Source organism: Ambystoma mexicanum, chromosome 10, assembly GCF_040938575.1.
Source record: "Ambystoma mexicanum isolate Mex_15411 chromosome 10, UKY_AmexF1_1, whole genome shotgun sequence".
In the NCBI taxonomy this organism is placed as follows: domain Eukaryota; kingdom Metazoa; phylum Chordata; class Amphibia; order Caudata; family Ambystomatidae; genus Ambystoma; species Ambystoma mexicanum.
Window position 1 is genome coordinate 1,636,524,044 of NC_090932.1, and position 1,153,433 is coordinate 1,637,677,476.

The 1,153,433-nt window shown below is 46.4% G+C and overlaps 1 protein-coding gene across 1 annotated transcript; it reads right to left on the minus strand.

Annotated features, from left to right (window-relative positions):
- Positions 1-323,622: 323,622 nt before the first annotated feature.
- Positions 323,623-325,294, minus strand: CAMKK1 (calcium/calmodulin dependent protein kinase kinase 1). The gene has a single exon (XM_069620047.1). The coding sequence runs from the start codon at positions 325,229-325,231 to the stop codon at positions 323,810-323,812; it is 1,422 nt and encodes a 473-aa protein (XP_069476148.1). The 5' UTR covers positions 325,232-325,294; the 3' UTR covers positions 323,623-323,809.
- Between the last annotated feature and the right edge of the window lie 828,139 nt (positions 325,295-1,153,433).

Genomic DNA, 1,153,433 nt, shown 5'->3' on the forward strand with positions numbered 1-1,153,433 from the left:
TCCACAACTCATTTCAAGTGTCCAGATAAACACTGACATCCTCATTCCACTTTGTCAGTTCCACATTCCACATGTTACATATACAACATTCCCAGTAACATCACAGGATGCTACACATGTGCCTTTTTCCCATAACAGTAAAGATAATTATACTAACGAAAAGCAGAAAATGAAATGAACAGATGCCTGAGCCTTATTAAAAGCAACAGCCTAAAGTGAAGAACTTATCTAAGAACATTACATTGGAACTGAATGACTGCAGTGATGCACAGAAAGGTAAATGACTAACAGTCATGAAAACAGGGAGATACTTTGTGAAAGCTCACCTGAACACACAGATAAAGATAACGATTTTCATTCCACATAATATTTTAAATAGGATGGTCTTCCACACTTCCTACTGGGGACCACCCTCTTACTGAAACACTTCAAACTGTCTTTTTCAATACACAAGAGAGCTTTCTCACGCCAAATTTGCGTACTCCTTATGGAATCACTCACAACCTCCTTCTCCTTAACCTCCTTGTTGACTTTACATACCCTATTCATGTACCACACTCGTCCATCAGATACCTTCACGACTCAATGGAATTTCTTAATAACCCTTATGGGCACTGACCATTTCAAACCCCATTCCATTATATTATCAGGGAGTTTTAATGCGACCCACTCCCCTTCTTTAACAACAACCTGCTTGGTCGCTTTCCTCAAATCAAATGTAGCCTTATTGCTCAATTTTCTAGCAGTTATCCTCTCCTTGACATTATCTAAATCGATATTCCTTTGACACGCCCTACCTAACCAACCTGTGCAGATTCTTGTGTTAGGCTTCCTTCCTCTTAACATTTCAAAAGGAGAGACCTGTTGTAACATGGGGTGTGAAGCTGTATGCTACCACAATGTCTTCCGCAGCCTTCTTCCAATCCCCGCCTTCCAAGATAGCCACCCTTATACTGTTCTTAATGACTCTGTAAAACCGTTTGATTATCCCACTGGTTTCAGGATGGTAAATGGAACTTGTCTTGTGTTCAATGCCATTGGTCCTAAGATACTCTTTCATCTCATCTGCTACTAACTGGACTCCATTATCAGTGACAATGGAAGTGGGATAGCCTTCCCTCATAAATATATTATCCAAAAATGCAATCATGTCCCTGGCCCACTCATTTTGAACCCACGACAATTCCACCCATTGAGACAGCATATCAACTAGTACTATACCAAATCTATTGTCTCCCTGAGACCTCACAGGACCAATGATATCCAAACCTACTCTTTCCCGGGGAACAGAGGGAATTGACATAAGGGTCATAGGTTCAGCTCGAGAATCACACCTTTTGGCTGCTTCTTCACAGACGCCACATTCCCTGATAATCATTTCTATATATATGTCCATCCCAGGCCACCAATAGTCCTGTCTAACCAATCTTTAGTTTTAGTCATTCCTTTATGGCCTCTATGAGGCATTTCAAGAATGCTCTTCATAACACCTGTTGGGGGTGATATCTTATCACCCATTAAAATCAAATTCCCTTTTATGCATAGTTCATCGAAAACATGCCTAAAGGGATCAGGAACCACCCCTTTTCCTAATTCAGCACCTTTCATCACACACTCCAACCTTTCCTTAACATTGATGAGGACCTCATCAGCCAGCATAGCCTCACACCATTCCTCCTGTGCCACTATTGCCTGGTCTATACTTAAAATGTGTTCATCCTTTTCCTCATCATCTTTCTCATCCTCAACCACATTAGTGAGCCTGGATAAACAATCTGCTGCCTTATTCTTAACACCAGGTAGTCCTCAATATCCCAACTGAAGTCTTGTAATCCAGCCACCCACTTGCGAATCCTGGATGACACCTTATCCAATCCCTTACACATAAGAATTTCCTTCAACTGCTTATGGTCCAATCTAATGACAAACCTTATCCCCCACAAAAAGGGACAAATCTTCTCTATCACCCATTTTATGGCTAAAGGTTCTTTCTCTATCGTGGAGCAATATTTTCAGCTGACCAGATAAACACTGACTTTCTCATTCCACCCATGTCAGTTCCACATTCAACATATTACATATACAACATTCCCAGTAACATCACAGGATGCTACCGATCTCGTGCCTGCTCTGAGGGTACAATTCACAAACTATGTGGACGATACCCAGATTGTACTAAAGCTATCTGGCTCATGATGACAGTGAGCAAATTAATAAGATCTTCTCAGCAATACACGCATGGATGGCTCTGATCTCCCTAGTCCTGAACAACTCTAAAACACAGCTTCTCATTTTGGGCACCCAACAAAAACTACAATTTAAACGGATAAACTGAATAGAAGGAGTGATGTGGATGAAAGCAGTGAAGTGGATGAAACTAAGGAAATTGATGAAATCAATGAAATGGAAGACAGGAACGAAGTGGACAAGAGGAATAAAGTGGATGAGAGAATGGAAAGGATGAGTACATGATACGGATGCGTACAGGGAATAGATAGCGTGCATGGAACGGATAGATGGCATGGAATGACAGAGTGCATGGAAAGAACGAAACAAATGGAATAGATGAATCAAGTGCATGACATGGATGGAATGCATGGGACAGATGGAGTGCATGGGACGGATGGAGTGCATGGGACAGATGGAGTGCATGGGACGGACAACGTGGGTAGAATGGATGAAGTGGGTGGAACGGATGAAGTGGGTGGAATGGATGAAGTGGATGAAGTGGGTGGAACTGATGAAGAGTGTGGAACGAATGAAGAGTATGGAGTGGATGAGGAGTGCAGAGCGGAGGAAGAGTGCGGAGCGGAGGAAGAGTGCGGAGCGGAGGAAGAGTGCTGAGCGGAGGAAGAGTGCTGAGCGGAGGAAGAGTGCAGAGCGGATGAAGAGTGCAGAGCGGATGAAGAGTGCGGTGCGGATGGAGAGTGCGGTGCGGATGGAGAGTATGGTGCAGATGGAGAGTGCGGTGCGGATGGAGAGTGCGGTGCGGATGGAGAGTGCGGAAAGGATGAAGTGCGCGGAAAGGATGAAGTGCGCGGAAAGGATGAAGTGCGCGGAAAGGATGAAGTGCGTTGAAATGGATGAAGTGTGTGGAGCGGATGAAGTGTGCGGAACCGTAGAAGTGGGTTGAACGGATGACGAGGGTGTAACAGATGAAGTAAGTGGAACCGATGGAATGCATGGATCAGACGAAGTGCATGGATCAGTAGGAATGCATGGAACTGATTGAACAGATGGAGTACATAGAGCTGAAAGAGTACATGTGACGGATGGAATGCATAGAACGGATATAGGGCATGGAATGGACAATGTAGACAATGTGCATGGAACGGATGGAGTGCGTGGAACGGATGGAGTGCGTGGAACGGATGGAGTGCATGGAACGGATGGTGTGCATGGAACGGTTGGAGTGCATGGAACAGATAAAGTGCATGGAACAGTTGATGAGCATGGAATGGTTGGAGTGCATGGAATGCTTGGAGCATGAAGGTGCTCGATCTCATGCACCTACTGAAAACCACCATATCACATCACCATGCTTACTCTCTCCTATACACCACCACTCAACTAGAACACAGCGATACTATGACACATTCGGTATAGCTGTTCTCATACTAACACCTGCCACATACTCCCCATCATCCTAACTAAACACAGCTGGCTGCACACCTGCCAGCCTAGACGTTCTCCTCAGGCCTAACGCAGCCAGGACCAGTCTGGTATCACCCTTCCAGAACGAACACATACTCCTGATCTCCCAACCACCACACCTACTGCTAAGAAGTAGCTATCCTACGAGTATCACACCTGTTGCACACATATCCAGTGCACACACACACCGTATGACTCTCTCTCTCTACTGACTTGAACTACGTTTCCCAAGGGCGTTCAACCTACCAGCGCCTTGCGATCATACCAATGGTACTGGTACATAAGGGGCTATATAAATGCAAAGTAACATAACATGACAATACAAGAACTTGACTCTAAGTATGAGAGCTTTACTATTGCAGACCATGTTATTCTAGTCTCTAAATTGGTTAAGACTGTGGGAGTCTTGTTTGACCCCCAGTTATCTTTCAAGAAGCAAGTCAGTCACGTTAAGACCTTGAGTCATTTTTGACCCCCAGTTACCTTTTGAGAAGCAAGTCAGTCACGTTAAAACCTTGGGAGTCTTTTTTGACCCCCAGTTTTCTTTCAAGAAGCAAGTTAGCCATCTTGAATCATCCTGCTCCTATTCCATTAATCTGCTATTGCCGATTCGCCCTTTTCTATCTGAGGCAAACCGGGCAATGATCGCTGCTGCAATCATAAATACAAAACAGGACTACTGCAATAGTCTGTTGATAGGGACCTCGCAGACTAACATTAAAAAACTGCTGGTAATTCACAATGGCACTGTACGCGCGGTCTGTGGACTGAAACGTCTTGCCCATGTCACTGAGGCCCACAGGAGACTGCATTGGCTTCCTGTCCAACAGAGAATCTAGTTCAAGGGCCTAGTCATGGTTTTCTAATGCCTCCAGGACGAGGCGCCACCCTACTTGACTGTTAGAACAAATAAGACCCCCATTAGACGTGTTCTACGCTCCAACAATACCATCAGACTTGGCCAACCACAAATCTACCTCAAGAAAATTGGTGCAGCAGGCTTCAATTTCTGGGCTCCATCTCAGTGGAATACTTTTCCCAAGGCTCTTACGGAGAGTGCTTCAACCTTTCTCTTAAAAAAACACTTGAAGACGTTCCTCTTTGACGATGAACTTGGCTAAAATGCTGTAGTTCCCTTGTCCTATGTATCTGTTTTTTTCTTGTGCTATTTGGCGGTCGCCGCCCTATATTTAAGGTGAGTCGGAGACACATAGGAACCCCTCCACATTCTAATGTTAATAACCCCAGATTTGAGTAATGGATTTGTCCGAAGTTTCGACAGTCATGAAAAATCTGCAGGCCCCTGTAAGAGCAAAGAAATATCGAGGCTGAGTACCACAAATGAAATACACCAATCACGGGCTGAAAAGATTCACAGATCTTTTATTCTGCACAGTTTACAAAGAAACACAGATGGCTATCTGGCTCTCAACACCCCGCAACGTATACCAGCCTGACAAAGAGAGGTGAGAGAGTGCTGGACGTCTAAACATTCGTACTTTTATACAATTTTGAATAATATTGTCCAGCCTCTCTTCATGTTAATAATTCGTGCTCTAGAGTTCGTGCCTAGTTCACATACAGCTTCTACAATAATATGCAAAGGATTACACAGGTTTGCATTTCCATAGAGATACAATGGCGATGTATGTTCCCAAATCCTGCAGTAAGCCTTAGTCTATATTCCTACACAATGGAGTTCAGCCTAAGTATATACCCAAGGTTTGTTCTACATTGTCCCAACGTTTAAACAAGGATGAGTCATATGTGCGCAGACAATACTTAGATGACAGTTCATATAGAGCGTAAGGTCTCTTTACCTAGTCTAAACAGTCGGCTCTCAGACAGTCTAAACAATAACAGGACTCAAAGGTCAGGAGGCTTGGTTGCAAGTTGAAAACATAGTCCACCATTTTAGAACAGAGAATCGTATAAACACAAATCAAAATGGCGGATGAATCTTAAAATGGCAGCGAAGTCGATCCTTAATCGGAACTTTGCAACGTGCTTTTCCTCGCAGAGCACTAGGCTTAGGCCAACATTAATCGCAAAGGAGGCACTTTATATTTACCGTTTCACAAACCCTCCTTTTGGCCTAAGCCAAGAGCTTTACTAGACGTAGTAATTTTACTCATAACTCCAAGTTTCAATGTCCATGCATCCTGAATCATTTTCATCAGATAGATCAATCGCCATTAAGTCTTTCTTGGTAATATCTTTCATCACAAATTCATTAGTCATTTTCTCAGGGGTATTTACTTTCGGTCCTAGTGCTATTAATGTTTGTGTGCAACATCGCCGTAGCATTGAACACATGGCAGGAAGACATTGTATGCAACAACAACAAAACAGCAAAATGCCAAGGATTACCAATAAGACCGAGAAAAGCTTCCAACCTCAAGACCGTAAAGAGTCCCAGAACCAAGTACTGAGATCCCAGTTTCCCTCGGGAATGTGCACTTCTGAATTTAGGACATGCAGATTTTGTATTGCCTTAAATATGGTCGGGGAGGAATCTGGTATGAAAACGCAACAAGCGGACCCCACTAATTTGCATACTCCACCACAATCAGCCAAGATGACGTCTAATACCATCCGGTTTTGTAGTGCCACTAATCTACTTGCCTTTTGTTCTAGAGTCATGTAATATAGTATGTCAGTGGTCCGGTTGATGGTTCTCTCCAATACTCTTGCTAGTCTCCTAATATCCTCGGAATTCATAATCTGTCCCAAAAATGGTACAAAAGATTTTGCTACATCGGCCAGAACTTGTGAAGGAGTATCACCATTCTCGTCCCGCCTTGGACGAGCCCTAGAGATGTCAGTGGTATTGGCTACATATACCACTGGTAGCAGAATTCCTAAATAACAAGTTCCCTGCCAATCCCTAGGTAGCCATGGAAAAGCCTCATTACCAAAAACAAAGTAGACAGGTTCGCCTACATACAAAGGTCTGTTCTCACTGCTCAAGTTTGTAACATTGGTACAGCCCTCAAAATCGTCCATTGGATGAGTACCATTCCTTTGTATGCAGAAAGAAAGAGTGATGGGGCTATGATTAACAGTATAAGAAGGTGGCATGGCATCCCTGTTGCCTACAGGAGCCATCTTGAAAGAAATGAGTGATTGGAAAGGTTGGGACAGTCTATCAGAAGGCCTAATAGAAGCAACATTAATCTTGCTCCTATTTGCAAAGAGTGAGCATCCCAGAGGTGTTAGGACTCGCCTTTCAAACTCATTCAAATTCGTCCCATCAAAATTCCCTGAGATGCTATCATTCCACCGGCCAAAGAACAGTGCCCTTAAAGAAGCATAGCATGTACTAGTTAAAGGCAAATGATGAATATGCCCGCCCAACCCTTTTTCCCCATGTTGCGGTAAGTGAGAGCATATCCAGCAATTTGTCCTATTCAAAATCGCATGAGTTGCATTCATTATTAACAGTAATGTATTGTTATGATAGCTCTGTCTAGGTTGGGAGTCCCTAGGAGATAGAGTTTGCAGGTGCACAAAAGAAACATAGTAGGAACATTCTCAGTAGGCAAAAATGTTTCAAGTGGGCGCAATTCTTCCATATACCAAAATCCAAAAGTAATCAATACAGTAAGACTGGTTAATGCAATTATGAGAAAACAATACATCCTCACGGACCATGTATTTGATCGTCCAATGTCTTTGTTGGCCACACAGTCACTTGTTTGTTCCGCACAAGCAGGGACGATAACAGGCATTGTTCCTTGAAGCTCTTCTCTGAAAAGATTCCTGTGAAAACTCTGTAGTCTGTTTGCTGGTGATCTCCTGATCACGTGGTTTCTTAGTCTTTCCCTATCCCCAACCACCTAATTTTCAAAAGTTGTGGCGGAGGACAAGCTATGTAGTTGTTCCTCTGTGGGCACAGCTGGGCTGTGCAGTAAGTCTAGCTCCGTGGACGCAGATTGTACCTTGTGTCTCCTGGTACCGTATGATCTGCGAACAGTGCGTCGTTGCTTCCTGATGGAAGTGATGAATTGGCAACATAACTGGAAAAAGTTGCAAAAGGATGTGTAGAAGAGTTTGGAGACAAAGCAGCAGTTTCCCCAGGCCCCACGGGCTCAGGAAGTCTCTCCAAAACACTCTCAGTGCTGTTCAATGTTGATCGATCGTTGGGAACAGAGCAAGTAAGTTTCTCCTTGTCTTCTCTGTCGTGTGGCAAAGGGAAAGGTATCCTCTTGACATGCATCGCGTGCATCTAGTGTCTCTTTCCGGCTACTCGTACAACAGTCTGTGTGGCCAATAGGACCTGGAATGGCCCTCTCCAGCGTGATGCGAGACTGGATGCTCTCTCAAATGACTTCGTGAGCACCCAGTCGCCAGGTCGAATTCTGTGTCCTGGCCCCTTGTATTTAACTGGGAGGGCTTCTCACACCTGTTGATAAATCAAATACAGATTTTGAGTTAACCGTTCACAATACTCAGAAAGAAGTAAGTGCTCCACATCTCTTAAATATCTGGTTTTAGGCAGATTCCAAATGTTAGCTGGCCTCCCCATAATAATTTCATAAGGGGAGAGCCCAGTCTTAGTCTGTGGGGTCGTGCACATTGAAAGAAGAGCTATAGGTAAAGCATCTGGCAATTTCAAATTGGTGCCGGCGCAAACCTTAGCGATTTTATTCTTTAAAATGCCATTGTGGCATTCTACAAGTCCAGCACTTTGAGCGTGTCTAGCCGAATGGAATCGTTTATCGATCTGTAATCCCGCACATACTTGCAGAATAACAGCAGTGATAAAATGTGGACCATTATCTGACCAGATGACACTCTCCAAACCAAACCTAGGAAAATATTCCTTAAGCATGGTTTTCGCCGTTGTCATTGCTGTGTCATCTTTCACAGGGAATGCTTCAACCCATTTACTAAAAGCACAAATGACTACCAAAACTTATTTAAAATTGTTAGAGCGCTCCAGTTCAATAAAGTCAGAGTGAATTACCTCGAAAGGGACAGAAGGTGGACCAAAACTACCCCTTGGTGTCGATATACCCTTCCCCACATTGTGCTGTAGACAGATCATACAACTTTGGACAAAACGCTCAGCAGTTTTCGGGATGTTAACTTTTACCCAGACAGATTCTAACATTTAGCAAATTTTCTAGCGCATATGTGAGTGGGACCATGAGACATTGAAATCATCATAGTGACGTACGCGTCTGGCAACATCCATTTCCCCTCTGAGTTATCCACCCAACACCCATCATTATCCAACCTCGCCAAGCCCTGAGCCCATTGTTTAGTTTCTTCTAGGGTTGCATCGGCTTGGATATTTTTTATGGAATCAATTCCTTCATCTATAGTACAGACATTTGTGGCTTCCCTTGCAGTATACATTTCTGAATAGAGATCAGTAGCAGTCTGTTTGGCTATCTAGTCAGCAAAAGCATTCCCTTTTCCTACATCGTCTATGATTTTCTTATGTGCCGCGCATTTCATAATTGCTAACTGAGTGGGAAGTGCAAGCGCTGAGAGTAGCTGAACTATCAAGGTGCCATGTTAAATCTTTGTTCCATGTGAGGTCAAGAAGCCTCATTCTGCTCAAAGTCTACCAAAGTTGTGAACCACCCCAAAAGCATACTGACTGTCAGTATATATATTCACTCTAAGCCCTTCGGAAAGTTCACAAGCCCTAGTTAGTGCAATAATCTCTGTGGCCTGCGCGGAGTTATGCGAAATTCTTTTGGTTTCCACAATCGTGCTTAGTGTAATGAAGGCATAAGCAGCAGTGGATGTACCATCCTGAAGTTTGAAGCAGGAGCCATTGCAAAACAGCTCCCTTGTGGATCGTTTAAAGGTGTATCTTTCAAATCAATGCTGCCTTTAGTTTCTTGTTCTGTGGTATAAAGGCAGTCCTGTGACGTTACGTCACTGCAAGCAATATCTTGTGGAAGAGGTAACAATTCAGCCGGATTTAATACACAACATCTTTTAATTTGGATATGCGGTGCAAACAAGATCAATTTGTATCTCGTTAATCGTGCGGAAGTAAGATGTTGTGTTGGCATTCTGTTTAATAGAATGTTACAGAGTGAGGTAGCAACAAGGTTAAAGCATGGCCTAGGACCATACCCTTGCTCTGTTTTACATATGGAGCAGCAGCAGCAACAGCTTTCAGACATCTCGGCAAAGCGCATGCAACAGGATCAAGGTTGGAGGAAAAGTAACCACACATCCTATTCTTCCCCCCATGTTCCTGCGTTAACACAGCCAAAGCACATCCATCACGTTCATGCACATACAACTCGATGGCCTTTTCATAATTTGGTGTGCCCAAAACCGGTGCTGAACACAGTGCAGTCTTGAGCAAATCAAAAGCTTTCTGGTGTTCCAAGTTCCATGGCAATGGCAAAGAAATGCTCTTCTTTGTCAAAGCCAACATTGGTTTGATCACTAGTGAGAAGTTTGGGATCCACTGTCTACAGTAAGAAGCCATTCCTGTCAAGGCTCTGACTTCCTTCTGTGTATTTGGGACAGCCATGCTAGAAATGATTTTAATTTGTTCACGTGTCAATCTTCTTCCCTTCTTTGACAGGAGATAGCCTAAATAGGCGACCTCCTGACGACAATATTGAAACCTTTTCAGTGAAGCTTTATGTCCATGTTTTGCTAAATGAATAAGCAATAACACAGTGCCTTCCTTACAAGCACTTTCTGAATCTGCAGCCAAAAGAAGATCGACATATTGGAACAATATACGAGTAGTAGGCAACTCAAGTGTGTCAAGCTGCTCTTTAGAAGCCATACTGTAAATGCTCTGACTTTCCGTGTACCCTTGCGGCACACGGGTGAATGTGAACGAGTGTCCCCCTACGGTGAACGCGAACAAGTATCTGCTATCCTCGTGTATAGGAATGCTAAAGAAGGCATTCTTAAGATCTAAAAGGCTAAAATGTGTAGCAGAAGCTGGAATCATCGTTAATATTATTGTTACATCAGGCACAATTGGAAATTGCGCAGCAACAATCTTATTGATAGCACGTAAATCGATAATAAAACTAAAACGAATTGCATTATCCCCTTTCTTATACACTGGTAAAATCGGACTATTGTACAAACTTCCTGCAATTTCTTCAATTACCCCACGATGTACAAAATCAGAAACTATACTCTTCAAAGCTTGCTCACCATCAACTGAAATCTTACCCGTGAATTATCAATGAAACACTTCTGTGCTCCTGTATCTATCAAAAATAGATGTTTCCTATTTCCCACTATCATCTCAACGTAGGTACCTTTCTGATTAACCGGAATAGGCATTGTTTCCAGACCCTGCTTCGGGCTGTCCTAACAGAACAATATATCATCAAAGGGAAGAGCCTCAGAAAGATAGGCAGTAGAAGGGTTATCGAAAATATGTTTGCTATCTACATTAGATTGCTGTTTATCTTGCAAAAAAGACTGGGAATTTTGAGCAAACTGGCTTCTACCAAGACCCCCCACCCCAGGGCGGCCTCTAGGTCGTCTACCCGTGATACCATATGTGTTATTTGATCTCTGCTGGAGGATCGGGCATTGTGCTCACCAATGACCCTCTTGTCTGCAATAGGCACATTGGTTTGTGTGTACAGGACCCAACGATGCATTACCTTGTGGAGCATACTGACCCCGAAACTTTGTGCTACCCCCTCTCGGCCCTCTAACTATCTGTTGCAACAATACCTTAGTTTTCAGATCTCCTTTTTTCTTCTCAATCCTTTCTTTCTCATTATTGACTCTATTTTCATAATACTGAGCCATATGCAATACTTCAGACTGTGACTTAGCTTGCCAAGCGCTCTCGGAAGTCATAATTTGCGACTGGATGTCAGGTAACAATCCACGCGCAAATTTGTCCACAAATAATCTTTTTCCGGATTTGGTGCTTAAATCCTGTCCACTAAAATCTAAAAATACTTGTTCGAACCGATTAAAGAATTCAGTAGCACCTTCAGTTTTTCCTTGAATACAAGCAGTAAGTTTGTCCCAAACTATCCTTCTCTCTGGTATTTTAGTCTTTAATTGTGTCACTATTCTATCAGGCAAAGTCAGTATCAGCTCTGGTGGTTTTTCACCAGCTTTGCAATATCTATCTTGTCTGACCAAACTATCCCATGTCTCACCCAACCCCGCTGCATCATCTACAGTTCTAATCTGTTTCCACAAATCAGCAGGTAGGAGCACAGGAAATAGCAAGTCTATATCACCCACAGTAAACACTGACGACTGCAAGACAGATTCTATCTCTTTATAAAACCCTGCCGGATTCTTTCTAATATCTGTAATGGATTGTCTAATAGTATTCACTTCCTGTTTTGAGAACGGGACGTGAACAAACTGTGATACATAATGTACATCAATATCATAGGCGGCAACGCCTGTTGCGGCATTAGCCGGAACCTTAACTTTGGGGACAAATGTCGGAGGAACCTCTCTCAGAGGTAACTGAGTAACAAGCAACTCCGAACGTTTACTGACCAACAGAGCTAAATCAAGCGCTAAAGTAGCGAAAGTAGTGTCAGATGAAAAAGCTCTCTTATAGATATTCAATAATTCTGCGGGAAAACAAATCTTTCTCTTTATACATTCATCCTCTAGGTATTCTACCATTACCCATATAACTTTCCTCTGTGTTTCTGCCGTATACTGACTATACGTGTCATATACTTCTACAGGAGATATCGACATGTCTGAAATCTATCTAAGTGCATCTCTAGTGTAAATTCGCGTTTCTTCACTCATCGACTTACAAGGAGAAAGGAACCGTTTCTGTATAAAAATATCATTCAAGCTATCACCATCTATTTCATCATTCCGTAACCTTTCTAGCTCCCTTCTAAACTCAAATACCCTCTCGTCGTGCTAATATACTTTCTCCGCATTATCTCTTGAATAAGCTAAAACAATCAGATCCCTTAACCCTTGTGGGATATCTACATCATTCAGTCTGTTCCACATTACGGATAAATGGATCCCCATCCCTTCAATAAAAACATGTTTCTCAGGAAAACTATCTAGATTAGAGAGCGTAGCAAAACCATCTGATTGTTCACCTTTCTCCATGCATTGTCTAGCCCATGCAGTCAAGTCTCGCTTTCTTTCTTTAGAAACTGTGTTACAAGTTACACAATTTTTGATTCAGCACCTTTATTAACTGCAAGCGGAACAGAACCACTTGGAAGAGAAAGTGTAGGCAAATCTTGTACAATAGGTAATGAAGGTGCCATTACTGGCGTCGAAGACAAATCTACCGGAATCACAACAATGGGAAAAGATGGAGGCATAGGTGGAGGAACAATAATAGGAACCGGAGCAATAGCTGGCGGCGGAGCAACAGTAGAAGAAATAACAGGAAGAGTAGGAATTACTACGGGAGGAGGAACGACAGCTGGAAGAAGTAAGGCAACAGGAATAGGTACATAAGGTGGAGGTGCAGCAGCATCAAGCCTCCGTTCATTTAAAAGCTTATCAATCAATTCATCTGATGCATGAAAATCTTTAGACAGATATATTTTCTGTATACCAAGTTGAACAGCCCTATCCATGTTTCTAACTGGCTCTGACTGTTTTTGCTGATCATACAATAACGCTTTCTCTGTGTTTGACATATGTCGGCGCGCATGTTTCTTTCTACTTTTAAGCTGCTGCATAGCTTCTTTGTTCCAATTTTGTGATATATCAAATGCTGCAGGTCTAGCTTTCTTCTTTAACAATATAGATTCTAAATATCCTATACGAGAAATCTCAAAGCTACCATTGATTAGCCACCGAAGTTTGGAAGCATAGCACATGCCGGTGACCCCTCCTGCGGTGCCAGACGGCCAAATTGCAAAGATTGTCTGTCTCTGAGGAATAATGCCCTCAAACAGGCAGACAATTTCCCAGGCATGTCAGATTACTGGTGTTACCTGGTCAATAATTGTACTCGCGAGAACAATACTCCAAATCAAATATCAGGATACTTAGGAATCGGGGCACGTCTCACCTGATTCAAAGGACTAAGGGAGGTCCGATCAGATTACAAAGGACAAAAAAGGACCCTTGTGGTTGGTGATTTCGGAAAAACTGCCCGCCTCGATATATGGGACCTCGTCAAGATGCCCTCACGGACCACGTGCTCACCGTCCGGGATCGGGTCGTGCTGTACTGTTGAGGTATCGCGTCTGATCCAAAAAGAGGCCCCCTTTCTCACCATCCGATCCCGGTCCAATAGCTGCATCAACTCTTCAACGAGATGGCATCAATCTTGAGGGTCCCTATTCAGGCGCCATCTGTAAGAGCAAAGAAATATCGTGGCTGAGTACAGCAAATTAAATACACCAATCACGGGCTGAAAAGATTCACAGATCTTTTATTCTGCACAGTTTACAAAGAAACACAAATAGCTATCTGGCTCTCAACACCCCGCAACGTATACCAGCCTGACAAAGAGAGGTGAGTCAGTGCTGGACGTCTAAATATTCATACTTTTATAAAATTTCGAATAATATTGTCCAGCCTCTCTTCATGTTAATAATTTGTGGTCTAGAATTCGTGCCTAGTTCACATACAGCTTATACAATAATATGCAAAGGATTACACAGGGTTGCATTTCCATAGAGATACAATGGCGATGTATGTTCCCAAATCCTGCAGTAAGCCTTAGTCTATATTCCTACGCAATGCAGTTCGGTCTAAGTATACACTCAAGGTTTGTTGAACATTGACCCAACGTTTAAACAAGGATGAGTCTTATGTGCGCAGGCAATACTTAGATGACAGTTCATATGGAGCGCAAGGTCTCTTTACCTAGTCTAAACAGTCGGCTCTCAGACAGCCTAAACATTAACAGGACTCGAAGGTCAGGAGGCTTGGTTGCATGTTGAAAACACAGTCCACCATTTTAGAACAGAGGATCGTACGAACAGAAATCAAAATGGCGGATGAATCTTAAAATGGCGGCAAAGTCGATCCAAAATCGGAACTTTGCAACGCGGTTTTCCTCGTAGAGCACTAGGCTTAGGCCAACATTAATTGCAAAGAAGGCACTTTATATTTACCGTTTCACACCCCTACAGACTGCAAAGTTTCGTAAAGATTCCTTAAACAATAAAAAAGGTATTAAGCGTCAAACATTTTTTTTCTCCAAAAGTGCTGCCTACTTCCCATTCATTTTCCCATAGACAAAAAATGTCAATTTTTGCCAAAGCGCACAGCCTAAACTGCTGGAAGGCTTTGGACCAAGTACAAAACAACTTGGGCACAAAGTGTTGACTCACGATCCATGCATAGTTTGGGGTTATTCCGTGCCATAGTTTTTTTTCAAGTTTGACGGAGAAGAGTGTGTATCTTGTTTTTCTCTCGGTGCAAGAGATTTTTGCGGCTATAGCCAAAGTTATGGGAAAATGAAAGACAGTAAAAATCTATTTGCAAGTAAAAAAACATGCATATGTCATCAGGATAGAGGTGGGGGTGGGTAGAAAGCACTGAGTAAAATTTGGAAGTTGGAGGGGGTCCAGGAACAGAGTTTGCAACATGAAAGTTTCTGTTGCCTCGGCTATAGCATCTGAAAGCAAATGCAGCGTGTGCTCTGGGGTAAAACGGAGGAGAGGGGGATGAGGGGAGCTGCCACAGAAGCATTCTGGCTGTGTTTCCAATATTCAGTGAAAGATACTGGCCACGACCAGTCATTCATTTGCCATCCGGATATCTCATTCATCCAGTAGCCATGACAGACGCTGCTTAGCTTCAAAGAGAGGAACGGGCCAGCCGCCACAGGCCATGTTGCCTGATAAATGAACCCAACTTACATGACCGCTTAAAGGAATGGGCTGGTGCTTTTACTGCTTGGAAGCTAAGCAGGGTCATTCCAAGTTACTACATGGATGGGGGACTGAATGGACACTGAATTATTTACTTTTCTAAAACCGTGCTACTGTCAGTCCTTGAAAGTTTTGCACTCAGAGAATATTGTTTGCCTTTTGCTGAATTGCATTCTGGTATTTGTTTCCCAGTCAATAATAAAAATTGTATTTTTACAGCAACAGTGGGTTTCCCATCCCTTCAGTAACTGGGACAAAACCTGCTTAGCTTTAAAGTGAGAAAGGGGTCAGCCCAATAAGGCCATTTTGCCTAATATATGAGCACTTGGAGATTCATGGCATGAGGGGCTGGATCCTTCCTCGCTTGAAAATAAGCAGGGTCGGTCCCGGTTTATGCATGAATGGCATGGATGGCAGACAGTCCATGGTCCTGAATGCTGTGTGTTTTCTTAATTTAAAATATCTCTTAACACACGGCATCCGCATTTTTGTAAAACAGAAAAATGAAATTAAAAGAAATTACATTAATGCTGAACACTGCTATCAGGGAACGCTGGTCATAAGGAGTTCAAGACACAGCACTTACCCATTATGCTTCAATAATGTTATTACCTAGCCTTCTATCATTGAACATATTAAATTGTAGGCTAAGTATGAAATGTATGCCCCTTAAAGCACCAAACCAAATGCTGTGCTTCGAACTCTGGCAGACCAGCGTTCAAGGCTGTATGTTTTTTTTAATTCATTTAATTAAAAAGAAAAGCAATGCAAGTGGGAGGTGGCGAGGTTTGTTGCAGTGCAGTCCTGCGATCTGATTTAGCATGAGGGGCATTTAGATGTGGCTGCAATGTCAGCCACGTCCAAACACCCCTTGTGCCAAAATAACGGCACCGTAATGGCGAAGGAATGGCTTGATCTGATCTGTGATGTCATCATTGTGGTCATAGTCTGCGCAACAGGAGGTGCGAAATTAAGTTGGCATTAGCTGAATTTCCAGGGTTTTATTGCTTTAAGTTCTCACCTTAAAGTCCCTGCAACTAAAGTTTTTTCCTTGACTATATATATAAATATATAAAAGGAGGGTATGACAGTAGAATTCCTCTTCTTCCAATTGACGGCAGTACTCACCTTAGCAAAGTACTTCCGGCCTCTTGGAACATTAATTCATCCTCTTTATTAGTTCCATGGTGAACAGTGCGGACATTATAGTTAAGCTGAGTATCAAGTTCCATAGGAAACCCAAAAATTGAATTGCTAATCGCTTTTGACTTGCATGACGGATTTGGCTTGCTTAAAATGCTGGCGCTCCTGTACTCTCAGACGAGGGTTACGGTCAGAGTGGATCAATCAGGTGGTTGTTCAGCATGGATACCAACAACTAAGGGTATGAAACAGGGCTGTACATTGGCCCCAATCCTATATAATCTGTATACAGCTGATATGGGATCTGCCCTGAGTCACACTGGTTGCCATTCCACCGACGCTTGGCACCACACAACTCCAATGGCTTGCTTATACAGATGACCTGGCCATATTGGATTTAACCCCAGAGGGGGCTACAAAGCTCTTTGTGTAAGCTTAGGAGCTATGTGGATGATAACAGTGTAATTATTAATATCGCTAAGAATAAGATTATGCTCTTTGATCCACCGAGGAGAAAACGGAAGTTCAGGCCATCTTGGGAACTGGTGGGAGTAACATTGGAGGTGGTAAATTCTTACAAATACCAGGGCATCCACTTGGAGTGAATGGGATGTCACAGATGGATTACGTGATGTTAAAGAGCAGTGCCACCCTGAGAAGGATCTGCTTGTTCTCACATATGAGGGGGAGGCCACTCAGTGGGCTCTTTATTACATCTAAATCAGGCTAAAGTGGTCCCAATGGTGCTGTATGGCATGGAATCCTGAGCACTATCCAAAATCAGAGAACTTGCAATACTTGAAAGGGCAATGGTCAAGAGTCTCCTACGTCTACCTACCCGTACTTCCTTTGATGTGATAGTGTTGGAATTTAGCCTTGTGTCTATCAACTTGAAGGTGGCTTTGGGGTGTCTTACTCTGTACAGAAAACAGTTAACGCACCAGCTGGCACACTATTACATCTTATTCTGGAGGCCTAAAAACTGCGTGCGAAGCACCTGGTGGGCAGCAAGGTGGCAAGAATGTGTGATGTAGCAGAGACATGGTTTAGGAGGGCCCCAAGTGGAGTCCTGGGTGAATCCCTGAGGCACGACACAATAATGGTGAAAGCCATGATTGTGGAACTGGGAGAAGAACAGGCTTTGGTTAATCTGGGCACAAGAAATAGTGTTGGGGAGTTTGTGCATCATGTCCCTTCATCAACCCACCAACATAAATATACGTAACTTCCTGGGAAATTACTTGATCTGGGATTATTTGAAAATGAAGTGCAATGTGGTAAGAACAGGGGAAAATAGAGAGTGCTTGGCACAAGATACCACGATCCGACCGAGAATGTCGTCTGTGGGAAGGTGGTGCTGTAGAGACGGCTGGACATTTCTCACGTGAATGTGAAGTGCTCGGGGTTCTGAGAATGCAGAGTGGGAAATCCATTGGTGGGGGGGTCGCACCTGACATCGGAGGGGCCACAGGATCGTTTCACGATGGACAATGATCATGCGTGTATAATGTTTTGTAGTTTGTTTTGGAGGAAAAAATGAAACATTTTGGATGTTTTATCATGATGTTGGGGAATGTTGTGCACATATGTTTGCTCATGCTGTGCATGCGAGTGTGGATTTGTGAAAAGTTCAATAAACTGTAATACAATCAAAATAAAAAAAAGACTGTTCTCAGCATCCCCGGTTTCTGGATTTGAAACCCGGGGTGCTATTAGCAATAATCACCGGTCTCGAGGGATCCCTCAAGGTCCTTGCTATGCCGGGGTCCTGAACTTTGGTCCTGGGCCGCTCTCCCCCGTTCCAGCCATTGGAATGGGTGATTACTGCTTAAGGGTTCAGAGGAGGCTTGAGCAGAGCTCAGGGGATAGTGCAATGGGTTTGGCTAAGGCACTGGAGGAGAGGAGATCTTGTATGAGCTTACAGAGTTTCGTCCTATTATTAGTATGTTCCTGGAAGCGGCTGAAGAAAAACTGCTCTTTGACCACACAAATGCCCTTAGGATATTGGTCTTCATGGCTCAAGTAGATTGATTTTTTGCGAACTGTAATAAACCACAGGGAGCCAAAGGTGTTACACTTCAGGTAGAATGGTGTTGCAGAAGTTGGCAAAGGATTTGCATTTTGTGTCTTCCATGGCAGCGGTGTTAAATGGAACACATTAAGGGAGCAGGCTTTTCCTAGTGATTTTTTAAGTTAAACATGTGAACCACAGAGAACCCAGGCTTATGTGGGCAGGCAATGGAAGCGGGCGATGGCCGGAACAGGTTAAAAAGGCAAAGGAAGACGAGGAGGAATTGGACAGCAGCCCCCGGTGGGCGACGTGGTCCAGTTCTTTGCCTTTCGAGTGAGTAGCACCTTGGCCAGATAAAGAAAATTGAAGGTTTTGCACATTCCCTCAAATGCAAGTGTAAGGCAGCCATGAAGGATCTCCGAATAAAAAGGTGACGCGTTGTGAGTAACTTCTATTTATTTTAGGTGAGATAAAGCGCTGGGGTGGTGGCAAAAAATACCCACCTAACTCAAATGGTGTTGTAACTGGATTTGGGAATTTAAGGTGCAACAACTCCCATTAATGGGAGGGATGATGTTAAGTGGACAATGGACCAGTCACTGCAGGCTGTGATGGCTACCTCCGCACTCCTCCCCACAGAATGGAGTAGTCAGTAAGGTTGTGGATAGTTGGGCGTTATGAGCTGCTCACCTGCATCCGGCACGAGCCACTAGAAGCTCTGATTTCAAGCCAGCGTATTTGTGGGGTGCTTTGATGGTTTGGTATGCCTAAGACATGCTGAAGTGCAAGCAAACATGGAAAGCAGGGTCAAACAGATTATAGAGACCACTAGAACAGTTCCCGGGGTGCCTCACAGTGAGGAGGGGAGCCGAGCATGAACCAGCCATGATGAGCTCTAACAGACATTGGTTGTTCCACTTGGTCCTTTACGTGCACTCTCGACGTAGTGCGTCCACTGGGAGGGGAGATATCATATGTATATAGCACCCCAATCCCGGTCCTTGATTCAGTTTACTGAACCAAGGGGAAAGACGGGGTGACCAGCAGTGAGTTCCAAACCTAAGGGGCTGGGGTGTTGCTAGGTCTGGAAAAGATCCAGGGCTACACTAATGCCGGGACTGGGGCTAGCCAGCCTTTTGGCTGTAGCCCCTGAGCTTCTATCCAGGGCTATAACCAGAATACCCAGGTCTATAGCCCCTCCAGACTCTCCCTAGCAATGCCTCTGCGGAGGGGAGTTGCATGAAGAGTAGTGCTGTGATTGAGGGATCTGATAGATGAACTTTGTGTTACAGCATCAGGTACAGGCGAGAGAACTTTTCTACAAGCAGTGGAACTTCCCTCAGGATAAGTCTCTTCATTTCCGGATCATTGAGTCGGAAGCCCTTGAAGAGCTGGAGCATGTCATGTCATGTCATATCACAACATATTGTTATAGGTCATGTCTTGATGTGTCGAATCATGTCGTGACATTTGAAATTGCATATTCATATTGCATAGATGGCTGACAGCTGCCCAAACTGAATCCACTCAGCCCAGTCAGCAGTCCGCAGGCACGCTGAATTGGCTGTGCAACCCCTCTTCACGGCCCATTGGCTGCCGGCAGGCAAAGCCGGCCCACTACGAGCAAGGCCCACGAGCATCAAGGCCATCGCCTGTTCCTTGCCTGTTCATGCCGGATCTGCCGTCTGCAGGTCCCCCTGGACCGGATCTAACCAAAGGTACCACAACCCCCTACTACTACTTGCCACGACAGTACTACCAGCCATCCTCATTACACACGATGTAATGACTTTGCCAGATTTGAACTTCCATTCGCTTTCCCTTAGTGCGCCCGCTCCATGCTGGTACTATCATACGCCCATTTCCCCTACTAGTACTGCACAAAGACTGCAAACTCAACACCCTGCCCTTGCCCACTCACCTGGGTTCCTAACTGTAAAACCCCGCCGAAACGCATGAAAGACTGCATCTGAAACCAACCTGCCCGCCCAATAGATCACATGTACCTAACTATTGGTACACATAGACAGCCAAGTAGCACTCTGCTAACATGTGTATCTCCATTGCTGACTTTTTCCTGCTTTAGCGAACTTGCATTTAGGATGCCTGCACATGCATAACAGTTATCCACCAAAGCTTAGCTATACCCACTTGCTTTAAAAAATGTGCATTTAAGCTGACCACAAATGCCCTTTAGCTACCAGCCATTGCTCAGCTATTCTTGCCTGTTCTAGTAAATTCCTATTTAGGTTGCCTGTTTTAGTAAATTTGCATTTAGGTTGCCTGTTCCAGTAAATTTGCTTTTAGGTTGCCTGTTTTAGTAAGTTTGCATTTAGGTTGCCTGTACTTGTCCACGAGCTACCAGCCCACCTATTCTTGCCTGCTTCAGTAAATTTGCATTTAGGTTGCCTGTATTTGTCCTCTAGCTACCAGCCCAACTATTCTTGCCCATTTTAACAAACTTGCATTTAGGTTGCCTGTATTTGTCCTCTAGCTACCAGCCCACCTATTATTTCCCATTTTAGCAAACTTGCATTTAGGTTGCCTATTTTAGTAAATTTGCACTTAGGTTGCCTGCATTTGTCCTCTAGCTACCAGCCCACCTATTCTTGCCTGTTTTAGTAAACTTGAATTTATGTTGCCTGTACTTGTCCACTAGCTACCAGCCCACCTATTCTCGCCTGTTTTAGTAAATTCGCATTTAGGTTGCCTGTTTTAGTAAACCTGCACTTAGATCGCCTGTTTTAGTAAACTTGCATTTAGGTTGCCTGTACTTATCCACTAGCTACCAGCCACCTATTCTTGCCTGTTTTAGTAAACTTGCATTTAGGTTGCCTGTACTTGTCCACTAGCAACCAGCCAACCTATTCTCGCTTGTTTTAGTAAATTCGCATTTAGGTTGCCTGTTTTAGTAAACCTGCACTTAGGTCGCCTGTTTTAGTAAACTTGCATTTAGGTTGCCTGTACTTGTCTACTAGCTACCAGCCCACCTATTCTCGCCTGTTTTAGTAAATTCGCATTTAGGTTGCCTGTTTTAGTAAACCTGCACTTAGGTCGCCTGTTTTAGTAAACTTACATTTAGGTTGCCTGTACTTGTCCACTAGCTACCAGCCCACCTGTTCTTGCCTGTTTTATTAAATTTGCATTTAGGTTGCCTGTCTTTGTCCAGCTACCAGCCCACCTATTCTTGCCTGTTTTAGTAAACTTGCATTTAGGTTGCCTATACTTGTCCACTAGCTACCAGCCCACCTATTCTCACCTGTTTTAGTAAATTCGCATTTAGGTTGCCTGTTTTAGTAAACCTGCACTTAGGTCGCCTGTTTTAGTAAACTTGCATTTAGGTTGTCTGTACTTGTCCACTAGCTACCAGCCCACCTATTCCCGCCTGTTTTAGTAAATTTGCATTTAGGTTGCCTGTATTTGTCCTCTAGCTACCAGCCCACCTATTTGTGCCTGTTTTAGTAAACTTGCATTTAGGTTGCCTGTACTTGTCCACTAGCTACCAGCCCACCTATTCTCGCCTGTTTTAGTAAATTCGCATTTAGATTGCCTGTACTTGTCCACTAGCTACCAGCCCACCTATTCTCGCCTGTTTTAGTACATTCGCATTTAGGTTGCCTGTTTTAGTAAACCTGCACTTAGGTCGCCTGTTTTAGTAAACTTGCATTTAGGTTGCCTGTACTTGTCCACTAGCTACCAGCCCACCTATTCTCGCCTGTTTTAGTAAATGTGCATTTAGTTTGCCTGTTTTAATAAACCTGCACTTAGGTCGCCTGTTTTAGTAAACTTGCATTTAGGTTGCCTGTACTTGTCCACTAGCTACCAGCCCACCTGTTCCCGCCTGTTTTAGTAAATTTGCATTTAGGTTGCCTGTATTTGTCCTCTAGCTACCAGCCCACCTATTTGTGCCTGTTTTAGTAAACTTGCATTTAGGTTGCCTGTACTTGTCCACTAGCTACCAGCCCACCTATTCTCGCCTGTTTTAGTAAATTCGCATTTAGGTTGCCTGTACTTGTCCACTAGCTACCAGCCCACCTATTCTTGCCTGTTTTAGTAAACTTGAATTTATGTTGCCTGTACTTGTCCACTAGCTACCAGCCCACCTATTCTCGCCTGTTTTAGTAAATTCGCATTTAGGTTGCCTGTTTTAGTAACCCTGCACTTAGGTCGCCTGTTTTAGTAAACTTGCATTTAGGTTGCCTGTACTTATCCACTAGCTACCAGCCACCCATTCTTGCCTGTTTTAGTAAACTTGCATTTAGGTTGCCTGTACTTGTCCACTAGAAACCAGCCAACCTATTCTCGCTTGTTTTAGTAAATTCGCATTTAGGTTGCCTGTTTTAGTAAACCTGCACTTAGGTCGCCTGTTTTAGTAAACTTGCATTTAGGTTGCCTTTACTTGTCTACTAGCTACCAGCCCACCTATTCTCGCCTGTTTTAGTAAATTCGCATTTAGGTTGCCTGTTTTAGTAAACCTGCACTTAGGTCGCCTGTTTTAGTAAACTTACATTTAGGTTGCCTGTACTTGTCCACTAGCTACCAGCCCACCTGTTGTTGCCTGTTTTATTAAATTTGCATTTAGGTTGCCTGTCTTTGTCCAGCTACCAGCCCACCTATTCTTGCCTGTTTTAGTAAACTTGCATTTAGGTTGCCTATTCTTATCCACTAGCTACCAGCCCACCTATTCTCGCCTGTTTTAGTAAATTCGCATTTAGGTTGCCTGTTTTAGTAAACCTGCACTTAGGTCGCCTGTTTTAGTAAACTTGCATTTAGGTTGCCTGTACTTGTCCACTAGCTACCAGCCCACCTATTCCCGCCTGTTTTAGTAAATTTGCATTTAGGTTGCCTGTATTTGTCCTCTAGCTACCAGCCCACCTATTCGTGCCTGTTTTAGTAAACTTGCATTTAGGTTGCCTGTACTTGTCCACTAGCTACCAGCCCACCTATTCTCGCCTGTTTTAGTAAATTCGCATTTAGGTTGCCTGTACTTGTCCACTAGCTACCAGCCCACCTATTCTTGCCTGTTTTAGTAAACTTGAATTTATGTTGCCTGTACTTGTCTACTAGCTACCAGCCCACCTATTCTCGCCTGTTTTAGTAAATTCGCATTTAGGTTTCCTGTTTTAGTAAACCTGCACTTAGGTCGCCTGTTTTAGTAAACTTGCATTTAGGTTGCCTGTACTTATCCACTAGCTACCAGCCACCTATTCTTGCCTGTTTTAGTAAACTTGCATTTAGGTTGCCTGTACTTGTCTACTAGCTACCAGCCCACCTATTCTCGCCTGTTTTAGTAAATTCGCATTTAGGTTGCCTGTTTTAGTAAACCTGCACTTAGGTCGCCTGTTTTAGTAAACTTACATTTAGGTTGCCTGTACTTGTCCACTAGCTACCAGCCCACCTGTTCTTGCCTGTTTTATTAAATTTGCATTTAGGTTGCCTGTCTTTGTCCAGCTACCAGCCCACCTATTCTTGCCTGTTTTAGTAAACTTGCATTTAGGTTGCCTATTCTTGTCCACTAGCTACCAGCCCACCTATTCTCGCCTGTTTTAGTAAATTCGCATTTAGGTTGCCTGTTTTAGTAAACCTGCACTTAGGTCGCCTGTTTTAGTAAACTTGCATTTAGGTTGCCTGTACTTGTCCACTAGCTACCAGCCGACCTATTCCCGCCTGTTTTAGTAAATTTGCATTTAGGTTGCCTGTATTTGTCCTCTAGCTACCAGCCCACCTATTCGTGCCTGTTTTAGTAAACTTGCATTTAGGTTGCCTGTACTTGTCCACTAGCTACCAGCCCACCTATTCTCGCCTGTTTTAGTAAATTCGCATTTAGGTTGCCTGTACTTGTCCACTAGCTACCAGCCCACCTATTCTCGCCTGTTTTAGTACATTCGCATTTAGGTTGCCTGTTTTAGTAAACCTGCACTTAGGTCGCCTGTTTTAGTAAACTTGCATTTAGGTTGCCTGTACTTGTCCACTAGCTACCAGCCCACCTATTCTCGCCTGTTTTAGTAAATGCGCATTTAGGTTGCCTGTTTTAATAAACCTGCACTTAGGTCGCCTGTTTTAGTAAACTTGCATTTAGGTTGCCTGTACTTGTCCACTAGCTACCAGCCCACCTGTTCCCGCCTGTTTTAGTAAATTTGCATTTAGGTTGCCTGTATTTGTCCACTAGCTACCAGCCCACCTATTCTCGCCTGTTTTAGTAAATTCGCATTTAGGTTGCCTGTACTTGTCCACTAGCTACCAGCCCACCTATTCTTGCCTGTTTTAGTAAATTCGCATTTAGGTTGCCTGTTTAATAAACCTGCACTTAGGTCGCCTGTTTTAGTAAACTTGCATTTAGGTTGCCTGTACTTGTCCACTAGCTACCAGCCCACCTATTCTTGCCTGTTTTATTAAATTTGCATTTAGGTTGCCTGTATTTGTACTCTAGCTACCAGCCCACCAATTATCGCCTGTTTTAGTAAACTTGCATTTAGGTTGCCTGTACTTGTCCACTAGCTACCAGCCAACCTATTCTCGCTTGTTTTAGTAAATTTGCATTTAGGTTGCCTGTATTTGTCCTCTAGCTACCAGCCCACCTATTCTGGCCTGTTTTAGTAAACTTGCATTTAAGCTGCCTGTTTTAGTAAACCTGCACTTAGGTCGCCTGTTTTAGTAAACTTGCATTTAGGTTGCCTGTACTTGTCCACTAGCTACCATCCCACCTATTCTCGCCTGTTTTAGTAAATTCACATTTAGGTTGCCTGTTTTAGTAAACCTGCACTTAGGTCGCCTGTTTTAGTAAGCTTGCATTTAGGTTGCCTGTACTTGTCCACTAGCTACTAGCCCACCTATTCCCGCCTGTTTTAGTAAATTTGCATTTAGGTTGCCTGTATTTGTCCTCTAGCTACCAGCCCACTTATTCGTGCCTGTTTTAGTAAACTTGCATTTAGGTTGCCTGTACTTGTCCACTAGCTACCAGCCCACCTATTCCCGCCTGTTTTAGTAAATTCGCATTTAGGTTGCCTGTACTTGTCCACTAGCTACCAGCCCACCTATTCTCGCCTGTTTTAGTACATTCGCATTTAGGTTGCCTGTTTTAGTAAACCTGCACTTAGGTCGCCTGTTTTAGTTAACTTGCGTTTAGGTTGCCTGTACTTGTCCACTAGCTACCAGCCCACCTATTCTCGCCTGTTTTAGTAAATTCGCATTTAGGTTGCCTGTTTTAGTAAACCTGCACTTAGGTCGCCTGTTTTAGTAAACTTGCATTTAGGTTGCCTGTACTTGTCCACTAGCTACCAGCCCACCTATTCCCGCCTGTTTTAGTAAACTTGCATTTAAGTTGCCTGTACTTGTCCACTAGCTACCAGCCCACCTATTCTCGCCTGTTTTAGTAAATTCACATTTAGGTTGCCTGTACTTGTCCACTAGCTACCAGCCCACCTATTCTCGCCTGTTTTAGTAAATTCGCATTTAGGTTGCCTGTTTTAGTAAACCTGCACTTAGGTCGCCTGTTTTAGTAAACTTGCGTTTAGGTTGCCTGTTTTTGTAAACCTGCACTTAGGTCGCCTGTTTTAGTAAACTTGCATTTAGGTTGCCCACCAGTTACCAGCCAATGCCCACCTATCTTCACCTGCCTTATCAAAGTTGCATTAGGTAGTCTGCACTCCAAACCAACCACACTAGCTTACTATGTATCGACCACTAATCTACCCAGTTCTTCTCAGAACCATCCTCCATTTGACCACCCTCCACAACATGAACGTATCCCAGCCACAGAACCAGCTACCTCACGGAAGTGTACCCCCTGAGCTAGCCAACATGTCCACTAAACCTTGCAGCCTCCAACAGCGAAACCCAAGACTCCGCGCCAGACTCCCAAGAATGTATGACCCTCTATCTAATGCCCATCTCGCTTCTAATCACAATAGGCACACCTCGCATACCACCAACACTCCACCACACATAGATAAAATATGCCAACACCGACTACAACTCAACAGTCGAATCTTTAGAGAATCCACCTCCCCCCAAAATGCCAACACAAAGTCCAGCCACACTCTGCCCCAACTACCCTACCTGGAATAAACGGCGCCTTAATAAACGCCCGCTCTATGGTAGCACATGCTACTGAAATAGCGGACATAATCCAAAATGAGAAATTAGATCTCCTAGCCATCACGGAATCCTGGCTTCATCCCGCAGCAGGACCAGCCATCATGCTAGCCATCCCAGATAATTATACTCTTATACGCATGGATCGCACCACGTCTAGAGGTGGTGGCCTTGCTATAATAGTCAAAAATCACCTAGCCCTAAGACTCTCCTCACCCCATAATACCAACTCCTCTGAATCCCTCACCGCTAAACTTACCATTGCCAACAATCAAACTATCACTATCCACCTGATATACCGACCACCAGGCCCCCTAGGAATCAAACCATCACCATCCACCTGATATACCGACCACCAGGCCCCCTAGGAATCAAACCATCACCATCCACCTGATATACCGACCACCAGGCCCCCTAGGAATCAAACCATCACCATCCACCTGATATACCGACCACCAGGCCCCCTAGGAATCAAACCATCACCATCCACCTGATATACCGACCACCAGGCCCCCTAAGAATCAAACTATCACCATCCACCTGATATACCGACCACCAGGCCCCCTAGGAATCAAACTATCACCATCCACCTGATATACCGACCACCAGGCCCCCTAGGAATCAAACCATCACCATCCACCTGATATACCGACCACCAGGCCCCCTAGGAATCAAACCATCACCATCCACCTGATATACCGACCACCAGGCCCCCTAGGAATCAAACTATCACCATCCACCTGATATACCGACCACCAGGCCCCCTAGGAATCAAACTATCACCATCCACCTGATATACCGACCACCATGCCCCCTAGGAATCAAACTATCACCATACACCTGATATACCGACCACCAGGCCCCCTAGGAATCAAACTATCACCATCCACCTGATATACCGACCACCAGGCCCCCTAAGAATCAAACTATCACCATCCACCTGATATACCGACCACCAGGCCCCCTAGGAATCAAACTATCACCATCCACCTGATATACCGACCACCAGGCCCCCTAGGAATCAAACTATCACCATCCACCTGATATACCGACCACCAGGCCTCCTAGGAATCAAACTATCACCATCCACCTGATATACCGAACACCAGGCCCCCTAGGAATCAAACTATCACCATCCACCTGATATACCGACCACCAGGCCCCCTAGGAATCAAACTATCACCATCCACCTGATATACCGACCACCAGGCCCCCTAGGAATCAAACTATCACCATCCACCTGATATACCGACCACCAGGCCCCCTAGGAATCAAACTATCACCATCCACCTGATATACTGACCACCAGGCCCCCTAGGTTCCTTTGAGGAAGACCCCATGAACCTACTATCTGACAACCTAAAAAACTCTACTCAATGTCTCATCCTAGGCGACTTCAACCTTGGATTCAATGACTCACGTGACCCCAAAGCCCTACAAATTAACAGCTCCCTTGAGGAACTAGGATTTACCCAAAAGATTATAGATCCTACACACATCAAAGGAAGGACTCTCGATTGGATTGCCGAACATAACTGCCCAACCACTATCACTTCTATAATGCCTCAGGTATGGTTCGACCACCACATGATATCCTTTACCCTAGAAGCCACCACACCTATGAACAACAGTATCCTTGGTCCCACTGCACCTACTAGAAATAAAAAAATATTACCCCTGAAAATCTTATCCCCCTCATTATCCCCACCTTAAATTCCATCTCAGATTAGTCTGACCCACCCTCCATGGTAGAGAAATACAATGAAGTGATGCTCGCCTCTCTGGACGCTATCACACCACTGAAAACTAGGAAGAGCAAACCCTGCCAACAACTAAATATCTGGTTCACACAGCTACTGAAAGACATCAGACAAAAGAAACGCCTAAGTGAAAAAACCTGGAGATCAGACCCCTCAGACACCAATAAAAATAACCTGAAGAAATTGGCTACCCTCTGCAAAAAAAGAAATCATCCTTGCGAAACAAACATCCTACAACACCCGTATCACTCAAGCCAAATCCAACACCAAAGAATTGTTCGCCATCCTAAAGGAAGTAGAATCCCCTCGCCAACAAGATAACAATGCTTCAGGCGAAGATCAACAACAAAAAAGCTTCCATAACTGCCCCAAATACTGTTAACATAGGCACCCCCTCCAAGGCTACCACAAACTCATTACCAACTCTGAAATCCACCCCTTCTCCACCCACACTGGACACCACTCCTTCTACTTTCGCAAAGTCTCCACCAAAGAAGTCGAGAAAGTCATCCTCACTCTCAAACCCTCCAATTGCCAGGGCGACCCATGACCAGCCCAAATCTTAAAAGACGCCGCCCGCGAACTCTCACCCTTCATTACTTAACTCATAAATGCCTCTTTCACATCAGGTACCATACCCAGCAACCTGAAACATTCCTGGGTCCTCCCCCTCCTCAAAAAGCATACTCTGGACCCCTCCATCCCAACCAATTACCGCCCCATAACCACTGTGCCGTTCCTACTGAAAATCCTAGACAAAGTAGCCTACCTACAAATTCAGCACCACCTGGAACTAAACCACCTCCTAGGAGTCTGACAGTCCGGCTTCAGACCACAGCATGGTACCGAGACTGCACTCCTAGACCTTAAGGCACAAATAGACTCACTAAGAGATAAAGGTACGGCTTCACTCCTACTACTCCTCGACCTCTCTGCCGCATTCGATCTGGTAGACCATGCAATACTCTGCAAACACCTGGTTGCGGCGCCTGCTTCTCCCATGAAGCAGTCGCATGGATCCAGTCCTTCTTAGATAACAGGACAATGCGAGTTTTCTCTCCTCTAGCAGTTGCAGACCCCGCATCTATTTCATGCGGTGTACCCCAAGGATCTTGTGTATCTCCCACCCTCTACAATATTTTACCAAAGCCCCTTTTCGATGTTCTAGACGGTCTTGGTATCAGCTACACTAACTATGCAGATGATACACAGAGCCTCATCCCGTTGACGGGAGATTCTGACAAGGATTTGGCCTTTGTGAATAGAGTCTACCTCATCATCTAGGCATGGATGGCCTCCCGCGGTCTATGCCTGAATGATGACAAAACTGAACTCCTCATTCTAGGCACTTCCTCCAACATCAACAAACTAGGTCCCAACTATGACTCCTTCATAAATGACAATAACATCATCACTGTGGCCAAAGTAGTTAAAACCCTTGTTTTCTACATAGACTCCACGCTTACCTTTGGTAAACAAGTGAATGCAATGGCCTCAGCCACCTCCTACACCTGCAAGCTAATTAAAGCAGCCAAGCCCTTCCTCTCACCTAACAATTGCGTCATTCTAGCAAGGGCACTAATCCTGTTGAAACTAGATTACTGTAATGCTCTCTACATAGGCAGTAACAAATACATCACCGCCAAAATACAGACACTTCAAAATAATGCCCTGAGAGCCGCCCTAAACTTCCCTAAAAACACCCATATATCAGACCTCAGGAGATCTACTAACTGGCTCTCCACAAAAGACAATATCCTCCTCAAAACAGCACCCCTTACACACAAATGCCTTAACCACGTAGCCCCGCAATGCCTTATAGACAGATTCACCAGACAAACAGCCTCTCGCCCCCTAAGAAAAGCTAACTCCAACCTTTTGTTAGTACCCAGATTCAAACGTACTAAATCTGGCGGGAGCAGCTTCGCTGTTAAAGCGGCACAACTGTGGAACTCCCTTCCAACTGCTCTAAGGGAAGATCTCCCTTACCAGCAATTCAGATCCAATCTGATCCAATGGCTAAAAGGTCATGATGCCTAACCCCACCCTACTGACATCTGGGATCTCATGTATATTTTGTATATTTGCTCTGCTTTATTTACATGTCACACCTGCATTCTTGTAAACTTACTGTAAATACATCTGTGAGTCTTTGACAATACATGCCTACAGTATTGTAACCGTAGCTGTACCCCCATGTTTTAATCTGTAACCTGTAACCTAAGTTGAACAACCCTCTTTCTGCCTTCGCACCCGAATACCCCTGTGTCTGGTGCGCAATATAAATAATAAAAACAAACATAGCATTACGTACCATGACATATCATGCCATATGAAATGGCCATTTCTATGGTGTCTCGGTTCTCTGGCCGATCTGGAAGAGATCCGTGGGTTTGGAGAGTTAGCAGGAGAGGGAAAGGCAAGATTGCAGTGCTTTGTGTTGAGGTTGCAGATCCGAAGTACCCTGAGCTCTGCATGCTTGTAGGCTTTCTAGGTGTGAAGTGTAGGAGGCATCCAAGGCTTTGTGTCCATAGGGGAGGCCCTGTACTCATAGTGTGGGTGTGTGCTAGTAACGGGTTCAGCCTGTCAGTTGTAGTTAGAAATGTATGTTTGTGATGTTTGAAGTTTGGGGATAGGGTCTTACAACCTGTGTGTGATTGGCTAGTTTGCGTTTATGGATGGTGAGTAATGTAGAGAGGAATTCAGGGTTGGTCAAAAGGCAGGGAGTGTGTGTGGGGTTTCCATAGCACTTTTAAATAACTGGCCTTGCTGACGGTTGCTTTATGGTGAGATGTGTTTGGCTTTAGTGGTTTATGTGTGAAGATGTCCTGTGTTGAGGTTTCGTTATTCTGGGAGGCAGGGAAGGCGTTCTCTTATGACTTTGTAAGGGCCTTTATGTGATGTCTTATTGTTGTTATAGACTCCTGAGTGTTGTACATCGTGTTGTAGGCAGATGATCGAGATCTGACATTGCGTTCTACAGGTTGTGGCTGCGCATGAAAGTCGAACTATTGAGGAGTGTCATTTCTACTATTCATTGGGTGGTGGTTAGACTTCCTGAATTTCAGGTGGTTCTGTGGATCCCCCCTTTTGGATTTCCCTTGGTAGCGCGTTCCATTGTTTGGGCCCCATAGTGATTTCTTGATCTTAGGTCTCTGGCTGGCTGGTAGAGTGAGATTTTGTTTTGGAGGAGTTCTGATCTTTGGCCTTCAGTTGCTCCGTGTGCGATGGAAAGGACCTTGAGCATGTATCCATTCTGGGAGTGGCAGCCAGTGGAGTGGCCTGAGAGCCGGTGTTATATGTCACCTCCTGTTGAATCTGAGTAGTATTACATCACATAACACGGAATTACAAACTATATGACAAAGCATGGAAGGACATGACATCATGCCATGGCCTATAATGACATATGTGCCCTATCATGCCATGACATTTTATGACATGACATAACATGCCACATCATATCATGACATATCTTGACATGTCATGACATATTATGAAATGACATATAAATACACATCATGATACATCAAGACATATGATGACATGATCTATCTTGTCACCATGATATGACATATGACATGACATAACATAGCATGACATAAATGAAATGGCTGTTCATGATAAATCGTGATATGGCAGGGCATATTATGGCATGACATATGACATTGAATTTCATAACATATCTTGACATGACATCATGGCATGTCATTCAATGTCATTTCATGATATGCCATGTACAAACTTGGAGGGTACTAGGACTGTGCAAACTGCAGATATATCAGGGTTGATAGAATTGCCTCTCCATCGCCCACAGAGCAGCTTAAGGCCAACAAGCAGAATTCCTCCAAAACAAAATCTCACCCTAGCAAACAACCAGACACCCAAGATCACGATTCTTCCATCTGGGACCCCTTTTACGGCAGGCGTGAATTGGTGGTTGTGGATACAGTGCGTTGGTCTTAGTGTTTGGTGCAACTAATGGATTTGCACGAATGTTAGGCCTGGTGCAAGACCGCATTTGTGCTCCTCCTCCTCCAGCTACAATTAGCGATGCAGGTGCAATGAACTACCTATGCTGCCTCCATGTGGGTGCGAAGATAGTCATAATCTGGGCGTCAGGGCCCGCACAATGACCAGATGTGTGTTGCTGCTAGTGGCAGCTTGCAGATCTTGATATTACGCCATTGTGACACATAGCCCTATGTATTAACCACACTGCCGCTACAAGCATCATACATATAGTCCCTGCTCCAGCACTAGGACTAGTGCAAAGTGGTTCATTGCCAGTATGCTGCGACAGGGTCTGAGTGCTGACCCCATCTACAGAGGATGGAGACCACTCTCAGCCTAGGGTAGGAGGCCTACCAGGGTTGTTGCCAGTGCCGGCCCTTCCCCACATGAGAGCTGTGGGAGTTGAGAGGGCCCAAGTCTCGGTGCCTTCTACCTGTGCCTGCATGTTTGAAATGAGTCCCATTTCTTCTTGACCCATGCCTTTACTGCCCAATGCTCTCCACTTTCTTTCTTGTCCCATAGGACTTCCAGATCCAGCATGCATAGCGGTGAAGGAATGACTGAGCAGCCTGCCTAAGAGAGAGTGTGTGGTATGCTGCAGGTCCTCGGAGCGATCCGCAATGTAGCCATAAGAAACTCTGTGCAACATTGGACAGTGCAAGGTGGGTGGCTCAGGCAGCGGCGAAGATGCAGAACACTCACCTCAAAATAACAGCGATCCCAACATGCACCACCGACCCACAACGCCAATTTTGTGGCCTACGTCAGGGCTGCAGAGCTTTCCCCTTGGAAAGCTGGCATCTCGCTTCTTTCTGGAGACTATCACTGGGACACTGAACTTGATGGTCGATGCAGCAGGCCACCGTGGACTTACACTGCTGGACACGCGTAAAAGGATGGGGCGGGGCCTAAGACCCAATTGTGCTTTCGCTCAACTGTAACGCCTTCCCTGTGGATTGGAAAGTTAGCGGTCAGCCCAGGGAACCAGGTAAGGGAGAGAAACAATGGTGGGGGTAGGGGGAGGATATAAAGGGAGGAATGTAAGCAGGAAGGTGTGGATTATTTGGCTGTGCTCAAGGAAAAGGAGGACCAACAGACCAAGTGGAGGAAGGCCAGTGTAGAAGAGAGCATGTTGGAGGATTGCTGAAGGACTGCATATCAAGAATTCGGACATTCAAGTGATTTAATCCCAGCACTACCAATACTTTACACACACTGGCCTGCAGATCATCTGACACATGCCTTGCTTTTCAAGTTGTGCGTAAGTCACTTCCGGCATCAGAATATGTTCATCGTAGACGCGCTTTCATATGCAACTAAGTCAAGTTCAAGCTTTATCTCGATAGATTGTTATAAAAGCGAGATCCAATATACATTTAATGAAATGTACAGCAAGGACATATGAAAGCCTTCTGAACTGCACAACCTGAAGTCCTTCTGGATAAAAAACATAACACAATTCAACTTGAAGTAAACCATCCAAGTGATGTCATAAATATATTAGATGCAACAGTGACCCCTCTATATTTAAGGTCTGCATTAACCTTTCCCAAAATTCTATTGCTAATAACTTCTGACTTGCTGGATGGATTTTTTACTCGGTTCAAAGGCTATTAGGAAAACAAATAAAAAATAGATTTTGATCTACTCCCATTCATTTTACCATAAAGAAAAAGGTGCTTCTACAAAACACACGTAGCGTAAAAACCGCTGGGCAGATTTGCACCAAACAAGAAACAACTTCGTATAAAGCTCTGCAGAGGTGCTTTTTGATCATTTCGGTTTACACTGTGCAGTAGTTTTGAGCTAATTCAATGTAGAACGGGGTGCCCTCAATCCTTAATCATTGGTATATATCTCCCAAGGGACCTTGCATCAGTGAGCTTTCTCAGAAATGAAAATGTGCCATTTTTTGTCCTCGATGCAAATTATTGTCCCAGAATCCTGAAGGAAGGTGTAAAAGAAAGGTCCTCAAAATAATGTTTGTAGGAAGGAAAGGGGCGGTCTCATATGAGGGTAGAAGTGAGGAGGGGAAAAGGGGAACGCATGTGTAGTTGGAGAATCAGGGGTGGGCTATGGCGCCTGTTTGATCCAGAATGTTTTCTTCTTACTGGGAGAATCCCACAGGAATCTTGTGGAAATCACACAAGATGCACTTGGAAAAAATGATGCGGTATACGAGCCAGTGAGTTAAAGAGTACAATAAGACTGGTTTTGAGCAGATTTACAAAAATCGGGGGGCCCTAGCCTGGAGGAAAGGGGCACGTGGAATGGGGATAGGGAAGACCATTAAATGGACTAGCGCAATACCTCGGTCATGTAGATTTTAGGGGAGCTTTCAGGTTCTCAAATTTGATATTCATGAAGTAGACAATGGTGGCCAAGACGGCTGTAGTGGTACAGGAAAATCCTTTAAAGAGACCAGTTGGCACGGTAGTATTATGCAGTATCGCATCACTGAAGTATTTATTTGTGGTAGGTGTGGGGGTTTGGTTAGAGTTTAATGCATACGTGTATAACGGCCACCTGATTTATAGAATAATTTCGAAAATAACATTTTAAGTTGATGGTGTCTTTAAGTGAAAGTATCACATTTTTCAATCGAAAAACAACATTGCTGTTTTAGCAGTACTCATCCTGGTAAGATTAACAAAGCAAAACCAAACAGGCACAGCTGTTATGACATTGGATGTTCATGACAAGCTAATTACTGTACCGAGAACATGGACCGGCCGGATCCTTTAAAAAGAGACATACAATGTAACATTCTGGTCAATGTAAAAAAGCGTTGCTCTTTAGGAACCGTGATACAGAGTTGCGGAAAACTCGGCAAAAGGGAGCACGGAATGCAATCGCTGTAAGATTGAATTATGGAACTGGCCAATGTTGTGTGAGTGTTTGATTTAACATCCCTGATTAACATATAACCCATAAATAACATCTAACTTTGCCCACGTGACCAACATTTTGCTTCCCCAGCCTTGCATGGCTCATTGGATAAGCAGACTGGAGTACTGTAGCTCTGATTGTGCATAGTGGGTGCACCCGTGCCTCTCTGCACATTCTGATCACTAGGGCATTTTGCACAGAGATCTCGTGCTCCTATGTGCATATGCAGGAACCAGGGATCTCTCCCTGCTTCCTGGTTTCTGTTGCACGGGAGCCAGAGAGTCGTAGACCATCGTGGGATCCTCTCCTGAGGTGGAGCGTAATTCTGGACCGGGGATGCCGGTAAGAAAACAATACTGTGTAAGTGTACTGGGGTGCGTGTGAAGGAATGAGTGTATGTTGTTTGGGTGTGTGCATGAAACAAAGAGTTTATGTTGTGTGAGTGTGTGTGTGAATGGGAGAGTGTTTATTATGGGTGCATGGTGAAAGAGTGTTATGAATGCTCTGAATGGGTATAGGTGTGCAAGTGAATTTGTATGGGTGTGCAAGTAAATGTGTATGATTGCTGAATTAATGTGTTTTGTTGTTTGTGTGTGCACTGGGAGCTGGCCTCTGATTTGGGAGGCGGGGGTGTTCCAGACTGGTTAGGTTTTCTTGCTTTAGCACAGCATATTTTACTAGTCATCAGGGTTAAACAAAACATGATAAGTGTTGTTATGTGGCTAGACTGGCCTACATTGCTGCAGCTAGTGTAGTTACATTTTTGGACTCTGGCATGGCACTTTTTACTGGACATCAACATTAAAGTGAACATGATGAGTGCTGTTACGTGGCTAGACTGGCCTACATTGCTGCAGCAAGTCTGGTTAGGTTTTCTGCCTCTGGCATGCCATTTTGTACTGGGCATCCAGGTCAAAGCAAACATGACAAGTGCTGTTATGTGGCTAGACTGGCCTTCATAGGTGCAGCTAGTCGGGATATATTTTCTATCCTTGGCATGACATGCTACACTGGAAAAGTGAACAGGATGTGCTTATACTGTAACACTGGCATGTATTGGTGTACTCTGCATGGACATGTATGGGCTCAGCCAGCATGAATGTAAACTGTGTGACTTTTGCCCCAATCTTTCCCAGAAAGTATGCTGTAAAATCCACCATTTTCACCCATATTTAAAATAATTGTCTAGGGGGGACTCCCCATATCTCCCAAAATCTGTTTGGTTAGTTTGAGCTAATGGGAAACATTGACATCCATCCAATAAATAAATTCACCGTCACTGAACAGAGTCTGAAAAATCAGTGAACAAATCGTTAGTTAAGACAGAATTAAGGTGATTCGATTCATCACAACACCCTAGAAAGTCAGTGGACTTGGGAAGTGATGACCATCTTAACTCGGCATCTTCCCCGTTGCTCAGCCCATGCCCACATACATGACATCACAGCCGGGATCAACAATGAGATAGAAAATCACATCAGATGGGTCATTTATGGACCAGAGGGCTCCAAATGATGACAATTGTTACTTTCAGACACACGTCAAATTTCAAGGGTTTTGTTCTGATAAATTGGATCATCTTAACTCTGCATAAACTGACGCCTTTTTGCTGCATTTATTTTATTTATTGTGCATTTGTAAGGCGTTTATGCATCAAGTAAAGGGTGTTTCAAACCGCCCAGAGGGGGACAGGGAGGGTACATGGGAGTGACAGAGAGAGGCGGGCCTACTAGGCCTTGTGAGCATTCAGAGCGTGCAAGTGCAGAGAGAGAGAGGAATGGGGGGGTAAGTGCTAGGAGTAACAAGGAGGGAAGTGCTAGGGAGAAAGTTGCAAGCTGTTAAGTGACTGGAAGAGAACATTTAGTAAGTGGTCGACTGCCAGTGAATAAGTGCAGGCCTGTGATAGCACAAGCGCAGTGAGTGCCAAGGCAAGTGCTGGGAGTGGGCGGAGGATGAAAGTGATTGGGGTGTGTGAGGCCAGGACCAAGGTGGACACATAAGTGCCCTGGTCACCAATCTCAGCGACTGTGGGATTTAGCAAAGGAGGAAGGGGAAGAGGGAGGTGGAAAGGAAAGTCTTGAAGAGCTTCCAGAATTTGAGGAGATCCGGCTCAAGGTGAAGAGGAAGGGGGAGGCTGTTCCATAAGAGGGAGCTAGTCGAGAAAAGTGATTTCCACCAGCTCGTTGTTTAGCGAATCGCTACACATGCAAAGAGTTGGTGCCGGAGGAACGTAAAAAGTGAATTTAGTGAGAGCCAGTCGTAGATAGAGTGGTCCCTAGCCCCAGAACGCCTTGTGGATGATGCAGAGGTTTTGAATTTAATCCTTGCCGCAACCGGGAGCCAGTGGAGGATTTTTAGGGCTCTAGATGTGTGGTACCTGGGCTTGAGGCCAAGGATAAGACTTGCAGCCCTAGTCTCGATTAGCTGGAGGGGACGTAGGGAGGAAGAGGGTAGATTAAGGGAGAGGCTATTGCTGTAGGCAAGCCAAGAGATTACAAGACCTTTAGAAACATTGAGCTTCTGGCGGAAAGTAAGGAAAGGAAGGATTCCCTTGAGGAAGTGCAGTTGAAAGTGGGCCTTCTTCACAAGGTCCTGGATATTAAGGAAGAAGGAAAGAGAGGAGTCTAGGATAATTCCAAGGTGTTTGGCTTCAGATGAAGGAGAAGGGGGGAGAGTCCATAGAGGGTGGCCTGAGTGAGGGGAAGGCAGAGGGGGCAGGAGTCCCAATGGGAAGGATCTCAGTCTTGCTGGCATTGAGGCAGAGATCATTGAAGGCACACCAGGACTGGATGGCAGATAGACAGTCAGGAATGATGGAGGAGGTAAGGAGGGGATCAGAGGATGGTTTGAAGAAGTGCTGAGTGTCATCTGCATAGCACTGGAAGTGAGGGGAGTAGGTGGAAATTAGGTGTGGAAGTGGGGCAAGACAGGTGTTAAAGAGCCAGGGAGAAAGGTTAGAGCCCTGGGGGATGCCACAGGTGGGGGTAGTGGTGGGAGAGGAGAAAGAGTCCAGGATAACCTGGGAGGGGTGGTCACTGAGGCAAGAGGTCAGCCATTCCAGTGCCCGCTCCCAAATACTTAGAGCATTATGGAGTTGTTTTATGAGGATGGAGTGGTTAAACATATCAAATGCAGAGGAGAGATCAAGTAGAATGAGAATGACAGGAGAGATAGAATCAAGAGAAGCAAGCAGTTATTCAAGGGTGTTCAGAAGAGCAGTTTCCATGCCTCTGTATGCTCAGAATCCAGATAGATGGTTGTGTAGGCAGCCAACAAGCTCAATATGCTGGGGGGAGGACAAGCTTCTCCATGAGTTTCCCAAGGAAGGGGGGTGATAGAGGTGGGGTGGTAGTTAGCCGTACAGGGCGGGTCTGCAGATGTTTCTTTCAGGATGGGGTACACAAGAGAGTGCTTGACGGAAGAGAGGAAGGACCCGGTAGCAAAAGAGTGATTGCAGAAATCAGCAAGTGGAGGGGCAAGAGAGCCAATGTTGTCCCTAATAGTTCTGGAATAACAGGGAGAGACATGCTTGGAGGAGACCTTCATAGAGCAGAAGGCTCTAGTGAGCTCATCAGGTGCAATGGGAGAGAAGGAGGCAGAAGAGAAAGTCGTGGGGGGGGACTGGGAAGCCGTAGGTGGCAGTAGGGTGGGGAAGGGGAAGGAGAAGGTGTGTGTGTGTGTGTGTGTGTGTGTGTGTGTGTGTGTCTGTGTGTGTGTGTGCATCTGTTTGGAAAATCTCTGGAAGAGATTGCTCATTGTAGATCCCTTGCTGAAACTTCTAGCATAGCTAGGTTTTGTGTCAGCAGCTTAATGCATGTGATTTACAGTGACCATTACTGGCATAGATAGGTTGTGGCAGCAGCTTCATGCTTGTTATTTACAGTGACCATTACTGGCACAGGTATCATTGCCATTAATGATCACTATAAATCAGATGCATGAAGGTATTGCCACAACCTATCTCTGCCAATCATCATCACTTTAAATCATATACATGAAGCTCTTCGTGCATGTGATTGAATTTGACTCTTACTGGCATAGATAGGTTACAGCAGCAGCCTCATGCAAGCGGCTTACACTGACCATTGCTGCCTTAGATGGGTTACAGCAGCAGCCTCATGCAAGCGGCTTACACTGGCCCTTGCTGGCATAGATGGGTTATAGCAGCGGCTTCATGCAAGCGGCTTATACTGACCATTGCTGGCATAGATAGGTTACAGCAGCAGCCTCATGCAAGCGGCTTACACTGACCATTGCTGGCATAGATAGGTTACAGCAGCAGCCTCATACAAGCGGCTTACACTGACCATTGCTGCCTTAGATGGGTTACAACAGCAGCCTCATGCAAGCGGCTTACACTGACCATTGCTGGCATAGATGTGTTACATCAGCAGCCTCATGCAAGCAACTTGCACTGACCATTGCTGGCATAGAAAGGTTACAGCAGCAGCCTCTTGCAAGCGGCTTACACTGACCATTGCTGGCATAGATGGGTTAGAGCAGCAGCCTCATGCAAGCGACTTACTCTGACCACTGCTGGCATAGATGTGTTACATCAGCAGCCTCATTCAAGCAACTTGCACTGACCATTGCTGGCATAGATGGGTTACAGCAGCGGCCTCATGCAAGCGACTTACACTGACCATTGCTGGCATAGATGGGTTACAGCAGCAGCCTCATGCAAGCGGCTTACACTGACCATAACTGGCATAGATGTGTTACAGCAGCGGCTTCATGCAAGCAACTTGCACTGACCATTGCTGGCATAGATGGGTTAGAGCAGCGGCCTCATGCAAGCGAATTACACTGACCATTGCTGGCATAGATGGGTTACAGCAGCAGCCTCATGCAAGCGACTTACACTGACCATTGCTGGAATAGATAGGTTACAGCAGCGGCCTCATGCAAGCGACTTGCACTGACCCTTGCTGGCATAGATAGGTTACAGCAGCAGCCTCATGCAAGCGGCTTACACTGCCCATTGCTGCCTTAGATGGGTTACAGCAGCAGCCTCATGCAAGCGACTTGCACTGACCCTTGCTGGCATAGATGGGTTACAGCAGCGGCCTCATGCAAGCGACTTACACTGACCATTGCTGGCATAGATAGGTTACAGCAGCGGCCTCATGCAAGCGACTTGCACTGACCCTTGCTGGCATAGATGGGTTACAGCAGCGGCCTCATGCAAGCGGCTTACACTGACCATTGCTGGCATAGATGGGTTACAGCAGCGGCCTCATGCAAGCGACTTACACGGACCATTGCTGGCATAGATGGGTTACATCAGCAGCCTCATGCAAGCGACTTACACTGACCATTGCTGGCATAGATAGGTTACAGCAGCCAGCTCATGCAAGCGACTTGCACTGACCCTTGCTGGCATAGATAGGTTACAGCAGCAGCCTCATGCAAGCGGCTTACACTGCCCATTGCTGCCTTAGATGGGTTACAGCAGCAGCCTCATGCAAGTGACTTGCACTGACCCTTGCTGGCATAGATGGGTTACAGCAGCGGCCTCATGCAAGCGACTTACACTGACCATTGCTGACATAGATAGGTTACAGCAGCGGCCTCATGCAAGCGACTTGCACTGACCCTTGCTGGCATAGATGGGTTACAGCAGCGGCCTCATGCAAGCGGCTTACACTGACCATTGCTGGCATAGATGGGTTACAGCAGCGGCCTCATGCAAGCGACTTACACGGACCATTGCTGGCATAGATGGGTTACAGCAGCAGCCTCATGCAAGCGACTTACACTGACCATTGCTGGCATAGATAGGTTGTGGCTGACATCCAGTAATCCTATATAGTGTACTGTTGGTGACATGGCATTTCCTGGATTTTTTCTTGTGAATCTACTGTACAATTTATGTCTTTTTACCTTTGTTTGTCAAAAAATGTGCTGCAAAATGCATTATTTTAGCACATTATTTAAAAAAAATGTTCCCCCTTAAGTATTCTGTGCTCTCTCGCTAAGCTCTGTCGCGCGCACTAATTTGAGGAGTTATCTAGGCCCTTCCAGTCAAAATATTCACCAGTTATAACTGCCCATAAATCATTAAATGTACCAGATAATTGTGATGCTTTCGTAGAGAAACAATTATAAGTTGTATTGCTTTACATCCAATTTTTCTTAACAATTGTACTGCAGAATGTATCGTTTCTGCATATTATTTTTTAAAACTTGTCTTGGGGAGATCCCCCACAAACCCCTCCTAATAATTTAGGGGTCCCTCACTAAGCACGGCCATTCGCCCTAATTTGAGGAAAACGGTAGGACCCTTTATTAAAAACATTCACCGCCAGCATTCATGAATCGTTTAAAATCTAGGTGCCCCTTCAGGAGCTCACAGCCCCACCCCCCCCACCCGTCCCCCTGACTCTGCCACTGCTTACACACACTTATATCTTGGGGCTGCATTAGAGTTGCCCCCAAGAAGTGCATTGCTTTCCCCCAGTTGTTTTGTCCAGATGCCCTTTTGATCAAATTCTATTCCCAAATAGTCGAATGTAGAGGCCTCTTTCAAGAAAGAGTCATTAAGCCTTAGTGTTAAACTACTTTTTGTTCTTCAGTTTCTCCCACTCGTTGTTGCCTTTGTTTTTTTGCTCATTGTTTACTTACATATCGCAATAACCCATAGGAAGTGTTTTTTTTAGTTTTTTTATTCAAGGATGAGTTTGTGAGACTTAAACAGTCTTGCGTGCAACAATAATATGACCAGAGATGAGCAATTACCAGAAGCTGCTTCATTTCCAGGTAGAATAGGGTGGGGCGGGGGTGTGGCAGGGCAAGGCACAGACCTGTCTTCACGCTCTCCCCCTTTTCATGGAGAATGAAGCAGTGTTGTTGTCCCTGAATCCCCACCCGCCCAAAGCACAGTCGCCTGCACAGAATCTTTTTATCGCCTGAAGTAGAGGACCAGGAAACCTCATGAGCGCTAGTGAAGACCAAGGCAGGCTTCTTGGCACTATATTAAATACACTCCTCAACAAATGCCAATTTACAAGAGATGGCATACTCATCAATCAGAAGAGGCAGCCTTACCACTGATCGCTAGTTCCTTGCATATATATGCAGTGAAAAGGGGGTACACATTAAATACAGAAAATCGACATTTTCGGCAGTCGCAGTAAAATTGGTGCTGTAATCACATAGATGCCATTTTTATTTCACTTTTTGGACCACACCTTTTTTTTAATGAATTTTGTCCCACAAAATGCGAAAGGTGACCCTTCTGCCCCTCACCCCCAAATCCTTACCCTCGATCCCATCCCGCCTCACCCAAAACCTACCCCGGTAATTCTGCAGGGAAAATGCAGTAAAAAATAAATTAGCAGTAGAAAATCTATGGCGGAAATTCCGTGGTAAAAACACTACTTACCGTCTTCCAGATGTGTCAACAGGGCTTTTCCAAGCTCCTTCCCAGCATATTCTTGGCACTTAAGGGGTCTTTACAGGCTTCCACAGCCATACCACTAAACTTTCTATAAGGGGATTTGAGCAGTGCTGGGAGTATACTCTTGTAGTGCCTAGACCCACCCTCAACCCTGGACTTGTTTTTTTTCAACAGTGGGTTCGGGAGATGCCTATTTTCAAACTAATCAGGCGGCCTTGCTGTGCATTTTAACGCTCATCACAAACTTAGAAATGGGATGCCGTTCTGCCCCAAAATATGGGGTCAGAGGATGGCATTTTTTAGATGTCCTATTTTTGGCAATGCCCAGGACAACTTATCCACAAAGGTGATTTGCACATTTTGAGGGGGGGTACGCAGCAGCGCAAATGAGCCCCCGGCCGCCCCTTGCATCCATTAGTGTATGAAACGCTCTCAGCACCGCACAGTGAAAGGCCTGTAAAGAGCTTGCCAGTGTGAAATGCTAGGAAATAGAAACACGCCTTTCATCCTACAGACATCAACGCGGAAACACCAAGAACAAACAATCACAAACTTGAGCAACAAATAACCTCAAAACAAAATCTCACCCAGAAAATCCACTGTAACCTAATAAACGCCAGGTCAATGTCCACACATTCAACTGAAATATACGACCTCCTGTCAGAAGGAGGCATAGACATCCTATTTGTAACCGAAACATGGCTAGACGACAACTACAAGATCACCCTCAACAACTGCCTGCCTGAAAACTTCAAATGCATCCAAACAAACAGAAAATCCAAAAGAGGGGGGGGGCTAGCGATCATCCACAAGGAACAACTGGCCATTAAAATGGAAGATCCACTAAACTTCGAGAAATGCGAATCCTTAATACTACGACTTTCAGTAAATCCCAAAACTAACCTGAAATTCATCCTGATATACAGACCACCAACCTACGATGTGACTTTCATAGACGCTTTCCTGGAAGCAATCACCATCCTAGCCATCAAATACAACCATCAGTTCATCCTTGGAGATTTCAACATCTGGTTCGACGAAGAAACCTCAACTACACAAAAATCCTTAACCACCCAACTAGCAGCCATGAACCTAAAACAACTAGTCAAAGGAGCAACCCACTCAGCAGGACACACACTTGACGCAATCTTCGCCAACAAGGATCTCATCATCACGGCACCCCCAATTCAAATACTTTGGAGCGACCACCTCATCATTCCATTCATAATCACAATGGCCACTGCAACAAAAAAGCAACAAGAAAAACGACCCATCGTGATGAAACGAAATTGGAGAACCATAAAAAACTCCAACCTACCCGAACTCCTAGAACTCAGCAAACCACAAGCATCAACCATGGAAGAAACAGACTAGACATAAAATTTGCACTACTTCATACCTGGATCGCAACAACCCTAGACGACATCGCCAAAGAAAAGCCCTTCACCCCATCACGTAAGAAAACTACAGCTAATTGCTTCACCCCGCTACTCAACGCCATGAAAACAAAGTACCGAAAACTAGAATCTGAATGGAGGATCAACAACACCACCGCAAACAAATTGAAATTCCTACAACAGATCCGCTCATATAAAAAGGAAATACAAAAAGCGAAGAGGAAACATTACGACAACCATTCAGAGCACCAAACGCTCAAAAAGAACTATTCAAAATCATGAACGAAATAAAAAACCCACCGGGCTGCAATAACACGCCAATTCCATCGATGAAACTCTGCGGGGACCTCGGAGACAACTTCAAAAACAAAATAACATCCATCCAATACTCCATACAGAACAGACCAAGCGATCACAGCTCAAACCCCACCGACACTGACGAGGAACACACAAACAAGCTACGAAACTTCCCAGAAATATCAGTTGAGGCTTTCGTCAAACCAAAGCAATAAATCAGGCTCTCCTCAAGACCCTTGCCCCCCGGACATATACAAAACAATTCTCAAACAAGGAACCCCCATGGAATACCACAGCAACCTCCTCAACCTCTCAATCTCAACAGGTAAAGTACCACAGGCCTTCAAATCAGTTTACATCAAGCCGCTACTCCAAGACACCACAGGAAACGTAGAGGACTTATCCAACTACAGACCCATATCCAACATACCCTACATAGCCAAACTGCTAGAAACGTACGTCTACCAAATAACCCAAGATTTCATAGAAGAGCATTGCCTACTAGAACAGGCACAAGTTGGTTTCAGACCCATGAGAAGAATAGAATCAACTCTCCTCTCAATATGGGACGACCTAAAAACAAACGCAGACTCGGACAACAGTACCACCCTGATTCTCCTTGATCTGTCTGCAGCCTTCGACACTGTCAACCACGCCATCCTCATAAAGAGATTAGATGGACTAGGGATAACAGACACTGCCCTACTATGGATCAAATCCTTCCTAACAAACAGAACAGAAACAGTATGGATGAAACCTTGTAAATCCAAACCTAGAGACACCACGTGCGGAGTACCACAAGGATCATCCTTCTCACTGCTTCTATTCAATATCTACATGTACCTATTAATCAAACTCTTCAAAAAACACGGTCTTACATGCTACAACCACGCCGACGATACTCAAATAATCTTCAACATACAAGATACCCGAGAAGAAAACACCACACTAGAGAATTGTCTCCGCGACATAGTCAACTGGATGAACCTCAACCATCTCAAAATCAACCCAGGCAAAACAGAGACAATGATTGTTTCAAAAAAACGAGGAGACATCAACTACATCCCCTGGCCAAGAGAGCTTGGCACCACACCAGAACCATCATCAACTGTAAAAAACCTAGGGGTCCTAATTGATAACAACCTGACTCCAGAGCCACAAGTAAACTCGGTAATCAAGAAATGATTCTTCCTCCTGCGAGCAGCAAAAAGGATCCTACAGTTGCTGTCGTTCACCAACAAAAAACTTACCATCATCGCTCTGATCATGTCCAGAGTAGACTATACCAATAGCCTATACGTGGGCATGACCGAACCACTCCTAAAAAAACTGCAACGCATACAAAATACAGCAGCCAGACTCCTCCTCAAGCTACCCAGAAGAGAACACAACACACCTGGCTAAAAATGAAACTAGAATGCGCAGACATTAAAACAACGATGAAAATAACTCCAACCTCCGCCTCTCTCAAATCAGACAAACACTCAAACCAAAGAACCAACCACTCGACAGAGCATAAGATATCATGGAAAATAGCCACTAAAGGAAGGCTCCAGAGACTGATCACATACTTAGTCCCAGACGAAAGCCCTCTAGTGACTCCTCGCCCACTCGTATGTACCGGACGGACCATATCCAGACCGGCAGACGCATTTAGATAGAATTGTAAATATTAGCATGGCCACACATAGATGGAATGTGGACATTGACCTGCGTCGCATCTGGGTGGAACCTTGAATGTCAACATGCCCACCCTTAGATTTGTGAATATTAGCCTGCGTCGCATCTAGATAGGACTCTGGATATTAGCATGCCCGCACCTATTCTAAACGTGAAGACTAGCACAGGCCACACTTAGAATTGTGGACAATTGGCCTGCGTCGCATCTAGATAGGATTAATTGAAGGATAACACGCCCGCGCCTAGATGAAACTTGAATGATAGCAGGTGCCCCACTTCGAATCGTGAACACCAGCCTGCGCCGTATCCAGATTAAGTTAGGAATGTTAGCATGCCCACACCTAGACATATTTCTAAACACTAGCCTGTGCCGCACCTAGAAAAGACTGTGAATGTAGGCATGCCCACATGTGAATGCCAACAAGTGCCACACTTAGACAAAACTGTGAATGTTAGCATGCTAAAGGTCATGTAACCCACTAACCAATATATGCTCAAACTCTGCACACTTATCTCACTCAAAAAACTCATACAACCATCTCTCGCACAACAAGCCGCACGCACTTCACAACACTGCAACAACACATAAGCCGGAGCAACCGCACACGCGGACTGACACCGATCCAATACCCACACCAAAGCTCATCACCCGGTGTACACCGAGTTGAAGCTGCCAACAGAACACCACTCCTCTCACTATCCTACTCCCTCTTCACCCTACTAACCAGTCCCCACCCCCTTATCGTTTACAGATCCGCCAGAGCGCCTGGGGACCAATTCCGTTGGTGACGTTGCACGGTACAAATACCTTTAACATTTAACATTTAACACTTAACATTTATATCTCTGTTTGAGGGATAGAAATGCAAGTGAGACAGCAACCGTTTTTGATGCTAAATGACCGTGTCATGCACTGCGCATGCCTCCTTGCCTGCTTCAAAGCAATGCGGGGGAGGGGGGGGTGAGTTTGCTCCCTGTGCATTTTAAAGCATGTCCTATTTGTGTATTCAGGATGCACTGTAAAATGCACGAAAATGACCCCTGATGTGCGCAAATTCCTTAAAGAGGGTAAAAAAGGGCTGCTTCAGAATATGCGCGTATTCCGATGCCCTTCATGAATTATGCGCAACATTTTTTAATGCAAGTGAGGGGGTTGTATTTGCACATCGCATCACTTATGCCAACCAAAGCTTTTAGTAACTGGCCCTTAGTGCTAAAGAAAGGCCCCGGGTAGCCCGGCGCACGCCCCCTGTCAGCCCCTTCCCTGAGGCTGGAGTATCACAGCGCCTTTGCTGGTGTGTCTGATCTCGGAGCCAAGAGGGGTTGAAATGAATTGAGGTTTCCTTATGAATTTCCCTCCACAGGGGAGTGGGCGCACCGACTGCCAAGAGATGCGTGCAGAGTGTAAATGCAAATGAAGGCGAAAGGAAAACAGCCTTTTCACTCCACAGCTCTGACTTCTAGGCAGAGAGCAGAGAATTTCAGAGGAAGCGGCCCCGCCCTTGGAATGGAGAGAAATCGGGCTTTGGTGGTCCTCAAGCTCCTAAAATCAGCAGGAAGCCCTTCTCACTGCTGGGTCTCCTGGGGCCAGACTGCAGAAGGCTTGCACTAGTGAAAGTGCAAAGGTTTCATGTCATTAGCACTAGGGAAACGTTGGCCTCGGTGCAAAAAACATTCGGGCCCCCTTAAAAAACGTTTGTACCATGACAAGTGCAATTTTTCATGGTATAAGCACAAGGACAAACATTGCCCATGCACGTTCAATGCATGTTTGCACCAGGGCAGTCTCCACTAGTGCTAATGCCATTCTGTATTAGCACCAGGGCAAACATTGCCCTGGTGCAAAAACATGCACTTTCAATGCATGTTTGCACCAGGGCAGTCTCCACTAGTGCTAATGCCATTCTGTATTAGCATCAGGGCAAACATTTCCCTGGTGCAAAAACATGCACGTTCAATGCATGTTTGCACCAGGGCAGTCTCCACTAGTGCTAATGCCATTCTGTATTAGCACCAGGGCAAACATTTCCCTGGTGCAAAAACATGCACTTTCAATGCATGTTTGCACCAGGGCAGTCTCCACTAGTGCTAATGCCATTCTGTATTAGCACCAGGGCAAACATTTCCCTGGTGCAAAAACATGCACGTTCAATGCATGTTTGCACCAGGGCAGTCTCCACTAGTGCTAATGCCATTCTGTATTAGCACCAGGGCAAACATTTCCCTGGTGCAAAAACATGCACTTTCAATGCATGTTCGCACCAGGGCAAAGTCTCCACTAGTGCAAATACCATTCTGTATTAGCACTAGGACACACATTGCCCTGGTGCAAAAACATGCACGTTCAATGCATGTTTGCACCAGGGTAAAGTCTCCACTCGTGCTAATATCTCCACTAGTGCTAATACCATTCTGTATTAGCACTAGGACACACTTTGCCCTGGTGCAAAAATGCATTGAAACTATGTCATTTTTGTTTTGCCCTCGTACTTACACCATGAAACATTGCACGTGTCATTGTGCAAATGTTTTTGAATATAACCCCAATCTTTTATGCACTAGGGCATTTACACTTGTTGTGGCCACTTTGTGCAGGCCTTTGTAAATCTGGGCTGATTCTTATAGGTGCACTTAAAGCACAGCTCTTTCCCAGATTCCAGAAACTTGCTCTTTGGCACAGTCTATATTTTCTGAGACCCTAAAGGAAGCAAAATGTGAAATAGTCAAGTAAATAAATGTGTGTGTGTGTGTGTGTGTGTGTGTGTGTGTGTGTGTTTGCTACTATTACCAACAGGAACGTTATACAAGCTATTGCTATTCTTCCATTCCATAGCCTTACCTTTCTTGCTATCATCTGGGCACTCTGAGAAGTGGTACTCATTTCCAATGTAAGTACGGATAGCTTTATCTGGTATAATATAGGCCATTCATAAAAGTTACATGCACTTTTACCAGTTTGACTAGCTTTTTCTTCTGTAGATGTTGCTTTAAGTGGTCTAACCTCTCTTCCTGGCTGTTCAACCAATGCCTGGCAATTCTTGCCCACCGCATTGCCGCGGTCGGCCCCAACTTTCAGTGCTATGCGGACGAAACTCAACTCATTTTCAGGCTACCTTCAGCCACCTCTTCTCTTTCTCTCATCTCAGACTGTCTGCTGCTATCCAGGAGTGGTGTGCCGCCAATGATCTCTGCCTTAATGCCAGTAAGACCGAGATTCTCCTCATCAGCACACCTGCGCCCTCCTTTCCTGTCACTCTATGGCCAGCCTCTCTTGGCCCTCTTCCTGCTCCCACCTGTGAGGCTAAGAACCTCGGGGTCATCTTCGACTCCACACTCTCCTTTTCTCCTCACCTTTCTGACGTCTCTAAGAAATCAAACTACCAACTGAACCTCCTCAAAGGTATTCTTCCTTTCCTTTCCTTCACCCAGAAGCTCACTGTCTCCAGAGCTCTGGTTCTCTCTCGGCTGGACTACTGCAACAGCATTTTTCTAAATCTGCCTGCTTTACTCTCCGCCCTCCGCAACTCATCCAGAACAGGACTATGAGACTTCTCCTTGGCCTGAAGCCCAGGGATTGTATCTCTCCAGGACTGAAATCTCTGGCTGTGAGGATTAAGTTAAAAACCCTCTGCATTGTCCACAAGGCCTTCTGTGGCCTGGGACCTCAATACCTTCAACTCTCTCTTCCTAAATATCTTCCTTCTCAAGCTCTTCGCTCATTCGCCTCCAACTCCCAACAGAGTCAGTTGCTTCTCCAAGCAGCGAGTTGGTGGTAGATCTCTTTCTTCGGCTGGGGCCTCCCTCTGGAACAGCCTCCCTTCCTCCCTGAAACTTGAGGAGAACCATCTCCGGTTCCGGAAGCACCTCAAAAAAACCTTCCTCTTTGCTTCTGCTTGCTCTCTTCCTCTACCCTGCTGAACTCCTGGCTGGAACTGAAACTGCACTGGTCACCTGGCTACCCTCTGACCTCGGGCCCAGGTCCCCGCCCCCGCCTGTTGCACACCTGCACTTGCCTCATTGCACCTGGGGACTTATTTCTGTATCCCTAGAGTCCCCTCCAAGCACTTGACACACATGATGTCTGCACTTACACTTGCACTTGCCACCAACTGGCTGCACTTTTACTTATTGCTTTAATTATTCTATTTATTTTTATTGTTCATGTACTGCACTGCCCCTCCCCTTTACCCACGCACTTTTGCCCTTAACCCTACCCCTTCACTTGCGCCATTTCAATGTCACCTGGCCTAGGAAGATCGTTGTCTCTGTCTTCCCTCTTCCCCCCTCCCTTGCCTCGTCGCTCCTTGAAACACTTGTGTATAGGCGCAATATAAATGCCATATCATATCATATCATAAGCAAGTAGTGTTCAAAAGCCGCCTCTTGTGATACTAAATTCAGGCATTCTGAATACAGATTGGGAGAATGACCTTTCCAATGCCTCCGGATATTTTTTTTTGCATTCGCTTTGGCCAGGATTCTCCATTTGCGCTTTAGAATGCCCTGGCCGAGAACATCTTTAGATTTTCAAAATCTTTTCTTCGATAGTCTATCCCATAATCTATCCCAGTGTAAGCATGTTTCACATTAGTGTATGCTTCATCAGGACATGATCGTCAAAAGTACACAATAGCTAAACTTGAGAAAACAACAACACAAATGTTAGTGCTAAGAGTGAAAATGTGATTCTATTCAGAGTTTAAAAATCTAACTTCTACTCAACTTAATAAAGTCAAATAGAGAGCATAGTCCTTACTTGTATGTCTGCCAATCTTAAATAATATTATGGAAGGTCAAACACAGTACAGACTCAGAAGCATTCTTTGTAGTGTGCGTACACAACGTTGGCGCAATCAACCTTATGATTAAAGTTGGCATTACAGAAAACACACACGGCTCCAAGTCACCACTGTCTGCAAATAGGACCGCCACTGACTAGTGAAAGCAACAAAAAGCTGTTTGTCCACCTTGAGAATTTCATATAACACCTAAAATTGGATTAAAATAGGATTAAATAAGTATTCAGAAAACGTATATGGGTTGGGCTGTAAGTAGGACTCAAAAGGATGCAATAAGTCGCAGTCCAGAAGAATGAAAACATTAGACTCAAAGAATTTTATGCTAATCTTGGGAATTTGCTGCCGCCATGGAAAGGGAATTTAAAGTCCCATTGAAATGTCTACAATACTGTGCTTTATTTTGAAAGCACACTGATTTCAATATTACCAATAAGCATTGAATAAGAAGGTCTTCCAGGGCTGTGTTCACTGCTAATTGGTTGAAGTCACTGTCGGAAGGCCATATTGGTTCACACCAGTCTTGTTCTAGTTCTGAAACGCCATTCTGCGTGATGTCAGTCGGGGCGGTGGTCAGGAAGGTAGAGGGAAATGCATAGGAACCGTGTCAGATAAACCGTAACGGATTAAGAAGTGGATAGATCTTTCGTTTTTTTTTTTATAAATCTTTTTTATTGGTTTATTAAACAGAGAACAAAAGAAAAAAAGAAAAAGGAGAAGGTAGCACATTCAACGTGAGTACACAAAAGACATTAGGAGACCCAACATCAAGGTCGCAGTAGATAGCAGTGCATAACATAACTCTTGACATCTGTGTAGTACGGTGGGGAGGAGGGGTGGTGGTCGAGAATCCGCACCGCCCGCCCGGCAGCTGCGCAGGGCGTCGCCGCTGTCCTTTGTTTTGGCCTTAACATTTTATAGTTCCCATTTTCCCCATATTTTCTGAAACTTACGGGGGGGAACCCCTCGCATTATAAATTCGCCTCTCCAGGGAGGCGCATCTGTCCATTTCATTGGACCATCTGTCAATGGTTATCCTGTCCCCCGAGCCCCATGTGGCTGCCGTGAGTCTCTTTCCTGCACCAAGTGCTACTCCTAGAAATATTCTTTCGTGTTTATTAAGGTCAGTTTCGCCTCCTATACCCAGCAAGATAAGTTTAGGTTCTCTCGGGATTGTGGTACCAAGTATTCTGGAGAGGCGGAGTAAACATGCAGTCCAAAACTCCAGCAGCACCCCGCATTCCGACAACATGTGGTAGAAGGTACCCTCTGCCCTTTTGCATCGGGTGCATTCTGCGCTGCCATCCCCCCCAAGTGGCCATTTGCGTTCTGGAGTAGTAGGACCTGTGTAGGATTCGGAGCTGAATCAGCCGGAGTTTAGCATCGATCCCAATTTCCCGCGGGGACATCAGGGCTTCCACCCACTCTTCTGCCTCCAGTTGCCCTAGGTCCTGTTCCCATTTATCCCTGAGGTTGACGAGCTCCCCGGATCCAAAGGAGTTAATTGCCTGGTAGAGGGTGGAGGTTACCTTGTGAGGGATACTTTGTGGTAGTATGTTTGTTTCCAAGGGGGAGCAGGCGGGTATATCGGCCAGGTTCGGGAATTGGGTATTAATGGCGTGCGTGAGTTGGAGGTATCTAAAGCGGTCCATGGGTGACAGCCCGTGCCTCGTCTGTAGGGTTTCAAAGTCTATCAGTCACCCCTCCTGGACAATGTCCGCCAGTGTGGATATCCCTTTCCTCTCCCAGGTTTCAAAGTGGCCCATTTTTTGTATTTCGGGAAGATGTGCATTACGCCAGAGGGATTGGATCAGGGTCGGTCTGTCTTCCCAGCCTAAGTATCTATGTATCTCCCTCCAAACTCGCTTTATATGACGGGACCCGGTCAGTGCCGCTCTTAGGTTTCTTGGGCTATCGTATAGTATATGCAGGGGGAGGGGGGTCAGTGTCCCCTGTCTCCACTCGGATGTGTGGTAGCAGCGGGTCTCCGTGTAGCCATTCATTCGCCACCCCTGCTTGTGCCGCCCAGTAGTATGTGCGAATGTTGGGCAGTTCTATACCCCCTTCCCACACAGAGCGGTAGAGCGTTTTTAGGGCTATGCGTGGCTGTTTCCCTCCCCAGAGAAGTGTGCGGAGGGTCCGGTTGATATCGGCGAATGTTGTGGCCGGGATGGGGAGCAGGGCATTTTGGAGGATATACAGAAATCTCGGGAGTGCCAGCATCTTAAAAAGTGCTGCCCTCCCGAGTAATGAAAGTGGGAGGGAGTGCCAGTGGGCGACATCGATCTCCAGTTTTTCCATTATCGGGTGCAGGTTCAGTTTGGGGAAGTCCTCCTGTGTCCTGTTAATTCTTATGCCTAGGTAGGTGAAGCCCATAATTGAAACGGAGTACGGACAGGGATCTGGGATTGCTTCCTCCCCTCCCTGTACCGGGAAGTGTTTTCTGTGTGTTGACCCGGAGTCCCATGAAGTGTTGGTATTCCTCCAGGGTTCTGGTCACTATCGGGCAGGAGATTATTGGGTTGCTCAAATATATCAAAAGGTCATCCGCATACAGCGAGACCCGTTCCTCCCCGCCCCGTGGCCAGGCGAACCCTGTCCATTGTGTATCAGTTCTCAACCGGATTGCCAAAGGCTCGATGGTGAGGATAAACAGCAGGGGAGAGGAGGGGCATCCCTGCATGGTCCCCCTACTCAGCGGGAATGTGGCAGATGATTTCCCATTGACTCTTACAGAGGCCTCGGGGAGGGAGTAAAGGAGCTTAACCCAGGACATAAAGTATTGTCCAAAGCCCATGCGTTCCATTATGGCCCACAGGGCATCCCATCCCACTGTATCGAAAACCTTCTCAAAGTCCACCATCAGGAGGGCCAGCGGGGACGGGATCTTGTCAGCCCGATCAAGAGCAATCTGGACCCTGCGGAGATTCATTCGTGTGGACTTACCGGGCATAAATCCACACTGATTCGGGTGGATTAGAGATCCCATCACCCCCAGCAGTCTACCGGCGAGGACTCTGGCTAGTATTTTGGCCTCCCCATTTATTAAAGAAATAGGCCTGTAGGAGACGCAGTGCTCCGGGGGTTTCCCTGCTTTGGGGATCACCACTATTTTTGTTTTTCGGAGGTCTGGGGGGAGGGTGCCCTGTTCTCTGCTACGGAGGAACATGGTGTGCATATGTTTCGTTGTGGTTACACTCAGTTTTTTCCACAGTTCCACCGGGAACCCGTTGGGGCCAGGGGTCTACCCGGTCTGTAGTTGAGAGAGGGCTTCCCCTACCTCGTCTTCGCTGATGGCTGTGTCTAACTGTTCTATCTGGGGTTCAGAAAGGCGGGGGATCGTGATCGCGTCCAGGAAGTTTGGGATGTTTGTTGGGGGTCCTCGTATTTGCGGGGAGTATAGTTCTCCGTAGTAGTTTGCAAATTCCCCGGCGATCTCCGCGCCCCCGTTAGTAAATCCCCGTCCGGGGTTTGGATGGCCCGTACTTGTCCTTTACTCTGCTCCCTACACCCCAGTCAGGCTAATGTTTTGGTGTCTTTGTCTCCTCTCTCGTATATCTGGCTCCGGACCAGCCAGTGGGCGGTTTGGGCATTGTCTAAGGCCCTGTCTTTCAGGATTGTTTGGGCTGTTACCAAGGCCTCATGTGCCCCCTGGGTTCCCTCTTCGAGGAATTGCTCCTCCCGCCTAGTTACCTGGGCCTCCGCTTCGGAGATTGCCTCGGTGTGCTGTTTGCGGTGAGCTGCCACCAAGGAAATTGCTTCCCCCCTTATGACGGTCTTGTATGCCTCCCACCTTATTATTGGGCAGTCCACAGCCTCCTCATTTAAGTCGAAGTATTCCGATGTTTTATTTGCAAGCCCCTCCAGTATTTCGGGTATCCCTAAATAATAGGTGTTCAGGCACCAGGTGGGTTCCTGTTTTGCTGTCAAACCCTTGAGTTTCACCAACAAGGGGGAGTGGTCAGAGATCCCTCTCACCAGGAGTTCTGCAGATAATAGTCGATGGGCCATGTTCATAGGGGTGAGGATATAATTGAGTCTGGATAGGGACCGGTGTGCGTTGGAATAGAACGAGTAGCCCCGATCTATGGGGTGGGCTGCCCTCCATGTGTCAGATTGCCCCATAGCTTCTGCAAAGGTGTGGAGTTTGGTCGGGATGTCCGCCGCTCTGCTGCCCACGTGTGTTCTGTCCCGGGCTATCTCCATGACCTCATTGAAATCCCCCCTATTGCCCATGATTCCGCCCGTTCCTCTAGTATTATATCTTGGAGCTCAACAAGGAGTTCCGCTGTAAGCGTGGGAGGTGCATACACTGCCACGAGGCCCCAAGGCTCCCCCCGCAGTTCCCCCAATACCATCACAAACCTGCCCCGAGGGTCTGCTTTGACTTTCCTTGTGATAAATGGGAATCTTTTATGTAGGAGGATCATGACTCCCCTAGAGCCTCTGGAGAACCCAGCGAGGTATGTGTGTGGGTAATTTGTTTTCCTAAAGAGCCCACTGTTGGTACCGATCAGGTGGGTTTCTGTTATGAATGCAATGTCTGGGGAATGGCGGTTAAGGTATTGGAGTACCAGTTTACGCTGTATGCCCGACCCCAAGCCATTTACGTTCCAGGTCAACAGAGATATTTGTCTCTTTTGTGTTATATCGTCGTGATTCTTGGTTCGGGGTTATATGGAAGGATGCGGTGTGTTTCCTGTGTTTCTATTTTGTCGGCCGTTTTGAGGCGCAACTGACATCTGAGCCCTTCTGCCGTTCTTATTTGATGATCAATTTTGTGTACTACATGTGCAAACTCTAGAACCCTAACCTGTGATCCGTAGGCCATGTCCGTGCAGATGGGTATATGCTGGTCAGTGGGGGGGACGTTTCGGTCCCTCTCATATATCATGCAAGGATTTCTCTGAGTTTCTGTTTTGCTGACCATTACTGCTGGTACTTGTGACATGAGGCCTTTCCCTTCCTTCCCCAAGAAAACCCCCAAACTCCCCCCACCCTGCACTTCCCCCCCAACCAGAAGTACCTGTTCCCCTAACCATTTAAACTACTAAAGGGGCAAAGGCCCCAACTCGGTGGCGGGGGGAGGGGTCAGAAGGACCCTACCCCGCAACTCGTGTGGTTCAAGGTAACCACTGAACGTAAAGTAGAACTTAACAGTGAAGAGTCCCCCTCAGGGGGCGCAGAGGTGTTAGTTGTCCACTTCCCACAAAGCCCCTCCAGGGCCGCCGGCTGTAAGGATCTCATACCGTTTCCTTAGTCCTGTCGGTCAACAGTTGCACAATTTCAAGTGTGTCCCATGTTGATCGGAGATCCGAGTTTTCCGGCTTCTTCATGTGGTGGGGTGACCTGTCCAGCGGGGTGGTCGTTGTCTCCGTCGTGCCTGCGGGGTGTGCTTCCGCCCGGTCTATTCGGGCGTGGAGTAGAGAGGACCTGTGTTTCTAACCACTCCCAGGCCTCGCGGGGGTTGTAGAACACATGAACCTTGCTGTTGTGGTATACTTTGAATGTTGCCGGAAAGAAGAGTGCGTATTTAATGCCCAGGGGTGACAGTTTCTTTTTAATGGAGTCGTAGGATTGTCGCGACTTCTGGACCTCTCTCGTATAGTCGGGGAAGAACCCGATTCAGTTACCATTGTAAGTGATGGGGCCAGTCGCCCTTGCCATGTGCAGCAGTGTGTCTCGGTCCCTGTAGTTCATTAGTTTTCCGATTACCGTTCGTGGGGGGGGCCCCGGGACTGGTCTGCCCATCGGAACTCTGTGTGCTCTTTCTGTTGAGAAAAATTTGGAGAGTTGTTTGGGAGTCATCAAGTCTGCTAGCCAGTCTTCCAGAAAGAGCTCCATGGAGGGCCCCTCCTCTTTCTCGGGAAGGCCGAGTATGCAGAGATTATTCCGGCGGTACCTACCCTCACTGTCTTCAGCTCTATTTTCGAGCGTGGTGATTTTCCGTTCCATTTGTTCAAGGCGGCCTCCCAGGTTTTTGACTGTGTCTTCGGTGTCGGATATACGTTGTCCTGCTTCCCCAACCCTGGTAGTTAGGTTCCTTAAGTCTTGCCTCACAAAGGACACCTCGGAGGCCAAGCCGTCTATTTTGGTCTCTACCGAGGTTCTGGAGTCGTTGATTGCTGCCATGATGTCGGTGAGAGACAGCGTTTGGGCCGCATCCCCCTTCGTTGACTCGTTGTCCGCCCTACTAATTGGGTCCGGGAGAGCCGCCGGGGAGCTCATCGTGTATTTGTCTATTTTGTTTTGGGTCGTTCCCCTGCGGGGCTGATCCTTCCCCATTCTGACCCTATGGGGGTGGCACTGGGTGCGGATGTGTTCTGTTGGAACGAAGGTTCCCTCCTGGGGGGTCCTTAGGCCTTCAATCCGTTTCTGTGGCCTCCGGTGGATTGCCGATTGGTGGCCTTATCCCTGGTTCCCAGCGTGTTGCTTTGCCCCCTGTCGGGCCTTGGCCTGCGCAGTCTGGCCTTATGTCCAATGTGACCCAGCCCTGGGCATGTTTTATCGTGTAGTTCAGGGGGGGAGGGATGATTATGCAGGGGGTGAGGGTGGCGCCAGTCTGATGTGTCGGCGTGCTTGTTCCGGCCGAGGTGGCAAGTCTGGGTCCAGGCGTCTGGGGGCGAGTCCTTGGCCTCCTTCCCAGTGCGTGGCGGGTGCTTTTTCCTGGTGTTTGGTGTGAGCACCTTCACTGTTCCTGTTGGGTTGCACTTCTTTTTTTTAGCAGGCAACCTCAGATTGCGGCGCCTGGGGTCAGGAGCAATCCCCCAACAGGTCCGCTCTGACCCGCTGGTGTTCTGTCCTCGCTGCTGGCCGCCCCCGAGATTTCCCCTCCCCCTCCTCCAGCCGCCGTGTGTGCCTCCCCCGCACTCGAGGTTTCTTTCCCGCGGGCAGCCCTTAACCCAGGCGGCCCGCGCTCAGCGGGGGCCGGGGAGGGAGAGCCCGCGCGGGTGATGTGCAGGGGGGGGGAGGGAGGAGGCAGCCCCAGATCCAATTGGGCGCCCTTCCGGGTTTGGGACCAGTCGGTGGCTGCGGCGGCAGCGGCTGGAGCGGAGGCCCCGGGGGGGAGGGCAAGTCCTCACCTCTCAGTTCGCGGGGCGACGACACCGGTCCCGCGGCAGCTGTCCCGGGAGCATCGGGGATCGATCGGTGTACGAGGCGCAGCTTCAGCGGGGCTCTGATGGGCACTGCCGATGACGGCACTTCCTTCCCGCCGACTCTGTCACCGGCAGGGCTTTCACACGGTGCAGGAGGCTCAGGCAGGTCCGATTTTCGCCAGGATTTTTCAGGGGGGATGCTGGTGTATTCCCCTGCAGTGGTATGTAGTGCAGGTCGGCAAGTGAACCGAAGAAACGGCAGGATTTTGAAGGATTTGTGCAGCCCTGGCAGAGCGACGCGGAGCTAGGTCTTCATCCGGCGCCCCCTGGTGCTGTCGATCTTTAGTTTGTTGGTCCTTTGGTGGATTGGATATACAATGCAATGTCAGTGCTGGATTTTAGTACAAGCAGAGTTTTGCCAACAGTGGGGTCCTTTACAGCGACTGGCGTTCCCCCATGCCTTTCCTGGCAGGAAAGCGGTTTAGAGAGCCCATCTGTGGAGGAGGAGGAAGGTTCCTGAGATGGCAGCATGGTTCGTGTTCTTCATTAGGTATCTTGCATGTGTTTGCCAGAATGTTCTATCGGTAATGCACAGTCTCTTGAAGGCACAGCACTGGTGGACGGGGAGCTGTACATGGTTTGCAGTGCCGTGGACATGTGCGGTTTCATTTGTTTGTTTGTTTGTTTATTCATTTGTAATGTGCGCCAGACCCAAGGGTATCAGGGCACAGAAGCAAGAAAGGTAATTCTCAGCTTGGTTACAGTGCTGTACAGTAATTTACAGGTGTAAGCATGGGTAAGTACGGGTAAAAGAACAAGGCAAAAACATTAGAAAAACAATTTACAAAATGTACATAGGGATAGTCATGGGTAGGGTTAGCGGTCATTTTCCTTTATCCACTGTATGTAGTTGCGCCTAAAGTGGGGGTAGGTTTGAGATTTCCTTAAGGTGGGTGGCAGGGAGTTCCAGTGTTGGGCTGCTTTCACCTGGAACCTATTACCACCAGTTTTGGTGCGTTTAAATCTGGGGATTGAAAGAAGGTTGGCGTTGGCGGTCCTGGTGGAACGGTTAGGGGCGTGTCTTTTGATTCTGTCAACAAGATAGCGAGGAGCTTCATTGTTGAGGCATTTGTGCGTCAGTGATGCTACCCTGAGCAGGATGTTGTCGTTTGCGGTGAGCCAGTTGTGAGCTCTTCTAGTGTTGGAGATGGGTTCTTTTTTGGAGATACTCAGCGCTGCTCTGAGAGCATTGTTTTGCAAAATCTGGATTTTGTTAGTAACATATTTATTTGCTCCTACATATAGGGTGTTACAATAATCCAGTGTTGATAGGATTAAGGCTCTGGCTAAGGTAGTACAACTCTGGGTCGAGAGGAAGGGTTTATTAGTTTACAGGTGTAGGCTGTAGAGGAGGCCATGGAACTAACCTCTTTACTGAAGGGTAGGGTGGCGTCTAGCTAGAACGCTAATGTTTTGACTTCTTTGGGTACTTTAATGGGATTGCCGTCTATGCTAAAACTGGCATAATTATGGTTCAGTTTATTTAAGTTGGGTGTGGTGCCAAGGATGATGAGCTCAGTGTTGTAATGTATCTTGGTAGCTGAGGTGATGACATCACTGTACATGGAATGTGGTGAGGTCAGTGTGAGTGGAGTGTTGGTGTGTTGTGATCTGAAGGGGATTCTATGCCTGGCAGTTGGAAGTATGCTGACTTGGAAAGGACATGCCAATGTTTTGTTCCTGGCAATTGAACTACAATAAACCTACTTAATAACTTACCTGCTGGTTCGGGTGTTCATCGGCTTCCAAGTTATTACACTGGCGACGAGGATGGGATCCTGTCGCGGAGGGGACAGTCTGGAATCAGGAAACATTGCCCTCCATTGAAACCATGTCCTGTCAGCGGGTTCAAGCCCTGGTATATTCAACTGGGTTGCAGATGACTTTTCAGCGGGCCGGGTGGCGCTGAGCAAAGGATCTGATCGGCACACGGGTCGGTGTGCGGTGCTGGAGGGGCAAATTGTTGATTGCACCAGCGGATAGGTGGGGGCCTTAACAGATGTCCTGGGTGGTGCGGTGTCCGGTCCACGTTAAGCGCTTAGTGGCATTTTAATTGGCGGCGCTGTGGAGGAGAGACAGCGTTAGTTCATGTCCGGAGCGCTGAGTTGGCTGTGGGCGCTGTGAAGCAGAGAGGCGCTGCCAGGAGCGCTCTTAAGCAGAGAGGCACAGTGCACGGGTCCGGATCCAGCCTTCGCTGTTGCGTGGTGGTCTGCGACATTGGTCTGAGGGGAGAGAGTCCGGAGGAGGCGTTGCTGGGCAGTGGATTTCCGTGGATTTGCGGCCATTCGTGCGAGGTAGTGTTGTTGCTTCGCCGGCAGCTCAGGCGAAATGATGACGTGGCCTTCCTTTGGGCGTGCGTTCCAGCAAGGGAAGCTGGAGCGCGTGCGTTTAGTTGGATGGAGCGTCGTGCGTTCCTTAACTGTGGCGTTACCTGGGTCTTTGCGTGCGTTCCAGCGTGGTCAGCTGGAACGCAGGGAAGCATTTTGGTGCGTCGACTGTGCACGGTGTGGAGACATGGCAGTAACGCATCATGGACGATGCGGTTCATCAGTGAGGCGGATTTACCTGCATGGGCGGACGTTGCTTGAAGCTGCAGGTTTGACTTTGGTGCGGCACTTATGTTAGATTCCTGCAGGATTGTCAGGGCAGGTATAGGGAAATTGCATGTGCCCTGTGACTTGAGATGGTGCTGGGGAGGCTGGCAAACAGTCGAGATATCTTCACTGCAGCCCTCTGCTAAAAGTAGAAGGTTTGTTTATAAGAAATTGATTACTAGTGAATTGACGTATCATTGTGCTTGCTATGTTGGAGTGTAGTGTGTGTGTGTATGGGCCCTTTTGAGTGAGTGGATGCGCGCGCTGAGTGTTCTGTTGTGTGTGTGTGCTTGTGTTTTTGTTACATTATTGGGTATTTAATTGCAATTGCTGTGCGAGTGGAATTTTGTTGTGTAGGGGTGCATCATTGTGCCTGAAATTTGCATAATGTTTGGTGCCTGAAATTGCATTGTGTTTTGTGTAACTTATTTTCTTCCAGGTGGACTGAACTTTTGGGACTTGGACTGGTGGGTGGGGGCACTCACATGTTATTATCAGTAGTGATGTCTGGGTTAAGTGCTGAAGGCCTAACAATGTTTTTTTACAGGTTGGGTTCCACTTGGGTTTGGATGGACTCGTGGGTGGGGGTGCCTGCGTGTTATTGATAGTTTATCGGGCAGTGATTTCAAACCAAAAGTGCTTTGAGACATCAGTTATGATATGTCTAATCTCTTGTAGCAGTGAAGATGCATATGCAAAACAATGTATCTTTTAGTAGATATGCATATGGTGTGTGGAGGTGCATATGGAGTGTGGAGTAGACTCTATCCTTATTGTGTGTGTGTGAGGTGTGCTATTGTTACAGTGTGCCTCTGTTTGGGGTTCAAATAGCGACCTGCAAGGTGGGCCATAGGGTAAGTCCCATCTTGGTGAAGAGTCCTGCTGTTTTGCAGGTGGTTGGACCAGGGGTTCATGGTGAGTAGTGTGGTGTCCTGCGTTCGCAGCTGGCTGGACCTGGGGTCCTGGGTGAGTGTGTGTGTGCTGCTATTGAGCATTTGGCTGGGCCTGGGGCCCAAGGTACTGGTAGGTGTTGTCATGATCTCTGCTTCCAAAAGGTCAGGGTTTTCCCAACTCCCTTGGAAGCAGATCCATAACCCAGGTTCCGAGTGCCAACCAGTCCCAATTGGGACCTTTTGGACCCAGTCCTGGCGCCAGTGGCACCAGGCTCATAAATATGCCCAGTCCCAGCGCTGGAAGCGCCGGGCTCATAATGCTTGGGTGGACTTACCTTCAGCAGACCATGCTGCTTACTTGCCTGCCAGTTGAGCCTCTGATCCTCTTCTGTTTGGAACTACTTTTCCTGTTGGGTGGGGCTGGAGCCACTCCCTAGATTCAGAACACTGGAACTCTTCTGGAAGGCAGGAACTCTTTTCTTACCAGGAACTCTTTTCTTACTTAGGCGTGGCTGTGGAAGGAGACACCTAAGCACTACAGGAGGCTATTTAAACCACACCCGGTGGATGAATCTTGCTTTGCGTTATTCTGCAACCTCTGCAGCAGAACGCTCATCGTGTCTTCTGCATCCGGTCCTGGGGCTAAGGAAAAAGGCTTACCATCCTGAATCCAGTCTTCAGCAACACCTATAAAGACAAGAAAGAACAGGTTAGCATTCCGGCATCTGAAAGGCAAAGGCTTACCATCCTGAATCCAGTCTTCAGCAACACCTATAAAGACAAGAAAGAACAGGTTAGCATTCCGGCATCTGAAAGGCAAAAGCTTACCTACTCTTCGTGCGCTCCGGAGGTCTTCACACTGCATTCCGGCATCTGAAAGACAAAAGCTTACCAACTCCTCGCACGCTCCGGAGGCCTTCGGCGCTGCATCCCGCATCTGAAAGACAAAACAAGGTGTGTTTAAAGACATTGGGGAACTTTAATACTCACGTGCCTTTACTCCTTTCCACATCTAATCCAGTGGGTATTCCGGCACCCTGCAGCCGCTCCGAACTCGTACCTGCAAAATAAAAAGACAGTTAGAGCGCATCGTGAAGCAGGCAACAAGCGCTTACTTACGTGCTTCCAGGCGCTTCTATTCATCACACGGGCTCCATCTTCAACTCACTTCAGCCCGTCATCCGCCATCGCCGGAACCCTGCAAAACAAGAGACATCATTACTAAAGACTTTAAAGACATTTGAATGACTCGAAACTTACCGTTCGTGCAGTAAACGATGGACAGCGGTCCTCTGAAGTCAAGAGGCCTGCGCTACCTATCCAGTGAAGAAACTGGTTACAGCACCCTGCCCCGAGGCAGATGGAGAGCTCGGCATTCACTTACCTAAGGTGAGAGCGTTAACCTTTGGGGGTCTACAGGAGAGGAGAAGAGGAAAGAGATAGGGACACCCCAATAACCCCAGTTCATTCCCATATTTTCTATCTGCAGACATCTTACTCTACACGTCAGGCATACAGTGCACAGAGGTCCAGCCCAAAGAGCCAACCGGGTGCTACACATCACCTTTGAAGATACGGTAGTCGCCCAGTCAAGACCGGCGCCTCTGCGAGAATCAGGTGAGCGTTACAGAACGCAAAGCCTACCGCAAAACTCTCGCCCAGGCGCTATGGAAACCTCAGATACTGACCCCCTAGCCCGGTTACTTGGGGAACTAAGGGCAGAAGTGCATGCAGCTCGTCAGGAAACGAATGCTCTAAGAAGGGAACTAATTATTTCCAAGGAGAGAACAGACAATCTTGCTAGACAAGTGCTACAGTCACAAGCCGGACAGACCCCGTTACCCGCATCAGGGGCAAATCTTCCTTCAACATCCTCTATGAATCCAGTGCAGATCAACCTACCTGGGAATGTACCTCTGGCTCCGCCCGAACGATTTTCTGGTGACCCAAAGAGGTTTGCAGTATTTATCAATCAGTGCCGGTTGCACTTCTTATGCCGGCCAGCAGCCTTTCCAACTGATCAAGCAAAAGTAGCTTTTGTACTTTCGTACCTTAGTGGCAATGCGGCAGACTGGTCGATCCCTCTAGTTAATCAAGATGATCCGGTTCTCCATGATTTTCAAGCCTTTCAGCTTAGTATGGAAAAACTGTTCGCAAGACATTCACAGGGGCAGGCCTTGGACAATGAGCTTCTTTCGTTGCGACAGGGTAATCAAGACCTTTTGGCTTATATTGCATCTTTCAATAGACTAATAGTGGAAACTCAATGGCCTGAGGACAAAAGGATTACGCTGTTTTATAGAGGTCTACGTGGAGCGCTCAAAGACGTTTTAGCCCAAGTAGTGAATCCCCCACAAGACTGTTCGGATTATATAGACTTGGTCGTTCAAATAGATCACAGGCTGCAGAACAGGAAGGCCGATCGTTCCAAGTTTGATGCTCGAGTATTTTCCAAACCGCCAACTCCTTCCAAAGGATTAGACTCCGGGGAACCCATGCAAATAGGGGGTCTGAAAGGTCCTCTAACACAAAGGGAGCGGGAAAGGAGGAAACAGTTGCAATTATGCCTATATTGCGGAAACTCAGGGCACTTTCTTCGAGACTGTCCGGTGAAACCTGCCAAGAAGGCAGTAGGAGCTGCAGTTACCAAAGTTACAAACTCTGAGCAGGGAAACGACCTCGCCCGACAAGAATAGAGGTCCTCTTGCCGAGCGTGAAAACCAGTTCCGTGACCTCGCATTTCGTGATACCTATGGTCCTCATTAGCCCTGATAATCCGGATCGATTACATGCAATTGAAGCTTACGTCGACAGCGGTGCCATCGGCAATTATGTGGATCATGAAATGGTTTTGAGGATGAATCTAACTCTTTGTCCCAAGGCTGTAAAGGACGTCATTACTACGGTGGATGGTACGGAGATAGCCTCCGGGCCAGTAACGCATACCACTCAAGAGGTGACGCTAGTAAGTCAAGATGGACACCATGAGAAGATCGTGTTCGATGTGATCAAGGCCCCTCAGTTTCAGATTATTCTAGGAATACCTTGGTTAGAGAAACACAATCCTCTGATCGATTGGCGAGCAAGAACGGTCCAGTTTCCAGAATGTGTCTCTACTTGTCACCCTCCACCTGGTGTTGCACTGGCTGCAATTTCTTCAGAGACTCCCCAGTTACCTCCCGAATACCTAGAATACCAAGATGTTTTCCGGAAGGATCAGGCTAACTCTCTACCTCCTCATAGGTCTTATGACTGCCAGATAGACCTGATACCTGGATCTACTCCTCCTTGTAGTAGAATTTATGCCCTCACCGAGCCTGAGAACCTTCACCTTCGACAATACCTGGATCAATACCTGGCAAATGGGTTTATTCGTCCTTCCAAGTCCCCTGCTTCTTCAGCTTTGTTCTTCGTTCCAAAAAAGGAAGGAGACCTTAGAACTTGTATCGATTATCGCTCCCTGAACCAGATCACCGTTAAGAATAGTTATCCGTTACCTTTGATCCCTGAACTCCTGGACCAAGTCAGAAAAGCATGCATATATACAAAGCTGGATCTTAGAGGAGCTTACCACTTGGTACGAGTAAAAGAGGGTGATGAATGGAAGACGGCCTTCCGCACCAAGTATGGGCTATTTGAATATCAGGTCATGCCCTTCGGACTTTGCAATGCCCCGGCCGCCTTTCAATATTTTATGAACAATGTCCTCAGAGAGCTCATAGATGTATGTGTTGTTGTTTACATTGACGACATCCTCGTTTATTCTTCATCGGAATCTGAACATCGGAAACACGTGAAAATGGTCCTCGAAAGATTGCGTCAACACAAACTTTTCGCTAAGTTGGAAAAATGTGTTTTCAACGTGACTGAAGTTGAATTCTTGGGATTCATATTATCACCTGGCGGAGTGCGTATGGATTCAAAGAAGGTTGATGCAGTTCTCAAATGGCCATCACCATCCTCCGTAAAAGGTGTGCAAAGCATGTTAGGCTTCGCTAACTTTTACCGCAGGTTTATCCCCGAATTCTCTCGAATAGTCCAGCCCATCACTGCCTTGTTAAAGAAAAACAAACGTTTTGAATGGTCTACCGAGGCGGAACAAGCTTTCCAGGATTTGAAGACTAAATTTATCTCTGCACCAATCTTAAAACACCCTCGCCCCGAACTCCCCTACATCGTGGAAACTGATGCTTCAAGCCTTGCCATGGGGGCAGTTCTATCACAAAAGGACCCGATAACCAATCAGTTGCATCCCGTGGCATTTTGGTCAAGCAAATTCTCGCCTCCTGAAATCAATTACACGATTACTGACAAGGAACTTCTGGCTATCAAGTCTGCCTTTAAGGCTTGGCGGCATTATCTGCTGGGGGCCCGACACACCGTTACTGTGATTACGGATCACCGAAACCTGCAATATTTGAAGACCGCAAAAGCCCAATCCTCTAGACAACTCCGTTGGGCATTATTCTTTGCCGAGTTTGACTTCATAATTACCTATCGACCTGGTACAAAGAACGGTAAAGCCGATGCCCTTTCTCGGATGGGAGTGGAAGAACACTTGGTCAACCCTAAACCTGTACCAATCATTCCCGAACAAAGAATTCTGGGTGTAATCGCCACAGAATCCATAGAGGAAGTTAAGGATAAAGCCAGGCAACTTGTAACTCCAGCAGACATACAGAATTGGCATCTGCAGGGAAAGGACTTTGCAGTAAAGGACAACTTATTGTATTTCCAAGAACGATTATACCTACCCAGCACAGATTTACAGAAAAAAGTAATCTCTTGTTATCACGACTCTTTAATGGAAGGTCATCCCGGTATAGCCAAGACCTCCGAAAAGATCAAGCGCTACTTCTGGTGGCCGTCTTGGAAAAAAGATATCAGAGACTTTATAATGTCCTGTGGAGTATGCGCCCAAAACAAGAGTCAAAAGGAAAGACCAGCAGGCCTCTTACGCCCTATTGACATCCCACCTCGCCCTTGGCATACGCTTTCTATGGACTTCATCACCGATCTACCTCCATGCTCCGGATACAATACGATTCTAGAAATCGTGGACTTATTCTCCAAGATGGCGCATTTCATTCCGCTCAAAGGCTTGCCAACAGCAGCAACTCTGGCCCGAGAATTTCTCGAAAACATCGTCCGACTGCACGGTTTTCCTTCGGTTCTAATTTCGGATCGAGGTAGTCAATTTATTTCTCATTTTTGGCGAAGTTGCTGTCGGTCGGCTCAAATTGATGTGAGACTATCGACCAGTCACCACCCTCAGACCGACGGACAAACCGAGAGGACCAATCAAACTCTGGAACAGTATTTACGCTGCATGCTGCAACAAACTGAAAAAACTTGGAAAGATATCCTTTGGATAGCTGAGTATGCCTACAATAACTCTGTCCATTCGGGAACTGGGAAACCCCGTTTTTTCTTTTGTACGGCAGTCACCCTCGAACCTCGGAGTTGGATCCCCTCCAAGATCTTGAAACACCAGCTGTAGACTACCTGCATTCTACAATCACCCAAGCCTTTAAGGAAGCTGTTTCTCACCTTCAAAGGGCTAAAGAACAATACAAGAAAGGAGCAGATCAACATCGGAAGGAAGCCCCTCACTATCAAGTAGGGGATCAAGTCTGGTTATCCACCAAATATCTATCTCTAAAAGGGCCACGCACATTCAACCCAAGATACCTTGGTCCCTATTCCATCACTACCATAGTAAACCCAGTAGCGGTCAAGTTGGACTTGCCCCCGCACATGAAGATACATCCGGTCTTCCACGTCTCTCTATTAAAACCCGTGCAACCTCAAACCCGACTAACCAAATCTCCAAAACCTATCCTAGTGGATGGAGAACTCGAGTTTGAAGTCAAAAGCATTCTGGACTCCAAGATCTCCAAATCTAAACTATTCTACCTAATTGACTGGAAAGGCTACGGCCCCCAAGAGAGATCCTGGGAACCTGCTGAATATGTCCACGCTCCTCGCCTAATCAAAAGATTTCACCGAACATTTCCTGACAAGCCAAAACCCCCGGAGAAGCCCGGTTTGGGAGGGGCCTTGAGGGGGGGTACTGTCATGATCTCTGCTTCCAAAAGGTCAGGGTTTTCCCAACTCCCTTGGAAGCAGATCCATAACCCAGGTTCCGAGTGCCAACCAGTCCCAATTGGGACCTTTTGGACCCAGTCCTGGCGCCAGTGGCACCAGGCTCATAAATATGCCCAGTCCCAGCGCTGGAAGCGCCGGGCTCATAATGCTTGGGTGGACTTACCTTCAGCAGACCATGCTGCTTACTTGCCTGCCAGTTGAGCCTCTGATCCTCTTCTGTTTGGAACTACTTTTCCTGTTGGGTGGGGCTGGAGCCACTCCCTAGATTCAGAACACTGGAACTCTTCTGGAAGGCAGGAACTCTTTTCTTACCAGGAACTCTTTTCTTACTTAGGCGTGGCTGTGGAAGGAGAGACCTAAGCACTACAGGAGGCTATTTAAACCACACCCGGTGGATGAATCTTGCTTTGCGTTATTCTGCAACCTCTGCAGCATAACGCTCATCGTGTCTTCATCATCCGGTCCTGGGCCTAAGGAAAAAGGCTTACCATCCTGAATCCAGTCTTCAGCAACACCTATAAAGACAAGAAAGAACAGGTTAGCATTCCGGCATCTGAAAGGCAAAGGCTTACCATCCTGAATCCAGTCTTCAGCAACACCTATAAAGACAAGAAAGAACAGGTTAGCATTCCGGCATCTGAAAGACAAAAGCTTACCAACTCCTCGCACGCTCCGGAGGCCTTCGGCGCTGCATCCCGCATCTGAAAGACAAAACAAGGTGTGTTTAAAGACATCTAATCCAGTGGGTATTCCGGCACCCTGCAGCCGCTCCGAACTCGTACCTGCAAAATAAAAAGACAGTTAGAGCGCATCGTGAAGCAGGCAACAAGCGCTTACTTACGTGCTTCCAGGCGCTTCTATTCATCACACGGGCTCCATCTTCAACTCACTTCAGCCCGTCATCCGCCATCGCCGGAACCCTGCAAAACAAGAGACATCATTACTAAAGACTTTAAAGACATTTGAATGACTCGAAACTTACCGTTCATGCAGTAAACGACGGACAGCGGTCCTCTGAAGTCAGGAGGCCTGCGCTACCTATCCAGTGAAGAAACTGGTTACAGCACCCTGCCCCGAGGCAGATGGAGAGCTCGGCATTCACTTACCTAAGGTGAGAGCGTTAACCTTTGGGGGTCTACAGGAGAGGAGAAGAGGAAAGAGATAGGGACACCCCAATAACCCCACTTCATTCCCATATTTTCTATCTGCAGACATCTTACTCTACACGTCAGGCATACAGTGCACAGAGGTCCAGCCCAAAGAGCCAACCGGGTGCTACACATCACCTTTGAAGATACGGTAGTCGCCCAGTCAAGACCGGCGCCTCTGCGAGAATCAGGTGAGCGTTACAGGTGTGCTGCGTTGTGCAGTAGGCTGGGCAGGGGCCCAAGGTACTGGTGGGTGTGCTGCGTTGCAGTAGGCTGGACCAGGGGTCTGTGGTGTTTGTGTTGTGGTGGTGCCGTAGTAGGCAGTCCGTGATTTTGGTGTGTGCAGGGTCATGGTGCTTAGATTTCCGCAACCCTTGGGTTGTGTTCTGGAACGTTCAAGGTTCTTATGGTGTTGAGGTACTCTTTTAGGGGTGCTGTGGTGAACTGTTCTACGTTGTTGTGCTTGTTGTTGCTCTGGATGAGCTGTGTGGTTTGTGCCCGGGGGTGGCAGCCCTGGTGTCCTAGGGGGCAGACTAGGACAGAAGGATGTTTGTGCACTGAGGGTTAGGAGTGTTAGGTCGTTTATCTGAGTGGACGCTGGCTCGTGGCAGGACCTAGGTTCCAAGGGGCAGCTTGGAACAGGTGGAGGTGCTTACTTTTTGTTTTTGTTTTTCGAATGTTGTCCAGTTCTGTTCATGGGAGGGGTTAGCCCTTAGAAGATTGCGTTGGGTTCCTCACTGTTTTGTTTATTGAGGGAGGAGTGGAGTTGGAGTGGGTGTTGGGTGTGGGTTGACACGGAGTGTCATGTTGCCCAATGTGTTTTGGCACAGTGTTAGTGTTCTGGGGGTGCCATGTAGGTATTATTGGGTACTCATTCCTTTTGTGGAGCACTTTTCCTGTTTCATGTTTCTTCCTTGGAGTGTTCGGGGTTATTGGCGTTATCTGGAGGCAGTTTCTTGTCGCCAGTGGAGTTAGATATGGTGCATTACGTGCTGGCCACACGTATATGTAGGGGTTTTGTCTGGTGGTGGTTGTGGTGAGGAATTTCTCTGTTTTCAACAAAGGAAAGTAGGGAGTAGTGTTGTAATGTATCTTGGTAGCTGAGGTGATGACATCACTGTACATGGAATGTGGTGAGGTCAGTGTGAGTGGAGTGTTGGTGTGTTGTTATCTGAAGGGGGATTCTATGCTTGGCAGTTGGAGGTATGCTGACTTGGAAAGGACATGCCAATGTTTTGTTCCTGGCAATTGAACTACAATAAACCTACTTAATTACTTACCTGCTGGTTCGGGTGTTCATCAGCTTCCAGGTTACTACACTCAGTCTTGTCATCATTCAAGCATAGACCATGGGAGGCCATGCATGCCTGGATGATGAGGTACACTCTGTTCACCAAGGCCAAATCCTTGTCATAATCTCCCGTGTATCATCAGCATAGTTAGTGTAGGTGATACCCAGACCATCAAGATCATTAAACAGGTGCTTCGTGAACACGTTGTACAAAGTAGGGGAGATGCATGACCCCTGGGGAACCCCGCAGGTGATGGGGATAGGGTCAACGGAGGCTGTGGTGGAGAAAACGCGCATGGACCTGTTGTTGAGGAAAGACTCAATCCAGCCGATAGCCTCTTGCGAGAAGTGGGCATCCGAGTCTAGGTGGTTGCAGAGAATTCTGTGGTCTACTAAGTCACATGCTGCATAGAGGTCAAGTAGAAGTAGTAACGCAGTTTTCCCATTGTCTCTAAGGGTGTCAATTTGAGCTTTGAGGTCGATGAGTGCATTCTCTGTCCCGTGTTGTGGTCTAAAGCCCGACTGGCGGATACCCAGAAGTTTTTTTTTGTAGGTATTATTGTATTTGCAGATATGCTGACCTATCTAAAATTTTAAGCAAGAAGGGAACGGTGGTAATGGGTCTGTAGTTAGTAGGTATTGAAGGGTCTAGGGAGGGTTTTTTGAGTAAGGGGAGGACCCAAGACTCTTTGAGATTGCTCAATATAGTTCCTGAGGAGAAGGAGGCATTGATGAGCTTGGTAATGAAGGGAGAGAGGTCTCTGGCAGCGTCTTCGATGATTTGTGAGGGACACAGGTGGCCCTGGCAGTTTGAGGGTTTGAGGCTAAGAATGATTTTTCCACCTCTATCGTGGTAACTTTAGAGAAGCTGAAGTGAGAGGGAGGATTAGGAGTGGAGCTATGGGGACGAGGAGGAGGGGTGGTGTTAGATGTGTGAGCTGTGCAGGCGAGGGATTCTTTTTTGTTATTGATTTTGATTTGTAAGCCTGCGACTTTATTAGAGAGGGCATTTTGGACACTGCTGCACCATTGTTTGTCTTTCACGCAGGTGTCAGGGACTGGAATGGGTGTTTGTAGCTCTTTTATGATGGTGAACAATTCTTTTATGCTAGAGTTAGCTTGTGATATTCTCAGGTTGTAGGACTCTTGTTTGGCAATTAGTATTTCTTTTTTGTAGAGTGCAGTTGTTTTATTGATGCTTAACTTGTTGTTATCCAAGGGTGATTCTCTCCAAGCCTGTTCTTTTTTGCGTTTCTCAAGTCTGAGAGATTTCAGATGTGGGGAAAACCATGTGTTCAGATGTTTTAGCGGTGCGATAGACTCTAGTGCTGATCTCATGATTTTGTTGTGACCATCAACAAGGGAGTGAGGGTTAGAGAAGGCTGATGGGACAGGGCCTCCGTATCCTTGTCCTTTACTGCTTTTCATTGTGTGTTCTGTCGTGTTTTCCGCGCAGGAGTTCATGTGGGACTCCTGGCAGTGCAGCTCTCTTTCTTTTGGTTTGGTGAACGGACCTGTGGGATACCCTTATGGCACCCATGGGTGGGGGAACAACCCTGCGCCCCTAGTGTATGTTTTTGGGCACCTGTGGGTGGCCCACAGAGCAGGGTATGGGCTGGTGGCAGCTCCATGCTGAATTTGACAGGTGCGCAGAGTATCCTCCATTTTGGGATACCCCGGCCCTGCCATTGGGATCAGTTGATTCCTGATGGAAAACAAGATGGCCCCGGTGGCCTCTTTCTTTCTATTACCCATTACCTTGTTTTCCCAAAGTCCTGGGAAGCCCTGACTCTGTCCCTTCCCCCTGACTGGCTGTTGGGTGGAAGTGCCATATATGGTGTTGTTGTGAAGGCCCGGTCAGACTAGCTGGAGCCTTCCTGGTGTTGTGGGTACCTCCTGTGGGTGGGACCTGGGTGAATAGAGTGTGTGCGAATATGCATTCTGTGTTGTGGGTGTCTAGTATCTGGTGGTTGACACAATGACTGAGACAACCCTGCCCGGAACCGGTATGAATGCAGCTTGGAGTGTTGAATGGCTTGGTACTTGTCCCAATACACATAACTTGTTGTGAGTGTCTGGAGAGAAGTGAATGGCCTGAATACCTCGTGTGCCTGATTGGCTGCCTGCCTGCATGAATGCCCGTAGTCGTGATTGGATGCTTGAGTGTGACCCAGCGGAATGAATGGGAGATCAACAGTATATCTGGGGACCTCTCACTGCTAGGATCGTGTTCAGAAGCTGAAGTCCACTACGACGAGTAACTGGATTAACTGATGCTTGACCTTGAAGCCCTGCTGGACGAGAAGAATTGCTGTTGCTCTCCTTCACAATCTGAAAGCTGCTGTGCCTCCAAGGACTGCCCCAGAGAGGACCTGGTAAGGCGCCCTCTTCCCGAGCTACGAGGGACCATCATGCACAGCTGATCTTTGCCAACTCTCCCTGGTAGACAGACCTTCGACAGGCTGCCGACCCGATACGGTGACTGCTGCGGAACTCCAAGGAGAAGCACTCGGACTGTTGTCCGCCACTGTCGACGACCGCCGTCGCCGACCGGAGCCGCCGTGCTCCCGTTTGCCTAAGAACTTCCATTGATCATCGGACGCTCTCGTCTGCATCGCCATCCGTTTGTCTCCCGCTGGAGAAGGCCCGACCGTAGACGCGCCGAGGAGCATCCACCGGTGGGTTTCCCGCCACCTAAAGACCACAGAGACGCTGACGACTCAACACCCTTGCTGGGCCACAGTTCTTCATCATCTCTTTGCGGTCCAGACAGAACTATTGTCACCGAGGTGCCCCGCACGCCTCTTCCTTGCAGGACGCCAACGCTCTGTCGTCGACGAGCACCGCTAGGAATGAAGCTGCCACTTCCCTGCCATAGTTCACCCTGTTCACCGTCGGACGTTCGATGACCCGTGACTCCTGCCTTAAAGGGAGGGCACTCAAGAAGGGCCATCGATTCCCCGACACCGAACGCCAAGTTCCCCGACACCTCTCGACGATCCGTGGCTCCCGCCTGAAAGGGAGGCACTCAAGAAGGATCGGTCGACGCATCGTCGGAGAACTCTACTCCACCAGGTACATTGGGGGGGGGTAAAACCTTAATAGGAAGAAGTAAGACTATCGAACATTATATGGACTGGGCTTGTGCTATATATCTTTATTTACAGGTTGCCCAGGTGGGGGGATCCCCACACAGAACTGTGTCTAGGTAACGGGGCCAGCATTCTGCCTATTGTTGCAACCATCTTACGTTCCTGCCTATCTCTATTGCTGGTTTCCTCGTTATTAATCTGTGTGACATTTTAATCGTACAGTTGATGCACTTTAGTGAGATTCGATAACATTAGTGGTACCACTTTAGAATTGTATATATTTATCATTATTGACTTCCGAGTACAAAGTGCGTTATTGTGATCGTGTACATACCTTTGAATATTAATTATATAAAGACTGTGTTTTCAGTAATACAGTGTGTGGCCATTCCTTTGTGGGGGTTCGGGGACTACACTGTACTTAAGAACCATCCCGCATCACCTCCTGAGAAGCTAGGCCTTGATTGCTCGTCCATTGCTACCATATAGAGAATCTTGGCTGGGGTCCGCTGTGCCTCTCCTCTACCATATAGAGAGCAGAAGTACAGACACCCCCTACCAGTCTTTACATGGGGCTAGTGAGTTATTAGTGGGAGGGGTTGAGGCCTCAAGGGAGGATGTGAGGGCATGGTGGCCTGACCATGGCTGAGGCAAGATGGCGGTGATGGAGGCCAAGCAATTGTAGTCCGAAACCCAGTCAAGAGTTCTCCCTTTATTATGGGTGGGGAGGTTCACTCTTTGGGAAAATCCTAACTCAGATAAGGTGTTGTCAATAAGGGTGGCCTGGGGATCTTTGGGGTCTTTAAGGCCTCATAATTAGATTATTGAGGTAATTGTGCAATTTAGGATTCTGACCTCGCGATTCAGGTCAAGGAGATGAAGGAGTTTGCACAAGACGTGTATTTCATATTTGCTTTTAGAGGTTAGTGATTGGGGCCTTCCAATATCTACACTGTGCTCTTGACTTTATCAATGCAGCCCACGGTGGGCCGAGTGATCATGATTGGGTGAACCCTCAGACCAGCATTACTCATGGCTTGAACCAATTGCGTTACTCAGTGTTCGGTGTTCCTGTGCCATCCCCCAGGACTCAGTGAGAGCCAATGCTTGTGCCCAAACCTGTCCGGCAGGTTTGGGTGGATGGGTTCTGTTTGGCTGGCCAATCATAGTCCCTGAAGCTCTCAGTGCTATTTGGTGTGACCCGGGAGGTTTGGCATATCTATGCCCTGGAAAGGACCAAATCTCTTTCTCTTTTTGGGTTTTGTTAGATTGTTACAGCAGGAGTGTACAGGGAAACCCCACAGTTTGTGTTTTAGAGGTGTTATGGTGGACTTTGGAGGAGCTTGTCAATCTTTTTAAGCAGTGGGTTACATTTGGGTATTTTGTACCCATATTTGCTAGTTTTGTTTGTTTGGTTGTTTACTAGGTCCCCTTAGTCATCTTTCATTCACACCCACGGCAGGGTGCTCAGCCAATCAGGTGGCTGGAAATGTGGACGAGAACACAGTGTACCTCCCACATTTTTCAGCTACCCAGGGCCGAGGCCCTTCCTTGGGGGGGGGCATCTTGATTGTGGAGAGGCAACATTAGCTTCTCACCTTCCTGTAAGTGTCCTTGTTTGAATCCATTTGTTTGCCCTCCTCAGTTACTTGCCTTTCTTATTTTTGTCTAGTGTTACGCCTTCTTTGGAAAGACATTGCCATCATGAATCAGGGCGGTGCTTCGTATTTGTATGACTATTCCGAGGAGGAAGTTGAAGCTTGCTTCTCGCAGTATGCTAAAAGCCAGGTCTTTGTGTCCATGTTGTGCTTGTTGTGGTTTGTGCCATTTTCCCACAGCCACAGCAGGTGGTACCTGAGGTTGGAGAGTCATTGGGGGACTCATCAGGAAGAAGAGTGGAGACAGGGGTGCCAGTTTAGGGTCTGCGTACGGCGAAGCAGGATGAGGGATGAGGTGGAAGCAGAGGCAGGGTTGACCTGAGAGTTTGTCACTACCACAGGTGGAGATCTTACGGGGGATGTGAAGGATGCATGGCCTGTGCATGTAGTCCTTGTGCCTAAGATGGTGGATGTGCCTGGGGAGGACTGTGCAGGAGGAGGACATGTCGAGGTAGTGCTTGAGCTAAAGATGGTGAATGTGCCTGGGGGGACTGTGCAACAATAGTTGTAACTTGATACAGAGGGAGACATGTTCAGGTAGTCCTTGAGCCAAAGATGGTGGGTGTGCCTGGGTGGGGGCTGTGCAGCAGTAGCTTGCCTGTTACAGGAAGACATGTGTAGTAAGTCCTTGTGCTAAGGTGGTGTATGTGCCTTGGGGGACTGTGCAGTAACAGTTTTGACTTGGACATGTGCAGGTAGTCCTTGTACCAAAGATGGTGGATGTGCCTGGGTGGGGGCTGTGCAGCAGTAGCTTGTCTGATACCGGAGGACATGTGTATTAAGTCCTTGTGCTAAGGTGGTGTATGTGCCTGGGGGGACTGTGCAGTAACAGTTGTGACTCGATACAGGAGGAGGACATGTGCAGGTAGTCCTTGTACCAAAGATGGTGGATGTGCCTGGGTGGGGGCTCTGCAGCAGTAGCTTGTCTGATACCGGAGGACACGTGCAGGTAGTCCTTGTGCTAAGGTGGTGGGTGTGCCTGGGGGGACTGTGCAGCAACAGTGGTAATGATAGTGTGGGAGATGTGTTGCTCTGCCTGGAGATAGACAAGGGGAAGATGCAGAAGGATATGGAAGAAATATGTGCAAGTGACAGAACTGGTACATGTCACAGGACTGACTGCTCTTGCTAATGGGGGAACGGGGCACAGGAATCCCTGGTCAAGTTCCAGGTGGGACAGAAGACATCTCAACCTCAAGCCCAGAGAGTAGTCACCTTGTCGTGGGCCTGGGACCTGAGGGGATGACTGTGAGGGTGCAGGAAAGCACAGTGAGATGCAACATGTGCAAGACACCAATGTAGCAAGGTACACCAAAAAAAGATGACTTCTCTGGAACAACACAAATGTGCAAGCACATGACATGGAAGCACCATCTGGCTAGCCAGATCCCAGGGACCCCTCTTTCTCCGGACCCTCCAGCAGTGGGGAGGGTAGTGAGGGAGTTTAATCACTGGAGGACACACCAGCCTGTTGCCAGCCCTGGACACACCCAAACAAGCAGCCTCCAGTCCCACCACCCGCTTCAGCCTGCCCAAGCCCACCTGCTCTCCCTACAGACTGTGCCAGTGGCACCGTCCACAGCAGGGACTTATTGCCACCCCTTATCTGCTTCCGCTTATCACGCTCTTGTGCAGAAAGTACAGGAGTAGAAAGAACATGCTTATTCCTGCAGCTCTCATTTCACAGGGAGAACTGTACAACCTTGCCAGGTGTACTGCCGTGTTCCCTATTGGGAGGTGGGTCTTTGTGCGCTACCGTGCTTGCAGAATAGCAGGAAGAGCACTCAACATGTAAGACCTATGACAGCAGGCGAAACGCTGTTATATTTGGCAATTCATAAAACAGACTTCTTTAAATAACCTCAGTTGAAGATAGGTTCAGGCTAAATCATGATAGAAATCTATTTAATTCTGTTAGGATATCTGCGACTGATTGGGAATTGATCATATGCAAGGTCATCCTTAATCCATGTACAGGCTTAAATTCTGCAGAGGGAAATCAAAAATGTTATGTCCTTGGACCCCAAAAAGGTGGTTACATACATTTTATCTCAGGTCCAAACCCTTCGCTCAGGCCTTTAACTCGAGCCACTGAATCGGGTCTTAACGCTTAATTATGCTTGAGTGTGATGTCAGAATGCCTGCTCCATGGCCAGCACAGAGCAGAATCCCAGCTTCCACTGCAGCACTTCATGAAATCCGTGAAAATCTTTGCACATTCTTTTTTTGCAAAATGGCTGTCTGGAACACTTTTACAGTAAAATGGCTGTCTGGAACACTTTTACAGTAAAATGGCTGTCTGAACCACTTTCACAGCCATGAAGCGATAAGGTACTGTTAATAGTAAGATGTGTATTTTGTGCACTGCGGGAGTGTAACACACGAAAGCGAGAATCTGCATAGCGTTGCTTATTTTAAAGCACAAAACGAAAACGTTTTAGATGCATTTTATGAAACTGCTTAAACTGTTTTAATGCAGCACATTAGAAGCTGCGTGCTATTCTTTTTTTTGTAATCCACGCAGATTCTACATTGATTATATGTATCATCAACTGGAAGAGCTCTTACAATACATTAAAGCAAGAGGCCAAGTATCACAGGGGATTAGAGTGTGTGGCCGGCCAGGTATTATAAGGAATAAAGTACCCCCTACCATACATGAAAAGGACACTGCAAGTCACCTCGGAGTTCATGACCTGCTCACGGAACTCCGCCTTCGGCTTTGCTCTTCTATTTGGTTACGGAACTGCTTGGTGACTTAGAATCTCCTTACAACGCATGGTAAGGGGCTCTATCTCCAATATCGTATGACCACAATATATACTGGCTGTCATTAGAAATAAGCATTGTTATTTATTTTTTTTTTTTACAAAGTCCAACATTATGATTCTAAAACATCTGAACAATGCCCTTTTTGGTTTGGGATATTAGATGGTGGCACATACACCTCCTCTGAGGCAAAACGATTGCACTAGAGTACAGGTAGGGAAAATGGCATATGATATGAGGAGAGACACAAAGCTTGTAGGTGTTGTTTGTTTACTTGCCCACCCATTGGGAACAGGCACATTATGAATGACTTATCATATCATATTATACCATTGACTGCCCATGGCAATGCTAATCCATATGGCCATTCCCACCCAGTTCCTGCCCTTCCCTGCCTAAAATACCTCCTCATGGGAGCTCTTTGAGCTCGCTTTATTCAAGCCTTACCATCAGAGGTGGCAATCAAAGTGCCTGCCAGTGTATTTTTACAGTTGCATTCTGGGAGCTAGTGACTTAATTGTAGCTGTAAACGCAGTACTGGTGTAATAGAAATTTCCTCCGCCTTCAGCCACTCGATTTATAAGCACTATGCGTGTCCTTCACTGAAGTCCTTTTAAAAACAAGCATTGGCAAAGCTGAGCGTTGTGGCTTGTGTATAAGTATCATGCATTTGCCAGGCACTACTATTAGATGCCCATGTATTCGCACCACTTTCCACCTGCTACCTTCAATGGCCAGTTAATACCACTACGGCAGTGCCTGGCAAGTGGCTTTCCCAGGCCTACACAAAAGTCAAAACTGTTGACATTGTCAATGCTTTTTTCTTTTGGTCGCAGAGTAGTCGGCAACTGCTGTGGTGGCGCTAGCAAGCACATACCTGACCATGCGACTCTTACGCACATAGAAAGAGACTACTCTTACGCACACAGAAAGAGACTACTCTTACGCATACAGAAAGAGACTACTCTTACGCATACAGAAAGAGACTACTCTTACGCATACAGAAAGAGATGACTCTTACGCACACAGAAAGAGACAGGGACATTGAGTGAGATACAGAGAAAAATAGAAAGACAAATATATATATATATGTGCCACTTGCGGATCGCCCATAGATGTGAGAGGCACACTGCTTTACGCTGTGGGCCAGTGCCGCATGCAGCCACCGTGCCTTTCGCATTTAATTATTCTCAATGAGGAATGACTCCTTCCAATTCCGAACTCAACGGGGTCTTCGTGTTTCAAAAAATCCTAATGCTCACTCCAACTTCTTCAGAAAAAAATGGCTGTTTAGCTGGATGCCCACGTGGACCCTGCACATTGGCAAGGCTTGCAGTAAGCCAACAACACACAAAGTGGGAGTCACAAAAATGGAAGAAGGACTTTTTGACACATATAAATGGAGATCACAAATGAACGTTGGTTAATTCTGAAGAAGCCTGTCCGGGTGAAACGCCTCAGTTCTTTTTAACTCTGATATATTTGCCATGTAATGAAAAGCAAATGTTTGCTGTAGAAGTTGGGGTGACCACGAAGACCCGGTTGAGTGTGGAATTATGCTTGTAAAAAAACTTTCACCTGAAATGTGACAGTAGGATAATCCATTTGAACTAAATCACACATTCCACAAACAATATATATATATGTCTATCTCTGTATGTAAGGCAGAAAATATGTTAGTTTATTCCTTATACAATTCCACACCATTCCAGTAATCTGCACCAAATTTTGCAAAGTTACCGTTTTAGGACCATCCGGACATTACTGGCTACATGATATTTTGACCCCCCACCCCTTTCCCCGGATTTCAGCCCCTTCACACATGAGGCGGTTGCCTCAAATTGGCGAAACAATGTGCTCGTAGAAGGACTGGACAAAGCTCATTTTTAGCTTCTCAACGCCAGGAACAAAATTCAAAGGAGAGACCTTGAAAACCATGTTTTAAGGCCTCAGGGTGCACTGTTTATGAGATATTTGCACTGCAATGCACAGCACCGCACCAGGGCGAGGCGACAGGAATGGGGACAGCACAGGTGGTCCCATTATGCAGCAGCACACCAACTCTTGCCTCCCCACCACGTCTGTGCCGGGGTAGGTTATCCAGCCACAGGCACCCATTCTCAGTGCAGTTACTTCAAAGTGTAAAGCACATCAAGTAATAAGTGACTCGGAACAGCGACCGACCGGATCATTGATTTTCCACAATTAATGAGAGTGGTATCACATCTGTCTACAGAACCTGTGCGGAAATATATATATTCAATGACATTTTTTTTGTTAAGTTGACCCACTTTATCACAACAAAACCCTTGGGATTCAGTGGATGTGCAAAGTCATGACCGGCTTAACTCAGCGCGTTCCCGTTGATGTTCCCCAGAATCCCATGTCCCCATAATGCAATCCTGTATGTTTTTGTGACTCCCTTCTCTTAAAATGTGCATGTGCTCACGGGCTTTGCAATGGGAACGGGCCAGGTTAAGCTCATCATTACTTTCCGCATCCGCTGAATTTCAAGGGTTTTGTTGCAATAAATCCGGCCCACTTAACTAAACGTTAACGTCATTCAGTGAATTACAAGGGTTTGTTATAGTATAGTTTATTTATGTGCCACTGGTCATGGCCTTCAGCTATGTCCATTGTATATGTTCCCTCACTATGTTTCCTTTACACCCACTTTCCATGTATTTCAAGCCCACTGGTCATGGCCCTCGGCCCTGGCTAGTGAGCACGACCTTTGGCCATGACCCCTCTATATTTTAAAACTCTATTGGGCCACTAGCCATGTTCTCTGCCTCTTTTAGGCCCACTATCCAGGGTCGTTGGCTCTGGCCAGTGAGCACCCCCTTTGGCCAATGCCCAATGGATATTTTACAACACAACATTACCATCCACAAACATGGCCTTTGGCCTTGTCCACTGTACATGTTCCCCCAATATGTTTCTTTTCATCCCACTAGATGGCCATGTTTTGTTTTCTTAATAACTTTTTCCTTTTATAACACATTGTTGCAGTTTGGAAGAGCCCTTGACAAACCTATTTTGAAAATGTCGTCCAAATATATCCTACAAGTCAAAAGGTATTAACAATAGAATTGTGGGAAATACATTGCTTAATTTTCATTTCTGAGAATCCTGTCAACCTCTCTGCTGCAAAGCACCATGGGAAATATCACTATAATTTCGCGAAAAGGAGGCACCCCCTCTCCATCAAATATTTTAAAAATGACTGGCCGCAATAATTCCAAACCCTCTTAGTCAACACTTTGTACCCAAGTTATTTTGTATCTGGTCCAATTCCGTCCAGAGGTTTTCACTGTGCACTCAAGCAATAATTTGACTTATTCCTCTGTAGGAAAATGAATGAGGACTAGGCCAAAACAGTTTGTTTTTGTTTTTTGTTTTCTTAAAAGCTTCCTTATTTTTTTATGGATCTTTCCCAAAATGGACTGGGAGGAAGTAGGGGGGTAGTGGGGTCCGTGAAGTACAATTTTGTTTGCAAAATTTCAGCCAAACCCATCGTACGAATCAAAAGTTATTAGCAATTCATTTCTTGGGCTTCCTATGGTATTTGATACTCAACTTAACTACAGTGCAGTGACCACCATACTATAATATATATATATATACATATATATTTATATTACAGGACCTTCGGTAGTGACCCTGAAGTTATAGTTAAGTTGCTCAATCCACAACGAATCCTCACAAAACGTTTCAAAAAACATAGGCCGCCAACTCTGAATTATTTTGCTAAGTTTTGGGTGATTTCATCAAGGGGGGGGGGGTGTATAGGAGGGGCCACAAAACATTTGAAGTCTAGACAGACATAAATGAAAAAAATGTTTGCTTGCGGCTACAGCCCAAACCGCTGGACGGATGTGCACCAAACTGGCACAGGCACCCTGGTCCTAAAAGGGTGCTTTTGCAAATTTGGTGTTAAGCCAACCAGGAGAATTTTTTCAATTGCACAAAAAGTAGGTAATATAAATTTGTGATATTTTCCTCCGGTTTGCAGACTTACTTTTTGATTCTGTGTTTGCAGATTCTGCTGAGCCAATCAGCAAGTTGTGTAATGTTCGAGGGCCTTGTATGCGGCCGCTGATTGGTCAATTGAGAAACGTGAGGTGCGTCAAAACTTTTTAAACGGATGCCATGCTGGATTCCCAAACTGCGCCTGTAGTCCATGAACAGCACGGTAAAAACATATTCAAAAACGCAATATTACACTCATCAAACAAATGAAGCAATCTGTGGGGATCTGAAGGGTGATGAGAATGGGATGTGGCCAGAAAAAGCCAAAAATGAATGATGCCATTTGTGACGTCATCTTTGATGTCCTCAGTGTGAGTCTGAGCAGAGCGCGGCTTTGTCGCGAGTTGTGGTTCTATGGCTTACCATAACTGCCACATTTCCTTGGTTTTTCGATTTTATCTTGCAACTACAACGCACCTTTAGCAACATTTTCTTCAATGAATTTCATTGGTTTTTATTAGTGCAAAGTAACCATTACATTCCTTTAAGAAAGTTTTTTTTTCAGTGTGCATGTACATATGTATAGAGAGAGAGGGAGAGAACACCAGAATGGCATATGATATCTCGGGTGCTGCTTATGCCCATTATTTGTAAACTTGACTTTTTTATAATTGATGAACGTAACTATTCATGTGTATTTTTTCCTACTGATTGCCTCTATTTATTTTAGTGTTTCACTTATCAGAGGGCATTGCTGTTTGATCATGATGGGCTCAGGGGTTTAAGTGGGCTGGGGTGAGCCCCGGCAGTCTCCCAAAACCTTGATAGAGCCGGGGTCCATATTGTCCCAGTGAGCCCTGACAACCACTTTTTTTATACTTTCCATGCACGGGATTCGAACCCACTGTTGATTAGCCAGTATGTGTCAGGCAGTCTATTGTATAAAACAAAAGAAATTGTGCACCTATGGAACAGCACAGTGTGTTGCAAGACTGGTTTGTCAGTGGCAGTGCTCGGGTTGCAATTCCTGGCATAGGACAATAAGTAAAAACAAGTTTGGGGATTTGAACCCTGATGACATGGCAGTGTCACATTGCACTGTGCTATTTCGTAGGCTGCAGTCCATTGCTTTCATTCAATTGACTGCTCAATACAGTCCATCGATGAAACAAAAGGAATTGATGACCAATGAAAATAATGCAGTGCAATTCAACATTGGCTCAGGGCTCGGGAGAACCCCCGGCACGAGACAATAAAACAAAAAATGGGGACACTTCAGGCCACGCCCACAATTTAGGCCACACCCCCTCGTTGCACCCCGACCCTCGATTTCTCACCCCACTGAAAGCACTGGATGCACTCATCATGAGTGCTGTACGCAGCGGCTGTTTCGTTAAACTGTGTTGCGTGCACGTTATTCTGCACATGCGTTTCTTCTCAGTGTTTTTCCCCATTGGCGCGGATTCTCCTCTCTCCTGCCCTAGGGGATTTTCATCCTCCTGTTGCCCACTTAGGTGTCTTGTTTCGTGGGTGAATTTTTACTTTATGCGGCATGCACCAGAAGGCTCGGACAGGCCTATAGGGCAACAGGGCAATGCCCAAACCAAAAACGCAAAATGCTAGTGTGGGATCATTTTTTTTGTCCAAAGTGGCCCACTTTTTTGGACAATGTGGGCCAGTTTGATGAGTTACTTGACTATGCGGCTATTAGTTTTGATTGTTGTTGCTGAATAAATATTCTTTAAATTGCGCAATTTGCGCAATTTGCATCACATTTTAACAAATAACTCCCCTTTGGATACTATTCAAAGAGTCTGTCACAGAAGTGCTGTGATACCTCTGGGTTTGGGCGTATAACAAATGGAATAAATAAATAAATAAAAGGAATGAATCGCCATTTGCAACTGTGGGCCACTTTTTCATTGGTGCCCGAGACAATGTTATGCCCCAGACTGACCCAAGACCAGGGCCAAATATCTTCAAAATGGAAGCAGACGATTTTGAGATATGCGCCCCAAAAGTGCTTTTTTTGTGGGTCTGTTGAAAACGAAATGCACAAAAACACCTCATTTCAGCAAAGTTGCCATGAGTGCTGAGATCTGCCCAGACCAGTTGCCTGTGAAATTCAGTAAACTTAATAGACAAGAATAAAGGTTACAGAGGAAAAAAGGGCTTTTTTTTCATTTTCCTATGTACCGTTCCATGTTATCTTATATATAGAGCCGCAAATCTGACTCTGTGATATTAAAAATGAAAGTGGTTATGATTAAGATAGATCCTGCCAATGTTTCCTTGACATATAATATCATTAAATAATTTTTAAAAAGTTTTCTTTTGGTTTATACAAACGTTTAAAAACAAAATTCAATTGTTTGCGTTGCCTCCCTTATCCAATCACTATACATTTCATAGTTTGAGGATTGCATCGTCCATCTTTCTGGATGTTTTTGTGTCACTTCCAGCTCACAGCAATTCTCGTATGTCTTTCAGTGAGCTTGTGGGGCAAATATCAGTTTCCGATCAGTCCCATCAGTTATCTGCCACCAGGCCTCAGCACTCAACATTTGCTGTCTTACTAGTAATGGCCCCAAGCGTCTTGTCCTTCGAGTCCCTAGCTTTCTGCAGAGCAACGTAAGACGTGTCACCGTGTCTTCACTTGGACCACACAATCTGCAGCCTTGTTTTGCCTCCGTATAATTTGACCAAGTACTTCGTCGGTCTTTCGTTTGAAATACATTAAGTCGAAAGCGCAAATACAGCGATCTTTGTCGCTGACCAGGAAAGAGCGCCACTTAAGCGTGCAATTCTTTATAGGCGCTTGATTCACTGGGAGCATCTTTCATGAGCCTGCAACTCCTCCTTTGCTGTTCAGTTATAGTCCAATCAGCTCCCCATGTTTTTTTTTGTGTGTAATAATATTAATAATAACAACAAAAAACGATCTTGTACACAATATGTCATGGCACATTGCTGGCACTTCTTGGTAGTTTAACATGTAATTGTTATCACCCACTTGAAATGGTACTTGTATGTTTGAATCCCTGGTGGGATTCAAACCGGACACAGGCATGCCGTGAAGCGTGCGTGCGCGTGCGCGTGTGTGCCATCCCACACCTAGGTGCCAGTTAGCACTGCATGGCAGCGTGCGGAGCTAGCACCAGTGAGCAGCGTGAGTTGTTGTGTCTTGTGGGCACTGTGCGGAGCTCGCACTGATGCATAAGGAGGACTGGTGAATTCGCTCATCATTGAGGGGAGCTGGCAGTCGTGGGCAGTGTGAAAAGCTCGCGCTGACAGCGTGACACCTTTGCACCGGTGCCGAGCGTGAAGTGTTTGCACTGGTTGGCAGTGCCAGAAGTTCTCACTGTGGTCAGTTTCAGGAGATGGCGACCAGTAGGACAAGCCCACGTGGGGTGCAGTGTGTGGAGCCAACACGGATCAGCATTGTTCCGAGCGGAGGATGAACTGGTGGGCAGTGTAAGAAGTTGGCACTGGTGGGCAGTACCAGGGGCACACACTAGTGGTCAGTGGGTGAGGTGTGAGTGGAGGCGGAGGCGTGAAGATTTGCGCAGGTGCGCCCAGTAAGGAGCTGGCGCTGGTGGACACTGTGTGCGGTTTACACGTGTTAGCAGTGTCAGTAGATCTCACTGTCAGCAGTGCCAGGGGCTGCCTGCCACTCGTGCACTGGCACAGTCAGAATCGCTCGGCTGGAGGCATTGTGGAGAGCTGAGCCTGGTGGCAGTGTGAAGGGTTGACACAGGTGGATAGTGTGTGGAGCTACCCCTGGCGGCAGTGTGACAAGTTGACACAGGTGGATAGTGTGTGGAGCTTCCCCTGGTGGCAGTATGAAGAGATGACACGTGTTAGTACTCACTGTGCACAGTTGGTGTTGCTGGCACTAGTGGAGAGTCCGCACAGTGCGACCATTGGGAAGTGTGAGGGCCTCATTCTAGTGAGCAGGGCTGGCAGCGGAGATCAGTGTGAAGAAGAGGAACAGGTGTGCAGTGACACGGGCGCATCCATGTGATCAAGAGGGCAACAAACACTGCCGCACACGCCCACTGTGTACAGCAAGGGGCAGGGGATATCGTGACATGTCACAAGGAGCTGTCCGCGAGCCGCTCTCGCAGATCTCACAGCCCATCTCCGTGACATGTTTGTACAAGGTAGTCCCTAATCTCCAGTCTGGTGGTGGTGGGGCGGGGGGAGGGGTTCTCGAAGAAGCGTCTCACTTGGTGTGTTAGAAAGTAAGTATCGCCTGCCTGTGTGTAGTGCACACCGGCTCCTGTTCTGCGCCTTTTAGCTGCCAACACCAATCCCCGGTGCCCACACGCAATGACAGACACACACATACACACCGTGGCTTTCATCCTGGACACGGGCCTGTGCGGCCCTTGACAGGTTACGCTATGGTGAAAACGCCGTGCCTTGGACACACCTGGCTTGGCCTGGTGGGTCTTTGATGAGGGTGGTCTCTGCCCCGTCTTGGACTCGCATATGCACCCCTGCCCATGACTCTGCAACCCCCACTCTGGTCACCTGGAAGGGTCAGGGGTCTGCTTTGAACTTGCCCGTGATGACAGTGCCGCAGGGGGCATCCTCTGTGTTTCCATAGCAAGCGGTGGGCACACAGGTGTGAAAGCGACGAGGGAGTTCATTCCCAGGGGGTGGGGCGCCGAATTCCCAACCCTCTGATGTTGCAACACCTGATAGGGGGTTAGTGGGAGAGGCCAAGATGAAGGGCCTTGCACTTTAGATGCCGGGCTAGCCCCCCCCCGCCCCCTCACCCAGTTCCTCGTCTGACACACGAAGCCCACTGCCAGCTACCTCAGGGCAATATTAAAGCCACACAGACCCTCGTGTGCCATATCCACATGTCCCCTTGTTTGGGTGCTGCCATCTCCTCGCCTGGCACTCCCCTTCCCTGCACACACCCTACACTTCGCTACACGTTTCCCTTTCCTTTCACTGGACAAGTTATAAAGATATGTACGAAACCGCTGGCCTTTGCGGCCAGGGTTCGACATCCACCAAGTTTGTTGGTAACACAGTGGCGCACATATATACTCCTCCAGTAATAGTTTACGGAGGGCACATTTTCCACCTTGTTTTTGCGGTATTCCGCATTCAACAGTGTGAAAGTTTAAGTTCCAGGTCAAAGGATACACGATGATAGAGAGGAGTTCTCCGTAGATAGACAGTGGTCAGCTTCCGGTTACTCTTGTGAGGTTATTAGCCCACTCTGGTGAGTTCTAAGAGGACGTGAGGTTGCAGCTTTCTTTCTTCTGAACTGAACCCATTGGGGCTCGTATTCGACCATCCGCACGGGGAGTGTGCCCTTGCCTCGGCTTTTTGATTTTTGATAATGAAAATGAATGATGGGAGATCAACATCCGGAAATGTGTGAGGCCATTCCACACACATTTTCAGTGCTCACCGCATGAAACGCATAGTCACGTGTACTCAGGGTACCGCACCAGGGTTATATATGCCCGGCTTTGGAGTGCCTCACTTGAGGCTACACGCCCCCCCCCTTTCTCCACTGTGGGATTGGGCGTGAGCGTTTTCTCTGCTGACCAGATGACTACATCTACCAGTAGCCCTTGCAGCAGATTTTTGTCACCTGCACCTGCGGTGAGCTGCAAGTCCACCCAGCCTCCCTGATGACGTGTATTGGCACAGAAACCGGTCGGAGGAGTACACCAGTGGCCTGGAAGGTCATGCAGAGAATTGGAGTGCACACCTTTCCTTATTTTATATATATATATATATATATATATACTCCTCCAGTAATAGTTTACGGAGGGCACATTTTCCACCTTGTTTTTGCGGTATTCCGCATTCAACAGTGTGAAAGTTGAAGTTCCAGGGCAAAGGATACATGATGATAGAGAGGAGTTCTCCGTAGAAAGACAGTGTTCAGCTTCTGGTTACTCTTGTGAGGTTATTATCCCACTCTGGTGAGTTCTAAGAGGACGTGAGGTTGCAGCTTTCTTTCTTCTGAACTGAACCCATTGGGGCTCGTATTCGACCATCCGCACGGGGAGTGTGCCCTTGCCTCGGCTTTTTGATTTTTGATAATGAAAATGAATGATGGGAGATCAACATCCGGAAATGTGTGAGGCCATTCCACACACATTTTCAGTGCTCACCGCATGAAACGCATACTCACGTGTACTCAGGGTACCGCACCAGGGTTATATATGCCCGGCTTTGGAGTGCCTCACTTGAGGCTACACGCCCCCCCCCTTTCTCCACTGTGGGATTGGGCGTGAGCGTTTTCTCTGCTGACCAGATGACTACATCTACCAGTAGCCCTTGCAGCAGATTTTTATCACCTGCACCTGCGGTGAGCTGCAAGTCCACCCAGCCTCCCTGATGACGTGTATTGGCACAGAAACCGGTCGGAGGAGTACACCGGTGGCCTGGAAGGTCATGCAGAGAATTGGAGTGCACACCTTTCCTTATTTTATATATATATATATATATACTCCTCCAGTAATAGTTTACGGAGGGCACATTTTCCACCTGGTTTTTGCGGTATTCCGCATTCAACAGTGTGAAAGTTGAAGTTCCAGGGCAAAGGATACATGATGATAGAGAGGAGTTCTCCGTAGATAGACAGTGTTCAGCTTCTGGTTACTCTTGTGAGGTTATTATCCCACTCTGGTGAGTTCTAAGAGGACGTGAGGTTGCAGCTTTCTTTCTTCTGAACTGAACCCATTGGGGCTCGTATTCGACCATTCGCACGGGGAGTGTGCCCTTGCCTCGGCTTTTTGATTTTTGATAATGAAAATGAATGATGGGAGATCAACATCCGGAAATGTGTGAGGCAATTCCACACACATTTTCAGTGCTCACCGCATGAAACGCATAGTCACGTGTACTCAGGGAGGACACAGCCTACAGGCGCCGTCTTCCCCTGTCATGTTCAGCTGGAATGTGACAGGCACAGGTACATAAAAGCATCTCAAGAAGGGGGAAGGCACAGCTTCCTCCGACCATGGGCAGCCTGATTATAATATCAAAGGCTCCATGGATCTGCTTTCCTATTGTTTAGTTCGGCTGGTGGCAGTACATTCTAATGAGAGATAATTGAGGCAAGCCTGTCGTAGAAGCTTGGTTGCCGAACAGACAACAGGAACACAGGGCTAACACCCCTTTGGTATGCAATGTGTCAACTTGAAGTTAGTTCCCACCCCTCTATATGAAAGGCAGTGAATGGCATGTCTGGATACATCAGTTACCGTAGGTACCCCTGCAGAGCGGACGCCTTTCAGAGGGCAAAAGTATGTGAATTGAGGGAGACGGGAAGTGTGCTCTCGTCACAAAATTCAAGGTAGACCTGCTCTTTAATCAAGAGTCACAGAGGGCTCAGTTAACCAGAGAGACAATTCGATCTACAACAGACAGTACGATGGGTGGGACTTAGGTATATATTGTCACCCCTTACCTTTCCTATTGCACAGTACTCTGGTCCTGACCTCATGAATAATGGAAGATTGTTGGTGGGGTCCCAATGTTGGTTCCTTAAGGTAGGCTTAGCCTGCACCAATCACTGGGGCCCATTTAGCTTTAAAAGAGGGCTCAACCCCTTACTTAGCTGATCATTGATGACTTCGAAAGGAGTAAGAAGAAGGACTCATGTGGAGCCGGGCTGAAGGTACAGTCTACCTTACATCTTCTGCCAGTGAAGGAAGGACAGGAGTTCCAAGAGTGAAGCAAGATCCCTCCACCAAACATCTCTGAGGGAACAGAGGGAGATACCGGACTCAGAGGACCCGTCCAGCAGCTCCAGACCCCGTACCCAGCCAGCACCCAACGTGCCTGTTAAGACGGATTTCTGAACTCTGTCCTAGTGGCGCAGAAGTTCAGAAGGCCAACCTAATTACTTGGAACAGGGTAACCTCTGGACAAGCCAGACCAATCAGGGTAGCGATCGCGGCGGTCAAGACTAGGTCTCAAGAGGGGTGAGGGTGACTGAAAGCCCGCAATGAGCACACAAAGCAAGGACACTTACAAATTACTCCAAAAAGGTGTTATATTAAAAATATATACACATTTATTCCAAGGCCTTTAAAACAATGCCCGTAGCGAGAAATCACAATACAACTCTAGTAAACCAACACATACCATACCAATACAATATATATACAAATACAACAAGTCTCAAGCGTTAGATGCACGAAATGTGTAGTCCACCTAAAAGGGAAGGAAAACAGGCAGTGCGAAATAATGCTTAGACCCAGTCCGCCTTCAGAGGCACCTAACTAAAAGGAAGTCCGAGCCCTACGAAGAGTGGAGCCTTGTGCTCAAAAGTACCTGCACACGCTGGTGCCAACGGGCAAAAGGGGAGTCTCTTCGAGGGAAATCAGGCAGTTCAGTTTAGTGCACAAATGAAGAAGAACAGTGTTCCGCAACTCAAGCGCAGCCTCCACTGTGGGCAGAAGCAGAGCGCGAGTACGGAAAGGCGTGCTGTTTTGACACAGCGGGGAAAAGCTATGGGCTCCTGCAGGAGGGTGACCAGTTCCTAGCTATGCTACTCACCGGTCCCCGATGGTGTCCAGTCATAATATCGAATACAAAATTTCGAATGTCAAAAAAGTCGAATCAAAAATGTCGAAAAAAAAAATGTCGAATTATTATTTTTTTCGATATTTTTTTTTGGGCTCTAGTTTATATAAAAAAAATAGGTAAAAACAAAAAAAAAAAAAAAAAACGGGGCTTGGGGGGAACCCCCCCATTTCGAAAAAAAAACGTCATAAAAAATAAATTCGACATTATTTTTTTCGACATTTTTTTTTCGACTTTTTGACTTTCAAAATTTTTGATTTCGAAATTATGTCTATAAACCGTCCCTGATGCAAGCAGACCCAGGCTTCTCCGCGTCAGTTTCAGTCGCTGGCAGGTTCAGAAGAGCAGGGGACGTCTCGTTGTCGTGTTGAGTCTGCAGCAGCAGAGTTGAGTAAAAGACGTCCCAAACAAAGGAACCCGCACAGTTTGTTACCACAGCAGGGCAACGGAGCGGCCGTGTGTATCCGAGCCAAATGTACACTCCTCATTTCAGACCTGGGAACGCCAAATGTACGAATCGTGTGAGAGTGACAAGGACTCGAAATACAACACAACCTGGCGGTGGTTACAGAGCAAGACTCCTGTGTAGGCTGGTCAGTCTGCTGGATAGCCCAGAGACACTTCCGAAGGCTTACTAGCAGGAGATGGTGAAGATGCCGAGAATAGCTGTTCCCGCTATTCCAAGGGTCGAAGTACCAGTACAGGCCTTCTGGTTCGATCAAAGGTGAAAAGGATTTCACAAGGCGACAGCAGTGCAGAGGAGCAGTCCTTCAGCGGGTCACCAGCGATTCCTCGGTTCAGCCTCTTGGTTGCAGGATACTTGGCTCCTGTATTCCTTCGTTCGTGAGAACTCAGGAGATCGACATGGTAGTGGTGTTTCCAGCCCCCTCTTATCCACGGTTCCCTTCGCGCCAAAACGGAGGGGACCCAATGGGAGATCCGCTCATCAACACTAACACCATACGTGGACCTATCATGGACCACAGTGGTCCCAGGCATTCACACCACCCTAGACTCTCTGGCACCCAGGATGTGTATTGGGACCAGACATCCCAGCCCACATCCTGGAGGCACACACCAGGCATGTAGAAGCCTGCGAAAGCATCCGTGTTTCGCGGGAAAGTACATGCCCAAATAAGGAAGGCCCCGGGTCGGCTCGACCTGGGGAAGGTGAAGGGAGCAAGACGGTCAGCAGACAGGACAAAAGAGCCTCGTGGTCTGGCCATTTTGGGAGCCAGGCCACCATTTTGGGTTAAGCACGAGAAACGCGCTTAAAACGCCAAAAGGAGCGCAAAACACAAGAAACGATCGCTGCCACCATTCCCGTCCGTGAATCACTTGCACCGATCAGTTACAATCCTAAAAGAGTATATAGGGCCTGTAGAAGGCTAGAGACCCAAGAGAGCAGTAACTTAGCTTACAGTGCCCTCTTGTGTCATGTTGCACGAAAGCCGCAACATGATAAAAGAAACTACGGAAAACAGCGTTTCCCGGTACTGACTGTCTTAAGGGCATGTCAGTTTCCCCGTAAGAATGGAGCGAAAGCCCAGAGGAGTGCGGCAGAAGGCTGCACTTCTCTGGCAAAGTCGAGAACAAGGTGAAAAACAACAGCAAAAAGTTTAGGGGTTGCCACATGGAAGGAAAATTACCTACAATTACGAAATCTTTCCTAACAGTGCCCTGCTAGGTTCTGCCAGCAAGCTTCCTAGGTGGGAAGTGCCGGGGAGTCTCTGGAAAAATAACAAGGCTGTTGCCTGCAAACACCCTCCTAAGCTCTGGGCCATCCGCCTTGAAAGGACGACACAAGCCCTTCGAAGAATCTTGGAGGAGTGCCCCTACAAGCATCAACCTGCGTTTATGTTTTTAGGACATTTTTGAGACAGTCGAGTCCTCGAACTTCAACCGGCTGCACTGCTGACTGTTGTCACGCCGCAGTCCCAAGAGCCGTCTGAGACGCCTCAACCATCATTCCAGATCCACCAACCAGCACAGAGACAATGATTCTTGGCCCGAGCTGATGTGTAGGTCAGCCTGCAGCCTCCCGTCCAGCCTCGCTTACCGAACTGCCTGCAACCTGATACCCGCAGCTGTCTCCTGACTCGAACTCTGTCTCTGGAGCAAAGTGCCCTGGAACCACCTCAACGCTGTCGAGCATCAGGAACATCTTAAGCACCAGGTACATTTGGTTCTGCCCGACCAAGGGGCAAAGGGTCATAACTGTCTCTCATAACTGTCTCCGAAGCCCCCTAGAGACAGTTACGACCCTTTGCCCCTTGGTGCTTAAACCAAATAACCCTGAACATTAAGACTGATTACTTTAAAAACTACCCTCATGTCAGTGTCCAGAGTGCATCCCTTTCCTTCATGAAACTGTCTGTCTTCTGTATTCCTTTACAGGGTGGGTTGTATTTATAGTGTGCGAGAACGGTCTTTTGTAGTAATAATAAAGTAGATATTTGTATACAACCTTCACTGGACAGTCCCCTTTATAAATGGGTAATAATTGTATTTTCACTTTGTTGCAACTAACCAACGATCCACAGCCTTGTGGAGATGAGCCTGCCGTTCTGTCCACGTTACGAAAATTGGACAAGGAGATTTTATAATTCACTTGAATTCCAATCTATTCGAATACCTTCTGGTGTACTAGAGGTGTGGGGTCGATTGATGGTTTGGAAACCGATATTCAGCCCTGGACCACTGGTGCACAAAAGTTGATTTGTCACAAAGTTACAGCACACTTCTTCCTTTTACTACCCAATAGCAGTTACAGCTAAACTGAAATCTGTTTAAACACAATTGGCTGTCAACCAGCATGGCTGCAACCCTTGAAAAATGTGTTGCACGTTGTCCCTTCCGCTTACTCTGTCCCCCGCCGGAGTCAGTTCCACTACTTTTTTGGCACACTTCTATCATTTGAATTCAATGCATTTACGCCAGCATGAGCCTATTATGTGGTAGCATTTGCATGGCGGAGAGGAAGGTGAAGGCGGAATCATACGTTACAATCTGTGCCCCCCTATGTCATACAAATGCATGAAAATGAGGACTAAAATATAATACATGCATAAACGCAGTACATAAGATTTGTATGCATTTATATTAGGTTACACCTTCACAAATATGAGCCCCCTTTGTTTTCTATCCATCAGTGAGTGGATTGGGGTATTTCATCCATAATCCCACTCCGTTGGTGGAGCAGAATTCCTGGCTGCGTCACGGCTTTGGGCTGCACACATTTCCTGGCACTTCTTTTGCAATTACTTTGCCTCAGGTGAGGAAATATGTTTACCTATAAGGAGGCCAAAATAGTTTTTGACTCCTAATGGCTGAAATGTAGGTGCAGTCATAGTAAACATCACAACATAAGACAAACATTTTCCATGCCAAGCCGCCAAAACATGATTTTAGCATAACAAGTGCAATGAGGAAGGGTACTATTTCCCCTTCCAATCTGCCATTCTGTCTGCAGAATGAAAATCGTCAATTTCAGCTTGACACTGTGCATCCCATGTTGCAGAAACTAAGAAACAAGTCAAAAGAGGTGATGGCTGGAAGGTTTAGAATTAATACTAACCTCTGGCATCGCTCTGGGCAACCCCTCCAGGTCATCCTCCTTTGCCTGCCAAGCCATTGCAGAGGGAAAAAGACCATATGCAAATCAGGCTTGGTCCCACCCCGAAAGGAGCAAACCCGCTCCTAGGTCACATCCCTTCTGCACGAGACCGCATGCATACCCAGACATGTTTCAGCCTCATTGGATGTCATCAGTGAGGTGTAATGTCGACCTGTAGCCACAGCAGGCTTGGACATACTTCTATGCAAACCTGTCCCCATTAGGCTGACTTAAACAATGGTCTGGAGGGTTGCCGAGAGCAATTTCAGAGGTTACAGTTAATTCAAAACCTTCCTACCCCTCTTTTGTTTTGCTTTAGTTACCCAGAGTGGGACGGGGAGGAAAGTGGGAAAAGTCATTCTACTCCTCCCCACCCTGGAGGGAGCATTAAACACCACCCTACTCTCTCCTGCGTAGAAGGGAAACAAGGAAACTACCCTCTTTCTCCTGCCAAGGGAGAATGGTGAAAGCCATCATTCCTTGCTACTCTGGTAGAAAGTGCTAGAACAACCTCTACCTCTTTCTCTTCAGTGGAGTAGAAGAGAAAGACTTAGGCCACTCTCAACTGGGTGAAGTAGAGTAGAAGATCTTGAAGCCCTTTCTGCTGAGTGGAAAAGATTAAAGGGACTTTCACAACTCTCTTCTGGACAAGTGTGAGCACAGCCTCTTCACTGCTTTCTCCAGGTCGGCTACAAGTATCAGGGTTTCCAGCACTCTCTCCTAAGAAGGGAAGAGTAGAAGGGCTTCCAATGCTTTCTGAAGGGTGGGCTAGAGTAGAATGCCACACACCCCTGTATAGGGTGTGCCAACCTCTCCCCCAACTGAATATAGATAACATGATAGGCAGATAAAATAGTTCACTCTCCTGCCCGTCATTATAGAAATCAGGATTAGATTGGCTTTATTAAAAGTCAAAAGTGCACAAAGCACTGTGCACATTTGGGTTGGGATGGCACAGGAATTGAAGGGTGCTTTTAAATACCACACACATACCATAAGTGTACAAGGATATATTATGAATAAAGGATACAAAGTGAGAGATGCATAATAAAATAAAGACTATAGCTCCCTGAAGAAAAGCACAGTGTCAGACAAAAATATATTACAAAATGGTTTCTATTCCTAAGCCTGGTAGTGGGGACTATAACCCATGCCAAGAGTTTTCAGACCACAGTGAGATAATGAGATTTGTTAGGTAAAATGTAAATTGGCAAAGAAAGCAGACAAGATTGTCATAAGGCCAGGCAATTAATATAAGCTTAAGATACATGTATCTATGTTCTTATGGAAGAGGGTACAACGTGTGTCATACATACTATTTTGAGAGACCAGTTGTATTATGTTGGCACCATAAAATACCAGTATATATTTTCTAACGGTGTGAAGCATTAAACTAACTTGGCATAAACTCTGCAACCAGATAAGGACCAGACATTGATGCATGCAGATATTCTTGGCAGGAATTTAGCACTGTCACAGTTGTGTCCAGCCAAGTCTAAAATAGGCCTATCAGTTTTATGTGTCAGAAAAATGTGTGGATGCCAGTTATGCTAATGTAAAACTGTGATAACATTTATCCAATGATACTGAATGAATGTTTTCTCTCTGACAAAATTGGCCTATCAGAGTATACCATTTTACAAGCTGTTAATTAGCATACAAGTGTTGCGTAATCTCAGAAATGATATAAAAATGGGTTAGAGGCAAAAATGCCTTTGAGTGTGTCCTGTCATTAAAGACACGTTGAAACTCCCAAACGTCTAATTTTTCATGTCTCTGCCTGAAGGATGAGAATTCATGGGTGCCTGATGAAATGGAAAGCAGGACTCCCTGTTCACCCCCCTCTCCTAGATGGAGAGTATAAAAGGACTTCCATCCTTGCCCCTGGATGGCAGCAGAGAATTCCATGTTTCTCTCCTCGGGGAGATGAGTAGAAAGACTTAGGGGCAGATTACAGAAACATTGTACTGGGGCAAGTGCAAAGTTTGCACGGTATTAGCACTTGGACAAGGTTTTCCCTATTTTTAAAAACACTGGGACACATTCAAAAACCATTGCACCTGGACAAGTGCATTTTGGCATGTTAAAAGCACCAGGGCTAAAATTGCCCCTGTGCTAAAAACAAGATACATTTTTAATGCATTTTGGCATCAGGGCAAATTGTGCCCTAGTGCTAATAACATTCCGTATTAGCACTAGGGCACACTTTGCCGTGGGGCACAAATGTTGTGAAAATGCATCTTTTTTGCAGGAGAGCATTTTTTGCCCTGGCGCTTTTAATATGCCAAACTGCATTTGCCGAAGTGCAATGGTTTTTTAATGTGTCCCAGTTTTTTAAAAATAGGGCAAACTTTGCTGTAGTGTTAATTCTGTGCAAACGTTGTACTTGCATTGGTGCAAAGTTTCTGTAATCTGGCCCCTATATTGCTCTGTCCCATGTTGGGGGCAGAATCTCTTCCATCCTTCTCTTTTGGATTTAGAAGATAGAAGGCAGAATAGCTTCCTGGGCTCTATCCTAGGTCTAGATATCAGACTGCCTTCCAAAGCTCCCCTTTCACCCTCCCCCCATGGGTTGAAGAGATCAGGCTGCCTCCAACTGCTCCCTCCTGGATCTAGAAATCAGACTGCCTTCCACTGATGCTTTCTGGGTTTAGAGAGCAGGATTACTTCTACAGATCGCCCCTGTGTTGGAGAGAACAGGCTAGCTTTCATCGCTCCATTCTGGGTTTAGAGAGCAGGCTAGTTTCCACATCTCCCTCCAGGGTATAGAGATCAGGCTGCGTTACACCGCTCCCTCCTGGATCTAGAGAACAGGCTGCCTTCCACTGATGCCTTCTGGGTTTAGAGAGGAGGATGACTTCCAAAGCTCCCCCCTGGGTTGGAGTAAGCAGGATGGCTTCCACTTTCCCTCATGGGTGTAGACAGCAGGATGGCTCCCACCTCTTCCTTGAAGCTAGAGATAGCTGGGTGCCTTCCACGGTTCCATGCTGGGTGTAGAGAGCTGGAAGCCTGAAACTTCTTGCTTTGGCTGGAGAGGGCAGGGTGGCTTCCTGTGCTCTCTCCTGGGTGTACAGAGTTTCATTGCATCCACTGAGGCCTCCAGGGTGGAGAGTATGTTGCTGCACACGGCTTCCTTGAAGGTGTAGAGAGCAGGATAGATTCCACCCTCCCTCCAGGGTAGAGAGAGCAGGGTGGCTTCCTGTGCTCTCTCCTGGGTGTACAGAGTTTCATTGCATCCACTGAGGCCTCCAGGGTGGAGAGTATGTTGCTGCACACTGCTTCTTTGAAGGTGTAGAGGGCAGGATAGATTCCACCCTCCCTCCAGGGTGGAGAGGGCAGGGTAGCTTGCTGTGCTCTCTCCTGGGTGTACAGAGCTTCATTGCATCCATGGAAGCCTCCAGGGTGGAGAGTGTGTTAATGCACACTGCTTCCTTGAAGGTGTAGAGAGCAGGATGGCTTCCAATGATCCCTTCAGGGTGGAGAGAGCAGGATAGCTTCCACTGCTCCCTTCAGGGTGGAGAGAGCAGGATGGCTTCCAAAGCTCCCTTCAGGGTGGAGAGAGCAGGATGGCTTCCACTGCTCCCTCCCGTCTGTGGACAGCAGGACGGCTTCCAGGGACGTCATTTCACCAGAATGCCAGGGGTAGCAGAAGTGACATCACACGACCCTTGACCCCTGATGAAATCACAGGAAGTGATGTAATTTGGCTCCACCCTGAAGTTATATTGTGGAAAGCAATGGAACACGACCTTTCACCCATTGACAAAACAGGAAGTGGCATCACATAGCATTGTACACTACGAAAAATATGGTTAGGATATCACTATAATATGATGTACATTTCATACAAGAATGGATCGCAATATGTATCGTTAAGATCAGTGTGTATAGGCCCATATTACCAAATTACTGTGAATGCAAGCAGACGTCCATGACCAAATGAAAATGATGTGTTATTATATAGCACTTACGCTTAAACGCTTTACATAGATGAAATATACACCTAATATCACCCAACCTGTGTTGGTACTCATTTATCGACTTCAGAAGGATGAAAGGCTGAGTTGAGGTGTTTAAGAACAGACTAAATCAGTGAGTCACCCCCTGAAGTGTGCCTGAAATAAACCTTTAATGAGTTCAGCAATTATTGTATAGAATTTCAGAAAGACACATTATTTGGAATTCCTATTCTTTCTTATTGAAGATCAGTGCTGAAAGTATTAAGACTCGTGGCACTCCTGTTCTTATTTTTCTTCTTTTTTTTAAGGGGCCTGGACGAGAAAGCCAGCCACTCCCGAAGTAAAGAGCCACTTGGTGCTGGCCACAGCCCAGGAGCTTGCATTACAAAAATAAAAAAAAATCACTTTTTTGTTTTGTTTTTTGTTTTAGAAGAGATCGCAAGGTAGACCTCAGAGGTCGCAGTTGCGACCTCTGGCGACACCTAAATGACATCCCTGACGGCTTCCCCTGCTCCCTAAAGGGTAGAGAGAGGAGGATGGTCTCCAGCACTCACCCCACATCGCCAAATTCACAATGAGGCCCTGAGTCTTGTCTGTATGAAGGCAAATTGTAATCGCCAAAGGGTGGAATGCACATCATGGTCTGTGGGATGAGCAGGAAACAGGGCCACGGAGAGAGGGAAAGTTGAAGAGTGAGAAAAGTCAGACAAACTCGTACAGACGTGACTCACAACATGTAGGGCAATTAAAACGTAAGTCTGAGAGATGTAACCAATACGGTAACCACTCATGCATACTGGACCTCAGACAAGGGCTAATGTAACCGAGCCACTTACCTAAAGAATATTAACCTGACAGCATATGTTGTGAGCCAATGTAACATAACCGCTTACCTATGTTCTGCAACTAAGGCATATTCTTGTAACAGCGCCTCAATGCCCCTGGGCTGTGTGAGCGCTTTATAAATTTAAATAAATAAATAGAGGTTGTTGGGATTAATGAGCCATTCTTAGCATCTGACCAGACGAAAATGTCTCCAAAAGGAGGGACAAGAGCTTCCCTTATTGGCCGGCAGAACGTGTATGGAGGCCATTACGAGTGTGGTGGCGGTATTACGTTAAGTCATGGGGCCTCATTGCGAGGTGGGTGGTAAGGGGTTAACGGTGCCGGTAAAGGCGCCAGAGCCGTTAAACCCTTTCCGCCCTATTACGAGGTCCCTTTGTGGGACCCGCTCTGGATGTCTGGTTTCACCAGACGTCCTTAGCGTGTCGCGCGAGGGGGCCAGCATGCTAAGAACGGGCCCGTCATTAACCGGCCCATTGTTAGCATGCTCCCCATTCCCATTGAGCCCTATGGGCAGTGGTCGAAGTGTACGAAAAGAAATAGTGGAACTATGTTCCCTGCTGGCCTGCACCCAAACCCCACAGACCCCATCATCACGTCCCCTCCCACACACAATACACACCAGCAAACACTTGCACCAGCTGTTTAAAGGAAGGGTCAGTGCAGTGCACTGAAAGGGCAAGTTTCAACTTCTTCCTACACTTTTATTTTAAAACAAAACCATTCCGGAACGGTTTCTTTTTAAAATAAAAGAATAGGAGCTGTAAAAGGTAATTAAAAAAGTAGAGGAGCACCGCTCCTGACCGCCCCCGCTCACTTCGACCACTGCCTATGGGGGCTCAAATGGGAATGTGGATGGACTGTGTCCGGGTTCCCTGAATGGGGAAATACCGGGCCCTCCAAGGTCGGAATTGGCCGGCATTTCCCCATTCAGGGATCCGGACCCAAACCCGGGTTTGGGGGTTACCCCCAAACTCGAAATGAGGCCCTAAGTCATGCTCTGGACGTGTGATGGCTTTCAGTTGTGCTCTGGTATTTGTGGGGGCTACTAAGCAGATAATCATATTGGATCACCTCCGCCTGATGGCCATAGGCTGACGGACGTCCACACTCTGCTTACTTGCTGCATAACGCATGATGGACCCTGTAATCCAAGGTTGTCCAACATACGGCACGCGGGCCACAATGCGGCCCTCCAAGCCATTTCATGTGGCCCGCGAGGCTGTACATTGAACATTGAACAAATAAAGAAATAAACCGGGCCGTGGCGGAGGACTGTTACTGCCTCTGGTGCCCCCTAAAAGGGGGGGGGGGCACCAGAGGCACTAACAGGCCACGGCCCACTTTATTTATTTATTTGCCCAATGTTTGTCGGGTCCGTGGACCCGATTAATTTATTTATTTCTGCAATGGTGGTCGAAACAACATTGCAGAAATAAATTAATTCATCGGGTCCACGGACCCGGCAAACATTTAACAAATAAATAAATGAACCGGGCTGTGGCAGAGGACTGTTACTGCCTCTGCCACGGCCCGGTTTATTTATTTATTTGTTCAATGTTTGTCGGGTCTGTGGACCTGATTAATTTATTTATTTCTGCAATGTTGGGTCCGACCAACATTGCAGAAATAAATTAATCGGGTCCACGGACCCGACAAAAATTGAATAAATAATAAAATAAATTGGCCATGGCCTGTAACTGCCTCAGGGCACCAGAGGCAGTTACAGGCCACGGCCCGGTTTCAGGGCTGCCCTATGGCCCCCCCAGGTCGGGGAGAAGAGACGCAGTATGGATGGCCTTTGTTCCATCCATACTGTGTCTCTCTCTGGCGGCCCGGGGAAAAACGATGTTTAGAATTGAGGGACAGATGCAAAGCAAGAGGCTCTTGTTTTCCATCTGTCCCTCAATTTCTAAAAATCTTTTTGGGTTGGATGTATTTGTACATCTCTGCACCCCTCTTGGCAAGAGGGGTGCACAGATGTAGAAGTACACCCAACCCAAAACGACTTTTAGAAATCGAGGCACAGATGCAAAGCAAGTCTGTCTCCCAATTTCTAAAAATCGTTTTGGGTTGGGTGCATTTGTACATCTGTACACCCCTCATGGCAAGAGGGGTGCACAGATGTAGAGGTACACCCACACAAAACGATTTTTAGAAATCGAGGCACAGATGCAAAGCAAGTCTGTCCCTCAATTTCTAAAAATCATTTTGGGTTGGATGTATTTGTACATCTGTGCACCCCTCTTGCATTGCATCTGCGGGGGGAGGTGGCAGGGAGAGGGCAAATGAGACTGTTTGCATGTTTCTGAGTGTGTACGTGGTGAGGGTGAATGCTATGCTATGGGTGGGGGACGGAGGCGTTGAGGGAAGTAACTCCCCTGAATTCTTAGGAAGGTAACAGCGTGGGAGAGGGTGGGAGTGTGGGGTGAGGTGGGATCACCTTCTTGGGGGGTTTAGCGGGGTGGGTGAGCAATAGAATGTGATAATTCGGCCTTTTGACCACACAAATCGGCTGAAATAAATCGGCCTTTTTTGTATTTGTTCTTCAAAATGCAGAACTATTACATAGAACCCAGTATGGACCTTGCCATACTGTTGACCTTGTTCAGTGTAATAGCATTCAATGGGACAGTACTTGCAGGGCCTAATGGTGCAGAGCTAATGGGCTTCTATATTTCTTATTGACAAGGCCCTAGCACTTCTCAGCAGATTTACTTATTTTTATTGGTTATTTATAATGCGCATAATATACCCAGAGGGATCGAACCTGTGTTGCTCCATGTCGTCTTGCTTCCAAGGCGAGCACGTTGCCTTGAGCTATCCTCCCAAGACTCTGAAGATCTGAAGTACATTTAATGATACAGAACCAGAACTATTGAGCAAGTCAAACATCTTCATCATCAGAATAAATCAACACTGTTGTGGTTATACAAGAGCTAATATATTTAAAGGGATGGAATTACTCAGAATGTAGCAGCACTATTCAATAACCCAAAGAGCTTAAGCATAGTTAATGTGAAAATACGACACTTCTCACCATTGGGACAGTACTGCCTTGGCCAGAGTTTCACACTGAAGAAGTGAGCAAGTGATCCGGGGTCTGCAGCCCACACACACGCATTGGATTCCCATGCACCCACTTGCGAGATTTTCACCAAATTAGTGAGATTGTGCTCCAAGGTAGGTAGCACCAAGTTGGCGATTACGTGCAAATGCGGTCATATAAATGCTGGTGATATCACTTCCTATATTTGGGCACCCCCTGGGAAATTCATAAGTCGGTTCCCTTGCCCGATGTATTTATTTGTTCAATGTTTGTCGGGTCCGTGGACCAGATTAATTTATTTATTTATGCAATGTTGGGTCAGACCAATAAACCGGGCCGTGGCGGAGGACTTTTACTGCCCCAGGTGCCCCCTGGAATGGGATTATGCTTCTTTCATTACCACAGAAGTAATGAATGTGTATTACAGAGATAAGCTGGCATCTGTATTGGGCACACTGCACATGCTCAGGCAGCATCAATCATGCTTTGATATGATATGATATATGATAGGGCATTTATAACGTGCCTATACACAAGTGTTTCGAGGCGCGATGAGGCAAGGGAAACGGGGAACAACGGGAAGACAGACAACAATCTTACTAGGCCAGGTGTCATTCAGATCGCGCATGTGCATGGGAAGGGGGAAAGGGAAAAGTGCTTGGGGGAAGGGAGATGGGAAAGTGCAGTACAAGTGGTAGTAGAAAAAATAAGATAATAAACAGCAGAGGTGGCAAGTGAAAGGTAAGTGCAGACATAAGTGCTGGTACGGGGACTGAAGGGATCCAGAAAACAGTCCCCAGGTGCAGGGGTTAACCAGGGAGGCAGTGCAGGTGTGCAGCTGGCGGTGCCTGGGCCCGAGATCAGGTAGGGTGGCCAGGTAACCAGTGCAATTTCAGCCAGGAATTCAGCAGAGGAGAGGGGGAGAGAAAGCAGAAGCACAGAGGAAGGTTTTGAGGTGCTTCCGGAACGAGAGATGGTTCTCCTCCAGTTTCATGGAGGTAGGAAGGCTGTTCCAGAGGGAGGCCCCTGCCAAAGAGAGAGATCTACCACCAACTAGTTTCTTATAGAAGCGACTGACCCTGAGGGAGTTGGAGGCGGAATAGCGAAGTGCTCGGGAAGGAAGGTATTTAGGAAGAGAGAGTTGAAGGTATTGCGGCCCCAGGCCCCAGAAGGCCTTGTGGACAATGCAGAGGGTTTTGAACTTAATCCTCGCAGCCACTGGGAGCCAGTGCAGAGATTTCAGTCCTGGAGAGATACGATCCCTGGGCTTGAGGCCAAGGACAAGTCTCACAGTCCTGTTCTGGATAAGTTGCAGAGGAGGGAGAGTAGAGGCAGGCAGATTTAGATAGAGGCTGTTACAATAGTCCAGCCTAGAGAGAACTAGGGCTCTGGAGACAGCGAGCTTCTGGGGGAAGGAGAGGAAAGGAAGAATACCTCTGAGGTGGTGCAGCTGGTAGTGTCTCTTCTTAGAGACGTCAGAGATGTGAGGAGAGGAGAGTGTGGAGTCGAAGATGACCCCGAGGTTTTTAGCCTCAAAGGTGGGAGCAGGAGGAGGGCCAAGAGAGACCGGCCAGAGAGCTACAGGGAAGGAGGGAGCCGGTGTGTCTTTGAGGAGAATCTCAGTCTTGCTGGCATTAAGGCAGAGGAGAGAGGTTAGACCCCTGGGTGACACCACAGATAGAGTAGAAGACAGAGGAGAGGAAGGACCCAAGTTGGACCTGGGAGGGTCGGTCAGAGAGGACAGAGGTCAGCCAGGCCAGAGCCTGACCAGTGATACCCAGGTTATCACGGAGACGGTTGAGCAGGATGGCATTGTTGACAGTATCAAAGGCAGAAGAGGGATCAAGCAGGATGAGGATGCAGGGGGTGTTGGAGTCAAGGTTGGAGAGCAGGTCTTCACGGATGATCAGGAGAGCAGTTTCCTTGCTTCTGGCAGCTCTGAAGCCAGACTGATGGTCATTGAGACAACCAACAGATTCAGTGTCAAGATTTAGCTGGGAAATGGCCAGTCTCTCAAGGAGCTTGCCCAGGAAGGCGGTGATAGAGATTGGACAATAGTTAGCCGGGCAGGAGGGGTTGGCAGAGGGTTTTTTAAGAAGAGGGTGCACCAGGGAGTGCTTCAGGGGGGATGGGAAGACTCCAGTGGCGAAGGAGTGGTTGCAGAAATCAGCCAGGGCAGGAGCCAGGGAGTCGATATTGTCCTTGATAGTTTTGGAAGAACAGGGGTAAACCTGTTTCGATGAGACTTTCATAGATCGGACTTGTCTAGAAACCTCGTCTGTGGAGAAAAGGGGAAAGGAAGAGAAGGAGGGAGGAGGGGTGGCTGCAGAAGGGCCAGAGGAGGAGCAGGGAGTAGGGGGAGGCAGAGGATCGGAGGAGAGTGCGGACAGGATGTCCTGAGTTGTTGAGACAAAATGAGAGGCCAGTGCCTCACAGTGGGCCTGGGAAGGAAAGGAGAGGTAGAGAATGTGGCTGCATTGGCCAGTTCCTTGCAGATTAGCAGATTAGGACAAAGCTGGCCTAAATTGGGAACAGCCAGCATAGACATGTTGCTACAGAGGCATATTTTGGGCACAACCAGCATGCCAATTTGTTACATCAGTGACAGTGCTGTCTTACACTGTGGACACATTGATCATTAAAATGTGTTGTGTTCTACAATGTTCTTGTCTGCTGTTGGTGACATGGAATGTACATGTTCCCCTTTAGAACTGATTGTACATTTATGGCTTTTTGGTCACTTTTCCTGCTGTAAAATACACAATTTCGTCCCCATATTTGGAAAAAAAATATGGGCGTTATAGCTCCCTCACTACGCTCGGTTGCCCCCACTATTTCAGAGAAATATCAACACACACACACTGGAAGAAATCATAAGAAATGAACCTTTGATCACTGCCCCGACACCAAAAGCTATCTTTGGGACTGCATGGCTATGCCTGTGCTGCTATTGTGTCAAAGGTCACACACCATCGCTTTTGAATATACTGCTTTGGGTGAGGGTGTTCACTTTTGGCTCGCCGGCCCACCGGGTGACAAAAAGTTAATACTTCGGCCCGACAATCAAAAAGGTTGGACAGGCCTGCTGTAATCCATCCCTGTAACGCAGAGGATGCTGGGAACTTCAATGTTGCGAGCCTCCATTTTGGAACTCCTTCCTAGAAGTGCTGCCAGCGTCGCAAGTTTGCGGAAACGCATCCCCGGGGCTCTCAGCTCTAATCCCGGGCTGCCCACAGCTTTTTAGGGATTCAGGGCTTTTAGGCGCTACCGGAGGTCTAGTTTACACTGGGATCTTGCTAATGTAAACGCTCTTTTCCTAAAAACCCCTGTCTGGCTGCTTCCAGGACAGAGAATCCCTCCACTTTTGTGCACACAAAACGTGTTGACGGAGAGCTGCCTGTCACTGCCAAGAGCTTTTGTTTCGTAAAGTGTCCCGCACTCTGATGCAAAGGGACTTGTAGTTTTGCTTTTCCCATTATAAATGCAGGACTGATGAGTTCAGAATATGCAACAATAGTGTCTGAGCTGCTCACACCTGTCATTGATAACTTCAGCCCTCTGCTGTCAGGTGCTGGGGGGGAGGGAGAGGAGGGGGTTGGAGGGAAGTGGTCCAGACCTGAATGGGAGATGTCCTGGCAGCCAGGTACCCCGGAAAAGGTCAAGAGGCTGGGGGAATTAGCAAGTCACGTGTGGCTCTTCCCACGCCTCTGCAGTCTTTCAGAGCCATGTCAGGAACCGAGCAGGGACGAATTGCAAAAAAACAGCTCAGTGGGGTCAAGCACCTGCCGCACAATTGTAGGCGTTATCTGCAGTTCTGCGGTTCGTATACCGCCAGCGCGAACCCTTTCATCCTTTCGCTGTGGATACAAGGACTACCACTCACGTATTTATTTATTTTATGTATTTATTTACTTGGAAAGTAATGTCAGTTATCATTTTGAAAAAAGAGAATGTGAACATTTTGTTTGTGATGTGTGATACAAAAGTAAGTCGAACATGCAACCAACAGAACGCGGACACCCACGTTTGTAAAAAGAGTTCTACAAGATGGGGAAAGCGCCGCGTTCCCTCCAGACACACAGCACTGGGCCTTGTGGGCGCTAGAGTGCCCGCTCTCATTGCTGCGTGGCCGTGGCTGCACCGCTGCGGCGGTGTTTGTATTAAAGCCTTGGCCCCGGGCCCGAATCCACGGGGTGTAAAAGCAATCAGGGGACCCAGGGAGGACTTCTCCCCGCTGATTTATTTACTGTTGTGTTTTTCCAGCGCCACAGGGGCTGGGAGTTTGCGCTAGGCCCGCTGAAGCGAAACTTATGTCACACACTCCGGCCGAGACGGACGACTTCATAAATGCGCAGAGAAAATAATCCCACGGCGAGGAATGCGCCGAGGAACACCCACACCGGCCTGGAATGTTTTCAGAATAGAATATTGTGCTTTTTTTGGTCCGGACCCGAGCCGGATCTACCCTGGATAGGCGGTGCGGACTAGGCTCCAGGCCTGTCTGCCTACCACCTGCAGGGACCCCCGGGGAGCCCTCCCGGGCAGCCCACCCAGCGGCTGGGCCTGACAGCGAGACCCCGGCCGGAGAGAGCGGACGGGGCCTCACGGAGCCCAGCCATCCTGGGGACCCAAGCAAAACATGGACGGAGGAAAACCAAAACAAGGCCTCGCTCAGGAGCCGGCGCTCCCGCCCTCACCAGTCCGCGGACTTCCAGGAAGCCGGGCTTCGGCTGTGCGTGAGGACCATTTCTTTCTGTCGAGGGAACTTCACTGGCGCCGAGTTCTTAACCTTTCCTTTCTACCTTCATATGCCGGGGCCCTGAGCCTGCAGCGAGCTCATTAATATCTCCTCAGGAAAACAAGGACCACCTCCCCGGTCTCCAACTGTGATACAACATCAGCACGACTCCTACACCAAAACCAATGGATGCATAGAAGCCCCCTCCCCCGGCCCTGCCTCCCCCATTATCAGAGGACGGGGCCAATCTACTATTATAACGGCAGCTCTTACATGTTTTAGGCCTCAAACAACTGATGGGTGGAACTTTTGAATTCATCTGGCCATAACCCTGGACAGCTTCCATTCCATAGCGTTTTAGCTCCTCTTTGCTAGCACAGAACAGGAGGCACTTGACACAAAACACCTAGAGAGTGATGAATACTGAGAGCTCAAAGAACTGGTCTCTGCTCATCAAAACGACTGCAAAACTATCTTAGCGAACCTCTCTCCTAACTAACCTCACCCATCACCTCACTTTCAGATCTGCCAGAGCACCTGGAGACTGACCTCACCCATCACCTCACTTTCAGTTCTGCCATAGCAACAGGACACTAACCTCACCCATCACCTCACTTTCAGATCTGGCAGGGCACCTGGAGAATAACCTCACCAATGCCCTCACTTTCAGTTCTGCCAGAGCACTTGGAGACGGACCTCACCCATCCCCTCTCTTTCAGATCTGCCAGAACACCTGGAGACTAACCTCACACATCCCCTCACTTTCAGATCTGCCAGAGCACCTGGATACTAACCTCACTCATCCCCTCACTTTCAGATCTGCCAGAGCACCTTGAGCCTGACCTCACCCATCACCTCACTTTCAGATCTGCCAGAGCACCTGGAGACGAACCTTACCCATCACATCACTTTCAGTTCTGCCATAGAACCTGGATACTGACCTCACCTATCACCTCACTTTCAGATCTGCCAGAGCACTTGGAGACAGACCTCACCCATCCCCTCACTTTCAGATCTGCCAGAGCACCTAGAGACTAACCTCACACATCACAGCACTTTCAGATCTGTCAGAGCACATGGAGACTAACCTCACTCATCCCCTCACATTCAGTTCTGCCAGAGCACATGGAGACTAACCTCACCCATCCCCTCACTTTCAGATCTGCCAGAGCACCTAGAGACTAACCTCACACATCACAGCACTTTCAGATCTGCCAGAGCACATGGAGACTAACCTCACCCATCACCTCAATTTCAGATCTGGCAGGGCACCTGGAGACTAACCTCACCCATCACCTCACTTTCAGATCTGCCAGAGCACCTAGAGACTAACCTCACTCATCCCCTCAATTTCAGATATGCCAGAGCACCTGGAGACTAACCTAACCCATCACCTCACTTTCAGTTCTGCCAGAGCACCTTGTGGTAATTAAATTAGATGATTTGACATTGTGGATTTTTAAAATGTCTTCATAATGGGAGGGAACCCCCAACAGCCTCTGAACCCCCCACCTAACCTCACACATCACCTCACTTTCAGTTCTGACAGAGGACCTGGAGACTAACCTCACTCATCACCTCACTTTCAGTTCTGCCAGAGCACCTTGTGGTAATTAAATTAGACTAGATTCCCACTAATCCCTTTATCCCCCAACACATTAATGTATATTCCATCGCTACAATCTAATTTCATATTATTAAATGACCACAATGTCATTTAATTTGATGAAAGGGCAGTATACCCACAGGACGATTGCTAGGGATTATAATTAATCTGAACATTCTCCAGCCATCACTTTCTTGGGTGTCTAGAATGTGTCTCCCACATTGGAAGGACGTGTACCCAAGCAAGGTCCCTTCACTGATGAAGCCCAACATGGCCAAAACATGGTCGGGATTGCTCCGATGTTTGAGCCCAGTTAACATGGCCTTACAGTTCAGGCCTGACTTCTCCAAGTGACAGACAGGCCAAGCACGGTTGTGTTAGACAGGTCTATTTCTGTGTTGAGGAAGATGGACTAAAACACAATGCAATGGAATGGGCTTCTCAGAATTTACCAGTGGTTATGATTATTTTAAATCTTCCCATTGATCACTTCCCTGTGTTTGTACCATCCCGTTTGGGGACAATTACTGATAGTGAACCATTGCTGCACAGCTTACCTATTCAAGGTCTGCAATAATTAGTTTGCAAGGCACCACTACCATATTGGAGGGAACATGCTTGCAGCTGTGATTGTCCAGTTCTTCACATGTTCATATCTTGGTATGGTGATGGAAAGGGCCCATTGGCATCGTTGTTGGCACGGTATTGTGCTGAGATTATGACTTGCTAAGTGCCTGAGCTGGTATCAAGCTGTGCAGAGGGCCTGGGAAGGGACAGGAGATGTAGAGACTGCAGCAGGATTGGCCAGATCCTTGCAGATTTTAACGAGTTTGGCCGAGTTGTTAGATACCACAGAGACGCGGGCTTGAATGTGAGCTCTCTTCCTGGTGCATACAGAGAGCCGGTATTGCCTTTGGAGCAGGCAGTGGGCCAGTTTGTCAGAGGATGTACCAGAAGCACGCCATTTACTCTCAGCCTATCAACAATGCCTGACGCTGTGGGCGTATCGAAGGGGTTATCCGTTATATCGTCCACCCCACTCAAACCCTGAGAGTCTTCAAGCTCCTTTTCCTCCTCACCTGATGATGATGAGAAATCCAACTTCTTTCCGCGGGATCGACGAGTAGGAGTCCTCCTCTTCTTGTGTAGATAGGGTCGGCCTCGGGAGGAAGCCACCATGACCCTTTGGGAACGAATCAACGGTGACTCCCCCCCGCGACAGACAAGCGAGCAAGGGGAAAAGCCTTGCATCACAAAAACCCCTTCGGAGTGTAGAAATCCGATGATACGGAACGAGAGGAGAATCCAAGTCTAGCTGAATATGGATACCGGCAAACCCGGCAGGTAAGGGCTCAGCAAGGTGTGTTGTGAGAACGGAACTGATGGAATCAAATGGGGGGAGGAGAGCCAGGGCGAGAGAGAAAACTCAAGAGGGCAAGGCAGGAGAGAGCGAAGGGAAGCGAGCCAACCAAGCGCCCAAGAGAAGAAAAGGGTGCAGCAAGAGAGGGAAGAGAAGACAACGGAATGAGAAAGGCAAGCGGGGGAAAAGGGGACAGGGGCGGAACTCCGCCAAGCGAGAGAACTACGGAGCGCTAGCAACAAAGAGGAAACAGAAGTTGCAACGCGCCGAGCCGCCGAGCGTAAACAGGCAAATACACTCGGCGGAGGCCATGATGGAAAAGACTAGACCGCTAACACTTGGGAGCACTACGTGGCAGCACAGTCGGACGGCCGCCATGTTTCCACCTCTTCCATAAACGCCAGGAACCCGCGGTTGTGACAGTATGCTCCCCTCGAAGTCGGGTTCCCCCCGGCTTGCTGGGATGTAATCTGTGAAACTGACGTGGCAAACGGGAAGCATGCACATGGGTCCGGGGTTCCCAGGTATCCTCAGATGAAGGATAGCCTTTCCAATGAATAAGATATTCAAGGCGACCTCTGTGGTATCGAGAATCCCGGATGTGGGAGACCTCGTATTCCTCAGAGGTGGGAGCAGGCAAAGTGTAGAGTTTGGGGGTATTCTGTTTTCTGTTCCCTGATACAAAGGGACGTAATTGAGAGGTATGAAAGGTCGGATGAATGCGGCTAAGATTCTTAGGTAGCCTGAGGCGATAAGCTACTGGATTGATCCTGGATAGGACTTCGAAGGGACCAATGAATCGGGGAGATAGCTTAGAAGGACGTACCCAGCGGGGCAAAAACTTGGTGGATAGCATGACCTTGGAACCTCTGTTCCAATCTGGTACAGGTCTCCGGTGTTTATCAGCTTGTAGTTTGTTTCGGGTGTTGGCCTTTAGAAGACTTTGGTTGGCGGTGTTATGGGCTTCCTTTAATTTCGCCAGAGAGTTTTCTAAGGATGGTATGAGAGTCTCAGTCCAGGAGGTGGGTACTATGGATTGAGGATGGTACCCATATGTACAAAAGAAAGGGCTGATACTAAGTGCGCTGTGTACAGAATTGTTATAAGTGAACTCAGCTGTTGGTAGGAGGGAAACCCAGTTATCCTGTTGTTGGTTTATGAAGCACCTCAAATACTGCTCGAGGGTCCTGTTTAACCTTTCCGTCTGGCCGTTAGTCTGTGGGTGGAACCCGGAAGACAGAGCCCTTTCGATACCCAGCAGTTTGCACAAGGCAGTCCAGAATTTTGAGGTGTATTGGCTCCCACGGTCAGACACAATCTTTTTGGGGAGACCATGCAACCTGAAGATATCTTTCATGAAGACTTCCGCCATAAGGGAGGCCGAGGGTATCCTGGGTAATGGGGGAAAAATGAACCAGTTTCGAGAAGGAGTCCACAGTTACCATAATACAGGTACAGCCCTGGGAAACCGGTAGATCTACGATGAAATCTGTAGATATGTGCTTCCAAGGGCCTGAGGGAATCGAGTCTTGTTGAAGCAGGCCAAGAGGACTTCGAGTGGAATGTTTATTTTGCATACAGGTCAGACAGGCCTGGATGTATGTCTGAGTATCGGCTCGCATACCAGGCCAATAAAAGGACCTCTGCAGTAATTCCAAAGTCCCTCGTAAGCCTCTATGCCCAGCCACCTTCGAGTCGTGACACCACTGGAGAGCTTGTATTCTGAGGTCCTGTGATGGAAGGATAAGTCTCCCTCGAGTGAAGTACAGACCGTCCCTCCGATCCACCGGAGTCCTCCCCACTTGCAAGAGCGTTTCTTCTGGGGAAAGGGAACTTTCCCTCACTTCTTCCAAGAAAGACGATACAGCGGAAATGATCTTGATATGAGGAAACATGAGCTCTTTCTTATATCCCGGAGAGGTCTCATCTCTGTGAGATAAGGCGTCAGCAACCTGGTTTTGGGTACCAGGTATGTATGTGATGAGAAAATGGAACTGTGCAAAGAAATGCGCCCATCGGGCTTGTCTGGTGTTATAACACTCTTGTTGACGTAGGATCTGTAGGTTTTTGTGATCAGTACGTATCAAGAACGGGTGTAAGTTTCCTTGGAGCAGATGCCTCCATTCTAGACAAGCCAGTTTCATAGCTAAGAGCTCTTTTTCTATGACTGAGTAGTTCAGGTGACTAGGGTTCAGAGTCTTGGAGAAATAGGCAATGGGATGTTCTTGGCCATGATTGGATTGTAGGAGAACGGCGCCTACCGCACCCGCGGAGGCGTCGGTCTCAAGAACAAAGGGTAGCAGTTGGTCTGGCTGTCTCAGAATAGGGGCAGAACAGAACCTTCTTTTCAGGCAGATGAAACTCTCCTCGGCTTCCCTGGACCAGCGAAAAGGCATGGAGGCTTTCTTTAGTAAGGAGGTGATAGGCAGAATGAGTCTGGAAAATTCGGGAATAAACTTCCGGTAAAAGTTGGCCAGCCCCAAAAATCTTTGAATCTCCTTGACCGACGAAGGGGAGGGCCAGCCTAGTATAGCTTCGACCTTCTTGGGATCCATGGTGATCCCCTCGCTGGACAAAATAAACCCCAGATAGGAGACGGAGGATTTGGCGAAAGCACATTTTTCCGGCTTGACCAACAAATGATGTTGCTGCAGCCTGTGTAATACTTCCTTCACATGTCGAGTATGCTCTTCGGTCTGACGGGAGTAAACCAGAATATCGTCTAAGTAGACAACGGTGTTTTGGCCCATTAGATCAGAAAATATGTGGTCCATAAACCTTTGAAAGATCGAGGGAGCATTGACCAGTCCGAACGGCATAACCTGATATTCGAACAGCCCATAGGGAGTGCGGAAAGCCGTTTTCCATTCGTCACCGGTCCTGATGCGGAGCAAATGGTAAGCATTGCGTAGGTCGAGTTTGGAAAAAACTACCGAGCCTTGGACAGTCTCCAGGATCTCCGAGATGATGGGCATAGGGTACCGGTCCTTGATGGTAAGTTGGTTAAGGCCTCTGTAATCAATACAAGGTCTTAGGACCTTGGAGTCCCTCTTGGGAATGAAGAATAGAGATGCTCCTGCTGGTGATCTGGAAGGTCGGATAAGTCCGTTGGCTAAGTTGTCATCTAAGTAGTGTCTAAGGACTTCCTTTTCCGACAAGGAAAGGGGATACATCCTGCAAAACGGAACCGGAGCCTGAGGGACTAAGTCTATCCTACAGTCCTCAGGTCGATGAGGAGGAAGTTCCATGGGTTGTTGGTTTTGGAACACTGTGGTGTACTCCAGAAGACAGCTTGGGATACAATGGATCGTGCTCCTCTCAGGGGCACACACCGTCTTGACACTTTCGAACAAGGGTCCTGGAAGACACTTCTCCTGGCAGTAAGCAGAACGAAAACTTAAAAGATTTGTAGACCAATCTATGGTAGGGTTGTGTCGTCGGAGCCAACTCATCCCCAAAATGACTGGGAAATGAGCTGCGCGGATGATATCGAAGCTCAGTACTTCAGTATGTTGTTGAATGGATACCCGTAACTCCTCTGTGGTATGGGTAATGAGGCCGGAGCACAGAGGGGTACCATCTACTCCCTCTACCTTCTGGTCTTCCTTCTTGGCTATCCTGCGAAGGCCTACCTTGTTGGCCCATAGGGTGTCCAGGAAGTTCCCTGCTGCTCCACAATCCAGCAGGGCCAGGGTCTCCATTTCCTTTCCTCTGAACTGAAGCTGGATGGATACCCCATCAAACGTTGGTCTTCCGAGGGTTGGGCTGAAGTAACAGAAAGAGTGACGTAGGAACTGGGGAAAGCCCCTCGGTAGTCCGTCCTGCCAACTACCGAGGGTGTTCGTTTCCCGGACGTCTAGGGGGTACATCTGGGCAGTCTCTCAAGAGGTGTGTGGAGGAGCCACAGTATAGACAAAGGCTGCCCTCCCTTCTCCTCTTCTTCTCTTCCGCTGTCAAGGGTGCTCTGGTTGCTCCTATTTGCATAGGTTCTTCCCGGGTGGATGGACGAGTGGCAGGTGAGGAGGCCGATGGGTGAGTCTCTGGGTAAGAACTGGAGTTACGGGTCTTTCTCTTTTCATTCTTCCGTTCAGTCAACCGAAAATCTGTCCGTACAACAGCCTTTATGAGATCTGAGAAAGAATCGGGGCTAGGGATCCTAGCAAGCTCGTCCTTCAGCTCTTCGCGTAAACCCCTCCAGAAGATGGTGTATTGAGCCTCTTCTTGCCAGCCAGCTTCTGCAGCCAGTCTCTTGAAGGAGGATATGTAAGTGAGTAGGTCAGAACCACCCTGACGAACATCCAACAGGTTTTCACTAGCCAGGGGAGCGCTTTCAGTGCGAAGAAATGTCTGCTTGAGAAGATCCTTGAATGCTACAAAGTTCTGTAACACTGGTTCGGACTGGGACACCAATGGTGTAGCCCACGCTAGGGCATTACCAGTCATGTGTGTGATCATAAACCCCACTTTAGCGTGATCGGAGGAAAAGGCGTTCTGTCTGAAAGCGAAATGGATATTACAAGCTTCCAGGAATTTTGACTTTTTTCTCTGATCCGTCGAATTTGCCTGACACCAGAGGCAAAGGGGGTAGATCTGTGACTTGCTGTTCTCTGGCGGTAACTCTCTGTTGGAGAGCTGTATTGGCAGTCTTAAGGGCTTGAACTTCCAGGTTTAAGTTTTGTACTGCCGCAACCAATTCTTGAAGTTGCTGGGGAGTTGCCATGTCAGTATCCGGGCGTTGCAAGCTATCAACAATGCCTGATGCTGTGGGCGTATCGACAGGGTTATCCGTTATATCGTCCACCCCACTCGAACCCTGAGAGTCTTCAAGCTCCCCTTCCTCCTCACCTGATGATGATGAGAAATCCAACTTCTTTCCGCGGGATCGACGAGTAGGAGTCCTCCTCTTCTTGTGTAGATAGGGTCGAGGGTCGGCCTCGGGAGGAAGCCACCGTGACCCTTTGGGAACGAATCAACGGTGACTCCCCCCCCGCGACAGACATGCGCGCAAGGGGAAAAGCCTTGCGTCACAAAAACCCCTTCGGAGTGTAGAAATCCGATGATACGGAACGAGAGGAGAATCCAAGTCTAGCTGAATATGGATACCGGCAAACTCGGCAGGTAAGGGCTCAGCAAGGTGTGTTGAGAGAACGGAACTGATGGAATCAAATCGGGGGAGGAGAGCCAGGGCGAGAGAGAAAACTCAAGAGGGCAAGGCAGGAGAGAGTGAAGGGAAGTGAACCAACCAAGCGCCCAAGAGAAGAAAAGGGCGCAGCAGGAGAGGGAAGAGAAGACAACGGAATGAGAAAGGCAAGCGGGGGAAAAGAGGACAGGGGCGGAACTCCGCCAAGCGAGAGAACTACGGAGCGCTAGCAACAAAGAGGAAACAGAAGTTGCAACGCGCCGAGCCGCCGAGCGTAAACAGGGAAATACACTTGGTGGCGGCCATGATGGAAAAGACTAGACCGCTAACAGCACTTGGGAGCACTACGTGGCGGCACAGTCGGACACCGCCATGTTTCCACCTCTTCCATAAACGCCAGGAACCCGCGGTTGTGACACAGCCACCCTGCTCCTGCGTTTGAGGGTGATGAGGTCTGAGTCGTACCAGGAGTTGCACTTAGCTTTGGGCTTCAAGTGGATCCTCATGGCAGGAGCAAGAACATCAAGAGTATCAGATATAGCAGAGTGGACCATAGAAAGGGCTGTGTCAGGGTGTGAGTCAGCCGAAGGGGGAGGGCGGGTGAGAAAGCGGCAGCGAAAGCCTCAGCTGACACACGCTTCATGAGTCGGATAACCGAAAAGGTGGGTGGCAGTGCTGGAGTTGGCTTGGCCTGCGGGGTACAGAGGGTGAGCTGGGAGGAAAGGAGAAAGTGATCACTCCAGGAAAGGGTCTGTAGAGATCAGAACATCCAGAATGTTCCCTGCAGAGTGAGTCAGGCCAGAGGGGAGAATAGAGAGTGAGGGAGAGTCACAGAGGTAGCGAAATAATCCAGAGGAAGGACAAGAAGCATCCAGGTGGATGTTAAAGTCTCCAAGAAGGAGGAGTTGAGTGGTCAAGACCAGCAGGGAAGAGGAGAGGTCCGCCCATTCAGAGAAGGGGGAGATCTGACCATTTGGCCGATAGATAGTAGCCACAGTAAGTAAATGACTAGGAGATAGAGAGAACCTGCAGACGAGGCATTTGGAAGAGGAGTAGGCCTGCATAGGAATGACAGAGGCAGGAATCCAGGATTTTGTAGACGTCAGGGAGGAGAGTGTCAAAGCTCGTGACAGAGCTGGCTGTGAACCATGTCTCGTGAGACCGAGGACATCCAGGTCAAGTTCCTCCAGGAGGCGGCAGATGTCAGAGGAGTGTCTGACAGCAGAGTGAGAGTTAAGAGTGGCAATATGGAGAAGGTAGCCACACTTGAAAGACTTCTGGGTAGGGGTACGAATCAGAGGTATGCCATGCAAAGGTGTAGAAGAGGCCCAAAGGGGAGAAGAAGAGGAAGGAGAAAAGGGCAAGGTAGCCAAGGAGGTGACAGCAGGGGGAGGCATGGAAGCCGTGGCTGGAAGAGAGGGGACAGCAGGAGAAGGAAGGTAATTGATGAGGCGTGAGAAGTGACTATCAAAGAGAAGAGTGACCTGAGGGCCTTGCACCAAGACGGTACTGTTCAAGTAAACATACATGATGACTTTAGAGGAGTGGAATGAAGCCAGGTGGGCCTCACCCCGGGTGCAACCATTAATGGGAGAAGAAGAGGGAAGAGAAAGCACAGTGACCATATGAAGAGTCCATAGGTCTGGTGAGGGAACGAAAAAGGGGATGTTGGTGAGGGTTTGCCTAGAGGAGGCACTGGTATGGTGTCAGCAATAGGGAGGCCTGGATTGGAGACCAGGATATCCTTTTTAAACTTCTTCTTGCATGGAGCATGAATGAGGGCTCTGGAGAGTGGTCTCTATGTCAGCATGAAAGAGAGCTCTCGGTGTTTGTCTGTGTGATAGTATGAATGAGGGCTCTGGAGAGTGGTCTCTGTGTCAGCCATGCATGAATGAGGGCTCTGGAGGATGGTCTTTGTGTCGGCATGAATGAGGGCTCTGAAGGGTGGTCCCTGCAACAGCAATGCATGAATGAGGGCCCTGGAGGGTGGTTTCTGTGACAGAATAAATGAGAATTCTGGAGGGTGGTCACTGTGACAATATGAATGTGGCCTCTGGAGGGTGTTCCCTGTGACAGCATGAATGTGAGCTCTGGAGGGTGGCCTCTCTGTCATCAAGGTGAGTCAGGCAATTAGCTGTTTTGACATCTATTTCTATAGCTATGAATATCTTGGACTTCACCATAGCATAAGTTAGGAGAGCACAAACACAGCAATCCTCCTCAGACGACGTTTTTCCTACCTCCTTCATGTTTTGATACCACATGTTGTTCGCCCAAATGTGCTGTACTGTCTAGATAATTACTGAACTCATAATCATCTTCCCTCGCACTTCTCTTGGGTCTCTTTCTTGTATAATGAGTGTGTACAAAATGATCATGCAGCATATCAAAAACTGACCTTCCTAGAAGGGGAATCATAGGAACAATTGTCAGAGAAATAGGTGACCTTAAATGTGTTATTGGTGTAGGGATAATCACATATGGCCTCCGTCTCCTGACAACATCTAACGTTGCATAGGTCACTGGAGTGGGGAGAATCAAAAGGGCCTTCTAGTTTCTGGAACGAACAAGGTAAGCAGGATGGATTAGCAGAAACAGAAAAATAATGATAAATGCTGAGCATACATATATTACGTACCAATGCATGAAACCCCACCACTGGTGTCTCTCTTCACAACGTTGAGACTGCTCATTTTCTGGAACTGCATCATTATCAATGCACCACATTGTGCATGTGTATTACTTTTTAAGGAACATAAAAACCTTTTTTAATCAGACAGCCTTGTTAGATGCTCAAGTAGCTGCCGAATTTGCACAATTATTGCTGCCAACAATCTTCTGATTGCAGGGCTATTTTTAGGATCCTGCGCAAAAGTACAAATGTCAGTGCTACACCCAACAAGAGCAGGGTAAGCTCTGAGTATAAAAACGAAGACAGCGAGAATTAGTCTATGGACATCAATGTCAGATAGGACCATGAATCTGACCAAAGAGAAACTCAGAGAGGAAAAAATCGAGGAACTGCTCCTTCTTCCAATCATCAAATATGAAGTCAAGATCTGCCATTTTTTACACACAAGCACTTTCTAAAGTTGAAAATTGACATGATCCCTGTGGCTCAAGAATAGTTCATTTATGCACGCCTGCTAAAATACCTATAAAGAGTGTTCGAGGTGAGCCACAGTACAAATGCACACTTGCATTTATTTAATCAGCAATTTTAGCATCCTTCTTCCTCTTCATCTATCGAGTCTGCTTCTTTTTGTCTTGCTTCAAAATCAGGAGGAGGTATATCGGTCTCACCAGCATATGGATTCACAATGGCCAAGTGAATCCAGGCACACCTTTCTTGAACTTTTATCGCTGTGGAAGTGATGTTCTCCATAATGTATGGTCCACTGAAACGGGGCTCATCCCACGTCCTAGTGAAGTTGCTTATTAGAATGGAATCTCCGGCAAACAATTTAGGTACAGGTAGCTCCTTAGGTCCGGTTGCTGAATGGCCTTCATCTGTGTCTTAAGACCAACACCCATTACGCTTGAGTTGATCTGAAATGCCAGAGATACCAGCGGTCATACATGTCAAATACGAATATAGCTCATTTCCTAACAATTCTGCAGCAATCTGGGCATCACTTATACTCCTTGAAGGAGGAGACAGGGCGTTCTCATTTGCCTTCCTGTCACTAACCCATGGGGTATGAGGTGCTGGCCCGACCCAGGGTGATTCCTTAATGCATGTAACGCAAGGGGCAGGCAGTACAGCCATCCCTTTTCAGTGTCAATTTGAGTTTTGCGATTCTTTCCTTGAGAAGACCGTTGAGTCTCTCACATATTCCGTTCGCTTGCGGGTGATAAGCAGAAGAAAACTTATGTTTTATGCTAAGCAATAGACGAATCTATTCAAATATTTCATTAACAAAATGGGGCCCATTTTCGGGTCTCAGCACCTCACATACTCCCCATCTAGGAAATACTTCTTGGACTAAAAACCTACAGCGCTAGTGGCATCTGGGTGTGTACATGGACCAGCTTCAATCCATCTCGAAAAGGGGCACACCACTACTATCATATACCTATATCCACTACATAGTTGCAGCATATCGACATTGTCGGTATGTAAATGCTGAAAAGGACCATTCAGTCGAGGAATCACTCCTCGGATTGTTCACAATGTGTGCCCAGCTGTAACATTTTGACATTCGATGCAATTTACTACATAAAAGGCAACGTGTTCTAACAAATTTGGTATGAACTAGTCCTCCACAATAGCTGCTGCAAGGCTTTCCCTAGTTACATGCGCAGGGTAGTGTAGCTGTTCTAGCGCTACCCTTAATAAGGCTACAGGCATAACCGGTTTACCAGTGCTGTTCTGTCACTACAATGCTTCACAGGGGGATAAAGAGCACCCCTCCTCGTCCATAGCTCCATCTCTTCCTGTGGAGCACTGCATTGAACTTCTATCAACTGTGTTCTAGACAAATGATTAAATACTTAGTTTACAATCATAATCATGACTTTTTTTCCTTTACATTTGGAGAATCAAAACTAGAAATATCTGGAAAATATCCAACCCTTTTGGCCTCTTCGTCTGCGGTTTTGTTTTCGCGTGAGATAAAATCAGTTCTCTTAGTATGTGCTGTGCATTTAACTATTGCGATGGCTACTGGAAGTTGCAGTGCTTTAATAAGTCTGTTCAATAATGCACCCTGTTGCACTGGAGTGCCGTCCGCTTGGAGGTAGCCCCTCCTTTTCCAACATGCTAACCCTGCGTGCACGGTTGACGTCATATAGGCGGAGTCACTGTACACCATTACCTCCTGCCCTGCATGTTTCTCAAGCATGACAATAAGTGCCACCAATTCTGTAGCCTGTGCCGAAAAGTGAGATGGTAGTCTTGCACTTGCTACTACTTCAAATTCCCCATTAGCTCTGTGCCTTACCAAAGATGACCCTGAATGCCTTTCCCCATCAGTTTGATGCATTTTTGAAGATCCATCAATAAAGAGAACCTCCCCCCCGCTAGAGCATTCTCCTTCACCCTTGGGATGTCATCATATAACTCTTCGTAATTGGAGTAATCATGCACTTGCTAATCCACTGTCACGTTAATTGCTGGATTTGATATAACTACCTCATACGTAGAAGCCCTCTGAGATGTCAGTGTACCCTTAGGTTTCTCCAAAACAGCAAACAATGCATGCTCAACAAATAAAGTAATGGCATACCCCATCACAATACTTATAGACTTCTCAATAGCAAATGTGGCTGCTGCCAGCGATTGATTGCAAGTAAAATTGTTCTCTCATAACTGGATCTAGAATCCCACTATAATATGCCAGAGGTTTATACCCAAGTGTAGTCCTCTGTATAAGCACCACTGTCATAACTGTTCCATCCGTGTGCAAAAACAGATAGAACTCCTCAGAATAATTAGGAATTCCTAAAACTGGAGCAGTACACATTTCTTTTCAATTCCCCAAACCCATCCTCCATTTCCTCATACCATTCTATTTTCTTCTTGTTCACTTGTTTTTTTTAAAGCCTGCAAAGGGGGTCTTGTGTATGAACTATAATCAAATACGCATGCACTAGCATAGTTACACAATCCCAGAAACTGCTTCATTTGATTTATTGTGTGCGGTTTTGGTGTTTTCATGACAGCCTCGGCTCTTTCAGGTGTAACCTTTTTTCCCCTCATGTGAGATTAACTGACCTATGTATAATACCTCTTCCTGGAAATATTGTAATTTCTCCTTGTCTACTTTGTATCCTTTGTCCGCTAAAATAGTCATTAGACAAATCGAATCTTGTCTACACAGCTTCTGTCGTGCTACAAACTAAAATGTCATCTACGTACTGCAGCACAACACTTGGCAAATCAATATTGCTTAGGTCCATCTGCAGGACCATATTAAAGATTGATGGAGACTCATAGTACCCCAGGGGCAAACAGGTACTCTTCAGTTTAGACTGACAAAACGTAAATGACGTGAGGTCTTGGGAGTCCTTATGCAACGGGATTTAGAAAAACACATTTTTCCAATCAATCACCATGAAATATCGTGCCTCTGTGGTAATACTACACAAAATCGTTGCTGGATTCGGAACTAGAGGAAACTCTGCCTCTACAATCTGGCTGATTGGTCTCATGTCCTGAATTCATTTCCGCGACCCCCTTTCGATTTTTTCACAGGGTACACAGCAGTATTACAAGGTGACTCTGACATCACCAAATTACCCTATTCCATCATAGCTGATATAGTCTTAAAAATACCCTCATCCGTCTCTCGAGACATTGGATACTGCCTTGCTCGAGGTAAAATTGCTCCTGGTTTAAGCTTAATGTTAACTTCTCCCAACCCCCCACCCCCTCAATAGGCCTATATCATAAGTGCCTGTAGTCCATAAGGAGGTTGGCACTTTCTCCATATCCTCATAAAAAAATGCTGGGCTTTGCCGCACTATCCCCATTCGCTCTGGGATCTCCCTTCTCTCTATTCTGATCCAATATGTAATACTCATCTCAAATTCTACTTCATCATCTGGCAAATCATCTTTAAACATATCTTCATCTGTGACGTCAGTCAATCTATACCCTTCCCCAATGGCAATCACCGTTCTCCATGGCCTGCCCTCATCATCAAATCCTTCGAGCATGGCCAATTCCCCTTGCACTATGGCTGCTAGCAACTGCAAGAGAATAATCGGTCCCCCCTCATCGTCCATAGGTATCTGTGGCCTGAACAAAAACTCATCAGATATACTCATAGTGTTTCCCACTAAGCCGGGTAGCCATTTCAACAAAATGCGTACTCCATAAAGAAAGACTTCTGGCTCTAATGGCATTCCTCACAGAGCTATTTGCCCTGTAAACGCCATGATAAATTTGCCCATGTTTAAATAATGTATCCCTGGAGTGGAACACACTATGCCTTCATCAGTGAAAGAAATCGTCATTTTAAGCCGTGTCATTAAATCTCGGCCCAGAATATTAACCAGTGTCTGCCTTGAATACAATAATGGAGCAGACATATCACACTCTCCTATTGAGACTGGTAATTCATCAGTAAAAGGAACTCTACTTGTAGCTCTGGAGAAGCCCTGAGCATTCATGGCATTTCCAGATAATGGATATTTCCCTCTCGTATACATGAGCGAGTATCCCCAGTGTCTACTAAAAAGGAAGGATTTGCTTCCTATGGTAACATCAACCTTTGGTTCCTCTTGAGGATTCGGTGTCACCGATAGTACTGAACACATCATGTCACCCAGTGAGCTGTCCTATTCTGGTTACATGCTTTTTCCTATGCCCTTAAGAGGGCTGCCTCCCACAACAATGACACCCCCTACTCTAGGTGTCAATAACTATCCTGTGTTTGCACTTTGCTGTATCTGCATGGGTGCATGCTGTGACTGCCCTTGCGGCTGATTCAATAGTGCTTGCTGTGGCTGCAAAGCCTGTTGTATTTGCGGTGCTTGTTCTTGATACACTATCTGATCTTGGGCAAACCCAGCCCTATTTTGTGAGCTCTATGCTGGAGGATAAGCTATCCCCCCTCTTGAGAATTGCCCATTCTATACATACCCTTGGCTTCCACATGTTTGCACAATGTGCCCTGTCATTCCACATGTGCAACACATAGGAGGGAGCCTTCTAATTTGCCCTCCTTGTCATTCTGCGTATTCTGAAACCTGCCATGATTATTTTGAAAGCCACCCTGATTATTCTGAAAACCGCCTCTTCCTCTGAAACCCGTTCTTTTACCTCACGGTGAGAACCAATTCCCTCGTTGATCTGTTTGGTGTTGATTTATCACCGGTCACATACCCACTGCTTGCTGCGTTCCCAACCATTCTCCGCTTGTCAGTCCTGCTCCTTCTATGGCGTACTTTGACAATTATTTCTGTACTAACTTAGCCTCCTCAAGTTTCCTGGCTTTCTCCTTCTTATTTTTCTCTTGCAGCAGCCTGCAATGATGTGTGATAGTTAACTGTACCTCTGCCCATGGCTTCGCTTCCATTCCCACTAGTCTCATGAGCTGTCGCTGTACTTGTTCCGGCAATTCCTGACATAGAATGTGGTAAAATACTTGCACTGATTTCCCCCACTGCTCCCTTGTTTCCAAGGTCCACCATTCCTGAATACTTTGAATGTAAGCAAGCAGAGCTTCTTAATCTTTCATCTTACGTGCCATAATTGCACCCATATCTGACGTATCAGGATACTGTACCCTGAGTGCTTTCTAAACAGCCGCCCTACAATTATTAAATGGCAGTCCGTCATGCGCTGTATCCTGGTCCGTGACACTTGAGTAACCTACTCTTGTCCAAATGTCATCAGCCCTTTCCCCGAGTATGGCTGCTAGGAGACCCTTAATGTCCCCTATATCTAGAGTATTTCCACCCGTCATCTTTTCTAGCTCATAAATCCATTTTCCCGCACCCGCCATTAAACTAGGGAGTTTACACCTTAAACCATCCTTGTCCATCTGAGGCCAAGGGATATACTGCGATCTGGCCCCTCCTTCTCCAATAAGGGGAACTGCAAGAAGCCAAATCCGCAATCGGCTCCCATCGTCTTCCTATCCATAGTGGGGACAATGGTTAATGATTGCCTTCTACCTGGCAAGGACCTCAGCCTGTTCACATATGGTGGTGATTCCCCCCTATCACTATGCAATCTTCCTTTAGGTCGCGCTGGGTACGCCATGGGGTCTGGCATCCTATCTTTAGGTTGGTCTAAATCCAACCATCTCATTTCCTTGTCTGTCTGCAGACATCCCTCGGGGCTGCATGCACTCTTTCCTGCCTCCCTATGGAAGGTTTCCCTGTCTTCGTCTGACATATCTAGTCCCCAACTAGTATGGCTTTCATCTTTCTCATCCCTATTTAAAGTCAGCCTACCTAAAGACAAGGCTCTGTGCTCGAGGCTAAATGGGCTTCCTTCTTTGCCTCATAACTGGGCAACTATAAATCGATCTTCTTTTCCCCTTCTTCCCAATTCACCTTTTGTCCTCATCTCCTGATAAGCTTTATCAATCCTATCTCCGATGCTTCCTATCTTAAAATTCTCATCTAGGTATACCCTAGACGGTCCTGGCATTGCTCCTTGCGACGGAAGAAACTCCTCTATGTCGCCCCATGATATTACAGGACTTGGTTCCATCAGCTCTTTCTGAATGCGATCAATGTCGTGTGCCCTCTGTCTGCTTATCTGCTCCATTTCTTCATCTAATTACCTTTGTTTATTCGCTTCCCATCTAACTCTTTCCTCCTCCTATCCTTTCTCTTCCCTTCATTCGTTTGCTCTACCCACCTCCTCTTCTCTTCGTCTTTGCATTCTTTTATCTTGTAATTTCTGTTGTTCTTTCTCTTCTCTCTTCATTTCTAGCCCGTCTCGTTCTTCAATTGCTCTCTACCTGTCATCATACTTCCTTTACTCCTCTGTCCTTTCTTCCTTTTTTAGTTGCTCCTCCTGATATATTTGTTCTCGCCTTTGTCTATCCTTCCTTTTATGATAATCTTCTTTCAATCGTTTCCCTCATTCCCAGTCTTTTCTGTCTTGTTCGTCTTGATCTTTCCTTTGCCTTACTTCCTCGATACTCTTCCTATCAAGTTTGAGCAATATATGTCCACCCATCCATTCATTCTGTACGAGCGTAACCTCATGAGCTTTATCTTTTCTCCTTTCCATCTCTTAATCTCTCATTCTATATCTAAGGATACGTTGGTTGTTCGTTTTTCTGCTCTTTGTCTTGTAAGACCTTAAAGATCACCTGCTTTCCTTTAGTCCTTTCTGGGCTCTCGTCACTGCTATAAGCATGCGGTTCATGTATTGGATTACTATATCCTGTCACCGCTGTTAGTTCCCTTAATGGATACAATCCTTCATCTTTTGTACTATCGCCATTTACTTCTGGCGTGGTAGGGGGAGCAGAAGGCTCAACACCTTCCTACACTGATTAAGCATCCAATCCTCAGGAGGCGGATCTTCTCTTTCCTCCTGGTACATTTTCCAAAGCTCTAAAATAGCTAACCTCTTTTCCAATTTATTTCCTGTGTCAGTAGCGTGCAAGTATGTGGTTATGTGTTGCAAAACCGCCTTTGATAGCGATCCCCCTTGCGGCCATGGCATGAACATTTTACCTGCGGTACCCTTAACCCATTCCGCACTGTACTGTTTGAGCCTGGCAGCGTGTTTTGGCAGTTGCTTGTAAAGATGCATCAGTGGAGTAACATCCTCCTTTATGACGGGTCTCAAGTGACTGTTGATACTTACCGTTGATTTACACAAAAATAAGTTTCAGAAAAATAACAAATGAGTGCGCACCAACAGTCACCAATCAAAGTCTCTACTTCTCAGTTTACTCCAATCTACCTATTTCAGTCAGCGCCGACAATGACTAAAAAGATCAATATTAGCTTTTGATCTCTACTCAACATAGCCTATCTTTGTCACTCTTCGACACTTCACTTTTTCAATATACAAAATACACAAACAGACAAACTAGTCGACATCAACATATATCGCCTGAGCGCATCTCGCTGCTATGTCTTGCCCCTAAAATACCTTGATAGGAGTATGAATCATTCCCTCTCACGGACCTTGTCTGTGAGCCACCTAAGTACCCACTTTGGGTTTTGAAATGACTCCTTCCAGAAGCTCCTTGAGCTTAGGATTTTGGGCTCTATATAGATGCTCTTCATCTAGACACTCCTCGTCATATATTAACTAACCAACCCTCCGTTACCTTATGCTTTTACAACAATCCCCATTCTCATATTTTGCCAGTCCCCTCCATCCACTCACCATTCGCCCTTCGGCTCCTGACACTCAGAATTGTCTCCAACCGGCCACCGTTGCCTTTGGTCCGCTCAGCACCTGTGGAAACCTGGAGGGATTTCGTAAAAGAGGGACCCATCCCACCTGTATCAGTCTTCTTGCAAGTTTTCTATATTGCCCGCTCTCCACAGGAAGCCTTTCGATCCTCCAGCTAAATGGCAGAGGACGCCTGATGTTCTGAAATATTAAAAGCCTACTAAGATGGGTCTTTGAAACCATCCTCTCTCTACTACCACGTGAACTTGTGTGGGTCCTTTAAGACGAGGTAATAGTATCTGAGATGGATGGGGATGCAGTTCTTACTCATACATCAATACTCAGACCAACTCAGGAAGATGGCAAACATTATCTGTTTTAATAACAATTCTTTAAAACAGGGATTGCAATGGACATCTACGGACGTGCATACCTCGCTCAACGAGTTCTCGAAAACCTTTAATAAAAAACACAACTTTTATACTAAAAACGTGTCATAAGTGATGTCGTACTACGTGGCAAAATAAGAAAACCTACTAGGGGATATGATAGGCTTGATAGGAACATCTACGTATACTTTCTGTAGGATATGGTGTTGTGATTAGGCCTCTAACATTAGGTGGACAACTAAGCGCACCCCAAGTGCAAGTCATCTTCCATGTGAGACTAATACACAATGTTCTATTGGCTTCTCAAACTATAGGGCTCTTTGATACGTGGCCCTCTATAATTGGATGGCACGCTTGTACCCTACTGGAATATTTCACTCGCTAGAAGCACGCAAGCTGGTACCCCGGGTGCTGGGGGGTTGGCCTGGTCATGCATCCCCACCCAATTAGCCCAACATCCATCATCACTCCTGCGGTCTGCCATTCAATTAAATGTCTTTGAACTCAGCCTTGTGAAGGCTCATTGTGCCTGAGAATAAAAGGGAATGAAGGCATGGCCTTATCTTCTGGTCTCGGTGTAGCTCGTCCCAAAGCCTACTTTCATCTGATCATGTGACTCCAGACCACGTTTTGAGCTCCTTCCTTGCTTTTAATACTATTAAATGAAGAAACCTTGGCACTTCTAGTGTTCTTCTATCACACCTCAAACAGGAGCTAGGCTCACACCTCACGTTATTGTATCTTCTTGAGTACATAACCAGGCTCTTGACGGCACTGACTCTTGACACTGGGCCATACAAGCCATTCTCAAATCTTCCTTCGCCATCAGCTATTCTATTCTGCTGTGCCACACTTCCAGTCCTTTCATTCATGGTGTCCAAGTTAGCTAAAGTGCATCGTGGAACATCCAGATTCTATACATTCCTATATATATATACATTGGCGCATCGCCTGCAGTCTATTCACTACGTAGCCAGCCTCATGATTACTTTGTATACTTGCGTTTCTGCTTCTGTACAATTGTTAAATGATTTGGCATTTTCTTGAGTACTTTTCTGCACGTGCAATCTTCAATCCGCCCCCGAATCGTTGCTAAATTCGTTACTTTGTCATCAGATTCTATAAGGTCTATATTCTTTCATCATTGGCATCTCTTCTGGGTGCGTCATTTCTGCTTCATTGTGACATCACCAGTCTTCTCTTCTCTTTCATTCACTTTCACACTTCTTCCAGAATTTACTCCAGAAGACGGCCATTTCTCCGCGCTACATCAGATAGGGTTTTTGCGATGGATACCTTGCTTCAAGGACTCTTTGCGGTATAGGAACCATAACTGGTGCTGCGCGTGTCGCAATTTCCAGCTGCCAACATATAGGCAGGATGGGCGCAGGGCCTTCAGTAGGGGGACTTGGCTCTCCTCTACAGTTCCCTGTGACGGTATGAATGAGCGCTCTGGAGGGTGATCCATGTGTCAGCATGAATGAGGGCGCTGGAGGGTGGTCCCTGTGACAGCATGAATGAGCGCTCTGGAGGGTGTTTCCTGTGACAGCATGAAAGAGAGCTCTGCAGGGTGATCTATGTGTCAGCATGTATGGGGGCTCTGGAGCGTGTTCCCTGTGACAGCAAGAATGAGGGCTCTGGAGGATGGTCCCTGTGACAGCATGAATGAGCGCTCTGGAGGGTGTTTCCTGCGACAGCATGAATGAGAGCTCTGGAGGGTGATCTATGTGTCAGCATGTATGGGGGCTCTGGAGCGTGTTCCCTGTGACAGCAAGAATGAGGGCTCTGGAGGATGGTCCCTGTGACAGCATGAATGAGAGCTCTGGAGGGTGTTTCCTGTGACAGCATGAATGAGAGCTCTGGAGGGTGTTTCCTGTGACAGCATGAGTGAGAGCTCTGGAGGGTGATCTATGTGTCAGCATGTATGGGGGCTCTGGAGCGTGTTCCCTGTAACAGCATGAATGAGGCCCCTGAAGTGTGTTCCCTTTGCCAGCATGAATGAGAGCTCTGGAGGGTGGTCCCTGTGCCAGCAAGAATGAGGGCTCTGGAGGGTGGTCCCTGTGACAGCATGAATGAGGCCCCTGAAGTGTATTCCCTGTGCCAGCATGAATGAGGGTTCTGGAGGGTAGTTTCTGTGTCACCGATGCGTGAATGAGGGCTCTGGAGTGTCTTTACAGTGACAGTATGAATGAGGTCTCTGGAGTGTGTTCCCTTTGAAAGCACGAATGAGGGTTGTGGAGGGTGGTTTCTGTGACAGCATGAATGAGAGGTTCTGGAGGGTGGTCCCTGTGACAGCATGAATGTGTGCTCTAGAGGGCGGTCCCTGTGACAGAAATGCATGACTGAGGACCCTGAAGGGTGGTCTCTGTGTTGGAAATGCATAAATGAGGGTCCTGAAAGGTGATCTCTGTGACATCATGAATGAGGGCTCTGAAGGGTGGTCCCTGTGACAGCAATACATGAATGAGTGCCCTGAAGGGTGGTCTGTGTGACAGCATTAATGAGGGATCTGCAGGTTGGTCCCTGTGCCAGCATGAATATGGGCTCTGGAGGGTTGTCGCCCTTCAGCAATTCATAAATGGGGGCCCTGGAGGGTGGGCCCCATGACAGCATAAATGAGGGCCCTGGAGGGTGGTCCCTGTGAAAGCAATGTATGAATTAGGGCCCTGAAGGGTGGTCTCTGTGTCAGCAATGCATGAATGAGGGCCCTGAAAGGTGGTCTCTGTGACAGCATGAATGTGGGTTCTGGAAGGTGGCCTCTGTGTCAGCAATGCCCGAATGAGTGCTCTGGAGGGCGGTCCCTGTGACAGCATGAATGAGGGCCCTGGAGGCTGGTCTCTCTGTCAGCAATAGATGAATGAGGGTCCTGATGGGTGGTTCCTGTGACACATGAATGAGGGCTCTGGGGGTCGTCCCTGTGGCAGCAATGCATGAATGAGGGCCCTGAAGGATGGTCTCTGTGACAGCATGAATGAGGGCTCTGAAGGCTGTTCCCTGGGATAGCATGAATGTGGGCTCTGGAGGGTGGTCTCTCTGTCAGCAATTCATGAATTAGGGCCCTGAAGGATGGTCCCGGTGACAGCATGAATGGGGGCTCTGGAGGGTGTTCGCTGTGACAGCATGAATGAGGGCTCGCGGGGGCAGACCCTGTGACAGCATGAACGAGGGCTCTGGAGGGTGTTTGCTGTGAAAGCATGAATGAGGGCTTTGGGGGGGTGGACCCCGTGACAGCATGCATGTGGGCTCTGTAAGGTGGTTTCTGTGTCAGAAATGCATGAATTAGGGCTCTGGAAGTTGTTCCCTGTGACAGCATGAATGAGAGCTCTGGAGGGTGGTCTCTATGTCAGCAGTGCACGAATGAGGGCCCTGAAGGGTGTTCTCTGTGACAGCATGAATGAGGGCTCTGGAGGCTGGTCCCTGTGATAGCATGCATGTGGGCTCTGGAGGGTGGTCTCTCTGTCAGCATTTCATGAATGAGGGCCCTGAAGGATGGTCCTGGTGACAGCATGAATGATGGCTCTGGAGGGTGGTTCCTGTGACAGCATGAATAGGGGCTCTGGAGGGTGGTCCCTGTGACAGCATGAATGAGGGCTCTGGCGGGTGTTTCCTGTGACAGCATGAATGTGGGATTTGGAGGGTGGTCTCTCTGTCAGCAATTCATGAATGAGGGCCCTGAATGGTGGTACCCGTGACAGCATGAATGAGGGCCCTGGAGGGCGGTCTCTGTGTCTTCAATTCATGAATGAGGGTTCTGGAGGGCGGTCCTGTGACACCACGAATGAGGGCTCTGGAGGGTAGTCCCTGTATCAGCAATGCATGAATGAGGGTTCTGTAGGGAGGTTCCTGTGACAGCATGAATGAGGGCTCTGGAGGGTGGTCCCTGTGACAGCAATGCATGAATGAGGGTTCTGTAGGGAGGTCCCTGTGACAGCATGAATGAGGGCTCTGGAGGGTGTGCCCTGTGCCAGTATGAATGAGGGCTCTGGAGGGTGGTCCCTGTGACAGTATGAATGAGGGCTCTGGAGGGTGGTCCCTGTGACAGCAATGCATGAATGAGGGTTCTGGAGGGCTGTCCCTGTGACAGCATGAATGAGGGCTCTGGAGGGTGGTCCCTGTGCCAGTATGAATTAGGGCTCTGGAGGGTGGTCGCTGTGACAGCAATGCATGAATGAGGGTTCTGGAGGGATGTCCCTGTGACAGCATGAATGTGGGCTCTGGAAGGTGGTCCCTGTGACAGTATGAATGAGGGCTCTGGAGGGTGGTCGCTGTGACAGCAATGCATGAATGAGGGTTCTGGAGGGAAGTCCCTGTGACAGTATGAATAAGGGATCTGGAGGGTGGTTCCTGTGACAGCATGAATAGGGGCTCTGGACGGTGTTCCCTGTGACAGTGTGAATGAGGGCTCTGGATGGCGGTGTCAGTGACACCATGGACGTTGCCTATGACGCCTCCGGCGGTGTGCAGGTCACATCCTCTTAGTGTCACGTGCCTGGCTCGCCTCCCCGCAGGCCCCGGATGAAGCTCGTGAGCACCACTTGTGTCGAGGGTTTAGCACGAGGTCACAGTGAGTGCAGGGCAGCTCAGCGGGTAATCTCGTGACAGCATCAGCAGCAGAACCCTTCATTAGCGCTCAGCTATCTCCCCTCAGGATCTGCCCCATCCTTCTCGCTGAGAGGCTGAGGGGAGCCATCTCTGGGTGGGGTCATGGGGTCGCAGCCGCACACACACCGACCTGTCTTTCCGGTTTGGGGCGCACAGGTGCCTGTCTGCCTGCCAGCCATCTCACTGGCTGGAGCTCCTGGTGTCAGAGGAGGGTGGCCCGTATGTTCAGGATTTCCACACGCACGCAGTGCACAGGGGGGTAGTTTATGCAATAATAGTAGTTGGGGTTGGCCTTGAGGTTTTTCTCAACAAAGTTCATGGTGTTCTCAACTAAAAAGAACACAGCGAGTGCACAACTGGCACTTTGTTATGCCCTTATAATTGAAACAATAGCTATATTTTACTATGACTGCTGTGCAGTGTCGGCCAGGTCTGCCAGCGCCCTGTGCGAGATTTTTCGGTGCGCCACTGCGCCTGCCCACCCCACCTGACCCTCTCACCACAAATGCACAACTGAAAAGGGCCCTGTTCTGTTTGGCTGATACTTGTTCTTAAGTACAACAGAAATGTGCCCCTCTGCTGTTCTTGTAAAGTGTGTTTAAGGGCTGCAGCCAGCGCAGTGTGAATTTTTAATAGGCACTGGGCCAGACCGATACTTAAGGTTACATGACACTGAGCTGGAGCCTCCAGCTCAGTGACATGTAAACTGGAGGCAAGGCGTCCATTGTTTGCTGGAGGTGGTGGCACCCTTGTGCGGCCGCACCTCCTGAGCGCACCTTGAGCAGGCGCTGCTGCTGTGCCTCCAGCTCAGTGTCATGTAAACTGGAGGCAAGGCGTCCATTGTTTGCTGGAGTGGGCGGCACCCTTGTCTGGCCGCACTACCTGAGCGCACCTTGAGCAGGCGCTGCTGCTGTGCCTCCAGCTCAGTGTCATGTAAACTGGAGGCAAGGCGTCCATTGTTTGCTGGAGTGGGCGGTACCCTTGTCTGGCCGCACTACCTGAGCGCACCTTGAGGAGGCGCTGCTGCTGTGCCGCCAGCTCAGTGTCATGTAAACTGGAGGCAAGGCTTCCATTGTTTGCTGGAGGGGGTGGCACACTTGTGCAGCCGCAGCCGCTGAGCACACTTTGAGCAGGCGCTGCTGCTGTGCCTCCAGCTCAGTGTCATGTAAACTGGAGGCAAGGCGTCCATTGTTTGCTGGAGGGGGTGGCACACTTGTGCAGCCGCACCCGCTGAGCACACTTTGAGCAGGCGCTGCTGCTGTGCCTCCAGCTCAGTGTCATGTAAACTGGAGGCAAGGCGTCCATTGTTTGCTGGAGGGGTGAGCCGGCGCTGCTGCTGTGCCTTCAGCTGGAATGCTCTGCATGGGCCTGCAATATCTCAGTCACAATCACATTGCCTCCTACCCAAGAATCACTTACAAGTACAGCGGTCCACTATAAATGGCAGCAAAGTGGGGTAAAGTGGCAGATGTACGTACCTCCAGAATTTTGCTGGAGGTAATCCTCCACTTTACCCCCAAATCTCAGAGCCTTCACCACACGGTATTACCGCTCGCAGTAAATCCATTGAAAATCTCCACTGAGTTCCTCAGGGCCTCATTATAAGTTTGCCGGTCCGGGCACAAGGTTACCGGTAAACTCACCGGCACCCTTGTTTCCGGACCGGTATACTGCATGTCTGCCTGCCAATGCTGCTGCGCCTGACAGGACTTACACCGGCCACGGTAGGCAGACTGTTCACGGAAGTGCCGGCACCTTTAAAAACGGTACCAGCACTTCCGAGTCCTTCTATAGGAATGGGGACTTACATTTTACCGGCACCTGACTCCCTGGGCCGCCGGACATGGAATCTCCCAGTGGCACCGGTAAGGTATTACGAGTGCGGAGACCACCCGACAGTAGCACCGGCAGGTTTACCGCCAGACTCGTAATGAGGGCCATAGTCTTGAAAACTGGGGATTTACACCAGCATACCACCACTAGCAATCCTGAGTGGCGATAACAATAAGAGAGTTTGGTGGTAATTCCAGGTATTCATCGCTGGATTACCGCCACACTCGTGATGAAGCCCATTGCAATGCAATTAATTTCACTTTATCTACAAGGAAGGTATCCTAGCTCACTATCGATGTAGCCATGTGTGACATAACAGATACGTCAACATTTAGCATGCACTATATACATGCTCATTCTTGTTTATTATATACATTACAGCATTGTAGTTTGTTCAAATATTCATTAATGAAGGCCTTTGTGTAACCCGCGCCTGAAAGAGTCATTTTTATGTTATGTAACTTTCGTCAGCTAAGGAAACGAAGGCACATTGATGTAAAGTGATCTGTCCACGATCACATACTTTGGTTCAGTGAAGAAGCTGGCATTTGAACCCAGGTGTCCTGGGTCGACAGTTTGTAATTCAAGCAGTGCACAGCATCTCCTCCTGTCCCATCTTTAGTTTCACACCTCTGTATAATGCTTTTTGCATAGCTGTATTTCAAAGTAATGCTCTTACTATGTGTTCCATAATGCTGACATTAAAAGCACCAAACCACATGACAAAGCAACTTCACAATATATAATAATTTTGTGGAGAAACATTTTAGAGTTAAAAAAAGAAAGTATGATTCACACTGAAAGGGCAAAAGAGCACAAAGAGAATATGTATTTTTAAAATGAGAAAATGAGCACAAAACAGTCCAACAAAGTATGTGTATTTCTACACAAGACAATGTTAAATGCAACAAATGGAAACAACAATGTATGCATCAACAGTTGACAAACATTCCTACATGGTTCTATGTCTTTTTTAGAGATTGATTAACATGTTGTTTATGGATACATGTAACATCATGTACCTTCACATTTAAGAAAATTATGGCAACATAACTTGGTGGGTTGTTGGCCTGCTGCAGAGGTGATTTTGTGGGGGGAAAGAGAGATGAACTGTTGGTTGGAAGGGCACAGTGTTTCATCCTTGTAATGTCAATAAAGCAAGTATAAAATACCTCTTAATGACCATTGGACATAATAAAAACTTGGGGCCTGGCCATAATGTGCACCAATTCTGCTAAGGTAATCCTGGAAAAGGCTCACTTATGGCTGCATGTATGTATAGGTGACTTCTGTAGCGAGAACCTAGCTTGAACACTGCTGTACCATTAACGTGCATAGTACATAGTCAGGGATTGTCGTGTTGGTCTATAGTCCTCCTCGTTTGTCAGTGCAGTGTTCCTTGAACAGCAGGGTCTTCAGATCGCAGGAGGGAGGGGGCCAGCCTGATGTTTGCAGGAATGTTGTGGGAGCAGAGCCAGGGAATGCTTGTTTTCTGGTCTTCTCCTTCTTGCCCTTTGGCAAAATCCTGCTCTTGGTGTTTCTTTGGTCTCCTGAGATGGTGAACCTTTCAGCTAAGTATGATGGCGTCTTGGACATTGTAGGTGATTCAGGGTGTCTTGAAGGTGAGGCCAGCTTGGAGGTGTAACCAGTGTAGTTTCTTAAGAGTGGGCAAAATTTTGAACATATTCATCCCTGCAATGCTGGATAGCTTTCAGAGGGGCCAGAGTCATGGTTACGGCTCCTGCCTGGAGGTGCCAGCATCCAAGTGTAAGAGCACCCCGGCTTGGACGACGAATATGAAATCTGAGGCGATGTGATGGGTATTATTTGACACATGACTGTGCCATGTAAAACCCTGCACAGACATCCACATACTTCCATCTACTAGACCCATTCCCGTGCTCTTGGTGATACATTTGGTACTTCCGATTCTTTGCATAGAAGGAATCTTTAGAGGTGTAATGTGCTGGGATTTTACGATCAGCCATGCAGGGAAGCGGTTTATGTTGGATTGGTTTGTTGCAGAGCTATCTATGTGCAAAGTAACTTCTGAGTAAGAACACTTTGAGACCAGTAACGTTGGCACACTACTGGCCGTCCTTCTCTCGTTGAATCTTAAGAAAAATATTTAGAACCAGAACCGCTGTATTCTCTAATTGCAGATGTGAGATTATAAGATGGTTCTGTATTTTTAATAATTTTTTTAGATGATACCATTTTACTCCCCTCCAAGACACTAGGCCTCATTCTAAGTCTGGCAGTTCTGAAATAAGGGTGCCGGTAGCAAAGTACCGGCACCCTTTCTGGACTGCCAGACTACGAGATTGCCTGCAGGGGCCGCATCTCCCGGCAGGTCTGACTTGCCGGGAGTACCGGCCCCTTCAGACATGTTTCTCATGGAAGTACCGGCAGCGCTATCAATGGTGCCGGTGCTTCCGTGTCCTTAAACCCTTGATGTCCTATGTGACTCTATTGGAATGGGAACTTACAGTTCACGCCGCCTGATATACCGGACCGTCATGGCTTGTAATGTCCCGGTGGCACCGAGATATCAGATAGCAGGAACAGTGTTACGAGGTCAGCGGCAACCCACAGGTAGCACCGGCGGATTACCGCCGGCCTCATAGTGAGGCCCAGTGAAGCATAATTTTACCCATATAATTCAGATTTAGCAACAGATTTTCAGGTTGATGTTGAGCCGAAAGCCAATGGGTATATACAACAGAATGGACCGGGAGACCGAGGATGGCAAGAAACTGTTCAGTACTTAGTGGTACTAAACCAACATAGGCTTAAACAATCGAGTTGTACACATAATCATAATGACTCATACTCCACTCAATCTACTCCACCAGACATACCCACTCATAAATACATGTATAGTGCTACTCCACAGTAAGTTGTCCAACAGTCTTGTACTATACATGACCATATAGCAAATGTTCACAAGATTTTTATACACCCCCTGTATATACTGATGTGTTTATGTATTCTGCAACAGATGTTGACACGTGTTTCAGTCAGGCTCAGTGGGTTTCAGATTATAGCCCTCAGTTTTCTCCAACCTTCTTCAGGGCGTAAATTGATAGCTTGCTGTGCCTCACTTCTATATATATATGGAGTTTAGGAGCATCATCTCCAAACTGATTCTTGGAGGAGGTTCAAAACTATGGACAGAATTCTCACTGCTCGAGCATCCCGATCATTCTTGGCAGAGCTCTGTTCCAACATGCACTCTGGTTATGGAAATATTCCCCCTTGTTTCCTTGATGATTTTACCCGGGATAACCCTGATATCTATACTCATCAGCAGAGCGGGGCGGGATTTAAGAGTTGTTGTGAAGTCATATGTCGTATCCTCTCATGAAAGGTTTAGAAAGGAGAGGAGTGTTTTCTCTCTGTCGTCCAGTCTTGCGCCTGCATGGTTTACTCTAGCAGGCATCCGTTCTCATTCTGTAAAAATGGCTCCAGCACACCTCTGCAGTGTTGCGCGCTTGAGACTGGTTGCTACAGGTGTGGCCAGACCCTTCAGAGAAGTGGCCTTGAAGCCTATCGTCCCAGAGGTAGCTGGTTTCACGTTCAGGTCACCAAATATAGGAAAGCCCCTCAGACACTCCCACCATAAAAAATACAAAACCTACTAGGGAAAAAGGCCCAGTACACCTCTTGCAAGGATAACAAGTTTTATTTCCCTAAAAAAGGAAAAAGCGCCAACAAAGAACTCTGCTGCCGTGGAATGTTCTGGCAACTGCAGTACATTATAATAGTACACAGCGTCATGGGTGACGGCATTACATACAGTAGAAACCTGCACTGTTGGTTGGTGAGACCCTACACATAGGTGATCTGCTCCATAGGGGATACAAGGCAATTGGTCTCAGCCTTGTCTGCCCATCTTGGTCCACTTGGGTGATGTTGCAGTCATCACTGGTCAGTTGACGGTCATGTAACAATTGTAATGGTAAAAAAACACATGTAGCTTTATGTAACAGTGCACCTGGTACGAACAGACGGGGGCTCGGGGGGAAAGCTGAGGTCATACTAACTCACACACTTCACTCACTCCCAGACAGCCTGGCTTTCCTCCAAGGTCTCCCACCCAAGCTTTGGACTATAATTTCATCCCACCCTGCACCTGGTAGCACAAATCATGTGACCTAGGAGTGAAGGCAGAAGGGTCCTGCTTTCTGAACTTTTGATCAATCGTGGTGCGGCAGTTTTATGTGCAGCAGTCTGGGGGTTATCTGGTACCCTGGAATTCAGGGGTCCTAAAGCCAAAGCATTTGGGGGCTATAATTTAGGATTAGGGCTGGGTGGTTTTGTAGGTCTGTGTCCTCCTTCTCACGGGATTGTACTGTTCACAGGCCCACAGCCATCCTCCTGTGGCCTTGCAGGGCACATTATTCCCAGGGCACAAAGGTTGGGAATATTTTAGGACAATGAAGGGTTTTATGTATCTGTGTAACGCTGGGCTTTCTCATCAGTGTTTGGGATATACCCTATTCATGTGCTTATGTTCGCGTCCTAGGCCTGGGGAGGTGTCTTGCACGCCACGTTTAAGCTGTATGCTACAATATGGCTGCTAATATCTAAGATGGCTGATATTCCCACATGCACACTACACCTACAAAATGCACACTAATGTACTTGTGTGGACACCAATAAGGGCACCCCTCTCCCCTTAGTCTCTTACGTTACTGATAATGGTTGTTGCCTTATTCTAAAGCACTCTGGGATGTGGGAAGAACATGTCCCCTTACCAGCCGACTCATGGCCCTCCAAGACAGTTACATTCTTGATCTGATAATGGCCAAAGAGGGGGGCGTGTACGCAAACATTGGGCCTTTTTACTGCACATGCATAGGTGCCCACAGAGAATATTTGGGAATCTCACAGAGGCAATAGCCGCCTTGACAGAAATACACACAAGAATGGTGGAGGAGGTGGAAGACATTGTGAATGATGACTGGTTTAACTACCTGTTCTCATTGATACCCACCTGGTTGGCTAACACCTTCAATTTACTACTATCCATATTAGTACTGGTACTACTAGCTTTCTGTATTCTAAGAATGGCACTAAGCCAATGCAAAAAGATGCCCAAGAAGGCAGTAAGAATGAAAATAGTGATACATTTGGATACTCACATGCACAAGTATACCCACACAGATGATCTCCCCCATACAAGGGTAAAAATATATATGTCCTCAGGATCCTTACAATTACACCGAACACTGGGTATATTGTTATTCCAATGGGGACTGATGCTATATGACCTGGAGTTTGGATGACCATGTAAGATGTGCAGACAGCTTGAGGTGGGTGACTACAATATGGATACCCAAGGAGCCCTATGCAGGGAAGAGCCGAAGGGAGAGTGCAGTCGAGGACTCGACCAAAGGGGGAATGTGGGAAGGCAGATAAATCTATCATCCATAGCTTCTGCCCCTCCCCTGGCCCAATACCGCACAGGTGAGAAACGTTTCTCACTAAGAGAACCGTACTGCTCTTATCCCAGGCAGGTACAGCCGGACAAGGAAACAACCTAAGCTGAAGATGGCAATAGTAGTCAAACTAACGTTCTAACAATACATGCTCATGCATGAGACGTAAAGCAAATGTGCACTCAACATGAGGAACACATACAGCAGGTAATATATGCCTTTATACATGAAGAATACTTACATAACATCCACTAGACATGAAGAACACTAACATAACCAATATATAAGCTGAATGCAACATGAAAGACACACAAATACTGCTCACTAACATCGAAAAACAAGTATAATGGGGCAGCCATCTTCTCCAAAATGGAAGCCACATCACGCTTTTAAATAAACGAAGGCCCCAAGACTTCTAGATTATTCAATATGCTAAATCCACAGAAATATAGATGCGCGCAAAGCTCAGACAGTAGCTATCAACCTGAACCAAGGTTACAGTGTAATAAGGGAGGATAGGAATGGTGGAGTGAAGGCACTAGATGGTAATTCCCAAGATGAAAGCAGTATACTCCCAGATTAATTAAAGTTTATAAATAGCACAACCAACTTTTGTTAGCCAGGTGCCGTCAAACTATAAGACAAAAGGCTCCATGAAGAATAACTTGAGTGTCTCCAGTGGCTACAGAAAGCATGTCACTTACATTAATATTAACAAAATTCAAAATAAATACAGGATAAATCTATCCCAAACAGTTTTTTCACACATGACCCACAATTGGATAACACGGTCTATTAATTAGAAGCAAACACAGATAGGATGCTTGCCATACTCCTTACACGTACACATAGACACAAGGTGCCACAGAGCTCATCTGAAGTGAATATTTCTTGCAACCTGCGAAAAAAGAAGGGACTTCAAGTTGTGGCCAAGAGGAGCTGCGGCGAGTTAACATAGATGATGTAGGCGCAGGGGTCAAGGAGATTGCCTCAAACTGCTACTACTTAATACTAGATCCATGTTGAAACCTGCATCCTATACTGAGAGTGAGAATGTAGATATATGGGCCTTAATAGAAACTTGGAGCTATGATGCAGCAGGACCCACCTTGGCCCTTGACATTCCGGAAGGCTACAAGTTGGTACACCAAGACAGAGCAAAAGGAAGGGCAGTAGGGTTGGCATTTATTTATGAATCAAATCTAGACATATGGAAAGTGGAGACACCAACCATTGAAGGAAATTAAATTAAACATATTTAGATCCAGTCTAATGCCGAAACTACTTTGAATATGATATTAGTGTATCGACCCCAACCCCCCGCCAATGCCTCATTTTTGTGAGCAACGTAAGTAATATCCTGTTGCCCATCTTGAAGCCCAATACCAGAGCAATAGTCCTTGGGGATTATAATTTATGGTTGGGCAATAGGAATGGCATCATGGCCAAGAGTTTGGAAGATTCCCTAACTAGTTTAGGCTTTGAGCAACATGTGCGTGCCTCAACACATGAAAAAGGGAACACGCTAGTTTGGATAGCCTCACATAATACCAAGATCGAAGACCTACACGTTCTACCATGTCCATGGTCAGATCACTTTTTTATACACTGCAGGGTAAGTTTAGAAAAGTCTATTATGACTAAAGCAGAGGGAAAGAAAAGTATATTGGCTAGGAATTTGAAATAAACGTACAGTAGAGGCCTTGGTGCCATGGCTAACACCCTTGACACAGAAAGTGACAGGATGTGTAACAGCTAATGATATTGCCAGAGCATATAGGCATATAGGCAGTCCATGCAGGAAGCCACTGACTCTCAAGTTGGTTACCGAGAAGAAAAATAACTCATGGTTCTCGTTAGATCTACAGAAATTGAAAGCCTAGAAAAATACATGTTTTCTTGCATGGGGAGCTTCACAGTGTGCCCTTGACAAAGATATCTACAGGGGCACAGTAAAGGATTTTAGGCTGGCAATTATTGCAGCCAAAAAGACTACCTACGATGTCAGGATCAGGAGTGCACACCCCAATTCTAAAGAACTATTTAAAAAATCTAAGGAATTGGTATACCCTTGTAAGGGTAAATCAGATACCATTGTTAAGGATGCTGCATGGTGTACTTTGCTCCAAGAAGCCATGCTAGGGAAGCTAGATAACACAAAAAGGAACATAGAGAGTAACAGAAAAGGCTGCACTCTGGAAGCGAGTCCCGTAGATGATCATAATCGGTTGTCCGATACTCAAGTGCATCAATTCAACTTTAGATCTATTTCGGGAAGTGTTCTTGCCTTGATCATTGCTAACTTAAAACCTACCAACTGTAAAGGAGATCCATGTCTACCCTTGATCATTAAGGAATGGGCTCCTCTATTGATGGGCAAACTTTGTAAATTTGTGAAGGCTTCATTCGCAGAGAATTATGTCCCATTGTAACTTAAGAATGCCTGGATCACCCCCTTGCTTAAGCAGCTTGCTTTGTGCCCAGCAACTCTGACAAATTACCGGCCAATCACCAATACCCTGTTTCTTTTTACGCTTCTGGACCGGGTGGCGTATTTGCACATTTCAGTATATCTCAATGAATGCAACAACTTGAACAAATGGCAATCTGGTTGCAGGCAGGGGCATGGAACGCAGACAGCCCTGCTGGATTTGAAATCTAGGTGTTTCCAATTTATGGATAAGGGGCTACCTGTGATGTTGATCCTCTGAGATCTTTCAGTGCCTTTGATCTGGTAGACCACATTAAGTTGGTCACCAGGTTAAAGGAGGTAGCACTCTTTTCGGACAATGCTGCTCTCTGGATCACGTCCTTTTTAAGTAATTGTTCCTGTAGAGTTTGGAGTGAACTGGCTGAAGCCCCACAGCACCCCTGAATTATGGTGTGCCTCAAGGAGCTTGCTTATCCCCTTCCTTATATAGTGTTTTTACAGTTTATTTATTTAATTTGTTTATTGTTTGTTTGTTAGAAGCTTATACAGCAAGTAAATTCTGTTTCAAAGCGCCCATAGGGCAACAAAGAGGGGGCATGGTGATGAGAACCAAATACATGAAACATATACATACAAAGTAGTAAATACCATAGGGGGGCGAACCAACTATACCTTGTGAGAGTTCAGAACCTGCAAGTGCAGAGGGAGGGGGAATGGGATAGGTGCTGGGGTGCTCGTGGGTGAGAAACAGGTGAAGTGCAATGTCTGGTAAGTGCGAGCCTCCAGGATGGAGGATGTGCCTAAGGCAAATGCTGAGGATAGATAGAAGCTGAAGGGATTTGGTGTGGGAGGTCAGGACCCCGAGGATGCATAAGGGCCCTGGACACCAAACAGGCAACTGTGAAATTAGCAGAGGAGAGAAGGGGGGAAGGAGGAGGTAAAGAGGAAAGTCTTCAGGAGCTTCCGGAATTTAAGAATGTCCTGCTCAAGAAGAAGAGGGAGGGAGAGGCTGTTCCAAAGAAGGGAGCCAGCTGGGAAAGCGATCGATCTCCTGCCCTCTGTTTAGCAAAACGCTTTACACACAAAGAGTTGGTGCCAGAGGAGCACATAGGTCTAGAGGGGGAATATTTAGTGAGAGAGAGAGAGAGTTGCAGATAGTGTTGTTCCCCAGACAGCTTTGTGGATGATGCAGAGGGGTGTGAATTTAATCTGTGAAGCAACCAGGAAACAGTGAAGACTTTTTAGGGCAGGAGAGATGTGGTCCCTGGGCTTGAGGCCAAGGAAAAGTCTTGCTGCCCTATTCTGGATTAGCTGGAGGGGTCGCAGAGTGGAAGAAGGTAGATTCAGGCGGAGGCTATTTCAATAGTACAAAGAAGCAGGGCACTGGTAACATTGAGCTGCTGGGGGAAGGTGAGAACAGGGAGAATTCCTTTGAGAAGGAAGAGCTGAAAGTGGGAGAGACCATCGAGGAAGGCCAGAGTGAAGGGAAGAAGTTGGGCGCAGGGGTCCCAATGGAAGGATCTTCATTTTTTTGCTATTGAGGCAGAGATCATTGGAAGTGCACCAGGCCTGGATGGCAGAGAGGCAGTCAGGGACGATGGAAGGTGCAAGAGGGTCAACAGGATGTTTGAAGAAGAGTTGTGTGTCCTCTGCATAACACTGGCAGTTGGGGGAGAAGGAGGAGATGAGGACTGCCAGCTGAGTAAGGTGGATGTTAAAGAGCAAGGCGAGAGGATAGGGCCCTGGGGGACACCGCAGGTGGAGAAGGAAGTAGGAGAGGAGAAGGTGCCCAGGATGACTTGGGAGGAGCGGTCAGTTAGGAAGGTCAGCCAGTCCAGTGCCCGCTCCGAGATACCAAGGGTGTCGTGGAGCCTATGTTTCAGGATGGAGTGCTTGACTGTGTCAAAGGCAGAAGAGAGATCAAGAAGGATGAGAACAGCTGGGGAATCGGAATTCAGTGATGCAAGCAGTTCTTCACAGGTGTTCAGAAGAGCAGTGTCTGTGCCTCTGGATGCTCGGAATCCAGATTGATGGTCGTGGAGACCACCAACAAGTTCAGTGTGAGAGTTGAGTTGAGGCAAGGCCAACTTCTCCCACAGTTTCCCCAGGAAGGGGGTGATGTAGATAGGGCGGTAGTTGGCTGGACAGGTAGGGTCTGATAAGGGCTGTTTTAAGCAGGGGGAGCAAAAGGGAGTGCTTGAGGGAGGAAGGTAAAGAACCAGTAGCAAAGGAGTGGTTGCAGAGATCAGCGAGTGCATGGGCAGGAGAGACAATGTTGTCCTTGATGGTTCTGGATGAGCAAGGGGAAACCTGTTTGGAAGAGACCTTCATGGAGCGGACAAATCTGATGACTTCTTCAGGTGTGACAAGGGTGAAGGAGAAGGAGTAGGGTGAGTGGCCAAGGGTGGCAATGGGGTGAGGGATGGGTTAGGAGAGTGAGTAACAAGGCTGTTCAGGATGTCCTGAGTTTTGGTAGGGAAGTGAGTGGCCAGTGCGTTGCGGAGGGCCTTAGAAGGAACAGGGCAGGAGGTGACAGCGGAAGGTTTGCCTAGTTCCCTGCAGATTTTGAAAGGTTCAGAAATGTTGTTGGATGCACCAGATACTGTGCCTGAATGTGGGCCCGTGGCACGGCTAGAGAGTCTGTATTGCCTTTGGAGAAGGAGGCAGGCCAGTTTGTCAGAAGGTGAGCCTGAAGTTTGCCACTTCTGTTCTGCCGCTCTGCACTTTAATTTCAGGGCTGCAAGTTCGGAGTCGTACCAAGTGTTGCGCTTACAGGCGGGTATCAAGGGGATCCTCATGACTGGGGCAAGAATTTAAAGGGTGTTGGTGATGGACAGGTGGAAGTTGTTGAGAGCAGTGTCAGTGGTAGAGTCTGAGTTGGGAGGGCAAGGGGGATAAAGGTGGAAGTGAAGGCCGCAGCTGACACTCGTTTAATTGAGTGAATGTTCGTGAATGAGGATGGCAGGGCTTTTGGAGGTGCGGCCAGAGGGCCATAGGGACGCAGGTGGGAAGAGAGAAGAGGGTGGTCTGACCAAGAGAGAGTGGTGACTATGGGAGATGAATGAGGGAGGTCGGAGTAGATGAGGGCGTCCAGAGTGTGTCCAGCAGAGTGGGTAGGACCAGAAGGTAGAATGGAGAGGTATAGAGAGGTGCAGAGGTCAATGAAAAGAGTGGATGCTGTGGCAGGGGAGTCCAATTGAATGTTAAAGTCACGCAAGAGGAGCAGGTTGGAGGAGGTTGAACGTAAGGAGGTCAGAAATCAGCCCATTCAGAGAGGAACAGAGAGGTAGCGCCTGGTGGCTGACAGATGGTAGCAATAGTCAGGGTGGAGGAGGGAGAGGTGACCAATTTGCATACCAGCCTCTCAAAGGAAGACTAGAGCTGGGTGGGTAAGATCAAAGAAGGAATCCACTAAGGGAAGATTAAGTTAACTCCACCGCCAGCACAGTGAGTTTGCGGCTTGGAAATTATCTTAAAGCCATCAGGTTGGAGGGAGTCAAAAGCAGTGACTGAGCTGGCATTGAACCATGTCTCAGTAAGAGCGAGAATGTCAAGGTCAGTGTCTTCAAGAAGGAGGCAGATGTCAGCAGAGTGTTTGTTGGCTGAGCGGGCATTAAGAGTCGCAATGTGGCGATGGCCTCTGCCTTTGTAGGTTTTCTTAGGTGGAGTACAGGGGCGTGGTACTCCTGTCAGAGGTGGGGGCAGAGAGAGTGGTAGGGTGAGAGGCAGGAGAAAGAAGAAAGTTAATGAGGGATGGCAGGATCTGATCAAAGAGTAGGAGGTTGGCTTGAGGACCCTGAACCCGGATAGTGCCAGTGTGGTAGACATTAATGATGCAGCGTGATGGGAAGAAGCCCGCCAAGAGGACTTCCCACTTGAGGCTGCCATTAATGGGAGAGAATGTGAAAGGGGACAGAGAAGAGGATATCAGTGAAGATCTCTCTGGAAGATGCACTGACATCGTTTTCTGTCATGGGAAGGCCATGATTTGCACCCAGGAGGTCTTCATTGTGCTTTTTTCATCCAGATCGCATGAGAGATGGGGTATATGTGATAGTGTAGCAGTTAGAGAAGATTGGAGAGATGGTGAGTGCCATCTCAGTGGGAGAGGATAGATGCGAGAGGAAAAAAAGGGGGGTGCACTGCACAGTCCAGGCTGTTACTCCAAGGTGGCGTAGTAGTTAGGAAGGGCACACAAACAAATGTAGAGCAATAGGTGTGGTGCCAGATTCAATTTAAAAAAGGATCACAATGCACAAAAAGGATGCAAGATGTCGAGCACAATCACAATGCAGTGATATGATGGGTTTTTATAACAAGCTTAATACTCAGGTTTATAAGCGCGGAACTGGGGATCGAACCTGTGTTGCTCTCATCTTGCTTTCAAGGCGAGCACTTTGCCTGTGAGCTATCCTCCCGAGACCCTGAGCTATCCTCCCAATGCAAGATGTCAAGCACAATCACAATGCACAAAAAGGATGCAAGATGTAAAGCACACCCACCCAGATTCGATTTTTAAAAGGATCAATGCAGTGCACAAAATGGATGCAAGATGTAAAGCACACCCACCTAGAGTCGACTAAAAAAAAGGATCAATGCAGTGCACAAAATGGGTGCAAGATTTTAAGCACAATCACAATGCAGTGCACACAGGGATGTGAGAAGGAAAAGGAAGAATCGTAACTTGAATTCATTTACCAATTGTACAACACAGAGTGCAGTGAAGAAAATAGGTGGCCAAGGGTGAAAAGGCAGAGTTACGTAGATACATAGTTGGAGGAGGAAATAAGGTGGGGGCCCTCCCGAGTCCTACAAGGCCCGGACATGGCGTTAGGTGTGGGCCATTGGCTGGGGGCTGGCTTTCACCTGCTGGCTGGCTTGATTGGTTCCTAGAAAGCTGGTAGCCCAATCACAGGTGAGCAGGCCCGAGGGCAGGTCCTCCAGTGGAGGTGGAAATGGCATCGGCCATGATGGAGAGGTGGCCAGGTTCCTGCGAACAATGGTGTTGTAATACACCAGGAGTGCAGCTGCAGCTCTGTGCAGATCAGATGAAGGAGGATTTCTTTTAAAAAAATAAATAAAAGCTGTTGCGGCAGATTGCCAATATTTTGTAGCACGCCCAGTGTGCTGCCTGTCCTAGGCCCACAAGAGCCCAGCAGGGCTTATCTTCTGTGTTATGGGTCGTGTCGGGGGGTCCTCAGCCCTCCGGCATCGTGGTGGGAGAGGAACCCTGCACTGATGGCTGTCCACAGTGAATTTTTCTAATTTACTGGAAGCAAATCATATAGGTTTTACAAACTACGCGGATGACACTCAATGTGTCATCCCTCTGTCAGGAGTGCATGAGGATGATGAAAAAAGCATTAATAATGTCTATGAAATCATCCAGTTATGGATGATGGATAATGGCCTGGCGCTCAACAACAAAAAGACAGAGCTGATGGTGACAGGTACGGAAAATAAATATTACGAATTTGGGATCAAAGTACAGACATTTCTTAGTGGCAGGATGTTATATCGAAACTAAGAAGAAGGTGAAGACCCTGGCCATTGTTTTAGATCAGAGTCTGAATATGAGAGCTCAGATTAAAAGCTCGGTCTCTTCTACCGCATATAATATTAAATTGCTTAAACAACTGCAGCCTTAAATATCTCAGACTAATTGTCAAACTGTGGCCATGGCAATTGTAGGGTAAAAATGGACTATTGTTGTATTCTCTTGGCAGGAATTGCTAAAGCTGGTATTACACGGTTAAAAATGCTACACAAAAGTACGGTCAGGATTATTGTCGGCCTGAAGAAGACAGATCATGCATCAGACGCTAGACGCAGTCTGCATTGGCTGCCTGTTGAAGCTAGAAACAACTTTCGGTTGTTGGTGATTACTCACAGATGCGTTGAGGGCCCCAACCCAGGCTACTTAGTTGAGGCTCTGACCAATAAGTCTAATACCAGGACTCTCCGGTCTAATAATTCTAATCAGCTAAAGACTCCAAAGTGTAATCTTACTCAGGTTATGAGGTGCACATTCTGTGTGGCTGCACCGAAGCCTGGAATGCCATCCCCGATCTCAGGGACACTATATCTATTATAACTTTCAGGAAAGGGATTAAGATACTTTTATTCAAATAGGGAATTTTCCATACTCTTCTCTATCCCTGCCTTTCTCACCATTGTAGTTCTCTGGCCTGTCTCGTTTGTCTGTGGCTCGCTTGTCTGTGTTTATTCACTGCGCCCTTAAACCTCTGGGTCCTGTGGAGCGCAATATAAATAAATAAAGTACAAAGCCAGGTACAAAGGGATCACGCTGACTCATGGCCTAGGAATAAGTGATGCTAACTGCTTTAATTGGCAGAGGAAAGCAATCCATGGGTCTCTCCATCCGGCTTATGTCTCGATAGCCCTCTCAATTTAGTCCAAGGTTGGTTAGCAGAAAGCCAACCTATCAGAGTCCCTGGTGTTATGCCACCCTTCAAGTTATGTGCCAACCAACCCCTCGTCGCAGAGATGACAAAGTTTAACCTTGATCAATACAGGGGTGGTCTCAGGAGGAGCCACCAGACAAGTGTAACCCAATTAGATGTTTGAACCCTATAGAGTGTATTGTAGGGTGTCCTGACCCACGTTTAAGCTACCCTGCTACAACATTTGGTGCTGTGGGCTTAGGAAATTCAAGATGGCGGAAAACCCACATGTGCGCCGAAATCCAGGAAAGCTGCGCAGTTGTGCGCACACCAAAATGGTTACCTAACTTGCCACCCACCAGGGTAAAGAAAGGTCTTTGTTAACAAAATCCACTTTTACTGATGTCAAAAAGTTGCTGAAATCGTGACTCATTGGACCACTTTAAAGATTCAACCCTTTTTGTGGGGTTCCACATAACCATCTTACTGTAAGGAGCCCCATCAAAACAATGTTAAGCAAGGATTTACTACCATGTCAGAACCATTCCTGTTTAGAATGCATTAATCCAAGAAAATCCCAAAAATGGGTGCAGTACCAGTACTCACCACTATCCAAAAGCCGGCGTTTTAAAACCCACTGTGTGTTTTTCTGAAGGCAAGCAAAATGCCTATTTCAAACCTTGCAACATGTGCAAAATATTCACTGAACACCAGCAGACATTTGGCAGAATGGAGTTTTGTGTGCCTACAAAATCTGGGAAATGAAGAGCCCAAAAACAATGCTTATAACAAAAATGCTATGGAGTCAGCAGCTTAAGCCTAACTGCAACTGGATTTAAAACCACCAAAATCGAAAATGTTAAATTAAATGAGTGACCTATGTTTGGTGTCACATGCCTTTGTAACTGTTGAAATGTCATAGTTTTGCACTTAGAATCAGCATTCTAGCTGCATGTGTAAAATTACAAGTTATTTTAAAAGCAACAAAAAGTTAGCTGAAGGTCTGGCTTAAGGAACTTGATTTTGCCTAGCAACGGATCCCATCAGGAGTGAAACTTGAGTCACAACTATGTTCCCAGGCCAATGTTCCTTTTGCTGCCCACACTAAGGATATGCCATCTATCTGATAATTGAATTTCCTGTGCTCTGCCAGAGAGTGAACAAAGCCCTCTCCACTCAGGCAAAGGTTTTTATTACAGACGTCGTAAAAAGTGGCTTCCTCCTGGAGAAGCTGGGAGGGGCACTGCCTGTGAGAAGCAAGCTGGCTTGGCAGAAACTGGAAAGACTGGTTTCTGTACCATGTGACCTGAAAAGACACACCCCTGCAGCAAGGATATGGTTTTATAAAAAGGGGGATAATTCATAGTGCGGACATGTGAAAATTTTATAAATGATACCATAATTCTTGTGATTTTTCTGCCCACAGTTTAAGACGTGGTAGGAACCGGTGGTATGTTCAGGGGGGTTTTAGCGGAAAAGTGGATATTACTCTAAATGTGTGCATGTTAAAAATCTGAAACTTCATCAGTTAATGTCCCTACCCCCTGCACACATGTATGTAAAGTTGGGTCCATGTCGGAAATTGAAAAAGCAGTTAAAAAGTCAATTATGTACACTCTTTGAATGCAAGCTCCGAGAATGAGCAGATTTGGACATAGACATGGCTAAATTCAGCCACACCATGTATATGTAATTTCAAACAACTGTGTAACTCTGAAGTATGGATTTTGATCATATATATATTTGGGTGCACAGATGATAAGGGAGGTTGTTTCAAGAGATCATAAAATGACATCAATCTGACTCACAGTTCAGTTTGCCAATCAAGCGGAAGAATGGAAGCCTGACCAATGACGAATGAGAGGGGCAAGTCTAGTGATGCAACACACACACCCATTCTCAAGAAACAGATAAAAGCAGAGAGTCAGGACACATAGAGACATTCAATTTCATCTGCCGCTGGAAGCCCTGCCGGAAAAATCCATACTTACCTCCATCAAACTCCAGAAAGCCAAACTAGAGACTTCAATCTATCCAGAGCAGAGACCAGACCAGAGAGAAAGCAGTGCTGTGCCTAGCAGAGACCAGACCAGAGAGAAAGCAGTGCTGTGCCTAGCAGAGACCAGACCAGAGAGAAAGCAGTGCTGTGCCTAGCCGAGACCAGACCAGGCGCTGTGAGCAGAATCCGGAAAGACCTGACCAGACTGAAGATCGTGACCAAGTCGCTTTCCTGTTCAAAATCTCTTGTGAGTACTTAGCAAAACTCAGAACACATCTCTTAGTTTAAATTCATCTAATTCAATCTATTTAACCTAAGTAGAACTGCCTCCTATCTGTCACCTGTCATTTCTAGTAAAATTTGTCATTTTGAAAAAGTGTGCGTTTAAAATTTACAAAACCAAAAACGACCTTTACTAAATTACTCATATCTCCGCAACCGTTTGGGCTAGAGACTTGCAATAACTTTCATTTGGAAGCTGAGATCCCAGGCTTTCCTAGGACCCCAAAACGGTAGAGATAGTCCTTGCGGTTCCTTTGTAATAGCGCTCGGCGCATCCGCGAATTTTGCCGCGATTTGCAATTTCTTCACATGTAAAAAAACTGCTGCTGCCTGATTTCATTTGCCAGAAATTCGTTTAACCTGCTAACTATCCCTGCATCATTGCTAGTGTGAGCCTGGACTAATATTAACTAGATACCACTCATCCTGAACCTCTAAAAGGGAATTAAGAGCGTTTCCAGCATATTTCTCATTCATTGCTAGCACCTATCAAAGCATTTGCCTGTATTTTCAAACTTCTGTTTAAGCTTGCTGGATTGAACTGAATTACAGTTGATTGCATTTCTGAGAACTGTGTGTTTTCCTTCCATTTCCTTGCCTTGCATCAAGGGGGGGAGGGGAGTAGCCAGAGAAAAGTGATTACATTGTTTGGTTGAAATCATATTGCGTATTTTCTGTACTGCATTCATTGAATATTGCATCCACCTGAGCCTACATAAAGCATCCTCTACCACATTATACTTTTGTTCCTATTTACCAGTGTGCTACCTTATCCATTTCATGTCAACTCATTAGTGATTAAAGAAGTGTGCTAGTGCCAGATTCTCCGTTGTTAATATTTACCATATCAGATTAAGTGTGATATTCAATTATTAATTTATTAAAAAGTGTGATATATATTTTAATTTATCAAATAAACCTTTTAAACTTGCAAAACAGAATTACTTCTTGGCTCAGTGGGGTCAGGGGGATTCCAAGAGAGGGGTGTTATACAAGGGTAGTCATCCAGAACGCATGAACTGGACCTAAAGATATATCAATAAGGGTTTTCATTCAGTATTCTAGACTAGGCGTTAACTTGGCTGTAGTGCTGAATTGAATCCTCTTACAAAGTGGGGGCTCGAGCCGAGACGTTGGGTTAGATTTACCAGTTGTGCAGCTTAATACAGTGTGCTAACTGACGGGATACATACACCCGGTCGGATCACCACGCTGCATTACGCTGTGAAGCATTCCTCAAAAGGGACACTCCAAGAAAAGTTCTGTTCTGCAAAAATAAAATACTAACTTCTGTAAGTCAGGACAGAGACCAATCTCTAGAATGACGACCTTAGTAGACATGAAAATAGCCAGAGAGCACCTCTTGCATAAGCTATTTGTGAGAGGTGAATGGACCGAACAGGGCCAGGATGTGTGGTTGCAGGCCATCACACAACAGGTCACTGAAACAGGGTCAGATATATATAGAGATCAGGGTCCCTTACATGTGGCCCTGAGTGAACTATATATGGCTCCTAAAGCCAAAGAGGAACACAATAAGATCGCCAGGATAGCAGCATACCTGTACCTATATATGGGAGACATGCAGGATAGATGTGCTGAAAGCCAAAATCTGGCAAATAGGCAACAGATGGCATTACAGAAGGTCCAATCTGATCTGGACTCTTCTGAGCAGAGGCTGCAGAGGAGCCAGGAGTCAGAAAATGACAGCAGACTGTACATTACTAAAATAAAGGAGGATATGGATGTGCTGCAAAAGGAAAAGTCAGAACAGGATACTAGATTTCTGGCCCTGCAGAAGGAGCACCAAGACAGTTTGGACTCCTTACTGCAGAGCCAGAAAAAGCTGGAGCAACAGATCAATTTCAACAGGGCATGCACAGAGCAGGTAGCCACCCTGCAAATCCAACTAGACAGAGAGAAAGAGGAGAGCAATAAACTGATCCTGAAAGACCTGGATACCCAGGCAGAGTTTGATCAGGAGCGCCAGAAAGCTGGTGCCTTCCAAAGGCAAAGGGACGACCTGGCGGCACAAATGCAGGCTCTTAGTCAGGAAAGAGACGCCTTAGGCCAGGAAGTCTGCCATTTAAAAAGGAAAATGGAAGAAAATCACCTGGCCCACCAGGGACTGGGTGACCTCCAAAAAGAAAACCAGAACTTGCTAGAGCACACCAGGAGGGTGGAGGATGCTCTAGCAAGAAAGGAGCAGGCCAATAGGGACACAGCTCAGGAGGTAACCCTCCTGCAGCAAAGACTGGCCCAGTTCTCCAGGACCAACCAGGAAGCACAGAGGGAAAATGAGGCCCTCTGTCAACACAATGATAGGCTCCAACAGCAGGTAGCGATGCAGGAGAGACTGATAGAGTCGAGTAAGGCCTTAACTGAGGAACTGAAGGCACAAATGCAGGCTCTTGCATTGCAACAGGGAGCAGGGGCGGATAGAGATGAGGTTCGCTGGGAAATGGAAACTCCGGAGCATAACCTCAGGAGCCCTAGTACCAGAGGCCCTCATACCTCTCAGTCCCTGGACTCTGCCACCCCCATGTCCCCTGGCGCACATGAGCACAGGGCCACAGGGATGGCAGATTACTATCCAGCCAGAAGCATGGGGCTCATAGGCCAGTACCATCCAGGAATGGAGGGGTGGGCATCCGGGTATGGGCACCCAAGTACAATACAGTTCAGTGGGGAACCCCAGGAGAGTAGGCCCAGTAAGGGCATCCTGAAAACCTCTGCCCAGTTAGGTCAGTGGAGGGGGTACCCATCAAATCCTGACAGCAAGGAGGAATCTGAAGACTCCTCTGAACTGCGCAGGACACAGGAGACCAGGTCCCCACATTCTGCCAGCCATTCCCAGGCTCGCAGAATCCGGGAAAACCTGGAAGAACAGACGGGAACCTCTGGGAGCAGTGCCTCTGAGTCCGACGAAGAATGGACAAGGGTTACCCGAACCAAAAAGGCCAATAAGGCAAAAAGGGCCTTGCTCAAGGACCCCTTAAAGCAGATTAAGGCGATCAGGAGCGTCATCACGCCTTACCATAAGAACGCTAAGTATTCTGTTTGGGAGCACTTAGAGTTGTTTGAACAAATGATGGAGACTTTCCATTTGAAGGACAGCCAAAGCTGCATTCAATATGTAAAGTGGACCTTCTCCCCGGAATACTCCAGTTTCTTTGCGGGGCTGGAGGACCAAAATCATTTAAGATGGTCCACCTATAAGGCGGCCATCCTGAAACATTTTTCTGTTCACAGAAATCCTCAAGAGGCTCGCAAGGCAGCCTACAATTTGCAATGTGGGGAGGATCAGGCCCCACAAGAATTTGTGCAGGAGTTAAAGCGGGCTTTTGCACAGACCACAAGAAGGGTGCGCACGGATAGCCGTGAATTTATAAACACGTTTTTCCATGCCTGGCCCAAATATATCATGACCCAGCTCGTGAGGGATTTTCACGAGAAAAGATCTTTAGACTGGGTCATTGAACAGGCTACCCGCATCTATGAGGTGCAGAAGCCCATAGAAAATAAAAGCAATGCCCAGAAAAACCCCAAAGCCAACAGCACCCCTGCTGCTGCCAAGGTGGCAGAGGTAAAGGTCACCCCCGTTTTGGATTTGGAGATGGGGGGGCCTAAAAACCTACCTGCACCTAATAATGCTAGGCCCAGAAGGTCCTCGGGCCAGTCGCAGACAGGGAGCCAGGGAGGCAGCCCCACAAATGGGGTCCCTCGCTCTCCTGACTATGTAAGTCCTCGCTACAAAGGTAACAGACCCATCCTGGGTTATGTGTGGACTCCTCCAGCCCAAGGGGGGGGATCCAGCCAAGCACCTAACCCAGGGAACTTCCCTCCAAACTTCCCACAGGAGGGCAGAAATTTACCAAACCCTGGGCAGAACTTTTTCCCCAGATATCCACCCGACTTCCAACCCCAAAATCATCCATCCTTCTTTCCTCAATTCCCTGAGCCCAGACCACTGAATCCGGGAGAGGGGAGGCCAAGGGTGGAGGGGTACCAAAATCTTCCCAACCAGGGGTACTACCAGAGGAGGGACAGCTACCCTTCCCGGGATCAGCCCAGGGGAGAAAACAGGGCCCCGTATCAGCCTGAGCGGGTTTCCCAGTTAGAGCGCCAGGTTCAAAACATGGCGCGGGATATGGGTCATATACTGAGGGCACAGCAGAACCCTCAGATCAGCATGCCGGCGCAGAACGCACCCAACTCTGGACCTGGTGCTCCAGAACAATGACGGGGGCAGCACCCCGATAAATCACCGGTTCCCAGGGAGGAGGCACAAAGGGAAGGGGGGTGTAAAGCCTTGGAGGAAGCTTCCTTCCTCACTTGTAAACAGCACCTGGAAACCCAGGAACCGGAAACAAAATCTCTTGCCCCTGAAAGTCTGCCTCCTAAGGAGCAGAGGGGGGGTAGGAGAAACAAAAGACCCAAACAGACTCAGTTTGAGGAGGAGGTACAGATCTTCCAATTTGAGGGAGAGGGATCCTCAGATGATCCTGGGAAAAGGATCTTCTCCTTCAGAGAGGGGGGAACTCCTCCCAAAGAAAAATGGGTCCCTAGGGATGCAAATCCAGACTGGGGAGATGTGGAGACTGAGCTACCGCCGCCCACCATCTCATCCCAGAACCAACAGCAAGAAAATCCCCTGGTTCAAACCCATCCTGGCGACTGCCTCCAAAAAGGGGGGGGCGGCCCAGAAACGGAGCCAGGGGAACCCACAATGGCTCTGATCTCCAGTTGCAAATTTTTTCTTTCAGATTCCCAAGACTCTCCACAGAATTCTGCCCAAATCTCCTCGCTAGCGATGTCCAAAACCAGAAAATTAGCCCACCATTTGTCCAAAAATGTACATTATCTGTGCTACCCTTGAGGAGAAGGAGGGAAGATATTATGCCCCGGTACAAGTACAGGGGCAGGGTACAATCTCAGCACTGGTGGACACTGGATCTCAAGCTACCCTTCTGTCCAGAAGGGCCTTTGACGAACTGAATGCAGGAAGGGGAGAGAATGATCAAATTCCTCTCACCTCTCTTCCTGGACAACTGCAGAACTTTGACGGGAAGGAAATTCCCGTCGAGGGGACGGCAGACTTGGACATTAAGATCGGGCGACATAAGTTGAAACACCCGGTCATAGTTGTGACCCCAGAGGGCACCCCTTGTTTACTAGGGAATGACCTCCTGAGAAGGTTGTCACCCCTAATAGATTGCGTAAACAAGGTCCTCTGGACTCAGACTAGCCGACCCATAAAATTAAAACAGAGTGTCAACCATGTTAGTTTAAACGGCACATGCCACATGGTTGAACAAAAATCTGACCAAGTAGAATTTCACTTCCAGAACAACCAAATTCCAGACGTGACGGTAATAGCAGTAGGACAACAGACTGGTGATGGGGGGTCCTCTCTATTTCTGAAAATCAACCTTCCTTCCAGTCTAAAGTGGTATTCCACGCTGGAAGGAAACACTCTGAAATTCTATACTAATCCACAATCAGAAACCCCCACTCCTATAGTCCAGAAAGATGTGAAATCAGCTCAAAGCCTGGCTGATATTCAGCAAATTGGAGAGCAGTTGTTCATCCCTGTTCAGTTAAATGATGGGAAGGACTCTGTTCTCGCTCGAGTGTGTGTGAACAACGGTAAGAGCTTCATCAGCGAAGCCATGTTCCGCCAACTCCCAAAAGATCCAGCCATTCCCACCTTCAAACTGATAGACAAATGGGAAATGGACCTGGAAGCACCTGACTCCAAACATCTCCTGCCAAGCAGGTGTATGCTCAAAATCTCCATTGGCAACAAGAGCATAGTCCATAATTGTTGGGTCGTGCGAGACGTCACTGGCGCCTTTTACTTAGGCAGTGACATTCTCAATCGCTTTGCCATTAGTTTGGACCTAATAAACTTCAAAGCTTGGTCCCGATTAGCGGATAATCCCATGGGCTTTGATGATCCAGAAAAAGCATTTAGGTCAGCTCAATTGCTACCTTATGCAGTTGAAATTCAGGTTAAAGAGGAAGTCACCATCCCAGAAAGGACCCGACAATTCTCCCTGGAAGTGAAAGTTAAAAGGGGACAAGAGTTGAAAAACCCTGATGCTTACATACATCTAAATGCTTCTCTCCAACAGCAAGGGTTGGGGGTAAACCCGACTCCATTAGTCAACATAGAACATGACCCCATTCTAATAGAGGTGGATAACAGCGACTTAAAGAGTATTACTCTAGCCGCAGGCACCATTATTGGAATGGCGGTTGATGACCGACATTTCTCCATTGATCTTGTAAATGAACTGTTAGGACCCATCCCCAAGGACTGTTTTGACAGTGACAGTGATGACAACGCAACACCAGACAGGATTTTTACCCGGCATGGGGGGAACTTCCTGGTGTACACTTCCTGCCCCTATGGTAAGGAAGATGTGACCTGTGACTTCAGGAGGGATGAGGTGATTTTCCAGGTCCATGAGGGCTGCCTTTCCCACCTGAAGCCTCCGGTCCAAATCAGCACTCTGACCAGGGACTTCTCCACCCAGCTGGAGGAGGCCGCGGAGATAGCCAAACCAGAAGTCTTTCCAGGCTTCAGGCAGATGGTGGAAGAGAGAGTCAACCTAGCTGATGCCTGTGTGACTCTGGAACAAAAGCAAAAGTTGAAACAAGTTTTCTTGGATTTCCAAGATCTCTTTGCGGTAGACTCATATGACTGTGGTCGCACCGACATCCACACAACAACAATCCCCACGGACCCTGGCATGACTCCTGTGTTTGTGAAGCAATATCGCTTGCCTCTCGCATCAATGGAGTCCCTTACTGAAATAATTAAGAACCTTGAGTCCCGGGGAATAATCCGTCCAGTCCACAGCACCTTCAATAATCCGGTGCTGGGGATATTGAAGCCAAACGGCCAGTGGAGACTCTGCGCTGACCTCAGGGAGCTCAACAAACGGGTCCACACTTCCCGATGGCCTCTTCCCTACATTGACCAAGGGCTGGCCCAGATTCAGGGGTCACAGGTATTCACTGCAATAGACCTGACCAATGGATACTGGACCGTGCCTGTCAGTAGGGAGGACCAATACAAGCTGGCTTTTACCTTTGGGGGCCAGCAGTACACATGGACCCGGACTCCCTTCGGATACCTTAACTCCGGTAATGAGTTCAATATTTTCCTACATAAGGCCATGCCCGACCTGGGTACGAGGGGTAGCCTGGCTTATGTAGATGATGTCCTCATCAAAAGTTCATCTGTGGAGGAACACATAGCAGAGATCCGTTATGTTCTGACACAGTTGAGGGCCGCCGGAGCAAAACTTTCCTTTCAGAAAGCACAGTGGTGTAGAACCCGTGTTAATTTCTTGGGGCATGAGATTACTCCTCAGGGTCTCTGTCCCCAGGAAAAGAAAGTGGAAGCACTTCAGAAACTGAAAGACCCCACAACTCTGCGGGATCTAAGGAGCCTCCTTGAACTGACTAATTACAGCAGAAAGTTCATTGAGGGCTACGCAGAGATCACCAGACCCCTGATTCATCTCCTGAAGGGGGGGGTCAAGTGGGAATGGGGTCCAGAACAAGCCAAGGCAGTAAAACAACTCAAAAGAAGCCTCTCACAAGCACCTTGCCTAGCTTACCCTGTCAGAAACAAGGAGTTCTTCCTGGAGACGGGGTTCTCTAATACGTGCTTGACGGCAGTATTATATCAAAAGCATGACAAGGTCAATAAAGTAATCTCCTATGCGAGCAAAACTTTATCCTCTGTGGAGGAAAAATTCAACGATTGTGAGAAGGCACTCCTGGCAACGGTGTGGGCATTGAAGAATTACCGCCCGTTTATCCAGGGGGAACACATCATAGTGGAGACTCCACACCAGCCTCTGCAATATCTCCAAAGTGACAGAATCCGGGCCGGAAATGTGAGTAATTCCCGAATTACTTCCTGGATTCTGTCAATGCAAGGCTTTCCTGTGGAGGTCAGATATGGCCAAAACAAGAAGAGTCCCCTCGCGCAAGGTCTGGCTGACTTGCATGATTGTGCCAGAGAAAACTGTCTCGAGGACGAAAGTCTAAAAATAAAGGACAACATGGAGGCATACCTTAATTCCCCCCACAAAGTCTTTGAAGAAGACAAGTGTGAGGGAATGCCCACTGTGTATGTGGATGGATGCTCTTACCATGTCGACAACAACGGGGAGAAAGAACTGGTGGCCGGCGTAGGGAATGCATGGGTGAATGAGTCCCCAGAACCCTCCGCTGGATACAAAATTGGTCCCCGAAGTAGTCAGGTGGCAGAATTGATGGCTGTACATCAGGCCATCCTCACTGCTGTCCAGCATCAACTCCACGAACTGGTCATAATCACAGATTCGGATTATGTACGGAACGGGTTCGTGGAGCACCTGGTTAATTGGAAGACCAGAGGCATGGTATGTGCTAACAACAAACCCTTGAAACATGGGAAGTTGATCCAAAACATTGATGATCTGGTCACCTCGAATGGGATGACCATCTATTGGAAGAAGATCAAGGGTCATTCCAAAGTAGAGGGACCAGACAAAACTGGAAATGACTTAGCTGATCAGCTGGCCAAAACCGGGGCCATCCAAGGGGATCTAATTGAGATTGAGTTCCATTTGGGGGAAATCCAGGTCACTGCCATCACTAGGTCCCAGACAAATGCTCACAACGACCTCTCAATTGCACAATGGAGTAAGGAGACCCCTGATGCTGATTTGATTACTGCTCAGAAGGGGGATCCAATAATTGGTAAATTTTACCAGCACCTTGAGGACCCTGAGAACTTTCCCCTGACGGATACCGATTACATTGGGAAAGAGGACCTAAGAGTGTTGATGAAATGTCCCAAAATGTTCCGGATCCAAGACGGTTTGTTGGTAAGGAAATCCAAAGCTGGCCACGATCAGTGGGTGGTTCCTACCTCATTCCGAAGCCTGATGTTAAGTCACGCCCATGATGCGGCCACTGCCGGTCATAGGGGGTTTCACACAACATTGGAAATCTTAAGAGAGGTTGCATACTGGCCACACATGGGGCAGGACCTCGACCAGTACCTGAAGGGTTGCCTTGTGTGTGCACAATTTCAGCCATCATCCCTCACACACCGGGCGCCTTTACAAAAGAGGGGAATGACACTGCCATGGTCAGATTTACAAATCGACTTTGTAGGCCCTGTGATTCGCTCGGCTAGGGGGAATAAGTACATGTTGACCGTGACATGCTTGTTTACCAAGTGGGTGGAATGTCTCCCAGCCCCAAATTGCAAGGCAGAAACTGCAGCGGCCTTGATGATTAACCACATCTTTTCCCGTTTTGGTCTACCTCAAAGGATTGAGTCAGACAGAGGTAGCCACTTCACCAGTGAAGTAATGACAAAGATGTGGGAGATACTGGGGGTCAAGAGAAAGCTGCATATTGCTTATAGACCAGCTTCTTCTGGGGCAGCAGAGAGATATAACCGGACAATTGTGAGCATATTAAAGAAGTTTGTGGCAGATTCTGGGCCAAGTTGGGATATCCGATTACCTCTGGTCCTAATGGCCATCAGATCTACCCCTTCATCTGCAACCAAAATGTCACCATTTGAGTTGATGACTGGGCGCAAGATGGTGCTTCCGCAGCATTTGCTCTACAGGACCCAAGAGCAGACACTGATAAATGCCTCCACTACTCATGAGTATGTAGAGAATTTAAGGAAACACCTCCAACATGCTTTTGCTTATGCTCAGCGGAATCTAGAAAGATCGACTGATAGCATGAAGACCCATTATGACCTGAAAACTTCCAGGAAGGAATATCAGGTGGGAGACCGGGTCTATCTATACAACTTCCAAAGGAACCAGGCCAAGCAGCGCAAATTTTTGCCTACATGGAAGGGACCCTTTGAGATCGTCGATAAGATCTCCCCTGTGGCCTACAAGATCCGCATCCCCAAAGGTGGTTCGGCAGAGGGGGAAGACAAGTGGGTCCACATAAACCAGTTGAAGTGTTGCCATCCCAGGCACACTCTGCAACAACTGGAGGAATCCTCTGGAATCCTAGCGGGTACTGTATCAGACTAATTCAGTTCCAATCATAAACCCTACCACATCTAGTCTCTAAAATATTGTGATTTACATGAAACTGTCTCTAGTGATGCTGTTTTTTTTTTCAAAATAAGAATGTAATATTTCGTTACGATGAAATGCATATGCTGCCCCACTATCTCAACAGTGGTGGAAAAAAAAATCGTCTATGAGTAGATATTGCCGCTCTTCCTTTATCATCCTAGGAGAGATGAAACCATGAAGGATGACCAAGAAGGACGATCCGGAGACCGGGAGCAAAGACACAACGGGCCCGGGGTACCGCCCAATCTTCCCATCAGGACCGGCGAGGAGAACTGATCGATCTGACCGGATGGAGAAGAAGATGCTGAACTGTGCCATCTACAGAAGAGGAAGAAGATTATGCGGACAGACCGGTGCGTGGGTCAAAACCCTTGGGCACGCGACTCCCCATCGACCCAAACTCAAAGTGCAGTCACGTGGGGGGGCTTGTAGGGTGTCCTGACCCACGTTTAAGCTACCCTGCTACAACATTTGGTGCTGTCGGCTTAGGAAATTCAAGATGGCGGAAAACCCACATGTGCGCCGAAATCCAGGAAAGCTGCGCAGTTGTGCGCACACCAAAATGGTTACCTAACTTGCCACCCACCAGGGTAAAGAAAGGTCTTTGTTAACAAAATCCACTTTTACTGATGTCAAAAAGTTGCTGAAATCGTGACTCATTGGACCACTTTAAAGATTCAACCCTTTTTGTGGGGTTCCACATAACCATCTTACTGTAAGGAGCCCCATCAAAACAATGTTAAGCAAGGATTTACTACCATGTCAGAACCATTCCTGTTTAGAATGCATTAATCCAAGAAAATCCCAAAAATGGGTGCAGTACCAGTACTCACCACTATCCAAAAGCCGGCGTTTTAAAACCCACTGTGTGTTTTTCTGAAGGCAAGCAAAATGCCTATTTCAAACCTTGCAACATGTGCAAAATATTCACTGAACACCAGCAGACATTTGGCAGAATGGAGTTTTGTGTGCCTACAAAATCTGGGAAATGAAGAGCCCAAAAACAATGCTTATAACAAAAATGCTATGGAGTCAGCAGCTTAAGCCTAACTGCAACTGGATTTAAAACCACCAAAATCGAAAATGTTAAATTAAATGAGTGACCTATGTTTGGTGTCACATGCCTTTGTAACTGTTGAAATGTCATAGTTTTGCACTTAGAATCAGCATTCTAGCTGCATGTGTAAAATTACAAGTTATTTTAAAAGCAACAAAAAGTTAGCTGAAGGTCTGGCTTAAGGAACTTGATTTTGCCTAGCAACGGATCCCATCAGGAGTGAAACTTGAGTCACAACTATGTTCCCAGGCCAATGTTCCTTTTGCTGCCCACACTAAGGATATGCCATCTATCTGATAATTGAATTTCCTGTGCTCTGCCAGAGAGTGAACAAAGCCCTCTCCACTCAGGCAAAGGTTTTTATTACAGACGTCGTAAAAAGTGGCTTCCTCCTGGAGAAGCTGGGAGGGGCACTGCCTGTGAGAAGCAAGCTGGCTTGGCAGAAACTGGAAAGACTGGTTTCTGTACCATGTGACCTGAAAAGACACACCCCTGCAGCAAGGATATGGTTTTATAAAAAGGGGGATAATTCATAGTGCGGACATGTGAAAATTTTATAAATGATACCATAATTCTTGTGATTTTTCTGCCCACAGTTTAAGACGTGGTAGGAACCGGTGGTATGTTCAGGGGGGTTTTAGCGGAAAAGTGGATATTACTCTAAATGTGTGCATGTTAAAAATCTGAAACTTCATCAGTTAATGTCCCTACCCCCTGCACACATGTATGTAAAGTTGGGTCCATGTCGGAAATTGAAAAAGCAGTTAAAAAGTCAATTATGTACACTCTTTGAATGCAAGCTCCGAGAATGAGCAGATTTGGACATAGACATGGCTAAATTCAGCCACACCATGTATATGTAATTTCAAACAACTGTGTAACTCTGAAGTATGGATTTTGATCATATATATATTTGGGTGCACAGATGATAAGGGAGGTTGTTTCAAGAGATCATAAAATGACATCAATCTGACTCACAGTTCAGTTTGCCAATCAAGCGGAGGAATGGAAGCCTGACCAATGACGAATGAGAGGGGCAAGTCTAGTGATGCAACACACACACCCATTCTCAAGAAACAGATAAAAGCAGAGAGTCAGGACACATAGAGACATTCAATTTCATCTGCCGCTGGAAGCCCTGCCGGAAAAATCCATACTTACCTCCATCAAACTCCAGAAAGCCAAACTAGAGACTTCAATCTATCCAGAGCAGAGACCAGACCAGAGAGAAAGCAGTGCTGTGCCTAGCAGAGACCAGACCAGAGAGAAAGCAGTGCTGTGCCTAGCAGAGACCAGACCAGAGAGAAAGCAGTGCTGTGCCTAGCCGAGACCAGACCAGGCGCTGTGAGCAGAATCCGGAAAGACCTGACCAGACTGAAGATCGTGACCAAGTCGCTTTCCTGTTCAAAATCTCTTGTGAGTACTTAGCAAAACTCAGAACACATCTCTTAGTTTAAATTCATCTAATTCAATCTATTTAACCTAAGTAGAACTGCCTCCTATCTGTCACCTGTCATTTCTAGTAAAATTTGTCATTTTGAAAAAGTGTGCGTTTAAAATTTACAAAACCAAAAACGACCTTTACTAAATTACTCATATCTCCGCAACCGTTTGGGCTAGAGACTTGCAATAACTTTCATTTGGAAGCTGAGAGCCCAGGCTTTCCTAGGACCCCAAAACGGTAGAGATATTTTGCCGCGATTTGCAATTTCTTCACATGTAAAAAAACTGCTGCTGCCTGATTTCATTTGCCAGAAATTCGTTTAACCTGCTAACTATCCCTGCATCATTGCTAGTGTGAGCCTGGACTAATATTAACTAGATACCACTCATCCTGAACCTCTAAAAGGGAATTAAGAGCGTTTCCAGCATATTTCTCATTCATTGCTAGCACCTATCAAAGCATTTGCCTGTATTTTCAAACTTCTGTTTAAGCTTGCTGGATTGAACTGAATTACAGTTGATTGCATTTCTGAGAACTGTGTGTTTTCCTTCCATTTCCTTGCCTTGCATTAAGGGGGGGAGGGGAGTAGCCAGAGAAAAGTGATTACATTGTTTGGTTGAAATCATATTGCGTATTTTCTGTACTGCATTCATTGAATATTGCATCCACCTGAGCCTACATAAAGCATCCTCTACCACATTATACTTTTGTTCCTATTTACCAGTGTGCTACCTTATCCATTTCATGTCAACTCATTAGTGATTAAAGAAGTGTGCTAGTGCCAGATTCTCCGTTGTTAATATTTACCATATCAGATTAAGTGTGATATTCAATTATTAATTTATTAAAAAGTGTGATATATATTTTAATTTATCAAATAAACCTTTTAAACTTGCAAAACAGAATTACTTCTTGGCACAGTGTGGTCAGGGGGATTCCAAGAGAGGGGTGTTATACAAGGGTAGTCATCCAGAACGCATGAACTGGACCTAAAGATATATCAATAAGGGTTTTCATTCAGTATTCTAGACTAGGCGTTAACTTGGCTGTAGTGCTGAATTGAATCCTCTTACAGTATATGTAGCCACCACGAACCAATCCCCATACCCCGTAGGTTTTTGTAGACTGATAAAATGTGATGTTGTAATGTATGACAAAGTTGTACTATTGAAATCGTTGTTTGAAAGGGATGCGCCGAGAGCGGCAATATTTAATACTTGTATGCTGTCCCTGCTTTATCTGACTGGTAATAAAGCTGGATTTTGCCTTGCACTTTGTATGCTTCGTCTTTGAGGCAGGTTTGGATTGACTCCAGGTCCTCTGGGCTATTAGGCACTTTTTGGACCGGATTAACACAGAGATGAGTTAAACAATAAAAAAAGTGTCACATCCAGTTATTACAGATCCAATGAGAAATTTGGCACTAAACATTTTGTCCATACGTGTTTCAACACCACACCGCTGAGTCACCACTTTCTGATGGTAGTGCGCCCGTCTCTGTTACCACGTGTAGCCATTCCGGGAATCTACCTGATCATAGGTATACCACTGGTCAGGCGATAACACATGGAGATATCCAGACATACAGCATGTGGGGGTTCAGGAAATCAATATTCCCTATTGCGCACATGTTTTTTATTCATTTCTGTCCTCGTTCTGAGAATGGCAAATATGACCCTAAGCTTTTGGTACAGGTAAAGCCTTGAGTTCAGCCTGTGCTACCAATAGGTTTCAACATAATATTTCAAGGAGGCTTTTGGCCAGCCTATGTTTGTGAATGGAAGGATGGTTTGATGCAGCACAACAGCCACCATGCACATGCTAGCTGCCCAGTGCCTTCCTCACACTGGCCTACTTTGGAAAAAAGCATTTGCCTAAAAAATGATTTTAAACTGTTGGTTGACCTATGGTAGCAGCCTTCACTCGGGCTCCAAGCTTTGTACTGAGAAGTCTCCACATTACCCTCAATTCTGTGGCCTGTCATCTGGTGAGAGTACATTATACACACACAAGCACACAACGAACCAAACTTCAGAGACCACACTTCCATCTCTGTACTGGGCGGTACATTCTTGGACTCGCTAGCACACCACAAGCTACCAAAAGGCCTCTAAGGCAGGGCTTGTGGAGGTGGGGCGTCTTCTACAAAGCCAACAGGGTATCTGTCACAGGGCCAGTGCCACAATAACACCATTATAGTTCACTGTCTGGGGTGCCAGGAGCAGAGGGGCAGAGGAGTACCATTTGGAGGCATAAACAGCAAACCTACCACCGTTACAAAGGGCTACTAAGTGTACATGTTGCTTAGAGAGGCCTAAGTCCTTGTACAAGACCAGGGCAGCCATAGCTCATACCAAAGGCTCTTTTAAGCCTGAGCGTGCCCAGTTCGGGCACCGCCCGGGCTGGACATCTGGATTGTTCTGACCTGTGTCTATAGCCATATCTATTTGCAAATGTTTGATTCCACCACCGACCAGCTCTTTACCACTCCTACTCCAGACCTCCAGTTGACCTGAGTGGGCCTTTATTTTGGGGCCGGCAGCCTTTACGCGGCCGGCCTCTCAGGTGCTGGGGGGCTCAGCACTATGCTAGGATTGCCGGAGTCACCCAGACTTACTTGGGCTGCAGAGCAGGACCCTGTGAGGCCATGGGGGCACGGCCTGGGTGCCAGGGATACCTTGGATGCCGACAGCAGCCTGGATGGTGGGTGACTGGGCTGGACCCGGGCACCAGGCTGATCCGGGGGGCCCAGTCCAGCAGGGACCTGCAGGACCATGATCATATGGTGTGGGCAGGGACGTCATTTAGAGGTCGCCAGAGGTTGCAACAGCTACCTCTGAGGTATCCCCTGCTACCCCTGTGGTCTCCCTTGGTACCCCTAAAAAAAAAAGAACATAAAAAAGAAAGTGTCATTTAAAAAAAATATATATATGAAATCTCCTGGGCTGTGGCCAGCACCATGTGGCTCTTTACTTCTGGAGTTGCTGGCTTTCATGTTCAGGCCCCTTAAAAAAAGGAAGAAAAAAAAGAACCGGCGTGCCACAAGTCTAACACTTTTAGCACTGACCCTAAATAAGAAAGAATAGGAATACCAAATAATGTGTCTTTCTGTAATTCTATACAATAATTGCTAGACTCAAAGGTTTATTTCAGGCACACTTCAGGGGGTGAGTCACTGATTTAGTCTGTTCTTAAACGCCCCAACTCAGCCTTTCTTCCTTCTGAGGTCGATAAATGAGTACCAACACAGGTTGGGTGATATTGCGTGTATATTTATTCTATTTAAAGCGCTTAAGTGTAAGTGCTATATAATAATAACACATCATTATCATTTGGCCATGGACGTCTGCTTGCATTCACAGTAATTTGGTAATATGGGCGTATACACACTGATCTTAAGGATACATGTGGCGATCCATTCTTGTATGAAATGTATATCACATTATAGTGATATTTGTAAACATATTTTTCGTAGTGTACTTAGGACAATGCTATGTGATACCACTTCCTGTTTTGTCAACGGGTGAAAGGTCGAGTTCCATCGCTTCCTGCAATATCACTTCGGGGGTGGGGTCAAATGTCATCACTTCCTGTGATGTCATCAGAAGTCAAGGGTCATGTGATGTCACTTTCGCTACCCCTGGCATTTTGGTGAAATGACGTCCCTGGGTGTGGGACTGAAGTCCAGGGCTGCAGGACTGTGATCACACGGTGTAGGCTTGCAGCCCCAAAGCGAGAGACGGTACAAGAGGACTTCCATTGTTGGAGAGTGCAGCAGTTCGGTCGCACGTGCCTGCAGTTGCACCTTTTATTACCTCGTCATGGCCCATCTTAAAAGGGCAATACACTTGGGAGGGACACACTTCTTAAAAGGGCAATACACATGGGAGGGTCGCACATCAGCCTCGAACACAGCTCTGACGTGTTGTTACATCTTGCTTCCTGCAGCCTGGTGAGGGCTGTACGTGCCCCGGCACAGACCCTCACACTGCACCCACAAAGTGCTGAGCACAACGTCTTACAGAGGAATCCCAAGTGCATGACAGGCGGAATTAGTCCTCTTCAAGTACCCCCCTTCCCTCCTTTGCTGGAAGGGGGAAGAGTTCCCTTTTACCCAAACACTTCTAAAATGAAAGCATGGAGAGTGGCCCCGTGCCCCCTTTTGAGGCACGAGGGACCATAAAGGCGTAGGTGTGGCTGGCAGGCCAGTTGTGCACACACACACACACACATGCCATGCACACAGAATTAACAAGACAGTTACTGGCGGGCCTCCTGAGGCCAAAGAGGAGAGGGGTGTATTGGGGAGCTGAGCTTACCTATGCGGTGCACCATGTGTGCAGCGGGAAAATACAACCATCTGAGCTTCTGCTCACATGTCACAAAGACCTGGGGCATGGACGTCATTTGGGTGTCGCCAGAGGTCGCAACTGCGACCTCTGAGGTCTCCCTTGCGACCTCTGTGCACTCCCTTGCGACCTCTAAAAGAAAAGTAGAAAAAAAACCGTTTCTTTTTTTTTTGTTTAATGCAAGCCCTGGGCTGTGGCCAGCACCATGTGGCTCTTTACTTCTGGAGTGGCTGCTTTCTTGTTCAGGCCCCTTAAAAAAAAGAATAAACGTGGCACAAGTCTAACATAAAGTGTCTTTCTGGAATTCTATACAATAATTGCTGGACTCATTAAAGGTTTATTTCAGGCACACTTCAGGGGGTGAGTCACTGATTTAGTCTGTTCTTAAACACCTCAACTCAGCCGTTCATCCTTCTGAGGTCGATAAATGAGTAACAACACAGGTTTGGTGATATTGGGTGTATATTTTTTCTATATAACGTGCTTAAGCGTAAGTGCTATATAATAACACATCATTATCATTGGTCATGGACGTCTGCTTGCATTCACAGTAATTTGGTAATATGGGCCTATACACACTGATCTTAACGATACATATGGCGATCCATTCTTGTATGAAATGTACATCACATTATAGTGATATCATAGCCATATTTTTCCTAGTGTACAATGGTATGTGATGCCACTTCCTGTTTTGTCAACGGGTGAAAGGTTGTGTTCCATCACTTCACGCGATATCACTTCCGGGTGAGGTCAAATGGCATCACTTCCTGTGATGTCATCGGAGGTCAAGGGTCATGTGATGCCACTTCCTTGCCCCTGGCATTTCGGTGAAATGACGTCCCTGACCTGGGGTACATGGAAACAACCCTTGCGGCGTGCAAGTGTGGTGTGGGTGCTGTGGAGCTTTGGCCTGAGTTGCTATCAGGGTATTCCACCAGTATAGGCCTCGCAGTTGTGGGATTTATCAAAAGCCTTAATTTAGAAGGGACAACGATGGTCTACTCCATGACTCCACCCGGGGGTCCTTGAGTAGGAATCGCTATATGAAGGGAATCATCCATTTGGCCTTGCGTTTTTTTAAAAGATAACGCTGATGGACATTGTTCTTATTCTCTTTCTCTTAATGGATATGAAATTGTCGTACTTTTAAATATCGTTCTTATTTTTATTTATTTTTGCTTTTTATTTTCTTTATTTTTGATGAAGGTATTGATATTTTATGGATATTTTATCTGTGTGTTTTGTTAAAGGTTCTGTTGCCAACAACAATAAAACATAAATAAATATACAGGAGCCAGGCACATTTAATGCGCTTACATACCCGATTGTGACTGTATTCTGACAAATGTACAATTCCTATGTTCAAGGGCACACAGCAGTGGTCATTGGGCTGGACTTTCCACGGATCCGGCAAAACTATGTGTGCTCATTACCGCAAACAGTTTCGAACACGGATCACCAGCACCAAAGAAGTGTGACTTAACCACTAGAGAACACAAACTCCTGGATTGAACCTTCTGACTGTCTCTGTCAGGATTGTACTCTGCAGAAAATACTGAAGAACAGCTTTGTACACTTGATACGATATGATATGATGTTGTTAGGCAGAAACCTGCGCAGTTACCTCTGGGATCACTGCAAAAGATTTAAGACTACAGGTGTTCGGCAGTAAACCCACTTGGTAGCGGTCTTGGTACCACACAGATTCACTTGGTAGCTGTGGCTGAGCAGTCGGACTTCCCTCAAGAAGAGTTAGGCAGTATACAGAGTATTCACAATAGGCCAAAAGAACATAAAGAACAAGTAAACACTGACCAGGGCTTGGTGTAAAAGAGATATAATTATTTATTTAAAACCACATCTAGAAAAACACACAGGCACTAATAGTAAGCAATTCAAAAACACGGTCACTAACAGATATACAATCCCTTAGAAGAATATTAGACAAGTCTTAAGTAAAGCCCCACTTATTTTCAGACAGCGGTGAGCGCTTAACGCAGATGGCACTCTAATAATTCATTTTAAAAGGGAGAGAAAAGAATACATTGAAACAGATCCCAACACTTTTGCAAGAACACAGCAAGAGAGGAAGGCAAAGTAAAACCGTGAGTTTAGAGTTCAGTAGGCCGGATCCACTTTAAGAGGATCAAAACGAAATGTGTCCAAGGTCACACGGTTGCAGTGCACCAAAGTCTTGAAAAGGTTCAAAAAGAGTTGGACCAGTTAGAAGGTCAAGGCAGCCAGCCCAGTCCAGAAGGTTAAGGGATTATTATTACCTTGTAGCAATCTTTAGAAAGGGAGGCCTGGCGGACACGGTACCTTAAAGTGGTGAGAATACTCCAGCGGGGGCAGTTGTTCCTGGCAGCGGATGCAAGTCGGTGCTTCGTCCGGGGGAAGAGAGGATCTCGTCTGGGAGGAAGACAGGACTCCGTTGCACTGTCAGGGAAGAAACCAGCCGCGGAGTTCTCAGGTAAAAGGAGCGGCCCTTTTATTCGCGGTCCAGTGGTAAGTGGCTATCCAGTTGCCAGGGTGCTTGGCACGGGCAATTCGACCACAAGACAGCCTGGGATGCAAAGAGAAGAAGGTAAACTGGTTGTGCCCACCAGTCAGGGGAAGAAGCCTCTCCAGCCGGGAGATCTTCTCTGTCGTCAGGAAGTGGTGAGTCGGTTCCGCAGGGCTCCACCGGTGGTGTCGTCGTGGTAGGTCGGCTCAGCTTCTCCCTCGTCGAATTCTCAGGTCCTGTGGCGACTTCTGAAGTTCCAGTCCCCAAAGCCCTGCTTTTATGCAACACACCCCCATTCACTCAGCCTAGCTGTCAATCAAACATGCTAAGTGGTGAGCCGGCCGGCTCACCACTTGGGCCAATCACACAAGAGTGCGACTTGAGTTACCAAGGTAACTCAGACCAGGGTGCCAAAACCCCCTCCCACACCCCAGTGGTACCCAGACAGAGTGGCACCACTTTTGGAGGCTTCTGTGGAGAAGCCGGCCAAAAAGTGGAACAAAGGGCACGACTTGGGTTGGAGTAACAGAAGAGAACACACACGCCATTTTAGAATCGAGTCCTGGCAAAAAATACCAACCGGCGAATTAATATTAAATGAATAAACCGGCGGTATGTTTGAGGCTATGAGAATTAAATAATTATAGTTGGTAGCCTCGAACAATGGGAAAATCCCATAGGGATATATTCGCGGTCGAATATAAAAAGTAGTATCCACTGCCACCAGCCAAAACTCGATCAGGGGGGACGGAGACGTGTCCCCTCGACTAACAGACCCCGAGGCAATTGAATTGCCCCGACCAGTACGTCCACAATATGATGGTTTGTACTGGTTTCTGTTAATAATTTGTGACTAGTAAAGCCAATGGTGACTTAACATGCCCTGGGAGACAGTAGTCAGTCCCAGGGTATGGAGTCTATGGTGGAGTGTCACTATGACACCCCTGTGTTACTGCACGGAGGGTGCTGTGTAACACACATAGGAAAAACATATGAGACCCTATGGAGTAAAGGACCCCATAGCCCATAAAACACATTAACAGTCAAAGGAACACCATGAATCATGTCCAAGAGTGGGAGAAAAAGAGTCTCACTCTTGGCAGGAGAAAAAAACAAACTCCAGAAATCCAGCAAAGCTGCTGGGGGACTCACTAGGTTAGGAAATTCAGCCTAAAGAGAGAACTCTCCCTAACAGACGTCATTTATAACGCACCCGTATGTAGACACTTAAAATAATTTATGCCTCTTTTCCTTAATAATGTATCAATTAATCCCCTTAAATGTAATTATAAATGTTTATTTATGTGTGGAGGAGGGAGTGTTGCTAAGAAAAATCTTGTTGGTTCTCACTCACCTTAACTTACAACTCCCCCATGGGCATGCTCTGAAACAACCTCTGCCCCTTGGCGTCCCCCCACCCCCTGTGGCTGGTGGGATCCCACAGTTAATAATTTCCATTTCCAGCACTGATCACACACACACATGCCTTTTCCCCCTGAGGCATGTACATGTTGTTTAGGATGTGCAGAGGAACACACAATCATTCAGTAGAAATACTCAATGATGGAGGACTCTGGTGCATGCCAAAATCCAGCTTTATTCAGACAACGAATCCAAGCTGGGACAACAATCAAGCATTTCCTCTGGTAGCTCTCGCATTCCAGATGAGTACAAGCTGGTTTTGTTACACAATTATGTCAGAAATTATGTTACATTACATTACCAATTTACGAAACCTACGGGGGATTGAGGTTGGTTAATAAGTTGAGTTACATATAGAATCTTTAAAGGTTAGTCACTTAAATGGTGGATACATATCTGATGCCTCCAAATGGGCCCATCCTACCTACAGATACTGTTTCTAAAGCATCATTAACGGGCGTATTGATTGGTTGGCACTATCCATCATGGGCGGTGTGTTAAGGGGATTTCTTATTGGTTGCCATCTAGTTTACCAACCATGGGCACTTTGACAGGACGTCAAGATACGAGTGAGACACAAGCAGGGGAAGAGACCTCTATGGTCTGCCATATTTCTAATGAAAGAAGACCCCTAATCATCCCAAGGCGATGAGGCCCCCTTTATGCTTTGAACTTGGCCTTGTGTGCCATCTGGTCTCTATGTGCACGCTAAGGGAGTTCTGCACGTGTTCTATCTATGTTTGGCACATAATGAATAGGCTGTGTTTTCCTTATCTGGGCCACGTGTTGGGATACTGTGTTTGAGAATTAATTTTCTTCTATTTATTAAGGTTTTAGATAATTCTATCATGTGTGTTGTGTTCTTTGTGGCCACTCATGGCGCTGGTCACTTACTTACAATAAAGGCTTTTGGCTTGCTAATCTCAGGCACCTGGACTTCAGAGGTTATTTGTGCTCTTAATAAAATTGATCAATTGGGGCGTCTACCATGCCTCGTCCTGGGAACTGTTATCTGGTGTCTGTGTTCTGCTCATCCATGACTCCCTTCATAGTTCCTAACCTTGGCTCTTGCTGTGAGCTACTACTTGGACTCTGCATGAATAAGTGTTTCTGTGGTTGCATCCTTTTCAGTTTTCTGAGGTCTGAGGCCTGGGTTCATTCTAGGACATGCTGCGGCGTCCATCTTTCGGAAGATGGCTGCCCAATTACACTCTCGCTTCCATGTTAGTGAGCTATATTTGTGTGTCGTTTATGTTGCATTCACTTTATACATTGGTCATATTAAGGTTCTTCATGTCTTATGAATGCTATATTAATATTCTTCATGTTTAAATGCACATATTGCCATTTGTATGTGTTCTTCATGTGGAGCGCATGTTTGCTTCGTGTCTTTGTGTGTATATGTATAGTCATCTAGTTACTTTCTATCTCTCTCTATACTCATAGTAATGCCACTACATGTCACTTTATTAGCCAACTCATCTATCTTATGCGTAACAGTAACTTTGTGGTTTTAGTTGGCCTCGTCTTCCACCCTTAGGCTCTTGGGTGGGAGGGCTGTCTCAGTTGGTACCGTTTCTCACCTGGATGATACTGACGAGGGGCAGGGATTGGAATCTGTACTTACATACTCATCTGAGTATGGGCAGTGGGTATTACCTATGTATTCCTCTGCCCCATTACACTGTGCTCTATGTAATGTACATTGGACATGCGCAATAACACGTTTACATGTATCTGCACACCTCAACAGTGCTGTGTGAATGTTCTCTAACACATGCACACAAACAGGCAGAACATAGAGACATCTTAATGTGTACACAAAATGTGTAGATTAGAAGCAATTCGCGGGCCTTGGAGCAATTGTTAGGTTACAGCTGAGACTTGTGGATGCATTCTAATGCACCTTCAGTACCCATGTTCACAACCATACCTGTAGTACATGTGCACTGGATTCCATGAACCACATGTGCAGTGCCTTACCTGTGATGTAAATAGTTTGCCCACAGCACCATTGCACATATAGCATGCAGCACCAATGTGTACTAACTGAACTGTGATACATCTGCACTAATACACATGGCACACAAATACCACAAAACATGCAGTATTCATGCTCAAGGATTGGCTTGTGATCAAGATCCCGATAATAATTTTTCTTCAAGTTCTAAAATTGTTTGCTTTTGTGCACATATTATTTTCCCTGGCCACAACTGACTTAGAAAATAAGCCACTTTCCAAGTATCATCTCTGAAGAGAATTTCCCACTTCCCAGCTACTGCAATACTTTACAAACCAGTATGCAATTAGCAATTTACATTGCCTTTCTGTATAGAATGACTAAAAAAGCACACATATTTTACATGTGGTTCTACGCAATCCCATAAACCAAACCAACATGTTTTCGGCCAGCAGGAAAAAACACTAACTTGAAAATGTGTTACAAAGAACAAATAGCACTTTTCAACTCGCAATGCTGACAAACAATTCAGATGTGAATTATTATTTACCAGACAGAATAACAGCAACCAAAATGAGTGTGCCAGAAAACATGGCAATACGAGTTCATGTCCGACTAGCATGAAGTAGTTCAGCGGCCAGGGCAACATACTTTGCACATTTTATGTGTCAGGAGAATAACTGCATCAGAATTGATGCAGCATAGAGCATGGTAACCAGAATTCCTGTGCCAATGATTCACATCCACATTACCTTGCCATGACAACAGGCCCTTGACAACACTCAGAACACCACCCCGACAGATAAGTGGAGGACCAGGCACTTACTCCCAACAAAGGAAAAGGACACATGGAAGCCCACCCCCTGCTTCCACCCACAAAGTCCCACTGATATTGTTAGATCAGGGGTACTAGCAGATCAATGGTAGAGGAAGGAGCTCTGGTAATAACTCCCTGGTATAAATAAGAACGGTAAAGGGAAAAGGTACCTTAATTGAATAGTTACTAGGCAAGACTAAGCAAGGATTACAAAAAGTTATCTGTTTGAGAGTAAAATATATTCCCGGTCACATATTAAGTATCCCCATTGACCTTTTACTTCCTCTCAAATAATTGTACTTCAAACTTCAAAAAATAGGGATTAAAATATGCCCATTTTAGAATCATATCTGGAACCAAACTTGTAATGTAGCTTTGGAAATGAAATGTCTGGGCAGAGAATGTGGCTTGTAGTTGTTTCGCCCTTGATTCTTTAACTCAGTCTAAACAAATAGGAGCCTCCCCCTGAGGAAACCCCCAGCTGCTTGTTAAACAAAAGCACATAGGTTTACCTCATAAGTTAATAGCTGCAGTGCTGCTCGGAGGGATACATGATGCAGTACCTTCTCCTCTAACTATGGGTGCTTCTTCTGCAATTCACCACTAACTGTTAAAAAAATGGAGGAAATGCTACAGGCCCTGAACACACTACATGATTATCGCGAAAAGCCTCAGAAGCAGAACACTGTACAGAAACAGAGGATTCAATGCCCTAGACTGTTACTAGAGGTTACTGTCCTTCAGTGCAAACAAACAGCATATTTCCTTCACTTTACTGTACTCTCAGAGCATCGGGCTTGGAGTTTGGTTAAAGTGTCCTTCACCTTCAAGGATTGTGCTCCTGCATTTCCCTACAAACCTTCCACCTCTCCCCATGTCTGCGCCCCTGCAATGGCCTCCAGAACTAGTTGATAGAGCTCAGTAAAAAGTGAGGTAGGCTTCTTCGGGAAGTGCAACAATAAACACCTACTGGCCTTTTCTTCTTAAATGTATGGATAGGTGTCATGACTCAGTGTTGCCCCAAGACAAAACTAGGAGTCATGACACAATATGAGGAATATGGCCAGGGTATAAGCTCCTTCAAAAATGGGAAAGGGCCTACCTGGACCCAGTCCTGGTGCCTTTGGTGCCAGGCTCGTAAGAAATGCTCAGGTGCTTCAGTACAACACTCTTGGTGATTCAACATGGCAGGTAGAGATCAGAATGAAACACCTACATGTGGAGCACTGTTCAGGGTGTGGCTGTATCCTTGGGCGGGCCCATCTATATAAGCCACGCCCTTCCAGCAATCCATGCTTCGCGTTGTTCTGCTTCCAAGCAGCAGCACGTGCTCACCGACGCTCAGCATCCAAGGCCCAACTGCTCCGGACCAGTTATTCCTGTCACGCTTACCTGTTACATCCGCGACAATGGCGGCCACATCTTCACTACCCGGACCAGCTTACCTTTCTGCAATGCCCACTGCAACGACTGCTACCTCTTCATTTACCCGGCAGCTTCTCTTTGTCAGCAACGCCCGCTGAAACGACCGCAACATCTTTGCTACCCGGACCAGCCTACCTTAGTCAGCAACACCCGTTGCAGCGACCGCTCCATCTTTGCACGCGCTTACCTGAGCCAGTTCACACTTGGAAGGCACACTGCATCCTGCCACACCTGCGCTCCGGTCCAGAACGTGGCTCCGCATCTGGCGCCTGAAAGACAAAAGAACAAGGTTAGTGGACATGAAAATGATTTGCTAACGCTCGCAACAAAAAGCCATACTTACCACATATTGAAGCCTCAATCCTATCAAGTGCTTCACACGTGTTGGTACCGCAGCAACAATTGTCAAAGGAAAAGGAAAAAGGCATTAGTAAGATAAAGACTGGCAGAGAAAAGACTCATAAATCACAACACATGAAAGGAACGAGGAAGTGAGAAAGACAATACAAGAAAGACTTATATGAACAAAAACAAATACCTGAAAGGAGTCACAGCAGGTCTGGTCACCTTACACCGCACGAAGATCCAGTGAAGTAACTGGACAAACAGCGCCCCTGCTGAGTTAAGCAGGATGGAGAGCTTGCCAATACTAGAAAGAAGGTAAGAAGTATTCCGAGCAACAGAAACCACGTACAGGGGCACAAGGGAGGCTCGTCCAAGGCTACAACAGTGGCTTGAACTTATCAGGGACCCTCTCATTGCAGGTATACCTTCCTCTGCTAGGGGAACCATCACTAGCTGGGAATTCCAGGTGCCTCAGCAGAAGTAGCCCCCCTGACGGACCAACGCCCCTGTGGAAACAAGGTGAGCGTAACATAGGTTAGCCTATCTACAACTTCAGGGTCATATTTAAGAACATGGTATCCTTGGGGCGCACCAGTCAGGTGTCAGAGCTCAGCAGTGCACGGAAACCACTATGCTGGATCTTAAATCTACCCTGGCCAGCATGGTGGATCAGGGACATGCTGCCCTGCTGATGCTATTAGATCTCTCTGCGGCCTTTGACAAGGCTGATCATTCCCTGTTGGTCACCAGATTAAGGGACCAGGTATATTGCTCAGATCAGGCTGCTCAATGGATCTCATCTTTTCCTGGGCCGAGTACTGCCAGAGTGGCAGTTGGTGAGGCCAGCTCTTCTTCTACTACACAAACCTGTGGTGTTCCACAGGGATCATGTATTTCCCCAACACTCTTCAATATTTACATCAGGCTCCTGCTCAGTCTCTTAGAACATCTAGGTCCTCGGTATACCAACTACGAAGACGACACACAGGTCGTCCTCGAGCTTACTGGAATTCACACTCAGGGCTCAGATGCTATCAACAAGGTGTATGATGCAGTACAGCTATGCATGGCCGATATCTTACTAGCTCAAAACAAAGACAAAGCGGAGCTCCTGATTGTAGCTTCAGCTCCGCGACTGAAGAAACTTGATCCAGCTTATAGTAGCTGTCGTATCACTGGCAATCACACCAATGTTTCCAAGAGTGTGAAGACACTCTGAGTATTTTTAGACGTTGTACTCACCTTGAAAACTCATGTCTCACACACACGCTCCTCAAGCGTCTATACAACAAAGCTTCTGACTCCTATATAACCTTTCATCGCAGCCAGCAAATGTTCTCTTCTAGCCACCACACTAGTGAATGCACGGCTTGACTATTGCAACAATCTGCTGGCTGGTACTTCACCAAGCATATCTACACTCATTTCAGGTCTCGCAAAATGGCGCTGTCCGCGCCATCCACGGTCTGTCAAGGTGGAATCATGTCTCTGACACCAGTAGGGGACTACACTGGCACCCTATAGGGCATCGAATCACTCATAAGATCCTGACTCTGTCCTATAAATGCTGGAATGACACAAGCCTAAAATATGTTAAGTATCGGATTAAGGTAAACAAACCGGGATGCCAACTGCATTCCCAGAACAAAATCGTAAATTGTGCCAACCTAGATACAAGCTTGTCAGGTTTAGCGGCACAACCTTTAATGCCCAGGCTCCCCTGGCATGGAATGCTCTACCAGGACCCGTAAAACCAGCAGGCACACTCAGTATCTTCAAAGAACTGGTGAAACATTACCTCTTTAATCTTAAACCTGGCTGAGTAGGCAGCTTTCGCAGCTATCCCCTCTTCGGGTTCTGAACCATGCCTGTCTTGTCTTCGTTGTTATGTTCTCTGTGTGCTCTGAGGTCCATGGGCATGTGCCGCTCTATACAAATAAAAATAAATAAAAAATAGTAACATATCCACCGTAATTTGCAGGCAAGCGCATATTTAAAGGTTGCTGACGGGAGTTTGGGGCAGTTTAGGAGGAGACAGATGATGTCATGAATCTACATGCAAACAATCATTGTGCAAGACAAACCAGCGGATGTGCAACATACCCTCCCCGTAAGATTGTTGGGAAGGATCCGACAACGAGCCACAGACATGAAGGTCAGTGTGCCGAGGCTGGTTCTGCTTAGCAAGCTGAAACCACACCAGATAACGTTTCCCAGGGCATACAGCATAACTATAATTAGTTTCAATGGGTAGCAGTGAGAAGCATACATATCCTTGAATGCCAGGTGCAAGTGGCTACCGTGAGGATTCACACCATAACAAATGAATATACAGTGCCATGAGTGGCTCTCCTTGCCCATCACATGACTTGGCACTGTGTATGTTGTCGAGGTCGGTTGAGCGAACAACCAACCAATTAAATCATATTCCTCTTATCGACTAGTGTAGTAGAAGGCCATCCAATGGCGAATTATATTCAAATGTATTATCTGTAGAGGGTTTACCCTGGGAGGCATTATGAGTTGTAGAAGGACCAATTATATAAGGAGGTCACTTATAGATAAAGATAGATCCTATACTCTACCGTCCAATCAAGTACGAGAATAGATGTTTGCTGTGATTGCTTTAACAATGATGTCGATTGTGATGATTTCCTCTGTTAACAATTGTTGTTTCTAACAGAATTTTTGAGATTGTCCTTTTGACACCCTCCCGGTGGCCGTCTGTCTTTTCATAAACCTCCGTTATTGAGTATTTTTCTCTTATTGGTACCTTTTGATCCTATCTTAACAAGTGTGCCTATATTTCTTGTTTGACTTTAGATTGAGCGTCGAGGAGTACGCTGCCGAAACCGTGAGCTACATAGGACCATCGTCAGACTTTACAAACCTCCGCGTCTCACAGGACAGACTCAGAGCGTGGACCTTTGGGGCACTTGTGAGACAATGTGGCTAGATGAAATGCAGAATAATCATCATTAGTATCCTGATAGAGGTCAGGGTTAGAAGTAACTTTTCCATAACCTGGGCTTCAGCACAGCAATGGGCAGGGTGGGCCCGTGTGGAGATGAGGGTATCCCAAGACTAGGCAGGACTCATGGTCTGGGTCCAGAAGCTGGCATGAAACACTTGGGGTCGAGACAACCTGGGCTGCATGTCTGGAGCAGAAGACTTGTGCCAGCCTTTGAAAGGATGGCTACAGGAAGGCGTCTCGCTGGCAGATGCCGGTGGTTGAAACTCTCCCAGTTCCAAAAGGGCTCCTCACACCTGAACTGAGATGTCTGCAGACACTATGAAACCCAAGGCCACGCTACTCAGGAAATCTGCACTCAAGACTCAGAATACACACACACACACACACACACCCACACACACACACACGGTACTGAAACAAACTGAAAAAAACTGATATATTTAGGGCTCTGGCTACATTAAGAAACAAACCCACAGACACAGACAGAGACACACACACTCAGACACTCACACAAGCACGCACACACAGATACGCACTTACACACACCTTCAATCGCTCGCTCACTCTCACACCAACACACAAACATGACAATTGTTGTTAATGTCACGCTTCATGCCAGACTCCCGCCGGTAAGAACGGGACCGGGGCTCGCCACCGCGCTGCTCAGTCTTGCTTAGAGGAAACCCTCCCAGCTACATGCATGTGCACACATTATAGATGTCTGCAGCATAGACCAACCTAGAATGTAGAATCCACATGACTCGGGGTAATTGAGTTATGAAAGCAAGCAATATACCCAGTCGGTATCTTTGCTGCCATATGCTGAATAAATCTGGCCCAGCTGCTGAAAGTCAGTCAGACAGATGTGCATGTTGAAAACGCTCTTCGTCTGTATGCAGCCCACAGTCCCAGGTTTGAATCGCGGTCGGACAGGTGCGGTCCTCGACAGGCTGAGCTCAGTGAAGGCAGCACTACTGTGTGGGTTACAATAATAACTTCTATTAGCACGTGAAAATCATTATTGACCTAATATGTGCAGTCAATAACTACTGTTATTGACTGCCTTCTGAACTTTCTGTTTTCAAAAGCAGACAGCAAAACAACAATGTAATTTCCAGGAAATATTTTGCCTCGATAAGATGCTTCCTCTTTGGGAGCTTGTTATCACAGGAAAGATAAAACATTTGAAAATGCTTTCACTTTCTTAAATAGAAACCATTTACTTTTACATGACACCTCATGCATGCTCAAGTTAGACCTGTTCCAGGTCAAGCAAGTCACAATTAAAATGTTTAACATGAAGACAAACATGTGATTTACATACTTCAAAATAAAACCACATTTAATTTACTAACTCAATTTATGTACTTCACTTAAAGCGCCATTTTTACATCAGCACGAAAACTCCCAAACATGTACTGCTCCCACCACCATGTGCTAATAGCCTGATAGATCTGGGGAGGTGTCATTATCACTTTGGATAATGAGCCAACCCCCTCTACTTAGTGGCCGGTCGTTATCCCGCGATAACGACCCCTCCCACAGTCTATGAGGCTATATTATTAAAGCCCTGCGGGCTCATTTTGATGAGCCCATAAAATTGCACAGACGCAGTATAGCGCACTGAGAAAAGTTCCCTGCATGTTCTTTTGCCTCCGTGCCAGTTCAATAGGGTTGCCCGTGACGAAGAGGGGTACAGACTCGGTTCTTTTCTCCGTTCTGTGCAAGGAATCCACCAGCGTCTCAGCCGGGATCACATTTTGAATCTGTGCTTCGGACCTAATCTGAAAGGCAGGGAAAGCCGGGACCACCCGCATTCCAGAGACATTTTCTGCCCCATGACTGTAACACATCGGGCAGAGAGGCTCCCTGGACATAGTGCAGTAGTAGTACCTCCTGCCCAGCTCAAAATAATGGGCTTAGAAGCCAGAGGAATCTGGCCCAGCACTCTATTTAAAAACATGACGTCATCATTATTCTCATTCTTAGGATTGTTTTAGAATACTAGTGTCTCAACTGCATAGTAATTTAGTACTTCTCAAACGTGTTTAAAAAAGAAAGAAACAAGGTGTGGTATCTAGGCGCTATCAGAACTACATATAAGGCATACCGTTGAAGTTCCTAGACTAAATGTAATTTGTTTTGTATTTCTAGATATTTTTTAATGTTTTAGGTCGTTTTCAGCCTAACATTTTGTAAGCTATGTATGATATGACATGTTATTTTATTTATAGCGCGCCCATACACAAGTTATCCTGGGCGCGTGACATTGAGAACACGCAAGTGCAGGGACGACGAGGGAAGGGGGAGAGTGCAAGGGGCAGGGGAGTAGTGGAGAGTGCTGAAAACGCAATCAAAACAACAGGTAGTGCGGCCAGCAGGTGGCAAGTGCAAGAATTAAGTGAAGGCAACATGTGTTTTATAAGTGCAGGCAAGGGGACTGTAGGGTTGAAGATACAGACCCGAGTGCGAGGGTTGCCGGGAGGCAGTGCAGGTTTGCAGCTGGGAGGTCAGGGATCTGGGCCCGAATTCAGAGGGTGGCCAGGTGCCCAGTGCAGTATCAGACAGGAAATCAGCAGGTGAGAGAAAGAGAGAAGGCGGAAGGTCTTCAAGTGCTTCCAGAACCCAAGATGGTTGTCCTAGTTATGCAACTAGTTGTTCATGTTTTTAGTTCATTTTCACCCTGGTGTTTTGAAAGCTGTATAACAAGTTATATAACGTACAAAACACCAGGGTGAAAACTACCTAAAACATTAACAGTACCTCGTTATAAGCTTAAAAAGCATCCGGCTGGCAACTAACTAAAACAGTAATAACTAGTTATTTAGCTTACGAAACACCAAGCTGAAAACTACGGAAAACATTGACAATAACTAGCTGTACAGCTAACACAACACCAGGGTGAAAGCTAAATAAAACATGAATAATAACTACTCATATAGCTGCTTAAACACTAGGGTGAAAACTACCTAATAACACCAATAATAACTCGTTATATAGCTTTCAAAATACCTTTGTGGAAACAAACGAAAACATTCATTTTAACTATAGTTTTGTAAACACCAGGGTGAACACGAACTAAAAACACAAATGATGGCTAGTAATATAGCTTACAAAACACCTGGCTAAAAATTGCTAAAAACATGAATTAAAAAAGGTTATGCAGCTTTCAAAACACCAGGGTGAAAATGAACTAAAAACATTAATAACCAGTTAGATAGCTTACAAAACACCAAGGTGAAAACAACCTAAAACATTAATAATAACTAGTTATACGGCTTACAAAACATCAGGGTGGTCACTAACTAAAACAGTAGTATCTAGCTATTATTAAGGTTCTGGGTGTTTTTTTTGTTTTTACTCTTGTGGTTTGTGAGTGCTATAACTAGTTATTATTAATGTTTTCGTGGTCATCACCCTGGCGTTTTGTTAGTTATATGATTATTTAATAATGTGTTAGGTGTTTTTTTTTAACCACGCTGTTATGTACGCTATGTAACCAGTTATTATTAATGTTTCAGGTGCTTTTTTACCCTGGTGTTTTGTAAACTATATAGCTAGTTACCATTAAGGTTTTTATGTAGTTTTCACTCTAGTGTTTTGTAAGCTACATGGGTAGTTATTACTGTTCTAGTTTTCACCCGGTTTTGTACGCTATACAGATAGTTATTATGTTATGCGGTGTTATGTTAGGAAGATTTATACCACGCACCGCTACCACCCAAGGGCAGTGTGTAGGCACTTGTTATTATTAATGTTTCGGGTGTTTTTTTACCCTGGTGTTTTATAATCTATATAACGAGTTAAGGTTTTTAGATCATTTTCACCCTGGTGTTTTAAAAGCTGTGTAACTAGTTATTAGTGTTTTCCGATTTTTTTTGTACCTGTATGCTATATAATTAGTTACCACTGACATGTTTATGTAATTTTCACCCTGGTGTGTTGAACGCTATATAGCTAATCACTGACGTGTTTATATTAATTTCACCCTGGTGTTTTAAAAGCTGTATAACTAGTTATTAGTGTTTTCAGTTTTTTTTACCCTGTATCCTATATAATTAGTTATCACTGACGTTTTTGGGTCATTTTTAACCTGGTGATTTGAAAGCTATATAACTAGTTATCACTGATGTGTTTAGACCATTTTCACTCTAGTGTATTGAAAGTCATGTAACTAGCTATCGCTGACGTGTTTAGGTCATTTACACCCTGGCGTTTTGAAATCTATGTAACTAGCTATCGCCGACGTTCTTAGGTCATTTTCACCCTAGTGTTTTGAAAGCTATGTAACTAGCTATCGCTAGGTAATTTTCACCCTGGTGTTTTGAAAGCTATGTAACTAGCTATCGCTGACGTGTTTGGGTCATTTTCACACTGGTGTTTTGAAAGCTATGTAACTAGGTATCGCTGACGTGTTTAGGTCATTTTCACCCTGGTGTTTTGAAAGCTATGTAACTAGCTATCGCTGACGTGTTTAGGTCATTTTCACCCTGGTGTTTTGAAAGCTATGTAACTAGCTATCGCCGACGTGCTTGGGTCATTTTCACCCTGGTGTTTTGAAAGCTATGTAACTAGGTATCGCCGACGTGTTTAGGTCATTTTCACACTGGTGTTTTGAAAGCTATGTAACTAGCTATCGCTGACGTGTTTAGGTCATTTTCACCCTGGTGTTTTGAAAGCTATGTAACTAGCTATCGCCGACGTGCTTGGGTCATTTTCACCCTGGTGTTTTGAAAGCTATGTAACTAGGTATCGCCGACGTGTTTAGGTCATTTTCACCCTGGTGTTTTAAAAGCTGTGTAACTAGTTATTAGTGTTATCCGATTTTTTTTGTACCTGTATGCTATATAATTAGTTACCACTGACATGTTTATGTAATTTTCACCCTGGTGTGTTGAACGCTATATAGCTAATCACTGACGTGTTTATATTATTTTCACCCTGGTGTTTTAAAAGCTGTATAACTAGTTATTAGTGTTTTCAGTTTTTTTTACCCTGTATCCTATATAATTAGTTATCACTGACGTTTTTGGGTCATTTTTAACCTGGTGATTTGAAAGCTATATAACTAGTTATCACTGATGTGTTTAGACCATTTTCACTCTGGTGTATTGAAAGTCATGTAACTAGCTATCGCTGACGTGTTTAGGTCATTTTCACCCTGGCGTTTTGAAATCTATGTAACTAGCTATCGCCGACGTTCTTAGGTCATTTTCACCCTAGTGTTTTGAAAGCTATGTAACTAGCTATCGCTAGGTAATTTTCACCCTGGTGTTTTGAAAGCTATGTAACTAGCTATCGCTGACGTGTTTGGGTCATTTTCACACTGGTGTTTTGAAAGCTATGTAACTAGGTATCGCTGACGTGTTTAGGTCATTTTCACCCTGGTGTTTTGAAAGCTATGTAACTAGCTATCGCCGACGTGTTTAGGTCATTTTCACCCTGGTGTTTTGAAAGTCATGTAACTAGGTATCGCTGAAGTGTGAATGTGTTGTCTACCTTGGTGCTCTGGGGGTGTTCTGGGGCCATTGTCTGTGCAGTCTGTCCCCTGGTTGAGGAGCTCCTCTCTAGCTCTGTGCAGGATACCGAAGGGGGCGCAACACAGAGCGAAGCCAAGGGGCCTCGCCTTGCTGGGCAGACACCCCCTCCCACCCCCCGCCTGATTTATGATAAGTCTGCACGTGTGTATATTTTCTACATCGTTTAGCAGAGGGTTTGCTAATTCGCAATTTATCCTGTAATCTGTATATTTTTGTCTCAGCTCGGGGGGCCTGCGGCCTGTGCTCAGGACCTATTCTCATTAATCAGGACTCAGCGGCGGCTGCTGTTTAGGTTTGCAAGAGAGGGAGACCCCATAAATTAACCTGCACATGTTGTAATGCGCCGGAGGCAGCAGATCCAGCCCTCCCAGTAGGTGGGAAAAATGTGGACGTGTCTTTGCATCACGCCTGGCCCCCACCAAGTTTTCTCAAGTACCCCCAATCCGCTTGGGACGCGATGGGAGAACTGTCAAGATGGCTAATAGTAGCTTTGAATTCTGGGACTTGTAGTCATAACAGAAAGGCTAAATGAACTACAAGTACCAGAATGCAGAGGGAAAACCGCCAAATTACGAGTGGCGGTAACTCAGCGCTAGTACCCCATTCATGGAGTCTCACAGCACTCCACAGGGGACCTAGAGGAGGTAGTTCAACCTGCAGAAAATCCTCAATGTTTTGGCAGAAATGTGGCAGAAATACCCCCAAAACCTGGTGTCGAGGCGACGTATAAGTGGTGGAAATTCTGTTGCCACAGTTTTCTTCCCACACTGCAATACTCGTAATGAAGCAGCTGTTTCCCAGAGCTTAACTTCAAGTGTTGAAATAGTGCAAACAATGCACGACCAATTAATACATTATTTCTCCATTGCACAAAAGTGAGTACAATGAACAGAATGCCTAAGTCCATCTCAGGCACCTTGGCTCAGTGCCCATTCATCACGTGGTGAAAACTGCTGAAATTCACTGCAAACTAAAAAAAGCATTGGCAATGCCAACAGTTTGGGCTTTTGTGTAGGCATGGGAAAGGCATTGCCAGGCACAGCCTTAATGGTATTAACTGGCTATTGAGGGTAGCTGGGGCAAAATATTGTGGGAAACTGGGCCTCTAACAGCAGTACCTGGCAAAGGCCTAACAATTATAAACAAGCCAAAACGGTTGGCTTTGACAATCTTTATATTTAACAGGACTTCGGTGAAGGGCACACATAGTGCTTATAAATCGTGTGGCTGAAGGCAGACCTGCTTAAGATATTTTTATTACACGAGCAGTGAGTTTGCAGCTCAAGTTAAGTCATTAGCTCTCAGAAGACTGCTTTTAAAAAACACTGGCAGGCTCTTTGAGTACAAAGTTTGATGGTAATGCTTGAATAAAGGGAGCTCAAAGAGTTCCTTTGAGGAGGTGTTTTGGGTGAGGAGGGGCGGGAACTGGGTGGGAATAAGTAGTAACATGGCCATGGGCAGTGAATGGGTGGGCAAATAGCCAAACAACACCTTCAAGCTGTGTGCTCCTCATCATGCGCCATTTCTCTCTAACTGTACTCTACTGCAATAGTTTTGGCTTATGGGTGGCGTAAGCGACACCTAATAGCCCAAACTAATGAAACGCTGCACATGCTGGACCAGATTCAGTCACCATATACAGTGTAGAGCCGGTTCTATGTAGCCAATGAACTACTGGGGCGGGTATTCCATGGCTGTGATAAAATGACTACTGCCCTGCATGGCTACAGGGATGAGTAGTGAATAAAACTCCTACTGAGTGTCCCCCACACAACTACTAAACCAGCAGTGACCCCAAGCATAAAGGTGAAGCAGGGAAAGGGTAGTGCAGGCCAAGGGCGGACTAGACTTCTTAAGAGGAGTCTGAGCTGGTACAGATGCAACAGTAACAGCAATTGTACAATACAATACACCAAGGGGCAATCTGGTTCTGTAAAATAGGATACTTTAATTAAGCTAAAAATACAAATCAAATAAACGGTGCTTTTATTTGGTAGTGCAGGCCAGAGAACAGCCTCTAAGCGCGGGACCAGGATTTGAACCCCGGGCGCTCTGCGCTATCTTGCTTCCAAGACAAACACGTTGCCTCCGTGCCATCCTCCTTGCCCAAGTACCATGCAGCCCCCTCCCGCAAGGGCAGATACAGAATATGCAGACTCTGCAATGAAGGGGGGCTCTCTGGGTCTGAATACAAGGGTGCACAAGAAATGATTTCAGCAGCAATGCCAAGTTTACTGAAGATGTCTTTAAGATAGGTAGAGGGTGAAATCCTACTAATTGATCACGTGCCCCAAGACAGTTGAGTCTGCATTAGACGGAATTAGACTGGTCCGGTGATGCAATGCGGTCCTGTAGCGTGATTGGCTCAAATTGAATGAAGAACACGCAGACAGTGGATTGAGACACCAACTCAATGTCTCGGCATTGGAGCAACAAATGCAGCTCCGTTGCTTGCAAATGCAGCTCCGATGCTTGCAAATGCAGCTACCGATGCTTGCAAATGCAGCTCCGATGCTTGCAAATGCAGCTCCGATGCTTGCAAATGCAGTTCCGATGCTTGCAAATGCAGCTACCGATGCTTGCAAATGCAGCTCCGATGCTTGCAAATGCAGCTACTGGATGCTTGCAAATGCAGCTACCGGGTGCTTGCAAATGCAGCTACCGGATGCTTGCAAATGCAGCTCCGATGCTTGCAAATACAGCTACCGGATGCTTGCAAAGGCAGCTACTGGATGCTTGCAAATGCAGCTACCGGGTGCTTGCAAATGCAGCTACCGGATGCTTGCAAATGCAGCTACCGGATGCTTGCAAATGCAGCTGCCAGAAGCTTGCAAATGCTGGCAAAGTGTCTCTAGACAGTCAAGCCAGCTCACACATGGATTGAAGGTTTCCTGACTTCTGTTGCTGAGGGACATCAGCCAGGGTCTCTGGGGGAAAGGTAAGTCCTGTGCTCTGCACTTCCCTACCAGGAAGGTTTCCAGAGAGAGCGTGCAGGGTCTGACACCCCCAGTGAGCAGGTTCCTGGCTACCAGTAATGCCAGCTTGTAGTAGGTCCCGACTCGCCATAAAGTCACCCTAAATGTTCCGCTGGGATGGTCGCAAGTCTTTGTCTTCACCTCTACAGGAGTGGACATTGGAGAAGACTGTCTCCCCAACAAAGTTCCAGTTATAATCCTTATTCAGTTGTCCAAAGATGATTTAATGGGGGAGCCACCCCCTTAAATAGGGATTTTTACACAATGGATTGACTCCCATCTAGCCGCCTGCAATGGGTCAGTCCAGACTGCTCTTTCAGAGACTTCTGCCCCATATACCCAGAGTGCTTTGTCTGCAGGAGGTAAGGAGGGCACACAATAGGTTTGGGAGCCCTAGGAAAGCCCAAGATGGCGGCACCACACTCTTGCTGGGAAATCCTCTCTTGGGCTACTGTACTCACACCCGTCTACCGTGTCCTTACGCCAAAGAGGCTCTATTAATGACCATGTTGATCATGGCCTTTGTATTTTGTAGGGTCTTTGCAGGTGTTGTGTTGGAGAGAGCAATCTTTATTCAGTACACATCTCCTCTGAAGGTCGACGTCCAGGCTCTGGGCGTATCCAGCACATCTGCAGCACAGAACCATAACTATTGGGCTAAGGTTTCCCCATTAATGAATACCCGACTTGTGGGTTTGAACCGGTAAGGCGTACCACATTGTTTTCGCCTGCATGGACCGTACGGTGGCTGCATAGGTGCATTTACTTGAACCATTAGGCGTCCCTGAAGCCTAGTTCAGCTCCAGGTGTGCCATATTTGATCTGCATTTCGAGAGGGTTATGTCATACTTTAAGAACATCGGCTGCGGCAGCACAGTACATGACAGAGACAAATACTAAGAGGTTATTGCTGGGATTGATTCTTGCTTATAAAGGTAAATGCAAATTATGATGTACTAAGCTTATGCACACGTGAGTATGGTGTGCTTGTGTGTGTGATGAATGCATGCATTTTCTGTCTGTTGTGTGTGTGCTGGCATGTGAGTGTTGAGTGTGCATGTGTATAATAATTTTGCATTTATATAGCGCTACGAACCCTCAGGTATCTGAGCGCTGCTTATTATTACCCACGGTGTGTGGTACTCATTTATCGACCTCGGAAGGATGAAAGGCTGAGTTTGGCCCTGCCGGGATTCGAACCTGTGTCAGGAGGCTCTGCATAGGTGTCAAAGCGAGCGCTCTACTCACGGTGCTATCGGCCCGGAATGTGATGTATGTATGTGTTTTCTGTGTGTGCATTCATGTGTGTGTGGTGTATGTGTGTGTATGTGTGCGCATGTGTGTGAGTGTGTGTTTTATTTGTGTATGTGTGTGCATGCAAGTAAGTGTGTGTTTTCTGTGTGTGTGTGTGGTGTGTATGTGTGTGCAGGAACGTGAGTGTGTGTTTTGTGTGTGCCTGTGTATGTGATGTATGTGTGTGTTTTCTGTGTGCGCATTAGTGTGCGTGTGAGGTATGTGTGTGGATGCGTGTGAGTGTGTGTTTTGTGTGTGTATGTGTGTGCATGTGTGTGAGAGCATGTTTTGTTTGTGTATGTGTGTGCATGCACGTGAGTGTGTGTTTTGTGTGTGTATGTGATGTATGTGTGTGTTTTCTGTGTGCACATTAGTGTGCATGTAATGTATGTGTGTATGTGTGTGAGTGTGTGTTTTGTGTATGGATATGTGTGCATGCACGTGAGTGTGGTTTCTGTGTGTTTTGTGTATGTGTGTGCAGACATGTGAGTGTGTGTTTTCTATGTGTATGTGAGTGTGTGTTTTGTTTGTGTATGCGTGCAAGTGTGTGTTTTCTGTGTGAGTGTGTGGTGTATGTGTGTGCAGGCATGTGAGTGTGTGTTTTGTGTGTGTGCATGTGAGTGTGTGTCTTGTTTGTATATGTGTGCGCATGCATGGGATTTCTGTGTGTGTGGTGTGTGTGGTGTATGTGTGTGGAAGCGTGTGGGTGTGTGGTTTGTGTGTGTATGTGTGTGCATGCATGTGAGTGTCTTTTCTGTGTGTGTGGTGTATGTGTTTGCTGTCATGTGTGTTTGTGCGTGTGTGTGTGTTTTGTTTGTGCATGTATGTGTAAGTGTATTTTCTGTGTGTGTGCTGTATGTGTGTGCAGGCATATGAGTGTGTGTATGTGTATGTGATGTATGTGTGTGTTTTCTGTGTGCACATGGGTGTGTGTGTATGTGTGTGGTGTATGTGTGTGGATGCATGAGAGTGTGTTTTGTGTGTGTAGTCCTTTCAGACTTTGCCCCACATCCACTGAAGGTAACACCAACCTGCTCTCACTCAAACGTACACCATCACCCACCTGCACCATCAAATTTCACCTCATCTACAGCCCACGCAGCCCCCTTCTTAACTTCGAGTGTAACCTACTACATATTCTTCAAGACAATTTAAAGCCTCCTCAAAAGTGATCTTGCTAGGAGACCTTAATCTGGGCCTTCATGACCCCAACGACCCACAAGCAACATCAATATCCAACGCACTAGACATCTTAGGCTTCTGCCAGCGTACTACCGCCCCCACTCAAAGGAAAGGACGCACTCTGGACTGGATTGCTGATCACAACTGTGAGGTCTCCATAAGCACCATCACACCTGGTCCGTAGTCTGACCACCATATCATCCAGGGTCTCCGACGACCTTCGGGCACTACGCAATCAGAAACGACAAGCCCAGCTAGCATGGTTAAAGAATCCTAGCAATACTTTGAAATTGGAGTTTTCCAAAATAGCCAAACAGTAGAAATCTGCCACCATCACAGCAAAATCGAACTAATTCAATTCTAGAATCAACAATGCAAAATCTGATCTAAAAGAAATCTTTACGATCTTCAGAGAACTCAAATCTCCAGCCCCACCCCCACAACCATCAGTAAAGATGCTACGTGGTGCTCCGATATCCAAGCAGCACTACTAGCCAAAAAGGACACCCTGGACCTGAAAATCCTTGCACAACAGGGTGTTTTCAATAATGACCCCACTACAAATAGCAACACGGCCCTCCACCCCCGACCCTTCCCTCTTCCAATCAGTTTTTCTTCAGAGACCTCTCGGAGAGCAAATTTTAAAAAGGTATCAAATGCCTGAAACCTTCTAAATGTAAAGGTGTCATATGCCCTGCATCCCTCACCAAAGACTGTGCCGACCTGCTACCCCCTTTATCACGGCCTTCATAAATGCATCCTTCATCGAAAGCCTCATTCCAGCTAGCCTCAAATAAGCTTGGGTCCTTCCCCTTCTAAATAAAACGTCTCTTGACCTAGCCATACCAACAAACTACAGGCCAATCACCACCATACCATTCCTTCTAGAAATCCTGGAATGGGCTGCGTACCTGCAAATTCAACAGAAACCTGGAGGACAACAAAATCTTAGGGATGCGACAATCTGGCTTCCACCCAGGGCACAGTACCAAATTCACCCTCCTGCATATAAAAAATCAGTTAGATGCAATCAGCGATGAAGGCAACTCTGCCTTGCTCCTCCTCCTCGACTTATCAGCCGCATTTGACCTGGTCAACCACCAAATCCTCTGTCACCATCTCACCACGCACGCCATTTTATCCTCCCAGGTCACTGCCTTGATCGCTTCCTTCCTGGAAGGAAGGGTCATGAGGGTCTTCTCAGAGATTGCTAACGCCCCTACTTCCCCTATTAATTGTGGTGTGCGCCAAGGCTCCTGCATCACCTCTACCCTTTACAACATCTTTACAAGGCCACTCTTCAATATCCTGGACTCCCTCGCATAGCGTACACAAACTATGCTGATGATACCCAAATCCTGATCTCACTCTCAGGCAACTACATAGATGTCTCCAACACCCGCAATACAATATATTCTACAATACAGGCCTGGAGGCCATCTTTGCCTTAATAGCAACAAGACAGAAATCTTCATTGTAGGCACTCCAATGCCCTCAAGTCCCCAAACTCTAATTACACTGCCTTCCAGATAGACAGCTCAATACCTGTCTCAACCACGATCAAGACTCTAGGAGTCTATCTTGATGCCTCTCTCACCATGACCAGACAAGTCAACGCCATTGCCTCCTCAGCAGCCTATGCCACCAAGGTCCTCAATGCTGCTAGACCAGAGGCATAGACACGGTATGGCCTGAGTGGGCAAGGCCCACCCAAAATCTGTTAATGCCCACTCAGCAGCACTGTGTGGGCATTTACAGATGTTAATGTCACTGCGGGGGGCCCAACTACATTAGCTTCAGGCCCCACTAGTTAGACAATCCTGGCTATGCCTCTGCTCCAGACCCTTCCTCTCCAAAAATAACTGCCTCACCCTACCCGGCTATCTTTGGCACCAAGGATGACTACTGCAATTCCCTTTTCTCAGGCACATCCACGGGAAACAACCATAAACTCCAAGTCATACAAAACAACACCTTGCGAGTAGCCCTTAACATCGCAAAAAGAGATCAGATCTCTAAAGCTAGGAGAGAAGCTCACTGGCTCCCCTTCCTGAAGCTCGTCATCTTTAAAACACTCTCCATTGCCCACAAGTGCCTCTCCAACTCACCACCTCCATACCTCACCCAGAAAATTACAAAAGCTTACTCCCCATGACCTACAAGGGACCTCTACACTAATCAACTTATCATCCACAAATAAAAGAGATGCAAAGCCGGATGCTCAAGCTTCCCCTACTTTGTCACTGTATGGTGAAATCTAGAGTCCAGAGTTGTTTGAGATTGCCCATTGAAATCTCAAGTGTAAAACCTAAAGGAAAGAAAGTGGCTTAAAATGAAAGTGCAAAGATGTGCGCAATCCATTTCAGGAAGAAAAAGGAAGACATGCGGCTGACAAATCATGGAGAGCTGCACTGACATATAAAGAAACCACAGTGCGCAGTATCTTCATTGGAATACCAGATTTGCATGAAAAGGGCAGCGTGCAGGTCACAACGGCCATTCCAGACTTTTATGAATGGTGACAGTCACCCCCTTTTAACCATGCTAAAACTATTGTGGTGTGATAAACATAACTAAAGTTATTCAAGAAAATGTGATTTGGGCCTGCCCTTGATTCCGAGAGATGTGAAAGTTGGTATGAGCGTGTAGGTAATAATTAACATAAAGATTATGAAGTGACATATTTTTCACTGATATGGCTCCTGGGTACATGAAAAAAACTGTATCTCTGCATAGGAAGGGCGTGCTGACTTCAGACTAGCCTTATCTAATTTGCCTTAAAATGCAGTTCTTAAAAATATATGCCTACATGTAAAGATTTGAAAATGTAGGCTACTTGCCATGTTGAGTGATTTTTGAGTCAAAACATGACCGAGCCCATCTGTCAAAGTGGGATGACAAAGCTCTCTCCTCCGACAGCTGTCCCAAATCGCTCCCCCATCCCCTTGTCCTATTAGCACACAGGTGGGAGGTGGGTAGTGAAAATCAGCCAATCCCTTTCGCGAGAATCATGGTAAGTTTGTGATGTAATTTGCCCAATAAGTAGATTAGTTTGCATTAGAACTTGGGTTCTTCCACTAATTCTGAGAGGCAACCTGCTGCCAAAATCTGTCGAGAAACATCCCAGCAGAGAGACCTAAACCTTGCATTGGAGACAGGAGCCAGGAGGCAGAGAAGCTAATTGGGACCCATTGGAGGACGCAGAGAAGATCCTTGCCTGACCCCCTTGCTACTCCAAACCCATACATTTTTTAAGCCCTATATTTGTCAAGCATTGTTTTAGTTATTTCGGCATAAGAAAATACCCTGCTTGCCTGTGTATATCCCTAGCATATATATCAAAACAAACAAGCTCTTCCCAGTGTGTTGTGAGACATTATAGACCCAAAGATATGCCTAAAAGAATGAATCCCAAAACCCTGCTCCCACGTGAGTGCACAAGGTGCAACACGAAATTCTCCATTGATCCCCTTTGATCCCCTTCAATTTCAATCAGAAGGGTGACGCCTGGTAGTGCCTTTGCATATTCAAGGTGCAGAACAAAATTGCCCCTTTGTATCCATTGTGCTCTGACCAGAACCCCAAAGCCATGAATGTTCTTGGTAGGTGTGTCAAAACGAATGTCCCCTTCCCATTGCTGCTGTGTTTCAAACCCCAAAAAAAATTTCCCCTTGTGCTCTGACCAAAACCCCAAAGCCCTACATGTTCTGGTGAGGTGTAGCAAAACGAATTTCCCATTGCTTTTCTGTCTCCCATATTGTTTCTGTGATGAATACCTCCGAACCGAGTTTGCCATTATGCTCCCACTCTCTGCCACTGCCTTCCATTCAGAGGAGTCAAGTCTAATTGATATTTGCAGGATGAGGGTTGCGGGGAGAAAGTATAACAAAATATGCAATTACTTTGTGTGTTGAATTGTTCTTGTTCTGTCTTGGTGCATTGTAACTGCATATCCTAGTATCTTTGTGTTGGTGCCTTTATGGAAGTCATTTGAGTTCTTGTGTTGCCACAGCATTGGTGGCTGAGGTTCATCTATGTGTGAAATTTGGTTTAAATAAATGAATAAATATCTATATTCTTAAAACAAACCGGCCTGGTTCCTAGTCCATTGAGGCACCGGGTACTTGTTGGGGTTGGGTGTGAGACGAGTTGGAGGGCTTACCAAAGTGAACCACATAAAAACATAGTGCTTCATTGTGCGTCACATTCGTTGGAGGAAAGGAACTCCCTGGGTTGGGTGTGACCACGTAATAAACCGTGACACTGAGAAACTTTGGAACACCCTCCCTCAGTCCTTGAGGGCTGAGAAATCTTATTGGATGTTTCGTAAAGCTCTTAAAACTCATCTCTTCGCCTAAAACAGCTTTTCCAGATCTATATCTTCAAACACCCTTATTCTGTATATTATCTTGCTTGACTTTGGCCTGTATGCATTACAACCATATAACCATTGTGTAAATGCACCCAATATATGCATGTTACCTGACTCATTGTGATTGTATCACACAACTCCTCTACTTGACTTGTACCTGCTGTAACACCGCCTCAATGCCTCAGGGTTGTATGTGCAGTTTATAAATTAAATAAATAAAGAATAAATATGTGTGTGCAGGCACGTGAGTGTGTGTTTTGTGTGTGCATGTGTATGTGATGTATGTGTGTGTTTTCTATGTGCATATGGGTGTGTGTGGTATATGTGCGTGGATGCGTGTGAGTGTGTGTTTTGTGTGTTTATGTGAGTGCATGCGTGTGTGTGTTTTCTGTGTGTGTGGTGTATGTGTGTGAAGGCATGTGAGTGTGTATTTTGTGTGTGTGCGTGTGAGTGTGTGTTTAGTCTGTGTATGTGTGTGCTGTCATGTGAGTGTGTGTTGTATGTGTGGGCAGGCGTGTGAGAGTGTGTTGTGTGTGCATGTGTTATGTGATATATGCCTGTGTTTTATGTGTGACGGGGGCTGGCTCAGAGTGAATCGTCATCCAGTGATTGTCCCGCCTTACCGGTTCAGTCCTTGAGGCGGGGTTGACATACCTTTGAACTACACAGCAACTGCGTTCAGGTGTACATTGTGACTTGAAATATTTGGAACATTAGGAGTCGAATGCCCTGGAGATGGATATTATTTCCGAAACGCGTTGGCTAAATTTGTTTTTATGGACATTTTGAGTTCTTTTTGGACATTGTTAACTTACTGTGTTAGTGTCTATGTTATGAACCATATGTGTGACAATCTTGTGGTTTTATACCAGATATTGTGCGATTGCAAGAAAGGTCCTCAGCGCTTTGCACTGAGAAAGCTTCACTATGTTATATTGCCATTTTGCATGAGTTGTTTTGTATAAACACATTTTCATGCACATACTGTCTACTTATTTACTTTGTTTTGTTTGTACTGTTGAGAGTTTAAGCAAAAACAAAGAGCTTCACCCCCACTGCAGTACATTGTGCATTATTTAATATTTACTGGATAATTCTTTAAACATTGTTCTTTGGACATATCAAGGGTATGGTGGGGTTTCGGCTCCACATCTAATGAAAACTTCTCAGGACTCTGGTCAGCAAGGAGTGCAATTAGAGGTTCCTGTTGGCGGCAACAGGGTTTGTGTGTTTAGCTATGTGTTTTATTGTGTGAGCATGTTTGTGTGTGGTGTATGTGTGTGCATGCGTGTGAGTGTGTGTTGTGTGTGTGGGGTGTATGTGTGTACATGCGTGTCCATGTGTGTTTTCTGTGTGGGTGGTGTATGTGTGTGCAGGCAGGCATGTGAGTGTGTGTTTTCTATGTGCATGTGTTTGTGATGCATGTGTGTTTTCTGTGTGCCCGTGTGTGTGTGGTGCATGTGGGCGCATGCATGTGTGCATTCTGTGTGTGTATGCTTGTGTGTGTGTGTGTGCGTGTGTTTGTGTCTCAGTCTCTGCGTTTGATGGCAGTGTGAGTTTATCTATGTGACCAGGGGAGGGCGGAATGCTGATGTGAAAGGCACATAGAATCCTTAGCGTCTGTGGTATATATATACAGTTCATCGGGCCCTCCCCAGCCCTTTCACTCCGAAGGGGATCCCCGTTCCTGTGGACAGCGGATGGGAACATGGTCTCCAGCCTCGAGTAGCCATGCTTGATATTAACATCTTCCTGTGGTGTACTCAGTGGTTGAAGTGTACGAAAAGAAGTAGTGGAGCTATGTTCCCTACTGGCCTGCACCCGCTCACCACAAACCCCATCACTGCACCACCTCACACACAATACAAACCCCCAAACACATGCACCTGCTGTTTAAAGGAACATTCAGTGCAGTGCACTGAAAGTGCACGTTTCAACTGCTTCCTACACTATTATTTTACAATGAAACCCTTCCGGAACAGTTTCTTTTTTAAAAGTATAGGAACAGTAAAGCTTAATTAAAAAAAGTAGAGGAACACCGCTCCCGCTCACTTCAACCACTGGGTGTACTCGTGCTTCAGCGCCACCCCTCATGATCCTGATGGCCTACTTGAATCCCGCTGGCTGTGGAGGACTTCTGGTCCCAGTGCGACCCGTGCCAACTCTCCTGTTTTTGGACTTATTTTGTGTGCTCTGTAGTAGAAGAGGGAGAAGGAGCCTTGGTACCGTGAAGACCTCAGCACTACCGAAGACCCAGTTGAGTTATCCAGGCGCCTTTTTGCAGGTAGAGTGGCAAACGTCAGAGTGCCTGTTTCCCTTGAGACGAGAGGCGAAAGGGTTCCTCCATTTGCTGTAGTTCTAGGTGCTATATCTGATCTACCGGTCCATGTTGGTGGCTACAGATCACCCAGTGAAGCCCTGCCTGGCTGTGAAACTGGCCAGGACAGGACTCAGCCTTCTTCTGAGATAGAGAAATGCTGTACCGGGCCATCTTAATTGACCGCTGGTATAAGTGAACCCCGGAGGAAGTAACTACCCTGTTTCCTGGGTCCCAAAACCATAGAGAGTTGGCTGCGGTCACCCCAGTCCTGTACTTATGATTTCGAGACCACCCTCTGGTCACACCTAGGCCTTAGCATTGCTATAGCCAATGTCCTTACCCAACGGCTACCCATATCTGCCTGCAAACCTACCAAGTCGAACATGCCTGAGTTTGGTTGGTTGCCACAACGACAGCCTAGCACTTTTATTTTGGAGTGTCATTACGTCAGGTTTTGTGTTTCTTTAGACCTAACTGTACTTGCTCTGCACGCCACAGTGTTCTCTAGGCACAAGAGACCTTGCACTTTTTGCCTGTGCCATTGTTTTCAGGTGGAACACTGCTTAAATGTCCCCCAATGGGATGCATGCTCTCTTGTTTGCATACCAGTCCTCCTGAAAAGCAACATGTTTAATGTAACTGATAAAATGACTTTCCTTGGTTACAATCAGGGTGCAGGTGATCTACTTTCTATCAATGTCTGCAGTACCCACCCACTTGTAAATGTGCAACTCCTCTAAAGTCGAGCAATGTTTTAATGTATATGGTAGGTATTTCGATGGCCTTTAAGCTTTTCTGGAGCTCGCTTTTTCTTGGGTCAGATCTGACTGTGTCTTTTGTGGGGAACCTGTGCATGCGCGAGAGGAGTGCAGAGCCCACATGCCCTTTGAGAGCCAAGGCTGAGGCTGCTTAGCTGCATAGACGGACTTCCTGTTGCACCTGGGTCTGGGACTGCTCTCCCCAGGAAGGAAACAGCCTGGCCGCAGACTGACTTCCTGTTGTACCTGGTTCTGGGACTGCTCTCCCCAGAAAGGACACAGCCTAGCCGCAGACTGACTTCCTGTTGTACCCGGGTCTGGGACTGCTCTCCCCAGGAAGGACACAGCCTGGCCGCACACTGACTTCCTGTTGCACCTGGGTCTGGGACTGCTCTCCCTAGGAAGGACACAGCCTAGCCGCAGACTGACTCCCTGTTGTACCCGGGTCTGGGACTGCTCTCCCCAGGAAGGACACAGCCTGGCCGCACACTGACTTCCTGTTGTACCTGGTTCTGGGACTGCTGTCCCCAGGAAGGAAACAGCCTGGCTGCAGACTGACTTCCTGTTGCAACTGGGTCTGGGACTGCTCTCCACCTGGGTCTGGGACTGCTCTCCCCAGGAAGGAAACAGCCTGGCCGCAGACTGACTTCCTGTTGCACCTGGGTCTGGGACTGCTCTCCCTAGGAAGGACACAGCCTGGCCGCACACTGACTTCCTGTTGCACCTGGGTCTGGGACTGCTCTCCCCGGGAAGGACACAGCCTGGCCGCAGACAGACTTCCTGTTGCACCTGGGTCTGGGACTGCTCTCCCCGGGAAGGACAGAGCCTGGCCGCAGACTGACTTCCTGTTGCACCTGGGTCTAGGACTGCTCTCCCCAGGAAGAACACAGCCTGGCCGCACACTGACTTCCTGTTGCACCTGGGTCTGGGACTGCTCTCCCCGGGAAGGACACAGCCTGGCCGCAGACAGACTTCCTGTTGCACCTGGGTCTGGGACTGCTCTCCCCGGGAAGGACAGAGCCTGGCCGCAGACTGACTTCCTGTTGCACCTGGGTCTAGGACTGCTCTCCCCAGGAAGAACACAGCCTGGCCGCAGACTGACTTCCTGTTGCACCTGGGTCAGGAAGGCGGCGCCACTGAAAGGCGAGGTACACAGTGAGGTACTGCACCACTGCATGGGTCCCACACTGCCCATTGGGCTGCAGCCCATTCATGCGCCACGGCTCGGAAGTCACCATTTCCATTTGTGATGGTGCTAACTTCTGCCCCAACCCCACATCAGTACCACAAGGGCGAGAGATGCTACAAACTAAAACAGCCTTACCACCCCATAAACCTGGGGGTGGCCGACAACATGAGTTAAACTGAGCTCCATGAAACAATATGGTAAACAAAGTGAATGACTATGTAATCTGCCATAAAGGATTGTGCGACACAAGGAAGGATTACAAGTAGTCGTGGAATGCACAAAGAGTGTGTAGTATAAATAGTGCAACACAGTATAAAAGGACAGGAGGTTCCTGTGTACCAAGAGAGGGACTCACTACACTGATAGGGCAGTTGGATAATAGATAGATAAGATTCTGAATACACGGGCAGGGACATCATCGTATGCCAGACATATTAGACAGACATAGCTATTGGCCCCCAATATTTTATTTATTTATTGAACATTTGCATGGCGCCTATACAGCATAAAGTGTTTCCAGGCACCACAAGATGAAAGGGGGGTGACGGGGAGAAAAAACAACGGTCCTGCTACAACTTGTGACATTCGGATTGTGCAAGTGCAGTAACAAGATGTGCATGGGAGTTAACAGAGGGGGTAGGGAGGAGGGATGGGATATGGAGATGAGGAGGAAATGCCAGAGTTGGGGGTCCCATGGGCTGACTAAGGGCTGGGGGAGCCTAGAAGGGCAAGTGCCAAGGAGGTCAGGGGTAGGGGTAAGCTAAGTGCGAGGACAGTGGTGGACCAGAACAGAAGGCTGCACAGGGGTAAGTGCTAGTAAGGGGTGACGGTGAGGACTGGTTAAGGGAGGGCCTGACCGCAGTAAACCCATAGGGGACACAGGCAACCAGTCAAAGTGGCAGGTGGGGGTCAGCAAGGAAGGGGGAGAGGGAAGGAGGAGGAGAAAAGGAACGTCTTGAAAAGCTTCCGAACTTAAAGAGATGCGGCTCAAGTCGGAGAGGGGCAGGGAGGGTGTTCCAGAGCGAAGCTCCTGCCGAGGAAAGAGCTCTACTTCCCACTCCCTGCTTAGAGAAACATCTGACCTGCAGAGAGTTTGAGCTAGAGGACCAAAGGACCCTAGCAGGGAGGTATTTAGGGAGAGAAAGTTGGATGTAGTGTGGACCCAGGATCCAGAAAGCCTTGCGGATGATGCAGAGGGTCTTGAACTTGATCCTTGCAGCCACTGGGAGCCAGTGGAGAGTTTGTAGGGCTGGAGAGATGCGGTCCCTGGGCTTGAGGCCGAGTATACATCTCACAGTCCTATTCTGGATTAATTGAAGAGAGCGTAGGGAGGAAAGAGGCAGATTGTTACAGTAGGCCAGCCTGGAGAGAACCAGAGCTCAGCAGACATTGAGTTTCTGGGATAAGGTGAGGAAAGGGAGAATGCCTCTAAGGAAGTGCAGATGAAAGTGGGCCTTTTTGGCAAGGTCAGCGATATGAGGAGAGAGAGGAGTCAAAAACGACACCGAGGTGTTTTACACAAGAGTAAGGGTAAGGATAGGACAGGAGTCCCAATGAGAAGGATCTCAGTCTTACTGACATTAAGGCAGAGATTGTTAGCAGCGCACCATGCCTGAATAGTGGTCAGTCAGGAATGAGGGAGGAAGGTGAAGAGGTAGAAGAGGGGAGCTTAAAACAGGAAGACAGAAGTGCAGTCATTTTCTTAACGCAGAGGCTGCAGCAAGTCTCAGAATTAGGAAGGCCTCTGAACCTCAGATGCTGAATTCACAAACACAACATGTATTTTAGAAGCTCGTTGTTAGGGTTGGTCATCCTTCCTGTATATCTGAGGTGTGCGTGGACTGATGTCAACTGTGGAATGTAGGCTGTGAGTGTGGAATAGTGAGGAAGGAATGTTTGTGGTTGAAGATGTTCCAGCCCAGGCAGTTGGAAGAAGTAAGCCTGGGTGGTGGGAGCTAGTGGGCTCTTGTCCCGATTCCTCTTAATCTCCTTATAACTGATGACATCTGATTGTAACTGAAGAGACTAATAAAGCAAATGTTAAGGGTACCTGACAGTGTATCCAGTGTATCCTTTCATGGACCATATGACAGAGAGGCAGTCATAACATGTGGCGACGAGGAATCGTCTTAAGAAGGACCCTGCAGTGAGCAACAAGTGAACAGGTACCTGTGTTATGTTTTTGAGAGAGGCGAGAAGAGACACTGTTGCGGGTGATGCAGCCAAGAAGAACTATTGTGACTGCTGGGAGGGAGAGCCCACTGCCCCCCATTGTCTGTAAAGACTCACTACCCAGGGCTGTGTGAGGCAGCCTGTCCCAGTAGACAACCTGGGAGAAGATAAAGAGAGACAGAGACTAAAGGAGGCTGTTCTGCTAGGCACTCAGTGTGGAGGGCAAAGGCAGTCAATGCATGGTACCAAAGTCTGCCTGCTGCAACTGGGGTGTTGGAGCTTGTTGTGCCCTAGGGTTGCGTGGCGTGACTGGCAGTGTTTACCATATGTTTGGAGATGTGAGCGGTGCTAACGTGGAGTGGGCTGTGAAGCGGAGCGTCCCTCCATAGACAGTAGTTAAGGGAGACAACCTGTGATTAATGCGAGAGACCTCTGGGATCATAGAGGTTGTCAATCATGCCTCAGAGTTTTCACTGGGTAAAGAAAGCGATGGACTGTTGCCTTGGCGTTTGGAGAGCGGAGCCCCGAGCAGCTTGGTGCCCAAACTAGCGTGGTGACATCACCACTCCTGCTGAGGGTGATGGCGATCACCCGGATCTTGAAGAACGTTCTTCTTCTTACCGTAGTAAGATGCTTGCAGTTCAGATCTGGAGCGTGTGATGACGCTCCAGAGGTAAGGACCCAAGTGCATGCCCAGCATTATTAGGAACTTTATGACCGGCAAGGAAGCACGTCGGCATGGGTGCTATCGAAAGGGGGTTCTGAGTTTTGCATAAAGAAGTGCTAAAAAAAAGTATTGACTGTCTCAGAGGTTAGAGTCTGAGGATCCTGCGGCTAACCATGATGCGGATGGTTAGTTACTATTCATGTAAATGGTAACTGTCTTGTTTGCTTGCTGCCACTGTAGCGTAGCGCTGCTAAGGGGTGCAGGCTACCGGAAGAAGTGTTCCTGACTCAGCGGAGGACAGAAACCCGGAAATCTGTGAAAAAACTGGTGAAGTTGTCTGTTCATCCTAAGACGGACTGTGAAGTAATCGCAGAGGATGTCATTGATTTTTATATTACTGTGTGCAACATCAGTCGGGTTAGCAGCAAGAGAATCGTGTTTAGCGGTATACTATTTCTTGGGTTCTGATGTAAAGAGTAACGTCGAATACATTTCCCAGTAAATAGGAGGTTGAAATGGACACATTTGCGGTCTCCTCACAAATGATGCCGAAGTCGAAAACAAGGGCTATTCATTAAGCTGTGGATGAAGATAGTGATGTGCCCTCACTCCCTCGCATGTCCCAGAACCGAGAGCAGACTAAAAGGTCAACTACAGATGGGAAACATTGGCTTATGATAGAAAAATCACTATGCACTCCTATCTCCAATGTGTTTCTGAACAGTTCCTAATATGATATTTGGTTGGTGTTCAAACTCTGATGTTGCAAACTGTGTCCAGGTGCAGGGGAGAAAAAACAGTCCTGGCACATGGACTGTACTGTAACACTGAACAAGACAAACGTTCCCAATTGTGGGAACTCGTGTCTCCTGCACTCTATCTGTGGCTTAGGGGAGCCAAATATCTCCATTCAGGTTTCTAGGTAGGTTCAATTGGACAATCTGTGGTGTAGTCACTATTTATAGTAGGACCATTTCAAAACGTAGTTTCATTACTTAGTGGTCAAAGAAACATTTTTACAGCTTGTACATTTGTAATTTTCAACAAATAAAACTAAACCCAACGCGTTTCGGGAAACAATTCTCTTCTTCAGGAGTATATTGCTTTACTGGGTCTGCAAATAATCATAAGATAAGCAATTATAAGTACAATAATTATAAGGATGTTTAACAACAGAGTATCTGGAAAGTAGGTTTGAGAATTCACATCTTTTATTCTGGAATCGATTTTAGTGTCGATGGCCGGGCAGTGTCCCCAAGCATTCTTCATAACCTCTAACGAAGATCACAATTTAGTCTAAAAATAACCAAAAGAATATAAATATTCGAACCAGATGGAGTACTTTGTCTAATAGTGATCATCCTAATAGAAAGTGTTTCTTACCCAGAGGAACCACTGTGTGAAGCAAGTACATATCAGTAGTCCATCTCTAACTCTCTGTACTGTCTCTGGTGTGAATACCTAAACAACGTGAAACCAATAATATAGTAAGGAACACGTCCTTATGTACGGGTCAGTCATGGTAGACTGTGTCAATGAAGACATTCCACTAAATACAGAGCTTACCAGAGGTCATTTGTTAATTGAAAACTCCCAAGTCCATCTCAGAATGAACTGGTGTCCATGAATACCTTGGAAACATTCACCAAGGACTGACGTTGAGAATTAGGGAATGTGTAAAGGTCTGATAATATGTGCAGTAAGAAGACCCAAAGAAACTTTTACCAGACTGGCAGATGTCTCAATTGGCTCTCAACAAAATCGTAATGGTGCGCTCTGTGTCACCATTGTCAACCTACTTAGTAAAAGAATTAATGAAGTAAATGGCCATGTATCCTTACAGTAAGGAATCCAAACCAGCTCATCATCATGCAGAGCTTCTTACCCAGTAGCGTACTGCCGTTCGATTGTCTCGCCAAAAGTGCCACTTTTCAAGCCCGCCGTAAAGATAAGCAAATGTGCTGAGCGATGGAATGACGTCACTCTGCATGGTTTGTTTACCCAATGTGTATCACGCTGCTGAACAGGCATTCTTATTGTGTATTAGAATACTAAAATAGTAATGCTATAATGATAGCGTCAAGATTCAAATAAGTTGAATACATTAGTCTTTTCTAACGCTAACTCAGATATCATATTGATTTAGGCCTGTAACGGTGAGACAAGCGTGTTGAGCGACGCCGAAACGTCATTAGAACATGCTCGTCACCTAATGGTTTAACAGGTTAATAGTCCCCATAATCCCCATGATTAAAGAAAGCCTGTGTTGAGGGATTCTCTGCGGAATATAAAAGCGCTAATTCGCGCAATTACTTTATTTCATGCCAAAGATTATTAAAATAATCAAGAGGTCCATGATCAAGCCTACTCCCTTCCAAGGTAGGTTATTGTAAAGGTATCACGAGAAATAGTCAATCAGGTGTGTCAGCTCATGTCACACATATAATTGTTACATTCGGTTATTTCTATACAGAGTGACCAAATTCTCTATTCTTGTAGAACAAATCGCCATCATATGTGTCTCATCAGGGACCAGTTTCCTCCAAGAGTCACTGCATGTTACAATGTACTCCCATTAGAAGCTTTACAAAACTGTGCATTGTCAAATATCTCAATGTTACAATATCTTCTTCATGGAATCCCTGTTCAAATGACCTGGTTCCGTACAAGCTCTTCATTATTCTAGATGTAAACTGAACTCCATCGTCTGTTAGAATTTTGTGTGAAATACCTTCTCTCTGAAAAATATCCATGAATCGTACTGCTGCCCTGGAATCGGCTTCAAGTACACACGTCACCTCCACCCATTTTGAATATAAATCTATTAGCACAATCGCATAGTTCTTTATGCCACCTTTGGACCATAAGGGGCCCAACATGTCTAGGGCTACATATTCCCATTGAAGCTTGGGAAATTCTATCGGACAAAGGGGTAGGACATGTGTCCTTAGCACTGTATCAGATGATGAACACAATGTGCATCCCTAGATCATCTCTTCTGCTTCAGCATGCAACCCTGGCCACCAGTGATCAACTCATACTATGCCTTTTTTCTTCGAAATGCCCACATTACCATTGTGAGCTAGATTGAGCAGTGTCTTTCTTATTCCTACAGGTGGCACAATGCGACCCACTCTCAGGACTTGATCATCTTCAATAGCCAGATCATGTCTTACTCTGTGGAAGGATCCTAAACCCGTGTCAGAAGTCCATCCTGACCAATCGTTTAGCACCATATCTTTAACATTGCTAAGTTCATGATCCTCCCTCAGGGCTGCGTCCCACTCCACTGGTGAAATGAAGTTTCCATATACCACAAACACATCCTGAATTGCTTCCTCAACTTCCTCTTTATTACTGTAAACTGAGTTCCCGGAAAGAAAGTCTGCGATGATATTATCATTTTCAGCAACATGTTCGATGTAATATATGTGTCCATGATCAGACGTCACCCAATTAACAATACGTCTGGATACTCCATCCAAACCTTTTGATGTGAAGATGGCCACTATCATGTTTATCTTTTGGTGGTAGAATTTGTAAAATGGCTTTGACCAAGCCCTTCCTGGGGCATATCCCTTCACTGGATAAGCGATACCCCAAGTAATCAATTTGAGAGGCCCTAAAACAACGTTTGGATTTTTTTAGGGTTAAACCTGCTTTGTTCAGTCTGTCAGATACCTTTTTTAGTTTGCTATCATGATCAGTGACTGATGAACCCAAAACCAGAATGTCATCTTGATAATAAAAAACACCATCACTGTCACAAACAACATTCTTCATAACTCTTTGAAAAAAAAAGCAGCCACGCAAATTCGACCAAAGGGCATTCTTTTAAATCTGAAAGTGCCTTCCTTAGTGATGATGGTGGTGAGATCCCTAGATTCTGCATAGCATTTAATTTGGTGGTATGCAGAGGCTAAATCAAGGGTGGAAACAATTTTGGCCCCAGTGGTAAGACTGACCAGCTCCCCAATGTTTGGTAGAGGGAAACTATCTACTACCACGCATTTGTTTAATTCCCTTGAGTCTACACAAAGGCGAGCACTACCAATGGGCTTTTTGACTACTACCACTGGGTAGCACCATTCAGACGCCTCAACAGATTCAATGATATTCAATCGTTTTTTTAAAACACAGACCAAAAACTGCTCTAACTAAATTACCCCGTGAACCCTGCACGATTTCTACTCCACTGATTTAGCTGTCGTTTATTTGTTCTCTGTTTTTTTTTTCTTGTTTGAGCGCTACTTTACCTTCAGGCCATTGTCACAGCGCTATAGCAATAAAATAAATATCTTTGTCAACCAACCTCTTCATTCTTTGGACACTTTGTCCCTTGGGGCAAGCGGCACACTTGGCAGCTAGAGGAATGGTACCCTTTTTGAGTTTGATTTTGGGACGTCTACCTTTCAAACATCCACATTTTTCTCGAAACACATCATACATGTTGCTTTCAGGAGATGAGGACATTCTGGCAACAACACGGCCAGGAATTGTGGGGTTAATTGTCAAACCCATGTCTCTCTGCTGGTACCATCCAAAAAAGCATTCCCCTCTGTTGCTACAAAACACCCTATCATGGTGATCTTTGAGCCACCATATGCGCTAGCCTTGATATGTCAGGGCTTTAAACTGACATTGAAAAATTTATTTTGCCAAGTGTCTCTATTGATAAGGGTATAATCAGAGCCTGAATCAATTAGCATCTTTACAGCTTCACCATCAACCGGCACACGAGAGTGAGCTTTTTCGTCAAATTGTTTTGAAGGGCCCACTTTGCATACCGACCAGCTCTCTCCACAGGCTTTGACATCAGACACCTTTTCATCTAAGCACTCATTCATATTCAGCACTTTCATAGTGCTCCTTTACCACTTTGCGAGAGACGTTCTGGCAGCACTTAGTGAAATGCCTCTTTCTCCCACATGGGTTACCCTGTACCCGGTGACCTGGACATTCCGGGTTGTTTGCTAAGTGAGAAGGGCTCTCACACCCAAAACATTTTTTTGGGGCCTGAGGAGGAGGAGGGTCTACCGTTGCCCTTTCTGGGATCTGTCTTCTCCTCATGTTCGTCCCTTTTTGCATGTTGCTTGATGAAGGCATGAGAAGATTTCTTTTAACTGTTCTCTTTTTAGTTTTATGAGTAAGTCTTTAGACTCTTCTGCATCCAACTCTTTGGCACACGCCAACATATGTTCGATCCCTTTGGTGATTTCTAATACATCCTCTAAACTAGGATCAACCCTGGCCCAGATTTCGCCTCTTATTTTTGCTTCCCTTACCTTCAACATAAATTGGTCTCAAAGGCACCCATCATAGGACGAGTCAGCGTTACACTTGCTATCAAGCTCTCTCAGTGCCTTAATAAAACATTCAGATGGCTCCTCCTTGGCATGTTCCCTGGTACTAAAATGATCGCATTGCAGAATAATGCTAACTTTCTTCTCATAAGGTTTGTCTAGCTTCTTCAAGATATTATAAGCTGAAGGAAGGCCCACACCTTCACCGAATGCCTGAGATGGTGTGACAAGATCAGGGAAACTTTTGAAGATGCGTCTGCCCTCAAAGCTCAGGCAGTGCATTAAGAGAGCCCTACGCCTCTCCATGTTAAAATTGGGGCCATCGATGGCAGTTACATAATCGATGAAATCATCTTTCCACATATCCCATAGGACCACAGGTTCTACAGGTACCCGAAGAAAATGTGGATGCAGGCTTGACATGGTGGGATCACCACAGACACGTACTAACAAATCCAAGTGATTTGCTTGCGGCTGAAAGTACAGCGGGCAAGACGTTCACATGAGGAAGGTGCAAACTACCAAAAGTTTGCACATTTCTCGTGCAAACACACATACATTCTCACACCCACAATACACCCATAACACCCCCCCCACCGACACCCTCAGCACACCCCCACTCACACCCCCAACATAAACAAACCCCACTTACCTTCATCTTCATGCTGGGTTCCTGCAGCGCCAGTTCCCTTTCACTTCCGTGAGCGGGAACCGCCGCAGCAGGGTCCTTTTCTTTTCTTTTTTTTTTTAACAGAAGGCTGCGGGGGTATAAAGTATAGTGAGCGGGGTGATGCGGGGGACACCAGCCATCGTTTTTTTTTGTCTTTTTTTTAACGGAAGGCTGCAGGGGTGTCCCCGCAGCTCCCGCTCACTATATGATAAAGTATAGTGAGCGGGGCGATGCGAGGGACACCACCGCAGATCCCGTTTTGTTTCTTACAATGCTACTACCAAAGGTTCGAACTTTTGGTGTTCAAACCTTTGGTGGTAGCATTTTTAGAACTTTTGGTTGATGCGACCATTTTTATTCGGGAAAATCGTCCTAAACCGTACTAACACTAGGTGAGCTTCGCGGAGGAGTACAAAAGGTAAACTTAATACCAGGAAATACCAGGTAATAGCAGTACGTAAATGTATTGTCGTGAATGTGCACAGTAAACAAACCAGTTAAACACAACATCTGAGTGTTATCAAGTGGCAAGAGTGCAAAGTTACATTTGGACTAGGGACAATACAACCCAGCAGGCTAGTAGCACCTGTATTGCCGTGAGGACCTACAACAACGTTAAAAGCAAACCGTACAATGATAAGAGAACGATAGAAATTAAAAACCAAGGACTCACTGGCAGAAGTCACTCCATAGAGGCACAGAGGGCTTGCGTATGCTGCAACAAGCGAAAGGCAGGATGTCCCACAGGGCAACGCTTACCGGCAAGTAAATTGCAGTCAAAGTCCAATGGCCAAGTCCAATAGCGGTCCAGCAGCAAGTTCAGGAGAATGTGTGGTCTGAAGCTACTGCGGAGGAAGAACGTGGAAATTCGTGCTTCGCTGGGGCTGCGTAAGGAGCACAGTGGTTGAAGTAGGTCACTGTGCTCTACTACTGCCGGAGCGTAGTTGACAGGGAGACAAGAGCAAAGCCATAGGACGCGGTGTATGAGCGCTGCTCATCAGTGGCACACATCAGGGGTGCCAGGCCACTGTCTGGCTACGCTGGGGCGTATACAGCTGGCAAAGATGCGTAGTTGGCACAGATGCAGCATAGGATCACAGCTCATCAGGGGCACACGTAAGGAATAGCAGTTTGCCTTGGGACTATGCAGGAAGCGTAGCGAGCCAGCAAGCCAGCATCGTGGCATAGGGGACCCGCACGCAGGGCGTGCTCGAGCAAAGGGCACAGGTCCTCAAAGTAGGTCCTTTCCTCACACCACAACCCCCCAGAGGCACAGAGAACAGGGCAGCAGCAGCAAGGGCGTTGCTAGGGGAGGAGGGGGACTAAGAGGGCTAAAGCCCCTGATCTTTTGGTTGTAGCCCCGGTTAGAATCTCAGGAGCTACAGCCAAAAGACTAGCTAGCCCCCAGTCCCAACAGTTCCGACATCAGCATAGCCCCGGGTCTTTTCCAGACCTAGCAACTCCCCTGAGCAGCAGCAAATGAGGGATAGGAGAGAAATTAGGAGCAGATGCGACAAAGTAAGAGAAGCCAGAGCAGGAGAAGGTCATGCAGACAGTAGACAAGCAGGGGTTCAGCTCATCGCCATTCTGAAGTAAAGGAACTCCATGATGAATGTTGGAAATGTCCCCATCCCACTGCAATTAGAGGAAGAAACCCTGAGAACAGAAGCATGAGGAAAGGTTTTTACATACTACTGTAAACGCAGAAATTCAGCTTCTTACCCTGGGCTCTGTCCACGTGTCTAACCACATTGCAGGACTCTTTACTAAACACACGTCCATTGCGCAAGCCCAGAGTGTCCAGTATAGCACAGTGCAAAGTGAAGTGGGCCCCCGCAAGGAAAGTGCTATGAACACAGTGCAAACACTATTCTAGCAAGAAATTAAAGCCACTGGAGACTCCAGCTGCAGGAATGTAGTTTCGCACGGCTGCCATGATGAAACTGCCTGACCCCAAGATGGAGGATAAGTGAAGGGAAGAAGTTCCAGCAAGTCAGGTACGTTTTATGAAAGTATGTATTCTTTCAGAAGGAGGTCCTCCTGTCCAAGAAGAATATCATTGCTGGACAGGCTGTGGCCTTATATACACTGTGAATTAGAATCTTTGTAGGTTCTAGGTTACCCAGGTGACACTGACCACATAAACAAATGCAACTTTCGATGACCATAGCATGTATATGTATTCGATTAACAGCCCCAGAACATGTTTGTTTATTTCAGTTGCCATTATTATGATTAGAAACACCATGGACCTCATTATGAGTGTGCCGATCTGGTAACAACGGTGCCAGTAAGCCTACCGGCACCGTTGTTACCGGACCGGCACACTCCGAGCCTGCGGGCGGCGGCCGTCCCGAAAGCCAGGTCTGACCTGGCAGGTGGAACGGCACCGCCCGCAGACTTGAACGGTAGCACTGTTACAATTATTAACGGTGCCGGTGCTACCGTCATCCCCATTTCCATTGAGTCCTATGGGAATGGGGATTCATTATTTTCCTGCGCCTGACTTCCAGGAACACGGAGGTCGTAATCCCCCAGTGTTACCATGAAACAGGTGCCGTAAAAAATCACAACTCCTGCGGCAGCCTGCCGGTGTTACCGGCACGGCTATCGCCAGAGTGGTAATGAGGCCCCATTTCTCACACCTGACATTAATAATATTAACCAATATATTTACAATATATGTATAAAATTAAACAGTATTGATACAACAACCTATATGACACCAATGTATATATATGTTCAGTGAATAAACTTTGCTTAAGGGACGTTATGGTTCAGTTGCACTAATAAAAACCCATGAAATTCAATGAAAAAACGTTGTTAAAGGGACGTTATGGTTGCAAGTAAAACTAAAAAACCTCAGAAATTCGCCAGTTATGGTAAGCTAAGCAACCATAACTCGTGCCCACACTGTGCACTGCTAAGACTAACACCCAGGACATCAAAGATGACATCAAACATGTCATTGATGACATCACTGATGACATCACATATCTGGGCCACTTCCTTTTGTTCACTGACATATCTAGACCAGGTGGTTTTGTTCACTGACGGTGGTTTTGTTCACTGACAGTCAGAATATTACAATTCAAAAGGTGCTTTATATCTAGATGTTATCCTAGCCATATGTTCTTAAAGTACTGTCCGTACCCCCGGACAGTTTAAAACTGTATTTGTGGCCAATCCACAGTGTTTCAAGCTGAAACTTCACCCTTGCAGAGGTCCTAGACCATGTCTTAGTTGATCTAGCAACTTTTTGTAACCTTGGGAATAGTACTTAGAATGTACTGATTATGAGGGTCTACAAGCTTTAGTCACTAACCTGTAGAGCTATCAACAGTTAGAATACACCACCTGGTATCTAACTGCAACCATACTACTCCAATACTTCTTTTTTGAATAGCAAAATAGACAGACTACACTAACAGGTATCAAAGTGCTTCAAAACATACCCTTCAAAACTGTAAAACTATGAACAGTTAGAATAAGACAACTGGTATCTCACTGCACCCATAATACTGCAATGTTACTTTGCAATAGTAAAATAGAATCCACCAACAGGGATCAAACTGCTTCAAAACATACCCTTCAAAACTGCAAAACTATCAACAGTTAGAATACGTCAACTGGTATCTTACTACATCTCGAGTACTGCAATGCTCCTTTTTCAAATAAAAAACTCTTTCACTACACCAACAGCTATCTAAATATTTTCAAAATCCCTTTAAATAAAAGAGTCCACCAGCACATTCGAAAAGCACATTACAGTGCAACAACATTACAGTTCTTCCTACTGCAATACTACAATGTTACAACATTACAGTTCTTCCTACTGCAATACTGCTTGTAACAACAAATACACTTATTTGTGCACCTTAAACATTCCTTTAAGTACTGCACACTTCAAACAAACATAGTGTGACACGTAACGACAAATAAATACAGTTGTTTTTAAAAAATCCTATATGGATTTTTTTCCCCAATGACCCAGTGATTATGCAAACAAAAACAGCAACTGTGCAAAGTGCAGAGTAATGTTGTTTGAAGCATAGTACTTGGAATGCACTAATTATGATGGTCTAAAAAGTACATGAATATGTGAGATTGTATGCAATGCGACATTGTGAACTACCCTACCTAACATATTATGGTATGTTTTTTTCACAGAAAAAGAAGCAGCGATTTCTCCTGCGTTACCATGTACAACAAAGTCAAACTGTACACCCAATGGTACAACAATCAAAAGCACCATTTGTACTTTTTACAAAAACGATACACTGCCACACACTATGTATAGTACACATACAATTACTTACTATACACATATTATTATTTCCAATGGCCAAATACAATTTCTGTACACATATTATTACAATGGTTGTGGCCAATGGCCAGATTTTTGGGTGCATGTCCGAATTATGCTGTGGTGGTTGTCGCTGGTGCCTCGATTCTTGGGAGCATGGCCTATGGCCTACGGCCATGCACCCAAGAATCTAGGCACTAGCCACAACCACCACAGAATAATACAGACATGCATCCAAGAATCTGGCCACTGGCTACAACCACCACACCACAACTTGCCCTTAACTTCCCAATTCAAATGACATCTGCAGACATCAAAACAGACCGCCAACCCGATTTTTCACCTATGCCAATATCTCCATATCATCTAGATTCCACTCACCTACTCTAACAAGCCCTCTTGTAGTCACCAAATAACCCCAAACATGTTTCTCAAACTGCCCTCCGAAGACTTATTATTACAATGGTTGTGGCCAGATTCTTGGCTTCATGTACATGCTGTGGTGGTTGTGAATGTGCCTAGATTCTCGGGTGCATGGCCTATTTCACCTATTCAAGCATCCTCATATCATCTACGTTCCCCTCCCCTACCCTAACAAAGCCCGCATGCAGTCACCAAATAAGATGCTTGCCCAAGACCCTGTCTGCGGACTATGGCGGTGTCCGTGGACTGCTGCGCCCGTACGTTCTTCTTCCACCTAAACAAATATCTCCATATCATCCTTTTTTCACTCCCCCACCCTTCCAAGCCCCTCTTTCCAACACCAAATGACCCAAAATATGTTTCTCATCCTTGTTCCCCACCGCACGGTCCACGGACAGCCTCGGCTATCCGTGGATAGAACATGGTGGGCGTTTAGGAAAAATATGACGCACCTCACGCTTTTCACCAACCAATCAGCAGGCGCATCGGAGGGTGTCTGCAGACATCACGCCATCCTCTGGTCCAATCGGAAGCCTGTCCGCGGAACAAACAGATAAGTGAGTCCGCGGAACAAATCCAGATATCACAAAAAACTGTTACCTGCTTTTAGCCATTTTAAATGAAACTACTGGACGGATTTACACCACATTTACAAAAGCACGCTTTGGTAACCAAGCCACCACTCCTGCCGTAAATTTGGGAAAAATCCGTCCCACCGTTTGGGCAGTAGGCGTGAGAAACATTTATATCCATTGTGTCTATGGGAAAAAATAATTAGGAGCCCCTATAACTTTGCCCACCCTTGATGAAACCTCACCAAACTTGCCAGGATTCAGCCGTATACTTGTTTTGCACTGTTTGGTAAGGATTCGTCCAGGGTGAGCAAAGTTATAAGCCACCCAAAACGTGCTCTTCCTATGAGTTGATCAATTTAACTATAACTACAGGGCCGCTACCGCAGGTCCTGTAATATATATATAGGCAATTTTAACCCTTTGAGATGTGTGCCAAGGTCACTGGTCAAACTGAATTATGAGGAAACACAGAACACTTGAGCATACTTGGGAAACTGGAATATAGACTAGGCATGGTGGTAGAACCATTTAACCTTCAATCACATGACCCCTGGTGGATGCGGAAACAACCTAACCAATCAGTACTCTCATTGAAACAATTAGTATCCAAGGAAACATAAAAAAGACACAATCCATTAGGTTGTGTGGGAGTTAAGACGGCATTCCAGAGAGTCAGTGATGCAGCATTAAAAGGAGCAGGAAAAGCAGAGGTAGAGAGCATGAGGCAGCCAAGCCAAATAGGCCACACAGTGAGATCATTGAGGACCAGGAGGTGGCTGAGCCAAATAAGCAACACAGTGTGATCAGGTGGCTGAGCCAAATAAGCCACACAGTGAGATCATTGAGGACCAGGAGGTGGCTGAGCCAAATAATCCACACAGTGTGATCAGGTGGCTGAGCCAAATAAGCCACACAGTGAGATCATTGAGGACCAGGAGGTGGCTGAGCCAGATAAGATACACAGTGAGGTCATTGAGGACCAGGAGGTGGCTGAGCCAAATAGGCCACACAGTGAGATAATTGAGGACCAGGTGGTGGTTGAGCCAAATAAGCCACACAGTGAAATCATCGAGGACCAGGAGGTGGCTGGGGTAAATAGGCCACACAGTGAGATCATTGAGGACCAGAAGGTGTCTGAGGCAAATAAGCCACACAGTGAGATAATTGCGGACCAGAAGGTGGCTGAGCCAAATAGGCCACACAGTGAGATCATTGAGGACCAGAAGGTGGCTGAGACAACTAGGCCACAGAGTGAGATCACTGAGGACCAGAAGGTGGCTGGGCCAAATATGCAACACAGTGAGAGAGTTGAAATACAGGAGGTGGCTGAGCCAAATAGGCAACAGAGTGAGATCATTGAGGACCAGGAGGTGGCTGAGCCAAATAAGCCACACACTGCGATCAGGTGGCTGAGCCAAATAAGCCACACAGTGAGATCATTGAGGACCAGGAAGTGGCTGAGCCAAATAAGACACACAGTGAGATCATTGAGGACCAAGAGGTGGCTGAGCCAAATAAGCCACACAGTGAGGCTAGTGAGGAACATGAGGTGGCTGAGCCAAATAGGCAACACAGTGAGATCATTGAGGACATGGAGGTGGCTAAGCCAAATAGGCCACACTGTGAGATTAGTAAGGAACAGGGGGTGGCTGAGCCAAATAGGCCACACTGTGAGATTAGTAAGGAACAGGGGGTGGCTGAGCCAAATAGGCCACACTGTGAGATCATTGAGGACCTGAAGATGGCTGGGCCAAATAGGCCACACGTGAGAAAGTTGAGAAACGGGAGGCGACAAAGCTAAATAGGCAACGCAGTGAGATCGGTAAGGAATAGGAGGTGGCTACGCTAAATAGGCCACATTGCAAAGAGTTGAGAAAACGCAGGTGATTAGGCCAAATAAAATAGGCCAAAGTACGAGATAGTTGAGAAACAGGGGGGCTAGGTTAAATAAGCCACACTGTGAGATTGGTAAGGAAGAGGATGTGGCTAAGCTAAATAGGCCACAATATGAGAGAGTTACAAATAGTAGGCTGCTAAGCCTAATAGGTCACAGTGCGAGAGAGTTGATAAACAGGCGGGGCTAAGCCAAGTAAGCAACACAGTGAGAGAGTTGAGAAACAGGAGATGGCTAAGCAAAAACGTCCACTGTTCAAGAGAGTTGAGAAACCACGGGTGGGTACGCCAAATAAGCTACAGCGCAAGAGAGTTAAGAAATAGGAGGTGGCTAATCAAATAGGCATTATAGTGAGAGAGTTGAGAATCTGAAGGCTGTTAAGCCTAATAGGCCACAGTGCGAGTGAGTTGAGAAACAGAAGTTTGCAAAGCCTAAGAGGTTACAGTGCAAGAGAGTTGAGAAACAGGAGGGGCTAAGGCAAATAAGCAACACAGTGAGAGAGTTGAGAAACAGGAGGCGGTTAAGCCAAAAAGTTCACAGTGCCAGAGAGTTGAGAAACCGGTGGTGGGTAATTCAAACAGGCAATACAAGAGAGTTGAGAAACAGAAGATAGTGGAAAGTCCTGGTTACCTTGCTAAATAGAGGTTTTTCGGTGAAACTTATGAATAAAAAGATTCTAACGATGCAGTGTTTCAAAAAGTGTTACTTTATTTTCTGTAGTGTAGACACATGGTCTAAAGGTGGTCAGCTGACACGTGTTTCGACCCCAGAGGGTCCTTCTCAAGGCAGGTTGAAGTAGGTAAACAGGGAGTGTGTTGCCCCAATGGTTTTTCAATTGAAGCCGTGTGGCAAGTTAATCATGGCCGGGTCTGATGCAGTTCCTGTCTGGTGCCGCCGTCCGTCAGGTATGCTGAAGTACCACTAAATAAAGTAACACTTTTTGAAACACTGCATCCAGTGTTGGAATCTTTTTATTCAAAAGATTCACCAAAAAACCTCTATTTTGCAAGGTAACCGGGACTTTCCACTATTTCCATACAAGAGGTGTGGGTTCACCTCTTCCCACCTGTGACCTTGCACAGAGATATTGAGACCATCAGACCAAATACCGAGCCTAGCACTGGAGTGTTCAATTCTAGAGCCCACCCTTCCCCTTCTTTTTCGAAAAACAGAAGATGACTAAGCCAAAAAATCCACAGTGCAAGAGAGTTGAGAAACCGGGGATGGGGAAGCCAAATAGGCCACAGTGAGAGAGAGTTGAGAAACAGGAGGTGGCTAATGCAAATTGGTCTCACTGTTAGGGAGATGAAAAGAATTAGGTGGCTAAGCCAAATGGACCACAGTGCTAGAGAGTTGAGAAACCGGGGGTGGGTAAGCCAAATGGACCAACAGTGAGAGAGCAGAGAAACAGAATGCTGCAAAGTCTAAAATGCCACAGAGGGGGAAAGTTGAGAAACAGGAGGTCGCTAAGCCAAATAGGCCACAGCACGAGAGAGTTGAAAAACAAGAGGGGGCTACACCAAATAGGCCACACTGTAAGGGAGTTGAGAAACAGGGGTGGCTAAGCCAACTAGGCTGTTCAGATGGGTATCAGTGCTCTAATGCGCTGACAAAAATACTGAAGGCAAAAATGTCTTGGGTTTTTTTCTCCAAATTTCGGCGCAGTTATATGTGGGGGGTGGGTAAGGGTAAATAATTATGTATGCAGAGTATAGTGGGGGTTGCGGGGGTCTCTCCCACATATAACTGCAGGAATCGAGATAAGTCGCAGTAATCACACTGCTTCGCTCAGATGCAGGTGCTTCACCCCCTCCCCCATAGGAACAGAAGTATTGCCCGAGCACGATTGTCTAGCAGGGCATTATAGCCCCTGGCAGTGCCATACAGGCTATGTGTCACTGAAATAGTAACAGGGCTTATCAGTGTAGGGTTTGCTTGTCTTTTTATATAGCATATGCAGGGATAGCATTTTTTCTTTTTTGCAGGTTAATGGCCCCTAACACAGCACTGATTATGTGCACTACACTCCATGTGGAGGGTGTAGCACACTATTCCTATGCAACACTTTGTTTCACGCTCGAACACGACCCACAACGCTGCATGACACTATATCCTTCACCCCGCGTTTGCTGCATGCATCGCACTCCATAAGGCACCCACAGCACCTTGAATGTCACACCTGCCCGCGGACCAGCACATAGCAAAACTGCACAGTGCAACAAGCACCTTTTCAGCAACTGGCACAGAACAAATACGCGTACACACAAAAGTCACTGCTATTTCCATTTTATACAGCACCACAGTTTGCTATGTTTGTATTTACTATACATGCTATTAGAACACATAGGGCCTCATTTCAAGATTTGCGGAATGGGTTAACTGGCTCCGCTAATGGAGGCGGACCCGTTAAACCCAATTCCGCAAAATTACGAGGTCCCCTCCCGGGACCCGGTAAGGACGCCTGGTAAAACCAGGCGTCCTTACCGGGTCCCGGGAGGGGACCAGGGAGCTAACAATGGGCCGGTCGCAATCGGCTCGTTGTTAGCTCCTGCTCCTATTCCCATTCAGCGCTATGGGGGCTCAAATGGGAATGGGGGAGGTCCGGGCCCGGGTTCGGTGTAGGGGGAATTACCGGGCCCTCCAAACTCAGAATGGCCCGGTAATTCCCCATTCAGGGAACCCGGACCGGGTTTTGGTGACAGCCATGCTGCCAGTAGCGGCATGGCTACCGCCAAAGCCGTAATGAGGCACATAGTGTGAAGCTTATGACACGCTATTATAACAGTGTCGTGTTTGTAGAGATGCTAGATGAATATGAGCAAACTTTCCACCATTTTGGAATAGGTCTCAAGCAGAGGCAAGAAGCTGCCATTTGCAGTGCATTAGGTCACAGTTGTCAATCAGGAAGCACAGGATTGAATTTGGTCTCACCCTGCAAACAGACTGAGAGTCAAAAGGGCAGGAGAGGAGGGTTGTGAGGTAATGGCCCGATCGATATTGCAAAGGAAGTGTTTCTCAGGGAACGAATGCCTGGTCCCAGGCAACTAGTACTGACTCATCAGATTGGGAAGGAATACATAATGTTTGTGAAGGCCCGCTGCAAACGTTCTCAGGCAGCCACAATAGGAAATATGCTGAATAATAGGGGGAAATTAGCTGAAATGATGGTACAGGGGTGGTGACCAACAGTGGACCAGTCATGTTTTTCCAGAAGGCCATTCATCGCAGGAAGAGTGCTAGAAGGCGGTATACCAGTGCTGGCAACGTGTAAGAAAATAAGGAGCTACATGGTGAGTAGTAGAAGACAGTGGCAACAGGGAATGCATAGAGGATGTGTGTGCCATGTTGCCTTGTTGCCTATTGCCCTGGGTTGGTGGGATGTTGCCACCCCAATTGTCTAGTGTATTATGACCCAATTGAAATTAAGCCGGTTATCAAACTAGTTTCTAGTAAGCACCTGGTGCTTTTTCTGGGCTGATCAAGTGGGGTGTGACTATGTGGGGTGTGTGATGACCATTTTGGTGATGAGATCGAAACCACCAATAATATTTCAACAGTGTACATAAACGGGCTGGTGACGATCAGCCATGCGCCTTGTTAGGGTGATATTATTGTTACACTTCTATTAACATATGCTAATGTTCTTGTTGTGGCTACAACATCGTGGGCCTGAAAATAGCGGGTCGAAGTTGGCTTGTTTTGTGCTTCTTCCCATCACACGGTGCAGCACTAAATGTTGTGTTTTTTCTGCATGTGGTGCACTTCTTCTTGAGCTTTTGTGTATTGCTTTTTTCCTTGGTTTTTGGACCTGAGTTGGGAGCGCCGAGCTCCACAAAGTGTGAGGGTGCAAAAATGAGAAGCAGACAGAAAGTGGTAGTGTTTTCAACAAGCAGACATCTTTATTAAAATAAAAGGGTTGGATGAAAGCCTTTCTGTCCTTATCCTAATGAGAGTTTCCCTACCTACAAAATTAAAATTAAGGATCAGTCTGTGTCTCATCGTCAGAATTATATACACAGCCTTGTGTCCAAAACATATTAAACTAACCTTCACACTAGAAGTGAACAACTAAGGATGTAAGAAAATGTGATTTCAGTTTAGTACAAAGTGTTCAAAAACAAGTAAATAAAGCCAACAAAAATAATCCTTGGATCCAGAGGTCGGTTCCCTTTCCCTGGATGTCTCAAGTAGGATGGCACACTGTCTCTTTCAAACAACAGCTCTGTAAAGATGGAAAAAGTGTATCTTTCAAGCAACCACTTCTTTGGTTTCTTATACTTGATTCAGGAAGTTTCTGCACAAACAATATCTCCCACACCATTCAACCCTTTCTCGGTTTCTTGGCACTGAGTTCACAAATCAAAGTGGTCTTACTCACAATGAGGTGCTCCATCTAGGGTTCTCTTGTGCACCTCTTTGATAGTTTATCGGACTATTTGATGTATCAGGCCATCAGAAATCCTCATGTGAGCTTTTTAGGTCTCTGCTTATTTCCTTCCACCAGGTATTTTGATTTTAACAGTAAAAAGGGCGTTTGTTCCATTTCACAGCTTCCACTTGCCTGTTTTCACTTGTTTGTTTTCTTAGAGTCTTTGATTCAATTGCTTTGCCATGTGTGTTCTGCAAAAATAAGTAAGTAGATTTATTTCTATAACTTCCGTGGACTTCCTGGTCCCCTGAAGTTACTCCACTGCCAGGAATCCTTTAGTAGACTTATCAGATCCCCTGGTATACTCTCCTTCCAGGTATCTTCCCACAATGTCAACATGCTTATTTAATTTCAATTTGCCTGCTGCTTGGTCTGCCAGGACTTCTTTTAATCTGGTTCTTACAGATCACCTAGTATACTCTAATGCCAGATATCTACCCACAATGTCTTATTCCTCTGTATATTTCAAACGGATTGCCTGGTGTACTCCCCTGACAGGGCCTGCAGATCCCCAGATATGCTTCTCTGCCATGTATCTTTTCCCCCGAAAGGCTCACTGCCTGGCATACTTCTTTCACCAGGACTTCTTTCAAGGTTTTTACTTTTTTCAGAATAGCACAGTTGTATTCCTTCACTCTCTATACTTTCTTGGCTTCAGGTACTACTTGTTCTTTTAACTTTGTCATCAACATTCATCTGCTTGTGATAACACTTGCTCCAACTTTCCCATATTGACTTCTCATACATGAGGATTTGTGAAAATTCTATCTTTGTATTTCACTTGTTTGGTATTGTGGTATTTCACTTGTTTGGTATTGTGGTATTTCACTTGTTTGGTATTGTGGTATTTCACTTGTTTGGTATTGTGGTATTTCACTTGTTTGGTATTGTGGTATTTCACTTGTTTGGTATTCAAAATAGGTTCTGTATTGTCACATGTCTGTTGGTATGCCCCAGGGTCCCCAATGGCTCTGGGTATCTGGCAGCTTTCACTTTGGGACAATGTTCGCTGCCCTGCAGATCTTCTCTCAGCTCCCTTGCCAGTTCCGCGTTCATCAACCTGTAAAACCGCTGCTGCTTGTCACAACCGCATCTGCATTCGCTTTGCCTCAGCTGCCGTCTTCTCAGCAGTTCTCCCACAGTGCCTGCTGTGTCGTCTGTGACCTCTCGACAAGCCGATAAGTAATGCTGACAAGTGGCAGCTTGGAAGTGTTTGCCTTCTTCAGTATGGTACGTTCCCATGCTGTTGCCTGCTCCCTTGGTCCTGCTTTCCACTACTATCGTTCTGCTTCTCTCTTTTCTGATTCTCTTTTGAATGATTACACCATTTTTAAATGTCCAACTCACTTGAGTTCCATTGAAACAACTAGTCTGCATGTACAGTTTGGTGTTTCCTTTAATCCACATTAACTCCTTGCGCCCCTTCCTCGTCTCAGTACTTGAGGCTTTGTGGGATTTGGAGTCCATTGGATTTCCAGGACTTTTAAATTAAAACTAGCTGTTCCCAGCATAACATACGTCGTTCTAGCATATCTTAAAGGTCAATCTTGATCGGTATTTAATAGGGTCACTTCTGTCCCCCTTCTTAAATATCAGAATTAGCACAGGCCTCTAGGATGTTTCTTTGTAGACGTGTGAGTGGCAACCTTGTTCCATTGCAGAGTCTCGTGATGGCATAAGATTGCACAGTAGCATAATTACAGCACCTACTTTCAGTTTTCGCTTGTGAGGAAGCATTTGTCCTACAGTGTTTCACTCTTTAGAGACTGAAACGTTGAGCCAGTAGATAACTGTTAATTGACACTCAAACTGCCAAGCCCTGTGTGAAGAGAAGTGGGGGTGGAAAGAATTAACTTGAAATTAATCTGAATGTTTGCAAAGGTGAAGGTGACCGCGTAGAACCATGCTCATTCTCTTTGTTAAAATGATAGCTGTTGTTTAAGTAGAAGGGCATACAGAGGTGCACTTTGCCATTTGGAAATCAGAGGGCAACCTAACACTGATAAATTGCATCAGCTGAGTACGGAAACATGCCTTAGCATTTTATATATATAGATTGTTTTATATCTTTATTTGGAACAAAACCATCTGCGACAGGAGGTGTTAGGTGGGTGTTATGTGTACATGAGGCACGAATGGTATTCTGCCTAGAGTGTTCTACAGGAAGGTGGTTTGGGGCTTTACAACATGAGGAATGTGTATCGTGGCAATGAGCCATCAAGAATGTATCATGGCCACAGGCCCCACAACACAAAAACCAGAACATCTAGTGATGGGGGCAATGGGTCACTTGACTCACTATAAACACAGGGGCCCTGGCTGGACTCAGTCCTGGCACTTTTGGCCCATATAGAGATGTGAGCAGGAACACTTTATTTCATTGCAGGAATGCTTTTACTTTATTTCATTGCAGGAGTGCTTTTATTTTACAAGAACTTTCCAGGAGCTGAACGCCTTTATTCAAGAGAACATCCTCATGTGCTGACTCATCGGGTGTGGCTCCCGAGGCCTGGTCTTCATGTTCTGACTCATCGGGTGTGGCAGGGTGTGGCAGGCAGGCTGAACCTGGTGGGAGTGCCTTAAGAATCCCAGCTATATAAGCTGCTCCATCCTTAAGGCCAGTGCTTCGTGTTACTGTGCACTCGCGTGCAGCAGTAACGCGAAGCACCTCTCGGGAGGATAGCTCAGCAGCAACACGCTCACCTTGGAAGTAAGACGACATGGAGCAACCCAGGATCGATCCCCGGGTCTGCGCTTAGAAACCTCTGGGTATTAAGTGCGTTATAAATAACCTATCATATAATATCATATCATATCATATCAACGTGACGCTCACTGCCACTTGGACCAGTTTACTTACTTTTGAAACCAGGCGTTCTCTTGCATACTCACCTCCAGGAAACCGGTGCTTCATCGCTTCATCTGCAGATTCATCTCCTGATATCCAGTGATCCTGATCCCGATGCTGCAGCACCGCACTCCGCATCCACGAACTCGGACCCTGTGAAGAAGAAGAAAGACAAGGTAAGAACATCCGTCCTAGGGCCGCGCTCATTTGAACCTCACTCGCCCCCTAGTTAACAACTTACCAGCTACTGTACCACTGCAGCTTCGTTCCTCTTTCCCTCCATCTGCCGCCTCGAGCTCCGCAGCTTCTGCCGGGCCGGCAACATCACCTACAAGGGAAGAAAGCAAAAGAGCAAACATCAAAAGTGGAACAGACAGCAATACAAGACAACAAACTTTACAATACAACAAAAACAGACGAGGAAAGACAAAGGCAAACAGGAACACTTACCTGAAGTATAGTGGCTTAGTCGCAGCAGGAATGGACTACCACATGCAAGGGACCAGTGAAGGAACTCAGTCTAGATCATACAAGTGCCCCTGCCAGAAGCAGCAGGACGGAGTGCTTGCCAAAACTAATCAACAGGTGAGCTTTCCAGGGAGAGCGCATCCCACGGGTACCACGGTTTGGGAAAGGGAGCTGGAAGGGGATCAGGCGCACAAGCTGGCATACTCATGCCCCCTATTCTCCACGCAGGTGCAGTACCGAGCAGCATCACCTATTACCACCAGTCACCACATAAGCGCAGAGGACGAAGTCGGACCCGAGCGACCTCACCCCCGGGAGGGCTGCAACCGTGCTCCAACGCCTCCGCAGAGAACAGGTCAGCGTAACAGAACGCACAGCCTCTTCGAATCTCTGCCTGGGTGTTATGGAAATTTCTGAAATGGACCAGTTGGCCCGATTACTGGGAGAGTTACGGGCTGAAGGTCATGCCTCAAGATAGGAAACCAATGCCCTAAGGAGGGATCTAATTGTGAACCAGGAGCGGACAGATGAACTAGCAAGGCAAATGGTCCAGGCACAGGCAGGTGAGGTCCTACTGCTGGGGTATGCCCCTCCTGCCACACCTCCACAGCCCACGCCAGTACAGGTGGTTCTTCCAGGGGGGGAGTGCCTGACCCCACCAGAACGCTTCACAGGTGATCCATATAAGTACGCCATCTTTATGAATCAATGTCGCCTACATTTCTTGTGCAGACCTGGGGCATTCCCCAACGATCAAGCAAGAGTGGCATTTGTACTCTCATATTTGGGAGGTAGTGCAGTGGACTGGTCAATACCCTTTGTAAACCAGGATGATCCTTTGCTTCGAGACTTCAGAGGTTTCCAGCGTGAAATGGAGAAACTATTTGCATGGCATACTCAAGGGCAGGCTCTGGACAATGAACTGTTATCACTACGGCAGGGTAATCAAGACTTACTAACATATATCACTTCCTTCAATCGTCTGATAGCACAAACTAACTGTCCAAAGGAGAAAAGAACTATGCTCTTTTACCGAGGCTTGCAAGGGGAACTTAAGGACGTATTAGTCCAAGTAGTAAATCCCCCGGAAAGATGTGCTGAATACATCGACCTGACTGTGCATCTCGATCACAGATTGCAGGATCAGAAGATGGATCGGGCCAAGGCCGAGGGGCTGTCGGGCTACATGAGACCCTGTGAGAATCAAACCAAATCACACGATCAGTGCGAGACATTGCAAATCGGAGGTTTGCAGAGGCCACTCACCAAGGCAGAAAGGGAGAAAAGGAGACAGCAACAGCTTTGTTTGTACTGTGGTAAGGCAGGTCAATATCTCTGAGAATGCCTGGTGAAACCACCCAGGAAAGCAGTTGGAGCTACTGAATAGGGTGAAGAAGACGAACAGGACTCGGGAAACTCCAACGCCCGGCAAGCGTAAGGATCCACTTGTCGAGCAGTGAAAAGGAACCTATACAGACCTCACATCTTGTCATTCCTGTGCTCCTGGTAAATCACAAGCAACCATCGAAAATACATGCCTTGGAGGCATACATTGACAGTGGGGCTGTGCAAAATTACATGGACCAAGATCTGGCTACCCGGATAGGCATTCCTCTCCGACAGAAGCAGGTTTCGGAAAATATCACAGCAGTTGATGGATCTCAGCTATCATCCGTCCTAGTGACGCATTACACCGAGAAGGTCATGCTTCTGTGTGGGGACAGTTACCAAGAGGACATCACCTTCGATCTCATCAGCGTTCCTCAGTTCCAGATGATATTGGGAATGCCCTGGCTGGAGACCCACAATCCCAGGATTGACTGGCATAAACGAGTTCTGACCTTTCCCCAAGACTGTGCCAACACCTGTTATAGCAAGGGATACTCATTAAAACGTCTTACCAACCCAGGTTCATCAAAGAAAGAAACCATACTGGGCCTCACCAGTGCACTACCACCTGAATACCTGGATTACCAAGATGTCTTTCAAAAAGACAAGCAAACACCCTACCTCCGCACAGACCGTAGGACTGCCAAATTGATCTAGTACCTGGAGCTCAAGTTCCCTGCAGCCAGATTAACGCCCTAACAGAACAGAAAAACCAGCATTTAAAAACCTACCTCAATCAGTATCTGGCAAATGACTTCATTCATCCGTCCAAGTCCCCTGCATCCTCGCCTCTCTTTTTTGTGCCTGAAAATGAGGGAGACCTGAGAACTTGCATTGACTACAGAGCACTTAACCAGATCACAGTAAAAAAACGGTACTCGTTACTGCTTATTCCCGAGCTCTTGAATAAAGTCAAAAATGCTCAGTTATATACAATACTAGACTTACGAGGGGCCTGGTATGACGTCCTTTCGTCGCTGGATGTTTTTTCGTGTTTTTTTTTACCGCAAATCTTTTTCGAAAAAACACATAAAAATGTTTAGACAATGGGAGGGCTGAGTTGGGAGAACCCCCCCTAAAAAAGAAAAAAAACATTTGATGGGTTTTTTCAAAAGTAAAAAACCCAGCGAAAAAACATCCCGCGATGAAATGACATGGAACCGAGGGGAATACCATCTAGTAAGAATCAAAAAAGGAGACGAGTGGAAGACTGCCTTTCGCATGAAGTATGGCCTTTATGAATATCAGGTTATGCCCTTTGGACTATGTAATGCCCCAGCGGCGTTCCAATTTTTCATGAATAACATGCTCCGCAAACTGTTGGACGTCTGCGCTCTTGTCTATATTGATGACATTCTTATCTATTTGACCACCAAGGAGGACCACGTCAACCAGGTCCAGTCAGTTTTGGAGAAACTGCGGCAACACCGGCTATATGCCAAATTGGAGAAATGCTTCTTTCATGTGACAGAGGTAGAATTCCTCGGCTTTATTCTCACACCACGCGGCATACACATGGACATGCGCAAGTTAGACGCTATCTTTAACTGGCCCTCACCGACATCCATAAAGGGAGTACAGAGTGTACTTGTGTTCGCCAACTTTTATCACCGGTTCATTCCCGAGTTCTCCCAGATCGTCCACTCAATCATCTTTTTACTACGGAAAAATAAACAATTTAAATGGTCCACAGAGGCAGAGAAAGCCTTCCAGGAGCTAAAACAAGCCTTTACCACAGCACCAATTCTATGTCATCCTCGACCAGAACTACCATACGTGGTCGAAACTGATGCTTCCAAAATAGCAATGGGAGCAGTCCTGTCACAACGAGACCCCGAAACAGGTCAGTTGCATCCTGTGGCATTCTGGTCTCGCAAGTTTTCAGCCCCTGAATTGAATTATGCAATCACTGATAAAGAACTGCTAGCAATTAAGGTAGCGTTCAAAGCCTGGAGATATTATCTTCTTGGAGCTAAACATACAGTCACTGTTGTTACGAATCATCGCAATCTACAATATCTGAAGACCGCTAAACCGCAATCATCACACCAACTCCGCTGGGATCTCTTCTTTGCGGACTACAACTTCGTCATCACCTATAGACCCGGGGTATGCAATGGAAAAGCAGACGCCCTGTCTCACATGAGTGAGGGAGAAGAGGCATTAACTATACCAGACCCTGTGGCCATCATCCCTGAAGGACGAATCAAAGGCATGATTGCCGCAACCACCACTCTAGACAACTTAAAATCTGACCTGCAACACTTGATGAGTCCACCAGCGCAACAGGAATGGCTAGGCAAGGGAGACTGGTATACGATTGTGGACAACCTACCTTACTACCAAGGACGATCGTACATCCCGGACAAGGAATTACAGAATCAAATCATCGCAAACTATCACAATTCATTAGTAGAAGGGCATCTGGGAATAGCCAAAACCCAAGCTAAAACAAAGAATAATTACTGGTGGCCAACTTGACGAAAGGACATTGTCCAGTTCATCGCAACCTGTGGCACCTGTGCACAACACAAGTCCCAAAATCAAAGTCCTGCAGTTCTGCTACGTCCTTTAGAAGTACCCCCAGCACCTTGGCATATGCTATCAATAGATTTTATTACATACCTTCCCTCCTTTAATGGATACAATACCATCTTAGTCGTCGTAGATCTGTTTTCCAAAATGGCCCACTTTATTCCCCTGAAAGGTCTCCCAACTGCTTCTACTTTGGTTACCGTGTTTTTGGAACAGATCATCCGGCTACACAGGTTCCCATCAATATTGATATTAGACCGAGGAACTCAGTTTGTCTCTGTATTCTGGAAAAGGTGTTGTAGAATTGCAAAAATCGACCTCCGGTTATCTACAAGCCATCACCCCCAAACCGACGGCCAGACCGAACCGACTAACCAGACCCTCGAGCAATAAATAAGGTGTATGCTGCAACAAACCGAGGATACCAAGGACATACTTTGGTTAGCAGAATATCCATATAACAACTCCATTCACACCAGTACAGGCCAAAAAAGCCCATTCTACAAAGTGTACGGTCGACATCCACAGACATACGTTTTCGACGCAATCAAATCATTAGAAATGCCCGCTGTAACGACCTTACACAAAACCATCACCCAGGTGTTTAAGGAAGCAGCAGAGCATCTTGCCAGAGCCAAAGAGAGACAGAAGTAGTTTGCGGATCGACACGGAAGGGAAGCTCCCAACTACCAAGTCGGAGACAAGGTTTGGTTAGCATCCAAAAACCTCCCCCTGCAAGGACCACAGGTTTTCCAGCCAAGCTATCTGGGACCCTACACTATCAAGGCTGTGATCAACCCTGCGGCCATGAAATTAGAATTACCGGCCCACATGAGGATCCACTCGGTGTTTCATGTCTCCCTCCTAAAACCATTGAGACCAGGTAAGTGGATCAATACTCCACTGGATCCCGAAATAGTTGAAGAAGAACCAGAATATGAAGTTAAAGGGATCCTAGACTCTAAGATGGTCCAGTCCAAGTTATACTACCTTATAGACTGTAAAGGTTATGGAGCGCAAGATCAAACCTGGGAACCCAGTGAGCATGTCCACGCTCCACAATTAATCAGGCAGTTCCACTGCAATAACCCCACTAAACCAGGGTCAGGGGGGAACCACCCATGAGAGGGGCCTTGAGGGGGAGTGCTGTCATGGCCATAGGCCCCAGAACACAAAAACCACACCATCTAGTGATGGGTGCAATGGGTCACTTGACTCACTTATGTCCCTTTGGGACCTATAAACACAGTGGCCCTGGCTGGACTCAGTCCTTTGGCGCCAGGCTCAAAGAGAGATGTGAGCAGGAACACTTTATTTCAGTGCAGGAGTGCTTTTATTTTACAAGAACTTTCCAGGAGCTGAAAGCCTTTATTCCAGAGAACATCCTCATGTCCTGACTAATCGGGCGTGGCTCCCTAGGCCTGGTCTTCATGTGCTGCTCATCGGGTGTGGCTCTCAGGCTGAACCTGGTAGTGGTGGCTTCAGAAGCTCTGCTATATAAGCTGCTCCATCCCTAAGGCTGGTGCTTCGCGTTACTGTACACTCGCGTGCAACGTGACGCTCATCCCCGCTTGAACCAGTTTACTTACCTTAGAAATCAGGCGTTCTCCTGAATACTCACCTCCAGAAAACTGGTGCTTCATCGCTTCATCTGCAGACTCATCTCCTGACACCCAGTGATCTTGATCCTGATGCCGCAGCACTGCACTCCGCATCCACGAACTCGGACCCTGTGAAGAAGAAGAAAGACAACGTTAGAACATCCAGCCTAGGGCCGCACCGCATTTGAACCCCACGCGCCCCCTAGTTAACAATTTACCAGCTACTCTACCACTGCAGCTTCGTTCCTCATTCCCTCCGGCTGCCACCTCGAGCTCCGCAGCTTCTGCTGGGCCGGCAACATCACCAGCAAGGGAAGAAAGCAAAAGAGCAAACAACAAAAATGGAACGGACAGCAATACAAGACAACACATTTTACAATACAATAAAAACAGACCAGGAAAGACAAAGGCAAACAGGAACACTTACCTGAAGTATAGTGGCTTATTCACAGCAGGACTGGACTACCACGTGCAAGGGGCCCGTGAAGGAACTCGGTCCAGATCATACAAGTGCCCCTGCCAGAAGCAGCAGGACGAAGTGCTCGCCAAAACTAATCAACAGGTGAGCTTTTGAGGGACAGTGCATCCCACGGGCACCACGGTTTGGGAGAAGGGGTATGGAAGGGGATCAGACGCACAAGCTGGCATACTCACGCCCCCTATTCTCCATGCAGGAGCAGTCCCGAGCAGCATCACCTATTAGCACCAGTCACCACATAAGCACAGAGGGCAAAGTCGGACCAGAGCGACCTCACCCGCGGGAGGACTGCAACCATGCCCAACGTCTCGGCAGAGACCAGGTTAGCATCACAGAATGTAGGACTTATTAGGGTTTCTTCCTCAGGAGGAGAGGAATACCATGGCTCTCCTGATGGGGTCACCAACATCCCCTGGCAGCCGTCTCCGCCCTTGTGATCCTCCCTCATAATACTACCGCCAGGGTCAGGGTGAGGTAGCGGCTGCCGTCCCCTGGCCGCATGGGAGGAGATCTCTGTCTGTGGTTCAGTAATGACTCCACAGTAAACAAGCGAGTTGAAAAGCAGGATGTGGATAAGCCAAATAGGCAACCCAGAGAGAGAGTTGAGAAACGGGAGGTGGCTGAGCCAAATTTGAAACACAGTGAATGAGTTGAGAAACAGGAGGTGGCTAAGGCCAAACGTCCACTGTGCTATAGAGTTGAGAAACCGGGGGTGGTCAAGTCAAATGGGCTACAGTGTGATAGAATTGAGAAGCAGGTGGTGGATAAGCCAAACAGGCCATATTGCGAGAGTGTTGAGAAACAGGAGGTTGCTAAACCCAATAGGCCACATTGCGAGAGAGTTGAGAAATAGCAGGTGGCTAAGACAAATAGGCAACACACTGAGAGAGTTGAGAAACAGGAGGTGGCTAATCCCAACAGGCAACAGAGAGAATTTGTTGAGAAACAAGAGGTGGCTAAGTCAAAAAGTCCACAGTGCGAGAGAGTTGAGAAACCGGGGATGGGTAAACCAGATTGGCAACAGAACAAGAGAGTTGAGAAACAGGATGTACAGGTGGAGCCAAGTACCCCCACCCAAAGCTCATCCCCCATGCAACCTATATGTTGGGAACCAGAGTGTGAGACACGTGCAGTGCCAGTGAAAATACCTATACCGAAAATAATCTTGAAAGTAAGGTTCCCGTTGAGGAAGCCATACATGCATTCATGACAATATGATGGCCATTTGAATGAAATTCCAGAGGAAGTGGGAAAAACAAGCAGGGTAGAAGCCTGGTAAAGTCATGAAAAGCAGAGCTGACACACTCAGAAGAAGAGGTTCAAGAGTATAAACATTCCATAGAAACGAAGGAGGAGGTGTTAATGATGAGAAACATTTCGGGTTTGAGATGAAGATGCTCATGCTACAGAAATAATGAAGAAGATATCAAGTAATTTTACAAGTGTACAGGTGCAGTAACACAAGTAGACATAGTATTCTTAAAGGCTAGCTATGAAGGGAATAGATTGCGGTGATGTGCCAACATATATGCATAGGAATGTATGGACTATGGATAATACCACAACGCATTTTAGGCAGAGCTAGATCCAGTGAAAAGAAAGGCTTTCAGTGTGTTGCAGTTGGAAAAGCAATCGACATTCAGAGGTGAATCAAAGAGAGGCTTGGCTGGCCCAGCACCAGGAAGTCAAGGCCACCGTGAATCTGAATGATCATGCAGTAGTTACAGAACGTGTGAAAAGAACAAACTCCTGTTTGAGATGGGGGGTGAGAACATCGAAGGCGTCAGAGGTTCATCATTTAATAGTGTTTTAAATACAGAAAAACTCTGAAACATGGTCTGCAGTCACGTGGTTGGATGAAAGTAGACACTGGGATGAGCTGTATCGAAACCAAGAGACAGAGTATGCCTATACTCCCTCTTATCCTCAAGCACAGAGAACATTTCCAAGGCCAATGTTCAAAGGGCTAATTGACTGGCAGACGGCAAGAGTGATGATAGATGACAGGCTAACTGGTGGGAAGCTATGACTAGCCCACCAGCACCTGGATGTTAGCCTGCGTGCTGCTTGCGTAGGTGGAATATTACAGAGGGGTACAAGGGTACCAACAAATTATGAAGGGCCACCTACTAAAGAGCCCTATAGTTTGTATAACTAATGGGACGTTGTGTATTTGATGATGTTCATAGTGACCTGCACTAGAGGAGGGCTTATTTGCCCCACCTGATGATAAAGACCCAATCACCTGCCCTGACAAGTATGGAATGTATACCTAGAGGTTCCCTCTAAGCCTATCACTTTCCCAAGTAGGTTTTTGTAGTTTGCAATGTAGATTGACGTCAATGATGATAGGCTTTTACTATAATTGTTGTGTTTTTTTATTAAATGCATGCAGTAAGATGATCGAGCGTGTTCATTGATGTTCATTATGCTCCCTGTTTTAGATAATTGATATTAAAACAGGCGCACTTTGCCAACTTCCTGAGTCCATTTGATTCTTGATGCTTGAGTATGTTCTGCATTCCTATCTATCTCAAAGTAGTGTTACCTCATCTTAAAGGGTTTGTGCTGGGCACACGATTTCAAGGAAGTGGACAAACCAAATAGGCCACATTGCGAGAGAGTTGAGAAACAGGAGGTGGCTAAGCCAAATAGGCAACTCATTCAGAGAGTTGAGAAACAGGAGTTGGCTAAGACCAAACGTTCTCTGTGCTAGAGAGTTGAGAAACCGGGGGTGGGTAAGTCAAATGGGCTACAGTACAAGGAAGTTGAGAAACAGGAGGTGGCTAAGCCAAAAAGTCCACAGTGCGCGTGAGTTGAGAAACCGGGGATGGATGAACCAAATTGGCTACAGTACAAGAGAGTTGAGAAACAGGAGGGGGCTAATCCAAATAGGCAACACATTGAGAGTTGAGATTTTCAGGAGGGAATAGAGCAAAGATCTTTCGGAGGCCTTGAGCCTGGAGCCGGTAACTGGATACTGGAGAGAAGGTGCAAGAGTGTAGTTGGATGGGTGCTCTAACCCAGATAGATCATAGTGGTAGATGCAAAGAAACCAGAGCTACAATGAAGCTGGGGCTCATGCCCAGGAGGGCAATCCTGGGCTGATGGGTTGTAATTACTGAAGCCTGAAAAGGAGAAGGATAGAGGTAAAGAAAACTCTATCCAAGTGGATCAATAGGGCAAGAGGAAGGCAGAACACAGAAGACTTCTAGTGCAAAAGCAGGAAGCCATATAATCTTGGTAAGTGATCAAAGAGGCTCATGGGAAAATATGAATAATCTGAATAGTTTTGCCCCCATAGGAGTGAGTTACACAGCCACAGAGTCCTGGACATGGGTCATCATCTGGGACTTCCACCAAGAGCCGAAGTAAAGAAGTGTACAGGTGACTGTGTTTCCATTGACTGGTGATTTCATTTCATGGGTGCACGCACCCCAGAAGTGTGTGGATTAGAACATGCATTGTGTCCTGGACCAAGGACATTAGACCCCCTCAGCATAGATTATTCTATGTTAAATGAGTTATCCTTCCATGCTGACACAGTTACCGAAGAATCTCCCTTTTAGGCTGCTTGGATCATTTTGGGGTGGTACCGGGTCTGATTTTCATATGTTCTGTATATTGTAAGGTGCTTTGCTTACTTTTTCAGAATATCAGCATGTTTTCAGTGTGACAGCACCTTATACAAGCCACAGTGCCAGGTCTGGTCTTCCCTCTGGGTTTGCCCCCAAGTGCCACTTTTCCATGGGTTAGTCACCAGGAAGCTCTAATGGCTTCTTTGCTCCTTTTACTTGGTCAGGGACCCTGTCCTTTATTTCTCTGCCCTCTCCTTGGTCAGGGTCTTTCCCCCCTTTCACACCTTCCCATTGCCCAGGGACTCATAATTCTCTACATTTCCCTGGAGGTGCAACATTTCTCACTGCCCTTCACTCCCTCATTGGTCTATGGTTCTATCTTCTCTCTCTCATCCTCCTTGACCAGGACTTCTGACTTTCCTCTGTTAGCCCTCTCCTTGGCCACTGCAGACAACTGGAGGATGTTGCATAAAGAGACAACAATTTTGATGCTGCAGGCATCTAACATGAACGCCATTACATATGCGGCCACCACGGCATGATACAAAATGGCAGCCGCAGGCATCTGACACGTCGCCATTACATATGCGGCCACCACGGCATGATACAAAATGGCAGCCGCAGGCATCTGACACGTCGCCATTACATATGCGGCCACCACGGCATGATACAAAATGGCAGCCGCAGGCATCTGACACGTCGCCATTACATATGCGGCCACAACACCATGATACACTGCTTGATACTAAGAAGGTAAGCCAAGTGATAAGCCAGTATAGAGTAATCAGTTTACAACAAGGCTGTTCAACTGATTTAGACAAATATACAAGTCATACAATAAGGGGTATACTGTTTTTACAGCTTCAAGTTCATTTAACAATCTACAATGATGTATACAAGAAATGTTCAAGCAATTTTGGTTAAACATTGAAAATTGGTTTGTAAAGGAGACCATGTAATGTGTGCAGAGTAATACTCACGATTGAGGTAACATAAAACAAACCCATTTTACGAAAGGCAGAAAATTACTTTTTTATTGGTCATAAAATATGGAAAAAATGTTGTTAAATACACATATAATTTTCTTTTTGTGTTTCCCCTTTCTTCTCCAATCCCCACCCCACTTTTTTTGCTTCCCACCATTATTGATGTTGGGCCAGGACAAAGAGAGTTGACTATAAATTATTAAATCACTTAAATGAAAGAAAAATGTATGTTAAAATAGATGTAAAATGTTCTGAAGAAGCTCACAATAGATCTTAGAATGCTTAAGATCACATTAAGCGAAACACTTGTCGGCATACTTTGAGATAGAAAAAGCATAACATTGGAGACGTGATATTGAAAAATTGGGAGATTAAACTGTGAATTTGGAGAGGCCCTACGCATACTGAGAGATAGAAAAACATTAAATTGGAGATGTGATTTTTTTATTTTTTTATTGTTTTACGTGTCCTACAGCTGAACAATGTCGGCTTTCTAACACATCACATCACATTAATAAAACCTTCAACATCAACATGATCAAAATAAGAAAAAAGGAAAGGAAAAACCTCCCACCAGCTTGCCTTGTCCCACTCAGTCACCCGGTCACTCTCCCAGACCCAGACTCCCTAATCACCTAGCGCTTTGAGGAGCTGTGCTGTCTCCCTCCACATAACAGTGAAGACTACAATGCAGGACGCCTTGCTCCCATTCATCAGGCGTGCCCATAACTCCCCCTCTACCAGACCATCACAATTACCAGCCGATCTCACAGCACACATTGGCCAGACTGACAATACTTTACACCCATCAATAGGTTTTTCAACGCTTCCAGTTTTTGATTTCCACAGAGTCTGCAAGTTCTTTCACTGCGCGGAAGATTAATCCACGCCCCACTAATTTCAAGAGTATTAACTGCGTTTATTTCTAATTTGAGGTAGTCCCAGAACAGCTGGTTTCCCACAAATTGCTTGATAAAGGCTGGAACCCCCGGTCGCTTCGCAATATATTCCATGAAACTCTTGGTTCGGAGGGTTCCTATATGGGATTTCTGATAGGAAGCAATGATCTTAGGTTTCATTTCCTGCTTATAATTGGAGAGGCCGTGCACATACTGTGTGACAGAAAAACATTACATTGGAGACGTGATATTGGTAAATTGTGATTTAAAAAACGTGAAATTGGAAAGGCAATTTGGTTAAATAAGACCTTGTGTTATGTTATGTTGTTATTCCAAAAAATGTTTAATTGAAAATCTACAGTTTTTACTTTTGGTTGTTATGGAACACTACACACCACATGTAGGCATGGTGTACCCAAAAGAAGAAAACATGTTTTTTTTCTTGGAGCAAGGGATCCGAGGTGCTGAAATAGTTATCTTGGATATAGAGTCTTTGAGAAACAAAAGACGTTTAAGATGTTTATCAACAATGATGTATGAAAATGGAATGTACAAATATGCTTGTAATTTACTGGCCTTATGAAAATATGTTACAACCAACATTTGGAATATTTGAAATAAGTTCAAAGAATGATTAAGGAGTGAACTGGCTGCACGGCTGTTGATGTTACTTTTCAAGAAAATAAATGGAAAAATGCATTTTAAGTTCCTCTTCAGATCAGACAGCAATAATATTAGTTCTCTTTCCTCCCAGTCCTCCCTGTTGGTAACGATCGAAACATATATGCAGGGCTCTGTGGTTGGAAGGAGGGACAGAATCCTCATGTGTCCGATTCTTTTCTTGGGAGTGTTTTTACTGCTTATTTTTTGTGTTGAATTTTTTCCCTTTTTTAGGGTGGGGTGGAAATGGTCCTGCAAACGGTAGGAATGTTGGCAGTTGCCCTGCTGATGATAGTGAGAGTGGTGGCAGTGCTACTCCAGAACCGGAAATCCTCGAAACACAATCCTAGGGTTCCTACCTATGCATTCCAACACCGGCCACCACAGATGGCACAACCATGGGTGCTAGGGCTATTCCCAGCACTGTCCCTGTAGCTGGATGAGGCGCCTGTGTCATTAGTAGACAGCATGCAGTTAGTGGCTGCCCAGTTATAGATCAGAGTCCGCTGGACACTAGTTCTATGTGGTGACCACCACCCTGCCGTGTTGACTTGCACGTGCAGGATCGGGCTCGGATTTGTGGTAGAGTCGGCGGAAGTGCTGCTGGCTCCAGTGCAGTGGCGTTTCCAGACTGTTGACTGGAGTGGCCCAAGTTGGGCACTGACTTATGCAGGGATGGCATGGAGTACGCGCGCATGCACACATAATAATCATAGTTTAGGGTAATGGGGTGGCCAATCAGATTGCAGGGGTAGCACGTGCCACCTCAAGCCCCTACCTACTCCAGTGACTGATTTCTGGTAACTAGCTTGGTATGCGCTGCTTCGGTTTTCTGCATTCTCTTCGTTGCACTATTATTTTCATGAGCCCTTTCCATGAATACGTGTTCCAGAATACCGTGGGTCTACATGCGTCACCGGGTTGTACGGACATGTGGCCTTGACGTGGACTATGTGAGACCAGGACTGCTTGATGGCTGTGCACGTGCCATGTGGTCACATGCACTGGTTGCAAGGAGTATCCAGTTGTGAGAAGACAAGATGCAAGGCTTGCATTTGTACTCAACAACAGCTGCTTGGGATCTGGTAACACCTCCTCCCGCCATGAGCAGAGTCCAGAACGGAAGCAGCCTTCTCCTCCCAGGCATGGATCACCAGTGGCGAGACACTGGACCCTCTACCATGGTGTCATTGGATTCCTAAAGAGCCTGCACCTGTGCTTGAGGTCATGTGACCTCTCCTTGGTGTTATTGGAGGCCAATCCTATGACACAGCTGGGCGCTCTTCCTGATTAAGGTTTGGGACATGAGATGTCCAAACATCCTGGGTGCCTCCTTCCCAACCTCACCAAGAGGGGCAGTGATCTCTGAAAGTTACTGAGAAACTTACATTTTCTTGGTTTCCTGTCACCCACCACCGGCTCTGCCCACCCATTGCTTCGTAACGCCATTTTGGGTGGACGGCAGCATACACAGATAATCAAATGCAGTAATATTAATTGTCGTGTATGGTAACATTTTGCTAAAGTCTTAATGATGCCCACATGTGTTCTAGAATGTTGAGGTATGACCATTCCGTGCGTAGAACGCTGACGTGAGGATGCTGATCCAGAGAGGCTCGGCCACCCGTCGCCAGTGACCCGGAAGTTTTGCAGCCTTGCTTCTCGCATGGAGACTGCGAAGACCTACAGTGCCACCAGAACCAGGAAACATTCGAGCTCCGTGTTTGCCCTGTAACCAGAGAAGAGCCGTGTTGATTATAAACACGGCAAGGAGTGAGGAAAGCCACCGACGTGGCATATGGCGTAGGTCGATGACTGACACGCCGGGGCTGTACAGTGCCCACTCCTGCGGCCCTTATGTCCCAGCGCGGGAAACCCGAGCTCGCCAGGCCTGCCTTTCCCAACAACCAGTCCTAGGCCTCGAGAAGGCCCATCGAGGGACCCGTCGCTGCACGAGGAGATTAAGGACCTCCTCGCAGATGTCTGTCAGTGTGGGGCTCTGAATCTGTAACATCGAGATATGGAGAGGGGCTCAAGACCACACAGGAAGGGGCGCAACGCAAGGAGTGAAGCTAGAGCTGGCAAGGGAAAGAGGGCGCAGGAGCCCTACAGGCAACACATGGAGTGGAGCTAGAGCTGGACAGGCCAAAGAGGGCACGAGAGCTGTGCAGGCAACACAGGGATTGGAGCTAGTGCTGGGCAAGCTAAAGAGGGAAGGGGAGCTGTGCAGGCAACACTGGAAGTGAAGCTAGACCTGGACAGGAGAAAGAGGGAGCAAGAGCTGTGCAGGCAACATAGGGAGTGAAGCTAGTGCTGGGCAAGCTAAAGAGGGAAGGGGAGGTGTGCAGGCAACACTGGGAGTGAAGTGCTGGTCAGGCGAAAGAGGGTGCAAGAGCTGTGCAGGCAACACTGGGAGTGAAGCTAGTGCTGGGCAAGCTAAAGAGGGAAGGGGAGCTGTGCAGGCAACACTGGGAGTGAAGCTAGTGCTGGGCAAGCTAAAGAGGGAAGGGGAGCTGTGCAGGCAACACTGGAAGTGAAGCTAGACCTGGACAGGAGAAAGAGGGAGCAAGGGCTGTGCAGGCAACATAGGGAGTGAAGCTAGTGCTGGGCAAGCTAAAGAGGGAAGGAGAGCTGTGCAGGCAACACTGGGAGTGAAGCTAGTGCTGGGCAAGCTAAAGAGGGAAGGGGAGCTGTGCAGGCAACACTGGAAGTGAAGCTAGACCTGGACAGGAGAAAGAGGGAGCAAGAGCTGTGCAGGCAACATAGGGAGTGAAGCTAGTGCTGGGCAAGCTAAAGAGGGAAGGGGAGGTGTGCAGGCAACACTGGGAGTGAAGTGCTGGTCAGGCGAAAGAGGGTGCAAGAGCTGTGCAGGCAACACTGGGAGTGAAGCTAGTGCTGGGAAAGCTAAAGAGGGAAGGGGAGCTGTGCAGGCAACACTGGAAGTGAAGCTAGACCTGGACAGGAGAAAGAGGGAGCAAGAGCTGTGCAGGCAACATATGGAGTGAAGCTAGTGCTGGGCAAGCTAAAGAGGGAAGGGGAGGTGTGCAGGCAACGCTGGGAGTGAAGCTAGTGCTGGGCAAGCTAAAGAGGGAAGGGGAGGTGTGCAGGCAACACTGGGAGTGAAGTGCTGGTCAAGCGAAAGAGGGTGCAAGAACTGTGCAGGCAACACTGGGAGTGAAGCTAGTGCTGGGCAAGCTAAAGAGGGAAGGGGAGCTGTGCAGGCAACACTGGGAGTGAAGTGCTGGACAGGCGAAAGAGGGCACGACAGCTATGCAGGCAACACAGGGATTGGAGCTAGTGCTGGGCAAGCTAAAGAGGGAAGGAGAGCTGTGCAGGCAACACTGGGAGGGAAGCTAGTGCTGGGCAAGCTAAAGAGGGAAGGGGAGCTGTGCAGGCAACACTGGAAGTGAAGCTAGACCTGGACAGGAGAAAGAGGGAGCAAGAGCTGTGCAGGCAACACAGAGTGGAGCTAGAGCTGGACAGGAGAAAGAGGGAGCAAGAGCTGTGCAGGCAACACAGGGAGTGAAGCTAGAGCTGGACAAGCAAAAGAGAGAGCACAAGCTGTGCAGGCAACACAGGGAGTGAAGCTAGACCTAGCAAGCGAAAGAGGGAGTGAGAGCTGTGTAGGCAACACAGGGAGTGAAGCTAGACCTAGCAAGCGAAAAAAGGGAGCGTGAGCTGTACAGGCAACACAGGGATTGGAGCTAGTGCTGGGCAAGCTAAAGAGGGAAGGAGAGCTGTGCAGGCAACACTCAGAGTGAAGTGCTGGTCAGGCGAAAGAGGGTGCAAGAGCTGTGCAGGCAACACAGGGAGTGAAGCTAGAGCTGGACAGGCAAAAGAGGGAGCGAGAGCTGTGCAGGCAACACTGGGAGTGAAGCTAGTGTTGGACAAAGAGGGAGCGAGAGCTGTGTAGGCAACAATGGGAACGAAGATAGAGCTGGCAAGTGAAATAGGCAGCAAGATCTCTATAGACAACAGTAGGAGTGGAGCTAGAGCTGGGCAAGCAAAAGAGGGAGCAAGTGCTGTGCAAGCAACACAGGGATTGAAGCTAGAGCTGGACAGACGAACGAGGCAGCAGGAGCTGTGCAGGCAACACAGTGAGTGAAACTAGAGCTGGCAAGTGAAATAGGGAGCGAGATCTCTATAAACAACACTGGGAGTGAAGCTAGAGCTGGGCAAGCGAAAGAGGGAGCAAGAGCTGTGCAAGCAACACTCGGATTGAAGCTAGAGAATGGCTATGCAAAAGACGGAGCAAGAACTGTGCAGGCAACACAGTGAGTGAAGCTAGAGCTGGACAGGCGAAAGAGGAAACGAGAGCTGTGCAGGCAACACTGGGAGTGATGCTAGAGCTGGCAAGTGAAATAGGGAGCGAGATCTCTATAGACAACACTGGGAGTGAAGCTAGAGCTGGCCAAGTAAAAGAGGGCACACAAAGTCTGCAGTCCACACAGGGAGTGAAGCTAGAGCGGAACATGCGAAAGCGGGAGCGAGAGCTGTGCAGGCAACACTGGGAGTGAAGCTAGAGCTGGGAGAGCAAAAGAGTGCGCAAGAGCTGTGCAGGCAACACTGGGAGTGAAGCTAGAGCTGGGTAAGCAAAAGAGGGTGGCGCAAGAGCTGTGCAGCAACACTGGGAGTGAAACGAGAGCTGGACATGAAAAAGAGGGCGCAAGAGCTGCAGGCAACACAGGGAGTGAAGCTAGAGCTGGACAGGTGAAAAAGGGAACGAGAGCTGGTCAGGTAACACAGAGTGGAGCTAGAGATGGCAAGCAAAAGAGAGCGTAATCTGTGCAGGGAACACAGGGAGTGAAGCTAGAGCTTGATGGGTGAAAGAGGGAGCGAGAGCTGTGCAGGCAACTTAGAGTAGAGCTGGGCAAGCTAAAGAGTGAACAAGAGCTGTGCAGGAATCACAGACTGACTGGAGCTAGAGATGGGCAAGCAAGAGAGGGAGCAAGAGCTGTGCAGGCAACAAAGTGAGTGAAGCTAGAGCTGGACAGGCAAAAGTGGGAACGAGAGCTGTGCAGGCAACACTGGGAGTGAAGCTAGAGATTGGCTAAGCAAAAGACGGAGCAAGAGCTGTGCAGGCAACACAGTGAGTGAAGCTAGAGCTGGACAGGCGAAAGAGGAAACGAGAGCTGTGCAGGCAACACTGGGAGTGAAGCTAGCTGGCAAGCGAAATAGGGAGTGAGATTTCTATAGACATCACTGGGAGTGAAGCTAGAGCTGGGCAAGCGAAGGAGGCAGTGAGAGCAGTGCAAGCAACACTCGGATTGAAGCTAGAGATTGGCTATGCAACAGACCGAGCAAGAGCTGTGCAGGCAACACAGTGAGTGAAGCTAGAGCTGGACAGGTGAAAGAGGGAACGAGAGCTGTCCAGGCAACACTGGGAGTGAAGCTAGAGCTGGCAAGCGAAATAGGGAGCGAGATCTCTATAGCGAACACTGGGAGTGAAGCTAGAGCTGGGCAAGTAAAAGAGGGTCACAAAGTGTGCAGGCCACACAGGGAGTGAAGCTAGAGCTGGACATGCGAAAGAGGGAGCGAGAGATGTGCAGGCAACACTGGGAGTGAAGCTAGAGCTGGGAGAGCAAAAGAGTGCGCAAGAGCTGTGCAGGCAACACTGGGAGTGAAGCTAGAGCTGGGTAAGAAAAAGAGGCCGGCGCAAGAGCTGTGCAGCAACACTGGGAGTGAAGTGAGAGCTGAACATGCAAAAGAGGGCGCAAGAGCTGCAGACAACACAGAGAGTGAAGCTAGAGCTGGACAGGTGAAAAAGGGAACGAGAGATGTGCAGGTAACACAGAGTGGAGCTAGAGCTGGCAAGCAAAAGAGAGCGTAAGCTGTGCAGGCAACACAGGGAGTGATGCTAGAGATGGGCAATCAAAAGAGGGAGCAAGAGCTGTGTAGGCAGCACAGGGAGTGAAGCTAGAGCTGGGCAGGCGAAAGAGGGAACGAAAGCTGTGCAGGCAACACTGGGAGTGAAGCTAGAGCTGGCAAGCATAAGAGGGAGTAAGAGCTGTGCAGGCACCACAGTGAGTGAAGCTAGAGCTGGACAGATGAAATAGGGAACAAGAGCTGTGCAGGCAACTCATGGAGTGAAGCTAGAGCTTGGTAAGCAAAAGAGGGAGCAAGAGCTGTGCAAGCAGCACAGGGAGTGAAGCTAGAGCTGCTAAGCGAAAGAGGGAGTGAGAGCTGTGCAGGCAACACAGGGAGTGAAGCTAGAGCAGGATAGGTGAAAGAGGGAATCAGAGCTGTGCAGACAATACGGGGAGTAAAGCTAGAACTGGACAAGCGAAATAGGGAACAAGAGCGTTGCAGGCAACACAGGGAGTGAAGCTAGCGTTGGACTGGCAAAAGAGGGAACGAGAGCTTTGCAGACTATACAGGGAGTAAAGCTAGAGTTGGTCAGGCGAAAGAGGGAGCAAGAACTGGAAACACATGGAGTAAAGTTAGAGCTAGAGAGGCAAAATAGGGAGTGAGTGCTCTGCAGGCAATACAGGGATGGAAGCTAACGCTGAACAGTTCATAGAGGGAACTAGAGATGTGCAGCCACAATAGGGAGTGAAACTAGAGCTGGACAGGCAAAATAAGGAGCAAGGGTTGTGCAGGGATAGCTAGAGCTGGGCAGGCGAAGATGGGGTGAGAGTTGTACAGGGATAGTTGTAGCTAGGCAGGCAAAGAGGGAGCGAGAGCTGTGCAGGGCAACACTGGGAGTGGAGCTAGAGCTGGACAGCCAAAAGAGGGAACGAGAGCTGTGCAGACAACACAGTGAGTGAAACTAGAGCTGGGCAAGTGAAAGAGGGAGCAAGAGCTGTGCAGCCAACACAAGGAGTGAAGCTAGAGCTGGGCAAGTGAAAGAGGGAACGAGAGTTGGCCAGGCAGCTCAGGGAGTGGAGCGGAAGCTGGTCAGGCAAAATAGGGAGAGCTGTGCGAGTAACACTATGAGCCAAGACAGAGATGGGAAGAAAACACAGGGAAAGCTGTTCAGGCAACAGGCGAGGATAGCGAGATCTGCAGGCAGCCCAGGAATCAATGAAAGAGCTAGCAAGCAAAAGGGTAGAGAGGGCTCTGCAGGGAACACAAATAGTGAAACTGAAGCTGGGCAAGCAAAACAGGAAGAGGGCGCTGTATAGGCAATAGAGAGGGAGACAAAGCTGTGCAGGCAACACAGGGAGTGAAGATAGAGCTGGGCAAGCACAACAGGGAGAGGGAGCTGTATAGGCAATACAAAATAAGACAAAGGCTGTGCAGGCAACACAGGGAGTGAAGATAGAGCTGTTAAGGCAACACAGGGAGTGAAGATAGAGCTGGGCAAGTGAAAGAGGGAGCAAGAGCTGTGCAGGCAACAGAGGGAGTGAAGATAGAGCTGGGCAAGCAAAACAGGAAGAGGCAGCTGTATAGGCAATACAGGGGGAGACAAAGCTGTGCAGGCAACACAGGGAGCAAAGGTAGCACTGGGTAGGCAAAACATAGTGAGCTGGGAAAGAGAGCTGTGCAGAGAACTCAGGGAGTTAGGCTCGGGCTGGGCAGGCAAAACACAGAGAGAGTGCAATGTGGAAGACAAAAACAGGGCCTGATCGATGGAATTTTTAGCGCGCGCGGTGCAAAGTCACTTTGCACCGGTGCTAAGTCACTTTGCACTGCCAACAAACACCCCGATTCACAGAGGGGTGCAAAGTGTATTTTTGCAATGAAAAGTCACTTTGCGCTGCAAATATACATTTTGCAGCGCTCTGTGAATCAGGACATTTGTTGGCAGTGCAAAGTCACTTTGCACCAGTGTAAAGTCAATTTCATTGTGCTAAGAATTCCATGAATCCGGCACATAGAGGGCAAAGTACAGAGCTTTGCAGGCAAAATAGGGAGGGGGTGTGCAGACGATGCAGGTGGAAAGGGTCGGAGCTGTGCAGGCAGCACGAGGGAAAATAGCTTTGCAGAGAGCACAGGGATGAAGACCACAGGACAGGGAGAGAGCTATGCAACCAAAACAGGGAGGAAAGACAGGACTGGGCAAGCAAAACATAGGTATGTAGACAACACAGGGAGTGAAGGCCAGAGCTGCATTTGAAAAACAGGACGAGAGCTGCTCTGCAGGCAACACACAGGAGGACTAAGGTCAGACATGAGCATGCAACACGGTGAGAGAGAGCTGTACACACAACACAGGGAGTGGAGGCCACAACTGCACAAGAAAAAAAAAGAGAGAGAGCTTTGCAGGCAATGAGGAGCTGTGAATGTAAAGCAAGGGGAGAGAGCTTTGCAGACAACAGAGGAGGTGAAGGTCAGACCTGTGCAGACAACACAGGGAGAAAGCTGTGCCTGCAACACAGGGAGCAAAGCTAGAGCTGAGCAGGCAAACGGGGAGATAGAGCTGTTCATGGAGCACAGGGGCTAAAGGCCAGAGCAATGCAGGCAACACAAGTAAATAAGGCCCATGATGTGCAGGCAACACAAAGAGCACAGACCAAAATTGAGCATAGAGCTCTTTGGGTATCGTGCATGCAATGGATGGGGATGCAGAATATCTCTGACACCAAATAATCGAACCAACTCAGGAAGATGGCAAAGTTTACTGTTTTAAATATCAATTGTCTAAAACAAGGAGTTACAACAGACATCAACGGACGTCTGCTCCAGCTCTCATTACATTTCACATAAAAACACATTTATATACTACAAATGTGTCGTAGGTGACGTCACACTAGGTGGCAAATGAGAAAAACCTACGAAGAGTTGTGATAGGCTCAAGGGGAACATCTAAGTATACTTTCAATAAGGGGTGGGATTGTGATTGGACATCTACTATCAGGTGGACAAATTATGCCTACCAGTAAAACATGTCATCTTCAGCACTATTAAGTGCACAGTATATCATTGGCTCTCAAACTATAAGGTCCTTCATTATATGGCCCTCTACATTTGGTTGACATGCTTGTGCCATGTTTGTAACATTCGGTTCACTTAGCAGCACGTAAGCTCATACCCTTGTGCTAGGAGGTGTGTACTTGACTTTACTTTCCCTACCCAATTAGCCCAACATCTCTTATCACACATGCATTCTGCCATGACGATTGTCTTTGAACTTGGCCTTGCAGAGAATTCTTGTCTCTGGAAATTTTAGGGAGTGCGAGCACACACTATCGCTGTTTCAGAACCCCAAGCTCAACTATATTTCCATCCTTGGCTCACGTGACAGGAGACCACGATTTGGTCCATTTTGCAGCATTTAAATGTCTTAAATTAATAGAACTTGGCACGCTTGGTGTTCTTTCTTTGCTCCTTAACAAGGGATGATTCAGCTTTTCTTGTTCACTGCCTTGAGAATAGATCACCGGCCTTGGCTTGCTTCAACTTTGATAACAGGCCAGACAGCTCCACCATTCAAGTCTGCAATCTCAGCTGATGCTTGCTGCAACACAATTCTCAGTCCTTCTTTTCCACGGATCTGAACTTAGTAAATTCATAAAACCGATGTCCAACTTCTATACAATGGTGGCTCTGCCTGCAGTCTATTCAATACGTATAGCTAGCTCCTAAGGTCACTTAGTCTACTTGCGTTGCAGCATTGGTACAGTTATTGAACGGCTTGCTTTTTCTTCAGTGCGTCACACACATGCAATCCTCTTCTTCGCATATGGAAGTTTACTTGATTCTTAACTTGGTCATCAGTTTATTTATGGCCTGTGTATTGTCTTCAGCCAATCTTTTTACTGCGTCACGCTCATCTCTTGGGACGTCACTAGCTCCCCTTTCACTCTTTCTCATATTCCTTCAGGGAGTTCCTCCCTCAAATAATCATCTCTTCAGGAATACATTTGATAGGGCTTTCTCAGAGGGTATCTTCTTTCAAATATTCTCCATGGTATGGTCACAACCGCTGGTGTCAGGCATGGCATGATCTCAGGCTCCCAACATACCGGACTTCATGCAGAGGCATTTAGCTGCTCCTCTACACGCCCCCTTCTGGTCGATCCATCGACCACCTCTTCACCGGTTTCCACATCTTGATATTTTCTCTTGAAAAAATGCTTCTTCGGAGCCCAGATCTTCATCACCTCCTTCAGGGAGCCGGTTGATTTGATGGGTTCATCCACACTACAGGTCATGTAGCTGCACTGTTCATTCAGATTACAATAGACCCATTGTCCCACGTACTTCTTATGATTCTTCGGATACAGGAACATCGTTCCTTCAGCTGCTATGATGCTGGCCTCTATGTATTTTCTGACATCTTCATCAGTCAATTCCTTGGGCCTAAACCCTGATTTGACATCGATCCTGATCTTCATTCTTACTGCCTTGTTTGCTATTTTTTTGCACTGGGCTATTATTATCTTCATTATACAGAATCCGAACATCACCATGAGCAATAATGCTCCAAGAAACTTGAAGATGTTTGCGATCCACTGCGGAATCCATGAAAATATAGACACAAACAAACTGTCACCTATAATGTCCTCTGTCTCATCTTCCATCTTGATCTGCAGATTCGTCAACAACATTATGGCCTCTGTCAAGGTCTCATTCTCGTCATCGTGAGAAGGTATCAACGTGCAACATGATGGCCCAATTTTGGCAAAAGCTCCTCCTTCCATCGCTGTGATCATGTCAATGACATATCTGTTCTGTAAGGTCATCAATCGTATGGCACTCAATTCTTCCTTGATAGCAGTGAATTCCTTTATGGTAGTGTTGATTGTCAGCAGGAGCTCCCATCTGGTAATTTGCAGCCATTTGGCATTGGCCATTGTCTGGATCCAAGGCATGAAGATAGTTGTGAATATCGAAGCAGTCTGACTAAACAACCTATGCTCGTAAGGAAGGGCCTCATAGGCTTCTATTGATTTAGCTGAGAAGTATTTCTCTCTTCTGGTTCGATTGAGAAATCCAAGCGATCTTCTCCTTCTCAAATGGGCATGTACTTCTGGAAAATGTTCCAATATTCAGATCACTCTGAGGAATCACCAAGGCTGGAACATGGATAAGCACCAAGGAACATGTTCCTCCCCAATCCTTGGGATGTTTAATGTAGGCCCTCAGCCCACAAGCCCAATATCAGTGGATTAGAACAGCTGTCCCTGCTCCTGTTCTGGAGACAACAACTGTAGTTTTGCAGTCTTTGTTATCTCCCACACGATTTCTTCCTTCTCTTCGAAAGCACAATGTTGCATTCGCCAATGGAATCACCATCATTGGGCCTGATTCATTTTCTACCCATGTCAGCAGTTTGGCATGTTTTGCCCATGACTTCAAACATCAATTGTTTACTCTTTGTACCTCTTGCACATATTCTGACTTCGGTAGATGAGCTGCACAGGATATCAATCCAGCTTCCCATCCCTTCTTGGATTGTACTTGTCCGTAGACTAAAACTTGAGTTCTTTCCCAAAATCCAGGTGATCCCGCTATCTCTGTTATATCAGGGCATTGCATTCTCTTCATGGCTTTCATGAATACTTCTTCCTGTCCATCTGCAGGATACACAAAGATCTTGCTCTCCCATTCAGGTTGTTTTTCCATCTGTGAAGTCTTGATATAATCATCCTGGACCAGAAATTACCATTTCAATCTTCGTTGCAGAATAGCCCAGCTTCCTTGAAATTGTTCCCGGGTCATACATGCTGCAAGATGAACGAGGCATCTGACATTGTGTTCTGGAATCTCTCTGGAAATGACAGTTTGTGTTGCATTCATGGCATAGGGTATGAGAGCGCAGGCGTAGCAACTCTCAGATGTTTTTCCCCCACATCTTTCATGTGTTGATACCACATGTTATTGCACACGTGTGCTGCATTGTCTATATAGGCATTTATCCCCTCATGATCTTCCTCTGCACTTCTCGTATGTCTCGCAAAGTTGTGTAATACTCATGAAGCACATCAAGAGCATCAAGAGCAGTTCTCCCCCTGGGGAAAACCTTAGGGGCCTCTGTGTCAGTGGAAATAACGAAATCGAGAGCAGTTGTTGTGGTAGAGGGAACCATGAGGGCTTCTGTCTACTACTTTCTTACTGAGTACTAATGTGATAGACACTGTGAAAAAGGAGAAATAGAAAGACAAAGAGTGTGATTGTGCAGGATTACATTATACACCAAAACATAAGCAACCACCTTTTGTGACATTTTGATCCTTGTTGCTCAGCCTCTAAAAGTGTGCCAGTTTCCAAATTTCTCATTTTTAATACCATTTGTCAAAATTCTTTATACTCTCAATTGCACAATATCTTCAAGAATAGCAATGAGGAGCCTTCTAATCACAGGGTCATTCTTAGGATCCTGTAAAAAAGTGTGTACATCAACGTCTCTTCTGACAAGAGCAGGAAACACTTGAAGTATAAATACAAAAACAGCAAGCACAAGCCTATGCACATCACTGTCAGTGAGAACCATAGGCGTCAACTTCTTAAAAACAAGTATGCACCACAAAATGAATCTGGATATTGAGCTTGTTTCCAATTTCTGATCAATAACTTATGTTTAGGCACAATTCGGATGCTTCACTATATCTCTAAAATTCATTTTTCAAAATTACTAAGATTCTCAGCAAGGGTTTGCACTCCTGCTAAAATATCTATAAGGAGTGTCTGTTTGAATCTTAGTCTGAATACAAAATATGCATTTATCAACTGGTCACCTGATCATCGTTCTTCTTTGTTATCGATCGTGTCTGCACATGCTGAAATTCTTCTTCTTCTTGTGCGTCTGGGTCAGCAACGGTAGGATGGAGGGTCTCACCTTTGCAGGCCTTTACATCGCCCAAGCAAAACCAAGCTTGTCTTCCTTGGACCTTTACAGCTGAGGGGGTTGTATTTTCAATGCAAAAGGGGCCATGAAAAAGTGGCTCATGCCACTTTCGGGTGAAATTTCTTATTAAAATCAAATCTCCAACATATAGTTTGGGTGCCGATAAAAGTTCACTTGATCCGGTTGTTAAATTGTCTTCATCTGTGTTCTGAGACCGACCCCCCTGACGCTTGAGCTCATCTGAAATGGGAGAGATGCTAGAGGTTATACATGTCAAATAATCATGCAGTTCTTCACCTAAAGTCTTAGTTATGCTCTGGGCATCACTTCTACTCCTAGACAGAGGTGTAAGAGGCATTCTCATTTACTGTCCTGTAACTAGTTCATGATGGGTGAGGTGATGGTCTGAACCAGGCTGCTTCTGAAGGGGATATAAATCTAAGGGTAGGCAATATAGCCATCCGTTCTTCAAAGTTAATTTAATATTGGCAATCCTTTCTTTAAGGAGGCCATTGAGTCTGTCACATATTCCGTTTGCTTGCAGGTGATAAGCAGAAGAAAACTTGTGTTTAATATTTAATAAGAGCCCTATCTGTTCAAACACCTCATTAAGAAAATGTGACCCATTGTCTGATCTCAGCACTTCACAAACACTCCATCTTGGAAAGACTTCTCGTGCTTAAAACTTTGTTGTGCAAGTGGCATCAGGGTGTGTGCACGGACCTGCCTCAATCCACCTGGAGAAGGGACACACTACCACTAATAAACACCTATATCCATTACACACCTGCAGCATATCGAAATAGCCAATATGTAAATGCTGAAAGGGACCAGTTGGTCTTGGTATTACCCCTCAGATTTTTTTCAGAGTATGCCCAGTGGTAAACTTTTGACACACAATGCAATTTACCATAAAGAACGCAGCGTATATTGGCAAATACAGAATGAATCAGTCTTCTACAGTCATTGCAGCAAGACTCTCACTAGTTACATGCGCGGGGTAATGCAGCTGTTTAGGCGCATCTTTTAACAATCCTACTAGCATCACCAGCTTTCCAGTGCTATCTTGTCACCATAATGCTTTGTGGGGGATAAAGACCACCCCTTTGTTTTCACAGTTCCTGCTCTTCCTGCGGTGTGTTCCCTTGAATCTCCATTAATTGGGCCATTGATCATTTATTAAACCCTTCTTGTATTATCATAATCGTAACTACCTTTTCCTTAACATTCAGACTATCAAAACTCGAAATATCTGGAAAATATGCAGCCCTTTTGGCTTCTACACCCGCGGCTTCATTCCTGCAAGAAATAAAATCTGTTAGCTTAGTGTGAGCTGCACACTTAATGACTGCTATCGGCACTGGGAGTTGTAGTGCCTTAATAAGCCTGTCCAATAAGGATGCGTTCTGCACTGGAGTGCCCTCCGCACAGAGGTAGAACCTCCTTTTCCAACATGCTATCCCTAAGTGTATGGTTGACATCACATAGGTGAAGTTACTGTACACCGTCACTTCCTGCCCTTTGTGTTTCTTGAGCGTGATAATAGGCGCTACCAATTCTGCTGCTTGCGCTGAAAAGTGAGATGGTAACCTTGCACTTGCTAAAACTTCAAATTCTTCATTTAATTTATGTCTCACTACCGCTGCACCCACTAGTTTGATCAATTTTCAAAGAACTATCAATAAAGACAATTTCCCATCCTGACAAAGCATTTTCTTTCACACAGGGTATATCATCATAAAATCCAACATAATTTGCACAGTCACGCACATGATTTCATCTGCTATTGGCTCAGCTACGAACATGGCAGGATTCACTATCTTACATCTGACAATTTTAATCGGTGCATTCAAAATCATTACCTCATATGCTGATGCTCTTTGAGATGTCAACGTGCCCTTGGGTTTCTCTAAAATGGCAAACAGGGCATGCCCCATGAAGAGAGTCAGAGCAGCCCATAACAATACTTGCAGACTTCTCAATTGTGAATGTGGCAGCTGCCAAGGAGTGTCCTTTCATAACTGGGTCTAAAATCCCACTATAATATGCTAGAGCCTTGTACCTTAATGTAGTCCTCTGTGTAAGCACTGCTGTCATGACTGTCCCATTTGTGTGCAAAAACAAATAGAATTCCTCAGCATAATTGGGAATTCCTAAAACAGGGGCTTTACAAATCACGTTCTTCAATTCCTCAAACCCTTCCTCCATCTCCTTAGTCCATTCTATTTTAACCTCATTCACCTGTGCTTTCTTTAAAGCCTGCAAAAGGGGTCTTGTGTATGAACTATATTCAAACACCCAGGCTTTAACATGATTGCATAGTCCCAATATTTGTTGCATTTGTTTTACTGTGTGTGATTTTGCAGTTTTCATTGCCTCAGCTCTTTCAGGTGTCATCTTTTTGCCCTTATGTGAAATCAACTGTCTTATGTATGACACCTCTTCTTGACAATATTGTAACTTCTCCTTGTCTACCTTATATCCTTTATCTGCTAGGATAGTCATCAACTGAATCGAGTCCTGCCTGCACTCATCTTCTGTATTGCTACAAATTAAGTTGTCATCTATGTATTGTATCACTGCACTTTTCAAATCAACATTGCCTAGGTCCATCTAGAGGACCCTGTTAAAGATTCATGGTGATTCACAGTGCCATTGAGGCAGCCTAGTGTGTTTCAGTCGAGTTTGGCGAAACATAAATGAAGTCCGTCTTGTGAGTCCTTGTGCAACGGGATTTAGAAAAATGCATTTTTCAAATCAATCACTGTGAAATATCACGCTTCTACTGGGATACTGCATAGTATCGTCGCCGGGTTAGGAACAAGAGGAAACTATGCATGAACAATCTAGTTATTCTGTCCCATATCTTGTATGAATCTCCATGACCCTCCCTTTAATTTTTTGATAGGATACACTGCAGTGTTGCGCAATGATTCGGATGGCACCAGAATACCGTGTTTTATTAGTGCTGAAATGGCTTTGAATATACCCTTATTAACCTCTCAAGACATGGGGTACTGCTTTGCTCGAGGTAAAATCGCCCCTGGCTTCAGCTTTATTTTAACTTTCCCTATACTCTTTAATAATCCTATGTCATAAGGGCCTGTAGTCCAGAGGATGCTGGGCACCGTCTCAAGTCCTCTTCTAATAATGCTGGACGCTGCTGCATCATGCCATTCGCTGTGAGATTTCCCTCTTCTCTATTCTTATCCAGTATGTAATGCTCATTAAGAACACTACTTCATCGTCTGTTGGGTCTTCTCTAAACATAGCATCATTAGTAATGTCAGTCAACCTGTACCCTTCCTCGAGAGCTATTACTGTCCTCCATGGTCTACCCTCATCATCCGTTCCTTCGAGCATCACCATTTCCCTTCGTACTCTGGCTGCTTCGAACTCTAGAGGGATAGTCCGCCCCCCCCTTCGTCCAGAGGTATCTTTGGTCTGAACAAGAATTCATCAGGTATCCTCACAGTCTTCCCCACTAAACCAGGTAGCCATGTTAGTAGAATGCTCACCCTATAATGATAAACCCTGACTTTGCTGGAACGCCTTGCAGAGCCATTTGCCCTGTGAACGTCAGTATGAATTTGCCCACATTTAAGTAATGTATTCCGGAAGTGGAACACACTATTCCTTTGTCAGTAAATGAAATCGTCATGTTACGTTTTGTCATCAAATCTCTTCCTAAAATGTTAGCTGGTGTTTGTCGTGAATACAACAATGGAACAGACATGTCACATTCTCCTATACAGACTGGTAATTCATTAGTAAAAGGAACTCAACTCGTAGCTCCAGAGAACCCTTGAGCATTCATTGCAATTCCCAACATTGGATATTTTCCCTCTCGTATACATGAACAAGTAGCCCCAGTGTCTACAAGAAAAGAAAAGGATTTGCCTCCTATCAACAGCTTCAAACATTGGTTCCTCCTGGGGGTCTGGTGTCACTGATAGTACTGAACACATCAAGTTGCCCTGTGAGCTGTCCTATTGTGGGTATGTGCATACCCCTGTACCTGTGAAAGGATTTCCTCCTACCACAGTGTCACCTCCTATTCTAGGTGTTAATAATTGTCCCATGTTTGCATACTGTTGTGTCTGCATGGTGGCGTGTTGTGACTGCCCTTACACTGTCTGATCTTGGACAAACCCTTCCCTAGTTAGTATGCTTTATGGTGGAGGATAACTTCTGCCCCTCTTGAAAACTGGCCATTCTCCATGTTCCCTTGGCTCTCACATATGCATGCAATGTGTCTGGCCATCCCACAAGTCCAACAAACAGGGGGAGGCCGCCTGACTAGTCCTCCTTGGTTGAATCCTTCTTGCACATTCGGATGCTCATTCTGCGCATTTTGAAACCCACCTTGATTGTTTTGGAATCCACCCCTTCCTCTATAGCCCATACCTCTGCATTATTGCATGAACCCATTCCCTCCTTTGTCCATCGGGCATTGATTATTCACCTGCGATACACCCACTGCTTGCTGCCTTACCAATTCTTCACTGCTTGTCAATACCGCCCCTTCCATGGCAAATTTTGTCAATTATTTATCTGAACCAATTTGGCTTCCTTAATTTTCCTTATCTCATCTTTATTCTTGTTTTTCTCCTGCAATAGCAGACAGTGATGCGCTATTGTCAATTGTATTTCAGCCCACGGCTTTGCTTCCATTCCCACTTGTTTCTTCATTTGCCTTTGTACTTGCTTGGTCAACGCCTGACATAAAATGTGGTAAAATAATGCCACCATTTTTGCCCATGGCTCGTGCATTTCAAGTTGCCAACGCTCTTGAATGTCCTGAATGTAAGCAATAGGGTCTTCCTCTTCCTTCATCTTACGTGTCATTATTGCACCCAAATCTGATCTGTCGGGATATTGCACCCTAACAGCCCTCCAAACATCTGCCCTACAATTCTTAAATGGTGCTCTGTTTTGTGCTGTTTATTGTGCTGTCACACTTGAATAGCCTGCTCTCCTCCATATGTCATCAGCTCTCTCCCCAAGAATAGCTGCCAAGAGACGCTAAGTGTCCTCTATGGCCAGTGTGTTTCCACTTGTCACTTTTACTAACTCATATATCCATTTTCTAGTGCCCGAAGTCAAACTCGGGAGCTTACACCTTAAATTATCCTTATCCATCTGCAGCCATGGAATATACTGTGGTATCATTCTCCCTTTTTCCAATAAGGGGAACTGCGTAAACCCTAACCCACGGTCAGGTCCCATCGCCTGTCTATCCATGGCAGGGACAACCATCCCTGTCCGTCTCCTTTCTGGTAACGATCTTAACCTGCTCACACATGTCGGTGTTTCTCCTTTATCACTATACGGTCGTCCTCAGGAATGCTCTGGATATACAATGGGATCTGGCGTCCTATCGTTAAGTTGCTCTAGATCGGACCATCTTACTTCTTTGTCTGTCTGCAGTCTTCCGTCAGGGGCACATGTGCTCCCTCCCTCTTTCCTCATCTGGCATGTCTAGTCCCCAACTAGTGTGACTCTCATCCCCTTCACCCTTATCTAAGTTCAGTCTGCTTAATATAAGGCTCTGTGCTCGAGGTTAAAGGGATTTTCTTCTTCGCTTTGCGATTGGAATGCTAGGCACTGATCTCCCTTCCCTCGGTTTCCAGATTTACTACCTTCCTTTAATTCTTGATAGGCTTTATCGATCCTGTCTCCGATACTTGCTAAGTAATATCAAAGTTTTCTCCTCCTAATGATACTCTAGATGCCCCTGACATTGCTCCCTTTAACGGAAGAAACTCTTCTATTTTGTCCCATCGTATTGCTGGACTTGGCTCTACTGGTTCCTTACGAACAAGGCTAATATCAAAGTCCTGCTGTCTCCTTCTTTGTTCTAACTCCTCATATAATTCTCTTTGTTTTCTCACCTCGCTTCTAATTCTTTTCTCTTCTTGGCTTTGCTCCTCTCTCCTCACTTCTGCTGTCCTTTCCTCCTCTTCTCTTCGTCTCTGTATGGTGGTGCAGCCGGTCACCGTTCGAGGGCCCAACTACAAAATGTGCTTAAAAGATGGACACTGGTTTATGCTTGTTGTGGCACTCCTCCTAGCTCCTTCACAGGGCTTTGTCATCCTTTAAGGCAGATGGCCCAAAGCTGAGGAGAGTGTTTGCAGGCAAAAGCGTTGTCCTTTGTTCAGAGACTCTCTGGTGCTTCACACCTAAGAGGTTTGCTGGGAGAACCTAGCAGGGCATGCAGTGTGCTGGCTGGATACCGGTTCTGGAGCTGCTGGACGGGTCCTCTGAGTCCGGTATCTTCCGCTGTTCCCTGTGAAATGTTTAGGGGAGGGATCTTGCTTCCCTCTTTGAAATCCTGGCCTTACTTCACTGGCGGAAGATGTAAGGCCCACTGTACCTTCAGTCAGGCTCCAAATGAATTCTTCTTCTTAGCCCTTTCAAAGTCATCGGATGATCTCCTAAGTGAGGAGCCCAGCCATCATTTAAAGCCAAATGGGCTCCAGTGATTGGTGCAGGCTAAACCTCCCTTAATGACCCAATCCTGGGTCCCTACCAACAATCTTATTTTATGCTTGAGATCAGGGCCAGAGTGCTTTGCAACAGGAAAGGTAAGCAGTGACAACATGTACTCCTATGTACCACCCATCTTCCTGTCTGTAGTAGATAAAAGTGTCTCTCGGGTTAACTGAGCCCTCTGTGGGTCTTGACCAAAGCACAGGTCTTAAGGTTTGTGGTGAGAACAGTCTTCTGTCTCCCTCAAATCACATACTTTGTCCCTCTGAAAGGGGTCGACTCTGCAGGGGTTGCCTACGGTAAATAGTGGACCCAGACATGCCATTCACTGTCCTTCATACACAGAGGTGGGAACTAGCTTTAAATTGACACATTGCATCTCCAAGAGGTGTTAGTCCTGCCTTTCTCTTGTCCATTCTGTGATCAAGTCTGTTGCAGGCCTGTTCCAAATAACTCCTATTAGTATGCACAGCCACCAGCAGTTTAGACAATAGGAAGGCAGATTCATGGAGTCTTTGATATTTTAATTAGGCTGCCCATGGCCGGAGGAATGTGTTGCCTTCCCCCTCCTTGAGATGTTTTGATGTACCCATGGCTGTCACATTCCAGCTGAACATGACAGGGGAGGACAGTGCCTGTAGGCTCTGTCCTCCCGGAGTACATGTGACTATGCATTTGTTGTGCGGTGAGCAGGGAAAATGTGTGCGGAATGGCCTCACACATTTTCAGAGGTTGATCTCACATCACTCATTTTCATTTCCAAAAAATCAAAAACATCCCAGGCGAGCGCACACTGTGCATGCGGAGGGTCGAATTCCTCACATGTGTCCCCTTTGTACAGCGCTCCATTGATTCCATACAAACATACATAGACAGCTGGTGCATAAAGGACAGGAAGCTTAGGCCAAACTTGTGCAGGAAATACCATGAGCGTAGACCAAACCTGTTCTGGTAACAAAAGAGAGCTGTGGAGGCCACACAGGGAGCATAGACTGGAGATGGGCAGGCAACACAGGCAGCAGAGCCCAGAGATGTGCAGGCAACACAGGAACCATAGACCAAAGCTGTGCAGGCATCAGAGAGCATAGAGCAGAGGTGTGCAGACAGCAGGGCGAGCACAGACCAGAGCTGTACAGGCACCACAGGAAGCATAGACCATAGATGTGCAGGCAGCAGAGGGGGCATAGCCCAGAGATGCGGTGGAGGCAACACAGGGAGCATAGACTGGAGATGTGCAGGCAACACAGGCAGCAGAGTCCAGAGATGTGCAGGCAACACAGGAAGCATAGACCAAAGCTGTACAGGCAGCAGAGAGAGCATAGAGCAGAGGCAGCACAGACCAGAGCTGTACGGGCAAAACAAGTAGCATAGACAAGAGATGTCTTCTCCCTGAACGCCACACAATGGATAAAGTCCTTTTTGACAGACAGAACAATGAGAGTCTTCTCCCCTAAGGCTGAAGCCCAGCCTACAGCGGTTACATGTGGAGTACCCTAAGGTTCATGCATCTCCCTAACTTAATATAATATCTTTACCAAACCCCTATTCGACCGCCTGGATTTGGGTGTCACCTACACTAATTATGCAGATGACACCCAAATCCTCATACCCATCAACGGTGATCATGCCACTGACACCGCTACAATTAATGTCATCTACCTAACAATCCAAGCTTGGATGGCTCATCATGGACTGTGCATGAATGATGATAAGACCGAGTTGCTCCTTATAGGATCACAACATCGGTTATCCAAATTAAATGGCACGTATAAATCCTTTAACATTGATGGTAATATCATTGAAGCTTCCAATGAGATAAAAACCCTGGGCTTCTACCTGGACTCCTCGCTCACACTATCAAAACAAGTAAATGCAAACTCGTTAGCAAGAGCCTACACATGCAAACCTATCAATTCCTGTAGACCATTCCAGTCTCTTGACAGCTGCATTACCCTGGCTATCGCCCTCATTCTGACTCGCCTGCACCACTGTAACTCCGCATACGCCTGCACCAAGAGTCACAACATCAGAAAACTTCAAGTATTGCAAAACAATATTCCCAGAACTACACACATCTCCTTAACTAGACAGAATGTCCACTGGCTACCGGTACACGAAAGAGTCATATTCAAAACCCTCACATTGACTCATAAATGTCTCCACCGGTCGGCCCCACTATACTTGTCAGACAACATTTCTAAACCCCAGCGCAATAGACCTACGAGAGCAGCCTACATGCACCTTGTCGCCACCCGAGATTCAAGCTTCAGAAAGCGAGTGTCAGCAGCTTTCCCACTATTGCCAGCAAACAATGGAACACCTTGCTGGTGTTTAGGGCCCAAGACTCCTTCTGGACCTTCCCGAAACAACTTAAAACACACCTTTTCACTCAATGTCTGAAAAATTGAACTATTCACATTGGTCATTGTATATATTGCACTGTCACAAGTACATTGGGGGGACGTCCCCAATCAACTATGTAAATAATGTATATTATAATGTATAATAATTATGTAAGCAATACTGTAACACTGTTTGTCTATGTCTCGGGGAGAGCTCCTCCGCTTCTGCGTACCTTTTGTTGAATATGTCCATCATTTCTAGATATTGCACTGGTTCTGCTCAAGTGGAAGCCTCTAATTGATATTTTGAAAAACACATATGTCAGCCTCTGTCAGCTTTTATTCCTCTCCTAAGCGAATCCTTTGTGCTACTTTGATTTAAGGTTCCAGGGTCTGTACTTTGAGTGCCTATATTGTGGCTGAAACAATATGAGACCACATTTGTAGATATTGTAGTTGGTACTCTTGTAACGTGCGATCCCCAGAAAAGAATACAATCAATTTTTCAATATGATTTGATTTGTTTATTTTGTGTGTATCTGGTTTCTTCATGTATTTATTTCATACATTTAGATTTTTGCACTGTCCTTATTGCATACTTTCAGTATATATTTTCATGTATTGGATTCATACACATATATACAGTTCCATGTTATCATTAGGTGAATAATCTCCCAACACGTGTTTCCCCACAGCTGTGGTTCCTCAGGAGAGATTCTGAACTAAAAGAAAAAGGGAACATTTTCTAATTTTATCAATATTAAAATTACAACATTTAGTAGTGAAACAAACAGTATGAAGAAAATATTGAACAGACATTGGAACATCTTACAAACAGATGAGATATTGAACAAATGTATTGAAGAGAAACCAACAATGGTTTTCAGAAAAGCACCCACTCTGAAGCAAAAATGGAGTCCTATTCACTTAAGGAATTCAGTTAAAACAACCTCAGTGGTTTTTTACCAAACAAATCAAGTTGCCAACCGGGAAAATGCAAGATACAAAACAATTTATCAATTGTAGAAGCAAATATTTGATCTATGTAATACAATGCATATGTGGCAAGCAATACATTGGCAGCACAATAAGGGAATTAAAGACCCCCATTATGGAACATCTTAGAGCAATTAAGAATGGAGATGCCAGGTACCCTATGCCACTCATTTGACACAAGAACACAGTCAATCAGTACTAAGGACATCAAATTCTTTGGCATTGAAACAATTGAACAACCCAAAAGAGGAGGAGACAGAGAACTTCTACTGCGAAGAAGAGAATCGAAATGGATCTGCATCCTGGACACATGCTACACTGGTCTGAATACAGAACCTGAGATGGCATTTTGGCTTTGAGAACAAGTTTAAATTAATCTATCAATGTTTAAAATGTACAAATTGATATTTAATATGCAATTTTCTTTCTTTGTGAACACCTATTAATAGTATATTGTATGTCAGTCTGATATACAAATTAGGATTTCTGACACTTTTTAAAAAATGGGCCGTAAATTCATGCAAATATAGGTCAATTTGGTAAAATTATAAAGTTTGCTGGTTGCCCAGCAAACACGAGATTGAGTAATGGCACGTTCTAACATATTCAAATATAAACATAACTCGTGGTGCCCAAAACTATGCATATCCAATTATTTTCATGCCCCCAAATAAATATGTAGTTAGTTGGAAGATTCGCCATTTTTTTACCCAATTATTCACATGTCCAAAAGTAAACATACAATCAGATGGTAGATTTGCCATTTCAAAATGGCCACTGCACGCATTGACGCGTATGACGTCATCGCAGCACACAAACGCGATGACGTCATCACGCGCTACGCGTTGCGGAATATAAATAGAAAGATAACAAGATGGCTAGATTCATCTCGGATCGTGAAGGCATCAAGGCAATCGTACCTTATTGTGGGAGACACATTCAAGACTATTAAAAGGTAACACTTTAACTTCATCTTAACTTTTTTCCCCTACCAGAGCGTTTAACCTATGTATTTATTTATATATCAATTTATCTAGCTATTTTCGTTTGTTTTTGCCCATTTAAGGCATTCTTAAAAACTACTTGCCTAGAGTAGAAAGTATGGGGAGATCAGACAATACTTTTGACAGTATCAAAAAATATATATCCCCAAGTCTATTGTGAGCCACTAGCATTTCATTTTTGGAATAGAGCCTAGTAAGCAAACTAAAAATAAAGTTTTTTTTTAAAGGAATAGTCACTATGTGTACTTCACAGATTTACCGAGAAATATTGTAATACATCTCAAAAAGTGAATGAAAAGCACAACCTTAATATCAATCAAGATCAAGTAAACAGTAACAAGGGTGAGTGGACATATTCATTTTAAGAAACAAAGGTCCTCTTTCTTTAAACAAGATATGTGTGGTTTTCTTTTTGTGTTAATATTTATAAAATTAGAAAATGTTCCCTTTTTCTTTTAGTTCAGAATATCTCCTGAGGAACCACAGCTGTGGGGAAACACGTGTTGGGAGATTATTCACCTAATGATAACATGGAACTGTATATATGTGTATGAATCCAATACATGAAAATATATACTGAAAGTATGCACAGTGCAAAAATCTAAATGTATGAATTAAATATATGAAGAAACCAGATACACACAAAATAAGGAAATCAAATCATATTGAAAAATAGATTGTATTCTTTTCTGGTTATCGCACATTACAAGAGTGCCAACTACAATATCTACAAATACTGTAACACTGTATCTTGTACATACGTAACCATGTAACTGTTGTAACTTCCTATGTAAGAAAAGCACCCACATGCCTTCTGGTTAGGCATGCTATATATAAATAAATAAATAAATAAATAAATAAATAAATAAATAACTGTGAAGGCAGAAGAGGGAGCATAGAGCAGACCTGTGCAAGCATAGCCCAGAGCTGCGGTGGAGGCAACACAGGGAGCATAGACTGGAAATGTGCGGTCATCACAAGCAGGATAAACCAGAGATGTGCAGACAACACAGGAAGCATAGACCAAAGCTCTTCAGGCAACAAAATGAACATAGGCCAGAGCTGTGCAATCAGCAGAGGGAGCATAGCCCAGAGCTTCGGTGGAGGAAACACAGGAAGCATAGACCTGTGCAGGTAACACAGGAAATATAGTGCAGAGCCGCACAGGAAACACAGTCAACAAAGAGCAAAGCTGAGCAGGCAACAGAGAGAGCACAGACCAGAGTTACACAGGCAGCAGAAGGAGCATAGACAGAGCTGCACAGCCAACACAGGCAGCATAGACCAGAGATGCGTGGGCAGCAAATGGAGCATAGATTAATGCTGAGTAGTCAGCAAAGGGAGCATGGACCAGAGATGTGCAGTGAGCAAAGGGAGCATAGAGCAGAGCTGCCTAGTCAGCAAAGGGAGTCTAAACCAGAGCTTCTCTGTCAGCAAAGTGAGCATTGGAAAGAGCTGGGCAGGCAATACAGGTAGCATACACCAGAGCTGCACAGTTAACAAAGGGAACGTAGACCAGAGTTGCATAGTTAGAAAAGGGAGTATAGAACAGATCTGTGCAGTCAAAAAAGGGTGCATAGATCAGAGCTGCATACTCAGCAAAGGGAGAATAGACCAGCGCTGTGCAGGCAATGCAGGAAAATAGACCATAGCTCCGCAGTCAGCAATGGGAGCATAGACCAGAGCTGTGCAGGCAATGCAGGGAGTATAGACCAGTTCTGTGCAGGCAGTACTTGGAGCATAGACCAGAACTGTGTAGTCAACAAAGGGTGCATAGAGCAGAGCTGCGCAGTCAACAAAGGGCCCATAGACCAGAGCTGCGTAGTCAACAAAGAGCGCATAGACCAGAGCTGTGTAGTGAACAAAGGGTGCATAGAGCAGAGCTGCACAGTCAACAAAGGGAGCATAAACAAGAGGTGCTTAGTCAACAAAAAGCCCATAGACCAGAGCAGCGTAGTCCACAAAGGACGCATAGACCAGAGCTTCTTAGTCAACAACGGGGGCATAGACCAGAACTGCGCAGTCAACAAAGGGCGCATAGGCCAGAGCTGCATAGTTAACAAAGGGCTCTGTAGAGGAGGTGCCAAGTACGATTCACACTACAACCGCCCATTTTGAACTACCAGGAACATTCACGCCGAAATATATGATGTATCCTGAGCAAATAAACCAGCAGAGAGCCGCAGTTGGGCTCTGTCCAGTAGCTATCAGAAGAACAGCACCTAAGAAAACCTGGAGAGTAAGGTACCCATTGAGAAAACCATATCGACACGTGAGACAGAATGTAATACACGAAGAAGCTAAAAAGATACTAAAGGAAGATGAATGGACAGGTCATTAGAACCCAGACTGACTCACTTATAGAAGATATGACGACCTGAGAATGATGAAAAGAGACTAAACACCATGGATAAGTGACATCCTGAGCCTAACGTGAAATAATTGATGTCAAGATGTCAGAAATGATGCCATATGCGCGATGAAGATATTCAGTAAGTTTAAACGTGTACATATGCAAAGTAACCACAAGAAGCACAGAAATCATGAGGTTTGCTTATGCTTAATAGTAAGATAGATTGCGACACGTGCCACCTATACATATCTACCTCAAAAGGAGCACTTTATATAAGTATATTTCCACTATGCACAAGAGCAGAATCAGCCAAAGGTTACTAAGGGTCTCAAGAGGAGAGCTTTGCAGCAAACAAATCGATAATTAAAGACGGAGAGAAACTCAGACGAAGATAATCGTGCCAAGAAGCCAATGTCGTATCGGCTGAAATAGACCAACAGTGGATACAATTAATGAGAAGAAGAACAGAGTATCCTGTTTAGAAAGGTCAAGATAAGCCACAGATGGCAGACGACTGGCATAATTAAATCAAATACGTGAACTTGCATGAAGGAAAGGCCGATTTCACGGTGTCAAAATCACGTCACTAGACAAGCAAGAAGTGATGAATCTTTACCACCTATGCATGGACTTTTGCCATGCCCAGATGCCTTAACTTTCCCAGACCAAGAAGCAGAATCGAGGCCAACCACAAAGAAATAATTGACACATAACCACTGAAGTGATGATTGATTGTAGCAATAATTAGAGGGAAGCTGGGGGTGCAGACAAACTCCCTGCACTTGGCCGGCTATTCTGCACGCTGCTAAGCAAGTGGAAAAGTATGAGCGGGGTTGATGCCAACCCAATCATAGTGGAGCAAGTAATCTAGGGTCCAATGAGAGGTTGTACATTTAGTGACGTCTACAGTAGCCATTTTGAAGGAAGGGCTTAGATGCCACACCTGACATTGTTTATCCAATCCCCTTTCCCCGTTACCATATACAGATATATTACCTATATTAAAGTTGCCTTCCTAGAACCAATCAAGTTGCATGCTAAGTTTTAAGGGTTACACGTCAGTGATGACGATTTTTTGGTATAATTGATATGTTTTTTCTGAAATTAATTGGAGTTGAAGTGAGAAGGAAGATCGAGAGATTGCTGATATTCATGAACTCCCCATTCTTTGTACTTGTCATTAAACGGACTCCCTTTGCCAAACTATTGAGTTGTCATTATTGATTTGATGCAAGAGTATTAATCTGCATCCCCATCCATCTCAAGGGTGCTGCTGCTCATCTTAAAGTGCTATTTGGAAATCCCCAGTCCTGTGGGCCGGCTGGGGTCCCTACTGCATACTTTTTAGCAGAGATCGATGGTTATCCATTAGAATCGATTAGATAAGACACCCGTTAGTCGTCGACATAAGTAACTCTAGGTCCTCTGCAATATCAGGAGTCCTTTGCCATCCGGCTAAGTAGAACGAGAGGCTCCCCGTAGATAGTGCTTAGTCTAAGTAAAAAAACCTACAGGTTAAGGTCTGAAGAGACCCTTGCTTTCTCCCATAAACCCCCTCGCACTTCTACGAGCAGCTAATCGGACGAACCGCAAGAAGAGGCGATAACGAAGGTGGTGATCTCGAGCATCCAGAGAGGCAAAAAATGCAAACAGTGAGTGAAAAAGACAAAATGCGTTGGCAAAAAGTTGCATGCCCTAGAACAAGTAAAGGAAAGTAACGGAGGGAGGTGGGACAAAAGTAACATCAGAGTAAGAGTATAATGTATCTATAAGGGGAAAAAATATTGACTCAAGGGTGGCCGATCAATAGAGAGATACCGGGAGGATACCCGAGCAGAAGAGAGAGGAGATACCGGGAGGATACCCGAGCAATAGAGAGGATACGCCCAGATACCTATGTTTTAACATAGCACTAGAAGAAGCCTGCATTTAAAGTCCTGAATTAATAGGATGACGTAGACGACCAGAATCGATTAAAAGGCGATCTCAAAGAAATGGGCTTACATTCCATGTCGGAATAACTATAGGGGCAGAAATGCATCTGAGGAAGCAGATTGCATGAGATTTATGTAGCCGGCCGGAGTCTGTCTAGTCTGTCGTGTCTGTCTTGTGTTGTTTTTTCTGACATCACGAGGTAGGAACTTTTTGGGGGGAAATAGCATGAACATTGTGCAATTGTATAGACAGAATGTTGTATGACATGAATTGATGGTTGTTGTTTGAAAAAGGAAGAGTAACTTTTTGGTGAAAAAACAGGATTGGAGCTTGCGACGATTGGTGCTCCCTCATATTGTTGATTTTGTTTGTGAAACGTAAAGCATAACAAAGTGTTATCGGAGGATAGGTTATAACAGGTTAAGCATGGAAGACATTACACCGGTAATACACTTGTGCAAACAGTTGCCAAAACATGCACCTAAGCTGAAGAAGTACAGTGCAAAATGGATTAAAGGAACCACCAACAAAAGGTCCATGCCATGGCCCTAGGGTGGATCGCTATCTAAAATGATCCTGCAACGCATGATGACATATTTGCATGCCACGTATACAGGCAAAAGGTTAGATAAACGCCTAGCTAGTTTAGAGCTTTGGAAGATGTATCAAAAGGAAAAGGAGGAGGAGCCACCATTAGATTGGTTACTTAACATATGCACAGAGGGGGGTGAAACGTCTTCTGTGGCACCCGCCCCATCTGAAACAAAAAGCAAAGCCAGTAAAGACAAAGGATAATGGGCCTCATTACATGTAGTGCGGTAAGGGTTTACCGGTACCGGTAAGGGCACTGGTACCGGTAAACCCTTACCGCCTTACTACGAGGTCCCTTTGAGGGTTGGTACTTTAACGCCTGCTGTTTAGCAGGTGTTAAAAACCAACCCGCAAAGGGACCAGGGTGCTAATTATGGTACCGCAATTTGCGGCACCGTAATTAGCGCCTTCCCCATTCCCATAGAGCCCTATGGGGCAAAAAAGGGAATGGGGAAGGGCAATGGGGGAAGGGGGAATTACTGCCCCGCCAACCCTGGAATAGGGCGGTAATTCCCCTTTCCTCCAAGGCGGTGCCGGTATTTTACCGGCATGGACCATGGTGCTAATAGCACCTTGGTCCTCCGCCTACCATGTAATGAGGCCCTATATCTGTTGAGGGAGCTTAAAGCAGCCACGGCATATAGAAACCCGGTATATGAGTCACCTACGCAAAGTAGTGACGAAAATCCAGACACGGACAGAGACAGAGATATCACCTCCAACGTCCCGAGGGACAAGGAGAGAAGTGAGAAAGAAAAAGGAGACCAGGCACAAGCAAGTACATCTCTAGATACGAGTAGAGAGGGAAATAGATGGAAAAGAGAGGAGGACAGAACTGATGAGATGGCATTCACACAGAACAAATGGAAGGGAGGTCAGATTTTATTGAAACTCGATGGTAAAGGCATGGAGGACGTGAGACAAAAGGGAGAGCCAGACAATTCAAAAAGGAAAGAGAAGGAAAAGGAAAAAGGATTGAGAGATGAAAGAATCAGAAAGAAAGATAGAGACGAGAGCAGTTGTATCACGAGGAGCAAGAAAGGAAACACGATCATGAGCAAAGAACAGCTAATGATCAGGACAGGCAGGAACAAAAGAGAATAGAAAATGGTGTTGATCAACGGTTGTGATGACGAAGGCAGACAATGGTGCACAGTGGTCGCCATTGAGGAAGGATACAGATTGACTGACGTCACTGATGACGATCTGTTTGAAGAGCAAACAGGTATAGATGAAACAACAGTTGAGGTTAATCTCATTTATTGAGTGAGAATGATCAAGAGAGAGTTGCCCCAGAGAATGATGCTGGCACAAAAACGTCCTGAATATTTTGATGACGATATGGCACAGGTGCCTGTCTCAGTGTGGACTACAGGCCCTTATTATGTAGGCTTGTTGAAAGGAGTCAGAGAAGTAAGGATTTAATTGAAACCAGGAGCAATTTTACCAAAAGCACGACAGTATCCCATGTCTAGGAAAGCAAATGCAGGGATTTTCAAGAAAATTTCCGCTATAATGGAGCAGGGTATTTTAGTGACGTCAGAGTCGTCATGGAATACCGCAGTTTACCCAATCAAAAAATCAAAGGGAGGGTCTTGGTGTTTAATCCAAGATCTAAGGCTGATAAATGATATTGTAGAGCCTGGGTTCCCTCTAGTCCCTAACCCGTCCACAATCCTATGTAACATACCCATTGAGGCAAAATATTTCACAGTGATTGACTTGAAAAATGAATTTTTCTCAATCCCATTGCACAAAGACTCACAAGATTTGACGTCATTTACATTAAGGCAAATGCGTCTGAAAAGCACAACGTTACCTCAGAGATACTGTGAGTCTCCTTCGATTTTCAACAGAGTCCTGCAGATGAACTTAAGCAATATCGCATTACAAAGTGTTGTCTTGCAATATGTGGATGACATCTTAATTTGCAGCATGACAGAGGAAACGTGCAGACACAATTCTATTAAGCTATTGACTATATTGGCTGAGAAAGGATATAAAGTTGACAAAGAGAAGTTACAGTATTGTCAGCAAGAAGTACTGTACATAGACCAGCTAATCTCACATGAGGGGATAAGGGTTACCCCAGAAAGGGCTGAAGCCATATTGAACACAGCCAAGCCACACACGATAAAACAGATGCAGAGTTTTCTAGGATTATGCAATTATGTCAGGGCATGGGTCTTTGACTACAGCTCTTATACCAAGCCCTTGTTACAAGCCCTAAAGAAAGCACAGGTGACGAAAGAAAAAATTGAATGGATCGAGACCATGGAAGAAGGGTTTGATGAACTAAAAAAGGCCATTTTCACAGCACCTGTTTTAGGGATTCCCAATTATGCAGAGGAATTCTACCTGTTTTCACACACGAATGGCAGTCTTATGACAGCAGTACTCACACCGAGAACCACTTTGGGGTACAAGCCCCTGGCACATTACAGTGGGAACTTGGACCCAGTGATGAGAGGTCACTTCCCGTGCGAACAAAGTTTAGCTGCCACAGCGTTTGCCATCGAGAAGGCTACAACCATTGTGATGGGATGCTCAATGACGTTATTCGTCAAGCACGCACTATTTGCCATCCTAGAGAAACCAAAAGGCACACTGACATCTCAGAGAGCTTCTGCTTATGAAGTGATCATATCAAATCCATCGATTAAGATAATCTGATGTAAGATAGTGAACCAAGCTATTTTTATAGCAGAGCCAGTCACTGATGGAGAGCCAATCCATGATTGAGCAAACTATGAAGAATTTTATGACGAGATTCCCAGAGTGAAAGAAAATGCATTGGTAGAAGGAGAACTTGTCTTCGTTGACAGTTCTTCACACGAATGGAGAATTTCGAGTACTGATTAATGTGCGATTACCATCTCACTATTCAGCACAAGCTGCAGAATTATTGGCGTTGATACTTGCACTCGAAAATCATGCAGACCAGGAAGTGACGGTGTACAGTGACTCCGCCTATGTGACATCAACAGTACACGCAGGCCTAGCGCACTGGAAAAGGAGGGGGCTACCTCCGAAAGGATGGCACACCTGTGCAGCACGCAGCCTTATTGGATAGGCTCATTAAGGCACTACAACTCCCAGTGAGCATAGCGGTCGTGAAATGTGCCACCCACACGAAAGGGAAAGATTTTATCTCACGAGGAAATCAAGCAGCAGAAAACAGGAGCCAAGCGTGTGTCGACCAAGGACGAAATAATAATTAATGTGGAAATAATTGATGTGTATGAGAGAATGATTGTTGCACAAAGTGAACCCGAAGGGTATAGTAATATGGGGCAAACCCAGTTAATGGAACTCCAAGGGGAGGCACCACAGGAAGAGAAAACTCTCTGGAAGCAGCTAGGGTTTTCTTTCGACCCCTCTGAGAGCTTGTGGCGACAAGCCAGCACTGGTAAACCGGTGATGCCTATAGGCCTCTTGAAAAAGCAATGGAACAGTTGCACTATCCAGCACACATGACAAAAGAGAATCTAGCAGGGACGATTGCTGAAGACTGGTTTATACCGAACTTGGCAGAGCACGTTGCTTTTTTTATGATGAACTGTATAATCTGCCAACAGTTCACAGCTGGGCATACACTACGTGTAATTAGAGGAGTCATCCCAAGGCCCAATTAACCTTTTCAGCACTTGCATGTCGATTATGTCGATATGACTCAAGTATGTAACGGGTACAGGTACCTATTTGCTGTGCTGTGTCCATTCTCTAGATGGATAGAAGCAGGTCCATGTACACACCCAGACTCTACCTGTGCAACCAAATTTCTGGTGAGGGAGGTATTTCCCAGATGGGGAGTATGTGAGGTTATGAGGTCAGATAATGGCCCTCACTTTGTTAATGCAGTATTTGAACAGATTAGCTTGCTGCTTGGAATAAAGCACAAGTTCTCATCAGCGTATCACCCGCATGGTAATGGGATATGTGAGAAGCTCAACTGCTTGTTAAAGGAAAGGATAGACAAGTTGAAGCTTACCCTAAAGAAGGGATGGCTACACTGCCTTCCACAGGCACTGTATATGCTCAGAAACCAGCCTGGTTCTGACCACCATTTTACGCTGCATCAAATAGAGACAGGCAGGAGGATGCACATGCCATTGACACCCCGAGATAGAGCGAGATGTGATGCTCATCCGACAGGGGATGTTTTAGGATCAGAAATGCAAAAGTACTTGAATTGCATGACATCTTGTCTTAGGGCCTCATTACACGGATGGCGGTAAGGGTTCACCGGTAATGGTATTTTACCGGTACCGGTAAATCCTTACCGCCTTACTACGAGGTCCCTTTGCTGGTTGGGGAATTTAACACCTGCTTTTTGCAGGCAGTAAAAACCAACCCGCAAAGGGACCAGGGAGCTAATTACGGTACCGCAATTTTTGCGGTACCATAATTAGCGCCTTCCCCATTCCCATAGAGCCCTATGAGGCAAAAATGGGAATGGGGAAGGGCAATGGTGGAAGGGGGAATTACCGCCCCACCAACCTTGGAATAGGGCGGTAATTCCCCTTTCCACCAAGGCGGTGCCGGTATTTTAACCGGCATGAACCATTTAACCGGCATGAACCATGGCGCTAAGCGCCATGGTTCACCGCCATCTGTGTAATGAGGCCCTTACAGTAATTTCAGGACAGCTGCAGCAATGACAAAAAGGGTGCAGGGCAGCACAGAACACAGAAGGAGATACTACAACAGAACAGACCAAGTTCAGGGTTTGCATGTTCCACAACTGTTCCCTGGGGACACGGTCCTGGTGAGAAACCACACGAGAAAAAAGTGGGACGAGCCAAGGTTCAGCGGTCTATTCAGAGTGGAGGACGTCACTCCCTCTGCAGTCAAGCTACAGGGAAGAATAGCTGGGATCTTCTTGGGTGACATCAAGCCATACAACGGAGAAGACACTGTGCCCACACCCCAACGCATAAAGACTACAGATGACGGGGAAGAACCACGGCACGTGCAGACGAGATCCATGACAAGGAAGAAGGACGCATGACCAACAAAGCAAAGGCAAAGAACTTTTGTGCAAAGTTGTGGCTTAATTTTGGACATTTCCTCTGAGCAAAATAAGGGGATAATGACATAAACACGGACACTCTATGCATCCTAGTTGCAGGGTGAAGAAGAAAATTACACGTATAAGCCACAACATAGTCCGTTGATTTTGAACTTTGGACTGAGGCACACTGAAGCCTGGATAAGAAAAGGACAAGCCAAACTTTGATCGAGGACACATGAATTGGACAAAAAGACAGTATCCAGACTCTTTAATACAGAAGCCTTATTTGGACTCACTTATGGTGTTCCACAGTAGTGACATCACTAAGGATGTTTTGATATATTTCGAGTTAGTATTGATATTGTACCTGTCGTTGGTGGGAAGGCTCACTAACATCACTGAATTTCTTCAAGATCCTGAAAACGAAAAGGCAATAAGGAGGTTGCACACTGTGATTGCTGAGAAGTTTCTTCTGCTTTCGGAGTACAGGGAGGACAAGACAAATGTCCTTGTCACCAGACGATAGCAGATTGGTCAGCAAAGTCTTCTTTCTCTTAATTGAGGACTTTCCAGAGAAGCGAGACCGGCCAGTGTTGACGTCCTCACTTTCATCAGAGATCCAGCAAACTCTATACAGATGAGCATGCTCCTGCATGTTATTGTAATGCAGGTTGAACTTTCTAATCATCATCAGAATTTCCGGAGAAGATTGTAAACTTTCCAATGAGGGACAGACCAAGAAAGTGTTGCCAGAGACTTCACTCCTGTTTATGCTGATAAGGACACAATATGTCTTCTGGAGTGAAACAGTTAAGAGGCATTGACTGAGAGCTTGCTTATTTTGAACACGCACAATAAAGACTTGCTGAACCTATTACTTTATTTGACATTTTCGTATACAGAAACTGTTTCCAGAGACAAGAGACAATCTATTATTCTGGCAAAGAAGGACAATCGTTCCAGTTTCTGTGACCTGCAAACAGAGACAAGCAGAATCCAGATGTAACACTATCTATAATGTATCAAAGAGTTTGTTTTCTTTCCTTAGATGATCGAGATGGGCAACCAGAATAGTAATCTTGTCATCCCTCAGGAGGAGAGATGCTCATATTGTCCCGGAACTAAGTGTTGTAGGTTAACCTATAGAGAAATCATGTACCAATGCATTGTATTCATCATTGTTTTACTGTCACTGACAATTCGAACGGCAATTTTTATTGGTGCACAAAGTGTTTCGATTCCAGTGCACCCACCTAATGATGTACGCATGAAACCCACGGAAGTACCCAGACCTTACATAGTCATTCCAGTCCCTAGAAGGTCTGACAGAGGAATGAGTGAACTTGAGATGTGTGTCATTAGCAATGACACACACACACCTTGGGTAACAAGCAAGTTGAACTGCCGGACACAGGGTCCGCAGAGCAAGCATGAGAAAAGGTTAATGAAAGACACACACACGCAAACAATGAATGCACATACACCAGTTCTAGCGTCAATAACTGCAGAACCACAAGCCAAAGAATGGAAGAAGGTTGGACAATCCACAATGAGAAGCTCCACGCCAAGTGAAGTGAAAAGACAAATGGAGACAGATGAACTCTCAAAGGGACAAAAGGAGTTAGAGAAAAAAACAAGAGAGACAGCATTGATAAGCACCCCTAATCCAGCACTGAAAGGGGCAAGTGCAAGCCTAGCAAAACTATCCCGTGCAGAGATGATATCAGAATCAATATGGCCGTTCGTAGCCAGAGCCAGGAAAAGACAAGAGGACAAGGAAAGCATTACCAGACTTTTTTCTACTCAAATGGTACAAATGAAAATACCTGGACCACGGATGGAGATACCTGAGAATCCTCCAGCAAGAAGAAGCTATATCAATGCTATCAAGGCTATGATGATAGCAAACTACATGAAAACCTTGAGGATCAGAAGAAGCACACAAGAAGACAATAACAAACTAAACGACTACCTTGACAGCACAGCACACTTGGGAAATAACATGTGGTACCAACATATGAAATAAGTTGGAAGACGAAATTCCGAGGAAGAATGCTTTGTTTGTGCACTCCTATCTTACAGCATGGGGAAGTCAAAGATCTTTGTAGCTGTTGAAATAGATGTGCAGATGGCGTACTGCCTTTCACACGTAACAATGTGCAAGACCAGAGGCCAGTTCATGGGAAGTGATGCTTCACTGAAATGGGCAATTGATGCAACGGATCCAAATGAAGACGATTATGTCCAGGACATAAAGACAAGAAACAATGGAAAAACAAAGCACATTGTGATCTGATATGAGAAGCCTGGAGTTAAAGAGCAGAGATCAGAAGAGAGACACACCAAAGATTGAATGTTCAAGGAAAAACTCCAGAAGAAGTTCCAAGTTGGAAGAACAGAGGCCAAATGCAAATCTGGGGAACAGTGCTTTCACAAGACGGATGGGAAAAAGGAGTAGTGATTTGCAGAGCATGAATGGTCATAGGTCAGTACCAGGGTACCATTCACATAGTACAAAATGGATGCAAGCCATTATGGCAGACTTGCTAAACTATTGACATGGGTCGAGGACAGAGGAGGACCCTTGCAGATAGTACCATTGGAGAGTCCAAAATTCTGCTTCAGGAATAATGGCACAAGGAAAATGGGAGAGAATCAGAACTGTGGACGAGTATTTGATGCTCCAGCAATAATCCATGGAACAGCAGTAATCATGGATCATTATTCGGCATGTGCATCCAAAGCATACATCAGACTGCTGAAGAATTGGGGAGGTATATGCACACTGGTGAATGTCCATGTTCCAGCATTGGTGATTCCAAAAAGTGATCTCAATATTGACAGTTTCCCGAAAGCAGATGCTCACCTGAGGAAAAGGAGATCTGTGGAACTGATGAGCCGAATGAAGAGAGAGAATTACTTTTCTGCTAAATCAGAAGAAGACTTTCATGCGATCCCATATGAACACAGGCTGTTCATCCTCACCTCATCAGTGTTCACGACAATTCTGATGCCAAGAGTTCAGGGTGGAACAAATACTAAATGGTAACCAGATAACCAGATGGGAGTTACTGCAGACCATAAAAGTTTTCAATGCAATCAAGGAAGAGTTAAGGGCGATTCGACTGATGACTCTCCAGAACAGATATGCCCTTGACATGATCACAGCTATGGATGGAGGTGTTTGGGCAAAAATGTGAGAATCATGTTGCACATTTATACCTTTGCACAATGATGGGAAAGGAACTTTAACAGAAGCCATAGGTATGCTGACAAACCTACAGAATCAAATGATTGATGAGACTGACAAAGTTGATGACGACAGTTGGTTTGGATCACTATTTTCATGGGTTCCACAATGGATGGCAGATGCATTCAAATTCCTAGGAGCCCTGCTAGTGACGATATTACTAGGATTCTGTGTTATCAAGATAATAATCTCTCAGTGCCAGAAAACTGCAAAAAAGGCCATAGGGATGAAGATCATGATTGATGTCGAGTCAGGATGGAAGCCCAATGACCTGACTGATGAAGAAATAAGAGACTTTGTGAAAGCTAGCATTTATGCACCAGAAGGAACAAAGTTTCGATATCCAAAGAAACATAGAAATTATGTGGGAAAATGGATGTATTGTAGTCCAAGTGGTGAATGTCAATTAATGACTTGAAACAAAAGATGAGCATGTAAGAACAGCAGGAAGCTTGAAGGGAGTCATAAAGATATGGACTCCAAAGAGATATTTCTTCAGACCTCTATGTGTGGATCCAGAGGATGAAGTAAAAGTGAATCCAGAGGATGAAGTAAAAGTGGATCCAGAGGATGAAGTAAAAGGGGATTCAAAGGAAGAAGTGAAAGTGGTCGATGAATTGTCCAGAGGGGGGAGTATAGAGGAGGTGCCAAGTATGATTCACACTCCAACTGGCCATTTTGAAGTACCAGGAACATTCACGCCGAAATATGTGACCTATGATGAGCAAACAAACCAGCAGAGAGCCATAGTTAGGCTCTGTCCAGTACCTATCAGAAGAACAGCACCTGTTGAAGTACCGACACCTAAGAAAACCTGGATAGTAATGTACCCATTAAGAAAACCATATCGACACGTGAGACAGAATGATGATTGTCAGAATGTAATACCCGAAGAAGCTAAAAGATACTAAAGGAAGACGAATGGTGATGTCATAAGAACCCGGACTGACTCACATATAGAAGATATGATGACCTGAGAATGATGAAAAGAGACGAAACACCATGAATAAGTGACATCCTGAGCCTAAAGTGAAATAATTGATGTCAAGATGTCAGAAATTATGCCATATGCACGATGAAGATATTCAGTTAGTTTAAACGTCTGCATATGCAAAGTAACCGCAAGAAGCACAGAAATCGTGAGGCTTGCTTATGCTTAGTAGTAAGATACATTGCGGCAAGTGCCACCTATACATATCTACCTCAAAAGGAGCACTTTATGTAAGTATATTTCCACTATGCACAAGAGCGGAATCAGCCAAAGGTTACTAAGGGTCTCAAGAGGAGAGCTTTGCAGCAAACAAATCAAGAATTAAAGATGGAGAGAAACTCAGGCGAAGATAATCATGCCAAGAAGCCAAGGTCGTATCGGCTGAAATAGACCAACAGTGGATACAATTAATGAGAAGAAGAACAGAGTATCCTGTTTAGAAAGGTCAAGATAAGCCACACATGGCAGACGACTGTCAGAATTAAATGAAATACGTGAAATTGAATGAAGGAAAGCCTGATTTCACACCTGCGCATGGACCTTTGCCATGCCCAGATCCCTTAACTTTCCCAGACCAAGAAGCAGACTCGAGGCCAACCACAAATAAATAATTGACACATGACCACTGAAGTGATGATTGATTGTTGCAATAATTGGAGGGAGGCTGGGGGTACAGCCAAACTGCCTGCACCTGGCCGGCTATTGTGCATGCTGCTAAGCAAGTGGAAAAGTAGGAGTGGGGTTGATGCCAACCCAATCATAGTGGAGCATGTAATCTAGGGTCCAATGAGAGGTTGTACATTTAGTGACGTCTACAGTAGCCATTTTGAAGGAAGGGCTTAGATGCCACACCTGACATTGTTTATCCAATCCCCTTTCCCTGTTACCATATACATATATAATACCTATATTAAAGTTACCTTCCTAGAACCAATCAAGTTGCATGCTAAGTTTTAAGAGTTACACGTCAGTGATGATGGGTCTTTGGTATACATGATATGTTTTTTCTGAAATTAATTGGAGTTGTAGCGAGAAGGAAGATCGAGCGATTGCTAATATTCATGAACTTCCCGTTTTTAGTACTTGTCATTAAACGGACTCCCTTTGCCAAACTATTGAGTTTTCATTATTGATTTGATGTGAGAGTATTAATCTGCATCCCCATCTATCTCACGGGTGCTGCTGCTCATGTTATAGTGCTGTTTGGAAACCCCCAGTCCTATGGGCCGGCTGCGGTCCTTATTGAACAGCCCATAGGTCAGAGTTGCATAGTCAGCAAAGAGAGCATAGAACAGAGGTGCGTAATCAACAAAGAGAGCATAGACCAGAGGTACTTAGTCAACAAAGGGAGCATAGACCAGAGCTCTGCAGTTAACAAAGGGAGCATAGATCAGAGCTGCGCAGTTAACAAAGGGAGCATAGACCAGAGCTGTGCAGTTAACAACGAGCATATAGACCAGAGCTGCATAGTCAAAAAAGAGCGCATAGACCAGAGTTGCACAGTCAACATAGGGTGCATACACCAGAGCTGCACAGTCAACAAAGGGCGCAGAGGCCCGAGCTGCCTAGTCAACAAAGGGCACATAGGGCAGACCTGCATAGTCAACAAAGGGTGCATAGACCAGAGGTGTGTAATCTAAAAAGAGAGCATAGACCAGAGGTACGTAGTCAACTAAGGGAGCATAGACCAGAGCTGCGCAGTTAACAAAGGGAGCATAGACCAGAGCAGCTTCATCAACAAAGGGCGCGTAGACCAGAGTGGCACAGTAAAAAAAGGGAGCATAGACCAGAGCTGCATAGTCAACAAAGGGAACAGACAACCAGAGCTGTGCAGTCGAAAACGAGCGCAAAGACCAGAGCTGCATAGTCAAAAAAGAGTGTACAGACCAGAGCTGTGCAGTCAACAACGAGCACATAGACCAGAGCTGTGCAGTCAACAAAGGGTGCATACACCAGAGGTGCATAGTCAGCAAAGGGCGCATAGACCAGAGCTACACAGTCAAAAAAGGGAGCATAGGTCAGAGTTGCGCAGTCAACAAAGAGAACATAGACCAGAGCTGCGTCATCAACAAAGGGTGCATAGACCAGAGCTGCGCAGTCAAGAGCGCATAGACCAGAGCAGTGCAGTCAACAAAGGGCGCATAGACCAGAACTGCTCAGTCAACAAAGGGTGCATAGACCAGAGCTGTGCAGTCAACAAAGGGCGCAAAGACCAGAGCTGCACAGTCAAGAAAGGGTGCATAGACCAGAGCTGTGCAATCAACAAAGAGAGAATAGACCAGAGGTACGTAGTCAACTAAGGGAGCATAGAACAGAGCTGCGCAGTTAACAAAGGGAGCATACACCAGAGCAGCTTCATCAACAAAGGACGCATAGACCAGAGAGGCACAGTAAAAAAAGGGAGCATAGACCAGAGCTGCATTGTCAACAAAGGGAACAGACAACCAGAGCTGTGCAGTTGACAATGAGCGCATAGACCAGAGCTGCATAGTCAAAAAAGAGTGTATAGATTGGAGCTGTGCAGTCAACGAGCACATAGACCAAAGCTGCGCAGTCAACAAAGGGCGCATACACCAGAGGTGGGTAGTCAACAAAGGGTGTATAGACCAGAGCTGCACAGTCAAAAAAGGGAGCATAGGCCAGAGTTGCGCAGTCAACAAAGAGAACATAGACCAGAGCTGCGTCATCAACAAAGAGTGCATAGACCAGATCTGCGCAGTGAACAACGGGAGCATAGACCAGAGCTGCGCAGTCAACAAAGAGCGCATAGACCAGAGCAGTGCAGTCAACAAAGGGCACATAGACCAGAGCTGCTCAGTCAACAAAGGGCGCATAGACCAGAGCTGTGCAGTCAACAAAGGGTGCATAGACCAGAGCAGCACAGTTAACAAAGGGTGCATAGACCAGAGCTGTGCAGTCAACAAAGGGTGAATTGATGAGAGCTGTGCAGTCAACAAAGGGTGCATAGACCAGAGGTGTGTAATCTACAAAGAGAGAATAGACCAGAGGTACGTAGTCAACTAAGCGAGCATAGACCAGAGCTGTGCAGTTAACAACGAGCACATAGACCAGAGCTGCATAGTCAAAAAAGAGCGCATAGACCAGAGCTGTGCAGTCAACACCGAGCACATAGACCAGAGCTGCACAGTCAACAAAGGGTGCATACACCAGAGCTGCACAGTCAACAAAGGGTGCAGAGGCCTGAGCTGCCTAGTCAACAAAGGGCACATAGGGCAGACCTGCATAGTCAACAAAGGGTGCATAGACCAGAGGTGTGTAATCTAAAAAGAGAGCATAGACCAGAGGTACGTAGTCAACTAAGGGAGCATAGACCAGAGCTGCGCAGTTAACAAAGGGAGCATAGACCAGAGCTGTGCAGTCAACAACGAGCACATAGACCGGAGCTGTGCAGTCAACAAAGGGTGCATACACCAGAGGTGCATAGTCAGCAAAGGGCGCATAGACCAGAGCTACACAGTCAAAAAAGGGAGCATAGGCCAGAGTTGCGCAGTCAACAAAGAGAACATAGACCAGAGCTGCGTCATCAACAAAGGGTGCATAGACCAGAGCTGCGCAGTCAAGAACGGGAGCATAGACCAGAGCTGCGCAGTCAACAAAGAGCGCATAGACCAGAGCAGTGCAGTCAACAAAGGGTGCATAGACCAGAACTGCTCAGTCAACAAAGGGCCCATAGACCAGAGCTGTGCAGTCAACAAAGGGCACAAAGACCAGAGCTGCACAGTCAACAAAGGGTGCATAGACCAGGGCTGTGCAGTCAACAAAGGGTGCATAGATGAGAGCTGTACAGTCAACAAAGGGTTCATAGACCAGAGGTGTGTAATCTACAAAGAGAGAATAGACCAGAGGTACGTAGTCAACTAAGGGAGCATAGACCAGAGCTGCACAGTTAACAAAGGGAGCATAGACCAGAGCTGTGCAGTCGACAACAAGCGCATAGACCAGAGCTGCATAGTCAAAAAAGAGTGTATAGACCGGAGCTGTGCAGTAAACACCGAGCACATAGATCAGAGCTACGCAGTCAACAAAGGGCACATACACCAGAGGTGCGTAGTCAGCAAAGGGTGCATAGACCAGAGCTGCACAGTCAAAAAAGGGAGCATAGGCCAGAGTTGAGCAGTCAACAAAGAGAACATAGACCAGAGCTGCGTTATCAACAAAGAGTGCATAGACCAGAGCTGCGCAGTCAACAACGGGAGCATAGACCAGAGCTGCGCAGTCAACAAAGAGCGCATAGACCAGAGCTGTGCAGTCAACAAAGGGCACATAGACCAGAGCTGATCAGTCAACAAAGGGTGCATAGACCAGAGCTGTGCAGTCAACAAAGGGCGCATAGACCAGAGCAGCACAGTCAACAAAGGGTGCATAGACCAGAGCTGTGCAGTCAACAAAGGGTGCATTGATGAGCGCTGTGCAGTCAACAAAGGGTGCATAGACCAGAGGTGTGTAATCTACAAAGAGAGAATAGACCAGAGGTACGTAGTCAACTAAGGGAGCATAGACCAGAGCTGTGCAGTTAACAACGAGAAAATAGACCAGAGCTGCATAGTCAAAAAAGAGCGCATAGACCAGAGCTGTGCAGTCAACAATGAGCACATAGACCAGAGCTACAAAGTCAACAAAGGGTGTATACACCAGAGCTACACAGTCAACAAAAGGCGCAGACGCCCGAGCTGCCTAGTCAACAAAGGGCGCATAGGGCAGACCTGCATAGTCAACAAAGGGTGCATAGACCAGAGGTGTGTAATCTAAAAAGAGAGCAAAGACCAGAGGTATGTAGTCAACTAAGGGAGCATAGACCAGAGCTGCGCAGTTAACAAAGGGAGCATAGACCAGAGCAGCTTCATCAACAAAGGGCGCATAGACCAGAGCGGCACAGTAAAAAAAAAGGGAGCATAGACCAGAGCTGCATAGTCAACAAATGGAACAGACAACCAGAGCTGTGCAGTCGACAACGAGCGCATAGACCAGAGCTGCATAGTCAAAAAAGAGTGTATTGACCAGAGCTGTGCAGTCCACAACGAGCACATAGACCAGAGCTGTGCAGTCTACAAAGGGCGCATACACCAGAGGTGCGTAGTCAGCAAAGGGCGCGTAGACGAGAGCTACACAGTCAAAAAAGGGAGCATAGGCCAGAGTTGCGCAGTCAACAAAGAGAACATAGACCAGAGCTGCGTCATCAACAAAGGGTGCATAGACCAGAGCTGCGCAGTCAAGAACGGAAGCATAGACCAGAGCTGTGCAGTCAACAAAGAGCGCATAGACCAGAGCAGTGCAGTCAACAAAGGGCGCATAGACCAGAGCTGCTCAGTCAACAAAGGGCGCATAGACCAGCGCTGTGCAGTCAACAAAGGGCGCAAAGACCAGAGCTGCGCAGTCAACAAAGGGTGCATAGACCAGAGCTGTGCAGTCACCAAAGGCGCATAGATGGGAGATGTGCAGTCAACAAAGGGTGCATAGACCAGAGGTGTGTAATCTACAAAGAGAGAATAGACCAGAGGTACATAGTCAACTAAGGGAGCATAGGCCAGAGCTGCGCAGTTAACAAAGGGAGCATAGACCAGAGCAGCTTCATCAACAAAGGGCGTATAGACCAGAGCGGCACAGTAAAAAAAGGGAGCATAGACCAGAGCTGCATAGTCAGCAAAGGGAACAAACAGCCAGAGCTGTGCAGTCAACAACGAGCGCATAGACCAGAGCTGCATAGTCAAAAAAGAGTGTATAGACCAGAGCTGTGCAGTCAACAACGAGCACTTAGACCAGAGCTGCGCAGTCAACAAACGGCGCATACACCAGAGGTGCGTAGTCAGCAAAGGGCGCATAGGCCAGATCTGCACAGTCAAAAAAGGGAGCATAGGCCAGAGTTGTGCAGTCAACAAAGAGAACATAGACCAGAGCTGCGTCATCAACAAAGGGTGCATAGACCAGAGCTGCGCAGTCAACAACGGGAGCATAGACCAGAGCTGCGCAGTCAACAAAGAGCGCATAGACCAGAGCAGTGCAGTCAACAAAGGGCACATAGACCAGAGCTGCTCAGTCAACAAAGGGCGCATAGACCAGAGCTGTGCAGTCAACAAAGGGCGCATAGACCAGAGGTGTGTAATCTACAAAGAGAGAATAGACCAGAGGTTCGTAGTCAACTGAGGGAGCATAGACCAGAGATGCGCAGTTAACAAAGGGAGCATAGACCAGAGCAGCTTCATCAACAAAGGGCGCATAGACCAGAGCGGCACAGTAGAAAAAGGGAGCATAGACCAGAGCTGCATAGTCAACAAAGGGAACAGACAACCAGAGCTGTGCAGTCAACAACGAGCGCATAGACCAGAGCTGCATAGTCAAAAAAGAGTGTATACACCAGAGTTGTGCAGTCAACAACGAGCACATAGACCAGAGCTGCGCAGTCAACTAAGGACGCATACACCAGAGGTGCGTAGTCAGCAAAAGGCACATAGACCAGAGCTGCACAGTCAAAAAAGGGAGCATAGGCCAGAGCTGCGCAGTCAACAAAGAGAGCATAGACCAGAGCTGCGTCATCAACAAAGGGTGCATAGACCAGAGCTGCGCAGTCAACAACAGGAGCACAGACCAGAGCTGCGCAGTCAACCAAGAGCACATAGACCAGAGCAGTGCAGTCAACAAAGGGCACATAGACCAGAGCTGCTCAGTCAACAAAGGGCGCATAGACCAGAGCTGTGCAGTCAACAAAGGGCGCATAGACCAGAGATGCACAGTCAACAAAGGGTGCAGAGACCAGAGCTGTGCAGTCAACAAAGGGCGCATAGATGAGAACTGTGCAGTCAACAAAGGGTGCATAGACCATAGTTGCGCAGTCAACCAAGAGCACATAGACCAGAGCTGTGTAGTGAACAAAGGGCATCATAGACCAGAGCTGCACAGTCAATAAAGGGCGCATAGACCAGAGCTGTGCAGTCAACAACGAGCACATAGAACAGAGCTGTGCAGTCAATAAAGGGCGCATACACCAGAGGTGCTTAGTCAGCAAAGGGTGCATAGACCACAGCTACACAGTCAAAAAAAGGAGCATAGGGCAGAGTTGCGCAGTCAACAAAGAGAACATAGACCAGAGCTACGTCATCAACAAAGGGTGCATAGACCAGAGCTGCACAGTCAAGAACGGGAGCATAGGCCAGAGCTGCGCAGTCAACAAAGAGCATACACACCAGAGCAGTGAAGTCAACAAAGCGCGCATAGACCAGAGCGGCTCAGTCAACAAAGGGAGCATAGACAAGAGCTGTGCAGTCAACAAAGGGCGCAAAGACCAGAGCTGCGCCGTCAACAAAGGGTGCATACACCAGAGCTGTGCAGTCAACAACGGGCGCATAGATGAGAGCTGTGCAGTCAACAAAGGGTGCATAGACCAGAGGTGTGTAATCTACAAAGAGAGAATAGACCAGAGGTACGTAGTCAACTAAGGGAGCATAGACAAGAGCTGCGCAGTTATCAAAGGGAGCATAGACCAGAGCAGCTTCATCAACAAAGGGCGCATAGACCAGAGCGGCACAGTAAAAAAAGGGAGCATAGACCAGAGCTGCATAGTCAACAAAGGGAACAGACAACCAGAGCTGTGCAGTCGACAACGAGCGCATAGACCAGAGCTGCATAGTCAAAAAAGAGTGTATAGACCAGAGCTGTGCAGTCAACAACGAGCACATAGACCAGAGCTGCGCAGTCAACAAAGGGCGCATACACCAGAGGTGCGTAGTCAGCAAAGGGCGCATAGACCAGAGCTGCACAGTCAAAAAAGGGAGCATAGGCCAGAGTTGCGCAGTCAACAAAGAGAACATAGACCAGATCTGCGTCATCAATAAAGGGTGCATAGACCAGAGCTGCGCAGTCAACAACGGGAGCATAGACCAGAGCTGCGCAGTCAACAAACAGCGCATAGACCAGAGCAGTGCAGTCAACAAAGGGCACATAGACCAGAGCTGCTCAGTCAACTAAGGGCGCATAGACCAGAGCTATGCAGTCAACAAAGGGTGCATAGACCAGAGCTGCGCAGTCAACGAAGGGTTCATAGACCATAGTTCCGCAGTCAACAAAGGGCGGATAGACCAGAGCTGTGCAGTCAACAAAGGGCGCATCGACCAGAACTGCGCAGTCAATAAAGAGCACATAGACCAGAGCTGTGTAGTGAACAAAGGGCATCATAGACCAGAGCTGCACAATCAATAAAGGGCGCATAGACCAGAGCTGTGCAGTCAACAACGAGCACATAGACCAGAGCTGTGTAGTCAACAAAGGGCGCATACACTCGAGGTGCGTAGTCAGCAAAGGGCGCATAGACCAGAGCTACACAGTCAAAAAAGGGAGCATAGGTCAGAGTTGCGCAGTCAACTAAGAGAACATAGACCAGAGCTGTGTCATCTACAAAGGGTGCATAGACCAGAGCTGCACAGTCAAGAACGGGAGCATAGACCAGAGCTGCGCAGTCAACAAAGAGCGTATAGACCAGAGCAGTGAAGTCAACAAAGGGGGCATAGACCAGAGCTGGTCAGTCAACAAAGGGCGCATAGACCAGAGCTGTGCAGTCATCAAAGGGCGCATAGACCAGAGCTGTGCAGTCAACAACGGGTGCATAGATGAGAGCTGTGCAGTCAAAAAAGGGTGCATAGACCAGAGGTGTGTAATCTACAAAGAGAGAATAGACCAGAGGTAAGTAGTCAACTAAGGGAGCATAGACCAGAGCTGCGCAGTTAACAAAGGGAGCATAGACCAGAGCAGCTTCATCAACAAAGGGCGCATAGACCAGAGCGGCACAGTAAAAAAAGGGAGCATAGACCAGAGCTGCATAGTCAACAAAGGGAACAGACAACCAGAGCTTTGCAGTCGACAACAAGCTCATAGACCAGAGCTGTATAGTCAAAAAAGAGTGCATAGACCAGAGCTGTGCAGTCAACAATGAGCACATAGACCAGAGCTGCGCAGTAAACAAAGGGCGCATACACCAGAGGTGCGTAGTCAGCAAAGGGCGCATAGACCAGAGCTGCACAGTCAAAAAAGGGAGCATAGGCCAGAGTTGCGCAGTCAACAAAGAGAACATAGACCAGAGCTGCGCAGTCAACAAAGAGCGCATAGACCAGAGCAGTGCAGTCAACAAAGGGCACATAGACCAGAGCTACTCAGTCAACAAAGGGCGCATAGACCAGAGCTGCGCAGTCAACAAAGGGTGCATAGACCAGAGCTGTGCAGTCAACAAATGGTGCATTGATGAGAGCTGTGCAGTCAACAAAGGGTGCATAGACCAGAGGTGTGTAATCTACAAAGAGAGAATAGACCAGAGGTATGTGGTCAACTAAGGGAACATAGACCAGAGCTGCGCAGTTAACAAAGGGAGCATAGACCAGAGCAGCTTCATCAACAAAGGGCGCATAGACCAGAGTGGCACAGTAAAAAAAGGGAGCATAGACCAGAGCTGCATAGTCAACAAAGGGAACAGACAACCAGAGCTGTGCAGTCAACAACGAGCGCATAGACCAGAGCTGCATAGTCAAAAAAGAGTGTATAGATGAGAGCTGTGCAGTCAACAACGAGCACATAGACCAGAGCTGCACAGTGAACAACGGGAGCATAGAACAGAGCTGCACAGTCAACAAAGAGCGCATAGACCAGAGCAGTGCAGTCAACAAAGGACGCATAGACCAGAGCTGCTCAGTCAACAAAGGGTGCATAAACCATAGCTGTGTAGTCAACAAAGGACGCATAGACCAGAGATGCACAGTCAACAAAGGGTGCATAGACCAGAGCTGTGCAGTCAACAAAGGGCGCATAGATGAGAGCTGTGCAGTCAACAAAGGGTGCATAGACCATAGTTGCGCAGTCAACAAAGGGCGCATAGACCAGAGCTGCACAGTCAACAAAGGGCGCATAGACCAGAGCTGTGCAGTCAACAAAGGGCGCATAGACCAGAGCTGCACAGTCAATAAAGAGCACATAGACCAGAGCTGTGTAGTGAACAAAGGGCATCATAGACCAGAGCTGCACAGTCAATAAAGGGTGCATAGACCAGAACTGTGCAGTCAAAAAGGGTGCATAGACCAGAGCTGCACAGTCAACAAAGAGCGCATAGACCAGAGCTGTGCTGTCAACAAAGGGTGCATAGACCAGAGCTGCGCAGTCCACAAAGGGCGCATAGACCAGATCTGCGCCGTCAACAAAGGGTGCATAGACCAGAGCTGCACAGTCAACAAAGGGTGCATTGACCAGAGCTGTGCTGTCAATAAAGGGTGCATAGACCAGAGCTGCACAGTCAATAAAGGGCACATAAACCAGAGCTGTGTAGTGACAAAGGGGCGCCTAGACCAGAGCTGCGCAGTCAACAAAGGGCACATAGACCAGAGCTGCACAGTCAACAAAGGGCGCAAAGACCAGAGCTGCACAGTCAACAAAGTGCGCATAGACCAGAGCTGTGCTGTCAACAAAGGGTGCATAGACCAGAGCTGCACAGTCAATAAAGAGTGCATTGACCAGAGCTGTGCAGTCAACAAAGGGTGCATAGACCAGAGCTGCACAGTCAATAAAGGGCACATAAACCAGAGCTGTGTAGTGAACAAGGGGTGCATAGACCAGAGCTGCACAGTCAACAAAGGGCACATAGAGCAGAGCTGTGTCATCAACAAAGGGCACATAGACCAGAGCTGTGTAGGCAGCAGAGGGAGCATGAATCACATTCACGCCTACATTCCCCCTCCCACTCAGGAGATGGTCACAGCAAATCCCTTGTTAGCAGTCTCAGACTCTTAGTCCTGGTTCATTCAAATGCTGAAGGTGGCTTCTTGTTCCCCAGCCACTTATTCAGACACTTAGATTAGGGGCCCTTCCCCTTTTAAATGTAGGGCACACAGGTTTGCAGGGTTGCAGGGTTGGACAGCCATTTCCTTGCAGGATTGCGGCCTGCTTGCAGGAATGGAGGGAGGGGGCGTAGATGCGAGCTGTGCAGGAAACACAAGGAGAGTGACCCAGAGCTTGGCAGGCAATACAGTGACTGGCCTCTTGGAAAGCCTACCGCTTCCCTCTAGGCCAGTCTGTCTCTTCTCTGCTCATTAGGGGGAGAATTGTGGACGGCTGTTATGACTAGTGCCCTGCCAGGCCTCTCTCTAAGAGGGCCCCTTTCAGGGAAGAAAGGGGTCCCGGCCCTGGCCAGAGAAGCAAAGCTTTTCCTTTGAAGGGCAGATGAGAGGCTTTAACCCCAAGAAAAGCCACTGTAACCCCATCCCCCATGGGAGGCAGGGTGGCAACTAGCACTGAGAGGGGTACTACGTCGCCCATGCCCGTGTTGGCGCTTTTAATACCACACAGTCAGCAAATGAAAATATCTTGTAAACATTTGGGATTGCTCGGTATATGTCGAGTAACTTCAGGAAAGGAAAGACAGCCCACAAAAGGCCCAGGGGTTGGCTGTATTGCAGAAACTTTGCAACAGTGAACATGCAATTAGCATTAGTGTAAAAATTACCAAAGTGCAAAACACATGTTGTTTCAATGCATGTTTGCACCAGGGCAAAGGACTAGGGCAAATATTGCCTTGGCGCAAACTTGCGAAAGAAGGATGCGCCCGATTCTCAAAAGTGTTCAAATCTGAGAGGCGCCACAAATGCACCATAAATGGATGCGCCACTTTCACAGACGTGCGCATCTCAGAGATGCGCCACATTCCCAGGAGTGTGCATCTCAGAGATGCGCCACATTCCCAGAAGTGCGCATCTCAGAGATTGTGCCGCATTCACAGAAGTGCGCATCTCAGAGATGCGTCATTTTATAAAAGGAGTGTAAACTACAGGCAAAAGATGCACACATTATGTAAATCCACCAAAGTAAGTATGTACAGCGGCATCGACCACAGAAACTGATCAAAGGTGCACCGAACTCCTGAGTCGCAAAACCTGACCACCGGATTTGCTAAACAAAAGGCCCTTCCACAAGTGTTCCTTTTCGTACATAGAGCGAGAGGTCCTGAAAAGAGAGCAAGTGGCCGTTCTAACCAAAGACGCACGCTGTGCACGCCAATCGCAACCAGCAACACAATATAAAGCCCAGCACAGACAGGCGCAGATTCCTAAAATGGCGGATCGCGTAGGCACCCTGCTGGGGCGCCTACTAATGAGGAGGGAAATGACATGTGGCAGGATGAGCACCATATTGCACGTGACTGATGAAGAGGACACAAAAACCTGAAGAAATTGTCAAGAGGACGAATTTATTGAACAAATTGGCGTAACAAAATGTATTTAGCATGATACAAAAATTAAAAAAAGTTGTCAATTAATCACATGCTACTAAACACTTCATCATTATATAACACAGCAGGACAGCATGGATTTACCTAAAAATAGCTAAACAAGTGAAGCACACTATACATTCATAGTGCAACATTCAACCATTACACAACAATCAGTGTCATTCATACATACAGCAATTACTAAAAGACATACCCAAACCACATTACGAAGAGGGATTTATAAGTTCTCCCCACAAACAGTCTTAATGTTTTTGTATTTTTTAAAGTTAGCAATAGAACTTATTACATAAAACAATCTATTGCAAAGGTGGATCTAAACAGCAAGGCAAAAAGAGAACATCCCTTTGAAATTTTCTCGACCGGTTTCGACTTGGAATGTTGATTTTGTCAACATCTTCACCAGGAGGAAGATATAAACATACTTGTGTGTGTGGGCCACCACATCCAAGGAGTAAATGGGATGGAATGACCACATTCAATGGCGCCAAACAGTGCCAGGTGAATTCACAGGACCTGAATGTCGGGCCGACCACTGTGGAATATGCAATCGGACGTGAGTGTCGAAAAATTTGACACTTAATGAATTGGGGTGTGGAGCCGGTTGTTCATAATTATGCAAACTTACTACGGGAACTGCAAACCATGCGAAAGTGAATGGTCCAGCTTCGGCCCGTATAGGTGCTGTACTGAATACAGACACAACGCTGATGTAGAGGACGCCCGGAGGTACCGCTTCCATCTCCATAACATAGTGGGATGGTGATTTAGTAGGAAGGGGCCTCTACCACACCCACAATGCAAGCCCATGCCATGCCACCACTAGACAAGGTACTGTTGAGCTTATATTCCTTGTCCCAGGCTTCTTGCAGAGGCCCAGTCGCATCACCGCAGTGATGCGATAATCCTCATCACTGTCATGGTCCTCAGCGTGGTCCTTGCATCTGCCAGGGTATATATATAGGCATGCCTCATTATACATGTTCAAGGGCATAACATTGCTGCATTCTGTGTGTTTCTTCTCGCCATTTATTTATTTATTTCAAGTCCTCATAAAGCGCTTTTTGCCCATAGGCTTCAAAGCGCTACAAAAACATGATTCACAAATACACAACATACATAACAACAACCATTCAATGCAGAAGCAAAAAACGTAGTAAAATGGACAAAATTGGACTCTTCAACCCAAAGATTTACAAAGGAATGCCCCCACGTGGCCCTTAGAGACCTTTGTCCATAGAACACTTTTACGGGAACAGGAGACACTAACATTCCTTGCATGTACGCATCATGTGTGACTGCCACAACATAACCAGGAGTGCGAATGCTAACGATTATGGAGCGATACCCAACAGCTACATCGATCAGTTCTATGCGATATCACAAATGTTTGAGGCGGGATAGTAGGCCAGCATATGGCTCCCACTGGCCAGGGAGTGTGCATGGAATGCACGGGCCATCAGTGGTGTTCTGGCAACACATGATTGCAACGCACACCCCGCCCTCGTTTCAGAGGGTGATCATCTTGCAATGTTTATGGTCAACACAATGAGAGGGCATTAGGAAGTAAAGCATTCTCCATGTGGATGTTTAGCAATCACACGGACACAATTACATACACAATTGTACTCCAAAACAAAGCAATCATAGACATCGCTCTACAGCATTCCTGAATGACAAAGCAAAACTACCACCTAAGACTTTTGAATGGTATAGCACTACGCCTTTGGAGTGGTCCACTTTATAAAGTCAACCCACCACACAGATGAGGTTTAGAAATATGCATGTATTGTCTTATTCCCAAATTTACTGTTTGCATAAGACTATTGTTTCGGACAGATGCATTCATTTTGGGGGCTTCTGATGAGATGCACATGTTTTGGTGCAAATTTAGGCTCAAGTCACCATTTGCACATAAAAAGATTTGCATCAAATAGATGCGCCAGAATCTCAGCGGCTCCTTTAAATGCCCACTTATTTGCACCTCTTTTGACTTCAATTTCCACACTCTTGTGCACTGGGCTTTTTTTGTTTTCTTTGTTAATTTTCCACCTCTGATGAAATGCGCCATGGTGCGGGCTCATCTTTGCATCCTGGCGCATCTCCATGAGATGCCAACTTTTTTGGAGAATCTGGGCCGATGTTTTTTTCACTACAGCAGTACTTGGGATCGGGGTTGAAAGCCTGAGATGGAAATGTGTGAGGGAGAAAAGACCGAAGATTATTCTTCCAAAATACCTTTTGCTCTTTTCTCTCTTGAACATTTCCGACTTGGCCCCCACCCCCACGCCCTACTTACCTTGCTGCCGACTCGCAGTGTCCCTGCGACGCCTGTTCCCTTTCACTTCCGTGGTTGGACCGGTGCCGCAAGGTCTTTTCCAGCTGTGGGGGATGCCCCCGCAACCCCCACTCAAAATATAGTGAGAAAGGGTGCGGGGGACACCACCGCAGCCTCTGCCACCGAATGGGAGATTTGGTCATACTTTTCGGCCCATCAGTATTTTCAACAGGCTGAAATACGGCCAAATCTCTCATTTGGTCTTTTAATCTCTGTCTTTTTGGCCAATTCCTACTTATTGCACTTGTGCCGGTGCAAAGGTTATGTAATACGCCGTAATATCAGGAAAATCATAGTGACAGCAGAAGTGACTTCATATGCCACTCGATCCAATGACATCACAGGAAGTGGCATCACACAATCCTTTGGACAAATGATCGACTGGTGCTAGGTTTTTATTTTAATTGTGGTAATAAGCACTGATGGGGCAAGCACCCAGCTACAAAAAGGAGCAAACACTAAAGGAGTGCTTGCCTTATAGGTCAGCTGCCTGAATGGTTAAATTACAGAGGTTGCGAGCGGTTCATAGTCAAAACCTCGAAAATCAAAATGTCGAAAGTCAAAATATCGAAAAAAAAAGGTTGAAAAATAAAATCGCATTTTTTTATAACGTTTTTTATTCAAAATGGGGGGTTCTCCCCCCAAACCCCCTTTTTTAATTTTTTTTATTTTACCTTTTTTTTTTTTACATACGAGAGCCAAAAAATAACTATAAATAAAAAAATAAATGATTCGACTTTTTGTCGACATTTTTGTCATTCGACATTTTTTTTCTCGATATTTTGACTGCACACTGTTGTGAGCAATAAGATACCAATGTTCCTTTTTTGGAAATGAGAAATATAGAAAGTGGCGCATGCCAAAAATTCACAAAGTCTACCGTCCACAAACATATTAGAAGATGGGGGGATGCTGGAGGACCCGGATAGCTACAAGCATTGTGAAGAGTTCCGATGGTCCCTCCCCAGTGCCCAACATTCAATGCCAGATAGTGTCAACGGCGGATGGAGTTGGCATCAGGGAAAGAGCTTTACACGATGGTAAAGAACCATGCTGTTCAACCCCTTCTCTAGTGGAGAATGGTTCCTTTGCCAATTTAGACGCGGAGGACTCGTCTTCCATGCTCGCCGCAGTGTCGCGTGAGTGTTGCAGGCAGAGGCGTCGCTAAGGAAGGCTGGGGGGACTATAGCTCCTGGTCTTTTGGTTGTAGCCCGGGATAGAAGCTCAAGGTGTACAACCAAAAGGCTAGCTAGCCGCGAGTCCAGACAGTCCCGACATTAGCGTAGCCCCGATCTTTTCCAGACCTAGCAACACCCCTGGGTGTGGGTGTAATTGGTAATGCTGCAGCAGTAGCGAAGAACATACATGCAATTACTCATATCAGAACTGCCCTGGATCCCAGAGGCGACTCTTTCACTCTTCTAAAATAGGAAGGTTCTCACCTGAACAAACACAAGCAATCCCCAAAGTTAGCGGTGGAGCAGAGAGCCGTGCCAGCGTACACACGGTCGACTGAGAATTTAAGCCCACAGTTCTTGACAGGGAAACTACTCATCAGACCAGTTGGGACACAGAGAAAGAACAGGTACAACATCTAGAAATACTAAAGAGAGAAAGAACAACACCTGGTGGGAGGAGGAAGGGATGTGGTAATGGACGCGTGTCAAATGCTTACGCTTCTGAATGATCTTGAATCAGGAATACTCCGGGATCAGGGATTAACCAGAAATATATCGCACTGCTTTTTACATAATTAAAGTATATTCTACCTTTATCGCCTAATAAGCAGAAATATATGGTTGCTGCTTGTTTCTAACTTGATTTTGAAGTAATGCTCTCACTAGTAAATATTAGTTGCCGATAATGGCTGCTGCTTGTAGCATTGAAAACAATGTGAAATGGATGTCTATTCACTGCAAACGTGCTATATTGATGCATTAATGGAAGGCCAAATACTATGGGGGTCATTATGATTTGGGCAGTCTTCTGCTGGACTCTGCAGGGCTTTTTCGGCAGAATTGCTGCAGCATTCCGCCACAGTAATTCCACTGGAAATGGGCAGTAAGTCGGCGGAATTGCTGCCAGCTCACTTTGCGTAATGCGACAGTATATGTTGATACCGCCTCATTTAACCCACACCGCCCAACTTGTGTTTTAAAACCCTGTCGTTGAATTGAATAGGGCCATAGATATAGATGAAGGCCCGCCTTGTTCCTGCTGCTCCGCTGAAGCCAATAAGGGCAGAGATGCTAATGGAGGGGAACATGATTTTTGAAGAGTGGACGATTGGACGAACCATGATAGTCATGAAGAGACTGGCGGTGGAGGCCATGTGATGCCAAGCCGATAAAAAAGACACTTGTCCGTCGGAATAAGGGAGAGGATATGGGTCACTTGGAAATCAGGAGTACGTCTAGGGGAGAGCTTGAATGGGTGGAGCCAGAATACTGAATTCCAGCAGCTGACCGGATGATGAGCTGAGTCCGCAAGCTGTATCTGGCCTTCATGCTGGGTTTGTATTTTTGAGATGTTTCCATGTTTTGATTGCAATAGTTGCCTCCAGAGTTCTGGAGCTTGAATTTGACTTTTTAATCTGCATTTTTCCATTGTTTTGGATATTGTTTTATAACTATTCTCGGATGTTTGAGATGAGCTCACCGAACTTGTGGCAAAGTTTTGGGCATATGTCTGTATGTGTGTGTATATGTCGAATTGTCTATAAATTTCCGAAAATAACATTTCTTAATAACCTTTGAACCCTTCCATGAAAAATTCAGAAACTATTCCATAGTAAAATTTCGAGGTGGCCACCTCCAATTTCTGCATTTTTCATCCGCAGATTCATTCATTTTTCTTACTTTGATCATGTTTTGCACAACTTTTTACATGGGGTTTTCGCATAAAAAATGTCTCCCTAATATCGTCAATTTGGCTACTTAGATTTTAGAAATTTTAAGCACATCAGGAATTGGTGCGCTGAAACTAAATGTTTGAAAATTGATCTGTCCAGTTTTTAGATATTGACGATTTAAGAGGTATCTATGTATGATGAATGCGAAATGACAACGTTTCCTGTAAAAAAGATGTCAGTACAAGGAGAAATTAGTTCAAAAATATAAAAGGTAAATGCAGAAACATACACTGTGCATTGCATCTTTGATCCAAACTGGAATTTGATCTTGTCTTCACTGCACTGGCACTACTGGTACGCTGGCCTTCTCAGCTGCAGGAATACCCGAATTGTGATCATGTCATGCATAGGTGCTCTGGGAACAGCTTTTACACAACACGTACGTTTTTCATGCATACTGTGCAGAGGCGTATGAGTTTCACAGTTTGTACATTAGGCAATCTACAGCTCTTGAAAACTGGCATCAATGCTTTTAAGACAAACACTGTTATGACACACACTGTTACGGCACGTGCTTCTATGACACATGCTCCTACGACATACGGTCCTAGGACCCACACTCTTACTATGAATGCTCCTGCAAAACTCACTGCTGTGACACACGTGGCACTACGTACACTTGCTCATATGACATGCGCCCTACGACACACACTCCCACGGCACATGCTCCTATGACGCAAGATTCTACGATGCATGCTCCTACACAACTTACCACACATGCTCTTTCCACACACACCCTTACTTCACACACACTTACAATACACACACTATGACACATACACTTATGCCACATGCTCTTATGACACACACACAATTATGCTACATGTGGAATCTGATCTTGTTTCTGTCCCACTACACTGTAGGTACTCTGGCCTGCTAACAAGTAGGAATACTCAAACATTTTAATTGTCCAAGCATAGTTGCTCTGGGAACAGCTTCTTTAAAAAATGTACCTCTTTTATATGAACAGTCCTTAGTGGTTAACATACTGTGGCCTGCTCAGCAGCAGGAATACCTGAATGGTGTTGGCGTCCAAGCATAGTTGCTCAGAAACAGCTCACGGAACAGCTTCCATACAAAATGTATTAGGTAAGGGTTGGGTGAATTAGATTAGTTAGTGCGCTCTAGCCCTTATGGTTATTGGTTTTTATAGTTCTTGACTCCTCCAGGAAATGTGGACGTCAATGGCCGCATGTCTACATAGGAACTGGTATCCACCGACCAGACCCGCGAGCAGTAAGTGAATTTTTCCAAGGAAGGGCGAAACACACACACGTGCCTCTTAGCGGAGTTGTGTTGGCACCACCGTAAAATTAGGCAAACAACTGAAAGGTAGAAGAAAATGTGCAAAAAATTCTTTAAAAACTTGTAACCAAATACACGCAAGGAACTGAATAAACCACAAAAATCTTAGCAACTAATAAGTGTACAATCGAATCGCTGAAAAGCAAACCTGCAATTGGTGTATATAACAAAGCGCACCGGCTTACACAGAACTCAAAAAATTCCATACAAAATGTACATCTTTCAAACACACTGTACAAATGAGTTTCACAGTTTGTACATTAGCCAATGGGAACCTTCTGAAAACACCCATCAACGTTCTTAAAACACACAGATTAGGATAATGAAGCCTGCCGCTGACCTTGCCCTTGCATAATGACACTCTCTAAAATAAAAGGATGTGGGGAAGCATCAGGGCGTCAGCGTCAGAGCATTCTGATCATGGAGGACATTGAGGGGGAGAGATTGGCAGTGTAAGACCCTGGCAATAGATGGCGCCCAGAAGGTGGCGCAGGAGCACCCTTAGCCTGGAGTTGGTAATTGAAGAAATAAGATAGCTACAAGCAGTTCCTGTCACTTCCCCGCTGTGAGGGCTGAGAAGCAGGGCAGTCGAAGACCCAATGAGTGCCCTGATTCCAGCAATGAAAGGAAATGGTCTGGGGCAGACACAGTCTCTCTGACTGCATGCCTTGATTACAACAACCACGGTTTGGTTGTTTTAAATTCCATTGACAGTTGTTACTCGAGGTTACTGGTGTTTAGGGGCAGGGTAGTGGATGAGTAGGTGAGGAGGGGGGTGTATGGAAGGGTTCTCCTCTTAGCAGGGCCATAGAGACATTTTAAGACATTTTAAGACCCATTGCTCCCTTTGTGCTCAAGCCAAATATCCTTGAACTATTGCGATGAATTACTTTTCCAACGACCCTCCTGTCAGTATCCAAAGTGCATCCCATTTCCTTCTTGAAACTGTCTGTCCTCTGCATTCCTTTACAGGGTGGGATGTATTTTGTAGTGTGTAGAACTCTCTGTTGAATAATAATAATAAAGTACATACGTTTATGCAAGCTTGACTGGACAGTCCCTTTTATCATTGGGTAATAATTATATATTCGCTGTGTTGCAACTACCCCAACGATCCACGACCTTGCAGAGATAAGCCTGCCATTCCGTCCACGTTACAAAAACTGGACAAGGAGGTTTATAATTTGCTTTTGTTTCCAATTTGTCTGGATGCCTTCTGGTGTGCTAAAGGTATGGGGCTGATTGATGGTTTAGAAACCGATATTCATCCCTGGACCACCGGTGGCCCGGCAGTTGATACGTCACAGGTTCTCATCCCACCAGTCTGGATGTCCGTGGAGCACTCATAAATGAGTAGCACGACTAGAAGTGGGTGAGTCCAAGTACACAGGGAGAAAAATTGCATTGTTAGATGGGGGTGAACAAAAAATACGCATCCAAAGGTTTTGTGGAATGTCCCGTGCCTGTTGGGCCTAGAGACCCAAGCTACTGCTCACTGATGACACCCAATGACGTTGGAACATGTCTGGGGAGGCTTGTGGTCTCGTGCAGAATGGATGTGGCCTAGCAGTGCGGACTGGACTGCCCCTTTAGGGGTGGGACCAAGCATATGGTCTTTCCCCTTCTGTAATGGCTTGGCAGGCGAAGAACGATGATCTGGAGGGTTGCCCAGAGCTGTGCCCGTGCTCAAGATTCATTCTAAACCTTCCTGGCATCCCTCCTTTGTTTTGCTGGTGGAGAGACTGACACATTCTTGCAGTCTATCACAGATGGAGGGGGGAGAAAGTGGTTGCCATCTTTATTTCAGGAGCCATGTATCAACCAGTGGAATCTTTTGGAAGTTAAAGGAAGGAATGTGCATTTAACAAGAAAGCTTTTGGATAATTTTTCACAGATTCATCATTACACTATAGCCACACCAGCATAGGGGCTGGAGGTAAGCCAAGCAGAATCTCACTTCCAAAATCAGTGAACTTTTTAATCTCCGATGTTTCCACCATGTGAGCGAGATGTGCGTTTATAACGCCCCTATTACATTTTCCCCGCATCCTGTGGCAATCAGCATGCCCAAGTCGCCAAAAATGAAGTTAGTTGCAGGAATACATGTGTTGGCGAGTTTACAGCAGTCACAGACAGCAGGTGCCAAAGTCAGGGCTGACAAGCAGACCCCTTCCAGGTGAAAGGTCATCTCGACCCTGGGGAACTGCCAGCACCTTGGCAAAGGGTATATAGTCTTAGATGAGGAGCAGAGTCCAGGTGGTGTGACTTTACCATTGGACGCATCTTAACTTTGGAAGTGGGCGGAGTCTACAATAATTCTGTATGGGAATTCAGGACAAAACATACTCGCCCTGAGCACTATAGGAATTTTAACAGCTGGATGTTCATGGCTGGGTGTGATGACACGGGTACGTTTCCTGTGGGTACCTTTTTTTTGATTCTTTGACGATGAACTTATTGTAAATTCTTTTGAATTTATTTGACATGTAATTGAATAGAAGGAGCATATACTACAGCATAGCACACAAGGTTTGTTTAAACCGTAACATATGTATGCAATGAAAAGTATTCACTTTTGTTTTAAACTAGCGTTTGTCGCTAAACATATGAATATAACATTGATTGTTACAGCTCTCAGAACCGCGATGGATGCGGCACGCAGCGCTTTATAAAATGTGGATGTTATCTTTCTAAACAACGCCCCTCCCCCCACCATTCCCCCCTGTGGTGGAGTCAATGAGAGAGAGGCCAAAGGACACTTGCACCCGTTCCTGGACTGACACTTTCATATAATCTAAAGAGCAGTGGGTGTCGCCCAGGCAGGAGGGCAGCCCCCTGTCACCATGCAGGTCCTTCAGGATTTAGTGCGGGGGTCTTCAGGATTTAGCCCCCGCCCCCCTCCTCTCGGCCGCCCTTGAGTGAGTTCAGTCCTGCAGAGCACGTGTAAACCGAGAGTGGCTCTCAGAGAGGAGTTATGTGTCTGGAGGTCCCCGGGTACTGCAATCAGCGGATCCTGCTTGCTCTTTGACCTCCGACACCAGCTCAGGGTCTGCCAGGGACTGCCTGAGATGGACATCACCTGTTGGCAGGGAGCCCTGTGCGCGCGCTCAGGCCTGGGGTCCCGGCCACAGCTGCACTCACTCTCTGGGGAGAGCTGAGAAGGCAGCACTGCCCCACTCGAAAGAAAATGACCTCAAACTTTCATGGGAGTGCCCCAACTAAGAGGCTTTGGGGCTCCGCATTTCCCCTCCCCCCACTGAAGAGACACTGGCAGCTGGAACTCAAAGGCACCGAGTATTCTGGGGTAAGGAGGGGGGCAGCTGCCCCCCTCTCTTTAGCAATGGCTGCAGGAACTTCCCTTTGCCCCACAGGGATGTTTAGAGATTTGGGTGTGTATGGTTTTCACACAGCGCCGCTATTAGTGCTTTATTTAATTAAAGTAAAACCCAGAGTGTCTCCGAGCATTTTACAAAGTTGAAAGAGGGAAGGACGGAAAATTAAGTATCATTTTTTTAGAACAGGATTGGAACATCAGAATAGATAAAAGGATGGGTGGTGTGGCGCTGCCCGATGACGGGTTTACGCGGCGGCGTGACGTGTCACGCCGCCGCACTGTGAATAAATAAAGGGGGCGTTCCCGGCCGCAGCAGAGCGACCGGGAAGCCCGAACACGAAGGACTGGTGCCTGTGTGAATCCTTCAGGTGGTGGGGGCTTACGGGATCGCGTGGGGGCTCCGACTCGCCCCCAACAGTGGCGACGAGTGTTGAGGGAGACCGGGGCCCGGCGGTGGAATCTTTTGAAGATAATTTTTGAATGAAGTGGAACGGACATTCGTTTCGTTTCATGCCAGGTCGCGGGACGCACACGCGGCCGGCGGCCATTTTGTCTTGGAGGCCGTGAAACTTCACGAGGCTCCGGTTCGGAGCGTGAAGACAACACGGGCCTAATTTTTGGACACATTTATAGCAGGAAGTCTACCCTGCACGCCCATGTCTGGTTTGTGGTTTTTAACCCAGTTTTGGGACTCTTACGTCGTGTGAAAGCCAGGAGGAGGACTTACATGACAGGGCCTGTCTAGGCCAATCCAGTGCCTCGGCTCAATTTTTGGAACTCCCAGGTCCATTTGGATTACGGCAAGGTGGATCCACGGTGTTCTCTTTGTCCCCTTCATCATCAGAGTGCCGTGGGTTTTTCTTTGTCTTCTTCATCATCAAGTCTGGCTGCACTGGGTGTCTGAGTCTGTTGTGCATCCATTGGAGCCCTGTCCGGAAGCCTCCCCCTGTTTGAACTGTTTGTGTGCCCGGAAAGGAAGGGGTGAGTCGCACTATGATGTTGGAAGTTTGAGTTGCGGCCCTCAGGACAGTAGGTGGGGGTGCCTGTGCGCTCAAGCCCATGGGTGACTCTGAGGATTCAGACAGTGGTGTTGCAGCCGCGTCACTCCCCCGCGATCGTGGCCAGGCAGCGGCTCAACAACAGGCCGTCCTACCTCCGGTGAGTCAAGCCCCTGCAGGACCGCCACTGGGACAACCAGGATTTCCCATCATGGCTCAAGCACGAGCACCCGCGGCCCATGCCGCCTTGCAGCCCATCCCGGAGTTTGATGCATCGGGCCCACCCTCGAGCATGGGGCCCCGATGGAGAAGATGGGTGAGTCGCCTCGACATGTATTTCAGGGCTGCTCAGGTGACGGATGATGACAGCAGAATTGCCACCATGCTGTACTCGGCAGGGCCGGCAGTCCAGGAGATATTTGAATCGCTTAGACCTATCAACAACTCGTATGATGCGGCCAAGGCGGCACTCCTTGCACATTTCCTTCCCCTTGCAAATGTGGACTATGAGAGGTTCATCATGCTTTCGGCTAAGCAGAAGGAAGAGGAGACACTGGACACTTTTTATGGTCGCCTACGCCGCCTCTCCCTCGGATGCGCATGGGGGGATGCAGACGACATGATACGCACGATGCTAATCCAGGCATGCTCCTCTGGCAAGCTCAGGAGGCAAGTCCTGAGAGAGCCGGGCATCACGCTGCCCCGCATACTGGAGCTGGGCAGGTGCCACGAGGTAGCAGAAGCCCGAGCCAACAAGATGGAAGCAGGGTCTCGGTCAGTGAGGTCGGAGGAGGTGTGTGTCGTGTGGCGGGGTGGCCGTGGAGTGAGACGCCCGGGTGGAGGACCCAGAGACAGGGCAGGAAGAGCCGGGGAGTCATGCCAGAAGTGCGGGTACGACCTCCCTCACATGGCAGAATGCCCGGCAGTTGGAAAAACCTGTGGGAGGTGTGGACTGGCCGATCACTTCTCGAGAGTATGTCGTGCAGCCATGCCGGTGATGGTGCCGAGAGGTCAGGCACGGACGTGGACTCCGCGCCAGAGCCAACAGCCCAGTGTTGCCCAGGTAGAACAGGGTGAAGTCGAGTCCCATCCTGAAGGAGCCGAAGAGGAAGACGAGGAGAACATCTTTTTCGTCTCCAGCGTGGGAATACTCAAAGGAAAAAGCAGGAGACAGCCGAGATGTGTGGTGGAGATCAACCACTCCCCAGTCCCAGTGCTCGTTGACACAGGCGCCTCTGTCAATGTGATGGCCAGAGGGCATTATGACTCTCAAAACCCTCCCAGGTCTGGTCACACCGAAGGCCCGCATATTTGCTTTTGGGGGTCAGGAACCGATACCGCTAGACGGTGCCTTCGTGGCAGATGTGGAGCATGATGGCTCACAAATCAAGGCTCGATTTTATGTGACCCCGGTGAGCAGTAATACCTTGCTCAGCTGTGCCGCTGCGGAGACCTTAGGTATCGTCAGCTTTGCGTACTCCGTCCACCTGGAGGACATTAATGATCTCCTCGACAAATATGCTGCACTCTTCAGTGGGATCGGAAAGATGACTGGGGAACCGGTTCGATTACACATTGATGAGTCAGTGCAGCCCATCGCATTGAAACACCACCGAGTACCATTCCATTTAAGGGAGCAGGTCGATAAGGAGCTGGACAATTTGGTGAGCCTGGATATCATCGAGAAGGTTGAAGGCCCAACCCCCTGGGTGTCTCCGATCGTGGTGGCCAGAAAGCCCTAGCAACCCGACTCGGTACGCATTTGCGTGGACATGAGGCTCCCCAACAAGGCGATCAAACGGGAGCGACATCTTACACCAACGATCGATGATATCATTGCTGATGTTCAGGGGGCTCGAGTGTTCTCGAAACTGGACCTCCGAGCCGGGTATCACCAGGTCGTCCTTCATCCGGAGTCCCGGTACATAACAACGTTTACCACCCATCGGGGACTGTATCGATACAAGCGGTTGAGCTTTGGAGTATCGTCTGCCGCTGAAGTGTTCCAAAATATCATCAGGGGCGCCCTAGCAGATCTGGAGGGCGTCCTCAACATTAGCGATGATATTTTGGTATTCGCCAAAACCGAAGTGGATCACATGAAGAGGCTCGATAATACTCTGAAACGACTTCAATCGTTGGGCCTCACCCTTCACAGGGAAAAGTGTGAGTTCATGCGCCCCTCCATTGAGTTCTTTGGCTTCATATTCAAGGAGGGGGGTGTCGCCAGACCCGAAAAAGGTCCAGGACATCAAAGCGGCGAAAGCCCCCGAGTCTGTGACGGACGTGAGGAGCTTCCTGGGGATGGTAACCTATTGTGGGCGGTTCATCCCGAACTTAGCCTCGAGATCTGAACCACTCCGGGCGCTGACCAAGAAGGAGTCACCATGGCACTGGGGCCCCCTCGAACAGGCCACCTTTGAGGACATTAAGGGTGCCCTCACAACGGGGGACACCATGGCGTTTTTCGACCCCGCTTTGGAATCGGAGATTGTGGTCGATGCAAGTCCTTTCGGGTTGGGAGCAGTGCTGACTCAAGTGGACCGCAACGGGATTGTTCGACCTGTGGCATATGCAAGCAAAGCGCTCACCGAAACGGAACAGAGGTACTCCCAGATCGAGCGGGAGGCCTTGGCGGTGCTGTGGGGCTGCAGACACTTCCGCCTATATGTCTTGGGGCGTCCAGTGACGGTGGTAACTGACCACAAACCACTGCTTCCGATACTGGTGGGTTCCTCGTCAAAACCACCGGCTAGAATTGAGAAGTGGATGCTCGCCCTCCTCGAGTATTCCGTCACCCTGGTGTATAGGCCAGGGGCCAACAATGCCGCAGACTACCTTTCTCGTCATCCGGGAGTAGGTGGGGGAGAGGGACATGACACCTGCGGAGAAGAAGTGGACAGTTATGTACGAATGGTGGTGGAGGCGGCAACACCAAATGCGATGTCCCTAGAGGAGTTGGAGGCTGCTGCGGCTGAGGACGAGTGTTTTCGAATCTTGAAGGACTCAATGCGTAATGGGTCTTGGAAGTCCATCCTCGGAGCTGTGTCCGGGCGCACGCAGGAAGCCAAAACAGCACTGGAGCAGTTGTGGAAGGTGAAGGAGGAGTTGTCGTTCTCCGACTCAGGGCTGCTACTCCGGGGTGACCGGATTGTTATTCCACAGTCAAAGGTGAGCGATGTGATCAGTCTCGCCCACCATGGACATCAGAGCGCCGCCAAGACCAAGGCGCGGCTCCGTTCGAAAGTCTGGTTTCCGGAGTTGGAGAAAAGGGTGGACGACTTCGTGGCGGCATGCGTATGGTGTCAGGCGGCCTCTCCTCTGCAACGAGAACCTGCAATTGAGGCAATGCCCCGAGGCACGAGGCCCTGGGAGATCGTCCACGCCGACTTTGGCTCAACATCAGTGGGCACCCACTTCCTGGTGATAGTCGATGAATACTCGAGATACCCGGAGGTCGAGTTCGTCGAATCTGTGGCCTTTGAGCATGTGGTGGTGGTGATGGAGAAAATATTTGCGGCCCATGGTTTCCCCCACACTCTATGCTCTGACAACGGGTCGCCCTTCCAAAGTGAGCGGTTCTCCGAGTTGATGGAGAGCTGCGGAATACAGCACAGGAAGATCTCCCCACTTTGGCCCCGAGCAAACGGGGACGCTGAGAGACTGATGCGCACTCTGAACAAAACCTTCAGAATTGCTCAGGGGCAGGGGCAATCCTTACAACGCGCCCTCTATCAGTTTCTGCGGGTGTACCGCACCACCCCACATGCCACCACGGGAGTGGCGCCGGCAGAATCGTTATTCAGGAGGTGCCCCCGGGGGCTGTTGCCGGAAGTTGGGGAGAAAGAACCAGGGGTCATCGATAGTCAGCGGGTGGAGGCTGAAAGGCGAGTCCGAACGGAACAAGAAAACCTGCGCAGGGGTCTCCGACCTCAGAGACTTGAACCGGGAGATGAGGTCCTTATCCGCAACCGACACCCCCACGGGAAGCTCTCGCTCCCCTATGAACCGGAGCCATTGGATGTAGTGGCAGTGAGAGGGTCCATGGTGACGGCTTCGGATGGACGATCTGCTGTCACCCGAAATGTGAGTTTCTTTAAGAAGCTGGGTGATCCACGAACTGAAACCCCACCCGAACCTGATCCACCAGACATGCCGGCTGGCGGAGGCCTCTCGGACGAAGTACCCGAATCCCCAGTCCGGGGAGAAGCGGCGGAAGGACGTCACGTGCCGGAGGTAGGCCGGAGGTACCCCCAGAGGGCTGGGCGAGGGAAACCTGCCTACCTCAGCGAATATGTTGTGGGACGCTTGGTTAGTGAACTGGGGTGAGAAGATCTGGGTGGATGGCATTAAAGGGGTTTTGGGTGTGCAGTAGTGTTTATGATAGATGTGTGGTTTTTCTGGTTAATAAAGTTACTGTTAATCTATTTGGTTGTTCCTCCCGGAAAAGGAGGAGTGTGGCGCTGCCCGATGACGGGCTTACGCGGTCACGCCGCCGCACTGTGTATAAATAAAGGGGGCGTTCCCGGCCGCAGCAGAGCGACCGGGAAGCCCGAACACGAAGGACTGGTGCCCGTGTGAATCCTTCAGGTGGTGGGGGCTTACGGGACCGCGTGCGGGCTCCGACTCGCCCCCAACAGGTGGGATCTGGCTCGATGAGGTGGTCGAAGTGTATGAAAAGTAGCAGTGGAACGATGTTCCCTGCTGGCCTGCCCCGCCCCAGCCCGCTCCCCTCAAACAGCATCACCAACCCCCTCCCACATGCTATCCAAACCCCAAACGAACCTGCTGCTTCAGGAATATATGGTCCGCATAGGCGAGCCAAAAAACCTTGGTCCTATGTAGTTTAGGGCTCTCCATTACCCATGATTGCAAAAAAGGCCCTAGATCTGACAGATACTGATTGAAAAAGAACGGTGCTCCCAAGCAACCTTGTCTCACTCCTTGTTCAACATTCATGGTATTACTTAGCTGTCCGGCCTCATCTAATCGTACCATCAAAGAGGTATCCTAATTTAATTTGATTAATATTGGCAGTAACCCCCTCAGTGCTCGCCAATGTCTCATTTTCTCCCACAAGCGTTCTCTATTGACTAAGTCAAACGCCCTGGACAAATCTATCCACGCTCCATATATAGGGCCTCCTCCAAACTCTTTTGAGTGTTCTGCCAGCAGGGACAGTGTTAGCCCATTTAATGTAGTGGCCATACCCTTTCTGAACCCAGTTTGAAATTTAGAGACTACATTAGAATGTTTTGCCCAATCCTCTAGCTCTATCATGATCATTCTCATGAATATTTTGCTTTCGATGTTGAGGAGGGCGATTGACCTATAATTCTCTGGTAGAGATTAATCTCCCCCCGTGTAGAATGGTATAATTACAGCTTGTTTCCAGGAAGAGGGGAACATTCGATTCTCTAATGTTTAATTATATAGATTGAATAAGAGGTTTGCCCAAGTTTTGACGTTGTTTTTTAGAACCTGGTAGGTTAGACCATTTGGGCCCGCTGCCTTTGTGGATGAAGCATTTTGGATTAGATCTTCTATTACCTTATTATCAAATTTAAGCTCCCATTGTGTTTCTTCCTTCTTCCCTCCTGTGATCTCTGATGTATTTTTAAAGTTATCTGTGAGATAGTCCACCCAGTTCTTTTCCGAAACTAAATTGCATTGATTGCTGTTACTGTTTGGTTTTTTGCCCAAGTTGTTTATGATGGACCCGAAATTGCATTTATTATCTTCGCAAAGAACTGAGAGCATCTGTTTGTTATCTTGTTGATGCTGCAGAAAATGTCTTGCTCGTGACCACTGTTTATATGCTCTTGCAAGTTTCTGTAACTCTATGTGCAATGTTGTTCGATTTGTTATTAACTTTCTCAATCGTCTACTTTCTCTTCTTAAACCTTTTTTATGCTCCCAGGTTTCTTCGTCAAATGTATGCTGATGATGGGGTATTGCCCGAGGTCCACTTGTACTTGGTGGATGTACAGCCCAGATACATTTCTTGAAACATTCAGGTTTACAATTTTCCTTTCATTCCGTGGCGGGGAAGCATGAAAGTTTATCATTTAATCTCTTCCCCTCTCTTTTGTACTTTACCATCATTGCTTTCCCCTTTCTCACAGTCAGATTATGGGGATATGTAACAGATCGAGTTTTATTGATGTTTGGTATGTACATTTCTATACGAGTGTGCTTGCTCCCTTCCTCCCATATAATTTCCATGGAGGTATCTTTCGTTTGAATAACTTCAGAAACAAAGAAATAATCCAATGTGGAGGCGTTACCATGTGACCAGGTTGATTTTGCTGGCCTGTCGCCTAAAACCAAACCATTTAACATGCAGAGACCCCATGAGTTAAAATAATCTACCCATTGGGATCCCACCTTTCTTTTTTTAGCCCATTTTGTGTTATTTTCATTACTCTGTGTTGATGTACATTGGGCATTTAGATCGCCTCCTAGGATCCCATTTGCGTCACTATAGAATAAAGACAACAAGAGCTGGAAGCTTTGCAGATTCATTCGTGCCGGGTTCCAATAAACATTCACTCGTATAAGTTGTACCTGACCCCATGTTGTATCTATCCCAACTTTACATGCAAGGATACCGTCTTTTTCACTATGTAATAGTGTAACATCCCTACCTAATGAGTTGTTGACCCAATGCTTTCTCTATTGCTGGCACTGTGAAGACCGTAAATCCTTCTATTTGTAGTGGGTGCATGTACCAGGTCTCTTGAAGCAGTATTATTTCGGTATTATGAAAGAGAATATTTTTCACTTTATTCGTAGTGAATGTGTTTGGGCCTCGGGTATTCCAGCTTGTAACTTTTATTTCATCTTGCCTAAAGGCTCTGAGGCCACAGGCCTAACTTCTGGAGTACCTGCCTCGGTGAGCATCTACCGCAGTCCTCCATAAAGGACATTTTTGAGCCAGTCGAGTTCCTAGATCTACAACCAAAAGCATTGCTGACCGTTGTGAAGTCATTGTCGCTTAAAGACATCTGAGACGTCTCGATCAGTGCTCCAGAACTGCCAATCAGCACTGAAACAACTATTCCTTACCCCAAGCCACCGTGTAGGTCAGCCTGCAGCCGCTGGTCCAACTTAACTTGCAGAACCGTTTTGCTGCTTGATACCCGCAGCTGATTCCTGTCTCGAACTCTATAACAGAAGCCTGTGTGACGAATCAATGTCCGGGGCACCAGTGTCCCAGGGTTGAATATCAGTTTCTAAACCATCAATCAGCCCCACACCTCTAGTACACCAGAAGGGATCCAAATAGATTGGAAAAGAAGTGAATTATAAACCTCCTTGTCCAATTTTTGATAATGTGGATGGAACGGCAGGCTTATCTCCACAAGGTCGTGGATCGTTGGTTGGTTGCACTACAGCAAAATTACAATTATTACCCAATGATAAAAGGGATTGTCCAGTCAAAGTTGTATAAACATATCTACTTTATTATTACTACAACAGACAGTTCTAGCACACTACTAAAAACAACCCGCCCTGTAAAGGAACACAGAGGACACACAGTTTCACCAAGGAGGGGAGGCACTCTGGATATAGACAGGAGGGTAGTTGGTAAAGTAATCAGTCTTACTGTTGAAGGTTATTTGGTTTCAGCACCAAGGGTCAAAGGGTCGTAACTGTCTCTAGGGGTCTTCGGAGAAGGACCAGTGGAGCAGAACCACAATGTACCTAGTGCTTAAAAAGTTCTTGATGCTTGACAACGTCAAGACAGTTCTAGGCTGCTTGGCAGCTCCTACGACAGAGTTCGAGATGGGTGACAGCTGTGGGTATCAGGTGGCAGGCAGTTCGGCAAACGCGAGGCTGGACGGACGGCTGCAGGCTGGCATACATAACGGCTCGAGGTCAAGAATCGTCTCTGTGCTCGTTGGCAGATCTGGAATGTTAGTCGAGGCGTCTCGGACGGCTCTGGTGACTGTGGCATGACAACAGTCAGTGGTGCAGCCGATTGCGGTTTGGGTACTCGACTGTCTCGAAAATATCTTTAACCGATGGATGCTGGTTGATGCTTGTGTGGCACTCCTCCTAGCTTCTTTGCAAGGCTCATGTCGTCCTTTCAAGGCGGTCGGCCCCAAGCTTAAGAGAGTGTTTGCAGGCAACGGCCTTGTCCTTAGTTCAGATACACACCAGCACTTCCCACCTAGGAAATTATCTGGTAGAACCTAGCAGGGCACACTGTGTTCTGGCTGGGTACCAGTTCTGCAGCTGCAGGATGGGTCCTTTGAGTCTGGTATCTCCCTCTGTTACATGGGAGATGTTTAGGGGAGGGATCTTGCTTCCCGCTTGGAACTTCTGGCCTTCCTTCACAGGCAGAAGATGTAAGGTAGACTGTACCTTTAGCCCAGATCCAAATCAGTACTTCTTCCTACTCCTTTCAAAGTCATTGGATGATCACCTAAGTGAGGGGTTCAGCCCTCTTTTAAAGCCAAATGCGCCCTAGTGATTGGACCAAGCCTGGGTTCCAACCAGCAATCTTCTGTTATGGGGTGACAACATATGCCCAAGTCCCACCCATCTTCCTGTCAGTTGTAGATCAAAGTGTCTCTCTGTTTAACTGAGCCCTCTGTGACTCTTGATTAAAGCATAGGTCTCCCTTCAAGTTTGTACCAAGAGCAGACTTCCTGGCTCCCTCAAATCACATACTTCTCCCATCTGAAAGGGGTCCCTCTGCAGGGGTACCTACGGTAACTGATGGACCCAGAATACAAAGAGGTGGGTACTAGCTTCAAGTGACACATTGCACATCAAAGGGGTGTTAGCTACGCTTTCTTTTTGTCTTATTCGGCAACCAAGCCCCTTCATGCTTGCCTCAATTATCTCTCATTAGTATGCACTGCCACCAGCTAGATCAGACAATTGGAAAGCAGGTCCGTGGAGCCTTTGATATTTTATTCAGGCTGCCCATGGCCAGAGGAAGGTGTGCCTTCCCCCTTCTGGAGATGCTTTGATGTACCCGTGGATGTCACATTCCTGATTGACACGACGGGGGGGGACAGCACCAGCAGGCTGTGCCCTGCCTGCTGGAGTGCACGTGCCTGTGTGTTTCAGGCGGGGAGCAGGGAAAATGTATGTGGAAGGACCTCACAGAGGTTGGTCTCCCATCATTAATTTTCAATTATCAAAAAAATCAAAAAACCCAGGCGAGCGCACACTTCCTGTGCGGATGGTCGAATTCCTCACAGCCTGCAAAGTGCCCTGAAGCCGTCTCGACCCTGTCAAGCACCAAGAACACATACAGCACAAGGTACATTGTGGTTCTTCCCCCTGGTCATTCCCAGAAGGCCCCTAGAGACACATTAAGACCCATTGTTCCCTTTGTGCTGAACCCAAGTAACATTCAACTGTTCTGGCAATACACCATACTGACAACCCTCCTATCAGTATCCAGAGTGCATCCCTTTTCCTTCTTTGAAACTGTCTGTACTCTGTATTCTCTTACAAGGGTGGGCTGCATTTCAGATTGTTGTTAGACTGTCTGTTGTGATATAGATGAAATTAGATATTTTTGATACAACTTTGACTAGACAGTCCTATTTATCATTGGATGATTGTATTTTTGCTGAGTTGCAACTACCCAACGATCCACAACATTTCAGAGATAAGCCTGCCATTACATCTACGTTACCAAAATTGGACAAGGAGGTTTATAATTTGCTTCTTATTCCAATTTGTTAGGATCAGTGTTGGTGTATTAGAAGTGTGGAGCTGATTGATGGTTTAGAAACTGATATTCACCCTCAGACAAATGGTACCCTGAAAAATGATTAGTCACATTGGTGGCTGGTGGTCGGATCGAGTTGGAGCCTTGCGCACAGCTTAGTCACCCAATGATAAAAGTACTGTTTGTAGGCAATGTTTAGACACTGCTAGGTATTTGTTAATAAACATGGATATTGACATAGAGACTGGGAAAGGCATGAGCAAGGATGTCCTGCGCGTCCTATGTCAAGAGAGGGGACTACCCCACAGCACTAAGGTTAATAAACCTGATTTGCCAGCCAGCCTCTAAGCTTGGGTAGAAGTGAGGGCGACTGGGGATGAGACCCCAGGAGACAGGCTATGCTATGCCCCATGTACCTGAATGAAGACGATCTTCCAAAAGGGGTAGTGGAAGATGACGAGGAAGCCAGCATGAGTATTGTTTCTTGCCAACCATCTCTCCAGGGAGCAAGTGTGGTTTCTCAACACTCCAGAGTGTCAGGGCGGTCATGGGCTAATGCGGGATCCCGCGGGTCCCCGGGCTGGGCACAGCCACTAAGTGGCCCAGTAATTGTTCTGGCTGTTAACAATTTAGAGGCTAGAAAGCTCCTGTTGGAGGAGAGGAGACTAGCGCTGGGGGAACAAAAACAGTGTGCCTTCCCCCTTCTGGAGATGCTTTGATGTACCCGTGGATGACACAGTCACCATAGAGCAGGACAGGGTGCCTTCCCCCTTCTGGAGATGCTTTGATGTACCCGTGGATGACACAGTCACCATAGAGCAGGACAGGGCCACCCTAGAGCGGGACCAGGCTGCCATAGAGCTGCACAGGGTGGCACTCATAGAGCTGAAGGAGGCCGACAGATCCATCCTCTAGCGAGTGCTGCAGTAGTAGCTGAAACCAAGGTGCACAGGATAAGCATGGCACCACATCCCCAAAGACCTAGTACAGGCTTATGAAGTGGGGAAGGATATTTTTGACTTGTTTTATTCACTCGAACTGGCATTTCAGCAACTGCTGGTGGATGAGGTACTGTGGGGTGCAGCCCTGATGAGTCGCATACCGACACCATGGACTGATGCAATTCTTAGTTAATTCCTGATTGCAGGCTCGTTTATGAGAGCATAAAGGCAGCCCTACTCAGGAAGTTCTGTAAAAGCCCAGAACAGTATCTCAAGTGCATCAGCGAGCTCAGAAAGAAAGGTGGGTAGACATTTGAAGCATTCACACACTTGTCATTGACATATCTGAGCAGGTGGGTGTCTGGTAACAAAGTTCACCCATTTAATGGGATGTACAATTTGATTGCGTGTGAAGATGTGTTGAAGAAAAGTGAGGTTGACCTACACCAGCATCTTGCAGTCAAGACTATTACAGACCCCAAGGGAGCTTGCAAAGTCTGCCGACTGGTTTGTCAGTACTCGAGTCAAGAAAAAGCCTCAGGCGAGAACACCCAAACCAGAAGAGAAATCTTCGGACTAAAAAGGTAACAAGGATTCGAAGGACAAAGGTCCAACCCACTCCACTTTGAAGTCAGGTCCCAGAAAGCATGACGGTAAATCCCATAACTCTAGTTCAGCTGTGCACTCTGAAAAGCAGGCGCAGGAACCACTAACTCTGGGACGCCTACGTTCTCACCACCCAAACATTGTTTTGCATGTAAGGAACTGGGCTATGGAAAGGGCATCTTGCTTGCAAGTGCTTACCCAAGCAAGCCATAATGAATGTTGCACTCATGGATGAGGCCATCATTAGTGTGGGCCTCCTAGAGGAGGACTTCCCTCTAGGCCAAGGAGTGGCTGAATGTGGATTGGTTACACTGAGGGAGAACGGTACTGGGTCTCCAGAAGAGATCCCAGTTCCCAATAATACTCAACTGTTCTTAGAACATGTGTATATCAATGGACACAAAACTCCTGTGGTCAGAGAATCCGGGGCTAGCCTCAATGAGGTCACACATCAGTGGGTGCAGTCAGGATTGTATATTACTGGGCCTGGGTGTATGTTCCGTGGGTTTATCGGACAGAGTAAGTGCCCCTTCAGCTGGTGAGGTGAAATGACCCTACGCCGTGTACCGGTGAAAGACTCAATCCCTGTCTCATGTCTGTTGGGTAATGATCTTCCAGACTCTGTGATAGTCGCAGCAGTTACACGTTCGAAGAGCAAAGAGGTCACCAGATTAAACACTCTCAGAGCCTTAGGGCCTGGAGTGCTTCCAGAGGGCTTGTGCGAGAGACGGGCATGACCAGTAGCCTCTGGTCCAGTGCCACAGACTGCAGTCACCTACTCCTGTGGGAGAGGGTCTGGTAGGCTCTGAGGACACTACTTTGGTAGCAGGGGACCCAGTGACTTCAGAGTTGCCTGGTGCAGCGCAGAAACCTGAGGTGGAGGACCATGTGAGCAAAGAACTGAAGGGCCTGCCCAAGCTGGATGAGTTTGCATCAGCTGGGGGCTCAGGTCAGACTGATGTCTTCAAATCCCAGAAAGTGTGTCCCACTCTGGTGGACCTGCGCAAGCAGCCAGGGGAGCAGGCTAAGGGAGAGGTTCCTGGAGCCAAAAGACTCTGAGGGTGAGGGCAGCAGAAGGTTGGTGATCCCCCAATGCCACAGAAAGTTCCTTTTGGATTTAGCTCACCAAATTCCTTTAGCGGGTCACTTGGGAATAACTTAGACATCAGACCGATTGTCTGTGTACTTTTACTGGCCCCAGTTTGGCATACAAGTTAAGGAATTTGTCCAGTCCTGCCTGACTTGTCAGGCTTCTGGCAAGTCAGGCAGTGCTATGAAGGACCCTTTAATTCCACTACCTGTGTTTGGGTGGCCTTTCGAGAGAATAGGTGTGGGTCCTTTGGATCCTCAAACCAGCTCAGGGAACAGATATATCTTGGTGGTAGGTACCACAAGGCTGTCCCTCTGAGGAGCATCAAAGCCCCCGTGGTTGCAAAGGCTCTGATTGGGAAATTTTCCTGTGTTGGTTTCCACAAGGAAGTCGTTTCTGACAAGGGAACAAACTTCATATCAGCATATATGAAGGCTCTGTGGTAAGAGTGTAGAGTCACCTACCGGTACTCTACATCCTTCCATCCACAAACCGACAGACTTATTGAGCGGCACAACAAGACCCTAAAAGGCATGATATGTGGCATGGAAGAGCACCATAGGAGAAAATGGGATGTTCTCCTGCCATGCCTTCTGCTCACCTACAGGAAGATACCACATAACAGAGCATGGTTTAACCCCTTTGAGCTTCTTATGACTGTGTGTGCAGGCCTGCATAGTTCCTGGTTTGAAAATGAAGAGCTCAGTCCCGGCCATATGAGGGTGGCAGCCCAACCAGACAGCCCGGCTGTGTCCCAATCGGCCAGCCTCGTGGCCGATTATACGGCCTCCAAGCAGAGGCGGATCTAACGGTCGCTAGGCAAACAAAAGGCGACCGGGCCCCCCCCCCCCGCCCCGGGCCCCCCCCGGCCCTTCCACACAACAGGGCCCGCCCCTTCCACACAACAGGGCCCGCCCCTTGCCCGCCCCTTCCACACAACAGGGCCCCGCCCCTTCCACACAACAGGGCCCTTTCATTTACACTCCGGGTTCATTCCAATCCTGGGCCAGGACTGGCCCAGGAGACGTGTCTACGTCACAGTGACGCAGTGTTATGTGCCGGCGGTGTGATCCCACGAGGAAAAAGAAGTAATCTCCATTGCCCGGGCCCAGCTGAGAAGAGAAGGTGCTGCTCGAGTCGAGGCTGTCGAGTGGTGTTTGCTGTTTGCTGTCTCCTGCCTACTCGGGTAAGTTTAGCTATTGTGGGGATTTGTGTCTCCATGCTCCCGTGACTGTCTCCATGGACCATGCTCCCCTCCTGCCCCAGCCCCCCGTGAGTGTCTCCATGCCCCCCTCCCTCCCCAGGGCCCCCGTTTGTGTCTCCATGCCCCCCTCCCTCCCCAAGGCCCCCGTTTGTGTCTCCATGCCCCCCTGCCTCCCCAAGGCCCCCGTTTGTGTCTCCATGCCCCCCTGCCTCCCCAAGGCCCCCGTTTGTGTCTCCATGCCCCCCTGCCTCCCCAAGGCCCCCGTTTGTGTCTCCATGCCCCCCTGCCTCTCCAAGGCCCCCGTTTGTGTCTCCATGCCCCCCTGCCTCCCCAAGGCCCCCGTTTGTGTCTCCATGCCCCCCTGCCTCCCCAAGGCCCCCGTTTGTGTCTCCATGCCCCCCTGCCTCCCCAAGGCCCCCGTTTGTGTCTCCATGCCCCCCTGCCTCCCCAAGGCCCCCGTTTGTGTCTCCATGCCCCCCTGCCTCTCCAAGGCCCCCGTTTGTGTCTCCATGCCCCCCTGCCTCCCCAAGGCCCCCGTTTGTGTCTCCATGCCCCCCTGCCTCCCCAAGGCCCCCGTTTGTGTCTCCATGCCCCCCTGCCTCTCCAAGGCCCCCGTTTGTGTCTCCATGCCCCCCTGCCTCCCCAAGGCCCCCGTTTGTGTCTCCATGCCCCCGTTTGTGTCAAGGCCCCCGTTTGTGTCTCCATGCCCCCCTGCCTCCCTCCGCCTCAATTAACTCCGCCCACCCTAAGCTCCGCCTCCATGACCCGCCCACCTAGGGCCCTCTGTCAGGTGCTGCCCACGGGGCCCTTTGCCTTAAATCTGCCACTGCCTCCAAGAGGTGATGATCGTCCGGTCTGTGAAGTCCACTACGCCAAAGAGGGCAGAACGGTGAAGGTAAAATCCCAGGCTGCCTCACATGTCAGCCCAGTTGAAGAGCGGGTTGCGGTAAGTCCCAGGCTGCCTTCTCATGGAATCCCGGGCGAAGAGTGAGACACCCCTGCACTGCTGTGACAAGGCAGCTCGGGTGAGGCTCTGGCAGCAAGTTCACTGCGTCTCCGCAGCATGATGCTGAGGGAGTGGGCCAAGAAGAACAACAGGCTGCAGGTACAGCAGTGATCTGTGGTGGCGTCCCAATTGCAATGGTGATGCCACCTGAACTCAAGATGGTGCCGGGGTCAAGCTGGTGAGTGTGGCAGCGTCCTCATGCCAACAGGATGCTGCATGAAGTCAAGATGGCACCCAGGGGCACAGTGGTGATGCAGGGACGGCCCCCACACCAATGGGGCCACCAGAAAGACTTGAAAGTGGCTGCAGGGGTCAGCTGTGATTGTGTGTGTGACCCCTAGCATATGGGCCCACCCTAGAGACTTGAACGGTGCCACGGTTCGCATTGGTGATGGGTGGGCCCCAGAAGTACAAGGGGGCACCCAAAAAACATTAAGAGCAGTGTGGGCCATGCACAGTGAGACGGGTGGCCCCATGTTGTGGAGGGAGCCACCGAGAAGCAAGAAGATATGGGGGCAGGCCCCATACACCACCAAGGACCAGACCCCAGATGCAGAGGGGCGTAAAGCCTCATTCAGCAAAGCCAACCACCAGCTACAGCAACAAAGGTTCTGTGAAGGGGCGACTAACTTCAGCAGTGACCCCCACTGGGAAATAAATAGTTATATGTTTTATATGTTGTATTTTAGTCTATACATGTATGTATATTTATGTGTTAAAACATTTGTTAATAATGTGTTTAGTTTTCAATATATGTTAAGTAGGGTAAGGGTTAAGTAGGGGAAAGTAGAGTGGCAGATTTTTTAGAGGGACCATTAAGTAGCAGTAGGAAGTCACCCAAATATAAGGGGGGCAGAGGGGACGTACTCTGGCGTGAGGTAGCGGGACGACGTGGGAGCCTGCCTGAGGCTGCCTAGGAAGATGGGACCACGGACAGAGGCAGAGGCCATCCTCTGGCATCACACTCCATGTGGGTGGTACCTGGAGTTAGGGAAGGGGTCTGTTGGGTCGGACTAAACCTAAGGGTCCCTCAGACCCCTCTAAGAAAGGGTGGTCTGACACAGCAGATCTCCATTTAGAAGATGCTCACGTCACGGTGATGCTAGGAAGGGAAGTAGGAATGTTTAAACAAGGAATCATTGTTTTTATAAATAAAGAGGTGTCACCTTGGTGTCTGTGAGGTAAGAATTCAGGGTGCAGCCCATCTCCTGTTAAAAGCAATTTTGATTTCTGTTGTAGCGCCCCTCCCTAGCCACTGGCCTGGGGAGGGGGTAAATTCCCATGGGGACTGTCCCATATCTACCGTAAGGGAGGTGAACACCCTCACCCTGGACCAGGGCATTCAGAACATTCTAGGTTCTGGTTGCTTATTGGGTGAAGGCCTGTTTTGGGTGCAGGTTACCTTGCAGAGTGGGATGTACAGAGGCTTGTCTGGTGTTTGTGGGGGCGATGGGCTTGAGTTTGCTTTGGAGGTTGGATGGGCTTTTGATGTAGATGGATTTGTCCACGCTATCACCGGAAATTCGGTAAATAAGTGATCTTACTTATTTCCATATGTAATAAAGAGAATGTGGTGCCCAGTTTATCACCTTTGGGGCATTAAAGGGCCGCAGGGCTGAGTCCAGTTATCTGGGTCATGGAACTCATGAAGCCTGGCGTCAGGTTCCCCAGCTGTGTGCTTGAACTATTCTCCCGGCTATTGTGGTACATGAGCCCTCCCACATGAGACGTAGCCAGCTACTGCTGCAGGTGAAACATGTGCTACTTCGCCAAGTCCTTCAGACAAAGCTTTACATCCCAACTGTCAAGTAATACAAATGTCAAGTAATACAGCAGCACGCCATTATCATTACATGTGTTGATATGAAAGCACATACAAATTATTCACCTTATTGAGATAATTGCTGAACGTTTTTTACAAAAAAGTCTAAAAATGTTTTCAGAATCACTTGCACAAAAAACCTCCATAAATATATTTTACGTGTCTACAATCTAAGCTTTTAATCAATTTGCATTTCTCAAGAGTCATCAAACACATGTGCCCAGAATGCTAGGCTGCGGTGTGATTGTTGTGTATGCCCTTTTATCTTTTGGACTTTTGCAAGTCGTGAAACAACCTTAACAGCCTCATTGCGAGTTTTCTGATCTCTGCAGTAATACTACTGATATACTACCAAATGGTATTACTGTTACCACTACTTGGTCCTGCGTTATTACCACTGGTGGTTATACTGGATTACAAGTGGTGGCAGGCAGTGTTAGTCCCCATTAATCGGAGTCTGTAGGACCCATGGGTATTTTAGCGGTATTACCACTGCCACTTTTACCGCCAGCATTGATACCACCTATTTGGCCTGGGGAATTTTCGGCATAATTACCGCTCACGGTATTACCGCACAGTAATTGCACAAAAAATCGGCATTTTTCCAGTCATTGACTCCCAGCTTAGTGCTGGGGATAAATGCTACCATACTTGTGTTTGGGCGGACCCTTAAATGCGGCATGATAGAGTTACTGCTGCATTTAAGAGCTACCGCCCAACTCGTGATGAGGCCCAAAGTTTAGAGGTGAAATCTCTAATATTATAGACCCCTGATGACACAACAACCGAGGCACTCAAGCTGATCCATTCGCAGTGTGACTCACGAAATAAAACTCACACTTATATCAATTATGTGAAATGTGTCCTACAGGGGAGATGGCCTCCCGACCTCCTGATTGAGTGAAATTGTTATTTTTTGTTTCGAATGGAATATCTGAACCAAAAAATGTATTTATGTCTAATTAATTTTCTTTTGTACTGGTACTAGTTGTAGTGTAATTAAATTGATTACAGGCAACAATAAAAAAGAATAGCTAAAATAAATGTACACACTACTGACAGAAGCATATATACAATTACATAGGGACTGGAAAGCTCAATCACCAACATATGGGGTCAATTATTTCATGTGTATGGACATTTTGATCTGTGAGAAAAAACGTTTTTATTTTGTTTGTATATACATCTAGTAAATTAGAATGGCAACCCATCAATAAACTGGCTGAAAGCGGGTTCTGGGACTCATTAGGAGTTTAGCAGTAGACAGTAAATGTGGCAACAATGGAATTACTGCTACTTTTACCACACCGCCGAATAAGAATTACCACCGGCCGAATTAGCCCCAACATCAGGCGGAATTAGCATCAGCGGCACAACCTCTGTCTCAAGTGAAATGTCCCCCTGACCTTTGATGAGGGCATGCCATCCCCAGAAGACAATGACTCACTACCTGCAGTTGCAGTACTGCCACTAAGCGAGAAGGAGGAGGGAAGGGATGGTCGTCTAGTGTGGCAAGAACGAATTGAGAATTATTTCTGACCACGTCGATAATCACCTGTTGCTCACCTTTGCCACGTTTTGAATGCATCACGTTTTCCTAGTGTGAGGAATTCAACCATCCGCATGGTTGGTGTGTGGACGCCTGGGCTTTTTTGACATTTTTAATGAAATTAAATGATGGTAGACCTGTGCACTCTGAGTTAACACATCCTAGATGCGCCGTCCATCCTGTCTTATTTAGTTGAGATTACACGATGCATCTCCAGAAGGGGGTGCACCAAACCTTCGCCCTCCCATTGCCAGCCTGATTAACAAAAAAATGCTCCATAGATCCGCCCTGCTCTTTGTTGGGCCCTGCAGCTGGTGGCAGCGATTTTCATACCAATCAGAGGGTAATTCAAACAGGCCCACACAGGGCCTGGCTGCATAGGTTAACAAAGGAGAAAGGAAACACCAACAACCTTTCATTTGCAACTATGTCAATCTGAAGACAGCTTCCGCCCTCAGTATCAATTGACAGTGAGATGTCATGTCTGGAACTGCATGTTTACAGTAGTCCACCCAGCAGGGGGACCCCATTCATAATGTATGAGAATGTGGTTTGCAGGAGCCAGAGAGTCTGGTCTCACCGCAGCTTCAAGGGGGACCTTCCGCTTTAATCAGGAATCACAGAAAGCTCCATTAACCAGAGAGACAATTTGATTCACAACAGACAGGAAGATGGGTGGGACTTAGTATCACATGTTTTCACCCCTTTACCTTTTTTTGTTGCAAAGCACTCTGGATATGACTTCATGCATACAGGAGATTGTTGGTAGGGACCCAGGATTGGTTCATTAAGGTTTGCTTTGCCTACACCAATCCCTGTAACCCATTTGGCTTTAAAAGCAAGCTGAGCCCCTCTTTTGGGCAGTTCATCTGAAGACTTTTCAAGGTAAGAAGAAGTCATCATTGGCCCCTGGCTCCAGGTACAGTCTGCCTTACATCTTCCACCAGTGTAGGAAGGCCAAGACCTCCAAAGAGGGAAGAAGGATCCCTCCCGTAAACATCTCCCAGGGAACAGAGGGAGATACCGAATCCAGAGGACCATCTAGCAGCTCCAGAACTGGTACCCAGCCAGCACACAGTGTGCCCTGCTATGCTCTGCAGCAAGCTTCCTAGGCAGGAAGTGCCAGAAGGTCTCTGAACCCGAAACCAAGACATGGCAGCTGCCTGCAGCAAACTCCTCGGCCTGGGCCCGTATGCCTTCAAGGACAACACAAGCCCATTGAAGAAGCTGGGAGAGGTGCCTCGACACGCATCTACTGACATCCGCCTTTAAGGGCATTTCCAAACCAGTAGAGTTCCTCGAACTGCAACCGACTGCAACAATGACTCTTCTGGAGCTGCAGTTGCTTAAAGACATCTTAGATGCCTTGTCCAGTACTTCAGAACCACTTATCAGCACTGAGACAACGATTCCTGACCCCGACCCTTTGTGTAGGCCAGCCTGAAGCCGTTCGTCCAGCTTTGCTCGCCAAACTGTCTTGCCGCCTGATACACGCAACTGACTCCCATCTTGAACTCTTTCATAGAAGCCTGCAAAGCGCCCTGAAGCTGACTCGGAGATAAGCCTGCCATTCCGTCCATGTTATTTTGGGGAAAGTGAGGGTGTCCTCACTTCTTTTCCCACCGGATCCTCCTCTTAGGTGGCCAGGGAAAGGCCATTGCTTTTGGATCCTGATCCTGGGGGTGGATAAGCGAGGGCGGATCACCTGTATGGAGGGAACATGGCTAATGGGGAGAGGACATCCCTAGGTGAGACATGGTATCCCCTTTTCCTTTTCACAATGACACATCCGCATTTCATTGATATAAACACATATCAGAGACAACACAGGATTATATATACTTTCTTTATTAAAACAGACAGTCCCAAACACCACTCTGGTACTGAGATGAAGAAAAGAGGGCTACTTAATGACCCACACCTGGGGTCACTTAACACAACCAACGGATATAAAATGTTTGCTGCATGGAAGGAGGGAGAACAGACTGTTGAGAAGGGAGCTGGAGACCCAGGTGTCTGGAGCTGTGACCAGCAGGAGAGAGAGACGTTGAGGCCGTGGTTTGCCACAAGAGGGTCTGGAGGTCCTGTTACCCTCCTGAATGGTTCCACGCAGCAGGAGCTGGGGAACTCCCACCAACCCTAGCTGCTGTAGGAATCCAAGAGAGCAAGCGGTGCTCTCCGTGGCTGCCGTGAGGGAGAGGCGAAGATTGGGGAAGCCGGAAAGATGAAAGAGCGTTGAGAATCCTGTCGCAAAGGACAACAAGCAGAAGGGAGCTGCCGTGGGTGACCGGTGAATGGAAACCAGGGAAACACTCATACCAGAGCGCTCCAGTAACTTTTAACAAAGTCCTTTTTAATATCGAACAAATTGAAAGTGATTGCAAGTACTTTTGAATGCCAAAAACAAGTACTTTTGAATACCGAACAAACTGACAGTTATTGTAAGCACTTTTTGAATGTCGGACAGAGTAAAAAGGCAAGTTGAGCACTTGTGAGTGGACTGAAAGAAGAATGGTACATATAGCAGATACCTTGGAATATATTGTATGAAACAAGTATTGGCAAAGCCAAGAGAATACCAAGAAGGGTATGAGATGAGAAACCAGGTGTTGGCCCAAAGCTAAAAGGGCTCCAGGAATTGCAGGTCAAGGGGAAACCTGTGTTCACGAGAGCCAGAAGAATACATAAAGTGTAACAAAGTGCATGGTGGCTAAGCAAGCCATGGTTCCGTGTCTGGAGATTGTGACACTGTGGAATCAACTAAACATCACTGTCAAATGGAAACAGTGGCTAAGCGTTGATGGAAGCAGTCAAGAGGGTATTGGTTGTGTGACCTTAATGGGTGGACCATGTGCACCGACAACTGCACCTAGACTGACTGCCCCTGTATGGAAAAAGCCATTGGAAGTATGCATAAAGAAGTGTGTTTTGCAACAACCTTGCAGGTGATTTTGAAGTCAAGAAACAGAACTGTCTATATGAACTGGTGAAAAGTATTGATATTTGAGTAGCTTGGAAGTGTTCCAAGGAACTGTTGTTTTGAAAGCTGGATGATTTGAACTCTTGGGGAAGGGAACCCCGATATATTGTGAACTGTTTTGAACTTAGGGGAACGGGAAGCTGATTATAGGCCAACATCTGGAAGAAGCTCTGAACTTTGTTTTGAACACTATTCATTTTGATGCTGACATCCCTACACATTGGGCCTCATTACACGGATGGTGGTAAGGGATTACCGGTACCGGTAAGGTTACCGGTACCGGTAATCCCTTACCGCCTTACTACGAGATCCCTTCGCGGGTCCCTACCTTAACAGCTGGTTTTACCAGCCGTTAAGGACGGGACCCACAAAGGGACCTTGGAGGTAATTACGGTACTGCAATTTGCGGTACTGTAATTAACGCCTTCCCCATTCCATTGAGCCCTATGGGGGCAAAAATGGGAATGGGGAAGTGCCATGGTGAATGGGGAATTACCGCCCCCGCACACCTTGGAATGGGGCGGTAATTCCGCCATTCACCATGGAAGACTCGGTAAAATACCGGCGGCAACCATGGTACTAATAGCGCCTTGGTTACCGCCTTCCCTGTAATGAGGCCCATTGTATACAGTAAGTTGTGAGGGCAAGTATAGGTTTTGGACACAGACAGACATTTGATTTGGACTTCCTGACAAAGACTATCCTTAATTTTCTTTAGGTAGGGAAATCCCACCTTAACATAGGGCAAGTTAGGCCTTACTCCATCCTGCCTTTTAAGTTAATGGAACTTTTGAAGCCAATTTTAAATCTGTTGTCTGTGTCTACTTCATGATGCCTTCACAGGTACCAAAATTGGACAAGGAGGTTTATAGTTTGCTTGTTATTCCAATCTGTTTGGATACCTTCTGTTGTACTAGAGGTGTGGGGCTGATTTAATATTTAGAAACCCCATAATCATCCCTGGACCACTGGTGCCCCGGAAGTTGATTCGTCAAACCTAGCATTGGTTCAAGTGAACTAGTATTTAATAGTGAAGTGTCAAAAACATACATCCCCAACACCCTTGCCCACCCACCTCGCCATCCCCAACAGAGCATCCCCAACACCCCTCCCCACCCACCTACCCATCCCCAACACACCATCCCCAACCCCCCTCCCCTGCCCTCCCCATCCCCAACACACCACCCCCAATACCCATGCCCTCCTACCTTTGTTGTGCCCATGAAAATAGTGTCAGGACATGTCTTTGGCAGCCTGCTCGGGCACTGTCCAGGCAATGACCCCGCCGTAGCGGTGACTGAGGTGGAGGGCTTGGATTCCTGGTCCAGGATATGCTGCAATGTCAGGAGCATGCCTGGGTGCACTGACCATGCAAAGGCTGACATGCCCTTGATGTGCTCCCTCATCCTCTGCCCAATAGTAGTGATGGCAGCAGTTGACTGGGAGAGCTGCCGGCACTGGCGGTCAAGGCACCTGCAAATCCTCCTGGACACTGTCACTGATTTCTTGCAGGTGCTGCACCTGCAGCTCTGCAAGGTTTTAGATTGACAGCTGCCGCTGCTACATGGTATCCAGGCCTCGCCCAGATTGCAGCCAGTGAGTGCTGTGCCACAGGCTGTGGACTCTGGAGAGGGCCAGGGCTGAGTCAGGGTGTCCCGAGGCCTGTGTATTCCACCTCCTACTCATTGGGAGTGTCACTGGTACCCATGTCTACCCCAACCTGGTATTGGTGATGCCTGTCTGACACAGGTATACAATATATGGGTACCTGTAATACCCCATGTCCTCCAGAGAAGTATCGCTATTTGTAGTATATCAGACAGACTAAGATCAGTGCCCAATAAGTGACACTATTGCAATTTTAATTGGAAAGGGAATACAAAACGGCAGTAGAAATTAATATATTTTACATACTGTGTGTTGGTGTGATCCTGAATTATTTATATGGGGTAGATAATGTACCTTCTCAAAGTAAACAACAATTAGTAGAATGTATAACATAATTAACACATTCCTTTAAAATCGAATCCACAACTCACAGGGTAGCCGTTATGATGTTATGTGAAGTTATCTTCCATTTGTATAGCGCCTCCTGCCATAGTCTATGGCGTTGAAGAGAGAGGCAAAGGAGGAGTACTATAGATGCTGTGAGGTACTCATGCGTGTTATTTATCAAGGATGGTTGGTTTGGCACAGATTACTGTCACTTTTCACCTAATGTTGTGTGGATTCTAATTTCTGCCACAGACTTTCCATTCGATGCCCTCATTTACTCCTACAATGTGCTTGATTGTTAAGAAAATCATGCCATCATGCCATCTTCCTCACACAGTAGGTGAAATGCCATTTTGCTTTTATGTCATTTACAGGAACTGCATTATTGGTAATGCAGTGATGGGACCAGCATAGGGAATTCACAAGAAGCCTTTGAAAGTTGAGTGATGAGTTCCTAGTTACAAAGCTGGAAAGTAAGCTCAGCAGGCTGGGTGACTGTTACTGTGATTGTATGTATTAAGAACTGTTTCTAAATCCTGAGGATTTTTTGTCTCCAATTTCTTTAAAAGAAGGATGTAAAATACATTGTTTTCACCCAGTCAGGGATGGGCACTCTTCCTTCTCTTGGTCATGTTCACGGGGTAGGACGGAGGGTGATGATTTCTACCCCATGGTGAAAATCAAAAGTTGGCACCCATGCTCAACTAACTGCAAAGCAGGCATATTGGTCCAGTTTTTATATAATGCTTTTTACAGCCTGTTCAATCAGCACTCCCAATGTTAGTAGGTGGGAGTACTGGGGCACAGAGAGATAAAGGAATTGGAACAGGATCAGACAATGGGGGTCATTACAAGTAGGGCGCAAAGGGATACCAGGCACCGGTAATGACACCGGTGCCGGTAATCCCTTTGCGCCCTACTACGAGTTCCCTTTGCGGGTCCTTTCTTAATGCCTGCTTTTAGCAGGCGTTAAGGACGGGACCCGCAAAGGGACACCGGAGTCAATAACGGTACCGTAATTTACGGTACCGTTATTGCCGCCTTCCCCCTTCCCATTGAGCCCTATGGGAATGGCCCTGGTGAATGGGGAATTACCGGTCCCTCCGACCTCGGAATGGACCGGTAATTACTCCATTCACCAGGCCGGAGTCGGAACGATTTTGGAGGCAGCCATGACGCAAATAGCGGCGTGGTTACCTCCAAAGTCGGAATGAGGGCCAATGTTCTTTAAGGGAAGGTGGTGGAGGAGAGCTGGGATTAAGTATTTCTTGTCACTAGAATGTACTTTCTGCAGAATTTTCCCAGGTAACTTACTTTTCGAATGAACCGACCTAAGAAAAGGGCGCATGGGAGTAAAGGTACATCTTAAATGATATGCTCGGTTATTTATAACGCGCTTAATACCCAGAGGTTTCTAAGTGCGGTCCCGGGGATGGAACCTGTGTTTCTCTGTACTTCCAAGGCAAGCACGTTGCCCCTGAACTATCCTCCCGAAAGGTAAAGAAGTGACCTTTAAATGTGGGACCAACCTACCTCCTTGTATGATCTTTGTCTGAAATGGCAAGGTGCAAGAACAGGTTTTCCATTTCTAAAGTAACTTACAGGACTCATTCAAGTGTGCAGGCCAGGATAGAACCATTTTTAGTTTAGCTATTAAGTTGTGCTTGAGCGCCACCTATAAGCAGAAACTATTGCATTGGCGTACAGATAGGAGTGTGATGGAATGTAAGACGGGACAGACAGCATGTGGGTGTTGTTTGGATTTTTACCACTCATTCACCACCCATTGACATGCTAATCCTTATGGCCATTCCAACACACTACCTGCCCCCCAATACACATCCTCCTTGGATCTCTCTGAGTTTTGACCTAGCTTTATCATGCCATAACATAAAGATGTGTGCTGTTTAAGGACGTCCAGTGTTACTTCTAAAGAGCCTTCTGATAGATACTGGCTGAATTGTAGCTGTAAATATGCTACCGGTGCAATAAAAAGATGTTTACTAAGTGCTTCTTTGCCCATTTCATTTCTGAGTGCTATGTTTGTGCTCACATCTGTTCCTTGCTCTAAAGTCCCGCTAAAAACAAGCATTGGCAAAGCCAACATTGTTAGCTTGTACATACATAATTTCATCGACATTTGCCAGGTACTGACATCATCTGCCCAGGTACAGCATTTTTCATCTGTTGCCATCTTATGTCCAGATAGTGCCATTATGACAGTGCCTGGCAAAGAACTACCCCATGCCTACACAAGAATCTAAACTGTTGGCTTTGCCAATGCTTGTTGTGAGTATGGCTTTTGGGAGATGTTGTTAGTGCATCATACAGATAGCTGAGCTCCATCAGATCAGAGAAGAAAATAACTATGAGTGTCTTAATTGCACTTGCCACCCAAGATAGTGAACTTTGAATGCAGTGTTAGACCCCGTATTTATACATGGTTTCCATCAACTTGAATGCTAAAAGGTGCACATGAAGTATGTATACTCTGTATCCAATTCCTGAAAGGTATACAATATTACATGCATTATGTGTAGCTTGTATCCAGTACTGTAACTGCTGAAAGCTATGTTAGGTAATTGTTCTGTTACTGAGACTTATAATGGGCTCTACAGTCATTTGCCTGGTCTTCAGTGCTCTCAATGATCTGAAAGAAGGAGGGGGGTGAGGTGCAAGATAGATCTGCTGTTGTGTTAATGGGTGCAGTACAGAAGTACCCTGAACTCTGTGTGCAGGTTTGTTTCTAAGTGTCCTGTGAATGGAGTGAAGGGGCATCTGTGTCTAGAGAGGAGTCTTGCGCGTCCTGTGATATGTAAGCTGATTATAGCGATGTAGCACTCCGGTTGGTGTACGTTGGGTGGGCTATTCAATTTTTGTGTGTGGGTGGCTTTGTTGGTACATGTGTCGAATGTTTGAGGGCAGAAGTTGAGAAGGATAGTGTGGTGGACTTGACAGAGCTTGGTGTACAACATGGAGCATACATCCTGTGTGACCATGGCAGCGTCTTGGTAGTGGTGCCCTTTGGGTAAGGTACTTGTGAGGAGATGTCCTCTGGCATCCTAGAGTGGGCTGCTATCTCGGCTATGGAACCTGTGCAGCGCTGGTCCTTAATGAGAGTGAAGAGACATAGGAAGGGCCAGAAAACATAGGGGTTGTGCAGCAGTTGGATCTCTGTCGAAAATATCTACTAATAGTTCATTATAGTTATACTACATGGCAAGTCCCATCAGAAACCTGTGTCCACCACCGTAACTGCTTAAGGGCATACAAAGTTTACACGTAACTGGTGAAAGGTAAACAATGTTACATATCATGTTGTGGTACACGTAACTGGTGAAACATTTACAATCTGTTGGCACATGCTCCTTGTGCAGGAAATCGACCAACCCGGATTACATCATAACTAGTCCGCGAGGACCCACAACCAATCCTTCTCTTGTCACACACCCACCCTCTGGAACTCGATCCCGTTGTCAGTTCGGAATGCTCCCACAAATCTTTAATTTAACAAATCTCTCAAATCGTGGCTTTTTCAACAACACCTGACCAAAAACTAATCCCAATGGATGCACAGACCAATGTACAGACCTTAACTCACAGTACTGCACTACTGTTAAAAGATGCCAGTCCCAAATGTTGACTACCCAAACGTTGTACAGGGCTCTGGCGCTGTGGGGTAAGGTCTGTGCTTTAAATAATCCAATCAAATAAAAAATAAAATGCACTATGTTGTATTGGGCCTCTGCTTCCATTACTGTTACTGGTGACAGGCATACAATGCTACACATCATGTCACATTACACGTTGTAACGGTTTATTGAGAGGCCACCCTAAACACAGCAAGTTCCTTCTCTCCCAAAGCTGTGTCACACAATGCACTGTTAATGTCAATTCTGTTATCCAGCCCTATCTTAGCCTCATATCATGCCCCTTCGGTCTCTCCCCTTGAGCTACCAATGAGCCAATAACCAGGTCGGTGTACAGGAAATGTATTTATTTTTATTTAAATTATAGGTAATAGAAATCGCACTGAACTACACACGCCGCCTTCTTTGTGGCTCACAATTAACTTCCTGTTACACAAATAAATCACACAAAATAATTGTAAAAAACAAAATCACGTAATTTTATTTCAATTTCGATTCAAGAAATAATTAGCACTGCCCAGTGAACAAAATCAATTACAAATGTAGGGCTGTGCAATTTCGATTTTCCTGCACGCTCAAAAGTCTAGCAGTTTGGTTTTTCAGAGCACCCCTTTACTTTCATCTGTGTTGGGGAAGTCAGAGAGAACAAATTGGGATGATTTAAGAATTTTGGATTTCAGACCCCCCTCCACTTAACGGCTTTTGTTGGGGAAGTTGGACAGCAAAAATGGGGATGATTTGAGAATTTTGGATTTCAGTCCCCACTCCACTTATAGACTGTGTTGGGGAAGCTGGCAGTTTAGGTTTTTTATTTTTAGTTTAGGCTCAAAGACACCCCTCTTCCTAAAGACGTTGGGGTCAACAGGACAAATAGGACTAATTAATTTACAGTCTATAGTTTTCAGCACACACCGGGAATGAGCAGTGTTAATTTCGAATTTTAACAAAAATAACCCTGTAGTGTACTGCCAAGGTTAATTAATTAAATTAACATTTTTAGTTAATTAGGCTAAGGATCCATGCTGTTTTTCCCCCCACCTGCCGCACACTATGAAGGGAACGGATGTAAGGAAAGCAGATCCCCCACCTTTTGGTCGCTCAGGGCTCAGTTCTACTTACATAGAAAGCCTCTGTTTAAAGTTCAGGAAAGCCAGCTGCATTTCAGGAGACTCCACTTTCAAGGATGGTCCCCAGCTCTTCACAATAGGATCCAGTCAACTTTTAATCCTCCCCAGCAAAAGATAGCCGCAATAGGCAGCTCCACCCGAGGCAATCTATGCAAAATCTCAGTTTGGGGGTTTCTTGTGGCTGTCAGATGGTCAGTTTTAGCAGCTCTGCTCACAATGGTAATTTTAGGAGCTCTTCCCTTTCCTCATAGTGCATCCATTTTATATAGCACCATTGTGTTTACAATCTTGGGGAGTACCCTGCAAGAGTTCTCACTAATAGGATTGCACAGTCACCGTTCTCTCTCCTCCCAAATCCTGCCTCTCTCTAAGGATTGGTTTAGGAGTCTGTAACAGGCATATGGCTACTTCCCTTTGAAATCCCCTTTTGTTTTCATGTCAGATTTTGGCAACAATCTAGTTATGTGTCAAAAACCTTCGGATTTACTAATAACTGCCAGAGTGTGTGTGTATATATATATATATATATATATATATGTACATATATATATATATATATATATATATATATATATATATATATATATATATATATATATATTATATGGATGCGGTAGCGTCCATGTAGTTATGGTTAAGTTGGTGTTTCCATAGGAAGAGCATTTTTTGGGTGGCTTATAACTTAGCTCCCTCTGGACAACTCCTCACCAAACGTTGCAAAATAAGTATATGGCCCACTCAGAGTTTTTTTTGCAAAGTCTGGAGAGGTTTGGTCCAGGGGGGGCAAAGTTATAGGGGGGTCCCAAAACGTTTGTTTTTTCCCATAGACATAATGGGAAAAAACTTTGCGCATGCCTACAGCCCAAACCGCTGGACGGATTTACACCAAATTTGCGGCAGGAGCGGGGGCTTGGTCCCGAAAGCGTCCTTTTGCAAATTTGGTGTAAATCCGTCCAGTAGTTTTTTAAAAAATGACCAAAATGTAAGGCAAAAAAATTAGTGCTATCTCCGTTCGCTCCGCGGACGGACTTCCCTGTTCGCTCTGTGGACAGCGCCCCGATTGGCCAAGTAGCTTGCGTGATGTCTGCGGACATGCGACGTGTTTGCTGATTGGACGGCGTAGTGCGTGAAGCACGTCAGATTTTTTGTGGCGCCCGCCATCTTGCATTCGCCGACGACCGCGGACAGCACGGTGGTACTTGGATTAAAAATTGTATTTAGTGGAGTGTGTTGGTGTGTAAGAGTGTTTGGGGAGGGTAGGGGAGTATGAGATAGGTTCAATGTTCTGTTTTTTTTATGTGCTAGACGCTTTTGTTGTGGTCTATTTGTCTGCGGACAACACGGCTGTTCTGAAATTTTCTATATAAACTAAATGGTGGGGTGTTCCGAGGACGGAGTATGTGTCCGTTTTGTTCGTAAGCCAGCTAAAATTGAGCTAAGAACACTTGCGGTGTCCTTAAATGTTGGTACATAAACAAAATGGGGGTGTCCTGAGGACGCTGTCCGTATTGTACTCTGGCAAGTTGAATGTGTTCTAAGAACACTCGCGGTGCTGAAATGTTTGCAATTAAACAAAATGGGGGTGTTCTGAGAACGCTGTTCGTATTGTTCGTTGTCAGGTTGAAAGTGTTCTAAGAACCCTCCTTATGTCCGCTGACATTACAATTTCCTATGGGCCTTACCCGACTTTTTGTCCACTAACCAAACGATAAATCAGGCTGCTGTGCGCCGACATTATGTGATAATCCTATCACTTGCCCCATCGACCTGGCTGACCTGTTTTTGCGACACTAAATCATATCTCCCGCCCCTAAGCCTGACATTATCAAAGCATTCATATTCCCTGTCTCTCTCTGTGACGTTACAGGGTGCGTAGCCAAACGCGCCCAGTGATCTCCAGTCCTACGCGCCTTTACACAGAACCCGGAAAACAACACACATCATCTCACAACACAGCGCGCCACAATTCGGAATATGAAACTGTGATTTAAAAGAAAACAGCAAGATTGTACATTTCGTAAAGTACATTTATTTGACATCAAATGTTTAGAGAATATTCGGCGATTTGCATTTGTCTTTGCTGTTGATCCGCAAAAGTTCAGCTTGACTCACGCGCTGTTCCTTTGCGCTACACAGGGTGTTGGTTTATGATAAAAGAAGCACTATGGGCACTGATAATCGGAAGGTTGTTCCAACAACAAGGCATTAGACCACCATAATGGTTGGTATGTTGCTTCTAGCCACTAGTACAGCGTTAGGGCATATTGGTCCTTGGCGATTGACCCATAAAATGGTGAGGGTCAAGAAGTTGTTTACTAGGAGCTGCACCTGGCAGTTAAAAAATGCGTCGGCCGGGGTCTGTAAGGATATTTGGTATACACTTACACACAAAACATATACGTTGAACACAAGACAGTCAACGACAAGCAACAACATTGCTTGACAAAATGTAAACCTTCATGAAAACTTGAAGTACATCTGAATCTTAATTCCATTTCTCTTTTCGCTTTGAAGCTTTGGTTCATGATGTGTGTGTTTGTGTATGGTAGTGCGTTGTTGTGTGTATATCTGTGCAACACAAAAACACAATGGTTTCAGCAGCAGATGAGACTGACTGGAGAAGCATTGCGGGGGACCTCAGGAAGCCGCCTCGTCTTCTTCAAGATCAGGAAGTTCAAAGTCTTTTGCGCAGTCTCCACTGGCCTGCTTTATGAGTAGGCTTCCTGGAGCAGACATGGATCTCTCTTCCCTTCTGTTTTGGCACTCAAACGGGTTCCCGAAGGATCGCTTCCTTAGCATGGCTTTCACTAGAATCACGGCGGTCAGGCTTGGGATCAGCTTGACGGAGTTCTGCACCTCTTCTTCTGTGACTTCCACCACCGTGCAGTGCTCTTCCTCCAGTGGCAGGGGGTCCTCGCCATACTTTGTGACCCAGGGATGCAGCTTAATGTCAGGAACAGTTATCCGTGATTCTGGATTTTTGTCAAGCATTTTTAGAATCAGATCCTTGAGTTCCTCGCTGATGCTTGGCTCCTCGGGGAACTCCACAGGCTTGTTCTTGATCATGTTATGGAGAACGAGAATGTAGTCATCTATAAAAGGGCACTTTCCAAACACAAAACAGTAAAGGGTAGTTCCCATGGCCCATACATCCAAAGCCTTTCCACTGAACCTTTGACCGGAATCTGAAATGGCTTCAGGTGCCATAAACGCTGGCGTTCCGGCAGTACTTGAAAGCAGGGCGTCATTCCCTTCAAACTGGTTACTGACTCCAAAATCAGCTATTTTGATGTGGCCATCATCTCCCAAAAGCAGGTTGGAGGGTTTGATGTCGCGATGAATGATCTTCTGGTAATGTAAGTACTCGATGCCCAGGACAATGTCTCGCAGATAAACCCGAGCTTCCTCCTCCGTGAAGATCTGCTCGCTTGGCACTTCCATGACAGGCCCCTTGCGCATGAGGTCAAACACCATATATAGATTGTCTTCTGCAGGATCATCCAAGACCTCGATCAGTCGGACAATGTTAATATGGTCCAGCTTCTTTAATATGGCTATTTCCTGATAAATTCGTTCCAGTGGGGCCATGGGTTTTGGCTGCTCCCCAGAAGCAGCCTTCGCTCCCCTGGGTGGAGGTCGACGAGGAAATCCGTACTGCTTCAATAACTTCTTCTTAGAAAGAACTTTCATTGCATAGTACTTGTCGTCACTTTGATTGTAGGCCAACTTCACCACGCCGTATGAACCCTTTCCAATTTCGCTTTGCAGTTTGTACTGGTTCAGCTGCACACAGTCCTCAGAATCAGAAATGGACACTCGATTCGACTCTATTGTTGGCCTTCGTACAATTCTTGGAGAGATGTGCGGCGAAGGTCCCGTTGCATAAGGTCCCTGGCCGGTAGCGTTAGTAGACGGCACATAGCTTCCTGTTGATCGTTCCTGAAGCGAGAACTTCCTGTTCGAAAGGACGGGCCTCATTTCCCCCTTCTGGTAAGTGTCCATGAGTCCAGCATCTGCAGAGCACTGGGAAGGGGAATGGTTTCTCAACATGGCGTCCATGCTGACTCCCTGCCTCTGCAAACGTTGCCTCTGAGATAGTGCTTCTTGTACACCTGCATTGCTAGCGCCAGGCCCCAAATCTCCACAAAATACCCTACATATTTATGGTGCGTTGCAGGCCGGGAAAGTGATCATAGAGTACCTACTGGGCGTGGCAAGCGTGTCTCACACTGCCATTTGCACATTAAAGGGAACCCATTTTATAATAGCAGTGTGCCACTAAAAACGAATTTCAGAATGTCACAAAGGGAAACCACATTCTCAGATCTAGTGCAATATTTAGAGGCAAAGTTATTTGCACATGGGAATTGGTCTTCGAAGAGCACGTTAGAATGGAGTAACCGCATCCAGGGTGAGGTGCAGAAAGAAAAACTAGACAATATTTTTGCAGAAGGCAGCATAATTCAGGTCTGCCTTACAAGATTATTGAATGCAGCCGATAAAAATGCAGAGAAAGACTGTTTAATACGGCTATGCGGCAAAATATGGTTTATTTTAAACAAGTCCCTGCGAATGCAAGAGAATGATACTCAGCTAATTAACAGGTTAAAGACTGAATTAGAGGGGGCAAGTAAAAATCAGGAAATGTTGAGAGCAGAATTGGATGTATGCCAAAAAGACATGCAATTAAAATGCAGAGACTTTGATACTCAGTTATCCAAAAGCAAGAAACAATTTGAAGATAGTGAGCAAGAATTGGCACACTTAAAAGCCTTAGTGGATCACATTAGGCAGGATAAAGATGAGGTTGTTTCAGAAATGCAGATTTTACAAAAAGAACATTGTGAAAAAGAAGGTGATCTCCAGAGTGCAGAACAAGAAATGATTAAAATGATTCAAGAAAGAGACAAAAGAAATAAAGAGTTCAATGAATGCCAAATGCAAATGTGCGACATGCAGGAGGCGATTAATAAAATGAGCGATGAAAATAATTATTTGCAGAATGAAGCAACCAGACTCCTTAAAAAGTGTAAGGATTTAGAACAGCAAATGTGCATTCCCAGGTCCCAAGAGAGGCGGCAGGGTACCACATTCAATGGAGTGGAGGTGAATTCTAGCTCTGCCCAAAGAGCTAGTGCCCCAGTGACTGGGCCGGTGACTGAACTTGGTTGCAGCGCCCTTGGGGGATTTGATACTCCCATTGGGGGCAGTCACCAATCTCATACACCTGAAAACAGGATTGACTCACAAAATAGTGCAATTCCATGTATTGCAACAAGTAGCCCCATAAAAATAATGAAATCCATTAAAGCCCTGATCAAACCATTTAAAAAGGGAGGTGAATGCTGCATTGAGGATCACTTAGAAGCGGTACATGACATTTTTAAAGCACTCCAGATACCTAAGGAACAGTACAGACAATATTTTCATTTAACTTTAGATGCCCCGACGGCCAGCATCATAAGGGGATTAAATGAACAGCAGAATATGACATGGCTGGAGTTTGAAAAAGAAATTAGGCGTCATTTTTCTCCTTTTCAGTCATTGCAGGAGGCAAAGAAAGTCGCATACACAATTACTGCTGGACCTAATACATCCCCTCGTCAATTTTTACAAGACTTAAAAAGAGCATTCTCTCGCTTTGATGTATCTTTTGACTCAAATTCCAATGAGTTTAAAACCGCATACTTCTATGGGCTACAGAAAGACATCATATCCCAATTGGTCCGTGAATTTGACCGTGACAAGTCCCTTGAATCGATTGTACATCAAAGCACAAAGCTATATGAGGTACTCTATTGTCAGGGTAGAGAAAGTGATAAAATGAAAGATACCAGGCATAAATCTAAAGAACCCTCAGCCACAGTAATGGAAATCAGGTCAGCCAAAATGTCCCTTGAGTCTGCTCAAAGTCAAGGTAAAAATAATGTGACACCTGAACAAAGGGGTAATCAACAAAGATCGCCATTTCCTGTACCAATGTTCCAAACACATGATCCTAGTAATAGAGAGAGCTACATCAGCCCTAGGTACTTAGGGGATAGACCCCGGGTAAGATACCGGTCTGATATGGCAGGTATGAACAATAACCAGAGACAAAATCAAGATCAAAGAAATGATGGTCCCTACCAGACATTGGGGACGCATAGCAGATTTGATCCCAACACCATGATATATGGTAATCAGGATAGGCCCCGATATGTGGATCGATTTACTGATAATGGAAATCAATATAGGGGCCAGTACCCACAATCTGAGAGACAGGACATGAGGCAAAACGTGAACTACAGTCCACGCCAGTACAATGATTCCCCACCAAGGGACTATAATCAAAGGATGGGTGCAACCCGCTCCCCTCCACAAATGAATCAAGAGTTCAGAAACCATCCCAACCGGTATCAATCACCTGAGAGGTATCAGAATAGATCCAATCAGGGGGAAAACAACCAATATCGACCTAGGCCACAGAAAGAGGATCCTAGAGAGATGGAAAGGTTCCAGTGCCTTGAGGCCCAAGTGAAAATGTTAGCTGAGCAAATAGGAAAGCTCTATACAGCGCAAAAACAACCTTCCAAAGAGGGGGCTGATGGCCATAGCAATGACCGGGGGGCTTCCGAAAAGTGACTAAGTACTCATGATAACTGCAGTGCCAAAATGACAGATTGCTCTGATATCATTTTGCATAACGACTCTGAGATGCCTAATGGATTAAAAATGAAAGTACCAGTAAATGAAATTGTGACAGAAAGTGCAAATACTTCTAAAAAAGAGGTACGGTTTAACTTAGAGCTAAATAAAACAGTAAAGATTTGCACAAATGAAAAAGAAACATTAGGAATTCCAAAAGAACAAAGGAACAGATTTAAGAAAAATGACTCATGCATGGGGAATACCAGTGAACAGGGAGTAAGTGGGGATGCCATAGCTCCTTCCCTGGGCAAGCAAAACAATGACCAAACACAGACAGAAAAAGGAAATACTCACAAGGAGGTTACAAGTCAATCACCTGAAGAATTCTTTGAGCCACATATTTTTGAAGAGGCTGAAACGGCTGGTATTACACTAAATGATCACAAATGCACAGAATTAAAAAATGACAAATTGCTGAATGATGCTGTTACACATGTTCAGTTGGAGGATTGTAATGTGGTCTCTGATGCTACCCAGATGAATGGGCGAACAGTGGCCACACTCCAAAAAACCTCTGATCATGGAGAAATGCATAAAGTCTCTCGCGCAGAAATGGGTGAAAAGGAGGGAAAAATGTCTTTTCATTTACCAATGTGCTTAGCCAAAAGTGAAAAAGACCTGAGAAAGGTGAGCCCTGAAATCAGTAAGAATTCACATTTCTTATGTATATTAGAGGAAGTTGAGGACAGATATTATGCACCCATCACTGTAGAAGAAAAATGCCACACCTTTGCTATGATTGACACTGGCGCACAGGCCACAATTATGTCCAAGGAGCTGGTAAAGAGTATCAATGAAGGGAGGCCTCCACAGAGTCAGATCACAGTGAAGGAAAATCAAGGCCCAGTGCATAACTTTAATGGGGAGGAGGTGCCCATCATAGGTGTAACTGAGGTTGACATAAAAATAGGAAAGCACAGAATGAAACAAGAGGTATTGATCACATCTATTTGTGAAATTCCATTTCTGATGGGGACAGATTGCCTGAAAAGATTGTCTCCTCTCATAGATGGGGTGAATGGAGTGCTGTGGTCCTTAACCAAAAAACCATTGAGGCCTAAGAAACTAAAATCACAAAACAGCAATATAAAAGAATGTCACACCGTTGCCAAAACAAATGATGCTGTGGAGGTATATCTCCAGAATAGCTGCATACCTAGTGTCACTGTTATATTAATGTGTCAAGACAAAGATCAGAGCGACAATGAAAAACTACCTGTACAAATATACTTGGACCCAAGGAAAGATTGGCAGACTGCCATAGATGAGCACACATTACGTTTCTATTTAAAAGAGAAAACATGCAAACAGAATATTATTCCTAAAACAGATTCAGAAAAACACATTACCACTCTGGCAGAAATACACATGGAAGATGAGCAACCATGGGTTCACGTTGGTATAAATGATTATCTTAAAACAATAAAAGCCACTTTAGTGCTTGAACATGAAAGGAGTTTCATTAATGAGAAATTGTTGCAAAAAATTATGGAGAGGGAAGAAATCCCGAAATTTAGGATTAAAAACCAATATGTTTCTGGGTTGGACAGTCCAGACTTTGAAAACCGAATTGCAGGCAGATGCATGCTTAAAATTAGCATTGGGCAGAAAACAATTTACCATAATGTATGGATAGTGAATGGAGCACAAAATTAATTTTACATGGGCAATGACATCATGCACAGAATGTGTATGGTGTTAGATTTCCTTAATCAAAAAATATGGTCACGCCTAGGTGGGCCGGCACCTGAATTTGAAGACAAAAGAAGGGCTTATCATTGTGCACAACTGGTTCCTTATGCCATCGAATTACAAATAAGGAAAGATACTATTATTCCTGCATTTACAAAACAGTTTGCAATAACACTGAAATGCAAAAATGGGCAGCAGATGAAAGGCTCTGATGCATTTGTATGCCTGAATGAATCCATAAAACAGCAAGGCCTGGATTATGAATACATTCCATTGGTAGACATTGGTGAGGGATCTGTAAAAATCATGGTAAATAATAAAGGTTGTCAGGATATTCATTTAGAGGAAAACTCCCCATTAGGAATGGCCATACAAAAATCACATTATACGGCAGATTTAAATAACATGGTGATTGGGAATATTCCTGAAAAATATGTAGATGCCAAGGGCGAGTTGCCGGAACACCTGGACTCTCAGCCCAAAGGAATATTTAAAATTCATTCTGTGTATCCTTATGATTCAAATGAGACAGTGTGCTGCCATCAAGAGGATTGCATAATATTTAATTTAAATGAAAATGAAACAGGAAATCAGCCCATTGAAGTGGAAGCTGATATGCCAAAATATTTAAAAGTGGCAGCTCTACAAAAAGACACAGCCACACAGTTAGAGGAAAGCGCTGAGATTCCTTTACCAGAAGAGTTTCCAGAATTTTCCAGAATGGTAGAAGAGCAGATCTCCTTAGCGGATGCATGTGACAGCGATAAGGATCGAAACAATCTGAGGGAAATATTTATGGAGTTTAAGGATGTATTTGCAAAAGATGCTTATGATTGTGGTTTAACTGATTTACATGTGGCCACACTACCAGAAGGTTGTAGCAGAAATCCAGTGTTTGTACGCCAGTATAAACTACCGCTGGCATGTTTAGAATCATTGGCAGAGATTATTAAAAATTTGGAATCACAGGGAATAATCAGGCCCATTCATAGCACATCCAATACGCCTATTTTAGGTGTGTTAAAGTCAAATGGTCAATGGCGGCTGTGTGCAGACTTAAGAGAGTTAAATAAAAGAGTACCAGTATCTAGATGGCCACTACCATTCATTGATCAGGGCCTAGCTCAGATACATGGTTCAAATGTATTTACCACATTAGATCTCACATCTGGATATTGGTGTGTGCCATTGGCAGAGGAGATACAACACTTATTTTCCTTTACATTTGACAGGACTCAATATGCCTGGCTTAGAGCTCCATTCGGGTACATCAATAGTGGGAGTGAATTTGGCATATTTTTGAGAAAGGCCATGCCGGATGCAGCGGAAAGAGGGACAATAGTTTATGTGGATGATGTCCTGATAAAAAATGAAAGCCTGAGAAGCCATTTTGATGAAATAAGACATGTACTTGGCCAATTGCAGAAAGCAGGCGCCAAAGTATCTTTGCAAAAAGCACAATGGTGCAAGAAAAAAGTGAACTTTCTAGGGCATGAAGTGACTGAACATGGGCTAAATCCACAAAGGAAGAAAATAGAGGCCATACAAAGATTAAAAGATCCTAAAAATGTGAAAGGAGTAAAATGTTTATTAGGGATGACAGGCTATAACAGAAAGTTCATTGAGAATTATGCAGAAATCACTCAACCATTGACTAAACTGCTTAAACTAAATACTCCCTGGAGATGGGAAAGAGAGCAGTCTGATGCAGTGGCTAGATTGAAGGAATGTCTTGTAAAGGCACCATGTTTAGCATACCCCATAAAGGACAGGGATTTCTTTATAGAAATAGGCTTTTCTGAACATTGTATGTCAGCAGTGTTATCACAAAAACACGATTTGAATCCCAAAACCATTGCATATGCAAGTAAGGCATTTTCCCAAGTTGAAATGAAATTTAATGAATGTGAGAAGGCCCTATTAACCACTGTGTGGGCGCTACAACATTTTCGCCCCATTGTTCAGGGAGAAAAGGTGATTATTGAAACAAATCATCAACCTTTGCAATTTTTAGAGAGTAAAAGAATTAGATCAGGCAATCTAGCGCAATCCAGAATCACTTCATGGACGCTGGCATTACAAGGTTTTCCCGTAGAAGTAAGATATGGACAAAATAAAAAGAGCCCAATTGCTCAAGGGTTAGCTGACTTACATGACTGTGCAGCTGAACAAATACCAAATTAAATGGAAGTGGAAGCTAGTTTACAGGAATTTGAACAATCACCACACAAAGCTTTTGATGAAAAAACATGCAAGGATTTGCCAACTGTATATGTGGATGGTTGTGCTTTTCACATTGAAAATGACAGTAATAAACAATTAGTGGCAGGAATAGGAAATGTCTGGTTGAAATGTGAAGGCGTTCCTAGTATAGGGATGAGGATTGGAGATAAGAGCAGTCAGGTGGCGGAATTGGCAGCCATCTATAAAGCAATTGCTACTACAGTTGATAAAAAGTTCAGTGAAATTGTCCTGGTGACGGATTCTGACTATGCACGGAATAGCTTTGTGGAGTATTTGCCTGGTTGGAAAGCAAGAGGCATGGTTACATACAACAAAAAGCCACTTAAACATGGAAAAATGATACAAGCCATAGACAAATTGGTGTCAGAAAATAATTTAACAATATACTGGAGAAAAATTTGTGGGCATTTAAAAACACCAGGAGAGGATAAGGAGGGAAATGATAAGGCCGACCATCTGGCTAAGATTGGGGCTGTGATGGGAGAATTGCTACATATTGATTATTTAATGGGTGAAATACAAATTGATGCAGTGACACGTTCTAAAGCACCAAAGGAGGTAGATCAACCGGTGGTGCAGTGGAGTCATGACACGCCAGACCAAGATTTGATTGAGGCACAAAAGAATGATCAAATTTTGGGAATCTATTATAATCATTTGATAGATCCTGAACAAAATCCTTTAACAGAAAAAGATTGTATGGGAAAAGAAGAGTTGAGGGTGTTATTAAAGAACAAAACACGAATTAGATTACAGGATGGACTCATGATTAGAGAGTCCATAACAGGGCAAATACAGTGGGTAGTACCCCTTTCATTCAGAGGACTAATGCTACACCATGCACATGATGCCATAACTGCAGGCCATAGAGGTTCACAAAAAACATTAGAAATACTAAAAGATTATGCTTACTGGCCACATATGTCCCAAGATGTGGAATTATATACTAGAGGATGTCTAGTATGCGACCAATTTAAACCTGCTTCACCAATGCATAGAGCACCATTGATGAAAAGAGGCCTAACTCTCCCATGGTCAGATTTGCAAATTGACTATGTAGGTCCTTTAAAAAGGTCGAGCAGGGGACACCGTTATATTTTGAGTGTGGTATGTTTGATGTCAAAGTGGATTGAATGCATTCCTGCACCAGATTGTAGTGCGCAAACAGCAGCCACATTGCTGGTGAACCATGTGTTCTCAAGGTTTGGGTTGCCACAAAGAATTGAGTCAGACAGAGGAAGTCATTTCACAAGTACTCTAATGAGTAAAGTATGGCAAATACTAGGTGTGAAAAGGAAACTACATATCGCATATCGGGCGGCGTCTTCAGGTACAGTTGAAAGAACCAATAGGTCTGTTGTGGATATTTTAAAGAAATTTGTGGCAGAAGCAGGTTCCAGCTGGGATTTGCGTTTACCATTGGTTTTGATGGCAATCAGGTCGACTCCTGCCAAAGCAACAGGTGTTAGCCCCCATGAGATATTAACAGGTAGGAAAATGGTGTTACCACAACACTTACTATACAGAACGCATGAGCAAACCCTTGTGAGTGCATCCACAGTTCATGAATATATGGATGAACTGAGGAGGCATTTGCAACATGCATTTGCTTTTGTGCAGAGAAATCTGGAAAGAGCTGCTGACAGTGTAAAGTCATATTATGATAAAAAGACATCAGCAAAGGAATACAGTGTAGGGGATCAGGTGTACAAGTTTCATTTTGGAAAAAGTAAACAGAAAAATTCTAAATTTCTAGCGGCCTGGCAGGGGCCATTTCGAATTATAGATAAGGTCTCTCCTGTAGTGTATAAAATTTTGAAAAATGAAGGTGAAACAGCAATAGAGCAGTTTGTCCATGTAAATCAAATCAAACCATGCCATCCCAGGCATGAGATCAGGCAGCTTGAGCATGTAGAAACAGATAGAGTCCCTTGAGAAAATAAATGGGTGTAATCAGGAGGCAGTGACAAAGAAGTTAAAAAAAAGTTGATTGTTATGATGGCACATAAACACTGTAATATATGTAAAAATATATAATATAAATAAATAAATAAATAAATAAATAAATAAATAAATAAATGCACATATAACGGAAGCTCGTGGTTGGTGTGCAGAGAGAAAGTGTATTAAATATTGAATGCTGTTTTATATGTGTTTGTTTTCTTTTAACTTGTGTTTAATTTCAGAAGAAAGAAAAAAAAAAACGAAATATTTTTACCAAGCATGTTTTATTTTTGGCAAAAGGATGAAGTTAGTATTGTGCTATGTACTTAATCAGTTTATTTTCTATTTTGATTTAGACAATTAACATTATTTGGTCGGAGGTTCCGGGATCAGAGGCCACGGGAGACGATGGAGTCCTGGAGTCCCCTGGATGAAGACCAAAAGATGCCTGCCTCCAGGTGGAGGTGAAGACGAAATAACCGGAATGCCAAAAGAGATGACTACTGTGGATTCAAGATTGCCAAGATGAAAGAGTACTCGAATGAACCGAATAACATCGCTGGTCGGGACATACCAAAAGAGACAAAACAAAAGTTCCGGCATATGAAGTTCCACGTATTTATTATTTTAATTATTTATTTTAACTTGTTATATTACTTATTTGTTTTAGTTAGTTGTTTTATTTCATTGTTTTTAATTGACTTGGAAAATTTAAACTTAAAGTAATGCCACTTCCACTGAGAAGGCAAATATGGAACATTTTATGAACTGATGGACTCAGATGAAATGTTGATTGCAAATTTTCATTGATGCACATGAATATTCATTTTGTTGGATTGCTATATTGTAAAAAAAAATAGAACAAGTTGTTTTTAGGAATTGGCTTGGATTATAGCCAAGTTCTAAAAACAAAAGGAGGGTATATGTAAGGATATTTGGCGTGTTACAGTACAGAGTACAGCAATACTGCACAAGTAGCACATTTTTTTTGCAGCACCACCACAAGGGTGCGGTGCATTGCTATATGGGTTGCCAGATTAACAAGGAAAGACAGGCTATTCAGTCAAAAACGATTTTAACATATAAGATGCAAATCTATTTTTACAGTTAAAAGCACACGTGCTCATTTAAAAATGCACACTATTTTTCACCTGAAATGCCTATATTGCTAGAGACACATTTGAAAATTAACAGCTAACCTATTAACAATTAACCTGACTAATAAAACCTTATTTAACATAACCCACTAATAAAATGTGTTCTCCACTGCAGAATTAGGCATACTCTGAAAACCATTTAAATGCGTGTGCAGATTTTTTTTCTTCTCTTCTCTGCCTGATTCTCCGTGTTTTTGTGCACAGTAACTGCAGGAAGAAGGAAGTCAGATTTGCAACAATTGCAAATGTATAAGCGAAGCTATTGTTGAAGAGTAGGAGGATGAGAGATGATGGATTTCATTGGGAGACGTCATACAGAGGGCTGAGAGGAAAGTTTTAGTGGGCAGTATCAGGGAAAAAGAGAGGCAGACATCTTTCTGCACTATTGGGGAGAAGACCTGGCTGTGGGGCTCCTGACTGAATGCAGATTCCTGTGTCCTGCTGCAGTCGAGATTGGGGAGAGCTGAAAGAAGGACCTTTCCACTGGCTGAGGCATTCCTATCTGCAAAAGCTGAGAATTCCAGGCAATGACCCCGGTCTGAGAAGGCAAGCGTTCCTTTTTGCTGGAGTTAATCCAAGAGAGCCACATTCACAAAGAGAACAACTAAAAAGATAAGGTAATGAGAAGTGTGGGAGCTGAGTGCGTACGGTAATATGCAGTCAGTGTAGGATTCCTGTGCGTGTCTTAATCAAGTGCTAATGTTGCAATTTGAGTTCTGTTCTCCGCCACTCTCTTTGCAGTGTGTCACAGACAATGCTTTGACTGTACCATTTTATTTCTGTAAAGAATGAGATCGTGTTTAAATACAACTTTTATAATACAGAAAAATATTTGAAAACAGACGGGTGATGTTTTTTGTTTACCATTACAATGCTGATGATGTGGGGAGATTTTTAAACAGTGCAATGGTCATTTTAAGACAGATGTGTGCATGTCAAAATCAGTATGAATAATTGTGAGTGACTGTAGCATAGCTTGTTGGAGGTACATGAGCCAACGGGAAGAGAGACTCTCTGAACAAAGCTCCCTACCGTATATAAGGTAGTGGAAATTACCACAAGACTACCACATATAGCTCTCTGTCGTAAATAAGTCAGTGAGTTCGCCCATGGTGGCACACCAACACTATCACTGGAAAATGTGGTATTCCTAGAATGCAGGTCTGAGGTCTCTCTAGTGATCACACGAAAAATCTAAGCAAAGATAAGGGATTCTGGACATTGGGGCCACAAATAAAACAAGGGAATTATGCTCACCAAAATACCACCAACCACGTATACCAAATATGCAGGTCTGGGTGCTGAAATAATGCATGTCCATTGTATTATTGTTGCACATGGCCAAATCTGAATACAAAGAGTGATTATTGCTAAGTTATTTTTCGGCGGTAATAAAATACCGTCAGGCCCCAAATCTCCACAAAATACCCTACAGGTCTGAAAATCGTGGCATTGACAGTAGGGAAGGATGTACCTGTTTTAAAAATATAAATTAGTCTCACGAGCCGATCTTCATTAAAAATATTCATTTTATTTATTAGGGCGTGAAACTATTTGCTAGCGAGTATAGTGCAACGGAGTATGTTACCTTTTTCCCACTAATCCACCCTCTCTCCTCTGCCTTTTTCAGAGCCGTCTGAGCGCCAGCGGACCACTTCGGCGGTGATAGTGCGCAGTACAAAACAATATGCTACATTGAACGAACAAGTACAACTTAACCGGGCTTTAACGCCACGCTATTGTTATTATATTCCGGTATAAAATAATTTAAAGGGTTACTTACATTATATTGGCATTTTCCATTGTCTACGCGTAATGCAGTCCCTAAATACGACTCTGTCTGTGCAAACGATCTTTCTCATAGTGATATAATATATAAAAGCGGTTTTGTTTCAGAAATGTTATCCTTATCGTCTCTTACGTTTTTGCACCCCTCCTTCAAAAGAAGTCTTTTGGCACGATCCCTGTCTGTCAAGGTCAAAAAACAATAGAGCCTTATAGTGTGAGTCGTGGGCCACTCTGGCCCGCGAGCAAAAAATGGAAGGAGCTGACCTTCACTGTGAACGAGCATAAATTCTTACTTTGCAACATTCTGTGTAAAGCCACAATTTGTGGCATAAAGAAATTGCTTTTTACACTGCATCTTTGTATATTGTCTGTGTGCTAATAAAAAAATTTGGTAAAGGGAGTTTATGGTTAACTTGCGCTACTAAAAACCTATGAAAATCTTTAAAAATACTTTGTTAACGGGACGTTATGGTTAAGTTGCGCTAATAAAAACCTATGAAATTCAGTAAAAAACTTTGTTGAAGGAACGTTATGGTTAAGTTGCGCTAATAAAAACCTATGAAATTCAATGAAAAAACTTTGTTAAAAGGGACGTTATGGTTAAGTTGCGCTACTAAAAACCTATGAAATTCAGTAAAAAAACTTTGTTAACGGGACGTTATGGTTAAGTTGCGCTAATAAAAACCTATGAAATTCAGTAAAAAACTTTGTTAAAGGGACGTTATGGTTAAGTTGCGCTAATAAAAACCTATGAAATTCAATGAAAAAACTTTGTTAAAAGGGACGTTATGGTTAAGTTGCGCTACTAAAAACCTATCAAATTCAGTAAAAAAACTTTGTTAAAGGGACGTTATGGTTCAAAGTAAAACCGAAAAACCCCTGAAATTCGGCAGTTATGGTAAGATAAGCAATCATAACTCGCGCCACTGTGCACTGCTAACACTAACACCCAGGACATCAAAGATGACATCACAAATGTCATTGATGACATCACTGATGACATCACATGGCCGGCTCTCCCTTTTTTTCCTTTACTGACATATCTAAGCCACATAGTTTCCTTCAGTAACAGTAAGGAAGTAAAAATTGAAAAGGTACTATATTTGTAGACTTAGGGTCAAGTCATATCATATGAAACATATATATAGCGGAAGACACAGGCTTGAAAGAGAGCAATCCTTTCTGTGCATGAAGATAATCATTAGAGTTATCAGCACTTTCTCATAGTTTTATTTTTATTACTCTGCCTTCCCTGTATATGCTCATATGTGTATACATTATAGTCACTCTCCTTTCCTTTGGGTGCAGTCACATCATGTGATACACATACATATGGTAAGTAGCAGCTTTGAAACAGAGCAATCGTTTCTCTGCATAAAGATAATCAGTTAGGTTATGAACTCTTTCTGCTACTACTTCTGCTTTTTTGTTTACTTCTCTGTCCCTGTATATACTCATATTTGTATGTGTTGTTGTCTCTTTGTGTTTTGTCTGTAATAATGTAATTATGTATTAAGTGGTTTTTTTTAGCTACTTATTACATGTTTCACAGTACGCAAAACTCTAATAAGAAAGCAGTTATCATTTCATTATTCTACATGGCAAGATTATGAATATTGCACCTTCATCATGTATCCTGCACACACTGCCTAAGTTTCTGCATGAGTTGCTTAGCATACTGGATAGAACTTCATAATAGAATGCTATTTATATCAATGCATTGCTTAATGCACTAATTAGCTCATGATATTTATTCAAATGATCCTCGACACTTTTTGGTCAACATTATAAGAATCCCTACTACAGAGTTTTCATGAAAAGTAAATGCACATGTGATGTCATCAGTGATGTCATCAATGACATTTGTGATGTCATCTTTGATGTCCTGGGTGTTAGTGTTAGCAGTGCACGGTGGCGCGAGTTATGGTTGCTTATCTTACCATAACTGCCGAATTTCAGGGGTTTTTCGGTTTTACTTTGAACCATAACGTCCCTTTAACAACGTTTTTTTTTACTGAATATATATATATATATATATGTAATATATATATATATATATATGATGAAAACGAGGAGAGGGGTGCACTCCAGTTCCCTGCACAGTTAACCTACTCAGCCACTGGTGTTCTCCTCCTACCAGTTTCTGTGCTCTTCACATCATCAGGGAGGCAGTCTTGGCTTGCAGCTCACAGCAAGTGCTGGTGTTAACAATCAATGATGATTCTGCTGCAAGGGCTTCGGGTAGAGGTAGTCATCAAGTTAGCAGTCCATTTTAGTTCCCTAAGTCTGAGGGGGATGATTTTTATTTCAACAAAATCACCTGGAAAATATCTAAAAAATTAAACATGCATTTAATCAGTGGGCCTCATTACGACCCTGGCGGAGTGGGTTTACGCCAGCGGTATTCGCGGCGGACCCTTCCGCCCTACTACGAGTTCCCGTAGCGCCATGGAGCCGTTTTCCGCCTGGTTTTTCCGGGCGGAGAAATCCATGGCGCTACGGGACCTTGTTGTTAATTACGCCACCGTATTTTACGGTGGCGTAATTAACGCCTTCCCCACTCCCATTACACCCTATGGGGCAAAAATGGGAATGGGGAAGGGTAAAATGGGGATTGGGGATTTACCGCCCCGCCAAGGTCGGAATGGGGCGGTAAATCCGCCAACCCCCATGGCGGTATTGGCAGCTTTCCGCCGTGCTCCATGGTGCATATTGCACCACGATCTCCGCCAGGGTCGTAATGAGGGCCAGTGTGACTTGTGGATTTGGGGTAATTGTAACAATTTTGAAAGTCAATTTAAACAAAGTGAATCTTCATATGTGCAAATATAAGCTTCCCTTCTTGCAGGCCATTTGACTCTCTCGGCCAGCCTGTGACCATAGTTTTTATGATTCTCTTTGTTGTTTCAGTTTGGTTGTTTGAAGTTGGTGGCTACCGGCCGTAAAGCCAGGGTCCTTGGCAACACAGAGGTCACCCTCCCCACACACCTGGCATGCACTGGCTAAAACATTTGCCAGCTCAGAACTGCTTTCAGAGACAGCAGGTCTAGGGAAAATTGTTTTTTGACACCCTTCAGGCACCACATTTATTGCAGTTGTGAAGCACAAATCAGGCTGGCAGTGGGGGGGGGGCTCATTTGTGAATTTTGACCATTGTGCCTGGCTGACAGGAACTCACATACTGCATTCTCTAACATCAGCCTTTATTCTTTGACACACAGTGGGCCTCATTACGACCCTGGCGGAGTGGGTTTACGCCAGCGTTATTCGCGGCGGACCCGTCCGCCCTACTACGAGTTCCCGTAGCGCCATGGAGCGTTTTCCGCCTGGTTTTTCCGGGCGGAGAAATCCATGGCGCTACGGGACCTTGTTGTTAATTACGCCACCGTATTTTACGGTGGCGTAATTAACGCCTTCCCCACTCCCATTATACCCTATGGGGCAAAAATGGGAATGGGGAAGGGTAAAATGGGGGATGGGGATTTACCGCCCCGCCAAGGTCGGAATGGGGCGGAAAATCCGCCAACCCCCATGGCGCTATCGGCAGCTTTCCGCCGTGCTCCATGGTGCATTTTGCACCGCGATTTCCGCCAGGGTCGTAATGAGGCCCCGTGTGTTTTACTGATCAGAGTTCACTTTTCTTTTTTGCTGAAAGTACAGGGCATGCACCTTTCAGTCATTAATACAATAAACTTTTAATTATTTGCTGTTAATTTTTCTGCTGAAAAGTGGGTCTGAATTGTCACGGTGCACCACCTTTTAATGGTTGCCAGTTTCAGTGAAAATGCTGCATTTATTTCTCAGCCAGAAATGTGATGTGCTTTTCCAATCTGCACTTGGATTACATGTTTGTTTCAGAAGAGGATACTCCATAGAGCTCATTGGGGATACCCCATAGGGCTCCATGGGGTTACTCCTGTCGGGGGGAAAGTCTCCCGGGGCCGGCTGGGCCGTCCTCGGACCTCCGGGCAGGGAGGCCCCAACTCCTCCCGTATATCCCAAAAGAGATAGAGTATGAGACACACGCAAGAAGCAAGGTGATTCTGCTGTTTATTAAACAAACGGCAGGGATGGCCAAGGATCGTACTCGTCCGTCCTGACACTCTCTCTTTTCGTGGGGCTCGCAGGCCCTTTTTACCTTAGCGTGACGCGCTACTTGTGTCATCTTAGCAAAATTAACAAAAAACCTATTGCCACTCTGGATTGGTTCCCCGAGTGGTAGGGTTAGTACAGCATACGTATAGAAGACTTGGTTATTGGTCAAGGGTCAGTCAGGTGGTATACTTGGGTTGTCCCTTCAGTTTGATACATAAAAATTGTTACATGAAGACCCCTGAGGATTGGTCAATGTGAATGGCGTCAGTGATAAGGGTCCCATGTTCTGATTGGGTCACCCGCGAGCCCCCCAGTCTGGGACCATCGCTGTTCCCAGCTCGCGGTGCACCTGTCATTTGCAACAATGTTTCACTATGGGTGTGTGCAGACAATGTGAGGACTTATTCATGAGCAGGAAGGCCGACTACTCCCACCGTCGCAGATGTCTGTTGAGTCGCTTAATTGTATCTGCCTGTGTCTTGAGACGGGGGACCCGGACGCCTTCTTCTTCCTGGGCTTGGCACCCTATCAAGTTCGGCTTGGTCACGTGAGGTAGGGATGTGGTTAAGGCAGAATTCTGCACAATTAATATTATATTTTTCACTGTGTGCCGGGTTTATCTTGCCGGTGCGACCTTGGCGTCGGCTTGCGGTATGCAAGTTTGCAACGTTGTGCCCTTGACTGTCTGCTTTCGCTGGGCTCATTCTGCAGGGTCAGCAACCGAACCCTTGCTCATTCAATGTTCATGAAAGCTTTTGCTTGGTGCCTACTTGGGCCTGGTGCATAGGAGAAACCATTTAATGTAGGGCGCTGTAGGTTATGGTGTCGTGTTGTTCTATCTTCAGTATCGTGTCTTCGTTATATTCCTCATTATGATACATGGTTTTAGAAGAAGCGTGAGCAAGCCTTTTTAGATAAGTTCATTATGCGTCTTGCGTTTCTGCATTTGAAAAGCCTATGTTGAAAATAATAAAGATGCACGTCCGTGAGTATGTCCGTCGCCTACGTCATAGCACTGAGCATGTTCTTCGTGTGAATTGATGTGGGAGTGTCCAGTGTGTATGTTGCACGACTGTGCAGACCGTTAGCTAGGTCGTCATGGCATCTCTAACGATGTGTTGATTTGGTGCTAGATGGTTTAGTCGAGTTCATCCATGCCGCAGGTGTCGGCATGCGCAGGGCAGGCTGGTGGGCATGCGGGTGGGCATGCGAGTGGGCACATTCATATGTTCTTGTACCAGGGTATTTGGTCGTCTGGGAGATGGGCAAACTCCTCTCGCGGCGGGTGCTTGGGCCGTGATCCTCTAGGCCATGGTTGAGAGGGGATTGGTGGGAGCCTTTTGGTCGCTTTTCCCACTTCAGTCCCCCCTCTGGTCGACTTGTCGACCACAAACATTTCCTTTTCCTTATCTCCTCTTACTCTCCATATTTTAGTCACTCCTCCCAAATGTCCATAGTGGTTGACATGGTCTTCAAATGACCAGTACATATATACACAGGTTCCTCCAGGTGTGCAATATACCCATTTCCCTATGTAGCTCCTCGGGTTTCTTGGGTTCTCGAGCTTCACAGATGGTGGGTCCAGGTGGTTGGTGATGATCTGGTTGCGCAACCTCTCTCTCTCTTTTATTATGGTTCCTGCGTGTTGGCCGTCATCTGCTGGAATCAAGGGGTGCATACCGACCATTTAGATCATCTCATCTGTGGTGCGTGCCTTCCGGGCCTTCCAAAACCTTATTAAGATAAGTGCAGCTCCAGCCAAAATAATGCATCCAACTATGATCTTCAGTCCGTCCGACAGCCAAGATGGCATCCATGACCATAGCGTCGAAAACCAGCTTTCGTCCTTTTTTACACCTTTACTTTCGTCCATCATTTTGGAGTGCATCTGGGCCAATTGTGATACTGCTTCCGTGAGTGTACCATTGTCAGCATCGTTAGCAGGAATGAATGTACAGCATGATTGGCCTATCTTTGCGCAAACTCCTCCTTCCATTGCTGTGAGGAGGTCCAGTACATATCTGTTCTGTAGTGCAACCATTCTTACTGCTCGCAATTCCTCTTTTATTGCGTTGAATCCATTTACTGTAGAGTTAATTGTCATCATTAGTTCCCACCTAGTTATCTGGAGCCATTTTGCGTTTGCGCAGGCCTGCAGTCCAGGATGTATTATTGAGGAGAAGAACATAGCTGCTCTGCTGAATAGTCTATGTTCCGGCGGAATTGAGGTGAGTGCTGTTTCCGACCTTCCCCACAGGTAATTTCCTGTCAGAGGTTCACCTTATCTTTTCCTTCTGTTGAGGACAGTGTAGTTGCCGTTGCGTCGGTTCTCTGGCCCTTTCCGAGGCTGTGCAGATCTCTTCTTTCTTTTGTTCCCTTCATCCATCTTGGGGAAATTCGCCATATTCACATGGTTCTGGGGTACATTAACGTGTACTATAGTGCATACACCATTCCACAAAAGGGGCAGTGTGTGGTACGCCTTGTCTCCACAGGCCCAGTAATGGTCCATTAGTACTGCTGTTCCTGCTCCCCCCTCAGGTAGCTCTGTCACACTTGCACAGTTGGCGTTGTATCCTACATCTACTTCTCCTTTGTGCTGGTAGCATATCTTAGGTGCAATCATCGGCAGTATCGTTATTGGGTCCTCATCCTTCTCTATCCACGTTAGCATGGGTACGTACTTGACCCAAGTCATCCAACATCTGTTGTTGTGCTCTGCAATAGTTGTAGTATCTTCTCTCGTTACCATGTTGTGCCAACCACTCCTATGTCCCATTTGTCACCCAGGTACACCTTTCCTGTTATTATTATCAGTGGTCTTTCCCAACATCCTTGTTTACCAGCAGCTTCAGTGGCGTACCAATCACATGGTAGGTACTGTAATGTAACTTTCTTTATTTCTCCTTTCTCAGGGCCGCTTGTTATGTATCTAAATGCTTCGGCATGTAGGCTGGTCTTGTGGTAGCTGAAATAACTCTTAAGGAAGTTATTTTCGTACGGGTATGTGTCACGTGATTTCCATACCAGGTGTACCGTGTTCCCTTGAAATCTCGCTTTTGTTTGGAACAGTGCCAGGTATATTATACATCGTGCTGTTTTTTCATCTATTTCCGTGGCAACAAAAGTTCGGGATGCACTCATGGCGTATGGGATCAATGAGCAGACGTAGCAGCCTTCTTCTGTTGTTTGTTTACCTATTTTGGTCATGTGTTGGTACCACATGTTGTTAGAGACGTGTGCTGAATTTTGTATGTAGTTGTCAATATCATTATTCTCTGAGTATGTGCTGCGTTTAACTCTATTACCCTTGTGTGGAATTTCGCTAGTACCACCTGACGTAACACCTGTTGCAGCTGGGGGTGGGGGTATATTAGGTTTGGGAACAGCAAAAATATTGATAGCATAGTTGTACCGCCATACAGAGGCAGCCACAAACCCGGTGATCATCAAAATCCCTATCATCTTTATTACAGAGGCTAGTTTCACCGGCATTTTGCTCTTACCTTGCTGCAGTCCGGCAGCTAATTCTTGCGACGTTAAAGTTGCCCGCCTGAAAATTCTCAATATGCTTGTTATTAGTGTTAGTTGTTGTTTTCAAGCTCTCCCTATCAAGTAGTCGTTCAGTGCCCAGGCGAAGAGCTGTTCCCACGCCAATCTAAGCGATCTATCTCTTAGGACAGGCAAATATGGTTGGATGTGGGGCATTGATTGCTCTTTGGCCAAGAGGAGAGCTGTGTAGTAGACACGTACCCTCCTTCTTTTCAGGCGCTTTGGCCTTTTTATGTAATAGACAAATTGGTGCGATAATTCTTCAGGGTAGTTATTGTCCGAGGGTATCATCTACTCTTTCTGGGCAGTGAACTTTGTTAGTTATCTGCTTTCTTAATAGTACAGTAATACGCCGTACCTGCATGTGCGAGAGAAAAAGGAGAGAACATTCACGTGTTTACATGTGTATGTGCAAAACAATGTCCTTCAATTGGGTTATTATTGCAGTGGGTAGGGGGTCAATGGGCAGAGGGATTGGGGTTCAGGTTCAACTGGCAGAGGTTTCTTTACTCTTGGAACGTGTGACCATGGGGTGAGCGGTGGTTGTCTTTGGGGAATCAGGGGGGTGGCAGGGTATGGGGACACTTTGGCCGTTAGTTGCGGTAGAAGTCCCTTCCTCCGTTGGCGATGCTGTTGCTGCTCTTCCAATGGCCCTGCCGGTGACGCTAGAGCAGGTCTGGAGTTTGCAGATCTTTACATCGTGCAGGTGATTCCAGGCACGTTTGTCTTGTAGCTTTACTGCTCTCATTGATACCTCCTCTACCAGGTGGGGGCCAGTGAAGCGTGGGCTGTTCCACTTTCTATTGAAATTGCGAAGTAGTACGTGGTCGCCTTTGGCAATTTTGCACAGTTTTCCCTTTTCCAATTCTTCATCCACGTCTTCTTGTTGATCACTCTTAGACCCGCCCCGCGTGCGCTCGAGCTGTTGAGACACAAACACCACACTAGTAATCAAAGAAAACACATATTGGTACATTTCATCGCCAAGGACATTTGCAGTGCTCTCATGGTCGGTAAATGCTCTTGATGTTGGCGTCAGAGGGAGGCGCATTTGGCGTCCGGTCACCACCTCGTGAGGAGTGAGGTGGTGGTCGGAGCCTGGTCTATTCCTTAACTCAAATAGGGCTAGCGGAAGGCAATACAGCCAACTTTTCTTTGTTGTTTGCTGTATTTTTGCAATTGTCTCTTTTAATAGGCCATTCAGGTGTTCGCATAAACCGTTTGCCTGCGGGTGATATGCACATGCAAATTTATGCTTGATGTTCAGTAAGGACGTGATATGCTGGAACATTTCATTGGCGAAATGCGGCCCATTGTCTGACCGCAATATTTCGCACACTCCCCACCTGGGAAAGACCTCCCTTGCTAGGAATTTAGCTGCTCGGAATGCATCTGGGTGTGAGCAGGGTCCTGCCTCGATCCACCTAGAGAATGGGCACACGACTACAATCATATACCTATTTCCTTGACATACGTTGATCATATCAACATAGTCAATATGGATGTGTCGGAAGGGTCCCTCTGGCCGGGGTATGGTACCTTTTATCACCTTCAGCGTGTGACCGGCCGTGAACTGTTGACATGTGAGACAATTGCTGACAAAATTTGACACATGGGAATTTAACTCGGGGCAGAACCAATCTTCCCTAATTCGTGCTGCGATTACTTCCTTGCCTCTGTGGGCTGGGTGGTGTAGTTGGCTCAGGGCGATGTTCAATAGTGCCAGTGGCATTACCATTTTTCCAGTGCTACCCTGGCACCATAGTGCGTCAGTTGGTGACATTGTACATCCTCATTTCTTTTTCTGCCATGGGTGCAGCCGCTTGTAGCTCCATTATCTGTGTGGCTGGGAGATGGGTGTACCCTTCTCTTACTAATAGCTCCTTAGCTATTCCCCTCCCTCTCCCTCTCTCTGACTCTGGGGGGTTCCATACCTCGCCAAAATATGCAGCATACTTCGCGTGTGCGTCTGCTGCTGCATTCCCTTTTGAAATATGATCTTCTCCATTAGTGTGTGCGGTGCATTTTACCAAGGCTAATTCTTGGGGGTCATTTATTACTTCAATTAGTTCAGCTAATAAGAGGGCATGTTGCACTGGGGTGCCGTCAGCTCTCCTAAACCCTCTTCTCCTCCACTTGGACAACCCGGAATGGACAGTAGATGTGACATATGCACTGTCGGAATATATGGTCACTCGCTTGTCAAAACTTTCCTTCAACGCCAAGATCAGTGCGACCAATTCCGCTGCTTGGGCGGAGTAATGCTGTGGTAATTGTACGCACTTTATCGCCACACACACCGGCGCCTCTGTCATTTTCACCACTGCAGCCCCAGTTCTCCTAATCCCTCTAGTGCATTCTCTTCAACCCTTCTGGTGCATGAATACATTTCAGTAATCTTTGTACAATCGTGTGCATAGTCTCCTTCCTCAATTACCTCTGCTATAAACCTTGCAGGGTTGACTGTGCTACATCTAACAATCGATAATTCAGCTCTAGATAATATAATCTCATAACCTGACGCCCTTTGCGTTGTTAATGTGGACTTAGGCTTGTTCAATATTGCAAATAGCGCATGTTCCACAAACAGTGTGGTTGGGCACCCCATGGTGATTGCTGATGCTTTCTCTACCGCAAAGGCAGCTGCGGCGAGACCTTGTTCGCAAGGGAAATGACCTAGCATCACAGGATCTAAGTGACCGCTGTAAAACGCTACTGGTTTGTAGCCCATGCTTGTTTTTTGAGCCAACACTGCTTTCATCACTTTTGAGTCGCAATGTGAAAATATGAAAAATTGTCGTTCATAATCTGGGGTGGCCAGTACTGGAGCGGTTGATATTGCATCTTTCAGTTCACCGAAAGCCTCTTTCATTTCCATTGTCCACCCCAACTTTTTCTCCCCTTTGTTAGCTTCTTTTAACCCCTCAAGTAGAGGTCCTATGTATGAGCTGTAATCAAACACCCATGCTCTGCAGTAGTTGCACAGGCCAAGGAACTGCTGTAGTTCTCTCACTGTTTGTGGCAATGGTGTTTTTAAAATTGCCTGTGCTCTTTGTGGTGCAATCTGTCTCCCATTTTGGGATATGAGCTGTCCAATGTAAAGTACTTGTTCCTGGCAGTATTGTAGCTTTTCCTTGTCTACTTTGTAACCTTTTTCAGCTAGTATTGTCAGCATCTTTAATGAGTCCTCTCTGCATCTTTTTTCGTTTGTGCTACAAATTATTATGTCATCAACATATTGCAACACTGTGCTTTCCACTTCAATGTTACCCAAGTCCATCTGTATTACTCTGTTAAAAATTGAGGGTGACTTGCAGTACCCTTGTGGCAATCTGGTGTGTTTCCACTTTGCGTTTCTGTAAGTGAAGCTTGTCAGATCTTGTGAGTCTGGGTGCAGTGGTATTGAGAAAAAGGCATTTTTAAGGTCGATCACTGTGAAACGTGACGCCTCTGCCGGAATGCCACACAATATTGTGGCCGGGTTTGCTGCTATTGGGTATTCTGCTTCCACTATATTGTTCAAGGGCCTGAGGTCCTGTATGAAGCGCCAAGATCCACCTTTAGCCTTGCGTACTGGGTATACAGCTGTGTTGCATGGGGATTCTGATGGGACCAATATGCCATTATTTATAAGGGCCGTCATTGTTTCACATATGCCCTCATCTGCCTCTTTTGATAGTGGGTACTGTTTGACTCTGGGGAGTATTGCACCTTTTTTCAGTTTTATTCTTACCCCCCCCTATGCTTTTTATGCACCCCACGTCATAGGGGCTAGTAGTCCATAATGATGTGGGTACTTTTGCCATATCCTCCTCAAAAAAGGGAACTGGGGTGGACGTGGGTGCCTCAAGTGCCATTGCAATTTTCTGTGCCACCTGTTTGTACATCACTCTTAGCCATATTTCCACACTCATCATAAATACCATTTCACCTTCTTCCTTTTCTCCTGAGAAGAGCTCCTCATCTGACACCTGGGTAAGTCTACATCCTTCTGCTAGTGCTATCACTGCCCTCCACGCTCTTCCTTCTCTGTCTTGGGCATGCACTGCAATGTAATCAGCGGTTGCTATGATGCTCTCTATGTCCACCGAAATCACCTTTCCTTCTGGTTCGTTAGCTGGCGTTTCTTGTCTAAACAAGTAGGCTGCTGGCCTCCTCCAGATCTTTCCCTCTATCCCTGGCATCCATGCAAATGCCATGTCAGTCCCGTACTGGAACAGTTCACCATCTACTGGCTCAGCCCTAATCACTGTCTGTCCACAGTATGCCTGCATAATCTGTCGCGCCATGAGCATATTAATTCCTGGAGTGGAGCAAATTATGCCGTCTTCCGTAAAGGAGATCGTCATATTCAACCTGCTCATGATGTCCCTCCCCATTATATTTACAGGTGAGGCCTTGGAATATAAAAGTGGAACTGACATGTCATAATCCCCTATTGATAAGGGAATGTTATCAGTAAAGGGAACCAACCCCCTAGCCCCAGAAAATCCTTGGGTGTTCATGGCTTCGCCTGACATCTTGAATTTACCTTCCCTTATGCAAGACCGGGTCGAGCACGCAGCCCCCTGCGGCTGCGTGCCCCTTGTGACGATCTTATACCACCGTCCTATTTTCACTTGCTCCTCCTCCCTCCTCTTCACTTGCCGTGGCCGGCGTTCTCCGTGTGCAGCCACGTACCTCCTTTCGCCTTCCCCCGATCAACTCATTACCGTTTACCTCCGTTTCCACGCCCTTAACACAGCGCTCCTTCCCACCACTCAAAAATGAAAGATGCCTGGTTCTCGAGATGTCCTATGTAAGCCCTGCTGGTGACGTCACCGATCTCTTCAAACTATTGGTAAGTTCTTCATATATTCTTTAAGTCCAAAATACACTCGCAATCTACCCCCGTTAACCCCACAGCTGTCTTCCTGTCACTCCTGGAACAAGGTAATCAATAATATAATCGGACTGCGCACGCTGCGTCGCCTCGCGTGTGATACGCCCCTCGACAGGAGGGCTTAACCAGCCAATTATCTTCCGTATTAGGCAACTATCTAGCTACCGCCTACAGGGAAACGTCATCTATCTATCGAGTTTCCTGCTCGAACAATAGGGATCCTCATCTACTCATTGATCAATAATTGCCAAATCGTAGGAAACCACACACACACACCCTTACACGTGGTCGCGACCTAGGCCAATCAGTTTCTACGAGCGGCCGCACGTGATGTTTTCGTGCTCCGCCCCCTTTTCTCCCGTAACGTAGCGGACTGCTCTCGCACTCGTCCGGCTACCATTCATTTCATTGCCAACACTAAATTATCAAACCTTCGCCGCGCACCTGTGCAACACCTCCCGCCTCCCGCATTCAATTCCTCCCTCCTCCCTCACAATTTCACATTGCTTGTTGGGCGTGGCATACTCACCAAGTTCTCTTGATGCGGGGCCGCTCGACTGCGTGCACCCCTCCAGGCGGCTCGCCACCTCCCCTCGTCTGGACTACGTCTGGACACTCGCCAACCGCGGGCGGGATACTTCTCAACCGGCTCCCGAGGGCTAGTATCCGGATTGCGCTGTCCGGTCTTCTCGCAGTTCCGCGATGGTCCTGTAGTCCTCAAAAGGGGGCAGCGGCAGAGGGGGCCGGGCCGCCGGGCCTCCTCGCAACGGGAGTACTTGGAAAAATAAAAATAAAAGCGGACCTTAAACAGATCTCAGCAGTGCCTCCAACTTGTCAGGGGGAAATTCTCCCGGGGCCGGCTGGGCCGTCCTCGGACCTCCGGGCAGGGAGGCCCCAACTCCTCCCGTATATCCCAAAAGAGATAGAGTATGAGACACACGCAAGAAGCAAGTTGATTCTGCTGTTTATTAAACAAACGGCAGGGATGGCCAAGGATCGTACGCGTCCGTCCTGACACTCTCTCTTTTCGTGGGGCTCGCAGGCCCTTTTTACCTTAGCGTGACGCGCTACTTGTGTCATCTTAGCAAAATTAACAAAAAACCTATCGCCACTCTGGATTGGTTCCCCGAGTGGTAGGGTTAGAATAGCATACGTATAGAAGACTTGGTTATTGGTCAAGGGTAAGTCAGGTGGTATACTTGGGTTGTCCCTTCAGTTTGATACATAAAAATTGTTACATGAAGACCCCTGAGGATTGGTCAATGTGAATGGCGTCAGAGATAAGGGTCCCATGTTCTGATTGGTTCACCCGGGAGCCCCCCAGTCTGGGACCATCGCTGTTCCCAGCTCGCGGTGCACCTGTCATTTGCAACAATGTTTCACTATGGGTGTGTGCAGACAATGTGAGGACTTATTCATGACCAGGAAGGCCGACTACTCCACCGTCGCAGATTTCTGTTGAGTCGCTTAATTGTATCTGCCTGTGTCTTGAGACGGGGGACCCGGACGCCTTCTTCCTCCTGGACTTGGCACCCTATCAAGTTCGGCTTGGTCACGTGAGGTAGGGACCGTGGTTGAGGCAGAATTCTGCACAATTAATATTATATTTTTCACTGTGTGCCGGGTTTATCTTGCAGGTGCGACCTTGGCGTCGGCTTGCGGTATGCAAGTTTGCAACGTTGTGCCCTTGACTGTCTGCTTTCGCTGGGCTCATCCTGCAGGGTCAGCAACCGAACCCTTGCTCATTCAATGTTCATGAAAGCTTTTGCTTGCGGCCTACTTGGGCCTGGTGCATAGGAGAAACCATTTAATGTAGGGCGCTGTAGGTTATGGTGTCGTGTTGTTCTATCTTCAGTATCGTGTCTTCGTTATATTCCTCATTATGATACATGGTTTTAGAAGAAGCGTGAGCAAGCCTTTTTAGATAAGTTCATTATGCGTCTTGCGTTTCTGCATTTGAAAAGCCTATGTTGAAAATAATAAAGATGCACGTCCGTGAGTATGTCCGTCGCCTACGTCATAGCACTGAGCATGTTCTTCGTGTGAATTGATGTGGGAGTGTCCAGTGTGTATGTTGCACGACTGTGCAGACCGTTAGCTAGGTCGTCATGGCATCTCTAACGATGTGTTGATTTGGTGCTAAACGGTTTAGTCGAGTTCATCCATGCCGCAGGTGTCGGCATGCGCAGGGCAGGCTGGTGGGCATGCGGGTGGGCATGCGAGTGGGCACATTCGTATGTTCTTGTACCAGGGTATTTGGTCGTCTGGGAGATGGGCAAACTCCTCTCGCGGCGGGTGCTTGGGCCGTGATCCTCTAGGCCATGGTTGAGAGGGGATTGGTGGGAGCATTTTGGTCGCTTTTCCCACTTCACTCCATAGGGCTCCATGGGGATTCCCCATATGCTCCATGGGGATACTCCATAGTGTTCCAAGGGGATGCTCCATAGGGCCCCATGGAAATACTTCATAGGGCTCCATGGGGATACTCCATAGGGCTCCATGGGAATACTTCATAGGGCTCCAGAGGGATACTCCATAGGGCTCCATGGGAATACTTCATATGGCTCCAGGGGGATACTCCATAGGGCTCCATGGTGATGCTCCATAGTGTTCCAAGGGGATACTCTATAGGGCTCCATGGGGATTCCCATAGAGCTCCATGGGAATACTTCATAGGTTTCCAGGGGGATACTCCATGGGGCTGAAGGAGGATACTCCATAGGGCTCCATTGGGATACTCCATAGAGCTTCATGGGGATACTCCATAGGGCTCCATTAGGATACTCCATAGAGCTCCATGGTGATACTCCATTGTGTTCCAAGGGGATACTCCATAGGGCTCCTTGGGAATACTACATAGGGCTCTAGGAGGATACTCCATAGGGCTCCATGGTGATACTCCATAGTGTTCCAAGGGGATACTCCATAGGGCTCCACGGTGATTCCCCATAGAGCTCCATGGGAATACTGCATAGGGATCCACTGGGATACTCCATAGGGCTCCATGGGGATAGTCCATATGGCTCCTCCATAGGGCTCCATTTGAATACTTCATAGGCTCCATGGGAATACTTCTTAGGGCTCCAGGGGGATACTCCATAGGGCTCCATGGGGATACTACATAGAGCTTTAGGAGGATACTCCATAGGGCTCCATGGTGATACTCCATAGTGTTCCAAGGGGATACTCTATAGGGCTCCATGGGGATAGTCCATAGGGCTCCTCCACAGGGCTCCTCCATAGGGCTCCATGGGAATACTTCATAGGGCTCCATGGGGATACTACATAGGGCTCCTGGGGGATACTCCATAGGGCTCCCGGGGGATACTCCATAAGGCTCCCGGGGGATACTCCATAGCACCCATGTGGAACATTAATGGCCACATACAGTAATGTGTCTGTGGGGCAGCTGTTATCCCCACACAGAAGCCAGAACAAAAATGAGTCTCGGGACTAAAACTCCAAATTTGAAGGTTTGATAAAAAAACATCCAGTGTTGTAAAATACTGGGTGTTTTACCACTCGCGCCAAATTGTAGTCCAGCCCTAGGGCGGCTAGGGGTGCCGTCTCAGATAGCTAGTGCCTGGAATGAGCAGGCCCTCTCTCTCTACGCGGTTGTTTTCATTGATTGGAGGCAAAGGGCCAGTTCCACTGATGGCCTTGTGGGTGCGTCAGGGTGTCTCTACCAGGGGCCACAGCAAGGCACGGGGGAACCGCAGGAGAGGTGTGGCGAAATGCACCCAGTCTCAGGAGGGTTCTGAGGCCATTTTCTGGACTCTCAATGGGAAACACTCCTTTACAGTAATGCAGCCTGTTCATGAAGGCAAAATTCTGCATCGAGACCGGGTGGAATAGGCAGTTGCTAATTACTAACCACCTATTAGATTCTAGTATCACCTTCAGGGTGATTGACAGGCATTGGGGAGATACGTGACGTAAACCAACATTGCATCTGGTGAATGGTATACTGTGTTACATGTATCTGCAGATGTATCAGTCATCTTAACTGCTAGAAGGTGTACTGTGTTACATGTATCTGCAGATGTATCAGTCATCTTAACTGCTAGAAGGTGTACTGTGTTACATGTATCTGCAGATGTATCAGTCATCTTAACTGCTAGAAGGTGTACTGTGTTACATGTATCTGCAGATGTATCAGTCATCTTAACTGCTAGAAGGTGTACTGTGTTACATGTATCTGCAGATGTATCAGTCATCTTAACTGCTAGAAGGTGTACTGTGTTACATGTATCTGCAGATGTATCAGTCATCTTAACTGCTAGAAGGTGTACTGTGTTACATGTTTTGTGAGCACAGTGTACCCCTCGTCGTAACTGGTGAAAGATATACAATGTTACATGTCGTATCTGCAGAGTCCATCATCATAACTGGTGAAAGTTGTACAATGTTACTTGATTTATTTGCGCTGTCCTTCATCATAACCGCTGCTAGATGTACAGTGTAACTTTGCATCGGCACAGTATATCCATCATCGTAATTCCTGAATGATGTACAGTGTAACATGTCGTATTGACACAGTGTATCCATCAGGAGGGTCTACAACCTCGTTTTAGCTCACTGCACCTTTCGCAGAGGAGCAATATCCATTTGCATATCAGTCTGTTCGCACCCATTTGGGCATACCAGCACCAAAATGCCAGGCAATTCTCCTCTGAACAAGAGTACCTCTAGCAACCCCAGACATGTGTTTTGGCCTAGTCGGGCCTCATCGGTGAGGTGAAGCTGTGCAAAGAGGATATGTCTCCTCTGTGAAAGGTACAGTGAGCTAAAATGTGGTTGTAGACCCTCCCAAGTGGGCACCTTCACATAGAACAGGTTATTTGGGTGTGGTCATTTTTGGAAGAGGGGCTCCCAGAAGTTTTTGTGTAGTGTTCCATATGGTATCTGAATAGTGTATCCATCATCATAACTGCTGGCAAATATAGAATATTATATGTCGTATCTGCACTGTGTGTCAATCATCGTATCTGCTGAAAGGTATGGAGTGCCAGACTTGCAAGGGTATAGAGGTCATCCCTGCAGCCCGTGTGGTGAACCCCCCACCACTTCTTCAGTCTCATGGGCTCCGCTATTACTAATATGCGGACGACACCCAGATTTTGATCCGATTGGACCTCACTCAATCGGAGACAGCTGCTAGGCTGAGGAAATGTCTGGAGGAGTTAAGGGCTTGTATGACATCCAATCCATCTAACGCTAAATGGTAGTAAAACCGAGGTCTTGTTTGTAGGCACCACTTCCCCTCACTTGTTTTGGACTGCTGATGTTTGGCCCTCTTCCCTTGGCCCTCTCCCTATACTTGTCCTGTCGGTTAGGAATTAGGGGGAAGAAAATGACTGCCTCCTTGGCCATGGATGAGCAGGTGGCAGCGGTATGTAAGGCTGGCCACTTTAAGCTTCCTGTCCTGCGGAGAGTTCCGTCCTTTCATCCCTATAGCTTGCCAAGCTCCGATGGTTGCTGCTTTGGTTTTGAGTGTACTGGATTATTGTAATTCGCTGTACCTGGCGCAGCCACGCTACTTGATCAAACGGCTACAACTACTTCAAAAGGCAGCTTGCAAGATCTGTCCTTCCCCCTCCGTTCGGAGCGCACATGTCTCTGCTGTTGAGGCAACTGCATTGCTTCCGGTTGCTGCCCATATTATGTTTAAGTCCATGTGCATTGTACATCAGGCTTTTTATGGCATCGGAGCGGAGTATTCGCAAGACGGATTTGTGCATTATGTGCCCACTCGCTCTCTCCGCCCCCAGTCGGCTCTTCTGGTAGTCGTTCCTTGGTATAGGCTGTCCCATTCAGGGGGGGGCGAGCCTTTTCTGTGGTAGCCGCCAAAGCTTGGAACGATCTTCCCCTTGTTTTGTGGGGGTCGGCTGACCACCTTAGTTTTCGGCGGCTACTGAAAACAACATTGTTTTAATAGTGTTCACTTCTTCAAAGCTCCTTTATGCCTTTTTGCGTACGTGCGTTAAACAAGTTTTGTTAACATAACATAACATAACATAACAGAACAGAACATAACATAACATAACATAACATAACATAACATAACAGTAAAACACCCCAGAGTGGCCATTGGTTTCTGTATGTCTCTGTATGTTGAGAAACTAGGGGATCCGTATACCCCACTTTGATGGGGCAGCCCTCATTTTGTGTTACACCGCTGCATATCTATAAGGGGGGCCCACTATTCCAGAGGCCCCCAGAGAGGCCATTGACCTGTGTATGTCTCTGTTGTGGGAATCACAGGGGGCTCCTCACTGCATTTGGGAGGGGTCCCCTCATTGTGTGTTGCACCATTGCACATCTGTACTCTGTATTCAGCACCATGACTACGGAAAGGCTTACAATGCTACAGGCTGCAGCGGGACCCTGTATCTATCACTAAAACTGCTAACTCCTATTCAATGTTACATGCCATACCTGCACCTGTGCAGCCCCTGTGGTGGAGCCCCAATGCCGCTATTCAAGGAGCTCTATGTGGCACTTTGCCTGTGTATGCATGTGGTTGGTGGGAATTTCAGGGGGCTTGCTACATTTTGCAGGCAGTCCCAGTATTTTGTATTACCTTTATTGAAATGCCAATTTCAAGTTTATTGTCCATTGTGTAATGCAGTGATACAATGTGGCCTTCTATCTCGGTCCCTAGACGTAAGTGTTCATTTTAGTTCCATTGTCTAGTGCAGAGATACAATGTGGCAGTGTGTTTGCTTTTAGACAGGATGGGGCCCACAGTAGTCATTCTGAGTGCTCATTTGGGGCTAATTTACATATTTTATGCAGGGGTCATGTTCCATTAAAGAGTAGATTTCCTGGATGGGACGACCTGCGTTTGTAATTATTTGAAAACGGTGTGATTTTCCTCCTATCCACTGTGTAGTAGAAACGTGCAGAGGAAAATATAGGTGACATTGCCTTAACGCTTCACTTTTCCACTAGGTTGGTCTACAAATGTAAATACCTCACGCAATTAGCGTTTGTGGGAGGCATTTACAGTTGATTCCTATGGAATCCACCGTCTTTTACTAGGTGGGAATTTCAGGTGGTTTCCATAGGGGTTTAACGCCATGATAATACATACATGTGTAAGACTGAACAGGAGAAGCAGGCAGGTGTGTCAAGGCTGTCTGGCTTACAAACTTTGCCTGGCATATTAATGAAAATCTGCCGATGGGTAGAAATGATGTGCCACCACATTTACTGATCCACAGGACTTGGAACATGAGCCCGGTAGTGTTTAAAAAACGAAAATTAACCTGCCGAGTCCTTGCCTGATGAGTGCGCTGAGCTGTGCTAGAGAACCACTGTTATTTGCCTCCTTGTACCATTGTCTTTCCACTGCTAAACTAACACATCCATTTTTTTGCCAAAACTGAAAGAAAAAATATTTTTCCGGGGAGGAAAGAAATGAGGGCATTGGATGCCAGTATATGTGAAAGTGGCGGTGAGGACTGCTGGTATAAAAAGAAAAAAAACATTAGGTTTGTAGGAGTGGCAAGAGTTAGGAGAGTGCACTGTAGGCATGTCAGATGCAGGTCTGATTCTGCTCTGTTATTAGGAGCTGCACCGTGCATCGCTGCCTTTTCCTTGGCCTCTAGGCGCTCTGGAGGTGGGTTGGGTGGGTTGCGAGGAGAGGGAAAGGCAAGATTCCAGTGCTTTGTGTTGAGGTTGCCGATCGGAGGTACCCCGAGCTCTGTGTGCTTAGTCATGTTTGCCAGATCTGGGGTTTTCACCAGTTTCTGGGCACGGCACGGGCAGGCTATTGGCCAAGGAGAGGAAAACGGCGGGGTCTGATTATGGCTCGCTCCAACATGAGAATAGCCATGCTTTGGAAGGTAACCCCTTTTCATGTTATTTTTTTCTCCCTGGCAGGGTGGGGTTAGGGGTGCAGATTTCATAGTTTCTGCTCTTGTTGACAGCGGGTTTATGCCCCTATTCTGTCTACACTCTGCTGTGATTGTACAGCTCACAGTAGCACTCGTGGCAAGGTTCGAGCTGTACTTATAACTGTGATTAATCAAATAGAATAGGATGGCTCGATTTAACGCTTTTAGTCCACTCCACTCACTATGTTATGTTAAAGGTTCTTATACTGCGTACTGTTGCCACCTGCGCGGTTTCTTGGCGCTCTGGTGGATCAGTAAAGTAACAGCAAGGTTAGAGCAGGAATAAAGAGCAAGCAAGCTGTGATGTGCTGTTGGCAGCTTCAGTTCGGTTGACACCGTTCACTGAGCGTAGGTGTGTTTTTTGGTTGGTAGCCGCCATGTGCTATTGGGCGAGGCTATATATGGTTTGTTTCGTTGTTGTGATGAAGTGAACTCCATGCGTTTTGTTGTGCTGTAGAGGTCTGGTTGTGTTTAGTTCAGAGTTTGAGAGGTGTGTGCAGAAGGAGTTTTTTAGTAGGGTTGGTTAGTGGCAGTACTCTATCCTACCCCCTCTGTTTTGATTGACTGTGGCCCACACCCCTCACTGTTGTACATTTTGGTGTGTTACAACTACCACTTCTATGGCCAAACATGGTAGTAGAGCGGGACAAAGATCTGTGCCCAGGTACAGGGTCAGCTCATAATGGCAGCAGAAAGTAGTGAAGTGCACCACAATTTAGCTGCTTAAATGATGTCCTTGAGTCACATTTCTAGGCTGTGTTAGTGGCACCATTTTGTGGGTTAAGGGACGGTGTTGATGTTATGTTACATGTGAGCTGTAAAGGGCACCTCTGCCATTGCCTTGTGGGGCACGCTGATTCTGCGCCAATCCCTTTACCCAAAACTATGAAATGCTTCAAACGCTCTCCAGTAACATCTCAATGCACGGAGGACAGGTACTCACACAACCTTGTTTTGGCCTTGGTGACACGGCCAAGCTTTGAATGGATGTCGCACAGACCTGTTGCTGTGAATTCTGCTTAATAACCTGTAACCCGAGGCAGCCCAACAACTCTTTGCAGGTGAGAGCCATGGACACTTTTGGCCCTAGAGGTAGGCGGCGAGTGTGATGGTGTAGGTGGCTGTTTGGAATTCTGATGCACTGCAAGACATTGTTGACAGTGACCCTACGCGTCTCTAGGATGGTGACACGTCGAGACACGTAAATTGTTCCTTGGGCACAGGTAGCAATTTGTAAAGTTTTCAGTGGACAGTATCCCTCTGCAGAGATGGGCTTCGAAGATTAGGAGTTGGGTGACTGGTTTCTGCTCTTTGCAGGTTCACTTTGCCCTCATGGGCTTTGCGCGCGATGCGGTTGTTACTGGTCTGGCAGGAGAGCTATCATGGACTCCTGCAAGTGCTGGAAAAGTCTGAGCTGGTCAGGACGTTGCCACTTTGTATTGCCTTGATAATCATCTGTGGCTGTATTAATTGCCCCACCAGGATCGATGCCTTTACTAATTGCCCAGTGGGAATCCTTGCCATTTATTAATGGCCCTTAAGGATTTATTTCAGCAGTAATGTCCCCAATCAGAACATGTTCCCCTTAATTGCCCTATCAAGGTGTGTGGTATGTTGTCTTGCCCCATTGAAATCTTTGCCTGTAATATTTGCCTTCCCCAGACTCTAGGTCAGAACTAGTTGCCCCATTATAACCCACACCCTTACTAAATTCCCCATCAGAAACTATGCCAGTCTGAATTTCCCGGTTCGAATCTATACTAATGTTAATGGTACCCTGGGAACTTGCTAGCTTGAAGTGCCCACAGTATGACCTACGCCAGCACTCATGGCCTGGAAGCTCTACGCCAGTATGATTTGCCCCATCAGGACCTATGCCAGCATTAAGTGCCCTATCACTTTAAATGATAGTAGTAAGTAACCCATCAGGGTTTATGCCACTCTGAGAGACTCGGTTGAGTGCTCTGCCCAAATTAGTTTAGTTTCATCAGACACAATGGCCGCTTTAATTCTTCTTAATTACCCTACGTGGATGTGTTCCAGTATTATCCACACTGCTAGAGCCAAAGCTGGTATTAATTACCCCTAGCAGAATCTATGACAGCATTAATTGCCCCATCACCACCTGATGCCAGTATCATACATGTTTCAGATATAGGACTTGCCCCCTCAGAACCGTTGTGGGTAATAGACACCAGTGTAAGTGACCCTGCGCAGAAGCCTTAATTAACCAATCAGAATCGATGCCAACACCAATGACCCCACCTGGAGCTATGCCAGTCTTGATTGGCTCATCAGAATGAAGGCGAGCATTATTTACCCTACCAGAATGCGCGTTGGTCTCGCGCGACCAGTGAGCATAGGGTTCGGCTGATGTCCAATCAGCCTCCTGGAGCAAGAGATGAGTGCGGAGCAAGATGGCGGCGGGCAGAGGCGCCGCCTACTTCCCAACAAGTCACGGGAATGCAGAAGCAAAGGCAGTTCAAACAAAACACGCGGCCTCTTTAAGAGTACAGCCGTAATGGTAAAACAAGGGGGTGTTTCAGGTACCCCCTTGCATACTCATTATGAGTAGTGAGGTATTTGCTATTTACCTCATGTGGCATGTTTGATAAACCTCTTGTGGTCATTTTGTCGTGGTTACGGATTGAAACACATGCTAAGCTAAGATGTTACCCCTTATTTTTCCCCACCCCCAAAAAGGTTGATGCATGTTTTGTGTCCCCTCTACGGCATACAGTGTTCCACAAGTTAAGGGGCGCACCTTGGTATCCCCGTCAATACTAGGAGAAAATGCTGCCGTGGAGCTTCGAAAGGGGGTGAGACCTTGAGTATCACTGATGCTCAGACTGTGGCCACTTTGAGCACCGAGGTGGGTCATTACTCAGCCCTTTCAGACACTGTTTGGCCATGGGAGAGCAGCTGTGTGCAAACAGGGATGTAAAGGACTTCTCCATTGCCCAAATCAAATGGGCATAGGGTATTGCTGAAAAACACCTTCACCACTGGGTATTGGCCAACTTGGAGAGAGGTGGACCAAGGGTAAAGGTCAGCATGTACCAAGGTGAACTGCCCCTTCAAAGAGTGTGAGGTGCAACCCATTTTCAGTTTGACAAACATGGGAAGCCCTTTACGAAAATGTCTGTTCTCTTATTAAGCTACTGGGCTATTATACATTCCAATGTAAACTGGACAAGCATACTCGCACTTGGCACTTAAGGGGGTCCTTTGCTCCCGGCTGTATTTTAATTTAATTTCATTGGTTATTTATACCGCGCTTAATACCCAGAGGTTTCTAAGCGGGGCCACAGGGATCAAATCTGTGTTGCTCAACGTTGTCTTGCCTCCAAGGCGAGCACTTGCAAGCCATTACTAATAGCCAGTGCCACCTATGTCTGTAAGGTCCTCTCTTTGTGTTCATTATGCCTGTGAAGGACAAGCCCCTGTCCCCTTTCTATTGTTGTTCTGTTGTGGGTTGCCAGAACACTTCAGGGGAAGGACGTTGAAGGATGCTTCAAATCGCATGTTTTTCACACGCTGGCAAAAACTTCCCGAAGCTCGTTGGCCCAACAAAGCCCCACTTTCCTGCAAATGGAAAAAAACACTCAATGGAAGATCCAACCCCTACACCCCCCTCTGCTCCCATCTCCAAAACCACCTATGCAAACAAACAGGCTGCCATCCATGATGGACAGGTAGAGCCCACCTCCACCCTGCGGACTCCCCTGTGGCCAGTATAGTCCAAGCCTGAGTGAGACAAGCCTTCCCTCAGGACAGGCAGCGCCGCCATAGGCTGTATCTCAGCGATCGCCGAGCAGGCCGCCATTTTACGAGGTTTACCCAATATTAATAGATCGTATTTGATCCATGAAGACAGTTTTCATGCTCCCCCTGGGCCAGTGGTTTGTTTGCACAAAGCCTTGTTTCTCCAGCTGTATTTTTAGCTATAACAAGGGTATGAGCCCAAAATGCTAGAGAAGACGGCAATAAACGCAACTTTATGACACCGTTTTTTCCAGGCCTAAAAAGGTGAAGTGGACGAGAAGTGAGACAGCGGCTCTTTCTGCTTCTGTTATGTTTATTAAGTCAAACTTCTTCCAATGATTTGGAAAATGTATCTATTTTTCAACTTTTTAACTGGTGTTAGAGCCTGCCATAGACTGAGAGAATTCTAAAGTAAGTTCTGTGGGAGAAATGAGAGTGTGCCACTCTCTGCAAGCGCCTCAGTGCTGTTAGGCCAGTGTTGGGGAGGTTAATCATTGCACATGTGTGACAAGTCTACATCTGGCACATGGATCCTTACCTCAAGGAGTCCACGTGGGCGACAGAGAGGTTAGATGGTGTCTGTTCTTCACGTGTTCAACCTGAGAACCAATGCGACCTTTGCATGAGTTCTGACTATACATGCAATGCAAACTTTGCATGAGTTCTGGCTATACATGCAAACATGTAATACAAACTTTGCATGAGTTCTGGCTATACATGCAAACATGTAATACAAACTTTGTATGAGTTCTGACTATACATGCAATGCAAACTTTGCATGCGTTCTGACTATGCATGCAAACATGCAATACAAACTTTGCATGCGTTCTGACTATACATGCAAACATGTAATCCACACTTTGGTGAGTTCTGACTATACATTCAATGCATACTTGGGAGAATTCTGACTATATATGCAAACAAGCAATGCAAACTTTGCATGAGTTCTAACTATTCATGCAATGAAAACTTTGGTGAGTTCTTACTATATTTGCAATGCAAACTTGGGTGAATTCTGACTATATATGCAAACATGTAATGCAAACTTCGCATGAGTTGACATGTACATGGAAATATGCAATGCAAACTTTGGTGAGTTCTGACTATACATGGCCTATCATGAGTACAGCAGTACAGTAACAACAGGTAGTACCTGATCAAGAGTTGGGATCACATAGGAAATTTACCACATCGGGGCCTCAGAAAGTAGTGAGTGGGTGAATACAGCTCAATTACCACATGCAGTATTTTGTGTGTGCCTTATGTGGTAAAACATTAATTAGAATCCCAAATTCCTAAGTAGCTGGTATTTGAAACATATGAGGTACTTAAAATACCACCCTATTTTACGTTTTCCTACATACTCACAACAATGACTTTGGCATTCGAAAGACCTCCTATTTTGAAAGTACCACCTAAATGCGTTAGGGTCACATGGGATAATTATGCACGGGGTACATGAAGGGTTAACAGGTTATTTACCCCATGTCATATTTTTTAAGTACCCCATGCTGTAACTGTCCCACGCAGTTCAATTTATTTGGTATTTTTATTAAATGTGCAGCATTTAGAATACCACTCTTTTGTACTGCTACCGCCAGACTCATAATAATGCCAGGTGTGGCTGAATGCCAGTATTGGGAAGAGGTGTGGTCTCACAGCTAAAGATCAGAGCCCTGGGGCTGGTCCCCATATGCCCCGGAGCACTTTGGCTAAATTCACGCTAAACACATGTGAATGCAGACAGACCAGAGCAGACGCACCTATTGGTGGAAACTAGCCATAATAATAATAATAATAGGCACTTATATAGCGCTACGAACCCTCAGGTATCTGAGCGCTGCTTATTATTACCCACGGTGTGTGGTGCTCATTTATCGACCTCAGAAGGATGAAAGGCTGAGTTTGGCCCTGCCGGGATTCGAACCTGCGTCAGCAGGCTCTGCACAGATGTCAAAGCAAGTGCCATGCATAGAGCATACATTTACAAATACATATTCACGAGAGGGTGCCTCGCTAAAACAGCAGCAAGCCCAAAACAGAGCCACGGACCCAAACGAGCTATGCACCGGGCCATTTACGGGGCATTTCTGATTTCATCACTGTGGTCTACCTGAGGAGTCAAAGAGGACCTTCTGCACATTACCGTTTGCGTTTTTAGGAATTCAATTTTCTAGGGGACCACTTTAATAATATTGTGAAGGCTTTCTTTCTATTTAATATATACATGTTCGCAGTATTCTTTGCAGCCATGGAGTATAAGTGAGATTAATGTGTTTTCCTGTCCAAGTTGTGGGGGTATAGCGTTCTTTCATCGACGGGTGTAATTCTGATGTTTTTTTTTTCTGAGTACAGTTTACCGAAAAAACTCATCAAAATATATAGGGGCGAGGGGTTGGAAAAGTATATATGAGATGTTGGTGGGGGTCGGGAATGGCTAAAAAACAATAGGGGATGGGGTATGAGAGGGGTGAACCCCCCCCCCAAAATGTAAAAAATAAATTTTGATGAGTTTAATTGGTAAAAAATACTCGGAAAAGAACCCATCGAAATTACACCCATCTGTGAAATGACATGGACCTGTCGTGCAGGAGCTATGGAGGGGGGGGGGGGGGTAGAATCGGAAACGCTCTGGTCCCATAAGGGAGAGTAGCCCTTAAGTCCTTCTTGACGTGTCCCCATGCGGCATCCAGAGGGACTGCGGCCTCTTGCTTAGACTTCCTATCCAGGACAAGAGTGTTTTTTCAATTTTTATATAGCACCACACGCCCACTGGCCTCAGGCCGCACAACAAACAAGACAAACATGACACAGCAAGCAGAAAAAAAGAGTCGGAGGGCAATCAAAAGCATCAGTCAAGGCTGACTAGAGGAGTCTTCAGAGCTCTTTAAAGTGGGGTAAATGAGGGATTGTCCCGAGATCAGCTGGTAAGTAGTTCCAGGCCCTTGGCGCCACAGTATCAAACATAGTGTCAACCTTATTTCTGAAGCTTAAAACATGGCTGGTGAATTTTGTTGGCATCGTTTGAACGTCTGATCCTTCTAACCAGCGCTGCCTGAAGTCGCCGTCATATCAAGGTGCGACCGCATCCTGGGGAATCTGAAAGACTCGCTTTGGTGGCACCTGTAGTGTATTGCCCCTTTAAGTGGGGCGTGCTGGCCATGGCAGGAAACGTGGGATTGCCTCGTCATCTGGTTAAAAGAGGCACGTGAGGTAATGCCGGTAAGATGGTCCTCTTCCTAATGTGCGCGTAGGCTGGGCAAAAGAAGACAAAATGAAAAAGATCTTCTAAATCTGCATTACACAACGGGCACCATGAAGCCCCGAAGGGAACTTGCCACTTGGCAGTATTGGCACTCAACCCGAGGTAATCAAAATGGTAATCAACCAACGTTCAGATTTTTTTGTGACTCAAAGCGAGATACAATTGGAAAGAGTCAACACGGCTGACTATTGCGTGTTCCCTATATGTATTTTGCCAACTCCTTGGACGGCCGCTGTCTGTAACATAACATCTAAAATGCTCAGTATAAGAATTACACTGAGAAATGGACAGTACAGTGCAAAGTGCAAAAAGTGCTAGTGCATTCATTTTTATCAAGTTGGATTTGATGTATCGCAACCAGGGAATCACCATTGACCCATCTCTTGTTATAAGTTCCTTGAGTATAACCTGCTTGAGCCGGCATGGCCACATGACCCCATAGCGTAGCGCCATAATTAATTGCTGCCTTTGTCTTGGAAGTGTAGACTTGTATAATCATGTGCAACGGCTGGCCTTGGCCTATTGCCATAAATCCAGAAACCCTGCCCAATAGTTGGCACATTCTAGGACTTTCTTTTTCAATGTGGGCATTACTGGACATCCAAGAAGAAACATGCATGCCCAACTAATCAAGCACCTGATCTCTAGTAATGGCTGCCCCATTACTTAGCATTTTCATTTAATCATCTGTATGGTTTTATTTCCCTGGACACAGATCATACCAGCGAAGGTTTCAGTATTGACCTTGAGGTCCAAATCGTTAATAAACTGGGTATAAACGGTTATCATCTTTTGGAGTGCCCTATGGGGTGCGAGACATTAAAACGGTATCATCGGCATAGGTCAGTACTGGAAAAGCCTGATGGCCTTCTCTGAGCCATTGATATGAAGGGTAAACAAAACCGGGGCCAGTACACAACCTTGGCGCACTCCCACAGGGACACCAAAATATTGAGTGCCGCGGCCCCTCTCTCCATATCACAAACGCGCCTGATCATCCCTACGTACAGACGCCAACACTGACAATATATCTCCTGGACAATCCATGGGCCTGAGCATGCATTTGTGGATAGATCTGTGTCTGCTGCGGTTTTGCCATGTTCCACCCTAATGCTGCCTGATGCATGTGATGTTCTTGGGTCCTTTCCTCTAATGTGCCTTTATTGAAGGAAAGGACCCCAGCAACATCACATATTTCAAGTGAGATGCGGCTCACAGGGCCGAAGCAGGTTACAGCGATTCTATGCTCTCTTCCCATGGGATCATCCCATGGCAGGGATACCCCAATGGCTACAGACAAGCCTTGCTCTGCTCTTGTTACAGACATGAGGAAAGGACCTCTGAAGCTATGCTTACACGACGTGATTATAATATGAGAGGGGCAGATGGTGGGGGCTCCTTCGGCCTTGCAAGCCACCTACCAGTCATATGTCCAGAGCCAAACCAGTTGGATTTGGCAATGCTTGTTTTTGTCTTTTCTAATGCATACCTCTTTTAGGCTGCCGAAATATAGACACAAAGCATTGAAATGAAACATGCTTTGCAAGAATACACATTATTTAGCAAGCGTTTGACTGTCAACCGTTTGGGCGTTTGTGTCGTCATGGGAAAGGCACTTGCCCGGCACAGCTGTAGTGGTGTTAACTGGCCAGTGATGGTAGCAGGTGCAAAATGGTGCGAGTACCTGGGCATGTAATAACAGTGCCTGGTAAATGCTGTATACTTATATACAAGCCAACACGATTGGCTTTGCCAATGCTTGTTTTTAACAGAACTTCAGTGAAGGACTTGCACGCATAGTACTTATAAATCGAGTGCCTGAAGGCAGGCCTAGATTAGACATATTATGTTATACCAGTTGCGTGTTTATAGCTCCAATTAAGTCATTAACTCTCAGAAGATTGCTTTGGAAAAGCCCTGGCAGGCACTTTGAGTTGAGGCTTGATTAAAGCAAACTCAAAGAGTTCCCACGCGGAGGGGTTTTGGGCAGGGAGGGGGAGGAACTGGGCGAGAATGGCTATAGGGTTTGGCATGACCAAGGACAGCCAATTGATGAGCACATAACCAAACAACACCTACAAGCTGTGTGTCCCTCCTCATATGCCATTTCTCCCTCTCAAGTGACACCTAATAACCCAAACTAAGAATTACACGTGTGCTTTTCTCTTATGCTTGGTAGCTGACATCTGCCAGAGAAATCTCTCTTAAAATGGTTTGTAAATGTAATTTCCATTAAGTGTTTTCTTTTGTGTAATATTTTTTAATGTGGCGTCTATTTAACTTCCGCCCCGCTGTATAAACACTCCAGGCGCTATTCTTTGAGAAAAGCTGGCTGCTTTCCACAACCAGCGCCAGCTAAGCTCACATGCGTGCCTGGCGAAGAATGACAGAGTGGAAGTCTAGGGTTCGAGCTCAGAGAGGGATCTTTTAAACTAAATTAATAATAAGGATAAGAAATGCAAATCTAACATGTAGCGCACAACGAACAGAAGGTGGATAATGCGCTCAAGTACACCTTCATTCATATTTAATTTATTTTACACTGAAAGAAGCCTGCAATAAGGACCTCTGCAGAAACCACAAGTCATGTTTGGATCACTTAATTGTAATCTTCATTACTCCTCGTCCTACTCTTCCTCGTCCTGGTACCTACCTTTGAGTGCGTCCCACCCTCTCAGGAACTCTTATCCAAGCTTTCTTTCTCTGGCTCCTCCCCTCCCAGGAGGTTTAAGCTCCCACTTAGCCACAACTCGGCAGTAGTACCAAAAGCAGAGGCATGGGAACCTTCACCCCCAGGGCGGGAGAGGAGAGATGTATGTACTGGGACGAGGAAGAGCAGCACCGGGAGTAATGAAGATTACTGGTAAGTAATCCAAAAATTACCACCACAGGCCCTCTTCCTTGTCCCAGTACTTACCTTTGAGTTGTACCAAAGCGATAACCCGGGAGGTAGCCCATGCCCAAAACAAAACGCACAGACACGGAGGGTAATGGTTCACCAAACCAGCATCCATTTTATTCTGCATCAGCAGGAAGGAGGTGGAACAGAGGAAGGAGCCCCAGCTACAAATCAATGGGGCACTGCTCCAAGAACTCCAACACCCAAAGAAGTAGACTGGACCTGTGCTCTAGCACCCTAAAGCATTTCTTGTGCTAGATGGAGTTACCAATAAAGATCTCAGAATCCAAAAATATGGCAAAATACTACATTGTTCTCAATTTAATAAAGTAGGGCAAACTGGCAGACATCGGACTGATGCTTGCACAGTCACACAAAACACCTTGATTATACTGAGGCTATATTCCCCAATATGCCTCATCTATGACGTCCTCATACGTGGCAAACTACAAAACCTAGTGAACGGGAGGTTTGGTTAAGGGAACATATGTACCTATGGTATGCATATGGGTTAGTACTTCATTGGCTGCCCCTTATCTGTAAGGCAAGCCTCAAACTACCTCTAAATACATATAATACTGATCATAGCAGAGACAATGGCAGCAGATTGGTCTATGCAACATTGTATAGCATGTTGTCCCATAGACCCTCTGGTTTGTTGCCATTCTCACCCAATCTTGGACTTTCGGCTCGTTAGCAGCATTTAAGCAAAACGAAACCCAGGTGCTTGAGTCACGTCAGATTACTCCCCACTTTCCCAATTAATGTATCATCTCTCATCAGTATGGCCATAAGCCAAGGTTTCCCGTCTTTAGTTCACCTTGTAGCCTGCCCTCTGTTCTGGGATATTCGAGGGAGTGTAAGCACATCACTATCTTCATCCAAAGCTTAATGAATAGTGTCACTCTGCAGCAGGGACGGCCACTGGGGCAACACCCAAGGTGGAACCAACTGCAGCTCCAAGAGGATTGGGAATCACCCCCTCCTGGGCTAGTAAGGGGCCACCAAGTTAAACTTGCCTGGGCTCTCAAGGTTCTTCTGGAGGACCCTTGGGATCAAAGGGATTGGAGGAAAGGCATCAAGTAGAGTCTGTGGCCAGTCGAAGGTGAGAGCATTCACTCCCCAGTACCCTGGCGATGGAGCCCGGGAACGGAACTGGGGAAGCTGGCCATTGTAGGGGGAGGCAAACAGGAGGTGAGAAGCTGAGGGCCACCAGCAGAGAGCCCTCCTCAGGGAAGGAGTGACAGGGACTAAGGAGTCATAAGTCTGAGATGCCGGGTTCCAAGATGGGACAGGTGATGTCTGAGATGGGACAGGAGGTGACGAATCATTGGTCTCAAATGCAGCCATTCCCAAGGCACCACGGAGATGCAGGAGGCAATGTGGCTCTGGAGAGATAACAGTTCCCTGGATAAAGCCCAGTCTTTGCTCAGAATATCAGACAACAGGTGCTGGGGTCAGGAGGCCCTGTCCCTCAAGAGTCGCACCTTCCCATCCCGAGTGCAGAACTGTGCGCTGATGAACTGTAATGTCTGTGATGGAGTCAGGTGGGACTTCAGGAGATTGAGCAGGAATCCCCACCTGGTCAGAGCTTGGCACACCTGCCGGAGATGGACCAGGCCTTGACCAACCAATCGTCCAAGTATGGGTCCGCTTGTAGTCCATGGCCTCCTTATCATCTGAAGAAAGGGAGGAGCAATCCACACCAGAAGAGGTAGACGAGGAGGAAGAAGACCTGGAAGACGAATAAGCAGGGGCAGATTTTGACTCCCCTGCCTCGGACCATGGCTGGCCAGGATTCCCTGAAGAGAACTTTATACTCCTTTTAGGAATACCCAGCATCACCTGCAGCAGACTTCTTCTTTTTTTGCATGCTTGGATGAAGAGGAAGAACCCGCTTCCACATGTTTGCTTTTTTCGGAATGCTTCCCCATAGTACGCAGCAGTAGGACAACAGCGAGTCTTCCCCACGGGGCTCCAGCCGCCATTTAACCTCAGCACCCCGGGAAAACCAAGGGAGGCATCCCCGTTGCCAGGCAATGGGACATGTAACGATGGTGTCCCGCAGCCGAAGGTCCGAGAGAGTGGGAGAGCACCACACCCCCAAGCCGCGTCATCCCCGTCCTCCCCCTTGCTGCCTGTAGACAAACCAATGAGCAGGCCGCACGACGCAGCTCCCACAAGGCCTGGGTGTGAAAGCCCAGAAACTGTCCTACCCCAGACCTCAGGCAACTCACCCGACACCCAGGGTGGGGCACAGAACCACTGATCGCGGGAAACAGCCCTTGTACGTGGCCAGGGGAACCCACTGGCAGCACTCACCTCGCCCATGGACACGTCCAACCTCTGCCGAACCCCAGAGCCCAGCAACCCCAAAGCCCCACAGGGGAGTCGCAGGACGAGGGCCATCAGCTTTTGCTCCCCACATGCCCCGCACCGAGAAGACACAAGGTTCTGCGGAATTGTGGGTAAGAGGGATGTTATATCTCCTGGGAGGGGAGGAGCCAGAGGAGGAAAGCTTGGATAAGAGTTCCTGATAGGGCGAGATACACTCAAAGATAAGTACGGGACGAGGAAGAGGGCGGTGGAGGTAATGGTTGCTGACTGGACGCATCACAGTATTGGACAGCATCCATAAATTGATAAATACTCACTGCACTCTACAAAGCTGTTCTTAGATCAACAAAGGTAAGGACTAACATTTTCAAAGGAAGTGTGGTTAGATTCACTGCGTACAATATCAAAAGGGTCAATACCTGAATTATTGCTACCGCCAGTGGGAATCGTAATTCTCTGCCAGATGTTTGGTCTTTGTTAGTACCCATTCTGAAGTCCAATAGGACTTCATTAGGTACTAGAGGTATTACCGCATGTGCTAATACTGTCCTTACAACTTCCGCCATTGTAAATGAGGTAATACTTCCCCTCACAAGCAGTAAATTTGATTGTCCATGGATTCCAAAACTCATAATCTGACGTGGTGATAAAAAAGGCAGTAACTGCATTAAAGCCTGGTGTTACCACTACCGTCATACTCATGATGAGACCCTGTGTTGAGTTCTACCCTCTAGTTCTCTTTCCACCTTGCAGAGGAGGTCCCAAATAAAGCCTGCACTCCCATCGCCCATTTTGAAGTACCAGGAACATTCACACCAAAATATGTGATGTATGATGAACAAATAAATCATCAGAGAGCCACAGTAGGGCTCTGCCCAGTACCCATCAGGAGAGCAACACCTAGTGAAGTACCAATACTGCAAAAAGCAGGCGTTAAAGCACCAACCCGCTAAGGGACCTCGTAGTAAGGCGGTAATGGTTAACGGTCACCGTTACCATTAACGGTGGCCGTTAACCATTACCGCCTTCCGTGTAATGAGGCCCAACAGATTTTAATTTTGTGCGATTGGATAGCTGAGATAAAATCGCATATGAATTGATGTTTTTTTAAATAAATCAGAAAGTATAACATTTTGTGAATATTTGGATTGGTGCTTTCAGTGTTTGGTGCTCGCTCATATTGTTAGAAGTTTTTTAAGCCACACGGAAACGTTGACAAGTGTTATATAAGAAGAAAGGGAACAGATTTAAGCATGGAAGACATGACTCCATTGGCACACTTATGGAAGCAGTTGCCAAAACACACACCCAAGCTAAAGAAATATAGTACTGAGTGGGTTAAAGGTACCGCCACAAGATGTTTATGCCATGGCCACAAAATGGGTCTTTATCTAAAGCCGTCTTACAACATACGACAACGTATTTGAATGCCACATAAACAGGCAAGAAGTTAGAAAAACGCCTTGCTGTTCTCGAGTTGTGGAAAATGTACGAACAGGGAAAGGAGGAAGAGCCGCCAACAGATTGGATACTTAATGTATGCACAGAGAGGGGTGAGACGTCTACCGCGCCACCTGCCCCACCCAAAACGAAAGTTGAAGAAAGTAAGGACGAGGGATTATACCCGCTAAGAGAGCTTAAAGCAGCCACAGCGAATAGCAACCCCGCATATGAGTCACCTACACATAGTAGTGATGAAAATCAAGGGAGAGATAAGGACAAGAATATTACCTCAGCAGTCCCAAGGGACAAGGAGAGACGTGATGACGAAGGAAGAGATCAGGCACAGACAAGTGCATCACTCGACAAAGAAAGAGGAAGGAAAAGATGGAAGGGAAGCGAAGATAGAACTGATGAGATAGCATTCGCAAAAGACGAATGGATGGAAGGACAAATTTTATTGAAAATCGATGGCAAAGGGATTGATGACGCGAAACAAAAGGAGAGGTTAGATGAGGCACGAAGAAAGGGGGAAGAGAAGGAGTTAAGAGATGAAAGGATAAGAAAGAAAGACAGACAAAGGCGAGAACAGCTATATCGCAAAGAGCAAGAGAGACAGCTCAATCACAACCCAAGAGCAGCCAATGATCAAGACAGACAGGAACAGCAAAGGTTAGAGGAAGAGCAAAGGATACGTGAGAAAAGAATAAAAAGACAAAGAGATGAGGAAATGCAAAGAGCAGATGAACGCAGAAATGAAAAGAGAAAGGAAGAAGATAGGGTCAGAGAAGAGGCGAGGAAACGCAAAGAATTTGATGACGACGTAGAATGTAATCGAAGACAGAGAGCATGCGTTCTTGAATATGTGGGGAAAGAGGTTAAAAAACCTGCTCCAGTTGTAGACTGGGAAGACATCGAAGAATTGTTTCCTGAGTACGATTCAGTACAAGGCACGTCTAGGACAAATATTGACGATGACTTCGACACCAGAAGCATCGGAGAAATGATCGACAGAATATATGATGAAATGAGGCTAGAACAAATACCCCAAGGAGAGGGGGAAGACGAGCGCCTAGAGAGTACTCAGCTGTATGACACTGAGGATGTCTCCTGAAGAAGTGGGAATAAAGAGCTATCCCTAGATAGATTAGAAATAAGTAGGAACAAAGAGGACACGAGAAGTCGCACTAGTTGGGGACAGACAATGTCCGACTCTGAATGGGAGGAGTGCGAGGAAAATGAGGAAGAGGGAAGGAGCAAAAGACGACTCCCGAGGGAAACAGGAATAAGGTGGTCGGACAATAGCGAATCTGTGCCAAGAGCATCAGAGTCCACCACGCAGCCTGACCGAAATGAAGAAGTATCTCACTGTCAGAGAGGGGTGGACAGATTAAGGGCATTACCAGGTAGACGCGATGCAGGAATAGTACCCCTGCAATAGACAGGAGACCAATGAGAGAAGAGAGAGAGGGATGCACATTCCAATTTCTGTTGCTCGAGAAGGGGGGAGTAAGACCACAATATATACCATGGCCACACATGGATCAAGAACATTTGAAAAACAAGCTTCCAATGCTGACATCAGCAGCTGGAAAGTGGATACATGAGTTAGAAAAAATAACAGGAGGAAACATGTTAGCTATAGGGGATATCAAAGGTCTCTTAATTGCCATACTTGGTGAGAGAGCAGACGACGTGTGGGCACGAGCAGGCTACCCTGGCATAACCACAATTAATACCGTGCACAACGGAGCTCCATTTAACAATTGTAGAGCCGCAGTACGGAAAGCGCTGCGAGTACTATACCCATACACTTTTGATATGGGAGCTATAATGACGCGAAAGATGAAGGAGTCTGAAGATCCGTTAATTTACATACAGAATTTTCAAGACGCGTGGGTGCTCGAGACTCATGAATCTTGGATGAAATCTATACCTGTGTTTTACCATATATTGTGCCAAGGGTTGCCAGAGCCGATACAGAAACAACTCAAGAGATTGGTGGAAATTGAAGCCAAGCCTTGGGGTGAAATACAGTTGACCATCGCACATTATTGTAGACTGCTTCAGGAAAAGAATTGCAAAAAGGAGGCAACTCGAAAGGGTGAGGAAGCGAAACTGGTGCAAAAGAAATTGTCAAAATATACTCTTGATGGAGCCATGATAACTAACACAGCTGAAGCAAGCATGCAGCAGGTGGATACTCCACAGCAGAATAATCAAGGCAATACAGGGTTTTACCCACGGGGAAGAGCATTTAGGGGAAGAGGATGGCAGAGCAATCAAGGAGGTTTCCAAAATAATCAAGGAGGTTTTCAAAATATGCAAAATGGTAACCAAGATATGTCAAATGGGCAAAGGATCCAACCACCACTAGTATGTTGGCTGTGTGGAATGACAGGGCATTTGGCGCGCACAGACAGAAATCAAGGCATGATGCAGAGCGCCCAAGGAACAGGAGTAGACATGGCAAATCCACCTGCAGTTTTACAGCAGGGTGGTGCACAGAATCACACGGTGCAGCAACAAGCGCTTGGAGCACAACAAGGTGAGCAACCGCAAAGCATGGAGAGTTTTCCACAAGGACAATCCCAACAGGCACCGCTGCAACTATCGCAGACGATGAGCACAGGGCAGACCACGAACCCTGGAATGGGGGGTAACAATGGAAATGGGGGAAATGCACCAGCACACAGTGGGCCAAATTTGTATATAAACTAGGACAGCTCACTGGGCATGCTCATTTGTTCTATCCTATCAGTGACACCAGACCCTCACAGGGAACCTAAGGTGGATGTTGTTATAGGGGATAAAGAACATTACTTCTTAGTTGACACGTGTGCAACATGCTCGTCCATAGGTGAAGGCAAGTTTTCCTTGTCCGGCGAGGCCATAAATACTCAGAGTTTCACTGGAGTGACAAGTCGTGTTCCCTTTACAAATGCACTCCCAGTCTCTATAGGAGAGTGTGAAATGAATGTGCCCTTATTATACTCGTGTCAGACACCAGTAAACATTTTGGGTCGGGACTTGATGATGAAGTTAAACATGACAATCTCATTCACAGAGGAGGACATAGTATGTTCACCTCCAGGAATGCACTATTCAAATGTATGCAAGATAATCAGAGTATACGCAGGACACCCAGCCATGAGGGCTATACCACTACAGCCAGAAATGTTCGCATATGGTATGCGTGTGCTTATGGCAGGGCTGACAGTCCTTGCAGACAGAATCATGAGAACCCCTGATGAGTTCCTATTTAGACCAAGAATACCCATGCACGAGGAGGAGGGACAAGTATTTCCCATGATGATACACACAGCTGCAGTGAAAGGGAGAGTGGCCTTGATTTATGGTTATGATGACGAGGGCCGACAATGGTTCGCAGTAATCGCCATCGAAGAAGGATATCGATTGACTGACGTCACCGATGATGAGCTGTTTGAAGAACAAACAGATATGGGAGAGACGATGGTCGAAGTGAGTCTCACCTTTTGGGTAAAGATGATCAAAAGAGAAGTACCTCAGAGAATGATGTTGGCACAAACCCGTCCTGAATATTTTGATGATGACATGGCCAAGGTGCCTGTCTCAGTATGGACTACAGGACCCTATGACGTAAGCCTCTTGAAGGGGGTTGGAGCAGTGAAGATTAAACTGAAACCAGGAGCAATTTTACCCAAGGCACGACAATATCCCATGTCCAGAGAGGCAGATGAGGGGATTTCTAAGACAATTTCTGCCATGATAGAGCAAGGCATCTTAGTGATGTCAGAGTCGTCATGTAATACGTCAGTATACCCTGTGAAAAAAAGTAAAGGGTGTTCGTGGAGGCTAATTCAAGACCTTAGGCAAATAAACAATATTGTTGAGGCCGAGTTCCCTCTAGTCCCGAACCCGGCTACAATTCTATGTAATATACCTTTTGAGGCAAAATATTTCATGGTGATTGACCTGAAAAATGTATTTTTCTCAATCCCGTTGCACCGTGACTCACAAGATCTGACATCATTCACGTTCAGACAAATGCGTCTGAAAAGCACGAGGCTGCCACAGGGGTACTGTGAGTCTCCTATCTTTAACAGAGTCCTGCAAATGGACTTGAGCAATATTGCACTAGTAAGTGTTGTCCTGCAATACGTGGATGACATCTTAATTTGCAGCACCACAGAAGAGCAATGTAGGCACGATACTGTTCAGCTATTGACTATACTGGCTGAGAAAGGATACAAAGTTGACAAGGAAAAGTTACAATATTGTCAAAGAGAAGTGCTGTACATATGCCAGTTGATCTCACATGAAGGAAATAAAGTGACCCCAGAAAGAGCTGAAGCCATATTTAACACGACTAAGCCACACACGATAAAGCAGATGCAGAGCTTTTTAGACCTATGCAACTATGTTAGGGCATGGGTCTTCGGCTACAGCTCTTACACCAAGCCTTTACTTCAAACGCTACAGAAGGCCCAAGTGACGAAGGAAAAGATCGAATGGTCTGAGACCATGTAAAAAGGGTTTGCTGAACTCAAAAGAGCTATTTGCACAGCACCAGTTCCCCAATTATGCAGAGGAATTTTACCTGTTTTCACACACAAATGGCAGCGTCATGACGGCAGTGCTCACTCAAAGAACCTTGTTGGGGTACAGGCCCCTAGCATCCTACAGCGGGAATCTGGACCCAATGATGAGAGGCCACTTCCCATGCGAACAAAGTTTAGCTGCTGCAGCATTCGCCATAGAGGTGCTACAACCATTGTAATGGGATGCTCAATGACGTTGTACGTCGAGCACTTGGTATTTGCCATTCTAGAGAAACCAAAGGGCACATTGACATCTCAGAGAGCTTCTGCTTATGAAGTTATCATATCAAATCCATCGATTAAAATAGTCTGATGTAAGATAGTGAACCTCGCTATGTTTGTGGCAGAGCCAGTCACTGAAGGAGAACCCATACATGACTGTACAAATTATGAAGAATTCTATGATGAAATCCCCAGGGTGAAAGAAAATGCCTTTGCAGGAAGAGAGATTGTCTTTATTGACAGGTCCTCAAGGATCGATCAAAATGATGGGCAAAGATACCCAGGCGTTGCTGTGATGAAACACACAATGAATGGAGAGTTTCGAGTGGTTCTTAGTGCATGAATACCACCTCATTATTCAGCACAGGCTTCAGAATTATTGGCGTTGATACTCACCATTGAGAATCACGCAGACCAGGAAGTAACAGTGTACAGTGACTCCGCCTATGTGACGTCGACAATGCACGCAGGCTTAGCGCGCTGGAGAAGGAGGGGCTACCTCCGAGCAGACGGCACGCCATTGCAGCATGCAGCCTTATTGGACAGGCTGATCAAGACACTACAGCTCCCAGTGGGCATAGCGGTCGTGAAATGTGCCACCCACACGAAAGGGACATATTTTATCTCACGCAAAAATCAAGCAGAAGACACTGAAGCCAAGCATATGTCATCCAAAAGTGAGGCGATCATGGAAGTGGAAGTTATCTATACCAACGAACAAATGATGGTTACACAAACTGCACCTGAAAGCTACAGTAATTTGGGGCAAACACAGCTCATGGAACTCCAAGGGGAGGCACCGCAGGAAGAGAAGAATATGTGGAAACGTCGAGGGTGTTCTTGAAACCCCTCTGACAGCATGTTGCGACAAGACAGCACTGTTAAACCAGTAATGCCTATAGCCCTATTAAAAATAGCGCTGGAGCAGTTACATTACCCAGCACACATGACAAAAGAGAACCTAGCAGCAACACTCACAGAAGACTGGTTTATACCGAATTTAACTGAGCATGTTGCATTCTTTATAGTGAACTGTATAATTTGCCAGCAATTTACGGCGGGGCACACATTAAAAGTAATGAGAGGAATCATCCCAAGGCCAAATGGGCCTTTTCAATACTGCATGTCGATTACGTCGACATGATTCAAGTATGTAACGGATACAGATACTTAATTGTTGTGGTGTGTCCATTCTCTAGATGGATTGAGGCAGGTCCATGTGCACACCCAGATTCTACCTGTGCGGTCAAATTCTTAGTGAGAGAAGTGTTCCCCAGATGGGGGGTGTGCGAGGTCATGAGGTCAGATAATGGACCTCATTTTGTCAATGCAGTGTTCGAGCAGATTAGCTTGTTGCTTGGTATAAAGCACAAGTTCTCGTCGGCCTATCATCCACAAGGTAATGGGATCTTTCAGAAGCTCAACGGCCTGTTAAAGTAAAGGATAGCCAAGTTGAAGCTTACTCTAAAGAAGGGATGGTTGCACTGCCTTCCTTCCACTGGTACTGTATGCTCTTCGGAACCAGCCAGGGTCCGACCATCATCTCACACCACACGAAATAGCCACGGGAAGAAGAATGAGAACTCCTCTGACACCCCGAGATAGAACTATATGTGATGCCCAGTCAAGAGGAGAGGTTTTAGGGTCTGAAATGAAAAACTGAACTGCATGACATCTTGCCTTACTGTAATTTCAGACCAGCTGCTGCGACAACAAAAAAGGTGCAGTGCAGCACAGAACACAGAAGGAGACACTACAACAGACCAAGTTCAAGGTCTACATGTTCCACCCGTCTTCCCTGGAGACGCCATCCTTGTAAGGAATCACACAAGGAAAAAGTGGGACGAGCCAATGTTCAACGGTTCTTTTACAGTGGAGGACTGCACACCGTCCGTAGTGAAACTACAAGGCAGGAGAGCTTGGATTTTTCTCGGTGATATAAAACCCTACATCGGAGAACGCCGTCTGCCTGCACCCCAACGAGTGGAATCGACGAGCAACGGGGAAGAACAACAGCACTTGCAGACGAGATCCATGACGCGGAAGAAGGACGCATGACCAGCCAGACAAAGACAAAGGACTTTTTGCAAATTGTGGCTTAAAGTGGACACTTCCTCTAAGCAAAGAAGGGGATAAGGACATACTAAACTGACATTCTGTGCATCCTAGTTGCTGGGTGAAGAAGATAATTGCACGCACAAGCCACAACACAGTCGGATGACTTTGGACTTCGGACTGAGGCACACTTAAGCCTTGAGAAAAGAGTATGCCAAATTTTGACAGAGGACACTCACATTGGAAGCAAATACAGTATCCTGATTCGTTTAATATTGAGACACTCTTCGGAATCACTTATGGTATCCCACAATAGAGACATCACAAACGACATAATAATCTACCTTGATCTAGTGCTAAGATCATACCCGTCATTGGTAGGGAGGCTCACCAGTGTCACTGATTTCCTACAAGATCCTGAAAACGAAAAGTCAATAAGGCAACTCCTCACTGTCATTGCCGAAAACAGGCAAAATAGATGAGTTTATCAACACACTGTTCTTTGCATAATCGAAGACTGTCCAACTCTTATCGGAAGAACAACAGACACACTCACCTTTCTTCAAGATTCAGCAAATACAGAACATTTAATCCATCTTTTAAATAAGATAATCATTCTGGTTGCACTCCATGAGACCGGATAGTGCAGACATTGTTCACATTTGGGAGAAAACAAATAATCCTGAACCTCAGCAGGGCAGGACGGATGTCCCTGTCACTAGACGACACCAGGTTGGCTCATAATGTTCTCTTTCGCCTAGTCACTGACTTTCCAGAGCTAGTGGGGAGACCAGTCAATGTTGATGTCCTCACTTTCATCAGAGACCCAGCTAATATTGCACAGATGGGAATGCTCTTACACAAAATCTTACTCCAAGTGGAACTTTCTAACCATCAGAGAAGCTATCTGAGGAGATTCTAAGAACCTTCCGCCGAGGGACAGATCAAGGAAGCAGTGCCAAGAACTCATATTTGTTGTTATTTTTGTCCCTAATCCTTCATATTGACCGGCATACACCATGGCCTCAGGATTGAAGCAAATAAGGGGAGTGGGTTGGGAGCTTACCTATTTTGAACATGCACAGTAGAAGGACTCACTAAAATGTTATTTTACGTCTAACTTTTTCCCTAGTCTAGCAAAGGAACTGTATCCTGATAAAAAGAGACAATTTGAAACTCACGAGAGGGGGGGACACTTGTGAAGTACCGGACACTCTTAAAACACAGAAACATAAACACTGACATTTGTTGAATGATCGAGATGGGGGTTCAGAGCAGCAATCTGGTTCTCCCACAAGAAGAGAGGCACCCCCGCTTCTCTGGAAGAAAACGCTGCCGCCTGACCTGCAGGGGCATAATGTACCTATGCATCATATTCATTATTGTTTTACTGTCATTAACAATCAGAACTGCATTCTTTATTGGTGCACAAAGTGTCCCAATTTCAGTGCACCCACCTAATGATGCCTGCATAAAACCCACAAAGGCACCCAGACCATATATAGTCATTCCAGTCACTAGAAGATCTGATGGTGGAGTGAATGAACTTGAAATGGATGTGATTAGCAACGATACACACACACTTGTGGTAACGAACAAAAGAAAAAGCCGGAGACAGGGCCGGCAAGGGTTGAATGAAGTAACATTACTGACAACTACACGCACGCAAACACTGGATGCACACGAAACAGGCCTAGTGTCAATGACTGCAGAACCACACACCAAAGCAGCAGGAAAGAAGAGACTGTCTGACACAAGAAACTCCACAGTAGATGTTGTGAGAAAACAAGAATTAAAGCAAAAACCAACAAGAGCAGTTATATTAGACACTCTTAAGAAAACAAGAGCCAACACTGAGAAACTCTCTGTACAGACCCAACTGATAGTAGACTCATTAGTTCCGCACATAGCCTGAGCTCGGGAACTACAAGAGGAACTGAAGAACAAAATCGATTTTATTACCGAGCATATACATTCCAACGCAAGTGACAAGTACTAGTTCCACAGTACAACCATATACTAGACCAATGCCAGAATGGATACGAACATTTATAACCCGACAGAGAAAGATGCATGAAGAGAGGGAAAGAACTGCCAGACTCTTGTCCACTCAAATGGCGCAGATGAGGAGGCCTGCACCATGGACCAGGATACCTGAGAATCCTCCAGCAAGAAAAAGCCATACCGATGCCTTCAGGGATGTAGTCATAGCCAACTACAGGAAAACACTAAGAATCAAGAGAAGCATGCATGGAGATGACAGTGAACTAAAGAACTACCTGGACAGCACAGCACATCTGGGAAACAACATTTGGTACCAGCACATGAAAGAAGTTGGAAGACGAAGTTCAGAAGGCGAATGCTTTGTTTGTGCACTCATACCATACAGCATGGGGAAGTCCAAGATCTTCGTAGCTGCAGAAATTGATGCCCAGACAGCACACTGTATGTCACACGTAGAAATGTGCGAGACCAGAGGCCAGTTCATGGGTAGCGATGCCTCTCTGAAATGGGCAACTGAAGCAACTGATCCAGATGAAGACGATTATGTCCAGTACATAAAGACAAGAAACAATGGAACGACGAAACACATTTTGATAAGATATGAGAAGCCTGGAGTTAAAGGAGCAGAGATTAGAAGAGAAGCAAATCAGAAGCTAAATGTCCATGGAAAAACTCGAGAAGAAGCTCAGAGATGGAAGAACAGAGGCCAAATGCAAATTTGAGCAACAGTGCTTTCACCAGACGAATGGAGAAAGGAGTAGTGATATGCCGAGCATAGATGGTCTTCTGTCACTACGAGCCAACCATCAACATAGTACGAAACAGATGGAAGCCATTATGGCCAAAACCTGCAAAACTACTCACTTGGGTCGAAGACAGAGGAGGACCCCTGCAGATAGTGCCACTAGAATGCCCAAAGTTCTGTTTCAGAAATACCGGCACAGGAAGATGGGAGTGAATCAGAACTGTGGATAAGTTTTTGACGCTCCAGGAATGGTACATGGAACTGCAGTGATTATGAACCATTATTGGGCGTGTGGATTCAAAGCATACATCAGACTGCCAAGAGACTGGGGAGGCATATGCACGATAGTGAACATCCACGTTCCAGCATTGGTGATCCCGAAAAGTCACCTGAATATTGACAGTTTCCCAAAAGCAGATGTTCACCTAAGAAAGGAGAGATCTGTGGAACTGATAACTCGAATGAAGAGAGAGAACTGCTTCTCTGCCAAATCAGAAGAAGCTTTTCATGCAATCCCATACGAATACAGGCTGTTCAGCCTCTCCTCATCAGTGTTCGCAACAATTTTCATGCCAAGATTCCAAGTTGGAACAAATACTAAATGGTTACAGATAACCCGATGGGAGTTACTACTACAGACCATCAACACGACAATAAAAGTATTCAATGCAATTAAGGAAGAATTAAGAGCCATCCGACTGATGACTCTCCAGAACAGATATGTGCTTGACATGATCACAGCTATGGATGGAGGAGTGCAAAAATAGGAGAATCATGTTGCACATTTATACCCTCTGACGACGAGGAAAATGGAACCATAACAGAAGCCATAGGTATGCTGACGAAGCTGCAGAACCAGATGATCGACGAAACTGACGAAGTTGTTGACAGCTGGTTTGGATCACTATTCTCTTGGATGGCAGACATATTCAAATTTTTAGGAGCCCTGCTAGTGGTGATATTACTAGGATGTTGTGTTATCAAGATAATAATCTTGCAATGAAAACTGCAAAGAAAGCCCTAGGGATGAAGATCATGATTGATGTCAAGCCAGAATGGAAGCCCAAAGACCTGACTGATGAAGAAATTAGAGACTTTGTGAAGGCCATCAGGCATGCGCCTGCAGAAGGTACAAAATGTCTCTACCCCAGAAAGCACAGGAACTATGTGGGAAGATGGGTTTACCGTAGCCCAAATGGACAATGTAAACTAATGACATGGAATAAGACGAACATGTAAGGACATCAGGAAGCCTGAAAGGAGTAATAAAAATATGGACTCCAAAGAGACACTTCTTCAAACCATCATGTATAGATCCAGAATATGAAGAAGGAATGAACCCAGGCGATGGAGTGAAGATAAATATAGAAGAATCGAGTGACTTGCATCCAAAAAAGGAGGTGAAAGTGGTTGATGAAACGCCCAGAGCGGGGAGTGTGGAGGAGGTCCCAAATAAAGCCTGCACACCCATCGCCCATTTTGAAGTACCAGGAACATTCACACCAAAATATGTGACGTATGATGAACAAATAAATCAGCAGAGAGGCGCAGTAGGGCTCTGCCCAGTACCCATCAGGAGAGCAACACCTAGTGAAGTACCAATAACCAGACAACCATGGACAGTAAGGTATCCATTGAGAAAACCCTACCAACAAATGAGACGAAATGAAGATTGCCTAAGTACCGTCCCGGGAGAAACCAAACAGGTCTTAATGGAAGACGAATGGTGACATCACGAGAGCCCGGATGGACTCACAGATAGAACAAATGACAAACTAAGAATGACACAAGGAGATGAAACGCCATGAGAAAAGAGATTGTGAGCTTATAGTGATAGAAAGCTGATAGGCCAAACAAAACAAGATTTGTATTCTAGAAAAATTAGAAGAGACGGCTGAATCGAAACTCAGCAGACGCAACTCATGCCAAAGGAGCCAAGGTCATACCAATAGAAGGAACAAACAGTAGCTACATCTAATTGAAACTTAAGAACAGAATATCCTGCCTCTGAAAGGTCAAGATAAGGAAGCGTAGGCAGGTGGCAAACCGAATAAGAATCAAATGCACAAATCGAGAGAAACTAGACAAATTCACGGTGTCTGCATCACATGACCATCCAAGCGAGGAGAAGCACGAGTTCACACCTACGCGTGGCATCCACTCAGGAGAAGATAGCGGAACTTTCTCGGGCAGAAGACGCAGTTTCGGGGCCAACCACAGTAACATCATTGACACATTGTTGCTGAAGTGATGATTGATTGTAACCTTAATTGGAGGATGGCCAGGTAGCTGAGGGGGCACCCTGCACCTGGCTGTCCATTCTGCGTGCTGCTAAGCAAAGTGGAAATGTATGCATGGGGTTGGTGCCAACCCAATCACAATGGACCAAATAATCTAGGGTCCTATAGTTAGTAGAGCCAATGGGACGTCGTACCTTTGGTGACGTCCACAGTAGTCATTTTGAAGGAAGGGCTTAGACGCCCACCTGACAGTGTTTTACCCAATCCCTCGATCCGTTACCATATACAGATATAGCACCTATATTAAAGTTACCTTTTCCTAACCAATAGAAATGCGTATTAACATTTGAGTGTTACACGTCACTTATGACAAATTTTCAGTATAAACGATGTGTTTCGTATAAAGTTCAGTGGAGTTGAAGCGAGACGGACTCTCGCATCACTGCTGATTGCCATGACTCCCCGTTTTTTGTACTTGTCATTAAATTGACTCCCTTTGCCAAACCATTGAGTTGTCCTTATTGATTGGTGTTGGAGTAATACATCTGCACCCCCACCCATCTCAAGGTGCAGCTATCTCGTCTTAAAGTACTTTTGGAGCAAACCCCGACTCTATGGGCCGGCCGGGGTTCGCCTCAGTACACTCTCCATGTTTTTCCTTCCACTAACATCTTGGACATCAGTGCTTTGAAAATGACGGCCAATGGTGTAAAGCACAATATATGATATGATAAGTTATTTAATAACGCGCCTAATACCCAGAGGTTTCTAAGCGCAGACCCAGGGATCGAATTTGTGTTGCTACACATCGTCTTGCTTCCAAGGGGAGCACGTTGCCCCTGAGCTATCCCCCCGAGACTGGCAACTACCATGTATGTGTGGGATTTAGAAAGCGTGAACCTAGCTGAGCTGGGAGCCCTGCATATAGGGGGCGTACCTATGGGAATACAAGTAAAGCTTGGGTTCCACAAAGGAATTGGGATGGGTATCAGAAGCAGGGGATGGGGAGCTCCAGAGGGAGGAGAATTAGGATTAAGTGGCGCGGTAAGTGATTGGTGAGACGTTCTTTGAAGACGATGGTCTTTGGGTCCTTCCTGAAGTGTAGGATGAACAGGGCCAGCCTTCTTGGCACTGGTAACTTGTTTCATGGGCAGTTGTGCAGCCGGGAAATGCCTGTTTTCTGTTTGTGCCCCCACTTGCAGTTCTTTGGCTCCAGCCTGGAGATGTCGTGGCTTCCGGTGGTGGGTGAAATAAAGAGAAACTCCTTGGAGGCAGCAGGTCATCTCTAAGTTGATTTATTACGTAGCTTCAGGAATCAGACGTCCTCAAGTATACGTTCATTAGGAATAGGACTAGGAGTTAGGACCGGGAGATTGGAGTTGGGGACTTGGAGTAATGACAGGGACCAGAGTGGGTGCATGGAGCCTTCTCTCCCACCTCCAACCTGCTAAACCGTGAATAAGAAGAATAAAGCATCCTGTTTCTTTTCTACTTACCTTGGTCAGCCTGGTTCCTGCTCCTTGTCCTCTTACCAGGCACATCATTTGGTGACGAGTTGGTCCTGAAAGAGTCCAGATCAAGGGGGGAGAAGTGAGTCCTGATTCCTGCCCAGCCCACAGAGGCATTTAGACCATGAGAGGCCATGAAATCCACAGATAGAATCCAATTGCCATGAAGGAAGATGGCAGGACCACCGGGAGTGGTTTGAAGTGTCCAGAGGTACATCCATGGTAGTCCTGGAGCATGGAAGACTTGCTGGACAAAAGCAGGAGTACAGGGATGAGTAGTGGCTGAGCCAAGTACACAGCTGCACACTGTGAATAAACTAGAAGTGATCCAAATCAGAAATGTGAGACAGCCACATTATGAGAGGTATGCCTCCTTAGCCTCTTTTGGTAGCGCAGGCCAAGGACAGGTTATATCTGTAGGGGGATATGAGCTGATAACAGTAGCAACCCAAACACCTTTAGTACAATGGTTACAAAATAAAAGAATGTCCAATGAAGGTTCTGTACAAATATGGGAACTTTAATTAAACTATCAGCGCAACAAACTAACTAAAGACACCACAATCCCACCTGTGTAAAAGAAACACAGATTCGAGAGTTTGGTGTGAAAAGGCCCTCTGGGTTGATCCGAAGAGGTGTTCAGGCAAGAGACTTGGAAACAATGTCAAATTTTCTAGAAAATGTCTTTGTAGACAAAAGGTCGAGAAGGCGGGGCTTAAAGGTCACTATGGTCCTAAAAACAGAACCATGGGGACAGGAACTCTACACTGTGGTTTCCTGTCCCTGGGAGCTGGAATCAGGCCCCATAGCTATTAATTGACCTCTGGGGTCCTGGGTAAATCCTTCTGATCTGCAGTTCCACTCCAGGAAGACTGGCTAGCATGTACAGGGAATCCTTCAACTCCAGTGAACAGGAGCTTGGAACCAGGGTAGCCAGCAGTGAGGCCTTGGGCCAACAGCAGTCACCCTCACTGTTCCCTGGGGACGGTTAAGGAACAGATCTCTCCTCTGACTTCAATGCTTTCTGGCATCTCCTCTACGGGAGAGGACTTTGGAATGGACTGCACCGCAAATAGAGGTCAAAAAGCGTATACTTCTTCTTCTCTTGGGGGTCCAAAGATGAACCAAAGAATGAGTGGGGCCCCCTCTCCTTTTAAAAGCACAATGTCACAAGAGATAGGTCCAAAGCAAGTCTGCAGTAAAAGATATAATATAGGTTATTGTAATACCCAGAGTACCTTACCTGCAGGAAATGGAGGGGGAAGGAAAAGGATGAGAGCCTTCAGAGAAATCAAGTTGGTGGGACCATTCTCTTAGTCCACCCCACTCACTGGCTACTCTAACTCTGCCCCGTTCCCAGTCCTGCTGACTTGAACGGCACTCCAGTGGTCATCACTCCCGTGTGAGGGTGGCTTTGTTATGTCGGTACGGTTCTATGTCATTTCATCAACAGTCTCTTTTTTAAGGGTTTTCTACTAATAGCTTTCAAGGAAAAAACTCATTGAAATGGTTTATTTTTATTTTGGGTATCCCCCCAAACAACATATCACCTATTTTCTTTCTCTATTCCCGCCTCCACCCCTTATATTCACTTTCCCACCCCCTATATTTTCTGGTGAGTTTTTTTTGTAGAAACATTTTTGTAAAAAAAACATTGAAAAAAAGACTGCTGATGAAAGGACGTTGTACCATCAGTACTGCCTCTGAAACACCAGTTTCCATGAGACCTTGTGTACAAGATTCCTGTGCCTTGGGGGCAGTGGTAGAAGTGTACCAAAAAAAGTAGTGGAACTGGGGTCTTGGTAGGGGAGAGGAGTGACAGGAGCATAGTGCAACATGTGACTAAGGTGTTGCGGCCGGCGTATTGCAATAGTCTAAGTGACTAGTAGCTAAGGCTCCTATTACAACTTTACACTTGCACAGGGACATGAATGGACAAATCGTCTATATAGAATGGTGAATATGGTTGTAAAAATTAGAGGAATGGTAAACAGAAAAAAATTAAAACTCGTGAACCACTGCTCCAGCTGGTTCCCGCTCACTTCGATCACAGCCTGGGGAAGGTGTTGCTTCACTGCATAGGATCAAAGGAGGGAGCATCCTGGCCATCTTCTCACATAGCAGCTGTGGAGACAGTCAGGCCAGACAGCAATGCAATATTCATCAGGTCTGTCATCGCTGAGCCCGGTTTACGGAGCTGAATCTAGTGTGATATCAAATTGCTGTGCCTGTATAACTGTGTATGCACTTAGCAGTCACCATGCCACAACCAGGCATGGTTTATATTTAAAGCTTCGCATGCCATCAGACTTCTGGGGCAAAAGATTAAAAACCTGCCTCTGCTTGCAGGAACATTGGGTTCTAACAGATGTCAGGGATGCCCATTTGACATTTGAACCTGTTTGTTCCACTGCAGCAAAAGTGCTGTACTGTTGGCATGGCACCTTTATGAAAGTGGAGTCTGATTAGCAGACCATCCCTTTCAGAAACAGAATTACCCACATAATTTATATACTGAAAAACAAAAAAGCTAGGGGTTTTACACTCGAAGATAGCCATCCATTCCAAACACAGCATAACATAATTACATCTCAGAATGCTAACTTAAAAAATTGCACTTATAGCCTTGTTATGCTATCGGAAAGTATAATTCTCATTAACTGCTTGAATTTAGAGTTAGGTAGAAATGGGGTGTTCACAGACAGGAATGGGATGATAAACCCCAGAACCTGCTCCTGCACCATCACTTCTCTGCAGAACCTAAGCCAGCAAGTGTTATGTTATTGATGCATTCTAACATGTTCATTGGAGAAATTATGAACATAAAACAATGACTGACCTTTGAACCATGAAGGGCTGAGCCTGCATCACTGAGAATGAAATACTACTGGACCTGTATTCTTTTACACACGCACGCACGCACGCACGCACGCACGCACGCACGCACGCACACACACACACACACACACACACACACACACACACACACACACACACACACACACACACACACACACACACACACACACACACACACACACACACACACACACACACACACACACACACACACACACACACACACACACACACACACACACACACACACACACACACACACACACACACACACACACACACACACACACACACACCCCCCCCCCCCCTGCAGTGCATTATCTTACCAGTACTAGTCATTGATATCTGTGATATCGGCTGATGCGGGCTGTACCCTTTGCCACAATACCATAACCTGCATCTTGGCGAGTCAACTCCCACACATTGAATTCTTTTTCCTCCTCCTTGAAATTCCTCATAGAAAATGAATGCCATTTCTACGCTCTTGGCACAGTGTTGTGCTAAACGCAATTAGCACTTCCCATGTGCACATTTTGAATCATACCCAACATATGGCATTGCCTACGGTCCTACAGTGTTGCCACTCAGTGCCATGTCTATGATGAAGACTAGTTAGCCTGGCACAAACGAACACCGTACATATATGCAGGCAATGATCCTTTACAGAGAGGCACTCAAAGGGACAGGCCCGGGGACACAGTATGCTACCTTTTACCTGTTATTCTTTCTTGAATGCAAGGTAACAACCTGCCAAGTGACTGCAATACAAAAAATCCATTGCTGACAGCAAAAGCCCAAATGTGTTGCTCTGGCAACAGGCCTATCGCAGTCTGCTTTGGCTAGTTCACACTGCTTTTAAGCCCCTCACTACATTTTTATTAATATGCTAACTGATATACATGCCGTTGCCTGGGCTTTCATGCCCTCATAGGCACAGGTAACTCTGCAAAATTTGGTGCAGATTGGTGAAACGGTGCAGAATTGCATAGGGAACACACGCAAAGCCACAAACCCACATCCAATTTTTCACTTTTGCTGAAATCCGGGGAAGGGGTGGGGTGTCCAGATCTCATGTAGCCAGTAATGTCTGGAGAAAAACTTGGTACAGATTGGTGAAACAGTGTGGAATTGTTTAGTGAACATGCGCCTTGCCACAAACCCACACATTTTCACTTTTAAATGTAGATAGATAGAGAGAGCGCTAGATAGATAGATAGATAGATAGATAGATAGATAGATAGATAGATAGATAGATAGACAGACAGACAGACAGACAGACAGACAGACAGACAGACAGACGGAATAAAAAAGGATACTATGAACAGTTATACGAAATAACATTGTCAATTTTCGCCAAACTGTATTAAATTATTTAAGAAGCCTACAGGCTTTCCTTTTGTCCCTTTTTAAGGCATTAAGGTGCCCTGTCGGAATCCACGTTGTCAGTCAAGCTGCAGACACTTTATCAAGAATGGATCAAAGGCATTTTGGTTCTGGAACAAGGGGTGTGATGGCACCTGTTGATGCAGAGTCGATGGAGTTGAAGCGTGTATACGTTTCTCCATGTTTCACAACTAGAGCATTTATTTATTTTTTCATTTTTTGAGCGCAATAAACCCAAGGGCATCAAGGCACTGGATACAGAGTAATCAAGCAAAACAGTTACACTTTAGCATGAAGTTAGGCATCAAACATTACAATATCACAAATGTAGTCCAGTCATTTGTCATCTGAAAGTGAGCATTGATCAATCCGCACCCAGTTTGAAAAGGAGAGTTTGTTTTCAAATGCTTCCTGAAAGACCAGTAGGTATGATCTGATCTTAGTGCAAGCGGTAAAGAGTTCCAGTTTTTAGCGGCGATATCTGGGAAGCTCAGACCTCCGGATCTCTTCCTACAGATCTCTGGGAATTGTGAGCTGGTGGGCATCGTAGGAACGAGTAGGTTTGAATGATTGTACTTTTTTGGGAGTTTGAGAGAGGTACCTGGGGGCTGTGTCTGACAGGCATTTGTGCGTTATGGCCATAGTTTTGAAGATAATTCTTTCTCAAATTGGTAGCTATTGTGCGTTCTTTCTAGCGGCGAAGAAATTATCCTGCTGTTTAAGGAGGCTCTTAAGCTGTTGTTTTGGATGACCTGTTATTTCCTGATGATTAGTGAGGGGGAGCTGGCGAATAGTGCATAGCAGTAGTCTAGAAAGGTGAACACAAGTGCTCGGGATAAGGCCATGCAGCTGTCGGTGGAAAGGAATGGTCTTCACGCGTTGATCAGCTTGGATACATGAGCTGCTGATGAGGCGATGGCATTAACCTGCATAAAAAGTGACAGGGTAGCGTCTAAATGTACCCCTAAGATCTTGACCGATCTGGAGACTGCGATAGTGTTACCTTCGATATGGAAGGATTCGTAGGCTTGCTCAAGTTTGCTGAGGAGGATCTGCGTCTTGTCATCATTTAGGCAGAGAAGATGCAAAGCCATCCAAGCTTTTATCTTCTGAAAAACTGTTTGTAAGGATATTAGAGAAATACGGGAGGGAGAGCCCCAAAAAATAGCACAGGACAAAGGGCTATCAATAGAAGGAAAACAAGAGGGGGAGTCCTGTCTATGGAGACAAAGCTGATTGCAATTTAATTATATGCAAAAGAAATTTGAAGTGTATCTACTCCTATATTGTAGCATGATTTATGCATATCCAAAGGATGGGTATACGAACAAAGGGAAGGTAATACACGCACTCATGTAAATTAAATTAAATAGAATCTGAGAATTTTATTGTCTCTTCTCAGTCATTAAACAAAAACTGGATTGTAAATACCAGTAGGTAAAGCAGACATTGCATTTAAACAATTATACAATTATTCCGCATTACCAGAAAAATGCTGCATTGAAAACTGAGTAGTAGGAGAAGGGCTACATTTCCAAAGTTTTTGATTTCATCCATTTGGTTTTTTAAGTCCAGTAGTGTGGTTTCCGTGCAGTGGACAGGCCGGAAGCTGGATTGGCGCAACCCTAGTAGGTTGTTGGATTCCAGGAATGCCTGGATATGTAGGCATGCTACACGATGAAAGATTTTTAGGAGAAAGAGGAATGTTTTTTTTTTTTTTTACCAGCGGGAGGACACACACCTCCTTGAGACTGGAGGGCACTAGACTGGCAGAGAAGGAGGTATTAATGAGCGTGATGATGAAGGGTGTGAGGGGTTCGGCGCATTCTTTAATGGCTGAGGCTGGGCAGATGTCACCTTGGCACTGGGATGGCTTGAGGCTTCTAATAATCTGAAAGACCTTGGTTTCTGAGACGGGGTCAAAGTGAAAGAGGGGCGTAGTTTGGCTCACAGTTGTAGCTTCACTTTTAGGTTGGGTTGGGCTGCCAGTTTTCAGTACGTTTAGTTTCGCTATCATCTTCTTTTGGAGCGTATCCATTTCCCTAGCAAGGCATTTTGGATGTTCGAGCACCAGGCACTATCCTTGATGCAGGTTGTCGGGGGAGAGGTGGGAGTTTCCAGTTCACGCAGGATAGCGAAAAAGTCCACGTGAACTCGATTTAGCATTTGTAATTCTGTTTTTAAAGGTAGTAAGTTTTGTCAGTATTATCTCATTATTGTAAACACTAGCTGTGGCTGAGAAGCTGGCTTTGTTACTTTCAGAAGAGTTGTTTAACCATTTAGTTTCAGCCTCTATTTCTAATAGTCTGAGGTCTTTTACCTCAGCGGAGAACCAGGAGTTGGAGTGTGAGTCTGATTTGTCATTAGCAAGTGTTAGAGTTTGGTTGTAGAGGTCTATACTGGAGGCTGGGTCTGGGGCAGAGAAGTGTGGTGATACTAGTTTGTCTAGGAGCGGTAATAAGGACAAGTTGGATATTTTACGTGTACTTCGGGTGGCTACCGCAGGAAGTGTGGGGACAGTAGGGGTGAAGGTAGACACTGGTATGCTGAATTGGATGATGTTATGATCTGTCCAGGGCATGGTAGATTTGAGGTGACCCGGATGTTGCAGTTTAGTTCAGCTAGCCAATCTAGAGTGCAGCCTTTTATGTGTGTGGGGTTAGGAATGCATTGCGTGAGACCTAGTCAGGTCAGCAAGCGGGCTAGTGAGTCTGCCTTCTTATCTGTGTTGTCATGCAGGCCAAGGTTCATATCTCCTAGAAAGACAGTTTTTGATAATGGTTTGGCGTCAGAGAGCAGTTGCAGGATATCCTGTTCAAAGGTGGGGATGGGGCGTGGTGCCCCACGATAGACGGAATGTATGGTGATTGTGCTTGTATAGGAGACGCTGAGCTTAGTGCTAAGTTTTTCTCCAGTGGTGTCAGGAGCATCGGACATTCCTCTAATGGATAATGAGTCTCTGGCCACAAATACCACCCCCCCCACTTTTTACAAGTGGTATATCCTTGCGTCAGATAGTGTAATTAGGAGGAATTGCTACTGAAAGATCAGGACCGAAGGCTGGATGTAGCCAGGTTTTGGTCACAGCAAGGAGATCCAGATCATTAGTTGTTGTGAGGTCTGAGATATCCAACGAGTGTTCAGTGATTGACCTAGCATTCACAAGGGCTCCTTTTACTGGAGCTTGTATGGGCTTGCTGTCGTTGGGCTTGAATGCGGGCTGTAGGGTAGTTTTACATTTATTGTAGGCTTTGTTAGGTGGGTCCTGGTGGTCGTTTTGTAGGGCGCATGAGAGCACAGGCGTCGATTTGCTTGTACGGTTTAAGTCTGATGTCGCCGTCAGAGTGGTCAAGGGCTTGGCACCCAGCTGTGGCACGTGTATTGATTTTTGATTTTTGATATTTATATTTATACTGCGCATATCCCAAGGGAGCCTAGCAGCAAACTGCATCTGGGCGCAGATGGAATTATAATCGAATAGCAGAAGACTACCTGTGTCAGTTTACTCAGAGAACTACTTAAAGAGATATGTTTTCAGTTGCTTCCGAAAAGTTGTTAGAGAATTAATTTGCCGTAACTGCAAGGGAAAGGATTTCCAGCAGGAGGGCCCTCAGAGGAAACACGTATGTCACCCCAGGTACTAGTTCTGAAAGGGGAATTACTAACAAGCCCAGTGTGCGAGTGGACTGATGACTTGCAATTCTGGATGTCAACTAAGTTGGAGGGAGGCCATAAACACATTTAAAAACGAGGCATAATATTTTAAACTGTATTTGCTGCTGCACTGGGAGCCAGTGAAGGCTCTTCCGGAACTCTGATATCAATGCTTTTCGTGGTAGTGCAAAATCTATCGCACCGCTAAATTCTGTGCTACCTGAGTCCGCCGAAGTTGGTACTTGGGGATACCAGTCAACAGGGTGTTACAATAGTCCAATTTGGTGTTCGTAAGAGCTCCCGCCACAATTGGACGATCTTTCTCAGAAATAAGCGAGAGTAAAGGCCTGAGGAGTTTTATCCGGATGTAACAGGCCTTGATGATTTGGTTGACCTCTAGGTTACAGCTTATACTGGACTGCCAGATCCAACCCAGATTTTTAACTGTCTGTGTGTATTTCAATGCCATTTCAAACAGAGTTGGACAGGGTACAAAGTCCAACACGTCGGTCAATTTCTTTTTGGGACCAAGGACAATATTCTCCATCTTAGAAGGATTTAATTGGAGTCTGTTGTCCAACAATATGCTGAATATTTTCAGCATATTTTAATACATGCTCCACTGCCTCCAAAAGCTGCTTGAAGCAATCATATATCTGCGTATCGTCTGCATATGAATGGTAACACAGATCGAATTGGGCGAATATATTAAGTAATGGACGTATGTATAGATTAAACAGTATTGGAGACAAGGATGAGCCCTGCGGGACTCCACAGCTAACAGCTAGGGCTTCAGACGGGTATGGACCTGCCTTAACCTGTTGAGAACGATTGAACAAAAAAGATGTAAACCATTGCATGGGCTTATTAGACATTTATGCGAGTGATGAAAGTCTGGATTTAATTATGTAGAAGTACACTGTATCAGAGGCTGCCAACAGGAAAAGCGTGACAAGCATGCTGACATCACCATTGTCGGCAGTCTCGAGAAGATCATCCCAGACAGTAAGGAGGGCAGTCTCAGTTCCATGGCCTGCTCTAAATCCTGATTAGTAGGAGTCTAGTGTTACAGCTTGCAAAGAAAGTTTGGATGATGGGTTAGGTGAAACAGCATTCTGTGGTAGGGCATACTGTGGCAAGGCAGTGTGCTGCTCCGAAGGAGGCAGTGGAGTGCCGGTATAGGTTTCTTTGTTGCCAATAGCGGTAGGCAAGCCAGGGGCATTTGTAAGCTGAGAGGACAGCGCTATACATCCGACGCGGTCAGAATGCAGTTAATGCAGAGGCAGTGTGATGACAGAATCAGAAATTTTACTTTTCCCATTTACTGTTGGTGACAGGTGGGCAGGCATTGTATGTGAGTTAGTGTATACTGGTCTCTGCACGTGTACGCAGGGTTGCTCGATCGGATGCAGAAACCGGCTCCAATGGATTACAGTGATGCGGCTCGGTAGGTGGAGCGGATGGGGCGATTTGGGCTGCATGCGAGTAGAAGCCTCTGTAGGCCGGGGTCCGGTGTAACGGGGACAGCTGTGGCTGCTATTCTCTCGCTGTAGAGATATGTGTAGGCACAGGACATGGGTTTTCTCAAGCAGAGCAGGTTGAGGCGGGTTAGTGTGTTTCATGGCTTGACAGTGCCATGACAGGCTGGGGGATCTGAGCATAGGAGAATATGGGCGATTGGGGTGGCGAGGATACATAATGTAGAAGATTGGATGGGTAATGTAAGATGTGTTCAAACCTCTGCACCACTGCACTACTTGATTTTGTTGTACACTGTTGTAACTCAAAATGTTCCACCCTGTTCCTTTGATTGAACAGCCTGCAGGGAAGCTATTTCTCCCTTTCTGTGGTCCACCCCCGCTCCCAGTGGCCTTATCCATCCCAGATACTCTACTTACCCCCATTTATTATCACCTCGGTGTGCCCCTCAGTGCAGCGCTCTGTTGCTCCCACTTAGTTTTGTACTTCATAGATTCCACACATATTTACATATATAGATCTACATACGGTGTGCACACAGTGGGACGACAAAAACACAACAGTATAAAGTACGATGCACACACACAATGGACAATGACCCAAACACCACACTAATGTATATTGTGAGAAACCTGAAGGTGTCTCACCTGCAAGTCTCCGGGGATCTGTCATCTAGATGGCCAGGACACAGCCATTGCTATTGGAGCCAGTTCCTGGGGTGGACCAGTGCGGGAGGATTACCTGGATGGGGGTCTTCGGGGAGTGGAGGTGGGACACCGAAGGGTGAGATGTGGTATCCCCTTCCTTATGACACCTTTTCTCCATCCTACCAGGTAGAATATCTAGAAACTCACCCCCCCGCCTTTTCCAACACAAACACTTTGTCACGGACAATCCATCGTGAGCAACAACAGACTAACACCAGAGCCGTATACCTGACATGTCGCAACACAAGGGCCAGGCGGGGTCAGGCAATTACTGACAACTACAAACACCTGACTTCCATCACACTTCCCCACACGGATGAAAGGCGGAGCATGAAAGCACACTCTGAGGAAGGTCAAATGCACGAGGAAGTAGTTATTCCGGGATGGCAGTTTAAATATAGGAGAAAGGCAGCAAGATCAGAGAAGACGAAAAGGAGGGAATTACCCTTGTGCATTTCAAGAAAGGATTGCAACTTTCTAGAAGCCTCAAGGAAAAGAAACATAAGACCCGGAATCACAGTTGACGAGCGGTGTAGCGTCAAAGGTACACAGGGCCCTCCTGCATTGATAGTCAAGGCGGTGAGAAGCGATTGCCACCATGTTACTATCCTTGGTTCCGACAGCAAAGCATTGCCAATGAGTTTAGCACAGCCGGTGAGTTGGGAGAAACTGATAAGAGACAGGATTGTGTGACGCTCAAGGTTGCAAGCGGAAACATTGTATGAACAAAGAACTTGTGTGCGATTGAATTCTGTGAAAGCACCTTAGGCACCAGATATAGAGTGGTTGGCACCACGTGGGTCCTCACTCGAAGGTCTCTGTTTGGTGCCCCTACCCAAGAGTGTGTAAAAGATTATTGAACGGTGAAATCGCAGTGGTCCTGCAGTGGGTTAACTGGAAGCTCACGCACATTCAAAAGTCTTTGATTGCCTATGAACTGAAATTGGTCGGAGCCTGGCTGAGGGGGACTAATTGTCAGAAGGGGATCTGAGCTGGAAGAGAGGGATCCGGGGTGAACAGTAAAACTCATCCACGAAGATATTGTTGTGGCAAATGTGAACCTGACTGAGGGATGCCTGAGAATTAAAGTTGGTCTGAACCCGACTGAGGGAGGCTAATTGTGAAAGAAGGATATGAGCCTGGCTGAGGGGGATCTAGGACAAAGAGTAAATAGCCCGGCTTAACTATTTGGGAAGGAACTTTTCTTTGTTGTTTATGATGAAGGTGAGTTTAAGATCGTTTTCCATAGGAAAAAAGTACTAGTCCTCTTGCCCACCTCGAAAAACAAGCTTGTCTCTAAGTGGCACGGGCCATATGAAATATTGGAATGGACTACCTGTACTTATAAGGTAGAGCAACCGGACAGGAAATAGAAGGTCCACCTATATCATGTAAAACTCTTAAAAGATTGGAAGGAGAACCCATCAGCCACACATGCCACAATACTATCCTGTTCGGTTCTAGAAGAATAAACAACTTTGAATGAATTCCTACAGAGTTATCTATTCAACAAGAAGAAGATCTAAAAGATGTAGTGGCATTGTTTCCTGATGTATTCTCAGAAAAACCAGGAAGAGCAAAAGGCACCTATCACTATATTGGAACACCTAAACAAAACGTGGTTCATCTAAAACCGTATAGACTCCTAGATGCCCGTAAACAGATAGTGGTTGAGGAAGTAAATAAGATGTTAAGAGCAAATATTATCTAGCCTTCTTCGAGCCCCTGGTCTTCCCCTATTGTATTGGTCTCCAAACTTGAACATTCTTGGAGTTTTTGCATAGATTTCCATCATGTTAATGCCATTTCTGACTTCAATGCCTATCGCATGTCATGCATCGATGACCTAATTGATAAACTCACAACTGCCACCCTTCTATCCGACCCTAGACTTAACAAAAGTGTACTGGCAGGTCCCAGCCAGTATATGGGCCTGGTAAGGAAAAGACAGCTTTCTCAATGCCCCTAGGAAGATTTCAATTCAAAGTCCTTCCTTTTAGGCTACACAGCACTCCAGCCACTTTCCAATGCCTCATGGACAAAATATTGCAACCCTACTCCGATTTCTGTGGAGCTTATATTGATGATATCGTCATTTCTAGTAAAACCTGGGAGGACCACCTTTTCCATCTTTTTACTATTATGAGAGTCCTCAGAGAGGCCGGTCTGACTGATAATCTATCCAAATGCAGACTGGCCCAGTCAGTCATGAAATACCTCAGCTTCTTTGTAGGGAATGGTAATGTACAGCCTTACAGGATGTCTCCCCCAGGGTTGCACATCTTGAAAAAGCGGTCAAAGATCTCCAGAAACACAACGAGGACTTGGAAAATCGCAGTAGGTGCAATAATCTATGCATTTCTGGTTTGCCGGAGGGTTGTGAAGGCTCTGATCCCATCTCATTCATACAATAACTGCTGCCTGTAATACTTCATCTTCCTTTGGAAACATCTTTCAACATTCAGCGGGCTCATCGAATTGACTCACTAAAAAACTCCACATCACCTCGCTCCTCTCCCAGAACTCTGATATTTTACTTACTTGAGCATACCCAACTTCAGTTGATAATCTCTACAATGAAGGAAAGGAAATCTCTCACGTGGCATGGAAATAACCTACATATCTCTCAGGATGCTGCGAGAAGCACAGCCCTTCACAGGAAAGTATTTCTATCATTTTGCCCTGCTCTGAAACAGCTCAATGTTAGATATGGATTATATCACCCATGCTCCTTCAAAGATCCCGATATTCCCAGCACAGCGGTATTTCACCAATTGATTATTTTTTTCCGAAAGACAAAAGCCAATACAATTTGGGTTGCCCATTTAGACATTGCTTGACGCCTGTGGCGCATGGAAGGAGTCTGAATTTCGTGTGCTGATTCGTGTATCTCACGTGCTGATTCGCGTATTATTTCTCTGCAACTGAGACATTCATTATCCGAGACATCAAATTGTTTCTGTGCCTTGAGGACGACCAAGTGTTGGTCGAAACACGTGTCGGCTGCTTTGAACACACAATTAAAAACAATCTGTATTATCATGTGAACCAGTGATTTTTCTACTACACAGGGAGAGCGCTGACATCACAAGACCCTTCCTATATTTTGCTCCTTCAAAGTCACTCATGAAGGATGCACTGCCACATTTGACCACCCTGCAGACCTGAAAGTGTTTATTCGCTCCATCAAAACTGAAGGCTGGACACATCACCAGCATTTCCCCCACTTCGTCTGGAACTTGAAGCTCTTGCTCCTTCTGTTCTTTTTACATCTCATTTAATGTCGTCTCTACCTTTTTATAAATACATGGGTGAGACGGATGCAGTCGTGGTGTCCCTCTCCTGTTTGGAGTTGTCCTCTTTTTCCTCTTGACGCCTCTATTGGTGTCATCCAACCCATTGGGTTCTCCCACTTACTCGTCTGATCTACTGTTTATTCCATAACCACACATGCTGTGGCTTTTCTTTTTCTTTTTCATCAGGTCTTTTCCTCACTTTTCTCTTCGGATCGAGTTTTCCATGATCAGACTTCCCCTTCCTAGCTCTTTACCCTTATGTGTTTCCCTCCTCTGTGTTATCTCTGTCATTGGAGGTTTCCACAGTAACTGTATTCTATTACTTTATTTGTATCTGGCATTGTGTATCACTTTTGGATTACTTTGTTTATACTGTTTTTCACAAGCTAAGATGCAGTCTTTATATATTTATTTGATGGTTTCAATTATATTTAAATGTATAACTTTGAATATCAAAGGGTGTAACAACCCCATAAAAAGGAACAAGTGTCACGACCTCAGTCTCAGGCCAAGGAACTCGGGCTCTCTGGCCCTCGCCACAGTATTTTAACAAGGCCAGAAGGGCCAAATTCAGCCCCTCTCGGGCCCCTTGGAGTCAGTCCTGGCACTGTTGGCATCAACCTCACATGGCAGGTGTGGGTTTCAATGGGCAATGGACTAACATGGCTGTCCCCAAAAGGACCAATGGGGAACTGCAACACGCAGTCTAGCATCCAGGACGGGGCCCGCCCCGAAGGCACCTGGAATACCTGCTGGGTATTTAAACCACACCCGACCCGAGGATTGCTAAGACCTTGGCTAAGGTGAAAAGAAGTTACTGGTGGCCAACGTGGCGTAAGGATGTAATTGATTTAATTTCTTCTTGCGGTATCTGTGCCCAGAACAAATCCTCCAAGCAAAGACCCGCTGGACTCCTACAACCTTTGGACATCCCACCGGCCCCATGGCACACTCTATATCATTAGACATTATTACCGAGCTCCCTTCATGTCAAGGTTAAAACACCATCCTGGTGATAGTGGACTTGTTTTCCAAAATGGAATGCCAGAATCTTCCTCGAGCATGTGGTGCACCTGCATAGATTCCCTTCAGTTTTAACATCGGATCGTGGTACCAAATTTGTGTCCAACTTCTGGAGAGAGTGTTGCTCATTGGCCCAAATAGACATTTTATTGTCCACTAGCCCTCACCTCCAAACAGACTGTCAAACGGAGAGAACGAATCGGACTCTCGAGCAGTACTTGTGCTGCATGCTTCACCAGGTGGAAGGGAATTGGAAGGATCTTTTATGGATCACCGAGTACACCTATAATAACTCGTTGCACAGCAGCACGGGGCAAACGCCGTTCTTTACGGTACATGGAAGGCATCCTCGCACTTCCGAGCTAGACGTCCCTACGACCCTAGAAATGCCGGCTGTCACGACCCTCCACACGACCATCTCACAGGCTTTCACAAGAGCGCAAGAACACCTGCAACAAGCCAAGGCGCGCCAGAAGAGGTACGCGGACCAGCGTCGCACCAAAGCCCCTGACTACCCAGTAGGGAATATGGTGTGGCTAGCCTTCAAACAAATACCTCTAAAGGGAACTTGGACATTTCGCCCACGTTTCTTAGGACCATACCCCATTGAGTCCATCATTAACCCAGCTGCTGTAAAGCTGACACTACCAGCCCACATGCGGATACACCCGGTGTTCCACGTATCTCTTCTGAAGCCAGTCAAGCCAGGAAGCCGAATAACTACTCCACCAGGACCCGTAATCGTTCACGGGGAACCCGAATATGAAGTAAAGGACATCCTGGACTCCAAGTATGTGAGAACAAAGCTCTACTATTTAGTGGACTGGAAGGGATATGGTCCACAGGACAGGACATGGGAGCCCAGCGAGTACATCCATGCTCCACGCGTGCTTCAGCGTTTCCACTGAGAGTTCCCCACTAAGCCAGTGCCGGACAGGAGAACCACCTTGAGAGAGAACCACCTTGAGTGCTGTCACAACCTCAGTCTCAGGCCAAGGAACTCGGGCTCTCTGGCCCTCGTCACAGTATTTTAACAAGGCCGAAAGGGCCCAATTCAGCCCCTCCTAGGCCCCTTTGAGTCAGTCCTGGCACCGTTGACATCAGGCTCACATGGCAGGTGTGGGTTTCAATGGGCAATGGACTAACATGGCTGCCCCCACAAGGACCAATGGGGAACTGCAACATGCAGTCTAGCATCCTGGGCGGGGCCCGCCCCGAAGGCACCTGGTATACCTCCTGGGTATTTAAACCACGCCCGACCCGAGGCACGCGCTTCGCGTTATTCTGCTCTAGCAGCGTGATTTTCACCGGGTCCTGCTCAGCATCTTGCCTGCACGGGCGAGAAGAGAAGAAGAACCACAGTCATCCTTACCTGTCCAGCTTCAGCTCCACCATCCACCTGGAGTCTTCTTGGACATCACTATTTTCCTCCAGCAACATTCAGGGGGAAGAAGGACGAGAATAAAGCATTAAGTAAGAAAGAAGGGGGAAGGTTACTCGGAACATCTACAATTACAGACATTCATTCTTAATATTAAAGACTTACCTGAAAAGTGGAGTCACAGCCGGTCTGGACTCCTGGCCCACGCCAGTGAAGTAACTCAGTGGAACGGTGCCCAGCGATGACGCGCCCCTGCCCAAAACGGCAGGACGGAGAGCGCACCTTAACGAAAATCAAGGTGAGAGAAGTCCCAAGGGGAACCTCCTGTCTTCTAGAACTGACCCCTGGCAGCACGAATCCCGGAGAAGGTGCAGTGTTCACAGGAGCATCCCAGACCACTGGAGTGGCGTCCCTGTGGATACAAGGTGAGCGTTACAATAAGATAATCTCTCATCTCAACAGACTCAAGCCGTCTGTAGCATGCATACAGGAAACTCACCTCACTAACGATGAGGCTATGAAGCTCAAATCTCTATGCATCAAGGAAGTCATCTCTAGCCCAGCTGTAGGCAAGAAAAATGGTGTGGCTATACTCCTCAGCAAAAAACTACCATTTAAAATGCAGGAGCAAGTAGCCGATGCCAATGGTAGATGGGTATGACTCAAACTCTTGATAGGCTCAGTACATGTTTCTATGATATGATATGATAATTTATTTGTATCGCGCTTGTACACAAGTGTTTCAGAGCGCGACAAGGCACAGGAGGGGAACAGGAGAGAACAAAAACAACGATCTTACTAGGCCCAGTGACATTGAGAACGTGCAAGAGAATGGGAGACAGAAAGGGGAAAAGTACATGGAATGGGCGGGAGTGGAAAGTGCAGAGCAGAGAAGAACATATGAATAATAATAAATACAAATACATAGATTATAGAGGCAATACACAGTGCTAGGAAAGCCAGAAAGTGCTGTGTTTAAGGCAGCAGACTGGATAAGTCTTATAAATGCAGAACAAAAAAAATGGGGGTGTGGGGAACTGTATGGGTACAGATACAGTCCCCAGTGCATGGGGTGGCCAGGAGGCAGTGCAGGAGGGTGGCAGGGTGAGCAGGTACCTGGGCCCAGGGGACAGAGGGTGTTCAGGTGCACGGTGCCAAGAGAGCAGTTCAGCAGGGGAGAGTGGGAGCGAAGGCAGAAGCAAAGAGGAAGGTCTTGAGGAGCTTCCGGAACCGGAGATGGTTCTCCTCGGGTTTTAGAGTGGCAGGGAGGCTGTTCCAGAGGGAGGCCCCAGCCGAAGACAGAGCTCTACCCCCAGCTTGTTTCTTTGAAAAACGACTGTCCCTGAGGGATTTAGAGGTATAGGAGCAAAGAGCTTGAGATGGGAGGTATTTGCGGAGGGATAGCTGAAGGTATTTTGGACCCAGGCCCCAGAATGCCTTGTGGACAATGCAGAGGGTTTTGAATATAATCCTAGCGTCCACTGGGAGCCAGTGGAGAGATTTCAGAGCTGATGACATACGATCCCAGGGCTTGAGGCCAAGGATATGTCTCGCAGTCCTGTTCTGGATTAGTTGCAGAGGGCGCAGAGTAGAGAAAGGTAGATTTAGAAAGAGGCTGTTACAGTAGTCCAGCTGAGAGAGAACCAGAGCATGGGAGACAGTGAGCTTCTGGGGGAAGGAGAGGAAAGGCAGAGTACCTCTGAGGAGTTGCAGTAGGAAATATGACTTTTTAGAGACCTCAGAGATGTGGGCGGAGAAGGAAAGGGTGGAGTCAAAGATGACCCCAAGGTTCTTAGCCTCGCAGGTGGGGGTAGGAGGAGGGCCAAGGGAGGCAGGCCAGAGAGTGAGGGGAAAGGATGGTGAAGGTGTGCCGATAAGGAGGATCTCCGTCTTGCTGATATTCAGACAAAGATCATTGGCGGTACACCAATCTTGAATGGCAGTTAGGCAATCAGAGATGAGAGAGGGAAAGGAGGTGGCTGAGGGAAGCCTGAAATGAGTTGAGTATCATCAGCGTAGCACTGAAAATTTGAGCAGAAAATGGCAATGCAGTGGACGAGAGTTGACAGGTATTGGCTGAAAAAGGCAGGGCGAGAGGTTAGACACCTGGGGAACACCACAGTTAGAGAGGCAGATGATGATAGGAAGGACCCAAGTTGGACCTGGGAGGGTCGATCAGAGAGGAAAGAGGTCAGCAAGGCCAGAGCCTGACCAGTGATACCCAGGTTATCACAGAGACGGTTGAGCAGGATGGTATGGTTGATCGTGTCGAAGGCAGAAGAGAGATCGAGTAGGATGAGGACAAAGGGAATGTTAGAGTCAAGGTTGGAGAGAAGATCTTCACGGATGTTCAGGAGAGCAGCTTCCATACTCTGGCAGCTCTGAAGCCAGACTGATGGTCATGGAGATAGCCAACAGAATCGGAATGAAGGTTAAGCTGAGAGATGGCCAGCTTTTCCAGGAGTTTGCCCCAAAAGGGAGTAATGGAAATAGGGCGATAGTTTGCCAGGCAAGAGGGATCAGCTGTAGGTTTCTTGAGAAAAGGATGCACAAGGGAGTGCGTCAGAGCAGATGGGAAGGATCCTGAGGCACAGAAGTGGTTGCAAATGTCGCAATGACAGGAGCGAGGGTACCAATGTGGTTCTTGATGGTTTTCGAGGAACAGGGATGAACCTGTTTTGATGGGGCCTTCATAGAGCGGACTTGTCTAGCAACCTCATCAGAGGAGAAAAAAGGAAAGGATGAGAAGGAGGGTGGGAGAGTGGTTGAAAGAGGGTCAGCAGGCTCAGACTGAGAGGGAATATGTGGGAGAGGGGAGGAGAGAGTGGACAGGATGTCCTGGGTTTATGAGATAAAGTGAGAGGCCAGAGCATTGCAGAGAGCCTGGGAGGCAAGAAGAGGGGTAGAAGCTACAGCAGGATGGGCAAGCTCCTTGCAGATTTTAAAGAGTTTGGCCGAGTTGTTAGATGCCGCAGAGACACGGGCTCAAATGTGGACTTTCTTCTTGGAACGGACAGAGAGTCGGTATTGCTTTTGGAGAAGGCGACAGGCCAGTTTGTCAGAGGGTCTATGTCTATGGCCCTACTCTGCCTGAGCCGGGCTTCTGGTCCTCTTTGGAAAGAATGACTCTTAAAAACAACTTCTCTAACCTCATTGTTTGTGGTGATGTCAATCAAGTTCTCGACCCATTCTTAGACCGTAAATTTAAATGTATGTTAAAATCCTCCAAAACCCACAAAACCTTCACAAACTTTCTTGCAGAGACTTTTTTTTGACACATGGAGACTTTCCCATTCTACACATTTAGAATATACATTTCACTCACCTCCATATGACACTTTTTCCCGCCTTGACTATGGGCCTCATTACGAGTCTGGCGGTAACCGTGCCTGAAATTCTGGCAGGTTACCGCCGGACTCATATTACCATTCCGCCTCCGTGATTCCCAGAATTACCGGGGCATTACAACCCCGGTGACCCGGGAATTCTGTAGGCAGAATTCGGTAAATCCCCATTCCCATTGAGTCCGTCAGGTCTCAATGGGACTGGGGAAGTGGAAACACTGGCACCATCTCGTGATGGTGCCGGTGTTTTCCCACGTCCGCCGGCAGGCGGGTGGTGTTAAACCCGCCAGGTCAGACTTGGCGGGAATGACACCTCCGCCTGCAGGTCTTGAGATCACCCGGTATGGAAACATCGGTGGCAGCGGGTTTACCGCCACCGTTAATTCCATACCGGGTGACTCGTAATGAGGCCCTATATCTTCTCATACAAATCTCTTACGGGCACTATCACTGATTCAACCATCTCCAATATTATAATTTCTGACCATGCTCCTGTTTGCACTTCATTCAGTTTTGAGGATATTAAAAAGCCGTCATCTAGATGGAAATTTAACAACTTTCTTTAGCAAGATCTACACAGTTATTTCTATAGCAATTCTTTGCTGACAATCTTGATTGCCACACCTCTGTAGTTAATAACTGGGTCACATTATGGCTTATTCAGGAAGAAAGAAAAAACTACGCAGACAACACCTTGATGAGCTCTACACCCAACTCTCCTCTGCAGAAAAGCAATACTATTGTGACTCCAGTGCCTCAAATTTCCGTCAACTTACGGCCTTATGGTTTCAAATCATTAATGACCTCACTGAATTAGCTGCAGGTACCCTACTTATATACAAAACTAATATTTATCAGACATCTAACAAGGCAGGAACGTCTTTAGCCTCTTATCTTAAAACCATAAAAGAATGTGCATTCATTTCACATATCAAGGACAAAAAGGGCACAACCCTTACTAAGCCGAATGACATTCTACACTGTTTCAATCAGTTTTACTCCACGCTCTACACTCCCAAGTCCACAATCCCCTTGGAGAACATTAACTCCTTCTTCTCTAAGATCAGTAGACACTCTTATTCCAAAATTGATCTTTCTCACTTAGAAAGCGACATACTGCTTCCAGAAATCTTACGTGCCATTAAAGGTTTGAGTAGAAGAAAAACTCCTGGACCTGATGGCTTCTCTACTGAATCCTATGATAGTATGCCCCAATCCCTGACCCCCAAACTCAAACAATTACTTTCCTAATTCATATCTCAACATTCCTCTTCTGGATCCTTTTCTGAAGCTATACTTATCTTATTTCCCAAAACTGATAAGGATCCTGCACTTCCCTGTAAATATAGACCAATATCTCTAATCAATGTTGACTGCAAAATCCTGCCAAAATCCTTGCCAACGGGATTGAATCTTCTCTCCCTGCCATGATCAAATCTGACCAAGTCGAAAGGGGCGGAATATCTCTGCTAATGCCAGATTGCTATTTAATGCCTTTCATGTAATCTCTAAAGATAAGAAAGATAAGCATGGCTACGCAGCACTCGCACTTGATGCGGAAACAGCCTTTGACCGTGTCAATTGGGATTTTATGTTCCAATCTCTTAGGTGGCATGGGTGTGACTTTCTAGTCAAACTTCTTTACTCTTGTCCCAAATCTTCCATTTCCATCAATGGTCAATATTCTTCCTTCTTTGCTTTACGCAGAGGTGCCAGACAAGGCTGTCCCCTCTCTCCTATCCTTTATATTCTCTCTCTCTAACCTTTACTTGAATTCATTAGATCCGACAAATTTATTCCCGGAATCCCATGTGGAAAATCCACCTCTAAAATCGCTGCTTAGGCAGATGATATCCTTATCCTAATTCGAAATCCCCAACTTCACCTCCCGCACATGCTCGACAGACTTCATCAGTTCTTCCTAGTATCAGGATATAAAGTTAACAAGGAAAAGTCTGAGATCTTACCCCTCAATTCCTATTGTTTTAAGCATGATTTGGATGTCTTCGGCTTCAAATTGTGCAGTGAGTCAATTCAATATCTAGGCATCCGTTTTGCCTCTTCATGGCATGACTCTATCAAAGTAAGTAAATAGTGCTTGACATGCTCAAGGATCTCACCTTGAAATGGACTCCCCGCTACCTTTCATGGTGGGGTCAACTTGAAACCATCAAAATTATGTTATCACCCATTGTCTTATATTATTTACAAATTCTTCCGGTCCCACTACCTTCTTCATTTTTTAAAGCCGTTCCCTCTATCCTTCTCAATTTCCTCTGGGGCTCTGGGAAATACAAAAGTATCGCTATCGCAAAAATTAAAAATCCATATGAGATGGGAGGGGTGAGATTCCCAGACTTTAAATTGGATCATTCAGCTTTCCTACTCAAATTCCCTGGATATTCCCTCCTGGTATGTTTTAGAAAAGCATCTTGCTCACCCTTACGATGCTGCTGATCTCATTTATGTTTTTAGCCATCTTTCTTCTGCTCAGTCTGACCCGGTTAAAGCCACTGTGTCTGCCCTTAGACTTTTTCTCTTCCCACACACTGTGTCCCCTGTCAAGAATCTTTCCCCACTGCTCTGGCACAATAGAAACATCACCATTAAAAACAGAATCATATGTCGCAAATCCTGGTTAAACAGTGGCATCAGATTCTTTCAGCAAATTGTCAATGGCTCCTCCATTCCCCCTTTCCCACAATTAAGTCATTTCTTTTCCCTCCCCATTTCGGACCTTAATTTTCATAATAATTTGGTTATTGCATGTCTGGATGCACTCCATGTTTTTTCCAATACTATTCTTACGGTGTTTTTTCGCAGGGTTTTTCGCAGGGTTTTTTACCGCGAATTATTTTTCTTGAAAAAACACATTGAATTTTTTAGGTGGGGTTAGTAAATTATATATATGGGGTGTGGGTGTTTAGGAATAAATACAAATTAAAGAAAATGTGGGGTTTGGGGGTGTTACACTCACGAAGCGCTGGTCCCTTTGGTCTAGAAGCCGGCTCTGTGGCTCCATTCGGAAAGGTACCTTCAAGATGGTGGATCGCAGCACGGACGATTCCGCTAGCACCGTTCCAGTCCTCTCACGTTCGCCAGAGGTACGGCGTACCGCTCACGTGACTCTTCATAGGACACGGAGACTTCCAGCTCTTCGCGTCGCTACTGTACTAGTGGATGCTCCATTCTCCTTTCAGCATTCTTTGTTGACACAAATCCCCCGGATTCATCTTGCGTCTCATTCTAAAACGCTGCCTTTGAGTTCTCGAGTCACTACATTCTGGACTTGTGTTCCAGTCGCCCTCTCCGTGTCTCATATTCTCAGCTTCTCTCCTGGTATTTACAATCCGGCTGGTTAAGAGAAGCAGTCTTCCGATACTCTTCACCACGATCGAATAGGCGTCATCAGCCTGCGAACCACACTCCAATCTTCGGATCCTGTGCTCGACCAGGGTTTTCTTCCCCAGAGGGTTTCCCTGACTGGCGCGTACCTCTCACTCTGGGTTTCCCTACCGGTTGAGAGGTTGACGCGTTGGTCGGGGAGATTCTTGAGTTCAGCATTTGCTTCCCGTTGAACATATCAGTCTGCTCAGGTAAGACCTCCAGACCTATTTAATCGGGGGTTCTTAAAGATCCATTGAACCTAGACTAAGAATCAAGCATTCTGTAACAGTTAGCGACGCCAACAAAAGATAAAAATCAATAAGGCTACTGCAGACTGAGATTCAATGGAACAGCAAATGCAACAACTTATTGCCGCCATGCAATCAATGTCCCTAGAGATGCAGGCCCTCAAACAGGATAATGCTCAATTACGACAACAGGTTACTCGTGCCTTCTCAGACTCTCCCCCAGTAAGTTTGAATTCTGGCAAGTTTGACGGAGATCCACACAAACTTAAGGAGTTTCTTGATAGCTGCACTGTGCAGTTTACATTTAAGTCCCGCTTCTTTCCCACGGACAAAGATAAGGTTGACTTTTTGATTTCGCATTTGGCCGGACCTGCTTTGGCCTGGGCTACACCATTGGTGACCTCTAATAATGTGATCTTAGACTCTTATTCTGCTTTCACCAACATTTTGAAATCAATGTTCAGTAGACAAGAGATCTCAGTGTCCACACAAGAAAGACTGTTAGATCTTAGACAAGGTAACAAAGACCTACTTACCTATATCACTCTCTTCAAACAGCTTTCCTCTGAGTTAGGATGGCCAGACGATGGGTTGCACCTTATTCCGACGAGGGCTTTCAGACGAACTAAAGGATGAGGTAGCTAAGGTTCCGCGTCCGGCAAATCTAGCAGATATGATAACACTCATCATGCAAATTGATTACCGCTTACATGAACGTTCGTCTGAAAAGAAGAAGACTAGAGGCATACGATCCCAACTCGATTATCCCTCCATAACAAATAAACCTATAGCTTCTGATTAGCCTATGCAAATTGGAACTGTGAGAGGACCCTTATTGGCAGCAGAGAAAGAGAGAAGGAAGAGTTTGGGACTATGCATGTATTGCGGAGCCTCATCTCATAAGTTGCGAGATTGTCCTTTAGTTCCTCCCCGACGCACCCCAGCTAAGGGGTCGGGAAACTTCAAAGCCCTACCGCAGGGGGAACAACGGTAGGGGTACAAGATTCTGATTCCCAAAGAAGATCCCCATAAATCTGGACTCAGTAGCAACCACTCACAATATGGTTATTATTTCGGTTACTCTTGTTTTTCACGATCAGATGGTACAGAACGTACCTGCTCTGGTAGACTGCGGAGCTGCAGGGACTTTCGTTGATGATCAATGGACCAATAAACAAGGAATTACCTGTATACCCAAAGCGATGGTCACTCCTATCCAAGGAGTTGACGGTCATCCACTAAGTTCCGGCCCTATCCGAGAACAGACAGAACCTGTTGTCTGTCAAATAGCTTCACATAAAGAGACCATAACTTTCGATCTAATCAAGGCAGCCCATTTCCCCATTATATTGGGTCTCCCCTGGTTAAGGAGACATAACCCTTTTATAAATTGGACAGCAGGTACTCTCTTCCTCGGCTCGGAATACTGTGTCAGCCATTGTTTAGCCAAGGAATCAGTTGGCATCTACATTCCTACTGAAAACTCGATCCCTACACCAGTATCTTCAATAAACAATTTGGAGATTGTTCCGGAATGTTATTCGAAGTATCAGTCTGTTTTCTCCAATCCCCAGTTCCCTACTCTACCACCGCATAGAAGAGATGACTGTCACATTGAACTTCTTCCTGACAAACCCATCCCGTTTGGGAGAATGTACGTCCTTTCCCAACAAGAAAAGGTAGTCCTTAAAGAATATCTCCAAACCAATTTAAAGAACGGGCTCATTACTGAGTCGGTTGCCCCGGCGGGAGCCTCTCTCTTCTTCATCCCAAAGAAGGAGACTGATGAACTTCGACCTTGTATCGACTACAGGGGTCTTAACAAGATCACAGTGGCAGACAAATATCCTATGCCGTTAATCCCTGACATCCTGGAGGCAGTTCGAGGAGCTTCCTTTTATACTAAGCTGGACCTTCGCGGAGCTTACCATCTCATCCGTATTGCCCCTGGAGACGAATGGAAGACAGCATTTCGAACCCCATTTGGGCATTTTGAGTATCACGTCATGCCCTTTGGATTGGTGAACGCACCTGCCGTGCTCCAGCGTTTCATGGACCATCTATTCGCAGATATTCTATTCCATTTTGTAATCATCTATCTAGATGACATCTTAGTATACTCCCACTCTCACGAAGAACACCTGACACATGTAAAAACTGTACTCGAACGATTGCAGTCAAATCAGCTTTACTGTAAAGCATCTAAATGCGAATTTCAGCAAAGACAGGTAACCTATCTCGGGTTTGTGATGTCAGCCCAAGGCATTTCTATGGATCCAAAAAAGATCTCCGCAGTGGTTGAATGGCCTATACCTTCTAACGTTAAGGAGATTCAACGTTTTTTAGGGTTTGCTAATTTTTACAGGAAATTCATCCCTAACTTTTCGGATATTATTCTGCCTCTTACTCGACTGTTAAAGAAGGGAATTCCATTTATATGGGATAAATCCACCGAATTCGCATTTCAGACTCTTAAATCCTTGTTCACCTCTGCATCCTGTTTGATAACCCCCGATCAGAATAAACAGTTTTTTGTGGAAACGGATGCATCTCATCATGCTCTAGGCGCGGTCTTACTTCAACAAACCGACCAAGGAGATGAAAGACCAGTTGCATATCTTTCTAAAACCTTCAGTGCCTCGGAACTTAACTATTCGGTGCTCTAAAAAGAATTGCTGGCAATAAAAAGGGCGTTTGAAGAGTGGAGACACTTACTACTTGGTTCTCCCTTTCCTGTAGTGGTACGCACAGACCATCAAAATCTTAGGGTCCTACAGAATGCACATACAACCAACAGTCGACAAGCACGTTGGGCGTACTTCTTCCTTCCATTCCGGATCGAATTTACCATACTTCCAGGAAAACAAAACCAGAGGGCGGATGCTCTCTCTCGTAAGGACGTTCCTGTCTCCCACTTCAGCTCTGAACAATTGTTTCCCAAAGCAAGATTCATCGCTGTCATCGCCGACTTCTTAAGTGAATTGAGGACTGCATCGGTCTCTAACGTAGACGCCTGCAAGAAGACAGCCAGCACTTATCATCTTACCCAGAACGATTCTTTCTTTTTTCACAAATCACAAGTTTTTATCCCTACTTCAGAGCTGCAGCATGAAGTATTACGAATGTGTCATGACACTCGGGCCGCTGGGCATCGAGGCGTTCAAGGCACTTTAGACCTAGTGCTAAGGTATTTTTGGTGGCCAGAAGTCCGCAATGATGTACAGGATTATGTAGCAGCCTGCATCGTTTGTTCCCAATCCAAGAATCCCAGGACCCCACCTTTGGGGCTGCTCACCCGGATGCCAATTCCAGAGAAACCTTGGCAAGTGATTTCTACCGACTTTATAGTAGATCTTCCTCCCTCACACAACAAGACCGCCATAATGGTCACCATAGATTATCTTACGAAGTTGGCACATTTTACTCCCTTGAACAAGCTGCCAGGGGCTGGGGAGATGTCTAAGATTTTTCTTTCGGAAATCTTCTCCAGACATGGTCTACCGGACACAGTGGTCTCCGATAGAGGCCCTCAATACACCTCCAAGTTTTGGGAAAAGGTTTGCCATGTCTTGGGAATCAAGGGGGCTCTCAGCTCGGGGTACCACCCACAGACGAACGGACAGACGGAACGCCTTAACCAAACCTTGGAGACCTATCTACGGTGTTTCGTATCAGCAGCCCAAGACAATTGGTTGGACTTGTTGCCCTTAGCCGAATTTGCATACAACAATGCCCTTCATACAGCCCTTCATACTAGCCCTTTCCATTGTACTTATGGGTTTCATCCGTCCTTCGTTCCTTCTGTCACTTTATCCCCTTCTAACTGTCCAGGAGTGGATGGCCTCATTTCCGAAATACAAGAAGGACATAAATTGGCCAAAGTCTCTTTATGAATGGCTCAAGATAGGGCCAAACGGACTTCTGATAAACATCGCCAAGACGTCCCACCATTAAGCCCGGGAGATACTGTTTGGTTGGCTTCTCGCTTTCTTCCCCGGCATTTGGTCCCTTCTAAGCTATCCCCTAGGTTCTTCGGTCCTTTCAGAATCCTATTGATGGTCAGTTCTGCGGCAGTTAAGCTCGATTTGCCCTCGTCATGGTCCCGCATCCATCCTGTTTTTCATCTCTCCCAGATTCGGTTGACAGTGCCGGACCGATTTCACCGGTCAGACTGTACCCCTCCTCCTCCTATCTCTACTGATGCTGGCCCAGAATATGAAGTCGCCGGTATCTGTGACTCCCGTTATCGGAGGGGGAAACTACAGTTCTTGGTGGACTGGGAGGGGTACTCCCGTGCAGAAAGGACTTGGGAGCCTACCTCAGGTGTTCATGCTCCACGTCTGATCCAACGTTTCTTTAGGTTACATCCTGGGAAGCCAGGGTCGCCCCCCAGGAGAAGGGGGCATACTGTTACACTCACGAAGCGCTGGTCCCTTTGGTCTAGAAGCCGGCTCTGTGGCTCCATTCGGAAAGGTACCTTCAAGATGGTGGATCGCAGCACGGACGATTCCGCTAGCACCGTTCCAGTCCTCTCACGTTTGCCAGAGGTACGGCGTACCGCTCACGTGACTCTTCATAGGACACGGAGACTTCCAGCTCTTCGCGTCGCTACTGTACTAGTGGATGCTCCATTCTCCTTTCAGCATTCTTTGTTGACACAAATCCCCCGGATTCATCTTGCGTCTCATTCTGAAACGCTGCCTTTGAGTTCTCGAGTCACTACATTCTGGACTTGTGTTCCAGTCGCCCTCTCCGTGTCCCATATTCTCAGCTTCTCTCCTGGTATTTACAATCCGGCTGGTTAAGAGAAGCAGTCTTCCGATACTCTTCACCACGATCGAATAGGCGTCATCAGCCTGCGAACCACACTCCAATCTTCGGATCCTGCGCTCGACCAGGGTTTTCTTCCCCAGAGGGTTTCCCTGACTGGCGCGTACCTCTCACTCTGGGTTTCCCTACCGGTTGAGAGGTTGACGCGTTGGTCGGGGAGATTCTTGAGTTCAGCATTTGCTTCCCGTTGAACATATCAGTCTGCTCAGGTAAGACCTCCAGACCTATTTAATCGGGGGTTCTTAAAGATCCATTGAACCTAGACTAAGAATCAAGCATTCTGTAACAGGGGGGACGCCCCCACAAAAATAATGTTAACAAAATCCTAGTAAAAAACCCGCAAAAAAACATCCCGTGATGTAATGTCATGGATCCATTCTTACACCTGATGCCGCTAGACTGTTGTTACTAACCATGGTTTCCGACATCAAGGCTTCTAAGTTTTATAATGTATTGTCATCTAAGATTGTAATTTGGCCTGTACGCTCAGTATGGGAACGGGAGCTCAGAGGTTCTGTAACAGATCATACGTAGTCCCTACTGTACTCCAGGATCAGGAGCATCTCCGCCTCTGCCAACTTAACTCAGCATCGGTACTTCTTTACTCACAGAGCAATTATTACTCCAGTTAAATTATCCAAATCCAGAATGAATTTTGATGATAAATGTTGGTCCTGTGGTTATGCTCCTGCCTCCTACAAACACGTTTTTTGATTGTTCATATGTATTTGCGTTCTGGCAGGAAGTTTGGATGCTTCTTAAACTCATTTTCTTTGTCGATGTCCCATTATCCTTCTCTAACATAGTTATGGGGGGGCTTGCTGTCATCAATGTTAACCTGCACTCCTTTGCCAGGTTATATGACCTGTTCATTGCTCTTGCTTTGAAGTCAATCACCTCCAGCTGGAAAAATGTCATGACCTCTCAGTCAAGGGATGGTGGAATAATATCTGTCACGTGCATAGAATCGAGTCATGTATGGCCACTTGCTTAGATAATATTCCTAAATATAGCGCCAAATGGGCTTTTTTTATACGCTATTTGGACTGTTTTAATGTATCATCACATAGAACCTGAGATCTTTCTTCTGTTTCCTTTATGTAGGATATCGAACGAACCGCCAGTGTTGACACAGTGCTCGTAGGGCCTAATTCATGGAACGTTTAGCTTGGTGCAAGTGTGCGTCTGCATCTAAGCGCCAGTCCAGGTCCTGTCATAGCTTTCAGTGTCCCAGGCAAGGGGCTGACCACTGGCGCTAGGCTTCTGTGCATTGCCGGCTTCAAGTCACGCTTTAGTCGGTCAAGCATCTGAGCCTCACCTCGTGGACATGAGTATAAGTCATATGGAGCACGAGGCAGAGGTGTTACTCTATCGTAGAGACTGAAGTAGGAGGACCATCTACCATTGCGCCCGACAGACGAGGTGCAGGTGTCCCGTGGAAGAAGGGGGGTAACAGGGGTTGCCATGGATACCAGCCCATTGCAGAATGCCTGGTGTAAGGAAATGGGGCTTGCAGCAGCATTCCAGGTACTGAGCGGTCTGCTTTCAGCAAACTATTGCAGAACATGTTGACTCTCTAGGAGTCCGCTAAGAGCGCTGGGATAGGCGCTACTGGATCTCAGAGGCTGACGCTGGCATCAGATGATTGCTCAGTGTGCCATTTTTAGGAGGGGCTGGAGGAGAGATACTCGTTGGGGATCATTGTGTAACATGCAACTGCTCAAACGACAATGGTGGGGATTGACCATGGTAGGCTGGGGTCTTGGGGGGCGGGGGGTTGATGGTAATGCCCACAAACCTCATTCAGCTTAAAATGTCTGTGTATAGAATGCATCCACCTGCCGTGATCTCCGGATGTGTTCTCCAGTAGAGTGCTTGCTCACTGTTATAGTGTGTGACGTTGCCACACGACCTTTAAATTTCACGTTGCACTGTTCAGCAAAATGCCAGATCTGTCTGTGCGGTGGGCATGGGATACCGATGTTATCCTCTGTTGTGCAGAAATTGCTTAAACTGGTGCAGTGATGCCCACATGTGTTTCAAGCACTTGCTCTTCTTCAGGGCAAACATGACTTATTTTGATCCTGACATTCAATGAGAATGTATTTCTATATTATTGTCTCTCAGCATGCAGGGTTATTTCTTGTACTGGATGGTGATCCAATGAGTCTCCTATAGTGTGTTTGTACTGTTCTTATTTTCCTTATGCGTAACTTGGGTCCTTCCCCCGATTACTGAAGGACTTCTCGAATTTGGTGATTCACATGTGATCTTGAAAACGTCTTCTCCTTTCAGTAGTTCCCCCATTCAATGTATTTATCTACATCAATATGGTCCTTTGTTAAGATCAACGATGTCCAGGTGTAGTGCATAAACACCAGCTCTTATAAGGAACCCATTCGCCCCCGCGTGTGATTTCCTTCTTCATGTACAGTGTGCACTGTTCCTTTTTTTTTACTTTGTTTTTTATTGATATTTCAATAAACAAAACAAAAAACATGTGTTGCATATCACATTACGGCATCGTTCTACCTCTTGAACAACTTGGTTACCCCCCAACTCTCCCACAAACAAACACGAGTGGTTTCCTGCGCAGTGTTATCGCCGTACACAGCATCAGTCGTCAGAGTGAGTATCTCCCCTTGTGGTGAGAACATTCCCCCTCAGCTCGTTCCCAGCTGGCATACATGGCATAACTGGCATCATTGTCCTCTTGGTCGTCGTTTCTTAATATGACACGGGTCCCATATTGTACACTTTACCCGACACTGTGGTGTCTTTTCGTGAGAGTGGGGAGAGAGCGAGAGAAAGAGAGAGAGAGGGAGAGCGAGGGAGAGAGAACGAGACACAGAGAGAGAGAACGAGAGAGAACAGACGAGGTAGAGAGAAAGATAAGAGAGAGAGAGAAAGAGAGAGGGAGAAAGAGGGAGAGAGAGAGAGAGAGAACAAGAGAGAAAGAGAGAGAGAACAAGAGAGGGAGAGAGAGAACAAGGGAGAGAACAGATGAGGTAGAGAGAAAGATAAGAGAGAGATAACGAGACAGAGAGAGAGAGGGAGCGATAGGAGAGAGAGAGAGAGAGAAGGAGAGGGAGAGCGATAGAGGGAGAGAAAGACAGCCAGTTAAAGAGAGAGAGAGAGAGAGAGAGAGAACAGACGAGGTAGAGAGAAAGAGAGAAAGATAAGAGAGAGAGAAAGAGAGAGCGATAGGAGAGAGAGAGAGAGAGAGAGAGAGAGCGAGAGAGAAGGAGAGGGAGAGCGAGAGAGGGAGAGAAAGACAGCCAGTTAAAGAGAGGGAGAGAGAGAGACAGAGAACAGACGAGAAAGAGAGAAAGATAAGAGAGAGAGAGAGAGAGAACAAGAGAGGGGGACAGAAAGAGCGAGCGATAGGAGAGAGAGAGCGAGACAGAGAGAACGAGAGGGCGAGACAGCCAGTTAAAGAGAGAGAGGGAGAGAGAGAGAGCGAGAGAGAGAGACAGGGAGAGAGAGAGAAGGAGAGAGGGAGAGAAAAAGAGATATTGAGAGAGGGAGAGAGAAAGAGTGAGAACGAGTGAGGGAGAGTTAAAGAGGGAGCGCGAGAGAGAACAAGAGAGAGAGAGATAGGAGAGAGAGAGGACGAGAAAGAGAGAGATAGGAGAGAGAGAACGAGAGAGAAAGAGAGGTAGAGAGAAAGAGAGATAGGAGAGAGAGAACGAGAGAGGGAGAGAGATAGAGAAAGGGAGAGAGAGAGGGAGAGAGAGAACAAGAGAGAAAACAGATGAGGTAGAGAGAAAGAAAGATAAGAGAGAAAGAACGAGAGAGGGAGAAAGAGAGAGCGATAGGAGAGAGAGAGAGAGAGAAGGAGAGCGAGAGAAAGAGGGATAGGAGAGAGAGAACGACAGAGGGAGAGAGAAAGAGAGGGCTAGAGAAAGGGAGAGGGGGGAAGAGAAAGAGTTAAAGAGAGAGAGAGAAAGGGGGGAAAGAGAGAGAGAGAAACAAAGAGAGAGAGCGAGAGAGAAAGAGAGAGAATTCACCAACCTGAACTGCAATGTAAACCATTATTGCATCCAATCTTCCAAGACAATAACACAAGTTAGTTTAAAGGAGGATTATTGTGTATAAACTCATTCCATATTTGAATGTAAATATGTTTATTGTTTTGGGGAAAAAATGTGGAATTGTCTGCAAAGTATGTTCTCATTTCAGGAACCAGTATCTTTATGCAGTTTAATAATTGGTGCCTTAATTAATCCATTCATCTGGCCGATACCATCCCCAGACTTGTTCGTTTTTTATCTGCGCTACACACTGGAAGACCGCACACACGTTATCTAGGGTGGAATTCCACTGGCTAGTTTCTTATAACTGAAAAAAATGCACGCTCTCACCTGTAGGAATTTGCCTAAATGTAACCAGTGGAATGTTTTTACCGCATATTTTATGCAGTTTTGCTTCACTTTAGTTTATACTGTTTCCCGTTCTCCCTTCTTCCCTTTTGAGCTCCTCATTTCGTACATCTGATATTTTCAATTTGGATAGCTTTAAATTTGAAATATTATTGTTTGTTTCGCAGTTACGCTTGGTATCAAGAATTATTCTCAACTACTGTACTATATGTAATGTTCTGTGTGATCAATGTATGAATGCTTCATTTTCTTACCTTGTTTATGAAATTATTAACAATTATTAACTCTCTTTTTTTAAAAGAAAGATTTCACTAAAAAGTAAACTAGCTATTCGCATTACTTTAAAAAAATAAAAAATAAATGAGTGTGGCCTTCTGCAATTATATGTTATTTATAACGCACTTAATACGCAGAGGTTTCTAAGCGCGGACCAGGGGATCGAACCTGTGTTGCTCCGTGTGTCTTGCTTCCAAGGGAGCACTTGCCTTTGAGTTATCCTCCCGAGACATTACCCACCATGATGGCAATTATCCGATTACTTAAATACGGTGACGAATGATTCTCACCTAGAATCTCAAAGTGGAAGGACCCACAGGAAAATGTGAATATCCTCACAGCACCCCTTCGGCCTTGAAGGCCTCTGTGGCTGTGGTGGGGGCAGTCATGCGTCATGCAGCACGTGACATGGGCGTGGCGCTGGCCCGGATAGAGGCACCAGCCTATCAGATGAAGTTCCTGGTTCCCTTCCGCGCTGCGCACCAACACCACCCACAGTTGGTGGAAAGGTGCACCGCCGTGCGGGCGCGGGAACTGGTTCCGCGAGCTCGCAGTTCGAGCCCCAGACCAGACGCCACCCAGGGCTTTTAAATGACAAGGCCCTCATCCTCTCAGTTTGTTTTTGCCTCGCGCCCTTCCTCTGCTTCCCCTGAAGGCATTTGCCGGAGTGGAATGGGCACATGTTTGGGTCATGCACAGGTAAAGACGGTGGATGTTTCACCGCCCCCCTCCTGTTGGTATGCGGCAACATGCTCAGTGTGAGAAGGTACTTGGCACAAATCCAGGGCTCGGAACAGACAAAGAAATAATGTTTGGCCCTGGGCCCTTTTTTGACAATCAATAGTGAAGATAAATTATGCCACTGCTCAGGCTTTGCCTGCTCCTGCCAAAAAATGCAATGGCTTTGCCATTCAGCCGGCCGCCCTCCGTGCCAGTGAGGGGTCTGTCTCTCTAGACAGCGGGAGGAAGGTGGTTATTCTGACAGCGCCCTTGGCATGAACAGCGCTGTGACGCTCTCCAGCATGTGGTTAGCTCTGTCCTTGAGGTAGACGTGGGTCCTGAGCCTAAGCTACTACTCACTGACAGGGGTGTTGCTAGGTCTGGAAAAGACCCGGGGCTACGCTGCTGTCGGAAATGTCAAGACTGGGGGCTAGCTAGCCTTTTGTTTGTAGCTCCTGAGATTCTATCCGGGGCTACAACCAAAAGACCAGGGTTTATAGCCCCCTTAGCCCCCCCCTAGCAACGCCTCTGCTCACTGATGACACCCAACAAGGCCGAAACATGTCTGGGGTGCTTGTGGTCTCGTGCAGGAGGGATTTGACCTAGCAGTTAGGGCTGGACTGCTCCTTTTGGGTTAGGACCAAGCCTGATTTGCATATGGACGTTCCCCTTCTGTAATGGCTTGGCAGGTGAAGAACGATGGTCTGGAGGGTTGCCCAGAGCTGTGCCCGTAGTCATCATTAATTCAACACCTTCCTGCCATCACCTTTTTGTTTTGCTAAAGTCACCCCGAGTGGGACGGGTATGCCCAGAGATGGGTCCCGAGCCACTGGGTCTAGAGACCCAAGCTACTCCTCACTGATGACACCCAACAAGGCAGAAACATGTCTGGGGCTGCTTGTGGTCTTGTGCAGAAAGGATGTGACCTAGCAGTTCGGGCTGGACAGCCCCTTTTGGGTTAGGACAACACCTGATTTGCATATCGTGTTTCCCCTTCTATAATGGCTTGGCAGGCCGTAAAATGATGGTCTGGAGGGTTGCCCAGAGCTGTGCCCGTGGTTATGATTAATTCAACACCTTCCAGCTGTCATCTTTTTGCTTGGCTTGAGGTAGGCCGGTGCAGCAGGTCTCTTTGCGCTGGAGGCACCCTCATGTTGGGAAACCTTTTGATTTCCCTTCTCAGCCAGTCTGCCTCTAAGCATCTGCCCAAAAAATGTTGAAGAATTTCTTCAGACGCATCTCTGTATGAATCAAGAATGCCCTCAACAAGAAGGGGCAGAGTTGGTGGTTGAAGACCCATCCTGGGTGGCTGGTATTGCATGGCAACCCTCCTGGGAGCATGGTAGCTCCAAGGATGTTGTAATGGGTCACGTGGCAGTAGCCACATGACCAACTTAATAAATGAGACGGGCCATTTCCGGCTCGTCAGTCGGCACCAAACTGACTCCGGTGTCATTCCTGTCGGGTGACACCTGCTTGGGTAGCTCCCCGTGGAGTAGGCCCAGGGACGGGGCCCTCCACGAGGTCGGCACTCCTGCTGGACAACGCCGCCCTTATGGGTGCCTAGCCATGTGACCATGGCCGATGGCAGCACCCCGACCTGGGTGCTCCCAGAGCCGGGGCTGCCGTGTGCTGGGTGATCCCACCACTTGGGGTGTTCCAGTGATCTGGAGCGAGTGGGGTGACCCCCACTCTATTGTATGCGTCGTGATCGCCGCCCCGAATGACTGTGTCGGTGCACCCGACATGTGTATGGGGCCTGCCCGGTGGTCCAGGGCAGCCTCAACACTGGCGACGAGGGCTGGAGCCTGCGTGCGCGTGGTGGCGTCGACCGCTGGTGTGGAGGTGGCTCCGCGGGTGGCCCAGGGCCCGTATTCATGGATACGGGACGCCTGGTGCCCGCGTTGGAGCTGTGCTGTGCGGGGCCGGAGTGGCCGTGCTGGCCTGGAGCGGCACTAAGGGAGTGCTGGGGCCGCCAAACTGCTGAGGCGGCCCCCCCGGGAAGGTGGACCTGCGGCTCCTCCCCTCCAAAGGAGAGGATACATGCTGGTGGCTCCGCTGCAAGGTGGAGGCGCTGCCCTTCCCTCACCCGCCAGCCGCAGGAAGGAAGAGTGGCGATGTGAGCCGCAGAAGGATGAATGAAGCGGGCCCATCTCCAACGGGGCCCGTGAGGAAAAGAAGAAATTGAAAGGGGATATGACCCCACTGCTGTGGGGAGAATGCGGGTAGTACCCCGCTTGGGGGAAGAGACCCCCAAGAAGAAATGGAGCGGCATCCGCCGTAGAGGAGGGGTGAGTTGCCCCCTCCCCCACCCGTAAGATGCGCCGTGTGGCTGCCGCGCTGGCCTGGAGGCATGGACGTGTGCCGGCGCCACGGGGATGGGGACTGCACCAAGCGGGGGGCCGCCAAACACCTGAAGTGGCCCCCATGGGAGGCGGGCCCAACATCAACTGTGCCCGCGCAAATAAAAATGTGAATTGGAACAGGGGAGTTCACGCTCGGGGAGTTCGTGCTCCCCGACATGAACAAGGGGACACAGAGACCACAGGGCCCGAAAAGGGGTGTGTCACACCGAGACCCAGGCCCGCTGGGATGAAAAGCAAGAAAACGGCCCACGGCGGTCCTGTGACAAACAAAGGAGGTGGGCATGGCCCAAATGAACCGGGCCCGCGGTGGTTGAAAAAAATAAATGGACAGGGTAAAGACCAACCGAAGCATATGGGCGCACAGTGGGGCTGTGTGTGTGGGTGCAATGGTTTACCTACCAGCATAAGCAGGAATGAGAAGGAGGCATTGAGGAGCCGTGCCCGTGCACACAGTGCCCCCTGTTGCAGTAGAGGAGGGGCTGGCCGGCGTTCCCCATCCCACCGGGTCCTTGCCTTCAGATGTCATTGGCCCTGGAAGAGGGTGTGGCCTGCAGATTCCAGGCAGGAGCAACATTGTGCTTTTGCTCACCAAGCAGGAGCAGGCCAGTGCCAGCGGGCTGAACGTCGAATTACCACCCCAGAGCCAAGTGGTGGTGACTCCCAAGAGGAGAAAGGGGGGGGTTGCAGCTCTTTTGAGTGCTTGTGCGCCTTCCCATGCAACAGAAACTCCTGACTGGGGGAGCGGAAGAGGATAAGTGGCCCAGACACCCAGTCACCAGTGTCACCCTGCCAGGGCCCGAGGTGGAAGGGGGAGTGAAATGAGCGGGTTTCTGTCATCCTGCCGCCAGCACCCTGCAGCGGAGAGCCTACCCCATTGATGGACGGGGCCAGCATGGCCCCTGGCGTTCCCGGGTGCGGTGGTGTAAGCCCTGGAACAGTGCAATCATCTGGCTACCACTAGCGTCCTGTCTCAAGTTTGTCCACCTACAGACCTGGCCGATGTGGTCCTGGCCCACTCCCAGGTGCGGCTTCACCGGCCCTGTGGGGACACTGACACCTGCCCGTGGGCGAGAGGAAGTGGAACAAGGGGCCGGCCGCCAAGGTGCCAGTAGCCCATCACAAGCGCCCCCAGACTATGGTCTTGGCCGATGTGGCCCCTAGGCCTCCCCAGGTGCGGCTTTGACGATTGTGTTGTGACTTTGATGTGCTCATCCGAAATGAGCCTTGGCGAGGGCACAGGATGGTTTCCTGCAACTCCAAGATGGCGGAAGATGGCAATCATCACCGACATCCCCATGAAGACTCGGAACCGGCAGACACGGACCTGCTTAAAATGACCCGATTGGGGGGGGGGGCAATGTGATGTCGTTCACACCGGCACCTGCGGAATGCGTCATGTGGCGCCAGTGTCTCTCACTGGTGTTTTTCGTGATAGTCGAACCACTCACCCAAGTTAATAAAGGGTGTAAAAACTAGTAGAGTGGTAATAGTAGTATTAGTGTGTGGGGTGTGTTGGGGTTTTGGGTTTTGTTTTGTTGTTATGAAAAAGGAAGAGTATTGCATGGCACCCCTCCTGGGAGCATGGTAGCTCCCAGGATGTTGTAATGGGTCACGTGGCAGTAGCCACGTGACCAACTTAATAAATGAGATGGGCCATTTCCTGCTCGTCATTCGAGACCAAACTGACTCCGGTGTCGTTCCTGTTGGGTGACCCCTGCTGGGGTAGCACTGCGTGGAGTAGGCCCAGGGACGGGGCCCTCCACGGGGTCGGCGTCCCTGCTGGGCAACGCCGCCCTTACGGGTGCCTAGCCATGTGACCATGGCCGACGGCGGCACCCCGGCCTGGGTGCCCCCAGAGCCGGGGCTGCTGTGTGCTGGGTGATCCCGCCACTTGGGGTGGTCCAGTGATCTGGAGCGAGTGGGCTGACCTCCACTCTATTGTATGCGGCGTGATCGCCGCCCCGAATGACTGTGTCGGGTGCTCCCGACACGTGTATGGGGCCTGCCCGGTGGTCGAGGGCAGGCCCCCAACAGCTGGGAGCTTATTCTTCAGTTGTGGTCAGTGGGTGGAGTGAGCTGGGAGGAACGTTGAGTGGAAGGTTGGATCACTGTGTTAGCCCTGCTGGGGCGTGGGGGCATCATGAAATATAGGGACGTTGGAAAAAGGTTCACTAGTGCCCTCAACCTGGCATCCACCTCAGGGGGGCATTCGGAAGCTGCCCCTGCTGGCAGGACCCTGCAGCTTGCTTATCCGCCCTGGGAGGGAGCATATGTATAGATAGGCCTCACTCCCCAGGGGGCAGGAGAAGGATGTTCCATGGATGTCTCCAGAACCCTCTCATGTGACAGAAGCTGCAATAACAGCAGTTCAGGAAAAGGTCAAAGGTTTTAATATCAAAGAAAATACCCCTCACGTCTCTCCTTTGCATTTCCAATTGCTTTCCAACGAATAACAAAATGGGAGGGGAGGCTGTCTCTGGGTAAAATGGCGGCACTGCCTGGCATGAGAGAACAGAGCGGCAACTGTGCACTCTTTGACCCTCCGGCATTCAGAACTGGGCTTACCTGGAGCCTCTCCAAGCTTACCTACCATAGCACAGTCAACCCCCTTCCCTGCCCCCTCACGTCACCCCAAAGATTGACTCGGATAACGTTTTGTGTGGGTAGAAGAAGGCCTCAGCTGCTTAACTTACCAGTGACCAGTAATGAGGGTGCAGCCTCAGGCATGAGCTGGCATAACAGCTGTGCTTCAGCGGAAGGAACAATGTATGCCTTCTGAGGGTGGACGGAGGGCACTCGTGATTTGTTCCCAGGGACAGCTCCACCTTGGAGCCGCTGCCTTGTTTCAGGTCCGCATGAGCACACCACCTGGGAGCCACTAGCCCTGTTTCAGGCCACACAAGCACTCCACCTGGGAGGCGCTAGCCCTGTTTCAAGCCACAGGAGCATGCCACCTGGGAGCCACTAGCCATGTTTCAGGTCACACAAGCACTCCACCTGGGAGCTGCAAGCCCTGATTCAAGCCACATACGCATGCCACCTCGGAGCCACTAGCCGTGTTTCAGGCCACACAAGCACTCCAACTGGGAGCCGCTAGCCCTGTTTCAGGCCACACAAGCACTCCAACTGGGAGCCGCTAGCCCTGTTTCAAACCACAAAAGCACGCCACTTGGGAGCCACTAGCTCTGTTTCAGGCCACACAAGCACTCCACCTGGGAGCCGCAAGCCCTGTTTCAAGCCACATACGCATGCCACCTGGGAGCCACTAGCCGTGTTTCAGGCCACACAAGCACTCCAACTGGGAGCCGCTAGCCCTGTTTCAAACCACACAAGCACACCACTTGGGAGCCACTAGCTCTGTTTCAGGCCACAAAAGCACGCCACCTGAGAGCCGCAAGCCCTGTTTCAGGCCACACAAACATGCCAGCTGGGAGCGGCTAGCCCTGTTTTAGGCCACACACGCATGTCACCTGGGAGCAGCTCGCTCTGTTTCAGGCCATACGAGCACGCCACTTGGAGGGACCCACTAGCCTGCTTTCAAGCCATATGAGCACGCCACTTGGGAGCCGCTAGCCCTGTTTCAGGCCACATAAGCATGTCATTTGGGACTCGTTAGCCCTTTTTCAGGCCACATGAGCTTGCCACTTGGGAGCCGCAAGCCCTCTTTCAGGCCACACAAGCATGCCACTTGGGAGTCGCTACCCTGTTTCAGGTCACACGAGCACGTCACTTGGGAGCCGCTAGCCCTGTTTATGGCCACATGAGCACACAACTTGGGAGACGCTAGCCCTGTTTATGGCCACACAAGCACACCACATGGGAGCCACATGCTCTGTTTCAGGCCACACGAGCATGCCACTTGGGAGCCGCTAGCCCTGTTTCAGGCCACACAAGCAGGCCACTTGGGAGCCGCTATCCCTGGTTCAGGCCACACGAGCACGCCACCTGGGAGCCGCTAGCCCTGTTTCAGGCCACATGAGCACACAACTGGGAGCCACATGCCCTGTTTCAGGCTACACAAGCACGCCACTTGGGAGCCGCATGCCCTGTTTCAGGCCACACGAGCACACCACATGGGAGCCACATGCTCTGTTTCAGGCCACACGAGCATGCCACTTGGGAGCCGCTAGCCCTGTTTCAGGCCACACAAGCAGGCCACTTGGGAGCCGCTATCCCTGGTTCAGGCCACACGAGCACGCCACCTGGGAGCCGCTAGCCCTGTGTCAGGCCACATGAGCACGCAACTGGGAGCCACATGCTCTGTTTCAGGCCACACGAGCACGCCACTTGGGAGCCGCTAGCCCTGTTTCAGGCCACACAAGCATGCCACGTGGGAGCCACTAGCCCTGTTTCAGGCCACACAAGCAGGCCACTTGGGAGCCGCTATCCCTGTTTCAGGCCACACAAGCACGCCACCTGGGAGCCGCTAGCCCTGTTTCAGGCCACATGAGCACGCCAACTGGGAGCCACATGCCAACTGGGAGCCACATGCCCTGTTTCAGGCCACACAAGCACGCCACTTGGGAGCCTCATGCCATGTTTCAGGCCACACGAGCACACGACCTGGGAGCCGCTAGCTCTGTTTCAGGCCACAAGAGCACGCTACCTGGCACCCACTAGCCCTGTTTTCAGGTCACACGAGCATGCCACCTTGGACCCGCTAGCCATGTTTCAAGCCACACGAGCACGCCACCTGGGAGCTACAAGTCCTGCCCTGTGATTTATTTCTAGCCGTCTTCTAGTCTTCTGGGCCACTTTCTTTCTTCCATTGTATAATTCGGACCTAGGTACCTGGTCTCCTGGCCATTTTCTCTGTGCTTTCATTATTTGGGACATGCACCCAAGTCTAGTAACCTCTTGTTCTTACCTGTGTTCAGGATTCGATGCCCAAGTCTTGTGACCTATTTTCTTCTCACTGTTTGGTAACCGGTCTCCGTTTTGAGGCCTGGAAGTTCTTCAAGTCCCCACTCATCACTCCCCTTCTCCCCAGGGCCCCCCAGAGTACCACGACTCTGAGCTTGTCACTCTACAGTACCCTTTGGATCCTGCGAGCACGTTTGCAATGGAGGCAGAATGCAAATCTGCTGCGATGACCCGGAAGAAATAGGACAAAGGAAAACATCAAGCAATAAACCTTATCAGAGCACAGTGCAGGGCGCGTGTGTGTGTGGGATGGTGGTGGCTGCAGCATCCCAGCAGGAGTGTTTGGAGAGTTTGCACACTCTAACTAAGTGAGGCCTTATCCCTACCCCTCCTGGCTTGGCTCGCGCCACTTCTATTCCCCTGCTTCTCCTCCTGCTCCCCTGGTGGCCTATCCCTCTGATCATGTGCCCTGGTCCTTATTTACTTGCGGTGCTACAGTTCCAGACAGAACATGAGGAAGAGGAGCAAGGGATGCACGTGCTGGCGTGAACCACCATGAAGAGCCTAGAGGTCAGCGTGGCCACCAGCCATGTTACATGTCATTTACACAGGTCTTCACACAATCACACATTCTGAACACCTTTCCACGTTGAGCTCAGCAGTACGGCTGCATGCTGACAAACAGCTTGAGAATTAGACTCCTGAAGAAGCACACTAGGAAGTGCGAAACATGTGTAAGGGTGTCTCTGCAATTTGATACCTTATTGGAAATAGTATCAGATTAGGCTAAGACGTGGGCACAGTGCATGCTTACCACTGCAACAAAGCTTGTGGATGCTTTCCAGCCATCGCTGGGCAACATTGCGCCCTACGCATGGCCATGGCATTCAGTAGCACCAGCCTCGCCTTGCTGTTATGCAATGCCATAATGCCACCGCGAACATGCCCCTTAGTGGAATCGACAGAGTGATAGCCTGGGGCAGACTGTTAACTGCACTAAACCCCACAGGGAACAGCGAGAGCTGCAGAAACCGTGTTTGACCTAATAGTGTGTCTGATGTAGGAGGCTTAAAGCACAGAGGCAGTGGATGACGTCCTCACATTGCAGCCCCCATCCCCTCCCACCCTGGCTCGCATCTGGCCAGTTCAAGATAATGGTGCCGGATAATAACAGTGAGAAGAATTGCAATTAGGAATAATTGAATGAACTCTGAAAAATGTATCCTAAGTAACAGATTTGTAGCCTAATTCATGGAACTTTTTAGCGTGGTGCAAGCTGACTTTCCACTGGTGCAAGGCGACTGCACTGGCGCAAGGTGACTTTTCACTAGTGCAAGGTGACTTTGCACTGGTGCAAAGTGACTTTTCACTAGAGAAAGGTGACTTTGCACTGCCAACAAACACCCTGATTCACAGAGTGGTGCAAAGTGTATTTTTGCTGTGCAAAGTGACTTTGCACCGTGCTAAAAGTTCCTTGAATTGGGTGCTTGAGGCCCGATTCATGGAATTTTTTGCATGGTTCAAAGTGACTTTGCACTGTGAAAAGTGACTTTGCACTGCTGACGCAAACCCTGAATCATGGAACTGTGCAAAGTGTATTTTTGCCGTGCAAAGTCTGGGCAGTCATTTTGTACTACAAAAATGACTATGCACTGACTTTGCCCGGACTTTGCACTGCAAAAACACACTACCAGGGTTTGTGTCGGCAGTGCAAAGTCACTTTTCAGCAGTGCAAAGTCACTTTGAACCGTGCAATAAATTGTATGAATCGGGCCCCTCTGTTTAACACTGTACTGTACTCAGGGTAGATTTGCGTGGGCGTTGTTGTCATGGAAGGGGGGGGTCGTGAGAGTGATTGGCTTACACAGTGTCCTAGAAGACATAAGTAGGTTTTTTTTAGCCTCTTCATCCCGCCCCTCGTCCTGTTTCCGCTCACGCTTCTGACTCCATAGTTAAGGGGGGGGGGGCGGATGAGCAGAGAGAAGCGTTGAGGCATTGGAAACTTCTAAAAGTGAACATGTTGGTTACACGCAAGGATTTATTTTATTGAGTGTGACTCCAAAGTTTTTCTGCTTCTGTAACTGAAAGCCAAGAAACATCTGATGCTGTGTTAGTCCAGTTTTAAAATCTCACAAGATACAGGCTTTGATACTTGTATTGGATTAACTGAACATACTATGCAGAGATGGGAGAATGCATTAGCTTTCAAAGTCCCACAGATGTCTTCCACAGACGGTGCAGAGTGAAATGATTGCTTTAGAAAAAACACACAGGGCCATCCTTTTTCTAAGCCAAGCGAAAACAGAGCACTTTAAGCTTGACTGGCTGAATGAAGGAACAGTACGCAAGGAATGCAGGTCTGGAATCTCTGTCTTATTTAAAAGACCATACAAGCTCCTGTAAGCAGGGACAACATCATAAAATCGTTTGGAAACAGCCCTCCTGTCGAGTTGAGAGTTGCATTTTAAGAAAGAAAATATTTTCACATGTAACTGTTGAATGTGATATGTTTTCAAAGTTAGGCACAATCAGTTTTAAGGCAGGCCCCGCTAACGCCCCCAGACCTGCGTCAGACCATTGTGTTTTTAGCCTGCTATGTCATCACAAAAGGGAAAGCCCACATCCAAATCAGACTTTGTCCCTCCCCCCAAAAGAGGCAGTCCAGCCCGAACTGCTAGATCACATCCCGTCTGCATGAGACTACAAGAAACCCAGGCTATTGTGAGTGGGTGTGCAGTCAAAATATCGAGAAAAAAAAGTTGCATTTTTTATTTCTTTATATTTATTGTTTGGCTCTCGCGTGTAAAAAAAAAAGGTAAAAAAAAGAGGGATTGGGGGAACCCCCCCATTTCGAATAAAAAACGTAATAAAAAAGAAATTTGACTTTTTTTTTTCAATTTTTTTTTCAATATTTTGACTTTTGACTTTTTTGTTTTCAATATTTTGACTATAAACTATATGTGAGTGATGTGCAACATGGGTCTTAATTAATCATAACCACCGGCCATTGCTCTCATCACTTTTTTCTTTTCCTAATTGTTCAGTCTGCTGTGCCAATGGATAAGGGCAAGCATAAGCAACTAAAGCTTGGATTCTTTTTTTTATTGAATCAGCAGAATTTAATCAACTTTTCAATTTACAAATAATTTTACAAAATTCTAAATAAAAAAATATAAAAACATAAGTATTTAAACAAATAAATCACATTTGATAAAATCATGGATTACTTAAACAATTTCTGATTCAAGATTCAAAGCATTTAGAAAATTCAACACAGAAATTTGAATTGGCACCTTAGAAGTACTCATCATAAAAGCCCAGCACTACTGCTCATCCATCATGCCTAGGTACTTGCAATATCTCTACCAGAGCCGGACAGTAAACATCAAATGTTCAACAGTTTCAGTGATCTTTGAGTTTCTACAAAATCTGCAAATGTTTTGGTCTGGTGATAAATTCTTGCGTGTACATGACAAATCCCTAGTAGGCCACAAATGAAAACGAAATCGCAATATGGACTGTCTATCCAATACAGATGGAGCTTTGCACAAGTACATTTCCTTGGATCCCATCGATTTATCTCAAAACCTTCCGCTAGATTAATCCAGTCCATGCTATAGATCTTTTTCTTTGCCTTGTCTGGATTAGACACCAATAAGTCAATAGTTACGTCAGCATGCACAAGAATTCGGTAGAAAACCCCCGTTTTTGGTGTAAAAAACACTTTTTTTACATATACGGAAGCCAAAAAAAAAAATATACATTAAAAAAAAGCATTCAACCTTTTGACTCGAACCTTTTGTCATTCGATCCTTTTCATTCGATCCTTTGAATGGACACGAAATTGAGCAACTACTAAAGGATCTATTGAAATCTTTAATCAAGGCAGAATTAGACAAGATATTACAATACATTAATATGATTTTAGCCCAGTATTGTCTTGAGTTCAAACAGAAAGAGAACAGAGGTTTTCATAGAGATAGATATGATTAAGGACATGAGGAACCTCATACATTGATTAACAAGTATAAGCAAACTAATTCAAGCAGCACCAAACAGGATAACGTAGGGTAAGAAGCAGTTTAATAGTTAATTAATTATAGAATGAAAACATATCGGGTGCTTCCAAAGACGTCATGATGGTGCTCTTGGAATGCACTGCTCAGAACTCATTTCAGGGAAAAGTCTCAATATTATATTTAGATGTCAGGTGCATTGATGGGTGCAATAATGGCACAATTATGCTAATACCGTATTACACAGGTTTGAAGAGGAACACATTTTACATAATCCAATCTGGCATAAGTCCAAAGGCTATTTTTTTTTAGACATGACATTGTAGATTATGGGCCTCGTTATGAGTTTGGTGGCATCTCGGCAGTAAATCCACTAAACTACCACTAAATGTATTTCCCGTTACCGCTGCTTGGTCCGGCGAAATTACCACCAGATTGCAAGTGGTGATATGGCAGTGTCAGTCCACATTTATGGCATACGACTCCATGGGGATTTCGGTGGAACTACCAACATTGGTAATTCTGCCAAAATTGCTGTTTTTTTGGCAGTAAGGTGACGGAATTACTTACAGCACTTTGCTGGAGGTTTTCCCTCCGTCTTACCTCAAACCCATAGTTTGGTGGCGTGAAAATGTGGCGTTACCACCATTTTTAGCCACACCACCAAACTCATAAGCCCTATTCAATATATTAGGGTAGAGTGTGGTTTAACATCTACAAAGGCCATGGTACAGTATCAAAAAGGCCTGCTATCATTGAAATCTAGATGCCATCTACCTAGCGAGAGGTTAATGATTATGGGAGAAGGAATTCTTTGATTAGAGCAAGGCAGGAATATGGAAGGATGTGACAAACTATGTGTGGAGTCCTACTCTTCCCTGAATTGGGTGGTTCATCGCTCGGAATGTGGGCAATATGAAGGTATTAAAAGAGCTTTTATACAGAAATCCCAGATGAAAGATTGGACCAATAATTTTGAGCACATGAGAAAACTGCATAACTATGTATTCTTGGAAGGAATGATGCATACATATCGCAGCCCACATCAATATCTGATAAAATGTCTGTCTCCTTTGGTACATAGATTTAGAATGCTAACGCGTCTGAACCAGCTGCCAGTGAGAGCCACCCATGGAGCACAATGGCAACTGGCCATAAACCAAAGCACTTGTTGTCTATGTAATATTGCTACTAATCTTGAAACTATTAGACATATTCCAGCTGCATGTCCTAATCTATTACCGCTATACAGATGTCTATATAGCAGTTATATTCATAACCATGACCATATTGCCTGTACACATTTTTGGCATATATGCTTAAATACATCGCCTGATAGAATGATTATAGCGATGTATTATGTATGGAAGCCAGCTATGCACTCTATTAATTCTGATGTTAATTCTGTCTAGGCTCTTGTGCAAATCTGTGTCTAGTTAATATGTGCTTTCTTCCATTTTATAATGTTAGATAACCTTGTCGTGTAGCGGCCAGGCGGCGAGGCTTGCTGACTTTTGTGTGACATTGTGGGATAGGTGTTGTTTGTTCTCTATGAGAATTATTAATGGTTATGTGATGTAAAGAAGAAATGAAATGAATGAAAGTATTTTATATAGTAAATGTATTTTTGTTGTATTGTCGCTTAATGTATTGTTGTTAATGTGTGTATTTACATGTTAAAATTATGGTTTGCTGTAAAACTTGTTTTTTTGAACTATAAACAACAAAAAGAAATAAATAGATAACCTAGATTAAGGGTTGACTAAAAGACTAGACAAGAGCCATTACACAAAGCAAGAATGTGAGACCACCAGCTTTAGTTTAAGTGTGTTCATTTTCCATTCAAAGTTTAAGATTAAAAAAACATAATAAAGAAACACAGGTCAATTTTTTCACAAGATGGGAAGTTAAGTACTTAGTCCGTTTTTCAGTTATTGCATTCGTTTGACAGAGGAATGTTGAAAGACTGATTGGTACATGATGATGTAACTAATTCAAAAGTTTTACATCACAGAAATGGTACTTATCCATGCTGCCAGTGTATACATTGTACACATGTCACCTAATGCGAGCACAAGAGAAAAGATTCTATCGCAGGACTTTACTACATGTGAAGCATCAAATATCATATACAGAATAAAGAATCCATGTGGCAAACACTATGTCGGACAGTCATCAAGGAAGGCGAGGCTTTGCTGGAAAGAACTCTGCTCGAATGTACATTCATGTCATCTTAAATCATCAATGGTTTGCCATTTTGTTGAACAAAGTCATCAGGTTTCATAGACGAAATTTCAAATTCTAAAAGTTATACTAACTGACCCATGAGGAACCACGATTACACCTTTATTATAGAGTTTTATAAAGCACACGCTCACCTGAAGGTATCATGGCGCTAGGAGAGAGAAGGGAGCAGTAAAGCCAACCGAACCCGAGTGACAAATTAAAACAGTAATGTTTTCAGGTTTCGCCGGAAAGTGAAATGGTCAGGGGTCTTGCGCAAGGAAAGGGGCAGATTATTCCATTCCTTGGCCGTGGCCAATGAGAACGCACAGCCTCCTTTGCGAACAGTTCTAAACCGAGGTACCAATAGACGGCAGGACCCTTGTGAGTGGAGAGCGCAGGTCGGTAGGTACCGAGTAAACTTGGCCTGCAAATATTCGGCACCAATGCCATAAAAGGCCCTGTGCACCATGCACATTGATATAAACAGAATACGTTGAGCGACTGGCAGCCAGTGTAGTTGTCGCAGTAACGGGGTCATGTGGGCACCAAAAGGAGGATGGAGAATGGAACGTGCCGCAGTGTTCTGTAGGAGCTGAAGCCGTCTTATCAGGTAGGCAGGTTGAGCTAAATAGAGTGAATTACAGTAATATAGCACACTCAGCACCAAGGCAGCAACCACAGGAGCCTGGTTGCTGACCGGGATAATTGGAAGGACCTTACTAAGGACCCTAAGCTTGAAGTGACCGGATTTACATACCGGGCTGACCTGTTCGTCCTTAGTCAGGGGGGCAGAGACCTGCATGCCAAGATTGCGTACTGATGGTACCAGAACAGAGAGGGGACCCAGGGAGGGGGGGCCAAACATCAGGGGTCAGAAGGATTGAGGATTGGATGTGCCTACCACAAGAACCTCAGTCTTGCTTAGATCAAGACGAACCAGAATCTGGGTGTCATCCGCGTAGGAGTAAAAGCAGAACCCATGAGAGGCAATAAGGAACAAGAGATATTGTATATAGATATTAAATAAAATGAGGGACAGGGCCAATCCCTGAGGGACGCCACAAGATAAGGGAACTGGGGCCAAACGGAAGGGAGGGAGGGACACAGATTGTGATCGGTCTGCCAGGAACCCAGTGAACCATTTTTGCACTAGGCCATCCATCCATTAGATCAAAGAGAGGCATTCTGGATAGACAGAGTAGACTCAATAGTACCAGGTGGGATGTATGGGGAGTGCAACCTTAACTATTTTGTATAAGAAATACCCTGATACATTCCATCATATTTGTTCATTCTCCGTACCAACAGAGTTCACATGTTTAACACCAATACAGAAATATGGGATCAATATAAGATCTGTTATATATACCATCACGTTTGTTAAACAAAAACCTGGTTTATATGACCAATATTTGCATGGTTAAATGTGACCAAGTGTTAAAACAATCATAACTATTTCCTGGCTCTTTATTCAACATCTGAATGGCTTAGATGTTTAACATTTCTATGGTAAACTTGATTAACTTAAAGACCACAAAATGTTGCCATAATTTATGAAAATTACAAGATACCCTAATATGTGCCATGTTATGATGTGGTTCTTACAATCAGTCTAGTTCTTGTTTGATTGGTGTCAGGGACATCATTTGGGGGTCGCCAGGGGTCGCAGCTATGATGCCTGATGTCCCCCTTGTTACCCCTGTGGTCTCCCTTGAGAAAACCCCAAAGAAAGTTTTTTGTAAATAACGTTTTCTTTTCTTTAATGTAAGCTCCTGTGCTGTGGTATTCATTGTAGGGCTCCTGGCAATTCCCTGATCTGCACAGGGAGACGAAATATAAACGTACACAGTTGATAAGGGCGTCCCGAATGGACAGAAAACTCTTATGACTCAGAGGTTTTTAATGAAATGCTTTACTCATACTGAGTTTTGGGTGATAGCATATAATGTTGCCTAATACAACATAAATGATCCTACTTACACAGGACAGAGACTAAACATTTTGTGCATATGTTTTGATGGGATAAGCACAGACATCAATGCACGTAGAGGGAAAAACAACAGAAAACAATGTTTACAGAACATTTTCTACAGAACAGAGGGGTCCCATTTTCTTTGTAAGGAGCCAACATTCTTATAGTATTTTCTCATTTCAACAGCTTGGAAATGACATTGTTGACGTTTGACACTAAGGGGAATTGTTGACACCGATGTGTTTCGGCCACATTTAGCAGTCTATGATGCTTAAAGTTGGGCGGCCTTCATCAGTACGGTGGACGGGAATATACAAAGACACTGAATGATGAATCCTGTGTGTATCTGTGAATTGTTAAACAAAAAATTATATTTGAGTCACTTATAATTTAGGTTAGCAATCATTGCTTATTATTGAGGGAAGGGACCCCTCAGAGGGGCTTACCGTGTGAACCTTGTTTTACACGGTGTGGAACTCCACTTGTTTTTTAAAGAGGGTCCAAGAAAGGCTAGGGATGAAACTCTCAGGCCTTAACAAAAACACTGTGGAGAAAAGGGATAAACAGGAATTGCCTGAGGTTCCGGGTTCGCTATGTCTCATAAAAATTCAAGATATGAGCGGGCGAGATTGTGGAGGTTGCACCAGTGCAGTCCGAATCGGGTGAGAGATGTGTGTTTCTTAAACCCATCTTATCTGACTGTGAGATAACGATCAGCCACGTTAGGGTGAAATGTGGTGGGTGATGGACTGGTACCAAAACGTCCAATGCATCAAGAATGCACGTCCTCATCCAGGGTGAACCTCTGAAAGATTAAAGTGCTGGAAAAAAGCATGCATGCCCAGTGGTGAAACAATGTAGATATTACAGAAGTCTATTATGCCCTCGGACGGGTACACAATGCTTCTGGCATGCAGGGTGGATAGTGGACTAGCCGGACCACGAGTTAAAAGCGTGCCATGATCAAGGTAACACTGATTAGCCCTAACTACATGTATGTGCACCGGCATTGCACTTCAGCCCACCAGTAATTACATCTTTCTCAGTCCGGAAACAATGGCAGAAAAAATGCTGGCAATTGCTGCACCAGCATTTATATCGGACCGGGCAAACACAGGTTTGCGGGTAGGAGCAGTGAACTACAAATAATTGCCAGAATCACTGGCACTGGCACTACAGGTGATGGTATTTCCAGCAATCAAATGGTAACTTACTGGCATCTCTGCCGCCCATAATACCATGATATCGAGCAACAGAAATGGTAAGGCAGTTTTGTCGGTATCCCGCCGGAGTTACCGGCGGGATACCGTCAAAACTGTACTGAGGGCCATTGACTCCGCTATCGCCTTTCTCTGCTGGAACATTGGATGACTTTGGGCCGCAGCATTTTCTTCAGGTCGTCAGTCATGCGCAGTGGCAGTGTATAACTTCTGTAGGAAGAAGTTCTGGGACTTTTCTAGTTTGAACCGTCAGTTCTTATCAGTTCCACTTCCTCATTGTTAAATGGAAAAATGCATTGCTCTGTTATTTTATGTCAGTACACGTGGCCATGTGACCTTCCTCAGGGCCCTCCGGTTCAGCGAGGTGGCCCACAATTAAATTCTCTGAGCTCTAATTGGGTTTCTACAGGGGTGCCAGGGTCACTGGGATTCCCTTTGAGTTCCCTTCAGTTTTATGTTTTGAAAAGGAACAATGTATGGGTTGAGGTGCCTGTTCATTCAAATATGTTGACAAATATCAGCACAGGGGTTGATGAACTAACTATGCTGCAGAAGCCTCTCCCCGGGGATACCCAGGAAGTAATGGAGGAATCTTGTGCCTGGGTCTCAACAGAGAAATCAGTCCCCCCCCCCTTGTCCCCCTCCTCCGAGTAGTGTGGAGGTGCCCTGTCATGAAGAACTACGAACAAGGTCTGAGCAAATGACTGAGAAAGTGTCAAATCCTGTGGGCTGCTTTGTGCCTAATGTCAATCTACAACCGGCAGAACCCCCCTCCCCAGAAGGTAACATGCAGAAAGAATAGGGGGCAGATTCAAAGGGTTGTGGGAATTAAAAAATCCCAAAATCTGAAGAGTTCAAAAACAAATAATGCGCTGACTCGATCCTTCTTTCGAACACTGTCAGTAGTGGCCTTCATAGGAAGACGACAAGAAAGTCGTTCGGGAAGAATTGAAGAAGGGACATTACCAGGCTTAATGGAACAGTCTGTGACAGTAGCATTGCTACCAATGGTATTGAAGGCGGCTGGCAGGGTTATGCCTAATGGCAATAAACAGGGCAAGGAAGAGGCGGTAGCTATGGATACCGCACTCAATCATGCCCCACTGAAGGGTCAATTGGTAGAGCTAAGGGCTGACATGGAGCGACAAAGGACGGAGGTTTCCTTAACATGCACTGCCCTATCCACGTCCACTCAAGCAGGGTTTAGACCTGTGGGGGCTGAATGGCCCAAGAAGTTGCTCTCCCAGGATCCCTCCTAGAGGCGCTCTGAGCATAAGACAAGATGTCGCAGGCGCAAGGACAGACATGTATAACCTGAGTGAGAGGAAGGAGAGAAAGGATGAGAGAGGGTAGTGGGGAAAGCATCAACGGTGCCCACCACCAGACCACGGGCTAAGAGAAGAAGAGATCAGTAGAGATGACCGGGAGGTGCGGACTCGAAGAGAGGTGAGGGTAGAAGTACAGAAAAAGGTAAGCCAGCCATTGGTCGGGGAAGGTCCAACGGAAAGAGGTATGAGAACATGCTTAGGATCAGGTATATAGCGTAGTCAACGAAAGACAGTAGAGAGGATTTGTCAAGAGATTGTAATTACAAGGAGAAGAGGGGTACAGAATCTCCAAGGGAGAGGAATTCCGACTGCACGACAATCAGTAAATACAAGGTACCTGTTAGACAGTATGTATAAACCTAGGGAGCCCAGCCTAAACCCCACACAAACGACTGCTCCTCAGAGACCCCAACAGCAAGAATACACATGAGAGGAGAGGGGTCAAGTGAGAAGAAAGAATGAGAATAAAAGATAAGAGCCCTGAGTTTAGAGGTTCAAGTGAGAGCCAATATGAAAAGGGCCGGCAACCGATGTGTACCCACACATTTGGAAGGGGAAAGACCATTTTCTTAAATGGAGGGAATGTGCTGTTACTTTTGGCACAGATACCACATTTGAAAGCAATTTGCACCGTAGACATTGGGAGAGTGTAATTTCCTGATAAAGGGGATGTTAATTTCTGTATAGGGCACTTTAACCCCAAACCTGGTTACAGCTTGAGTACTTTCCGAAAGTGAAAGGTTGAAGAATCAAGGGTTTGGGGTTACCCTAGTTGATATTGAGAAGATCCAAAAATAGGAGGAGGTGGGTGGAGTATATAAAGGAAGCCAATCCCCCCATAGGGTGAGGGAGAGATTAAGAGAGGCTGGCCACATTGACTGGGTGAGAGTTATCGAAGCTTGATCAAGGGCCAGGTAGCAGACATCAGGCCCTACAAAGGGACCAGAGTCTGTAGCCCAAAGATATTGGTGCATGAGGTCCTGCTACAGACTCTCTCATTAGTGTCATGGAATATCAAGGGTTTCGGAAAACTGACGAGTGATACAAAGGTAACAGACCCTTTCAAAGTGTTCTCAATTGTTTGTTTGAAAGACACATGTGCGATGGACGATTTGTGGTTGGACGGGTATGTATGCTTTCAACAAAAAGCTGTTAGACCCAAAGGTGGGTGGCCATCAGGAGGTTATGTGTGCCTATTAAGCAGGAAGTGGGAATCAAAGGAGCAACAATCTTGAGTGAACACAGAGGCATATTGGGAATTCATGTGGAATTGAGCTTAAATTGTCTGTGTAAGCATATTTTGCTGATAAATGTATATTGGCTCAATACGCACTGTGACATGGTAGTCACGATGGCTGCCTTGGATGATAGAGAAGGAGTTTTCAAATTGTAACATACTGTGTCAGAAGTTCTAATGGCTGGCGATTTTAATTCTCATTGTCTGCCTCAGACTGTAGACTTGGAAGGTGGGTGGAGGGGAGAATTGCCTCATGCATTAACACAAGTTGTCCAGGGCACAAGTTGGAGGGACTTCTGGGAAGGCAGGGGTTTGTCAATCCTGAATGGGCAAACTATAGGGGACAATCCTGCGAAACCCACATGGCACAGAAATGATCTCAACACATGGTTAGATTATGCGGTGGTTTCTGATAGATTATTATGTATGTGTTTGGAAATTTGTATGGCACATACCCCTCAAAGAAAGGACCGGGCAACAAGTTGCATCTGGACGCAGATAGAGAAAAACAGAAAGAAACAGCCCAGAAATTAGCAAAAATTAACTAGCTAAAGAGGTATGTTTTACATTTTTTCCTGAACTCAAGCAGAGTCTTCGCATTACGCAGTTCATTTGGTATCTGGTCAATCTTTTCTACAAAAAAAGTATTAAAATCATTGGCCAAGGATAAAGAAGGAATAGGACACAGAGTGGTACATGGCAGACAACTAAAGTTTTTTACCATTTCAAATAGAGCCTTTGATCTATTTAAAGTGACTTTTATTTGTTTTTGCAGACAGCGTGCTTGGCTCTAATAATGCCGTCCTTGTACTTTTTTTAAGGCTACTTTTACCTCCAATAAATCAGCAGGGGATCTAGATTTTAGCCAAAGTTTCTCCCTGCGACGATAAGCTTTTTTCATTTTTTTCAGTGGTTCATCGAACCACTGATTATTCTTACAGTTAAATTTGTTTGCACAACTAATAGGGGCTATCTTATCACAGTTCAACTCTAGGCAGGTAGAGAGACTGTTATAAGGTTCTTCACACCCTAAAGTGGACAAATCAGCTGGGAAGCCGTGCATTAGTGTCCATTATTTTCTTACTACGAGTAAGTTGAACACTATGGTTACTGGCTTTTCCAGTTTGTTTTGATACTTTCGGTATGGCAAATTTAACTAGAAATTATCTGACCACGATTACGTGTAGTAAGAAGTCTTCAAATAGTTAGCAGTCCGATCCGATAAGTGACCAGGACAAAGTAACTTTCAAAATCCACCTACTGATTCTTAAGCCTGATACCACAAACTGCAGAAATCTGACAGTGAATAATCAAAACAACAGACCAGGGTGGAGTAAAAAAGGTATGGATCAAATCAACAAAATGATAAGGGATTTCTATGCCACAACAACATTAGAAACAACATTTAGGGAATTGGAAGTCGAGACCTTCCCGATATTTGTGGAGAAAAAAACTGCTTTATGCCCTCAGCCTAGGGGCGAGGGTCGACATGCCAAACGCCTTCATGCTTATGCCGAAGAGATTCAAGCCAGGAAAAGGGAGATGAGGAGAGCGATTCGGAAAATAAAAATAAGATAGATGGAAGCCCCCTTAAAAAAGGGCTTAATAAAAAAAAAGCAAAGCAGGCTCTATAAAATTGGCAACAAAATAACAATCAGAGTCTTCTATTGCAGAGAGATGGTGAAGCAATGCTAGAATGCTAGAAGTGGGGCTGAGTAAAAACACTGACAAGTCTGGTCACTGGTAAATTGTAAAAGGAACATCTAGCTCATGCAGTGTCAAATCCCATCTCAGAAGTAGCATATGATATGATAGGTTATTTATAACGCACTTAATACCCAGAGGTTTCCAAGCGTGGACCCGGGATCGAACCTGTGATGCTCCGCGACGGCGGGGCCCCTGAGCTATCCTCCCGAGACTAGTAAGTTGGGTGAAGCACTTTTCCCAGCTATGGGAAGGAATATCGTCAGAACAACACGAACAAAGGAATTTAAGATGGGATCTAGATGTCTCTGTTGAGACAATGGAAGCCATCATAAAAGCTGGGTCAAATTCTCCTGCACCGGGTACGAATGGACGGTGCAATCTAATCCTGGAACAGGAAGTGGCAGCATGGGCAAAGGTGCTGCACATCTTTTTCCAAAACGTGCTTTATCATAAAACTATCCCATCGGCCTGGGGAAACCGTACTGACCCAATAAATTATCGACCAATAGCACTGATGGACATTGAAAGCAAGATATTTGCCAGATGCCTCTTAACACAAATGGAAGAGTGGAGCAGAGACCGGGGACCTCTTTCTAAATTCCAGACAGGTTTCAGGCACAATATAGGAACAGGTGCGAGTGGGTTGTTGATTCAATCTGTAATTGATCAGGCAAATAAGATTGGGGAGATCCACTCTACGTGGCCAGTATAGATCTGAGCATAGCGTTTGACTCTGTGGACAGAGCGAGGCTGTGGACGAAGCTTGCAGATTGGGGTACTCCATCACACATCTTAGATATGCTTATTCAACTGCATAAAGGCACAGTGATTAAAGTAAGACTCAATCATAATGGAGATGTTTCAGCACCAATTTGTACCCACTGTGGTCTATTTCAGGGGTGTGTGCTAGCGGCGTGCCTTTTTAATTGGTACATGGCTGATCTGTGGGACTACTTACAGAGTGTGGCTTTTGTTTCCCCCAAATTCAAGGGAGAGAGTTGCTTCTGTATTTGTTCTGTATTGCCACTGAGCTATAACCCGTGATATACTATGGTACGCCCCAATCCACTCTGCTTGAACTCCTCGAACAGCGCCAAGCATAGGTGTAACGCACACCCCAAGCAGTACCGGGGGACAACCACTTCTAAGGGCCGCCCATATTTAATGAAGGCCTCTGTTTGTCTATGGGTGCTAATATTTTATGGGGCCCCTTGTCCTATTTTATGGTGGCCCACACACTCATTTTAGTGTCACACCACTGCCTCCCGATTGCACATGATACTGCAGAAGTCCCACCCAGGAGACAAACGTTGTCAAGCCTAAAATCTAGTCCCACCATCTTCCACAAAGAGAGGGCTGCATGGCACCCCACACTCTACCTTGTAAATGTTTCTGTGCCTATGTGGCTAAGAGTGGCCCACTTCGCCCCACCCTGCCAATGGCAGCTGACCTCCCATGTATGCATCTAGTTTTATGTTACATGTTATGTTGATTTATACCGTGCACCACTACCACCCAAGGGTGGTCTCCAGGCGCTGTGTTGAGCCTCAAGCACCTCTTCACGGGAGGGGGTGGCATGGCTGACCCTGGGCAAAGTGAAGCTGTAGGTGAAATGCCCTGCAGACCCCATCTAGGCAGGGAAAGGTTATCAAATGCCACCCCTATCTACGCTGCTTGACCCCACTGCCATCGCCCTGGCAGTGCCAGATAGTTACACTATTTGCAGGATGGGCAGACCCTCAGCTAAAGGTGGAGGAGTAGCCATCATTGCTAAAACCGTACTGAACATGAGAGAAATACCTAGCACTCTTATGATATGATATGATATGATAGGTCATTTATAACGCGCTTAATACCCAGAGGTTTCTATCACATCAGAGGAACTACTATCAGTGTAATTGTCACTGTCAGCTACCGCTACCCTGAATATCCACCTTATCTACAGACCTCCAGGGCCTGTACTCTCATTTGAGAACGAAGCAACACAAATCTTATCATCAAATGCTAAACCCAAATCACAAACAATCATATTGGGTGATTTCAACCTAGGTCTCAATGACCCACTTGACAAAAATGCTCTATCCCTCGCCTGTCAGTACTCAGCCTTTCACACCGAATACAGAATCCTACACATGCAAAAGGCTGCATACTCGACTGGCTAGCGGATATCAACTGTAACTCCACTATTACCTCAAACTCGCCCTGTCCTTGGTCAGATCATCATCAGATCACCTTTAATATTGATACGAAGATCAACCGCTCAAACCTCTCCAAACTGGCCCCTGCGGCTCCATCAAGAACTACACAGAATATCACGGCCAATAACCTACTACCCTTGCTGCAACCTGTCCTATGTACACAAAACATTGTTAATCCCGCTCTGTCAATAATGGCCTTCCAGTACAACGAAACCATGCTAGCCGCCATAGACAAGCTTGCTCCTCTTGCCTTACACAAAGCTAAAAAACCAGCTCACTTAAATGGGTGGTTCACACCCACCTTAAAAGCATCAAGAACTGCGGAAAAAAAACTGAATCTCAATGGAAAAAATTCCCAACTGAAATAAACAAACTAGAATTTAAAAGAATCGCCCTTGAATATAAACAAGTCATCCTCAAAAAAAGTTCACTGTATAATGATAGAATCACCAAGGCTTACTCAAATACAAAAGAACTGTTCTCAATACTAAGGAAATTAGAGACTTTGATCCCCCTAGTGGAAAGCTACAACAAGGACACAAACTGCTGTCTGAACATCCAGAACGATCTTCAAGATATAATTGCACGTCTGCAGCCTAAAATCGAAGCAAAACAACCAACAGTTAAACTTCATGATCCCTCCGGTCACCTTGCGAATGCCCCAACCACGAATGAACCACCTCAATTAGAATTCACTGAGATAACCAATACGGAAGTCCTTCAAATCAAGGCGACCCTTGCCCGGACACAGTCATTAAGGACTGCGCCTCACAGCTAACTCCATTCATTACGAAGTTCATCAATGCCTCATTCGAAAACAATTTTGTCCCCATTGACTTTGGTATTACCCCTTCTAAAAAAAATGACCCTCAACCCAAATATACCCATTAACTACCGCCCAATAACAACTGTACCATTTCTACTGAAAATTCTAGACAGGGTAGTTTACCTCAAAATTTAGAAATACCTGGAAGCTAATAATATCCTCGGATTACAACAGTCGGTTTCCGCTCGAAACATGGGACAGAAACAGCACTATTGGATTTAAAAATCCAAATGGACGACCTAAAAGATAAAGGGTAGCAAGCTTTACTTCTCCTCCTTGACCTGTCGCCTGCCTTCGATCTCATGGACCACAACAAATTGTGTGAACACGTGGCTTCAGCAGAACATTTATCCACTAACGCTACCCAATGGATCAAATCATTTTTAACAGACAGAACCATGAGAGCCTTCTCACCTAAGGCTGAAGCACCACTGCCTATGGTCGCATGTGGAGTACCCCAAGGATCATGCGTATCTCCAACATTATACAATGTCTTCACCAAGCCTCTATTGGACCGTCTTGATGGTCTGGGTGTCACCTACACTAATTACGCAGGTGACACCCAAATCCTCAGACCCATCACTGGAGACCACGCCATTGACACTACCACACTCAATGCCATTTACCTAACCATCCAAGCATGTATGGCGCACCATGGGCTATGCTTGAACGACGACAAGACTGAGTTGCTCATCATAGGCTCTCAACTCAGGTTGGCTGAACTAAATGACTCCTTCAAAATCTTCAGTATTGATGCAACACCATCAAAGCTTCGAATGAGGTAAAAACATTAGGCTTCTACCTGGACTCATCCCTAGCACTCTCAAAACAACTTATCAATGCATGCAGACCATTTCTGTCACCTGACAGTTGTATTGTCCTAGCCAGAGTATTAGTATAGATCTGACTTGACTACTGTAACGCCATCTACGCTGGCTCTAAAATGCAGAACATCCGAAAACTCCAGGTGTTGCAAAATAACACCCTTAGAGCGTCACTAAACATTCCCAGATCAGCACATATCTCAACGAGACAGAACATTCACTGGTTGCCGGTACAAGAACAAATAGTGTTCAAAACACTCACGCTAACCCACAAATGTCTTCACTGAGTAGCCCCCTCTTACCTGGCGGACTAGATTTCAAAACCTAATCCTGCATGGCCGACCAGAGAAGTATATATGCACCTCCTCGCCACGCCACACTTCAAGATACAGAAAGCAGGAGGCAGCAGCTTCCCCACGATTGCTAGCAAGCAATGGAATACCTTGCCTGTCCAGCTCAGAGCACAAGAATCCTTTTGGATATTCCGTAGACAACTAAAGAGCCACCTCTTTACACATGGGCCTCATCACGAGTTGGGCGGTAGCCCTGGTGCTATTACCGCCGGGGCTATTAGCGCTACCGCCAAACCCCCAAGCGCTATTAGCGCCAGATCACGGGTTTGGTGGAACGGTTGGTTCCCATTCCCCATTTGGCCCGTTTGGGAATTTTCGTACTATTACCGCCGGCGGATTTCCCGCCCGCGGTAATGGCGCTGACAATCGGCACATTTGCGGCGGATTTGCCCCCAACTAAGAGCTGGGGAAAATCCGCCAAGCCCATGATCTGGCAGACACTTAAATGCGGTGGTAATAGCGCTACCGCCGCATTTAAGGGTTACTGCCAGACTCGTGATGAGGCCCATATTTTGGGCAAATAATGAACACTAGGCATATCTGTTGTTCATACGGAAGACTCACTAGTCTTCAGTAGAACCCCCCCCCACAACTATGTAAATAATGTAATGTATTACCTGCTGTATACTTTCAAAATGTTTGGACATATCTAACCATGGAAATAATTGTAACTTTTTTTCTGTAAAATAGCGCCTAGATGCCTTTGGGCTAGGAGCGCTATATAAGTAACAAAATAAATAAATAAATGCCCTTTTGTGGTGTGAGAAGGACACTAAACAGCACTGGCACCCTTATCAAGGAGCCCCTGGAGGCTCTGGGCCTGGCACCTTACATTGGAGGGGCAGCTACCGTTTCTGTTTGCACAGACCAGTGTAAACGGGTAATGGTCGGGTAATGGTATGTAACGCCACATGCACCTTCACTGTGCGATAACATTGCGGTGGTCTCCCGCCACCGAAGCTGCGGGTGCTAAGACAACCAAACTGATGAAACTGGGGCTCTGCCCGTCATGTCACCCAGGGAATCAGGCCAGTCTGAATTATCATTGGTGAAAAACAGCTTCCGGTCTGTGCCCAGGTTCCTGCATCTCTTGCAAAGGATCCCTGACATACAAGATGGGGGGACATGTATTTATTAACATGCATTGAAATTATTTACGCCCTCAATTCAAGCAACAAAGCCAGGGACTGTAGAGGCGACACAATGCAAGATTATGGAGTAAACTGGAAAATTGGCAAATATGAGGGCACCAAACAAATCTAAACCTGTTAGCGAGGGGTGATAATGCAAATTTATGGGGTGAACCGATCAGTGGGTAGCAGGGGGTGGGGGGTTGGGCACACTGTAAAAGAATGGGGTAAACTGATCAGAGGGCCATGGGCATGCTACAAGTCTATCTGGCAAAGTTGCCCGCCAGCCTACAGGGAACATAATGCAAATCTATGGCAGAAACAGACCAGTATTCCTGAAAAATACATGATGGCCAATCGGCATGGAAGGGATGTAATGCAATTATATGGGGGAACCTATTAGTATTCTTATAAGAGACACAAAACAAGGGTGTTGGGAAGGTACCCAGTCGGCATAGAGGGGATATAATGCAATTTTATGGGGGAACCGATCAGTATTCTTATAAGAGACACAACACAAGGCTGTTGGGAAGGTAGCCAGTCGGTATAGAGGGGATATTCTATTTTTTTTTTTTTTTATTGAAAATTGTTTTAATCAAGTAAAACTTGATTTTTCAACATAAAATATACATAACATATTTAGATTTAAAAGAAGAATTAACACAAATCAAAACCATATACAAAATTACCTAATTAATTTGCAAAGTAGATATATACATATTCTTATTCATGCTTTAAAACAGGACAAATACATACCCATCAAAATACAATCGATAGGGTGTACCCTGAGTCTAAAAATGTATATAGTGATCTCCTTAGATACGACTTAAAATACTGACTTTACCTTTTAGTCCCAAACTATACAGAACATTCAGTATGGCATACCTGATATCTTTCAAATGACCATGAAATAGCAGATTCCAGCAGTATGTTTTAGACATGGTCATATACCCAGAAAACAGATGTTCAAAATAAGCAATTCTTTTTCGCGTGCAAGCTTTGACATTCAACACATAAATGCTGCATTGGTTCAACGGCAAGGTTGCAAAACCGACACTGAACATCATTTTTTAAAATGATTCTGCGGTCACACAGAAGGTCCTTTGTGGGCCAGATATTGAGTCGAAACCTCAGGTAATCATCCCGCTGTCGGGAATGTGGAAACAGGATTAAATAACTTTCTGTGTCCCCATACCGTTTTAAGGCAAATGGATTAATCTTAAACTTTTTGTATTGGAGACATGCTGACCGTGTTTTTATCCAGTCATCCTCCCATATACGTTTTTCCGCCTTATCGGGATTTCTTAGCAGTAATGCTAATGAAAAACCGATATTAATGATGATTTTTTCGGCGTGACTTCTCCAAGAAACCGCAAATGCATCATCAGATCTTAAGAGGTACACTGCAATCATATCTAATAACCCTGGTTGGTTGACACCTAGTATACACTTACGATACAACAAGCATAACCTCCATTTATAGATGGCATAAAGAGACAGAAGTCCTAGCTCGTGTCGCAAGATACAAATGGGTTCTGACAAGGGGAGATTTAAAGCACGCTTCCAATAACAACCCTCTAATATGGCCCAGTATTGGTAGGATTTTCTCAAGACAGCCTCCGAACCATAGAGAATTACCAGGGTAAATTTCTGTCTATAATAGATCGATAATGGTGTTATAGAGAATGTGCAGCATTTGCTTCTTATTAGTCTACTGTGTGATATTGCAGTCGTTAAGCGCTGCTTTAGATGTTGAGGGTTAGCATGCTTATCTGGAGAATTACTTATATTGACCGCCAAGTAGATATAAAAGGAGACTGATGAGAGGTTAACATTTTGTTAAGGCCATCTATATGTGGCTTTCCTGTGCTTGCTTTTACCAAACTGCATAACCTTTGTTTTACTTAGATTGAAGGTAATACAGTTCTTTTTGGTGTATATATCCAACGCACACAGAAGTGCACATAACCCTTTGGGGGTCTTTGAGAATAACACCATATCATCAGCATAGAGTAGATAATTTACATGAACGCCATTGATTTTGGGTGGATCAGCCACAATTTTACTAAAATCTACACCAATATCTGAGATGAAGAAGGTAAATAAAGCTGAGGCTAATAAGCAGTCTTGTTTCAACCCACATGCAGTCTTAATTGGATCGGACAGAAGACCATCGCTGGATAGTTTGATTTGTATTGAGGTATCTGTATGCAAGTCAATAAGCCACTTGACAATTGACCACGGACATTTTTTATCCATCAGTTTTTTAAAAAGGAGTTCACGAGGTACAGCGTCAAACGCCATTTTAAAATCTATAAAGGCTGTATAGAGTGGCTGTTGTTGTTGGGATGCCTTTTGAATGATACTTGTAAGAGTAATGATGTTTACATTCGTCCCATTTTCAGGCAAAAACCCTGTTTGAAACATGTCTCGATACTTATTTGCATCCAGCCAAATGTTAAATCTATTCAAGACTAATCGTGCGAAAAATTTTCCCGGGCAGTCCAGGAGCGCTATAGGGCGGTATGCAGCTGGATCATCATGATTTCCTTTCTTAAATATGGGTAGGATGGTGGACTTCTTCCATGATTTGGGAATAACCCCAGTCAAGAGAATTTTACTAAATATCTGATGGAGAATCCTTGCCCATTCTTTTGGATGATCTTTGAGAGTACCATTATGAAGACCATCTGGGCCCACCGCCCTTGAGCGACTCAAGTTTTTGATACATATCTGTATATCCTCAATAGAGATGGTAAAGTAATGAGACCAGCCTTGGGAAAATGTGTTCGGGATCAAGTTTGGAAAAGGCGATAAATAGAGCTTGCCACAATAGGTTTTCCAGATCTCATTTGTCAATTCACAATGAGTCTAAGTTGTAGATTGGGCACACAGAGGTGCTAAACCATACCCGCTCACCTTGGCGAAAGAAGACTCCAATTGGAAGACCCAAAGCAGATAGGAAGATTTCCCGGAACAAATTCTGACACCTCCGCCCGAGGTAAAGTAACCCGGGTGAGGAGACAGGACTCCCAGGGAAGCCCTCAAATGGGAAGAAAACCCTGGACGACTTCCACTCGAGATGGTCCGGTAGAGGGCAGTGGATTGGATGGCTCCGGCAGGAACCCTCAAGAATAACCCCGGGAATCTGGTCTGCAGAGTTGAACAAGGGGAAAAAACAGGGTAGAAGGTTTAGAGGAGAGAGCTAGGTAAGAAGAGAAATTAGGAGGTAATGACAAGCTTCTCACCATCCGAAGATGGATCGGGAGTGATTATCCGGAGCTTCGTGGAGTAGAAGAGCTTTGGGAGAATCTAGATAGGGATAGACGAGAATAAGAATCTAGGGTAGAGGCACGAGAACCCCTAAAGATTGGGAAACTTACTCAGCTGGAGGGAAGGCAGAGACGGGAATCAATGGAGAGAGATCCGTGGAACCGGCTGCGAGCGGGATTAGCGGGAATAGCGAAACCGGAGAGACGGCTCTGCAGAGGATCGTAAATACAGGTAAGTCAGAACTGTTAGTTTGAGAGAAAAATGAGTTTTAGGAGAGAGAGAGTAATCCAGAAATGAACTCACGGAGCGCCAAAGGCAGAAGCGACGCAAAGTGCCGGTCGCTTGGTTTCCGTATAAAGGGCACATGATCTCCATGCCGCACGTGATCGCCTGTTCACACGGCAAGGGAGCGTGCAACAACTAGACAGCTACTAGCCGGATGAGGAGAACAGGAAACTTCCCGCACAGCGGGATGTGTAGTCAAGGCACCGCACAAGCGGGTCCGAGCCCATAGGGACCACTTGCGGCGATGTGTAACAGTATGCCCCCTCCTCCGGGAGGGCGCCCCGGGTTTACCCGGATGAAGTAGGAAAAAACGCCGTACAAGATGAGAAGAATGAACCCCATAGGCAAGCTCACAAGTTCTCACAGCAGGAGAATAACCCTTCCAGTCAATAAGAAACTGTAAGCGACCCCGATGAATTCTTGAGTCACAGATAGCTGCAACCTCATATTCTGGACCATCGTCAGTGAGAACTGGAGGTGGTAGGGATTCCCCATCACAATGAAAACGGTCCTGCACTACTGGCTTGATCTGGGACAGGTGAAAGACTGGATGAATCCGAGACCAGGAAGCAGGTAAGGCAAGACGAACAGTAGCAGATCCGATCTTGGAGAGGACTTGAAAAGGACCAAAGTATTTGGGAGACAATTTGGATGGGACCAAACGATGGGGAAGAAATCTGGAAGACAACCAAACGGAATCCCCAACGGTTAAGTCCTTAATATCATGACGATGACGATCAGCATATTTCTTAGCTCGATCCTGAGCCTTCTGTAACGACTGTCTGGCAATCTTCTGCCCTTCGTGGATATCCGCAACCAGGGAGTCTATACCTGGGCAGCCAAATCCAGAGGGAGACACAGATGGAGCAAAAGAAGAGTGATACCCATAGGTACAAAAGAAGGGAGTGGATTGGAGAGCAGAATGCAGAGAATTGTTGTATGCGAATTCTGCAAACGGAAGTAGTTCCACCCAGTTGTCTTGAGCTGCAGAAATGAAGCACCGTAAGTATCCCTCGAGAGTCTGGTTCAATCGTTCTGTTTGGCCATTTGTCTGGGGATGGAATCCAGATGAAAGGGCCCGTTTTACCCCCGAAATGTGACAGATCCGTTGCCAATAGAGAGAGGTATACTGAGGACTTCTATCTGACACAATCGTCTCTGGTAGGCCATGGCGAGAAAAGATTTCAGAGAGAAATATCCTGGCCATGAATGGAGCACTGGGTAGCTTTCGTAAAGGGGTAAAGTGCGCCAATTTTGTGAAGTAATCGATCGTGACCATGATAGTAGTCATCTTCGCCGATGGTGGCAGATCAGAAACAAAATCAGTCGAGATCATCTGCCAAGGACGTTCCGCAATAGGCATTCTCGCTAGCAGCCCTAATGGGGGTGAACGAGGAGCCTTAGCATGAGCACAAATCCTGCAGGCAGCAACATAGTCCCGGACATCAGATCTCAAATTCGGCCACCAGAAATGCCGCTGGATGAGCTCCAAAGTGGGAAGGACTCCTCTATGTCCAGCAGCGCGTGAATCATGACAAAATTTTAACACCTCCAGTTGTAATGAAGGAATAGGAATCAAAACCTGAGTACCATGAAAGAAATACTCCGCTTCCTTGGATAGGTGATGAAGGGATGCCAGGTCTTCACAGAGCGTTTTATTAAGTCTGGAGGCTGATCGTATCTCTTGAAGGAAATCGGTAAGTACTGCGATAAAACTAGCGTTGGGAAACATCCTTTCCGGACAAAAGGAAGAAGCTGGGGAATCCTTGCGGGATAACGCATCAGCTCTGAGATTATGTCTGCCAGGCCAGTAAACAAACTCTATCCGATAGGGTAAAAAAAAATATGCCCAACGCGCCTGCCTGCTGTTAGTGGTGTAAGCGTTTTGAAGAAGCTTGAGGTTTTGGTGGTCCGTACGCACCAAGACTGGAAAGGGGGAACCCAAAAGCAAATGTCTCCATTCCTCAAAGGCGCGTTTGATGGCCAACAGTTCCTTCTCAAGTACCGAATAATTTGTTTCAGCAGAACTAAACGTTTTGGATAGGTATGCCACTGGTCTCTCCTCGCCATGCGCAGAGGACTGTAGGAGCACAGCCGCTAATGCATTTTGGGAAGCATCTGTTTCAACTATGAATTGTTTAGATTGATCCGGATTGATCAAAACGGTCTCGGATGTAAACAGCTTCTTCAGAATATCAAATGCTTTCTGGGCTGCTTCATCCCATACAAATGAGACACCTTTCTTGAGAAGGCGAGTCAAGGGAAGGATGATTTCAGAGAAGGATGGAATGAATTTACGATAAAAATTGGTGAAACCCAGAAACCTCTGTATGTCTTTTATTCCTGTTGGACTGGGCCATTCCACTACTGCAGAGATCTTTCTTGGGTCCATGGCGGTTCCCTGGGACGATAGAACAAAGCCTAGATAGGTGACCTGTCTTTGGTGGAATTCACACTTAGATGCCTTGCAGTAGAGATGATTGGATTGAAGGCGTTCGAGTACAGTATTAACATGATGGAGGTGTTTGTCCTGGTTGTTGGAGTATACGAGGATATCATCAAGATAGATGATCACATACCGGAATAATACGTCTGCGAATAAGTGATCCATAAATCTCTGGAATACTGCTGGAGCATTCACTAACCCGAATGGCATTACGTGGTATTCATAATGTCCGAAAGGAGTGCGGAAAGCGGTCTTCCACTTGTCTCCGGGTGCGATACGGATGAGATGATATGCACCACGAAGATCTAACTTGGTATACCATGAAGCCCCTCTAACGGCTTCCACAATGTCAGTGATGAGTGACATTGGATACTTGTCAGCGGTAGTAATCTTGTTGAGACCACGATAATCTATACAGGGACAGAGCTCTTCTGAATGTTTTTTGGGAATGAAGAAGAGTGATGCCCCTGCAGGAGACACTGACTCAGAAATAAGACCATTCCGCAAATGGGTTTGCAGGTAGTCCTTCAATACGGCCTTTTCTCTTTGAGAAAGAACATACATACGGCCAAAAGGTATGGGTTGATCGGGAAGCAGATCAATATGGCAGTCATCTCTTCGATGAGGAGGTAGAGTAGGAAATTCCGGATTATCAAACACGGATCGGTAGGGTAGATGACAGTCAGGAATCTCAAGTTGATTGATGGAGGATACAGCGGGTTTGAGTGTCTGACCCGAAGGTATTCGGATTCCTACTGAATCATGAGAAAGGCAGTGATGGACGCAATAGTCCGATCCTAAAAACAAAGTACCAGCAGTCCAATTTATGAACGGATTATGTAATCGTAGCCAAGGGAGTCCAAGGATGATTGGGTAGTGGGCAGTCCTTATGACATCAAAAACCAACATTTCCTTATGACCCGAGATAGAACAGATAAGTGGAATAGTTTGTTCTTTAACAGGTCCGGAACTCAAAGGTGTACCATCAACTCCCTGTATAGGAGTTATCAACGTCTTTGGTACCTGAGAGATACTGTGTACTTTTGCCCACTCCACATCGACGTAATTACCGGCTGCTCCACAGTCAATTAGCGCCGGAATACCTGGGATAGTTCTTTCTGACAACTGGATGGAAAGAGAGACGACCACCATGGACTGGTTGGTGAGAGAATCGTCAAGAGACATACTGGTCACATAGGGGGAAGAATGTTGTTGGGCACTTACCGTTCTTCCCCTAACGGTAAGGCTTTGGAGTTTCCCGACTTAGGGAAAGAAGGGCGGCGAGGGGGAACCAGATGACAGTCTTTCAACACATGAGCCGAAGATCCACAATACATACATAGTTTCAATAACTTTCTCCTCTCCCTTTCGGCAGCCGTAATGGGTCCACGGATGGTCCTAATTTGCATGGGTTCTTCAGTTGAAGACAGCATTTTTTGAAGAGAATGGGAATGATCCAACTGAAGTCGTGTTGTTCCTTTCCCTTTCTTCTTTTCATATATCCTTTCGTGCATACGGTAATCAATTTGCATGGTTAGGGTGATCATGTCGGCCAGATTAGCAGGACGAGGAACTTTAGAGACCTCATCTTTGAGTTCGTCTGTAAGACCTCTCCGAAATAATGTAAGTAGTCCTTCATCCGGCCATCCTAGTTCAGAGGAGAGTTGTTTGAACTGAGTGATGTACCAGAGTAATTCTTTGTTCCCTTGTTTGAGATCTAGAAGGCGTTCTTGTGTGGCAACTGCTATCTCCTTTCTTCCAAACATGGTTTTGAGGCTGTTAGTAAAAGCAGCGTAAGAATCGAGAATCACATTGTTGGACGTAACTAGAGGGGTTGCCCAAGCTAAGGCTGGCCCAGAAAGACGTGAAATCAGGTAGCCAACCTTATCTTTGTCGGTTGGAAAAAAGCGGGGTTTGAATGTAAATTGGACGGTACAACTGTCAAGAAATTCTTTTAATCTGTAAGGGTCACCATCGTACATAAGGGAATGCACGGATGACGGGGGGGTAGCGGAAAACACTCTGTCTACTTGATGACGTAGTTGAGCATTATCTTGTTTCAGAGATTGGACTTCTAATGACATGGCCTGCATGGCCGCCATTAACTGCTGCATTTGGTGTTCCATTTGGAATAACGATTGCCAAGACTGATACTGGTAATATTTTTATGGCGTCGCTTACTGTCAATTCACAATGAGTGTAAGTTGTAGATTGGGCACACAGAGGTGCTAAACCATACCCGCTCACCTTGGCGATAGAAGACTCCAATTGGAAGACCCAAAGCAGATAGGAAGATTTCCCGGAACAAATCCTTACACCTCCGCCCGAGGTAAAGTAACCCGGGTGAGGAGACAGGACTCCCAGGGAAACCCTCAAATGGGAAGAAAACCCTGGACGACTTCCACTCGAGATGGTCCGGTAGAAGGCAGTGGATTGGATGGCTCCGGCAGGAACCCTCAAGAATAACCCCGGGAATCTAGTCTGCAGAGTTGAACAAGGGGAAAAAACAGGGGAGAAGGTTTAGAGGAGAGAGCTAGGTAAGAAGAGAAATTAGGAGGTAATGGCAAGCTTCTCACCATCCGAAGATGGATCGGGAGTGATTATCCGGAGCTTCGTGGAGTAGAAGAGCTTCGGGAGAATCTAGATAGGGATAGACAAGAATAAGAATCTAGGGTAGAGGCACGAGAACCCCTAAAGATTGGGAAACTTACTCAGCTGGAGGGAAGGCAGAGACGGGAATCAATGGAGAGAGATCCGTGGAACCGGCTGCGAGCGGGATTAGCGGGAATAGCGAAACCGGAGAGACGGCTCTGCAGAGGATCGTAAATACAGGTATGTCAGAACTGTTAGTTTGAGAGAAAAATGAGTTTTAGGAGAGAGAGAGTAATCCAGAAGCGAACTCACGGAGCGCCAAAGGCAGAAGCGACGCAAAGTGACGGTCGCTTGGTTTCCGTATAAAGGGTCACATGATCTCCATGCCGCACGTGATCGCCTGTTCGCACGGCAAGGGAGCGTGCAACAACTAGACAGCTACTAGCCGGATGAGGAGAACAGGAAACTTCCCGCACAGCGGGATGTGTAGTCAAGGCACCGCACAAGCGGGTCCGAGCCCATAGGGACCACTTGCGGCGATGTGTAACTTCATTAGGAATGGCATTTATTTGTACAGCGTCCTGTGTTTTATGCGTGGCCTCATTCAGGCAAGCCCATATGCGACTAGTGGACTTCTTGATAATTTGAGACAGCATAACCTCTGCATTTTGTTGATAACATACAGTTCTCTGGCCCTTTAACCATGTTCTATAGGATGCTTTTAGTTGTTTTTTAACTAAAGAACGATTGGTTATTGGTACAAATTTAAGATCACGTAGATCTCTTCGTAATTCAGCTTTTCTACACTGAACTGATGGATCAAAGGGATGACAACGTTTATGTCAAATACTCAAGTCCGTCATTCTTACCTGCTTAAACAATTGCATCACCGTCACATAACAGTTTGTTGACCCAAGAAGCGCCTCATGAAACTGATTTAATCGATTTATGTTCTATCTCACTCGGGTACCACTATTGTTTACAAGATTAGAGTGTACATAGGTCTCAACCATTGATGGATTTACTGGTGGTGTTCTTGAGTAATACATAGCGAGCTTATTATGATCACTACGTTTAGTTGCAACCACTTGCATGGCTTGTACACAATTTAGATAAGTCTTGTGGACAAAAACATAATCAAGGATTGCTTGCTGTGACCCCCTACTCCATGTAATCTTAGCGGGAATATCCCCCACAATAGCACCATTCAGCATCACAAAACCTCTCTCCTCCATCGTATTTAACCAAGTTAGTTCATCAACAGTATGTTCTCGGAGAGTTTGCGATATCAAATGGAGATTTAAAACCCCTACTATGATAGTTTGACATATATTGCTTTCAAGGATCAGGTGATCGAGAATCGATTTTAATGACCGAAAAAATGATACAGAGGTCATATTACCTCTATTCCAATAAATGTTGACAATAACCATGAGTTCACTTTTTCTCTGTAGTCTGACAATCTGGAAATACAAGGATGGAGGAATTCGTTTTTCACTTACAAAACCTGCAGCTTTATTAATTGCCAACAAAAGACCACCACTGGGTCAGCCTCTATAATTTTGAATGGCCGGTGTTATTATGATATTGTGGGACGCCCAGATTGGGCAATCAACGAGCCAGGTTTCCTGTAGGGCTATTAGGTCATATAGCGCCAAATCTTCACTTGCAGGGTCAAATAAATGCTTGTGCCCTCTCGTATTCCACGAGAGTAGGCTGCCTAAATCAGCATTATGTTATGATCTTGTAATGAACTCATGTGATGTCAACATCTTTGGAGCAAGGTTTACAATCTGATTCGATTCTCTGTTCTTGGTAGGCTGGTATGTCCTAATTTGCGCTTTGTCCATCACATTATTTGTTATGAGTGGGTCTTTGAATAAATAAAAGCCCAATTCATATAGGGCTGTTTTAGATTGCCACAAAATGTTCATCACAATTGCTGATTGTAGAAGAATTCTTGCCTCGGATGGATCATTTATGTTTGTAAATTCAACCAATGAGACATCTGTTGAAGATATGTCAGACAAAGCCGGGATTTCACTGCATATATTCAAGATACTAGCCCGATTTAATACATATGTAGGATAGGGATCTTCGCGACATCTGATCACTAAGCAATGGGACCTAAGCTTGGTTTGCTGTTTATTACCATCCTTAGATTTGCTATTAGCAACTTGAGCATTTGTCGAAAAGTTCTGCCTTGATGAAACATCATTTTCCGGCCCTGCTCGATTGCCCAACTGGGCCGGTCCCTTTAATAACTGGCTCACATCAGGATAATGCAGCATTGGATTCCCACCAGTCCCTTGGATACATTGGCTGGTTTCGCCAATATATGCTGCAATCAATGTTTTTATGATATCTCGGATATCCTGGGTCTGAGCAATAGTTTCGGGCCAGAGCGACCGACCATATGCTTGAGTGATGCCATATTGTTGGGACAAAGGAACACCCGATAAATTGACTGATTGTCGGGGCATGGCTGTGAGCCAAGGTTGAGCAAAAGATTCATCTTGCATTGGGGGCATCGGGCCTGATTTGGTATTCACATCAGTTTGTAGATGAGTTTCACTGGAAATTACGGTTTTTAGGTCTCTCAGTATAGTAGACTCCTTTCCCACATCAGAACCCTGGATCATCATAGAACCTACACTATTTAAGGGACAGGAGGGAGCCCCGGGTATGTGTGACATATATGACTTAATAGATGTTCTAATTTCCTCTCTAAGTTCCGCTAGGGCCGTTTGACTCAGATGCCTGTTAAGTTTAATGTTCATATAGAATAAATGCAGGGAGTCTATTTACTTGGGTTCAAACGTTTACTAGGTTAACACAGAAGGTAAGTACACAAGTTATAATTAAGTTAAGTATATAGCCGGGAGAGACATCCACCGGCCCCCTCATCATCTAAGCTCAGGCCCCAACTGACTTTGTGGAACACACAGACACGGTTCATCCATAACATTCCACACTAACATTCCATCAGTGGCTCATACATACATAACAGGGAAAGACAAGAGTAAGTAAAACACAACACATCTCCCCCGTTACATAACATAGAAACGATGAGAATACAGGGGGATGGTGAAACTATGCAATATGGAATTAAACACTTAGAGAAAACAATCCACAAACATCCTCCTACAATGTGCTCATCCAAACCATCAAACTATTACCTTACAGAGACCTTTGCAGTAGCTACATGAAGCCACACCACTCCTGAACTATCACCAGTACCATAACAGGCCTATTATGGAACTAACACTCGGGGACCAGCCCACCTTCTAACGCAATTCTTACTCCAATTTACATCACTACTGTACCCTACTTCATCATCCACCAACAACTGGTTGTGCCAATACACAAACAAACAGGGTTCTACCCAACTGACCGCCTAAAGCAACACTTACAAATCACTTTGTGTCACCAAATAATAACATCGGCACCACATACCACTGCGTATGGCACCAACCAAAAGTCGGTACAATACTGGAGCAACCATATGCTCAACCGGGTTTTCAAAACCCACACTACAATGGGTACCACAAATGAGCAACCATATGCTCATTAAGGTATTCAAACCTACACCACTATAGGTGCCAAAACTGAGCAACCATCTGCTCACTAAGGTATTCAAACCTACACCACAATAGGTGCCACAACTGAGCAACCATATGCTCATTCAGGTATTCAAACCTACACCACCATAGGTGCCAAAACTGAGCAACCATCTGCTCACTCAGGTATTCAAACCTACACCACAAAAGGTGCCACAACTGAGCAACCATATGCTCATTCAGGTATTCAAACCTACACCACCATAGGTGCCAAAACTGTTAGTTACTACCACAACAAACACTTCCTCATCACACGTCTCTTACAAAACAAGCAAAGATAAGTTGAGAGTAGAAGAATGGTAAGCGAGAGTTCAACACTACTATCGAGTCCATAATCTTTACCCTACAAAGTCCTTTGTGTTTGATGAACCTGTGAACGAAAATGTGGTTAGTCAAATTAACATACATTTCATTTGTGTGTACCTGTGGAAAAAAATTAATTGAACATGTAGTGCATCAGACGTAACAAAATTGCATTGACTATGCTTTGAGTAATACATCAATTCTTTTGCTCAACACCCAACATTTTAACATTGTTATGTGCAACTAAACATTTCACCCAACCACATAACCATAATGGCATCTAGTATGCCTAAATAATTACTAACCAATGACAACTCAGATGCACCTCTAATGCCCATCCTATGCCAGTCCAAAGGCATAAATTGCACAATCCAAATGTACTATTCACTCCAAACAGTGACGTAAAATGCACCTATTGCACTAAACCAAAAGCATCTAAAATGCAAAATGTGTAACCACTATGCCACAACAATGGCATCACCAAAGCAACTGTGGCATAATTAAACTCCTCCCAAACCCAACATTTAAAGTCCTCAGAGCCCCTTTGATGAGGTTCCTAGAAAAAAAATGCAAGGTTACATAACAATACATTGGAATGCATTACATCATTTTTCCAACATTGCCAAATTAGAACAGATGGTAATCCCACCGTGTCAAATGCTCAACCCATTATGGGTTGACCATAATGATTGCCAACACTCAGCCACTCCCATAAATAACTCCCCAGTACTTGAGTGTAAAATGCAGTCCCTCCAATAGTTTGTGGCACATCTCTGCATGTCCGGGTTCGCCGCTTAACTTCACTGTAAACGTTGTCATCGCCGAAATTCCAAATAACTCTGCAACATAACTTTTTATATTTGATAAAACGATATTTTTTCACAGCTTGTCTGCAAATTCCACAAAAGATGACATCAATCGCCGCAAACTGCATAGGATGCAAGCTCCGGAAGAGAAAAGACAAAAAAATTCTTCATGAATGCAGTACACTATTAAATCCTTTATCCAGCACACGGCTGCCAGAACGTTCATTTTCCAAAGTTGTATTTCTGTCTGAGGCACGGATTCGGAGCACGTCAATATCACGTTGGAAGGTCCCTTTTTCGAACATGAAAACTCCTTGCGATGCGTTGGCTGCGCTGTCGGGTCCTAGAATGCCGGCATGTACAATCTACGCCTGGCCACCATCGCCAATACCCCCAGCATTCTCCTGACGTCATCATTAAGGCAGAGGGAGTAGCCGCAGGTGGAGATCTATGCTCCAACCGTCACCCTCATGCTGCCCGGATGGACAAGCTCGCCAGGACAAGTCCGGTACTTCACAGACCGTCCCCGAATGCGCGACCGCCCGGACCGCAGACTGCACGGCCCAAAAACAAAGCAGTCACCAATGAGGAGGTACGTGCCATTACTCTCACCTCATGTTGCTTATGGGGAAGGCAGCATCCGCACCGCATTTCATCACCAGTTGGCCGTTGGGACTGCCACCAGTTTTATTTTGCTGGCCATTGGCGCCCCAGCAGGCTCCTAAGCGGCCCCCATTCACATCAAGTGGCCGTTCTGCGAGCCAGTTTGCATGCGCACACAGTGGCGCTCCCACGGGGAAAACACCCTGGCTATATATTTTTCAAAATGCACTGCTTCCCTGAACACATGGGCCCGTTATAGTTCTGTCCCATGAGGTGCAAGCCAGCCCCACAAAACCAACTTTTGGCGCAGACTCTTGCCAGCTCTGGCAAACGGGGCACGCTCAACTTAAGGCCAGGGGTGGCCGGTGGATGTCTCCTTCTTCTCTTCTGCTTTCTGTCCCTTTTTCTGCTCCGTTTTCCTTTTTCTGTTGCGTGTTACTCCTTCCTTTGATGTAGTTTTCCAAGATCCTCGTCGCCAATGTTAAGTTTAATGTTCATATAGAATAAATGCAGGGAGTCTATTTACTTGGGTTCAAACGTTTACTAGGTTAACACAGAAGGTAAGTACACAAGTTATAATTAAGTTAAGTATATAGCAGGGAGAGACATCCACCGGCCCCCTCATCATCTAAGCTCAGGCCCCAACTGACTTTGTGGAACACACAGACACGGTTCATCCATAACATTCCACACTAACATTCCATCAGGGGCTCATACATACATAACAGGGAAAGACAAGAGTAAGTAAAACACAACAATGCCCATCGTTCATCCCCATGCGCAACCTAGTCTGTGTGTCTACATGTCCCTCATTGCACGGTCTTGTACCATCATTCTTAGTTACACCAGATTCAGGATTATTTATCGTTGTTTGGGATTTGATAAACCGTTCCGAGTCTTGGGCACCCATACCGACTGAAATAGAAACCAATTCATCCAGGGGCCCATACGGCATAAAGGTTTGAGTGGCTTGTTTGGGGCCTGATTTTACCAGATCGACTTTCACAGCTTTAACAATTTGATCACGTCTAGATAGGGTTTTGATAAACTTGCGGCCTGAGACCTCTGATCTGGCACCTTGCCCCTTCGTGAACAATTTCCTGGGAGGAGGGGGCGCAGGATCAGTGACCACCGCCACCGTCTTGACGGGATTTACCTTAACAGGTTTAGACGAAAAGAACATATGGCCTGACGGTACGGTGGTGACTAAAGGCCCCCTCTCCTTGCTCTGGCCGTCAGGCTCATGAGTAGCTTTATCATTGTTACTTTGATTGGAATTAGTTTGTTCACTACCTATAAGGTTAGTTTCAGATGGGGCAAGTTCCTCTGTTGTTTTCAATGTCTGCTGGATACGACCATTAAGATCTACATCACACATTCTTTCATTGCCTCCTAGTTCATTCAAGGCACCAACTTGTATACAATCATCATGCATTATATTTTGCAATTCAGGCCGAAGGTTTTGGACAGTCTCTACATTGGGCTGCATGCTCACTTTCTCAATATGCGGTAATTGTGTTAACACCGCTAGGCCACTGCAACATTGTTCTAATAAGGTAGATTGATGATTAGGCTTACCATCTAGAACTTCATAAAGTTTTGCTAATGCTAGTAAAGCAGTATTCATGGCGCCAAGTGTATTATTAAGCGCCGGGCTTCCGGAAAAGAAAACCGTTTGGAGCAATTCTTATTAATAAAAAAATCGGACTCCCGATGGGGTTCCTCAAACCTTGTTCTTCGAGGTGTTGGAGCAATGAAAGATGGTGATTCTTCAATACAATTAGAGTTAATCATCTGTTCATTCACTGGAGGGGTTTGATGACAATTTTGGATTGGAGTCCCACCTCCCCCAGAGTTAGCTATCTGATTTGTAGTCTCTGTGATATTGTCTTGCTGTAACTGGATTAAATCCCCCGTGTTAGAACATATGTACATAACATCAGCTGAGGGGGAGACAGACTCTCCCGATGTATTCAGAAACTTCATAGCCTCCTCATCAATTTCTCCTCTCAGAATAAGTACCTCATAGGCAGCACACAGACGACGCTGGGCGGCCACTGCAACGCAAATGGGCTCCAACATGGGCTGCGTGCCCATGTCAGCATGGGGCATGGACTCACCACCGGGCTGGAGTCCATCTTAGGTACAGGCTGTCACCAAGGTCATGTCAGTGACTTCGCCTGAAAGTTTAGGAATCACATGCTCATCAGTGGCCATATCTTTACTAGGGAACTCATTCATATTTGTCATATGTGTCACTACTGCTGACCCAGAAGGCTCCGCAATTGTACCAGAAGCAAGTAAAGGGGTAACATTGCCACTCATCATAGCCTCTCCCGACACGTTCTTTATCGGCACTTGCCCAGTCTCTGAACACACTGGTTGATTTGGGGCCGTTAGTGTTGGAGGCTCAGATAACAAACACGTTCCACGATTAGACCCGCTCTCTTTACTACACATCATATCTTGGGTATAATACAGACGAATGTCAGATGAAAGTGACATTGAGCGCTGTAAATTTAGCTTTTTGCGGCTAAGCTTATGACCAATTTTGATCGCCGCCGTCTCTGAATTAAATAGTTGGCCAGGATTAATTGCAGGCATGCCTGAGGTTAATTTAAATGTTTTACTAACCGTCGTAGTCATTTTAAATCACCAGCCACCTGATTTGGCAATACCAAAATACAGCCGCAGCCCGCTCGCACGCGAGACAGCAAGACAGCCCACTCAGCAACCCTACTCTTGCTAAACGCGCGCGCTAAACGTGCGGCGTTGGTGGTTATGAAGAGGTTGCTGGGAAAAGGGACAGGCAGGAAGTCGAGAAATGACCCAAAAAACGTCAATGACATGGACTGGTTACACAATGAACTATGGAAAAACAGAGAACATAAGGAAAATGAGCCACTATTCTCTGAATAAAGTCAATCAGTTCCTTAGTAGACCCTTTTAGAAATAATTTGTACCAAAGTTCCAGTTCAAACAGAAGCAAACAGAGTCCAATCCAAAATCGATCTTCACACTAGACACAGGACACAGGAACAGCGTGGGAGACAGCAAGGCAGTCCACTCAGAAACCACTCTTGCTAAACGTGCGCGCTAAACGTGCGGCGTTGGTGGTTATGAAGAGGTTGTTGGGAAAAGGGGCAGGCAGGAAGTCGAGAAATGACCCAAAAAACGTCAATGACATGGACTGGTTACACAATGAACAAAGTTCCAGTTCCACAGAAGCAAACAGAGTCCAATCCAAAATCGATCTTCACACTGGACACAGGACACAGGAACAGCGTGGGAGACAGCAAGACAGCCCACTCAGCAACCACTCTTGGTATAATTGAATTTTTTGGGGAAACCGTCCTGTATCCGTACAAGAGACACAATGCAAGTCTATTGGGGAACGTAGCCAGTCGGCATAGAGGGTTAAAAGGCAATAATATGGTGGAATTAAATTAGTAGGCATACAAAGGACATAATGCAAGTCTATTGGGCAAAGTAGCCAGTCAGAAAAGAGGGTGAAAAATGCAATTCTGTGGAGGAAACAAATTAGTTTCCATGCAAGGGACATGAAGCAAGTCTATTGGGGTATTGCTCACTGGAGCCTTTTCAAGTAGTAACTTTACTTCTGACAAACTGTATCAGACCACGCCACCAAAGCAAAGGCTATACCAAGGTGTTCTATCCAGTGCCCAAATGGCGCCAGTGCTGGCTCTGAGCGCTGGAGTCTCGCGGTATTCAGCTGCCCTCTGGACGGGTTACAATGGGCCGGAAACAGCTGGTAAACGCCTGCTCCTATTGTCGGATCTCGTGCTATTCTGGGGCACAGCGTTTTATTTTTCTTAATAGCACAAATCCTAGGAAAACAATTCCATGTTCACCCACTTCCTGTCCAGCCTGCAGCCAAGGTATGGCGCGTGCACGCGCGTCTGTGTGTGTGTTTTTTTTGTGCAGGTACACGTGTCTGTAGCCCCTGTTTTCCGGCCCAGGTCCTAGCAAGGGTGTCCACCTCCCTCAACCCAGACCAGGGTCAGTCCCCATGAAAACCACCCCCTCCAACCGCCAGGCCAGCCAATAGGAAAGGTTGCTGCACCTCATAATACAATTACTGTGAACAGGAGATGAACCATGAGTTCTTAGGCCACCAACGGCCACAGGCACCAGCAGGAATATTATAGGGATCCCAATGGAACCCCTCTTTATTTATAAAAAACACACATACTTTTAAAACCCTTTCCCCCCATCTCTCTCCTAGGGTTTTCTGGCGTGCTACATCCGCTCACCCTTCCTTGGAGAGGTAGCGGGGATGCTTAGTATGAGTCTGATGTGACAGACCCCTTACCTAAACCCAGTACCACCCGCATGGAGTTTGAGGTCCGAGGATGGCATCTGTGGGGTGGTCCCACCTCCCTAGGTGGCCTCAGACCGGCCACTACACTATCCCGCTGCCTCACGCCAGGGTACCGCCCCTCTACCACCTTTAATCTATGCCATTTCCTTATATAAATGTAACTAACGTCCTAGTCCTACTTTAACCTTTAAACCTTCAAAACATTCCCCAAATACTTTCCCCATACTTAATATTCTACTGAACGGTAGTTACATATACACATATGGCCACACAAACATATTATACATACAACATATGTAACACTATTTCACAATGGGGTGGCTGCTGTATTCTGTTACCCCCTTCACAGCACTTTCCATGGGTCTGTCTCTGGTGGCTCCAACAGGCTCAAGGCTGCAGGGCTGGCTGTGCAGACTGGCTGCAGGGCTGGCTGTGCAGGCTGGCTGCATGGCTTCTTGATGCACCCTCTCTGCAATGCATTGTGATACGCAGAGGGCTAGGCTGCTGGCCTTCATTTGGGATACTCCACGAGGCAGGCCTGGGCTTTACTTTACCCAGGCAGCCCAGCGGAGTAGCCCAGACGTTCCTCCAGCCTCCTCTTCACCCGGGCAGCCCAGCGCAGTAGCCCAGACTTTCCTCCAGCCTCCTCTTCACCCGGGCGGCCCAGCGGAGTAGCCCAAGACTTTCCTCCATCCTCTTCTTCACCCAGGCGGCCCAGAGGAGTAGCCCAGACTTTCCTCCATCCTCCTCTTCACCCCGGCGGCACAGCGGAGTAGCCCAAGACTTTCCTCCATCCTCCTCTTCAACCAGGCGGCCCAGCGGAGTTTGACTTTCCTCCATCCTCCTCTGCACCCGGGCGGCCCAGCGGAGTAGCCCAGACTTTCCTCCATCCTCCTCTTCACCCGGGTGGCCCAGTGCAGTAGCCCAAGACTTACCTCCATCCTCCTCTTCACCCGGGCGGCCCAGCGGAGTAGCCCAAGACTTACCTCCATCCTCCTCTTCACCCGGGCGGCCCAGCGGAGTAGCCCAGACTTTCCTCCATCCTCCTCTTCACCCAGGCGGCACAGCGGAGTAGCCCAAGACTTTCCTCCATCCTCCTCTGCACCTGGGCGGCCCAGCGGAGTAGCCCAATACTTACCTCCATCCTCCTCTTCACCCGGGCGGCCCAGCGGAGTAGCCCAAGACTTACCTCCATCCTCCTCTTCACCCGGGCGGCCCAGCGGAGTAGCCCAAGACCTTCCTCCATCCTCCTCTTCACCCGGGCTGGCTGGTGAGCCAGCAGGGACTTTCTTCACCGCTCTGCTGTTGCGGGCAGAGTGGACTTCCCGCTCTTCGTCTCCTGAGATGCGCCCACATACATCGCGGGAGGATTTTTTAAAGGGGCCCGCCTTGCAGGCCGTAATCCGGGCTGGCTGGTGCATTGTCTGGTCTGGGTTATTCATGCAGCCCGGACTGGGTCATTCTTCTTCGGACGGGCAGCGTGATGATGTGGGGCTGTTCGGTCTGGCCCGCTGAGTGCCGACATCCACCACGACTCTGCAGAAGCCGCGCTGCTGATTCATGGAATTTTCTGCACGGTTCAAAGTGGCTTTGCCCTGCTGACACAAATCCGTATTCGTGGACTGTGCAAAGTGCGGGCAAAGTCAGTGCATAGTCATTTCTGCAGTACCAAATGACTTTGCACTGCAGAAATACACTTTGCACAGTTCCATGAATCAGGGTTTGTGTCGGCAGTGCAAAGTCACTTTAAACCGTGCAAAGAATTCAGTGTCTTTATTTCTAGGGTCCCTTAGGGGACAAGCATGTAGCCCCTACTAGCCAGGCGCCTTGAGGCCGGAGGCGACTTATGCTTATCTAAATACAGATATATGTGTATATGTGTGAATAAGGCACATATACACAATCGCACAAACATTCACACACATATACATGACCAAACACAATAACTCGTTCTCTCACTCTCTCTTTCTCTCTCTCTCACACTCTTTCACACTCAAATTACTGTTCTGATACAAGGGAAGCGACGAGCTGTGGATTGTTGAAACGTAAATAACCATTTAATATTAGGGAGACAGCAAGCAGAGAAGGAACACAGCGGAACACGGTGCCCTAAAGCTGCAGCAGCTTCCACTCTGCCACTTCCCGCCATTTAGGCAGCCCTCTCAGTGCATCTGTGCCCAAGTGATGGGTGACACTGTGAGAGGAGCTCACACAAGTGGCATGGCATGTGACCGTCACACCCACAGCACAGACCACAACTGGGAACTTGCAGGGGTTTTTATTCTATTAGGCCACTTGTATCAGGACATAAAAATAAAACCCAGACATGTGTCAATTAACAGAAGCAGAGTGGATTGTAGGGAAACTGGACACGTCAGTGCCCCAGAAGTCCCGAGGGGATGTTCAGCTGCAAAGTGCCTGGGTGCTATTCCTGTTCCCAAGGGCACTCACTCCAATTCCAGACCCTTTCCATGGCACACCCATCTGACCGCCTATATCAGCCCGCCCACTCGGATGTTTGGACACTTCCGGTCACCGTATTACCTACACTGTGCTACCAAGTGGCTTCCTGCTTCGTCAGATCACTCACCACCAGACGCCGGTTCAGGTGCATGCATGTTATACATACATTGCAGCTATGAAAAAAAACTCCCCCAGACTACCGCGCTCCTAGGAACCTAACCTTCCGTAGAGCCATCAAGGTTTGACTCTGAGGACGTGTCACTGTCCTCTCCTTGCCTCCTAGCATCAAGCCAAGCCGCCATGATAGCGCACGTCCAACTGGTACCTAAGAGCCCCGCACATCACCCAGGAGGAGACACTGGGCCTGGACAGGCGCTTCAAGCAGGGCCCCCTGATCTCCCATGGAGCTACAAGCTGCCTGAGAGAAGCACTGCAACCCTGCAGGCCTCCTGAGAGAAGCACTGCAACCCTACATGCTTCCTGAGAGAAGCACTGCAACCCTACAGGCGTCCTGAGAGAAGCACTGCAACCCTACATGCTTCCTGAGAGAAGCACTGCAATCCTACATGCTTCCTGAGAGAAGCGCTGCAACCCTACATGCTTCCTGAGAAAAGCACTGCACCCCTACAAGCTTCCTGAGAGAAGCACTGCAACCCTACACGCTTCCTGAGAGAAGCACTGCAACCCTACATGCTTCCTGAGAGAAGCACTGCAACCCTAAATGATTCCTGAGATAAGCACTGCAACCCTGCAGGCTTCCTGGGAGAAGCACAGCAGCCATACAGTCGTCCTGGGAGAAGCAGAGCAACCCTACATACTTCCTGAGAGAAGCACTGCAACCCTAAAGGCTTCCTGAGAGAAGCACTGCAACGCTATATGCTTCCTGAGAGAAGCACTGCAACCCTACATGCTTCCTGAGAGAAGCACTGCAACCCTAAATGATTCCTAAGATAAGCACTGCAACCCTACATGCTTCCTGAGAGAAGCACTGCAACCCTACAGGCTTCCTGAGAGAAGCACTGCAACCCTACAGGCTTCCTGAGAGAAGCACTGCAACCCTACATGCTTCCTGAGAGAAGCACTGCAACCCTACAGGCTTCCTGAGAGAAGCACTACAACCCTACAGGCTTCCTGAGAGAAGCACTGCAACCCTACATGCTTCCTGAGAGAAGCACTGCAAACCTACAGGCTTCCTGTGAGAAGCAATGCAACCCAACATGCTTCCTGAGAGAAGCACTGCTACCCTAAATGATTCCTGATATAAGCACTGCAACCCTACAGGCTTCCATAGAGAAGCACTGCAACCCTAAATGATTCCTGAGATAAGCACTGCAACCCTACAGGCTTCCTGAGCAAAGCACTGCAACCCTACAGGCTTCCTGAGAGAAGCATTGCAACCCTACAGGCTTCCTGAGAGAAGCACTGCAACCCTACATGCTTCCTGAGAGAAGCACTGCAACCCTAAATGATTCCTGAGAGAAGCACTGCAATCCTACAGGCTTCCTGAGAGAAGCACTGCAACCATACAGGCTTCCTGAGAGAAGCACTGCAACCCTACAGGCTTCCTGAGAGAAGCACTGCAACCCTAAATGATTCCTGAGATAAGCACTGCAACCCTACAGGCTTCCTGAGCGAAGCACTGCAACCCTACAGGCTTCCTGAGAGAAGCATTGCAACCCTACAGGCTTCCTGAGAGAAGCACTGCAACCCTACATGCTTCCTGAGAGAAGCACTGCAACCCCACAGGCTTCCTGAGAGAAGCACTGCAACCCTACAGGCTTCCTGAGAGAAGCACTGCAACCCTACAGGATTCCCGGGAGAAGCACAGCAGCCATACAGTCGTCCTGGGAGAAGCACAGCAACCCTACATGTTTCCTGAGATAAGGAGAGGAACCCTAAAGGCTTCCTGAGAGAAACACAACAACCCTGCATGCTTCCTGAAAGAAGCACTGCAAAGCTACAAGCTGCCTCAGAGAAGCACATCAACCCCATATGCTTCATGAGCACTACAGGCTTCATGCGAGTAGCACAGCAACCCTACATGCTTCCTTGGAGAAGCACAGCAACTCTGCATGCTTCCTGAAAGAGGCACAACAACTCTGCATGCTTCCTGAGAGAAGCACAGCAACCTTACAAGTTGCCTGAGAGGAGCACAGCAACTCTGAATGCTTCCTGAGAGAAGCACAGCAACCTTACAAGTTGCCGGAGAGAAGCACAGCAACCCTGCATGCTCCCTGAGAGAAGCACTGCAAACCTACAAGCTGCCTGAGAGAAGCACAACAACCGCATATGCTTCCTGAGAGAAGCACAGAACCACTACAGGCTTCCTGCGAGTATCACAGAACCCCTACATGCTACCTGAGAGAAGCACAGCTATCCCATGCTTCCTGGGAGAAGCACAGCAAGCACGCCTGCTTGCCAAGAGAAGCACAGCAACCCTACATGCTTGCTGATAAGCACATTAACCCTGCTGTGAAAACAGAAAAATAATATGAGGCCGGGAAGCCCTAAAGGAAACACACCAACACAGGTTACAAAGAAACATACAAGTGCTTTATTTCAAGCTACAACAGTTACCAAGTCAACTGACAAACGGATAGCTATTTGGCTCTCAGTATAACATAACAAACTTCAACAAGGGTTCGATGTGTTCAGTGAGAGAGCGCACATTGGAATATCCAGGCTATTTATACAATTTTGTCCAGCCCTTGGCCAACCCTCTTGCGGGTTAACCATTGCGAAATACAATACTGATCTTAGGGTTCCTTGCCAGGTCAACCTTTCATATATGCATTTTGATTAGTTTCGCTGATATAAGTAGTACATTTACATATAGGTCAACAATAGGACAAGGTCTCTGTTCGCGACCCCGACAAGTGGCCTGCAGGCATATTAATTATTCAGCTGTACGGAGGTCACAACTACCAGAATCTTATTCGGCATGTCATTTGGCCTCCATTTTGATGTTCAGGGTGACTTCTGCATAACAAGAGAACCTAAAATGGCGGCTTAATCCAAGATGGCGGCTTACATTGATTTCTCTGAGGTCAAGACCTTGCCGTGGAGTTTGTTCGCGATGTTTAGACAACTTGGCGTAGGCCAATACACATACAACTATTACAATAGGAGGCATAATATTATTTCTATTCAGACAAACCCTCCTTTTGGCCTATGCCAAGTGCTAATACCATTTCTAATGTCTTTGTAAATAACTCCATGCATTGTCGTCCATACATCCTGAATCATTATCTGTAATATCTATAGCTATTAGGTCGTTCACCAGAACCTCTTGCAACACAAACTCTTTAGATGCTGTATCTGGGGCATACACTTTATGTCCTATTGTGCTCACCGCCTGAACGCAACATCCCCCTAGCACTGCACATATACTAGGTAGACATTGGATACAGCAACAAAGGAATAGCAGGATTCCCAAAATAACCAGTATGACAAAAAGCACCTTCCAACCCCAGGATCGTAAGGAGTCCCAGAACCAAGCACTAACACTCCTATCTCCCACAGGAACATGCACTTCTGAACTAAGGACGTACAAGTTCTGTATTGCTTTGAAAATTGTCGGTGAGGAATCTGGTACGAAAACACAACAAGCGGACCCCACTAATTTACATACTCCACCACGTTCTGCCAGAATGACATCTAATGCCATCCGGTTTTGGAGCGCTACTAATCTTATTGCTTTCTGTTCCAGTGTCATATTATACAGTATATCCGTGGTCTGGTTGATGGTTCTCTCCAGTACTCTTGCTAGCCCCCTAATATTTTCAGAATTTGCTATCTGTCCCCAAAATGGCACAACTGATTTTGCTATATCTCCCAAGATTTGCCCAGGGGTATCTCCATTCTCGTCCCACCGTGGGCGAGCCTTAGAAACTTCCAATGTACTAGCTATAAATACCCCAGGTAACAGGATCCCTAAATAGAAGGTTCCCTGCCAATCCTTGGGCAACCAGGGAAATGCTGTACTACCGCAAACGAAATAGACATTCCCCCCTACGTACAAAGGCCTGTTCTCACTGGTCAGATTTACAACGTTCACACAACCTTCAAAATCTCCCATTGACCGAGTGCCATTCCTTTGTACACAGAAGGGAACTGAATCGGGGCTATGGTTAATAGAGTAGGAAGGAGGCACGGCATCCTTATTACCTATCAGAGCCATTTTAAAGGAAATTAGAGTTTGGAAAGGAAGAGACAGTTTATCAGAAGGCCTAATAGAAGCAACATTAGGCTTACTTCTATTTGCAAAAAGCGAGCATCCCAGGGGAGTCAATACACGTTTCTCAAAATCATTCAAATTAGTTCCATCAAAGTTCCCTGAAAGGCTATCATTCCAACGGCCAAAGAATAGCGCTATAAGAGAGGCATAGCAAGCAGTCGTTAAAGGTAAAGGGTGAATATACCATCCTAGCCCCTTGTTCCCATGTTGTGGTAAATGGGTGCAGATCCAGCAGTTACTCTTATTAAAAATGGCATGCGTTGAATTCATTATTATCATTAAAGTGTTATTGTGATACTTTTGTCTATGTTGGGAGTCCCTAGGTGACAAAGTATAAAGGTGTACAGAGGGAGTCAGAGCAGTAGGTACAATTTCAATTGGCAAAAGAGGCTCTAGAGGTTACATTTCTTCAAAGTACCAGAGTCCCACGGCAGTGACTATACAAATCCCAATCATTATCATCACAACACAGCAATACGTTTTCGGGGCCCAGGCACATTGTTCATTGTCCGAGTTGGTCACCCCCTTATTTACAAGTCCAATACGAGCAGTAGCGGTGGAGGTGGCAGACATCGTACTTTTTCAATCGACGACCCCAATGTTCGTTGCTGGCGACACTACGGTCGCACGACTTCTTAGTCCTTCCCCAACCCTAGCCAGCAGAATCCCCTTTTTTGTTCCCAATATTTTCCTTTGTAAGAACAAAAACTCTCAATGACTCTTTTCTTTTCCAGATGCACAGGCAAAACCGGTGCCGTAGTTCTATTTTCTTCATCGAAGGTCATACCTGGTGGTTCCCAGTACGGTTTGATCCGGAAATAAGGTAACGTCACTTCCTGAGGGAAGCGACGTGTCAGGGGCGACGGAAGTCGCAGAACTTGAAACAACGTTTTCCGGAAGTGACCTTTCCAAAGAGTGTGGAGACAAAATGCACTGTTCCCCAAGCTCCACGGGCTCAGAGGGATTCTCCGACACACTCACAGCGCTATTTGCTACTCCAGGATCAGAGATTGTAGCATCAGCAAGGGGTTCTGCTTCTTCTGTAACGTGTGGCGTCGGGTGAGGAAGTTTCTTGACATGCGTCGCGTGGATCCAATGCTTCTTTCCAGCCACCCGCACTGCTGTCTGGGTGACTAACAGCACCTGGTAGGGTCCCCGCCAGCGGGGCGCGAGGCAGGAAGACCTTTCGTAGGCCTTCACCAGGACCCAACTTCCAGGCTGAATATTGTGTCCTGGACCCGTAAACCGTACAGGTAAAGCTGATCGAACCTGATGATAAATGAAATACAGATTTTTAGTCAACTGGTTACAGTAGTCTGCAAGCAATATATTTTCAACATCTCTCAATGCTTTAGGCTTCGGAAGACCCCAAATATTAGCAGGCCTCCCCATCACCACCTTGAATGGAGAGAGCCCCGTCTTAGTTTGAGGTGTGGCACGCATGGCTAACAACACAATAGGTAAGGCGTCCCGGCCATTTCAGTTTGGTGCCGGCGCATGTTTTAGCAAGCTTATTCTTTAGGATACCGTTATGTCTCTCTACCAACCCAGCACTTTGAGGATGTCTAGCCGAATGAAATCGCTTTTCGATGTGTAATGCTGTGCATATCTGCAAAATTACTGCTGCAACAAAATGTGGACCGTTGTCCGACCAAATTACTCTTGGAAACCCAAATCGTGGGAAGAATTCCTTTACCATAGTCTTCGCAGTGGTCATGGCAGTAGCATCTTTAACAGGGAAAGCCTCAACCCATTTACTAAAGGCACAAATGATCACAAGGACGTATTTTAGATTGTTACACCGTTCCATCTCAATAAAATCAAAGTGGATGACCTCGAAGGGGACAGAAGGAGGTCCAAAACTACCCCTTGGAGTTGCTATCCCCTTCCCCACATTGGGCTGCAAGCAAATCCTGCAATCTTGAACATAGCGCTGCACGATTTTCAAAATTTTATCATTTACCCAGACTTGTTCTAACGTTTTTGTGATCTGCTAAGCACACACATGCGTAGGACCGTGTGCCATCGTAACCATCGCCAGCACATATGAATTAGGGAGCAACCATTTTCCTTCAGATGTGTCCACCCAACACCCATCTTCATCTAGTTTCCCCACCCCTTCGGCCCACTTCTTAGACTCTTCTATTGTGGCATCAGTTTGGATATCTCATACAGACCCAATACCCTCATCCATTACATAGGCATCTCTTGTTTCTCTTAGAGCATACATGTCTGTGCTAAGGTCTGTGGCCGTTTGCCTGGCTATCTGGTCAGCAAAAGCGTTCCCTTTCCCCACTTCATCTATGACCTTACGATGCGTTGCACATTTCATGATCGCTAACTGACTAGGGAGCGCGAGTGCCGAGAGCAATTGCACTATCAGGGGGCCATGCTGAATCTTGGTCCCATGTGAGGTTACGAACCCTCTTTCCGACCAGAGCCTCCCAAAGTTGTGAGCCACCCCAAAGGCATACTGTCTATCAGTATATATATTTACTGTACGCCCTTCGGAGAGTTCACAAGCTCGGGTCAACGCTATAATCTCTGCAGCCTGCGCGGAGTTATGCGGAATTCTCTTAGTTTCAACAACCGTACTCAATGTAGTGACTGCATAAGCAGCTGTAGATGTACCATCCGGAAGTTTGAAGCAGGAGCCATCACAAAAAAGCTCCCCTTCCGAATTATCCAAAGGAATATCTATAAGGTCTATCCTGCCCTTTGTTTCCTGTTCAGTAGTATACAGGCAGTCATGTGATTCTTCGTCACCGCAAACAGTATTTTGCGGGAAAGGTAGGAGTTCAGCTGGATTAAGAACACAACACCTCTTAATTTGAATGTGAGGGGCAAACAAAGTTAATTCATACCTCGTCAGCCGTGCAGAGGTGAGGTGCTGTGTTTGGGTTTTATTCAATAGGACATCTACAGAGTGAGGTACCATCAGGGTTAAATCATGGCCTAGGACCATTCCCTCACTCTGTTTTACAGACGCGGCAGCAGCAGCGACGGCTCTCAAACATCTTGGCATAGCGCATGGGACAGGATCAAGGGCGGAAGAGTAGTAGCCGCACGGTCTATTCTTCCCTCCGTGTTCCTGTGTTAACACAGCCAAAGCACATCCATCACATTCATGCACAAACAACACAAAGGCCTTATTGTAATTTGGAATACCCAGAACCGGTGCAGAGCATAACGCGGTTTTGAGAAGCTCAAATGATCGTTGATGTTCCGACTTCCATGGCAGCGGCAAAGAAATGCCCTTCTTCGTCAAGGCCAACATTGGTTTTATCACTAGTGAGAAGTTCGGGATCCACAGCCTACAGTAAGAAGCCATACCTATTAAGGCTCTGACTTCCTTCTGTGTATTTGGGACAGACATGCCAGAAATGTGTTTTATTCTTTCAGGTGTCAATCTTCTCCCCTCCTTTGACAGGAGATAGCCTAGATACAAGCACTTTCAGAATCTGCAGCTAAAAGCAAGTCATCGACATACTGAAGCAGTGTACAAGTAGATGGCAATTCAAGGGTGTCAAGCTGCTCTTTCAAAGCCCTACTATAAATGCTTGGACTTTCAGTATAACCTTGAGGTGCACGAGTAAATGTGAACGAACGTCCCCCCAAGGTGAACGCGAACAAATATCTACTATCCTTGTGTATAGGAATACTGAAGAAAGCATTCTTCAGATCCACAACACTAAAGTGAGTAGCTGTAGCAGGGATCATCGTTAGTATCGTTGTCACATGAGGCACAATTGGAAATTGTGGGGCGACAACTTTATTAATAGCGCGTAGATCAATTATGAAACGGAATGGGATTGCATTGTCGCCTTTCTTGTACACGGGTAAAATCGGACTGTTACATAAACTACCTGCAATCTCTTCGATCACTCCTCGATGCACAAAATCGGAAACAATGCACTTCAAAGCACGCTCACCCTCAACTGATATTTTATATTGCAGAATGCTTGGTAGTTTAACTCCATGTTTCAAAACTATTTTAACAGGTTCAACCTGTAATACCCCGACATCATTGTCGTCAAGCGCCCACAAACATTCCGGGACAACGCTAAACTCAGGAGGCAATAGTCGAGTCAGAAACTGAGAACTGGGAAGTTGCTGTGGTGAAATCGTCAGTCGCACTCCATCAGAGGAACAATGAATTACTGCATTTAATTTCTTCAACAGATTTAACCCCAGAAAATTCTCTCCACAGTTTGAAGTCAAGAGGAATGGGCAGTGGTCCGTAAAGGGACCCAAAGAAACAGGCACCGGCAAAGAAACCGAACAAGCAACTGGTATGCCAGAAAACCCTACAGAAACATTAGTTTGCCCTGACAGTGGAATGTTTGGAACCCGAGAATGATCAATGGAGCACTTCTGTGCTCCAGTGTCTATCAAGAGCTGATGTTTCCTATTCCCCACTAACAGTTCAACGTAGGGACCTTTTTGACTAACGGGAATAGGTGAAGGTTCCAAAGCCTGCTTCGGGCAATCCTGACGAAACAAGATGTTGTCGAAAGGAAGCTTTTCAAAAAGGTAGGCAGGAGAAGGGTGATCGAAAATGTTTCTTGTGTCCACACTCGAAGTCTGATTATCCGGTGAAAAAGGTTGCTGAGGATCTTGTGAGAACTGACCTCTATCAGGGCCCCCCACTCCGGGGCGACTTCTAGGTCGTCTACCCATACTCCCAAATGTGTTGTTTGACCTCTGTCGAAGGACGGGGCACTGTGCACGCCAATGACCTTCCTGGCGGCAATTGGCACATTGATTAATATTCACAGGACCCAAGGGGACGTTCCCTTGCAGAACATACTGACCTCTGGTCTGTGACTTACCTCCTCTGGGATTTCTAACAATTTGCTGTAACAATACTTTAGTCTTCATTTCTCCTTTCCTCTTCTTGACTCTATCTTTTTCATTATTGACACGTTTTTTTTCATTATTGACACGGTTCTCGTAATATTGAGCCATGTGCAAAACTTCAGATTGGGATTTCGCCTGCCAAGCGCTCTCAGAGGACATAATCTGTGACTGGATGTCAGGCAGCAATCCACGCACAAATTTGTCCACAAACAGCCTTTTCCCAGACTCTGTGCCCAAGTCCTTTCCACTGAAGTCAGAGAATACCTGTTCGCATCGATTAAAGAATTCGGTGGCACCTTCAGATTTTCCTTGAACCCAGGCCGTAAGCTCGTCCCAAATAATTCTTTTCTCAGGAATTATGGTTTTCAATTTTGCAACAATCCTATCAGACAAAGTGAGTATTACCTGCAGTGGTTTCTCACCAGCCGGTCTTTCCCCATCAAGCCTAGTTATGTTAGCCCACGTATCTCCCAACCCAGGCACATCGTCTATTGTTCGAACCTGCTTCCATAAATCTACGGGCAGGAGTACAGGGAATAGCAAGTCAATATCACTTAGGGTGAACACAGAGGACTGTAAAACGGACTCTATGTCTTTGTAGAATACTGTCGGATTTTTCCTAATATCAGTAATTCATTGTCTAATAGTGTTCACTTCCTGTCGCAAAAACGGGACGTGAACAAATTGTGATACATAATGTGCAGGAATGTCCACAGCGGGTGCCCCTGTCCCAACGTTAGCAGGAATCTCAACCTTTGGGACAAATGTCGGAGGAACCTATCTCATTGGCAACTGAGATATAGGTAATTCCGATCGCTTACTAAGCAACAGAGCCAGGTCGAGCGCTAAGGCAGTCGAAGAAGTGTCGGGCGAAAAAGCCCTCTTACAAATACCCAATAACTCTGTAGGACAACTAACCTTCTTCCTTACACATTCATCCTGCAGGTACTGCACCATTACCTGAATCACCTTCCTCTGCATTTCTACTGTATACTGACTATACGTGTCATACACTTCATCTGGCGGTATCGATGAATACGAGATCCATCGAATCGCATCTTTGGTACAGATTCGTACTTCCTCAGATGCCGATTTACGACACGGAAGGAACCGTTTCTGTACATACATACTGTCGTCTTCATCATCCTCATCCTGCAATTTCTCTAAGTCCCTCCTATACTCAAATAACCTCTCAACATGACCATGTACTTTCTCCTCAGTGTCCCTCGAAAGCGCTAAAGTATTCAGATCCCTCAACCCTTGTGGGAGATCCGCATTATGTAATCTACCCCACATTACACATAAATAAATCCCCAAACCTTCAATAAAAACATTTTTCTCTGGAAAATTGCCCATATTTGATAATGTGGAGAAAACATCAGCTTGATCACCTCTCTCCATACAATGCTTAGCCCATGCAAATAATTCCCGTTTCTTTTCTGCAGAGACAGTATTTCGAGTGACAATCTTTGACCCCGCACCCTGATCAACTCCAGTAGGTACAGAACCACTCGGGAGCGGAGATGCGGGCAGATTCAATGGAGGTATTACTATCGGCGCAGGAGGAAGAGGTGGTAGCGTAGGTGGAGGAACAACAGCTGGAGGAATAGGGCAATAGGTTGTACAGGGGGAACAGGAATAACAGCAGGAATAACAGCAGGAATGGGCAGAACACCAGGGAGAGGATCATACGGAGGTGGCACAGAGGCACCAGGCCTGCGTTTGTTTAACAATTTATCAATAAATTCTTCGGAAACATGAAAATCTCTAGAGGGATAGATTTTCTGGATACCGAGTGAGAAAGCCCTATCCATACTCTTGACTGACTCTGAATGTTTTTCCTTATCATATAACAACGCCTTTTCAGCATTCGTTTTATGACGGCGTGCACGCTTATCCCTACTTTTAAGCTGCTGCAACGCTTCTTTTTTCCAATTCTGCAAAACATCAAATGCTGCAGGTCTGGCCTTCTTTTTTAACGAGACAGATTCTAGGTATTCAATACGGGGGATCTCGAAGCTACCATTGATTGGCCACTGAAATTCGGGGGCATGTCTGGTTTGTCTGTGCCAAATATCATTAAATACTATACTTCCGATGCCATGCTTACAGTACATAGTACACGCCGGCGACCCCTCCTGTGGTGCCGGGCAGCTAAATTCCTAAGATTGTCAATCGCTGCGGAACAGTTCCCTAAAGCAGCTAGACAATTTCCCTGGCATTTCACAAAAAAATGGTGTTACCTGGTCAATAATTGTGTCTGCAGATACAATACGCCAAATTCAAATTGTCAGGGTTAAATTAAGAGTCTGGTCACAAATACACCTGACCAAACCTAAGGAGGACTGTACAGTTTACCAAAGAACTTACCTAACGAATTTTACCTTGTGTTTGGTGGTTTTGACAAATCTGCCCGCCTCAAAAATGGAACCTCGTCAAGATGCCGTGTCAGACCACACGACTATCGTCCAAGGATCGGATCGTGCAGCGCTGCCGAGGTATCGCGTCTCGTTCGGTTGGGCCCGCAGTATCACACTGTCCGATCCCGGTTCGATAGCCTGCGTCAACCTTCAATGATCCGGCATCAATCTTGAGGGTCCCTATTCGGGCGCCAACTGTGAAAACAGAAAAATAATATGAGGCCGGGAAGCCCTAAAGGAAACACACCAACACAGGTTACAAAGAAACATACAAGTGCTTTATTTCAAGCTACAACAGTTACCAAGTCAACTGACAAACGGATAGCTATTCGGCTCTCAGTATAACATAACGAACTTCAACAAGGGTTCGATGTGTTCAGTGAGAGAGCGCACATTGGAATACCCAGGCTATTTATACAATTTTGTCCAGCCCTTGGCCAACCCTCTTGCGGGTTAACCATTCTGCGAAATACAATACTGGTCTTAGGGTTCTTTGCCAGGTCAACCTTTAATATATGCATTTTGGTTAGTTTCGCTGATATAAGTAGTACATTTACATATAGATCAACAATAGGACAAAGTCTCTGTTCGCGACCCCGACAAGTGGCCTGCAGGCATATTAATTATTCAGCTGTACGGAGGTCACAACTACCAGAATCTTATTCGGCATGTCATTTGGCCTCCATTTTGATGTTCAGGGTGACTTCTGCATAATAAGAGAACCTAAAATGGCGGCTTAATCCAAGATGGCGGCTTACATTGATTTCTCTGAGGTCAAGACCTTGCCGTGGAGTTTGTTCGCGCATGATGTTTAGAGAACCTGGCGTAGGCCAATACACATACAACTATTACAATAGGAGGCATAATATTATTTCTATTCCGACACTGCAAGCTGCTTGAGAGAAGCCCAGGACCCTAGATGCTTCCTGAGAAAAGCACAGCAGCCACACAAACTGCCTGAGAGAAGCATTGCAATCCTACATGATTCGTGGGAGAAGCACATAAACCCTACAGGCTTCATGAGAGAAGCACAGCAACCCTACATGCTTTCTGGCAGATGCACAGTACATGCTTCCTGACAGAAACACAGCAATCATACGTGCTTTGAGAGAAGCACAGCAACCCTGCAACCCTGCAAGCTGCCTGAGAGAAGCATTGCACCCTATATGCTTTCTGTGAGAAGCACAGAAACCCTACAGGCTTCATGAGAGAAGCACATCAACTCTGCATGCTTCATGAAAGAAGCACCACAACTCTGCATGCTTTCTGAGACAAGCACAGAAGCCCGAGGTGGAGAAAAGGGCGAGGCTGTTTTGTGCTGTGCGGCTGAGAGACTATCCGATTCACTACTATACCTGCAGAAACAAGGAAAGGCGAAGCGCCGCTCCAACTCGCATCAGTCTATTGGCAGGAGCCGATAGCAGTTGAAGTGAGCGGTGTGCTTCCCCATCGCTTCCTCATCACGTGACACGCGTCACCTGACAGCCGTGTGACACGCCCACAGGAAGTGCCTTCATAACCAGCACTCCGGCACCCTTGTGGCGAGAAGCCCGAGGTGGAGAAAAGGGCGAGGCTGTTTTGTGCTGTGCGGCTGAGAGACTATCCGATTCACTACTATACCTGCAGAAACAAGGAAAGGCGAAGCGCCGCTCCAACTCGCATCAGTCTATTGGCAGGAGCCGATAGCAGTTGAAGTGAGCGGTGTGCTTCCCCATCGCTTCCTCATCACGTGACACGCGTCACCTGACAGCCGTGTGACACGCCCACAGGAAGTGCCTTCATAACCAGCACTCCGGCACCCTTGTGGCGAGAAGCCCGAGGTGGAGAAAAGGGCGAGGCTGTTTTGTGCTGTTTGCGGCTGGATCGGCGACAAGAGTCGGAAGTCCATATGGAACCCACTAAACCCCGTACAAGGCTCCAGGGCAAACGAGAGGAATCGTTAGCGCCTACACAAAATATGAACAGCAAATGCGACCTCGATGGAACCTTATCGAATAACTCAAAAACACCAAACACACATACCATAATCAAAGCGAAATCTGTGGATCAGGCTTGCCTGGTCAATACAGATCTTGTAGCACACACTCTTGCTCATGGCAAATTAGATATAAGAACCACATGTTCTGCCACAGCTTCCAGATCTCAAATTGATCACGTATGTCTTATACGCGATGCTACTAAGTCTTTTACATTTCCAGATATGCTGGGACATATCCGAGACTTGAAGATTCCTACCAAACGCCTCTTCAAGAGCGTGCGAGGGCAGCCAAACAGAAATGGCAAACAACGCATCTGCCGACTGCTATGAGAAACGATGATCCCACAAATCCACCAATGGCACGAACTGCTCGCCTCTCACTGGACATTACAGAAATTGATACAATTATGGATTTACAAGGAAAAAAAAACGAGGTTTTCAGCGGTCTGTCAACGCCTAAACAAATCGGGAAAATTGAGTCATCTACCCCAATAGGTTTCTTAAGAACCGATTTGCCAGTGAAGAAGCCTTGGAAAACAAATCCAGATGCCACAAATTCTTCCATCCGTGCGAACCCTGGGAATATAAGTAACTCTCCAGAATACCAACAAAGATTACCTACGACAATGTTAGATCTACAAAATACTTTGGTAGCAGTGTTATCAACAGCTATGATACCGTTTCTAAAAATTGAAGAAGCAATGGTTGATTCCATTAAAGACCAGGCGACATTGCTGGCAATGATCTTGACCAAGCAAACACAGTTCGAATCTCTAATAAGCTCCATTCAAGAAAGACTAAAATATGAAGCTGAATCGTCAAGAACATGGCAAAATAGACTAGCGGAAGTGGCGAGAGCTGATAGAGCTGATAAACTAAACTTAATGGACACTTTCTCAACAATCACCAAAAAAATGGTGGATGACAAAGTAAAAAAATCTGCACAAGCAACAACGAACTTACAATGTACGACTAAACAAACTCAGACAGAAAATCAATCTAATCCGATTATGAGGAATACAGACCAAACAACCCAATGCGATCATCAACCCTATCCAGTTCCAGTTCCACAAGCCCTGATGTCTGCGTGGCAAAACATCACTGAACCAACCGTGTGCACCCCATTCGATATTTTTGATCTTTCAAAACGAGGATTAGTAGGGCAGGATATATCGATTAAACCAAAGCCCAAAAAAAACACAAAAAATGGGTCACGTGCATTTCTCCGAAAGGTATTAAATGCGCAGAAAACGAATAATGAAAAGACAAAGACCAACAGAAAATCTCTCATGAATAACCAGACTACTCCTCCACAAACTATTCTGAGCACTGGAAAAGTAGATAGAGTCCTAAATCTTACATCACAAGGCAATCAGTCAACGCCGGAACCACTAGATATACTTATAGATGCAATCAATCAACAAACCACTCTGAACTCAGGTAAAAGAGATAGAGCTCCGAAAGTTACCGCACACGGTAACCACACAACGGCCGAACCACAAGGTATACCCAAAGAGGTAATCAATCAGGAAACGCGAATCAAAGCTGCAAATCCAGCAAATCTGCCAGACACCTCTACAGAAGATGATATAAGTCCCCATAATTCCATTTCCATAAACTCTCAAGATGAATCTCTCATTGTAATAGATGAATATGAAGACTCGTTTCTTAACTGCACTCATAGTGAGATCATCGAAAATGTGCACCAAATTAACATCTCTTTGGCATATTCAGCAGTTTCCATTGAAGAAATATGGCCAGCTAATGAATCAGAAAGACCCATTGAAACCAATGGCAACATGACAATTCATGTAACCCCTAAACTCCTCAGACCAATCTTCAAAAATCCGTTAAATTCTTCGTGTGCATATCGACTAGCCATATATCCGAAGAACTCGAGCACTGAAGATCCGGTCATCTTAAATAGATCCAACACTTTACGACTGTTTAAGGCAATCCCACAATTGGCTCACATAAAAACAGAAGACATTGAGTTAATTATATTTCCAAATAAGACATATATGGAAGAAGCCCATGTTGATTTCTCAAACTATGACACAATGCAATGTGTCATTGACAACAAACATCACCTATTGACTTTGGGATTTCAAACAGAAGAAATAATGGTATCTAGTTTGATGGCGGAAAAAAAATAAGAACCTTAGACATTTTTTCCAAAAATGTAACCAAAAATCGGACCGGACAAAGCTACAGCCAAGAACCTGGAAAAAAATGTAATAATTTATGTCTAAGACCACACGACCAAAATAAGATGTCACGAGAAACTTTAAGAAACATCTCTAATTTAGACGTGAATCAGAGAAGAAAGAAAACATATCTATAACAACGAAAAGATTCACTGAAACCTCATACAACCTTATGTTCATGGAATACAAGGGGACATAGACATCTTTTTGAAAATGAGACATCTATACTCAAACAAGGCAATATCATCTGTTTCCAAGAAACCTGGTTGAAAGAGGAAGTAGTGTGTGATGGCTATAGTTCATTCATGAATCCAGCCATATCTTCGCAACAAGGGAGACCAGCATCAGGAATGCTCTTACTAACAAAAATTAAACCTACATGGCGAATATTGGAAAGTAAAATAATCCATCCGTGGGCACAACTCCTATCCATCAGCATTCCGTCAATACAGAAACTCAATCCATCTTATCCTTCCAAATATACTTGTCTATCGATCTTTAACATATATTGGAACCCTACAGCTATGTCTGACAACAAATTTATCGATTCTATAGTAGATGAAATCAACTTATTGAACATCAGAAATAGTACAAACGAAATCATCTTGGCAGGAGATTTTAACTTCCATCTCTTTGATAAAAGAGGAAACAAATTGGCACTTAATGAATTGTCATCCAGAGCGAGAAAATGGATTAAGGAAACAACGTTACGCAACATTTGCCTAAGCGTCCAACCCACGAACGATAAAGGCATCCCCTTGCCGACCTGGTCACGGGAGAACTCCAATACAATAATCGATTATATCTTCGCAACAGAAGGTATTCGGAAAATCACAACCTTCACTGCGAGTTCCCCAAACCCAGATAGTGATCATCGACAAATTTTTATCTCCTGGCCAGCTGAACCTTCAAGCGATCAATGTTTGAACCTTCCTGAACTTGAAATAAACAACGGGTTGAACCGGCTTCGCATCAAAGATCATCAAATACAAGATTTAACTACTCTATTTGAAGACACATCGCTGAAGGACCAAGTTAAATTAAATTATGGCTGGATCTTGGAGAAGTACCAACAATCTACACCAAGAAATCAACAAAGAGTCAAACAGCCACATACGCATTATTTTAATTTACAAATCTTTCTAGAAAAAAAGAAACACTACAAACGACTGCGACAAATAAAGAAAAATAAAGGAGACTATCAAATTGAAATAAAAAAGGAAAAACAAAAATTCGCCAACATAATGAAATCATACAAAATGACAATGAAACAACACGATGCAGAAGAACTTTTGAAAGCGTTAAATGGAAAAAACACGCAGCAGTTGTGGTCCTTGATGAATACAACATCGAAAAATCAAACTCTGATCCAAGAAGTAGACTCACATATATGGGTTAATCACTTCCAAAACCTATATAAGAAACCGGTATTCGAACCAACATCAGTTCTTCAAGAAGATGCTGACCCCTGGACCCTAAAATGGGATATAGATGATATTACCAACACTATGAGGAATCTGAATTCATCTAGGGCCCCTGGACCTGATGGGCTGGCTAACAGCAACCTTAAAGCAAATCCAGAACACTGGGCCAAATTCTTCTTACATCTCTTACATTTGATAGAAAAGACGAAAGAGATTCCTCGTACATGGACAGTGGCCATTGTAATACCAATCTACAAGGCAGGAGATAGAAAAAACCCAGCCAATTACAGACCGATAGCCTTACTAGATCCGTTGGGGAAACTATTTGCAGGCTACCTTGAGAAAAAATTAACTGTTTGGGCTATACTCCATGGTAAACAAGCAAAAAGACAGACCGGCTTTGTGAAAAAAATAAGTACCAACGTTAATCTTCTGTTGCTGAATATGATAAAATATGAAGCGTTCTCAAAAGTACAGCAGGTATATGCAATCTTTATAGATTTAAAAATGGCCTTCGATTCAGTCAATCGACAACTTCTTTGGTCCAAATTGGCTGCTTGGGGTTGCCCATCGACCATTCTGAACCCAATTCAACAGCTATACTCGAACACGTTAATTAGAGTCCGACTTTCAACCGATGGAAAGGCAACAGCACCAATTCGTACATGGAATGGGCTGAAACAGGGTTGTCCCTTAGCTGCTTGCCTCTACAACCTTTACACCCACGAGTTTGAACGAAAAATTGAACATACTATGGCAAATCTACCGAAGATAAATAGCGAATCTATTCAAACCTTAATTTTCGCTGATGACATTATCATCATGGACAAAACGGTGAAAGGTCTACAAATAACACTGAACAAAACGCAAACTTTCATGAAGGCAAATGATTTACAAATTACCACAGATAAAACCAAAATGATGAAACTCATCACAGAAAACTCTAAGAAGCAATGGTCGCCAAAATTCTATCTGGAGCAGAAAAACATCGTGGCAACCAAATCCATAAAATATTTAGGTGCAATAATTAACCCATCTAAGAATGAAAAAGAATGGCAAGAAAATATCGATTAAAAAGCAATATCGTTGTCAAGACAAGGCCGCTTCTTTCACTGCAAATATGGTGCATATACGGTAAAACCTACAACCCTACTGTATAAACAGAAAGTCATTCCAATTCTGACGTATGCGAGCGAATCTTTGATAAATCAACAACTATTGAAATGGCCAAAATATGAAGCTATATTCCGGAGAAAAACCCTTGCTCTACCAAAATCTTTTCCAATCTCTAGAATTCGTTATGAACTTGCCCTCCAATCTATTCAATCCATTGTACTGTGGAAACAAATGGACCTATATAGAAAAATTATCTCGGAGGAAAAAATCTCAACACTGGAAATCTTAAAAGATAAAAAACATGCATTTCAAGTTACAGCTTTAACAAAGTGGACAAGCGAAATCAAACAAAAAATGGAACAAGAAGAAATTACCGAGGAAATGCTGAGAAACAGACCTCAATATGCTAAACGAAAAATTCAGAAAAACGACTGGATAAGAACAATAGAAGACCAGAAAAAATTTAAAAGACATCTGAATGCCGACATGGAAGTAAGAGCTATTAACGTGATGCCTTCGTATTTACTTCAATTCCCTTGTGCGAAAATTCGTGACTTATTTTTGCGATTTCGTTTGAACATCCTACCCACGCGTGAATACTTGTCAATAATAGATCGAACACGTAGTATTTCGGCAATCTGTCGGTACTGTAAAGACCCTACGGAGCCAGAAACATTATTCCATCTAATCATGGTGTGCCCAGAGCTAAAAAATAAACGTGACTTATTCAGAGATTTCTTTAAAATATCAAACCGCCAAATGACAACCGAAGAGCGATGGGCAATGCTGCTCCAAGGAAACAATCAGTGGTTGATCATTACAGTGATCAAGTTTTGGAATGAAATCAACAAAGAACCGTAAAAGAAAAACCAGAATGAAATCTAGTGGTAAGAAGAGTATAAGGAAAAATATAAATGAAAAGTTTGATAAGTCAAACAAAACATTTAAAAAAAAAAAAAAAAAAAAAAAAAGTAACCTGCCATGCTTCATGTGAACGGAGGATAGTACAGTGGGAACGTGCTGCCTTGGAAGGAAGACCAAACAGAGCAACAGAGGGTTGAATGCCGGATACGTGCTTAGAACCGAACATGGCTATTAAGCACGTTATAAAACAATAAAATAAAATAAATAAGCACATAACCCTACATGCTTTCTTTTTTTTTTAAACTTCTTTTTATTATAAAGCGTGGCAGCAAAACACAGACGAACAGCGTCAGGCAGTTACAGTATGAAAACAGTGTACATAAAGTAGGTGCGCAGAGGTTACTACACATGGTGAAACAATAAAAAAAACACAGTCACAGCGTGGAGAGGGCAACAGGAAACTATGATAGGGGTGAGGACCCAAACTGGTGGGGGGAAGCGGGAGGGGGGGAGGCATCCGGTGTCTCGACAAGGTCAGACATGTAGGAGCGGAACCTGAGCCAAATGTTTCTAGGTCCGGAGTGGGTGGGTTGCATGTGGGACCAGGCTTCCTCAGAATCAGAGGCCCACGTGACCGCTCTCAGCCATTGGGCGTATGTGGGAGGTGAGGGGCGAAGCCAGCAGAGCAGGATGGAGCGCGCCGCGAGAAGCAGGCAGAGACCAGCTAGTTTCTTGTAATCACGGGGGAGGCCTGGGAGGTCGTGAAAAAGGCATACCACCGGGGAGAGAGCAATGGGGTGGTCAATCACAGCGGATACTGTCGAACACACAGCCTCCCAAAATTGTGAGAGGCGGGGGCAGGACCAGATCATGTGAATATAGTCGGCATCATTCCGGCCGCATCTGGCGCAGCTGGCAGGGTGATCACCGGACATACGATGTAGTCTGATCGGGGTGTGGTGAAACCTGTGAAGCACTTTGAATTGAATGAGTTTAAACCGGGAGTTGAAGGAAACACGATGTGTGCGTTCGCATAGGTGTGCCCAGCGTTCATCCGACAACTCAACACCGAGTTCTGCCTCCCAAGCGCGTTTCAGTTTAGCGAAATCTGGGACAGATCTGGATTGTAGCGTAGTATATAACCTAGAGATCTTACCCCTCGTGGAGCCGGGGGAGAAGAGCTCCTCAATGGCAGGGTCGTCTGGTGGCAATGCAGGGAACGTTTGGTAATTACGCTTAAGGGTCCTACGAAGGGATGTATATTGGAGCCATACACACTGGTCGCTTCTCAAGGGCAAGGGGAGATCGGGCCACTCAACGAATACACCCTGGTCAAACACGTCACGTACCAGCTCGTAGCCCGCGTCCGCCCAGCGGCGAACCGTGCCCGGTGGAACCCGCGGGACCCCAGGGAGAAAATTCCAAAGAGGGAGATTACCGTGGAAGGCATAGGTAGTTCCCGTCAGCTTCCACATTTTAGCCAGTGCGATGGCTGTGCAGGTGACCGGGCTCTGTGAGTCCTGTACCAAGGGAGCGGGTTGTAACACCAAGGAGCGGATGTCCCGGTCATATACCGCAAACCTCTCAAGTCGGACATGCGGGGGGGGATCCGTAGTATTAAACCAGTAAGAAGTATATTGGATTTGGGACACCAGCCAGTATTTAAGAAAGTCAGGGGCACCGAAGCCCCCGTTAGACATGGGAGTGGAAAGGGTACCGATTTTAAGGCGAACCGCACCCGAGTGCCAAAGGAAGGAATTCACGGTTCGGGTCAAGTCGCGAAAGAAGCCCACCCCTGGCCACAAGGGTATGTTGGTGAACCTGTAAAGCAACTGGGGCAACACCACCATTTTCAGCAGAGCTATCCTGCCAGCCAAAGAAATCGGGAGTTTATCCCAGACCTGGACCTTAGCTGTCAAGTGTGTGAGATACTTCTGATAGTTTTCCTGGAAGGTCAGCACCCGCTGGCGCGTCACCACTGTCCCCAAGTAGGTAAATGTGGATTGGGCCCATGTGAAACCGAGGGTGTCGGGGGGAGGAGAAGTGCATTCCGTGAGCGGGAAAAGAGTGGATTTCGAGCAATTCACTTTAAGGCCCGAAATTCGACCAAACCGAATGATGTCCTCTAGTATAGGGGGTAAGTTGGTGGAAGGAGAGCGCACAAACAACAACGCGTCATCCGCATAAAGGGACACTATGTCCGTCTGTCCCGCAGAGCGGAGGCCCCTATGAGCGTGGAGTTGGCGGAGCATGACGGCAAAAGGCTCGATTGCTATAGCGAAGACCAGGGGGGAGAAGGGGCACCCCTGTCTCGTCCCTCTGGCGATCTTAAAAAGGGGGGAGCAACGGTCGCCGGTGCGGACCCTGGCAACCGGAGCGGAGTAAAGCAGTCTGATCCAGGAGAGAAAGGAGGGGCCGAATTTGCAACCATCGAGGACCCGCCACAGATACCTCCATGAAACCGAGTCGAACGCCTTTTGCATGTCAAGGGTAGCAGCCACTTCTGTTAATAATGTTGAATAGACACCTCAGGTTCAGGGAGGTAGAGCGACCCAGGATAAAACCAGCCTGGTCAGGGTGGATGATAGATGGTAGGAAGGGAGCCAGCCGGAGAGCCAGAGCCTTGGCATATATCTTGACATCGCAATTTATAAGTGAGAGCGGGCGATACGAACTGCACTGCGAAGGGGGTTTACCAGATTTAAGTAGTACTGTGATTGTAGCCTCACGGAGTGAAGGGGGGAGTACCCCGGCCTCCACGGATTCCTCCCAAAGAGCCAGCAAATGGGGGAGCAGTTGTGACTTGAAATGTTTGTAAAATTCGACTGGGATACCGTCCGAGCCAGGGGCGTGGCCCGAAGATAGGGAATAAATAGCGTCCAACAGCTCCTCCCGCGTGAGAGGGGAGTCGAGGGAACCCGCTGTCTCCGCAGACAAAGTTGACAGAGGAAGGGCATCGAGAAAGGAGTCGATCTCCGCCACCGATACCTCATCAGTGTTGGAATATAGGGTTTCGTAGAATGTGAAAAATTCCCTGTTGACATCCTGTGAAGAGACAGCCATAGAGCCATCAGGCCTCCCAACCCCAAGGATGTGTGGGGACCCCGTCTCGTGCCGGATCAACCGAGCCAGAAATCGGCCGGGGCGCTCACCCTCCCCATACCTCCTTGCCATGCCAGGGTTAGCCAAGAACCTCTGCTCACGGTCCGCAAGGGAACGGAACTTGTCCAATTCCATCCCGATGTCAGCCAGGTTGCCCAGGGAAGAGTGAAGTGAGCATGTAGCTTCCAGGGTCGAAAGTCTAGATTCGCTGGTGGCAAGGTCTCTACGGATCGACTTAAGGACCCCATTCTCCTTGGACAACGCAATCCCTCTAATATAAACCTTGAAGGACTCCCACAGAGTGGCCTGAGACGTTACTGAGCCCGTGTTGGTCTTGAGGAACTCCTCAATCGACAGCTCGAGCTCGGAGCAGAACTCCGGGTCCAGTAAGGAGAGGGGTTTCAATTTCCAGTAGCGGGTACGGGCGGGATCGAGACCCCAGTCGACGGTGACGGTAACAGGAGAGTGGTCAGACAGGGTTCTGGGAAGGATCATTAACTGTGTTACATTCTTAACCAATTTGTTAGAGATCACCCATCTATCGATGCGAGAATAGGAATCATGAACAGAGGAGTAGAAAGAGTAGATGCGGGAATCTGGGTAGCAGAATCTCCATGCATCCACCATGGCCAGACGGGGTAGGGAAGACAGAGCAGCGTAAGCTGCCCTGGAGAGGCGACGGGGCCTGGAGCCTGATCTATCGAGAGCTACATCGAAGATCGTGTTGAAGTCTCCACCCCAAAGGATTGGAACAAGGGGAAAGCCATCGAGAAGGGAGGTGACCTGCACATAAAATTCCGGGTCATCCAGATTAGGGCCATAGATGTTCAGAAGAACCACTTCCTTGTGGTGTAGCATGGCATGGAGCAGTACATATCTGCCTTGGGGGTCGATTGTCGAGGAAATGAGGGTAAAATGGAGGCTCTTGTGAATGAGGGTCATGACTCCCCGGCTTTGAGTGGAGTAGTCGGTGAAAAACCTATGGGGGCCCCAGGATTTGGCGAAACGCATGCATTGTTCGGAACGGGCATGAGTCTCTTGTAAAAAGAGAATCTTGAAACCGTGGCGCTCGGCCTGCAACTGGAGCTGCCTCATCTTTCTGTAATTACCCAGTCCCCGTACGTTCCAGCTCATAAAGGTCAGGGCACTCTCAATCACAGAGTGGTGGAGTTTGGGATGAGAAGAATGTCAATGACCAAAGGGTCGGATTCGCGGTCCTACGACACCAGTTCCAGAGTGCCTCAGCACAGTCCGCCTTCGCTGCCAGCGCTAACTTTTCAATAACAAAAACCCCAACATGACCCACCCCCACCCACACCCCCCCCCCCCAAACAGAGGGATGACAAGCCCAACTCCTTGCAGACAAAACCAAAACAAAGGCATCAGCGCCAGAGGGCCTGTGGGCCTGACTGGCCGTATCGCTCCGGGTTGCAGCAGAGCAAGTAGAACATAAGATGCCCACAATAGAAGTCACATGTAGCTTGGGAAAAGTACCCGCACATGGCGATCCGGGAGGACTCTGTAAGTTGAACTGAACAAGCAGGCTACGGGATGAAGGATCAGCATGGCCCCGGAGCGGGAAGGCGGAAGGGCCCGGGCGCCCCCCGTCGGGAACCTAGGATAACTGCTGAATCGAGGTCAGAGGAGAAGGATCAGCCAGGGAAGTGTTCGTCAATGAATTTGGAGGCCTCCTCTGGAATCGTGAAGAACAACACCTGGTTGGCATGCTCTATGCGGAGCTTGGCAGGATAGAGCATAGCATATTTGATTGAGTGGTCTCGCAGCCTGCGTTTCACTGCCTGGAAGGTCTTGCGTTCCCGCTGGACGGCCGTTGAGAAGTCCGGGTAAAGATGAATCCTTGCGCCACCCAGTAATAGCTCGCCTTTGTGTCTTGCGGCCCTGAGGAGGGCGTCACGGTCGCGGTAGTTCAGCACATGAGCTATGATGGGCCGAGGTGGGGCGCCGGGCTTAGGTTTAGCCACTAGAGTGCGGTGTGCCCGCTCAATTGCGAAGTGTGGGGAAAGCTAGGGCTCGTCGAGGAGCGACAGCAGTGTGCGCTGAACAAAGTCCTCCATTGGCTCATGGATTTCATCCTCGGGAACCCCGATAATGCGGAGATTGTTGCGCCTCGAGCGGGATTCCAAATCTTCGTTTTTCTTTTCCACCTCGAGGACACGGTTGGAGAGAGCGGCAACCTTGGAACGTAGGGCCCCCAGCGCATCCTCAGCGGAGCCGACCCGCGTCTCAACCTCTGATACCCGGCTGTCAGTCCTCTCAATGTGGGCCTTGATAGAAGATATAGTGCCGTTCATATCATCTAATTTTGAGTGAAGAGCAGTGAAACCCTCCCGTATAAAGTCCATCATATTTTGGGACTCCGGGGCTGCGTCGGACGGGGCAGTAGGGGCCTGCTCGGTAGCCTCCCCAGGTGATCTCACCGCAGCCTTCGCGAACATGTTGATGGAGCTCTGCTTCCTCGCGCCCCCTTTGGTCATCCTGGCAGTATCAGAGGTCGAGGAAGAGGAAGGGGGAGATATGAGAACTTGATATTAGTGTGAGGACCGCTCCCCAAATCACCAGGACCGATGCCTGTACAGGGTCAGTGCAGGCGTGGGGCAACTAGTGGGCTCACCAACAGCCCGGGTGGTGAGGAGTAGAAGAGGCTATGACCCTTCGGGGGCTGGTGGGCAGATGTCGTAGAAATTGGTGGCGAGGGGAGACCGCAGGAGGGGGGCTGGAGGGCCGCCCGTGTCAGGCCAAGCGTGACCAGGCAATGAAAGACACAGTGGCAGGTGTGGTGCTCCAGTTGAGCCCGTGGGGGCATTAGTGTTATGTGTGCCACGACTCTGCAGCTCCAGGACGCAGACAACAGGGTGTGTTGCTGTGGAGAATGTACCGAGGTCCGGTGGGTCTCGGTGTTCGGGGCCTGCCAATCGGCCTCAGGTGGGGTCAGCAATGTCAGCAGGCAGGCGGGACCCAGGCAGGCGTGGGGGGGTCAGTACCGCATCAGGCCCAGCGACGGCGCCGGCCCGTGTGCAGGGAGCCCACTCACGAAACAGGAGAGAGAGTGAGTCTCTGGTTAGGGGCCGCAGTAGCCAGGCACACCCCCCTCACACGCCCCCTACCTTTGAGCACTCTGGTGTCGTTGTCTGATGGAGTGGAGGAGCGGCGAGGGGGTGGGGGGAGGGAAAGCGGGAGCCAGGTCCGCCACCGGAGCGCCTCGGGTTATGGCTCGAGGGCCCAAAGCCGGCCGGAGCCGGGGGGGCCGCCGGATGAGGTGGAGGGGCCGGCAGTCACCGACGATCCGGGTCGGGACGTGTAGAGGTGCGGAGAGAGGCCCGGCCGGCCGCGATGGTCCGGTGCGCCTCGCCGGGCGGGCGCCCCTTCCCCAAGTCGGCCCGCGGCGCCGCGGCTTCAGGTGGATAGGAGAGCTGATGCCGCCGGAGCCGTAGGGCGGGGAGAGCGGGAGGCCACAGCCACAGTCAGGGGAAGGAGGCGCAGCCCCGTCCTCGGGGCACGCCGAGGCTCCAGACTTCGCACAGCCACAGCGGTAAGGCTCACGGAGGATTGGAGGTGGCCCTGCAGGGTGACATGCAGCGACGGGCGGTGTTAATCAGGATCGATCGCTCTGCCAGTCCGGAGCGAGACGTTCAAGCGGCCATCTTGTTTCAGCGCAACAGCGCCCCCCACCCTACATGCTTTCTGAGAGAAGCACAGCAACTCTACAGGCTTCCCAAGAGAAGCACAGCAACCCTGCATGCTTCCCGAGAGAAGCACTACCACCAATGCCTGGGAGAAGCACAGGCTAGCAACCCTATTTGCTTCCTGGGAGAAGCACAGCAGCACCCATGCTTCCTGGAAGAAGCACAACAACCCTACATGCTTCATGAGAAGCACGTAAACCATACAAGCTGTCTGAGAGAAGCACAGCAACCCTACATGCTTCCCGAGAGAAGCACAGAACCCCTACACGCTGCCTGAGAGAAGCACAGAAAGTCCACAAGCTGCCTCAGAGAAGCAAAGCAAACCTACATGCTTCCTGTGAGAAGCACAGCAACCCTACAGGCTTCCCAAAGAGAAGCACAGCAAACCTGCATGCTTCCTGATGGAAGCACAGCAACTCTGCAAGCTCCCCGAGAGAAGCACAACAGCCCTACATGTTTCCTGAGAAAAGCACAGCAACAATCTGCCGAGACAAGCACACCAACCCTACAAGCTCCAAGAGAGAAGCACAACAACCCTACATGCTGCCTAAGAGAAGCACAGTAACTCTACATGCTTCCTGAGAGAAGCACAGCAACCCTGCAAGCTGCCTGAAAGAAGCACAACAACCCTACATGCTTCCTGGGAGAAGCACAGAAACCATAAATGCTTCCTAAGAGAAGCACAGCAACCCAACATGCTCCCTGCGAAAAGCAGAGCAACCCTACAAGCTGTGAGAGTAGTACAGCAAACTTACATGCTTCCCGAGAGAAGCACAGGAACCCTCCAGCTTCCTGAGAGAAGCACAGGAACCCTCCAGCTTCCTGAGAGAAGCGAAGCAACCCTCCAGCTTGCTGAGAGAAGCACAGGAACCCTCCAGCTTCCTGAGAGAAGCACGGGAACCCTCCAGCTTCCTGAGAGAAGCAAAGCAACCCTCCAGCTTCCTGAGAGAAGCACGGGAACCCTCCAGCTTCCTGAGAGAAGCACGGGAACCCTCCAGCTTCCTGAGAGAAGCACAGGAACCCTCCAGCTTCCTGAGAGAAGCACGGGAACCCTCCAGCTTCTTGAGAGAAGCACAGGAACCCTCCAGCTTCCTGATAGAAGCACAGGAACCCTCCAGCTTCTTCCAGCTTCCTGAGAGAAGAACAGGAACCCTCCAGCTTCCTGAGAGAAGCACAGGAACCCTCCAGCTTCCTGAGAGAAGCACAGGAACCCTCCAGCTTCCTGAGATAAGCAAAGCAACCCTACAAGCTGCCCAATTGAAGAGCAGCAACCCTGGTGAAAAGATTTACAACCAATGGGATTCACCAGTTAATTTTTCTCCACGATGCCAAGAAAAAGGCAGGCGTAGCCATTATGTAGGACACAAACATTTCTATGTCATTTCGCCGAACCTCTTTTTTCCGACTGGTTTTTTGCCGCGGGGAGTTTTGCCCAAAAACTTCATTGCAATTTTCTTGACATTATTTTTCAGGGGGTTCCCCCCCACAAATCTCCCTTACATTAATTATTTTTTGATTTACCTTCCCCCTCAACCTTTTATTTACCCTTTCATGCCACCCCAAAAAATTTCGATGGGAATTTTCGGCAAAACCCCCGTGGCAAAACAGATGTCAGAAACATGGGTGTCGGCAAAAGGACGCAATAGCACATAGTCATATAGCGTCACAAAGGAGCTGGGAATCCTATTTAAAGCAGGCACAGTTGGGGATGTTAGGAGGAGGCGCTCACCAACCTCTCGCAGGGTATGGTGAATGTTACTGGTGTCTTCTATGTTGGAGCTCGCTGGGTCCTTCATAACAGCTTCAATACTCCCCCTGTTTTCTAGGAAGTCAGTAAGGTAAGATGGTGAGCCCTGAATTGAGGGGTCACAGGTCTGATTCACTATAGTGATCCCCATACCTTTCGGGGCTTCACATGACAAGGAATCCATATGTGCGATTAGACTCAAATCACGCACCTCTTTCATTTGAGTCCTATCTAGGCAAGCTGTTGTTTTAACTCCCACCACAGTTTTGGTCACAGGTAACACATTGACAATTTCCTGGATGGTCTTGCCTGCTATGTGGCTTCTGCACGGGTGTGGGGACGAACTCTGCCCACGGAACCCTCCTGGAGTAGTTGGTAGCCCTTTTTTATATTTCGGGCGAGTACCCCGTTCTGCCCCTTCTGCTTTTTCAGGCACTTGGGCTGCCGTTAACCTCAGATTAGGCCGACCGCCTTCATGAGTGGCTGTTGACTCATTATCAAGCTATTCTGGGCGGCAGCGGGAGATTCGACTTGGAGATCAACTGTTGTCTCACCTTGCATTGGTTTCTTAGCCGAGTCTCCTTTTAAGGGTTGTTCCCGATCAGTTGGGTTTTCCTCTGTGTTTTGGGTTGTCTCCACTGACACTCCTGTTTGGCTGCGCAATACAGTACGCACAGCCATTATGATGTGATCAGTGCACACCACAAAGCACGGATACTTGGGCAAATTAAATGTGAGTCCTTTTTCGATCTCGGGGTCCGGTGTTTCCAATAGACTCACCCAATGATAGAATCGGTCTTCACACGCTACAGACAGGAAATCAAGTCCAAGCTTGCCACACTTTTCCGATTTCGTTTTCAAGTTCGATTACAAAGGGCGAGTGCAACTTGGTGGGCAAGTGTAACTACTCGAAACATCCTGTCACACCCTATCTCACCCACTACGGGAACGAACCGTAACACGAAGAATAGGCACTGCCCCAGACACTGCTTTCTTTGGGAATGCCTGTCTGTATGCTCAGTGTATTTTTCCTAATTATGTTCAATACCTTCAGTGTAAGTTTGCTGCGGTGAATTGCAAATTACAAACAGCCATCAAGTGTCTTCCCTCTTGCCAAGGGATCAAGAAACGGATCTTGATGATGGAAGGTTTTCTGGAGCGCAATGAAATCGCCAAATGCGACGTTGGCGGTGACATGCAGGGATGGACATTCTGGGCTTGTTCTACCATTTCCCATTGATTTGTATTGCGGAAGCGCTGAGTTGATGGCTTTAAGAAAGGAGGGAGTCCTTCGATTATTGAATGTAAGACTTTGTTAGATAGGAAATATGAAGAATTGTTATTTATTCCTGATAACTAATTAACCACACTGCTGTTCTTCATTGTCAACATGTCAGTGGGTCTCATTACGAGTTTGGCAGTAGCCGTGCACTTATTAAGGGCACGGCTAACGCCAAACTCGGTACTGGCCCCAGCACCAGCGAATGGGCCATCACCGGCCCATTACAAGATGAATGGGCCGGTAATTGCCCATTCGTGGGTGCCGGTATGGCCGGCCTCCCGATCCCCATTGTGCCCTATAGGGCAATGGGGGTCAGGAGCACGGTTGTACCAGCACCTTTAATGACGGTCCCGGTGCAATCACGAGTTCTGGTCTGCACGCCTGGTCAGACCAAGGGCCTCATTACGAGGAAGGCGGTAGGGGGTTAACGGGGCAGTCGAGCATGCGGCCCCGTTAACCCCCTAACGCCTCATTACAAGGTCTCCTCACGGGACCCGCTAAGGACGCCTGGTAAAACCAGGCATCCTTAGCGAGTCCCGCGAGCAGACCAGGATGCAAACAACGGTCCCGATATTAACAGGCCTGTTGTTTGCATCCTCCCCATTCCCATTGAGCCCTATGGGGGCTCGAATGGGGATGTACCGGGTCCAGGTTCCCTGAATGGGGAAATACCGGGCCGTCCAAGGTCGGAATAGCCCGGTAGTTCCCCATTCAGGGAACCCGGACCCATTACCCGGAATGGGGATAGCCATGCCGCAAATAGCCTCCAATGTCGTAATGAGGCCCCAAGCGTGCAGTCCCACACCGGCAAGCAGAACTTGTAATGTGGCGGAGAGGTAACAACAGTGCGGGTAGCGCTACCGGCGCCGTTGTTGCCTTTCCGCCGCATTCGTAATGAGACCCAGGATCTGGCTGGATCCGTGCCGGAGTCTGTACCATCGGAGGAGAGGAACTGGGCGAGTTAAAGAACCCTACACAGGGGGGTGTGTATCGTGCTGTTGTACTGTAATAACTTATTTTAGGCAAGTTTAAAGCTGTTCAGCCGGTGTCTTATGTTTCAGAATTGTCTGGTGTATTTTAAATGTACGGCCAATACTGTTATCATATGTGACAATTATGTCGTCAATATATCATATGTAAAAAGACAACATGTTTACTCCATTGACCAAATCATGGGTCTTACTCAATAGTTGGATTTCAGTTTCCAGTCAAATGGCGTCATGAGACTGTCGGGGGAAACATGATCACATGACTGCCCCTCTTGGGCATGCGCAAAGGATAAGGACCTGGACCATACCCTGTCGGTAGTACTTGGAGGGCACAGCCAAAGGGTCTGCGCTGCGGGCGCTGTTGCAAAGGGTAATGCACACTGGGATGGATGCCACCAAAGGCTGAAATCACAAAGAACTGAAAACGAGCGAATGGGGACATGGGAGGGGCAGTGGCCTGTCCCTACATGGGCTGCCATCCCTTCTGATCATGAAAGCATGTGATTCACTTCAACTTGAAACCCTGTCATGTGCCAAGAGTTCCTGGGGACGCAAGTAACGCTCAGCTTCTTTCGGCTCAAAGACCATAGCATTTCTGAGTGCTCATCTCGGGGAGACTAAACAGTGCAGGACAGCTTGGCCGAGTCAGCACTTTACAAAATCCAAAGGAACACCGCCTTGGAAAATAGGAAAGGTCCAATTCTGGTAGAACCCGGTGACTGGCACCTGCTGGCTAAAATTGCCATAGAGAGCCCCAGGGGACCACTCCGGTGGTGATAGTGCGCGGTACAAATATCCTTTAACATTAACATTAACATAGGAAGCGGCCTGCCAGTCTGCAGGGTTCGCGGACTATAGTTGGGCGCGCACTTTCTGCAGCATGCATGGAGCAGGAGCACTTTGTCATAGCTGGAGTTTTGGGTGAAGTCATGTGTGCTGGCATGTATATGTGTGTGGGTACCCAAATCATTATGGAGGCAAGTTAAGGTAGAATTGTTTACTGTAACTGCAGCGTTTCAGAGTGTTTAAATTGTGTATTATAACGATAGCATCCCTTTTAACTGAAGTTGTTTTCTGTGAACTTTTAAGGTTACTGTTTATTAATATAGGTTATTTAATAGGAATGCAAGCGGACCATAAGTTCACTTCCAAATGTGTTTTCTGTTTTTTTGTTTCCCAATGACATATTGTAACTAACTCTAGCCACAGACCCTGCAGGGCACTGCCTGGGGCCATGCCCTGAGGGTAGTACCCACAGAGCATGGCCTGTAGCTATGCTCCTAGTGAGTCTTACTGCAGTGCCCTATGGGTCCAATACCCTGAGCTCAGCCATTACCCATTCCCGGGGACAATGGCAAAGTCTGAGGTCCCCAAGTGCATGGTTGGTAGCCATGCACCAGGCATAGTGCCCCTGCTTGCATGCACACTGCGCCTGAAGTTCCCCATGCAAAGTGACCACATCTGCCTGTCTCAGGCACAGTGCCCCTGCCTGCAGTGCCCATGCACACTGCGCCTGCTGTTCCCCATGCAAAGTGACCACATCTGCCTGTCTCAGATACAGTGTCCCTGCCTGCAGTGCCCATGCACACTGCGCCTGCTGTTCCCCATGCAGAGTGACCACATCTGCCTGTCTCAGGTACAGTGACCCAGGCTGCAGTGCCCATGCACACTGCGCCTGCTGTTCCCCATGCAAAGTGACCACATCTGCCTGTCTCAGGCACAGTGCCCCTGCCTGCAGTGCCCATGCACACTGCGCCTGCTGTTCCCCATGCAGAGTGACCACATCTGCCTGTCTCATGTACAGTGCCCCTGCCTGCAGTGCCCATGCACACTGCTCCCTGCTGTTCACTATGCAAAGTTTAGGATCTCAGAATTAACTTGGGACACTCTAAGCGTAAACACGGGATTACCTATTGTACAGAAGTTTGTCTAATGACATAGCAACCGCTTTTTCATTGAACCATCTTTGAATGGACAATGTTACAATCAATAGCAGCTGCACGTGATGATTTCATCCATTCAAGCCGACAAACCATGAGATACTAACATACACAATGAGCACATCGAACCAATACGGAACGGCTGTGCGTGTGACGTCATCGCGCCATCACGTGGTGTCGTCACGCATAGAACGTAAGTAAATAAAGCGGCTGCCATTTTGCGGCCACTCGCACGCGAGGCCGCAGAATTGGCGCTTGGCAGTTGGAGAGACAGAGATTCCTGTCTTATAAGGTAAATGCTGGAGACAGAAAATAGAGTTATACATGTACTAGGACATTGATTTCAGTTCATCACCCTTTTTTTAAGAGGATAATATAGTGATAAAGGACTTTTTCCCCTTAGAACTGAAGGAGAGTTTTCTGATGAACCAAATTCCGAATAGTAATCACGAAGGGCAATATTCAGCCAACATTAATCTATCAACAACCAAGTAGATAGGTAAGAAATGAAGTCTCTACAATCTTTGTATTGCAATAACATGGGAGACTGTTCATTACAAATTGTGAACTTTATTTACAGAACAAGCAGTGGTGAGATTCCAAACAGAAGTGGGAGACACCATTGGAAGCGTTCCACAGGTGAATATTTTAATGGGTCTAACTGAAGAAGTTAACATGTTTAAATCCGGATACCCATCAGGGTTTATATTTTTAACTGAATTAGTGTAAATGGGTGGAGCTATCCTTATTTATTTTGTATTGTTGTCATTGAGTTGAACAGGCAATTCTCTGAATTAGTGAAAAACCGTACTGAATTAGTTAAAATCACTTAGTTAATTATGAGATCATAATTAGAGTGACAGTAAAACACAATAGAATGATGGAATTTAAAACTTAACAATTTAAATTGTTCATTATAGATGGAACTACAGAACCTTTGAAGGTAATAGACAACTCCTGAAGAAGGGGAGCATCAAACCCCGAAACGCGTAGAGACACAAGTTAACGTATTGTTATTCTATAAAAGATTGCCCTGAGGGGTTATTATTGAATAATTAAACGTCACACTGTATATTGTCTATTTCGAATTGTGAAATGATCAACAAAGTGGCATATTGTAAAATTCGAAATTCAACAGTTTGGTATTGTATATGGTCTAACATAAATGAATAAGTGTGTATATATACATTTTTTGAGTAAAGAATTCTTTATAAGACAAGAGTTACAAGCAAAGCGTTATTTTTGAATTACAGAATTGAACATACAGAAATCATTCATTAATTGTTTGTGTTTACAATATCTTTTGGGTGTGCAGGGGACGGAAGAAATCCACAAGTGTGTGGTTATCTGTTGTCTATAGTATATTGTTTACAACCTAGTGTCAGGGTTGGTTTTCTCCCCGGTACCCCTCTACTAAATTTATACTTTATCAATTTTCTATGATAAATTGGCTAGAGATTTCAGGTACAGTGACCCTGCCTGCAGTGCCCATGAACACTGCACCTGCTGTTCCTCATGCATAGTGACCACATCTGCCTGTCTCATGTACAGTGCCCCTGCCTGCAGTGCCCATGCACACTGCACCTGCTGTTCCCCATGCAAAGTGACCACATCTGCCTGTCGCAGGTACAGAAACCCTGCCTGCAGTGCCCATGCACACTGTGCCTGCTGTTCCCCATGCAAAGTGACCACATCTGCCTGTCTCAGGTACAGTGACCCACGCTGCTGTGGCCATGAACACTGCACCTGTTGTTCCCCCATGCAAAGTGACCACATCTGCCTGTCTCAGGTACAGTAACCCTGCATGCAGTTCCCATGCACACTGCACCTGCTGTTCCCCATGGAAACTGACCACATCTGCCTGTCTCAGATACAGAGCCCCTGCCTGCAGTGCCCATGCACACTGCGCCTGCTGTTCCCCATGGAAAGTGACCACATCTGCCTGTCGCAGATACAGTGACCCTGACTGCACTGCGCACTGAAGCTATGCCCTGCTGGCAGCATGCACAGGGACTTTGACTGTGCCCTGGATCATTGCCCCACCTAAAGTGTCTGAATGTAGGTGGTAGGAACCCCATTATTAAATTAATTCTGGTCCAGCCACCTGGCAGTAGATGGTTGGGGGGGTTTAGGGGGGAAGGGCGTTAATTTTATGAATTGAAGCTTCAGGGAATAAAGAGGTAAAGATGTCTTCCACTTCCTGTCCCTAGGACTGAGGCAGAGATGTCTTCCACTTCCTGTCCCTGGGAAAGAGGCAGAGATTTCTTCCGCTTCCTGTTCCTAGGACTGAGGCCGAGATGTCTTCCACTTCCCATCCCAAGGAATGAGGCCGAGATGTCTTCCAATTCCTGGCCCTAGGACAGAGGCAGAGATGTCTTCCACTTCCCGTCCCAGGGAATGAGCCAGAGATGTCTTCCACTTCCAGTCCCAAGGAATGAGCCAGAGAAGTCTTCCACTTCTTGTCCCAAAGACTGAGGCAGAGATGTCTTCCACTTCCTGTCCCTGGGAAAGAGGCAGAGATGTCTTCCACTTCCTGTCCCTGGGAAAGAGGCAGAGATGTCTTCCACTTCCTGTCCCTGGGAAAGAGGCAGAGATTTCTTCCACTTCTTGTTCCTAGGACTGAGGCAGAGAGGACTGTGGAAGTGGAAGTGTCTTCTACTTCCCCTCCATAGGACTGAGGCAGAGATGTCTTCCACTTACCATCCCAAGGATTGAGGCAGAGATGCCTTCCAATTCCTGGCCCAAGGACTGAGGCAGAGATGTCTTCCACTTCCCGTCCCAAGGAATGAGCCAGAGATGTCTTCCACTTCCCGTCCCAAGGAATGAGCCAGAGATGTCTTCCACTTCTTGTCCCTAGGACAGAGGCAGAGATGTCTTCCACTTCTTGTCCCTAGGACAGAGGCAGAGATGTCTTCCACTTCCCGTCCTAGGACTGAGGCAGAGATGTCTTCCACTTCCCCTCCAAAGGACTGAGGCAGAGATGTCTTCCACTTCCCCTCCAAAGACTGAGGCAGAGATGTCTTCCACTTCCTGTCACTAGGACAGAGCCAGAGATGTCTTCCACTTCTTGTCCCTAGGACTGAGGCAGCAATGTCTTCCACTTCCTGCACGTAGGACCGAGGCAGCAATGTCTTCCACTTCCTGTCCCTAGCACTGTTAGGGAGAATTCTCATAAATGGCTGATTTCCCTGACCCAATGAGTCCCTCAGCAGCTTTGCTGGATTTCTAGGATTTATTTTTCTCACCTGGTAAGAGTGTGAGCCTTTTTCCCACTCTTACATCTGTTTTGCTATGTGTATTTTTTTACCTTTTGTGTGATCTTGAGCACTGGAGCCTCACCTACTCCATGGCCTCATATTTTCATGTGTGTTACACAGCACCTTCAGTGCAGCGACACAGGGTTGTCTTTGAGAATTCCCACCGACTCCATTTTCTGGGGCTGACTACTGTCCTCCAGAAAAGGGTAAAGTTGCCATTAACTTTACTTTAGTCACTTTAAACCACAGACCCAGTTCACCCCATCTTACATGGAGTATTGGAAAGGGTTAACTCCTATCCCTTTTTGTCTGTACCTCTTGGGGCATTGTTTCGCTCCGTTTACATTAAGACTTGCCTGGTGGCAGTGGTATATACCCTAACTTTTCTACCGCGATTATCTTATATAAATGTGGTAATATTTTAGGCTATTATATTAGCCTCGAACATAAACCCGCTTGACCAAATACATTTTATTTTGGCCCCGGCTGGGTTTATTCGCCATTTCGTTTTGTTAAAGTCTTTCTCGTGTTTTTCTCTGCGTGCCAAACTCGGGATGACTCCTTTGTTCGCTGTCTTTTTGCAGGCTTCTGCCCAGAAGCCCTCCTTAAGGTGCCTGAAAGTCTAGGTAGGCAGGATGGGAGGGAGGGATCTTCGGACCCCTGCCATGGGTTCCCTTGGTAACCCAAGTCGCACTCCTGTCTGATTGGCTGAGGGGACTGTCCTTGCCAGGACAGCCACCCTGCTGTGTGATTGACAGCCAGGTTGGACGAATGGGGGAAAACTGCATAAAAAGCAGGTCTCTGGGACTGAAAAGACAGAGTCACCACTGGAACCAAAGAACGAACGAGGAACTGGCTCAGTCCTACAACGACTGAACTGCCCAGTGAAGCCCTGCTGCAGGTCAGAATCTCCAGAATCCGACGACAGAGAAGATCCTCCAGGAAACTTCTTCCCTTGAGCTGGTGGGACCAACCAGTTCGCCCAAACTGCAAGCCAGGACCCCTCCTCTGGACGGATTCTCTGTACAGAGCTACAGTGGGCCGGATAGCCAGGAAGGCCGGCCCTGCTTGGGTTTTAAAGAGCGCACCTTTTATTTGTTGCTTTGCTCTGCTGCTGGTTTCTTCCCTGGGTAGTGCAGGACCCTCCAGTCTTCCTACTTCTTGTCAGTCTGACAGTCGCTTCAGGAACCGTGAGCCTGCAGGAACTACCAGGAACATCCGCCTCAGCTACAGCTCCCTCTCCGTTTTAAGGTACTGAGCAAATCCGGTTGTCCGTTCCGTTCAACCGTGGTGAGAGTGTTTGAAATCTTTCTCCAATCCGAGGGCTTGTCCTTCTCTTCTCTTTGAACTAACTTTCGTATCAACCACCTCGTCAGGAAACCGTGCCATGAACTTTACAGCGAACTACCCTGAACTGTGTGATCTTCAGCAAAAGACTTTTGACCAATGACTTTGGCCCTAAACCTTTTCTAGCTGATCTTATCTCTGTAGTTCCTCTTGTTCAATTGCCCTGAGTACTTCCCTGTTGGTGTGATTTAATTTCTATTAACTTTGTCTTTTCCTCCCTTTTAAATTGCTGGAGTGCCATTTTGCTCCCACTTCATTTTGTGAGCTTAACTTGTCTGGAATTTAAGGGAAGTGGTGTGGTGTATTAAGAGTGTGATTTTTAGACTGCTTATAATAGTGTAATGTTATACAACTGAAGAATTAAATAAATGTATATTCTTTTACTTGAAAACCTTGAGTCACTGTTTGCCTGAATCATAGTAACTGCTGTCCTTTGTGTAACTATTTGATACTGCTCACTTACTCTTGAGATAAGTCTGGCTGCTCCGCTACTGCTACCACTCTAAGTATGTAGTAAAGGCTTGTACCAAAGGTGAAATTGTACTGTCACGTGTAGTCTTAATTGTGTGTGGTGTTCCCAAAGAGTACTGCATATAATTCTGCCTTACACTGGTGTACAGCGGTGAGGATAAAAGTATAGTAATTACACTTAGAGTGCTGCTATTACCTTGGATCAACTAACCACAAGGCTAACATCACTAAAAAGCAATATTAATCATGTCTGATATGGAAAGCCACAGTCAGGAGACCCTCCTAAGTTACAATGCTGATTATTTAAAAAACATGTGTAAAGAAAGGAAACTCTCTGCCAAAGGCAAAAAGATTGAATTAGTTGAAAAGTTATTAAAGAACCAAACTGAAATGCCTGACTCTCTGGCAAATGTGGAAAGCATTGAGGATGATAATATGTCTGCCAATGATGAGTTGGAAGAGGTAGATGTGTCTATGAATGTAGGCCTCTCTGCCCCCTTGCCTGCTCAGCAGCCTCAACCCTTGTCCACTGGGACCCCCACAGGTCCTACACTCAGTCCTGAATTCATTGCTCTAGAGAAAATGAGGCTTGAATTGGAATTCTAACGTTTAAATGCTCAAACTGAACAAAAAAACCAAGAACTTAAACAAATAGAGTTGAATCATGAACTAGAAATGAAAAGATTGTCGGTATGTATGATGTTAAGCTTGATATTTTGGATTGGTTGGTAATGTTTGAATATAACCATGGTAGTCAAGGTCTTACAGGGAATCAATTGCTTCCCTGGCTCTTCTCTAGGCTACCCACTGTTGCATCTGATGTTGTGATGGAGTTGGGGGAGGTGGATAGGATGGATTATGAGTGTGTGAGGCTAGCTTTAATTGCTAGATTTGGGAAGACCCCTTCCCATTATCTTAAGAGGTTTAGGACCCTCAAAAAGCATGATGGTACCCCTTGGGCTACCTGGCTATGTGAATGTCTAAAAAACGTAGATGGTTGGATTAAGGGTTACAGAGTAAACACTTATGAAGGAATGGGAAATCTTGTTATGTTGAAGTCTATTTTTGATGTCTGCTCTCCTGAGCTCAGATAGCACTTGGCTGATTCTTGGGAGATAGATCCAAAGAAACTAGCTAAGGTCTGCTGTCTTGTGGGTTGCCGACAGGGCTACTCACAAGGATTCTGGGGCTACTCAGAAAAAGGATGAGGGGAAACAGCCAAAGAAAGATAACAAAGAGAATTCTAATACCTCCAATTCAAAAGAGGGCCACAAACAGCAACATAAGGGTAAACCACAAGGGAAACCAAACCAGGCTAGTGCACCATCTGGACCCAAACCCGATGGAGGTCAGAACAAACCCCCATTCATCAAAACATTTGGGAAATGTTATGTTTGTGCGTCAACTGACCATGTGAAAGGTGATCCCAGATGTAAGGGTAAACCTTCAGGGGTCCACACTGTCTCCTTAGCCTTCTCCCCAGAGGAAGAAGTACCTATGGCAAGTGGAAACTTTAACCTACGGGCTGATGAAGCCATGGGAGTCTCAGCTAGTGTTTCTTTAGTGTCCCTGGGCTTGTGGGGACAACAGAATTTAGATGTCTATAATTCCATCCCAGATAATACTAAACAGTATTATAAAGATAGTGTACTTGTGAAGGGTCAGGAAACCCCTGCCATCAGAGACACTGGAGCCAGCATATCTGTGGTGGATGAATCATTTATCAAGGTGGAGGATGTTGCTAAGGCACCCAAACGCCTCACCAAGTTAGCTGGAAGCCCTGTGCAAATGCTTCCCCAGTTACCAGCTCTCTTCCAGTGTAATGATCTGACTGTCAAGATACCTGTTAGTGTGCAGAGTGAAGTGCCTGGGAGAGTCCTGTTGGGTAATGACCTTAAAACTCTTGGAGTTGTGTCAAGCACCGCCAGGCCTCCCAGTAAAAGGAAACAGGAGCTCACTAGGTCTGCAAGGGAGAGAAGAGGAGTTGACAGAGCAAACTATCACTCCCACTCCACAGGAGTTGCTCACTGCTATTTCTAGGAAGAATGAGGCAAAGGGGAAGCCGAAGACCTCCAGGAAAAAGGCAGACAGCACCCCTCTGCTACCAACAAAGACCAAGATTGTCCAAAGTCACACCTGTGACTTCTCCACCTTCTGAGGCAGAGTGTGAGGTGCAACCTTGTGTGGTTGAGCCAGCATCGGAAGAGTCAGATCTGGAAAAAGGCACTGTCTTAGTTGGAGATCTTGACCCTGTTGATCATCCTGAGCTGCAGTCTTTACTGGCAAAAGGTGGACCCAACTGGGCCGACTTTAGCAAAGGACAGAGAGAGTGTCCTACTCTTGAAGGTCTTTGACAACTTGATGGGCAAGAAGTTGGGAAGCACAGGTTAAGCTGAGAAGATGGCCTCTTCTACAGTGGACCAACTGAGTCAACCCCTGGGGACTGCAAAGGAATTGTAGTGCCCCTTGCTAACAGTCTCCAGTTCCTACAGTTAGCCCCTGAGATACCTTTGGCTGGTCACTTGAGTTTCAAGAAGACCAAGGAAAGGCTCTCTCTCTACTTCTACTGGCCTAAGATGGGTTCAGAAGTTGACAAATTCTGTAGGAGCTGTCACACTTGCCAAACCTCTGGAAAGAGTGGAGCCAAGAATGTGGCACCCCTGGTGCCTCTCCCAGTGGTGGGAGTTCCTTTTGAGAGGGTGGGCATTGACATTGTCGGCCCCCTTGACCCTCCCACATCTTCAGGGAACAGGTTTATCCTGGTTGTAGTAGACCATGCTACAAGATACCCAGAAGCCATACCTATGAGAACTGTTATGGCTCAGGCTGTGGCTAAGTCTCTACTTGGTATTTTTTACCAGAGTAGGGTTTCCTAAGGAAGTGATATCCAACAGGGGATCCAATTCTATGTCCCACTACATGCAAGCCATGTGGAAAAAACTGTGGTGTCACTTACAAGTTCTCTACAGCCTACCATCCACACACAAATAGACTGGTAGAGAGGTTTAATTGTACTATGAAGAGCATGATAGGTGCTTTAGAGGAACTCCTTATGAAAAGGTGGGACCTTCTACTGCCATGCCTTCTCTTTGCATATAGAGAAGACCCTCAGGAGGGAGTTGGTTACAGTCCTTTTGATCTTATCTATGGCCATCCAGTCAGAGGTCCATTGCCCCTGATCAAGGAGGGGTTGGAGAGTGCTCCTTCTCCAAGCTAGTCAGAGTGACTGACTATGTGATAGGTCTCCGGAGGAGAATGTCACACATGATGGCAGAAGCAAGTGATAACTTAAAAGCAGGTCAGGCTCTGGTCAAACATTGGCATGACCAGAAGGCCAACATGGTTGAGTTTACTCAAGACCAGCTGGTATTAGTTATGGTGCTAACAAGGCAGAGGGCCTTGCAGGACAAATGGATAGGACCCTTCAAGGTTGTGGGCAAACTTGGAGAGGTGAACTATTTGGTGGACTTAGGCAGACTTAAGGAGGCTCCCAGAGTCTTTCACACCAACTGTTTAAAGGCTTATGTCTCGAGACCAGAAGTGGGAGCTTTGCTTCTAGCTTCAGCTCAAGAGGAAGAGGAGAGTGAACCTCCACCTGACCTCCTCAGAGGCCAACCTTTAGATAAACAGATACATGGAGTTAATATCTCTTCTCAGCTGACTTCTGAACAACAGGAGGAGTGCAAGGTTCTGTTGAATCAGTTTGCCTCCCCGTTTTCACTATCACCAGGCTTGACCCCTTGGGGCCAGCATGATATTCTCACTGGTGACTGTTTACCTGTGAAAAGCAAAGGTTACAGAATGTCAGAGCATGTGAGATCCCACATCAAAGGAGAGGTCAACAAGATGTTTGATCTCGGGATTATAGAGCCATCTACAAGTCCATGGTCTAGTCCAGTTGTTCTAGTACCAAAGGCAGGATCCAAGTAGTTGAGATTCTGTGTGTACTATAGAGCTATAAATGCAGTACCTAAGACTGATGCCCATCCTTTGCTAAGGACAGATGAATTGGAGGATAGACTTGGTTCAGCCAAGTACCTCAGTACATTTGATCTAACCTCAGGCTATTGGCAAATAGCACTGACAGACCATGCCAAGGAGAAAACTGCATTTTCTACCCCAGCAGGCCTCTACCAGTTTCAGGTTATGCCTTTTGGACTAAAGTATGCACCTGCTACATTTCAAAGCACGGTTAATCAAGTTCTGAATGGGATGGAGGACTTCTCAATGGCATACTTGGATGACATTGCAGTGTTCAGCCCTACATGGAAAGAACATATTGACCACCTGGGATAGGTTTTGCAGGCTCTTGAGCAGGCCCATCCGACCATAAAGGCAAGAAAATGTCAAATTGGTCACATTAAAGTGGTCTACCTTGGTCATGAGGTAGGAGGAGGTGAGATAAGGCCATTGCCCAGCAAAGTACAAGCTGTGCAAAACTGGGCTACCCCTACTAATCAAACCCAAGTGAGAGCTTTCCTAGGTCTCACTGGGTACTACATGAATTTCATGGAGAACTATGGGTCCATAGCTTTTCCCTTGAATGTGACCTCCTCTCCAAAATTCCCTGAAAAGTTTAGATGGAATGAGGAGTGCAATCAAGCCTTTGAAAACCTGAAGAAAGCCCTTTGTCAAGCTCCAGTCCTAAGAGCTCCTGATTATCACCAACCCTTCATTGTGCAGACAGATGCCTCCATTATAGGTATAGGTGCAGTCCTTAGTCAACTGGATGAGAAAGGAAGGGAGCACCCGATTTGCTTCATCAGTAGGAAACGGAAGGAACCAGACACAGGGGGGCAACCATAGAGCGTGAATGTTTTGCCATTGTGTGGTCTCTGAAGAGGTTTAGACCATACTAGTATGGATCTACCTTTGTGATTCAGACAGACCACCAACCCTTGAGATGGTTAATGCAAAAGAAAGGGGAGAACCCAAAACTTCTAAAATGGCCAATCTGCCTGCAAGGGTTTGATTTTATCATTGAGCACAGAGCAGGATGTCACCACCAAAATGCTGATGGTCTCTCTAGGATGTTTATAACCGACTAGAGGTAGAGATTCATCCAGGAGTGGATTAAATCCTCCTGTCCCTTAGCCTGGGAGTGGAGGGGGGGGCGAGTGTTAGGGAGAATTCTCATAAATGGCTGATTCCCCTTACCTAATGAGTCCCACAGCAGCTTTGCTGGATTTCTAGGATTTATTTTTCTCACCTGGTAAAAGTGTGAGCCTTTTTCCCACTCTTACATGTGTTTTGCTATGTATGTTTTTTTTAACTTTTTGTGTGATCTTGAGCACTGGAGCCTCACCTACTCCATGGCCTCATATGTTCATGTGTGTTACACGGTGGTCGGTCAAAATACCGAAAATAAAATCTCGAACTGCAAAAATCTCGAATACAAAATCCCGAAAAAAAAAATATCGAATTATTTATTTATTTAGTTATATGTGTTTTCGGGGTCAGGTAAGTAAAAAAAAAGGGTTAAAATAAAAAAGAAATAGAAAAAAATGTGGGTTGGGGGGGAACCCCCCCATTTTGAGAAAAAAAGTCATAAAAAAAATTCGATATTTTTTTTTTTCGGCCTTTTGTTTTCGAGATTTTTGTTTTCGAGATTTTTGTTTTCGGTATTATCACTATAAACCGTGTTACACAGCACCTTCAGTGCATTGACACAGGGTTGTCTTTGAGACTTCCCACCAACTCCATTTTCTGTGTCTGACTACTGTCCCCCAGAAAAGGGTAAAGTTGCCATTTCCCTGATTGACGGTCTCGGAGGCGGCCTCTTACGACGCGCAGTTCCTGCGTATGTTGCGTAGAGGTGCGGCTTGAGACGGCTGGGTTCTTTCCTCGAACGGTGCGAACTGCGCCATCGGTAGGCTCGGTAGGCTCGGGCGGACTGGCTCTAGTGCTGGGAACGGAGCGGAGTCGGGAGTCGGGAGCACGGAGGAGGACGGAGGCCTTTGGAGCACACGCCGAAAGGAGAGCCGCCAGGGGTGACGGGTTGTGCACACCCGGTTCGTCGCCCGCCGCCCGATAGTGCAGCCCTACAGGGAACGTAGAGGGCGCACTGGGTGCATTGTGATCCGGCGCCGGCGACGAATCGAGCGAGATCTCCCCCCCCGGAGGTAACTGGCCTTACGGCAAGAGGTACGGGGAGGGGTGTTGGCGACTGCGGGTGTTGCGCTGGGCGCTGGGCGCACTCGCACAGGCCTGACTAGGTCATTGGCTGAATAAGGTGCCCCCTCAAACTGCGCATCGAGGCTACCTCCCCACTGTAAGATTTTGTGAGTGGGGTGACAGTTCCTCTACGTGGATACTTTACCTGGCGCAATTATCATTGTATCTGCGTTCCTCTGTTGATAAAGATTAGTGGCATCAGAAGTTGAGCCTGGTAGAATTTCAACGCAACAGGAGACTGTGGGGATTTTCCCTTTGATCCTGTAATCGGCCAATTCTACCTACTGGTGCCAGGTAGCCTACTTATCCCAGAGTGGATGGCTCCCCATAAAAAACCTGCTCCTTCCAAATATAATCTAAGGAAAAAGACACATGAACCAGACTTGGGTCCCATAATGGAAGAGTCTAAAGGCAGGAGAAATAAAGCCAAGAAGGGAACCCCCGTAGATCAAGGCAAGATAACGGGTTTTTTCCCTATAAACATACCGGCTGAAAACAATTCTACAACCCTTGAGACGCCTATGAATCAAGTGACCAATACCTCCAATTTGGACAGATCACTAAATTTTGAGGATATTGACAACAACTCCTTACTGGACTTATGCCTGTCTATACAGAGAGGCATGACACCCCAGATTGTGGTGCACTCGGAGGATATGGAGTCTCTCACACCGGAGAACCAGAGTGAAAATCATGGCAAACGACTCTCTCAAGCTGTAACAATGGAGAGGCTATCTACATCACCTAACCTAATTATTGATACTTCATCTGACAATGGAAGAGAGACAGTCAGTAATATTCATCCGGTAGCCCAGGAAATTGCCGAATTACAAGCTTCCGTGGCTTCCTTACAGTTTGCATTAAAAATACTGCTGAAGATGTCGGGTCGCATATTGGCAAACACAAACACATTGATGAGTGACACTGAGCAAAGACGGAAGGAGGCCGAGGATGCGGAAGTCAATCTATCTGAAGCTATTATAATAGCAAACGAGATGCACGAACAACAACTACCTGGCCCCCATACTGACATAACAGCTCAACCAGACATACCAATGACCCGTAAGCAGCGGAGGTTGGCCAAGTCAGCGCAAGATAGGGCCAGAGTGAATACTCAAGAACTCTTACCTTTTGAACTAGAGAAGCCTATTCCTCGCTCAAAAAAAGGGAAAAAAAGAGCAGCTCGAGCAAAGAAGCGAAGGGCTGCAGGAGATCGTTGTCTAACTAGTTGGTTGATTGCGGAGACCACTGAAGCCCCAGATGGGGCCGAGGAACTCTAAAACTCAATAATTGAATCTATACTTGAAGACGATGGCACTCTAGAAAAGCCCCCGAAAACAGCGCATGAGCTTGATTGTCTCCACAATACAGCTCATAACTCTCCAGATTTGGTAAAAGAGTGTGATTCGAAGTGGGGGAATCGCACCTGTATTATTAGAAATTTATATCAATCTGGCACAAGCGCTTGGCTTTCTCGCTCCGAATTTTTAAAGAGATTATTTTCGATACCTCAACTGAGAGTTTTGCAATCGGAAGACTTTCAATTTCTTGAGCCCTTGTCAGGATCCCATCCTAAGGTATCAGCCCTGCATTGCAAATTTATATCGACTGCCCAACTATTAAGGACCTATAAAACAGAGCTGAAAACTGTTGACATTGAGTTAGATGCTGAAGTAAACTATAATGAGCCTAGCAGCTCGGAAATTGAAAATGCTATAGATGGGCCCGTGGACGCTTGCCCTATTATGCCATTAGGAACCAAGATGGACAAAAATAATGTACAATCCATCCTGAAATGGTTGACGGAGGCATTGTCTAAGGTGGTAGAGAATCATTGAAAATTATCGTTGGCTTCGTGGAATTGTAGGGGTTTTGCCCACATTTTAAACATGACAGGCCCTATAGCTCAATTATCTCATTACAACTGTATCTGTTTACAAGAAACCTTTGCAATTAATCCCCTATTTTTAGATGGATATAAGGGCCACCAGGTATTTGCCAAACGAGGCGAAAGAGGTAGACCCTTTGGGGGGCTATGGATTGGGGTATCTAATAGCCTAAGTTCAAGGAGGATTTTCGGGAGCCAAAATGACCAACTATTGGCTGTTGAAATAATATACAATATTAAGAAGACCACCGAGAAAGTCTTGGTGGTGTGCTTATATAATCCTCCGGGCGCTACGTGTAGAGAATCAATACAAGAAGGGTTACATGAGCTACTGGCCAGTTGGTTAACCATTGAAGGAAATATTAATGTTTGTGTGGCTGGAGATTTTAATACCCATATGCTTGGGGGAGAGAGGAGCTTTGCTAATCCTAAGCTCCGTCCCAGATGTGTTATGGAGCATGATAAATTAGAGGATGAAGGACTTGATTGGGTACACTTCTTTTGTAGGTGGGAATTTGAGATGTTAAATGGACGCACCAAAAGTGATCATCCAGGTAAACATACTTGGAACAATGGAACTGCGATCAGCACCCTAGATTATATCTTCGTATCCCCAAGTCTGTTGTTACTGATTGATGACATGATGGTAATATCAAACGTATGGAGTGATCATGCTATTTTGGCGTGCTCATTTGACATCCTGGAGAATAATGATCGAGTGTGCACTACGGGAGATCTGAAAATCAATCATGCAGGGACCTGTATCCGCTGGTCGGATAAGAATATCTCCCGCGCGGAGGAAGCCCTACATAAGTATGGCTATCTCAGTGTCGAAAACTTTAAGAAAATGACCTTAGATGGTGTTGAGGACTGGATATACCTGTTCTCCGAACAATATGCCGCAACTCCGGTTGGGACAATGCTCGGTGAGCAGGAGAAATGTCCTACCTATGACAGATTTATTCGAGATACTAAAAGAACTCTGAGGGCGGAACTAAGAAGAGCAAAGAAAACAAGTACGACCTGGGATATATATAACATTGTGTCCAAGGAAATAAAGATGAGATATAGGAGGGTGATTAAAGCAAAAAGAAGCTCTGATAGAAATAGAGCCTGGCAAAAGCTAATACAGACTATCTGCTCCCGTAAAACTAGCAGTATATGGGCTCTTCTTAATGAAGCAAGAGGGAATAGGACACGGCAATTAGTTAATCCTATTTCCAGTGTGGAATGGATTGCGTTTCTGGAAAAACGCAACATAGTGATCAGAGTCGAGGAGATAATCCCTTTGGGTAATATACCAACGGACCCTGATATTGACATTTCCCATGACTCCATCCTCTCTATGATTAAACTGTTGAAGTCATCTAGGGCACCTGGTCCCGATGGGCTCCCTAATATTGTAATAAAAAGTAGCCCAATTTTTTGGGCCACCCTAATGAATGTATTGTTCTCCAAGATTTTGAGGGCAGGGGTACTGCCGAGCTCGTGGCAATCAGCCATACTAATACCAATATTTAAAAAAGGCAATCGATTAGACCCTAATAATTATAGATTACTCTCCATGCTAGACAGTACAAGTAAAATATTTGCGTCACTCCTGCTGGAAAAACTACAGATATGGGTTGACCGGGCTAAAATCTTAAGTAAATTTCAATGTGGCTTTAGGCAAGACTACTCAACTAGCCATAACATTTTTGTCATGGACTACTTACGAACTAGAGCCTTGCAAAGCGGACAACCACCCCCCTATGCACTTTACATAGATTTTAAAGCGGCCTTTGATTCTATCCCCCGAGAAAAACTATGGCTGAAGTTACAAAAGCTTGGCTGTCCAGCTGATCTACTATACTACCTAAGATTGCTACATCAGAACACCAAGGTTAAATTGAAATTAGATCAAGCAGGTCATATGACGGAGGAAGTCATACAAAATAGAGGAGTTAAACAAGGTTGTGTGACCGCCCCCTAGTATACAATCTGTATGTGCATGACATACCGTCATTTTTAGCCTTGGTAAAAAACTGTCCTCCCAATATTGGTAAAACTCCATGCTTGGTACTTGCATACGCCGATGACTTAGTGATCTTTGACCACACAATCAGTGGTATACGTCGTTCAGCCATAGCTCTCTGGGGATATTCTGAACAAAATGGGCTTACAATTAATGTTGAAAAAACGCATGTGATGAGATACACATGTAAAAGGTCCGCGCGTGTCTCTCTATGCATTGATAGAGCTGTAATTTCATATGTCCCTGAATATAAATACCTCGGGATTGAATTTGAACCCAGAGGTGACTACACGAATTGTAAACGCAATCGGAAAATAAGAGCTCCCCAAATTACTGCCTTATTTAAAAGCTTTACAATTAAACAGGGTGGTTACACATTATGGGGATCTAGACACCTTTATATACAGGTTCTAGCGCCCATGATGGTATATGGATTGGAATCATTAATTAAGATGGATCTAAATTGGTTACAAATTATTGAGGGAAAATACTGGAGGAAGATATTAGGACTCCCGGTATGTATCCCTATGGCTCTCCTCAGACTCGAGTTGGGTCTGATATCATTAAAAGCACAGATATTAAAGAAAAGAGCCGGATTCTACTTAAAAATGGTGAATGGCGCGGGTAATGCCCTGCTAACGACATTTGCCCTGAATAATAATAATGAAAACACCCTCAGTGATTTCAAAAAACAAATGGAACAATTGCTCAAAGAAATTTGCTGGAATCATCGTGCAGGGACTTTTACGGAGGCTATGCAATCCTGTATGGGGAGACGAGTTGAGTTATGGGATTGGCTAGAGAATTACGAACATCTGCGCAAATTAAAAAGGTATAGGTTCATGGAAACTAGATTATATACCTTCAAGAAACCACAGAAATACCTGATGATATGCCCGTCCCCAAGATTAAGGAGGTTTATACTTCTATTAAGAATGGAATATCTTCCCATTAAGATGACCACTGGTATTATGGATAAGATACCCAGAGAACAACGCTATTGTCGCCTGTGTAAGAATCAGGAAGCTCTGGAGACAGCTAAACATGTACTAACCGAATGCCAGGGTATGATGGTTGACATAAAATTACACTTAAGTATGTTTGTACATAATTGGGAGACTATTGGAGACATGCTGTTCTGGAATCATTGTGCAAACACCAACAGTATGCGTCTGCTAGCCGCACTCTATTCCATTTGGTTAAGAGTGGAAGATGAGCTGGGTATATCCATATGAGGAGAGCTAGCCATCGTACTGGATAGAACCATGGGATAATACAGACCAGTATATGCATTTTAACTGCTGACATGATAAGAAATAATCAAAACCATGCCCATGTGTAACTATGGTGTGCTATTTTACGAAGAATTTTTATTTAATTTTAATTTTATGTTTATGGTGTTTTGAATTATGTATTGAAAGTAATTAAGATGTACATGTGTAAAGTTTGAATTTTTAAACTATATCACATTAAAGATATTATTATTATTATTAACTTTACTTTAGTCACTTTAAACCACAGACCCAATACACCCCATTTTACATGGAGTATTGGAAAGGGTTAACTCTTATTCCATTTTGTCTGTACCTCTTGGAGCATTGTTTCGCTCCCTTTACATTACGACTGGTGGCAGTGGTATATACCCTAACTTTTCTACCGCGATTATCTTATATAAACGTGGTAATGTTTTAGGCTATTATATTAGCCTCGAACATAAACCCGCTTGACCAAATACATTTTATTTTGGCCTCGGCTGGGTTTATTCGCCATTTCTTTTTGTTAAAGTCTTTCTTGTGTTTTAATCTGTGCGCCAAACCAGGGATGACTCCTTTGTTCACTGTCTTTTCGCGGGCTTCTGCCCAGAAGCCCTTCTTAAGGTGCCTGAAAGTCTAGGTGGGCAGGATGTGAGGAAGGGATCTTCGGACCCCTGCCATGGGTTCCGTTGGTAACCCAAGTCGCACTCCTGTTTGATTGGCTCTGTGATTGACAGCCAGGCTGTATGAATGAGGGAAAACTGCATAAAAAGCAGGTCTCTGGGACTGGAAAGGCAGAGTTGCCACTGGAACGAAAGAACCAATGAGGAACTGGCAGTAGAGGACCCCTACAACGACTGAACCGCCTGGTGAAGCCCTGCTGCAAGTCCGAATCTCCAGAATCCGACGACAGAGAAGATCCTCCAGGAAACTTCTTCCCTTGAGCTGGTGGGACCAACCATTTCACCCAAATTGCAAGCCAGGACCCCTCCTCTGGTCGAATTCGCTGTACAGAGCTACAGTGGGCTGGATAGCCAGGAAGGCCGGACCCTGCTTGGGTTTTAAGGAGCGCACCTTTTATTTGTTGCTTTGCTCTGCTGCTGGTTTCTTCCCTGGTTAGTGCAGGACCCTCCAGTCTTCCTACTTCTTGTCAGTCCGACAGTCACTTCAGGAACCGTGAACCTGCAGGAACTACCAGGAACATCCGCCTCAGGTACAGCTGACTCTCCGTTTTAAGGTACTGTGCAAATCCGGTTGTCCGTTTCGTTCAACCACAGTGAAAGTGTTTGAAATCTTTCTCCAATCCAAGGGCTTGTCCTTCTCTTCTCTTTGAACTAACTTTTGTATCAACCAACCTCGTCCAGAAACCGTGCCACGAACTTTACCGCGAACTACCCTGAACTGTGTGATCTTGAGCAAAAGACCTTTGACCCATTGACTTTGGCCTTAAGCCTTTTCTAGCTGATCTTATCTCTGTTGTTCCTCTTGTTCAATTGCCTTGAGTACTTACCTGTTGGTGTGATTTAATTTCTATTAACTTTGTCTTTTCCTCCCTTTATATTGCTGGAGTGCCATTTTGCTCCCATTTCATTTTGTGAGCTTAACTTGTCTGGGATTTAACGGAATTGGTGTGGTGTACTAAGAGTGTGATGTGATTTTTAGACTGCTGATAATAGTGTAATGTTATACAACTGAAGAGTGAAATAAATGTCTATTCTTTTACTTGAAAACCTTGAGTCAGTGTTTGCCTGAATCATAATAATTGCTGTCCTTTGTGTAACTATTTGATACTGCTCACTTACTCTTGAGATAAGTCTGGCGGCTCTGCTACTGCTACCACTCTAAGGTGATATTGTACTGTCACTTGTAGTCTTAATTGTGTGTGGTGTTCCCAAAGGGTACTGCATATAATTCTGCCTAACAAGCACTCAGGCAGAGATGCTGTGGCTGACTGCCATTGGACACAGATAAGCTGATTTCTCTATTGCTTTCCGTCCCAGGAGACGGGAAATCAGAAACCCCCCTACCTTCAGAATTCCTTTTACAAGGCATAGAGAAACAGTGTTCCTTGTCGTCTCCTGACATCCGATCCCATAAAATAGAGAGGGTCGGCCGGGAGTTACCCATTGCTTCCTGGGGGACTACCCCAGACTTGGAGATTCAGAACTTTCCATTATCACCTGAATTCATGGCCTTTAAAAAAAGAATTGAGAAGCCTGTTAACATCTGTTTCTTGACCTGGGCATAGAGGCGAAGGGGTGATAGTGAAACCTGATTGACTGACGGATCACTCATACATTCCTATACCATGGGCCTGGGAGCCTTAGACACCCTCACAGCCTCTAGAATGTGTCCCTTCTAAGATAAGGCACCTAGGATGTTCATTTTTTTGCCTCCGTTCTTGCCCCATAGAATGGATGGCAGCACTGCTACCCCCGACAGCGCTCCTTGGTACATATTCTGATAAACATCTGCCTCCGTCAAAATAGAGAAAAAGCTGTCAGGAAATTACATAGCAACGAGGGCTGCCTTCTTTTCATTTTAAAGCGCAGAGCTAGCTCGAGAGCAGTCGGGCAATGTTAAATGTTTAGGCAGTCAGCATTTGGGCTGCCATCTTTTAACAGTGATGTAGTACTGTGAGTTGAAATCCGTGCGTGGATCCATTGGAATTAGTCCTTGGTCAGGTGTTGTTGAAAGAGCCACGTTTTGAGAGATTTGTGAAATTGGAGAATTGTGGGGGCATTTCGAGCCAACACCGGGATTGAGTCACAGAAGGTGGACTGCGTGACAAGCGAAGGATTGTTTGCGGGTCCTCTCTTTGCGGACGAGTTGTGATTCAAGCCAGTTGGGCAATTTGCTACAAAAGGAGTGTGTGCCACTAGATATGTGGGGCTTAGCTGCCAGGTACGCTGCTGTGCTACTCGTGACTGCTTGTAGAGGATCCATGCAGTCTTGAACGGTATCCTGGCCTGGAGAGGAAGGCAGTGTAGTTTTGTGTCGGACAGGGGTGATTCGGTCAAATTTTTATGCATCCATAATAAAACCTGCTGCATCGTGTTGGACTGATTTCAGGGGAGCCATGTGACCAGCTGGGAGCCATATCAGGAGTGCATTTCCCCCAACATTGTGCAAGACCACAAGGGCCTGCACTAAAGTCCAAAAGGCCTGCGGCGAGATGGAGGGTTTGATTTAGCAAAGGGTGGAGATTCAGAGTCAGGCTGCTTGACCCTTCTGGGCTATGTGTTTCTGGAAGGACAGGCTGCTGCCAATGGTGAAGCCGAAGAATTTTGATGAAACTGACAGTTGAGGATCAAGTCCTTCTAGGTGCATATCATTGAACCCTTGTTGGACAAGTTATTTTTTAGTGGGTGAACCAATGAGCACTAATTCTGTCTTTAATGGGTTTAGTTTCATGTAGGCAATCGACATTCAGGACTGGAAGATGGCTTGCTAATGGTAGAGATGAATGATGTCCTTTGCGCTACTTACTCTCATGTACAACGGAGTATCGGCCACGTACTGGTGGAGGGCTAAATTGGGATCTTCGAGGAGAGTACCCAGAGGCTCCATGCCTAGGTTAAAACGAATTGGTGAGAAGATGTAGCTTTGGGGGACTCCGCAGGGGACTGGGAGTCAACTATACTGCAAACTGTTCATCTGGACGGCCTGGTGTCTGCTCTAGAGGTATGAAGTAAACCAATTCTGGACAGTGCCGGAGTTTCCCATCCTGTCAGCAAAGAGGGAGAGGAGGTTCCAGTGGTCGATGGAGTAAAATGCAACTGAGAGGACAAGCAGTACGAGGAGACATGAGTCACCCTTATCCATGATTTGGAGAGCATCATCCACCACCTGGATGGTGGCTGTCTCGATGCTACACTTGGGGTGGAACCCTGACTGGTATTCATTTAGGAGGTGAAGGTGTTTGATTCTGCCAAGTAGTTGTTGTGAGAAACCCAAAGGTGTCTCACCCACTTGTCCCCAGGGATCTTTCATCCAGGTGGCAAGGACACAGCCATCACTTTTGGATCCAGTTCCTGGGGGTGGACCAGTGCGGGATCCCCTTCCCTGAAACACCTTTACCCCATCCTACCAGGTAAGATACTTAGGAACTCTATCCCCCACCCCTATTTTACAACACAAACACTTTCACACTGACAGCCCGCTATGGGAGCAAACAGACTACCACTGGAGCATTATACCTGACGTGTCCCAATACAATGGTCAGACGAGGTCAGGCAATTACTGACCATTACACACACCTGACTTCCATCAAGCTTCCCCACATGGATAAAAGGTGGGGCACAGGAGCACCCCCTGAGCGAGGCAAAGCACACGAGGAAACAGCAGTTTCGAGGCGGCAGCTGAACGAGAGAAGAAAGAAAGCAAAACAGGAGGGAATTGCATGAAGGGAAATTCCCTCGCCCTTTCCGGCAAGGAACCGTTACTTTCCAGAGCCCTCAGGATTATAAAGCGTAAGACCAGGAAACCAGGCTGAAGAATACTACATTGGCCTCAACAATCAAGGCGGGGAGAAGCAGCAGCCAGAGTGGTATCATCCTTGGCTCCAAGAACAAAGCAGCGTCAGTGATATCAACACAGCCGGTGAGTTGGGGAGACCAATACAAGAACGGTCTGTGTTGAAGTCAAGGTTGCAAGCAGCAACATTGTATGGCGAGCACTGGAACAAACATTGTTAAAACACGTGTGATAAAAGAAGCAAGTAAAGTTGAACTGCTGATGACTGATTGAACTTAAAAAGCAAGATACGATACCTTTGACAGAGTCGACCGTCACCGCGTGGGAGCTCAATCGAAGGTCTCTGTAAGGTACACAGCTCAGAAGTGGCAGAAGTGAAAGTTAAAAAGGTTCTATTAAGACGAGAACAAAGAATTGTGAATCAAAGTGGTCCTGCGATGGGTTGAGCAAAATCCTGTGTACAGTCGAAAGTCTTCGATTTTGATTAAGTAAAGTTTGGAAAAGTAGATATATTTGGTCCGAGTCTGGCAGAGTGAAACCAATTGAAGGTTTTGTGTTAAAGTTGGTCTGAGCCCGGTGGAGAGGGACCCGGGTGAACAGTAAATCACCTGAGAAGTTGTACATGTGAAATCCTGAGACGAAAGGAACTTTAATGTTTGTTGTGTTGCACCAGGCCCTCTGAAATAAGAGACTTTGAACAGCAAAGAGACTTTGGCACAGAAGGCCCTGATGTTGAGATTTTGAACTGCATCCTTGTTCTAGAGAAGCCAGAGAGTGTGCTAAGCTCGGGTGTGCCGACTTGTCCTGTGCTGAAAACGTGGGGAAGGGAAGCTAATGGCTCGAATATCCTGACATATAATTTCTTGAACACTTTTCTTTTGCATAACATTGTTTCCCAAACTATTTGTATTTCGAAGTAAGGATTTGCAAAAGGTTTCTTACTATAGGCCCTTTTATTTTGACATAGACTCTACTAGAACTGCGTTATAATTATTTGTTGGTCGTAACTTGCTCCCATCTTTAGATGTAGGTTTAGATAGGCGTTTTTCACACCCAATTGAAGTTCAATAAACACCCTTGAACTGTGATCACTTGTGTCTGTCTTACTGTTGATACCATGCCTTCCTTACATTGTGTAGTGACTACTTTTCCTGGATTCTGCCCAAAACGGGAGGTCTGTAACAGACCAGTAGTTAACCAGGTCGTCAAGGGTTGGTTTTTCGGAAGAGGTCGCATGACACCAGTCTTGAGGGTGTCTGGAAATGACCCTTTTCTGAGAGAGGCATTAATGATGCTGAGGAGTGCATCGAGTGCTGGGCCTGTCAATTGTTTAATGATGGAAGCCGGGATGATATTGTCAGAGTAAGCCGTAGATATGAAGGAAGCAACTGTTTTTAGGATATCCGGGAGAAAGAGAGGAGACAATTCGGTCCAGAGGGGCAGTGTGCGGGCCAGTGTGCAGGGGATGCTAATACTGTGAGAGTTCGATTCGATGGTCTCTCAGATTTTGTCTATTTTTTTGATAAAAAGGTTATTGATTCTGTCGTCTTTTTCCTTTAGAAAAAATGATGTGCTCTGCAAGTGTGCTTGTTCTGTGTTTGGAGAGTGGATCGCAGGCGGCAGGGTCATCTGACCACTCATGGGGGAGCGATACGCCACTCCAGGGAGCACAACTCACTTCCAGCTATTTTTTTGCATCATTTCTTTTTTAATCTGTCAGTTGGTGTTGCAAGCTAACACTTTTGGCAGAGTAGACAGACTGCAGAGGAAGAAGGGACTGTCCATGAAAGAGAGAATAACTGCACCAAAGAGAGACGGCAGGAGGTAGAACTGCACGATTTTGAAATGGTCTATCTTCTCAAAGGTAATGTTGCACTGATTAAAAACTGGTGGTATTTGGATGAAGTATATGGCACATAGGTACATAAAAAATACAGCATGATCACAAGGTGAAATACCACTAGAAGTAGATGGTAAAATTCATGGTGGCTCCAAGCTGTTCAGTAGAGTCCAGAGCATGTCTCCAAGCTAGTGAAGGGGTGTGGCACTGCATGACCTTGAAGTGAGTGAAACAATGTTGCACCCTATTAACAAAGGCCATTGCAAAGCCAAATGGTGCAAGCATGGGATCAGCAGTTCCCAGAAAAAGCCTTAATGATGGTAGTTGGATTTAATAAGGCAACAGCTGGGAAATGCTGCTAGAACCTGGACATATAGTGGCAGTGACTAGACATGCCCATCTAATGCCTATAGGTGGGGCAATACCATATGGGGCAGATTCTCAAAACCTTTACTGGGGCAAGTGATAAGATGCATCAACGCGCCAATGAAAAGGTGCCCTCTTTGCACATTGCCCATTTGAATGTGGGCCTCGTGGATGCATACATTCCCAGGTTCTCTTTTTCCTCCTTTGTGCATTTCTGTAAGGGGTTATTGTTGTGCCTTCTAACTCGCATCGCATATCCGCACACAGGATGCAATACACATAAAACAAAGGCATCTCTGGTGCGCCTGATTGGAACAGAGTGGCAGGGGAATGCGCATTGCATGACAGGGACATTTTTCACACTGTCATGCATTTTGTTTTATAAGTGGAACAGTTGTGGTATGAACCGCTGCTGTCCCACTTGCATTTCTAGTCCTCAAACAGGGATAGAAACGTTTTTTTTTCTTTTTTTAGCATCTTACACTCATGCTTACCAATAACTTACCACATTTGAGACACATGCATTTTCTACTTCGACAACCATATCCCCTCCCACTCACCCTAATTTTTTTTCTTCTCTGTTTTTGGTCATTCTGTTGTCTAATTTCTGGCGACACCCTGGCAGGGTCACAATAAGCCACCATTCAGACAAGGCCAGGTTCTGTAAAAGTACAACGGTGGTGATGGGCACAGTATAAATACTGGATAAGATAGTGTGAGATTTCAGAGTCTTTTTTTTATGAATTCTACTGTCACTGTGAAATTCACTATGAGCACCGATGTTGGTGCTGGGATCTTGCCAAACAGGCTCACAGCACTAGTGTACAGAAGGGCGCTGGAGAGTGCATCTTTTGGTCTGCTGTCCAGCCCTAATGAAATGTGCAGGTCATCTTAGAAAATAATGTGACGGGCGTGTTTTGAAAACGAGTGCAATAAAAAAAATGTGCATCCTCAGCGTTATTTATTTATTTTAAATTTGTTGGTGAAAGTGCCCCCTTTGCTTTGCCAATGCCTGTTTTTTAACAGGAATTCTAAATAAGGAGCAGAGATGCAAGGAGGCCGATTTTGCCTATAAATCAAGTGGCTGAAGGGACACTTTGTTAAAACATTTTTATTATACCAGTTGCTGGTTTACAGCTGCCACTAAGCCATTTCCTTTCAGAAGACTACTCAGAAATAACATTGATAACATTGGTATCCCCTTAAAAGCACATTACTAACTCAAAGAGATCTCAGGTGAGAGGGGGTTAGGACAGGAAGGAGCAGGTAGTGGGTGGGACTGTGGAAAAGGCTGTAAGAACTATCCAGGCCTAGATACAAAACCAGACCCACATGATGTGTGTTCCTCATCACACTCTACCTCTCTTCCATACTCACTTCCCAGCTTCCCAGCTTATAGGCACCGCTTACCATGCCACCTAATAGCCAAAACTAAAACATGAATGCACATTAAAAGGCCTTTGAATCGAAGTCTTCCGCTGCACCTGTTTGGAAAAGACACAATGCACCAGAGGGACACTAGTGATTGCATTTTTGCATGCATTTCCACGGGACAGCAGTAGTGCAGCTGCAGCGAGCCTGAATACTTTTCTGTCATTTTCTCAAGGATGAACATGTTTTTTTTTATTTTTGTTATTAATACATGAAGTTATTTTTTTTTTACCACCTTAGTGACAATGAACTTGTGATGGGCCTTGGACCCTCGAATTTATCATATATTTATCAATATTAGCATATTTATGCTCCTTGGCTTTGGATATAAGGGGGTGCGTATAAAAACAAACATTGGCAAAAGCCAATCGTGTTGGCTTTAGTGTAGACATGGTGTGAGCATTTGCAAAGCTCTGCCATAGCAGTACTACTTGGCTATAAAGATGGCAATAGCTGGCAAATTGTTTAAGTACCGGTCAGTGCCTGGAATAGGCCTGCCTAACACCTATGAAGAAGCCACAACTGTTGACTTTAACAATTCTTATTTCCAACAGGACTTCAGTACATGCATATTACTTGCAAATCAAGTTACTCAAAGCACACCTGCTTAAGCCATTTTTATTACACCAGGTGCATATTCACAGCCTCAGCTAAGTAATTAGCTCTGAGAAGACTGCTTACGAATAACACTGGTATACCCCTTAGAGCACAACACGTGATGTTACTGCTTGATAGAGCTATCTCAAGCATATCCCAGGAAAGTGAGAAGGGCAGGAAGTGGGTGGGAATGACAGTAGAAATTAGCATAGCCATGGCCGTCAATGGGTGGGTAAATACCTAAAGCCCATAGGCTGTCTGTGCCCCCTCCTCACATCCAACCTCCCACCGATCTGTAATCCAATGCAATAATGTTCACATCGAGCTGGCACTACGACGCCACCTGTTAGCCAAACACATGATAAATAGCCTGTGTGCTACTCTAGACTAAGAGGGCTACTATCGGGGCAATGCCCTATGACCCGGATACAGACTGCACGGGTGCCTACAGAGTCCATCCAGTTTGACATTCTGCTGAGAACACGCAGACAGTTCCCAAACCTGAAGGAACTCGCGCGGGATGATAAATGGGCTGTTGAACGAATCCCAAACGTGTACATACAAATTAGTGCAGCATTAAATGAATGCACATATTTGCACACTGCTTTCTGTCAAGTGTTTCTTTACTCTGACGCTAAGTGCTGAAATATATGTCACCCGGTCAAGAACCGAGCGCTGCCCCAGGCGAGGCAAGCTGGTTTATAGTGAAAGAGGGAGGATCGCTAGGAGGCATGCGCCTCTCAACATACTGTAGGGTTGGGTAAGAGTCACTCACACTTGTAAAATGTCCAAAGTAGTTTAGGAAGGGGCCCACAGAGAAATCTAACGATGAAACCAAGGGAGCTTCTCTCTTTCCATTCCGTACAAAATGGCTGCCAAGAGATAGCATCACTGCTGATGTGAGCAGGTCCATTTTGTGCAAAATGGCTGCCGAGAGATATCATCGCTGCTGATATGAGCAGGTCTATTCTGTACAAAATGGCTGCTAAGAGATAACATCTCTGCTGATATGAGCAGGTCTATTCTGTACAAAATGGTTGCCAAGAGACAGCATCTCTGCTGATGTGAGCAACTCTATGCTGTACAACATGGCTGCTGAGAGATAGCATTGCTGCTGATGTGAGCAGGTCCATTTTGTACAAAATGGCTGTCTAGAGATAGCATCTCTTCTGATATGAGCAGGTCTATTCTGTACAAAATGACTGCTAAGAGATAGTATAGTTGCTGATATGAGCTGGTCTATTGTGTACAAAATGGCTGCTTAAAGATAATATCGACGCTGATACTAGCAGGTCTATTCTGTACAGAATGGCTGCCAAGAGATAGCATCGCTGCTGATGAGAGCAGTTCAATTTTGTACAAAATGTCTGCCAAGATACAGCATCGCTGCTGATATGAGCAGGTTTATTCTATTAAAAATGGCTGCTCATAGATAACATCGCTGTTGACAGGAGCATGTCTATTCTGTACAAGATGGCTGCCAAGAGATAGCACCGCTGCTGATGTGAGAAGGTCCATGTTGTACAAAATGTCTGCCGAGAGACAGCATCGCTGCTGATACGAGCAGGTCTATTCTGTACAAAATGGCTGCCAAGAGATAGCACAGAGATAGCACCTCTGCTGATACCAGCTGATCTATTCTGTACAAAATTGCTGCTAAGAGATAACATCGCGGCCGATGCAAGCAGGTCTATTCTGTACAAAATGGATGCCAAGATATAGCATCGCTACTGATATGAGCAGGTCTATTCTGTACAAAATGGCTGTAAAGAGACAGCATTGCTGCTGATGTGAGCAGGACTATTCTGTACAAAATGGTTGCCAAGAGATAGCATCACTGCTGATATGGTCAGGTCTATTCTGTACAAAATGCCTGTAAAGAGATAGCATTACCTCAACGTCCACCCTTCCTCGTCCCAGTACTTACGTCATGAGGACCCTGCCTCCGATCACAGGACCTTCTTTTGTTTCTTTTAATCCCTATAAGTCTTCCCCCACAACCATGTCACTCAATAACATTTTTCCTGCCTGTGGCAGGTTGGGCTGTTTTTTTCCCGGCACGGGGCACTGGAGAGCAACGATTGCTGGCCCCCTGGTGGGGCTGCATGGCGGGGCCTTCGGCTCCGTAAGGTGCGGAAATGCTTCCCGGTATCCTGCAGGGCCTTCGGCTCCCTAAGGTGCGGCAATACTCCCGGGTTCCCTGTGGGGCTCGAGGCCCGGTTGAGTAGGGTGGCCTTCCTTGGTTTCTGCAGGGCTGTGGCCGGCACAGGGCCTCGCAGCTCGGGTCCCTGAGAGGTAAGGGCCCGGGTTGAGGTAAGGAAGTATAGACATACACCTAGAATGGGGTTGCCATTGGTTTCTGATATCCGGGATAAAATCCTTCGGGAATGGCATGACCCTGAGAAGATTGCAATGCCCCGCTTCATGTCCAAACTTCACCCATTAACATGGGGCGAGACTTTGCTGTCTGATCCAGTTGAAGTTGACGATATCCTCGCCAGCCTGTTGGGTCGCTCCTCTATGTCGGCCGAGCAGGCGGCCGTCCGGGATCCAGTGGACCGCCGGGTTAATTCCAGTCTTAAGAAGATTCATGCATGGGCCCATATGGCCCTAGGGCGAATGTCTACGGTTCTTACACGGCTGAAAGGGTGCTAAATGGTTTCAGAAAATTGAAAAAGGCTGTCGAGGGAGGTGCCCCTTTGCTATCGGACATGCAGAGACAGATTGAACCTTTGTCCGATCTGGCTTTTGATGTGTTGCGTGGTTCGCCCATGGCCATGGGGGCAGGTGTGTCTGCACGGAGACATGTGCATCTGAGGGACTGGAAAACTGATGGGTCCCAGAAGGCGGCTGCCCTGAAACTTCCTTTCAATGGGTCCAAACTGTTTGGAGATTCCCTTGAGGATAAGGCGCACAAAGTTATTTGGGCAGACAAACATGCTGACAAAATGCGATGCAAGCCTCCTTCGATGGCCAAGAAGTCTTCCTCTAGTGCTGGTGTGGTGACCAGCAGTTCTTTCTCTGGATCCTCATCACATTCTTTTCAGAGGGCAAGGGGGGTCGGGGTCCTCCACGCTCTTTGCGTCCTGGTCTGGTACCTAAGTCCTTTCGGTTTGTACATGCCTGTAGGCGGGCGGCTCTGGCAGTTTTTTCCGGTGTGGGAAAGGTGGTGGGCTGATTCCTGGGTTCTGTGCACGGTTTGGAGGGGTTATCAAGTACATTTTATGTCTCCTGTCCAGGATTGCATGGTTCGGACTGTGGTTCCCAGGTCACGGATCAAGAGGTTGGCCATGGAAACCGCTCTCTCTGAATTGTTGTTGAAGGCGCCCATCATGCCCGTTCCTCTCCCTGTTCGGGGTCAGGGTTTCTACTCATGGGTGTTCCTGGTCCCCAAACCTTCTGGGAAGTATCACCTAATTTTGGACGTCAAAGCCCTGAACTGATTTGTCCGGAAGGAACACTTCAAAATTGAAACTTTATAGAACATTCTTCCAATGTTGTTCAAGGGGGAGTTCTTCTGCTTTGCAGTGGGATCCTGACGTTTTCAGTTCAGAGTGCTCCAGTTCGGACTGCGGTCGGGCCCCATGGTGTTCGCCAAGCTGGTGGCTCCACTGGTGGTGCATTTGCATCTGTGGGGCATTCAGATTTTTCCCTACCTGGACGATTGGTTGATCAAAGCGTCCTGCTGGCAGACTGTCATGACTCATCTCTGATTGGTCTGCCAGGCATTGCAAGACTGGTGTTTCCTGGTGAACTGGCAGAAGTCTCTGCTGAAGCTTTCTCAGGATCTAGTTTTCATCGGGGCACAGATTTGCATCAGTATGGGGAGGGTGTTACTGTCCCTAGAGAGGGTCCGTCGCTTGCTGGTTGTTCTGGGCAGGGTTCTCAGGAGGCAGTATGTCTTGGCTCGCCTGTTGCTGAAGTTGCAGGGGCAATTGGCCTCTTGCGCATTTCTGGTTCCCTGGGCCTGTGTTCATTTACGTCCTCTGGTGTCTTATCTTCACTCCCACTGGCTCCCGGCGTCTAAAGCTTTCGAGGTTTTGATTCCGGTGTCCCCAGCGGTGCAGCATTCCCTGCTGTGGTGGTTGGGGGTTCCAAATATACGGGCTGGGGTGTCCCTGGCCCTTCCTCCTGTGACCATCAGAGTGTCCAGGGTGACTGTGTTGTTGTTAGTTCCGTTCTGGCCCCGCCGGAGTGGGTTCCCCTCTCTGTTGGAGCTTCGGAAATCTGCCAGATACAATGGGCAGTGTGGCTATTGCACGGTCTAGGCTGATATCTCAGGGGTTCTCAGGTACCGTAGTCAAGTCCATAATTAATGCTCTTAGACCATCCACTCTGAAGGCGCACGGCAGGCATTGGGGCCATTTCCGGGACTGGTGTGGGAGGTCTGGGGTCCCTCCCCTGTATTCTGGCCTCCCCGCTATCCTTCAATTCCTCCAGGAGGGGTTTGACAAGGGCCTGGCAGTTTCCACGCTTCGCTCTCAGCGGGCCATCATTAAATTCCTTTTGGGGGGCACTGATGGTCTCTTGGATGGGGAGGTGTTGGTGGGGAAGTTGCTCCGGCTTTTATTTCTTCTCGTCCTTGTACTTATAAAGGGCTTCCCCCTTGGGATCTTCCTCTAGTCTTATGGTTCCTTTAAGGGCCTCGCTTTGAGCCCATTTCCGAGATTGATATCAAACATTTTACGCTGAAGACTGCCTTTCTTATTGCCATCACGTCTGCCCATAGACTTGGGGAGATTGGGCTCTGTTATGTCACCCCCCTTTCCTGAGGGTGCTGAGGTGTGATCCGAAGTTTCTCCCTAAAGTTGTTTCTCGGTTTCATACTACTCAGGATCTGGTTCTCACTGCCTTTTTTCAGGATCTGCAAACACCAGAGACGGTGGGTTGGCATAATATTGATGTGCGGCGGCAGTTCTAGAGTATTTGGCTAGGACTGCCCTTTCCGCCAATCTGATAGTCTTCTGATAACTTTTGGCCCAGCTGGTCCTGGGCGTAAGGCATCTGTGGTTTCCGTAAACCTGTGGCTTCGTGTTGTGGTCTCCATGGCCTATGTGGCTTCTGGCCTGCCTGTGCCTGCGCACGTTCAGGGGCGGTCCACCAGGGGTTTGGTAGCTTCCTGGGCCGATGCAAGGGTGGTTTCCCTGCAGGAGATTTGTAGGGCTGCCACCTGAGCTGATCAAAGCACTTTCATCAACCACTATAGGTTGAATGTCTCCCACTCGGGGGTTGGTTCCTTCGGGGTTGGAGTTTTGTCTGTGGGGATGTGAATTTGGAGTTATGAAAGGTGTGTGTTTTTCTGCACTGTTTTTGGCTCTTTGTCTCACTGGGAGCTTGTCCCCGTTGCTGCTTTGGTATACCTCATGAGTTAAGTACTGGGATGAAGAAGAGCGGACGTGGAGGTAATGCTCTGATTACTTACTGGTAATTGTCATTACTCATAGTCCTACTCTTCCTCGTCACAGTACTGACGACCCTCCTCACCCTCCCTGCGGGGAAGGTCCCATGCTACGGCTTGGTAATATGAAACTGAGTTATGTGGTTATGGGGGATGAGTTATAGGGATTACACGAAATAAAAGAAGGTCCTGTGTTTGAGGCAGGGGCCCCATGAGGTAAGTACTGTGATGAGGAAGAGTAGGACTAGGAGTAATGAAGATTACAGGTAAGTAATCAGAGCATCACATCTGATATGATCAGGTCTATTCTGTACAAAATGGCTGCCAAGAGATAGCATCGCTGCTGATATGAACAGGTCTATTCTGTAAAATAAATGGCTGCTAAGAGATGACATTGCAGATGATGACAACTTGGGAGTGTCGCAAATGTAACAATGCTCCATTACAGATCTCAAATTCCAATGGCTCACAGGGAACAGATTTGAGTGTTGTCGAGTAAAAGAAAGTGTTTTCCCCATCAAAATCTACTAACCTATGCCATGAGTGAGACTGAGAAAACAGACCTATTGAGACCATCCCTAACTGTGAATGACTACATTAAAGTAAACAGGGCTTTGAGACTGCCTAGGAATTAGACTACCATCCAAGTCGTGGAAGTCAATTAAAGACTTCTAGTCGTGCCTGGCATATCACACGCCTCTCTAGTGCTCTCTCCCGCTCACATCTCTCACTGTGTGCTCTCTTTTGCTCTGCCTCTCCTTGCATCACTCTATGTCTCGGCCTCCTTCTATGCAAGCGAGTGTCACATAGGCAGCTGTGTGTTTGCTAGAGTCACCTAGCCAATGCTGACAATAGCACGAGCAGAAGAAAAAAAACAGAAATCTTGAGAGAGGACACTCTGCTTTTTTGCAAAACCAGCTATTTTAAAAAAAAAAAGAAATAAAAAAAGAAATAATAATAATAATAATAATAATATTTTAAACACTGTTGTAATCTGGATCTTTTTTCAATTATATAATGTTTATTTGTAAAGATAACCACTCTATATTGAAGTCATAATAAGAATGTTACATTTGTCTTACCGAGCAAAGCACATGATCAAAACCTAGAATAGCCATATACATTATTTTCTGATGGAAGGTTATCATTCCAAGATGGACACCCTAGTGTACTTCTATTGCTCTCTTCCAAAATACCTCTAAGAGAAATGGGAAGCAGACAAGTATCACCTGCAAAGGTTCTATCTTGCTTTGCAATAGCATTTTGGGAACATAAGAATGACCACTGTTCTATATATTTTAAAAATGTATCTGTAATAAAGGTATGTTTGAAGCAGTAAATTCATGACACACACGGGATTTAGAGCTCATTTGATTTTTGGCAACACTCACGCTAACCTTGAAATGTGTGTAACATTGAAGCATGCACACTGATTCAGTCAGCCTTAGGGTTTGAATGCAAGGATGACATGGTTGTCACATTGCTCGTTGGCCTGTAGGCTAAGATCATGTGTAATATCTGTTCTTATGTGTGCGTGCTGTCTCTGCTTTTTGTCACTTTAGGCTGTCAGCCCTGCCTTTTAATGGCTGGCGTTTATTCCCCCCCCTCGGCTACGTTGCAAGCATGGATGTCTGACATTGAGGCGACTCTGTACCAAGGTGTGTGCACGAGGCTCATGGGAAAGTGCAGTTGGGGAAGTAAAAATGACTCACAAGTCCTTGTTGAGACCGTGAAGAATGGCTAAAGGGCGCCATCCCGAAGAGTTAACCATGGGACCAACACCTGAAGTGAAGGCCAAGACGTGCCCAGGGTGGGCACCATATGTGGGAAAGCACCTAGCGCCAACAGGGGGTGATGGACATGGCAGGCCCAGAACAAAGCACAGCTGGGCACTAATGGCAATGGGCAGCAAAGTGTCCAATGCAGAGCACTTTGGACCATCTGGAACTGGCTGACACCATACCTGCACAGGAACAGCGGGACGTGTGTGACCATTGGGTCAATGAGAGCTCCGCCCTGGGACAAATGTGTGAGGCCCATGGGGTGGGCCAAAGGCGGGCAGATGCAGCCTAAGATTGAGGATGCACTGGGTGAGGAAACCTTAGAGGGGCGCTGTAGGTTAGACAAGGACCTGTGTGCACATCGGGGGCAGACAAGCAAGTGAAAGGACCCCTAGGGTTGGCAGAAGAACTCGCCCCCCTGGAGCTCCAACCTAGAAGCCTACACTGGGGGGAAGGAGGAAACAAACCATGGGCCACAGTGGACCTAAGCGGGACTCTATAGACCTAAAAGCGACTTAGGCATGTCTAGGGAACATGTGGGTACACCAGACGAGCTGGGACCACATTAATGAACCAGGGGACACGGATAAGTGTGGCCAACATGGCTGAAATGCCATTATGGGCACAGTGTGAATGGGAAATGGAATCAGTCACTGACGGGTCTCAGGGTCTTAGCTGGGTCCAGGTATCCCAAGGGAATAACATATATAGGTTCAACACATTGAGGTTGGCTAGAAGTCAGACTGCCCTCCATAGGGTGAGATTCCAGTAAAGCTCATGAGACAACTGGACGCAACTACAGTGAGAATGCCTTTCACAGGGAAAGAAAGTCTAGGGCACCTCTCATGATGTCGAAAGATGAAAAGGAATTCCAAAATATTGGGAAAAGTCCCAATGAGGGCAAACTGCGGTATTTACTTATTAGGGTTTTAGGCTCGGTGATTTCTCCCCTATGACTATGAGTTAGCGCTGGGTTTGTTGACGAAGCACCCATTGGCATTGGACCAGCTGGTGATGCTCCACAAGCTACTGCAGTGATGCACACATTGGCATTGGAGAAGCTGGTGATGCCCCCAAGCTACTGCAGTGGCTAGTGGTGCACACATTGGCATTTGAACATCTAGGGATGCCCCACAAGTTACTGCAGTAGCTAGTGGTGCACACATTGGCATTGGAGCAGCTGGCAATGCCCCACAAGCTACTGCAGTGGCTAGTGATGCACACATTGGCATTGGAGAAGCTGGTGATGCCCCCAAGCTACTGCAGTGGCTAGTGAAGCACACATTGGCATTGGACCAGCTGGTGATGCTCCACAAGCTACTGCAGTGATGCACACATTGGCATTGGAGAAGCTGGTGATGCCCCCAAGCTACTGCAGTGATGCACACATTGGCATTGGAGAAGCTGGTGATGCCCCCAAGCTACTGCAGTGGCTAGTGATGCACACATTGGCATTGGAGAAGCTGGTGATGCCCCCAAGCTACTGCAGTGGCTAGTGGTGCACACATTGGCATTTGAACATCTAGTGATGCCCCACAAGTTACTGCAGTGGCTAGTGGTGCACACATTGGCATTGGAGCAGCTGGCAATGCCCCACAAGCTACTGTAGTGATGCACACATTGGCATTGGAGCAGCTGGCAATGCCCCACAAGCTAATGCGATGGCTAGTGATGCACACATTGGCATTGGAGCAGCTGGTGATGCCCGACAAGCTACTGCAGTGGCTAGTGATGCACACATTGGCATTGGAGCAGCTGGTGATGCCCCACAAGCTGCTGCAGTGGCTAGTGATGCACACATTGGCATTGTAACAGCTGGTGATGCCCCACAAGCTGCTGCAGTGGCTAGTGATGCACACATTGGCATTGTAACAGCTGGTGATGCCCCACAAGCAGCTGCAGTGGCTAGTGATGCACACATTGGCATTGGAGCAGCTGGTGGTGCCCCACAAGCTGCTGCAGTGGCTAGTGATGCACACATTGGCATTGTAACAGCTGGTGATGCCCCACAAGCTACTGCAGTGGCTAGTGACGCACACATTGGCATTGGAGCAGCCGGTGATGCCCGACAAGCTACTGCAGTGGCTAGTGACGCACACATTGGCATTGGAACAGCCGGTAATGCCCCACAAGCTACTGCAGTGGCTAGTGACGCACACATTGGCATTGGAGCAGCTGGTGATGCCCCACAAGCTACTGCAGTGGCTAGTGACGCACACATTGGCATTGGAGCAGCCGGTGATGCCCGACAAGCTACTGCAGTGGCTAGTGATGCACACATTGGCATTGGAACAGCTAGTGATGCCCCACAAGCTGCTGCAGTGGGTCGTGATGCACACATTGGCACTGGAGCAGCCGGTGATGCCTGACAAGCTACTGCAGTGGCTAATGAAGCACATATTGGCATTGGAACAGCTAGTGATGCCCCACAAGCTGCTGCAGTGGCTAGTGATGCACACATTGGCATTGGAGCAGCCGGTGATGCCTGACAAACTACTGTGGTGCCAAGTGATGCACACGTTGGCATTGGAACAGCTAATGATGCCCCACAAGCTACTGCAGTGGGTCGTGATGCACACATTGGCACTGGAGTAGCCGGTGATGCCCGACAAGCTACTGCAGTGGTTAGTGATGCACACATTGGCATTGTAACAGCTGGTGACGCCCCACAAGCTACTGCAGTGGGTAGTGATGCACACATTGGCACTGGAGTAGCCGGTGATGCCCCCACAAGCTACTGTAGTGGCTGGTGATGCACACATTGGCACCTGTGTAATTGTGGATCAGCACAGTGACTCTAGATTGGGCCGAGCAGCTGGCAATGGCCACAGTAACATTAGAGTGGATGTTGCTCCCCATAATGATGCTGGAGAGGTAACGCCCACAGTCGCACAAAAGCAGCAGGTGGGGCCCACAGTGGCTCTGCTATGGTTGTGGATGCGCATACGGATGCTGGAGGGGTGATGCCCACAGTGGCACTTGAGCAGCTGGTGATGCCCACAATGTCTCTGCTATGAATTTAGATGAGCATAGTGATGCTGGAGGGGTGATGTTCAGCATGGTACTAGAGCAGCTGGTGATGCCCACAGTGTCTCTGCTATGATTGTGGATGTACATTGTGATGCTGAAGGGTAATGCCCATAGTGGTATGTGACCAGCTGGGGAAGCCAACAGTGTCTCTGCTACTGTGGATGCACAAAGTGAGGCTGGAGGGTGATGCCCAGAGTGGCACTTGACCAGCTGGCGATGGCCACAATGTCTCTGCTAGGATTGTGGATGTGCATAGCGACTGCCCGACATCTGTGACCAGACGTGTACCCTCACGAACCGAGAGACGTAGAGATTGAATGCTTTTGGATTTGATCGGGAGACTAATAGTGTGGACTTTACACACAAGCCACGATAACAGCTTACATGGTGATAATACATTCTGTGACCCGACCATTGTTACCAATTGATTTAAACCATACCAAGGGCTTTATGGATCTCGTCAATGAGCTTATCTTGACCTGGCACAACTAAACCAATAAAGAAGGCATATACACAGATTTGCGGTATATAAATCGAGTGAAGATTTATCCCGCAGTAGGGATTCGTCCCATTCTCAAGCCACCGCACGCTGAACAAACAGTGGAGATTGAAAGGCTCACCAATCCTATCAAGATGCAACACTTACAGACTTGTTGCATCCCGTCCTGATGAAGGTTGGCTAGAACTCTGGGGCTCAGTAGTGTCAGTAGTGTCAGCCCATATTTCAACTACAACCGAAACACGTGTAGACAAGAAAGGAACCCCCTGTAATTACACAGAGGGGCACATCTACAAGACACAAGAGTGTTGGACTTGATATTACAAATTAATGTTTTGTTTGGAAACAACTATCACCCATTGTTTTGAATTGATGTGATCATGAAGATGATATGTATGAGTGAAATGTGTATGGTAGAAAAACTGATACAAGGTTGAGCCTCATTTTTTACATTTTTTAGTATGTTAAGAATCTATAAATAAAGCCTGCCGCGGTGACAAGGGAGCCGTTGTCTGCTGTTTCCCGCTGAGACTTCAAGCTCTGAACTGTATTGAGAGCGAAATCAACATTTCTCTTACCTGCAAAGATCCCGCTCCGAATCGCGTAAGTCTGTGCCCCTACACAGCAGTTTGAAGGGAGCACTGTAAAGTCACGTGAAAAAGTCACGTGAGCGGACTGAAGCCCTGCCCCCAGGAAGCCGGCATAAAACCTCAACCCAGCTGCCCTTGCAGCGTTAAGCCTGCCACGGTGACAAGGGTGCTGTTGTCTGCTGTTTCCCGCTGTTTACGCAGGGTACGCAGTAAGTGAGCTACCGAACAATATACTGTTCCTTATTTCTCACCTATACATACACCAAACAAAATGGAGGGTACTAAACCCAGAACACGCCTCCAAGAGAAGTTAGAAGAAACTGTAGCAAACATTCCAAAACACACCTCAATTGTGAATCTCCAAGCCAATGTTGCAAAAGAACCAAGTAACATAACTGGTAAAATAAGGTCTACTACCGCGACACAACAAGAAGACAAGAAATCTGGAAAAGAAACTGAAATAAAACAGGCTGAACTTGTTAATCACCCCTCAACACCAAACCCAATTCTAAACCCTGACAGTTCCCTACAAAACCCCAACATTAACAAAGGAACATCCCCACTCTCCACCTCTATGCACCAAGACCCACTGCCTAAACTTCCTACCGCACTATCAAGCAATTCGCCATGCGTATCTAGTCATGCGGACATCGAACTGAGACACCCCAAATCTGTAACTGCTTCAAGAATGCCGAACAACGAAAGAAGCCAGAAAATAACATCCTATCTTACAGCAGAAATGCCTTCTAAATTATCTTCTGCTTCCGAAAAAAGAGGCTCTTCCTCTTCACTTCAACTTGACCTCCAGTTTCACACTCCTCAAAACAAAAAATCAAAAGATTCAACGTTGAACCTAACATTAAGACAAAGAGCTCTTATAGCAAAACAACAATGGCAGTCAACCTATCATCTTACAGATATTTTCCAAGGCAACATCTTCAAATCGAGTACCTCGACCTTCACTCGATATTACAGAAATAGACACCATTATGGGCTTTCAAGAGCAGAAGAAAACGAAAGTCTCTATAGACGAGCACAAGAAGAACACTAATGCAATAGCTAACACATCAACGCCACTTCCCACCAAAGCAAATCTGTTTTTTCCAAATACATTTCCAGAGGAGAACCACCAGAATGTAACAACGACTGCCCTTAATCAACAGGAGATAGACTCCCCAACACCAAAAGTCGAGAAGACCCCGAACACCCCAGAATCCTGTAAACACATTCCAATGACTATGCTGGATCTTCAAAATACTCTGGTGGCTGTTTTATCATTAGCAATGGTGCCCTTCTTAAAGATCCAAGAAGCAACGGTCGATGCCACCAAAGACCAAGCCACCCCGCTAGCAATGATCTTGACAAAACAAACAAATACAGACTGTTTCATAACTTCAATCCAAGACCGTCTGAATCATGAAGCAGAATCCACAAGAATATGGCAGAACCGGTTAGCTGAAATAGCAAGAACCGATCGACTTGACAAACAAACCCTTACAGAAACATTGGTAACATTCACCAACAAAATGATGGACGAAAAAGCTAAAAGACACTTACATCCAACCATGCCCCAAGACCAAGGCACAATGCGCCAACAGACGGAGGATTCCTCAATAAAGGGCGTATCTACAAAAGATCAAACAACCCAATACGAACTCCAAACATCCAATTCACTTCAACACTCCAAATATAGAACCTCCAATATGCACCCCGTTTGACATCTGTGACTTAACTAAATGCAGTCAGCTGGGCAAACAAATGACAACAAAAGAAACAACCACAAAAAACGTCAAACAGGTTCACAAGCTTTCTTGAGAAAACTGCAACTCAAGCCAGAGCAGCATCCCCAACTTTGCCCCATAACAACAAAGAAAACCATCACTAACAAAAAAGAAATGAGAACTAACCTACCCATCAAGGAAACGATAAAGACAAATATAAAGAACAACAAAAAACAGCTACCTCAAGCACAAGGAGAATTGATCTCAATTGAAGAACACAAACCCCTAGACGCATTACTAGATGCAATAGGCCACAACGTTGAGCTCAAATCACCAATGGCAGAATGTGCACATAACATAACGTCCAGTTCGCTCTCACTCAAAGCAGGCAATCGGGAAATAGACTCCCAAGAAGAGTCAATGATTATAATAGACGAATATTGTGAGATTTCTTCAGAATCAATGTACACAAATACTGACGAATCAATGGCAAACATGTTGCTTGTTTATTCATCAATATCAAATGAGGAATCTTGGTTCTCGCAGGAATTCGATGCTCCTTCTGATACTACGGAAAGCAAAGAGACCAAAGCTTACACATCTCTAACTAGACCTATGTTTATAGATCCACACAAGGAATCTAATACATTTAGACTATCATTATCAGCTTCAAATCTAAAACCGGCTGAAACACTAACCTTGAATAGAGCAAATATCCTTCGTCTATTCAACGCTATCCCGACATTGTCGAAGATCTCTACAGAAGACATCGACGTCATACATTTCCCGAATAAGAAACAGATGGAATTTGTGCACATCAATTTCTACCATAACAAAACGATGGAATTAGTTATTTCTGCAAAAAAACAATTTATCAAATGGGTCTTCAGTATGGAAGAAATCCAATTAACAAGATCCATGGCCCTTATGGAAAAGAAATTAAATCCCAGCATCAAACTTCAAGCGGGCCCATATATCACAAATTCGACCAACAACAAACTTCTAGTAGACCACGATCAACTGGGGAATCACAACCAACAGAAAGCAGTAATTTGACCAGGCTAGCAAATTCATACTTGAAAGAACAGAATAACAGACTCACCACGGGAGACAAACTCCCTAACAGACTACAATAGAAACCTACTAACTGGAAGTAAACACCAAAGTACAAAACCATTTTATAACAATCAACTTCTAATGGAAATTTAGCAAACAAGATTACGCTATCTTCATGGAATACGAGAGGCTTTAAGCATCTCCTCTCAGAGGGAGCCACCAACCAAAAAGAAATGTCCATAATATGTCTCCAAGAGACTTGGTTATCAACAAAAGTCGTTTGTGATGGATTCTCTACTTACATGAACCCGGCGATCACCATCCAACAAGGCAGACCATCATCCGGAATGATAATCATGACTAAGTTAGATCCAAACTGGTCCATTGTAAAGAAGAAAATTATCCATCCCTGGGCCCAATACATTGTCATTTGCATTTCGACCACACCATCTGAATTAAATCAATGTCCAGACAAAACACACTTAACAATCTTCAACATCTACTGGAATGCGATAGCAATTAATGATAATACGTTTATAGATTAAATCTGAGATGAGTTTGACAAAATAGCAAACTCCTTCGTGCAAACCGAGTTTGTCGTCGCTGGTGATCTAAACATCCATCTCTATAACTCTGAAGGCTTCCGACTGGACTTCCAGAAACTATCTCCAAGAGCAAGGAAATGGACCAAAGAGATCGAGATCCGAAAATTAACCCTAACAGAACAACCCTTAAACACACAGTGTAAAATGCCACCAACGTGGTCAAGTGGGAAATCCAAATCGATTATTGACTATATTTATATCTTGGAAGGGATAATGAACAATCTAATTGCTACTGATAACTCCTTACAACCTAACAGCGATCATTGCCAAATTCTAATAACATGGAAGACAGAATAAACCCAGAATTTGCCCTTAACTCTTCCGGACCTCGAAATAAACAACGGCCTGAATAAACTAAGACTAAAACAGCATCAAATGATCAATCTAGTCTCCAAATTTGAAACATCATTGCTGCCTGATCCTGCAAAACTCAGCTATGAATGGGTACTCCGAGACTATTAGACCTTAGCAAGTAGCAATACCACCGCTACACACAAACATGGATTCAATATGGAAATCACAGAGAAGAAAAAAATGCTACAAAAAAATATGTCTACTGAAAAAACTAAATACATCAGCTGCAAAAGTAGCCATAAAAAAGAAAAACAGAACTACTCCAATTCGATCAAATCAGCCAAAGCGATACTACATCAAGCAGACGCCGAAGCAATCTTAGCAGCAATCAAAGGGAAAAATGCGAGACAACTATGGTCGCTCCTAAATGGAAACAACAAAGCAACGAGCATGATCCAAGAAGTAGAATCAGATGCTTGGATTACACACTTCACTACCCTTTTACGGAGCCAGTGTATCGGCAGGTACGACTCAAGAAGAACCCATTGGCCCTCCATGGAATCTGACGTGGGAAACTGAAGACATGATCAAAGCCATAACAACTCTAAATTAATCAAGAGCACCGGGACCAGATGGACTATCAAATGCAAACTTGAAGACCGCACCCGAAAATTGGGCAAGATTTTTATCTCATCTGCTCCTTATTATCGAAAGAACCCAACGAATTCCGCATAGGTGGACCTTAGCAATCTTGATCCCAATTTTCAAAACTGGCGACAGAAAGAACCCACACAATTACAGACCTAAAGCCTTACTAGATCCGTTAGGAAATCTATTTGCGAACTTTCTATTGAAAAAACTCACCAGATGGGCAGCCATCAACGGAAAACTAGAAAAAAGGCAAACTGTTTTTGTAAGCAAGATCGGAACGAACGTCAATTTGCTAATATTGAGACTTCTTAAATACCAGGCTGCATTAAAGAATCAACAGGTATACACCATCTTTATCAACCTAAAAATGGCATTTGACTCAGTAAACAGAACAAAACTATGGACCAAACTAACAACATGGGGATGTCCACCATCAATTCTTAATTCCATCAAACAACTGTATACCAACACTTCAGTCCGAGTCAGGCTAACAAAAAATGGTAAAGTTAGTCAACCGATTAACACTTTCAACGGCCTGAAGCAAGGCTGTCCTTTAGCTGCCTGTCTCTACAACTTATACACTTGTGACTTTGTTAACTCAATCAAAAGGTCCACTTGCAAATCCACCAAAACTAAACAATGAATCACTACTACCATTAATATATGCTGACGACATCACAGTCATGGATAAAACAACATCAGGACTACAGAAAACTCTTGACAAAGTAGCTACCTATATGACAACTAACGAACTTCAGATCAACATAAAGAAAACCAAAGTAATGAAATTAACAACCCAAAAAAAAAGAAGAATCAGAAAATTGCCAAACTTTACCCCGAAGGCAAGGAAATTGAAACAACTAACGCCATCAAATATCTAGGTGTAATGATAAATGCTTCACCAACGGAGCACGAATGGAAAATGTATATCGAAGATAAAGCAAGATCCCTAGCTAGAATAGGCCGATTTTACCATTGTAAATTTGGGACATACTCGTTCAAATCAACCATCATCTTCTATAAACAAAATGTTGTTCCCATCTTGACCTACGCTGGTGAAACCCTAGTCAACAAACTAGGACTGAAATGGCACTGTCTGCTGCATTATGATGTTTTGTATGCTCTGTCTCTTGTATTATGATGTTTTGTAACGATTTGTAACTCTGCTGTGCACATGATTATGCGCCCAGTTACCTGAGGGTTCGGACACGCTTTATAAATAAACAAACCAAACCAAACCAAACCTCTACGAAGCCATATTCTGGAGGAAAACTCTAGCACTACCCAAACATTTTACAATGACAAGGATCAGTTTTGAATTGGCTTTACAATCACTACAATCCATAATACTATGGAAACAAATGGACCTCTACAGGAGAATAACCAGCCAAGAAAAAATACCAGCTGTAGAAATATTAAAAATCAAAAGGAACACACTGAATGCAACGGTTCTCCAAAAATAGTTTAAAACGATCAAGACCCAGATGGATGTCAAAGGCATCACTGAAGAAATGCTAATAAACAGACCGCAACACGCAAAACTAGCATTACAGAGGAACGACTGTATAAAAACCCTCAGCGATCAGACCAAATATAAACGACATAAAGTATGTGAAATAGACACACAAGCTCTGCATGAACTCCCTCCATACTTGACATGTTTTCCAGATCGACATATCTGAGATCTCTTCCTAAGGTTCCGACTAAACAACTTACCGACCCGCGATTATCTGAGCAAGATCAAACAGGCAGATACCAAATCTTCAGACTGTCGATTCTGCAAGATTAAAAAAATCAAAGACACTGTTCCACATCATTATGATTTGTCCAACACTACAAGAAAAAATAAATGTATTCAAGAACTTTTTCAGAATATCAAAAAAGCAGATGACTACAGAAGAACGGTGGAACCAATTACTAAAAGGCCACGACCAACATTTAATTTTAACGACCATCAAATTCTGGATGGAGATCGAAAAGGGCACAGAGAAATAGCAGGCACGTCTGTTTATGTCGATTTCCTTAACAAATTGTCCAAAAACCTACATAATGAAAAGTTTGGTTTACCAAACATACCATTTTAAATAAAAAAAATTAAAAATAGCGACGCCGGAGGAGTGATGCCCACAGCGGCACTTGAGCAGCTGGTGATGCCCACAGTATTTCTGCTATGGTTGTGGATGTGCATTACGATACTGGAGGGGTGATGACCACAATGGCACCTGAGCAGCTGGCGAAGCCCAGAGTGTCTCTGCTATGGTTGTGGATATGCAAAGTGCTGCCGGAGGGGTGATGCCCACAGTGGCATCTGAGCAGCTGATGATGCCCAAGGTGTTTCTAATATGGTTGTGGATGCACAAAGCAATGCTCGAGGGTGATGCCCACAGTGGCACTTGACAAGCTGGTGATGCCCACAGGGGCTCTGCTTTAATTGTGGATGCACATTTGGATGCTGAAGGGTAATGCCCATAGTGGCATGTGAACAGCTGGTGATGCCCTCAGTGTCATTGCTATGGTTGTGGATGCGCATAGTAATGCTGGAGGAGTGATGCCCACCGTGACATCTGAGCATAGTGATGTTGGAAGGGTATTGCCCACAGTGGCAGCTGAGCAGCTGAGGATGCCAACAGTGCCTCTGCTATGGTTGTTGATAATCATAGTGATGCTAGAGCGGTGATGCCCACAGTGGCATCTGAGCAGCTGATGATGCCCATAGTCTCTGCTATGGTTGTGGATGTGCATAGTGATGCTGGAGGGGTGATGCCCACAGTGGCACTTGACCAACTGGGGATGCCCCCAGTGTCACTGCTATGGTTGTGGTTTGTACAGGAGGTACCAAGCACGATTCACACTCCAACCGGCCATTTTAAAATACCAGGAACGTTCACAGCGAAATATGTGACGTATGATGAGCAAACAAACCAGCAGAGAGCTGCAGTGGGGCTCTGCCCAGTACCTATTAGAGCAACAACATCTATTGAAGTACCGACACCTAAGAAAACCTGGACAGTGAGGTACCATTGAGAAAACCATACGACAAATGAGACAGAATTATGATTGTCAAAATGCAATACCTGAAGAAGCCAAAAAGATACTAAAAGAACCCGGTCTGACTCACATAAAGAATATATGACGACTTTCGAATGATGGAAAGAGACGGAACACCATGGACAAGTGACATCCTGAGTCTAAATTGAAATAATTGTTGTCAAATGTCAGAAACGTATGCCATGAGCGTGATGACGATAGTCAGCCACTTTAAACGTGTACATATGCACAATAACCGCAAGAAGCACAGAAAATCGTGAAGCTTGTTTATGCTTAGTAGTAAGATAGATTGCGGCAAGCGCCACCTATACATATCTACCTCAAAAGGAGCACTTTATACAAGTATACTTCTACTATGCACCCGAGCGGAATCGGCCAAAGGTTACTAAATGTCTCAAGAGGAGAGCTTTGCAGCAAGTAAATCGAGAGTTAAAGACAGAGAGAAACTAAGTCGAAGACAACCATGCCGAGAAGCCAAGGTCGTATCGGCTGAAATAGACACACAGTGGATACAATTAATGAGGAGAAGAACAGAGTATCCTATTCGGAAAGGTGCCACAGGTGGCAGATGGCTGACAGAACTGAATCAAATGCATGAAATTGCATGGAGAATAAGACGATTGCACGGTGTCGAAATCACATGACCGAGCTAGCAGAAGGGATGAAACTTTCACACCTGCGCATGGACTCTTCCCATGCCCAGATACCTTAACTTTCCCAGACCAAGAAGCAGACTCGAGGCCAAAATACAAAGGAATAATTGACACATGACCACTGAAGTGATGATTGGTTGTTGCAAAAAATGGAGGGAGGCTGGGCGTACAGCCAAACTCTCTGCACCTGGCCAGCTATTCTGCACGCTGCTAAGCAACTGGAAAAGTATGAGTGGGGTTGATGCCAACCCAATCATAGTGGACCAAGTAATCTAGGGTCCTATAATTAGTAGAACCAATGGGACGACACATTTTTAGTGACGTCTACAGCAGCCATTTTGAAGGAAGGGCTTAGATTCCCCACCTGACATTGTTTATCCAATCCCTTCACTTCGTTACCATATACAGATGTAGTACCTATTTTTTATTTTTTTATTACTTGATTCAATTGAAATAAAAACAATTTTTACAAGGTTCCTTCCTAAGAATCGAGGAGAAAGGAAAAAGAAAAGGAGCTGGTTCCCAGTCTATTGTCTTTGCAGTTGGTCCGGGTCAGGCCAGCCTCCGCAAGTCTTGGGGGATTGGTTATTCCCTTCATGTTGTCAATTACTGGGATTCAGGGCGTTTCAGTATACCTAGGCTTTAAAAAAAAAACACCACGGCTATGGTCCATCTAGTTTTTTCTCCACTCATCAAGTTGTTCCAGCATTCCTCTTCGTCGAAGCAGTAAGTATGCGTTGCCAAAGAGACAGCCCAAATGGAGGGCACGCGTGGTGTCCACTCCTCTGCACCTAAGTAGCAGGAGTTTGAGTGTTTCGATTGTTACTGGTTGGGCGCAGAATCGGCAGAGGCTGGAATTGGATTGTTTCCTTCTGGCAAGTATTTCCTTGCTGTATACGATGTTCAATCGAATGCGCATAAAGTTTTCACAGAGTTTCCTACAAGGGCATTTTAATAAGTAGGATCTGGTTCCGTTTACTTTTGCAGGGTTCACAGGGCCATCTTAGATGACTTTTGAGGCTTGAGCTTCATCTAAGGTTTGATTCCAGTCTCTCTCCATCAAGCGCTTCTTGACTTTTTCTGGGTTAGAGATGAGTTCCTCTTGGGTGCTGCCCACCCAAGCTAGATGTTGATTGTTTTTTGCCACCCATTGTTGTAGCATCTTGCACGTTCCGGCCTGAATGTCCTGCTCTATTGCCTTCAAAATCAGTGGTGGATGTGGCAGAAGGGTTTTTCTATAGAGCAGGAGTTCATTCCGAGTTACAATGGAGCACAGTGATTGAAGTGTGAGTTCCCTCCTGATTAGTGCAACTGGTGTTGACTGATATGATATGATATGATATGATATGGTATTTGTAACGCGCCTATACACAAGTGTTTCAAGGCGCGACGAGGCAGGGAGGGAGGGAAACAAGGGGAAGACAGACAAACGATCCTACTAGGCCAGGTGTCATTCAGATCGCGCAAGTGCAGAGGTAAGGGGAAAAGGAGGAAGTGCAGGGGGAGGAGGTGGGGGGGAAAGTGCAGTACAAGGTAAGTAGCGTAAGAAATAATAATTAATAAATAATAAATAAAAAGGGCCAGCTGGTGGCAAGTGCGAGGTAAGTGCAGAGCAAGTGCTGGGAAGGGGGCTGTAGGGTACAGTGACAGTCCCACAGTGCACGGGGAGCCAGGGAGGCAGTGCAAGTGGAGAGTGGCTGAGGTAGGTTTAGTACTTTTCTCCAGTATAGTCCTTCTACTCTCAACCAGAAGGTTGTCGGAATGTTGGGCATTGCTTCAGCGCCGTAAGTTTTTGTAGGGATTCGTCCTATAGAATGTCAAAATTGGGGATAAGGAAAAGCGTCCATATTTGTTGGAAAGGATTCTGGTCTGTGTTATCAGAAGGCGCACTTTTTCCAAATGGGTTGCACACATCGGACCTTCTTTACCATTTTTGTTCAGTGTGACTCCTATGTATCTGAATTCGTTCACAAGTTCCAAGGTCTCATCTTGTATTATCCAGGAGAAGTTCTCTCTTTTTCTCATGCATTTTTCCAGGGTCATGATTTTAGTTTTTCCGCGCTTCATCTGCAGATGGTTATCTTTCAGGTATGAGTCAAGGTTGGCAAGTTGTCTTTGGAGTCCTATAGGTGTTTGGTCCAGCAAGTTTATATCATCTGCGTAGAGCAGTCTTGATATTTTCTCTTCTCCTAGCCTTGGTGAAAAGGTGTGGACTTTAATGGCTTGTTCCTTGTAATCAGCAATATATGCATTACATAGTGCCGGAGCAAGTGGACATCCTTGCTTGACTCCTCGATCGCTTTCAATCCAAGATGACAATAGGCCTTGCTGGTTAAGGCGTACACACATCGATGTACAGTTCTTTGATGGGATTTAGGATTGCTGGCAGGCAATGTTGATGGCCCAGTTTTTCCCATAAAAGTGCCCTGTCGACTCGGTCAAAAGCCTGAGTCAGGTCAATGAACGCCATGTAGATTCCCGGATGACCCTCGTGTACTTTGGCCTTCAGGACACTCAAAGCCAAGATGTTGGCTGTCGTCCCCAGGTTTTTTACACAACCTGCTTGCAGCGGGTTGATCACTTTGGCGGTGGCAGTCCAGTCTTGAAAGCATTCCAGAATAAATGATGCAAAGAGCTTTCCCATAGAATTTAATAAAGCTATTGGTCGGTAGTGAGTTGGATTGTCTCTTGCACCTTTTTTGAAAATTGGTACGACTGTGGCCTTTTTCCAGGACGGTGGAATCACTGCAGATGTTATGCAGTTTTTGAATACTTCTCCAATGAACTTTGCCCAGATTTCAGCACTGTGTTTTAGGTTAAAGATGGTAATACCATTGGGCCCTGCCGCACGGGAGCCGTTAAGTTTCTTGATTTTGTCAATGATGGTTTCCCGATCTGTAGGGACCTGCCACGTGACTTTAGCTGTTAATGCGGTGAGGGATGTGGATTTCTTGGGGGCTCTGTTTAGTTCCTCGAAGTGTTTGATCCACCTGGGTTCTCCCACTGTGTTAGAAAGTAGCTTTTTGGCGGCCTTGACGTTAGCGTTAACTAGTGACCAGAAGTCTCTTGTCTTCATACTGCAGATTGTCCGAAGCATCATTTCGGCAACGTCTTGGTTTCTTTGATTTTTGGTGGTTCTCAGCCAAGATTTGTACTGTTTAGCTGCTTTCGTTGCTGCATCTTCTTTTACTTTAGAGCATGATTTCTTTGCTTTCCGTTTTCCTTCTCTCCATCAGTTGCCTAATAATGGCATGAGCAGTTGGGGTAGCGTGAGTGGAAGGTTTTCTCATGGTAGTTTTGAAGAATGTGAGGACTGCCGAGTAGTCGGCTATGTTCCTGGGACTTGTGTTATCCGCAATCGTGGAAGACACGTAAGTCTGCGTCAATGCAATGATTGCGTTGTCTGAGAGTCGGAGGCGGGTGCCGTGGTTGTATGTAGTACCTAAATGAAAGTTACCTTCCTAGAACCAATCAAGTTGCATGCAAAGTTTTGAGATATTACACGTCAGTGATGACGGGTTTTTGGTATAAATGATGTGTTTTTTCTGAAATTAATTCGAGTTGAAGGGAGAAGGAAGATCGAGTGATTGCTGATATGGAGGCAGAGTGTGGCGTCTGCGAAGTCTGAAGTGGAGAGGAGTCTATCTACCCTGTCTATTTACCAAGAAGAGTGGTCTAAAGAGCTCTACATAAACCACTACCGGCCGCGGAGTGAGCCGTGGAGTGTGGAGGCAAAGTGTGGAGTCTGCCGGAGTCTGAAGTGAAGAGGAGTCTGTCTACCCTGTCTATTTGCCAAGAGGAGTGGTCTAAAGAGCTCTACATAAACCATTACCGGCTACGGAGCGGGCCGCGGAGTTTGGAAGGAGAGTGTGGAGTCTACCGGAGTCTGAAGTGAAGAGGAGTCTGTCTACCATGCCTATTTGTCATCTGCCGGAGTCTGAAGTGAAGAGGAGTCTGTCTACCCTGTCTATTTGCCAAGAGGAGTAGTCTAAAAAGCTCTACATAAACCACTACTGCCTGCGGAGTGGGCCGCGGAGTGTGGAGGCAGAGTCCGCGGGATCAGCGGATCGGTGGCCCAGCCTGTGTAGGTAAGGAAAACTGCACAGAGAGTACATAGAGAGCCCACCAACACAACACAACATGTTAACAGGGGGATTCCCCCCACCCCCTTGCCTTTCATTGTTACATCAAAGCATACAAGAAGCTCACAAACCTGCTGTTTAAATCACCAGAAACAAAGTTCGAACTGAAATTGAGACAGCTCTGCGTGGGGGGACTGCACGATTCGTCCTTTGACCCCCACGCGGCAACATTGAGCCGCCTACTGCAACCTCCCTCCCCCCTCCTACCCTCTTACTTGCACAGAACAACCCGTCACTGAGATCCAGAAGCGGCTTGGTGTCGGAGGAAGGGCGGGAGGCGAGTGAATGTCCCGCGCCGTGTTCGCTGCTTCCCAAGAGCCGTGGAGTGGCTCGCGGCAAGGCTAAAGTAAAGAAACATGGAGTCATTCCTAGCTCCACCCCATCCCCAATTGGAACAATGCTCAAAGCTGCAGAGGAGCTCAAAATCCAGCCCAAAAAGAAGATTACGGCCTGCCAGACGAGACTCTGAACCAAAATAATTTCAGAGAAACAGCTCAAGTCCCTGACCGATAATAGCTACAGTACGGCAGAGATTGACAGCTCCTGCCTGTGGGAGGGTCTTGAGGATCCACAATTTAAAGAGATAGTAGCTAATAGCAGCATAGATGTAAACACGAAGGAAGTAAAGCATATACCTGTGTCGGAAACAAGAGAAGCAGAGACGACTGTTGAAAAAAGCAATGGTGCACCAAAATACCTACGTGCAGCTATCATAAATACATTAGATCGGCACCATGACAAAGAGGACAGCATAGATAAAAATGAACCGGAGAGAAAAACATTGTTGCAATTACAATGGGGAAAGGAACAAGCCAGTATGGGTGAACAATCTCAAACAGGAGAAGCAGAAACACAAGTGGAGGCAAACACATGTGACACTGAAACTAATTTAGCGCAGGGAAACGATAATAGTGTATCTCCCATGGCACCACTCTCACAGAAAGAGAAAGCTCGTAAGGCTAAGGAACAATGGAAACAGTATTACCAAAGAACAACGAAATCAGAGCATCGTGGAAAAGAAATTGCACCAATAAGCCAACAGCGAACGGTATGGCTTTCATTGGACCTGGCTGAAATTGAAACCCTCATGGAACTTCAACAAACAAATAGGAAAAATAAGAAACTGCTCAATGGACCAGGAATCACTATGGAGAATAGTGATGGGGGTAACATAACCTTGACCAGTACTGATACAAGGGGTGCCAAAGCAAACAAGATAAAAACATTGAACACTGAATTATACGACAACAAAAAAGCTCCCATGAAGGAAGAGCCCATCTGCACCTGTACTACAAAGTCAACACATCAACAGGAGACCGTTGCCACTTCTATGCTTGATCTCCAAAATATGTTGATTGCGGTAACGACGCAAACCATGATACCATATATAAAACTACAGGAAGCGAATATGAAGAATAATAAAGAACAATCTACGATCCTTAATTCCATCTTTGCTAAACAAAAGAGCCTAGAACAGCTCATACATAAGATACAAGAACGCCTCAGTATAGAAGCAGAAACAGCTACATTTGGCAAGAACGGCAAGCTGACATAGCAACACATGACCAAATGGACAAAGCCTCATTAACAGAAGCTTTAATCACTATCACCAAGACATCTTTAAAGAGTAAGTACATCATAGACAAATCACAAAAGATAAACAAATTGTCTGATGAAGAAGCAGAAGTTCATCCAGCGAATGAAAGAGCCACAAAGTCCAGATGAAAAAAAGGCAAACACCAAGTAGACAAATTGAACCCTGAAGTCGATACACTTTTGTTAGATCTGACACCAGATGCCTTACAATAGAAGATGAATAAAATTAACCCCAATCCATGTCTTGAGCCAACCAAAATAAATCTTGAAGCCAATAAGAGACAGGAGAAAGGGAGCCAGAATCATAGCATATTTGAACAACACGCTCAGAATACTATAGTTAAAATAAAAACAGAAGTTTTGAAAAACCAAACCAAAAAACAACAGCGAGGCTCAAGAGCTTTTCTTAGAAATTTGTTGCATAGCACCAAGGATGCGATGAAAAAGCAAAACAACCCGAATCGATTGCCCTGAGTATAGCCAAGGCGACCAAATAAGAGACGGGGATCAGAATCGTAGTAAATGAGGACCCCACACAAAGACAAGGAAAGCCCAGAGCGACTCCAATAGTGCAGTCCACAGACTCCATAGAAATAGAACAAGGAAACATTGATTCTTTAATGAACTTGTCGACCTACTCGATACAAGATTCAGAAAATGCTGAGAAAGAAAACTCATTGAGAATGGTGCAACCCGAACAACAAACAGATATGACTTCTATGATTATAATTGACAGCTATGAGGAAACCCTCAAAGGATCGCTCATATCTATAGAATTATCATGCAAAGAGATTTCTGATGATGACCTGCTTTCCAGAAACAGCACTATGTCCTCAACTAGACTGGGGAGGTCAGTGGATGCCAGTCGTTCCAGTACCGAAAGCTTTGACTCAAAGGAGAAGCAAAATTCCACTGCAACAAGCAAGTACCTAGAGCGATCTAGGTTCATTGATCCACAATGAAGGACAAAAACAATCCGAGTGAAATTAGAAGGAAAAACAGACAAAGGGCCTCATTCCGAGTATGGCGGTAGTCATGGCGCTATTTGCGCCATGACTACCTCCCATACCGGTACCAACTCTGACTTGGTCAATGCGGACTTACCAGTGTAGTCCAACCTTTGCGGGACCGGTAAGTCCCCGTTGAAAAATCCATTCCCCATTCCCATTTGAGCCCGTATAGGGCTCAATGGGAATGGGGAAGTAGCAAATAACGGTACCGCAATTTGCGGTACCGTTATTAGCTCTGAAGTCCCTTAACGGGTCCCGTCCATAACGCCTGGTCAGATCAGGCGTTAAAGGAGGGACCCGCTAAGGGACCTCGGAATAGGGCGCAAAGAGTTTACCGGCACCGGTGTCCCTACTGGTGCCGGTAATCCCTTTGCGCCCAACTCGGAATGAGGCCCAAAGAGTCTAAAATCATCATGAACAGAACAAACACATTACGCCTTTTCCAGGCCATACCCAAATTGAGAACAGTGAACACAAATGATGTTAAATTAATTGAGTTCATAGACGACAAAAGACTCGACAAATATGGATACACTGTCACACAACAGAGCTGATGAGACACATAACAGCATGTGCTAAAGAGACTACGTCACTAGGATTCACAGTGTCTTCCGAGGATAGTCAAGACAATAGGCACGAAGACATTTCCATCATGACCTGGCAAAACAGCAGCAGAATATATTCAGATATTAGCAGGTGCATAAGTAACATGAGCAATGAGAAGGTAGAAAGGGAAACACATGGGGAAGAAAAGATGCATAACGTTCACCACAAAAGTATTCCCTATCAACAACAGGTAGCCAATGAACCATCAAGAGGGAATGCAGAAGCATCTCCGTTTTGGCGAGATATCAGCTCAATGACAGATCAACAAGAGTTGTATAAAAAGTCGGTAATATAACAACGAGCAGAAAGCACTAAACAAACAGTAGTTCTCTGTTCGTAGAACACAAGGGGACATTGGTATCTATTTCAAATGGACCAACCAGATCTGAACAAAGCAAATGTCTACAAGAGACAGAGCTGATTGAACAACCCATATGTGAAGGATTCCTTTGTTCAGGAGGAGAGGAAATCACTGACTGGCCCATAGGTCAACGCTCACACTCTAGAACTTGTAAGACAAGATAGCTGCACCATGTGAGGAAGGGGGATGCAGGATTCACTTACTCCAACACGACTCAATAAGGAGGACTCAGTAAATTGGCAAAGGGAAGTCTGTTTAATGACAATTACATCAAACTGAGAAACAAATGGGAATCAGCAGCATTGCGATCACTTGTCTCTGTCCGACTTCCTCGAACTTCAGTCGAACAGCAATTCTTATAGGCAATATTCGTCATGACTGACGTCTAATTCTATAAAAAATCATCATGCAATATAATTGGTTAGGAAAGGTAACTTAAGTATAGGTGTTATATCTGTATATGATAATAGGGCATCACGCATGAAAGACGTCACAATATCTACGACATCCTATTGGTTACAGTATCTATAGGACTCCAGATTACTTGGTCCATTGTGATTGGGCAGGCTACACCCCTATACATATATTTCCACTTTTAATTAGCAGCATGCAGAATGGACACCCCTGTGCCTGGTGTCCCAAGTTTCACCCTGCCTCCCTTCCATCAATCAGTGTTTTAAGGCGATGTGTCAATTAGTTGGCTTAGGATGGCCTCGAAACTGTAGTCTCTTATCGGGTAAAGTTATGGCATCCTCGGGTCCTGGATGACATCAGGCGATGGTACTTCTTCGCGCCTGGCTGGTCACGTATTAGTTCACCATGAATCTGCTTCAGTTTCCAGCTTTTAGTGCATTTAGTTCTATTTCAGCCTCGCCACCTGCATGGGCCCCCCTTATCTTGACCTTCATGAGGCAGGCTGGTATGCTCTGAAGTTGGAGTCTTGTTAGCTGACGCGCTCCTCCCCTTCTCTGGTTGACCTCGATTTCCTAGGCATGAGCCGCTCTTTGTTGAGTTTCAATTCTGCTCCTTCACTTGCCTTTGGCTGGTTTACGAAACTTGGCCTGTCAGGCACCTGGCCGCCTGGGTACATTTCTTCTTTTACAAAATGGAGTCGCACTTGTATAATGTGCCTTATTGAGGTAGCTATATGGTTGGCGCTTGCCGCTCTATCTTCTACTAAGCATTGCAAGCAGTATCGATTTCTTAGCATCTTGCATTTCAAGCCTATTTACACACGTTTAACAGGTCGGTTGCTTCCATCTTGTCACGTAGCACCGTTTCCTGACGTTTAAACATTGTCTCTTCACTGTGTCCATTACATTTAATTTCGTAGTTACTCGCACTGGCGTGCTTGTCTTCGACAGCCGCTTTTGTTCATTCACGAGTCTGTTCAGGCCCTTGAGTCATTTCCACTGGTCTTCCATTAAGGCTTTTGGGGTCTCCTCGTGGACCGTTTTATATCAGCGGCTGGTATGGCTGTCTGATAGGGTACCCTGCTGCCCAGGGTTGTCTGGTTATGGGAGCTTCTACCGGTATGGATCTTCTGATGTATACTGGGCAAAGTCCCAGTGCAGCTCTTTGTAGGTTGATTTGCTCTTCATACGTCACATACCTTGGCGAGTACGCTCTTGGTACCTCGAAATGAGGGGAAGGGGTACAGGCCATATCTGGGACCTCCTCTACACCTTACTTACACGAACCCTACAACTGCTAACAGAACGGGCAGACCGTCAGCTGGCCTACTGACTCTAATAAAACAAAACCTGGTGATAGATGTCATTGAATACCAAAATATTGGCTGCTGGGCACAAAATATTATATTGAAAATAGATACAACGAAACAGCAACTGATCTCTACCACGACATCTCGTTCTGGGGAAAAGTATTTAAGCATTACAAATGTTTACTGGAATCCCAGAAAACTTAATGAGGAGACAGTAATAGACTCCATAATGACTAAGATTGACATTACATCACAGAAGTATGATTGTGAAGAATTCATCATATGTGTTGATCTTAAACTCCATTTGTTTGATGATGAAGGGAAAATAATGGAAGAACATTTACTTGAGCATCGAGTTCGTAGATGGACAACAGAGATGCGTAATAGAAACTTCGAACGTTGGGATGCATTCAACACAACAACGAACATACCTTCCCCCACATGGGCGTGTGGAAGAACCAAATCAATTATCGATTATATTTACACCTCTAAAGGAATTCCTCAAACATCGACCAAAGCAGTGAATTTGCAAAGTAAAATTAGCAATCACTACATCCTTAAGCGATCGCGGGAAGTGTACACCAGCGAACGGCCAAGAATAAACATCCCGCCGTTAACTGTGTCTACCATAATGAATCGACTGAAGATCCCACAAAGTAAGTTAACAACTATTACAGAATCGCTCAAGAACTCAAAACTAGAAGATAATAATAGAGTCATCTATGGGTGGCTGCTCAACCAATTTCAATTGATCCAAGTCCAGAAAGACCAGCTCCAGCTAAAAAAAAACATTGCTGGAAAGAAACAGGAAAAGAAAATGGCAATAAAGAAAGCCAAAATGGAATCCCCTCGGACGAAAAAGCGAATGATATGTACAGCTAAACAGAAATTCAAAAATTGGTTAAAAATGCAAAAATGATGCAGGAACAGGAAAATGCAGAACTCATGATGAATACTCTCAAAAATAGCAATACCAGACGCCTATGGGAACTACTAAAACCGAACAAAAACACTGAGGAGGCAATGACAGTAGATGTCCCCGAATCCACATGGGTAACGTATTTTACGGAGCTATATAAAGAAAGATCAACAGGGGTGATCAAAATGACCCTTCCAACAGAAAAGACATAGGGCCTCATTACACGTTGTGCGGTAAAAATCCACATTTACCGGCATGGCGCTCTTAATGTGTCTGCCCTCGAAAGAGGGCGCTAATAGCGCACCATTACGAGTACGCGGACACGAGCATAGCGCCATGCCGGTAATGACCCAACCGCCATGCTGCTAAAGACCCCAAAAATCACTTACCGCCCTCGAAGAAAGTGCAGATAGCACCTCCGCCCTAACGCTGCATGCAAATAGCGGTCACCGCTATTAGCGGTGACTGTTAAATTGCGGAACCGGAAATAGCGTTGTCGCACAGGAACGGGAAAGAACACGGCGGACATCTTTAAAAACACAATCCATTGCCATCCTCTGCCCCCTGGACCTGTTTGTGGTACTTTGCTGTCTGAGATTTACTGGAATACCCTTATCATGCCCAAGGCACTGAAAAAAACAACTGACCGCCAGCGGAAAGAAAAGTTCTCTAATGAGGAGTTACTCATGCTGACCCAAACCTTAGCAGACAATGCTGCAGTGGTCTTCGCTAACAACATGCGGCGGGAGACCCTCCTTAAGAAAAAGGCTATCTGGGCCAAAGTGGCAATGAAAGTAAGTGCCGTGGGCACCAGCACCCGCAATGTACGTGAGTGCAGAAAAAGATGGGATGACCTGAGACTCCGGGTCAGAATGATCCTGGCAGAGAATCATAACACTGCCACCGCTGGCGGATCTGGGTCGCCAATCAAGCTAAAGGAATGGGAGCAGACATGCTCCAACCTGATTGGAGTCGAATGTATCGAGGGAGTCGGGAGGATGGAGCATGGCGTGGCAGACATGTCGGATGGAGGTAAGTGTACTGATGAAAGCATGCAATGTGTATCTACAGGTCCCCAGAAATGTCAGCCCAGGCTCACCTCATGGATGGCCATACATCCACACATGCATCCCACCCTGCCCATGTCAGTGCCAGACCCAAACACACACACATGCACACATCAACAGAGCCAAGTGCCACACACAACACTGCATGGATGAGCCACTGAACTGGCACATCACCTGCACCCTTCACAATGAATTGCAAATGCCCAGAACTGCATTGATGATGTATCCTGCATTAAGTACATCGAACCCTAACCAATGCCATCCCCCTCCTTGTCCCCGACAGGGTCACATACAGACAGTGAGGATGCCTCCCAGAAAAGGCCACAGCCCACCGAGGACACCCCCACGACATCAAGGGGAAAAGGCGCAAGGCTCCATTTGCAGAGTTCCAAACATCGTTCAAGCGCCACTGCCAAGGCCACACCAAACCCAACAGCCCCACCTCAGGAGGCTCACTCACCACCATGACTCACAGCTACCGAGGGACCACCCTCAGCCACTGCTAGTTCGGCAGGAGAGGCGGCAGCCACCGCACCATTAACTGATGTGGAGGACCCAACTGAATTCGAGCTGGGCATGCACACCCTAAGCCCACCCAGAACCCCCGAGCCATCACCCAATCACACACCTGGCTCCAACATCACTGGTGACAAGGCCATGGGATCATTCAGTAGCCCCCCGGTGCCTCCATCTGCACACCTACCAGCATCACAATGCACAGCAGCCACACCACCAGAGGCCGACACTGCCCTTGACCTGGCCAGCATCATCCAGCGGCAACAGGGTCTCGCTGTGCTGGTTGGTCAGCATGTGGCGGAGGCTGCCCGTCTCAGGGCGGAGATTGGGGAGAAATCCAGGCACTCCAGGGAGAGTATGGAGACCTGCACAGACAGGCTGTGTGGGGAGCTCATCAGAGTTGGTGAGGTCCTCACGCATTCCGGATGCAATGGACCGTCAGTTTCCACCACCACCAGCTCCAGGACAGTCTGCCACTTCTTCGTCCGCCAGTTCGCGGCAGACAAGCCCACTCCGACGCTCCGCACGCACCTTCAGGCGCTCCTCCCGGCAGCCTCCAAATGCTGGATTAGGCAATGACCAATAGGGAGTGAATATCCATGCTTCCACGTGCATGCCTGGATGCAAAAATTGTGGAAGACACATGAGGGACAGTTGTGGGGGGTGGGGGGTAGGGTGTGATGGGACAGTTGTGGGGGGTGGGGGGTAGGGTGTGATGGGACAGTTGTGGGGGGTGGGGGGTAGGGTGTGATGGGACAGTTGTGGGGGGTGGGGGTAGGGTGTGATGGGACAGTTGTGGGGGGTGGGGGTAGGGTGTGATGGGACAGTTGTGGGGGCTGGGGGGTAGGGTGTGATGGGACAGTTGTGGGGGGTGGGGGTAGGGTGGTGGGATGTTTGGGTACATGCACATTTTCCTGTTTGAGTTCATAAATACACTGGTGTTAGAGCAAAACACAGGCCTGGACTCCTTCATTGTGTATGTGTACTTTATTGACGCCAGGGTCCATTGTGAGCACACGAACAGACACCAGTGCATTACTAGCCATATCCAGGTGACAGTACGAGAACATGTTACTCAGAATATTTGGTTGATCAGATGCTGCCTCACAGCACGTCCCTCCTGGCCATCCCCTCTTGCATGACCTGCATCCCCTTCACCTCCATCCTCATCACCATCATCATCCTCATCAGGTGATTCTATTTCAACGTCAGGGGGCAGTGGCACATTCCGTCTGATACACATATTGTGCAGCATGACACATGCCATGGTGATCTTGGCCACCTTCTCATGGCCATACAGGAGAGCGTCACCAGACCTGCTAATGCACCTAAACCGTGACTTCAATGGGCCAAAAGTCCGCTCGATCACGATGCGGGTAAGGGTATGTGCACGATTGTATTCCTCTTCGTGCCTGTTCTGTGGGTTCCATAGAGGTGTGAGGAGCCACCTCTTCAGGGGATAGCCGGCGTCACCTATATGGGGGAAGGAATGGGGTCCTGTTACTGTGCACCTCAAGTGTGGCCTGTTCATTTCATTGGCTTACATCTGTATGTGCATTTGGATGATGGACTACAGGCTACACCCAGTTGGAGTATCTATCTCTCCCCCCCACGCACACCCAGTTGGAGTATCTATCTCCCCCCCCACGCACACCCAGTTGGAGGATCTATCTCTCCCCCCCCACGCACACCCAGTTGGAGTATCTATCTCTCCCCCCCACGCACACCCAGTTGGAGTATCTATCTCTCCCCCCCACGCACACCCAGTTGGAGTATCTATCTCTCCTCCCCCACGCACACCCAGTTGGAGTATCTATTCCCCCACGCACACCCAGTTGGAGTATCTATCTCCCCCCCCACGCACACTGCCATGTGCTTGGCCTGCTACTCACCAAGTAGCCACAAACGCTGTCCCGCTTGTCGCTCCATGTAGCGTGGGATAGTTGAGTTCCGCAGGACCATGGAATCATGGGTAGATCCGGGAAATCTGGCACAGCAATGTGTGATTATCTTGTTGGCGTCACATACCATTTGGACATTGATGGAGTGGAATTGCTTCCTGTTTCGGTACACTACTTCATTGTGATGTGGGACGACCAATTCCACATGTGTACAGTCGATGGCCCTGATGCAACTTGGGATGCCTGCCAGTGAATAGAAACCGACTTTGGTGTTTGCAATCTCCTGGGCAGTCCGTGGCATGTATATGTGTTCGGTGCATGCTTCAGGAGGGCATTGAGTACCTGGTTCAGTGTGCGTGAGAATACTGGTTGGGAGATGCCATGCATCTGCCCCACTGTATGCTGGTAGGTGCCTGTGGCCAGGAAGTGGAGCACAGTCACCACCTTCAGTAGAGGGGGGATGGCAGTTCTGATGTCTATGAGGCTCACAATGTCGTGGTGTATCATGTCCACGATGCTGGTGATGGTATCCCGGTCCAGACGGTACAGGGTGTGTATCTGCTCAGGTGTTAGGTTAAATGGACTGGCTCTGATCCTGGGAATTGGTGGGTGTCTCTGTGGTATGATTAGGTGCCGTGGTGGTGCTTGCTGAGCCTGTCTTGCCCTCCTCCTCCTCCTGCGTCTCCTCGGTGCTGCCTGTTGTTGTTGCAGCTGCGCTGCTATCAGGTCCTCCAGGCCATGTAATGCTGCTAGTATTGGAACCATCTTGGTGTGGGAAGGGGTGTGGGAAGGGGTGTGGTGTGCTCCTTTTGAGCAGCCACAGTCTCCATTGCCTCCACCTGTGCTGATTGTGGCCACCTGTGGCAGGTGGTAACACTGCACAGTTATTTTAACGGGTGGTTCGCGATGGCGGTATTAGCGCCATGCCGGTAAGGGGTTTTGGGGGCTTTACCATGCCGCTATTGACATGTCCGCTCGCCTTGTGATGGTGTGCTATTAGCGGCATGGTGTTATTTACGGGATGGAGGGTCGCGCGCCCGCGGACTGGCTGCTATTAGTGGCACCGTACTTAGCGGTGCCGCTAATAGCGGTGAACCGGGTCGTAATTAGCATGGGGATTTAACGTTACCGGTAATCCATTACCGGTAACGTTAAATCCCTACCGCCTACCGTATAATGAGGCCCATAGAATGTAAGCTACGACATCGAAGAACTCACTAATTCAATTAAAAAACTGAATGCATCAAGAGCACCCATACTCGATGGAATGTCAAACGCCGTCCTAAAAAAGAACCCAGAAGTTTGGGCACTATTCTGCGGAGAAATCATCAAACTTATTAACCATACCAAAAGAGTCCCGGATTCTTGGCAACTTGCTACACTCATACCGATATACAAACAAGGATCTTACCAAAGACAATGAATTATCGACCCCTGGCACTTTTGGATCCTTTGGGGAAAATCTTTGCCAATCTGTTACTTACAAAATTAAACATATTGTTACGCTCACCTGGTATCCACAGGGACGCCACCCAGGTGGGTTACTCGCTGGTATGCTTCTCAGCTTTGCCCTGATGTGGTCTGCGGGGAAGGTTCTGCCTTGTGGTAGAATTAGGCGTGCTGTCCGTCCTGCCTTCTTTGCAGGGGCGCGTTGTCTTTCAAGGACGAGTGCGGTCCAGTTACTTCACAGACGCCGGCCCGTTTGATTTTGTTCAGGTAGGTCTTATTGCTGTTCTTTAGTTTTGTTGCTATCCTGCATTCCTTTCTTTGTTTAAAATGTCTCTTTTTTCTCCCTTAGGTATGCAGAGCTTCAGCGCGGTGAACTGGCTTGGTTGAGCCCCGCTGGTAAATGATGGCGCATTAAGAGCGCTATGATGCGGTAAGAGTGCGCTCTATGCGCAGTGCTGCGAAGTCTTGCCTTTGCTAACCTTTGTTTTCCTTCCTTGTAGGTCATGGTGTTCTTGAGCGCGAGTGGAATGTCCGGAGTGGTGCCAGCCGAGAGGCGACCGGCCAGGTAAGCCTTTTGAGCAGTTCGTAATTTGTAAATGTCTCTACTGCTTTCTTTAATGTTGCCTCTATCTTCCTCTTTCAGGTCGTTCTGTCCGGGAGGCGTGCAGATTCGAGGAAGCTCTTCTCAGTAGCTGTGAGTGTTTAAAGATGAAGACTGCAGGTAAGATGCTGCTGCTAATGATGTTCCTTTTGTCTCCTTGCAGGTTCTGCTTCTCCGAGGTTCGAGGGAATAACTGGACACGGTGAGCGCCACGTTGCAAGCTGCAAAGTAACGCGAAGCGTGTTGTCTTGCTCGGGTGTGGTTTAAATAGTCCCAACAAAATAGTCCAGGTAAAGTAGTCCCTAGGCTACCACACCCAAAACACTAGACCGCATAGCTTGGTTCTTAGGAACCAAGCTATGTGGATGCCTCCATATTAGCTGACAATACAATAAAGTAGTTCCCAAGCACAGTGTTTGTCATGGTGTATGAGCCTGGCGCCATAGGCGCCAGGACTGGCCCCATGAGGGCTTTTGAAGAGGATGCCAGGCTCTAGAGGCCCGAGTCCTGACTCCACCTGGCCAATGGGTTTGCCAGAGGGGGTTTTGGGCGAGGGTCGTGACACATATGGTCCGAACAAACAAACCATCTGGCAGTGCAACAGACGGGATTCACCCGCAATGTGGGCACGAGTGTAAACTTGACAATACTATATCTGATGAAACATGAAGCGGAGAGGACAAAAACGCAAATATTCATAGCATATGTAGATCTTAGTCTGGCTTACGATAAAATCAATCGAAACATGCTGTGGGCCAAACTTGAGCAATGGGTATACCCCCAAGATATACTCGAGCACATTAAACTCTTGTACACTAACACCAAAATACAAGTAAGAATAACCTCCAATGGTATCATAACCAACCAAAACAACACTTGGCACGGCCTAAAACAGGGTTGTCCTTTGGCAGCAGCCCTATTTAGTGTCTTTACATCGGATTTTGAGACTGCCATATATGTACCCAGCATAAATCTGCCAAAACTAGACGCCACTGTTGTGCCTTGTCTAATCTATGCAGATGACATTATACTCAAAAACACTGTGTGGGCTCCAAACTGCACTTAATAAAACACAAGAATATATGGAGAAAAACAAACTTTCAATAAACATCAAGAAGACAACAATCATGCTGCTGACAGGTGGAAAAAAAGGAGAAAAATCTTTCGCATATCACCTACAAAAAGAAAAATTGGCACAGGTGTCTACCTATAAATATCTAGGAATTTGGATCAATCAATCCACTATCGAGACACCATGGATACAGCTTCTGAAATCCAAAACTAAATCCGTAGTACGACAGGGATTTATGATACACAGGAAATTTGGTAAATTTTCTATTAAGCCAGTACTAACCTTTTATAAACAAAAGGTGACAGCCATCCTTGCATACGGAGCTGAATCGATGATCAACCTGGACCAAGCAATATGGACACAGCTGGAGGCGATTTACTGGCAGAAAATACTGGGATTACCACAATCCACTCCGATGGCTAGCACACGTTATGAGCTGGGACTTCAATCTCTCCAGTCAATAGTAGAATGGAAAATCTTGGACCTTTTCAGAAAGTTGAACAGCGAAGAAAAGATCCCTGCTCTGGACATCTTTAGAACATCCCATTTAAAAGTCACTGATACAGTATTAATAAAATGGAAAGAAGATGCCATGAGCACATGTAACAAAAAGGAAATCAGGCTGGAGACATTGACGAGAAGGCCCCAGAACGCAAAAAAAAGCTTGCACTGCTAGATTGGATCGAGACACAGGAAAAGAAAGACTTATACAAAATGAACTTAAAATGTGAGGGAGAATCACGAGCGCTTAATCAACTACCTCACTACCTCAATCTCTACCCTGACCGAAGAATCTGAGACAAATTATTAAGATTCAGGTTGAACTTGTTTCCCACAAGAGAAGCCTTAGGGAAATGGACCCAAAATAAAGCAGATAACAAAGATTGCAGATTTTGCCTAATTTCTGGGAGAACTGAAACCATATACCACGTAATAATGAAATTTGAAGCTCTTAACCAGAAAATAAGCAAATACCAAAGTGCACCCTTTGAACTGGAAATGAAGGAAAGATGGAGCCAAATTTTAATGGGCAATAACAGAAAGATGGTTGCTGCAATAGTTCATTTTTGGGAAGCAATCACAGCCGAAAACTCAGTTAGTAACTAAGAGTAAAAATGGATAGACTAAAAGGACAATGTTAATTTTGTAGAATCATAAATGTAATGTTTAAGATATAAACCAAATGCATTTTATAAATAAAATAAAAAAGATTGCTGATATTCATAAACTCCTAGTTTTTGTACTTGTCATTAAATGGACTCCCTTTGCCAAACTATCGAGTTGTCATTATTGATTTGATGCAAAAGTAGTAATCTGCATCCCCATCCACCTCGAGGGCCCATCTTAAAGTGCTGTTTGAGAAACCCCCAGTGCTATGGGCTGGCTGGTGTCCCTACTGCACAGGATGTTCATAGGGATGCTGAAGGGATGATGCCCACAGTGTCTCTGCTATGGGTGAGGCTGTGCATAGCGATGCTGGAGGGATGATGCCCACAGTGGCATCTGAACAGCTGGTGGTGCACAGTGTTACTGCTATGGCTGTGGATGAGCATAGCGATGCTGGAGGAGTGATGCCCACAGTGGCAACTGAGCATAGTGATGTTGTAGGGGTATTGCCCACATTGGCAGCTGAGCCTCTGGGGATGCCAATAGTGTCTCTGCTGTGGTTGTGGATAAGCATAGTGATGCTGGAGCGGTGATGCCCACAGCGGCATCTGAGCAGCTGATAATGCCCACAGTGTCTCTGCTATGGTTCTGGATGTGCATAGTGATGTTGGAAGGGTGATGCCCACAGTGGCACTTGGTCAACTGGGGATGCCACAGTGTCTCTGCTATGGTTGTGGATGTTCATAGTGATGCTAGAGGGGTGATACCCAGAGCGGCACTTGACCACCTAGGGATGCCCACAGTGTCTCTGCTATGGTTGTGGATGTGGATATTGGTGCTGGAGGGGTGATGCCCACAGTGGCACTTGACCACCTAGGGATGCCCACAGTATCTCTGCTATGGTTGTGTATGTGCATTGTGATGCCTGTTAAGATGGATTTCTGGACTCTGACCTGTTGGGCATAGGTTCAGAACGGCAGCCTAGTTTCTTGGAACAGGGTAACCTCTGGACAAGCCAGACCAATCAAGGTAGCTATGGTCTATGGTCAAGACTAGGTCTCAGGAGGGGTGAGGGTGACTGGAGGACCTCAATGAGCACACAGGGCAAGGACACTTACAAATGACTCCCAGTTAGTTGAATATATCAAAAATATAAAGCACATTTATTACAAGGCCTTAAAGGGTTAAAGGCATGAAATATGTCCACAACCTAGAAGGGAAGGAAACAGGCAGTGCAGATAGTCTTTAGTCCCCTTCAACATCAAAAACACACCTAAGTGACGTTCCAATCCCTAAGAAGAGGGAAGCCTTATGCTCAATAGTACATGCAATGCAAGCGCACACCATTGTTACAATGGGAAAAACGGGGTCTCTTCAGGGGTCTCTAGCAGCTCAGGAAGGTGGGTGATGCGATGAAGAATAGATTCCCACTATTCGAGGAGGGCCTCCACTTGAAGGCAGAGGTGATTCCAAGGTTCGGGAATAGTTTGCTAGTTTGCACTAGCAGTGGAAAGGAGAGGGACCCCCAGAGGCCACTCGTGCGTAAAAATGGATGGAGGCGCTAGGGTCCACCAGTGAGGGATGTGATTACTCACTGACCCCCGGCGCACTCCGGACCAAACTTCAACAGTCGAGTCCACTTTGGTTGCAGGTTCAAATGCCGCAATATGAGGGCTCTGCAGCTTTCAGTTCTGACGATACAGTGATGATTCCCAAATGGGACAGTGGCGATTTCTTTGCTCCTGAAGGATGTATCAGGCCATTTTCACTGCAGCAAGCTTCAGGGGCAAGAAGGGCACAAATGCAGTGCACCTGCAAAGATCGTTGCCACGGCTGGGCAACACGGTAACCGCATCGGCTCCGGGCCTGGCACCCTCGTCTCACTTCAGACCTGGGAATGCCATGTGTTCAGAATTCGGTGTGAGGGTGCCATGGACACAGAGCTTGCAGTTTACCAGGTTTCGAGGGCCTCCTCGAAACGGCGGCGAAGACAGAGCAAAAGTCCTGTGTAAGCTAGTCAACCCACTGGTTGGCCCAGGGACACTTCGAGAAGGCTTACTTGCAAGTTTTGATGAAGGTGCCATGAATAGTTGGTCCCACTATTCTAATGGGTTGAAGCATCAGAGCTTGCAGTTTACCAGGTTTCGAGGGCCTCCTCGAAGCGGCGGCAAAGACAGAGCAAAAGTCCTGTGTAAGATGGTCAACCCACTGGTTGGCCCAGGGAGACTTCGAGAAGGCTTACTTGCAAGTTTTGATGAAGGTGCCATGAATAGTTGGTCCCACTATTCTAATGGGTTGAAGCATTTTCACAGACCTTCTAGGACGACCAGATGCAGAGTAGTCCCACGGGATGACAGCGAGCTCAGGGTGTCAAACCTTCCAGTGGGTCACCAGCGGTTCCTCGACTCAGCTTCTTAGTTTCAGGATACTTGGATCCTATCCTTTATTCAGTGAGAACTCCAGAGATTGACCTGGTATGTGTGTTTGGGGCCTCATCTTATCCAGAGTCTCCTTCACGCCAAAACGAAGAGGACCCAATGGGAGATCTGCTCACAAACAAACACTCCATACGTGGAACAATCATGGACCACGGTGGTCCCAGACATTCACAGCACTCCAGACTCTCTGGCACCCAGGATGTGGATTGGGGACAGACACCCTAGCCCACATCCTGGAGGCACACACACCAGGCATGCAGAAGCCCGTGAAAGCTTGGTGTTTCACAGGAAAATGCATGACCAAATAAAGACTGCCCGGGTCGGCTCGACCTGAGGAAGGTGAAGGGGCAAGATGGCCAAAGGACAGGACAAAGAACCTTGTGGCATGGCCATTTTGGAGCCAGGCCATCTATTCGTGCCAAAGGCAGTAATCATAGTTTATCTGGCGGAAAGGGTTAAAAAATATGTGAAAAGATAGCTGCCACGAGCCGTGTCCATGACACATCTGCACATCTCCTACAAAATCCTTTGAGAGTATCTAGGGCCTTTGGAAATGACAAATATTTGAAGATACATTGCACACTTGGTACATGTTGCAGAAAGGTTGCACCAGTGGAAAGGGACTAAGGGAAAAAAAGTCTCCCAATACTGACTGTCTTAAGGGCATGTCAGTTTCCCCATAAAAAATTAGCGAAAGCCCAGAGGAGTGCAGCAAAAGGCTGTGCTCGCCTGGCAAAGTCAGACTAAGGTGTTTAACAGCAGCAAAAAGTTGGGGGGGTTACACAACTGGAGGGAAAATTACATATAAAATGAAATCTTTCCTAACACTCGCCCCTCCCAGACCTAAGGACAGGGGGAAGTAATCCACCCCTGGATGAGTCATGTTCAGGTCGGTTGAACATTTTAGACAACCCATCAGCATTGCTATGTTGAACACCTGGCCTATGCTCAATAGTGAAGTCAAAGCCTTGCAGACTTATGGACCACCTGAGCAACTTTGGATTCTCTCCATTCATGTTCATTAGCCATTTTAAGGGCTTATGGTCAGTTTGCACAGTGAAGTGGATCCCATAGAGGTAGGGCCTCGGCTTCCTTATGGCCCACACAACAGAGAAACATTCTTTCTCTACTGTGGACCATCTGAGCTCTCTGTCCTTAAACTGGCGACTAATGAAGCCAATAGGGTGTTCCTTACCCTTCACATCTACTTGTGATAGTGCAGATCATATCCCAGTGTCAGAGGCATCTGTCTGCACAATAAAAGGTCTCTGGTAATCAGGGGCCCTGAGAACAGGGGCCTGGCACAAGGAGTCTTTTAAGCCATTTAAGGCCTTCTCACACTCTTCAGACCAAGTTACCTTCGTGGTTTTCTTTGGAGTGGTGAGAGCAGTCAGAGGTGCAGCTATGGTGCCATAGTCTGCCATGAAATGTATGTAGTACCCAGTGAGTCCTAAAAAGGCTCTCACTTGGGTCTGAGTAGTGGGGGTAGTCCAGTCTTGTACTGCATGTACTTTACTGGGTAGAGGCTGTATCCTCCCTCCACCTCCTTCATGTCCAAGGTAGACCACTGAGCCTTGTCGAATCTGGCACTTGCTGGCTTTTATGGTCACGTGGGCCTTCTGTAGAACCTGTAACACAATCCTAAGGTGTTTCACATGGTCTTCCCAGGTGGAACTGAACACTGCTATATCATCCATATAAGCTAGGCAGAATTCATCCTATCCATTCAACACATGATTCACAAGCCTCTGGAACGTGGCAGGCGCATTCTTAAACCCAAAAGGCATTACCCTGAACTGGTAAAGACTCTCTGGTGTTGGGAAAGCTGTATTCTCCTTGACATGTTCTGCAAGGGCTATTTGCCAATAGCCTGTAGAGAGGCCAAATGTGCTGAGGTATTTGGAGGCACCCAAAGTATCCACCATCTCATCTGTTCTAGGCAAGGGGTATGCATCTGTCTTGGTGATAGCATTCAGAGCCCTGTAATCCACACAGAAACTTCAACACAGAGGTACCTTCTTTTGGACCCAATACCACTTGGCTGTACCAAGGACTACTACAGGGTTCAATCGCCCCAAGATCCAACACTTTATTGACCTCTGTCTTTATGTAATACCTTATTTTGTCTGACACCCTGTATCCCCTACTTTTAGTAGGTACACTGTCTCCTGTGTTAATGTCATGTTTTCACCAAGGTGTCAAACCAGGGGACTATGAAAACATGGGGGAAAATTGCCTAAGCACACTTTTCACCTGTGCTTGTTGATCAGAAGCCAGATGAGGGGCCACTTGGACAACCTCAATGGAGCTGTCTGAAGGACTGCCTTGGAACAGGTCAGGGAGAGGTTCTGACTCCTCTTCTTCAACATCTGAAGCCAGTATCAGTGCAGTGATTTCAACTCTTGGGATGAAAGCATTCAGTCTATTCACATGGAACCCATTTGGAGCCTGGCCAGGCCTTCCAAGGTCCACTTAATAGTTGACCTCACCAAGTGACTCCACCACTTTGTAAGGGCCTGATCATTTGTCCTGTAAAGCTCTAGACCTTATAGGATTCATGATCAGGACTTGGTGACCACGTGTGAAATTGATGAGGGAAGCCTTCTGGTCACACCGGTGCTTGCCTTGCCTTCAGTTTCTCACTAGCCAGACCCAATAGGAGTACCACCCTTTTTCTGAGCCCTAGCACATAGTCCAATATGTTGGTAGCAATAGGGGGAATGGGCATCTCCCATCCTCCCTTGACTATGGCCAAGGGTTCCCTTACAGGGTGACCAACCAGAAGCTCGAAGAGGCTGAAGCCATCACCCTCCTGTGGCACCTCTCTGTAGGTAAACAGTAAACATGGTAACAGAAGATCCCATGTTCTTCTTTGGGGTTCTTCCAGAGCCCCAATCATGATTTCTAAGGTCCTGTTAAACCTTTCAACTAGACCATTGGTTTGTGGGTGATATGCGTATGGAAACTTATAGGTGACACCACGTTCCTTCCACATGGCCTGCATATACTTGGACATAAAGTTGCTGCCCTATCAGCCACACCTTCTTTAGGGAAGCCAACCCTAGTAAATATGCCAAGTAAAGCTTTTGAAACTGACTTGGCAGTCACAGTTTTTAATGGGATGGCCACAGGATACCTGGTTACATGGTCAAACAGCACCAGGATAAACGTATTGCCTGGGGATGTTTGGGGGTGAAGGGACCAACTATGTCAATCCCTACCCTCTCAAATGGTACACCCACAACTGGCAGGTGGCACAACTCCTGCAGTGACTTTCTACTTGCACCCACATATTGGGCCAGTAGAAGGGCATGGATAACTTTTGCTTGGTTGTCTTGATTCCAAGGTGACCAGCAAAGGGCACTTCATGCACCATCTGCAGGAGGAAGGGTTTTACAGCAAGGGGAACCACCAACCTTCTATGCTCTCCTTCTGTAGACTCTGTAGGCTCACTGTACAGGAGCCCACCTTCCCAATACACCCTATGTGTCTCAGGAGGTTCACCCTCAAGCTGGGCACAGGCCTGTCTCCTTAGGCCTTCCAGAGATGGGCACTCATGTTGGCCTTTACTGAATTCCTCCCTGTCAGGACCACCTTCTACTAATAAGTCTTTTAGTTCAGGATGGTCATTGGGGTCAAATACTTCAGGTAACACCTCTACCTCATCAGGTCGAGGGGTTTGACCAACTACCCCCACATCAGTGGTAGGTGAGTTAGGGGGAAAATTCTCTTTCCCTCTTCTGTCTTTTCTGACTTCTTTAGCCTTTGGTTTCCCCTTTGGCTTGGGCGGAGCAGTGGTCTTGGCCAGTGCTGCCCTTGTTTGAGACCTTGTGCAGGGTCTTTCTGCTGTATCTCCCACAAGCCCTAAAGCTCTGAGATAATTTCCCAGCAAGAACTTTCCTGTGATATCTCTCTGAATGCTCACTGCAATCCTGACTACTGTACCATTTAAAGTAAGATTTACAGGTATAACTGGGAACTGGAGAGGTGGGCAATGAGCCAACTTAGTGAGCATCAGAGGAGCTCTGGCAACTTCCTCTGGGTCTACCAAGGTAGAGTTCACTACTGTTCAACTACACCCACTATCCCTAAGAGCAGGAATATCTACTCCATTGATTAGCACACTGTCTTTAAAGTAGTGCTTGGTATTGTCTGGAATCCTAGCATAAGCCTCAGAGTCTTTAGGCTCCCAGGAACCCAGGCAAACTAAAACTAACTCAGAATCAATCCCATTGGGGAAGGAGTCTGAGGAGAAGGATGCTCCTGTAATATCGTCTTCCTCATAGGAGGAGAAGGCCAGATTAGCAGAGTGGGCCCCAAGGTTTTGTCCTTACATCTTGGGTCTCCTTCACATGGTCACTTGCTCCACAAACCACACACGATCCACTGGGTCTGTGGACATAGGGAGGCTTACTGTAACCCAGGTTCTGTCTCGGAGGATAACCTCCGCTACCCTGTGAGCTTTCTTGTGACTTATCCTTAAATTTCTTTTTGTGGCCCTTGTGGGAGGAGGTTTTATAAAATCCCAAACCCTCTTTGTCTTTGGGCTTTTTCCTGCTTACCAGGATTAGTCTTGTCCTTATGGGACACTCTATGTGACACCCACAAATCTGCTGCTATGGCTAGCTTCGTAGGATCTAACTCCTTTGAATCTGCCAAATGCTGCTTAAGCTCAGGGGAACAAGATGCAAAAATATGTTCAAGCATGACAAGACATATCGTACCCTCAAAGGTGGAGACCTTATATCCTTCAACCCAGCCAGTCAGGTTCTTTAAGGACTGAGTTACATAAGACACCCAGGTTCTCCGTTCTTTCTTTTTGTACTCTCTGAATCTCTTCGTATTGGGCAGGAGTCTTTCCAAACTTTAAGATGAGAGTTTGCTTCAACATTGCAAAATCTGCTCGATCAGCCTTTGACATTTCCACAATGGCACTGCAGCCAGAATGGGGCAGTCGGCTAAGTAACCATGCAATTTTATCAGCATTGTCAACCTGTTGAACTTCACATGCATACTCAAAAGTATTCAGCCAGTCCATAATGTCATTCTTCCCATCATACACACTGAGCAGATCTTTAGGAAACCTTGGATGAGAGGAGGACCCAGACCCATGTCCACGGTTACCTTGAATCCATTGGAAATGTGAAGCTTGGCCAGTTCCAACTGGTGATCCCTGTCCTTCTGTGTTTCTGCCTGCTCTATCTTCAGCTTGGACATGTTAGATTCAGGCTCCTTCTGCCTAAACAACAGTTCTTGCTTCTTGAATTCAAACATGGCCTCAACATCAGCACTGGCAGAGGAAACATTGGACATCACGTCATCTATATCCTCATGGGTCCCATGGAGAAGTGCAGCGGCAGACTTGTCAGTTCTGCCAGTGAGAGCAGCCCCGCCACCTTCTGTACTTTCCTCTGGAGCTATGGCACCAAGTTGTGACTCTTGTCATTCCATGATTCTTTGGCTCATTTCCATTTTGTGCACTGAGCAATACCTCAGCGTTGCTAAGCAACGTGTTCTGTTTACTACTTATATTCAAACCTCCCCCGGCAGGCGGAAGAGCCGGCGGCCATTTCAGAGGCCTTTATAAGGCTGATAGCCCAGCTTGCCATTTACAGCGCCTCCATTGTGGAGAGGGCAGGAGCCCCCACAAAAGTCCAGGACACGGCCCATCCACGGCACCAGCCTCGTGCTCCCAATGGCTTCCCCCTGCAGTAGGAAGCTCTGTGTGCCCCTTTTAACAGCGTACCTTTTGCAGCAGGAAGTACCTGAGAATCAGCCCCCCGCCCTGTCTGGGCTTCATCTTACATCTTCGGCCGATGCTGTTTTTGCCCCAACTACAGCTAATCACCCGCAGAACCGCACCCGCCGACATTTGAAAATCCAAAATGTCGGGCGCGATGCAGCCTGAGAACGAGGCTAAGCTGCCTCGACATTGCTAAGCAATGTGTTCTGTTTACTACGTATATTCAAACCTCTGCTGGCAGACGGAAGAGCCGGCGGCCATTTCGAAGGCCTTTATAAGGCCAATAGCCCTGTTTGCCCATGTTCGCTCCAGGAGCTCCAAACTTCCGATCCTGAACTCAACTTGACTCTATTACACACTGGAACATTTACTCTACATGACCGGCCATGCTGCTTTATATGTGAGTAAATCTACAGCTGCACCACTGCCATTATTGTTCATTACTATCATTGCTTGAACATTTTATGAGGGTATGCATATCTGTTGCCCTGAGTTTGTTGCCACCGCTCATCCCAAGTGCACCTGCCCATCGTGCAGCAACGTTTTCGGTGCTGAGTCGCCCGAGCCCATTGCTCACCACCAAATGTCCTCATGCTTGCTAAACATGCTGCACTTACTGTCCTGCCTCCACTGGGTCTAGTCCACGGTTTGTTTGTGCATCACACACATTTCCTACCATTGACTGTGCATTATGACATTTTCTTTGATTATACCACTAGCCTACTGCTAATCTGATTATGTTATTAGCCCACTGCTTATTTTTGACTGTGCCACTAGCCCTCTGCTTATTTTTGATTGTGTTATTAGCCCAATGCCAATCTTTAATTGTATTATTAGCCCACTGCTTATTTTTCGATTGTGCCTCTAGCCCTTGGTTTATTTTGGACTGTAACACTAGCCTTTTGCTTATTCTTGATTCTGACTTGCCCACTGCTAATCTTTGATTGTGTTATTAGCCCACTGCTGACTTTTGACTGTGCCACTAGCCCTCTGCTTATTTTTTACTGTGCCACTAACCCTCTGCTTATTTTTGATTGTGTTATTAGCCCATTGCCAATCTTTAATTGTATTATTCAAAGTTTGTGTAGTTACATTAACATGTTTCCAGGCACCCACATTTTACCAAGAAAAGATGACAAATGACTCCCTTCTCGGTGTTCAAAAAACTCTTGTGGTTTTATTTTTGCGGTTTTAAGTTATTCTGGTGCCCTATGTGATTGCACGTCTTTCGACGACTTGCTCGTATTTTTCAAATCAGGGCTGTTCTCATTCCATTTTTCAAATTATAATTTGCAAAAATAACAAACATAATTATATTCCCATTTATCATCACATGAGAAACATATATACATTGTGTGAGAGCATTCAAAAAAGATTTGTTTAAGAAAAAAATGATAAATAATTAAAAGATGGCCATTTTAGGGGGAGGTGAGGGGTAGGAGTGTTACGGGTAGTAGAGAAACAATTTTGAGAGAAAAAATGAAAATAATAGAATGAAACACAATAGTAACACAAAGTTAGATATTTTGAAAAAGTATTAACCTCCACAAGATAAAAAAAACAATAGTATTTACTTTCATTTTCTACCAAGAACATGGAATATTTCATGAAAAACAAGGTTTGTGTGGTATTAGGTTCAAAATGGATCAGCTTACCTAATGGTGCTGGTTTGAAAATGTATTCTTTAGGTCTTTGGGTAATTTCATGGGTTAAATCCCAGAACCATCTACAATGTCAAAGGAAGTGTTTTAGGATAATTTGTTTGTCACCTTTTTAATGCCGCCAGATTGTACAGACAAGAACCTTCACATTAGGTGCTATCATAAATAAGTTGCGTGGATTTAAAGAAAACGTACTTAGCTAACTCTTGCTTACGTCTATGAATTTAATAAAGGAAAGAAAGAAGAAAGAAAAGTGCGTGCTTTCCTATCTGTTCGCGGTTTCATTACACATCTTTGCGTGCTTTTCTATCTCTTAAGGATTCCGTTTGCAAAAGTGTGCAGATCTCCATGTGATGCCGCGTGGGAAAGATGTGACAAACCCCCCCTTCTAGAGCCCCTCATGCACACTTACCTTGATTATTGAGTCTCGTGCAAAAATGTCCTCTTCCACTCGGCGTCTCTGCCGAGCTACTTCTAACAACAAGTCCGTTAACTAGCAACCTGTCCCACTCCGATCTCTAATGCGGCGGCCATGTTTGGCTGGGAGATGTTTATTCTTACCACATTTCACCCTAAGCTTAAGCACCCTCAGCATACACCTGCAAACTGATTTCAGCCTGCCGCCCCTTCCTTACCACACCTATCTGCACCACCCTCGCCAGGACATTGGTCATGTCTCAAATAGATTACTGTAATGCTCTGTACCTAGGGACTAGTCAACATAACCTAAACAAACTCCAGGTTACTCAAAATAATACTATTAGAGCTGCCCTCAACTTCCCTAGATCCTCACACATCTCAGACACCAGGCAAAGCCTTCATTCGTTACCAGTCAGCCACAGAATATCACTCAAAACGCTCGCTCTCACACATAAATCTGTGAATAATCAGGCCCCCATTTACCTGGTATACCGCTTTGTACATCACTCTTCCACACACCCACTTAGATCTGCCCACTCTCACAGCCTCAATGTACCTAGATACAAACTTCAAAAAAGCTGGTGGGGTGAGCTTCCCTGTCCTCGCCGCTAAACTTTGGAACACCCTGCCTAATCCTATCAGGAATGGTTCATCTTTCCACTCTTTTAAGCACAAAGCCAAGTTATGGCTGGCTACCCAAGATGTATAAACTGTACACTCCACATCTACTCTGTACCACACTACAGATCTCTCACCTTTGGTCCTTCTATCTGCTCTTGCTAAAGTCTTGCTTTCTTACTTCCTTGTACAGTTGCTTCCTTTATGTACTTTCCTGCTTACTATTTATTCAGACTGTTTAATTCCCGTGCATTTTATTATGTAAATACTTGTAATTTGTACCTTTGTCCATATGTAACTGTAACAAAAGATATGCTCCCAGATGCCTTGGGGCAGGGTGCGCTTTACAAATAAAACAAATACAAGTAAACCCCTCTCAGGACACATCTTTCTTAATGTTTCAGATTTAGAAGCATTTAAGGTTAACAAGGTACTTGTTGCGATTCTGTTAGATAGGTCTACAGGCCTTTTTCAGTTATGCTGCAACAATTCACTATGTGTCCTGGGTAGGAATAACTTGAAATGCCTTCACTAGTGTGCAACACTGGATACCTTCAGTCCTATCCCACGGCTGCCACCAATTTGTTAAGATGGATTTCTGAACTCTCACCTGGTTGGCAGAGGTTCAGAAGGCCAGCCTAAGTTCTTGGAACAGGGTAACCTCTGGACAAGCCAGACCAATCACGGTAGCTATGGTCTGCGGTCAAGACTAGGTCTCAGGAGGGACGACGATGACTGAAGGACCTCAATGAACACACAGAGGAAGGACACTTACAAATTACTCCAGACAGGTGTTATATCAAAAATATAAACACATTTATTACAAGGCCTTTGTAACTCAACACACAGTAAAAGAATCAAAGCAATAACACCCCTTGTGTCCTCATCCTGTTTAATCTCTCATCTGCCTTTGATACTGTCAACCATACCATCCTATTCAATCGTCTCCGTGATAACCTGGGTATCACTGGTCAGGCTCTGGCTTGGCTGACCACTTTCGTCTCTGACCGACCCTCCCAGGTCCAACTGGGGTCCTTCCTCTCCGCTGTGTTTTACTCTACCTGTGGTGTCCCTGAGAGGTCTAACCTCTCTCCCTGGCTTTTCAGGCAATACCTGGCACTCCTTGCCCACCACATCGCCGCTCTCTGCCCCAGTTTTAAGTGCTATGCGGATGACAGTCAGCTCATTTTCAGGCTACCCTCGGCCTCCTCCTCCCCTTTCCTCATCTCTGACTGTCTGCTATCCAGGAATGGTGTGCCGCCAATGACCTCTCCCTTAATGTCAGCAAGACTGAGATTCTCCTCATCAGCACCCCCCGCTCCCTCCTTACCTGTAGCTCTCTGGCCGGCCTCTCTTGGCCCTCCTCTTGCTCTCACCTTTGAGGCTAAAAACTTTGTGGTCATCTTCGACTCCACACTCTCCTTCTCTCCTCACAGCTCTGATGTCTCTAAGAAGTCACACTACCAACTGCACCTCCTCAGAGAGATTCTTCCTTTCCTCTCCTTTCTCCAGAAGCTCACCATCTCCAGAGCTCTGGTTCTCTCCAAGCTGGACTATTGCAACATCCTCTTTCTAAATCGGCCTGTTTCTACTCTCTGCACTCTGCAACTTATCCAGAACAGTACTGCGAGACTGGTCCTTGGCCTCAATCCCAGGGATCATATCGCTCCAGGACTGAAATCTCTGCACTGGCTCCCAGTGGCTGCGAGGATTAAGTCAAAACCCTCTGCATCATCCACAAGGCCTTCAATACCTTCAACTCTCTCTTCCTAAATATCTTCCTTCTTGAGCTCTTCGCTCTTCCCCCATCAACTCCCTCAAGGTCAGTCACTTCTCCAAGCAACGAGTTGGTGGTAGATCTCTTTCTTAGGCTAGGGCCTCCCTCTGGAACAGCCTCCCTGCCTCCCTTAAACGTGAGGAAACCATCTCTGTTTCCGGAAGCACCTCAAAACCTTTCTCTTTGCTTCCGCCTTTTCTCCTCCTCTCCTCTGCTGACCTCCTAGCTGTTACCGGAACTGCACTGGCTACCTGGACACCATCTGATCTCGGGCCCAGGCCCCCCCCACCAGCGTCACACACCTGCATTGCCCACCTGGCAACCCACGCACTTGGGGACTGTTTCTGTATCCCTCCAGTCCCCCTACCAGCCTTGACACCTGATGTATGCACTTACCATTGCATTTGCCACTTGTTGGCCGTTACTTAATATTGTTATCATCTTTCTCATGTACTGCACTGTCCCTACCCCCTTCACATGCACTTGTACGATCTGAATGACACCTGGCCTAGTAAGATCGCTGTCCGTCCTCCCTTTGTTCCCCTCCCTTGTCTCGTCGCGCCTTGAAACACTTGTGTATAGGCGCGTTATAAATGCCACATCATGTCATATCATATCATGATACTATCAAACCAATACCACACTATCAATACAGGATATATTCAAGCCCAATGGAGGCTAAAGGGTTAAAGACACAAAATATGTCCACAACCTAGAAGGGAAGGAAGCAGGCAGTACAGATAGTATTTAGTCACCTTCAACATCAAACACACACCTAACTAAGAGGCAGTCCAATCCCTAAGAAGAGGGGAGCCTTATGCTTAATAGTACATGCAATGCAAGCGCAAGCGGTTGTCCAATGGGCAAAACAGGGTCTCTTCTGGGGTCTCTAGCAGCTCAGGAAGGTGGGTGAAGCGATGAAGAATAGATTCCCCCTATTCAACGAGGGCCTCCACTTGAAGGCAGAGGTGATTCCAAGGTTTGGGAATAGTTTGCTAGTTTGCATTAGCAGTGGAAAGGAGAGGGACCCCCAGGGGCCACTCATGCATAAAAATGGATGGAGGTGCTAGGGGCCACTGGTTAGGGATACGATTACTCACCGACCCCCGGCGCACTCCAGACCAAACTTCACCAGTTGAGTCCACTTCGGTTGCGGGTTCAAATGCGGCAATATGAGGGCTCTGCTGCTTTCAGTTCCGAAGATACAGTGATGATTCCCAAATGGGAAAATGTCAATTTCTCCACTCCCGATGGATGGATCAGGCCAGTTTCACCGCAGCAAGCTTCAGGGTCAAGAGGGGCACACATTTAGTGCACCTGCAAAGATCGTTGACTCGGCTGGACAACACGGTACTTGTGTCGGCTCCGGTCCTGGCGCATTCATCTCACTTCTGACCTGGGAATGCCAAGCGTTCGGAATTTGGTGTGAGGGTGCTGTGGACACAGAGCTTGCAGTTTACCAAGTGTTGAGGGCCTCTTTGAAACTGCGACAAAGACAGAGCAAAAGTTCTGTTTAAGCTGGTCAGCCCACTGGTTGGCCTCGGGACACTTCCGAAAAGGCTTACTTGCAGGTTTTGATGAAGGTGCCGCGAATAGTTGGTCCCACTATTCTAATGGGTCGAAGCATCTTCGCAGACCTTCTGGGATGACCAGATGCAGAGGGGTCCCATGGGATGACAGCGGGCTCAAGGTGTCAAACCTTCCAATGGGTCACCAGCAGTTCTTCGACTCGGCTTCTTAGTTTCAGGATACTTGGATCCTATACTTCATTCTGTGAGAACTCCAGAGATCGACCTGGTTGGGGTGTTTGGGGCCTCCTCTTATCCAGAGTCTCCTTCACGCCAAAACAAAGAGGACCCAATGGGAGATTTGCTCACAAACACACATTCCATACGTGGACCAATCATGGACCACGGTGGTCCCAGGCATTCACAGCACACCAGACTCTCTGGCACCCAGGATATGGATTGGGGACAGACACCCCAGCCCACATCCTGGAGGCACACACACAAGGCATGCAGAAGCCCACGAAAGCTTTGGGTTTCGTGGGAAAGTGCATGACCAAATAAGGACTGCCCCGGGTCGTCCTGGGGAAGGTGAAGGGGCAAGATGGCCAAAGGACAGGACAAAGAACCTCGTGGCATACCCATTTTGGAACCAAGCCACCTATTCATGCCAAATGCGGTAATCGCGGTTCACCTGGCAGGAAAGGGTTAAAAAATACATAAAAAGATAGCTGCCACCAGACCTGTCCATGACACATCTGCACATCTCCTAAAAAATCCTTCGGGTGTATCTAGGGCCTTTGGAAATAACAAATATTGGAATATACATTGCACACTTGTTACATTTCATTGGACACATGTTACATGTTGCAGAAAAGTTGCAACAGTGGAAAGGGACTAAGGGAAACAAAGTCTCCCAGTACTGACTGTCTTAAGGGCATGTCCGTTTCCCTATAAAAAGTGAGTGAAAGCCCAGATGAGTGCAACAGAAGGCTGTGCTCCCCTGGCAATGTCAGACTAAGATGTTTAAACAGCAGCAAAAAGTTGGGGGGCTACACACTGGAGGGAAAATAACATATAAAATGAAATCTTTCCTAACAATGCCCACAGTGGCACTTGAGCAACTGGTGATGCCCACAGTGTCTCTGCTATTGTTGTGGATGCACATAGCGATGCTGGAGGGGTGATGCCCGCAGTGGCATCTGAACAGCTGGTGATGCCCTCAGAGTCACTGCTCTGGTTGTGGATGCGCATAGTAATGCTGGAGGAGTAATACCCACCGTGACATCTGAGCATAGTGATGTTGGAGGGTTATTGTCCACAGTGGCAGCTGAGCAGCGGGGATGCCCACAGTGCCTCTGCTATGGTTGTTGATAATCATAGTGATGCTAGAGCGGTGATGCCCACAGTGGCATCTGAGCAGCTGATGATGCCCACAGTGTCTCTGCTATGGTTGTGGATGTACATAGTGATGCTGGAGGGGTGATGCCCACAGTGGCACTTGACTAACTGGGGATGCCCACAGTGTCTCTGCTATGGTTGTGGATGTTCATAGTGAAGCTGTAGGGTGATGCCCAGAGCGGCATCTGAGCAGCTTGGGATGCCCACAGTGTGTCTGCTATGGTTATGGATGTGTATAGTGGTGCTGGAGAGGTGATGCCCACAGTGGCACTTGATCACCTAGGGATGCCCGCAGTGTCTCTGCTATGGTTGTGGATGTTCATAGTGAAGCTGTAGGGTGATGCCCAGAGCGGCATCTGAGCAGCTTGGGATGCCCACAGTGTGTCTGCTATGGTTATGGATGTGTATAGTGGTGCTGGAGAGGTGATGCCCACAGTGGCACTTGACCACCTAGGGATGCCCACAGTGTCTCTGCTATGGTTGGGATGTGCATAGTGATGCTGGAGGGGTGATGCCCACAGTGGCATCTGAACAGCTGGTGATGCCCACAGTGCCACTGCTATGGTTGTGTATACGCATAGCGATGCTGGAGGGGTGATGCCCACAGTGGCATCTGAGCAGCTGGGGATGCTAATAACAAAGTAGTATGTTTCCATATTCTTTGTGTCTTTACGGTTATTTGGGTCCAATATCATTATTGGTAATTCCATCTGGCACATGAGACACTTCAAGGTGCCAGAGCACATTTTGGTAGCTGTGCAGATGGTCCTGGTCTAATCAACCTAGGCCCAGATCTCTCTCAGACTCTTGATTGATACCGCCACTATACAGAAGACAGTGGAGCTTCCTATGGAGGTCGGTGCGCAAATACACATGTGTGAGAAGAATCGGTAGGCAGGTGCACCTTTTACAAAATTCCTGTCCGGTCCCTGCAGGTGCCCCACGGACTGAAGGTGAACTGTCGATTGCGGAAGAGTCAATGCAGAGGGACTCGAGCTGAGCCATGAATGTAAGTAGAACATCGAAGGTGGCAAAAATAGGGTGAGGGTCTGTATTGTAAATATATGTATAGAAATAACAGGATTTCTGGGGATCAGAAACAAGAGAAATAGACGCCTCGACTCCTAGTTCCAAGTGGGGCGCAGGGCACCCAGTAAAAGGCCTGAGGCAAGGCCAAAAAGAAGAGCGGGCATCAAACTCCAAGATGGAGTAAAATGTGAGATGAGACACTTGTACTTAAGATAGTAAACAAAGGCGTACGCAGAAAATGCAAAAGTGCACATGTGTATGGGGTTATAAATATGTCAGTATACAACTTTTATTGTGTCTAGATTATCAGAGATAAAATTATAGTAAAAATTTAGGAAGATTATCAGATTTTTTAATTTAGAGATTGATGTCAATCAGGAGGGTAAAAATCAAAGGAGAATAATAAATAAAGAAGAGACTCTTAAAACATCAATAATAAAACAACGAAATTGTTAAAATTGATAGAAAGTGTAAACAAAGGAACAAAAAGAACATCATTGCAAAGATTTTTAAAGTGATTAAAAAATAGTTTTTTTGGTAATAAGTGCCCATTAATGGTCGCTGCTCTAGTTAATCAGTGTGGTACAATTGATAAAATAAATAAGAGAATAAAAGATCTGGTAAGCATTGACAGTCGAGATCGACTTGTCTTCATGAGGGACACTCTTCTTCTACACCTATGCAGGACACTGCCAAGCTACACATCCAAGATAAGACAGTATCATGCAGAGTGGGTCAGAGGCACGACTAAAATAACTTTTATGCCGTGGCCTCAGGAGAGTTCATTGCCAAAAACAGTATTGCGCAATATGACAACATATTTGCATGCTACATACAAGAGGAGAAGTTACAGAAAAGATTGGCCGTTTTAGACTTGTGGAAAATGTATCAGAGCGAGAAAGACGATCCGCCTGAGAAGGAGTGGAATTGTAATCAGCATAAGCAGGACGATATAATGCCTTTGGCTCCTCTTTCCACGCCTGAAAAAACTCCTCTTTCCCCTTCTGAAAGCAAGAGCACAGATACTGAGGAACAAGAATTTTATCCTTTAAATGAATTGAAAGCAACGGCGGGGTATTTTAATTCGACATACAAGCCCCCCACTTACAACAGTGAGGATAATGCGGAAGAGGCAAAACTAGAGAACGCAAATATATGCAAACACGCAATGAAAAAAACAGCGTGATGAGAGAAAGGACAGATGGAAATGGAGGAAGAAGCGAGGAGACAAAGTGAAGTGAAAGACAAGGCTAAGGGAGTAACAATAGGACAAAATTAATGGATGGGAGGACAGATATTACTTACGCCAGGTCATAAGGGCATTGATATGGTTCGAGAAAGGGAAGAAAGAGAAGAGTGGGAAAATAAAGAACGAGAACATGAGATAGCATCCAAAGAAGAGAAGGAAAAAGAGGAAGTGAAAGGAAGAACTAAGAAGGTACGAGGCAAGGAAAGAAAAAGAGAGATTAGAAGAGAAGAAGAGAGAGGAGATAGAAATAAAGAAATGCAAGTACGCAGGTTGCAAAAAAGGCAAGAGGAAGAATATAAAAGTGATGAGAAGAAGGGAAGATGCAGAAGTAGGGGACTAAAGGATGACGAGATAGATTATCTATTTCATAGAAACATAGTGCTGATCAAAGCAAGATAATGATTTGTGGAAGGGAGAGAATCACTATAGCTCCGCAAGGAGCTGCAGGGGATACCAAGAATACAGACATGGGCTGACTAGCATGAAGCAGAAAATATTGGGAAGAGGATTGGGGATTTATATAGCAAATGACACATACGGATGGGAATAAAACACAAGAGGATGTTGAAGGGACTTTTTCAAGGTAAACAGGAGGAAGGTCAAGCGACGCATTAACAGATGAGCAAAGAGCACAGTCATTACGTAGACTAGATCTTGATGATGTGGAAGGAGATGAAAGTCATACAAGCTGGATCATAATGATGTCAGTCGAAGAAAGGGAAGAAAACGAGAAAGTGCAAAGGGAGGGTGCAGGTGGTTTCTCGAAAGATTTGAGTGTAGGGAAAGGGGTAAAATGGTCAGACTTAGAGGAAACCACCTCTAAACCACAACTAAAGCGAAAACACCATATACTGAGCGACCACAAGCACGATCGTACACAGTGCAGAGGATCTATCCCCGCCTTATGTAAGCAGATTAAGGTCACTATGGGGACAGAGACAAATGGGTAGATTAGCCCCACCTGGAAGACATGAAGTGTAGGTGGGTATGATTATGGATCAGGGTTTTCAAAATTCCCATTGTTAGGGAAAAGGGGAGGACAACCACAATATATTCTGTGGCCATTTGTGACCAAGGATAATTTGAAATGTAAACGACCTAGTTTGACTTCAGGTGTGGAAAATTGATTTATGAGTTAGAAAGAATGACATCAGGAATGACGTTAAATATAGGTGACATAAAAGACCTGATAGCAGCCATCCTAGAGGATAGGGCTGGTGACATTAGGAAGCTAGCAGAATATGCAGGTGTGACTGCACAAAACACAACACACGATGGAGCACCGTTTAATAATTGAAGATCAGATGTATGGTGAGCGCTCAGAGTACAATATCCCGACACATCAGATATGGGTGCGATCATGACTAGAACGATGAGCGAGGATGACGCTCCTGTTGCCTTTATTCATGAGGAATGGCCTCTCAAGATGAGGGAACCGTGGCATTATTTTACCACAAGTTATGCCCGAAGCATTGCAAAGGCAGATGAAGAAATAGATAGCGATGGAAGCGTAGCCATGGCCAAAAATACAATTGACTATCATGCACCATTGTCAATTGTTACAAGAGAAGAATACGAAGAAAGCCGAGAGTAGAAAGCAGGAGGAAGTGAAGATAGTTCAGAAAAATTGGTCGAAACTAGCCGTAGAGGGAGCGCTATTGACTAGTAATGAAGGTGTGGCAACAGAAGAGATGTGACCAGTGCAACAAAGTCATTTAGTATACCCCATGGATCAGAGTTGGCACAATATTTGGACAAGAGGAAGAGGGAATGGACCCACGGGAGGAGGATGATGTGGATTTCAGAACCCTCAGGGAAGAGGAGGATTTAATGACGGACAGGCGCAACAATGCTGGAATTGCGGGAGAAAAGGACACATCGCCAGCATATGCAGAAGTAGAGGAGGCATGCAGCAAAATTTGCAAGCTTCAAGTGGGGGGATGCGCTATGTTCCACAATATAATACAAACCACAGGAGTATTATGCCCAAGATCACACACAGAATCAGGCAGGTGCGCCCCAACCACAGCAAACACAGCAAGCTCTGTTACAAATGCAATCGGCACAAAGGTAACCACAGCAAGTGCCTATGCAAGCCCAACAGGTACAGACCCAGCAATCACAGACACAACAGACCATGGTACCACAATGGAACACTAACACCTGCACCTAAACTAGCAAGTGTGATTGTGGTAGAAGAAAATCCTTTCACAGGTACAGGGATGAATTTATACCCACAATAGGACAGCCCACAGAGCGACCTGATGTGTTTAATGATATCAGTGACACTGGACCCCAAGAGGAACCAGGGGTCAAGGTAACGATAGGAGGCAAGACATTATTGTTGGAGAAACTGGAGAAACTTATTCCTGTGTCCGGGAGGGAAAATAGCCAAAGTCAGGCATTGCCATGAAGGCACAGGGATTATCTGGGGTGATGAGTTTAGTTTCTTTTACAGACGAATTACCAATCTCTATAGCAGAGAACGACATGTTAATGTCCCTATTATATTCTTGGAAGACACCAGTTAACATACTAGGACATGACTTGATGACAAAACCTAACATGACAATGGGCCTCATTCCGAGGTTGGTGCTAGTCATGGCTGTTAGTGCCATGACTAGCACCATTACCGGTACCGTGTCCGCCCTGGTTCAATGGGGACTTACCGGTCTAGTCCGACCTTTGCGGGACCGGTAAGTCCCCATTGAAAATACCATTCCCCATTCCCATTTGAGCCCCCATAGGGCTCAATGGGAATGGGGAGGGCGTGAATAACGGTATCGTAAATTACGGTACCATTATTAGCTCTGAAGTCCCTTTGCGGGTCCCGTCCTTAATGCCTGCTAAAACCAGGCATTAAGGAAGGACCCGCAAAGGGACCTCGGAATAGGGCGCAAAGGGATTACTGGCACCGGTGTCATTACCGGTGCCCGGTATCCCTTTGCGCCCGGGTCGTAATGACCCCCAATATCTTTTACTGTCAAGGGAATAGTGTGTTCCACTCCAGGGATATATTAAATGAATGTGAACACATTTATATTAGCCTTCACATGCCAGATCCAGAAGTATTTTTTTTTATGGAGTGATTATTTTATTATAGTGGTTACCTAAATTGGTAGGTAGAATAGTGAGAATACCGAGATAGATTTTGTTTAGACCAGAAATACCCATGGATGATGAAGAAGGGCAGGTTATTCTTTAGAGTTCGAAGCACCAGTGGTCTGAGAGGAAAGGGTAGTTGTCCATAGGACAGATGACGAGGGAAAAGGATGGAGAGCAGTGATAGCGCTCATCGAAGGCTATATGTAGACAGATTCAAAGGGTCTTGAACTTAATCCTTGCAGCCACTGGGAGCCAATGAAGAGATAGATTTCAGGGCTGGCGAGATACGATCCCAGGGCTTGAGGCCAAGGACAAGACTCGCAGTCTTGTTCTGGACGGGTTGCAGAGGGCGGAGGGTAGAAGCAGGCAGATTTAGAAAGAGGCTGTTGCAGTAATCCAACCTAGAGAGAACCAGAGCTCTAGAGACAGTGAGCTTCTGGGGGAAGGAGAGGAAAGGAATGATACCTCTGAGGAGGTGCAGTTGGTAGTTTGACTTCTTAGAGATGTCGGAGATGTAAGGAGAAAAGGAGAGTGTGGAGTCGAAGATGACCCTGAGGTCCTTAGCCTCGCAGGTGGGAGCAGGAAGAGGGCTAAGGGAGGCCATCCAGAGAGTGAGAGGAAAGGAGGGTGCAGGTGTGCCAATGAGGAGAATCGCCGTCTTATTGTTATTGTTATTGTTATTTTGCATTTATATAGCGCCTTATATACCATTGGTATGTTCTGAAGGCGCTGGTAGGTTGAACGCCCTTGGGAACCGAAGTTCATATCAGTAAAGAGAGTAAAGAGAGTCAAAAGGGTGCGTGTGGGCACCGGGTATGTGTGCAGCTCGTGCAGTATCTGTGTAATAGCTACATTCTAGCGGTAGGTGTGCTGGTTGAGAGGTCAGGAGTATGTGTTCGTTCTGGCAGGATTTATCCAGACCGGAAGTGGCTGCGTTAAGCCTGAGGAGAACGCCTGGCTAGGGGGTGTGTTACCAGCAGTGATTACTTAGAATGATGTGGAGTGAGCGGCGAGTGTTGGTATGAGAACAGTTATACTGAAAGGTGTCATAGTATCACTGTGTTCTAGTTGAGTGGTGATGTAAGGAGAGAGTAAGCGTGGTGGTGGGATAAGATGGGTTATATACCCTTTCAGATATTCTCTGCATTCCAAATAATACTATATACGTCACATGCTCCAGTCCGTTCCATGCACTCCTATCCACTCCATGCATCCCAGTCTGCTCCATATACGCATTCATGCATTCCGGCTTGCCGCGTGCGTTCGAGTTCGCTCCGCGCACTCCAGTTCGCCATGCGTACTCCAGTCATTGTGGGTTAAATGCTCTTTAAGTGTTCTTTGCATTCCAAACCATACTTTATACGTTAGGCAATTCTATGCGCTTTAGTCTGTTCCATGCCCTCCTATCCACTTACTGGCATTAAGGCAGAGATCATTGGCAGCACACCATTCCTGGATAGCAAACAGACAGTCAGACATGAGAGAGAGAAGCAGAAGAAGTGGCAGAGAGAAGCCTGAGTGTCATCCTCATATTGAAAGTTGGAGCAAAGAGTGGCAATGCGGTGGGCAAGGGGTGCCTGGTATTGGTTGAACAGCCAGCGAGAGAGGTTAGACCCCTGATGAACATCAGAGGTAGAGAGTGAGATAGAGGAAATGGAAGGACCCATTTTGGACCTTGGAGGGTTGATCAGAGAAGAAAGAGGTCAGCAAGGCCATGGCCTGATCAGTGATACTCAGGTTATCACGGAGACGGTTGAGCAGGATGGCATGGTTGACCGTGTCAAAGGCAGAAGAGAGACTGAGTAGGATGAGGACAGAAGGGATGTTAGAGTCTAGGTTGGAGGGCCAGTCTTCACAGATGTTCAGGAGAGTAGTTTCTATACTTCTGGCAGCTCTAAAGCCAGACTGATGGTCATGGAGACAACCAACAGATCAGTGTGAAGATTAAGCTGGGATATGGCCAGCTTTTCCAGGAGTTTGCCCAGGAAAGGGGTGATGGAGATTGGGCAATAGTAAGCCAGGCATATGACATATGGAGGAGAGCATTCAAGTGGGACAGCACACAACACAGCACATGATGGAACACTATTTAATAATTGCAGTGCAGATGTGTGGTGGGTTCTTAGAGTACAGTATCCCGATTCATCAGATATGGGTGCAATCATGACACGTAAGATGGAGGAATATGAAGACCCTATTGCTTACATTCAGGATATTCAAGAGAGATGGTAACTTGAAACGTGTGAGCCGTGGGAAAGAACATTGGCATTATTTTACCATATTTTATGTCAGGGGTTGCCTGAGCCAGTACAAAGGCAAATGAAAAAAACAAGTGGGAATCGAAGCAAAACCATGGGCTGCGATACAGCTGACAATAGTGCATCACTGTTGGTTGTTGCAAGAGAAAAATAAGAAGAAAGATGAGAAAAAGAAAATCGAGGAAGCCAAGTTAGTTCAGAAGAAACTGTCAATATTTGCCATGGAAGGGGTCCGACTGACAAGCGGTGAAGGACTGGAAAAGCAGGAAGCAGGTGGTAAATCGCAGGCAAATATTCACTGCCCGATGGACCAAAGTGGTTATGGGTTCATGTCACAAGGCGGAGGTATGGGCTACAGAGGAAGCGGTGGATTCCAAAATTATTATAGTGGATTTCAAAATGCACAGAATGAGAATCAGAATAGCCAGGGAGGGTTTAACCAAGGGGGACAAATTAGACAGGCTCCCCCTGTATAGTGGACCTGTGGGATGACAGAACACATTGCACGCGTATGTGGGAACCAAGGGAATGTACAAAATGGTCAATTCACAAGAGGGGGGGCAGCTTATCCTCCCCCTTATATCAAAATAATGAGGGAAGGTTTTGCACAAGATCAGTGTATCAGACACAAGTGCTGTGCGTACAGCAGATACAGAAACCAGAGCAAGTGCAAATGAATCCACCACAAGGGCAGTCACAGCAGGCCCCCATGCAGACACAGTAGTATGCAAACACAGGACAAGTTGTTAAGCTGATCGGCCCGAGAGGACCGCGTACCTGTAATCTTGGTGGTTGGTCTTGCTGAGGTCGCCAGTCTGGAGTCCAGGAACTGATGAATTAGCGGCACGAGGAATCAGCCCCTCCGCCACCCAAAAGAGGAACTGGGTGAAGGGTGGACCGACCCCCAATGTCACGATAAGTACTGTCCAGATGAGCGTGACTCGAGGATTGATCGCTCTGGTTGGTGACACTGTAGTTTAGGTAGAGCCGATTGTAGATATCATGAATCTTCCGGAACCAATGTAACAGTGAGGAATTACAGCTGATAGAAAGTCCGGTTGGTGCTGATAGTTCCAGAGGTTTGCAGGATTAGGTTCGGAGATAGGCAAAACAGGAAGAGAGAGAACAGCTGGAGACTAGCTGGTACTGGGCAAGTCCCGGGTAAGTCTGAAGATGGGCAGACCCAGTGCCGACAACAAATCAGGGCTGGAGGCAGGCAGGCTCAGGACAGGCCCCAGGTAAGGCTGGAGGTAGGTTGGCTCAGGACTGGCCACAGGTAAGGCTGGAGGCAGGCTGGCTCAAGACAAGCCACAGGTATGGGCTGGAGACTGGCTGACCCAGGACAGGCCACAGGTAAGGCTGGAGGCAGGCTGGCTCAAGACAAGCCACAGGTATGGGCTGGAGACTGGCTGACCCAGGACAGGCCACAGGTAAGGCTGGAGGCAGGCTGGCTCAAGACAAGCCACAGGTATGGGCTGGAGACTGGCTGACCCAGGACAGGCCACAGGTAAGGGCAGGAGGTAGGCTGACCCAGGACAGGCCACAGGTAAGGGCAGGAGATAGGCTGACCCAGGACAGGCCACAGGTAAGGACTGAAGGTAAGCTGACCCAGGACAGGCCGCTGGTAAGTGAGAGGCAGGAACAACGAGGCAAGCGAAGCGAACCGCGTTGAGACGCGACTCGCTGAGAATTGCGGCCTCTTTTATGGGCCGCCGGCGCCCGAAAGGCCTGGGACGCAAGCCGTTCCGTTTCCGGATGCCGGCGGACCCATAACGAGGCTTGAGAAGCAAGCCCCGCTAGGGAGATGAGTTCGGCCCACGGCGCATGCGCGGAGCCGAGAGAGAGGCCTTCCGCGCATGCGCCGAAGGCCGCCAGCCCTGTAGCCCGCCACTCCCCTCCCGGCGAGCCCCCGGAAGCAGATGCGCGGGTAGACTCGCCAGGAGGGGAAGAGAGCGGCAGACCCCCGTTTCCCGTGTGACATAACACTATGCCCCCTCCCAGGAAGGCCCGGAGCTCCGGGTTTCCAGGGAAACCGTACATAGAATTCACGTATCAACCGGGGTGCATGTACATGTTGGCGTGGCTCCCATGTACGGTCACAGGCCGGGTACCCCTTCCAGTAAACTAAATAGTGGAGCACCCCTCTACGGAAACGGGCATCACAGATCTCGTGTACCTCAAACTCCGGGACACCCTGCACTAGGACAGAGGCCGGACGGGGAGGAGTGCGGCCATAAGCATCGACCACATAGGGCTTTAACAGGGACACGTGAAAAACGGGATGTACATGCCAGGAAGAGGGTAGGCGTAGGCGAAAGGATACGGAGGACAACCGTTTGGTAATAACAAAGGGACCCAAGTAACGAGGAGCCAGTTTGACGGGCAAATTGCGGAGTGGCAAATTCTTTGAGGACAACCACACCTTGTCACCCTCCTGAAAGTCGGGTTCTACACTCCTCTTCCTGTCTGCCTGTCTCTTCATCCGATCTTTGGCCTCACTTAGAATCTTGCTTGCCAGTTCTTGTTGATTCCGAATGTGTTTGACCAGATCATCAGCAGAAGGAACAGTACTAGAAGGAATGGGTTGAAAGGGCATCAATCGAGGATGTAAACCAGTGGAACAGAAGAATGGACTGACTCCGGTGGAAGCATGGACGGTGTTATTATATGAAACCTCGGCCAGATCTAGTCCATCTTTCCAGTTAGATTGTGTGGCATTAGCAAAACAACGGAGGTACCCCTCCAAAGTCTGATTGGTCCTTTCGGTCAGCCCGTTGGTCTGTGGGTGGTAGCCTGAGCTTAGAGCTCTATGTATTCCTAAATGACCGCATACCTGTTTCCAGAATGAAGAAAGGAATTGGGTTCCTCTATCCGATATGATTTTCTCTGGTAGGCCGTGCAGCCGGTAGATGTCATGCAGAAACGCCGAAGCCATTTGGGTAGCTGTAGGGATCTTCCGAAATGGGATGAAATGAGCCAGTTTAGTGAAGCAGTCTACGACCACCATTATACAGGTGTAACCTTCAGATGGGGGCAAATCCACAATGAAATCAGTAGCGATTGTATGCCATGGATAGAGAGCTGTTTCAGTGGGCATTAATAAACCCAATGGCCGTTTTCTGGGAACCTTGCACTGTGCACATATTGGACAGCTGTCGATGTACTTCTGGACCTCAGTCGCCCAACCTGGCCACCAGAACTGTCGAGAAATCAACTCTCGAGTGGCTCTGACTCCACGGTGTCCTCCTATGGGTGAATCATGGAATCCATGTAAAATGCCCCTCCTAATGGCTCCTTTAGGTATGTAAAGTCTCTTCTGAAAAAACAAGAGTCCCTCTCGTTCAGAAACTGAGTGACGACTAAGAAGGGATGTTCTTTCGGGGTCCAACCGAGTGGCTTCTGCGATGGACTTAAGGTGAGAGGACAAAGCCAGCAGGAAATGGCGAGGAGAAATCAATGGCTGTTCAGGACCTTGCGTCCCATCAACATTTTCCAAGGACCTGGAGAGAGCATCTGCTTTTATATTGGAAGTTCCCGGGATATAAGTGACATGGAACTCGAATGGAGAGAAGAAGAAGGCCCACCGGGCTTGACGAGGAGTCCGACATTGCAGAGAGCGAAGATATTGCAGATTGCGATGGTCGGTTCGCACTTCTACAGAAAAACGGGCTCCGAGGAGAAAATGTCTCCATTCCTCGAATGCGGTCTTGATGGCCAACAATTCCCTTTCTATCACCGCGTAGTTTCGTTCGCTGGGACTCAACTTGCGAGAAAAATAGGCAACCGGATGTTCCACTAGCGTGGCTGGATCTTTCTGGAGCAGGACTGCTCCGACCGCGAAGCTGGAAGCATCGGCCTCTACAATGTAGGGCAAGTCCTCCTGGGGATGGCGCAGGATGGGAGCAGCCATAAAAGCCGACTTTAATACTCCAAAAGCCTGGGAAGCCACAGGACTCCATTCGAAAGCGATCTTGCTGCTGGTAAGACTGGTGAGGGGAGCCGAGATCCGCGAGTAATGTGGAATAAAGCGCCTGTAGAAGTTTGCGAACCCCAAAAATCGTTGGAGAGCCTTGATATCGTGTGGGTGTTTCCATTCTTGTATGGCTAGAACCTTCTTGGGATCCATCCCAACTCCTTCTTGATTGATAACGAATCCCAAAAATTCGATACTGGTCTGGTGAAAGCTACATTTCTCTGCCTTGGCGAACAAATTGTTGATGGATAGTCGATGAAGGACCTCACGAACGTGTTCCACATGCTCGTCCAAGGACTTAGAGAATATCAGTATGTCATCCAGATAAACCCAAACGGATAATCCTAACAGGTCACCAAAGATGTGGTCCATAAATCGCTGAAAAACAGCGGGGGCATTACATAAGCCGAAGGGCATAACCCGATATTCAAAGTGCCCAAAAGATGTTTTGAAAGCTGTCTTCCACTCGTCCCCATTCCTGATGCGTATCAAATGATAAGCTCCACGGAGGTCCAATTTGGAGAAAATTCGTGCAGTATGCAGGGTTTCAAGGATACTACGTATCAAAGGTAACGGGTACCGGTCCTTGGCTGTAATGTCATTCAACTGTCGGTAGTCGACACAGGGTCTCAACGTGCCTTCTTTCTTCTTTACAAAGAACAGGGGAAACCCTGCAGGTGACTTTGACGGTACAATGTACCCCTTTTCTAGACTTTCAGATAAATATGCCTGAAGAACTTGCTTCTCGTCACGGGTCAACGCGTACAACTTCCCATGAGGTATGACATGGTTCGGCAACAGGTCAATGGAGCAATCAAAGGACCGGTGTGGAGGAAGGGGTATGTTGCCGGGTTCAGAAAATACCTGTTTGAAATCGGCATATACCTGTGGAACCAGAGACGTGGAACATAGATGAACCCCATTGTTGTCCGTCTTTAGAGAAGTCGAAACGGTCATGGTGGGAACAGATAGCTTGCATCCTTGAGCACACCTTTCGGAGGAAAAGGTTAAAGTCTGAGTTCTCCAGTCTATCAACGGATTGTGATGTTGTAACCATGGTAGACCTAGGACCATCTTGTAGTTAGGTGACTTAATAACATCAAAGGAGAGTTCCTCGTAATGATCAGTAATCTGAAGAGCCAATCCGACCGTGAACTGGTTAATAGGCCCCGAAGACAAGGGGGTACCATCAATAAGCTCCACCGACAAGGGAGTAGGCCTGGAAACGAGTGGTATTTTATGTCGGGCGACGAATGTTTCGTCGATGTAGTTGCCGGAAGCCCCACAATCCAGCAGACCAGATATCTCCAGGTCTCTGTCTGGTAATTTAATCCTGACCTTTAGGGTCTGTAGCACCACTGGTTGCATGGGTCGACGAATGGAACAAATAACCGAAGGGTCTGAGGAGGAGATGGGACCTGTCGTTGCCCTTCCTATAAACGACAGGTCTCCTAGTTTCCCGACTTCTTCTTTTGTGGACGTAAAGGACATATACTCAGATAATGCCCAGCTGCTCCACAGTAAAGACACAGACGCAAAGACCTCCTTCGTTTCTTCTCTTCTTCCGACAAAGGCCCTCTCATGGCTCCTACTTGCATGGGCTCAGATCCGGACTCGGTTGATCCAAATGAACCAGCAGGCGAGTTGGTTGTCCGGGAACCGCTTCTGTCAAACCGACGTCTCTCAGCCTTTCGTTCGGTTAGCCTTTGGTCAATACGAAGTACTTGATCTATCAAGAGTTGAAGACTCTCCGGCTCGGGGATGTGGAGTAATTCGTCTTTGTACTCCTCTCTCAGGCCTCGACGAAACAGCGTTTTCTGTGTAATTTCGGGCCACTGAGAGTCGGTAGCCAAAAGTCGGAAGCGACTGATGTAGGTGATGACGTCATTGCTTCCCTGTTTGTAGTCCATCAACTGATTCTGTGCGACGGAGGCCAGGTTCGGCGTCTGGAATACTTCCAGAAAGGCTTTTTCGAAGGCAGCAAAGTCATTCAAAATAGGACTGTTCGTGACCACAAACGGGGTTGCCCAAGCTAATGCGTTCCCAGTTAGATTCCCCAGGATATAGCCAATCTTGGCCCTATCGTTGTGAAAGTGCGTGGACCTGAAGAGGAAATGGATCCTACAGTGGTTACAAAACTCTGCCACCCGTCTAGGATCGCCGTCGAATTTGATGGGTGTTGTGTGAGCCAATGGTCCCTCTATCTGAGAAGAACTGGGTGCTCCTTGTGTTATCATTTGGCGTAATGTTTGATTCTCTTGATGCAGGGCGGTCATCTCAGCTCTGAGTGCCAGCAATTCGTTCCTCATTTCTTGCGATTCATCCATCTCCGAATCTGAAGGCAGGCGTCTCAATCTGTTAAGCTGATCGGCCCGAGAGGACCGCGTACCTGTAATCTTGGTGGTTGGTCTTGCTGAGGTCGCCAGTCTGGAGTCCAGGAACTGATGAATTAGCGGCACGAGGAATCAGCCCCTCCGCCACCCAAAAGAGGAACTGGGTGAAGGGTGGACCGACCCCCAATGTCACGATAAGTACTGTCCAGATGAGCGTGACTCGAGGATTGATCGCTCTGGTTGGTGACACTGTAGTTTAGGTAGAGCCGATTGTAGATATCATGAATCTTCCGGAACCAATGTAACAGTGAGGAATTACAGCTGATAGAAAGTCCGGTTGGTGCTGATAGTTCCAGAGGTTTGCAGGATTAGGTTCGGAGATAGGCAAAACAGGAAGAGAGAGAACAGCTGGAGACTAGCTGGTACTGGGCAAGTCCCGGGTAAGTCTGAAGATGGGCAGACCCAGTGCCGACAACAAATCAGGGCTGGAGGCAGGCAGGCTCAGGACAGGCCCCAGGTAAGGCTGGAGGTAGGTTGGCTCAGGACTGGCCACAGGTAAGGCTGGAGGCAGGCTGGCTCAAGACAAGCCACAGGTATGGGCTGGAGACTGGCTGACCCAGGACAGGCCACAGGTAAGGCTGGAGGCAGGCTGGCTCAAGACAAGCCACAGGTATGGGCTGGAGACTGGCTGACCCAGGACAGGCCACAGGTAAGGCTGGAGGCAGGCTGGCTCAAGACAAGCCACAGGTATGGGCTGGAGACTGGCTGACCCAGGACAGGCCACAGGTAAGGGCAGGAGGTAGGCTGACCCAGGACAGGCCACAGGTAAGGGCAGGAGATAGGCTGACCCAGGACAGGCCACAGGTAAGGACTGAAGGTAAGCTGACCCAGGACAGGCCGCTGGTAAGTGAGAGGCAGGAACAACGAGGCAAGCGAAGCGAACCGCGTTGAGACGCGACTCGCTGAGAATTGCGGCCTCTTTTATGGGCCGCCGGCGCCCGAAAGGCCTGGGACGCAAGCCGTTCCGTTTCCGGACGCCGGCGGACCCATAACGAGGCTTGAGAAGCAAGCCCCGCTAGGGAGATGAGTTCGGCCCACGGCGCATGCGCGGAGCCGAGAGAGAGGCCTTCCGCGCATGCGCCGAAGGCCGCCAGCCCTGTAGCCCGCCACTCCCCTCCCGGCGAGCCCCCGGAAGCAGATGCGCGGGTAGACTCGCCAGGAGGGGAAGAGAGCGGCAGACCCCCGTTTCCCGTGTGACATAACACAAGTGCTGACACCCAGAATAGGAGGTGCCACTGTTGTAGGAAGAAATCCTTTCACTGGAACATGGATGAGCCTGTACACACAATAGGACAGCTCACAGGATGATTTGATGTGTTCAGTACTATCAGTAACACCAGGCCCCCAATAGGAACCAAGGGTCGATGTGACAATAGGAGGCAATTCTTTTTCGTTTTTAGTAGATACTAGGGCCACTCGTTCATGTATATGAGAGGGAAAGTATCTGATGATGGGAATTGCCATGAATGCTCAAGGATTCTCTGGAGCTATGAGTCGAGTTATGTTACTGATGAATTACCAGTCTCTATAGGAGAGTGTGACATGTCTGTTCCTTTGTTGTATTCGAGGCAGACACCAGTTGACATTTTGGGAAGAGATTTGATAACAAAAGTTAACATGACGATTTCATTTACTGATTAAGGGTACATGTGGGTGAATGTATACTGGCATTCACAGGGCAAGTGGCTCTATGGGGCGTTCCAGTAGAGCCAGAGGTTTTCCTATATGGTGTGAGCATTCTTTTGATATGGCTACCTTGCTTAGTGGGAAAAATGTGAAAATACCTGTTTAGACCACAGATACCTATGGACGAAGAGGGGGGACAGACTATCCCTATAGAATTGGAAGCAGCCATAGTACGAAGGGAAATGGCGATGTTCGACAGAATGGATGATGAGGGCAGACCATGGCGGATAGTAATAGCTCTCGAAGAAGGGTATAGATTGACTGACATAACTGATGATGACATGTTCATGGAAGACCGAACCGATGATGAAGTGGTGTTCTTCATGACCATCACATACTGGATAAGAATAGAGAAGAGGGAAGACCCACAGCGAATGGCAATCATGCGACAGTGTCCATCATTTTTTCAGGAAAACTTGGAGAAGGTGTCCAGAGTCCTATGGACTACAGGCCCTTATGACCTAGGGTTGTTAGAGGGGCTAGGAGAAGTCAAAAAAAATTGAAGCCAGGCACAATGTTACATTGAGCACGACAGTACCCCATGTCTCAAGAGGCTGATGAGGGTATATTTTAGACTATTTCAGCACTGATGAAACAAGGTAATCTGGTGCCATCGGAAACATTGTGCAATACTGCAGTGTAGCGATAAAAAAATAGAAAGATGGGTCAAGGAGATTTATACAAGATAGGAGACTGATTAACCAGATTGTAGAAGCAGAGTTTCCTCTAGTTCCAACCCGGCGACAATACTATGCAGTATCCCAGTAGAATCTCTATATTTCACAGTGATCAATTTACAGAATGCCTTTTTCTTGATCCTGTTGCAAAAATATTCACAAGACTTGACTTCCTTTACATTTTGCCAAACACGACTGAAACATTCTCATTTGACCCAAGTGTACTGCGAGTCCCCATCGATCTTTAATAGAGTATTACTGATGGACTTAGGCAATATTGATCTTAAGAGTGCAGTGATACAATACGCAGATGACATTTTAATTTGTTGCACGATGGAAGATAAGTGCAGAGAAGATTCGATTGAGTTGTTGACTAGTCTAGCAGACAAAGGATACAAAGTAGACAAAGAAAAGTTACAGTACTGTCAAGAAGAGATGTTATGCATAGGGGAGTTGATTTCACATGAAGGAAAAAAGGTGACACCTGAAAGAGCTTAGGCGATTATAAAAACCACAAAGCCAGATACAGTGAGACAAATGTAGGTTTTTTGGGACTATGCAACTATGTTAGATCCTGGGTGTTTGATTACAGTTCATATATGAGACCCCTTTTGAAAGCTTTAAAGAAAGCACAAGTGGATAAAGTGAAAATAGAGTGGACTGAAGAAATGGAGGAAGGGTTTGAGGAATTGAAAAAAGCAATTTGTACAACCCCCGTTTTAGGAATTTCTAATTATAATGAGGAGTTTTATTTATTTTCACACACAAATGGGACAGTTATAACAGCAGTACTCACAAAAAGGACTACATTAGGGCACAAGCCTTTAGCATATTGCAATGGGATTTTGGACCCGGTTATGAAAGCACACTTTCCCTGTGAACAGTCATTGGCAGCCGCCACATTCGAAATTGAGAAGTCTACAAGTATTGTCATGGGCTGCTCTAGGACTCTCTTCATGGAGCATGCTCTGTTTGCCATTTTTGATAAGCCTAAAGGTACATTGACATCCTATACAGCTTCCGCCTATGAAGTAATAATTTCAAACCCAACGATTAAAATTGTCCGATGCTAAATTGTGAATCCTGCCACGTTTGTAGCTGAGCCAATAGCTGACAGCGATCATGTGCATGACTGTGCAAATTATGTTGAATTCTATGATGATATACCCTTTGTGAAAGAAAAAGCTTTGTCAGTAGGGGAAATTCTCTTTATTGATGGTACTTCGAAAATTGATAAAACTAGTGGGGAGAGGCATTCAGGCACAGCAGTAGTAAGGCCCAAGTTAAATGGGGAATTTGAAGTTGTAGCAAGTGCAAGGCTACGGTCTCACTTTTCAGCGCAAGCAGCAGAATTCGTAGCACTTATTGTCGCGTTTGAGAAACACAAAGGGCAGGAAGTGGCGGTGTACAGTGACTCCGCCTATGTGACGTCAACCATACACACAGGGCTAGCACATTAGAAAAGGAAGGGCTACCTCTGAGATGGCACTACAGTGCAGCACGCACCCTTATTGGACAGGCCTATTAAGGCACAACAACTCCAGTGGCCATAGCGGTCTTTAAGTTTGCAACTCACACTAAGCATACAGATTTAATTTCTTGCGGAAACAAAGCCTCAGATGTAGAAGCCAAGAGGGTTGCATAATCTCAAGATATTTTGAGTTTCGATACTCTGAGCATTAAAGAGAAAGTTGTCACAACTAGGTTGATGCAAGAAAGGTTTAATAAATTACCAATGACCCATTACTGGAGATTCAAGGCAATGCTCCACAAGAAGAGCAGGAATTATGGAAACTAAGGGGGTGTTCTTTATCCCACACTGAAGCATTATGGCGACAGGATAGCACTGGAAAGCTGGTGATGCCAGTAGCATTATTAAAGATAGCGCTTCAGCAGCTGCATTACCCTGTGCATTTAACAAGGGAGAGTCTTGCTGCAACAATTCCAGAAGACTGTTTTTTTCAGAATTTATTGGAGCATGTTGACCTATTTATAGTGAACTGCATTGTGTGTCAAAGGTTTACTGCTGGGCATACACTGAGAACAATTAGAGGGGTAATACCTCGACCAAATGGTCCATTTCAGCATTTACATATTGACTGTGTCGATATGCTGCAGGTGTGCATTGTAGATAGTTATTTGATAGTGGTGGTATGTCCCTTCTCTAGGTAGATCGAGGCAGGTCCATGTACACACCCTGATGCCACTTGTGCAGTGAAGTTTTTAGTATGTGAACTCTTCCCAATGGGGTGTGTGTGAAGTGCTGAGATCCAATAATGGGCCACATTTTGTAAATGAGGTACTTGAACAGATAGGGCTCCTGTTGAATATAAAACAAAGGTTTTCTTCTGCTTATCACCCGCAAGAAAAATGGAATTGGGAGAGACTCAACGGCCTCAGGAAAGAAAGGATTGCCAAGATTAAATTAACATTGAAGAAGGGATGGCTATATTACCTACCGTTAGCTTTAAATGCCCTTCAGAATCAGCCTGGTTCAGACCATCACCTCACCCCCCAAGAACTAGTGACAGGGAGGCGGATGAGAACTCCTCTTACACCTCCACCTAAAAGTAGAAGCGATCCCCAGAGTGTAGCCAAAACATTAGGTGATAAATTAAAAGAATATTTCACATGTATGACCTCTAGCATCTCTCTCATTTCAGATCAACTCAAGCGTCAGGGGGGTCGGTCTCAGAACACAGATTAAGACAATTCAGCAACCGGATCACTCAAACTTTTATCAGCACCCAAGCTGTTTGTTGTAGATTCTGTCCTAATTAACAATGTCACCAGAAAGTGGTGCGAGCCATGTTTTCATGGCCCCTTTTGCGTGGAAAATATAACTCCTTAAGCAGTGAAAGTCCAAGGCAGGCAAGCTTGGCTTCACTTAAGAGATGTGAAAGTACATGAAGGCAGACCTACCCTCCCACCGTTCCTGATCCAGGAGCAAGACAAGAAGAAGAATTTCAGTGTTTGCAGACTCGATCGATGACAAAGAAGAAGAACGATAAAATGACCAACAGTTAATCCACATTTTGCTTTTGGACTAAGACTCGTATGGACACTCCTTATAGATATTTTAATAGGAGTGCAAACCCTTGCTGAGAGTCTTAGGAATCTTGAAAAATGAACTTTAAAATTACATTGATGTATCAAAGTTATGCCTAAATGTCAGTTCTTGGTCAGAAATTGGAAACAAGCTCAGTATCCAGATCAATTTTTTGGTGCATACCTGTTCTAAGTGATCAACTGCATGGTTTTGACTGTTAGCGATGTGCATAGGCTTGTGCTTGCTGTTTTTGTATTCATCCTTCAAGCTTATCCTACTCTTGTCAGAAGAGACGTTGATATTCACACCTTTTTATAGGATCCTCAAAATTACCCTGTGATTAGAAGGCTGCTAATTGCGATCATTGAGTAAATACTGAAATTGCAAGAGTAAAATAATTTTCTCATGATTATAGTAGAAATGAGACATGCAGAAGCTGGTATGATTCGTGAGAAAGAAGCACACGTACCAGGATGTCACAGTATTTTGGTGCATGATATATGCCTGCACTATTACACTCTTTGTCTTTCTATCCCTCTTCATTTCCAGTCTCTACTATACAAGTACTCCCACCAAGGTAGAGGCCACTATGATTTCCCCTACTACTGGAACTGCTTTTTATTTACTTACTTCCACTGAGGTAGAGGATCCTATGGTTCTCCCCATGAAGAGAACTCTTTTTGATATACTCCATGATTACTATGCAAGCTCTAACTTTGTAGTAGTGAGACATAAGAGAAATTCAGAGGAGGATAGTGAAGGGATAAATTCCTATTTAGACAACGCAGCACATCTGGGTCATAACATGTGGTATCAGCACATTAAAAGTGTGGGAGAGAGAATATCTAAGGAGAGTTGTTACATCTGCGCTCTCACGTCTTATGCCATGAATACAGTGCAAACCTTTATTTCAAGAGAAGTACCAGAACACGATGCCAGATGCGTTGTTCATCTTGCAGCATGCATGACTAGAGGCCAATTCCAGGCAATTTGGGCCACTCTGCAGTAGAGATCGAAATGGTCAGTTCCATTCCAGGGTGATTATATCAAGATTATACAAATGGAAAAGGAACCTGCATGGAAGAGCAAAATGCTTACGTATCCTGCGGCAGGTCAAGAAGAGATAGCCGTTGCAGAGATGAAGAGACTGAACTTCCCTGATAAAACGGAAGTAGCTGGGTGGCCCGGATGATGCAAACAAATTCAAGTCTTAGTTTATGGACGAGTGAAATCCAAGAAGGTATGGGAAGAGGGATTGATGTCCTGTACAGCTCACTTACTGAAGGCAGAATATGTGCAAGAGGTAAAGAGAGTGAACTACGAATGTTTAAAGTCATGGGCTAACCATGCCAAGCTTCTGACATGGGTAGAAGATGAATCCGGTCCTATGGTTGTGATCCCATTGGCAAATGCAACACTGTGCTTCCGGAGACAGGGAAAGAATCATGTGGGAGATAATAAAGGCTGCAAAACTACAGTTGACGTTCCCAGAATGGGAGAAGGAACAGCTGTTCTGATGGATCGACATTGGGCTTGTGGGCCTGGGGCCTACATGAAGTTGCCCAAGGATTGGGGAGGAACGTGTTTCCTGGTGCTCATTCATGTTCCAGCGTTAGTAATTCCTCAACGAAACCTAAAAATTGGAGAATTTCTGAAGGTAGATGCCCAATTGAAAAGAAGATCGCTTGAATTTCTCAATTGAATCACAATGGAGAGTGATTTCTCAGCTAAATCAATAGACACATATGAGGCTATTCCATATGAGCATAGGTTGTTCAGTACAACTGCTTCCATCTTCATGACTATTTTCATGCTTGGGATCCAGACGATGGCCAATGCCAAATGGTTGCAGATAACCAGATGGGAGCTTCTGCAGAAAATCAACGCCACCATAAAGGGATTCAATGCTATCAAAGAAGAATTAAGAACCATACGGATGATGACCCTACAGAATAGATACGTCCTTGACATGATCGCAGCGATGAAAGGAGGAGTTTGTGCCAAAATCAGGCCCTCATGTTGCACGTTCATACCTTCTCACAATGATGAGAATGGGTCCTTGACAGAGGCCATAACGCTGTTTTTGAACCTGCACAACAAGATGGAAGATGAGACAGAGTGCATTGCAGTTGACAGTTGGTTTGTGTCCATATTCTCATGGATTCTGCAGTGGATGGCGAATATCTTCAAGTTTCTTGGAGTAGTGTTAGTGATGGTGATGTTTGGATTCTGTGTGATCAGGATAATATTTCCAAAGTGTAAGAAGACAGCAAAGGGGCAGTAAGAAGGAAGATCATGATCGATGTTGAATCAGGGTTTGGACACAAGGAATTGCCAGATGAAGATATCAGCAAATACATAGAGGCTAGCATCATAGCACCTGAGGGAACAAAATGTCTGCATCCAAATAATCACAAGAAGTATATGGGATGATGGGTCTATTGTAATCCGAATGGACAGCGCAGTTACATGATCTGGAGTGTGGATGAACATGTCAAATCAGCCGGGTCCCTGAAGGGAGTGATGTAGATCTGGACTCCGAAGAAGCACTTCTTCAAGAAGAGATACCAGAATGTGGAGACTGGTGAAGTTGTGGTCAGCTGATCGTCCAGAGGTGGGAGTGTAGAGGAGCAGCCGAATGCCTCTGCAGAAAGTCCCACCCCCCTCCCACCTATATGTTGGAGGCCTGAGGTGGTGCAATGCTTGACACCAGCAGTTTTGACCATTCTGCGGCAACTCTTTGAGAAAAGGTATCTACTAAGAAAACCCTATCAGATGTACTCCCGAAGAGATGACAATCTCATGAAGGAAATCCCCTTAGGAATATGAAAGAGAGCAGGAAAAGGAGCTGGTGACATCACAAGAAGCGAGCGTAACGCACAGGGAAGGCTGGCTGAAGAAGATGTATGACCCTTATATAAACTGGTGACGAAATAAAGAATCAAGTAAACTTTCATATGCGAAAAGAAGATGGCACATGTGAAGAGCACTGCAGAAAATGCAAGTCGTCCAATAACTGTACAGATGCTGCAATGCAAGTAGATCAAGTAATCTTAGGAGCCGGCTATGAGTAGTGAATAGACTGCAGGTGAAACCACCATTGTATAGAAACTGGACATCAGTGTCACAACTTTAGTAAGCTAAAACCCATGGAGAGAAGAGCTGAGAGCAAATAATTATTCGAGATCATGGAGGAGTATGGAAGGGCTCTCTGGCCTGGTATTAAGGCTGAAGCGGCTAAGCCTGGTTATCTATTCTTGAAAGCAGTGAACGTGAGATGCTGAATCATCCCTTGTTAAGGTGCAAAGAAAGAACACCATGAGTGCCAAGTTTTATTCATTTAAGACAATTAAATGCTAAAAAAATAGATCAGATTGTGGTCTCCTGTCACGTGAGCTAAGGATGGAAATAGAAGCGGGCAAAGAATTTGAGAACAACGATAGTGCATGCTTGCACTCCCTTATATTCCCAGAGGCAAGGATACTTTGCAAGGCCAAGTTCAAGACAATCTTCATTGGCAGAAGGAATGGCTGTTGAGAGATGTTGGGCTAATTGGGTGGGGAGGTACAGTCAAGTCCACTTCCTGGCATCTGGGGTATGAGCTTACGTGCTGCTAGTGAGCCAAATGTTCCAGACTGGCACAAGTGTTTCAACCGATGGTAGAGGGCTGTCTAACGAAGGGCCTTATATTTTGAGAGTCAATAATATACTGTGTACTTAATAATGATTTTGACTTGCACTAGAGGTGAGCACAAGATGTCCACCTGACAGTAGAGACCCAATCACAACCCAACCCCTTATAGAAAGTATACTTAGATGTTCCCCTTGAAAGTGTCAGAACCCCGCATAGGTTTCTCTTATTTGCCACGTAGTATGACATCACGTATGACACATTTTTGCTATATAAATGTAATTTTTTGTGACATCCTTTGATGTCCTTTGTAACTCCCTGTTTTAGACAATTGATATTAAAACAGAAAACCTTTGCCATCTTCCTGATTTGGTTCCATTATTTGGTGTAAGAGTTACTCTGCTTCCCATCCACTGCATGACATGATACCCAAAGGGCCTTACTTTCAGTTCCTTCTGTAATCTTGTACCCTGGGTGATTGTTCTTTGCCCCTTGGATCTCCGTTCATCAGGGTCAGATCCTCCTTGCAATTTGGGCCTCCCTCTGTAGGGTTCACTACGGCCTCTCAAATGCAGCTTGCAACTACCCATTGCGGAAAACCCTCGGCCAGGTTCACTCTTGTCTTCACAGTGTTCACCGATGTATTACTCTTCACCCCAACTCACGAGCATCCCTCAAACCGGGTTAACATTTGACAAATATATAGTTCACTTCACGTTATCACAATGCAGTATTCACTCTCCTGGGCTTTCCCTTTTGCATCCCTCTGTCGGGTTCACATAGCCATCTTTACTGCAGTTCATGAGTTTCCAACACAGTTCATGGTTTGTCTCAACTCACCAGTAAGCTTGGGTTCCCTTTTCCTGTCTTCCTTTTGGCATCCCTCGGACCGGGTTCACACTTGCCTTATTCTTCAATTTTCACAATCTTCCCAAAGAGCGGGGGGTTCCCTTCCCCTAGCTTTCTTTTGGCAATGCATCAGAGACTTTCAATTGTACAAGGGATTTGTCGTAAACCTTGTAGGACCACTATAACACCTCACGCCGGCTCTTTCCTAGGGCCTTCTGGTACTTGCAGTTTCAAAGCAAAGGCAGTCAGCGAGAGTCCTTCAAATTAGAACTTCTGCTGCACCAGTCAAGCCGGTCAAGTGGCACAGCGAGTAGAGCACTCGCTTTGACATCCGTGCAGAGCCTGCTAACGCAAGTTCGATTCCCGGCAGGGACAAACTCAGCCTTTCATCCTTCCGAGGTCGCTAAATGAGCCCCACACACTGTGGATAATAATAAGCAGCGCTCAGATACCCGAGGGTTCGTAGCACTATATAAATGCCAAATTATTATTATTACCTGACCGATCTACAGCCGGCCCTTCTACGGGCTTCCCCCAAAAGGTCAAACACACACAAGTTCTTTGTTCTTGAGCTCATCTAATGTTGCCACTTGCAACCTTGGGCTCACTACGATTCAGTTCACTACCAGCTTCCTCTGGCTGACCGATTATGTCGAGTCTACTGGTTTGGCTTGCTTCTGGAATCAAGGACGGTACCACGGTAGCCCATGTGCTTCCCCGCCTGTGTTATCAAGTCGAGAGGCCTCTGTGCACCGTTGACCTTTGTCACTCCACACGTCCGTTGTATTTCTCGGTTTTGTAATTCCCTTTTCGGAGGCTTTGCTGGTCTGATGTGAAACGGGTAAGGGCAGTTCCCCCTTTTTCGTCCCTCCAGGTCTTACCACCTTTCTTCTCTGTTTACATTGCTGGTTCAGCGTAGTTGCCTCGTGTGTTTGGCCTTGCTCGTAGTTTGCTCTCGTGCTCTGCATTTTATCCCTGTGGGGAAAGTAAAAGGCCGTCCGGTGTGTGTGATTATTATTGTCAATTGCCCAACTCTGCCTGACCCTTTTTTTGGGACATGTCAGGTAAACGGCTCTGGTGTTAGTCCATTGTCTGTTACAGTGTAGGAAAGTGTTTGTGTCATAACAGAGGGTGGAGGGGTAGAGCTTCTGAATACCCTAAAGGGTAGGATGGGGAAAATGTGTTACAAGGAAAGGGCATAGAATCTCAACCTTCGGTTTCCCACTTCCACTCCCCAAAGACCCCTCATCCAGGTGATCCTCCCCCACTGGTCCAGCCGCAGGAACTGTATCCAATAGTGATTGCTGTATCCTGGCCACCTGGATGACAGATCTCCGGTGACTAGTGGGTGAGGCACCTTCAGGTTTCTCACATAGTATTCTTTAAGATCAACAATTACTTGGTTCCAAGATCTTGAAATTCTGCACACATAGGGCAATTTACAAAACAGAAGTAAAAATAACCTCATTTCTTTTCGCCCTCTTAGATGTGGTTAGTAATTTGGGCAGTGAGCTGGGGCCGTATCACCAAATTCCAGGCTGGTTTTCGCAATGATATTGGAACTTCCATTAACAGCTAATTGTTAAACTTATTGAAAGAACAGACATGGGGTATAGACAGTCCTCACTTCACATAGCGTATGTTGATTTCTTAGATGCTTTTCATAGGGTCAATAGAAACTTGCAATGGCGAAAGCCACATATGTATATGTGGGGCATTGAAACATGGCCCTTGCAACTAAGGGCCCGATTTGTGGAAAAGTGTGCATTTATCCCACAAAAGCTGCACGCTGAGAACGACACTGACCGAGCCCTGCGTGCAGGATAAAAAATGTGCACTCAGTGTATTCATGGAATTTTCTGTGCAAAGTAACTGTATACGCAAGTCACGCCAGAACGCCCCTGATACTTCCCCGTGCAAAGCAAAACAGCCAGAACAGCTACCTTTGCATGCTCCCCCAGGTGGGAATATACACACCATTCAAACAGTGAGAGAGATCCCCCACAAGCAGGCCTGCATCTCGGGGACCCTGCGCTGGGGTCCCGCATAACTGTTACTGGCACCCCGACAACATGGGTATGATTTATCGTAACTCGAGTAAAACTCAGAAAATCTGCATGCAATCCCCTGTATACCATTCCTGCATCCCGCTACACTGCGGTCGCGCACCCCTAAGTTAGATTGGAACCCCGGATGCATACACGCACCCCTAAATCAGACACCCGATCTTGTCTCTGAATGGTGAATCCTATGCGCAAGTGCCCGTACGCCTGCCTTTGGGTGACGGATAGCATGAGGGCTTTACTTGGCTATTTCCCCACCGAGAGGTTGCGTGGTCAGATCTGTGAATACGTATCATTCTGCGCAATAGTAGGCATGAAATGGACTGCCTGCGGGCCATCCCTCGTAACACCCACATTTTCCCTTGTTCTTACTCATTTTCTGCGTTCCTCCCCCTACCATGATGATATGGCATTTATAATGCGCCTATACACAAGTGTTTCAAGGTGTGACGTGGCAAGGGAGGGGGAACAGAAGTGCCAGGTATTGGTTGAACAGCCAGGGAGAGAGGTTAGAACCCTGGGGGACACCACAGGTAGCGATAGAGATAGAGGAGAGGAAGCACCCAAGTTGGATCTGGGAGGGTCGATCAGAGAGGAAAGTAGTCAGTTATTACCATACCCTCTACACAAGCCACGCTCTGCATGGTGTTTCACGCAAGGCACTCTGCCTCCCGCAGTGACATGCTGAGCCTGCGCAAATTCCACGCAAAGTACCAAAAAGTCCCACACAGTCGATTCCATGAATCGACAAACAGGATTTCGTACACGGTTTGGTACACAAAGTCCCTATTTTCCACGCAGATAATTCCATGATTCCGGTCCTGGGTATTTATTTCCATCAAGACACTGTAGTTCAGGTACATTTTGATGCTTAGGGGGCCCTTACTAAAAACATTTCAATTGAAATGGAGCAAGACAAGGCTTTGTCCTAGGACTGGGTTTTATTAACCTGTATATTTCGGGAATGAGGGAGGTCATACTTTTCATCAGAGGTTTTCCATCAAAATAGGTCAACCTCCATTTAGCTTAGCTCTAATATGTAGACGACGTACTACTATGCAATGTGCCACTGAATGATTTTCAGTACACCCATTGCTAACGATGTAGAACTTAACATTGAGAACACAATAAAATGATGCGATTTACTAAGAAGAGTAATCAGTACCATTGTATTTGCAAGCTAAGAGGCTCCCCTCATGAAGACATTTCAGAGAAAAGGCATCCGAGCTATGCCATTGCAAATGAGAAAACAGCAATTAAGAGAATACATTGGTGAAAATTATGTGTATGTTATTGTTTGTGTCCCTCATAAAATGTGACAAAAGTACAGGCTTTTGGTCTGTTATCCTAATGGTGGGTTTGCATGCAGAAGATTGTACACCTCTTACCACAAAATAACCAACTTACAAATGGAAATATTTAGGAATGGCTGGAGAAGTCGGAAGGCATGATATGGCTTGCTAAAATTGCAGCAAAATACACCTTTTGCACCCCAGAGACTTGAATTTGGCGGAACCTCTTTATTGGTCTTCTCCAAATTGAGGAAAATATCATTATTTCTAAAGATTCATAATGCAGACTCCTGTCGCTGTTATATGACCTAAATAGAGTCTATGCTAAAGATACTTCAACGACTATTGGGAAATATATAAAAAGCTATGAATTATTGACGGCAACCGATTGCAACCCTAATAAGTACAGAGACGCGAATTTTCTGCATAATATAAAATAATAAATGGCGAATTCATTACTGATGCCAAAGCGAGATTGTAATATAATACTACATTAAGATTGTACCTAAGACTTGAACTACTCGAGTCCAGAGGGACTAATTCATTTTACTCAATTGGATACATTTGAAAGATTCGGAGCCCGCATAGATGTTTTGAGAGAAGAAAGGCATTGAGATTATTGGTGCATAAAGGTGTTCTGTGGATACTGAGCCATTCGCGCGTCGAATGCCCCTATACCCACCCACTTAGAGAATATTGCTTCTCATGTTTTTTGCATCGTACCCTCTTGGTTTTAGGTTGTTACAAGCGAACCAAATTTCCTTAATAATCAGTCTTGTTAACTTTTCTAAAAGAGTATTTAATTATATTGAGGTGATACATAGGAATCGCAATGTGTTTTATGTGTTTTATTGAAGGATTGGGAATTATTACATATTTACGATTGTTAGAAGAATACTCATGTTGTTTATCATTTATTATCATTTTTATCTGAAAATGTGTTATATGTATTATTTGACGATTGCTTGTGAAAGGTTTGATTCAAAGCATATCACAAATAAGTACGTAAAAATATAAAGAAAGAAAGTTACTGCACGTCTCCACCCACTGCATGCTGTGGCACTAGGGGGGCAAACTGTGCTGCCCATGCACAAGCGTTTGCCCGAGGGCATCGCGACATACAGTAAGCAGACTGCTATCGTAGGCAATGCAGTGTGCATCGGATCCCACAGGTTAGATGGCAACGGGAGAAGAGTTGAGCGAGGAAAATCGATTCCTTCTCATTCGTTGCCAGGCTTTCATCCCCATCGCCATCCAACACTGTTTTGATTTTACATTTTTAAAACTTTATTTGGTTCTGCAGAGTCAATACTGAATCTGCAAACAACAGAACACTGCGCTCCTTGATATTAGAGATCAGGGTAGGCGCAGTTTAGTGCCTCGCCTGCTTCCTTTTCAAACTGCAGAGCATTTTATGTTACATATGTTAGAATATTTGGGTTCATAACATATATACTGTAGCAGCACCTGTTGTGGGAGGTAACAGAAGAAAGGGTGAGATGGAGAACAAGAGACTAGAGAGAGAGGTGTGCAGTATACTATGGAAGCGAGAAAGAGAGAAATACAGAGAGAGAGGAAGAGGGAGAGAGAGGCTCGGGCAGAGAGTCACTGAGACGCAGAAATTGGCATTGTAGGCAGTGTGCAGTATAGACTGTACAGTGACATGACGTACTGTAATGCACGTGGCTTGTACGCAGGAAAACATTACATCACTGTAAGTGAGCGAAAGCCCTGGCCAATCAAAACAGAGTTTACGTAGCAGGGCGTGGGCCTTGCAGAAGTTCTTTGCTTTTATGGAGAAGCATCGTCTAGTGCCGAGAAGTGATACTTTGGAATATTGCCTGGGATTTTTAACACAATCTGGCCTTTGTCCAGGCCATAGAGACATTGCTATTCTAATGGAGGCACCTCCTACAGGTGGGCAAAGTTGAAAGTGAGGGACAAACAAGTGGGAGAGCATGGGTTGATGCCAGCAATGCCTGGTTCAGTAACCATTAGTTTTCTTTGTATGGGGGCAAGTGAAGGCAGTAACTGTCTATTCTTACAGCATCAGGCTTGTGTCCTGTCTAGTAGGAGGGAATAAGGTATTGCATTGCATTGCTCTGTGAGCTTCCAGCCTGATGGAGGACAGGTGCACCCCCAACTTTGGGAATACAACTGGCATGGGCGCACAACCTTCAGATATCATTCTTATATACAAGCACAGCAATTGGGATCTTTTAGTACTCATAGCAAATATATAGTTGAATGGGAGAGACGTCTTTGCAGTTTGTGCCTGCAAGTTGCTCATTGGACATTTACTGCAGGTTTCCCCTGATCAGTAAAGAAATGCTGTGTACACAACCTTACATTTTGTAGATCACAGGAAAGGAATACCAATATACTTCTCCTGCACCGAGACCAGGGATGCAAGGCTTCTCTACCTGAGGACTCTCCGGATGTTTTACACTACAACTCAAATGGCCGCTCAACATTGATAATGCTGGCCGGGGCTGATGGGAGCTGTAGTCAAAACAACTGGAGATCGAATGATTAGTGCAGCGGCAAGAAAAATCCCTACGGTCAGGGTAGGTTGTTGATGATTTGAGGGATTCTCTTCCAGGGTGTGAATGCCGCCACGTAATCAGCTCGATAAGAGAGCACTGACTGTAACGCTGGCTTTGGGACCGACCATTATAACTCTGTCATTTGACGGAACAGAAGCAATGTGCATTGTTCATGGCAATTAGTAATGGTAAGAAAGGCCTGTTAAAACAAAAAGCATGGTGCCAGGCAATTGATCAATCTTTTATGTTGCATTGAACGTACATGAACATGTCTTGCCTGCCGCCCCCCCCCCCCCCAGGCGCTGGCTGGGATATGCTGCCAAACTCACACAGCAAGTTAATTGTCAATAAGTGTAGCTACAATGTCTCTGGGGGGTGGGGGTGGGATCAGATCAGAAATAACAGCCATTCTCAGATGCAATACCAAAGTAGATGGTAGGGGGAATGGCTTCAAGTCAGGTGTGGCGGGTTGCTCTGCCGAAGGTCATGAGAATTCAAGTGTTTGCCCGGGGGTGCATGCAGGATGGCAAGAAACAAGAGACAGAATATGCATGCCTCTGCCTCAGCCATGCTGTAGCATAACGTGCATGGATGGCCGTACCATAACGATAGCTCGGCGGGAACATGCTCGCCTTGGAAGCAAGACGACACGAAGTAACACAGGTTCCATCCCTGGGTCTGCACTTGGAAACCTCTGGTTATTTAAGCGCGAATACAAAAAAACAATTACGCAACTAAAAACAAATAAAAAATCCTGTAACAGCGCCTCGATGCCTGCGGGTTGTGTGAGTGCTTTAAAAATGCTAAAATAAAATAAAAATAAATTCCATGGTGAACTGGAAAGCTATTGTCACATTGTAGTATATGTACTATATAGCTGAATGCATTGTGACGTATGGGGTGGAGTTAAAGCTCATTTACGCTTCTTCAGGTTTCATCATAACATCGCTTTTTGCGAAGAATCGAAATCTTTTGCCTTCAGTGGCAATGAGTTCGGTCCTATTGTTCCAAAGCCTTTTGGAAAGGGCCTTTTTTTAATTATTTGTTGCTTATGTTTTGATACCCTAAAGAAATTCCAACATAATAAAAACTATAGTAACAAATCTGAATAGGAAATCCTAATAAAATACATACACAGTAGATTCTGCTGGGAAGGTCTAATCCAAGGACCCAGCAAATGGAGGCATCGCCCATTTGATGTGGTTTACACCAGGTATGAACCCCGGTCCCCAGTCTGTCGCACTTTCCTCCCAGCCAGAGTGTGCATGTGGCCAGTGCATTAAGGTGCAGGCACTCCTACAGTCCTTGCATGGCAAGGAGCCGCCTAGAGGTGAAATGATGAATAGCGTCTTGAAAGGTTGCGCGCATTCAGTATCAAAGGTAGACTGGAGTCAAACCACAGCTGAAGTCTATGGCCCATTTGGCCAAGAAGTCCGATAACCAAAAAAAGGGATACTTTCAGAGCGTGTTAACCAGTACTGTACTGGAGAGATTCATAACAGTGTAGATAAATGAAAACATTGAAAAAGGACACAAATAATAGCAAGGGGAAAAACCGTAAAGGAGCAAAATAAACCCCCAGACCTCCATCAGCCCCAGGACTCTCTCTGCAGCTCGGTCTGATTCATGGAAGTGTTTTTATAATGGCGCAATCCCATAGGAAAACGTTCCATGAATAAGGCCAACACGTTCTCACCTATTTGAGTCTTCCCTGGACGGAAATGGAGCCCGTGCAGAGAATTAAAGACACGTCTTGTTGGGCAGAGCTTCCCTGCCCTGACTGCAGGATGTTCATTCACCAATGTGCACATGCACAGTGCAGCTGCGCGTCCATACTCAAGCGCTCTCTCACACATGGAGTAGTCAGCTAGACAGGAGATCCTTGGGATCTGTGCAGAAAGACCCTGCTACGGAATCACTAAATGAGGGCAAGTAACACTTGAATGTTTCCAGCTGGGACGCAAGCAGGAAGTTCTAGCTGCACATCTGATGAGCAGGCTTTTAATACCTGTATTTGCTGATGTATATATGTTATGTGTGTTTTGCACAGTACCAAGGCACTTACATGCCTTAAACAATGAGTACACGGAAGCTCCTATGGGATATGTTGTAGCCTGGAAGTAGTACAGGCCACGCAGCATCTGAAAATATCTCAAGATGTGCCATGTTTGGCACAACATCATAAAACAGGCCTGGCTTTTAGGCTCACTTCATATTGCATTCTGGTACATGTGGTCCGGCATTTACAATGTGGACAGAAATGCGAAATGCCATGCGCGAAAAAAGTTTCGACTTCTAGAACATGATTGGATAGCAATGTTTCAGCATGGCATTTTTTTGGGAACAAGCATGTGGCTGAAGCAGTGATGCTGGGTGGGAAAAGGGGATTGTGTTTTTTCCGCATTGCCTGCTTCAACAGGCTTTAGGAAATGTCCTATCCACCAGTTACTTTTCATCGTAGATTATTACTGTTGTGCAGCAGAAGAGAGAACATTTGCATCTGCCAATTAAGTGGGTTCACATAAATGTGGATTGCATGAGATGTGTGTGCATCCTTCAGGCATGTATGTTTGAATTCTGACTGAGCCGTTCCTTGCGTTCATCTTTGTGAAGTCGACAAAGAGAATACCATTTAGTAGTGAAACCTTAAAATCTATCATTTAAAATGTTGTGAATCTACTGGTACTCTCTGCTATACAGTGCAGTGTACTCCTTGCGCTAGGTAACCTTCTGGCCTTAGTGTCTTTGCCAGAAAAGACCTTCAGTGCACATGTGGAGTGCTGGGTAGACAGTAGGAGCTCCAGGTTCCCATTAAAAACATGACATTTTTTTTTGCTGCTTATTTTTTTACACTTTATTTTTAAACTGCTTGGCTTATTTCCACAATGTCTTCTTGTTACAAAATCAAATGATTTTTGTTTGCTCACATCACACACAATAAGCTGCATACCTGTATCAAACAATGACTACACACACGCACATTTATCACACAATTTATTTAGTTGTAGGTCTTTAAAACGCAGCAATGTTTTGGGGTTTCACATCACTGCGTTGTGCTACACTAAAAGGGGACGTTTACTTGACTTGCATCATCATTTTTTTGCTAAATATAGCCGAAAGACTATAAAAAGTCAATACTTCGGTCTGGGGCATGGGCACGTGCTAAAGAAAATGTTCCCTGTATTAGGCTCACATGTATGAATATACCTGCTGGGGTGGAAATTGACATTTCTTTTACAGGGGGATCCCACCTAGTGCGGGAGTGATAGGGGGACGGCTTCACCTCCATAAACATTTGCCTCTCAGCCCCTTAGAAGATGAATTATGAACACCTGAAAAATAGCTGAATTTCTTCAAATGTTGTCGGCAAAGTAAAACATGTGCAAACATTTTAAGCCCCTCAAAAGAGCACATTAATATGTCCGGCACACAGTGCAATGTTAACATGGGATTTCAGAGCACTCCTGTTGGGAGGCGAGACACTTCCCCTCAAAGTGGTCTTCCCTTGCGACCACGGGTTCTAATCCCGGCCGCAAAACTAAAGTCTTTTTTTTTTTACCCACTTTTTTATTTCTTTATAAATGTTTGCATTTATTGAACGCACTAAACCCAGAGGCACCAAGGCACAAGTTACAGATGTATTTTAAAAGGTTGACAGGTATGTATATAGAGGGGGCAACTGTATGTATACATTCTGGCAACACCAGTGCTCGCCACACCCAAGTCTGCATGTGTATTGCTTGGTCCTCTTATTTCAGCCATGCCTCCATCCTTTCTAAATCTCTCAATGTGCTTCCATTTCTTGCACTCTCCATACTTTTTTAGCCCCGCCCCCGCCGCAGACGTCTGCGTCACGTCGCACGTTTGCCCGCTCTCGAGGCAATCGGCCGCAGGGCCTTCTGGGTTACGTCGACGTCAGCATGAGCCGCAGCTCAGAGATAAGATCTGGGCCCTGGGGGCGGGGGAGGGGCTAAGGAGGAAGCAATCCATCAGAGCGGCCAAGTTATGACAAGCCGTGTACCCGCCACAAAGGGGCTAATGTTTCACCGAGGCCTGGGCTCTCGCAGGTCCTGCGCCTCATGGGGGCAAATGGGCCTGTGTGTGGGGGGTGAGCCCGGGTGCATGCAGATAAACAGGGGTAGTCTGGGGTTAAAGCGAGGTGCAGAGGAGAGGAAGGGCTGCCTACAAGCACACATGGAAAACGAGATCATGGAGGGTAATGCAGGTGCGTGGATTCAGAGAGGGGTATGGACATACATGCCAACATTCTGACACTCCTGGGAGGGAGATTTCTACAGAGAAATCGGGAGACAACAATTTCCCCATAGGAATGCATTGAGGAAATAATGATTTTAGGCGGGAGAACATGAAAAATAGCAGTATTTTTCACAAAAAAATTGGGAGTCTCCCGCCTAAATCGGGAGGGTTGGCATGTATGTATGGAGCATGGTGCCATCCATGCCAACATGCTCCATTCCATTAGGGAAATGCTAGTACAGGCCTGGTTTTAACTTGCACTCCGGGGAGTTGTAGTGCTGGGATTACCCATTATAAACACAGGACTGCAAGTCCCAGAATACAAAGTTAAACCAGGACTGGACCAGCATCTCCCGAATTGAATGGTGCGTGTATTTTGCAGTAAGAAGGTGCATGGAGCGCTGCAGTAGTCTATTCCATTTGGGAGGTGGTAGACTAGCCTTGCTTTTCAACACTGCATTTTGGGGTTAGAAGTCCTGGATTTATAATGTTTCATCTGCAGAATAGATTAATAATGTTGGTATGTATGAGGTGAAAATATATATGGGAATAAGCCAAGGTGAATGGAAGTAAACAGCATTACATGGAGCCAAGCAGAGGTGTGTGGAGGTAAACAGCATTGCATGGAGACAAGCAGAGGTGTGAACAGCATTGCTAGGAGACAAGCAGAGGTATGTGGAGGTGAACAGCATTGCATGGAGGCAAGCAGAAATGCATGGAGGTGGACAGCATTGCATGGAGACAAGCAGAGGTGTGTGGAGGTGAACAGCATTGCATGGAGGCAAGGAGAAATGTGTGGAGGTGGACAGCATTGCATGGAGGCAAGCAGAGGTGTGTGGAGGTGGACAGCATTGCATGGAGGCAAGCAGAGGTGTGTGGAGGTGGACAGCATTGCATGGACGCAAGCAGAAATGCGTGGAAGTGGACAGCATTGCATGGAGTCAAGCAGGTGCATGGAGTGGACAGCATTGCATGGAGTCAAACAGGTGTGTGTGGAGGTGGACAGCATTGGATGGAGGCAAGCAGAGGTGCGTGGAGGTGCACAGCATTGCATGGAGTCAGAGGTGCATGGAGGTGAACAGCATTGCATGTAGTCAAGCATAGGTGCATGGAGGGTGAGGTGTATGGAGGAGGTTGAAAGAGAGAGAGAAGAGGCAAGCCAACAGACATGGAGGCAAAGAGGGGTCATTGGACCAAAAGATCAATGCATGGGGTTACAAGTATGGAGGTTAACCAAGGCACATGGAGGTAAACTGTGTTGCATGGGGAAAAGTAGAAGTGTATGGAGGAGGTTGAAAGAGAGAGAAGATGCAAGCCAAGAGATATGGAGGTAAACGGGTCCATGGACCTAAAGAAAAGTGCATGGGGTAAATAGATGGCAGTAAATGAAGGTAAACAGGCTCACAAACGTAAATTTGTATTTGTATTTATTTATTTATATTGCGCACCTTGCCCAGAGGCTTGCGGGCGCATGTTTAGGAGGAAGTTACAAGTTACAGAAAGGAGATTACAGGTTGCAGAAGGGGTGATACAGTATACCGTTACAGGTGATATTAACATAGATAGTAACAACAAAGTAGCAGCACCCGGTTACAGGAGAAGGGTACAATCTGTGAGCAGTTACAAGTAGCAAGATAAGTATACATCAGAACCGTTTAAATTACAGCAGAATCGCCAGGCAGGCGAACCTAAACGCGTTAGGCAAATGTGAGAGCCGGAGTGACAATATGCAGACAGCCGTGCAGAAACAAACACTAGCCGCTGAAGGATGCAGGGGTGGAAGGTGAGGTATCTTGTTCTCGTAGCCAAAGTTTAGCTTTGGCTTTAAATTCGAGGCAGTGCGGAATGTTCCTTAGGGCATTAGGAAGTGAGTTCCAAAGCTTGGCAGCAAGGACCGGAAAACTCGACCCTCCCGCCGAGAGTAGTTTGAAGCTGGGGATGTCCAGTGTGTGAATCTGGGCAGATCTCAAGGGTCTAATGACTGTGTGTTGCGAGAAGCGTGATACTAAATAGGCAGGAGCTGCATTGTTTTGAGCCTTGTGTGTGAGCACAAGTGATTTGAGTGATATGCGGTGGGAAATGGGTAACCATTGAATGTTGCGTCTAAAATTGGAAATATGGTTCCGTCTAGGTATGTTGAGTGCTGCCCTTATGGCGTTGTTTTGCGTGACCTGGAGTTTGTCCAGATTTCTTTGGCTGGTCCCAAGGTAGAGGGCGTTACAATAGTCGATTTTAGACAGGATGAGGGTTCTAGCGAGGGTCAGGCAATTGTCCGGAGTCAGGAATGGTCTGCAGGCTGTGATCAATTTGCAGGTGTACGAGGATGCAGAAACAACTGCATTAGTTTGTCGAATGAGGGACAGTGTGGAATCGAGGTAAATTCCTAGAGTTTTGGTGACATTGGCCACTTTATTGTCATTCCCGTCAATAGTGAAGGATTTATAGTTTGTGTCGAGTTTCTAAAGTTTAGTTTGGGAGCCCTGGATGATTAACTCCGTTTTTTCGTCGTTAAGGCAGAGCCCGTGATTAGCCATCCAGGCCTGGATGACGGTGTAGACTGTATTGAGAGATTTTGAGTCGGTTACAAAATCACCCGTGATAGGGATGAGTATCTGGGTGTCATCCGCATAATTAGTGTAAGAGACACCCAGATAGTCAAGGATATCAAAGAGTGGTTTAGTAAACACATTGTAAAGTGTGGGAGAAACACAGGATCCTTGAGGGACTCCACAAGGGACGTGGGATGGGTCAGCCGCTGCTAGTGGAGAGAAAACCCTCATGGTTCTGTTAGCAAGGTATGAGCTGATCCAAGAAGTAGCTGCGTCTGAGAAATGGGTGGCAATTTTGAGATGGTGACAGAGAATTTGGTGGTCGACCAAATCAAAGGCTGCTGAGAGATCAAGGAGGAGTAGGAGCGCCATTTTGCCCTTGTCTTTCAGGTCCTCGATTTGGGTTTTTAGATCTAGTAATGCTGTCTCAGTGCCATGCCTGGGACGGAAGCCAGATTGTCTCAACCCTAGTAGATTGTTGCGTTCGAGATACTCCTGGATTTGGAGATAGGCTGCTCGATCGAGGATTTTAAGCAGATAAGGCACGGTGGTGATGGGCCTGTAGTTTGAAGGGTTGCTAGGGTCCAGATTGGCTTTTTTAATTAAAGGTATGACCCAAGCATCCTTGAGGTTGTCAGGCACGGTACATGATTCAAAGGAGGCATTTATGAAGGAGGTAATAAATGGGGCGAGCTTAGGTGCGGCTTCCTTAATGATGACGGCGGGGCAAGCATCACCTTGGCAGTTGGAAGGTTTTAGCTTAGTTATAATGTTTTCTACTTCCTTGATAGAAAGGGGAGAGAAGCTGAATGGTTTAAGATCTTGTTTAGGTGCCTGGATTTTATAATTCAAGGTGGCGCTGGTTGAGCCCGAGAGGTGGGTTTTTTTTGCATTGATTTTAGTTTGGAGAGTGGTAATTTTGTCTAGTAGAGCTTTTTGGATATTTGTGCACCATTCAGTGTCCGGGATACACTTATCGAGAGGAGCAATAGGGGACTCAAGTTCCTTGAGTATCTTAAAGAGTTCCTTGGTGTTAGAGCGGGCTTGAGTGATTCTTTTATTGTATGCTTCCTTTTTAGCCGAGAGGATAGCTTCTTTATAGGCAAGGGTGGCAGAGGTAAGGTTGTTTTTGTTGGCTAGGGACGGAACACTTTTCCATAGGACATCAGCTTTTCTTTTTTCTTTGCGTAGGTCACGTAGCTGCGGTGTGAACCAGGAGTTCAAATGGGACCGCGGTTTTCGTTTACGCAATTTGATGGGGGCGATAGTGTTGAGGGCTTTTAACATAACCCGATTATAAGTGTCTACTAACACTGTGGGGTCAGAGCACGACTCAGAAGCCGCGTTCAACAAAGGGAGGATGAGTGGTAGAAGTTTCTCAACGGTGATGTCTTTTTTATTCCGTGTGCGCGTGGGTGGGGCGAGGTTTTGCGAATCCTCAGGATGGCTAGTGTTAATGGAGAAAGAAATTAAATGGTGGTCGGACCAAGCGCAGGAGGATACAGAGATATCATTGAGGGCGCAGTTCAAGTCGGCAACCCAATCAAGAGTACGGCCCTTAATGTGGGTGGGCTCCATGATATGTTGTGTGAAGCCGAAATCAGACAGGACATTTGCTAAATCGGTGGCTTTGGTGTCATTCTTGTCCAGGTAACCCAGGTTGAAGTCACCCATGATCATAATTTGGGAGCTAGGCTTCGCACTAGATGCTAGGAAAGAGGAAATGTCTTCAACAAATGAAGATGTGGGGCCAGGAGGCCTGTAAATGAGGTGGACTGTGGCTGTATGATTGGGGGAGATAGGCAGTTTAAGAGAAAGAGATTCAGCTGAGAGTAACTGAAGGCTATTTGCGGTTCTGATGTTGAGCGCGCTCTTAAATATGACGGCTAGGCCGCCGCCCTTAGTTTGATTAGTATCCCTGTCACATCTGATTATGGAGTAGTTGTCTGGGATGGCTAGTGTCAGAGAGGGTCCAGAGGCCGCGTGCAGCCAAGTTTCCGTGACTGCAAGTAAGTCCAAGTTTTCTGAGACAATGAGATCAGCAATGTCAAGGGCATGAGCTTGGATAGATCGTGCGTTGATCAGAGCACCTTTGAGTGTAACGTTGTCTTGTTGTTTAGGGGCCGTAGTGGCATTGTCTTGTTGTGTGTCGGGGGTGGGTGTCGAAGGAAGATGTGGTTTGTGAGAGCTGGTGTTGCAGATGTTGTCTGGTACAGGGCTATTAGTGTGGTATGACCAGTGTGTGCATCTAGATGCTAGTTTTTGGTTCCTGATTGATAAGGCACAAGGTAGACTAGGTTGGGTGGCAACGGATGACGTAGCGTAGTGAGACTGTGTGCTGTCGTAGGCGGAGTTGTAGACCAGAGATAAGGTTGAGCGTAAAGTAAGGTGGCTAGAGTGTGTGTCTGTGTTAATGGTTCCAACGTGTAAGTGCTGGGGTGCGAGGCGCAGCCGCAAACCGAGCCTCGAGTTTCTATTGAGAGTCGTGCAAGGGTAGGTATTGATAGTATCACGGCAGGTATGACTGAAGGGCTGGTGAGAGACATGAGAGGTAGGTGGGCTGGTTCTGGTATTCAGTCTAGTGTTTCTCTTAGCGGTAGTACAAGGTTGGTTAGGTATTGGTCTTGTGGCAAAGTGGCGTATCCAAAGTGCTGGATTTGCAGGTGTCATGGTGCTGGGCCACGAGGAAGGGGTAGTGGTTACCATATATGAGCTAGAGAATGTGTCTTGATTAGAGTGAGGGTTGGGTTGGCTAGTCCAGTGTCTACTATATGTATACAATAGGTGGATGAGAGTCGATAGGCACCAATACATGATGGGTGGCGTCGCTAGTACTCAGGGTAAACGGGTGTGGTCTGTTAGTGATCTGAGGCACAACACAGGTCGGTTCAATGTGGTCAGAGTGTAACCATAAGGATCAACACAGCAGTCAAAGTGGTCAGTGTGCGAATATAAGGCGCGACACAACAATCAAAGTGGTCTGTAGGCGACCATAATGTGAAGGACAGTAGTCAATGTGGTCTATGGGCGACCATAAGGCACAACACAGCACAATAGTCAATGTGGTCTGAGGGCGACCATAAGGCACAACACAACACAATAGTCAATGTGGTCTGAGGGAGACCATAAGGCACAACACAATAGTCAATGTGGTCTGAGGGCGACCATAAGGCACAACACAATAGTCAATGTGGTCTGAGGGCGACCATGAGGCACAACATAACAACGTAAAGGAAGCATTGAAGGGAAGGTACAAGAGGTAAACAGATCCAGAATGCGGTAAACACGTGAAGTGAAATATAGGGGCATTCTTTGCAAGACGTATCCTTGGCCTCCAACCCAGGGACTGCATCCCTCCAAACCTGAAATCTCTCCCCTGGCTCCCGGTGGCTGCAAGGATCAAGTTCAAGACCCTCTGAATCGTCCACAAGGCTTTCTGGAGCGGGGCCCGTACTACATCCAACGCTCTATTCCAAAATACCTTCCTTCTCGAGCCCTTCGCTCAGCTACTTCCAACTATCTAAGGGTTAGACGCTTCTCCAGGCGGAGTGGGAGTTCGATCTCTCTCCTCTGCAAGTGCCTCCCTCTGGAATGTCCTCCCTGCCCATCTCAAACTTGACCCGGACCACCTGAAGTTCAGGAAGCAGCTCAAAACGTTCCTCTTCTCTGCTTACTCTCTCTCCCTCCCCTGCTGACCTATCTGACCTACCTGTCTGCTGTACCGACTGCTTGCTTGGCTACCCTCAGAGTCTCACTGGGTACCAGGCTCTTTCTTGATCAGTCACCCTTGCACTGCCTCCGGGCCTACCACATACTTAGGAGCTGTAACTGTAACCCTACACTCCATTGTTCTCGCTGCAATACCCAGAGTCGCCCTGCCCTGGCTGCACTTACTGAGAGCATTGCTGCCCTGCTTTCCCCTCCTCTCTCCCTTGCACCCCCCTCCCTTTACCCTCGCACGTGCACGATTTGATTGACACAAGGCCTAGTAAGATCGTTGGTCCTGTCCTCCCTCTCTCTTCCCTCCATTGTCTTGTCGTGCTTAGAAACACTTGTGTATAGGTGGTTATAAATGACATATCCTATCTGTTAGTGTTATGGAGAGATTCCTCCATCATCTGGAACCCTCTATCCCTGGATCTCGAACTCGCCGCAGGCGGCTTGGATTTAAGAAAAAGCACAATAGACTTCTCTGTTCCCTTGCCCTGTGGATCTCCCATATTGACTTCCATTCCTCATCCATGGTGCTCAGAAGCGACCAAATACTGGTGTTGAGCGCTATAAAAAACCTAAACAAAATAAAATTATGGGTGCAAGAAAGTTAATATGGGGACATTAAGATTAAGTTTGGAAAATAGGCGTAAAGTGATGTCCATGTGGGCGAAGAGGGACATATAGACAGGGGTAGCACCAGGCATGGGCTGGGGGGGGGGCTAAAGCCCCTCATTTCGATGCAGCAGGCATCCCTCTGTTGTTAGGCTTAGCCCGGGGCTCAGACCGCTAGAACCTGTCGCATTTCTTACCTCCGAGAGCAGTGCATTTACTTAAGCAAATACACCGCTCTCCGAGGTGAGTTAACAGGCATTGAAGTGAAGGTAGAGGCAGAGGACAAAAGCCTACCATGGGAATACCAGTGGACCCTCTCGCCCCCTTGTTGCAGCTAAAGGCATAACTGCTGGCTCGGCTTTTGCATGGTCTGTAGAAGAGTTATTCTATTCAACATATTTAATATGTATGCTGTTAGCATCTATCACATGAAACAGTAAAACATTTTTTGATATTTATTTATTTTTCTCTGTATTTCAGTGGGCCATTCCCATCATCGGACCTTCCACCACTTAACAAGAGCAAAAATGAAAAAGATGGAAATAACCTTCGACCTATTAGTACAATTACAATTCATACACATTAAAAATCAGTCCCAAGTGTTTGAGAAGAAAAAGGCATTTTACATTAGATAATGCCTGGTACTTAGAGTTTTATAGGGCTATATCTGCACGACAATGTGTAGTAACTTTTATTGGCCAATGTAGTGCCAGCCACTAGAAAAGGCTATCACCTTGTACTGATAACACACAATACATCAAAGGAACCTTAACTATAAGGTCCTTTGCCAACATCTAAAAAAATGTACAGACAAGAATTTATTTAAGACCCGGTATATAGCACAGGTCAAATTGAGTTGAATAAGTCTGTGACCAGTTGTTCTGTACACATTTCATAAAACCGCATAAGACCAGCTCATGCTGTATCGAGGTCGACCGGTTTCATAACCGTATTCTATTGAGGTCATCTTCATCAGGACTTTACTTATGGCCAAGGGGTGTCAACTCCCTGTGTGGGTAAGCTACTTGCTCCCATTTGTGTGTGTTCTTGCTCCTATAAACAAATAACAGAGAAAGGAGACATAAAAGGCTAGATCTCTAATGTGCCTCCACTTCTCCCACGCTAGTTTTTACTGCCATGCATAAATAGTTGGGATGTTTATCAAAAGATATCACCAGGCTATATAGTTGATTGAAAAACATTTAAGTTTATTTTCCAATTACGCCTGTTATCACATAAAACAAGGGGAAAGGGGAGTGGAAACGTGCTCAGGAGTGCTCCAATGTGTCCTGCCTTGCCGGAAAGTGTGTATTGGGTCATAAACCTTATAACCCATGTGTGAGTAGTCCATATACAGTGCGGAAAGTGGCTTACCGCACTTTTGTTTAGCCATGGCACTGTTTCTCTGTGTCCAGGGTTAGTGAGAGGCTGTAGACTCCTATTGCGATATAGAGTAAAATGAACAGAGGTAAGGGAATCATTCAACAATAGTGCCTTGGTCTCTTAGGGACCACTATTTGTGAATGCAAATGAAACTAGCTCCTCTGCGTGCTACGAGGGCTGGAACAACTTACCAGCTCCAAGAAAGAAGGCCACCGGCACTCCTTACTGTTGTCCTTTAGGTAGAAAAAATGCCGCCCTTGCGGCTAAAGACGTGGCTCTTGGGCGAAACCTAGGTGAAACAAAAGAAGCCTACATCAAAAAACGGCGCCTGCCTTCCACAAAAAATGCCCTCTAAACAGTGCTGGTGGGATAAAGACACATATTGACATTTTTCATCGTATTCTCTTAACAGACCCATGGCATGTATATAATTGGTCATACCGGGCTGGGCAACCCCAATATATTCATTTACATGATAGTGTCTAAGCAGAGTATTTTGTCAGACGAAACTGCCCTTTAAACAGTGCTGGTAGGAAAAAAGACACACATTAACATTTACATCGTATTCTCTTAACAGACCCATGGCAGGTGAATAACTCAAAACTGCCATGATATTGTCCTGGGGAGGCGGTTTTGGATGTTGTACCAAAGTTGTGCTTCTTGGAATATTGCGGGCTCTCCTGTACGTGGACGATTTCAAATGGACAATAATTGAGAAAATCCCAATTCCCAAACGAGGTGGCAACTACCACAAAATTCTCTTTAAGAGAGAACAGAATTGGATATTCAGGCTGAACACACACAAGGCAGGACTGAACGAATTTATACAATGGAATGAACTAGCAGTCCTTCCATCTTGAGTCCATCACATTCCATTCCAGTGGTGACCATGCTTAGATCTCGCAGTCCCCCGGACACCATTGTGCACATTACCATTATAGGCAGATATGGGGGGATGTACACACACATCTTTTGTCCAGATCAAAAAATCCTCGGTATGATCAATTATATACATGCCATTGGTCTGTACTGATAACACACAATACATCAAAGGAACCTTAACTATAAGGTCCTTTGCCAACATCTAAAAAAATGTACAGACAAGAATTTATTTAAGACCCGGTATATAGCACAGGTCAAATTGAGTTGAATAAGTCTGTGACCAGTTGTTCTGTACACATTTCATAAAACCGCATAAGACCAGCTCATGCTGTATCGAGGTCGACCGGTTTCATAACCGTATTCTATTGAGGTCATCTTCATCAGGACTTTACTTATGGCCAAGGGGTGTCAACTCCCTGTGTGGGTAAGCTACTTGCTCCCATTTGTGTGTGTTCTTGCTCCTATAAACAAATAACAGAGAAAGGAGACATGAAAGGCTAGATCTCTAATGTGCCTCCACTTCTCCCACGCTAGTTTTTACTGCCATGCATAAATAGTTGGGATGTTTATCAAAAGATATCACCAGGCTATATAGTTGATTGAAAAACATTTAAGTTTATTTTCCAATTACGCCTGTTATCACATAAAACAAGGGGAAAGGGGAGTGGAAACGTGCTCAGGAGTGCTCCAATGTGTCCTGCCTTGCCGGAAAGTGTGTATTGGGTCATAAACCTTATAACCCATGTGTGAGTAGTCCATATACAGTGCGGAAAGTGGCTTACCGCACTTTTGTTTAGCCATGGCACTGTTTCTCTGTGTCCAGGGTTAGTGAGAGGCTGTAGACTCCTATTGCGATATAGAGTAAAATGAACAGAGGTAAGGGAATCATTCAACAATAGTGCCTTGGTCTCTTAGGGACCACTATTTGTGAATGCAAATGAAACTAGCTCCTCTGCGTGCTACGAGGGCTGGAACAACTTACCAGCTCCAAGAAAGAAGGCCACCGGCACTCCTTACTGTTGTCCTTTAGGTAGAAAAAATGCCGCCCTTGCGGCTATAGACGTGGCTCTTGGGCGAAACCTAGGTGAAACAAAAGAAGCCTACATCAAAAAACTGCGCCTGCCTTCCACAAAAAATGCCCTCTAAACAGTGCTGGTGGGATAAAGACACATATTGACATTTTTCATCGTATTCTCTTAACAGACCCATGGCATGTATATAATTGGTCATACCGGGCTGGGCAACCCCAATATATTCATTTACATGATAGTGTCTAAGCAGAGTATTTTGTCAGACGAAACTGCCCTTTAAACAGTGCTGGTAGGAAAAAAGACACACATTAACATTTACATCGTATTCTCTTAACAGACCCATGGCAGGTGAATAACTCAAAACTGCCATGATATTGTCCTGGGGAGGCGGTTTTGGATGTTGTACCAAAGTTGTGCTTCTTGGAATATTGCGGGCTCTCCTGTACGTGGACGATTTCAAATGGACAATAATTGAGAAAATCCCAATTCCCAAACGAGGTGGCAACTACCACAAAATTCTCTTTAAGAGAGAACAGAATTGGATATTCAGGCTGAACACACACAAGGCAGGACTGAACGAATTTATACAATGGAATGAACTAGCAGTCCTTCCATCTTGAGTCCATCACATTCCATTCCAGTGGTGACCATGCTTAGATCTCGCAGTCCCCCGGACACCATTGTGCACATTACCATTATAGGCAGATATGGGGGGATGTACACACACATCTTTTGTCCAGATCAAAAAATCCTCGGTATGATCAATTATATACATGCCATTGGTCTGTTAAGAGAATACAATGTAAAATGTTAATGTGTGTCTTTTTTCCTACCAGCACTGTTTAAAGGGCAGTTTCGTCTGACAAAATACTCTGCTGAGACACTATCATGTAAATTAATATATTGGGGTTGCCCAGCCCGGTATGACCAATTATATACATGCCATGGGTCTGTTAAGAGAATACGATGAAAAATGTCAATATGTGTCTTTTTCCCACCAGCACTGTTTAGAGGGCATTTTTTGTCTGACAAAATACTCGGTTTAGACACTTTCATGTAAATGTATACATTGGGGTTGCCCAGCCTTTATGCTGCACGGAGGGGGTATAGACCTCAAAAATATCCAATAATACCATACAACATCCGGTTTCCGTTCATATAGTCGAATTGACAGATGCAGTCTGTTAATGTTAATACTATCACTACTATCAGTGCCACGGAATGCATGCCTTCACCTGAGCCGACATTGTGCTGCAAGGAATGCGGCCATGGCATTTCTTTCCCATAGGAAACAGACACATAAGTTGTAGCCTGACTCAACATGGCCGACACCAGAGCCAGTGCCAAGATGGCAACCGGACCATAGAGTACAGACGATCCCAGCCGCGCGTTTTATCGCTGTAGTTGGGTATACCCAATAGAGTGAAGCAGTAGCAGGACAGCTACACGCGTAGCAGCAACCCGTCGGTGTAACGCGACTCACCCGCAATTATTTCGGGTAAGTTTCGTTCGGTTTTCAGATCGGTTCCCAGTGTTGTTTCTGTCGTTTGGGTGGTCCCCCCAGCGACACTGAGGCTCACTTTCGCTATATGGAAGGGGTGGCCCAGCATATAAGCAATTGAGTCAGCGCTTGAAAGGCAGGCGCGGTTTTTTGATGTAGGCTTCTTTTGTTTCACCTAGGTTTCGCCCAAGAGCCACGTCTATAGCCGCAAGGGCGGCATTTTTTCTACCTAAAGGGCACCAGTAAGGAGTGCCGGTGGCCTTCTTTCTTGGAGCTGGTAAGTTGTTCCAGCCCTCGTAGCACGCAGAGGAGCTAGTTTCATTTGCATTCACAAATAGTGGTCCCTAAGAGACCAAGGCACTATTGTTGAATGATTCCCTTACCTCTGTTCATTTTACTCTATATCACAATAGGAGTCTACAGCCTCTCACTAACTCTGGGCACAGAGAAACAGTGCCATGGCTAAACAAAAGTGCGGTAAGCCACTTTCCGCGCTGTATATGGACTACTCACACATGGGTTATAAGGTTTATGACCCAATACACACTTTCCGGCAAGGCAGGACACATTGGAGCACTCCTGAGCACGTTTCCACTCCCCTTTCCCCTTGTTTTATGTGATAACAGGCGTAATTGGAAAATAAACTTAAATTTTTTTCAATCAACTATATAGCCTGGTGATATCTTTTGATAAACATCCCAAGTATTTATGCATGGCAGTAAACACTAGCGTGGGAGAAGTGGAGGCACATTAGAGATCTAGCCTTTCATGTCTCCTTTCTCTGTTATTTGTTTATAGGAGCAAGAACACACACAAATGGGAGCAAGTAGCTTACCCACACAGGGAGTTGACACCCCTTGGCTATAAGTAAAGTCCTGATGAAGATGACCTCAATAGAATACGGTTATGAAACCGGTCGACCTCGATACAGCATGAGCTGGTCTTATGCGGTTTTATGAAATGTGTACAGAACAACTGGTCACAGACTTATTTAACTCAATTTGACCTGTGCTATATACCGGGTCTTAAATAAATTCTTGTCTGTACATTTTTTTAGATGTTGGCAAAGGGCCTTAGAGTTAAGGTTCCTTTGATGTATTGTGTGTTATCAGTACAAGGTGATAGAATTTTCTAGTGGCTGGCACTACATTGGCCAATAAAAGTTACTACACATTGTCGTGCAGATATAGCCCTATAAAACTCTAATTACCAGGCATTATCTAATGTAAAATGCCTATTTCTTCTCAAACACTTGGGACTGATTTTTAATGTGTATGAATTGTAATTGTACTAATAGGTAGAAGGTTATTTCCATCTTTTTCCTTTTTGCTCTTGTTAAGTGGTGGAAGGTCCGATGATGGGAATGGCCCACTGAAATACAGAGAAAAATAAATAAATATCAAAACTATTTTTTACTGTTTCATGTGATAGATGCTAACAGCATACATATTAAATATGTTGAATAGAATAACTCTTCTACAGACCGTTATAGTGTGTGACAATGTATTGAATTTCTCTGTAGAAATGTAAAGCAGACCTTGTGTAGGTCGACTTAGCAATACCCTGAGTGTTATAAAATCAGCTTTTGCATGGCCCATGCTTTCAATAATTACCATTAACTACAAAAAAGTATTTGTGTGCCTGCATGCATGTATGGATGTATGTCTGCATGCATGCGAGGGAGTGTGTATGTGGGTGTATGTATGCTAGTAGGTGTCTGCAAGTGCACACCTATGAATGAATGCAGTGTGAATGGTGTACATAGGTGACTGCGCGTCTTAATGAGCGCACAGTCTATATGTTATGGGTGCTCCTGTGAATGACAGATCAGCTTTGTGGGTGCGTGACTGGTGGGTGAATGTGTCTATATCTCTGTGTGTATGCACGCTGGGACCGGGGGAGGGGCATTGGAGCATTAAACTCTTTTGCCAAGAACATGGCATGTTTTACTGCTGTTTTTGGGCAAAGGGAAGCCCACTTGAGTGTTTTTATGTGATGGTGGGGTTGTAGGTGGTTTGGGGGAAATACTACCGTGGGGCTGGCCTGGGTGGGTCTTACTGTGGCATGGAATGTTGTACTCGCATTAAGGGCAAAGCCAACATGAGTGTTATTAAATGGGGAGGGCATGTTTCCTTATTTTGACTTGGCTTTTTATTTTATTGGTGTTAAGGTCAAAGACAACATAAATATTCTTAAATGTGGGAAATATAACATGATGAGTGCAACATAAGTGTTCTTATATGGGGGGATATGTGTAATGATAATGTTATTTATATAGCACTTTCACCAAAGAGCTGTATAGAGAACATATTTACATACATGTATCACCCAACTGAAGTTTCCACTCATTTAATGAGCTTCATTTATTGACAGAGCCCATAACCCGTAAGTATCACATTGCTGGTACAACTTGGTGAGCAGGGAAAACACAGTACAGTACACAGTAAGAGAGAGGTAACAAGGAGCAAAAGCAACATAATAGTACAAGGTACATCGAGAAGGGTAGAAATCAGGGAGGTCCCTTTAATATGATATGATTTGGCATTTATAACTCTCCTGTACACAAGTGTTTCTAGGTACGACAAGACAAGGAGGGGGAAACAAAGGGAGGACAAAATAACGATCTTATTAGGCCTTGTGTCATTGAGATTGCGCAAGTGCAGGGAAGAGGGAAGGGGAGAAGTGGCAGAGGGTAGGGCTAGGGGGAAGTGCAGTTAACTCACAAGTGCAGCCACCTGTTGGCTCATAAGTGTAGAGAGAAGGGACTGTAGGGTTCCGGATACAGACTCTTAAGTGCTGGGGAGCCCGGAGGCAGTGCAATGGTAATTGGACATGCAGGAGTCTGGGCCCGAGTTCAGAGGGTGACAAGGTGACCAGTACACGGAACAGTCAGGTGCATCAGCAGGGGAGAGGAAAAGAGAAAGCAAAAGCAAAAAGGAAGGTCCCGAGTTGCATCCGGGACCAGAGGTGATTCTGCTTAATTTTGAGAGAGGCAGGGAGGCTGTTCCAGAGGGAGGCCCCAGCCAAGGAGATCTGCCCCCAACTCTCTGCTTGGAAAAGCGTCTGACCCTCAGAGAGTTGGAGGTGGATGAGCGGAGAGCTCGAGAAGGAAGATGTTTTGGAAGAGAAAGTTGGAGGTAGCACGGTACCAGGCATCAGAAAGCCTTGTGGACAATGCAAAGGGTCTTGGACTTGATGCTTGCAGACATGGGGAGCCAGTGAAGAGATTTCAGAGCTGGAGAGATACGATCCCTGGGCTTGAGGCCAAGGATAAGTCTTGCAGTCCTGTTCTGGATAAGTTGTAAAGGTCGAAGAGTAGAGGCAGGAAGATTTAGAAAGAGGCTGATGCAATAGTCCAGCCTAGAATGGACCAGAGCTCTTGAGACCGTGAGCTTCAGGGGGAAAGTGAGAAAACGAAGGCTACCTCTGAGGAGGTGCAGCTGATAGTTTGACTTCTTAGAGACATCAGAGATGTGAGGAGAGAAGGAGAGGGTGGAGTCAAAGGTGACATCAAGGTTCTAAGCCTCAAAGGAAGGAGCAGGAAGAGGGCCCAGAGTGGGCGGCCAGAGAGAGAGGAAAGGAGGGAGCGGCTATCCCAATGAAGAGGATCTCAGTCTTACTGGCATTAAGGCAGAGGTCATTGGCGGCACACCATTCCTGAATTGAGGCCAGACAGTCTGGTATGAGAGAAGAAGTAGAGGTGGCTGAGAGGAGCCTGAAAGAGAGCTGAGAGTCATCCGCATAACATTGAAAATTGGAGCAGAAAGTAGCGATGAAGTATGAAAGGCTGAGTTGGGTTACAACAGCATGCAGTAAGCCGGCTGAGCTATCTTACCGACTAGCCAGAAAGAACATGTTTTCTTACTGCGGCATTGCAGTTTATTACTGGTGATAAGGCCGAAGGCAACATAAGTATTCTTACATTGGGGTAGGGGCATTTGTGCAGTCTGCAAGGCAATGTTGTTTTACTGTGGCATGACATTTTTTACTGCAACATGATGCGAGTTCTTATATGGGGAGTGGGGGGTTTGTGTAGCTGTGTTACTGGCATTAAAGCAAAGCCAACAGGAGTATGTTCTTACATGGGGATACTGGCATGTATTGGCAGAGCCAGCATAAACATGCTTTTTTATAGTATCCTTACTGTCATTATGGACAAAGCAAACACAAGTATTTTTCTATGTGGGAATAGTGGCATATATAGGTGCACCAGATGTGACATTTGTGAGCACAATCAGTATGAAATTGCTTTTTTATGCTTGCATAGTACTGGCATATAGTGGGCAAAGGCATTATGAAAATGTGCTCCTGTGCATTGTTGGAGGCTTGGCATCTAATGGACCTTTTATGTCTTACCCTGCAGAACCAATTGTAAACTGTGTGGCTTTTTACTTAATTTATCACAGAAAATGTACTGAAAAATGCACTATTTTAACCCATTATTTAAAAACTTTTCTCAAGTGGAACCCCCCTTGATTGGTTCGCCCTCCCTCACTACTCTCTGTCACTCCTGTGCATTTGGCTGGGGGCAGAACAAGTGCCCTTCCTTCTGCTGGCTGTTCCTACTCTGGGCCCTTCTACATTAGCTCCAGGCCCCTTGTTACAGAATCACGGCTACGCCTCTGGTGAGTTGGAGTGAAAGATGGATCTAATTAGCCCAAGGAAGGCGTAATATATCTACTCAACCTCGTGGGCTTGGGGAGGGTGTGCTAGAACGGGGCGTGGGGTGTTAGGGTAAGCAGTAGCACAAAAGGTTTAATGTCCCGTCTCACTAACAAGTTTTCAAAACTGCCATCCAGTCCACCCAAAAGTTTGAGTCTGGCTACACCCCTGCATATGGAAGGAAAAAGTGGGGGTTTGAGGTAAACAAAGGTTTACAGGGTGAACAGGAGTGGGTGACGGCACCGCAAGGTCATGAGGAAGAACAGAGGTTTGTGGCAGTAAACAGATGTGCATGAGGGTAAAGCAATATGCATGGCTGTTTGAGGATAAACCGATGTATATGGATGTTCATGAGGGTAAACAGATGTGCATGGATGTTCATGAGCATCATCCAATGTGCATGGATGTTCATGAGGGTAAACCGATGCGTATGGATGTTAATGAGGGTAAACCGATGTGTATGGATATTCATGAATGTAAACTGATGTGTATGGTTCTTCATGAGAGTAAACCGATGTGTATGGATGTTCATGAGGGTAACCCGATGTGAATCAATGTTCATGAGGGTAAACCGATGTATATGGATGTTCATGAGGGTAGACCGATGTATATGGATGTTCATGAGAGTAAACCGATGTGTGTGGATCTTGATGAGGGTAAACCGATGTGTATGGAATTTCTTGAGGGTAAACCGATGTGCATGGATGTTAATAAAGGCGCATGAGGGTAATCTGGTGAGCAAGGGAATATGGAGGTGAATTGAAATAATTGGGGGTAAATGAAAGTTCATGAGGGGAAGCAGAAAATTAGGGGGCAAGCATTGGCATGTGGAGGTATACATAGGCTCGAGGCAGCTGCGACAATGACCCAGAACTGCACCAACTGGAATACATTTGTCCAGCTTTAGAAAGCAATGCTGTGTGTGCATGTGGGGTGTGGGAGCTTGTGAATAAGGGCAGGGGAGGATTAACCGGTTTCTGGTGCAGGTAGGTTTGTTGTTAGTGAAAAAGAGAAATACATATGTTGCTAAGTGCCTTAGACTGAAATTTCAGAGATCTGTGTACCATGACAGGGCAAGATCCCAGCAAGGAAAACAGAGAGAGGGAGAGGGAGAGAGAGTAAAAACACGTGTGTGATTATATGGCAAAAACGTGTTTATTCTTGAAGAACAAAAAAAGACATGAGAAAGATAGAAAGGCAAAGGAAGAGAATTAGAGAGAGAAAAGTGAAAAGGACTATATCAGTTAAATTTGCTAGCTGTGCCTGGCTTTTAGGTGCTACAGTGGCTGATCAAGCGCTCTCTCTCTCTTTCTATCTCTCTCTCCCTCTCTATCGTTTTCTCTATCTATCTCTGTCTCTCTCCCTCTTTTTCTCTCTCTCGCTCCCTTGCTCCCTCGCTCTCTCTCTCCTTCGCTCCATTTTCTCTCTCTCTCTGTCCCTTCCTCTTTCTTGCCCCCCTTTTTTCTCTCTCCACCCTCTATCTCTATCTCTCTCTCTATCTCTCTTCCTCTTTCTCTCACTTTCCCCTTCTCTCTCTGTTTCTCTCTCTCTCTGTTTCTCTCTCTCTATCTTTTTCTTTCTTTCGCTCCCTTCCTCCCTCTCTCTCACTCTCTTTCGCTCTGTTTTTCTCTCTATCTCTCTCTGTCTATCTCTCCCTCTTTCCCTCCCTTCCTCCCCCTCTATCTGTTACTATCCCTGTGTTTTTCTCTCTCCCTTTCTCTCTCTTTTTCTATCTCTCACTTTTTCACTTTACATGTGAATTTACATATTCATACACCTGTCTCTCTTTGTCTCTTGCTCTCTCTTGCTCCCTTCCCCGCTCACCCTCTCTCTCTCCCCATCACTGTTTCTCTCTCTCTCTTTGTCTATCTCTCCCTCTTTCTCTCTCCCCATTGTTTTATCTCTGCCCTCTTTTTCTCTAACTCTGTCTATCTCTCCCTCATTCTCTCTTTCTTCGGTTCTATCTCTCTCTGTTTCTCTCTTTTTCTATCTCTATATCGCCCTCCCTCTTCCTCTTTCTTTCTCTCTCTCTCTTTTTCTATCCCTCTCTTTTTCACTTTATATTGGAATATACATTTACATACAACTGTCCCTCTTTGTCTCTTTCTCTGTTTCAATCTTTGTCTCCGTCTCAATCTCTGTGGCTGAGAGTTGTGCTACAAGGTAACGCTGAAGAGGGATTCGGGATCCTGCCACCACCCCCTTCCCACTAAATTCATGACAAGGAGAAAGCCCAAAAAACACTGCAATCATTAATTCTATTTCGGACAAATTCCTAACAGACCAATGATCGATAAATACGTTGAGAGGTATCCCCTCAGCCAGCCATACAGACCAGATGCAGTACAAATCTATCCATGCGTGAATGAAAAGCCGCAGAACATGGTAAGAAACGCCTATATGGACAGCCTGGACTAAGCACCAAGAAGCCATGTTTCTGACGTCGTTAGAGACACCACGACATAGTAGTGTTAGTCATGAAGCACACGTGCCATCTCCACTTCGTAATACAATACACACTTGAATGCATGAAGAACACGAGCCTACAGTTGTGTAGTTAGGGGACAGACACATATACACATGGTTATTGCTTTTATTATTTTGTCATTAGCCAAATGCAGTAACACAGAACCTGCAAGAGACTAGATCCTGGGCAACATCTTGCAGATGCTAAAATATAGTCACGTTGCCATACAGGAGTATATATGGAACCTGATCAAACCACCTATAGCTAACTCATACAGAATATAGTGTAACATGGACGATGTAGAGACCACATTATAAGGTTTAGGAAAATTACAGCAGACCTCAAATTGATGAGCAGGAGATGAGCCGATTCAAGCTGCACATGGAGCCAGCCGTGTGGGACAGGACCTGCAAGCCAAGGTCAAGAGATACGGATGGCATTCCAATCCCCAGACGACAAAGCGACCAGCTCCATAAAAAGGGAATACATCCTCATAATTCGGAGCTGCAGAGCTTAATTTCGTGGTCTCCAAACACGTGATACAGCTGAAGCAGACAACTGACAGTATCAGTGGTGAGAAAGGAGACCCAATGCCAGGCAGCCAGACACAGACAGCAACAGGTATGCGACTAGTGTAGTGCCGAGCAGGAGACTATTCTCATAGGGCAAAGGTGCTGCACACAAGTTACAATACAAAAAACCTAATCGTTCTCATCACCTTAAAAAGGTACACAGTGAGCTGAGAACTGTTTCGGGTCCCAGTCCTGGGGACACCAGATCTAGCCAAGCACAGTTTAGTACCCTATGTGTGGGTAGGAATGGGCAAGACCCAATGGTCAGTCCACAACACTGCTACAATGTTATAGTTAGTGAATAGGCCAGCCACCTGACATGGAAGAGCTAGTAGAATAACATATATATGTACCCATATAGGCTATTAGGCTCCTGACGGCCAATCCCACACTACAATAGGTTTTTAGAGAAAGGCCCAAGTGATGACGGAGTAGTGACGTGTTTCCAAGACAAAAGTGGCCTGCGCACCATTTACTGCGTGACGTGCTGGAATTCTTCGGAGTTCTTGTATCGATCCCTGTTGGTTTTGGCTGTAATAAACCACAGTGTGTACTTGCTGTCTGACTGAGTCCTCTGTTTATTTGGGGGAGGGAGAAAGGCCCCTCAGCATCACCATGGCATACCCAGGCGTCTGTCCCTAAAACCGCATTTCCTAGAGCCACTTTAGACATGCTGACAGCAGCACGACCAGAGAAAAAACACAAGCATGTTGACAGAGTGGAGTGTTGCACATTTTTATGGTTAAAAGCAGAATGAGCAGGAGTGACACAGGTGTACCTTGAAGTGGGGACTGTCTAATATTTGGAGACATAGCTTGTCATCACCAGTGATCAGCAGGAATGCTGCCCTCACGCTGTGGGAGCACTGTCAGTATGGGAGGTAAGTGAGGGGACGTGGATGAATTCTGGAGTTCTGACAGACCTTGTAAAGTAACAGAGCACCAGGTTGCAGGGTCTATGGCTGTATTTACTATTTTTGTAAATTTCTAGTGTTTGTGTATACCGTATTAAAATGCCCATGTTTGACAGCACTATCAATGCATTACTGATCAGCGCGCAAATTCAAAGCTTACCTTGGTGCTCACAGAAGACTGATCATGGTTTTAATCTGAGTGAAACCCTGTCAAAGAAGGGTCGTTTTGAGAATCAACAATTTGTTTTTCTTTTAGCAAAATTACTCATTTATATAACTGTACTACCATTGTAAAATGGCTATTTTTTAAAAATAATTTATAGTGTTCATTTCTAATAGTCACTTCCAGTAAATATTGTAGTTATAATTAGAGCATCAGATTTGTCCTACTGAGCAAAGTAAATTATCAAAAAGTAATATAAGCATTTACTTTATTTTCTCATAGAAGGCTATAATTCAAGATGGACATTCTAATAAGCCCTACTTTAACCTTATTCTATCCCTTAAAGAGGAGGAGAAATAGGGTCAAATAGCACAAATTAAGTTTCCCGGCTGCTTTGAAGTAAATCAAAGAGCATTTTGATATGAGAATGACCACAGATCGTTATATTTGACAAATATATCTACGATAATAGAGTCAAATGCATGAAACCCTAGGTATACGTTGCATAATGGGCTCTGTGATCATTTTATTTTTCAAACCACTCACCCTTATATTAAATGGATTGTAAAAATAAAACATATGCACTCATTCGAATAGGTTCTGGATTTGTATATGAGGATAAAGTGACTGCGAAAGAGCCAAGGCCACCCTACCATAATGTATAAGAGTAGGGTGCGTCTCAGGGTAGGGTGTCTCTGTCAGACAGAAGCTTAACCTCCCCAACCTTCTCCTCACCTAGTCCTTCTGATGAACTGTCCTTGGTGTCTGTTGTAGTCTTCTTCTGGGACTTCCGGGTGTCTTGCGTCTGCCTTTCCTTTGATTGTTTCTTCTTCTTATCGTGCAAGTAGGGTCTGGCTTCCTCGGAGGCCACCTTGACAGGGAGTGGTACCTGCCCTAGGGCAACCCCGAGGAGCTAAGCCCCAAAAACCAGGGAAAAAGCTGGTTGGCAACAAAAAACCCTGGTAGTCCTCAAGATGTTCAGTTGGAAAATGTCCTGATATTTGAATGCTGGAAAGGAGGCTTCTTGAAGGTGTACATTCCTCAGTAAGTATAGTCTCAAAACAGGAAGAGGAGCAATTGACACAGGATGATGATTCACGGTGTAGGCGGTCCTCATAAAGAAAGACTGAAGAAATGCAGCTGTAGGAAGTATCACCTTGGTCTAGAGATAGAGTGTACAGGTGTGCAAAAAGGAGTAAGACTGCACAGAGATGAAGAGAAAAGAACAGCTAGATAGCGAGATAAACAAGGGCAGAGAAGAAGAAATGATCTGAGAAGACTTGCAGAAATCACACAAGAAGACCGGATAATTAGTGCTATGCGAGCAAGGGAAGAAAAGTGTAGTAAAAAGACTTGCGATAGTACCGCGAAATATAGCCTAGTTCTGCAGCTCGAGACGGGCTAAGCAAGAGAAACCAAAGTAAGAACAAATGAGAATGAATCGCTGTAGAAGCCGCGAAGCACAGCCCCGTTCTGCAGTGTGAGACGGGCTAAGTACGGAAAACAGTAGAGAAGAGATTGAATCGTGGAAGACCGCAAAGAAAAGTTCTGTTCTTCAGAGTGAGGCAGCAAGATGACACGGCTGAGAGGTGCCGACAGTCAAGGAAAAACAAAAGGTAAGCAAACAACCGGTAAGAATACCGGTGGGGAAAGATAGTAAACAAAAAAGGTCTGAATGGCAGGAAGCCAGACAAGCGAAAGACAGAACGAGAAAAAGGTGGAAGGGTTCCGACAAAATGCCAAAGAACAAGGGAGAAAAACAAGGGTAGATTCCTAAGCGGAATACACAGGGCCAAGTACGAACCAAGCGCTGAAGTGAAAGGGACATATACAACGCGCCGCGCCATGGGCATGGCTAGTATATATATCTACCGCTGCCATATTGGATGAGGACTAGACTGTAACACTGCATTCCTCTGAAGGAACTAATGTCTCCAGGCATGCCATACTTTCCACGGACGAATCCTGACAGTATACCCCTTTCCCTTGGGGGGCCTCCCGGTTTACCCAGATACAGGTGAAGGAATCGCCCTAAAAGCCAGGGTGCATGAACGTGACATCTGGGCTGCCATGTCCTTTCTTCCATAGAATAACCCTTCCAGTGAACCAAGTATTGTACTCTTCCCCTTCCACCAGATAAGGGACCTCATATTCTTCTGGAACCTGAGGTCTAAGAAGCGATGTTCCTCGTATCATTCTTTGATACAGTTCTTCCTTGTGTTGCTTCAGCAAGTATGTATGGAATACTGGGTATACACGTTGTAGCCTCTTAGGTAAATGGAGCTTAAATGCCACTGGGTTCACTTGGGCCAATATCAGAAAGGGTCCCATATAACGAGGGGCAAACTTGCCTGAATGGACCCATTTAGGTAGGAACTTGGTAGATAGCCAAACCAGTTGACCTGGCTTCCAGTCAGGGTTTGCTCTTCTACTGTGGTCTGCCCACCTCTTGTGTGTCTGTCTACTGGCTATCAGTGCTTTCTTAGCAGTGGTATGTACATCTCGGAGCTGCGTCAAAAGACCATCTATTGACAGTGTGCTTGTGGATGGTAACCCTGTCTACTGCAATTGCTGAGGATGGTAACCGTAAGTACAATAAAACAGAGTCATCTGAATAGAAGTGTGAATCGAATTATTATAGGCAAACTCTGCTTGATGGAGAAAGGAGGGCCGATCTTCTTGTTTTGTACTGCAAAAACATCTTGGGTATTGTTCGAGACTGGCATTAAGTCTCTCAGTCTGGCCATTACTTTGAGGATGGTAGCCCGATGAAAATGCTCTGTGAATACCCAACTGTTGGCAAAATGTTGACCAGAATTTTGAGGTAAACTGCAAACCTCTGTCTGATATAATCATCCTGGGCAAGCCATGCAGGCGAACTATATCACATAGAAAAATAGCTACGGTCTCTGGAGTCGAAGGAAGATGAGATATAGCCGAGAAGTGAGCCAGGTTGCTGTAAGATTCTACTGTTACCATAATGGTCGTCATACCATTGGAATTGGGTAGGTCTACGATAAAATCTGTAGAGATGTGTTCCCATGGGCGGCCAGGTAACAAGTGTTGTTGTAGCAAACCGATAGGTCTGCCCATTGTTGTCTTATTACATGCACAATCCGGGCAGGATAACATATATGGGTTGACATCCTTGGGTAAAGTAGGCCACCAGAATCTGCGACTAACTAACTCCTGAGTCTTCCTTGTACCTGGGTGTCCTGTAAACTGTGAATCGTGGAACCACAAAAGGATCTGCCTTTGGAGTTTCTCTGATGGGACATATAAGGCACTACTGTGATAGTAGAGGCCTTCCGTACCCCGGCTGACAGCTTCCGGGGTGTCCGTCTGTTGCTGATACTGTAATAAAAGTTCTTGCAAAAATGGAGTGATCACAGCGACAGTTCTTAGCCCCAGGAGGACAAGGTCATGGCCCTGGTAAGTCTCAGAATCTTCCCCTTGGCAGTGGGATAAGGCATCCGCAACTTGATTTTCGGTTCCTGGGATGTACGTAATCTGGAAGTCAAACTGCAAGAAGAAATATGCCCATCTGGCATGACGAGCATTAGTGCATTCCATCTGTTGATGAACACAGAGATTTCTATGTTCCATGTAGATTAAGAAACTATGTGTAGTTCCTTGCAGGAGATGACAGCATTCCTGACAGGCTAATTTAATAGCCAACAGTTCCTTCTCTAGAACCGAATAATTGTGCTCACTGCTAGTTAGGGTGTTAGTATGCCACAGGATGATCCAGCCCATCCTCTGTCCTTTGCAGAAGAAAGACCCCACAGAACCTACAGAGGCATCAGTTTGTAAGATGAATGGTTTATTCTGGTTAGGTTGTACCAAAATTGGTGCTGAGGTGAACAGATCCTTAAGCTGTTGGAATGCTTCTCTTGGCTTTTGATCAAACTCAAACTTGGCTCCTTTCTTGAGTAAAGCTGTTATTGGCTGTACTAGTTTGGAAAAATTAGGGATGGATTGTCTGTAGAAGTTTGCCAGCCCTAGGAACCTTTGTACTTCCTTGACATTTTGTGGTTCCTTCCAGTCCAAGATTGCCTTAGTCTTACTGGGATCCATCCCTATGCCCTCTCTCGAGAGGATAAACCCCAAGTACGATATCGAAGTAGCTTCAAACTGGCATTTTCGGGCTTGACTAGAAGTTGGTGAGTGTAAAGACGATGCAGTACTTTATTGACTCGACTACGGTGGTCTTATAGACTCTGTGAGAAGACCAAAATATCGTCTAAATAGACCACCACGGATAAAAACAGTAAGTCTGAGAATATCTTATCCATAAATCTTTGAAAAATGTCCGGGGCATTTACCAGTCCAAACGGCATCACCCTGTATGTAAGTCTAGAAACGACCCTAACTGTCACAATCACAGTCACTGGAGGGAAGAGAGATCGACACTCTCACCTGAACCACGGAAGCTGAATGAACTCGGCCCTCCCATCGTAGTTGGCACAGGCGCCTGATTTAGATAACAGGTCACCACGTGGCAGCCAATGGGGGGAAGAGGGGTTAGGGAGAGGCTGTGGATAGGGAGGAGAAATTAGGAAAACCGGAAAGAGGGGGAGGAACTCCTACTGTGGATGGGATCAATGAAGCACCAGGAAAAAACCCTACTCTGTTTAACATTTAACAAACATTACTTCTCACCAGTACTCCTGACATGTATTTAACTCCATAATAGCACAGCTTAATACTTGTACTATGCCATGCTTATACCAGACTCTGACTGAAACAACACATAAGCAAGCTATATGAACACATAAGGGAAAACTTACTGGAATGATTAAACAGTACACATAGCCCGTAGGGCAGCGTTAGCAACGTACAACATAAATTAACTTCCCTTAGTTGCATTCACTAGTAAAAAGTTCTTGTCCATCTGCAATACGTCCTGAATGAACCAAATACATGCTTTAGAATGTTTGTGTACCACATGCGTAACAAGGACACTTAGTTTTGTTCCCAACGTGTTAAACACAAGAAAATTAGGGCGTTACTTATCTTAGATCTGGGGGCCCCTCGAGACCTCCCAGACAAAAATGGAATAGCCGAGGGATTTCCCAGATGAAGAACTGCAAGCGTTGTCTTGCCAGTGACTCAGCGCCCCTCCTGCTCCATGCTGCACAGTGAACGCGTAAACTCACGAGCGTGCCTTGCCTCTCGTAGCACGCAAATTCCACCTCCTGATGCCAAACGCGGCCTTCTGCCTTCCGCCGCACAATGGAAACAATAAGCCACACCTGCCGGTAGCCGTTGCCTGCCTTTAAGCTGTGTTGATTCTCAATGCATTACAGCTGACAAGGCGCGCAGGGGCCGAACTACCCACAACCACCAAGGAAGCTGGGAATTGTAGTTTCCACATCCAATTCAGCCCATAATGTCTCAATAGGCATATTTACACACTCCACGCCTTTGCCAACCCTGATTCTTGGCATTACCTCCTCTTCCAGGGCTCCTCCTAGGACCCGGTTTACTCGGGTTGCGTAAATGAAATTGTTTCACTAACCTGGGAGCATGGACCTCTCTAGCTGGTTCCCAAGAACAATCCTCAGGACCGTAACCTTCCCAATGAATCAAATACCATAGTCGTCCATATCTTCTTTTAAAATCCACGATGCATTTTACTTCGTATTCCATGTTCCCATCTTTCACCATAGCCCGAGGTTTTTTCATAGTTGTCCCTGGAACTGTGGGTTTAAGCAAAGAAACATGGAATACTGGGTGTATGTGTAGGGTTTTTGGCAAACGCAGTTTCATAGCTGTTGGTGACACGCATGCAATGATTTCAAAAGGTCTAATATATCTAGGCATACATTTTCGAGATCCCACTATAGCGAGATTTCTGGTTGATAACCACACCCTGTCCCCTACTTTATAAGGCGGACTCTCCTGTCTTTGTTTGTCAGCATGTTTTTTATAGACTTTCTCAGCCTGTTCCAAATTAGTGCGTGCTTTCTGTCGGATCTTGAGAAGCAACTGTTTTCGGTCTTGTAACACTGGTAGATTCTCCACTTCCGGTAAATGTTCTGGTATCATATTCTGCTCATACCCAAATAGGCATTAATTTGGAGACATACCCAAGGACGTATGCAGCATGTTGTTATATGTAAATTCCGCCAACCAGAGTGCCTGTACCCACGACTCCCAGCCATCACCTAAATAGCCTCTCAAGTATTGTTGGAGTGTTTGATTGACTCGTTCTGTCTGACCATCAGTTTGAGGGTGATAACTATTAGAAAGAGCACAGTTGATTCCCAACATGCGACAAAAAGCACGCCAAAACCGTGAAGTAAATTGAGGACCTCTGTCCGAAACAATACATTTTGGCAAACCATGCAGTTTAACTACATGTTGAAGAAACAATTCCGCTAACCTGCCTGCTCCAGGTATGCCTTCACAAGGAATAAAATGCACTTGCTTGGACAAAAAATCCACCACTACCCAAAAGTGTCAAACTGCTTATCAGATGGAAGTTCGGTAATGAAATCCATTGATATGTGGGGCCATACTTTCTCAGGGGTTGGTAATGGTTGTAGTAACCCTCTTTTCTTTACATGATCTGCTTTGTTCCTCATACAATTTTCACATTTCACTAGATAATGGCCCACATCCTGTCTCAACGAAGGCCACCAGAAATAGTTTTCTAGCATATTTTGCATTTTCCTTTGACCAGCATGTCCCCGCTAAGGGAGAATTATGACACCAATATAATGCTTTTTCCTGTACTTCCTTAGTAGGTAGAAATAATCGATCTTGATGGTATGGCAACCCTTGCTGCACCTTTCTTGCTAGATGACTGTCGCACCACTTCTGGAGTTGCCGAGGGGGTAATGCCTTCTTAACCTCCTCAATTAAGTTTGTGGTGATTGCTCCAAAGATTTTCTCAGAGGGAATAATTGTTTTAACTTCACTCACCCCACTCTCCATATTTTGCTGCCTAGACAGTGCATCCGCTTTTCCATTATTCTTGCCTGGCCTGAATGTTACTACAAAGTCAAATTCATTAAAATACTGAGACCAGCGGAGTTGTCTAGGACTAAGTTTGTGAGCGGTTTTAAAGTATTGCAAGTTCTTATGATCAGTTACCACCACTACCTGATGCTTATCCCCCAATAGGTAACGTCTCCACTCTAAAAAAACTGATCGAATAGCCAACAACTCCTTGTCTGTGATGGAATAGTTTTGTTCACAACCTGATAACTTTCTAGAAAAGAATGCCACTGGATGCCATAACCCCTCCTTATCCTTCTGTGACAATATAGCCCCTACTGCCATATTACTAGCGTCAGTCTCCACCTGGAAGACTTGACTGGTGTCTGGATGTCACAACACCGGTGCAGTTGTAAATGCAACCTTTAAAGTCTGAAAAGCCTTTTCTGCTTCAGGACCCCAAATGATTGGTGTTGCCTTCTTAAGCAATCGCGTAATTGGTGTTACAATGGTTGAGAAATTACTAATAAAATGCCAATAGAAACGGGCAAATCCTAGAAACGATTGGACGTCCTTGATGCATTGAGGAGACGGCCAATCTGTCACAGCTTGTACTTTCTTGGCATCCATCACTACACCTTCTGGAGTGAGAATAAACCCTAGAAACTCCACCTGCCTGGTGTGAAATGCACATTTCTCCAATTTTACACATAGCTGATACTCCTGCAACCTCTGAAGCACTGCCCTCACATGCTGAACATGCTGCTCTGGTGAAACTGAATGAATCAAAATGTCATCAATGTATACAATAACAAACACATCAATTAAATCCCTCAAGACCTCTTGCATAAAGAATTGAAATGCCGCAGGAGCATTACATAATCCAAACGGCATGACCAAGTATTCAAACAAACCAAACTTTGTCCGAAAGGCCGTTTTCCACTCATCCCCCTCCTGTACTCTGATTAAGTGGTATGCCCCCCTTAAGTCCAATTTAGTGTAAATTTTGGCCTCCCGCACCTGATCCAATAATACTGAAATTAGCGGTAATGGAAACCTATTCTTAATGGTTACCTTGTTCAATGCGCGGTAATCAATAAAAGTTTGTAATGTCCCCTCTTTCCTTGGGACAAAAAACAAGGGAGAAGAGACCGGGACGTGGAAGTTCTAATGAATCCCTTCACCAGCATTTCATCCAAATACTCTCTTAAATGGTTATTTTCTGTTTCTGTCAGGGCGTACATTCTACTGCAAGGCAACTTCGCCCCTGCTTCCAATTCAATGACACAATCATATGGTCGATGGGGTGGCAGCTGTTCCGCCCCACTTTTGTCAAACACCTTTGCGAACTCCCTATATTGCAAGGGAATCCCTACATCCACTGTTCCTACCAACTGATTTCTTCCTTCTTGATTAACCAACCCTTTCGACAGTCCCACCTCCGATACCATATGTTCTTGACATGTCTGTTCTGCAAATTCAACAGTCTGCTTTCCCCAATCAATTCTGGGATTGTGTTGCACTAACCAAGGCATGCCTAAAATTAAACCAAACTGTGGAGCAGCTATCAAATCAAAAACAATGTCTTCTGTGTGACCTGATGCAAATGTCATCTGTAAAGTTTGCGTTTGTTGTCTAATTGGACCGGACACTATAGGAAGCCGTCCACCGACTGCACCCCTTCCACTCTTGTTTTATCTTGTACTGGTAGTCCTAACTGGTGTGCCAATGTAATATCCACAAAGTTACCTGTGGCTCCTGAATTCACCATCGCCATCACCACCTGTTTAGACATTTCTCAACATAATGTCACCCAAATATACAAATGAGATGTCTTACTCCCAAATGTATTTGCCATTAATTATGGAAACTTTGCTTCCTTCGGGCCTGTCACCTGAGTTCCGCCTAAGGTCGGCCCAATTGTTTTCCCGCCTCCTTCTTGCCTCGATCCCCTCCAGTACTCCTCTGCGGAGTATTAGGACAGGTACGGATAAAATGACCTGCCTGTCCACAGTACAAACACAATTTATTAAGCTTCCGCTGTTCCTTTTCTGCCTCTGATAAAGGTCCTCGGATACTACCAATCTGCATTGGTTCAACATCGCTACTTCTTCCTCCTCTACTCCTGTCCAATCTCACAAACGGGACTGCTTCTGGTTTCTTCTTGTCTCCCCTTCTCTCATTCATTCTATGATCTAATCTAAGGGCTAAATCTATCATCGCCGTACAAGTACCAGGTTGCGGTTCTACTTGCGCAATGGTGTCTTTCAGTTCCTCCCGTAGCCCTTGATAGAACAGTACCGTCTGTTTTGCCACTGGCCATTCAGTTTCAATCACTATCCTATTGAACTGTGTCACATATGTAACCAAATCTCATGATCCCTGTTTTAGTCCTAACAACTCCTTGTCTTGGGCCAATGAAACCTCCCTTCTATCAAACAATCTCCCAAATTCTCCTAGAAAATTATCCCAGTTATATAACAAGGGGTCATCTTTCTGTACCAAAGGCTTCACCCAGGCTGCTGCATCTCCTGTCAAATAAGATATTACAAAAGCGGTTCTGGCTTGGATGGTCTCAAATGCCGCCGGTGTGCACAAAAAATTGAATCTACATTGCATTAGAAAGGTCATGTATTTTCTAGGATCCCCTGAAAAATGTTCTGGCGCTGCCAAGGGTACATTACTCGGCGGTTGAACAATAACCGTAGGACTTCCCCTAGTGGGCATGCCCACAGTAGAGGAAGTACTGGGCCCCTCTAATGGAGTACCTTTTGCTACCAAACCTTGTACTTGCGCCTTCAGTGTGGCAGCTTCCTGCCTAGCATTTGCTAATTCCAACTGGATATTCTATAAAGCCTTTAGCACATCTGCTAAAGGTGGAGGTGCTGGTTCCATTTGGCTTAGGTGGTTGTGAGTATCCCAATTTGGGGGTGGCTTATTATGTCACAATCGCAGTCACTGGAGGGAAGAGCGATCGACACGCTCCTCCAAACCACGGAAGCCGAATGAACTCGACCCTCCCACCGTGGTTAGCACAGGCACCTGATTTAGATAACAGGTCGCCACGTGGCAGCCAATGGGGGGAAGAGGGGTTAGGGAGAGGTTAATAATAATGATAATAACAATAATAGGTTGTGGATATGGAGGGGAAATTAGGAAAACCGGAAAGAGGGTGAGGAACTCCTACTGTGCATGGGATTAGGGAAGCACCAGGAAAAAACCCTACTCTGTTCAACATTTAACAAACATTACTTCTAACCAGTACTCCTGACATGTATTTAACTCCAGAATAGCACAGCTTAATACGTGTACTATACCATGCTTACACCAGACTCTGACTGAAACAACACATAAGCAAGCAATATGAACACATAAGGGAAAACTTCCCGGAATGATTAAACATTACACATGACCCGTAGGGCAGCGTTAACAACGTACAACATAAATGAACTTCCCTTAGTTTCATTCACTAGTGAAAAGTTCTTGTCCATCTGCAATACGTCCTGAATGACCAAAATACACGCTTTAGAATGTTCGTGTACCACATGCGTAACAAGGACACTTAGTTTTGTTCTCAATGTGTTAAACACAAGAAAATTAGGGCGTTACTTATCTTAGATCTGGGGGCCCCTCGGGACCTCCCAGACAAAAATGGAATAGCTGTACAATCACTTCAAGCCGTTTTGCAAATATTGCCACACCTGTCGGTAGCCGTTGCCTGCCTTTAAACTGTGTTGATTCTCAATGCATTACAGCTGACAAGGCGCGCACGGGCCGAACTACCCAGAACCACCAAGGATGCTGGGAATTGTAGTTTCCACATCCAATTCAGCCCATAATGTCTCAATAGGCGTATTTACACACTCCACGCCTCTGCCAACCCTGATTCCTGACACTAACCAAGAATAGAAGGTATATTATGTTGGCCGAAAACCAATTGCATTGCATGCCCTACATCGCCAACATAGAATCGTCAGTATAACCATAGGGCGTACATTTACTGTGTAACATCCGCCATTTGCTTTCTTTTCCTTTCTGTCAAGCACTTTTCAAAATGTATTTTATTCTGAAAACTCATGCACGGTGCGAGGCCACAGTCTACATGTTGAAAGATCGGCCCAGACACAAAAGCAGAACAGTACAGAAATACATTGTTTTCCTCCCTCACAAGTCCTTGAAGGTGAGTAGAGAAGGCATTTAATCAGCGACCCAGGTGCCGCGTGTCTCGCTAGAACTGGAGAAACAGGCAGTTAAACATGAATTATACTTTTCTAGCGGCCCCCCTTCGGGACTCTTCCTTAGATCAGGCTGACCCCTAGTTCACGAATAGAAACCAGTAGATAACACGCTTTGGAATGTGTCTCTTCCTCAAACACAGTATCCTTGCCGAACAAGTGCCTTATGTTCTTCATAACAAAGAACTATGTCTGCAAACTGCAAACTGCAACTGTTGTTAAAACGAGTTTAATAGATTAAGTAAGAAGCATGTCATAATGTGTCATATTTGTCATAATGGTCAATTACCAAACCCTTGCTCGAGAAGATACATTATGGGTGGTTTTGATGTGTCACAAAGAGATTGTATGATTGCATGTTTATATATATATATATGATACTGTTGTATAATGTTCTCTCTCTCGCGTCTCACAAGGTCTGGGTGACACACATTGCGAGACGTTAGACCCCAGTCGGCTGACTGAGCATATATTTTCTTTGCAATAAACCCTAGTACTTGGAAATCGACGCGAGGTTCGATTTCCAAGTATCACTAGTATATGGTGATTCTGTCGTATCACTAGTATATGGTGATTATGCCTTGTTTCCATATGCGGAGTGTCTTCATGGCCTAGCAAAAAATGGCGCCCGAATAGGGACCCTCCCCCTTTTTGCTCCATCGTACACATTGAATTTGAAGAAGGTGAAAATGAATCGAGGATGAAGCTGTCGAGCCGGGATCGAAAGGTGTTCGTGGCGCCCCTGTGAAAGTTATGAGAGACTCCTTTGCAGATCTTTACACAGCCGATCCCTGATCGAAGAGCAGCGTCCAGAGAGCATCGAGGCGAGGGTCCCGACATGAGGCAGATTGAGCAAGATACGCAGTCACGTCGATTCTTGGTTGCGTCTGTGTACGAACAAATTGCATCTTAAGTGACAAACTGATTGATCAGGTGAGTCATGCCCCGATTCTTAACAGCCCTGATATTGATTGAGTGTTGCTCTTGCAAGATCAAACGTCCAGGGTAAGGTACGAAAAAGACCAATTATGCCTGGGAAATTGTCTTCCTGTCAAGTGGGATTTTTCCACTGCGGTAGACAATCTTTGGAAACTAGCCAGGTTGCGCCACTCGTAGGGTCGCCAGTGTTTGAAATGTAGTGAAATATGGAATAGGGGCAATAATGTTCAATGCAATTTGGCATAAGCAGACCAGACATGTAGCAGATTTGCAGTGGCCGAAAAATGGGACTTTTGAATTGGCACATATAGAACACTTAGAATCAGTACTGCTGCACAAGAAAGCACGCTCCGCAACATTTGATGTCATAAGAGACTGGAGGAAGGAAACTAATCTCCGTCTAAAAAGTAGGGAGAAACATGCACAAAGACACAAATCAAACACAGAAAAAGGGCTAGAACTAGATGAGCTTAAATTGACAGAGGATATCAGAAGACAGGATGGAGCTTTCAATTAGGCATACAAAAAATATATCCACAACAAGATCTGCATACATCAGACGAACTAATAAACCAAATTTTGAACGGACAAAGAGAAGAACGTCCTTAAAGTAATGTTGACCCTATTGCACCTATACATATTGCTCCTCCACCTCAGTTGCCACCCCCACTCCTGTTGTTCCATCTGCACCACCTCCCCCTGTGCACGTGACACCATTTCCCCCATTACAGAAAGAGCGTGAATTAGCAGCTGCCACAGGAGGCAGTTCTACAGAGGTGGGCCCTGCGCTAAAAGGGAGCACTAGAGTAACTTGTAGTACGGTTAGCAGGGAGAGAAAAGAACAGCTGAACTAATGGGCAGAAACGTACATTGAAGGCAATGATAAGGGATCTGTGCAGAGTTCCATGTATGACTATAAGAAGCTGGGCAAACAACAGGTATTGTTAGAATGCATGGGGGATTATCTTATAGATAAATGGAAAAAATGGGCTGGTATGTTGGCACCGCAGAAGTTGCGGGATCTAAATGTTTTTTCTCGTATGAGGGATAGTGCGGCAGAAGTACAAGAACATGTAGGTCGACTATTTGAGTTTAAAAGTGAGCTTGATCAATTGCATGAAGAAATGAAAAGAGGGCAACAACAGGTGGTGCCGTATGACCAGCAGCGATTTTTGATGCCGTTAAAACCTGTAAGTGAAGAGATGAAAATGCGTATGCGAGAGGCGCTTAGTTGGATTACAGATGCTGCCATTACTCCAATGGAAGTGCATTATACGTTTAATCGGTATACCCTAGAGATGCAGAGAAAGGTATTGCAGGTAATGGTTGAGTATTTACAAGATGAGTGTTTAAGAAATACATTTTGTTGCCCCCCCAATTTGATGACAATATATAAAATATATAAAAGAGCATTTTTACCTGAAACTGGAAGGTCTGTTAGCCTTACCAGCGCGAATAGTACAGAAATTAAAAACTTTAATTCCTGAAAAAAGAATTGTCTGGGATAAATTAACGGCTTGTGTGCAAGGAAAAGATGAACCGGCTACAGACTATTTCAATAGATTCGAAGAAGTATTTGCAGATTTTAGTGGCTAGGATTTGGGTACTGAACCCGGAAAGAGATTGTTTGTTGATAAGTTTGTGCAAAGGTTGTTACCGAAAATTAAAAATGTAATAATGACATCTGAAAGTGCATGGCAAGCAAAATCAGAGTGAAGTATTACACATGGCCCAATATTATGAGAATATAATAAATGCAGAAAAAGAGAAAGAAACAAGGGACAGAGTTAATTTAAAAACTAGGGTATTAATGCAGCAGGTAGCAAATAATAACAGGGGTGGAGGGAATGCACAAATGAGAGGGAACTTTCCCCATATCAAAGGAGGACCAATTGGACTGAATCAATGTGCCTATTGTAGACAAGAAGGTCATTGGAGAGCACAGTGCCCACGGTTACAGAATAGAAATGGGAGCACCGCAAGAAGACAGAATAGAGGGCGCCCGGGAACACAAGGTCAGAATAAGAACTCAAGGGTGCCACAAAATCAGAATAGCCATGGGAATAATAATCAGTGCCAAAATCAGAACCAAAACCAGCAGCAGAATAGTACAGGAGAAGGAAATGTTTTTTATAATCAGTCCAATGCGTATTACACTGGCGACTTTACATCTGATGATGTATTGTTTTACTAGGATAGCCCAAGACAGGGGTTGGAACCAGTATCTATTCCCGTAGACCAGAAAGGGCCCTACGTAGAAATGAAGGTTGGGAATAGGGAGCATACTTTTGTAGTGTACACATGTGCGCAGAAATGTTCAATTGACCATTGCTTGGTTCCAGAAATACAACTGTCATGGCAAAACAATGTTTCAGTAGGGTTCACAGGTATACCAGTAATGAGGCCAGTGTCACAGTCAGTACCTGTAACACTAGGTCCATTCACTGAGTCTTGCCCATTTCTCTTGATACAAAATTGCGGTGAAAATCTATTGATCTAAATTTGTTAAAGAAATCGAGTGTGATTATTCGTTGTTCTCCTGATGGAGTGTATTTGACAATATCACCACAAAAAATGGCAGTATCACAATTTTTGTCTAAACCATTACCGACTGAATTAAAGGAATGGTTCGGTCAAAATTATTTATTGCCCCTACGGGTCGGCCATGTGTTTTTAAGCCTAAATCGCTCGATTTTAGAAAAATTTCCTATGGACCTTACCCGAGTTTTCGTCCATTAAACGCATGCGAAAACAGGCAGTAGGGCACCGCCATTTTGTGATAATCCTGTCACTTGCCGCATCGCCCTGGGTGACATGCTTTTGCAGCACTAAATCATATCCCCCGCCCCTGAGCCTGACATCATCAAAACATTCATATTCCCCGCCTCTCTCCGTGACGTTTCTATGCTGCGTAGGCAAACGCGCCCAGTCGTCTTCTACGCAACTTCACACAGAACAATTGAGAATATGAAACTGTACTTTAAAATCAAACAGCAACACGGTATTTGACATTAAATGTTTATAGAATATTCAGCAATTGCCATATGAACTCCGAAAGTCATTTATTTTCTTTTATCTCTATCCGCAAATCCATAAAAGTTTATCGTGAGTCACGCGCTGTTCCTTTATGGTACACAGGGTGTTGGTTTTTGTTCAAAGAAGCACTTTTGTCACACGTTGAACCACAAGGCTGTTCCATCAAGTAGGCACTAGGCCAGCGTAAAGGTTGATATGTTGCTTCTAGCCGCTAGTACCGCGTAAGGGCATTAGGCCGATCATCCCATAAGATCATCAGGATTGTGCAGTTGTTTACATTAAGCTGCAGCTGGCGGTTCAAAAACCATTCTGCTGGTGTCTGTAACTGGTGGCAGTGGCAAAAGGGAAGGATATACCTGTTTCTGTTAGTACACAATGAGAAACGACTTTTTGTCTACATGCGTGTGGAATGTGGACCTCCATGCCCATGTGCCCGCTACAAGGACGATCCCACAAACCTTTTCAAAGCTCGTCATTCATTAATTTATTCATGCATCCATTCATTAATTCTTCATTCCGGTATAAAAGCGTCTAAAGAGTTACTTACATTATATCTGCAATTTCCATTGTGTCTCTGCGTAATGCAGTCCCTAAATCCCGTTGTGCTCTTGACAACAATTTTTCGTATACTGAACTAACATGAAACTCGATCTAGTTTCAGAATTTTCTGCCTTACCGTCTCTTAAGGTATTGCACCCCACCCTCCCTTCAAATGAAGTTCTTTCGGCATGGTCCCTGTCTCTCAAGGTCAAAAAACAATAGAACCTTATGCTGCCAGTGCGAGTTGTGGGCCTCTTCAGGGCGCGAGCTGAAAATCAAAGCCGCTGACCTTCACTAGAAATGAGCATACATTCTTTCTTTGCAACATCCCGTGGTAAAGCCATCTGTGCAAATGCGAACTGGCTTCTCTCCCATCTGCAACAGCTCTCTGGCACGTTCTAAGGCCCCCAATTTTGTCCTTGTTGTCTGCGAGCTTTGAAGCCCCAAAGAACCATAACTATTGAGACTTTTCATTTTTTGGGGAAGGTCAGGGAAAGTATAAAGTACCCGAGGAGTTGAGTTGAAAGTGAGATTTATTGTTTGTTTGTTTTATTATTTGCAATACGCAAGCCTCCCCTCGGTTAACAGTGCCCAGCATTTAGAAGAGATTGCGAAAATTAGTAACATCAACAAAAATATATACATACACATATAGACAAGGTCAGCAATACGAGGTGAATAGAGAGAGAATTCGAAGATGACACCCAGGTTGTTCAGCACCCAGGATGGTGAAGGTAGGGGTTAGGGTTAGCGTACTTTGTATGCACACTGTACAATAACATTTATTTACAAAAAGACAATCGTATTACAATTATTTAAACCGGGATTTGTACTTCACAACCAGCTCTCCTTTGGGTGGACATGGCACAGTGGCAATGTTGGGTGGCAATGGATCAGTGCTCTGCACAGAAACGTTCAAAATTCCATATCTGTGCTTCTCTAATACAGCAACAATAAGGCTTTTGACAAACTCGAACTCCATTTCCTCATAGACTGGTTTGATCACCCATTGCTTGCTTCTTTTTGAAAAGGCCTTAGTGTAACGAGGCATCCTTACATCACCCTTAGTCCTAGATTGTTCACGGCCGAGATTCTCGTTATGGGCCAAGACCGCTAGTAGAGTCCTATGTCTCATGCCCTGTATGCTGAAATGCAAGCGCTTTGGCCTGTACTTTAGGCACATATTGTGGAACACCTCCAAACCTCCTGTGTGACAGAATTCTGTCAGTCCCCTCAAATCTCTTGATAGAGTTTTATCGAAAACAATCTTCTCAATGGCTTTGTGTGTCGGTGAAGATGGATTCAACAACTTCTTCTTCCGTGCCTCCACTGGGGACAAAGGGCCATGTTCACATTGGTGGAAATGTAGGTTTTCTGTCCAGCGGTACACGTTGATACAGTGGTGCATCAGTGACCGCCATTTTTCAAGTAGCATTTCCACTGACCCTTTGCAAGTTTTGGAGCTTCACCAAAGATGGTTGCTGATAGACTGGGACCAGTCTGAAATACTTTCCAAACTTTTTTTTTTCCCTGCAGTCGAGAATTTCTTATTGATTGATTTAGCAAGATGCCATACGTCAAATTGATGTTTGATATGTGGGAACTGCTCTCTCATTGTCTTGGCAATTGAAACGTGTCTGTCCGTGGCTATGAGGTTGATGTGCATTCCCCTCGATTGCAGATATTCCACTGATTTTATAAATCCTAGTTTCTCCATGGCCACTGAGGATGTACATTGTGTTACCTGCACGACCACCGAACTCACAATTTTCTTACTATCCATGTCCTAAAAGTGTTAGGTGCAGAACTTGGCAGAAAATCCAGGGATGTTGCACTGTCCATCGCCGGCTAGCCTGAATCGTTTGCCTTCGAATGTACTTGCTAGAGACAATTGTACAATTTTCCAAGCATCACTAATGGCCGGAAACAGACATTCATGTTGGTATTTGTAGTACTGCGTTTTTTAAATGAAATGGAGTCCCACAAACTGAAAGAAAGACTTTAACTTTCAAAAACTGGTGCCACTAAAAAGTGATGCAGCTGCACACAGTAGATTGCCTGCTGGCAGTTTCCCCAGCATCGGTTGTGCAGACCATGAGAACATATGATGTAATCTACAGGCGGCATGTATTGTGACGTTACTGCCTTGTTTTTGACGAGGCACATGAATCAATGGCTTCCCACATACTTTCCCTCTAACTGAATGCCCACATTTCAGCATACTTATAATATCCATCAAACAACTGTCGAATACTATGTATTTGCCTTCTTTCATTAGACTGTCATCCTGCGTCAAAGTTGTTTTTCGGTCTGTGACGTTGAGGACATTTCACCACATTTGAAAGAAATATCGCTGCTATCAAGTACTGATGCGTCGGTGAATGCAGCTGCTGGTTCATTCTCTGTCATTTCAACATCTGCTACTTCAACATTGATGGGAGAACACAACAATGTCGACAGCTTTTTGGTGGCAATTTTTTGGCGGATGTAGATTATGTGAATTGATCTGCGACTACTTCAGAGCTATCTTCAATAGATCCAGTATCATGTTGTTGCGGTGGTGCGGTCGCACTGTAGCAATGGTCCAATACAACTTTACTGGATTCTCCGGACACATTCATTTCATGTTCTGGCCATTGGACATGAGCATCCCGAGTCCCAACACGCCGCGTCAGAATTAATAGTTCCTCCATAGCCTCCATAGTGTAAATGGTCTGGCAAGCAACATCTCTCATTCACTTCACTGTCTGTGTATGTATAGTTCGTAGACCCACGGGTAACTAGAGGACAGATTGGAAAAGGGATGTTCAGTTTAAACACAAGATAAAGTATAGTACAATTGACTTGAAAAAAAACATAAAATAGTCCCAAGCACAAAAAAATGTCTAAAGTTATGAACTGTTTGTAACTAACCTTATTTTTGTTTCTTTTCTTTGCAGCTTTTTTAACTCGATCTTCAACATCTGTACGTGTTGCTCCGATACGTATCCGCATGTCTCCCCTTCCTCTTGCGCTGCAACGACTATATTTTCTGTATCCGCATAGACAGCATGGAATGAGGCTCCATCGACTCCCTGAAACATAGTATATTAATTACTGTGTATCAAAATATTGTTAGCATAAAACACACCTGAGGACGAACACACATGTACATCTCAATAGCCAAACACGATTTAAACATTGTGTGGAACAATCAAACGACAAGTATTCGAGCTCTGATGACCTAGTTCGATGGAGCTGTCAGTATCCATACCTCTGGCTCTGCATGGACTGACACGAATGATTGTATTGAAGAGGAGGCATCAGCAACTCTGTGAAACACAGTACTTGCGTTAGTATGGTTTTCAATATTGTAAACATAACACACACTTGGGGTCGACGGCACAGGTACATATGAAGAGATAACCACAAATGTTGCATTGTCTAAAAGAATCAAGGAATATTTAAACATGATCAGATTTAATCGACTTATTTCTCCGATTTCTTTACATCTACATCATCTAAATGGGATCTTGTGATTGTAGTGGAAGCTCCATCGTCTCCCTGAAACACAGTACTTGCCTTAATAGGGAAGAAAGTATAGCAAATGGAATCAATTATATGATCACGCTCGATGGAGCTGTCTGCATCCATACCTCGTGCTGCTGAAGAATATCTAGGGCTGTTGTCAATGTGGCGCGCACTTCCGAAAGCTGTTGCGCCGATTCGTATCCGCATGGTCCCGCTTCCACCGGAATTACTTGAATGTCAGGCTCTGCATCAAGTGCGTGGGTTGACGATTCAACAACTGCCTGAACATAGTATTTGCATTAGTAAGGATTACAATATTGAAAACACAACACATGCTTGCGGTCGACCACACAGGTACATATCAACGGCTAACCACGAATGAAACATGGTGTAGAACAATCAAACGACAAGTGTTCCATTCCTGATGATCACGGTCAATTGAGCTGTCAGTATCCATACCTCGTGCTGCTGAAGAACATCTAGGGCTGTTGTCAATGTGGTGGAAGCTTCAGCATCTCCCTGAAAGACAGTACTTGCATTAATATGGATAACACTAATTATAACTGAAAACAAACACCAGGGGACGACAACTAAGGTGTATATCAATTGGAAAGCACTAACCAAACAATTGGTAAAATAATCACACGATACATACAAACTCTTACTTGACATGCATAAAACAAGTCTGTAGCGGAATAGCCAAGTATGACTACCTGATACGTGCTAGAAGTGGTTGATAACTGCGAGCACGTGACGGAAGTAGAATGTTCTTGCTTCAGATTCAAGGGATAGTCAAGAAGTTGTAAAGGTAAATTGTTTGATAATGAAAAGCCAACTTTTAAAATTGCCATGTAAGGAGACAGAATACTTGACTAATGCACAATATAGCACAGTTCCCTGTGCCCATGTATAGATTTCTGTTTGTGGGTTATGAAATCTAAAAATAATATATTGATAAATGTCATTATTCAAAAAGCTATACACTCATATCAATGTCGAATGTATTACAAATTGGAAACAACACCTAAAATATCAATGAATCCATTCGGCTACCTACACACTACCACAAGGCCTAAAGCTAAAAACGGACATTTGACTCACCAGTGGCGGATTGTGGACGAATAGAGTGGGAATAGCGTTTGCGAGCAATTTTCGTGTCGATCGCCGTTTATTCTTCTTTGTTACCCAAGATGTGGTGTACATGTTCGAGGGAAAGTGCCGGCTGCAGATGCGGTATCGATCACCCCTCTTGTCCTCAAAGACTTGTTGGACTCTACTTTCCAGCTCATCCAGTGGATATCCGCAATGTCTGACCCATTCTCTTATTCGATCAACAGTTTTCGGGAATACATTTATTGTAGTGCCTTCAGATTTAGCATGGGTCTTCGAAGGGCAACCGCTAATCGAACAGGCAGGCATTGTTGAAAATTCTGAAAAGTAAATATAAAGATTATTATGAAACCTTGATGAATAAAAATGTCATAAAAAAGTAAATGAAACATACCATGCTCAATGCAAGGTTTGTTTTGGTCGCCGGAACTATACCAGTTCATCATGTGCGGCTTAGTATTTGCATAAGTTACAGAAATGTTTTAAATTATGTGACTAAACTCTGAATATGTGACTCCTCCCCTGGATGTTCTGTCTTGCACGAAAAGGAACCATGCTTACATTATAGACTAGACCCCCGAAGGATGCAATTCGATGACAATTGACACAGATGAAAATAAATAGATCTATTGATAGCATAACAATTGAAACTCAAGTCAATAGCAATGAGACCAATGACCATAGCTCTATTGGGTACTGTAATCGCAAATCGATAGAAATGTAAAAATGACCGAAATATGACTAGGATACATGGCCTTACCTTAACCAACAAACAGGTGGATTCAGCAGGCCGATCAGTATGTTGCAGGAGAACAGGTAGATGGCCACAGGTAGCACACTGACAAGTTTGCTCCAAGCGGTCACAGATAGCACGACGATGAGCAGATTAGCATAGATCTCAGTACTTCTCAGGTAGAAGGTTCAGGAGTTGACTTGCAAAGCACAAAGATGTTCTCATGAGACATATCAAGTGGTTTATAAAGTATTAGAAACAGGGGTGTGTTTGTGAATGAATGACGTGTGTATGTTGTGGTATTATGTGGTTTGCAGGGGGGTGGCCTGCCTCAGGGGAGGCCTGCCTGGAGACACGGGGTCTGAGGAGGCCATGTGAGTGATGGCCCCTGGGCATGGGATACCTTTTGAAGTGTACATGCTGTTTGGCACCTTGGCCGTTTGCGACCGTGACAGCCCCCCATGCCAGCGCTCATCCCCGGGTGCAAACCGCCTTTGATAGAGGGGGTGGGATGGATGGGCTTGGGGCATGCAGATAAGGCACAGGAAGACTGCTGAATGGAGACACACTTATGTGGACTGTGGGGAGGCGGCCTGCCTCAGGGGAGGCCTGCCTGGAGACACGGGGTCTGAGGAGGCCATGTGAGCGATGGCCCCTGGGCGTGGGATACCTTTTGAAGTGTACATGCTGTTTGGCACCTTGGCCGTTTGCGCCCGTGACAGCCCCCCATGCCAGCGCTCATCCCCGGGTGCGAACTGCCTTTGATAGAGGGGGTGGGATGGATGGGCTGGGGCGTGCAGATAAGGCACAGGAAGACTGCTGAATGGAGACACACTTATGTGGATTGCAGGGGGGCGGCCTGCCTCAAGGGAGGCCTGCCTGGAGACACAGGGTCTGAGGAGGCCATGTGAGCGATGGCCCCTGGGCGTGGGATACCTTTTGAAGTGTACATACTGTTTGGCACCTTGGCCGTTTGCGCCCGTGACAGCCCCCCATGCCAGCGCTCATCCCCGGGTGCAAACCGCCTTTGATAGAGGGGGTGGGATGGATGGATGGGCCTGGGGCGTGCAGGCAAGTGTGTGGGAGGGAGGGGCCATAAGGCCCCTCTCATCCTTTACTTCTCAGTAGAAACTCGTACCAAGTGCCTCCAGTAGTGGGTTCGCCCCTTGCCCTTATGTGATGTTAACTTTGGATGACATTCGCGTAGATGGGAACACTGAGCAGGACACGGGGCATCCATTTTTGTACCCCCTTTCCACTCCATCTTGGTGACCAGGCCTCACTGCGATAGTACAGCGCGCAGAGCACATGGCCCAAACCCTTGTTCCCACTCTGACTGGAAAACTCCAGAGGTATTTGCAACAGCTAATAAATGTAACACATCACTCTTCCTCTGAGATCACGGTCCTGCATGTGAACCAGCTTGAACCAAGCAAATAGCTCGTTCATCTCCACAAACGTGTCCTTGCCCACGTACCCTCGCCAGTGGAAACTTACTGCCATTCTGACCCTGTGTCCCTGCAAGGTATTCTCTTCATGTGCCAGACCACTGACCACGCCATGATGCCCACCTAGCAGATCCCCAACTAACATTAGACCGCTACTGCAGTATATTGTTGCCTATCAATAACAAATGCCACATACCAGAGATTCTTGTGAGCACAGACCCACACTTCAAACAGTGTATTATAGTGGTCAAGACCCTTGACCTAAGGCCTGTATAATCCAATGTTAATTGATAGTATAGATACATGTGTGACTTTTATAGAGACATAACCGACTGAAAGACTTTGAACAAGTGTTATTTAGTGCATGCATTATTGAGAATATATTATGTTAGCTTAGACAGTGACCACCCCGCTTCACAGCGACCTGAACTTCACCCATTCCGAGAACAGATGTCTGACGTCCATCCTTGAATGGAGACACACTTGATTCATTTAAAAAATTGAAACAACCGTTGTTAAAATATATGTGGTGTTTTATTTTGTATCTTATTTTGATGACACAAAAATACAAGACTTTAAACATTGTACAGTTCAGGTTGCAGCACAGTGAGAGAAAATCCCCTGTCTGACCGCTGTCACTCGGGAATGTTTCTCTTATGGCACGAACGGCACAGGCGGGTATCACTCTTCGAACGTGGTGTCCAAGCCTCCCGTGAAGCCACCATGTAAAGGAACGATAGGCCACCAGCCTGTACCACCTGTGAAAAGGAATGAAACAAACTGTTTTTAAATGACCAAGATAAGTTTAATAAACGTTTGTTGGCAATGACAATTCTTGTAACTAATGGCATTCTGCTCGGACAAATGCTATCTAGACACTGCACACTATTGAACGACTTTCGTGCGTTACAATGATATGTATATGTAATTTTGGATATTGTAGAAGACAATGAAATGGGAGTGGCATGACAAGCAGAGTATACTTACTCGTCACTCGGATTACGAGGACGAACAGTTGCGCGAAGTTCGTGCATAAGCCCCATCATTATCCTCAACACGGACCGTGTGAGGCAGGCTGCCCTGAAGTCAGGCAGCTCGGTGATGCATTGTGGTCGTGGCTCGCCTTCCGAAATGTAGGCCACGCATCCCGAGTTTTCACAGCAGCAGCAGTTCTCCTCCTCGGTTGGCATTAGCTCGCATCCATTGCATGTGCACCAGGTGGAAACGCCGTCCATGCGACTAGGTCCAGGCTCTTCAGCTGTTCAATCGTCCTCCCAAATGCCGTCCGAAGACCCATCGTTTTCGTGTGTTTCCCTTTCCAGTAGTTCCTCCTCGGTATACTCGGGCTCGTACATGTAGGGCATTATTGTAGCCATTGTGTGTTCAGAGCACAGACACGAGTCACATAATACTCCAAGTAACACAGAGAGAGGAATGGAATCGAAAATCTGCTGCTGTGTGTTGTCAAACGGTCTGTTTATACTTATTGAGGAAAGAGGCGTCCTGCCATTTCCATGGCGACACGTCATTAGCTGAAGCGCAGCGAATGTTGACACGAGACGTGCTTTGGCGTTATGAAATGGGCGGTGCGCGTCTGCTGATGACAGGCTTAGGGGCGGAGGATATGATTTAGTGCCGCAAAAGCAGATGCGGCAAGTGATAGGATTATCACAAAATGGCAGCGCCCTACTGCCTGTTTTCTTGTGCGTTTAATGGACGAAAACTCGGGTAAGGTCCATAGGAAATATTTCTAAAATCGAGCGATTTAGGCTTAAAAACACATGGCTGACCAGTAGGGGCAATAAAAAATGTTGACCGAACCATTCCTTTAAGGTTCCGACTTGCATATGGGCAATGAATGATAATGATGTTGGCTGTTTAAAGGTAGAACCAGTAAAAATTGTTTTAAAAGAAGGAATTACATTACCATGTATTCCACAATATACGATCTCGGTGGAAGGGGGGAAAGCATTAAAATGCATTTTTTCTGATTTGATTAAACGAAACGTAATTGAAGAGATTTCAGGTAGCACGTGCAATAGTCCAATTCTTCCAGTTTATAATAAAGGAGGTAATGACATACCGTACCGTTTCATAATTGATTTACGCGGATTGAATAAAGTAGTTGATCCCCAATTTCCATTAGTCCTAGACGTGACTACCATTTTAACTATGATTCCAGCATCTGCATCGCATTTTAGTGTTCGAGATCTGAAGAACGCTTTTTTCAGTATTCCAGTACATTCAGATAGCAGATATTTGTTTGCTTTTACACTAGGAGGACGTTCATTTACATTCACATGAATTCCACAAGGTTACACTGAGAGCCCAAGTATCTATAGTCGAGCATTAAAGGAACAACTAGACATGTTACAATTACCAACAGGTTGTGTATTATTACAATACATTGATGACCTATTGATTGCTGCTGACACAGAGGACATTTTCAAAGAGAGTACCGTTAAATTGTTGGCACATTTAGCAGCACATGGGCATAAAGCCTCATAAAAAAAATTCCAGTATTGTCGAAAGGAAGTGGCCTACTTGGGCTACCTCCTTTCGAAAGCGGGGAGGAGACTGACACCAGAAAGAATAGAAAGCATCTCTGGTATGCCTATTCCAAAGACGAAGAAGAAAGTTAGAGCTGTAATTGGCATGGCTTCATATTGCAGGCAGTGGATTGCGAATTTCGCAAATGATTGTGAAACCAATAGTGGCATTGACAAAGAAGGATGTTGCTTTCCCTTTACCATGGAGCGTGGAATGTCAGGATGCATTTGATCTGCTCAAAGTTGCATTGTGCTCAACCCCAGTTTTGGGAACACCAAAGGATTTTAAATTAGTTGTGCATGAGAGCAATGGTTGTGCTTTGGCTGTCTTGACTCAGGAACAAGGAAGAAGAAATAGACCATGCAGTTATTTTTCTTCCGCACTGGATCCTGTTGCATGCGCTTCGCCGCGCTGTTGCGAGCTGTTGCTGCGGCTGCCGTGTCAGTAAAACAAACCGAGGGAATGGTTTTGGGTCACGCCTTAATCATAATGGTGCCTCACGCAGTAGACGTTCTTTTAAATAGAACACAGACGCAACATCTTACATCAGCCAGACTGACGAGACGTGAAATAGTTCTATTTGCACCGCATATTCAAATTTTGAGATGTTGCGGTTGGAATCCGGCTGAATTAATGCCTCATCCCAATGAAAGAACGGGTGAAACGGAGCCCCTCCATGATTGTTTACTGGTTACTGAGCAAGAAACGAAAGGAAGAATTGACCTAACAGACACCCCACAGAAAGAGCCAGATGGAGAACTGTTATGTGACAGTTCCTGTTTTATATTACCTGATGGTACATGAACTGCTGCATATGCCATCACAACACTAAAAAGTATTGTTGAGAGCAAAAGAATCCCATACAATTCAGCACAGGCTGCGGAGATAATAGCTTTAACAAGAGCTATGTGAAATTTCTGAAAACTTGAATGTAAACATATACACTGACAGTCAGTACGCATTTGGGGTGGTACACAATTTTGGTTGACTCTGGGCTGAGAGGGGTTTTCTGACGTCACATGGAACCAAGATTCAACATGGTTCTTTGATAGCAAGATTGTTGTCTGCACTTGTGCGTCCAAAACGATTAGCAATAATAAAATGTGAAGTGCCAAAGAAAGTAACATGTAACGTTGGAAAAGGAAACGCATTTACAGACAAAATTGCAAAACAAACTGCCACGGATCTGCATACAAAAATGTGTATTGAGAGGTCAGAAGAAGTACAATGCATGATAGAAAATGAGATTGCCACAGTTAAGGAGATGCAAACAGAAGCAACTGCAGATTAAATAAAAGCTTGGTCTGAGGGTACAGGAGAATTAGACATAGAGGGTTGCTGGGTAGACAAGAAGAGTCAAAAATGGATGTTGCCCAATGCCTATGTAACAGCAATGGTCACGATGGCCCACAGTCCCACACATATATGTGCTAGGAAAATGATTCAGCATTTAGACACAGAATGGCAGAATCTGCACATTAGAAAAACTGCCGACAGACTGCTTCAGAACTGCATGACCTGTTTGCAACATAAGATTGGAAAAGGAACAACTACTCCAGTAGGTAGTTTTGGCCCCCCCTCTATGCCCTTTGAAGTCATCCATTTTGACTTCATAGAAATGGAAAGGTGTCAGAATCTCAAATACGTCCTTTTAGTGGTCTGTGCATTTAGCAAATGGGTGGAGGCCTATCCGCTTAAAGATTGCACGGCAATGAGCACAGCGAAGGTGATGTTGAAAGAATATTTCTCCTGTTTTGGCCTGCCATGAGTCATATGGTCAGACAACGGCCCGCATTTTGTTGCCGCCGTAATACTACAGATTTGTGCAGGCCTCCAGATTGACAAGAGATTCCACTTGGCCAGGCACCCGATGAGTGCCGGTCTTGTGGAACGCCTGAACGGTATTTTGAAAAACAAAATTAGCAAAATATGTTCAGGGAGTCAGCTGAAGTGGCCTGATGCGCTGCCATTAGCTTTGCTGTGCATGCAAATGTCAGTACAGGCACGGAATGGACTATCCCCATACGAAATCGTGATGGGGAGACCTGCAAATGTTTGGTGCCCCTCACAGCCTAGGCGTTTAAAAGAAATTGAATACCCTTTGCTCAGCACTTATTGTAAGTTGTTAGCTCAGAAATTGCGTTTGATTCATCAGCAGGTGCAGGAGGCTCTTCCGGTCAAATACACCGGCCCAGGGCATTGTCTGCAGCCAGGCGAATGGGTTCTGGTGAAGAATTTTGAAAGGAAGTCTTCACTTGCACCAAGTTGGAAGGGCCCATATCACATCCTCCTGGCAACACAGACTGCAGTCCAAGTGGATGGTCGCAAGGCGTGGATCCATGCTACACATAAAAAAAGAATTCCATTCCCTTTGAAAGAGCTGCCTGATCCAAAAGAGGAGAAAAAAACTGCTGCACTCCATCACAAAGACACCATGGCCAGTTCTCTGCCAAAAGTGCTGCCTGAGCCCGAGAAAGGGCCTGGGGAGATTGCAATGAGGGAAAGAGGGCCAAAGGTGCCTCAACCTTGCCCGGCTGCAGCCGCATCACTCATTGCATCACAGGCTAACACTAAGCCTGCTTCTGGAAGTGAAAATGCATTATTCATTGATCACACAGTAACTGGAGCAATAAGGTACAACCTACGTTCTCAAAGTCGGAAGTGATCTGATCTGCGTGTTCGTTTTGCCTCTATTCCCAACACGGATGAATTGGGAATCGGAGGACTAGGGAAGTGGACTGTGGGAGCTGTATCAATCTGCATCAAATTGAAAGTTCTGGAACGCGGCTTCCTGGTGCTACCTTTGAAAACTGAATGACCAATGTGATCACCCTGTGGGAACAAGTGGGGCGCATATGGTACCAACACAACTGATGTTTGCTGTAACATTTTGGAGCACTGTGCAGAGTCACAATAAACTTGCTGCTCCTTTATCAAGCAGGATAACGAGAAATGGCCCATACGCTTTGCTGTTTTTTGGACGCTTTGCTGCCTAAACGGGTGCTGCTGTGAAGAAATTATTCGCGATGAACATTGCAGAGATAAACATTGCAGACAATGCCTATACTTACTCCTGCTTCCTCCTGCACCAAGGATGATGATATTATAGAGATAGAGACTAAAAGGATACATAGAAGGATTTGCTGTAGGAAATATATGTTGATAATTATAACACTATTTTGCATTCTGATTTGCATTCTGGTCCCGATACTATGGTATCCCGAAACTGTGCATCCGTTAAACTCTCTTTTGCCTGCTACCAATATTCCTGCCACAGACAGTCCGGTCCATGTGCTCTCTTATACTCTCCCTCCATTAGAAGAAAGACACAGAAGAGGGTATGATAATAACACATTGCTTTTGATCATGAACATGACTCACACTATCCTGAATAGAACAAATTGTTGGGTCTGCTCTCATTTACCCCAGCATGGCGGGAAAGGAATGGGTTGGTATGTACAGCCATTACCCCTTAATATGGCATGTTATGCATAATTGAGTGCACTATTTGATGGGAAATGGAATAAGAGTGATACGGGTCAATTAGATGGAACAAACATACATGAGTTCGAAAGAGTGATAATGGAACCGGTGGGTTGTTCCATATTTAACAGGGCAAGGATAATTAAACCAGTGGTAACACCAGTAGATAGGCTTTATGTGCCTTATAAATCATCTGTAATCACTTTTCACATGAATCCAGTAGGGAATAAGGACGTTGTGCCCCCCTCCTATACTATTAATTACAGCCCACGCACTGTCCCATTTTTCTTACGAAAGAAGGGTTCTTACTCAGTAGGGACATTCACTAAATGCATGAATATTGCAGTACTTGAGAACGAAGAAGTACCAATATATGTAGGTGATCTCGTTTATTTCATATGTAGAGAACAAGCGTATCCCTGGTTGCCTAGAAATTGGGGAGGGACCTGTTACTTAGGGATCCTTTTCCCTGGTGTATTCCTTTCCAAAACGTCAGACATATCCAAATTATCCAGATCTAGGCCACGGCGGGATGACACAGGATTAATTGCAGAGGACATAGCAAAATCATTTATCCCATTCTGGGGGCAAGCCATAAACTCTTAGAATATAAGAAAACTGTCCAGGGTATGAGAAAAAACGATAAATGGAACAACCAATATATTATATAATATGACATTAGAAGAAAAGGCAGTTAGATTAATGACACTTCAAAATAGAATGGCTCTTGATATAATCTTGGCCAATCATGGAGGTGTGTGTAAAATCATGGGGTCAGCGTGCTGTGTATTTGTAAGTGACTCCTCCCCTACGATTTTTGAAGCAATCAAGAAATTGCACATTCTGAGTTCTGACATTTATACCCCGACTAGCGGTTGAGAGCAGAATATAAGTTCATGGTTTTGGGAACTTATGGGGATGGAAACTAATTACAATCTTAGTAACACTACTTGGAATCCTCCCGGCCTGTTGTTGTTGCATACACTGCCTGCCAATCTTTTGCTCTGAAATAACAAACGAATGTGTACACATGATAACCGAAAAAGGAACTCCCAGGTTGAATAAGAATATAAATAACGAAATGGAAACAATGAAAGAATTCATGTCAATATTTAACATGACGATTACAGTAGCATGCATAGTTCAGAATTAGAGACCTGGTCAGATGAAGATGAGATGTATGGTTGATGCTCTTGGCTTACAGCCAAAAGGAGGGTTTGTACGTCTAGAAACGACCCTAACCAAGACTAAAAGGTATATTATGTTGGCCGAAAACCAATCGCATTGTATGCCCTACATCGCCAATATAGAATCGTCAGTATAACCATAGGGCGTCCATTTACTGTATAACATCCGCCATTTGCTTTCTTTTCCTTTCTGTCAAACGCTTTGCAAAATGTTTTTATTCTGAAATCTCATGCACGGTGCAAAGCCAGAGTCTACATGTTGAAAGATAGGCCCAGACAGAAATGCCAAATAGTACAGGAATACATTGTTTTCCTCCCTCACAAGTCCTTAAAGGCGAGTAGAGAAGGCATTTAATCAGCGGCCCAGGTGCCGGTGTGTCTCGCTCGAACTGGAGAAACAGGCAGTTAAACATGAATTATACTTTTCTAGGGCCCCCCTTTGGGACTATTCCTTAGATCAGGCTGACCCCTAGTTCACGAATAGAAACCAGTAGATAACACACTTTGGAATGTGTTTCTTCCTCAAACCCAGTATCCTTGCCGAACAAATGGCTTATGTTCTTCATAACAAAGAACTATGTCTGCAAACTGCAAACTGCAACTGTTGCTAAAACGAGTATAATAGATTAAGTGAGAAGCTTGTCGTAATGTGTCATATTTGTCATAATGGTCAATTACCGAACCCTAGCTCGAGAAGATACATTATGGGCAGTTTTGATGTGTCCCAAAAAGATTGTATGATTGCATGTTTATATATATAATACTGTTGTATAATGTTCTCTATCTCATTAGGTCTGGGTGACACACGTTGCGAGATGTTAGACCCCAGTCGGCTGACTGAGCATATCTTTTCTTTGCAATAAACCCTAGTACTTGGAAACCAAACCTTGTGTCTGTCGTATCACTAGTATATGGTGATTATGCCTTGTTTCCGTATGTGGGGGGTCTTCAGGGCCTAGCATGTATTCAAATAGTCCCAACGGGGTCCGAAATGCCATCTTCCACTCATCACCCTCTCGGACCATCAGGAGGTGATAAGCACCCCTGACGTCCAGCTTGGTGAACTAGACTGACCCCTGTACTGCTTCAAAGATATCTCTAATAAGTGGTATTGGGTATCGATCTCGGATGGTTATCTGATTGAGACCTCAGTAATCTATACAGGATCTTAGTTCAGATGAATCGGTCTTGGGTATAAAAAACAGTGAAGCACCACAGGAAGCCCTAGATTATTGGATGAGACCGTACTGTAAATTAGCATCCAGGTATTCCATTAATGCCCTTCTTTCTGGCAAAGACAATGGGTACATGCGTCCAAAGGGAACATGTGCTTCTGGTATTAGATCGATGACAAAATCTTCTGCTCAGTGTGGAGGTAAGAGCCTTGGTAAAGTGTCCTTAAACACATCGGCATATTCTTGGTACTGTAGGGGAATTGAGGAGACAGTCTTAATCTTGGAAACATCCGTCTTCTCCATCTCAGTCTTACTACAGACAACGTCCGTACAGTGGGATCTGCAGAACAAAGAGTTGAACTCACTCGATAAGAAGCCCAGTCTATGTGGGGGTTGTGTTTCCTCCACCAAGGAATGCCAATTACAAGAGGGAAGTGAGCTGCTCTGATGATGTCGAACACCATGAGTTCCTGGTGTTGCCCCAACATCATCCTTAATGGTATAGATACCTTGATGATGGGTCCTGAAGAAAGAGGAGTACCGTCCACTCCTTCAACTGGAATAGGCTTCTGTTTGAGCCGCTCTGGAACTTGGTTTTCTCTGGGCCAGTCGACGTCTAAGAAATTGCTCACAGCTCCGCAGTCCAACATTGCCAACACTTCAAGTGGTTCAGGACCAGACAACCATTATCGTACCTTAAAGACCATGAGACGATTATCTTCATTCTCTTCTATTGGTCTAGTGTAGTAGCAAGGGTTGTAGGTTGTTCCCCCGATACTTCCCTTGAATAATACCAGGAGCTGGCATTTTCCTTCCTACGAGGAGGGACTTCAGGATAGTTCCCAAGTAGATGCTTGGAGGATCCACAGTACATGCAAAGTCTGGCATCTCTGCATCTCTTGCACTCCTCTGGGGTCAGAGGTCCACGTGTTGTTCCAATCTGCATTGGTTCTTCGGTAGTTGGAGCTTCCTTGGGAGGTTGGAGGAAGGGGCTCGAAGGAGGGAAAGACCAAGGTCTTTCTTCTCCTGGCATCATTCTAGTAAACGAAGTAGAGCCAGTGTCATCAGTTCCTGAAAGGAAGCAGGTCGAGCTATACGGGCCAGCTCATCCTTTATATCTTCATGTAATCCTCACCTGAATATGGTCTGTTTGGCCGAGTCCGGCCAATCCGCCTTAGCTGCCAGTCTCAGAAACCGAGATATGTAAGTCTGTACATCTGTGGTTCCTTGTCGAATATCCAAGATAGCTGCAAATGAGGTGTAGAGCACTTCTGGGCGATCAAACCGCTCTCTGAATAGACCTAGAAAGCGGTCAAAATCATTAAGTGCTTGACCATTGTTTGTCACTTGCAGGGTTGCCCAGGCTAAGGTGTTTCCAGTTAGGTTTGCGATTATGAACCCCACACGGGATCGGGCTGTTTCATAAGTGTGTGGTCTGAAGGTAAAGTAAATCTGAAAAGCGTCTAAGAAATCTTTCAGACCTCCTAGATGACCATCATACTTCCCATATGATAAATTCATAGGTGGTAGGTCTCCGCGATCTTCTCTGTGCAAGACCACCTGTTGATGAAGTGCCTCATTTTCTGCCTTTAAGGCTTGTACCTTAACTGTGAGGTTTTGCATTGCAGCAACTAGTTGTTGGTATTGTTCCAAGGACACCATAGGGACCTGTTGGCATTGTATTCTGTCAGATAGAAGCTTAACCTCCACAACCTCCTCCTCACCTGTTCCTTCTGATGAACTGTCCTTGGTGTCTGTTGTAGTCTTCTTCAGGGACTTCCGGTTGTCTTGCGTCTGCCTTTCCTTTGATTGTTTCTTCTTCTTATCGTGCAAGTAGGGTCTGGATTCCTCGGAGGCCACCTTGACAGGGAGTGGTACCTGCCCTAGGGCAACCCTGAGGAGCTAAACCCCAAAAACCAGGGAAAAAGCCGGTTGACAACAAAAAACCCTGGTAGTCCTCAAGATGTTCAGTTGGAAAATGTCCTGATCTTTGAATGCTGGAAAGAAGGCTTCTTGAAGGTGTACATTCCTCAGTAAGTATAGTCTCAAAACAGGAAGAGGAGTTGTTGACACAGGATGATGATTCACGGTGGAGGCGGTCCTCATAAAGAAAGACTGAAGAAATGCAGTTGTAGGAAGGTTCACCTTGGTCTAGAGATAGAGCATACGGGTGTTCAAAAGGGAGTAAGACTGCACAGAGAGGAAGAGAAAAGAACAGCTAGATAGCGAGATAAACAAGGGCAGAGAAGAAGAAATAATCTGAGAAGACTCGCAGAAATCACACAAGAAGACCGGATAATTAGTGCTATGCGAGCAAGGGAAGAAAAGTATAGTAAAAAGACTTGCGATGGTACCGCATAATATAGCCCAGTTCTGCAGCTCGAGACGGGCTAAGCAAGAGAAACCAAAGTAAGAACAAATGAGAATGAATCGCGGTAGAAGCCGCGAAGCACAGCCCCGTTCTGCAGTGTGAGACGGGCTAAGTACGGAAAACAACAGTGCAGAAGAGATTGAATTGCGGAAGACCACCATAAAAAGTTCTGTTCTCCAGAGTGAGGCGGCAAGATGACATGGCAGAGAGGTGCCAACAGACCAGGAAAAACAAAAAGTAAGAAAATAACCGGTAAGAAGAATACTGGTGGGGAAAGATAGTAGACAAAAAAGGTCTGAATCGCAGGAAGCCAGAAAAGCGAAAGACAGAACGAGAAAAAAGTAGAAGGGCTCCGACAAAATGCCAAAGAACAAGGGAGAAAAATAAGGGCAGATTCCTAAGCGAAAAACACATGGCGAAGTACGAACCTAGCGCTGAAATGAAAGGGACAGATACAACGCGCCACGCTGTGGGTGTGGCTAGTATATATATCTACCGCTGCCATATTGGATGAGGACTAGACTGTAATACCACGTTCCCCTGAAGGAACTAATGTCTCCAGGCATGCCATACTTTCCACGGACGAATCCTGACAGTATGCCCCTGTACTTATGCCCAGGGGTGTTAGGCTTAGCAGTGCACGGTGGTGACGCGAGTTATGGTTGCTTAGCTTACCATAACTGGCGAATTTCAGGGGGTTTTCGGTTTTACTTGGAACCATAACGTCCCTTTAACAACGTTTTTTTACTGAATTTCATAGGTTTTTAGTAGTGCAACTTAACCATAACGTCCCGTTAACAAAGTTTTTTTACTGAATTTCATAGGTTTTTAGTAGCGCAAGTTAAGCATAAACTCCTTTTAACAAACTTTTTTCATTAGCACGCAGACAATATACAAAGACGGAGTGTAAAAAGCAATTTCTCAGGGATGGCTTTACACAGAATGTTGCAAAGTAAGAATTTATGCTTGTTCACAGTGAAGGTCAGCTGCTTCCATTTTTTGCTCGCGGGCCGGAGTGGCCCACGACTCGCACTATAAGGTTCTATTGTTTTTTCACCTTGACAGACAGGGATCGTGACAAAAGACTTCTTTTGAAGGAGGGGTGCAAAAACGTAAGAGACAATAAGGATGAAATTTCTGAAACTAAACCGCTTTTATATATTATATCACTATGAGAAAGATCGTTGGCACAGACGGAGTCGTATTTAGGGACTGCATTATGTGTAGACAATGGAAAATGCCAATATAATGTAAGTAACCTTTTAGATTATTTTATACCGGAATATAATAACAATAGCGTGGCGTTAAAGCATGGTTAAGTTGTATTTGTTCGTTCAATGTGGCATATCGTTTTGTACCGCGCACTATCACCGCCGAAGTGGTCCACTGGCGCTCAGACGGCTCTGAAAAAGGCAGAGAAGAGAGGGGGGGTTAGTGGGAATAAGTTAACATACTCAGTCGCACTATCCTCGCTAGCAAATAGTTTCATGCCCTAATAAATAAAATGAATATTTTTAATGAAGATCGGCTCGTGAGACTAATTTATGTTTTTAAAACAGGTACATCCTTCCCTACTGTCAATGCCACAATTTTCAGACCCCGGCTGAGGGATTTTTTAACTGCCAGGTGCAGCTACTTCTAAATAACTTCATGACCCTCACCATTTTATGGAACAATCGCCAAGGACCAACGCGGTACTAGCGGCTAGAAGCAACATACCAACCATTATGGTGGTCTAATGCCTCGTTGTTGGAACAGCCTTCCGATTATCAGTGCAACCATAGTGCTTCTTTTATCATAAACCAACACCCTGTGTACCGCAAAGGAACAGCGCATGCCTCAAGATGAACTTTTGCGGATCGACAGCAAAGAAAAATGCAAATCGCTAATATTCTCTAAACATTTGATGTCAAATAAAAGTACTTTACGAAATGTACAATCTTGCTGTTTGCTTTTAAATCACAGTTTCATATTCCGAATTGTGGCGCGCTGTGTTGTGAGATGATCTGTGTTGTTTTCCGGGTTCTGTGTAAGGACTGGAGACAACTGGGCGCATTTGGCTATGCACCCTGTAACGTCACGGAGAGAGACGGGGAATATGAATGTTTTGATAATGTCAGGTTTAGGGGCGGGAGATATGATTTAGTGTCGCAAAAGCAGGTCAGCCAGGTCGATGGGGCAAGTGTTAGGATTATCACATAATGTCGACGCACACCAGCCTGATTTATCTTTTGTTTAGTGGACAAAAAGTCGGGTAAGGCCCATAGGAAATTGTAATGTCAACAGGCATAAGGAGGGTTCTTAGAACACTTTCAACCTGACAACGAACAATACGAACAGCGTTCTCAGAACACCCCCATTTTGTTTAATAGCAAACATTACCTTCACGTCCACTCTTCCTTGTCCCAGTACTTACTTAATGAGGCCCCTGCCTCCGACACAGGACCTTCTTCTATTTCTTTAAATTCCTATAACTCCTCCCCCATATCCACATCACTCAGTTTCATATTACCAAGCCGGAGCATCGGACCTTCCCCGCAGGGAGGGTGAGGTGGGTCGTCAGTACTGTGATGAGGAAGAGTAGGACTAGGAGTAATGAAGATTACCTGTAAGTAATCAGAGCATTTCAGGATACCGCAAGTGTTCTTAGTACACATTCAACTTGCCAGAGTAAAATATGGACAGCGTCCTCAGGACACCCCCATTTTGTTTATGTACGGACACCGCAAGTGTTCTTAGCTCAATTTTAGCTTGCTTACTTGCGAACAAAATGGACCCATACTCCGTCCTCAGAACACCCCACCATTTAGTTTATATAGAAAATTTCAGAAGAGCCGTGTTGTCTGCAAACAAATCGAACACAACAAAAGTGTCTAGCACATAAAAAAACAGAACATTGAACCTATCTCATACTCCCCCACCCTCCCCAAACACTCTTACACACCAACACACTCCACTAAATACAATTTTTAATCCAAGTTTCACCGCGCTGTCCGCGGTCGTCAGCGAATGCAAGATGGCGGGCGCCACAGAAAATCTGACACGCTTCACGCACCACGCCGTCCAATCAGCGAACACGTCGCATGTTCGCGGACATCACGCAAGCTGCTCGGCCAATCAGGGCACTGTCCGCGGAGCGAACCGGGAAGTCCGTCCGCGGAGCAAATTGAGATATCAAAAAAATTTTTGCCTTACATTTTGGTCATTTTAAAAAAAAACTACTGGACGGATTTACACCAAATCTGCAAAAGCACACTTTCGGGACCAAGCCCCCGCTCCTGCCGCAAATTTGGTGTAAATTCATCCAGCGGTTTGGGCTGTAGGCATGCGCAAAGTTTGGAAAGAAATTCATAGTGGGCCATATACTTTTTTTGCAAAGTTTGGTGAGGATTCGTCCAGAGGGAGCGAAGTTATAAGCCACCCAAAAAATGCTCTTCCTATGGAAACACCAACTTAACCATAACTACATGGACGCTACCGAGTAAAGAAAACTATTGTGTCCTCTAACCGCTATTTTCCACCAAAACTAAATTCAGCAGGATGAGAAAAAGTTCTGATTTTTTCATGTAGCACAACTATTTTGTCAAATCTTCCCCTTTTCCTCTGGGCAACCTGCTGGAGATGCCAACATCAACCTCCAAAGGGGGACAGGAGGAATTATGTTTATCTGAGCAAAAAAGGTGCACACCTTTGAGGGAGCAAAAAATGGAAAGGGTCAATAAGGAATAGCAAAGTATTGTTCAGAAGTCTAGGGCAGAAGTGGTACTTTATCGAGCTGGACTACTCTGTGGAGTTCCGCAGAGGTGCTGCCATGTTTCCACAGCCCAACCATTCACCCATACGAGTACAGTGGTAATATCGCCAGACAGAATGACTGTTACCGCTGTGGTGTCCAGCTTAATTGCTGCCACATTACAGGTAGACAGGAGTACGGGAAAGCCATCATCAGTAACGGTACTTCCACCCAGTGTTGTCGTCTGCATGATTTGCATATTTGACACCCATGCTAACGGGTAGGTCAAGTAGCGGCCTGATGTAAATGTTGAATACGGTGGGGGACAGGTATGTGGTGGTAATAGGGGAGGCCTGGGTGTTTTTAACTGCTACTCCTGATGTCTTCGGACCCAGAATGACACGATCCATTGAGTGGCCTTCTCTGAGCAGTGGGTTATACTTTTCAATCTCTCTTGAAGGAGGTTATGATCAATGAGATCGAATGCCACAGAGAGGTTTAACAACATCGGTAGTGCTGGACCCTTTTCCACAATATGATATGATAGTTTATTTACATATAGCGCCTATACACAATGCGTCTCAAAGCGCTTCAAGGCAAGGGAGGGATTAAGGGAAAATACAATAACATTCTTACAGGCCATTAACAGTAAGGATGTGACTTATCTAATGTACTCGGCCTGACAACATTTCACATAGTGCAAGAGCTAAGACATAGATATGGAAGGGAGGGGGAGAGTGGTGAACTGTGCTATTGGCTGGGTAGGTATGTGTTACCAAAGCATTGTGGTTCCTGTAGTCCTCTCTTTGTGGAATAGTAAGCTGTTTGAGCAATATGTGCTGCTGACATGCTACGGCATTTTCCTGCTGGGCCTAGTCCTGTGGGTTGTGTGAGGAATCCTTGTATGTTGTCCCTTCTCACATGGGGGAGAACCCTTCCTATGGGGCCCTGGCAGTGCGGCCATAGTTCAGTAATCCCCCTGGGGGTGGTACACAGTGGGAGGATCACATGGGTGAGGGATGACACCATAGGAGAGATGCGGTACACTTCTGCCACAATCCCAGCTCCCTCAGCCTCTTACCCACTCTATGGTGCAAGACTCCTCAATACTTGTTTGTAAACCAGGTAGATGTTTGTCCTCCTTTCAATTATACTGAGACGAAGAAGAGCAGTCATGGCATCCTAGAAAAATAGTACTGTGATGAAGAAGATTTGCAGAGTGCAGAAGTGCACCCCACTGAACCACAGTGAGCAGACCAGCCTATAAAATTTGGTCAAACCCAACGAAAAAATAAAAGACAAGGAAGGACTCCAAATGGAAACCAGTCCACCCCGGAGGAGCCGTGAGGAAGAGGTCAGTGTTTGCTGCGCCTGGGAAGGAAGTCAGGACACCAGGGTGAGGGTGCGAGCTCTGGAGCCCGTCCTGAAATACTGGCTGGTATGGCAGGCTGGTAAAAGAAGACAGCATGCGATTCTGAGGTGTCGGAAGTGAGACGATTTCCTAAATGAAGGCACAGGCTGTGGAGCCTCCGCAGACTAAGCAGAGCCTTTGCAAGCAGCACGTGTCCCGCAGCTGATGGAGGAAGTTGGGTGACACCGGATGCCCTTGTGAGTCAAACCCACAGGTACGCTAAGGGGCAGGGAACCGCTAGGAAGCAGAAGAACTTGTGGCAAGAGAAAAAGGTGAAAGAATATCCTGTACCTAGGGTCTTGGACCCTGATGAGCGGAAGAAGTTGTGTCAAGAGAAAATGAGGAAAAAAAGACCCCATACCTAGGGTCTGGCACCCTGATGAGTGGAAGAGGTTGTGGCAGGCTGAAAGGGGAACAGCATAGAGGTGGTGGAAGGTGAGGAAGGGGGAAGAATACCCCAAACCTAGAGTCTGGGATTCTGAAAGTGATGGCAAAAAAGGTGTTACATCTTTGGTCGTATACTGTAGTGCTTGGTAGGAGAGTAAACAAGGAGGAGGACATCTTCAAAGTCACAGAACCTGGGTGAAAGGTGAACCAGGTTGGCAGTGCAATAGGTAGTACTTGGCAGAAGAGTACATTGAGTCTACCTAGAAGGAGAACTGTTAAAGCCAGGTGAGTCTGGGGCTCGCACCCATATAAAGAAGGACAGTTGTAACTACTCTTCTTAGTCACCGTACTGGGGAGAAGAGTGAATCCGGTTGGCTGTGTAAAAGTAAGAGGTCTGCTGGTTGGAGACTTTGCCTTCATCTTTCGAAATAGCATCCTTGGTCCTAGACCAATGTACTGCCCTATTTTGGAAGGGAAAAACAACTTCTTCATAATATTTTCACTTTAAGATCCTAGGCTTGTATTTTGAGGTAGCTGGGTTGATTGACATAAGCCGTCGACCATCTTCTTCTAATAGTTGACCTAAAAGTTAAATATACACCTCTCATAAGCAAGGTTCTTCTATCATTCCATCATATTTCCTTTTCTTTGGGACCCATATCTTTGTCACCCTCCTCAGGGGACCGGCATTCTTTATGTGTTTGTCCACACTCCAGGTCATGTAACGGCAATCCCCTGTTGGTGAACAAAATATGCATCCTTCCACATACTTCTTCCGATCCTTGGTATAATGATACTTAGTTCCTGCTGGTGCAAGGGTACTTTTCTTTATGGACAACGTTAGGTACACTTTCAGAGGACTTGGGGATGGGGGACTGTTACTCTGATGCGCAAATCACACAATATATATAAAGAGTCAATCGGTTCGGTTTCAATACTAGTCCAGTGAATGTTCTTGCTGCAAGGAATGCGAATCCAGACCCTGGGTCCCCTTATGAGCCTAACAAATGGTACATTTCACAAAAGGGCATTGGTTTATCAAATGCCCATGAACAAGTATTCAATTATTTCCGAATGTAGAGTCCTTTGTTTTGTTTCCAATTCCTGCAAGTGGGAGATCTCAGTAAACCTTTCACTTTCAGATCCTAGTTTAATTTCTATTGATGATTGATGTACTCCTGCCAACACGTGTTTCGACATTTCAGAACATAGGTCTTCCTCAGGGCCAATTTATCACCTCTTTAACATTACATTGAAGCACAACATTCCACATATAATAATACATAATTCCAACACAATTTTGTACGTACATTCAGAATCAAAAAATCGTTTGGATAATATAAATACTGCATAACAAGTGAATCAGGAAAGGTTCCACACCAGGGGCATAGGGTTACATTATAAGGCGTTGACATAGAAGGAAAAAACAAACACAGTATTTCTTGTTGTATCTCTAAAACAGTTACTTAATTAACTGCTATCCATTGGTGGATATTCCATGCCTTTATTGATTAGCTCTGTGGGGTCATAATACAACACTGTGTCCCGTGTGATTCATTCTTTATATGTGAATACTAAATTGCTGTAAGGATTAATAATTACCCATTCAATCTCCTTCAAGCAACCTTCTTAAGTGAATTGCTATCTCCAAAATCCATGTGTCTTCCATGCAATCCTAAATAACTCCCTTCATGATCTCACCATTCGAGCACTATACATCGGTAGTGGGACGACACGCTATTATTCCTAACCGTCTGACATTGGGGAGGTGGTACCTTACCTTCATTCTATATTTGTAGTACCAAATACTTGAGGACTAGTGTCCCACATCTGTTAGAAATTCTAGATTGCAGAATATATATAAATCAGTGTCTTGCCGTACAACATTCTATGTTTGGCAAATATCTGGAAGTTGCATCCCCTTACCTTTCTAACTGTATGATTTCTGTAGATCCTGTGGGCTGTTTCCCTCTGGCTTCTTGAATGAAAAGAATGTTTCCTGAACCTAGAAAACAGTGATATATAAACCCATAACTAAAATCTGCTGTAACCAAATTCTACATGACCATACTTGGTCTTTCATTTAATTATAGATGAGTGCCAAAAGAGAAGACATTCCCTCTTATTTGCCCACATTAACTCCAAGTTCTTAACAAAAATTATTTAAATGGGGAAAAGAGATCCCTCTGGTTAGTCCAAATATTAAGGGCCTTAAATGAAAATAGACTCAAATACATGTGAGGTCTATCACCTACTTATACAGCGCTCCCAATAGTGCTATCCATGTGGCTGCAGTTATCCGCTCCGCGCAAGCCAGCCAGAGCAAATCATGGCTTCTGGAGCTGCGCGCATGGGTGCTGTGCACTTGCACCTCGATGCTGCACAGATGTTGGATAGAGACACTATTCTCACTCATTTCGATAAGCGCGCATGCGTCAGATGGGAACATTGATCCCCTGCACATGCTCAATCTCACGCAGGTAGAAACACTACTCCTCCGCGCGACTATCTCCTTAAATGAGGCTATTTGCCCACATGTACCTATGGCTACACGAACACACGGCTAAGATCACAACTATCCCTAATTATATACTTTACAATCAACTTAAATTAAACAGTTTCTTTGACTATTCAAACTATGAGCCAGTGCTCTCCATCCACATGATAATTGGGAGACAAATTGGGCTATGGCTATTCAATCAAGGTTGGATTGTTCATAAATTCAAATTATGACCTACAACTGGTGTAGATGACCTATAAAGTTAGTGTGGCACAAGCTTGCACCCACATTAAATTTAGATTTGTGTATTTAGAGAATGGAATCTCAAGTCATTGTCGAACTTTGTTGACTGAGCCCTCTAGGCGTGCTCCCTTTGTTAAGGGGCTATACCCATGATTCTCTAATCAATCAAGTACTATATTACAGGTTTCTATTACTCAATTCGGAAAATGTATTAAACTATTGTTAGTATAGATATTTAAATAGCACTTTCACAACCTGATGTGGGTTACCCATGACATCTCCTGTATTAACCCAAATAGACTTTACAACCCGAGGATTGTGGATTGGTCTTCTGCTCATGTTTCTGCTGAGAAACTTTGTATTAACAGGAAAAAGTTCCTTCAAATTTTTAGGGAAACGCCGCACTTGAGATCTCTCACATCTGATGATATAGATTTGATCACACTTCTATTGCAAAACAACCATCAGGTGGTGTGTTATTTTAATTCAGTGATGGTGGCAAATATAGTATGGGACTAGAGGGCTAATTTACAAACCCTGGGATAAGATTTGGTAGCTATTGAATCACGAGAGGTGGCTAAGTTATTTTTGACCGGATCCACAGGGGTCGGAGTTGATGGGAGGAGTGGTACCAACTAAGAATGATCCAGCCTCTGATGGTGCTTTGCTGGTATCTCTCCTTGCTGGTATTATGCAGAATGGGCAGGACTGGTTGTGGATCGAGTTAGCTCTTAAGACCTTTGCTGGGCTTAGACAAGCCCTGAACGAGCCCTAGGTTTCTACTCTGTGAATTATGTCACGGAATGTTTGTGGACATGGGAATTTTGTCTCCTCCTAAAGGAGTCCTTATTTGTGAAGGGCATGGATGTATTGTTGTTACAGGAAACTATGTTTACTACACACTTTGAAGTGGGTGGGTTTTGGTCTTTTTTCTAATCCCGCCATACGATCACTTATGGGACGACCAAGTGGTGGGAGTATAGGATCGTCAGTGGTTCATTCAATTGAAGGGGTGCTGGCTCACTACTAATGATGTGGGTTTGAATCTATTGTTGGTCAGTTTATATTGGAATCGTGCCAGGGTCAGAATTGGGGAGTTCCACTCCTACCTGGCTAATATTCTTTGAGTCTGGCTGGCTAATGGGCAATACCATTTAATTTTGCTAGGGGGGGACTTCAAGGCTGAATGTACGGCGGGGCGGAATGGAATGCTGTTAACTCTATCCCTCTAGCCTCTCAACTTAACCTTATTAGGGGTATGGCTTGGGATAATTGTCTGTCTAATTGGGAATTTTCGAGAGTTGATGGTGATTATTCTGTGAATTCTCCTTCATGTACTTGGCATAGGGGACAGTGTTCTTCTAGAATAGATTATATCTTTACAACGGATGATTTAAGATCCTAAAGGGGTCCCTTTATTTATCTTGACCCTGGGTTGGGTGACCACTTGGTTCTTTCTTTTACTTGAGGACTACCTCATTGTGCTTATGAGCTGGAACCTGCACTCTCCTGTTTGGCCCAAGACAGGGGGTGGGGGCCCTAAGTATTACATGGAATAGTAGACTGGAGGGTGAATTTAACCAGATACTTGTAGAGGAGATTTTGAGAGCAGGTCTTCCGGTCGATTTCTACTCTTCGGCAGAGGAACAAGTAAAGGAACTGTACACTATTATTGGGGTAATCCTACAAATTATTGGTTCCAGACATTCTGGCCCTCAAGATAGCACCAATTTGATGAGAGTACGGAATTCAAAAAGGGCCATGCGATAGGGTTTTGCTGACCTCAAGAGGTTAGGATTACAAGGGAATGAGTATTGGACTCGTAAGAATAGGATTTGCCAAACTCATAAGAATCTGACAAAGTCACTGAAGATGGATTTACATCTCAAAGATAATCAACATGTTTTGCACAATATTAGTAAAAATAAGGGAAGGCAATTTTGGGCTACTATTAACCAAAGTATAGGTAAGGACGGAGACTCTCTTGATACCTCTGTCACAGAAACAGTATGGGTTGAATATTATGGGAATAAGTACTCATTGCCGGAGGGCTTTAAAGACTTAAAGGATCCAACTGCGGGTCCTGTGATTTATGGGAAGTGTGCATGGGAAAGTAATGATATACTTTGGGCTTTCAGTAAACTCAACCAATCCCGGGCGGCCTGCCCAGATGGTATACCTCCTTGTGCTCTTAAGTATGACCCTCTTTTGTGGACTAGAATTCTGAAACCTTTATTTGATAACATCTTTGAGATGCATATATTATTCCTTCTGCGTGGACACAGGCCATTAGTATACCTATCTTCAAAAAGGTGATTCCCTCCATCCCTCTCATTATAGGCCCATTGCCGTAACTGATTAAGGTTTTTACAATTCTTTTACCGCGAGATCTTAATTTTGTCATCTCCCAATCATCGCTTTTCTCCGGATCCCAAGTGGGCTTTAGAAAAAGCATGGGTACTGGTCTTAAAGCTACGGTTTGAGCCCATCTATTATATGATGCCAAACGCAATTCTAAGGGAGCAGTATATATGGCATTTTGGACACGACAAAAATGCATTTCATTGTGTGATTCGAAACAAGTTGTGAAAGAAGCTGCTTAACCTCAATATTTCTCCCAAATTGGTCCAGCTTGTGGCATTGTTGCACAGAAATACCACCTTCAAAGTGCGTCTTGCCCGGGACGGCTCATTATCCAGAACTGTACCCACAGCTCTGGGTTTACAGCAAGGATGTACTTTGGCCGCTACTCTTTTTAATTAGCATGTTAGCCGATACTGATTTTTTGTGACAGTCCCCTACTATATACCCATCTAGATTGGGTCATCTTAAACTAAACTCGAAGGCTTTTGCCGATGATTGTATCTTTTTTGACCGAACAGCTCTTGGACTACAGCATGAACTTCAATTGTTTTTTTAATTCTGCTTGTTTGAACAATTTGGAGGTGAATGGGGCCAAATCAAAAATTTGAATTTTTACTAAAGCTTTCAAGCCCACTATATGCTGGGTGCTGGGATCAGCCATACTGGAAAGGGTACACAGTATGAGGTATCTCGGGTATTGTCTCTCGAATACTGACTCGATTGCTATGTGGAAATCATCACTACAGGAACAATTGCGACCGCTGAATTCACAAATGAAATTTCTGAAGTTTCGAGTATGCACATTTTCTATTATTCCGATTGTTCGATATTATACAATGAAAATCGAGCCAGTGTTACTGTATGGTCTTGACATATCTCTAATTGATATGGGAAAACATTTGAATGTGATACAGGGGAAATTATGGAAAGATATCTATCCCTAACTCAATCTTTTGCCACAAACTATGCCTTGTATCACTACGGGCTAGGATCGCATGGCGTCAATTGTCAAGCTATGCTAAGATCCTTCAACCTCCAGTTAATTCTTTGCATGTAGATCTGAGTTTGATGCTAAAGGGATCTTCCATTGTTTCAATCGATGCATATAAAAGGAAAATACATGAGCTGTTAATGGAAATCGGGTCTACTGAGGAGGAATTCATTAATCGGCCTGGTGGGGCAAAAATTTGACTTTTCAGATATGACTGGTCGGCAACCATTGATTCTGATATGACGTACCATACTCATAATACACAGACTATGCAACATTTCCACACAACAAATAATTCTTCTCTTTGCATCTAACTAGTTTCCCTTGGAACAAAGCCAGGTCTCTTTTTTTCGTTTTAGATTAAATCAGTTCCCGACTAGGGAATGTATAAAGCACTGGGTTCAAAATTCTGCAGAAAGCACTTTAATGACTTGCTGTTTTTGCACAACTATAGATTCTTGTGAAACGCTCCTCCACCTGGTTATGGACTGTCCATATTTTATCTTATCTAGAACAAGGTACTTTGAAAAAGAGTTGGAAAGTTTTAATTCTGAATATTCTAGTAATTTGCATTGGTCCAGATTTCTGTGGGGGAAGAATGTTTCGTTGATTACTGCATTATATCATTTTTTACAAGAACCTTTGGATGAATTCACGTGATTGTACTGTTTTGTGTAAGGTTTATTTTAAAACCAATTCACAATAATATATATTTTTTAAAATTAATGGTTCCTCAGAACAGTGAATGGTGTTTGTAGTTTCGGGGTTGGGTTGCAGTTCTTGGTCTCCCCAGTGCCAAACTAATGGAGAGAGTGGTCTTCCAAGTCTATCTGGCTGGGATGAGGGCACGCACTTGCGAGTGTGCCCGCAGGTTGCCTCTGAACCTAAGGGGGTTTGGAGGATGTACATTCGTCTAGTGATATTCCGGACCCTCAGACTGTCTTGCAGTCAATAAGACCAGTGGCACCCCGATGTGGATATCGAATAGCTGGTAGGAGTTTCTATCCTGTGACCGTAGTGAGGGTCAAAGGCCCCCTTCTAATATAAGGACAGTCTCCAGAGAAGCTTCCAGCACCTGGTGTGCACCTCTTGGTAGCGACAAGAGGTGACAAGCTTGGCAAGTGGGATGCCTTGCCAATACTGACAGGAGCTACACAGTATTCTTGGGCTGGAGAAGGCTCTTACCTGGCGGAGTCAACCAGGCAGCCGCGGGCTCTGCTGCGCACCACTGGAAAAGCCTGCTAGAAGTAGTTTGCTTCTTGAGGAAATAAAGAGAAAGGGGAGACTCGTTGCCACAGGAATGCCAACAGGTGCTGAGATATCTTTCCAGCTTTGTGTCCCACCACACATCAGAAATGCATAGGGGACTTGGGCAGGGTCCACCAGCCCCGAATTATGCAAAACCTTTCGGCGGGGGTGGCAGGTGGTTTAGACAAGGGCCTCATTCCCCAAACACCACAATCATTTTAACATCACAAACCATGGTACAAAAAGAATGATGGGGGCATGCAGTAACGGCATCTAACCTGAGTGGTCCCATATTTGCAAAAATGATAAAGGTATGGCTCAGCTCAAGTCTACCTTGCCAGCTGCTCCTTACAGATCAGGGCCCAGTGGACATCATCACCAGGGACAGAGTGGGACTTGCTTGGAGGTGGAGCCGCTGGGTGAGTGCTGCCCATTGTCGTCTGGTGGGGGCTACAGGGTGGCTTCCCTGGATGTCGCTTTGTTAGGTGAATCACCAGCAAGTTCTCTTAAGTGAAAATGACACGCAGAATGTGGAGGACCCACCCCCCCCATTTGCCCCATTATATTAGTTAAGTAGCTGGGGTACAAGTTGGCTGCTCTCCTAAGTATTGAAATGAGGGGAGCCCCAGCAGAGCCCTGGCTCAGGAGTTGTTTCTGGAGGCTGCCGGTACTGCTCCCTGGTTAGACCATGCCCACTTAAAGCATTGTGTGCTATCTCTCTGTGCTGAGTAGACCCACACAAACATTCCTTATGAGATTTTTTATAAGTAGCTTATAAGAACTTGTGAGAAACTAATGGAATTTTGGGAACAATTATAAGAGCTTTCTATGACCCTCTATGACACCAAAATATTTATTTAATTATTATAAATTGTATAAGGGAAGTAGGATTCATGTAAGATATTATAAGATTCTGATAAGATCCTTACAAGAAATTAATATAAAATCATGTGGTGATGCTTCAGTCCAGTAGGCAGGTCAACTTTACCATGGATGAGATGATGGCACGCTGACTCTCAATGTACAGACCAAGCACTATCGTCTCCATCACTCCATCACTCCCAATCTCCATCACTCCTTTCCTGGGCAAACTCTTAGAAAAGCTGGCCATCTCCCAGCTCAATCTTCACACTGAATCCGTTGGTTGTCTCCATGATCATCAGTCTGGCTTCAGAGCTCCAGAAGCACGGAAACAGCTCTCCTGAACATCTGTGAAGACCTGCTCTCCAACCTTGATTCCAACATCCCCTGTGTCCTCATCTTACCTGATATCTCTTCTGCCTTTGACACGGTCAACCATGCCATCCTGCTCAACCGTCTCCGCAATAACCTGGGTATCACCGGGCAGGCCCTGGCATGGCTGACTTCTTTCCTCTCTGATCGACCCTCCCAGGTTCAACTTGGGTCCTTCCTCTCATCCATCTCTATCTCTACCTGTGGTGTTCCCCAGGGGTCTAACCTCTCTTCCTGGGTGTTCAACCAATACCCGGCACTTCTTGCCCACTGCATTGCCATGCTCTGCCCCAACTTCCAGTGCTATGCGGATGACACTCCGTTCATTTACAGGCTACCCTCAGCCGCCTCTTCTCCCTCTCTCATCTCTGACTGTCTGTCCACCATCCATGAGTGGTGTGCCACCAATGATCTCTGCTTAATGCCAGTAAGAACAAGATTCTCCTCATCGGCACACCCGCTCCCTCCTTTCCTGTTTCTCTCTGGCAGCCCTCTCTTGCCCCTCTTCCTGCTTCCACCTGTGAGGCTAAAAACCTTGTCGTCATCGACTCCACATTCACCTTCTCTCCTCACATCTCTGACGTCTCTAAGAAGTCTCACTACCAGCTGCACCTCCTCAGAGGTATTCTTCCTTTCCTCTCCTTCCCCCAGAAGCTTACTGTCTCCAGAGCTCTGGTTCTCTCTGGCTGGACTACTGCAACAGCCTCTTTCTAAATCTGCCTGCTTTCTCTCTCTGCGCTCTGCAGCTCATCCAGAACAGGACTGCGAGACTTGTCCTTGGCCTCAAACCCAGGGATCGTATCTCTCCAAGACGGAAATCTCTCCATTGGCTCCCAGTGGCTGCAGGGATTAAGTTCAAAACCCTCTGCATTGTCCACAAGGCCTTCTGCGACCTCCATACCTTCAACTGTCTCTTCCTAAATATCTTCCTTTTCGAGCTCTTCGGTCATCCGCCTCCAACTTCATCAGGGTCAGTCTCTTCTCCAAGCAACGAGTTGGTTGTAGATCTCTTTCTTCGGCAGGAGCCCCCCTCTGGAACAGCCTCCCTGCCTCCCTGAAACTTGAGGAGAATCATCTCCGGTTCCGGAAGCACCTCAAAACCTTTCTCTTTGGTTCTGCTTTTTCTCCTTTTCTCCCCTGCTGACTTCCTGGCTGAAACTGAAACTGCACTGGTTACTTGACCACCTTCTGATCTCAGGTCCAGGTCCCCTCACCCACCAGTCGCACACATGCACTGCCTTTCTGGCAACCCCAGCCCTTGGTTCTGTATCCCTACAGTCCCACTACCTGCACTTGAGACACAATGTCTGCACTTACCTCTGCACTTGCCACCTGCTGGCCATACTTTTATTTATTGCTTTTTTATTCTACTATCCCTTGTTCTGCACTGTCCCCTCCCCCTTCCCTCTGCACTTTCCACCTTCCCCCTTCCCATTCACTTGCGGGATCTGAATGACACTTGGCCGAGTAGAATCGTTGTCTCTGTCCCCCCCCTCTCTTGCCTCGTCACACCTTAAAACACTTGTGTATCGGCGCGTTATAAATGCCATATCATATCATATCGTTCAGATCCCTTGTATTGTGACACACACACCGCAACAATGAAACAAACCACACATAGCCTGGCATAACAGCACACAATGGCTACTGACCGAAAATTCACACCTATGTTCAGCGAACACTGTAAACCAAACTGAAGCTGCCAACAGCACATCACAGCTCTCTTGCGTTTTTTCCCACTCAGTCCTCCTAAATTACCCCCACACCTTATCCTCTTTGCTTTACAGATCCGCCAGAGCGCCAAGGGACAACGCAGGTGGTGATGGTGCGTGGGAAAAAATCCTTTAGCATAACATAACATACTCGCAGCAGGCCACTTCACAGACGGGCAACAAGAGAAAACGGGTGACACATGGCATGCCGTTCCAGTGGCTCTGAGAATTCTTAGTGTCTCAGAGCAAAAAACTAGGATTTAACTAAGCCACGTTTACTGGTATAAATAAGACTTCAAGCCAACAGATGCACAATTGCCATGTTGCCAAGAGTTATATGTTAACCGACATCTATACCGTGCACTATCACCACCTGAGCGGTCCCCTTGCACTCTGGCAGATCTGAGAAGCAAAAGGGTAAGGTGAGTTAGTGGGTCTGAGCGGGAAGCAAGTGCAAGAGAGCTGTGATGTGCTGTTGGCAGCTTCAGTTCAGTTTACACCGTTTGCTGAGCGTAGGTGTGAATTTTCGGTCTGTAGTTGTCATGTGCTGTTGTGCAGGGTTATGTGTGTGGTTTGATTCATTGTTGCTGTGTAGCGCAGTGCATGCGGTTTGTTGTGCTCTATAGGTATGGTTGCGTTTTGGTGTTTTGTTTAGAGTTTGAGAGGTGTAAGCAGAGGGATGAGGTTTTTTTGTGGGGTTGGTTAGTGATGGTGCTTTATTGTGCCTGCTCAGTTTTGGCACCTGGGGCACATGTCCCTGCCGGCGTTGTGGATTCTGGTGTGCTGGGGGGGGCCCTCACTCCTATATTCTGTGCAGAGTTGTTGGATGTTAGCAGGGCTTTTAATTATTGATGCCTCCTCCACCCTTGCCCCCGAGTTAAGACTAATGGGTGTCTGTGGTTCAACACTTGGGGCGTTCCTATCTCTCTCCTCCTGAGTTTCTGGTGGGGTCCTCTATGGGACTGGGTGCATCTGGGTCTCCCTCCCAGGTACCTTGCCCAGTGACCCTGGAGGGAAGCCGCCCACGTCATCTACAGCCCAGGACATTCTGGGGATTCTGGACCAACCAGTTCCTGTGTGGAACATGAAACATCGCAGATTAATGGAGATGTGGAAAAGCAGGATCCCATCCAAAGCCGCAGAACTGGAGGGCACTCCAGCGGGGCGGAAAGTCCCGTGTCAGACACTGTTTGCCTGCTATTGTGAGCGCTCTAAAGCAAACAGCTTCTCATGTGCTCCAAACCTCAGCATGCAGGAGTGTGAGGGCGGCCATCTTGGGAGGCCCCAAGAGGCTGACTCAGACACAACGCACAGCCCTTCCAGGGAGGTAAACAGCCACAAGCAACATGTCACGCAGAGCCATGAAGATTGATAGGCTGTGTACGCTGCGGGTCACGTGTGTGTACCCTGCGTGACGTTTGACGGATGATATTGTCACATGGCCTCGGGTCTTAGTCTCTGCTGGGGTTCGGCGATGTGGTGTTTAGAGGAGAAAATAAACAAACATTTCTTTCTTTATTATGCCCCCCCCCCACCCTTGTCTGCCTCCAGTTCTGTCCATCTCAGGCCCCGGACCCCACTGGTAACGAGCAGTCCACTGTCCAGCGCCCAGGTCCCAGTCATGACGCAGTGTTGTTGCTCTACTTTAATGGCTGGGTGGTTGGGTCTCCCGTTGCGTTGACACCTTCGGCTGCATTCCCCACATAGTCCAGACTGTGTGCCAACTTGTGTAAGTGCCAGTACCGGATTGCGGTGTGGCGCGCCATACACCCTGATGCTTCTGAAACGCAGGGGTGATTTGTGGTCACTCGTGTGAATGAAAACTGCCTGGGTAGACAAACGCCTCTTTCTTTGGCACACAAACTCATCACAATTTCCAACAAACACAAGCCCTGTTGGCAGCCTCTCCAGAGAGGTCAAGGCACCAATGTTCACTTCCCCTGAGCAGGTCTGATGGCGGATGCACGCCGGTGCAGAGTGGCACTGCTAGGCGCTGTGAAGAGCATACCACTAAATATTTTGAGCTGCCAGGGAGGGTTGAATTTGGACGTTTTTGCTTTTGGCGTGGGAGAGCCCGTTGACATTTATGGGAAGGTAGGGGGCTTGCCATGTGTAAGAACTGACTCCCTGGCAGGTGACACCAGCCAAAGGCGTGTGAGTGGAGAGGTGTGGAAGATGGCAGCATGGGTGGGCAGTGTGATAATGTCCCTCTGGTGCGCAGTGCAAGCGGCCCACAGTGGTGGCAGTGCGAGAAGCTGACACCTATGGGCAGAGTGAGAAACTGTAATAATAATTCCAGATTTGCATCTAGCGCTGCAGGCCAGATTCCTCGGCGCTATAGTTGTTCTTATGACCCTGTGTAATGGTATTCAATTTATGAGCAATGGGTGGCTGAGTGCACCTCCTTGGGATGAAAACCCGTGTCTTGCAGGCAGGACACCTATACCTGGGGTGAGTGGCCGAGCGCTTAACTTGCTGAGCTATCCTAACATCAGTGGTGCACAGGGTGGAGAGCGGGAACTGGAGCAAATGTGGCAAGCTGTCGATGGTGGGCAATGTGAAAAGTCCGCTCTGGTGAGCAGTGTAGGGGCCTAGCAGTGTAGGGGCCTAGCAGTGTGAGAGGTTGGCACCTGTGAGCCCGTCAAAAGCTGGCAGTGGTGGGAAACGTGACGGGGTGGCATTGGAACGCATTGTTGGTGTGATGAGCCAGCACAAGTGGGCAGCATGAGAAGCACCCTCTGGAGAGCAGTACAAGGGTCTAGCAGTGCCATGCAGTGTGAGAAGCAGACACGTGTCAGCCGTGGGTAGTGGTGCGCTGTGTGCAGAGCCGGCACTGGTGGGCAGTGCGAGGAGCTTCCACTGGTAAGTAGTGTGAGGGGCGAGCAGCACCTGGCACAGTGAGATGGTGGCACACGCGGGCAGTGTGCGAAAGCAGTAGTGGTGGGTAGTGTGAGGGGCCGCTACTAGTGGGCATTGTCAAAACCTGGCACTGGAGGTCACTGTGAGAATCCGGCATTGGTGTGTAATTTGCTTAAGCGCACACCGTTGGTCTACTGCTCTGAATCCGCGGACTTTCACTGTGTACGACAAATTCTCCTGTGGTGGCGGAGTTGGTGCGGGAGTGGTGTGCCCCACACAAAGCAACACATTGCTTCATTCATTTATTCATTCATTCATTCATTCATTCATTCATTCGTGTCTTCTGCTTCCTTTCCTCAACTCTTGCCAGGCTTGCTTGGGTCCTACTGACTGTACAAATATGGCGGCCAAAGTATTTGCCCATAGGTCATTGGTGCCCTTGCTTCGGTGGCACCCTGTGCGGTGGTTTGGCATTGCCTAGCTCTACAGATAGATTTTGCCTCCTCACCTGGGGGGGGGGGGGGTGCAGCAAAAAGCCTTTGAATAAGCAAAGAGCCAGACAATGCAGAAGGTCATGACCCAGCAACCATTGAGAGCCCTGTGATGGAAAAACTCCAAGAATCCTCCCCCTGGACTCAGGCTATCCCTGTAAATATGAGATTGGAAGTCTGAGGGTTTCTTATAAAAAACATAGTTTGGAAACTCAAAGATGAGCTTGGATTTATAAGGAATTCCAGGGGCTCGAAGCTCTGGGAAAAAGCCGCAATGGTTTGTGGACTCTGACATGCCACATTGCCCTGAAAAGCGTGGAGTGTCCAGGAATTCAAACGGGAAGCAGCTCATCAGAAAAGGTTGGAAAATCAAAGACTACATTGATTCAAGGAACATGCACTTGGTCATTCCTGTAAATTCCAAGGATTCCCAACAAATTGCATGTGTAGGTGTGGACATTTCATGTACTTTTTTTTTTTTTTTTAATTTATTTTCAAAAAGTTCATAACAGAGAAACAGCATGTACATAATATTACATCATGTGATAATCATAACAAAGCCAACAGAACCATATACACCAGAAAACCCCCGGTCCTCCAGGAGTCACAAAACAATCAATAAACTGGTCTAATATAGTAAAATAAATTTACCCCAAATCTTGTTAAATAATGCACTTTTCTTATCTCTCCAATACAGCACCTTCTCCATATCCGCTAAAGAGTACATCTCTGAAATCCATTCCATTTCATTTACTAATGCACACATGTCACAACAATTATAACTGGTTATTTCGGGATTAGAACCTGTGTTGCTCTGCATCCGTGTGCTTCCAAGGCGACCGCGTTGCCACTGAGCTATCCTCCCCTTTGAGCAACCCCTTGCTGACATCCTTGCAATTTCACTACCAGCTCAGAGCCACAGAACAACTCACTATGGGCATTGCTCTCAAGTGAAAGGCCCGCGTTTTTGCTCCACATGAGACAATTGCCATTGCATTGAAGATAGCTCAGGAAGTCTCGGTCTTGAATGAAGCAGATATTGGTCAAAAAGTGGCTTGGAAAAGTTCTGATCACATTGTTCTGCAACGGATTTCAGTCAAATGCAGGCAGACACCTTTCTGCTGGAGGCAACAAACAACAACAGCAAACCTCACTTTGTTAAATAAAAATCCTAGCACTGGGTGAGTGCTTGACATTAGCACATTCACCCTATATCAGCCCCCCCTTTGTGTCCTCGTGTTTTTAAATGCTGAGTTTATCATTTGTTTCATGTTGGCTGAAAAATAATAGGTTTTTTTTTCAGTTTCTGTTTTTATTATTTGACTTATCTGTTTAACCAATGAATTAAACAAATATGGTCTTTAGAAAAGAGTCAGCAGTATTTTGATTATGCACACTTAACCCCGTAAGTGCCAAGGACGAGTATGCTCGTCCTTTTTGCATAGACTTGTATAATAGCCTGGCACTTGCTTCCTGGTATGGCTTGTGATTTTGAGCCACGTTTTTGAAAGAAAATGATGGAACTCAAAAGTGTTTGGTTAAAAAAGGAATGGTGTTGTGTTAATAGGCGTTTATACTGTGCTAGAAAATACTGTGGAATACTGTGCCACCACCATGGGTATCTAGAACCTACTGTGCTAAACAGTTGCTATATTTCTGTGACATGAACATCTATGTCATTGTAAAGAGTAGTATAAAATGCTGCATCCAGAAGGTTCATTTTTAACTCTGAAATTCTTCAAGACAGAGCCCAAGCTTTTCTTCAAGAATCGAATTCTCCATTTGAAGTCCAAACTTTATTTCAGAAATCTTATGCACTCCAGTTTTCCGTCCCACAGTTTCTTCACTATTCCCAACTGTACGTATGGAAAGTCTGATGTTTCCCGTAGCCCTTCTAACCATTAACAACCAGCAAGGTATCGATCCAACAAAATCCAGCGTTCTCTTTATCTATCAGAGTTAGAAAAAGCTGTGAGTCTCGGGTTATTCAACTGAACTACAATTCCAACCTTATCTGAGATGTGTGAGCTTGGGCAGGAATGCGAGGCGAGTTTATTTTATTTATTTAATTTCTTACATTTGCATAGCGCACAAACAGCCCTAGGGCATCGAGGCGCTGTTACTTGCCGGGAACTTAGTTACAGGGGTACAGATACAGGTAGGTAATGGATTTACATGTTATACAATAATACAGTAGGGTACAGTTTACAAAACATTTATAATGATATTTAACATTAACATTAACTGTGGTGTTTGGAAAGACCCCCTCTACTGGTAGCATTGCCAACGTTTGTGCATAGCAGAACCCCATTTGAGGCTGGGAGGAAAACTGTAACATTTGTTTAAGAAGTAGCAGCAATAGGTTTCAAATGTACAGTACTGGAGCATTTCATATCTCAAATCTGCTCAAATGATAGTACTCTAATAACTAAGTCCTCTGAAATCTCCGTCAATTGATAATCCTCCACTTCCCAGGCAAGCGGAAGACTAAATAGCAGCTCTAGTACCCAAAAATCTCGAGAAAAAAAAAGGTATGATAGATTTGATCGAATTTCAGCTGTAATTTCGATCAAATTCACCATACAGTGCCATTGTAGTGAACAAGAGCAGCAGGTAGCAGGGGTGTCCTGCACATCCTTGTTCGCTAAATTGGTACCAGAAGGTTGCAGGGCTGCTCCCCGCTTCGTGTACAATAAAGTTGTATCCGACAAAAAGAGCACCCTGCACTGCTTGCTCCCAACCACGTAAGAGAAGGGAGCCAGTGTCGCAGGGAGATGGGTGGAGTAGGCAGCATAGAGTGAGGCGTGCCACCAACAGGTAAGTAGGGGGACAGGAGGGGGGGTGGGGTAGGGAAATGCACCTGAAATCAAGCGTGATTTCACTGCAGCACGCATTTCAAATTGGGCGTGTTCGAATTCGAAATTTTGCGATGCAATGAAATCACTTAGATCCATCACGTTGAGGGCAGAATATTAACCAATTAAGTCTACAATTTAGCAGTCTATAGTATCCTGTTCCTGACGAGCCCCAAAATCAATTTTTCTATTGATTCTATTGAAATGTGGAGGTTAGTTGTCATGCAAAAGTTGATTATCCATTTGTGTGACTGGTACACAAAAATAGGTATGTGTAAACACAAGGTTGGGATAAATTGTCTTTGCGCCAACTTCACCAAATGGTGAAACATGTGTAGAGAGATAATTTTGAGAAATATTATGGGAGAGACTTTTAGAAGGACAATATTAAGAATAAGAACAACAATAAACACATGATATTAGCAACACACTGTAGTTTTTCATTTCTCTCCAAATCTGGTGTCAAACAAACAAAGGAGCTAAAAAAATTCAAGATGGCGCAAGGACAATTTATCCCAACCTTGTGTTTACAGAATATTAACCAAACCCAGAGAAACCGCTGGATTATTCACAGATTTTACAATCGAACACTGAAAAGGAACTTGCGACCGAAAGAACATTACGAATGCCTGAGCTACATCACAAAGTGCATGTCTCCCTGGGAGAATCCAGGCAATGAAGCCAATACCTTTGGAGGTTACAGCACGGAAAGACCAATAGTCCCCCACCAGCATCCTATGACAGTAGTCCCTGCACTCACAATTAAATTCAACCCTAACATAAACAATAGCAGAAAGGGAAAGGAAAAATCCTAAGAGCCATCTTCCTGATAAATCTGAGACAATTGTCAACCGCCTTCGTAACGTCAGAAAGCTGAAGAAGGCTCTTACAAGAGCACCGTATGATTGCTGATCTCGTGAGAACTCGCCTACTCGAGCGCTTATACACAGCTTTATTTTACCCCCACTACCCTTCTCGTGCTGTAGAAATCCAAATATACATGAAATTAATGCAACTATATTCACTGATTCACAGTTCACAGGAAGGTTTTTTATGAAATGGCACCACTAAAGGCAATATGAGAAACGCAGTTCACATCATCTTCCAGGAAAATAAGGCCGGAACACCACCTTATAGTTGGATGCCAAAAAAGCTTTTGACACAGTACAATGGGTTTTTCTATTCAGAGTCTTGGTTAGGCTCAAATTAGGTGAATCTTTCTTCAACAAAATCGGATTGTGGCACAGAAACCCAAAAGGTGGGCTAACTTTAATGCACTTTCCTTAGTACCGTTATAAATCCATCAGGTAGCCTTCCTACTGGATCTCAAAAACAATAATATAACAAAAGGCATAACACTAGAGCTAATGGACTAAGGTTAGCTAATAGGTAGATGACATCTTGTTCACTCGTAGGATCATATTACTGATGTTGCCACTCACTCTGGTCTAATTACCTCTGGATTATGGTTGGCATATGGCGTTGTTAGTCCCCAGTCCTTGTAGGACTTCATAGTAGATACTATAGGCTTCATTACGAATTTGGCGTCAATTCAGTGGTAACCCCACTGAAATATAACCAAAATCATTTACTGTCAGTGCCACTTGGTCCCGTGGTGTTATCATGGGATTACAAGTGGTGGTAGGGTGGTTTAATTGCCAATTCATGGAGTCCATATGACTCAGTGGGGATTTTTGGCAGATTTACTGCCGGCGGTATTACCTCATGGTAAATCCACAATTTGTTTGCGAAAAAGTGGAGGATTTACCATCAGCAACAAGCTAGAGAAGAATCTGCCACTTTTCCTCTGCAAATCAGAGGATTTACCATGCGGTAATACTGCCAGCGGTAAATCTGCCAAAACTTATAATTTGGTGGTGCGGCAATAATGGATAAAGGAATTACTGCTATTTTCTTTCCCACACCCCCAAACTTATGAAGAGGCCCAAGGGTGTAAATTCTGCTTGTGGTAATACAGGCAATTTTTGGTGTTAAAGTGGAAGATTCTGCTCCAGCCAAAGTCATAGATATGTGGTGCAGTAAAATTGGCAGTATTTCCATTATTACCCAAAAAAGTGTCAGTAACGAAATTACCACCATATCTTGACGCACTGCCAAATATGGAACGAAACCCATAGTCCTTAGTGGACTCCAGCAATGCCTTTAAAGGAAAGGGTGGATATCATGGGAGATTCCTCAAAGTCTACCGTACTCAACACCAAAAAGCCCCGATCACCAAAAGCACAATTGCTATATACCGTTAAAAGGGTAGCAAGAGGGGGGAATGTTTGGTGATATGAATGAAATGAAAATGAAACAAAAGGATACAATATATTATATATATAAAGAGTTGGGCAGAACTGCTTTTTACCTTTTTAATTGTATTGTTTGTATAACATTCTATTGCAAACCCACTCTGCTTCAAAGCAATGGGGGTAAAGGAAAGGAGTGTGGAATGGACCAAACAGGGAAGGGTGGTGCATTTTATATTCAAAGTACAAATATAGTGCGTACATGTCATACAGTTCAATGTTAAGGTTACATAACTTTCTTCAACATGCCGGTTAAGGATGACCAAGGTTCGCAGCCAGAGCACAGAAATCACCTTTGAGAATATGGCATGAAAAAGCATCACCGATTCTTGATTATCCCGAGCATGGGTTGTGGCAGGGCCTCGACTGTGACTCATCAGGGAAAGGCTTCGAGATATTACTTAAAATTGGCAATATTCTTATTCCTCTGTAGTATTTCCAGGATTATGTTCCAAATGCTTGGTGCCAATGGGGCGAAAGAGCGGGCAGCTACCCATGGCTTTTGTATTAAGATGATATGAACTTGTCTGTCCCTACATATCGCAGACCGTAGGTACATTTTCAGGCATAGTCCTGCTTGTTTTCAGATATTTGAATTGCAAATTAATGAGAGATGCGTTGGCGGTCTGCAAAAATGGATTCCTGATATTGAGGCTGCCCCAATAATGAAAAAATGGAATCCATAATTTGCCGCAAGATTCAACATTGTTTAATTGATGTTTGCTGTATGAGCGAGTTCCTTTATCAATGCCTTATTTACATGGACATTCATTGGTCATTTGTTATATATTGGGGTTACTTTGCCCTCTTTTTTAATGAGGGGGCGCTATGTCATGAGGGGTAATAATATAAGGTAAGGGAGGACATAGGCTACCCCACCTGTCTGACAATTGCCCGGTGTGGATCCAGCATACGTATTTACAAATCACAACATGTGGTCTGTACACAAGAGATTACCCAATTTGCATGTAGCACATTTAGCAAATATTTATTTTCATATGGTTAAAAAATAGCATCATACGGCTAACATCATAGCCTTTTTCCTGCCAGTAGTTTCCGGGGATACACAATATTTAAGGCATCTTACACAAACCTCATACATTGATTTTTTGCATTTAGTTTTTTTGCACAGTGTGGGTTAGTACACAACAGGTGACTTAGAATGTGGTCATGATGACCTCCCATCTATCTAGTCGACAGTAAATGGTGTTTCTGGCACTTAGTGGGTGGCTGGTGTTCTAGTGCCGTCTTCAGGACTGTTGAGGTGGGCTGTCTATTGTCACTGAAGTGCCCCGAAGTGGAACATCTAGAGGTAAGAGGGTTAAAAATTTAAAATTAGGAAGTGGGTATATCTCTCCAGGGACTGTAGTGCCTGCAAAGTATGCTGTATTTGATCCTGCCTGAGCCATTGCTTACCAGTGTCACAGGCGTATTAAAGACCTTTCAGCACTTTCCTAGGGTTCCCTAGAAGGGCACTATAGCAATAGTGCCCAATATAGCACAGATACAATATGCATTGTCTGGATACCCAGATGGGAGGCCTGAAGAACTGTGCACTTTCGCAGGGTGACCCGGAAGCGAGACAACAGAAGGTACAGGACAGCATGGGGCCGCGGCGGGAGGAGCACATGCCAGGGGTGAAAGGTAGTCCCCCCTTACCTGATGGTAGCAGAGGGCAGGACCAGGAGCAGCTCTGTGGCTGTGGTGGGTGCCAGGAGAACAAGCAAACAGAAGGCAGCCTTAGCTTATGCCCTTTGCAGGCTTTAGGCTAGTCAGAGAAATAGGACTGGGAAAGGGTCCGGTGACTTCCTGGGCCTACAGGAGGCCTGCATTTCACAAAGGGATTGTGGGGGGAAGGAGTATGGGAAATGGATACCAGCTATGATATTTGTGCTTTTTCAATGGCTTATCAAGAAAGAAAGAAAAACAAAACGGATTTTCAAGTTCAAGTGTGCACCAATGCTTAAAAAATAAGGAACACAGATCAAGCTACAAAATAAATAAAAAATACCTGAAGGTAGGAAACAAGCTGCTTGTTGCAACACCACTCATCTGCAAACCTTCTGCCTCTGCTTCTTGACCAAGAGAGTAGTTCATGATTTCTACTCTATCTGTGGCCTCAACCACTAGAGCACTCAGCTTCTCCTGGGAAGACTCTACTGGGGTTCACTCAGTTGGGACCCTCCTCGGTCTTACTGTCTCCACTCTTGTCCTTAAGACCCCACCTTAGGTCCTCTCAGACTTCTCTCCAGGCCCAGTTTGAGCTTCTTTCATTTCCAGTTTGGATCATGAGTCTCTCTCTGACTCATTGGATCTGTCTGAACCGCTGGCAGTCAGGCAGATCGGTCTCTTCCAGACCTCGGGGTTGCACTCGTTCAGGTATCTCAATGGCTTTCAGTATTCACTTCAAGGGGTATTGCCTAACCCAATCGTCCAGCCATCACCGGGATAGGCCCCTTCACAGCCTGGGTTCTTACCCTTTTCTTTGTTAGGTGCAGTTACGACGGTACCAGGTAATAATATCACCATACATATGGTTACCGGAAAACGGCATAGGCAATATTATTTGTGGGGATCATTGATGGGGTAAATGGGTGCAGGGATTGTTGGGTTGTCCGCCGCTTCCTTTAAAAATATGTGGAGGTTGCAGGGGTGTCCCCCGCAGGTTCCATGGGGTAATATCGCCGCAAACAAATGGCAACAATTTTGTATGGCGATATTTTTGCGAGGATATTATCACATTGACCGTTACGACTCAGTCTGTCAATATTCACGTGAATATGCTGCACCTTAGTCTAGATTATCACCCTTCAATCGGAGAGCCTCTTTGCTCAGCATTCACATGTACAGGTCGCACCACAACGCAATTGTCTCCATGCTGGCTTGACAGGTATCACCCAGGGTTGTCAGTATTAATTTGACACCTGGACAGGTCTCACCACAACCAGAGAACTGCCACGTCAACGGTTGAGTTCTCACAACAACCCGTAGTCTCAACAACCACTTACTCTGGTCTCAGCAAGACCGGGATTATCAGCATTCAACTGTATAGGTCTCCTCCTGGACTTTTGGCAGGCATGACACCGCTGTATCAGGTGCTAGCCATGTTTGCATCCTTCAGTTAAGATACGACCTCCCTGCACCTGCAGGACGCATGGAGGAACACCTCCTCCTGTGCCTAAATCTGCTATGGATTCTAATCCACCTGGTGCTGTGACTAGGCATACCAAGCTCTTTTAACAGTGCTTAAAGGTTGCCGACCCCGCTGATGGATAGTGTTTGTGATAGTTTTATCAAATTGCTCGGGATTGGGTGTCTCCTAATGGATCTTTCAATTTCTCTGTCTCTGCGGTTGGTAATTAGTCAATTTCTCTCACCTGTTCATTCCACGGCTTCATGTGCGTTAGTCAACGTGACTGCCATCTTGGAAGCTCTACTGTGAGTGTTAGCATATCGGCGGCATTCCCCGTCTGTAGAAAGTTGATCGGGGGCTCTGTGGTACCTCCTTCCGACTGCTTGGGTTGCAGTCATTCCACACCCTTGTTCCGAGTGCCGCCATTCACGAGCCTTTCGTGGAGAGTTTTGCAACCTTTCATTCTCCAGATATTTTGCACTACAACTCTCTCTGGATGTCGACTTTCTTTACTGACCTTACTCTCCTCAGTTGGGGTGCTTCTGTGCTGTGTGTCACACGTGTCCTATCTGTGCTGTGATTTCTCTGTGGTGGATGGTAGTCCACACTCTATTTCCCTGCTGCCATTTTGCCCGGGAATGTATGTTGTGAGTTGTTGCTGGCTATGTGTCCTGCTTTTTAGCATGCTGGTGGGACATAGTGTTGATGTTCCTGTGCGTGTTAGGGAGTGTCTGGTGTTGCCTTGTTGGTGATTGCCAGGTGGTGATTGTGTTATATGCTTACTTTTTTGTCTCCCTCTCCAACACATGTGTCTTGAACTCTGTCACAGAAGCTGCAAAGTGCCCTGAAACTGACTCTACACTGTCGAGCACCAAGAACTTCTACAAGCACAGGGTACATTGTGGTTCTGTCCCCCTGCCCCTTCTCCGAAGGCCCCAAGTGATATTTTACAACCTATTGCTCCCTTTGTGCTGAGTCCAAGTATCCTTGAACTATTGTGATTAATTACTTTACCGACTACCCTCCTGTCAGTATCCAGAGTGCATCCCCCTTCCTTCTTGAAACTGTCTGTCCTCTGCATTCCTTTACAGTGTAGGTTGTATTTTGCAGTGTTGCTAGAAATGTCTGTTGTGATAATAATAATGTAGATATTTTTATACAACCTTGACTGGACAGTCCCTTTCTGCTGTTCTGTCCACGTTACCAAAATTGGACAAGAATGTTTATAATAGCCTTGTGTTTCCAATCTGTTTGGAACCCTTCTGGTGTACTAGAGTTATGGGACTGATTGATGGTTTAGAAACCGATATTCATCCCTGGACCACTGGTGCTCCTGAAGTTGATTCGGCACAGGAGGTGCAGGCATTAACTGCAGTAAAGGCCCTGTTTTAAAGTGAGCCTGGCCACTGGGCAGGTAGAGAGCATGGGAACGTCGTCACGGTTTATAACACGGCACACAAAAACCAGGCATCTCCTTCCCCTACGATGATTGTAGCACACAATAAAATGCTTTAATTTTTATACCTCGGATCCTTTTGAGAAGGCCTCCAATCTGTCTCGCACACACCCTCCACAAACACCCTGTGTCACAATGGACTAAGAATCAGGCCAGTGTATATCAATAAGATATTTATTAATGTATTATTTAATGTCAAATTAGAATCAACCAATTACAACAGCCACACATGTTGTGGCAATACAGAAATGCAATGACTTCTAAAAGCGACCATGTTAAGATATACTGTCAAAAATACTTCCTTTTTAGTGGCAAAACAGAAGAAGAACAACTCAACACACAATGATGGCACAAGAGTTAAGCACTCCCCTGCGACACTCAACATCCAAACATCAATAGGACTTTATTGCTTTGAGTGGAAGGCAGTGGCAGGGAGTAATAATACGGGGGGAAATCGGGTGTGGGGTGGTGCCCACAGAAACAATATGGGGAGCAAGCAAAGAAAGGGAACATTTGTTTTTAGAGCACGATGGAAGAATGGGGTTTTTATTATTTCAAACAACTTCTATGGGAAAGAAATAGCAAGACAGGGAACTCACTTGCTTATACTTAAAGACAGGCAGGGCTTTTAGAGAATACTAGTCAGCACACAAGGGGAAAATCTGTTTTAGGATCTGCAACACGTGGACAATGGGAAAGAAATGCAAATGGAAATTCATTTTTACTTCACAATAGGGAAAGAGGAACAGAAGCGTAAAATCGTTTTGTGGGATGTTAAGCTCAATTTCAATTGGAAAGAAAATGCAAATGGAATTCGTTTTTATTGAGGCTGAAAATGAATGGTAGGCTCTGGGAAAGGGGGTAGCTCACAAAAGGAAAATCGATTTCTGGTTAGGGTGACAGATGCAATGGGAAAATACAGCAGCAGATGGAAATTCATTTAGCAGGGCACAATTTCTACACACGGACAAATTTGTTTTTCAGATCACAAAGAGGTTAATTCTTTTGGGCAACACTTTATGACTATACCAATTACCAAAACACTGGGAGAATATGGCTGGTTTTGAATCCCTTGAAATAAATGGGGAAATTAATTGATTTGCTTACAAAAATACACTAAGGATTTACACAGACAAATGAAGGGGTTTTCAATGGGGATTTGCTAACATACACAGGCAAACAGGGAAGTTCTTCAATGGGGAGATGACTAAAATGCACAGGCAATTGGGGGGTTTCAATGGGGGAAATATCGAACGCAATTCTACAAGAATGCAGGGTTTATGCAATCTATGGTTGCTGGGGTTTCGAATACTTACAGGAGAGGTCTGGACTGGACATCAGGGAACATCAGAGCACCACTGCTGGGACAAGCAATGGGGTCAGCAAGGATTCCCTCTTTCCTCCAGGGGTCCCAAGTCAGCTACTATGTCTCCTGGTTCCTGTGCAAGATTAGGCCTCACTGCTAGTGCTGCGATTGATCAGAGTTTGGCAGCAGCTCAACTCAGATGTTAGTGGGCAAGAGAATTCCTGATCTGAGGCGGGGTGACTTATTTATAAGGCAAAGGACATCAAAATGTGTCATAGTTCCCGCAGAAGGGATTGGTTAAGGTTCAATAGCTCAGACCCACCTTTGTGCCGATAGGTCCAGAAAATGTGGGAGTGCTTTGGGACACCAGAGGAGACCACTCTGTCATCTTCCTTTGACAGGGGGGCTTGGTCTGTTTCAGGGACATAGAAATCTCACTGCATGACAAGTGCCCTTAATCTCCGTATTTTGACACCGATAAAGGCATTTTTTAAAGCTATATTTTACTGCGGGTCAAATGACACTACTCAGGAGTTTGTATTTCATTCCGGTGCAGAGCTACAGTTTTCCCTCATTTACTCCAATATGAGATCCGTGAAAAATGTGTCCGTTGGTGGGCGACATATGAATCATATTTTACATGTTCTATAACATTTTTATGGTTCTCAAATTCATACAGAGGGCCACATTACGTTCTTATTAATAACTTTTGGTATGTTGGTCTCACCAAAATGGTTTTTAAATGGTGAGAAGCTACTCGCTGAGACCTTTTCAGAAATCCTACCATGACTATTGTGTGACAAATTCTAAAAGATAAAAACACATTTCTCCCCATTTACACAATGGACAGTCAAGCCACTCCTTAAACCTGCCCCCCACCCTTGCCATGTGCCTATTCCTCACTGTGGTGTCAAGAGGGATCCTGTGTTGAGCTTAGTTTGCACATTCCAAGAGCTAATTGCCAGCTAAGGCCAGTTTTATTGCAGCCTAAGTAACCTGGGTCATAAAAGCTGGGGAACAGAGCTGCCTTTATCTCGTCTGCACCGCAAATTTGATCTCTACAAGTAATTACATTCGTATTTTAAAGGAAGGCCCTCATGTCTGCAGTGAGCCAAGCCTAAATCCCCATTATAACATGGGCTTTGGAATTTAGATTCACATCTGAGGCAGTCACAAACAGAAAGAAACAAAACCAATGGCAAGCAACCCACTTAGCCAACGTTACCTTTTAACTCACATTTTCACTTTCAATTGACTCTTGAAAGGCACCCAATTTTAATATGGAAATATGTCATTGCAAAGTTGTTCCCTGCAGGCAGGGGTTAAATGGGGGCATCATAATTACATTTTTAAAGGCTTTGGTGTATTTCTGGCTTTGAAAAGAATCACTTGGAAGCAAAATCAACATGACACTGTGTTGCTTTCAGCCATGAAAGGCCTTCATTTTACTGCAGTTCAACATCCCCTTATAGATTCTATGCACTGTTGTCTCCTATGATGGGCTCAGAATGGACATTGACCAAGTTTTTGACAGTCTTGCATACATTTTGATGAACATTACTTTTACTTTAAAGGGAAAAAGAGTATTCTCATGTTATTTAATGTTCATGACAGAAAGCAATCTGCTTCACTGCAACTGTAGCACACAATGCTGACATCCCATTGAGGGTTCTGTGGACTGTGGTTTCTGAGAATGTTATTTCAGCTCTCCAGTAATTTGGCAAACCTTGCCACATGTCTTTCCCTTATGTCAGGCAGTTGGCATTCTTAAATGTTTAATGTTTTGAGGATCAATTGCACTCCTTCTCGCTTCGATTTCATAGCCTCTTTTTCCACATTATTCTAGCGCAGGCCTTTTACTTGGGGGCATATCCCCCACAGACTCTGGCCTTTTATTTATGGCGTCCAAGAGCTATTTCACCCCACAAGTTGCAGGCATTAACTGCAGTAAATGCCCTGTTTTAAAAGCTGGCCTGTACTGCGGGGCAGGTAGAGCATGGGGAGGTGCAGGCATTAACTGCAGTAAAGGCCCTATTTTAAAGTGAGCAAGCGCCCCATGGCAGGTAGAGAGCATGGCGAGGTGCAGTCATTAACTGCAGTAAATGCCCTGTTTTAAAGCTAGCCTGTGCCGCGGGGCAGGAAGAGTATGGGGAGGTGCAGACATTAACTGCCGCAAATGCTCTGTTTTAAAGAGCCTTTTCTGCGGGGCAGGTAGAGCATGGGGAGGTGCAGGTTTTAACTACAGTCAAGGCCCTATTTTAAAGTTAACCTGTGCCATGGGGAAGGTACGGAATGGGGAGGTGCAGGCATTAACTGCAGTAAAGGCCCTGTTTTAAAGCTACCCAGTACTGGGGGCTGTGGGGTACAACTAGGGAGGTGCAGACATTTGCAGCTCCTGAGCCGTGGAACTGGCGAGGCTAAGACATGAGAGATTGTCAGACCGGTATTAGAGAACAAGGACGGTGGGACCCACCGAGTCAGGGGCAACAGTGACACATCCATGGCTGCCTGGAAAACACGCATTGGCAATGCCAACAGTTTGGGCTTTTGTCGAGGCATGGGAAGGGTGCTTGCCAAGCACTGTCGTAGTGGTATTAACTGGCTATTGATGGTAGCAGGTGCAAAATGGTGTGAGTACCTGGGTATCTAATAGCAGTGCCTGGAAAATGCCTAATACCTACACACAAGCCAAAAATACTGGCTTTGCCATTGCTTGTTTTCATGAGGACTTCAGTAAAGGACACGCATAGTGCTTATAAATCGAGTGGCTGAAGGAGGAGCTGGTTAAGACACTTTTATTACACACCGATACCTCATTAACAACTCCAATTAAATCATTTACTCTCAGGCGACTGCTTTGAAAAAACACGGGCAGGCACCTTGAGTGCAAAGTTTGATGGCAAGGCTTGTTTAAGGTGAGCTCAGCGTTCCCATGAGGAGGTGTTTTGGGCGGGGGGGGTGGCAGGATCTGGGTGGGAATGGCCATGGGGATCAGCATAGCCATGGGAAGTCAGTGTGTGGGCAAATAACTAAACAACACCTGCAAGCTGTGTGTTCCTCCTCATGTGCCATGTGTCTATAGCTGTGCTCTAATGCAATCGTTTCGCAAAGGTGCCACCTACTAGTGCAAACTAACAAGGACCACCTCACTGGTAAAGAAACCAATGGCTCAGCTTGTCAAGCTCAGCCTTGGGATGTCTGTATAGTGTAACGCAACGCAATAGGGGTATTGGAAACACTGGACCCAGGTTATGTGACCTTGTATTATGCTGGGAATGTTTAAGCATTTGAGCTGTTTTGCTGTGTGATATGTCTCATGCTGCCAGTCTTATGCCAAATAAGAGCACACTTCCTAATGTTCTAAAATAGAGTACATCCTGGACGTTAAGGGTCACAATGTATGTTATGCTGGATCTCAGAAGGTGCCACCTGGTGCACGAGGATTCTTCAGGGCACTTTTCTGCGGAAGTACAGGCACTTTACAGGCCCTTCTCTGGGGGTTGCTATCCTATTGGCATGGTACCGGTATATCTTAGGAGTTCTGTTACAAATAGATAGAATAGAACCTACATTTCTCAGGAAGGCTGCCATCTTTTTGTTTGGATGGTACTGGCACTTTTCTGGGATTCCACTATAATGTTAAAGGCATGATGATGGTGATTCCCAGGAAGGCTGCCATACTGGTAATGGTAGTGTACAAGAACATTTCCGGGGCTGCTATACTTGCTATCAGCACTTTTCAATAGGCTAGTACCAGCACTTCTCAGGGCAGCTGCTATACGTTTTATGGGATGGTACTGGCACTGTGAGGGGTTCTGTTATGCGTTTAATGTACCTCTCTCAGAGGCTACTGTACTTTTATTGGGACTGTACTTGCACTTCTCCAGGGCTGCAATACTATTAATGTAATGGCACCAGCACTTCTCGGGCAGCTGCTGTACTTGTATTGTGTGGTAATCGCAATACTCTGGATAATTGTGTTACTTTTAAAGGGATGGTACCAGCACTTCCCTGGTGTGGTACTGGCACTTCTAATGGGGTTCAGTTTTTCTTCTAATGGGACGGTACTGGCACGTCTCATGAAGGCTGACACGCTTTTAACAGTGCAGTACCAGCACTCCTCATTGGGCCTGATAAACTACTAATTGGGCAGTACTGGCACTTTTCAGTGGTTCTGTTATACTTTTAATGGGACAGCACCAGCACTTCTCGGGCAGCTGCTGTACTTGTATTGTGTGGTAATGGCACTACTCTGTATAATTGCTTTACTTTTAATGGGATGGTACCAGCACTTTCCTGGTGTGGTACTGGCACTTCTAATGGGGTTCAGTTTTACTTCTAATGGGACGGCACTGGCACATCTCATGAAGGCTGCCACGCTTTTAACAGTGCAGTACCAGCACTCCTCATTGGGGCTGATAAACTACTAATTGGACACTCCTGGCAGCTTCGCAGGGGTCCTGTTGTACCTTTCATGGGACAGTACTCTCACTTCTCAGGGGGACTGTACTGTCACTTCTCAGGGGTCCTGTTATACCTTTCATGGGACTGTACTGTCACTTCTCAGGGGTCCTGTTGTACCTTTCATGGGACTGTACTGTCACTTCGCAGGGGTCCTGTTGTACCTTTCATGGGACTGTACTGTCACTTCGCAGGGGTCCTGTTGTACCTTTCATGGGACTGTACTGTCACTTCTCAGGGGTCCTGTTGTACCCTTCATGGGACCGTACTGTCACTTCTCAGGGGTCCTGTTGTACCTTTCATGGGACTGTACTGGCACTTCTCAGGGGTCCTGTTGTACCTTTCATGGGACAGTACTCTCACTTCTCAGGGGTCCTGTTATACTTTTCATGGGACTGTGCTGTTGTACCTTTCATGGGACTGTACTGTCACTTCTCAGGGGTCCTGTTATACCTTTCATGGGACCGTACTGTCACTTCTCAGGGGTCCTGTTGTACCTTTCATGGGACTGTACTGTCACTTTGCAGGGGTCCTGTTGTACCTTTCATGGGACGGTACTGTCACTTCTCAGGGGTCCTGTTATACCTTTCATGGGACCGTACTGTCACTTCTCAGGGGTCCTGTTGTACCTTTCATGGGACTGTACTGGCACTTCGCAGGGCAGCTGCTATATCTGTACTGGGGATGCACAGAAGTAAGAGGTAATCTGGTACACAGATCCAGACACGGCCAGAGGGGAGCTTGGGGGTCCCTCTTTACATTTCGAGGTTTGCTTTTCCTGACATGGTAACTTTATCTGCCCCTCAGCCCCCACCCAGAACTCACAGGTCGCGCAGGGGAAACTTCAAGCCATCCACGCCGGCGTGGAAAGACCTAATGCGGCGTAACCGTCGCCACCTGCACGGCCGTGACCCCGCAAGGAGCGGAACATCTGCGCGCCAGTTGCCTAAGACCCTCATTTCACGACGAGCGTGTGCAGTGGCTCTCCTGACAGTTGGGGGGAGCACAGAGGTTAAACACTTAGTTCCAGCACGTAAACTTTATGTGTGCACTCGGCAGGAAGCCTGGCCGCCCTGACCCGCTGCATCGGGTGTCCAGGAGCCCGCTGGGGAGGACCAGACTGGCTAGGCCGCAGCTTAACACCGCCATTGGCGCGACCAAGAGGCCAATGGCTGCCAGGCCCGCCGAAGACCCCGGGCTTCCAAAGACAAGCAAGAGATGGCTTCATCTGCCAATGACGTGGGTGGCTTAATCCACCATCGAAGTAGGGGGACTTAATCTGCCAATGACGTAGGTGGCTTAATCTGCCTGTGGCGTACTCGTTGGTACGGCAGCCTTTAGGGGGCTGGGTGAGGATGGTCGAGCTATGTGCGTGCGACTCTCCCAGTACTCGTGCCACTTCGCTGGGCCTAGGAGTCCTCTAGGCCTTGAGTCAGGGCTTCTAAGCTGGTATCCTGGGCTTTGCAGCCAGGCAGGGCTCCTAGGGTAGGTAGAGAGACATGCCACCAAGCAGGCATCTGAACAGGGCTCCTAGACTGGGCACCTAGGCGCGGCTCCTAGACTGGGCACCTAGGCGCGGCTCCTAGGCAGTCTATATAGGAAAGCCAATCCAAGTAGGGCAAGCAAACAGAAACTAGACAGGGCTCCTAGACTGGGCACCTAGGCGCGGCTCCTAGACTGGGCACCTAGGCGCGGCTCCTAGACTGGGCACCTAGGCGCGGCTCCTAGGCAGTCTATATAGGAAAGCCAATCCAAGTAGGGCAAGCAAACAGAAACTAGGCAGGGCTCCTAGACTGGGCACCTAGGCGCGGCTCCTAGACTGGGCACCTAGGCGCGGCTCCTAGGCAGTCTATATAGGAAAGCCAATCCAAGTAGGGCAAGCAAACAGAAACTAGACAGGGCTCCTAGACTGGGCACCTAGGCGCGGCTCCTAGACTGGGCACCTAGGCGCGGCTCCTAGACTGGGCACCTAGGCGCGGCTCCTAGGCAGTCTATATAGGAAAGCAACTAGACAGGTTTCCAAGTAGGGCAAGCAAACAGAAACTAGGCAAGGCTCCTAGACTGGGCACCTAGGCGCGGCTCCTAGGCAGTCTATATAGGAAAGCCAATCCAAGTAGGGCAAGCAAACAGAAACTAGGCAGGGCTCCTAGACTGGGCACCTAGACGCGGCTCCTAGACTGGGCACCTAGGCGCGGCTCCTAGGCAGTCTATACAGGAAAGCAACTACACAGGTTTCCAAGTAGGGCAAGCAAACAGAAACTAGGCAAGGCTCCTAGACTGGGTACCTAGGCGCGGCTCCTAGACTGGGCACCTAGGCGCGGTTCCTAGGCAGTCTATATAGGAAAGCCAACTAGACAGGTTTCCAAGTAGGGCAAGCACACAGGGAAACTAGACAGGGTCCTAGACGGGGCACTTAGGCACAGCTTCTAGGCAGTCTATATACGAAAGTCAACTAGGCAGGTTTCCAAGTAGGGCAAGAAAACAAAAACTAGGCAGGGCTCCTAGACGGGGCACCTAGTCGCAGCTCCTAGCCAGTCTATATAGGAAAGCCAACCAGCCAGGTTTCCAAGTAGGGGAAGCAAACAGATACTAGGCAATACTACTAGACGGGACACCTAGGCGCGGTTCCAAGGCAGTCTATATGGGAACGCCAATTAGATGGGTTTCCAAGTAGGGCAAGCAAACAGAAACTAGGCAGGGCTCCTAGACTGGGCACCTAGCATGTATTGACTGACCTGTAGACCTCACATATGCACAGTCTCTGGCTGCTACCTCTACATGCCCTACACTGCCTGACATCTATGCATCACTTCTGCATATTCTCCACCTGCTATCTCCTCTAGCACCGCAGTTTATGCCATGTGCTGCCTGGCCTCTAGACATCACATATATGCACAGTCTCTGCCTGCTACCTCTACATGCCATACACTTCCTGACCTCTATGCATCACATATGTACAGTCGCTGGCTGCTACCTCTACATGCCATACCCTCCCTGACCTCTATGCATCACGCCTGCATCCTCCACCTGCTTTCTCCTCTAGCACCGCAGTTTATGCCATGCACTTCCTGCCATCTATGCACCACTGCTGCACATCCTCCACCTTCTATCTCCTCTAGTAGTGCAGCTAATGCCATGCACTGCCTGACCTCTAGGCATCACATATATACACAGTCTCTGCCTGCTACCTCTACATGCCATACACTCCCTGACTTCTAGACATCACCCATATGCACAGTCTCTGCCTACTACTTCTCCTAGTACCGCAGCTAATGCCATGTGCTGCCTGACCTCTATGCATCACTGCTGCACATCCTCTGCCTGCTACCTCCTCCAGCAATGACGCTGTCTTGCACTTCCTGTCCTCCAAACTTTACCACTGTACATCCTCTGCCGGCAACTGCCTCTAGGACTATAGCTAATTCCATGCAATGCCTGACCTCTAGGTATACGCGCTGCACAGTCGCTACTTTCTACCTTTTCTAGCACTGCAGCTAATGCCATGCACTGCCTGGCCTCTGGGCCTCACTGCTGCACAGCATATGCCTGCTACCTCCTCCAGCACTGCAGCTAATGCCATGCACTGCCTGGCCTCTGGGACTCAGGGCATCAGGGCTGCGCAGTCGCTGCATTCTACCTTCTCTAGCACTGCAGCTAATGCCATGCACTGCCTGGCCTCTGGGCTTCACTGCTGCACAGCATATGCCTGCTACTTCCTCCAGCACTGCAGCTAATGCCATGCACTGCCTGGCCTCTGGGCCTCACCGCTGCACAGCATATGCCTGCTACCTCCTGCAGAACTGCAGCTAATGTCTTGCACTGCCTGGCCTCTGGGCCTCACCGCTGCACAGCATATACATGCTACCTCCTCCAGCACTGCAGCTAATGCCATACACTGCCTGGCCTCTGGGCCTCACCGCTGCACAGCATATGCCTGCTACCTCCTCCAGAACTGCAGCTAATCTCTTGCACTGCCTGGCCTCTGGGTCTCACCGCTGCTCAGCATATGCCTGCTACCTCCTCCAGCACTGCAGCTAATGCCATGCACTGCTTGGCCTCTGGGCCTCACCGCTGCACAGCATATGCCTGCTACCTCCTCCAGCACTGCAGCTAATGTCTTGCACTGCCTGGCCTCTGGGCCTCACTGCTGCACAGCATATATCTGCTACCTCCTCCAGCACTGCAGCTAATGCCATGCACTGCTTGGCCTCTGGGCCTCAATGCTGCACAGCATATGCCTGCTACCTCCTCCAGAACTGCAGCTAATCTCTTGCACTGCCTGGCCTCTGGGTCTCACCGCTGCTCAGCATATGCCTGCTACCTCCTCCAGCACTGCAGCTAATGCCATGCACTGCTTGGCCTCTGGGCCTCACTGCTGCACAGCATATGCCTGCTACCTCCTCCAGCACTGCAGCTAATGTCTTGCACTGCCTGGCCTCTGGGCCTCACTGCTGCACAGCATATATCTGCTACCTCCTCCAGCACTGCAGCTAATGCCATGCACTGCCTGGCCTCTGGGCCTCAATGCTGCACAGCATATGCCTGCTACCTCCTCCAGCACTGCAGCTAATGTCTTGCACTGCCTGGCCCCTGGGCCTCACCGCTGCACAGCATATATCTGCTACCTCCTCCAGCACTGCAGCTAATGCCATGCACTGCCTGGCCTCTGGGCCTCACCGCTGCACAGCATATGCCTGCTACCTCCTCCAGAACTGCAGCTAATGTCTTGCACTGCCTGGCCTCTGGGTCTCACCGCTGCACAGCAAATGCCTGCTACCTCCTCCAGCACTGCAGCTAATGCCATGCACTGCCTGGCCTCTGGGCCTCAGGGCCTCAGGGCTGCGCAGTCGCTGCATTCTACCTTCTCTAGCACTGCAGCTAATGCCATGCACTGCCTGGCCTCTGGGCCTCACTGCTGCACAGCATATGCCTGCTACTTCCTCCAGCACTGCAGCTAATGCCATGCACTGCCTGGCCTCTGGGCCTCACCGCTGCACAGCATATGCCTGCTACCTCCTGCAGAACTGCAGCTAATGTCTTGCACTGCCTGGCCTCTGAGCCTCACTGCTGCACAGCATATACGTGCTACCTCCTCCAGCACTGCAGCTAATGCCATACACTGCCTGGCCTCTGGGCCTCACCGCTGCACAGCATATGCCTGCTACCTCCTCCAGAACTGCAGCTAATCTCTTGCACTGCCTGGCCTCTGGGTCTCACCGCTGCTCAGCATATGCCTGCTACCTCCTCCAGCACTGCAGCTAATGCCATGCACTGCTTGGCCTCTGGGCCTCACTGCTGCACAGCATATGCCTGCTACCTCCTCCAGCACTGCAGCTAATGTCTTGCACTGCCTGGCCTCTGGGCCTCACTGCTGCACAGCATATATCTGCTACCTCCTCCAGCACTGCAGCTAATGCCATGCACTGCCTGGCCTCTGGGCCTCAATGCTGCACAGCATATGCCTGCTACCTCCTCCAGCACTTCAGCTAATGCCATGCACTGCCTGGCCTCTGGGCCTCACCGCTGCACAGCATATGCCTACTACCTCCTCCAGAACTGCAGCTAATGTCTTGCACTGCCTGGCCTCTGGGTCTCACCGCGGCACAGCATATGCCTGCTACCTCCTCCAGCACTGCAGCTAATGCCATGCACTGCTTGGCCTCTGGGCCTCACCGCTGCACAGCATATGCCTGCTACCTCCTCCAGAAATGCAGCTAATGTCTTGCACTGCCTGGCCCCTGGGCCTCACCGCTGCACAGCATATATTTGCTACCTCCTCCAGCACTGCAGCTAATGCCATGCACTGCTTGGCCTCTGGGCCTCACCGCTGCACAGCATATGCCTGCTACCTCCTCCAGAAATGCAGCTAATGTCTTGCACTGCCTGGCCTCTGGGCCTCACCGCTGCACAGCATATGCCTGCTTCCTCCTCCAGCACTGCAGCTAATGCCATGCACTGCCTGGCCTCTGGGCCTCAATGCTGCACAGCATATGCCTGCTACCTCCTCCAGCACTGCAGCTAATGCCATACACTGCCTGGCCTCTGGGCCTCACTGCTGCACAGCATTTGCCTGCTACCTCCTCCAGCACTGCAGCTAATGCCATGCACGGCCTGGCCTCTGGGCCTCACTGCTGCACAGCATATGCCTGCTACCTCCTCCAGCACTGCAGCTAATGTCTTGCACTGCCTGGCCTCTGGGCCTCACTGCTGCACAGCATATGCCTGCTACCTCCTCCAGCACTGCAGCTAATGTCTTGCACTGCCTGGCCCCTGGGCCTCACTGCTGCACAGCATATGCCTGCTATCTCCTCCAGAACTGCATTCACTGCCTGGCCTCTGGGCCTCACTGCTGCACAGCATATGCCTGCTACCTCCTCCAGCACTGCAGCTAATGTCTTGCACTGCCTGGCCTCTGGGCCTCACTGCTGCACAGCATATGCCTGCTACCTCCTCCAGCACTGCAGCTAATGTCTTGCACTGCCTGGCCTCTGGGTCTCACTGCTGCACAGCATATGCCTGCTACCTCCTCCAGCACTGCAGCTGTGTTGCACTGCCTGGCCTCTGGGCCTCACTGCTGCACAGCATATGCCTGCTATCTCCTCTAGCACTGCAGCTAATGCCGTGCACTGCCTGGCCTCTGGGCTTCACTGCTGCACAGCATATGCCTGCTACCTCCTCCAGCACTGCAGCTAATGTCGTGCACTGCCTGGCCTCTGGGCCTCAATGCTGCACAGCATATGCCTGCTACCTCCTCCAGCACTGCAGCTAATGCCGTGCACTGCCTGCCCTCTGGGCCTCACTGCTGCACAGCATACGCCTGCTACCTCCTCCAGCACCGCAGCTAATGCCATGCACTGCCTGGCCTCTGGGCCTCACTGCTGCACAGCATTTGCCTGCTACCTCCTCCAGCACTGCAGCTAATGCCATGCACTGCCTGGCCCCTGGGCCTCACTGCTGCACAGCGTATGCCTGCTACCTCCTCCAGCACTGCAGCTAATGTCTTGCACTGCCTGGTCTCTGGGCCTCATTGCTGCACAGCATATGCCTGCTATCTCTTCCAGCACTGCAGCTAATTCCATGCACTGCCTGGCCTCTGGGTCTCACTGCTGCACGCACAGCATATGCCTGCTACCTCCTCCAGCACTGCAGCTAATGTCTTGCACTGCCTGGCCCCTGGGCCTCAATGCAGCACATCATATGCCTGCTACCTCCTCCAGCACTGCAGCTAATGCCATGCACTGCCTGGCCTCTGGGCCTCACCGCTGCACAGCATATGCCTGCTACCTCCTCCAGAACTGCAGCTAATGTCTTGCACTGCCTGGCCTCTGGGCCTCACCGCTGCTCAGCATATGCCTGCTACCTCCTCCAGAACTGCAGCTAATGTCTTGCACTGCCTGGCCTCTGGGTCTCACCGCTGCACAGCATATGCCTGCTTCCTCCTCCAGCACTGCAGCTAATGTCTTGCACTGCCTGGCCTCTGGGCCTCACTGCTGCACAGCATATGCCTGCTACCTCCTCCAGCACTGCAGCTAATGTCTTGCACTGCCTGGCCTCTGGGCCTCACTGCTGCACAGCATATGCCTGCTATCTCCTCCAGCACTGCAGCTAATGCCATGCACTGCCTGGCCTCTGGACCTCACTGCTGCACAGCATATGCCTGCTACCTCCTCCAGCACTGCAGCTAATGCCATGCACTGCCTGGCCTCTGGGCCTCACCGCTGCACAGCATATGCCTGCTACCTCCTCCAGAACTGCAGCTAATGTCTTGCACTGCCTGGCCTCTGGGTCTCATCGCTGCTCAGCATATGCATGCTACCTCCTCCAGCACTGCAGCTAATGCCATGCACTGCTTGGCCTCTGGGCCTCACCGCTGCACAGCATATGCCTGCTACCTCCTCCAGCACTGCAGCTAATGCCATGCACTGCCTGGCCTCTGAGCCTTACCGCTGCACAGCATATGCCTGCTACCTCCTCCAGAACTGCAGCTAATTTCTTGCACCGCCTGGCCTCTGGGTCTCACCGCTGCTCAGCATATGCCTGCTACCTCCTCCAGCACTGCAGCTAATGCCATGCACTGCTTGGCCTCTGGGCCTCACCGCTGCACAGCATATGCCTGCTACCTCCTCCAGAACTGCAGCTAATTTCTTGCACCGCCTGGCCTCTGGGCCTCACCGCTGCACAGCATATGCCTGCTACCTCCTCCAGCACTGCAGCTAATGCCGTGCACTGCCTGCCCTCTGGGCCTCACTGCTGCACAGCATACGCCTGCTACCTCCTCCAGCACCGCAGCTAATGCCATGCACTGCCTGGCCTCTGGGCCTCACTGCTGCACAGCATTTGCCTGCTACCTCCTCCAGCACTGCAGCTAATGCCATGCACTGCCTGGCCTCTGGGCCTCACTGCTGCACAGCGTATGCCTGCTACCTCCTCCAGCACTGCAGCTAATGTCTTGCACTGCCTGGTCTCTGGGCCTCATTGCTGCACAGCATATGCCTGCTATCTCTTCCAGCACTGCAGCTAATTCCATGCACTGCCTGGCCTCTGGGTCTCACTGCTGCACGCACAGCATATGCCTGCTACCTCCTCCAGCACTGCAGCTAATGTCTTGCACTGCCTGGCCCCTGGGCCTCAATGCAGCACATCATATGCCTGCTACCTCCTCCAGCACTGCAGCTAATGCCATGCACTGCCTGGCCTCTGGGCCTCACCGCTGCACAGCATATGCCTGCTACCTCCTCCAGAACTGCAGCTAATGTCTTGCACTGCCTGGCCTCTGGGCCTCACCGCTGCTCAGCATATGCCTGCTACCTCCTCCAGAACTGCAGCTAATGTCTTGCACTGCCTGGCCTCTGGGTCGCACCGCTGCACAGCATATGCCTGCTTCCTCCTCCAGCACTGCAGCTAATGTCTTGCACTGCCTGGCCTCTGGGCCTCACTGCTGCACAGCATATGCCTGCTACCTCCTCCAGCACTGCAGCTAATGTCTTGCACTGCCTGGCCTCTGGGCCTCACTGCTGCACAGCATATGCCTGCTATCTCCTCCAGCACTGCAGCTAATGCCATGCACTGCCTGGCCTCTGGACCTCACTGCTGCACAGCATATGCCTGCTACCTCCTCCAGCACTGCAGCTAATGCCATGCACTGCCTGGCCTCTGGGCCTCACCGCTGCACAGCATATGCCTGCTACCTCCTCCAGAACTGCAGCTAATGTCTTGCACTGCCTGGCCTCTGGGTCTCATCGCTGCTCAGCATATGCATGCTACCTCCTCCAGCACTGCAGCTAATGCCATGCACTGCTTGGCCTCTGGGCCTCACCGCTGCACAGCATATGCCTGCTACCTCCTCCAGCACTGCAGCTAATGCCATGCACTGCCTGGCCTCTGAGCCTTACCGCTGCACAGCATATGCCTGCTACCTCCTCCAGAACTGCAGCTAATTTCTTGCACCGCCTGGCCTCTGGGTCTCACCGCTGCTCAGCATATGCCTGCTACCTCCTCCAGCACTGCAGCTAATGCCATGCACTGCTTGGCCTCTGGGCCTCACCGCTGCACAGCATATGCCTGCTACCTCCTCCAGCACTGCAGCTAATGTCTTGCACTGCCTGGCCCCTGGGCCTCACCGCTGCACAGCATATATCTGCTTCCTCCGCCAGCACTGCAGCTAATGCCATGCACTGCCTGGCCTCTGGGCCTCACCGCTGCACAGAATATGCCTGCTACCTCCTCCAGAACTGCAGCTAATGTCTTGCACTGCCTGGCCTCTGGGCCTCACCGCTGCACAGCATGTGCCTGCTTCCTCCTCCAGCACTGCAGCTAATGTCTTGCACTGCCTGGCCTCTGGGCCTCACCGCTGCACAGCATGTGCCTGCTACCTCCTCCAGCACTGCAGCTAATGTCTTGCACTGCCTGGCCTCTGGGCCTCACTGCTGCACAGAATATGCCTGCTACCTCCTCCAGCACTGCAGCTAATGTCTTGCACTGCCTGGCCTCTGGGCCTCACTGCTGCACATCATATGCCTGCTATCTCCTCCAGCCCTGCAGCTAATGCCATGCACTTCCTGGTCTCTGGGCCTCACTGGTGCACAGCATATGCCTGCTACCTCCTCCAGCACTGCAGCTAATGTCTTGCACTGCCTGGCCTCTGGTCCTCACTGCTGCACAGCATATGCCTGCTACCTCCTCCAGCACTGCAGCTAATGTCTTGCACTGCCTGGCCTCTGGGCCTCACTGCTGCACAGCATATGCCTGCTACCTCCTCCAGCACTGCAGCTGTCTTGCACTGCCTTGCCTCTGGGCCTCACTGCTGCACAGCATATGCCTGCTACCTCCTCCAGCACTGCAGCTGTCTTGCACTGCCTTGCCTCTGGGCCTCACTGCTGCACAGCATATGCCTGCTACCTCCTCCAGCACTGCAGCTGTCTTGCACTGCCTTGCCTCTGGGCCTCACTGCTGCACAGCATATGCCTGCTACCTCCTCCAGCACTGCAGCTAATGCCGTGCACTGCCTGGCCTCTGGGCCTCAATGCTGCACAGCATATGCCTGCTACCTCCTCCAGCACTGCAGCTAATGCCGTGCACTGCCTGGCCTCTGGGCCTCACTGCTGCACAGCATTTGCCTGCTACCTCCTCCAGCACTGCAGCTAATTCCATGCACTGCCTGGCCTCTGGGCCTCACTGCTGCACAGCATATGCCTGCTACCTCCTCCAGCACTGCAGCTAATGTCTTGCACTGCCTGGCCTCTGGGCCTCAATGCTGCACATCATATGCCTGCTACCTCCTCCAGCACTGCAGCTAATGCCATGCACTGCCTGGCCTCTGGGCCTCACCGCTGCAAAGCATATGCCTGCTACCTCCTCCAGAACTGCAGCTAATGTCTTGCACTGCCTGGCCTCTGGGTCTCACCGCTGCTCAGCATATGCCTGCTACCTCCTCCAGCACTGCAGCTAATGCCATGCACTGCTTGGCCTCTGGGCCTCACCGCTGCACAGCATATGCCTGCTACCTCCTCCAGCACTGCAGCTAATGCCATGCACTGCCTGGCCTCTGGGCCTCACCGCTGCACAGCATATGCCTGCTACCTCCTCCAGAACTGCAGCTAATGTCTTGCACTGCCTGGCCTCTGGGTCTCACCGCTGCTCAGCATATGCCTGCTACCTCCTCCAGCACTGCAGCTAATGCCATGCACTGCTTGGCCTCTGGGCCTCACCGCTGCACAGCATATGCCTGCTACCTCCTCCAGCACTGCAGCTAATGTCTTGCACTGCCTGGCCCCTGGGCCTCACAGCTGCACAGCATATATCTGCTTCCTCCGCCAGCACTGCAGCTAATGCCATGCACTGCCTGGCCTCTGGGCCTCGCCACTGCACAGCATATGCCTGCTACCTCCTCCAGAACTGCAGCTAATGTCTTGCACTGCCTGGCCTCTGGGTCTCACCGCTGCACAGCATATGCCTGCTTCCTCCTCCAGCACTGCAGCTAATGCCATGCACTGCCTGGTCTCTGGGCCTCAACGCTGCACAGCATATGCCTGCTACCTCCTCCAGACTGCACCTAATGCCATGCACTGCCTGGCCTCTGGGCCTCACTGCTGCACAGCATATGCCTTCTACCTCCTCCAGCACTGCAGCTAATGTCTTGCACTGCCTGGCCTCTGGGCCTCACTGCTGCACAGCATATGCCTGCTACCTCCTCCAGCACTGCAGCTAATGTCTTGCACTGCCTGGCCTCTGGGCCTCACTGCTGCACAGCATATGCCTGCTATCTCCTCCAGCACTGCAGCTAATGCCATGCACTGCCTGGCCTCTGGGCCTCACTGCTGCACAGCATATGCCTGCTACCTCCTCCAGCACTGCAGCTAATGTCTTGCACTGCCTGGCCTCTGGTCCTCACTGCTGCACAGCATATGCCTGCTACCTCCTCCAGCACTGCAGCTAATGTCTTGCACTGCCTGGCCCCTGGGCCTCACCGCTGCACAGCATATATCTGCTACCTCCTCCAGCACTGCAGCTAATGCCATGCACTGCCTGGCCTCTGGGCCTCACCGCTGCACAGCATATGCCTGCTACCTCCTCCAGAACTGCAGCTAATGTCTTGCACTGCCTGGCCTCTGGGCCTCACCGCTGCACAGCATATGCCTGCTTCCTCCTCCAGCACTGCAGCTAATGCCATGCACTGCCTGGCCTCTGGGCCTCAGGGCCTCAGGGCTGCGCAGTCGCTGCATTCTACCTTCTCTAGCACTGCAGCTAATGCCATGCACTGCCTGGCCTCTGGGCCTCACTGCTGCACAGCATATGCCTGATACTTCCTCCAGCACTGCAGCTAATGCCATGCACTGCCTGGCCTCTGGGCCTCACCGCTGCACAGCATATGCCTGCTACCTCCTGCAGAACTGCAGCTAATGTCTTGCACTGCCTGGCCTCTGGGCCTCACTGCTGCACAGCATATACGTGCTACCTCCTCCAGCACTGCAGCTAATGCCATACACTGCCTGGCCTCTGGGCCTCACCACTGCACAGCATATGCCTGCTACCTCCTCCAGAACTGCAGCTAATCTCTTGCACTGCCTGGCCTCTGGGTCTCACCGCTGCTCAGCATATGCCTGCTACCTCCTCCAGCACTGCAGCTAATGCCATGCACTGCTTGGCCTCTGGGCCTCACTGCTGCACAGCATATGCCTGCTACCTCCTCCAGCACTGCAGCTAATGTCTTGCACTGCCTGGCCTCTGGGCCTCAATGCTGCACAGCATATGCCTGCTACCTCCTCCAGCACTTCAGCTAATGCCATGCACTGCCTGGCCTCTGGGCCTCACCGCTGCACAGCATATGCCTGCTACCTCCTCCAGAACTGCAGCTAATGTCTTGCACTGCCTGGCCTCTGGGTCTCACCGCTGCACAGCATATGCCTGCTACCTCCTCCAGCACTGCAGCTAATGCCATGCACTGCTTGGCCTCTGGGCCTCACCGCTGCACAGCATATGCCTGCTACCTCCTCCAGAAATGCAGCTAATGTCTTGCACTGCCTGGCCCCTGGGCCTCACCGCTGCACAGCATATATTTGCTAACTCCTCCAGCACTGCAGCTAATGCCATGCACTGCCTGGCCTCTGGGCCTCACCGCTGCACAGCATATGCCTGCTACCTCCTCCAGAAATGCAGCTAATGTCTTGCACTGCCTGGCCTCTGGGCCTCACCGCTGCACAGCATATGCCTGCTTCCTCCTCCAGCACTGCAGCTAATGCCATGCACTGCCTGGCCTCTGGGCCTCACTGCTGCACAGCATTTGCCTGCTACCTCCTCCAGCACTGCAGCTAATGCCATGCACTGCCTGGCCTCTGGGCCTCACTGCTGCACAGCATATGCCTGCTACCTCCTCCAGCACTGCAGCTAATGTCTTGCACTGCCTGGCCTCTGGGCCTCACTGCTGCACAGCATATGCCTGCTACCTCCTCCAGCACTGCAGCTAATGTCTTGCACTGCCTGGCCCCTGGGCCTCACTGCTGCACAGCATATGCCTGCTATCTCCTCCAGCACTGCATTCACTGCCTGGCCTCTGGGCCTCACTGCTGCACAGCATATGCCTGCTACCTCCTCCAGCACTGCAGCTAATGTCTTGCACTGCCTGGCCTCTGGGCCTCACTGCTGCACAGCATATGCCTGCTACCTCCTCCAGCACTGCAGCTAATGTCTTGCACTGCCTGGCCTCTGGGTCTCACTGCTGCACAGCATATGCCTGCTACCTCCTCCAGCACTGCAGCTGTCTTGCACTGCCTGGCCTCTGGGCCTCACTGCTGCACAGCATATGCCTGCTATCTCCTCTAGCACTGCAGCTAATGCCGTGCACTGCCTGGCCTCTGGGCCTCACTGCTGCACAGCATATGCCTGCTACCTCCTCCAGCACTGCAGCTAATGTCGTGCACTGCCTGGCCTCTGGGCCTCAATGCTGCACAGCATATGCCTGCTACCTCCTCCAGCACTGCAGCTAATGCCGTGCACTGCCTGCCCTCTGGGCCTCACTGCTGCACAGCATACGCCTGCTACCTCCTCCAGCACCGCAGCTAATGCCGTGCACTGCCTGGCCTCTGGGCCTCACTGCTGCACAGCATTTGCCTGCTACCTCCTCCAGCACTGCAGCTAATGCCATGCACTGCCTGGCCTCTGGGCCTCACTGCTGCACAGCGTATGCCTGCTACCTCCTCCAGCACTGCAGCTAATGTCTTGCACTGCCTGGTCTCTGGGCCTCACTGCTGCACAGCATATGCCTGCTATCTCTTCCAGCACTGCAGCTAATTCCATGCACTGCCTGGCCTCTGGGCCTCACTGCTGCACGCACAGCATATGCCTGCTACCTCCTCCAGCACTGCAGCTAATGTCTTGCACTGCCTGGCCTCTGGGCCTCAATGCAGCACATCATATGCCTGCTACCTCCTCCAGCACTGCAGCTAATGCCATGCACTGCCTGGCCTCTGGGCCTCACCGCTGCACAGCATATGCCTGCTACCTCCTCCAGAACTGCAGCTAATGTCTTGCACTGCCTGGCCTCTGGGTCTCACCGCTGCTCAGCATATGCCTGCTACCTCTTCCAGAACTGCAGCTAATGTCTTGCACTGCCTGGCCTCTGGATCTCACCGCTGCACAGCATATGCCTGCTTCCTCCTCCAGCACTGCAGCTAATGTCTTGCACTGCCTGGCCTCTGGGCCTCACTGCTGCACAGCATATGCCTGCTACCTCCTCCAGCACTGCAGCTAATGTCTTGCACTGCCTGGCCTCTGGGCCTCACTGCTGCACAGCATATGCCTGCTATCTCCTCCAGCACTGCAGCTAATGCCATGCACTGCCTGGCCTCTGGGCCTCACTGCTGCACAGCATATGCCTGCTACCTCCTCCAGCACTGCAGCTAATGTCTTGCACTGCCTGGCCTCTGGTCCTCACTGCTGCACAGCATATGCCTGCTACCTCCTCCAGCACTGCAGCTAATGCCATGCACTGCCTGGCCTCTGGGCCTCACCGCTGCTCAGCATATGCCTGCTACCTCCTCCAGAACTGCAGCTAATGTCTTGCACTGCCTGGCCTCTGGGTCTCACCGCTGCTCAGCATATGCCTGCTACCTCCTCCAGCACTGCAGCTAATGCCATGCACTGCTTGGCCTCTGGGCCTCACCGCTGCACAGCATATGCCTGCTACCTCCTCCAGCACTGCAGCTAATGCCATGCACTGCCTGGCCTCTGAGCCTTACCGCTGCACAGCATATGCCTGCTACCTCCTCCAGAACTGCAGCTAATTTCTTGCACCGCCTGGCCTCTGGGTCTCACCGCTGCTCAGCATATGCCTGCTACCTCCTCCAGCACTGCAGCTAATGCCATGCACTGCTTGGCCTCTGGGCCTCACCGCTGCACAGCATATGCCTGCTACCTCCTCCAGCACTGCAGCTAATGTCTTGCACTGCCTGGCCCCTGGGCCTCACCGCTGCACAGCATATATCTGCTTCCTCCGCCAGCACTGCAGCTAATGCCATGCACTGCCTGGCCTCTGGGCCTCACCGCTGCACAGAATATGCCTGCTACCTCCTCCAGAACTGCAGCTAATGTCTTGCACTGCCTGGCCTCTGGGTCTCACCGCTGCACAGCATATGCCTGCTTCCTCCTCCAGCACTGCAGCTAATGTCTTGCACTGCCTGGCCTCTGGGCCTCACTGCTGCACAGCATATGCCTGCTACCTCCTCCAGCACTGCAGCTAATGTCTTGCACTGCCTGGCCTCTGGGCCTCACTGCTGCACATCATATGCCTGCTATCTCCTCCAGCACTGCAGCTAATGCCATGCACTGCCTGGCCTCTGGGCCTCACTGCTGCACAGCATATGCCTGCTACCTCCTCCAGCACTGCAGCTAATGTCTTGCACTGCCTGGCCTCTGGTCCTCACTGCTGCACAGCATATGCCTGCTACCTCCTCCAGCACTGCAGCTAATGTCTTGCACTGCCTGGCCTCTGGGCCTCACTGCTGCACAGCATATGCCTGCTACCTCCTCCAGCACTGCAGCTGTCTTGCACTGCCTTGCCTCTGGGCCTCACTGCTGCACAGCATATGCCTGCTACCTCCTCTAGCACTGCAGCTGTCTTGCACTGCCTTGCCTCTGGGCCTCACTGCTGCACAGCATATGCCTGCTACCTCCTCCAGCACTGCAGCTGTCTTGCACTGCCTTGCCTCTGGGCCTCATTGCTGCACAGCATATGCCTGCTATCTCCTCTAGCACTGCAGCTAATGCCGTGCACTGCCTGGCCTCTGGGCCTCACTGCTGCACAGCATATGCCTGCTACCTCCTCCAGCACTGCAGCTAATGCCGTGCACTGCCTGGCCTCTGGGCCTCAATGCTGCACAGCATATGCCTGCTACCTCCTCCAGCACTGCAGCTAATGCCGTGCACTGCCTGGCCTCTGGGCCTCACTGCTGCACAGCATTTGCCTGCTACCTCCTCCAGCACTGCAGCTAATTCCATGCACTGCCTGGCCTCTGGGCCTCACTGCTGCACAGCATATGCCTGCTACCTCCTCCAGCACTGCAGCTAATGTCTTGCACTGCCTGGCCTCTGGGCCTCAATGCTGCACATCATATGCCTGCTACCTCCTCCAGCACTGCAGCTAATGCCATGCACTGCCTGGCCTCTGGGCCTCACCGCTGCACAGCATATGCCTGCTACCTCCTCCAGAACTGCAGCTAATGTCTTGCACTGCCTGGCCTCTGGGTCTCACCGCTGCTCAGCATATGCCTGCTACCTCCTCCAGCACTGCAGCTAATGCCATGCACTGCTTGGCCTCTGGGCCTCACCGCTGCACAGCATATGCCTGCTACCTCCTCCAGCACTGCAGCTAATGCCATGCACTGCCTGGCCTCTGGGCCTCACCGCTGCACAGCATTTGCCTGCTACCTCCTCCAGAACTGCAGCTAATGTCTTGCACTGCCTGGCCTCTGGGTCTCACCGCTGCTCAGCATATGCCTGCTACCTCCTCCAGCACTGCAGCTAATGCCATGCACTGCTTGGCCTCTGGGCCTCACCGCTGCACAGCATATGCCTGCTACCTCCTCCAGCACTGCAGCTAATGTCTTGCACTGCCTGGCCCCTGGGCCTCACAGCTGCACAGCATATATCTGCTTCCTCCGCCAGCACTGCAGCTAATGACATGCACTGCCTGGCCTCTGGGCCTCACTGCTGCACAGCATATGCCTGCTACCTCCTCCAGAACTGCAGCTAATGTCTTGCACTGCCTGGCCTCTGGGTCTCACCGCTGCACAGCATATGCCTGCTTCCTCCTCCAGCACTGCAGCTAATGCCATGCACTGCCTGGCCTCTGGGCCTCAACGCTGCACAGCATATGCCTGCTACCTCCTCCAGACTGCACCTAATGCCATGCACTGCCTGGCCTCTGGGCCTCACTGCTGCACAGCATATGCCTGCTACCTCCTCCACCACTGCAGCTAATGTCTTGCACTGCCTGGCCTCTGGGCCTCACTGCTGCACAGCATATGCCTGCTACCTCCTCCAGCACTGCAGCTAATGTCTTGCACTGCCTGGCCTCTGGGCCTCACTGCTGCACAGCATATGCCTGCTATCTCCTCCAGCACTGCAGCTAATGCCATGCACTGCCTGGCCTCTGGGCCTCACTGCTGCACAGCATATGCCTGCTACCTCCTCCAGCACTGCAGCTAATGTCTTGCACTGCCTGGCCTCTGGTCCTCACTGCTGCACAGCATATGCCTGCTACCTCCTCCAGCACTGCAGCTAATGTCTTGCACTGCCTGGCCTCTGGGCCTCACTGCTGCACAGCATATGCCTGCTACCTCCTCCAGCACTGCAGCTGTCTTGCACTGCCTTGCCTCTGGGCCTCACTGCTGCACAGCATATGCCTGCTACCTCCTCCAGCACTGCAGCTGTCTTTCACTGCCTTGCCTCTGGGCCTCACTGCTGCACAGCATATGCCTGCTACCTCCTCCAGCACTGCAGCTGTCTTGCACTGCCTTGCCTCTGGGCCTCACTGCTGCACAGCATATGCCTGCTATCTCCTCTAGCACTGCAGCTAATGCCGTGCACTGCCTGGCCTCTGGGCCTCACTGCTGCACAGCATATGCCTGCTACCTCCTCCAGCACTGCAGCTAATGCCGTGCACTGCCTGGCCTCTGGGCCTCAATGCTGCACAGCATATGCCTGCTACATCCTCCAGCACTGCAGCTAATGCCGTGCACTGCCTGGCCTCTGGGCCTCACTGCTGCACAGCATTTGCCTGCTACCTCCTCCAGCACTGCAGCTAATTCCATGCACTGCCTGGCCTCGGGGCCTCACTGCTGCACAGCATATGCCTGCTACCTCCTCCAGCACTGCAGCTAATGTCTTGCACTGCCTGGCCTCTGGGCCTCAATGCTGCACATCATATGCCTGCTACCTCCTCCAGCACTGCAGCTAATGCCATGCACTGCCTGGCCTCTGGGCCTCACCGCTGCACAGCATATGCCTGCTACCTCCTCCAGAACTGCAGCTAATGTCTTGCACTGCCTGGCCTCTGGGTCTCACCGCTGCTCAGCATATGCCTGCTACCTCCTCCAGAACTGCAGCTAATGTCTTGCACTGCCTGGCCTCTGGGTCTCACCGCTGCTCAGCATATGCCTGCTACCTCCTCCAGCACTGCAGCTAATGCCATGCACTGCTTGGCCTCTGGGCCTCACCGCTGCACAGCATATGCCTGCTACCTCCTCCAGCACTGCAGCTAATGTCTTGCACTGCCTGGCCCCTGGGCCTCACAGCTGCACAGCATATATCTGCTTCCTCCGCCAGCACTGCAGCTAATGCCATGCACTGCCTGGCCTCTGGGCCTCGCCGCTGCACAGCATATGCCTGCTACCTCCTCCAGAACTGCAGCTAATGTCTTGCACTGCCTGGCCTCTGGGTCTCACCGCTGCACAGCATATGCCTGCTTCCTCCTCCAGCACTGCAGCTAATGCCATGCACTGCCTGGCCTCTGGGCCTCAACGCTGCACAGCATATGCCTGCTACCTCCTCCAGACTGCACCTAATGCCATGCACTGCCTGGCCTCTGGGCCTCACTGCTGCACAGCATATGCCTGCTACCTCCTCCAGCACTGCAGCTAATGTCTTGCACTGCCTGGCCTCTGGGCCTCACTGCTGCACAGCATATGCCTGCTACCTCCTCCAGCACTGCAGCTAATGTCTTGCACTGCCTGGCCTCTGGGCCTCACTGCTGCACAGCATATGCCTGCTATCTCCTCCAGCACTGCAGCTAATGCCATGCACTGCCTGGCCTCTGGGCCTCACTGCTGCACAGCATATGCCTGCTACCTCCTCCAGCACTGCAGCTAATGTCTTGCACTGCCTGGCCTCTGGTCCTCACTGCTGCACAGCATATGCCTGCTACCTCCTCCAGCACTGCAGCTAATGTCTTGCACTGCCTGGCCTCTGGGCCTCACTGCTGCACAGCATATGCCTGCTACCTCCTCCAGCACTGCAGCTGTCTTGCACTGCCTTGCCTCTGGGCCTCACTGCTGCACAGCATATGCCTGCTACCTCCTCCAGCACTGCAGCTGTCTTTCACTGCCTTGCCTCTGGGCCTCACTGCTGCACAGCATATGCCTGCTGTCTCCTCTAGCACTGCAGCTAATGCCGTGGACTGCCTGGCCTCTGGGCCTCACTGCTGCACAGCATATGCCTGCTACCTCCTCCAGCACTGCAACTAATGCCGTGCACTGCCTGGCCTCTGGGCCCCAATGCTGCACAGCATATGCCTGCTACCTCCTCCAGCACTGCAGCTATTGCCGTGCACTGCCTGCCCTCTGGGCCTCACTGCTGCACAGCATATGCCTGCTACCTCCTCCAGCACTGCAGCTAATGCCGTGCACTGCCTGGCCTCTGGGCCTCACTGCTGCACAGCATTTGCCTGCTACCTCCTCCAGCACTGCAGCTAATGCCATGCACTGCCTGGCCTCTGGGCCTCACTGCTGCACAGCTTATGCCTGCTACCTCCTCCAGCACTGCAGCTAATGTCTTGCACTGCCTGGCCTCTGGGCCTCACTGCTGCACAGCATATGCCTGCTATCTCCTCCAGCACTGCAGCTAATGCCATGCACTGCCTGGCCTCTGGGCCTCACTGCTGCACAGCATATGCCTGCTACCTCCTCCAGCACTGCAGCTAATGTCTTGCACTGCCTGGCCTCTGGGCCTCACTGCTGCACAGCATATGCCTGCTACCTCCCCCAGCACTGCAGCTAATGCCATGCACTGCCTGGCCTCTGGGCCTCACTGCTGCACAGCATATGCCTGCTACCTCCTCCAGCACTGCAGCTAATGTCTTGCACTGCCTGGCCCCTGGGCCTCACTGCTGCACAGCATATGCCTGCTATCTCCTCCAGCACTGCATTCACTGCCTGGCCTCTGGGCCTCACTGCTGCACAGCATATGCCTGCTACCTCCTCCAGCACTGCAGCTAATGTCTTGCACTGCCTGGCCTCTGGGCCTCACTGCTGCACAGCATATGCCTGCTACCTCCTCCAGCACTGCAGCTAATGTCTTGCACTGCCTGGCCTCTGGGTCTCACTGCTGCACAGCATATGCCTGCTACCTCCTCCAGCACTGCAGCTGTCTTGCACTGCCTGGCCTCTGGGCCTCACTGCTGCACAGCATATGCCTGCTATCTCCTCTAGCACTGCAGCTAATGCCGTGCACTGCCTGGCCTCTGGGCCTCACTGCTGCACAGCATATGCCTGCTACCTCCTCCAGCACTGCAGCTAATGCCGTGCACTGCCTGCCCTCTGGGCCTCACTGCTGCACAGCATACGCCTGCTACCTCCTCCAGCACCGCAGCTAATGCCGTGCACTGCCTGGCCTCTGGGCCTCACTGCTGCACAGCGTTTGCCTGCTACCTCCTCCAGCACTGCAGCTAATGCCATGCACTGCCTGGCCTCTGGGCCTCACTGCTGCACAGCGTATGCCTGCTACCTCCTCCAGCACTGCAGCTAATGTCTTGCACTGCCTGGTCTCTGGGCCTCACTGCTGCACAGCATATGCCTGCTATCTCTTCCAGCACTGCAGCTAATTCCATGCACTGCCTGGCCTCTGGGCCTCACTGCTGCATGCACAGCATATGCCTGCTACCTCCTCCAGCACTGCAGCTAATGTCTTGCACTGCCTGGCCTCTGGGCCTCAATGCAGCACATCATATGCCTGCTACCTCCTCCAGCACTGCAGCTAATGCCATGCACTGCCTGGCCTCTGGGCCTCACCGCTGCACAGCATATGCCTGCTACCTCCTCCAGAACAGCAGCTAATGTCTTGCACTGCCTGGCCTCTGGGTCTCACCACTGCTCAGCATATGCCTGCTACCTCCTCCAGAACTGCAGCTAATGTCTTGCACTGCCTGGCCTCTGGGTCTCACCGCTGCACAGCATATTCCTGCTTCCTCCTCCAGCACTGCAGCTAATGTCTTGCACTGCCTGGCCTCTGGGCCTCACTGCTGCACAGCATATGCCTGCTACCTCCTCCAGGACTGCAGCTAATGTCTTGCACTGCCTGGCCTCTGGGCCTCACTGCTGCACAGCATATGCCTGCTATCTCCTCCAGCACTGCAGCTAATGCCATGCACTGCCTGGCCTCTGGGCCTCACTGCTGCACAGCATATGCCTGCTACCTCCTCCAGCACTGCAGCTAATGTCTTGCACTGCCTGGCCTCTGGTCCTCACTGCTGCACAGCATATGCCTGCTACCTCCTCCAGCACTGCAGCTAATGCCATGCACTGCCTGGCCTCTGGGCCTCACCGCTGCACAGCATATGCCTGCTACCTCCTCCAGAACTGCAGCTAATGTCTTGCACTGCCTGGCCTCTGGGTCTCACCGCTGCTCAGCATATGCCTGCTACCTCCTCCAGCACTGCAGCTAATGCCATGCACTGCTTGGCCTCTGGGCCTCACCACTGCACAGCATATGCCTGCTACCTCCTCCAGCACTGCAGCTAATGCCATGCACTGCCTGGCCTCTGAGCCTTACCGCTGCACAGCATATGCCTGCTACCTCCTCCAGAACTGCAGCTAATTTCTTGCACCGCCTGGCCTCTGGGTCTCACCGCTGCTCAGCATATGCCTGCTACCTCCTCCAGCACTGCAGCTAATGCCATGCACTGCTTGGCCTCTGGGCCTCACCGCTGCACAGCATATGCCTGCTACCTCCTCCAGCACTGCAGCTAATGTCTTGCACTGCCTGGCCCCTGGGCCTCACCGCTGCACAGCATATATCTGCTTCCTCCGCCAGCACTGCAGCTAATGCCATGCACTGCCTGGCCTCTGGGCCTCACCGCTGCACAGAATATGCCTGCTACCTCCTCCAGAACTGCAGCTAATGTCTTGCACTGCCTGGCCTCTGGGCCTCAATGCTGCACAGCATATGCCTGCTACCTCCTCCAGCACTGCAGCTAATGCCGTGCACTGCCTGCCCTCTGGGCCTCACTGCTGCACAGCATATGCCTGCTACCTCCTCCAGCACCGCAGCTAATGCCGTGCACTGCCTGGCCTCTGGGCCTCACTGCTGCACAGCGTTTGCCTGCTACCTCCTCCAGCACTGCAGCTAATGCCATGCACTGCCTGGCCTCTGGGCCTCACTGCTGCACAGCGTATGCCTGCTACCTCCTCCAGCACTGCAGCTAATGTCTTGCACTGCCTGGTCTCTGGGCCTCACTGCTGCACAGCATATGCCTGCTATCTCTTCCAGCACTGCAGCTAATTCCATGCACTGCCTGGCCTCTGGGCCTCACTGCTGCACGCACAGCATATGCCTGCTACCTCCTCCAGCACTGCAGCTAATGTCTTGCACTGCCTGGCCTCTGGGCCTCAATGCAGCACATCATATGCCTGCTACCTCCTCCAGCACTGCAGCTAATGCCATGCACTGCCTGGCCTCTGGGCCTCACCGCTGCACAGCATATGCCTGCTACCTCCTCCAGAACTGCAGCTAATGTCTTGCACTGCCTGGCCTCTGGGTCTCACCGCTGCTCAGCATATGCCTGCTACCTCCTCCAGAACTGCAGCTAATGTCTTGCACTGCCTGGCCTCTGGGTCTCACCGCTGCACAGCATATTCCTGCTTCCTCCTCCAGCACTGCAGCTAATGTCTTGCACTGCCTGGCCTCTGGGCCTCACTGCTGCACAGCATATGCCTGCTACCTCCTCCAGGACTGCAGCTAATGTCTTGCACTGCCTGGCCTCTGGGCCTCACTGCTGCACAGCATATGCCTGCTATCTCCTCCAGCACTGCAGCTAATGCCATGCACTGCCTGGCCTCTGGGCCTCACTGCTGCACAGCATATGCCTGCTACCTCCTCCAGCACTGCAGCTAATGTCTTGCACTGCCTGGCCTCTGGTCCTCACTGCTGCACAGCATATGCCTGCTACCTCCTCCAGCACTGCAGCTAATGCCATGCACTGCCTGGCCTCTGGGCCTCACCGCTGCACAGCATATGCCTGCTACCTCCTCCAGAACTGCAGCTAATGTCTTGCACTGCCTGGCCTCTGGGTCTCACCGCTGCTCAGCATATGCCTGCTACCTCCTCCAGCACTGCAGCTAATGCCATGCACTGCTTGGCCTCTGGGCCTCACCACTGCACAGCATATGCCTGCTACCTCCTCCAGCACTGCAGCTAATGCCATGCACTGCCTGGCCTCTGAGCCTTACCGCTGCACAGCATATGCCTGCTACCTCCTCCAGAACTGCAGCTAATTTCTTGCACCGCCTGGCCTCTGGGTCTCACCGCTGCTCAGCATATGCCTGCTACCTCCTCCAGCACTGCAGCTAATGCCATGCACTGCTTGGCCTCTGGGCCTCACCGCTGCACAGCATATGCCTGCTACCTCCTCCAGCACTGCAGCTAATGTCTTGCACTGCCTGGCCCCTGGGCCTCACCGCTGCACAGCATATATCTGCTTCCTCCGCCAGCACTGCAGCTAATGCCATGCACTGCCTGGCCTCTGGGCCTCACCGCTGCACAGAATATGCCTGCTACCTCCTCCAGAACTGCAGCTAATGTCTTGCACTGCCTGGCCTCTGGGTCTCACCGCTGCACAGCATATGCCTGCTTCCTCCTCCAGCACTGCAGCTAATGTCTTGCACTGCCTGGCCTCTGGGCCTCACTGCTGCACAGCATATGCCTGCTACCTCCTCCAGCACTGCAGCTAATGTCTTGCACTGCCTGGCCTCTGGGCCTCACTGCTGCACATCATATGCCTGCTATCTCCTCCAGCACTGCAGCTAATGCCATGCACTGCCTGGCCTCTGGGCCTCACTGCTGCACAGCATATGCCTGCTACCTCCTCCAGCACTGCAGCTAATGTCTTGCACTGCCTGGCCTCTGGTCCTCACTGATGCACAGCATATGCCTGCTACCTCCTCCAGCACTGCAGCTAATGTCTTGCACTGCCTGGCCTCTGGGCCTCACTGCTGCACAGCATATGCCTGCTACCTCCTCCAGCACTGCAGCTGTCTTGCACTGCCTTGCCTCTGGGCCTCACTGCTGCACAGCATATGCCTGCTACCTCCTCCAGCACTGCAGCTGTCTTGCACTGCCTTGCCTCTGGGCCTCACTGCTGCACAGCATATGCCTGCTACCTCCTCCAGCACTGCAGCTGTCTTGCACTGCCTTGCCTCTGGGCCTCATTGCTGCACAGCATATGCCTGCTATCTCCTCTAGCACTGCAGCTAATGCCGTGCACTGCCTGGCCTCTGGGCCTCACTGCTGCACAGCATATGCCTGCTACCTCCTCCAGCACTGCAGATAATGCCGTGCACTGCCTGGCCTCTGGGCCTCAATGCTGCACAGCATATGCCTGCTACCTCCTCCAGCACTGCAGCTAATGCCGTGCACTGCCTGGCCTCTGGGCCTCACTGCTGCACAGCATTTGCCTGCTACCTCCTCCAGCACTGCAGCTAATTCCATGCACTGCCTGGCCTCTGGGCCTCACTGCTGCACAGCATATGCCTGCTACCTCCTCCAGCACTGCAGCTATTGTCTTGCACTGCCTGGCCTCTGGGCCTCAATGCTGCACATCATATGCCTGCTACCTCCTCCAGCACTGCAGCTAATGCCATGCACTGCCTGGCCTCTGGGCCTCACCGCTGCACAGCATATGCCTGCTACCTCCTCCAGCACTGCAGCTAATGCCATGCACTGCCTGGCCTCTGGGCCTCACCGCTGCACAGCATATGCCTGCTACCTCCTCCAGAACTGCAGCTAATGTCTTGCACTGCCTGGCCTCTGGGTCTCACCGCTGCTCAGCATATGCCTGCTACCTCCTCCAGCACTGCAGCTAATGCCATGCACTGCTTGGCCTCTGGGCCTCACCGCTGCACAGCATATGCCTGCTACCTCCTCCAGCACTGCAGCTAATGCCATGCACTGCCTGGCCTCTGGGCCTCACCGCTGCACAGCATTTGCCTGCTACCTCCTCCAGAACTGCAGCTAATGTCTTGCACTGCCTGGCCTCTGGGTCTCACCGCTGCTCAGCATATGCCTGCTACCTCCTCCAGCACTGCAGCTAATGCCATGCACTGCTTGGCCTCTGGGCCTCACCGCTGCACAGCATATGCCTGCTACCTCCTCCAGCACTGCAGCTAATGTCTTGCACTGCCTGGCCCCTGGGCCTCACAGCTGCACAGCATATATCTGCTTCCTCCGCCAGCACTGCAGCTAATGCCATGCACTGCCTGGCCTCTGGGCCTCGCCGCTGCACAGCATATGCCTGCTACCTCCTCCAGAACTGCAGCTAATGTCTTGCACTGCCTGGCCTCTGGGTCTCACCGCTGCACAGCATATGCCTGCTTCCTCCTCCAGCACTGCAGCTAATGCCATGCACTGCCTGGCCTCTGGGCCTCAACGCTGCACAGCATATGCCTGCTACCTCCTCCAGACTGCACCTAATGTCATGCACTGCCTGGCCTCTGGGCCTCATTGCTGCACAGCATATGCCTGCTACCTCCTCCACCACTGCAGCTAATGTCTTGCACTGCCTGGCCTCTGGGCCTCACTGCTGCACAGCATATGCCTGCTACCTCCTCCAGCACTGCAGCTAATGTCTTGCACTGCCTGGCCTCTGGGCCTCACTGCTGCACAGCATATGCCTGCTATCTCCTCCAGCACTGCAGCTAATGCCATGCACTGCCTGGCCTCTGGGCCTCACTGCTGCACAGCATATGCCTGCTACCTCCTCCAGCACTGCAGCTAATGTCTTGCACTGCCTGGCCTCTGGTCCTCACTGCTGCACAGCATATGCCTGCTACCTCCTCCAGCACTGCAGCTAATGTCTTGCACTGCCTGGCCTCTGGGCCTCACTGCTGCACAGCATATGCCTGCTACCTCCTCCAGCACTGCAGCTGTCTTGCACTGCCTTGCCTCTGGGCCTCACTGCTGCACAGCATATGCCTGCTACCTCCTCCAGCACTGCAGCTGTCTTGCACTGCCTTGCCTCTGGGCCTCACTGCTGCACAGCATATGCCTGCTACCTCCTCCAGCACTGCAGCTGTCTTGCACTGCCTTGCCTCTGGGCCTCATTGCTGCACAGCATATGCCTGCTATCTCCTCTAGCACTGCAGCTAATGCCGTGCACTGCCTGGCCTCTGGGCCTCACTGCTGCACAGCATATGCCTGCTACCTCCTCCAGCACTGCAGATAATGCCGTGCACTGCCTGGCCTCTGGGCCTCAATGCTGCACAGCATATGCCTGCTACCTCCTCCAGCACTGCAGCTAATGCCGTGCACTGCCTGGCCTCTGGGCCTCACTGCTGCACAGCATTTGCCTGCTACCTCCTCCAGCACTGCAGCTAATTCCATGCACTGCCTGGCCTCTGGGCCTCACTGCTGCACAGCATATGCCTGCTACCTCCTCCAGCACTGCAGCTATTGTCTTGCACTGCCTGGCCTCTGGGCCTCAATGCTGCACATCATATGCCTGCTACCTCCTCCAGCACTGCAGCTAATGCCATGCACTGCCTGGCCTCTGGGCCTCACCGCTGCACAGCATATGCCTGCTACCTCCTCCAGAACTGCAGCTAATGTCTTGCACTGCCTGGCCTCTGGGTCTCACCGCTGCTCAGCATATGCCTGCTACCTCCTCCAGCACTGCAGCTAATGCCATGCACTGCTTGGCCTCTGGGCCTCACCGCTGCACAGCATATGCCTGCTACCTCCTCCAGCACTGCAGCTAATGCCATGCACTGCCTGGCCTCTGGGCCTCACCGCTGCACAGCATTTGCCTGCTACCTCCTCCAGAACTGCAGCTAATGTCTTGCACTGCCTGGCCTCTGGGTCTCACCGCTGCTTAGCATATGCCTGCTACCTCCTCCAGCACTGCAGCTAATGCCATGCACTGCTTGGCCTCTGGGCCTCACCACTGCACAGCATATGCCTGCTACCTCCTCCAGCACTGCAGCTAATGTCTTGCACTGCCTGGCCCCTGGGCCTCACAGCTGCACAGCATATATCTGCTTCCTCCGCCAGCACTGCAGCTAATGCCATGCACTGCCTGGCCTCTGGGCCTCGCCGCTGCACAGCATATGCCTGCTACCTCCTCCAGAACTGCAGCTAATGTCTTGCACTGCCTGGCCTCTGGGTCTCACCGCTGCACAGCATATGCCTGCTTCCTCCTCCAGCACTGCAGCTAATGCCATGCACTGCCTGGCCTCTGGGCCTCAACGCTGCACAGCATATGCCTGCTACCTCCTCCAGACTGCACCTAATGCCATGCACTGCCTGGCCTCTGGGCCTCATTGCTGCACAGCATATGCCTGCTACCTCCTCCACCACTGCAGCTAATGTCTTGCACTGCCTGGCCTCTGGGCCTCACTGCTGCACAGCATATGCCTGCTACCTCCTCCAGCACTGCAGCTAATGTCTTGCACTGCCTGGCCTCTGGGCCTCACTGCTGCACAGCATATGCCTGCTATCTCCTCCAGCACTGCAGCTAATGCCATGCACTGCCTGGCCTCTGGGCCTCACTGCTGCACAGCATATGCCTGCTACCTCCTCCAGCACTGCAGCTAATGTCTTGCACTGCCTGGCCTCTGGTCCTCACTGCTGCACAGCATATGCCTGCTACCTCCTCCAGCACTGCAGCTAATGTCCTGCACTGCCTGGCCTCTGGGCCTCACTGCTGCACAGCATATGCCTGCTACCTCCTCCAGCACTGCAGCTGTCTTGCACTGCCTTGCCTCTGGGCCTCACTGCTGCACAGCATATGCCTGCTACCTCCTCCAGCACTGCAGCTGTCTTTCACTGCCTTGCCTCTGGGCCTCACTGCTGCACAGCATATGCCTGCTACCTCCTCCAGCACTGCAGCTGTCTTGCACTGCCTTGCCTCTGGGCCTCACTGCTGCACAGCATATGCCTGCTATCTCCTCTAGCACTGCAGCTAATGCCGTGCACTGCCTGGCCTCTGGGCCTCACTGCTGCACAGCATATGCCTGCTACCTCCTCCAGCACTGCAGCTAATGCCGTGCACTGCCTGGCCTCTGGGCCTCAATGCTGCACAGCATATGCCTGCTACCTCCTCCAGCACTGCAGCTAATGCCATGCACTGCCTGGCCTCTGGGCCTCACTGCTGCACAGCATTTGCCTGCTACCTCCTCCAGCACTGCAGCTAATTCCATGCACTGCCTGGCCTCTGGGCCTCACTGCTGCACAGCATATGCCTGCTACCTCCTCCAGCACTGCAGCTAATGTCTTGCACTGCCTGGCCTCTGGGCCTCAATGCTGCACATCATATGCCTGCTACCTCCTCCAGCACTGCAGCTAATGCCATGCACTGCCTGGCCTCTGGGCCTCAATGCTGCACATCATATGCCTGCTACCTCCTCCAGCACTGCAGCTAATGCCATGCACTGCCTGGCCTCTGGGCCTCACCGCTGCACAGCATATGCCTGCTACCTCCTCCAGAACTGCAGCTAATGTCTTGCACTGCCTGGCCTCTGGGTCTCACCGCTGCTCAGCATATGCCTGCTACCTCCTCCAGCACTGCAGCTAATGCCATGCACTGCTTGGCCTCTGGGCCTCACCGCTGCACAGCATATGCCTGCTACCTCCTCCAGCACTGCAGCTAATGCCATGCACTGCCTGGCCTCTGGGCCTCACCGCTGCACAGCATATGCCTGCTACCTCCTCCAGAACTGCAGCTAATGTCTTGCACTGCCTGGCCTCTGGGTCTCACCGCTGCTCAGCATATGCCTGCTACCTCCTCCAGAACTGCAGCTAATGTCTTGCACTGCCTGGCCTCTGGGTCTCACCGCTGCTCAGCATATGCCTGCTACCTCCTCCAGCACTGCACTGCCTGGCCTCTGGGTCTCACCGCTGCTCAGCATATGCCTGCTACCTCCTCCAGAACTGCAGCTAATGTCTTGCACTGCCTGGCCTCTGGGTCTCACCGCTGCTCAGCATATGCCTGCTACCTCCTCCAGCACTGCAGCTAATGCCATGCACTGCTTGGCCTCTGGGCCTCACCGCTGCACAGCATATGCCTGCTACCTCCTCCAGCACTGCAGCTAATGTCTTGCACTGCCTGGCCCCTGGGCCTCACAGCTGCACAGCATATATCTGCTTCCTCCGCCAGCACTGCAGCTAATGCCATGCACTGCCTGGCCTCTGGGCCTCGCCACTGCACAGCATATGCCTGCTACCTCCTCCAGAACTGCAGCTAATGTCTTGCACTGCCTGGCCTCTGGGTCTCACCGCTGCACAGCATATGCCTGCTTCCTCCTCCAGCACTGCAGCTAATGCCATGCACTGCCTGGCCTCTGGGCCTCAACGCTGCACAGCATATGCCTGCTACCTCCTCCAGACTGCACCTAATGCCATGCACTGCCTGGCCTCTGGGCCTCACTGCTGCACAGCATATGCCTGCTACCTCCTCCAACACTGCAGCTAATGTCTTGCACTGCCTGGCCTCTGGGCCTCACTGCTGCACAGCATATGCCTGCTACCTCCTCCAGCACTGCAGCTAATGTCTTGCACTGCCTGGCCTCTGGGCCTCACTGCTGCACAGCATATGCCTGCTATCTCCTCCAGCACTGCAGCTAATGCCATGCACTGCCTGGCCTCTGGGCCTCACTGCTGCACAGCATATGCCTGCTACCTCCTCCAGCACTGCAGCTAATGTCTTGCACTGCCTGGCCTCTGGTCCTCACTGCTGCACAGCATATGCCTGCTACCTCCTCCAGCACTGCAGCTAATGTCTTGCACTGCCTGGCCTCTGGGCCTCACTGCTGCACAGCATATGCCTGCTACCTCCTCCAGCACTGCAGCTGTCTTGCACTGCCTTGCCTCTGGGCCTCACTGCTGCACAGCATATGCCTGCTACCTCCTCCAGCACTGCAGCTGTCTTTCACTGCCTTGCCTCTGGGCCTCACTGCTGCACAGCATATGCCTGCTGTCTCCTCTAGCACTGCAGCTAATGCCGTGGACTGCCTGGCCTCTGGGCCTCACTGCTGCACAGCATATGCCTGCTACCTCCTCCAGCACTGCAGCTAATGCCGTGCACTGCCTGGCCTCTGGGCCCCAATGCTGCACAGCATATGCCTGCTACCTCCTCCAGCACTGCAGCTATTGCCGTGCACTGCCTGCCCTCTGGGCCTCACTGCTGCACAGCATATGCCTGCTACCTCCTCCAGCACTGCAGCTAATGCCGTGCACTGCCTGGCCTCTGGGCCTCACTGCTGCACAGCATTTGCCTGCTACCTCCTCCAGCACTGCAGCTAATGCCATGCACTGCCTGGCCTCTGGGCCTCACTGCTGCACAGCTTATGCCTGCTACCTCCTCCAGCACTGCAGCTAATGTCTTGCACTGCCTGGCCTCTGGGCCTCACTGCTGCACAGCATATGCCTGCTATCTCCTCCAGCACTGCAGCTAATGCCATGCACTGCCTGGCCTCTGGGCCTCACTGCTGCACAGCATATGCCTGCTACCTCCTCCAGCACTGCAGCTAATGTCTTGCACTGCCTGGCCTCTGGGCCTCACTGCTGCACAGCATATGCCTGCTACCTCCCCCAGCACTGCAGCTAATGCCATGCACTGCCTGGCCTCTGGGCCTCACTGCTGCACAGCATATGCCTGCTACCTCCTCCAGTACTGCAGCTAATGTCTTGCACTGCCTGGTCTCTGGGCCGCACTGCTGCACAGCATATGCCTGCTGCCTCCTCCAGCACTGCAGCTGTCTTGCACTGCCTGGCCTCTGGGCCTCACTGCTGCACAGCATATGCCTGCTACCTCATCCAGCACTGCAGCTAACGTCTTGCACTTCCTGGCTTCCAGAGTTTACTGCTGCGCCTCCTCAGCCTGCAACCACCTCTAGCACTGCAGCTCATTCCATGCACTGCCTGACCTCTAGGTATAAGCGCTGCACAGTCCGGCTTGCTACAGCATCTAGCAGTGCATGCAATTTCATGTTCTGCCTGTCCTGCAGGCTTCACTGGTGCACAGCCCGTGCTTGCTCCATCCTCTATCACTGCAGCCAATGAATTCTAATTCTATGCACTGCATGACCAGTAGGTGCCACTGGTCTGCTTCTCTGTCCCAGGACAGCAGCCATTGCTATAGGGCCCGATTCATGGAATTTTTTGCACGGTTCAAAGTGACTTGCACTGCCGCCACAAACCCTGATTCATGGAACTGTGCAAAGTGTATTTTTGCAGTGCAAAGTGAATGCATGGTCATTTTTGCAGTACAAAATTACTTTGCAGAGAGCTCTATTACACACGCATCTCCACTTATAAGATGAAGCAGAGATTTTGGGACTAGAAGAAGAGGTTTATCCAAACTGTGCTAGATTGGGACAAGTTCTTATTGAGAAGAACATGACATTCCAGGGGAGAGACCAGCATGTGAAAAACTGTTGCTGCCTTTGAAGAAGAGGTGGCTTTTTGGGAACATCAATGAAAGTGAGATTGAACGACAGCAGCTCGGTTGCCGTGGCTTTTTTTCCCCTTTAGTCTTAGAGCATGTGTAACACAGATTACCTTCATTTGGCTCCTAGCTTCCATATAAAGCCAATGGAGGCCATGAAGTGGGGAACATAGATTCCCATTTACTGTTTTGCCTGCATGCATCTGCAGAGTCTTGTGCTGAAATCCATTGGCTTGCTTGGGTGCAGCAGCTGCAGTAATTTAGTCATCTCATTGATTGGTAATGAGGGGACAGTCAAGAGGTTTTATTCTATGATGTCTGAAAGAGTTCACTACACAGTATTGACAAGTGAGAGCAAGTCTAGAAGAAGCATTTGGTTTCTTGCTTTCTCAGATTCACTGATGGTGCTTCCAAAAGGATGGGTGCAGGAAGGGACGAGGGGAGATCAAAAAAAGGTCTGTTTCAAACCATTCCGTTTTAGGATACTACATTACATTCCCTATTTTGTAGACTTTGGTGTTCTGAAGGCAGTCTGTGCATTTGGGAGTTTAAGGTGAAAGTGGGTTGAATTTACACCAGAAAGCAGATTTATGCCATTGATTTCTGCACTCTGATAAAAAAAAATAAAAAAAACTCCGAAAGGAACATGTGCTGGAGGAGGGCCCAGATTTCAGGCGGCTAACTGATGCTTTGTATGCGCTTTCAAAATAAAAATGCCCCTTTGCAGTTCTTAACACGTTAAGAACGCGTTGTCCAAAGCAATGGTCTCTTAAATAGGCCATCCCTTGTAAATCACACCCGCTTTAAATGCTCTGCTTTAAGAAAGGAAGTGATCAGCACTGTTTATGAGGCAGGCTGCGCCTATTGGGCCGCTGGGAGGGGGCGGTATTTGTCTCTATGGAGTCAGAGCAGGAGGTTGAGATGTGACAGTTTGCCGGACAAAATGGTGGGAGCTCAGCCTTGAGGTAGAACAGCCGCATTTGAAAAAGATATTCAACACCAGCAAGCTTCCCCATCATGCATGCTGTAGCATGGGCTGCCCGTGTGCTCCAGAGTGCACTGCAGCAAGTTTAGCTACTCTGAGCACACGGCCCACGCTGCAGCCTGCAAAAAGAGGGAGTCCACGGCACCCTCTGAGCGGGGCCCCATCAGCGCGGGGTCAAGCGCAGCCGCACATGCTGCACACGCATGGCTCTGGCCCTGCATACCGTGGTAAAAGGCGCGGGAAGCCACCTCATGCTGCAGTGAAAGTCACGGGAACCCAACACATACAGCACAGGAGTCCGATACATGATGCGGTGTAAGGCACTGAAACCCAACACATACCATGGTGAAAGGCACGGGAATCCAACACATACCGTGGTGAAAGGCACGGGAATCCAACACATGCCGCAGTAAAGGCAAGGGAATCCGATACATGATGCGGTGTAAGGCACTGAAACCCAACACATACCATGGTGAAAGGCACGGGAATCCAACACATACCGTGGTGAAAGGCACGGGAACCTAACACATACCGTGGTAAAAGGCGCGGGAAGCCACCTCATGCTGCAGTGAAAGGTACGGGAACCCAACACATACAGCACAGGAATCCGATACATGATGCGGTGTAAGGCACTGAAACCCAACACATACCGTGGTGAAAGGCACTGAAACCCAACACATTCCGTGCTGAAAGGCACAGGAACCTAACACATACCGTGGTGAAAGGCACGGGAACCTAACACATACCGTGGTGAAAGGCACGGGAATCCAACACATGGCACAGTGACGGGCACAAGAAACCAACAAATGGCCCAATGAACGGCACGGAAACTTAACACATACTCCAGTGAAAGGCACGGGAATCCAACACATGCCGCACAGGAATCCAATACATGATGCGGTGTAAGGCACTGAAACCCAACACATACCGTGGTGAAAGGCACAGGAACCTAACACATACCGTGGTGAAAGGCACAGGAACCTAACACATACTGTGGTGAAAGGCACGGGAACCTAACACATACCGTGGTGAAAGGCACGGGAACCTAACACATACCGCAGTGAAAGGCACGGGAATCCAACACATGCCGCAGTAAAGGCAAGGGAATCCATTACATGATGCAGTGAAAGGCACAGGAGCCAACACGTACCATGGTGAAAGGCACAGGAACCCAACACATACCGTTGTGAAAGGCACAAGAAAACAATCCATGCTGCGGTGAAAGGCACAGGAATCAACACATGGTGCGGTGAAAGCCACAAGAATCCAACACATGGCGCAATGAAAGGCATGGGAACCCATGCTGCAGGGAAAGGCATGGGAATCCAACACATGGCACGGTGAAAGGTACGGGAATCCAATACACGATGTAGTTAAAGGCACAGGGACCCAACAAATACCACGGTGAAAGGCACCGAAACCCAACACGTACCGTGATGAAAGTCACCGAAACCCAACACATACTGTGGTGATAGGCACGGGAACCTAACACATACCGTGGTGAAAGGCATGGGAATCCAACACATGGCACGGTGAAAGGCACGCGAACCCAACACATGGCATGGTGAAAGGCATGGTCATTTTAACACATGGCGGGGTGAAAGGCATGGTCATTTTAACACATGGCGGGGTGAAAGGCACGGAACACTGCATCTTCAGAATCTGGGTGAATCAGCCAGACCCCGAGGTTGTGTTAGCGGTTGGGCTCAGCAGTCCGTGCCAGTGCACACGTCTATCTCCTTCCACCCCCACGTCATACACTGCATGGCCTGTGGATGTCAATGTTGCATGATTTTCTCCCGGCTCGCGCTTCCGTGGGCCTACCTGTCCCCTGCAAAGGGGGAGGTCACATTCAGACCACATGAATGACACTATGCAGCACTTACCATTAGCAAATGAGTTCCTTGCCCCACTCATCCCCCAACAACATTCCTTTAAACTGTAGTGTCAGAAAACCTCTACTCATGACAAATAAAGGCCTACATAAAATATTTTTGCGAGGAGGGGGGGGGTGAAACCCACTCCAGAGGACCTCACTTCCATTTTAGCTTTCTTTGCATTTCAAGAAGGGAATATCTATTTGCATACGAATCTGAGCAAGTCCATAATGGCAGCCCAGCACGAGATGTCAGAAAAGTCTCCAATGAGCAGGAGTACCTACAAAAGCCCCAGGCAAGGTTGCTTCCTCCTAGGGTATCATCAGCAAGGACCAGAGGGCAAGGGGTCACGTCTGCATTCAACTACTGCTGTTGGTACTCTTGGCGAGAGCAGGTTTGCCTGGCAGTATGGGCTGTACTGCCATTATGGGCAGGATCAGAGAGAGGTGCAAATGGATGTTCTCCTCTGATATGGCACAGAGCGTTAGAACATGGAGGAGATCCTCCTTAGGGGTTTGTTGGTGTGCAACAGTGGAAAGAGGTTAAGGCTGCGCAAATTGTATTAACAAAGAGAGTTGGCCATTTCATGTCAGTATCTTGCCGTTTGGATTGCCAGTTCTGCACACTTGTTATTTGTACTTAAGCTACGACAAACTTTAGAAAGCATCATAGAGACTTACACAATGAAAGAACGAGCAACAATGTGATAATGCCGAGTACTATAGGTAGAAGTCAGAGCTAATGCACGTGTGATAAGTTTTGTAGCTAGCAATAGTGACCATATAGTGTTTTAGTTTCAGTAGGTACGTAGAGCAAGTTTTGACCATTGGTAAACAGTAGCTGAAGAGTCCAAAAGCAAGAGAGGGTAAAGTGTAGTGCTGTAGTAACCTGGGCTGTGCGCCGCGGTCGCAAGAGCTCTGCCATTTTGGATTAGGCCTTGCCAGAAACAGTAGCTAGAAGAATTAGGCAGCTCGTTGGTCCTTTTGCTTTGTTGATTTAATTAGAATGTATACATCCTTTCCCCTGCAAGAGAGTAGATGGCCATGGTTTAGGAAAAAAGGGAGATGCACCACACAGATAGTAAGTTGATTGCGTCAGGTAGAGCAGTGCACAGGAGCTGGGAATGGAATGTTGGTCTTAGACGATTAGATTAGTGTTGCAGCTGTGAAGAACACATTCTATGAGAACAAGGCATGATATCAAGTACTGCCAGGTGGTCAAGCTAGGTTTGGAGCAATAGTCTCAGAACATGAAGATAACGCCTCTTCTACCTCCTCACCTGTATCCTCAGGTGATTCTTCTTGTGGCTCACCCTTCTTTTTTCTTCTTCTCGGACCCACGTTTCTTCACTTTCTTAATGGAGAGATAAGGGCGAGCTCCTCCGGAGGCCACTTTGCCTGGTTGTACAACAAGCCAGGCAGTAGGGACTCCGTGAAGCCAAACCCTCCAGACAGGGAAAATGCCTTGCAGCGAAAAAACCCTGGTCTCCTTGATGAAGTTCTCGTTCTGGATGATCAATAGATGTATAGGCATCTATACCAACAGCTTCTGTAACGTTGGTTTGACAAAGCCTTAATCACTGATCTCGGTCCAGGAAATCGGGAAGGAAAGGTGGAAATGTAGACAAAGTAGATCAGTAGCGGATTGAAACAAGCGAGCAAAAAGAGTAATGAAGGAGGCGGCAAGAAGATGGATCATCAAGCTGCAGAATAGCTAGCAGGTGGAATATCAAGCTGCAGTCTGGCAAGTGGAAGGTAAGCAGGAGGAATGGCAAGCTGTGGTCTGGCAAGAGGAGGGTGAGCCGGAGGAATGGCAAGCTGTGGTCCGACATGCGGAGGGTAAGCAGGAGGAATGGCAAGCTTGGTCCGGCAAGCGGAGGGTGAGCAGGAGGAATGGCAAGCTGTCGTCTGGCAAGCAGAGGGTAAGCAGGTGGAATATCAAGCTGTGGTTCTGCAAGTGGAGGGTAAGCAGGTGAAATGGCAAGCTGCGGTCTAACGAGCAGAGGGATGACAGGAGGAGTGGCAAGCCGCAGACCGGCTAGCGAAAGGTAAGCAAGAAAGTATGAGTAGGCATAGTGTGCAAGGAAGGAAAGCACATTAATACTCAGCAGCGTCTTACCCGAAGGAATGAGGGTTGCAACGCTCCCAGCGAGGAAGCAGGACACAGGAAGTACTCACGGCGGCCATCTTGGATGAACTCTAGACCGCTGATGTCCAATGATTGGAAAACGTGACGGAACCTCAGCTATGCCACCAGCGTCTCCAAAGCTCCAGCGTTTGGTCATGACAAATAGTGCCCCCAGTGAAAAGAGGCCGGACCATTTTAACTGCAGGTGTTTTCATTAACTAGGACACATAAGTACAAGAAATTAATTACCAAGAGCAGTGCCCGGACTGTGTTTTTTATAAAGCATTTGGATCCCGAGAGAGATAGAGTAGGAGGCCTGCTAGGGGTGCAACGTGTTCTCAGATGGGAGTCGCAAGAGGTGATGCCAAAGGAATACAGCTACACGCTCAGACAAACCATTTGGGAGTGCCAAATTGTCTGGTCTGATGAGGAAGCCATTGTATTACCAGGTGGGGTTGACCTCAATATTTACACTAGCTCCCTGATTGGGTCCTCTCGGGGATATGCACATCGCGAGTTGTCCAAAGTTGTCTTGACCAATAAGGACAATCCACTATTCTAACAATTTACCACAGTATAATGAACCAATCATGTTTCAGTGTTTTATGCTAACGGCACAATTAGGTTATCTTGTAAGGGGCTGTATTTAGATATGCACGAGCAATGGGGAGATGAATTACAGGGGATGTTTATATTTTTGTATAGGTGTTAGCCAATGAGGAACGTGGGACTATATTGTAGCCAATATATTTTGCTTATGCTAATGTGTGTTTTTCCGCTATAAAAGATGTAACTTCGAATAGACGTGTCGAGCGTGGTTTTCAGATTCCTGTTCTATGGGACTGAATGACATTCCCGGCCACATTTCCATGTAATAAAACGTTGTCTTCTCTTGCAAACCGTGCATTCATTATTGACCCCTTCTGGAGTGATTTTTGTATCGATCAGTTTTTGAGTCTGCCCTGCAGGTTAACGCCCACAGAACCATTTATTTTAGCTTATGTTTGTTCTCAGTAGAAGATTTCTCCCATTTTTGGCACAACATGCCCTTTTAAAACCGATGTTCCATGCAGCAACCCACACATCATTTGCGGTCCTTGTTCATGACTCTGCTGAGAGGCCAAGCACAGCATATGGAAATCCTTGGGCACGGATGGCTGCACTTCTCAGTTTACAGGAGTCAAGGAAACACACTCACAACCAATGACCTATGGATGAGAGGCACCGGCATCCAACGAGAGCCACTCCCAAAGCGGACTTGATGACGCAATCTGGCAGAGGACTACAGAACGTGTCACTCATCTCTGGCTCCCAGATCATCTCAGTTCATGAATGACTGAAATACATTCCTGATTGCCAGTGTGGTGTTCAGTCTGTGTGAAATTAAACAGACGTGGCATCGCTGTGAGCAGTCTCAGCAGAGAGGCCAATGACTAACAGGAATTTAGGAATGTCAGGTGTGAGGTCTTAAACTGCAAAGTCCTGAACTGAGGGAGTCAACCTCAGCCCTTTAAGATGAGGTAGCAATACAGTGAGATGAATGGGGATGCAGAAGTTACTCAAACATCAATAATCGAAATGACTCAGGTAGTTGGCAAAAAGGTGAACTGTTTTAATATCAATTATCTAAAACAGGGAGTACAACGGACATCAACAGACAACTCAACGCATGATCTCTCAATTTGCTTCAGAAAAAACATGAGTTACATAATAAAAACTCATCATAGTTGACGTGAGCCTATGTATTTACTAACATCATCCCACGTGGCAAACTACTAAAACCTAGAGGCAAATGTGATAGGCTCAGAGGGAACATCTAGCTATACGTTCCATACTAGTCTAAGAAAGTTATAGGCTTCTTAACATCAGGTGGGGCAACTAAGCCCTCCCCTCAAACAGGTCACTATGAAAGTCACTAAATACACAACGTCCCATTGGTTATGCAAACTATAGGGCTCTTAATCATGCAGCCCCCTACAATTGGTTGGCACTCTTACATTCGTCAGTACTTTTCCACCTCTGTTAGCAGCACACAGGCTGGACTTCCAGGTGCTGGTGAGCTGGTCATAACCATAGCTTCCCACCAATTAGCATATCATCTATCATCACCTCAGTGGTCTGCACCTCAATTAAGACTTTGAAATTGTCCTTGGAAACTTTCCTTGCTCTGGAGAATTCAGGGGAGTGAAGGCACGTTCTGCCTCCATGCGTAGGTGTGGTCCGTTCTGTTTGTCCAACTTCATCCTTTCACGTGACTGAAGACCACAAATTCGAGCTCTGGTGCATTTTAGATACTTTTTTTTAATAGACCTCTGATGTCTTCCTTGTTTTGTCCATGCCTTCTGAACAGGAGTTTTTGAACTTTCACACGATTTGTAACTACTTTCTGCTCATCCAAGTCTGATAAGACCTCAGCTTCTTGGTAGTCATCCAACCTTACCTTTCAGAGATCTGCTTCTGTAATTCAATTGCTTTTTCAACTGCGCACACTGGAAAAGAGACCTTTCTTCGTTTGGTTGTTTGGTCTAGTTCTGCTATAACACGTTGTGGAACCGTCCATTATTCACTTGTTCCTATATATGTACGTTGGCGCTTGTCGCAATCTATTCACTACAGAGCTAGCCTCAAGAATACTTCATCTGCTTGCTTGCTTTTCGTTGCATGTGTACACATGTAAAATGACTTGATAGCTTCATTGTTTCTGTAGCAATCGTTTCTTCATCTTGAGCCCAAAATGTTACTTATATTTGATACTTTTTTGATGCTTTATAGAATATCGTCATTTTCTTGTCTCTGCATCTCTTGCATGTCGGTTCAGCTTCATGTGTGACATCACCAATCTGCTCTTTCATTCATTGGTACTGCTTCTTCTGGGAGTTCATTCAAATGGCCACCATACTGTCTTGTATGCAAGTATGGCTTCTTTAATGGGAACCTTGCCTCCAGGATTCTCCTTGGTATGGGTATTTCCACTGGTACTGCACATGTCTCACACGTTGGTTTCTTACATACAGGCAATGTGGGTGAGATGGTTGAGGTGGGGGTACTTGGCTCCTTCTCTACACTCCCGCATTCCACAAGCCTGTCCACTAACACATTTTATCCAAAAGCAGACATGCCATTTGTCAGGCATTAAACTCTTGCCTTCTGCCTCCTTCTCTTACTTGCTTTCAGGGCACTTTTCAGTGACACTCAGGGCCTCGTTACAAGTTGAAAGTAAAACCGACGGCATGTGCCTGTTTTATCTCGCTCCTGGTTACAAGGTAGAAGGTATTCCCAGCAGGAATTCTACAGAAATGCCACCATCAGTCAATACTGCTGTGAGTTGGATTTTCATCATAATGAACCAAACAGTTTTTTACCTTCACATATTCTAAAAGGGCCTCAAAAGATGTTTAAGACATGTTTAAAGTGCACCAATGGGAAGCACACATGCTTCTCTTCACGACAGCAAAACACCTGTTTTCATGGGGGGTGGCAGGTGGGCACGTTAGATGCCCTTTCTTTCACCACCTTTGCCATATACTTCGGAAAAAGTGGCACACTATTAGTGCATTAAAAGCATGTCCAGTAGTAGCATGGATCAATCCTGTGCATTATCCATTTCCCCCATCAATTTTAGGTTGGAAATAAATGCAACATTGTTTTCCATACACCTAATAGAATTGCTGGAATACCACTGGTGGTAAGCTAGCAAAACCACTGCTGTTACCAGTGCGACAGTGGTAAACATGTAATCGGGTGGATTTACAGGAATACTGCTGGCAGTAGTGATATTTACCTATAACGGTTTATTGAGAAGCCACCCTCAACACGGGGCCCAGGGGTCCTTAAATCAGTAACATGTCATGCATGGATGGGATTCAGAATAACTCTTACACCAAATAATCAGACCAACTCAGGAAGTTTGCAAAAGTCTCATCCAACTGTTTTATTATCAATTGTCTAAAACAGGGAGTTACAAAGAACATCAACTGACATTTGCTCAAGTTCTCTCCAACATTTTACATAAAAAACATATTTATATACTAAAGATGTGCCATACGTGATGCCATACTACGTAGCAAACAAGAAAAACCTACAGGGGCTATGATTGGATTAAGGGAAATATCTAAGTATACTTTCTATAAGGGGTCGGGTTGTGATTGGGTCTCTACAGTCAGGTGGACAATTTATGATCACCCCTAGCGCAAGTCATCTTCATCAGTTATTAGAAATACAGTATATCATTGGCTCTCAAACTATAAAGCCCTTCATTATATGGCCCTCTATAATTGGTTGGCACGCTTTTACCATTCTGGAACACTCAGCTCACTAGCAGCATGTAACCTGGTACCCCAGGTGTCAGTGGGTGGACTCTGACAGTGTCACCCCACCCAATTATCCCAACATCTCTTATCAATCATGCCTTCTGCCATTCAAATTGTCTTTGAACTTGGCCTTGCAAAGTATCCTTGCTCCTGGGAATATAAAGGAGTACAGGCACACGCTTATCACAGTTCCGGTCTGCACGCCAAGCTCCTATTTCGATCCTTGACTCATGTGACAGGAGACCGTATTTCAGCCTGTTTTGCAGCATTTAATTGTCTTCATTTAATAAACTTGTCACTCATTGAGTTCTTTTTTTAAATGTTTTATTATTTGTTTAGTTGCATAACAACTTTTCAAATATATATAATCATAAAATTAATTTCATTACAATTCATTTAATTTACAATAAAACTATCAATTAAATTGACACTTAAAGTTCAAATTTAAAGCATCATTATTCACCTTCAGCCTTCCTACTTTGACTGTGGTCAGGCACTGTGATTTCTAAAAAGTGAACAATTGCTACTTTTACCGATACTCTTGGGCATGAGAAAACCATTTGCCAAGTTTTCTGTACATTTAGGTATGCTGTAAAATCAAACACTCTTTGAAAAAATTGTTTGCAAATCGCAATCAAAGCAGGACATTGCACCAATAAATGTTTCAATGTTTCAGGTTCACATTCATTTAAACAGTACCGGCAATGTATTAACTTTTTAGAAATTATTCTCCTTCACACCAATACATCGCGCGTATGCCACAAATTAAGCCTAAAACGCATGTACTGACATCGAATGCGTGGTGAGGGACATTTAATCAGATATTCAGCCATTTGTCTATACCTTTTTGTCCCAAACAATGATGTAGCGAAGTCCTTATATTGAGCACAGTTCTCCACATTCTGAATCCAATGAAATTGGTAGAGTTTGATTTTTGCTCGCTCAGGGTTGTTCATTAACAATTCCAAATCAATACATACTTCTGTCATAGCATTGCATGTTATTTTACACCAGGTTTTTGATAGTGTGTTGCAGTTTGATAGTAGATGTTTGGCTGCTATGCTCAAGACATTGTGCATTTGAGTGCTCAGTATACATTTGCGTAACAAGGAACACATTTTCCATAACAATTGAGAATACAGAGAGAGTGACCCAAGTTCGTATCTGATCAGGGGTAGAGGGGTGCAGTTGGGTAAATTCAATACTTTCTTCCAAAAACTGGCTTCCCGTTTATTCCACTCCTCTTTTTTTATAACACAAAAGTCCTCCATTCCATATATTAAAATGGGTGTTACTTTCATTTGATAAAATGACAGAACATGCTTAAGTGAACATTTCCCAAACCTGTATGCTAATATTTTAGCTTGTGATGTTAAAGCTCGTAGTTTAAATCTGTGGTGGATTTAGTCAATTGTATTTGAAAACACTATGCCTAGATATGTGTGACGATCAACCACAGTCAAACCTGTATTTTGAATTCTCCATGGGCCTTCTTGTTTTCTTTTTTTTTAGATGGTGATCATGTTATTCTTTTTGGTGGATGCATCTAGAGCTTGTAGCATGTTTTGCAGCCCACTAGGGGTTTGAGACATAATTACCAAATCGTCGGCATAGAGTAGATATTTTATTTTTTGGTTGCCTAACAGATGATACTAGTGAATATGTCACCCATATCCAGGATGAAAAAATTAAACAAAAATGATGCAAGAGAACATCCTTGTTTCAGACCTCTCTTCGTAGCTATCATTGCTGATAAGTGGCCCCCATATGTTAGACGTACTTGCAGTGTAGTATTCGTGTGGAGTAGCATGACCAAGGTTAATATGGAAACAGGACACTTATGTTTTTTCAATTTGTTGTATAGCACAGTTCTGTCAATCAAGTCAAATGCTGCCTGAAAATCGATAAATGCCAGGTATAATGTTTGGGCCTTTTCTGCGTATTGTTGTTTTATCAAGTTTAGGCATAAGATATCTGGCACTGTGCCCAACCCCGACACAAAACCTCCTTGAAATGGATCATTTAAATGCTGGGCTGTAGTCCATTTATTTAGTTCTTTCAATAAAAGTCTTCCATAGATTTTGCCAGGGACGTCAAGCAGTGAAATGGGTCGATAACTAGTCGGCAGTTGACAATCTCCCTTTTTAAATAGGGGCACAGTTATGGCATGAGTCCAGCTATTTGGGATCACTTGCTCTTGATTTATAGCTATGAAAATGTTGTACAATATAGATGCCCAAAGTTCTGGTTGCGATTTCAGCTGGTAGTTGGATAACCCATCAGGGCCAGACACCTTTGAGTTGCTTGCTGATTTAATCAAGAGCCATATATCCTCTTGATCAAATTCTAAGTTTAATTTTTGCATAGACTTGTTACCCTCGGGACATCCACTACCCTGTGGAGCAGCATAAGGTTTTGTTGTATAGCACAGTTCTGTCAATTGTTGTAAAGTGCTGTACCCATTTTTGTTCGTTGACTGCATTTGCTTGAATTGCTACCTGTGAGCCAACCGTTGCTTGATTGATGATTGACCACATTTTTGCTGTATTTTTGGCGGCTAAGATGCTCAGCATGTTTGCACCATCATTTTGATACAGTTGGGCTCGATGTTGTCTTACCCAATTTACATATTGATTTTTAGCCTTCCTGAGTTGAAGTACCTTCTGGTCCGGAGGGTTACTAGCTATGCGCCTCATTTCGCCTCGATATGCTCTTTTTCTCAATTTCAATTCTGGAGCAAATGAATGTAAATGAGGTTTGGCCATTGATTCAACATATGTTGATTTGGGCTGCTGGAAAAGTTGCCTTACATTACTATATTCCGTTCCCAGATAACCCCTGCTACCCACTTCCATAGAGAGCAAATTTATCAGAAATTAGTTGAAATGCTGTAAACTCTCCTCAGACCATCTAAGGCGATTCATCCCAGGATTGACACATAGGTGGTTTCCTTGCTGAGTATTATTACAGATTGTTTTTTGATACTCGTTCTCCCAAGTCATTGCCAAAATATTGTGGTCACTTTTTTCTGAGTGCAGCACCTCAAAGCCTACTACAGCTGGAAGTAAGTTCTCATTTACATATATGTAATCAAGTATGGAGTGGTTGCTCCCTCGTTTCCACGTGGCATGAGGCGGCGTATCTGTTTTGAATGCACCATTAAGCATATGGAGATTTCGATGTTTCGTAAATAACTTCCATCTGTGTATTTTAAGTGGCCTTCCGCTCTCCACCATAGGACTCAGTCAGCTTTCAGGCCTTCCTAGTGTAGAGGAGCAGCTGAATGCCTCTTCAGGAAGTCCTACCCCCATACTTCCTATATGTTGGAAGCCAGAAATCGCGACATGCACAAAACCAGTGATTGTGCCTATTTCATGGAGAACCTTTGAGAAAAGGTGCCCATTGAGAAACCTCTATATGATGTATGCCTGTAGAGATGACAATCTCTTGTAGGAAATCCCCAAAGGAATATGACAATGAGAGAAGGAGAAGTTGGTGACGTCACAAGAAGTGATCGTGATGCACTGAGAAGAGCGGCTAAAGAAAAGGATGTATGGACTGTATAGAATCTGATGACGAAATAAAGAATCGAGTAAACTTTCATATGCGGAATGACACGTGTGAAGAACACTGCAGAAAATGCAAGCCGTTTAATAACTGTACAGATGCAGCAACGTAAGTAGACTAAGTGATCTTAAAGGCTAGCTATACGTAGTGGATAGACTGCAGGCGGTGCCGCCATTATATAGAATCTGGACATCACTGTCACATATTTAGTAAGCTCAGACCATCGGAAAGCTGTGTCGCAGCAACATGAAGCTGAGAGCATGGAAAGGCCTGGACTGTCACCACCTGCATGGTCCTTTGGATCTAAAAGGCAGAAGGTTGAGGGGGCTGAAAGTTGGTAGGACTGAGCAGGTGGGAAGGAGACCACACTGTTTTTCCTTTTCATGTTTTGTTACTATTTCTAATGTTTTTCTTTGCCTTCATGCCCCCATCATGCCTTGCTAAGGCATGTTATGCCTTGCTATATGTGGCGTGACTGGTTGCGCCCTTTGCCCACTGGCTCACCCCCTGACTTTCTTCTTTATGCTTTACTGATTGCAGGAGGTCCACTGGGATGCCGCCTTGGGGTATTTGCTGTCATGTGTCCCACTGTAACGTTGCTCCTGGGGGTCCCACTTTAACGTTGCTCCTGGGGGTCCCACTGTAAATGTGCTCATCTGAGCTTTAGCTCCCTGGTCTCCCACAGTGATAGTGCCCCCTGGTGACCGATGTAAATAGTGTAAGCTCACATTGCTATTTCTTTTCTGGAATCTGTATCATATGCCCTGTTCGGTGCCCTGGGAAGACTACAGGTGGACGTGCCGGCTGGATTCCCTGATTTAGGGATCCTGTGAGGCCTCAGCGTGGATGATGAATCCACAGTCACTCAACGAGACAATGGCCAGGATTCCGCAACACGGCATGTTGGACCACGATGACTTGCCTCCCCCATTTGACTGCATTGCTAAACGTGTGTCACCAACCACCAAACAAGCTGGTCCAGCATCCTCAACCCAAGAGTTCCCTCATTCTAATCCACAGCCTAGCCTAATACCCTGTGAAAAGCATGAGAGCGAAGCGTAAGTGGAGTGTACACACAGTGTCGGCAGAGGAGTGCCCATCACTGGTGCCACACAGACACCACAGCTCATGAAACCAACGGTGGATCCACCGCTCATCTCCATGATTGGCCCATTGGCAGCGTATAAGGAGAAGTTGTATCTGCGGGCAAAGGGTCTTGGTCAACTCCTGAGGCCATTTCTCTAACCTTTGGCTCAGCACGTAGCATTCCCAATCCTGGGTGGGAAGCTGGAGTCCAGAATTCCTAGAGTGTCTATTCCATGGGAAGTCATTGGTGAGGACTATTTGGGCTGCTTTAACTGTTGGCTCATCCATTAAGAGGTTTGATCCCCCATAATGCTGCTTTTAGTTATGGAAGGCCCGTTGTTGACATATATATAACATTATAATATTATATAAGAAGACTATACTGGTAGATATCATTCAGTAAAGGTGGGTGCGGCAGGTGGGATCCGAACAACTTGGCCAAGTGGCTGGCACAAGCTCGACCACAGTTTTAGCTTATTTTGGCATTGCCATGAAACCATACACAATTTAAAAATAGCGATTATCAATCCCCCAACTACAAAAAACACATAGCATGCAATCAATGACATTGTTTCCATAAGTTTACATCATTTCCAATTGGTATTCCCCTGCAGGTATGTTCATATATTGAGCTGAGGCAACAGAAATATACGACTCCCTTACTACTGGTTGGTCAAGAGAACTTCTGATTTCCTCTGCCACTACCAAATACAGGGTGATCGCTTTAAGCTGATCCCACTTATTTACATCTTAAGCTGATCCCAGTTATTTACATCTTAAGCTGATCTCAGTTATTTACATCTTAAGCTGATCCTAGTTATTTCCATCTTAAACTGATCCCAGTTATTTACATCTTAAGCTGATCCCAGTTATTTACATCTTAAATTGATCCTAGTTATTTACATCTTAAGCTGATCTCAGTTATTTACATCTTAAGCTGATCCTAGTTATTTCCATCTTAAACTGATCCCAGTTATTTACATCTTAAGCGGATCCCAGTTATTTACATCTTAAATTGATCCTAGTTATTTACATTTTAAGCTGATCCCAGTTATTTACATCTTATGCTGGTCCCAGTTATTTACAGCCTTGCACAAAGCTACTGTTTGCCTTACATTTCTTAATCCTCTTTCCTTAGACAAATGTTTGTTCCCTGGATCCCGTAGCCTTATTATAAAGCGGATGCGACCTAAGATGTGGGCTACCGTGTCTCCGTGCAGTAAACAGGACTTGCAGACCCATTTCTCCCCACCTTGAAGTCAAGGCTTGAATAGGAAAAATCCCTGGCCTCCGTGTCAGTAGCAGGTAAGGTTTGTTGGTTTCCAAAAAATCAAGGTTTAAGGTCCAGGTGATCTCTTGACCTGTGAGATCGTCCAGGTCTCATACATAGTCCGCGCCTCATATGTTTCTTTCAGTAGAGATTTGGCATCCACTCCGTAGCAACAGGGATTATCCCACAGCTTCATTAGACGGACAACACCGAGCATTGATCTCAGATCCTGAAACCATGATGTATCTCACACAAGAACCACCGTCGGGAGGTCTTCGACGGATTTATAGGAAACCTTGTGATCTTCACAATTCCATACCTTTAGACAATATATAAAGTGTTTTAAACTCAGGTTATGGGAAATTTCATTTAAGGCCAACTCCATCCTAACTGGTAGTGACCGGAAACTGAATAGGAGCCCTAATAATTTCTTTAAGATTGTATGTTCTGTAATTCAGAGCCACACATGGGAGTGGATATTGCTTGTACCACATAAACCTCCAAACCACTCCATAGTACTCTCTCTGTGTTCTGTGTAGCATACTTCACCCCGCTTCTCCCCTATGTGCTCAGGCATGACTGTGTTCGTCTATTTGTGGGTTGCAATTGATTGACTTTTCAATTTTAATGCCAAAGTAACCAGATGTTTCAACAATTTCTATAACTTTCCCGTCAACTTCGAACCGGTACTGGGGCACCCAGCTTCCCCTCTGCGGTTGGCAGGCCATAACCTCTGTTTTGGTGTTATTCAGTTGTAGGCCTCTCTGTGCGGCCAAATTACTGAAGGTTATAATTTAGCGCTGTGACCCCATCAGCGTTTTCGAATGGCATTATCGGCAAAGATGTGGGCTGCCAGCTGGTGCCCAGGGGTGGACTGGCCTATAGGGCACTCTGGAAATTTCCCAGTAGGCCTCCGAACCCAGGATCTCTTTTGTGTAGTATTTCCAAATGTTCTCATAGGAAAAGGGTTGGGCTTGCTCAAAATGTGTAGTATGGGGCCACTTTGAACATTATTTCCAAAGCCTCTTTTGGTTCCTAGTCCAGCCCTGCTCATGTCCCCCCAGACTGGGTCAATCCTCATCCAATGTTGCAAAATTACCAATCAGCAACAACAACTTGTGTATGTCGCTCCAGCCCGCTACTCACAGTCCTGCTTAAGGTTTCTAACGACGTGATTAGGCGGGAGATCGCGTGCAACCTTTTTTATAGATTGGAATCAAAAGTTCCACTTGCCAACTACGTGGGAACGTCCCCAGCAAGAGGAGCTCAATATAAAATGTTAAAATGGGATGCATATCTCTGACAGTTCTTTAACAATAAAAATTGGGATACAACCGGGCCCTTCTGCTTTTTCCATTGTTAAGTTGGCAAACCTAGCGAGCCCTCAGATGCTGTCAAAGGACCCGGACATATAGTAGAAGTACTATACTGTGTTAATGTACTGTTAGGGAATAATTCTCTCAAAATATCAACATCACAAGTCCGGCGGCCGGGAAGTCAGGCGCCGGTAGTTTCGTTAATCCCCATTCCCATAGAAGAGTCCCATATATGGGAGTGGGGACAGGGAAGCACTGGCCCTGTTGCTAACGGTGCCGGTGCTTCCATGACGGCTTTGCCTGGCATGACCGCTGTGCTGGGTGAGCTTACCGGCACCCTCATTTCCAGACCAGCAAACTTGTAATGAACCCCATGGTCTAAGAATGCCATCATCTGCTCTTCTGTTATGGGGGGAGCAGGACTCCCGTTGAGTTGGCGTATGATTAGGAGTTTCTCTGCCTCCAGGTGTTCAGGGTTGGTCGACCCAAGGTGTGGCATCTCTATGGGCAGAGTCTCTTGATGCCCCTTTGGTGGCGGCCACCTGGGTATCCTTTGGTGCCTTTGCGATGTGTTACCAGTTTCTGGGCGGGTTCTCTGGGGAAGACCTCTGGCTGCGATTCAGCCGTGAGGATTCCTACTTGCACTTGAATATGACGAGGGAAGGACCTTGGGGTAATTCCCAGATTACATATGGTAATCCCCATTACACAGGACCAGCTCTCCCTCACAGTAGTACCCACTCCCTTCCAACAGTCTCTTGAGGCTGTCGTGCCTTCATTGTTATCTTTGCTATAACAGCATGAATCAGGCGAGCTTCTAGATACAGCAGGCAAGCCCTGTGTACTAAGTATTGTAGAAACAAATTAGGCTGTCTGTAATTGGGATTACCATATGTAATCCAGGGATTACTTTGGCAAACACATGCAAACATGCCCATAAAACCAAGAAAAGAATAGATTATCTACACATCCGTTTTTGATACTAACACATGTGAGTGTGTATGTGCGCGCGCGTGAGTACCTGTGTGCGTGTGTGCGTGTGGGAAGGCGTCCGCGTGACTGCGTGTGTGCATGTGTACAGCTAGAAGGATAGCTCAGCTACAGGAGGGGCGCCTAGTCAACCTCATCTCAAGCAGAGCTCAACCCCAGCTGACGTCTAATCATCCCCCACTGGTCTATAAAATGAGTGTCAATTTCATTGCCTAATAATGATTTTACCTTTCTATAGCACTTTGAAGTTTAAAATAAAGAAGCACTTTAAAAATGAACACCAATGCGTTCCTCATTTACGCAGGCAGTGGTAGAAGTGTACCGAATTGGGGCCTCGGCGGAGGATGAAGTAGGCGGGAGCACAGTACAACATGTGACAATTGCGCGGGCTGTGGCGGGTTGACAGCCAAGTGGGTGCATCGGACGAAAGAGGGTGGTGCCCCTGTATTGGTTTTCTTGTTTCCCCCTCAGTCGGTCAGTCAGTGGATCATTTATATATTGGACCTCATCACGAGTTGGGCATTATCCCCTAAATGTGGAAGTAACGGTGATACTGTCGCATTTAAAGGTCCACCGAATCACGAGTTTGACGTTTGGGGGTAAGCGCGCCGGAAAAATGCTGATTTTCAGCTGGCGGTAATTGCACCAAAAAATCCCCATTGGGTTTGATGGACCCAAGGGGGAATAACCTTTACCGCCCAACCCGTGGTCTGGCTGTAACGCAAATAAAGTTTGGCGGTACTAACTTGTGATAAGGCCATTGTCTAGACTCACTGATTGTGTCTCCACTGCGGTACTAACTTGTGACAAGGCCATTGTCTAGACTCACTGATTGTGTCTCCACTGCGGTACTAACTTGTGACAAGGCCATTGTCTAGACTCACTGATTGTGTCTCCACTGCGGTACTAACTTGTGACAAGGCCATTGTCTAGACTCACTGATTGTGTCTCCACTGCGGTACTAACTTGTGACAAGGCCATTGTCTAGACTCACTGATTGTGTCTCCACTGCGGTACTAACTTGTGACAAGGCCATTGTCTAGACTCACTGATTGTGTCTCCACTGCGGTACTAACTTGTGACAAGGCCATTGTCTAGACTCACTGATTGTGTCTCCACTGCGGTACTAACTTGTGACAAGGCCATTGTCTAGACTCACTGATTGTGTCTCCACTGCGGTACTAACTTGTGACAAGGCCATTGTCTAGACTCACTGATTGTGTCTCCACTGCGGTACTAACTTGTGACAAGGCCATTGTCTAGACTCACTGATTGTGTCTCCACTAGAACTCATATCTAGCATCCTACCTGAACAGATGCTGCTTCAAAACAGGGGCCTGGAACTAGAAAAAGCTTGTGTTGTCGGGAATGGAATTTGGTAACTTACTCCAAATCCCGGGCCCAAATAATGCAAGTCTTATCTCCTCTAGCACGCCAAATAGTCTGTAATCCTACACAGACCCACGGTTCGATCCTGGCATATGCCGGGTGATGCTCCGCTGGAGGTAGGGGGCAGCACCCCCATAGATGCATTGGAAAAGGATGCAAAGAGTGTTAAGCTGAATGTTACACTCCCATGGTAGCCCCACCCAGTTTCTTTGAAGAACTTGGGCATGATCACGTTTCCCCCCTCCAGAAACGAATCTGTTTTGAGCCACCTGGAGTCTGCTAACGAGTGTCAGTTAAGTGGCCCCCAGGAGTGCATTGCAACCGTCCAAGCAACTATTCACTGAGGCTCCAACTACAACTTCACACATGCCCAGGGCCTGAATGGACGCTTCGGCTGATACCACTTGATGATAAAAAGGAACCCCAGCCCCCCCACGCGAGTGTCAGATCATTATAAACTCTATGGACTTTGGAGTTAGCGGGACCTCCTCCATCTTCTCTTGGCTAAGATGAAGCCAGCTGGAATGCCTCCAGGCTTTGCCATTTAGACTTCACCGAGGTACTGTCCGATTTCAGTTTAGCTGCAAGTGCTACAAGATAGTGAAGTGAAGAGGTATGCTTTAACTCCTGACAGTTCCGTAAAACTGAATATGGATGCAAAAAGCAGTGGAACTCTTAACAGTAAAAAAGTCAAAGTAGTGGAACTCCACCCCTGACTGTTCCCTCTCACTTCGATCACTGTCAGCAGAAGATTGTTCTTCCATTGACGCAAAATCACTTTTTGGCGAGCAACAAAGACTCTTGATACCCATTTCCTTGTTATGTATGCTTCATTGCACACAATCATTTGATGTCTGATCTGGAATGGGTTGCCATGGAGAAATGCAATCCCACTGTCAAGTTCTTCCAAAAGTGTGCAACTTTACGGCAAGACCTGACAATGCACACACGCTATAGAAATGTGCTGCCGTGGGCATTGACTCCTGTGTTTATCTGAGAATACAGACTTATATGAGACAAGAAACAGATACAGAGGGCGAGGGAGCATGTCAAAATGTAGCAATGAGAAAGATTAACCACACCAACATTCCAGGGGAGGGAGAAAGTGGCAAAGAAAGACATTAAGGGATAAAAGGAGTGATTCCAGCTTAACATCTGAAAGCTTATGAGGTCAGGCCAGAACATTCTGGCACAAGATGAATCCGGAAGTGTCATGGGATCACCCGCCTCGCGAGCTCTGGTGCCCAGATGCAGCCTAAAACCACACGGGGGCAATCCATCCCCAGAGGCCGGCGATCCATTTCAGCCGACAGGTGCCGCATCAAGGCCTGGCCCGCTGCGCTGTTGATGTTCATTTAGTTCTTAGCAACCTGCGGCGTTCTACTCCCCGTATATTCGGGGTTCGCTGTTGTGATAAACGCAGGGGGGTTCAACATTTTAAGCAGGCGGTGCTGCACCAGGCGTTAGCCACTGAACTAGGTGTCATGGAAGACATGAACAACTCAGCCAGGGACAGCACCAGGGCCTTTCAAAATGTTGAGTTCAAATTGAGCTGGCGTCTGAGGGGGGGGGGGGGGCAAAACTGTAACTCTGTGTTGGCAGTCTTATCATAAAGCTAAACACTTCTTTAATTCAGTGCATCAAGGGCCCGATTCATGGAATAGTGCACAGAGATACCGCAAGGCCCGCGCGCCGAGAGCCCGCGCACAGAGGTTTCTCTGCACGCTCACATATTCATGGAATTGTTAGTGCAAAGTAACCACATACACAAATCGTGGCCGGAACGCCCCCGACACCCCCACGCAAAGCAAAAACAGCCAGAAACACCTACCTTTGCATGCTCCTCGGGTGCGAATACATGCACCCTTAAATCAGTGCGTGGGGTCCCACCCCGCAAGCAGACCTGCATCTCAGGGAACCTGCGCGGGTTGCCCCATAACTGTTACCGGCACCCTGACAACATGCATACAATTTTTCATAACTCGGGTAAAACTCTGAATATCTGCGTGCATACCCACGTAAACTATTCCTGCACCCCACTATACTGCGTATGCGCACCCCTAAGTTGAATCGAAGCCGGGCTGCATCCAGGCACCCCTAAATCTGACACCCGATCTTACCTCTGTGCAGTGAAACCCTATGCACAAGTATCTGTATGCCGGCCTTCAGGTGGCAAATACAATGGGGGCATTGCGTGGCCATTTCCCTGCCGAAAGGTTGTGTGGTCGGATCCATGAATACATATTGTTCCACGCAATAGTGGGCGTGCGATGGACGAGAAGAGATGTGCCTAGCCTGCGCAAATTCCCGCAAAGTACAAAAAAGTGCTGCGCAGTCGATTCCATGAATCGACAAATGAGATTTTACACATAGTTTTGCACGCAAAGGCCCTACTTGCAGCACAAATAATTCCATGAATCGGGCCCTAAATGCACGCTTAGCAGTGCGCAAGTTACAGGCTGCCTTTGCTGGTGCCCTTAGGTCATCCACTCCCTCTGTCCACTCAGTCCGGCCTTGCAGTATCCAGCAGCGCGCTAGTTCTTATCACCTTGTTGCATTTCTACTGTGTTATTTATTAATTTTATTTCATTTGAATGTGTGTACAGCTCTGGCCCAACCCAGAAGGCCTTGGAGCGTCTTACAAGGTTCAAAAGTTGAAATGATGGGAGATGAAACAGAAGTTACACCAATGTTTTCAGGATAGGATAGGATGATTAGGATAGACAAGTAGTAGCAGGGGAGATGGGGGCGGGGTTATGTGTGGGAAACAGGTATGTATTGGGGCTCTTTCTGAAAGTGGTAGTGAAGGGTGTAGTGCAGATGTGAAGAGGTAGGGTGTCCGGGGGGCCCATTGGGTAAATCCATGTTTTGTGTGCATGTTATTTTGCTGAGTGGAATGAGTAGTAGCGCCTGGTTCGCTTGATTGGTGTTTGTGTGGGTGATGGGCTTGAGTTTGTCATGAAGGCAAGATGGAGTTTTGAGATAGATGGCTTTGAATCCAATGCAGAGACCTTTGAAGGCAATTCTTTATGGTACAGGGAGCTAATGTAGCTGACTGAGAGCTCGGTGGACGTGTGAATGTTTTGGTCGGTGAAGGATGAGTCTGGCTGCTGGGTTCTGTTTGTCTTGCATGGGGTCTTGGGTGCTGCTGGGGAGTCCATTGAGGAGAGCATTACCGTAGTCCAGCTTGGACTGAGCCAATGCTTGGACTGTGGTGCAGAAGTTTGTGGGAGGAAGAATGTGTCTGATCTTTCATCGGAGGTGTGGTTGTAGAATGCATGTTTTTGTAATGGCAGCTAGGTGCTGTGGGAAGGGACGTTTGGGGTGAATGGTGAAGCCAAGGCATGTGGCAGGTGGGGAGAGGGATATGTGTGGGGTTGTCTTTGGCAAGTTCTTTGATTCAGTGGCCTAGGTAGGATTGGTGCCGGCGGTGGGGGGCCATATGACGAGGTATTCCATCATGGAAGGGTTGAACTTGAGTAAGTGGCTGGCCGTCCAGGTAGTGATGGTGCATAGACAGCTTTGGAGGGTGTGAAGTTGTGAAGGGGATTATATTTGGAAGCGTGTTCGTACATCTGAGTATTAGGGGAAATTGACTTTGCAGTTGCTAAGGGTCCGTCCGAAAGATTCCACATATAGGTTGAAGAGGAGTGGCGGCATAGAGGGGCCTTGTGGGACTCCCTAGTTGACTGTGGTGGGGTTGGGTGAACATGGGGGCCTGGAGACAAAGTGTGTCCTGTCAGTGAAGAAGGAGGTGAACCAGCCGAGGACAGTGCCTGAGAGTTTAATCCTGTGGCACAGGATGTTGAGTAGAATAGTGCAATCAACTGTGTCGAAAGCTGCTTGTAGAAAGAGGTTGTAGAGGAGCAGATGGATGCATTTCCCCTGCCTCCCACCCCCTCGCCACCGTCATGCTGGAATAGCAGGAGAAGGGCTATATGTGCAACCCCATGTGTTATGCCTATACCGCTTCTAGTGTATGAGAGAAGACATGCATTTAGACAGCCGTACCGAATGTACCATTGCACTGAAAGGGTGGAAGGATGCCGTATGGAAGGTGTCAGCACGCACCATTGGACATTTTGAAGGGCTGAGTGAAATCTGACAAGGGAAGAATGATGTCATGGAAAGGATCTATGAAGTCATGCTGAATCGATAAGAAAATACTTAAGGGTGACAATGTAACTGAAGCGACAAGAGAAACATGTATGAAACAATAAAGTAATCATGTTCGCCAAAGAAGACAAAGTAACTTGCCGGCCAATAAGTGTACATATGCAGTAATGCAAGGTAGAAAAGATACATAGAACGTTGCTACAGAGGAATATATAACGTGGCTAGGTCGGCCATTATTGGAAAATGGATGCCGGCTTGTGTAAATATTCAATTCAACTACCTCAGGAGCAGATCAGGGTTGCAGAGTCAGAAGACGCTGGAAGAACAGCTTTGTGTGCAAAACAAAGAGTAGTCCATGTTGGCTTGGGATCAAGGAAGCTATTTTTAAGGAATAGCTGCAAAGCAAGAAGGGAGGCAGACGGATGAGTCATGGATGTAGGACATATTTGTCTAGGATAAAAAGAGAACAAAACATTTGCAAGAGCCAAGTATTGGACAATTAAAAGTGTATAAAGTCTATGCAAGGTAGAGTGAGAAAGTCTCTAGAGGCCAAGAGGAGTAAATGAGAGGCTGAAATTGACAAATTCATGGTCTCTTCACATGTGAATCAGAAGTTGAAAACAAGGGCTATTAATTAAGCCTTGAATGAAGATAGTGATGTGCTCTCACTTCCTTGAATGTCCTAGAACAGAGAACAGGCTACAAGGTCAACTACAGAAGGCAAACTTTGGCTCATGGCCGGTCTGATGAGAGAAGATGGACTAATTGGGAAAGTGAGGCGTAATCTGACATGATCCAAGCACCTGAGTTTTGGTTTCCTTATGTGCTGCGAGCCTAGTCCAAAGTCCAAGGTTGGGTGATAATGTCAACCAATCAGTGGGTCTATGGGGCAACCTGCTCTACAATGATGCATAGACCAATCTGCTGCCATTTTGTTTCCAATAATCAACATTATATGTATTTAGAGGTCGTTTGAGGGTTGTTTTACAGATAAGAGACAGTCAATTAAGTACTAACCCGTATATATTCTATAAGGGGATATGTTTCCCTATTCCAATCCCTCCTGCTAATACGTTTTATGGTTTTCCATGTAAAATGATGTCATAGATGACGCATATTGGGATATAAGACCTCTGTGTAATCAAGTTTATGTGTGAGTGTGCAAGCATCTGTCTGATGTTTGCCAGTTGACCCAGCTTAATTTACCTGAGAATAAGCAGTATTTTGCCATATTCCTTGAGTCTGTCCAGTTATTTGGTCTGAGATCTTTATTGGAAAAAATCCATCTAGCATAAGAGACGCTTCCAGGTGCTAGAGCACAAGGTCGAGGAGTACGAGTAGTGCTCAGTGTCCTTTGTCTATGATGTTGTGGAAGTCATTGAGGATGTGAAGTGTAGAAGGCTCGAACTATGTTTTAACTACAATAGCACATTAAACGAAGTTTAAAGGATTTTTCGGAACTGGCCATTTACACTTTTCAGCTGCTGGCTGGCTACCTTTTATTGTTCTGCCATGCAGAAGCCAATTACCCTGTCCCGTGATAATATGCAACTGCTCACCCTCTCCCTCCAAGGAGGGGTTGATGGTATGCACCTATCTCCATCATAAACAACTCCTTCAGATGCAGGATGTCTTTGCCATGATGCAAGTGCCACGCGGGTCATTACTGTTCCGCAACTTGCCGCGGGGCAGTTCACCATGCATCTGGGGAGGTGACTGAGGGTGTGTCTTGGGGGGGGCAGAATAATAGGAGGGAAGTTGGGCAGGAAGGAGGTGTTTGTTTGGGGGTTGGATGATATTATACAAGCATGTATAAGAGAGGGGTGTGTTGTACAAACGGCGCTACACAGGCGGAGTATCAACAGGGGTATTGACCAATAGGGACTGTGGCAGATATCTCACATGGTATTATGTTTCAAGACCATGACAAACTCAGCAGCCATCTTAGAGGGGAGTAACTACATTTAAAAGCACTGGCTGATGCTTAGCACTCTTCATTTTTGTATAGGTTTCTAAGCATATTCAACTATAGTTTCCATCCATGACTGTAGGGTCACCTGTAAATAGCAACCATTTAAACAAATCAGTGTGTCCATAATGAACTGCATTGACTGGAATCAAAATCTAGACTCACTTGAACCTGATACTTCTAAATATATATGCATATTTGGCAACCCCTGCATTTTGAACGCAACCTAATAATGATCATTCCTCTAGATCATTAAGGCCACCCTCAAACATATTTAGGAGGTAAATCCACAAGTGTTGCTGACTGTACAATGTCTCTTCAGGTGAGCACCCACTTGTAGGTGTTCTGCATGTTCTCAATTGCCCACACTCTAAGGTCTTCAAGGCCGCGCCCAGGTTCCAATAACTGTTGGCCCATTGGGGGTAAATATGATCTTATTCTTAGCTTAGATTTGTGTTCAATATTTCTCTTGTTCATGTCTCCCCCTATTTTTCCTACATTCAATTTTGAACCCGGGCATTGTGCTACATGGATTCCATTTGTACTCTTGCATGTAGTTTGTGACTACCAAATCCAGTACTTTCCTTAATGTTTTAGGCATTCACTTCTTGATGTAAATCTACATGCACTGCAGATGCCACGTGGATTGCGTCCAACAATTGATGGCAAGGCCCAAAAGATTAGTTACCTGTTGGTTGAGACAATGCTTGTTTTAAACGTTCTCTTTTCCTGAAAGCAAAACTTCAAGGATGAAGTTTCACTTGATTGCAATATGTCAATTTTTTCTTTTTATTAGGCTTTTAGTGTCATTACTGTTATGTTATGTTATTTTGCATTTATATAGCGCCTTATGTACCATTGGTATAGTCTCAAGGCGCTGGTAGGTTGAACACCCTCGACAACTGAAGTTCAAGTCACTAGAGAGAATACAGAGAGTCATAAGCTGCGTGTGAGCACCGTATATGTGTGTTCAGCTGGTGTGGCAATAAAGTGATAGCTGCTTCATAGCGGTAGGGGTGGTGGTTGAGAGATCAAGCATATGTGTTAGTTCTGGCCGGTTGTTATCCAGACCGATTCTGGCTGCGTTAGGCCTGAGGAGGACACCTAGGCTGGAGGGTGTGTAACCAGCTGTGTTTAGTTAGGGTGATGGGCGGTATGGGACAAGTGATGGTATGAGAACAGTTATACCGAATGGTGTCATAGTATCACTGTGCTCTAGTTGAGTGGTGGTGTAAAGAGATTAAGCGTGGGGTGTGATATGGTGGTTTATTTTAGGTGGTTGAGATCGCGCCCATTCCAATAGTTCCATATACTCCATCCGTTCCATGTGCTCGGACTGTTCCATCCACATATTTCACCCGTTCCATCCACATGTTTCACCCGTTCCGTCTACAATACTCCACCCGTTCGATCCGTTCCATGTACTTGGACTCTTCCATCCACATATTTCACCCGTTCCATCCACATGTTTCACCCGTTCCGCCTACGATACTTCACCCGTTCCATCCACATACTTTGCCCATTCCATCCACATACTTCGCCTATTCCATCCACATACTGCATTCGTTCCATCCATATACTTCACCCATTCCATCCATATACATCACCCGTTCCATCCATATAGTTTACCTGTTCCATTCACATACTTCACTCATTCCAACCACATGCTTCACCCATTCCATCCACATACATCACCCGTTCCATCCACATACATCACCCATTCCATCCATATAGTTCACCTATTCCATTCACATACTTCACTCGTTCCATCCACATGCTTCATCTTTTCCATCTACATACTACACTCTTTCCTTCCGCATATTGCACCCTTTCCATCCTGTTCACCCATTCTACCCCGGTCATCCGTTCCACCTAGTTCATCTGCTCCACCGAGTTCATCTGTTCCACCCAGTTCATCCGTTCCGCCCAGTTCATCCGTTCCGCCCAGCTCGTCTGTTGCACCCAGTTCATCTGTTCCACTCACATATTTCACCCGTTCCAACCTCATACTTCGTCCGTTCCAAACACATTTTCATTTGATCCATCGATTTCACCCGTTCAATCCACATACTTCAATCGTTCTACTCAATAAATTCAACCCATTTTGTCCATTTAGGTGCTTCTTATAAGTGGAATTCAGGAGGACCTTTAAGTGCAGTTTTTATACAGGTATGCTATAGCCTAAATTTTCTATATCCAGTTTTCAAATGCAATTATGCCACAGATAAGCTATAGGGTAGACATTCTAAATGCAATTATGACACGGATAAGCTATAGAACAGACTCTCTAGACTTTGGTACAGTGGCGCTATTAGGGACGTTGTCTAATTCCGCTATTCTAAAGTGGTGTTGTTATATACACTTCTAAATTCAACTTTGTCCCGAGATGACATTGGGCATACTTCTAAGTTCAATCAAGGCACGCTATTAGCGATATTAGGGACACAAAGTGGGTATTAGGCAACCAAATTGAAATTTGCACAGAGAGGAATATTGTGCACACTTCTAAGTTCACCTTTGCATAGATATGATTTTAGGCACACTTCTATATTCAGCTTTGCACAGAGAGGGTATTAGGCATAGTTCTAGATTTGACTTTGCACAGAGAGGATATTAGGCACACTACTAAATTTAAGCAGGGCACACTATTAGGCACACTTCAAAATTCGACTTTGCACAGAGAGGATATTAGGCACACTACTAAATTTAACCAGGGCACACTATTAGGCACGCTTCTAAATTCGATTTTGCACAGAGAGGATCTTATGCACACTTTTAAAGTCAACCAGGGCACGGTATTCGGCACCCTTCTAAAGTCAACCAGGACACACTATTAGACACACTTCTAGGTTCAACCAGGACACACTATTAGACACACTTCTAGGTTCAACTTTGCACACACAGGATACTAGGCACACTTCTAAAGTCAACCAGGACACACTATTAGGCACACTTCTAGGTTCAACTTTGCGCACACAGGATACTAGGCACACTTCTAAAGTCAACCACGACCCGCTATTAGGCACACTTCCAGGTTCAACTTTGCACACACAGGATACTAGGCACACTTCTAGGGTCAATCAGGACACGCTATTAGGCACACTTCAAAATTCAACTTTGCACAGAGAGGATATTAGGCACGTTTCTAAATTTGATTTTGATCAGAGAGGAACATATGCACACTGTTAAGGAGAATTCTCTGTAAAGGCTAATTTCCCAAACCTAGTGAGTCCCCCAGCAGCTTTGCTGGATTTTTGGGGTTTATTTTTTCTCCTGCTAAGAGTGAGACTCTTTTTACTCCCACTCTTAGACGTGATTTGAGGTGTTCCTTTGTCTTTCCATGTGTTTTATGGGCTACGGGGTCTTTTACTCCATAGGGTCGCATGTGTTTTGTATGTGGGTTACACAGCACCCTCCGTGTCGTAACCCAGGGGTGTCATAGCGACCCCCAAACATAGACTCCATACCCTGGGACTGACTACTGTGTCCCAGGGCAGGTAAAATCACCATTGGCTTTACTAGTCCCAAATTATGAACAGAAACCAGTACAAACCATCATATTAAATGGTCTGGGCACTTCGATTGCCCCGGGGTCTGTTTTTGGAGGGGGCACGTCTCCGCCCCCCTGATCGAGTTTTGGCTGGTGGCAGTGGATACTACCTTTTATATTTGACCGCGAATATATCTCTATGGGATTTTCCCATTGTTCGAGGCTACCAACTTTAATTATTTAATTCTTATAGCCTCGAACGTACCGCCGGTTTATTTATTTAATATTAATTCACCGGTTGGTATTTATTACCAGAACTCAATTCTAAAATGGCGTTTGTGTTCTCTTCTGTGACTACAACCCAAGTCGAGCCCTTTGTTCCACTTTTTGGCGGGCTTCTCCACAGAAGCCTCCGAAAGTGGGGCCCTCTGTCTGGGTACCACAGGGGTTGGGGGAGGGGGTTTAGGCACCCTGGGCTGAGTTGCCTTTGCAACTCAAGTCGTACTCTTGTGTGATTGGCCCAAGTGGTGAGCCGGCCGGCTCACCACTTAGCATGTTTGATTGACAGCTACGCTGAATGAATGGGGGTTTGCTGCATAAAAGCAGGGCTTTGGGGACTGGAACTTCAGAAGTCGCCACAGGACCTAAGAATCCGAGGAGGGAGAAGTTGAGCTGACCTGCAACAACGACACCACCAGTGGAGCCCTGCTGAACCGTCTCACCACTTCTTCCCGACGACAGAGGAGATCTCCAGTCCGGAGAGTCTTCTTCCTTTGACTGGTGGGGATAACCAGTTTTTACTTCTTTTCACCTTCCTGGAGCATCTCGTGGCCGCCTTGCCCGTGCCAAGCACCCCGGCAACCGGAACACCACGGTTTACCACTACCACGAAGAGAAGGGTAGTACCTTTTAACCGAAGAACTCCGCGGCTGGTTTCTTCCCTGGCAGTGCAACGACCTTCATCTTTCCTCCACAGCGAGACCTCCTCTTCTTCTGGACGAAACACCGACTTGCACCCGCTGCCAGGCACAACTGCCCCCGCTGGAGCTTCCTCCACACTTAAGGTACTGTGTCCCGCCTGGCTTCCCTTGCGACAGATCGTTCGGGGTGACAGTAAAGCCTCGACTTTCTAACCTGGGCTGGCCTGGGACAACCTTGCTAACTTTTCATGACATTAGTTTCATTCTATGTGTGCAAACTATCTATCAGACTCTTTGGGCATAACCCCACTGTGTGAACCTGGACCCCTTCTGCTTGCTCTCTCCAAGAGTGGGCCTTGCAATTGACTTCCTTGCTCTCCAGTAGAACTCTGCCTATCCTGCCTTACTGTGGTTCTTTTAAAAGTATTGAAATTTGTGTGCTTCCATAACTCTGCCTTTTTCCCTCCCTTTTTTATAATTTATTAGAGTGCCATCTTATGTTAAGCGCTCACCTCTGTCTGAAAATAAGTGGTGTTTCTCACTAAGACTTGTCTAATAAGTAATTAGGGCTGTATATATATAATAGTGACTGTGTGCTGAATTAACTTTTCTCTTTATGCTAGTGTAATTTACAAGTGTGTCTTTAAATAAATAATTATATACTTTTACACCAAAGCTCTGGTCAGTGGTTGCCTGTGCTACTGTATCTCTGTACCTATTATGTATACTCTATATACTGCCTAACTCTTCTTGAGGGAAGTCTGACTGCTCAGCCACAGCTACCAAGTGAATCTGTGTGGTACAGACTGCTACCAAGTGGGTTTACTGCCAAACACATGTAGTCTTAAATCTTTTGCAGTGGTCCCTAAGGGAACTGCACAGGTTTCTGCCTAACACTGGTGTACAGCGGTGGGATTTGTATTGAGTATACATTTTAGTGTGCTTAAAGATACCTTAGTGCAACTAACCACAAAGCTTAGCACTAAAAGAAGTATTTTCTAAAACCTGTCAACTATGGAAAGTTATAGTCAAGAGTCACTTGCTACAAAAAATGCTGTTTGTTTAAGAGTTCTCTGTAAGCATAAGAATCTCCTGACTAAAGGCAAGAAAATGGAGCTAATAGAAAGATTGTTAGCTAACCAAAGTCTGGATGGTGGTTCAGAGGAACCTACCACTCCAGCAACTGTAGATAACAGCAATGATATTGATATGAATGTTAGTATTGATAACTTTGAGTCAGAAGCAGAAGAGGAGGTGGAAGATGATAGAGTTGTCTCCCCTGGGCCTTTACCTGCCCTGCCAGCTGTACCTACTGGACCTTTACCAGGTCCCACACTTAATCCTCAATATACGAAACTAGAAAAAATGAACCTCGAATTAGAATTTAAAAGAATTAGTGCTCAAACAGAACAACGGCACCAAGAAGTAAGGCTCAGAGAAATGGAGCTCAACCATGAGCTAGAAAGGAAAAAATTGTCTGTGGAAAGTGCTTCTCTCCGAATCCTCTAGGAGTTCCAGTCCCAAAAGACCTCGGATGCGTAAGGAGTTGGTGGGTATGTATGAGCCTAAGTTGGATGTGTTGGGTTGGTTGAGTTTGTTTGAATATAATAATGGGCTCCAGAACATTACAGGAAATGAGTTACTTTCCTGGTTGTTCTCTAGGCTCCCATCTGTTGCAACTGATGTGGTAATGGAGTTGGGGGAGGAGGATAAGAAGGATTATGAATGTGTGAAACTAGCTTTGATAGCTAGATTTGGGAAGACCCCTTCCCAGTACCTTAAGAGGTTTAGGACCCTCAAAAAGAATGATGGTACCCCTTGGGCTACCAGGGTGAGTGAGTGTTTGAAAAACTTAGAGGGATGGATTAAGGGTTACAAGGTGAACACTTATGAGGGAATGAGAAATCTTGTAATGTTGGATGCTCTCCTGAGCTCAGACAGCACTTGGCAGATTCAAAGGAATTAGATCCTAGAAAACTAGCTAGGGCTGCTGACTTATGGGTTGCCAACAGGACTACTCACAAGGATTCAGGGGTCACTCAGAAAAAGGATGAGGGAAAGCAGCCACCAAAAGGGAGCCAAGAGATTTCTAATACCTCCCAACCCAAAGAGGGCCCCAAACAACAAAATAACCAGGGTAAGTCCCAGGGTAAACCACAACAGGCTAGTGTACCTCCTGGTCACAAACCAGAAGGAGGTCAGGCCAAGCCACCCTTCCAGGGAGCATTTGGAACATGCTATCTCTGTGGGGCAAATGACCACATCAAAGGAGATCCCGGATGTAAGGGTAAACCTACAGGGATCAGCACAGTCTCCTTAGCCTTCACTCCTGAGGAGGAAGTCCAAATGGCTAGTGCTCACTTTGAAGTCTTTGCTGAAGAACCTTTGGGTCTTCAAGCAAGTGTAACAGTAGAGTCCATGGGTCTGGTTAGTGATCAGAATAGGAGTGTGTACAACTCCATACCAGAAAACTCTAAAGTTTATTATGTGGACAGTGTTCTTGTCAATGGCCAGGATACTCCTGCCAGGCAAGACTCTGGGGCCAGCAGAACAGTAGTGGATGAAAGCGTTTTCAGGCCTGAGGATGTTGCTAAGGCACCCAAAGTTCCCACTAAGATGTCTGGAGGCCCTGTCCAAATGGTTCCAATTCTACCAGCCCTCATTCAGTGTAATGACATGACAGTGTTGATTCCTGTCAGTGATCAGACTGAGGTGCCTGGGAGAGTCCTGTTGGGGAATGATCTAAGAACTCCAGGCGTAGTATCCAGTACCCCCAGGTCTCCCAGTAGGGAGACCCAGAACCAAACCAAATTGGCTAGAGAGGCCACCTTAAGGAACCACTCTAAGCCTGTGGGAACCTCTACTGAGAACCCCACAATAAGACCTGGTGTTGGTAAATTGACCTCTGACCCAGGCAAATTTCAGGCTAAAATGTTAGGGAAATGGGAGCCCCAACCAAGCTCCATCATTGTTCCCCCAGTTATAGAGTCTGTAACTCCCCCTGCTTCTGAGGAAGAGGTGGATAGACCTACTGGAACCCTAACTAGGCCTAAGAGAACTGGTCATTCTCAGTGCTGGTGGAAAACCAGAAAAGAAAAGTCTAAGGCCAAAAACCTTCAGACTCTTGGACCTTCCACAGAAGACTCCAACCCAATTCCTATTCTTAAGGGGGAAACTCCTAAAGTAGGTAAAGGTAGATCTAAGAGGAAGGAGAAGCATGTACCTTGCTTATCTCCATCCCCTCCAACAAAGAGGCCTAAAACCCAACCTTCTGCCAACAGAGAGGTGGTGAGGACCCCTGGAGGCCCCTCTAGATCTAAGGGAATCCTTTATAAGGACCCCTTGAAAAAGCCTATCACAGGTTCAGAAGTTGTACCAACATCTGAGGGACTGGTCGACCAGATCCCCTATAACTTTAAAAAGACTAATGTTCCTCAAAGGGTTTGTAGGTCATATAGCTTACAAAGGAAAACCTTTGACTCTACCACTGAACATAAGTTAGGGTGTCACCAACAAAATGCTGATGGACTCTCTAGGATGTATGTCATCGACTAGAGGTATGAGGTTCATCCAGGAGTGGATTAAATCCTCCTGTCCCTTAGTCTGGTGGGGGGGGGGGCGAGTGTTAGGGAGAATTCTCTGTAAAGGCTAATTTCCCAAACCTAGTGAGTCCCCCAGCAGCTTTGCTGGATTTTTGGGGTTTATTTTTTCTCCTGCTAAGAGTGGGACTCTTTTTACTCCCACTCTTAGACATGATTTGAGGTGTTCCTTTGTCTTTCCATGTGTTTTATGGGCTATGGGGTCTTTTACTCCATAGGGTCTCATGTGTTTTGTATGTGGGTTACACAGCACCCTCTGTGCCATAACCCAGGGGTGTCGTAGCGACCCCCTAACATAGACTCCATACCCTGGGGCTGACTACTGTCTCCCAGGGCATGTAAAGTCACCATTGGCTTTACTAGTGCCGAATTATGAACAAAAACCAGTACAAACCATCATATTGTGGACGTACTGGTCGGGGCAATTCGATTGCCCCGGGGTCTGTTGTTCGAGTGGGCACGTCTCCATCCCCCCCTGATCGAGTTTTGGCTGGTGGCAGTGGATACTACTTTTTATATTCGACCGCGAATATATCTCTATGGGATTTTCCCATTGTTCGAGGCTACCAACTTTAATTATTTAATTCTTATAGCCTCGAACATACCGCCGGTTTATTTATTTAATATTAATTCACCGGTTGGTATTTATTACCAGAACTCGATTCTAAAATGGCATTTGTGTTCTCTTCTGTGACACCAACCCAAATCGAGCCCTTTGTTCCACTTTTTGGCGGGCTTCTCCACAGAAGCCTCCAAAAGTGGTGCCACTCTGTCTGGGTACCACAGGGAGTGTGGGAGGGGGGTCTAGGCACCCTGGACTGAGTTGCCTTGGCAACTCAAGTCGCACTCTTGTGTGATTGGCCCAAGTGGTGAGCCGGCCAACTCACCACTTAGCATATTTGATTGATAGCTAGGCTGAAAGAATGGGGGTTTGCTGCATAAAAGCCGGGCTTTGGGGACTGGAAATTCAGAAGTCGCCACAGGACCTAAGAATCCGAGGAGGGAGAAGCTGAGCTGACCTGCAACGACGACACCACTGGTGGAGCCCTGCTGAACCGTCTCACCACTTTTTCCTGACGACAGAGGAGATCTCCAGTCCGGAGAGCCTTCTTCCTTTGACTGGTGGGGATTGCCTTCTTTTCACCTTCCTGGAGAATCTTGTGGCCGCCTTGCCCGTGCCAAGCACCCCGGCAACTGGAACACCACTTTTTACCACTGCTGCAAAGAGAAGGGTAGTACCTTTTAACCAAAGAACTCCGCTGTGGTTTCTTCCCTGGCAGTGCAACAACCTTCATCTTTCCTCCAAGGCGAGACCTCCTCTTCCTCTGGACGAAACACCGACTTGCACCCGCTGCCAGGAACAACTGCCCCGCTGGAGCTTCCTCCACACTTAAGGTACTGTGTCCCGCCTGGCTTCCCTTGCGACAGATCGTTCGGGGTGACAGTAAAGCCTCGACTTTCTAACCTGGGCTGGCCTGGGACAACCTTGCTAACTTTTCCTGACTTTAATTTCATTCTTTGTGTGCGAACTATCTACAAGACTCTTTGGGCATAATCCCACTGTGTGAACCTGGACCCCTTCTGCTTGCTCTCTCCAAGAGTGGGCCTTGCAATTGACTTCCTTGCTCTCCAGTAGAACTCTGCCTATCCTGCCTTACCGTGGTTCTTTTAAAAGTATTGAAATTTGTGTGCTTCCATAACTCTGCCTTTTTCCCTCCCTTTTTTATAACTTATTGGAGTGCCATCTTATGTTAAGCGCTCGCCTCTGTCTGAAAATAAGAGGTGTTTCTCACTAAAACTTGTCTAATAAGTAATTAGGGTTGTATATATATAATAGTGACTGTGTGCTGAATTTACTTTTCTCTTTATGCTAGTGTAATTTACAAGGGTGTCTTTAAATAAATAATTATATACTTTTACACCAAAGCTCTGGTCAGTGGTTGGTTGTGCTACTGTATCTCTGTACCTATTATGTATACTCTATATACTGCCTAACTCTTCTTGAGGGAAGTCTGACTGCTCAGCCACAGCTACCAAGTGAATCTGTGTGGTACAGACTGCTTCCAAGTGAGTTTACTGCCAAACACCTGTAGTCTTAAGTCTTTTGCAGCGGTCCCTAAGGGAACTGCACAGGTTTCTGCCTAACACTGCACACTTTTAAAGTCAACCAGGGCACGTTATTCAGCACACTTCTAGGTTCAACTTTGCACACATAGGATACTAGGCACACTTCTAAAGTCAATCAGGACACGCTATTAGGCACACTTCTAAATTTGAATTCGCACAGGGAGGATATTAGGCACACTTCTCAATACAACTTTTCTCAGAGACCGGATATTAGGCACACTTCTAAATCCATCTTTGCACAGAGAGGATACTAGGCAGACTTGTAAAATCAGCTTTGCACAGAGAGGATATTAGGCGCACGTCTACATTCAACTTTTCACAGAGAGGATACTAGGCACACTTCTAGGCACACTTCTAAAATCATCTTTGCACAGAGAGGGCACCAGGCACACTTCTAAATTCAACTTTGCACAGAAAGGATACTGGGCACACTTCTAAAATCTGCTTTGCACAGAGGGGGCACAAGGCACACTTATAAATTCAACTTTGCACAGAGAGGGTATTAGGTACACTTCTAAAATCAGCTTTGCACAGAGAGGATACTAGGCACACTTCTAAATTCAACTTTGCACAGAGAGGCTATTAGGCACAATTCTAAATTCAACTTTGCACAGAGAGGGCACTAGGCACATGTATAAATTTAACTTTGCACAGAGAAGGTATTAGGCACACTTCTAAATTCAACTTTGCACAGAAAGCATACTGGGCACACTTCTAAATTCAATTTTGCACAGAGAGGGTATTAGGCACACTTCTAAATTCAAGTTTGCACAGAGAGGATACTAGGCTAAAAGTCCTAACACACACTGGTTGGTCCTTCACCTTTTGTTCTGTAGAAACAGTGATCTATCCATGCACCTGGCTCTCTTCATTGGTCGCCTAAGTAAAGATTTAGGAAACCCTCTTTGTTTTAGCCAATGAAATCATGCCTGCTTTTATACCGCTGACACATGACCTTAGTACATGGATGCAAATACCGTGATTCATTAACAGACTATGGGCAAAAATAATGCTGACAGACGTCACAGTGAAGACCACGTATACACACATGGACACTCTGTTTACCCAGAATACCATGGACAAACAAAGGTTGCCCGTCCATGCATACCCCTATGACATGGAGCGAGAACATGTATATAATGACTGCGATTCATAGACAAACCATGGACACATATCAGAGACAGTGCACGAATGGCCATGTATAAACATGAAGGTTCTACGATGTTTGCTCGAGAAAATGTGTTCGAGGCCCCCGCAAACTCCCCAGAACTCCCCCACCTTAATATATACCTAAACCTACCCCCATTTACTTTTTACTTTTGCAGTGAAATGTGTAAAGAAAACTCGAGCAAATGGGCCTTGAAAACACGGGGTAGCACCAGCATGAAGAACGCTGCTTAACCATGTTACCAGAGACACCCCAAGAGCAAGGTTCCCTACTAGAGTATTTATGCTCTAAACATAACTCTCTGATCTCTCCACTCCATACTGTATGTGTACCAGCAGTGTAAGGGAATGCCTTTCTCATACCTCTTCTACCACTGGGGTATTCTATCTGTCTTCATGATGACTCTCTCCCACTTAAATATTATGTTTATACCCCTAGAGTATTAAAATCCCTCTCTCATATCGCCCATCTCCCTTACCTAGGGTATTTCTTTGTCAGTAGCATAGTCTCATGGCACTGTATTGCAGCTTGTTTTGTGAGGCGGCAATGTTATGAGGATAAGTGCCAGGTACTCAAGGCTTTTAAAAAGGTGCGGGATGAGGCTGTCTAAGAGTTTGAGGAGAGAGATTCTAGAGCCTGAGTGCCAGATCTGAGGAAGGACGACCTTCCATCCATAGGGACTGGTCTAAAGCGAGGGATTGTGGCTAGGGTCCCTCTGCTTGAGATCAGGATCTTTTAGGATGGGAGGGCATATTCTGTTCTGGATTTAGAAAAAGGCTGGTCCTAAATTGGCTGAAGCTCTGTTGACAATAAAGAGCGTCTTGGACATTGTGAACTACTCTTGTATCTCCGGTGTAAAGATTTCAGGCCTGGATGCGTAATGCTGGTTCTTGGTGCTAGTTAGAATACGGGCTGCTGTATTCTACAATCTGTGGAGCCCCTGTTTTTTGTTTGTTTTAGGGTACCGAGGTAAATACTGTATGCACAGCCCAACAGGACGACGGCAACGGCTCCTTGGGACTTGGCACTCGTTTTACAATTGAAATAACATAAAGAAACATACTTCTGTAACATGATTCACCTGTTGTTCCAGCAAGTTCTGCATCCACGCAGACTTTGGCTAAGGCTCATATGAGGAGGTCTTTCGATGGGTAGAGCCAACTGCTGGAAGCCCTGCCTTTTGTGGATGGAATTTTAAAACGATTCATTCCTGCATGCATGTCATGCTTTCAGGATGTTGGCAAGGTGGTTGGGTTTATGTGGCGTGGTGCTCTCCAACACACGCACAAAGATGTGCGTGTCGTCTGCGTAGTTGGAAGATGCCGGTGAAAGGATTTCATCAGATCTTACAGAATTTCTTGCAGATGTTGAAGGAAACTGGTGACAATGCAGAGCCTTGGGGAACACCACAGTTCAGAAGATGCGGTTTAGATGGGAAGCAGATAGCTTAACCTGGAGGATAGCAGTAAAATGGGATTTTTCTGAAAGTAAAGTCACCCAAGTCAGGATGGTCCTCACCACACCTGCATCTTCTCGAATTTTGACAAGTATACCATGGCTGACGGTGTCGAAGGCCACAGAGAGGTCGAATATGTTAGTCCTCCTTCAAATCTCCCCTTTGCCTCTTCTGCTGTATTTGTCCTATACGTTATTTAAAAATGTCTCGCAAATCTACTGAGGCGGTAAAAAGAGGGTGAATAGAGTTTTGAGGTACGAACAGGGCCATGCACATAAAATATACATCAGGACGTGTGAGATATTTTCTAAATGTAACGGGTCCAGCCCTCATGCACTGAACATCCTTCTACCTTCTTAAACCTCCCCCATCCCAATCCCCCTCCTGCCACCCAACACTGGCGGTCGACTGGAGAGAAATTGTTGCTGTTTTTGGGGAACAATTTGGTCACAGGTGTAAAAGTTAAGGAGTCGAATTTTGCAAACAGGCAATTTCTGCTATGGAGGACGTCATCAAAAATGTACGATGTTGACAGTGTGCACCAAAAATGCAAACGAAACGCCCACTGTCACTATAACAACATTGTCACGCACTGCAAAGTGTGTATTGTATCCCCACTAAAAACGCATTTAAGCATGGCAGAAGGCATTTAAAATGTAAAATGATTCCCTATGGAATCCGACTGCTTTTAGTAGATATACATTTAAAATGATTCCCTATGGAATCCGACTGCTTTTAGTAGATATACATTTAAAATGATTACCTATGGAATCCGACTGCTTTTAGCAGATAGGAATCCGACTGCTTTTAGCAGATATACAGTTAGAGTGATTCCCTGTAGAATCTGACTGTTTTTAGCAGATATACATTTAAAATGGTTCCCTGTGGAATCCGACTGCGTTTAGCAGATATAAAAAGCAGGCGGATTCCATGAAAATCCAAAACACTTGCACCAGTGGTCGAAGTGCACAAAAAGAAGTAGTGGAACTAAGTGCCCTGCTGGCCTGCCCCCGCAACTACATGCCAATACAAACCCCTTGTTTCCATTCCACCCCACAGCTGTGTAAAGGCCGAAAGAAACACTGTGAAAGCAAATGTATAATCCATTTTAAACGATTAATCAATCAAATTCCAGTCTCTATTGCACCACTTAAAGTGCCACTTTCTTACTATAGTTTAACAAGGTGTCTTGTAAATGAATGCAAATACACAAGTACCCAAGGTTCAATCATATAGGAACCCTTATAATAATAAATAAAGGATAGGCTGGGTAATCCGTGAAATCAAGTAAACCTCAAGAGCCGACACATGTTTCGAGAATTGATTCTCTTCCTCAGGGCTCACAAGATCATAATAACAAACTTATGTATTAATACATCTATTTCAAACCATGAAAGCACGCCACATGGCATACAGCATGTTATGTGATGTTAGTATTGTGATCAAGTTATCCACAATTGCAATCCAAGCATCACCCAATCTGTGATGCCCGATATCGAACACTGTCATGGTGCAATGCCACCGGTTCCACATGGACTCATGTTAGTCACATCAATATATATGTCAGTCGAAATAAACAAGAAAAAGATAAAGAGAGAGCAGACAGACACAAAAGAACAAAAAAGGGGGTAGGAGGATATCCAGTGAACTCTCACTGTGGCTCCCCAAAACCGCCTTCAACCAACATGCACATTTGTTTGCTTCGTGTCATTAGCTGAAAGCCGCAGGGGTGGACTGGGGAACAAAAGAGGCCCTGGAAATAATTTCCCAGAGTGGCCCCATATTACACATGTTCACCAAGCCCAACCCTTTTCCTATGGGAAAATGTGCAAATAAATGCAACACAAAAGAGGCTCAGAGTTGCAAGGCCTACTGGGAAATCTCCAGAGTTCCCTATATGCCAATCCAGCCTTGTGGGCCCCATGGTGTGTGTGTGTTTGGCTAAATTCGCTATACTACTGATAAATGGTGAATTCCCATGCCATGTGGTAAGTGCTGAGTCCAAAAAATGTTAGTCAAAGGATTACCAATTTTATATATGATTGGGGCTTTGTTATTTGGCAAATCCAAAAGCCTGTGCCATCCAAGACTGCCCTTGTGGGAAATAGTGCTAAAATGACTGACCATAGCGGGATATTGGTCAATCTAGTGTCCCTGTATCAGCGTTGGTGCTAAGACCAGTGTAAGCTGTAAAATCGATGGAAATCTATTACACGCAGTGCAAATGTAAAGGGATGATAGTCTGAAATCGGAAGCTGTCTAAAACTCACAAATAGATATGAAGTTGCGCATCAATTCCAACAGTCAATGTAATGGGGGGCTAAAGAATGGCACAAATAAGTCTTCAGTTATGTAACTAGCTTCAGTGCCTGGACAAAATGGTCAAAAATCTACTTGTGAAACCACTGATAGGTGATGAGTTCTACCACCTGATAACGTAAGATGAAAATATAGGAATGGTTGCGGTCAGTGTGAAAGAAGGGATTGGAAAGTGGTGCACATAGCCGCGGACTCAAGGTTAGACAATCATTATGACATGGGCTTGCGTGAGTCACATATGGTGGTGCAATTCCGCGAGTGGAGAGCAAATCAACTCACAACTTACCTGATCTAGGGGCAGAGCGAGTAACCACTCAGTAGCAGCCGTTAGAGGACCGTGCAGTTAAGTCTGTGTGTATATAGTATTGCTGATGGTAGTCATAGCAACACGTGTCTGGGCAACTAATGACAAGCCATCAATGACTTCCTAGTTGCTCGTAAGCAGAGCGGCATCTTGATATTCCCAAACCATTGTGTGAATTCTAAATATCATGGACACTAAACGTGTTGGCGTAATCATTGAACACTATTACATTATTCGTTAGAATGAGTTGAATATTTCCAAACAGTTTTATTGAGAGCAACTGATGTGGCTGTGATAAATCTGATGTAGAAAACCCTACCCATCTGAATGATCGTCATAATGAGCTAGGTAAAAAGCCACCCTTCTAGACACTAGTACACATTATTTATATTGGGGAGTAAAGTATATAATCAAACATCTCCAAGGGAACTGATAATTGTGACTTCCCATGTATCGATGCCTAAGAAAATGCATGTAGCAATGGGAGGGGAGTCACATGGAGAGGTACCCTGGTTCAATTAATCACAGAGCAATGTACATTAGTCAAGCCATTATAATATTAATCTTTGAATTTGACCAATTGCCAATATATGCATCTATTTAGTCTAAAAAAACACTCAATTCAGCATCTTCATTGAGACCTTTCAGAATTGCTTTAAGTTCATAAATCAGCCTCGTCTCATTTCTTCTCATCATCACTTCTCTTTGATCACGTCTTAAGATCCTCTCAATGGTTTGATTCCTGCGAACCTTAACTTGTCAACGTCTTCTTCTTTATGTTCTTGATTCCGGTGCTGGGCCAATGAATAATGTGGATAATTCATTCTGATGGTATATACATGTTCCCGGATGCGCCATCTGCCTTCGCGTTTTGTATTCCCAATACAAAACTTATTGCAGATGCAGAAAATCATGTAAATTACATATTTTGGTTTTGCAATTTATAAATCCTTGAATATGCATTGTCTTATTGGCATATGTCTGAATTGTTAAAGTTTTGTTGAGAGCGTATGTGCACCTGTTACAAGTGCCACACTTGGAGAAACCTGTGGGTTGCTTCAGCCAAATATCCTCCAGCCGAGGAATTTCTTTATCCAAGTAACTGGGAGTGATTCGGTTCCCAATAGTAGGTGCTCCTAAAAACACCAAATCTGGCCTACGCCTGAGATATTCCTGTACATCTTTGTCTAATAATAAGACATTCCAGTGTCTGCTCAAAATGTTAAAGAGATCATGATTGTGTGCTGAGTGGGTCGTGGTCATTCTCACTGGGTCCTGTGGTCCTTCTTGATTCTTAGCTTTTGGTGAAGGTAGTGTTTTCCTCTCAGTCATTCTAGCCCTGGTGACTGCTCTATCTATATGATGTTGATAGTGCAAACCTGCCTGCAATGAGTTGGGTTCCTTGAGAAAAATCTCCTGTGCTGCAATTTCTCCTTGCTCTGAGTATCTTGCCCGTGGGGATAGTTTTGATCACCTGCTGTTTATGTCCACTGTCCGCATGTCACAATCCAAAATTGCAAAAAAGAAAACCTTGCTTCCACTCATGGAAACTCCTATTATCTCCACTCCTATTAACAAACCCAATCTAGCACCATTCAAATTCTCTAGAGTCTCCATTCAGGAAACTGAAAAAATCATTGCCTTACTAAAGCCATCAAACTGCAAAGGAGACAACTGCCCAGCCCAAATAATTAAGGATGCAGCCAGAGACCTAGCACCCCTTATGACTAAACTCATTAACGCCTCCTTTTTATCCAACACCGTCCCAAGCAGCTTAAAAGAATCCTGGGTTCTACCCCTGCTTAAAAAACAAACTTTAGACCCCTCTATCCCCATAAACTACAGGCCCATCACAACAGTCCCATTCCTCCTGAAGATAATAGATAGAGTGGCCTATCTTCAAATTCAAAAGTACCTTGAGACCAACCAACTATTAGGTGTTTGCCAATCTGGGTTCAGACCTCAGCTCGGCACGGAGACTGCACTAATAAATCTCAAAGCCCAAATCGATGAGCTTAACGACAAAGGAAACCCAGCTATGCTACTCCTCCTTGATCTGTCGGCGGCATTCGACTTGGTGGTCCATGCAGTTCTTTGCAAACACCTAGCATCGGCGGCCCACTTCTCAAGTGAAGCTATAGCCTGGGTCCAATCCTTTCTTGACAATAGAAGTATGTGAGTCTTCTCCATCTCAGCTTCGGGAGATCCTATTGAAACAACATGTGGAGTTCCCCAGCGCTCATGTGTCTCGCCAACTATGTATATAATATCTTAACTAAGCCTCTATTCGACAAATTGGACAGACTGGGTGTCACCTACACATACTATGCAGATGACACCGAGATCCTCATTCCCCTGTTGGGCAATTTCACTGTGGATAGAGCCTTAGTAAACAAAATGTACATCCTCATTCAGGCATCGATGGCATCCCATGGCCTCTGCCTGAACGACGACAAAACAGAGATCCTTATCCTTGGCTCTTCCAACAACCTAAAAAAACTTGACACCAATTACAGCACCTTCAACATCGATGGCAACATCATTTCAGTTGCCAAAGAAGTGAAGACTCTTGGCTTCTATCTGGATTACACACTATCCCTAAAAAAACATGTAAATTCCCTGGCCTCATCCACCGCCTACACTGGCAAACTTATTAAAGCATGCAGACCCTTCCTCCCACTAGCAAGCTGTTTTATTCTAGCCAATGCCCTCATCCTATCAAAATTGGACTACGGTAATGCACTGTATGTAGGAGCTAATAAATACATCCTCAACAAACTACAAACACTGCAAAAATAATGCGCTCAGAATGGCCCTTAACCTCCCTAATAGAGAGCATATATCTAACGTAAGGAAAAACTACGATTGACTAAAAATCAGCGATATGATCCTCTTCAAAACTGTTACATTAACTTTCAAATGTCTAAATAATGCAGCCCCCCCATACCTGAAGGAAAGAATAACAAGAAAAAACTCTGCACGACCAACCCGGACAGCCAACTCCTATTGCCTCCAAATACAGAGATTCCGTCTAAAAAAAACAGGAGGCAACTGCTTTCCTGTACAAGCCGCTCAGTAATGGAACGCACTACCAGTTGAGCTAAGAAGGGACCAGTCGTATGACAGTTTTAGACGCAACACCCGCACCTGGCTACGCCACAATGACCACTAGATCCATGACCTCAGATGCCTGCTCTCATGTCCTGCCTCTCATCCATTAACTGGTGTAACTGTGTTACTGTGCCCGTAAATATCCTCTTTATCTGTATATACCTGTAACTAAGCAAACTGTAACCATGCTTTAAGTATTCTTGTCATGTTGTGCGCCCAGCTACCTAAGGGTTTAGGGCGCCCTATAAATAATAAACAAACAAACAAACAAGCATGTAGAACAGAGTTGACATCTGTCAATTTCCTGTACATTTTACCTCTATCTTGTTATTCACAATAGAGATTTCAAAATCTTAAAACGTAATTTTGTTGCTGCTGTAGTTACATTTTAAACGACCCCCATTACCGTTATTCATTGTCCGTCAGAGCATGCAGCCTTACGCACCCTCCCATTTCTAATCGCCCACCGTTTGCATCTCTAAAGGGGCATGCTAAAGATTAAATCCACCTACCTATTAACTGCACTTACAGCTGTGCCTGCAGTATTGTCATATTAAGTTGCTTAAATGCAAAAGAACAATCTGAATTACTGCTGGGACTTGGGAATGGGCTTTGTTACAAGCAGGCCACTGAAAAATAATAGTAATCGCACAGGTCTAAGATAGCTCAACCTTATGTGAGCTTGGAGCTGATCCAGCAGGTCCCAGGTTCCAATCCCCAGTAAGTTAAACGCAAAGGCAAAAGCACCATTCCGGGAACAGTTTAAGTAAAAAGAGAAGAGCAGCACCGTTCCTACCCACTTCAACCACTGACTTACATGAGTGTGAAAATGTAATGCTGGGTAAATGCAGTCGCTTTTTGCTGGTGCATTGAAGTGTACAGGGAAAAATGGCAATTCCATTCCGTGTGCAAGCTCTGACCGCAAAATGGAGAAAAATGCCCTCGAGCGGTACCTGAGGAGTAAAAACAATGCATACACATTTTACGCATTATTCTTATGCTGCGGATACCACTCTAGGGACTTGGAAAATGGGCCCCAGTGGCTTTTGTTTCGGGGGGACGTCAGGCCACCCTTGTGCTCTGGGACAGGAAGTGCATTTACTTTGGAACCATCTGAAGTGTCCCCCTTGGATGGCGCACCCCCCCACTAACACCATGTCTACGATACGAATTTCTGAAGGTCGGCACTTGCACACTTAATCATTCCAGTTCCTCCCATTTGTAGAGTCCCGGAGTCCAAGCAAAACCGGCATGAACGGTGTTACAAACCTTGCGTCATAGAAGCAAAATAGCCGACACACATCAGGGGATCAGGTCTGCACCCCAAGAAAAATTGCTATATGTTCCTGTACCGATGCACCCCGTGGTGTCATCCTCATCTTCCCCATGATGCCCTCTCCCCCACCAAATCTTGACTACAGTTTTTTAGTTTTGGCTTTTATGTGGCGCTGAAAGCCCTGCTAATACTTCAAGTCTATTGACATGGGTGTAACAGGTTTATTGAGAGGCCACCCTCAACACGGGGAGTTCCTTCGCTCCCGAATCAAGGAGTCACCCATCAAACTGTTTAATGGATTCCATGTCAGCCCTACTTCAGATGCATATCATGCCCCTTGTTTCCCTCCCCCTGTGCCACCAATGAACAAAAATCAAGGTTGTTGTGCAGAAATGTATTTATATTTATTTGAATTACAGGTAATGGAGATCGCACTAAAACTGCACACACCACCTTCTCTGTGGCCCACAATTAAACTTCCTTTTTACATAAATAAATCACACACGTTGGTTTGTCAAACTCAAATCACAATACTTTATGCAGATTTCAATTCAAGGAATAATCAACACTTTTCAGTGTGCAATTTCGATTTCCCTGCACGCTTAAAAGGCTATCAGTTTGGTTTACAATGATGGATACATGAGGTTTCACTTTTGCAAGCACTTCTTCCCCCAACCTCAAAAACTGAAGCATAAATTACATGCAGCACCCTTCTATTCAAAGGCCAGGTCTACGGAGTGAGGACTGTTTTAGAAGTTTGTTTTCAGACCCCCCTCACTTAAAGGTCTGTGTTGGGGAAGTTGGACATGAACATGGGGATGATTTAAGTATCTTGCATTTTCAGACCCCCTCCACTTAAAGGCCTGTGTTGGGGAAGTTGGCAGTTAAGGGATTGTTCTAGTTTAGAGACAAGGACACCACTCTTCCCTAAAGAAGTTGGGGTCAACAGGGCAAATAAGATTACACAATTAAATACAGGCTATAGTTTTCAACGTACATTGGGAATGAGCTTTGTTAATTTCAAATGTTAAAAAATACCCCAGAGTGTTTTGCTAAATGGGAATTAATTACATTATATTCAATCAAATAGGCTAAGGATCTGCACAGTTTACCCCCCACCCACTAATGGAAAAGAACCCACCAAGGAAAGGGAATGAGTTAATTAAATAGATCCCCCGCTGACCTTTTGTTGGAGAATCAACTTACTTTTGGAAATCTCTGGGCCTGGCACTCAGGGACGGAGCAGCTTCGCTTGTAGGGAAAACAGGATTCTAGCCAACACTTCAGTCAATTGGATTCCACAGCACTTCTCTCTCTCTCTGGCTCCAGTGAAGAATCACAGCCTCTGCTTTACTAGTCTCCCCAGCAATAATTCCACCCAGATGCAACTTCAGCAAATCTCCTTTGGTAATTTTGGGTAGCTGTCCCTCTTGGTAATCTTTTTTAGCTCTTTATGTTGGTCATTTTAGCAGCTCTCCTCTTGGAGATTTTTAGCAGCTCTTCCCTTCCCTCACAGTGCATTCACTTTTTGTACCAGTGATGACACCATCAATATTTCAATATGGACAGTGCCCTGCAAACATTCTCTCACCTTTGTTTGATCCTTCCCGTTTCTCTCCAACCCCCAAGCCCATCCCCTGTCTAAGGATTGGTTCGGTAGTCTAGAACAGAAATATGGCAAGTCCCATTTGAAATTCCCCTCTCTTTCTTATGTCAACTTTAGCCAGAAAGTAGCTGTATGGCAAAACGTCATAACTTACTAGCAACTGCCATAATGTATATATATTCCGCTCCAGCTAATCATGGGGGATTTAATAAAATGAGTCTGCACCATGTTGCAAGGATAGGTGGCAATTTTCCGCCGTTTATACAAAAAGCATAATAGTTATGAACATGCAGTTTGCCCTTCGAGTTCAATGTCCTTCCTTAGGGAAGGGGCTCGAAATCTAAGATCACCATTTTTTCCAACCAAAGACAGCCCTATACGATGAGGTGGACTCTGGGAGAGGAACAAATTGAACAGGTGATGTTGTCTAAATACCTAGGTTACAACCTCATCAATTCATCTTCCATTTGTATGTGGCAACATTCTTTACGGAATAAAAACGTACCATTCGTTTCACATATGAAACGTTTACTCCACAAAGTTCGTAGAGTTTTGACTATACCTGCCATTCACTACTATCTATTGAAAATCAAACCTGTTATTTTATATGACCTGGATCTGTCGCTCTTGGACTTGGGGGATTTTTAAAATAAATTACAGGCCCAACTCTGGAAAGAATTGTTGTATCTTGCAATTTCTATTACCAATTCGGTAATTCGGCATGAGTTGACACTCACTTCTCTTCAAGCCAGAATCCAATGGAGACAACTGCTGAACTATTCAAAATGTCTCAGTCCAGTAGATAACTAACTTTATGTGGAGTTAAACACTCGTATGAAGAAAAAACACATCCCCTCTATTAATAACTATGTGGAAAGGATGTCAGATCAGCTTAACTTGATTTGGTCAAATGATGAAGAACTACTAAATTGTCCGTGGGGAGCGAAATACAAATTCTTTAGGTATGATTGGTTATGTACTCTTGCCTCTATTCAAACCAAACATGCATTGCTTCTCGTGTTTCATGTTCGATGTATTCTGTTGTTATACTGTAAAGCGCTTTGGATTAAAACACTATACAAATAAAATAAATACAGATAAATACAAATACCGCTCATATGCGGAATATGCTACATTCCTGAGGAAAATGGAATACTTTTCAATGCATCTATCTCATTTTCCCTGTCCAAACGTGCACTCTCTCTACATGCGCTTCAAACCTAACCAACTACCTACTAAAAAATGGACCATATATTGGGGAAGGCATTCTGATTCTTCTGCAATAGTGGCTGAATGTCGGTTTTGTTCTGGCTGTGGTCCCATTGAAACCCTGAAGCATTGGGTACTTGAATGTTAGGCTCTCGCTGTGAAGAGAGCCAGGTACTTTAAACATCGGGAATGCTTAGTAACTGTGGTCTCTAGGGAATTACTTTGGTCCAGGCTTATGTGGTGATGCTCTCCTTATGTCAATTCTTAACTGATGTCCTAGATCATCTAGACTGTGGGCCGACTGGAGGAATTACTACGAATTCAGTGTACATTTTGCTTCATTTATTTTTCTTCCTTTTGATCCATTCTTTTTATGTAATATTATGTGTATAGTGAATTCTTTTTATTGCATTTGTATTGTATTTTTATATTTCTCTTCTTCCTATGTATTTGTTTTATCTGTTTTGTGTAATGTTTAATTTAAACCAAGCCACAATAAAATAAAAAATAAAAATGGGGCACTCTGGCCTTCACTTCCGTCTTTGGGTTGGGGGGTATAGGACAGAACCCCTTCCTTCTTCCCCCTGGGATCATCCGCAAACACTCCACTTGTCCCCAGCTGGATGTGAAGAAAGTTACTTATCTAGCAATAGAAAGAAAAGAAAGGTGCAGCACTTTTTACACAATGTATTTCCCTGGAAGATGGGCATTGCATTCGAGAGAACAAATATTACACATAAATAGACGTAACATTTCAAAACATCAATTCAAAAGATGAAAACATTACATAGAAATAGACACAACATTTCAGAACATCAATTAAACACATTTATTTCTTAACATTTCCAAAGAATATTTGATTAAACTACTCACCTTTTATAAGTCTTCATCCAGGGTTTTCACCCTTTCCTCTCACTCCTCGATGGTTCCTCTGTTTGACTTTTATTTGGCTCCTCAATCAGTCGTAAAGGTTGTCAGGGATGACAGCTTTTCATCTGATAAGTGTGGACTCAATGGGTGTGGACCCATTTTTCTTCTGTCTGTTCTCCTTTTGGGATGTGGATCTTGAAGGCAACAGGTGATATTCCATCTACAAATTCAAAGGCACCAAACCAAGATGGAAGACATTTCCACTCCTTGGTATGATTGCTTTGAAAATTGTGCAGGTAATCCTTGTCCCCTACCTCAAACTCCTTCTTGTTGGTCCTTAGATCATAATAGGAATTCATTCCTTCAGCTGACTTTTCTAAATTGTGTTGAGCATAAGCAAAAGCCTGCTGATGGTGCTTATATACTCATGAGTGGTGTCTGCTCCTGAGTTCTATAGAGCAGATGCTGAGGTAACACCATTTTTCGACTAGTTATAATCTCAAATGGAGACATCTTTATTGCCGAAAATAGTGTAGACCTAATAGCCTTCAGGACAAGCGTTAATCAGATGTCCCATCTGGGTCCAGATTCTGCCATAAACTTCTTTAAGATACTTGAGACAAGGCAGTAGGCAATGTGGAGTTTTCTTTTTACCCCTAGAATATCCCACATCTTTGCCATCACATCACTGGTAAAATAACATCCTCGATCCGACTTAGTCCTTTGCAGGAGGCCGTAACGGGAGAAGATGTGGTTGATCATTAGTACGGCAGATGTCTCCCCCTTACAATTCGAGGCTGGAAGACATTCTACCCACTTTGTGAACAAGCATGTCACTGTCAACATGTACTTGTTTCTTCTAGAAGAGTGAATCACTGGCCCCATGAAATCAACTTGCACATCTGACCATGACAGTGTCATTCCCCTTTTTGCAGGGGAGCTCCATATGTGAGTAAACTGGGTTGAAATTGAGCAAACACAAGACAAACCATTAGGTAAATGTGTCAAAAGCCTCTTTCTTTCTCACCTTTTTCTCCTTGCTTGTGTTCTTCCGGGATGAGGCTTCATTCTTTTTCACCGACCGTGACTTGTACAGGCTGGAACGCGAGTCCTCGGGTTCCAGCGTGGAAGCCGGCTGCCAAGCCGGTAGCGTTCGAATTCCAGGAACAAATGTCAATGAATCCAGGAAGGAAGGTATCGGGAGGTAAGGATTGGAAGGGTGAGGGTTCCAGGAACAAAGAAGGAAGATAGAAATACTCAACAACGCAGAGAGCGAACTCGAACAACGTCTAGTAACTCGTAGGGGTAGAGTTGAGACGCGCGGAGCCGCAGAGGCGTGCCAGTTTTCTAGGAAGCTGGCGACTGCACGCAAAGGCTAGACCTCAACGGTTCTGACCTGTCAGCCATCTTTGATGAATTGCAGTGTTTATGTGCATCATGGACCATGAAGTCCAGAAGGGTCAAATCCAGCTACTCATGACAAAATGTGGAGGTCCTGGCCCATGTGTGGCCAGTAGATAACCTTGTGCAAGATTTCCAATTTTGTATGAAACCTCCTATGACCAGCATTGCCCGCATCATGGGTGTGGTTCAACATCAGGCTTCGGAATTTATTTAATTTTTTATTTTTTACACTTGTATAGTGCGCAAACAGCCCAGGGGCATCGTGGTGCTGTTAATTGTAGTAAGCTTAGTTACAGAGGGGTCAGAATTCACGCATTTTACATTTTAAGTATTATACGTATTATGCATTGAAGGTCATTAGTACAGTAGACTAGTTGCAGTAGCAGAACATTTGCAGATTCTCAGGGATGAGGCAAATAGTCACATCGGCCAGTGAGAGTTGATCTGAATGAGGTAGGAAACACCCACTGGTCACAGCCAGATAGGGCTCTCCTTACCAAAAAAACATCTTGGATCCGGAACATCTTGGAAAACGTCATAAACACCTGTGCAACCTCTTAAGCAGTATAATCTGACTCTTTTAGAGGAAATCTCGTGGGGTCTTAATGTGTCAATAGAATTTTCCAATGATCAGGTCCTCTTTTTGGGCTGTGATCAAATCTGCTTCCGGGGTGTCTTTACTCCACTGGGCAGTCAAGAGTTCACTATTCGCATGAGTTTGTTACCTGGTGACAGCAGCAACTTGCATCTCCCCCAGCAGGGATTTAGTTTCTATGCAATCCCTCTGCAGAGCTCCGGTTTTAGGCAGCTGGTCATTCCCAAAAGGTAATTCCCAGTCTTATTTGTCACCTCTATTTTGGAATGACCCCTTATTTTATTCCAATTGATGGTGATCTCATTGGAGGTTACCAGATAGTCAATTGAATGCATCAGTTTGGCATGCGTTAATGGCTTGTCGTTGGCATATGGCATGTGTCTATTCTTCCACTTAATCAAGTGCTCCACAAACCCATTCTTGACATAATCAGAGTCTGTAATTATGGCCAGTTGTTTGAGTTGGTGTTGCACTACAGTGAGGATGGCAAGATGAACAGCCATTAACTATGCAAACAGACTACTTTGGGGTCCTATTTTGTCACCAGCAGAGGGTTCCACTCTATCATTCACCCAGGTATTGCCAATACCAGCCACTAGTTATTTTTCCCCATTGTTATCAACATGGTAAGAGCACCCATCCACATAAACTGTGGGTATCCCCTGACACGTGTCGTCTTCATAGACCTTGTGTGGGGAAGTTAAGTATGCCTCCATGTTGTTGTTGGTCATTAGACGTTCATCCTCGAGACAATTTTCTTGAACGCAATCATGCAAGTCCGTCAACTCTTGCGCTAGAGGACTCCTCTTGTTTTAGCCATATCTGACCTCCACAGGAAAGCTTTGCATGGAAGAAATCCAGGATTTAATTCTGGAATTACTGACGTTCTGTCACTTATGATTGCATGCAAGATTACTTTGTTGACCTTGTCATGCTTTTGATACAACACCGCTGTTAGGCAAGTATCTGAGAACCTTGTCAACAAGAAGAACTCCTTGTCCTTTATGAGGTAAGCAAAACACAGAGCCTGGGAAAGGCTTCTTTTCAGTTGTTTAGCTGCATTGGTTTGTTCCGGACCCCACTCCCACTTGACTCCGTCCTTTAATAAATGGACCAAGGGTTGAGTGACCTGTGCATAGTCTTCAATGAACATTTGACTATAATTAGTGAGTCTAAGACGGCTCCTTAGTTCTCACATGGTAATAGGATCTTTTAATTTCATTAAGGCTTTCACCTTCTTCGCATGGGGATTAAGACCCTCAGGGGTGATCTTGTGCCCTAAGAATTTCACTCGAGTCTTACACCACTGTGCTTTCTAAAGGGCCAGTTTTACTCTGGCTTTCTGCAACTGGGTTAGAACATAGCAGATCTCTGCTATATGTTCCTCCATAGTTGAGCTCCTGATCAGAACATCATCTACATAGGCCAGGTTTCCCCTTTTGTTCAAGTTGGGCATGGCCTTATATAGAAAGATGTTGAACTCTTTGCCAGAGTTTATGTATCCAAAGAGGGTTTCAATCCACGTGTACTGCTGCCCCCAGAAGGTAAAGTCAAGCTTTTACTGTTCTTTCCTAGTCAGGGGTACTGTCCAGTAGTCATTGCTCAGGTCATTGGCAGTGAACACCTTTGACCCTTGGATCTGTGCAACCCCTTGATCGATGTAGGGAAGTGGCCATCTTGACATGTGGGCCAGTTTGTTCAACTCCCTCGGGTATGCACATAGTCTCCATTGGCCGTTTGGTTTGAGTCTTCCCAGTACTGGGTTGTTGAAGGTACTGTGAATCGGACGAATCATCCCAAGGGATTCTAAGTTCTTAATAATCTCTGTGAGTGACTCCATGGACACGTGAGGTAAACGGTATTGTTTCACAAATACTGGAGCCATCTCGGGGTCCATGAGTATGGTGGTTGAATTGATGGATGAGCGTCCATGGTCATATGTGTCCACTGAAAAGATATCTGTTCACTCACCAGGAAGTCTGAGCAAATGAGCTCTTTAGCTCCTGCACAAACTCCATAGGCACCTGATCCTCCCCACATTGCAAATTATATGCTGCCTTACAGGCCTCCTGTGGGTTTCTATGAGAGGAGAAATGTTTTAAAATGGCTGCCTTATAAATGGACCATTTATAATGATCCTGGTCCTCCAGCCCTTTAAAGAAACAGGAGTACTCAGGTGAGATTTTACAATTGGCAAATGCTAAACAATTCACATCATTCCTGATCTGGAATGTTGCCATTATCTGCTCATACATTTCCAGGTGTTCCCAAACCAAATACTTGGCCTTCTTGAGGAATGGGGTCAGGAAGCTATCTATGGCCTTGATTTGTCTTATTTGGTCTTTCACAAAACATACTCTGTTTCCCTATCTTTTTCTTCCTCTGCATCGGAGTTCATTCCCTTTATAATTCAGAGGTGCTACTTGGCCTCCATTCCCTGTCTTCTAGGCGCTCCCTATCTCTATGAGACTGGAAATGTCTCCAAGAACAACGCAGTCTGGGCTCCTCTTGCCTGTGCCGCTGTGAATTCTCGCTGTCATTTCCCCTGAAGGCACCTTTTGGCACAGGATGAATTACAATTTCATCATCCCTCCTTCCAGGGATTCTGGGGAATTCCCCCCTTCCCCTGAATATACAGATGTTTTTAGAATGCTCTTCCTAGGCTGAGGATCTGGCTTTACATCATTAGCGAAGCGGCTGAGGTGGTCTCTTTGTAGTCTCATCTTCAGCCTATCTAACTCCCTGACTTTCTCATCACAGGAGCTTTCATGGTTTGAAGTTTGTACAGTATTCCTTTTAGTACCCCAGGACACGCTGGTACGGCCCCCTTCACTCCCGTATGGTAGCGGTGAGTTCTCATCAGGCTCAAACAAGGACCAGCATTCTGGATCAGTTGGGCTAAACCTGGGTATGTCCCACTGCCTCATGTTCCCCTGTTCTTTCTCGGTGGCATGCATGAGATCATTTCCCATTTGTATATGGGAGGTTGCAAATGACTGGCATGAGGCCCCTGATGGGAGGGGCACCTCAGCTTGATCAGTGAGCCTTATCCCATATCCTGATTGGCCAGAGTGCGAGAAGTGTGTTCTTCCTAATTTCCTCATTTAATGTTCGATTCATGCCTTTCTCTGTCCAGATTTCCTTCTGGTACCCCGCAAGCTGAACCTTTAGCTCTGACTCTGATGCTTGGCTGGCTTCAAGGGCGCTGCTTTGCCCCGCCAATCTATTCCTCACTGCCTGAACCTCTTCCTGGATGCCTCATTTTCCCTCTGAGCTTGTTGTCAAATGCACACCTGCAATAGGACAGCTTCTGCATGCCTCAAGTGCTCTAGAAGCTCCTCTGTATTTCCTTCCCTCACTTTGGTGTGTTCCTGGCACCCAGGATCACCCTTTTCTGTATACATCTTTATTTGGCTTACTTTTTGCAACAGGACACTATTGTCCTGCTGTAAGCTTTCTTTTTCTTTCAACAGTTGCATTTTATGTTATTATGAAGTCTTTAAATGCTGGTGCAACTGGTCAGATTCATTCTGGGAGTGAACACCTTTAATAATTAACTCGTTAATTTCATAGCTTCGTTTCTTGATGATTTGCTTAGAAGCCACTATTTCATCCAGCAATGCACTACTATGATCAGTCTGATCATTCATTTTACCTTGAATGTGGTTTAGAGTTTCTGCACACTCTCTATAGGTGCCATGGAGTGCAGCAAACTGCTTTTCTTGCTCTGCACTGGCTTGCAAATGGGGATTTAACTCATTTTGCAATTGTTATATGCGACTTTCATGTTTCACCTCCAAAATGTGGCTCTGTTGCCATTTCTCCTTCACTTGTTCACATGAGTGTTGAGTCTTTTTTAGGGCCTCAGTTTGACTGAAGACACTGGTCTCTTTTATTTGCAACCGCTCTTCAGCTAATTGTAAATAGAAATAGAAATCAGCTGTTAGTTGAGCATTTTGAGTCTGTTCCTCACATGTAGTTTGGATCACCTTCCACCTCCAAGCCAAATGTCAATTCCTTCTAATTTAATATCCTTTTAGTTTCCTGGCATCACACACATCTATGTAGTCATTTTAAAAAGGCGTTTTGCAGTTTTTTTAGAACTTCTTTTGGGGAGGGGGATAAAATCACCCTTTTCTCGCTTAATTTAAACTCACAATGCCAAATCAAAAATCAATTCTTACTCAATCTTAATTTTTCACCTATACAACTCCCTGGAACTCAGGGGTCAAGTCCTCGCGGCACTTTAACAAAACACAGATGACTTTACCTCCACTGTAATGCAATTACATCAAAATGAATAGTTTGTCACAATGCACTTGTCATGAGTCAAATGTAGCCAGCCAAAATCCCGGCATGTGCCCCCCAATTGTTAACGGGTTTATTGAGAGGCCACCCTCCACATAGAGAGTTCCTTCCCTCCCCAATCAAGGTGTCATACAACAAACAGTTTAATGGCTTCCTTGTCAGCCCTACTTCAGATGCATATCATGCCCCTTGGAGCCCTCCCGCTGTGCCACCAATGAGCCAAGAACCACGCCAGTGTACAGAAAATGTATTTATATTTATTTGAAATACAGGTAATGGAGATCACATTAAAACTACACACGCCACCTTCTCTGTGGCCCACAGTTAAACATCTTTTTACATATAAATCACACACGTTGGTTTGGAAATCTCAAATCACAATACTTTTCTTTATGCAGATTTCAATTCAAGGAATATTCAACACTGGTCAATGAACAGAATCAATTTACATGTGCTGTGCTGTGCAATTCTGATTTTCCTGCATGCTTAAAAAGGCTAGCAGTTTTGGTTTACAATGTCGGATACATGAGATCTTACTTTTGCAAGCCCTTCTCCAAACAGGACCGTTTTAGAAGTTTTTTTCAGACACCCCTCACTTGAAGGTCTGTGTTAGAGAAGTTGGACAGAAAAATGGGGATGATTTAGGAATTTGGGATTTTCAGAAGTTCGTCCACTTAAAGGCCTGTGTTGGGAAGCTGGACAGAAAAATTGGGAGATTAAAGAATTTGGGATTTTCAGACCCCCCCTGCCATTTAAAGGCCTGTGTTGGGAAGCTTGGCAGTAAAATGGGGATGATTTAGGAATTTGGGATTTACAGACCTCCCTCCACTAAAAAGCTTGTGTTTGAGATGCTGGACAGAAAAATCAGGATGATTAGGAACGTTGGGTTTTCAGACCCCCTCCACTTAAAGGACTATGTTGGGGAAGTTGGCAGTTTAGGGATTGTTTTAGTTTAGCGACAAGGACACCCCTCGTTCTTAAAGAAATCAGGGTCAACAGGACAGATAGGATTACCCAATTAAATTTCAGGATATTGTTTTCAGTGTACGCTGGGAATGAGCGTTGTTAATTTCGAATGTTAACAAAAAATCACCACACAGTGTTTTGCTAAATGGGAATTCATTAAAGTATGTTCAGTCAGACAGACTAAGGATCTACACAGTTTTCCCCCCACCCACTAATGGAAAAGAACCCACCAATGAAAATGAATGGATTAATTAAATACCCCCCCAACTGTTGGACAATCTACTTTCATTTGGAAACCTCTGGGCCTGGCACTCACAGATGAAGAAGCTTCGCTTGTAGGGGGAAAACAGGATTCTAGCTGGTACTTCAGTCAATTGGATCCCACAGCACTTCTCTCTCTCTCTCTGGCTCCCATGACGAATCACAGCCTCTGCCTTTCTAGTCTCCCCAGCAATTTTTCCACCCAGGTAAAACTTCAGCAAATCTCCTTTGGTCATTTTGGGCATCTCTCCCTTTTGCTAATCTTTTTTTGTGCTCTTTCTGTTGGAATCTAACCCCTGGTGATTTTTTGCAGCTCTTCCCTTCCCTCATAGTGCATCCACTTTTTATACCAGTGATGACACCATCAAGATTTGCAAACATTTTCGCATCTTTGATTGGTTCTTCCAGTTTCTCTCCAACTCCCAAGCTCATCCCCTGTTTAAGGATTGGTTCAGGAGTCTATAACAGAATTATGGCAACTCCCATTTGAAATTTCCCCTTTTTTCTTATGTCAACTTTAGCAAGAAAGTAGCTACATGGCAAAACGTTGAACGTTGTAATTTACTAGTTACTGCAATAATATATATATATATATATATTCAGCTTCAATAAATCTTGGGGAATTAAATAAAATGACTTTCGTGTGTGCATCATGTTGCACGGGCATGTGGCAATTTTCTGCCATTCATACAAAAAGCATAATAGTTATGAACATACAATTTACTCTTCAAATACTTAGTTTTACACTCCATTAGCATGGCAATTCTTAAATTCGGGATATATTCAGAGCAGCCAGAAACACATTTTAGATTGCCATTACAATTCCCTAAGTCGCGTGGGGACACATTTTATTTCAACAAAAGCATCTTTAAATTGTCCTTAAAATGACACATAAATGGATGCAGTGCAACTTATGGTTGCTGAGAAAATGCATCAGTTATGATCGTCCATTTAAACTAATAAGAAATATTCATATGTCTGAAAATCTTCGCTCTCCTTTCTTCTATCCATTTTCCATTCTGTTGTTTCAAGTTGGTGGGCTGCAGGTCGTAAATAGTTGGGCTGCATCAGCTACACAGAGATGCCCCACTGCAGAAAATGAGCAAGGCTGGCCCTGTGATATCATGAGGCCCTGCTGACATCTGGCATCCTGTCCTGTTATCTGAAGTTGACCATCATTTCGATCTGAAAACCTTCTATTTTCTTGTATTGTTTTCAGAGTTCAGGTTCCCTATATTACAGCCCTGTTTTCCCAGTTCCTCCCTACATTCCAGTCACAGACTGGTTAAGCCATTTGCTCTGCACAGAAATGGGACCTCCGAGACAACAGGTCTGGCAATGGGGGATGTTTGTTTCCATCACCCTTAAGGGAAGGTCATACTTTTCTGCAGTTGTATATAACTGTGATGCAATAGCTTCAAAGGAATTCCCTCTCCAGATCCAGAGGCCAACAGGCATTCATTGAAGAAGCAATTTGTGAATTCTGCCCACAGATTGTTCTTGGCTGAATTAACTCACATATTGCATTTCCTAACATCAGCCTATATTCTTTAAATACTGTGTATTTCACTGATCAGGGTTCACTTTGCTTTTACATCATGAATTTCTTCTTTCTTTACACACAGCATTGGTTTTTAAATAGGACAGCTGAAAGCACAGTGTGGTTTATTTCAGTCATTAATCAAATATATTTTTTAATTATCTACGGTTTGTTTTTATGCTGAAAAGAAGGTCTGGGTTGTCATAGTGCAACATCTTTTGATGGGTGGCAGCTTAAGTGAAAATGCTGCATTTTCTCTCAGTCAGCAATGCAATGTGCTTTTGTATCCTGCACCCATGTTACATGTTTTTCTTCAGATTTCTCTTGATTTCAACTGCAGAAAGACAACCACATAGTCTGCCTAAATATGCCAATTTTCAGCATGAAGGTTTTTGAATGCTGGCAGGCCATTTTTCCAGAGGGCCTTTCAGTTCTGTTGGTTAGGGGCCTTTGATTAAACCCCACATGGGAAGTGAAGATAGGGTGTAGGGTGTATGAGGAGTGACACATGGCATGTGGGTGTTGTTTGGTTATTTACCCACCATGCTAGCCCTTATGACCATTCTTACAGTCTAAAACAAAGAGGTGATGGCTAGAAGGTTTAGACTGAATCTTAACCACTGGCATTGCTCTGGGCAACCCTCCAGACAATCGCTCCTTGCCTGCCAAGCCACTACAGAAGGGGAAAGACCATATGCAAATCAGGATTGGTCCCACCCAAAAAGGGGCAGTCCAGCCCGAACTGCTAGGTCACAGCCCTTCTGCACGAGACCACAAGCATCCCCAGACATGTTTCAGCCTTGTTGGGCGTCATCAGTGAGGAGTAGCTTGGGTCTCTAGGCCCAGCAGGCACAGGACCCACGTCTGGGCATACCCGTCCCACTCGGGGTGACAAAGAAAAAACAAAGAGATGATGGCTGGAAGGTTTAGACTGAATCTTAACCACTGGCATTGCTCTGGGCAACCCTCCAGACCATCGTTCTTCGCCTGCCAAGCCATTACAGAAGGGGAAAGACCATATGCAAATCAGACTTGCTCCCACCCCAAAAGGGAAAGTCCAGCCATCACCTTTTTGTCTATCTGAAGTCACCCTGAGTGGGACGGGTATGCCCAGACATGGGTCCCGAGTCTGCCCGGCCTAGAGACTCAAGCTACTCCTCACTGATGATGCCCAATAAGGCTGAAACATGTGTGGGGATGCTTGTGGTGTTGTGCAGAAAGAATGTGACCTAGCACTTTGGGCTGGACTGACACTTTTGGGGTAGGACCAATCCTGATTTTCATATGGTTTTTCCCCTTCTGTAATGGCTTGGCAGGCTGAAAGACGATGGACTGGAGGTATCCCAGACCTATGCCTGTGGTTATGATTAATTCAAAACCTTCAGGCCATCACGTTTTTGTTTTGCATTCTTACGGGCCACCTGCTGCTCCCTGCGAAAATGCTAAGAACTAGATCTGATGAAAGGACATGGCAGCCCTTGCCTTAGATTTAATTTAGTTTTGCCTCTAACTCTTGACAAAAGAAGCCCAGTTCATGTCTTAAAATAAGAACACAGGAAGGGCGTTCACAGCATTTAAATAGGGCATGGGTGTCATCTAATTAAAAGGGTAGTTCTGCTCTGGGGATGAAGATTCTTTTTAAATATTAAACCTCTTTGGTAAGCGCTGCTAGAGTTCAAGGCCACGTCTTCTTGGCGCTAGAGTGCCTATTCTCTTGATTCCCTGCTATTGATGCCCAGTGCCCAGCTGGGGAATTTCACATGAGCGAATGACCTACATCAGGCAAAGCTGTAGTATTCAAGACATATACATTGTATCATTATCTAAGGATTTCTATGTACTGGGCACTGGGCCTGCACAGAGACTTCTTCTCTGAGTCTCCCCCCTTCTTCTAAAAAGTCTTTCTCTTGGAAATCACAGCTGTAGCTTATCATGACAACAAAATCATGAGACTGTCCTAGGAGGTTCCCCGTTACAAATACTTTAACGTTAGGATGAGTGCTTTGAAAAATAAAATGAGTACAAAGTCTGGTGTGCATTATATACTTAGTGAGTCAAACATACAATTCTTGGTCTTGGTTCCATGTCATTTCGCCGACCCCCTTTTTTCCAACATGTGTTTTGCCGTGGGAGTTTTGCCGAAAAAGGTCAATGAAATGTTTGAAAAAATTATTTTGGGTGTGGGTTCCCCTCCAAGCCCCTCTTAATTTAATTATTTTTGTATTCCCCCCAACCCTTTATTTACCATTTCCCACCCCCCAAAAAAATTTAGATGGACATTTTTGTCAAAACTCCCACGGCAAAACACTCGTCGGAAAAACAAGTGTCGGCAAAAGAACGCAATACCAAATTCTTTTATCACAACATATTTGTAGAATTTAAAGCTCGGTGGTGATTCTGATGTTTATTTTTTTATTTTATTGTATTGCTTATAGCGCAAATCAAGCTGAAGAGCGACAGAGTGCTTTACACCAGGATTGTGCCAGAGTTGGGCTTGGCATTTTATATAGTATCACAGTACTGTTGGTGGAGGGAAAGAGGCATTGTTATTCCTCCGGCAGGTATTGTTGAAAGAGCCACTTTTTTAGTGGGAGCATTATCAGACTCGACTGGGATTGAGTTCCAGATGGTCGGGCGTGGCAGGAGAAGGACTGCTTCTGAGTCTTCTCTTTGCGGCCTAGCTTTGACATTCAAACTTTTGATCCTTTTGCTATGTGCAATGTGAGAGCCACCAGAGGTGTGGCGTTTACCGCCAAGTATGTTGGTGTTCCATGTGAGACTGCTTTTAAGTGATACATGCACTTTTGAATATGATCCTGGTGGCAGCGGGAGTTAGTGAAGCAGGTGCAGAGTTGGAGAGTTATGGTCGAATTTTCAGGTACCTGTTGTAGAGGAGGTCCCAAATAAAGCCTGCACTCCAACCGCCCATTTTGAAGTATCAGGAACGTTCACACAGAGATATGTGACGTATGATGAGCAAATAAACCAGCAGAGAGCTGCGGTGGGGCTTTGTCCAGTACCTACCAGAAGAAAGATGCCTATTAAAGTACCAGTATCAAGGAAACCACGCACAGTAAGGTATCCACTTAGAAAGCCATATCAACAAATGAGTTGAAATGAAGATCGTCTAAATACAGTCTCTGAAGAAACCAAAAAGGCCTTAATGGAAGACAAATGGTGACGTCACGAGAACCCAGACTGACTCACCTATAGAAGAAATGACGACCAGAGAATGACGAAATGCCATAAATAAGGATATTGTGAACTTAGTGTGAAGGCGTTGTCAAATGAAAGAAGCTTAAGCTGTAAGCATGGCAAAGATATTTTACCAGTTTACACGTGTACATATGCTTGGAACCACAAGACAGCTAAGAAAACAGTGTGGCTTGCTATGCTTAGTAGAGGGATAGTGCGGCAAGCGCCATATACATATCTACTTCAAATAAAGCACTTTATATGAAGTATACTTCCACTTTGCACAAAAAGCAGAATCAACAGGAATTACTAAGGCCATTCGAGAAGGGTTTCATCAGGAGCTGAGCGGCAGAAACAAAACTCAGCAGAGGCAACTCATGCCTAGGGAACCAAGGTTGTATCCATCAAGCTGTCAGTCTAGAAATACGGATACCTCTACTTTGAGGCCGCAAACGCATTTTGGTGGCCGTGGGCCAACCGTCTCATGCATGATATGACAAAATATAGGTTTTCGAGTTTGCCAATGAACGGCCATTTTGATGTAACAAGAATCGCCATTTTGTTTTCTAACCATTGCTCATTGCTTTCTGTTCTATTGCTTCGCAGTATATTTTCCGCTTACACTGCTCGACTGTGGAATATTGTTGTCTGTATGTGAAAAGGACAAAGCCGCAGGGCCGTGAGGATAACAAGAGTTCGCTGAAACACAAACGTAGGTAGCGCCAGGAAGAATGCCCGGCTCCCTCCCAAATGTAGCCTGGAAGCTGAGCTGCAGGGCATTTAATCATTTCACAGCTGCCAGCCAGTCTCGTTGTATGGTAGAATGTGTTAGAATAATACCGCTAAAGGCTTGAGTTATGCTTTTCTTACAGTCCCCCTTTTGCTGAGCCCGCTAGAGCATGTCGGCTCCCAGGACGCGAATAGCACCTGATAGATAGCAAGGTCCGGAATGCAACTCCCCCCCCCTTATGTAGTTCGCTTCCAAGAACAGAAGCGCCGTGTTCTATTCAATAACCGAAAGATGACTTTGCACTCACAAATTGCAAATTGTTACTAGAATAGATGTCTGAAGGTGTCATAGTGGCCGGAGATGTCCATTATCATACCAAGTTCAAAGAAACCCAATAAAGGGGGGTGTTAAACATGTAATAGCTGATTGTTTGATATGCATTTTGTATATATGTAACTGATGTACGTAATTCACTCTCTTGCGTCCCTCGAGGTCTAGAGATACACGTCACGGGGCGTGAGACCGAGTTGGCCAACTGAGACTTTTGCTTTGCAATAAAACCCTAGCTTTGGGAATACAACCTCGTGTCTGGCGTCTCTATCGTGTGTGGTGACTCGCCTTGTTTCCATAGACGTCAGGGTCCCCTAGGGGCCCCTTTCAAGATGGCGCCCGAATAGGGACCCTATCCCACTTGTTCCATCGCATAACATTGTAATTGAGAAAGGCAGAAAATGGCGAGGACGGGACGATCGAGCCGGGATCAAGAGGTCTTCGGGGCGCCCTGTAAAAGTGATGAGAGACTCCTTTGCAGATCTGCACACATCTGATCCCTGATCGACGTGCCTGGCTAGAGAACAAGGAGGCGAGGGTCCCGAAATGAGGCGGAAGCCAAGAAATGCATACACAACGTCCTTTGGTGCGTCAGTATACAGACGACTTGATTTATCAGGTGAGTCATTCCCCGATTCAAAGCATCCTGAGATTGGTTGAGAGTTGACTTTGCAAAATCAAACGCCATAGGTAAGGTTGATTAACCAAGGGGAAGGTTGAAACATGCCTGGGGTATTGTCCACCCTAGCAGGGTTTTTCCGCTGTGGTAGACAATTTTTGGCAGATGGCCAAATTGTACCACCTGGGGGAACGCCGGCGTATGAGATGTATGTGAAGTATGGAGTGGGTGCGATAATATTCTGTGGGACTTGGCATAGGCAAACCAGAAAGCAACAAGACCATCAGTGGCCGATTAATGGTAGTTTTGAGATAGCGAGGATAGACAACCTGGAAAGGGTTTTGATAAGAAAGAAAGCGCGTCCTGCAGCATTTGAGACTATTAAAGACTGGAGAAAGGAAGCAATACTCCGATTTAAAAGCAGAGCAAAGCATGCGCGCTGGCATAAATCAAAAGGTGAGGTAGTGGAAGAAAAAGAAGAGGAGGAGTGGACTGAGAGTCTAAGAAGGGCAGGCAGGCGTGACCAGTTGAATATAGAAAAGATATACCCACGAGAATTACACATAGCAGATGAATTGATAGAAAATATATTGACCCATACAAAACAAGGCCCAAGATCAGAAGTAAGACCAGACACGTCAGTAGCTATTGCCTAGACCCCGCCCGTAGCTCAAGCTCCCCCTCTGGTGGCTCAAGCCCTCCCACAGCCACAGACCGTGCACATAACACTTCCTATTAGCTAACCAGGCCCACAACAGACACTCCCTGTTCCCATTGTCCCATCCGCACCTCCCGCCTTAGACACAGACTTTGTACTGTCCGTTCCTCCCGGGGTTGAAGTTGAAACCGCGGGGGCAAGAGGCGGGACTGACCAACGGGGGTGCACGAGGGTAACCCGCAGCGCAATCAGCAAAGAAAGGAAGGTGTAATTGCAGCAACAGGCAGAGATGTATATAGACGGGAATGATGGGACGGCAACATTAGCTTCGATATATGACTTTCGTAGAAGCAACGAAAGCCAGGTAGTGTTGGAATGTATGGGTGAATATTTGGTGGAAAAATGGAAACAGCTAATTGGGAAATTACCACCGGAGCGATTGTTAGATTTGAATGCATTAGCACGCTGTAGGGAGAGGGATGAAGAAGTGAGAGAACATATGTATAGACTTTTTGAGCTTAGAGATGAATTAGATAATGATTATGTCGAAACGTTTACTGCACCTGTCAAAGTGTTTACTACACCTGCGTACAGGAGTAGGGAAGTCGGAGACCTGGGAAGGGGGAAAAGGGGTCGCATAATAAACAGCAGCAGTTACCATCGCCGGGGCAGAAGGAGAAATCACAGGCAGCACATGCAACAGCCCGATTCTTCCGGTTTATAAAAAAGGAGGTAATGAGGTACCATACCGTTTCATAATTGATCTACGCGCATTGAATAAGGTAGTAGATCCGCAATTTCCTCTAGTGCCAGACGTCACTACAATATTGACAATGATACCTGTTTCAGCAGAATATTTTAGTGTAATAGATTTGAAAAAAGCATTCTTTAGTATTCCAGTGGACAAGGACAGTAGATATTTGTTCGCGTTCACATTAGGAGGACGATCATTTATATTTACGCGGATTCCGCAAGTTTACACGGAAAGTCCAAGTATTTAAAGTAGAGCATTAAAAGAACAGCTAGACATGCTGGAATTACCCATGGGTTGTGTACTTTTGCAATACATAGACAATCTATTGCTAGCTGCAGACACAGAGGAGATTTGTAAAGAAAGCACTGTATTACTACTGTCACACCTAGCGGCACATGGCCATGAAGCTAGTTTGAAGAAATTTCAGTATAATCGAAAGGAGGTGGCTTATTTGGGCTACCTACTTTCGAAAGGAGGGAGAAGACTAACGCCAGAACGCATAGAAAGTATTTCTTGTATGCCTATCCCAAAGACACAAAAAGGAGTCAGAGCCATAATAGGCATGGCTTCATATTGCCGACAATGGATTGGTAATTTTGCGTTCATTGTGAAACCATTAGTGAATTTAACTAGAAAGGATGCGGTTATGCCTTTGCAGTGGGATGAGGAATGTCAGAGAGCATTTGATGGATTGAAAACTGCATTATGCTCGGCTCCAGTTTTGGGTACGCCGAACTATGAGAACATTTTTAGACTATTTGTGTGTGAAAGTGAAGGATGTGCATTGGCGGTTTTGACACAGTAACAAGGTGGAAGAAATAGGCCGTGCAGCTATTTTTCATCTGCGCTGGACCCTGAAGCACGCGCACTACCACGATGTTTGCGATCTGTCGCGGCGGCTGCTCGTCAGTGAAACAAATGGAAGGGACGGTATTGGGGCACACTTTAATTCTGATGGTGCCACATGCCATAGACGTTCTATTAAATAGGACACAGTCGCAACACCTCACCTCTGCTAGATTGAAAAGATATGAGATTATCTTGTTCGCGCCCCATATCCAAATTATGAGGTGTAGCGCTTTGAATCCTACAGAATTAATGCCACTGACCTTAAAAGAAATTGGGAAGAATGAATCACCCCCCCACGATTGCTTAATGGTCACTGAGGAAGAAACCAAGGGAAGAGTTGATTTAAGTGATATTCCATGGAAAGGGCCGGATGTAGAGTTATTTTGTGACGGCTCATGTTTTAAATTACCAGATGGCACGACAACTGCCGCATACGCTATCACTACCCTAGAGACTGTTGTAGAAAGTAAAAGAATCCCCTATAATTCAGCACAAGCCGCGGAAATAATAGCATTGACCAGAGCCTGCGAGGTTTCGGAAAATTTGAATGTGAATATATATACTGATAGTCAGTATGCTTTTGGAGTGGTTCATAATTTTGGTCGACTCTGGGCTGAGAGAGGGTTTCTGACATCACATGGTGCCAGAATTCAACATGGCCCTTTGATTGTACGATTGCTGTCTGCACTCACGTTTCCAAAGCGCCTAGCAATAGTGAAATGCGAGGCACATAAAAAGGTAACATGCAAAATAGGAGAGGGAAACGCGTTTGCAGACAGAATTGCGAAACAAACTGCTACTGATTTGAATACCAAGATAATGACGGTTCAGACAGAGGAAGTACCCTGTATGATAGAAGATGGAGTTGCGACTGTCAAAGAAATGCAGGCCGAGGCTACGGCCGATGAAATACAGGGATGGGCAGAGGGATCTGCTGAGTTGGATCTGGAGGGTTGTTGGGTGGACAGGGAACTAGAAACTGGATGTTGTCAAATTCGTATGTGACTGCAATGGTCACAATGGCCCACAGCCCTACGCACATCTGTGCCAAGAAAATGATACAGCACCTTTCTACAGTATGGCAGAATGTAAACATAAAAAAGAATGCAGAGACGTTGGTGCAGAACTGTATCACGTGTTTACAACACAATGTAGGAAAGGGAACAGTGACTCCAACAGGAAGTTTTGGCCCACCCTCCATGCCGTTTGAGGTAGTTCATTTTGATTTCATAGAGATGGAGAGGTGCCAAAACTTAAAATACGTCTTGGTGGAGATCTGTGCATTTAGTAAGTGGGTGGAGGCATATCCTTTGAAAGATTACACAGCAATGAGTACGGCAAAAGTAATGTTGAAGGAGTACCTTTCCAGATTTGGCTTGCCCCGGGTCCTATGGTCTGATAATGGACCACGTTTTGTGGGTGCAGGGGTATTACAGATATGTGCTGGTCTCCAGATTGATAAGAGATTCCATAGTTCAAGGCATCCGAGTTCTGCCCGTCTTGTGGAGAGGCACAACGGGATTCTTAAATCAAAGATTAGCAAGATTTGTGCGGGAAGCAAGTTGAGTTGGGTGGATGCATTACCAATAGCACTATTATGCATGCATACGTCTGTACAGGCTAAAACTGGGCTCTCCCCGTACGAAATCGTAATGGGGAGGCCGGCAAATGTTTGGTGCGCACCTGAGCCAAAACGACTTAGTGAAATAGAAAATCCTGTGCTTAGTACTTATTGTGGCCTTTTAATGCAGAAATTGCGTTTGATTCCTCAGCAGGTGCAGGAGGCATTACCAGTGAGATACACCGGTCCGGGGCATGCACTGGAGCCAGGATACTGGGTGCTGCTAAAAAACTTTGAAAGAAAGTCATCATTAGCACCCAGGTGGCATGGGCCCCATTAAGTACTTTTGGCGACGCAGACAGCAATACGGGTGGATGGAAGGAAGTCGTGGATCCATGCCACCCATGCCAAGAAGATTCCAACTGCACTGAAAGACTTGCCTGACACTGATGACCGGAAAGAGACAGCGGTCCCAGAAACGAAAGAAACTGTTGCCAGTAAGCAGCCACCTAATCTGCGAAAACGAGAAGTGAAACTCGAAACAAAGCCTGAGACGATTGCCAAAGAGGGGGAAGGGCAAAGAGTGCCCCAACGTTGCCCAGCAGAATCGACATCACTGCTGACAGACGCGAAATCTGCCTTGCAGATACCAGCAAAACCAAATTGTGTACCCCTTTGGCGCCCACCAGCACTTGCCAGCACGCCAAAAAAAGGATCTGCATCATTGGCGCGGCGCACACCAGCACCTGCAGTAGCGCCACAGGCTGACTTCGAGCCTGAATCTGGAAGTGCACCGGCACTGTTCACGGATCATACGATACCAGTAGCAAGGCGATACAACCTGCGGCCTCGGAAGACAAAGTGATCCGCAGTTCTTTTTGGTGTTTAACTCAACCTCTGGTTCAGCTCATGGACGGAGAAAGAACCAGAGGTGTAGAGGAGAGAAGCGTGAGAATTGTGCAAATCAGACAATTCAAGACTCGCGGCTCCTCGGTGCGATCATAAAAAGTACATGTGTCCGGAACCAGAGCGGACAAGCTGGGCGCACATGGTACTATGGCAAGTGAGATAACTGATTAACAGTACATGTGTCCGGAACCAGAGCGGACAAGCTGGGCGCACATGATTCTGAGGCGATAAGATAACCGATCAAAGGTCCTCTGAGCAGTATAAGAAGGGACAAGTCATCTTGCCTAAAAACGAATAATCGAATCCAGGCTAAAAAGGACAGGCAGAACTGAACTGTGACAAAGAATTCCATTGAACTTATAAACATCAGAGCAAGCGCGACGAAGAGAGATATCCACAACGAACTGTGATAAGAAAGAAGAAGGACAACGAGAAACATGCCGGGACCGGTTCCAGCCTCCTCCTGCACCACCACCGCTGAGAATGAGTCAGTTATAAAGACTATAAGTTTAAGAAAAACGCATGGTAAAAAAAAAATGTATGCTGGTACTTACGATAATAATGTGCTTTATGAGCGTGGTAGCACCAATATCGACAGCCCTAATATTATGGTGGGTAGAAACAATACACCCACCAGAAATGTTTTTACCAATAATTAATATATCCACTACTGAAAGCCCGGTTCAGGTGATCCCTTATACCCGACCCCCAATGGAAGAAAAACACTGGGAAGGTTTTAGAAATAACACCTTACTGCTTATAATGAACATGACACATGCAATCCTGAAGAAAACAAACTGCTGGGTATGTGCCCATTTACCACAGCATGCCAGGAAAGGAATAGGGTGGTATGTGCAGCCATTACCCTTAAGTTCTGCATGTAGTGCATCTTTAGGTGCAATGTTCTATGGGAAATGGAATGAGAGTAATACGGGTCAATTAGACAGAACCAACATGAATGAGTTTGCGGAGATAATAATGAAGACTGTGGGTTGTTCCATTTTCCATAAAGCACAAGTAATAGCCCCAGAGCCCACGAGGAAAAGTACACGGAAGATAACACGACAAAATAGACGAGATAGATTGTCCCCGCCAGAAAAAACATCTGTAATGACGTTTCGTGTAAGAACAGAAGGGGACAAAGATGCAATTCCCCCATCTTACACGGTGAATTATAACCCAAGAACTGTCCCTTTTTGTCTAAAAAAGAAAGGCTCTTTTTCAGTCGGAACATATACTGGTTGTATGAATACAGTGGTACTAAAATGGGAAATAGAACCAGTATATGTAGGTGATCCAGTTTACTTTATATGTGGAGAGACAGCATACCCTTGGTTGCCCAGAAACTGGGGAGGTACATGTTACCTAGGGCTACTGTTCCTAGGGGTATTTCTCTTAGAAACAGCAGCCATGGCCAGATTATCCAAAACTAGAGTCCAAAGGACTGACAAAGGTGTTTTAATAGCAACTGATGTAGCAAAATCATTCATTCCATTCTTAGGACAGATAGTGAACTCCTATAATATAAGGCAACTGTCCAGAATCCTAAAGAATACAATAAACACGACAACAGATATATTATTTAACATGACGTTGGAAGAAAGAGGAATCAGGTTAATGACGGTGCAAAATAAAATGGCTCTCGATGTGATCCTGGTTATTCGTGGGGAATTTGAAAAATAGTGGGATCAGCATGTTGCGTTTATGTCGATGACTATTCCCCCACGATCTTTGAAGCAATAAAGAAAATACACGTTTTAAGCTCTGAACTCCCCACTGGAGAAGGGAGCTGGGGAATAGGATCTTGTTTTTGGGGAATGTTACGATCTTGGGGATGGAAGTTGATCTCAATATTAGTAGTGGTGTTCGGAATATTCCTAAAGTGCTGTTGTTGTATACATTGTTTACCCATAGTTTGCACAGAGGTAACTGAGGGATGTACGGAAGGATGCATGCATATGGGATAACAAAGAAAAAACAACCTCATGATCGAACTAGCCCAGACCCAAATGAGATAAGAGCAGTAAAAGAGTTGATGGCAATAGATATTGATGAAGACAATGATGTCCACGATAGCATGCAAGACTCAGACATAAGTACTTCAGATTCATCAGCACTAGAGGAGGTTTCAATAAATAGATGAGACGTTTGGCATACGGCCAAAGGAGGGTTTGTCAGTCTAGAAATATGGATACTTCTACTTTGAGACGGCAAACGCATTTTGGTGGCCGTGGGCCAACCGTCTCATGCACGATATGACAAAATATAGGTTTTCGAGTTTGCCAATGAACGGCCATTTTGATGTAACAAGAATCGCCATTTTGTTTTCTAACCATTGCTCATTGCTTTCTGTTCCTATTGCTTCGCAGTATATTTTCCGCTTACACTGCTCGACTGTGGAACATTGTTGTCTGTATGTGAAAAGGACAAGGCCGCAGGGCCGTGAGGATAACAAGAGTTCGCTGAAACACAAACGTAGGCAGCGCCAGGAAGAATGCCCGGCTCCCTCCCGAATGTAGCCTTGAAGCAGTGCTGCAGGGCATTTAATCATTTCACAGCTGCCAGCCAGTCTCGTTATATGGTAGAATATGTTAGAATAATAGCGCTAAAGGCTTCAATTATGCTTTTCTTACGGCCCCCTTTTGCTGAGCCCGCTAGAGCATGTCGGCTCCCAGGACGCGAATAGCACCTGATAGATAGCAAGTTCCGGAATGCAACTCCCCCCCCCTTATGTAGTTCGCTTCCAAGAACAGAAGCGCTGTGTTCTATTCAATAACCGAAAGATGCCTTTGCACTCACAAATTGCAAATTGTTACTAGAATAGATGTTTGAAGGTGTCATAGTGGTCGGAGATGTCCATCATCACATCAAGTTCAAAGAAACCCAATAAAGGGGGGTGTTAAACATGTCATAGCTTATTGTTTGATATGCATTTTGTATATATGTAACTGATGTACGTAATTCACTCTCTTGCGTCCCTCGAGGTCTAGAGATACACGTCGCGGGGCGTGAGACCGAGTTGGCCAACTGAGACTTTTGCTTTTGCAATAATTTCAGTATAAATGTTATGATTTTTATGAAGTTCGTTGGAGTTGAAGCGAGAAGGAAGATCGCTCCATTGCTGATATTCATAACTCCCCGTTTTTTGTACTTGTCATTAAACAGACTCCCTTTACAGTTGAGTTGTCCTTATTGATTGGTGTCGGAGTATTAAATCTCCACCCCCATCCATCTCACGGGTGCTGTTATCTTGTCTTAAAGTGCTTCTGAGCAAACTCTGACTCTATGGGCCGGTCGGAGGTCCGGAGCACACTTGGTAGCAGAGATTGATGGTTATCGATTACCGATTAGACAAAGACACCCATTGACACTCGACATAAAGTAACTCTAGGTCCTCAGCAATATCACAAGTCCTTTGCCATTCGGCTGAGTAGACTGTGAAGCTCCCCGTAAACAGTGGTAGAGTAAAAATAAAATCAGCAGAACGAGGTCTGAAGGGACTCGTGTTCCCCACATAACCCCTTCCCACTCCTACGGGCAGCTGAGTGGGAGAAAAGCCGGAGAAGGCGGTGACGAAGGCGGTGATCCTGAGGATCCAGAGAGGAAACATGTGAACGGTGAGTGAAGAAAACTAATACTTTGGCAAAAGTGCATGCCTTAGAACAAGTAAGGGAAAGGTAACGGAGGGTGGCGGGAAAACACTAAATATAGTTAGAAGTAGAGAAGAATATATATATATATATATATATATATATATATATATATATATATATATATATATATATATATATTCCAAAGAAAGGGAAAAAAATATTTCTTCTTCTTCCCAAAGAGGATGGCACTCCAAACAATGAATTACTCACCAGAGTAAAGCTTTGTCCGTTATTGAACACAAAAAGCAATAGGGAAGGGAATAATGACTCAAGAATAATTAAGTAGACAGATGAAAGATACCGGGGAGGACACCTGAGAAGAGAGAGGTTACCTGGGAGGACACCCGACAAGAGAGAGGATTCGCCTAATTCCCACGCTTTAATATAGCGGCTAGAAGAAACTTGTATCCATAGTGCCAAATAAAGGGGTACAAATAGGCTACCAGAGCGATTAAAGATGCCGTGAAAGGGATAAGTTTAAACTTTATGTCGGGGTGATATTAGAGGCAGAGATGCATGTGACCAGCAGGAGTTTGTCTAGTCTGTTAACGTCTGTCTTATGTGTTGATTGTTGTGACATCATGAGTCAAACATTTTCATAAAGGCATTGACAAAACATTTATGTGATTAAGAAATTAAGATATTGTGGTGTACGAGTTGATGTTTATTGAGTGAAATAGAAGATATAAAATTTTGTGGAAAAAACGTGATTGGAGCTTGCAGTGATTGGTGCTCGCTCATATTGTTGAAATTGTTTAAGTTGCGTAAAGGGAAAGGGAACAGATTTAAGCATGGAAGACATAACTCCATTAGCACACATGTGCAAACAGTTGCCGAAACATGCGCCAAAGCTGAAAATGTACAGTGCAGAGTGGGTTAAAGGAACAGCCCACAAAATGTTTATGCCTTGGCCACAGGGCGGGTCATTATCTAAAGCAGTTTTGCAACATATGACGACATACTTGCATGCCACATACACGGGGAAAAAGCTAGACAAATGCCTAGCTAGCCTAGAGTTGTGGAAAATGTATCAACGAGATCCTAAGGGCAAATGAACGTAGGAACGAAAAGAAAATGGAGAAAGATAGGGTCAGAGAGGAAGTGAGGAGGTGCAGAGAGTTCGATGACGATATAAAACGAAAGCGAAGACAGAGAGCACGCGATCTTGAATATCTGGAAAGTGAGGTTAAAAAACCCGATCCAGTAGTAGATTGGGAAGACATCAAATAATTCTTTCTTTCCTGAGTACGATTCAGTACCAGGTACACCAGAAGCATCGGAGAAACGATCGATAGAATATATGACGAAATGGGGCTAGAGCAAGTACCCCAAAGGGAGGGGGAAGACGAGCGCTTGGAAAGCACTCAACTCTACGACACTGAAGATGTCTCCCGAAGTAGTGGGAATAGCGAACTATCCCTGTATATAAGCAGGAACAAAGATGATGCAAGAAGCTGCACGAGTTGGGCGCAGGCGATGTCTGACGCTGAGAGGGAAGAGCGTGAGGAAAAAGAAAAGGATAGAAGATGCGAAAAGTGAGGCTCAGGAAGGAAAGGGATAAGATGGTCAGATTCTAGAGGATCTATGCCGAGGGCATCAGAATTTGCCACACAGTCAGATTGGCACGAAGAAGTATCTCACGGTCAGAGGGGGGTGTCGCCACCACCCTACATGAGCCAACTAAGGTCATTGCCTGGTAGACGGCGATGCAGGACATTACCCCTGCAATAGACAGGAGAACAATGAAAGAAGAGAGAGAGGGCTGTGCATCCCAATTTCCGTTACTCGAGAAATGGGGACCAAGACTACAATATATTCCATGGCCACACATAGATCGAGAAAACTTGAAAAACAAGCTTCCAATGTTGGCATCAGGAGCTTGAAAATGGATACATGAGCTAGAAAAAATGACAGGAGGGAACAGGTTAGCTGTAGGGGATATCAAGGGTTTCTTAACCGCCATACTTGGTGAGAGAGCAGACGACGTGTGGGCACGGGCAGGTTACCCTAGTGTGAACACAGTTAATACCACGCATGATGAAGCTCCATTTAACAATTGCAGAGCTGCGGAATGGAAAGCACTACGCGTGCTATACCCAGATACTTCCGACATGGGAGCTATAATGACATGAAAAATGAAGTGGTCGGAGGATCCGTTGATTTACATACAGAATTTTCAAGACGCATGGGTGCTCAAGACTCATGAATCTTGGTGGAAATCTATACCCGTGTTCTACCATATATTGTGCCAAGGGCTGCCAGAACCGGTACAGAAACAGCTCAAGAAATTGGTAGGAATCGAGGCCAAGCCATGGTCAAAAATACAGTTGACCATCGCACACTTTTGCAGGCTGCTTGTCACGACCATAGTCCCTGGCCTTGGGACTCGGGGTCTCTGGCCCTCACCACAGTATTCCTGCAAGTCCCTAAGGGCCCAATTATGCCACCCTCATATGGCAGATGGAGTTCCCTTTGGGAAATGGATCAACATGGCTGCCCCCACAGGTTCGGTTTGGAACTGAACCATGCAATCTAGCATCTAGGGCGTGGTCCACCCTGGAGGCACCTGGGATACCTGCAGGTTATTTAAGCCACGCCCGAAGTGCAGCACGTGCTTCGCGTTGTTCTGCACTCGCAGCGTGACGTTCACCGAGACCTGCTCGCAGCATTCCAGGCCTGCACCTATACGGGAGAAGAAGAAGAACACCATTATTCCTCCTTACCTGTTCTACAATCCAGCTCCTCGATTGCTTCAGAGTCTTCCTTGGAGTCTATCTTCACCAGCAAGCAATATCTTAGGGAGAAAAAAAGAAGAGGACAACTTAGTAAGCGTTCGTCTTCCAATTCCAACGACTTTCAGACTCACGCTTACCTATCGAAGCTCTCTTGGAATTCGACAACGGTCCGGACACCTTCCACTCTGCGTTCCACTTCCATCTGGCCGCACTTCTTCCAGGAACTTCTCGGCGACCTGCAAGGGAAGAATAGCACAGGTTAGCCCTATTCAAAAGACGCTCATAGCGCTGCGCTCCGCGCATTCCCTTACCTTCTCGAGCATCGCCAGCTCCATCAGCTCGGCGTCTTCATCATCCCTTCTGCACCTACGAGAGAAGGAGAGGATTAACAGGGCAACTACAATTACGGACACACACTCTTTAAAGACTTACCTCAAGAACGGAGTCACAGCAGGACTGGACTCCCGGGCCTATGCCAGTGAAGTAACATGGCTGTAAGGTGCCCAGCCATGACGTTCCCATGCACAGAACAGCAGGACAGAAAGCGCACCTTATCGAAATACAAGGTGAGGAAGACTCCCAGGGGATCGCTAGCGGGCACTGGAGAGGCGGTCCTGAGAGAAGGTTTTTGTGGCTAAAACAGAACTCCTGTCTTCCAGAATAGATCCACGGCAGAGCGAGTCCCCGGGGGAGGTGAATCCAACTCAGAAACGTTCCAGTCCAGTCGGGTGGCGTCCCTGTGGATACATGGTGAGCGTTACAGAACGCGAAGCCCAAACATTTTAGTCCACCCAGGCGCCCAGTATGGAAAACTCTGAAACCGACCAGTTGGCTCAATTTTTTGGGCAGTTGCACGCAGAGGTACATTCAGTCCGAGAAGAAACCAATGCCTTGCGGCGAGAACTAATTGTGGCCAAAGAAAGAACTGATGACCTAGGCAGAAAACTCCTTCAATCACAGGCCGGACAGGCCCCGTTGCCCGGAATTAGCCCATCAATGCCAAACCCCACGAGCAATCCGGTGCAGATCACCCTTCCTGGGGCAGTTCCACTAGCTCCACTGGAGCGTTTCTCGGGTTATCCCCGAAGATACACGACCTTTATGAATCAGTGTCGCCTTTACTTTTTTTGCAGACCTCGGGCGTTCCCCAATGACCAGTCACGAGTGGCCTTTGTGTTGTCCTACTTGACTGGCAGTGCGGCAGATTGGTTGGTACCGTTCATTAGCCGGGATGATCCACTGTTACATGATTTTGGGGGCTTTCAACTGGAGTTGGAAAAGCTCTTTGCCCGTCATTCTCATGGACAGGTCTTAGATAACGAACTCTTGTCCCTCCGTCAAGGAAACCAAGATCTGTTGACATACATAGCCACCTTTAATAGGCTTGTGGTCGAAGCAGAATGGCCAGAGGACAAAAGAACCACCTTGTTCCACCGGGGGCTGCGAGGGGAGTTAAAGGATGTACTGGCCCAAATATTGGATCCACCTAAAGACTGTGCCGCGTTCATTAATCTGGTAGTTCAACTAGACCATTGGTTGCAAGATCGGAGAACAGATCGAGGTAAACCGGATGCACGCCCCATGTTCGTGCGACCCAAAGATCATACCCAGTGGGGAACAGAAAGTTCCTTAGAACCAATGCAACTAGGAGGAGTTAGGCCCCCTCTAACCAAAGCAGAACGGGACAAGAAGAGGGAACAGCAGTTATGCCTGTACTGCGGAAGGCAAGCCATTTCCTCAAAGAGTGCCCGGTAAAACAACCAAGAAGAACCATAGGAGCCACAGACGAGGAGAAACCAAGTGAGGAGTCGGAAAACTACCAAGCCCGGCAATTGTAGGGGTCCAATTGTCGAGCAAAGAAGTCCAATTACAGACCTCCCATTTTGCCTTACCCGTAATCCTGATCACCCATCAACAGCCATCAAAGATGCATTCGTTAGAAGCTTACATTGATAGCGCAGCCGTGGGGAATTACATGGACCAGGATCTTGCAGCAAAGGTGGGCTTCCACTCTGCTCTAAGCCCACCACTGAGACTGTAACCACTGTAGAAGGCACAGAAATCACCTCCGGTCCCGTGTCCGAATGCACCACTGAACTCACCCTCTTATGTCAGGATGGTCATCGAGAATCAATCACTTTTGACCTCATTAAAGCACTGCAGTTCCGATTAATCCTAGAGATGCCATGGCTGGTCGCACATAACCCACGGATCAACTGGCGTGCTCGAGAGTTGGTCTTCTCCCATGACTGCACACATACCTGCTATCCCAAAGGAAGGAAGAGTAAGCATGCCGGCTCATCTGTTCAGGGGTGATAAGAGTCTTAGGTGTAGTTGCTACCTTACCAACTCAATACCAGGACTTTGAAGAGGTGTTCCAAAAAGAAGAAGCAAATACTTTGCCGGCCCACAGACCCTATGATTGCCAGATCGATCTGAAACCTGGTGCCCGAATTCCTTGTGGCCGTATCTACGCACTCACTGAACCCGTGAACCAACATTTGAAGTCATATCTGAAGCAATATCTGGCCAACGGTTTCATCCGCCCCTCAAAGTCATCAGCAGCGTCTTCTTTATTATTCATTTGGAAGAAGGAAGGAGAATTGAGGACCTGATCGACTACCGCGCACTGAACCAAGTCACTGTGAAGAATCGCTACCCTCTACCCCTGATCCCGGAATTGCTAGACGAAGTCAAAGATGCCCAGATCTACACGGAATCGGACCTTAAGAAGGCCTACCATCTTGTGCACATTAAAGGAAGGGGACGAGTGGAAAACGGTATTCCGTACCAAGTATGGCTTATATGAATATCAAGTAATGCCGTTTGGCCTCTGCAATGCCCCGGCCGCATTCCAACATTTTATGAACAATGTTCTGAGAGAGGTGATTGATGTCTGCGCCTTAGTCTACATAGATGACATCCTGGTATATTCGGCCTCAGAGCAAGATCATGTTAAGCATGTACGGTCCGTCCTTACCAAGCTCCGTCAACATCATCTCTACGCCAAACTTGAGAAATGTTCATTCCACGTTACAGAAGTTCCTGGGTTTTATCCAGGGTAATGCACAAGGTTGATGCCGTCCTCAATTGGCCAGCCCCAGGTTCATTTAAGGGAGTCCAGAGCATGCTAGGTTTTGCAAACATTTACCGCCGATTCAACCCAGGATTCTCGCAAATAGTACACCCAATCACTTCGCTGGTAAGGAAGTGCAGCAAGACATTCCAATGGACAGAAGAGGCTGACAAAGCCTTTCAAGAACTCAAGGCGAAATTCACTACCACTCCAATCTTACAACATCCGCACCCAGACCTTCTGTATGTGGTGGAGACAGACGCTTCCAGCACGGCTATGGGTGATGTACTATCGCAAAGGGACCCACTCACCAGCCAACTACATCCTGTGGCTTTCTGGTCACGTAAATTCTCACCACCTGAGCTCAATTATGCCATCACTGATAAAGAGCTTCTGGCTATAAAAGCGGCCTTCAAGGCCTGGCGAAATTATCTATTGGGAGCCAGACACACTATCACTGTGATAACTGATCACCGAAATCTACAATACCTGAAGAGTGCGAAGGCTGAATCCTCTCGACAACTAAGCTGGGCCCTTTTCTTTGCAGAGAACGACTATGTGATCACGTACCGGCCTGGAGTCAGAAATGGCAAAGCTGATACCTTTTCACGCATGGGCACCGACGAGAAGGTGTATACACCTCCTGATCCCGTGGCCATCATTCCGGGTGACAGACTCTTAGGCATTACAACCACCATGACTCGAGACGAGTTGATGCAAGAAATCCGACAAATATTGACTCAGGAATAACTACATGAATGGGATTCGAGAGGAGAACACTATAGGGTTGAGGACCAATAACCTTACTACAGGGGTCGGCTATTCGTGCCTGTAAAAGAGCTTCAAGAACAGGTTATCTCGGAGTATCATGACTCCCTCATGGAAGGCCACCCGGGAATTGCTAAAACCCTGCCCAAGGTGAAACGAAGTTACTGGTGGCCAACGTGGCGCAAAGACGTTATTCAATTCATCAGCTCCTGTGGTATCTGTGCTCAAAATAAATAGTCAAAACAAAGACCAGATGGGCTCCTGAAACCACTGGACATCCCGCTGGCTCCGTGGCACACGTTGTCTCTTGACTTTATCATGGACCTACCCTCTTGTAAAGGTTATAACCCCATCCTTGTGATCACAGACCTGTTCTCCAAGATGGCACATTTTTTTCCATTTAAAGGACCACCAAACGCATCCAATCTGGCTAAAACCTTCCTTGAACACGGGGTATGTCTACACGGGTTCCCATCAGTCTTGATCTCGGATCGGGGTACCCAATTTGTGTCCAACTTCTGGAGGAAATGTTGCTCGATGGCCCAAATAGACATTCGACTATCCACTAGCCATCACCCCCAAACGGATGGTCAAACTGAGAGGACGAACCAGACGCTTGAACAATACTTGCGCTGCATGCTTCACCAAGTAGAAGGGGATTGGAAAGACTTATTGTGGATCGCTGAGTATGCCTATAACAATTCATTACACAGCAGTATCGGGCAGACTCAATTTTTTACTGTGTATGGCAGATACCCACGCACGTCAGAACTGGACATTCCTACGACTCTGGAAATGCCAGCCATCAAGACTCTACACACAACCATTTTGCAGGCGTTCACAAGAGCCATTGAACATTTGCGCCAAGCCAAGGTTCGCCAGAAGAAATACGCAGACCTGCATCGCGAAAAGGCCCCCAACTACCAAATAGGGGACAGGGTATGGCTAGCATCTAAGCATATGCCTCTAAAGGGAACCAGGACATTCCGCACACGGTTCTTAGGGCCGTTTCCGATTGAGTCCATCATAAACCCAGCAGAAGTAAAACTAACATTACTAGCCAACATGCGGATACACCCGGTGTTTCAAGTATCCCTTTTGAAACCAGTTCAGCCACGGACTCGAGTGACTACCCCACCAGGACCTGTGATAATTCAAAGAGAGCCAGAATTTGAAGTAAAGGACATTCTAGATTCAAAGTACGTGAGAACAAAACTTTACTATCTAGTAGACTGGAAAGATATGACCCGCAGGACAGGACATGGGAGCCCAGTGATTACATTCATGCACCACATCTGATAAGATGCTTCTGTCAAACTAGAAATTATATCGTGCCTCCTATTGCTATGAATATATGTATATTGGCCTACGCCAAGCTGCTAACAAGCTGCTTATAAACTACATGTGAATAAACTCGCATTGCAAGGTCCTGACCTTAGAAACCATGTAAACTGTCATTTTGGGTCAAGCCGCCATTTTAGGTTTTCTTGCTCTATAAAGTCACCATGTGAGCTAAAATGGTAGCCTATGTTATTCAGAACAGAACTCGATTGTCATGACCTCTGTACAGCTAATGTATAACTTGCCTGCAGGCCACTTGTTAGGGTCATGAGCTGAGACCTTGTCCTTCTGCTGACATGTGTGCAATGGATTACCTGTATCACCGAAACTGATCTATAATTGAATGAGAACACCTGCTTAACTATATTGTAAAAATTAAGTCCCGCATTGTAATGTTAGGCCTAGATCATACACTAATATGCATATAGATGAGTAGATGAACTAGATTTGACCTGGCAAGGGACCCTAGAGCAGTAACTTATTTATGGAATGGTTAACCCAAAGGAGGGCTGAACAGCAGGCTTGAAATGTATAAAGGCCTGACTGTTTCAATGAATATTTGCACTCACTGAGCACACCGAACCACGCCGGAGTTCGCTGTGTTGTACTGAGGGTCGATAGCTATCTGAATTTTTGTTCTGTTCTTTTGTAACTGGATTCAGTATAAAAATAAAGTACTTTGTATGTTCCTTTGTAACCTGTGTTTGGTGTGTTTCCTTTTTGGTTACCCTGCCTCATATTATTTCCTTGTTTTCACAGTTGGCGCCGGAATAGGGACCCTCAAGATTGATGCCGGATTATTGAAGGTTGACGCACGCTATCGGACCGGGATTGGACGGTGTGACATAACGGGCCCGACTGAACGAGACGCGACACCTCAACAGCGCTGCACGATCCGTTCCCTGGACGATAGCCATGTCTGAGACGGCATCTTGACGAGGGTCAATTTTTTTGAGGCGGGCAGATTTGCCGAAATCACCATACACAAGGTAAAATTAGTTAGGTAAGTCCTTTGTAAACTGATCGGTCCTCCTTAGGTTTGGTCAGGTGAGTCGTTACCCGACTCTTAATTCAACCCTGACAATTTGAATTTGGCGCATTGTATCTGCAGACACAATTATTGACCAGGTAACACCGAGTATTTGAGAAATGCCTGGGAAATTGTCTAGCTGCTTTAGGGCATTATTCCGCAGCGATAGACAATCTTTGGAATTTAGCCGTCCGGCACCGCAGGAGGGGTCGCCGGCATGTACTATGTACTGTAAGCATGGCATTGGAAGTGTAGTATTTAATAAAATTTGGCACAGACAAACCAGACATGCCTCCGAACTTCAGTGGCCAGTCAATGGTAGTTTTGAGATCCCTCGTATTGAATATTTAGAGTCAGTCTTGTTAAAAAAGAAGGCCAGACCTGCAGCATTTGATGTTTTGCAAAATTGGAAAAGAGAAGCGTTGCAGCAGCTTAAAAGTAGGGAAAAACATGTGCGCCGTCATAAAACAAATGCTGAAAAGGCGTTGTTATATTATCAGGACAAATAGTCTGAGTCGGTTAGGAATATGGACAGGGCTTTCTCACTCGGTATTCAGAAAATCTATCCTTCTAAAGATCTTCATGTTTCTGATGAGTTTATCGACAAATTGTTAAATGAACGAAGGCCTGTTGCCTCTGCATCACCTCTGTATGTTCCTCTTCCTCCTGCTGTACCTCTTCCTGCTGTTATTCCTGTTCTTCCTGCTCAACCTGTTGTTCCTATTCCTCCGGTTGTTGTTCCTCCACCTGCTCCTCTGCCTCTTCCCATTGTGCCAGTAATAGTACCTCCATTGAATTTGCCTGCACCCTCACTCCCAAGTAGTTCTGTACCGCTTGTAGTTGATCAGGGTGCGGGGTCGAGGATTGTTACTCGTAATACTGTTCCTACATAAAAGAAACAGGATTTGTTTGCATGGGCTAAACATTGTATGGAGAGAGATGATCAAGCTAATGTTCTTGCCACACTTTCTAATATGGATAATTTTCCTGAGAAAAATGTTTTCATTGAAGGTTTAGGGATTCATTTATGTGTAATGTGGGGTAAATTAAATAATGCAGACCTCCCACAAGGGTTGAGGGACCTGAATACTTTAGCGTTTTCAAGAGACACTGTGGAGAAGGTACATGAGCATGTTGAGAGGATATTTGAGTATAGAAAGGAGTTGGAAAGGTTACGGAATGAGGATGACGAAGAAGAAAGTATGTATGTAGAGAAACGATTTCCTCCATGTCGTAAATCGACATCTGAGGAGGCGCGAATTTGTACAAAAGATGCGATTAGATGGATTTCAGACATATCGATAACTCCAGTTGAGGTATATGACACATACAGTCAATATACGCTAGAAATGCAGAGGAAAGTGATACAGGTAATGGTAGAGTACCTGCAGGATGAATGTTTAAAGAGAAAGGTTAGTTGTCCCACAGAGTTATTGAGCATTTATAAGAGAGCTTTTTCACTTGACACTTCTTCAACTGCTTTAGCGCTCGACTTAGCTCTGTTGCTTAGTAAGCGTTCGGAGTTGCCTACATCTCAGTTGCCTATGAGAGAGGTTCCTCCGACATTTGTCCCAAAGGTTGAGATTCCTGCTAATGCTGCAGCAGGTACACCTGCTGTGGACATTCCTGCACATTATGTATCGCAGTTTGTTCACGTCCCGTTTTCACGACAGGAAGTGAATACTATTAGACAAACTATTCCTGACATTAGGAAAAATCCGACAGGGTTCTATAAAGAGATAGAGTCCGTTTTGCAGTCCTAAGTGTTTACCCTAGGCGACATTGATTTGCTATTCCCTGTGCTCCTGCCTGTAGATTTGTGGAAACAAGTTAGAACTATAGACGATGTACCAGGGTTGGGAGATACATGGGCTAACATAGTTAGGCTTGATGGGGAATGGCCAGCTGGTGAGAGACCACCTCAGGTGATACTAACTTTGCCTGACAGAATCATTGCAAAACTGGAAACTATAATCCCCGAAAAGAGAATTATTTGGGACAAGCTTACGGCCTGTGTCCAAGGAAAATCTGAGGGTGCTACCGAGTTCTTTAATCGGTTCGAACAGGTATTCTCAGATTTCAGTGGACAAGACTTAGGCACAGAGTCTGGGAAAAGATTATTTGTGGACAAATTTGTACGTGGATTGCTGCCTGACATCCAGTCACAAATTATGTCTTCTGAGAGCGCTTGGCAGGCGAAATCCCAATCAGAAGTACTGCACATGGCTCAGTACTACGAGAACCGTGTCAATAATGAAAAAGATAGAGTCGAGAAGAGAAAAGGTGATTTGAAGACTAAAGTATTGTTACAGCAAATTGTTAGAGGCCCCAGAGGGGGTAGTTCGCAGATTAGAGGTCAGTATGTTCCACAAGGGAATGTGCCCTTGGGTCCTGTGAATATTAACCAGTGTGCCTATTGTCGCCAGGAGGGTCATTGGCATGCACAATGCCCCGTCCTTCGACAGAGGTCGAATAACACATTTGGAAATTTGGGTAGATGATCCAGAGGTCACCCGGGTGTAGGGGGCCCTCGTACAGGCCAGTTTTCGCAGGATCCCCAACAACCTTTTTCACAGGATAATCAGACTTCGAGTGTGGATACTAGAAACATATTTGATCATCCTTCTGCTGCATATCTATCTGAAGAGCTTCCTTTTGATGATATTTTGTTTCGTTAGGATTGCCCGAAGCAGGGGTGCAACCTACACCTATTCCCGTTAATCAGAAAGGTCCCTAAGTTGAAATGGTAGCGGGAAATAGGAAACATCAATTTTTGATAGACACTGGAGCACAGAAGTGCTCCATTGATCATTCTCGGGTTCCAAACATTCCACTGTCAGGGTAAACCAATGTTTCTGTAGGGTTTTCTGGCAGACCAGTTGTTTGTCCGGTTTCTTCACCGGTACCTCTTTCTTTGGGTCCCTTTACGGACCACTGTCCATTTCTCTTGACTTCGAATTGTGGAGAGAATTTGCTGGGGTTGAATCTGTTGAAGGAATTAAATGCGATAATTCATTGTTCTTCTGATGGAGTGCGTTTGACGATTTCACCACAGCAATGTTCTGTTTCGCAATTCTTGACTAGACCTTTGCCGCCAGAAATCAGTAATGTACCAGAGTGTTTGTGGGCAGTTGATGACAATGATGTCGGTGTTTTGCAGATTGAGCCTGTTAAAATAGTTTTGAAACATGGAATTAAGCTGCCCCGTATTCCACAGTATAAGATCTCAGTTGAAGGCGAGCGAGCTTTGAAGAGCATTGTTTCCGATTTTGTGCATCGTGGAGTGATTGAGGAGATTGCAGGAAGTTTGTGCAATAGTCCGATTTTACCCGTGTACAAAAAAGGTGATAATGCAATTCCATTTCGTTTTATAATTGATTTACGTGCCATTAATAAAGTCGTCACTCCGCAATTTCCAATTGTGGCTGATGTGACGACAATATTAACCATGATTCCAGCTACGGCTACTCACTTCAGTGTTGTGGACCTAAAGAATGCTTTCTTCAGTATTCCTATACATGAGGATAGTAGATACTCGTTCGCGTTAACCTTAGGGGGACGCTCATTCACATTTACTTGTGCACCTCAAGGTTATACTGAGAGTACTAGTATTTATAGTAGGGCTTTGAAAGAGCAGCTTGATACCCTTGGATTGCCCCCTACTTGTACGTTGCTTCAATATGTTGATGATTTGCTTTTAGCCGCTGACTCTGAGAGCTCTTGTAAAGAGGGCACTGTGTTGTTGCTCATCCATCTAGCTAAGCATGGTCACAAAGCTTTGCTTACAAAAGTTTCAATATTGTTGCCAGGAGGTCGCCTATTTAGGCTATCTCCTGTCAAAGGAGGGAAGAAGATTGACACCTGAAAGAATAAAACACATTTCTGGCATGTCTGTCCCAAATACACAAAAGGAAGTTAGAGCTTTGATAGGTATTTCTTCTTACTGTAGGTTATCGATCCCAAACTTCTCAATAGTGATAAAACCAATGTTGGCCTTGACGAAGAAGGGTATTTCTTTGCCATTGCCATGGAATACGGAGCATCAACATTAATTCGAGTTGCTCAAGACTGCATTATGTTCGGCGCCAGTTTTGGGCACATCGAACTATGAGAAGGCCTTTGTGTTGTTTGTGCATGAATGTGATGGATGTGCTTTGGCTGTATTAACGCAGGAACATGGAGGGAAGAATAGGCCATGCGGTTACTACTATTCCGCCCTTGATCCTGTTGCATGCGCTTTGCCAAGATGTTTGCGCGCTGTCGCTGCTGCTGCTGCGTCTGTAAAACAGAGTGAGGGAATGGTCCTAGGCCATGATTTAACCCTGATGGTGCCTCACTCTGTAAATATTCTATTGAACAAAACCCAAACGCAACACCTCACTTCCGCACGACTGACAAGATATGAATTAATCTTGTTTGCTCCCCACATTCAAATTAGGAGGTGCTGCGTTCTTAATCCGGCTGAACGCCTACCTTTCCCGCAAAATACTGTTTGCGGTGACGAAGAGTCACATGACTGCCTGTATACTACTGAACAAGATACAAAAGGCAGAGTTGATTTGAGGGACAAGGGGAGCTGTTTTGTGATGGCTCCTGCTTCAAACTACTGGATGGTACATCCACAGCTGCTTATGCAGTCACTACATTGAGTACGGTTGTGAAGACCAAGAGAATTACGCATAACTCTGTGCAGGCCGCAGAGATTATAGCATTGACTCGAGCTTGTGAGCTTTCCGAAGGGCTAACAGTAAACATATATACTGATAGCCAGTATGCCTTTGGGGTGGCTCACAACTTTGGGAGACTTTGGTCAGAGAGAGGGTTTTTAACTTTGCATGGCACCAAGATCCAACATGGCTCCCTGATAGTACAATTTCTTTCAGCGCTTGCGCTCCCTAGTCAGTTAGCAATCATTAAGTGCGCAGCACATCGCAAGATTATAGATGATGTAGGGAAAGGGAATGCTTTCGCTGATCAAATAGCTAGACAAACTGCCTCTGATCTCTTCACAGAGATGTATGTTTCAAGGGAGACTGTAGATGCCTATGCAATGGATGAGGGTGTTGGGTCTGTACGGGATATCCAAGCCGATGCCACATTAGAAGAATCCAAGAGGTGGGCTGAGGCTTGGGGAAACTCGATGATGATGGGTGTTGGGTGGACATGGTTGAAGGGAAATGGTTGCTTCCTAATGCCTATATAGTAATGATGGTTACCATGGCACAAGGTCCCACACATGTGTGCGCTCAACAGATCACGAGAATGTTAGAGAAAGTCTGGGTAAATGATAAGATTTCAAAAATTGCCCAGCATTATGTCCAATTGACTAAAAACCTGTTTTCAATTTATCACCAGGTGCGAGAGGCATTGCCGGTGAGGTACGAGGGCCCCGGTCACAGTCTACGACAGGGGGGTTGGATCCTCGTTAAATCCTTCGATAGAGCGTCTTGCCTCGCACCACGTTGGAGGGGCCCCTACCAGGTGCTCCTGGTCACTCAGACTGCGGTGCGGGTAGGAGGACGTCGCCACTGGATCCATGGCAGCCACACCAAACGGATCCCACACCCAGTGCCATACGATACAGAAGATGCAGAATCTCTTTCCGACATTGAAACCAACGTACCCGAAATGGCAGATGGTGGAGAGAGAGTGTAGGAGGCTGTTCCGGAAGTTGTAAGGCCCGACAAAACGGCCATCTTGCCTTCTTGCTCTCCCACTGCATCGTTTATGGATCATCCATCTTCTGATCCAGCTTCCGTTCACTCGCCACCTCCTGTGGGAAGTGACGACATCCTGTCTGCTGATTCTTTTGCATCGGAAACTGTGAAGTATAATCTCCGCCCAAGGAGATAGGTTTGCAATACGGCTCTTGCTGTACAATTGAATGGATTTGAGGGCTTGCCTTTTTTTTGGCCCAATTGCATAAAGGGTTCTGCTGGCTAAGGGTTGTGGGAAAAGACATTAAGAAGACGCGCGACCGGAGTCTCCAGCAAGCGAACAATTGGTGTTTCTCGATTGAAGACGTCAATGCCCGCATCCGCTACCGTTCGTACTGAACTTTTGGACAAAAATGTGACTAGGAGAGACAATGAGCAGATATGTATGGGGGCCCCGAAAACGTTTTGTTGTCTACTGGTGATAATCACGGGACTTTTAGTAACTGTTGGTTGTGGGTTTTGGTATTTGGAGAGAATGTACCCTTTTAATGATTTCCTACCTGTTGAAAATATAACTGTTGTTCCCACTCCTTCTGTGCAACTACATACCTTGTCACCTAGAGATCTTTTGCATAGACAGAATTATCAAAATAACACTCTACTTCTAATTATGAATGCTACCCATGCAATCTTTAACAGAACCAATTGTTGGATCTGCTCGCATTTACTGCAACATGGGGATAAGGGGCTAGGTTGGTATATTCACCCTTTACCTTTGACAACTGCTTGTTATGCTTCACTTAGAGCACTGTTCTTTGGCCGATGGAATGATAGCATCTCGGGGAACTTTGATGGCACTAATTTGAATAGTTTTGAGAAACGTGTTCTGACTCCCCTGGGATGCTCGCTTTTCGCAAATAGGAATAAGCTCAATATTGCTTCTATTAGGCCTTCTGATAGACTGTCTCGTCCTTTCCAATCTTTGATTTCCTTTAAAATGGCTCTGATAGGCAATGAGGATGCCGTGCCTCCTTCTTATACTGTACCACAGCCCCGATTCAGTTTCTTTCTGCATACAGAGGAATGGCACCCGGTCAATGGGAGATTTTAAAGGTTGTGCCAACGTTGCAAATTTTTCTGGGGAAGACAGACTTTGTATGTAGGCGAACCTATCTATTTTGTTTGCGGTAATGTAGCATTTCCATGGTTGCCCAGGGATTGGCAGGGAACTTGTTATCTAGGAATCCTGTTACCTGGGGTGTTTATAGCAAGTACTGTAGAGGTTTCGAAGGCTAGTCCACGGCGGGACGAGAATGGCGACACTCCAGCACAGGTTTTAGGAGATGTAGCAAAATCATTCCTTCCATTCTTTGGGCAGATAGCGAATTCCGAGGATATCAGGAAACTAGAGAGAGTACTGGAGAGAACCATCAACCGGACCACAGATATACTCTATAATATGACTTTAGAGCAGAAAGCGATCAGATTGGTAGCGCTTCAGAACAGGATGGCATTAGATGTCATTCTGGCTGAACATGGTGGAGTATGTAAACTAGTGGGGTCCGCTTGCTGTGTTTTCGTACCGGATTCCTCCCCAACTATTTTTAAGGCAATACAGAATCTGCACATTCTTAGTTCAGAAGTGCATGTTCCCGAGGGAAATTGGGATCTTAGCGCTTGGTTCTGGGACTTCTTGCGGTCTTGGGGTTGGAAAGTGCTATCAGTCTTGCTGATTATTTTGGGAATTCTGCTATTTCTGTGTTGTTGTATCCAATGTCTACCAAGTATATGTTCAATGCTAGGGGGATGTTGCGCTCAGGCGATAGGTACAATAGGACATAAAGTGTATGCCCCGGATAAAATCTCTAAGAAGTATGTACTGAAAGAGATCTTAGTGAAAGATCTAATGGCGATAGATATTTCTGACAGCTATTCAGGGTGTATGGACGATGACACATGGAGTTATTTGCAGGGAGATCAGAAGTAGTTTAGCACTTGGCATAGGCCAAAAGGAGGGTTTGTCAAACTAGAAATTATATCGTGCCTCCTATTGCTATGAATATATGTATATTGGCCTACGCCAAGCTGCTAACAAGCTGCTTATAAACTACATGTGAATAAACTCGCATTGCAAGGTCCTGACCTTAGAAACCATGTAAACTGTCATTTTGGGTCAAGCCGCCATTATACCCCACCAAGCCGGGACCGGACAGAAGAACCACTTTGAGAGGGGCGTTAGGGGGGCGTGCTGTCATGACCATAGTCCCTGGCCTTGGGACTCGGGGTCTGTGGCCCTTGCCACAGTATTCCTGCAAGGCCCTACGAGCCCAATCATGCCCTCCTCTGGTGTCCTGGAGGCTCATATGGCAGATGGAGTTCCCATTGGGGAATGGATAAACATGGCTTCCCCACAAGGTTTGGTTTGGAACTGAACGATGAAGTCTAGCATCTAGGGTGAGGTCCGCCCTGGAGGCACTTGGGATACCTGCAGGCTATTTAAGCCACGCCCGAACTGCAGCACGCGCTTCGCGTTGTTCCGCACTCGCAGCGTGACGTTCACAGAGACCTGCTCGCAGCATTCCAGGCCTGCACCTGTTAAATAGGAAATCATATTGTGCCTCCTTTATAATATATATTGGCCTAAGCCCAGTCGCTCTGCGAAGAAAACGGCGTTGCAAAGTTCCGATTTTAGATCAACTTCGCCGCCATTTTAGGATCATCCGCCATTTTGATTTTTGTTCATATGTAATTCTTTGTTCTAAAAGGGTGGACTGTGTTTCCAACTTGTAACCAAGCCTTCCCGACCTTTTGCACTTAGTTAATGGTTAGACTGTCTGCGGGCTGAATGCTTAGACTGGGTAATGAGACCTTGTCCCATACAAGACTCGTGGTCTTAGGATTGTCTGCACCAACAAGCCTCATCCACGAACATACATCAAGGACAATACTGTGTAAATGTCGAGCGTGGATACTGGCTGAACTGCATTGTGAAGGGATATGTGCTAAGGCTTACTGCTAAATCCTGAAATACACTTTTGCCATTGTAACTTGTTTGAATGTAAACCAAATGTAATCCATGTGTATATTGTTGTATGAGCCATAAGTGAACTCGGCACAAACTCTAGACCACTGATTATTAACTTTCAGAGGGGCTGGACATTATTACTAAATTGTATAAACACGTGAATGTCCAGATGTCCAGTACCTCTCACTCCTCACACTGAAGGGCTGGAACTCACTGTGATGTAATGAGGGCCAGATAGCTATCTGAATTTGTTTCTTTGTAACTGTGCAGTAGAATAAAGATCTGTGAATCTTTATAAGGCTGTGTTTGGTGTACTCAGCCTCGATATTTCCTCTTGCTTTTACACACCTATACGGGAGAAGAAGAAGAACACCATTATTTCTCCTTACCTGTGCTACAATCCAGCTCCTCAATTGCTCCGGAGTCTTCCCTGGAGTCTGTCCTCACCAGCAAGCAACATCCTAGGGAGAAGAAAAGAAGAGGACAATTTAGTAAGCGTTCGTCTTCCGATTCCAATGCCTTTCAGACTCACGCTTACCTATCGAAGCTCTCTTTGAATTCGACAACGGTCCGGACACTTTCCACTCTACGTTCCACTTCCATCTGGACGCGCTTCTTCCAGGAACTTCTCGGCGACCTGCAAGGGAAGAATAGCACAGGTTAGTCCTATTCAAAAGACGCTTATAGCGCTGCGCGCATTCACTTACCTTCTCGAGCATCGCCCGCTCCATCAGCTCGACGTCTTCATCATCCCTTCTGCACCTACGAGAGAAGGAGAGGATTAACAGGGCAACGACAATTACGGACACACGCTCTTTAAGGACTAAAGACTTACCTTAAGAACGGAGTCACAGCAGGGCTGGACTCCCGGGCGTACGCCAGTGAAGTAACTTGGCTGTAAAGTGCCCAGCCACTACGCGCCCCTGCACAGAACAGCAGGATGGAGAGTGCACCTTATCGAAATACAAGGTGAGGAAGACTCCAAGGGTATCACTAGGGGGGCACTGGGGAGGTGGGCCCTGAGAGATGGTGATTGTGGCTAGAACTCCTGTCTTCCAGAATAGATCCACGGCAGAGCGAGTCCCCGGGTTGAGGTGAATCCAACTCAGAAAGGATCCAGTCCAGTCGGGTGGCGTCCCTGTGGATACAAGGTGAGCGTTACACTGCTACAGGAAAAGAATCGCAAAAAAGAAGCTGCACGAAAGGGTGAAGAGGCAACACTAGTGCAGAAGAAATTATCAAAATATGCTCTTGAAGGAGCAATGATAACTAGCACAGACAGCTTGAACATGCAACAAACCAATAATCCACAAGAGAGTAATCAGGGTAGTACTGGGTTTTACCCCAGGGGAAGAGGATTTAAAGGAAGAGGATGGCAGAGTAATCAGGGAGGTTTCCAGAGTAATCAGGGAGGTTTTCAAAATCTGCAAAATGGCAATCAAGATATGTCAAATGGGCAAATGATCCAACCACCGCCAGTATGCTGGTTATGTGGGATGACAGGGCATCTAGCACGCACATGCAGAAATCAAGTCATGATCCAGAACGGCCAAGGGATGGGAACAGGTACGGTGAATCCACCTGCAGTCGTACAGTAGGGAGTCGCACAGAATTACACAGTGCACCAACAGGCGCTAGGAACACAACAAAGCGTACAGCCTCAGAATTCGGTGAGGTTTCCACAAGGACAGTCCCAACAGGCACCGATGCAACTGTCACAAACAGTGAGTACAGGACAGGCTGCGAAACCTGAAATGAGGGGTAACACTAGTAATGGGGGAAATCCATCAGCACGAGGTGAGCCAAAACTATATATGGACTAGGACAGCTCACTGGGAACCCTAATGTGTTCTATCCTATCAGTGACACCAGACCCTCACCGGGAACCAAGGGTGGATGTTGTTATAGGGGATAAAGAATATTCCTTCCTCATTGACACAGGTGCAACACGTTCGTGTATACGTGAAGGCAAATTTTCCTTGTCCGGTGATGCCATAAATACCCAGAGTTTCACAGGAGCTACAAGTTGTGTTCCCTTTACATACACGCTTCCAGTCTCTATAGGAGAATGTGAGATGAATGTGCCTCTATTATATTCACGACAAACCCCAGTAAACATTTTGGGTAGAGATCTAATGACGAAGTTAAATATGACAATCTCGTTCATGGAGGAGGGCATAATATGCTCAACTCCAGGAATGCACTATTCAAATGTATGCAAAATGATTAGAGCATACGCAGGACACACAGCCATGAGGGCTACACCATTAGAGCCTGAAATATTCGTGTATGGAATATGTGTACTAATGGCAGGGCTGCCAGGCCTTGCAGACAAGATCATGAAGACCCCAGATGAATTTCTATTCAGGCCAAGAATACCGATGGCTTTGATTGATGGTTATGACGATGAAGGCAGACAATGGTGCACAGTAATCGCCATTGAAGAAGGATACCGATTGACTGATGTCACTGATGACGATCTGTTTAATGAGCAAGCAGATATGGGAGAGACAACAGTTGAGGTGAGCTTCACCTTTTGGGTTAGAATGATCAAAAGAGAAGTGCCTCAGAGGATGATGTTAGCACAGCACCGTCCCGAATATTTTGATGACGACATGGCCCAGGTGCCTGTCTCAATATGGACTACAGGCCCCTATGACGTAGGCTTATTGAAAGGAGTCAGAGAGGTGAAAATTAAACTGAAGCCAGGAGCAATTTCACCCAAAGCACAACAATTCCCGATGTCTACGGAGGCAGATGAAGGGATTTGTAAGACACTTTCGGCTATGATGGAGCAGGGCATCTTAGTGACGTCAGAGGCATCATGCAATACTGCCGTTTACCCTGTCAAAAAATCAAAGGAAGGGTCTTGAAGGCTAATTCAAGATTTGAGGCCGATAAATGATATTGTTGAGGCAGAGTTCCCTTTAGTCCCGAACCCAGCTACAATTCTATGTAATATACCTGTTGAGGCAAAATATTTCCCAGTGATTGACTTGAAAAATGCATTTTTCTCAATCCCTTTGCACCGTGACTCACAAGATCTGACGTCCTTTACATTCAGACAGATGCACCTGAAAAGCACGATGCTACCCCAGGGGTTCTGTGAGTCTCCTTCTATCTTTAACAGATGGACCTTATCAATATTGCATTGGAGAGTGTTGTCTTACAATATGTGGATCACATCTTAAGTTGCAGCACGACAGAGGAGCAATGCGGACACGCGTCTATTCAGCTATTGACTATATTGGCTGGGAAAGGATATAAAGTTGATTGATCTCGCATGAGGGGAAAAGAGTTACCCCAGAAAGAGTTGAAGCCATACTAAACACGGCCAAGCCACACACAGTAAAACATATGCAGAGCTTCTTAGGCCTATGCAATTATGTCAGGGCATGGGTCATCAACTACAGCTCGTACACAAAGCCTTTGCTTCAGGCCCTAAAGAGAGCCCAAGTGACGAAAGAAAATGTTGAATGGTCTGAGGCCATGGAGGAAGGATTTGCTGAACTCAAGAGAGCCATTTGCACGGCACCAGTTTTAGGAATCCCCAATTATTCAGAGGAATTTTACCTGTTCTCACATACGAATGGCAGCATTATGACGGCAGTGCTCACACAGAGAACAACATTGGGGTAAAAACCCCTGGCATATAATAGTGGAAATTTGGACCCAGTGATGAAAGGCCATTTCCCGTGCGAACAAAGTTTAGCTGCCGCAGCTTTTGCCATATCGAAGGGTACAACCATTGTGATGGGATGTTCAATGACGTTGAACGTCGAGCACTAGCTATTTGCTATCCTAGAGAACATTAACATCTCAAAGAGCTTCTGGTTATGAAGTGATCATATTGAATCCATCGATTAAAGTAGTCCGATGTAAGATAGTGAACCCAACTATGTTCATAGCAGAGCCAGTCACTGAAGGAGAGCAAATACATGACTGTGCAAATTATGAAGAATTCTATGATGAAATTCCCAGGGTGAAAGAGAATGCACTGGCAGGAGGAGAAATTATCTTCATTGACGGTTCTTCGAGAATCGATTAAAATGATAGACAAAGATATGCAGGCGTTGCTCTAATGAAGCACACAGCAAATGGGGAATTTCAAGTACTCCTTAGTGCACAAATACCATATCACTATTCAGCACAAGCTGCAGAATTATTGGCGTTGATACTCGCGATTGTGAATCACGCAGGCCAGTAAGTGACAATATACAAGCACTCCGCCTATGTGACGTTGACAGTGCACACAGGCTTAGCGCGCTGGAAAAGGAGGGGCTACCTACGAGCAGACGACACGTCAGTGCAGCACGCAGCCTTGTTGGACAGGCTTATTAAGGCACTACAGCTCCCAGTGGGCATAGCGGTCGTGAAATGGGCCGCCCACACGAATGGGACATATTTTATCTCACAAGAAAATCAAGCAGCAGACACGGAAGCCATGCATATGGCATCTAAGAATGAGACGTAGGAAAAGGTGGGACGAGCCAAAGTATAACAGTCCCTTTACAGTGGAAGACTGCACTCCCTCTGCAGTAAAACTACAAGGAAGAAGAGCTTGGATCTTTTTGGGCGACATCAAGCCATACATTGGAGAATGCCCCCTGCCTGCACCCCAGCACATACGACGGGGAAGAACCACAGCACATGCAGACGAGATCCATGACGAGGAAGAAGGACGCATGAGCAGCAGCAAAACAAGACAAAGAGCTTTGTGCAAAAGTTGTGGTTTCACCTAGGACATCCCTCTGAGCATAAGGAGGATAAGGACATAAAACAGACACTCTGTGCCTCCTAGTTGCAGGGTGAAGAGGAAAATTGCATTTATAAACCACAACATAGCCTGCCTAATTTGAACTTTGGACTGAGTCACTGAAGCCTCAGTAAGGAAAAGAAAACATGAGACATTTTGATCGAGGACACATAAGCTGGAAGAAAAACCAGTATCCTGACTCTTTCTGCACTGTAACTTTGTCTGAATCACTTATGATGTCCCGCAGTAGCGACATCATCAAAGATGTGGTGACATACTTCGATCTAGTGCTGAGATCGTACCCGTCAGTGATGGGGAGACTCACCAGTGTCACCGAATTTCTTCAAGATCCTGAAATCGAAAAGACTATAAGGACACTGCTCATTGTGATCACCGAGCAGTGCCTCTTACTCCCTGAGTACAGCGAAGAAAAACCAAATGTCCCAAGTAGAGAAGGAAGTGAATGAGCTCATCAACGTATTGTCCTTTCGCCTAATCGAAGACTGTCCAAATCTTGTCGAGAGAACGACAGATGTACTTACTTTTCTTCGAGATCTAGCAAATACAGAACGTCTGAGCATCATCCTAAATAGTATAGTTATACAGGTGGCTCTCCACGCAAACGGAAATTGCAGACACTGTTCACAGTGAAGTGAAAAGTAATCAGTCCCAGTTCCAGCAAAGACAGGGCAAATTTCCCTGTCACCAGAAGACATCAGGTTGGCAACATGTTTTTCGCCCAATCGAGGATTTTCCAGAGCTTGTGGGGAGACCGATCGATGTTGATGTCCTTACATACATCAGAGACCCAGCAAATTCTGCACAGATGGGCATGCTCCTGCATGGAATTGTGATGCAGATCGAACTTTCTAACCATCAGCAGAACAATTTGAGAAGATTTTAAACTTTCTGCCGAGGGACAGATCGAGAAAGTAATACCAGAAGGTTCCTTTTTTATTTCATCTGACAAGAACACAGCATGTCTTCGGGATTGAAGCAGATTAGAGGAACTGACTGGGAACTTGTATATTTTGAACATGCACAGTAAAGAGACTTACTGAAGTATTATTTGATTTTGACATTTACATAGAAAAAGAAATGTATCCAGAGACAATAGACAAACCATTGATCCGGCAAAGAGAGAAAATTGTTTAGTATCGGCAATTTACAAGCAGAAACGGCAGAACCTAGAAATAACATTGGTTAAAAGATATATGAAAGGTTAGCATTTCTCAACAGATGATCGAGATGGGGATCCAGAGCAGCAGTATCATCCTCCCCCAGGAGGAGAGACGGTCATATTGTTCTGGACGTAAATGCTGCCGCCTAACCTACAGGGGCATAATGTATTTGTGTATTATATTCATCATCATTTTATTGTCATTAACGATCAGAACTGCATTTTTTATTTGTGTACGAAGCGTTCCAACCCCAGTACATCCACCTAATAATGTACGTGTAACACCCACAACAGCACCCAGGCCCTTTATAGTAATTCCAGTCCCTAGGAGATCTGATAATGGAGTGAGTGAACTAGAGATGGATGTGATAAGCAATGACACACACACACTTGTGGTAACAAGCAAATCGAAAAGCCGGAGACAGGGTCGGCATAGAGTGAATGAAAAAAGGTTACTGACAACCACACACGTGCAAACATTGAATACACATACTTATGGCCTAATGTCAACAACTGCAAAACCACAATCCAGAGCATGGGAGAAGAAAAGACTGCCTACTATGGGAAATATCACTACAAGTAACGTAAAGAGCCAAATGAAGGAAGCAGATGTCGTGGAAAGACAAGAAGAGTTGAAAAGACAGCCAACAGAAACAGCTATATCAGAAACCCTTGAGCCAACACCAAGAAAGACAAGAGTAAACTGTCATGATGCCTACCCCCGGGGACCCAGCTCAAGTCCATCAACCCCGGAAGCAGGCATCAAGTTATCCTAAGCAAGCCAACAACCCCTGCTAGGGGTTATTTGGGTCCAGTCCTGGCGCCTATGGCGCCAGGCTCATATGGAGAGTCAGTCCTGGCGCCATAGGTGCTAGGCTCATAGAATAAAACTTACCTGATGCAGACCATGCTGCAAACTTACCTGATGCAGACCATGCTGCAAGAGCTCCAAGCCAAAAGAGGCTTGGAAGGGACTACTTTAATTAGGGACTATTTTTTTACTCGGGCGGGCTGGGGAGGAAAACTTACCTGGAACTACTTTGGTGGCTATTTAAACCACGTCCGAAGTGCAGCACACGCTTTGCGTTATTCTGCATCCAGCAGCGTAACGCTCACCGTGCCTGCAAGTCTGCATCCAGCCTTCTGCCACGCCCGCCTCGAGTTTGGAGCTCCTAGAAAAAGGGAGAAAGAAGGAAAAAAGGTTAGAACAGGAGCAATACCTTTGATCTTTACCTGAATTCCCGATCCATCGCGCCTTCGAGCTGGAAGAAAGAAGTTATTTCATGCGCGTCGCCTCTCCTGCTGCAGCACCGCACTGAACTCACCGGCCTTTGCAGCATCTTCACATTCCACAGCATCCTCCTGCATGTTCCCGCCGCACTCTGGCACCTAAGGAGAAGACAAGAACAGCAAGGTGAGCAAAGGGAATACACAGAGGAATATTAGTTACCCCCCCATAGACTTACCTGATTTTACCACTGGGGGGGCTATTCCTCTTCACGGGTCAGCACAGCTTCCACTGCATCTTTGCCGAACCCCGGCCCCTAAGGGGAAACAAAAGGACAGCAAGGTGAAACAAAGGGACTAACAAGGGGAAACCCTCCTCACCACAATAGACTTACTTGATTTTACTGCTGGAGGTATTATTCTCCGAGACTTCATACTTTCTCTCAGCGCCTGAATAAGGGAGAAAGCAACAGGTTACATATTGACATTATTTTATCGAACTGTGTTGGAAAATACAAATCCTTACCAGAATACTACGGTTGCCACGAGGAACTTTTCATTAGGGTCAAGCTGCAACCTGCAAGGAATCGGACAAGAGTGAAAGTCAGGCATTTGAGCTCTTACGAACTTTATACTTACGGCGTCTTGCCCGGAATCTCTGAGTCAATATTGTTCTGGAACTCACCAATTCCTTCGAGCCAGTGAAGCAACTGGTTATCAACGCGCCCCTGCGCTCAATGCAGGAAGGAGAGGTCATCTTTTCAAACCATCAGGTGAGACTATAAGAGGGGACATCAAAGGTGATCTGTGGGGAGAACAGTGGGGGTGAGGGGATTTACGCTCAACTCCGCGGGGTGGTTATGCCCTTTCTCCAATTGCAGAAGAATATTCCCACGGGCCAAGCAAACAAAGAGAGGTGGGCCAGTCCAGTCCGTCATCTCGGCCCTACGCGTCACATTGGTGGAGACCGCAGCTGTCCAGTTCCGTTCGACGCCTCTGTGGGAGCCAGGTGAGCGTAACACAAACTCAGAGAAAATGTCTGCACAACTGATAGCAGACACAGTATGGCCATTCATAGCCAGAGAAAGGAAAATACTAGAGGAACTGAAGAATAAACCCACAGAGACAACATTGCCGAGTATATATGTTCTAGTAGCAGGGACAAGTTGATGTTCTACAGTACAGGCGTATGCAGAACCCAAGCCAGAGTGGATGCGGACATTTCTAACCAAAAAGAAAAAGAAACATGAGGACAAGGAAAGAACTGCCAGACTTGTATCTACTCACATGGCACAGATGACGAAGCCTGCACCATGGACCAAGATACCTGGGAATCCTCCAGAAAGAAAGAGCCGTATAGATGCATTCAGAGATGTAGTTATAGCAAACTACATGAAAACCTTAAGAATCAAGAGAAGCATGCATGGAGACAACAACGAACTAAACAATTACTTGGATAGCACAGCACATTTGGGAAACAACATTTGGTACCAACACATGAAGGAAGTTGGAAGACGAAGTTCAGAGGGGGAATGCTTTGTGTGTGCACTCCTACCATACAGCATGGGGAAGTCCAAGATCTTCGTAGCTGTAGAAATTGATGTCCAGACAGCACACTGTCTTTTGCATGTAGCAATGTGCAAGACCAGAGGCCAGTTCATGGGTAGTGATGCCTCACTGAAATGGGCAACTGAAAAAACTGATGATGTAGATGATTATGTTCAAGACATAAAGACAAGAAACAGAGATCATACCAAGAATCATGTGATCAGGAGAAACCTGGAGTGAAAGGAGCGCAAATCAGATGGGAAGCAAACCAGAAACTAAATGTCCAAAGAAAAACTCCAGAAGAGGCTCGAAGTTGGAAGAACAGAGGTCAAATGCAGATTTGGGGAACAGTGCTTTCTCCAGACAGATGGGAGAAGGGAGTAGTGATATGCAGAGCATGGATGGTCATAGGTCAATACGAGCCTACCATCAACATAATGCGAGATGGATGCAAGCCATTGTGGACAAAGATTGCAAAATTGCTGACATGGGTCAAAGACAGAGGAGGACCCTTGCAGATAGTGCCACTGGAAAGCCCCAAATTCTGCTTCCGGAATAATGGCACAAGAAAAATGGGAGAGAGTCAGAACTGTGGACAAGTCTTTGATGCTCCAGGAATGATGCATGGAACTGGAGTAATTATGGATAATTATTGGGCATGTGGATCCAAAGCATACATCAGACTGCCGAGAAACTGGGGAGGCATATGCACAATAGTGAAGGTCCACGTTCCAGCATTGGTGATCCCGAAAAGTGACCTGAATATTGGCAGTTTCCCCAAAAGCAGATGCACAACTGAGGAAAAGAAGACCTGTGGAACTGTTGAACCGAATGAAAAGGGAGAATTACTTCTCTGCCAAACCAGAAGAAGCCTTTCATGCAATCCCATATGAACACAGGCTTTATAGTCTCACCTCATCAGTGTTCACAACAATTTTCATGCCAATATTCCAAGTTGGAGCTAACACTAAATGGTTACAGATAACCAGATGGGAGTTACTGCAGACCATCAACACAACCATAAAAGGATTCAACGCGATCAAGGAAGAGCTAATAGCAGTCCGACTGATGACTCTCTAGAATAGATATGTGCTTGCCATGATCACAGCCATGGATGGAGGAGTTTGTGCAAAATCGGAGAATCATGTTGCACATTTATACCTTCTCATGATGAGGAAAATGGAACTCACAGAAGCCATAGGTATGCTGACAAAACTGCAGAACCAGATGATTGATGAAACTGATGAAGTTGATGATGACAGTTGATTTGGATCGCTGTTCTCATGGGTTCCACAATGGATGGCAGATGCATTCAAGTTCCTAGGAGCCCTGCTAGTGATGATATTGCTAGGATTCTGTGTCATCAAGATAATAATCTCCCAATGGCAGACAACTGTGAAAAAAGCCATAGGGATGAAGATCATGATTGATGTCGAGCCAGGATGGAAGCCCAAAGACTTGACTGACGAATAAATAAGAGATGTTGTGAAAGCCAGCATTTATGCATCAGAAGGAACAAAGTTTCTATATCCCAAGAAGCATAGAAATTATGTGGTAAGATGGGTTTACTGCAGCCCAGACGGACAATGCAAACTAATGACAAGGAATAAAGACGAACATGTAAGAACAGCAGGAAGCCTGAAAGGAGTAATAAAAATATGGACTCCAAAGAGACTTCTTCAGACCATCATGTATAGATCCAGAAGATGAAGAGGAAATGGACCCAGACAATAAAGTAAAAATTAATACAGAGGAATCAAAGAAGATGAATTCAAAGAAGGAAGTGAAAGTGGTCGATAAATCGCACAGAGGGGAGAGTGTAGAGGAGGTCACAAATAAAGCCTGCACTCCAACCGCCCATTTCGAAGTACCAGGAACGTTCAGACCAAGATATGTGACGTATGATGAGCAAATAAACCAGCAGAGAGCCGCGGTGGGGCTTTGTCCAGTACCTACCAGAAGAACGATGCCTATTGAAGTACCAGTACTAAGGAAACAATGGACAGTAAGTATCCATTGAGAAAGCCATATCATCAAATGAGACGAAGTGAAGCTCGTCTAAATACAGTCCCTGAAGAAACCAAAAAGGTCTTAATGGAAGACGAATGGTGATGTCACGAGAACCCAGACTGCCTCACCTATAGAAGAAATGATGACCAGAGAATGACGAAATACCATGAATAAGGATATCGTGAACTTAGTGTGAAGGCGTTGTCAAATGAAAGAAGCTTAAGCTGTAAGCATGATAAAGATATTTTACCAGTTAACACGTGTACTTATGCTTGGAACCACAAGACAGCTAAGAAAACAGTGTGGCTTGCTATGCTTAGTAGAGGGATAGTGCGGCAAGCGCCATATACATATCTACCTCAAATAAAGCACTTTATATGAAGTATACTTCCACTTTGCACAAAAAGCAGAATCAACTAGAATTACTAAGGCCATTCGAGAAGGGTTTCACATTCAACGACATCAGGAGCTGAGCATCAGAAACAAAACTCAGCAGAGGCAACTCATGCCTAGGAAGCCAAGGTCGTATCCATCAAAATGAACGAGCAGTAGCTACAATTAACTGAAGCAAGGACCAGAATATACTGCTTTGACGGGGCAAGATAAGAAGGAGAAGGCAGGTAGTGGGTGAACATAAAATCAAATACACAAATTGTTGAGGAAAATGTGCAGGTACCTGTTGTAGAGGAGGTCCCAAATAAAGCCTGCACTCCAACCGCCCATTTTGAAGTACCAGGAACGTTCACACCAAGATATGTGACGTATGAGCAGAGCAAGACCCCCACACCTACGCATGGCTGTGAGCCAGGAGAAGATATCCAGGCAGAAGATGCAGTCTCGAGGCCAACCACAGTGAAATAATTGACACATAGCCACTAAAGTGATGATTGATTGGAGGAAGGCTGGGTGAGTTGAGGGGCACCTTGCACCTGGCCGACCATTCTGTGTGCTGCTAAGCAAAGTGGAAAAGTATGCATGGGATTAGTGCCAACCCAATCACAATGAACCAAATAGTCTATGGTCCTATAGTTAGTAGAACCAATAGGACGTCGTACTTTTAGTGACGTCTGCAGTAGTCATTTTTGAAGGAAGGGCCTAGATGCCCACCTGACAGTGTTTACCCAAACCCCGCTCTCCGTTACCATATACAGATATAGTACCTATAGTAAAGTTACCTTTTCCTAACCAATAGAATTGCATGGTAACTTTTGAGTGTTACACGTCAATGGTGATGAGTTTTCAGTATAAATGTTATGATTTTTATGAAGTTCGTTGGAGTTGAAGCGAGAAAGAAGATCGCTCCATTGCTGATATTCATAACTCCCCGTTTTTTGTACTTGTCATTAAACGGACTCCCTTTGCCAAACCATTAAGTTGTCCTTATTGATTGGTGTCGGAGTAATGAATTTGCACCCCCATCCATCTCACGGGTGCTGCTATCTTGTCTTAAACTGCTTCTGAGCAAACTCTGACTCTATGGGCCGGTCGGGGGTCTCGGAACACACTGTGATGAGGCGGGCTGCAGCGTGGTCTGTTGCTTTGAGGGGTACCCGATGTGCTGCTAGAAGCCCATTGAGGAGGCCATTTCCCCCATCGATGTGTGAGCTAATGAGGGATTGGACCACCATATGGAATTCATATAGGGAAATTAATGGTTTGATTTTGCAGAGTGCGTTCCCAAAAATACTCTTTGATTTTATGGAAAACAGCAAGGAATCCTCATTACTGCTATTTGTCCCCTTCCTTTTTCTGATAGTGGTATTTCAAAAGAGAACGATTGGAGTGTACCACGCTGTCCATCTTCGAATTATAGTCTTCCATAAAGTCATTTATTCTAGATTTTGATAATGTGCTTTGTTCAGTAAGACACGTGCGACATTCTTAGTTTGACTACAATATAGACCAGAAATGTACAATAGTTTCTTTAGCTGAGAATACACACCATTTTGTCTCTCAAAATGCCCTTCTTTCTTTGGAAGGCTCTCATCCAGATACACTAAATGATCTCTTTCTACTGTGAGCACCAAGGCAATGTTTTGTTTTGTATGCTGCTCACTGGTTGGCTGTGCTGCTGATTTGTTCTTTAACTGTATGACCACATTAATAATTAGGAAAAGAATAGAAAATAATGAATGCAGTTATAGACCCTGTTGACTGGCCCTGAGGTCGGCTACAGAGTCTGTCAGAACCCCAGTATTCCCTGCAGAGACTGTTCATGACCTCCTGGACTGCCCCCAGTACAGGAAATGTGCACTCAATGTGACTGCCACACACACATGATGGCAATGCATGTCTCCAGATTCCAGGCTGGTCCCCACCTCGGGGAGGCCTCTGTCATTGCTAATCTCGTTCTATGTTTAACCATCAAACAAAGCACTCCCCCAACCCATCATGATATCTGTGTTTTTTCTCTAGTGAGGCTGCTGTTTGCAACTGCTGGGGTGGCTCTAGCAAACACGCACCTGACAATGTGACTCTCACCCATAGAGAAAGAGAGACAGAGAGAGAAAGAGAGAAGAGAGTGTGAGAGAGAAAGGGAGAGAGAAACAGATGGAGAGAGAAGAGAGAGGGAAAGAGAGAAACAAAGAGAAAGAGAAGGAGAGAGAAGAAGAGGGAGAGTGAGGGAGAGAGGGAGGAGAAAGAAGGGGAGTGACAGAAAGAGAGTGAGATAGAGGGGAGAGAAAGAGAGAGAGGGAGAGAAAGTGAGAAAGAAAGAGTGAGAGAGAGGGGAGAGCAAGAGAGAGAGGGAGAAAGATGGAGAGACAGGGAAGAGGAAGGAGAGAGAGAAAGACAGAGAGAGAGAGAGAGGAGCAGAAAGAGAGTGAGAGAGAGAGAGAACGAGAACGATGTGAGAAAAGAGAGAGTGGGTGACAGAGAGAGAGAGAGGAAAGAGAAAGAGGGGGAGCAAGAGAAAGGGAGTGAGAGAGGGGAGAGAAAGAGAGACAGAGATGGATGGAGCGTGAGTGAGAGAGAGGAGGAGAGAGAGAAAGAGAGAATGAGACAGAGGGGAGAGAAAGAGAGGGAGAGAGAGAGAGAGAGAGAGAGATGGAGAGAGAGGGAAGAGAAAGAGAGAGTTTGAGAGAGAGAATGTGAGAGAAAGAGATAGAAGTAAGGAGAAGGAGAGAAAGTGAGAGTGAGGGGGGAGAAGAGAGGGAGAGAGAAAGAGAGAAAGCAAGAGAGTGAGAGACAGTGGAGAGAAAGGGAGCGAGAAAGAGAGACAATGAAAGAGAAGAGATTGTGAGAAAGAGAGAGGTCAGCATATAATGCAGTGAGTACAGCTACATATTTTTCTTTTATTTCCTAATGTTGGGATTGTGTGTAGCAAGCTCCTGAGCACCACTTAACATCCTGGGGTCAGATTACGGAAACTTTGCATTGGTGCTAGGGAAACGATGGCCCTCATTTTTAAAAACACTGGGACTAATTAAATAATCATTGCACCTCGACAAGTGCAGTTTGGCATATTAAAAGCACCTGGGCTAAAATTGCCCTAGTGCTAAACAGAGACATTTTCACTACATTTGTGCACCAGGGCAACGTGTGCCCCAATGCTAATACGGAATGGTATCAATAACGTTGCCCTGATGGAAACAGGCATCAGCAATGCATCTTTTTAGCCCTAGTGCTAATACCCTTCACACTTTGCACTTGCACCGGTGCAACGTTTCTGTAATCTGGCCCCTGGTCATAGCACTTTTGCGCACAGAAGTGCATTATGGGTGACCTCTCTCTACCCCTGCTGCTGCTTTAAACCTGACTTGGACAGACAAATAGACGTACCTCAACCCACTGCACCGTGAGGAGTAACGTAGCCATAGGGCCTTCCGGTTGTTTGGTGTCCCTCTATGCTTCTGTGTCCATCTTGTCACCACTCATGCCGTGGTCACTGATTAAAGTGCAGTCCTCTTGCTGAAGACTGCCAGGGTTCCAAACATTTGTGTGGTGGTGTTCCTTTAAAATGTGGGCAGCGCACGAGCACCTTTCCAGGCCGCTACTGCCACACACTTTTCATGGAAACACATTTGTTTTGCTCGCATTGGATTCCGGGAACGCAGCGGTATGACGTTGCAACGGTTGACACGTAGCGTTGTGTCAACGAAACGCTCCGTTTGCGTCCCGCCTCGTTGCCAGATGTTGTGGGCGAGCCCGTGCCTCGGGCCGCCCCGTACTAGCACACACGCACACACATTCATACAAGGAGATACGGGACATGCGTGTGTGTCTTCCAGAGTCCTGGCGGCAACTGCTGCACGGACGTTCTTTATTACAAACGCACATGCGCGACACAGAGCGAGGCTCGCGCATGCGTCGTTCGCGATTGCGACGTCACAGGCGCCGTATTATACCGAGCACAGGTGCAGGCTTTGGCAGCTCAGCTGGAGTTGAACGTTACTCGCGGTAGAGCTCAGACTTGTTTTGCTTTGTTCGTGTGCTGTGGGGTGTGAGGCGGACTGGAGCTTGGAGAAAGGGTGATTGATATAGCACAGAGCTAGCTCCAAGAAGCCGAGCAGCGCCTAATAATTTTGCGCGAGTGGGTGAATCCTCTCGAACACTTGGGGCTGTGTAAAGCACACGGTGCCGTGTGCTGTACGCTTAGGACCAGATCACACAAGCCAACAGGTGATGGCGGTAGTACTGGACAGCACTTTGCAGAGTTAATTTCACCAAGCATCCCGCTACAGGACCGACAGGGACGTCGCTGCCCCCCCCCCCCACCCTCCTTCTGTTTGACGCTTGGTTTCTGCCACCCCATGTAAGCGATGTGCGTGTTATCCTGCACGTTAGACCGCAAGTGATAAGCGTATTAGCAGTGACACGTCTCTGGCTCGACAATCTAATATTGAACAAGCGGCAGGACCCGTATCTTATCCACTCCTTTCAGAGCCCTCCTGTCCGCAGACACAGTCACTCGATAGCATTGTGTCTGTGATTGATAAGGGCCGTGTTTTCACCAGACGAATCAGTGACGTTGCTCAGTAGGCTGAGTGTATGCTGCACAGATCCGTGTGTGTTACGTATATACGTTCATTTCCCTGCAGTGCAGATTCAGAATGTCATCCTTCCCAGGCTGATGAAATACGTTTTTTTAGTTGTGTAATAGTAATACCCCGTATTTAAAGAGCAAGTGTCAGCTTGTGCTCTGAGCTCAGCCCGTGGTGTAAGCTCAAGTTGTGGTGTGAACTCAGGTTGTGGTGTGAGCTCAGGTTGTGGTGTGAACTCAGGTTGTGGTGTGAGCTCAGGTTGTGGTGTGAGCTCAGTTTGTGTTGTGAGCTCAGATTGTGGTGTGAGCTCAGCTTGTGGTGTGATCTCAGAGCTCGTGGTGTGAGCTCAGGTTGTGGTGTGAGCTCAGCTCGTGGTGTGAGCTCAGGTTGTAGTGTGAGCTCAGGTTGTGGTGTGATCTCAGCTTGTGGTGTGAGCTCGGCTCCTGGTGTGATCTCAGCACGTGGTGTGAGCTCAGGTTGTGTTGTGAGCTCAGGTTGTTGTGTGAGCTCAGGTTATGGTGTAAGCTCGGCTCGTGGTGTGAGCTCATGTTGTGAGCTGAGGTTGTGGTTGTGGTGTGAGCTCGGCTCATGGTGTGAGTTCAGGTTGTTGGGTGTGGTGTGAGCTCAGGTTGTGGTGTGAGCTCGGCTCGTGGTGTGAGCTCAGGTTGTGGTTGTGGTGTGAGCTCGGCTTGTGGTGTGAGATCAGGTTTCGGGTGTGGTGTGAGCTCAGGTTGTGTGAGCTCGGCTTGTGGTGTGAGCTCAGGTTGTGGTGTGAGCTCGGCTCGTGGTGTGAGCTCAGGTTGTGGTGTGAGCTCATGTTGTGGTGTGAGCTCAGCTCGTGGTGTGAGCTCAGGTTGTGGTATGAGCTTGGATCGTGGTGTGAGCTGAGGTTGTGATGTGAGCTTGGCTCGTGGTGTGACCTCGGCTCGTGATGTGAGCTCGGGTTGTGGTGTGAGCTCAGGTTGTGGTGTGAGCTCAGGTTGTGGTGTGAGCTCGGCTCGTGGTGTGAGCTCAGGTTGTGGTGTGAGCTCAGGTTGTGGTTTGAGTTCGGCTTTCAACGTAGATGTCTAAACGGCAACATGTCTGAATGGTCACCTTTAAAGCTCTGAATGACGGACACATGCTCCTAGCTGTCGACAAGTTCATGTGTACCATTAAAAACACCCCACATAAATTCCACAAGGCTATGCTTCCGAGGGTTGTTACACATATATAACACATGCACAACCCGTCAGCACTTACATTCCACACTCCAATACATCTGCTAGCCTATAATACACACAGACTCCTGTAACACACATAGCCAGTGCTCGATTACACTTCTACTATGCACAAAGCTCTGTGTGCAGTTACACTCAAATAACACAGGCAGGGCTTGAGTGAAATAACACTAATAACGTGAGCACTCACTCCACTCCACAACCTGAGTTTACACCACGGGCTGAGCTCACAACACAACCTGAGTTCACACCATAACCTGAGCTCACACCATGAGCTGCCCTCCCACCTCAACCTGAGCTCACACCACAACCTAAGCTCACACCACGAGCTTAGCTCACACTAAAACCTGAGTTCACATCACTACCTGAACTAACACCACAACCTGAGCTCACCCCACAACCTGAGCTCACACCACAACCTGGGTTCACCCCACACCGTGAGCTCACACCCCGAGCTGAGCTCACACTACAACCTGAGCTCACATCACAACCTGAGCTAACACCACGAGCTGAGCTCGCACCACAAGCAGAATTCACACTGAACTCTCCTTCATTGGGTTTAACACCACACTGGCTTCCTGCTTCCATCATCACTATCCTGCCCCCTCCTTCACCACCTTCCCCGCCTGCCCCCCACCAAGGGTCACTCCTCCTTTCCTCTCACTGCCAACAAGGACTCGCCTTGCCCTCACTACTGCTCTTGACACAGCTAAACCTTCCTACTAACCAGTTCTCATATCCTTTCCCCGCTCCCACCCTCGCACACTATCTCCTTATTCTGCTCTCTCTACTGAGCACTTCACCTGAATGTGTGGGACACTGGGCCCATCCTTCTCTCCCAACCCCTCTTTCTCCCTGCTTCCTCACACCCCTGCCCTCTCCTTGCTATCCCACTTCTCTCCCACCTCCCCAATTAACTTATGTTGGTCCTGTCCCCCTATTGAGCCTTAAACGCCCCAACCAATCAACACACTTGTACCTTTACACTTCATCCCCCTTTAATCTCTCTCTCTCCCTCAGCAGACTTCTTCCCTGCCCACTTGAAAACAGTTTCAGCAACATTCCCTTTAAAAAAAAAAGAAACACTTCAGAGTCCAACAATCCCTCATTCTACAGACCTGTCCATCCTCTGCCCCCACACTCCAACATCCAATGCTCCCTTCCAAAATACCTTCCTTCTCAAGCCCTTCACTCAGCTACCTCCAGCACTCTGAGTGTCAGATGCTTCTCAAGGCAGGGAGTGGGGGTAGATCTCTCTCCTCTGCAGGTGCATCCCTCTGGAATAGCCTCCCTGCCCCTCTCAAAATTCAGCCGGACCACCGGAAGTTCCGGAAGCAGCTCAAAACTTTCCTCTTCTCTGCTTTCTCTCTCTCCCTCCCCTGCTGACCTACCTGTCTGCTGTACGAACTGGTTGCTTGGCTACCCCTCAGAGTCTCACTGGGTACCCGGCTCTTTCTTTATCAGTCACCCTTGCACTGTCTCCGGGCCCACCACGCCATAGAGGACTGTAACCGTACAGTCCCTTGTTCTCCTTGCACTACCCAGAGCCGCGCTGCCCTGGCTGCACTTACTCAGGGCATTGCTGTCCTGTTTCCCCCTCTCCTCTCCCTTGCACCACCATGTCCCTTTCACCTTGCACGTATCGTTCTTGCACTTGCACGATCTGAGTGACACAAGGCCTAGTAAGATCCTTTGTCTTCTCCTCTCTGGCCTTCCCTCCCTTGTCTTGTCGCGCCTAGAAATCCTATTCACTACTGCCCACCTCATTGCAAGCTGCTCCTTTTCCCTACTGCCCCCCGAATTGAAAGCTGCCCCTTTTCACTACTGCCCCCTCCATTGCAAGCTGCTCCTTTTCACTACTGCCCCCTCATTGCAAGCTGCTCCTTTTCCCTACTGCCCCCCTCATTGCAAGCTGCTGCTTTTCCCTACTGCCCCCTCATTGCAAGCTGCTCCTTTTCCCTACTGCCCCCCTCATTGCAAGCTGCTGCTTTTCCCTACTGCCCCCTCATTGCAAGCTGCTCCTTTTCCCTACTGCCCCCTCATTGCAAGCTGCTGCTTTTCCCTACTGCCCCCCTCATTGCAAGCTGCACCTTTTCCCTACTGCCCCCTCATTGCAAGCTGCTCCTTTTCCATACTGCCCCCCACATTGCAAGCTGCTCCTTTTCTCTACTGCCCCCCTCATTGCAAGCTGCTCCTTTTCCCTACTGCCCCTTCCATTGCAAGCTGCTGCTTTTCCCTGCTGCCCCCTCATTGCAAGCTGCTGCTTTTCCCTACTGCCCCCCACATTGCAAGCTGCTCCTTTTCCCTACTGCCCCCCTCATTGCAAGCTGCTGCTTTTCCCTACTGCCCCTTCCATTGCAAGCTGCTGCTTTTCCCTGCTGCCCCCTCATTGCAAGCTGCTGCTTTTCCCTACTGCCCCCTCATTGCAAGCTGTTCCTTTTCCCTACTGCCCCTTCCATTGCAAGCTGCTGCTTTTCACTAATGCCCCCACATTCCAAGCTGTTCCTTTTCCCTACTGCCCCCCTCATTGCAAGCTGCTGCTTTTCCCTACTGCCCCTTCCATTGCAATCTGCGGGCTTACGGCGCGTTACAAGATCACAGACATAGACATAGACAATCTGCGCCTAGAAGCACTTGTGTACAGGCGCATTATTAATGCCATATCATATCATATCTGCTCCCTTTCACTACTGCCCCCACCTACTAAAATCTGCTCCTTCTATAACTGGCCCCCCACCAACATAATCTGCTTCTTTTCACTTCTAGCCCCTCTACACTGAAATGCACTCCCCCGGCAGACCCGGACAAAGCTATTTCAACAGTGAAACTGTTTAACACCCATTTCAAACTCCACCATTGTACTGCACCATCTAGAGATCTTCACTATCAAAATATAAAAGACTATGGCACCTCCTCCCCATCAGACTCGCCCCCACTCTCCTACAACTCAGAAAATAACTCAAGACCGCCTCTTCAAGGAGTCTCTCCTCCTCAACACCTAGGCCATCACGTCGACCCTCGCCCCACTCGACTTACTGGACGCCGTCCGCACCTTTCCTCTCCGCCACCCGGTACAGCTGTACCCCTCCTCTGTGCGCTTCTGTATCCTACCCCCCACACTGTATACCTGTTCTGTTGTTACCTCTGAAAGTGCTCTGTTATGTATCTGTATTGTTGTATACCTCTGTACAGCGCTTCTTGCTTCTCGAAGCTAGGTCTGTGCTCAATAATAATAATAATAATAATAGCAGTCTAGAAAGTCTGGTCATTTTCCATTAATTGTATCTTTTAGTTTGTACTTCCTCAATGGACGAGCATAGATGTTATATGGTATGGTATACAGTCTTTTATGTAGACATGCACATATAACAACACATTTATAATGAAAAACGGTTAAATCTATTGGGGAAATGGTTGGGGTGGGTTTTAGGGGTGGGAATCAGGGGTTTGGGGGACCCCCCCCAAAAAAAGAAGGAAATAAAATTAGGTTTTTTCGTTGTAAAACTTTCTGTATATGTGCATTCTACATAAAATGTGTCGTTATAAAGACATGTAACCGTATGTTATGTTTCAGTATATAATTTGATGCATTAATGGAACCCAAACAGCTCTAAACATATGTCCAAACATGACCTTGCTCAATGTCATAGGTAAGGAATGAAAAACAAGTCTCAGGTTCCTGAAATGTGGCCATGTCATTCTTGCATGGCTTCAAGGGGCAAGAACTATTCACTGAACACAACAATCTGGATTGACTACAGTACCAGTGTCTGGCCAGACCATAGTATCCTGATCGCCCCCCAATTATGCACCTGCAGTTGATTGGAAATTGCCACCCCGGGGGTCTCTTCATGGGTTCAATATAGTGGGTGTATGAGCGTAGACTCCCATGGAGAGAAACATACTCTGGGCATGTTTGCGAACTAGGCCATATTCCCTCCGTGAATTACCATTACTGCATGTTGGAATCATGAGGTAACTCCCAGGGTCCGCATGATTCCGAGTCATCCGGAAACTCCTGCTATTCCCCACTTTGAAATCTACAGAACTCCATTAGGGACCTGAAGTTGTCTAATACCTCATGCGGTACTGTTTTTGTGTGGAGGAGATTTTCGTCCACACAAAAGTAGGCGGAAATAGTTTTGGTAACGAAACTCGTCATTTGGTGGAATGATAAAACATATGGGGCCTCATCATGAGTTCGGCAGTATATGGTAAAAGTAGCACTAATAACATTACTGCAACTTTTTCCATACCGCTGATTCAGGAGTTGGCGCTAATACCGCCAGCAGAATTAGCCCTGGAGGAACTACCGTCAACATCGGGCAGAATTGCCTCCTAGATTGCAAATGGTATTTCTGCCATATTACAAGTTGAAATACTGTCAAAATACCGCAAGAAATGGAATTATAATCCTCCACAGAGTTCAGTTACCTCCATCACAATGGTGATGGAAATCAAGTCACAGCTGTACCCAATCCTCTCATAAAGGGTACATCGGGTCCAGACCTTCCCCAAACACACTTTCCAAACCATGCTGCAACCAGCACTTGCTAACTGGGACATGCAGACCCTCCTGCTCCACACTGAGCTGCAGAGGCAGGAACAGCAGCACAGGGCACAGAAAGGGTGAGGAAGAGGAGATGCCATGCAATGCGAGGGCAGATTCCCCGGGTCAGGCCGTCACCCTGGACATTAACTGATATCCAGTCGATTACCCTGTATCGTCTGAGAAGGGAGACCATTGCCGAGCTACGCACCCTGATCCATGACGACATACAGAGCGGGATAAACATTAGAACGGCCTTACCCCCGTTGCTGATTCTTGTGTCCTTTCTCCATTTCTTTGCAACTGGCACCTACAAGCACACTGTGGGCATGCTGCATGGCATGTCTCAGCCCACATTTTCATTTGTGCTTGGGCAGGTGCTGGAAGCTTTCCAACCATGCCTCCCGCCACATCTACTTGCCCTCCGCCCCCAGCACACATGAATACCATAAAGGCACGTTTCGATGCAGTAGCCCACCTACTCAACAGGAAGCAGTATCACTCCATTAATCTGCAGGCCACTTGCGATGCAGACATCAGTATCACACGCTGCTGTGCCCGCTTCCCTGGTTCCACACACGATGCGATGAACCTGCAGAACAGCACACTGCCTGCACACATGGAGGCCACAGAGACCAACAGACATGGATACTGTGCCATCACACAAGTGCCATCACTCAAACTGATCTCACAGCACCAGTGAAATCCTATGTGAAAGGGGGGGGCATTACCAAAACTGAACAATGTATGCCCCGTCAAAGTCCTGTACATGCAGGACCTGCCCTCCTACCCTGCACATAACAGCCACCAGCCCACAGGACTAGGACATGCAGGACAATGCAGTAGTATGTTGACAATGCATATTGTCCCAACAGGCAAGCAATACAGTCACCGAGGACAACAGGAAGCACAATGCAATTGAACACATGCCTACATATCGAATGTCATAGCTCAACACTGCACAAAGTCAATGCAACATTGAAAGAAAGTAAGGCCATGTATTCTGGTACCCATGTGTGTAAAGCCATAATGGAAGGAACACATGTAGAGGAGGTCCCAAATAAAACCTGCACTCCAGTCGACCATTTTGGAGTACCAGGAATATTCACACCAAAATATGTGACGTATGATGAGCAAATAAACCAGCAGAGAGCTGCAGTGGGACTCTGCCCAGTGCCTATCAGAAGAGCAACACCTATTGATGTACCGATACCAAGGAAACCATGGACAGTAAGGTATCCATTAAGGAAACCCTACCAGCAAATGAAACGAAATGAAAATTGCTTAAGTACTGTCCCGGAAGAAACCAAAAAGGTCTTAATGGAAGACGAATGGTGACATCACGAGGACTCGGACAGACTCACAGAGAGAAGAAATGACAACCCGAGAATGACTCAAAGAGACGAAACGCCATGAGTAAGGATATTGTGAACTTAAAACAAAAGAATGATGTCCAAATGTAAGAAAATTAAGATGGAAGCAATACGAAGACAGTCGACCAGATAACACCTGTAAATATGCTTGGAACCGCAAGAAAGCTAAGGAAACAGTGCGGCTTGCTATGCTAAGTAGAAGAGTAGTGCGGCAAGCGCCATTATACATAAATCAAACTCAAATGAAGTACTTTATTATGAGTATATTTCCACTTTGCAAACGAAGCAGAATCAACCCAGGTTACTAAAGGCCAAATGAGCAGAGATTCATATTTAGCAAAACGAGAAGAGACGGCTGAATCGAAACTCGGCAGAAGCAACTCGTGCCAGGGAACTATAGGGTCCTATAGTTAGTAGAACCAATGAGACGTCGCACATTTAGTGACGTTTACAGTAGTCATTTTTGAAGGAAGGGCTTAGACGCCCACCTGACCGTGTTTACCCAATCCACTCACTCCGTTACCATATACAGATATGGTACCTATAGTAAAGTTACCTTTTCCTAACCAATAGAATTGCATGTTAACTTTTGAGTGTTACACGTCAATTATGACGAGTTTTGAGTATAAATGTTAAAACTTGTATGAAGTTCGTTGGAGTTGAATCGAGAAGGACAATTGCATCACTGCTGATATCCATGACTCCCCGTTTTTTGTACTTGTCATTAAACGGACTCCCTTTGCCAAACCATTGAGTTGTCCTTATTGATTGGTGTTGGAGTAATAAATCTGCACCCCCATCCATCTCAAGCTACAGCTATCTCGTCTTAAAGTACTTCTGAGCAAACCTCAGCTCTATGGGCTGGCCGGGGGTCTCGTAGTAGACTTGGTAGCAGAGGATGGTTATTGATTATTGATTATTGATTATTGATTAAAATAAGACACCTATTGACCGTTGACATAAAGTAACTCTAGGTCCTCGGCAATATCACAAGTCATTTGCCATTCGGCCGAGTACACTGTGAAGCTCCCCGTGGACAGTGGTAGTTTAAAGAAAACAGAAACTGCAGGACAAGGTCTGAAGGGACCTGTGTTTCCCCACGTAACCCCTTCCCATTTCTACGGGCAGCTGAGCGGGAGAAAAGTTGAAGAAGGCGGTGACGAAGGCGGTCATTTCGAGGGTCCAGAGAGGAACAGTGAGTGAAAAAGATTGAGTGTTTTGGCAAAAGTGCTTGCTCTAGAACAAGTAAAGGGAAAAGGTTACAGAGGGAGGTGGGAAAACAAAATATATTTAGAAGTAGAGAAGAATGTATATATCTAAGGGGAAGGGAATAATGACTCGAGAATAGTTAGGCAAATAGAGAGAAGATACCGCGGAGGACACCCGAGAAGAGAGAGGTTACCGGGAGGACACCCGAGAAATGAGAGGAGTCACCTTATTCTTACACTTTTAATACAAGCGGCTAGAAGAAACATGTATCCATAGTCCCAATTAAAGGGGAACAAATAGACTACCACGGTGATTGAAGACGACGTGAAAGGGATACTCTATGAAGGGGTAATAACTAGAGGCAGAGATACATGTGACAGCTGGTGTTCGTCTAGTCTGTCCTACATTTTGTTTGTTGTGACGTCACAAGTTGAAACATTTTCCTTGAGAAAACTGTTTTAAATTTTACGCGATTGGATAGCCGAGATATTATCGCATGCAAATTGATGTTTTTGAGTAAAATAGAAGATATAACATTTTGTGAAAAAATCAGGATTGGAGCTTGCAGTGTTTGGTGCTCGCTCATATTGTTGGAACTGTTTAAGTCATGTAAAGCTTTGACAAGTCTTATATAAGGAGAAAGGAAACAGATTCAAACATGGAAGACATAACTGCATTAACACACCTATGTAAACAGTTGCCGAAACATGCACCCAAACTGAAGAAATATAGTACAGAGTGGGTTAAAGGAACCAACAACAAAATGTTTATCCCATGGCCACAGGGCGGGTCCTTATCTAAAGCTGTCTTGCAACACATGACGACATATTTGCAAGCCACATACACGGGCAAAATGTTAGACAAACGCCTAGCTATTTTAGAGCTTTGGAAGATGTATGAACAAGAAAAAGGAGAGGAGACGCCAATAGATTGGATACTTAATATATGCTCAGAGGGGGGGATGAGATGCCTACCGCTTCACCCGCCCCATCCAAAATGAAGGTTGAAGAAAGTAAAGACGAGGGACTGTACCCGCTGAGAGAACTAAAGGCAGCCACTGAGTATAGCAACCTGGCATATGAGTTACCTACGCAAAGTAGTGACAAAAATCAAGGAAAAGATAAGGATTGGGATATCACGTCCACGATCCCAAGGGATAAGGAAAGACGTACTGATGAAAGAAGGGATCAGGTACAGACAAGTGCATCTCTCGACAAGGAGAGAGAAGGAAAAAGATGGAAGGGAAACGACGATAGAACTGATGAGATAGCATTCGCAAAAAACGAATGGATGGGGGGCAAATTCTATTGAAGCTCGATGGCAAAGGCATTGATGATGCGAAAGAAAAGAGAGGCTAGACGAGGTACAGAGAAAGGGGAAAGAGAAGGAATTGAGAGACGAAAGAAAAAGAAAGAAAGACAGACAAAGGCGAGAACAGCTATATCGCGAAGAGCAAGAAAGACAGCTCGATCGCAAACAGGGATCAGCCAACAATCAAGACAGACAAAAGCAGCAAAGGTCAGAGTAAGAGCAAAGAATACGAGAGAAGAGAATAAAGAGACGAAGGGATTAGGAAATCCAAAGGGCAGATGAACGAAGAAATGAAAAGAAAAAGGAAGAAGATAGGGTCAGAGAAGAGGCGAGGAAGCGCAAAGAATTAAGTGAAGACAGAGAGCACATGATTTTGAATATCTGGGGAGAGAGGTTAAAAAACCCACTCCAGTAGTAGATTGGGAAGACATCGAAGAATTCTTTCATGCGTACGATTCAATACCAGACATGATAAGGGAACATATGGAAGATGACTTCAACACCAGAAGCATCGGAGAAACGATTGATAGAATATATATATATATATATATATCTATATATATATATATATATATATATATATATTCAAAACAAAAGGAAAAAGTAATTCCACTTTTCCAGCGGGGACGACACTCAAGGCTGTCAGGACGTCAAAGATGGTCTTCAAAATAAATCCAGCATTCGCCAACAAGGTTTCTTATGCCATATCCAGTTTTATTAAAGGCATAACAGAACTGATGCGTTTTGCTACAATCCCGTTGCTTGATCACATATAAAGATGAGTGATTTGCGCAGCGTTTAAATGCAGTCAAAGAAAAAAGTTTCAGACTCTATATATATTGATAGAATATATGATGAAATGGGGCTACAACAAACACCCCAAGGGGAGGGAGAAGACGGGCGCCTGGAGAGCACTCAACTTTACGACACTGAGGATGTTTCCCGAAGTAGTGGGAATAGGGAACTATCACTGGACAGATTAGAAATAAGTAGGAACCAAGAAGACACAAGAAGTTGCACGAATTGGGGACAGACAATTTCCGACACAGAGAGGGAGGAACGCAAGGAAAATGAGGAAGAGAGACGGAGCGAAAGACGACTCCCAAGAGAGAAAGGAATAAGATGATCAGAAATTAGCGAGTCTGCACAAAGAGCAGCAGAACTAGCCACGCAGTCAGGCCGACATGAGGAAGTATCTCACGTCAGAGGGGGTTGTCTCCACCGCCCTATGTAGACAGACTTAGGTCACTGCCAGGCAGGCGGCGATGCAGGCGATGCAGGAACATTACCCCTGCCATAGATAGAAGAACCATGAGGGAAGAGAGAGAGAGCTATATGTACCAATTTCCGTTACTTGAAAAAGGGGGAAAACGACCACAATATATTCCATGGCCACACATGGATCGAGAAAATTTGAAAAACAAGCTTCCAATGCTGACATCGGGAGCCGGAAAGCGGATACATGAGTTAGAAAAATGACAGGAGGAAACACGTTAGCTATAGGGGATATCAAGGTTCTCCGAATCGCCATACTTGGTGAGGGAGCAGACTATGGGTCTCATTACAAGTCACCCGGTATGGAAATAACAGTGGCGGTAAACCCGCCGCCACCGTTGTTTCCATACCGGGTGATCTCAAGTCCTGCAGGAGGAGGTGTCATTCCCACCAGGTCTGACCTGGTGGGTTTAACACCGCCCGCCTGCAGGCGGACGTGGAAACACCGGCACCATCACGAGATGGTGCCGGTGTTTCCATGGTTCCCATTCCCATTGAGTCCTTTGGGACTCAATGAGAATGGGGATTTACCGAATTCCGCCTCTGGAATTCCCAGGTCACATGGGTTGTAATGCCCCGGTAATTCCTGGAATCACGGAGGCGGAATGGTAATACGAGTCCGTGGTAACCGAGCCAGAAAAAACAGCAGGTTACTGCCGGATTCGTAATGAGGCCCTATGTGTGGACATGGCCCGGTTCCCCGGGTGTGACCACAATCAACACTGAACATGACGGAGCTCCATTTAACAACTGCAGAGCCGCAGTATGGAAAGCACTATGAGTGCTTTACAGAAACACTTCTGATATGGGAGCTATAATGACACGAAAAATGTAGGAGTCTGAGGATCCATTGCTTTATATAAAGAATTTCCAAGACGCTTGGGTACTCGAAACTCATGAATCTTGGGGGAAATCTATACCTGTATTCTACCATATATTGTGCCAAGGGCTGCCAGAACCAGTACAGAAACAGCTAAATAAATTTGTAGGAATCAAAGCCAAACCGTAGTCAGAAATACAGTTGACCATCGCACACTATTGCAGATTGCTGCAAGAAAAGAATTGCAAAAAGGAAGCTGCATGAAAGGGTAAGGAAGCAAAATTGGTGCAGAAAATACTGTCAAAATATGCTCTTGAGGGAGCCATGATAACTAGCACAGCTGAATCGAGCATGCAGCAGGTGACTAGTCCACAGCAGAATAATCAGAGCAATACTGGGTTTTACCCACGGGGAAGAGGATTTAGAGGAAGAGGATGGCAGAGCAATCAGGGAGGTTTCCAAAATAATCAAGGAGGTTTTCAAAATATGCAACATGGTAATCAAGATATGCAAAAATGGGCAAATGGTTCGACCACCACCAGTATGTTGGTTATGTGGAATGACAGGGCATTTAGGGCGCACATGCAGAAACCAAGGCATGGTGCAGAACGGCCAAAGGACAGGAGAAGGTACGGTGAATCTACCTGCGTTCATACAACAGGGTGTTGCACAGAATCACACAGTGCAACAACAAGCACCAGGAGCGCAACAGGGCGTGTAACCTCAGAATATGGGGAGTTTTCCACAAGGACAATCCCAACAAGCAGCGATGCAACTATCATAGACAGTGAGCACAGGACAGACCATGAACCCTGGAATGGGAAGTAACAATGGGAATGGGGGAAATCCACCAGCACACAGTGGGCCAAAATTGTATATGGACTAGGACAGCTCACTGGGAACCCTGATGTGTTCTATCCTATCAGTGACATCAGGCCCTCACCGAGAACCTAGGGTGGATGTCGTTAAAGGGGATAAAGAATATTCCTTCTTAGTTGACACTGGTGAAACACGCTCGTGCATACGTGAAGGCAAGTTTCCGTTGTCCGGCGAGGCCATAAATACTCAGAGTTTCACAGGAGCTACAAGTCGTGTTTGCTTCAAAAATGCACTTCCAGTCTCTATAGGAGAATGTGAAATGAATGTGCCTTTATCATATTCACGTCAGACCCCAGTAAACATTTTGGGTCGAGATCTAATGGCAAAGTTAAACATCACAATCTCGTTCGCGGAGGAGGGCATAGTATGTTCAACTCCAGGAATGCACTATTCAAATGTATGCGAAATGATCAGAGCATACGCAGGACACGTAGCTATGAGGGCTATACCATTGGAGCCAGAAATATTTGTGTATAGTATGTGCATACTAATGGCAGGGCTGCCAGGCCTTGCAGACAGGATCATGAGAACCCCAGATGAGTTCCTATTTAGACCAAGAATACCGATGCACGAGGAGAATGGACAAGTATTTCCCTTGATGATACACACAGTTGCAGTACGAGGGAGAATGGCGGGAGAATGGCCTTGATTGATGTTTATGACGACAAAGGCCGACAATGGTGCGCAATAATCGCCACTGAAGAAGGATATCGATTGGCTGACGTCACTGATGACGATCTGTTTGAAGAACAAGCAGATATGGGTGAGACAATAGTAGAAGTGAGTCTCACCTTTTGGGTGAAAATGATCAAAAGAGAAGTGCCTTAAAGAATGATGTTGACGTGAAACCGTCCTAAATATTTTGATGACAACATGGCCCCGGTGCCTGTCTCAGTATGGACTACAGGACCCTATGACGCAGGCCTCTTGAAAGGGGTTGGAGAAGTGAAAATTAAACTGAAACCAGGAGCAATTCTACCAAAAGCTCAACAATATCCCATGTCCAGAGAGGCAGATGAGGGGATTTTTTAGACAATTTCGGCAATGATGGAGCAGGGCATCTTAGTGATGTCAGAGTCGTCAGGCAATACCGCGGTTTATCCAATCAAAAAATCAAAGGGCGAGTCTTGGAGGCTAATTCAGGATTTACGCCCAATAAATGATATTGTTGAGGCCGAGTTCCCTTTAGTTCCTAACCCGGCTACAATCCTATGTAATATACCTGTTGAGGCAAAATATTTCACAGTAATTGGCTTAAAAAATGCATTTTTCTCAATCCCGTTGCACCATGACTCACAAGATCTGATGTCATTCACATTCAGACAGATGCGTCTGAAAAGCATGAGGCTACCCCAGGGGTATTGTGAGTCTCCATCTATTTTTAACAGTCCTGTAGATGGATTTAAGCAATATTGCATTAAAAAGTGTTGTCCTGCAATATGTGGATGACCTCTTAATTTGCAGCACGACAGAAGAGCAGTGCAGGCACGAGTCTGTTCAGCTATTGACTACACTGGCTGAGAATGGATATAAGGTTGACAAGGAAAAGCTACAATTGTCAACAAGAAGTGTTGTACATAGGCCAGCTGATCTCACATGAGGGAAAGAGAGTGACCCCAGAAAGGGCTGAAGCCATACTAAACACGGCTAAGCCACAAAATATTAAAAAGATGCAGAGCTTTTTAGGCCTATGCAACTATGTCAGAGCATGGGTCTTTCACTTTTGCTCTTACACTAAGCCTTTACTTCAGGCCCTAAAGAAGTCCAAGTGACAAAAGAAAAGATTGAATGGTCTGAGACCATGGAGGACGGATTTGCTGAAATCAAAGAGCTATTTGCACAGCACCAGTTCTAGGGATTCCCAATTATGCAGAGGAATTGTACCTGTTTTCACACACGAATGGCAGCGTTTTGACGGCAGTGCTCACACAGAGAACCACATTGCGGTACAAGCCCCTGGCATGCTATAGTGGAAATTTAGACCCAGTAATGAGAGGTCATTTCCCTTGTGAACAGAGTTTAGCTGCCGCAGCGTTCGCCATAGAGAAGGCCACAACCATTGTAATGGGTTGCTCAATGTTGTTGTACGTCGAGCACTCGCGTTTTGCTATTTGAGAGAAACCGACGGGCACATTGACATCTCAGAGAGCTTCTGCTTATGAAGTGATAATATCAAATCCATCGATTAAGGTAGTCCGATGTAAGATAGTGAACCCAGCTATGTTTATAGCAGAGCCAGTCACTGAAGGAGAGCCAATACATGACTGTGCAAACTATGAAGAATTCTATGACAAAATTCCCAGGGTGAAAAAAAATGCCTTGGCAGAAGGAGAACGTGTCTTTATTGACAGTTCTTCAAGAATCGATCAAAATTATGGGCAAAGCAAAACAGGCGTTGCTGTGATGAATCACACAGCAAATGGAGAATTCCAAGTACTTATTAGTGCGCAAATACCATCTGAATATTCAGCACAGGTTGCAGAATTATTGGCGTTGATACTCGCTATTGAGAATCACGCAGACCAGGAAGTAACAGTGTACATTGACTCCGCCTATGTGACGTTGACTGGAAAAGGAGGGGCTACCTCTGAGCAGACCCCACGCCAGTGCAGCACGCAGTTTTATTGGACAGGCTGATTAAGGCACTACAGCTACCAGTGGGCATAGCGGTCGTGAAATGCTCTGCCCACACGAGAGGGACAGATTTTATCTCACGCGGAAATCAAGCAGCAGACACTGAAGCCAAGCGTATGGCATCCAAAAGTGAGACGATCATGGAAGTGGAAGTCATCCATACCAATGAGAGAATGAGGGTTGCACGAAAGACACCTGAAGGCTATAACAATCTTGGGCAAACACAGTTGATGGAACTCCCAGGGGAGGAACCACATGAAGAGATGAATCTTTGGAAAGGACGAGGGTGTTCTTTAAACCCCTCTGACAGCTTGTGGCGACAAGACAGCACTGGTAAAACAGTGATGCCTGTAGCCCTATTAAAAACAGCGCTGGAGCAGTTACATTATCCGGCACAGATGACAAAGAGAATTTAGCATCAACACTTGCAGAAGACTGGTTCGTACCGAATTTAACCAAGCACGTTGAAATTTTATAGTAAACTGTGTAATCTGCCAACAATTCAAAGGTGGTAACACATTAAAAGTAATGAGAGGAATCATCCCCAGGCCAAATGGGCCTTTTCAGCACTTGCATGTCGATTACGTCGACATGATTCAAGTATGTAACGGTACAAGTACTTATTAGTTGTGGTGTGTCCATTCTCTAGATTGATTGAGGCAGGTCCCTGTACACACCCAGACTCTACTTGTCAGGCCACATTTTTAGTGAAAGAAGTGTTCCCCGGGTGAGGGGTATGCAAGGTCTTGAGATCAGATAACGGAGCTCACTTTGTAAATCAGACATTCAAACAGATTAGCTTGCTGCTTGGTATAAAGCACAAGTTCTTGTTGGCGTATCATCCGCAAGGTAAAGGAATTTGTGAGAAGCTCAACAGCTTATTAAAGAAGAGGATAGCCAAGTTGAAGCTTTCTCTAAGAAAGATATGGTTGCACTGCCTTCCTTTGGCACTGTATGCACTTAGGAACCAACCCGGTTCCGACCATCATTTTACGCCACACGAGATAGCCACAGGAAGAAGAATGCATACTCCTCTAACACCCGAGATAGAGCTAGATGTGATGCCCAGTGAACAGGAGATATTTTAGGGTCTGAAATGCAAAGTTACCTGAATTGTATGACATCTTGCCTTACTGTAATTTCAGACCAGCTGCAGCGATGATGAAAGAGGTGCAGGGCAGCACGGAACACAGAAGGAGATACTACTACCGACACAGCTCAAGGACTTTGTGTACCATCTGTTTTCCCTGGAGACACCGTCCTTGTAAGGAACCATACGAGGAAAAAGTGGGATGAGCAAAGATTTAACAGTCCCTTTACAGTGGAGGACTGCACTCCGTCTGCAGTAAAACTACAAGGCAGGAGAGCTTGGATTTTTCTGGGCGATATCAAACCCTAGATCAGAGAAGGCCCACTGCCTGCACCACAACTAGAGGAGTCTACGAGCGACGGGGAAAAATCACAGCACATGCAGACAAGATCCATGACGAGGAAGAATGACGCATGACCAGCCAGACAAAAATAAAGAACGTTTTGTAAATTGTGGCTTAAATTGGACATTTCCTCTAAGCAAAAAAGGGGATAAGGACATAAAAACAGACAATCTGTGCATACTAGTTGCAGGGTGAAGAAGAAATTTGCACGTATAAGCCACAACATAGTTTGTTGACTTTGAACCTTGGACTGAGGCACACTTAAAGTCTTGATAGAAAAACAATATGACAAATTTTGATCGAGGACACATACATTGGAAGAAAATACAGTATCTAGACTCATTCCACACCGAAACCCTATTCGGAATCACTTATGGCAACATCACCAAAGATGTGGTAACATATTTTAATCTAGTGCTAAGATCATACCCGTCATTGGTGGGGGGGACTCACCAGTGTCACTGACTTTCTTCAAGATCCTGAAAACAAAAAGACAATAAGAAGATTGCTTACTATAATGCCGAACAATTCCTCTTACTTCCTGAGTACAGTGAGGAGAAACCAAATGTCCCAAGAGGAGAAGGAAGTAAATGAGTTTATCAATACATTGTTCTTTCAAATAATTGAAAACTGTCCAAATCTTGTCAGAAGAATGACAGACACACTCACGTTTCTTCGAGACCCAGCAAATATAGAACGTCTAAGCCAACTCCTAAATAAAATTGTGATCTTAGTTGCACTCCACGCGAACGGACAGTGCAGACATTGTTTACATTAAACAGAAAGCATACAATCCTGAAACTCAGCAAAACACAACGGATGTCCCTGTCACCAGAAGACAACTGGTTGGCCCACAACGTCCTCTTACGTCTGGTCACTGACTTTCCAGAGCTAGTGGGGAGACCGATCGATGTTGACGTCAGAGATCCAGCTATGTTGCACAGATGGGCATGCTCTTGCATGGAATCGTACTGCAAGTAGAACTTTCTAACCATCAGCAGAACCATCTGAGGAGATTTTTAAAGCTTTCTGCCGAGGGACAGATCGAGGAAGCAGTATCAAGGCTTTCACATTATTCCATTTGTTGTCTCTATTTCTTCATACTGACCAGGATACAACAGGTCTTCGGGACTGAAGCAAATCCGAGGCGTGGACTGGGAGCTGACCTACTTTGAACATGCACAGTAAAAGGACTTGCCGAAGTGTTATTTGATTTGATTTTTCCCATAGTTTAGCAAAGGAACTGTATCCTGAGAGAATTCACCGCCCGCAAGAGGGGGGATACTTGTGGAACACCTGAACCCCTTAAACACAGAATCCGAAAGACAATATTGTTTAAAGAAGTATAATAAAAGGTATACATTTGGCGAATGATTGAGATGGGGATCCAGAGTAGCACTCTTGTCCTCCCGCAGGAGGAAAGAAGTCCACATTTCTCTGGACGTAAATGCTGCCGCCTGACCTACAGGTGCATGATGTATTTGTGTATCATACTCATCTTGTTTTACTGTCATTAACGATCAGAACTGCATTCTTTATTGGTGCACAAAGCGTTCCAATTCCAGTGCACCCACCTAATGATGCACGCATGAAACCCACGAAGGCACCCATACCTTACATAGTCATTCCTGTCCCTAGAAGATCTGACGGTGGAGTGAATGAACTTGACATGGATGTGATTAGCAATGACACACACACACTTGTGGAAACAAACAAAAAGAAAAGCCGGAGACAGGGTCGGCAAGCAATGAATGATGAAAGGTTACTGACAACCACACGCAGGCACACACTGAATGCACAGTGTCAATGACTGCAGAATCACAATCCAAAGCATTAGAGAAGAAAAGACTAAATACTATGAGAAACTCCACAACAGACATTGTGGAAAGAGCAGAGGAATTTGAGAAGAAACCAACAGAAAAGATAATGATAAACACCCTGAGACAACACTGATGGAGACAAAGACAAACTCAAAGAAGATCTCACAAGAACAACTAATAGTAGACGCAGTATGGCTGTCGTTAGCCAGAGAAACGAAAAGAATGGAGGAGCTGAAGAATAAACACCCAGAGACAGCAGTAACAAACATATATGTTCCAATTAAAGGGACAAGTACAGGTTCCACAGTACAGCCATATACCAGATAAATGTCAGGGTGGTTGACATGGGCATTTATAACCAGCAGGAAAAAGATTCAAGAAGAGAGGGAAAGAACTGCCAGACTCTTGTCTACTCAAATGGAGCAGATGATGAAGCCTGCACCATGGTCCGGGATACCTGAGAATCCTCCAGCAAGAAGGAGCCATACAGATGCATTCAGGGATGTAATTATAGCCAATTACAGGAAAACACTAAGAATCAAGAGAAGCATGCATGGAGATGACAATGAACTGAAAGACTACCTGGATAGCACGGCACATCTGGAAAATAACATTTGGTAGCAGCCCATGAATGAAGTTGGAAGACAAAGTTCAGAAGGGGAATGCTTTGTTTGTGCACTCCTACCATACAGCATGGGGAAGTCCAAGATCTTCGTAGCTGTAGAAGTCGATGTCCAGACAGCACACTGTCTTTCACACATAGCCATGTGCAGAACTAGAGGCCAGTTCATGGGAATTGATGCTTCCCTAATATGGGCAACTGAAACAGCTTATCCCGACGAAGATGATTATGTTCAAGACAATAAACAGAGCTCATACTAGGAACCATGTAATCCGGTACGAGAAGCCTGGAGTTAAGGGAGCAGAAATAAGATGGGAAGTGGACCCGAGACTAAATGTCCAAGGAAAAACTCCAGAAGAGTCTCGAAGTTGGAAGAACAGAGGCCAAATGCAGATTTGGGGAGCAGTGCTTTCACCAGACGGGTGGGAGAATGTAGTAGTAATCTGTAAAGCCTGGATGGTCGCTGCTCATTACCAAGGTACCATCGACATCGTACAGAATGGATTCAAGCCGTTACGGCCAAAGCTTGCAAAACTTTTGACATGGGTCGAAGACAGAGGAGGACCCTTGCAGATAGTGCCACTGGAAAGCCCAACATTCTGCTTCAGGAATAATGGCACACGAGAAATGGGAGAGAATAAGAACTGTGGACGGGTTTTTGACGCTACAGGAATGGTTCATGGGACTGCCGTAATTATGGATCATTATTGGGCATGTGGATCCAAAGCATACATCAGACTGCCAAAAGACTGGGGAGGTATATGCACAATAGTGAATGTCCATGTTCCAGCATTAGTGATCCTGAAAAGTGACCTGAATATTGACAGTTTCCCGAAAGCAGATGCTCGGCTGAGGAAGAGGAGATCTGTGGAACTGCTAACTAGAATGAAGAGAAAGAATTACTTCTCTGCTAAATGACTGATGACTCTACAGAACAGATATGGCCTTGACATGATCACAGCCATGGATGGAGGAGTTTGTGCAAAAATCAGAGAATCATGTTGCACATTCATACCTTCTCACGATGAGGAAAATGGAAATTTAACAGAAGTTATAAGTAGGTTGACAAATCTGCAGAACCAGGTGACCGATGAAGCTGACGAAGTTGATGATGACAGCTGGTTTGGATCACTGTTTTCATGGGTCGCACAGTGGATGGCAGATGCATTCAAGTTCTTGGGAGCCCTGCTAGTGATGTTATTACTAGGATTTTGTGTTATCAAGATAATAATCTTTCAGTGCCAGAAGACTGTGAAAAAAGCCATAGGGATGAAGACCATGATTGATGTCAAGCCAGGATGGAAGCCCAAAGACCTTACTGATGAAGAAATAAGAGACTTTTTCAAGACCAGCATTCAAGCACCAGAAGGAACAAAGTTTCTCTATCCCAGGCAGCACAGAAATTATGTTGAAAGATGGGTTTACTGCAGCCCAAATGGACAATGTAAATTGATGACATGGAATAAAGACAAACATGTAAGTACAGCAGGAAGCCTGAAAGGAGTAATACAAATCTGGACTCCAAAGAGACACTTCTTCAAACCTTCATGTACAGATCCGGAGGACGAAGAAGGAATGAGCCCAGACGATGGAGTGAAGATGAATACAGAAGAACAAAGTAAGAGGAATCCAAAGACGGAGGTGAAAGTGGTTGATGAATCGCCCAGAGTGGAGAGTGTAGAGGAGGTCCCAAATAAAACCTGCACTCCAGTCGCCCATTTTGGAGTACCAGGAATGTTCACACCAAAATATGTGACGTATGATGAGCAAATAAACCAGCAGAGAGCCGCAGTGGGGCTCTGCCCAGTGCCTATCAGAAGAGCAACACCTATTGAAGTATCCATCCTTAGAAATCCATGGACAGTAAGGTATCCAGGAAACCCTACGAGCAAATGAAACAAAATGTCCCAGAAGAACCCAAAAAGGTCTAAATGGAAGACGAATGCTGATGTCACGAGGACCCAGACAGACTCACAGATAGAAGAAATGACAACCCGAGAATGACACAAAGAGACAAAACGCCACGAGTAAGGATATTGTGAACTTAAAACAAAAGAATGATGTCCAAATGTAAGAAAACTAAGCTGTATGCAATACGAAGACAGTTGACCAGTTTACACCTGTAAATATGCTTGGAACCGCAAGAAAGCTAAGCAGAAGAGTAGTGCGGCAAGCGCCATTGTACATAAATCTACCTCAAACGAAGTACTTTATTATAAGTATATTTCCACTTTGCAAACAAAGCAGAATCAAAGCAGGTTACTAAAGGCCAAATGAGCAGAGATTTATATTTAGCAAAACGAGAAGAGACGGCTGAATCGAAACTCGGCAGAAGCAACTCGAGGCGAACAGTAGCTACATTTAATTGAAACTAAGAACAGAATATCCTGCCTCTGAAAGGTCAAGATAAGAAGACGCACGCAGGTGGTGGGCTAAATAAGAATTAAATACACCAATTGAGAGAAATGAGACAAATTTACGGTGTGGGAAGCATGTGACCAGCCGAGCAAGAAGAATCGAGGGTTCACACCTACTCTTGGCACCCGACCAGGCAGAGATATCAGAACTTTTCCAGACAGAAGATGCAGTTTCGAGGCCAACCACAATGAACTAATTGACACATGCCTACTAAAGTGATGATTGATTGTAACCATAACCGTAGGAAGGCCGGGTAACTAAGGGGCACCCCGCACCTGGCTGACCATTCTGGGTGCTGCTAAGCGAAGTGGAAATGTATGCATGGGATTTGTGCCAACCCAATACCAATGGACCAAATAATCTAGGGTCCTATAGTTAGTAGAACCAATGAGACGTCATAATTTTAGTGACGTCTACAGTAGTCTTTTTTGAAGGAAGGTCTTAGATGCCCACCTGACAGTGTTTACCCAATATCCTCACTCCATTAACATATACAGATATAGTACCTATAGTAAAGTTACCTTTTCCTAACCAATAGAATTGCATGTTAACTGTTGAGTGTTACACGTCAATTATGACGAGTTTTGAGTATAAATGTTACAACTTGTATGACGTTCGTTGGAGTTCAAGCGAGAAGGACGATCTCATCACTGCTGATATCCATGACTCTCCGTTTTTTTGTACTTGTCATTAAAAAGGCTCACTTTGCCAAACCATTGCGTTGTCCTTATTGATTGGTGTTGGAGTAATAAATCTGCAGCCCCATCAATCTCAAGGGTGCAGCTTTCTCGTCTTAAAGTAAAGCAAACCTCGGCTCTATGGGCCAGCCGGGGGTCTCGGAGTACACACAGACACCGCAAACATGTACAAGAACAACTAATCACCACTCGTGGCACATGCTTGATAGCAATGCCTAGGCAACATGCATTCCGCCATGCCAATCAAAGCCCATGAAAGGGACAAGTACTGTTTGTGAGGTGTGTGCATGATGTAACATGACAATGCATATGTTGCACCCTAGTAAATGACTCTGCATGCAATTACTCTGATGGTAAATCATGCTGTACGACAAATATGGAAAAATGCATCCACAGAAGGCCCATCAACATGCCCTTAGAATAGGCAGCACATCATCCACAATACACTTTGACTGAAACCTGTGACATTTGCCCCTGCAGGTGACTCTGGATACCCCCTGCTGCAATGGCTAACGACACCTTAGCACAATACATCTACGCCACAGGAGGGGGCCTACAACGAGGAACACGTCAGGAGCAGGCTGTTCATAGAGCTGTTCACAGCTGACACTGTGCTGGTCTCCTGTGGCATTGCTGCATCCCTCCTGCTCAGGGATGGAGGTGACGCACTGCCAGTGGTGGAGGTGTCATGGGCAGTGTAGGGCCCAGCCTTTTCAGCCTCAGTCAACTGTGTACCTGTTGGGTGGATAATTACATGCAGTCAGTCATCTTGCATACAAGTAAGTGGGCCAGGAAGACACTCATGCACCATGAGGTTTGTTCCTGAACACATTTATGATGAGCACGGGTGGTTTCTAGTCAATAAGTGCAGCTACTGCTAGGTGGGAGTAGCATCTTCTGGGGGTGTACAAGGCGCATGCATGTGCATGTTGCCTGCTGGCCTGCCCATATTGTTTGTTTCTTTGTTTTGGTAATGCACACTGAACCCTTAGGTAGCTGGGCGCAACAGGACAAGTATACTTAAAGCTTAGTTACAACAAATACATTGGGTACAATCATACAGAGATATAATTTGCTTCCACTTGCGGGTTACAGTGAGGGAGTGGAGCTGTAGGTCACATATTACATATTACAGTCAAGTAGTGCAGTGGGTAGCAGATATAGTGAGTGTGGTGGAGCCGTAGGCCGAGACTACCGTACGCAGGAAGATCGAATGTGAAGCAGAGATAGGATAACAAATATCAGGTGCAGTCTTGGTGCGTGTTAAATCAGAGACCGCACCAGGTAAGTTATGTGAAAGGTTTATTCTGTACCTTGTCAGATATAAAGCACATAGGAAAAGACCCCCAACATACCCAACAACCCAGGCTCAACTGACAAAGCTTGAGCAACAACAAGATAAGAAACTCAACATTCCAGAATGTGTTTATCTCATAGGCTCATTCTAAGAATGAGCCTACCTAACTCAGCTCAGTTGTCAGACACCCTGGATACATGTCAATTATACAACACTCCCCCGTCCCCTATATAAAAAAAAACAGATAGGTTTCTTTATTTGCAAAATTACAGCACAGAACTAAAACATACATAAAAATAACACAAATGTATTATGAAGATCTATTTCTTTATCTTCGCAACTCTAGACATATTCCAGATTTGACCACTTTCCAACCCCACAGCATTTCTGAAAACTCGCACAACCCTTACTGGGTCAGAATAAAGAGGCTCTCCTTTCTTTGAGACCACAGCTCTTCTTATCCGAACCCATTCTCCAACTTCAACCACGGTTCATTTTCTTGGATGTTTTTCATTGACTTTTTCCACCCATTGTCCTTGCGAGCATCCATCCTACTCCTTACTACATCCACAACCACATCCGTCTCTCTTGCTTTGCCCAGCCAGGCTGGCGACACCAACGTGTTCGCCCTTCGGCCTCTCATAAGTTCCAAAGAACTTACACCTGTTTCAAGACCTGGAGCCATCTGCAATGCGTATAATCTTTCTCACACAGCCACTCTCCTGTCTGGACCACATGCATTCGCTCCTCGGATAGCTTGCATGATACATCGATTAGCCCTTTCAACCATACCATTGCCTTGAGGATAATATAACGGAGTTCTTTTGTGCGCAATACCACACTTTTCAAGATATTCTAGGAACAACTTCCCCATAAACTGTGGACCATTATCTGTGAGAATACTCCTGGGTAGGCCTTCCCTCCCAAACACACACTCTAGAAATCCTATGATCCGCTGACATGTCACTTCTCTCATGATCTTATACTCAGTCCACCTTGAGAAAGTGTCAACTAGGACCAGAATAAACCTACCTCTACCCGTACCCATGTCAACCGGCCCTAAAACATCCATCGCTAGATCCTGCCACACTCCTTCAGGTACATTAGACTTACCCATCAGCTGGGACAACAGCAATAAATTCTTTCCCGATTTGACACAATCAGTACATGCACCAACTACTCTTTCAATTTCACGGTCAATTCCTGGCCACCAGTAATCTGCTTTCATCATCTCTTTAGTCTTACACACATATATATGTCCTTGATGAGCAGATCTTATCATCCTTTCCCTCAGACATCCAGGAACAACCAATTTGTCCCACCGATACAATAATCCCTCCTTCACTGACAGTTCAATCCTCACTTCCCATAGCGATCTCTCCTCTCTCCACCACACAGTAACCTCTTCTCGGGCCATTCCTCTTTTACAAAATTTAAAATGCGTTTCCACATTTTGTCAGATTCCAAAACTCAAATCCATTCTTGCTTTTGTATAATACCTTCCACTGTAGCAAAAACCATATCATTTTCACCACACATTTTGCTATCTCCCTCACATTCACAGTTTTCCAATTTTACCATAGAAGCATGATCTGCTTGCACATTCACCTTACCGGCAACTACCGCTACAGTAAATTTGTGGCACTGCAATCTTGTCACCCAACAGGCAACTCTCCTCGAGACTTTGTCAAGTTCTTTACTCTCAAATATCTACTTAAGTGGCTTATGATCAGTTCTTAATGTGAAATCCTGACCCCACACAAAATTCTTTAAATTCTCTATGCCCCAATGGCACGCCAAGGCTTCTTTTTCAAGAACAGAATAATTAAGCTCTGCACCTTTCAACATGCGAGAGGCATGCATCACAACCTGCTCTGAGCCATCAACATCAGGCTGTAATATCACAATCCCTACACCTGTGTCGCTGGCATCAACCGAAAGAATAGTCCTCTTTCTTGTGTCAAACATTGCTAAGGGTTTGGCCATATCATATTTTTAATGTCTTCGAATTCCCTCTCACACTCCCTGTTCCAGTCAAAATCAACACCCTTTCTTAACAACGCCCTTAAATTGGTCACACAGTCAGCATAGTTCTCAACAAACCGATGGTAAAATTCACTGGTACCTAGGAATGACCTTCATTTTGCTTTATTCTTGGGAGGTTGGGTTTTGATCATGGAATTTAACAAATCCCTTTTTGGTTTGAGTCTTATTCTGATATTACATGACCAAGATATTCGACAACCCGAGTCCTAAAAACACACTTTTCTCCCTGCAACATTATACCTTTTGCTTTGAAAACTCCCATCACTACCTCAAGCCTTCTTTTCACCTCTTCCTCATCTTTTCCACATATGAGAACATCGTCTTGGAAACACCATACTCCACTGACATCCCTTAACAACTTGTCCATAACCTTTTGAAACACAGAGGATGCTGATATCAATCCAAAAGGCATGCGCCGAAATTGATATATCCCCTCGTATGTGATGAATGCGGTTAATTTGCGGGATTCAACGTCCAAACTGATCTGATGGTACGCACTCGCCATATCTAGTTTTGCAAAGAATTTTGCATTCCCAATTCTACTCAAAAGTTCTCCCATGTTGGGAAGTGGGTGGCGATCAGCCACAACACATCGATTGAGTTCCCTTAAGTCAATACAAACTCTCAAATCCCCATTACCTTTCTTCACGACCACCAGTGGAGAAATCCATTCCACTGCCTTGGCAGGCTCAATAATCCCTTCTTTTTCTAGCTTCACTACCTCCTCCCACACAGCCCTCCGCATTGATAGCAGTAATGGTCTGAGTTTAGCTGCAACTGGTTTACTTTCCTCTTTTACAACAATTTTATGCACCATGCCTTTAAGACATCCTACACTCTTGCTAAAAACCTCTGGGTATTTCACAATCATCTCATGACCTTTAGAGGTGTTTCTATTTGACCGCGGTATATTAGCTACATTGAGAACTTGTTCATCACTATTAGGATCCAACTTAATGCATAATCCCCTCTGCTCCCTCCATCCAAGCAAAGTTTCCCTTTTTTTTTGGTAACATACATGTTTCCATAGGTCACTCTACCTTTAAACTTAAACTCAGCATTGCAACATCCCAAAATATCAATTTTGTCTCCATTGTACCCACCAGGGATCTTGTCAGAAGGAAATAAATGTTTCATAGAACCCCCTATCACATTCTCAAATACCACTCTGGACATCAACGTGATTTTAGAGCATGAGTCTGCTAACATGTTTACTTGATGTCCATTCACTTCTATCCAGGCAGAAGGGTGTTCACATTCATCAGACCCGGTGTACCGTACCATGTGCACAGTAACAATTTCATTCTCTGACAAATCACCTTCCTCAGATGACACACCATCATACTCTTCAATTAGAAGAGTCCCTTTTCCACCACCAATCCGATAATTCTTGCAACAATTTTCGAAATGGCCCCATTTCTTATAGATACTGCAATTCGCACGCCTTCCGGGACATATGGGAGATGTGGTAAAGTGGCGTGCACTCCCACATCGAAAGCACAACCTATCTTCCCTTTTCACATTAACTTGCGTGCCATCTTTCTGGGTACATCTATTTCCTTGATCACTACCTCCACCTTTGCTTTGAATACTCTCATAACGTTTACTAGGTCTAACTTTGTGTTTCTTTTTCTCTTTTTGAACAACATTTCTCTTATCTCCCACCTTTAAGACCTCAGTAATTTGAGATGGCTTACACTCTTTAACTGACAATTTTGCTACACACTGTAACGTATGCTCGATCCTTTTTGCAATACTTATAACCTCTTCTAAATTGGGATCATCTTTCAACCAAATCTCTTCGCAGATTTTATCATTGGAACAATGGAGCATAAACTGATCCCTTATATGTTCATCTAGTCCACCACCACATTTACAATGCAGGGACAAATGCCTTAGAGCTGTAACGTAATCTTCAACAGATTCTCCTTCATGCTGGAACCTCATGCCAAAATGGCACCGTTCCAGCACAGTACTCGTTTTGGATTCAAAGTGTTTGTCCAACTTAGCCAATGCTTCATCAAAATCATTAGAACACCCTTCCAAGTCTAGTTCAGGAATGTCTGGGAGAGTGTCATATATCCTCTGACCCTGATAGCCAATAAAATGCATCAACATTGCCACTTTACGTTCCACTGACATCCCGTTCCCACAGGTGGCCTTGACATAGTGTAGGAAACCCTTTTTCCAGGGGGAAAAATTGATCCTGGGCGTACCCGGGGAGGGCATAAATACTTGTGGACCGGGAACTCCGGAAAGTGCCATAACTAAAGTTTCACACCAGAAAGTAGATGCAGTACGTAGATCGAAGACAATGAAATGCTGCTTCCCACTTAATTCACACAGCACAGTTTAATTATCTGAAGAGTCACAGTCAGTGAATTTCTGCTTTCCTCTCAATCATCACAGTACAGCTTAACTGGCCAGAAACGTCACGATTGATTGATGCACCTGCTGACGTGCATTTGGTACCACCACACTCCTCTGATACACTCTGCCATGTCTTTTCAATAAACACTCTCACCTATGTTCAAGAATGCGCCTCCTAGTGCAGTGCCACTCTCAGGCATATACTCTTCACAATGCCCACACCCCGCGCCGACACCGCCTCCCCAATAGGGCCAAGGGCGGGTCAGCGAATGCAGCAGATCTGTCTCCTCAGATCCAGGAGCACTTCCTGGTTGCCGCTATCCGCTGCAGGCACGTGATCGGGGACGCGCATATGGGGCGGAGCTTCCTTCGTGTGCCCCGATGGCAGCTCCACTGCGAGCGGCTCTCGCAGGACAGCAGGGCTGGCAAAGCTCACCTTTCGTACTCGAAGGAAGTTTCCACGCCAGACTCCCTTTCTTCTGATGGGAAAAAAAATAGAAAGCAATCCTCTTCAGAGAGCTGCCCTTTACAGCGGCACAACAGCTGCTCCGCCGAGCGTGGTACAAAGGTGCCTCAAGAGCTGGCGTGGCTCCCTCCAGGCACTTTGCATGCCCGGAACCGCTTCTTCCAGTCGGCTCTCCGATCCAGCTGGCAGCAAACGGCCGGAGAGGGGAGGGCAGCGATCTCCTCCTGAGCTCAATGTTGGGGGTCTTTAGGTCGCGGTCTAGTCACCAATCTTGCTTCTCGATCCCATCCTTGTCGCCATTGGTAAATCAGAGACCGCACCAGGTAAGTTATGTAAAAGGTTTATTCTGTACCGTGTCAGATATAAAGCACATAGGAAAAGACCCCCAACATACCCAACAACCCAGGCTCAACTGACAAAGCTTGAGCAACAACAAGATATGAAACTCAACATTCCAGAATGTGTTTATCTCATAGGCTCATTCTAAGAATGGGCCTACCTAACTCAGCTCAGTTGTCAGACACCCTGGATACATGTCAATTATACAACAGTGCGGAAGGTGAGAGTTAGAGGTCATTTGTTTGTAGCCAATTTAGCATGTTACGTCTAAATTTAGGGTAGGGTTGTTCAGTTCTAAGGTCTAAAGGCAGTGCGTTCCAGGATAGCGATGCTTTGACCGGGAAGCTGGAGCCACCAGCTGTGGTTCGTTTAGAAGGCAGGCATTGGCAGATCTCATTGGGCGTGTAGAGGTTCTCCTTGCTTGTTGTTGCTGCAGCACAAGGTGTTCACTTGGCAACGTAGACTGTCACGGTACACATAGGTGTGTCTCATGGTTCCATGGCTTCACGTGAACATTTCCCCTGCAGTGCATGTGCATTATGGCACTATCCCACCTTCCCTGCCACATGCATGTAGTCACTGTGCCTTTGTACTGATTGCCATGTGTTTGCCCATTCCCCTGCCCATTGGGCTAATCTGTGCTTTTGGCCAGTGCATTCACATGGGAGTGGGGACTGAAGGACTCACCACCATCCCCTTGGCTGCTTGCTCGAACTAGTGCACTGCTGATCCCCTCTGTCCCTTCTATGTGGAGTATGGAGCTGGCCTTCTCCTTCAATGAAGTCAGGGTGAGGGGCTTCCTGTGGCTGAGGTAACTCTCCTGTGCCTAGCAATGAAGCTGCAGACCCTGGCCTAGAGGTCATTCCATCACTTACGACCGTCCTCACTGTCCTGTGGGACAATGCCAACTGCCACCACCTTGTCCCTGATGGTGGCCCAGATGGCAACCTTCCTCTAGCCAGAGGTCCTCTGCTGCCTCCTCCCATAAAGCTCCTGGACGTGGCAGACAACCTTGTCTACCAGCGGCTGGAGTTCTGCCTCTGTGAACGTCTGCTTTCGCAGCCTCATCTCAGGTGCTTTCGGCTTTCCCTTTTCCTGTGACATGATTGTGCCAAGTATGGTGACTGAAAGGCGACAGAAAATGGGAGTTTCAGAACGCATTGTACTTTTCAAGATGGCCGCCACCTTGCTTCCAGTTCCGGTGATGATGCTATTCCACCAGCGGTAATTCTGCCGGCGGAATTAAAACAATGTTTGGCAGAAAGTGTAAATCCACTGATTCCGGGTGGATTTACCGCCGACTACTCATTTTCAGTGGGACCGCCATTAGTATGTGCACGCTCCCGCCAAGTTGTAATACGGCAGTGATTCCGCCGCACACCACAGCTGTAACGGTAATTCCCCCTCAGCAGGAATACCACTGTATTACTGCCCAACTCATGATGAGGCCCATGCTATATTTAAATATAGGATGTTTTAGCCAAATCCAGCAACCTTGTAACTGGGCCCTTTGTGAGCATTAGGGACCCTACTTTTCATGGATTCTCTCTGATGTTCTTTTGACCCACACCAGTATCCGCAGCCGAGTGATGGAAGGGTGACAACGATGGAAGTGTGTGGATGACTTCCAGGGTAGCTCAGTGGCGGCTTGAGAAGGGGTCAATCTCCCACAGCATAACCATCCCAAAAGAATTGGATCAAGTCTCGGGTGCTGCCAGGGGACTGTGCGCAAAGGACCTATAGAAAGAGGCGCACAATTATCTAGGGGTGTCCATTTCTCCTTTGGGCTGGTATGTAGAAGCCCCCAACCCTTGGAGCCACCTCACTCGATCCAAAACCCCTCCGCCTCCAAATCTGTTCAGCCCTCAATTCCAGCATGTTCCATCTGACACGCCTGACCTCATGCCCTGCTAAATCACCCACACCTCTACCCCTGCCATGCCCCGTTAAACACCCAATCAACTATTATGTTAAGTTACTTGGTATTTGTACAAGGATAAACTGTGATGGGACTGGCCTTACAGCGCTGAGAGGGCATCTGGTAGCGCACTGAGGCACCCCACTGGGTTTTCTGGTCGCCAGACAAATACCATACATTGCCTTCACAATGACGTAGTAATTACCACTTGAAGACTGCTCATATGCTGAATCAATAGGCTACACACAGGAGCTATGTCTGGTGTTGTGTAGCATATGAGGCTTGAATGTGGACAGTGTTGGTCCCTCGAAGGTGCTGATGCTGCATGAGGCCAGCGCTGGGTTAAATGACTGCGCAAGAGGTCTTTAGGCAATAGAGTGCCTTGCACCAGGACAATTGGTTGCAAACTGTGGGCCCTGTAGCAGGAAGTAAATTACAATTGCTAAAATGGAGATTGAAGCAGGACTACCTGTTCCATCGTGCAGTCCCATTTTCATTTTTATTGTATTGTTTATAGCGAGGCCGTCGCTTGGCAGAAGAGCACTTTACAGAGGGTGGAGGTGCCAGCATTGGTCTTGCCATTTTAAACAGTAGTGCGGTACCGTTGGTGGAGGGAGGGCAGGAGTGTTAGTTGTCTGGCAAGTATTGAGCGGGTGTGTTTTGCGGAACTGAAGGATGGTTGGGGCATTTCTGCAGAAATCGAGTTCCAGAGGGTCGGGTGTGACAGGAGAAGGACTGTTTGTGCGTCTTCTCTGTACGGGCTGGCAATCTAGTTCCAGATGGTTGGGGCATGACAGGAGAAGGACTGTTTGCGCGTCTTCTCTGTACAGGCTGGCCATCGAGTTCCAGATGGTCGGGGCGTGACAGGAGAAGCACTGTTTGCACGTCTTCTCTAAACAAGCTGGCCATCGAGTTCCAGATGGTTGGGGCGTGACAGGAGAAGGACCTTTTGCGCGTCTTCTCTAAACGAGCTGGCCTTCGAGTTCCAGATGGTCAGGGCGTGACAGGAGAAGAACTGTTTGCGCGTCTTCTCTAAACGAGCTGGCCATCGAGTTTCAGATGGTCGGGGTGTGACAGGAGAAGGACTGTTTGCGCGTCTTCTCTGTACAGGCTGGCCATCGAGTTCCAGATGGGTGGGGCGTGACAGGAGAAGGACTGTTTGCGCGTCTTCTCTGTACGGGATGGCCTAGACTCCAACCCTTTGATGGTTTTGCTAAGTGAGGTGTGACAGCCTCCAGAGTTGTTGGTGTTCCGTTCTTGACTACTCGATGTGTAGGTTGTAAGGGGGATACCTGGGGCCAGATTGCAGAAGCTTTGCACCGGTGCAAGTGCAAAGTTTACACGGTATTAGCACGAGGGCAAAGTTAGCCCTATTTTTTTTTTTTAATCACTGGGACACGAAAAAGCCATTGCACCCCGAAAAAGTGCAGTTTGGCATATTAAAAGCATCAGGGCTAAAATTGCCCTAGTGCTAAAAAGATACATGGTTGATGAATTTCTGCATCAGGGCAATACCATCCGTATTAGCATTGGGGCACACTTTGCCCTGGTACAAAATTGTAGGGAAAATGCATCTTTTTTGCACTAGGGCAGTTTTTGCCCTGGCGCTTTCAATATGCCAAACTGCACTCGCTGAGGTGCAATGGTTTTTTCATGTGTCCCAGTGTTTTTTTTTTTAAAAAAAAGGGCAATCTTTGCTCTAGTGCTAATACGGTGCAAACTTTGCACCGGCACCGGTGCAAACTTTCTGTAATCTGGCCCCTGGATTCCAGGACAGGTTTGGAAGATTGGGAGAGTGCAGAGAGTACAGTTTGGTTGTTGGAAGAATAATGGTGAAAAAGCCAAAGGGGAACCAAGTGGGTGATAGTGAGAGACTACCTACAAAGACATATTCTTTCACCCAGCACTGCAGGTTGAATGAGGAAATTATCACACAAATCAGATTCTGATGGCACTCACCCAGGAAGATATTTAAAGAGAGAATAACTTGCACCAAATAAATGTTTAACTGGTTATTTATAATAGCCTTTATACCGAAGAGGTTTCTATGCGCGGACCCAGGATTCGAAACGGTGTTGGTCTTCCTTGTTTTGCTTCCAAGGCGAGCACGTTGCCACTGAGCTATCCTTATGTGTGTGTTATCAACAGCAGAGGCCGACCTGCGGACTAGTACCCTTGCTGTGTAGAAGCCAATGCATTCACAGCCTCTCTTTTCTCACAGGGCCTACACTACGCAAGCTAATTTAACCACCTACAGAAGCTAGTGTGGGAGAAGGGCAGATGCAAGGACCAACATATGTGGGACCATAGAACAACTCTTAATAAAGACATGACGATTTCCCTTCTGAATATGGCATGTGTCCGAAATGCCGTATTCCTTTGCTTCTGGCATGTGTCCGAAATGCCGTATTCCTTTGCTTCTAAGCACTCTGAGAAAACGTTGCTGAGAAAAAATTGCAAAGACTCTAGGGGTCAACTGGGTGATGCTTAATGTGCTGTAACAATTTAAAAAAAAATGTTTTTATTTGTTTATTGTGCATTACAGTACAGATATGCACTTTTCACACATTCTCACAAGAATACATTTAACACATTCCCTAAAGAAAAAACAATTACACAAATTCATGCTGTAATGTAATGTGTTAAGAATTTATTCTGCACCACTACCACAATAGTGGTCTCCCGGGGCTCAGGCTTTATTTATTTATTTATTCATATTTGTAGAGCGTGCAACAGCCCGCAGGCATCGTGGCGCTTGTTACAGTGAGTGATCAGAGCTTAGTTGCATATAAAAACAGACAGTCATACTTAATGTACCAAATGTATAGAGCAGTTAGTAGAGTACATAGATAGGGGGGAAGCTGATAAGGGATGGGAGAGTAGAGAGCGCTTAGTTGAAGAGGGAAGTTTTAAGGTTTTTGCGAAAAGGCAGAGAGAGAGGTTTCTGCTCTGAGGGCAGTGGGGAGCGCATTCCAGAGCTTCGGGGCCAAATATGGGAAGCCTATCCCCCTGCTTAGGCCCTGTTGATGCGGGGTACGTGATTTGTTTGGAGTAGCAAGTTCTAGTAGGCCTAGTTGAGCTAGATCTGGAGAGTGTGTCTGCAAGGTAGGACGGTGCTGTTAGGTTGATGCATTTGTGTGTGGTCTTGAGAATTTTGAATGTGATGCAGTCTTTGACTGGGAGCCAGTGGACAGTCTTTCTTGCTTGTGAAATATGGTCTCTTTTTGGAATACTTCAGGCTGCTCTTAGTGAGTTAGTTTGGGTGATTTGGAGTCTGTTTATGTTTCTTATGGCGGTGCCGGCTAGGAGCGTATTACAGTCATCAAGCTTGGCCCCTATGGTGGCTCTGGCTATTGAGAGACAGTTGTCCTTTGTTAGGAAGGGTTTTATGGCGTTAATGAGTTTGGTGCTTAGGGTGGAGGCAGAGACAATAGCGCTAACTTGCTTGTTCATAGATAGTGTAGCATCAATGTGGACCACTAAGGTCTTAACAGAGGATAAGAGTGGGATGATGCAGTTATCAATGTTGAAGATGGAATAGAGACAGTCAAGCTTTGCTAGAGTGGACTTTTGGCCAGGAATAAGAATCTCAGTCTTGTCCCCTTTGAGACATAGGCCATTTGTAGCCATCCAGGCTTGGATGGTGGAGTAGATTTGCCGTAGGGCTGTAGCGTCTTGGTGATATGAGCCTGTCAGAGGAAGGAGCACCTGGGTATCATCAGCATGGTTTGTGTATGCGATCCCAAGTGCATCGAGTTTATCAAAAAGGGGCTTAGTGAAGAGATTGTATAGCGTAGGGGCAGTACAAGATCCCCAAGAAACGCCACAGTGAATGATAGTGGGAGCTGCATTTGCTGTGTTTGAGAAAACTTTCATAGCTCTTCCATCTAAGAAGGAGGTGATCCAGGAAGTAGGTGGGTCGGAGAAGTGTGCTGCATGCATGAGATGTGCGGTGAGAGTTTTGTGATCCACAAGATCGAACGCCGCTGAGAGGTCTATGAGGGGGAGGAGGGAGGGCTTGCCTTAGTCCAGGATTTGAGTGATTTGATTTTTTAGATCTAGCAGGGCAGTTTCGGTTCAGTGCCTTTGTGAAATCCAGACTGTCTTTTTCCTAGGATGGAGTTGGTTTCTAGGTAGAGTTGGATCTGACTGTGAGCAGCCTTGTCTAAAATTTTGAGAAGAAATGGGATGGTTGTTATGCGCCGGTAGTTATAAGGCTGGGAGGGGTCTAGTGTTGGCTTTTTTAGAAGGGGACGCACCCATGCCTCTTTAAGGCTTGCCCCGGGGAACCTACTGTTCCCCCTACCTTGGGAGTTGTGGGCTTGGGTCTGTGGGAGGAGAGATTCCGGTGTTGCAGGAAAAGGACAGCCAAAGGGGGGAAGAGTTAGGAAAGAAAGCAGGTAGAGGGAGCAGTGTTTGCTTTAGCATATGTGCTTGTTAACTTGGATTTGCTGATTCCAGCTAGCGGTAGGATGCTGAGGTGAAGCTCGATGCAGGGGACTGCTCTTTTGACAATTCTACATAGACATATTCAATAGTACTTTGGTAGGTGAGTGGTTGCACAGTGCACAATGGGCCTGAGATGTCAACAGCCAATCTTAAGTAGCGGAGAAACCTCATTGAGTTGGGTATGCTTGGATTTCCCAGTGCGACCTCCAGCTGCAGTCGTCTCGGATGCGGTTAAGATACCTTTGTGGGTTGAGAGTTTGCTGCTGGGATCTGTGTGTGATCTGCAATTCTTAGGTTCGAATTCCGGCAAGGCGAACTCAGCCTTTCATCCTTCCAACTTTGATAAATGAGTACCAACTTTGATTGGGTGATATTGTGTGTAAATATGTTCTACCAGCAAAAAGTACCCGTACTCTGAACGGGTTCTGTAGACAGACATGATAACACTCTTATCAATTGTGGAAAATCGATGATCCGGTAGGTCACTGTTTCGATTCATTTATCGCTTGATGTGCTTTGCACCCCAAGGTAAACTTCACTGACAATGGGCACGCGTGGCTCGCTGACATACCCCGGAGCAGATGTTGGTAGGAGTTGAGAGTTGGTGTGCTGCTGCATACCTGGACCTACTGTGCTCTCTCCCCACCTGTCCCCTCCCCCTGGCGCTGTGCAGTTTGTTGCATCGAGATGCTTAAAATGCGCTTTGTCCGGTCCTCCTCTGACCACATTGATGTTTTATTTCATGTTTTGCGGTGCAAATATCTCGGAAACAGTGCATCCTAAGGCCTTGAAATGTATTTTTTGAGATCCAATAGGGATCTCAAATTTTGTTCCTCGAACCGAGATGCTTAAAAAGACGCCCACCTCAATGTTTCGCCGCTTGCAGGCAACCGTCTCAAGTGTGAAGGGGCTGAAATCCGGTTAATGGGGCTGGGTGTCCACATGTCATGGTAACAGGTCACTATGCAAAATGTGGTGCAGATTGGTGGAATGCTGTGGAATTGTATAAGGAACATAAAAACCCAGAAACAAAGAAATGTGTACTTTTATATGCATAGATGTAAAGCACTTTGGCGAAAGCACTGTATGAATAATAACACATAATTATCATTATCCGAAGCTTATGTTGCCTAGAACAGGTGCATTCAAAGGTGAGTGTTTAAGAAAGGTGAATCCAGGGGAAAGATTGTGGCCGGTGAGTGTATGGGGGGGACCCTTACTGACTGTGGTGCGGTGTAGGTCGATCACCATGCTTATGTCGCTGCATGGGTGCATCAATGCAGAAGTTCCAGTCAGTGTTTCTGAAATCTGAGCTGGTGTTAAGTATATAATTTGTGGGTACCTACTGGCACTTACCTACCTTCATGATGCGATGGAGCACTGTACATTGGTAGGGGTCACAGTCGGAAGGGGGGGGTTGTCCTTACAACATAGCATGTATTACCAGTACACCATTTACAGTAGCAGGGGACAGTTAACACTTACAGTTAATGTGTTCCATGCAGCAGAGCTGGGAGAGGGTGTGGGGGGGGGGGAGTCGCACGGGTGGGCTGATACTGGAATGGGGGGTTCGGGGAGGTGTTATCTTATGGGTGGTGAGGAAGGTGCCCCTTGAGGAAGAGGTGAAGGGTTCGGCTTCCGTCCCAGAAGCCCCTGCATTGCTTTTAATGTATGAAATGGTGCTTAACTGGGGCCTAATGGTCCCTGTGCCAAAAGGGGGTGCAGGGAGCAGTGCAAGGAGTCTTTTGTGCAATTTAGAGTGGGTGTTACAAGGATCCCCCCACCCCCGGATCCAGATACAGGAAGTGCTTAGTGGCAAAAAAAGAGACTTTCTGTACTTTCTCCCTTCTCTTGGGGTTGGGGGCATGGCAAAAGAGTAATGGGTACTCGCCTGCATCGAGCCCCTGCATTCTCCGAACAGCCATTAATTCTTGTCGGGCTTCAGGGGGTGTTGGTCCACGTTGTATGGGGCCAGTAATGAATCGGTCAAAAGTGAAAGGGGGACACTGACCCCAACTTATTTATTTAGTTATTTATTTCAGGTTTTATAGGGCGCTACATGCCCATAGGCCTCAGAGCGCTACATGAAAGAGAGAGGAGAGATGCCAAAACCAGAGGAAAGTCTATTCTGGTGGATTAAAGAGAAGTCTCTTAACCTGTTTCTTCAAGACGGATAAAGATTGAGATGTTTATGCTGGTAAGATAGCTCAACGGGTTGAGCGCTTGCTGCTACGATTTGAACTTGAACTGCAGGTCACAGATTCAAATACCGGCAAGGACAGCTCAGCCCTTCATCCTTCCGAGGTCGATAAATGAGTACCAATTTCAGTTGGGTGATATTGTTTGCAAATATGTGCTCTGTAAAGCGCTTTGGATTAAGGCGCTATATAAATAACACATAATTATCATTATCATTAATATACACGAGTAACAGATTCCATTCACGTGGTGCGTTAAACTCGAAGCTGCAATCGCGCGGTTGAATGAGCAGCAGAGTATCCTAGGAGCGTAGGGTTCTGCCTACGGATTTCCTCGTTAATCTGTGGGTGGAAAAAGCATCACCGTAGGTGGGGTGTGCTGGCATGGTAAGTGCCCCTGTGGTCTTTAGCTGCCAGGTCCTCAGTAGGAACATGCCTGGTCAGTCAGAGCACAGAATGGTTTTATCACCCATTTGTCCTGGTTCCATCAATTCCGTTGCTCTAGGCGGGTCTTGCTGCTGCTTTGACAAGGTTTTTTAAACACAGTTGCACCCCATTTTGTTTTTACTTTAGTATTTGCCGACCTTGTGGCTAGGTTCTCCACTAATCATGAGCCCGGACTGTACAGTCCTCTGTTTGTATGACCACCATGAAGGCGTTATCCAGTGTTTATATCGAAAGGAAAGAACATCGCTGGGTAAAAGATATTTTTCAGCGACTGTCCAACACTTTCTCCATTTATTCTACGACTGGAGTTTGTTTATTTTATTTATTTATTTAGATTTATAGAGCACACTACAGCCCTCGGGCATCGAGGCGCTAAAAGAGGATCTAAGGAAGCTTGATTCTGGGTTACATGAATGCCGCCCAAAGACGAGTTCTTAGGCATGGTACATAGTTATACAACTGGGGTGAAGCACAGGTTGCTTGGTTACAGAGGCTGAAATGCAGGGTAAATACAAATATAACCCTACCAGTCCTGCACTGTGTTGAGATTGCTGATGAATAGGAGAAAAAATATTGTTGGTGCCGGCAATGTTTTTTCTGAGGTTGTAATGACTCGGAATCCATGAAGACTCCTCATTTAAATCGAGAGGACGAGATGGAAAACCTTTAAGCGGCTAGACCCAAGCGCTAGGAAGAGAGAAGCAGTCAGGCGTTGGCAGCCCAGTGCTTTAAGTGGGATTAGAAATTCAGGGGGGCTCTCGTTAGGGGGATGACCTAAATTCTGGTGTGCATAGGCTGTTAAAACTGATATAAAATTGTTTCGTCTTCATTGTATATGTTGGCCTATTCCCAGTCGCCTTGCGAGGAAATCCGTATTGCAAGGTCACGACCTTAAGTGAATCAAGCCTCCATTTTAGGTTAAAGCTGCCATTTTAGTTTATCGTGCAAAGTCACCCTGTGGCCTTAATTGGCCGACCTGTGTTCTCTTGTTCTTGCTTTAACCTCTTCAACCTCTGTAGGAGAGTTAATGTCCAACCTGCCAGCCGGCTACATGTTAGGGTCATGTAGACCTTGTCATTTGTTGACCTCGGGATCAGGGGATTACTTGAATCGGCGATGTTAACCTACAAGTATATAAGAACAATAACACTATTGAACACGACATGCGAAACATCTGTTTGACCTGTATTAAAACAAATGTGTAAAGAGTGTAAAGTTAAACCCAGAGAATAATAGTGTTTGTTGGCAAATGTATTAAAAGGTAAACCGCATGCACGAGATATGTAAATTAGGAACGAACCTGGCGTGAACCTAGCCCAGTACATGATTAACTTGTAGGAGGCTGGACATCGTTATAAAGAAACTGTATAAATACGTTGATGTCCAGCTAGCAATTCCTGTTCACTGCTCACATTGAACCCTGCTGGTGGTCTCTGTGATGTATTGACGGCCAAATAGCTATTTGTGTAGTTTGTTTAGTAAACTGTACAGTATTGCAATAAAGATTCTGTGAATCTTTACAAGCCCGTGTCGGTGTATTTCTCTTTGCATGGTGTAAAAGCCTTAATATTGTATTTTCTGATTCCACAGATGGCGCCCGAATAGGGACCCTCAAAATCGACTTCGTCTCGTTGAAGGTTGGCTCGGCTATCGGACCGGGATCAGACGGTGCCAACAGAAATGGCCCCTCTGGAGGAGAAGTGAATTCCTTGACAGAACAGCACGATCCGATCCCTGAACGGTGAGCTGTAGCCCGAGACGACGTCTTGACGAGGGTCCATATATCGAGGTGGGTAAATTTGCCGAAATCACCAGACATTGGGTCCTTAGAATTGTCCTTAGTAACCCGATCGGGCCTACCAGTCCTTTGGTCAGGTGAATTGTGACCCGATTCTTAATTTAACCCTGACAATTTGAATTTGTCGCATTGTACTCGCGAGCACAATTATTTGACCAGGTAACACCAGAACTTTGATATGCCTGGGAAATTGTCTGCCTGCTTCAGGGCATTATTCCGCAGCGACAGACAATCTTTGGAAGATAGCCGTGCCGCACCACAGGAGGGGTCGCCGGCATGTACTATGTACTGTAAGAAAGGCTTTGGTAGTATAGCATTTAATGACATTTGGCACCGACAGACCAGACATAACTCTAATCTTCGGTGGCCAACCAATAGTAGCTTTGAAATCCCTCATATAGAATATCTAGAGTCTGTATTGGTAAAGAAAAATGCTAGACCTGCAGCATTTGACGCATTGCACAGTTGGAAAACAGAAGCTTTGCAGCAACAAAAGAGTAGAGAGAAACATATGCGTCGACATATGACGAGTGTCGAAAAGGCACGGTTATATGATCAAAATAAACAATTGGAGTCAGTTAGGAACACGGACAGAGCGTTTCAATTAGGCATTCAAAAAATGTACCCTTCAAAAGATTTTCATACTTCAGATGAATTGATTAATAAACTTTTGCATGAACGAAGGCCCAATGCCTCTGCGCCACCCCCGTACGTCCCTCCTCCTGGTGCTTTTCCCCTTCCTGTTGTTATTCCGCCTTCTATAGTTCCTCCGGTCCTCCCTGTTGTTCTTCCTGTTGTTCTTCCAGCCGTCGCTCCTTTGCCTGCCCCCTTGCCTCCACCTGTTGATATTCCGAATGTGCCTACTCTTCCTCTTCCAAGTGATTCTGCATCGCTTGTAGTAGACCAGGGTGCGGGATTAAGGGTTGTGACTCATAATACTGTGTCCCCAGATAAAAAGAATGAATTGATTGCTTGGGCTAAACATTGTATGGAGAAGGGTGAACAAGCTGATGTTTTTTCCACACTCGAAAATCTAAAAAGTATTCCTGAGAAAAATGTTTTTATTGAAGGGTTAGGGATTCAAGGGTTAGGGATTCATTTGAGTATAATGTGGAATAGATTAAATGATGTAGATCTCCCACAAGGGTTATGGGATTTGAACGCCTTAGCGTTGTCCAGAGATACTGCGGAGAAAGTATATGAGCATGTTAAGAGGATTTTTGTGTATAGGAAGGAGTTGGAAGAGTTACAGAATGAAGTAGCAGATGGTGATAGTTTAGGTATTATGTTCTTACAGAAACGGTTTTCTCCTCGCCGTGAATTAAAAGGTGAGGAAGCGCGAATATGTACAAAGGATGCAATAAGATGGATTTCCGATATATCGATAACTCCAGATGAAGTATTTGACACATATGGTCAGTATACGTTAGAAATGCAAAAGAAAGTGATACAGGTTATGGTAGAATACCTGCAGAATGAGTGTGTAGAAAGAAAGATTTGTTGTCCCGCAGAATTGTTGAGTGTTTATAAGAGAGCCTTTTCGATTGATACTTCTTCGACTGCCTTAGCGCTTGATTTGGCTCTGTTGCTTAGTAAGCGTTCGGAGCTACCTACTTCTCAGTTGCCTATGAGAGAGGTCCCTCCGACATTTCTCCCAAAAGTTGAGATTGCGGCCGATGCTGCACAAGGAATACTCGCGGTGGACATTCCTGCACATTACGTATCGCAGTTTGTTCACGTCCCGTTCTAAAGACAGGAAGTGAACACCATAAAGCAATCTATTCCTGATATAAGAAAGAATCCGACGGGGTTCTATAAAGAAATAGAGTCGGTCTTACCATCATCAGTATTCACCTTAAGTGAAATTGATTTATTATTTCCCGTACTCCTGCCAGTTGATTTGTGGAAACAGATTAGGACTGTAGATGATGTACCTGGGTTAGGAGATACATGGGATAACATGGTTAGGCTCGACAGAGAAAGACCAGCTGGCGAGAGACCGCCTCAAGTGATATTAACTTTGCCTGATAGGATTATTGTAAAATTAAAAACTATAGTTCCTGAAAAAAGAATCATTTGGGACAAGCTTACGGCCTGTGTCCAAGGAAAGTCTGAGGGTGCTACCAATTTCTTCAATCGGTTTGAACAGGTATTTTCAGATTTCAGTGGACAAGACTAAGGCACAGAGTCAGGGAAAAGGCTGTTTGTCGACAAATTTGTACGTGGATTGCTGCCTGACATCCAGTTACAGATTATGTCCTCTGAAAGCACTTGGCAGGCGAAGTCTCAATCAGAAGTACTGCACATCGCTCAGTACTATGAACATCGTGTGAATAATGAAAAGGAAAAACTTTAGAAAAAAAAGGTGACCTGAAAACAAAAGTCCTATTACAACAGATTGTTAGAAACCCTAGAGGGGGTAATCAATTTAGAGGTCAGTATGTTCCACAGGGAAGTACGCCCCTGGCTCCGGTAACCATTAACCAATGTGCCTATTGTCGACAGGAAGGTCACTGGCGCGCACAATGTCCGACCTTGCAGCAAAGGTCATTTGGGAACATGGGTAGACGATCCAGAGGTCGCCCAGGTGCAGGGGGCCCTGGCAGAGGTCAGTTTGCACCAGAATCACAGCAACCTCTTTCACAGGATAAGCAAGTTTCGAATGTGGATAATAGAAACATTTTTGATCACCCTTCTGCTGCGTACCTCTCTGAAGAGCTTCCTTTTGACGACATTCTGTTTCGTTAGGATTGCCCGAAGCAGGATTTGGAACCGACGCCTATCCCGTTCATCAGAAAGGTCCCTACGTTGAGATGGCGGTGGGGAATAGGAAGCATCTATTTTTAGTAGATACGGGAGCACAGAAATGTTCCATTGACCATTCACGGGTTCCAAATATTCCCCTGTCAGGGCAGTCCAACGTTTCCGTAGGGTTTTCAGGCACACCTGTAGTTTGTCCGGTCCCTTTGCCGGTACCGATAACACTGGGTCCCTTCACGGAGCAGTGTCCATTTCTACTTACCACAAAGTGTGGGGAGAATTTGCTGGGGTTAAATATGTTGAAGGAATTGCATGCAGTAATACATTGTTCCCCGGACGGAGTTCGGTTAACAATTTCACCTCAGCAATCACTCGCCACTCAGTTTTTGACTCGACCTTTACCGCCTGAATTCAGTAATATTCCGGAATGCTTATGGGCAATTGATGATAATGATGAGGGCATTCTTCAAATTGAACCTGTTAAAATTATTCTGAAACATGGAGTAAAATTGCCTTGCATCCCACAATATAAGATCTCAGTTGAAGGCGAACAGGCTTTGAAATGTATAGTCTCTGATTTTGTACATCGTGGAGTAATTGAGGAAATTACCAGTAGTTTGTGTAACAGCCCGATTTTGCCAGTATACAAAAAAGGTGATAATGCCTGATGTTACAACGATACTAACTATGATTCCGGGTTCTGCCACTCACTTTAGCGTTGGTGACCTCAAAAACGTGTTTTTCAGTATTCCCATACACAAGGATAGTAGGTATTTGTTCGCGTTTACCCTAGGTGGACGCTCGTTCACATTCACTCGTGCACCACAAGGGTACACTGAGAGCCCAAGTATTTATAGTAGGGCATTAAAAGAGCAGCTTGATACCCTCGAGTTGCCTACTACTTGCACGTTACTACAGTATGTAGATGATCTCCTCTTGGCTGCTGATTCTGAGAGTGCCTGTAAAGAAGGCACCATGTTGTTGCTTTTTCATCTAGCAAAATATGGCCACAAAACCTCACTCAAAAAATTCCAATATTGTTGTCAGGAGGTCGCCTATTTAGGCTATCTCCTGTCAAAGGAGGGAAGACGGTTGACACCTGAACGAATAAAAACTATTTCTGGCATGTCTGTCCCAAATACGCAGAAGGAAGTTAGAGCCCTGATAGGTATGGCTTCTTACTGTAGATTGTGGATCCCTAACTTTTCGTTAACGATTAAACCAATGCTGGCTTTGACAAAGAAGGGCATTTCTTTGCCATTGCTATGGACTTTGGAACACCAGACAGCATTTGACGTGCTCCAAACCGCGCTGTGTTCGGCGCCGGTTTTAGGAACTCCAAATTATGAAAATGCCTTCGTGTTGTATGTGCATGAACGTGATGGATGTGCTTTGGCTGTGTTAACACAGGAACATGGAGGGAAAAATAGGCCGTGTGGTTATTTCTCATCCGCCCTTGATCCTGTTGCATGCGCTTTGCCGAGATGTTTGAGAGCTGTCGCTGCTGCTGCATCTGTAAAACAGAGTGAGGGAATGGTCCTGGGTCATGCGTTAACCCTAATGGTACCTCACTCTGTAGATATTTTATTGAATAGAACTCAAACGCAACACCTCACTTCCGCACGATTGACAAGATACGAATTGATCTTGTTTTCTCCCCACATTCAAATTCAGAGGTGTTGTGTATTAAATCCGGCTGAACTTTTACCTGTCCCGCAAGATACTGTTGATGGTGACGAAACATCACACGATTGCCTTTATACAACAGAACAAGAGACTAAAGGTAGAATCGATTTGAAAGACACACCTTTGAATAGCCCACAAGGATAGCTATTTTGTGATGGCTCTTGTTTTAAACTTCCGAATGGTACATCCACGGCTGCTTATGCCGTCACTACTTTAAGTACGATTGTAGAAACCAAAAGAATTATGCATAATTCCGCACAGGCCGCAGAAATTATAGCATTAACTCGGGCTTGTGAACTTTCTGAAGGGCTTACAGTAAATATATGTACCAACAGTCAGTATGCCTTTGGGGTAGTTCACAACTTCGGTAGACTTTGGAAAGAACGAGGATTCTTGACCTCACATGGCACGAAAATACAGCATGGCACTTTAATAGTGCATTTACTTTCAGCTCTCGCACTCCCTGCTCAGTTAGCTATTATAAAATGTACAGCACATCAAAAGGTTACAGATGATATAGGAAAAGGGAATGCTTTCGCTGATCGGATAGCTAAGCAAACTGCCACTGATTTTAGTTCAGAAATGTATGCTGTAAGAGAAACTGTAAATGTTTGCACTTTTGGTGAAAGTATCGATTCTGTAAAAGACATTCAAGCAGACACTACTATAGAGGAGACCACGAAACGGGTCGAGGGTGCAGGAAGATTGTATGATGATGGGTTTTGGGTGGACAATGTTGAAGGAAAATGGTTACTCCCTGACGCCTATATTACAATGATGGCCATTATGGCTCATGGTCCGACCCATGTCTGCGCACGTAAATTGACTAAAATGTTACACAGTGTATGGGCCAATGATACAATTTTCAAAATTGCGGAGCGCTTTGTCCAAGGTTGCATGGTCTGCTTGCAGCACAATGTGGGAAAAGGTACCTCGACTCCTAGAGGAAGTTTCGCTCCACCTTTTGTTCCGTTTGAGGTTATCCACTTTGATTTTATTGAAATGGAAAGTTGCAACAATCTTAAATATGTGTTGGTTGTCATTTGTGCATTTAGTAAGTGGGTTGAGGCCTTCCCTGTTAGAGATGCAATGGCCATAACCACGGCAAAAACTCTGTTGAAAGAGTTTTTTTCCTAGGTTCGGGCTGCTGAGAGTCATCTGGTCAGATAATGGGCCACACTTTATCGCTGCTGTAATCCTACAAATATGTGAAGGATTAGAGATTGATAAACGGTTCCATTCGGCCAGACATGCCCAAAGTGCCGGATTAGTGGAAAGGCATAACGGCATTATAAAGAACAAGCTCGCTAAGACGTGTGCAGGCACCAAGTTAAAATGGCCGGACACCTTACCGATCGTGTTGCTGTCGATGAGAACAACCCCTCAAACTAAGACTGGGCTCTCTCCCTTTGAGGTGGTAATGGGGAGGCCTGCTAATATTTGGGGTATGCCAAAAAGTCGCTCGTTGCGGGATATAGAGAATGTGCTTCTTTCCGATTACTGTAACCAGTTGACTAAAAATCTATTTTCAATTTATCACCAGGTGCTAGAGGTATTACCTGTACGGTACGAGGGTCCTGGTCACAGTCTACGACCGGGGGACTTGATACTCACGAAAGTTTTCAAGAGGTCGTCTTGCCTTGCACCTTGGTGGAGGGGTCCCTACCAGGTCCTGCTAGTCACCCAGACTGCTGTGCGGGTAGCGGAGCGTAAGAACTGGATCCACGCGACACACACCAAATGGATCCCGCAGCCCGTGCCATACGATTCAGAAGACACATAATCCCTTTCCAATGCTGTAACCAACGTGCCTGAAACAGCAACAACCGACAAGAGAGTATCAGAGACCGTTCCAGAATTCGTAAGGCCAGACAAAACGGCCATCTTGTCTCCGCACTCTCCAACAGTGGTTCTTCTGGATCAATCATTTTCTGACCCCAATTCCGTTCACTCGCCACCTCCAGTGGGAAGTGACGACATACTGTTGTCCGATCCTTCGGCACCAGAAATTGTGAAATATAATTTACGTCCAAGAAAATAGACGTACAGCACGGTTTGACTGTGCGATTGAGGAAATCATTTGAGGGCCTGCCTTTTGGCCCGACTGTACGAAAGGATTCTGTTTGCTAAGGGTTGTGGGAAAGACATTAAGAAGACGCGCGACTGGAGTCGCCAGCAAACGAACAATTGGTGTTTTTCGATTGAAGACTACAATGCCTGCACCCGCTACCGCTCGTACCGAACTTTTAGATAAATATGTGACTAGCAGAGACAATAATCAAGCATGTAATGGGTCCCCGAAGGTGTATTGTTGTCTTTTTGTAATAATACCTGGGTTTTTAGTAACTATTGGTTTTGGGTTATGGAATCTGGAGGAAGCATATCCGCTAGAGGACTTTTTACCTGTTGAAAATGTATCTGTTTTCCCCACTCCTTCCGTGCAATTGCATACCTTGTCGCCTAGAGATTCTTCGCATAGACGGAACTATCAGAATAATACTCTTTTGTTAATAATGAATGCCACTCATGCAATTTTGAATAGGACCAACTCCTGGATCTGCTCACATTTACCGCAACATGGGGATAAGGGGCTAGGTTGGTACATTCATCCTTTAGCTTTGACAACTGCTTTTTATGCTTCTCTTAGAGCACTATTCTTTGGCCAATGGAATGACAGCATCTCAGGGAACTTTGATGGTACAAATTTGAATAGTTTTGAAAAACGTGTTTTGATGCCCCTGGGATTCTCGCTTTTTGTGAATAGGAGTAAACCAAACGTTGCTTCTGTTAGGCCCTCTGATAGATTGTCTCGTCCTTTTCAGCCTTTGATCTCTTTCAAAATGGCTCCTATAGGCAATAAGGATGCCACGCCTCCATCTTATTCTGTTAACCATAGCCCCGATTCAGTATCCTTCTGCATACAGAGGAATGGAACACGGTCAATGGGTAATTTTAGAAAATGCGCCAACGTTGCGAATTTGACTAGTGAGAACAGACCTCTGTACGTAGGTGAACCTGTCTATTTCGTTTGCGGTAATGTGGCATTTCCATGGTTGCCCAGGGATTGGCAAGGAACCTGCTATTTAGGGATTCTATTACCTGGGGTATTTATTGCCAGTACTGCAGAAATTTCGAAGACTCGTCCAATACGAGGTGTAAAGGGGGATACTCCAGCGCAAACTCTAGGAGACATCATGAAATCCTTTGTGCCATTTTTTGGGCAAATTACGAATTCAGAAGATATCAGGGGACTAGCGAGAGTATTGGAGAGAACCATCAACCGGACCACTGAAATACTCTATAATATGACGTTAGAATAGAAAGCGATAAGATTAGATGCTCTTCAGAACCGGATGGCATTAGATGTCATTCTGGCTGAGCGTGGAGGGGTATGTAAATTAGCGGGGTCCGCTTGCTGCGTTTATGTACCAGACTCCTCTCCAACGATCTTTAGGGCAATCCAAAATCTACATGTTCTTAGTTCAGAAGTACATGTTCCTGAGGGAAATTGGGAACTTAGTGCATGGTTCTGGGACCTCCTACGGTCGTGGGGATGGAAGTTGTTTTCGGCCCTGTGATTATCTTGGGTAGTTTTCTGTTCCTTTGTTGTTGTATACAGTGTCTCCCTGGTATATGTTCAGTATTAGGGTGGTGTTGCGCGCAAGCAACAAGTGTATTAGGGCATAAAATATATGCCCCAGATAAGGTTTCCAAGGAGTATGTGTTGAAAGAAACGCTAGTGTCTGATCTAATGGCAATAGATAAGTCTGACAATGATTCGGGGTGTATAGACGTTGAAATGTGGGGTTAGTCGCAAAGTGATTGAAGGTAGTTTAGCGCTTGGCATAGGCCAAAAGGAGGGTTTGTTAAAACTGATAAAATATTGTTTCGTCTTCATTGTATATGTTGGTCTATGCCCAGTCGCCTTGCGAGGAAATCCGTATTGCAAGGTCGCGACCTTAAGTGAATCAAGCCTCCATTTTAGGTTAAAGCTGCCATTTTACTTTACCGTGCAAAGTCACCCTGTGGCCTAAAATGGCCGACCTGTGTTCTCTTGTTCTTGCTTTAACCTCTTCAACCTCTGTAGGAGAGTTAATGTCCAACCTGCCTGCAGCCTACATGTTAGGGTCATGTAGACCTTGTCCTTTGTTGACCTCGGGATCAGGGGATTACTTGAATCGGCGATGTTAACCTACAAGTATATAAGAACAATAACGCTATTGAACACGACATGCGAAACATCTGTTTGACCTGTATTAAAACAAATGTGTAAAGAGTGTAAAGTTAAACCCAGAGAATAATAGTGTTTGTTAGCAAATGTATTAAAAGGTAAACCGCATACACGAGATATGTAAATTAGGAACGAACCTGGCGCGACCCTAGCCCAGTACATGATTAACTTGTAGGAGGCTGGACATCGTTATAAAGAAACTGTATAAATACGCTGATGTCCAGCTAGCAATTCCTGTTCACTGCTCACATTGAACCCTGCTGGTGGTCTCTGTGATGTATTGACGGCCAAATAGCTATTTGTGTACTTTGTTTTATAAACTGTACAGTGTTGCAATAAAGATTCTGGGAATCTTTACAAGCATGTGTTGGTGTATTTCTTTTTGCATGGTGTAAAAGCCTTAATATTGTATTTTCTGATTCCACAAGGCCACGCCCCCTATCGGGAGCCCCCCCCTCTCTCCTAAGGGGTGGGGGCTGCTAAAAGAAGCAGAGCTAGGGCGCACTGGGATTATTATCTTTGATGCGCCCAGCCTTTCCTTTTAAACGAAAAGGTGTGTCACCAGTGTGCCCCAGATAGCACCCAGAAGGCAGCCGTTTCATTCAAGGAGCCCTGTGAGGCAACGCTTTACCACAGGCTCCTTGAATGAAAGTGCTGCCTGCTGCTGATGGCTCGGTACTCTGAAACAGGAGGAGGGCTGGACTGCCCTTCCTGTTTCAGAGTACAGAGCCACCAGGCAGCCCGCACTGCACGGTTGCACCTGCTGCTTGCCGGTGTCCGCACTTCGGTTTAGAAAAAAAGAAAAGGCGATGCCTTTTGTTTTCTTCTAATCCGAAGTGCTGACACCTGTAGGCAGCTAGTGTAACCGTGCAGCCGCTACACACGCTGCCTAAGGTGTCAGCATGGCTGGGGCTAGTCGGGGGTGGGCCCCGGCAGGGCCCCAGCTCTGGAGCCTTTTCTGGAGACTGCCGGGGCTTGGCCCCAGCTAGCCCCAGCCCACTTAAAGCACTGCGTTGCCCCTTTCCCTCTGCTGACCGCTTCCACCGTACGTATTTTAATACGCAATAAAATTGCACATTTATGTAACATAGACCACAGGCACTTAAATAATGGGTGTTGTTATTTCAAACGTTCGACAATCTGTGTGGAAATCGACAACATTGTGTAGACAGTGGTTTTTTAAATTTTGTTTATGTTTTATAAAAGCTTTTACTATTTTAAGATGAAAACATAACACCTCTAGGATGTGCCAAAAAGAGAGTGATTCCTGGTCGTAACAAGACCCGGAAGATTAAAAAACATTGTTCATTAACAGGACTCATTCTATTCAAATACATTATGGATACGACCAAAAATACCTGTTTTTAAAATTGTAAATGTGCGTTTACTTGATTAAGAAATGAATCCCGTCGCGGATGGGACATCTTTTCTGCTACTTAAATGTGCCTTTGTTCCCCAGCTTTCCTCTTATCTGGGGCTGCCACACTCTTTTTGTGCCCCACCCTGGCTCTTTCTCGTCACAGCAAACAAGGTGAGTGGCCTTCTTTCACCTGTTTCATCCATTCAATAAATACTTTTTGTTTAAACTAATCAGCTGTATTGACTCCATTTCATCAACTTCCAATTTTAAAGCACCTGATACAGTGTGCAAATGAAAAAACTTTTCTTTTAAATAAAAAATAAATCTATGGTTTTGAGAGGTTTCGTGCCAAATAAAGGGAGCCTTACTAACTCTAAGAGGTTAATGAAAGAGAGGGGGGAGCACGTGCACCAAAAGGGCCACCAAAGAGTCTGATTTCTTTCAGTACAATACTATATGGTCCTCATTGTGAATTTGGAAGTAAGTGGTAAAATTGCGGTAACTCAGTTACTGCCAATTTTACCACTATGCCAAATTAGTAAGTCTGCCCTAGAGTCGAGGATTTACCTCCAGGATAATCATGGAGGTAAATTCTGCCATTCAACGCCGAATAAACGGCGCAATCGGCAGACATCCGCTGCGGTAATTCTGACAAAAAAGCTGCATTGAGTCCTATGGACTCAAAAATAATGTGGAATTACACCACCATAGCCACTTGTAATCCGGCGGTAATTCTGCCGGACCAAGTGGCGGTAACAGTAATTCAGTTGGGTGGTATTCTGGCGGATTTACTGATGGGATACTGCCCAGCTCGTAATGAGGCCCATATGTGTGCATGGAGAATGCCCGTGGGCGTTAGCAGTGCGCGGTATAAATCAACGTAACACAATGGTCGGTGCTGGAAAAAGAACGCTGTAACAATGTACTGCATAACAGCGCTTGGTACAACCCTCCCTGTCCGCAGGCTCTTAGAGGATCTTGAGCAGCCGTTTGGTAATGGCCATGTTTATTTACAAAGTGCCTATACACCAGGCAAGTGTTTCAAAGCGCTCAAGGAGGGTGGGAGCATGGGGAGAAAACAGCAGCCGTTCAGAGCCCTTGACATTCTGAGAAGATAATAGTAATAAGTGTGTAAAATACATGTGACAGCTGAGACACAGCAGATAGGCCTGACGACGATTTGGCAGTTTTACTAGTGCAATTTAACATGCTTTAAAAAGCTTTAGCACAAATACACACATAAACCACACTTGCTTGGTCTGTAGAGCCCCCACGACTCCCCGAGTCATAAGCCAGTGAAGGGGCGGCCATCATTGGCTCCGCACTGGGGGATGCCGGGAGATTAATGGCCGGCCGCCCTGGTGGGCTCGGCGGGATTAGACCCACTGACAGCGAAATCTCCCTTCCCTGAAGCATGGCTGACCCTTCGGATGAAGGATTCGCCCGGGGAGCCCAGAAGGCTCCAGATGTTCCTTTTGGGAGCCCAGACAGGGGGCAAAAGGCAGGAGAAATGTATCATCTTGAGTCTTCTGAAGGGCCGGCCATCTGGGCCCCTAGGGGACCATTAAGCCATGTGTCTATTCCAGCTCTCGCGCACCAGGTTCATCCCCTTGGCGGCTGAGAGCCTCAGTGACCCCTGGATGCTATGGACACCCTACTCCACACCTGGGTTCTCCTTTTACCTCAGTTTTACTTCTGTCCATTTATATTCAATTGAAGTGACCTTAGACTACAACTCCCAGCAGGCAGTTGATGGAGAAGTGAAAGCCCAGGACTGGGAACTGGTGTGCCTCCTGACATGAACTCACCTGGAAACTGTTGTGTTATGTTATGTGATGTTACTGGCATGTACACCCTGCGCCAGTGCCTTATGCATGATCTCCACGTATTCTGGCGACGATGTGGTGCAGTGGTTAAATCTCAGGCCGCCTTTACAAAAACAGTGTGATCCTGGGCACGTCGCTTTATCAAATCCATTTTCAACAAGCGTCATTTGCCCAAAAACTGTCTGCATTGTTTCCAATCCCTACCACACCAAAGTGGCATGCTTATACTGAGGGTGGCACTATGCTTATCGTGCCAGTGTGTGGGCACTAGCATACCTTAACTTAATCATCTCAGAATGGTGGCTTCTGGAAAGACTTTGTGGGTCTAATTGTTACCAACCCTCACCCAGATTCGGTCCAAGAAAACAGGAGCCCTCACCTCTTGTGTTTTGCTACAGTCACCCCGAGTGGGACGGGTATGCCCAGACATAGGTCCTGTGCCTACTGGGCCTAGAGACCCAAGCTACTCCTCGCTGATGAGGCTCAACAAGGCTGAAACATGTTTGGGTATGCTTGTGGTCTCGTGCAGAGGTGATGCGACCTAGCAGTTCATGCTGGACTGCCCCTTTTGGGGTTGGACCAAGCCTAATTTGCATATGGTCTTTCCCCTTCTGTAATGGTTTGGCAGGCAAAGGACGATAGTCTGGAGGGCTGCGCAGAGCAATGCCAGAGGTTAAGATTCAGTCTAAACCTTTCAGCCATCACCCCTTGTGTTTTTCTATAGCCCACCAGTGACAGACATCATCCATTCATGGTCACTGCCAACTGTGCCAACATTCACCACTGAACCACCATAAACTCTGCTTAAATAGTGCAAGCGACTTCTAGCACCAATTTTCATTTTTGTGTTATTTGTGGGACGCGTGGCCATATCCAGTGTGTCCTACCAACGACAACGTGACTCCCCATCGAGTTTTGCAGGCACAACTAGGTGTGTAGCCTTGTAGATGTCGGAATGTTGACAACGTCCTCTTTCAAGATCCTCATTTGGTATGGTATGGTATGGTATTGTTTATTTATATAGCGCCTATACACAGGCACGTGTTTCAAAGCGCTCAACATGACTTAGACACTGAATACTTTAAGTTGTCCTTGTAGCGCCTTAATGATAATACGGGGGTTCTTCCGTGTGAGAAGGAGCCAAGCTGTAGGATTCTAATGCCTGGCTGGGTTCTGTGAGCAAGACACACCCACCCCTAGCTGTCTGGCTGAACAGACACAGCTCAAGAGCAGCTGGGAAGACTAAGCTCCCTGGTTAGTTTACTCCTGGAGAAAGCTTTGCTAACCAGCATCTAAGATTAGGCAGTGAACAAGGCCAAGGAGCTTACAGCAGCGGGTGAGGGGATTGCTGTGCCAGCGTCCAGGGCACCAGAACATTGGCAAAAGCGGGTATGGTGCTCCTTATCAAGGTTTCTGTTTGATGCCACAATCTCTCGGCACGGCTGGAAGCACACCGTGTGGCAGAATGCAGAAGATGCTTGAATTGACCATGTTTTCTTAATTATACAGAAATCATTGCAAACATCATACAGTTTTCTGTGCAACCGTACTTGGCAGGGAAATATTGGGGTCACTTGAAAGGAGGAGGGGAAGCTGATTATTTTTATAGTTCAAAAAAATCAGAGGAGCAGTGATGGATGCAGCAAGAGCCTGTATTTAGTGACACACATTGTCATCCCGTGTCCTACTATCACACTGAGGCTACATTGTTGTACGGGGAGGTGAGGTTGACTCGGATAGCCTCGGTTGGGTGGGAGGGCTGGGTGGTTTCTGGGATTGCTAAAGACTTTGTGAAGAAGCAGAGGACCAGACTATAAGTCGTGTCGGTTGTGTTTGTGTATTGCTTGTGGCTACGGTAACAAACACACGAATTCAGCAGCACTAGCGACCACTAAGTGGCCAGCTGCAAAATGAAAGATGGCCTCTCGGTGCTCACAGAAGAAACAGAGCCTTGCTTTCAATCTAAGTTTCATCCTCTCCATGAACAAACGACATTTTCAGAGACAAAATAGTTTGCATTCTCAGCAAAGGAAGGTAATTGTACTACATTGTACTAATGCACTAACAGTGCATTCTCACCCGGGGAAGGGCGCTCAGCCGATCAGGTGGCTGGGACCGCGGGCGACAATACATATTTCCCGCCCTCTGTTCCAGCCATCTTTTTTTAATTGTAATGTGGGGAGGCAACCAGGAGTCTCTCCCTGTTTCCTCCCCACCTTCCACCGACCCAAAACTATCCCAACCCCTCCATCCCCACTTACCAGCAGGAGCAGAGCTTTGTGCTCTGGTGCACCACACTTACCTCTCCGGCTGCCCCCAAGGAAATGGAAAAGGGACTTAGTCCCTTTTCCCTATGGCAGCGGCCATTTTAGATTCATTTTTTTTTTGTTTTTCTCTTCAGAGATTGGAGTTGCTTATGGCAGCCAATCTCCACAGGAAAAAACAGAAAGCCCTTTGCACCCGGGATGAACCCTGGGTTGCGAATAGCTTTCATGCCCCGGCAGGGGGCAGATATGTCCAGTTATGGGCCGCAGTCCTCGCTGAGGCCCTTGCTTCGCTCAGGCCTATCATGGCTCCAGCCAGCTAGTCGTGTCCGCCCACCCGCCGGGGCATGGAAGCCATATACTGACTCTTTTTAAAGTTGTTCAATGTTAATTTATAATGATCAGTTCCAGTGTATATTGCAGTCATATTAAAATTGTTACACTTACCTTGCTGAGCAAAGCCCATTATCAAAAGCTAGAATAACCTGGACATTCAGTCTTCTACACTCTTTCTTGTACTCTTTTGAAATACCCTTGTGAGAAAGGGTAAGAGGACAAATAGCACCAATGAGGTTTCCTACCTGATTTGCATATAATCAAACAGCATTTTTGGGAACATGGGAAAAGGATACCCACAGATCTTTATATTTGATAAGTATATTTCTGAAAAGAATGGTTGTGTGAGCGAATCACCCTGTGCTTCAAGCACACTGGGCGTGGTTTCATTTTTCACAACACTCATGCGTTTGTAACCATGAACTACATGTAACCATTCGGACAGGCTTAGGTTTTAAACGTGAGGGTAAATTGCAGTGACATGTGCCACTCCTGCTTCTCATTGGGCCTGTGGCAGAGGGACCGATTGTGCCAAGTTTTAGAAGAAGGAAGGCTGAGAAAGCCGAGACTCATGGCAAGGATGACTGTGCGCACGTGCAGCGCCGAGACACTGACAGTGTTAATTATACGTACAAGATGCAGACATTGTAACGTGGCCTCGCAGAGCACCCATGTGGCACTGTGATGACTTCCTTGCTCATGGCTGTGCACGAAAAGAGTGCAGGGGGCTGAGGTTCGGGGTATCGGTGCGATGGAAGGGTGTGGCAGGCATGACACCTGTGCTGTTGATAGAAGCACCCGAGTCCTGAGTGCAGTGTGGCTCTATGTATTGACTTATGGAGGTGGCCTGCGGCCCAGGCACCAGGGAGCCACCGCTGTGGGGCAGGAGTGTGTGGTCGAGGTGCCGGGGCGTGCATTGCGCTGCTCTGCCCATAGTAAGGTGGCTGTGGGGCAGGAGTGTGTGGTCGAGGTGCCGGGGCGTGCATTGAGCTGCTCTGTCCATAGTAAGGTGGTGCTGACGTGTGTGGGGGGCTGTGAGTGTACCCTAATGGTGCTAGTAGATTGAAAGGTGAGTCAGTTAGATGGAGAAGGGAAAGGTATTTTGTGATTCTTAGGGAGCCCTGATATCGGAGTTTAGGGCTATGCTGTACCTGTTCATAAGGAGAGGGGGCTTATATGACAGCATGTGAGAAGGTAAGATGGAAAGAAGCAGCTCAGGGGTATGCGAGCTGGGAAGGCCAGTTGGGGGAAAAAGAGGAAGCAAAGCTCAGAGAAACAAATGATATGATATGGCATTTATAGCGCACCTCTACACAAGTGTTTCAAGGCGCGACGAGGCAAGGGAGCGGAAACAGAGGGAAGACAAAGACAGCGATCCCACTGGGCCAGGTGACAAGGAGATCGCGCAAGTGCAGGGGATGGGGGAAATGGAAAAGTGCAGGGGGAAAGGGAGGGGGCAGAGCAATACATAGATGACACGGAAATAAATATAGAAAAATAAATAGAATAAATAAAAGTGTGGCCAGCTGGTGGCAAGTGCAAGGGTAAGTGCAGCCATCAGGTGTCAAGTGCTAGTAGGGGCTGTTGGGATACAGAAACAGTCCCTGAGTGCATCGATGCCAGGGGGGCAGTGCAGGTGTGCAACTGGCGGGGAGAGGACCTGGGCCTGCGATCAGAGGGTAGCTAGGTAACCAGTGCAGTTTCAGTGTCAGCCAGGGGGTCAGCAGGGGAGAGGAGTAGAGAAAGCAGAAGCAAAGAGGACAGTCTTGAGGTGCTTCCGGAACCAGAGATGGTTCTCCTCAAGTTTCAGGGAGGAAGGGAGACTGTTCCAGAAGGAAGCCCCAGCCAAAGAAAGAGATCTACCACCAACTTGCTGCTTGGAGAAGCGACTGAGCCTGAGGGAGTTGGAGGTGGATGAGCGAAGAGCTTGAGAAGGAGGTTATTTAGGAAGAGAGAGTTGAAGGTATTGAGGCCTCATGCCCCAAAAGGCCTTGTGTACGATGCAGAGGGTTTTGAACTTAATCCTCGCCGCCACTGGGAGCCAGTGCATAGATTTTAGTCCTAGAGAGATATGATCCCTGGGCTTGAGGCCAAGGACAAGTCTCGCAGTCCTGTTCTGGATAAGTTGCAGAGGGCGGAGAGTAGAAGCAGGCAGATTTAGGAAGCGGCTGTTGCAGTAGTCTAGCCTAGAGAGAACCAGAGTTCTGGAGACACTGAGCTTCTGGGGGAAGGAGAGGAGAGGAAGAATACCTCTGAGGAGGTGCAGCTGGTAATGTGACTTCTTAGAGACATCAGAGATGTGAGGAGAGAAGGAAAGTATGAAGTCGAAGATGACCCCGAGGTTTTTAGCCTTGCAGGTGGGAGCAGGAAGAGGGCCAAGAGATGCCAGACAGAAAGTGACAGGAAAGGAGGGAGCAGGTGTGCCGATGAGAAGAATCTCGGTCTTACTAGCATTAAGGCAGAGATCATTGGCAGCACACCATTCCTGGATGGCGGACAGTCAGAGATGAGAGAAGGAGAAGAGGTTGCTGAAGGAAGCCTGAAAATGAGCTGAGTGTCATCCGCATAGCACTGAAAGTTGGGGCAGAGAACAGCGATGCGGTGGGCAAGAAGTGCCAGGAATTGGTTGAACAGCCAGGGAGAGGTCAGACCCTTGGGGAACACCATAGGTAGAGATCGAGATAGAGGATAAGAAGGACCCGAGTTGGACCTGGGAGGGTCGATCAGAGAGGAAGGAGGTCAGCCACGCCAGGGCCTGATCGGTGATACCCAGGTTATCACGGAGATGGTTGAGCAGGATGGCATGGTTGACCATGTCAAAGGCGGAAGAGAGATCAAGTAAGATGAGGACACAGGGGGTGTTGCAATCAAGGTTGGAGAGCAGGTCTTCACGGATGTTCAGGAGAGCAGTTTCCATGCTTCTGGCAGCTCTTAAGCCAGACTGATGGTCATGGAGACAACCAACAGATTCAGAGTGAAGATTGAGCTGGGAGATGGGCAGCTTTTCAGGAGTTTGCCCAGGAAAGGAGTGATGGAGATAAGATGATAGTTAGCCGGGCAGGAAGGGTCGGCAGCAGGTTTCTTAAGAAGAGGGTGCAAATAGGGAATATGGAAAGGTAATGCATGATAAAGAGAAATCAAAAATAAGGACATGACAAAAAGAGATTCAAAAGGGCGAAAGGGATGGTTAAAAGGACAATGAAGGAATTAAAAGAAACAAGGGTGAGGGTACAAGGAATTATAGCAAAAGGGAAAGTCTTAATGGAGGTAGAATATGACCAATGGGTAGAAAGAAAGACAATACAATACAAAAGAAAGATAATGGGAAAAAAGAAAGAGTCAAAAAGAACCAAATACAAAACAGCTACACGAGGCACTGAAATAGTGCATGTAAAGGAATAAATAAGAAATGGAAAAAATAAGGTGTCAGAGAAAGAAGGAAATAGAAAAAAGGAGGAAAGGGGAAAAGAAGAGAGAAAAAGCGAGAAAAAGAAAGAAAGAAAGAAAGAAAGTAATGGAGGAAGGGAGGAAGAGGGGAAGAGGGGAAGAGGGGAAGAAGAGAGGAAAGAAGGAGGGAAACAAAAAGAAAGACACAGGGAAAGAAAGAAGTAGATGGGGTGAGTGGGGCGGGGCTGTCATTACACAATAATTGCCACCACCGTTTCGCACACCTCGGCATTGGCCCTATTTCTGGAGCCCCCCTGCATGCTGGGCTGCGAGCCTCCACTGGCCTGAGCTTTAGAATATTCCAGAACAACGTCCTCCATCCATGTGCCCAGTAGCACAGAGACCCCGTGTGGGTGCGCCTGAGACTCCACGCGTGGCATTCGGGAACTTTGCCGTGTTTCAGTGTGGAGGGTGGGGGTGAGGGGACAAACCTCTGGATGTCTGGGAATCTTTCCCCTCTCACTTTCCTCCCTCTGTGAATGTTCTGGGGTCGTTTCTTATGTGCCTGGAGCATCCACCTGGTTGTGTTCCGCTGATAAAAGGATCTTTTAAGACAGGCCGGTGCCTCTGAAGGCTGGCTGGGGCCGGGTCACTCACACGACACATGCACCTTTCACAGGTTGGTGGGCCTGACACTGACGCGTGGCAGTGCGTGGTCAGTCAGTCAATGCCAGGCTCTCACCTCAAAGGCCAGGAGGTCTGGCATTGAGTGAGTTTCAGTTCAGGAACACTTCTGAAATGCCTCTAGGGCTGGGGTAGGGACAGTCACATGCCAGGCTAGTCTAGGAAAGGGGGCGTCTCTGCGGCCTCTCCTAAACCCCAGATCTGAGGGCCGTTTGAGAAATCCCCCAATTTCTGTTGTGCAGTTTATTAAGTGGGAGCTTCGCTCTGAGGAGCGACCCCCACAGCTTGGCTCCATTAGGGGCACTTAATCATGGTCCTTCGCATAATGTGGGGGAGGGGCGGGGATGTGTCCTTCCGCCGCCGAGCTCCCCTCATCCCTCAGCCAGTGCCCCAGTGAAAAGTGATTCCCCCTCCTGGAAATTACTGAAAAGTGGGTTAGGGTATGAACTCCCCTTTCCCCTCCCCCAGCTTTCCCTGCGCTTCTTCTGCAAGGATCAGAGGAGAGCGTTGGAAGGCATTAATAAGGATCAGAGGAGTGCGCTGGAAGGCGTTAATAAGGATCAGAGGAGAGCGCTGGAAGGAATGCATAGGGATTAGAGGAGATCAGTGGAAGGCATTAATAAGGATCAGAGGAGAGTGGTGGAAGGAATTAATGAGGATCAGAAGAGAGCGGTCGAAGGCATTAATAAGGATCAGAGGAGAGAGGTGAAAGGAATAAATAAGGATCAGAGGAGAGCAGTGGAAGGCATTAATAAGGATAGGGGAGAGCAGTGGAAGGAATTTATAAGGATCAGAGGAGAGCAGTGGAAGGTATTAATAAGAATCAGAGGTGAGCAGTGGAAGGCATTAATAAGGAAAAGGGGAGAGCAGTGGAAGGCATTAAAAAGGATCAGAGGATAGAGTGTAAGGAATTAATTAATGAGGATCTGAAGAGAGCAGTTGAAGGTATTAATAAGGATCAGAGGAGAATGATGAAAGGAATTAATAAGCATCAGAGGGCAGCGGTGGAAGGAATTAATAAGGATCAGAGGAGAGCGGTGGAAGGAATTACTAAGGATCAGAGGAGAGCGGTGGAAGGTATTAATAAGGATCAGAGGAGAGCGGTGGAAGGCATTAACAAAAGTATCAGAGAAGAGCAGGGGAAGGAATTAATAAGGATCAGAGGAGAGCAGTGGAAGGCATTAATAAGGATAGGGGAGAGCAGTGGAAGGAATTTATAAGGATCAGAGGAGAGCAGTGGAAGGTATTAATAAGAATCAGAGGTGAGCAGTGGAAGGCATTAATAAGGAAAAGGGGAGAGCAGTGGAAGGCATTAATAAGGAAAAGGGGAGAGCAGTGGAAGGAATTTATAAGGATCAGAGGAGAGCAGTGGAAGGTATTAATAAGAATCAGAGGTGAGCAGTGGAAGGCATTAATAAGGAAAAGGGGAGAGCAGTGGAAGGAATTTATAAGGATCAGAGGAGAGCAGTGGAAGGTATTAATAAGAATCAGAGGTGAGCAGTGGAAGGCATTAATAAGGAAAAGGGGAGAGCAGTGGAAGGCATTAAAAAGGATCAGAGGATAGAGTGTAAGGAATTAATTAATGAGGATCTGAAGAGAGCAGTTGAAGGTATTAATAAGGATCAGAGGAGAATGATGAAAGGAATTAATAAGCATCAGAGGGCAGCGGTGGAAGGAATTAATAAGGATCAGAGGAGAGCGGTGGAAGGAATTACTAAGGATCAGAGGAGAGCGGTGGAAGGCATTAATAAGGATAGGGGAGAGCAGTGGAAGGAATTTATAAGGATCAGAGGAGAGCGGTGGAAGGTATTAATAAGAATCAGAGGTGAGCAGTGGAAGGCATTAATAAGGAAAAGGGGAGAGCAGTGGAAGGCATTAAAAAGGATCAGAGGATAGAGTGTAAGGAATTAATTAATGAGAATCTGAAGAGAGCAGTTGAAGGTATTAATAAGGATCAGAGGAGAATGATGAAAGGAATTAATAAGCATCAGAGGGCAGCGGTGGAAGGAATTAATAAGGATCAGAGGAGAGCGGTGGAAGGAATTACTAAGGATCAGAGGAGAGCGGTGGAAGGAATTAATAAGGATCAGAGGAGAGCGGTGGAAGGAATTACTAAGGATCAGAGGAGAGCGGTGGAAGGTATTAATAAGGATCAGAGGAGAGCGGTGGAAGGCATTAACAAAAGTATCAGAGAAGAGCAGGGGAAGGAATTAATAAGGCTCAGAGGAGAGCAGTGGAAGGAATTAATATTTATTTATTTATTTATTTATTCACATTTGTTAAGCGCACAGGCAGCCCAGAGGGCATCGTGGCGCTTGTTACAGATATGAACATGACTTGTTATACATACGGAAAAGTCATTACTTAGTTGCAAGAGAAAAGTAGTAGCTACAGGAGAGGAGGAGAAGAGAGGAGGAGGAGAGGGTCAGAAGACATGACGTTGGAGGAGTTAGTTGAACAAGGTGGTTTTCAGTTTTTTTCGGAAGGCAGTGAGAGAGGTTTCTGCTCTGAGCGTGCTAGGTAATGCGTTCCATAGCTTAGGGGCGATATAGGGGAAGCTTATTCCACCTGCTTTAGCTCGTTTGATGCGTGGGACCCTAAGTTGGTTGGTGTGGCATTGTCTCGTTGGTCTAGTGGAGTGAGATCTAACTAGCGTGTCAGACAGGTATGAAGGTGCAGACAGGTTAATACATTTGTGTGCGGTGGTAAGTATTTTGAATGTAATGCGCTCTTTAACAGGTAGCCAGTGTGCTTCCCTTCTGGTTTGCGCAATGTGGTCCCTTTTAGGTATATTGAGGGCTGCTCTTAGTGCATTATTTTGTGTTGTTTGGAGTTTATTGAGATTGGAGTTGGAGGTGCCAGCCAATAGCGCATTACAATAATCTAGTTTGGCTCCAATGGTGGCTCTGGCAATGGATAGGCAATTATCTTTAGTTAGGAAAGGTTTGATTGCATTAATGAGCTTAGTGCTCAGGGCGGAGGCAGAGACAATGGAGTTGACTTGCTTGTCCATGGAGAGTGATGCGTCAATGTGGACTCCTAGTGTTTTAACAGAAGGTAGAACTGGGATGACACAATTGTCTATGCAGAAGTTGGTGAAGAGTGGGTCGAGGTTCGTGAGAGTGGATTTTTGGCCAAGGATGAGAATTTCGGTCTTATCTCCGTTAAGACATTGACCGTTTGTGGCCATCCATGCTTGGATGGTGGCGTATATATTCTGGAGGGTGGCTGCGTCCTGGTGGTAGAGTCCTGTGAGCGGGAGGAGTACTTGGGTATCGTCAGGGTAGTTGGTGTATGTGATCCCAAGTGCGTCCAGTTTATCAAAGAGAGGTTTGGTAAAAAGATTATAGAGGGTGGGAGCCGTACATGAGCCCTGAGGGACTCCATACCTGATGGTGGTAGGCTCTGCGTTGGCTGTATTGGAAAACACTTTCATCACTCTACCTTCAAGAAAAGGAGGTGATCCAATTTGTGGCTTGTTTGGAGAAATGTGCGGCCTGAGTGAGATGGTTCGTGAGGATGGCGTGATCGACTAAATCAAATGCCGCCGAGAGGTCTAGGAGGAGCAGAAGGGCCGGCTTGCCTTTATCTAAGATCAGGGTAATTTGATTCTTCAGATCTAGTAAGGCGGTTTCAGTGCCATGACCTTTGCGGAATCCGGACTGCCTTTTACCTAGGACAGAGTTGTTTTCCAGGTAGGCCTGTATCTGCATGTGTGCAGCTTTATCTAGGATTTTTAGGAGCAATGGAACCGTAGTAATGGGCCGATAATTATTAGGTTGGGCAGGGCCCAGGGTTGGTTTCTTTAAGAGTGGGCGCACCCACGCCTCTTTAAGGCTGTCAGGGACATTACCCGTCTTGAATGAGGCATTAATGAATGCTGTGATGATTGGTGCGAGGGGTGCCGCACATTCTTTAATTATGTTGGGGGGGCATATATCTCCTTTGCATTGAGAGGGTTTGAGCTGTTTGAGGATGTGGAGAGTATCCGACTCGGTGATTGGAGAGAAATCGAATTTGGAGGTGTGCTTATCTTTGGCGGTATTGACGGAGAGGGTCTGTTGGGGTTGCAGAGCCTTAAAGTGTTCTGCTATTTTATTTTGAAGAAGGTCTATTTTATTTAACATTGCTGTTTGAATGCTATTGCACCAGGCCTCATCCTTAACAATCTCATCATTTTGAGTGGGATTTGGCTTTCATGATACGTTTATTGTAGGTTTCTGATTTCGCCTTGAATATGGCATTTTTGTATTTTTTAGAGATACTGAGAAAGTCTACTTTGGTGGCATCACAGGGATTGGCCTGCCATGTTTTGAGGGCTTGGCGCTTGCATTGGCGAAGATTTAATAAGTCCTCCGTGAACCATGAGTTGGAGTGAAACGATTTTTTTTCTTTTTTGTTTTCAAGAGGGGCTGCGGCGTTGATGGCATGGGCGAGGGTGCCTTTGAAGATCTCTGCTAGAATGCTGGGGTCGGAGGAGAACGGGGGTGCTAGGCAACGGATGTTTAGAAGGGGACGTATATTGTCTGCTGTAAGTTTTTTGGCACTTCTGGCTAGCATGGCCGGTGCTGGTATAAGAGGTTTGGAGTAGGAGGATATGGGGATGCAGAATTGAAGGCAGTTGTGATCAGACCATGGAAGGGCTGTGTTGGAGTTGAGGGTGGAGCCACAGTTGTGATCAGCCACCGAGTCTAAGATACGGCCTTTATTATGGGTCGGGGCAGTAACTATCTGTGTGAATCCTAGATCTGTGAGGTTTCTGGCGAGAGTGGTAGCTTCTTTGTCAAGTTTATCATTATATCCAAGGTTTAGGTCTCCTAGAAACAATGTTTTGGAAGTTTGTTTGATGTTTTTTCCAAGAAGATGGTTGACTATGCCTTTGAAATTATTGGCGGGGCCTGGGGGTCTATATATGACATGAATGTTTACTGTGTCTTTGGGGGAGAGGGTAAGTTTGGCTGAGAGGATGTCAATGGAGTCTTCCCCTGTGGTGGGAGTCTGTCTTAAGGCTAGGGTGTCTTTAAAGATTAGTACGACTCCACCTCCCATTTTAGTTAATCTGTCCTGTCTTAAGATCGAGTAACCTGATGGTACAGCTAAACTGATAGTCGGGCCAGAGGCAGGCAGGGTGCAACCATGTTTCTGTTATGGCTAACATGTCTAGGTCTTGGTTGGCAATAATGTCATTGACTTCTAAAGCGTGGGCATTGAGTGAGCGAACATTTAATAGAGCACATTTAAGGTGTTGGAGCTTTTTTGGTTGTGGTGGCTTGAGGTTGGTAATAGGGATAAGCTTTTTGGTAGCGTGAGTAGGCTTATTAGTCAAGTGATGTCTGACTTCACATTGGTCATGTGAGGTTGGAGCGAGCATCGGTGAACTGTTAAGGTGCTTGCGGGTAATAGTGTATGGTGGGCAGCAGGTCTTAGCGTGAGTGCGAGAGCCTAAGCGTGAGTTCCTATGTGTTACCTGCATTGGTGTGGAGAGGAAAGCTAGAGGGAGTGTGCGTGTTCTGAGTCTGTGCTGTCTGAGTATGATCTCGGGAGGAGTAGCGTGTGTGGTGGTGTGTCTGAGTTCCATGAAATGGCTGTTGGGTTGCCCTGTGGGCACAGAGTAGTCAATAGTACTAGTCAGTAAGGTGTAGACTAGACCTGTGAGGAGGTACAATGTGTGGCAGGTGTAAATGTTGAGATAAGTTAGCGAGAGCTGGTGGGTTAAGGTCTCTAAGCGACCATAAGGCGCAACACAATATCACAGTGGTCTCTGGGTGACGATAAGGCACTACACAATATCACAGTGGTCTCTGGGCGACCATAAGGCACTACACAATATCACAGTGGTCTCTGGGCGACCATAAGGCACTACACAATATCACAGTGGTCTCTGGGTGACCATAAGGCACTACACAATATCACAGTGGTCTCTGGGCGACCATAAGGCACTACACAATATCACAGTGGTCTCTGGGCGACCATAAGGCACTACACAATATCACAGTGGTCTCTGGGCGACCGTAATGCAGACGCAGTTATCAAGTGGCAGCATACAGCAAGGCAGGGCCAGGGCAGCAAACAGGTGAAAAAAATATGTTGCTAATATGAGGCAAGAGTGGGTTGGGTACTTATGCTTGTACAGTGCGAGAAGCCGCAGTGGAGGTTAATTATGGTTGCGCAGGAGTAGTGGATGGTAGGTGGTTAAGTAGATACAGATTAAGCATTGAAACATTATGTTGCAGTTCGAGAGCACAACGGTGCAAGTGGGACCTTGGACGTAGCAATGTTGGGAGGTGCATGTACGCCGGGTCTGTGATGGATGGGAACAGTTCAAGGTCTCTGGCTAGAGGGTTAGGAGTAGGTTGTGGAAGGGGGGCAGTATGCTTACCCTGTAAGCTGGAGGGCAAGGGGTCGTGGCTCTAGGCTCGACGGTGTAGACAGGCTGGAGACAGGCACAGTGCCTTTGTGTGTGCCTTCGTGGTGGGCCGGCTCCAAGCCTGCCGGCTTGTGGTTGGCTCCCAAGTAGGGGAGAGGAGCCAATCACGATGCTTGCAGGGCTGTGGGGCCGAGTAGAGGGTTGAGGCAGTGACGGTCGGCCATCTTGGAGTGGTGCAGACCTCGTGGGTCCCAATGGTGGCTGGATGCACTCCGAGTGCAATAAGGGGGCAAATCCTGAGTAGAAATGGGCCACTGGGCAAAGCAAGTGCGGCGCGGATATATTAATAAATAATCTGCCGCGAGTTGACTATAAAAGGCACACTCGCGCTCCGTTTTCCAAAATGCACCTGAGGGAGGCTTGTGGCATACCTGGAGTTAGGCAGGGCTCGAGGGCGTCAGTGCAGGGCTGACTACTGCTCCAGCAGTAGATGGAGGGAGCTCCTGCTCCTCCAGGCTCAGCAGACAATCAGGCTGGAGCAGGCACAGTGCCTTTGTGTGTGCCTTCGTGGTGGGCACGAATAAGCGTCCTTCTAGGGCTGGGAAAGGAGAACTAAGGAATCAGGGACTGAGGCAGGGTGTGATGGTTGAAGAGATAGAAGGGGGGGAGTGAAGGGTTTGTATGTGGAGTGAGGGAGGACAGGGGAGAGGAGAGCAGGAAGGAGAGTGTGACGAATCAACCTCCAGGGCAACAGTGGTCCAGGGATGAATATCGGTTTCTAAACCATCAATCAGCCCCACACCTCTAGTGCACCAGAAGGGATCCGAACAGATTGGAACACAATTAAATTATAAACCTCCTTGTCCAATTTTGGTAACGTGGACAGAATGGCAGGCTTATCTCTGCAAGGTCGTGGATCGTTGGTTAGTTGCAACACAGCGAAAATACAATTATTACCCAATGATAAAAGAAACTGTCCAGTCAAAGTTGTGTACAAATATCTACTTTATTATTATTACAACAGACAGTTCTAGCACACCACAAAATCCAACCCACAGTGTGAAGGAACGCAGAAGACAGACAGTTTAAAAAAAAATGTACTTAAATGTTTATTGGTTAACTTGATCATAAGCCTATGGGCTAGGAGCGTAATACAAATAAACACACAAACATAAACAAACATAACAATTCCCAATATACAAGCAAGTTATTATAACTCTTTACATTACTCCTGTTTTCCTTCTTCATTTCCTAACATACACTTTATCAATTAACATTCACTTATTAAAATGAATTTGACATATTCAGTTCAAAAGGGAGAAAAACATCTGAGCCGACTCCACAATTTAGGATACTTTAGAAGCTTCATCGCCGCTGTGGGTTGACCAAGCAAGCTACTGTGTTAACTTCAAGTGTTCACAAAGACAGGGTGGATTCAATGAAGTGCAACACTTCTAAGCAGTAGCTTATACTTCCTCCCATTAGAATCCATTCCCACCACTGATTGCTAATTCAATGTCTTGCATCAATTGATGTTTTTTTTAAGTGGGTGCTCCGCAGACTGGATAGAGCTGGACAAGAGGCTACCCAATGGTGTAATAATTCTATTCTTCCCAATTGTTTGCAATCACGGCAACATGTTTTTTTTCTGGAGATATTATCTTCCTCTCTAGCTCTGTGTATCTTGTGTCAAGGATGTTTAATCTTGTTCTCAACAACAAGTCTCTGTAGTGTGCTGAGGGCAACTTTTGCAAGTATCGAGGGAGTTGGTTTAGTCCCTTGCTTTCTCTCTCCAAACATGGACGCAGGAATACCAAGTTTCTGAAGAGGATGGTTTTTATGCAGTCTTCTTCTTTTATTTTGGTGTTCATTTTCATGGGATTGATCATTAGTTAATTTCATTCAGATCTCTTTCTCTCATTATTAACTCTATTTTCTCATTCCATTTTTTAGACATTTGTTGTTAGTCTTTTCCAAGTATGTAAAGATTTCAAAAAGTTATTCTTTTTCGGCCGTTCAGCATTTCCGATATACAGTCAATGTAACATGGCCGTCTTGACCTCTATGTATAAACTAATGTGTAACTTGCCTGCAAGCCACTTGTTAGGGTCATGAACTGAGACCTTGTCCTTCGTTGACCTGTGTGTAAAGGATTACTTGGGCCAATAAAGCTAATCCGCGAGCATATGTACAACAATGTATTCAAATACTGAACTGAGAACACTTGTTTAAACTACATTGTATAGATGTTTGAGAAGGTCTCTATAAGAAATCCTAAAGTATACTGTAGGCATTGAGGCTTGTTGGCGAATGTATTAAAGGCAAACCCTAAATGTACAGATGTGTGAACTCGGCACGAACCCTAGATCCGTAATGTATTAACGAATATTAACCCACAGTAGGGTTAGACATCATGTTTTCAAAGGTATATAAGGTGCGACTATTCTAATGTACAGTCCCACTCACTGAGCACACCGAACCATGCTGGAATTTGCTGTGTTGTACTGAGGGCCAATAGCTATCTGTTGTTTTGTCCTTTGAAACTGTTCAGTATAAAATAAAGATCTTTGTATGTTCCTTTGTAACCAGTGTTCGGTGTATTTCCTTTTGGGGTACTCAGCCTCGATATTTTCTCTTTGTTTTCACAGTTGGTGCCCGAAATAGGGACCCTCAAGATTGATGCCGGATTGTCGAAGATTGACACACGCTATCGGACCGGGATGGGACAGTGTGACAAAATAAGGGGCCCCTTCTGAAAGAGACGCAAATCCTCAGCAGCGCTGCACGATCCGATCCCTGGACGATTAGCTTGTGGTCTGAGATGGCATCTTGATGAGGGTCCACTTATCAAGGCAGGCAGATTTGCCGAAATCACCGAACATGAAGTAAGATTAGTTAGGTAAGAATTTTGAAATCCGATCGGACCTCCTTAGGATTGATCAGGTGAGTCGTGACCCGATTCTTAAGTATCCTGATAATATGTTTTGGTGCATTGTATCTGCAAATACAAGTATTGACCAGATAACACCAATATTCTGATATGCCTGGGAAATAGTCTACCTGCTTCAGGGCGTTATTCCGCAGTAACAGGCAATCTTTGGAATTTAGCCATCCGGCACCACAGGAGGGGTCGCCGGCTTGTACTATGTACTATAAGCATGGCATTGGAAGTATAGTGTTTAATGATATTTGGCACAGACAAACCAGACATGCCTCCGAACTTCAGTTGCCAATCAATGGTAGTTTTGAAATCCCTCGTATTGAGTATTTAGAGTCAATTTTGTTAAAGAAAAAGGCTAGACCTGCAGCATTTGATGTTTTGGAGAATTGGAAAAAAGAAGCCTTACAGCAGCTCAATAGTAGAGAAAAACATGCGCACCGTCATAAAACGAACGCCGAAAAAGCATTGTTATATGACCAAGATAAGCAGTCTGAGTCGACTAGGAATATGGACAGGGCTTTCTCACTTGGCATTCAGAAAATCTATCCCTCTGAAGATTTTCATGTTTCTGATGAATTTATTGATAAATTGTTAAATGAACGAAGGCCTGGTGCCTCTGCGCCACCTCCGTATGTTCCTCTTCCTGCCGCTTTGCCCCTTCTTGGTGTTATTCCTGCTCTTCCTGCTGTTGTTCCTGTTGTTCCTGCTCCTCCTAATGTTCCTCTTCCTCCAGTTGTTGTTCTTGCACCTGCTCCACTGCCTCTTCCTATTGCACCAGTAACAGTACCTCCATTGAATTTACCTGCCCCCCCTCTTCCAAGTGGTCTTGTAACGCTTGTAGTCGATCACGGTGCGGGGTCAAGGGTTGTCACTCATAATACTGTACCTCCAGAGACGAAGCGGAATTTGATTGCATGGGCCAAGCATTGTATAGAGAGGGATGATTGAGCTAATGTTCTTGTCACAATATGGATAATTTTCCTGAGAAAAATGTTTTCATTGAAGGTTTAGGGATTCATTTATGTGTAATGTGGGGCAAATTAAATAATGCAGATCTCCCACAAGGGTTGAGGGATCTAAACACTTAAGCGTTTTCAAGAGACACTGTGGAGAAAGTACATGAGCATGTCGAGAGGATATTTCAGTATAGGAAGGAGTTGGAAAGGTTACAGAATGAGGATGACGATGGGGAAAGTATGTATGTACAGAAATGGTTCCTTCCTTGTCGTAAATTGATGCCCGAAGAAACATGAATTTGTACGAAAGACGCGATTAGATAGATCTCACATATGTCAATAACTCCAGTTGAGGTATATGACACGTATAGTCAGTATACGCTAGAAATGCAGAGGAAAGTGATACAGGAAATGATAGAGTACCTACAGGATGAATGTGTAAAGAGAAAGATTAGTTGTCCCACAGAGTTATTGAGCATTTATAAGAGAGCTTTTTCACTTGACACTTCTTCGACTGCTTTAGCGCTCGACTTGGCTCTGTTGCTTAGTAAGCATTCAGAGCTGCCTACTTCTCAGTTGTCTATGAGAGAGGTTCTTCCAACATTTGTCTCGAAGGTTGAGATTGCGGCTAATCCTGCAACGAATGCAGTTGCTGTGAACATTCCTGCACATTATGTATCACAGTTTGTTCACGCCCCGTTCTCAAGACAGAAAGTGAATACTATTAGACAATCTATTCCTGATATTAGGAAAAATCTGACAGGATTCTATACAGAAATAGAGTCCGTCTTGCAGTCCTCTTTATTGACCTTGGGTGATATTGATCTGTTATTTCCTGTACTCCTGCCCGTAGATTTATGGAAGCAGATTAGGTCTATAGATGACGTACCAGGGTTGGGAGATACATGGGCTAACATAATTAGAGTCGATGGAGAAAGGCCAGCTGGTGAGAGACCGCCCCAGGTGATACTAACCTTGCCTGATAGAATCATTGTAAAATTGAAAACCATAATTCCCGAAAAGAGGATTATTTGGGACAAGCTTATGGCCTGTGTCCAAGGAAAATCTGAGGGTGCTACCGAGTTCTTTAATCGGTTCAAACAGGTATTCTCGGATTTCAGTGGACAAGACTTAGGCACAGAGTCTGGAAAAAGATTATTTGTGGACAAATTTGTGCGTGGATTGCTGCCTGACATCCAGTCACAAATTATGTCTTCTGAGAGCGCTTGGATTTGGGACCTACGCCTATTCCCATTAATCAGAAAGGTCCCTACGTTGAGATGATAGTGGGAAATAGGAACCATCTATTGTTGGTAGATACAGGGGCACAGAAGTGTTCCATTGATCATTCTCGGGTTCCAAACTTTCCACTGTCAGGGCAAACCAATGTTTCTGTAGGGTTTTCTGGCACACTAGTTGTCTGCCTGGTTTCTTCGCCGGTACCTATTTCTTTGGGTCCCTTTACGGACCACTGTCCATTCCTTTTGACTTTGAATTGTGGAGAGAATTTGCTGGGGTTTGAATCTGTTGAAGGAATTAAATGCGGTAATTCATTGTTCTTCTGATGGAGTGCGTTTGACGATTTCACCACAGCAACTTTCCGTCTCTCAATTCTTAACCAGACCTTTGCCACCAGAATTCAGTGATGTACCAGAGTGTTTATGGGCAGTTGACGACAATGATGTTGGTGCTTTACAGATCGAGGCTGTTAAAATAGTCTTGAAACATGGAATAAAGCTGCCACGCATTCCACAATGTATGATTTCAGTTGAGGGCGAGCAAGCTTTGAAATGCATTGTTTCCGATTTTGTGCATCGCGGGGTGATTGAGGAAATTGCAGGTAGTTTGTGCAATAGTCTTATTTTACCCGTGTACAAAAAAGGCAATAATGCAATTCCATTCCGTTTCATAATTGATTTGCGTGCTATTAATAAGGTTGTCGCTACGCAATTTCCAATTGTGCCTGATGTGACGACAATATTAACTATGATTCTGGCTTCAGCTACTTACTTTAGTGTTGTGGATCTGAAGAATGCTTTCTTTAGTATTCCTATACACAAGGACAGTAGATATTTGTTTGCGTTCACCTTAGGGTGACGCTCGTTCACCTTTACCCGTGCACCGCAAGGTTACACGGAAAGTCTTAGCATCTACAGTAGGGCTTTGAAAGAGCAGCTTGATACCCTTGAATTGCCCTCTACTTGTACATTGCTTCAGTATGTTGATGACTTGCTTTCAGCTGCAGACTCTGAGAGCGCCTGTAAGGAGGGCACTGTGTTATTGCTTATTCATCTGGCCAAACATGGTCACAAAGTTTTGCTTAAAAAGTTTCAATATTGTTGTCAGGAGGTCGCCTATTTAGGATATCTCCTGTCAAAGGAGGGAAGAAGATTGACACCTGAACGAATAAAACACATTTCTGGCATGTCTGTCCCAAATACGCAAAAAGAAGTTAGAGCCTGGATAGGTATCGCTTCTTACTGTAGGTTATGAATCCCAAACTTCTCACTAGTTATTAAACCGATGTTGGTTTTGACGAAGAAGGGCATTTCTTCGCCATTGCCGTGGAACGCGGAACACCAGCAATCATTTGATCTGCTCAAGACTGCATTGTGCTCGGCACCGGTTTTGGGCACACCAAACTATGAAAAGGCCTTTGTGTTGTTTTTGCATGAATGTGATGGATGTGCTTTGGCTGTATTAACGCAGGAACATGAAGGGAAGAATAGGCCATGCGGTTACTTTTCTTCCGCCCTTGATCATGCGCTTTGCCAAGATGTTTGCAAGCTGTTGCTGCTGCTGCTGCATCTGTAAAACAGAGTGAGGGAATGGTCCTAGGCCATGATCTAACCCTGATGGTGCCTCACTCTGTAGATGTTCTTCTGAACAGAACCCAAACTCAACACTTCACTTCCGCACGGTTGACGAGATATGAATTGATCTTGTTTACTCCTCACATACAAATTAAGATGTGTTGTGTTCTTAATCTGACTGAACACTTACCTGAAGAGTCACATGACTGTCTGTATACTACCGAACGAGAGACAAAGGGTAGAATTGATCTGACAGACACTCCTTTGAACAATCCTCAAGGGGAGCTGTTTTGGGATGGCTCCTGCTTCAAACTGCCATGAACTACAGAACATGCCCCTTTTGGACTTCCTGGTCCTTGTCTCAATGGGGCTTACACTCCCTTGTACTCCCAACATGGCCGTCCACTGTGAAACACCTTCCTTGCTCTACACCTTGGATGTAGCGTGTTCTATTAATAGACCACGCCTCCCGCGGCTCCGCGCATCTCAATGCTATGGCGAAGTAGCGACCAGACGTGTGCTCCGTAGCTAGCGGTATTGTTTTCCTTGCTTCTTTCCAGCCAACCCCATTCCTAGACTATTTCCTTCCTTTCATGATTCTTGGACTCGTGTGCTAGTAGCGCACTCTGTAAATTTCCCGGATTCCTGGATCTTTGCATCCCGGAACTTTGAACGCACGCTGGAGTCGGAAGAGACTCGTGCAGCCTTATTCAAGACTCGATCCGTCCGCAAGAAGGCATCGATCAAGAAATCCAGCAAAGATCGAACTCAGGTGAGAAGGGAGGAACTCCTTGACAGTTTGAGACGCCACCCGACCGAACTCGATATGGACATGGAAGCGGCCATCCAGGACATGATGCGTGGCATGCAAGAGTTATCAACCGAGGTGCAGAATCTAAAGGCGGAAAACGCCGCTCTCAAACAATTCGTTCTATCCCGTGATTCTGCCACAAAAGAAAGTGTGTTGCTGGGCGGCATAGTGGACAAATATGATGGGTCGGCAAAAACCCTTTGTGGATTCCTGGATTCATGTTTGGTCCCCTTTACTTTTAAGCCCTACTACTTTTCAAATCCCAGGGCTAAGGTGGGGTTCATAATTTCCCACCTTTCAGGAAACGCCTTAACCTGGGCTACGGTCCTCGTTAATTCCGGCAATGTTCTCCTAGATGACTATGATGGCTTCATACAAGCCCTTAAGACCATGTTTGACCGTCCAGAGCAGGTCTATTGTGCCCAGGAATGCCTGTTAGACTTTCAGCAAGGATCCCAGGATATGCTCACCTATGTTACCCGATTCAAGCTATTAGTCAAGGAAGCTGATTGGTCCCCTGAGGCGAGTTTTGCCCTTTTCAGGAGAGGACTGAATGAGGAGATTAAGGATGAGTTGGCCAGAGTGGCTCGCCAAAACTCATTCCAGGCACTAATGGACCTTGCCATGCAAATAGATTTCCGTATCCAGGAAAGGAAGGCAGAGAAGAAGAAATCCAGAGGTAATCCTCCGAAGCTGTCCTTTGAGAGTACCACCAAGACGGACACAAACCCAGGCTCAATCTCTGAACCAGAACCCATGCAGATAGGAGCCTTCCGTGGACCTATATCCCAGCAAGAAAGGATGAGAAGAATTCATACGGGGTTGTGCATGTATTGTGCCTCAGACAAACACTTTGTTAGGGAGTGTCCTCTAGCCCCTCCTCGGCGTTTGGGAAATGACAGCTCCCGATCCTAGATGGAGCAAAGCTTCGGGAGAGAGATGTTTGCTCCACATCAATTCCATCCTTTAACTCTCCTGGACAAAACAATTTGGTGATACTACAGGCCTTCCTGTCGCCATCCAAGAATAAGACCTATCCAATTCTGGCCTTGGTAGACTGCGGAGCTATGGGAATTTTCATTGATCAAGACTGGGTTGTTAGCCATCATATTCCGTACAAGACACGAAGCACCATTCAGCCGGTGGAAGCAATCGACGGAAGACCCCTCACTTCAGGACCCATAAGCCTGCAGACAAAAGAGATCCAGCTTTCCATAAACCATCACCAAGAGCGGATTACAATTGACATCATTAAGTCACCTCATTACCCCATGGTATTGGGTATGCCCTGGTTACAGAAGCACAATCCGTATATCAATTGGACAGCAGGATCACTATTCCTAGGCTCAGAGTTTTGTATGTCTACTGTCTATTCCTGGATCCCTCTTCGACACCCCCTAAAGAACCACTAAGAGACCAGCAAACACCACTCATGGTTTCCAATATCATACAAGCCCCAGAGGCCTATCAGGGATATGCTGGTGTATTTTCAACTGTCATAGTCCAGGCCTTACCCCCTCTCAGACCTGAAGACTGCGCCATAGATACAGATCCCTCAGCAGTGATTCCCTTCGGCAGAATGTTCATCCTTTCCGAACCAGAGAAAAAGGCCCTCTGAGAATACCTGGATACCAACCTTGAAAACGGCACCATAAGACCCTCAAAATCTCCAGCGGGTGCTTCGTTGTTCTTTGTTCCCAAGAAGGACACCAAGGAACTCAGACCTTGCCTCGACTATCGTGGCTTAAATCAATACACCCTCAAAGATCGGTACCCACTGCCCCTGATCTCGGATATCCTGGAAGCTGTGAGAGGTGCCGTAATATTCACGAAGTTGGATCTCTGGGGTGCCTATCATTTGATCCGTGTCCGGGAAGGAGACGAATGGAAAACAGCCTTTAGAACACCCTTTGGTCACTATGAATATCTAGTCATGCCCTTTGGACTAGCTAATGCCCCTGCAGTTTTTCAACGTTTTATGGATAGGGTGTTTTCTGACATGTTATTCCTCTTCGTCATTGTCTATCTGGATGACATATTGATCTTTTCCAAGGATCCTTTAAAGCATGAAGAACATGTAAAGGCAGTATTACAACGACTCCGTGAACACAAACTTTTAGCCAAACCCGAAAAATGCTTGTTTCACGTTACTTCTGTTCACTACCTAGGATTCATTGACCCTTCAAAGGTAAAGGCCATACTGGCATGGCCCGCTCCCACGTCCGTGAAATAAGTTCAATCCTTCCTGGGGCTTGCCAACTTCTACCGGAAGTTCATTTCTACCTTTTCCGAGATCGTTCAGCCGATCGTTGGCCTCTTGAAGAAAGACACCCCCTTTCTCTGGTCTACACCGCAAGATAAGGCATTCCAACGTCTAAAGACAGAGTTCACGCAAGCCCCCATCTTGGCCCAACCCGACATAAATCGGCCATTCCTAGTGGAAACGGATGCCTCTAACTATGCCATAGGAGCGGTCTTGAAGCAGGAACTTGAGGATAAACTGGAACACCCCATTGCTTACCTCTCACAAACCCTGACTCCCAGTGAAACACATTACTCCGTCCTGGAAAAGGAACTGTTAGCCATCCGCCAAGCCTTCACTGAATGGCGACATCTACTTCTGGGTGCTAGATATCCAGTTCAGGTCCGCACGGACCATCGGAATCTTCAAATTCTGAAGTCGTTGGAGTGCAGGGACAGTCGTCAGGCGCGTTGGGCCTACTTCTTTGCCCAGTACCAATTCCAAATCACTCATGTTCCCGGATCACAAAACCTGATTGCTGACGCCTTATCTCGACGTCCTGACTATGTAACTACTGAAGACAGGGCCTATCCTAAGATGTTTCCCCACACGATCTTTGTAGCTCAAGCAGTTAACCTCCTGGAAGAAATTCGAGTGCAAACCCAATCCTCTGACCTCTGGAAGGATATTTCAGGGAAGAATCCATGGAACCTAAGAGTTAAGGAAGGATATTTATTCAAGGACAATGCACTGGTCATTCCTACACAGCAATTACAACAAAGAATAATAAACCTCTGTCATGATACCCTTCACTCTGGACATCGTGGCATAATCAACAACCTCCGTCTCATACAAAGACAGTTTTGCAGGCCTGGAATGAAGACCAACATACAGCAGTACATCAAAGCTTGTACTATCCGCAGTCAAAATAAACATGATAACAAGAGACCGGCGGGTCTTCTACTGCAACCTACACTGCCAACAAGGCCATGGGAATTCATTGCTACAGACTTCATTGTGGAATTACCACCTTCCCGAGGATACATCACCATCATGGTTACCATAGACTTGTTCACTCATAAGGCTCATTTTACACCCCTGTGAAAGCTACCATCCTCATCCGAGCTTGCTGGAATCTTCCTGGAACACATATTCCGTTTACATGGACTTCCTTACAAGATCATATCTGATCGAGGACCTCAATACATCTCTCAATTCTGGAAACATCTCTGTCGCATTTTGGGAATCCAACACTCCCTCTCATCTGGTTATCATAAGAACACCGGGAACATTTTTGGAAGAATCACTGTTTGACCTCCGCGACTTAAGATCTGTTCACCATTTCGGTGGGGTCGCAATGGTGCGTGCAGGAAGAACGGAGACACTGAGTTCCCCCACTCCGATTGTAACAATGATCAAAGAGACTGCACACATCTGTTTACTGCGTTACAATTAGATTTCAAAGACTTGAACTTGTTCCCATGTTGAAAAACAATTTATTTATAGCCCTTTTTACAATGACACGTGTTTCGGCACATTCCCTGTGCCCTCCTCAGATCAGGGCAATGTCTATTTTGGTGAGTACAAGTGATGCAACAAAATTATATAATAAGGGATGAACATGATGTCCAAACGTAACAATTACAGAGAAAGCCCCAATTAGGGCCACACAAATCATATTAAAGTCATATGTTTGGCACAGTTCACATAAAAATAAAAGAAACAAATGAGACATCCATTTTATGATAAATCAGATCACATCCCGTGACATTGCATGAAGGCCATATAGAATTAAATAGACAGCAAAAATCAGATAAATTGTAACGGTTGTGTGAATCAAGGACAATTGTGATTAAAACATACCATTCGGTCGTCGAAATTTCATTGGAAGAAGGTGGAGGTGGGGGTGAAGGGTATTTGAAAGTTTAAAGAGGAGAAAAAAGAGAAAAGAAAACCAAAATTAAAAAAATAAGTAAATCTGCGGGGTTGCATTGAGTGTGTCATTGAAGAAACCCCAAGTGGGTAAATCAAGCTTACCCATCGACTGATTTGTCAGCTACACATTAACGTGGTTGGCAAATGAGTCCCATCAGACTCTGTATGTCTTCTAAAAAATAGAGGTAAGACATAAAGGTCTATTTTGTGCGTGAATAGATCCGTGTGCGCTATTTCCGCCAATTAGTTTAAAAATATGTATTATGACCGGTCCGTGAGCACGATTGCATTATAGTGCATGTTAGTTAAAGTCTCGCATTGATTACCCTTAGCCGCCTATGCGTTCATTTCCGCTGGGCTCTGGCAAAATTGTTTTGTGGTGTGTTAGATTACCTCAAATGTATGCATGTTGTTTCAATCCGTGTGACAGAGCTCAGTCTTAGGCATTCTTTTGTTAGCGTTATGTACAACGGTAAGGATAAGAAAATAGTCATGCGGTTTCACCCGTGTGACAGCGTATTAGCGTTATGTGCAACAGTGAAGATAAGGAGTGGGGGGGGCGATTGCCGTTTGCAGTGCGGACCCTTAGCTAGTTGGTGCGCTGCTGGGTGGGCTAGACAGCCCCCTAGGGCTTACCTGAAAATTTCAAGATTCATGCATCAGGCGTCGGGTTTCAAAGATGGAAGTCGCCATATGATCTCCTTTGTATATAGGATGTTGCTATGGTAATACTTAGTGGTCCTACCTCTATTTCCGTCTTGTAAAAGCTGTCAGCCATGTTTAGGGGCAAAGAATTTTATTATTTCCAGTAGGTACGTACGTGTATCGAGAGTACTTAGGTCCTGCAAAAATACATTCCCATGGTAAATTAAGAAATCAATTGTCTCATTTCATGACCTGATTACAAGTGTCTCAATTATTTCTAATGCAACAAGGTTAATCCATATGCAACCTATCTAGAATAGCTCCCAGAGGAGTGTTAGCTCCTCCAGATGCATTCTGGGAGATGTAGTCTTGTGCGGCTCAAGAGTCAGGGCAGTCATGCAAATGCCATGTAGACTATTTCATACCACTGAGTCTAACGTTCCTCATAAAATAGTGAAAGTGTTGCTGGCTCTTTGGGAGGCACTTGTATTCCTATGTGAAACGTAATCGAAACAATGGTTTAGGTGGTTCGTAACAATTTTATCTAGATTACAAGTATGTTTCCCAATTTGATGAAAGAATTATAGGTGCATTTGCCATATTTGAAAACATATTATTTCCTGTTACCAGCTTTCATTATTGAACGCATACACTCTTGTACATGAGACATTATTCCCAATTTGCATCGTTACATAGAATATCAGTGCTCCCTGGCGATCTATTCAATGCATAATGCAGTCTACAGAAGTCATAGGAAATATGACATTTCGTTATCTGTGTTGAGGCCGGTTTCCACACATCTGAAGAAATTAATGAGTTTGGCCTCCTCCTGGCGTAGCAACAGTTCCTGATTGCCTCCTCTGCACCCCAGTGTCACTTTTTTTAGACCAATACATTTGATATGTTGTTTATTGTCCATCTGGTGGGCGCACTGCCAATGGTCAGCTAGAGGCAGATTCTTGTCCTGGCTTCCGATCACTGCCAGGTGTTCTCTGATCCTGAAGCGAAGTTCACGGATCATACTACCAATGTAGATTTTCTTGCAAGTGCAGATGATTGCATATATGACATGTTTACTTTTGCAATTTATCTGTTCTCGTATCCTGATTTGAAGTCCATTGTCTGCTTTGAAGACGTCTGTTATAGGTGTAGCATGTTTGCACATTGTACAGGTGCCACATTTTCTAAAACCTGGACTGGATTCTTTTAGCCAGGTCACAGTTGCCTCCTTTCTTTCTTCCGGTAGTAGTGACTGGCTGAGACTCTGTTTCAGGGTTTTGGCTCATCTGTAGATCATCGACAGGTAGTCATGTATAAGTGCCCCTATGTGGGGGTCCAACTTAAGTAAATGCCAATATTTTCTAAGAGATTTCTTGATTACATGCTTGTCTGCACAGTATGTGGTAATAAATTGCACCTTGTCAGATGGATTGGGTTTAGTCCTTTGCGTCAAGGTCTGTATTCTCGGTATTTTTTGTGCTTTATTATGCGCAGTTTCAATGCTCTTTCTTGAATAGCCCCTGGCTTGGAATCTCCTTGACAATATTTCACATTCTTCATGAAAATGTGATAGTTCTTTACAGTTTCTCCTTGCCCTGATGTACTCCCCTTTTGGGATGTTCCTGATTACCGGTTCATGGTTTCAACTGGTGGCATATAGTGTGGAATTTAGTTCTGTCTCTTTCCGGTATGTTCTGGTTTTAAGATGTTCTCCTGAAACATAGACATTCAGATCCAAGAAATTAATCTATGTCTTACTGCAAATTCCTGTGAATTAAATGCCTAGCTGGTTATTGTTGATTTGAAGTCTAAAGGCTTCCAGTTCTTGTGGTGTCCCGTTCCATATGAGAAAAACGTCATCAATGTATCGAGTCCATTTGATGACGTGTCTGTTGTAGGTCTCTGTAGTATAGATTAGCAGGTCCTCAAACATGACCATTACCAGGTTTGCTAATGCCGTTGCATATTTAACCCCCATGGCTACCCCCCGTTTCTGTTTGAAAAAGATGTTGTTGAAGGTAAAAATGCTGTTATCTAGGGTGGCCATGAGCATTTCTTTTCACATGCAAACGAACGGGAAATGTGATGCTGATTCTTCCTTAAAAATGTAGTCGACAGTGTCGAGGGCAAGATCATGTCCGATGGACGTATAGAGGGCCTTAACATCCCATGTGGCGATAGTATGTGGACCGCCAGCGAATGCTTTCAATGATATGTATTGCAGCAGTTGTAACTTTTAGGTAGGCTTTTACCAGTTTAATTTGGGTCTTAATATGTTATCAATGTATTCTGATAGTGGTTCCGTGGCCCAACCAATTCCACTCAGAATTGGTCTCCCTTCTGGGATGGTGGAGAAGGCCTTATGCACCTTGGGAAGGAAGTAGATAGTTGGTAATATCGGTTTAGGAATGAACAGAAATCTTTTTCCCTCATCTGAGATGAGGCCCTGTCGGTACCATCCGTCAATTGGATCCATAAGGTCTTGGACAGTCTTATTCTTCGGGTCACTTGTCAAAGCTTCATAGCAGTTTGGAGTATCGAGATGATTTTGAGCCATCTTTATATAGTCCGTGCGGTTCATGACAACTATATTTCCGCCTTTGTCGGCTTCTTTAATGACCAGGTGTCGATTGGTTTTCAGCTTGTGGAGTGCGCTCTTCTCTTGTAGTGTGAGGTTCTCCCGTTCTGTCTCTCTGCGGTTACTCCTCAATTTGTCTTGAGTCTTGTACAGGTCTTTCGTGACCGATTTATAGAATGCATCTATCATATTGTCCGGAGGTAGTTGTGGTAAGAATTTGGATGTGGGTTTGAGTTATTTGCTGATTAGACCAATAGGTAAGATTGTTAGTTCTTGCATGGTCTGATGGATAGGGAAATTTTCTGGTTCCTGTAATGATCTCAAAAGGTGAATGTTGCCTAATTCCTCTATCGTGACTTCTCTTATTTCCACTGGATCTGAAGTTGGTTTCACTTTTTCTACTTGAGTCGTGAAGAATTTCTTAAGTTTTAATTTTCTCACAAATTTAAACAAATCTATATGCACTTGCATGCGTTCCATGTAGGCAGTCGGTGCAAATGATAATCCTTTGTTTAGGAGAGAGATTTCATCCTGTGTCAATTCTGTGTCTGATAGGTTCATCACAAGGGTATTCATTGGCTCTTTTTGGCCGCTGCCCTGGTTCCTGCTCTCGTTAATCTTCGAGAGTCTTCTAAGGCATCTGGGTTGCCTGTGTCTACCTGACCCCCTCCTTCCTCTTCTCCGAGTAAAGGTTGTTTCTTGTTTGGGAGGTTCGTTAACTGAAAACGGACTTGCTTTAGTGTTTGGGTCCTATTGCCCTTTTTGTATCTCCTTATCTGGTTGAGGAAACCTTTCCCTGCTCTGTTGTCTTCCTCTGATGCAAGTGGTGCTCCTTCTGATAATTCCTCTGCATCCGAACTTGCAGGTGATGTATTTGGTGTGCTTTCCTTTGATGAGGGTGTAGTAAGCTTGTTATGTTTCTCCTGAAATGTATACACCCTGTCTTCTTTATAGTCTCTCTCATCTCTGAACATTTTTCGTAATTTCCGTAGTTTGATATCGTCCTGGTATTCTTTTAGTACCTCATACATCTTCAAGTAGTTTTTTTCTTTGGTTACTTCCAATGCTTTTGCATCTGTAATCTCTTTTTTAATTATTTCTATTTGTTCAATGGCTCTCTTTTGTTCTCGAGTGGCATGTTCCACCAACATCTCCAACATTCGTTCCATCTTTGAAACCCGACGCGTGATGCATGAATCTTGAAATTTTCAGGTAAGCCCTAGGGGGCTCTCTAGCCCACCCAGCAGCGCACCAACTAGCTAAGGGTCCGCACTGCAGACGGCAATCGATCCCCCCCTCACTCCTTATCTTCACTGTTGCACATAACGCTAATACGCTGTCACACGGGTGAAACCGCATGACTATTTTCATAACGCTAACAAAAGAATGCCTAAGACTGAGCTCTGTCACACGGATTGAAACAACATGCATACCGTTGAGGTAATCTAACACACCACAAAACAATTTTGCCAGAGCCCAGCGGAAATGAACGCATAGGCGGCTAGGGGTAATCAATGCGAGACTTAACTAACATGCACTATAATGCAATCGTGCTCACTGACCGGTCATAATACATATTTTTAAACTAATTGGCGGAAATGTAATAGCGCACACGGATCTATTCATGCACAAAATAGACCTTTATGTCTTACCTCTATTTTTTAGAAGACGTACAGAGTCTGATGGGACTCATTTGCCAACCACGTTAATGTGTAGCTGACAAATCAGTTGATGGGTAAGCTTGATTTACCCACTTGGGTTTTTTTCAATGACATACTCAATGCAACCCCGCAGATTTACTTATTTTTTTAATTTTGGTTTTCTATTCTCTTTTTTCTCCTCTTTAAACTTTCAAATACCCTTCACCCCCACCTCCACCCTCTTCCAATGAAATTTCGACGACCGAATGGTATTTTTTAATCACAATTGTCCTTGATTCACACAACCGTTACAATTTATCTGATTTTTGCTGTCTATTTAATTCTATAGGGCCTTCATGCAATGTAACAGGATGTGATCTTATTTATCATAAAATGGATGTCTCATTTGTTTTTTTTATTTTTATGTGAACTGTGCCAAACATATGACTTTAATATGATTTGTGTTGTCCTAATTGGGGCTTTCTCTGTAATTGTTACGTTTGGACATCATGTTCATCCTTTATTATATAATTTTGTTGCATCACTTGTCCTCACCAAAATAGACATTGCCCTGATCTGAGGAGGGCACAGGGAATGTGACGAAACACGTGTCATCATAAAAAGGGCTATCAATAAATTGTTTTTCAACATGGGAACAAGTTCAAGTCTTTGAAATCTAATTGTGGTGCAGTAAACAGATGTGTGCAGTCTCTTTGATCATTGTTATCATCTGGTTATCATCCCCAAACCAACGGGGCCACAGAACGTGCTAATCTGACCCTGGAGCAGTATTTTCGATGTTTCGCCACCAAGGTTCAGGATGACTGGTCGCTCCTGATACCCTTGGCTGAATTCGCCTAAAACAATTACGTTCATTCAGCACTTAAGACCAGTCCCTTTTATTGTAGCCAAGGTTTCCATCCATCGGTTCTACCTTCTGTTCTCCCTCATCCTACACCAGTACCTACTGTCGACTCCTGGATAGAAACCCTCATCAATGTGCACCAGGAGGCCAAAGAAAACATAGAGAGGGCCAGACAAAGACTAAGAGGTATGCGGATTCCAAAAGAAGACCAGGTCCTTCTTATGCAATTGGTGATCAAGTCTGATTGTCCTCGAAATTACTACCCCGACATCTACGACCAAACAAGTTGGCCCCTTGGTACTATGGTCCATTTCCCATCAAGGAAATGATCAATCCAGGTTCATACCGGATCAGACTACCAGACTCCTGGAAGAAAATTCACCCAGTATTTCACATATCCTTATTAAAACCCTACACCCAATCCTCCCGGAAATCCTGCCGACCTCCTCCTCTGCTGGTCGACAACCGATTGGAATATGAAGTATCCTGAATATGTGATTCCAGGTATAAATGGGGTCAGCTTCAATACCTGTTTGAATGGAAAGGATATCCTCCTAGTGAAAGAACCTGGGAACTACTTTCTAATCTCAAGGCCCCTCGACTGCTCAGAAGATTTCACCTTATACACCCGGGCAAACCCGGAGGAACGGGTCTTCGGAGGAGGCATGCTGTCATGAACTACAGAACACGCCCCTTTTGGACTTCCTGGTCCTTGTCTCAACGGGGCTTACACTCCCTTGTACTCCCAACATGGTTGTCCACTGTGAAACACCTTCTTCGTTCTATACCTTGGATGTAGCGTGTTCTATTAATAGACCACGCCTCCCGCGACTCCGTGCGTCTCAGTGCTATTGCGAAGTAGCGACCGGACGCGTGCTCCGCAGCTCGCGGTATTGTTTTCCTTGCTTCTTTCCAGCCCACCCCATTCCTAGTCCCTTTCCTTCCTTTCTTGATTCCTGGACTCGTGTGCTAGTAGCACACTGTGTAAATTTCCCGGATTCCTGGATCTTTGCATCCCGGAACTTTGAACGCATGCTGGAGTCGGAAGAGACTCGTGCAGCCTTATTCAAGACTCGATCCGTCCGCAAGAAGGCATTGATCAAGAAATCCAGCAAGGATCGAACTCAGGTGAGAAGGGGGGAACTCCTTGGCACAAACTCCCGGATGGTACATCCACAGCTGCTTATGCAATCACTACATTGAGCACGGTCGTGGAAACCAAGAGAATCACGCATAACTCTGCACAGGCCGCAGAGATTATAGCATTGACCCGAGCTTGTGAATTTCCGAAGGGTTTACAGTAAACATATATACTGATAGTCAGTATACCTTTGGGGTGGTTCACAACTTTGGGAGACTTTGGTCAGAGAGAGGGTTCTTAACTTTACATGGTACAAAGATCCAGCATGGCTCCCTAATAGTACAACTGCTCTCAGCGCTTGCGCTCCCTACTCAGTTAGCTGTCGTGAACTGTGCAGCACATCGAAAGATTATAGATGATATAGGAAAAGGGAATGCTTTCACTGATCAGATAGCTAAACAGAATGCCACCAATCTCTTTACGGAGATGTATGTTTCAAGGGAGACTGTAAATGCCTATGCAATGGACAAAGGTGTTGGGTCCGTAAGGGATATCCAAGCCGATGCCACGTTAGGAGAATCCAAGATGTGGGCAGAGGGCTTGGGGAAACTCGATGATGATGGGTGTTGGGTGGATGTAGTTGAAGGAAAATGGCTACTTCCTGACGCATACGTGATGATGATGGTCGTCATGGTTCATGGCCCTACACATATATGTGCCCAGAAGATGACAAAAATTTTGGAGAAAGTTTGGGCGAATGACAAAATCTCTAAAATAGCTTAGCGCTATGTCCGAGACTGCATGATCTGTTTACAGCACAATGTGGGAAAGGAAACATCAACTCCAAGGGGAAGTTTCGGGCCACCTTCTGTCCCCTTTGAGGTCATCCACTTTGATTTTATTGAAATGGAACGGTGTAATAATTTGAAATATGTATTAGTTGTCATCTGTGCTTTTAGTAAATGCGTTGAGGCTTTCCCTGTCAAAGACGCTACAGCCATGACTACTGCGAAAACCATGTTAAAAGAATATTTTCCCAGGTTCGGGCTACCAAGAGTTATCTGGTCGGACAATGGTCCACATTTTGTCGCTGCTGTAATTCTGCAGATATGCGCGGCATTACAGATCGACAAATGGTTCCATTCGGCCAGACACGCTCAGAGCGCCGGACTAGTAGAAAGACACAATGGTATCATCAAGAACAAGCTCGCTAAGACATGTACCGGCACCAAACTAAATTGGCCGGATGCCTTACCGGCCGTGTTACTAGCCATGCGTACAACCCCTCAAACTAAGACTGGGCTCTCTCCATTTGAGGTGGTAATGGGGAGACCTGCCAATATCTGGAACCTCCCGAAATGTCGATCTTTAAAAAATGTCGAAAATGTACTTCTTTCAGATTACTGTAGCCAGTTGACTAAAAACCTGTATTTGATTTATCACCAGGTGCGACAGGCTTTACCTGTGCGATACGAGGGCTCGGGCCACAGTATTCGGCCCGGAGATTGGGTGCTCACCAATGCATTTGAGCGTTCCTCTTGCCTTGCACCTCGTTGGCGGGGCCCATTCCAGGTCCTGCTGGTCACACAGACGGCGGTGCGTGTCGCAGGCCGAAAAAACTGGATCCACGCGACGCATCCCAAGAAACTTCCTCACCCAGTGCCACACGATACAGAAGAAACAGAAGCCCTCGCTAACGCTGCAACCAATGATCCCGAAGTAGTAAATAGTGTCGAGAGTGCATCAGAGAATCTCTCTGAGCCCGTGAGGCTTGGGGAGCCCGTCATTTTGTCTCCACACTCTCCAAAGATTTCGCTTCCGGAAACTGTCGTTCCGGATCTTGAATCTTCACTTGCTCTTGATACGCTGCTTCCAACGGGAAGTGACGACACATTGTTCTCGGATCAATCAGTACCAGGAACAATAAGGTACAATTTACGTCCAAGGAAATAGACTTACGGCACGGTTCGGCTGTGCATTCAAAGAAGAAAGGAAACTCATCAAGGGCTTGCTTTTTGCCCAAATAATTGTTTGAGAAAAGGGGATTCTGTTGGCTAGGGTTGTGGAAGGACTAAGAAGTCGCGCGGCCGGGAGGTCGCCAGCTAACAACATTGGGGTTTTTCGTTTGAAGACTGCAATGCCGGCAACCGCTAACGCTCGTACTGGACTGATAAATGATTGTGTGACCGGCCGGGAAAATGGACAAATCTTTTGGGCCCGAAAACGTATTGCTGTCTTTAAATAATGATAATCGGTTTTATAATAGTCACTGTCTTCGGCCTTTGGCATCTCGAGGAAGTACATCCATTAGAGACCTTGTTACCGACTGAAAATGTACCCACTGTTTCTACTCCCTTCATGCATTTGCATACTCTGTGTCCTAGGGACTCCCAGCATAGACAAAGATATTATAACAATACATTGTTACTTATCATGAATGCCATACATGCCATTTTTAATAGGTCCAACTGTTGGGTCTGCTTGCATTTACCGGAACATGGGGATAAGGGGCTAGGTTGGTATATTCACCCTTTACCTTTGACAACTGCTTGTCATGCTTCTCTTAGAGCATTGTTCTTTGGCCGTTGGAACAATAGCATCTCGGGGAACTTTGATGGTACTAATTTGAATAGTTTTGAGAAACATGTTCTGACTCCCCTGGGATGCTCGCTTTTCCCAAATAGAAGTAAGCCTAACGTTGCTTCTATTAGGCCTTCTGATGGACTGTCTCGTCCTTTTCAATCTTTGATTTCTTTTAAGATGGCTCCGATAGGCAATAAGGATGCGATGCCTCCTTCCTACACTGTTAACCATAGCCTCGATTCAGTTTCTTTCTGCAAATAGAAATTGGGAAATTTTAAAGGTTGCGCCAATGTTGCGAATTTGACTGGGGAAGACAGACCTTTGTATGTAGGCGAACCTGTCTACTTTGTTTGCGGTAATGTAGCATTTCCATGGTTACCCAGGGATTGGCAGGGAACTTTTTATTTAGGGATCATGTTGCCCAGGGTGTTCATAGTTAGTACTGTAGAGGTTTCAAAGGCTCGTTCCCGTCGGGACGAAGATGGTGACACTCCAGCAGAGGTCTTGGAAGATGTAGCAAAATCATTCGTGCCATTTTGGGGGCAGATAGCGAATTCCGAGGACATCAAAAGACTAGCGAGAGTACTGGAGAGAACCATCAACCGGACCACGGACATACTCTACGGTATGACATTAGAACAGAAAGCAATAAGGTTAGTAGCACTTCAGAACTGGATGGCATTAGATGTCATTCTGGCTGAACGTGGTGGAGTGTGTAAATTAGTGGGGTCCGCTTGCTGTGTTTTCGTGCCAGATTCCTCCCCAACTATCTTCAATGCAATACAGAATCTGCACGTCCTAAATTCAGAAGTGCATGTTCCCGAGGGAAACTGGGATTTTAGCGCTTGGTACTGGGACTTCTTGCTATCTTGGGGTTCGAAGGTGCTGTCGGTCTTACTGATCATTTTGGGAATTCTGTTGTTTCTTTGCTGTTGTATCCAGTGTTTACCTAGAATATGTTCGATGCTAGGGGGATGTTGCACACAGGCGATAGGTACAATAGGACATAAGGTACATACCCCAGATAAAAACTCCAAAGAATATGTGTTAAAAGAAATCTTAGCAACTGATCTAATGGCAATAGATATTTCCGACAGTGATTCAGGGTGCATGGACGATGATACATGGAGTTGTTTGCAAGAAGATCAGAAGTAGTTTAGCGCTTGGCATAGGCCAAAAGGAGGGTTTGTCAAACAGGAAATTATATTGTGCCTCCTATTGCGATGAATATATGTATATTGGCCTACGCCAAGCTGCTTGTAAGCCACTTGCGAAGAAATCCGTGTTGCAAGGTCCCGACCTTAGAATCAATGTAAACCGCCATTTTAGGTCAATTTGCCATTTTAGGTTCTCTCTGCAAAGTCAGCCTGTGAGCTAAAATGGTGGACAATGTCATTCCGAAAATGTAACATGGCCGTCTTGACCTCTATGTATAAACTAATGTGTAACTTGCCTGCAAGCCACTTGTTAGGGTCATGAACTGAGACCTTGTCCTTCGTTGACCTGTGTGTAAAGGATTATTTGTGCCAATGAAGCTAATCCGCGAGCATATGTTATGAACAATGTATTCAAATAGTGAAATGAGAACACTTGTTTAAACTACATTGTATAGATGTTTGAGAAGGTCTCTATAAGAAATCCTAAAGTACACTGTAGCCATTGAGGCTTGTTGGCGAATGTATTAAAGGCAAACCCTAAGTGTACAGAGGTGTGAACTCGGCACGAACCCTACATCCATAATGTATTAACGAATATTAACCCACAGTAGGGTTCGACATCATGTTTTCAAAGGTATATAAGGTGCGACTATTCTAATGAACAGTCCCACTCACTGAGCACACCGAACCATGCTGGAGTTCGCTGTGTTGTACTGAGGGCCAATAGCTATCTGTTGTTTTGTCCTTTGAAACTGTTCAGTATAAAATAAAGATCTTTGTATGTTCCTTTGTAACCCGTGTTCGGTGTATTTCCTTTTGGGGTACTCATGCTCGATATTTTCTCTTTGTTTTCACAGCAAGGCCCACCCAAAATCTGTAGATGCCCACTCAGCAGCACTGTGTGGGCAATTTCAGATGTTAATGTCACTGCTATGGGCCCAAGAACATTAGTTTCAGGCCCCAATTGTTAGACAATCCTGGCTACCCCTCTGCCCAGAGTTCACTGGACTATGTGTTTGGTGCACTGCGAGCATTATAAAATGTGTGCAGATTAGCTCCACCCATTTTCAAAGGTTGATCTCCCATCATTCCATTTCCTAGAAAATCAATAAAGCCCAGGCAAGCGTACAGACCCTGTGCGGATGGTCGAATCCGTCACAATCACACCTAGGCAGAATTGTGAATTTAAGCCTGCGTCATAGCTGGACATAATTGTGAACATTAGATTGTGTCAAAATCCGGCTAAAAATCACATTTATGTCTAGATGTGATGCAAGGCTAATCTTAGAAATTCAGTCTGGATGTGACGCAAATTAATAATCACGATTCTGTCTAGATGTGACACGAGGCAAATCTTCACAGTTCTGTCTAGGTGGGACGCAAGGCTAATCTTCACAATTCTGTTTGGATGTGAGGCAAACTAATAATCACAATTCTGTCTAGATGTGATGCAAAAGCTAATCTTCCCGGTTCTGTCTAGATGGGACGCAAAACTAATCTCCACAGCTCTGTTTAGATGGAACACAAGGCTAATTTTCACAATTTTGTCTACATGTGTCGCAAGGCTAATCTTCACAGTTCTGTCTAGATGGGATGCAAGGCTAATCTTCACAGTTCTGTTTAGATGTGACGCAAGATAATCTTCACATTTCTGTCTAGATGTGATGAAAGGCTAATCTTCACAGTTCTATCTAGATGTGACTTAAGGCTAATCTTCATAGTTCTGTCTAGATGTGACTCAAGGCTGATAATCACAATTCTGTCTAGACGTGATACAAGGCTAATCTTCACAATTCTGTTTAGATGTGTCGCAAGGCTAATCTTCATAGTTCTCTCTAGATGTGACTCGAGGCTAATAATCACAATTCTGTCTAGACATGACACAAGGCTAATCTTCACAGTTCTGTCTAGACATGATGCAAGGCTAATCTTCACGGTTCTGTCTGGATGTTATGCAAGCTAATATTTACAGTTCTACCCCATCAATAGCTGGCCAGAATGTAACCTGTGGCTAACTAACCCAATTGACTTGATGCAACGCATTACACATTGAGGGTAGGTTCAGAAAGGCTACCTCATACAAGTAGGGTAAATGCTGACTATGGCTATTAAGCAACCAGTAGGCTGAGGGCATGGGGAGTAGGAAATTGTGTAATGAGACTGGTGGGGTAGTTAATGGAGTACAGTAATGGCTGACTAACACAGTCAGGCTAAATGCAAGATAAGATTACTATACAAACTGTGGGCTGGACGCATCAGACAACCAGCAAATAGAGAATAAGTTGGGATAAGATTGGGTCGGTCAGTTTAGTGGGAGGCAGGAATGGCTGCACCACCTGCCCTAACCACACTTACCTTGTCAGCAGCTGCTGGTTGATAGCTGCAGGTCTCACAGGCTAACACAGGCCAACACGGTCTGGAACTGCTTCTGCAGGGGCTGTCCTTTGCCTCAGGGTCATTAGTCAAAGGGGGCTGCAGGGGCTGCCCTGGGAGGTAGAGTGAAATGCGTTGTCCAGCCTCGAGGAGGCCAATCACTGCCCAAAGACGGGATGGGAGGTGGAATGTTCAACAAAAAGGGGTCCGAGCGGAAGGGAGGCGATGGAAATTAAGATGGTGCAGAAAGCATTAAAATAAATAAATTAGGTATTTATATAGCGCTACGAACCCTCAGGTATCTGAGCGCTGCTTATTATTACCCACAGTGTGTGGTGCTCATTTATCGACCTCGGAAGGATGAAAGGCTGCGTTAACAGGCTCTGCACGGATGTCAGAGCGAGCGTCTACTCGCTGTGCCACTTGACCGGCTATATAAAAAGAATTTCAACAGGAGCTAACAAAAATGAAGTTGGACGGCTGATGACTCCAAAAACTCACCCCAGAGCGCAATGTACAATGCTGCCTTGCTCTGATTGCAGAGAGTCTGAGGTCCTTGCAGATCTCCCGGTAGCTACAAGCAGGCCAATCATGGCCCTAAGGCGGGATGGGAGGTGGGAGGTTCAACAAAGAGGGATCAGAGTGGGAGGGAGGCGAGGGAAATTAAGATGGTGCAAAAAGCCCTAAAACAAAATTAATTTCAACAGGAGTTAACGAAAATGGGGTCGAACCACTGGTGACTCCAAAAACTCCTCCAAAGCGCAATACACAATGGTCTTTCATTCAAGGTCTGATGCCCATTCACACAACATGATGCCACGTGCTTTTTAATCGTACTGGTAATAGGATGAGAGACATGCTTTTAGAGGGGTGGATCTGAGACATCTTCACCAGAACCCAGATGTATCCACCCAGTTGCTAAAACTAGGACAGATTTCCAAAGATCCATAATCTGGTGAAAATTGTCTCTGTGGGTTTTGTATCCAGGAAAAGTAAAACCCCATGCCCAAGCCTCCATAAACCACTGCACCCATAGTGATCATCTGTTCCCAGCAATCAGAGACTAACTTCTGAGGTCAGAAGTTCTCTGCAGTGGTTTGTCATGTTTGTAAGCACTTTAAAGAGTGATGACAAAGAGTGGTGTCACAAGGCCAAGTTGGGCAACTTACAACGTGGCTCAAAATTACTCCTGGTTACTTCAAGGGAAAGAAAATATCCCTGATCTTGTAAACACTCATGGAAAACTGGGAGATGTTGTCCCGCATTTCAGATAGTTTCCTAATTGGAAGTCTGGCATATATTACCCACAAGGGAGGCTGAGGTGCAATGGGGGAGGTGAGATTTATTGCTCCCTTTGTAGACATTGTGACAAAGAAATTGAAAGTCTCAAAAATGTATTAATCTACTGTGAATCATGGCTTTGTCATTGAAAGAAGAACTTTGATATATTTGTAAAGGACTTTAGTCTGAATTTGCAGGGATATGTATGGCATAGTCTTATACACTCTACATCAGCTGCATTTAGAAACACACTTTACCTGTATTTGAAGGGATGTAAACTTGTTTAAATTTGTTCAAATACATTTCTATCTGTTACTGATTTATGTTGTGCTGTTTTTAGCAAACATTATTGTTTTGTAGTAAAGGGGAAAATATAGTTTTGTCTAATTTAGTTTGAATTGTACAGTATTAGTGATTTATTGCTTAGGCAATAATCTTGTGTACAGATTTTATTGCAACATGGATTTGCTGAACTTTAAAATTGACCAGATCGTAGTCTCCTGTCACGTGAGCCAAAGATGGAAATAGAGCTTGAACTTGAAGTTCCAGACACGATAGCGAGTGGCCTGACTCACGTCCATTCCCAAAGACGAGAATACTCTACAAGGCCACGTACAAAGACAATTTCATGGCAGAAAGCATGGGTGATGAGAGATGCTGGGCTAATTGGGTGGTGAGGCAGCTTCATGTCCTTTCTCCCTGCACCTGGGTCTGGGCTTACGAGCTGCTAAATGAACCGAATGTTCCAGGCATGGCACAAGCGTGCCACCCAATTGTATTAGTATGTATAACGAAGGACCTTATAGATTGTAAAACCAATGAGAAACTGTGCATCTAATGTTTCTGAAATTACATGTTTTAAGAGGTAGGCATAAGTTGTCCACCTGATAAAAAACAACAAATAACAAATTTAGCTCCTGTGCAATTGTATATCTAGATGATTCCCTTAACAAATCCCGACCCTTGATAGGTTTTTCACTATTGCCATGTAGTATGGCATCACTCTGATGCGTAATTTAGTATAAGAATTGTATTTTTTGGGGAGATCATTGAGAGACTGAGCGTATGTTCGTTGAAGTTTGTTGTAACCTCCCTGTTTTAGATACTTGTTAATAAAACAGTAGCTTGCCATCTTCTTGAGTTTGTCCGGTTATTTGGGCTCAGAATAAGCCCCCATAGGACCCCCCCATCTCAGAAAGTGGATACCTGCCACCAAATGGCACCAAAGCACTGGATTCTTATTCAATACAATTGCAGTACTGATTAAGAAGAGACAGAGCCTTATTTAGAGGTTACTGGAAATGCCAGCAAACTCCCACTCATGGTATGGACCACCTGACACATTTGCCACAACACTCTCCCTCCTCGAAAACTTTGAATTGATCATCCCACAACATGTATGTGAGGGATATGTAAGAAAAGGATACAGAAAATCAGAGGGTAGCTGTCAGATGTGTTCAAGTAAACAACAATGTCTCTGTATGTTCCCCAATCTGTGTAACAATAGGTCCAGAAGCACTGGGCCATGCACTGCAAGCAGTAGGTCCTTACAGAATATTATGCACTGGACCTTCAAATGTAGGCTCCCCACACCACCCACACCACCCTGCATTGGAATGCCAATGACTAACCCTAGTAGGAATTAATTTTCCCAGGTTGGTGCACAGCAAGCCACACAAATGCGTGTGTGTGCGCGCACACGCACCCCCCCCAGAGATTCTGTGTTACATTTATATTTCATAACGTGCTATACTTAACACCATTCATACACCACTCCCACTCTCTGGGCCCATGGCCTGTGAGTCAAGTGTCACAAAAAGCCATTGAATGTTAGGTTTGTACTCTATTGTTCCTGGTTACAGCCATCAGTAATGGAAGAACTCCTTTCCCCACCTCAGACATAAAAATAAAAACATTCTGAGAGCATCACAGAGTCCAAAAATGTATTATCATGGGGTTGGGCAGAAGGGAGGGACCTCGGCTGGATGATAGTGACAGCAATAGAGTGGGAAAGGAGACGTGAGCGGGAGAGGAGTAGAGAGATAGTGAGTTAAGAGCAAGGATGACAATGTGTAAAGGAGGGAAAGAGAAAGACAGACATAAGATGAGATGAACTGTGACAGGAAGGTTGGGATTTTGATAGAGATGAAGAGAAGGTGATAAGTTGAGAGATTCAGAAGGGGGCAATACAGTAGAGAGGCATGTAGAGGAAAAAAAGGGGATGGAAAAGAGACAAAGAGTTTACAAAGCTGAAAGGGGAAAAGGTAGAAATTGGGAGAGGAAAATAAAGTCAGATATGATGATTAAACTGCCTGTTTCCTGTTCCACACAGTGGGGAAGAATTGTTGCTGTCAGAACTGCTAGATTAGTGTCACTGTCATCCATAAAGGTCAGAAAATGACCAATAGAGAAAAAGGTTTTGACAACTTGACATATGATGACAGCAACTAGACATGTGGCTCCATCTTGCAAATGGTAAATATACCGAGATATCATGGCGCACAGTGTATGGTATTAGGTGGCATTTATGAGGAACTGAGGTCGCACTTGGCACAGCATGACAGAACCTGGATTTGTTTGGCACTGCATGTAAGTGTACCCCTAAACCTGTAATGTGAGGCACAGGATGGCAAGGACGGCACATGAAAAGATAGGATTGGAGTAATATGGCAACACCAGGGAATGCAGTGCTGTATAGCAGCGTATGATGATTGCACCTGGCCTATGAGGCCATAACGGGCCTCTTATTGTAGTAACTAGCCACATGTGGCACTACTGTCTTAAGGCGGCGTCCTTGGCCAGTGTTGGATGCAACCTTGGCCAATGCCATGGCAGGAAAATGCCTCTGGCATATCAGTGCAATACCTTAGTTAAAATATGCGGATGACTACATTAGTATTTTGCTTATTTTAACAACTTAAATGAAATCAAAATGAACACTTTGGGTGGAAGAGATGCATCCAAGCCAAATATGGTGTCATTGGTTGAATGGTAGTGCCTCTGCTTTACGGTGCTGTTGAGGGAGTATGTCCTGGATTGACCCCTTGCCCTGATCTTTCACTGGGGAGGCTGACATTGAGTGAACTGTTGCCCCATGGGCAGTCTGATTGCTGAAAAGCAGAAACTAAAACAGTCAGGGCACGTATTAGCAAAGGAGTGCAGTACAGCGATGGCATTCACTGCCCACCATCAAGGACATTAACTGTGTGATCTTTCTGTTACTGTTTTTCAACCTGGGTTTTTCATCCAAGGCTATTTTGAATTTTCGAATCAATGAATTGGGCAGGCATCCTGTTTCCTTTCTAAACACTACCCTCCAGCTGTGCTAGCTCAGCATAGGCTGGTTGTTATGCACCTGACCCACAGCCATCAATTCTAAGCCCATTTATGCTGCACCCTCTAACACCAGAGTCCCGCAAGATATATCCCGACTGGAGTCTGCGTTGGAAGGAAGGGGGCGGGAGCAGGGGCAGCTACATGCCAAGTAAGAGAGGAAGGTGGCAGGGGGAAGTTATGCTCTAAGCCTAAGGGCCTGTACACTCCAGCCAGTTCACGATGAGCGAATATGCTCTGTGATGCCCGTGTCCTTAGTGCTCTGTCAGCAGTTCTTTGCACCTTGTTAAGCAGTACTGCTACACAATCCATATGCTCGTTATGCAAGGCTTGGGGGGGGGGTGCTCTTTTCGGGTCCCAGCAGAGCTACTATTAGATAACTCACAACCTATGGTTCTTGGTGACTTCACTTGTTGGGGTGCTGACGGTACATGTTTATGCACAGAGCATCTATTGGAATCCATGGGCGACCATGGCTTGGTCCCATAGTAGACCACCCCACTCGAATGGGAGGCCACACATTAGATCAGATGTTTACCCCAAGCTCACAAACTATGCGCATAAATACCTTCAAACTCCCTGGACAGACAGCTTCCCTCTTTCTTTCCTAGGGAAGTAGACAGCTTGTCCTCTAGATGTATACAGGACAGGTGTTCTATTCAGATGCAAGGCTAATCATTCACGGCCCTAGACACGGATCACTAAAGGCAAGGTAATGGCAGCCAGTACTCTCTACTTCAGTACTAGCTAACATTTACATTTCGGTTCCCCAGAAATCACAGACGTGATCTATGTAGCTTTACATACCATTGCCCCTTCACCCCAGAAATCACAGACGTGATCTGTGCAGCTTTACATACCATTGCCCCTTCAGATTTACATACCATTGCCCCTTCACCCCAGAAATCACTGACATGATCTGTGTAGCTTCACAGACCATTGCCCCTTCACCCCAGAAGTCACAGACGTGATCTATGTAGCTTTACATATCATTGCCTCTTCACCCCAGAAGTCACAGACGTGATCTATGTAGCTTTACCTACCATTGCCCCTTCACCCCAGAAATCACAGACGTGGTCTATGAAGCTTTACATACCATTGCCCCTTCACCCCAGAAGTCACACACGTGATCTATGTAGCTTTACCTACCATTGCCCCTTCTCCCCAGAAATCACAGACGTGATCTATGTAGCTTTACCTACCATTGCCCCTTCACCCCAGAAATCACAGACGTGATCTATGTAGCTTTACCTACCATTGCCCCTTCACCCCAGAAATCACAGACATCATCTATGTAGCTTTACCTACCATTGCCCCTTCACCGCAGAAATCACAGACGTGATCTATGTAGCTTCACAGACCATTGCCCCTTCACCCCAGAAGTCACAGACGTGATCTATGTAGCTTTACATATCATTGCCTCTTCACCCCAGAAATCACAGACGTGGTCTATGAAGCTTTACATACCATTGCCCCTTCACCCCAGAAGTCACAGACGTGATCTATGTAGCTTTACCTACCATTGCCCCTTCACCCCAGAAATCACAGACATCATCTATGTAGCTTTACCTACCATTGCCCCTTCACCGCAGAAATCACAGACGTGATCTATGTAGCTTCACAGACCATTGCCCCTTCACCCCAGAAGTCACAGACGTGATCTATGTAGCTTTACATATCATTGCCTCTTCACCCCAGAAGTCACAGACGTGATCTATGTAGCTTCACCTACCATTGCCCCTTCGAAACCTGATATGAAGCACCATTCTTTGTGCTGCCTTAAATGCTTTACCTCACATATTAATTCACAAAAGCATATCCCGAGAAATTTGGGGGAAAGAAATGGCGTGCAGATTACAATATTAACGCAAAGCTTCCATTCGGAAGACAAATACATGTTTATAAAAACACCATTCGTGAGTGAAACAGACCTGCTAATGTCAAACAATAAATTAGCAATGCAACTCACGTGACAAAAGAATTATTTTTGGCCCTGAATGACATTTCTGACACAACTGCATTGACCTCTAGGATAAGTTAATCGCAAACTTTGATGGGCAAGATTTTTGTCTTTTACATGGAAAATATTGATAACATGTGATCTTCTTAAGCACAGTCAAGAGATAACAGGCTATTGTCTACTAATAAAATGTCGAAGTATCCACATCCAGAGACTCATATCAATTTTTAAAAATCTTTTGAACCACTGACTCTTCTCAAAATTGATGATTTACTCCTCTCAGCCAAATGCTTTGGCTCCCCACTGTACATTTCCAGCCTAAAATCGCTTAAGACATCTATTTCAGTTTTAACATTGACATTATACACTTGTTTAATACCAGGCCAGGTACCGCCTTCATGCAAGACAGCTGTAGTCCATTCTGTATATTTAAAAGAAACATATTTAAATTCAGGGAATATGAGCAATTGCAGACCCATCTCTCAGATCCCCTTTCTTGCCAAGCAATGTGAAAGAGTTAGGAGGCAGCTAAACCTGTCATCAACAGCTTCTCCCTCTACCCCGTGTCAGTACCGCAAAGGCGAGAAACGTTACAAACTAAGACAGCCATTCTGCCCTCATCCCTCAATGTTACCGCAGGGATGGGAGACAAAGCGAGCTAAAGAGAACAGAGGCATTGAAAAGAAAGTTATCATAGCAAAGGCGCAGTCATTAAACACAAGAAAACATGCACTCCACATGAAGAACAAGCACATTAGGTCATATATGCATTTAGACATGAAGAATACTGATATAGCACACATAGATATAAAGGCCATTAACATGACCAATATATGAACTGAATGCAACATGAACGGCACATGAATATAGCTCGCTAACATGGAAGTAAGAGTGTAATTGGGCAGCCATCTTCCCGAAGATGGACGCCGCAGCATGTCCCAGAATGAGCACAGGCCTCAAGCCTTGTAAACTCAAAAGGCTGAATCCACAGAAACACATATTCGTACAGAGGTCAGACAGTAGCTGGCAACAAGTGCCAGGGTAAGAGGGAAATAAGGGAGGATTGAGATGGCGGAACAAAGGCAGGAGATAACGGTTTCCAAGATGTAAGCAGCATACTCCCAGATGAATTAAGGTTTCAGAAAGGCACAAACAGCCTTTGATAATCAAGTGCAGTAAAGCAGTGATCCAAAAGACTCCATGAAGAATAACTCAAGAGTATCCCCAGTGGCAAGAGAAAACACGACACACATTAATAATAGCTAAAACCTCAGTAAATAGAAGGTAATTCAATTTCACACACAGTCTCTTAGCACGTGACCCAGACATGGAGAACATTGGCTATTCATTAGAAGCGTACATAGATAGGGCACCTGCAATACTCGCTAAAATCATACTCAGGCACCAATCGCCACACAAGACCAAGTACAAAGGGATTGCCTGGTCTCCTAGCCTGAGAATGAGGGATGGTAATTATTTATTGGAAGAAGAGCAGTCCATGGGCCTCTCACCCCCTACTCTCTGTCTGGCATGTACCTTGATGGCCTGTCAAGCGCCCATGGTTGGTTAACAAAGCAGACCAATAGAAGTCCCTTGTGTCATGCCGCCCATGAAGTATCATGCCAACCAACCACTTGTCAAAGAGATCATGTATTACAAGCTTTATCAAAATAGGGGTGGTTACAGGTGGAGCCATCAGATACATGTAGTCAAATGAACTGTTTAACCCTTATGTAATCTATAGATGGCAAAACCCATAAACCTATCCCCATTCCCTATAGGTTTTGTAAACTAATATGTTGTGATGTCATTGATGATGAGTTTTCAGTACTTAAGCTATTTTCTTTGATTAACATGTAGAGAGCAGTGAGACTTGAATGCTTGATGCTGTCCCGGCTTTGTTTGGTTGTTTAATAAAAGCTGGGTTTTGCCATGCACTTTCTTTACTCTGTCATAGTGTCTTTTTCTGGACTGAGTTTGATTCCTCTGGGTCTTCTGAGTCTTAGTGTAAAAGAGCCAAAGTTTTGTAGAACAATCTATAAGCTTAAACCCAGTACAAATGGGTTTAAGACTGGGACGAGGCATGGAACTTATTACTACCAGGGTAATGGACCAATTTAGCTAAGAGGTGGATGTTGGTGGTATTGGAGCCCTGGTCCCGTAGGTCTATTCGCAGTGCTTGACATCGTCCATTAATGTATCCTCGTCAATAGACTTAAATCCACTGGATTTGGAGGTCGGGTGATCTGTCGGCTTGAATCACTCCTCTCCTGTAGATCAAAGATAGTTTCTTTAGACCATTTTACCTCTAATGATAAAACCATTGACTTGTGGCTTCCCCCGGGATGGACACTCTTGTTACTTCTATTTAATTTCTATACTGAGCCTCTGGCATCACGGACACCTTCAAGTGGCTTTAATTTATTAAACCATGCTGATGATCATGCTAACAATGTCCGGTGTCACCGAACTTTATAGAATGTTTGTCATCTATTCATTGGAGAGACGATAACTCTTTGAAAATAAACCCAAATAAAACTGAAGTCATAATGGTCACTGCTACAGTTGACCAATGGAACAATCCATTATGGGCTGCAGACTTTGGTCTTGTCCTACCCTCACAACGGTAGTTAGGAATGTCGGTATCTTGATGAACTCGCCGTTGACTCTTAGTCGCCAGGTCATGTTAGATGTAGAATAATTGTGTTTCATCTATACTGAAATGTGTTTGTCTCTTGCCTGCAGACTTCTAAGATACCAATCCAAAAAGATCTTGAAGCGCCTCATCAGGCATCTCCTTGATTGTTTCTATGTTCAAAAAAGCAAACATGGTTGAAAAAACCTTTGCAGTGCTGTCAGCAAAATACTGGAACTTCAAGCATGATGAGCGTGATCATCTCAGTGTTGTGCTCTATAGACATCTCTCACCTCGGTCTACTGACTGCATTTTTCTCTTCCCTGTATTAGCACCAAGATGGCAGTCAGGCTATGTTGCACCTTATAAAACACCCTAACCAAATACTCTTGGGGGGTGTATGTTTGTGTGATGGACAGAAGATATGCTCGAGCATTGCCCTGGGGTACGGTAGCCAGAATTAATAGAGAAGGGAGAGCCACATCCACCCTTATTGCTGCAGTCAAGTTCTGAGTTTCACACTCGGCCCCCAGTTAAGATTTTGAAGTGGGAGTATTTTACTCGCTTGTTTTAAGTCAGGACAGCTTGTTAGGAAGTACAAAAGTAAATCCCAATCCTAGTTGGGGTGTTTTTCTTTAGGGGAGTAAACATAGGTATATGTTATTGCATAAACAGATGTCTTTTGTTAATCCATAACTCTTTGCACCTAGTAATCCAGAAACATGAACACTCTCTTTTTTACCTAAACATTCTTCAGATCAGGTGGTAATATAGTATTAGAGTTCCTTCCCATAGCACCTGCCGGCTAGTCCACAGATCTCTATGCAACTGGGTGTGCAAAATAAGTTGGAAGGCTCCTGTTCCTGTTCATTGTTTACAATTTTTCAGGAGTATTTGTACTCCCTCTTTGCTTTTGTTGGAGGTAATTTGGGAGTAAACGTTGTAGGTGTGCTGCTTATCTATGGGGCTGGTTGCGGCTGCCAAGACCGTTTAAATCAGCAACATCAGGGATTGACTGTGTGAGATGGAGAATAGGAGGGGACAAGCAATAGAAAGGCAATGCTTGAAGGATTCAAGGATGGTTGCTTGGTGAGGAGAAACCAACTAGTCCCACTTATACTCAGAAATGTTCTCAGCTTCCCTGTAAATGCGTGTGATCCCATCCTAGAGTATAATATCTTCTTCCATGACACTGTGGATCCAGGGTAAAAGAAGCATATCTTCATGTGTTGGTGTTCTGGATCCAGGCTAATAGAAGCATATCTTCATGTGCCGGCGATCTGGATCCAGGCTGATAGAATACTATCTTCACGTGTTGCCGTTCTGGATTCAGACTAATAGAGGAACATCTTCATGTGTTGGTGTTCTGGATTTGGGCTAAGAGAGAATCGTCAGAATGTGTTGGTGTTCTGTGTCCAGGCTAAGAGAGGAATAACTTCATGCATTGGTGTTCTAGATACAGGCTAATAGAGGAATAACTTCATGTTTTGCATTCTAGATCCAGGCTAATAGAGGGAATCTTCATTTGTTGGCTCTCTGGATCCAGGCTGATAAAGGAATAACTTCACATGTTGCCAATCTGGATCAAGGCTAATAGAGAAGTAGCTCATGTGTTTACACTCTGCATCATTACTAATAGAGCGATATCTTAATACATTGCCATTATGGATCGAGACTAATAAGAGCAATAGTCTCTTGTGTTGGCATTCTGGATTTGGGCTAAGAGAGGAATGTTATAATGTGCTGGTGTTCTGGATCCAGGCTAATAGAGGAAATACTTCATGTATTGGCATTCTGGATCCATTCTGATAGAGGAGTATCTTCACATGTTGGCATTCTGGATCAAGGCTAATAGAGAAGTAGCTCATGTTTTGGCATTTTGATTCGGGCTCTTAGAGGAATATATTCATGCATTGGCCTTCTGATCCAGGCTAATAGGGGAATATCCTAATGTGTTAGCATTCTTGATCCAGTCTAATAGAGGAATATCTTCATTCATTGGCCTTCTGATCCAGGCTAGTAGGGGAATATCCTAATGTGTTAGCATTCTCGATTCAGCCTAATAGGGGAATGTATTCATATGTTGGCATTCTGGATCCAGGCTAACAGAGGAGAAGCTCCAGGATAATAAAGGGGTAGCTTCATGTGTTGGCATTGTGGATTCAGGCAAACAGAGAAATATCTTCAGGTGTTGGCACTCTGCATCCAGGCTAATAAAGGAGTAGCTCATGCTTTGCCGTTCTGGATTCAGGCTAATAGAGGAATATCTCCATGTGCTGGAGTTCTCGATCCAGACTAATAGAGGAATATCCTAAAGTGTTAACTTTCTCGATTCCGGCTAATACACGAATATCTTTATGCGTTGGCACTCTGCATCCAGGCTAATAAGGAGTAGCTCATGCTTTGGCGTTCTGGATTCAGGCTAATAGAGGAATATTTTCATGCATTGGCATTCTGGGTCCAGGCTAATACAGGAATATCCTAATGTGTTAGCCTTCTCGATTCAGGCTAATAGAGGAATATATTTATATGTTGGCATCTGGATCCAGGATAATAGAGGATTATCTTTATGTGTCGACACTCTGCATCCAGATTATTAGAGAACTATCTTCAACTGGGAGGAAAGCTCAGGGCCAATGCATTTGCTTTGGAAGCAAGACAATGCATAACAATTCAGGTTTCAATCCTGGTCTTATGTTTAGAAACTGGTCTCCGGTATTAAGCATGTTATAAACGAACAATTATAATTATACAAATTTGCTGGTATGCTGGGTCTAGGCTAATCGAGGAATATCCTCATGTGTTGGCACTCTGGATCTGGGCTAATGGAGGAATATCTTCATATGTCGGCCCTTTGGATCCAGGATGACAGAGGAATATCTAGGCATGTTGGCGATCTGGATCCAGGCTAATAGAGGAATATCTTCATGTGTTGGCCTCCTGGATCTAGGCTGATAGAAAAATATCTTTAGGTGTTGGATTTCTGGATTCAGGCTAATAGAGGAATATCTTCATGTGTTGGATGAGCTGGAACCAGGCTAATAGAAGATTATATTCATGTGCTGGTGTTCTCGATCCAGGATGATAGAGAAATATCTTCACATGTTGATGTCCCAGATCCATACTAATCGAGAAATATCTTCATGTGTTGGATTTCTAGATTCAGGCTCATAGAGGAATATCTTCATATGTTGGTGCTCTGGATCTGGGATAAGAGAAGAATGTCATAATGTGTTGATGTTCTGGATCCAGGCTAATAGAGAAACATCTTCATGCATTGGCACTCTGGTTTCAGGCTAATAGAGGAATATCTACATGTCTTGGCATTCTGGGTCCATGCTTATTGAGAAATATCTTCATGCATTGCTGTTCTGGATTCAGACTAATAGAGGAATATATTCAGGTGTTGGACGACCTGGAGCCAGGATAATAGAGGATTATCTTCCTGTGTTGGCATTCTAGATCCAGACTAATAGAGGAATATCTTCATATGTTGACGTTCTGGAGCAAGGCTAATAGAAAAATAACTTCATGCAGTGGTGTTCTGGATCCAGGCTAATGGAGGAATATCTTTATGCGTTGGTATTCTGGATCCAAGGTAATAAAGGGATATCTTTGTGTGTTGGCTCTCTGGAACCACGTGTAACGAATTGAGAGAATGGGTCCCTTCTCTGCAAGAGAGAGCCACCTCTGTGAAGCTAGGGAGGTGAACCCGATCTGCAGCAGCCTCCCTAGGAGTCAAGGCAATTGAGATCTCACTGGGAGAGTCCCCCCCCCTTGGAGACAAGGACTCCCGTTCCCTTGAAGAACTCCCTGATGCCCACAGAATAGCGGTGATACCACCGACAGAAGAAAACCACTCTTGACTCAAGATACAGAGCAACTTTGATTCGAAAGATGAGAATGAAGCACCCGTGAACAAGATGGCATGACCAGTGCGCTGTGGAGCTAAGAAGAAGCAGAAAGAGAGTCCAAGACTTTAACGATACTAATGACATTACCCTGGGAACAGAAGGTAATACAGGGAACAAGATTACCAGACAGTTAAGAGGGACTCATGACTCGAACTAAACTCATCTCAGTGCTAATGTGAAAAGTATTGTTAACAAGCTGAGGAATGAGAACCATGTTCATGAAAGGCAGAGCTACATGAAATACACAACGTGGGAGAGGAGTAGAGTTAAAAACTCATTGCCTTGCGAGAAGGGAAAAGTCAACCCAGCTCCCAAGGATGAGAAAGAGAATATAATAAAGACATTTGGAAACACACACCCCCAAGTCAAACCTCCTATATGAAACAGCACTCTAGGAAGAGAGTCAAGAATTTAACAAGAAAGAGAGAAGGAACGTATTCAAAAGTAAGGTTAGGGACATAAAAGGGAAAGGAAAACTGTCAGTCCCCTAGATAACAAGTGACAAATAGCATATGGTCTATTGAGTCGAATGAAAGAAAATTGAAAACCAAGTGACTAAACACAGCAAGCAGGAGAGGGGAGTCATTCTCTTGTCCTTAGTTACATTAGTGGTAAGGTCAGATCGGTTAGATTTGGACAGTGGACAGATTTGTTTTTGGATATTCACCCTGACTGACGAGCACCTTAGTTAGTAAAATAGGTAGGTAACACCCCATAGATATAGGCACGGTTTTGGAATAAAGATCATCCTTAAAATGTCTTCACATCCTCCATGACCTTCTTCTGATCCGCCACACAGGATCATTTGAGGAATATCTTTCTGTATTGGCATTCTTGATCCAGGCTGATGGAGGAATACCTGCATGTGTTTGCTCTGAATCCAGGCTAATAGAAGACTGCATGTTATACTGGCGTTCAACTATTTCTAAGCACTTCGACATTTAGAAATTGGAAGTACAGGGCGTGTGAGTGATTTGCCCAAGATTGTGCAAGTTTAACCCGATGGTAAAGCGAAGATTAGAACTAGAGTCTTCTGTGTCCAAACTTGACAACAAATCCACTAGACCTCACTCTTCTCCCTTCCCTATAATCTCCTGCCTCTCCTACTCCATTTCGTCTCCTCCTCTGTGTCTGTGGTTTAGTGGGTGGTGAAGAGTGACAGTGGGTATGGGCCTGTAAGGAGACTGTTGCTAGGAAAAGTGTTTTCTAGAAGGAAATGCTGGCAAGATACTAGCTGCAGGACAATTGATGACACATCTCGCTCCCCTTGCCACTCATCTATATGCCTGTCTGCCATCCAGGAGTGGTGTGCCGCCAATGATCTCTGCCTTAATGCCAGTAAGACTGAGATTCTCCTCATCAGAACACCTGCTCTCTCCTTTCCTTTCACTCTCTGGCCAGCCTCCCTTTGCCCTCTTCCTTCTCCCACCTGTGAGGCTAAAACCCTCAGGGTCATCTTCGACTCCACACTCTCCTTCTCTCCTCACATCTGACGTCTCTAAGAAGTCACACTACAAGCTGCACCTCCTCAGAGGTATTCTTCCTTTTCTCTACTTCCCCCAGAAGCTCACTGTCTCCAGAGCTTGGTTCTCTCTAGGCTGGACTATTGCAACAGCCTCTTTCTAAATCTGCCTGCTTGTACTCTCCGCCCTCTGCAACTCATCCAGAACAGGACTGCGAGACGTATCCTTGACCTCAAGCCCAAGGATCGTATCTCTCCAGGACTGAAATCTCTGCACTGGCTCCCAGTGGCTGCAAGGATTAAGTTCAAAACCCTCTGCATTGTCCACAAGGCCATCTGGGGTCTGGGGCCTCAATACCTTCAGCTCTCTCTTCCTAAACATCTTCCTTCTCGAGCTCTTTGCTCATCCGCCTCCAACTCCCTCAGGGTCAGTCGCTTCTCCAAGCAACGAGTTGGTGGTAGATCTCTTTCCTCAGCCGGGGCCTCCCTCTGGAACAGCCTCCCTGAAACTTGAGGAGAACCATCTTTGGTTCCGGAAGCACCTCAACACCTTTCTCTTTGCTTCTGCTTTTTCTTCTCCTCTCCCCTGCTCACTTCCTGGCTGAAACTGAAACTGCACTGGTTACCTTGCAGCCCTCTGATCTCGGGCCCAGGTCCCCTCCCCCGTCAGTCGCACACCTGCACTGCCTTCCTGGCAACCCCCGCACTTAGGGACTGTTTTCTGTATCGCTACAGTTCCACTACCAGCACTTGACACCTGGTGTATGCACTTACCAAGTACTTCACTTATTGTTTATTATCCTTTACCCAATATGCTGCACTTCCCCCCTCCCCCTTCCCATGCACTTGCGCGATCTGAATGATACCTGGCCTAGTAGGATCGCTGCCTGTCTTCCCTCTGTTCCCCCTCCCTTGCCTCGTCGGGTCTTCAAACATTTGTGTATAGGCACATTATAAATGCCATATCATATCATATCATCATGCGTTGGCATGCAGGATGATAGCAGGATATCATCATGTGTTCGACTCTGGATCCAGGCTAATAGGAGACTGTCATCATGCGTTGTCACTCTGCATCCAAACCAATGGAGGAATATCTTCATGCATTGACATTCTGGATCCAGGCTTACAGAGGAAGATCTGCACCTGTTTGCATTTGGGATACAGGATAATAGAGGAATGTCATCATGCGTTCGCACACTGCATCCAATATAATAAAGGAGAATCTTCACGTGTTGGCATTCGGGATCCAGGATAATAGAGGAATATCAGCATGTGTTGGCGGTCTGGATCCAGGATAATAGAGGAATCTCTGCATGTGTTGGCGGTCTGGATCCAGGATAATAGAGGAATATCAGCATGTGTCGGCGGTCTGGATCCAGGATAATAGAGGAATCTCTGCATGTGTTGGCTTTCTGGATCCAGGCTAATAGGAGACTGTCATCATGCGTTGTCACTCTGCATCCAAACTAATGGAGGAATATCTTGATGCATTGACATTCTGGATCCAGGCTTACAGAGGAAGATCTGCACCTGTTTGCATTTGGGATACAGGATAATAGAGGAATGTCATCATGCGTTCGCACATTGCATCCAATATAATAAAGGAGAATCTTCACGTGTCGGCGGTCTGGATCCAGGATAATAGAGGAATCTCTGCATGTGTTGGCTTTCTGGATCCAGGATAATTGAGGAATATCTGCATGTGCTTTTACTGATCTTATAATATGAGTACATTGCCAAACGTATCCAGAACACATGTATACATTATGCAGATTACACTCCGATGCAGGCAGGCCATCATTGGCGGCACTGCATCACTGCATGGAGGCAGTTAGATAGTTTGTTGATAAATGCTTCCTTGTATGCGTGGGTCTTACCTTTGGTGGGAGAGACACCTTTCTCTAACTGTTGTTGAGTACTGTCCTCTGCTGCCTCCTTTCCCACCATATTGTGTATTGTATAAAGCGCCCTGGTGGAGCTCAGAGGAAAGGCTTTCTAGAAGTCCCTCTAAACCTCCTGCAGGTTATACTGGCGCCGTATGCACACATAGGTCAGTAATCGCTGTGTACCGGTCTTTGGAGGCATTCTAAGTGACATTTTCAACATGTGTTCTCTGAAAAGCAATCTGTTTCAAATCATGTGTTCGAAAGCATTTGCTCAAACTTGCGTTTCTTTCGATGAAAATCACCTCATTAAGAGTTTGGTTGTAATTTGACGTTAAATCTGCTGAGTTACTGCTCAAATGATTTGCCGTTAGCGTCACTCGGTCTCTAAGGCTTACCATGGGATTACAAGTGGTGGTTATGGTGGTAGAAAGCCCAAATTCTGGAGTCCTTGGGACTCCATGGGGATTTTGATGGAATTGCTGTGAGCGGTAATTCCACTGTGGTAATTATGCCAATTTTTGGAGGTAAAGTGTAGGATTTACCTCCAGATTGTTGCTGAAAAAGAAGCCACTGCTTTACCTCCAAACTTGGAATTTGGCGGTGAGGTAAAAATGGTGGTAACTTTTGCAAAGACATGTTAAACACAGTTCCCACTTGTTTTGGGTTACATTTTCAGTTTGAGTACTAGTTCATTTTAGTTGTGTTTAATTAACACCCTAAGGAGGTTTGTGCTACAATTGCCTTGCAGCAAATGGGAGCCGCATTCCTCCTGTTGCCTCTGTTACCTTGCTCCTGTTCAAAGGCCCTTCTGCCCTACGTTCCTGACCACCGACTTACGTCCGCGTTCTCCTGACGCTCCGCTCACACCTCTCTGCTTGTACCTTTTTGGTGGGGTTTACTCTCCTCCCTCACCCTTGCCAGCCCCTGGCCTGCTGCAGTTGTGTGCTAAAAGTAATAATGCCCTTGGTGGTGGGCTGTGCCGGTACTGGTTGGCGACGGCTCGCTGTTCTCAGTAATGCCCTTACTTCTCTCTGGCCATTACTTCAAGGGGAGGGCCGTTATATGATGGTACAGCCTGCCTCCAACGCCATTATCGCCATATTATATGAGCATATGGATTCCATTATAAGCCTCTACTGAGCAATTCACAATGCTCAGAATGTAGAATGCAGTGTATAATTAAGCAATAAGCCCTGAGCTGGTGGGGCATTACTGCTTCAGGTACTGCCCCGGGGGCCCATAGTTACAGGCCCAAGGGAAGCGAGTGCCTTAATGCAGGCTGTGGGGCATTACCTGAAGCAGTAATGCCCCCTCCATCCATCTAGAAAGGGGCTTATTGCTATTAGTACCCCGGCTCGTTGGACTAATAGAATCTTTTCAGAAGTTGTGAAAAACAGTCGGCCATTTTCTGTGTTTACTTTTTTTTTTAAGTACTTTTTAATGCCTGCCATAGAACGGGAAGAAGGGACTACATAGTTCCTTCTCTCTTTCCATGGCATCCATTCAAAAAATAGAAGAAAACAAGTTTTTAGAATAGATGGCCGCCATGGAATTGGGATAAGGATAAGGGACCACACGCAGTCCCTTCTCCCTATGGCTGCCAGAGCCGAACATGGAGGGACGCGGAAGAAGTGCAGGTAAGGCTTTGTCGGGCTGGTAACTACTCAGCGAGGACCATTGAGATCGCATGTTACAATCCCATTGTCCCTCGCCATTGTCCCTCGCCGGGTACTAATCTCTGATACAAAACATTTGGGCCTGAGCAGCAGCCGAGCGCATTCTCTTTACTCAAGATGCCAATAGGCTTATTGACCAACATATAGTCCTCAGCTTCACCTCAGGCAACAGTCTAGTGGGGGGTCATTAGCCTGCCATCAGGACCCCCGTAAATATAATTTCAAATAACGACCAATATTACTTTAAATTGTGCTTTTGGATTTCACATTATTTTTAAGGAATCATGAATGTCTGTCTTCTAATATTCTGCCAAATTCTTCTCACGGGAAGCATAGCAGCCTATTTCAGAACCTTTGACCCACCACCAGTGAATAAAGGCCCTGCAGCAGAAGGAATAGTTCATTTCTTACTTAAGGGGGTGGGTAGCACTGGGTGGGTCCAGGGACGGAGAGGGCTAGCCACAGGCGTAAGGGATTATGATGGCAAGCATTAAAGCAGCATGCATGCCATAGTGTTGCAATTAGTCTAGTGCTTCAAGCAACTCTCAGACACTATAAGTATACAGAAATGCAAAAAGCAGTACCTTAATTCAAGAAGTAGAAATACACCAAGCGGTGTGTGCAGGTATCAGTATTATTGGCTTCAAAACATTTGATCACATTTATTTGACCGTTTATCAATCAAATTTAAATATATATATGGGGTAGGTAATAAAAATAACTCGCTTTTATACAGCGCTACAAACCAGCCGGCATCTAAGCGCTGCAATAACAGTTTTATTACTATCCCAGTGCGTGGTACTCAATTTATCGACCTCAGAAGGACGAAAGGCTGATTTGGCCCTGCCGGGATTCGAACCTGCGTCAGCAGGCTACGCACGGATGTCAGAGAGAGCGCTCAACTCACTGTGCTATCTGACTGGGTATGAGTATCGATTGGATTGAGGGGAAGTGGGGGGCTTGTAGGGGTCTTCCCCCTGCATTTTAGACCGGAAAAAATGGTCAAATAAATACGATCAAATGTGATTAGGTCAAATGTTTTAGGTCAAATAGACCCAAACCGTGTGTTCATCCTCTTATAACGGACTGGGCTGTGAGCCCGCCTTCCCGGGAGAACTAGCAATCACTAAGGAATAATGGACATGCGTAGAGGTGAGAGCAGAACGACTGCCCCAGGCCTCTCTAGTCCGCCCATTCTCTTATTTGGCACAGCACCCAAAGGGCACCCTTAGTCGCAGACTTTTCCCTGGCTGTTGCAGCTCTTATTGCCTTGTGTGAGTGTTTGTCTCTCTGGGGTATCGCTGCTCATATTTACGGTACATTTGCCAACACAAATGCCACGTGCATAACCAAACTGTGAGCTAAGCTTCACCAACGAAAATTATATTTAAAAAAGCCAACTGGTTGGGTTATGTTTCACGTGAGAGCCGAAAAAAACATCTTATGGTTCGATTACATTTCGTTCGTGGGACAACACAAAAAATAAAAGAGCACCTGTGGGAATGATCACACAGAGAGACATCACGAGATCATGAGCAGTGTGTGGTGGTGGGTGACATATGGTTGTCTTGGAAACCATCATTGCAAATATATATATATATGTATGAAAAGTGGATGGTGGTGCCAGGGTGGAGGGAGAAGAAAAGGGTGGCCTTTAGTAAGCTCTTACCTTGTGATGCAACATGCTTCAAAGTCGCCTTTAGTCGCCACTTCTCTCTGCTCCCCAGTCACCATAACAGGAAGCGCTTAGGCTCCCTGTCCTTCCAGCCAAATGACGGGGGTGTCAGACGACAGTGCTCTTGCTTGAGCTGTCCCTTCCAGGGGGGTCCTCTCAGGTCCATGCTGAGGATCCAGGAAGACCTCCTGGTGAGAGAATCAGGCCCCCTCCTGGGTCAACCTTCAGCTTGTTATTTTCTGGGTTGAGGCGCCAGGATGCAGGTGCTTCTTAAGGGATCGGCATATTTCTAGACAGCAAATGCTTCCAGGGGTCTGTTGCTTCTGCTGGGCAGGTTCATGATTAAGCTTCAGATGCTTCTACTTGCCTGCGGTTGTCCTGCAGGTCTCAGGTGTATCCCTAAAACACAGGGGCTTCTCCAGGGCTCGGGTGCATCTCCAAACCACAGGTGCTGCTCTAAGTCTCAGTTCCAGCTCCTGGGCTCGGTGCACCAGCAGACCACAGGGCTTCTTCAGGCTTCCGGGGTCTTCTGAGCTCAGATTCTTCTGCTGCAAAAGTGCTTGTTAAGGTCAGAGATGTTTCTCCAGCCCGTATGTTCTCCAACGTGCCCCTGGTTAATCAACAGTCTCGTGTTCCTCTCTAGTTCTCAGGTGCTTCTCTAGTTCTCATGTGCTTCTCCATACCCCAGGTGTGTCTTCTTGGCTCTGGTTCTTCTGCTGGGCGGTGCTTGTTCAAGCATGAGATTTTTTTCAGGATCCGATGATCTCCTCAAGGTCCGAGGAGCAAAACCAAGCATCCATTCTTCTCCAGGTTCTTGCTGCTTCTCCATGATACAGATGCTTCCCAGGTTTTAAGTGGATCTCCAGCCCCACATGCTTTTCCAGGTCTTAGGTGCTTCTCCAGGCCTCAGGGTTATGTCTGGGCCCAGCTGCATCTCCATGTCTCATGCATTTCTTCAAGCCTGAGGTGCTTCAGCTCCAGACAGCAGGTGGTGTTCTAGACTTCAGATACTCTTACAGACTTTGGATGTTTCTCCATGCCTCATGTGTTTCTCAAGGGCTTGGGAGCTTCTCCAGGGGTGAGTGCATTGCCTGACTGCATGTCCATCTCCAGGCTTCCAGTGTTTCTCAAGGGCTCAGGTGCTTCTCCAGGGGTTGAGTGCATTGCCTGACTGCATGTACTTCTCCAGGCCTCAGGTGTTTCTCAAGAGTGTTGGTGCTTCTCCAGGGGTTGAGTGCATTGCCTGACTGCATGTACTTCTCCAGGCATCAGGTGTTTCTCAAGGGCTCAGGTGCTTCTCCAGGGGTTGAGTGCATCGCCTGACTGCATGTGCTTCTCCAGGCCTCTGGTGTTTCTCAGGGGCTCAGGTGCTTCTCCAGGGATTGAGTGCATTGCCTGAATGCATGTGCATCTCCAAACCTCAGATGTTTCCTAAGGGCTCAGGTGCTTCTGCAGGGTTTGAGTGCATCGCCTGACTGTATATGCGTCTCCACGGCCTCAGGTGTTTCTCAAGGGCTCAGGTGCTTCTCCTGGGATTGAGTACATCTCCTGACTGCATGAGCATCTCCAGGCCTCAGGTGTTTCTCAAGGGCTCAGGTGCTTCCCCAAGGGTTGAGTGCATCACCTGACTGCATGTGCTTCTCCAGGCCTCAGGTGTTTCTCAAGGGCTCGGGTGCTTCTCCAAGGGTTGAGTGCATCTCCTCACTACATGTGCTTCTCCAGGCCTCAGCTGTTTCGCATGGGCATGGGTGCTTCTCCAGGGGTTGAATGCATCGCCTGACTGCATGTGCTTCTCCAGGCCTCAGGTGTTTCTCAAGGGCTCAGGTGCTTCTCCAAGGGTTGAGTACATCACCTGACTGCATGTACTTCTCCAGGCCTCATGTGTTTCTGAAGGGCTCAGTTGCTTCTCCAGGGATTGAGTGCATTGCCTAACTGCATGCACATCTCCAGACCTCAGGTGTTTCTCAAGGACTCAAGTGCTTCTGCAGGGTTTGAGTGCGTCGCCTGACTGTGTATGCATCTCCACGGCCTGAGGTGTTTCTCAAGGGCTCAGGTGCTTCTCCTGGGACTGGGTGCATCCCCTGACTGCATGTGCATCTCCAGGCCTGAGGTGTTTCTCAAGGGCTCGGGTGCTTCTCCAAGGATTGAGTGCATCTCCTCACTACATGTGCTTCTTCAGGCCTCAGGTGTTTCTCATGGGCATGGGTGCTTCTCCAGGGGTTGAATGCATCGCCTGACTGCATGTGCTTCTCCAGGCCTCAGGTGTTTCTCAAGGGCTCAGGTGCTTCTCCAAGGGTTGAGTACATCACCTGACTGCATGCACATCTCCAGACCTCAGGTGTTTCTCAAGGGCTCAAGTGCTTCTGCAGGGTTTGAGTGCGTCACCTGACTGTGTATGTATCTCCACGGCCTCAGGTGTTTCTCAAGGGCTCGGGTGTTTCTGCAGGGTTTGAGTGCATCGCCTGACTGTGTATGCATCTCCAAACCTCAGATGTTTCCTAAGGGCTCAGGTGCTTCTGCAGGGTTTGAGTGCATCGCCTGACTGTATATGCGTCTCCACGGCCTCAGGTGTTTCTCAAGGGCTCAGGTGCTTCTCCTGGGATTGAGTACATCTCCTGACTGCATGAGCATCTGCAGGCCTCAGGTGTTTCTCAAGGGCTCAGGTGCTTCCCCAAGAGTTGAGTGCATCACCTGACTGCATGTGCTTCTCCAGGCCTCAGGTGTTTCTCAAGGGCTCGGGTGCTTCTCCAAGGGTTGAGTGCATCTCCTCACTACATGTGCTTCTCCAGGCCTCAGCTGTTTCGCATGGGCATGGGTGCTTCTCCAGGGGTTGAATGCATCGCCTGAATGCATGTGCATCTCCAAACCTCAGATGTTTCCTAAGGGCTCAGGTGCTTCTGCAGGGTTTGAGTGCATCGCCTGACTGTATATGCGTCTCCGCGGCCTCAGGTGTTTCTCAAGGGCTCAGGTGCTTCTCCTGGGATTGAGTACATCTCCTGACTGCATGAGCATCTCCAGGCCTCAGGTGTTTCTCAAGGGCTCAGGTGCTTCCCCAAGGGTTGAGTGCATCACCTGACTGCATGTGCTTCTCCAGGCCTCAGGTGTTTCTCAAGGGCTCGGGTGCTTCTCCAAGGGTTGAGTGCATCTCCTCACTACATGTGCTTCTCCAGGCCTCAGCTGTTTCGCATGGGCATGGGTGCTTCTCCAGGGGTTGAATGCATCGCCAGACTGCATGTGCTTCTCCAGGCCTCAGGTGTTTCTCAAGGGCTCAGGTGCTTCTCCAAGGGTTGAGTACATCACCTGACTGCATGTACTTCTCCAGGCCTCATGTGTTTCTGAAGGGCTCAGTTGCTTCTCCAGGGATTGAGTGCATTGCCTAACTGCATGCACATCTCCAGACCTCAGGTGTTTCTCAAGGGCTTAAGTGCTTCTGCAGGGTTTGAGTGCGTCGCCTGACTGTGTATGCATCTCCACGGCCTCAGGTGTTTCTCAAGGGCTCAGGTGCTTCTCCTGGGACTGGGTGCATCCCCTGACTGCATGTGCATCTCCAGGCCTCATGTGTTTCTGAAGGGCTCAGGTGCTTCTCCAGGGATTGAGTGCATTGCCTAACTGCATGCACATCTCCAGACCTCAGGTGTTTCTCAAGGGCTCAAGTGCTTCTGCAGGGTTTGAGTGCATCGCCTGACTGTGTATGCATCTCCACGGTCTCAGGTGTTTCTCAGGGGCTCAGGTGCTTCTCCTGGGATTGAGTGCATCTCCTGACTGCATGTGCATCTCCAGGCCTCAGGTGTTTCTCAAGGGCTCGGGTGCTTCTCCAAGGGTTGAGTGCATCTCCTGACTACATGTGCTTCTCCAGGCCTCAGGTGTTTCTCATGGGCATGGGTGCTTCTCCAGGGGTTGAATGCATCGCCTGACTGCATGTGCTTCTCCAGGCCTCAGGTGTTTCTCAAGGGTGTGGGTGCTTCTCCATGGATTGAGTGCATCGCCTGACTGCATGTGCATCTCCAGGCCTCAGGTGTTTCTCAAGGGCTCAGGTGCTTCTCCAGGGATTGAGCGCATTGCCTGACTGCATGTGCTTCTCCAGGCCTCAGGTGTTTCTCAAGGGCTCGGGTGTTTCTGCAGGGTTTGAGTGCATCGCCTGACTGTGTATGCATCTCCAGGCCTCAGGTGTTTCTCAAGGGCTCAGGTGCTTCTCCTGGGATTGAGTGCATCTCCTATTGCATGTGCATCTCCAGGCCTCAGGTGTTTCTCAAGGGTGTGGGTGCTTCTCCATGGATTGAGTGCATCGCCTGACTGCATGTGCATCTCCAGGCCTCAGGTGTTTCTCAAGGGCTCAGGTGCTTCTCCAGGGATTGAGCGCATTGCCTGACTGCATGTGCTTCTCCAGGCCTCAGGTGTTTCTCAAGGGCTCGGGTGTTTCTGCAGGGTTTGAGTGCATCGCCTGACTGTGTATGCATCTCCAGGCCTCAGGTGTTTCTCAAGGGCTCAGGTGCTTCTCCTGGGATTGAGTGCATCTCCTGACTGCATGTGCTTCTCCAGGCCTCAGGTGTTTCTCAAGGGCTCAGGTGCTTCTCCAGGGATTGAGTGCATTGCATGACTGCATGTGCTTCTCCAGGCCTCAGGCGTTTCTCAAGGGTGTGGGTGCTTCTCCAGGAGTTGAGTGCATCTCCTGACTGCATGTGCATCTCCAGGCCTCAGGTGTTTCTCAAGGGCTCAGGTGCTTCTTGGTATCAGATGATGAGGCATGTGAATGTGTGCATGGCTTGGTTCATATTCAGATGCAGGGGCATCTCCAGGTTTCAGTGCATCTGTAAGCCCCAGGTGGATGTCAGACCTCCAGTGCAAATCCAGGTCTTGGGTGATGCGTCAGTCCTCAGATGTTTCTCAAAGACTTAGGTGCTTCTCCATGGCTTGGGTGCAACTCCAGACCACAGGCGCTTTGCTAAGTCTCAGGTGCTTTTCTAATGCTCGGGTGTAGCTCCAGACCTTCTGTGCTTCTCTAAGTGTTGGGCAATTCTTCTGAGTTTGGGTGCATGTACACACTGCAGGTGCTTCTGCAGAACTCAGTGTATCTTCAAGGCTCGGATGCTTCCGCTGGGCTGCGGCTTGTTCAGTTTGAGATGTTTCTCAAAGCCCCTTGCTATCCTTTGGATTGTAGGTGCATCACCAGGCATCGGTTTTTCTCCAGGCGCATCTCCATGATGCAGGCGGTGTTCACTTTTTAAGTGGATCTCCAGGCCTCACATGATTCTCCAAGTCTCAATTACTTATGTGGGGCCCATGTTCTTATCTGGGCCCAAGAGGTCCTCCAGGACTCAGGTACTTCTTCAGGCCTCTGGCGCTCCATCAGGGGTTGACTGAAGCTCCAGACATCAGGTGTTGCTATAGGCTTCAGGTACTTCTCCTGGTCTGGGGTGTGTCTCTAGGGCTGCAGTTATCTCAGTGTGGCAGATGTTTCTCCAGGGGTCGAGTGGAAATATAGACCAAAGGTGCTTTCCCAACCCTCCATGTCTTCTACAGGCCTGAAATGCTTCTCCACGTCTCTGTGGCTCCTACAGGTATCAGCCGACATGTGTATCATCAAGCCAGAGAAAGCTCACCAACCCTCATGTGCTGCTGCAGGTCTCAGGGGGTTCCCAAGACAAGAGCGTGTGGGCATCTCCGGGGCTTAGATGCATCTCCACACTGCATGCACTTCTCGTGGCCTCCAGGGCTTCTTCAAGCCTTGAATGCTTCCTCGGGCCGCAGTGCTTTTCAAGGGCTCGGGTGCTTCTGTGTGGTGAGAAGGCATCTCGGTACATGTGCATCTCCAGTCCCTAAGTGCTTCTCTAGATATGAAGTGCATCTTGGCAGTGGACACTTAGACATCATCTGTGCTTGCACGTCTCAGACCCTTGTTCCAGTGCATCTGCTGTGCCCAGGTGCATCTCCGGCAACCACTGCTGCATCTCTAGGCTGTGGGTTCGTCTGGAGACCTCACATGTGTCCCAAGGGTTTAGTTGCTTCTACTGGGCGTGTACATATGCGTCACCAGGCCTTTGGTGCGTCTCAGCATCTCAGGTGCATCTTGGCATCAGATGCTTAGGCATCATATGGCTTAGCGTGCTTCAGGTGCTTATTCAGGTACAGATGTTTGTTTGGTCCCCAGCGCATCATCAGGCCCATATGAATCTGAGGCCTCCACTACATCTCCAGCCCTCTAGTGCTTCTTCTCGAGTCGGGTGCATCTTCATCGTTTAAGTGCACCTCAAGGCCTTCTGACATTCTCAGGCCTTGTGAGCCTCTCCAGGCCTCTAGTGCATCTCTAGGTCTCCAGTGCTTGACCAGGAATTGAGAGAATCTCCAGGCCTTTGGTGTTCCTTTGGAACGCCAGGGACTCAACTGCATCTCCAGACCTCCTGAACTTCTTCAGGCCTTGGGTGCATGTTCAGACCTTGGGTACATTGCCAGATAGCAGGTGCATCTCCAGACCTCCTGAACTTCTTCAGACCTTGGGTGCATGTTCAGACCTTGGGTACATTGCCAGATACCAGGTGCATCTCCAGACCTCCTGAACTTCTTCAGGCCTTGGGTGCATGTTCAGGCCGTGGGTACATTGCCAGATAGCAGGTGCATCTCCAGACCTCCTGAACTTCTTCAGGCCTTGGGTGCATGTTCAGACCTTGGGTACATTGCCAGATAGCAGGTGCATCTCCAGACCTCCTGAACTTCTTCAGGCCTTGGGTGCATGTTCAGACCTTGGGTACATTGCCAGATAGCAGGTGCATCTCCAGACCCCCTGAACTTCTCCAGGCCTTGGGTGCATGTTCAGGTCTTGGGTACATTGCCAGATAGAAGGTGCTTCTCCGGGTCTCCTGAACTTCTTCAGGCCTTGGGTGCATGTTCAGATCTTGGGTACATTGCCAGATAAAAGGTGCTTCTCCGGGCCTCTAGTGCATCTCCAGGCCTTGGGTGCATGCTCAGACCTCGGGTACATTGCCAGATAGCAGGTGCATCTCCAGACCTCCTGAGCTTCTTCAGGCCTTGGGTGCATGTTCAGACTTTGGGTACATTGCCAGATAGCAGGTGCATCTCCAGACCTCCTGAGCTTCTTCAGGCCTTGGGTGCATGTTCAGGCCTTGGGTACATTGCCAGATAGCAGACCTTGGGTACATTGCCAGATAGCAGGTGCATCTCCAGACCTCCTGAACTTCTTCAGGCCTTGGGTGCATGTTCAGGTCTTGGGTACATTGCCAGATAGCAGACCTTGGGTACATTGCCAGATAGCAGGTGCATCTCCAGACCTCCTGAACTTCTTCAGGCCTTGGGTGCATGTTCAGGTCTTGGATACATTGCCAGATAGCAGGTGCTTCTCCGGCACTCCGGTGCATCTCCAGGCCTTGGGTGCATGTTCAGGCCTTGGGTACATTGCCAGACAGCAGGTGCATCTCAAGACCTCCTGAGCTTCTTCAGGCCTTGGGTGCATGTTCAGGCCTTGGGTACATTGCCAGATAGCAGGTGCTTCACCGGGCCTCTGGTGCATCTCCAGGCCTCCATTACTTCTCAGGATACTGATGCGTCTACGAGCATCAGATAGACATTCAGGCTTCTGATGCATTTCAGCACCTTCAGTGCATCCGGTGCATCTCTAGCTCTCTGGTGTTTCGGCCTCCAGTGCATCGTCAAACCTCCCATCCTTCTCCGGCCTCTGGTGTATGCCATGACCTCTGGTGCATTTCCAGGCCACCGGTGCTTCTCCAGTCCACCGGTGCATACTGAGGGACCTGGCTGCATCTCCAGCCCTCTCGTGATTCTCAGGCCTCTGACTCATCTACAGTCCTTAGATACATCTTCAAGCCTCTGGTGCATCCCCAGGACTCTGGTGCATTTCACTGCCTCCTAAACGTGTTCTGATATCTGGGGCATTTCTAGGCCTCTGGTGTTTCGACCTCTTGTGCACTGTCAGGCCTCCAGACCTTCTCCAGGCATCTGGTGCAATTACTGGGAACCAGTGCTTCTGCAGGCCTCCAGTGCATACCAAAGGCCCCGGATGTTTCTCCAGGCCTCTCAGGCCTCTGATGAGTCAAGAAGCATCAGATACCCCTTGAGGCCTCTGGTGCACCCCCAGGACTTTGATGCATTTCACCGCCTTCTGAATTTTCTTTTAGATATCTGGAGTGTTTCTAAGCCTCTGGTGCTTTGACCTCGTGTGCACTGTCAGGCCTCTAATCCTTCTCTAAGCAGCTGGTGCAATTACTGGGAACCAGTGCTTCTGCAGGCCTCCCGTGCATACCAAGGGGCCTGGGTGTTTCTCCAGGCTCTAGTGCTACTCAGGCCTCTAATACACCTTGGGACCTCTGGCGCATCCCCTGGACTCTGGTATATTTCAGCGCCTTCAGTGCTTCAATCAATCAATCAATCAATCAATTAGTTTCTTCTATAGCGCACTGTCACCAAAGGCATCATGGCACTTTCGAGAGATACCAACGAGACTGAACTGGTGAATCACATAAAAAAAAATGTTTTGAGGTTTTGTTTAAAAAGTGTGAAATCCGTGGTACTTCGCAACTGGAAAGGCAGTGAGTTCCAGAGCCTAGGCCGTGCAATAGAGAAGGCCCTGCCCGCCATTCGCTCCTTTCGATATTCAGGAGCGTGCAGGAATGCTGTGTCAGTAGATCTAAGAAGCTGACCCTGAATATAGCTCTGGAGCATCTCCCGAATGCCCAGACAGCCTTTGCCACTCAGTGCAAGGTGGATCACACAAGATACTTTGAATTTAACCCTTGCAGTGATTAACCAGTGGAGAGATTGACGTGCCCTAGTGACATTCGAGCCAAACGGAACATGCTTCACCAGTCGGACAGCTGCCTTCGATGCTGAATCAGATAAAATGGCTGTGCCAGATAAATTGCATTGCAATAGTCAATGTTCCTATTTAGGCAGGCTCCAACTATTTGGGAATGACATTTCTCAGGGATAAAAGGGATAGCCTTCTTCTGCTACTTGAGTTTAAGAAAACCCAACCCACACACTGAGTTTATCTGGGTCTCCATAGATAATGACACAGGTATTTTAATACCTAGATTCCGGACCACTTTGACCGGTTCTGGCAGAGGTCCAAGTGAGATTGACCAGAAGTCCGAGGTCAATAGATCCCTGCCTTAGATGGGTCAGTGATCAGTACCTCCGTCTTCCCACCGTTTAACTTAATCCAATTGGCTTCCATCCAGCCCCACATTGCGTCCAAGCAGTTTTTTAAATGCCAGGCATTGGGTGTTTCTCTAGGACCTTGGAGCACCTCCCAGCCACCAACGCTTTTACAGGTCTTCAGTGCTCTGGGAGCATCTCCCCAGCTCCAGTGCTACTGCTGCTCTGGAGGTTGTGGAGTCATCTTGTGAGTCTCCAGGACTCCAGTGCACCCCAGGGCTGTGTGTGTATCTCTTTAGCTGGAGCGCCACTACAGGCCCCTGTTGCTTGCGTTGTGCAGGCTGAGTTCTGGTGTGTCTCGGAGAACCCTGGCTGCTCTGACAGTTTACAGAGACGTCAGGTGACTTCTCCTAGCTTCTGCATTCCTCAGAGCCCGGCGTTGCTCAATCTATCACTCCAGGATTTGGGAGGCTCGTGCAGAGCACCGCGCGGGGCTGAACGGCGGCCATGTTGTTTTAGCGGAGACTGCCTTGGCTCAGAGCTTCTCAGCCAGAGCCTGACTGGCGTTAGGCCGTCATGCAGAACTCAAACCAGATGCGGCGTGACAGCAGGCAGTGGCAGGGGGCAGGGGGCAGGCGGGCGAGCTGCCCTGGAAAACTATCCGCGCTCAGATTTGTCACTGACCGTCCTCTTATCTGGGAGAAGGGCAGAAGGCGATCAAAAACACATTTTTGTGTGAAAGGTGTGACCTTAGCCGGATCAGCAGGAATTTCTGAAGCTGCACAGCTGTGCCAAGGGCAGCATGCAGGGGCGGGGATGGATGGTCGATGAGCCCGGTGCTCTGGGGGAGTCCAGCCTCTAGGGAAACCGGGAGAATTCCTGACAGGATGTGCCTGACATGTGCATGACACTCTTCCAGCCCCGCTGGCCTTTCTTAGGCGAGCCTGATATAGGACTGACAATACAGCAGCCCAACCAGATTTCAGCGGATAGCCTGACATGTGACTGACTCTGCTCCAACCCTACTGGCTTCAGGATATAAACCAGGGCCCTTCTGGTCCTGCACTATATATAGCACACAATTCTTGTATGTTCTTTTTTGTCAGTTTGCATATCACATATTAACCTATCTGAGCTGTTTATGAAGCAGACTCTAAACGGGTCAAGGGCGGCAGTACATTTCTATTTAACAAAAAGTTAAAACAAGTCCTTAGTTTGATATTCGAATTTTAAAACGTTGGGTAATTTTAAAGGGTGTTTTCCAAAAATAAGGTAGATTTTGATGGCTTGTATAAAAAAAACTATATTGTTATCTAACTGGAGGGTGGTCCTGGCCAGAAGTAGCCATTGAAGTTTCTAAAAACTCCACAATGACCCCCTGACCTATATAATAATATATAAACGAATGCATGTTCTTATATAGTGCTTCATGCTGGGTTCCTCCACCTTCTAGTTGCAGCTATAGTTCGCATAGTTGGCATCACGATCCATTCCAATCTGTAGGTGTTTATCCAGTCCAGATTTTTTCTTTGAATTCTGTGACATGTAGTCTGAGTTTTATCATGCGAAAAGCAGAACTCAAGTCCCAGAATGCAAAGAAAAAACCTGCCATAGATAAGCACCTACAGATTGGAATGGATCATGTTGGCAACTATGCAATTGTTATTATTTACCCATTTTATAGACACTTAATGTAGGGGTAGTGGATAGCTCTACAGTTAAGGCACGCGTCGCTGATGAGGTGGAGATGCTGCTTCGAAAAGGGTCCTGTGGGTAATGAGGACGGTCGATAGCAACACCTGTTACCAAGCCCTCACGCGCTAGAAAACACTGCTATTGCTATTTTTGAGCTAGAAGGATTAAGGGCTGAGTCGGCCCGGCCCCAGGATTCGACCTTGCTAAGTGCAGGATGCCCTCTTGAGCTATCCACTACATGCTTTCAGACAAGGCTGGGTTTCCTTTAACAACTATCCAGGGATAATGAGTTAGCAAAGCTAATGCTTGTGGAGCTCCTGAGATAGCTCAGCTAGTTAATGAATCCACTGCGGTGTAATCTAATGTAAAGTGGTCTTACATGGCTCCTTTTAACATGTTCGAAGGCCAGAACTGACCTTGGGGGTAGCTATCGGCTCAAGCGCCAAAAGTGAAAAGCCTAGTGTCCGGGAGTCGCCCTGGACTTTGGGGTGGTGGGAAGTATAGCAGTCACAGGCACCTCAGCACCGCCACCGAGTGGGCAGCACTGGAAGTTCAGGAAGTTCACGTCCAGGTCAGAGCCACATGCACAACGGATTGTGGTTATGCAAATCGTGTACATGTAACTCTTTAACACCAGAATATGGTCTTTGTTTTACAGGGCAGTACTATTTTATATATGCCATCATCAATCCACGGCTGGTAGTTCTCAAAACCATAGACAACCACATATTGGTTTCACCCTTATTAGGGATGACCAGTGCACTCTAGTCTGACGGCCTTGCGGTTGGAGCAGTGGGGCATGTTTAGCAAACACCAGCCAAGTTATTGTGGGTTTGAGAAGGCCTAAAAAATATATATGCATGTCCTAAGGGCTCTAGTACCTTTGTATCCTCAAGAACTGACGTGCAGGCGTATTCGGTAGTAGCCAGCAAATCTGGCAGAAGGAGACTGACCTCTAGGACTGTACTTGCCTTTCCCTTAAAAAGGATGTGACATCAGAAGGGGAGAGGAAGTGACATCAGAAGGGGAGAGATAAGTGACATCAGAAGAGGAGAGGAAGGAACATGAGGAGAAGAAGTGGCATCAGAAGAGGAGAGGAGTGACATCAGAAGAGGATAGGAAGTGACATCAGAAGAGGGGAAGAGGTGACATCAGTAGAGGAGAGGAAGTGACATGAGGACAAGAGGTGGCATCAGAAGAGGAGATGAGTGATATCAGAAGAGGAGAAGAAGTGACATGAGAAGAAGTGGCATCAGAAGAGGAGAGGAATGACATCAGAAGTGGAGAGGAAGTGACATCAGAAGAGGAGAAGAGGTGACATCAGAAGAGGAGAAGAAGTGACACGAGGAGAAGAAGTGGCATCCGAAGAGGAGAGGAGTGACATGAGGAGAAAAGGTGGCATCAGAAGAGGAGAGGAATGACATCAGAAGTGGAGAGGAAGTGACATCAGAAGAGGAGAAGAGGTGACATCAGAAGAGGAGAAGAAGTGACACGAGGAGAAGAAGTGGCATCCGAAGAGGAGAGGAGTGACATGAGAAGAGGAGAGGAAGTGACATGAGAAGAGGAGATGAAGTGACATAAGGAGAAGAAGGGGGGATGAGAAGAGAGGAGTGACATCAGAAGAGGAGAGAAAGTGGCATCAGAAGAGGAGAGGAATGTACATCAGAAGAGGAGAGGAAGTGACATCAGAAGAGGAGAGGAAGTGACATGATGCAAAGAAGTGGCATCAGAAGAGGAGAGGAGTGACAACAGAAGAGGAGAGGAAGTGGCATCAGAACAGGAGAGGAAGTGGCATCAGAAGAGGAGAGCAAGTGGACCCTATTGTAGTACCACGACAGCAGCAAAAAGGAAAAGTAAAAGGTTGTAGTTTCTTTTATTTTCTCCAAGAAGCTTCATTGCCTCCAAATCATGCCTCACCATCAGTACCAGAGGCAGTATGATATGATATGATAGGTTATTTATAACACACTAAATACCCTGAGGTTTCTAAGCGTGGACCCAGGGATCGAACCTGTGTCGTCTTGTTTCCAAGGAGAGCACGTTGCTGCTGAGCCACCCCCCATGTAGTAGTGCTACTATTATAATAACAGTAGTGCTACTATTATTAGAAACAGTACTACCATCAAGAGTAGTACCACTACCATCTTCATTAGTAGCACTACTGCCAGCAAAAATAACATTACTGCTAGTATGATAGTATTTCTACTGCCTAATTTCTAAGTATTACTGAAAACATTACTGCTACTTCAAGCACTCATACATTTACTAGGAATATATGACTACTACCAGTAGTAGTAGCAAAGGTACCACTATCCGCAGTAGTAGCAGTGCTATTACCAGCAGTAGTCGCAGGAGCAGCAGTTCCATTACTACCACCAGTAGCAGTAACATTAACACTACTGACTATATTAACACTACTGCTATTAATAGTACTACTACTACTAGTGATAGTATCACTACTACCTGTAGACAAAGTAATGCTAGCATTACTACTATCAGTACTTAAACGACTACTGCTGCACTATTTGAAATAGTAGTAGTAGTAGTAATAGTAGTAGTAGTACTATCAGTAGTAATCATAGGACTATCACACACGTTTAAAATCTAGTAATACAAATACTATTCTGCCAGTATAGCAGAAGTATTCCTATTACTAACATCATCAGAAGAAGTACTGCTACTAGTGCCACCAGTAGTACTAGGCTGCGACTATGAGTAGCAATACTACTTCTGGTACTAGAACTTCAATAAATAATATGGGCAGTATTAATGCTAGTAGCAATACTATTGTTACTAAAAGTAAAACTGCTCATAGTAGCAGTAAGATTACAAGTGGTAGTGTTACTGGTAGCAGCACTACCACTTCTGGTACTATTACTATCGCTCAGGCATGATTAGAAGCTAAGCACACTTGTTACAGTAAAGTAAATAAAGAGACAACCTTTTACTTTGCCACTTTGCTCCTATGATTGACCTCAATGCTGCACTTCATCGCCTCTTCTGATGTCACTACCTCTCCTCTTCTGTTGTCACTTCCTCTCCTCTTCTGATACCACTTCCTCTCCCCTTCTGGTGTCCCTTCCTCTCCTCTTCTGATGTCACTTCCTCTCCTCTTCTGATGTCACTTCCTCTCCTCATGTCACTTCCTCTCCTCCTCTGATGCCACTTCCTCTCTTGATGTCACTGCCTTTCCTCTTCTGATGTCACTTTCTCTCCTCCTCTGAATCCACTTCTTCTTAAATGGCTTGAAAGCAATTCACAAAGTAAATGACAACCACTTTTGATAGGCGGAACGCAGCGAGAAGAACTATTAGGATCTAGACACTTATTCTAAAATACGTTCTTAAGCACATTTCTGAATGGACTGCTATTAAGAGCGGACTTGAACTCAGTAATATCTAAATTTAAACATAAGATTAGTCTGGAGTGGGATTGATTTCCTAAAACAAACAATATTTGAAGTAGTATTAGGGTGACAATATATTGAAAATAAAGAACCAGAACAGGCCACTGACATAGAAGTAGGACTACAGCTTCAATGATGAACCTGTAGTCCTACTTCTATGTGGGTGGCCTGTCCAGTGTCATGTTGCAGCGCTGGGGTCCAAAAGCTATTTTAAGCTTAATAAATCTGTATGGGATTTGTATTTTTTTGCCAAAAATTATGATATCTGGCCAAAAACTGGGACGGTAGCCAACCGATTCCCAAATCTCGGTACAGGGTTGTTAAACTTAAAAAAAGTCTCGGGTCCCAGGAATGAGGTGCAAATACCGGGACAGTCCCAGCAAAACTAGGACGTCTGGTCACCCTAAGTAGTATGTACTGACATACAAGAGGAGAGTTCAACGTTACATCATTCATAAAGGGTGGTAATCCTGTTGGGGTGAGCCTATGAGTTAAGCAATTTAATGGAAGTGCACCACTCGGACTGAGCGAGGAAGAGACCTACATTCAGTAACTATTGATACACGCCCTGAGGATGACCTGTTTGAGGAGATCGTAACATGTGTTGGCAAACCAGTAAAGAACATATGCAAACACTGAAATCGTCAGCTTCTATAATTATTCTTAATACCAATGTTATGTTAACAGGGTGGGGCACACTTGTTCTACTTTTTTGTTTAATTTGAAATTACAACGACGGCAAGGAAAATGCTCACAAAATTGTTCAAAATAGGAAAGATGAGACAGTTACTTTCTCTAAACACACACAGAAAAGATAAAACATTAATGTTTAAGAGGAACATTCTTTATTTTTGTTCAAACTGATTGTCTCCTTTAACTTTCTCGTGTAGATTAAATAATAGCTGAGCAGTAACAATTCACGGTTTCAGTGCCTAGAAACGGTTTATTTGTTGTATCTGCTATATAAGTGTTATGATTCAAACCAGTTCATGTAAGCGAAGTTTAAAACAGCAGTTCAAGATTGCTGCTCTTTCTTGGTTGCCCCTCCACAATCTGAAAGTCTTAAACAAAGCTCCTTTAAAACCTAGCTGATGACTTGTGGCAGGAAGAGGAAGTTGCACCCAATCCAGGCCTAGCCTCTCACAATTCACATAATGCGCACGCAGCAACGTTAATACACGCAAAAAACACGGGCACAAACACAAGAAGGGCGCTGCTTCGCCTTGTCTTTGGTTTGAAAGAGGTACAAACAACATTCTGATAAAATCTCATATTACTGAAACAGCGTAATTCATGAAGGCACCAAAAAAGGCTTCCGGCGCCATTTGATGATGTCACCGCATATGGCATGGTGGGGCCATTTTGTTCCCTGCGCTGTGGTAAAACGAGCCGTCCCCTTGCTCGCTGTACAACATTCCCCCACGCTACGTGTTCTAGATGCCTGCGGCGAAAGATCATTTCAGGAACTATGGGAACTCTGAAATGTTTCTATGCATAGCTCTCAACCATTTGTGTTGCAAAGGCGGTTGAAATCACCTGATTCTGTTTTTGGCGGGTGAGACGCCCATTGGAATGAATGGGCGTGCAGGAGGCTTGGCGGGTGAGTCAGCTCTTTACAAGGCGGGTGACAACCACCAAAAGCGTGTGAGTTGAGAGCTTTGTCTATGTGTGTGTGTTTTGGCAATTGCCATCTTGTGTGGCTTTCTTCTGTAGTCGCATGGATTCGTAGTGCAGTAAATATTACGAGTCCCTATTCTCTTAAATACTACGAGTCCCTATTCTCTTACTTACTGGTGCCTCTTGTATCCCCCTCTCCCCCCGCTCTGCCACATGGATAAGAAAGGCTTCGAGCACCAATTTGTGTGGGGACCCAACCCATCCCTTGTCTGGCACCACTACTGGGCCTGGCGTAGGCTTCTGACCAGCAGAAAGAACTGATGGAGAGATGTGTTTAGGCCCTGCAGGGAGATCCCACACCACAGGCAGAGCAGCTCTACTTTCTCTTCCAAGTGTGGGGGAGGGTCAAATCCTCTGGGTTTTCAGGGAATGAAGTATACAGTTTGGAAAGGAAGTAATGGCCTCATTCTAAGGGTGGTGGTGACGGTATGAACGGTGCCGGTAAGGCACCGGCACCATTCAAACCGTCCCGCTGCATTACGTGTTCTGCTTGCGGGTTCCTGACAGCTGTGTGGCACCTGCGAGCAGGACTCGTGATTGCATGGCCACCATCCATACAGTCCCGCCGCATTACGTGTTCTGCTCGCGGGTTCCTGCCAGCCCGCCAGGCCTTTCCTGGCGGGCTGTGTGGCACCTGCGAGCAGGACTCGTGATTGCACCGGCACCATTCATACCTTCCCGCTGCATTACGTGTTCTGCTGGCGGGTTCCTGACAGCTGTGTGGCACCTGCGAGCAGGACTCGTGATTGCACCGGCACCGTTATCAACAGTGCCGGTGCAACCATGCTCCCCACCCCCAATCTGCCCTATGGGGCAGAATGGAGATCAGGAGCCCGGCAATACTGCCACCCGCGAATGGGCAATTACCGGCTCATTCAACTCGTAATGGGCCAGTTATTGACCAGTCGCGGGTGGCGAGGCCGGTAGCGAGCATGACGGTAGCCGTGCCTGCCATACAGGTATGGCTACCGCCATGCACGTAATGAAGCCCAATGTATACATTAAGAAAAGACAAAGAAATGCAGGAGTGGGGGCCACACCACAAGGCGCCGGTTTCTGATTTAGAATCTGATAGTCTGGGTAACCACATGGAACACCTATCTGCATACATGACACTGCTGGTTATTGTATACTCATATTTCTCATCTATGAAGGAAAGCCAATGTGGGTCAACCTTGAAACCAAAAATAATGCTAACATAATTCTAAACTATTGGCAGCTACCAAACCATAGCAGGCCAAACAACTCCATCCACCTACCACTGGCCTTGAGAAAGGGCCCCCTCTTGCATCCTTAGCATCATTATTAATAATATTATTGTTATTATTGTATTTATTAAGTGCAGACCTGGCTTCGAGAATCAATGGAGTGCTTTCCAGAGGCGTACAACAATACAGACACACAACAGAGCACTTGGTACAGATGCATAACTGCACGATTTCCAGAGGTAACAACAGAACAGATATACGGCGGGGGTAGGATACAGAGACGCACACGGGAGGGGTAGAGCTGAACAGGGTGGCAGGGAGGAGACGGGTGGACAGTGTCTAGAGAGACAGGTGGCGCAGGGGACGAATTGATGCCAACATGTTGTGGAGGAGAGACTCAATGAAGAGGTGGGTCTTGAGTTCTTTTCTGAAATATTGGCACGTGGGGGGTGAGTCTGATGCTGATGGGAAGGAGGTTCCATAGTCTTGGGGTGTATACAGAGAAGACTTGTTTTTTGGTCCTTTCCTTTTTGCAGCATCAGATTTCAAGTTTTCACATGTCCAGGTTTCTGAAGGTGCACTGTCTGCTGGAGATGCCGGGTTTCTCTGCGAGGTAGCTGCGTGACTTGAGGGCAACTGCCTTATAGATGATACAGCAAGACTTGAAGGTGATTTGGGCGTGCAGCGAGCGCCAGTGAAGGTCGATGAGGGCCGGGGTGATGTGGTCTTATCTACGTAGACCCTTGATGAGGTGTGCGGCTGCATGTAGAACACTTCTCACAGGCACAAGGGAAGAGGACGAGAGGCCTTTGAGGAGGAGTTTTCCCCCATCCAGGCGGAATAAAACAGGCACTTGAACAGTGGACCTAAATCTGTCCCGATGGAGGAAGGGCTTGACTTTCCACAAGAGGGAGAGCTGATCCCAAGCTGTCTGGGGTTTCTTAGCTACGTGTTTCTTGACGGAAAGGTGTTTGTCGATGTTGAACCCAAGGGACTTGGGACAGGAGGTGAGCTTGGGTGTGAAGCCCTCAGGGTTCATAGTTGATAGCCAGGTCTGTATGTCTGGGTGTTCGGTGTTGTTGGTGATGAGTAGGAATTCAGTCTTGGATGGGTTGAGCTTCAAGTATACACTGAACATTCAAAACCTGATCAGTGAGATGCAGGTTTTGAGCCTGTGGATGTCATTGCTGGAGTCGATTTTGAGGTGTATCTGTGTGTCCTCGGCATATGTGGATGTTGTGTGTGGGTAGGAGGCCTTCCAGCTGCTCCATGAATAGATTGAAGATCACTGGGGAGAGGATGGAACCCTGCGGAACTCCACAGATGATGGGAAGCATTGGCGATCTGGAAGAGTTCATGTAAACAAACTGCTGGCGTTTGGCGAGGTAGGACTTGAACGAGCATAGGACAAGATCGCTGATCCCCATGCGCTGATGTAGGGTGTCTGTAAGTGCCTGGTAGTCTACTGTTTCGAAAACGGTTAAGAGGTTGAGTAGAACCAGGAGGCAGGGGTGCCCATCGTCAACAATGTTGAGGGCATTGTCGACCACCTGTATGGTTGTCGTCTCCGTGCTGCATCTGGGTCTGAATCTGGATTGGTAGGTTTTGAGGAGATTGTTGGTGTCGATGTGTTGCTGCAGTTATGCGGCTGCGCTTTCTCAATGATCTTACCTAGGAAGGGAATATGGGTGATGGGGCAATAGTTACCTAGGTTGTTGGGATCCTAAGTGGGTTTCTTTAGTAGAGGGAGGATTTGTCCTGTCTTTAAGATCGATGGGAAGGTGCCTTGAGTTAGGGAGCGGTTGATGATCTTCAAGTAGCGAAGGAGAGCTTCTGCAGGGAGGGTCTTGAAGATGGATGCTAGGAGTATCCCATGTCTGTACACGATGTGGCTTTGAGGGCAGCAGGTCCTCTCTACAGAGTGTCTTGAATGTTGTCCAGGGTGTGGAGATTTCACAAGGAGGGATGTGAGGTGGGTCTGTGAATGTAGAGCTGGTGTCTGTGTGCTGGTGAATCTTGCTGATTTTGTCGATGAAGAAGGTATTGATGGTGGTAGATTTTTCGACAGAGTGTGGGGTAGCGGGTTGATGCAGTGCTTGACCGCTTTGAAGAGGGCTCTGCTTTTGTTGTCGTGCATAGCAGAACAAACAACTCCATCCATCAACAACTGGGTTTGAGAAAGTGTTCCCTAATGCAACAGCTAAAGGAAAGCAACTTGATTGACACAATGAATGTATGGATTGGACCTTAACATTGATAACCATCAATAAAAGAATTCCCAACAATGGTTACATTTTGCAAGACACTATAAGGGAACTGTTTGAATTAACTCAATTTGAACAGCGAAATAAACATGTTTGTGCAGGAAATAAATATTGGTCGATACAGAAAAACAGATCCCAAATATATCGACATAGGCATGAATTAATTGGACTGCTGAATCAGAAGCTGACTTCCATTCTACGACAAAACATCTCAAACTGGATGTTCATCTCACTAGGGAAAGAAATTAAAGTATTAGCGTCTGTGATTACTAAGGAGTGTGGCCATTGGACTCCACAGGTTGTGAAGAACAAGTTGCTAGCTAGTAGACGAGGAAGTGTCAACATGAGCTTTTCCCAAAGTTTTGGTGGTTGGGCAATCACTCCTGCACTTCAGGTGTGCAGGCCAAATCCACAACACTCTATGGAGCAGAAACATGGGATCAGAGTCACATTTAAAGACTGGTGGTTACCGAGAGCCAGTTTTAGCCCTGTCCGCAGGAACAGCTAATGCCCGATTGAGATTGGCGATAGAAGGCTTGGGAACCGATTATGAAGCAAGGCCAAAACCCCATCCTTTGCTGGATTAGGCTTTCACATTCCCTGAACCTTGTGGCATACAAAGGTGGCCTCCTCTTGGCCACGGCTTATGCATATCAATTCAACCTTCAAGCTTTTTTAACCGAAGCTCTTCCGGGAAAACCCTGATATGATTAACATCCACAGACAACTGACAGTGAGAAAAGACTTTGCAGAGTGGGCTCAACACAATGCAGTTGCCAACTCTTAGGAGAGCATTGGCATACACCGGAAACTAAAGATCGAGTGACCATCGGTTCTGTTGGAATCCCTGTGTATGAAGTTGTCTTTAGGGATCCTACCTTTGATAGCTATCATGTGCATATGGAAAAAGGGGTCCTCCCATAAGTGCCTCCACTGCCTAATTTGGAAAGATGACCAGCAACACTTCTCCTGCGTTGTCCATTATGCATGCATGGGATGTATAAATCACAAACCTGGATGGAACAGAAACGTCCAAAAGCCTTGGCCGAATTTCAGCCGTTCAAAAATTATGAACGGCTGAAAAGTTAGACCAAATCCCCCATTGCGTGCTAAGGGCAATGGTGGTGAAGAGGCGGTCCCAAATAAGGCCTGCACTCCGGCTACCCATTAGGAGATGTCAGAAGCATACTCGCCAAGATATGTGACATATAAGGAGCAAATAAACCAACAGAGAGCCACGGTGGGGCTCTGTCCAGTACCCATCAGAAGGACATGTATACCTATTGAAGCGCCAATAACCCAACAACCGGGCGCTACAAGGTACCCATTGAGACAACCATACCAGCAGTTAACACGAAATGAAGACTACTTGCAAACTCTCCCTGAAGAGACCCAAAGAGCCTTAATGGTGAGTGGTGATTACCCAAGGGCCCGGACAGACGTGCAGATGAACATAAACGACAATCGAACGATGACACATAAGGACGAAATGTGAAGAGTAATGATGTGATGGACTTGTAAGAAGAAACAATGGTGATATATAAAGAAACATAACCATAAAGTAAGATGAAACATGCAACTAACTAACGCCTGTAAATAGGCTTGGAACGTAAGAAGCTAAGGAAACGGTACTGCTTGCAATGCTGAGTAGAAGAATAGAGTGACAAGCGACAATTATATATCAACCTTAATGACGCACATTATACAAGTGCAACTCCATTTTGTAAAAGCAGAATTAAGTCCAGGCTACAAGTGGCCAACCGAGCCGAGATTCATATTCCAGCTAAAGCCAGAAGGAAAGAGCGGAATCGAAACTGAGCGCAAGGCAGCACATGCCTCGAATTCAAGGTCAACTCAAGGAAGGTAGGAGAGCGGCAACTTGGAAGAAACTAAACTTAAGAGCATAGCAGCCAGCCAGTGAAGGTCGAGATAAGGAGGCCCCAGGCAGGTGGCAAGGCTAAGGAAGAATTAAATACACGAAAAGATGGAAAATTAAGCAGATTCATGGTGAACAGGCACGTGACCAGCCGAGCGTGAAGAGGTACCCAAGTCTGATGTCACCCAGAACCCGAGGATGCCATAACTTTTTCTGATAAGAAGCTACAGTTTCGAGACCATCCTCAGCCAACTAATTGACACATAGCCCTAAAGTACTGATTGATGGAAGGAAGGCAGGGTGAATCTTGGGGCACACCACATCTGGGTGTCCATACTGCAAGCTGCTAATTAAAGTGGAGATTTATGCCTAGGGGTGTAACCCACCCAATCACAATGGACCAAATAATCTAGGGTCCTATAGCTAGTAGAACCAATAAGACGTCGTACTTGCAGTGACATCTATCACGAGTGATGTAGAGGGATGGGCGTAGACGCCCATCCGATAAGAGTTATCCAATCCTCACGCTCTGTTACCATATACAGATATAGTACCTATACTTAAGCTACCTTTCCCGACCAATAGAATTGCATGACAAACTTTGAGTGTAACACGTCAACGATGACATAAATCTGCTGTAACTATTGCTGTCTGAATGAAGAATTTGGAAGTTGAAGCGAGACAGGCGATCGTAGCTCTGATGATTTCCATTTGTTTGCCCGTTTTTTGTACTTGTCATTAAACGGACTTCCCTTTGCCAAACCATTGACTTGTCCTTATTGATTGGTGTTGGGGTAAGAGAATCCTGCACCCCATCCTCCTCAAGGTGCAGCTATCTCGTTTTAAGGTGCCGGAGGGGGAGCTCTGAATCTCATGGGCCCGTTCAGAGGTTGCTCTGCCCTCCAGTATACTTGGTAGCAGTGAGGACGGTTGTGACCATCGACTAGTGAATTTTGATTATTGATAAGACACCTATTGACCATCGACACGTAGTAACTCCAGGTTTTCGGCAATATCACGAGACCTTTGCCATTCGGCTGAGTAGACTGAGAAGCTTCCCGTGGACAATGATAGTGTAAGTCCATCAAAAAACTGCAGTGGGTCTGAAGGAACCTGCCTTACAAAGCATAAACCTTCTTATTCCTACGGGCAGCCGATCAGACGAAAAGATCAAAGGGGTGATCCCGAGGATCCAGAGGAACGATGCGAGCAGTGAGTGAAATAAAAAGTGATGCTTTGGCAAATGCTCCTAGGCAATAGAACAAGTAAGGGGAAAGATAACAGAGGGAGGTGGAGAAAACAAAATAGTCAGAAGTAGAGAAGACTGTGTATATATATATATATATAAATATATATATATATATACACAATATATACATATATATATATATATAGGAATAATGACTCTAGTATAATTGAATAAAAAGAGAGTATACCAGGATAGTACACCTGAGATAAAACAGAGTATACCGGGATAGACACCCGAGAGAAAACAGAGAGTATACCGGGATAGACACCCGAGAGAAAACGGAGAATACCGGGATAGACATCTGAGAGAAAACAGAGGATACCAGGGCAGGCACCTGAGAAGAGAGAGGATAGCGGGGAGGACACCCAAGGTAAAGGATTCGCCTTGTTCCTGCGCTTTAATATAGCGGTCAGAAGAAATGTGAACTCATAGTCCCACATAATAGGGAAAAACTAGGCTACTATGACGATTAAAGACGTCATAAAAGGAGTTTGCTTATACTCTATGTCGGGGTATTGATTAGAAGGCAGAGATATCTGTGTCCAGCTGGTGTCTGTCTAGTCTGTCTGGTCTGTTTAACGTTCATCATACATGTTCTGTTGATGTGTCACATGTAGGAAAATTTGGTTCCATGTTGTTTGAAATTGGGTTTTTCGCGATTCTATAATTAAGAGGAATCGCACATGAATTGATGTTCTTGAATTAATTGGTGGTATAAACATTTTTGCGGGAGAAAATTGGTTTGGAGCTTGCTACATTTGGTGCTCGCTCATATTGGTGGGTGCGGTGAAATTGCATGAAAGTATTGCTAAAACCGATTGAGCATGGAAGAAATTACTCCGCTAGCTCACTTGTGTAAACAATTGCCTAAACATGCACCCAAGCTTAAGAAATACAGTACAGAGTGGGTTAAGGGCACCGCCCACAAGATATTTATGCCGTGGCCACAGAATGGGTCCTTATCTAAAGCCGTCTTACAACATATGATGACTTATTTGCATGCCACATATACAGGCAAGAAACTAGAGAAACGCCTCGCTGTTCTGGAACTTGGGAAAATGTTCGAACAGGCGAAAGAGGAAGACACACCTGCAGATTGGATATTAAATGTATGCACGGAGGGGGTGAGACGCCTACCGCGCCACCAGCCCCGCCTGAGACAGAAAGCGAGGGAAGTAAGTCAGAGGGACTCTACCCATTAAGAGAGCTCAAGGCAGCTACAGGGTACAACAACCCCGCATATGAGTCACCTACTTACAGTAGTGATGAAAATAAAGGGAAGGAACAGGATAAGAATCTCACCTCCGCAGTCCCGAGGGACAGGGAGAAACGCTATGATGAAAGGAAGGATCAGGCACAGACAAGTGCACCTCTCGATAAGGAGAGAGAAGGAACAAAATGGAAAGGAAGTGAAGACAGAACAGATGTAATAGCATTCGCAAAAGATGAATGGATGGGAGGACAGATATTGTTAAAACACGATGGTAAAGGAAGTGATGATGTGAGACCGAGAGAGAGGTCTGATGAGGCACAGAGAAGGGAGAACGAGAAGGAAAAGAAAGTAAGGGACAAAAGAATAAAGAGGAAAGATAGGCTGATGCGAGAACAACTATATCGCGAAGAGCAAGGAAAGCCTCTCAGTCACAAGCAGTGCTCAGCCTATGACAAGTACAGGCAGAACCTGCAAAGGTTGGAAGAAGAGCAAAGAGAACATGAAAGAAAAATAAAGAGACAAGAAGATGAGGAAGTTAGAAGGGCAAATGAACGTTGAAATGAAAGAAGAAGGGAAGAGATAAGGGCAGAGAAGAGGCGAGGAAGTGCAAAGAAATAGATGATGATATTGAGATCTCGACTATCTGGAGCAGGAAGTTAAAAAACCCAATCCTGTTGTAGAATGGGAAGACATTGAAGAATTCTTCCCTGCGTACGATTCAGTCCCAGGCACCAGTGTGGCGAATATTGAGGATGAGTTCGACACCAGAAGCATCGGGGAAACGATCGATAAAATATATGATGAAATGGGGTTAGAATGATTATCCCAAGGGGAAAGGGAAGATGAGCGCTTAGAAAGCACTCAGCTGTATGACACTGAGGACGTCACCCGAAGTAGTAGGAGCAGAAGATTGTCCCTAGATAGGCTGGAAATCAGTAAGAACGAAAATGACGCAAGGAGCTGCGTGAATTGGGAACAATCAATGTCCGACTCCGGAGAGGAGACGGAGTGCGAGGCAAATGAAGAAGGGCGACAGCGCGAAAAGCGGCTCCCAAGGGACAAAGAGGTACAATGGTCAGACACTAGCGAGTCACAGTCTGACCGACACGAAGGAACACCCCATGGTCAGAGGGGGGTGCCTCAACCCGACAGGTTGAGGACATTGCCAGGTAGACAGCGATGCAGGAATGTTACCCCAGCTGCAGACAGGAGAGCTATGGGGAAAGAGAAGGGAGTCTGCGCGTTCCAATTTCTGCTTCTAGAAAAAGGCAGAGTGAGACCGCAATATATTCCATGGCCACACATGGATCGAGAGAACTTGAAAAACAAGCTTCCAATGTTGACATCGCAAGCTGGGATGCAGAAAAAATTACAGGGGGTGTCACGTTAGCTATAGGGGACATTAAAGGTCTCCTCATTGCCATACTTGGTAAGAGAGCAGACGATGTATGGAAACGGGTAGGGTACCCTGGGTTAACCATAATTAGCACTACACACGACAGAGCACCATTTAATAATTGCAGAGCTGCAGTATGGAAAGGCTGCGGATGCTTTACCCAGATACTTCCGATATGGTAGCTATAATGACTCGCAAAAGGAAGGAGTCAGAAGATCCGTTAATTTATATCCAGAATTTCCAAGACGTGTGCGTGCTCGAAACGCATGCATCTTGGACAAAATCCATACCTATGTTTTACCACATTTTATGCCAAGGGTTACCAGAGCCTGTACAAAAACAGCTTAGGAAATTGGTAGGAGTCGAGGCTAAAGCTTGGGCCGAAATACAGTTGACGATTGCACATTTGTCAAAAACGCCATAAGAGAGGGAAGTGTTGACACTCTCCCCCGATCCACAGAAGCCGAATGAAGTCGACCCTCCACCCGTGGTTGGCACAGATACCTGATATATAAAACACAGGATACCACGTGGCAGCCAATGGGAGGAAGAGGGTTAGGGAGAGGTTGTGGACGGAGAAGGGGAGGTTAAGGGGAACCGGATAGAGGTTTAGGAAACACCTACAGTGGATAGGATAGAGGAAAACACAGGGAAAAAACCCTACACTGTCTAATATGTAGGTAGTAAACCATGACACATAACACACACATAGATCACAAAATATGCCCCCTTAATACAGGCTGAATAAGGACCTTAGCTAGTGCAATTGTGCTGCTCTCTAATAGCCCCTTGATACAGGCACATGTAGTAATTACCAGGACATAGAATACATGTATGCAAGCGTAAATGAAACAAACTCATGGGATATGATTCCCAACATGAAGAACATGACACATGGCCCTTTGGGCAAGCAGAAGCAACATAAACATTCATAGAACATGTAGGACCAAAGGTGTGAGTTCAACACCAAAGGAGAATGGATTCCAACAAACATATACACTGAGGGATCAGCCTAATGCCAAGCTGTGTGTGGTACGGCCTGACCACTTATTGCCTCCATAGTAGAAACATTCAGTAATCCCTAAACATGGACTAATCAAAGTGTTCAGCCCATATGATATGCTCCTCAAAGTCTTTCATATGCAAACATTGCCCCACGTTAACACACGGAAAGCAACAAAATCATTGAGCACTTATCTGTGCGTCTGGGAGACTCGCAAGCCGTCCCAGATGAGAAATGATGACGCCTTGATAGAAGCGAGCGAGGCCCCATTCACAGAGTCAGCGCTGGTATGGGAGCAGAGCCTGAACGAGGCGACGCAAGTCCTCCTTGTACTTCCTGTGCTTCGTCGCTCGTTCTTTCTAGGACCGCGTAGTTCACCGTGTGCTGCTGAGATCACATACCCATAATCCTGATGTAAGGTGTGGCTTTGCCTCGTGAAACAATAAGCCACACCTGCCGTGCGCTGTTGGCCCGTGATAAACTGTTGTTAATTACTGACAGCTGGCCAACAAGCACGGCAAGGACTATGAATGGACAAGGGGCAGCTGGGAAATGTAGTTTATCCAGCCCATGTACAAATACTAAGCTCTTTTCAGATTTAAACACCTCTTTCGCCTCCACCACCCCATATTCCTGACAACATTATTGCAGACTGTTGCAAGAAAAGAATCGGAAAAAGGAGGCAACTCATAAAGGTGAGGAAGCGAAGCTGGTGCAGAAGAAATTATCCAAGTATGCTCTCGAAGGACCCATGCTAACTAGCCCAGCTGAACAGAACGCACAACAGGTGGCTACCCAACAGCAGAATAACCACGGATTCATAGGACAATACCCAAGGGGAAGGGGATTTAGAGGAAGAGGATGGCAGAGTAATCAAGGAAGTTTTCCAGAGTAATCAAGGAGGCTTTCAAAACGTGCAGATGGCTGTGTGGAATGACAGGGCACCCTTTTGGGGTGGGGCCATGCCTGAATTGCATATGGTCTTTCCCCGTCTGTAATGGCTTGGCAGGCGAAGAACGGTGGTCTGGAGGGTTGCCCAGAGCATTGCCAGTGGTTAAGATTCATTCTAAACCTTCCAGCCATCACCTCTTTGTTTTCGCGCATGCAGAAGCCAAGGCATGTGGCAAAATAGCCAAGGATTGGGATCAGGGCAGAGAATGCACCTGCAATCCCACAACAGGGTACCAGGCATGCAGCAGGGTTCACAGTAGGGGGTTCAACCCCCGAGCATGGGGAACTTGTCACCAAGGAATTCTTACAGGCACCACTGCAAATGTCTCAGGGCACAAACTCCGTAAGGGGAGGCAACCCCGGGAATGGAGAAAATCCACAAGTGTACAGTGGACCTAACTTGTATATGAACTAGGACAACTCACTGGGAACCCTGATTTGCTCTATCCTATCAGTGACACCAGACGCTACTAGGGAACCTAGGGTGAATGTCGCAATAGGGGGGTAAATAATATTCCTTCTTAGTTGACACGGGGGTAACACGCTCGTGCATACGAGAAGGCACATTTTCTTTGTCCGGCGAGGCTATAGATACTCAGAGTTTTACAGGAGCTCACAGTCGAGTTCCCTTTACCGACGCACTCCCAGTCTCCATAGGGGAATGTGAAATGAATGTACCTTTGTTGTATTCGCATCAGACCCCAGTAAATATTCTGGGTGGAGATCTAATGACAAAATTAAATATGACCATCTCGTTTACAGAGGAGGGCATAGTATGCTCTACCCCGGGAATGCATTATTCAAACGTGTGCGATATGATCAGAGCCTATTCAGGACACAAAGCCATGAGAGCTATACCACTGCAACCTGAGGTTTTCGCGTATGGCATACATGTACTTATGGCGGGATTACCAGGCCTTGCAGATAAGGTCAGGAGAACCCCGGACACATTTTTATTCAGGCCGAGAATACCAATGCATGAAGAGAAGGGACACATATTTCCCTCTATGATATATGCTGCATCAGTGTGAAGTAGGATAGCATTAGTTGAAGGCTATGATGATGAAGGCAGAAAATGGTGTGCAATTATCGCCATTGAAGAAGGGTATCGAGTGACTGACGTCACCGATGACAATCTGTTTGAGGAACAGCCTGATTCAGAAGAGACAAGGGTAGAATTGAGGCTCATATTTTGGGTCAAAAGAGAAGTGCCCCAGAGGATGATGTTGGCACTGATACGTCCAGAATACTTTGATGACGACATGGCCCAGGTGCCTGTCTCAGTATGGACCACAGGACCTTATGACGTAGGCCTCCTGAAGGGGGTGGGAGAAGCAAAAATTAAACTGAAACCAGGAGCAATTTTACCAAAAGCGCAACAATATCCCATGTCCAGAGAGGCGGATGAAGGGATCACAAAGACTATTTCCGCCATGATGGAACAGGGCATCCTCGTGACGTCAGAGTCACCCTGTAACATGGTGATTTATCCTGTCAAGAAATCAAAAGTAGGGTCTTGGCGTTTAATTCAAGATTTAAGAGCGTTAAACTATATTGTTGAAGCCGAGTTCCCTCTAGTCCCAAACCCTTCCATGATTTTATGTAATTTACCCGTCGAGGCAAAATATTTCATGGTGATTGACTTGAAAAATGCTTTTTTTTTCAATCCCGTTGCACCGTGATTCACAAGATCTGACGTCGTTCACATTCAGACAAATGCATCTGAAAAGCACAAGGTTGCCACAGGGGTACTGTGAGTCCCCGTCCATCTTTAACAGAGTCCTCCAGATGGACCTGAGCAATATTGCAGTAGAAAGCGTTGTCTTGCAGTATGTGGATGCCATTCGGATCTGCAGCACGACAGAAGAACAATGCAGGCGTGATTCAGTTCAGCTACTGACTATACTGGCTGAGAAGGGTTATAAGGTTGACAAGGAAAAACTGCAATATTGTCAACAGGAGGTGCTGTACATAGGCCAGTTGATTTTGCATGAGGGGAAAAAGGTAACCCCAGGAAGGGCTGAAGCTATCATGAACACGGCAAAGCCACTCACGGTAAAGCAAATGTAGAGCTTTTTAGGTCTGTGCAATTATGTTAGAGCATGGGTCTTCGATTACAGCTCGTATACCAAGCCTTTGCTCCAGGCCCTAAAGAAGGCCCAGGCGACAAAGGAAAAGATTGAATGGACTGAGACAATGGAAAAAGGGTTTACAGAACTCAAGAGAGCGATTTGTACGGCTCCAGTCCTCGGGATTCCTAAATATGCAGAAGAATTCTACCTGTTCTCACACACGAATGGCAGCGTTATGACGGCAGTGCTTGCACAAAAAACCTTGTTGGGGTACAAGCCCCTGGCATATTACAGCGGGAATCTGGACCAAGGCCCTCATTACAACCCTGGCGTTAAGGGGTTAACGGCGCCGTAAAAGGTGGCGGCGCCATTAACCCCTTAATGCCTGATTACTAGGTCCCTTTGCGGGTTGGAGATTTTAACGCCCGCTTTTTGCAGGTGTTAAAAACCAACCCGCAAAGGGACCTTGGTGCTAAGTACGGTGCCGCAATTTGCGGCACCGTACTTAGCGCCTTCCCCATTCCCATTGAGCCCTATGGGGCAAAAATGGGAATGAGAAGGGCCATGGCGGCATGGGGAATTACCGCCCACCAACCTCGGAATGGGGCGGTAAGTCCCCATTCCGCCATGGTGGAGTCGGTAAGTTACCGGCATGGACCATGGTCCAACGCCAGGGTCGTAATGAGGGCCCAAGTATTGAGAGGCCATTTCTCATGCGAACAAAGCTTAGCTGCCGCAGCATGCGCCATAGAGAAACCGACAACCATTGTAATGGATGCTCCATGACGTTATACGTCGAGCACTCATTATTTGCCATCTTAGGTAAACTGAAAGGTACGCTGACAACTCAAAGAGCTTCTGCCTATGAGGTGATTATATCTAACCCATCAATCAAAATAGTTCGATGTAAAACAGTAAACCCAGCTACATTCATAGCCGAGCCAGTCACTGAAGGAGAACCGATACATGACTGTGCAAACTATGAGGAATTCTATGATGAAATCCCAAGGGTAAAAGAAAATGCCCTAGCAGGAGGAAAGATCGTTTTCATTGACGGTTCTTCAAGAATCGAACAAGAAAATGGGCAAAGATATTCTGGCATTGTCATGATGAAACACATAGCAAACAGAGAATTTCCAGTACTCATCAGTGCACGAATACTATCTCATTTCTAAGCACAGGCTGCAGAGTTATTGGCATTGATACTCGCCATTGAGAATCACGCAGACCAGGAAGGATTGGTTTACAGTGACTCCGCCTATTTGACGTCTACAGTGCACGTAGGCCTAGCACGATGGAAAAGGAGGGGCTACCTCCGAGCGGACGGCATGCCAGTGCAGTACGCAGCTTTATTGGACGGGCTGATTAAGGCACTACAGATCCCAGTGGGCATAGCGGTTGTGAAATGTGCCGCCCATACTGACGGGACAGATTTTGTATCGTGCGGAAATCATGCAGCAGACATGGAAGCCAAGCGTATGGCCTCCAAAAGTGATATGATTATGGAAGTAGAAGTGGCGTGCACTCATGAACAAATGATAGTGGCGCAAACCACACCCGAAGCCTATAGTAACATGGGGAGACACAACTGATGGAGCATCAAGGGGAGGCCCCTCAGGACAAAAAGAGCCTATGAAACGTCAAGGGTGTTCTTTAAACCCCTCTGACAGATTGTGGCGGCAAGACAGCACTGGTAAACCAGTCATGCCTGTAGCCCTACTGAAAATAGCATTGGAACAATTATATTACCCATTACATATGTCGAAGAAGAATCTAGCTGCTGCAACGCTCGTGGAAGACTGGTTCATACCGAATTTAGCAGAACATGTTGCATTCTTTATGGTGAACTGCATAATCTGCCAGCAATTCACCGCTGGGCACACATTTAAAGTAGTAAGAGGAGTCCTCCCTCAGCCAAATGGCCCTTTTCAGCACTTACATATCGACTACATCGACATGATCCAAGTGTGTAACGGGTACAGGTACTTAATTGAAGTGGTGTGTCCATTCTCTAGATGGATAGAAGCAGGTCCTGGCACACACCAAGACTGAACCTGTGCGGCCAAATTCCTGGTGAGGGAAGTGTTCCCTAGATGGGGGTGTGCGAGGTGATGAGGTCAGACAATGGGGCTCATTTTGTTAACTCAGTCTTTGAACAGATCAGCTTGCTGCTTGGTATAAAGCACAAGTTCTCGTTGGCATATCATCCGGAAGGTAACGGTATTTGTGAGAGGCTCAACGGTTTGTTAAAGTAAAGGATAGCCAAGTTGAAGCTTACTCCATAGAGGGGATGGTTGCACTGCCTTCCACTGGCATTGTATGCTCTTCGGAACCAACCAGGCTCCGACCATCATCTTACGCCGCACAAGATAGTCATGGGAGGGAGAATGAATACCCCTCTCACCCCACGAGATTGAGCTAGATGTGATGCCCAGCCAACCAAAGAGGTCCTGGGAATCAAATTGTCACGATACTTGAACTGTATTACATCCAGCCTTACTGTTATTTCAGACCACCTACAGCGATGACGGAAAGGGTGCAGCACAGCACAAGACACAGCAGGAGGCACTGAGGCAAGCACAGTTCAAGTTCTACATGTACCTCTCATATTCCCTGGAGATGCTGTGTTGGTAAAAAAACACACGAGGAAAAGGTGGGACGAGCCAAGATTCAACGGCCCTTTTATCGTAGAGGACTGCACTCCTTCAGCTGTCAAACTGCAAGGCAGAAGAGCATGGATCTTTCACAATGACATTAAGCCCTACATTGGAGAAGGCCCTATAGCTGAACCCCACCGCAAAGAAACTACAGACAACGGGGAAGAACCTCAGCATGTGCAGACGAGATCCATGACAAGGAAGAAGAACGCATGAGCAGAAAATCCAAGACAAAGAACATGTGTACAAGTTGTGGCTTAAACTGGACAGTTCCTCTAAGCAAAAAGGGGATAAGGGCATAATGGACACTATGCATCTCAGTTGTATGGTGAAGAAGACAATTGCTCATCTAAAGCCACAACACGTTTGATGACTTCAATTTATAAAGCAACCACACTGAAGCATCGAAAAAAACAAGACTCGAATAGATTGTGATCGAAAGACTTTTGCCTAAAGAGCTGAATGAAACATCCCGATTCGTCAAAGAACAGGATGTTGCGTTGTAACATCTATGGTGTCACCTAGCAGAAATATCACAAGGGATGCATTGTCCTGTTCCCAATTAGTACTAGAGACATATCCATCACGTGTATGGAGAGTCAACCCTGTCACAGATTTTATTCAAGATCCTGCCAACAAGAAAGTAATCAGGCAACTACTTACTGTCTTCGCGGAAGCCTTCATTGTACTGCCTGAATACAGCAATAAGGACACAAATGCTTCCACCACAGGGGATTATAGATGAACTCATCAATACGCTTTTCTTTCGCATCATAGAGGAGTGCCCAGCTATTGTCAGAAGAACCACGGACACACTCACTTTTATTCGAGATCCAGCAAACTCTGAACATTTGAGCCAGCTGTGGAACAAACTTAGTTACTTAGTCCCAATCCACGCTGCAGGAAAGTGCAGGGACTGTTCACGTCAAGGGAAGGGCCTGTGATCCTGAACCCAGCAAGCAGGACAAATGTCCCTGTCACCCGAGGACAGCCGATTGGCGCACAACATCCTGTTTCGTCTAGTCCCTGGCTTTCCAGAAATGGTGCAGAGACTTGCCGATGTTGATGTCATTACCTTCCTCAGAGATCCAGCTAATGTTGCGCATATGGGAACGCTCCTCCATGGTATTATGCTCAAAGTCGAACTGTCCAACTTCAAAAGAGAGTATCTGAGGAGATTCCAGTGAAACCTTCCGCCGAGGGACAGATCAAGGAAGCCAAGGCAGCTCTTCATCTTTCTGCCGAGGGACAGATCCAGGAGACAGAGTCAAATCTCTTCATCTTTCCGCTGAGGGACAGATCCAGGAGACAGAGTCAAAGCCCTTCATATTTCCACCGAGGGACAGATCGTGGGACCAGAGACAAGAACTTTGCCTGTTACTTTTGATTTGTGATTTTTGATTTTTTGATTTTGATTTTGATTTCCCATGTTTTCTAGTTTTTCACATTGAACAGGCTCCAGCATGTCCTCAGGATTGAAGCAAATTCGGGGGGTAGACTGGGAACTGACCTATTTTGAATATGCACAATGAACGTACCTCACCAAAGGTGTTAGTCTAACCTTTTTCCATAGTCTAGCAAGGGAACTGTATCCCATAACCAAAGACAATAATCACCCACAAGAGGGGGAACACTTACGAAGCACCAGACACTTTAAGACACTAATCTTCGAGAACCAACAATGAAGTGAACGAAAAGAATAGAACATTGACATTTTCCTATAACCAAAATGGGGGCCCAGAACAGTAACCTGGTCATCCCACCAGCAGAGGGGCGCCCCCGCTTCCCTGTAAGGAAATGCTGCCACCTGTTTTACCGCACGATCATATGTATATGCATGGTGATTATCATTGTCTATTTGTCATTAACAATCAGAACTGCATTCTTTATTGGTGCACAAAATGGTCCAGTTGCAGTGTACCCACCAGATAATGTACGCATGAGTCCCACAAAAGTACACAGATCCTATTTGGTTATTCCAGTTCCAAGAAAATCTGATGATAAAGTAAACAAACTAAAATTGAATGTAATTAGTAGTGATTCATACACACTTGAGGTAACGAATGAAGAGAAAAGCTGGAGACAGGGTAAGCTCGGAATGAATGAAAACATAGCACTGACCACTACACGCGCCCACACACTAAATGCACACGAACTAGGGCAAGTGTCAATGTCTACGGAACCTCAAGCAAAGGCAGCAGAGAGCACAAGCCTGCCTGCCGAACAATCAGCCTCAGAAAATAATGACAGAAACCGAGAAGAATCAAGAGAAACGAGAACTAAAGAAGACGTAACAAGAGCCCTTAAAGAGACAGAAGCAGCTACGGGAGAATTCACTGCTAGGGCACAAATGTTGATAGATCATTTATTCCCGTTCATAGCTAGAGCAAAGAAACTACATGAGGAACTGAAGAATAGAACCGCAGAGACTGTAGTGACAAGCACACCGGTTCCAACACAAGGAACAAGCACCAGGCCCACAATGCAGCCTTATGTTGGGCTGATGGCAGACAGGTGGTGGTTAAAGACACTCTACAAAAAAATACAAGAGGATAGGAAGAGAATCGCAAAACCTCCTCCTAACACATCGATGCAGATAATGAAAACCGCTTCACTGACCAGAATGCCTGAGAGTCCTCCAGCAAGGAAAAGTCACACAGACGCATTTAGAGATGTAGCTATAGCTAACTACAGAAAGACACTAAGAACAAAGAGAAGCCCACATGAAGATAACAATGAATTAAACAATTACCTGGACAGCACAGGACATCTAGGAAACAACATTTGGTACCAACACAAAGAAAGAGGTCGAAAGAAGGAAAATCAGATGGAGAATGCTTCGTCGTTGTACTTCTACCGTACAGCATGGGAAAATCCAAGATCTTTGTGGCTGTAGAAATTGATGTTCCTACAGCACACTGCATGCCACATGTAGCAATGTGTAACACCAGAGGACAGTTTATGGGAAGGGATGCCTCAATGATATGGGCAACCAAGACTAACTACCCCGATGAAGATGATTATATACAGGACATTAAGATGTGAAACAGAGCCCATACAAGGAATCATGTGTTCAGGTACGAGAAGCCTGGAGTAAAGGAACAGCAATCAGATGGGAAGTGAAACCAAAGCTAAATGTCCAAGGAAAAACTCCAGAAGAGGTGACAAATTGGAAGAACAGAGGCCAAATGCAGAATTGGGGAACAGTGCTTTCCCCAAATGGATGGGAAGAAGGAGTGGTGATCTGCTGAGCATGGATGGTCTATGGAGCATATAAGGAAGCAATAGAGAACTCGCAGAGGTTGTGCAAACCTTTATGGCCGGAACTCACAAGATTACTGACTTGGGTCGAAGAATGAGGATGACCCTTGCAAATAGTGCCACTGGAAAACCCTAAATTGTGCTTCAGGAACAATGGCATGAGGAAGATGGGAGAGAATCAAAACTGCGGACAAATCTTTGAAGATCCAGGAATGACGCACAGAACCGCAGTAATTATGGATCATTATTGGGCATGTGGATTCAGAGCATATATCAGACTGCCAAATGACTGGGGAGGCATATGCACAATAGTGAACGTCCGTGTTCCTGTACTAGTGATCCCGAAGAGTGACTTAAATATAAACAGCTTTCCGAAAGCAGATGCTCACATGAGGAAAAGGAGATCTGTGGAACTGGTATCCCGAAGAAAGAGAGAGAATGACTTTTCTGCCAAATCCGAAGAGGCATTTCATGCAATCCCATATGAACACCGGCTGTTTTGTCTCACCTCATCAGTGGTTGCAACAATCCTCATGCCAAGATTCCATGTTGGAGCAAATACAAAATGGTTGCAGATAACCAGATGGGAGTTATTGCACACCATTAACACTACCATAAAAGGATTCAATGCTATTAAGGAAGAACTAAGAGCAATCGACTGATGACCCTCCAGAACAGATATGTACTTGACATGATCACAGCGATGGATGGAGGTGTTTGCACAAAAATTGGAGAATCGTGTTGCACATTTATACCTTCGCATGACGAAGAGAATGGAACTTTAACAGAAGCCATAAGAATGCTGACAAACCTGCAGAACTAGATGATCGATGAAACTGACAAAGTTGATGATGACAGCTGGTTCAGAACTCTATTCACATGGGTCCCACAATGGATGGCAGACATATTCAAGTTTCTGGGAGCCCTGGTATTAATGATACTACTAAGATTTTGTGTTATCAAGATAATCATCACACAATGCCAGAAAACTGCAAAGAAAGCCATAGGGATGAAGGTCATGATCAATGTCAAACCAGGATGGAAGCCGAGAGACCTGACTGATGAAGAAATAAGAGAATTTGTGAAGGCCAGCGAATTTGCACCAGAAGGAACAAAATTTGTGTATCCCAGAAGACGTAGACATTATGAAGGAAAATGGATCTATTGTAGCCCTAATGGTCAGTGTCAGTTTATGACCTGCAACAAAGACGAATATGTAAAAACAGCAGGAAGCCTGAAAGGAGTGATACAAATATGGACTCCAAAGAAACACATGATCACACCATCATGTACAAACCCAGAAGATGAAGAATTGGATATAGAAGAACCAAGTAAGAGTAATCTAAAGGAAGAAGAAGAAGTGGTTGATAAACCGACCAGAGGGGGTGTGTAGAGGAGGTACCAAATATGGCCTGCACTCCTGCTACCCATTTCGAGATACCAGAAGCATACTTGCCAAGATATGTGATGTATAAGGAGCAAATAAACCAATAAACATGCTGAGTCAGTTGCAGCCCTGCTCAAGGACCACGGCCTTGATCAAAAAAGTCCTCTCCCCTACCCACATCAAAGGTAGGACCCTTGACTGGGTCACCGAACTGAACTGCAACATTAGTATCACCGATATTGCTCCACAAACATGGACTGATCATTATATAATAACCTTCTCAGCCACACTAGATCTCCTTAGCCCTAAAATTACCAATATGGTTCCTCCTCTCCCGACCAGAAGCAAGAAGGCTATAACTGCTGAACATATTATCCCCCTCCTCCTTCCAGCCATATCCGGACTGGAAAGCAACAACCCTGACACACTAGTAAAAACTTTCAATGATGCTATGATCAAAGTACTAGACGCAGTTGCTCCAACTAAACTATGCAAAGATAAACAGGAGGCCCACCTAAATGCCTGGTTTACGCCCCACCTCAAATCTCTTAGATTACAGAAAAGAAAGCTACAACCCATCTGGCGCCACTCACCCACTGAATACAACAAAAATAACTGGATTTGCCAAATCCTATAAAAAAGAAATAATCAAAACCAAGAAGAATACCTTTAACGACAGGATCGCAAAAGCTAACTCTAATACCAAAGAGCTTTTCGCAATCCTGTCGTGAACTGGAATCTCCTATTCAACCAATAGACAATGCCCCTAAAAACAAGTCTGGTGCACAAACATACAAAACACCCTCTCTAACAAAATCTCCTTGCTTCAATGTAAAATTGCTATCAAAAAAGGCCACACTGTCACCACTGGACCAACAAATACCCCAATCTCAGAAGAATAAGACTACTGCACCGTTTAGATTCAAGACTATCTCCATAATTGACACAGAAAAAATAATACTCTCCCTCAAACCCTCAAACTGCAAGGGTGACTCCTGCCCAGCACAACTAATAAAGGACGCAGCTAAGGACCTAGCTCCCTTCATCTCCAAGCTCATAAACTCCTCCTTTAAATCTAACATGGTACCTACCAACCTCAAACAATCATGGGTCCTCCCACTACTAAAAAAACAAACCCTGGACTCTACAATCCCCACCAACTACAGACCTATCACCACCTTGCCATTTCTACTTAAAATGCTAGACAGAGCTGCCTACATACATATCCAAGACTACCTGGAAGCGAACCACTTGCTTGGCTCACGGCAATCTGGCTTCCGCCCACTCCATGTCATGGAAGCAGCTCTTTTAGACCTCGAGAAACAAATTGAGGAACTAAAGGATAATGGAAAGACAGCCCTGCTCCTCCTACTGGACGTGTCGGCAGTTTTTGATCTAGTGGACCATGCAGTCTTATGCAACCATCTCCAATCTGCTGCCAACTTCACAGGAGATGCCATAGCTTGGGTCCAATCCTTCTTAGCTAATCGCACAATGTGAGTCTTCTCCACCTCTGACTCAGCTGACCCTATCAAAATAACCTGTGGTGTCCCACAAGGATCATGTGTCTCCCCCACCACGTACAATATCTTCACCAAGCCTTTGTTTGACAAGTTGGACAGACTGGGTGTCACCTACACGAACTACGCAGATGACACCCAGATCCTCATACCCCTTTCGGGCGACCACGAGGCAGACTCAGCCTTGGTGAAAAAGATATACACCCTCATTCAGGCATGGATGGCCTCACATGGCCTCTGCCTGAATGACGACAAAACGGAAATACTAATCCTAGGCTCTGTAGCCAACATCCAAAAATGAAGCCCCAACTACACATCCTTCAGCATTGATGACAACCCTATCAAGGTGATGTCTGTGGTTAAAACCCTTGGATTCTATCTGGACTCCTCCCTCACGCTCAACAAACAAGTCAACTCCCTTGCCTCTTCTACTACTTACACCTGTAAACTTATCCACGTATCCAGACCGTACCTATCCAGTGCCAATTGCATCACCCTAGCTAATGCTCTTATCATGTCTAGGTTAGACTACTGCAGCGCCGTGTACTCTGGAGCCAACAAATACGTCACAGACAAACTTCAAAGACTGCAGAATAATGCCCTGAGAGCAGCACTAAACATCCCTGTAGTGATACACAAAATTGCAAATTTGCCAATCAGGGCTTTAGATGACGGCATTAGCCGCTGAAAGCCAATAGTTTATTCAAAGTATGTGCCAAAAATGCTGACAGTAGTCTGTTGTAGCACTTCCATTATGCAGTAGTGAGCTACAAGGAATATGCAGGCCTAGTAGGGGTGGTAGGTCACATTATGCATTGTAGATAAACAGGCAGGGTGAAGGCCCCAGCTCTGTAGCTAACAGACATTATTGGAGTGTTTGGAACATTATGGCACCTATATAGCGCTTAGATAGCCAGTCTTAAGCGCTATGAACACTAAGCTATGAGTGCATGCCTTTTAGAGCTTGCTCACATGGGGTTAATTCATCTCGGCTTCTCTTAGAATATTCTGCCTTTATAACGGTGGCCCTGTATGGCTTCGTAAACAAATCCTCTTTCTCTAAGAAGGCACTGATAAGACATTCCTGAGCTTTCGCGCAGATGGGCTCCAAGTAGGGATGGGAACAGAAAAGGAGCACAGTGGAAATTCACAGAGTTGGGTTTTTCCATGAGCAAGCCTATATTTTGCACAGGGAAAGTTCTGGAACTGTGCGTCATGGACTGACAGCACGAGATTATAAAAATGCATGCCCACATGACTCAGGTGGGAGATCGATCTGTGGACTTGGTTCGAGCAAGATCAAGTGTCCGGAATTTGTGGCTCTGTCGGCACCCTACAGCGCTGTCCTCTGAGCGGGGCTTGTTACAGCTAGCTTATGAGGGCCAGGGTCTCCCAGTGCTGATTGAAGGGGCGCAAGACTGTGTTTCTCTATGTTTCTCTAAGTTCTATGTTCCTCTATATTTTGCATTTCTCTAAGTGTTGTGCTTTGTAATCTTCTCTAACTTGAATCCCAAGATGTTGCTGAAATTCACTGTTTAGAATAAATACTAAAACTTTTTGAAGGTGTCATTTGTCACTAGCATGAGTTCACTGCTCGGCACAATAGAACCTGTATTTTGGGCTGAATTGGGTAATTTTTGCTCCCAAGGGCTGGTCCCGAGGAAGATTTGCCCAATATCAAGACATTTGGTGGCAGCTTGGGGATTTGTGCAGAGCAGTGCCTTGCTGTGAAATGACAAATTGTGTGAGAGAACACAGTGCAGAGTGATGAGCAGGCTGTCGCATATCCTTGGTGGTCTCACTGCAGCTCTGAGACACCAAAGACAGCAACGTTGTGTCGGCTTGCCGTGGCCGATAGCTTGTGTGGTTAAGACTCCCTTCAGTAAATCAGTCGTGACTGACTTATTGCTTGGGAATGGAGCCAGGGAGCACATGGCGATAAACAAGCGGGAAATGGCTATGTTTAAAGCGCTCCGATGAATGGTCAAGAAAGATTTATGTTCAATTAGGAAAGAATTTTATCATGCGGTTTCCCCAAGTTTAAAGTTGTAATTTGAAATGCAAAGTGAGACGGAGTTCTCAACTCTATTCTGTCATGAGGGCAGGAAAATAGTTGCGAGGATTTGACATGCAAATTGTGAATAGATCTAACCATTGATTCAGCCCCAGTGTGCTAGCGAGTGGGGGGCTGTAATGTACAGAGGTGAAGGTTCGCTTTTTTAAATGTATGCTTTTGAATTGTTGACATTCCTGAAGATAACGTGGGAATGATCCGTGTTTAGGAGAAAGAGTAACATCTGTGTTGAGAGCCTAAAGGGTTTGTTTTTTGGGCAACTGTAAATTCCATGTGCTGGTGGTGCATTATGTTTAAAGGAAACACACTAAAATGGCTAAATTGCATTTTAGCTGTGCCTTACTTACAATGGGTGAGAGACTCACTTAAAAAAGGAAGTGAGTGAATGGTATTTGGATTTTCGATTTTTGTGTATTGATTTGAAATTGCAGAATCAGTTTGCAATGGTTTGGGGGGAACAGACAATTTATATTTTTCTAAATTGCCCCTAAATTGCCCCTGGAGTATTTTTGACTGTTCCCACGCTATGCCATGGATTTGTACTGTTGCGTTATAAGTGATGTATATTTTGGAAATAGTGTCCTGTTGACTGCGGTACATGGTGAAAAATGTTGACACATTAACAGCCCACAAGCAATATAGAGTGTGGGTTGCTCTTGCAGGAAAATAAAAACGTGCAGGGAGCTGCACTACACATGGCATGTTTTAAATGCACTGAAATAAGTGGTTATATTCTGGCAATGGTACAACAGAATGAAAAATCTGTGTGTGATAAGACAGCACAAAGATTTAGTGGGTTGCGGGTTCTTTTTAAAGATCGCACATTGCATTGGAGTGAGTTTGTGAAGCCAAACTACAAGGTTACGAGGAAAAAGGAAAAAAAAATGTATGCCTTTAAATGGGACATTGATCAGTTCAAAACAGGCTAAAATACGCTTTGACATTTTGGCAAAAGTACATGGAGTAGAATCTGATGACAAGAAAAAGTGCCTCTTTTGAAAATATGAGTCTTGCTGTGTAGAGCTTGTGCCTTGAAGATAACTTCCACTGTCTTGTGCGAGGTGCGCAAAAAAAAAAAAACACAGTTGGAGGAAGGCAGAAAAGCAGAATACTGCATTCCTGTTCAGTGAAATGGTGTTTACAGAAGCTGGCAGATATGGGAGCTTTTCTGAGTTGCTGAAAGCAGTGCAGGAAATAGTTAATCTGGATGAACTGTCTGAAACGAGTGCCTTCCATTGAAGCCGCCAGTTTAAGAGTTATAGGCAAAGAGATACGTTTGCTGTGTGCTCATGGCGCTGCCATGTGCACATGAAAGATAAACAATGACATTCCTGCATTCCATCCCCTGTGAGAGACACCGTCAGTGTGAGCAAAAACTGAGGAGGGGGGTGCAAAGACAGAATGCTGAAACAGAACTGAAGGCAATAATTGCTGTGAGTGAGAAATTGAAAAAGAGTGCAATCTACCTTACATGCTGATGTACGCATGCTTTCTAACACCGGCATGCAATAACAGAGCTGATCAGAAGTAAAGAATTTGCCCAGTATTAACACGGGAAGGAAAATGCTGCATGCAGAATGGGTGCATCGCATCTGAACATTTGGGGAACCTGTGCATCTGTGAATGGGCTAAGAAAAGACAGCTGCCCATTTCAAGAGACATTGCCGTGCAAGCTGCATCCCCATGCGCCATGTGATGTGATGTGAAGTGAAGAGACATTGCTGTGCAAGCTGCATCCCAGTACTCCATGTGATGTGAACTGAAGTAAAGCGCTGTGCACTGGAGAAGAAACCTCTAGGCGCTTTGAGAAGTGAAAATACAAAGCTGGCAAAATGCAAGCTACATTGCCTGGGCTGGAGTAACTGACAAAGACATTATGGTGTTCCAGATGGAATCAAACTGACAAAGGTAGCCGTTTTGCAAGAGACAACATGCAGAGCGGGGTTTTGGAGTATAACATGAACACTGCACATTAGCCATGATCCAGAAGCCTCACGGCTTAGTGCAAGAATGAATGATTTGTTGAAGCAACAAAGGAACTGATTCAGACTATCGCTCTCAAAGGGGTGGCCCAAGAAATCAGCAGACACCCTTTGGGGAAAATGACAAGTGGAAAACGACAAGTGGAAAACCAGAGGCTTGAAAGACACTAGCTGTATGGAGAAAAATAAACAAAGCTGCTTGTGCAACTGCAGGCGGTATTGGACTGAAGGACTTTACCTTTGAAATATGGAGTGATGCCAGCAGGGCAACCTAAATCAAGATCATGAAACACTGGAAGCAAGTTGGCGCCTGGCATTCGTGATCGCTCTGGTGACAAAGAAAAGCATTGATCCATTGAGAAGTGCGACCTGGGTACTTATTATATGGCTTTTGTAAAAGCACAGATCAGTCTGAGGTACCATTGACCAACTATGATCGCATTGCACAAATGAGCTTGTGATTAGGCAATTACACCCAGTATGGTTGAGTGCAAATAAGCCCCCAGTAACATGCAGAAGGGTGACAAATAATTGTGGTAGCAATGATAACGTGTGTAGTTACCTGATGAGACTTCTGAAGGTGGGGGTGGTGTTAAGGGAAGGGGTGGATAACGCTGATATTGAAGTTTTGATGACATCTTAACGTGAAGAACAATGACATTGTACTTTTGATGAAATCCTAACATTTCTGTTTGTATTTTGCCTAGGCAAAAAACCAAGACAGTTGCGTGCCATGATTGGGGTAGATGTGTGCAATTTGCGGGTGACACTGATCAGTCAAGCAGACGCATTCTCAGAGAAAGCGAGTCACTGCGAGATGATATGTGAACTTTGAACCTGTCCTGCACCGCACTCAATGCTGCTAACATGCATGACATATGAGGACATTTGTTCTGCAACCTGTGAGAAGGTGTCCAACAGAGTAATAACTTTTGCTGAACTGGCACGGTGCAGACTTGGCTAGTTATCAAACATTTGATGCTGCACATTCAAATGATTCAGTTGCTGGAAATAACCTGGTTGATATGTTTTGCCTTTCTTGTTTAAAGGACTGTGGACAATGGGTTGTGGACTGTGACATCATGCACCACACACAGCTGTGTGACACAGCACTTGAATGCTAACACATTGAAAAATGGTTTTTAAATGCACTTTTTGAGATGAATCTGAAAAAACGAAATGTTTTGCTCTTCCAACTGAATTGCTTTAACCAGAGATATTTTGCCTTTTCTAAAACTACTACGTTGCACGTAGGCAGGAAAATTATTTATGAATTGTATGGGCAGCAGGATTATGCAAGCAGGAGCGTAATATATTTTGAGATAAAATCAGTGCGCACACCAAAGTCAGCTGTGCGTAGGTTAAGGTTCTTAATTGGAAGTAATGCTGCCAGGTGTGTGAGCCCTAATTTGAGATGGTAACCTTTGAAACACTGGATAGTTTTACAGCCAGCCTTAAGGCGGGTAAATGAAACCATGACTGACTTGATATTTGATTTTATGACACAGTGTGTGACACGGTTTTTGTTAAACCAACCAGTTTCATGTTTTTGTGGGGACAGCTGTCTCCAGCACACTAATGCAAAGAGTCACCTTTTGATTGTAGACATTTAGAATAATTCTTTGGAAAAGCGCTACAAATGAGTATCCACATGGAATTGCTAGCGTACTGGCCTGGCACATTGTCGGGCATCTTTTGTCACTGACTCATATGATTGGTGCCTATGAAATCCTAGGCCCAAATGTTTCAGTGAATGGATCCAACAATTTGTTTGTTTTATATTTTTTCTGACCAAGAACTGCAGCGAGTGTTCTCGCCAAGATTTTATGGACTATAATTTGACTAAATGCATTTCACACAATGGTGTGATGAAACAGCCACTGCTGGATGGTAGTATAGTGTTTGTATCTAAAACTAATATTGTATATGGTAGGCATCCCACTTGGAGAAGGGTATTCTCCAAGTCACACAAGGTAGAAACTGTGAACATGTTAGATTTTCCAGTAGTAAGGCAACATTTAAATTGTAGGCTGGAAATGCACACCTCTATTATTACAGTGATACACCTAGACATAGATTTATCACGAGGCAATGTTTCCTTAGTACTACCAAGCTGCTACAAATGGAGTCCATTTCTATGGCCCATCACCAAGGTGCGCGTAGCTAGGGAGCTAGATTCATAAATTGCGGGAGCAGCGGGGGGTAACAGGAGCTTTATACGCTTTTGACATAGAAACTGTGCACAATAAGCTAGCCACTATGGGTTCTGATGCCAGCTCTGCTAGAAAACCTCTGGCCTAGTGGGGCCCATTGATATGCCCAACACTGCTACAAGTATTGGCAACCACTGGAGATGGCAGAATTTTAGGTATGAAGACATTTTTTATGCCATAGGGCAGGTCAACAAGACTGCTAAATACACACGATGCATTTTATGGCAAACATTGTTTAATCAGCAGGTGTTGGCTTTTCACTCTGAGTGGGGGCGACCATCCTCAACACACTGGCACACAGAGCTACAGTTACCAGCAAACATATGGATCAAATCGCTTACTTTTGATTGCATGAATAACACATGCCATGCTTTAATGCAAATTAGTAGAATTGTTTTTATTTTGATAACCTGGTGCCCATGGGTTCACCTTGCTCATGAAATTAGATGGTTTTTGGTTTGGTTCCACATACATGGGGGAAGTGTCTAATCACACAGCCCATAGTCACGTTTGAATGCCCTGGGATCAGGGGGAGGGTAGGCCCTTAGAGTGAAAGGCTGCCAGGTTTAGAATTGGTAACCATACATAAATGCAATAGTGCATTGTAGATTAGACTACACCGGATTGCCTTGACATTCTAACTGCATGCTGCTTTTTAACTGACAATCAATATACAATAATTATTTAGGTATTTTTGTGTAGGCCAGGTTTTGGCTAGATTAAATGTCCATGTTCACTTTGTGTAGGTCTTATTTTTTGTGTAGGCCAGGTTTTGGCAAGGGTATATGTCACTGTTCACTTTGTGTACATTTTTGTTTAGGTAGTGTTTTTACTAACCTTGCATGCCACGCTGACTAACCGCTAGAAGATAGTTTGCTTAAACCTCTTGCAAAGCCCCAAGGTCTTTATCACTGCACTACATACTGTGTTGATGGGTATTAGTCAGCATTGTCGCACACACTTTGAATAGGGGTGGAGTGTAGTGATACACAAAATTGCAAATTTGCCAATCAGGGCTTTAGATGACAGCATTAACCGCTGAAAGCCAATAGTTTATTCAAAGTATGTGCCAAAAATGCTGACAGTAGTCTGTTGTAGCACTTCCATTATGCAGTAGTGAGCTACAAGGAATATGCAGGCCTAGTAGGGGTGGTAGGTCACATTATGCATTGTAGATAAACAGGCAGGGTGAAGGCCCCAGCTCTGTAGCTAATAGACATTATTGGAGTGTTTGGAACATTATTGCACCTATATAGCGCTTAGATAGCCAGTCTTAAGCGCTATGAACACTAAGCTATGAGTGCATGCCTTTTAGAGCTTGCTCACATGGGGTTAATTCATCTCGGCTTCTCTTAGAATATTCTGCCTTTCTAACGGTAGCCCTGCATGGCTTCGTAAACAAATCCTCTTTCTCTGAGAAGGCACTGATAAGACATTCCTGAGCTTTCGTGCAGATGGGCTCCAAGTAGGGAGGGGCACAGAAAAGGAGCACAGTGGAAATTCACAAAGTTGGGTTTTTCCATGAGCAAGCCTATATTTTGCACAGGGAAAGTTCTGGAACTGTGCGTCATGGACTGACAGCACGAGATTATAAAAATGCATGCCCACATGACTCAGGTGGGAGATCGATCTGTGGACTTGGTTCGAGCAAGATCAAGTGTCCGGAATTTGTGGCTCTGTCGGCACCCTACAGCGCTGTCCTCTGAGCGGGGCTTGTTGCAGCTAGCTTATGAGGGTCAGGGTCTCCCAGTGCTGATTGAAGGGGCGTAAGACTGTGTTTCTCTATGTTTCTCTAAGTTCTATGTTCCTCTATATTTTGCATTTCTCTAAGTTTTGTGCTTTGTAATCTTCTCTAACTTGAATCCCAAGATGTTGCTGAAATTCACTGTTTAGAATAAATACTAAAACTTTTTGAAGGTGTCATTTGTCACTAGCATGAGTTCAATGCTCGGCACAATAGAACCTGTATTTTTGGCTGAATTGGGTAATTTTTGCTCCCAAGGGCTGGTCCCGAGGAAGATTTGCCCAATATCAAGACAATCCCCTACAAAGATCACGTCACTAAATACAGGAAAGAGGTTAACCGGCTAAAAACAACTGATAGAATCCTACTCAAAACAGCCTCCCTCACCTCTAAATGTCTAAACAACCTAGCCCACCCATACCTTATGGAAAAGATCAATAGGAAAACTTCCACGCGACCCACGAGATCTGCCAACACCTTTAAATTAGAGACTCCTAGGTTTAAACAATCAACTGCGGGAGGAATAAGCTTTCCGGTCAAAGCTACTCACTGCTGGAACAAGTTACCACTCGACCTCAGAACGGAACAACCGTACCCTAAATTCAGACTGAAGATAATTAAATGGCTGCGTGCCAATGACACATAACCTGACTAACACCTAGCATATTCCCACCTTTTCCCATACCGTATCTTCTGCTCACCTGGACCTCCCCACTCCTAAAAATAGCCGAGTACACATCCCCCCTACCTACCTAGCCTATATGACTCCAGATTTATAGCCTGACCTATAAACTTGATCATACAACCAGCTGCTTAGACAGTCTCGCTAGAGTGCCTCGGATATCCCAACATATGCCCTAATCTTGTAAATATGTGTGTATATATTCCTGTATATATTTGCTCTGTCTTGCCTATGTGTTTTACATACTCATGCCAAATACTGTAACAAGCTTAAGTTTTCCTGTACACTGTTGCGCCCGGCTACCCAAGGGTTTGGCGCGCATTACCAAATAAATAAACAAACAAACAGAGAGCCACGGTGGGGCTCTGTCCAGTACCCATCAGAAGGACATGTATACCTATTGAAGCGCCAATAACCCGACAACCGTGGGCTGCTGCAAGGTACTCGTTGAGACAACCATACCAGCAGTTAACACGAAATGAAGACTACTTGCAAACTGTCCCGGAAGAGACCTAAAGAGCCTTAATGGAAGGCGAGTGGTGATGACCCAAGTGCCCGGACAGACGTACAGATGAACATAAACTACAATCAAAAGATGACACATAAGGATGAAATGTGAAGAGTAATGATGTAATAGACTTTTAAGAAGAGACGTTGGTGATATATAAAGAAAGGTAACCATGAAGTGAGATGAAATATGCAACTAACTAACGCCTGTAAATAGGCTTGGAACGTAAGAAGCTAAGGAAACGGTACTGTTTGCAATGCTGAGTAGAAGAATAGAGCGACAAGCGCCAATTATATATCTACCTCAATGAAGCACATTATACAAGTGCTACTCCATTTTGTAAAAGCAGAATTAAGCCCAGGCTACAAGTGGCCAACCGAGCCGAGATTCATATTCCAGCTAAAGCCAGAAGGAAAGAGCGGAATCGAAACTGAGCGCAAGGCAGCTCATGCCTCGAATTCGAGGTCAACTCAAGGAAGGTAGGAGAGCGGCAACTTGGAAGAAACTAAACTTAAGAGCATAGCAGCCAGCCAGTGAAGGTCGAGATAAGGAGGCCCCAGGCAGGTGGCAAGGCTAAGGAAGAATTAAATACACGAAAATATGGAAAATTAAGAAGATTCACAGTGAACAGACACATGACCAGCCGAGCGCGAAGAGGAACCCACGTCTGATGTCACCCAGAACCCTAGGATGCCATAACTTTTTCTGATAAGAAGCTACAGTTTCGAGGCCATCCTCAGCCAACTAATTGACACATAGCCCTAAAGGTACTGATTGATGGAAGGAAGGCAGAATGAATCTTGGGGCACACTGCATCTGGGTGCCAATTCTGCAAGCTGCTAATTAAAGTGGAGATTTATGCCTAGGGGTGTAACCCACCAAATCACAATGGACCAAATATTCTAGGATCCTATAGCTAGTAGAACCAATAAAACGTCGTACTTGTAGTGACATCTATCACGAGTGATGTAGAGGGATGGGTGTAGATGTCCACCCGATAAGAGTTATCCAATCCTCACGCTCACGTTACCATATACAGATATAGTTCCTATACTCAAGCTACCTTTCACGACCAATAGAATTGCATGACAAACTTTGAGTGTAAAACGTCAATGATGATGAAAATCTGCTATAACTATTGCTGTCTGAATGAAGAATTTGGAAGTTGAAGCGAGACAGGTGATCGCAGCTCTGATGATTTCCATTTGTTTCCCCGTTTGTTGTACTTGTCATTAAACAGACTTCCCTTTGCCTAACCATTGACTTGTCCTTATTGATTGGTGTTGGAGTAAGTAAAACCTGCACCCCATCCTCCTCAAGGTTCAGCTATCTCGTTTTAAGGTGCCGGAGGGCGAGCTCTGAATCTCATTTGCCCGTTCAGAGGTCCCTCTGCCCTCCAGTACAGTGGTGTCCCTGCACCCTTGTTCACTATATTGTGAGTGCGGGTTGCAGGGCTGTCCCCTGCAGGCGATCCCAAAAAAGTCAAAAATCAAAAGAAAAAAAGTAAAGGACCCTGCAACGCCGGTTCCTGATCACAGAAGTGAAAGGGAGCAGGCGTTGCAGGGACACAGCGAGTTGGCGGCACACAGCAAAGTGTGTCACAGCAAAGTTAAGTAGGGCCTGGGGGGTGTGGGTGGAGGCGGCGGTCAAGTCGGAAATATTCAGGGGAGAAAAGACCAAAGGTTATTTTCAGAAAAATAATCTTCAGTCTTTTCTCCCTCGAACATTTCCGTCACGGGATTCAACCATGATCTGACGGGACACTGTACACAGGGAATGCACCCAGAGGGTTACAAGTAGTCATGTTTTATTGTGTTTATAAGTGGTTTTTAGTCAATTGTCCTTTACTGTTGTGTGTTTATGATTGTCTCGTTACAATCAAATACACTTAAATTTGATTTGGGTTACAAGTTAGGGTACAGGATAGTGGGGGAGCTGGGTGCATAGGGGAGCAGGCGAGGTGGGGTCTCTGGATGGGGGGTATGGTGGAATGGAGCAATCAGCAATTGGATAGAATTTCTTTGAAGAGTACGGTCTTCTGATCCGTCCTGAAGTAGAGAATGGAAGGGCACAGTCTTATCTGTGTTGGTAGTTTGCTCCAGAGACATGGTGCACAGCAAGATGAGGCTTTTTACTCCATCTTGCAGTTGTTTTTTAGTGCAGCAATGCCCTGCTTCTGGGGATTTGTCGGTTTCAGGAGATTGTACGTTTCTCAGCCTGATTGTGCAGTGTTTTGGTTGTGACTGCTTTGTAGGTTGTGTAAGCTGTCTTGAACATGACACATTACATTCAGCGATAACAAGTAAAATGGCTGAGCCTTGTGTTAGGGGCCGTGCCTTGGGAATGCAAGAGGACCCCTGATTTTCTGTAAATTGACAGAATGTGATCAGGTGGTATTTGCCGGTGCCAATTATATAAGAAGAGAGTGGTCGCTGCAGTCCAAACAAGTTGCATTTTCACTTCGCCATAATCTACCCACCTTTGAATTAAACTTTAACCAGTTCTAAATTAAATATGTCTATTCATCACGGTACGAGTAGGTCTCTATAACCTACGTCAGCCGTTTGTTTTGGTGGCAGGATTACACCTAATTAGTCAATGGAGGTTTTTCAGTCTTCTACACTTGATATTAAAGATGATATTTTTACTCTGGATTAAGGTAATCAAGTTTAAGCATAACGTGATTTTTATTATAAAGCCCGAAGTATACTGCATTGAACTGTATTCAGTGTTAGGTGAGGCCGCTTCAGGCCCAGGTGCCTGTACATGGGTGCAACAGGCTCACAGAATGTCCCACCACACCGCGGAGCAGCCTGCAGCTCAACTGGTTCATGCATTGAGCCAGTGATGCTCTTTGAGGGACAAACAGGATGGGGGCACAAGTGCCACTGGAGAGTGGGGTGGAAAGGGATGTCAAGGGTTCCACGCCATTACGCCGAAAGTAATAACTTCGATGTAATTGACTTCGATGTGATTACTTAAAAATGTCACTTCGATTTTTATTTTTTTTATTTGGGCGATTCACCCCATGCCCTCCCTTCCCCTTCACTTCTAGCCCTACCCCAAAACCCTCCCTACTCCCTTTTGCCCCTAACCCATAATTGCCTCTATCTATCGAAGTCATTTGGAAGTACTCACTTCAAAGTAACTACTTTGAAGACTTGAAGTCATTACCGACGTTGAAACCACGGGATACCATGTAAAGCTAACCCCTGTCAGACGTTCATCCTGGACAGCAGCTGATCACCTTGTGACATTTGGACAGAAACACCCTCAGCATACCCTGCAGTTGCTGGAGGTCACGTGGACAGGAATACCGTCCAGCACACCCTATAGTTGCTGGAGTTCACGTGGACAGGAACGCAGTCCAGCACACCCTGCAGTTGCTGGAGGACACGTGAATAGAAACACCGTCCAGCACACCCTGCAGTTGCTGGAGGACACGTGAACAGGAACACCCTCAGCACACCCTGCAGTTGCTGGAGGTCACGTGGACAGGAACACCGTTCAGCACACCCTATAGTTGCTGGAGTTCACGTGGACAGGAACGCAGTCCAGCACACCCTGCAGTTGCTGGAGGACACGTGAATAGAAACACCGTCCAGCACACCCTGCAGTTGCTGGAGGACACGTGAACAGGAACACCCTCAGCACACCCTGCAGTTGCTGGAGGTCACGTGGACAGGAACACCGTTCAGCACAAACTATAGTTGCTGGAGGTCGCATGGACAGGAGCACCGTCCAGCATACCCTGCAGTTGCTGGAGGTCGTGTGGACAGGAACACCATCCAGCACACACTATAGTAGCTGGATGTCGCGTGGATAGGAGCACCGTCCAGCATACCCTGCAGTTGCTGGAGGACAGGTGGACAGGAACACCGTCCAGCACACCCTGCAGTTGCTGGAGGTCACGTGGACAGGAACACCGTTCAGCACACCCTGCAGTTGCTGGAGGTCACGTGGACAGGAACACCGTTCAGCACACCCTATAGTTGCTGGAGTTCACGTGGACAGGAACGCAGTCCAGCACACCCTGCAGTTGCTGGAGGACACGTGAATAGAAACACCGTCCAGCACACCCTGCAGTTGCTGGAGGACACGTGAACAGGAACACCCTCAGCACACCCTGCAGTTGCTGGAGGTCACGTGGACAGGAACACCGTTCAGCACAAACTATAGTTGCTGGAGGTCGCATGGACAGGAGCACCGTCCAGCATACCCTGCAGTTGCTGGAGGACAGGTGGAGAGAAACACCGTCCAGCACAAACTATAGTTGCTGGAGGTCACATGGACAGGAGCACCGTCCAGCATACCCTGCAGTTGCTGGAGGTCGTGTGGACAGGAACACCATCCAGCACACACTATAGTAGCTGGATGTCGCGTGGATAGGAGCACCGTCCAGCATACCCTGCAGTTGCTGGAGGACAGGTGGACAGGAACACCGTCCAGCACACCCTGCAGTTGCTGGAGGACACGTGGACAGGAACACCGTCCAGCACTCCTTGCAGTTGCTGGAGGACACGTGCACAGAAACACCGTCCACCCCACTCTGCAGTTGCTGGAGGTTGCGTGGACAGGAACACCCTTCCAACATACCCTGCAGTTGCTCGAGGACAGGTGTACAGGAACACCGCCCAGCACTCCTTGCAGTTGCTGGAGGACACGTGCACAGAAACACCGTCCACCCCACTCTGCAGTTGCTGGAGGTTGCGTGGACAGGAACACCCTTCTAGCATACCCTGCAGTTGCTCGAGGACAGGTGGACAGGAACACCGTCCAGCACACCCTGCAGTTGCTGGAGGTCATTTGGACAGGAACACCCTCAGCACACCCTGCAGGTACTGGGGGTCACGTGAACAGGAACACCCTCAGCACACCCTGCAGTTGCTGGAGGACACGTGCAAAGAAACACCGTCCAGCACACACTGCTGTTGCTGGAGGTCACGTGGACAAGAACACCATCCAGCATACCCTGGCATTGCTGGAGGACACGTGGACAGGAACACCGTCCAGCATACCCTGCAGTTGCTCGAGGGCAGGTGGACATGAAAACCATCCAGCATACCCTGGCATTTCTGGAGGACACGTGGACAGGAAAACCGTCCAGCACACCCTGCAGTTGCTGGAGGACAAGTGCAAAGAAACACCGTCCAGCATACCCTGCATTTGCTGGAGGTCACGTTGACAGGAACACCGTCCAGCATATACTGCAGTTGCTGGAGGCCACGTGGACAGGAACGCCGTCCAGCACACCCTATAGTTGCTGGAGGTCGTGTGGACAGGAGCACCGTCCAGCCTACCCTGCAGTTGCTGGAGGACAGGTGGACAGGAACACCGTCCAGCACACCGTGCAGGTGCTGGAGGACACGTGGACAGGCACACCATCCGGCACTCCTTGCAGTTGATGGAGGTCATTTGGACAGGAACACTCTCAGCATACCCTGCAAGTGCTGGAGGACACGGGGACAGGAACACCGTCCAGCACACCCTGCAGTTGCTGGAGGACACGTGCAAAGAAACACCGTCCAGCACACTCTGCTGTTGCTGGAGGTCACGTGGACAAGAACACCATCCAGCATACCCTGGCATTGCTGGAGGACACGTGGAAAGGAAAACCGTCCAGCACACCCTGCAGTTACTGGAGGACAAGTGCACAGAAACACCGTCCAGCATACCCTGCATTTGCTGGAGGACAGGTGCACAGGAACTTCGTCCAGCACACCCTGCAGTTGCTGGAGGACACGTGCACAGAAACACCGTCCACCCCACTCTGCAATTGCTGGAGGTTGCGTGGACAGGATCACTGTCCAGCATACCCTGCCCTTGCTGGAGGACACGTGGACAGGAACACCATCCAGAATACCCTGAATTCGCTGGAGGACAGGTGGACAGAAACCCTGCCCAATTACACCCTGCAGTTGCTGGAGGACACCTGCACAGAAACACTGTCCAGCCCACTCTGCAGTTGCTGGAGGTCGTGTGGGCAGGAACACCATCCAGCATACCCTGCCCTTGCTGGAGGACAGGTGGACAGGAACACCGTCCAGCACACCCTGCAGTTGCTAGAGGACACGTGCACAGAAACACTGTCTAGCATACCCTTCATTTGCTGGAGGTCACATGGACAGGAACACATATCCAGCATACCCTGCAGTTGCTGGAGGACATGTGACACCGTCAAGCACACCATGCAGTTGCTGGAGGACACATGGACAGGAACACTGTCCAACATACCCTGAATTTGCTGGAGGTCACGTGGACAGGAACACATATCCAGCATGCCCTGCAGTTGCTGGAGGACACGTGGACAGTGACACCGTCCAGCATACCCTGCAGTTGCTGGAGGACACATGGACAGGAACACTGTCCAGCATACCCTGCAGTTGCTGGAGGACAGGTGGACAGGAACACCGTTCAGCGCACCGTGCAGTTGCTGGAGGACACGTGGACAGGAACTCCGTCCAGCACGCCCTGCAGTTGCTGTAGGACACATGCACAGTAACACCGTCCAGCCCACTCTGCAGTTGCTGGGGGTCGCGTGGGCAGGAACACCATCCAGCATACCCTGCCGTTACTGGAGGACAGGTGGACAGGAACACCGTCCAGTACACCCTGCAGTTGCTGGAAGACACGTGGACAGGAACACCGTCCAGCACACCCTGAAGTTGCTGGAGGACACGTGCACAGAAACACCATCCAGCATACCCTGCATTTGCTGGAGGTCACGTGAACAGGTACAACATCCAGCATACCCTGCAGTTGCTGGAGGACACGTGGACAGTGACACCATCCAGCATACCAGTTGCTGGACGACGCGTGGACAGGAACACCGTCCAGCATACCCTGCAGTTGCTGGAGGTCACGTTGACAGTAACACCATCCAGCATATCCTGCAGTTAATGGAGGCCACGTGGACAGGAACCCCATCCAGCATACCCTGCAGTTGCTTGAGGACAGGTGGACAGGAACTCCGTCCAGCAGACCCTGAAGTTGCTGGGGGACACGTGGACAGGAACACCGTCCGTCACACCTTGCAGTTGCTGGAGGACACGTGCACAGAAACACTGTCCACCCCACTCTGCAATTGCTGGAGGTTGTGTGGACAGGAACACTATCCAGCACACCCTGCAGTTGCTTGAGGACAGGTGGACAGGAACTCCGTCCAGCACATCCTGCAGTTGGTGGAGGACACGTGGACAGGAACACCGTCCACCCCACTCTGCAATTGCTGGAGGTTCCGTGGACAGGAATTCTGTCCAGCATACCCTGCCCTTGCTGGAGGACACGTGGACAGGAACCCCGTCCAGCATACCCTGCAGTTGCTTGAGGACAGGTGGACAGGAACTCCGTCCAGCACACCCTGCAGTTGCTGGAGGACACGTGGACGGGAACACCGTCCACCCCACTCTGCAATTGCTGGAGGTTCCGTGGACAGGAATACTGTCCAGCATACCCTGCAGTTGCTGGAGGTCGCGTGGACAGGAACACCATCCAGCATACCCGTTGCTGGACGACGCGTGGACAGGAACACCGTCCAGCATACCCTGCAGTTGCTGGAGGACACGTGGACAGGAACACTGTCCAGCATACCCTGCAGTTGCTGGAGGACACGTGGACAGGAACACCATACAGCATACCCTGCAGTTGCTGGAGAACACGTGGACAGCAACACCGTCTAGCATACCCTGCAGTTGATGGAGGTTGTGTGGACAGGAACACCATCCAGCATACCAGTTGCTGGACGACGCGTGGACAGGAACACCGTCCAGCATACCCTGCAGTTGCTGGAGGTCGCGTGGACAGGAACACCATCCATCATACCCTGCAGTGGCTGGAGGACACGTGGACAGGAACACCATCCAGCATACCCTGCAGTGGCTGAAGGACATGTGGACAGGAACACCGTCCAGCATACCCTGAAGTTGCTGGAGGTCACGTGGACAAGGACACTGTCCAGCATGCCCTGAAGTTGCTGGAGGTCGCGTGGACAGGAACACCATCCAGCATACCCTGAAGTTGCTGGAGGACATGTGGACAGGAACACTGTCAAACATACCATGCAGTTCCTGGAGGAGAGGTGGACAGGAACACCGTCCAGCACACCCTGCAGTTACTTGAGGTCACGTGGACAGGAACACCATCCAGCATACCATGTAGTCACCGGAGGACGCATGGACAGGAACACCATCCAGCATGCCTTGCAGTTTCTGTGGGACGTGTGGACAGGAACACCGTCCAGCATGCCCTGCAGTTGCTGGAGGACGCTTGGACAAGAACACCGTCCAGCATGCCCTGCAATTGCTGGAGGTCACGTGGACAGGAACACCATCCAGCATACCATATAGTCACCAGAGGACACATGGACAGGAACACCATCCAGCATGCCCTGCAGTTGCTGTGGGACACGTGGACAGGAACACCGTCCAGCATGCCCTGCAGTTGCTGGAGGACGCTTGGACAGGAACACCGTCCAGCATACCCTGCAGTTGCTGGAGGTTGCATTGACAGGAACACCATCAAGCACACCCTGCAGTGGCTGGAGGACACGAGGACAGTGACACCGTCAAGCATACCCTGCAGTTGCTGGAGGACACGTGGACAGGAAAACCGCCCAGCATACCCTGCAGTTGCTGGAGGTCGCATGGACAGGAACACCATCCAGCATACCCTGCAGTGGCTGGAGGACACGTGGACAGGAACAGCATCCAGCATGGCCTGCAGTGGCTGAAGGACATGTGGACAGGAACACCGTCCAGCACACCCTGAAGTTGCTGGAGGTCACGTGGACAAGGACACCGTCCAGCATACCCTGAAGTTGCTGGAGGTCGCGTGGACAGGAACACCATCCAGCATACCCTGCAGTTGCTGGAGGACATGTGGACAGGAACACTGTCAAACATACCCTGCAGTTGCTGGAGGAGAGGTGGACAGGACCACCGTTCAGCACACCCTGCAGTTGCTTGAGGTCACGTGGACAGGAACACCATCCAGCATACCATGTAGTCACCGGAGGACGCATGGACAGGAACACCATCCAGCATGCCTTGCAGTTGCTGTGGGACGCGTGGACAGGAACACCGTCCAGCATGCCCTGCAGTTGCTGGAGGACGCTTGGACAGAAACACCGTCCAGCATGCCCTGCAATTGCTGGAGGACACGTGGACAGGAACACTGTCCAGCATACCCTGCAGTTGCTAGAGGACAGGTGGACAGGAACACCATCCAGCATACCCTGCAGTTGCAGGAGGACAGGTGGACAGGAACGCTGCCCAGCACACCCTGCAGTTGCTGGAGGTCGTGTGGGCAGGAACACCATCCAGCGTACCCTGCATTTGCTGGAGCTCACGTGAACAGGAACACCATCCAGCATACCCTGCAGTTGCTGGAGGACACGTGGTCAGTGACACCATCCAGTTTACCAGTTGCTGGACGACACTTGGACAGGTACACCATCCAGCATACCCTGCAGTTGCTGGAGGACACGTGGACAGTGACACCATCAAGCATACCCTGCAGATGCTGGAGGTCGCGTGGACAGGAACACCATCCAGCATACCAGTTGCTGGACGACGCGTGGAAAGGAACACCGTCCAGCATACCCTGCAGTTGCTGGAGGACACGTGGACAGGAACACTGTCCAGCATACCCTGCAGTTGCTGGAGGACACGTGGACAGGAACACCATACAGCATACCCTGCAGTTGCTGGAGGACACGTGGACAGCAACACCGTCTAGCATACCTTGCAGTTGCTGGAGGTTGCGTGGACAGGAACACCATCCAGCATACCAATTGCTGGACGACGCGTGGACAAAATCACCGTCCAGCATACCCTGAAGTTGCTGGAGGTTGCATTGACAGGAACACCATCCAGCACACCCTGCCGTGGCTGGAGGACACGTGGAAAGGAACACCGTCCAGCATACCCTGCAGTTGCTGGAGGACACGTGGACAGTGACACCGTCAAGCATACCCTGCAGTTGCTGGAGGTCGCGTGGACAGGAACATCATCCAGCATACCTTGCAGTGGCTGGAGGACACGTGGACAGGAACACCATCCAGCATACCCTGCAGTTGCTGGAGGAGAGGTGGACAGAAACACCGTCCAGCACACCCTGCAGTTCCTTGAGGTCGCGTGGACAGGAAAACCAACCAGCATACCATGTAGTCACCGGAGGACGCATGGACAGGAACACCATCCAGCATGCCCTGCAGTTGCTGTGGGACGCGTGGACAGGAACACCATCCAGCATACCCTGAAGTTGCTGGAGGACATGTAGACAGGAACATCAACCAGCATACCAGTTGCTGGACGACGCGTGGACAGGAACACCGTCCAGCATACCCTGCAGTTGCTGGCGGTCACGTGGACAGGAACATCAACCAGCATACCATGTAGTCACTGGAGGACGCATGGACAGGAACACCATCCAGCATGCCCTGCAGTTGCTGTGGGACACGTAGACAGGAACACCATCCAGCATGCCCTGCAGTTGCTGTGGGACGTGTGGACAGGAACACCGTCCAGCATGCCCTGCAGTTGCTGTGGGACGCGTGGACAGGAACACCGTCCAGCATGCCCTGCAGTTGCTGTGGGACGCGTGGACAGGAACACCGTCCAGCATGCCCTGCCATTGCTGGAGGACACGTGGACAGGAACACTGTGAAACATACTCTGCAGTTGCTGGAGGACAGGTGCACAGGGACAGATAATGCCCAGGATGCGCGCTGAAGGTGAAAAGGAAAGAGAGGATTAGGGAAAGGAAAGGGAAGGGGAATGGAGTAGGAGAAATAGTAGAGGCAGGAGAGAACAGAACCTCAGTTTTTGCGGGATTGAGTTGTAAAAATGAGAAGTCATCCAGTTCTGGACAGCTGAAAGATGGTTTGAAATGGTAGAGTGTAAAGCAGAACCAAAGGAGGAGAAAGAGAGAAATATCTTGGTGTCATTGGCGTATAGATGAAAAGAAAGGTGGAAGGAAGAGGGCAGAAGGGGGAGCTATGTAAAGGGAGAAGAGGCCTGAGTATCGAGCCTTGAGGGACACCAAATAGAAAAGGGAGTGATGGAGAAGAGTGTCCAGCCCAGGTAACGGAGTAGGTCTGTTGCAAAAGGTCAAAGCAAAACCATTTGAGGGCAGACCCAGAGATACCCAAAGTGGAAAGAGAGGAAATAAGAGGAGAGTGGTCCACAGTGTCGACTGTGGCGGTTCTGTTAACGGTGTGCCCAGACGAAACACAATGTGTGTGTCTTCTGCATCTGTGAAGAAAAGGACCCTATGTCTAAAAATCAGGTCTGCCAGAGGACGCAGGTAGAGATTAAATGGGACATGTGGATGGGCAGAGTCCTGAGGCACACCACAGGAAAGTGTGGCCGGAGCAAAAAGAGATGGACTGAGATCGCTCTGCATGAAAGGACGCAAACCAAGCCAACGGGATACCAGAAATCCCTGCCTGCTCTAGGCGGTGCAAAAGAGCCACGTGGTCCACTGTATCGGAAGCTGCAGAGATGTCGAGGAGAATGAACACCCCAACCCCTTTGTAGTCCTGTGCATGGCTAAGTCATCCTGGAGTGAAATCAGGGCAGACTCTGTACCCATCAGAGGTCGGAAACCTGATTGAAAAGAATGCAAACAGCGTTTGTCTCCAGAAAATGGGAAACAGTAGGGGTTATGCTAGCTTCCATAAGCTTCATGAGCAGAGGCAGCAGAGATATGGGGCAGTAGTTAGTCACCTCTGTTGGAGTGAGGTTTGCTTTTTTCAAAAGGGGGGTGACCAGCGCCTGTGTCAGCCGAGCGGGGATAACTCCTGATGAGAACGAGTAGCGCAGAGCCATTGTAAATACGGACATGGCACTCAAAGGGAGGGCCTGGGAAATGGTCAAGGGCAGTGCATCAATAGGAGATGCTGATCTAAGCTTACTCAAGACCTTAAATACCATAGCATCATCAATTGACTCAAATTAAAAGGTTTCAGTGCAACATGTATTAAGAACCTCCTCCTTCTGATCAGGGTTGACATAAAGCGGGCTCCCCTTAGCAATTGACTGACAAATCAGACAGATATTCTCAGTAAAAAAGGTGCTGATACCGTCACATTGAGTTTGAGGACAGGAGGCATCGGCCTCCAGAAAGGGGGTGAAGAAAGTTCTTTTGCAACTTTAAATAGTTCACGCAGAGCACCAGCTGCAGATGCGATGCATAGGACTGGGACTTTGCTGCTGAGAATGCTGTGTGCTAGTGAGCCGCTTCCAATGTGTACACATCTCTAGCCTGTGGATCATAATTAGAACACCACCTGCGGCGTTCAAGGCGGCGGCAGCTTTGTTTACAGGCTCAGAGACTGGTGGTGAACCAAGGGGCCAGGGCTTTGAAGATGATGATGGTTATCTTTATGATGAGGATGCTGCTGATGATGATGATGCTGATGATAATGATGATAAATAGGATGATGATGACGCACATGATGATGATTGTGAACATAATCATGATGATGATAAGTAGGAGGATGATGATGATAATAATGATGAGGATGATGCCTATGATGATGATTGTGACAATAATCATGATGATGATAAGTAGGATGATGATGATGATGGTAATAATAATGATGAGGATGATGCCCATGATGATGATTGTGACAATAATCATGATGATGATAAGTAGGATGATGATGATGATGATAATAATAATGATGAGGAGGATGCCCATGATGATGATTGTGACAATAATGATGATGATGATAATCATGATGATGATGACAATAAAGAGGATCAGGAGGATGATGATGATAAAGATGATGAGGATGAAGAACACCTGGGACCTTTGCAGCCAAACAGACAAGATGGGTGCATCACTTGCCAGGAACTGTTATGCAACGTATAAGCATGAAAGCCAATATGCAACACACATGTGGGTGGGTGACATAATCACATGTAAAACTGTATTAAACACAAATAGAGCACCAAAATAAACACATAGATTCATGAATGTAAAGTAGCACCCTTGTTTGACTCACATCCTCCCCTTCACCCACCAGTCCCTCCCCAACAATACTTTGAAAATGCATCCCCTCTACTCAGACCCCTCTCCCCGACAACACTCCCCAAACACATCCCTTTTGTATCCCCTTCACTCCCCTCTCAGCACTGCCTCCTCAACAATGAATCCAAAACACCCCTCATTCAAACCCCACCCACCACTCACTCCCCAACAACACCCCAAACACATTTCCTCCAGCCAGACACCCCTCTTAAACAACGCACCCAAACAAATCCCCTTCACTCTCCACTTACTAAACCCTCCCCAATACTGCACAAGCACCTCTCCTTCACAGCTCCTTCACACTCCACTCACTAATCCCTCCCCAATACTGCACAAGAACCTCTCCTTCATAGCTCCTTCACACTCCACTCACTAAACCCTCCCCAATACTGCACAAGCACCTCTCCTTCACAGCTCTTTCACACTCCACTCACTAAACCCTCCCCAATACTGCACAAGCACCTCTCCTTCACAGCGCCTTCACACTCCACTCACTAAACCCTCCCCAATACTGCACAAGCACCTCTCCTTCACAGCTCCTTCACAATCCACTCACTAAACTCTCCCCAATACTGCACAAGCACCTCGTCTTCACATCCCCTTCACACTCCACTCACTAAACCCTCCCCAATACTGCACAAGCACCTCTCCTTCACAGCTCCTTCACACTCCACTCACTAAACCCTCCCCAATACTGCACAAGCACCTCTCCTTCACAGCTCCTTCACACTCCACTCACTAAACCCTCCCCAATACTGCACAAGCACCTCTCCTTCACAGCTCCTTCACACTCCACTCACTAAACCCTCCCCAATACAGCACAAGCACCTCGTCTTCACATCCCCTTCACACTCCACTCACTAAACCCTCCCCAATACTGCAGAAGCACCTCTCCTTCACAGCTCCTTCACACTCCACTCACTAAACCCTCCCCAATACTGCACAAGCACCTCTCCTTCACAGCTCCTTCACACTCCACTCACTAAACCCTCCCCAATACTGCACAAGCACCTCTCCTTCACAGCTCCTTCACACTCCACTCACTAAACCCTCCCCAATACTGCACAAGCACCTCTCCTTCACAGCTCCTTCACACTCCACTCACTAAACCCTCCCCAATACTGCACAAGCACCTCGTCTTCACATCCTCTTCATACTCCACTCACTAAACCCTCCCCAATACTGAACAAGCACCTCTCCTTCACAGCTCCTTCACACTCCACTCACTAAACCCTCCCCAATAGTGCACAACTACCTCTCCTTCACAGCTCCTTCACACTCCACTCACTAAACCCTCCCCCAATACTGCACAAGCACTTCTCCTTCACAGCTCCTTCACACTCCACTCACTAAACCCTCCCCAATACTGCACAAGCACCTCGTCTTCACATCCCCTTCACACTCCACTCACTAAACCCTCCCCAATACTGCACAAGCACCTCTCCTTCACAGCTCCTTCACACTCCACTCACTAATCCCCCCCAATACTGCACAAGCACCTAGCCTTCAAAGCTCCTTCACACTCCACTCACTAAAACCTCCCCAATACTGCACAAGCACCTCTCCTTCACACCCCCTTCTCACTCCACTCACTAAACCCTCCCCAATACTGCACAGACACCGCTCCTTCACATCCCCTTCACACTCCACTCACTAAACCCTCCCCAATACTGCACAAGCACCTCTCCTTCACAGCTCCTTCACACTCCACTCACTAAACCCTCCCCAATACTGCACAAGCACCTCTCCTTCACAGCTCCTTCACACTCCACTCACTAATCCCTCCCCAATACTGCACAAGCACCTCTCCTTCACATCCCCTTCACACTCCACTCACTAATCCCTCCCCAATACTGCACAAGCACCTCTCCTTCACATCCCCTTCACACTCCACTCACTAATCCCTCCCCAATACTGCACAAACACCTCTCCTTCACAGCTCCTTCACACTCCACTCACTAAACCCTCCCCAATACTTCACAAACACCTCTCCTTCACAGCTCCTTCACACCCCACTCACTAAACCCTCCCCAATACTGCACAAGCACCTCTCCTTCACACCCCTTCACACTCCACTCACTAAACCCTCCCCAATACTTCACAAACACCTCTCCTCCACATCCCCTTCACACTCCACTCACTAAACCCTCCCCAATACTGCACAAGCACCTCTCCTTCACACCCCCTTCACATTCCACTCACTAAATCCTCCCCAATACTGCACAAGCACCTCGTCTTCACATCCCCTTCACACTCCACTCACTAAACCCTCCCCAATACTGCACAAGCACCTCTCCTTCACAGCTCCTTCACACTCCACTCACTAAACCCTGCCCAATACTTCACAAACACCTCTCCTTCACATCCCCTTCACACTCCACTCACGAAACCCTCCCCAATACTGCACAAGCACTTCTCCTTCACATCCCCTTCTCACTCCACTCACTAAACCCTCCCCAATACTGCACAAACACCTCTCCTCCACATCCCCTTCACACTCAGCCACCACTCCCTCCAAAGCAACCGCACACCGCTGCCTTCCCAACAACAGTCCCCAAACACATCCCCATTGTCATATGAGTCATCTCTGAACTGTGTTATATAGCGGGGCCATGGCGTTTGCTCCACATGATAGTTCCACCTTCTTGGAGATAAATAATAATTTGGGGCACCTCACGCTCTGTTCCCTGAACAAAATACGAGATTTAGGTTTGGAAAAGCCCATCTTAATCAAGGGCTGTGGCTCACTAGGACTTTTGAACACAAGCAGCCTTACTAAATGTTAGGTCGGCGGTCAGACATGTACACCAAATTCATGGCTTCATTGTGGAAACTAAGCTTGATATCATGTTTATCACGGAAACACGGGTAACTAACACCTCTCAGGCCTTATTTCACTGGTAAGTGCCTAAAGGATATCTTATACAATCCATCGATCGCGCTGTTAAGCGAGGCGGAGGGGTAGCCAAGTTTTGAAAGCGTCTTTGAAAATCTCACATTTGAAGTTAGTATATTGGGCTGATTTAACAAAGATACGTCCCCTTACAGTGTAGATATCACCAAATATCTCTACTGACATTTTATTTGGGTACCGTCCGGTGGGACCAGCTACAGTCTTTCTTGAATACCTGGATTTACTTTTGACAGAGGCAGGCGGCCAGCATAAGGAGCTACTCTGTCTTCGTGATTTCATTATCTGACAGAGGCAGGCGGCAAGCATAAGCAACTACTCTGTCTTGGGGATTTCATTATCTGGCAGAGCCAGGCGGCAAGTATAAGGAACTACTCTGTCTTCGTGATTTCATTATCTGACAGAGGCAGGCGGCAAGCATAAGCAACTACTCTGTCTTGGTGATTTCATTATCTGGCAGAGCCAGGCGGCAAGCATAAGGAACTACTCTGTCTTGGTGATTTCATTATCTGGCAGAGCCAGGCGGCAAGCATAAGGAGCTACTCTGTCTTGGTGATTTCATTATTTGGCACAGGCAGGCGACAAGCATAAGAAGCTACTCTGTCTTGGTGATTTCATTATCTGGCAGAGCCAGGCAGCAAGCATAAGGAGCTACTCTGTCTTCTTGATTTCATTATCTGGCAAGACGACTGTTCTATATCTGATTCTGAGGTGCTTTGTAGGCAGCCATGATTTAAAACCATTAGAAGTATCCTTGTCTCATATATGGGGTCACTGTCTCAATACACTTCTGAATTAAACTGATCTGCCTGTTTAATGGTCCGATCATCTGGTGACGATGCTTATTTTTAGTCATCTTTAGAGTGGAGACTCATCTTCCAGGATCACCTCTAGTTCTCAATTAGTTCTTAGTTTTGCAAGGTCACAGAATAAGATAAAATCTCAGGACAGGATGTTGAAAGTCTTTAGAGTGGAGACTCATCTTCCAGGAACACCTCTAGTTCTCAGTTTTGCAAGGTCACAGAATAAGATAAAATCTCAGGACAGGATGTTGAAAGTCTTTAGAGTGGAGACTCATCTTCCAGGAACACCTCTAGTTCTCAGTTTTGCAAGGTCACAGAATAAGATAAAATCTCAGGACAGGATGTTGAAGAGCCTTGCATTCTATAAATTCCTCACTGTATGGTGACACATTGTTTGGCAAGGGAGCAGGTGCTATGGGTGGCATCTGCTCAGGAGTGGCACCACTCAGACGTGGAAGGTTCAAAAACATTTATGAACCCTGGTTCACTTATAACCCAATTCCTCTACGTAAGTATCTTAGAGTCACAGAACAGAGGTGGAGAAAACACAGAATAGCAAATTACCCCAATATGATTAAACAGGCACTGAAAGAATATAACAATTCAATTTTTAGAGGAAAATCTGATTTTCTACATAATAAAATAGATGCTGCAAAAAAACTAATCTCTATCATTTCTGTCAGCCAAACTGTTTATTCTCCTCTATTGAACCTTCTTCTCACAGGCCAATGTATTTAACTCTTTATTTCGAAAAATAATTGAGATGATTCAGAAAAGAATCTTATTCAATTTACATCAATGTCCAGATATATAAACCTTTTCTAAGGACCCTCTCATGGGGATGGAATTGGAAAATCCTCACCATGCCTTGCCTTTTGAATTTTCATTACTATTGCGAGATTCTCAACAGTCTTTATTGGAAAACTCGAAGCCTACCAATGATGCACTTTTTCCACTACCATCGAGCGTTGCAAAGTGGCCCGCTTGTGAGATTCAACATTCATGACTCAGTTAATAAATTCTTCCTTATTGCCTGGTTAGTACCTATGGAGCTTAAAAGAGCTATTTGTACGCTCCTCTTGAAGAATTCTAATCTGGATCTGGTAAAGGCATCATGAAGCAAGACACAGACAACAGATTCTAAGTTCAAACAAAAATGGTTTATTAACTTAAATGCCAGAATGGTGTAAGGCCTATCTTGCCCAATGCTAAGATGGGATTTCCCTACCTAAGGAAACTAAGGATAGCCCGAGTCAGGAAGTGCAACTGAACTCTGTCTATATCCAAAACCTATACTTGCCCTCACAACTAATGCTAAACAATGTGTAGGGATGTCAACAACAAAAGAAATAGTATTAAAAATAAATAGCTGAGCTTCTTTCAGCTCCTGGCTTAGCTACCGTTCCCCAAGTTCAAAACAGTTCCACAAAGTCTCGGGGTCCCCTTCCCCAAGAAGACAACACAGTTCCAAAAAAGGGGCCTTGAGGTTCCCTTCTTCAAGACAACAACAAAGTTTATAAGGTCTCAGGTTTCCCTTCCCCAAGACTTCAGTTTGCCAACTTGTATTTAGTCTCAATCTCTCAATATTCAAAACCAGTTCCAGGTCAACTTCACACTCCTATTCCAGTTTCTTGACAGTTCATACATATTGCTTTCTTCTGCATCACTTCAGCAACCTCTTTCAGCCACTTGCCTTTGTTGTTGGTTCAGTTCTTTGGCTTCCGCAAATAGGTCACACCCGGTCTAGGCACAGTTGTTGGACCACATGGTCCACCCATTACAGGTCACGCAACCAGAAGCCCTAGGCTTTCTAGCCCACACAGGTTCTTCTGTATCTGTGTTGTGTGCTGGTTCACATTATTGCTTTCATACTTTTCAGCCATATTCCATGCTTGCTTTCTAATACATTTCATATTATTGTGTACTTCACGCATACTAATCATCTATTTATAGGTTAGCCAAAAAATGTTCATTTAGTCCGGTATTCAGTGCTTTGTACCTTAATTCTGTTGCTCACAGTTCACCTTGTCGGTATTGTTCCTCAAAACCCGTTGCATTGGGTTTATTGCATCTTGCACATACTCTTTCATTCATTCTGCATATATATTGGCTTCCCAACAGCCCCCAGGAGTGCCCTGGTTTGAGTGCTTTTCTCTTTTCACCCACCAGTCCCTGGTCTCCTCGGGGTGGCCGCTTTCTCTGTTCCTGCTCCGCCAACCTGTTTTCTTTGGATGGCAAGCCCCGCACGCACTTCGCCATATCTTTGTGGGTTGGCAGTGGCTCCGCTCGCCTCCCATGGATACTGCCAGTAACATGCAGCTTGCAGATCACTTCTGTACCCACATCTCTGGCTGCTGACATACGACCAGTGAGGCTTCCACTTCTGTGGACCTCTCGCGGCCCGACCGGGCCTTGGCACCACAGATTCTTGGGTTTGCGCTTGCCGGTGTTCTGGCCCTCCTGCAGGACCCACCTCGGCTGCCTCCTTCTCTACAGGTTTCTCGTCTCAGGCCTGCAAAGCTCGACCTGCCGGTTTCTCTCACACACTTTTCGACCCCACCTTTTATACACCGGCAACCACTTGACAGGTTGCAGGTGTGAGTCCACACTCCTAATTGCCTAACTACAATTAGTGGAGCACTCTGGACATGCCTGACCCTTACAACAGTCTGCTGGTTTCTTCCTCATCTCAGTATTAGAGTGGTGAAATGACATGTTAGTGTTCACTACTCCTAGTTGCCTCTTCCTCGTCCCAGTACTATGATGGTTTGAATGAGGGGAAATGAGAGGAGATGTTTGCAACAGCCTATAAAGGCAGGGGGAGGGTGAAGTTGGTTCTCACACTGAAACGGGGGGGTACCATGTCTCGCCTGCGGATATCCTCTCCCCAATCCCCAAGCACCCTTCACCAAGGTGTTCCTCCCTCGCATCTCCAAGCCCAGGGTCAGGATCCAAAAGCGCTGGCCATTCCCTGGCCACCCAAGAAGAGGATCCAAGTGAAGTAGGTGTGAGGATACCCTCAGGTTTCTCACAACCCTGAAAACCTCCAGAATGATCCCGGCTTCCATGGATGGGCAAGATATTGGAGATATCGTTACAGCCCAGTTAGAGCAATATGTTGAGAGAGAGTCGTTTCTAGACCCTCTCCAATCAGGATTTCGGCCAAGGTTTGGTGTGGACACTGTGCTATTGGCTGTCTGGGACGACCTCCTGCAGGTGGCGGATCAAGAGGAATTATCTCTGTTGGTCATGCTGGAGCTCTTTGCAGAGTTTCATATGGTGGTTCACTGCATCTTACTCAACCGCCTCAGAGAGTTTTGGAACAAGTCATTAAATGGTTTGATTAATTTCTAATTGACCGGCAGCATCAGGGGCGACTGGGAGGGTTTATTTGAGATCCTCTTCCACAGAACTGCGGAGTTCCCTGGGTTCATCATTGACTCCTCAACCTTTTAATATATGCCTACGCCTTCTGATGGTTATTCTGAGGAAGCATGAGGTTAACTTTCATTCCTTTGCCGATGATACTCAGGTGTTCATCAAAATAGGTAATGTGGAAGAGTCGTATCTGAGTGTCAAACACTGTTTGGATGAAGTAATTAACTGGATGTCTTCCAACAGACTTCAACTCAGTGCCAATAAAACCGAGGTGGCTATGTTTGGGCCTAAAAAACTCTTGACCCTAAGAGGTACACTCATCCACCCAGTTTTCTTGGTTCGTAACTGTCATTTGCCACCAAAATAAAAAACATGGGCTGCATCTGGCAGGAGAATTTGACCAGTGAAGGTCAGGTGGGTGCGACGGTGCAGTCTATCTTCTACACACTGCGACTTCTGTGGCAGGACTTCCGTTCATTCCTGCGGACGACCATGCACCGGTGATTATAGCACTAGTGAACTCGCAACTAGACTACTGCAATAGTCTTCTTGCAGGAATACCAATTAAACAACATCAGTGGTTGCACAGAGCACAAAATCCTGCAGTCAGATTGATATTAAGAGTGATCGCGTCTTCTCCTATCTCAGGACTGCGTCAATCTTTGCACTCGCTTATCGTAAAAGACTGAATCGATTTTAAGGTCCTTTGTTTAATCTCTTAAATACTTAAAACAACCTCACTCTATCATACTTGATGGATAAAATGTGCAGATATCAACCAACACCTTGGCTTCGGTCAGGCAATAAACTGTTGTTGTTAGTTCCACCTTCTCTCTGCGTTTTTAGGGGCGACCGAAGATTTGCAGTCTATGGGCCCAAATTGTGGAACAGCCTTCCAATGGAGTTTCAGGCCTTAAAATCTCTTCTTTAATTCCGCAAAACCCTAAAAATCTGCCTGTTACAAGTGATTGATTGGCGGGAGTATCATCAGGGTTTGGTTTATTGTTTGCATCCATTGTATTTGAGCTTTCTCCCCCTGTTCTCTGAGTATAGTCTGTTCCATCTCCGCCTAGATACAATTTAGTTTGTTCAGTGTGCCATATAAATATCCTGTGGATTGTTGGTTATTTGCAACATAACTGTCCAGTTAAGATTATAAAAATAATCTACTTTATTATTATCACAACAGACAGTTCTAGCACACTACAAAATACAACCCACCCTGTAAAGGAACACAGAGGACAGGCAGTTTCAGAAAAGGAAAAGGGATGCACTCTAGATACTGACAGGAGAGTAGTCGGTAAAGTAAATATTTGCAACAGTTCAAGGATGCTTGCTTTCAACACAAAGTGAGCAATGGGTTGTAAAATGCCACTAGGGGCCTTCGGAGAAGGACCAGGGGGATTGTACCACAATGTACCTTGTTCTGTAGCAGTTCTTGGTGCTTGACAGGGTTGAGTCGGTTTTAGGGCACTTTGCAGCTTCTACAACAGAGTTCAATATGGGAGACAGCTGCAGGTCAGGCAGCAGGCAGTTCGGCGAGCGAAGTGAGCAGATGGCTGCAGGCTGGCCTACACAGAGGCTCGGGGTCAGGAGTCATTTTCTCAGTGATGGTTGGTGGTTCTGAAGCACTGGTCGAGGCATCTCAGATGGCTTTAGCGACTGTGGCCTAAAACAGGTATGTCATTTAGGGGTCGCCATGGGTCGCAACTGTGACTCCTGAGGTCTCCCTTGCTACCCCTATGGTCTCCCTTGCTACCCCTAAAATAATCAAATACATTTTTTTTTATAATGCAAGCTCCTGGGCTGTGGCCAGTGCCAGGTGGCTCTTTGCTTCTGGAGTGCCTGGCTTTCTTATTCAGGCCTCTAACCAAAAAATAAAACTAAGAAAAAAGAACGGGGGTTCCACAAATGTAGCACTTTCAGCAGTGACCCTAAATAAGAAAGAATAGGAATACCAAATGTGTATTTCTGGAATTCTATGCAATAATTGCTAGACTCATTAAAGGTTTATTTCAGGCACACTTCAGGGGGTGAGTCACTGATTTAGTCTGTTCTTAAACCCCTCAACTCAGCCTTTCATCCTTCTGCGGTTGATAAACGAGTATCAACACAGGTTGGGTGATATTGTATTTGTTCTAACCGTAAGTGCTATATAATAACACATCATTAACATTTGGCCATGGATGTCTACTTGCATTCACAGTAATTTGGGAACATGGGCCAATACACGCTGATCTTAATGATACGTATGGCGATCCATTCTTGTATGAAATGTCTATCACATTATAGTGATATCGCAACCATATTTTCCTTAGTGTGCTTAGGAACAATGATATGTGATGCTGCTTCCTGTTTTGTCAAGGGGTGAAAGGTTGTGTTCCATCGTTTCCCGTGATATCACTTCGGGTTTGGGTCAAATGACATCACTTCCTGTGTTGTCATCAGAGGTCAAGGGTTGTGTGATGTCACTTCTGCTACCCCAGGCATTTAGGTGAAATGACGTCCCTGCGTAAAAGCAGTCAGCAGTGCAGTCACTTGCAGCTTGAGGGGCTCGACTGGCTGGAAAAGGTCCTTTAAGGCGGATGTCAGTAGATGATCGTCAGGGCACATCTCCTAGCTTCTTCCTTGGGTTTATGTCATCCCTCAAGGACGAACACCCAAAGCTGAGAAGGGTATCGCAGGCAGATGCCTTGTCCTTGGTTTAGGGTTCAGAGACTCTCTGGCACTTCCCACCTAGGAACCATGTTGCAGAGCCTAGCAGGGCACACTGTGTGCTGGCTGGTTACCAGTCTAGAGCTGCTGGAGGTTCCCCTGGATTCAGTATCTCCTTCTGTTGCCTGGGAGATGTTTAGGGGAGGGTTCTTGCTTACCTCTTGGACATCCAATTCCTCCTTCACTGATGGAAGCTGTAAAGCAGACTGTACCTTCAGCCAGGGTCCAGTGCTGACTTCTTCTTGCTATTCCTTGCAAAGCCTTCAGATGATCTGCCAAAAGAGGGGCTCAGACTTCTTGTAAAGCCAATTGAACCACAGGGATTGGTGTAGGCCAAGCCTACCTTAATGAACCAATCCTGGGTCCCCACCAACAATCTCCTGTATGCGTGAGGTCATAACCAGAGTGCTTTGCAACAGAAAAGATAAAGGGGTGAAAACATGTAATACTAAGTCCCATCCATCTGGAGCTCCTGGCGGATCCTGATTAAAGTGGCAGGTCTCCCTTGAAGCAGTGGCAAGACTAGACTTTCTGGCTCCATCAACCCACATACTTGTACCTTCTGAATGGAGTGCCCCTGCGGGGATGACTACTGTAAACACACAATCCCAGACATGACATTTCACTGTCAATCGATACTGAGGGCTGGAGCTGGCTTCAGGCTGACACAGTGCATATGAAAGGGTGTTGGGGTTTCCTGTCTCTCCTTTGTTAGCCTATGCAACCAGGCCCCATGTGGGCCTGTTTGAATTAAACTCTAATTAGTATGTGAATGTTGCCACCAGCTACAGGGTTTAACAAAAGGACAGGGTTGATCCATGGAGCCTTTTTTAGTTAATTACACTAGCCATGGCAGGGGGAAGGTTTGGCCCTCTCCCTTCTGGAGATGCATCATGTACTCTTCCTGTCAGATCCCAACAAAATATGACAGGGGGACTGCGTCTGTAGGCTGTGTCCACCGGGAGTACACAGGTCTATGGGTATGTCGTGTGGTGAGCATAGGAAGATGTATGTGGATTAGTCCCACACATTTTCCGGAGGTTGATCTTCCATCATTCCATTTCATTTAACATTTCAAAAAAGCCCAGGCAAGCACGCACCCAGCGTGTGAATATTCAAATTCCTCACATGCGCCCCCCCACAGTCTCAACATGTGAACAACCACCTTACTGGGGTCTGGTTCACCATCAAGGTGAAAGTACAGGCTGTGGCCATCTGCATTTCCATGGACAGCCTATGAGCCTGGCTTGTGCTGGATGTCCATATCTAATCCCTATGGGGATATGGCCCAATGAAAAAGCTTAGGGTTCTCCCCTTGCATGGCCATTAACCATCGCAGAGGCCAGTGATCTGTCTGGATAGTAATGTGCAACCCAAAGATGTAGGGTTTCAGCTTCTTTACGGCTCACATGACTGCCTACACCCTTTTTTCAACAACAGCCCAGTTCATTTCCCTTTTTGTCAAGTGCCTGCTAATGTATGCAACAGGTTGCTCTACCCCTTGAGATTTCAGCTGAGCTAGCACTGCTCCAATCCCAAAATCACAGGTGTTTGTCTGGATAATGAACTCCTGACCATAGTCTGGCACTTTCAGAACTGGGGCCCTGCACAATCCATCCTTTACATCCTGAAAGGTTGTTTGACCAGGAGGATCCAAGTTACCTTATCCAGCATTTTCTTGGAAGTTACATCATTCAGGTGCATGGCAATGGTCCCACTGCCCTTTGATGAACGACCGGTTGTACCAGGTGGGACTTAGAAAGGCTCTCACCTGCGGCTGCATGTAGGAGATGTTCCCATCCTTCACAGACTGTACTTTTGCTTCGAGAAGTTGTTTCTTACCTCCACCAACCTGGTGGCCTAGGTAAGTTACTGTGCCCTGTGCTATATGGCACTTTGTGACCTTGATAGTCAGACATGTTTCAGATGGGATAAGTGATCCTCCCAGGTGTGGCAGAACACAGCAATGTTATCTAAATAGGTGACAGTGAAGTTTTCCAGCCCAGACAAAAACTGGTTAACCATCCGCTGAAAAGTGGCATGGGTATTCTTCAATCCAAAGGGCACCACAGTGAACTGATAATGGGTTTAGAATGCTGTCCTCTCTCTTGTTTGATCTGTCAAGCCGACCTGCCAGTACCCTGCTGTGAGGTCAAAGGTACTCATATATTGGCAGCGCTGAGCTTGTCAATGAGCTCATCTGCCCGAGGAATGAGGTGAGCATCTGTCTTCATGACAGAATTGCACCCCTTGTAATTCACACCAAAGTGAACTTCAGACTTCTGACCACTGGCCTTTTGAGAGACCAATACCACTGGGCTAACCCAGCGGCATTAGAATGGTTCTATAACTCTTAGGGACAACATCTTGGAAACGTCCTCCTTGATGGTGTCCCTGACCTTATCGGACATCCAGAGAATCTTACTCTTCACCGGCCTACGGTCTCCAGTGTCCACATCATGAGTGCACCAATCTGCACGCCCTGGAGTCGGCGAAAACAACACAGCAAACTCTCCCACTAAACGGCAACAGTCTTTCAGTTGCTGTTCTGACAGGTCTGTTGCAAAGTTGACACCTTCCACTGACCCATCTGTAGCTTCAGTTTGCATGAGATCTGGGAGGGGATCGGTCTCCTCCTCAGTCTCTCCAACAGTCACTAATGCCATGACCAAGTCATCCCGTCTACAATGGGTTTTTTGACGGTTGACGTGAAATAGTGTACACATCTGGTTAGGTCCTTTTACGTCAATTAGATAATTCACTTCACTGACTTTTCCCAGCCCACAGTAAGGCCTGTCTGCTTGTCTTGAGGGGCACTGGGCTTGACAAGCTCCATAATCCACACCCAATGGCCTAGAGAATAGACTCACTGTGGCCTCTGGTCATGCCAGTGCTTCATTAGCTCCTGACTGGCCTTTAGTTTTTTCGTTGACTGTTCCATGTACTTTGCCATTCCAGACGAAGGCCAAGTACATAGTCCACCACATACGCATAGGGGACGAGGCGTTTCCCTCCCATCCCTCTTTCACTAGACTGAGGGGACCTCGAACAGGGTGTCCAAACAGAAGCTCAAAGATGCTAATCCCTACTCCGTTCTGTGGCACCTCCCTGTACGCAAACAGAAGGCATTGCAGGGGAATATCCCATTTTCTCCTCACGTGCTCTTCCAAGCCATCTATCATGCCTTTCAAGGTCCTGTTGAACCGCTCAACAAGCCCATTTGTTTGTGGATGGAAGGATGTAGAAAACTGGTAGGTGACTCCACACTCTTCCCATACAGCCTTAATAAATGCTGATATGAAGTTTGATCCCCTGTCAGAAAGGATCTCCTTGGGGAATTGAACATGGGAGAATATCCCAATCAAACCCTTCACAACCACAGAAGCTTTGTTGCTCCTCAGAGGGATAGCCTCAGGGTATCTTGTGGCGTATTCTACCACTACCAAGATGGATCTGATCCCTCAGCTGGTTTGAGGATCCAAAGGACCCACAATATCCATGCCTATTCTCTCAAAGGGCCCCCAACCATGGGTAGTGGAATAAATGAGGCCTTTGTGGCACTGCCTGACTTGCCAGAAGCTTGACTATTTAGGCAGGCCCGGACAGATCCGAACTGCGGCAAGTAAAAGTGTGCAGACAACCGGCCCGATGTCTTAGTCACTCCCAAGTGACCCGCTAAGGGAACTTGTTAAGCCAAATCCAAAAGGAACTTTCTGTGGCATTGGGGAATCACCAACCTGCTGGTGCCCTCACCCTCAGAGTCTTTTGGCTCACTGTACAGGAGCCCATCCTCCCGGTACACTTTGACAGTCTAGGAGCCTCGCCCTTAGCCTGCTCCTCCGCCTGCTTCTGCAGACCCGCCAGAGTGGTACACTCTTTCTGGGCTTGAAAGAAGTTAGTTTTTTCCGGCCCCCAGCTGCTGCAAACTCATCCAGCTTGAGCAGGCCCTTCAGATCTGAGGTCATCTGGTCCTCCACCTCATGTTCCTGTGCTGCCTCATGCATCTCTGTAGTCACTGAGTCCCTGCTACCAAAGTGGGGTCCTCAGTGGCTACTGGCCCCTCTTCTGCAGGAGTAGGCGACTCAGCAGTCTGTGGAACTGTACTAGGGGCTACCTACCATGCTAGTCCCTCCAACAAGTCCTCTGGAAGCACTCCAGACACTAAGGCGCTGAGAGTGTTCAATCTGGCGACCTCTTTGGCCCTCGATCGGGTAGCCGCTGAGACTTTCTCGGGATCAGGAAGATCATTACCCAACAAACATGGGACAGGAAGGGAGTCTTTCACCTCTACATAGCGCTGGGTCGTTTCACCTCGCCAGTTATGATATGATGTGATATGATATTTTATTTGTATCACGCTCATACACAGGTGTTTAAGAGCGCGACTAGGCAAGGGAGGGGAACAGGGGAGAAACAACACCAAAAAAAAATGATCTTACTAGGCCCAGTGACATTGAGAACGCGCAAGTCCAAGGGAGAGGGAAAAGGGAAAAAGTGCATGGAAGGGGAGAGTGGAAAGTAGGGAGCAGAGGAGAGCAGATACATAATAATAAATAAAATAAATAGATAATGGAGGCAATAAACAGTGGTAGTGCAGCCAGCAAGTGGCAAGTGCTGTGTTTAAGGCAGCAGACTGGGTAAGTCTGATAAGTGCAAAACTCTACTATCGCCAAGGGGCACTTACTCTTTCCATCAAACCGACTGAATCCACAATCAGGCCCATCAATATCTTGGCCTTGCTGTACCCACTGCCGGGTGACAGCAGTGATGATAGCCGCAGTGTCTCGGACCACAGGAGTTTTGTGTCCATTGATATACACATGTTCTAAATAGAGTGGAGCATTATTGGGAACTGGGATCTCTTCTGGAGACCCGGTACCGTTCCCACTCAGTGTAACCAATCCTCAGTGCGGACGGTTGAATTCCTCACACCATCTCCTCCACCGACCAATTCCTCCCCAATGACACAAAACCTATGCATCCTTTACTGGTCCCACTCCTATTTACCACAATCTGGAGAGCGTGGGGAACAGCCACAGCGCGGGTTGATCTCCTTCGGGCTGGCTGATCCTGGAATCCACTCTGGGTGCTGCTGACGTGGATGTTATAAGCAACACCCTGTTGGAGCAGACTAGGAGGGCGCCCAACTCTTTCGTAATTCCAAAATACAGCTGGAAGCTGGCTCAGGATTGTCATGGCTACTGCCATACACTCAATTGCCCTGCCTAAACTGCCGTGCTGAGTGCCAACTCAACTTCTTGGACATGTGCCCAAATGCCATTTCGATGGTCAATTGCTCCTCTGCCTGCCAACAGGTGGTCCAGTCTTTCTCCAACAGCGAACACTCCCAAAGCACTCTCATTAGGATGGTGTGAGTATTTAACCTTTACTACATCCATCGCTAATGATGTAAGTAACTGATTAGGCAATGTCAATACCGACTATAATATAGAAATATCTGCCAGATTATATGAGCAAGTGGGCATTGCAAATAATAGCACTACATGGTTGTATGATGGCAACAGCTGGCAAATGATGTGTCCACCCCGGCCGGGACCCTTCACTAGCCCTGAGATTTGGGTTCCAGGTGATATATCTGCACTGGGAGGAAAGCAAGCTACCTACCAACGCTACCCTCTCATCAGCTTTAATAACATAGCAAATGATACCTCGCGCGCATATAAAATAACAGAGACAGGAAATAAATGGCCCAGAGCCAGTGAAGATGCAACAGCTTGCCTGGGCTGCAAAGGGGAAGCAACCAGTGCTAGAGTATATTGAAACTTAGGGGGAAAGAAGGTTCTTTAATTGGGGTAAATTCTTGTTTATAGCGGGTGCACCCCATTCCATCAAGTTTATTTCGGGGTGGAGGGGGTTCATCTAGAACGCCCCTTCCTAGTTTTGACTATTTGGTAGTGCACACAGCTTGTGGGTATTGTTTGCCTATCCTCCCACCCATTGATTGCCCATGGCCACGCCAATCCCTAGGGCCATTCCCACTCACTAACTGCTCCTCTCCGCCCAAAACAGAGCCTCCTCGGATCTCTTTGAGCCCGCTCTATCAAGGAGTAACATCAAACCTCGTGCTGAATGCAGCCTGACAACTTTATTTCAAAGCATTCTTCTTGAAGGTAGGGTGTTAGATGCAGCTGTAAATGTGCTACTGACATTGTGAAAACAGAAACAAAATATCGAGGCTGAGTACCCCAAAAGGAAATACACCGAACACGGGTTACAAAGGAACATACAAAGTACTTTATTCTCTACTGAATTCAATTACAAAAACAGTGCAAAGTCAGATAGCTATTGGCCCTCAGTACAACACAACGAACTCCAGCGTGGTTCAGTGTGTTCAGTGAGAGACGCTGTACATTAGAATGCATTCGCCTTTTATACATTTTGTGGGCACTATGTCCAGCCCCACTTCGGGTTAATATTCCACTTTATACATCACCAATTCTAGGGTTCGTTGCCGAATCCCAAATAACCGCATCTGACTGTTTTTTTTTTACATGTAACAATAAGCGTATGCAATAACTGTGTATTCTAAAGTTTCGCATGCAGGCCTTCTTAAACATTAATACAATGTAGTAAAACAGATGTTCTTTGTTCAATATGTAAATACATTATCATAATATATACTCGTGGATTGATTTCATTGCGCAAGTAGTCCTTTTACACATAGGTCAACGTAGGACGAGGTCTCAGTTCATGACCTCAACAAGTAGCCTGCATCCTCATGTATAGGGATACTAAAGAATGCATTCTTTAGGTCCACAACACTAAAGTAAGTAGCTGTAGCTGGAATCATGGTTAGGATTGTCGTCACATCAGGCACAATTGGAAATTGCGGTGCCACAACTTTATTAATGGCACGTAAATCAATTATAAAACGGAAAGCAATTACATTATCGCCTTTCTTGTACACGGGTAAAATCGGACTATTACACAAACTTCCTGAAATTTCTTCAATCACACCGCAGTGCACAAAATCAGAAACAATACATTTCAAAGCTTGCTCGCCCTCAGCCAAAATCTTATACTGGGAAATGTGTGGCAGCTCAATTCCATGTTTCAAAACTATCTTAACAGGCTCAATCTGCAAAACACAGACATCATTGTCGTCAACAGCCCACAAGTTCTCTGGTACATCAATGAATTCTGGAGGCAAAGGTCTAGTCAGAAATTGTGAGGCAGAAGATTGCTGCGGTGAAATGGTCAAGCGCACTCCATCAGAAGAACAATAAATCACTGCATTTAATTCTTTTAACAAGTTCAACCCCAGCAAGTTTTCCTCGCAATCCGAGGTCAATAGAAAAGGACACTGGTCCGTAAAGGGACCCAAAGAAATAGGTACCGGCATAGAGACCGGACAAACAACTGGTGTACCGGAAAACCCTACAGAAACATTGGTTTGCCCTGACAGTGGAATGTTTGGAACGCGCGAACGATCAATGGAACACTTCTGTGCTCCAGTGTCTATCAAGAACTGATGTTTCCTATTTCCCACCATCATTTCAACGTAGGGACCTTTCTGATTGACGGGAATAGGTGTAGGTTCCAAACCCTGCTTCGGGCAATCCTAACGAAACAGAATATTATCAAAAGGAAGCACTTCAGATAAATATGCAGCGGAAGGATGATCGAATATGTTCCTAGTGTCCACACTCGGAGTCTGAATGTCCTGTGAAAAAGGCTGTTGAGGGTCCTGTGTAAACTGACGTCTACCAGGGCCCCCTACGCCCGGGCGACCTCTGGATCGCCTACCCATATTACCAAATGTATTATTCGACCTCTGTTGAAGGACGGGGCATTGTGCTCGCCAATGACCTTCTCGATGACAATAAGCACATTGATTAATATTCACAGGACCCAAGGGCAAATTCCCCTGTGGGACATACTGGCCTCTAACCTGAGAGTTACCCACTCTGGGGCCTCTAACAATTTGCTGCAATAGCACCTTTGTTTTTAAATCACCTTTCCATTTTTCAATCCTATCTTTTTCATTATTGACACGATTCTCATAGTACAGAGCCATATGCAGTACTTCTGAATGCGATTTCGCCGGCCAAGCGCTCTCAGAGGACATAATCTGTGACTGGATGTCAGGCAGCAATCCACGTACAAATTTGTCCACAAATAATCTTTTCCCAGACTCTGTGCCTAAGTCTTGTCCACTGAAATCTGAAAATACCTGTTCAAACCGTTTAAAGAACTCGGTAGCACCCTCAGACTTTCCTTGGACACAGGCCGTAAGCTTGTCTCAAATAATTCTTTTTTCGGGAATTATGGTTTTTAATTTAGCAATAATTCTATCAGGCAGAGTTAATATCACCTGTTGTGTTCTTTCGCCAGCTGGCCTTTCCCCATCGAACCTAGTTAAATTCGCCCATGTACCTCCCAACCCGGGTACATCGTCAATAGTTCTAACTTGTTTCCATAAATCTACGGGCAGGAGTACTGGAAACAATAAATCAATGTCACCTAAGGTGAACACTGAGAATTGCAAAACAGATTCCATCTCTTTATAGAACCCTGTTGGATTTTTCCTAATATCAGGAATAGACTGTCTAATGGTGTTCACGTCCTGTTGTGAAAATGGGACGTGAACAAACTGCGATATATAATGTGCGGGAATGTCCACAGCGACTATACCCCGTGCACCATCGGCCGCAACCTCAACCTTCGGGACTAATGTTGGAGGAACCTCTCTCATAGGCAACTGAGAAGTAGGCAACTCCGAACGCTTACTAAGCAACAGAGCCAAGTCGAGCGCTAAAGCAGTCGAAGAAGTGTCAAGTGAAAAAGCTCTCTTATAAATACTCAATAACTCTGTGGGACAACTAATCTTTCTCTTTACAAATTCATCCTGCAGGTACTCTACCATTACCTGTATCACTTTCCTCTGTATTTCCAACGTATATTGACTATATGTGTCATATACCTCAACTGGAGTTATCAATATGTCTGAAATCCAACTAATCGCATCTTTCTTACAAATTCGCATTTCCTCCGATATCGGTTTATGACACAGAAGGTACTGTTTCTGTATATACATACTTTCCTCTTCATCCTCCTTGTTCCGTATCTTTTCTAACTCCTTCCTATACTCAAATAACCTCTCAACATGCTCATTTACCTTCTCCACAGGGTCTCTGGAAAGTGCTAAAGTATTTAGATCCCTTAACCCTTGCGGAACATCCGCATTATTTAATCTTCCCCACATTGTACATAACTGAATCCCCAAACCTTCAATAAAAACATCTTTCTCAGGAAAATTATCCGTATTAAAAAGTGTGGAAAAAACACTAGCTTGATCATCCTTCTCCATACAATGCTTAGCCCATGCAATTAACTCACGTTTCTTCTCCGGTGGTACAGTACTGCGAGTGACAACCTTTTAACCTGCACCATAATTGATTACAAGCGGCCCAAGACCACTTGGAAGGCACATTTGATGGAGGAGCTATAATTGGTGCGATAAAAAGAGGCGGAGGAGCAGGTGGAGGGACAAAAGTCGGAGGAGTAGGAACAACAGGTTGAGCAGGAAGAGCAGGAATAACAACAGGAAAAGGTACAGCAGCGGGAAGAGGGACATACGGAGGTGGCGCAGAGGCACTAGGCCTTCGTTCATTTAATATTTTCTCATAAAACTCATCAGAATCATGAAGATCTTTGGAAGGATAGATTTTTTTAATACCAAGTGAGAAAGCCCTTTCCATATTCTTAGCCAATTCAGCCTGTTTATCCTGGTCATATAACAACGTTTTTTTGGCATTCGTTTTACGACGACGTGCATGTTTCTCTCTACTCTTAAGTTGTTGTAACGCTTCTTTTTTCCAATTCTGCAAAACATCAAATGCTGCAGGTCTAGCCTTTTTCTTTAACAAAACTGACTCCAAATATTCAATGCGAGGGATCTCAAAACTACCATTGATTGGCCACTGAAGTTCGGAGGCATGTCTGGTTTGTCTGTGCCAAATATCATTAAATACTATACTTCCAATGCCATGCTTACAGTACATAGTACATGCCAGCGACCCCTCCTGTGGTGCGGGATGGCTAAATTCCAAAGATTGTCTATCACTGCGGAATAATGCCCTAAAGCAGGTAGACAATTTCCCCGGCATATCTCAAATTCTTGGTGTTACCTGGTCAATAATTGTGTCTGCAGATAGAATGCGCCAAAATTCAAATTGCCAGGGTTAAATTAAGAGTCGGGTCACGACTCACCTGGCCAAACCTAAGGAGGACTGATCGGTACTTCTAAGAATCTTACCTAACTAATCTTACCTCATGTATGGTGATTTCAGCAAACTGCCTGCCTCGATAAGTGGACCCTCGTCAAGATGCCGTCTCAAACCACAGGCTAGTTGTCCAGGGATCGGAGCGTGCAGCGCTGCTGAGGTGTTGCGTCTCATCCAGGGGCCCCTTACTTTTTGTCACACCGTCCGATCCCGGTCTGATAGCATGTGTCAACCTTCAACAATACGGCATCAATCTTGATGGTCCCTATTCGGGCGCCAACTATGAAAACAGAAACAAAATATCGAGGGTGAGTACCCCAAAAGGAAATACACCGAACACGGGTTACAAAGGAACATACAAAGTACTTTATTCTCTACTGAATTCAATTACAAATACAGGGCAAAGTCAGATAACTATCGGCCCTCAGTACAACACAACCAACTCCAGCATGGTTCAGTGTGTTCAGTGAGAGACGCTGTACATTAGAATGCCTTCGCCTTTTATACATTTTGTGGGCACTATTTTCCAGCCCCACTTCGGGTTAATATTCCACTTTATACATCATCAATTCTAGGGTTTGTTGCCAAATCCCAAATAACCGCATCTAACTGTTTTTTTTTTACATGTTACAATAAGCGTATGCATTAACTGTGTATTCTAAAGTTTCGCATTGCAGGTCTTCTTAAACATTAATACAATGTAGTAAAACAGATGTTCTTTGTTCAATATGTAAATACATTATCATAATATATACTCGTGGATTGGTTTCATTGCGCGAGTAGTCCTTTTACACATAGGTCAACGTAGGACGGTGTCTCAGTTCATGACCTCAACAAGTAGCCTGCAGGCAGATTACACATTAGCGATGTACAGAGGTCAAGACGGCCATGTTGCATTTTGCAATGACATCGTCCACCATTTTAACTCACAGGGTGACTTTTCCACACAAATCCTAAAATGGCGGTTTGACCTAAAATAACGACCTACATGGATTAAAGGTCAGGACCTTGCAACACAGATTTCTCTCGCAAGTGACTTTCGAGCAGCTTGGCGCAGGCCAATATTAAATATATTTTCCACAATAGGAGGCACGATATACTTTCTATTCCAAAAACATAATAAACACGTGTGGTGTCTGCCCTTGATTTATAAGGGGTATATGTGTGTCCTTGCACTGAAGACCTGTCACAAACACGCACTGGCAAAGCCAGCAGTTATGGCTTGTGGTAAAAATTGAATACGCATTTGCCAGACACTACTATCATATGCCCAGGTAATCACACCATGTTACAGCTTTGAACAATTTATAGACATATCGTCCAATTACGGCTGCTCTTGGCAAATGGCAGTCCAATGCTGTGGATTGGATAGGCAGGCCTAGGAAAAGTCAAAACTGTTGGATGGTGGTTTGTCCTGGTCTGTTCTCGGTGCTGGGATCTTGAATCTCAAGCAGTCTTTCTCCCACCGACACTGCTCCCTCCCCCTCCGCACACCACTTACGCTGTGAGGCTGCATTTGTCTTACTGTCGTGAGTAAAAACGGCCCACTGCCTAAGTTAATAGGATCAAGCAAAGTGAGGTAAAGCCTCCACTGTATTGATAAAAACTGGATGAATTACCGCTGGCAGAATTACCATCCAGGGTAATTCCTCCGAAATCCCTATAGAGGTCTATGGACTCCAAGAATAGCGTCTACCTCCGCCAAACTGCCAGTCATAATCTGGTGGTTATTCCCCCAGAATATGTGGCGTTAACCTTACCACCGCTTGGTGGTAGTTCTTCCAGCATTGCTGCCAAACGCAGAATTAAGGCCAGTGCGTTACCGTGACTCCACAGTAAAATTCCCCTCATTCTTGCTACCACACGTGGGGTAGATGCCTGTACAAGGAGGTGGGCAGGGCTAGTGCGGCCCTACAGGGCAAGAGTAAGGGCACACAAGCCCTTTCATCCAGCATCTCAGATATTGCAACCATAATTCCTCCTAGAAAAGCGTGCAAGCCTAGGACCAGCACAGAGGAGTACAATAGTGCGAGAGGGCAAAGACAAAGCTGGAGACGTAGTATGATCTATGATGCCACAGCAGGCAGAGAGATGGGGCAACTGTGGGGGCTGGTGATCCTGTACTGCTGTCAGGATCTCTGTGCTGGATTCCTACCTACGGTTCTAAGTTATTACCTCGACTGTCTATTTTCGATGCTTATTTTTCCCTAAACATTTTTAATGAAAAAACGCATTGACTGTTTTGTATTTTTGTGGGGGTTCGCCCAAGACCCCCCGATTGCTTTTTTAAATCTATTCCCATTCCCACCCACCCCTTATTTGTATTTCCCCCCTATATTTTCAGTGAAGTTTTTTTCCTTAAAAAAAATGTCGAATAAAAACCCATCGAAAAAATGACCGTCGATGTAACAACGTTACACGCTCCCTATATTGTAGACTGCATCTTAGGCAGGGGCAGGGGCAAGAGGGTGTAGCCTGGCGGGGTTATCACATGTTTTCGTAATGGCTGATTCTATCTGTAAGCGCTCCATAAAAATTCCAGAGACCGTACCTCGTAGCCGGGCCATTCTCATTATGTATTGGTAGCCGCAGAGACGCAGCTATTTGGCTTTGCATACTTGTGGCGCGCGAGCAATGCTGCTCTTCCCGCTTCTTGTCAGCACAGGAGTCGGGACCCATCACGCATACCGCTAATATAAACACCTGGGACTGGGAGCCCTGGGCAATGGACGGGGCCCCGGGCCCCAGGGGTCAGAGCCATCCCCACCTGCCTTTCAAACACAGGCGCGGTATTATAGACTGCCGCAAGCGCATTTAACAGTGCAAATAGATTTCAATGTATGTTTGCACCAGGGCAGTGTTTATCCTAGTGCTAGCACTAGTGCAAATTGAAAATATACATTAATAGACTGTTTGTTTCTTAATGTTGACACTTTTTTTAACTACTTCCACTGAAACAAACGCTCTGTAATATGGCACATATTCGGTAAATGTATTTTTGCACCATGGCAATGTTTATCCTAGTGCTAGCACCAGTGTACATAGAAAAAATACATTATTAGAATGTTTTTTTTTCCATTTGGACAGTTTTTGACCTACTTCTACTGAAGCAAACACTCTGAAATATGGCCTATATTCGGTAACTGCATTTTTGCACCGGGTAATGTTTATCCTAGTGCTAGCACTAGTGCAAATTGAAAAAATACATTAATAGAATGTTTTTTTTCTTCATTTTGACACTTGTCTACCTCCTTCAACTGAAGCAAACGCTCTGTAATATGGCACATATTTGGTAAATGCATTTTTGCACCAGGGCAATGTGTATTAGTGCTAGCATTAGTGCAAATTGAAAATATACATTAATAGAAAGTTTTTTTTCTCCATTTGCACAGTTGTTGACCTACTTCTACTGAAGCAAACACTCTGTAATATGGGCCATATTCGGGAATATTCATTTTTGCACCAGGGTAATGTTTATCCTAGTGCTAGCACTAGTACAAATTGAAAGAAATACATTAATAGAATGTTTTTTTCTCCATTTGGACAGTTTTTGACCTACTTGTACTGAAGCAAATGCTCTGAAATATGGCATATATTCGGTAACTGCATTTTTGCACCAGATTAATGTTTATCTTAGTGCTAGCACTAGTGCAAATTGAATTAATACATTCATAGAATGTTTTTTTTCTTCATTTGGACACATTTTTACCTCCTTCCACTGAAGAAAATGCTCTGTAATATGGAACATATTTGGTAAATGCATGTTTGCACCAGGGCAATGTTTATCCTACTGCTAGCACTAGTGCAAATTGAAAATATACATTAATAGAATGATTTTTTTTCTCCATTTGGACAGTTTTTTACCTAATTCCACGGAGGCAAACGCTCTAAAATATGGCACATATTCGGTAAATGCATTTTTGCACCAGGGCAATGTAGTGCAAATTGAAAATATACAAGAATAGAATGATTTTTTCTTCATTTGGACACTTTTTTTTACCTCCTTCCACTGAAGCAAATGCTCTGTAACATGGCATATATTTGGTAAATGCATTTTTGCACCAGGGCAATGTTTATTCTAGTATTAGCACTAGTGCAAATTAAAAATATACATTAATAGAAGGTGTTTTTCTTCATTTGGACACTTTTTTTTACCTACTTCTACTAAAGCAAACACTCTGTAATATGGCACATATTCGGTAAAAGCATTTTTGCACCAGGGCAATGTTTACCCTAGTGCTAGCACTAGTGCAAATCGAAAATATACATTAATAGAATGTTTTTTTACTTTATTTGGATACTTTTTTACCTCCTTCCACTGAAGCTAACACTCTGTAATATGACACATATTCGGTAAATGCATTTTTGCACCAGGGCAGTGTTTATCCTAGTGCTAGCACTAGTGCAAATTGAAAATATGCATTAATAGAATGTTTTTTTCTTCATTTGGATACGTTTTTACCTCCTTCCACTGAAGCAAACACTCTGTAATATGGCACATATTTGGTAAATGCATTGTTGCACCAGGGCAGTGTTCATTCTAGTATTAGCACTAGTGCACATTGAAAATATACATTAATAGAAGGTGTTTTTCTTCATTTGGACACTTTTTTACCTACTTCTACTAAAGAAAACACTTTGTAATATGACACATATTCGGTAAAAGCATTTTTGCACCAGGGCAGTGTTTATCCTAGTGCTAGCACTAGTGCAAATCGAAAATATACATTAATAGAATGACTTTTTTTCTTTATTTGGATACTTTTTTACCTCCTTCCACTGAAGCTAACACTCTGTACTATGGCACATATTCGGTAAATGCATTTTTACACCAGGGCAGGGTTTATCCTAGTGCTAGCACTAGTGCACATTGAAAATATGCATTAGTAGAATGTTTTTTTCTTCATTTGGATACATTTTATCCCCCTTCCACTGAAGCAAACGGTCTGTAATATGGCACATATTCGGTAAATGCATTGTTGCACCAGGGCAATGTTTATCCTGCTGCTAGCACTAGTGCAAATCAAAAATATACATTAATAGAATGATTTTTTTTTCTTTATTTGGATACTTTTTTACCTCCTTTCACTGAAGCTAACACTCTGTACTATTGCACATATTCGGTAAATGCATTTATGCACCAGGGCAGTGTTTATCCTAGTGCTAGCTCTAGTGCAAATTGAAAATATACATTAATAGAATGTTTTCTTTCCTCATTTGGACACTTTTTTTTTACCTCCTTCCACTGAAGCACATGCTCTGTAACATGGCACATATTTGGTAAATGCATTTTTGCACAAGGGCAATGTTTATTCTAGTATTAGCACTAGTGCACATTGAAAATATACATTAATAGAAGGTGTTTTTCTTCATTTGGACACTTTTTTACCTACTTCTACTAAAGCAAACACTCTGTAATATGGCACATATTCGGTAAAAGCATTTTTGCACCAGGGCAATGTTTACCCTAGTGCTAGCACTAGTGCAAATCGAAAATATACATTAATAGAATGTTTTTTTACTTTATTTGGATACTTTTTTACCTCCTTCCACTGAAGCTAACACTCTGTAATATGACACATATTCGGTAAATGCATTTTTGCACCAGGGCAGTGTTTATCCTAGTGCTAGCACTAGTGCAAATTGAAAATATGCATTAATAGAATGTTTTTTTCTTCATTTGGATACGTTTTTACCTCCTTCCACTGAAGCAAACACTCTGTAATATGGCACATATTTGGTAAATGCATTGTTGCACCAGGGCAGTGTTCATTCTAGTATTAGCACTAGTGCACATTGAAAATATACATTAATAGAAGGTGTTTTTCTTCATTTGGACACTTTTTTACCTACTTCTACTAAAGAAAACACTTTGTAATATGACACATATTCGGTAAAAGCATTTTTGCACCAGGGCAGTGTTTATCCTAGTGCTAGCACTAGTGCAAATCGAAAATATACATTAATAGAATGACTTTTTTTCTTTATTTGGATACTTTTTTACCTCCTTCCACTGAAGCTAACACTCTGTACTATGGCACATATTCGGTAAATGCATTTTTACACCAGGGCAGGGTTTATCCTAGTGCTAGCACTAGTGCACATTGAAAATATGCATTAGTAGAATGTTTTTTTCTTCATTTGGATACATTTTATCCCCCTTCCACTGAAGCAAACGGTCTGTAATATGGCACATATTCGGTAAATGCATTGTTGCACCAGGGCAATGTTTATCCTGCTGCTAGCACTAGTGCAAATCAAAAATATACATTAATAGAATGATTTTTTTTTCTTTATTTGGATACTTTTTTACCTCCTTTCACTGAAGCTAACACTCTGTACTATTGCACATATTCGGTAAATGCATTTATGCACCAGGGCAGTGTTTATCCTAGTGCTAGCTCTAGTGCAAATTGAAAATATACATTAATAGAATGTTTTCTTTCCTCATTTGGACACTTTTTTTTTACCTCCTTCCACTGAAGCACATGCTCTGTAACATGGCACATATTTGGTAAATGCATTTTTGCACAAGGGCAATGTTTATTCTAGTATTAGCACTAGTGCACATTGAAAATATACATTAATAGAAGGTGTTTTTCTTCATTTGGACACTTTTTTACCTACTTCTACTAAAGCAAACACTCTGTAATATGGCACATATTTGGTAAAAGCATTTTTGCACCAGGGCAGTGTTTATCCTAGTGCTAGCACTAGTGCAAATTGAAAAAATATATTAATAGAATGTTTTTGTTCTTTATTTGGATACCTTTTACCTCCTTCCAATGAAGCTAACACTCTGTACTATTGTGGTAACTGGAGGGATGGCCCTTAAGCGACAGAACACTGGGCTAGTAATACTTGGTTAACAAAGAGGGGTTTGTTCTGTCGTGTAACATTATAGGGGCGGGACTACTTTCTGATTCTAGTAGGCCCAAGTAATTTCTATTGTGTCCAGAGAAATACAAAAACACTGCAAATGTGAAAATGTACATGAAGTAGTTCAGACAGAAATAGGTATTATATTCAGCTTAAAAATGTATTTTGCTGTTTAGTGCATTTAATAAATCATGCATCCATAATTGTTGATACACGACTGTTTTTACAGAGAATCAACAAAAATACAAAACAAGTTTTTCATTCAAAGATTCTTGGTGTGCAGGAGGTTAGAGCACAGTCTTAACCCTGTCCACACATCATTATGATGGCCAAATTAGTTGGCAGAATGCAATAAAACAAAGAACAAAGTTACCATCACCATTAGTGACAAGTGATTATCATGTGTTAAAATGCGAGACAACCCAAAGCATACACATTAAATGGGAAGATTCTTGGTTGTCTGTAGCCAGGCTGAAGGGTGACCTAACATGTGGTCGACGTCTAGATTTAGATCAAAAAGGTATTTGGGACCAGGAGAAGTATGCAGATATTGGTCCTAAAGACGTTTCGGCTGGTAGCCTTCATCTTGGGCCTGGAATAGGTCTCCCTAAAATAGAGGTATGGGAACTATTAGTGTCTGAAAAGGTGAAAAACTGATGTTATAATTAAAAGAACACAATCAGTTCCAAGATTATGGTACACCACAATAAAATCGGGGGCAAGGGAGAGACAGAACTGACCTTGGGGGCTGCGATGCTGCAAGATTCTATAGATTGTTTGTGCCAAGACAATTAGGGTGCAGAGTTGGGTGGGTATCTGGGCGTTGGTGGCAGGCTGTGAAGAACTGCTGGAGTCAGAAAAATACATGTAAGAGTCAGAAACATGTAGTACAGGGTATTTATAAGCTGTGGTAGTTCGGGAGCGTGCGATTGTGGAGCGCTCACCTTGCTGGGTATTTACTGTGTCCAAACCATGCTGGAGAGTCATGGGAAGCCAGTAAGTTGGCCAAGGTCAGCAGAAGTCTGACTTCAACTTGAAGATTGCTGAATTAGGGCCAGATTCGTTGCCTGGTCTGTATTAGTAAAAGAGAAATACATAAGAAATAAGGAAAGGGAGTGAACGATCCCGATATATTGTGTATATAAATTGTTGCAGAAGTAACAGGAGGTTCTGATTACCTTTGGTATGGTTCAGAGTGGGCTGTAGTCTGGCGAGTGAGTTCGCGTGGGCATCTTGATTTCAAAGCGACTCGTTCCCGTAGGTGAGTTCTTGGCAATAAATGGAGAAGATGTCGCGCTGCGCATGCGCATCGCGAGTAGTGTTCAGCGATCGCGCATGCCTTTGCCGGATCTTCTATAGTATTACTGAATGAACCTGTCAGGAGGTGGAGATGCTAATCGCTGGCGCATGCGCGTTTGAGAGACTCAGTGCACATTGCTTATGTGCGCGACTCTGACTTGGTCCTAGTGGTTTATGTGAGTGGCAGCAAAGTATGGGGAACAAGTTTGTACACCATCCAGTAAAATGAGCCAAGTTATCACCGTTCGTGGTCTCGTCTGGAGGACAGAAGAGCACATGAGGGGTCGCAGGAGGAGAGTAAGACTAAAGTTGATGTGTTTATCTGCTGAGGTGTATGGGATCTATCTCATTGAGGCCGTTGGTAGTGCTTTTGAGTTTAAATATCCACCACGCTTCTTTGTGGTTGAGTGAGTTGGTCACGTTATTTGTGTTCGGTACTGTGTCTGCTATCCACCACAGGATATCGTCTGGACCATGATGGTTTTCTATAAAGTGTTCTACCATTGGTGCAGATTTAGACTTACAACGGATTCGAGATCTATGTTCTCCGATCCTTTTGTTTATTTGTCGGGTAGTTTGCCCCACGTAGCGAAGCCCACAAGGACATTCGATGATATAAATTGCATTAGCTGTTTTGCAGTTAGTAAACTGTTTGAGTTGCCAATCTTTTTCACCTATTCTGAATGAGGACATTTTCTTAGTGAAGCGGCAAACCGTACAAGTGCCGCAGGGGTGGTGCCCCCTTATTTCCCTCATGTTCCAGAGCGTTGATCTTTGTGACTTCTTTTCTAGTCTGGCATGTGAAAGCATGTCTTTTAGGTTCTTGGATCTTTTGAGCGCCATTCGCGGAGATTTTTCTTCAGGCAAGCTCAATTGTACCAAAGGCCAGAATTTTTTCAGTAAGCCTTTGATTTTAGTTGTATCAGGGCCAAAAGTAGAGACAAAAGTGATAATATTGTCTTGCTCTAGATTTTTGACTCTGGGTGTTAACAGGCTTTCTCTTGGTGTGTATTTTGCTCTTTTTATGGTCCGCTTAACAAGTTTTTTGGGGTATCCTCTTTCTTGAAGCTTACTTTGTAGCTTGATGGCATGCTCTTGACATTTTTCCATTTCTGTGCAGTTGCGCCTTAGCCTTAAGAATTGTCCATATGGGAGGTTGTCCCTTAAATTTCTTGGGTGGTGGCTATTGTAGTGAAGCAGAGTGTTCCTCTCAGTTTCTTTTGTGAAAAGATCACACTGTAGTTTGCCATTTTTGACACAGGACTAAGAATTAAATCTACATTTAATCCTTCAGATAACGAGGTACCCAACTCCTTGCTTACTTCTGAAAAATGTATATCAAAAGAAATCAGAAAACTTCAAACCAATCCCAAACAGATGAGACAGAATTTGACTGTTGGGGAACGCAAGGCTTTAACAACACTAGCAGAAAACAAGGATTTGATTATTAAAACAGCGGACAAAGGGGGAGGTATTGTGATTCAGAATCTTACACAATACAAAGAAATGGTGATGCAACTATTAAATACAGAAGGCAACTACAAAAGACTGAGGAAAGATCCATCATGTGCCATAAAACATAAAATTCAGGAAACAACTAGATTTGCATTACAGCAAGAGTGGATTACAGAAAGGGAAGAAATTTTCCTCAACACTTCTGAAAATAGAATACCAGCATTTTATGCTCTTCCAAAAATCCACAAAGACAACGTAAACCCTCCGGGAAGGCCGATAGTGTCTGGTTGCGGGTCAATCCTTGAACCTATCTGCAAATTTATAGACCACTTCCTGAAGCCTCTGAGCCAAAAAACTCAGACGTACCTAAGAGATACTATGTCCACTATCTCAAAATTTGAAGAACGCCAATTCAACAGTGAACAGGAAATCCTAGTAACCATGGATGTAGTGAGCCTCTATACTAACATCCCACAAGAAGCAGCTATAGAGTGTATTCGACATCACTTAACCCATTTCATGACCCAGAGAAGAGTTCCAACCAACTTTATAGTGGAATTGTTAGAAATTGCACTAGTCAACAACTTCTTCACCTTTGATAATGACTATTATCTCCAAACTAGTGGGACAGCAATGGGAGCCGCCTTTGCCCCGAGTCTGGCAATAATCTTTATGGCAGAATTTGAAAAGCAACACGTCATTAACACTTCCAACCCTTTCCAAGATCAAATCTCCTCATGGTATAGATATATCGATGATGTCATCTTAATATGGAATGGGAATGAAAGTAGTCTTACCTCATTCTTTGAATGGATTAACATCCAGACCCAAGAAATCAAATTCACCATGAAAAAGAGCAATACCGCCATCGATTTTTTGGACCTCACCATCCTACTCAAAAATGGCAAACTACAGTGTGATCTTTTCACAAAAGAAACTGAGAGGAACACTCTGCTTCACTACAATAGCCACCACCCAAGAAATTTAAGGGACAACCTCCCATATGGACAATTCTTAAGGCTAAGGCGCAACTGCACAGAAATGGAAAAATGTCAAGAGCATGCCATCAAGCTACAAAGTAAGCTTCAAGAAAGAGGATAACCCAAAAAACTTGTTAAGCGGACCATAAAAAGAGCAAAATACACACCAAGAGAAAGCCTGTTAACACCCAGAGTCAAAAATCTAGAGCAAGAGAATATTATCACTTTTGTCTCTACTTTTGGCCCTGATACAACTAAAATCAAAGGCTTACTGAAAAAATTCTGGCCTTTGGTACAATTGAGCTTGCCTGAAGAAAAATCTCCACGAATGGCGCTCAAAAGATCCAAGAACCTAAAAGACATGCTTTCACATGCCAGACTAGAAAAGAAGTCACAAAGATCAACGCTCTGGAACATGAGGGAAATAAGGGGGCACCACCCCTGCGGCACTTGTACGGTTTGCCGCTTCACTAAGAAAATGTCCTCATTCAGAATAGGTGAAAAAGATTGGCAACTCAAACAGTTTACTAACTGCAAAACAGCTAATGCAATTTATATCATCGAATGTCCTTGTGGGCTTCGCTACGTGGGGCAAACTACCCGACAAATAAACAAAAGGATCGGAGAACATAGATCTCGAATCCGTTGTAAGTCTAAATCTGCACCAATGGTAGAACACTTTATAGAAAACCATCATGGTCCAGACGATATCCTGTGGTGGATAGCAGACACAGTACCGAACACAAATAACGTGACCAACTCACTCAACCACAAAGAAGCGTGGTGGATATTTAAACTCAAAAGCACTACCAACGGCCTCAATGAGATAGATCCCATACACCTCAGCAGAAAAACACATCAACTTTAGTCTTACTCTCCTCCTGCGACCCCTCATGTGCTCTTCTGTCCTCCAGACGAGACCACGAACGGTGATAACTTGGCTCATTTTACTGGATGGTGTACAAACTTGTTCCCCATACTTTGCTGCCACTCACATAAACCACTAGGACCAAGTCAGAGTCGCGCACATAAGCAATGTGCACTGAGTCTCTCAAACGCGCATGCGCCAGCGATTAGCATCTCCACCTCCTGACAGGTTCATTCAGTAATACTATAGAAGATCCGGCAAAGGCATGCGCGATCGCTGAACACTACTCGCGATGCGCATGCGCAGCGCGACATCTTCTCCATTTATTGCCAAGAACTCCCCTACGGGAACGAGTCGCTTTGAAATCAAGATGCCCACGCGAACTCACTCGCCAGACTACAGCCCACTCTGAACCATACCAAAGGTAATCAGAACCTCCTGTTACTTCTGCAACAATTTATATACACAATATATCGGGATCGTTCACTCCCTTTCCTTATTTCTTATGTATTTCTCTTTTACTAATACAGACCAGGCAACGAATCTGGCCCTAATTCAGCAATCTTCAAGTTGAAGTCAGACTTCTGCTGACCTTGGCCAACTTACTGGCTTCCCATGACTCTCCAGCATGGTTTGGACACAGTAAATACCCAGCAAGGTGAGCGCTCCACAATCGCACGCTCCCGAACTACCACAGCTTATAAATACCCTGTACTACATGTTTCTGACTCTTACATGTATTTTTCTGACTCCAGCAGTTCTTCACAGCCTGCCACCAACGCCCAGATACCCACCCAACTCTGCACCCTAATTGTCTTGGCACAAACAATCTATAGAATCTTGCAGCATCGCAGCCCCCAAGGTCAGTTCTGTCTCTCCCTTGCCCCCGATTTTATTGTGGTGTACCATAATCTTGGAACTGATTGTGTTCTTTTAATTATAACATCAGTTTTTCACCTTTTCAGACACTAATAGTTCCCATACCTCTATTTTAGGGAGACCTATTCCAGGCCCAAGATGAAGGCTACCAGCCGAAACGTCTTTAGGACCAATATCTGCATACTTCTCCTGGTCCCAAATACCTTTTTGATCTAAATCTAGACGTCGACCACATGTTAGGTCACCCTTCAGCCTGGCTACAGACAACCAAGAATCTTCCCATTTAATGTGTATGCTTTGGGTTGTCTCGCATTTTAACACATGATAATCACTTGTCACTAATGGTGATGGTAACTTTGTTCTTTGTTTTATTGCATTCTGCCAACTAATTTGGCCATCATAATGATGTGTGGACAGCGTTAAGACTGTGCTCTAACCTCCTGCACACCAAGAATCTTTGAATGAAAAACTTGTTTTGTATTTTTGTTGATTCTCGGTAAAAACAGTCGTGTATCAACAATTATGGATGCATGATTTATTAAATGCACTAAACAGCAAAATACATTTTTAAGCTGAATATAATACCTATTTCTGTCTGAACTACTTCATGTACATTTTCACATTTGCAGTGTTTTTGTATTTCTCTGGACACAATAGAAATTACTTGGGCCTACTAGAATCAGAAAGTAGTCCCGCCCCTATAATGTTACACGACAGAACAAACCCCTCTTTGTTAACCAAACACTCTGTACTATGGCACATGTTCAGTAAATGCATTTTTGCACCAGGGCAGTGTTTATCCTAATGCCAGCTCTAGTGCAAATTGAAAATATGCATTAATAGAATATTTTCTTTCTTCATTTGAATACTTTTTTTACTCCTTCAACTGAAGCAAATGCTCTGTAATATGGCACATATTCGGTAAATGCATTGTTGCACCAGGGCAATGTTTATTCTAGTGCTAGCACTATTGCAAATTGAAAATATACATTAATAGAATGTTTTCTTCTCCATTTAGACAGTTTTTGACCTACTTCTACAAAAGCAAACACTCTGTAATATGGCACATATTTGGTAAATGCATTTTTGCACCAGGGTAATGTTTATCCTAGTGCTACCACTATTGCAAATTGAAAATATACATTAATAGAATGTTTTTTTCTCCATTTAGACAGTTTTTGACCTACTTCTACCAAAGCAAACACTCTTTAATATGGCACATATTCAGTAAATGCATTTTTGCACCAGGGTAATGTTTATCCTAGTGCTAGCACTAGTGCAAAATGAAAAAATACATTATGTCTTTGAAACAGCAACCACCACAAAATCGATACCCTGCTCATGGACAATGGAGACGGTGGTCCCAATCTTTAAAAAGGGAGACAGATCCGAACCCACCAACTACCGCCCAATTGCATTACTGGATACAATTGGGAAAATCTTCGGCTCGCTGCTATTAAAAGGCTTCCAAAGGTGGGCCACAAACTCACCGAGCTGGGATCCTTTCCAATCAGGCTTTAGGAAGAACATCAGAAAACAGGTAAACATCATGATACTGGACATCATAAAGAACAAAACCTGTGCACAGCAACGCAAGGTCTTTGTAGCCTTTGTGGACCTAACACAGGCTTTTGACAAAATCGACCGTGGCAGGTTATGGTCCAAATTGGATGAATGGAAATGCCCAACTCAACTCCTAGAGCCTATAAAAGCACTGCATCGAGACACATCAATGAGGGTAAAACTAAACCACGCTGGAGCCCTATCAAAAGAAATTACAATCAACAGAGGCGTAAAGCAAGGATGCCCGTTAGCACCAGCACTTTTCACGGCTTTCCTTGGGGACTATAAAGACTCCGGCAAAGAACTCAGAACCTTCGCACCAAAACTAGACGACACTCCAATCCCAAGGCTCCTTTATGCAGATGACATTATACCCCTCGATCAAACCCCCGTCGGGCTGCAGCGCCAACTAAACAACCTAGCAAACTACATTTCAGAAAACAACCTCGAAATAAACAAAGAGAAAACAAAAATGTTGATCCTCGAATAATCGGCAGCTAGGAAGCAAACACACCATTGGTTCATCGAGAATACCGAAATTGAAGTCGCAAAGGAGTTCAAATATCTCAGAGTGATGATCGACAGCTCGGGAAACAAGGCAAAAATGCAGCACAATCTTTGGAAAAAAAACAGAAAACTCGCAGCCCAGGGTCGAGCCATGGACAGGAAATTTGGCTGCTTTTCATTGCTACCGACCATAAAATTCATCAAAGGAAAAGTGGTCCCAGCCCTGACATATGGGGGGGAAGCCTTTCTGACAATCCCACAAGGCATCTGGGACAAGCTGGAGGGCCACTTCTGGCGAGAAGTAATGCGACTCCCTAGATCAACAGCGATCACGGCAATCAGAAGAGAACTAGAACTATCCTCCCTGAAATCGACAGTGGACGCGAACGAAATGTCGATATACAGGAAAATAATCATGCCTGAAGCCCCTAGACAATACAAACTGGTCGAGCAAGAAATTCAAAGAGGTAATTGTAACTGGGCGGCAAAAAAATAAAACATCCTGGCAGAACTCGGCTGCACCAAAGAAGACCTATTCCTCACCCCCAACAAAAACAAGAAGAAAAAGGACCTACAAGATTGGATACTCACGCAAGAAAAAGCAGCATCCAATAAACTCCTTGCCCATCTGCCGCAACAAAACAAAAAACTGAATGACCACGCATCAGTCATCAGAAGATTCCCAGACAAAACCCTAAGGAAATCTTTCATAAGGGCAAGATTAAACCTCTTACCAACAAACGAAATCAGAGCACCTAGAGGTCTAACCAACTCGAGTACCTGCAGATTATGCAAAGATTCCAGACAAATTGAAAGAATTCGCCATCTTCTAACAAACTGCACGAAAACAATCGACCTAAGGAAAGCCTTTTTACTCCCGCTACTAAAGCCCTTTGACCTGTCTGGTGGAACCGACTTATAAGCGGGAACAAAACCTCATGGACAATCGCGGCAGTAAAGATTCTAGAAGCAGCCCTTGCATAATGTCTTAAAGAAGAAAACCCTCCAGAAAGTCTGGTAGGCGAATAACTACATATTCACACAGAGCACTAGAAAGACAAACTACCTCACCCGCAGAACGACAAGCAATCAGCATGAAGAGATCAAGACTCTCTCACCTACCTTCTCAGCATATTGTAAAATCAAAGAAATTTGATAAACACAAAAAAATATACATTATTAGAATGTTTTTTCCATTTGGACAGTTTTTGACCTACTGCTACTGAAGCAAACACTCTGAAATATGGCCTACATTCGGTAACTGCATTTTTGCACCAGGGTAATGTTTATCCTAATGCTAGCACTAGTGTAAATTGAAATAAATACGTTAATAGAATGTTTTTTTTTCTCCATTTGGACAGTTGTTGACCTACTTCTACTGAATAAAACGCTCTTTAATATGGCAAATATTCTTTAAATGCATTTTTGCACCAGGAAATATTTGCACTAGTCCTAGTGCCTAGTGAAAAAATGCACTCTAATAATATATTTTTTGCACCAAAAAATGTTTTGCCCGAGTTCTATTTAAAAATGCACCGATGGGATTCAAGATGGCCACCGGCAGTGACTAGACGTGCCAACGGCAGCTCCCTCACCCCGAGGCCTTTCCAAGGGATCCACCACCCCCTGAAGGCAATAGGCAGCAGAGGAGGATTTGTGCGGCGCTGGGAGTGTGCTCGGGCAGCCGGCGGAGGCGGATTTGCGAGCGCCCTCGATCCGAAGCCCTGTGTGTGGAGCCAGCGGAGACTCGCCCGAGCAGCCGGTGGGCGGCCCCGCCGACCCGCTTCTGGAGGAGCCAGTGGAGGAGGAGGGAGCAGCGGAGGAGGTCGGACCTGGCCGCGGCTGGGCCCGATGGGGAAGGCCCGCCTCCCCGGTGCGAAGGGCCGTGGCTTGGATCGGAGGACGTGAGAGGCGACAGGCGGTCCCGCGGAGGCCGCGTCCCCGGGGCGGGGGCGGTGGGGACCGCCAGCGATCGGCTGACGTCGCGGCCCCCGAGGAGCAGGAGGAGGCCTCCCGGCCCGCAGCAGGGAGGTGAGGAGTGTCCGGGGCCCGGGAAGGAGGCGAGCATTGGAGGAGGTCTCCTGGGTGGTGGCTCGGCTCCGGGGCAGGCGCTGAAGATCCTGAAGGCGCTGCTCGGGGACCGGGCATATCCCCCCGCCTTGATCTTCAAATATAACGTAGGCTCCTCGGAGGGAGCTGAGGCCCCCGGGCCCTCCTTCACAAATTGGATAACCTCCCTGGAAGCGGCAAATGGCCCCCTGTGGTACCTGGTGGCGGAGCGGCGGACGACCCTCGGGGTGGCCCGCTCCCTAATGCCCTCGAGAGCCAGGGGGAGAGCATCGCGCGCCGGACAGAGGAGGGGGACCCCGTGGGCACCCTCCCCTCCTTGTGGTCGACAACAATGGAGGCAGCCAGTGGAGAAGACCCTGAGCACCATGAGGTGCCTGGAGCGGGGGATCGCGAGCCCTTGACAAGGGGGGACCTTAAGGGCGAGATGCAAGCCCTGGGAGAGACTCTGGCCAAAGCAGTCCAGGACCAGTTTCAGTTGCTAAGGTCGGACTTAAATATGGCCCTCGGGGAGCTGAAACAGGAGGTGGCTCAACTGGGCGAGAGGACTGACATTTTGGAAAGGGGCCTACAGGAGCTGGAAAGTGATGGTGCGGCCACCGGAGAGGCGATCGATCGCCTCGACCTAGCGACCCGCAACTTAGAAATTCAACTAGAAGATCTGGAAAATAGATCGAGACGGATCAACATCAGGGTGAAGCTTCTTCCAGAATCAGTTACGGATAAGGACTTAAAGAGAGTAATGCAGAGCATCTGTGTGGGCCTGTTAGGGGGAGATGACCCCGAGGCGATAGAGCTGGACAGAGTGCACAGGATGGGCCGGCCTCTCCCCGGCCGAGATGCTAAGCCGTGAGATGTTTTGGCAGCATCCGCACGATACGCCCAAAAGGTGGCAGTGTTGAGGGCGGCTAGATTGCGTGAACCACTGATTTATGAGGGCCAGGAGATTGCTCTGTTTCAAGACTTGGCTAACAGCACGCTGGTGAAAAGGAGGGTGATGCGTCCTGTTCTTGGGGCACTCACGAAGAAGAAGGTCAAGTACAAGTGGACCTTCCCGTTCGGGTTGCTGGTTGAATGGGAGGGTGCTCAAAGGAGAGCCACCAGTGTTCAGGAGGCAGCGAATATCATCAATCTGCCACTCGGAGACATGGGAGGTGACACTGAAATTGGTCGCCCGATCCCGGGAGACGGAATTAGACCGTGGACGTGGTCCACGGTGGGCGCCAACACAAAGAAGAAATTGTTGCGGAGGCGTCCACGGGAGGGGAGGGAGAGGCCCGATCGGGGAGGAGAGGGGGGTGGCCCCCGGTCCGGGGGGAGTCCAGTAGAGAAGGTTTGAAAGGATTCTGTAAAGGGGTTGGTGGGAAGAAGGCTATCAACGGTTTCGGGGAGGGGGCGGGGTTGCATCTCTTGGATCACGCAAGGACGTGAATGTCTGGGGGTTTGGGGGGAGAAAAGGAACGCCTTCCAAGTTGGGGGTCGGAAGGTGGGGGGACGAGCAGGGGAGGGTTGCACGGGGGGGTATGGGGGGAAGAATGTGGGGGAGGGGATGTGGGGTGGGCAGGTACAGCACATGTTAGGGAAGCGTCACCCTTGGAATTGGGCTTCTGGTGGGCAACTCCCTGGGAAGGAGAGGGGCTGGAGGGGAGGTCCTGTGTCAGTTAGTAGGAGGGAAATCTGGTTGGGGCCAGATATGGCTGCCTTGGCACTTAAGGTGTTGTTGGCTCGATATACCCAGGCGTTCTATTCAAGTGGCAAACACATAATGTGAGGGGACTGAATTCTCCCCTTAAGCGTGCAAAGTTGGAACACTTCGTGAGATCCCACAAACCAGATCTGCTGGCCCTACAAGAGACCCATTTAAGGAAGTGTGATCAAACCCGTTTGCGGCTTAGAGGCTATGCCCTACGAAGAGGGGAGGGGTGGCTCTAGCCGTTAGTAGGAGGACAGATTTTCAACCCCAGGAAGTTCTTAGGGATACTAATGGGAGGTATGTGGTGGTGAGGGGGCCCTTAATGGGTTCGTGCTACACTATCGGGTCAATTTATGCGCCCAACGTGGGCCAGGACCAATTTCTGCGGGACATTCTCAACACCATCGAGAATTTTGCTAGAGATCAAGTGGTACTGATGGGGGACTTTAACCTGGCTTGGGACAGGGTTGGAGACCGTTCTAGAGGTGGGGAGGGAGGTGGAGGGGCAGTGGCCTCCCCCCATTTAAGGGAAAGATGGTCTGGGGCGGGCCTCCGGGATGTCTGGCAGTCCCTGCGGGGGAGTGAGGAGGGCTTCACATACCTCTCTGATGTTCATAGATCCCAATCTCGAATTGATTACATTTGGGTTACTGCTAGCTTGTTGGGGGTGGTGGAGGCGGTTGAGGTGGGCCCTCTGGGGATAGCCGACCATAAGGTTGTAGAAATGGTATTGAGGCTGGGGCGATGTAGACCAGGGGTGTGGAGTTGGAGATTTCCGGGAGAGCTTTTGAGGGACCCCGGGATACGCAGTGAGCTGGAGGATAAGATTCAGGGGTTCTTTGGGAGAAACAAGCCTACCGACACGAACCTGGGCACGAGGTGGGATGCCTTTAAGGCGACCCTCCGAGGGGACCTCATCGCTCTACAAGCAGAGAGGAATAGGCGGCTGAGAGGGCTGGAGGCCCAGCTGGAGGGAGAAGTGGAGTCTGCCAGAGCCCAATTGCGAATTACCCCCACGCGAAGGGCCTTCAGGGCCTTCAGGGCCTATAGACTGGCGGAGGGCCAATTGGGGATTTTAAGAACTAAGAGGGCTGAGGGAGCCCTCCTTAGAACGAGGCAGACCTTTTATGCTAAGGCCAATAAGGCAGGCACCCTGCTTGCTCGCCTTTTGAGGGGGCAGAAGGATCAGAGGGTAATTACCACACTTAAAGACCAGGAGGGTAGGCGTTTGACTCGGACGGACGAGATAAGGGAAAGATTTGTGGAATTCTATGAGGCCCTTTACTCCTCTCAGGATCCATCCCCTCCCTTACAGAGAAACTTCCTGGAGAATCAGCGCCTGCCGCAGGTCCCTAAGAAGGTGGCTGAGGAATTGGGCGCCCCCATTTCGGAGGACGAGGTAAGGGCCGTTGTTACTGCTCTTCCCCGCAATAAGGCGCCGGGTCCCGATGGCTTTCCGGCCTCCTTCTATAAAGCTTTTTCCCATCTGCTGGTCCCTCACTTGACTCAGCTCTTTAATTCGTTTAGCACAAAGGGTGGAATTTCCCCAACGATGGAGCAGGCTAAGATCACCCTTATCCACAAGGTAGGGAAAGACCCGGAGGATTGCACCTCTTACCGCCCGATTGCCCTCATTAATACCGAGGCAAAAATTTTTACTAAGATTCTGGCGAAGCGGTTGGAGGGACACCTTCCATCCCTGATCCACCAAGAACAGGCGGGTTTTGTTATGGGGCGGCAAACAGCAGATAACATCAGGAGGGTAGCTCACCTCATTGAGAAATCTCGTAAAACAAACACCCCGGCGTTCCTATTAGCAGTAGACGCCGAGAAGGCGTTCGACCGGGTTGAGTGGTCCTTCTTATTTCAGGTTATGGAGAGGATGGGTTTGGGGGAGGGCTTTATTAACATGGTTGCAGCCAATTATAAAAATCCCACTTCACGCATATTGGTTAATGGAGAGGTCTCTAGACCCTTTAGCCTTCGGCGGGGGACGAAGCAGGGATGTCCCCTCTCCCCGCTGCTGTTCGCTATTTACTTGGAGCCTTTACTATCGGCTATCCGCCGGTCCTCGGAGATAGAGGGGATCCCATTTGGTGGGGAGCAGCATAGGGTGGCTGCTTTTGCCGACGACATGCTGCTCACACTTACCAACCCGAGAAAATCCCTCCCAGCGTGCATGTCGTTGTTAACTTCCTTTGGTGAAGTTTCGGGCCTCCGGGTTAACTTACAAAAATCGGAATTGATGACCCTCTCCTTGGGAGAGGGGGAGGCGAGAGAGGTAAGGGAACTGTCCCCTTTTAAGTGGAGCCCTTCCGGGCTGCGATATCTGGGGGTGCCGATCACCCCCTCCCTAGCTGGTTGGTATGGTGCGAACTACGAACCGACTCTTTTGGCGATCCAGAAGGATCTACGGAGGTGGGGGGCCCTCCCGGTTTCTTGGCTAGGTAGGGGGGCGGCCCTTAGGATGGTGATACTCCCTCGGGTACTCTACCTTTTTCAGGCCATCCCCTTGAGGGTTCGGAGAGCTTTTTTCTGAGGCTGGATAGACTGGTCAGAGGGTTTGTCTGGGGGGGGAGAAGATCGCGAGTTTCTAGGCAACTCCTCACAGCTTCTAGAGATAGGGGTGGATTGGCCTTCCCCGACTTTCGCCGCTACCACGACGCGGCTCAGCTTCGAATTATTAGAGAATGGTTCGCGGAGGAGTATCAGAAGCATTGGGTAAAAATGGATCGGGCTGTGGCTAGGCATCACTTGGGAGAGGTGCTTTGGCTTCCGAGACGGTTGCGACCTTCTCAAATCTACCTGAGCGACATCACCAAAAGTGTGGTTGAATGTTGGGATCGATCCGTGTTACGATGGGGGATCACGACCTTTCCCTCACCGTTCTCCCCTATCTTTCGCAACGGGGACTTCTCTCCAGGGATGGAGACGGGAGCTTTCTCAGAGTGGGAGGAGGGGGGCTGTAGGACCGTAAGGGACATGTTCACCGGGGGTAGAGTGAAAACGTTTCTGGAATGTAAAAAAGAATTTGACCTGGGGGAAAAAGAGCGACATTGTTATTTTCAAATTAGGCACTGGGTGATGTCTCCGGCTTTTAGGCAGGCGGCGACTAGAGATCTAACTCACTTTGAAAGGTTCATAACAACCAATGTGGGCACTGAGGGGTTGATAGCGGCTCTATATAAACATCTCGAGAGAGGCACCCCATGCACTACCTGGGCCTATATGACTAATTGGGAGAAGTACACCGGGTTTCCCATGGAGCTAGCTGATTGGGAGCGGCTTTGGGCGCGGATCCTTAAACTGGCAAAGGCGATTCAGGTCCGGGAAGTGTGGTATAAATGCTTGTTGGGCTGGCATTATACTCCGGCCCGTCTCCAGACAATGAACCCCGCTGTCTCTGGGGACTGTTGGCGTGGGTGCGGGGAAAAGGGCACAGCTTCACATATCTGGTGGGATTGTACTGCTATTCAACCTTTTTGGGAAGATCTTAAGAAAGCCGCAGCCCAGGCACTGGGGGGAGGACCCCTCCGGCATCCACGTGAAATCTTGCTGGGGAGAACCGGCGTAAGAGTCAGATTGGGGGCGAATGGGTCCGGACCGGGCTGGGGCAAAGCATCTACAATTCTTGTGTTGGCAGCCTTATCCACCATCGCACAAAAATGGAAGACCCCCGTGATCCCGACGGAGCAGGAGTGGCTTAGGAAAATTTGGGACATTGTCTCTTTAGAGTGGGCTTCTTATGCAGCGGACAATAAATTGGAGGCATTTCATGCAGAATGGGGGGAGACCCTGGAATTTCTAAAGGGGGACTTTCGAGAGCAGTGGTGCCCACAGAGACTTAAACTTTTGGACATTGGCGGATAGCAGTTGGTTCAAGGGCAGGGTGAATAGGAAGGGTTTCTGGGTGCTGTACTTACGGGGGAGGTGGGGGGTGGGTTCTAGCCTATAAGGTTCGTTTTTGTTTATCTTCATTTATGTAAGCTGTTTGCAATTCTGTTTTGAAAATGAATAAAAAGAAGTTTAAAAAAAAAAATGCACCGATGCAAAGCTTCTGTAATATGGCCGTAGAATCTTGGCTCCCATGTGGGTTTAGTGCTGGAAAGACACGAGTGCTTGGCATTAAACTGGGTACATCCCAATGTGTGATGTGCAGTGCAGGCTCGATTATTCAGACAGTGAGCATTGATGTGTGGCACATGACCTACCTACACTACGAACATTTGTTTTGAAGATTCCAACTGGTGATTAATTTATTTGCTGTGGAATAAGGGCACTAATGTTCAAGTAACAGCTCCCAGCGTCAGCATATTGTGTGATCCTGGACAATTCCCCTAATGTCCAAGTGAGTCCGTTCTTTTGTCCATCCGCTTAGAAACACTTTCGTACAGGTGCGTTATAAATGCCATTTCATATCATATCCAAATTGGGAGCATATAGAAAAATGTTCATCCACCCCCAGTACCGTGCAACCCCAAATGGGCATCAACATGTGTAGTCTGTGGTCTGCTCAGCTCACAGCTATCACACCATCATCACTCTTAACGGGTCCCTAGGTATCTATGTATGTATGAATATTAGCTTCTTCCCTGGGTTTAGCGCCTTCTCCAGTCCCATTGTTATCGATGGTCCATGGTAACCCACAGGAGTTCTAAATAAAGGTGGTGGCGCCCCTTGCATGCCACCTATCCAATTGCAGGGCACACGCCCCATGGTTTGGTTATTTGGGGAAGGATGGAAGAAAGAGTGGCACACACATCATTTTCCGGGAGAGGGTTGGCTACAAGGCCGTTTCCTAGGGTTGTTGAAGTACACAGTGGCTGGGGGACTTGGAGCTTTGGGGGCCAGCAGGTGTTCTCGCCACTTATAGCAGAATTAGCTGCACAATGCAAGCAGGACAGCCATTTTAGTTTTAGCTTAAAGCTGGCAACGCCAAGTTTGATTTGCTATAGTATTCCTGTGTATATAGGCTCTTCCGAGACATTGTAAATGTAATTTGTCTCTCTTTAATCCTTCCTCGTGTGCATGCATCCAAACTTAGTGCACGCGTCCTATCTTGCTGCCTCTTTTCTGGTGTGCTTGCATCCAATCAGTTCGGTTGTGTCCTGCTGCTCATCAATCGTTAATGTGTCAGCATGTCTCAGCACAGGCACAAGCAAACAAAAGAAAAGAACCTTGTGATTTATGGTTATTTTAGAGTCTGAGTAACAATATGCCTCTCACCCCAAGTCCTTCTTCCCAGTCCTTGTCCTTTGTCCCTTTCTTTCTAATTCTCATTCAACATAGCCCTTCCAATTCGTCATAGTCCTACTCCAACTTCTCGTTCAAATCGTTCTCCTTCCGCCTCATCCCAACTCGTCTCCTTCATCCCACTCCTTCTACTTCATCCCAGTCCTTCTGCTCCTTTTCTATCTCATTAGTCCTTTTCTTCTACTTCTTCTCCTTCGTCCCAGTCCTTCTCCTCCATAATCCTGCCCCCTTTCTATCTCATTAGTCCTTTTGTTCTGCTTCATCCCAGTCCTTCTGCTCCTTTTCTATCTCATTAGTCCTTTTCTTCTCCTTCTTCTCCTTCACCCTAGTCCTTCTCCATCATCCTGCCCCTTTTCTATCTCATTAGTCCCTTTCTTCTACTTAATCCCATACCGTCTCCTTTGCCCCAATACTTCTTTTCCTTCAAGGCAGACCTTCTTCTCCATCACCCCAAACCTTATCCTTCCTCACAGTTCCTTCTCGTTCAAACCAGTTCTTGTCATTCACTTTTGTCCCACTCCTACTTTTTTCCCAGCGTCCTCCATCATTCCAGTTCTTCTCTTTCTCCCAGTCCTACCTTTGTCCTCCTGTTTCTCCCCATCCCTTTTCGGTGAGTACAGTTCTTCCTCATCAGTGTCCTTCTTCTTTTGGTTCATCTCTCTCATTTATCCCAGTCCTTCTCCTTTGTACAAGTCCTTCTCCTTCCACTTCACCCTTGTTCTTCGCCCCTGTTTGTTTTTTCTTTCATCCCAGTCTTCTTATTTCCAGTCTCACCTTTCTTTGTCCCAGTCCTTGTCCTTCTTCTTCCTTCTTTGTTCTAGTCATTCTCCTTCATGCCAGACCTTCTCATTCATCTCAGTGTCTGTCCTTATTTGTCAGTGTTTTCCCCTTCTTTATTCCTCACCTTCTCATTCTTCATCTCAGTCCTCGCCTTTCTTTGTCCCAGTCCTTGTCCTTCTTCTTCCTTCTTTGTTCTAGTCATTCTTCTTCATGCCAGACCTTCTCATTCATCTCAGTGTCTGTCCTTATTTGTCAAAGTGTTTTCCCCTTCTTTATTCCTCACCTTCTCATTCTTCATCTCAGTCCTCCCCTTTCTTTGTCCCAGTTCTTCCTTTAGTCACAGATCTATTCTCCATTTCCTTCTTTACCCAATCCCTTCTCATGTGTCCACCTTCCTCCAAGTATTTTTCCTCCTTGCCTGTTCTTCTCCCATTCCATTGTCCTTGTCCTCTTCCTCGTCCCAGTCCTGTTCCTTCATCCCACTTGTTCTTCCTCTACTTTGTCTTACTCCTGCTCCTTACCATAGTAATTCTACTCGTCAAACATCCACACATTCTCTTTCATCCCAGTCTTCCTCTTTCTACCCTTTCCTCATCTCTGCACTCCTTCTTCTCCTTATTCCCACTACTTCATCCCATTATGTCTTCTACTTAAGCAAAGTGCTTCTCCTTCCCTTCCTCCCAGTCCTTCTCCTTCATCCCAATTCTTCTTCGTCCAACTCCTTCCCCTTCATCAAACTCTCTTTCTCATTCCTTTCATTCCCTCTCCTTCTTCGTCTCATTCCCTCTCATTTTTGTTCTCCTTCTCCCCAGTCCTTCTCCTTTATCCCAGTTCTTCTTCTTACCACCAATCCTTCATCTTCTCCTTCATCCCATGCCTTCTCTGTATCCTTCCTCTCATTCTATATCTTTCTCCTTCACCTCACTTCCTCTCCCCATTCTGCCTCTTTTCCCTAGTCTCTCATCTCCATAGTCCCTCATATGCTCCTTCATCCTACTCCTTGCACTTTTCCTTTATCCCAGTAATTCTCCTTTGTCCCAGTCATTCTACTTTTCCTTCACCCCAGCCATTCTTCTTCAGGTCCACTCCACCTTCTTCCAATACCTTTTCAGTTCCTCTGTTTCGCCTTCATCTCAGTCTTAATTCTCCTTTATCGTAGTCCTTCTCCTTTGTCCCAGATCACCTACTTTTCTTTCGTTCCATCCCTTATCATTATCCTTTATCCCAGTCCATTGGCTCCTTAATCTCGGCCGTACTCTATCTCCTTCCGTCCATCATCCTCTTTTGTCCCAGTCCTTTTCCCTATTCTTTGCCTTAGTCCTTCGCCTTTGTCCTAATCCGACCCCTTCGTACCACATGTTCTGCTTTTCCTTGGTCCATCCCTTCTCCTTTTCCTTCATCCCAGTCCAATATCTCTTTCATTTCAGTTCTTCTCTATCTCCTTCAGTGCCATCTTTTTCCTTTGTCTGAGTCTTTTCGCTCTCCTTTGCCCTAGTCCTTCTTCTTTGTCCTAATACTTACCCTTCATTCTGGACCTAGTCAGTCATCCTTGTCCTAATCCTTAGGTTTAGTTCTGCTCCTTCATCCCACTCTTTTCCTTAGTCTTAATCCTTCTTCCTAGTTGTAGTCCTTGCCTTAGTCCTTTTCCCTAGTTAGGATCCTTTGTCTTAGTCCTTAGTCCTAGTACTCAATCCAAGTACTTAGCCCTAGTCATTCATCTAAATCCTTCATCTAAGTACTTCTATTTCACACTAGTCCCCCCTTCTTGGTAGGTCCTATTCCTTCCCCATCTTCCCAATGTGTCTTCTCCTTCTCCCAAGTCCTTCTCCTTCCTCTTCATCTTAGTCCTTCCCTTTTGTCCTCGCCTTAGTCAGTTGCTTAGACACAGTCTCTCAGTCAGTCTCTCTCTCACCCCTCCCCTCTTATCGATGTGTTCATCTTTTCTTCTTTCCCCCTCTAGATGACCCCCTTTATCTTGCATTCTGGGTACATTCAAGTTATTTGCCATGGGCACTATATTGCCAAGAAACTGCCCTGGCGAGGTACCTTTGCCCCAAACCATCTCACTGCCTATTTCTTTGAAGCTTCCGAACCCTGTAGCTACCACCCACCCATATTCCTTGGGGTTCACTATGGCAATGCAGGGTTGTTTTACTATCATTCCTTATTCCATCCAATCGTCGTTGATTGTTGTTGTGCGGCCAAGACTGCACTGTTTGCCTTCTTGAAGGTCGTTTTTGAAGAGGTGCTCCACGAAATAAAGTGTGGCAGTGATGTCTCTTACCCCTTGATAAAAAAGGCCATTGCACTGCTACACCTGGTGTTATGAATGTAGAGCCAGACATATATTCCCAGCAAAAATAGAAGGCCAATTCTACTTCTTAAATAAAAATACCAACTGCCACCAATAGAAACCAATAATCTCCAGCTGGGAAACGCTCTCTGGTGGTTGCCTCACCACTGCGATCCCGCATTCCTTTTGTGGTTGCTGTCATCACCTTGACCCCCCTCTTTGCCATTATTTGATCACTGTTCTCACCGATATCTCTGCCCAGGGCACCAGTGTGTTACCAGCATCTACCTCGGGTTAGCGCCTTCCTAATTTCAAACTGAAGGCGCTCGAGGTGGAATACACATTGGCTAGGGCGACCAGAATGTACAAACGTATAACCGGGACAATTATGTAAAGTCAATATGAAAGACATAGAAGAAAGACCTCAAAGACTGGCCACCGATAAAGAGAATACATGTCCGACCAAGATGGCAAAGCCAGCAAATAGAAAGGTCTGTATGTTGTGCTATGTTATGTTAAAAAGCATTTATACTAATGTGCTGTAGCACCTTGAAGCGTTTGTTTGTACTAGATGGAATTACCAAACAAATACTTCAGACCGAATAACCGGACAGACTCAAAGGAGATGGTAAAATGCTGCTTTAATCTCAAGAAATAAAGCAGGGTGAATATACACTCATAAAATCAACTCATGCAGGATCACACTGTTTTTTCAATCATGTGTAGTTTATATAATGCTAGATATAATATGATATGAGAGAAGTAATTTATAACATGCCTGCACTCAACTGTTTCTAGACGACAAGACAAGGGAGGGAAGACAGAGGGAGGACAAGACAAACAATCTTACTAGGCCATGTGTCATTCAGATCGTACCAGTGTGAGAACAAGAAGTGCAGGGGGAAAGGGGAGGGTGTACACGGGAGAGGGGAGGGGAAAACAGGGCAGAAAATGCTCTGAGTAAGTGGAGCCAGGGCAGTGCGGCTATAGGTAGTGCAAGGAGAACAAGCGACTGTAGGGTTACAGTTACAGCCCCTAAATACCTGGTAGGCCCGGAGGGGGTGCAAGAGTGTCATCTATGCCATCATCCTATCTGGCAAACTCCAAAAACCTATCCAGGGGTGGGATTGGATTAGGGGTTCATGCCTTCATATAGAAAATGTACGGGTTAGTCCCTCTTAGGTGGTATCTTTTCTGTGAGACACCTCCTAAGCTACTTCTAATCACATGGTGTAAAGCAATCGTCATAGCAGAAAATATAGCAGTGGGCTAATATTTTGCAAGAGGCTATTCTAATTGGTTGGCAACCCAAATCCAACCTTGGACATGTGGCCTGTTAGCAGCACGTACATGGAAATGAAACCCGGGTGGTTGGAGATACGTTAGCTCTTCCTTTGTTTCCCAATTAGGCCACCCTCTCTCATCGGTAGGGCTCCTGCCAGTATCTTCTGTTTGAAGGTTGATCATGTCAATCTGCACAGTCTCGGGACATCCGAGGGAATGTGGGTACACCGCTATCTTAGCTCCAGGCTTAGTGAATAGCCCTTGCTTGCAAGCTCTTCATCACGTGTTGTAAGACCATGAATTTGTCCATAACAACAGTGCTTTTAACCTTATTTGATTCACCTTTTGCTGAATGCAGATCTTCTTTTGTACTTTAGGGGCTTGCTCACTCCATCCCATATTGACTTTATTCCTTTTAATCTCCCAATATTTGGCATCAATAAATGTTTGTGTTCCTCCTAATCTTTCGAAAATATATCCATTCACATGGTCTACTCATAGAATCCCTTTGCGCTTTTCCTCTCTCGAAATAGCATCCTTGGTTCAAAGTCAATGTACTCCCCTATTTCATAAAGAAAACAGCTTTCTGCATCGTCTCTCCATGTTTAAGATCCTGGGCTTGTATTTTTGAGGTAACTGGGTTGATTGATATGAGTCGTCGTCCATCTTGTTCTGATGGTTGTCCTAAACGTTGAATATATACCTCTCCTAAGCAAGCTTCTATGTATTCTTTGTACCTTGAGTTTTAGCGTATTTACAGTTATTGACCAGAGGGCCACTTCATTCTTCTTTTTATTCTCAAACACTGCATTGTGAAGTACATGTTTCTATTACTGCTTCCGTTGCATCGTTACTCGTATGTTTTTTCATATCGTTTCAACATAGGTTAATCTATCTTCTGTGGGACATTCTTATGCTGTCTTTGGACTCTGTTTAACGTACATCCATATCGCACACCATTTTGTTCATGGCTGCCTTTCCACAACTCAGCAAGAGACATCCTTCTTGGTAGGATTCCTCCATTGTTCCAATGTGAGGGTATCTTCTGAATGGCTGCCTGAGTGCATATTGTCTTTCATATAATCGACGTGGTATGAACATGTTGCATATACTTGTGCATGGGTTCCCAAATATAGCTCCTCGTCTGTTACTCCAATAGGGTGGGGGTGAGTTGACTAGGGAGAATGCGTCCACTTTCTCCTCTACATTACGCCAATCACAACGGTAGTGCTCCTACAGTGCCGAGGCTTGTCTGAGGTTTCCTTTTAATTTTAGCTAGACTTGAGGTATTTTTACCCCTTTTGCTATTATTTTAGGGCTATTGTTTCCATTTCAGGAGAAAATTGTATAGTTTCTCTTTTTTCATTTTATTGCAGAGTGGCTGGGCACACTAATGAGGAACTCTGAGCCTGGCACACTTTGATCATCAAATGGAGCGAAAAAGCATTGACCATACAATGTGTATATCATAAGCCAACAGGAGTCAGAGTGCACAAAAAAAGTAGTGGAACTATATTCCTTGTTGGCCCATGCTCCCTTTGCACTTGCTTCCCAAGCCTGCCCATCCCCCAGGCACTCCGCCACCCCCACATCCATGCACGCCCCATTCATCCCGCAATACAAAGCCCTGGCCCTTGCCTTTCCTCCCTCCACCCCACAGAACTGTAAATGAATCCTAAACTACCACAATTACTTTCTACCATTGACCCTGACTGCATACAGAGGATTTTAGCAGAAAGTAGAGGAACTGCATACCCTTTAGTTCCCCCCTACTTCAACCTCTGTATGCCATCCTCTTTTGCACCAACCCTTCCTTTTATACACCTTTTCTTCCCTACTCTCTCAATTACACAGCTCCCTCTCTTCTTTTCCACTGCATCACTTTTCTACACTCTCGCCTGTAGGCCACCTACATGCCTCTCTTCACTTTCTGAGCTCTTTGAACTTATATTTTTAGAATTGTTCTTTTATAACACACTTAATACCAGAGATTGGTTTCTAAGCCAGGGCCGGGATTCGAACCCGTGTTGCTGTGTTGTTTTGCTTCCAAGACAAACGCATTGCACCTGAACTCTCCCCACCCCCTTCTTCTGATAGCAAAAAGAAAGGCTTCAATTTACGGAATCACTTACACCAGTGTTCATCGCGCATCTGTTACCTGCTTGCCATGTTCCTTTATCAGAAAAGTGCTCTGATACGGGGTTAGTGTCAAAGCCTCTTCAAAAAGTGGCACATTTGTTTGTAGATGCGTGCTAAAACGGGAGCATATAGGTAAAAAACTGGACGGTCCCCCTAAAATGGAGTGTCTGGTCATTCCCAACACTGAGGGGCAACAGCACTTGAGTAGAAATGTTACTTTATTGAATTTAAAAACATGGTGAGACATGACATATTTCTGAAATGCGCCACAATCTTTCTAAAGTTCTGCCTGGCATTTCAAAAGACAAATTTTCTTTTCTTTTTGGTGTTTTTGTACTAGCCGCTTTCAAAATCGAATGAGTGTACATTGCAGGCGCTTCCGTGAAAACGTCGACAGGTGCAACCTACAGTAGCTTTAAAACTCGCAAAGAAAGGCCGAGAAAGGGGGTGCAGAGTGGAGGCTGCAGGGCGGCACTCTGGGCCCTGAGCACCGGATCAAACCTGCCTGTCTTCTCCTAATCCCCCTTTGTCATAACACGGTCCATAATCCCCATTGTGCAAATAGAGACACTTCGGGGAACAAAGGGCGTGAACACACACAGGGACTGAAACAACTGGCAGGAGGCCCGGTCACACCCGCCCTGCTACCGCCAAGAAACAAGATGGCGTGGCAGGCACGCTGGCAGGCACGCAGCCACGCCCTGTCACGCGCAGCGTCCTGGCTCTCATGTACAGAGTGACCTGTCAGAGACCCTGCCACGCCTACCCTGATCCCCTGCCACTCTGCCAAGAAACAAGATGGCGTGGCAGGCAAGCAGCCACGCCCTATCACGCGCAGCGTCCTGGCTCTTATGTACAGAGTGACCTGTCAGAGATGCTGCAATGCCCACCCCGATTCCCTGCTGCTGCGCCAAGAAACAAGATGGCGTGGCAGGACTACGCCGCTCTGTCACACGCAGCATCATGGCTCTTTGGGTACATCTGTCATAGAAACTGCCGCCCAGCTCCTCTGTCACACCCCTGCAATTACAGCAATGTCCAAAGGCCTAGCCATGCCTCCGCTGACATGGCACTTTACATTACAGCCTGACGGACACTGTGTCTTGCACTTTACCTAAGATTCAGGCATCAGTGGGGTGCATTCTGTAGGCACAAAAAGGTCCCAGGTGGAACGCGGTACCCCTTGCCACCCAGGTGCATTTGGGTGCTGCACAGCGGCCAGTGAGCTGCTCTGGGGGACACTATGCCCCCCAGGCTATTTAAAGGGGTCCGGCGAATTTTCGTAAACAGCCGGCCGTTGATGCCACACATATTCCCTGCACCTTTGCGGACCCCGCTTCTGCTGATGGCTTCATGTCAGGCAGTGGTGTAACACAAAATGTGGGGACGCCTCTGCGAGCCATGCTGAGGGCCCCCCCCAACTCAGCAACAAATCACGGGTCGCGCCACACTCTGGGCCGGCCTAGATTGTCATGCTTGTGCAATATACACGAACATGCTGCTGAAGGATTATGCCGCATACTGCACTACGAGAAAGATATAAATATGTATTTTAATGCAATATACAGCACACTTTCTGAGCAGAATTGGCTATAAAGCCACAGTGTTTGCAATTGTTTTGTAGGGTAACACCAATACAATACATATAAGTAGCCAACTGTGCACAGGAACTTTAATGCTTTGCTATTAAAAATGCCATGCCACAATGAAAACATGTCCAACTGGCTGCACAATGTAGACCAGTGTAGACACGTAATAACGTTACAGTTATGTGGCATGCCAGGCCACATTTAAACATACCTAGACTGGTTGCACCAAAATGCCGGTCAAAGCAATAACACTCATCAAGAAGAGAGAACACATTAAAGCCTGCGTCTCCGCGGCCTCTACCAACACGGCCGAACTCTTTAAAATCTGCAAGGAACTAGTCAATTCCTGTTGCGGCCTCTACCTCTCCTGTTCCCTTGAAGGTACTCTGGCCTCTCAATTCTCCGCTAAATCGCCAAACATCCTGTCCTCTATCGCCTCTTCCTCTCCCTCTTCCTCTATTGGCCCCCTTGGCCATCTCTTCCTCTCCCCCTCCTTTTTCCTCTTTCTCTCTGGCAACACCTGTCGGTGTTTCTAGACAAGTCTGATCTATGAAAGTGTCGTCCAAACAGGTGCTCCCCTGCTCCTCCAGAACCATCAAGGACCATATTGACACCCTTGCTCCAGCGTTGGCCGATTTTTGTAATCACTCTTTAGCTGCTGGAACGTTCCCCTCTCCCTTTAAGCACTCCCTTGTGCACTCACTCCTCAAGAAGCCATCTGCTGATCCTACCTGCCCTGCAAACTATTGCCCAATCTCCATCACCCCTTTCTTGGGCAAACTCTTGGAAAAGCTTTCCCTCTCCCAGCTTACTCTCCACACTGAACCTGCTGGTTGTCTTCATGACCATCAGTCTGGCTTTAGAGCTGCCAGAGGCAATGAAACTGCTCTCCTGAACACCCATGAAGATCTGATCTCTAACCTTCATTCCAGCATTCCTTCTGTCCTCAGTCTCCTTCTTTCCTCTGCTTTCGACACAGTCAACAACGCCATCCTGATCAATTGACTCTGTGAGAACCTGGCCATCATGGATCAGGCACTGGAGTGACTGACCTCCTTCCTCTTGGATCGCCCCCTCACACCACTCAAAGGTCCAACCTAGTCCCAATCTCTCTGTCACCTCTCTCTACCTGTGGCGTTCCACAGGGCTCCATACTCTCACCCTGGTTTTTCAACCTCTACTTGGCCCCTTTGGCCCACCTGATCTCTACCTTCTCCTCTAACTTTCAGTGTTATGCGGATGACTCAGCTTTCCTTCAGGCTACCCTCAGCATCCTCTGCTCTCTTTCTCATTCCTGACTGTCTATCAGCGATTCAGGATTGGTGCACCTCCAACGATATCTACCTTAATGTCAGTAAGACGAGATCCTTTCATTGGGACCCTGCCCCTGCTTTCCCTCTCTCACTCTGGCCGTCTGCCTTGGGCCCTCTTACTTCACCTTCCTACGAGGCAAAAAACCTTGGTGTCATCTTCTATGCCACTCTCTCTTTCTCTCCTCACATCTTGGATGTCACCATGAAGTTCCACTACAAGCTGCTCCTCCCCAAAGGGACTCTTCCGTTTCTCACTTTCCACCAGAAGCTCACTTTCTCCAGAGCCCTGATTCTCTCTGGGCTGGACTACTGCAAAAGCCTCTTTCGCATTCTGCCTTCCTCTACTCTCCGTCATCTGCAACTAATCCAGAACAGGCCTGCAAGACATATCATTGGCCTCAAGCCCAGTGATCATATCTCTCCAGCCCTGAAATCTCTCCCCTGGCTACCGGTGGCTGCAAGGATCAAGTTCAAGACCCTTTGCATTGTCCACAAGGCTTTCTGGGGCTGGGGCCCGCACTAAATCCAACTCTCTCTTCCAAAATACCTTCCTTCTCAAGCCCTTCGGTCAGCTACCTCCAACTCTTTATGGGTTAGACGCTTCTCCAGGCAGAGGGTGGGGGGTAGATCTCTCTCCTCTTCTGGTGCTTCCCTCTGGAATGGCCTCCCTGCCCCTTCAAACTTGAGCCGGACCATCTAACGTTCCTTTTCTCCTCTGCTTTCTCTCTCTCCATCGCATGCTGACCTACCTGTCTGCGGTACCGACCGGTTGCTTGGTTACCCTCAGAGTCTCTCTGAGTCCAGGCACTTTCTTGATCGGTCACCCTTGCACTGTCTCCATGTCTACCACGCACTTAGGGGCAGTAACTGTAACCCTGCAGCCCCTTGTTCTGATTGCACTACTAGTTGCCACGCTGCCCTGGCTGCACTTACTCAGAGCATTGCAGCCCTGTTTTACCCTCCCCTGCCCCTTGCACTTCCTCTCTCCCTTTCCTCTTGCACCTCTCGTTCTCACAATGACACAAGGCCTAGTGAGATTGTTTGTCTTGCCGCTATCGTCCCTCCCTTGTCTTGTCGCGCATAGAAACACTTGTGTACAGGCGCGTTATAAATTACTTTTATCATATCATTTTGATGCCCAGAAAAATATACAATGCCGCACTAAGAAATGACTAGACTGGCAGCACCCAAATGCCAATCTAGCCAGGTAATTACACTTAGCAGGACTGATTTACCAGAAATTGCCAGTTAAAAGAAAGTCATACCAAACTGAGGAATGACTAGACTGGCTGCACCAAAATGCCTCTCTAGCCACTAATACCACATATATAATACCACATGCCTGCTTAGCCTGGACATGGACAACCATTATGATTTATCGCACAATCCCACCCCCCCACACATCACTTCTACCTCCTACCCCATACCCCAACCTCCAAAATCAGCTCCTTGGCCAAGAAATACCTCCACGTCCCTCTTCCTTGTCCCAGAGCTTATGTATGAGGCTCCTTGCCTCAAAGGTAAGTACTGGAATGAGGAAGAGTGGAATTAGGAGTAATGACGATTACAGGTAGCTGAATCAGGCATTACCGCCATCTACCTATACCTCATCCCAGTACTTGTTTATGAGGCAGACTACACAAGTACTGCCTAATACATAAGTACTGGAAGGAGGAAGAATAGGGCTACGTGTAATCAAGGCAATAAACACAAGTAGTGGCGCAACACCATTGAGTTGACTGGGCTTCAGCACTCCCCCCCACTGACATTTTGGGCTATGTTGACTCGACCTGGCTGACCTTTAGAGCAGTTGCCGGACAGAACAGGATACAGATGTTAAACGGCACCTGGGTTTTGCTGTTAATAAGGGCCCAGAAATTACCAACGTAAAGCATTTCACTGCTAGTTCCTGCATTCAAATGCCAAATTTTTTAGGCAATTGAAATCATGATGTGGGTCTAGTACGTGCATTCAAGGGGAGTGATTGGAAGGGTAGAGAGGGAATAGGAGACTTAAAGAAGAGAGTTAACTGCTTGTAACATTGAAGCTGCACTAGAATAGTCTCATTAAAATGCGTAAAAAAGTTAGATGCCCCCACACAAATAAGTTTGCCCCTCCCCACCACCCGTGAAGTGAGCGCCTCTCCCAACATTTGTAGGTTTTGTTGTGCCCCTGTACACAAGCAAACACACCATTCACCATATACACACCTAGCCATCCATACATTTAAGTGTGCACTCTTTCACCATACAGGTGACTTGCGCCTGACTTTCCGGTGCCACCAGGCTCTTTCAAGTCCGGCGGCTGGGAAGTCAGGCATCTGTAATTACAGTAATCCCCATTCCCGTGGAGTCCTATAGGACTCCACAGGATTGGAGACATGGAAGCACCCGCACCGTTGTTAATGGTGCCGGTGCTTCCGTGACAGGTCTGCCCACTGTGGCCGCTGTGCCCGACAGTGTCAGAGCTGTCGGGCACAGCGAGCCAAGCAGGTAGACCTGAAATATGCTGGTCCGGAAACAACAGTGCCAGTAAGATTATCAGCACCGTTGTTTCCGGGCCGGCATGGTCAGAATGAGCGCCATTATTTCGTTTTGAAGTCACTCTAACTTCATTAAGAAATTATTCAGTTAAGGACCAAACCATACCAGAACTAATTTCTTTATGAAGGCAGAGTGACTTCAAAAATAAACTATTTCTTTTTGAAGTCAAAGGGCTCCCCCAGCCCCATGACATGGAGCCCTCCAGTTTAGGGTCCTCCATGTCATGGGTTGGGGAGAGCCCTCAGTCTTCAAAAAGAAAATTCTTTTTGTAGTCACTCTGCCTTCATAAAGAAATGATTTCTGTTACAGAAATAATTTCTTTATTAATGCAGAGTGAATTCAAAACGAAACTTTTTTTATTTTTTGTTGAGAACATTATTATTATTTTTTTTCAAGTGGGGCCCCCTACCAGGAGGTGTGCTGGCGGGGCCCCCCGTACCGCGGCGGCTGCAGGGGCCCCTGTTACGCCAGTGATGTCAGGCCACAGCAATGCAGGCGAGCTAGAAGCAAAGGGTAGCTGCACACTGGAGTAGCGATCAGGATTCTACAGCCTCAGTAATAGGGGCGGGCGCAATTAGGAGGAGCGATTAGGACATGGGTGTGTGGGCATAAGGTGTCTCACCGGAGCGGAGCCGGTGACACAGGCTCCCTTGTTCCTTAGGGGGATGCAGTGCACCACGTATCACTGCGGGGTGCGGTACAGCAGCTGGGCCAGCAGGAGGTCTGCCTCACCTCTTTTTGGTAGGTCTCCTTGCTCCAGGTAGTCCATTTCACCTTGGACCCCATTGATGCGGCATTAGCGTTGTGGGACGTGGTTCCATTTTTGTCCAGCAGGTGGCAGGGCAGTTCGCCACCTGTTACGGAAGGACACATTGTTGGGTGACCTCACCCATAAATCTTTGCTTCCGCCATTCTGTGCAGTCCTCGGTGGGGTGGGCTACAGTTTCCAGCAGGGAGGGCAATGTTAGGAAATGGAAGGCAGATTTGGGGGGAGTTAATGAATGGTACGGGAGGCAAAGTAGGGAGGAAGATGGGGCAATTGGAAATGGGGGTAGTAGGTTGGTCGGTGATGGTTTATAGGGGTATCAGGAGCGGGGATTCGGGGATCAGTGGCTCCTGGCTGTGGCGAAGTAGAGGAGGGGCAGGCGTAAATTGGGTCCGGGGGAGCTCCAGGAGCATGAATGGATTGCTTACATCTCAGCTACACTGGGTCACCCTAACTCCAGACAGTCCTACATGCCCCAGGAGGCCGGTACCTGGACATTTGTAAAAAAGCTCAAAGGAGGTTGCCAGGTTCATCAGCGCCAGTGAATCCTCTTGGGCACTGGGGCTGGATGGCATTTGTAACCTGATCATCAAGGCCGACTTCTCCCTCTGGGAAAAGGTTCTCCACCACCTCTTTAGTTGTATTGCTCTCACTCACATTCTCCCTCGTTCCTGGCATGACAGTATTCTAGTCCTAGTCCATTTGCAGGGTCCTCCCGCCGACCCTCGTAATTATCGCCTATTGGCAATGTATGGATGTTTCCTCCAAGGTCTTTGCTCGGGTCTTACTGGACGAACTGACGAACTGGGTAGCCCCCATTCTCTTCAACCTTTACCTTTCTGACATGGGGTTAGCTCTGGCCGACCCTAAGTGCCTGCCACCTAAGCTCGGCGACATGGTGGTATTGTGGATGGTATACGCCGATGACATTGTGCTTCTAGACCTCACGCTAGCTGGTCTCCAAACCTCACATAACAACTTTAACTCCTTCTCGGCATGAACTGTCATGATGCATACCCCCGGGCATTCAGACCACATCCATCAACCCCGGGAGCAGGCAATCATGTCGCCTTGAGAAAACCCAGCAACCCCTGCTAGGGGCTGTCTGGGTTCAGTCCTGGCGCCTATGGCGCCAGGCTCATATGGGACATCAGTCCTGGCGCCATAGGCGCCAGGCTCATAGGTGCACACTTACCTGATGCAGACAATGCTGCAAGAAGATCCAAGCCCATGTGAAGCCTGGAAGGGACTACTTTACCTTAGGGACCATTTTGTTACTCGGGTGTGGTCGGGGAGGAATACCTACCTGGGACTACTTTGGAGGCTATTTAAACCACGCCCGAAGAGCTTGAGAAACTACGCCAGCACAAGTTATATGCAAAATTGGAAAAATGTGTTTTTCATGTTACGGAAGTTGAATTCCTTGGATTTATCTTGACTCCAAAAGGAGTCCGAATGGACTCACGAAAGGTGGATGCAATTCTCAAGTGGCCATCACCCAGTTCAGTTAAAGGGGTGCAAAGCATGCTTGGATTTTCCAATTTCTACCGCAGATTCATTCCGGACTTCTCACATGTTGTACATCCCATCACAGCACTTTTGTGAAAGAACAAACGTTTCTTGTGGACCGAAGAGGCTGAAAAGGCCTTCCAAGAGCTGAAAGCGAAATTCACGTCTGCGCCTGTCTTAAAGCATCCACGCCCAGAGCTTCCATACATAGTGGAAACTGATGCATCCAGTTTAGCCATGGGAGCTGTCCTGTCCCAGAAGGATCCTGAAACTGGTCAACTTCACCCAGTGGCATTTTGGTCCAGAAAGTTCTCGGCACCCGAGTTAAACTATGCGGTTACCGATAAAGAGTTATTAGCCATCAAATCCGACTTTAAGGCTTGGCGACACTATCTTCTCGGTGCCAGGCATACCATTACTGTAATCACTGATCACCGGAACTTGCAGTATCTAAAAACAGCCAAAGCCCAATCATTGCGCCAAATTCGATGGGCTTTGTTCTTTGCCGAATTCGATTTTGTGATCACTTATCGACCAGGCTGTAAAAATGGCAAGGCAGATGCCTTATCCCGAATAGGAATGGAAGAAGCATATGCGAACCTGGAGCCGGTGCCTATAATTTCTGAACAAAGAATTCTTGGCATCACTACTTTACAGACACTAGAAGAAATTAATTTAAAAATCCAAAAACTCTTCAATCCAGCAGCCCTGCAGGACTGGGTAAAGAAAGGCCCGGACTACCCAGTCATCAATGACCTACCCCACTATCAAGGACGACTATTTCTACCACACAAGGAATTACAGGAACTTGTCATCTCCAATTATCATGATAACCTAATGGAAGGTCACCCAGGTATTGCAAAAACCGAAGCCAAAATTAAGAGACAATTCTGGTGGCCCACCTGGCAAAAAGATATAAAGTCATTTGTGATGTCTTGCGGCATTTGCGCCCAAAACAAGAGTCAGAAAAAAAAAACAGCTGGCCTTTTACAACCTTTGGATATTCCACCTACACCATGGCACACCTTATCTTTAGACTTTATTACTGATCTACCTCCATGTAATGGATTTAACACCATTCTAGTTATCGTGGATCTGTTTTCCAAGATGGCCCACTTTATTCCTTTGAAGGGATTACCTTCTGCTTCAGTCCTGGCCAAGGAGTTCCTCGAAAACATCGTTCGAATACACAGGCTTCCTTCTGTATTGGTCTCTGACCGAGGTAGTCAATTCATTTCACATTTTTGGAAGAAATGTTGCCAATTGGCGCAAATCGACGTAAGGTTATCAACCAGTCACCATCCCCAGACCGATGGTCAGACGGAGAGGACCAACCAGACCCTTAAACAGTACCTTCGTTGCATGCTTCACCAAGCCGAAAGTAATTGGAAAGATATTTTATGGATTTCCAAGTATGCATAAATCACCCTCATTACAAGTCAGGCGTTAAGGGTTTAACGGCGCCGTCGATGCGTTAACCCTTAACGCCTGATTAAGAGGTTCCGGGTTTTAACGCCTGCTTTTTGCAGGCGTTAAAACCCATGCCGCAAAGTGACCTTGGTGCTAAGTACGGTGCCGCAATTTGCGGCACCGTACTTAGCGCCTTTCCCCATTCCCATTATGCCCTATGGGGCAAAAATGGGAATGGGGAAGGGCAAATGGTGAATGGGGAATTACCGCCCCACTCACCTTGGAATGGGGTGGTAATTCTGCCATCCACCATGGCGGAATTGTAACCTTAGCGGCATGGACCATGGTGCTAATAGCACCATGGTCCTCCGCCAAGGTTGTAATGAGTGCCAATAACTCTGTACATTCAGGAACCGGACAAAGCCCCTTTTATACCATATATGGACACCACCCTTGAACCTCAGAACTCAATTCGCCTCAGCACTTAGAAATGCCTGCAGTTAGTCAATTACATTCTACTATTACACAAGCCTTCAAGGAAGCGACAGAACATTTGGAGCAAGCAAAAGAGAAATACAAGAAAAATGCTGATCTACATAGAAGTGAAACTCCACAGTACCAAATTGGTACTTAAACCACGCCCGAAGAGCAGCACACGCTTCGTGTTATTCTGCATCCAGCAGCGTAATGCTCACCGTGCCAGCAGCAGCATCCAGCCTTCTGCCACGCCCGCCTCGATCCTGGAGCACCTAGAAAGAAGGAAAGAAGCAAAGGTTAGAACAAGAGTATTACCTGATTTCTTACCTGATTCCGTATTCATCGCATCTTCAAACCAGAGGAAAGACTTTGTTTTAAACGCGTCGCATTGCCAGCAGCAGCGCCGCGCCAAACTCACTGTTCCACGCAGCATCTCTTCGATCCAGCGCTGTCTCTATCTTTACATCGCCGAATCCCGGCACCTAAGGGGGACAAGAAACAACAAGGTGAGCAGAGAGAACAGACAGAGACAATCTCTTTAGCCGCCATATGCTTACCTGAATTTACCGCCTGAGGTATAATTCATCAGCACGCCACATCTTCGTATGCCGCACCTGTAAGAAAAGGAGAAAGCAGCAAGTTTAACCCTTGGCAAGACAGTGTTGGGTACACAGACTTTTACCGGAGCGCTTTCAGCTGTCAATCTTCTTATTGGGTCAAAGCTGCAAGATAAAAGAGATATTGGACAGGAGTGAATTCCAGACATTTTGAACTTTTACGAACTATATACTTACGGCTCTTCGCCAGGATCTTTTGGAGTCAGGATTGATCTACAACTCTTCCAAAATGTTCAAGCCAGTGAAGTAACTGGTCATCAACGCACCCCTGCGTGCTTCGCAGGATGGAGGGCTCATCCTTCAAGAATATAAGGTGAGATTGCTGAGGGGGCGCTTCAGAGGTGATTACTGGGGAGGACAGTGGGGGTGCTATCACTTGAATCCACAAGTGGCTAAATCCATCTCTCCACTTGTAGGAGAATATTTCTACGAGCCAAGCAGACAAGATTAGGAGGGCAGATCCAGTCAGTCATCGCTGCACTACGCATCACGTGGGTGGAGGCCGCAGCAGTCCGGGTCCGACCGACGCCCCTGTGGGAGCCAGGTGAGCGTAACAGAACGCGAAGCCAATCTACAAATTCCCACACGGGCGTTATGAAAACCTCAGAAACTGACCAACTGGCCCAACTATTGGGGGAACTTAGGGCGGAAGTGCACTCCGCTCGCCAAGAGACTAATGCCCTCAGAAGAGAGCTAATTGTATCGAAGGAGCGCACAGATGATCTCGCTAGACAACTGCTGCAAACTCAAGCTGGACAAGCATCCCTACCTGGTTCCAGGGGAAACCCAGCTCCTGTGTTATCGAGTAACCCTGTGCAAATAAACCTACCAGGAAATATTCCATTAGCTCCACCCGAACGCTCTGCCGGAGATCCCAAAATGTTTGCCGTGTTTCTGAACCAATGCTGCTTGCACTTTTTATGCAGACCAGGAGCCTTCCCAAACGATCAAGCCCAGGTAGCCTTTATATTATCATATCTCAGCGGCAGTGCAGCTGATTGGTCAATTCCACTAGTTACTCAGGATGACCCAATTCTTTGGGATTTTCAGGGCTTTCAAACGAGCATGGAAAGACTATTTGCCCAGCATTCCCAAGGACAGGCCCTGGATAACTAACCTTTGTCCCTACGACAGGGTAACCAGGATCTGCTAACCTATATCGCAACCTTCAATAGATTGTTAGTGGAAACCGGATGGCCTGAGGAAAAACGAATTACATTGTTTCATCGTGGACTTCGGGGAGAACTTAAAGATGTCTTGGCTCAAGTTGTGAACCCACCTGAGGATTGCGCAGAGTTTATATACTTAGTGGTCCAGCTGGATCATTGACTCCAGAATAGAAAGGCTGATTGAGCTAAGTTCGAAAATCGGGTATTGGTTAAATCCAACGTTGCCCGCAAAGGAACAGATGCATCAGAACCTATGCAAATCGGGGGGGTCAAAGGACCCTTAACTCAAAAGGAAAGGGAAAGAAGAAGGCAGATGCAATTGTGTCTGTACTGTGGAACCTCAGGACATTTTCTACGGGATTGCCCTATAAAACCACCCAAGAAGGTGGTAGGAGTTGCTGATAAAAGTCCAAAAGAGCCTGATTCGGAAAACGACCACGCCCGACAAGCGTAGAGGTCCGCTTGCCGAGCTTAAAGAAGGACACTCAGACCTCGCATCTGATCATACCAATGGTCCTAATTGATCCTAGACAACCCTCACGTATGGACGCAGTAAGGGCATACATTTATAGCGGGGCTGTAGGGAACTATATGGACCACGAATTGGCTTCCAGGATGAATCTAGCTCTCTGCCGAAAAACCACCTCAGATGTCATCACCACAGTCGATGGAACTGAAATAGCCTCTGGGCCTGTAACTCATTCCACCGCAGAGATGACACTATTGGGTCAGGATGGGCATCGAGTGACTATTGTGCTTGATCTAATCAAAGCCCCACAGTTTCAAATAATACTGGGGATACCTTGGTTGGAAACACATAATCCTTGTATTGATTGGCGAGAGAAGAGAATATCCTTCCCGGATTGTGCACAAACCTGTTACCCAAAGAAAAATCAGAACGTAGGCTTGGCCATAGTAACCACAGCAGTCATGAAACTACCACCATAATACCAAGAATTCCAGGATGTCTTCCAAAAGGAACAGGCAAACACCTTACCTCCTCACAGATCGTACGATTGTCAAATCGATCTCATACCCGGTGCACAACCCCCTTGTAGCAGGATCTATGCGCTTATGGAACCTGAGAACCTTCACCTACGACAATACTTTGACCAGTGCCTTGCCAATGGCTTTATTCGCCCTTCCAAGTCTCCAGTATCCTCAGCTTTGTTCTTCGTGCCAAAAAAGGAAGGTGACCTTAGAACGTGCATAGACTACCGCGCACTAAATCAGATTACGGTAAAAAACCAGTACCCATTGCCTCTGATCCCCGAATTATTAGACCAAGTAAAGGATGCGTGTATCTACACTAAGTTAGATCTCCGAGGGGCATATCATCTGGTACGTGTAAATAAAGGCGACGAATGGAAGACGGCCTTTCGCACCAAGTATGGTTTATTTGAGTATCAGGTGATGCCCTTCGGGTTGTGCAATGCACCAGCAGCCTTCCAGTATTTTATGAACGATGTCTTTCGTGAACTCATTGACGTCTGTGTTGTCGTATACATAGACGATATCCTTGTGTACTCCTCCTCAGAATCAGACCATGTTAAGCACGTACGTGCAGTCCTTGAGAAACTACGCCAGCACAAGTTATATGCAAAATTGGAAAAATGTTTTTCATGTTACAGAAGTTGAATTCCTTGGATTTATCTTGACTCCAAAAGGAGTCCGAATGGACTCACGAAAGGTGGATGCAATTCTCAAGTGGCCATCACCCAGTTCAGTTAAAGGGGTGCAAAGCATGCTTGGATTTGCCAATTTCTACCGCAGATTCATTCCGGACTTCTCACATGTTGTACATCCCATCACAGCACTTTTGTGAAAGAACAAATGTTTCTTGTGGACCGAAGAGGCTGAAAAGGCCTTCCAAGAGCTGAAAGCGAAATTCACGTCTGCGTCGGTCTTAAAGCATCCACGCCCAGAGCTTCCATACATAGTGGAAACTGATGCATCCAGTTTAGCCATGGGAGCTGTCCTGTCCCAGAAGGATCCTGAAACTGGTCAACTTCACCCAGTGGCATTTTGGTCCAGAAAGTTCTCGGCACCCGAGTTAAACTATGCGGTTACCGATAAAGAGTTATTAGCCATCAAATCCGCCTTTAAGGCTTGGCGACACTATCTTCTCGGTACCAGGCATGCCATTACTGTAATCACCGATCACCGGAACTTGCAGTATCTAAAAACAGCCAAAGCCCAATCATTGCGCCAAATTCGATGGGCATTGTTCTTTGCCGAATTCGATTTTGTGATCACTTATCGACCAGGCTGTAAAAATGGCAAGGCAGATGCCTTATCCCGAATAGGAATGGAAGAAGCATATGCGAACCTGGAGCCGGTGCCTATAATTTCTGAACAAAGAATTCTTGGCATAACTACTTTACAGACACTAGAAGAAATTCATTTAAAAATCCAACAACTCTTCAATCCAGCAGCCCTGCAGGACTGGGTAAAGAAAGGCCCGGATTACTCAGTCATCAATGACCTACCCCACTATCAAGGACGACTATTTCTACCACACAAGGAATTACAGGAACTTGTCATCTCCAATTATCATGATAACCTAATGGAAGGTAACCCAGGTATTGCAAAAACCGAAGCCAAAATTAAGAGACAATTCTGGTGGCCCACCTGGCGAAAAGACGTAAAGTCATTTGTGATGTCTTGCGGCATTTGCGCCCAAAACAAGAGTCAGAAGAAAAAAACAGCTGGCCTTTTACAACCTTTGGATATTCCACCTACACCATGTCACACCTTATCTTTAGACTTTATTACAGATCTACCGCCATGTAATGGATTTAACACCATTCTAGTTATCGTAGATCTGTTTTCCAAGATGGCCCACTTTGTTTCTTTGAAGGGATTACCTTCTGCTTCAGTCCTGGCCAAGGAGTTCCTCGAAAACATCGTTCGAATACACAGGCTTCCTTCTGTATTGGTCTCTGACCGAGGTAGTCAATTCATTTCACATTTTTGGAAGAAATGTTGCCAATTGGCGCAAATCGACGTAAGGTTATCAACCAGTCACCATCCCCAGACCGATGGTCAGACGGAGAGGACCAACCAGACCCTTAAACAGTACCTTTGTTGCATGCTTCACCAAGCCGAAAGTAATTGGAAAGATATTTTATGGATTTCCGAGTATGCATAAATCACCCTCATTACAAGTCAGGCGTTAAGGGTTTAACGGCGCCGTCAATGCCGTTAACCCTTAACGCCTGATGAAGAGGTTCCGGGTTTTAACGCCTGCTTTTTGCAGGCGTTAAAACCCATGCCGCAAAGTGACCTTGGTGCTAAGTACAGTGCCGCAATTTGCAGCACCGTACTTAGCGCCTTTCCCCATTCCCATTATGCCCTATGGGGCAAAAATGGGAATGGGGAAGGGCAAATGGTGAATGGGGAATTACCGCCCCACTCACCTTGGAATGGGGCGGTAATTCTGCCATCCACCATGGCGGAATCGTAACCTTAGCGGCATGGACCATGGTGCTAATAGCACCATGGTCCTCCGCCAAGGTTGTAATGAGTGCCAAAAACTCTGTACATTCAGGAACCGGACAAAGCCCCTTTTATACCATATATGGACACCACCCTTGAACCTCAGAACTCAATTCGCCTCAGCACTTAGAAATGCCTGCAGTTAGTCATTTACATTCTACTATTACACAAGCCTTCAAGGAAGCGACAGAACATTTGAAGCAAGCAAAAGAGAAATACAAGAAAAATGCTGATCTACATAGAAGTGAAACTCCACAGTACCAGAATGGGGATCAAGTTTGGCTGGCTATAAAACACATACCTCTGAAAGGAACTCAGACTTTTAATCCTAGATATTTGGGACCTTACACCATTAATGCCATTATCAACCCGGTGGCCGTCAAACTGGAATTACCCTCCAATATGCAAATTCATCCTGTCTTTTATGTTTCACTTTTAAAACCAGTTCAACCAGGAACAAGATTAACCAAACCACCAGATCCTATATTGATAGATGGAGAACCTGAATTTGAGGTGAAAAACATCCTGGACTCCAAGGTGGTTAAATCAAAACTTTTTTACTTTATCGATTGGAAAGGTTACGGACCACAGGAAAGCTCATGGGAGCCTAGTGACCACGTTCATGCACCACGATTAGTGAAGAGATTCCATTGGGACTTCCCAGACAAACCAGGACCAAGGGGAGGAACGACTTTAGGAGGGGCCTTGAGGGGGAGTGCTGTCATGATGCATACCCCCGGGCATCTAGACCACATCCATCAGCCCCGGGAGCAGGCATCATGTCGCCTTGCGAAAACCCAGCAACCCCTGCTAGAGGCTGTCTGGGTTCTGTCCTGGCACCCATGGCGCCAGGCTCATATGGGACATCAGTCCTGGCGCCATAGGCGCCAGGCTCATAGGTGCACACTTACCTGATGCAGACCATGCTGCAAGAAGATCCAAGCCCTTGTGAAGCCTGGAAGGGACTACTTTACCTTAGGGACTATTTTGTTACTCGGTGTGGTCGGGGAGGAATACCTGCCTGGGACTGCTTTGGAGGCTATTTAAACCACGCCCGAAGAGCAGCACACTCTTCGTGTTATTCTGCATCGAGCAGCGTAATGCTCACCGTGCCAGCAGCAGCATCCAGCCTTCTGCCACGCCCGCCTCGATCCTGGAGCACCTAGAAAGAAGGAAAGAAGCAAAGGTTAGAACAAGAGTATTACCTGATTTCTTACCTGATTCCGGATTCATCGCATCTTCAAACCAGAGGAAAGACTTTGTTTTAAACGCGTCGCATTGCCAGCAGCAGCGCCGCGCCAAACTCACCGTTCCACGCAGCATCTCTTCGATCCGGCGCTGTCTCTATCTTTACATCGCCGAACCCCGGCACCTAAGGGGGACAAGAAACAACAAGGTGAGCAGAGAGAACAGACAGAGACAATCTCTTTAGCCACCATATGCTTACCTGATTTTACCGCCTGAGGTATAATTCATCAGCACGCCACATCTTTGTATGCCGCACCTGTAAGGTAAGGAGAAAGCAGCAAGTTTAACCCTTGGCAAGACAGTGTTGGGTAACACAGACTTTTACCGGAGCGCTTTCAGCTGTCAATCTTCTTATTGGGTCAAAGCTGCAAGATAAAAGAGGTAATGGACAGGAGTGAATTCCAGACATTTTGAACTTTTACGAACTATATACTTACGGCTCTTCGCCAGGATCTTTTGGAGTCAGGATTCATCTACAACTCTTCCAATATCTTCAAGCCAGTGAAGTAACTGGTCATCAACGCGCCCCTGCGTGCTTCGCAGGATGGAGGGCTCATCCTTCAAGAATATAAGGTGAGATTGCTGAGGGGGCGCTTCAGAGGTGATTAGTGGTGAGGACAGTGGGGGTGCTATCGTTTGAATCCACAAGTGGCTAAATCCATCTCTCCACTTGTAGGAGAATATTTCTATGAGCCAAGCAGACAAGATTAGGAGGGCAGATCCAGTCAGTCATCGCTGCACTACGCATCACGTGGGTGGAGGCCGCAGCAGTTTGGGTCCGACCGACGCCCCTGTGGGAGCCAGGTGAGCGTAACATGAATTCCCTCAGGGTCAACACTATGAAAACCAAGATCATGGTCTTTGAAATCCCCAGTCGATGCACAATCAGAATTGGTTGGAAGGTAGAGGGCACTCCAGTTGAGGTTGTGTCCCAGTACGTTTATCTTGGGATCACCTTTGAAGTCAATCTTGGAGGCGTATCCCATCTGAACGACGTGAAGGTCCGGTCTACTAGAACTTTGCTGGCTGTGTGCTCTTTTCCTATAAGGGGAGGAGGTTATTCAGTGGAAACACTGCTCAAGCTGTACACTGCGACAATTGCATCCATCCTTTGCTATGTGGCCGACGTCTGGGTCCTGGGACGGCTGGAGGTTCTCTCCAAGATTGAAACCAAACTGCTCAGATGTCTCCTGAGATTGCTCTCCTATGTCCCTGCTGAAATGATTGCTCTGGAGTTTGACCTCTTTCTGATTCGAGAGTGAATTATCTTAAGTAGCTTGACTCTCCATTGAAAGTTAGCTCACGCTCAGAGCAGCACTCTCATGGGGATCCTTTTCAATGCCTTTATCACCAAGGTACCCTACATGACACTCTCCACCATGGGTGGGATGCAGCGGGATGCAACGTCTTACTGACCAGGTGCTTGGGAGCTCCCGGGAGGCACTTCTGATGCTGTTTGAATCACTTCAAGTGTACTATCAGGGTTACGTTGGTGAACAACAAACGATACCAAATGATTGTTAACCTGGCCTCCAAATCAATGGTTGACGTGTTATATCCCTACATACTTGATAGGATGGTGACCCCTTCATACATGACATGATATGATATGATATGTCTATTTATATAGCACCTATACGCAATGTGTTTCAAAGTGCTTCAAGGCAAGGGAGGGAACACAGGAAAATACAACCACATTCTTACAGGCCATGAACAGTAAGGATGTGAAATTAACTATCGTACTCGGCCTGACAACATTTCAGATAGTGCAAGAGCTAAGACATAGATAAGGAAGGGAAGGGGAGAGTGGGAAGGAAATGGAAACAGACAGGCGACTGCCGTACTAGGCCTGACAACATTTCTGGTAGAGCCGGAGGAAAACAAAAGGTGAGGGAGAGGGGAGCAGAAAGGTAGGAGAGGAACAAAACAGGCGACTATTGTACTAGGCCTGACAACATTTCAGATAGTGCTGCAGGTGGACAGGGGGGAAACAAGTAAGGAGAGGGGGATGAGACAGGCGAGTTTGCTATCATACTAGGTCCAGTGACAATTCTGATAGAGTAAGTGTATAGAAGAAAGTAAGGGTTGGAGGGGAGGAGATAGGAAAAGGGAGAAAGGGAGAAAGGGAGAGGGGAGAGTAAGCAGTCAGAAAGAGTGTAGAAGCAAGAGGGGAGAGCGAATACAATTGCAGAAGTCAGTAGTAACACATAATGTTGCAAGCCAAGATACAAGATGAAGATGGAAACAGCACGATTCAGGGCCACCATTAGTACAAGGTGCAAAGGAAGTCCAGCATGAGAGTTGAGAAAGGGCGACGCACCGTTAATCAGTGAAGTCCATACAAGTCAAGGTTTAGGAGTAAGGGCCCATATTTGTGGATGCTTACAGTTATCTGGTTTGGGATAGGGCAGAGGGTTTTGGGGAGCGGTCATTAGATGGGGCTAGCGGGGTCCCAGCGTGAGAAGGTGGGCAGAGAAATGAGGTCAGCCAAGGTGTGGCCCAGAGATAGTGAAGAGGAAGAGGCCAGAGGGGGTCGTAAAGGGGAAAGGGGGTGAGGGAAGCGGACGCGCAGAAGTGGTACCTTGTCGTAAGGGGAAGGGGATAAGCGTATGAACGCATTGTCTGCAGCTATGCAGCATGTAAATAGTAGCCGGGATCAGGGGCGTTGCTAGGGGGGGATGGGGAAAGGAGGTCAGTGTGTTGCCCTATTAAGGGGGCTATAGCCTCTGATCTTTTGGTTGTAGCCCCGGATAGAATCTCAGGAGCTGCAGCCAAAAGGCTAGCTAGCCCCCAGTCCCAACAGTTCCAACATCAGCGTAGCCCCGGGTCTTTTCCAGACCTAGCAACTCCCCTGGACGGGATTAGCAGGCACAGGGCATGGTGAACTGTTGGGGGCAGATATGTGATGAAACATGGTAGGTGGAGAGCTGGTCAGAGGGGTGGCATGTGTAGGTAATAGTTAAGCGAAGTGTTTCGGCACGGCAAACATTACCATCAAAGGAAGTAACATAGTAAGCGTGGCAACGGGAGAATGCATGGAAGGAGGGGGCATGCATGGAAGGATGAAAGGAAGGGCATGTGAAGGAGGGTGCTAGCACTGGTAAAAAATGATGGGACACGCAATTTAAGGCAGCACCCCATGGAGGGTAAAGTTTGGACAACAGAAAGGGCTGGCAAAGGGCGAATGAGCTTGGGAATAAGGGAAAGTGATGGAGAGGGGTAAATAGACTTGTTAAGGAAGGGAGCTCCGGCACTGGCAAAAGTTGGATCGAGCAGGACATTAAGGAAGTATCTAATGGAGGGTGGGAATGTATAAGGGGGTGGGAATAAGATGCCACGAGGAAGAGTAACCGAGAGGGGTATCAAGTTGGGTCCAGTCCGTGGGACGGCACCAGGAATTGGGGGGAAAGGTTGGGGGCTCAGTGATCTTTAAGGAGGGGAAGTGTGGTTTGTGTACAGATGGGTGGAAAGTGTGCAGGGTGGCACCTAGGGCATGGAATGCACAAGAGAGGTGGCATCTTGGGTGGGAAACAAGAGGGGCATTGGGAGCGAGTGGAAAGTTGGGGACGAGTGCATACAATGCACAGGGCGGCACCCAATAGGAGGAAGGCAGAGGTAGGACGTGAGGTCGCGGGGAGTGCTAAGTAAAAGTGCATGGGCCGTCAATGGCATGATTGGGGTGGAAGGTGGCCAAGGGAGCACAAGTGCAGGTTTGTGGTCATGGTGAGGGACCAGGAGCTGTCGGGCAGGGGACAGTATCATTGGTGGAATGGTGGGTTATGAAGTGGTGCAGAGGGGGCCTCTGGGTGAGGTTGTGGTACTGTACGAGGAATGGCTGGGGGGGTAGGGCACTGGGCTGGAGCGGCTACAGGATAGGTACATCTGAGTTCTGGGGGCCATGCTAGAGGCGGGGTGAAAGAGGGCGTGTGAGGAATAAAAGGGTGTCGGCAGATTTAGGCGAGGAGTAGAGGGGGGGGCAAGGTTATTGCTTACTTGCGCAGGTTGATCCAGCAGGGCGCGTCTAGGGGCACGACAAGGGAGCAATTGTCAGATTGTACTGCTTTGATAACTGGTTCGGGAGTTTAGAGGAAGAGTGGGGAAAGATGGGGAAAAGGGTGCTAGAAGGCTTGGGCCTCTGAGAGAGGTCATCGAGTGGGGGTCCAGAGGAAGGCGGTGGTACCAGGTAATGGACCAGATTGTGCGGGAAGTTGGCTAAGGTAGGTTTTTTGGCATTGTTGGGATAAAGGTTCAGTGGTATGCTTTAAATGGTTTTGGGGGGGCTTTAAGGCTTCCGGAAGTAGTGTTGGTCAAAGGGGGGGTGGTGTGGGCGGATGTCAGTTTGTCAGAGGAGAGACTAGACATGTACAGGAGGGCTAAGGTAGATTGGCACGGAAGTAGGTGTTGGGTCAGTGTGTTGCCCTATTAAGGTAGAGAAAAGTTGTCAGGAATGTTGCGGCCAGGTGCCGGTTATTATTTCAGGTGTGGGGGGACTTGACAACAAGGACATGTTCTGGGGGTTACAGAAAGATTTGGCTGCATTTTGGGGGAGGACGGGGAAGCTCCTGGGTCACACTCCATTACTTTAATTGTAATTGCTTATTTGTAAAGCGCTTATACACAAGTGAAGTGCTTCAAAGTGCTTCAAGGCGGTAAGAGAACATGGAAATACAGTTGTCAGTCTTAGGCCTTAAAGACTCCGAATTATCTCACAATAATAACTAGCAAACTAGGTCAGAGGCATTTCTACTAGTGTAAGTGTGTGACAGAGAAAGGGGGCGGAGAGGGCAAAGGACATACAGAACAATAAACTACCGTACTTGGCCTGGTGACATTTCAGATGGATTGGTGGTTGGTCATCTAATGCACATATCCATGTGTATTTCAGGCACAACCAAGCTAGGGAGGGCAGGCAGAGGGAGGACTGGACAGACAAACTTGCTAGGTCTAGTACATTCAATGTTTTGCTAGTGCGCAGACAGAAAGTGCGAGGGAGGGGCACTCGGGGGTCAAGTGCGCCCAGTCCCGCAGGTGCCTGGGTTAAGTGCAGAGTGGTTGCCCCTCTCATGGAATGTATTGCGAGGCAGTAATGCCAAGCAGAGTGCAGAGGCCCGTAGGCAAGTGCAGGACTAGCGGGGGAGCCTGGGACCTGTGAGGCTCTGGAGGTGAGACAAGTCAGCGAACTGAGGAAGTTGGGAAAAGAAAGAAGGAGGGAAGCAGGCGAGAAGAGAAAGGAGGATAGCAGGGGGGAGGGAGAGAGAAAGAGGAAGAGAAGAAGACGGTCTTGAGGAGTTTCCGGAACTTAAGCAGGTCCAGCTCAAGAAGGAGAGAGGCGGGGAGACTGTTCCAGAGGGAGGCACCTGCAGAGGATAAGGATCTACCTCCAAATCTCTGTTTGGAAAAACGGCTCAACCGTAGAGAGTTGGAGGAGGCCGAGCGCAGGGCTCTAGCAGGACGGTATTTAGGCAGAGCAGTGTTGTACATAGTAAGCGCCCCGGCCCCAGAAAGCTTTGTGGACAATGAAGAGGGACTTGAACTTGATCCTTGCAGCCACGAGGAGCCAGTGAAGTGATTTCAGCAGTGGAGAGATGCAGTCCCAGGGCTTGAGGACAAGGATAAGTCTTGCGGTTCTGTTCTGGATCAGTGGAAGAGGTCGTAGTGTAGAAGTAGGAAGATTGAGAAAAATCTCCATCCAAGGAAAATAAAGAACCATGTAAAGCCATGGATACCACCTCTAGAGTTAAAATAGTAGATACTAAAAGGAATGTCCTCAATGCCCAAAGAGAAGAGGCCCCAAATAAAATGTGGAAACTCTTCCAAATGCTAAAGTCACTAGAAAAACCTGCTGCCATGGCCACTTCCTACATCCCCTCGGAGGATGATTGTAAAATGGTCCAGGCTGCCTTTGAAGCCAAAGCCACTAAAGCAAGGAATCAAGTTCTGATGGCGCAAAACATCTCAAAGTCTCTCATGAATCGCAGGATGCCTCTCAGGGATCTCTCGAGCTCCCCTAAATTCACCCTAAGTCCAATCAAGTTCCCTGAGATGGAAACAATTGTGTTGAAAATCTGCTGCCACCAGGCTCGGACCAGCTTATAGGGCAATAGGCCCATGGCTGAACCATAAACGCAAAATGCTTGTGTGGGCCCATTATTTGGGTCAAGGTGTGGCACTTTTTTGGCCAATGTTTGCCAGTTTGATGAGTTACTTCACTATGCGGCTAATAGTTTTGACCAGTGTTTCTGAATAAATATTCTTTAAAATGTACAATCTGCCTCAAATGTTTATCACAAACCTCCCCCTTGGGTACTATTGAAACAGCATCCCAAAAGCAATGAATTCCCATTTGCAACTGTCGGCCACTTTTTCGTCGGTGCCTGAGACAATTTTATGCTCCAGTCCGACCCTGGCTGCCACCTAAAATTATCTTAGAGCACAGCACCCTCTTTGCCACTTTCTTGACACAGTTCGTCAATTCATCTTTTTAGGACAAGTGCATCCCTACTGCCATCAAGGTAGTTACGGTTACACCCCTCCCCAAAAAGATTGGCCACGACCCTAGAGACCCGGCAAACCTCAGGTCCTTAAAAAAACTGCCACTTTCTCCTGCAGATCTTGGACAAAGTCGTTACATCTCAGTTGCAAACCCATGTCAAGACCAATAACATTTTACATGGGGGGCAGTCAGGTTTTAGACCGTCCCACAGTACCGAAGTTGCCCTAATAGACCTTCAATCAGACATGCTAGGGATTATAGAGAAGGCCGAACCAGGCCTACTGGTCATTTTGTCCCTCTGTGCGGCTTTTGACTTGCTGGGCCACCAGCGTCTTCTACACCCCTTAGAATCCACAGGGAAATTCTCTAGGGGTGCTACTGAATGGTTAGAATCTTTCTCCACTCACGTCTCTAGAGTACACTGGGGCTACGCCCTTTCTCCACCCTCAACCATTCTCTGTGGGCTACCACAGGAGGCCAGCCTGTCACCCTCATTGTTTAAAATGTACATTCAGCCTCTGTGTGCCCTATTGGAGAGCATGGTCACGTAGTTACGTATGTATTTATTTGTTTATTTATTGATTGCTTGTTAGGCACTTATACCATAAGTAAATACTGTTTCAAAGCGCCCACAGGGCAGGAAGGGAGCAAAGGTGGGAATTACATTAGAAAGCAATATTTAAGAGCAGAGGGGGGAAAAGGGAGCGGGCCGAACCTACTCTGCCTTGTGAGTATTAAGAACGTGCAAGTACTTTACCAACTATGCGGACGACACGCAGTCAGTCATGGAACTCAGTGGAGACTACCCCAAAGACTCAGCCAAACTCCTCTTGATTTTTCATCAAGTTGAGTTATGGATGACCGATACTGGATGTGTATTAATGGGGGGGAAACTGAGCTAGTCATCATCGGCTCCCACCAAGCCAAGAGTAAGCTCAGCACCAGCTAAAATGATTTTGCCTTTAATCAAACCAGGATGCCCACTCAGACAAAGGTTAATACCCTGGGAGTTACCTTGGAAGCCTTCCTAAATTCAGAAGAACACACAAAAATGGTTAGCAGAAATTGAACTACCATCTTCGCCTTCTTAGGAACATTCGACCTTTCCTCACTGAAGAAAACACAGCCACAATAGCCTGTGCCATCATCTTACCAAGGCTGCACTACTGCAATGCACTGCTTCTCAGGGCCAGCATTTCCAGCCAAAAAGGATGCCAGCAGATCCAAAACGATGCTGTGGGCATCATTGAAAGGGTCCCCTGGGAGGAGCACATATGTAAACACGCGAAAGACCTGCACTGGCTGTCCATACTGGACCGCATCAGATTAAAAACGTGCACCATCGCCCACCACTGCCTCTACGGCAATGCCCGCTCCTACCTGAAAGCAGTGATGACGCACTATGCCCCTGGCAGATGATCACACTCTATGGATAAGGCCCTGGCCTCCTGCCCAGAGGCATGGGTAGATCATTCCCCGTCCACGCAGCCCACCTGTGCTGGCCGAGACAGCAAAAGAAGCTACTAAGTTTCAGGAAGAACTTAAAGACTGCACTATTTAGTTAACTACCTCATACACCCATGTTCCTGCCCTTTCCTGTCCCGCCCTCTTTTCTTGTCCTTTGTGTTCATGTGTGCCCATGCATACATAAATAAAGGGACTGTTGCAGTAGTCCAGTCTGGAGAGAACCAGGGTTCTGGAGACGGTGAGCCTCTGGGGGGAGGTGAGAAAGGGCAGAATAACTCTGGGGAAGTGCATCTCGTAGTCAGACTTTTTGGACCTGTCTTAGATGTGAGAAGAGGAGAAAGTAGAGCCGAAGATGACCCACAGATTTTTTGCCTTACTGGTGGGTGAGGGCGCAGGACCAAGGGAGGCCGGCCAGAGTGAAAGCGGGAGCAGAGGTTCCAAAGAGGACGATCTCTGTCTTACTGGCATTAAGGCAGAGATCATTAGCTGCACACCAGGACTGAATTGCGGACAGACAGTCAGGAATGAGCGAGGAGGAGGAAGAGGCCGAGGATAGCCTGGAAGAGAGCTGCGTGTCATCCGCATAACACTGAAAGTTGGAGGTGAAGGCAGAGATCCTGTGGGCCAAAGGGGCCTTGTAGATATTAAAAAACCAGGGGGATAGAAAAAATCCCTGGGGGACACCACAAGTAGAGAGAGTGATAGCGGAGAGAAAGGACCCAAGTTCCATCTGGAAAGAGAAAGGATGCTAGCCACGCCAGGGCATGATTAGGAGTGGACCTTTAGCTGTGCGGAAAAGGAATAGGTACGAGGGGTTGAAGAGTTAAGTTTCAGGGGCGTGGAACTACGGGGTGCACAACGCTGTATAGTAAGTTGTTGTAGGTGCGTTGAATGAGGAGGAACTTAGCGCTGTAAAGGGGAGGGGGATTTACATGGTTCTCGCTATGTTGTTTCTTTCACAGATGCGGTGCAGGGAATGGCAGAGTTCCTTAGCGGAGACTAGGTGAACATTTGCTGGTGATGGGTGGCAGGGAAACTGGAGGGAATGAGAGTTTCGGCTCACAGCGGGATGCAGCTATGAAGATGTGTGGTGAGAGGGTCAGGTTGGCAGGCTTAAGGGGATCAACTGCTATTAAGTTGTTGAGAAGGTAGGGGAGCCATGTCGTGCAAAGGGCAATATCAATTTATGCTTCGGGGAAGGGCTTAGTTAAGGAATTGCGGGGTGACCCTCAGGAAGAATAATGAGAAGGACTTTATGAACTTTAAAAAAGGATGGGCTGGGGGGAGTTGTTATATTGGACCGAGTGCTGCCACAAGGGGTGTGGAGGGGTACTGGTAAGGGGTGAGGGTAGGGGAAACAACCAGGAAAGAAAATAAGGTAATGAATACGATTTACGAGTTTGGAGGGGTACAGGTGATATGGCAACTGGATATTTTCTTTATGTGAAACTTAGCGTGTTGTGGGAAGACTGGGTACACCTCACTATTCAAAAGGGGACAAGTACTATGTGACTGGAAGTCTGGGTGTTGGGGAGGGCAGTGTTGCACAATAATTATTTGGGGGGTTGAGGCAGAAGGAACTCCTGTAGGGAGGGATTTTCTGTGTGCCAGGGAGACGGTTGATTAAATGATGGTTGATTGGGGGCGTGAAAAGACCAGCAGTTCATATCCTCAATCCAATCCTTTTTACAAAACTATTACGAAGTGAATAGGGATGAAGATACCAATGGTGTTAATAATTGGGATGCATTCAAAACTGTTCTTAGGTGCCATATCATGGCCTATTCAGGTAGGATGAAAAAGATATGCAAAAAACCTTTGGATGATCTTTGCTCCCACCTCACGTCCCTAGAGAGTAATTTCTATCAAAACCCAAACACTAATAACCTGCATAAGGTTATGTCTCTCCGTTGCCAGATCAACAGGGAACTTATTGATTTAGCTGCGGGTACCATACTTAAATATACTACAAAAATCTATCAAACTTCTAATAAAGCAGGAAAGTCACTTGCATCACACCCGAAAACCAAAAAAGAAAGAGCGTATATATCTCATATTAAAGATTCCTCTGGCAAGGTATATAATCGTCCAAAGGACATTCTGAATTGTTTTAAAACATGTTATGTAAATGTATATACCCCAGAAGCCCCAATACCTACGGAGACATCAAATCTTTCCTCAATAACATTGGCAGATCTTCTTACCCACATACCGATCTCTCCTATTTATAGAAAGATATTACATTAGCTGAAATTGAGTTAGCTATTAGGGGTTTGGGTACCAAAAAAGTTCCAGGCCCTGATGCTTATACTGCAGAATTTTTCAACTCTCTTGCTTCCTCTCTGCCTCCTAAACTCATGTCCTTATTCTCTTACTTTTCTTCACATAAGTCATCTTCTGGCTCAGAAGCCTTACTTATATTATTCCCTAAACCTGACAAAGATCCCTCCTGCCCTAGCGACTATCGTCCTATATCCCTCATTAACGTAGAATGTAAAATCTTTGCTAAATTTCTTGCCAATAAAATGGAATCCTCCCTTCCTGCCATGATTAAATCCGATCAAGTTGGTTATATTAAAGGACATAATATTTCCTCCAATGCCAGACTTTTTTTTAGATATTAATCATACTGTCTCCAAAGACAAAAAAGACAATCACGGTTACACTGCTATTGCCTTGTATGCCCAAAAGGCATTTCATTGTGTCAGTTGGGACTATATGTTCCAATCTCTCCAATGGCATGGATGTGGTGCAAAATGTATCTAGTAAGCTACATGTCTCTCACCTTCTTGATATTCTTCATCGATTTAGTCTTGTTTCTGGATACAAACTTAATAAAGAAAAATGGGAAATCCTGCCCCTTAATTCTTATTGTTTAAAAAACGAGCTGGACCCTTTTGGTCTGAAGTGGTGTAAGGACTCTATAAAATATTTAGGCATCAACTTTGCTTCTACGATACAGGATACAATCAAACTTAATTTCTGTATGCTACTTAACAAACTGAAAGATCTTTCCATGAAATGGTCCCTTCTTTACCTTTCCTGGTGGGCAAGGCTTGACACAATAAAAATGATGTTTTCCTCTATTATCCTACATTACCTTCAGCTTCTTCTGGTCTCACTTCCTCGTTCTTTTTTCAAATCAATCTACTCCCTATTACTGGATTTCTTACTGGGCCTTGGCAAATGTAAAAGGATTGCAGTTACCAAATGAAAAGCCCCGTATGATAAAGGTGGAGTCAAATCCCTGATTACAAAGCCTACCGTTCTGCTTTTCTGGTGAAACAATCTCGCTGCTGGTTTAACCCATCCCCCAAGGTTGATACTCCATCCTGGTCCAATTTAGAGGAAAATATGGTCTATCCTTATGACCCTGCAGATCTTATATATCATTTTAATTCCTCCTCCATGGTTATTTCAGATCCCATCAAAGCTACTACTGCTGCCTTAAGAGTCTTCCTTTTTCCCACAATAAATCCCCAAACAAAGACTTATCTCCCTTGCTCTGGCAAAACAAAAACATTGCTATCAATAACAGAACTTTCAATCGTAAGTCCTGGATAAAAAAAGGAATTAGATTAATCCAACAAATTATAAATGGCCCCACTGTTTTACCTTTTCATCGATTGAAACACCTTTTCTCCATCCCTAACGCTGATTTTCACTTTTATAATATACTGGTCAATGTATGCTGGATGCTCTTTCCTTTTCTAATAACATCCTCTTTCCAGATCCGTCTAGACTGTTGCAACTAACCACATCACCCAACCTCAGTGCTTCCAAAATGTACTCAGCCCTCACCACCAAACCCATTGCTCAGTCAGTGTGTCGCATATGGGAAAGTGAAATAGGTCTAGTCCTAGATGAGCATAGATGGTCTTTAATCATTTCCAAAATCAAAAACATCTCAGTATCTGCTAACATCACACAACACTTTCTCTTTTTCATCCATTGAGTGTTTATTACTCCTGCTAAACCCGCCAAAACTATGAATGGCGACCTGTAAGTATGCCCCAGCCTCGTATGAGCATATGTTTTTTCATTGCTCTTTTTTGTTTTTTCTTTTTGGCAATATATCTGGAAGTATCTTAAGCTAATTTTTAAGGTGGATGTGCCTCTTTCCTTTTTAAAAATTGTCTTAGGCAGCCTTGCTATCAATTGTTATGATATGCACACGTCAGAGGCACATTTGTATGATCTATTTATTGTCATTGCTTTAAAACATACTACTGCTAATTGGAAGAACTCTCGCTCTATTTGTAGTCGTGGTTGGTGGAATAATTTTTTCACATTCAGAGAATGGAGTACTGTATGGCTAAGTCGCAAGATTCTATTCCCAAATATAATACAAAATGACTGTTTTTCTCCCAATATTTAGCCAATTTTAATGCTTCTACACATGGTTCTTAAATTTTTATTTTATTATTTTTCTTGGTTTTTCTCTTGTATACAAGTTGATCCTGCTACTGTGACCTTTCTGTTCTGCCATCACAGACATGTTATTGTCATGTATAATCTTTCCCTCCTCTTCAACCCATTGTTTTCCTGTTTGTCTCTCTTGTTTGTCTCCCTTGTATGTCTTCCCCCAGTAGGATTATGTATAAACTTCCCTGTTCTCATATTGCAGAGTTTATCCAACCTTATTTCTGATCTCGTATAGCATGTATCTTTTCATTGTTAATATCTTATGTCGTTACATACCTTTGTTATGCAAAGTTATACTGCCTAATGAAAATCAATTCTTTGTGTATCCATCGATATATCTGCTGTTTTATATGCTATTATTAATCCAATAAAAATGATTAAACAAAAAATAAAATGATGGTTGCTTGAAGCCAAAGGGTAAAGAGGGTGGTTAGTGCTGTTCGGATGGTCAGGCTAGCCCTGTGTTACAAGAAAGGGGAAAGGGTAGAGAAGAAGGACAGGCTTTGGTTTGGAGAGAGGACATAGCTAAATGGGCGATATAGTTGGGAAATATGTTGGGGAGTTATGTTATGTTGTGTTAAGTATATATGTAAAGTGTGTGACCACCAGAAACAACTTGGCGCTACAGATACCAACAGAACAACGGTCAGAAAGAGAACAACGTAAACGAATACATTTTTAAGAGACGTCTGAACTGCCGGCGATTCTCGGTGCCACTATGGGTGAATGGTAGCGAATTCCATCACCCAGCTGCTGATACATAAAAGGAACGTCCACCGACCCTAGCTAAATGAAACCGAGGAACCAAAACCAGACGGGCATCTTGAGAGCGCAGTGAATGAGCAGGGCATTATGGTGGAAACTTGGCCTGCAAGTACTCTGAGCCCTGACCATAGAATGCTTGGTGAACTACACAAAGTGATTTAAATGAAAAATGCATTTGCAAACAGGCAACCAGAGCAAAGAACGGAGAACAGAAGAAATATGAGAGCCATAAGGAGTCTCAGAGGCCACTTGAGCTAACAGATTTTGGAGGAGCTGAAGCCGATTGGTGAGATATAGTGATTGAGCTAATCACAATAGTCGATGCGACACAAAACGGGTGCAACAACGACAAGAAAACAAAGATGAGAAGGAAGAAAGGGCAAAGCGTTCTGCAAAATCTGTAGCTGGAAATGGCCAGTCTGACACACCGCACTAACCTGTGCCTCAGTGAATAGGGATGCAGAGATCTTAAATCCTAGATTTTCTACCACAGGGGTGGGAATCAGCCAAGATCCTGGGGCCAAAATGAAGAAGTCCAAAAAGAAGAGCGAAACAGAGAATGAGAAGAGGAATCCACCACCAGGACATACACCTTGGACCCATTCGATTTGGGCCAATTGCTTCCCATTGATCTTGTGACTGCCGAAAAGCACCCCCTAAGCCCAGAAGCTGTGTCCGGTTTGATGAAACAGCAAGCCGGATGATAATCGGGGTGTCATTGCCATACAAGTAGCAGCAGAAGCATTGGCAATGGATTAGACCCGCAAGAGTCTGGATGTAGGCATTAAATAATTTAGGGGAGAGGCTCGAGCCCTGGGGGACACCACAAGAGAGAGTGCAAAAAGGCGAATGGAAAGAGGAGAGAGCAAGAGTTTGACCCCACTCAGCAAGGAGAGGACCCGGCTGGATTGGCGGGCGAGAAGAAGGGAGTGGTCGACCGCCTCAAAAGCCTCTGATAGGTCAAGAAGTATCAGCACACCCACTCTCCCCTGATCGACTAACTGGGTAAGATCATCCATTACTAAGACCAGCAAACTCTCTGTGCCCATGCCCAGTTGGAACCCTGACTGAAATGTGCCAAAGAAAACTAGATTCCTCAGGAAAATAAGAAAGGGAGAGACCAATGCTTCCAATAGTTTAATAAAAAATGGAAGGGGAGAAATAGGGCGGAAATGTGCCAGGACAGTGGGATCTAGACGTGGGATCTAGAGACGGTTTCTTCAGGAGAGGCATAACGAGCACATGCTTCAGCGCCTCAGGAATAAAACCAATGTGAGCAAGAAAGACTGACTGCATGGGACACCTGCGGTCCAATGGCTGGCATCATCTCTTCAATAACCGCTAATGGAATGGGATCTTGCGGGGAAGAGGATTTAAGATGTCCAGTGGCCACAAGGATATCGTCAGCTCAGAAAACCGGAAAAGAGGACCAAGTATGGTAAGGGCCCATAGCCAAAACTGTAGAGTCAGTGGCCAGAGCAGAAGAGGAGATTTATTTCCTGAAATCCTCTATTTTATGAATAAAGAAATCAGAAAGAGAATCACAAAAGAATTGAGATGGGATGACACCAGCTGAAGGGTTGGTGTTAGAAGAAAGGGACTGAACCAGAAAAAACAACTCCTTAGGTTGGTTTAGAGCATTGGCAACCTTGTCAGAGTAAAAGGAGGATTTAGCTTCCTGGCTGGCCAGTTGATATTGTTTGGTAATCAGCTGGAATTTCCACTTAGCAACAAGAGACAATGGCTGTGCACCATTTGCACTCAGCAGGCCTTGGCTCAAGGCATAAAGATGTCAGTATTTCATTGAACCAAGGGGCAGAGGGGCGGTGGTGAGTTTCTTAGACTTCAGAGGAGCAAAAGGATCAGCTGCAGATACCAGAGTCGATGACAGAACTGAAAGGTGTGCTATATCAGTCTTATCAGATTTATCCTGGACGAGAGACCAACTCCTTCCGAGGCCCAGTGGGCCAACAGCATTTGAGAACAACATTAGTTGCAAGAATAGCACGTAGAGCTGAGGTCTGAAAGGTAAAAGGCACCTCCAGATGATCTGACCATGTTAGCTGCCGAGGAGGAAAATCAGTGGTGGCTGATTCATCTGGGAAAACAAGGTCAGGAATATTGCTGAAGATTTGCGTAGGTTCCACCACCAGCTGCTTCAAGCCTAAGTCACTCATTGAGAAATTCAAAATTGAGAAACAGACAGCAAAAAAGTGAATCGCTACCCGGTGGATGATACACTACGGCGACCCCCCCCCCACCAGTGCGGCGAATGATGTTATAATCCTTTGGAAGGGCCTGAGTAATTATCGGATCTGATGAATGTCCCAGACAATTTTCCATAACACAGAGATAATCGGGGCATGTTTCTGAAAGCAAATCAAAGCATGCTGCGGAGTGGGCAACTAGCGAGCATGTATTGAGAAGTAAACAGTTACACACCACGCTCGCCCTTAAATTAAAACAAGAGCAGTGCAGGAACCAAATGACGTGGGTAGTACTGTGCAAGATGGAGCAAGACGCACCAATTCTTTCCTATTATAACACACAGGCTCTGAGTGAGAATGGAGAGGAAAGGCAGGTCTTACCCATGGTCCGAACTGCACATGGACAAGAAAAGGTGGGCTTAACTTAGGCGCAACTTCGGTGAGACAAGCTCGTTCCGGTTGCACTCATCTGATGCACTTCCAGAACCCCTGATCCTTATGTAAGCACATGGTATTACCACAGCCAGTCCCATGATTCTGCCAGTAGGCAGAGAAGAAAGACTGTGCGAGTCAGCGTGTGGAGCTAAAAAATAAAAAAACACAAACCGAGCGTGAACCTCAGTATGTTGAAGAGACCATGCACCTTCTGCAGCCAGGTGACAAGGAACAGAAATAAACTAAAACAAATAGTTAAAATAAGAACATAAAATAAGAAATTAATTTGCATGAATGATTGAGGTGTCCAGTCACCCACCATGATGGCCCGGGAGAGCCCCGAGCCTAAAGGGAAAACAAAACAGAAATAAAAGTGAGTAAAAGTAATACAAAGGGAGAGCTGCTGCACCGGTTGAAGGGGGAAGGAATATTTGAAGGGGAGCAATGGGGCAAGGGGAGGAAGTGTGTTTACCTAGATGTGTCAAGGGTTCGGTTAGCCTGCAAGTCTCGAATAACCAGGTTAACAATGTTTTTAAGGTGTGGCCTGTCACATTAAAGTGACCTTTCCACTTATGGCGAGTCTGGGTGCTTTTGTGCAGTCTCGCCCGAAGGTAGAACTTACTACTTGCTGTCTCCCCGGTCCTAAGGGCAGGGAAGTGTGTCTTCCGAGATTACTGTGGTACCTACAGCCAAGCAAGCCAGACCGAAACGCGCATGCAGGTAGGCACTGTATGTCGTGTAGGCCAGGCATCACTGCAGCAGGAATCGAAAGCAAGATTCCATAAGCAGGAGCTAAAACTAGCTCCTGGCTGTCAGGCATCACCCAGTAGGCAGGAGCTACTGCTGGGCAACCAAGAGCAAATACAATGTGCGCTTCAAATCTGCCTTTCACATGATATGCACACTTTATGCGTTTGCCCATTATATATGTTTAAATGTTCAGTAGATGCGTCCTAATTGTTCTTCATTTACTTTCTGAAATGCTCAAAGTTAATGGGCTTCATTACAAGTTTGCCGGTCGGTCTGGAAACAAGGGTGCCGGTAAAGTATGGGTTTTCCTGCCAGAGCCGCTGTGCCCAACAGGTCTGACCCTGCTGGGTACAGCGGTCATGATAGGAGAATCCACCACGGATGCACCACCACCGTTAGCAACGGTGCCGGTGCTTCCGTATCCCCACTCCCATAGAGTCCTTGTGGACTCTATGGGAATGGGGATAAACAAAATTACTGGCGCCTTACTTCCTGGCCGCCGGTCTTGTAATAACCCAGTGGCACTGGGAAGTCGGGCGCTGGTCATTTTTTCTGGTTCCGGCTGCAATACGCCGGTAACCCCTGCAAGGTTACCTCTGGACCCGTGTCACATTTGTATGTTTGTAAGGCACTAGTTGGCCTGTGGAGCCAAAAGGAGCTCCTGGGAACTCTTTGTCTTAACCTTACCAGGCTCAGCTAGGCTGGAAGCAGAAGCTAAATAGTCCCCAGCAATGTCGAACCCTGCGCAGTCACACAAGAGGAATGTCCAGGCAGAGTAAGTTACTTTAAAGAGAACAAGCACTTTGTTACATAGCGAAAATATCAGACGGAAAATCAACCGCTCTAGAGTTCTTTAACAAATAGAACTGTAAACAAGCATTGGCAAAGCCAACAGGTTTGGCTGTTGTGTACGCATGGGATAGGATTTACCAGGCACTGCTACCATGGTACTAGCTGCTATTAAGATGGCAATGGCTGGCAAATGGTGTCAGTACATAGGCATATTATGGCAGTGCCTGGCAAATGTCAACATAATGCCTAGAAAAGTGTGAAAGCAGTTGGCTTTGCCAATGTTTGCTTTCAACAGGAATTCAATGCAAGGAACAGGTGGGAGGACAATCAAGTGGTTGAACGCACACTCGGTTAATACATTTCTATGTCACAATAAGCTATCAGAAAACTGCTGAGAAAGAAGGGCAGCCCTTGAAAGCCCCATAGTTTGGTGTTACTATGAGATAGAACAAGTTTACAGGAAGCCCAAGAGGGTGAGTTTTGGTAAGGACTTAATTGCCTCCTACCTTTACACCGAGGCCAATAGATTTGGAAGCAGATATGGCATCTGGGGGGGGCCAGCAACACTATTTTTTACACAAGATGGATCTAGGGGGGGTCAGCATGAAAGGGTTTGGGTACCACTACACTACAGGATGAGACACCAGAGGGCACTGGTGCAGGACCACAAACACTTCTCTGAGCCCATAGCCACAGTACAGGTAGGATGGTTGAGGCTCGGAGGCCTGACGCGCCAATCACACAACAATTTGAGGCACATGGAGATAAAGGGAATTTGGGGCGAAAACTCTTGCTACAGAGTTTCATGCAAAGTAGGTTTCATATGAGGTTTTTTTTCTGCTGCAAATTATTCGTATTTTTTTTCACCTCATCTTTAGCGCATTTTCCATTGAGCTGTAACGGGATTGCATGGCGTAAAGGGCTTTAACGATGGAAGGGGGAACACAACTAGCGTTTCCGCCACTCCCTTTCTCTCTGCCACAAAAATGCTTCAGCATCTGCGCCAGCATTGGATTTTCATGCTGGTGGAAATGCTGGCATACCCTATGCGGTCCACGACTTTATGCACCAGAATAAAGCAGGCAGTCACCACAGGGATCCATTGTACATGCTCCCTGTCTGCGAGCGCAATAATTAAACCCTCTCTTACATGCTTGCATGTCAGGGAGGGTCTCATTTCAATTTGAAACACTGCTTACCATGCACGCATGGCAAGAGGCGCTCACAATGAAATGTAAACACTGGCTGGCATGCCAGCACGCCAGGCGGTGTATACTCACTTTGCACTGCAGAGTGCAATGGTGTACATGCTTGTATGCTGCCTTTTGCCCTTTACATTTGCAACCCACAGTGCAAACGATGACAATTACAGTTCACAAGGCTCAACCGCTGTCAAATTACTATTTTATACAACATGAGCTCCTTCCAACGCTAAACCTAGAACGGACCCTACACCGGCAGAAGAAAGAAAAGAGACAGTTTGAGGGAGGGTTGGGGGTGGCTCTAGGGTTCATTTGCAGGATAAACATTTGCCTCTCGTAGACAGTACGGTTTTATCTCCCTCCCAGAGAGTGCGATAAAAGATTAAGCAAATGTGTCGGCCTCGCGCGCATGCAAATGATGTTTGGGAAGTGGCGGGCTCAGGCCTGTTTCACTTTTGCCAAATTCAATACAGAATTTGCGTTCTAATCACTTAGTATGTGTGCGCTAAGCAAAGTCGACACAGTTGGAATCCGCTGCATCACAAAGTCTGCAGGGCTGTCTGTTATGTCGCTTCTTGGGGGGTTGTATGAATGGGACCTCCAGTTTGCAGCCAAACCCAAGAGTCTGTTTTTCCAGGAGGTGTGTGATTGAGAATTGTCACAGTCTATTATTACTGAACCAATCAGCACTCAAGGAGTGTTTGGCCATCTGAGAATGTTTCTGCTGAGTTTGAGATTAAGGGACAGATTCTCAAGAAATAGCGCAAATAAAAGGAGCGCAGAGAATGCGCTCATGACATTGGCGTTAATTTTAGAAATGCAAAGGCCACCTTTTTCTCAAAGGTGACCTGCACATTTCAGGAGGGACAGGACAGTGGTGCAAAGATGCACTGCCCAGCCCCTCTATTGCAGCGTTAAAGGGCCTGTCTCGGTTAAATGACACACACAAAAAAAGCATGTATATGCCCGTTTGGAAGATGGAAATGCTAGTGTGACAACTCTCGTTTAACCCGCGGCTGTGACATTAAATAAATAAATATGTTTTGCACCTCTCCTCTCCCTGCTTAAAAAAACAAAGGGTGATGACCCTTGTTATTGGACATTTTAAAGCTCAGCCGGTTTGTGAATTTGGGATGCGCTTTTACATACCCTGAAACACCCCCTTATTTGCGCAAATACAGAAAGAGGGGAAAAAAGGGTATCTGAATGAGGGGTTCTAAGATGCACTCATACAAATGCCCTTTCTGAATTGAGCCTCACCTCTGCGCAAGGGAGGAGATGCGCAAACAACTTATTTGAGAATCTGTAAAAACAGGCAGTATTTCAAACACAGGGCCTGATTTGAAACGGGTACATTAAATTGATGTGTAAAATTGAGGCGTAATGCTTTTTATGCCTCCATTTAACGCTAGACAGAGGAGGCTCGGAGTGGGGATTGCCCCGTTTCGAGCCTCCTCATTGGCTAAGAGGCTGCCATGCCCCTCGCCGGGAACAGAGTACCCGGCACACGCAGGACGCACCGGCGTACAAGGGAATACCGTGTGGTATGGCTTGCAAAAGAGCCAATCCACAAATTGCATTCCCGGTGTGCAGCACGTACCGGGTACTAATATGGAATATGCCTCCATTCTGCACCGGCTAAACACTAGGTGGATTCCATAGGAATATAAACGCTGTCGGCAAAACGTAATTTGTAAGCAGCGTTTACTTTTTCACAAGACACAGATGAAAATGAAAGAGAGCCTCTTTACGCTTTCCTTCTCCCCTCTGCCTTGAGAATGTTGAAAGTTGCTTGTAGGACACTCCACATTGTGTAAGTGTTAACGTTTGTCGTCCTCTCCTTTGTCTCGGGAGGATAGCTCAGGAGCAACGTGCTCGCCTTGGAAGCAAGACAACGCAGAGCACCACAGGTTTGATCCACGGCTCCACGCTTAGAAACCTCTGGGTATTAAGCGTGTTATAAATAACCCATCATATCATATCAATTAACATTTCCTACAAAGTAAGGTTGACAGCTGATCTTACCATCCCTTTTGTTTACACGTCAACAAGAAATGCCCGATAAATTCTCCTAATGCAGATATCAAAAAGACAGTCACCAACAAGCTTCGATACTGCTTGAACAATAACCTATGCGGTCCTTTTACTTCTGAAAATGATCATACTACATGCACATTCCTGTAAACATGCAGCAAGGATAGTGCACAAACATTGGAAATTCCTACAAAGGGATATACAAATATCTTTGTAATTCCAAGAGCGTCAGAAATTTGTATACACACCCGCAGGAACACAAATCCTCTTTTCAAAACAAGGGCATACGACCGTAACAAGACATTGGGCCTCATTACGAGTTTGGAGGTAGCCATGCCCTTAACAAGGGCGAGCCCCCCTCCTGCATCACCACCTTTTCTTCCTCCTCTGACTACCAGCTACTGTGGCACCTCCAAACTCTAGTCTTTGTGCTTAGGTGCCTGCTTATAGACCTCCCCCTTTTCCTATTCGCCCATGCCCCGCTGGGTGGATACCACCTCCATTTCAATGTCCACCACCTAGCCAGGTGCCATCCCACATTCTTCCTCCAGGATGCATTCTGCAGTCGTGCCCACCTCCCACTTGACGAATGTGGTCAGGTCCTCCCCCCAGCAGCAGGTCCTCCTGCTCCTCAACCAGCGCGCCCTCTGTTGGTGTGTCCACAAGAAGCCCTGCCTCCTTTTCCTCCATGAGAACCAACCCTGCAGGCCCTGCCTCCTTCGTATCTTAACTTGGGGCCTCCTCCGATGGCCCTGGCCTTGCTTCCTGCGGGGTTAGGGGAAAAACTGATTTTGAAGTAGAATGTAACGTGAGCACATGAAGACTTGTCCCGAGAAGCCCACGGCCCAGTTGAGTTGTAAACCATTTTGAACTGATACATGCCAAGGAGCGAGAGAAAAAAGTATTCACTGATGATTCCTATTCTAGCCCTGTAGACGGTAGACTGCTTACACACAATGTACTTGAGCAGGGTCCACGCGGATGGTGCCTCCTGCTTCTGCCAGCTTGCATGGATCCCCATTCTCATCCGTCATGGGGCAATCCCCCTCAGCCGGCAAGCAAAAATTCAGCTCCTCGTCTTCTCCCCCCACCATCATCTGCTCCCAGCATTGCACGCACCCCAGGGGTGAACGAGTTAACAGAGAGAACCCTGGAAACACAAGAACACCCCAGGATAATATCACATACTCAACTGTTCATGTAATCGGATGTTGAAATATTTTGCAAAAAGAGGCTATTGCAATTAATCTATAAAAGAGGCAGAAGTCAGAGTAGATCTTTTGGAAGGTGAAAGTACTCCTCCCAAGTAAATTGATTACAAAGACCCCAACACAAACCAGCTTCACAACAACAGTAAAACAGGGGTACCAAAAGCATTTTATTTTCTGTTCCGAAAAGCTCCGGCATTTTGGAAAACACAAAAATCAATCTTACAAAAATTGGCCGCCGGGGAAGGGCAAACAAAGTACATTTTACCTTTCCATGACAGCCATTGAAAAAAAGTGAAAAAAGTAAAAAAAAACTAAATGGCCGCCATTGAAAGGGAGAAGGGACTCGGCCATTCAAAATATAGGAAAAAAAGTCAACTAAACAAATGGCCGCCTTGGAAAGGAAGAATGGACTGCGTGTGGTCTCTTCTTCCTTTCCATGATGGCCTGTCGCAGATCGAGAGTGGACGCACGGGAACGGAAGTGTTCCCAGCATGTCCGCTCCTGAAATTGACATAAAAGAAAGAAAGTGGCGGTGGGAGGACAGGGAGGGAATTCTGTGGATGCGGGAGGAGAGAGGGAAAGACTTAGCTCATTCCCCGGCGAGTGGAGATGGCGGCCACAAGCCCTGAGGAGGCTCACGGCGGAGGGATTACCGTCTGGTAATTTCTGCATTCTGAGCCTCCCCATCGGCTGGGAGGCCGCCACACTCCGCAGCCCGGGTACTAATATTAATTGCAGCACTATTACATCAGGCGCTAAAACAATTGTGGCTCATTATTAGTTGGTAGGTAAATGTATCCATGTAAAATAAGTAAATGCAACCTTTTACTTTGCCCCTTTTGCTACTGTTATGGACCTAAAGACTGCACTTCCTGTCCTTCTCTGATGTCACTTCCCCTATAGATGAATTGAAAGCCGCTCAGGAAATGGAGGAAACCGGTAGCAGAAAAAAGCTTACATAAATGTTGAAAACGATATAGATGTAAACTTTCTGTCACCGTAGAATAGTTAGAAGCGAAACAATGTACAGTTAGGAACGACATATTGTATTTTTGCAACAACTTTATGTCTTCTTTAAGCAATGTTTATTTCATGCTTGAGCAAATGTGTACTTTGTATGTTTGGTATTTATTTTAATGCAAAGCTAGGAGTTTGGTCTTAGTTTGGCATCACTCCATGCCACTGCCCTTTTCCTATTACCCCTGCCCTTTGTGCCCCTCTCATTTAGTGTGGTGCACTTTTGCCATTCGGAGATTTGTTTTGGAAGATGTGGGCCTAATGATAATGTTGCATTTGCTTTGGGTGGTAGCTCGAACCTGGGTTCATTGATGGGCAATTGTGGGCATTGTAGATTGGTATTAGTGACCAAATGACAGTGGGGGAGATCAAATGGCGACATCATGTGCAGTACTTGCTCCCATGATCGGCCTCTTAAGTGCTGAGGACGAGTATGCTTGTCCTGTTTGCATACACATGCAGAATAGCCCAGCAGTTGCCGCAGAGAGTGGTGAAATGGCTGTCATTTCAGCTGCCGGTCTGTGAGTTATTGGTCAAATCCGGTGTTGTCTTTCTGCCAGGATGAAGAATTAAGGTGTTGTTTGTTTGTTTGTTTCTTTGTTTGTTTATTCATTTATAATGCGCTCCAGACCCGTAGGTATCAGGGCGCAACAGTACAGAATATGCAAGGCTTAGGTTACAGGGTTACATAGTGTGCAAAGCAGAGGTGTATATACATGGCAATAGTGGGTCAAATAAGTAGATACTTATAATAAGAACTTACATGCTAGACAAATATATATATATATATATATATATATATATTTGTGTGTTATGGTGTCAAAAGGCAGGGCAGTTTTTCTAGACAAAACATCTTTTAAGTATGATTAACAATGAATCAGGGAGGTCCGTTGATAATGGGTGAAGGTGAGCCGATTTGCTACCCGAAATTTGGAAGTCAGCCATTCGCCACAACAGCTCAGTGTAAACAATGAGGGTGCTTGCTGCAGCTGAGGATGCACTCCTAGGCTATTTTTGACATACTATTACTCCAGCAGGCATGCCCAATCTGCCATGCACGGCAGTGGGTGTTTGGGGGCCTCAGCCCTGATTGGCCCTTCGGGGATGCTTCTACACCTCCGTGCACAATCGGGTAACCATGACGCAATGAGATGGAGGTGCTACTGCACCACCACACATGTGTAGGAACCAGTGAGGTCTCCCTGCTTCATGGTTCATGTTTTATATTAAAAAAATATGTATTCTTGTATGTATGTATGTATGTGTGTATGCATGTAATTTTAAGTGCAACTGTAACTCAGAGAGTGTATGTTGTTTGTGTGAGAGCGCGTATCAGAGAGTGTATGTTGTATGGGTGTTCGTGTGAAGGTGAGTGTATGTTGTACAAATGTGTCTGCTTGTGTGTCTGCTGGGCCGAGGAGTAGGCCTTTGATGGAAGTTTGGTACATTTGCACAGCCAGCAAGGACATGTATTTTTTACTGATGCATGGCATTTTTTACTGCTATTATGGGAAACGCTGTCATGATTAGTGTTCTTATGTAGCCATAATGGCCTACCTTGCTGCAGCAAGTATTAATACATTGTCTTACAGTGGCATGGCATTTTTAGTAGTATTATGGGCAAAGCCAACAGGAGTATGTTCTTACGTGAGGATACTGGAATATATTGGAGGAGTCATCATGGACAGGTTTTCCTATAGTATCTTTATTGGCATTATGAGCAAATCCAACACAAGTGTGTTCTTATGGGAAAATACTGGCATACAATGGTGCTGCCAGCATGGACATGTATGGGCACAGCTAGCATGAAAATGTTTTTCCCCTCTGGAAGAATAACGGCATATACGAAAAGCATTATGAAAAGTTATTGGAAAATGCTCCTGTGCAATGTAGGTGACTGGCATTTAATCGATTTTGTCATGTGTTATCCTACAAAACCAATTGTACACTCTGTGGCTTTGTCCCAATTAGTCACAGGAAGTGTGTTTCAGAATGCACCATTTTAACACATTTTATTTTTGTTATTCTCTGGGGTATAAGGCCACCCCCAACCTTCTCTGGCTCCCTCGCATCCCTGGGTGCTCACGCATGAGACATATTACGCCCCCTTCCATCACAAACTTCACGAGCGAGCACATCATTGGATGTTTCAACCGGAGAGGATTGTGGGCGTAGGAGGGAGTAAAAGCGAGAGAGAGAGAGAGAGCACAGTAGTTTGGTGTTGCTTCGCTATCCTTTTACCATGCGTGAGTATGTCTCTGTGCATGTGTGTATAGTGCTGGGGGGGGGAGGGGCTAGGGCCAATAGGCGGGAGGGTGGTGTTGGAAACTAAATCAGGTGTGGGACAGTGAAAACTGCAAGTTCCCAGAAAAGCCCCCTGTTCCTCTTCCCGGGACTTTCTGCACGCCGTGCCCTCTGTCTCTTTCTCCCGAGTGTGCCAGGGCCCCGAGCTAATGTTATTTAGAAGGCAGAGCAGGGGGGCGCTGTCCTCGGGCCTGCTAGGGGTTATGCCAGTTTCTCTAAGGTCAAAGTCTGTGCCTCCGATGGCAACGTGAGCCAAGCCAGCGGGTATAAATAGCCGCGTGGGTTGACAGCTGCCGTGCCCCCGGTCCATGGCAGCAAATTCAAGTTCTGGTGACACAATGGCGACGCCGGCCTCGGCCATGGGATTGGTTTAAGTCTCTGAAAGGCATCCTGCGTTGTAGTGCTGCAGCTGCCGGCGTTATATATAGAAGCGCGTGGTTGCAATGGTGCTGCAGTGGGTGGGCTGCAGGCGTCATGGGGGGAGGGCGGCCTGGGGGACGACGACAGAAGTGGACTGAGGACATGCCCTGAACCCAGGCCAGTCCCTTTCATAAGATAACATGAGCTTGATCCATGCGTAGAGCGCAAGTTCACTGCCCATCCACATCACGTGGCAGCGGCACGACATGATAGTTCATAGTGCAGTGCTTCTGCTGGCTACAGGCCACCCCAAAGCACTGAGGCGCTACAGAATGATGGCACGCGAGAGAGAAACAGGCTGCCTACCCGTAAAAAGCGTTCAATGCATATAGGACACGGGTTTCACCTGCTGTTGTGACTTAAGCCCACACCTGCCTACATTTGAAAATCAAAAATCCTGAGATGTATGTTGTCCCGCCCACAGCCACACAAGACTCTGCCTATTTGCACATGACTCCACCCACACGCCCCGCCCACCTGTCAAAAAGGTAAAAGATGTATCCTGCCTCCTGCAGGATCTACCCTGGGCCAGTAACAACAAGGAGCAGGAACCAGGCTGACCCAGGTATGTAGAAAAGGAACACGCTTTATTCTCTTAGTTACAGGTATAGAATAGAAGGTAGGAGAGATAAGATCATTAGCTACTACCCTGGTTCCCTGCCCAGCTCCAAGTCCCCAACCGTCTCTCTTGGAATCCCCAGGTGCCCCAACACGAAATCGGGTCCCGGCAAAAATATGAATCGTAGCTCCCACCTTTGCCAAGGCGGGTGAAACAGATGAGCTGGCGGGTGGGCGGGTGTGTAGATGCTTTGGCGGGTGACACCCGCCAAAAGCGGGTGAGTTGAGAGCTATGCCATAATACGTGTCTTCGAGCAGCCGCTGCCGACTTAATTTATTCACTCCAACATTCCATATTGAAGCATATGCTCTTCAATTCCGCAAACGTCATCACGCTCAATAACGTCGGTGGGGGCTTTCTTCTAATCGGCCACTATCTTTTCACTTGCAGCTCCGGAGCTCCGAACATGGCGCAGGGGCATTATTCATGCGTTCCAGCCTAACGGCGATGCTGGAACGCAGGGGCACGACTGGGCGCGTGCCACCCACGGCCCCCAAGGACCTTGAAAATTGCCCCAAAACACAACAAATTTAAACTTATTTTTTTTTTCAGTACCTTGAACTGTGGTGTAGTCCTCCACGGACTACAGGTCCCATGAGCCACTGCACAACAGGAGCGCAACGGCGCTGGATCATTGGCTGCAACATCAATGGCAAATCTGCTCCTGCCAACTTTTTTTTTTTCAAAAGTCTTTTAAAGACTTCTCCTCCATCGGACCACAACTCCCATGAGTCAGTTCTTCTTTGTAGGAGCGCCACAGCGCTCAGCATCGTTAGCACTGCATTCACGGCTGCCCTCTTGCCAAATTTCTTCTCCTAGTGGCAAACTTCAGCTCCCTTCATGTACCAATGGCAGAGCTCCTGCTCTTTTGGTGATCCCCCGACTCCAGCCATCAACCATCATTGGCACAACTTCAATCTGTACTCCAACAGCTTACCAGCTAAAACGCTGTTTGATGTCAATGGTGGGCATCTCTCTTCCAAATGATGCTGACATCAGGTTTCTCCTACTCCATCTCCTTTGCTATCTCACCCTCCAGGTTCTTAAACATCCTCGTCGCCAAAAGATGTATCCTGCCCCCTGCAGGATCTACCCTGGGCCAGTAACAACAAGGAGCAGGAACCAGGCTGACCCAGGTATGTATAAAAGGAACACGCTTTATTGTCTTAGTTACAGGTATAGAATAGAAGGTAGGAGAGATAAGATCATTAGCTTCTACCCTGGTTCCCTGCCCAGCTCCAAGTCCCCAACCGTCTCTCTTGGAATCCCCAGGTGCCCCAACACTCCAGGCTCCCCTAGCATTCCAGCACAGCTATCACACTGACTCAGACCTCATTCATACTTATGCAAGATACAACACATCCCCCCTTTTTCAATCAAAAGAAAACACACAAACTCGCAACCATGCTAGGACTAACACCCACAACATTTCTACTACTCCTTCCACCCTGGCCTGCCACACCAGGGTCTCAGTGCCGCCACCACCAAGCACAACCTTGCCACATGGACAAGCAAAACAAAACTACAGACATCGACCCTCCTAAACTAAACACCTTCCGCCAAGACTGCCACGCTTGGCCGCAAGTCTGCCACACCTGAGCACAAACCAAAACGCCCCAAAATAGGCTAACTCTCTTGCCAAAACAGTGTAGCCACTAATCTTTTAAACTTACACAAAGGCCATCACAATAGTCCTAAACATGCCAAACAAAATATAGTCCTAAACATGCCAAACAAAATATAACAATGCTTCATCCCCTCTCCCCTAAAAAGAACATGAAAAAAGAATGAAAAAATCAAGGAAAGTGACACACGATACAAAAATCACAAAAAAACACAACCACAAAAGGGAGAATTTGTGGCTTAAAAATTGCATAGCAAAAGCTATGAAAAAATGTTAACCTGCAATTTCTACCAGATGACAAAAATAGTAGTGCGTTGCACATTCACATTTGCAAAAACCAAAAATTCAGATGTAAAAATTTTAACACTACCAGATGAAAAGAAACCAGTAGTGTAGTGCAATTTCAAAATTTTGCAAAACCCAAAAGCTCCTACACACCACTGGGATGAAAAATCAAATAGTGTGACCGGAAAAAAAAGAAAAAAAAAAGGAAAAAGTGTAATTCAAACTGAAATTAAATCCAGTAACCCATGCCAGTGTACAGTCCACAACTTCAATACTACATAAATACTGGCTAAACACTGTGTGCCCTCCACTACTATTAAATACCACTTGCAAACTGGCGTGCAAAAACAACAAATATCCTCCTCCCACATGCACCGCCTGGCATCACAGAACTAACTAGGGAAAACCCTAAACTCAACAAAAGGAAGCATCTTGCCGTGCGGTTACCTACAACGCAGACAAACTAGTGTGGCCCCGATTATGTAAACATACACTACTTGAGAAAAAAATTCTCCTTTCCCTTCCTTTTACGCACAACTGCGTTGAACTCCACAACAACCTAAAGAAAAAGAAAACGGGCCCCATGCCCTTAGGTATCCAATAATGAAACACTCTACTGTGTCCAATCTCCTTGGGGTTCCTCCTGAAGGTTTTAGTACAACTGCCAAATACACCTGGCCAAAGTGTATAAGCCTAACCCCTTTTGCATGCATGCAACTAAATACTCCATCATATTTCGCATTTACTCCACTACGAACGTGCATACCCACACACGTCAACAAAACAACTAGAAACAATGTGCAACTCTATGCACGTGCAACTCCAAGCACGCACACCTACTACACATACACGATTACCACACACAAATACACTGCTGCAGAACCAGCTGCCTCCTGTGCGCACCTTTGCGTCACTTACTAAACTCCACTTGCACACACATGCACAAGCTTCAATTCACATTCATACCATAACTTCAATATATGTAATACAATCACATAAATATTGCATTTCTAAAATTTGCATTTCCTAAAATTTGCCTTTTTCAAAGTGTACCTCTCATTAAGTATAAAATTATCATGATACCCCAACAACATATAATGTGCAATTCTACAATAATTCGAGCAATTCTACATAAATACTTCAAAAATTGTGTGTATAGTGCTTCAATTTCCGTTAAAGTGCCTATTTGTGTTACCAAAGTCCTCTGCAATAAAAGAAAAATCTCATCACTATGAAAAGAAAATTTTGCTTCACAATATCTCCAATTGTGCCTATCTAAAACAGGGCAAATCGTACTGATTGCATTTCCTTTATACAGTGCCTATAAACTCACACTGTACTTAACAGCCCATGCATGTCACATCATTCATCTCCAATAATCCGTAAACTCAAACACAATGCCAGTGTTCAGCAATAACCCCACAAAATAGCTTAAAATGCATAATTTGTATTTCAGCATCAAATGTTCATTTTATACTGAACATTTTCTCCCAGAATTAAATGTGTCAGTTTAAACAAAACATTACACCTGTTGCTCCACATATCAAATGCTGCCTCCACAATGCTGCAGAAACAGAAACTCGACCGCAGGTGTCAGTATACTATGAGACCAACCCGTGGCTCAGTATTGGTGTCGCTACAATAATATGCAACTCCTTTGCTCGTGCGCCGTAACTCTGCGGTCACATATACAAATGTACCTCACTATCCATTTGGGAAGCTCGTAACATCCACTTGTCAGCACCTTGATGGACCCTAGAGAAATCCTCCGTTCAGTGCTGCCATAATTAGATAATCCGCACAAAACTAAACACCACAACTGCAATCCGTTGCTTGTTTTTGAATGTTCTGTACTAGTGCAGTCCATAATCATCCTCTCAACCTTTTTTGATACCAAGGCGGGTGAAAACCCAGAAAGGCCATAAACATAAAAGTAGGACTGCCGTAAAAACATGAAACGGCAGTCCTACTTCTATGTCGCTGACCTTTTACGGGAGGGGGGATGGGGAGGAATGCTCCCAGGCACAATCCTCTCATTGGAGGAGAGTGCCAGGGAGGGGAAGGGGGAGGAAATGGGGGCGTGAAAAGCATGACACTTGCTTTTCACGCCTCCATTCGCGCAGGAAGAGTCGCGCCGGGACCCGATTTCGGGATCTCGAAATCGGGTCCCGGCAAAAATATGAATCGTAGCTCCCACCTTTGCCAAGGCGGGTGAAACAGATGAGCTGGCGGGTGGGCGGGTGTGTAGATGCTTTGGCGGGTGACACCCGCCAAAAGCGGGTGAGTTGAGAGCTATGCCATAATACGTGTCTTCGAGCAGCAGCTGCCGACTTAATTTAATCACTCCAACATTCCATATTGAAGCATATGCTCTTCAATTCCGCAAACGTCATCACGCTCAATAACGTCGGTGGGGGCTTTCTTCTAATCGGCCACTATCTTTTCACTTGCAGCTCCGGAGCTCCGAACATGGCGCAGGGGCATTATTCATGCGTTCCAGCCTAACGGCGATGCTGGAACGCAGGGGCACGACTGGGCGCGCGCCACCCACGGCCCCCAAGGACCTTGAAAATTGCCCCAAAACACAACAAATTTAAACTTATTTTTTTTTTCAGTACCTTGAACTGTGGTGTAGTCCTCCACGGACTACAGGTCCCATGAGCCACTGCACAACAGGAGCGCAACGGCGCTGGATCATTGGCTGCAACATCAATGGCAAATCTGCTCCTGCCAACTTTTTTTTTTTCAAAAGTCTTTTAAAGACTTCTCCTCCATCGGACCACAACTCCCATGAGTCAGTTCTTCTTTGTAGGAGCGCCACGGCGCTCAGCATCGTTAGCACTGCATTCACGGCTGCCCTCTTGCCAAATTTCTTCTCCTAGTGGCAAACTTCAGCTCCCTTCATGTACCAATGGCAGAGCTCCTGCTCTTTTGATGATCCCCCGACTCCAGCCATCAACCATCATTGGCACAACTTCAATTTGTACTCCAACAGCTTACCAGCTAAAACGCTGTTTGATGTCAATGGTGGGCATCTCTCTTCCAAATGATGCTGACATCAGGTTTCTCCTACTCCATCTCCTTCGCTATCTCACCCTCCAGGTTCTTAAACATCCTCGTCGCCAAAAGATGTATCCTGCCTCCTGCAGGATCTACCCTGGGCCAGTAACAACAAGGAGCAGGAACCAGGCTGACCCAGGTATGTATAAAAGGAACACGCTTTATTGTCTTAGTTACAGGTATAGAATAGAAGGTAGGAGAGATAAGATCATTAGCTTCTACCCTGGTTCCCTGCCCAGCTCCAAGTCCCCAACCGTCTCTCTTGGAATCCCCAGGTGCCCCAACACTCCAGGCTCCCCTAGCATTCCAGCACAGCTATCACACTGACTCAGACCTCATTCATACTTATGCAAGATACAACAGTAAAGTCGGTTTTTGTAGCTGTCGTTAGAAACATTTTTGCAGTTTGCCCTTTACAGTGGAATGCAATAAATGAAATTAATGATGTAACACTGTATTACCGCGTCTGTTCCCCAGAAAACCAGGATTAAGTAACAATTTCAGAAAAAAGAACTCGGTAATAGCGCTTCCAATCCAGTCTCACGAGCGACACGGCATGGCTGGATTACAAGCAGTATTCACCGGAGGTCGCATTGGGCGACGAAAAACAACGCAAACTGGGCAAAGGGAATGATTCGATACACGCAAGTTTCAAGATGCTATGAATGCATTACAGTATTACCGGCAGCGCCATGTTGATTTTACTTACGATAGCCTTGAATGAATCATAATGGCGCCGCCGGTATTACTGCTTCCAATCCAATGACACGGATCGAAAGCACTATTTTTCTGGGTCCCGCCCACACCTCCACCTGATTGGCTATCTGCAGCAGTCTTTGGCAGCCAATCGGGTGGAGGATCTGACGGGACGGAAAGAACACCAAAATTCCTGAGATTCCAGGGTCTTCCCTGGAGACCTGGAGAAATGGTTAAAAATCCGGAGTCTCCGGGAAAAATCTGGAGGTTAGGCAGGTATGCTTTAGCCCCTCCTGGGTTCATGCGAAAGTCACGTGTGATGTGACATGTGGGAGGCGTGTCAACAGACCAATAAAGGGCCGAGAGGTTTCCCTCTCGGAAGTCTTTTACCACCATGACTCCTGCCTCCAGCATTTCATTTAGTGCAGTGCCAGCGGTGCGCACGAGCCAGTGGGCCTGCTCAACAGAACCCTCCACCAGCAGGGCCCGGGACCTCTCCAACCCTTAACAGGATGGGATTCAATGCCCCACATAGCCAAATTCGCTCCTGGAGCAACTAGAGCGGCGTAAGGGACACAGCCTGTCCCTGTTGTACCTGCTACGCGACCAGTGTGGCAAGGCGGACCAACGGCGTTAATGAAGCTGTGGCGTGTGGGGCACAATAGACCAATATGGTGGCCACAACAAGGGACACAGATGGTCCCTGCCATGCAACTGGCGTGGCGAGGTGCACCAACGGCGTTGAGGAAGCTGTGGTGCGCATGGCACGAAAAGCTAAAGTAGTGGACACAACGAGGGACACAGCTGGTCGAAGCATGCCAATGGAGTTGAGGAAACCATGGTGTGCAGGGCATGCAAGGCCAAGATGGTGGCCACAATGAGGGGCGTGGCCTTCCTGCATCCCCCAACACCCAACAAGGATCCGTCTGTCTACCCGCCACAACATGGGTCTACCGGCTTCCCGGCATGGCGCCCACGAGAAGCGCCATCAGCTCACCGCCAAGTGACAACCCAGCGTTGATGGGCTCCACATGTCACGTTTCCTGTATTTGGGAGACTTGCATGGCACATGCCGGACATGCTTTCCCCTAATCCCCCAACCCACAATGGTCGCTCCTGCTTGGGGAGAAAGGAAGACAAGCAGCATCCGCCGTGTGAGGGACAGGAACACTGCCCTGGGCGGGCTAAGTGAAGAAGCACGGCATCTGCCGCATTGATATGAATATCTCCCACCTGGGGGAGTGAGTGAATGCAAGCGGCCGCTGCCGTGACTGTCAATGGCGGACAACAGAGGACAATGGTGGACAGCGGCCTGCCTCCCTTCCTCATCTGCCACGCACCTGACTGGGGCAGCCCTGGCCCGCTGCCTCCAAGCCCTCAGTCGCCGACTCTGGGATAGCCGGGGCGAGGTGTGCCCTTGCCTGGTAAAGGCTGACACACCTGGTGGCTGTGATAGTGGCCGGAAGTTCGTACCAACCACTGCCCTCCAAGCCCTCCGTTTTCCTTCGGGATAGCTGCGGCGGTGGTTAGTAGAAGCTTCCGCCCAGGGAGAGAACGTGAGAGACCTCTGCAGCCGTACCAACGGCCCGACCGCCAACACCAGGTGTCTCAGCTCCTACCAGGAAAGGTCAAACCTGGCCACGGCTATCCCGGAAGAAAGTACTTGCGTGGCCGGGTGCTGACAAGGGCCGGGAACAGACCATGAACACACTTGCCCCTATCTGGCAGACTGAGGACAAGGTGTGATGCTGGAAATGAATCGGAGGGACAGGGCCTCCGAATCCTTGTCCTTTACTGCCTTTTTATCGTGTGTTCTGTCGTGTTTTCCACGCAGGAGTTCATGTGGGACTCCTGGCAGTGCAGCTCTCTCTCTTTTGGTTTGGTGAACAGACCCATGGGATACCCTTACCGCACCCATGAGTGGGGGTACAACCCTGTGCCCCTAGTGTATATTTTGGGGCACCTGTGGGTTGGCCACAGAGCAGGCTATGGGCTGGTGGCAGCTCCATGCTGAATTTGACAGGTGCTCTGAGTATCCTCCATTTTGGGATACCCAGGCCCTGCCATTGGCATCAGTTGATTCCTGATGGAAAACAAGATGGCCCCTGTGGCCTCTTGCTTTCTATTGCCTGTTACCTTGTTTTCCCAAAGTCCTGAGAAGCCCTGTCTCTGTCCCTTCCCCTGACTGGCTTTTGGGTGGAAGCTCCATTTATGGTGTTGTTGTGAAGTCCAGTCCAGACTGGATGGAGCCTTCCCAGTGTCTGTATGTTGTGGGTACACCCTGTGGGTGGGACCTGGGTGAATGGAGTGTGTGATCAATATGCATTTCTCGTTGTGGCTGTCTGGTTTGTGGTGTTTGACACAATGACTGAGACAGCCCTGCCCAAAACTGGCCTGAATGTAGTGTGTAGTGTTGAATGGCTGGGTACTTGTCCCAATCCACATTCCTTGTTGTGAGTGTCTGAGAGGGAGGAGGATGGCCTGAATGCACCGTATGCCTGATTGGCTGACTGACTGCATGAATGCCATTCTGTATGATTGGTTGCTGAGTGTGAGCCAGCAGTGTGGATGAGAGACACAATAGTATATCTGGGGATCTCTCACCACTGGAAATTGTTCAGAAGCTGTGTCTACACTTGAAGAGTAACTGGAACTGCCGATCCTCGACGCCCAGCTGGAAGAAGAAGACTTGCTGTTGCCTTTGCTTCGACCTGATCTGAAAGCTGCCGAATTCGTCGAAGACTGATCCGAGAGAGGACCTGGTAAGGCGCCCTCTTCCCGTGCTCCGAGGGACCATCGAGCACCGCTGACCTTCGCCGAAGTTCCCTGGAAGTCAGACTCTCGAAAGGCTGCCGACCCGAGACGGGACCGCTGAGGAGAACGAAGTGAAGCACCAGGACTTCGCCGCTGTCGAAGTCCATTGCCGTCGACCAGGATTCGCAGGTTTGTGTAACCGCTGGAGGCCCGTCGAAGTCGTGTTGCCCCAGAAGAGGGGACTGCTTGATGCTGTGCCGCCGACGACCAGAGCCGCCCGCTCCTTTGCCTAAGAACATTTGAATCGAAGGACTACCTTGCCGCACGGACGACCGCTTTATCCTGCCGGAGAGAGTCAAGGCCGCCGACACGCTGAGAAGAATCCGCCGGTGGGTTTCCCGCCACCCAGAGACCACAAAGACTTCGACGACTCGACGCCCTTGCTGGGCCACCGCTCTTCCGAAACTCTTTGTGGACCTGAAAATTCAATCGCCGAGGTGCCCCGCACACCTCATCCTCGCAGGACATCGCCGACGAGCACCGCCTGGATCGACGCCGTGGTCTCGGCACCCTCGAACTTCTCATCGACGCCGTCGACGCCAAGTTCACCTTCTTCGACGCCTCTCGACGAACCGTGGCTCCTGCTTGAAAGGGAGTCACTCAAGAAGGATCCGTTGACGCTTCTTCAAAGAACTCTGCTCCACCAGGTACCTTGGGGGGAGGTAAAAACCATCTTGCTTTCCTTCCTCTCTCTACTGCTGGTTTCCTTGTTATTGATCTGTGTGACATTCTAACAGTAAAGGTGATGCACTTTAATGAGATCTGATAATTTTGGTGGTACCACTTTAGAATTGTATATATTTACCATTGTTGATTTCTGAGTACAAAGTGCGTTAATGTGATCGTGTACATACCTTTGAATATTAATTATATAAAGACTGTGTTTTCAGTAATACAGTGCGTGGACATTCGTTTGTGGGGGTTTGGGGACTACACTCTACTTAAGAACCAGCCTGCATCACCTCCTGAGAAGCTAGGCCTTGATTGCTCGACCACGTACCAATAATAGAGAATCTTGGCTGGGGTCCTCTGTGCCTCTCCTCTACCATATAGAGAGCGGAAGTACAGACACCCCCCTCCAGTCTTTACACAAGGGACGCTCACTTCCAGCGCTCCACACTGCAGATGTGGCCACTGGTGGACCCAGGTCCAGCTTTTCATGTCCCACCACAATGTCAATGAACCTGCACTCTGAGGCCTACGGGCAAGTAGCGCCATACAAAAACTGAAATAAATAAATAAAGCGAAACAAAACAGAACGTAAATGTCCTAAGGCCCCAAAGGGCCTGATGAACAATGTGGTGTGTGAAGCTGTTATGCCGCATACCCGTACATGTTAAAGTGGTCAGAGTAGTATGTCACGTTGTCATTGTACTCCTTATGCATGTGTTTGCCCCGGTGTATTAAATTGATTATGATGTCTGCCATTCTCTGATCCGCCGCCCGACCAGAGGGGGTGCACCATTTTCCATGCACATGATCCAAAATGTATTCAATGTTGCATATTACCATTATTTGAACCGTTACCCTTGGCCTGAGATGTTGTGACTTAAGCCCCTCCTTGGCACGTGCAATAGTCACTTGGGATGTGACACGTGGGAGACGTGTCATCAGGCCAATAAAGGGCTGAGCGGTCTCCCGCTCTGCAGTCTTTTACCACCATGACTCATGTCTCCAGCATGTCAGTTAGCGCAGTGCCAGCGCTGCGCACGAGGAAGTGGGCCTGCACAGCAGAGCCCTCCACCAGCAGGGCCCGGGACCTACCGGCCCTTTAACCCACTCCTGGGACAGTGGTGCTCTGAGTCCCACTGAGGCTAGGATGTAGTGAAGCGGGACGGATGGAATTGAGAAAAGAGGACACACAAGGAGAGACTAGTGGACAGGGAAGGATGAAACAGAGAAGAAGGTGTGATGGTTTAACGGACAGGGAAGAATGTAATCTCATGTAAATGAGAACATGAAAGACAACTTAAGTGGAGGGGGGATGATTAAGGGAATGAGGGTGTAATGGTGAGGGAAGTATGGAATAGAGAAGAGGGGATGAGGGTTTAGTGGAGAGGGAAGTATGGAACAGAGAAGAGGGAACGAGGGTTTAGTGGAGAAGGTAGGATGGAATAGAGAAGAGGGGATGAGGGTTTAGTGGAGAGGGAAGGATGGAACAGAGAAGAGGAAAGGAGCGTTTAGTGGAGGGGAAAGGAAGGAACAGAGAAGAGAATGAGGGTTTAGCGGAGAGGGAAGGAGGTTTTAGTGTAGAGGGAAGGATGACATTGAGAAGAGTAAAGGAGGGTTTAGTGGAGAGGGAAAGATGGAACAGATAAGAGGGAAAGAGGCTTTAGTGGAGAGGGAAGGACGTAATGTGAAAGAGAGAAGAAAGGCTTAGAAGAGAAGAAAGGATAAAATAGAGAAGCAGGATGTCGGTTTTTCTGGAGAAGGAAGAATGGAACAGAAAAGAGGGAAGAACGCTTTAGAAGAGAGGAAAGGGGGGAACAGGGAAAAGGGAAGGAGGGTTCAGTGGAGAGTAAAGGATGGAACAGGGAAGAGTGAAGAAAGGCTTAGCAGAGAGGAAGGATGAAATAGAGAAGGGGATGGCGTTTTGCTGGAGAAGGAAGGGAGGAACAAGAAAAAGGGATGCCAGGTTTACAAGAGAGGAAAGGGTGGAACAGAGAAGAGGGAAGGAAGGTTCAGTGGAGAGGAAAGGATGGAACAGGGATGGGGAAGGGGGTTCAGTGGAGAGGAAAGGGTGGAACAGGAATGAGGGGTTAGTGGAGAGGAAAGGGTGGAACAGGGATGAGGGAATGGGGATTTAGTGGAGAGGAAAGGGTGGAACAGGGATGAGGAAAGGGGGTTTAGTGGAGAGGAAATGGTGGAACAGGGATGAGGGTTTAGTGGAGAGGAAAGGTTGGGGCAGAGATGAGGGAATGGGGGTTTAGTGGAGAGGAAAGGGTGGAACAGGGATGAGGGAAGGGGGTTCAGTGGAGAGAAAAGGGTGGAACAGGGATGAGGATGGGGCGTTCAGTGGAGAGGAAAGGGTGAAACAGGGATGAAGGAAGGGGGTTCAGTGGAGAGCAAAGGGTGGAACAGGGATGAGGGTAGGGGGTTCAATGGAGAGGAAAGGGTGGAACAGGGATGAGGGTAGGGGGTTCAGTGGAGAGGAAAGGATGGAACAGGGATGAGGGTAGGGGGTTCAGTGGAGAGGAAAGGATGGAACAGGGATGAGGGTAGTGGGTTCAGTGGAGAGGAAAGGATGGAACAGGGATGAGGGTAGGGGGTTCAGTAGAGAGGAAAGGATGGAACAGGGATGAGGGTAGGGGGTTCAGTGGAGAGGAAAGGATGGAACAGGGATGAGGGTAGGGGGTTCAGTGGAGAGGAAAGGATGGAACAGGGATGAGGGTAGGGGGTTCAGTGGAGAGGAAAGGATGGAACAGGGATGAGGGTAGGGGGTTCAGTGGAGAGGAAAGGGTGGAACCGGGATGAGGGAATGAGGGTTCAGTGGAGAGGAAAGGATGGAACAGGGATGAGGGTAGGGAGTTCAGTGGAGAGGAAAGGATGGAACAGGGATGAGGGTAGGGGGTTCAGTAGAGAGGAAAGGATGAAACAGGGATGAGGGTAGGGGGTTCAGTGGAGAGGAAAGGATGGAACAGGGATGAGGGTAGGGGGTTCAGTGGAGAGGAAAGGATGGAACAGGGATGAGGGTAGGGGGTTCAGTAGAGAGGAAAGGATGGAACAGGGATGAGTGTAGGGGGTTCAGTGGAGAGGAAAGGATGGAACAGGGATGAGGGTAGGGGGTTCAGTAGAGAGGAAAGGATGGAACAGGGATGAGGGTAGGGGTTTCCGTGGAGAGGGAATTAGAGAACATGGTATTCGGTCCTTACTTTCCGGTTGCGTGCTTTAGTGACATAGCACACAAGCAAAAAGCCCTTTCCAAAACGTGGTAAGTGCCCCCCGAAATTCCCATTTACCAGATCCATACACAGGACTTAGGCCCCATCTGTGGGGACCCCCTGTCGCACAGCGGCTGCTGGGGTGTCTGCTACGCCCCTTCAGTGTCCCTTACTTAAGGATCCTGCAGTAGGTTTGCGTTCTTTATCCTGGCCACAGGCGAGGTGTGGGTGAGGGGGGGGGGGCAGATATGGAAATGCTTTCCTGACGTAAAGGGTCATTCAGGCAAGGGTTAGGGGGGGTGTTACTAGTCATAGACAGCCCTGAATGGCAAACGAATGCAATGCCGTGAAACGCCTAATGCACAGGCTCAGAAGGACTCAGGAACACTCGTTGCAGAAGGACAGTATTCCTTGGCCCCAGGCTGAAGCAGTGCACTGATCCTTGGCCCAATGCTGCGGCAGTGTCTTGTTTCTTTGCCTGACGCTAGAGCAGTGCATTGTTTTTCGGCCTGATGCTTAAGCAGTGTATTGATGAGTGCCTGATGCTACAGTATTGTGTTGTTTCTTTGCCTGTCACTAAAGCAGTGCATTGTGTCTTGCCCTGATGCTAAAGCAGTGCATTGTTTCTGGGATTGATGCTAAAGCAGTGAATTGTTTCTTGTCCTCATGCTTAAACAGTGCATTGTTTCTGGGCCTGATGCTAGAGCAGTGCATTGTTTCTTTGGCCGACACGCAATGCATATTTCTTGGCCTGATACTTAAGCAATGCATTACATCTTGGCTTGATACTGGACTCGTGCATCGTTTTGTGTCCTGATGCTAGAGCAGTATGTTGTTTCTTGGCCTGACACTAAAGCAGTGCATTGTTTCTGGGCCTGATTCTAAGCAGTGTATTGAATCATGGCTTGATACTAGACTTGCGCATCGTTTTGTGTCTTGATGCTATGGAAGTGCATTGTTTCTTAGCCTGACACTAAAGCAGTGCATTGTTTCTCGGCCTGATGCTAGAGCAGTGCATTGTTTCTTTGCCTGTCATTAAAATAGTGCATTGTGTCTTTGCCCTAGACTAAAGCAGTGCATTGTTTCTCGGCCAGATGCTTAAACAGTGCATTGTTTCTTTGCCTGACGCTAGAGCAGTGCATTGTTTTTCGGCCTGATGCTTAAGCAGTGTATTGATTCTTGCCAGATGCTACAGTATTGCGTTGTTTCCAGGCCTGATGCTAAAGCAGTGCATTGTTTCTTGGCCTGATGCTACATTAGTGCATTGTATCTTGGCCTGACTCTAAAGCAGTGCATTGTTTCTTGGCCTGATGCTTAAGCAGTGCAGTGTTTCTTGGCCTGATGTTTAAACAGTACATTGTTTCTTGGCCTGATGCTTAAGCAGTGCATTGTTTCTTGGCCTGATGCTTAAACAGTGCATTGTTTCTTGGCCTGATGCTACATTAGTGCATTGTATCTTGGCCTGACTCTAAAGCAGTGCATTGTTTCTTGGCCTGATGCTTAAGCAGTGCATTGTATCTTGGCCTGACTCTAAAGCAGTGCATTGTTTCTTGGCCTGATGCTTAAACAGTGCATTGTTTCTTGGCCTGATGCTTAAGCAGTGCATTGTTTCTTGGCCTGATGCTTAAACAGTGCATTGTTTCTTGGCCTGATGCTTAAGCAGTGCATTGTTTCTTGGCCTGATGCTTAAACAGTGCATTGTTTGTTGGCCTGATACTTAAGCAGTGCATTGTTTCTTGGCCTGATGCTTAAACAGTGCATTGTTTCTTGGCCTGATGCTTAAGCAGTGCAGTGTTTCTTGGACTGATGATACAGCACAGAGGTTGTTTTATGATGTACTTCTAAACGCATTACACTTGCCCATTCTGAATTTTCCAATACTTAGTAAGAATGTTCATCCATACCTAGCCTTTTACCCTACCTGTGTTGGTGCGCTTTGAAACGCTTGTTTAAGTGTAAAGGCACTATATAAATGACCAATAAATAAAATAAATAAATTGGTTACATTATTATGGTGATGAATGTGGATCATGGCTACACTTGTGGTAATAGCCATTTAGTCAGGAGAGGGGTAGTGGGAGGGAACCACTGAATAATCCAGAATGTAATGAGTATTCGGTTCTCCCCAATTTGTGGTCTACGGAGGAATTGGGTTTGATTGAATGGCCAAAAGATTTGTATTATATAAAATTATGCTGGTCATTCTGTTTCTGAAAGAGAGGTCTGCTAATCAGGCCACCCTTTCATAAATGCTCCACTCAAAATGATTGTGCCCACATATGCCATTACTGAGATACTCTAATGAGACCCTCAGCACCAGCGTTGCAGTGGCAAGGGCGGGTTCAGAAGTCACATGAGCAGACCTGACAGGTGCTAGAGCAGAAAATGACAGCAGACAGAATCATCTTTTTAATAATTAACACTTCTGATTCGAAATATAATAATTGTCCACCTTAATCAACCTGGTGGCACCTTAATCTATCAATATAAACAAGGCATGGTTGCTGCTAGGGTCACACACACCTATAAAGCCATAGCAGTTTTATATCCTACCATGTCAACTTTATGTACAGGAACCAGCCATGGTAGGACAATGTTTATTAGCTGTCTGGTCTGGATGCAGGGTTCTACCATCTTGGTTTCTGCTAGTGATCTCTACAACTTTCTGTCCCCCCATTTCCTGCAGGAAAAGGCACTCCGGATATGATGCCAGAGCGCGAAGGCCATAAGTCACAGAAGTCTGGATTGGACCGTTGCAGCAGGCTTGTTTGAGTACACCTCAATGTTATCCATACTTCTTAGATTCATTGTCGGACTTCCCGGACAGGAAGAAGGATTCACTGGACCTCTGCTGGAATACAGCCTGTTCCAAAGTCCTCTGCCAGAGACCTGAAGACCCAAGGCATCCGAGGCGGAGGCAAGCACTGCTCTCTAACCATCCCCTGGGATCAGTGGGGGGAACTGCGGTGGACCAAGGCCTCTCTGCTGGCTGCTGCACAGGAACCAGGATCCTGCTCACTGGAGGGGAAGGGCCACCTCTTGGTGCAGCCAAACTCCTGGAGCGCAGGATGGAAGACTCATCTTGTTTGTTTGTCTGTTTATTGAATTTCTAATGCGCACCAGACCCAGAGTTAGCAGGGCGCAGCGAGAGAAAAGGATATGCAAGGCTTACAAGGATTTCAAATGGCAAACAGTATAGATTGACACATGAGGACCCAAATAGGTGGGGCTCATAATACGCAGGTAATAGCATACAAGAAAGTTATTTACATCATAGAGTACAGTAGTATACAAAGTTTACATATAAAGAGTTATTTACAACATAATATACAGTAGTTTACAGTCTGGGTGAGAGTATGTTGTTATACAGTAGTTAGGGTTGGTGCTGATTTTCAGTCAAATTAAGATAGATAATGAGTTTCTTTCTGAAAAGTGGGTATGGTTGATTATCTTTCAACTCATATGGCAGAGAGTTCCAAAGTTTAGCGGCCTTCACAGGGAAGCTGCTGCCACCAATCTTGGAAGATTTGAATCTTGGTACCACCAAGCAGTTTGTGTAGAGTGCTCTGGTAGGCCTACTGGACGTTTTCCTGGACAATTTGTTGGTTAGGTAGCTGGGAGCGGCATTGTGTAAAGCTTTATGTGTCAGGGAGGCGATTTTTAGTTGTATTTTATTGTTGGTGGATAGCCAATTGTATTGGCGTCTGATAGCAGTTATGTGTGTTCTTTTATTCGTGCCTAGTGCAGCTCCGAGGGCATTGTTTTGTAGTATTTGTAGTTTTTGGATGCTGGCTTTATTAGCGCTACTGTAGAGGGCACTGCAGTAGTCTAATCTGGAGAGGATTAGTGCTCTTGCCAGAATAATACAGCTATTGTTGGAAAGGAAGGGCTTGCCGGCTCTGATAAGCTTACACGTGTAGGCAGTGGAGGAGGCCAGGGATTTCAGTTGTTTGTTGAAAGACAAGGTGGCGTCCAAGTAGAAACCTAAGGTTTTTACCTCCTTTGAGACTGTGATATTGTTGCCATCAATAATGAAGGAAGCGTATTCATGACCCAGTTTGGAGATGTTGGAGGGGTGCCAAGAATTATCAGCTCTGTCTTGTCGTCATTCAGGCATAAGCCGTGAGAGGCCATCCATGCCTGAATTATGAGGTAGATCCTATTCACCAGCACCAAGTCCTTACCATGATCCCCGGAAAGTGGGAGGAGAATCTGTGTATCATCTGCATAGTTAGTGTCGGTGATACCCAGAAGGTCCAATCATCAAACAATGGCTTGGTAAATATGTTGTATAGAGTGGGAGACACGCATGAACCTTGAGGGACTCCACACATGATTGGGGTAGGATCAGCCACCGCAGATGAGGAGAATACTCTAATGGTTCTGTCGCTCAGGAATGAGTCTATCCAGCTAACAGCATCTGTGGAGAAGTGGGCTGCTGAGTCGATGTGTCTACAGAGGACCTTGTGATCCACCAAGTCAAATGCGGCTGAGAGATCGAGAAGCAACAGTAGTGCTGTCAGCCCTTGGTCTCTCAGCTCATCAATTTTTGTTTTCAGATCTATCAGTGCAGTTTCCGTTCCGTGTAATGGGTGGAATCCTGATTGTCTAACACCTAGGAGGTTATGTAGCTCAAGATATTTTTGTATCTGTGAGTAGGCAACTTTGTCTAAGATTTTTAAGTAAAAATGGTACTGTCGTAATCGGGCGGTAATTTGTGGCAATGAGTGGGTCTAGAGTTTGCTTCTTCAGAAGTGGGAGAACCCAGGATTGTTCTTGGATTGGATCTTGTCCTGGATTGGTCCTCTCAGCAACCCAGAAATATAGAAGCAGGTGGGCCCTGTTTCATTTCCTCAAACATCTGTGTGCAGCCTCTACCTCACTCAACGTACTTTCGAGCCGCCACAAGTTAGGCGATCATGTTTTTGACACTTTACGAACATTTGAACCACTTACTGCACTTTGAGCTTCCAGAAGCAGGCTTGACGCATTGCCGTTATCCTACATTGATCAACCTGATTGCCAGTTAGACTCCATGGAGGCATCTGATTTGGTGGCTGCCCTGCCTGCTGGTGGCCACTGACTCGCCCATCTTCAACGCAGACTCAACCCAGTAGAAGCATCGTCTCACCGCGGACTCGACTGCAGTCCCGAACCACTGCAAGCCATCGACTTGACAGTCGCGAGCGCCGTGTCCCCCCAACGGGAGTCCTAACATCGAACCGAGTTGATCAGGACTTTCCAGTGGGAGCGCACAACTCACAATATCTCGACATCGGCTGGACCGCAACAAAAGCGCCTAGAAGCCCGTCTCAATGCTGTCAAGTACACAAACAAAAGCACTAAGTGATTCCGAAGAGGTCTTGTCCCCCTGGACTTTTTAAAATGACCAAAGAAGTCTCCAAGACACCTTTTATACCCTTTAAACACACGTCATTGAACAATGGTTATTGCTGGTAAGACTCTTGCTTTAACATCCCTGTTGAACAACCCAGGGTGGCCTTTTACATCTAAGTTCCGAATTCTCTGTGTTCCTTTTAATGGGGTTGGCTTTTAGAGTTTCAGTAATAGGTTTGAATTGATTGTTTTTAATAAAGGCCCCATCTTTGTTGGGCCTTGATTGGACGTTCTTTTCTTTTGTACTAACTCGGTTTGGGTTGCTCGCTACTGTGATCAGCTCAAACCCTCCTGAATAAATGCCCTGCTTTCTGTCCATGTTATCACTAAAGAGGCCGAGGAGGTATACCTTTCGAGCTGGGCCGGTTTCGCCTTTGTGATTGGGGTCCCTGCATGTTTATTAGTAGAGTGGTGCGTAGAAGGCTGTTCAGCCACTATTCATCCTTGTATTCCGGCAGAGCAGAAGTCCCTCCTTCACAGAGGCCCTCTGCGGTCTAGAGGCTCCTTGGCACAAGGAGGCAACTTCACTGCATCACTTTGAGTGCCAGTAGTGTCTTGGCATTGAAAATCATCTTACCCGCTGCATACGGGTGAATGGCAGATACCACCAGAAAGCCAACATACAATGCAGGTTGCCCAAAAATCTCACGCGTGGGGGCCAATGGAATGATACCACATAATTTGCACAAGGTAATATGTCCTCTTCTGTCACACCTGTAGGAACTGATGAATATGAAAACTGTACAGCCCATCAAAGCTAGTAATGGTGGCAAGCCACTGTCCACGTTCACACCTGTCATCACTTCTTCTTTCACAATCTTAAGTGCGCGCTGAAACTCTAAGTCGTGACACTTTTAGCTATGCACACTGTAAATCCAGGACTAAAAGTACCAGGATGCAATACTATGTGGTATTTCAATGATATTTCAGAACCTAACAGCGTACAACCAGAGATCACTGTCTGCTTTCAAGACTAGCCCAGACATGCCTGCATGATAATATTGCCTGCTTATAATCATTGTTTTGTGCAGGCATGCCCCTTGTTGTTATGCATCATGTGCTGTCCCACAAAAAAGAAAAGGCATTTTCTGCTCATCAAACCAGCAGATGTTGATTGTTTACTGGGCAAACTGTTCACAAAGAGTGTGGCTTTGTGTTTCAGTTTGCTTGTATTGGGTTGTATTGTATACAGATGTATAGAGCGCAGCAAAGACCTGGCGGCATCAAGGCTTGGGCATTGGCCTAGACTGAGAAGCAAAGTGGAGGTTCTGAAAAGCCGGTGGCGGTAGATGGCCCATCCAAGTACTGATGGTCCAACTATTAACACTTAGCAAGAGCGCTGATTTGACAGAGAAACGTTCACTCCTGCGCAAGGACCTGCTGGAGGTGCACAGTTCTTACCGGGACAGCAACAGTCCATACAAGTCAAATAGTCACTTATGTTAGTGCAGGCTGATCTCAAAAGCTGAACTCAGTTTTCCCCCGTCTGCATGCACCTTCTGTGCAGTTACGCCGTAAAGGTTAATGAAGCACCAGAGGCGATTGAGTGGAGACAGGAGAGACTAAACAAATTCTGCCACCAATGGGGCTGCAGACATTGGCACCAATACCTGGCAGAGGGCTTCCTCACAGGCGACTACGCTGGCACCCCTGAGGTGTGTCCTGTATGCTGCAGCACGACTCATGAAAGGGCTTTGCACATTCGAGCCCATCACCCAGAACCTTATTGAACTGCACTGGTTCCCACTGAAAGCCTGTATCGTCTTCAGATCCAGCTGCATCATCTACAAGGCTGTCATCCTGAAGTCCTCAAGCTACCGCACTGAGAAACCCAGCATCTCTGGAGGCCTGCGATCCACCAGAAATAAGGACATGTGCAGACTTGCACTCTGCCAGTGCAGGAAAGAATCAGAAGCCAGGCCTTCTCTGTCTATGCACCAAGACTCTGGAACCTCCTCCCCATCAGCATCAGACTCACGCACTCCCTTCTACAGTTCAGGAAGGAGCTCAATACCCTCCTCTTCAAGGAATGGGACCTCCCTAACACCTAGGTCCACACGCCCTCCCCTCTCCCACCCTAACTGAGACTGGGTGATCTCATTCCCACTGTTTCATCCCCTGCTTGCTTGTAGATCCTTTTACGACACATTGCCTGCCCTCCTCCCCTGTTCTTAGCGCCACCGCACCCGCTCCTTTTTTCTCTGCTTCCCTCACTGTGTTCTTCAAAGCGCTTCAGTTTTGCCTTGACTTTCCGTGTGGCTGCTGGTGTTAGCATGAGCATGCGAAACATCTCCCAGAAGTGGGGTGCGGTACCAGAGGGGTGTCAATCCTGTTGCCCCCAGGCCAGGGCATAGATTGCAGGATGGGCACATGCGTTGGATGGAGCGGTAGCCTTGAATCTGTTCTCAGAGGGAGAAAGGTACAGGATCCTCAGATGCCATTGCAAGGCACATGGTTCTTGCCAATGACCCTAGTTTGACCTACCAGCTCCCTCATGCACTTTATGTCAGCTCCTGGACTGGTATGCTGGCACACACACACAAGGGGCATTTGCATAGTCAAAGCGTGAGTTGGCACGAGGCCTTGTGGCTTGGGGTGGAGGGCAGCGCAGCATGCTTCATCTGGAAGTAGGAAAGGGGCACTGTGCATGGTCAGGGTGGGGCCTGCCCCCCACTTGCCCCCCCCAGCCAGACGTGAGAGAGAAGGATAGCTCCTTAGGAACCGGACAATGTTGCGCTGTTAAACGGGATATCATATTTTGCCTCCTTTATTGTATATATTGGCCTAAATCCAGTCACTCTGCGAAGAAATCTGTGTTGCGAAGTTCTGACCTTAGACCGTTTTAGCTGCCATTTTTGGTTCATCCACCATTTTGATTCTCACTCCAAAGTCACCCTGTGTTCTAAAATGGTGGACAGTGTTCTTCTGTTTGTAACATGGCCGTCTTGACCTCTGCATGCAAGTTAATGCTTAAACTGCCCGCAGGCCAAATGTTAGGGTCATGTAAGGAGACCTTGTCCTTTGTTGACCTGTAGATCGAGGATTACCTGTGCCAACGATACTAATCCATGAGCATATGTTAAGCACAATGCTGTTTAAATACTGAATGTGAACATTTGTTTGACTATATTGTATAAAACATGTACGAAGGCTTAATGTTAAATCCAAAGACACACTGTTGCCATTGTGACCTATTTGTGAATATACTAGGAATAATGCATATGCATATAGATGAATAAATTAGAAGCGAACTCGGCATTAACCCCTATCCCGAGAAATGGTTAACCTGTAAAGGGGCTGGACATCATGTTGCAAAATTGTATAAAAGAGCGAATGTTCTGATATACAGTCCCACTCACTCCTCACACCGAAAGGGCTGGTATTCGCTGTGATGTACTGAGGGCCTGATAGCTATCCGATACTTTGTTTCTTTGTAAACTGTTCAGTTGTAGAATAAAGATCTGTGTATCTTTGTAAGCCCTCATTTGGTGTATTTCCTTTTGGGGTACTCAGCCTCGATATTTCTTTTGCTTTTACAGATGGTGCCCGAATAGGGACCCTCAAGATTGATGCCAGTTCGTTGAAGGTTGACGCGGCTATCGGACTGGGATCGGACGGTGTAAAGGGGGCCCCTTTCCTGATGAGACATGACACCTCAGCAGCACTGCATGACCCGATCCCTGGACGGTGAACACGCGGTCGGAGTCGGCATCTTGATGAGGGTCCATATATCGAGGCGGGCAGATTTACCGAAATCACCAAACACGAGGAAATCTTTGTTAGAAAATCTGTAATCCGATCGGAGCTCTTTAGGATTTGATCAGGTGAGTCGTGACCCGATTCTTACGTATCCTGATAATTTGTTTTGGCGTATTGTTCTTGCAAGTACAATTATATGACCAGGTAACACCAAGAATCTGATATGCCTGGGAAATTGTCTGCCTGCTTCACGGCATTATTCCGCAAGGACAGACAATCTTTGGAATTTGGCCGTCCGGCACCAATGGAGGGTCGCTGGCGTGTACTATGTACTGTAAGCATGGCATTGGTAGTATAGTATTTAATGATATTTGGCACAGACAAACTAGACATGCTTCCGAACTTCAATGGCCAATCAATGGTAGTTTTGAAATCCCTCTGTCAAAATTGTCAGAATTCTCCTTCATAAACTTGATCCCGTAATGTAGAAGAAGAATTCTTCCCACTAATATATCTCTCTGGATGTATAAAGTAACATACAGAGAAATCGATTAATTGAAAGGCTGGATTCCCTCGAGACCTCGTGGTTGTAAGGAGAGACACAATAGATTATTAACCTGAATCACGGTTGTATAATAAGTGAACAAGATAAACTGCCACACTAACCTGTGAGGATAGTGACAAAAACCCAGGAATAGGAATGGGAATCTAGTCAGTAGTCTTGAAAACTCCTGTAACATAAATCAAGACAGAGAATTGAAGAGTACCATACCACTGGTGATATGAGACAAGTGAAGGAAAAGTCTATGACTACGACAAGATATGATGGAGCAATTTCACTGGAATCGAAGGAATGTTGCTGTAATGGTTTTCTCAAATACCATACACTAATCAGTGTTACTGTGTAGCAATCCCACCCAAACACGAACCAAGTAATGAAAAACAAAGGCACTCAGTTTAACATACCATAATAATTCAAGGAAACAACTCCCACATTGCAGCGGAGGCTGAGTTTAGCTCCTATGTTTCAACGGATCTTTGCCCGAATCCCGCGGGGCAGCCGATGCTGGGGAAAACTCCTCCCTCGTTGCAGCGGAGGCTGAAAGAATCCCGCGGTGCAGCTGAGGCTGAAAAACACTCCCACGTAGCAGCGGAGGCTGATGGAATCCCACGGGGCAGTGGAGGCTGATCGAAGGTGCACGGCACAAAGGTAAGTTAAGCAAAGTAAACAGAGTTACGCGGAAACTCAAGAACAGTTCTACAGTTTCTGTAAATGCGCCAAAATACAAAAGGGCCAGGCAAAAATAAGTCCAAAACACAGTCTAAATCCAAAAATACAAGCGGGCAGCGTCCAGACCAAGGGGCAGGCAGAATGCAATCCAGGGACATTGAAATAACCAGAAGTTCAGGGTACCAGAGCAGCCAAGGAGAATCCAAAAGCAGGTCAAGAAACGTTAACAAAAATGTCACGAAGAAACACGAAAAACCACAATACCAAGAAGCTCCATCAGAAGCACCGAATCCTGAAGAAGGTGGAGTTAAATAGGGCAGGTCATGTGACTAGCGTTTACTTCCTAAACGCCGGCTCCCTCCCCTTGACAATGGCTTCCAAAGTTTCCATGGTAACCTCCAACTCCTACCGCAGGAACCATACTGAATACCCTGGTGTATTTTGCCAATCTTCTTTGCTAGAAGAGTTTTACCGGGGCCTTTGGTAATCCGGGATTTGCTTGAAGACTGTCTTGAGTACCGCGGCATGACACCCTCATATTGAATACTTAAAAGCTATATTATTGAAGAAAAAGGCTAGACCTGCAGCATTTGACGTATTATAGAATTGGAAGAAAGAAGCTTTGCAGCAGCTTAGGAGTAGAGAAAAGCATGCGCGCCGTCATATGACAAACGCCGAAAAAGCGTTGTTGTATGACCAAAATAAACTGTCTGAGTCAGTAAGGAATATGGATAGGGCTTTTTCACTTGGTATCCAGAAGATCTATCCTTCTAAAGACTTTCATGTTTCTGATGAACTTATCGATAAACTGTTAAAAGAACGAAGGCCTGGTGCCACTGCGCCACCTCCGTATGTTCCTCTTCCTGCTGCTTTGCCTCTTCTTGCTGTTATTCCTTCTCCTGCTCCTCCTGCTCCTCCTATTGTTCCTCTTGCTGTTCCTCTTCCTCCAGTCATTGTTCCTCCTTTTGTTGTCGCCCCTCCACCTGTTCCCCCACCTTTGCCTGCTGTCCAGTAATAGTACCTCTGTTCCTTGATGTTCAAAACTTGCCTACTCTTCCTCTTCCAAGTGGTTCTGCGCCGCTTGTAGTAGATCGGGGAGCGGGATCGAGGGTTGTCACTCATAATACTGTGTCTTCAGAGAAAAAACGTGAGTTAACTGCGTGGGCTAAGCATTGAATGGAGAAGGGTGAACAAGCTGATGTTTTCGCCACACTTTCTAATATAGACAATCTTCCTGAGAAAAACGTTTTTATTGAGGGATTAGGAATTCATTTATGTGTAATGTGAAACAGGCTAAATGATACAGATCTCCCTCAAGGGTTGTGGGATCTGAATACTGTAATGTTTTCTAGAGATACTGCGGAGAAAGTACAAGAGCATGTTGAGAGGGTTCTTGAGTATAGAAGGGAGCTGGTAGGGTTATGGTATGATCATGAAGATGGTGATATTTTGGACGTTATGTTTGTACAGAAACGGTTCCTTCCTTGTCATAAATCGATAACTGAGGAAACGCGAATTTGCACGAAAGGTGCAATTAGATGGATTTCAGACACGTCGATAACTTCCGTTGAAGTATATGACACGTATACTCAGTATACGCCAGAAATGCAGAGGAAAATGATACAGGTAATGGTAGAGTACTTGCAGGATGAGTGTGTTAAAAGAAAGATTTGTTGTCCTGCAGAGTTATTGAGTATTTATAAGAGAGCTTTTTCGTTTGACACTTCTTCGGCTGCTTTAGTGCTCGATTTCGCTCTGTTGCTTAGTAAGTGTTCGGAGTTGCCTACTTCTCAGTTGCCTATGAGAGAGGTTCCTCCGACATTTGTCCCAAAAGTAGAGATTCCTGCTAATGCTGCAGCAGGTACACCTGCCCAGGATATCCCTGCACATTATGTGTCGCAGTTTGTTCACATCCCGTTCTCGAGACAGGAAGTGAACACCATCAAGTAATCTATTCCCGACATTAGGAAGAATCCGACAGGGTTCTACAAAGAAATAGAGTCTGTTTTGGCAATCCTCGGTATTCACTCTAACTGATATTGATTTGTTATTTCCTGTACTCCTGCCTGTTGATTTGTGGAAACAGATTAGAACTGTAGACAATATACCAGGACTAGGAGATACATGGACTAACATGATTAGACTTGATGGAGAAAGGCAAGCTTGCGAAAGACCGCCTCAGGTAAAACTAACTTTGCCTGACAGAATAGTTACGAAATAGAAAACTATAATTCCTGAAAAGAGAATTATTTGGGACAAGCTTACTGCCTATGTCCAAGGGAAGTCTGAGGATGCTACCGAGTTCTTTAATCGGTTCAAACAGGTATTTTCAGATTTCAGTGGACAAGACTTAGGCACAGATTCTGGGAAAAGATTATTTGTGGACAAATTTGTGCGTGGATTTCTGCCGGACATCCAGTCGCAAATGATGTCCTCCGAGAGTGCTTGGCAAGCGAAGTCTCAGTCATAAGTATTGCACATGGCTCAGTACTATGGGAATCGTGTCAATAACGAAAAAGAAAGCGTTGAAAAGAGAAAAGGTGATTTAAAGACAAAAGTACCATTGCAGCAAATTGTTGGAGGCCCTAGAGGGGGTAGTTTGCAGTTTAGAGGTCAGTATGTTCCACACGGTAATGCACCCTTGGGTCCAGTAAACATTAACCAGTGTGCTTATTGCAGACAAGGGGGTCATTGGCGTGCACAGTGCCCGATCCTCCAACAGAGGTCGAATAACACATTTGGTAATATGGGTAGACGATCCAGAGGTCGCCCAGGTGTAGGGGGTCCTGGTAGAGGTCAGTTTTCGCAGGATTCACAGCAACCTCTTTCACAGGACAATCAGGCACCTATTGCGGATAATAGAAACATTTTTGATCATCCTTCTGCTGCTTACTTCTCTGAAGAACTTCCTTTTGACGACATTCTGTTCCGTTAGGATTGCCAGAAGCAGGGTTTGGAACCAACGCCTATTCCCATTAACCAGAAAGGTCCCGACGTTGAAATGTTAGTGCGAAATAGGAAACATCTATTCTTGATAGATACAGGGGCACAGAAGTGTTCCATTGATCATTCACGGGTTCCAAACATTCCACTGTCAGGGCAAACCAATGTTTCTGTAGGGTTTTCTGGCACACCAGTTGTCTGTCCGGTTTCTTCGCCGGTACCTATCTCTTTGGGTCCCTTTACGGACCACTGTACATTCCTTTTGACTACGAATTGTGGCGAGAATTTGTTGGGGTTCAATCTATTGAAGGAATTAAATGCGGTAATTCATTGTTCTCCTGATGGAGTGCGTTTGACCATTTTACCACAGCAACTTTCCGTCTCTCAATTCTTGACCAGACCTTTACCGCCAGAATTCAGTGATGTTCCGGAGTGTTTGTGAGCTATTGATGATAATGATGTCGGTGTTTTGCAAATTGAACCTGTTAAAATTGTCTTGAAACATGGAGTAAAGCTGCCATGTATTCCACAGTATAAGATTTCGGTCGATGGTGAGCAAGCTTTGAAATGCATAGTCTCCGATTTTGTGCATCGAGGGGGGAGCGAGGAAATTGCAGGTAGTTTGTGCAATAGTCCGATTTTGCCCGTGTACAAAAAAGGCGAAATGCAATTCCCTTTCGTTTCATAATTGATCTACGTGCCATCAATAAGATCGTTGCTCCACAATTTCCAATTGTGCCTGACGTGACGATAATATTAACTATGATCCCGGATTCATCTACTCATTTTAGTTTCGTGGATCTAAAGAATGCTTTCTTTAGCATTCCTATACACAAAGACAGTAGATACTTGTTCGCGTTCACCTTAGGGGGACGTTCATTTACCTTCACCCGTGCTCCACAAGGTTACACGGAAAGTCCTAGCATCTATAGTAGGGCTTTGAAAGAGCAGCTCGATACCCTTGAGTTGCCATCTACTTGTACACTGCTTCAATATGTTGACGACTTGCTTTTAGCTGCTGACTCAGAGAGCGCTTGCAAGGAGGGCACTGTGTTGTTGCTTATTCACTTGGCTAAACATGGAAACAAAGCTTTGCTTAAAAAATGTCAATACTGTTGTCAGGAGGTCGCCCATCTAGGCTATCTCCTGCTAAAGGAGGGAAGAAGGTTGACGCCTGAATGGATAAAACTCATTTCTAGCATGTCTGTCCCAAATTTGCAGAAAGAAGTTAGAACCTTGATAGGAATGGCTTCTTACTGTAGGCAGTGGATCACCAATTTCTCACTAGTGATTAACCCAATGTTGGCTTTGACGAAGAAGGGCATTTCTTCGCCATTGCCGTGGAACTTGGTACACCAGCGTGCATTTGATCTGCTCAAGACTGCATTGTGTTCGGCACCAGTTTTGGGCACACCAAACTACGAGAAGGCCTTTCTGTTGTATTTGCATGAATGTGATGGATGTGCTTTGGCTGTATTAATGCAGGAACATGGAGGGAAGAATAGACCGTGCGGCTACTTTTCTTCCGCCCTTGATCCTGCAGCATGCGCTTTGCCAAGATGTTTGTGAGCTGTCACTGCTGCTGCTGTGTCTGTAAAACAGAGCGAGGGAATGGTCCTAGGCCTTGCTTTAACCCTGATGGTACCTCACTCTGTAGATGTTCTACTAAACAGAACACAAACGCAACACCTCACCGCAGCACAATTAACGAGATATGAATTGATCTTGTTTGCACCGCACATACAAATTAAGAGGTGTTGTGTTCTTAATCCGGCTGAACCTTTACCTGTCCCGCAAGGTACTGCTTGCAGTGATGAAGAGTCACATGACTGCCTTTACACTACCGAACAAGAGACAAAGGGTAGAATCGATCTGAAAGATACTCCTTTGAACACTCCACAAGGGGAGCTGTTTTGCGATGGCTCCTGCTTCAAACTCCCGAATGGTACATCCACAGCTGCTTATGCAATCACAACATTGAGCACGGTCGTGGAAACCAAGAGAATCAGGCATAACTCCGTACAGGCCGCAGAGAATATAGCATTGACCCGAGCTTGTGAACTTTCCGAAGGGCTTACAGTAAACATATATACGGACAGTCAGAATGCCTTTGGGGTGGTCCACAACTTTGGCAGACTTTGGGCAGAGAGAGGTTTCTTAACTTTACATGGTACTAAAATCCAACATGGCTCCTTGATAGTACGGCTACTCTCAGCACTTGCACTCCCTACTCAGCTAGCTATCATAAAATGTGCAGCGCATCAGAAAATTGTAGACGATGTAGGAAAAGGGAACGCTTTCACTGACCAGATAGCCAAACAGACTGCCACCGATCTCTCTTCAGAAATGTATACTTCAAGGGAAGCCACAAATGTACTTTGGATGAGGGTATTGATTCCGTAAGGAATATCCAAGCTGATGCCACGTTAGAAGAGTCTAAGAAATGGACTGAGGGCTTGGGGAAACTGGACGATGATGGGTGTTGAGTGGACAAAGTTGAAGGGAAGTGGTTACTGCCTGACGCATATATTATGATGATGGTTGTTATGGCTCATGGTCCCACCGACATATGTGCTTGTAAAATTACTGAAATGTTGCAAAAGTATGGGTAAATGACAAAATCCCTAAAGGGATGCATGATTTGTTTGCAGCATAATGTGGGAAAGGGAACATCAACTCATAGGGGTAGTTTTGGTCCACCTTCTTTCCCCTTCGAGGTCATTCATTTTGATTTTATTGAAATGGTGAGTTGTAATAATTTCAAGTATGTATTAGTCGTCATCTGTGCTTTCAGCAAATGGGTTGAGGCTTTTCCTGTCCAAGATGCCACAGCTATGACCACGGCAAAGACTATGTTAAAAGAATATTTTCCAAGGTTTGGGTTGCCGAGAGTCCTCTGGTCGGACAATGGTCCACACTTTATCGCTGCTGTAATTCTGCAGATATGCGCGAGATTACAGATTGATAAACGGTTCCATTCGGCTAGACACACTCAGAGTGCTGGATTAGTGGAAAGACACAACACCATCATCAAGAACAAGCTCGCTTAGACGTGTGCCGGCACCAAACTAAAATGGCCGGACGCCTTACCGATCGTGTTGTTATCAATGCAAACAACCCCTCAAACTAAGACTGGGCTCTCTCCCTTTGAGGTGGTTATGGGTAGGCCAGCTAATATTTGGAATGTTCCGAAGTCTCGCTCTTTACGAGACGTTGAAAATGTACTTCTCTCTGATTACTGCGGCCAGTTAACTAAAACCCTGTATTTGATTTATCACCAGGTGCGAGAGGCTTTACCTGTACGGTACGAGGGTCCCGGTCACAGCATACGACCGGGGGAGTGGATCCTCACCAAATCGTTTGAGCGATCTTCTTGCCTCACACCTCGTTGGCGGGGCCCCTTCCAAGTTTTGCTGGTCACACAGACTGTGGTGCGGGTAGCAGGATGGAAGAATTGGATACACGTGTCACATACCAAGATGATTCCACACCCAGTGTCACATGATAGAGAAGATGCAGAACCCCTCACCAATGCTGTAACCAATGATCACGAAGCAGCAACCAGCATCGAGAGTGCATTGGAGATTCTCCCTGAGCCTGTGAGGTCTGGGGAAGCAGCCATTACATCTCCACACTCTCCAACAGTTTTGTTTCCGGAGGTTGCTCCTGTATCTGCTCTTGCTTCCGTCCATTCTTCGCTTCCAACGGGAAGTGACGACACGTTGTTCACAGATCACTCAGTACCAGGGATCACAAGGTACGATTTGCATCCGAGGAAATAGACTTACTGCACGATTCGGCTGTGCCATCGAGGGAAATCATCAAAGGGCTTGTCTTTTTGGCCCGATCATTTGTACAGAAGGGGATTCTGTTGGCTAGGGTTTGTGGAAGGACTAAGAAAATGCTTGGCTAGGAGGTCGCCAGCAAATAACATTGGTGCATTTGTTTGAAGACCACAATGCCTGCAACCACCTCCGCTCGCACAGAACTGATAAGAGAACGTGTGACCAGCTGCGAAAATGGACAATCTAATATGTGTGCCCCGAAAACGTATTGCTGTCTTGTGATAATGTTAATTGGTTTCACAATAGTCATTATCTTAGGTTTCTGGTATCTAGAAGAAGTATATCCATTTGAGAATTTGTTGCCTACTGAAAATGTACCTACTGTTTCTACTCCTTTCATGCATCTGCACACTCTATCTCCTAGAGACTCTCAGCACAGACAGAGTTACCACAACAACACACTATTACTTATCATGAATGCTACACATGCCATTTTTAACAAATCTAATTGTTGGGTCTGTTCACATTTACCGCAACATGGGCATAAGGGGTTGGGTTGGTATATTCATCCTTTACCTTTGACAACTGCATGCTATGCTTCTCTTAGAGCACTATTCTTTGGCCGATGGAATGATAGCATCTCGGGGAACTTTGATGGGACTAATTTGAATACGTTTGAAAAACGTGTTCTGACGCCCCTGGGATGCTCGGTCTTCGCAAATAGGAGTAAGCTTAATGTTGCTTCTATTGGGCCTTCTGATAGACTGTCTCGTCCTTTTCAATCTTTGATCTCTTTCAAGATGGCTCCTGTAGGCAATAAGGATGCCACGCCTCCTTCCTACACTTTTAATCATAGCCCTGATTCAGTTTCTTTCTGCATACAGAGGAATGGTACTCAGTCACTGGGTGATTTTAAAGGTTGCGCCAATGTTGAGAATTTGACTAGCGAGGACAGACTTTTGTATGTCGGTGAACCTGTCTACTTTGTTTGCGGTAATGTAGCATTTCCATGGTTACCCAGGGATTGGCAGGGAACTTGTTACCTAGGGATTCTATTACCTGGGGTATTCATTGCAAGTACTGTAGAGATTTTAAAGTCTCGTCCACGGCGAGACGATAATGGTGACACTTCAGCACAAGTTCTGGCTGATGTAGCTAAATCCTTTGTGCCATTATGGGGACAAATAATGAACTCTGAAGATATCAGGAGACTTTCAAGAGTACTGGAGAGGACCAACCACGGGACCACTGACATACTCTATAATATGACTCTAGAACAGAAAGCAATAAGGTTAGTAGCACTTCAGTACCGGATGGCATTAGATGTCATTCTAGCTGAATGTGGTGGGGTATGTAAATTAGTGGGGTCCGATTGATGTGTTTTCGTGCCAGACTCCTCCCCAACTTTCTTCAAGGCAATACAGAATCTGCATGTCCTAAGTTCAGAAGTGCATGTTCCCGAGGGAAACTGGGATCTTGGCGCTTGGTTCTGGGACTTCTTGCGATCTTGGGGATGGAAACTACTTTCGGTCTTGTTGATCATTTTGGGTGTCCTGTTGATTCTTTGTTGTTGTATACAATGTATTCCTGGCATGTGTTCGATGTTAGGGGGATGTTGCGCACAAGCGATGGGTACATTAGGACATAAAGTATACACCTCAGAGAAAAACTCCAATGAATATGTGCTGAAAGAAATCTTGGTAACTGATCTAATGGCAATTGACATCTCCGATAGTGATTCAGGATGTATGGACATTGAGACGTGGAATTACTCGTAAAGTGACTAGAAGTAGTTTAGCACTTGGCTTAGGCCAAAAGGAGGGTTTGTTAAACGGGATCTCATATCGTGCCTCCTTTATTGTATATATTGGCCTAAGCCCAGTCGCTCTGCGAAGAAATACGCGTTGTGAAGTTCTGGCCTTAGACCGTTTTAGCCGCCATTTTTGGTTCATCCACCATTTTGATTCTCACTCCAAAATCACCCTGTGTTCTAAAATGGTGGACAGTGTTCTTCTGTTTGTAACATGGCCGTCTTGACCTCTGCATGCAAGTTAATGCTTAAACTGCCCGCATGCCAAATGTTACGGTTATGTAAGGAGACCTTGTCCTTTGTTGACCTGTAGATCAAGGATTACCTGTGCCAACAATACTAATCCACGAGCATATGTTAAGCACAATGCTGTTTAAATACTGAATGTGAACACTTGTTTGACTATATTGTATAAAACATCCAAAGACACACTGTTGCCATTGTGACCTATTTGTGAATATACTAGGAATAATCCATATGCATATAGATGAATAAATTAGAAGAAAACTCGGCATGAACCCCTAGCCTGAGAAATGGTTAACCTGTAAAGGGGCTGGACATTATGTTGCAAAATTGTATAAAAGAGCGAATGTTCTGATGTACAGTCCCACTACCTCCTCACACCGAAAGGGCTGGTATTCGCTGTGATGTACTGAGGGCCTGATAGCTATCCGATACTTTGTTTCTTTGAAAACTGTTCAGTTGTAGAATAAAGATCTGTATATCTTTCTAAGCCCGCGTTTGGTGTATTTCCTTTTGGGGTACTCAGCCTCGATATTTCCTTTTGCTTTTACAGCGCAACATGGGTTTGATCCCCGGCCAAGCGCTAAGAAGCTGGATTAATCATTTAAAATATGTCACTTATAATAATAATATAACCTAAGTTATTTAACAGCTTATGAAGGGTAACAGACAGAGTTGTCAATCAAGCCGGTCTACTGCATGTGACAGGTATATGCAGTGGGCGCTCAACCTACTGAGCTATTGCTCCAGATTCAATATCTAACCTGCATCGTTGTGGTTATCCCCCATGGCCTTCCATTTTCTCGCTCCTCTGCACTCCAATCCTGACTGTAAACTGCTCTTAACTCCCCGTCACAATATCGCCAATTTCTGACTTGCCTTTTACTGAATCTTGGCTTCTAAAGGGTCCCCATTAATGCACAAGGGAGTAGAGTGGAGTGATTGGGCAGCTGGAGATGTAAACCCCCTGACAGAACAGGAGGTAGAAAACAGTCCCTGCACACTGACCTTCAGGTTTCTCTAATTACCACCAAATGCACTAATGCAGCCCTGGCTTCAGCAGCTGTTCACACCATGCCTTGGAACCAGGTCGGCAAATCTGGAGTAAAATGCCTTGGCACCACTGCCCGCCCCCGCAGAAATGTCTTCATAACTCAGGGTGTCCTCATTAACTCTCAGAAAACACACCAAATCACAGTCAGGCGTTCCACCCGGACTCTAGACATGAGGCGTCCTGCATGCTTCTGATATAGGCAAGAAAGAGGTTTGCTAGGCTTTTCTTGACTCACCTGTTGGTAGTGGTGGCCGCGCAATCAGGGTGAAGCTCTCAGAAGGGGAGCAGGGTGGACAGGTATACAATGGTAAACTGGTTAGCACTTTCAATAGATGTATGTCCTCTCATGGAGAAATTATTCAAGCATTATGGGCTTCGTTCTGAGTTTGGCGGTATTTCCGCAGTATTGACACAGAAATACCTCTTAACTCCATTTGCATTACTGCCACTTAATCTGGTGGAATTGCTGGGAGATCATGAGTAGTGAAATAGCGGTGTTAAGGGCCATGCATCGGGATGTTGACAGATTTACCGCAAGCCGTAATTCCACTGTGGAAAATGTTGCCATTCGGTGCTGCTGGAACCTGGTGGTAAAATGGTTGTACATCCTTAAATGGCAGCCATTTTGACCCACATCCTTGATCTCGGAATTATCCAGATATGTATTTGTAGCTTGTTAACCCTTTAAAGGCATTGAGGTCAGGCTCAACCTCAATGTCAGCAACGGTTGCAGGGTTTATTGGGGCTTGTTGAGGACACTGTTCATCGGATACCACAAGGGGAGTTTGGTGGGCGTGACTGGAAACTCACAACACAATGCGAGTGCGGGGCAACCTCAGAAGAGAGGTTTGCGCTGATTGGTTAACGGGTGATTATCTGGCTATCAGTGGTGTAGGCAGAGAAGAGGTGTTGTAAGGAGGAACTGCCCAGGTCCAAAGTTGAGTTTGGGTTGTTTGCCCTAGCCAGTGATGTCTGGGCTCTGTGCATAGTCCCTAAACTCGGAAAATGTCCCTTAAAGTGCTGCAGTGACTGTTCTACTGAGGACCTGAACGCTCTTCTGTTTAGGGTCAGACCGTCATCTAGAGTGAGAGAGCAGCTGGGAGGAGTAAATGAATGTGCTTGAAAAAGTCAAGCACTTTGCAAGAACTTCGGGTGCAGTGGAGATGCACGCCGGTGGAGGAGAGATGCCGGTGGACTGCAGCAATGGCAAGAGGGTAAGGGGACCATCATCAGAGTATGGCACTCTCATTGTAGCTCAGCTGAAGGTCTTGGATTGTGTTTGCTGCCATGTTTCTCGGTGTTGGTACTCTCATTGTAGCTCAGCTGAAGGTCTTGGATTCTGTTTGCTGCCATGTTGCTGAGTGTTGGTACTCTCATTGTAGCTCAGCTGAAGGTCTTGGATTATGTTTGCTGCCAGGTTTCTCAGTGCTGGTACTCTCATTGTAGCTCAACTGAAGGTCTTGGATTCTGTTTGCTGCTAGGTTTCTCAGTGCTGGTACACTCATTGTAGCTCAACTGAAGGTCTTGGATTCTGTTTGCTGCCAGGGCATCTCGGTGCCGGTACTCTCACTGTGGCTCAGCTGAAGGTCTTTGAATCTGTTTGCTGCCATGTTTCTCGGTGTTGGTACTCTCGTTGCAGCTCAGCTGAAGGTCTTGGATTCTGTTTGCTGCTAGGTTTCTCACTGCTGGTACTCTCGTAGCTCAGCTGAAGGTCTTGGATATTGTTTACTGCCAGGTTTCTCAGTGCTGGTACTCTCATTGTAGCTCAGCTGAAGGTCTTGGATTCTGTGTGCTGCCATGTTTCTCAGTGCTGGTACACTCATTGAAGCTCAGCTAAAGGTCTTGGATTCTGCTTTCTGCCATGTTGCTGAGTGTTGGTACTCTCAATGGAGCTCAGCTGAAGGTCTTGGATTCTGTTTGCTGCTAGGTTGCTCAGTGCTGGTACTCTCATTGTAGCTCAGCTGAATGTCTTGGATGATGTTTGCTACCATGTTTCTCAGTGCTGGTACTCTCATTGTAGCTCCATTGTAGCTCAGCGGAAGGTCTTGGATTATGTTTGCTGCCATGTTTCTCAGTGCTGGTACTCTCGGAGCTCAGCTGAGGGTCTTGGATTCTGTTTGCTGCCAGGTTTCTCAGTGCAGGTACTCTCATTGTAGCTCTGCTGAGGTTCTTGGATTCTGTTTGCTGCCAGGTTTCTCAGTGCTGGTACTCTCATTGGAGCTCAGCTGAAGGTCTTGGATACTGTTTTCTGCTAGGTTGCTCAGTGCTGGTAATCTCATTGTAGCTCAGCTGACGGTCTTGGGTCCTGTTTGCTTCCAGGCTTCTCAGTGCTGGTACTCTCATTGTGGCTCAGCTGAAAGTCTTGGATTCTGTTTGCTGCCATGTTGCTGAGTGCTGGTACTCTCATTGTAGCTCAGCTGAGGGATTTGGATTCTGTTTGCTGCCAGGTTTCTCAGTGCTGGTACTCTCATTGTAGCTCAGCTGACGGTCTTGGATTATGTTTGCTGCCAGGTTTCTCAGTGCTGGTACTCTCATTGTAGCTCAACTGAAGGTCTTGGATTCTGTTTGCTTCTAGGTTTCTCAGTGCTGGTACACTCATTGTAGCTCAACTGAAGGTCTTGGATTCTGTTTGCTGCCAGGGCATCTCGGTGCCGGTACTCTCAGTGTGGCTCAGCTGAAGGTCTTTGAATCTGTTTGCTGCCATGTTTCTCGGTGTTGGTACTCTCATTGCAGCTCAGCTGAATATCTTGGATTCTGTTTGCTGCTAGGTTTCTCAGTGCTGGTACTCTCGTAGCTCAGCTGAAGGTCTTGGATATTGTTTACTGCCAGGTTTCTCAGTGCTGGTACTCTCATTGTAGCTCAGCTAAAGGTCTTGGATTCTGTGTGCTGCCATGTTTCTCAGTGCTGGTACACTCATTGAAGCTCAGCTAAAGGTCTTGGATTCTGCTTGCTGCCATGTTGCTGAGTGTTGGTACTCTCAATGGAGCTCAGCTGAAGGTCTTGGATTCTGTTTGCTGCTAGGTTGCTCAGTGCTGGTACTCTCATTGTAGCTCAGCTGAATGTCTTGGATGATGTTTGCTACCATGTTTCTCAGTGCTGGTACTCTCATTGTAGCTCCATTGTAGCTCAGCGGAAGGTCTTGGATTATGTTTGCTGCCATGTTTCTCAGTGCTGGTACTCTCGGAGCTCAGCTGAGGGTCTTGGATTCTGTTTGCTGCTAGGTTGCTCAGTGCTGGTAATCTCATTGTAGCTCAGCTGAGGTTCTTGGATTCTGTTTGCTGCCAGGTTTCTCAGTGCTGGTACTCTCATTGGAGCTCAGCTGAAGGTCTTGGATACTGTTTGCAGCTAGGTTGCTCAGTGCTGGTAATCTCATTGTAGCTCAGCTGACGGTCCTGGGTCCTGTTTGCTTCCAGGCTTCTCAGTGCTGGTACTCTCATTGTGGCTCAGCTGAAGGTCTTGGATTCTGTTTGCTGCCATGTTGCTGAGTGCTGGTACTCTCATTGTAGCTCAGCTGAGGGTTTTGGATTCTGTTTGCTGCCAGGTTTCTCAGTGCTGGTACTCTCATTGTAGCTCAGCTGACGGTCTTGGAGTCTGTTTGCTGCCATGTTGATGAGTGCTGGTACTCTCATTGTAGCTCAGCAGAAGGGCTTGGATTCTATTGCCGCCAGGTTTCCCACTGCTGGTACTCTCATTGTAGCTCAGCGGAAGGTCTTGGATTCTGTTTGCTGCCATGTTGCTCAGTGCTGGTACTCTCAATGTAGCTCAGATAACAGTCTTGGATTCTGATTGCAGCCATATTCCTCAGTGCGGGTACTCTCATTGTAGCTCACCTGAAGGTCTTGGATTCTGTTTGCTGACAGGCTTCTTAATGTATGTACTCTCATTGTAGCTCAGCTGAAGGTCTTGGATTCTGTTTGCTGCTAGGTTTATCAGTGGTCGTACTCTCATTTTAGCTCAGCGGAAGGTCTTGTATTCTGTTTGCTGCTATGATTCTCGGTGCTGGTTCTCTCATTGTAGCTCACGTAAAGGTATTGGGTCCTGTTTGCTGCCATGCTTCTCAGTGCGGGTACTCTCATTGTAGCGCAGATGAAGGTCTTGGATTCTGTTTGCTGACAGGGCATCTCGGTGCTGGTACTCTCATTGTAGCTCATCTGAAGGTTTTGGGTCCTGTTTTCTGACATGCTTCTCAGTGCGGGTACTCTCATTGTAGCTCAGCTGAAGGTCTTGGATTCTGTTTGCTGCTAGGTTTATCAGTGGTCGTACTCTCATTGTAGCTCAGCGGAAGGTCTTGTATTCTGTTTGCTGCTATGCTTCTCGGTGCTGGTTCTCTCATTGTAGCTCACCTAAAGGTCTTGGGTCCTGTTTGCTGCCATGCTTCCCAGTGCGGGTACTCTCATTGTTGCTCAGCTGAAGGTCTTGGATTCTGTTTGCTGCCAGGTTTCTCACTGCTGGTACTCTAATTATAGCTCAGCTGACGGTCTTGGATTCTGTTTGCTGCCATGTTGCTGAGTGGTGGTACTCTCACTGCAGCTCAGCTGAAGATCTTGGATTCTGTTTGCTGCCTGGTTTCTCAGTGCTGGTACTCTCATTGGAGCTCATCTGAAGGTCTTGGATTCTGTTTGCTGCCAGGTGTCTCACTGCTGGTACTCTCATTGTAGCTCAGCTGAATGTCTTGGATTCTGTTTGCTGCCAGGGCATCTCGGTACTGATACTCTCATTGAAGGTCTTGGATTCTGTTTGCTGCCAGGTTTCTCTCTGCTGGTACTCTCATTATAGCTCAGCTGAAGGTCTTGGATTCTGATTGCTGCCATGTTGCTGAGTCCTGGTACTCTCATTGTAGCTCAGCTGAAGATTTTGGATTCTGATTGCTGCCATGTTGCTCAGTGCTGGTACTCTCAATGTAGCTCAGATGATGGTCTTGGATTCTGTTTGCAGCCATGTTGCTGAGAGTTGGTACTCACATTGTAGCTCAGCTGAAGGTCTTGGATTCTGTTTGCTGCCAGGTTTCTCAGTGCTGGTACCCTCATTGTAGCTCAGATGAAGGTCTTGGATTCTGATTGCCGCCATGTTGCTGAGTGTTGGTATTCTCATTGTAGCTCAGCTGAAGGTCTTGGATTCTGTTTGCTGCCATATTGCTGAGTGTTGGTACTCTCATTGTAGCTCAGCTGAAGGTCTTGGATTTTTTTTGCTGCTAAATTGCTCAGTGCTGGTACTCTCATTGTAGCTCAGCTGAAGGTCTTGGATTCTGTTTGCTGCTAGGTTTCTCAGTGCTGGTATTCTCATTGTAGCTCAGCTGAAGGTCTTGGATTCTGTTTGCTGCCCGGGCATCTCGTTGCTGGTACTCTCATTGTAGCTCAGCTGAAGGTCTTGGATTCTGTTTGCTGCCAGGTTTCTCAGTGTTGGTACTCTCATTGTAGCTCAGCTGAAGGTCTTATATTCTGTTTGCTGCCATGTTGCTGAGTGTTGGTACTCTCATTGTAGCTCAGCTGAAGGTCTTGGATTCTGTTTGCTGCCATGTTGCTCAGTGCTGGTACTCTCAATGTAGCTCAGATAACAGTCTTGGATTCTGATTGCAGCCATATTCCTCAGTGCGGGTACTCTCATTGTAGCTCACCTGAAGGTCTTGGATTCTGTTTGCTGACAGGCTTCTTAATGTATGTACTCTCATTGTAGCTCAGCTGAAGGTCTTGGATTCTGTTTGCTGCTAGGTTTATCAGTGGTCGTACTCTCATTTTAGCTCAGCGGAAGGTCTTGTATTCTGTTTGCTGCTATGATTCTCGGTGCTGGTTCTCTCATTGTAGCTCACGTAAAGGTATTGGGTCCTGTTTGCTGCCATGCTTCTCAGTGCGGGTACTCTCATTGTAGCGCAGATGAAGGTCTTGGATTCTGTTTGCTGACAGGGCATCTCGGTGCTGGTACTCTCATTGTAGCTCATCTGAAGGTTTTGGGTCCTGTTTTCTGACATGCTTCTCAGTGCGGGTACTCTCATTGTAGCTCAGCTGAAGGTCTTGGATTCTGTTTGCTGCTAGGTTTATCAGTGGTCGTACTCTCATTGTAGCTCAGCGGAAGGTCTTGTATTCTGTTTGCTGCTATGCTTCTCGGTGCTGGTTCTCTCATTGTAGCTCACCTAAAGGTCTTGGTCCTGTTTGCTGCCATGCTTCCCAGTGCGGGTACTCTCATTGTTGCTCAGCTGAAGGTCTTGGATTCTGTTTGCTGCCAGGTTTCTCACTGCTGGTACTCTAATTATAGCTCAGCTGACGGTCTTGGATTCTGTTTGCTGCCATGTTGCTGAGTGGTGGTACTCTCACTGCAGCTCAGCTGAAGATCTTGGATTCTGTTTGCTGCCTGGTTTCTCAGTGCTGGTACTCTCATTGGAGCTCATCTGAAGGTCTTGGATTCTGTTTGCTGCCAGGTGTCTCACTGCTGGTACTCTCATTGTAGCTCAGCTGAATGTCTTGGATTCTGTTTGCTGCCAGGGCATCTCGGTACTGATACTCTCATTGAAGGTCTTGGATTCTGTTTGCTGCCAGGTTTCTCTCTGCTGGTACTCTCATTATAGCTCAGCTGAAGGTCTTGGATTCTGATTGCTGCCATGTTGCTGAGTCCTGGTACTCTCATTGTAGCTCAGCTGAAGATTTTGGATTCTGATTGCTGCCATGTTGCTCAGTGCTGGTACTCTCAATGTAGCTCAGATGATGGTCTTGGATTCTGTTTGCAGCCATGTTGCTGAGAGTTGGTACTCACATTGTAGCTCAGCTGAAGGTCTTGGATTCTGTTTGCTGCCAGGTTTCTCAGTGCTGGTACCCTCATTGTAGCTCAGATGAAGGTCTTGGATTCTGATTGCCGCCATGTTGCTGAGTGTTGGTATTCTCATTGTAGCTCAGCTGAAGGTCTTGGATTCTGTTTGCTGCCATATTGCTGAGTGTTGGTACTCTCATTGTAGCTCAGCTGAAGGTCTTGGATTTTTTTTGCTGCTAAATTGCTCAGTGCTGGTACTCTCATTGTAGCTCAGCTGAAGGTCTTGGATTCTGTTTGCTGCTAGGTTTCTCAGTGCTGGTATTCTCATTGTAGCTCAGCTGAAGGTCTTGGATTCTGTTTGCTGCCCGGGCATCTCGTTGCTGGTACTCTCATTGTAGCTCAGCTGAAGGTCTTGGATTCTGTTTGCTGCCAGGTTTCTCAGTGTTGGTACTCTCATTGTAGCTCAGCTGAAGGTCTTATATTCTGTTTGCTGCCATGTTGCTGAGTGTTGGTACTCTCATTGTAGCTCAGCTGAAGGTCTTGGATTCTGTTTGCTGCCAGGTTTCTCAGTGCTGGTACCCTCATTGTAGCTCAGATGAAGGTCTTGGATTCTGTTTGCTGCCATGTTGCTGAGTGTAGGTATTCTCATTGTAGCTCAGCTGAATGTCTTGGATTCTGTGTGCTGCCATGTTGCTGAGTGTTGGTACTCTCATTGTAGCTCAGCTGAAGGTCTTGGATTCTGTTTGCTGCCATGTTGCTGAGTGTTGGTACTCTCATTGTAGCTCAGCTGAAGGTCTTGGATTCTGTTTGCTGCCATGTTGCTGAGTGTTGGTACTCTCATTGTAGCTCAGCTGAAGGTCTTGGATTCCGTTTGCTGCCATGTTGCTGAGTGTTGGTTATCTCATTGTAGCTCAGCTGAAGGTCCTGGATTCTTTTTGCTGCCAAGTTGCTCAGTGCTGGTGCTCTCATTGTAGCTCAGCTGAAGGTCTTGGATTCTGTTTGTTGCCCGGCATCTCGGTGCTGGTACTCTCATTGTAGCTCAGCTGAAGGTCTTGGATTCTTTTTGCTGCTAGGTTTCTCAAAGCTGGTATTCTCATTGTAGCTCAGCTGAAGGTCTTGGATTCTGTTTGCTGCCCGGGCATCTCGGTGCTGGTACTCTCATTGTAGCTCAGCTGAAGGTCTTGGATTCTGTTTGCTGCGAGGCTTCTCAGTGCTGGCACTCTCATTATAGCTCAGCTGAAGGTCTTGGATTCTGTTTGCTGCCAGGTTTCTCAGTGCTGGAACTCTCATTGTTGCTCAGCTGAAGGTCTTGGATTCTGTTTGCTGCCAGGTTTCTCACTGCTGGTACTCTCATTATAGCTCAGCTGACGGTCTTGGATTCTGTTTGCTGCTATGTTGCTGAGTGTTGGTACTCTCACTGTAGCTTAGCTGAAGGTCTTGGATTCTGTTTGCTGCCAGGTTTCTCAGTGCTGGTATTCTCAATGGAGCTCATCTGAAGGTCTTGGATTCTGTTTGCTGCCAGGTTTCTCACTGCTGGTACTCACATTGTAGCTCAGCTGAATGTCTTGGATCTGTTTCCTGCCAGGGCATCTCGGTACTGATACTGTCATTGAAGGTCTTGGATTCTGTTTGCTGCCAGGTGTCTCTCTGCTGGTACTCTCATTATAGCTCAGCTGACGGTCTTGGATTCTGATTGCTGCCATGTTGCTGAGTGCTGGTACTCTCATTGTAGGTCAGCTGAAGGTTTTGGATTCTGATTGCAGCCATGTTGCTCAGTGCTGGTACTCTCAATGTAGCTCAGATGACGGTCTTGTATTCTGTTTGCAGCCATGTTGCTCAGTGCGGGTACTCTCATTGTAGCTCAGCTGAAGGTCTTGGATTCTGTTTGGTGCCAGGCTTCTCAGTGTTGGTACTCTCATTGTAGCTCATCTGAAGGTCTTGGATTCTGTTTGCTGCTAGGTTTCTCAGTGCTGGTATTCTCATTGTAGCTCAGCTGAAGGTCTTGGATTCTGTTTGCTGCTAGGTTTCTCAGTGCTGGTATTCTCATTGTAGCTCAGCTGAAGGTCTTGGATTCTGTTTGCTGCCCGGGCATCTCGTTGCTGGTACTCTCATTGTAGCTCAGCTGAATGTCTTGGATTCTGTTTGCTGCCAGGTTTCTCAGTGTTGGTACTCTCATTGTAGCTCAGCTGAAGGTCTTATATTCTGTTTGCTGCCATGTTGCTGAGTGTTGGTACTCTCATTGTAGGTCAGCTGAAGGTTTTGGATTCTGATTGCAGCCATGTTGCTCAGTGCTGGTACTCTCAATGTAGCTGAGATGACGGTCTTGTATTCTGTTTGCAGCCATGTTGCTCAGTGCGGGTACTCTCATCGTAGCTCAGCTGAAGGTCTTGGATTCTGTTTGGTGCCAGGCTTCTCAGTGTTGGTACTCTCATTGTAGCTCATCTGTAGGTCTTGGATTCTGTTTGCTGCCAGGTTTCTCAGTGTTGGTACTCTCATTGTAGCTCAGCTGAAGGTCTTGGATTCTGTTTGCTACCATGTTGCTGAGTGTTGGTACTCTCATTGTAGCTCAGCTGAAGGTCTTGGATTCTGTTTGCTGCCATGTTGCTGAGTGTTGGTATTCTCATTGTAGCTCAGCTGAATGTCTTGGATTCTGTTTGCTGCAATGTTGCTGAGTGTTGGTACTCTCATTGTAGCTCAGCTGAAGGTCTTGGATTCTGTTTGCTGCCATGTTGGTGAGTGTTGGTACTCTCATTGTAGCTCAGCTGAAGGTCTTGGATTCTGTTTGCTGCCATGTCGCTGAGTGTTGGTACTCTCATTGTAGCTCAGCTGAAGGTCTTGGATTCTTTTTGCTGCCAAGTTGCTCAGTGCTGGTACTCTCATTGTAGCTCAGCTGAAGGTCTTGGATTCTGTTTGCTGCCCGGGCATCTCGTTGCTGGTACTCTCATTGTAGCTCAGCTGAAGGTCTTGGATTCTGTTTACTGCCATGTTGCTGAGTGTTGGTACTCTCATTGTAACTCAGCTAAAGGTCTTGGATTCTGTTTGCTGCCATGTTGCTGAGTGTTGGTACTCTCTTTGTAGCTCAGCTGAAGGTCTTGGATTCTGTTTGCTGCCAGGTTTCTCAGTGCTGGTACTCTCATTGGAGCTCATCTGAAGGTCTTGGATTCTGTTTGCTGCCAGGCTTCTCAGTGCTACTACGCTCATTATAGCTCAGCTGAAGGTCTTGGATTCTGGTTGCTGTCAGGTTTCTCACTGCTGGTACTCTCATAGTAGCTCAGCTGAAGGTCTTGGATTCTGTTTGCTGCCAGGTTTCTCACTGCTGGCACTCTCATTGTAGCTCAGCTGAAGGTCTTGGATTCTGTTTGCTGCTAGGTTGCTCAGTGCTGGTACTCTCATTGTAGCTCAGATGAAGGTCTTGGATTCTGTTTGCTGCCAGGGCATCTCGTTGCTGGTACTCTGTAGCTCAGCTGAAGGTTTTGGATTCTGTTTGCTGCCATTTTGTTGAGTGTTGGTATTCTCATTGTAGCTCAACCATAGTTCTTGGATTCTGTTTGCTGCCACGGCATCTCAGTGCCGGTACTCTCATTGTAGCTCAGCTGAAGGTCTTCAAATCTGTTTGCTGCCATTTTGCTGTGTGTTGGTACTCTCATTGGAGCTCATCTGAAGGTCTTGGATTCTGTTTGCTGCGAGGCTTCTCAGTGCTGGTACTCTCATTATAGCTCATCTGAAGGTCTTGGATTCTGTTTGCTGCCAGGTTTCTCACTGCTGGTACTCTCATTATAGCTCAGCTGATGGTCTTGGATTCTGTTTGCTGCTATGTTGCTGAGTGTTGGTACTCTCACTGTAGCTCAGCTGAAGGTCTTGGATTCTGTTTGCTGCCAGGTTTCTCAGTGCTGGTATTCTCAATGGAGCTCATCTGAAGGTCTTGGATTCTGTTTGCTGCCAGGTTTCTCACTGCTGGTACTCACATTGTAGCTCAGCTGAATGTCTTGGATCTGTTTCCTGCCAGGGCATCTCGGTACTGATACTGTCATTGAAGGTCTTGGATTCTGTTTGCTGCCAGGTTTCTCTCTGCTGGTACTCTCATTATAGCTCAGCTGATGGTCTTGGATTCTGATTGCTGCCATGTTGCTGAGTGTTGGTACTCTCATTGTAGGTCAGCTGAAGGTTTTGGATTCTGATTGCAGCCATGTTGCTCAGTGCTGGTACTCTCAATGTAGCTCAGATGACGGTCTTGTATTCTGTTTGCAGCCATGTTGCTCAGTGCGGGTACTCTCATTGTAGCTCAGCTGAAGGTCTTGGATTCTGTTTGGTGCCAGGCTTCTCAGTGTTGGTACTCTCATTGTAGCTCATCTGTAGGTCTTGGATTCTGTTTGCTGCCAGGTTTCTCAGTGTTGGTACTCTCATTGTAGCTCAGCTGAAGGTATTGGATTCTGTTTGCTACCATGTTGCTGAGTGTTGGTACTCTCATTGTAGCTCAGCTGAAGGTCTTGGATTCTGTTTGCTGCCATGTTGCTGAGTGTTGGTATTCTCATTGTAGCTCAGCTGAATGTCTTGGATTCTGTTTGCTGCAATGTTGCTGAGTGTTGGTACTCTCATTGTAGCTCAGCTGAAGGTCTTGGATTCTGTTTGCTGCCATGTTGGTGAGTGTTGGTACTCTCATTGTAGCTCAGCTGAAGGTCTTGGATTCTGTTTGCTGCCATGTCGCTGAGTGTTGGTACTCTCATTGTAGCTCAGCTGAAGGTCTTGGATTCTTTTTGCTGCCAAGTTGCTCAGTGCTGGTACTCTCATTGTAGCTCAGCTGAAGGTCTTGGATTCTGTTTGCTGCCCGGGCATCTCGGTGCTGGTACTCTCATTGTAGCTCAGCTGAAGGTCTTGGATTCTGTTTACTGCCATGTTGCTGAGTGTTGGTACTCTCATTGTAACTCAGCTAAAGGTCTTGGATTCTGTTTGCTGCCATGTTGCTGAGTGTTGGTACTCTCTTTGTAGCTCAGCTGAAGGTCTTGGATTCTGTTTGCTGCCAGGTTTCTCAGTGCTGGTACTCTCATTGGAGCTCATCTGAAGGTCTTGGATTCTGTTTGCTGCCAGGCTTCTCAGTGCTACTACGTTCATTATAGCTCAGCTGAAGGTCTTGGATTCTGGTTGCTGTCAGGTTTCTCACTGCTGGTACTCTCATAGTAGCTCAGCTGAAGGTCTTGGATTCTGTTTGCTGCCAGGTTTCTCACTGCTGGCACTCTCATTGTAGCTCAGCTGAAGGTCTTGGATTCTGTTTGCTGCTAGGTTGCACAGTGCTGGTACTCTCATTGTAGCTCAGCTGAAGGTCTTGGATTCTGTTTGCTGCCAGGGCATCTCGTTGCTGGTACTCTGTAGCTCAGCTGAAGGTTTTGGATTCTGTTTGCTGCCATTTTGTTGAGTGTTGGTATTCTCATTGTAGCTCAACCATAGTTCTTGGATTCTGTTTGCTGCCAGGGCATCTCAGTGCCGGTACTCTCATTGTAGCTCAGCTGAAGGTCTTCGAATCTGTTTGCTGCCATTTTGCTGTGTGTTGGTACTCTCATTGGAGCTCATCTGAAGGTCTTGGATTCTGTTTGCTGCGAGGCTTCTCAGTGCTGGTACTCTCATTATAGCTCATCTGAAGGTCTTGGATTCTGTTTGCTGCCAGGTTTCTCACTGCTGGTACTCTCATTATAGCTCAGCTGATGGTCTTGGATTCTGTTTGCTGCTATGTTGCTGAGTGTTGGTACTCTCACTGTAGCTCAGCTGAAGGTCTTGGATTCTGTTTGCTGCCAGGTTTCTCAGTGCTGGTATTCTCAATGGAGCTCATCTGAAGGTCTTGGATTCTGTTTGCTGCCAGGTTTCTCACTGCTGGTACTCACATTGTAGCTCAGCTGAATGTCTTGGATCTGTTTCCTGCCAGGGCATCTCGGTACTGATACTGTCATTGAAGGTCTTGGATTCTGTTTGCTGCCAGGTTTCTCTCTGCTGGTACTCTCATTATAGCTCAGCTGATGGTCTTGGATTCTGATTGCTGCCATGTTGCTAAGTGTTGGTACTCTCATTGTAGGTCAGCTGAAGGTTTTGGATTCTGATTGCAGCCATGTTGCTCAGTGCTGGTACTCTCAATGTAGCTCAGATGACGGTCTTGTATTCTGTTTGCAGCCATGTTGCTCAGTGCGGGTACTCTCATTGTAGCTCAGCTGAAGGTCTTGGATTCTGTTTGGTGCCAGGCTTCTCAGTGTTGGTACTCTCATTGTAGCTCATCTGAAGGTCTTGGATTCTGTTTGCTGCCAGGTTTCTCAGTGTTGGTACTCTCATTGTAGCTCAGCTGAAGGTCTTGGATTCTGTTTGCTACCATGTTGCTGAGTGTTGGTACTCTCATTGTAGCTCAGCTGAAGGTCTTGGATTCTGTTTGCTGCCATGTTGCTGAGTGTTGGTATTCTCATTGTAGCTCAGCTGAATGTCTTGGATTCTGTTTGCTGCAATGTTGCTGAGTGTTGGTACTCTCATTGTAGCTCAGCTGAAGGTCTTGGATTCTGTTTGCTGCCATGTTGGTGAGTGTTGGTACTCTCATTGTAGCTCAGCTGAAGGTCTTGGATTCTGTTTGCTGCCATGTCGCTGAGTGTTGGTACTCTCATTGTAGCTCAGCTGAAGGTCTTGGATTCTTTTTGCTGCCAAGTTGCTCAGTGCTGGTACTCTCATTGTAGCTCAGCTGAAGGTCTTGGATTCTGTTTGCTGCCCGGGCATCTCGGTGCTGGTACTCTCATTGTAGCTCAGCTGAAGGTCTTGGATTCTGTTTACTGCCATGTTGCTGAGTGTTGGTACTCTCATTGTAACTCAGCTAAAGGTCTTGGATTCTGTTTGCTGCCATGTTGCTGAGTGTTGGTACTCTCTTTGTAGCTCAGCGGAAGGTCTTGGATTCTGTTTGCTGCCAGGTTTCTCAGTGCTGGTACTCTCATTGGAGCTCATCTGAAGGTCTTGGATTCTGTTTGCTGCCAGGCTTCTCAGTGCTACTACTCTCATTATAGCTCAGCTGAAGGTCTTGGATTCTGGTTGCTGTCAGGTTTCTCACTGCTGGTACTCTCATAGTAGCTCAGCTGAAGGTCTTGGATTCTGTTTGCTGCCAGGTTTCTCACTGCTGGCACTCTCATGGTAGCTCAGCTGAAGGTCTTGGATTCTGTTTGCTGCTAGGTTGCTCAGTGCTGGTACTCTCATTGTAGCTCAGCTGAAGGTCTTGGATTCTGTTTGCTGCCAGGGCATCTCGTTGCTGGTACTCTGTAGCTCAGCTGAAGGTTTTGGATTCTGTTTGCTGCCATTTTGTTGAGTGTTGGTATTCTCATTGTAGCTCAACCATAGTTCTTGGATTCTGTTTGCTGCCAGGGCATCTCAGTGCCGGTACTCTCATTGTAGCTCAGCTGAATGTCTTGGATTCTGATTGCTGCCATGTTGCTCAGTGCTTGTACTCTCAATGTAGCTCAGATGACGGTCTTGGATTCTGTTTGCAGCCATGTTGCTCAGTGCGGGTACTCTCATTGTAGCTCAGCTGAAGGTCTTGGGTTCTGTTTGCTGCCAGGTTTCTCAGTGCGGGTACTCTCGTTCTAGCTCAGCTGAAGGTCTTGGATTCCATTTGCTGCCATGTTTCTCAATGCTGGTACTCTCATTGTAGCTCAGCTGAAGGTATTGGATTCTGTTTGCTGCCAGGTTTCACACTGCTGGTACTCTCATTGTTGCTCAGCTGAAGGTCTTGGATTCTGTTTGGTGCCAGACTTCTCAGTGCTGGTACTCTCATTGTAGCTCAGCTGAAGGTCTTGGATTCTGTTTGCTGCCAGGTTTCTCACTGCTGGTACTCTCATTATAGCTCATCTGAAGGTCTTCGAATCTGTTTGCTGCCATGTTGCTGTGTGTTGGTACTCTCATTGGAGCTCATCTGAAGGTCTTGGATTCTGTTTGCTGCGAGGCTTCTCAGTGCTGGTATTCTCATTATAGCTCATCTGAAGGTCTTGGATTCTGTTTGCTGCCAGGTTTCTCACTGCTGGAACTCTCATTGTTGCTCAGCTGAAGGTCTTGGATTCTGTTTGCTGCCAGGTTTCTCACTGCTGGTACTCTCATTATAGCTCAGCTGACGGTCTTGGATTCTGTTTGCTGCCATGTTGCTGGGTGTTGGTACTCTCACTGCAGCTCAGCTGAAGGTCTTGGATTCTGTTTGCTGCCAGGTTTCTCAGTGCTGGTACTCTCATTGGAGCTCATCTGAAGGTTTTGGATTCTGTTTGCTGCCAGGTGTCTCACTGCTGGTACTCTGATTGTAGCTCAGCTGAATGTCTTGGATTCTGTTTGCTGCCAGGGCATCTCGGTACTGATACTCTCATTGAAGGTCTTGGATTCTGTTTGCTGCCAGGTTTCTCTCTGCTGGTACTCTCATTATAGCTCAGCTGAAGGTCTTGGATTCTGATTGCTGCCATGTTGCTGAGTCCTGGTACTCTCATTGTAGCTCAGCTGAAGATTTTGGATTCTCATTGCTGCCATGTCACTCAGTGCTGGTACTCTCAATGTAGCTCAGATGATGGTCTTGGATTCTGTTTGCAGCCATGTTGCTGAGTGTTGGTACTCTCATTGTAGCTCAGCTGAAGGTCTTGGATTCTGTTTGCTGCCAGGTTTCTCAGTGCTGGTACCCTCATTGTAGCTCAGATGAAGGTCTTGGATTCTGATTGCCGCCATGTTGCTGAGTGTTGGTATTCTCATTGTAGCTCAGCTGAAGGTCTTGGATTCTGTTTGCTGCCATATTGCTGAGTGTTGGTACTCTCATTGCAGCTCAGCTGAAGGTCTTGGATTTTTTTTGCTGCTAAATTGCTCAGTGCTGGTACTCTCATTGTAGCTCAGCTGAAGGTCTTGGATTCTGTTTGCTGCTAGGTTTCTCAGTGCTGGTATTCTCATTGTAGCTCAGCTGAAGGTCTTGGATTCTGTTTGCTGCCCGGGCATCTTGTTGCTGGTACTCTCATTGTAGCTCAGCTGAAGGTCTTGGATTCTGTTTGCTGGCAGGTTTCTCACTGCTGGTACTCTCATTGTAGCTCAGCTGAATGTCTTGGATTCTGTTTGCTACCAGGGCATCTCGGTGCTGGTACTCTCATTGAAGGTCTTGGATTTTGTTTGCTGCCAGGTTTCTCACTGCTGGTACTCTCATTATAGCTCAGTTGAAGGTCTTGGATTCTGATTGCTGCCATGTTGCTGAGTGCTGGTACTCTCATTGTAGCTCAGCTGAAGGTCTTGTATTCTGATTGCTGCTATGTTGCTCAGTGCTGGTACTCTCAATGTAGCTCAGATGACGGTCTTGGATTCTGTTTGCAGCCATGTTGCTCAGTTCGGGAACTCTCGTTGTAGCTCAGCTGAAGGTCTTGGATTCTGTTTGGTGCCAGGCTTCTGAGTGTTGGTACTCTCATTGTAGCTCATCTGAAGGTCTTGGATTCTGTTTGCTGCCAGGTTTCTCAGTGCTGGTACCCTCATTGTAGCTCAGATGAAGGTCTTGGATTCTGTTTGCTGCCATGTTGCTGAGTGTTGGTACTCTAATTGTAGCTCAGCTGAAGGTCTTGGATTCTGTTTGCTGCCATGTTGCTGAGTGTTGGTATTCTCATTGTAGCTCAGCTGAATGTCTTGGATTCTGTGTGCTGCAATGTTGCGGAGTGTTGGTACTCTCATTGTAGCTCAGCTGAAGGTCTTGGATTCTGTTTGCTGCCAAGTTGCTGAGTGTTGGTACTCTCATTGTAGCTCAGCTGAAGGTCTTGGATTCTGTTTGCTGCTAGGTTTCTCAGTGCTGGTATTCTCATTGTAGCTCAGCTGAAGGTCTTGGATTCTGTTTGCTGCCCGGGCATCTCGTTGCTGGTACTCTCATTGTAGCTCAGCTGAAGGTCTTGGATTCTGTTTGATGCCATGTTGCTGAGTGTTGGTACTCTCATTGTTGCTCAGCTGAAGGTCTTGGATTCTGTTTGCTGCCAGGTTTCTCAGTGCTGGTACTCTCATTGGAGCTCATCTGAAGGTCTTGGATTCTGTTTGCTGCCAGGCTTCTCAGTACTGGTACTCTCATAGTAGCTCAGCTGAAGGTCTTGGATTCTGTTTGCTGCCATGTTGCTGAGTGTTGGCACTCTCATTGTAGCTCAGTTGAAGGTCTTCGATTCTGTTTGCTTCCAGGTTTCTCACTGCTGGCACTCTCATTATAGCTCAGCTGAAGGTCTTGGATTCTGTTTGCTGCTAGGTTGCTCAGTGCTGGTACTCTCATTGTAGCTCAGCTGAAGGTCTTGGATTCTGTTTGCTGCCAGGGCATCTCGTTGCTGGTACTCTGTAGCTCAGCTGAAGGTTTTGGATTCTGTTTGCTGCCATGTTGTTGAGTGTTGGTATTCTCATTGAAGCTCAGCCATAGGTTTTGGATTCTGTTTGCTGCCAGGGCATCTTGGTGCCGGTACTCTCATTGTAGCTCAGCTGAATGTCTTGTATTCTGATTGCTGCCATGGTGCTCAGTGCTTGTACTCTCAATGTAGCTCAGATGACGGTCTTGGATTCTGTTTGCAGCCATGTTGCTCAGTGCGGGTACTCTCATTGTAGCTCAGCTGAAGGTTTTGGGTTCTGTTTGCTGCCAGGTATCTCAGTGCGGGTACTCTCGTTCTAGCTCAGCTGAAGGTCTTGGATTCCGTTTGCTGCCATGTTTCTCAATGCTGGTACTCTCATTGTAGCTCAGATGAAGGTATTGGATTATGTTTGCTGCCAGGTTTCACACTGCTGGTACTCTCATTGTTGCTCAGCTGAAGGTCTTGGATTCTGTTTGGTGCCAGACTTCTCAGTGCTGGTACTCTCATTGTAGCTCAGCTGAAGGTCTTGGAGTCTGTTTGCTGCCAGGTTTCTCACTGCTGTTACTCTCATTATAGCTCAGCTGAAGGTCTTCGAATCTGTTTGCTGCCATGTTGCTGCGTGTTGGTACTCTCTTTGGAGCTCATCTGAAGGTCTTGGATTCTGTTTGCTGCGAGGCTTCTCAGTGCTGGTACTCTCATTATAGCTCATCTGAAGGTCTTGGATTCTGTTTGCTGCCAGGTTTCTCACTGCTGGAACTCTCATTGTTGCTCAGCTGAAGGTCTTGGATTCTGTTTGCTGCCAGGTTTCTCACTGCTGGTACTCTGATTATAGCTCAGCTGACGGTCTTGGATTCTGTTTGCTGCCATGTTGCTGAGTGTTGGTACTCTCACTGCAGCTCAGCTGAAGGTCTTGGATTCTGTTTGCTGCCAGGTTTCTCAGTGCTGGTACTCTCATTGGAGCTCATCTGAAGGTCTTGGATTCTGTTTGCTGCCAGGTTTCTCACTGCTGGTACTCTGATTGTAGCTCAGCTGAATGTCTTGGATTCTGTTTGATGCCAGGGCATCTCGGTACTGATACTCTCATTGAAGGACTTGGATTCTGTTTGCTGCCAGGTTTCTCTCTGCTGGTACTCTCATTATAGCTCAGCTGAAGGTCTTGGATTGTGATTGCTGCCATGTTGCTGAGTGCTGGTACTCTCATTGTAGCTCAGCTGAAGATTTTGGAATCTGATTGCTGCCATGTTGCTCAGTGCTGGTACTCTCAATGTAGCTCATATGATGGTCTTGGATTCTGTTTGCAGCCATGTTGCTGAGTGTTGGTACTCTCATTGTAGCTCAGCTGAAGGTCTTGGATTCTGTTTGCTGCCAGGTTTCTCACTGCTGGCACTCTCATTATAGCTCAGCTGAAGGTCTTGGATTCTGTTTGCTGCTATGTTGCTCAGTGCTGGTACTCTCATTGTAGCTCAGCTGAAGGTCTTGGATTCTGTTTGCTGCCAAGGCATCTCGTTGCTGGTACTCTGTAGCTCAGCTGAAGGTTTTGGATTCTGTTTGCTGCCATGTTGTTGAGTGTTGGTACTCTCATTGAAGCTCAGCTGTAGGTTTTGGATTCTGTTTGCTGCCAGGGCATCTCGGTGCCGGTACTCTCATTGTAGCTCAGCTGAATGTCTTGGATTCTGATTGCTGCCATGTTGCTCAGTGCTTGTACTCTCAATGTAGCTCAGATGACGGTCTTGGATTCTGTTTGCAGCCATGTTGATCAGTGCGGGTACTCTCATTGTAGCTCAGCTGAAGGTCTTGGGTTCTGTTTGCTGCCAGGTTTCTCAGTGCGGGTACTCTCGTTCTAGCTCAGCTGAAGGTCTTGGATTCCGTTTGCTGCCAGGTTTCACACTGCTGGTACTCTCATTGTTGCTCAGCTGAAGGTCTTGGATTCTGTTTGGTGCCAGACTTCTCAGAGCTGGTACTCTCATTGTAGCTCAGCTGAAGGTCTTGGATTGTGTTTGCTGCCAGGTTTCTCACTGCTGATACTCTCATTATAGCTCAGCTGAAGGTCTTCGAATCTGTTTGCTGCCATGTTGCTGTGTGTTGGTACTCTCATTGGAGCTCATCTGAAGGTCTTGGATTCTGTTTGCTGCAAGGCTTCTCAGTGCTGGTACTCTCATTATAGCTCATCTGAAGGTCTTGGATTCTGTTTGCTGCCAGGTTTCTCACTGCTGGTACTCTCATTATAGCTCAGCTGACGGTCTTGGATTCTGTTTGCTGCCATGTTGTTGAGTGTTGGTACTCTCACTGCAGCTCAGCTGAAGGTCTTGGATTCTGTTTGCTGCCAGGTTTCTCAGTGCTGGTACTCTCATTGGAGCTCATCTGAAGGTCTTGGATTCTGTTTGCTGCCAGGTTTCTCACTGCTGGTACTCTCATTGCAGCTCAGCTGAATGTCTTGGATTCTGTTTGCTGCCAGGGCATCTCGGTACTGATACTCTCATTGAAGGTCTTGGATTCTGTTTGCTGCAAGGTTTCTCTCTGCTGGTACTCTCATTATAGCTCAGCTGAAGGTCTTGGATTCTGATTGCTGCCATGTTGCTGAGTCCTGGTACTCTCATTGTAGCTCAGCTGAAGATTTTGGATTCTGATTGCTGCCATGTTGCTCAGTGCTGGTACTCTCAATGTAGCTCAGATGATGGTCTTGGATTCTGTTTGCAGCCATTTTGCTGAGTGTTGGTACTCTCATTGTAGCTCAGCTGAAGGTCTTGGATTCTGTTTGCTGCCAGGTTTCTCAGTGCTGGTACCCTCATTGTAGCTCAGATGAAGGTCTTGGATTCTGATTGCCGCCATGTTGCTGAGTGTTGGTATTCTCATTGTAGCTCAGCTGAAGGTCTTGGATTCTGTTTGCTGCCATATTGCTGAGTGTTGGTACTCTCATTGTAGCTCAGCTGAAGGTCTTGGATTATTTTTGCTGCTAAATTGCTCAGTGCTGGTACTCTCATTGTAGCTCAGCTGAAGGTCTTGGATTCTGTTTGCTGCTAGGTTTCTCAGTGCTGGTATTCTCATTGTAGCTCAGCTGAAGGTCTTGGATTCTGTTTGCTGCCCGGGCATCTCGTTGCTGGTACTCTCATTGTAGCTCAGCTGAAGGTCTTGGATTCTGTTTGCTGCCAGGTTTCTCAGTGTTCGTACTTCCATTGTAGCTCAGCTGAAGGTCTTGGATTCTGTTTGCTGCCATGTTGCTGAGTGTTGGTACTCTCATTGTAGCTCAGCTGAAGGTCTTGGATTCTGTTTGCTGCCAGGTTTCTCAGTGCTGGTACCCTCATTGTAGCTCAGATGAAGGTCTTGGATTCTGTTTGTTGCCATGTTGCTGAGTGTAGGTATTCTCATTGTAGCTCAGCTGAATGTCTTGGATTCTGTGTGCTGCCATGTTGCTGAGTGTTGGTACTCTCATTGTAGCTCAGCTGAAGGTCTTGGATTCTGTTTGCTGCCATGCTGCTGACTGTTGGTACTCTCATTGTAGCTCAGCTGAAGGTCTTGGATTCTGTTTGCTGCCATGTTGCTGAGTGTAGGTATTCTCATTGTAGCTCAGCTGAATGTCTTGGATTCTGTGTGCTGCCATGTTGCTGAGTGTTGGTACTCTCATTGTAGCTCAGCTGAAGGTCTTGGATTCTGTTTGCTGCCATGCTGCTGAGTGTTGGCACTCTCATTGTAGCTCAGCTGAAGGTCTTGGATTCTTTTTGCTGCTAGGTTTCTCAAAGCTGGTATTCTCATTGTAGCTCAGCTGAAGGTCTTGGATTCGGTTTGCTGCCCGGGCATCTCGGTGCTGGTACTCTCATTGTAGCTCAGCTGAAGGTCTTCGATTCTGTTTGCTGCCATGTTGCTGCGTGTTGGTACTCTCATTGGAGCTCATCTGAAGGTCTTGGATTCTGTTTGCTGCGAGGCTTCTCAGTGCTGGTACTCTCATTATAGCTCAGCTGAAGGTCTTGGATTCTGTTTGCTGCCAGGTTTCTCACTGCTGGTACTCTCATTATAGCTCAGCTGACGGTCTTGGATTCTGTTTGCTGCCATGTTGCTGAGTGTTGGTACTCTCACTGTAGCTCAGCTGAAGGTCTTGGATTCTGTTTGCTGCCAGGTTTCTCAGTGCTGGTACTCTCAATGGAGCTCATCTGAAGGTCTTGGATTCTGTTTGCTGCCAGGTTTCTCACTGCTGGTACTCACATTGTAGCTCAGCTGAATGTCTTGGATCTGTTTGCTGCCAGGGCATCTCGGTACTGATACTGTCATTGAAGGTCTTGGATTCTGTTTGCTGCCAGGTTTCTCTCTGCTGGTACTCTCATTATAGCTCAGCTGACGGTCTTGGATTCTGATTGCTGCCATGTAGCTGAGTGCTGGTACTCTCATTGTAGGTCAGCTGAAGGTTTTGGATTCTGATTGCTGCCATGTTGCTCAGTGCTGGTACTCTCAATGTAGCTCAGATGACGGTCTTGGATTCTGTTTGCAGCCATGTTGCTCAGTGCGGGTACTCTCATTGTTGCTCAGCTGAAGGTCTTGGATTCTGTTTGGTGCCAGACTTCTCAGTGCTGGTACTCTAATTGTAGCTCAGCTGAAGGTCTTGGAGTCTGTTTGCTGCCAGGTTTCTCACTGCTGTTAGTCTCATTATAGCTCATCTGAAGGTCTTCGAATCTGTTTGCTGCCATGTTGCTGCGTGTTGGTACTCTCATTTGAGCTCATCTGAAGGTCTTGGATTCTGTTTGCTGCGAGGCTTCTCAGTGCTGGTACTCTCATTATAGCTCATCTGAAGGTCTTGGATTCTGTTTGCTGCCAGGTTTCTCACTGCTGGAACTTTCATTGTTGCTCAGCTGAAGGTCTTGGATTCTGTTTGCTGCCAGGTTTCTCACTGCTGGTACTCTCATTATAGCTCAGCTGACGGTCTTGGATTCTGTTTTCTGCCATGTTGCTGAGTGTTGGTACTCTCACTGCAGCTCAGCTGAAGGTCTTGGATTCTGTTTGCTGCCAGGTTTCTCAGTGCTGGTACTCTCATTGGAGCTCATCTGAAGGTCTTGGATTCTGTTTGCTGCCAGGTTTCTCACTGCTGGTACTCTGATTGTAGCTCAGCTGAATGTCTTAGATTCTGTTTGATGCCAGGGCATCTCGGTACTGATACTCTCATTGAAGGTCTTGGATTCTGTTTGCTGCCAGGTTTCTCTCTGCTGGTACTCTCATTATAGCTCAGCTGAAGGTCTTGGATTCTGATTGCTGCCATGTTTCTGAGTGCTGGTACTCTCATTGTAGCTCAGCTGAAGATTTTGAATTCTGATTGCTGCCATGTTGCTCAGTGCTGGTACTCTCAATGTAGCTCAGATGATGGTCTTGGATTCTGTTTGCTGCCAGGTTTCTCACTGCTGGAACTTTCATTGTTGCTCAGCTAAAGGTCTTGGATTCTGTTTGCTGCCAGGTTTCTCACTGCTGGTACTCTCATTATAGCTCAGCTGACGGTCTTGGATTCTGTTTTCTGCCATGTTGCTGAGTGTTGGTACTCTCACTGCAGCTCAGCTGAAGGTCTTGGATTCTGTTTGCTGCCAGGTTTCTCAGTGCTGGTACTCTCATTGGAGCTCATCTGAAGGTATTGGATTCTGTTTGCTGCCAGGTTTCTCACTGCTGGTACTCTGATTGTAGCTCAGCTGAATGTCTTAGATTCTGTTTGCTGCCCGGGCATCTCGTTGCTGGTACTCTCATTGTAGCTCAGCTGAAGGTCTTGGATTCTGTTTGCTGGCAGGTTTCTCACTGCTGGTACTCTCATTGTAGCTCAGCTGAATGTCTTGGATTCTGTTTGCTACCAGGGCATCTCGGTGCTGGTACTCTCATTGAAGGTCTTGGATTTTGTTTGCTGCCAGGTTTCTCACTGCTGGTACTCTCATTATAGCTCAGTTGAAGGTCTTGGATTCTGATTGCTGCCATGTTGCTGAGTGCTGGTACTCTCATTGTAGCTCAGCTGAAGGTCTTGTATTCTGATTGCTGCTATGTTGCTCAGTGCTGGTACTCTCAATGTAGCTCAGATGACGGTCTTGGATTCTGTTTGCAGCCATGTTGCTCAGTTCGGGAACTCTCGTTGTAGCTCAGCTGAAGGTCTTGGATTCTGTTTGGTGCCAGGCTTCTGAGTGTTGGTACTCTCATTGTAGCTCATCTGAAGGTCTTGGATTCTGTTTGCTGCCAGGTTTCTCAGTGTTCGTACTCTTATTGTAGCTCAGCTGAAGGTCTTGGATTCTGTTTGCTGCCATGTTGCTGAGTGTTGGTACTCTCATTGTAGCTCAACTGAAGGTCTTGGATTCTGTTTGCTGCCAGGTTTCTCAGTGCTGGTACCCTCATTGTAGCTCAGATGAAGGTCTTGGATTCTGTTTGCTGCCATGTTGCTGAGTGTTTGTACTCTAATTGTAGCTCAGCTGAAGGTCTTGGATTCTGTTTGCTGCCATGTTGCTGAGTGTTGGTATTCTCATTGTAGCTCAGCTGAATGTCTTGGATTCTGTGTGCTGCCATGTTGCGGAGTGTTGGTACTCTCATTGTAGCTCAGCTGAAGGTCTTGGATTCTGTTTGCTGCCAAGTTGCTGAGTGTTGGTACTCTCATTGTAGCTCAGCTGAAGGTCTTGGATTCTGTTTGCTGCTAGGTTTCTCAGTGCTGGTATTCTCATTGTAGCTCAGCTGAAGGTCTTGGATTCTGTTTGCTGCCCGGGCATCTCGTTGCTGGTACTCTCATTGTAGCTCAGCTGAAGGTCTTGGATTCTGTTTGATGCCATGTTGCTGAGTGTTGGTACTCTCATTGTTGCTCAGCTGAAGGTCTTGGATTCTGTTTGCTGCCTGGTTTCTCAGTGCTGGTACTCTCATTGGAGCTCATCTGAAGGTCTTGGATTCTGTTTGCTGCCAGGCTTCTCAGTACTGGTACTCTCATAGTAGCTCAGCTGAAGGTCTTGGATTCTGTTTGCTGCCATGTTGCTGAGTGTTGGCACTCTCATTGTAGCTCAGTTGAAGGTCTTCGATTCTGTTTGCTTCCAGGTTTCTCACTGCTGGCACTCTCATTATAGCTCAGCTGAAGGTCTTGGATTCTGTTTGCTGCTAGGTTGCTCAGTGCTGGTACTCTCATTGTAGCTCAGCTGAAGGTCTTGGATTCTGTTTGCTGCCAGGGCATCTCGTTGCTGGTACTCTGTAGCTCAGCTGAAGGTTTTGGATTCTGTTTGCTGCCATGTTGTTGAGTGTTGGTATTCTCATTGAAGCTCAGCCGTAGGTTTTGGATTCTGTTTGCTGCCAGGGCATCTTGGTGCCGGTACTCTCATTGTAGCTCAGCTGAATGTCTTGTATTCTGATTGCTGCCATGGTGCTCAGTGCTTGTACTCTCAATGTAGCTCAGATGACGGTCTTGGATTCTGTTTGCAGCCATGTTGCTCAGTGCGGGTACTCTCATTGTAGCTCAGCTGAAGGTTTTGGGTTCTGTTTGCTGCCAGGTTTCTCAGTGCGGGTACTCTCGTTCTAGCTCAGCTGAAGGTCTTGGATTCCGTTTGCTGCCATGTTTCTCAATGCTGGTACTCTCATTGTAGCTCAGATGAAGGTATTGGATTCTGTTTGCTGCCAGGTTTCACACTGCTGGTACTCTCATTGTTGCTCAGCTGAAGGTCTTGGATTCTGTTTGGTGCCAGACTTCTCAGTGCTGGTACTCTCATTGTAGCTCAGCTGAAGGTCTTGGAGTCTGTTTGCTGCCAGGTTTCTCACTGCTGTTACTCTCATTATAGCTCAGCTGAAGGTCTTCGAATCTGTTTGCTGCCATGTTGCTGTGTGTTGGTACTCTCATTGGAGCTCATCTGAAGGTCTTGGATTCTGTTTGCTGCGAGGCTTCTCAGTGCTGGTACTCTCATTATAGCTCATCTGAAGGTCTTGGATTCTGTTTGCTGCCAGGTTTCTCACTGCTGGAACTCTCATTGTTGCTCAGCTGAAGGTCTTGGATTCTGTTTGCTGCCAGGTTTCTCACTGCTGGTACTCTGATTATAGCTCAGCTGACGGTCTTGGATTCTGTTTGCTGCCATGTTGCTGAGTGTTGGTACTCTCACTGCAGCTCAGCTGAAGGTCTTGGATTCTGTTTGCTGCCAGGTTTCTCAGTGCTGGTACTCTCATTGGAGCTCATCTGAAGGTCTTGGATTCTGTTTGCTGCCAGGTTTCTCACTGCTGGTACTCTGATTGTAGCTCAGCTGAATGTCTTGGATTCTGTTTGATGCCAGGGCATCTCGGTACTGATACTCTCATTGAAGGACTTGGATTCTGTTTGCTGCCAGGTTTCTCTCTGCTGGTACTCTCATTATAGCTCAGCTGAAGGTCTTGGATTGTGATTGCTGCCATGTTGCTGAGTGCTGGTACTCTCATTGTAGCTCAGCTGAAGATTTTGGAATCTGATTGCTGCCATGTTGCTCAGTGCTGGTACTCTCAATGTAGCTCAGATGATGGTCTTGGATTCTGTTTGCAGCCATGTTGCTGAGTGTTGGTACTCTCATTGTAGCTCAGCTGAAGGTCTTGGATTCTGTTTGCTGCCAGGTTTCTCACTGCTGGCACTCTCATTATAGCTCAGCTGAAGGTCTTGGATTCTGTTTGCTGCTATGTTGCTCAGTGCTGGTACTCTCATTGTAGCTCAGCTGAAGGTCTTGGATTCTGTTTGCTGCCAAGGCATCTCGTTGCTGGTACTCTGTAGCTCAGCTGAAGGTTTTGGATTCTGTTTGCTGCCATGTTGTTGAGTGTTGGTACTCTCATTGAAGCTCAGCTGTAGGTTTTGGATTCTGTTTGCTGCCAGGGCATCTCGGTGCCGGTACTCTCATTGTAGCTCAGCTGAATGTCTTGGATTCTGATTGCTGCCATGTTGCTCAGTGCTTGTACTCTCAATGTAGCTCAGATGACGGTCTTGGATTCTGTTTGCAGCCATGTTGCTCAGTGCGGGTACTCTCATTGTAGCTCAGCTGAAGGTCTTGGGTTCTGTTTGCTGCCAGGTTTCTCAGTGCGGGTACTCTCGTTCTAGCTCAGCTGAAGGTCTTGGATTCCGTTTGCTGCCATGTTTCTCAATGCTGGTACTCTCATTGTAGCTCAGCTGAAGGTATTGGATTCTGTTTGCTGCCAGGTTTCACACTGCTGGTACTCTCATTGTTGCTCAGCTGAAGGTCTTGGATTCTGTTTGGTGCCAGACTTCTCAGTGCTGGTACTCTCATTGTAGCTCAGCTGAAGGTCTTGGATTCTGTTTGCTGCCAGGTTTCTCACTGCTGGTACTCTCATTATAGCTCAGCTGAAGGTCTTCGAATCTGTTTGCTGCCATGTTGCTGTGTGTTGGTACTCTCATTGGAGCTCATCTGAAGGTCTTGGATTCTGTTTGCTGCAAGGCTTCTCAGTGCTGGTACTCTCATTATAGCTCATCTGAAGGTCTTGGATTCTGTTTGCTGCCAGGTTTCTCACTGCTGGTACTCTCATTATAGCTCAGCTGACGGTCTTGGATTCTGTTTGCTGCCATGTTGCTGAGTGTTGGTACTCTCACTGCAGCTCAGCTGAAGGTCTTGGATTCTGTTTGCTGCCAGGTTTCTCAGTGCTGGTACTCTCATTGGAGCTCATCTGAAGGTCTTGGATTCTGTTTGCTGCCAGGTTTCTCACTGCTGGTACTCTCATTGCAGCTCAGCTGAATGTCTTGGATTCTGTTTGCTGCCAGGGCATCTCGGTACTGATACTCTCATTGAAGGTCTTGGATTCTGTTTGCTGCAAGGTTTCTCTCTGCTGGTACTCTCATTATAGCTCAGCTGAAGGTCTTGGATTCTGATTGCTGCCATGTTGCTGAGTCCTGGTACTCT

What these genes read in the sequence shown, in the direction of transcription:
- CAMKK1 (XM_069620047.1), bottom strand. Translation starts at nt 325,231, where the DNA reads ATGGACGCCATGTTGAGAAACCATTCCCCTTCCCAGTGCTCTGCAGAT.